This window comes from Capricornis sumatraensis, chromosome X (assembly GCF_032405125.1).
Source record: "Capricornis sumatraensis isolate serow.1 chromosome X, serow.2, whole genome shotgun sequence".
Lineage (NCBI taxonomy): Eukaryota > Metazoa > Chordata > Mammalia > Artiodactyla > Bovidae > Capricornis > Capricornis sumatraensis.
In genome coordinates, this window is record NC_091092.1 from 10894122 (window position 1) to 12047554 (window position 1153433).

Sequence of the window (1153433 nt, forward strand, 5' to 3'; positions counted from 1 at the left end):
TCAAACATCTTAGAACAAAAATGCATGAGTAATAGAGCAATTTGAGTCAAATAGTTTTCAAAATTAAATTCTCTCCCAGAAAAGAGCAACAATTTCAAGTGTTCAAACTTAACTGGACACTATGAAACTGTTTTCTGTCTTAACTTCACTCTCTGATTTTATCAGATCACTACCTCACCTTGGGAAATGAATATAAGGAGTGTAAAGATTTATACGTGCAATTTTCAGGATATTTCCCCCAGTCATTATTTAATTTTCTAGAAAATGCTTGGTGAAAGCCAACTAATTTATTTAAAAATAAAAACCTCTGGTTTTAAGCATTAACTGCCCTTTGGCATTTTATTTTTAAATAAATTAGTTGGCTTTCACCTAAGCCCTTCAAACCACCAAGAATGTTAGGGAATGTCCTCCTTTTTTCTTGCCATAATTTCCTTCCTTCTCACAAGCCATTTTCTATATTGTACAGAGTTATAGGATACGACTCATTTCCATGTGCTCTCGAAAATCCTCTATAAATTTCTTTCAGAGTCTCCATAGTTGTATTGGAGAACGTAGATTGCCAATCCTGCCATGTGTCATCCTTTGTTAAATTGTAATGATGTACCTGTTGTCCATCCCCTGGTTATTATTAATGCAGTTTTCCTATGTATCTATTGTTTTCATGCATTTCTCATTTGTCTCATAGTTTGTGACATTTTCAGAATTTTCACCTTAAAATAGCCTCAGTTTTAAAAATTATGTATACTGTTGAAGGATGAGCTTTATAAATTTGTTATAAATGTATAGAAACTAGTTGCAGCAGTATTTTTCTAAATTTCCAAAATCCATTTCAGTGAAAAAATGAAAAGAAAAAGTTTCCCACTGTGAAAACAATTGGAAGAATGCATCATGTTCTAGACTAAATACTTATTATGCCAATAAGGGTTATATCTTTTAAAAATTCTCAGATGAAAATTGAATTTTGAATTGCCATCTAGAAATAAATTTTTATAGATAGTGTACACATTGGTTCCTGAAAATGGTAGAAAAGGGTTCTTGTCAAGTTCCCTAACACAAGTGTGAATGCTCTGTTTTTGAGTACCTACTTGTAGTGAAAGGACACATTGTGGCCAGCCAACTCAAATTGCTACCCACGTTTAATCATTGTAAATAAAGGAAGCAGAGAGACCCATGTTATATTTTCAGAACTGGCATGCTCAATACAGAACTATTAGTTTAAAAATACCACTGAACATTCTATTTGAATTAATCTAGACTTCTGTGAAAAACAAAATAATAAAAAGTACAATTGGTCACTTAAACATATACTATTTCATGCAGGTTATTAACTTAGTAACTACACATATTAATAAAGAACAATGAGAGTAAATACAACTTTGTAACACTTGGCAAACAGTTCAGAATTGATAAATTTCCATTTTGAAATACCTATAGTTTCTACAGAAGCAAAATCACCTTTCTCAGTGGAAAAGAATGTATCTATGAAACACCTATGTGTTGAACATTACTTTTTAAAGGAGCAACTAATTGTCCCAGTGTGAAATGAACAGATATCACTCCTAAGGTTTCATATACTGTTTGTGCATAATGCATTTTCCGAGCATCTGGATATAGATAAGCAACAGAAAAACAAGTACTTTGAACAAAACCCATGGATTATAGGGAATCAATCATGTAAAGAGGTTGAAATAACTAATAAAAACATATTACCTAATGTTCTCTTAAACATTTGTGTTTCACAGTTACCAGGACTGGGAAAATTCTTAATTTTTACACACTGTGTACACTTGTCCTTGTTTATATTTGCCCCCAAACATGATGTAAGAACCATACGCAAAATGCCAGAGTGAACCTTAATTAATTGACCCCCACAGTAATCTTTGTGGACAGCACACCAAAGTTCATTAGAAATAACACAAAGAAGTAATTCACAATAAATACTAGAATAGGGGCACATTCCTTACAGCAAATCCATAAGATTTTAGAATATTCACAGGGATTTTCTGATATGGTACAATCACAGTCACAATGTGAGGGTAAAGAAGTTTAGTCTATAAAATATACTCTTTGAAGCACCAAGAACAGAGATACTTCTGAAGGAGCCTTGCACACATGGCCAAGCAGATATTGTGTATATTCAGAACAGTCAGTTTCACAACTACCTTTCAGATGAGAATCATTGCAATTGCTTCTCGACCTCTAGTAAACTTGAATCATTTAGCACGTCATCTGTGAATATTGCTGTCACTTGTTTTCTACTGCTGACACTTGCAGTCAATATTTATTTAAATTCAGACTCCAACGGTATTGCAAAAAAGGAAGATGTGAGCATCTTCATGTAAAACTTATAGCAAGTCAAGAGATCATTTGGAAAAAATCCAAATCTGAATTTGTTAGCAAACAATAAAATGCCTAACTTAAAATGTGTTTTCAAATTTGTAAAACTTTGTTAATAGGGTAAAAAGCTGTAAGGTTTGTTCAACATCATTCTAAAAGAGCTAACAGCCTATCTATTCATTTGCTTAAGAAATGCACGTTGTTTACCTACCTACCAGTTTGCCTACAGAAAATGTGCTTGCCTAATAAAACTAAAAGCTGTCATCATGCACTGTTGATTTAGTATACAGAAGTTGTCCATTGTGTTGAAGAAGTTCTAAACGTATCAACCACATTTTTTTCTTAACTGATCTTCCTCTACATACAATCTTCCAGTTAGGATGTCTCAACACTTCTTTCTTGATAACTCCTGATTTTCAGTTACTCTATAGAAGTTCTCGTTTCCTCTTAAACTTAGTTCAGAATTTTCAAATTCAATTAAAGTCTTTAATTTTTTCTTCTTTCAAATACTATGTGAATACTGAAATATTCATAAATATGGAGAATATAGCTTACCTACCAAACTTGCAGTCTAAGCAGTATCATAAAATCTACTCTAAAACAATAGAATTTAATTTTTTTTTCTTTTAAGGAAGAAATCAAAACTGTACATTGGAACAAGGTACTATACTACAAAAGCAGGTCCTTCTATCCCCCCCCACTATTCTGGAAATGTAAACAAAAATTAGATACAAAAGTGATTTCTGTGCGGTTTTCTTTGAACACTTTTTCAGCACCTCAATGTTATTAGGTGTACTTTTTGCTTGGTATAGGAGAAATTTTGTATGCACGCATAGCTGTTCAGAGGACTGCAGATTTTCCACTACCAAATATCACTGGTGAAGCTATACTCTTTGGATGATAAAGGTAGCAGGGAACTGTTCCTGTGAAATTCCTGGGTATCTTTCAGGGCGTTGTTAAGGGGTAGCTGTCCATTGAGTAGTGTCAGAGGCAGGTTACAGTAAGTGTGGTGGTTGCCTAAGGAAGGTACTGGCAAGGTGGTGGTTGGCATCTCTTGTTTATAACCTCTGCAACAATGCCTCATTTGCATCGAATCTGGATGGTGGAAATCTGGGAGATCAGCTTGAGATGACACCAGAGAGGCCGAGGTATTGGTCATGGCAATAGAGGGTATAGGCTGGAGCTCTCCAAAGAGTCCTTGTTCTGCAGAGTCCAGAACATGGCACCGAGAAAGCATTTCTTTTTTCTTGGTGGGCATTTCATATACTAAGTGCTTCCAAAACTTAGAATTTAATTTGCTGCTCTTGGGTCCCTTCCACTTGATCAGGGACAGAACTTTGATGCTGCGTTTTAGTGATTCCACCTCCTGGCAATTCACCTTTCCTTTTAATTCTGTACATTCAATCAAAATCACTTTGATTTCTCCACTGACTAGCATATTATGGAGTCTGCTTTCCAATTCGAAAATACTCCATCCTCGTCTGAGAATATAGTCTGGAGTTAGCACGATAATAAGTCTTCTGCTTTGCTCAACACATCTTGTGAGATCTTCAACGTAGGCTACAAATCACAGAAAGAGAGAAAGAGTAAAACAAAGACATTCCCAGCCTTTAAAGCAGTAGGTTTGCATTCTAGTATAGCAAAGACCCAGTCTTTCACTAAGGTACATCATCTTTTCTTTTCTTGTATTGCACACTCAGAAAGCTCATTACCAAAAAAAAAAAAAAAAATTCTAATACTTTTCTTTCCCCTCACCATTACTTACAGTGTTTTAGCTAATATAAACTGACTTCTTCAGAGCTTAGGTGTATTTCAGTTATTTTTATTTACTGAATCACTGAATTCAAGACAAGCCTTCAGGCTAGTACTCTAAGTGAACAATCAGCGGGTTGATGAAGAGAGAAATGGGGCCTTTTAATGAAGGTCACTGTATTTATGGCTTTGGTTTGCTTTTCCTCCAGTTTCCAACTACTAAACAAGTAAGGGGGTCTATGTACATAATTTATATGTATTACATTATACTTCAAAGATAATTATGAGAGAGATGGTGGAAAACCTCTCCTAAAAGAGGTTGTTTAATAGCTCCTAAAATAGCTTGTTTCTCAGAATATTTTCTGTTATTTGCAACCTTAGGTTCTCCATTTTGTTCTTCAAATATGGAGATAGGGAAGTGGTGTGTGTGTGTGCCCATGAGTTTAATTTGAACCAGCTGCTCTTTGTTCAGAGGAGGAGTGAGGGGTGGAGTTGGAGAATGGGGGATGGTGTGGAATGATCAGTATAGGAGGAGGAGTCTATCAGCTGAGCAGTCTTTGCTCTACTTTGTGGGAAAATTCTGAAAGTAAGGTGAATAAGTTATGGTCTTTTCCTAGTAGAAAAGCACTCAACTAACTCTAGGTTTGTTTATCCCATGGAATAATCCTTTTGCAACCAGGCTTCCCGAAGCCTTATCCGCCAAAAAGGGAAACACACACATGTGTTAACAAATGGAGACTTGGACACAGGTGCTGTAAGAGCGAGCTGTCTTTACTAAGCAGAGCACGAGGCCTTGTCTAATGTACAGTGCCCTCTAGCAGAAGCAGTGCTTACAGAAGCATAGCAACATTTGTCACTACAAATCTGCCCAAGGTTACAGACTGCTTTCAGGGTGTCACGTCCAGTACATAATGTGGGGCCACCAAGCAGTTCAGTGCAAGTCACTCGAAAAGAGAAACTTATTTTACAGATGCATATTTTTACAGATGATTTCTCTTTCCCAGGGTTTTATTTCTACCGTTTGGCAGCAAGAACACTTTCACAAGTGAAAAAGAGCAAACTCTCTCTACACCCTACAGATAAACAACTTTTTGAGAGGTACACAGAGAATTGCCCATTTAACAAATTGTTAACTACTGTTTTGCTTGTTACTTAATACATTTCAGGACTTTCTCATGCACTAGTTACAGAGACTGTATCTGAGGTGAGAAGGCAACTTCTAAGTGGGGAGGGAACCCCTGAAGAATTTTATTAAAATTAACCCCTTCAGAATTTTATTTTAGAGGTTATGTTTTTAAAAAACAGCATTGAAATCTGCACAAAGTAAAAATGAAAACAAAACAAAAACACCACATAAGTAGCAATGGGGAATTTATCACTCTGTCATTTAGAGAACTGGTGAAACAATGGAAGGAAAGGTAGAAAGTTTCAATAGAGTGGAAAAATATTATCCCAATGTATCAACAGCTCTGACTCTTCATTTTCTTCCTTTCTTTCTGCTCCCAAAAAGAAAGAAGTTATGTGGGAAGCTTCATCATTAGAAGTTGAATCTGTAAGATATAGTAAAATAAACTATCATGCATCTTTCCCATTATTCTTTTCACCTTTCCTCCAAACAAAACAAAAACCCAAGCCAGAATCATGGTATAAGTGCAGGAGTCCATGAAAACACAATTTTATCAGATTATGTATGAGTTAATTGTTATTTTTACAGAATTCTTTACAAAATGATTTCCTGAGGGGTTATCCCAAGTAGTATTCTTCCCTCATTAATTGTAGCTTTACATTTAATTCTTAAAAATTTATCTGTACAAACTTTGTCATAGCACATTTGTCACAGAAATGATACCTATATAAACAACACTATTTCTATGTGTTGGGATGTAGCTTAATTTACTTTTTAACTATACTTTAAAAAACAAAGGTAAAGCTATACACATTTCTATCTCCTTAAAGAAAATGACAGCTCAAGCATTCACAGTCATAAGAGAAACAACACACGCACACACTAATAAATTTGATTGGGATGTCATGGGCTTTGACTGTGGGCTTCCCAGGTGGCTCAGCAGTAAGGAACCTGCCTGCCAATGCAGGAGACGCAAGAGGCGAGGATTCAATCCCTGGGTTGGGAAGATCCCCTAGGGAAGGAAATGGCAACCTACTCTAGTCTTCTTGCCTGGAAAATCCCATGGACAGAGGAGCCTCGGGGGCTACAGTCCATGGGGTCGCAAAGAGTCCCCAGAAATGACTGAGCACACTCGCACATAGACACAAGTTTTGGCTTTATTATCCTTTTTCTCTTTTGGGGCAGGGAACAGGATACAATTTTTGCCCCATTAATATGGTTCTCCCCCTTCACTTGTCTATTATACTTTGCTATTTGACAGTTAAGCAGAATGCAACATTTAGGGCTTGAGGGGCTTCTTTGAGATTAATTAGGCAGAACTTGCATTTGCCCCCAGAAGGAATGCCTGTCAAGAGGAATCCCACTACACTCAGCTGCACGGGGTGTGAGTGTTGAAGGGAACCTTGGAGAGAGGGAGTGGTCCCTTTCTCCAGCATACTACACTGGCTCTGCTTATCCTGGCAAAGCCTAGTGGAGAGTTGAGGCAACCATCCAGATAATTCCAGCTGAAAACCTGCTCTGGAAGAAAAAAAGGTCTGAATTATCCTGGTTTGCCCTATATATACATTAATCATATGCCCTGGAGTCAGTCAGTCAGTACATCTAAATTTTCCCTGGGTAGACACAGCCCAAGTGTCCCAAAGAAAACACAAGCCACTTTCTTGGGCCCCGAATTTCGTGTTCCATTTCACTTGGTGAAAAACCAAGTGGAAGTTTTCAGATGTGAAGCCCACATTTCACTTCTTGGGATGCTGATCAGTGGCTGGGCAGCAATCTCAATATTTGAAAGCAGTTGGGGAGGTGCCTCTAAGAGCTGTCTGGCTCTAAAGAAAAGAAGGAGAAACTGGGCCCTCACTTCCATATTCTGGCCTGCGCTCTCTGTTTTTCTATGTTCTTTCTTTTTCTCACCCATTTGCTCCTCTTTCTTTCACCCTTTCATCTTTTTCCTTTTCCTGTCCTGTCTCTCCTGTCCTTCTACCTCCCTCTTTGCCTTTTTTCTCAATTCCCCTTCTGACTCTCCCTTCCTCTTTTGCTTACCTCTATTTGCCCTGTTTCTCCCCTCCTTCCTTAGTCTTTGCTTTCTGTATCTTTGTCTTTGGGAAGAACAAACAAGGAACTAGACATCATGAAAGGAATACTAAATTAGCAAGGGACCCAGCAGGTAGAGTTAACAATATTTTTTACTTGCTAATCTTTATCCAGGGAGTTGTTGCTGGCTCCTATGCATTAAGCGTACAAAAGAATTTTCCCCAACCCCTGGAGTTGCATGTCTGCATCCAACGACTGGGAATTGGAGCCTGATCCATTAGGACCATGCCCTGTTTTTGTATGGCCTCTGAGCTAAGAATGATTTTTTAAAACATTTTACAGGGTTAAAAAAAATAAGAATATGATGCAACAGAGACCATATATGACCCACAAAGCCTAAAATATTTATTCTGTGAGCCTTTACAGAGAAAGGCTGCCACCCCTAAAGTAGAGACCCATCAGGATGTTTAGGTTTGGAAAAGTTCCAAATAAACTAAGCAGAAAACAGGTATCAAATTAAGGCATTGCTGGTCCTCAGCTAGTGTAGTCCCTGACAGGCAGTGGTGTTTGCCATGGTAGGGCCGTGGTTTTGTGTGAGACATGCTAGAATCCTTCAGGAGCCATTTAAAAAAGTTTCTTACCATGAAGAGATAATGAAGACATTTTTTTAAAAAAATTCCTAAATTCACAGCACACACAAATACTTGCTGAATCTTGCCCTGACTTGTTCAGGCAAATTTAGCAACCAAGTAGCAGGAATCCCTTAGAAGACTATTTTTTCCACATAAAAATATAAAACATCCCTTAAATGAAAGGACATTAAGTTATTTCTTTGCAAATTTTGAAGTAACTTAACAACGACAGAATAAACTATGGGTGGCTGTGTCTGACAGCCTTCTGCTTCTCTAAACAAGGCTATGAAACCACAGTAGATATGAAACAAAGCTATTACACTTAACCTATTTGTGATCTTCACAATTTTGTAAAGAAAAAAATGGGCAGTTGTATAAACCAAAATTCCAGTGTATTTAGAAAAGTCGAATTCAATCTACAAAAGTTGAAAACAGAGACACTTAGAATCAAAGCAAAAAAGTAAACTGAAAGAAGAAATAAAAGTACAAAATAGAATCAGGAAGAATATAATGGCAGCCCCAAGAAGTTTCTTTTAATGGGGTGTGTATACTTTTCCCAAAGAACTCAGTACTCCTAAATGCCAGGCTTTAAATCTACTCTGGATATAGGCAGAAGCACAAGGAGAAAACATTCTTATGCATAAATTTCTATGTGGTCTTGCTACTACCTACTATCCACTTGATTTATCAAACTAATTAATTATAAATTATTTTTGTGCTGACACTGCTGCTTATGTCAGAATCATTATCAGGGGTAGTAGGCATATTAAAAATTAAAAGACAAGTACTTAGTCTGTAGGTAAAAGCATAATTTATTACTTAGTTTCAAACAATAGAATCTTGGTAGGCTTATACTCACAGCTATGTATATCTAAAATCAGTTAAACAGACAAATCATTAGGGTGAGATAGGCTGTGTCAAAATTGATAATATTCTACTAATTTTAGTGAATACTACATAACAAATAGCTATCAGCAATGACATTTATTAAACCTATAGATTCATATATCAAAACTTAAAATCAAGACAGTTTCTGACTGTCACTGAGATGGATCCACTCCTGTAACTGGTGGGGAGAAACCAGCAAAAATAATACAGGTTTCACATGTATCAAAGAACAAAATGTATTATTCAGCTCTATATATTTGGAAAAAGTTATTAGGCCTCTGGTATAAACAGAGGCATACAGTGAGGTACTTTATAATGTAGTCTCACTGAAAATACTACCTACATTTAAAATAATGATGCTTAATACTAACTTATTGAAAGAGTTACACAGGTTGACAACCTCACTCTTTATCTTGGCTGATGTGAAAACTTTCGGGTCTTGCTTCTGCCTCTGGCAGATGTAAGAATCTGTCTGTGTTGTCTGCCACAGAGATTGAGGCTACAAATTTTTTTATTTAGCCAGGTGTGTGTGAGGGGAGCAGGGGGCTTTCTAAACAGTGTGTAATATTACTTGCCCTACAAAAACCTTCCCTGCCCCCTCCTCCAAGTCCTTGACTTGATAGCTCATAGTTCATAGGGATAAAATTATTTTTGCCAGGATTCTTGTTTTCTATTGACTATTGTAAGGGTTCTAATTGATTTTGCTTAGTAAGCTGATCAACAGTTAACATGGATTTGTTGAGTCCTTGTGAGTGCAGGAAACCATGATGTATTTAGTTTTGACTTTGGAAGCTGCATTTTTGGTAATGAATCCTTTGCTTTTGCATTTCATCAATGGATGGACAGGAAGGGATGATGGTGGGCAGAATCTACTCTGGAATGTTGTCCATATTTCTGAATTGTTTTGCTTTTCTCTTTACCTCTTCACTGAGAATAGAGGTAGGTAATGGAACACCTTCAGAGAATACTGAAAGAAAGAAAATGTGGAGACTAGCAAACAAAGAGAGTCTGCAAAATGTCCTTCCCCTCCTTTTCTCTTTTACCCCCATGCCCTAAAATCTGTAGATTTGTCATTCGAATCAGTGCAGTCTTGATAAATATGGAAAAAGACAACTTGCTGCTTATATAGTATTTTCTGTGGTTCCTTTGGTACTTAAGACAATTTTATCTTGGTCTTCAACTCTTTTTTTAAGGTGTCTGTTATCCGTGCTTCCCCAAAAGTAGGTGCTCTGTTTCAAATTCTACACAACAGAGGCTTCCCTTTACCTCAAACTTTGAATGAAAAACCTCAGTCCATTGACCACAGTACTTTGCTGATCATATCGGATACAGTTTACAGTTCTCTCTCTCTAGACTCTAACATGAAGGGGTTGGTGGGCATATATAATTTTATTCCATGTGAGTAAATTGTATACAATGTGTTAAATTTCTATGATTGTGCACTTCACCCCTGCCTCACACTTTTTAGGTCACAGACATCAGATTGCCTGGAAAAGGATTTTATTACTCCCCAAGGACAATTTGCTTGAATAATGTCCAATATGTCCAGCTATTAGAGAAACTATTGGCAATGAGTAGTTACAAATCCATGTACAAAAATTTTTTTGCATGCCTCACTTCAGAAGCGACTAGGGATCATCTGACACCAGATGTATTCTCCAGTCATTTGTCATTTTCATGTCAGCACAATCACATGGCCATTAAAAAACTGAAGATTAGAATAGTGAGGAAGGCCTAGAAAATGCAAGAATGTAATCAGACATAATCATTTTTACCTTAAATTACTGAAGGAGTCCTAGGATTCTTGAGTGAGAGAAACAGAAAATTGGGCATGAAAATAAATGGAAAGACAATTTGATATTTGAAGCCAAATTCCTAAATATAATTTCAACAGACATGGCTGATCAACCATATGCCTGATAATATTTTTCATTCACTAATGTCTTTCTCTGGTGAAATAATGCAGGAATAACTCACATAGAGATCCCCATAGTCTTCCTATGGGTAGAAGAGGAAACAGCTAAAAGCTTTTGAAAGGCTTTTTTCTCTTTCATGTCCACTTAATCATCTATAGATTTTTCTAAAGCTTCAGCCAGAACTAGCTCAGTTTATAATTGTTTTTAAGTATTTCACATGTACTCTTAAGGATCCTGCTCACTTTCTCTTAAAAGGCAAACAAAAGCTACAGGATTTGGTTGCTTCTAATTTTAGTCTTAGAATGCTATTTTCTCCATTTGATCAGTTAAAAAACTTTTATATTTTTATGTTTTCTAAGCTCTGCAGAAACAGAGATAAGATGGACTCAAAAGCCTAAATGGTACTCATCCAAAAATGTCCCCAATCTCAGAATCTCAACTGCACAGCTGGGTTCTGTTGGTCACATGTCAGCTTCAGAGCACATCTGTTCATTCCTAAAGGATCCACTAGGCCCCATGAACACAATGTGCTCTGTGTATAGTACTTTACACCACAAAACCCAGCAGCTGCACGGGTGAGAAAATCTCTACTTCTCAAGTTTGTGTCTCTAGGCAGTTTGAGTAGGGTGTTTTCTATCTGGCTTTCTTTTGGTTGCCTGTCACTTCTGACATTCAGATGCCTGTTGGCAACAAAGCTGCTTTTGCTATTCTACTACAGATGTTTCTAGCCTGGGAAGAGACAGACCAAACTTTTACTGGAAAGTAGGAATTCTTGCCACATTCAGGCACCAAACCTGAGAAAACATAAGGAAGATTCTGGTCACAGGCTCAAGAATGGAAAGGTAGGTCACTGCCAGGAAAATAATGTCCAGATCTAAAGACTTCTAGTTTTAGCATTTAGGAAAAATATTTGTGCCAGATCTTCCCATCTGTGATGGTTCATGACGGCCAAGGGACACTTCCCTAGTAGGGCATGCAAGGAGGGTACAATTACATACACCTCACCTTGGAAAGTGACATCTTTACATTCAAGCTTCCTGAGAACTCATGGTCACGTGTGTGGGAGGTGGGGAGGAGCGAGGGAGGGGGAGGGGAGATAAGGTAAGGGAGACACATTCATGTACTTTTGAAACCATATGCATTGCAGAGATTTGTGTGTTGATGAGGTTGACTTGAAATAGCATGAGGGTGGTGAAAAATAAACTGAAGATACATCAAAAATGAAGGTGTTAAACATGAATGGGTTTGTGTAAAAAAATTCATTAGTTTGATTCATAGAAAATTATTGTTGTTGATCAAGAATGATATTATGAAGTCTGCTTTTATAATCCTCAAAGGCCTCAGTGCTGGTTTTTAGAGGAAGGAGCAGTCTTGGGGCAACATGTTTTAAATGAGATGTGAGGGACAAACACAGCTTATAATATTGTAACTAGTGCCCCCCCCACAGGAATGTGGCTATATTTATATAGCATAACCTGTTAGATCTGTACCAATGGCTGTGACTACAGACCATAGAAGCTTCTTTAATAACACATATACACTAAGTCCAAAATGTTCTACTCTGTCATTCATGTGTAAATCAAGTATATTATTCATATACTTCATTGACTTCCTGAACGCGTGCTAAAAATGCCAAGGAAAAACTCGTTAATCGTGACATGGTGACTGCTCAGCCAGCTCTGAAATGTTGATGGAAAGGAAAAATTGTCAAAGGGCCTTTTTAAGAACTTCTGCAGGTTACACTCGCAAATCGGAATTCAGAGAACATGAATTTTCTCATTCAGGAAGGAAGGATTAAAATCAAACCCCCTCCAGTGGTTGCATCTGAAAACTGCATAGTTGTCCCTTACTTGTAAAAGCAGCCTTCCTATGTACCACTGAGTACCGAGGATCCAACTCCCTGCTTAGTTTAATTGTTGTATCATCTCAAAAAATTAAAATGATCTTCTATGGACTATAAAACCTCTCTTCATCCTAATAACATCATCTTGGGTATTTTTATATTATGTTCTTTAAATGCCAGGATAAATAAGGCAACAATCTCCTATTATCCTTTATGTTGTGTATTACAGTCCTCAGTTAAAATCTTGTACTTTCATGCTAGGAAGTACAACTTGTATAAGCCTCACATCCCATGGTCAAGGAGGACATTCAGGCCTGTGTATGATACACCAAAACAACTAATCAATTTCGCCAGTCAACTAGCTGACTCATTGAGGTATAAACTATTCTACCACCTGTTTGGCTAAATTAACACAGCATGTTGATTCCATTGACCTGTCAAGTTATCAAAATAAACTGAGAGAATGAAGAAAACACAATTTGCAGATGCATCTCTCTTGCTCTCATGATCTCACTCTGGGTCTCATGGGTCTCAGTCGGACCCATGCACACTAGGTGCTGCTTTATATAATAAGCAAGCGTCCTCTATTGAGTCTCAGGTAAAGTGGTTCACCTGTGTTCCAAGTTGTCCCTATTTCTTTTCCTGATGTGCACAATGTTGAAGTATTGCTTTCTGGGTCAGAAGAAACATAATCAAAGTTGACATGTTCAGACATGAAGGGTGACATTTTTAAGTCACTTAGTGGGGTTGATAAAGACTGTCTATTGTGGCGCCAACAAATCTGTAATACAATAAGGCAGAAATTGAATCCACACTGAATCCTACTGAAGGTGACTTGGCATAGAATATAAATTCCACTTTGGTAATGCTATTATCTGAGTACAATTTAGGACACTATCTAAAAATTGATGTTGCAGAATTTTGATAGTTAACGAGATGCTCTTGGCAAAAAATGCAAAAAATGCATAGTAATCTAATGAATTAAACAAAAAATACTAAAGGGATATTTTTGATATTTCACTAATGATAAACCTCAACCTCTTGTAGATATTCTTTCTAATATCTGAAAAAAAATACACATTAGGACTGAGACTATTCCTGTGAATTACATTTTCTTTCCACAGAAAGCTCCTTTTTAGCTTTCTTATTCACTGGTTTAAGAGGCCTTTCAAGATACTGTCATGAAAATATTAAAACTTTTATTTATTTCCTTTCCTCTTGTCTTATACCAACACTATTAAAAAAATCAGCAAGCATCTATTTAGCATCTACTGAGCTCAGGTATTCTGTTAGATTATAACAGGGGTATATAGATGAATGAGAGACAGTCCTCGCCCTCATGGAGCTTATGATCTCTCTGAGAAGACAAGACATACATACGTAGAAAGCTACATATAAAAATAATACAAAATATCACAGGAATACAAAATTTATAGTCAAGCAAGTGATTATGCCCCATGTACTCTAGAGTTAGAGAAATCATCATGGAGTTTTCACAGAGGCAGTGATATGGAGAGGATAAATAGGCTTTGTAAAGGTACAGAAGGCTAACAGGAACAAAGGCATTGCAAGGACATACAATGTCCATGGAAGGCATAGTTTGGCTAGAGTATGGGAATGGGTAAGGGAAATGGCAGGAGAAAAATTTAGGAGACAAATCTGAGCTGGCACTAGACTGTACAAGTGTTTAGCTAAGGGTTAGTAGATTTAATCCTGTAAGAGATGGTGACGTATATAAGATTGTTGAATAGGGGAGAGACATGATGAAGGAGGTATACATATTAGTGGGAATAGATGGATGAGAGGGAAAATAGGGTAGGCAAGGAGTAATAGGCATGAGTAATAGGAATGAGTTGATTAGGGCCTATACTAGAATGGTAGAAGTCATCATGGAAAAGATACAAATGGACACTGGATTTGGGAGAGAGATACCAAAGAATCGAAAATAACTCTGAGGTCTCAGCATGTTCCTTGGGGCTCAATCAATGCAGAACTGGCATTTCAAGTCATGACAATGAAGGAAATTACAGAAAGAAAAGAGGTGAGGACTAAGGCAAGAAATCTGAGGAAGTCTTACATTTGTTGAAAGTAGTGTACCTGTAAATATTGTCTGGTTTCTTCCTATGAATGTGTAAGTGTGCATACTCACGTGCAAACCCAAACATATATAGAAATATATGCACGCTGAGAAAAAGTGATGAACAACCAAAACTCAGTTGTTTCAATTTGTTTCTTGCCAGTTAGTGATCATGGTGGACTTCTGATCACTGGAATTAACATTCCTGAGGAATAAATAATGATCTAGAGGAGAGAGAACCAAATAGATCTAGGTTCTAATTTCATCTCTACCATTTGCCAGCTGACTGATACTGGACTTCTTTCAGGTCTTATTTCCTCATCTGTAAGATGAAGATAATAGTGCCTGCTCTTAAGGATGGAATGAAACAACGTATCTAAAAATATTCCATATACAGTCAAGTACTGAAAATATAAGCTTTTTAATTTTGTTATCCCTTGTGTATAAATTACCATATTCTGATTTATGGTTACAGTTTACTTTCCTCTTCCCAGGGATGTTCATATACACATGCAAACTAATTCTAGCACTTTTAGTTTCCTGCAATGACATTTTAAGCTCTTTGAGGGTAGGGGCCATATCTTTTCTGTATTTATCTTATACTACCATGTACAATACTCTGAACAGTAAAAGGAAAAAAAATATATTTTTTTCTTGAACCTGAATTTATTCTGAAAGCTCAAATATAACTTTCAATATGTAGCATAACTGAAAAGTGGCACTCAAGCCCTCCCCATAGTCTAGAACTTCTTAAAAAGAATTTAAATACACAGTGAGGTGCCATACCCCATGGCCTCATACACATTTTAAAATTTATTTCTTTATTTTTTTAATTGGAGGATAATTGCTTTACAACATTGTGTTGGTTTCTTCCAAACGTCAACATGAATCAGCCATAGGTATCTGTATGCCCTCTCCCCTTTGACTTCCCTCCCACCTCCCACCCTATCCCACCCATCTTGGGTGTGTCCCTGCATCATACAGCAAATTTCCACTGCCTATCTGATTTTACACGTGGTCATATATATGTTTCAATGTTACTCTCTAAATTTGTCCCACTCTCTCCTTCCCCCTCTGTGTCCACAAGTCTGTCCTCTATGTCTGCATCTCCATTGCTGCCAAGCAGATAGGTTCATCAGTACCGTCTTTCTAGATTCCATGTATATGAGTTAATATATGATATTTGTTTTTCTCTTTCTGACTTACTTCACTCTGTATAATATCTACCATATTAGAACTGAGTCAAATGTATTCCTTTTAATGGCTAAGTAATATTCCATTGTGTATATGTACCACAGCTTCTTTTTCCATTCATCTATTGATGGACATCGAGGTTGCTTCCATGTGCTAGCTTTTGTAAATAGTGCTGCAGTGAACATTTGGGTACATGTGTCTTTCAGTTATTTTTTTTTTAAGTGGATTTTTCTGTAAATCTGGAAATGAGTATCAAGTCTTAAATTCAGAGTTATTAGTGACTGATTGTAGGTATAAGTAGAAACACAATGACAGATCAGTTTTAGGACTGAAATGCATTGAAAATCTGAAATGCAAAAAAAAGATCTGACTGATACAATTTTAAAGGATCTTCACTTTTCTAAGAGCACTAAGGCAATATAATAAAATATACAATTAAATCACAATTTTAAAACCATACCTAAAATATAGGTGAGAGTGCCTTTAAAAATTTTTGGATGCTAGAAAGTCATAACACAGGCATTGGGGAAAATTTTGAATTTAATAAAATCTCCTGTAAGAAAAATCTAAATACTTGGCTCTGACATTTGAAGTCTCCATATAACTTCTTAAGTGAAACCAAACTTTTAAAATACAGAACTCAAAAGTACTTACTTCCACTTGGAATTAGGTCCCTTTCTGGGATGAATAGTTTATATCCATAGTGTTTTTCCAGCACATCTGGCAGTATTTCAAGAGCAAATTGCTCTTCTTCAGGGTTGTCACAGTCTAAAGTATCTTGGTCCACTTTCGTGTAAGAGAGATAGGCATCATATTCCTTGTTGTCTTAGATACAAAGAAAAACAAAAGGGTTGTATGTATGATTAGCAGGCTCTCTTTCGGGACTAAATATCTGTAATAATTAACAGGCTAGAATAAGCAGTATAATTAATAACCATCATTAACAATTAGAAAAAATAAGTCACATGCCATGCCGTAAGAAACCTAATACATTTCGACACAATCCAGTTATAGTCACAGGATATGAATTGAAATTGCTATGCAATGGGCAACATATAGTTTTTACAGAATAAAAGGGAATTATTTGTAACTTTTGTTGTGAATGATTAGCTCAGTGTGTTTGAATGAAGGACTACATAGACCAAGATCATGAATCCTAACTCTTGCTGTGCAAGTTGGCTTGGCTCTGTTACTTGGTCACAGACTGTACCTTGTTTGCACAAATATGTGTAAGAGATCCAAAAGAGGCTGGGCCCTGGAGTGTGGAAGATCGAAATAATCTAGCCTCACTCCTGGAGACTCTACTAGCAACACATGCCATGCTTCCAGTTGGTTACTGTCGTCATCCTCATATACAAAATGCAGTTCATTACCCAATATTAGAGACAGCAGCTGGGTTTTATACAAGTGCATTGCCTATTATTCTTGTTCAATCCATGGCCAACTAATTTGACACAAACTTCCAAAAGAGGCCTTTGTTGAAAAATATACATCCTTCCAATATTGCCAAATTAGGTTTTTCCTTCACCCATTTAGTCAGAGTTAACTGCTTTAAGAATGTATTTTTTCTTCCTTTGCTGTATTGGCTCAGAGCCAGTCTCCCCAAAGAGAAAATGTGTATGTGTATGTATGTGTATACACACACAGAGTTTTTCCCTGATTTTATTAATGAATACAGCTCCTCAAAGTCCCCACTGGTTTTAGAAGGGACACACTGAAAAAGTTATAGTGGTTTATATTTTTTTTATTTTTTATTTTTTTCTTCCATTTATAGTGGTTTTTAAAATTCCTTTATTTATACGTGTTCCCCATCCTGAACCCCTGCAAAACCAATACAATATTGTAAAGTAATTAACCTCCAATTAAAATAAATAAATTTATATTAAAAAAATAAAATTCCCTTATTTATAGAAAAATTTTTAATGTGGTGAGTCTAGACTCATATGGAACTATTAGTATTTTAGTAACTATTAAACCTAGTTACTTGCAAATAATTTTAAAAGACCAGAAAAAATTTCAGATTTGTTTCTAAAGCATAGAAATATTTTCCATTAAAACAGACCTGATTAGATTATAGTTAAAACCTGACCAAAATATACCTTACAGAATGAAGCAGCCACTCATTTTCCTTATACCATTAATAATTTGGTTCTAACTGCTGAAAGAGGTATACATGCTAGGCACATAAGGAGATATAAATATCCTATGGGTTCCAAGGTGGCTCAGAGGTAAAGAATTTGCCTGCCAGTGTAGAAGACTTGGGTTCACTCCCTGTATTGGGGAGATCCCCTGGAGAGGGAAATGGCAACCCACTCCAGTATTCTTGCCTGGAGAATCCTATGGACAGAGGAGCCTTGTGGGCTATGGTCCATGGGGTTGCAAAAGTGTTGGACATGATTTAGAGACCAAACAATAACAACAAATACCCTATGGTAAGAAGCACACAGGACCCCTATGACTATTGTAGTGATAACTGAGTCAGGATTATATTGTTCTAATTCTAGTAAGGTTCCAGGCTTCACTATCCCCACATGAAAGGAACTCTGGTTATTTATGTTAAGATGGTGCTTGAAGCCAGGAGGCTTCCCTTTAGCCTGTTCTCTAGCTAGAAAAGACTCGTGTGAGCCTTGGTTGGGTTACTTGATTGCTTAGGAACACACGCACATGGAGGACTGCCCCAGTAGTTGAGATCACTTGGCTTACAAATGAGGCACATTCCACTGTTATGCATAAAACACCACTTGGAAGCGAGAATGTTCACAAGCAATGCTAATGTAAGAACCTCCTGGTAATCCTAGCACCTCTGCCCCTGTTCCAATCAGGCTCAGGATGCACCTGCAGGCCCTTGACTGTCTCCAGCTATAATTACTCACCTGGGACTGAGAGTTGCCGATGATACACAGCTGGAAGAATAAAATAGGCCAAAGGACAAACAGATCCATTTCTATGAGCAGAATGTATTTCATCTTTCTTGATAGATGGTGTTGCTGCCTCAAACTCCATAATGTCAGACTAGACCCTAGTTTCCTCTGACTTTGATAACTCTAACTCACAAACCTCTCGAAATTCAACTACTTATTAATTCATTCAACAATGTTTTTTGTTGGGCATCTACTACGAGCTAGCCATCCACTATGACTACCTGACTCTTTTACCCATCTGGCCAGAACTTCTAGACTCTTAACCCATTGCTTCTTGGTCCTATTCTTATTTGCTTCATCTATACACTAATATAGGTGGTGTTTTTGTTGTTTAGTTACTAAGCCATGTCCAATTCTTTGAGACCCTATGGACTGTAGCCCACCAGGCTCCTCTGTCCATGAGGTTTCCCAGGCAAGAATACTGGAGTGGATTGCTACTTCCTTCTCCCAGGGATCAAGACATTTTTTTTTTTTTCAGAAAAATATTGCTATATCTCAAGTCAAGTTATGACAAAGAACGTGGACGTCTTGTGTTAACCCTCAACATGTCTGGATAACAGATTGTACATACCATTCTAGGAATACATCATTCTTGGGAAAATGGTTGCTCCTGGTTTCAGTTATGTCCCTTTAAGATGAACTAAAGGTGAAGAGCTTATGGTAAATGGCAAGAGCAGGAAGAGAGCTCTCAAAGCCACTATGTCAGATGTCCCCGAAGGCCTAGGATGCCAGCTAGTGAGCAAGCAGTGACACAGGCCACTTTTTAAAAACTGCACTTCAGCTCTATGTAGACAGCCAAGAAAACCTCATGAATAGCCACAGCTGTTGCTCACAAAGAGGAGCAGAGAAAGCAATATCAATGATACGATACGATGCAAATAAAGCTTAACAGCAAATCCTAAAAATTGTTTTAAAACCGAATGGCCTTTCAGCAACACCACTTTGTTATGTGAGGCTAATGAGCCTTCCTCTTTATTCAATCCTGCTGACTATGCTTATCTGAGAAGCCAGAAAACACCACAATGCATTATAAAGGAGAGGGCTGGTTATTCCCAATGAAGAGAGAAGTTATGATGAAGGAAACCAAACTGTCTGTGGAAGAATTTTTCTTCTGTCACACTCTCCTTCCCATTTGAAAATTTCATTTTAATCCTGTTCACCATCAGCAAGTGGTCTGTGTTTACAATGCAGTTCTTCTGGGCCTCTGCTAAACATAGTACTAAATCCTTTAGCTTCTAAAGTGCAAAGACTGTGGAACTTTGTGGATTACTATGTCCCCAGTGCTTACTATACTACCACTGTGTGTATGTATAGGGTTAATCCAGCTGAAGAATATATTTAATATGTAAGTAAATACATCACTCATGGTGCTTGGTACATAGTAGATACTTGGTAAGCATTTAATGACTGCATAATTCAAAGGTCAAATAAATTAGGCAAGCATTGATGAATTGAAATGAAATCAATTATATCAAAGATGTTTAAGAAGTCAAAGTAGATTTTATTTTATTAAAAATATGGCATTAATTTTTTTTTTAATTTTAATTTTTACTTTATTTTGCTTTACAATACTGTATTGGTTTTGCATACATTGACATGAATCTGCCACGGGTGTTATAATGACTTTCAGGAAATGCTACTATGGATATGAATCAAACAGAAAACATGAACAAAAGGTACATGGGTAAAACTATGGTGTGTCTTTGTGATGTCAAAATATTTAAATAAAGAAATGAAAAATTCAATAGGGTATCTAGCTGATATTTGGCATCATGAAACTGGATCTATCTAAAAGGCCTTTAATATTCATTTATTCATCCTCGCTGTATACCTGCTGACGTTTTAGTATTCCATTCAACTAGTACAGCAATTGTGTGTTTAAGGTCCAAGTTCCATGTAAACTATTTTAATTTTCCTTCCAGCTGAAAACCCTTGAAGTCCCCCACCATTGCATTTTTTCCCTAAAATAATTGGTTTGGAATCAATACACTCACTTCTCTAACCAAAATGCTCTAGATTACTTGTCATCTTGGGTCACTTGGGCAATACTGAAGATATGGATGCAACCTATGATATTAGCATGAATTTAATCTTACAAATATGTACTACAACTGATCAGTTAGTTTGGATTATTGGATATGGATGATGAAAGTAATTATTTCAGATGAACTTAATAAATTATATCACTTCACTTACAGAAAGTTTTAACAAATTGCTTGTAATCATGACCTAAAGCAAATGAATCACAGTAGACTCCCTTTCATGTACTTTCATATAGACAATGCATCTTTATCACTCTTAATTGCCATCCCCATCTAGTCATTCGTTGGCACTTGGAAAACAGTGAAAATTTCCCCAATAGCATATTTCATCTCATTATTTTATGTGTACAGGTTAAAGAGTCAGATTTTCCAGTATTAATTATTGTATACAGAAACTGAAGGTAACTGGCTACATTTTCATACATATTGTTGGAGCCTATAATCATGGTCAGAACAGGCTCTAATTTCTCATTTTAAAGATATATCTGAATAAGGGCCTGTGATACTTTTAAATAGGTTGCTACAATCATTACAGTTCTTTGATAATAAGCATGCACATGTATTCATCAAACAGCATTTCTCTAATTTACTGCAAAAAATATAGGAGTCAATTAGAACATACTCATATCATTGCTCATATAATAGTAACAATAAGACCAATATCAAAGCTTCCTCAAAAATTTTGATGTTACCATCACCTCTCTGCCCTTCTTCTATCACTATAAAAAAAAAAAAAAAACAAAATCATAAATTCTTCTCCTTCGAGGATCTCAAAACAAAACAAGAGCTCTAACTTTCATTATTCTATACAATAAAAACTAAGATTTAAATTCGGCTTTTTAAAGTAATGACTTACAATTGGACTTCTTTTTTATCTTGGCTTACCTTGGGCATTCCATACACACATTTCCCAAGGCTTATAATAGTTTGCTGGTGAAGACTATGCATAAGGAATGATATGTCATGATTTCTTATTAGTTTTCATTGGGAAGTATGGTAGTTTGTTCTCTTGAAAAATTAACTCATTTTTGAATGTTCAAAGAAATGGGCTCAGTACAACGTTTTGCTAATATCTCATTTATAAGATTTCCACAAGCCATGAATGGAAAACATAAGAAAATTATAAGCTACAGTCAGAATATTTTTCCTTTGAAGTCACCTTTGAGAATTGTGTTACAAAATCACACAAAATATGTGGGTCCAGATGTGCTATTAGCTTTAAATCGAGCATCTCTATGGCTATTAATATGTTTCTTAAATAATTTGGGTTTTCTTGGATGCCAGGAAGAGCTAAATATGATCCGTACCCAAATTTGAATTTTCTAGAGAAAAAAATGAAATTGGTTCTTAATTTGTTTCTTAGTAAGGGAAAGGGCTTTGACAGCATTGATTGATCTCCTGACCAACTAATATCTCCTTATTAAACTATTTTTTAAAAATAATTTCAAGAAATAAAACGATTTTAAAGAACACCCATATATCCTTTACCCAGGTTCATCTATTGTTAGTATTTTATTCTTTGCTCTCTTTCTTGATAGATTAAAAGCATTTTTTTTCTGAATTATTTGAGGGTAAATTGCATTAGTCATAGCCTCTTAACTTTAAATTTTTCATCATGTATCTCCTAGGAATAGGGATATTCTCTTACATAATCACAAATTCATGCTTTTTAATTGAACTTGAACAACAAAAGATAGCTTACCATCTGCAATTTCATCACCTCCAAAATGCTGTCGGTAGAAGAGCATTAATTCAATATTGTAGCATTTGTAGATGACCACAAGCAGTACAAGGAGGAGGAAGATTGCTCCCAGGCCTCCTGCAAGCTCAATTTTGTAGATTAAATCTGGAACAAATAAAATAAACCGGAAAAGGTACTTAAATCATCAATACTGAGGAACTTCCAATATTTCTAGTGTCTAAAATGTACAGCCCATTGTGTTTTTCTTTACAAAAGATTCTTGATAAGTGCAGTAGGTAGATGTGTTCTTGATACATTTGTGTCAATCAATTTTTATCAAATTAATTCCCTTCTAAATATTTGAGAAATTTTACTGTTGAAAGTGATGTTTATCTGAAAAAGGATAGTCTCTGGCACTTTGATTAAAACACATCTATATCTCACCTGTATACTTTTGCTTGAAGTGTATTTCAGGAAACTATTACAGTTGCCTTTTACTGGGTTCATATACAATATTTTGTTGTTTCTGTGAAATTATCTTTTGGCTTAGGAAGATTACCATCTAATACTTCCTAGGCCACAGGCCCTATTCTTCTATAGGAGAACAGAATCATAAAATTATTCTCAGAATCAAATAAAATCTAATGAGCTTGCAGGATGTAACTATTTCATTTAACCTTGGTAGAACATAACCCAATAGAAGGCAGGCAGGGGAAATTAGCTTATCCATTTTTCCTACTTAATTGAATAAATGACTATAATTTATATGCAATATAATATGCCCAGTGGGGCTAAAAGAGCATAAGAAATCCAGGCTAATCACTTGGCCTATTCAGCCAACACAAGGGTACCTGATAGCAGCCTTAGGTTGTTCCAGTGGGGCACCCCTAGAACTGTAACAGTTGGAAAATTTAAATCAATACATAATGGAAGGAGACTTAATATACCCCAGGCTCAGAGAATAGTGACTTATCTGTAGCTTAATTAGTGATATTACAAAATCTAGGGTGTATCATCAAAAGAGGAGATAAGTAAGTGTAATCGCTCAGTCGTGTGCGACTCTTTGAGACCCCATGGACTGTAGCCTACCAAGCTCCTCTGTCCATGGGATTTTCCAGGCAATACTAGTGCAGTGGGTTGCCATTTCCTTCTCCATATAATGAGCTAAGTTCCCTTTAATCTAATCTCATAATAGCCGAGTGACTCTTTTATTATTAATTCAGCTTACCATGTAACTACAAACTGAAAAAGGGAGTGGTATTTTGGTTTGTACATCAGTTGTTCATGAGTTTCCTTGGCATCAATCAGCCTCCCTGGATGCATCAATTCTGGCCAAAATCAAATTGATGAGCATGACAGACTGCCATTCTTGAAGGTCTCTTGACAAGAAGATCATCAATCATCTGTATTTCCCCGAGATTGTCCTTTATCTCTATATAGGCTTATTGTTTAAGATAAATTAGGTTCAATGTAAAAATAAGAAAAAAGATAAATGTATATAATATATATTACAAGTAATGTCTATTAATGTATAGATAAAACAGTGATTTTATCTATAAAATCACTTACTTTATAAAGTGATAGATTTTTATACTCTATAGATTTTTATCTATAAAATAGTAAAAAAATATTTTTTTACTATTTTATAGAAAAAATATTTTACTATAAAATAAAATAGTAAGTAATGTATAGATAAAATTTTCTACTAGTCTACCATCTATTCTCTAAGTAATCTCTTAGGGCAGGAATTACTGATCCAAATTCATTAATGAAGAATCTGACTCAGCAGTTTGTTCATTTACTCAAGGTCTTATAGTTAAAAAGTAGACCTGAAAACAGATATTTTAATTTCAAATTTAAGGTTCTTTTTATTACACCACAGTTTTGTAAGCTCCATCCTGGAAACTGTCAGTGAAAAGCCTGCTCTTTGTTCCTCCATAGAACTGTTGGCAATACTTCTTAAAAACATATGACTTGCAGTGAACTTTGGCTCCTGTCCTTTACATTTTGAGTAAAGAAGCTAAACTACAATTGCCAGGCAGAATGCTAGGGCTTAGCAGATCTCAGGCAGGTTATTGAAGGATACTGAAGAATTCTGTAGCTATACCGAAAGAAACGAGGAGCTCCTTCAGAGCTCCTTCAGTTCAGTTCAGTTCAGTTCAGTTCAGTCGCTCAGTCGTGTCCAACTCTTTGTGACCCCATGGGCCCCAGTGCGCCAGGCCTCCCTATATATCACCAACTCCCAGAGTCTACTCAAACTCATCTCCATTGAGTCGGTGATGCCATCCAACCTTCTCATCCTGTCGTCCCCTTCTTCTCCTGCCTTCAATCGTTCCCAGCATCAGGGTCTTTTCAGATCAGTCAGATCTTCGTATCAGGTGGCCAAAGTATTGGAGTTTCGGCTTCAATATCAGTCCTTCCAACAGCCAGGACTGATCTCCTTTAGGATGGACTGGTTGGATCTCTGAAGGGACTCTCAAAAGTCTTCTCAAACACCACAGTTCAAAAGCATTAGTTCTTTGGTGCTCAGCTTTCTTTATAGTCCAACTCTCACATCCATACATTACTACTGGAAAAACCATAGCCTTGACTAGATGGACCTTTGTTGGCAAAGTAATGTCTCTGCTTTTTAATATGTTGTTTAGGTTGGTCATAAGTTTCCTTCCAAGGAGTAAGTGTCTTTTAACTTCATGGCTGCAATCACCATCTGCAGTGATTTTGGAGCCCAAGAAAATAAAGTCAGCCACTCTTTCCACTGTTTCCCCATCTACTTGCCATGAAGTGATGGGACCAGATGCCATGATCTTTGTTTTCTGAATGTTGAGCTTTAAGCCAACTTTTTCACTCTCCTCTTTCACTTTCATCAAGAGGCTCTTTAGTTCTTCTTCACTTTCTGCCATAAGGGTGGTGTCATCTGCATAACTGAGGTTATTGATATTTCTCTCGGCAAACTTGATTCCAGCTTGTGCTTCATCCAGCCCAGTGTTTCTCATGATGTACTCTGCATAGAAGTTAAGTAAGCAGGGTGACAATATACAGCCTTGACGTACTCCTTTTCCTATTTGGAACCAGTCCTTTGTTCCATGTCCAGTTCTAACTGTTGCTTCCTGAAATGCATACAGATTTCTTAAGAGGCAGATCAGGTGGTCTGGTATTCCCATCTCTTTCAGAATTTTCCACAGTTTATTGTGATCCACACAGTCAAAGGCTTTAGCATAGTCAATAAAGCAGAAAGAGATGTTTTTCTGGAACTCTCTTGCTTTTTTGATGATCCAGTGGATGTTGGCAATTTGATCTCTGGTTCCTCTGCTTTTCCTAAATCCAGCTTGAACATCTGGAATTTCATGGTTCACATATTGCTCCTTGGAGTCCAGCATATGAGAACAGGTTTTAGGTTTCATGGGGAAATAGAGAATTTGGTATTTTAAAGGAGGTGGAGTAAGGGGGGAGATGGTAGTGGCCAGAGACAGCATAGCCAGTCAGGAGAGTCACTCAGAAGAAATGTAAGAAATATGATGGTATACTTTTGAGTAGGAAGAGGGGGAGGATGGGGGAAAATAAGGCAGTGAAGCTGCTTTGAGAGACGAATATGTTAATAAGTAGAATTATGAAGGGCCTCATATGAGCACGGATGGGAAACTGGAATCTATCTCTATCCTGCCTGCTGTAAGAGGTGGTCATTTGGAAAATTAAGTCACCAAACTTCAGATAAAAAACAATCCTATGTCATATTAGCTCTGCCTCCTGCCTTCCCTTTAGAAAGTGACTCCCTAGGAACCACTACTAGCCTCTGTGTGGGTGATAAGGCAAGCTTGCTTATGAGACCTCTGTGGGGCTGCAATATCATAATCTTCACTTGTTTTCTTAGCATGTTACATCAATTATGCATTTTTAATAGCTAGTGTTAAATTGAAAGAGCAACATGATTTTCTTTGGTTTACTCTGAAAACTGAATTCTCTTTGATCTTAGATTATTGATTGTCTTGATTCAACATGTTTTTCCTGTTGCAAAATGTTCATTTAATGTTGTAATTTTTTATGAACTCTGTCTCTCTCCCTCAGTGTCTCTCTGGTCAGAAAGCTTTGAACTGTTTTCAAAGTCACTTAATGGGGTTTTGTCCAGCAATTTCTGTGTTATTTACAGAGTAGAGTTGCTATTAGGTCGATAGAAAACTTCAACAGCAGGAACAATTTGTGCTCCCAAGTAGTAGATACCTTTTTCAGCAGTGAACTTATGGAAGAAAGCTGTGGTGTGAAAAGTACCTTTGTGGTTTTGGGGTCCATTTTATAAAAATATCTTTGAAAGATATTATCTAATGATGGCTGTTTACATTGAAAACTGTGGATCTAGATCCTGAGATTCAGCCAGTATTCTTTGATTCAGCCCAGGCAGTCACATTAAAAGGGAAACGTGTATCCTATAATCAGAGGGCAGAATTGTCATCAGCCACATGACACCTGGCTTTTCTATTGTCTTCTGTTTTCAACGGCCACTTTCCATCTCAGCAAGATCCTTCCAGGGACGTTTCCCTGACTGAGAAGGTGAAAGTCATTTTATTTGGACTGTGTCATGTATACACTTCACAAGGATAGAGATAGCCAGAACAGGAAATATTTATGTGACTGTAACTTTTTCTAGGCACCCAAAGTACAAGTGTAGTTCTTTGTAACCTTCTTAGTTTGAACCCAACCAGTTCTTCACTTTGAATGTGAAGATCAGACAACATAAGATGGGACTAACAGCAGTTGAAGTCAAGGGGCTGGAAATGTTCTGAGCTTGCTCATAATTTGGGAAGCAGGTTAGGCGATCCTACGTGAGGGTTTCCTATACAGGCTGGGGATTCAGGGTAAGGCAGTAGCGCTAGGAATGAAGAGAAAGAGATTCGTTGATATGTGTCTGTGGTAAAGGGAGCATACGCAGAGAAAAGAGAATCATCAGAATTTCCCTAGCACTAACTTCAGAATCTTGGCTACTCAAAACACTTCGAATGAATTTCTTACTACAATGTTCCTTGTACTTACTGGCAAACAGTTTGTCAGAGAGTGAGGAAGTGGTAGGTTAAATGCAGGTAGAAGATGCCTACATAGGTAAGGGGCATCTTGCTTTGAGAAAGGCTCACTGTTAACTGCGTATATTAGACATGAGTTATCACTTTACAAAAGGCCTTTTCCCTTTGTGAAAGGATTCATGAAATGTTTCTTCTCTATAATGATCACTTAGGGCATTTTAGATATTTGATTATATCATCAGGAAGTTACTTTTCTATAAAAGGAGCCATACTCATATTCCACATGAAAAGTGTGGCTACTAATGCCAGGCTACGTTGTGATAAAGCCTGAAAGGTTCAACTTTAAAGGAAATAACTGAAATTTTGCAAGATGAATTAGAGTTCAGTCTGATTTGATATGCTGGATCAGGACCGCAGGGCTGCTTGTTCTTTTCTGAACCTCTACCATACTATTGAGAGCTCCCAAGTAAAATGGAATGAGGGAAGATGAACTGCATCTTTTTGTGAAGCACAGTGAAAAAATTCAACTGCTACCTAAAACAGGGAGTACAACTGGTATACCATGGGCCAGGAAAAAAAAAGGGTTTTTTGGTCTGTATGTTTCCCCAAAAGCCAATACTAATACTTAAAAATCAAAATATTGTATATTCAGTCTTTCAACTTCACTTGAAAACTTTGAAGCTCTCATATCCTTAGTTACACTTTTCAGCAAGCACGACAATAATCTTCTATGAAAGAGTAATGAGTGCCCTTTAAAGCACAGCATGTTTTCTGTAACCTGTGTTTAATACCCAGCCTTCCTTTTCTTTTAATTGCCATATCTACTTGGCTATTGAGGTCTTTGTGTTTTTATCCCCCAATCTGGAAATTTAATGTTTTGAAAAGAGAAATGCATTCAGATAACCCAGATTAGATACCAGTCAAGACCAGATCTCATGGAAATCCTCTCTTTACCAGTCCTTATTATCCATCCTCCACCTAACTGCTTTAGTCATCTAGGAGGACCATTTTCACCCAACAAATGCCTTTGAGCACTTAGTATATTCTACGTGCTTGGGATACAGCAATAAGTAAGGCAGGGAAAAGTCCCTGTTTTTATGAAGTTTACATTCTAATGTGTGTATCAGGTGTCAGGGGAGACAAGTAGAAAACAAATATGGAATATGATATCAGATAGCAGTAAATAAAGTAAACAGAAATAGAGCCAAGTGAGAGGGAAAAGAATGTGATGGGTAGTCCATCAATGGATGAATAGATCTAGAAAATTTGGCATATGTACACAATGGAATAGGCTTCCCCACGTGGCTCAGATACTACAGAATTCACCTGCAATGCAGGAGACCTGTGTTTGCTCTCTGGGTTGGGAAGATCCCCTGGAGGAGGACATGGCAACCCATTCCAGTATTCTTTCCTGGAGAATCCCCATGGACAGAGGAGCCTGGTGGGCTATAGTTCTTGGGGTCACAAAGAGTCGGACACGACCGAGTGCCTAAGCACAGCACACAACAGAATATTATTCAGCCTTAGTAAAGAAAGGAGATTCTTGTCATTTGCTGCAACATGGATGAACCTGGAGTGCATTATGGTAAGTGAAATAAGGCAGACAGAGAAAGCTAAATATAGTGTATGATATCACTTATATGTGGGATTTTTTTTAAGTTGAAGTCATAGAAACAGAAAAGAGAAAAGTGATTGTCAGGGGATGGAGGGTCAGGGAGAAAATAGGGTGAGATTAGTAAAAGGGCACAGATTTCAAGTAGGTGAATATGGTTGGAGGAGCCAAGCTATAAAATGGTGACAATAGTGGGTAACACTGGATTGTATCATTGAAATTTGCCAGGAAGGTAGAAATTAAATGTTCTCACACACACAGAAATAAAAGGTAGATGTGTGAGGTGATTGTTAATTAACTCAATGAGGGGGGAGTCATTTCACAACGTACAAATCATCATGTTGTACACTTAAAATATCTTACAATTTTGTTTGTCAGTTTTATATGATGGCTCAGATGGTAAAGAACCTGCCTGCAATGCAAGAGACCTGGGTTTGATCCCAGGGTCGGGAAGATCACCTGGAAAAGGAATGGCTACCCACTCCAGCATTCTTGCCTGGATAATTCCATGGACAGAGGAGCTTGGTGGGCTACAGTACATGGGGTCACAAAGAGTCGGACATGACTGAGTGACTAACACTTTCACTTTTTTTAACTCAATAAGGCTAAAAGAATGTTTTAAAGAAAGAGATTGGGTAGTACTATCTTATACAGAGTGACCAGGGAAAGGCCTATTGAATAGGTAGTATTTAAACAGAGACCTGTAAGAAAAGAGCGAGTGAGTCATAGGAACTGCTGGGGAAAGAGTGTTCCAGGCAGACGAAGTAGCAAGTGCAAAGATCAGGAACCAGGACCATGCTTGGTGAGCATGAGAAATAAAAAGGAGGCTAGTGTATGCAAAGTTTAAGGCAGATTGTGGTAGAAAATGAGATCAGAAATGTCTTGGAGGACATGGCAAAAATTTGGGGTTTCATTAGCGTGGTGGTGGTGTGGTTAGTTGCTACATCAGGTCTGACTCTTGTGATACTATGGACTGGGGCCCACCAGGCTCCTCTTTCCTTGGGATTTCCCAGGCAAGAATACTGGAGTGGGTAGCCACTCCCTTCTCCAGGGGATCTTCCAGACCCATGGATCAAACCCGCATCTCCTGCATTGCAGGCAGATTCTTTACCGACTGAGTTACCAGGGAACTGAAGGTTCTGTAATTGGATGGTTCTGACTAGAGAAATGATACGATCTGACCTGAGTGTTTAAAGGATAAATCCAGATACTGTGTTGAGATTAGACTATAAGGGAACAAGGGGCAAGCGGGGAGGCCAGTTAGGGGGGAAATGCAGTGAGCCAGGTAATTGATGCTGGTGGCTCAGACTTAGATGGTAACAATAAAGGTGGGGAAAGTGCTAGGTGTAGATGTGTTGTAAAGGCACAGCCATTGAACTTTCTGCTAAACTAGATAAAGCATGTGTGAGTATAGAAAAGAAAAAGTCAAGGATGACTCCAAGGATATTTGGCCTGAGCAACTGGAAGGATGGTGATGGAGATGGAGAAGGCAACTGGAGGATCAAGTTTATAGGGAGGAGAAATCAGGAATCCTGTGTGGGACAAGTGAAGCTTGATATGCCTACTAGATATGCTTACTAGTGGAGTTTTTGAATTGCTGTGGAATAGGCAGTTAGGAATACAACTGTGGAGTTTAGGCGAGAAGTCCAAGCTGAAGACAAATTTGGGAGATGGCAGCAAATAAATCATGAGCAAAACTGAGGTGGAGATGGAATGAAATCATCTAGGGACTGAGAAGAGGGGACCTGAAACCTGGGGAACTCTAATGTTTAGAAAGATGGGGATTAATATTCTCAGTTATTCATGATTTAGACACATTTCCTTGTAGAAGCCAGGGGAGGCAGCAGTTTTAGAGTGTACCTTGGTTTCTAGTGTCAGATTATTGGAAGTGAAGGGCAGCTAGTGGTAACTTTACTTATCAAGGGAAAATGGATTTATTTTAAAACTCAAGGCTATTTCTACCTCTACTGACTGACTATATGATAAGACCCTCCTCATTATTTTTCCTCTGAGAAAGTTTTTCACTGTAACACTTCATATATTTTGTGCAATTTTTTGTTTCATGAGTAAGGTTTGTCTTTCTTTGTACCCTCACTGCCCTGCAGACTATAAACCCCATGCAGACTTAAGGATGTCTATTTCCTAATACCTAACACAATGCTTGCTATACATGCTCCTCAATAATAAAAGAGAACATTATTCTTTCATTAACCAGAAGGGATTCTAAGTGCCTATTAGTGGTGAGACACTGCCCAAGTTACTGAGGATACTTAGGTGCAGTCGAGTCTGGCTTGGAGGACCTCTAAGCCTAAAATGAGACTGAGATGGACAGGAACAAAACTATCCTTGCAACAAGGTTATTTGGACATGATCAATGTCTGCCTTTCATGTAGGTGGACAAGTGGTTGCTAAGTGCATACAAATTCCATTTAATAACACTTTGAGCATGATATACTTCATATCATATCATTATTATTTGAACCTCAAAGTGACTCTGCAAGGTAGGTATTATTACCCCTATTTTATAGATGAGGAAACTAAGGTTTAGGCTGTCTAATCAGACAAGTTAGTCCTACTAAGGCAGGCAGCTAAGTCAGTGGCTGCACTGGGATCTCCTGAAGCAGGGTCTCTTCACTGTCCATGTTAGACTCCTCTATGCTTAAACACTGCATTGTTTTAAAATAAAATCATGTCCAGCATAGTAAGAAATGGTGCTAAAGAGATAAAAGCATTATTCTCAGACTAATGACATTTCTCTGCTTCTCCTAGAGCTGCTGGGCAAGGTCAGGTATTCGAGCTGGTGGGAAAATAGAAATTCTATCTTGGCTACAAGGTACAACTAGTGACCTTGCTGATTGAATCTGTTCTATTGCTCTGTAGCCTAGACTAGAAGAACACTGAGAACATTTGTTCAGTTACATTTACAAAACCTGCACTAGGTGCACATATACAGAAAGTATTTTGTCTTTTGCAGTAATCAGGAGTCGTGGCAGGGCAAGAGCCAATCTCGGAAGCTGCTCCAGGTGCCAGAATTGTTATTCCTATGTTTACTTTTCTCTCTTTTATTTGTAAATTTATAGTTTCTTTTCTTTGCCCATTATATGCAATTTCTACCCCATATGGAGTCATCTCTGGAGAGTGATCTACATAAAGGCCAAACTATTTAAAACTATATGCACCTGCTAAAGGCCTTGAACACCAGGTCATCTCATGAAATATTGTTCATAATCTTCATTATAACAATGGTAAAATATTCTATGATACTAGTCCTTATTTCTATAATTCTAGACAGGGAATTTAATAAGTGACTGTTTCTTATCTAATAGTAAAACCTCTAGTATTTCATCTAAGCAATATAAGATGAAGGTGAACTATAGAGAAAAATTTAAATATCAATGCCCATCAAATTTTATGTAATACTTATAACCAAGGTATTTTTTCATCTCACTCAATTTTTAAATATTTTTATTTATTTCAATTGGAGGCAAATTACTTTACAATATTGTGATGGTTTTTTACCATATATCAGTATGACTCGGCCATAGGTATACATTTGTTCCCCCCATCCTGAACCCGCCTCCCACCTCCTTCCCACCCCATCCCTCCAGGCTGTCACAGAGTCTCTCTTACACTGTTGGTGGGAATGCAAACTGGTACAACTACTATGGAGAACAGTATGTAGATTCCTTTAAAAAATAGGAATAAAACTACCATATGGCCCAGCAATCTCACTGGATTTAACACAATTTAACAGTATTTCATGTCCTCTGTCCATTTTCTAATGATATGAAAGACCATAGGCATTTTATGGTAATATCCACAGCAAAAGAGAGATTTTTCCTTAAAAATAAAAGAATAATTAATAGAAATTTATACTAGATAATAAAATCAGGCCAGGAAACACACCTGACTTCAACAGTTACTACTTAGCTAAACCAACTATAGTAACAGTTATAAAAATGAATACCCTTTTTACGCAGCAGAACACTGGCATGTTTTCGTCCATTTCGATTTTCCACATGGCAGGTATAATTCGCCAGGTCAGCCTCCACCACTGAATCAAAGATGAGTGCCAACTCAACTTCTTTTTCTCCAAGATGCTCTTTGAGGAGCCTGAAATAAAGGAAAGTACTCTTGGCTAAACTGGTTTGATTTGGGGAGAGCCCAGCCATGCAAAGACTGAAGATAGTTATGTAGCTCATTAAGGTCTCCAGTAGGCTGATGGGTGTATATGCAGAAACTTCAGAAAGAAAACACAAAAAGTGACCTTTAATGTGAAGATCAGATGGGAAAGGAAAAAAGTGAGGAATTCACTCAGCAAAAAGAAATATTAACATGCCACTACGCTTTGATAAATGAAGCCAGTATGATTTGTGTAGCAAACAGGAGGAAACACTGGGCTCCATATTCTAAGCTGAGCTTATGAAAACAAACTGGATTTTTGCATCATGACATGAAGGGGAAAAATCTGTAGAAATGTAGGGTTTGTGTTAGAGTTTTGACAACAGGGGGTAAGACAGTTATAAAGGGGGGCCTTGAAAAGAATTGCTTTATAAGAAATAAACCAAGGGTGGTTAGTGGCATTCTATCCCCAAATATCAATAAGAAGACTGTTCTCTACTTTCTCCTGCCTTTTGTCCAATGCAGGCATATACCCCTAATCCTCTAATGTACTACTAGGGCCCTGCTTCCCACCCCTCCACGACATTGCTCGCCATTTGTCTTTCTCCTTCCCTCCGCACCCTCCTACCCACACAAGAGAAACTGCCTTATGCGTATTTTTTTCATAGTCCTGCCTTTTGCTTTCTCAAGTGAGGTTACGGGTCTTGAATGGCCAGTAACAGTTGTTCTTCACAGAGGAGCTGAGTTGCCAGGAAACTTTCCTGAGGGGTGCGTCTCTTGTTTCTTTGGAGAGCTATACTCTCACCAGTGGCCAGCTGCCTCCTGGGTGAGGTGAAAGTGGGTACCCTGTTGACTTTTAATTTCTATCTCATGCTTTCAACCAGAGAAAGAGCAAATTGTGAGTCTAAGTAGTGGAAAGCCTGCCATTAAGGTCTAGGGTGAGGTTGTTAAATATATGAATTTGCAAGAGGGAAATTCTCATCTCCTTTTTGGATACTTGGTTCTGAAGGCAGTGAAGAACATTCTGATGTACTGGCATTTAGCATAAAGTTGGAAAAGACAACTGTACTCAGCAAAAACTGGGTTATAAATATGGGCCTCCCACTTACAAGCTCAAGCTGGATTCTTACAAAGTAATTAACTCAATGGCGCCTTAATATAACTCATCTTTAATTTGGGAAAAATACCTACCCTCTTTAACTTTGTTGTGGGGGTAAAATGGTTTAAAGTGATTTTAAGACTAAATAGCAGATGCAAGTGCAAATGAATGTTATTAAACACCAACATTTCATTATCCAAAGGGAAACTGTTTAAATTTTGGTTCCTCCAAATATATTTGTATTTATACATGTTGATACTTAAATTTGGCTTGGATGAATCTCTTCTGGATTCCCTCTGAGAAAAGGGAAGGCTTAAAGTTGGGTTGGTGGAAGGGAGTTCTTGGAATCTGAGACTCCCCCATACTGAAATCCTAAACACAGATTATATCTCCAATACATATTTTGAAAATTAACCCTATTTCTGTTACCTTCCAATAACATACATATCAGAGAGTTTATAATACTAGCATTTATAACTTGAATAAATCTCCTTAGTATAAGAATTTTCTTAATCGTATTTTGCTGGTAGTCTATTAATATTTTTCTTCTTGGCTAAACTTGCAGTTCTCCTCTCTTTCCCCTATCCCAACATAAACCTAAACAAGGAAAAATGGTAATTTACTGTCTTCACAGTTTATGTTGAATTTTACTCCATTTTCTCTCTGCTATGTGCAAATCGCACTATATGCAATTTTTTAGTTCTGTGTGACCCTCTATGGAATAACCCCCTTTAATGCCAGAAGCTGCTTAAGCACCACAAATTAAATTTGATTTAAAGCTTCACGTGTAGGGCAGCCACAGCCTTTGCCAGGCATGAGGCAGAAAGCTGATCCTGTCCCGCCAGACCAAGCCTTTCCCTCTTCATTTCTAATGCAGTTTCCAAAAACAGCTCTTCACAGGCTGCAGAAAGAATCTGGAGAGAGGATTTGAAAAATGATCCTTCATCCATCTATTAATATATATGAGGTGTCTTAATTATCAGCTTTTGAAAATATAGAGGGGACTTGCTTTTTTGGAATTAAGGAGCAAGTTGGTGTTTACGTCTATAAATCACTCTGCAGAGCAGTCACAATTTCCTAACAAATACTGATGTATAACAATCTATCAATGATTCTTTGTCATTCCCCTAAGTGCCTAGCTCTGGGATAGATATTGGTGTTAGAGAAATGTAAGCATTAAAAGATCAGATGCCTGCTCCCAGTAAGCATTAACATTTAAACAAGGGAACAAAATCTACATAGCTGAAAAAATTATAGGGGGAATGAGGTAAAACAGGGTGGTATAGTCATGCTTACAATGGAATTTCAAAAAAACAACAACAGACTATTATTTACTGAAGTAGCTGGAGATGGCTTAAGAAGACTCTGCCTAAACAAAAGGAAGAAGGAAGCATTTTCTAGGAGAGAAGACAGAAATAGGTTTTCGCAGAATGATTGACACTGAAGGGACTGGTTTTGGAATGGGGGATACAAATGAGGAGATCCTGGGATATACTTCAAATAACTTCAGAAGTATTTCACTCCAAGGGTTAATATTGAAGGCAAGTTATAGGCAACAGTGAATACTGACAAAATAAAAAATACTACATTCAGGTAACAGAAATCACTACTTTTAAAAGTTTTATTGTTAAGACCTATTATTTAAAAAGTCATGCTAGAAAAGTTTGGAAGTTTTCACTCTCACCCTTAAAACAAGAAAAAAGTGAACAAAATGGAAGCCAACAACTCTTCTTAGGTCCATCAGGGAATTGAGGTCACAGGGCAAACTCCTGCTCTGCGAATTTGAGATAGTGAGGCAAAGACTGTGAGAATCACAGTGCCCTGGGAGCAGAAACCCAGGAAGAGGAACCAATACGAATAAAAAACAATTAATTGATGAGTCACTGTAGGGCTAGTATGGACTAGCTTGAAAGTTAACGAAACTCCATGAGATCTAATCTTAGGGGTGCCTCATACTTTCATGAGCTTTGCTTCCAAGAGCCTGTCCAGGGTTTCAGGGTGAAGATCAGAGACATGTTCCTTTACCCTTTGGGCAAGGGAGGAGGGAAAGGCAACTATCTTGAAAGGAGCCTAGAGCACTCTTTCTTCTTAACAAAGACATGCCCTCAAGGGAAACTTCTTTAGCAGAGCCTAAATTACCTAAATTTCGAGTTTTACCGAAACTGGAGGAAAGAGAAGTATCTAACTCCAGCCTCCTCAAGCCTTTCTGTTTCATCTAAGAAAAGGAGGAAAGCTGAGAAGCACTTGTAAAGGTCAGAGCCTGAAGGCACAAGCTGATGGAAAGACTAAGACTTTATCACAGTGTTATAGAATATTTACCACCATACCAGTCAAGGGCTTTCAGATGAAAGAATGGCCAGGCTCAGACCCTGTTTCAGAAGCAGTCTCTAGGAGAACTGAAAGAAACAGTGGAGATGTAAACAAGTACGTTATAGGAAATTTTAGCCTTTTACACCTGCAACAGTTAGACCTGGACATGGAACAATAGACTGGTTCCAAATTGGAAAAGGAGTACGTCAAGGCTGTATATCATCACCCTGCTTATTTAACTTCTATGCAGAGTACATCATGAGAAACACTGGGCTGGAGGAAGCACAAGCTGGAATCAGGATCGCCGGGAGAAATATCAATAACCTCAGACATGCAGATGACACCACCCTTATGGCAGAAAGTGATGAGGAACTAAAAAGCCTCTTGATGAAAGTCAAAGAGGAGAGTGAAAAAGTTGGCTTAAAGCTCAACATTCAGAAAACTAAGATCATGGAATCCGGTCCCATCACTTCATGGGAAATAGATGGGGAAACAGTGGAAACAGTGTCAGACTTTATCTTTTGGGGCTCCAAAATCACTACAGATGGTGACTGCAGCCATGAAGTTAAAAGATGCTTACTCTTTGGAAGGAAACTTATGACCAACCTAGATAGTATATTGAAAAGCAGAGACATTACTTTGCCGACAAAGGTCCGTCTAGTCAAGGCTATGGTTTTTCCAGTGGTCATGTATGGATGTGAGAGTTGGACTGTGAAGAAAGCTGAGTGGCAAAGAATTGATGCTTTTGAACTGTGGTGTTGGAGAAGACTCTTGAGAGTCCCTTGGACTTCAAGGAGATCTAACAAATCCATCCTAAAGGAGATCAGTCCTGGGTGTTCATTGGAAGGACTGATGCTGAAGCTGAAACTCCAATACTTTGGCCACCTCATGTGAAGAGTTGACTCATTGGAAAAGACCCTGATGCTGGGAGGGATTGGGGGCAGGAGGAGAAGGGGACGACCCAGGATGAGATGGCTGGATGGCATCACTGACTCGATGGACATGAGTTTGGGTAGGCTCCGGGAATTGGTGATGGACAGGGAGGCCTGATGTGCTGTGATTCACGGGGTCGCAAAGAGTCAGGCATGACTGAGTGACTGAACTGAATACCTACAACTACAGAAAACAGTAAACACAGCTTAACTCCTAGCCACATAAACATAAAATCTTACTTTAAAGACATGTTTACTTCAATTCCTTTTATCTGATACGTTACATCTGGTTTTTAAACAAAAAATAAGACATATTAAAAAGAAAAAGTTTTGAAAAGACAACACAACCATCAGAACCATACTCATATATGGCAGAGAATGATCAGAATGAGAATATAAAATAACCATGATTAATAAGTTAGTCTCAAATGGAAAAAGTGAACAGTATAAACAATAGATTGGTAATATAACCTGAAAAATGGAAATTCTAAGAAGGAATCAAAAGGAAATGCTAGAAAACAGACATTGTAATAGGAATAAACAGTGCCTTTCATGGGCCATTAATAGACTGGATGTGGCCAAAGAAAGAATAAGTGATCTTGAAGACAGTCAACAGAAATCTCCTAAACTGAAATGCAAAGAGAAGAGAACACGGCAAAAAAAGGAACAAAATATTGAACACCAGAGGTATAACTACAACAGAAGTAACATACATATAATCTATGTTCAGTTCAGTTGCTCAGTTGTGTCTGACTCTGCAACCCCATGATTCACAGCACACCAGGCCTCCCTGTCCATCACCAACTCCTGGAGTTTACCCAAACTTATGTCCATCAAGTCGGTGATGCCATCCAGCCATCTCATCCTCTGTTGTCCCCTTCTCCTCCTGCCCCTATGTTACCAAAATACAAAACACCAAACTATGAAAGAGAAAGGAACAATAGAAATATAAGAAGTAATAGTAACTGAGAATTTTCCAAAGATACCAGAACACAGATGCAGGAAGTTCAGAGAATATCAAGCAGAGTAAATATTTTAAAAGCTACATCTTGACGGATCATATTCTAACTGTAAAAAGTGGGAAAAAATGAGAGAAAAATCTTGAAATGATCCAGAGGGAGGAAAAAAAAAAAACTTACCTATAGAGGAATAAGAATAAGAAACAGATCTTTAGGAACTATATAAGCAAGAACAGAGTGGAGTGGAATATTGAAAGTGTTCAAATAAATTTACAACCAACCTAGAATATTGTATCCATTTTTCCTTCCAATGTGAAGGAGAAATAAAGAATTTTTCAGACAAATAAAAACTGAGGGAATTTGTTGCAAGTAGACCTGCACTATAAAAAATGTTAAAAGGAATTCTTAAGGGAAAATGAAAATGAAACAGGTCAAATTTGGATCTTCATAATGAAAAGAAGAGATAGGAGTGAAGAAAGGTAAAATGTCTTATTTTCCTATTCATAATTAATCTAACAGGTAACAGCTTATTTAAAATAATAATAGCAATAAAAGCAGTTGTACAAAGTTTTGAGGATCTGATATACAGCATGGTGACTATACTCAGTAACATGATATTGTAATCTCGAATGTTGCTGAGAGTATTTTTAATTTATTTATTTTAATTGGAGGCTAAATACTTTACAATATTATAGTGGATTTTGGCATGCATTCACATGAATCAGCCATGGGTGTACATGTGTTCCCCATCCTGAACCCCCTCCCATCTCCCTCCCTATCCTATCCCTCTGGGTCATCCCAGTGCACCAGCCCTGAGCACCCTGTCTCATGCATCGAACCGGGACTGGCGATCTGTTTCACATATAATAATATACATGTTTCAATGCCATTCTCTCAAATCCATCCCATGTTCGCCTCCTCCCACAGCGTCCAAAGACTGTTCTTTACATCTGTGTCTCCTTTGCTGTCTCGCATATAGGGTTATCATTACCATCTTTCTAAATTCCATATATATGCATTAGTATACTGTATTGGTGTTTTTCTTTCTGGCTTACTTCACTCTGTATAATAGGCTCCAGTTTCATCCCTCTCATTAGAACTGATTCAAATGTATTCTTCTTAATGGCTGAGTAATATTCCATTGTGTATATGTACCACAGCTTTCTTATCCATTCATCTGCTGATGGACATATAGGTTGCTTCCATATCCTAGCTATTATAAATAGTGCTGCGTTGAACATTGGGGTACATGTATCTCTTTCAATTCTGGTTTCCTTGGTGTGTATGCCCAGCAGTGGGATTGCTGGGTTGTATGGCAGTTCTATTTCCAGTTTTCAAGGAATCTCCACACGGTTTTCCATAGTGGCTATACTATTTTGCATTTCCACCAACAGTGTAAGAGGGTTCCCTTTTCTCCACACCCTCTCCAGCATTTATTGCTTGTAGACTTTTGGATCGCAGCCATTCTGACCGGTGTGAGATGGTACCTCATTGTGGTTTTGATTTGTATTTCTCTGATAATGAGTGATGTTGAGCATCTTTTCATGTGTTTGTTAGCCATCTGTATGTCTTCTTTGGAGAAATCTCTGTTTATTTCTTTGGTCCATTTTTTGATTGGGCTGTTTATTTTTCTTGAATTGAGTTGCAGGAGTTACTTGTATATTTTTGAAACTAATTCTTTGTCCATTGCTTTGCTATTATTTTCTCCCATTCTGAAGGCTGTCTTTTCACCTTGCTTATAGTTTCCTTCATTGTGCAAAAGCTTTTAAGTTTAATTAGGTCCCATTTGTTTATTTTTCTTTTTATTTCCATTACTCTGGGATGTGGATCATAGAGGATCCTGCTGTGATTTATGTCAGAGAGTGTTTTGTCTATGTTTTCCTCTAGCAGTTTTATAGTTTCTGGTCTTACATTTAGATCTTTAGTCCATTTTGAGTTTATTTTTGTGTATGGTGTTAGAAAGTGTTCTAGTTTCATTCTTTTACAGGTGGTTGACCAGTTTTCCCAGCACCCCTTGTTAAAGAGATGGTCTTTTCTCTATTGTATATTTTTGCCTCCTTTGTCAAAGATAAGGTGTCCATAGGTGCATGGATTTATCTCTGGGCTTTCTATTTTGTTCCATTGATCTATGTTTCTGTCTTTGTGCCAGTACCATATTGTCTTGATGACTGTAGCTTTGTGGTATAGCCTGAAGTCAGGCAGGTTGATTCCTCCTGTCCCATTCTTCTTTCTCAAGATTGCTTTGGCTATTCAAGGTTTTTTGTATTTCCATGCAAATTGTGAAATTATTTGTTCTAGTTCTGTGAAAAGTACTGTTGGTAGCTTGATAGGGATTGCATTGAGTCTTAGATTGCTTTGGGTAGTATACTCATTTTCATTATATTGGTTCTTCCAATCCATGAACATGGTATATTTCTCCATCTATTTGTGTCCTCTTTGATTTCTTTCATTAGTGTTTTATCGTTTTCTATATATAGGTCTTTTGTTTCTTTAGGTAGATATATTTCTAAGTATTTTATTCTTTTCACTGCAAAGGTGAATGGAATTATTTCCTTAATTTTTCTTTCTGTTTTCTCATTGTTGGTGTATACGAATGCAAGGGATTTTTGTGTGTTGATTTTATATCCTGCAACTTTACTCAATGATTAGCTCTAGTAATTTTGTGGTGGAGTCTTTAGTGTTTTCTATGTAGAGGATCATGTCATCTGCAAACAGTGAAAGTTTTACTTCTTTTCCAATCTGGATTCCTTTATTTCTTTTTCTTCTCTGAATGCTGTGGCTAAAACTTCCAAAACTATGTTGAATCATGTTGCTGAGATTAGATCTTATACATTCTCACCACGTTTTTAAAAAAGAGTTAATTATGTTAACTATGTGAGCTTAACTAATATAATGGTGTATGTCAATTATACCTCTATAAAATGAGAGTGAAAATGTAACCTAGAGAATGGAAGAAAATGTTTGCAAACCATACATTTGATAAAGGGCTAATATCCAAAATATATAAAGACCTTTTTACAACTCAATATAAAAAAAAAAAACAGACAGACAACTTGTTTGAAAAAATTGAGCTAAGGACCTGAACAGACATTTCTCGAAAGAAGGCATACAAATATCCAACAAATATATGAAAAGGTGCTCAAATTCACTATCATGAGGGAAATGCAAATCAAAATCACAATGTAGTCATCTCAAATCTGTTAGAATGGTTATTACCAGAAATACTGGCAAGAATGTGGAGAAAAGGGAACCCTTTAAACTAACGTGCAACCACTATGGAAAACAGTACAGAGATTCTTCCAAAAATTTAGAGTAGAACTACCATATGATTCAGCAATCTCACTTTTAGGTATATATCAAAGGAAATGAAATAAGGATCTCAAAAAGATATTTGCCTTCTCGTGTTCATTTCAGCATTATTCATATTAGGCAAGATATGGAAACTAATATTTATCAGTAGGTAAACAGAAAAAGAATATGTGGTTTATATGTACAACAGAATATTATTCAGACTCAAAAAAGAGAAAATCTTGCAACCTGTGACTACATAGGGGAATTTGGCGGAGAAGGCAATGGCAGCCCACTCCAGTACTCTTGCCTGGAAAATCCCATGGAAGGAGGAGCCTGGTAGGGTACAGTCCATGGGGTCACTAAGGGTCAGACACGACTGAGCCACTTCACTTTCACTTTTCACTTTCCTGCATTGGAGAAAGAAATGGCAACCCACTCCAGTGTTCTTGCCTGGAGAATCCCAGGGACCGGGTAGCCTGGTGGGCTGCCGTCTATGGGGTCGCACTGAGTTGGACACGACTGAAGTGACTTAGCAGCAGCAGCAGCAGCAGGGGAATTTGGAGAATATTATGCTAAGTGAAATAAATTGACAGAGAATGAAAAATACTGAAAAATATTGTCTGATATTACTTATATATGGACTCTCGAAAAGCCAAACTAATAGTAACAGAATGGTGATCTAAAGAATCAGGAGCTGGAGGGTAGAAGAAATAGGGAGATGCTGCTCAGTGGATGAAATGGGGAAATGCTGGTCAAAGAGTACAAACTTTCAATTATAAGATGAGTCCTTTCAGAGTACCTAATGTATAGCATGGTGTACTGTACTGTATAGCACTGTACTGTATCCTTGAATTTTGAGAGGAGAGTAAATCTCAAGTGTTTTTACCACACACACACACATGATAACTGTGTGGTGATGGATATGTTAATTAGTTGAATGTGACAATCTTTTCACAATGTATACATATACCAAAACACTACATTGTATACCTTAAATATATACAACTTTTATCCATCAATCATACCTCAATAAAACTGGAATTTTTTTAAGTCACACATGAAATAGAGGAAAGAGAACTGACTCCTCCAAAATAAAATAAAACTTGTCATTCTTGGATCATAGGGTAGTTCTCTTTTTAGTTTTTTGAGGAACCTCCAGATTTTTCCACACTGGCTGCAGCAATTGACAATCCCACCAACAGTGTACTAGGGTTCCTTTTCCTTCACATCCTCACCAACACTTTTTGTGTTCTTTTTGATGAGAGCCATTCTATCAGGTGTGAGGTGATCTTTCATTGTGGGTTTGCATTTCCCTGATGATTAATGTTGTTTAGCATCTCTTCATGTGCCTGTTGGCCTTCTGCATTTCCTCTTTTGAAAAATGTCTATTCATGTTTTCTGCTCATTTTTTAATTGAATTATTTTTGTTTTATATTGAGTTGTATGTGCTGTTCCAGTGTCTCTTCATTGTAAATAGTCCCTTAAACCAAGTTGAATCCTCCTTTGATGACTAGATATGTTGCAAGTCTCTGTGTCTTTATTCTGAGTATGAGTAATAATTATCTAGGAATAATTGTGAATGTCATTAATAGGAGATATATTTTTTAAAAAAAACCCTCTTAAATAAACAAAATCTTTATTTTAGTGTTATTTGCTTTAAAAAAAATCCTGTTAAAGCCTTATTAGTCAAAGACCAGGATCAAATTCATAGGCTGACACAAACAAAAGATTTATTGATTGGATCCACTGTGGTAGGAATGCTCCAGAGGACCTGTGGGTTGTTTCTTGATTGAAGGAAGAAGAAAGAATTGTTGTAATGTTTAGGTTCTCACAAAAGATTGAAAATGGTCTAAACAAGCAGGGATAATTTCTAAATTAATTGCAGCTTCTGAGGCAGTTGGTGGGGATGGGGGAGGATTCAGTAGGAATTGTGTATTGTCATGAGGTGGAGGTGGTCTACTAATTGGGTATTCCAAGGAATATAACAATAGCAAAGCAGGTCTGAGGATCACTGAGAAAAAAGCAGCAGTCACTCAAAAGAGGTGGGGGTCATTACAACTGCTTCACAACCTTGGGAGAAACTGTTTTCTGTTAACTTTGCAGCTGGCTTTATCTGTCTGTCCTCCCAGCCTGATTAATAGCTGGACTGCTTATTCTCAGTCCAAACTAATTTTACTCTTTCAGTCCCGAGCAGGTTTTGGCTCTTTATATCCTAAGTGTGGACTACAAGAGATAATTCTGAGCAATTGAGGATTCTTGCTAGCTGTGTTCTGATAAAGTCATTCTAGCTCCATTGGAACTGTGAATCAACTGCCCAAGAACTGCTCTTTCTCAGTCTCTAAACTTCAGATTTTTTATATGTAAAATAAACTGATATGATTTATTTCAAATGTTATAAAAATTCAATGTAATTTAGGATGTCAAAAATTTTTTGCAATATACTGTGTAGTATAAAAACATGGAGGAATTAGTATTATTATTTACTAATTATATGTTCTTGTATAGAGCAGCTTATAACACAAAACACCATATTTGAGACTAGGCATCTATAATCTGTTTAGTAAATGAAGAGAGAGAACAAATATGTCTTAGGCAGGTTTTAAGTATTTTATGCCTAGGTCAAGGTTAAGACCCACTGTGGAAGTGAAGCTGTGAATAGTAGCTGTGAATAGCTAATCAAAAATCATTCTTCATATAAGTGACCATTAGGTTGCCTTTGGGTAAAACTAAGCTGCTTATGTGGAGAAGGCGATGGCAACCCACTGCAGTACTCTTGCCTGGAAAATCCCATGGATGGAGGAGCCTGGTAGGCTGCAGTCCATGGGGTCGCGAAGTGGGGCACGACTGAGCAACTTCACTTTCACTTTTCACTTTCATGCATTGGAGAAGGAAATGGCAACCCACTCCAGTGTTCTTGCCTGGAGAATCCCAGGGACGGGGGAGCCTGGTGGGCTCCCATCTCGGGTCGCACAGAGCCGGACACAACTGAAGCGACTTAGCAGCAGCATGCTGCTTATGAAGTTTACCTTTCCACTGAAGCCTCCTCATGATTTACAAAATCTATACTTACAAATAGGTGTGATAAGATTTGAAACTTATTTAAATCAAAGGCAAAGTGATCAGTTATTATTCCTTCTTCCAGTGGGATGAACTGAGAGTGGAAGAAAAGAAGAGACGATGTGCGTGTTTGGGGGTTGTTTTGTGACATTTTTAACTCAGTTTGGAGCCAGCCAGAGCAGGTGGGGATGTTTTAAGATGCTGAACAAGCATGATGGAAAGTTGTCAAAACAGACACCTTTGTTTTGCCTTGGGCTGTGTGGCAAAAAATTATATTCACAGCTCCATACTATTTGTTTAAATTGGTGAGATGTTAACAGGTAATTTTGTGTCTTTAGCATAGACTCACCCTATTTTAAGAATAAAATCCTTTCATACCTGTATTCCATTCCCTCCTTTGTTAAAGAGTATTTGACTCACTCAAGAAATGTATACATTAAGGTTAAAAATGGATGGAAACAGAAGGCTGGACAGTGCTAGAAGCACGAGTGAGAAAAACAGAACTTACAAAGCCCATATTCAACTTACAGACTTTTAGGAACTGAAAGTAAATTGTATTATTTGCATTTTAGCAATCTTGTCTGAAAAGCCTTAAGATAAATTAAATACGTTTTCCAGGTCAAGAATTATGAAAGATTTGGTAAACTTGTTTTATGGTATTGCCTGGGGGAAAAACATTAGCTATTGATAGGGAGATTTGTAAAGTGAAATTTATAATAGAAAATTACTCTCCATTGGAGCAAAGCAATTGCACTGAAATTCATGCAGTCTCCATCGACAATCAGATGCAATTCACAACCCTGCAGGGAAGCTTAAAGACTATTATTTCTTGTTTAATAGGATTAGTTCAATTTCTCTGGCATTTTTTATTAGAACTGTGGAATATATACCTCGCTGCAATTTTTTTTTTAATTCTCAAGTCTCTGGTAAGATTAATCAAAAGGAAATTATGTAAAGGTGTGGAACTGTGATGGCCTTGCTAGAATGCTCATACCCAAAGACTGCTCCTTTTCATGAACTCTCTTATCCTACTTCACAAGCTGTTCCCATTAACTTTAAACAGAGGGACAGAAATTAGGAAGTCCTCTCCTAATGATAGTTTCTACTGGCTCTCCTCCAAGTAATTATTTGATTTGTCTAAATAGACACGGAGCTTGTAGAGAGCAGCTTGTTGCAAGGACTTTAAGATGGTAGGTAAAAATAACCAATTCTTCACAGTTGCAGTTTATGCTACTGCTCATGCAAAATTCCCTTAACATCCCTACAGATGACATCTTTTGGGGTCTGTGGAAAGGCTGTGATATAGTTTGATAGGCTGGCAGCTGTGATTTGATACTACATTTAGGTTCAAATTTTCTTAGGGCTCAATCTCTTAGCAACATCATAGACTTTGTTAGGGCTATGCCAATTTCTGCCTAACAGGAGATAAAGGGGAATCTGTATGCCTAGAGTGGAGTTTGAATTTCTGGTAATAGGTTGCAAGTAAGGAGATACAAGTAACTATGGTGGCCAGAGTAACCCAGAAAACAGTGAGAACTCCAAAATCCTGGTCAGGATTTGATCAAATATGCTAGTCAAACTACAAGGGAACTGCTGAATAAAGAGGCTGTACTGACTATAGTCTGAGTAACATTATTTCATCAAGCCTTTGATAAATATCCAAGCTTTTTCCTTAGGTAGATTTTTTTTTCTTCAAAGTCTCTACTCCTCTGAGGCAATACTAAGAGATAAAAAGTGTACAACACACACTTCAAGTTCACGCTGTTGCCCAGGCAATGGAGAACCTAGGCAGTGTGGTTAGTCTTGCCAGATCCATTGCGTGGTGGTGGCTTCTCCATAAGTTAACTGCTTGAAAGCAATTTATTTACATTCCCACTTCTTAGAACTAGTGGGTAGTGCACTTCTGACATGTGCACAACACAAGAGATGCAATTCAATTCAAATATGAAACAAATACAATACCCTGAGGTAGAACCATGCATCCAGAAGGAAATTTTGCTTGCAGAAATTCTTTTGAGGGGAATCTTCTACTTAACATCTTCAGCATTCTGCTGTCAGAACTGTTCCCTTTGGAGAATACACGTGGGCTATGAAAGAATGCAGATCTTTTCTTGGTGGAACTAAATGGTATGATTAGCAACTATGTTTGATAAAGCTACCAGATTTGTTCCAATCCACCATGTGGTATAAAAATCTTCTTTCAAGGACATTGGTTTTGGAAGCCAGAAGACAGAATCTAGTAATTAACGTGTGTTAGCATAAATGGCCATAGCCTGAAGGAATTCCCACACCCACACAAGCTCCCAAATAGATCGTAGATCATATAATTAATATTACAAAATGGCTGACTGTGTGTTTCTCTTGGCCAGGATTCCCTGCCTCTTTGTTGGCATTCTCTGTTTGGCTGGTAAGGTTTTGTGAAATTTTCAAAACAAATTCCATGTTACTTTCCTCCCCTGCAAATATAGGTATGTACCCTTTGTTACAGGAAGGGTTGCAGATGGTGGAAAAGAGGATGTAACAGAATGAAATAAACAATGACGTTTTGCAAGTCCTGAAAGTTTGACTTCCCATAGCACTTAATACTTGGTTGATTAATTTTGTACTTAATATAATGTCTAGGATTGGATTAAACTATTTCACATATGTGTGCTTTGTCTCCCACTACTCTAGTTATTTGCTGCTAGAGCAACTGCAAGGCCTAACTTTTCTTTTGTGAAATGGTATAACCACGTTTGAGTGTAGTTTAGCAGACTCTGAAAAAGTTAGATAATCCTGGAGAATAAAAGGATAGTTAGAAGGCTGCCCAGGTGGCTTAGTGGTAAAGAATCCACCTGCCTATGCAGGAGATGCAGAAGATGTGGGTTCAATCCCTGGGTCAAGAAGATCTCTTGGAGAAGGAAATGGCAACCCACTGCAGTATTCTTGCCTGGGAAATCCCATGGACAGAAGAGCCTGGCGGGCTACAGTCCCTGGAGATGCAGAGAGTTGGGCATGACTGAGTGACTGAGCATGCAAAAGTAAAAAATAAGGACATTTGAGAGAAATATTAACTTAATAATAATGTATCAATTTTGGTTCTTTAATTTAACAAAAATACCATAGTAACTTAAGATGCTAATAACAAGAAGAACTGGGTATTGGAGGTATATATAAACTTTCTATATGATCTGCTATGAACTGAATGTTTATTCTTCCTTCCCCAATTCATTTGTTGAAATCCTAACCCCCTAATGGGATGGTACTAGAAGGCGAGGCTCTGGGGAGGTGCTTAGTTCATGAGAAAGGTGCTCTAATGAATGAGATTTGTTGTGTTTAGTCGCCGTGTCGTATCTGACTCTTATGTGACCCCATGGACTGTAGCCCATCTGGCTCCTCTGTCCATGGGATTATCCAGGCAAGAATACTGGAGTGGCTTGTCATTTCCTTCACCAGGGGATCTTCCTGACCCAGGAATTGAACCTGTGTCTCCTGATTGGCAGGCGGATACTTTACCACTGAGCCAACAGAGACTGTAATGAATTAAGATTAGTGCCAATGGCACTCCACTCCAGTACTCTTGCCTGGAAAATCCCATGGGCGGAGGAGCCTGGTGGGCTGCAGTCCATGGGGTTGCTAAGAGTTGGACACAACTGAGCGACTTCACTTTGACTTTTCACTTTCATGCATTGAAGAAGGAAATGGCAACCCACTCCAGTGTTCTTGCCTGGAGAATCCCAGGGATGGGGGAGCCTGGCGGGCTGCCGTCTATGGGATCGCACAGAGTCAGACACGACTGAAGCGACTTAGCAGCAGCAGCAGCAGCCCTTATAAAAGATACTCCAGAGAGCTCTCTGGCCTCTTTTGCCATGCGAGGGCCAGTGAGAATACAGTAGGGAAAAGGCCAACTATCAACCAAGAATTGGGCCCTCATCAGCCACTGAATGTGCTGGTGGCTTGATTTTGGACTTCAAAGTCTCTAGAACTATGATAAATAAATGTTTAATCCACTCAGTCTGTGAAATTTATAGCACCCAGAGAGAAGAGGACACTATCTTTATAATTTTTCTGTAAATCTAAAATTATTCTAAAAAAAGTTTTTCCAAAAAAAAAGCTTACAAAGAATTAATACAGTTAAATGTATACCGACTATCTAAGTCATCAATTATATGTCTAGATATTTATCCAAGAATAAAGGAAATATATATGCAAACAAAGATGCAAACATGTATGTCCAGAGCAGCTTTATCTGTAATAGACCTCAAACTGAAAACAACCCAAATGTCCATCAACAAGTGAATGAATAACCAAACTGTTTACATCCATATAACAAAATACTACTGAGCAATAAAAATAGTGAACTACTGATACATGTAACAAGACAGATAAATCTCAAAACAGTAATTTTTAAGAAAAAAAGAATATATACAACATGATTCTGTTTATATAAGACTATAAAATGCAAACTGATAGTGACAGAAAGATGAGTGTTTTGAAAGAAGAGGGGCATTAACAAGGGGTACCAGGAAACTTGTGGGTAATTTATACGTTCAATATCTTGATCATGGTGATGGTTTCATAGGTAGATACATTTATCAATCAGTCCTTACAGATTGTATACTCTAAACTGTGTATTTATTGTATGTCAATTATGTGCCAGTAAATCTGTTTTTTTTTTTTTTTTAAAGTCCAACTAGTCATGTATGGGAGACAGGAAATAATTATCTTAGGCTCATATAACTACTACCCTTGATCATGAAACATAGCTCTGTGCTTTTTGGTAGTGGAAAATTTGCTACTTTGTACCATTCTACCTACTACTGGCTCTTTGAGGACCAATTTCTTTCTCTAAAAAATGAAGAGTGACCATTGAAGTCTTCTATAAGCAAATATATAAGAATAATTTTAAACATGTATTCTTCTGGAATAATTTAAAATAAATTCATTTGCATTAATTTTATAAACCTTAAGTTGAAATTGTCTAATAAAGTATTACTTATTAGGAACCTTAAAGATTAAATGTATGCAGGTCAGGAAGCAACAGTTAGAACTGGACATGAAACAACAGACTGGTTCCAAATAGGAAAAGGATTACATCAAGGCTGTATATTGTCACCCTGCTTATTTAACTTCTATGCAGAGTACATCATGAGAAACGCTGGGCTGGAGGAAGCACAAGCTGGAATCAAGATTGCCAGGAGAAATATCAATAACCTCAGATATGCAGATGATACTACCTTTATGGCAGAAAGTTAAGAAGAACTAAAGAGCCTCTTGATGCAAGTGAAAGAGGAGAGTGAAAAAGTTGGCTTAAAGCTCAACATTCAGAAAACTAAGATCATGGCATCTGGTTCGATCACTTCATGGGAAATAGGTAGGGAAACAGTGGAAACAGTGGTTGACTTTATTTTTCTGGGCTCCAAAATCACTGCAGATGGTGATTGCAGCCATGAAATTAAAAGACTCATGCTCCTTAGAAGGAAAGTTATGACCAACCTAGGCAGCATAAAAGCAAAGACATTACTTTGTCCACAAAGGTCCATCTAGTCAAGGCTATGGTTTTTCTAGTGGTCATGTATGGATGTGAGAGTTGGACTATAAAGAAACCTGAGCACTGAAGAATCGATGCTTTTGAACTGTGGTGTTGGAGAAGACTCAAATTGTATAGAGATTCCTCTTGGGGTGATGAAAAATTTCTGGAACAATAGCATGGTGGTGTTTGCACAGTTTTGTGCTCAGTTGTTAGTGTCTGACTCTTTGCAATCTGATGGACTGCAGCCTTCCAGGTTCCTCTGTCCATGGAATTTTTCCAGGCATGAACATTGTGAATGTATTAAATGTCACTGAATTATACACTTTAAAATTGCATTTTAGGTTACAATATGGTATCCATCACACCAAAACCCACCCATACACTTTAGTTTTTACCCTTATTACTCTATACCCCCAGGCCTAAGCAAACACTGATGTATTTTGATCTCTATAGATTGGCCTAGTCTAGATATTTCATATAAAGGAAATCATATAATATGTGGTCTTCTGTCACTAACTACTTTCATTGAGAATGTTTTCAAGTTTCATCCATGTTGTCGTGTGTATAACTACTTCTTTCATTCCTTTATATGTGCAATGATACTCCACTCTGTGAGTATACCAAAGTTTATTTATCTATGCATCAGTTAATGGTCATTTAGGCGATTTCCACCTATTGTCTATTACGAATAATGCTACTGTGACTATTTATATGGGCTTCCCTGGTGGCTCAAATGGTAAAGAATCTGGCTGCAACGCAGGAGACCTGGGTTCGATCCCTGGGTTGGGAAGATTCCCCGGAAAAGGGAATGGCTACTCACTTTATATACAAGTTTTTTTGTGGATATATGTTTTTATTTCTCTTAGTTATATCTAGAATGAGAATTGTTGATAACTGTTTGTTTAATCATTTGAGGAATTTCAGACCGTGCACCATTTTACATTCCCACCAGCAGTGTACGAGGGTTCCAATCTCTTGGCATCTTTGCCAGCACTTGTTGTAATCTGACATTTTGATTATAACCATCCTAGTGAGTATGAAGTCTTATCATATGGTTTTGATTCACTTTTCCTTGGTGACTAATAGTGTCAGGTACATTTTTGTGTACTTTTTTTCCCCTAGAAATATGCTCATATAGATAATATTTTTGCATAGATTCTCAGGGGATTAACAGACCCTCAGAGTTATGAATTCCTAGAGAGGTTATTGTGTAGACACATGAAGAGAAACTGTCATGGCAGTTATTATAAATTAATAATATAAGTGATAGTATATAATATAATGCATATTTTTTGTTTTACATTGCTATGTATTCAACAAGCAAAGTGAAAAAAAAACACATTTTAACATTAGCTGCACTAAAATACTGATTTACTTTCCATTTCATGATTCTTAATAGGGGTGGAGTCCCAATTCCTATTGAAGTGAGAAAAGTATATTATATGTCACCATCTCTGAAATCAAAGGGTAACCCCACAGACTGAATGTGGTAGAAAAAATTACCTCTTACAAATTATACAAAATGTGATCATATACATAGGATTAAAAAACCAGTAGAATAGATGCCAATATACCAGGGAGTTATCTGTGTAAGAGGAGAGTGAAAAGAGGTTGAGGGATGTGTTTACCTGAAAGTCACTTTCAGGATGAGCAGTGGGTACTGGGAAAAATTAAACACTATTCAACAAGAGTCAACAGTTATTTTGACGAGTACTAGCTTATTACTGCCACCACAGCTTTGCACCTATGACATATGAAAGTTGTCTGTTCCCAGGGAATAAATGAGTATTTTCCCTGTGGTCTGAAGTCACCTATAAAGTTTGGATCTTTGCTGGGACTGGAGAAACAGTGGCCTAAGCTTTGAAACCATAAAGGAATTTGCTTAGGCAGCTTTGAGGGAATCATTATAACCCATAGCATATTCTTAGAACCTGAGAAAACTTCCTTATATTGGAAGTTTATACATTTGCATTTCTTAAGGCAGGCAACCTCACTCTCTTCACTAGATCAGCTTTTAGAAAATGGAATGATTCGGAGTTGCAATTAAAATTCTAGGCAGAAGCTCTTCTAGGATGTTCCATTGCTTAACTAAAAAACAGCATGGAAAAGTAAGCAATTCAAGTTCTGTACCTTATTTCACCTTCTCTAATGTGACCTGCAAGTTCCTCGATAAACTTCTCCCCTTTCATCCAGTAGATCATTGGTCCGGACTCTCCACTGAATCCAAAGAATGCTTTGCAAGGGATGTTCAGAGGCTTACCTGAGAATGGCAGAGAGAGAAAACATTAGCAAATGGCTCTGCTTATCACTGGGAGACAGAAAAGGACCATTTAACAGCCATCCAAAGGAAAACTCAGAAGTGACCCATTTTCAACTCTTCTTCCAATCATCTTAGCACTCACTGTAAATGAGAAAATTTTTAAATGGTTACAAGGGCTTCTGGGAAATTTTAAAGTCAATATATTATCAAAAATGTGAAAGTAAAGAAAATTACCAAGTTTTTAGAACTGCTGATTTTTACTGCTTCCCTTTTATGAACTAACATGAAAAAGTCAAATAGAATCCTTTTCTATTTTCCTTGTTTGAGAATATTAATAACTGCTTAGTTGGACTTGCCTTTGAAGTTAACATTAATCAAAGTATAAGTTAATTTTTGATTGAGAAACATAGACTATCCACTATTACTAAGACTAAATAGGGCAATTTTGTTAGTTCTGATTATTGCATATTCTAAGAAAAATTGGATACTACATATCAAAGAAGAATTTTATAATTACAAAAATATCTATAGAAAGTTAATGGAGCAAAAACTCAGCCTAACCATATCTTCAATCTCTTTGTGTCACCTATAGTACTTAAATAATTCTAGGCAATACTGTAGCTTTTTACTACGCATCTTTGATTATAGCTGAAAATGTTTTAATTATAAATGTATCATCAACTGTATAAGCAATTATTTTATGCTGGCATTGATTCTATTTTTTAATATAAATTTATTTTAATTGGAGGTTAATTACTTTACAATATTGTATCGGTTTTGCCATACATCAACATGAATCTGCCACAGGTATATACGTGTTCCCCATCCTGAACCCCCCTCCCTCCTCCCTCCCCGTACCATCCCTCTGGGTCGTCCCAGTGCACCAGCCCCAAGCATCCAGTATCATGTATCGAACCTGGACTGGCGACTCATTTCATATATGATATTATACATGTTTCAATGCCATTATAGAACAGTCTTTTGATTCTATTTTCTTCTTACAAAGTAGATAAGTAAGGAAAGAATGGTATAGAGAGCACCATCTTGACATTCCTGACAAAGGAATCCCCCAACTCATAAATCATAATATATCACTTTCTCTATAGCATGCAATTTTTGCCCTGGTTGGAACATTAGATGAAGCAATTTCAAGAATATTTTTTCTTGAAGAGTACATGGTAAAGTTGTTCCCACAATCACTCTGAGCTACGGACAATTTCTCCTTTCTATTCTTAAATTGATCCCAAACTTCCATGTTCCAAGAACCATTACTTTCTGAAAACCTTTCTATTTAATCATGACTAGCAGATGGCTTGCTTTGAGGACCATTTACACCAAGAAACAGTTTTAATTGGAGTTAGTGTCTACACTGTGACAAAGAGGAAATTGAGAAAACCTCATAGATATATGGATGCTGGGTGATAGGCTGGGCTTAACCATAGTAAGTAACTGTTACCAAATATTGGTCTTTTTATTTTATTTTTTTAGGAATACTGAATAAATTTTTCATCAATAATTCTAAAGAAATTCAAATTCTTAAGGTTTATTTTAAAAATGATTTAGGATTACACAGGGCAGTAAGTGACTACACGTGGTGAGATTATATTTCTAATAGGGAAATTTGGCTATGACACATAGGTCAGTTACCATCTTTTATTCAAAGAAGTTTTAATGATAGGGAAAAATGTTTTTTTTTTTTATTCACATATGATATTTTACATGTTTCAATGCCATTCTCCCATATCATCCCGCCCTCACCCTCTCGCACAGAGTCCAAAAGACTGTTCTATACATCTGTGTCTCTTTTGCTGTCTCGCATACAGGGTTATCATTATTTTCTTTCTAAATTCCATATATATGCATTAGAATACTGCATTGGGGGAGAAGGCAATGGCACCCCACTCCAGTAATCTTGCCTGGAAAATCCCATGGACGGAGGAGCCTGGGGGGCTGCAGTCCATGGGGTCGCGACTGAGCGACTTCACTTTCACCTTTCACTTTCACGCAATGGAGAAGGAAATGGCAACCCACTCCAGTGTTCTTGCCTGGAGAATCCCAGGGATGGCAGAACCTGGTGGGCTGCTGTTTCTGGGGTCGCACAAAGTTGGACACGGCTGAAGCGACTTAGCAGCAGCAGCAGCATACCGTATTGGTGTTTTTCTTTCTGGCTTACTTCACTCTGTATAATAGGCTCCAGTTTCATCCACCTCATTAGAACTGATTCAAATGTATTCTTTTTAATGGCTGAGTAATACTCCATTGTGTATATGTACCACAGCTTTCTTATCCATTCATCTGCTGATGGACATCTAGGTTGCTTCCATGTCCTGGCTATTAGAAACAGTGCTGCGATGAACATTGGGGTACATGTGTCTCTTTCGATTTTTATAATGCAAACTTCTCTCTCAGCAAAATGACATGTCATGGACCTTTGGGATCATTCAATTATTGTCAAAAGCTTTTATATCAACATTCTTTTATATTAATATATGTCTAACACAAATCTGAAACAAGATTATTATTAATTGTTTCTTTGAACATGCGTTTTGTGATACAAGCTTGAGTGAAAAATAGAAGACAGCTTTGTATAGCTGACTTCCCTGGTGGCTCAGACAGTAAAGCGTCTGTCTACAATGCGGGAGACCCTGGTTCGATCCCTGGGTTGGGAAGATCCCCTGGAGAAGGAAATGGCAATCTACTCCAGGACTATTGCCTGGAAAATCCTATGGACAGAGGAGCCTGGTAGGCTATAGTCCATGAGGTCGCAAAGAGTCGGACACGACTGAGTGACTTCACTTCACTTTGTATAGCTAAGAGATTTGAATCCTTGTTTGGATCTATCATTAAATAGTAGACTATATGGCCCTGGGTAGATTACCAAACTTTTTACAAACTGATTTCTCATATATGTAGTAAGAGTGGTAATAATACTTTGGAGGCTCAGATAAGATCATCTCTATAAAAATACTTGGTGAATTTGAAAGTCCCATCCAAATTTATTATGGTTGTGTTTTCCTTCCAAGGCTTGGTCTTTCAACAAGTACAGTTTGAGACATAATCCTATGTGTCAAATTAGATAGATAAGTGTTTATTAATATTTGACCCTGTCAATCTCTTGTCCTCTTATTTATGAGTTGTAAGGGGGAATACTCTTTTCTTATCAATAGTCTATAAATATTTCCTGGATTCTAGAGTAGGTGTGACTCATCCAAGCAGGCCCTTTCTTCTCTAAATCTGAACATAGGGTCTTTTTTATGATTTATTGTTCTTCATTTCCATGAAATTGAAGGTATTACAGAATGTCACAGTAGATAGCAAAAGATCCAGAGACTGTTAAGCATTATTATAAGGATCCTAGTTGCTAAAACTACCAGAATATACATTTATACAAGTAAACTCTAGTTGTCATTCCTTTGGGCTATGTCGAAAGAATATATCAAATAAAATACCTTTTTTTTGTGAGTATCCCCCTGCAATGCAGGAGACCCCAGTTCGAATCCTGGGTGGGAAGATCCCCTGAAGGGACAAGTTACCCACTCTAGTATTCTTCAGCTTCCCTGGTGGCTCAGACAGTAAAGAGTCTGCCTGCAATGTGGGAGACCTGGGTTCAATCCCTGGGTTGGGAAGATCCCCTGGAGGAGGGCATGACAACCCACTCCAGTATTCTGGCCTGGAGAATCCCCATGGACTGAGGAGTCTGGCAGGCTACAGTCCATGGACTTGCAAAGAGTTGGACATGACTGAGTGACTAAATACAGCACACAGCACAGCATGTGGGTACTCAGGCCTGGTTTGATTTTAATAGAAAAAAAAAATTATAGCAATGTGCAAAAAGGTGCCTCCTTGAAGTGACCTATCAAAAATGACAGTATCTGCCTTTTCCTTGATACTACTTAATGGGTACTGACTATTGCAGCGATTTCTCCTGGAAATATTTTTACTCTCCCATCAGACAGGTTTTTGTTAAATAAATGCAAGAGACATGTTTCAGCAGCCTAGATTCTTCAAATGCTGAGCAAATATCCTGAAGCCTCTGTTAACAGCCAAAAGAGGAAAACAGGCCAATTATCCTACACAATACTCTGAGGAGAGTCCCAAAATGATCAGCTCTTGTGCCAGATAGTGAGAATCAATATGTGCCAGGTTGTAGGCACCTCTTCTCTCAAAAGGCCTGGGAGGGATCTCAGCGTTGATTGAGCAAATTACCTGAAACAGAGTCTCTCCAGGCTTTTCTAAAATTTGGCTTATGTGCATATGCAAACTCCTATCTACCATTTCCGTTTGCTACTGTATTGTTTTGCCTCCAGATGTTTTCAAAATCATTCCTTACTAGTAGAGATGATCAACTCATATTTATATCTAGAGAGGATTTTAGAGTAGGTTGAAGACCATCAACATAAAAATAACTCTTTCTCAATGTTTTGTGCTATTCACAAGGTAATGGCTTTAGACATATCTCCCTTTTAGGTTCAGTCTGTATTACTGGCAATTTCTCTATCAGTTTAAGTCTAGACTAGTTAACAAAACATATGTTCATACAAAGACTTAGAGATGGATGTTCATAACAGCTTTATTTGTGATAGCCAAAAGCTGGAAACAGTCCAAATGTTTGAAAGAATAGATGAAAGGATACTCTGGTACATCCATACAAAAAATATTTATCAAGGATGAACTACTGATCAATAGCACAACAAATGAGTTTCAAAATTTCAAAACAATTATACTAAGTTAAAGAGGTCAAACAAAAGGGTACATGTTTTGTGATTCTATTTATATAAAATTCTAGGTAGTTAAAACTAATCTATAGCTTCTTAGCAATTTGAACATCTGTATGTGATCCAACCACTCCATATGAAAGCCTATGTCTATATAAAGACTTGTACTCAAATACTCATATCAGGGTTAGTTTTCCCGTTAGGGAAGTTTTTAGTCATTATTTATTCAAATAATTTGTGTTGCCTTTTCTCTCATTCTTCTGGGACTCCCTATGATGCAAAATGTTAGCCTGTTTGATGTTATCACATAAATGTCTTAAACTTATCTTCACTTTTTTTCTCAATTCTTTTTCCATTTGCTGCTTTGATTGGATGACTCTATTGCCTTGTATTCAGGGTCACTTATCCTTTCTTTGCTTTAATCTGCTATTGAACTCCTCTAGTGTATTTTTCACTTCAGTTACTGTATTCTTCAGCTCTGTGACTTCTGTTTGGTACTTCCTTACATTCTGTATCTCTTTGTTAAAGTTCTCATCTTGTACTTATCAATTCTTCTCCCAAATTTGGTGAGTATTTTTATGACCATTACTTTGAATTCTTTATCAGGTAAATTACTTATCTCCATTTTATTAAGGTTTTTTTTTCTGAGATTTTCTTTTGTTATTTTGCTTGAAACATATTCTTCTGTTTCTTTATTCTCCTTCACCCTTTGTGTTGATTTCTATGCATTAGATAGAACAACCACTGCTTCCAGTCTTGAAGTGGTGGCCTCATGTAGGAATGAACCTTGTTGTTCTTCTTGCCCTAGTTTTTATTCGTCTCTCAAACCTTTCACTTGTCCAAGCAGTCTATTATATTTTTAGTTGTTAAGTCACTCAGTCGCTCAATCATAGCCAACTCTGCCACCCCTTGGACTGCATCATGCCAGGCTTCAGTGTCCTTCACCAACTACCGGCCTTTGCTTAAACTCATGTCCACTGAGTCAGTGATGCCATCCAACTATCTCATCCTCTGTCATCCCCTTCTCCTGCCTTCAATCTTTCCCCACATCAGGGTCTTTTCCAATGAGTTGGCTCTTCACATCAGGTGGCCAAAGTATTGGAGCTTCAGCATCAGTCCTTCCAATGAATATTCAGGGTTGATTTCCTTTAGGATTGATTGGTTTGATCTCCTTGCAGTCCAAGGGACTCTCAAGAGTCTTCTCCAACATCACAGTTTGAAAGCATCAATTCTTCAACACTCAGCCTTCTTTATGGTTCAACTCCCGCATCAGTACATGACTGCTGGAAAAACCATAGCTTTGACTATGTCAAGCCATAGCTTTAGCCTTTGTTGGCAAAGTGATGTCTCTGATTTATTAATATGCTATCTAGGTTTGTCATAGCTTTTCTTCCAAGGAGCAAGTGTCTTTTAATTTCATGGCTGCAGTCACTGTCTGTAGTGATTTTGGAGACCAAGAAAATAAAGTCTGTCACACTTTTCATTGTTTCCCCATCTATTTGCCATGAAGTGTTGGGACCAGATGCCATGATCTTAGTTTTTTGAATGTTGAGTTTTAAGCCATGTTTTTCACTCTCCTCTTTCATCTTCATCATTTTTAATAGCTCCTAGTGATTTTGGATATGCCAAGTCTTGTCAGTGTCCCAAGGGGGAATACCATTGTTAGCACTTAGATTCAGGCTATTTGGAACTCAGACTCTCAAGTAGCAGCTTTTAAAGTATGGGTATATAACAGTCCTGTGGACCTACAAGTGTAATTCCCACTAGCCACCAGAGTCAGGCAATCTGGTGGTGTCTGCTGGGGAAACCTGGGGTTCCAGATGAATCTATAAGCTCCTTACTGGGAGACACGAGTGAGCTGGACTGAGACAGAGGGAGAGCACATAGATGATGTTCCCTAGCCTGCATTCCCTGGGAATACCTCCAGAGCCTTTAGGTGTGAGCCAAACCTGAAGCTGAAGCCCCAGGCATAGCAAGTATGCCTCTTTCACTGAAAGATGGGATGAGTTCCAGTCTGTTGTCTGTGCAATGCTCTGGGGGTGGTAGTCTGTCGATAATCCTCTATTCAATTATTACAGTCCCATGGGATTCAGGGTCGCAAGTTCTCTAACTCCCAGAATTGGATGATCAAGGGGCATTTCCTGGTAACAGCTGCAAAAACCAAAGCAGCAGATACAAACTCTGGGAAACCAGTTACAAGAAAGAATTCCCCTCTGAAAGATACTGGTGCTCTGGGATATGAAAGAAGGAGAGGGCAAAGACAGTGCCAGTCCTCTGAGATCTCTGGAAAGGTTTGTAGTCAGCCTTTCAGTTCAGTTCAGTTCAGTCACTCAGTCGTGTCCGACTCTTTGTGACCCCATGAATCGCAGCACGCCAGGCCTCCCTGTCCATCACCAACTCCCGGAGTTCACTCAGACTCAAGTCCATCGAGTCAGTGATGCCATCCAGCCAGCTCATCCTCAGTCGTCCCCTTCTCCTTCTGCCCCTAATCCCTCCCAGCATCAGAGTCTTTTCCAATGAGTCAACTCTTCGCATGAGCCGGCCAAACAACTGGAGTTTCAGCTTTAGCAACATTCCTTCCAAAGAAATCCCAGGGTTGATCTCCTTCAGAATGGACTGAGTGGATCTCCTTGCAGTCCAAGGGACTCTCAAGACTCTTTTCCAACACCACAGTTCAAAAGCATCAATTCTTCAGTGCTCAGCCTTCTTCACAGTCCAACTCTCACATCCATACATGACCACTGGAAAAACCATAGCCTTGACTAGACGGACCTTAGTTGGCAAAGTATATCTCTGCTTTTGAATATGCTATCTAGGTTGGTCATAACTTTTCTTCCAAGGAGTAAGCATCTTTTAATTTCATGGCTGCAATCACCATCTGCAGTGATTTTGGAGCCCAAAAACGTAAAGTCTGACACTGTTTCCACTGTTTCTCCATCTATTTCCCATGAAGTGATGGGACTAGATGCCATATCTTCGTTTTCTGAATGTTGAGCTTTAAGCCAACTTTTTCGCTCTCCTCTTTCACTTTCATCAAGAGGCTGCTTAGTTCCTCTTCACTTTCTGCCATAAGGGTGGTGTCATCTGCATATCTGAGGTTATTGATATTTCTCTCGGCAATCTTGATTCCAGCTTGTGCTTCCTCCAGTCCAGCGTTTCTCATGATGTACTCTGCATAGAAGTTAAATAAGCAGGGTGACAATATACAGCCTTGACATACTCCTTTTCCTATTTGGAACCAGTCTGTTGTTCCATGTCCAGTTCTAACTGTTGCTTCCTGACCTGCGTACAGATTTCTCAAGAGGCAGGTCAGGTGGTCTGGTATTCCTATCTCTCTCAGAATCTTCCACAGTTTATTGTGATCCACACAGTCAAAGGCTTTGGCATAGTCAATAAACCAGAAATAGATGGTTTTCTGGAACTCTCTTGCTTTTTCCATGATCCAGCGGATGTTGGCAATTTGATCTCTGGTTCCTCTGCCTTTTCTAAAAAGGTGTGTTTAATTAGAAGACTGCTCCTCAGACTGCAGCCATGATGATAAACTAACAGGCCTCTTTCATGGAAAAATTGAACTCCTGGGTCTGTTGTGTCTTCTTGTGCCCTGAGAGTGGTAGCTGTTTAAGAGCTCTTTCTCTATTGGTTACAGCCCTTTGGGATATTCAAGTGTAAGCCCCACTGACCCCCCGAGCCAAGTGATATAGAGGTATCCACTGGAAGCAGCTTCCAAAAGCAAGGTATCAGATGTAAAAACTGGGGTACCAGACATACGTGAAAGCTCCCCTCTGGGAGACACTGGTATTCTGTAGCAGGCAGAGGGAAAGTGCAAAGATGGCACCCACTGAGAAAAGGAAAAAAAAAATAGTGCCTTTCAGCTTTAGCAGGGAAAGAGAGTGTAAGAATGGCACCCTAATGCCTCTGTCCCTAGAACACTGGTGCTTTCCCAGAGCTAGAACAAATAACTTCACAATTTGTATGGAAATACAAAAAACCCTGAATAGCCAAAGCAATCTTGAGAAAGAAGAATGGAACTGGAGGAATCAACCTGCCTGACTTCAGGCTCTACTACAAAGCCACAGTCATTGAGACAGTATGGTACTGGCACAAAGACAGAAATATAGATCAATGGAACAAAATAGAAAGCCCAGAGATAAATCCATGCACCTATGGACACCTTATCATTGACAAAGGAGGCAAGAATATACAATGGAGAAAAGACAATCTCTTTAACAAGTGGTGCTGGGAAAACTGGTCAACCACCTGTAAAAGAATGAAACTAGAACACTTTCTAACACCATACAGAAAAATAAACTCAAAATGGATTAAAGATCTAAACCTAAGACCAGAAACTATAAAACTGCTAGAGGAAAACATAGACAAAACACTCTCTGACATAAATCACAGCAGGATCCTCTATGACCCACATCCCAGAGTAATAGAAATAAAAAGAAAAATAAGCAAATAGGACCTAATTAAACCTAAAAGCTTTTGCACAATGAAGGAAACTATAAGCAAGATGAAAAGACAGCCTTCAGAATGGGAAAATATAATAGCAAACAAAGCAACTGACAAAGAATTAATCTCAAAAATATACAAGCAGCTCCTGCAGCTCAATTCCAGAAAAATAAACAGCCCAATCAAAATATTGGCCAAAGAACTAAACAGAGATTTCTCCAAAGAAGACATACAGATGGCTAACAAACAGAAGAAAAGATGCTCAGCATCACTGATTATCAGAGAAATGCAAATTAAGACCACAATGAGGTACCATTTCACACCAGTCAGAATGGCTGCAATCCAAAAGTCTACAAGCAATAAATGCTGGAGAGGGTGTGGAGAAAGGGAACCCTCTTACACTGTTGCTGGGAATGCAAACTAGTACAGCCACTATGGAGAACAGTGTGGAGATTCCTTAAAAAACTGGAAATAGGACTGCCTTATGACCCAGCAATCCCACTGCTGGGCATACACACCAAGGAAACCAGAATTGAAAGAGACACGTGTACCCCAGGTGTTCATCACAGCACTGTTTCTAGTAGCCAGGACATGGAAGCAACCTAGATGTCCATCAGCAGATGAATGGATCAGAAAGCTGTGGTACATATACACAATGGAGTATTACTCAGCATTAAAAACAATACATTAGAATCAGTTCTAATGAGGTGGATGAAACTGGAGCCTATTATACAGAGTGAAGTAAGCCAGAAAGAAAAACGCCAATACAGTATACTAACACATATATATGGAATTTAGAAAGATGGTAACGATAACCCTGTATGCGAGACAGCAAAAGAGACACAGATGTATAGAACAGTCTTTTGGACTCTGTGGGAGAGGGCGAGGGTGGGATGATTTGGGAGAATGGCATTGAAACATGTATATTATCATATATGAAATGAATCGCCAGTCCAGGTTTGATGCAGGATACTGGATGCTTGGGGCTGGTGCACTGGGATGACCCAGAGGGATGGTGCGGGGAGGGAGGAGGGAGGGGGATTCAGGATTGGGAACAGGTGTACACCCGTGGCAGATTCATGTAGATGTATGGCAAAACCAATACAGTATTGTAAAGCAAAATAAAGTAAAAATAAAAATTAAAACAAAAATAAATAAAATGTTTAAAATAAAATAAATAAATTTAAATTAAAAAAAGATTAACAAATAAATCTCACATAAAAGCTGGATGCTTTTCAAAAGCTGCATCTCTGCTAGGCCCTGGGGTGAGTGAGTCTGCATATGAGTGCTTTAAGAGCTGCTTCTCAGTTTGCTACAGCCTTTTGGGTCTCGGGGACATAAGCCCTATTGGTTTTCAAAGTCAGATGTTATGGGGATTCATCTCTTAGGTGCACCTTAAGACCTTAAGTGGTGATGACCGCTGTGTGGGGCATGAATCCGTCACTCTTTGGGAAGAAGCTGCAGGTTGGTGAGCTCTCTTCCCTACTGTGAGTTGCCACACTTGAACCAGAATTTATGGTGAGTTTGTATCTCAGCCTTCCCTGCCTGCCTTTTTCTCATTTGTGAAACATAAAGGAGTTCCTTAGTTAGCTTTCACAACTTTTTCAGAGAAAACTATTCCATATGTAGCTGTAGATTCAATGTGCCTGTGAGAGGAGATGAACTCAGGATCTTCCTACATTATTATCTCAAACTACCTCCCTATAACAGCTTTATTTGTAAAACCCAAAACAACTCAAATTTCAGTCAACATGTGGATGGCTATTGATACATCCTACAATATGAATAAAATTAAAAATCATTAGGCTGAGTTAAAGAAGCCAGATACAAAAGACTATATATTGTATGATTCCATTTATATTAAATTTTTAGAGAACACATGACTGTAAAAACCAAAACACATCAGTAATCACTTATGGCTGGGGTCAGGGTTTGACTGAAAACCGAAGGGAAGAAACTCTTGGGAAATAATGGCAGTGTTTTAAAGTTGTAGTGTGATGATGGCTACACCTAAGAGCCAATGAGTGATACATGGGTGAATTGTATGATATGTAAAATTCAGCTAAATATACCTGTTAAAAGCTTAAAAAGTCTATGTTCTCAAGAAGTTTATATCTGTGAGTAGAAAGAGGAAGAGGTGAAGGACAATACACAGTATTAAATAAATTAAATATAATGCAAGCCATATACATGTTCTAAGAGATCTCAATCTTTTTGTTTTCAAAACTAAAGTTAGCACCCTAATCACTGAATTGTCTATGCTAAATGAAGTGAAGTCACTCAGTCGTGTCCAACTCTTCGGGATTCCATGGACTGTAGCCTACCAGGCTCCTCTGTCCATGGGATTTTCCAGGCAATAGTCCTGGAGTGGATTGCCATTTCCTTCTCCAGGGGATCTTCCCAACCCAGGGATCAAACCCAGGTCTCCCGCATTGTAGACAGACGCTTTACTGTCTAAGCCACCAGGGAAGTCTGTCTCCTGCTATCCCAAAGAGGTTCTGTTTCGCATTTCAAGTCCATATAATTGCTCTGGGACAATTTTAAAAGAACCAGAGGCTGAATTATCTACCGTGAGAGAATTGCAGGTAAGACTGGAATGATAATATCTATTTAATTTTGGCCACACATCTTAATCTCCCCCTGTTCCTGGACTTCCTAAGAATTTCTCAAGGGCAAAAATTTGATTTTCAATTTCTTTGTGGAGATCTGCCCTTCCCCCCATCCTGTGAGGGACTATGGACTTTACAAAGGCCACAGATAACCAGCAAGGCTCTACTTTTTCCACACAGTTGTTCTTCATTCTTTGTTTTTCACTTTAAACAATTTCAACAAACCTCTTTTACTGTCTCTTTTAAATTGCCCTATTATCTCTATTTCTTGGGATGCAATATTTTCTATCTGTGCCAGTGGAAACACATGCATGGCGGTTAATTTTCTTGTGAGGTTTGTAATTTTGTCACTGTATTTGCATCTACAGTAAGGATTGTTTTCTTTGGGAGCCGTGGGTGGTGAGGGCTGTGGAGGCATTCCCTCAGAGTGGCTCCAAGTTTGCCTCTGCCAAGTCCTTACAAGTTTCACTGGTTTGGAAACAGTGTTTCTGTTAGTTTCTTAGCTTGGGGGTTCCCACCACATGTGGGTTGTGTGAATTTAAAGTCCACGTCTATGTTTGGGACAAGTTTAGAGTTCCGATTTCTCTGGAGTGTCTCTTCATTCATGGCCATGACCCTGGACAGAATGGAAATTTCCTGGCCACTTTCCTAGACCAATGTGCAGGATTTTCTAGTTCTTGTTTCAGAAACTAGAGTTTCAGGCTTCATAGATCATTCAGGCTTCAAGATTTTTGCTGAGATTTCAGTTCTAGCTGCGCACTTCACACAGATCTGTGGTTCTATGGTCTGACACTGAGCTCAAGCGCTTAGACTTTTAAGGTGCTTATCTGATCCTGATATCCTCAGGCTGTATTTAGCTTTAGTTTATGCTCCCTTTTCTGGGTTTGAGTTCCCTGTTCATTTCCAAAGCTTAGGAATTTCCCCTACTTGCTATCATGCCGAGCTAAGCATGTACAATCTTTGTTTTATTTTGACCAGCATTTCTCTGCGTTGAGAACCAGAGGTGGTTCTTTACCATATCAGTCTGTCCTATTAGCCAGTTGTGTGAAGTTCCACCACCAAAACCTGCAAGCAATATATCTTAGGCCTGAATGATCAAGTTCATTTCACTTTCATCCAAGGAGTTAAAGCTAAAATTTCTATTCCTGTTACTGCTAACGAATGAAAGTTCTCCTTTCTTCCCTGGGCTCACACTTAGATTTGACCTTTACAAGATGAGATGAAAGGAGGAGTGGATATTTGTGATGCCATTGTGAAAGCCACTCAGCTTCCTGCTGCGCTTTCTGTACTTAAGCTTGTAGCTTCAACTTTCAAGAGCTTTATTCCTTCAGAAGAGAGCGCATAATTAGGGCACACCCCTTTTACTTATTCGCACATGAGGTGCTGAGTGTCCTGATCACAGACTCCAGTCACATGCTTGTAACATTAATTAATGTTAAGACACACAAAACATAGGGGTATGTGTCTCGTTCTTTCACTTGTGAGACACATTTTAAGAAGTTTGTTCTAAAATACAGTGAAGTTTGTAAATTATTTCCTCAACAACTTATAGCAGAGCTGAAGTTATTATATTAATGTCACACTTCTATGAATTCAACTATGCCTTTTCTTGAGTGAAAGGGAAAGAATGGAGTCATAACTTGCATATGGGGAATCCCCTTTAAGAGTACCTGATATTGAATGTCATCTGTCCAGTGTTAAAAAAGGAAAAAGTTTAAAATAAATAAATTTATATTAAATTTTTTTAAGAAGGAAAAAATTGAGAACCACCAATCTAGGGATGTGATTTTCTTGAGTTGAACAAAAACATATCCCTCCACTTTGAAAAATTACACACACATACATACACACAAAACAGCTCAGGTGTGGTTGAGTCACAAGATAGTTCTTCATTGCTCACACTGGCCTCTCCTCTCAATCATCTAATATGCTAAGTCACCGTTTGTAGCCCAAACTATATTGATGAAAGCTCCAGGGTTCTCGATTTCACTGTGATTACAGTCTCAAAGTGAATGGATTGGACAGAAATAAACTGAATTTCCTGAGGTAAAATAATGTCCAGCTTCAATAATGAAAAAAATAACCCATGTCTTCTAATATGTCAATATAATGTTCAATCTATTAGAGAAAATGTTGCCTTCCCATTTCTATATATCTGGAAAAGAAAGCAGCCTTCCCCCACATCTTTCTAAAGAAGAACCCTCTTGCCATCATTTTCTTAATGAGTTGATACAACCACTGGAATGAATCACAAATTATAGTTGAGAGCAAACTATTATGAAGCTAAAGGCAGGAAGAAAAAATGTATTTCTTCCAGTAAGATTCAGTAGGAGATGAAAAGTTGATGAGATAGAGAGAAGAAATGGTCGTCCCAGCTGGTGGAAACTGAAGAGATTAAGATTTTGTGAGAAAAGAAAGTGGATACCAAAGCTAATTGACAATTGACTGGGGAAGGCAAAAGACTGGGAGAAAATACTCAAGTACCCTTATACTAATTATTTGGAAATGGTGAAAAATGTGTGTGCGTGAGAGAGAGAGAAACTTACTACTGTTTCTTGTTTTACAATGCATATAAAGGAAATCTTTTTAGAGGTGATGCTCACAGCTATTTGTCTATACTAAAGACAAATAGCATAGCAGCAGGACTCAAAGATGAGACTGTATAAGCAATGAGGTTGCTTTGGTCTATAATTGGCTCTTAGGGATAAATGACACAAAGTCCAGTGGAAAAGGAAATATTTAGAGTTACAGGATTTACCAAACCATCTCATCAAGTAGCCTCAATCCCAATAGAAATGTCTTTTACTGAATTTCATCAAGGGTGAATAAACATAACTCCCTTTGTGACTATGTAGCATGCCCATAAACCTTACTTACTTTACTTCTTTCATCCCCTTAGAACAGGGCTTGGTTGGCTCAGTGTCTGAAGATACTTTTCTCATTCATATTTCTGATTCAAGGGCACAAGTTGTAGGCAAGGCAGAACCACAGCATGGGAAGAGTATTGGGATCAGGACACTGAAGTTATAGGCCTGGTCTTCTCACTAAGTTTCTGTAATTTTTTTTTTTTAATAAGTTCATTCTTCCAATAGCCTCCATTTCTTCTTCTAAAAAATGATAATCAGCTAAGAGAATTTCCAAGGACCTTTTCAGATCTGACGTTCTTATATTTCCAGAAGCTGGCCTACAATCGTGAGTGGTAGGATTTTTCAGGTGGGAAGAATTTCTCGCATTGGAGTGCAAGCTCTGAAGTAGCAGTCATTTGTTCTTTCAGTAAAAGGAAGAAGATGTGAGTCCCTCTGCCCTGGGTAAATTTTAGCTTTAGCTCCAAGGTCTCTTAGCCCTGATATTTCATGTCTGAGTCTGCCTGCCTGCTGTGCCTGGAGCCCTAGTTCCTGTGTATCTCCCAACCTCTGACTGTTTATTGCAGAATGAGCTTCCTGCCTATGAACACTACCTTGCCTTGAACCCTAGTTCCTCTCTGTCCCACTGGCCCCTAGTTGCTTATGTTGGCTCTGCTGATCTTGGCTTATGGCTCTACTTTCCTTGACCCAGTGCTTTCCATATCTTGGCTTGACAAAGGGATTTTTAAAAAGTTCCCTATGGGAAAAGACAAAGACCTTGGGTATTAACTCACTCCACTAGCAAGTCCAATTCGTACTCAGCAAATTGTGATGTCGAGAGAGTTGAAGTAAGCAAATACTCTGTGTGCGTGTATGCAAGTGTATATATAGTTGCAAAAGAATTCATTTGGATTGAATTAATAGTTTAAAATTAAATGCACATGATTCTTGGTAATTTGTTAGGTGGAAGAATAAACAGACAACTTTTAATACTTTAATGTTAAATGACTTCATTTAAAAAAAATTCCCTAATTGATCTAGAAATGTAGATTTGTAGAGTAGCCAACCTGTGTAATCAATTTAAAATGATTTAAATCCATGTGAGATTCATATTTAAAGCTATTTTCATTTGTTTCAAAGTTATTTAGTTGATTTCCAACTATATGGAATTAAATATTAAGGTTTATTATATTATGTTGATTCTAGGAATCAGGCAAGAGAATAGTAAAAGTAAAACACAGGGTAACCATTACTTTCTCTAAAGGGAGTCACCTTTGTCATTTGAGAACATCTGATTGAAAGCAAATCTTTTTCACTTTCTCCCCTTCTGCTTCATCAATAGTACTTCTGAATCCCTTACTGATAAGATCACAACTTTTGGTACTAGGACTTACTGGCTAGTCGAATTCTGCTATACCAGTTCAGAGGAGAAATGCGTCAATACAACCATAGTCATTCTTACTGTGTATCTGAAGACTGATCCAGGTATTATGTGTTACTGAGGAAAATGCTGATCTGTTTTCTGGGCATAATAGTGTGATTTAAAATGTGGTTGTACAAAGTTTTAAAAAGTCTTCAACAAAAGATAAAATGTGGCTCTAGTTTTAACATAGGTGGCATTCACTTACTGGTTGTTTGCGGGCTGTGACTCCAGAATTGATGTTAAAAATAATCCCACAAGGATCCTTTAATACTTCAGAAAATGGAAATATCAAAGTTTAATGCCAGTTGTGAAAATGAAACTTGAAGATATCCACAGATTTCTGATCAGATTCCTGTCACAGTATTCATTTTTGGAAGTCCCACAAGGGTTCTTTTGAACTATTGATTTCCTTTGACAACAAATTCCCCTAGTCTTGCCATTCATTATACTCTGTTTTGCTGCCTACTTGATTGACATGCCTCTACGTTCCTCTTTCCTCTTTTGCCTATTTAAAGCCTCACCCTTCAAGGTCTAGCTCAAGTGTAATGTATACCATGAAACCAGCCCTGGCTACTCTAAGTGCACACTGACTTATCTCTTTTTCTCTCATCTATTTTCATATGTTCATAGGGAGTAAAACATGTAGCTGTCTTCCACTTCACAAATTATTACAACAAAAATAAGCTAAGTGACTAAGGTATTCTAAATTAATCCCCCAAGACACTCAGTGAATAAGGTCCTAATATTCTCAGTTTACAAACGAGCAAACAGAGCAGAGAGAAGTTAAACATCTTGTCTAAAGCCACAGATATTATAAGTGAGAAAGATGTAAAACCATAGTTTAGCTCCACAGCCAAAGATACTAACTGCTCATCCATACTGCCTTTTCCTAGAAGTTTGTCTCATTTTCCAATTAAATGTTATAGTATTTAAAAGTGGAAACCAAAGCTTATATTTCACTTTCATTTCCATAGCGAGATCAGCATAGTGCAAGTCATACAATTGTACCCAACTGTACTTGCTTGAGTCTCAATATCTTAGCTCAAGTCTCAACTTTTTTCTTATTTTAAATTTTTTCTTTTATGGCATTAAATATATCCTTGTAAGCCATCAAAAATCCATTTTGGAATAATAATCAAATACCCTGGAGTTCAAGTTTTTCCTTTCTTTCCCCAACTCTCTTAAAGTGGGAGAAGGGAACAATGGAAAGGGAAGAGGAACACACATAATCCATCCTTGTTCCATCAAGGCACAATCAACAACAAAATGAGAGGAAACTTCAATGATTATATGCCTGTGAAAATTAGCTAATGTGCTGTGTCAGGCAATACCAGTAAAAGAGGGCAACCATCACTTTTTGCTTTGGATTTTATCTTGAATTGTTCTGTGTTTGAATCTTTCTCTGCCCATATCCATATATTTCAAAAGGGAAAAGAGAATTGGTTCAATGAATCCAGAAAGGGAGAACAGAACAATTACATCCCATTCGTTTAATAAATTCAAATAAATTTTCTATTCTTTAGACAGAGGATACATGAACAACAGAAAATAAAGACTTTTGAAGCTAATTATTACAGTGAACAATATCATAATGCACAAGAAGTCATCTCCTATTTATGCCTTTGCTGAAAGGTACGATGATTAAATGAAACAAGAATAACATGAATGAAATTCTGAAAGTCAGTGAAGTATATTTTGGGGATTTCATGAGTCTACCAATGATTTATCCCCATTCCTTAAGCCATATAATTCCCAGTTGTAGGTTCTCACTTTGTTTCTCTTGCAACAACAATGAGCCAACCACCCTGCAGGAGATGGATTCCCCATTCCATCCCTAGTGGTATCCTACACTGCTCCTAGCCACTCAGACTTGGTAGCTTAAATAACTCTTTGCCACTGTTACTTTCCACTACAAACTCTGTGTACCTTCCAAAGTGAAACAATTGACTATTTTTTTTTTTTTAATAAAATGCTGCTGCTGTGCGACCCCATAGACGGCAGCCCACCAGGCTCCTCAATCCCTGGGATTCTCCAGGCAAGAATACTGGAGTCGGTTGCCATTTCCTTCTCCAATGCATGCTAAGTCGCTTCATATGCTAAGTTGCATATCTCTTTGTGACCCTATTGACGGCAGCCCACCAGGCTCCTCTGTCCACGGGATTAAATAATCCATGATAATTTGCTAATATGGGGTAATGCTAAAGAAGAGAGAGTTCCCCATACTCTTCCACATAATGTGCATTTTTCCTTTGAAAATTAATACACATACTCAGTAAATTTTCTCAAAGAATAGGCCAATACAACATTTGTTAACATAGCAGAAGTGAAGTGAAGTGAAGTCGCTCAGTCGTGTCTGACTCTTTGCGACCCCATGGACTGTAGCCTACCAGGCTCCTCTGCCCATGGGATTTTCCAGGCAATAGTCCTGGAGTGGATTGCCATTTCCTTCAACAGGGGATCTTCCCAACCCAGGGATCGAACCCGGGTCTCCCGCATTGTAGACAGACGCTTTACTGTCTGAGACACCAGGGAAGTCCTAAAATTCCTCTCTTCTCATCTATTGACTCAAAGTCTTCAAATGAGCTACTCACAGTCTTTTCCTCCTGTAAAATTCTTTCCCAAATACACAGGGAAGTCTCCTGTCTCCTCAATCATCCCCACTCTTTCTGCCCTCTGGAGCTAGCCCTGTCTTCTTTCCATTTCCTTTCCCTGCCCTTTCCTTTATAAAGGCTCTCTAAATCTGTGATTTTTTAGTATAACATAATAAAGGCTTATAAAATTCAGTAGCACACAAAATTTAAAAATAATCAAAGTTCCCTATTCTCTCAGTACTGTCATACACTGCAACATCCCAATTACACTGTTAATTGCTTTAGAAGTATCTTGTAAGTAGGCTTCTGGAAACATTGGTCTCCTTAGATTTTGAATTTTCATACCTTCTATGGTTTCTTGCACAAGTATGCCACTTTGTTTCAACAAACATAACAAGTGCCTACTACAGGCAAGGTCTTTTTCCTTGAATTTGAGAGGATATAAAATTAAATAATACATAGTCAGTCTCTGCCTTCAAATATCTAAGAACTCTTTATCAAAGATAGTTTTATGGCATTCTTAGGTTGGTAGATTTCCTCCTACCTGTTTCTGTTCAATATTCTGAACTGTTCACATGCTTGCTAGATTAGGATCATGTTTTATGCCACCCCATATTTCCCACAATGTGAATATTATACAAGCAGTAGGCCAGGAATGACCTAGTTGGAAAAAAAAAATTTCAAAGCCAATTGTTTCTGTCATAGCCTCTTTTCTATTTGACTGGAGCCAACAGGGATATCTCAATATCATTGCACTCTGGCCCATTCCCTACCCCCTCTTTCACTTACTCCTTGAAGTCAAGACCTGGTTGAAAACAACCAGCTCTCAAGCAGATACTCAAAGATAATTTTCCTTAACTGTCCAACACAGAATATGAAGGAAATCATCTTTCCCAATGCACTGGGGCAGGAAACTGGTAAATAAATGTGAATTATACCTTATGCACACGGCCTGCCCTCTGCCATACCAACATTCATGGCCATCTGATGAAAAGAGCAGCCTATCTATTTGCAAAAAGTCTTGCCAGTTTTGACTGAGGAATGGTGTCCAATTTGCCAGCTAGAAGTGGCATAGGAAAAGACCAAGATCAAATGGCTAGTAAATGGCTCTGTGCACACAATGCTCAGTCGTGTCCAACTCTTTGCAACCCCATGGACTGTAGTCCTCCAGCTTCCTCTGTCCATGGAGTTTTTTAGGCAAGAATACTGGAGTGGGTTGCATTTCCTACTCCAGGGGATCTTCCTGACCCAGAGATTGAACCCACATCTCGTGAGTCTACTGCATTGGGAGGTGAGTTCTTTACCATTAGTGCCACCAAGTTAGCCTGTAAACAGAGGAAACAGGGATACATCTTTCGGAAGAAATACTCAAGCTGAAAATGTCACATAGTCTCTGCAACTAGGAGTACAGATGGTGATGTAAAAAACCCAATAATCTTATCATCTCTATTCCTTGTGTTTATCATCACAACCACTCAATGAATATCTAGATTTTCTGCATATGATTCTCCCTAGAGGACAGACATTGAACTCCTTGAGGGCAGAGAACTGGGTCTCTTTTTCTCCATCCTCTTTAGTAGTTTGCATAGTATTAGGCACACAAGGAGGTGTGCCTAATACTAATTGCTTTTCTGACTAGAATACCCCTGGTTGAAGAATAGAGCAGATTACATACAGAAAAGAAAGGTGTGCTCGTTTTCATTAAATTCATTGTTTTAGTTTTGTCTTTCAGCAGATTATGCACTGGACCATGTTTTCCTTTTCACTATTACCACTTTTTTAGTATCAGAAGCAACTACAACATCTAAGTTTTCCCCTTTAGTAGTCTATTCCCAGCTGCGCTTCCTTTTGTTTCCGTATCCTTAATGTCTATCCTAAACCTCTCTTTTCTTATCTACAAATGACTAGTTTTAGCAATCCCAAGTTCAGTGCATAATGCCCTTTCTGTGCTTATATTGTTACCTTCAATATACATTCAAGAACGGCATCTTGTACTTAGCAGCTTCTTTCTCTTCATGAGCCTTTCCTTAGAACATTCTTGCTTTCTCTTTTTATACTTTATATTTCACATTTTCTTTTGTTTATCCTCCCTCTTCCTGTATGCGTTATAAGATCTATATACATCATTTCAGATGTTGTCTTTCAAAGGTCAAAATTACCTGAACCTAATTACCCATGGTTATCTACAAAGAGACAACAGGGAAAACAGAGTTTATTTGAAATCCAAGAATGATAAGAAACCATGTTTTGTGTAACAGTTCAAACTTCTCTTCTTAGTTCCCCCTCACACTCCCAAAGATAGCTAAAAGAGCCAAACTGACTTGGCTGCTAATTCTATTCTCTGCCTGTTTACTAAATAAGGAAAAAAAAGCAATCCAGTAACTTAGCAGGTAAAAGGAAGGAAAATAAAGCATTCAAAAGGTGTGTAACTAATTCCTGAATAGTTGCCAGTTGTCTATATTTTTTTCATTTTGGCCTAGACATACATATACACACGTATTCACACACATATACCCACTTACAAAGATATATTTACTATGATCTCTGTATTTCCTTATCTATGATGTGGCATTTTTTTCCAAGTTAATTACACTTGTCTCCACCATGTTCCCCTCATACTGTGTATGCATACACATAAGTGTGTTTGTACCTCAAAAATGATCTGAAATAGGACCTATTAACCAAAGTAATACATCTGCTACATACATATCTCTGTAATAGCCTGAAGAGAGGACAAGAAAGTAATAACAGAAAATGGCTCAACAGGAAAAGTGTTCACATAAAATATTCTCTTAGTTGCATAGCACATACTAACACCCTAACATTAAAAAACTCAGCTAATTTAGAACAAAGATAGCTAAAGTAAGAAACAAAATGGCATAGACAAGATTTTAAGAAGGATATTTAATGCATCAAAATCTTTTAAAAAGAGAATGATTTCAAATTATTTAAAACAACTGTTTACATGTAAATAATTTGCTAGTTTCCAAACATTCTTGTCAGTTTGATAAGGCTCCACTGGCACATGAGGTCTGCCTATGTGTGGAATAATTGCAATTAAATTATGTATTACTCAAGCAAAATGAACTTGACAGGTGTTTGTTATGTATTTTTTTTTCTTAAATTTTTTAGATGCAATGAAAAAGTAGTTTGTATCTTTAAAAGTTGATTGATTTTTAAGCCTGGGATTAAAATATAGTCCACACTATTTAACAATTTGAAAACCATCCTGTTGATGGGCATGAGACTTGCACAGTCTGTCTTGAATATATTATATTATGCTCTATATTATAGTTGTATATATTGCCAACCTCCCTTATTGTATTGCAAGCTTCTTGGCAGGCCCCATAATAATTCACCTTTTTAACCCCTGCAAAACGCAGCACCATGTCTTGCTCTAGTATGCTTTCAGCAAATGCTAAATTAAGTAACTAGACTTTAAAACACCTCACCTATCAATACTTCAATCTCTATGTGCCAGGTACTTCCCAATTCACTTCCTAATTCAGATTTTTTTTTACTATTTCTGACTTGTCTCTTCCTCCAACTTAATCTGAAAAGTGAGGTCATACTGTTTATCTTTACCCAGTGAATTCAGATATACATTTGGTACCACAAAGATTCTTTTGAAAGACATATGGAGAAGACTGGATGTGGTTAGTGACAACATTTGCATATCTATCTTTAAGAGACTCACAGTACGTGGAGCTAGAAGGGGACTTTGAGATCATCATATCTTACTCTCTCCCTCTGCAGATGAGAAATGGAGGGCACAAAGGTCAATGATTTGTCTAAGAACACATTTCAAGCAAACTGTTGGCAGAGCCTGCAGCATAATCCAAGTGCTCTGCTTATAAACTGAATGCTTTTTCCAAACATCTGCTACCTCTGGTCCTTACCATATCTTCCGGCCCAACCTTCCTGCCTCCAATCTCTTCCCGCTTCCAGTTTGTCTTACAGACTTTTGCATGTTTTTTGCCCCTAACCATAGATTTAGTCATGACATTTCTTTGCTTCAAAATCTAAAATGGCTTTATTTGATATTATAAATATACCAATAAAAGTGGTTCTCAATGCGGGGGTTACCCTAGATGGGGACATTTGGCAGTATCTGGAGACATTTTTGGTTGTCACAACTGGGGGAGGGAGTGTTATTGGCATCTAGTGGGTAGAGGACAGGGGTGCCTGTTAAACATCCTGCAACACACAGGACAGGCAGGCCCCCACAGCAAAGAATTCTGTGGGGCCAACTGTCAGTAGGTATTGAAGTTGAGAAACCCTACTCTAGATTTAGAGGGCTTTCATGTCCTGATCTCAACTTTCTTTTTTAACCTTATTTTCCGCTACCTTCCGACAACTTAGAAAATGTAAACTACTTCTTATTTCATGTATATGTTCCATACTTTCTCATGGCCTTGATTTTGCTTAACTTGAAATGTTTTTTCTCATCTTTTCACATTCTTTCTGTTAAAGACTAAACTATATATAACTTCCTCCATAAAAATCTTCCCTGGTCCTTACAACTAGATCATCACTTTCTCTTCTCAAGTCTCATAAAAATTTGTATGTATGTAATTTAAAAATATATACATTATTTTGGGAAAGTCTGACTGTTAGACTATGAAGCAGCTGTGAGAAAAAGTACACTAAGTTTGGAGTTCTAAGACTTATGACTCTACTATTTAGTAACCGTGTTTGATCTTGGACATGTCATTTAATCTCACTGGTCTTCAAATTTTTCATCACTAAATCTGGATAAATAATACCTACTTCCTAAAGATGGTGAGAGGAGTAAGCAAAGTTATACAAATGAAAGTGCTTTTTAAGTTTTAAAGCACAGTGCCCACGTGAGAGATTGCTATTTTTATTGCAAGGGGAATTAGCCCTTGAAAGGCAGGTAAACCTTCTGTTTAACCTTGTGTGGGGAATAAGAAATGCATTGACCATACTGCAAGTTTTCTGGTTGACCTTGTGTGAAGGCTGGGAATATGCTTAAGTCTAATTTTCCTCATGAACAGTACAGTATGTTCTTTATGACTTGTATCTACCCACTGTGGTGGTAAAGAAAACACTTCCTTCCTCTGGAAAAGAAAGAGAACAGGTGAGTTCACCAGCTAATTATTCACAACAGGATTGCCAGCGGCAACAAGAGACCTGCAAAACAATGTTTTCAGTCAAATGCATCCAACTCATAAAGAAAGCCATAATGTGTTTCCAGTTACTGGCAAGGGCATTTCTAGAAGTGTCCTTGCCATTTCATAATCCCCAGAATGCAAGTTTCCTTTGGTAGCCAAAGTCTGGGAATAAAATAGATGACAAGAAGAAGATACCTAACAGGGTTCTTATATTTTGATGACAGTTTGTCATACACGGGGAGGCCTATTTTGTATAAGACCAACACCTATGGAAATTAAATATGGATAAGAGGCCCTGGAGCCTGATATTATAACTATACAGATGTTTCACACTAGAGGTCACTCTTGCAATCTAAGAACAAAATTCTGAAAATAAGAAAACACAGCAAAACAAAACAAAAGCAAACACCCATCAACAACAACACAACAACACAGGCATGACATCAATGCCAAATTTGAGGATATAGTTTTTTTCCTTTGAAATCTATGAGGATGCTTTCTAAAATGATCAAATGAATTGGTAATGTAGTGGACACTTATTACTGAGTGCAGGAGGGAGCTAAAAAATAACAATTGCTCTTCCTGGCAGGCAGGCAGGTAAACAGCTTATGATGTCCCATGACTTGGGACATCAACCCACAGCTGCACTGGAGTGCTCAGCTTGATACAGATCTGCTAGACTGGAATGACATAGGCATTTTAAACTGGAGTTGTTGGTAAGAGGAATTGCAGGAATGGAATTCAATGTATCAATACAGGAAAAAAAAAAAACCCTCTCTGTTCCTGGCTTTCTACAGAAAAGTTGTTTTTATTGTGAAAGTTCCTTTCTTACAGTCAACTGAGTAGATTAGAATCACCCAGGAGTCATTGTCTCAAGGGCTAGGCACGTATTTGTGCCCTCATACTCTTCTCTTGCTTCTCCATACCCTCATTCCTGCTGTGAACTTAATTGGCCTGCATAGCGCCTGGAATTCCAGCTATCATTCCTTCCTCAGGTAAATGCATTTTACTTTCATTTGTCCCTTGTTAAAATCCAGAAACTCCTGGTAGAAGAAGAGGGGTAAGAGATAAAATTATTCTCATCCTTCAAACCTCATTTTTAAGATAGGTTCTCATTTGGGAATCTGATAATAAAGTTCAAAGGAAGACAGACAGGACATGTGGCAGAGGAGGAAATACTGATGTGATCCAGGAGAGAGGAAAGACAGGTATGGGTGGTAAACCTGAGGCACCACGGGGGAATACTTGAGAAGCAGGGGAGTATTGAAAACAAACCACCACCACCACCACCACCACCACCAACAAACCCAAAAGGATAATAAAGATTTCAAATTTTATCAAGCTAGTAGTATGAAAGAGATTTAAAAATCTGGCCTTTTATCTGCAAGTTAAATCAACACAATTATGAAGAAAACTTTTTTTCTCTAGGAAAGAAAAGGATAAATAATGAATACTATTATTAAACAGACTCCAATATATACATACTAGACCAGTAGTAAATGCAAGGAATACTGACACAGTAAGTTTGATCTGTCCAACATATCCTCTTTCTTAATGGCATGTGTAAAACAAAAACAAAACCAAAGAAATGGGGCTTTGGTTTCAAAACTTTGAATGTTTTGTTACCAAAGCATATTAAGAAACTGTCACCATAAAGCCCCCCTGGGATTTAAGCACTTTTTAAGAACTTCAACCTCAAGTGCCTAGGAGAATGATAGGCAGCTATACTGGAATAAGGGAAATCAAATTGTAGGATTTGAGTCTGGAAGAGTAGGTGAGTCATTTAGGGAAATTATTTTTACAATGTACACCTTTGAAGAAAATCAGATGATATATAAGGTTCTGTCTAAACATGGGAAATAAAGTGGTTGCATGACTCAGTTATCTCAATAATTCAAGCCCCAAATAGCCCACTCTTTCCTCAGTTTCAGATATAGCTTCCTGCCAAATCTGTCCAGGAAACTGACTTCAGAGCTCACTTTTCTCTGAATGCACTGATGGAGCCAAAGGCAGTGCAGAAAAAGTGACTCTTACTGAACAATTTAGCCCATGCCAGTTGATATTGCTACCTTTACTGTACTTCATAACCTTGGGAGAATTTTTTTTTTAATTTTTATTTTACTTTATTTTACTTTACAATACTGTATTGGTTTTGCCATACATTGACATGGATCCACCACGGGTGTACATGCGATCCCAAACATGAACCCCTCTCCCACCTCCCTCCCCACAACATCCCTCTGGGTCATCCCCGTGCACCAGCCCCAAGCATGCTGTATCCTGCATCAGACATAGACTGGCGATTCGATTCTTACGTGATAGTATACATGTTTCAATGCCATTCTCCCAAATCATCCCACCCTCTCCCTCTCCCTCTGAGTCCAAAAGATCCACCTCCCAGAATTCTGGAAATAAAAGCAAAAATAAACAAATGGGATCTAATTAAAATTAAAAGCTTCTGCACAACAAAGGAAAATATAAGCAAGGTGAAAAGACAGCCTTCTGAATGGGAGAAAATAATAGCAAGTGAAACAACTGACAAACGACTAATCTCAAAAATATACAAGCAACTTATGCAACTCAATTCTAGAAAAATAAATGACCCAATCAAAAAATGGACCTTGGGAGAATTTACCTTTTCTTATTAGCATGAACCACTTCCATAGTGAGGGAAAAGTGGGAGAAATTGTTCGAGGGAAAAATTCTGTAGGCAAATAAAGACCAAAAGCTAAGGGAAAAAATATGATACTACTGAGAAAAATCAAGTGGCTGCTGGAAGACATTTTAAGGACTAACCTCCTATTCCTTTTACCTAGAAAGGAAAAATTGATGGCTAATTCTCTGTAACCTAAGAGATGCCTGAACTTGGAAACTAAAAAAAAAATCTAAGCAGTGACCTAGAGAAAAGGACAAGAAGTCCCAACAAGTTTATGTTCAGGGTATGTTTCATCCAAAAGAGATAAAATAAAACCATGTTAAAAATAAGTAAGCTTCACTAAGAAAAGCATCTCACTTCAATTCTGGGATACTTGAGAAGGTCACAGGGAAAAGCAGAGATTTGTCCAAGACTTGAAGAGGATCGATTCCAAACCCCATCCCACAGAGGAATGTAGAAGAAGAAAAAAGGAGCCATGGTAGGTTAAGCTCATCAAATAAGAGAGATATACTAGAGGGAGAATATCTGCGTTCAGGGCCAAAATGACTTACTCATTTTAAAATTCTATGACAGCAGAGAAATATCTGTAAAACTTGTTTTAATTTCACTATAATGTATAATTTACAGAGGCAGAAATTTTAATCTGTGATGTTTATTGCTATACTGCTTGAGCCTAGAAAAATAATTGACACATAGTAGGACTTCCCTTATGCAGAAAGTGAAGAGGAACTAAAAAGCCTCTTGATGAAAGTCAAAGAGGAGAGTGAAAAAGTTGGCTTAAAGCTCAACATTCAGAAAACGAAGATCATGGCATCGGGTCCCATCACTTCATGGCAAATAGATGGGGAAACAGTGGAAACAGTGTCAGACTTTATTTTTTTGGGCTCCAAAATCACTGCAGATGGTGACTGCAGCCATGAAATTAAAAAACGCTTACTCCTTGGAAGAAAAGCTATCACCAACCTAGATAGCATATTGAAAAGCAGAGACATTACTTTGCCAACAAAGGTCCATCTAGTCAAGGCTATGGTTTTTCCAGTAGTCATGTATGGATGTAAGAGTTGGACTGTGAAGAAAGCTAAGCACCAAAGAATTGATGCTTTTGAACTGTGGTGTTGGAGAAGACTCTTGAGAGTCCCTTGGACTGCAAGGAGATCCAACCAGTCCATCCTAAAGGAGATCAGTCCTGGGTGTTCATTGGAAGGACTGATGCTGAAGCTGAAACTCCAATACTTTGGCCACCTCATGCGAAGAGTTGACTCATTGGAAAAAACTCTGACGCTGGGAGGAATTGAGGGCAGGAGGAGAAGGGGACGACAGAGGATGAGATGGCTGGATGGCATCACCAACTCGATAGATGTGAGTCTGAGTGAACTCCGGGAGTTGGTGATGGACAGGGAGGCCTGACATGCTGCAATTCATTGGGTCGCAAAGAGCGACTGAACTGAACTGAACTGAGAGCTTCCCTGGTATCTCAGATGGTAAAGACTCCACCTGCAACGCTGGAGACCTCCGTTTCATTCCTGGGTCTGAAAGGTCCCCTGGAGGAGGACACAGCAACCCACTCCAGTATTCTTGCCTGAAGAATTCCCATGGACAGAGGAGCCTGGTGGGCTACAGTCCATAGGATCACAAAGAGTGGGGCATGAATGAGCTACTAAGCACAGCATAGCACAAGTCCTAAATAAGTATTTGCTGAAAGACTGAATAATGAGATATCTCTCTAATCTGTATATATAAAATGTAAAATGTATATATCTAGGAATATTGTGAGGGTTAGGTGGCAGAATGCATGTACAGGTATCAATTCAAGTTTTGTGTGCCTAAAGTTCACACAGTTCAGTGGGTGCCTTTAAGGAAGGAATACACAATAATAAGTACAGTCAGTTTTGTTGCTCAGTCGTGTTCGACTCTTTGTGAGCCCATGGAATAATAAGTACAGAATTAGGTATAAAAGCAAATATATTTTTAGAATGAGAAAACAAATCACTTTATATTACACATTTTGAAAAGCTGATAAATGTCACAAATATTACAGAATCAGAAAAAAGTAGTTCCATGAATTAACTAACATACTTCTATATTTTTATTCCTTACATTTTAAAACTGCATATATCCTGTTTTCCTCCTCATATGACAACAATTTTATACTATTTTCTCTAGACAGAATGGTCTTTCCTTGTAGCTCAGCTGGTAAAGAATCCATCTGCAATGTGGGAGACCTGGCTTCGATCCTTGGGTTGGGAAGATCCCCTGGAGAAGGGAAAGGCTACCCACTCCAGTATTCTGGCCTGGAGAATTCCATGGACTGTATAGTCCATGGGTCACAAAGAGTCGGACATGATTGAGTGACTTTCACTTTCACTTAAGCTTTCCCTTTAGACAGAACTGAAAGATAATTTTTCCTCTAGCACAGCTGATTGAAATTTGTTTATAAGTTCAGAAGTTTCCTTCAGTTTTAGAACTTGTTATTAATGTCATGTAAAGTTTGAGAACTGCTGTCAAATTTGGGGGGAACATATATCAATTTTAAAATCAATTTCTATCAATTTTCTTGTAAATATAGAATAATTTTCCATAGAGTGGTTCTAGCCCTATATGTGTCAAAGCTCATTTCTCTTACATTCACTTATACTTCTGTTGCCAAACACTCTAGGATATATTATTGCTTTAGTAGGACTTCTGGTTCTGCAGTTTCAGGTCATTGGGTGAGTCAGCACAGTGGGTGGTAGGGTAATTTCTTGGAAGCCATTCCATATTGGGGTAGCTAGCATAACAAAACTAGTGTATGATTGTGGATTCCATGCCCTAACAAATTCAGTCTTCCCAGTTAGATTCCTAAAATGCTCATGTTTACTCCAATGCCATCAGACAAGAGGGAAAATGTCCTAACTGAGTTCAGTTAAAATATCTTCTACAAATTTCACAAAAACTTATGGTCAGACAAAAGCATTGCTAAGGCTATTCTCAGAGGTTTGGAGGGGGCCCATAAGTCTTATGCTTCACTAACTTCACAACAAACCAACCTTCGTGGATATGAGTATACTTTGTAAAGTGCAGAGTGTAATAAAAATACTGGTAATGGCGATGATTATATTGGAAAATATTTAGCCTAGTGACATTTGTAGAAAGTTATGGGGGAAGTCATGCATTGCGTTGTGTTGCGTGCACGCTCAGTTGTGTCTAACTTTTTGAGACCCCATGGACTATAGCCCGCCAGGCTCTCCTGTTCATGGGACTTTCCAGGCAAGAATACTTGAGCGAGTTGCCATTTCCTACTCCAGGGGATCTTCCCAATCCAGGAATTGAACCCATGTCTCCTGCATTGGTAGGCAGATTTTTTTTTTTTTTTATCACTAAGCCACCTTGGAAGCTCACTATGGGAGAAGCCATACTGGGTTCTTTAAGTGTCAGTTTACATTGTGTGTACTCTACTCCTGGAAAATCCCTGGTAGAAACCATATCGTGATTGACCCGAATCTCAGGAAGCAGGAAGGAAAAAGGTTGCCTTATATAACTACATCATTCATACAGTGATTCCATAAAAAAGAGGCCCAGAACATAACCCCAGTAATGTCAAAATTCCCTGGATCGCCTGATTTTATTTTTAGCATGCATTCTTTAGAAAAATATATAATAACAGAAAATATCTACTAATTCACTAATGCTTTGAAATAACCCATCATTTTATTTATCACAAAAGCATTTAAGCATTTGTACACTACTTTAAAATGTCAGTGGTATAAAGATATGAATAAGACATAATAATGATTCAGTCTTTGGATGTCATGTGTGGATATGGCTTCTTTATAACCACTACAGTTTCTAAGCCAGTTCTAACCTGGCTGTATGTTAGGATGGTTGATCCATGCTACAAATGGCTGAAGTTTGGAATTCATCTTTCTATCTTAATATTCTCTTTTGAATTAAGTTAATTTTTAATTGAAGGATAATTTCTTTCCAGTATTGTGTCAGTTTCTGACGAGCATCAACATGTATTAGCCATGGGCATACTTATGTACCTTTCCTCTTGAGCTTCCCTCCCACCTCCTTCCCCATGCCACCCCTCCAGGTTGTTACAGAGCCCCAGAGCCCCAGGTTGAGAGCCCTGAGTCATACAGCAAATTCCCATTGGCTACCTATCTTACATATAGTAATGTATGTTTCCATGTTACTCTCTCCAGGCATTCCATCCTCTCCTTCCTCCCTTGCCCTCATGTCCATAAGTCTGTTCTCTATGTCTCTGTCTCCATTGCTGCCCTGCAAATAATTTCTTTAGTACTGTCTTTATAGATTCCACTTATATGTGTTAGTAATGATATTTGTTTTCCTATTTCTGACTTAACTCTTTATAATAGGTTCTAGGTTCATCCACCTCATTAGTACTGACTCAAATGCATTTCTTTGAGCGACTGAACTGAACTGAACTGAACTGAATATCCCATTGTCAGAGAAGGTGATGGCACCCCACTCCCGTACTGTTGCCTGGAAAATCCCATGGGCCGAGGAGCCTGGTAGGCTGCAGACCATGCGGTCACAAAGAGTTGGACATGACTGAGTGACTTCACTTTTCCCTTTTCACTTTCCTGCATTGGAGAAGGAAATGGCAACCCACTCCAGAGTTCTTGCCTGGGGAATCCCAGGGAGGGGGAGCATGGTGGGCTGCCATCTATGGGGTCACACAGAGTTGGACATGACTGAAGCAACTTAGCGCAGCAGCAATATTCCAATATATCTGTGTACCATGGCTTCTTTATCCGTTCCTCTATTGATGGACATCTAGGTTGCTTCCATGTCCTAGCTATTGTAAACAGTGCTGCGATTAACATTGGGGAACAAGTGAACTTTTCAATTTTGGTTTCCTCAGGGTATGGGCCTAGTAGTGGGATTGATGGGTCATCAGTTCAACCAGTTCAGTTGATCAGTCGTGTCTGACTCTTTGTGACCCCATGAATCACAGCATACCAGGCCTCCCTGTCCATCACCAGCTCCCAGAGTTTACCCAAACTCATGTCCATTGAGTCGGTGATGCCATCCAGCCACCTCATCCTCTGTCGTCCCGTTCTCCTCCTGCCTTCAATCTTTCCCAGCATCAGGGTCTTTTCAAATGAATCAGCTCTTCACATCAGGTGGCCAAAATATTGGAGTTTCAGCTTCAACATCAGTCCTTCCAATGAACACCCAGGACTGATCTCCTTTAGGATGAACTGGTTGGATGTCCTTGCAGTCCAAAGGACTCTCAAGAGTCTTCTCCAACACCACAGTTCAAAAGCATCAATTCTTTGGCGCTCTGCTTTCTTCACAGTCCAACTCTCACATCCATACATGACCACTGGAAAAACCATAGCCTTGACTAGATGGACCTTTGTGGACAAAGTAATGTCTCTGCTTTTGAATATGCTGTCTAGGTTGGTCATAACTTTCCTTCCAAGGAGTAAGCGTCTTTTAATTTCATGGCTGCAATCACCATCTGCAGTGATTTTGGAGCCCAAAAAAATAAAGTCAGCCACTGTTTCCACTGTCTCCCCATCTATTTGCATGAAGTGATGGGACCGGATACCATGATCAGTAAGGGTAGCCTTTCTATTGTTACGACAGCTACTTGCTTTGTAACTTTAGGCCTAAATAAGGCTATGCCATTTTACCCACAGATAACACATATCAAGGAGGCAACCGCATCATCCAATTTTAGAATATTTCTACAAATTTTGAATATAATAACAATAACAACAGCATCTAGCATTTATCAAATGCTTGTCCTCTGCTGGTTTGATTTCCTGCCATAGAAAAAAGCTACTACCATTTAGCTGTAAGACTTGTGGAATTATTAATAATATGGACACTCTATATTTGATAGATTTTCAGTATGAAAATTTACTTTCTATCTGACATGTTTTTCTCTAAAACACGATAATTTTTTTGTTTATTGACTACTTCATTTATCTATTGATTTATAAAATAATGTTAGAGTAGGTATATGGCAGAAACCAACACAACACTGTAAGCAATTTTCTTCCAATTAAAAAATAAATTAAAAAATGTTAAAGTAATTGTCTACTGGGATTGAGACCAAAAGCTAAAAGGTAGTTTTTACATAGAAATAGGAGTAAGAATATTTGAAACAATTTTTTGATAACTTTAAGGACCACATTTACCGTATTTATCTTTGCAATTTTCAAGATACTAGGTGAGGAGACGTGTACACAGTTGCTCAGGAAACTAGCTACATAGCTAAGGAAACATAGCTGTTAAGAAATGAAGCTAACCTTCCTCAACTTTGCATGTTCGTTAGTTCATTGGTTCAGTAATGATTCCCAAGGCGAAAGAGAGGAAAAATCTCTTCCTTTATATTGCCTTCTCTGTTATAAACCACAACTCCCCTAAATTTAACCTTAGTCAACTCACCAACTTCTACCTATCGTCCTATTAGTAGGATCACTAACAGATGGTTTTCTTTGAATCTGCAATTTCAGTATTAGCTTCTCTCTTGATTTTCACTATCTGGCTGGGAATATGTTTATATTGCTGTTGTTGTTTAGTTGCTAAACTGTGTCCAGCTTTTTGCGACCTCATGGGCTATAGCCCGCCAGGCTACTTTGTACCGGTTATATAAAAGCCCAGGAGTGAAAGTAAACATGGGTGTCCATTCCAGATGAAAGAGTAAGCAGGAACACACTTCCATTACTCTGGGATGTCAGGAAAGAATGAGGTAAAGGTAGGGCTGTGGAGATATGATCAGGGGGTCAGTATTACTGTGTTCTAGTTCAAGCTGCGGGACAGCATGCAAATCGTTTAATCTCTCTGGGCTAAATAGAGGTGATGATGTTTCTTCCTGCACTAACAATAGGTGATAATCAAATATGTTTCATCTCCCCCATCCTCTATATTCATTTAATCATCAGATTTTGATGGTTTTATATACTAAATATCTTTTGAACCTCTCTCCCTCCCTTTCCATAGCAACTGAAAGTTCTTTTCACTTCTTACCTAGATTACTCTGACTCCTAACCTGTTGTGGTGGAATTTAAAAGGCAAGACATTCTTTATAGTTCTTCCCATCAAGAGATGAATTATATTTCCCTACTCCTGAATCTGGGCTGACCTTATGACTTGCTTTGACCAATAAAATGGGGCAAAAGTGACATTGTGCAACTTCTGAGCTAGGTCTCAGGAAGCCTTTTAGCTTGTTTTTATTTTATCTCTTCTGGCTCTGAGACTGCCATGAATGTTGGTTTCCTATAGCTACTGTAGCAAATTACCACAAAGCTGGTAGCTTGAAATAACACAAATTTCCCACATAGTTTTAAAGGTCAGAAGTCCAAGATCAGTCTCAGTGAATTAAAGTCAGGACAGCAATAGGTCTGCTTCCTTCAGGAGGCTCTGGGGGAGATTTTGTTCCCCTGGGTTTTCCACTTTCTATAGATTGCCTGCATTCCTTGGCTCAGTGACCCTTTTCCAGCTTCAAATTTCTTTCCAGCTATTGTCTCTGCTTGTCATTACATCTCCTTATCTGACTGATTCTCTTGCCTTCCTCTTATAAGGAAACTTGTGGTTAGATTGGGCTCACACCTGGGTAACCCAGAACACTCTTCCCATCTTAAGATCCTTAAATTAATCATATCTGCAGCTGTCTATTTTGCTTTTAAGATAATATATTCACAGGTTCTTGAAATTAGGCTATGAGCACCTTTGGTGATGGTGGCCATGATTCTGCCTACAACAACCATATAAACAATATAGGCTATCCTTCTTGAAGATGAAAAATCACAGGGATAGAGAGGTCCAGGAAATGGCACAAATGATCAGATGTATGTATGAGGCCACAGGAGAGATCTACAGAACAGCCCAGCTGAGCACAGTCCACAGAATCTTGACAAATAAATAGCCCGCTAAATTTTGAGATTATCTTTTTTTTTTTTTTAAAGACAATAGATACAGCAGTCTCTCTGGATCCAGACTTGCTGCCTATTTAATTCCTATTCCATTCTGCTGCTGGAGTGACCTTTCTAAAGTGTGATTCTTGCTTAAAACCTTAACATTGTTCCCCTTGACCTTGAGGATAATGTTAAAGTTATTTTGCATGATATTCAAGGCCCTCCCCAACCTCATCCTTGCCTATATCTTCAACCTTTTCTTTCATTCAGTATTCATTTCGTAGAAATGTGTATTCCTGCATCAGTGAACTCTTAGCTTATGTTACTAGACTTTATAATTGTGTGAGTATATGTCTGTCTCCTTTCCTTATCCAGGAACTTGAAGTCTTGGATATTTCTTCACTTCTATCATAGGTGAGGAAAAGGTTTTCCTTGACCATTTTAGGGTCCCTGGTTGGGTCTGAAAATTAAACTGCAAAGACATATTAACAGGAGAAAAGCATGAAAGTTTATTTACTATAAATTTTGTGTGACATGGGAGACTTTATCAGGAAATAAAGAGCTGAAGAAACCGAGCTGAGTATTTTATGCTAGGTTTGATGAAAAGTAGGTAGTTGTTTAGAGTATGAAGTAAGTACAGTAAACTGTGGAAATTTAGCAAGGTGTGCCTATTAAGATTCCTCTTGACATCATTGTGTTTTCAGAGATGAGTGTATTCCTTTCTTCCAGGTATAGGGAGGGCATCTTTCACCTGAGGATTTTATAACCTGTTTTTATGAAGAAGGGTAGTGGTAGGGAGGAGGTCAGAGTGATTTCCTTGTTTCTTTCATTTTCTTAAACTCCTTCAACTTAAAATAATCAATATGCCAAGGTGCCATAGTTTGGGTTAGTGTGTTCTAAAGTCCACCCATTATGTACTTGAGGCACTTGGCACAGTATCTGGGATACAGTAACAATTAACAATTTTTCAATGAAATGACGAAAAAGTAAAGGGTCATTCTGTTTTCAGGAAAGTTCTGTTTTCTGGCATTTTGTAGATCATATGAAACATCTTATTAAAATGTTTCTCCAGTGGCCTACTTACTGGTACTTTCTAGTTATGGAACCATACACTTATTATTTCAGTTTCCTGTATCTTAGTTTCTTCACCTGTAAAATGGGAATGATATTAGTAATATTCGTGCCTACTTCACAGAGTTGTTGTGGGGAATACATAGATGTATGTAAAGTGCTTAAAAGCATGCTTGGCACGGAGTAAATGCTATTAAGTATCAAGAATCATTATGGTGGTATGGTGGTATATCATTGTCATGGTGGTAGTGATGGTGATGGTTGTTAACCCCATAGTCGAGGGAAGTGTATAAACCCAGTTGAAGATTAGCTGGAACAAAATTATGTTAGACATGTAATCTATGTAATCCCAACAAAACTAATTACAGAAAGCATTCTAAATAGTTCTCAATTATTCCTATATGTAGAAAAATTACTGTGTATCAGTGGAAATCTATGTTTCAGTGGAAGACCTGTGGCCTGCCTTATTTAGCCCTGTTCATTTTCTTTGAGCTATTTTGGAACCATATATAAACTGTGAATTCTGTCTTTCTGGTAGAGGTTTAATTGATTTCCCTTCCTTGACCGCACTGACAAACCAATTTTATCTCCATGTACAGTACCTACCAATACTACTTTATTCCATAAACATTCGTGCTCTTCTATCTTTCCCTTTAAATAAATTATAATTTCTGCTTGGTCCCCTCTTGTTGTAAGAGTAAAATCTTTAGCACATATTTATTTATATCTATAAGAGAATCATTATTTTTACCTTTTTTAAAAAATATATTTTAACAATTTTAGCCCAGTCATGTCTTCTATTGGTTCCCAGAGGTAACTCCAGATTGGCAATGGAAATATGCTGAATATGTTTTTCTAATCTTAATTTTGCTCTCCAGTAATCTTGTTTTTTTTTGTTTGTTTGTTTGTTTGTTTACAGCCAATAAGTTATTCCCCATTGGGAATTTGGTTTAATGATTTGGCCACTTGTGATTTCTGTAAATGGACTATTTATAGAAATCTATTCTTTGTTAGATAAAAGACAACAGACAATACTTTTTGTTCATCTTTTTGATTGGAAATTTCGTTTTATGGTTTGATCATTTGATAACTCCTATAAATTGATTAATATTTGTACAAAGACCTTGTGCCTGTTGGGTGAGAGATAACCAGAGACTCTGGCTTGTTACTATTTTCTGATTGTCTATTTTGAACTCATCAGTTATTTTACTGACCGAGAGGAGAATAGCTCTTTAATATGGATCAGAGGGTTATATGGGTCTATTTACTTTTCACTCATGGCTGAAATTTTAGAATTGAGGCTATTAATATAAGCTGCATCTGTGTAAGGGTGTGCTATGGGTTGAAATGTATTCCCCCAATTCCATATGGATGTCCTAATTTCCAATGTGACTGTGCCTGAAGATAGGGTCACTGTTGTCGTTCAGTCACTAAGTTGTGTCCGACTCTTTGTGACCCCATGAACTGCAGCACACCAAGCTTCCCTGTCTTTCACTGTTTTCCAGAGTTTGCTCAGATTCATGTCCATTGAGTTGGCAATGATATCTAAACATCTCATCCTTTTATTAAGAGGTAATTCAGGTTAAATGAAGTCATAAGAGTGGGGTCCTAATCTGATAAAACTGGTCTTTTAAGAAGAAGGAGAGTGAGCTCTCTCATTTTCTCCCTCCCTCCTTCCCTTCCTCTCTCTTTTCCCTTTTCCCTCCTCTGTGTTTGCCTTCACAAAACCAAATCCTAGATGCAGAATAAAAACAAAATAGAATAAAACCTCCAAGTTATCTTTTACATCTAAAACTATCTTTTTTTAGGCTTCCTGGAAAGGCACACAGATTTGTTTTCAGTAAAAACAGAGGTTATAGAAGTAACTAGATTTGTTTGGTATGTTGCATGGGGAAAGTTTTCAAATTCAAAGAGATGCTCAGTGTTCTTTAAGTTAAATTTATGTGGGTAGGATGTTATTAGCATAAATATTTCAGAAATTGTATATAGTGTGGGAAGTTCCAAGAGACTTGTCAAAGCCTTTGGTGCTTTGCCTGATATTAGATGATAGCATTAGAACATTATCAGTAATAATTTCAGTTATTTTAAAAAAACGTTAATTGTCACAACTTTGATTAATTTGAATCTAGCATTTTCTAGGCCAGTGTTTTCAAATGGAGATTCATATCACTTACCTATGGAGTTTTATTAATAGACAGATGTTTAGGACATACTCTGTGTCTTCCTTGGTGGTGCAGTGGTAAAGAATCGCCTGCCAGTTCAGGAGCCATGGATTCAAGCCCTGGGTTAGGGAAAATTCCCTGGAGAAGGAAATGGCAACCCACTCCAGTATTTCTTGCCTGGGAAATCCCAAGGACAAAGGAGATTGGTGGGCTACAGTCAATGGCATTGCTAAAGAGTCGGACACAACTGAGTGACTAAACAACAACAGGATCTGAACTGGATCGGACTACCCAGGTGAATCAGTGGTCAAGAATCTGCCTGCCAATGCAGGAGACACAGGTTGGATCCCTGTGCTGGGAAGATGCTCTGTAGAAGGAAATGGCACTGCTCATAGGATTCTCTTGCCTGAAGAATCCCATGGACAGTGGAGCCTGGTAGGCTACAATTCATGGAGTTGCGAAAGAGTTGGACATGACTGAGAGAGTAAACAACAATTACTGCACTAGGTCACTTTACTTGATATATTCTCGGTATATGCTTATTCTATGCTTGAAATATTCATTGTATACTATGTTGGGATTATTTTTTCTCACCAAAATTAGAATTAAAATTAGAAATGAATTAAAATTCATTCGTTAAAAACATTAGATAAAATGTTCACCATCCATGTCTATAATTGTTTTGTCTAAAACCCTTTTGGGGACTTTACTATCTTGTTTTGCTTGTCAAAGAAGACTGAATTTCCTTGATAGTTGCATTATTCTTGTAATAAATTCAATTCAGGTCTTGCACTTTTGAAAATTATCTGTAATTAATTAAGCCCAGCCAATTTAAGTCTTTTGTCATGTATAGATGTTTTTGTTTGTTTTACTCATGCTTCCTTGAAAGTATTTGCAATAAGCTACAGGCTTGAGTGCTTCACTATCAGCAAAAGAGAGCCTATTTCAGACATCCAAGGAAAAGGATTATGCCAAGTATTCAAGATCCTGTCAAATAAGAATTAATTATATAAGACTGAAATGAAGTAATCAAAAATATTCTTGATATTTTAATGTTCTATTTTCTGGATACATAAGGAAGTCCTTTCTCTTTCCTCTTAAGATGTCTATTACCCTCAACAAGTTAGTGGATTCAGTTTTTGTAAACACAAATGAAACATTTGTAAATGATATTTTATTCTTATCTAACCCCTTCAGAATTCAGAAACTCTTATTGAATACTTTTATTTTCATATTATTATAGTTATTTGCATGGATTAAACAAGAGTCTGTTCTCCTTTTACTAGGACATAATTAGAAACATTGGTTATACAACTAAGGATTGCCTGGGATGTTATATTTGAGAATTATGCTCATTTAATTGCCTGGAGAGTCCCAGGGATGGGGGAGCCTGGTGGGCTCCCGTCTATGGGATCGCACAGAGTTGGACGCGACTGAAGCAGCTTAGTAGCAGCAGCAGCAATTAGATGTGACCAGAAACTTTTAAGTAACTAAGGCTGACTTTATGAAGTCAAAGCATAAAATTCACTCTCTCAGGAAACCTGGCCTACAATCTGGCTTCCAGGGTTCTTAGTCTTACAGATGACTTGAGTCTTACAGAAGGTCATTTCTGGGCAGACCAGGAACCTAGGATGTTTTGAAGACCTTAAGAAGAGAGGAACAAAAGTATGTATACTAGAGGTGAAATCTGGCTTGCTTCTTAGCTTCAGGACTACAAATAATAATAGGCTTGTGAAAGTCCAATCTGAGATGCCTCACGAAGATTTCTATCAAAACAAACTTCAGAAGGTCATATGGCAAAACGAACATACTTGCTGCCACATCTATGTAAGTCATCAGGTCAAACATAATGATACATCATATTTTGTGATCAAGATAAACTGTTTTGAGATTGTTTTTGATCAAAAGAGGGGATAATTGTAACAAAAAAAAATGTTTTTCAGTGGAAAACTACGTATCATCTAGAGAACACCCTTCAGACCTATCTGGTAGAAATTTAGTTGACTCTGAAACCTCACCCTGGAAAAACCAGTTTTGTCTCCATTTGCAATTCATCTCAACATTCCTTTACTCCATAAAAATATTTGCCCTTTTGACTTTTTAAACAATTATAATATTGCTTAGTTCCCTCATATCATATGAGTAAAATAAAACTTTTAAACCTCATTTATTTTTATGTCTATAGAAAAGTCATAGTTTTACCTTGTTCTGAAAATTATTTTTTAAGAAAATTACATTTAATTCCTGGTTACTTTTCTGAGCTTAGATATAGAGTTCACTATATTTTCTTTTGTCAAACAACTTTATGACTTAACAAAAAGATTCAAAAAATAAGTGCTAGATTTGTCGTGACATATAACCTAAGTGACAACTCAAGTAGAACACGAGTGTCATTTTAGTTTCATAGTCTGTTCTTTATCCATTTTCACTGTGATTCCATACAGCAAACAAACCTAAAGGATCAGAAGCTGTGGAGAGTAAATAATGACTTTGTCTACCACACGCTAGTAAAACAAGACAGACTTTTTCAGAAGCCATCTTTTGACATATTTGGAGAACAGAATGCATCCCCTAATCAAATAATACCTTGGCTTCATCATTTATGTTCCACTCCCTCTTCTCCTGGTTGTGTATTTATATTTTAAAACTAATGTTTCTGCTTGTTGGTTTAGAGAAAAATTTTTAAGTCACATGCAATATAAATTAACTCTCATTACCTTCTAGCTTATTAAAACTTGGGTATGTCCATAAGGTCCTATATAGGGATTTTGTGTGTGTAATAATGTCAGAGACTCTTAATCTTACCTTTGTAACTGTGGTTATGACCCTGTTGATTCCATAGAAACTATTCAGAAAATAGAAAAAGATGAAGAAATCATTGGTGGTTGACCCCATAACCTGAAGGGTAGCTACCAACTCTAGGTTTTCCTATAAAATTTGGGGCTACTATCTCCTACCTCCATCACAACTATTGTTCATCTATTACCCATGCATCGTGACAGCACTGAATCTTACAGATGAAAGTTGTCTATGCAGTATTTGCTCGTATCCTCTTTCCATCTATTGTCCACATATTGAAAAAACAAGTGAGTTCCAGAAAAACATCTATTTCTGCTTTATTGACGATGCTAAAGCCTTTGACTGTGTGGATTGCAATAAACTGTGGAAAATTCTGAAAGACATGGGAATACCAGACCTCCTGACCTGCCTCTTGAGAAACCTGTATGCAGGTCAGGAAGCAACAGCCAGAACTGGACGTGGAACAACAGACTGGTTCCAAATAGGAAAAGGAGTATGTCAAGGCTGTGTATTGTCACCCTGCTTATTTAACTTATATGCAGAGTACATCATGAGAAACGCTGGGCTGGAGGAACCACAAGATGGAATCAAGATTGCCGGGAGAAATATCAACAACCTCAGATATGCAGATAACACCACCTTTATGGCAGAAAGTGAAGAACTAAGCAGCCTCTTGATGAAAGTGAAAGAGGAGAGTGAAAAAGTTGGCTTAAAGCTCAACATTCAGAAAACAAAGATCATGGCATCCAGTCTCATCACTTCATGGCAAATAGATGGGGAAACAGTGGAAACAGAGGCTGACTTTATTTTGGGGGGCTCCAAAATCACTGCAGAGGGTGACAGCAGCCATGAAATTAAAAGACACTTACTCCTTGGAAGGAAACTTATGACCAACCTAGACAGCATATTCAAAAGCAGAGACATTACTTTGTTCACAAAGGTCCATCTAGTCAAGGCTATGGTTTTTCCAGTGGTCATGTATGGATGTGAGAGTTGGACTATGAAAAAGCTGAGTGCTGAAAAATTGATGCTTTTGAAGTGGGTGTCAGAGAAGACTCTTGAGAGTCTCTTGGACTGCAAGGAGATCCAACCGGTCCATCCTAAAGGAGATCAGTCCTGGGTGTTCATTGGAAGGACTGATTTTGAAGCTGCAACTCCAATACTTTGGCCACCTGATGTGAAGAACTGAGTCATTTGAAAAGACCCCGATGCTGAAAGATTGAAGGCAGGAGAACGGGATGACAGAGGATGAGATGGTTGGATGGCATCACCGACTCAATGGACATGGGTTTGGGTGGACTCCGGGAGCTGGTGATGGACAGGGAGACCTGGCTTGCTGTGGTTCATGGGGTCGCAAAGTGTCGGACATGACTGAGCAACTGAACTGAACTGATTACTTATATGTTTTTAATATCTCTTGGTTTGGATCATGAATCAGAAAATAATGGATCTGTAATTTTGATATTGTAATGAATCAGAGCTTCCAGATAAGACAAAGACCCCAGTTTGCACTTCACTAGTAAAGGGCAGGGATTATAGCTTGTCTCTCAGTAAAATCTGGAGTAGCTTTACTCCCCTGATAAGTTGTCATGTTACAGAATATGATTATTCTGCAGTCTCCATGAGCATAATATTTTAAATTCCCATCTAAACTTCTCAGAATATGTGTAGTACCATAGTACTGGGAGTGATTTTGTTCCCCAGGGATATTTGGTGATGTCTGGAGCCATTTTGAGTAGTCACAACTGAGAAGAAGAGCTACCAGCCCCTAGCTGGTAGAAACTATGGAGTTTCACTAAAAGCACAGTACAGTATCCTCCACCAACAAAGAATTTTCTAGTCCTTCATGCTCATACTGCTGATTTTGAGAAACATTGGCCTAGTGTTCCAACAACAGTGCTATCTGGCTGATACTGAACTGCTTATATTTCAAAAAAGGACAACCCTGAAAAAATACTTTTCTGACTTTCTTAGAATAAAGCTGTTAATGTTGTCTGCAATTTAACCCAAGTATTTCTCTTTTCTTATTTTAGGGCCTTGTGATAAGGAGTGGGGAAATTACACAAGCTTAAATAATACAGAATGAGGAGAGTAGTATGAGTCTGAGAATGTGCAATACATATAGATGGTTAGTGTAAAAAATCATTTTATAAAGTTAAACAAGTTTTACCTGTCCTATGAGAGCCAGTATTTATACATAATACAAACAGAACTTTATCAGAATTGTTATAACTGATGATATTTTCTTTTATCTGGCACTATTCAGTGATAATTTTCCCTTGTAATCTAAATAACTGACTTTAAAAATCTCCAGTGCACAAAACTGGAAGCTGGAAGAAGGAAACAATACTAAATTTTTTACATTATTCAATTACAGAGTAAAGTGCCTCTTTAATGCAACACAAGTCTTAATAAAAAGCTGTAATAACCAAAACAATTACCCCAAGAAACATTTGAAACTTTAAAAAAGGGAGGTATATTTTATATAGCAAACAGCAAAAAATAATGAAATTACTGTGTGTCTTGTCAACTATTATTTAAGAATAGAATTTTATGTCCTACCTCGTTATTTCGTAAATAAATATGTAGTCACTAAAGCATTATGACTTAGTATCTTGCTGGGTTTTTTGATATAACAGCATTAGTTGAGGGAAATGAAAAATAATGTGTAATTATTATTCAGTTTTGACAATGTGCCATGTAGTTACACATTCAGTTGTTGCTATGTAATGACTAAGGAGGCCATTCATCTCATATGTTTTGTGCTTTGAGTGGCAGACCCTGCAATATGGTATGAAGCAGAGTCTAATGGTGAAACAAATCTCCCAAGATTTGCAGCAGTAATCTTTAAAAAACAGATCCCTTCAGTGATGTAGGTTTTCAAATGACAGAAATTTCCTTAGACCAAAGAGGGAGTTTGAGGGTACAAAGGAGTACCTTTCTCCTCCATTGCTTTAGTTAGCCCCATCTTGCTAGCCTTTGAGTAATTCCTAAGTGGATTCACGGGGTTGCAAAGAGTCGGACACAACTTAGCGACTGAACAACAAAGTGAATTCTAGTGAGCCTAGTGCCATCTAGAGAAAGATAGTTTTCTGTGCAGTCTCTTTGTAATCAACTCTGACCGCCTGTGATGTTTGAATAGCCCTCCTGGCTTCCAGCTGATCAATAAAAGAGTAATTGTGTCTGAGAGAATATTTATCGCCAAATAACAGCCTAATCAAACTACCATGAGATGATGAACGTTAATGTGAGGGACTTCCCTGAGGATCCAGTGGTTAAGAATCTGACTGCCAATGCAGGGGACACAGGTTTGATTCCTTGTCCAGGAAGATCCCACGTGCTGCAGGGCAACTAAGCCCAAGCGCCACAACTACTACGCCCACACTCTAAAGCATGAGAGCTGCAACTACTGAGCCTGTGCACCCCTGGAGCCTGTGCTCCACAACAAGAGAAGCCACCAAATGAGAAGCCAGTGTACTGCAAAGAAGAGCAGCTCCAGCTCGCTGCAGCTAGAGAAAGTCCAAGCGTGGCCACAGAGACCCAGAGCAGACCCCTGCCCCTACAAAGAAAACACAGTTCATGTGAATGAACTCTAGTCTGGCCTGTGGTATTTCAGGGGTCTTGAAAGGGCTTATTATCTTTTACTGATGGGAGAGGTACCCAGGTGGTCACAATGTTTATTTTTAAAAATTGCTTTAGGAGGCTTCTGCTTCTGGGAAGATGGAGCAGATGAACTTTCCCCTATTTCTCCTCCTAAGTACAACTAAGCCCTGGATATTATGTATAAAGCATACATAATAAGATGACAGATACAGTAGGAACCTCAGGACCCATGGAATGATATGGTGGTAAATTCTCTGGATTTGTGTGTGTGTGTGTGTGTCTCACATATCCCAGATTTGTTGCTGACAAGCCAACAATCTAGAAATATCACCAGGCACAGAGAAAAAAGGTCTAATGAAGACTTGCTCTCTCTAGCTAAAGGAGAAGGAAAATGGAAGTCTACAAAGGTAGAAAACTTAAAGACAGTAATCGCTGTACTCTAGCCATATATCATAGAAAAAATTATGGCCCAACTCCTGCATTTGCCAGCAAAGTCTGACTGGGGAGCCTAGACATCTAATCTCAGGATGCTATAAGTTGCCCTCATATTCCCACTAGAGTAGTATCTGAGATAGTCAAATAGGAAGCCAAGACTTTTACCCTCACCATCTAACAATAAGGATGACCCTGCTCCCTTCTTCTGTGGTGTCAACGGAAATTATGTGAGGAGTCTGGACTTCTGCCTTCATCCAGCTATAATGAGGCACCCCTCCACTATTCCACTGGGTTGCTAGCAGAAGAGGCCTTTCACCACTGCCGAGTGATAGTGAGGCCAGTCAAACCATGGTATCAATGGAGACCATGGGTGAACCTGTAACTACAACCCATTTATAAGTAGCAAGGAGATCCTCATTTTGGGTATTAATGGAAACTTAGTAGTGAACCCAGACTTCGACTTCTGGGTCATTTCATTATTGACTTGAAATGACCCCACATTTTTCTCTGATAAAGCAGTCAGAAAAAGCTATCTAAAAAATGAAAGGTTTAAATAAGAACATATGAGAAAAATGCCCAGATTTAAATTGAAAATTACTAGTTATTGCAACGACTAAGAAAATCCCAACTAAACGAAAAAACTAGTCAATAGACAAGGTAATATACATTTTAGAATTATCAGACAATGTTTTGAAAACCATGATTAAAAAATGCTTTGACAAAAAATTATGAACCCATTTGAATAAAAAAAGTTGGAATTTCTAATGTAATTCCACAGTGACAAGACAGCAGACTTTGTATGATTTCAATACCTTTAGACCATGAAATTTTCACACCTTGTTTTATGTCCCTGGATATATGCCAGTGTCTCCTGATATATAATCTATGGAAACTTGAATACAATTTGTATCCTGCTGTTGTGTGAAAACTGTATAACTCTCAATTGTGTTGAATTGGTTCATAGTACTTTTCAGGTCTATTATATCCTAATTTTCATTCTATTAATTTTTAAGAGTTTGCTACTGAAACTCCAACTAAAAATCTCCATTTTTCTACTTAAAAATGCTTGTACTATATAGTCAAACTGTATGAAACTTTGTTCTATAGTTTACAAGTCTCCTGTAAATGTGTTACCATACTTTCATAATTAAAAAAAAAAAAGATCCATCAAAAAAAGTAGTAAAGAATACTGGCAGCAAAGAATTAGAAGATATAAAGAAAAACAAAATGTCTATACCAAAAATTCCAAACAATCTACAAACAAATTTCTAAAACTTAAAAGTTCGGCAAGTATTCAAGATATAATATAGGTTACTTTGAGTAATATTTATAGTCATTTTCACAATATCAATTCCAATACAAGAACATGGTATATCTCTCCATCTGTGTCAGCTTTTCTTTCTTTCTTTGGGCTCTTTTAGTTTTCTGAGTACAGGTCTTTTGCCTCCTTAGTGAGGTTTATTCCTAGATATTTTATTCTTTTTGTTGCAGTGACAAGTAGGATTGTTTCCTTAATTTCTTTTTTGCATATTTCATTATTAGTATATAGGAATGCAAGAGATTTCTGTGTATTAATTTTGTATCCTGAAACTACCAAATTCACTGATGAGCTCTATTAGTTTTCTGGTAGCATTTTTAGGACTTTCTATGTATAGTGTCATGTCGTCTACAAACAGTGATGGTTTTACTTCTTTGTTTCCAATTTGGATTTCTTTTATTTCTTTTCCCTCTCTGATTGATGTGGCTAGGGCTTTCAAACCTATGCTGAATAAAGATGGCAATAGTGGGACCTTGTCTCATTCCTGATCTTAGAGGATATGCTTTCAGGTTTTCACCATCGGAAATGATGTTTGCTGTGGGTTTGTCAAATATGGTCTTTATTATGTTGAGGCAGATTCCCTATATTCCCACTTTCCGGAGAGTTTTTATCATAAATTGGTGTTCAGTTCAGCTCAGTTGCTAAGTCGTGTCTGACTCTTTGCAATCCCATGGTCCACAGGACACCAGGCATCCCTGTACATCACCAAATTCCGGAGTGTACTCAAACTCAGGTCCATTGAGTCAGGGATGCCATCCAACTATCTCATCCTCTGTGTCCCCTTCTCCTCCCACCTTCAGTCTTTCCCAGCATCAGGGTCTTTTCAAATCAGTCAGTTCTTCGCATCAGGTGGCCAAAGTATTGGAGTTTCAGCTTCAACATCAATCTTGCCAATGAATATTCAGGACTGATTTCCTTTAGGATGGACTGGTTGGATCTCCTTGCAGTCCAAGGGACTCTCAAGAGTCTTCCTCAACACCATATTTCAAAAGCATCAATTCTTCGGCACTCAGCTTTCTCTACAGTCCAACAATTACATCCATACATGACCACTGGAAAAACCATAGCCTTGACTAGACAGACATTAATATGCTGTCTAGGTTGGTCATGATACTGGATGCTTGGGGCTGGTGCACTGAGATGACCCAGAGGGATGGTACGGGGAGGGAGGAGGGAGGGGGGTTCAGGATGGGGAACATGTGTATACCTGTGGCGGATTCATGTTGATGTATGGCAAAACCAATACAATATCGTAAAGTAATTAACCTCCAACTAAAATAAATAAATTTATATTAAAAATACTACATGACACAGCAACTATATTCCTCAGCATTTATCTCAGATAAATGAAGATTTATATTTCTACTTATATATAACTACCTGTTCTTGAATGTTTATATCAGTTTTATTCACAGTAAACAAAAACCGGAGACAATGTAGATCTATGAAGGATAATGGTTAAAACAGGGTTTGGTCCATCTATTCCATGTACTCCTACACAGCAATAAAAAAGAAATCTATAAATATACAACCTGAATAAATCTCCAAGGTATTATGCTGAGTGAAAAAAAAGAATCCCAAAAGATTTTATACTATATGATTCCATTTATGTAACATTGTCAGAATGAAATAGTTGCAAAAGCGGACAGAGTTTTAATGACTGCCAGGAATTAAGGACATGAAGAAGTGGGGCAGAAGTGGGTATTGCTATAAAAGAGCAATATAATGGATCTTTGTGGTGATAGAAATGTTTTGTTTCATGACTATGTCAGTATCCTAGTTTTGGTATTTCACTATACTCCTGCAAGAGGTTACCTTTTGGGGAAAACTGAGTAAAGAGTACATGACATCTCTGTACTGTTTCTTACTCCTGCAAGTGAATATACAGTTATCTCAAATTTAAAAGTTTAGATTTTTTTTTTAGTGGGAAACAAAAAGAAAGCAGGGGAACAAAACAATGATGCTTGGATTTATCTTTCAAGAAATGAAATCTGAAGTATTTTGCTCTGGGAACCAAGGTTGGTTTTTAGATAGGACAAGCCAGGCTTTTCTATACATAACTGATATAAAATGTTTGATCTGTTCCTTTTCTTCAGGGGTAATGAGTACATGTCCAGAAAACTTGAACAATGGAATTCAAAATGAATGAGAGATTACTAATATGAAAAATCATTTTTTTGCATGTTTGTACAAGGTTGAAGACCTCATTTTTTAATCATTAGGTATTTTGGAATCCATACAGTTCACAAAAATGAGTAATTTTATTTTTATTTAGACAATGTTGAAAACATTAAAAAATCATAAAGAAATAAACTGTGAGCTATAGTTGGATATTAAAATAATGGTAGATAATTTTAAATCTATTTGAAATGGATTACAAAACTAAGCATTTTTTAATTGCTTTAACTTTTAAGCTGGGGCAACTTAATAAAAGTAATTCTGTATTTTGTACTTCATCTTTGCTCAAAGAAGGAAAAACTCACTTTAGGAAAACCACAAAAAGGGGATAAAAAATAAATTCAGCTCAATAAACATATACTCAGATAATGAATCAATACTTTCTTTCAGTAACTTGGTAAACAAATTACAGTGAAATTAATCTCTCCTCTAATCTGTCAAAATGGAACATCTTATTATTAATCCTTTTCATAAAAACAAGGTATATTAAATAGTATTATGGTAGGTATAATTTTTAAAAGGTCAAGTATTTTAAAAGTCCATCCATAAAAACATAACAGGCTTTCTCTTGTAGCTTGGCTTTGTTCTCCCTACTGGTAGGGGGAAAAATAGTACATCATAGTGCTCTGTTAAGGTGGCTAAGCTTTTACTGACACACACACGTATAGCACGCTCACACAAAACAAGAGCTTGTTAAATTTCCTTCCGTCTGAGACTTAGCTCCTTGTGCTGTGTTTAGTCACTCAGTTGTGTCCAAATCTTTGCAGCCCTATGGACTGTAGCCTGGCAGGCTCCTCTGTCCATGGAGATTCTCCAGGAGAGAATACTGGAGTGGGTTGCCATGCCCTCCTCCAGGGGATCTTCCCAACCTAGGGATTGAACCCAGGTCTCCTGCATTATGGGCAGATTCTTTACTGTCTGAGCCACCAGGGAAGCCCAGGCATACTGGAGTAGGTAGCCTGCCCCTTCTCCAGGAGGTCTTCCCCAGCCAGGAGTTGAACTGGGGTCTCCTGCATTGCAGGCAGATTCTTTACCAGCTGAGCTACCTTAGCTCCTTGGGTTACAACTATTCAGCACATGGGTCAACCTATGAAAATCCATTCTGCTTAATCGCTTGAATTACCTCATCTATAGGTACAGTTAAGTAAAAGTCTAAGCTTTTTCTTTTTTTGGAGAGATGTGATAATCTAATTGTTTAAACCTATTAATGCCTTATTAATTATATATTTCTACATTAAAAATTACCTCGACACGTACTGGTTTAACATAACAAACATAGGACTTCTCTGGTGGTCCAGTGGTTAAGAGTCTACCTGCTAATGTAGGGGACCTGAGTTCAGTCTCTGGTCGGAAAGATTTCACATGCCACAAGGCATCTAAGTCCTTGTGCCACAACTACTGAACCCATGCTTTGGAGACCACAAGCTCTAACTATTGAGCCCATGCGCCCCAGAAGCCCACACACCACAAGGAGGAGTAGCCCCCTCTTGCTGCACATAGACAAAGCCTGCATACAGCAACGAAGACCCGGCACAGCCAACAAATAATAACTAAAGTAACAAACATTTATTATTTCACAGTTTTTGTTGTTTAGGAGTTTGGAAGTGGCTTAATTGGGTGGTTCTGGCTCATCATCTTGTAAGAATCAGACTCTCAAGATATCAGCTGAGGTTGCAGTCCTTAGAAATCTTGACTGAGGCTTTAGGATCCACTTCAAGATTGTTCACTCACACAGCTATTAGGAGAAGTTCTCAGTTCCTTATCGTGGTAGTACTTTTCATAAGCTGCTTGAGCGTCTTCATAACATGGCAGCTAACTTTCTCCACAGTCAGCATGAGTGAGAAAGAAGCCATGGTGTCTTTTGTAATCTAGTCTCCAGGGTCACACACCACTGGTTCTGTATTATTCTATTTGTTAGAAATGAGACATCAAAGTCAGTCCATACTCCAGTGGAGAAAGATTAGGCTCCATCTCTTCAAGGCAGTAGTTTCAAAGAATTTGAGGATATTTTTTAAAAAGCTGTGGCCAACTCCAGTTTATTCTGGGTATCTTGTCTTGCACAGAGTTGGTAAAAGTCACATGAGTCGTACATTAAATAAGGTATCAGTTACACAGAATGTGAACCATATACCACAAAGCTCAGTGGGAGCCAAAGAATGGAAAACATAATGACTCAAAACCTGGGATTTTAAAAATACAACTTCTGAAAGTTCTGCCTAAGTTGTGGTATCACCTTGCAAAAAGATAGCATGCTGACACGGGCTTCCTAGATGAAATCTCCACTTATACACAAAGGAGATCTATAGGTATCCTTGGAAGAATTTTTGATATGCATGCAGGAAAAATAATCCCATTGTCTATAGGGTGATACTGAGATTGAAACTAACATTTGGAGTAGCCAATATCTCACTAATATATTACCCATACTAGGGAAACTGGGCTCAAGATAAAGTAAACAAACAAGAACTCAAATGGATAATGTTTCCATTTTAAATGAAAAATATAATAATTCAGTATTACATTAAGAAATATTCATTGTAAAAACTCAGACATTATATATGAATCTTGTAAGAAGTTCAGAAGTTGACCACTGCCCCAATTCTGTTGATTTTTTCTGAAAGAAGTCCATGGTTACGAGTTTCATGCATACTCTCTCAGATTTTACTGTATATAATACTCACCAGGGAATTTGGTTAAAATGTAGATACTCATCAGTAGATTTAGGACTGGCCTCAGTCAGCCTGAGTTCAGTCGCTCAGTCGTGTCCGACTCTTTGCGACCCCATGAATCGCAGCACACCAGGCCTCCCTGTCCATCACCAACTCCCAGAGTTCACTCAGGCTCATGTCCATAGAGTCGGTGATGCCATCCAGCCATCTCATCCTCTGTCATCCCCTTCTCCTCCTGCCCCCAATCCCTCCTAGCATCAGAGTCTTTTTCAATGAGTCAGCTCTTCACATGAGGTGGCCAAAGTACTGGAGTTTCAGCTTTAGCATCATTCCTTCCAAAGAACACCCAGGACTGATCTGCTTCAGAAAGCACTGGTTGGATCTCCTTGCAGTCCAAGGGAATCTCAAGAGTCTTCTCCAACACCACAGTTCAAAAGCAATTCTTCGGCGCTCAGCTTTCTTCACAGTCCAACTCTCACACCCATACATGACCACTGGAAAAACCATAGGCTTGACTAGACGGACCTTTGTTGGCAAAGTAATGTCTCTGCTTGTGAATATGCTATCTAGGTTGGTCATAACTTTCTTTCCAAGGAGTAAGCGTCTTTTAATTTCATGGCTACAGTCACCATCTGCAGTGATTTTGGAGCCCCCCAAAAATAAAGTCTGACACTGTTTCCACTGTTTCTCCATCTATTTCCCATGAAGTGTTGGGACCAGATGCCATGATCTTCGTTTTCTGAATGTTGAGCTTTAAGCCAACTTTTTCACTCTGCTCTTTCACTTTCATCAAGGTTTTTTAGTCCTCTTCACTTTCTTCCATAAAGGGTGGTGTCATCTGCATATCTGAGGTTATTGATATTTCTCCCAGAAATCTTGAATCCAGCTTGTCCTTACTCCAGCCCAGTGTTTCTCATGATGTACTCTGCATAAAAGTTAAATAAGTACGGTGACAATATACAGCCTTGATGTACTCCTTTTCCTATTTGGAACCAGTCTGTTGTTCCATGTCCAGTTCTGGCTGTTGCTTCCTGACCTGCATATAAGTTTATCAAGAGGCAGGTCAGGTGGTCTGGTATTCCCATCTCTTTCAGAATTTTCCACAGTTTATTGTGATCCACATAGTCAAAGGCTTTGGTATAGTCAATAGAGCAGAAATAGATGTATTTCTGGAACTCTCTTGCATTTTCCATGATCCAATGGATGTTGGCAATTTGATCTCTGGTTCCTCTGCCTTTTCTAAAACCAGCTTGAACATCTGGAAGTTCATGGTTCACGTATTGCTGAAGTCTGGCTTGCAGGATTTTGAGCATTCCTTTACTAGCGTGTGAGATTAGTGCAATTGTGCAGTAGTTTGAGCATTCTTTGGCATTGCCTTTCTTTGGGATTGGAATGAACACTGACCTTTTCCAGTCCTGTGGCCACTGGTGAGTTTTCCAAATTTGCTGGCATATTGAGTGCAGCACTTTCACAGCATCATCTTTCAGGATTTGAAATAGCTCAACTGGAATTCCATCACCTCCACTAGCTTTGTTCGTAATGATGCTTCCTAAGGCCCACTTGACTTCACATTTCAGAATGTCTGGCTCTAGATGAGTGATCACACCATTGGGATTATCTGGATCATGAAGATCTTTTTTTGTACAGTTTTTCTGTGTATTCTTTCTACCTCTTCTTAATATCTTCTGCTTCTTTTAAGTCCCTACCATTTTTGTCCTTTATTGAGCCCATCTTTGCATGAAATGTTCCCTTGGTATCTCTAATTTTCTTGAAGAGATCTCTAGTCTTTCCTATTCTATTGTTTTCCTCTATTTCTTTGCATTGATCACTGAGGAAGGCTTTCTTATCTCTCCTTGCTATTCTTTGGAACTCTGCATTCGAATGCGTATATCTTTCCTTTTCTCCTTGGCTTTTCACTTCCCTTCTTTTCACAGCTATTTGTAAGGCCTCCTCAGAAAGCCATTTTTCTTTTTCTGTTTCTTTTTCTTGGGGATGGTCTTGATTCCCGTCTCCTGTACAATGTCACGAACCTCCATCCATAGTTCATCAGGCACTCTGTCTATCAGACCTAGTCCCTTAAATCTATTTCTCAGTTCCACGGCATAGTCATAAGGGATTTGATTTAGGTCATACCTGAATGGTCTAGTGGTTTTCTCCACTTTCTTCAATTTCAGTCTGAATTTGGCAATGAGTTCATTATCCAAGCCACAGTCAGCTCCCAGTCCTGATTTTGCTGACTGTATAGAGCTTCTCCATCTTTGGTTGCAAAGAATATAATTAATCTGATTTTGGTGTCGACCATCTGGTGATGTCCATGTATAGAGTCTTCTCTTGTGTTGTTGGAAAAGGGTGTTTGCTATGACCAGTGCGTTCTCTTCTTGGCAGAACTCTATTAGCTTTTGCCCTGCTTCATTCTGTACTCCAAGGCCAAATTTGCCTGTTATTCCAATGATTGAGTAATATTCCATTGTGTATATGCACCACAGTTTTCTTATTCATCCGTCTGCTGATGGACATCTAGGTTGCTTCCATGTCCTGGCTATTGTAAACAGTGCTGCAATGAACATTGGGGTACCGGTGTTTCTTTCAATTGTGGTTTCCTCGGTGTGTATGCCCAGCAGTGGGATTGCTGGGTCATATGGCAGTTCTATTTCCAGTTTTTTAAGGAATCTCCACACTGTTCTCCATAGTGGCTGTACTAGTTTGCATTCCCACCAGCAATGTAAGAGGGTTCCCTTTTCTCCACACCCTCTCCAGCATTTATTGTTTGTAGACTTTTGGATAGCAGCCATTCTAACTGGTATGAGATGGTACCTCATTGTGGTTTTGATTTGTATTTCTCTGATAATGAGTGATGTTAAGCTTTTTTCATGTGTTTGTTAGCCATCTGTATGTCTGTCTTTGGGGAAATCTCTGTTTAGTTCTTTGGCCCATTTTTTGATTGGGTCATTTATTTTTCTGGAATTGAGCTGCAGGAGTTGCTTGTATATTTTTGAGATTAATTTTTTGTCAGTTGCTTCAGTTGCTATTATTCTCTCCCATTCTGAAGGCTGTCTTTTCACCTTGCTTATAGTCTTTCTTTATCTGGCTTATTTCATTTAGCATAATGCCCTCTAGGTTCATCCACGCTGTTCTAAATGACAAGATTTCCTTCTTTGTTATGGCTAACATATAGGTTATACAGGCTGCTGCTGTACATACTCAGTCATGTCTGGCTCTTTGTGACCCCATTGACTGTAGCCCACCAGCCTCCTCCATCCATAGGATTCTCCAGGCAAGAATACTGGAGTGGGTTGCCATTTCCTTCTCCAGGGGATCTTCCCGACCCAGGGCCTGAAGCAAAGTCTTCTGCATTGCAGGTGGATTCTTTACCATTGGGACCACCAGGGAAGCCTGTTGTTCACTTTAAAGCCCCATGGGGCTTCCCTGGTGGCCCTAGTGGTAAAGAACCCTCCTGCCAATGCAGAAGACATAGGTTCAATCCCTGGGTTCGACAATAGAGTGACAAAGAGTTGAATATGATTGAAGCAACTTAGTATATATATGTGTGTGTATGTATTAATATATTTACTCACTTTACTTACATAATCTATCTACCTATCTACCTATTTACTTACTTACATCACATTTTATCTGGAGTGGATTCCTCTTTGAATTCTTAGCCCATGTAGCTTTCTGGGAGAAGAGTGGGTCTAATGTATTATTATCTCATTAATTGTTTACATAGGCTAATACTATTATACTCTAAGGTCTCCTTAGTCAAGCAAGTTATAATCTTATTAATTGGACTTACATCTGTTTTAGTAGATTCTAGAAAATCCCTTTTCTTGCTTGATGAAGGTAAGTGACTTAGTTTTAAGCTACTGATAATAGATCCCTACTCCACCTTTAGGATGATGATGATGACTTAAATCTTTTAGTAAATCATTACAAACTGAAGACTACTAGAAGCTGGAAGCAAAGTAAGGCATACTTCTTAAGTACAAGATAGTATAGCTCTGATTAAGGCAGATATTTATAATATCATGACAAGGATGGAGGAGAAAACACAAAATTGGAGACCAAATAATCTAAGACAACTCAAAAGAAAAGAACAGCTTTATAAACAATTTTTTGGAAAATTAAATAGAACACTTACACTTCCCACAGTGGATAGTAGACACATACAGCTTGTTATACCAAGATATAGGGCTGGCTCAAAATATAATCAGGTTCAAGGAGAATTTAAATTCCTAAATGATAGACTCATTATAATTAAGGACAGATAGAAATATATATGGATGGCTTTAACTTTTTGAGGTTGACAGCATGGATAGCATCATCATATCACAACCACTTGTCTTGATGCTCTTAACAAGAATAGTGTGTGTGCATGTGTGCGTGTGTGTGTGTGTGTGTGTCTGTGTGCAGTAGCAGTAATAGAGGTAACAGCAAATTCTGCAAGGCCTATAAATGAGCAGGAATTTGCAAGTGTTGAAAAATGTAAAATTGTTTTTCACGGTTAAGGATATTAATGGAAAGTCGGTAAGATCCGCTGGAGGAGGAAATGGCAACCTGCTCCAGTATTCTTGCCTGGAGAATCTTATGGACAGAGGAGCCTGGCAGGCTACAGTTCATGGGGTCACAAAGCACAGCTCATGACTCATGGACAGGACAGAGCACACACAGCAGCAGCAGGTATAAGCTTTATGTGATCCATGAGTCTGAGGCAAGTCAGATGTAGAATAAACAACATTTTGAATAGTGATTAGAACAGAGAATGTGCCTCTTGGGAGTTAAATCCAGGATTGCTTGTTTGAGAGACAGAGGAATTGGTGATAGCCTTTGTAAGATCTTTCAAATATGTACCCTGAGAAAGGAGAGGAAAAAACTAAAGACCTCGTGAGAAAAGGTATCGCCACAAAAGCCAATAGAAACCAAGATACCACTTATTGACAGAGACCCTAAAGAGTGATGGTTTAGGTCTTATGGTTTCCACCTTTCAGGGAGACAAAACAAACAAAAAAATGAAATAACCATTGGACACTCTTTGAGGACATATATCCATGTCTTAGTCATTTTGGGTCTCCCAGAGCACTTGATGAAGTGCTTTGTACAAAACAAGTACTTAATATGTTATTTCCTTTTGTCTTTTGTTGAATAATGATAGAAAAATAGACTGACATTTGAAGACTTGCTACTAATGTATGGTGATTCTTTTTCTCCCAGCTGTCTACTCTCCACCCCAAAACAAAGTAACAGATAATGGGCACACGTAAGTGCACAGGTCACTTGCAACTTTCTTCTCTCTTTACCTTCTCCCTTCCACAACAACAAAAAGTGAAAAAAATGAAGACAAAAAAATTAAAGACATAGGTCATTCTCCCAATATTTCAACTCAGACAATAATCTGATAATTACAATGATGAGGAAAAGCTTCTGACATATTTACCATGTTGATACCAATGATCTAATTCCTTAATCAACAAAATATAGTTGTCTGAAGAAATAATGTCAGAAAAGAATGATCTCATTGCTATATATTCTATTGTTTGATTCATGTTTTTTCAAAGACTTAGGTTTATGGCTGGTAAATGGATTATCTCCATCAAATATGTATCCTATTTTGTACCCTGCCATTGAAGTAATACAGATAGTTGGGAAATAGGATCAGTCTATTTACAACATTGTACAGCCAAACATGTCCATTGGAACTTAAAAGCAACATGGCGTGGACAGTATAATGAAGTCCAGCAAGTCAAAAGTCACAAAGTAATAAAGAAGATAATTTTCAAAATTAGAAGAAAAATGCTTATTTTGTAATTAAAGAAATTATATATGTAACCTGAACAGGATAGGTTGGAATGAGATGGGATAGAATATAATATGGCAGGTCAGATGGGATGTCCCACAAGTTTTAACTATGACAGACCAAATATTGGTGCTTGGTGACAGGCTCCTGGCTTAGAGCCCACAATACATGTTTGTCTTCAGTACAGAAAAGTGATACTTGGACACTTCTTAGGAACAGAATCTCTGGCTCAATAGATTAGGGGTATGACATAATGTTACTTTCCTTATGTTGGGCTTGCAGCAGTGGGAAACATGCAAATAAAATTCAAATAAAAGGAAGTCAGGCTCTAACATAAAAATCTTCACTCTCAAAGCAACATAAGAGTTTTCCATCATGTCAGAAATGGCTTTAATCTGCATTTCCTTGGGGCTTCTGTTCACCCTCTACTCCAGTGATTGTCTGTCTAGAGGTTTGGTGGGCAGGATAGGAAGTAGGAATTCAAATAACAAGTGACCTGTACCTAGGTCTCATGGACTGTCCAAATTGGTTTTCTTTCAAATTCTGATGACAGTAAAACAAGTTGGTGTGTTTCTGAGAGCCATAGTAGCACATTCTGAAAAGAAAATAATATTCTAAAATGAGAAGTCAATAAATACCAGAAACATGGCCTTGGGGTTTGGTATTGAAATGAATCTTATTTGCAGAAGAACAAACAAAATAACAAGCCAAAATAAGAAGCCTTTAGTCTGTTTGAGGATAGATATTGGTACACAAGCAATGAAGGAAGATCAGAAAGGAAGGCTGGGGCTTTTCAATTGTTTCGTAAGGAAATATTATTACTCAAAATAGTTGAAAATTACCTTTTAAAATAGTTTCTAAGACAAACCACTTATCAGTTTCTCCTTGAATTAATATAGATGTACTCCATGTTAATACTGGATATTGAATATGCAAATGCACATGCTCAGTTGCTCAGTTGTGTCTGACTCTTTGTGACCCCATGGACTGTAGCCCGCCAGGCTCCTCTGTCCATGGGATTTCCCAGGCAAGAGCACTGGAGTCGGTTGCCATTTCCTCCTCCAGGGGATCTTCCTCACCCAGGAATTGAACCCATGTCTCCTGTGTCTCCTTTACTGCTGAGCCACTGGGGAAGCCCTGTTGAATATAAACTCCATTCAAAATGTCAAAGAAAAAGTCCTCTTCATTACAGGTTTAAATCTTCATGTCTCATAAGCTAAGGGAAGAGATTACAGGAGGTAAAAGAAAAGTGGAATTTGAGCCTGTGAATTGTTGATATAGAGAATTGCTGGCCTGAGAGAATAATTCTTGCTTTCCCATTTGGGTAGGGGAGAGGGAGACCAAGTTTCTGTTTTCCACTGACCTCTAGAGACATAGACAAGAGTTCCCAAAACTCTTTTGGAGTGAAAAGTTCAAAAGATTTAAGCATCCAGCTTCAGCCATCACCTCAAAGGTCAAAGGATGATTAACTCATAGCCAAGGCACTGGAATCTCTAGGACTTGCTTTCCACATTTCTGTGGCTTCTTTTTCATCCCTGGATCTTATTGGGCACATTTGAAGGATATTAATTGTATCCCTCCAATCCTCTCACATAAGGATTGTGTGTCTATGTGTGTGTGTGTACACAGATATTTATACACATATTATGGGAATTAAAAAATAAGGCCCCCAAATTTATCAAGGAGATTGCTATTCAGCCTCCTGACTCATTTCCTGAAATATATGTACATGCAAATACATATATACCTACAATGTGCTGGATGGCCTTATTCTATTCAAATAAAACATTTAATCTCAGAAAAGTCATTATTTACCTTGAAAAATTCTGAAGACATAACCTCAAGATAAATTTTGCATGGATAATACTTATTTGAACGTGAGGAAGGGATAATATTTTTTAAAGTTTTTAAATTGCTCTACTTTTGGGGGGCAGATAATAGAATGCCTACCTCATTAAAAGATAGCCAACAGGAATTTGCTGTATGGCTCAGGAAACTCAAACAGGGGCTCTGTATCAACCTAGAGGGGTGGGATGGGGAGGGAGATGGGAGGGAGTTTCAAAAGGGATGGGGATATATGTATACCTATGGCTGATTCATGTTATGGTTTGACAAAAAACAGCAAAATTTTGTGAAGCAATTATCCTTTAATAAAAAATTAAAAAAAAATCTTAGTGAAAAGGAAGGAAGGAAGGAAGGAAAGGAGAGAGGAAAAAAAATGACCCATACATAGCTGGAGATGCATAATATATCATTTTTATATAAGATATGGAGTGAATCTCTGCCTAGATTCAAAAACTCATTGAGTTTAAAAAATGTTCTGCTTTATACTACATCTGCGATATGCCATTACTTTGCCAAACAGTGGGTAGAGGCTCTGCTTTTGAGTATGACAAATTATTTCTATTATTCTATTGTTTTCACCTTCTCATGTACTTTGTAAACTCCAGCCATAAGACAAAAAGAGGAAATCCAAATTGTTCAAGAAAACTAAAATCCAAAAGGACGTTTTTTCCTTGGGACCCAAGGGTATTATTTCCCTATTTCAGTACTATACAGTACTGCTCAGTTCAGCACCATGTTGGTATTGAGTCTTTTGGTTGGTTTGGCTCTTATTTTGTTTACTGACCTTTATTATATTGTCCTCCATAACTGTGCATTTATCGTTGTCTTCACATCAAGATTGTCAGTATTGGTAAAATTTCCCCTTCTCTTTTATTCATCATAGATCACAGCATGAAAGTGAAAGTGAAAGTCATTCAGTAGTGTCCGACTCTCTGAGACCCCATGGACTATACAGTCCATGGAATTCTCCAGGCCAGAATACTGGAATGGGTAGCCTTCCCCTTCTCCAGGATATCTTTCCAACCCAGGGATCAAACCTAGGTGTTCTGCATTGCAGGCAGATTCTTTACCAGCTGAGCTACAAGGGAAGCCCAAGAATACTGGAGTGGGTAGCCTATCCTGTCCCCAGTGGATCTTCCTGACCCAGGAATCAAACCAGGGTCTCCTGCATTTCAGGTGGATTCTTTACCAACTGACCTATCAGGGAAGCCAGATCACAGCATAGTATTGGGTATACACTGCATTTCCAATATTTGTTAATGAAGTGATAGTCCACGATTGGTGCCACAGGATACAACTTCACTAAATCTTTACCATCATATCCTTTGCTTCCTTCCTTCCTCCCACCTTTCCTTTCCTTTCCTTTCTTAGAGTACTGTATTTATTGTGGGCCTACCATGTATTTTACACTATAATGGCATAAAATTGTATAAATCACAGTTTTTCCCCTTCAGTGAGCTTACAGTTTTATCAGGAAATAATTTTTTCTAGTAGTCATGTACGGATGTGAGAGTTGGCCCATAAAGAAGGCTGAGTGCTGTAGAATTGATGCTTTTGAGTTGTGGTACTGGAGAAAACTATTGAGAGTCCCTTGGACTGCAAGGAGATCAAATTGGTCGATCCTAAAGTAGTTCAACCCTGAATATTCATTGGAAGGACTGATGCTGGGGCTGAAATTCCAATACTTTGACCACCTGATGCGAAGAGCTGACTTACTGGAAAAGACCCTGATGCTGGGAAAGATTGAAAATGGGAGGAGAAGAGGGTGGCAAAGAATGAGATGGTTGAAGAGCATCACTGACTCAGTGATCATGGATTTGAGCAAATTCCGTGAGATATTGAAGGTGGGGAAGACTGGTGTGCTGCAGTTCATGGGGTTGGAAAAAGACACGACTTAGCAACTGAACAACAACAATATTTACATGTGAAACTGTTAAATAAGATTTAGTTCCTTAATAAATGGTAAAAATAGTTGGTATAAATTCAGAGACACGGGCATTACTATGGTTCAATTCATTAAAGGAGGTCTCCTGCTGCTGCTGCTGCTGCTGCTAAGTCGCTTCAGTCGTATCTGACTCTGTGTGACCCCATAGACGGCCTCCTACCAGGCTCCTCTGTCCCTTGGATTCTCCCCAGGTGAGAACACTGGAGTGGGTTGCCATTTCCTTCTCCAATGCATGAAAGTGAATAGTGAAAGTGAAGTCGCTCAGTAGTGTCTGACTCTTAGCGACCTCATGGACTGCGGCCTACCAGGCTCCTCCGTCCATGAAATTTTCCAGGCAAGAGTACTGGAGTGGGGTGCCATTGCCTTCTCCTAGAAGAGGCACTTTTAGAGATGAGCTCTAAACAATAGTATCTACCTTGTAGTGTTTTTGTAAATACTAAGTAGGATGATAAATTTGAAGGTTTAACACAGTGTCTTAAACATGATTAACAATCAACAAATAGTACCGATGATAAGGGGAGAAACATGAGGAAAAGGAGAACTATTAATATATAGATGGAGAGGCTGGTAGTTTTTACGTGGTAGAAAGCATCTAAGAAAATAGTAGACTTTAGGATAAGCATGCTGCTACTGCTAAGTCGCTTCAGTCGTGTTCGACTCTGTGCGACCCCATAGACGGCAGCCCGCCAGGCTCCCCTGTCCCTGGGATTCTCCAGGCAAGAATACTGGAGTGGGTTGCCATTTCCTTCTTCAATGCATGAAAGTGAAAAATGAAAGTGAAGTCGCTCAGTTGTGTCTGACTCTTACCGACCCCATGGACTGTAGCCTACAGGCTCCTCCATCCATGGGATTTTCCAGGCAAGAGTACTGGAGTGGGGTGCCATTGCCTTCTCCGATTGCCTTCTAGGATAAGCATGGTAAGATGTAAATAGGTAAAAGAGAGGACCCATGTCAAGACTGAGGAGGACTTTGAGTATCAAGTTGATGCATTAAGACATATATTATGATGGGCAGTGAGGAAGCATTGATATTTGAAAGATTCTCATTGCAATCCATTGGATTTTGAGATCTTTTCACTAAGATTGCAAAACCATGTACCTACCTTTCCCCAACACAACCTAGTATAAAGAAAGACTCAGGCAATCAAATAAAAATTTTTATCTAAAGTTGACTATTAAGTGGATTGACAGTTTCTCTAACTCTAGCCTCTTATCCCATCTTATAATGATTGACCTAAATGATTTTTTTTTTGAAGTGGAAACAGCAAACATGGCTCCAAAGACATATACCCATTGAAGGCCAAGTGAAAAGATAGTGTATTACCCTGATTATTATGGTATGAGATTACATTCTTTCATATTGCATCATATACTGAAATTATACAAACAATAATTAGCTATTAATTTGACCTCAAACACTCAATGTGTTAAATGATATGCAAAGCCAGCACATGCTTTCCAGAGCTCTTCTCAAGAGAGTGAACACACAAGTCTGATCTCTATGTCTGCATTTCTGTTGCTGCCCTACAGATAGGTTCATCAGTACCATCTTTCTAGAGTCCATACATATGCAATAATATACGATATTCCTTTTTCTCTTTCTGACTTAATTCAGTCTGTATAGTAGGCTCTAGTTCATCTACTTCATTAGAACCAACTCAAATGTGTTCTTTTTGATGGCTGAGTAATATTCCATTATATATGTACCACAACTTTATCCTTTCATCTGTCGATGGACATCTAGGTTACTGCCATGTCCTAGCTATTGTAAATAGTGCTGTGAGGGGGTGGGATGGGGTGGGAGATGAGAGGGAGGTTTAAGAGGGAGGGGGCATATGTATACCTATGGCTGATTCATGTTGATGTATGGCAGAAACCAACACTATATTGTAAAGCAATTATCCTCCGCTTAAAAATAAATGTTAAAGTAGCACAAGAGAAAAAAAAAGACAGTGAACACACACCTAACAAGTAGGAGAATTAGCAAAACTATAAAAGAAATTTTAAAAAGAGAGGAAGAGCAGTGAGGCAAAATCATACTTTTCAAAAATCCAAAAGAGTATAAAAGTTTCATAATAAATTATTTAACTGGGACTAACTGAGAAATTGTAACTTCATAAAGAGAAAATATTATGCAAAAGCACATTGTAAAACCAGCATCTTAGGGGACATGGTGCAAAAAAAAAAAGATACAGACTTCATAGGATCCTAGAACTTAAGAAAAATCTTGAAATATCATTTTGTCCATCCCCCTGATCTTCAAGTAAAACCTTACCTCAATCATCTCAGACAAGGGAGAACTATGCTGCTTGAAACCAAAATGTGCAAGAGCCCAGAGGTAATTTCATGACCTCCACAGTAATGTATTCTGTTTGACAGCCTTCACTGCCAGTAAATTCTTTCTCATGCTATAGTGTCATTTCCTTTGGCTCCACCCTCACTGCAGATGGAAAGCATCTGGTCCTAATGACTGCCCTTCAGATCCTAGAAGATAATTACTAAATCACCTCTTAGCCAGCTTTTCTATGAGCTGAACAATCTCAATTCCCCTTGGTTTTCTCTTCTTCAGTTTATTTTCCTGCTGTTTATCATCTATGCTCTGGGATGGCTTTATAATAAGAAAAACAATCTTGCTGTCTTTCATGCCAAATAATCATACAATTAAAGCTCTAACTTTAAAAAATAAAAAAAAAGAGCATATATCCGCCTCTGCTCCTAAGGCCAAGAATATTTTAAAAATTAGCCTCTTTTCCTTTTCTCGATGACAAATGCCAGTGGAAAATCTTACTTAATCTAAAAAACAGTATTTCTCTAAGGCATTGAACTGTGCAGAAAAATTATTTCTGCTGTGGACAGATATCAACCTTTCCTCCCCACCCACACTGTCTTCATGGGTAAATTGTGTAGTTACATAAAAGGAAAAATGACTCAAAGTGCCACAGACATAAGGAGTTTTACTAACTCACATAGCCTCAGGCAAGGGTTATGCTCCTGAACTCTGAACCCACCTTTCCTAGTTTTCCTCAGCAACCCAGTAGAGCTAAAGACAGAGGAAAAATTATTCAGACCTTCAAATGATAAAATAATACTTTCCCAAAACCTAAGGGAAAAGTACTGTCAGAGGGTTGATAAAGTCATAACCAATTTTAGAAGCATTTGACCCATAAAATATAGTAATACAACTATGAACTGCTACCTTATGCCTGCAATTCACATGGAGTTTTAGAAATTGTTTCTAAGGCAATATAATTTACCAACCTAATCATATATTATACCATTTGAAAAATCTTGGTGATCTGTCTCTTTACTTGGAAGCTGGGCCCCTGAGCCCCTGCTAGAATTTAGGGATGTTACATACTAAAAAGGTTAAGATGGTAACCTGATTTCAGGTGAGCTTTTTGCTTTATTCTGTTATGTGGGCACAGGCAACCTTGGAGATTCATAATCTGTACCAAGTGAAAGTAGAAATGTGCTGCCGTTTAGAGAAGAGGTTGGCAAGGTTGGCAAAGGTTACCCTGAATTCAGGGTAAAATGTTATCTTTCTGTAAAGGCAGTACAGTATTTTTATTTTTATAAAGAGAAGATTTGGAGGAAATGTCATACTTTTCAACAAATAGGAGGCATTTTCTCCATGCCCCATCAGTTTGACTTAGTAAAAATTGAATTTGAGTCCCAATAACACTGGTCACAAACTAACTAACGAAAATATATAAGGAACTCTGGCCTTATCCTCTAATAGAGTAATAGCTGAAACTCAGCCACCCTGTGAGACTGACAATGCCCTCCAGCACAGTGAGGTAACCCTCAAAATGATACTATAAACCAGTGACTCTCAACTTGGGGTGGGGGGGCGTTGCCTCTCAGGGGATATTTGGCAGTCTGGAGTTGTTTATGATTGTCACTGGAATCCAGGAGATCGAGCTTGAAGATGCTGCTCAACATCCTCCAGTGTACAATATGGCCCCCCACAGCAAAGAAATACTGGGCCCAATATGTCAAGAGTGTGTGAAGTTAATAAATCCTGGCTTAGGGTGTCCCTGGGGCTCAGTAGTAAAGAATTTGCCTGCAAATGCAGGAGACATGGGTTCTATCCCTGGTCCTGAAAGATCCCACATGCCGCGGAGCAGCTAACCCCGTGCACCACAGCTACTGAGACTTGTGCCCCTAGAGCCCATGCTCCTCAACAAGACAAAAGCCTGCACGGCAATGAAGACTCAGCACAGCCAACAATAAATAATTAATTTAAAAAATCATTACAATTTAAAAAAAACCCAGAAATCCTGGCTTAGTCTCCTGACTTATACCACTAAGGGAGGATAGCTCTTGTTGCAGTCAGGACCCTGTGTTACGGTCTGCCTTACCCAGGATGTTGCTTCTCTACCAAGGTTCTGCATGCTTGTCCCTGCTCTCCCTCTCCTCCGCCTTCGTATTTGAAGGATAGGAAGACCTGAGAAGGCTCAAGATATCTTTCCTTATCTCCATGGGACGACAGTGCCAAGTTCTACCCCTAAAGGCCGTGTGCGTTCTGCTGCCTGTTCTCTGATCTCTGGTCTTGGGGAAAATTACAGAAGGAGCATACGCCCTTTCCCCTATGAGATGAGAGAAATGCTCCTCTAGAGTTCACAAAGGGCCACGTTTTACTGCCCAGTTCCTGCAATACTTCCATTTCCACCCTCAGGCAGGTTTCCTATATCCCCCAAGTTTGGCCACTACCTCTCTGTTTAGTTTCTGGCTACAATTGTCCACACACTGTATGCACTCAGCTCAAGTATTTGTTGGTAAGTTACCTATGTAGTGATTTAAGCCTGGCTAATATGTTTTCAAGTTCCTAATGACTGTAATTTAGTACTGGAAGCAACATGAGTCACTCTGGTTAATCAAAGACTCTGGTTAACTGAGAGTCATTCAGAGCCACTGATTGTTTTATCAAGGAATTGGAAAGGGACCAAATAGACTAACTCTGAAAACCATAGCAAACATCATTTAATTTAATCTTTACTTGACAATTTAAATGGCTCATTAGGATCCTTTATTGCCTTATGGTCATTATTAGAATCCTCTCTCTTTGTCTTATCACTTGACTGATGCTTGGTAGAGGAATTGGTTCAATTAAGGAATTCTGGGAAACAGAATTGGGCCCTCAGTCAATATTACTGGCAGACTAATGCAAGTGGATAGAGGCCACCCCATTTTGGAAATCTATTGCCTAAATCTTGACAATTTAAAAAAAAAATCTGGAAACAAAAATGGGTGGAAAGCAGAGAGCTAAAAATGAATGCTACCCCCAGTTGTGTATTGGGTCTGTCCTTTGTAACTATCATCTACCAGTAACTCAGAAAAATGATACTTTTGACATTTGAAGGCTTTAATCCTCGCTTTATTTAAATAACCTACTGACTTTTCTCACCCACCACTGCTACTAGGTGTACTGTATTCTGTTTTGCCTTCAGCCTAGGGTTTCCCTGGTGGCTCAGACAATAAAGAATACATTTGCAATGCAGGAGACCTGGGAGATGCAGGTGCAATCCCTGGGTCAGGAAAATCCCCTGGAGTAGAGCATGGCAACCCACTCGTGCTTTACTTGGAGAATATTCTGGACAGAGAAGCCTGGCAGGCTGCAGTCCACAGGGTCACAAAGAGTCGGACACCACTGAGCAACTAACACTTTGGGCTTTCCAGGTAGTAAAGAGCTTGCCTGCCAATGCAGGAGTCATGAGACGTGGGTTTGATCCCTGGGTGGGGAAGATCCCCTGGAGAAGGGTATGGCAACCCACTCCAATATTCCTGCCTGGAGAATCCCACAGACAGAGGAGCCTGGTGGGCTACAGTCTATGGGGTTGCAAAGAGTCAGACAGGCCTGAGGCAACTGAGCCTGAGCCCCCGCATACTTGACCCTTTCCCTGAATTCACAGGAGTTCCCCACACTTAGGCAAGTACAGGAACTTGGTAACCAGCTTGCCCATGCCTTTTGCCAAAGGAATGATCACAGTTCTACTTTGTTGGCTTGGGAAAGAGAATACACTAATACCAAGGTGCCATATATGTTAAACATCTAACAGCTTTATCCTCAGTCCAGCAAATGCTACAAGGTTGGAGAGATGCAATCCTGAGGGGGTCAGAATTTGCCCTTTCTCCTCCTTTCTTCCTGCAGAGAGCTTTTTACTGCTTTACATATTCCCTGAAGTATCACAGACCTGGTGAAATTGTTGAGGATAGTTAAACATATCCATATCTGTACATCTGATTGTCAATTTACATCTTAGAACCTGAATTCACTTTCTTGCTTTTCATTTATTTTTTTAACTTTTTGTTCTTTTTTGGTTCCTTCCCATCCTGAGGTAACCTCCATGAGGTAATCAGGACAAGTTCCCAGCATTTTAGGTCAATAGATAGTTTCCACAAGCCCAGACCCCCCATACTGGACATTCTCTCTCTCTCCATATCTACTAGAAAAGCCCAAAGAGTACAATCCTGAACACCAGAAAAATTTCAGATTCTCTATTGAAGACTAGTTATTTTTTTCCTAATGAAGAATACTCTTGAGAGTCCCTCAGACTGCAAGGAGATCAAACCAGTCAATCCTAAAGGAAATCAACCCTGAGTATTCATTGGAAGGACTGATGCTGAAGCTGAAGCTCCAATACTTCGGCTACCTGATGTGAAGAGCCGACTCATTGGAAAAGACCCTGATGCTGGAAAAGATTGAAGGTGGGAGGAGAAGGGGGCGGCAGAGGATGAGATGGTTTGATAGCATCACTAAATGAACATGAGTTTGAACAAACTCCAGGAGATAGTGAAAGACAGAGAAGCCTGGCACACTGCAGTCCATGGGGTTGCAAAGAGTTGAACATGACTTAGCAAGTAAACAACAATGAGAAAGGGTTGCCATTCATTTACAAAGCTGCCACATAAGATCTATCATTACTAGGAAAGTTTTCTCATTAATATGAATGAAGGTATTAAGTGTGTACCACATGACAAGGATTCTGTGTTCATGATTCTCCCCAACAACAGTGCAAGGTAGTATTATGAGCCCTATTTCATAGATATGGCAACAGGATCCAATAAATGGAGTGAACAAAAGTTTATGTTCTTTTTCTTTTATGCTATGCAGTCCATTCTGAAGGAGATCAGCCCTGGGATTTCTTTGGAAAGAATGATGCTAAAGCTGAAACTCCAGTACTTTGGCCACCTCTTGTGAAGAGTTGACTCATTGGAAAACTCTCTGATGCTGGGAGGGATTGGGGGCAGGAGGAGAAGGAGACGACAGAGGATGAGATGGCTGGATGGCATCACGGACTCGATGGATGTGGGTCTGAGTGAACTCCGGGAGATGGTGATGGACAGGGAGGCCTGGCGTGCTGCGATTCATGGGGTCGCAGAGTCAGACACGGCTAAGTGACTGAACTGAACTGAACTGATGCTGCTGAAGCACGAGAATGTTCATTCGGTCTAGCTTGTGACCTAGCCACTTATAAAGTCAGCTGATGGAGCTGTGGGATAGGTTGGTTCAGAGCCTCTGAGAAGTAGATGCCATGGCAGGATGAGACATGCCAGAGCTTCAGTGGGGGAGGGAGTGACCTGAGAGGAAAAGTAGCAGATAAAGAAGGCTGGGAGAGCCAATAGACTGGGATCTAGTTCTGACCCCTGTGGAGGAGGGAGGGGAGGAAGGAGGGTTAGTTAATACGAATTTAAAATTACAGAGTGACTCTAAAAATGTTTCAGCAAAGCCAATGGGGAATCTTTAAGCTGAAGTCATCCATCTGAGGAATTCTGCATCTCTTAGAATAGGTCTGCCATGCTCAGTCACTGCCTGGGGCAGCCTGAGGGAGGTGTGGTTCCTAACACTGGTAGATTCCGAGCACAGGCAACTGAGGCTATCTGTCAATTACATTCCCTGAGAGGCACATTTTCACGGTTGTAATGGGAAGGTAGAGTGGGATAAATTCAGGAGTCTGTTAGAGGCCTTTGACCTAACTATGAAAGTACATTTTTACTAACTATAAAGTCCATTTTTATCCATATTTTACTAACCAAGATCTTTTGAGGATACGGGTTTTGTCTCACTCATTTCGGTGTCTGTCACAGGACCTGGTTAGGTGCAAATTAGGTGCTTGGTAATTGATAAGAAGTGAACATGACTTGGCCAGTAGCAGTCTGCCCTCTTGCAAAAGAATAAAAATGATTTGATGACCCTTTGCAAAAATGAGATGATAATATCCTTAAATGGATCTTAAAATGAATAGCCATGAAAAGGAAAGCTGACAAATACTGCTAATTATGATTACAATCATTAAGAATGAGAGCATAATTATAATTCTTTGCCTTTCCTAATCTAGCCCCTCTTCACAGGATGCAAAGCCTCAAGATTTGAAGGGTTGGACAAAGCCTCACAAAATCACTGATAAAACCAATGCACACAAACCTGGACAGACAACTGCATATGCACACACACCCTTCCAGACATAGCTGTGGTCTAATTTCAACTTCATATAATATGGTCACGCTTTCACTCTGGAGTGCTAAGCAGCTCTGAATTCATAGAAGAGCTTCCCTCACCCCAGGGTCACCATTAAAGCAAGAGAGAGAGTATAGGAAAGCTCTTGGATACCCAGGGTGAAATCAAGTCTCTGTCATGGACAGGCTGGGAAGAAAAAGTGGGAGTGAGAAAGAAGTAAGATGTCTTGGAGTGCTGAATTAAAGAAGGGCAAGAGAGAGAACTGGATAGGAGAGGGAAAGGAAAAAAAAAAAGATGAACTTATGCTAGAGAGTGTGACGCATCTGTGATAATGACCCTGGGGTTGATGGAGTAGGCCTAGGCTGCAGATTACCTGTGCCACTGACTGCAGACACAGGAATTCAGTTGTTCAGACAATTAGCCTGAATAAACACCAAGTGCAGTATCAGTGGCCATGTGTTGAACACTCATGGGCCAGGGTCTGTGCCAAGCACTTTATTTGAGTTATCTCAATAATTATTTTAATACAACCCTGTGAAGTAGACACTAATATATTCCCATTTTCTGATGGAGAAGACTAAGCCTGCAAAGATATTAATTACCTTGTGGAACATCAGACAGCCAATAAATGGCAGAGCTCAAATGGGAACCCAGTTCTGTCAGATGTATTTACCCTCTATACTGGACTACTTCCTCACCTATCAAGACTATTAAGACAATCAAGACTATTTATATTAAGTTGTATTTGAGACTTTGGGTCCTTAGCTAAGCTTAGACATGTTCCCTCCTGTCAAAGACCACAAATTTTGTCATCCAATTAGAGAAAGTACACTCAAACTCTCAAAATAAACACACAAAAGCAATCCAGGATTCCAAAAACTGACAGAAGTGTATTGAGAGAAGGGAATCATTATGGGAGGTTGGAGACTAAGCTGGGTCTTTCGGGCAAAGCTTCCTGAGGATGTGGCAAACTTCAATCACACAGTCAAAGAAAGAAGAAAATCACAGTTTGATGTCTGGGACAGAAATCTGCCATTGCTTTATGAGAATAAACGATGTGGGACTTGCTGCAGGGCTGCCTGGAAAAGAAGTGCTAAAAACTCAGGCATTAAGCTAAGAACTTGTTTCTGAACAAGAAGGATGGTGGAAAAGCTTGCTTGAATCTATTACTGTACCATAGGAGAACACTGTCAATATGTGCCAGATAGGTCATCATCAGAAAGTGTTACCGCTGGGTGGGATCAAATCACCAGCACAAATGGCACCCTGTTGAGCAGTTTCAGCCAAGATGCCAAAGGCTGACTGGACATGAAAGGTGGCAGATGGACATTGCTGAAAAGGAGCTTGCCTTGGTGCTGACACTGTGTAAATCTTTGTCCACCTGAGAAACTTTTCTGGCCTGGAGTAGGTAGAATTCTGGGACCATGCACTTGAATCCACTTTTCTTGCAAAGAAACAAAAGCCTGACCCAGGGAGAGCACATATTCGAACCCTTTCTGATCAGTCTGTGGTGTCGCTTCTGTCTTTACATAGATTGGGCCCGTTTCTGTACTAGACTAAAGGGACAGTGCAGAAGCCTAGGTGTAGGCATCAGCCCTCTACCTCAGGTCTTTATCCTCTCACTTTTCTGCTTGCCCATTTCAATCAGATCTCCGATTTCCTGACTCTTAGACTTGAATGGCCCTATTCTCTGGCTACTAATGAGTGAGGTAGGTCTTCCTTGCTCTGCTAATCTACTTATACTTATTTCCCTGGTTTATTTACATCAGCTCTCTATACATTTTCAACTTTCAACTTTGCACACACCATGAACATCACAAGCACTTGCAGGTGTGGGCAAGACAGTCTTGCCACCTACCCAGCCCTATAGGGCCCATTCTAGTCACGCCTGCTTGCTTGGAATTCTTGCCAAGATAGGAGATGGGACCTGGCATGGAGGAATATTTCTCCATTGAAAAGGCAGTTAAAAAAATCCAAAAGTTTTATTTGGTGGCATGCTCAGGCGTTTAAAGGCCCAGAGGGGAATTAGAGGGGACAGAGCCTTGTCAGTCAAGATGATTAATTCTAAGGTGTAAAAGGGGATTGTGTTTCAAGCAGAGCGGGTGATGGCAGCATGCCCGCAGAGGCGGTTGTGATACAGTGGAAAGAAAACTAGCCTAGGTGTCAGAAGACCTGGGTTCTCGCCAAAATCAACTATGAATAGTTGTGTGAACTTGGGTCAGTCCTGTCCGTACTCTGAGCTTTGGTTTTCTTATCTAATAAAGAAAGTACCCAAGTAGATGTCCTTCTGGGGTCAATTCCACATCTCATCATCTAGGACTAGTTGGTTGCTTAATAGGCAAGTGAAGAGGGCAGACATCCTTTGTGGATGCCCTGAAGGTGGACTGCCAATGAAGCAACTTTATTGCTGGAAAATAAAAAGCAATACATTGAAAAACTGAATAATGGAGATCAGGAATCAGACATTGGTTGGGTGTTGTGGGTCTGGGGCAGGGGAGTACAGTTAGTGAGGACTAAAATTTCAAAAACGGGGATTTAAATGAAACTGGAATATATGTGAGTAATGGTGTGTAAGTGATGGTTTTTAAGGAACTGAAGGGGCTAAGCTGATGCTTAATGCCTTTTCTGCTATTCCACCATTGCACTGTAATTCTCTTTTGTTGGGGGTGTGTGTTGAAAAGCAAATACATTACTAGGGGAGTATGGCACATAAATCTAGAACTGATCATTTACATCTAAAAGTGAAAGTTGCTCAGTTGTGTCCAACTCTTTGCAACCCCATGGGGTATACAGTCCATGGAATTCTCCAGGCCAGAATACTGGAATGGGTAACTTTTCCCTTCCCCAGAGGATCTTTCTATCCCAGGGATGAAACCCAGGTCCCCCATATTCCAGGCAGATTCTTTACCAGCTGAGCCACAAGGGAAGCCCATTTACACCTGAGCGCAATCTAATTTCTTTAGATTAGTCAACCACCTAGCAGCATTCTGACGGCATGGAATGCAAGATTGGTAGATATGGCTGGGCTGGTAGGAAGTGAAGGCAAGAATCCGAATTTGAAGAAGACAGTGATCCAGAATGTGGGGAACTAGGTAGGATAGAAACATGGTAATGAATCCTGCATCCTGCCTTTATTCCCTGTAGGGATCCCTAGGCACTCAGGGAATACTATGAGGATATAAGGAGCTTGAAGAAACTTTGTTGCATTAAAGAGGGAAGAATACACAGAATCAGAAAGTGAAAGCAGAGGCATACGCTTTGTCAATACAAATTATAGGCACAGAAACAAACATAATGCAGTGGGAAATGGCAACCCACCCCAATAATCTTGCCTAGAAAGTTACATGGACAGAGGAGCCTGGGGCTACAGCCCATGGGTCTCAAAGAGGTGGACGTGACTGAGCATGGATGTGCACGTGCGTGCACACACACACACACGCACACATAAAGTAGCTTGTGGGCTCCTCAGTAAAAGGCTACATCTTATTCATCTCTATATCCCTAGTAGACTACCTGGCATAGAGCAGGTGTTCAGTAAATGCTTGCTGAAAGTATGAGTGAACAAAGGAACTTAAGGAATTTATTTTCAAATAAATTGTTGGATCTCACCATCTTACTAGCAAAACAAGTTTAAAAGTGCAAATTAAAGATTCATTAATTCAAGAAACTCTTTCCCAAAGGCCTCAAATCTTAAAAGTAGGATAATTTGCAGTTGATAACTTGAGTGCTAGCCTAGAGTTCTCCCATCTGAAGTATTTAGAGCTTAAGTCTAGTTACTTTGTGTTGAATTTTCATGAGTTTACCATCTATTTTCAATATTGTATTTACTCAGCCATCAATTCTATTTGTAAAGAACAGGGCATGGTTGCACCTGTCAATCAGTTGCAGCCATTAACAGATTCGTTAAGACCTAGGTTTTAAGGGAGGGGAAGAAACACAAATGGTCTTGTTATTTTATTTATTTATTTATTTACTGAAAAAGCTTTGTGTACCTTCATGACCAATCCTTACATTACTTTTTAGAACTTAGGAAATGGTTTGGGGCTTTTAGGCAGTTTGTTAGTCCATCCTAGTCTTTTTGGTCACATCTGTGCATAATGAAAGCAAACACTCTTAGCAGTTTAATCTCCTAAGACAAAAATCTGGTGATATGGTCCTCTTGGATCCTCAGTTGATGTGGGTATTCAGAGCCTGTTGCAACATTATTTGTCGTTACTGCAAAAGATAAAACAGATTAAAATAGCAAGAGGGTTCCTTTTGTGGCTGATACAGAGAGGTGGGGGCACCTGGGGAGGTGTCTTGCAAGTAGGTCTGCGACTGCTCCATGTTGGTACGAGGCATTCCTGAGCAGCTAGGCCACTAAAAGCTTTCTGCAAATTCATGTTTTCAAGTTAGTTCTTGGCCCTAATTAAAATCCCTAACATAACTCTGAATGAATTTAGACATTAGTTATATCAACAGTAACAAGTCCTATAAGATCCTCCCACTTATTTCACAAAATGTAAGTAATTCCTATAGTCTTCAGGCAAATGTAAAAAACATAATAGATACAGATAGATAGAGATGGTTGTGGCTTTTCACAGAGTCTCTTTGGAGCTTTAACAGATATAAATGATGGTAAAGGGCAGACTCCGAGTTTGACATGACTTGACTGGCTGTAATGAGAAACCAATGACTCCACAGAAGACCATGAAAAACAGAATGCCATACGGTAGCTGTCACTTTTGCCACTGGGCTTCATATCATGGGTACTTTAAGCTCATGGCTTTTTTTGTGTGTTAGTCTGCGGGTTTTTTCTCTTTTTCTCTTTCTCTTTTTTTGGTGTGTATTTAGGAGAGAAAACCCAAGGGAGCGATGGGAATAAAGGACTAGGAGATTTTAGCAGGAAAAATGGAGCTTGGACTGGATATTCTATGATAAAGATGAGCAGTGATGATTATTGGTATGAAGATAAAATGTAAAATTGAAAACCTTGTATAGGAAGAAAAAGTAATTCTAGTTTTCTATGAGGGTTCACCCTTTTTAAAGACTCTCTAGCTCTATTAGATATTGTCTTTAATTCCAAGAACAGAGCTCCTCTGCTTTCAGATGTATTTAGATCTTCTGTCGCCCTTTTAGAATGTCTATTTTCAGTATCTTAATGGTGACATTCTGAGTGCTACACAAATGTTCATATCTTCCCTGTGCGGGATTTCACAAGAGCAAGGATTTAACTTGGCTATGTATGGAAAATGCCTAATGGAGAGTTATGGTAGGCTGTGTCCCATGCAATGCAGTAAGTTCCTGATGGTCCTTATGGGAGATTAATAAGATTATAATCATGATATCAGATCTATTTAAAAAAGAAGTATTTTGGAATTATAAACTGATATAGCATGGAGATATCCGATGTGATTTTACATTTGAAATAATTACTAACTTTTCTCCTAAGCACAAATCTGACAAAATTCATACTAAATTGAATACAATACTAACTGGGAAAACATATAAGAGAAAGAAAAATAAACCTCCCCAAACAGAACTTGTGTTTCTACTTAGATTTCCTCGAAGGCTAAATTATTAAGCATTCTATGCACTAATTCAGGTTTAGAAATGAAATAGTGATTTGGTCATTAATGTAATTTTCTTTTTTATCACTTTTCCGTGAGGCATTGCTTCTGAATCTTTCTGGACAAAGAATAAAGTAAGAATATAAACCAGGTCAGCATAAAAGCCTGAGCCAGATCAGGGGGATCCCAGGATATGAATTAAAAAGCTGCGTACCTCCTTGGCTGACTCATATCAATGTATGGCAAAAACCACCACAATGTTGTAACATAATCAGCATCCAATTAAATAAATTAATTTTAAAAATAGTGTTTTCACACACACACACAAAATCTGTTCAAAAGAATTTCTACCCAGCACCATAGACAGTGCCCACTATGCACAAAATACCTGCTACCAAAACTGAAATATTTTATTTTTAGTAAGATTTAACTCAATTGCATTCAATTTTTTCCAACAGTTTTAATTATTTAGAATTACATTGCTTTCTTCCTTTTCCCTTGAAGAGACCATATTTGAAGCCATGGTTCATTTCAAATGCTTTTGTATTGATTAAAATTATGCTTCTTCCGTACCATGAAAGGGGCTTTTAAAGCAGGAAACTTTCCCAGGTATAAGATAATATTGTCAGTGTTGCAGGGCTAATGAATCTGTAGGTTACCTGAGGATGATACCGCAGAATCTTATAATTTTCAGGAGGAAAGATCTCCTTCTTACCCCTTCAGACTGGCAAACCACTCAGGATATATGGCTGTCTCCCTACCACTTCAAATTGTCTTTGAATACATTTTCTTGTATTAAAAATTCCTTTACCAGACTTCTCTGGTGGCTCAGTGGTAAAGAATTTTCCTGCCAGTGTGGGAGACGTGGATTCTATCCCTGGTCTGGAAAGATTCCATATGCTGCCAGGCAACTAGGCCCCATGCACCACAACAAGGTAAGCCCACAAGCCTAGAACCTGAGCTCCGCAATAAGAGAAGCCACTGCAATGAAAAATTCATGCACCACAACTAAAGAATAGCCCCAGTCTCTGCAACTAGAGAAAGCGTGTGCAGCAACAAAGACCCAGCACAGCCAAAATATTAAAAAAAAAAAAAACAACCTCCTTCACCAAAAGAGCAAGAATAGCAAAATCACATTAACAATTAAAACAAAATAAAACAAAACCTTCCAAGAATGCTCAGGAGTACAGAATCCATAATGCCTTCCAGTACTGTCAAACCCATTATTTCATTTACCTGATAGTCTTCCTTATGTCTAACTATAGTCTTTCCTGCTTCAATTTATGGATATTACCTTTTGTCAAGAGAAGGAAAATGAGAGGCAAGTTTAAAAGAAAACTATTCCAGCTGAGTTTTCTCTATAGTCTATCCGAGTCTACAGATGAATGGATATAGGGGGCAGTGTCAAATAATTTAATACTAAAACCAAACAGTTGTTATTCCAAGTTTCTTCAGAGGCTCAGCATCATGCCAGGATAGAAGGATACAATGGAATGTGCCTGATCAGATTGAGGGAGTCATTTCAGAATTTCCTCTTTATAAAATAAATTTAGTTTTCAGTTTCTGAGAGTGACTATTCCAGATGGTCCAAGTAGTTCAGATAAAATAGAAACTGACCTACAATCACTCTCTAGTTTTGAGGTAAGGGGAAATAGAGGTAGTTTTTCATTTCTAAATGTCTCTGCACTGATGTGAAATAAGTGTACTCCCTTTTATCATTTTTAAAAATAATTGTTTATTTATTTTTAATTGAAAGATAATTGTTCTACAAGATTGTGTTGGTTTCTGCCAAACATCAATATGAATCAGCCATAGGTATACCTATGTCCCCTCTCTCTTCAGCCTCTCTCCCACTCCTCTAGGTTGTAATAGAGCATTGTTTTTTTTTCAATTTTTTTAAAAAATATAAATTTATTTATTTTAACTGGAGGTTAATTACTTTACAATATTGTATTGGTTTTGCCATACATCAACATGAATCTGCCACGGGTGTACACGTGTTCCCCATCCTGAACCCCCCTCCCTCCTCCCTCCCCGTACCATCCCTCTGGGTCGTCCCAGTGCACCAGCCCCAAGCATCCAGTATCATGCATCGAACCTGGACTGGAGATTTGTTTCTTAGATGATATTATACATGTTTCAATGCCATTCTCCCAAATCATCCCACCCTCGCCCTCTCCCTCGCCCTCTCCCACAGAGTCCAAAAGACTGTTCTATACATCTGTGTCTTTTAGAGCACTGGTTTGAGTTCCCTCAGTCACACAGCAAATTCGCATTGGCTATCTATGTTACATATGGTAATGTATTCCCTTTTCATGTGGACAAATGTGCAAGAAGAAAGCCTGAAACAAGACAAGTAGCATATATGCAGAGAGGATGCTTTCTTCTAAAGCAGGCAGAACGATCTAACAGTGAGGTTGTGGTTACTGCCTTCCTTCTTCTAGCCCCTCTCCACTTTCTCTTTCTGTTTTCTTACTATTGCAACCCTGGAAAAGGGAACACTACCCACATAGATGGTAATTTGGAATTAATGGCCCTCATCTTCTCCTACTATCCAATAGCTGGAGGAGGTTAGATTTAGAGCCATTTTATATACCATCACCCTTAAACTTTCTCTCAGTGACCTTGATGTCAGACATTGAGGATGAAGCCTGGGTGGTGAGTTGCAGCTGTTGCCTGTAATTTGATCCCTTCGGGGAATGCCTGGCCCCTCCTGTAGGTCCCTATAAAAGCAACAGTACAAGGTCAAAACTCCTCTCAAATATCACCTCCTTTGGGGAGTCTTCCTGGCACCCCGCCCCCTTTTTCTTCACCCAGTGCTCAAAGGGTTCATGGTTTTTACCTCTACGCAGCATTCATCACGCTACACTATCCTGTGTTGATTTCTGTGCCTCCTCCACTGGGCTGAGATCTTTAGGGTTTGAAACTCTTGTCTTTTATCTCTGTACCTTCAATGCCTAACATCGTGTGAGGCACAAAGCAAACTTTCAATAAACGTTTGCTGAATGAATGCCAGATTCACTCTAACATGGTCTTTATCTGAGCATCACAGGCATATGTGGGTGTGTGAATTTCTTCACTATTTCCAATGTTTCTACAAAAATTCAACTATCATATATTCAACATGTTATTATCTAACACCTTGGAACCTCTCATTTATTCATTTCTTGTAATTTCTAATTAATGGTATTTAGTATTTCATATTAATTTCACATTTAATTATGAGAGAGTCAATTCCTAGGTAGGATGATAAGAACTCTGGGGCTCTGAAGGAGGAGATAGGGGTCTAGAGTTCTCAAGGAGGAGAAAAGGAAAAATGTTTTTTTCTTTAAGCCCAGAGCTGATGATTACACAACAAAACAACTCATTTTGCTCAAGGATATATTTTCCCTTAAACTCTGTTCAGTTCAGTTCAGTTCAGTCTCTCAGTCATGTCCAACTCTTTGCGACCCCATGAATCGCAGCACGTCAGGCCTCCCTGTCCATCACCAACTCCCGGAGTTCAATCAGACTCAAGTCCATCGAGTCGGTGATGCCACTCAGCCATCTCATCCTCTGTTGTCCCCTTTTCCTCTTGCCCCCAATCCCTCTCAGCATCAGAGTCTTTTCCAATGAGTCAGCTCTTCGCATGAGGTGGCCAAAGTACTGGACTTACAGCTTCAGCATCATTCCCTCCAAAGAAATTCCAGGGCTGATCTCCTTCAGAATGGACTGATTGGATCTCCTTGCAGTCCAAGGGACTCTCAAGAGTCTTCTCCAACACCACAGTTCAAAAGCATCAATTCTTCAGTGCTCAGCCTTCTTCACAGTCCAACTCTCACATCCATACATGACCACTGGAAAAACCATAGCCTAGACTAGAGGGACCTTTGTTGGCAAAGTAATGTCTCTGCTTTTCAATATGCTGTCTAGCTGGGTCATAACTTTTCTTCCAAGGAGTAAGCGTCTTTTAATTTCATGGCTGCAGTCACCATCTGCAGTGATTTTGGAGCCCAGAAAAATAAAGTCTGACACTGTTTCCACTGTTTCCCCATCTATTTCCCATGAAGTGATGGGACCAGATGCCATGATCTTCGTTTTCTGAATGTTGAGCTTTAAGCCAACTTTTTCACTCTCCTCTTTCACTTTGATCAAGAGGCTTTTTAGTTCCTCTTCACTTTCTGCCATAAGGGTGGTGTCATCTGCATATCTGAGGTTATTGATATGTCTCCCAGCAATCTTAATTCCAGCTTGTGTTTCTTCCAGTCCCCCGTTTCTTATGATGTACTCTGCATAGAAGTTAAATAAGCAGGGTGACAGTATACAGCCTTGACGTACTCCTTTTCCTATTTGGAATCAGTCTGTTGTTCCATGTCCAGTTCTGACTATTGCTTCCTGACCTGCATATAGGTTTCTCAAAAGGCAGGTCAGGTGGTCTGGTATTCCCATCTCTTTCAGAATTTTCCACAGTTTATTGTGATCCACACAGTCAAAGGCTTTGGCTAGTCAATAAAGCAGAAATAGATGTTTTTCTGGAACTCTCTTGCTTTTTCCATGATCCAGAGGATGTTGGCAATTTGATCTCTGGTTTCTCTGCCTTTTCTAAAACCAGCTTGAACATCTGGAATTTCATGGTTCATATATTGCTGAAGCCTGGCTTGAAGAATTTTGAACTCTGTTCCAATGATTATATGACAACAATGTATGCTGCTTGAGGACATATTTCTCCTTCTTGAGAGCCTTTTGACTAATCCTGTCACCTTAAAAATCTATATTATGGGAGTGGGTCTGATTCAGTTCAGTTCAGTTCAGTTCAGTCACTCAGTCCTGTCCCACTCTTTGTGACCCCGTGGACTGCAGCACGCCAGGCCTCCCTGTCCATCACCAACTCCCAGAGTTTACTCAAACTCATGTCTGTCGAGTTGGTGATGCCATCCAACCATCTCATCCTCTGTCATCCCCTTTGTCTCCTGCCTTCAATCTTTCCCAGCATCAGGGTCTTTTCAAATGAGTCAGCTCTTAGCATCAGGTGGCCAAAATATTGGAGTTTCAGCTTCAACATCAGTCCTTTCAATGAACATTCAGGACTGATTTCCTTTAGGATGGACTGGTTGGATCTCCTTGGAGTCCAAGGGACTCTCAAGAGTCTTCTCCAACACCACAGTTCAAAAGCATCAATTCTTCAGTGCTCAGCTTCCTTTATAGTCCAACTCTCACATCCATACATGACTGGGGTCTGGTAAGATCTTTCTATTGTTAGTTCTAATCCTGTTATCTTAAAATGTATATTGTGGGAGTGGGTCTATGACCTTGGGACATTCTTTTGGTTTACTGTAATAACCAACTGAAAAAGTATATAACTCCCTTTCTAAGACTAGCCAGGGGGGCACTCTCCATCCCCCTTCCTATGTCTATGTCAGAAGCTTTCTCTGTCCCTTTTTATACTTTAATAACACTCTGCTATATAAAAGCTCTTGGATGATCATGCCTGGTCCCTGGTCCCAAAGTTAAATCTTCTTCGGAGATCATGAATCCAACATTGTTCACCATAAGCTATCAATTATACTTATATAAAGGTTCATATGTAGCAGTTATAATTTATAAGTTATTATACTTAACCAAGTAAGGTGTTAACTAAATCAGATATAGGGAAGTCACATTTTGATTGGATAAAAGAGAGAAGAGAAAAAAAGAAAAAGTTAAGAAAATTGGTTATGTAATGCATTTCATTCTTCTTTCTAAACTGAACCTTTCCCTGTATCCTCCTCCTTACCCCTCCTTTCTCTGCCACATTCCTGTTCCGTAAATCACGCCCTCTCTCCTCCTCTCTACTGACTACTCTTCAACCAAAATCTATTCAGTCCTCCCTTATCTGAAAGTAAACTTCCTTGACTCTTATGTTCCCTTAAGCTACACTCTACCTTCCTTTGTGAACACTTCTAAATTGTAGACAGAATAAGTGGATACCTATAACCTCCACTGCCCTACCACCCACTCTTTCCACATTCTCGCATTCTTCTTTCTATCAATCTTTGCTATTTTACTCCTATCCTTATTATTCTACTGAAACCTCTCTCTGAAAGGTGACCATAAATTCAATGGCACTAGATCTTAGAGATTAAGCACATGGGCTTCAAAGGTAAACAAATCTGTGCTTATGTCCAGGATGTACCGCTTAATGAGCTATGAGGCCCTGATCAAGTTTCTTGTCCTCTCTAAAATTCAGCATCCTCATCTTTAAAATGGGGGTAAATGACAGGTCTTAACTCACAAGTTAAGTGAGTTAGAGCTTCCATAGAGCTGCCAGAACTTACTTACACAGGACTTGGAAATAGAATCCTGGAGGGCACAACAGAACCTTGTGCACCAGGACCTAGGAGAAAGGAACAGTGACCCCACAGGAGACAATTCCAGACTTGCCTATGGGTGTCCAGGAGTCTCTGGTGAAGGTGTGAGTTGGTGGTGGCCTTCTGCAGGATTGGGGGCATGGACTGTAGCTGTACATGCATGGGATGTTTTGAGGGAGGTCACCATTATCTTCATTACCTTCACCATAGTTTGGCCCCAGGTAAATAGCAGGGAGGCAACACAGCTCCATCAATCAACAGAAAACTGGATTAAAGATTTACTGAGCATGGCCCTGACCATCAGAATAAGAACCAGTATCCCCCTCAGTCAGTCTATCCCATCAGGAAGCTTCCATAAGCCTCTTATCCTTCTCCATCAGAGGGCAGACAGACTGAAAAACACAATCACAGAAAACAAACCAATCTAATCACATGGACCACAGCCTTTTCTAACTCAGTGAAACTACGAGTCATGCCATGTAGGGCCACTCAAGATGGACAGGTCATGGTGGAGAGTTCTGACAAAATGTGGTCCACTGGAGAAGGGAATGGCAAACCACTTCAGTATTCCTGCCTAGAGAAATCGATGAACAGTATGAAAAGGAAAAAAGATAGGACACTGAAAGATGAACTCCCCAGGTCAGTAGGTGCCCAAAATGCTACTGGAGATCAGTGGACAAATAACTCCAGAAAGAATGAAGAGACAGAGCCAAAGCAAAAACAACACCCAGTTGTGGATGTGACTGGTGATGGAAGCAAAGTCTGATGCTGTAAAGAGCAATATTGATTAGGAACCTGGAATGTTAGGTCCATGAATCAAGGCAAATTGGAAGTGATCAGACAGGATATGGCAAGAGTGAACATCACTCCAGTACTCTTGCCTGGAAAATTCCATGGACACAGGAGCCTGGTAGGCTGCAGTCCATGGGGTCACTAGGAGTGGGACATGACTGAGCGACTTCACTTTCACTTTTCACTTTTCACTTTCATGCATTGGAGAAGGAAATGGCAACCCACTCCAGTGTTCTTGCCTGGAGAATCCCAGGGACGGGGGAGCCTGGTGGGCTGCCGTCTATGGGGTCGCACAGAGTCGGACACGACTGAAGCGACTTAGCAGCAAGAGTGAACGTCAACTTTTAGAAATCAGCAAACTAAAATGGACTGGAATAGGTGAATGTAACTCAGATGACCATTATATCTACTACTTTGGGAAAGAATCCCTTAAAAGAAATGGAGTAGCCCTCATAATCAACAAAAGAGTCTGAAATGCAGTACTTGGATGCAATCTCAAAAATGACAGAATGATCTCTGTTCATTTCCAAAGCAAACCATTCAATATCATGGTAATCCAAGTCTATGACCCGACCAGTAACGCTGAAGAAGCTGAAGTTGAACGGTTCTATGAAGACTATAAGACATAGAACTAAAACCCAAAACAGATATCCTTTTCATTATAGGGGACTGGAATGCAAAAGTAGGAAATCAAGAAACACCTGGAGTAACAGGTGAATTTGGCCTTGGAGTATAGAATGAACCAGGGCAAAGGCTAATAGAGTTTGCCAAGAGAGCACACTGGTCATAGCAAACACCCTCTTCCAACAACACAAGAGAAGACTCTACACATGGACATCACCAGATGGTCAACACTGAAATCAGATTGATTATACACTTTGCAGCCAAAGATGGAGAAGCTCTATACAGTCAGCAAGAACAAGACCAGGAGCTGACTGTGGCTCAAATCATAAACTCCTTATTGCCAAATTCAGACTTAAATTGAAGAAAGTGGAGGAAACCACTACACCTTTCAGGTATGACCTAAATCAAATCCCTAACGATTATACAGTCGAAGTGAGAAATAGATTAAAGGGACTAGATCTGAGAGACAGAGTGCCTAATGAACTATGGATGGAGGCTTGTGACATTGTACAGGAGACAGGGAGCAAGACCATCCCCAAGAAAAAGAAATGCAAAAAAGGAAAATGGCTGTCAGAGGAGGCATTACAAATAGCTGTGAAAAGAAGAGAAGTGAAAAACAAAGGAGAAAAGGAAAGATATACCCATTCAAATGCAGAGTTCCAAAGAATAGCAAGGAGAGATAAGAAAGCCTTCCTCAGTGATCAATGCAAAGAAATAGAGGAAAACAATAGAATGGGAAAGAATAGAGATCTCTTCAAGAAAATTAGGGATACCAAGGGAACATTTCATGCAAAGATGGGCTCGTTAAAGGACAGAAATGGTATGGACCTAACAGAAGCAGAAGATAATAGGAAGAGATGGCAAGAATACACAGAACTGTACAAAAAAGATCTTCATGACTCAGATAATCACAATGGTGTGATCACTCACCTAGAGCCAGACATTCTGGAATGTGAAGTCAAGTGGGCCTTAGGAAGCATCACTCTGAACAAAGCTAGTGGAGGTGATGGTATTCCAGTTGAGCTCTTTCAAATCCTAAAAGATGATGCTGTGAAAGTGCTGCACTCTGTATGCCAGCAAATTTGCAAAACTCAGCAGTGGTCACAGGACTGGAAAAGGTCAGGTTTCCTTCTAATCCCAAAGAAAGGCAATGCCAAAGGATGCTCAAATTACTGCACAATTGCACTCATCTCACACGCTAATAAAGTAATGCTCAAAATTCTCCAAGCCAGGCTTCAATAATATGTGTACCGTGAACTTCCAGATGTTCAACCTCGATTTAGAAAAGGCAGAAGAACCAGAGATCAAATTGCCAACATCCACTGGATCATTGAAAGAACAAGAGAATTTCAGAAAAGCAAATACTTCTGTTTTATTGACTACACCAAAACCTTTCACTGTGTGGATCACAACAAACCGTGGAACAATACCAGACCACCTGACCTGCCTCTTGAGAAATCTGTATGCAGGTCAGGAAGCAACAGTTAGAACAGGACATGGAACAACAGACTGGTTCCAAATAGGAAAAGGAGTACATCAAGGCTGTATATTGTTACCATGGTTATTTAGCTTCTATGCAGCGTACATCCTGAGAAATGCTGGGCTGGATGAAGCACAAGCTGGAATCAAGATTGCCAAGAGAAATATCAATAACCTCAGATACGCAGATGACACCACCCTTATGGCAGAAAGTGAAGAACTAAAGAGCCTCTTGATGAAAGTGAAAGAGGAGAGTGAAACAGTTGGCTTAAAGCTCAACATTCAGAAAATAAAGATGATGGCATCTGGTCCCATCACTTCATGGCAAATAGATGGAGAAACAGTGGAAACAGTGACAGACTTTTTTTTTTGGGGGGGGGCTCCAAAATCACTGCAGATGGTGACTGCAGCCATGAAATAAAAAGACACTTACTCCTTGGAAGAAAAGTTAAGACCAACCTAGACAGCATATTAAAAGGAAGAGACATTACTTTGCCAACAAAGGTCCATCTAGTCAAGGCTATGGTTTTTCCAGTGGTCATGTATGGATGTGAGACTTGGACTATAAAGAAAGCTGAGTGCTGAAGAATTGATGCTTTTGATCTGTGGTGTTGGAGAAGACTCTTGAGAGTCTCTTGGACTGCAAGGAGATCCAACCAATCCATCCTAAAGGAAATCAGTCCTGAATGTTCATTTAAAGGGCTGATGTTGAAGCTGAAACTCCAATACTTTGGCCATCTGATGTGAAAACCTGACTCATTTGAGAAGACCCTGATGTTGGCAAGGATTGAAGGTGAGAGGAAAAGGGGACGACAGAGGATGAGATGGTTGGATGTCGTCACCGATTCAATGGGCATGAGTTTGAGTAAACTCTGGGAGTTGGTGATTGACAAGGAGGCCTGGTGTTCTGCAGTCCATGGGGTAACATATAGTCTGACAAGACTGAGCGACTGATCTGAAATGACTTGGACTCACAAGTGGTTCTGAGCATTCAATGGGACAATTACTGTAAAGTGCTTACTTAGCACAATTGTTGTTGTTCAGTTGCTCAGTCATGTCTGACTCTTTGTGACCCCCATGGACTTCAGCGTGCCAGGCTTCCCTGTCCTTCACTATCTCCCCCAGTTTGCTCAAGCCCATGTTCATTGAGTTGATGATGTCATCCAAGCATCTCATCATCTGTCACTCTTGTGTCCTCCTGCCTTCAATCTTTCCCAGGATCACAGTCTTTTCCAATTAGTTGGCTCTTAGCTTCAAGTGCGGAGAAGGCAATGGCATGCCAATCCAGTACTCTTGCCTGGAACATCCCATGGATGGAGGAGCCTGGTGGGCTGCAGTCCATAGGGTTGCGAAGAGTCGGACACGACTGAGAAACTTCACTTTCAATTTTCACTTTCCACTTTCATGCATTGGAGAAGGAAATGGCAACCCACTCCAGTGTTCTTGCCTGGGGAATCCCAGGGATGGGGGAGCCTGGTGGGCTGCCGTCTATGGGTTGCACAGAACTGGACACGACTGAAGCGACTTAGCAGCAGCAGCAGCAGCTTCAAGTGGCCAGAGTATTGGAGCTCCAGCCTCAGCACAGTAACTGGAACATGAGAAGTGATCAAAAGTGGTAGCAATTTAGCTCCCTATAAGTTTTGTTTCTCTTCAGTTTTTCATGGTATTTGACAATAGGATCTAAGCACCTTTTTCTGGAACCCTGACCTTCCGTGGCATCTACCATAGTTTAAACCTCTGGATTTCCTCTTACCAGTCTAACTGCTTTGTTTCCATCCATGTTGCTCATGTCTCTTCCTCTTCCTACTCCATCAGTGTGATTGTGTCCTAAGGTTCTGCTCTTAATTTACTCTTTTTTTCTTTCTCAGTTTCTCCGTAAACTAAGTTGGAAATATGGGTCTTGGATTCAGGAGTGAAGTTATTACAAGTCCACAGCCACACTTATCATCATCTTTCCTTCTAAACTGGCTTACTCCTAACTTGCCTGTTTTGTCACTAGCATCACAGATTTGGCTTTGCTGCAGCTAAAGAGTACCATTACAACCTAAATATGTCAGCCTCTGAAATTTTTCTTGTATTGACTTGTTTCTAAAGTCCAACCCATTCCTCAAAGACTATCTTAAATATTGTCTCTGTGAAATGCTTCCTATCAAGATGAGTTCTGAAATAATTATTGTTCTACTACACTCTAGTTGTGTGACAGTGGGAAAGTTCTAAATCACCCACTTTCAGTTTGTTCACTTAGAATATGAGGATAATCATGATCCCTAATTGATCAAGTTGACATGAGGATTAAAGTAAATGAGAAAAATTACATAAAAGTGCTCTGTATTTCATCTCACATATAATAACCTCAATAGATGCTAGTAGTTACTGTTGTTTCTTCTTCTACTACTACTATTGATATTACCATAAATTCCCTGGAAACTCCAGAGCAATTGAATTCTGTCTCTTCTATTGAAATTTTCTAGTTCTTTTATTAGGGCTATTTATCTATATCATTGACACCTGTCATTAACCCCCTCCAGCTATTATATTCTAAGGACAAGAACAATGTCTTCCTTATCTGAGTGTGTAGGGGGTCAGTATTTTTTGTTGAATTTAATTGAATTCTATTTCCTACTGGCCCCATTTGGCATTTTTCTTTGTTCCCTCCTCTTTTGTTCAGTTCCAAAGGAAGCAATAGTGATTAGAGTAAGAATGTAAGACATTTCATTGTGATATTTTTCTTGTACCTTTGAATAGAGTCTTACTTTCCTTTGTTTGGTCTCTCAGGCAAATTGTTTACTTAGGGATTATGGTGACTGGGGGTAAGTGGTCAGGGGACTTAGCTGCAGAGGTAATGGGGAAAACTATAGCCTCTGATTATAAGGAGGGGAAAGATTATTTTTCTTTTTTATATATCTTTCAGACACTATCAGTTATGTTTTCTTTTTGAACTAGGAAAGCCAGCCAATATTATTCATTGATTTATTTTGGTATATATACCCTTAGGCACCAAAAAGCATGTAAGAAAGGCAGAAAATACTCTTAATTCTAACAAGAGCTTAGTTTTGCTCTGTAGTTTCTTCTCTGAGCTGTCACACAAACCCTAAAAGATGAGGAAAAGGAAAGAACAAAAACTACCCTAATTGGGAACATTATTAGAGTCATATATAGGCAAAATCATGAAACAAAGTCATTTTTGTTCTTGTACTACCCTGGTTCCTATATTTAACCCTTTCTGTGGCCTTGTTCATGTGCCAGACACCAAGTGTTTTCTCCCCAAACTCAAATTCAAAATCAAGTTTCCATCTGTCATTTGCACTCAAGAATAAACTTCTGACGTGACTTGCAGCAGCAGTAACATAAACTTCTGAGAACAGCTTAGGGAGTCTCATTGCATGTGTATATGTATGAACACATCACATTTTAAACAGAAATAAAAACTTTAAGTCTAAAAGATGTTACTTTAATACAGAATGAAGTAAGTCACAAAGAGAAAAATACTAACACATATATATGGAATCTAGAAAAATGGTACTGAAGAACCTACTTGCAGGGAAAGAATGGAGATGGATATAGAGAATGGACTTGTAGACACAGCAGGGGAAGAAGAGGGTAGGAAGAACTGAGAGAGTAGCACTGAAACATATACACTGCCATATGTAAATAGATAGCCAGTGGGAAGTTGCTGTATAACGGGGAGCTCAACTCCATGCTCTGTGATGACCTAGATGGGTAGGATGGGAGCAGGAAGGGAGGCTCAAGAGGGAGGGGATATATGTATATACTATGGCTGATTCGCTTTGTAAAGCAGAAACCAACACAACATTGTAAAGCAATTATCCTCTAATTAAAAAAAAAATCAGTAAATAAAAATAAATAAAACGCCTGCCATCAAAGTTTTAGAAAAGGGAAAAACAATGAAAGGTGTCACTTTGATTTTATACATTAGTCAACAGGTAGAGGTGGTGGTAGAAACTCTGAAGGTACAGAAAAGCTTTCCTAGGGCTTTTGAGTCCACGTTACATAGGTCATCTACTCTGACTACTTAGAAGCTCCCTACAAACTATCTGTCACAGTGTTACTGGCTCAATAACAAAATTATTAGTTTTTCCCTTTCATGTGAAAATTTCAAGACTCAAGGTAAGCAGTTGCTCCTGTGTTCATATTCTCTGAAGATCAATAAACAAAGAAGAAATTAGTATGGAATCAGATAAATCCAACGAAGATAATAACTGTGTGTGTTAGTCACTCAGTCGTGTCCAACTCTTTGCAACCCCATGGACTGTAGCCCACCAGGCTCCTCTGTCCATGGGATTCTCTGGGCAAGACTACTGGAGTGGGTTGCCATGCCCTTCTCCACAGGATTTTCCTGACCCAGGGATTGAACCTGGGTCTGCTGCATTACAGGCAGATTCTTTACCATCTGAGCCACCAGGGAAGCCCCTGTAAGATAATAACTAGGGGTCACTTTGTGTTTATCATATATCTCTGGGAAAAAAAAAATAAAGCAAAGAATGATTATTGAAAAACATCATAAGTGAGGACTTATGAATGCGTAAATATGTTAGTTCTCTCTTAGGTCCGTAACATGCTATATGAAATCTAGCTGATTTAGTTTTTGGTTGTCCCCTTTATCTACAAAGTCTCTTGGTCTAAATGACTACATGACAATGAAGAAAAAAATCTTTAGCAAGGAATGAAATATTTTAAAAAAATGGTAGTAGAAAAATAGCATTGTAAGCTGCAGTCCACTTCATCTATTTTCATGCTTGGCCTGTAGCCCATATTTCTTTTTTCTCTCTGAGAGGTGAGAGAAATTTTTTTGGGAAGAGAATGAAATGAATCAGTGTGTTGATGATGCACCTTCACACTTGAACACTAAGAGAAAGCCCTGTGCCAAATTCCTTTCCTCAAAGCAGCAAGGAAGAGAAACTTAGTTTTGTATAAAACTTGCACAACTGGGTGTGGCTGAAACTCCTCTCAGGGCGAGCTAGCATGTGTGAGTATATCTGCCCGGGACTGTGGCTTTCCTAACTGAGAATGTTAACCATTTTGATTTGTTGTATTTTGGAAGTATTTCCTCAATAATGACAAGTTTTCACACAAGTTATATGGCCTCAGTGAAGGCATATTATAAATGGAAGGGTGGAAGAGCCCACAGACTATTAGAACTCAAGTATTAAAATTTCTATTTCAACAGAAATAAAACTGAGCTAACATCTTGCATGATTTGGAATCATTTCCTAAAAAGTGAGATGTCTGTTCAGGGGCAAAACTGAAGCATGACTGTTGCCAAGAAGTGATATAAAGAAGTTCCTCCAACTGCTTCCTCCACTACTTTCAATAAAAAACAACCACTTTGATGTTCCTCTTGGGGCTGTTAACAAATCTTATTCAATATTGATGGAATAGGAATATTAAAAATCTATGGTTTCTACAGCAGGCCAAATTCCAAGTCTTCACGTCAATGTCAAATTCTGTCAGCTGTCAAAAGCCAAAATATCTTATTACCAGAAATATATGGAACCCTAGAGGGATGATTCACCCATTACATTTATAACTAAAAAGGATTTATTGACCATTTCTTCAGCATCCAGCCCTAGATGTGTTAGGGAACGAAAAAGTATATGGCAGGGCATTTAGCCGGTAAAGAATCTGCCTGCAATGCAGGAGACCTGGGTTTGATCCCTGGGTTGGGAAGATCCCCTGGAGAAGGGAAAGGCCATCCACTCCAGGATTCTGGCCTGGAGAATTCCATGGACTGTATAGTCCATGGGGTCACAAAGAGTTGGACATGACTGAGTGACTTTCACTTTAATCTCAGGAAGTTTATGAAGACCACACCTGAAAATCCTGAAGGTCAAGGGCCAGTGACTTCTTTAGTTCCATGTGGCTGTCAGCAGAGTTAAGGCACTGAGTTCAGACAGGCTTTAGGCAGGGGGCAGAAAAGAAAAAGAAAGGGAGAGGAATAAAAGAGGACCTGTGAGAGTATAAGACACAGGAAAGATTTGGGAGACTGGAGAAGAAAAGGATATAAAAGATAGGGGGTGAAGAGAGAGCAATAGTTAGGAAGAGGGAAGACAACCTGGGGAACCTGAAGTCTAGGCTGCCTTCCCTCTTCAGTTAATATCCACACCAGTTTTAAAAGCGCTGGATTCCTTAAGTCAAAGTCCAGATCCACCGTTGGGTTAGCTGTGGTTTGGTACTGAAGGAGGTTGAAGGAAGGAAAAAGGACAGGGGCCTTTGACATGCTTGAATTCCCTTCAGCTGCCTATCACAATATCAACGTGTCGAAAGTTTCTAATCCTGCACTGAGAATGAATCTGGCCTTCTTATTGCATAAGACACTGAGGCTTGACAAGATGCCAGACCATCTTGTCTCTTTTAGGGAGGCTAAGTTTCCAGTCAATAAATGACTGGGCTATTGTATTGCCCCCTGGAGAAGCAGGCCTGAGTTTGTTTGTTTATTCATTCCTGAAATTGGATTCTGGATGCTGGAGAAAGGAGGGCTGTTTTCTGAGGAAAGGAGAGACTGTGTTAGGGCAGTGTGCCCTCACCATCCCTCTCCATTTGCTGTGAAGGACCAGACGGGGTGATGGATAGTTGGGGAGTTTATGGCTGTTGAATATGCCTAATCTGAATTCTCAGCAATTAGGGCTATTCAGCATTAACCTTTTGGCTGGACTATACATTTCACCAGGTGCAGCAGAAGCCCTGACTAAATCTGTCTTTACCTCTCTGGGACCTCTTTTCTGCCTGAACATTTTCCCTCAGACACAAATGTGTTCTATTTTAAAAGATGCTACAGACACATTCAAAGCATAGTTATGGACCATACCACTTTCCCCCTCCTTAGGGGGGAAAATTTTCGCTTTTGTACAAAAAGGCTATAGAAGTTCTCTGGGCTGCTTTTCTGGAGATACACATTTCCTTTCAAGAATTCTCACCCCATAACTGGATCAGGTCCCCATGTGAAATCCTCTTCAGACTCCATTCTTCAATCCAGGGGATACAGGCAAAAGAGTTCCATGTTATCATATAATCATGGAATCTCAGCCAGAGGGAACTAGAGATCACTTAGGTATCCTCATGACTTGAGAAGTGAAGAAATTAAGTTCCAGAGAGGAAATGGGATCTGCCCATATTCACATAGCAATTTATAGTAGAGCTGGGGCTTTTGACTTGGACAGGGATAAATAATGGGGTCATAAGGAATTTCATATTTAATACCTCTGTTTTCCATTTTAGATATTTACTTTTCTAATATTTCATTTTTCTAAATTTATTGACATTTAATTCACTTAATCCTTTCTAGATAGTTTTCTTTCTTTTCCCTGAAATCCAAGTGAATAAACAATTTTCCACTTTCATTAAAACTGTTAAGGGCATTGTTGAATTTTGTACAATGTTTGTTCTCCATAGTGCCTTTCACAGTTTTGACACATAACTCATTTGATAAATATATGGGGAAGCAGTACAGTTTAGTAAAAAAGACCCCTGAATTTGAAGCTAGACAATTCTAATTTTTATCTCAGCACTGATATTTACCAGCTATGAGGCTTAAATAAGTTATGTTCTTTATCAGAGCCTCATTTCTGCATCTATAAAATGGAACAATGGTACCTATGTCATGGGATTGTTGTGACAATTGAAGTAATTTATGAAGAGTGTCTGCACTAAGTACGCAAGAAATGGTGGCCATTCATAATACTTAATGAAGGGGTGAGTGAATACTTGAAAATGACAGAGATCTACAATCGCAGGATAGTCACAGGGGAGAGCTAAACCGAGGGTGCTGCTACTGCTGCTGCTAAGTCGCTTCAGTCGTGTCCGACTCTGTGCGACCCCATAGACGGCAGCCCACCAGGCTCCCCCGTCCCTGGGATTCTCAAGGCAAGAACACGGGAGTGGGTTGCCATTTCCTTCTCCAAACAGGAGAAATTGAATAGCTTTCTAGCGCCCCCTTGAGTTAGAGTTTGGATTGCTTTTTTGCTTTCAGTTCAGTGCAGTTCAGTTCAGTCACTCAGTTGTGTCTGCCTCTTTGCCAACCCATTGACTGCAGCACGCCAAGCCTCCCTGTCCATCGCCAACTCCCGGAGTTCACTCACACTCCTGTCCACTGAGTCGGTGATGCCATCCAACCATCCCATCCTCTGTCGTCCCCTTCTCCTCCCGTCTTCAATCTTTTCCAGCATCAGGGTCTTTTCAAATGAGTCAGCCCTTCACATCAGGTGGCCAAAGTATTGGGAGTTTCAGCTTCAACATCAGTCCTTTCAATGAACACCCAGGGCTGATCTCCTTTAGAATGGACTGGTTGGATCTCCTTGCTGTCCGAGGGACTCTCAAGAGTCTTCTCCAGCACCATAGTTCAAAAGCATCAATTCTTCAGTGCTCAGGTTTCTTTATAGTCCAACTCTCACATCCACACATGACTACTGGAAAAACCATAGCTTTGATTAGACGGACCTTTGTTGGCAAAGTAATATCTCTGCTTTTTAATATGCTGTCTAGGTTGGTCATAACTTTCCTTCCAAAGAGCAAGCGTCTTTTAATTTTGTGGCTGCAGTCACCATCTGCAGTGATTTTGGAGCCCCCCAAAATAAAGTCTGCTACTATTTCCACTGTTTTTCCATCTATTTGCCATGAAGTGATGGGACCAGATGCCATGATCTTAGTTTTCTGAACGTTGAGCTTTAAGCCAACTTTTTCACTGTCCTCTTTCACGTTCATTAAGAGGCTTTTAAGTTCTTCTTTACTTTCTGCCATAAGGATGGTGTCATCTGCATATCTGAGGTTCCTGATATTTCTCCTGGCTATCTTGATTCCAGCTTGTGCTTCATCAAGCCCAGCATTTCTCAGGATGTACTCTTCATAGAAGTTAAATAAGCAGGGTGACAATATACAGCCTTGACGTATTCCTTTTCCTATTAGGAACCAGTCTTTTGTTCCATGTCCAGTTCTAACTGTTGCTTCCTGACCTGCATACAGATTTCTCAAGAGGCAGGTCAGGTGGTCTGGTATTCCCATCTCTTTCAGGATTTTCCACAGTTTGTTGTGATCCACACAGTCAAAGGCTTTGGCAGAAATAGATGTTTTTCTACTTGCTTTCTCAATGATCCAATGGATGTTGGCAATTTGATCTCTGGTTCCTCTGCCTTTTCTAAATCCAGGTTGAACATCTGGAAGTTCACGGTTCCCGTATTATTGAAGCCTGGCTTGGAAAATTTTGAGGCATTACTTTACTAGCATGTGAGATGAGTGCAATTGTGCAGTAATTTGAGCATTCTTTGGCATTGCCTTTCTTAGGGATTGTAATGAAACCTGACCTTTTCCAGGTTTCTTAGGGATTGTAATGAAACCTGACCTTTTCCAGTCCTGAGGTCACTGCTGAGTTTTCCAAATTTGCTGGCATACAGAGTGCAGCACTTTCACAGCATCATCTTTTAGAATTTGAAATAGTTCAACTGGAATTCCTCACCTCCACTCACTTTGTTTGTAGTGATGCTTCCTAAGGCCCACTTGACTTTACATTCCAGAATGTCTGGTTCTATGTTGGTGATCAAACCATCATGATTATCTGGGTCGTGAAGATCTTTTTTTGTATAGTTCTTCTGTGGATTTTTGCCACCTCTTCTTAATAACTTCTGCTTCTGTCAGGGCCATACCTCTTTTTTTCTTCTTCTTCTTTTTTTTTTTTTTTTTTGGTTTCTGTTGATTTAAAACCAATCCCTAGAATATCTTGAAATTGTCAGAGTTAAAGGGGCTTTAGAAATCACTTTGTTCAAACCTTTAATTTTGTAGAGTTGGAAAGTCAGGCTGAAAGATAAACTGAATTCACTTGGTCACAAACTTAGTTGAGATATGAGCATACTTTGAGTTTTTAGGCATTTCTTTCCAGTACATTTTCTCTATAATGCCTACATCCATAAGTCATATCTGATTTCAGACATTAGAACAAAAATATACTTCAAAGCTTCCCTTGTGGCTCAGACGGTAAAGCATCTGCCTACAATGTGGGAGACATGGGTTCAATCCCTGGGTTGGAAAGTTCCCCTGGAGAAGGAATTACAACCCACTCCAGTATTCTTGCCTGGAAAATCCCATGGACGGAGGGGCCCAGTAGGCTACAGTCCATGGGGTCGCAAAGAGTTGGACATGACTGAGCGACTTCACTTCACTTCATACTTCAAAGCAACATCATGATTTGGGTCTTACCTAGCATTTTGAATTAGCCATGCCTCTGCTCCTCTTCTTTAACATGAATAATCAAATAGATGATAATATAATCTGGGGGTAAACTTGAAGATTTAATTCTTAAAGAGTGTGCATATAATGTGTGTACGTATCAAGCCTGCCTGCATATAATCTAAGTGAATGAAATATACAGAAAAGAAAAAAAGAATCTGTCAAATGGAAGACAAAGCAAGTTACCAATTCAAAAAAGCAAACTGCTGTGACAAACTGGGCTTTATGATGCAGAACAGAGTAGCACCTTGGAGTATTCTTTTTCTTTGGGGAAAGGGTATCTGGAGTGGAAATTGAATGAGAAAGTGTGACTTTTTAGCCCATGACTTTTTCTGTAAAGAGGCTAATCAGGTCTTTTGCTTCCTTGCCCTGACACTGCAATTGTCCTGTGAACAAATTGCCCCACTTTAAAGGAACAGAGGGGGTAAAAAAGAACTCAGTGACAGGCAGAAGACATCCTAAAACAAGCTTCAAAAAATGTTTTTATAAATTGGCCAGTTCAGGATCAAGACCTGGCAGCTGGGAGCCTATGGCTTTTAGCTCACTGGTTAGTCTTTACCAAAGTCTGGGCCATTTCCCCCAACACAGTGCAGGAAAAAAAAAAAACAAAAAACCTTTGAATGGAAAACTATGCATTGTTTAGATCACACCCTTCCAGTATATCTGATTATAATTTTTCACTTTGTCTGAGCAATTTTACAACTCTGTAAACTGTAGAAAACTGATAGCAGTGCAAAATAATTGTCCATAGACATAAATTCTATCCACTGGATGCCTAATGCCCCCCTTCCCCACCAAACACTTTGAAAGAGGCCAGTTAGCCTGCATTTACACATCTATTTCAATATTTCTGAACTACAGTGTCCTTTTTTTTTTTTTTTTTCTTGAATTCCCCCTGAAACTGGTTGTATAACACCTCAATGGTTTCCTCAGTAATGAGTTAGGGAAAACCTTTAACATTTGCCATTTTTACAACTGTATAGGTGTCATGATTTTATATTTCTTAATAAAATTATCTTTTAACAACAGTCATGCCAAAGGTAAGACTCCTCTATTCCTTGGGTATCTAGACCACGTATACAGCAGATAGCAAATTTTTACAAAGGAAAAGACAGTAGAAAGTGAAGTTGCTCAGTCGTGTCCAACTCTTTGCAACCCCATGGACTGCAGCCTAGCAGGCTCCTCCATCCATGGAATTTTCCAGGCAAGAGTACTGGAGTGGGTTGCCATTTCCTTCTCCAGGGGTCTTCCCAACCCAGGGACTAAACCCAGGTCTCCCGCATTGTAGGCAGACGCTTTACCGTCTGAGCCACCAGGTTTTGGCTAATAACACAGACCCTTCAGATATAATTATTGGCAAGTCCTGATTTCCTTGTGTTTGGTAGACTAATCTTTGTTGAGCTAGAGTAAGCAAGCGGAGTCTTTTCACTTTTGAAACGGGCAGCAAGACCAATGCACCATGGCATCAAAGCAGCTCCCTCAGGAAGGCCTGCAAGCCTATTTGCAGAAGAAGCAAAAAGCACAGTTGGCACCAGGAAATGTTCCTGTAAACCCCGCTGTACCACTTCCACCCTCAGACGGACAAGCTCCTGCAAAATAGAGAGATTCTGCCAGTACACTCTTGCCTGAACAGAGAAAGTAAACTTTCACAGAGATTCGGAATTCAACGATTTCAGCAACTGAGGTGCCATTCCTGAACCTGCCATATGTTAGCTGGCTGACTCTGTGAAACCAACTAACTTCCTTAATTATGGAATGGGATTCTGGGATGTGTGCTCAGCATATACCTATGGGTCTATTCACACCCTAGCCACAAAATGATGTGATAAAACTGTTTTCATCAGTGTTCAGGGATAGATCTGGTTTCAACTGGTGAGCAGCACAACTTTACGTCATCAAGAGAACTTTCTGACTTTCCAAGGGTTTCAAATAACAGAATTAATTGTCAAAAAATGAAAAAAGAACTTCACGTTGAAGGTAGATGAGATGTGGTAGGGGAAATGGGATATGGGCTGACCAGGTGGGGCAGAGAAACATTTTATTAATAGTATCTGTGGCTCTAATGTCAATTCCTGGACTTCTATCCATATTTTCTAGCTTATAGAAGTACTACCTGACTGACTATTGCCTTGGGATTCAGAAAATACAGAGTCTCTCCTTTTCTGATTGTGATTACTGTGTGATTTCAGGCTAGGTTTCTCTACAGTTTTTTTTTTTTTTACTTTTAAACTAGAGTTGTAAGTGTAAAACAGATAATGTTTGCTCTGAATTGGAATAAAAATCATAATCTTAAAGAGAGGATGTTCATTAGAAGGTAATGTTTAAATATATCATCATGCATGACAGGACAATAAGCTGTTTCTTTTTTTTGTTTGTTTTTTAGATAAAGCAGTAAGTGTCCGTCTGCCACAAAGTCCAGTCTTAACTTAGAAAATTAAAATATTTTGGAAAAGGCCATGTTAACACTTACTAAAGAAAGAAAGCCTTTTAAAGTACAAGACAGTCCTGCTCTTCAACTCAATTCCATTAAAAACAATTAAAGATAAATATAAAGACAGTTTCTAAGATGAACTGAAAAGCTGTTTCCTTCTTATTATTACTTTATGTTTTCTTGTCAGTAGTCCTGCAGATGCCCAGGCCAAACCTCAGACTTAACAAATGAGGATCTTTGGTGAGAGGTGGGGCAAGAGATTGAATTCTATACAATTTCTCAAAGTGTTTCCAATGTATACCGAACTTTAAGAAATGTGTGGCTTAGAAGATAGGAGTAGTTTTAAGGACAGGTAGAAAATGAATATTTCAATGGATTTTAAATGAATAGCGTGGAGAACTTGTCGATTTTTGTATGTTTTCACTTCAATTCTAATAAAAATTCTCACCTCTTAAGCATAGCTGCCATTGACCATTTTAAAATCTTCCCCTCAAACCGAGGAGTCAGAAATTCCCATTCATCATACTTACAAATAAAGGGTAGCCTGGAAACCACCATCATATTTAAATACTTTCCTCTTTTTACATTGCTCTGAGATAGAGAGGAAGTCTTGGGTACGTCAGCACAAGTTCCACCTGGGACCACTCTGAATTCAGATAATAGATTTAATGAGCTTGAAATGGGTTGTTGACCTTCTTCCAACACATTAATGCCTTTCGGCAGCTCTCATCATTTCTCACTCCCCGTCAGCTTCTTTCCAAACACATCTTCTTATGGCATTTCACTGACAAAAGGATGCATGTGTACCTCAAAAATTCAAAACACCCTTTTCAAAGGCTCATCTGACAAAAAGCAGGGTTTGAAAGCATTTCATTGCATCCCTGCTTTTTTCTTATGTCAGGTTGCCCTTATTCTGAAATGTATACAGCTCTGAGAGCCTGTAAGTCTGTCTCTTATTTTTGCTAATATATGCTTAACCTACCTGTCTTTTGACCAGCTAAGAATATTCCAGCTAAAGTTTTTAACCGAATTTAAACAAAGTACTCCTAAAGCAATGAGCTATACATTCAAATTAACAAGCATTGAGAGAGATTCTGATATACAAAACTTATTTTTCTCTTTTGAATTATTAGGCAGTAGAGAATATTCGAATGGCTCTCTAAACATCTGTAGGTAGTTTCTAGAAGCCTGAACTGATGTTTGAATCTGCAAGGACAATGATTTCTGCTTTTATCTAAGTATTCCAACTCACCCTGAACTCTATTCTCTGTACACACTCTGAGGTATCTTCACAGTGAATAGTAGCTTATGGTGCCCTAATTGCCATCTTGGGGTTCTTTTTACTTCTAATTTTCTGGCCTGTAGGCACTTGAGGGCAAGGATCAAATAATCTGTTTCTCTTTCCTCCAAGCCCTCTAGCACAGCCTGAACAGTCAGGAAAGACTTGTCAACTTATCCAAGGAAAATGCACTCCAGATCATAATGTGTTCAGCAGTTACAAAACACAGTATTTAAGATGCTATGAAGCAAGTGAGTCTAGAGATGTAAGCATGGAACTTGACTCGGATACACATAACAAGAGGCCGAATCATTGAGGCCAGTCCACAAGCAGAATTTACTGCCCTTTCCTCTGTTCCCACAGAATGTATTTAAGTAACACTTGTTTGTTACTGTGTAATACAGTTACTTCCACACAGACCTGTCATACCCATTTGATTATGAACCTCTTGAAGGTATGCTGCTGCTGCTGCTGCTGCTAAGTCACGTCAGTCGTGTCTGACTCTGTGCGACTCCATAGACAGCAGCCCACCAGACTCTGCCATCCCTGGTGGATTATGCTTAATCTTTAATACCTAGTGCAAAGCCTGGCAAAAAGAAAACAGTCAAGGAGTGTTCTTTAATATGTATGTATGCATATGTTGTGCATTATTCAGGATTAGGACTTCATTACTATTTTCACTAAAAGATGAGGATACCAATGGTTTCCTAAGGCTCCTTTCAGATGCTAGTACCATAGTTCCATAATAAACAATGTAGGAACTGTTGGAGGGAAGGTAAATTGATGCAGTCACTATGGAAAACAGTATGGAGCTTCCTTTAAAAACTAAAAATAGAGTTACTATGTGACCCATCAATCTCACTTGTGGGCATATATTCAGAGAAAACTCTAATTTGAAAAGATATATGAACTCCAATGTTTAAAGCAGGACTGTTTACAATAACCAATGCATGGAAGCAACTTAAATGTCCATTGATAGAAGAATGGATAAAAAAATATGTGGTATGTTTGTATGTATATATATACATATATACACAGCATATCATATATACACATACATGTATATATGTATATATACACATACATACACATATATATATAATGGAATATTACTCAGCCATAAAAAGAACCAAATAATGCCATTTGCAGCAACATGGATGGAAATTATCTTACTAAATGATGTTGTCAAAGACAAAATATGATATTATTTATATGTGGAATCTTAAAAAATGATACAAATGAACATATCTACAAAGAAGAAACAGACTCATGGACATAGAAAACAAACTTATGATTACCAAAGTGGAGAAGTGGAAATGAAGTGAAGTGAAGTTGCTCAGATGTGTCGGACTCTTTGCAACCCCATGGACTGTAGCCTACCAGGCTCCTCTGTCCATGGGATTTTCCAGGCAATAGTCCTGGAGTGGATTGCCATTCCCTTCTCCAGGGGATCTTCCCAACCCAGGGGTCGAACCCAAGGGATAAATAGGAGCTTGTGATTAGCAAATACAAGCTACTATATGTAAAACAGATAAACAATAAAGTCCTACTGCATAGCATAGGGAACTACATTCAATACTTGTAATAAATTATAGTGGAAAAGAATCTGAAAAAGAATATACATATATGTATATATTTGTATATGTGTGTGTATATTGAATCACTTTGCAATATACCAGAAACTAATATAACACTCTAAATCATCTGTACTTCCGTTTAAAAAAAAGTACTGTATAAATTGAAATTAGAAAAACCCAAATAAGACCTCTATGTCCAAATAAAGTAAGACATGAATACAGTTTTATGATTTGGATGTGAATGATCACCCTATGGTGACTTTGTAGAAGAAACTTATTCTCTTTCATATCATAAATAAATTAAGTTACCATTTACCAAGTATCTACTGTATGACAGGCACTGGCAGCAGGTGCTTTCACATACATTAAGTATATTATTTCCCACAGCCACACTCCTAAATAAGTATCATTAGTCCCATGTTTCAAATGAAGAAACTGAAGTTCAGAGAGATTCACATATCTGTTCAAGGTCACATGGATAATCACTGGCAGAGCTAATTCATGGTTATGATTTCACACAATGTCAGTGTGACCCCAGAGCCTAACTTTGGGACTTGATATTATTGCTGTTAGCAAGATGAGTTGCCTAGCCTCAACCCTTTCAGTATATAGGTTCCAGCCTCATATCTAGGGCTGAATGATACTTATGTAAGTCACCTTCAATAACATTTCCTTCAACACTTATATATAGGTGATCTCTGATTAGAAAGAAGATCTTGGGAAAGAAAATGAAAATTTATCAACCTACTACTATGCTAGACACTACATTAGGTTCTGTCTATCTATCTATCTATCTACCTATCTATCCATACTCATTCAGTAAAGACAATAAATCATGATGGTTAAAGGTGAAGGCTCTAGAACCAGACTGCCTGGGTTCAAATCCTCACATTGCCAAAATTAATTATGTGACCTTGGACAAGGGTTTGTTGTTGTACCATTCTTCTGTGTAAAATAGGGAAATAATAATAGTAACTCTGTCACAGATTTGTTATTACAATTAAATGAGTTAACATGTAACACAGGTAAAATATTACTTTTCAAATAATATTCAATAAATATTTCCTGTCAGTTTAATTCTCACAAAATATCTTGTGGTAGCAACCATTTTCCCCATTTTATAATTTGCGTAGCAGGCCAGTACTTGAACCAAGGTCATATACTTCCAAAGGAAAGGGGGCAGATTTCAAGATGAACTCAGATGAAGAACAAAGTGATGTGGAAAATATGGGTTTTCAAACTCGAGAAGAATTTGCTGGGAGTGGGATTTGTCATAGGTAGTTGGGCAATGGTATCTGCATTAAAAACATAAACAACTGTCCTGTAGAAAAGGAATAGGCTTGTTAAATATTATTCAAGGGAGTAAAAGTTGCTGTGATGGTTAAGGTTATAATCAACACAGAAAGGGACTTTTCTAAAAGTCAGAGTTCTTCAGCAATGAAAAAGACTGTTTTTTGGTGGGGGGAAGATAAGTTAAATTCCATGTCATTAGATACATTCAGAGAAAGTCAAAATGGCCATCTGTCATAAGTGTTAGAGAAAGGATAATCTCATTGAAAAAGAAGTGGGAAAAGATTACCTCAAAGAATCCTATGTACTCCCTTATTCTATAATTGAAAGATAATAGAAATAGAAACACACATCCCATTTACAATACCAAGAACCATAATATTGGAACATAGAAACATTCCTACTGAGAAACACACTGCTGCTGTTTTAGCTGGTGTCTGACAGCTGCTATGTACTTAGCTGTGCATTTGTCCACAGGATATGGTGCTTGGAGGAACTGGTATTTTGAAAATCCTAAGCAGTCTCTGTGCTATTACTGTTAGCTATTCTTGTTATTATTAGTAGTAATTCAGTTCATGAAAATAAAGATAATTTACTGTGCTTCTGCTGAGCATACATATTAAGTGTATAAAGTGTGAAAGTGTTAGTTGCTCAGTTGTGTCCAATTCTTTGTGACCCCATGGACAGAAGCCTGCAAGGCTTCTCCAGGGGATCTTCCCGACCCAGGGATCTAATCTGTGTCTCGTACTTGGCAGGTGGATTCTTCACAGTCTGATCCACCAGGGCATGTGAGCTCCTACATGAATATTTTAAAACATTTGGTTGTCAGGCCATTATCAAATTTAGTATAATTGCAATATTATTAAAAAGGCAGAGCATTTGAAATTAAGTGGAATTTTCCAATCTGGAGCACCCTCAAAGAATACTTACTAGGAGCACTTAAACTTGCTTTGTAGTGATGACAGAGGAGTGAGAGTCACTGAACTGAGCCATCAGTACTGCCCCCTCTCCTCACATACACACACACATAGTTAGGCCAGAGGGAATGCTGGCCTGAGTGAATGTGGTAAGCTACATAGATGAGTCAGCTTAAGACTTCCATCATAGTGCCAGTGGGTGTGTGTGTGTGTGTATGTGTGTGTGTGTGTGTGTGTGTGTGTTAGTAGCTTCAGAGAACCAGAGACTAAAGACTTTCTCTTCCTTGGCAACATAACTGTGGACCAATATTCACACTTCACTTATAATTATTTTAAGCCAAACACCTGCAATCAGTGATTGTCATAGAAGATTAACAAGAGCTTTAACACAAACACACAATATAGCGAACTGATTCTACACATGGTCCTTCCCTGCAGACAAGCAGGTCTCTGTGGAAAGCTTTACACTTTAGTGTCATCCATTCAATATTCACCACATCCTTTACTGAGCCCTTCCAGAGGAAAGCCTCATCACTTAGAGGAGACATACTTAGTTAAAAAATAATAGCAAATGAAACAAGTGACAAAGGATTAATATCCAAAATATACAATCAGTTCATACAAATCAATGCTAGAAAAACAAACAACCCAATCAAAAACTGGGCAGAAGAACTAAACAGACATTTCTCCAAAGAGATACAGATGGCAAATAACCACAGGAAAAAGATGCTCAACATCACTCATTATTAGAGAACTGCAGATCAAAAGTAAGGGCTGGTGCACTGGGACGACCCAGAGGGATGGGATGGGGAGGGAGGTGGGAGTGGGGTTCAGGATTGGAACACGTGTACACCCATGGCGGATTCATGTTGATGTATGGCAAAACCAATACAGTATTGTAATGTAATTAGCCTCTAATTAAAATAAATATATTTAAAAAAATTAAAAAATTAAATAAAAACGTACAATGAGATATCATCTCACACAAATCAGAATGAGTGAGTGAGTGAGTGAAAGTCTCTCAGTCATGTCCGACTCTTTGTGACCCCATGGACTATAGAGCCCAAGAAATTCTCCAGGCCAGAATACTGGAGTGGGTAGCCTTTCCCTTCTCCAGGGGATCTTCCCAACCCAGAGATCAAACCCAGGTCTCCTGCATTACAGGCGAATTCTTTACCAGCTGAGCCACAAGGGAAGCCCACAAATCAGAATGGCCATCATCAAAAAATCTACAAACAATGAATGCTGGAGAGGGTGTAGAGAAAAGGGAACCCTCTTGCACTGCTGGTGGGAATGCAAATTGATACAGCCACTATGGAGAACGGTATGGAGATTCCTTAAAAACCTAGGAATAAAACTATCGTATGACCCAGCAATTCCACTACTGCATGTCAACTACAAATTGGCACTTGCCAAGAAAATTGCCAACGACTGAACAAAAAGGGCATTTGTGACCTGCCTCTGCAGAGACTGAGCCCTGTGCTGCTGCAGCTATTGACCTTCAATACCCACTGAAGGAGTGCAGGGTGGAGTGAGGCACTCTGTGCTCCAGGGAATCTGGTGGGACAGGTCTTTAGATAGTCGAATATTTTCAGGAACAGATTTTATGATCCCAAGCCTTGCATCTCCTCATATCTAGAAAAGTACTAAATTCCTTCATGATGATATCAGATCCTCATGGCTAGCCGAAAACCTCTTGCAAAGCAAGCACTTGATTGCACTGAACTCCCCCTTCACCAAAATCTTATATATTGACTGTTCCCTACTACCTCTTTGGAGCAGTCTCTCAGAGCTATCTGAGGTGCTGCCTCCCAGGCTGCAGTCCTCATTTTGCCCCAAAGAAAACTCAGCTTACAACTCTCAAGTTGTGCATCCTTTTAGTTGACATGGGCATATATACCCTGAGGAAACCGTAACTGCAAAAGACACATGCACCCCAATGTTCACTGCAGGACTGTTTACCATAGCTTGGACACGGAAGCAACCTAGATGCCCATCGACAAATGAATGGAGAATGAGATTGTGGTACATATACACAATGGAATACTACTCAGCTATAAATGAAGTGGATGAACATTTGAATCCATTTTAATGAGATGGATGAACCTAGAGCCTATTATACAGAGTGAAGTAAGTCACAAAGAGAAAGACAAATATATATTAATGCAAATATATGGAGTCTAGAAAGACGGTGCTGATGAACCTATTTGTAGGGCAGCAAAGGAGACAGAGACGTAAAGAACAGACTTACAGTCCCAATGGGGAAGGAAGAGGGTGGGATGACTTGAGAGAGTAGTGCTGAAGTGTATACATTGCCATAGGTAAAATAGATAGCTAGTGGCAATTTGCTGTATGACACAGGGAATCCAAAGCAGGTGCTCTGTTCTGTGACAGCCTAGAGGAGTGGGATGGGGAGGGAGGTGGGAGGGATATTTAAGAGAGAGGGGACATATGTATACCTGTGGCTGATTCATGTTGATGTATGGCAGAAATCATCACAATATTGTAAAGTAATCATTTGCAAATTAAAAATGAAGTAAAATTTTAAAAAATGGAAGGCAAATGGGAAAAAATAATCATGGGCTTACCATCATGCTTTACATTCACACTCCTGAACAGTACTTTGGCTTGAGGTTTAGAAGGTTTATTTACTAATTTGACAAATATTTGTGTCTGCTAAGGAATCTCCAGAGACAAATTTTCCATCACTAGGTCTTCAGACAAGGCTCATCCAAAACATTCAAAAAATTTTGGCATTCCCAGAGCAACTATGGCTACCCTGGTGGCTCAGTGGTAAATAACTTGCCTGCCATGCAGGCAACTCAGGTTTGATCCCTGGGTTGGGAAGATCCCCTGGAGAAGGGAATGGCAACCAAATCCAGTATTCTTGCCTGGGAAATCCCATGGACAGAGGAGCCTCGTGGGCTATAGAGTCCATGGGGTTGCAAAGAGTCAGACACGACTGAGTGACTCAACAGTAATGACAAGAACAGTTATATATGTGCTATGGATACTGCTTCCCCGGTGGCTCAGAGGTTTAAGTGTCCACCTGGAACCCGGGAGACCCGGCTTTGATCCCTGGGTCAGGAAGATCCCCGGGAGAAGGAAATGGCAACCCACTCCAGTACTCTTGCCTGGAGAATCTCATGGAGGGAGGAGCCTGGTAGGCTACTAGTCCATGGGGTCACAAAGAGTGGGACACGACTTCACTTTCACTTTCATGGATACTGCATGTTCTCACTAAATACCTGTTAAGATTATATATTTTATAACTCATGTAGAAATCCTTTCCCTGGGAGCTAAAAAATAATGATAGGAGAAGAAAACTGCAGTTACACCTTTATGTTGATGCCACATCAAGGGATTTTTGGACCCAGTGAAATAATTCTTGCCTTTAGGACATCACCCAGTCTTTCCAAGATGGTTAATAGAAGAACGAGTCCTCTAAGTGTTTGAGAACAGTGTCCTCACCTCAAGCCAAGGCCGTCAGTTCAATTACATGTCAGTTAGTGTTACTCACTCTGTTTCATGGCCACAAACACTTTAGATTCAGAAGCAGAGTCAGATTCACATTTTCACCATTGCATATTTAAAGATGATAGCTGAAGAAAAGCCTTAAAGAGATGTTTTGCAAATATCTTGCTGATTTTTAATAGCTACCTTCAGGTTTTTTCTATTAAAATCTATTTTTTGAATTTCCCATAATTTATACTGTTATACTTTCAATTTGCTTGACACTTGTGGATAGCTATGTTGGAGAAGACTCTTGAGAGTCCCTTGGACTGCAAGGAGATCCAACTAGTCCATTCTGAAGGAGATCAGCCCTGGGATTTCTTTGGAAAGAATGATGCTAAAGCTGAAACTCCAGTACTTTGGCCACCTCATGCAAAGAGTTGACTCATTGGAGAAGACTCTGATGCTGGGAGGGATTGGGGGCAGGAGGAGAAGGGGATGAGCGAGGATGAGATGGCTGGATGGCATCACAGACTCGATGGACGTGAGTCTGAGTGAACTCCGGGAGATGGTGATGGACAGGGAGGCCTGGTGTGCTGTGATTCATGGGGTCGCAAAGAGTCGGAAACGACTGAGCGACTGAACTGAACTGAACTGAACTGATGCTGCCTTATGCAGGAAACAAAATTCTCTATTTACCTACGGCCATGGGAGATGAAAGGCAGTGTGATATAGTGGTTAAGAGTATAAGTTATGGAATCATACAAAAATATTTTTGAAGCGCCATTCACTGACTGTAAGATTTTGGTAGAGTTACTTAGCATCTCTAAACCTAAGTTTCATCATCTGTAAAATGAGGATAGTAAGTAGGTTTTTTTCTGAGAATGAGATAATCCATGCAAAGCACTATAGCATTGAACATGAACACACTAGGTACTGCATTAATGGCTATTACTGTTGTTAGTATATTATACTCCATGTGGAGGCTAAAGAGCCATTAGACCTCCTCCATCATCTACTGAACAGTGTGATCTGGTCCAAATTGTTTTGTTTCTCTGAAACTTGGCTTCTTTAACATCAGGATGATAGAAGCATTCACCTAGATTTGTTGTGAGGATTAAATGAGATGATGAATACAAACCACTATGCACCCCTGGTGGCTCAGAGGTTAAAGTGTCTGCCTGCAATGCAGGAGACCTGGGTTCGATCCCTGGGTCGGGAAGATCCCCTGGAGAAGGAAATTGCAACCCACTCCAGTACTCTTGCCTGGAGAATCCCATGGACAGAGGAGCCTGGTGGGCTACACAGTTCACGGGGTCACAAAGAGTTGGATACGACTGAGCGACTTCACTATGCACATAGTAGGATCTGTGTAATTATGAGCATAAAGAAAACAACAGCAAACCCACAAAGCTATTCATTTAAATGAATAATCTTTCTAAATCATCTGGTTATTGAATTTAAGTCATATAGTTGATTGCTGTATTTCTAAAACAATATATTAGATTGACAAACATTTTTCTCCACAACTAAGTGATACAGCGACCTAGGTTTCGATATACTAGGGATACAATCTTATTTAGTCTCATGCCATTATGGTGATCAAAATCATCTCCAAGAAAAGAAATGCAAAAAGGCAAAATGGTTGTCTGAGGCAGCTTTACAAATATCTGAGAAAAGAAGAGAAGCAAAAGGCAAAGGAGAAAAGGAAAGATATACTCATCTGAATGCAGAGTTCCAAAGAATAGCAAGGATAGATAAGAAAGCCTTCCTAAGTGAACAATGCAAAGAAATAGAGGAAAACAATAGAATGGGAAAGACTAGAGATCTCTTCAAGAAATTAGAGATACCAAGGGAACATTTCATGCAAAGATGGGCACAATAAAGGACAGAAGCGGTATGGACCTAACAGAAGCAGATGATATTAAGAAGACGTGGCAAGAATACACAGAAGAACTATACAAAAAAGATCTTGACAACCCAGATAACAATGATGGAGTGATCACTCACCTAGAGCCAGACATCTTGGAGTGCAAAGTCAAGTGGGCCTTAGGAAGCATCATTATGAAGAAAGCTAGTGAAGATGATGGAATTCCAGCTGAGCTATTTCAAATCCTAAAAGATGATGCTGTGAAAGTGCTACATTCTATCTGCCAGAAAATTTGGAAAACTCAGCAGTGGCTGAGACTGGAAAAGGTCAGTTTTCACTCCAATCCCAAAGAAAGGCAATGCCAAAGAATGCTCAAACTACCACACAATTGCACTCATTTCACATGCTAGCAAGATAATGCTCAAAATTCTCCAAGCTATGCTTTAGCAGTATGTGAACTGAGAACTTCCAGATGTTCAAGCTAGATTTAGAAAAGGCAGAGGAACAAGAGATCAAATTGCCAACATCTGTAGGATCATAGAAAAAGCAAGAGAATTCCAGAAAAACATCTACTTCTGCTTCATTGACTATACTAAAACCTTTGACTGCCTGGCTCACAACAAACTGTGGAAAATTCTGAAAGAGATGGGAATACCAGACCACCTGACCTGACTCCTAAGAAACCTGTATGCAGGTCAAGAAACAACAGTTAAAACTGGACATGGAACAATGAATTGGTTCCAAATTGGGAAAGGAATACATCAAGGCTGTATATTGTCACCATGTTTATTTAACTTCTATGCAGAATACATTATGCGAAATGCCAGGCTGAATGAAGCACAAGCTGGAATCAAGATTGCCGGGAGAAATATCAATAACTTCAGATATGCAGATGACATCACCCTTATGGCAAAAAGCAAAGAGTGACTAAAGAGCCTCCTGATGAAGGCAAAAGAAGAAAGAGAAAAAGTTGGCTTAAGCTGGTGCACTGAGACAACCCAGAGGGATGGTACGGGGAGGGAGGAGGGAGGGGGGTTCAGGACGGGGAACACGTGTATACCTGTGGCAGATACATGTTGATGTATGGCAAAACCAATACAATATTGTAAAGTAATTAACCTCCAATTAAAATAAATAAATTTATATTAAAAAAAATAAAAATAAAGTGATTTTTCTACCAAAAAAAAAAAACAACTAAGATTATGGCATCTGGTTGTATCACTTCATGGCAAATAAATGGGGAAACATTGGAAACAGTGAAAGACTTTATTTTTTGGGCTCTAAAATCACTGTGCTTGGTGACTGCAGCCATGAAATTAAAAGATACTTGCTCCTTGGAAGAAACTCTATGACAAATCTGGATAGCATATTAAAAAGCAGAGACATTACTTTGCCAACAAAGGTCTGCCTAGTCAAACCTATGGTTTTTCTAATAGTCATGTATGGATGTGAGAGTTGAACCATAAAGAAGGCTGAGTGTCAAAGAATTGATGCTTTTGAACTGTGGTGTTGGAGAAGACTCTTGAGAGTCGCTTGTAATACAAGGAGATCAAACCAGTCAGTCTTAAGGGAAATCAGTCCTGAATATTCATTGGAAGGACTGATGTTGAAGCTGAAATTCCAATACTTTGGCCACCTGATGCGAATAGCTGACTCATTAGAAAAGACTCTGATGCTGGGAAAGATTGAAGGCATGAGGAGAAGGGGATGACAGAGGATAAGATGGTTGGATGGCATCACAGACTTTGTGGACATGAGTTTGAGCAAGCTCTGGGAGATGGTGAAGAACAGGGAAGCCTGGTGTGCTGCAGTCCATGGGTCACAAAGAGTCAGACAAAACTGAGTGAGTGAACACAATCTTATGCAGAACACTCTGACATCTGTATTTCCTACCCTGATTTCTCCCCTGAGTTACAAAATCATGTATATACTATATCCTTTAAATCTTCACCTGGTTGTCTACTAAGAATCTCAGAATTAAGATGGTTTTAAAAATAAAACTTCATACCTAGCCAAAAATCTACAGTGTACCTTTTTCTTCATTCTTCTTCTCATTTTGAGTCTTTTAAAATCTATATCTAAAGCATATCTTCAATATATCTGTGCTCAGTTGCTAAATCATATCTGACTCTTTGCAACCCCATGGACTGTAGCCTGCCCTCTGTCCATGAGGTTTTCCAGGCAAAAATTTTGGAGTGGGTTGCCATTTCCTCCTTCAGGGGATCTTCCTGACCCAAGGATTGAACTCATGTCTCTTACGTCTCCTGCACTGGAAGTTGGATTTTTTTTTTTTTTTTTTTTTCCCACTGAGCCACCTGGGAAGCCTCAGTGTATCTATTGCTCTCTATCTCAACTGCCACAGATCTTAGCCAAGCTGCCATTATCTCTCACCTGGAAAACTATGAAAGTGTCCTAATTGGTTTTTCTGTTTCTATAGTCAGAGAAGGCAATGGCACTCCACTCCAGCACTCTTGCCTGGAAAATCCCATGGATGGAAGAGCCTGGTGGGCCACAGTCCATGGGGTCGCTAAGAGTCGGACATGACTGAGCGACTTCACTTTCCCTTTTCACTTTCATGCATTGGAGAAGAAAATGGCAACCCGCTCCAGTGTTCTTGCCTGGAGAATCCCAGGGACGGGGGGCCTCATGGGCTGCCGTCTATGGGGTTGCACAGAGTCGGACACGACTGAAGCGACCTAGCAGCAGCAGCAGCAGCATCTTCTATAGTGATCCTTCATATCTTGGCCTTAATCATTTATTAAATGAGGCAGCTCTGCGCAGGTGAATTAATTCATGAATGGGTTAAAAGCTGAAGTGTGTGTGTCCCGACACACATCCAGCAGTTGGGGCAACAAGCCTCTTATTGAAGGGAAATCGGGACAGTCCAATTCCATCTTCACTACAAGGGATATCTAATTGAAAGCCCTTACCTGGATGGTTTCAGGATATAAGTGGGCAACTCATTACTCTTCCCTTCCCTTATCTTACTTTTAGATTTTACAAATTTTTAATACCTAAATTTGAATTTTATCAATGGCTCTGTAACATAAGCAATTCTATCCCAAATTTTCCACATGATCAGAGAGGTTGTGACTCAAAGCCACACAGGTAATAATTAGTGAAAAGGGGACTTAACTCCTGACTTTGATCCTAAACTCCATCATTCTTTCTACTATGCTTCACTACCTCCCTAAGCAGAGAGTTTAGTTGAGCAGAAAACTCCATTTTCTACTATGCTTCTTAGCTAAGGCCTCTTGTTCTGTTTCTCTATTTGTTCTTTATGCATAGGGGTGTGTGTGGTTATTTTTTTTCCACTAGAAGTATTGGTAAAGCTGACACATATATTAAGAAAAGGCAATCTCCAAAGCAATCAGATTAAGGATTTCTTAGAAAGGCTTGTCTGATTAATAGTATTTTTGGATGGTATCTTTTTTAAAAAGTCAGTTGTTCTTTATGAAAATTATTGAATAATAATGTTCTAAGTAGGTGTTTATCCATGGGGAAGTAGTAGAGACTGCATCTAATCCCTATCGGATAATCCATTAAAGAGAGCTTTAAAATGGTTTTATATGCTAGGCACATGCTAAAGCCAAACTTCCGTATTCAGCAACCCTGTACTTGTCATTCACATATAGTGGGTATGGTTGGTAAGTAAGCGTCAAAGAACTTTTTCAGTGTCATTTTCCAAAGACTTGCCAGCTGATTTGAGAATGTTCAAATCTTGTTAGTCAGCCTGTGCACCTGTCAGAAGAATTATGTGGAGCTTCAGGTAATAGCTCATTAGCAAGAAATAGCTATTATTAATTATGACAAGGTCAGGATAGTACTATCTTTCTGAATTTGAGAGGATATTTTTTAAAAAGGAAAATGTCTTAGACTAGAATGGGACCCAGAATCAAACATAGGAAACCCTGTCTGAAGAAGGGAGTTTGATGATCCACGAGCTATGTGATGCTCTGGGCTCAAAGAAGCAAGTCTTCAGAACTGGGTGGCTATTGCTTAAGGTGGTCAATGGCCATTCTGGACCCAACTCATTGGCCTCTGTGACCCTCTTGTTTCAGGGCTTCCCAGGTGGCGCCAGTGGTAAAGGACACACCTGCCAGTTTAGGAGATGTAAGATATGCGGGTTTGATCCCTGGGTCAGGAAGATCCCCCTGGAGAAGGGCATGGCAATCCACTCCAGTACTTTTTCCTGGAGAATCCCATATACAGAGCAGCCTGGGGGGCTATGGTCCATAGGGTTGCACAGAGTCAGTCATGACTGAAGCAACTTAGCATACACACATATTCTTTATACCTTCATTAAGAGCCAAAGTGTCCTTAGAGCAACGTTTAGCTACAATACTCTTACAGAGTTGGCCATTCAACACATGTAGAGAAATTTTCTTGTCTCCTGCCTCAGATGAAGAAGGAGAAGAGGAGTGTTAAAAAGATGATAACAAAGTCCCAAAGATACACATTGCAAACATAACTGCTACCCTTTAACAAGTGCTTGCTATTCCAGGAACTCCATCAAATTTTTCACATATGCTTTCTTTATTAACCCTCAACTCTTTGTCACCCCGTGGACTGTAGCCCACCAGGCTCCTCCGTCCATGGGATTCTCCAGGCAAGAATACTGGAGTGGATTGCCATTTCCTTCTCCAGGGATCTTTATTAACCCTCACAACAGTTTTGGAAGGTAAATAATAGAATTATCCCCATTTTGCAAATCAGAAAAATGAGAAATGGAGAGGTTAGGTTGCTTGTCCAGGGCTGCAGGGTAAGTGGCAGTGCCACTGGAACCCAGGTCTATGTAACCCCCAAGTCCATGCTCTTAATAATTCTTAAGATAATAATAACAATAGTAATTATTATTATTAATACTTGTTTTAATAATTTATTTCACAAGACCAAAATATATGAATTATAAAAAGCAAATTTATGAATTGGACTTCATAAAAAGGAAAAATGCCTACTCTTAAAATGCACTATTAAGAAAATGAAAAAGAAAGCCATAGGCCAGGTTAAAATACTTACAACAGCTATATGTGACAAAGGATGGTTATTCAGTTTATATAAATAATTCTAACTCAGTAATAAACAGATAAACCACCCAATAAAAATGTGCAGAAGACTGGTACTGGTCTTTCACAAAAGAGAATATAGCAATTATTAATAAGTATATACAAAGAAGCTCATAAGTAATCATAAATTCATAAAATCAAGTATAAAATAAATAAATATAAAATAAAATCATCAAATCAAATCAAATCATAAAATCATAAGTAATCATGAAATGCAAATTGAAACCACAATGAGATACCACCTCACACATATTATAATAGCTATAATGTAAGAGCCTGATAATGTCAAGTGTTGGTAGGAAAGTGGAGCAATTACAAATCTCATCTACTGCTGGTGGAATTGTAAAACGGCACAACTATTTTTGAAAACAATTTTATTGTTTCTTATAAAGGTAGATATATATTTACCACATGATCTAGAAATTCCACTCATATATTTACCTAAGAGAAATAAAAATGCATGTTCACAGAAAGACTTGTATGTAGAGGTCCATAGTAGCATAATTCATATACCAGAAAGAATTTAAATGCCCATAAGCTATTGAACTTAGAAGATGTACATTATGTTCACATAAAATAATACTAATAATAAAGAAAAGCTGCTGATACACACAAAAACATAGAGTTCAGAGACCCTGTGCTAAGCAGAAGAAGATAAACACCAAGGAATATATTCTACATGGTTTAATTTACAGGAAGTTCTAGAACATATGAAATGAACCTACAGTTTACAAAGAAAAAAGGCCAGTTGTTACATGGGGAAAGGTGTGGGAGGTGTTGGAGATTTACTATAAAGGAGCACAAAGGAAATTTTTGAGCTAGATAGAAATGTTTTCCACCTTAACTGAAATCCTTAACTGAAATGGTAGATACATTATCAATCTGTACATTTCAGACATGTAAATTTTCTTACACATAAATTTGATAAAGATTTAAGAATTATTTTAAAGGAAAAATGCCTTTAAAAGTTACCTGATTAAAAGAAAATTTGACTTAATAAGTTAACAAGATAAGTCTCTGTTTTTAAGATGGTGTCTGAGAATCAGTCTGCTATTCTAATAACCAAATCCAACCCAGCAGCCTGGGAAACGTACTTGTTAAATAAAGATATTATGCAATGGATCCATCTCATCTGTACTCCCATGGATGGTAGCATTACTTTTCCTACCAGGAGCTGTTACCAAAAGTAGCCACAGATAGGCAGAGAGCCCATAGAATATACAATGTCTCCCCTATTGTCCATCTTATTTCTTGAAGAGATCATAGGTACTCCAGAAGTTGGAAAGACCAGTGTCTTTCTAAGCACAGATCTCAAGACAGTCCATAATCAAGTCCCTTCTGGCTCTCTGAAAGCACTAGTCTTGTAGAAATCAAAGAACACATGGAAAGTACCCTTGATCTTGCATTAGACCAACAAACCTGATTATCTACACAGTGTTATTGATCTTATTCTGTACCCAGAGGCTGGGCACTGGGCTTCTCACTCTCTTGGTTTGGGATGATCCCACAATCTCTCTGAGAGGATGTTCTTAGGAATTTAATTGGGGAATCCATTAATCTTTACCAGCAATATCTGAACTAGGCCTCCAAATCCTTCCAGTTTTTTTCCATTAAGCATTGAGGCACAGTTACAGATATCTTACCATTTTCAAAATTTGACATACAAATTGAACTTCAATTATGGCCATAATTTCAAGTTCACAGTCATTAAAGAATAAAAAAAAATCCTGGGCAAAAAGGCATAATCAAATATCATCTTTTTTATAGCTGAATAGTATTCTACTGTATATAAATATATGTATATAATACATATGTGTGTGTGTATGTTGTTGTTCAGTCACTCAGTCATGTCTGACTCTTTGTGACACCATGGACTGCAGCACACCAAGACTCCCTGTCCCTCACCATCTCCTGAAGTTTGCCCAAGTTCATGTCAATTGCATCAGTGCCTGTCACCTAGCCATCTCATCCTCTGATGCCCTCTTTTCCTTCTGTCCTCATCTTTCCCGGCATCAGGGACATTGTATAAAAGGACAAAAAGATGTGTGTATGTGTATGAGTATGCATCGGGGTACATTTAACTTTTCAAATTAGTGTTTTGGTAGTCAGAACTTGAGGGTACTATACTAAGTGAAATAAGTCAGATGGAGAAAAGCAAATACCAAAATACAACATGACTTCATTCAAATGTAGAATATAAAAAATAGTGAAAAACCAAACCAAACCAAAGCAAACATATAGATAAACAGAACAGAGTAGGGATTACCGGAGGGTAAGGGTGGTTGGGAGAGGGTGAAATGGGTAAAGGTGATCAACTAAATGCTGACGTATGGAAACAAAACTTTTGCGGTTAGTGTATGCAGAAGTTAAAATATAGCATTTTACACATGAAACTTACATAATGTTATAAACCAAATTTTACCAAAATTTAAATAGAAAGGCATAACCAGAATTCAGTGGGCCTGATCAATAGAAGGGCATTACTCTTTCTCCTCATTACCCATAAAAGGCAACTAGACTAGAATGTCCACTGCATGGAGTATGACATGTAAGATCTGGGCATATACAAGGTATCTGAAAAACAAGGAAACATATTAAAAGTGTTTTCATTTCTGTACTGTACTTTTTCACATTAGTGGTTGTTCCCATGACTTACATTTAGTGGCATTTTGCCAGCAAAACATTCGGAGGTTGAAGGAAAACTAACATATTGTTTAATAATAAAGATCTCTAATGTTTCCAGAATTTTCAAACATTCTATGTATTAGTCATGTCCTTGAAAGTTGGGTTGTTTTACTTTCAGTTCAGTTCAATTCAGTCGCTCAGTCATGTCCGATTCTTTGTGACCTCATGAACCACAGCATGCCAGGCCTCCATGTCCATCACCACTCCTGGAGTCCACCCAAACCCATGTCCATTGAGTCAGTGATGCCATCCAACCATCTTATCCTCTGTCGTCCCCTTCTCCTCCTGCCCTCAATCTTTCCCAGCATCAGGGTCTTTTCAAATCAGTCAGATCTTGTACCAGGTGGCCCAAGTATTGGAGTTTCAGCTTCAACATCAGTCCTTCCAATGAACATCCAGGACTGACCTCCTCTAGGCTGGACTGGTTGGATCACCTTGCAGTCCAAGGGACTCTCAAGAGTCTTCTCCAACACCACAGTTCAAAAGCATCAATTCTTCGGTGCTCAGCTTTCTTTATGGTTCAACTCTCTCTTCCATACATGACCACTGGAAAAACCATAGCCTTGACTAGATGGACCTTTGTTGGCAAAGTAATGTCTCTGCCTTTTAATATGTTGTCTAGGTTGGTCATAACTTTCCTTCCAAGCAGTAAGCATCTTTTAATTTCATGGCTGCAATCACCATCTGCAGTGATTATGGAGACCAGAAAAATAAAATCAGCCACTGTTTCCACTATTTCCCCATATATTTGCCATGAAGTGATGGGACCAGATGCCACGATCTTCGTTTTCTGAATGTTGAGCTTTAAGCCAACTTTTTCACTCTCCTCTTTCACTTTCATCAAGAGGCTCCTTAGTTCCTCTCCAGTTTCTGCCATAAGGGTGGTGTCATCTGCATATTTGAGGTTATTGATATTTCTCCAGGCAATCTTGATTCCAGCTTGTGCTTCCTCCAGCCCAGCGTTTCTCATGATGTACTCTGCATAGAAGTTAAATAAGCAGGGTGACGATATACAGCCTTGACATACTCCTTTTTGTATTTGGAAACAATCTGTTGTTCCATGTCCAGTTCTAACTGTTGCTTCCTGACCTGAATACAGGTTTCTCAAGAGGCAGGCCAGGTGGTCTGGTATTCCCATCTCTTTTAGAATTTTCCACAGTTTATTGTGATCCACATAGCCAAAGGCTTTGGCATAGTCAATAAACCAGAAATAGATGTTTTTCTGGAACTTTCTTGCTTTTTCGATAATGCAGTGGATGTTGGCAATTTGATCTCTGGTTCCTCTGCCTTTTCTAAAACCAGCTTGAACATCTGGAAGTTCAAGGTTCATGTATTGCTGAAGCCTTGCTTGGAGAATTTTGAGCATCACTTTACTAGCGTGTGAGATGAGTGCAATTGTGCGGTAGTTTGAGCATTCTTTGGCATTGCCTTTCTTTGGGATTGAAATGAATACTGACGTTTTCCAGTCCTGTGGCCACTGCTGACTTTTCCAAATTTGCTGGCATATTAAGTGCAGAAGTTTCACAGCATCATTTTTTAGGATTTGAAATAGTTCAACTGGAATTCCATCACCTGCACTAGCTTTGTTTGGAGTGATGCTTCCTAAGGCCCACTTGACTTCACATTCCAGGATGTCTCACTCTAGGTGATTGATCACACCATTGTCATTATCTGTTTTAGTTTAGTTGAATTAAGCTTGCAACTCAGGTAGCTGCTGTCATTTGGTGGTACAGACTGGTTATCCAGCTAATTCTTGCTCTTCACTTCTTTGTAAACATAGATCTCTAGGATAAGCTATTCAGTTCAGTTCAGTTCAGTCACTCAGTCTTGTCCGACTCTTTGCGACCCCATGAATCGCAGCATGCCAGGCCTCCCTGTTCATCACCATCTCCCGGAGTTCACTCAGACTCATGTCCATCGAGTCCGTGATGCCATCCAGCCATCTCATCCTCGGTCGTCCCTTTCTCCTACTGTCCCCAATCCCTCCCAGAATCAGACTCTTTTCCAATGAGTCAACTCTTCACGTGAGGTGGCCAAAGTACTGGAGTTTCAGCTTCAGCATCATCAAGATAAGCTATAGATAACTATATCTCATTCTTCTTTTCTGATATATATATATATATATATATATATATATATATATTCTCTATTAAAAATAATTCCATGAGCCTGATGGTTTGATTGCAGAAATCAATCAAAAGAAAAATCACAGGGAAAATACCTGAAGTAAAAAGAACACCTAGCACAATAACATAGATTGTTATAAATCCTAATTAGCTTGTTGTTGTTCAGTTGCTAAGTCATGTCCAACTCCTTGCAACTCCATGGACTACGGCATGCCAGGCCTCCCTGTCCCTCTCTATCTCCCAGAGATTGCCCTAGTTAGCTTAATCAAATCCTACTAACCCCCCAATCTAATTAGAACTCACTTCAAATCAGTTCAGCTTTGAAATCTTGTGCCAGGTCTTGGCATGGGCATAAGTCCTGTTTGCCACCTGCCTGAACTGTTGGGGCTGTGGGGCATCAAGGCTTGGCATGAGGCTGGTCACTTTGGGCACTGAAACCTCTTAATCACTCACTAACTATAGTTACTCTCTGCTAAGACCTATGTATTCCTGACTCACAGGCTGTTCTCTGTGCAGTTTAAACTTCTGGTATTCTTCCTGGACAGAGGCAAGGGAAGAATACCTTCACTGTTCTCAAGTTCCATGGCCTTAAAAAGAAAAACTTAAAACTTTCAAAAGGCAGTAATATATAGAATGAGTTCCTCTACCAGAACAAAAAGCTCCTTTTAGAGCACTCTTTATGGTCATCCTTCATTCATTCATCCATTCTCTCTCTTTCTCTCTAGCATGTAAAAATTGTGGTAAAATATACATGACATATTTACTATTTTAGTCATTTTCAGTGTGCAATTCAGTGGTATTAAGTGCATTCACAATGTGGTGCAGTTATTGCCACTGCCCATTTCAAAAACTTTTTTTTATATCCCAAACTATCTCTTTTAATAATTGATGTATTAATATTGATCCCCTTGCTTGGAAACCTCCAGTTTCTTCCCAATTAATTTTTTGTCTATCAATCAGGCCTTCCTTCCCCCTCTTTTTTTCTTTCTAGAACTTTTAAAATATTTTGAACATACCAAATCAAACCATTTTTAAGCATTTGCTCAGAATAGGAGTTTCAGTTCAGTTCAGTTCAGTCGCTCAGTTGTGTCCGACTCTGCGACCCCATGAATCGCAGCACACCAGGCCTCCCTGTCCATCACCAACTCCTGGAGTTCACCCAGACTCATGTCCATCAAGTCAGTGATGCCATCCAGCCATCTCATCCTCGGTCATCCCCTTCTCCTCCTGCCCCCAATCCCTCCCAGAATCAGAGTCTTTTCCAATGAGTCAACTCTTCGCATGAAGTGGCCAAAGTACTGGAGTTTCAGCTTTAGCATCAATCCTTCCAAAGAACACCCAGGTCCGATCTCCTTCAGAATGGATTGGTTGGATCTCCTTGCAGTCCAAGGGACTCTCAAGAGTCCTCTCCAACACCACAGTTCAAAAGCATCAATTCTTCGGCACTCATCTTTCTTCACAGTCCAACTCTCACATCCATACATGACCACAGGGAAAACCATAGCCTTGACTAGATGGACCTTAGTCGGCAAAGTAATGTCTGCTTTTGAATATGCTGTCTAGGTTGGTCATACCTTTTCTTCCAAGGAGTAAGCGTCTTTTTATTTCATGGCTGCAGTCACCATCTGCAGTGATTTTGGAGCCCAGAAAAATAAAGTCTGACACTGTTTCCACTGTTTCCCCATCTATTTCCCATGAAGTGATGGGACTGGATGCTATGATCTTCGTTTTCTGAATGTTGAGCTTTAAGCCAACTTTTTCACGCTCCTCTTTCACTTTCATCAAGAGGCTTTTGAATTCCTCTTCACTTTCTGCCATAAGGGTGGCGTCATCTGCATATTTGAGGTTATTGATATTTCTCCTGGCAATCTTGATTCCAGCTTGTGTTTCTTCCAGTCCAGCATTTCTCATGATGTACTCTGCATAGAAGTTAAATAAGCAGGGTGACAATATACAGCCACTGACATACTCCTTTTCCTATTTGGAACCAGTTTGTTGTTCCTTGTCCAGTTCTAACTGTTGCTTCTTGACCTGCATACAGATTTCTCAAGAGGCAGGTTACTCACAGATAAATTATGGCATTCTCCCATGATACAGAAGATGAGGTTTCAGACCAAATCTTAGACAGGAGTTGAGTTTATCCCTATTGAACTCTGCCTTTATTTCAGGAAGTTGTTACTGTACAATTTGTGGTGAATCACTAGGCTAGCATGCTGCAGTCCATTGGTTTGCAAAGAGTCAGACATGACTGAGTGACTGAACAGAACTGAACTAAGGCATACAATATGAAGGTTCCTCAAAAACCTTAAAATAGAACTATCGTATGATTCAGTAATTTCATTCTTGAGTACCCCCCAAATGCATATATCACGATGTTCATAAAAGCATTATTTATAATAGCCAAGATATGAAAGCAACACAAGTGACCATGAACAGATGAATTGATAAAAAAGACACACACACACGGTGGAATATCACTCAGCCATAAAAAGAATGAAATTTTGTCATTTGCAGCAACATGGATGGACTTGGAGAGCGTTATGCTTAGTAAAATAAGTCAGAGAAGGATAAACATTGTAATCATCATTGATATGTGCAATCTAAAAAATTAAACCAACTAGTGACTATAACAAGAAAGAAACCCACTCACAGATGTAGAATACAAACTATTGGTTACCAGTGGGAAAAGGGATTGGGGTAAGGGCAAGATGGGGGTAGGGGATGGGGGTAGGGCACAAACCACTATGCATATAATAAGTTACAAGGATATATTGTACAGCACAAGGAATATAGCCAATATTTTATAATAACTTTAATAGAGTATAATCTATAAAAATCTTAAATCACTATGGTGTACACCTAAAACTAATATAATGTTGTAAATCAACTATACTTCAATTAAAACAAAGATGATATATGAATGGCAAATAAGCATATAAAATAGCATCATAAGTCATTAAGAAAATGCAAATTAATGCTACACTGAGATGTTACTTCACATGCAGTTCAGTTCAGTTCAGTCGCTCAGTTGTGTCTGACTCTTTGCGACCCCATGGACTGCAGCACACCAGGCCTCCCTGTCCATCACCAACTCCCGGAGTCCACCCAAACCCATGTCCATTGTGTCAGTGATGCCATCCAACCATCTCATCCTCTGCTGTTTCCTTCTCCTCCTGCCCTCAATCTTTCCCAGCATCAGGGTCTTTTCAAATGAGTCAGCTCTTCACATCAGGTGGCCAAAGTACTGCAGTTTCAGCTTCAACATCAGTCCTTCCAATGAACATCCAGGACTGACCTCCTTTAGGATGGATTGGTTGGATCTCCTTGTAGTCCAAGGGACTCTCAAGACTCTTTTCCAACACCACAGTTCAAAAGCATCAATTCTGCAGCACTCAGCTTTCTTTATAGTCCAACACTCACATCCATACATGACTACTGGAAAAACCATAGCCTTGACTAGACGGACCTTTGTGGACAAAGTAATGTCTCTGCTTTTTAATATGCTGTCTAGGTTGTTCATAACTTTCCTTCCAAGGAGTAAGCATATTTTAATTTCATGGCTGCAATCGCCATCTGCAGTGATTTTGGAGCCCAGAAAAATAAAGTCAGCCACTGTTTCCACTGTTTCCCCATCTATTTGCCATGAAGTGATGGGACTGGACACCATGAAGTAGAATGACTAAATATATTGACAATACCATTTGTTGACAAGGATGTGTGACAACTGAAATGCTGGAGAGAATACAAATTAGTACAGCACTATAGAAAATTGTTTGGTTGTTTCTTTCAAACTTGCACTTACTGTATGGACAAGCAATTATATCCAAGGGCAATAAAAACATATGCGATCACAAGGAAGGGTCATAGCAGCTCTTTTTCACAATAGCCCCAAACTAGGAAAAATTCAGATGTTCAGGAATAGGGAATACATAAACAATTTGTGGTATACCAATGCAATAAAAACAAAATGATTGGAACTAAAGTGAAAGTGAAGTCACTCAGTTGTGTCTGACTCTTTGGACTGTAACTTACCAGGCTCCTCTATCCAGGGATTCTCCAGGAAAGAGTACTGGAGTCGGTTGCCATTTCCTTCTCCTACCAATACATATAAAGGCATGGATAATCTCAAAAGAATTCTGTTAAGTGAATCACATGTACAAATTATTGTATACTATAATCTCATTTCTACAAAATTCTAAAAAAAGGCAAAACTATAATGTTATAAAGCAGGTCATTGTTTGCCTAGGACTAGTTAGGGAAGGGGGTGCTGATTGTAAATTAGAACAAGGAAATTTTGGGGGGTAATGAAAATATCCTATGTATCAACTGTTGTGATGCCTACACAATTGACCACTACCAAAACTCATTAAATTGTACACTTAAAATTTGTTAATTTTATGTAAATTTTTCTCAAAGGAGCTGGGATAAAATTTGCAGCAAATATGGAAGATGAAGGGTTGTACAGATAGACTTATAGGTAAAAAAATTAACATCCAAGTAAAATAAATTTTAAAAAATTACCAAAGTACATGAATAGATAACTCAAGAAAAATTAACAATAGTCTATAAACAGAAACCCTAACTCAAAAGTAATACAAATAGTAGTAACTTAAATACTATTTTCCAAAATAGAATATGCACATATATGTATATTCTAGATCTTGGAGGATAATGCAAGATAGACACTTACATATACTGCTAGCATGGTTGTAAATATATAGAATATTTCTGGAAAGCAGTTTAAAAGTGTTATCAAGAGCCTCAAAAATATGTATTGTCTTTGATATAATAATCTATGCATCTAGGATCTTATTTCAAGGAAATAATCATAGATAATAACTTTTTAATTATTAATAATAATATTGATTATGCTGGTGAAAAATTAGACATGGCCTAAATGTTCAAGAAGAGTAGTATAATTAAATACATTATGGTATATCTAAGTGGCAAAAAAAAAAGTCATAACACAATTCAATTTGCTTGAAAAGAATAACTATGTGGGGACACTTCATAATAAAATATTAAATAAAATAGGGATAAAACAAACATCCAGTTAGATCTGAAGTTCATAATCTCTCTGAAAGTGAAAGAAAAATGCAAGTGCTATTTGCTCAGTCCTATCTGTCTCTTTGTGACCCCATGGCCTTGGTGGCTTCTTCAGAACCTTTTCCCAAGATGGATCACAAGTAAGGTGACAAACTCTTCTGTTTGCTGAGTTGGGATGAGTTGACCACCATATTATGAGAGACTGAAGCTAGGAAGAATGTAGAATCACCATGAATTCCCTCATAGTTCAGTTGGGCCACACCACCACAACCATGTTTTTCTCTTAGCCTTTCCTCCTTCTTCTCTGTGCCCTTGAAAGTATTCGTTGCTCAGTCGGGTCTGATTCTTTGTGATCCTATGGACTATAGCCCACCAGGCTCCTCTGGCCATGGAACTCTCCAGCAAGGATATTGGAGTGGATAGCCATTTCTTTCTCCAGGGGATCTTCCTGACCCAGGGATTAAACTCAGGTCTCCTGCATTGCAGGCAGATTCTTTACCATGTAGGCATTGGCTATCAAAAGAGAAACTGCATGGTCATAGCAGTAGAGTTAGCCCAGATTAACTTTGTGCAGTTAATCCTTTTTGTAATTCATCTATAGCAGATGGTACATCCCAAATTCTATGTTAAGCTTTTGCTTCTAGGTTCTCTCAGTGTGTATCCAGGCACTTTCAACTACTTTAGATATTAGTCTGAACGAACCTAAGGTGAGACCACAGAAGAAAAAGTGTCCCAGAATGTATGTCAAAATCAAATGTTAGTGATTTAGGAGTCTCTCTCTTTTCTCCCCACCCCTTTTAATTATATTATCCTTCTCCCTCTTACCTTGCAGCATGAAAATCTAAGATAATTTCTAAATTTATTTTTTTGAATTTCCATAAAATGCTTTAAGTTGTACAAATGGGTCTCATGAGGATTAGCAGAATTTATTCTAAAGCAATTAAAAGGACTGTCAAACCCTCTCCATTTAAGGGTTATTCTAGGGATATTTCTCTGTTTTACTCTCTGAGTAGGCTTTTGTGTTAGAGCCTCAAAGTTTTGGCTCCATAATGTTTTGCTCTGCCCTGTCCTGCTCCCTTTAGGTATCTATGTGGTGAAATCTATCTGGCTGCTGGCTCTTCTCTCTCAGTATTGTCAAAAGCCCCCCGAGTCTCCAGCTGTCCTTAGGGTAAGTGAGTCAAGGTGATTGCTCTGGGCCTCTGGTTAGGGGAAATGGGAGACACATCACTACTGGCAGCTGTACATTTATTCAGCTGGTGGATGCAAGGGAGGTGGCCTTTGACAGAGTATGCCAAAAAACACATGAGATTCGCTTAACATTACTTCTTAGCCATCCTCCTCCTGCCAGCACCACACATAAACATAGCTTAGAAATATCCTTCTCCAGTTCTATTTCTCTATATATAACTGAGGCTACCCAGAGATTATCATACTGGGTGAAATAAGTGAGATGGAGAAAGTAAAATATCATATTGCTCATTTGAGGAATCTTAAAAAATGATACAAATGAACTTATTTATAAAACAGAAAGACTCACAGATTTAGAGAACCAATTTATCATTATGGGGGGAAGGGGAGAGGAATAGGTGGGAGTTTGGGATTGACATGTACACATTACTATATTTAAAATGGATAATCAAAAAGACCTACTGTATGAACAGAAAACTCTGCTCATTATTATGTAAAAACCTAAATGGAAAAGAATTTGAAAAAGGATAGCTATGTATATATGTCTAAGTGAATCACTTTGCTGTACACCTGACACTGTCAAAACATCATTAATCAATCATACTCCGACATAAAATAAAAAGTTAAAAAAGAAAGAATGAAAGCAAATGTGTTATCTTTTTTAAAAGTCTTTTTTTATAACTGTAAGATACTTTTAAAAGTTTTTGCCATGATTATATTTAAACTTTTATCTTCCTCGTGTGAATTTATTTTAGGGGTTGAAAAATCACCATAGGGCTCGCTTTTTTTTTTTTTTTTTTTTTAATGAAAATGAAACTAAAGTCATTAGTATTACAAGACAGAGGCTTCCCAGGTGACTCAGTGATTTAAAATCCACCTTCCAATGCAGGAGATGTGGGTTTGATCCCTGGGTTGGGGAGATCCCCTGGAGAAGAGAAAGGCTACCCACTCCAGTATTCTGGCCTAGAGAATTCCATGGATTCTATAGTCCATGGGGTCACAAAGAGTTGGACACAACTGAGCGACTTTCACTTTCACTATAAAACAGATCTCAATTACGAGGCAGCCCTGCAACCTGGACCTCAAGAGCGACTCATTACTTTGTTCATTTCCTCAACAAACATTTACTGATAACATAGCTCTAGAAAGTGGTTAAAGAAAGGGTCCATTATGCAAACTATAGAAATCACTGATAGATTTTCAGTGTCTCTTAGTAATAGAAACAGGATAAATTTGTCTGATAAGTGTTGGGACTAGAGTTTGACTTAGTTTCCCTTTGCAATTATTAATGGTATATTTTCGAGTGGCCAATAGCTTTGAAAGGATCTCACCCCACACTGTGCTCCAATAACACTTGCATCAGGGTTTTCTTGAATTCTCTGTCTTCTCACCTTTGGTATTTGGAATTCTAGAAGGATAAACTACAAAAGAAATATTCCCAATCCTAGTGAGGCACAGTGTATTACATCAGAAAAGGTATTAGTCACTGTGATCTAAAGTGATTTAAAGCATAATTAAAGGTACTTGTAGGAAAAATGTCAAATGTAAATAATAAAATATCAAACAAACTCAGCAGACATGGTCTATGTCTCATACAACCCCTATGTTTGACATACCACTTAACCTTGAACACAGTAGGTGACTCCTACTTTGAAAAATAATTTGTTTCAAGACATACCCACAGTGTGAGACAATGATATATATTTACTAATCTATAAGCATGTTCACAGAAGCTGGTCAAAAGCACTTACAACTTTTCTGCTGTTATGAATGATTATAAAGAACATCTTCTACAAAAAAAAAAAAAAAGTGAAAAAATTTCCTACAACTGGAAACATCTTGAACTCTTCAAGGCTGACATAACTTCAGAGCAATAGAAACCACATTTTTGACTGCATCTTAGGTCCTACCACAGAATGGAAAAAGATGGGGTTTTGTGGGGGGAGTGAAGGAGTGTGGTCAGCAGAGGGGAAACTATTATAGTCTGGCACTTTAAACTTCTTCAGTATAGATTATGGGTGGGATGAGGGGGTGGGTACATGCTTTCTCATGGATAAGTGTAGCCTGGAAAATGTGCCCTCAATTTTGTCTGAGGAGTGAGATACTTAATATTTTAAAAAATCAACCACAATAGTATGTACCTAGTGCCTACTATATGGGAGAAAAAAGGGAAGCAGAAGAAATATACTATCTTTGATATGTATACAACCTAGTTGAGGTGACAAAATATACACAGATTGTGCTAAACCATGTTTCACTGTATTAATACCATTAGTATTTAGCATAAGGGCAAAGATGTGGCTTCAGAGTAATTGGGAAGACATTCTCTGGCTCAGCCTTACATAGACTGCTTCAAGCAACATTCAATAAAAATATCAAAGTAAGTTTTAAGTATCCTTTGTTTTGCAATTTTTCTAGAAGTAACTTTCCACTAATGTTAACTAATGTTACATAGGCCCATCAAAAAAGATGGTGGGATTTTCAGTCTTCAGCTCTATTATCAAAGAAATCCTTTGCCCAGAGTAGGTACTTAATGGAATTTTGTTCAATAAATGCATTTGTGAAAAAAAAAATGCATTTGTGGTAATTGTCTTGTCTAAAGTAATCAGTCATACAGCTGGTTTAATCACTCACTGTAATGACATCTGCTACTTCTAGGGTATTTTGCAGTTTTCCCCTATTGAGTCTGCATAACACTAACAAGGTAGTAAGGTTATGGAGGTGTTGCACATATGTATTCTATCACATAACTATGTCTCAGTGCCCGAGAACATGAGTTCCTCAAAGGATGAGACTGGGCTAAGCTTTCTGAGCACCTGCAATGGGGCTTCTGGAATCTGCATCTAGAACATGAACACACTATCCTGCTGACCTACTGGAACTTGGCATATATATTCAGAGGCTTAATTAATAATGCTAAACTGATTCCTCATCAACTTTTGTATCTTCAATTCTAATTTTGCACCAATGGGTGATCTGGGGATGTTTTAATGAATTGTACCTATTAGCAGGTTATATTGAACTCCTCTTTTCCCCACCACACATTCAGCAATGTACACTTCTGTGGTCTCACAAAAGTGTACCATTTACCACTGAGAAGAGCAAGCTCAGGTCTCTCCCAAGTATACTTAACACTAGTATTTTACTTCTCTAAATGCAGTGTTAACATAGAGCTGATTGCATATTCAAGTACCATGACAGACAGCAAAGGGGCCAGTCAACAATTCACACACCCACTTACTCTCTAGCCTCCCTCTAGACTTTCAGCGATTCCTGCCTGATTGGAAAAAGAAATTTAAATGTTCCTATTAGTTGATCCTATTAAAGACAGACAGATCTCAGAAAGCAAGTGTCATTGAGCTATTGTATGGGAGGAATCATGTTCTCAGACTCATGATTATTATCCCAAGTTGAAATGTCTGAATCATGTTCTCAGACACTTGATTATCATCCAAAGTTTAAATGTTGCTCTCTCTCTCTCTCTTTTTGATTAGCCTGGATGACAGTGAGCTGAGTAAATAGAATATGGGGCTCATGTACAGCCTTTGCTTGGCAAGGTAACCTGCAGATCCAGTGGACCTTTCTTGCATCTTCTCCTTCCTCTCTAGAGACTCCAGCCCTCCAGCATAATAAATACACTCAAGTCTTTCCCATCCTCAAGAGACACTTCCTTGATTTGAGAATCCTTCTAGTATTCTACAGAAAAATTACTTGAAAGATTAGCTTATATTCACTGTTTCTTTTCCCTTCCTTACCAGTCACTGCTTTCACTAAGGTCACCAATGATCTCCATATTTACAAACCCAGTGAATAATTTTCTGCCACAGTATTACTTGATTACTTGATATCTCTTAGGTAATTGACATTTTCTCTTAAAATTGAATTTGCTCTTGGCTTTCATTATATTCCCTTTCCCCTTGCCAGTTGGAAGCTCCTTTTCAATGTTCTTCATGGTATTCCCATTTTTCTTTGTGGGCTTCTTCCACAATCATTTAGATACTGGTATTATCCCTGATGCTGTTTTTACTGTATAAAGTTCTTCTGAATGATTTATTCCAAATTATTGCCTATATTTCCAGTTAATTCTGATGACTTCAAGTCTGTATCTCAGAACTCTTGTGTTCCAAACTTATGTTGCAACTTGCTGAAGAACTATTCCCACCTGAATGTCTCACATGCATATAATATTCAGCATGTACAAAACCAAACACATTTTATTTCCCTGAAAATTTCCTCCTTGTCATATGGTGCTAACATGTGTGTATTTTCCTAAGTCAGAAATCTAAGTCAACCCACGTTTCTCCCTTTTCCTTGCTGCTAACATTCATTCACTAATTCACAAAATCATGCTGTTTCTGTCTTGTTAATAACATTAGCAACTGTTTCCTTCAACTTCATTTGGGCTTTACCACATAAACTCAGGTATTCATCATTTCTTGACTGGTTAACAATACTTTCCTAATTGATTTCTTTCCAAATCACACCAGTCCACTGGAATAATGCCATTCACAGTTTCCCACTATTTTCAGGATCAAGTTTAAACTCTTTAACTAAATACACGAAGTTCTTTATGACTTCTTTCCACCCCACTAGCTTTATCACTTTTGTATATGTGCACTATTCTCCAGCCATATCAAAATATGTTTAATTTCTCCAAATAAATCACATTTGTGCAATATGAATAACACCAGAGTAATTTGAATGCACTAGAGTAGGACTTATCAAACTTTTTCTGTAAAGGGCCAAATAGCAAATAATTCATGTTTTGCTAGTCAGAGAGTTACTGTTGCAACAACTTTGCCAATGTAGTGTATAAAAACAGCCATAAATAATCTCTAAACTTAATGAATGGGCATGACTGTGTGCTAATAAAAGTTTGTTTACAAAAATAAGGGCTTGTCAGGTTTGGTTCTTCTTGGGTCATAGTTTGCTGACTCTTGAACCAGAGTACCATGGTATATAAAGAAATCCTGTCTTCAATCCTTTTATAGAGCCAAAAACTAATTTTGATTTTTGTGCCAATTGCGATTTTAAAATGTTAGGTTTACTTTAAACAAGGTACACCTGTACTTAAGACACATTAACCTCAGAGAGATCTAGGACAAAAAAGTAATTAATTTCCATCCACAAACTATATTCCTGGCCATAAAACAAACTTAAGCTTTCCGAAGTATTCTATAAGTCTATGCTTTCACTTGGAAAATAAACCATCTTCTAAGAATTATTTGCTTCATTGGATTTGACATAGTAACTTATCCTTGTGGTTCATTTTACTTTTTCCTGACGTTAAAGTTTCTTGTAAATCACTTCTTTTTTCTAGATGTTTGTGTCTCCAGAGTGGCAGGAAATTCAGAATCTGATAAATATTGGGCATGGCAGGGAGAGAGTGATATCACCAAATGCTTCTACGATCAATTATGTCATTGGAGAAGCAGACTAAGTGTCCTTACTCTGAAGGAAAAAGTGAAGTTAGAAATACTTGGAATATCTTCATTTCCAGGTAAAGTTTTAAAAATCTGATTTTGAAGTTTAATCTAGGGACTGATTAAGGAAGGCTATGATAATTTCCTCCTTAGTAAAAGAGAGGAAACAAGAGGCAAAGCAAGGGTTTAACCCAATATATAAGCAGAGTGGGTAGCTATCTTCTGTGGTCTAGTGTTTGTGAGCCTCCCCACATCTCCATTATCACACTCTCAAGTTATCAAGCCTTAGTAGACATGAATTTTCTTCTTTAAGTGTTCTCCTTTCCAGAGAAATAGTTGTTAAGTTTTAGTATGGTAATTATGCTAGGCAACATTCCATTTGAATTAAGATAATGCTCTTTAAGAATAAATCAAGTTGGAATAAATTGCTATCAATAAGAGTAACACATCATGAGGGAATTATTACCCACTATGAGCATAGTGTTGAGATTATCATCTTTGGCCCTGTGGATTAGGGCAAGAGAGGATAATGCAGTCACAAAGGGAAGGAGCCTGGAGCCTTGACAACAAAGATCTACTACAGCAACCGTGGATTACCTACATGTAGATGAACATGCAAGGGGGAAAATAAACAAGCCACTTCAATCTTCGTTAAGACAATGAGTATTCACTTGTTTTATTGTTGTGTTATAGCAGCCCAATTTCCTATATCACAACTAATTTTAATTATCATCATTATCACACCATTAATATTGTCATTTACCAACACACAGAAGATCCAGCTTATGTTTCAGTCTACCAAAATTGCCTACAGAAAAGTTAGGAACTTGGTTATTAGATACTTTTAAGACTTTATTAAATAGATAGAAGTCCTGGCAATCACATGTATATATCCAGGAAATGTAGAGAGTTGTGTATGAAATGAGCCAAGACTCTTCTTTCTGAGTCTCAGTTTCCTCATGTATAAGAGACAGAGTTGAAACACATAATTTCTAAGGCTTCTTCCATTTATAAAGGTTATGATTCTAACAGTCTATAGACTGTACTTCATTTTTCCTTATTAGTGATTTGGTAACTTCAGTCAAGGAAAGAAAGTGAGCTCTTGAACATGATGAGGGGAAAGCTACATTTAACCCTGAATTATGGCTTCAAGAAGTTGACTGTTAATTTTTTTTAATGCTGTGGTAGCAATATCTAACATGTGCACCCTCAAAAATGATCCATTATATTCAGAGAAATCTATTTCTATTTTAACATAAGGGAATGTTGATTCAAAGTCACAAAGATGCTAAAGATGACTATCCTCTCTCTCCAATTCCTATACATTCTTCTCCTTTTTCCTCTTATATAGGTAATATCTGAAGCGCACTTAGGCTCAATAGTTCCCAAATTCATGCCTTGTCTTCTTCTTCTTCTCTGCTATTCATAGTTTTTCCCTTTCATGTCAACTATCTTTCTTGCCAATGCAAAGTATGTACAATGGAAGAAGAGAAAATGCTCTCTGCCTTTAACAGTGGGAGGCAGAATTGCTAGACTCATGAAATTCCTTTAAGTTCTTAATCTGTGATTAATCTATCATCACTACTCTTAAAAAGAATAGAGCATTGACTCTCATTCCAACATGTCTATCAAATCTAAAATTCTTTAAACAGAGAGTGGTTATAAAATGTTGCTAATGTAGCTGTGCAAAAATATTGCTAGCCCCAAAAGAGTAAGTTTCAACAGATATGAAGCCATTAGGAAGACATACTTAAATGAGAATACACTTGTGATTCCCACTGAAAGAATATATTTGTAAGTCAGGATAAAATAGATTATGTCTCAAAAGGAAACAATAATCCAAATATCATTTACTTAAAAAAGTAAAACTTTATTTTTATTTAGGTTTCACATACAATATAAGTTGATGGGGTGGAGGCTCTGTCCAAGGTAATCATTAAAAACCCAGGCCGAAAGAGGATCTATCTTGAAAAGGTGCTTCAACAATCACCAGAGAAAGATAGTTGAGAGGCTGAAGCTAAGCACAGTCAATTAAATGCTTCCACCAAGAAATGTCATGTGTCACTTCTGCTCACATTTCAATGACCAAAGTAAGTCATGTTGGCCACACCTAATTTCAGCTGGGCAGGAAAGTGCATTCCTACCATATGGCTAGAAGGACTGAAATATTTCTGACAGTCTTACTGCCTGCCACAGAGTGTAAGACTGTATATCATGTGACCAAAATTTCAGATTTAGTTAACTGCTAGATATGTGAGCTTTTAACTCAATGGACTTCATAATCTTCCATACTGGTTTGTTGTCAGGATCAAAGAAGTAATGGAAAATGAAAAGTATAAACCATTAATCAAATGCAGTTTTTTAAAATGAAGTCTTTGAAATAAATGCAGGAGTACGAGGCTAAGATTTGACCATTTTCATGAGTTCCATTCTAGATGTTTAGTTTTCTTCACTTTATTTCCTAAGCACTTTCAAATTCTTAAAAGCCTATTAGGCCAGAGGAATTCAGAACATAAACTTAGAAATAAGGGAACAAATGAGTCTCTCACTTGCCCTTTAGTTTGACTTGAGGCAAATGTTTTTTAGTTTAACAACTTGTTAAGTTGTAAGTTCAGGGTGACCTTCAGTTTTTCAAAAATTCTGTTTGGAGAAATGCTGAAAACTGGAATATAAATTGCTAAGATTGATTTTTCAACTCTTGGATCTTACCTTGGATGGACTTGAGCTTGAAAAATAGAGACAATATAGTTAAGACCTTGAAGGAGGTTTAGTTTAGTTCCAAAGTAAACAATGCATGGAGAGTTAATGATTTCTACCAGAACACTGTACCTTTTCAATATGCCTCATCTTGAGATGGATGAAGTGAGATCCAAGAAGCCTCTCTGGGCTTGATAGAAAGAGCACTGGTGGGAAAAGTGACAAGTTGTTCCCGGTTCCCTCTGTGTGCACACAGAATGGATCAGGGACATACTGGCCCTTGCTAGGATGGAGGCTAAACAACTTATCTCCCAGGGTATGTTTCTAATGACCATCTTCTAGGACAAACTTCCCAGGACCATCTCTGTTTCAAACCCCTGAGATTGTTCTGGGAACTTCTGAAACTTCTCTGGGGCCCCCTTTGCTTGGGAGAAAACACAGGCAAGAGAGTTGAGTAAGTTGAGTAAGCAAAAATGGACACAAACTTGAGCAAACTCTGGGAGATAGAGGAGGACAGGGAAGCCTGGCGTACTGCAGTTCATGGGGTCACAAAGAGCTGGACATGACAGACACTGAACAACAGCAACAAAGCAAACTGTCACAGTGGTTTCAGCAAGGATAAGTCAAAGGATAAAGATGGTAATTTCTTGCACATGAGAATCTGATTTCTGTATCAATGAATGGTTTTAATTCCAATAAAAATAGCATATTTCTAGATTGTTGGGGGGTTAAGGAAAGGAAGAGCTCAGATTAAGGGAAGTGGCACATTCATCAGGAGGGAGGTCTCCACAGTCTCCTGGCCCTCCTGGTCTGGCCTTTGCTTGTGGTCTCCCGCCTCTGAGAAGAACTAAGGATATTACTTCCACTCAGGTTGTCACTAGGTGACCAGGTAAGGGACAGAGGAGCATCAAGTGACCCCCAACACTCTTCTTCCCTTCAACCTGTGAAAAAAGTGAAGATGACTGGGTATATACTACAGTGTTGCCCAATACAGCTCCATGTCACTCATCAGTCAGAAGATGTGTGACAGAGACCTGGCTAGAGACATGAACAGCTTTCTTTTTGTCCCCTGGTCTCAGTGATGCTGGCATTTGGGTCCGTGGCCTGGAAGGAGCTCAGACCAGTTCAGTTCAGTTCAGTCACTCAGTCGTGTCTGACTCTTTGCGACCCCATGAATTGCAGCACGCCAGGCCTCCCTGTCCATCACCAACTCCTGGAGATCACTCAGACTCATGTCCATCAAGTCGGTGATGCCATCCAACCATCTCATCCTCTGTCGTCCCCTTTTCCTCTTGCCCCCAATCCCTCCCAGCGTCAGGGTCTTTTCCAATGAGTCAACTCTTCGCATGAGGTGGCCAAAATATTGGAGTTTCAGCTTCAGCATCAGTCCCTCCAATGAACACCCAGGACTGATCTCCTTTAGGATGGATTGGTTGGATCTCCTTGGAGTCCAAGGGACTCTCAAGAGTCTTCTCCAACACCACAGTTCAAAAGCATCAATTCTTCAGTGCTCAGCTTTCTTCACAGTCCAACTCTCACATCCATACATGACCACTGGAAAAACCATAGCCTTGACTAGATGGACCTTTGTTGGCAAAGTAATATCTCTGCTTTTCAATATGCTATCTAGATTGGTCATAACTTTCCTTTCAAGGAGTAAGCATCTTTTAATTTCATGGCTGAAATCACCATCTGCAGTGATTTTGGAGCTCAAAAAAATAAAATCTGACACTGTTTCCACTGTTTCCCCATCTATTTGCCATGAAATGATGGGACCAGATGCCATGATCTCAGTTTTCTGAATGGTGAGCTTTAAGCCAACTTTTTCATTCTCCTCTTTCACTTTCATCAAGAAGCTTTTAGTTCCTCTTCACTTTCTGCCATAAGGGTGGTGTCATCTGCATATCTGAGGTTATTGATATTTCTCCCGGCAATCTTGATTCCAGCATGTGCTTCTTCCAGCCCAGAGTTTCTCATGACGTGCTCTGCATATGAAGGAGCTCAGATCTACCCGTATCAGTGGATGCTTCTCACGGGTTTCAGGTAAAGCTTTCACCTAATAAATAGTGTGTTAGCACTGGAGCCTGGCTAAGCTCCTTGGGGACTAGGAACCATTAGGTGAAATATCCTTCCTTCTCCCTGCCCTTGGCTGAGTCACTCTCCATTAGGACAATGGCGCTGGGCTTGTCATCTGCAGGTTTGTAGGTGATGTAGCTGCCTTTGTTTTTCTACAGGTAAAAGAAGATCAAAATCACAACTGAGAGCAGAGTGAGGAAGACCACCGTGATAACAACTGCAATGAGGGGTGTGCTGGCTTCAGTTACCAGGGACAGGTCCTCAATGGCCTTTAGAATTGTGTTAGCCAACAGTTCTTGTGCTGGAGGAGGCATGGTTGGGAGACTAGTCATTGCAGCAGCAGGACGGGCACCAGTAGGGAGGTGCAAATCTTTATTTTTAAAATTTTAATTGGAGGCTAATTACTTTACAATATTGTGGTGGTTTTTGCCATACATTCACATGAATCAGCCATGGGTGTACATGTGTTCCCCATCCTGAACCCCCCTCTCACTTCCCTCCCCATCCCATCTCTCAGGGTCATCCCAGGGCACCAGCCTTGAACACCCTGCCTCTGCATTGAACCTGGACTGGCGATCTATTTCACAAATGATAATATACAGGTTTCAATGCTATTCTCTCAAATCATCCCATCCTCACCTTCTCCCACAGATCTGAAAGTCTGTTCTTTACATCTGTGTCTCTTTTGCTGTCTTGTATATAGGGTCATCATTACCATCTTTCTAAATTCCATATATATGCATTAATATACTCTGTTGGTGTTTTTCTTTCTGACTTACTTTGCTCCGTATAATAGGCTCCAGTTTAATCCACCTCATTAGAACTGATCCAAATGCATTCTCTTTAATAGCTGAGGAATATTCAATTGTGTATATGTACCACAGCTTTCTTATCCATTCATTTGCCGATGGACATCTAGGTTGCTTCCATGTCCTAGCTATTGTAAACGGTGCTGTGATGAACATTGGGGTACATGTGTCTTTTTCAATTCTGGTTTTCTCAGTGTGTATGCCCAGCAGTGGGACTGCTGGGTTGTATGGCAGTTCCATTTCCAGTTTTGTAAGGACTCTCCATGCTGTTCTCCATACTGGTTGTACTAGTTTGCATTCCCACCAATAGTGTAAGAGAGTTCCATTTTCTCCGCACCCTCTCCACCATTTATTGTTTGTAGACTTTTGGATAGCAGACATTCTGACCAGTGTGAGATGGTACTCATTGTGGCTTGATTTGCATTTCTGTGATAATGAGTGATGTTGAGCATCTTTTCATATTTCTGTTAGCCATCTGTATGTCTTTGGATAAATGTCTGTTCAGTTCTTTGGCCCATTTTTTGATTGGGTTTTTTATTTTTCTGGAAGTGAGCTGCAGGAGCTGCTTGTATATTTTTGAGATTAATTCTTTGTCAGTTGCTTCATTTGCTATTATTTTCTCCCATTCTGAAGGCTGCCTTTTTACCTTGCTTATAGTTTCCTTCATTGTGCAAGAGCTTTTAAGTTTAATTAGGTACCATTTGTTTATTTTTGCTTTTATTTCCATTACTCTGGGAGGTGGGTCATAGAGGATCCTGCTATGATTTTTGTCAGAGAGTGTTTTGCCTAAGTTTTCCTCTAGGAGTTTTATAGTTTCTGGTCTTACATTTATATCTTTAATCCATTTTGAGTTTATTTTTGTGTATGGTGCTAGAAAGTGTTCTAGTTTTATTCTTTTACAGGTGGTTGACCAGTTTTCCCGGCACCACTTTTTAAAGAGATTGTCTTTTCTCCATTGTATATTCTTGCCTCCTTTGTCAAAGATAAGGTGTTCATAGGTGTGTGGGTTTATCTCTGGGCTTTCTATTTTGTTCCATTGATCTATATTTCTGTCTTTGTGCCAGTATCATAGTGTCTTGATGACTGTAGCTTTGTAGTATAGTCTGAAGTCAGGCAGATTGATTCCTCCAGTTTCATTCTTCTTTCTCAAGATTGCACTGACTATTTGAGGTTTTTTGTATATCCATACAAATTGTGTAATTATTTGTTCTCATTCTCTGAAAAATGCCATTGGTAGCTTGATATGGATTGCATTGAATCTATAGATTGCTTTGGGTAGTATACTCATTTTCACTATGTTGATTTTTCTGACCCCAAAACATGGTATATTTCTCTATCAAAGAAATCTTTGATTTCTTTCATCAGTGTTTTATAGTTTTTTGTTACTTTAGGTAGCTTTATTCCTAAGTATTTTATTCTTTTTGCTACAATGGTGAATGGAATTGTTTCCTTAATTTCTTTCTGTTTTCTCATTATTAGTGTATAGGAATGCAAGGGATTTCTGTGTGTTAATTTTATATTCTGTGACTTTACTCTATTCATTGATTAGCTATAGTGATTTTCTGGTGGAGTCTTTAGGGTTTTCTATGTAGAGGATCATGTCATGTGCAAACAGTGAGAGTTTTACTTCTTTTCCAATCTGGATTACTTTTATTTCTTTTTCTTCTCTGATTGCTGTGGCTAAAACTTCCAAAACTACGTCGAATATTAGTAGTGAGACTGGGCATCCTTGTCTTGTTTCTGACTTTAGGGGAAATGCTTTCAATTTTTCACAATTGAGGATAATGTTTGCTGTGGGTTTATCATATATGGCTTTTATTATGTTGAGATATTCTATTCCTGCTTTCTGAGGTTTTTTTTTTTTTTAATCATAAATGGATGTTGAATTTTGTCAAAGGCTTTCTCTGCATCTATTGAGATAATCATATGGTTTTTATCTTGCAATTTGTTAATGTAGTGTATCATATTGATTGATTTGCAAATATTGAAGAATCCTTGTGTCCCTGGGATAAAGCCCACTTGGTCATGATGTATGATCTTTTTAATATGTTGTTGGATTCTGTTTGCTAGAGTTTTGTTAAGGATTTGTGTATCTATGTTCATCAGTGATATTGGCCTGTAGTTTTCTTTTTTTGTGGCATCTTTGTCTGGTTTTGGTATTAGGGTGATGGTGGCCTCATAGAATGAGTTTGGCAGTTTACCTTCCTCTGCAATTTCTGGAAGAGTTTGAGTAGGATAGGTGTTAGCACTTCTCTAAAATTTTGGTAGAAATCAGCTGTGAAGCCATCTGGTCCTGGGCTTTTGTTTGTTGGAAGACTTCTGATTACAGTTTTGATTTCTGTGCTTGTGATGCGTCTGTTAAGATTTTCTATTTCTTTCTGGTTCAGTTTTGGAAAGTTGTACTCTTCTAAGAATTCATCCATTTCTTCCAAGTTGTCCAGTTTATAATCATATAGTTGCTGATAGTAGTCTCTTATGATCCTTTGTATTTCTGTGTTGTCTGTTGTGATTTCTCCATTTTCATTTCTAATTTTGTTGATTTCATTTTTCTCCCTTTGTTTCTTGATGAGTCTGGCTAATGGTTTGTCTATTTATTTATCTTCTCAAAGAACCAGCTTTTAGCTTTGTTGATTTTTGCTATGGTCTCCTTTCTTTTTTTGCATTTATTTCTGCCCTAATTTTTATGATTTCTTTCATTCTACTAACCCTGGGGTTCTGCATTTCTTCTTTTTTCTAGTTGCTTTAGGTGTAGAGTTTGGTTATTTATTTGATTTTTCTCCTGTTTCTTGAGGTAAGCTTGTATTGCTTATGAACCTTCCCCTTAGCACTGATTTTACTGAATCCCATAGGTTTCGAGTTTTATTTTCATTTTCATTTGTTTCTATGCATATTTTGATTTCTTCTGTGATTTGTTGCTTATTCAGAAGTGTGTTGTTTAGCCTCCATATGGTTGTATTTTTAATATTTTTTTTCCTGTAGTTGACATCTAATCTTACCACATCGTGATCAGAAAAGATGCTTGAGATGATTTCAATTTTTTTGAATTTACTGAGGCTAGATTTATGGCCCAGGATGTGAGCTATCCTGGAGAAGTTTCCGTGTGCACTTGAGAAAAAGGTTAAATTCATTGGTTTGGGGTGTAATGTCCTATAGATATCAATTAGGTCTAACTAGTCCATGGTATCATTTAAAGTTTGTGTTTCCTTGCTAATTTTCTGTTTAGTTGATCTATCCATAGGTGTGAGTGGGGTTATTAAAGTCACCCACTATTATTGTGTTACTGTTAATTTCTTCTTTCATACTTGATAGCATTTGACTTACGTATTGAAATGCTCCTATGTTGGGTGCATATATATTTATAATTGTTAAATCTTCTTATTGGATTGATCCTTTGATCATTAGGTAGTGTCCTTCTTGTCTCTTTTCACGGCCTTTATTTCAAAGTCTATTTTATCTGATATGAGTATTGCTACTCCTGCTTTCTTTTGGTCTCCATTTGCGTGAAATATCTTTTTCCAGCCCTTCATTTTCACTCTGTATGTGTCCCTAGGTTTGAGGTGGGTCTCTTGTAGACAACATATATGGGGGTCTTGTTTTTGTATCCATTCAGCCAGTCTTTGTCTTTTGGTTGGGCCATTCAATCCATTTACATTTAAGGTAATTATTGATAAATATGATCCCATTGCCATTTACTTTGTTGTTTTAGGTTCTGGTTTATACACCCTTTCTGTGTTTCCTGTCTAGAGAAGATCCTTTAGCATTTGTTGAAGAGCTGGTTTGGTGGTGCTGAATTCTCTCAGCTTTTGCTTGTCTGTAAAGCTTTTGATTTCTCTTTCATATTTGAATGAGATCCTTACTGGGTACAGCAATCTGGGTTGTAGGTTTTCCTCTTTCATCACTTTAAGTATGTCCTGCCATTCTCTTCTGGCCTGAAGAGTTTCTATTGAGAGATCAGCTGTTATCCTTATGGGAATCCCCTTGCGTGTTATTTATTGTTTTTCCCTTGCTGCTTTTAATATTTGTTCTTTGTGTTTGGTCTTTGTTAATTTGATTAATATGTGTCTTGGGGTGTTTTGCCATGGGTTTATCCTGTTTGGGACTCTCTGGGTTTCTTGGACTTGGGTGGCTATTTCCTTCCCCATTTTATGGAAGTTTCCAATAATTATCTCCTCAAGTATTTTGTCATGGCCTTTCTTTTTGTCTTCTTGGACTCCTATTATTAGAATCTTGGGGCATTTAACATTATCCCAGAGGTTTCTGAGGTTGTCTTCATTTAATTCTTTTTTTTTTTTTCCTCTCTGATTCATTTATTTCCACCATTCTATCTTCCACCTCACTTATGTTATCCGCTGCCTCAGTTATTCTACTGTTGGTTCCCTCCAGAGTGCTTTTCATCTCAGTTATTGCATTATTCATTATTGATTGATTCTTTTTTTATTTCTTCTAGGTTCTTGTTAAACTTTTCTTACATCTTCTCAATCCTTGTCTCCAGACTATTTATCTGTATCTCCATTTTGTTTTCAAGATTTTGTATTATTTTTACTATTCTGAATTCTTTTTCAGGTACACTCGCTATCTTCTCCTCTTTTGTTTGGTTTGGTGGGCTGTTATCATGTTCCTTTACCTGCTGAATATTTCTCTGCCTTTTCATCTTGTTTAGATTGCTGTGTTTGGGGTGGCCTTGCTCTATGCTGGATGTTTGTGGTTCCTCTTTATTGTGGAGGTCCCCCCATGTGGGTGGGGTTGGATGAGTAGCTTGTCAAGGTTTCCTTGTTAGGGAAGCTTGCATCAGTGTTCTGGTGGGTGGAGCTGGATCTATTATCTCTGGAGTGCAATGAAGTGTCCAGTAGTGAATTTTGAGGTGTCTATGGGTTTGGTGTGACTTTTGGCTGCCTGTATTTTAATGCTCAGGGTTATGTTCCTGCACTGTTGGAGTATTAGCTTGGTATGTCTTGCTCTGAAACTTGTTGGCTCTTGGGGGAGCTTGGTTTCAGTGTAGGTATGGAGGGTTTTGGATGAGCTCTTATCGATTAAAGTTCCCTGGAGTCAGGAGTTTTCTGGTGTTCTCAAGTTTTAGATTTTAGCCTCCTGCCTCTAGCTTTCAGTCTTATTCTTACAGTAGCCTCAAGACTTCTACATCTATACAGCACCAATGATAAAACATCTAGGTTAATAGTGAAAAGATTCTCCACAGTGAGGGACACCCAGAGAGGTTCACAGAGTTACATGGAGAAGAGAATAGGAGGAGGGAGATAGAGGTGACCAGGAGGAGAATAGGGGGAATCAAAAGGGGCATGAGCAATCTAGCCAGTAATCAGTTCCCTATTTGCTCTCCACAGCCTGGAACACCCAGAGAGGTTCATAGAGTTAAATAGAGAAGAGAAGGGGGAGGGAGGAGATAGAGGTGACCTGGGGGAGAAAAAGGAGAGTCAAAAGGGGAGAGAGCAATCATGACAGTAATCACACTCCAAAGTAAAAATGGGTACTGAAGATTGGATTCTTAAAGGTACAAAATTGATAACAAATACCAAAAAGCAAAGATTAAAAATCTAGAGTAGAGGTTAAACTCTCAAAAATACAATATAAAAAACAAAACAAAGGCACAAATATTATAAAAATATATATATATATATATATATATGAAATTTGCTTAAAAGTAGGTCTTTTTTTGCAAGGTAATAGGACGTTTTAAAAATGAAAATTAAAGGAGTAATAAAGAACATAGAAATAAAAGAAACTTAAGTTAAAAAATGATAATAGTAAAGTATATCTAGGAATTTCTCTGGAGCTGTTGAGGGCAGTGTGGGGTCAGTTCAGTTTCAGATAGTTCATTGTTCCAGCTTATACTTCTTCTCAGGGTGTATAAGGCCCCTTCCAATGTAGTCACTGCTAACTACAGGGTTTTAATCTGTTGCACCTGTCTCTTTCAAATCATTTCCCTCTTCTTTATTTTGGTTTCCTCTGTTTGCAAGTCTCTTCAGGGTCTAATTTCCACCCTGACACAAGGGGGTGTAGGAGGTCATTTATTTAGGTTCAGTTGTGCTGTGCGGAGGGAGGTACACTGCAAACAAATATCACTGGCATGTGTGGGGCATGCTCGCATTGTCGGGCCACACTGGGCTTGCCCCCACTCACGGCGTGTGTGCTTTCCCTGTCTACACTGCTCAGGCTCCAAGCTGTTCTGCAGGAGAACTGCCTAAAGCAGGCCCTGGGTTGCATGCACGTCCCAGATCTACGCTGCACAGGTTCAGGTTCTCACATACTCCACAAAAGCACAGACTCGGTTGGGCCTGCATTTTGTGCCTTTCGGAGGTCCTAGCAGCTCCAGTGACCAGCTTGGTGAGTGCACTCTCCCCAGGTGGGTGGTGTGTCTTATCACCTCCTGGTCCCAGCCCCTCGGTTTCCTGGGTGCTCTGCGAGAGTGCCATCTCAGGTGTGCCGTGTGTCTCCTCTGGGGAGCTGATCTCTGACTGTGACCCTCCTGGTGGATGTCAACCATCCAGGATCCCAGGAAGACTTTGTTAACAACTGGGAGCCTGCTCACAGTTTGGTAGAGGGTGCCGTTTCAGGAGCTGAGATTTCCCCTCGCCTTTCAGCTCTGGCTGTCTAGACTGCCTCTCTGCCTCAGGCATGGGGAGGGGCCAGTGCACAGCAGGTTAGCTCCCTCAGAGTGTCCTCAGGGTATTCAGGCCCTGTCCTTACCCTAAGCATGTAGCCTGCACCTCCCTGTTTAGCCCCCACTTGCTGCTGGTGGACCTGAGCATCTGAGCTTCTTCTCCACTGGGAGTTGCAATTAGGCGCATAATCTGTGGGTTCGCCCCTCCTTATGTTGCCCTCTGAGATTCCAAAACTCCCCACAGGCCCACTGGTGAGAGGGTTTCCTGGTGTTTGGAAACTTCTCCTCCTTCACGACTCCCTCCCCAGGATGGGTCTCTGTCCCTAACTCGTTTGCCTCTGTTTTTATCTTTTATATTTTGTCCTACCTCCTTTTGAAGAGAATTGGCTGCTTTTCTGGGTGCCTGGTGTCCTCTGCCAGCGTTCAGAAGTTGTTTTGTGGAATTTGTTCAGAGTTCAAATGATCTTTCAGTGCATTTTGTGGCGGAGAAATTGGTCTCCCCATCCTATTCCTTTGCCATCTTAGGACTGCCCCCAGGAGGTGTGAATCTTACCAGCAGATGGGTGGTGGCAGCGGGGTTGGGCTGGCACCACCGCATCCCTCTCAATTAGATGAGGGTGGCAATGCAGGCACTTCGGGGACCCGCAGGGGACTCGGAACTGAGAAAGCACCCAGGGACGTGCAGTTAGCTGCTGAGGCCCCAAATGTAATTTTTAATTATCCATTATTTACTGATGAGTTATTGTATCTAAAAATAGGGGCATGAATGTTCCTTCTGTAGACAGAGTGTAAAATCTCAATTTGTGGGAATTTGGAATGGCAATCAAATAACAGCAACCATTCAGCAATAAATTACTATTTATAAAATGTATATATACAATTACTTACTTGAAATGGTTTGGGATTGAACTCAAATGTTTTTACAAATACATATCAGTCACATACTATTCCAGGACAGCTTTGCCTGAGTTTAATGATACCCCTCCCTTTTTCTGTCACCTGAACCCAGTGGTATTTTGAGCTACCTAAAAAGGTGTCATAAGATTCTAATAAGAATGCTCAAAGGGATTTTAACTATATTCAGATTTTCCTTTTATAAAGCAACGACTTTAGTGAGATGCAACTCATAAATGTGTTTCTCTTTTTAATAACTCTATGCTATGTGGCCCATTGAGGAGAGGCAGAGAATGCCACAAAATCAAAATTAGAGGCATAAGGGATACTGCTTAAAAAAAGAAGGCAAAAACAATGTTGTGACTGCTTTGTTTATGGTTGTTATTTTAATTTTTGTCTTTCTCTCTTCCTCTGTGTCTCTGTCTCTCTTACACACACACACACACACACACACACACAGAGTTTTGACAGTTTTATTATCTTCCCTTATTTTCCCATTCAAATTATGTTGATATACCCTGGGGCCTGGTATCAGAGGGTACCCTTTGTAAAATCTAACAAATGAGTGAAAGTACTAAAGAGAAGTGACTCCATGAGGGCGACTTTCTGATTTTTTTTTCTTTTTTAGGATTTTATATTCCTTTTAAGAAAACTCCCCACAGATCCCTGGATAAATGCCATAGACTATAGATATTTAGCAAAAGTTCCCTGGGGAAAATGTATGAAATTTCTAATGCATCAATAATGTTACATTTTGCAAAGTCTGTAAAACTTTCCAGGCTGTGAAAATCCAAGACAAATTGACAAATGAGATTTTATATATCGGTCTTCCAGATTCACCCACAAATAATGGTATGGTAGAAGATACCAAATAATTCATAATGACATAATCCTTTGCAATCAAATTAATGATTCAAATGTAAATGAACTCCTAAGAAGAAGGTGAAAAATATAACCCATTACTCAAGAGATCTATAGCTTTGCTAAAATTCTACTTTATTTAGCTGGAAGTCCTCTGGTCCTTTTGTATTCTTGGCACAATTCTCCATTGGGTGTCTGACTCATCTCTAATCCTTAACATAAATTATTCTGATTTTCAGCTAGAACTGTGGTTTACATATGTGCACTGTTTGTGTATGAATGGTCCCTGCATATGTGTCAGAGTGGGGAGAGTGCTCATGCCTTTCATAGATCTAAGCTACTTTCCCCATAAATCTACAGCTTTAGCCTTAAGGGAGTGTTCTGCTCTGGTTTCACGCTTAGTGAAGTGTTTGATTCATCACTTTGCGTCTCTCTGTCTGTACCACTCTCCTCCATCCCCTCCTTTGTCTTGGATAGCTCGTTTTATGTTTTAAGTTCTGGGTCATGGGTACATTTTCTCCCCCTAACAGGAGCTGGCCTTAAAGATTCCATTTTAAAAATACTTTCAAAATTGAAGTAAGCCATTTTCTCCCTCTCTCATCTCTATCTTCATTTCTAGAGTTATCAAATTAGACAATATCAAATATTTGCTGCAACCTTTCCCTCAATGCATATATACAGCTAGATCAGTGGGAAGATAGTTCCTCTAGAAATGCCTGGGGCAAAACAGAAGGGCATTTGCAGAAGGGAGGCTCAGAGAGATCATTTAATCCAGGCCCCTGCCTTCAGGCTGCTGCCAAATTATTTAGGTTTCAGGATTATTGCAGCTCCCCTTGAAGATCTACATAGTTTCCATCCAGGTATTTCATTCTAGTCTGTTTCACTAGAATACCCAAAAACCATCTTCCTTATATCCCACTGAACCACTTTTTTAAACTATAATTTTATCCCATTTCCTTGTTTATTCTTCTATATAGGTAGAAATCAAAGGTTTAAAAATCCCCTCTAAAAAATATTTCTTATACACACAGACACTATTTTGGTCACCCTTCAAGGCACTACCTCTTAGGCTACGTGGGTTTTCAGATGTCCTTAATGTGTTGTGTTCTAGGGTTCTCAAACCTCTTTGAAAAATTATCAAGAGAGTCTCTGATGTAAGAAGAGAAAGGCAGTCAATACTCAAAAAAAAGGAAAAGTTAATAAAGAAGGAGAGCAGAGAGCTTAGGAAGGCATATACTTTTCCAGCACTACCATTCCATAGTTCATCAGAATTGAAAACCTAGAAATCAACCCCTTCTCCTTCTTCTCCTTCATGCCACATATACAGTTACGAAGTCTCGCCATTTCTATGCCTATCTCCAAAACCAAGCCCTTGATCCCTCTTTCACTATCCCTTGCTAACTTACCCCCACCCTACCCCCCAACACATAAACAAGCCCTGTGTACTACTCAAGGTCTATCCTTCAACAGTTTGAATGAGCATCATTGTAACAGTTCTTAACCAGTCTATTTTCAGTTTGCCACCTAATTCATCTTCTAGCCAATACCACAAAATTATATTTCTAAAATGTCAATTTGAACATTATTTCTTCTGCTCTAAATCATTGGATGGTCACTATTACCTAAGAATGAAGTCTATTTTTAAATCTAATCATAGGAGGCTTTATATGAGTTTAGTCTAGCTTACCTGTTTGGCTTCAATAAACTAACATTTCCCATTCATACCATATACCCCTCCATTGTACTGGGTAATTATTTTTCCTTAAATAGGCTACATACTTTTATGCCTTTGTGCCTTTTTACTTGTTGTTCTTTTCTGTCTAGAATATTATTTTTGTCATGCCCCTGATTTAACGTGCTTAAACATTATCTGTGTGGAACAGTCTCCAATCTCCCAGACATAGTTTTTCACATGTCTCTTTTTAACTCTTAACTCATAATTTTTCAACAATTTCTTTATATCTGCAAGTCTGTTACTATATTGAGAGGGACTCTATCTTATTCACTTTGTATTTTCTTTTTTTTTTTTCAATGCCTAGTACAGTGTCTACTGTAGATGTAGTTCTCTGAAGACTTTTTAGGATTGGTGAATGGATGAAAATATTTGAAGATGAAGAGAGGGAGCTGTGATAGACAGGTGGTCAAACTGGAGGACATCCCATAGTGGTTATCTATACCTTTGTTTGGAAGGCTGACTTATGTCAGTTTGAGAAATAGGGAACTTGAGTTTTTGAAGTTGGGTCCCCTGGATGAGTAGCTAGGTAGCCAAAGGCAGAAACTCAAACGTATTTAAAAGCTGTGGCTAAGAATCACAATAAGCGAGATGGCTGTACGCAGGCACCCATTTCTGGGGCCCTTCTTCCTGTCCCACTACTTCCAAGCGACCTGCCCTCTGGAGCTTCATAACTAGACTTAGATGCCAGACTTTTCCTAGGTTGCTGACATTAAGAACGTACATGTTCCAGTTGTGGAGTTGGCAGTGCTTTTATTTCTCTGAGGAAACTTCTGTAAACAAAGTACTTTGTTTTGTTTTCCTCGCATCTAGCTTCCATCCATACCAGATTCCTCCCATCCCCCACCATTCCCACATAATGCCCTACAAGCCAAATTAGGATGGCAGCTCTCATTCTGAAGCTGACATGACACTCTGAAGAGCTTCAGCAGCCAAATTACTCTCCATAGATTGCTTAATTTCTGGAACATGTTCCATAATCACACTTTTCTCCTGACTACACTTCATCGTCTCCTCTTCCTTATCTCTCTGCTCCATTTCCTTTCCTTTGCTGACAGCAGGTAGCCAGTGGTGTCTTGGAAGGAGAACCTGGCAGCAATTCAACCCAAAGCAACAGAAACTGTGATTCAGTTAACTATTATTTGCCAAGTATAGACTTTGATGGGAGATCAAGATTTTTCTTACAGACTGCATAGGTGGCCAGGACTGAGGGTAGAGGTGTAATGTGGGAAAGTGGTACAGAGAAAAGCAATATCCAGATTTGCAACTATTGTCAGTCCATCAAAAGCCAACTTGATTCTTCCATACTGTTTATAAAATGAGATTTAAATTCATGGAAAATATTGCCTCAGAATATTCATGGTTAAACTGGCAATGCACCCATTTTACAGATGGTCACTGGTGAGAGGAGATGTCACCAAAGTCCCTCATAGTAAAATTGAAAAATACACACCAGAATAGAATTCCTTGGTGTCTTCACCCTCAGGTCCTATGTACTTGCTGAAATCTCCTTGAAATCAACTTCATTCAAAATTTATTTATATTAAATTTTCAATTCTAGTTCCATCTTCAACAAAAATTGTTATAAGCCCATTCTCTGGCTCTGTAGAGGCAGAAGTGAATTTCAATGGATTCTCAGTTCCCTGGGTATATTCTCAAATGAACTACATTTTCATTGTAAAATACCAATTTTCTCAACACCTAATGAATTCACAAACATCTAGTTCTCAAGGATGTGTAATGAACCCTAGAAAGTTTTTAGGAAGCAATAGCCACTGGCATAGCATTTTACAGCTGAAAAAAATGAAGGCTTAAAGGAGTTACTTGAAGGTTACAAATGATAGAACCTAGTTTCCCACCCTGGGCCTCCTTCAGCTTCCCTTTTTGGGGAGCCACCTAAGTCTCCATTAAAGATAGAACAGGTAAGTCTCTTTGCTGTTTTATTTGTCTAATATTCAGCAAAAATCAAAGCTTTTGACTGTGTGGGCAAAGAAAGGGAGGGAAAAGAAAGGCAAGGTGAGACAGAGCAGGCATGGGGTCAGAAGTAGTCTTGCTGCTTGTCCAGAATAATGAATGGGTGAGTCGGCCCCATGCCACAAGTGATCTGACCACATCCTGGCTTCTCCACAGCACACAAAGACTATGACACAAGACAGGCAGTGCTCCACTTGGCTTTCTTCGCTAACACTTCACATCAGCCTATTATTCTGACATTCCCACAGTGTTACTACTCTACTATTAGAAAGGGAAAATTGGCAGGCAACGCATATCTAAAGTTATTTCATTAAAGCTGACAGCTTTAAAATGTGCTTCTGAAGGGGACAAGGGTAGATTTCAAACAACTATGTGCTAGTCCTCAAATAAGCAACGGGTCTTAGATTTTTCTTCACGGCTTTACCAAGTTTACACACCACGTTTTTCTGGAGCATCTGATTCAAAGACAGTAACAGTTATAGAAAATGACGCACTGCCCAAGGGTTATTTGACATCTAAACACCAGGTCTAGGTGAGAAACTAGACATGTCAATTTTTTAAATCCCCAAATCATAGAAACTCTCAAGAATCCACCTAACTCGGTATGAGAGAAGAGGTTGAAGATGAAGATGTCATTAAAAGTTCCTTAAGCCACTGTCAACTCTGGCCTTCCAAACCTATTAAGTCACTATTTTGCTGTCTCTTTTTCACTTTGTCATTCATTATGTATTTCACTCTATTTCTTTGACTATTTTCTCTCAGGAGACAGCATGGTATATGAGAAACAGCATGGACTTTGGTAACAGACTAACCCAAATTTATAATCTTGTTCCTTTGTGGCTATGAGACCTTGGGCAATTTGCTTACCCACTCTGTACTGCTATTTTGTCATCTGAAAAAACAGGTATGCTTATAACTACCTCATGGGTTTGTTGAAATGATTAAATAATAGTGAGTGAAATAGAAAGCTCTTGAGTATTAGTAACTTCATTTCCCCTTTTCTTTCCCTGCTTTCTCTGTCAGGTATCACGCTGACTATGCTTCTTTTTGCATACTCTTGTTACTACCTCACAGGATTAACGGGCCAGTGTGCACATTGCTCAGCCTTTACACAGAATCCAAAATGCCAACTATGACAGTGATTCCAAGCATGGGATTTGGTGTCAGATTGCTTTAGCTCAAACCCTAGCTCTGTTACTAGCTGTGTTTCCTTGGGCAAATTATTTAACTTCTTCCAGGCTCAATTTCTCTATTTGTAAAACAAGAATAATACTCCTACCCCATAGGATTGCAATGAATATGTAATAGGTTACCTCATATCTCAGGCCATAATAGATGTTCAATAAATGTGCATTGTTGAAAATCCATTGTTAAAAAATGATCAACTGCTATCTTCTCAGAGAGGCTTTCCTTGACAATATATTAAAAATTGTAGCCATTACACTTATTCCCTTTTATCTCACCCTGTTTCATTTTTATTCTCAACAATTATAAACCTCTGACTAGACATATATTTATCTGTATATTTGCTTCTGTTTATCTTGTTCCCTATCTACCATTAGAACATTACATCCATGAAACCAATCTCTTTCTTTTCTTTAATCCCCAACACCTAGAAGAGTACTTGGAACTTGTGTGTGTGTTAGTCGCTCAGTCATGCCCGACTCTTTGCGACCGCATGGACTGCAGTCCACCAGGTTCCTCTGTCCATGAGATTTTCCAGGCAAGGATACTGGAGTGGGTTGCCATTTCCTTCTCCAGGGGATCTTCCCAACCCAGGGATCGAACCCAAGTCTCCTGCACTGCAGGCAAATTCTTTACTGACTGAGCTACATTGGAACTTAGTTGGTACTAAATAAACATCCACTCACTGGGTGAATGTATTCTACTTAAGGCATTCCAATTAGAGGAGAAGCTCAGCTCTTTCAGGATAAGGAGGTCATAACCTGAGTGTAGGAGCCTTGCTATTGTCTATTGATCTTTCTCCTAGGAAGACCATCCTGAAAGCTGAGCTAAATCCTCTGGGTGACTGGAACACTTGATTACTTAAGTGAAGACATAAACTCCTGCTTACATGGCAGCCTGGCTATGAGGCCTGTAATTAAGTTCACTAAGACATCTTGTATTTTATATGGCTTTTCAAAAAATATTCTGCTTCCTTTAAATTTTCTTCCCAGGTCATAAAAGATTTGGCGGGGGACAGGGGGTGGTTTTTATCTTAATAGAGTAATCCTGGATCTCAAACCCTGCCTTTTCCTTTCTAGTAGTATAGTACCAAACCATATACGACAGGTCAATGAGAGTCAGAGCAAGTCTCTACACAGTGGGAGTGAGTAGCTAGGGAGGTTCAAGCCAAGTGTTTCCAGCCAAATGCCTCCAGCCACCTGCATTGCCCATGTCTACTTGTAAATCACAGGAACATTGAAATGCTAATCTTCACTGTCAGCTTGGTTTCAACTTTAACCCTGAGATCTTCTGTCGATGTTATACCTGGCTAAGTGTTGTCTATTTGGTATTCATGACTCTTTTCCCTCTTCTGATGTGAATTTCTGCATTGTCCCCAAAGCTTGCCTTCTGCTTATTTCCACATAACACTATTATTTTTAAGAAATAGATTGTAGCAAATGTCAGGAGAGAAAAGGGGATTAGGCATTAGCTCAGGGAGATGCCTAAGCCATTGTGTAGTGGCAAAGTGAAGCAGAGACACTCTACCAAATTGTGAGAGGAAACAGCTTTGAGCCTTAGCATTACTCACATATGCGTTAGATGCATGACCTTCAAGTGGCAGTAATGAATATCACTTTTCCTGTTGATAAATATTGATTACTCTGTGCTAGTGGGAATCTGAAGTCCATTTGGATTTGATAACTACCAGCTGTGACTTATTAAGGGGCTACATGCCCCTCAGCATGTTTGGCTGCTTGGGTAACTGCTGTTGTTACCCACCTACAAATTTTAGATTAGGGCTTTCAAAGCAAATATGGATCAAAGAAGATTTCTGCCAGCACTTCTTCACTTTAGACCTGACTCCAAAGGTAGAGCTGAATTTTAATGGTTTGTGAAGGTGAGCCGTGTACACTGCTCTTTACTTGTCCACAGCTTTATTAACTGTCTGCAACTACATCTCAGGGAGCATATGGTATAAGGGGGTCACATCTGAGTACTGTAATACCCCATTCTAAGGGTCCATGCTGTGGGTCATTTTTGAGGTAAAACATTCTTCTGCTGACATTCTTCTGGAGAATAATATCTCTTTGTAGGTTTAAGACACCTGGTTTGGGGTTGATGGCTTCTTGGGCTCAAGTAAATTATGATGAACTAAATTCCATAATGTCAGATATCAGCTGTGAAAATAAAAAGCACCCTACTTAGCATAAGCCTGAAAATAAATAAAACTTTTGGGCCCCAAGATGTGCACACTAATGAAAACTGGGCCGTTTGCCTCTGGACTCTATTTTTCATTTCTGTTTCTACCTCTCGTTTGATTTCATGGAGGATAAGTTTATTGTAGCATCTTTGCTCTATTTTCTTTTGCTGGTGGTGGTTGTTTTATGATCACAACAGAATATGATAAGAGAAGGCAAAAGAAAGAATGGTAAAATGCCCATAAACAAGAGAGAGGGACAAAATAGCATTTTTTTTAACAGGGCATCAAAAAAAAATTTGGAAAAGTGAAGGTGTTTCTCTTTATAGAGTAGGATGGAGAATACAATGTCAGAGATTTGATTTTCAGGCAATGTTCCTCATCAAATGTGTGATCCTCATAAAGTACTATGAACCCAGGAAGGTTTATCTTCATACTGACAGTGTGATTGTCTTTCACCTTTTTTCTGCCCTCTGGAATTCATACTCCATCTTCCCTCTCTGAGCTTGACTTGGTCCTGATCTTTTCCTGTCAAAACCTGCTCATCTCCTTCATTTTCACTCAGCTGTAGATGACCGATATGTGATATGTTCCCTCTTCTAGGAAGATCACTGTGTAAAGATTAAAGAACTAAAGTGAAAAGAGACTTCTCTAGGATAAAGTCCAGGTATCCTTCCAAAAGTTGAGGAAAGTCTGAGATGCATGTGTGGACCACTTGTGGATATCAGTATCCTCCTTATTACTTTGAAATCCTACCAAGGAGTATACTTTAAATTGCCCTTGCTCAGAAAAAGTCTTCATTCAGACTCCTGAGGAGATTTCTTTCTTTAAACATGTGGTAGAGATTGAAATTTATGTCCACTGCTGGAGTTCAGGCAAGTTAAAGGCTAAAGGAAGACAGAAGGTTTTGTACATTTTTTTTGCACAGGTTACTGAGGAAATAAAGGGAAATGGAGAGGCCATATGCTGTCTGGTGTCCCACTTGGTCTGAAGGATTGCTACCTGAGACCCATGGAAAACAAGAGTGAAGACTGAATCCAAATGAATTATTTTTACAATAGTAACAGGGAAAGATAATGTAATAAGCAATATTGCTTCAGTGCCCAAGTGAAAAAATGCTATAGATTGGGGGCAGAGTAGCACTTTCCCCCTCTTATCCAGAGTGGCATTAACACCGCGAGATCTGAAAAGACTGTAAGTGATATCTTGGTTCTTTACAAGATTTGCTACTTTGAAGAACACAAGAAGAGATCATCCTTAGCAAGAAATCATTGTCCCACAAGTTGGCATGGCAGCAGTGACAGCAGTAAAGTGACATTTTCGGTGTCCTCTTGGGGAACAGATATTGACAAAGACCTGAAATGGATGAATATGAAAATATTGCTTCTCAGCACAGGTGAGAAACTGTATAACTGTATACATAGATTCTCCTGTATAACTTGGTGACACTTTGGGGGAGAGACTCAAGGGGCCCTGAAATATGCAAGTGGAAACACTAAGACAGCGATATTCGTACTGATATTACAGTTTGTTTGACCTCATTTGTAACCATTGGTTGGAGATGTCTGAGGTATTCACACTGTATAAACAAGGATGGCTCTACTAAATCAGAACTTACCAGGTATGCATCTGAGTTTTCTTTCTTTTCTTTTAAGCAATGACTATGGCTTTCTGATTAAGAATCTACAACCTTTAAACAAAGCTCCTTTTTGGTTAAAAGCACACATCTATGTCAGAGCTATCCTGGTGGAAAGTTGTAAAGCTGACTTGCCCTCATAAGAATCAAATTCCCAGCCTTGACCTCATTAGTATGTTCTAACCATCTGCATTAACTGGCTGTGATCCTGGGAAACATTTTCCTTCTGAATTCTCAAAACTCAATAGTCTCAGTAACATGATAAAGATAAGTTTAGTTATGAGTAAAAATTAGAAGACTCTCTGAGTCAATGGCCTTAGGCTTAGAAGAGGCAATGTAAAATAAAGATAAACGTCTGCTTTGGGCAGGGTTTAAAAACTGCGCCAAGAGAGAGTGGAACCTATATCCAGGGAATGGAAAAAATGTAACGAAACTTGAGGTAAACAGATTTAATTAAAACAGAGACTTCCTAAATCCATTTTCTGTGATTATTTGTTATTATTCTTAGGAGCTGATTAAGCAGTAGCAGATGTCACGAATACGCAAATCTTATTACACATATAAAATGTGTCTAGTACATGGAAGACCATGATTAGACCATTTCTGCAAGATACTGCTAACTACTTCCTATTTAATTTAAAAGGAAAATTTGACTTTAGATTTCTGAAAGTACATAAAATTTGAGTTAAACCTCGAATCACTTTCTGGGAAATTATTAAATCCAATTGAAGTTGTCCTTTTTATTCAGATAGATGACTATTCATTGAATATAAATATGTGTATAGCATTTAGGATAGGAAAACAATTATTTAACAAAGTTGATCTTTGCCCAAAAGAATAAAGAGGGCTAAAAAGTGAGAGTGGAGTAGAGGCCATTATTCTGTTCTAGCCAGCCAAGATGTTGCTTTACTTAGACAACATTCTGAAATGAAGGTATTATGGAAAGAAAATTGTGAGATATGTCTTTGCTATGAGGTACTTTCGTTTATGGCTAATACTTGAGTCCCTGAGTAGTGTTCACCATGGGCCAGGCATAGTAACTACCTTGCATGTGTTTCGGTCACTACCACAACTCTATGAGACAGGTATTACCATATTCCCATTTTATAGTAAAAGAAATGGAGATTAAAAAAAAATGTGACAAAACTTGCCCAAGGTCAGGACCATCAAGGTGCTGGAAGTATTTGGACTGTGAATCCTTAAATATTCATAATGATTTTACCACCTTGAATAAGCATATACCCTTAATGGGCTTCCCAGGTGGCTCAATGGTAAAGAATCCCCCTGCCAATGCAGGAGCCACAAGAGATGCAGGTTCGATCCCTGGGTCGGGAAGATCCCCTGGAGGAAGAAATGGCAACTCACTCCAGTATTCTTGCCTGGAGAATCCCATGGACAGAGGAGCCTGGTGGGCTACAGTCTACAGGGCTGCCAAGAATCGGACACGACTGAGTAACTGAGTACGCATCCCTTTAATAAGAAAACATATTAAGCAAAAGAGAAAACATTCCAGAGTCATAGTATGCATGCTTCCCTAACTTCTGAAATAAGTAAATAAATATATGATGCAGATTATTAGCAAGACAACAGTTTCATAGAGTGTATAGCAATTTCCTATGGAAGAATAACACATACTTTTCCAGGGTTGTGAGCTGTTGAAACCTATGTTAATTTCCAACTAGAATTGTTGTTGTTGTTGTTGCAGAGTTGGTGGGAGGGCTACTGTTCATAATACAGCATTTAAATACTCCTTCTATAAGCTTCAATGACAGGAAATGGGAAATTGTGTCAATGTTTGGACTTGTGCTTGAGGATGGAATTAGGAAGGGAAAGAGGGTAGCCTGAAAACTGAAAAAGAACAGTATAATTTGTTGACCAAATTAAATGGTATTCACAAGACATATTTTTGAATTAATGAAGACATAAGCATCAAGAACTTCTCTGTTCCTTGTAAAGCTGCTAACATTTGTATTTACTAAAAATATGTAGACTTCTGGTATTTCTTTCAGGATCTGGCAGAATATAATATGTGTCAGAAAATATTATTTCTTTTAGGATCTCCAAAAAGAAAGGAAAGAGTTGCTGGCTAGGATTACATTGTATTATTCCACTGTCTCTCTTTATTTCATTTAATAGGCTTTGGGGCAATGGTCTCTCAGCTCTTTGTAAATACGGCAGCTCAACACTAACAGCAATGATAGGGAAGAGGAGGAGTTAGAACATCTGCAGGACTGCTTTCTAAATCTTTTCTAAGCCACAGCACCCAGCGTGATATAATTCCTTTTTCTAAACTGCTACAAAAAGGCTTTCAACTTCAAACAACCAGATAATAAACAAGCAGGTCCCTATGTGAGAGATCAAAAGGAAATTTTATATAACCCTATGTTTTGTAGCAATTTGGCAGAAAGGCTGTATGAGGCAGTCCACTATCTTATGTATTTCCCTGATTCTCAAAAGAGTGACTTAGTAGTAAAGAGAGATTTTTGCTGTCTCATATTTCCTAATTACCTAATTTATTTTCCATATTCATTTCCATAATATTTTCTTAGCAAATTAATTATTTCAGATTTTATTTTGATGGTTAAAAAGGACTGAGCAAATCTTCCATTAAACATTAATAAAATGTGGTAAGCAAAGTAAAGACTATTACTTGATACAGCATGCTTGGGGCTGGTGCATGGGGATGACCCACAGAGATGTTATGGGGAGGGAGGTGGGAGGGGGGTTCATGTTTGGGAACACATGTAAGAATTAAAGATTTTAAAATTAAAAAAAAATTAATTAAAAAAAATAAAATGCGGTAAGCAAAGTAAAAACTATTACTAAAATGTGGTAAGCAAAGTAAAAACTAATAACTGAACCTTTTCTAGGAAATGCTAATTTCAAGGCCAATCACATATATGTCCTCAAATTTAAACAACATTAGAGATTATTAATGAAAATTATAGTAATTCATATGCAGTTTGGATGGAATGATGATACTAGGAGTGGGGTGATGGTGTTGGGGATGCTGTGATGGAGCTGAAGACAAGTTGCATTATTTTCATCAAAAATCTCAGGAGAAAAAAAGCAGTTTGGTATAAGACTCAGGAAGAGATGGAGTTTTGTATTCTAATTCCATTTCTTGATTCCTGGATGATCTTGAATAAATGTCTCATCTCTCGGCTCTACTTCCCTGCTGGGGGTGGGGGATCAAGTGCTGGTACTATCCAGTAGTTGTGCCTAAGTCATTATTTAAAATATTAAAAAAAAAAAAAAAACCTTCACAAACGTGCAGCAAATTCTAACAAATAATTTCAGGTAGCCCAATGGAAAAGGTGCATGTACAAAGCTTCTAGTAATGTCTCCCTATGACATGTCAAATTTGACAATGTAAACACATCAGTCATTAATTTCATTTGCTTTTTTCTGTAAAGCACAATACTAGATCGTGGTGGGTGAATGGTGGATAATGTCTCTGGTTTAAAGAAGAACAAACTAAATGACGAATATAATCTTGACCTGTTTGCTCACTTCTTAGCAAAGGCCTCTGAAGTCCAAATTATTTTACTGATCACTGACTATTACAATACACACTGGAAATGAGAGATGAATAAATAATACCTGCATTTTAAGTTCACAAAGGTCTAAGTCTTGCTCTTTAAAATAGGATTAAAGGTTTTATTTTCTCCATCTGTAACTCTCAAAAGAACAACTCTCAAATGTTTCAGACAAAAGAACAACTCTCAAATGTTTAGGTACTGAATGAGGACAACTGACTGTATCTCTAATTTGAAGCTCTACTCTCAAAAGCTTTTCTCCAAAGCCAAAGCTTCAATATAACCTCATAATGTGGTGTGGGTATGTTTGGACAGGGCAAGAAGTATGTAAAAACAAGATACTATAAGACACTAAAAGCTCATTGATATTTCAGCTAATAAGAAACTATTACTGTCTGAAATGGGCTTCCTGGGTAGCTCAAGTTGTAAATAATCTGCCTGCAATGCGAGAGACCTGAATTCGATCCCTGTGTTGGGAAGGAAGATCCCCTGGAGAAGGGCATGGCAACCCACTCCAGTATTCTTTCCTGGAGAATCCAATGGACAGAGGAGCCTGGCAGGCTACAGTCCATGGGAGTGCCAAGAGTCAGACAGGACTGAGTGATTAACACTTTCAATTCACTTCGTTGTCTGAAATAACCTTCAATCAAACTGTGACTATCAAGAGACCAGGTATTATGCTAAACCTGGAGGGAAGGCATCTCTGAAGTCTGACTGAGAGTCTTTAAAAGGACTCTTTGGGATTTATGATTTTGGCCCTGAAGGAATAACTGGTACTAGACTTACTCTCTCATCATACAAAGCTAGGGAAGTGCACAAAAGACATAGAATAACTGTTTTCAAATATTGGATGATGGGCAACACAGGTCTCTGATACCCTGGCTTTCTGCCTAGGGGAATATTTTGAACAGCAGAGTAGGGCAAGTTAACTCAAGTAGAAGATGGTAGTCTTGCTAAGTTGAGGAAATAGAAATTGAAGTTTGGGGAGACTGCAGTGACTAGAATTTGCAAGGCAGAGTATTGAAGAGGATGGGGTTACTTAGAAAAACAGCTCCACCAATCGCATGTAGTCCTCCTTCATCTTTGTCATAATATTAAGCTGCACATGCATAGAGTAAAACTCTGTAAGACTAGTCAAAGAACAACTACCAGAGAGCTGTAAGTTGAACAATTCCCAAAAGTCACACAGGGCTATGAAATATGTGTGTCCTCATCTTACAGAGTAGAGAAATCTCACTGAAAGCCTAGGCTTTCAGTAGAGAATGTAAAAGGGGCTGGACTTAGTAAAATTTATACTTAACTAGGAAATATTAGTGACTAGAAACAGACTCCGAAATGATACAGTGATGGAATTATTATATAAGGATTTTCAAACTTCATACAAATATAATTAAGAATTTAAAGAAAAATATAAACATAATGAAAACAGAAATAAAAATATTTCACAAAGAACTAAATACAAATAGCTGTCAAAAGATTGAAAATTTAATAGCATTAATTTTTACAGTTTAAATAGAATTTAAAATAAATTTTTATATTAAATTTTTACATAGAAAATTTAATAGGTGCACTTAATAGAAAAGTAAACACCACAGAAGCAAAGAGAAATGAACTTTCAGATTAAGTAACATAAACTATCATAACTAAAGGATATTGAAGAAAAAAACTGAAAAAAAAAACCCAGATAATCAGTGACCTGTGAAACACTATCAAAATCTAATGTATGTGTAAATGTTTAGAAAGGAGATGGGCAGAAAAAAAATGTGGAGCAACACTGCCAGAAAGTTCTCAAAATTAGATTAAAAATAGCAACCATGAATTTGATGTCAGTGAATTGTATGTAGAATAAACACAAGGAATATTACATCAAGACATATTATCAAATTACTGAAAACCAGCATTAATAAGAAAAACAATTAAGCAGCCAAAGGGATAAAAATGTTCCTTAACTTCAAAAGGTACCATCTTTATATAACCTTTGGTTAAAATGTCTTCCTTTCTTTCCTCAGCTTTACTTGAGATACAACTGACACAGAAAATTGTGTAAGTTTAAGATGTACAACATATAGATTGAATACACATATGTACTGCAAATTGATTATAATCAAAGCATAAGCTAACACCTCAATCAGGTCACAGAACTATCATTTCTTTCTTTTCTTTTTGGTGAGAACATTTAATATCTACTCTCTAAACAACTTTCAAGTATGTAATACAGTATTATTAAATATAAATTCTCTTTAGGAGAGAAAACATTATACAATTCAAACTACCCTGTGGAGTAGGATTATTTTGGAATAGGGCATCTCTTGAAGGTTGGGGCCTTTAGGCAGTGGGGAATAGGTAAGATAAATGTGAATAAGCCCTGATGTGTGGAGCAACCCCAGATAATATGTTACTTCAAGCAGAAGTGAAAAAAGATTCAGCAGACAAATTTTATCAACTTTGAAATTTGAATTCAGGATGATTGTGGCCTCAGACTAAGGATCCAGATTGATGAACTCAGTGTTGAAGATGCAAGTTTTTCAAAATTATGAAAAGACTTGTAGCCACATAGAGTTAGGTTTCTACAATCAGTCCCGATTGAGTTAGCCTATTTTTTCCAGGTGCTAAGCCTGAGATTTCTAAGTCTTGCCCCCAAGTGATCAGTGGCATCTTGGGTTGTTGTTCTTTGCTAAGTCACATCTGACTCTCTTGCGACCCCATGGACTGTAGCCCACCAGGCTCCTCTGTCCATGGGATTTTCCAGGCAAGAATAATGGAGTGGGTTACTATTTCCTTCTCCAGGAACCGTGGGTAATAGAATATAAAACATGTATTTGGGGTTGTTTCAATAGTGGAAGATTGAGAGAACAATAAAGTGTATATCTTTTTATACTTGACATGTTTTGTTTTAAAAACAAATTATTAAAATAATAGCACAACTGTTGGTTAACTAAACTCCTCATTTAAGTTATTATACAGAATAAGTTAAAAAACTTAAGAGATAGTTGTTACCTAGGTTTATTATTTAAACACACAGTGATTATTAATTACCTTGACTGAATTGGGCCTTTATTATATACGCTATTAGGAAAACATGTAAGTTTAAAAAATTCCTAGGTATTGGCTCAATGCACTAAGTCATCTGTAGTTGTAGAGTTAAAATTCCTTTTAGCAACGTCTGTTTTCCTTTTGCTAGTCTAGATGTCCCAGTGAGAGTTCCCTCTTGGATTGCTTGCTGCATATTTCAATGTGCCCCCCTTAAGGTAGTCTATGTGGCCTGATACAGATGGTTCTCTGCTTTAAGGTCCCTGCCAACTGATAAGAAAAACTCCTTAAACACAAGTCACTCATAATTTTCAAAGCCATGTTGTCCTATGATTATCTCTTCCCCCTGACCCAACCATTCCACTATGATTTATTTCTTCTCTAGGGAAGCTCAGATTGACATAATCTTTTCCACACAACAGCTATAGGTCACCTATTCACTAAGCTCTGTCATAGACATCTAGGAATATATTCTAGGAAATTCTGGTTAAAACTTCTTTATAAAGAGTGAAGGCTATTTTTATTCCTGTGAATTTTTCAGAAAACAATATACCAGATATCAAAGCACTGTGATACATATTTGCATTTGATACATATGAAAATAAAACCAATTTGAGTACAAAGAATCCTTCATCCAATTTAAACTCTAACAGAACAAAGTCTAAATTCAACAGTACTCCAAAAAATGGTATGAACCCTAATTGAAAATTTCACAGACATTGAACAATTACAATAACATACTGAAATTAAATATTATACACATGTATTAGTTAAAGTAACATTAGTTGCAGCAGCTATTAAACCAAGAAATTGCAATTGCTCAGCATGATAAAAATTTCTAACTTATTCAGAGACCCAGTCTCTGCCACCTTCAACACATGGGTTCCAAAGTTACTTTGGGATCCAACATCAAGCCAGCAGATGGGGGAACTGAGGAAGACAGAATTGCCTGGGAAGCAACGTGCCAGGCCTGGATGTAACTTGCGTCATTCCTGTTCACATGCCACTGGCCAAAAACCCAGTCCAATGGCCACATATAAGTTAAGGAAGGCTGTGAGTATATTTTAACTCTGCTCCAAGGAAGAAAGAGAAACAAATCCAATGAGTAATTACATTATCTTTGCCACAAAGCACAATCTTTGAGGAAAAATGGAAGTGGTGTTAGTAACCAAGAAATCCTTATCACAGGTTTAAGAATAGCACTTAATAAAATTTGTTGAGTACATCTTATGAGCTAGGAACTATGTTAAGCATCAGATTTAAAGAAAAACTAGAATTTATCTATTATCATTCATTTATTCATGGTAGAGCAAGAGAAAATACATGTAAACTGATTTTTTTTTTTTTTGCCATTCAGAGTGATAAATGTTATGGGAGAGGTAAATATAGAGAATCAAAAACCTTGTTTCTAAAGTGAATTATCATTTACCATTTACCACCCTTTAGCTCAGAGAAATGACATTTTCACTGCATATTAAGGGAGTATGAGCTGGGTAATTAGGAAGAAGAGAAGTCATAACTTTTATCACTTCCTTGCTGCATTGTGGACATTTTTATTTGCAGTCTAGAAGTTACATACACTTTATGGAGCTAAATTCTTGCTTATTTAACATTCACTAAACATTCTGCCTTATATGCCTTAGCAACATCTTTTAAGTGAATATAAGGATAATTTTTTAAAGCTGTTGAGGCCTGCTTTTCTGCAGATTTGCTGTTTTGAGGGACATGAAGGCAGTTGGAGGTAGGGAGGTGTTTCACAGAAATGTCCACAGATGAAAGAGAAAGAACTTCATGAATATAATAAAATTACTCTTATCAAGAATGGGATGTATGAGGTTCTTAAGTCAAAGGCCTCTTTCACTTTCATCATAAAGTAAAAAGGCATCTGTGAAGACTGGGTACCAATGTTTTTTTCCTTGGAAAATGCCTTGGTTCTGAGTGATTTTTTTTGTGAGGTGGGCAAGTGCTTTGATTCCCTTTCACTCCATTTGCATAAGTGATGCTGTTAGAATACTGCTAATGATAAGCATGTTCAGAGACATAATGGGATTCTGAGATTTTGAGAAAAATGCTCTTTAAGGTAACTTCTCCACTTCTCTTTAAAACTAGAGTGGGTCTGTGGAAAGAAAATTAGGTTAGGTGTCAGAAGAAGAATAATTGTATTCCCATTCTACCACTACTCACTACAAGAACCTGGATAAGCCTGCCATTTCATTTCACCTTGCTTCGCCTCACATTCTGTAAGTATAAAGGATGATGAATAATGCTAGTTGTGTGTGTGTGTGTGTGTGTGTGTGTGTGTGTGTGTGTATGAAGGTATAGCATGAGGGTTTTCTAAAATATAAAAGCTACTTTGCTCTTCTGCATAAAATGCATTACAAAGGTAATATAATTTTAATATATAGAATACAGCTAAGCCAAATAAAAATTAACTGTAATCCCACTATGCAGAGATAACCATTTTTTATGTAATAAAGTCCCAAACTTTTCGTCCATTGGTAAACAATACTCCTCAACATCTTTGACAGTCTTAGTATGTCCTGAGAGCACATCCTGCATTAAAAAATTCTTTTATTTGTATATCTGAAGCACATCTCAGTTTTGGAAATAGTGTACAAGCAACCAGGGGAATATTTTTTCCATTATCAGTTTAAGAGGCATCATTATTATCATTATTTTCTATTTGAAAGACTCTGTGAGCTTGCAACAAAAAGAAAGGGAACACACTGATGACTTTACGGTAAGGAACAGGGATTTTATAGATAAGTCTGTAAATAATACTAAAGCTAGTGAAATGGCCTGGAGGGGGCAGAAAGATTTATTTCATAGTTCATCTGAACGCTCTTGGGAGACAGACAATAGAATATAGCCTTTGTGTTCAATTCCATCCCTTTTTATTGAGTCAGGAGATGTATAAAGAAATTTATAGAGCTCTTTGAAAGTCAGCATTTTTAATAAGTAGCACTGAGAAAAGAGTATACTGAGGGAGATCCAAGTGACAATACAGAACATGAGACATGAGGGAATTTATAATGGCTGAGCTAACTGAGGTGGAGGACACACTGGGAGGTGGCCTCCGTTGAATAATCTGCTCATCTTTCTGTCTATTGCCTATTCCCCTGCTTCTCTCTCTTTATCAATGACAATTTCAAACTTCTGAGATCCTATCTTCTGGAACTGAGCTGCTATGTAAAAGCTGTTGGTTTGTATATCAGTGCCATTCTGAGACCCAGAAATCATCCCTGATACAGTATCAGTTCAGTTCAGTTCATTTCAGTCGCTCAGTCGTGTCTGACTCTTTGCAACCCCATGAATTGCAGTACCTCCCTCTCAGGCCTCCCTGTCCATCACCAACTCCCGGAGTTCACTCAAGCTCACGTCCATCGAGTCGGTGATGCCATCCAGCCATCTCATCCTCTGCTGTCCCCTTCTCCTCCTGCCCCAAATCCCTCCCAGATCAGAGTCTTTTCCAAAGAGTCAACTCTTCGCATGAGGTGGCCAGAGTACTGGAGTTTCAGCTTTAGCATCATTCCTTCCAAAGAACATCCAGGTCCGATCTCCTTTAGAATGGACCAGTTGGATCATCTTGCGGTCCGAGGGACTCTCAAGAGTCTTCTCCAACACCACAGTTCAAAAGCATCAATTCTTTGGTGCTCAGCTTTCTTCACAGTCCAACTCTCACATCCATACATGACCACCGGAAAAACCATAGCCTTGACTAGATGGACCTTCGTTGGCAAAGTAATGTCTCTGCTTTTTAATATGCTATCTAGGTTGGTCATAACTTCCTTCTAAGGAGTAAGCGTCTTTTAATTTCATAGCTGCAATCACCATCTGCAGTGATTTTGGAGCTCAAAAAACTAAAGTCTGACACTGTTTCCACTGTTTCCCCATCTATTTCCCATGAAGTGATGGGACCAGATGCCATGATCTTCGTTTTCTGAATGTTGAGCTTTAAGCCAACTGTTTCACTCTCCTCTTTCACTTTCATCAAGAGGCTCTTTAGTTCTTCAGTTTCTGCCAGAAGGGTGGTGTCATCTGCATATCTGAGGTTATTGATATTTCTCCCGGCAATCTTGATTCCAGCTTGTGCTTCTTCCAGCCCAGCATTTCTCATGATGTACTCTCCATACAAGTTAAATAAGCAGGATGACAATATACAGCCTTGATGTACTCCTTTTCCTATTTGGAACCAGTCTGTTGTTCCATGTTCAGTTTAGTATATATCTGGATAAATCCAATCAAATCTCATCGACTTTGGAACCTAGGAGCAGACCTCATTTTTTCTGAGCATACAGAAAAGCAACAAAAAAACAAAGAAATGAAAAATGGAGACTATGAAGAAAGATTTAATAAAGAAGGTGGCCACAATACCTAGACAATTACCTGGATTTAAGAGACTGGATTCTAAATCCAGATTCACAAGTAGGCATGAGCTACAGAAGTTAAAAGATGTTACAAGTTGGGTTCTCTGGAAAGTGATACTGAGATGGAATTTACTAGGGCATGCTAGGTATTTATTAGGGTTCAACACCTAATGAAGAGATGGGAGAGGGAGCAGGATCATACTGATCAAGAAAAACTGCCATGCTGACCAACCACAGGGAACTCTGGAGGATATGGCTCCCTCGATATCTCACATTGGTCTTGGAGGCTGGGCCTCCAAGCTGTAATTCCCACTATATTCCCACTGTAATGTACCATTGGCTAAAAAGAGTATGCCTATAGGGAAATCTGCTCTTTGTTGCCGAGACAAACCCTAAAGCATGTGGCAGGATAAGACTGTTCGCTTACAGGTCTCCCATAGATGGACCAACAAGTCCTTCCTTTAAGGGAAGTCTGGGAAGCACATATCTGTGTCCACCACAAAAGGAGTGAGATGAAGAAGAGTTAGATGAGATGAAGCTTAAGGTTTCTTGTAGCCCTTACGATTGATTATTTTAAGAATAATAACATATATAACAATAGACTTGGGTCATTTAAAAATTAATTCCTGCTGTCAAGAGAAAAGTATAACCACTATATTACAGAGAAAGAGTTTTCAATCATTGCTATTAACTTGATGACTATGACTAATTAGACACACACGCACGCACACACATATAAACACACATCTATACATGTCAGGAAATAAATAAGAAGATAATTTTTACCAAGGTTTGTAAGATAGTGTACCCTCAGCATGTGTTTCATACCCAGAAAGGACTAAATCCAAGGCACTGAGTTTATTTCATATCATAAATGAAAGACTCAGATTTTTGGATGATCTTCCTATCCAAAACTCCTTGTGGACAGTTAAAACAGGAAGCCCAGTTAAAACTCACATGCTAAGAATATACTTGGAGGATCATAGCCCAATATGGTGAAGGGACCAAAGAAGGAGTAATACTAATAACTATCGTTTATCTGGGCTTCCCAGATGGCACAGAGGTAATGAATCTGCCTGTCAATCCAGGAGACACAAGAGATGCGGGTTTAGTCCCTGGGTTGGAAAGATCCCCTGGAGAAGGAAATTACAGCCCACTCCAACATTCTTGTACTCAGTACTTGTATTCCAGTATTCAGTGTCATTTATTTTCCATTTACTTTGTGTTAAGGATTGTGTTAAGCACATGTAAAAAGTTACTCTTAATTCACATAACAACTCATGAGGTAGCTCTTGTAATCTCCATTTTATAAGGTCACACAGTAAATGACAAAGAGTGGGTTCTTATCTAGAAAATCTGATTCCAGAGTAGACTCTTAACTAGTGTCCTAAATTTCTATCATATAGAAGATTTAATTGCTCTCTATCACTCCAAGAAATAAAATGACACAACTCTTCATGTCTCTACGCAACCTGTCTGCTGTCTGCTTCTCCAAGAGTGCCTTCCATTTTCAGTGCACTTTCCATTTTGCTCCAACTATACAGGTTTGGAAAAATAAAGTTCTTTCCGCCTCACAACCTTTGTATTTGCATATACGCTGCCTGAAACATTCTTCCCTTGCTCTTCACCTGCCTAATCTTTATGTCACTCCTTCAGTAAACTTTTCCTGACCCCTTCACCCTCAAACTAGTTTAGATACTGCTGTTACATGCTTTCATGGTTGCCTTGACTACTTCAAGGCATATGTTCTTCTTTTCAGAGTACTACTGTCTGTTTACCTGTTTATTGTTTTTCTTCTCACAGTAAATTTAACTTTCAGGACAGAAAGGATCACATCTGATCTATTCACTATATTTTCATATGCTATTTCGTGCTTAGCATATTAGATGCTTGCTTGCTGAGTGGCTGGATAGTTGTGTGCCTGGATAAAAACTCAATGAATGGAAGCTACAGGGAGTCAGAACTGAACTCTAATGAAAGAAGCTATTTTGGAAGGTACTAACTTCTTTCCTTTGGAGATGATGAAGCAAAAGATGTGTGGATGTGTGCTCAGCCATGTCCAACTCTTAGTGACCAGAGCCCATCAGGCTGCTGTGTCCATGGGATTTTCCAGGCAGGAATACTGGAGTGGCTTGCCATTTCCTTCTCCAGGGGATCTTTCTGACCCAAGGATCAAACCCACATCTCCTGCATTGCAGGTGGATTCTTTACCACTGAGCCACTGGGGAAGCCCCTATCAAAAGATATATAGCCAGAATAACAGAATTCATAGACTACTTACTAGCTACAAATTGTCACATCTTGAGTACAAGCACAATGATTTTCCTCCTCCTTGTAAGAAGGATAGTCTATTTCTCCACACCCTGAAGCTAGGCTTAGTCATGTGATTTGCTTTTGCAATGGGACATTAACAAAAGTGACAAAAGTAGAGGCTTGGAAAGTGTGTGCACACTGAAACACATCCTCTCTGGAAACATGGTTCCCACCATTTGAATTTGAACTAACCTTGAGAATGAGAGAACATTTGGAGAGCAATGCAATTGACAGCCAGTAGTAACCACTGGACATATGAGCGAGGCCATATTAGACCACTGATAGATGATAAAGTCACCATACGACTATAGTCATATAAATGAACCCAGATAAACTGGAAAAGAATTTTACAGCTAAGCTTGGTGCAGATTGGTGACCTACAGAATGATGAGCAAAACAAACAACAACAGAAAAAAAAAATGCTGGTCACTAGATTTTGGAAAGCTTGGTTGGACAGTAATAGGTAACTGAATCAGAGGATGATGTAGAAGAGTTTCCAGTATCAGGTGGAGGTGTTTACTGGAGGGCCTTATGGTCCTTTCCATCTTAAGAATCTATAATGGTACTGAATGCTTTTTTTTAAACACTTGAATGTCACTCAAAACAACAAAAAGCCACTTTGTGATAAAAATACACCATAGCGGCTAGTCATCCATTTGTTTGGATTTACTGTACATGCCATAATTAAAGAAGCATTTCAGCATTTGATTTGTATTTAAAGCTCACATAATTTTAAATACATTCTCTAAATCCTTCCTAGCAAGCAAACTAACATTTATGCTGTAATCTGTCTCATGGCCTATTCTATATCTCCATGTACAGACTGCAGGAGGTATAATTCATCCATAAAAGACAGCTGAAATATGCACTGCTCTGAATTGTTTTAATATTGTGCACAAGAGACTGGAGGAGAAAATTAACTGCCATATGCTGCCTCATTTGAAGTATCAGATGGATAATAATAAAACAGAAAAAAATATAAAATCATTTAGAGCCATTTTAGGACCATATGCTCAACTTCACTGACAATAATCAACTATAATATAGTTCAGAAAATAGAAGTGGAGAGAATATAACTCTACTCATTATATTGGGTGTTAGACTCCAAATCATTTGAAAATACCATGGATCTATAGAAATATAATTTTTATCCAGAGATAACTAGGTCTCTGATAAAGATGAATTCAATTACTCATGGGGAATATTTTTCTTCTTTTTTGCTACAACTCAAGTTTCTCTTCCTTCAAAGGTCAGGATCTATGCTCACAATTTTTAGGACATTGTGCTACAAGCAACACAATTCATGCTGATTCCTCCTTCCCATTGCACCCTCCCAGTACTCTACTTATCTGTGCATAGATTAATAGATAGTGAATATTATTACTCACCATACGGTTCCTTTAAGCAGCTGGAACTCTTACGGCTCCTTTCTTATTTTCCCTTGTCCCTCTGTCAATTTATCTTACTGTATGGTTTTTCTTTATTTGCAAGCCTGTTTTCCTAACTAAATATTAAGTTATCAATAGATGGGTAAAGCATGTGGCTTGAGATACTTGAGATACTGGATTAGAATATGGCACATATTAGTTTCTTAAGAAATTAATTGTTGAATGAACAATTAAGTGAATTTAAAATACTATGCTAATTAGAACAAATTACAGTAAACAAATATTCTGTGTAAAGCAAGGTACTATACATCTATTCACTTGCTGGAATTCATGGGATGCTTTGTTTCTTTACTTTATTCCTTGTTTACATTATCCAATGTTCCATGTATTAATTTAGTCACCTAAACAATAAAGAGGCAATGCTGGAGATGCAAGTTTTGGCTGCTTCTGAGTAAAGTGATAGTTAAGTGCTCTCCCCTAAAAGGAATGATATTGATGGGCAAATTGACAAAAAAATAACTTTTCAAGCAATCTGAAAATTGACTAAAGGCATACAGCATTTATTAATGAAAAAATGATGAACTTTGGGTTTAAAAAGTGGGGATCTAAAATATTATGTGGCAGCCCAGATGGGAGAGGAGTTGGGGAGACAATAGATATATGCATATGTATGGCTTGTCCCTTCACGGCTGACCTGAAACTATCACAGCATTGTCTGCTAATTGGCTATACCCTAGTACAAAAGAAAAAAGGAAACAACAAAAAAGTGGGGATCCCCACCACGTCTTCTCACTTTTACCCTCCATAGCAAAGCAGAGATTCTGTCATGTGGGGTGGTAGGCCATGAGAATTGGCAATTTCTCTGCCAGTATCAATGGTGGCTCATTTGATCTGGAAAAGTTAGCCCTGGCATAATTCATGTAGAACAGTGTTGCCAGTGGAAGTGATAATCTTGGAGGCAGGTGAGTAAGAAGGAACAACAGCTCTATTAAATCAAGGCTGAAATCCTGGCTGGGACAAATCTATCCCTGAATGAGGGCCCAAGCTAGTTAAACACTTCTGGCCAGCCCTGCGGCTGCACACTTGTATATACTTATCAGAAGTAGATTCTACAGAGAAAGACAAATATCATATGGTATTGCTTATATGTGGACTCTAAAAACAAATGGTACAAATGAACCTATATCCAAGACAGAAATTGAGTCACATATGTAGAAAACAAACATATGTTTACCAAGGAGAAAATGGTGGAATAAACTGGGGGATTAGGATTGACATAGACACACTACTATATATAAAATAGTAAGTAATAAGGACCTACTATACAGCACAGGAACTCTATTTGGTGTTATGTAATGACCTATATGGGAATGGAGTCTGGAATAGAGTGGAGAGAGAGATATATTTATTTATTTATACACACACACACACACACACACACACACACATATATATATATATATATATATATATATATATATATATATAAAACTGCTTCACTTTGCTATACAGCAGAAACCAGCACAACATAAGGGACCAGAAGAAAGTAAAATCTACAAAGCCTAAATGTTGAATGTGCTTCACTACACACACATAGATATATCAGCAAAGGCTTAAGGGTTTGAGGTACTAAGTAAAACCTATGATAAATCATTGGCTACCAACTAAGTTTTCTGTGTATTGTTGCCAGAATACACAGAAGAATTATACAAAAAATATCTTAATTACTTGGGTAACCATGATGGTCTGGTCACTCACCTAGAGCCAGATATACTGGAGTTCGAAGTCAACAGGGCCTTAGGAAACATTACTACAAACAAAGCTAGTGGAGGTGATGTAATTCTAGCTGAGCTACTTCAAATCCTAAAAGATGGTGCTATTAAAGTGCTGCAGTCAATATGCCAGCAAATTTGGAAAACTCAGCAGCGGCCACATGACTAGAAAAGGTCAGTTGTCATTAAATTGCAAAGAAAGGGAATGCCAAGGAATGTTCAAACTACCACAAAATTGCACTCATTTCACATGCTAGCAAGATTATGCTAAAAATCCTTCAAGCTAGGCTTCAGCAGTATGTGAACAAAGAACTCCCAGATGTACAAGCTGGATTTACAAAAGGCAGAGGAACCAGAAATGAAATTGCCAGCATCCATTGGATCATAGAAAAAGCAAGGGAATTAGAAAAAATCTACTTCTCCTTTATTGACTTTGCTAAAGCTTTGACTGTGTAGATCACAACAAATTTTGGAAAATTAAGAGTTGGGAATACCAGACCAGCTTATCTGTCTACTGAGAAACCTGTATGCAGGACAAGAAGCAACAGTTAGAATTGGACATAGAAAAATGGACAGGTTCAAAATTGGGAAAGGAGTACATCAGTGTTGTATATTGTTACCCCGCTTATTTAAATTATATGCAGAGTACATCATGCGAAATACCGGGCTGGATGACTCACAAGCTGGAATCAAGATTGTCAGAAGAAATATCAAAAACTTCAGACATACAGGTGATATCACTTTAATGGCAGAAAGTAAAGAGGAACTAAAGGGCCTCTTTATGAAGGTGAAAGAGGAGAGGGAAAAAGCTGGATTAAAACTCAACATTCAAAAAGCTAAGATCATGGTACCCAGTCCCATAACTGCTTGGCAAATAGATGGGGAAACAATGGAAACAGTGAGAGATTTTATTTTTCTTGGGCTCCTGTGGGCATTACTGTGGATCATGACTGCAGCCATGAAATTAAAAGACGCTTGCTCCTTGGAAGAAAAGGTGTGACAAACCTAGACAGCATATTAAAAGCAGACATCACTTTGCTGACAAAGGTCCGTATTGTCAAAGCTATGGTTTTTCCAGTAGTCATGTACATATATGAGAGTTGGACCATAAATAATGCTGAGTGCCGAAGAATTGATGCTTTCGAACTGTGGCGCTAGGGAAGACTCTTGAGAGTCTCTTGGATAGGAAGGAGATCAAACGAGTTTCAATTCTAAAGGAAATCAACCCTGAATATTCATTGGAAGAAGTGATGCTGAAGCTAAAACTCTAACTTTGGCTACCTGATGTGAAGAGCTGACTCACTGGAAAAGATTCCAATGCTGGGAAAGATTTCGGGCAAGAGGAGGAGGGGAGAACGGAGGATGAGATAGTTTGATGGTATCATCAACTCAATGGATATGAGTTTGAGCAGGCTCCAGGGGATAGTGAAGGACAGGGAAGCCTGGCATGTTGCAGTTCACGGGGTTGCCAAGAATTGGACATGATTTAGCAAATGAACAATAGCAACAAGGTATTCTGACCCAGGAGCAATGTCTATGAAACCAGGCTTAAAAACATGAACAAGAATTAAAAACTTAGCAGTGATTTCATAGACAAAAAAGTGTGACAAGACAGACTTTATGGACTTAGATCAGTCAAGTAACAAAACTAAGGAAAAAAACACAAAATAGCAACTAAAATAAGTCATGGTGATGGAGGAGAAATCAAAACCTAGAGTTGCTACAATATATTATCTAGAATGCTCAGTTTTCAACAACAACAAAAATAAAACATGCAAAGAAAAATGGAAGTATGGCCTAAACACAGGATAAAAATCAGTCAGAAAAACTGATAAAACCACCCCCTATAGGAAAAGTTGTTCAATGTTACTAATCATCAGAGGAATCTCAATCACAACAGCAGTGAGACATTACCTCACACCTGTTAGAATGACTATCATCAAAAAGATAAGAAATGACAAGTATCAGCAAGGATGTGGAGATAAGAGACCCCTTGTGCACAGTTGGTGGGAATGTAAATTGGTGTAGCCTATACGAAAATTATATGGGTGAATTTAACTCAAATGACCATTATATCTACTACTGCGGGCAATAATCCCTCAGAAGAAATGAAGTAGCCATCATGGTCAACAAAAGAGTCTGAAATGCAGTACTTGGATGCAATCTCAGAAACAACAGAATGATCTCTGTTCGTTTCCAAGGCAAACCATTCAATATCACAGTAATCCAAGTCTATGCCCCAACCAGTAATGCTGAAGAAGCTGACGTTGAACGGTTCCATGAAGACCTACAAGACCTTTTAGAGCTAACACCCAAAAAAGATGTCCTTTTCATTATAGGGGACTGGAATGCAAAAGTAGGAAGGCAAGAAACACCTGGAGTAACAGGTAAATTTGGCCTTGGAATGCTGAATGAAGCAGGGCAAAGACTAATAGAGTTTTGTCAAGAAAATGCACTGGTCATAGCAAACACCCTCTTCCAACAACACAAGAGAAAACTCTACAAATGGACATCACCAGATGGTCAACACCAAAATCAGATTGATTATATTCTCTGCAGCAAAAGATGGAGAAGCTCTAGACAGTCAACAAAAACAACACCAGGAGCTGACTGTGGCTCAGATCATGAACTCCTTATTACCAAATTCAGACTTAAATTGAAGAAAGCAGGGAAAACCGCTAGACCATTCAGGTATGACCTAAATTAAATCCCTTATTATTATACAGTGGAAGGGAGAAATAGATTTAATGGACTAGATCTGATAGATAGAGTGCCTGATGAACTATGGAATGAGGTTCATGACATTGTACAGGAGACAGGAATCAAGACCATCCCCAAGGAAAAGAAATGCAAAAAAGCAAAATGGCTGTCTGTGGAAGCCTTACATATAGCTGTGAAAAGAAGAGAAGCGAAAAGCCAAGGAGAAAAGGAAAGATATAAGCATCTGAATGCAGAGTTCCAAAGAATAGCAAAAAGAGATAAGAAAGCCTTCTTCAGTGATCAATGAAAAGAAATAGAGGAAAACAACAGAATGGGAAAGACTAGAGATCTTTTCAAGAAAATTAGAGATACCAAGGGAACATTTCATGCAAAGATAGGCTCGATAAAGGACAGAAATGGTCTGGACCTAACAGCAGCAGAAGATATTAAGAAGAGATGGCAAGAATACACAGAAGAACTGTACAAAAAAGATCTTCACAACCCAGATAATCATGATGGTGTGATCACTCACCTAGAGCCAGACATCCTGGAATGTGAAGTCAAGTGGGCCTTAGAAAGCATCACTATGAACAAAGCTAGTGGAGGTGATGGAATTCCAGTTGAGCTGTTTCAAATCCTGGAAGATGATGCTGTGAAAGTACTTCACTCAATATGCCAGCAAATTTGGAAAACTCAGTAGTGGCCACAGGACTGGAAAAGGTCAGTTTTCATTCCAATCCCAAAGAAAGGCAATGCCAAAGAATGCTCAAACTACCGCACAATTGCACTCATCTCACACTCTAGCAAAGTAATGCTCAAAATTCTCCAAGCCAGGCTTTAGCAACACGTGAACCGTGAACTTCCAGATGTTCAAGCTGGTTTTAGAAGAGGCAGAGGAACCAGAGATCAAATTGCCAAGATCCGCTGGATCATGGAAAAAGCAAGAGAGTTCTCGAAAAACATCTATTTCTGTTTTGTTGACTATGCCAAAGCCTTTGATTGTGTGGATCACAATAAACTGTGGAAAATTCTGAAAGAGATGGGAATACCAGAACACCTGACCTGCCTCTTGAGAAATCTGCATGCAGGCCAGGAAGAAACAGTTAGAACTGGACATGGAACAACAGACTGGTTCCAAATAGGAAAAGGAGTACGTCAAGGCTGTATATTGTCACCCTGCTTATTTAACTTCTATGCAGAGTACATCATGAGAAACGCTGGACTGGAAGAAGCACAAGCTGGCCACGAGAAATATCAATAACCTCAGATATGCAGATGACACCACCCTTATGGCAGAAAGTGAAGAGGAAATAAAAAGCCTCTTGATGAAAGTGAAAGTGGAGAGTGAAAGAGTTGGCTTAAAGCTCAACATTCAGAAAACAAAGATCATAGCATCCGGTCCCATCACTTCATGGGAAATAGATGGGAAACAGTGGAAACAGTGTCAGACTTTATTTTTGGGGGCTCCAGAATCACTGCAGATGGTGACTGCAGCCATGAAATTAAAAGACGCTTACTCCTTGGAAGAAAAGTTAGGACCAACCTAGATAGCATATTCAAAAGCAGAGACGTTACTTTGCCAACTAAGGTCCGTCTAGTCAAGGCTATGGTTTTTCCAGTAGTCATGTATGGATGTGAGAGTTGGACTGTGAAGAAGGCTGAGCACTGAAGAACTAATGCTTTTGAACTGTGGTGTTGGAGAAGACTCTTGAGAGTTCCTTGGACTGCAAGGAGATCCAACCAGTCCATGCTGAAGGAGATCAGCCCTGGGATTTCTTTGGAAGGAATGATGCTAAAGCTGAAACTCCAGTACTTTGGCCACCTCATGCGAAGAGTTGACTCATTGGAAAAGACTCTGATGTTGGGAGGGACTGGGGGCAGGAGAAGAAGCGGATGACAGAGGATGAGATGGCTGGATGGCATCACTGACTGGATGGATGCAAGTCGAGTGAACTCCGGGAGTTGGTGATGGACAGGGAGGCTTGGCGTGCTGCGATTCATGGGGTCGCAAAGAGTCGGACACGACTGAGTGACTGAACTGAACTGATACAGGAAATAGAGACTTCCTTGGTGACTCAGACTGTAAAGCGTCTTCCTACAATGCGAGAAACTCAGATTGGATCCCTAGATTGGGAAGATCCCCTGGAGAAGGAAATGGCAACCCACTCCAGGACTCTTGCTTGGAAAATCCCATGGACAGAGGATCCTGGTAGGATACAGTTCATGAGGTCACAAAGAGTTGGACACGACTGAATAACTTCACTTCATTACAGAAAACAGCATGAGTCTCTTCAAAAAATTAAAAACAGAAACTCCAACTAATAATCTTAATTTATCCACTTAAACAATTGTAATACATAGTAGAAATATATGTAAATTTGTTCTGTATTTTCCAAGTCTCCAGCAAATATGTTATCATATTTTCATAATTTTAAAATAAAGGAAGATAAAAAGCAAAAATCAAAAATAAAAACAAATATCATATGTTCCAAAATTTCACTTTCATGTATTTATCTAAAGGAAACTAAAATACTATAGCAAAAAGCAAAAATATATCTGTAAACCCATGTTCAATGGAACATAATTTACAATAGCCAAGACATGGAAGCAACCTGTTTCCATTGATAGATAAATGGTATAAAGTATACAATGAAATATTAATCAGTCAGTCATAAAAAAGAAGGATATCTTGTCATTTGTAACAATAAAAATAGACCTTAAGGCTATTAAGTGAAAAGTGATATAAGTCAGATAGGATAAAGACAGAAACTATATTATCTTACTTAGATGTGCGATCTAGAAAGCAAAACAAGAAATATGAACTCATAGATAAAGAGGGCAGATTAGTGGTTGTCAAATGTGGTGGTGGGTGGAAAAATGGATGAAGGTGATCGAAAGGTATAACTTTCACTTATAAAATAAGTCCTGGAGCCTGTCATACTAAGTGAAGTAAGTCAGAGAAAGACAAATATCATATGATATCACTTATTTGTGGAATCTAAAAAAAAAATGATACAAATGAACATATTTACAAAACAGAAACAGACTCTCAGACTTATAGAATGAATTTGTGATTACCAGGAAGGAAGGTTGAGGGGGAGTTATAGATTGGAAATTTGGTACAGACACATATATACTGCTACATTTAAAATAAAAGCCTTTCCATGAAAAAAAAAAGTCCCAGAGGCGCAATGTGCGGCACAGTGACTATAGTGAATATATATAATCTATATATCTGATATGTTTCACAAGCACTACTTAGGAAAAACACAAAGCAATCTATATCCAGGTAAATTATAAGCAAACCATTAAAAGTCAATAAGAAAGACAAAATCTTGAGAGCAGCAAGGAAAAATAACTCATTCATTACATAGAGGAAAGCATTAATATGATAAATGCTGACCTCATAAAAATGAGGACTAGAAGAAGAATGTCATTCTTTCAAGACTTGAAAAATGAAGACATATTAAAAGTGCTAGAATTAAATATATGTCTGTATCTATACCTATAGACCAACAGATAATTCTACATCCAGTGAAACAATCCTTTAAAAATGAAAGTTAAATAAGGATGTTCCTCTCTGCTCAACGTTATGTGGCAGTCTGGATGAGAGGGGGGTTTGGGGAGAATGGCTACATATATATGTATGGCTGAGTCCCTTTGCTGTCCACTTAAAACTATCACAACATTATTATTTGGCTATGCTTTAATATGAAATGAAAGGTTTAAAAAAAAGGATGTCCCTAAATTAACAAAGACTGAGAGAACATTTGCTAGCCAGCCTATCATATAAGAAATAATTAAGGAAGACCTTCAAAGCTTACAAGAAATGACACTAGACCCAGGGCCAGAAGAGGCAATACCCGTAAAAGTTCTTGGTAGGTTAATATAAAACACTCTATAATTCTTTAAAAGAAAAAATTACATGAAGCAATAATCATATAGCATTATTATTTTGATCACAAACATATAATACATATGAAAGTAATGGAAGGAAGGAAATGGAACTTTATTGTTACTAAGTTTCTATATTTTTCTAGAATCATACTAGTATTAACCTAAAGAAGATTTTTTTAAGTTAAGATACATATTGTAACCCCTACAGGACCCATTAAGAAAATATTTAAAATTAGATAAAAATATACAGAGAAATTAAGATATAGTAATATGAAAATTATTTAATCCCCCCCCATAAAACAGTCAAGGGAAACTAAAGAATAAAAGGTACGACCTATAGAAAATAAAGAGATGAATTATAAATGTTAATACAACCAAATGGATAATTATCTTAAATGTGAATTATCTAAATATCTAAAATGAAAGACAGAGATTTTCAGAGTGGATTAAATATGAGATAGAATCATCTGCTCTTTACAAGGAACACAGCTAAGTAAATTGAATGTAGAATGATGCGAAAAGATTTATCATGAAAACAGTGGCCATAAAGGAATTTCAGAGATTACATTAATGCCACAAAAAGAGAGAGGGAGAGAGACAAAGATGAACATTTTATGATAAAATAGATCAGGGTGATAAAACAACAAGCTTATATGCACTTAATAATAGAGCACCTAAAACAGCACCAGAAAAAATGAAAACAAAAATCACAATTCAATAACACTTGAAGAGTTTTCAGTATCTTGCTCTCAATAATAGATAAAAACATCAGAAGAAAACAGAAGATATAAATAACATGATTTAATTACAGAGCTGTACACTCAATGACTATAAAATACATAATGTTTTTAAGCATACATGACATATTCTCCAGGCTAAATTATATGTGAGGTCATAAATCAATAAGCTTAAAAAGATAGAAATCATACAACATACAATATATATTCCTGAGTCTAATTGAATTAAAGAAAAGCAGAGACACAGGTGGCTTCCTTGGTGAATTCTATTAAATATTTAAGAAATTGCTATCAACCTTTCAAAGAAAATAGAAGAGAAGGAAAATTCCAAGCTCATCTTCTGAAGCCCATACTAGCCTGATACCAAAAGCAAACACATAAAACTAAATATTTTATATATAGTAGTATATATATTGGAGAAGGCAATGGCACCCCACTCCAGGACTCTTGCCTGGAAAATCCCATGGACAGAGGAGCCTGGTAGGCTGCAGTCCATGGGGTCGCTAAGAGTCAGGCACGACTGAGCGACTTCACTTTCGCTTTTCACTTTCATGCATTGGAGAAGGAAATGGCAACCCACTCCAGTGTTCTTGCCTGGAGAATTCCAGGGACGGGGGAGCCTGGTGGGCTGCTGTCCATGGGGTCGCACAGAGTCAGACATGACTGAAGTGACTTAGCAGCATACTATATATATATATATATATATATATATATATATATATATATATATATATATGATTTATAAAAAGTAAACTCAATTTATTTCTCTGATCCCACCCTCACTATCCACTATCCCCTTAGATAAGCATAAATTTATTTTCTCTGTGTATGAGTCTATTTCTGTTTTGTAAATAAGTTAACTTGCATTACTTTTTAAATATTTTATATGTAAGTGAACCCACGTAACATCTTTCTCTGTCTGATTTACTTCACCTAATATGATAATATTTAGATCAAATGGTAACTCTATTTTTAGTTTTTTAAGGAACCCTCATACTGTTCTCCACAGTGGGTTCACCAATTTATATTCCCATCAACAGTGTAGGAGGGTTCTTTTTTCTCCCCACCCACTCCAGCATTTGTTATTTGTAGACCTTTTAATGATGGTCAGTGTGACTGGTGTAAGGTGATACCTCACTGTAGATTTGATTTGTGTTTCTAATAATCGAAGAAAGTAGGGAAAACCATTAGACCATTCAGCTATGACCTAAATAAAATCCCTTATGATTATACAGTGGAAGTGAGAAATAGATTTAAGGGACTAGATCTGTTAGAGTGCCTGATGAACTATGGACGGAGGTTTGTGACATTGTACATGAGACAGGGATCAAGACCATCCCCATGGAAAAGAAATGCAGCAAAATGGCTGTCTGGGGAGGCCTTACAAATAGCTGTGAGAAGAAGAGAAGTGAAAAACAAAGGAGAAAAGGAAAGATATAAGCATCTGAATGCAGAGTTCCAAAGAATAGCAAGAAGAGATAAGAAAGCCTTCTTCAGTGATCAATGAAAAGAAATAGAGGAAAACAACAGGATGGGAAAGACTAGAGATCTTTTCAAGAAAATTAGAGATACCAAGGGAACATTTCATGCAAAGATGGGCTCAATAAAAGACAGAAATGGTATGGACCTAACAGAAGCAGAAGATATTAAGAAGTGGCAAGAATACACAGAAAAACTGTACAAAAAAGATCTTCACGACCCGGATAATCACGATGGTGTGATCACTCACCTAGAGCCAGACATCCTGGAATGTGAAGTCAAGTGGGCCTTAGAAAGCATCACTATGAACAAAGCTAGTGGAGGTGATGGAATTCCAGTTGAGCTATTTCAAATCCTGAAAGATGATGCTGTGAAAGTGCTGCACTCAATATGCCAGCAAAATTAGAAAACTCAGCAGGACTGGAAAAGGTCAGTTTTCACTCCAATCCCAAAGAAAGGCAATGCCAAAGAATGCTCAAATTACCGCACAATTGCACTCATCTCACACGCTAGTAAAGTAATGCTCAAAATTCTCCAAGCCAGGCTTCAGTAATACGTGAACCGTGAACTAGCAGATGTTCAAGTTGGTCTTAGGAAAGGCAGAGGAACCAGAGATCAAATTGCCAACATCTGCTGGATCATCAAAAAAGCAAGAGAGTTCCAGAAAAACATCTTTCTGCTTTATTGACTATGCCAAAGCCTTTGACTGTGTGGATCACAATAAACTGTGGAAAATTCTGAAAGAGATGGGAGGGCCAGATCACCAGACCTGCCTCTTGAGAAACCTATATGCAGGTCAGGAAGAAACAGTTAGAACTGGACATGGAACAACAGACTGGTTCCAAATATGAAAAGGAGTATGTCAAGGCTGTATATTGTCACCCTGCTCGTTTAACTTATACGCAGAGTACATCACGAGAAATGTTGGGCTGGAGGAAGCACAAGCTGGAATCAAGATTACCAGGAGAAATATCAATAACCTCAGATATACAGATGACACCACCCTAATGGCAGAAAGTGAAGAGGAACTGAAGAGCTTCTTGATGAAAGTGAAAGAGGAGAGTGAAAAAGTTGGCTTAAAGCTCAACATTCAGAAAACAAAGATCATGGCATCTGGTCCCATCACTTCATGGGAAATAGATGGGGAAACAGTGAAAACAGTGTCAGACTTTATTTTGGGGGCTCCAAAATCACTGCAGATGGTGACTGCAGCCATGGAATTAAAAGACGCTTGCTCCTTGGAGGAAAGTTATAACCAACCTAGATAGCATATTCAAAAGCAGAGACATTACTTTGTCAACAAAGGTCCATCTAGTCAAGGCTATGGTTTTTCCTGTGGTCATGTATGGATGTGAGAGTTGGACTGTGATGAAAGCTGAGTGCCAAAGAATTGATGCTTTTGAACTGTGGTGTTGGAGAAGACTTGAGAGTCCCTTGGACTGCAAGGAGATCCAACCAGTCCATCCTAAAGGAGATCAGTCCTATGTGTTCTTTGGAATGACTGATGTTGAAACTGAAACTCCAATACTTTGGCCACCTGATGCAAAGAACTGACCCACTGGAAAAGACCCTGAAGCTGGGAGGGATTGGGGGCAGGAGGAGAACGGGATGACAGAGGATGAGATGGCTGGATGGCATCACTGACTCGATGGACATGAGTTTAGGTACACTCCGGGAGTTGGTGATGGATAGATAGGGAAGCCTGGCGTGCTGCGATTCATGGGGTCACAAAGAGTTGGACACGACTGAGCGACTGAACTGAACTGAATAATTAGTGTTGTTGAGCATCTTCTCAAATGTCTCTTGGCTATCTATATGTCTTTGGAGAAATGTCTATTTGGGTCTTCTGCTCATTTTTTGAATGAGTTGCTTTTTTTTTGGTATTAAGATGTATGAGCTATTTTGGAATTTAATCCCTTTTTGGTAGCATCATTTGCAAACATTTTCTCCCAGTCTATAGGCTGTCTCTTCATTTTGTTTACAGTTGCTTTTGCTGTACAAAAGCTTTTGGGTTTACTTAGGTTCCAATTGTTCATTTTTGTTTTTATTTGTATTACTCTAGGAGATGGATCCAAAAAATTATTGCTGCAAGTTATATCAAAGAGTGTTCTGGGCCTATGTTTTCTTCTAAGAGTTTTAGGGTATCCAGTCTTATATTTATATTTTTAATCCATTTTTAGTTTATTTTTGTATATAGTGTTAGAAAATGTTCTAATTTAATTTTTTTTACATGTGACTACCCAGTTTTCACAGTACAACTTATTGAAGAGACCCTCTTCTCCATTGTATCATCTTGCCTCCTTTGCTGTAGATTAATTGACCATAGGTATGTTGGTATATTCCTGAGCTTTCTATACTGTTCCATTGAGCTTTTTGGCTATTTTTGTTCCAACACTATACTGCTTTGATTACTGTAACATTGTAGTGTAGTCTGAAGTCATGGTGCATGATTCCTCCAGTTCTGCTTTTATTCCTCAGGAATGCTTTGGCTATTTAGGGTCTCTTGTGTCATCAAAGAATTGTAAAATTTTTGTTCTAGTTCAGTAAAAAATGCCATTGGTAATTTGATAGGGATTGCACTGAATCTGTAGAATGCCTTGGATAGTATGTTCATTTTAACAATATTGATTCTTCCAATCCAAGAACATGGTATATCTTTCCATCTGTTGTGTTGTCTTCAATTTATTTCATCAGCATCTTAATAGTTTTCTGAAACAGGTCCTTTGCTTCCTTAAGTAGGTTTATTCCTAGGTATTTTATTCTTTTTGATATGATGGTAAATTGGATTGTTTCCTTAATTTCCTTTTCTGGTATTTAATTCTTAACGTATAGGAATGCAACAGATTCCTGTAAATAATTTTGTATCCAGCAACTTTACTGAATTCACTGATGAGACTTCATAGTTTTTTGGTAGCATCTTTAGGGTTATCTATGTATAGCACCATGCCATCTGCAAACAGTGACAGTTTTACTTTATCTTTTCCAGTTTGGATTATTTTTATTTTTCTTCTTTGATTGATCTGGCTAGAATTTCCAAAACTATGTTGATTAAAAATAGTGAGGGCGGACATCCTTGTCTCATGCCTGACCTTACAGGAAATGTTTTCAGCTTTTCACTGTTGAGTATAATTTTAGTTGTGGATTTGTTATATATGGTCTTTATTATGTTGAGGTATATTCCTTCTATGCCAATTTTCTGAAGAGTTTATCATAAATGGATGTTGAACTTTATCAAAAGCTTTTTATGCATGTATTGAGATGATTATATGGCTTTGTTCTCCAATTTGTTAATGTGTTATATCACAGTGATTGATTTGTAGATATTGAAAAATCTTTGCATCTCTGGGATAAATCCCACTTGATCATGGTGTGTGATCCTTTAAATGCATTGTTGGAGTCAGTTTACTAGTATTTTGTTGACAACTTTTGGTAAGACACAAGAAATGGAAGAACATACAGCTCTTAAAATAACTTAGTAAAACAATTTGGAAAATGAAATGGTGTAAAATGCTGTTGTTGTTCACTTGCTCAGTCATGTCCGACTCTTTGCGACCCTATGGACTGTAACATGCCAGGCTTCCCTATCCCTCACTATCTCCCAGAGTTTTCTCAAACTCATGTCCATTGAGTCAATGATGCCATCCAACCATCTCATCCTCTGTCAACCCCTTCTCCTCCTGCCATCAATCTTTTCCAGCATCAGGGTCTTTTTCAATGAGTTGGATCTTTGCATCAGGTGGTGAAACTATTGGAGCTTCAGCTTCAGCATCAGTCCTTGCACTGAATATTCAGGGTTGATTTCCTTTAGGATTGACTGGTTTGATATCCTTGCTGTCCAAGGGACTCGTGAGGGTCTTCTTTCAATACTCTCTATTATCTGTTCCAACTACTTGCTTCAGATTTATCTTTCACTAGGCAAGCCATGCTTCCCAGGTGGTGTCAGTTGTAAAGAGTCTGCCTGCCAATGGTGGAGACACAAGAGACTCAGGTTTGATCCCTGGGTTGGGAAGATCCCCTGGAGAAGGAAATGGCACCCACTCCAGTATTGCCTGGAAAATTCCATGGCCAGAGGAGCCTGGTGGGTTACAGTGCATGGGGTTGCAAAGGGTTGGACACGACCGAGCACATGCACAGAATGCAGTATAAGCACAGCACATGCCTCATTGTCCAAGCTGTAGTGGGTGCATTCCTTTATTAAAACATACCCTTCACTTATCCAATTATTCTCCCTCTTTCCACATGTATAAATGCTAATCATTCTTAAAAGTTCAGTTCAAATGTCACCTCTTTCATCAACCTTTCCTGATTCTCCTTCAACCATAGTTAACTCCCTCTTCTATTCTCTCCTAGCAATGTATTTTTACCTCTGGTTTAGCATTCACCCCACTTTGTACATACAGTCCACGCTATTTTATCACAAAGACAATAAAGTTCAAAAGCCTTAACATGGCACTCAAGGTCTCTAACACAAAGAAGCATTTAGTTGGTCATTGATTAATTCATTAATTATCTTATTAAAGTATTTGCATACCTAATTATGCCAGGCAATTTGCTAAGCCCTGTAGATACAATAGGGATGAAGACTGAGTGTATAAGCTTATGGAGTGCACATTCTACTGGAAGAAACAGGTAAAAACAGACAAATAAATTGATTGAGAGTGGTAGTCAGTGACATAAAGGACATGCTCAAGGGGCTGATATTGAGAACCATGATGATCAAGAGAAAATCCTACTTCAACAAAGAACTGACAGAAGATAAGATATTTAAGTTAAGACCTAAAATTTCAGAAGGAGGCAGCTTTGTGGCTGGTATAGAGAAGGGCATTCTAGGCAAAAGTAATGGAATGTGAAAAGGCACTGAGATAAGAAAGACCACGACACATTCAAAGAACTGAAAGAAAACTGATGTGGTGTTGATCACAGAAGAAAACTGATGTGGTATTGATCACAGTGAATGGTTTGGGGTGAGGCTGAAAATATAGACTTAGGTTTTGTGAGAAATGATAAGGACTACAGCTTTTTCTTCGAGTTCAGTGAGAATTCACTTAATTTAAACTGAAAAACAATCACCTTTACTGACCATTGGATAATGTAGGGATAAAAACGACAGAACGGAGACCAGGTTGGAAGCTACTGTACTGTTGTTCAGTTGCTCAGTCGTATCTGATTCTTTGAGACCCCATGGGCTGCAGCACACCAAGCTGCCCTGTCCTTCACCATCTCCCAAAGCTTGCTCAAATGCATGTCCAAAGAGTTGGTGATACCATCCAACCATCTTGTCCTCTGTCATACCCTTCTCCTGGCCTCAATCTTTCCCAGCATCAGGGTCTTTTCCAATGAGTCAGCTCTTTGCATCAGGTGGCCAAAGGATTGGAGTTTCGGTATCAGTCCTTCCAATGAATATTCAGGGTTGATTTCCTTTAGGATTGACTCATTTGAACTCCTTGCAATCCAAGGGACTCTCAAGAGTCTTCTCCAGCACCACAGTTCATAAGCATCAATTCTTCAGCGCTCAGACTTCTTTATGGTACATCTCTTATATCTATACATGTATCTATCTTTATATCTATACAGGAAAACCTGCACACCTTTGACTAGACAGACCTTTGTCGGCAAAGTAATGTCTCTTGATTTTTAATAAACACCCTAGGTTTGTCATAGCTTTTCTTCCAAGGAACAAGCATCTTTTAATCTCATGGCTACAGTTACCATCTTCAGTGATTCTGGAGCCTAAGAAAATAAAGTCTGTCACTGTTTCCACTGTTTCCCCATCTATTTGCCATGAAGTGATGGGACCAGATGCCATGATCTTAGTTTTTTGAATGTTGAGTTTTAACCCAACTTTTTCACTCTCCTCTTTCTCCCTCATAAAGAGGCTCTTTAGTTCCTCTTCACTTTCTGCCATTAGGGTGGTGCCATCTGCATATCTGAGGTTACTGATATTTCTCCCAGCAATCTTGAGTCCAGCTTGTGCTTCATCCTGCCTGGCATTTTGCATGATGTACTCTGCATATAAGTTAAATAAGCAGGGTGACAATATACAGCCTTTATAAGTTAAATAAGCAGGGTGACAATATACAGCCTTGTTGTACTCCTTTCCCAGTTTTGAAATTACTCCTTTCCCAGTCCATTGTTCCATATGCAGTTCTAACTATTGCTTCTTGACCTGCATACAGGTTTCTCAGGAGGCAGGTAAGGTGGTATGGTCTTCCCATCTCTTTAAGAATTTTCCACTGCTTGTTGTGATCCACACATTCAAAGGCTTTAGCATAGTCAATGAAGCAGAAGTCGATTTTTTTTTTTCTGGAATTCTCTATTGTACTAATCCAAAGAAAACATGTTAGTGACCTGATCTAAGGAAATTCAAATGTATGTGAAGAAAAGAAGGCAGATTCAGTATATATTTTGGAGATAAAATTGTAAAGAGGTACTGAGAAATGTGTGGGAGAAAATAACCAAAGATGACAAGTTTCTGATATGAGTAACTAAGTTTCTGATAAGAAGTAACTAAGATCTGCATAGGAGGTAAGTTTTGGAGAGGACAGATGAAGATTTCAAAATGGGACATTTTTATTTTGAGATACCATTAGGGAACAAATGAAAATACTAGTTGGATAATTGGATATCAGGCAGGAACTCAATAGAGTAGAATAAACCGGAGAAAATTATTTCAGAATTGAATGAGTTTATTTAGAGAGATGCAGAGAGAAGAAGTCCAAACACTCAGTCTTGAAGTATTCTACCACTTAGAAAGTAGAGAAGGAGAAGCCTACACATAAGCTTTATTTAAAACAGCTATTGAGGTAGGAAACAAACATGACAGCATGATGCTGATGAAAGCAAAGAATATTTCAAGACAAATAGTTTGGTAAATTGTGCTACTCAAGCCAGGTAAGATGATGACAGAGAAAGGTCCATTGAATTTTGCATCATGGAAATTGTTAGTGACTGCTTCAAGAGTATTTTCTGTATTTTTTTTTCCACTGTCATTTTTTAAAATATAAATTTATTTATTTTAAGAGTATTTTCATTTGAACTGTAGAGAAAGAATCAAGAATGGTGTGGGTTGAAGGGTAAATGGAAGCTCATAAATTAAAGAAAGTAAGTGTGGATAAATCTTTCAATGAGTTTGACTAGGATGAATAGCAGTGAAATAGAGAGATAGTTGGAGTAGAGGTGAGGTCAAGAAAGGTTGTTTATTTTTGTAAAATCAGAGACTTGGAAGGAGGAAGGCATGTTAATGTTGTTGGGACTGATCCAGTAAAAAAGGTAAAATTAATGATGTAGAAAAGGGAGAAGATAGCTGAAGTAGCAAAAATTTTGAAGAGGAGAAAAAGGATGGGAACTACAGAGCAGATGAAAGAATTTGTGACAAAAAGAGGGCTATATCCTTATTTGGAAACAGTGGGAAAAGGGAGGAATATGAATGCACACAAAAGTAGCAGTGTAGATTTGGGCATGAGATGAAGAGGATGTTTCTAGGAGATGATGATGATAGCAGATACTTATATACACCTATTATTTTCTAAGCATTATAAACGCACATCCACACCCACCCACAGACACTTAATCAAAACTATCAGGCAAGTAGTATTATTATCCTCATTTTATAGATGAAGAAACTGAAACACAGAAAGGTAAATAAACTTGCTCAATGTTATGCAGCTAGTATTCACATACAACTGCAATTCATATATAGTCAGTATAGATTTGAAGTTTATAGTTTTAACCATATGTCACTTTTTCAGTGAGGTAAGATATAAAGCAATCAGATATAAGCAAAGGTTGAAAAGCATGGATGAAAGAGGAAAATATATGAAACAGTCATTTTGCCAAGTGGGAAGGTGAGCAGAAAGAGGAATATAGTAGAATTACTGTATAGTATCACATGCCTATTTTAGGTTTGAGATTTAATTTAATCAATTTAGTCAGCTACAGCTAACAGCAGGTTCAGGAAAGTGATATATAGGTCCATATTTCCCAAGAAATTATGGATTCGTTGAGATAAAGAATGTGCTTTTTTGTCTTCACCACAGCATCATGAAAATAATCAGTACCTAATGTCTATTTAATTGAGGTTGATCTGTTGCTCCCAATTAAATATTTTGAGAGGATCATTAAACAATCACTCCATGATTTAAAGTCCAGATGCAATAAAATATTGAAAATTTTGTTTACATAAATTTTTCTGCAGAGCAAAAATAATGATAAGCAAGCAAAATTCAAATTGCAAACTAATTCCAAATGTTACTTGCAATATTTATCACAAAACGGCTAATATCTCTAATAGAGCGATATGTATATTTCAAAATCAAGATTGCCCAGAGAAATATCAATAACCTCAGGTACGCTGAAGATATCAACTTTATGGCAGAAAGCGAAGAAGAACTGAAGAGCCTCTTGATGAAAGTGAAAGAGGAGAGTGAAAAAGTTGGCTTAAAACTCAAAATTCAGCTAAGATCATGGCATCTGTTCCCATCACTTTACGGCAAATAGATGGGGAAACAGTGGAAACAGTGACAGACTTTATTTTCTTGGGCTCCAAAATCACTGCAGCCATGAAATTAAAAGATACTTGCTCCTTGGAAGAAAAGCTATGACCAATCTAGATAACATACTAAAAAGTAGAGACATTACTTTCCTAACAAAGGTCTGTTTAGTCAAAGCTATGGTTTTTCCAGTAGTCATTTATGTATGTGAGAGTTGGAATATAAAGAAAGCTGAATTGATGCTTTAGAACTGTGGTGTTGTCTCGCATATAGGGTTATCATTACCATCTTTCTAAATTCCATATATATGTGTTAGTATACTGTATCAGTGTTTTTATTTCTGGCTTGCTTGGGAGAGGGTGGGATGATTTGGGAGAATAGCATTGAAACATGTATACTATCATGTAAGAAACGAATTGCTAGTCTAGGTTTGATATAGGATACAGGATGCTTGGGGCTGGTGCACTGGGATGACCCAGAGACATGATATGGGGAGGATGGTGGGAGGGGGGTTCAGGGTTGGGAACTCATGTACACCTGTGGTGGATTAATGTCAATGTATGGCAAAACCAATACAGTATTGTAAAGTAAAAAAATAAAATTTAAATTAAAAAAAAAAGAACTGTGGTGTTGGAGAAGACATTTCAGAGTCCCTTGGACTGCAAGGAGATCCAGCAAGTCCATCCTAAAGGAGATCAGTCCTGAATATTCATTGGAAGGACTGATACTGAAGCTGAAACTCCAATACTTTGGCCACCTGATGCAAAGAACTGACCCACTGGAAAAGACCCTGATGCTGGGAAAGATTGCAGGCAGGAGAGAAGGGGATGAGGTGGTTGGATGGCATCATCAACTTGATGGACGTGCATTTGAGTAAGCTCCGGAAGTTGATGATGGACAGGAAAGCCTGGCGTGCTGCAGTCCATGGTATTGCAAAGAGTGGAACATGACTGAGCAACTGAACTGACTGATTCTTCAAAATAGTTGAAAACAAAAGATCAAAATTAAGTGAGAAATATGAGCAAAACCATGGACAAACAGCTCATGAAAAAAATATATATCTACTGTTATCCTTAAATATATTAAAAAACAAAGCTCAAATTTACTTGTAAAAAGGGAAATGCAAATTCAAAATTATAATGAGAAAAATTTTCTAGTCTATCAGTTTGAAAACCTTTAAAAGTTCAACAATACACTGTTTATTGGTGAGGCTATGGGGAAAACAAGAACTCTCATATGGATGCTTCGCCGGGTGTAGAGATTCCAAAACTGCTTTGATTGTACAATGTGTGCATGCTCAGTTGTGTCCAACTCTGTGATCCCATGGACTGTAGCTCTCAGGCTCCTCTGTTCATGGAATTTACCAGGCAAGAATACTGGAGTGGGTTGCCATTTTCTACTGCATAATTTTACTGTAGGATTGAACAAATATATATGTAGGGTTGGCCAAAAAGTTTGTTTGGATTTGTCCCTTTTATCTTATGAAAAACCCAAGTGAAACAATGAAATTTCAGCGAATCCAATATAAATGCCTTAGGGAATCAGGACTCACACTTTGGATGGAGGGTAGAAATGTGAAATGAAAGAAAGAATGAAGCTTGTGGCTTTGAATGGAATTAGAGGTCAATTCATTCACCCAATGAAAATGTCTCAGATCAATGACACCCCAATAACAATGGCACACCTTATGCCTAAACATCTTGGTTTCAAAATGCCATCCATCGCTAAACTGAACCAGTGCTTCTTCCAGGGCTGCTAAAGGGAAAGTACACCGTGAGCCTGGGACGCTGTGTGCCCGAACACAAGGAAACATTTAAAAACTGATGAAGACATTTCAAAAGAACACAGAAGCCAGCTTGAAGAGGCTCCCAATGGCCTAATTTAGGGAAATGGTGAGTAAAAAAAGAATAAAAACAGACTTTATCAAATTTCAAAACTTCTATTCATCAAAAAAACATAAGTATGTGAAAAGGAAAGCCACAAACTGGGTGGAAATATCCAGTGTCAGTTTTTCTTTATATTTTCTCTCTCTCATCCAGAAAATATAAAGAACTCCTAAAACTCAATGAGGAAAACAAATAATTTAGAAAAATTGATCAGAAGTCCTGAAAAGGCAGACTCCATGGAAGATATCTGAATGGCCAATAAACATAAAAAAAAGTGCTCAATATCATTTACAATCAAGGAAATGCAAGTTAAAATTACCAAGAGATACCACCACCACATACCAGAAAGGACAAAATGACAAACAATTATAATACCAAGATATTACCCTTGTGGCTCAGCTGGTAAAGAATCCTCCTGCAATGCAAGAGACCTGAGTTTGATCCCTGGATTGGGAAGATACTCCAGTATTCTGGCCTGGAGAATTTCATGGACTCTATAGTCCATGGGGTTGCAAAGAGTCAGACATGACTGAGCAACTTTCACTTTTCATTTTACCTTGAAAAATAATTTGGCAATTCCTTTTAAAGTTGAACACGTATAATCTAGTTACTCCACACCTACTTATTTATCCAAGGAAAATGATTCCATATGTTTACTAAAGACCTTAACAAGAATGATGATATTAGCTTTATCTACATAACCCAAATGCCTATTAACAAGAGAATGGATAAATAAAATTTGGCATATCCATGCAACAGATTCTCTTTAGCAATAAAATAATGAATTCCTGACTCATAGATAATATTAATACATCTCAAAGCATATTGAGTACAACATTCCCTTGCCTGTACCTCTGGACTGAAAGACATCCAGCTACACTCTAGTAAAATTAACATCCTACAGTTCTCCAAACAAGCCCAGTATGTATATGTGCTTGCACACTTTCTTCCCTTTACCTGATAAGTCCTCCCATCCTTCTCATTTCACCTCTTGAAGGAAACTTTCCAGGACTACAAGAGCCATATGATTGATCCAAGGGTATCTATCTAGTTTAGTTTGCATCTGCCCTATACCACAATTCAAGTGGGGGTAAGTTCTTTCTCTTATTAAACCTTAAGTTCCTTGAGGGTGGGAACTCCATGTTATATTTCAGTGTATTCTTGGCATGTTGGCTTAACAAAATGTAGGCACCAAGTAAACTTCTGTTCATAAAACATGAACAATAGGGTGTACACTGGTTGTATCTGTTATACAAAGTACAAAAACTTGCCAATTAAATGTGTGGTAACAGATATCACAATAGTGCTTAGGGAGTTTTAACTAGAAAGAGGCAAGAAGAATTTTCTGGAATGAGTGAAAAGTTCTAATTTTGATGTCTATGCGTTCATTGTAATAGTAATAAAAGAGGGAAGAACTTTTTATGTAAGAATACCAACTAATACATGCAGAAGCACTCAGACTCTAGTCAGCCACTACCACTGTCATAGCTGATTCAGGAAAGAATCATCCATGAAAGGTTTTGTGTAACATGGTATTTAAATTATCTCAAGTTATCACCCAACAGATTATTAATTAATTATAAGGGATTAAAGTGGCATTTGCCATCCCCTTCTCCAGTGAATCATGTTTTATCAGAACTTTCCACCATGACCCGTCCATCTTAGGTAGCCCTACACAGCATGGCTCATAGTTTCATTGAGTTACACAAAGGTGTAATCCATGTGATCATTTTGGTTAGCTTTCTGTGACTGTTCTTTTCATTCTATCTGCCCACTGATGGATGAGGATAAGAGGCTTGTGCAAACTTCCTTATGGGAGGGACTGGCTGTGGGGAAAACTGGGTCTTGCTCTGGCAGAAGGGCCATGTTCAGTAAATCTTTAACCCAATTTTCTACTGACGGCTGGGGCTGTGCTCCCTCCCATAGTTTACTATGGTGCCAGCACACTGTGTCTCCCAGGACTGCTGCTGCCAGAGTCCCTGACTACAGAAGGCCACTGTTGACCCACTCCTCCACTGGAGACTCAAACACACACAGGAAAATCTGCCTCAGTCTCTTGTGGGGTCACTAAAACAGGTCAGTTTTCACTCCAGTCCCAAAGAAGGGCAATGATGCCAAAGAATGTTCAAACGACTGTAGGACTGCACTCATTTCACATGCTAGCAGGGCTTCTCAGGTGGTGCTACTGGTAAAGAATCCACCTGCCAATTAATGAAACTCAAGAGATGGGAATACCAGACCAACTTACCTGCCTCCTGAGAAACCTGTATGCAGGTCAAGAAGCAACAGGTAGAACTGGACATGGAACAACAGACTGGTTCCAGATTGGGAAAGCAGTACATCAACTATGTATGTTGATATGTGTTACCCTGCTTATTTAACTTACATGGAGAGTACATCATGCGAAACGCTGGGCTGGATGAAGCTCAAGCTCGAATCAAGATTGCTGGGAGAAATATCAATAAACTCAGATATACAGATGACTCTACTCTAATGGCAGAAAGCAAAAAGGAACTAAAGAACCTCTTGGTGAAGATTAAAAAGGAGAGTGAAAAAGCTGACTTAAATCTTAACATTCAAAAACTAAGATAATGGCATTGGGACCCAACACTCCATGGCAAATAGAAGGGGAAAAGTTGGAAGCAGTGACAGATTTCCTCTTCTTGGGCTTTAAAATCAATGCAGATGGTGACTGCAGCCATGAAATTAGAAGAAAACTGCTTCTTGGCAGGAAAGCTATGACAAAACTAGACACTGTCTAAAAAAGCAAATATATCACTTTGCCAAGAAAGATCTGTCTAGTCAAAGCTATGGTCTTTTCAGTAGTCATGTACGGATATGAGAGCTGGACAATAAACAGGCACCAAAGAACTGATACTTCCGAACTGTGGTGTTAGAGAAGACTCTTGAGAGTGCCTTGGACAGCAAAGAGATCAAACCAATCCATCCTAAAGGAAATAAACCCTGAATTTTCATTGGAAGAACTGATGCTGAGGCTGAATCTCCAGTACTTTGGCCACCTGATGTGAAGAGCTGACTCACTAGAAAAGACCCAGATGCTAGGAAAGACTGAAGGTAGAAGGAGAAAAGGGCAACAGAGGAAGAAATGGCTGGATGGCATCATCAGCTCAATGGATGTGAACTTGGGCAAATTCTGGGAGATGGTGAGGGACAGGAAAGCCTGGCAAGCTGCAGTCCATGGGGTTGGAAAGAGTCGGCCTTGACTTGGTGACTGAACAACCATTCATCAGATAGTTTCTCAAACAAATGATCAAACTCGGAATGATAAATGATGAGACAAAGTTAAATCACATACCTAACTCTTGAATTCAGACACCGAAGGACACAAAAATCATGGAAGTCATAATTTAGTAAAAAATATATATAAACTCAATCTAATCATGAGGAAATAATCAAATGAATTCAAATTGAAGATAATTCCACAAACAATTGGCCTAGTGGCTTCAAGGACAACAATGTTACTAAATCAGTTTTAAATAAATTTCAATTAAAAAATCTAGGGACTGAAATGCAAAAGTAGGAAGTCAAGACACATCTGGATTAACAGGCAAGTTTGGCCTTGGAGTACAAAATGAAGCAGGGCATAGACTAACAGAGTTTTCCCAAGAGAATGCACTGGTCAGGGCAAACACCCTCTTTACAACAACAGAAGAGACAACTCTATACTTGGACAACACCAGATGATTAATACCAAAATCAGATTGATTATATGCTTTGCAGCCAAAGATGGTGAAGCTCTACACAGTCAGCAAAACTAAGACTGGGAGCTGACTGTGGCTCAAATCATGAATTCCTTATTGTCAAATTCAGACTTAAATTGAAAAAAGTAGGGGAAGCCACTAGGCCACTCAGTTATGACCTAAATCAAAGCCCTTACAATTATACAGTGGAAGTGACAAATAGATTCAAGGGGTTAGATCTAATAGACAGTGTGCCTGAAGAACTATGGACAGAGGTTCATAACACTGTACAGGATATGGTGATCAAAACCATCCCCCAGAAAAACAAATGCAAAAAGGCAAAACAGTTGTCTAGGGAGTTCTTACAAATAGTTGAGAAAAGAGAAGTAAAAGGCAAAGGAGAAAAGGAAAGATGTACCCATCGGAATGAAGAGTTCCAAAGAACACAAGGAGAGATAAGAAAGCCTTCCTAAGTGAACAAAAATGCAAAGAAATAGAGGAAAACAAAAGAATGGAAAAGACTAGAGATCTCTTCAAGGAAATTAGAGATACCAAAGGAGCATGGTATGGACCTAACAGAAGCAGAAGATCTTCGAGGAGGTGGCAAGACTACACAGAAGGACTATGCAAAAAAAAAATTAATAATAATAATAATGACCTAGATAACCATGATGGTGCAATCACTCATGGAGAGCCAGACATCTTGAAGTGCAAAGTCAAGTGGGCCTTAGGAAGCATCGATACGAACAAAGATAGTGGAGATGATGGAATTTCAGCTGAGCTATTTCAAATCCTAAAAGATGATGCTGTGAAAGTGTTGCACTCAATATGCCAGCAAATTTGGAAAACTCAGCAGTGGCCACAGGATTGGAAAAGGTCAGTTGTCATTGCAATCCCAAACAAAAGCAGTGCCAAAGAATGCTCAAACTACTGCATATTACTCTCATTTCACATGCTAGTGAGGTAATGCTCAAAATTCTCCAGGCTAGGCTTCAACAATATATGAATCGAGAAATTCCAGAAGTTCAAGCAAGATTTAAAAAAGGCAGAGGAACCAGAGATCAAATTGCCAAAATCTGTTGTATCATCAAAAAAGCAAGAGTTCCAGAAAAGCATCTACTTCTGCTTCATTGACTACATTAAAGCCTTTTACTGTGTGGATCACAACAAATTGTGGTAAATTCTGAAAGGGATGGGAAGACCAGACCACATTACCTGCCTCCTGAGAAACCTGTATGCAGGTTAAGAAGCAACAGTTAGAACTGGACATGGAGGAACAGACTGGTTATAAATTGGGAAAGGAGTAAAATAAGGCTGATATTGTCACCCTGCTTATTTAACTTCTATGTGGAAGACATCATGCAAAATGCCAGGCTGAATGAGGCACAAGCTGAAATCAAGATTGCTGAGAGAAATATCAATAGTATCAGATATGCAGATGACACTACCTTAATGGCAGAAAGCAAAGAGGAGCTAAAGGACCTTCTGATGAAGGTGAAAGAGAGTGAAAAAAGTTGGCTTAAAACTCAGCATTCAAAAAACTGGCATCTGGTCCCATCACTTCATGGCAAATAGATGGGGATACTTCATTTTCTTGGGCTCAAAATGACTGCAGATGGTGACTGCAGCCATGAAATTAAGACACTAGCTCCTTGGAAGAAAAGCTATGACCAACATAGACAGCATAATAAAAAGCAGAGACATTACTTTGTCAACAAAGGTCCATCTAGTCAAAGCTATGGTTTTTCCAGTGATCAAGTATGGATGTGAGAGTTGGACCATAAAGAATGCTTAGCACTGAAGAACTGATGCTTTTGAACTGTGGTGTTGGAGAAGACTCTTGAGAGCCCCTTGAACTGAAAGGAGATCAAACGCGTCAATCCTAAAGGAAGTCAACCTTGAGTATTCATTGGAAGAACTGACTCTGAAGCTGAAGCTCCAATACTTTGGCCACCTGATGTGAAGAACTGACTCATTAGTGAAAACACTGATGCTGGGAAAGATTGAAGGCAGGAGGAGAAGGGAACTACAGAGGATGATATGGTTGGATGGCATCACTGACTCAATGGACGTGAGCCTGAGCAAGCTCCAAGAGATGGTAAAGGACAGGGAAGCCTGGCACACTGTAGTTCATGGGGCCACAAAGTGTTGGACATGACTGAGCAATTAAACAACAACAACAACAAGGGACTGTTCTAGATAAAAGGAGAAAGACATGATAAAAAGTTATGCATAAACTTCTATTGGATTCTGGATCTGAAAAATACCCTAAAGGATATTATGGGACAAATGGGGAAATTTGAAGGTAGAATATATAGTAGACATAGTATTATATCAAAGTTAATTTTAATGAATATAATAGTTATATTGCACCTATGTAAGAGAAAGTCCTTATTCTTCTTAGTTCAGTTCAGTCACTCAGTCGTGTCCGACTCTTTGCAACCCCATGAATCGCAGCACGCCAGGCCTCCCTGTCCATCACCCACTCCCAGAGTTCACTCAGCTTCATGTCCATCGAGTCAGTGATGCCATCCAGCCATCTCATCCTCTGTCGTCCCCCTCTCCTCCTGCCCCCAATCCCTCCCAGCATCAGAGTCTTTTCTAATGAGTCAACTCTTCGCATGAGGTGGCCAAAGTACTGGAGTTTCAGCTTTAGCATCAGTCCTACTAAGAAATCCCAGGGCTGATCTCCTTCAGAATGGACTGGTTGGATCTCCTCCCAGTCCAAGGGACTCTCAAGAGTCTTCTCCAACACCACAGTTCAAACGCATCAATTCTCCGGCGCTCAGCCTTCTTCACAGTCCAACTCTCACATCCATACATGACTACCGGAAAAACCATAGCTTTGACTAGACGGACCTTAGTCGTGACACACTAAATTATTTAGGGGTAAAGTGTCATATTTGCAGTGAACTCTCAAACGGAAAAAACATACTTAGGCACATATGTATACACAGAAATAATACGATAATGGCACAATGTTAACAACTGGTGAATCTATATAAAAGGTAAGCTGATGTTCACTGTAATTTTCTCACAATTTTTCCATGGGTCTGAAATATTTCCAAGTAAGTAAAGCTATAAAAAATAATAATCTTTTAAAACAGATATTCACTCTCTCTCTTTGAAGGCATCTAATGTGCTGAGGCTGAAGCTCTTATATTTGAAGGAAGAAAGGAATGGCTGGATGGCTGGATAAATAGTCAGACGCCCTAAATTCTAGTCCAGGTACTGTCATTGGCTCATCATTTTACTTGGGTTTTCTCATGGGTCAAATAGGGGGTGATAATACCTCCTTGCCATGCCTACTTTATAGGACTATTGTGAGGATTAAATGAGATAACAGATGGGAAAGTATACTGACAAAGTGAAAAAGTACTATTCAAATTCAGAATATTCACTGTTAATGTCATCTTAGACAGAATGTTTTTACCTTATCTACTATCAAATTCATTTGTGGTAACTGATAACTACTTATTTGCACTTTTTCAATGTTATGCAGTTACCCCTTTGCTTTTGAAATTCCTGTATCCTATGACATGGGTATTCCCTAAGATGATTGATGGTCCTTGCAGGCTATCATTAGCACTGAGTGACACCACTGGCGTTCAAGAGGATTCTGCCACATGCTTGCTTTCTGGGCAGCAGTTCTGCATATTTTCCATTTGAGTCAGTGGTAGTAGTTCTGGTTAAATCAAGTGTAACCAGAGAAGATGGTGAACAGCAGAGAGATTGGAGGAAGGAAAGAGGAAGAAAAGGTGGCAGTGTCATGAACAGGCTCCTAAGTACATTTTAAGGGAGAGGACCAGAAAGCCTTGACACTGTTATATTCAGGTATCTGGGATGTTCTTTCTTCTCACTAGAACAATCACTTACCACTGGTCACAAATTTGCCATATGGTTACTGGCAGGAAATGTGTCCAAAAGTCAATATCCCATTTACACTGTTTGGAAATACCAAAGTGAATTCTTTTCACTAATCATTACATGAGGCAGGGCTCGTTTTTCACTGAATTAATGATTCAATATTCTTGGCAAACAAAATGCACCATAGAGGTTGATTCATGTTCATGTTTGGCAGAAACCAACACAATTCTGTAAAGCAATTATCCTTCAGTTAAAAAATAAATTTAAAATAAAAAAAATGTGCCATAGATAATCTAATGGTAACTTTTCATAAAAAAAAATATGGAAACTATCTCAGAAAGGAAAACCAGAAATATGCATGCAATCACATTCACTGAATGTCCTCTTTTTCTTGTAGGCTTTGGGAAGATAGCCACATTTATGACTTATGACCCATAATTATCCATTATTTACTTTGTAGAGATCTTGATCAACACGGAGACCTAAACAATAGAGACCTAGAAATATAGGTTCAATTGTACCATCTTAGGAATAAAGGAAACTGATCCATCTTCTCTAAATTATATCTGTTGTCATTTATTCATTCAGTTCTTACAACTGACTAGAACCTAGTTCATAGTTAGGTGTCCTTTGTCAAATTCTCAATAATAGGATAAGCAAGTTAGATTATGAGGCAGCGTACTATACTTGGCCACAGTTCAAGAGAACTGAGCTCTTTTCTTGGCCTTTGTGATCTCAGGAAATTAAAATTAAAAAATGTTCTAACAGGCTCACCTGTAAAATGGATCTGTTAGTTCTTGCTCAACCTTAGAGTTATGATGATGGTCAAATTCAAAAATGCATTTAATTCATACAAGCAAGTGTGAATTATTTTGCATCAAATTTTGACTTATGTAAAATATATATCTCCTGCCCAGAATGCACTAAATGAGAAAAAAAGAACCAGATAACACAAAGATAACTTGTATTTTTCAGTTATGACTATTTCAACAGTCAAGATGTCAAACAGTGCTCCTAAAATCTCTGTGTAGCCAGCTTGTAAGCTTAGAAGAAAGTTTTGAGCCTGGCAAAGAACAACTGCCAGAATGCCAGAGTCCCTTTTTCCTGGCAGCATTAATGGAGCCCATAATAGCAAAGAGTGACAGTGGTCCTGTCAAATAACCACCCGCATGGGAATAAGAGCTGCACAGTGCTTGTCTAGGCATGATGGAACCCATGCTATTTCTAAATGTGATGTTTTGTCCAAGACTAAATATTTGACTCAATATTTAATCTCTAATACATGGGAGAACACAATCAAGGAAGAACGAATTGAGGAAAACACTGATGAAAGATGTTATTAAGTAATCTGGTAAATTTTCCAAGTGGTGAAGAATTTTGAGGGGTCTGAACTTTCCAAAAGCATTATTTTGGCCTGAGTTCCCTCAGAGGAGAATGATGTGATTAAGCCATGTATTTCCTGAAAAAAAAAAAGAAAGAGACAAAGCCTCAAATGGACAATAAACGGATCACATCTGATAAAATTCAAGGTTTCATATCACTAGTTTGCAGATAATTATTCAATGTTGTCTAAAATGATGAAAGAATTTTACAAAGCTACAAAGAAAGGAGATAAAGTTATTCTCTGGGAGAGGTGGGGAGAGACGGGCTAGTGGTTAACATGGATTGTCTTAGTGCTGCTAGAGTTGATACAGTAACTGTTTTAACTGTTACTAACACAATTCACGGAGAAGGCAATTGCACCTCACTCCAGTACTCTTGCCTGGAAAATCCCATGGACGGAGGAGCCTGGTAGGCTGCAGTCCATGGGGTAGCTAAGAGTCTGCACAACTGAGCGACTTCACTTTCGCTTTTCACTTTCATGCACTGGAGAAGGCAATGGCACCCCACTCCAGTATTCTTTCCTGGAGAATCCCAGAGACAGAGGAGCCTAGTGGGCTTCCGTCTATGGGGTTGCACAGAGTCGGACATGACTGAAGCAACTTAGCAGCAGCAGCAGCAACACAATTCATTTCAACTGTGTGATTAAGATAGTTTGGGGTATATACTGCAGCTTCAATCAATGAATTGCAAAGTATCTAACAAACATTCACTACCATAATTTGTGAGAAGACAGTGATTTTTGCCAGTGGGGAAAGAGAGTTATTAACTTGCCTACAGATGCAGGATGCCAGTGGGGAGGGGCAACCTGTATGAACTTACAGAGGGAGATGAATTAAATTTTCCTTCATTCTTTTTTCTCTTGATGTTCCAGAAAGGGTCAAGAATGATGGAACAAGAGCTGTCCATAGTCTTTTAAAATATATTAATTCATAATGTTAATTTTGTCAGTTTTAATAATGCTAGAGTTACAAAAGAAAATGTCCTTATTTTTAGACATGCATGCTGAAGTAATTAGGGGTGAAGCATCATGTATTTTAACTAACATAAAATAAATATGGAAAAAAAAACAAGTAACTGTGGCAAAATAGTAATAATTGTAAAATCTAGGTACTTGATATGTGGGTGTTCATTATTTTCTTTGCTTTTCTACATGTCTTCAAACTTTTATAGTAAGAGGTTAATTTTTCACCAATCAGATTAATGGGGAAAAGCCAATTTAAAACATAAGAAAGTCTGAATGACAACTTTTTAAAGAGACTTTTAACTTTGATTCTTTTCTAGAGTATAAATTTATTTATTTTAATTGGAGGTTAATTACTTTACAATATTGTATTGGTTTTGCCATACATCAACATTATAGTAGCTGAAGTTAAGGTAGTTTTGACTTATGTATTATTGAACCTTTAGCTGATTGATATATGTCTTATTTAAAAAGGAATTACAGAGGTTCAAGCAATTTAACAAAGCCAAGTAAATTTAAAATAATTGTAAAAAAGTAAGAATGAATCTCAAAGTGCAAATTTTTATCCTTGTGTGAGGTGGGTCACAAAGTGAACCTTAAGCTGCCTGGCAGCAACATGAAGAGGAAAATATCCAATAAGTTTATTTGGAAAAAAAAACAAAAACTGGTTACTAAGAAAACATTATGCTAATTTCAGAGTTAACATTTACTGACCATTTACCAAGTATATCAGGTATAGTTCTAAGCACTGTTCATGTACAAATTTATTGAATCCTCTCTGTAGGGGCTATTTTTTTCCCATTTTACAGGTGAGGAAATTGAGGCTCATAGAGATTAAGTAAGTTTCCAAAGTTCACACAGCCAGGAAGTGACAGAGTTAGGATTAATGACAGCTAATCTTGACTAGAAAGCTCACATTTTAATCTATAATTAATACTATCTTTTTCCTGGTAAAAATAACTTTTCCTAATAATAAAACCAGAGAGAAATATGTATTCTGTGAGGTTTTTTTAAGAGCAAATAATGAATAACATCCTCAAGAATCATCTCTACTATAAGCATAGCGACAAGTTTCATCAAGCTTGTCATGATGATTTATAATTATCATATCTAAAATTTGTAGCAAATTACTTCTTAGGTACTTACAAATGATCTGTTTTAAGTAGCTTAAATACACCTCCCTCCATCTGCTAACACTGTTAATCTGCCAAGAATAATTGCACCCCTTTATTCAGAGAAGTCTGATTCATCACAAATTTTAAATCACTAGAGCCTGAACCTTTGAAATGTTAAAAATGGCAAGGCTCATTTAGGCTTAATTTATACTTATTCTAGATAGGATCATGTATGGCAGTCTCTGACTGATGTGAGAGATTAAATAATGAAGTCAAATGGTGGTAAATGATTGCTGAGCAGCCTGACTGAATGTTAACTTCAGTTATGCCAGCATGCTGTGAATTTGGTCTTGAACAAATCAACCAGGTATCCAACCACTTAACCACGTCTATATCCTTTCCTATACTTATTTTGTATTCACCCTCTAAGTGGAGCCTTTAAACCTAGAACTTCTATCTAGAGAATATCTCAATGATGAGTGTGCAATAAAAGTGATAAGGAGGACATGGATTTTTCTTAAAATCTAGAAACAATCTGATTTATGTAAAATGCAAAATTGAGATGAGCTGTCATTGAATTGAAAAGGCAAAAAGATGGGACACTGAAAGATGAACTCCCCACGTTGGTAGGTGCCCATTATGCTACTGGAGATCAGTGGAGAAATAACTCCAGAAAGAATGAAGAGATGGAGCCAAAGCAAAAACAACACAAAGTTGTGGATGTGGCTGGTGATGGAAGTAAAGTCTGATGCTGTAAAGAACAATATTGCATAGGAACTTGGAATGTTAGGTCCATGAATCAAGGTAAATTGGAAATGGTCAAATAGGAGATGGCAAGAGTAAACGTCGACATTTTAGGAATCAGTGAACTAAAATGGACTGGAATGGGTGAATTTAACTCAGATGACCATTATATCTACTACTGTGGGCAAGAATCCCTTAGAAGAAATGGAGTAGCCATCATAGTCAACAAAAGAGTCTGAAATGCAGTACTTGGATGCAATTTCAAAAACAACAGAATGATCTCTGTTTGTTTCCAAAGCAAACCATTCAATATCACAGTAATCCAAGTCCCTGACCAGTAATGCTGAAGAAGCTGAAGTTGAATGGTTCTATGAAGACCTACAAGACCTTCTACAACTAACACCCAACAAAGATGTCATTTTCATTATAGTGGACTGGAATGCAAAAGTAGGAAGAAATACCTGTAGTAACAGGCAAATTTGGCCTTGGAGTACAGAAGAGAGCAGGGCAAAGGCTAATAGCGTTTTGCCAAGAGAACACACTGGTTATAGCAGACACCTTCTTCCAACAACACAAGAGAAGACCCTACATGTGGACATCACCAAATGGTCAATACTGAAATCAGACTGATTACATTCTTTGCAGCCTAAGATGGAGAAGCTCTGTACAGTCAGCAAAAACAAGACCAGGAGCTGATTGTGGCACAGACCATGAACTCCTTATTACCAAATTCAGACTGAAATTGAAGAAAGTAGGGAAAACCGCTAGACCATTCAGGTATGACCTAAATCAAATCCCTTACAATTATACAGTGGAAGTGACAAACAAATTCAAGGGATTAGATCTGATAGACAGAGTGTGTGAAGAACTATGGACAGAGGTTTGTGACACTGTACAGGAGACAAGGATCAAGACCATCCCCAAGAAAAAGAAATGCAAAAAGGCAAAATGGTTCTTTGAGGAGGCCTTATGAATAGCTGTGAAAAGAAGAGAAGTAAAAGGCGAAGGAGAAAAGGAAAGATGTACCCATCTGAATGCAGAGTTTCAAAGAACAGCAAGGAGAGATAAGAAAGCCTTCCTCAGCAATCAATGGAAAGAAAAAGAGGAAAACAACAGAATGGAAAAGACTAGAGATCTCTTCAAGAAAATTAGAGATACCAAGGGAACATTTCATGCAAAGTTGGGCACAGTAAAGGACAGAAATGGTAGCTCAGAGGTTAAAGCATCTGCCTGCAATGTGGGAGACCTGGGTTCGATCTCTGGGTTGGGAAGATTCCCCTGGAGAAGGAAATGGCAATCCACTCCAGTATTCTTGCCTGGAGAATCCCATGGACAGAGGAACCTGGTAGGCTACAGTCCACGGGGTCGCAAAGAGTTGGACACGACTGAGCGACCTCACTCACTTGAACAGAAGGAGAAGATATTAAGAAGAGGTGGCAAGAATACACAGAAGAACTATACATAAAAGATCTTCACGACATAGATAAACATGATGGTGTAATCACCAACCTACAGCCAGACATCCTTGAATCCAAAGTCAAGTGGGCCTTAGAAAGCATCACTATGAACAAAGCTAGTGGAGGTGATGGAATTCCAGTTGAGCTATTTCAAATCCTAAAAGATGATGCTGTGAAAGTGCTGCACTCAATATGCCAGCAAATTTGGAAAACTCAGTAGTGACTACAGGACTGGAAAAGGTCAGTTTTCATTCCAATTCCAAAGAAAGGCAATAGCAAAGATTGGTCAAACTACCACACAATTGCCCTCATCTCAAATGATAGTAAAGTAATGCTCAAAATTCTCCAAGCCAGGGTTCAACAGTCTGGAACCTGTGAACTGCCACATGTTCAAGCTGGATTTAGAAAAGGCAGAGGAACCAGAAATCAAATTGCCAACATCCGCTGGATCATTGAAAAAGCAAGAGAGTTCCAGAAAAGCATCTACTTCTGCTTTATTGACTATGTCAAAGCCTTTGACTGTGTGGACCACAACAAACTGTGGAATAATCTGAAAGAGATGGGAATACCAGAACACCTGACCTGCCTCTTAAGAAATCTTCATGCAGGTCAAGAAGTAACAGTTAGAACTGGACATGGAACAACAGACTGGTTCCAAATAGGAAAAGGAGTATGTCAAGGCTGTATATTGTCACCCTGCCTATTTAACTTTTATGCAGAGTATATCAAGAGAAACGCTGGGCTGGATGAAGCACAAGTTGGAATCAAGGTTGTCAAGAGAAATATCAATAACCCCAGATATGCAGATTATACCACCCTTATGGCAGAAAGTGAAGAAGAGCTAAAGAGCCTCTTGATGACAGTGAAAGAGGAGAGTGAAAAAGTTGGCTTAAAGCTGAACATTCAGAAAACGAAGATCATGGCATCTGGTCCCATCACTTCATGGCAGATAGATGGGGAAACAGTGGAAACATTGTCAGACTTTATATTTTGGGGCTCCAAAATCACTGCAGATAGTAACTGCAGCCATGAAATTAAAAGACACTTGCTCCTTGGAAGAAAAGTTATGAACAAATTAGACAGTATATTAAAAAGCAGAGACATTACTTTTCCAACAAAGTTCCATCTAGTCAAGGCTATGGTTTTTCTAGTAGTCATGTATGGATATGAGAGTTGGACTATAAAGAAAGCTGAGCACTGAAGAATTGATGCTTTTGAATTGTAGTGTTGGAGAAGACTCTTGAGAGTCCCTTGGACTGCAAGGAGACCCATCCAGTCCATCCCAAAGGAAATCAGTCCTGAATATTACTTGGAAGGACTGATGTTGAAGCTGAAACACCAATACTTTGGCCACCTGATATGAAGAGCTGACTCATTTGAAAAGACCCTGATGCTGGGAAAGATTGAATGCAGGAGAAGGGGATGACAGAGGATGAGGTGGTTGGATGGCATCACTGACTCAATGGATATGAGTTTGAGTAAACTCCTGGAGTTGGTGATGGACAGGGAGGCCTGGCGTGCTGCAGTCCATGGGGTCTCAGAAAGTCGGACATGACTGAGTGACTGAACTGAGCTGAACTGTCATGAACTGCAACATTATAGCACTTCAAAGTCTGGATTTGTTCACTTCATGAACACTAGTCATTCATATACTCAACTGGGAAGGAGGCTTGGAAACAGGTGGCCTATTACTAGACCCATTAAACAAGAGATTTATGCATCATATATCCATCTTGAGGCAATTAGGCTGATCATTTTTTTTCTTTTATGGATTAATTGAAAACTCCCAGCAATATAGCAATTATTATGTCATACACTAGCATTTATCTATGATATTAAAGACAATGGTCTTTCCATGCATTAGAGGTAATGTAGAACTCTATACACTTTTCCCCTAAGAAATTCAGTACTTTCAAGACAAAGTCACTCTCTTGAAACATGTGTAAATATGAGCGGTCTAGTGTATGAATGGCAAATAAGATTGATAAGATAATTTGTTTGAACTGCCAAATCACTGTTTGTTAATTTTAAACAAACTCTAATTATTATTTGCCTAATTTTATCATTTAAAAACAGAGTTGCTAACATGGATTTGAACACTTACTATGTACTAGGCTCTGTGTATAATATGTTATGGGTATCATTTCACTTAATGATCACAACCCTAATAACTACGATCATTATCTATATTGTGTAAGTGAAAGTGTTTGTCACTCAGTCACTTCCAACTCTGCAAACCTATGGGCTGTAGCTTGCCAGACTCCACTGTCCATGGAATTCTCCAGGCAAGATACTAGAGTAGGTCGCCATTCCCTTCTCCAGGCGATCTGCCTGACCCAGGGATTGAATCCGGGCCTCCTGCACTGCAGGCAGATTCTTTATAATCTGAGCCATCAGGGAAAGTGATCCAAGGTCATCTAGTTAGAAAACGGTGGAGCCAGCATTTACTTTCAGATGGCCTAACTGCAAATTCACTACCACGCTATACCATTTGTGATGGCCTAGGTGGTATTGGTGGTAAAGAACCTCCCTGCAAATGCAGGAGACGTAATGGACTCAAGAGATGGGAATACCTGAGCACACTACCTGCCTCCTGAGAAGCCACAGTTAGAACTGGACATGGAGCAAAGGACTGGTTCAAAATTGGGAAAGGAGTACGTCAAGGCTGTTTACTGTCACCCTGCTTATTTAACTTATATGCAGAGTACATCAAGCGAAATGTCGGGCTTGATGAAGCACAAGCTGGAATCAACATTTCAGGGAGAAATATCAATAACCACAGATATGCAGATGACACCATCCTAATGGCAGAAAGTGAAGAGGAACTAAAGAGCCTCTTGATGAAGGTTAAAGAGGAGAATGAAAACGTTGGCTTAAAACTCAACATTCAAAAAACAAAGATCATGGCATCTGGTCCCATTACTTCATGGCAAATAGATGGGGAAATAATGGAAACAGTGACAAACTTTATTTTCTTGGGCTCCAAAATTACTGCAGATGGTGACTGCAACCATGAAATTAAAAGATGCTTGTTCCTTTGAAGAAAAGCTATGCAGAACCTAGATGGCAGATTAAAAATCAGAGACATCACTTTGCCGACAAAGGTGCATATAGTTGAAGCTATGGTGTTTCCAGTAGTCATGTATGAATGTGAGATCTGGATCATAAAAAAGGCTGAGTGCTGAAGAATTAATGCTTTTGAACTGTAGTGCTGGAGAAGACTCCTGAGAGTCCCTTGGACTGCAAGGAGATCAAACCAGTCAACCCGAAAGGAAATAAACCCTGAATATTAGAAGGACCGACGCTGAAGCTGAAGCTCCAATACTTTGGCTACTGGATGGAAAGAGGCAACTCACTGGAAATGTCCCTGATGCTGGGAAAGATTGAGGGCAGGAGAGAAGGGTACGACAGAGAATGAGATGGTTGGATGACATTACCAACTTACTGGACCTGAGTTTGAGCAAACTCTGATAGTGAAGGACAGGGAAACAGGTATGCTGAAGTCCATTGGGGTTGCCAAGAGTTGGACACAACTGAGCAACTGAACTGAACTGATTGAAATACCAAGGACAGCGTAGAACTAGTAACTGAATGAATTAAATGAATGGTTTTTAACTTTACCTCTACAGTAGAACTATCTAGCAAACTTCTCAAAAACTCTTGATACCCAGACTATAATCCAGGCCAACTACATCTGAATCTCAGAGAGAGATGCCAGAGATACAATTCTGAACCACTAAACTAGGTACCTAGTCACAGAGTAACTAGAACTCTTTATTTTCCCCTGTGGGGACACATAACGTAGCCCAGAAATTTGGGTGGGATTGAATTTATGGTTATGTAATTACTGGTCTCAGTGCTTAAAGTCAGAGTAATGTACACAGGTAAGCATGTCATGGTACTTCTTTCTAAATAATGCCAAAAGTCCAGATGGTTCTAAATTTGATTGATGCTTGATATCATGCAGAAAAATTGTCTTGATGACTAAATAAAAGTAAATTTTTAACCTAATGTGTTTCTACATGGAAGCATTAACTAACATAGCTATGCATGCATGCTAAATCACTTCAGTCATGTCCAACTCTTTGTAGTCCTATGGACTGTAGCCTGCCAGGTTCCTCTGTCCATGGGATTCTCCAGACAAGAATATGGGAGTGGGTTGCATGCTCTTTTCCAGGGGATCTTCCTGACCCAGGGATCAAACCTGTGTCTCTTACATCTCCTGAATTTGCAAGCAGATTCTTTACCACTAGTGTCACCAATATAGCTATGAGATTTAACCATTAAGACTCAGACATACTTTATGTCAAGTCACCTCTTTCAAACCAAATAATTCCATATAGCAAAGCTTGATAATACTGCCTACAAGCTTGTCATAGTCACAGGATAAAATTCCAACTCTTGAAATCCTAGTTTTGAATTCAATGAAAATTTGATGATGGTACACCATTTAGCAAATACTTGATTTTATATATATATATAATATATATAATTTTTATATTTTATATATATATATATATCTGATCTATGTGATGACACTTGGTGGTGAGGAAGACACATACAGCTTAATGACAAACATCTAACCATCAGATGACTTATTTCTCTCTTTAATCGTGGTGTCTTATGACTGCAGTTAAGTCAAAGAGTAAGTCACTGTCTATTTGCTCTTCCCAGGTCCCAAGTTGCTGTCATTATGTTACCCTCCAAATCTCCATGTGCATTCTTGGCCCATTTAAAGCAGCCAGCCAAACCTAGATTCTCCAAACTTGAATCCTCTTGCTCTGTTAGCAATAGGACTAATAGAGGAACTACTTGGTTAAACATCAAGAGATCAGCTAAATGTAATCTAATGGAGGAGTCTAAGTAGGTACAGTTTTAGGAAGCACAGCATTATAGCCACATTCCTGATTTGTCAGTTTCCCTTCAATTCCTTTGGATTCACAAAATTCCCTTAGGACTCACTGAGCCTTTTCCCACTTATAGTTCTACATGACTTTGTAACTAAATATTTGTATATATTGGATTAATTTAGAGAGATAGGTTGGTCATAAACTGTTGCCTCAAAAAGAAAAAAAAATATGGTACAATTTTAAGTTAAAAAGAGGCAAAATGCATAGTCTTGACAGTGTTGTGGTTTAAAGTTGAATAAAGAAGAATTTAAGGCTTTGGGGGCAGTTTTTTATGCAGTTGACAGAACTCAAAATTGTATCATTTTTAGAAATACAATTTGACAGGTGATTGATCTCTAATAAGTACTAATTAAAAAAAATAAATAAAGCAGCTTGGAAAACAATTTGTAAAACTATATAAAAACACAGCCAGAAAAGCAATATCTGAAAAGCACCTGAGTGTGATAATCTATCTCAAAATGCAAATGATGACACCAACTCATTGACAAATGAGGTGTAAGCTATATGGGTATAAAGAAAGATTATTCTGGTCAGTGTAATGAAACAGTAAATGGTATGATCCATTCCAGATACTTAATTTTTGCACTACTAATGGGTCCTCAATTAAAAGCTTTACAACTGAAAGAGTTCTTTTCAGGGAAAGCAGTCATTACATAGTGTATAATAGAAGGAAACTAGTCAACTAGATCAGCTCTCAAAACCACTGCTAATAACTGAATAAAGATACTTGGTACCTTCCATTTAATATTTTTAGACAATTCATAACTTATCAACTTCTGAATATCTTCCAAAAAGTATGCATTTCAGGAGAACAAAATAGAATTCAGTTTTCTTTATTGTTGTTCAGTTGCTAAGTCATGTCTGACTCTTTGCAACCCAACAGACTATAGCACGCTAGGCTCCTCTGTCCTCCAGTATTTCCCAGAGTTTGCTCAAATTCACGTCCATGGAGTCTGTGATGCTATCTAACCATCTCATCCTCCTCTGCTGCTACTTTCTCCTTTTGCCTTCCATCTTCCTCAGTATCAGTCTTTTCCAATGAGTCATCTATTCACATCAGGTGGCCAAAGTATTGGAACTTCAGCTTCAGCATCAGTCCTTCCATTGAATATTCAGGGTTGATTTCCTTACTGCTTTTATCTCCTTGCTGTCCAAAGGACTCTCAAGAGTCTTCATCAGTACCACAATTCAAAAGCATCAATTCTTTGGCACTCAGCATTCTTTATGGTACTGTGACATACATGAATACTGGAAAAAACTATAGCTTTGACTATATAGACCTTTGTCAGAAAAGTGATGTCTCTGCTTTTTAACCTGCTGTCTAATTTTGTCATAACTTTCCTTCCAAGGAGCGAACTTTTTTTAGTTTCATGACGCAATCACTGTCTGCAGTGATTTTGGAGCCCAAGAAAAGAAAATCTGTCACTGTTTCCACTTTTTCCCCATCTATTTGCCATGAAATGATGGGACTAGATGCTGTGATCTTAGTTTTTTTAATGCTGAGTTTCAAGCCAGTGTTTTTACTCTTGTCTTTCACCCTCATCAAGAGGCTCTTTAGTTAATCTTCACTTTCTGCCATATATGAGGTTTTTGATATTTCTCCCAGAAATCTTGATTCCAGCTTGTGATTCATCCAGCCTAGAATGTGCTAAAGTGAAAAGCAGGATTCTGTAGCTAGACAGATGGTGAAAAAGTCTGAGTTAAACAAAGTAAAACAGTTTTAACTAATGCCAGACTTGTCTGGGGCTTTAACATATAGTGAATTGAAAACCATGCTGTCTACTTTCACACTCAGTCTGAACGCTGAGAATCAAAACCACGCCTTACTGTCTATATTAGCATGACTTTGCTATTTCATTGTCTTTATTATTATTTCTTCACTCTTCTGGGACTAGCCTGTCCATGTGGTTTATTTATTACAGGCAATTCCTGAAAGACTCACTAACTCTTCATTGGAAAGCATCCAACAGTTTGATCCCTAAGATTCTTTGAATCCTACCTTCAAAACCCTTACTCTTTTCACCAGTCCTAGACTGTTGGATCATGCTTCATAAGTCAATCCTAGTCAATCTCCCACATTTAAATACGTACCATAGACCAATTTTCCAGTTCTTAATAAATTATGTCCTTACCTTCCCCACTCTGGAACATAGCCTAAGTTCTGTAAAGGTATTTAAGAAATAAACACAATTTTGTCTTATCCACAAGTGTGTTAGTAATATTCGGGAGACTTCATGACAGAATATTCAAGAGGATATTATTGTACAGACTACTTTCTAAATTTGTTTGACTCTCCGCAACATATTCATACATGTACAAGTATTTGAATGTGTGTGCATGCACACATGTGTCTGTTTATGTATGTAACACTTTGCACATTCATACATTTGAGAAAGGCTGATACAGTGAAAAGGATCTTGGATTAACATCAGGAAATCAGTGTTCCTGCTCCTAACTACTTGTGGTTTGGGAGTAAATCCCCTCCCTTATCTGGGCCTTAACTGTCCTCAGTTGTAAATGACATGATAGGGCTAAATTATCTCTCAAGATGTGGTGGATTATTAATCTTTTTGTTCTACCAGGGCACTCATGGTGAAAGAAATGCAGATGTCTGAGTTGTGGCATAAGGCAGGTTGTGGATTATAAACAATTCCTGTCATAGTAGCCTTTCTTTCTCATTCAATAATTAATATAATATCACTTATATGTGGAATCTAGGAAAAAGATACAGATGAAGCTATTTGCAAAGCAGAAATAGAGACACAGATGGAGAGAACAAACACATGGACACCAAAGGGGGAAGGGAGGTGGGGTGATTTGGGAGATTGGGATTGACATATGTATACTGTTATATATAAAATAGATAACTAGTGAGAATCTACTATATAGCACAGGAAACTCTACCAGTGCTCTGTGGTGACCTAAATGGGAAGGAAATTTATCCTTCCCATTTAGGTATCTATCTATCTATCTATCTATCTATCTATCTATCTATCTATCTATCTATCTATCTCCCTTCTTTCATATATGCATATATATATATAGCTGATCCACTTTGCTGTACAGCAGAAACTAACACAACATTGTAAAGCAACTACACTCTAATAAAAATTAATTTAAAAAAGAATGTATGTAAAGAGTCAAGTACACTAATATTCAATTCATGTTTTGATTAATGTTTCTTTTGTGTATTAAAAAATAATCAAGATGGAAATGTAAACCAGTGAATATTATTATAGGGCTATACTTAGATCTGTTCCCAATTTTTACTACTTAGCAAGTACTTGAAATATGTCACTAGTAAATGGTAACCTGGAGGCTAAAAATAAAATCAAATTCATGCAATACCTGGTGATTGTGAAAGTGTTGGTCGCTCTGTCATGTTCAACTCTTTGCGACCCCATGGACTATAGCCTCTGTCCATGGAATTCTCCAGGCAAGAATACTGGTGTGAGTAGCCATTCCCTTCTCCAGGTGATCTTCGTGATCCAGGGATGGAGCCCAGATTTCCTGCACTGCAAGCAGATTCTTTACCATCTGAGCCACCAGCAAAACCCACAATACCTGGTACTGAGCTCAGTCCCAGCTGATGCAAAGCAAGTCCTGACAACTGTTAACTTGAGGTCTGCATACGCATTGTGCCTAATATTTTTCTGGACTGGCGATGGAAGGCCTCCTCATTTGTAGTGCACTTTAAAATGATGCTAATTATATCACCTTACATTTGTATAGGAATAAATATAAGGTGATATTATTCACATTATCAGGGCTTCCCTGATAGCTCAGTTGGTAAATAATCTGCCTGCAATAGAGGAGACTCCAGTTTGATTCCTGGGTCAGGAAGACCTGCTGGAGATGGGATAGGCTACCCACTCCAGTATTCTTGGGCTTCCTTGGTGGCTCAGCTGGTAAAGAATCCATCTGCAATGCAGGAGACCTGGGTTCGATTCCTGGGTTGAGAAGGGAAAGGCTACCCACTCCAGTATTCTGGCCTGGAGAATTCCATGGACTATATAGTCCATGGGGTGCAGAGTCGGACACAACTGAGTGACTTTCACTTTCACATTTGTATAGAACTTTACATTGTGCTGGTCTCTTTTGCTTACATTCTTTCTGAAAAGTGAAGTGAAGTCGCTCAGTCGTGTCTGACTCTTTGCAAGCCCATGACTATAGCCTACCAGGCTTCTCTATCCATGAGATTTTCCTTACTGAACCCATACAATAAAGCTGAGATGTAGACGAAGAAGTGGTTATTTCTCTCATTTTGGAGATGGGGAAGGAATTTCACAGACATTAACTTGCTTAAGGATACACAGTAGAAGACTCAGTAGTCCAGTACAAATTTGCAGATTCCATTTCTTTCTTTTTTATTAAAATAATTTTTCCTTTTCGTTACTCATATTCATAGCAGAACCTGGCATATGGGAGGCATACATAAATTTTATCATTCCTTTTTTTATTTAGTAAATTTGACATGTTATATTTTATAGATTTAAGGTTCACAGCATAATTAATTTGATACATTTACATATTATAATGTAATTGTCATTGAAGTAATATTTATCACATTGCATTATCTGTGACAATATGGATGGACCTCGAACACATTATGCTAAGCAAGATCAGACAAATTCTAATTCTTTATCTTTCCTCCTTCCCTCAAAATTTCTCCATGTTATCACCCTTTACCTACCAAAATCCTATTAAATTCAATGGTCTATTCATTTGTTCTTTCATCATCCTTCCATTCATTCAACAGATATTCATTGTTCATTCTTTCTTGATTTTTATACCTTATTCAATGCTGTTAAGCATCTCTTTTACCTTTTCTCTCTCACTTCTTTGGTACTTATCTGTCCCCCCCTCTCTTCTGCTCAGGTTCCTAAAATGTAGTTTGCTAAATTCTGACCTTGACATTTTTCTATTATCTGTTTGTACTTTGCACCTTGGCAATTTCATTTTACTTTAAGACATCAATTATATCTGTATGGATGACACACAAATCTCACTTTCAAGTATGAGAGAAGTACAGATAAAATGCTATAAATGCCTGAATAACGAGGAAGTCACTTCCAGATTTTAGTTTGTTTTTTAAGGAATGATAAAGCGGGAATGAGAAATTTCCTGATGGGTAGGTAGGTTTTTCAGTGTGGCCTTAAAGTCTGTAGTAAAGTGTTAATGGGCTTCCTTAGTGGCTCAGATGGTAAAGAATCTGCCTGCAATGTGGGAGACCTGGGTTCAAACCCTGGCTTGGGAAGATCCCCTGGAGAAGAGAATGGCTACCGTATGTGAACTGTGAGCTTCGAGATGTTCAAGCTGGTTTTAGAAAAGGCAGAGGAACGAGAGATCAAATTGCCAACATCCGCTGGATCATCGAAAAATCAAGAGAGCTCCAGGAAAACATCTCTTTCTGCTTTATTGACTATGCCAAAGCCTTTGTCCTTGTGGATCACAATGAACTGTGGAAAATTCTGAAAGAGATGGGCATACCAGATCACCAGACCTGCATCTTGAGAAACCTGTATGCAGGTCAGGAAGCAACAGTTAGAACTGGACATGGAACACACTGGTTCCAAATAGGAAAAGGAGTACGTCAAGGCTGTATATTGTCACCCTGCTTATTTAACTTATATGAAGAGTACATCATGAGAAACGCTGGGCTGGAGGAAGCACAAGCTAGAATCAAGATTTCCGGGAGAAATATCAATAACCTCAGATATGCAAATGACACCACCCTTATGGCAGAAAGTGAAAAAGAACTAAAGAGCCTCTTGATGAAAGTGAAAGAGGAGAGTGAAAAAGTTGGCTTAAAACTCAACATTCAGAAAACTAAGATCATGGCATCCAGTCCCATCATGGCAAGTAGATGGGGAAACAGTGGAAACAGTGTCAGACTTTATTTTTGGGGGCTCCAAAATCACTGTGCATGGTGATTGCAGCCATGAAATTAAAAGACACTTACTCCTTGGAAGGAAAGTTATGACCAACCTAGACAGCATATTCAAAAGCAGAGACATTACTTTGCCAACAAAGTTCCGTCTAGTCAAAGCTATGGTTTTTCCAGTGATCATGTATTGATGTGAGAGTTGGACTATAAAGAAAGCTGAGCACCAGCAAATTGATGCTTTTGAACTGTGGTGTTGGAGAAGACTCTTGAGAGTCCCTTGGACTGCAAGGAGATCCAACCAGTCCATCCTAAAGGAGATCAGTCCTGGGTGTTCATTGGAAGGACTGATGCTGAAGCTGAAACTCCAATACTTTGGTCACCTGATACAAAGAGCTGACTCACTGGAAAAGACCCTGATGCTGGGAAAGATTGAGGGCAGGAGGAGAAGGGGACAACAGAGGATGAGATGGTTGGATGGCATCTCTGACTCGATGGACATGGGTTTGGGTGGACTCCGGGAGTTGGTGATGGACAGGGAGGCCTGGTGTGCTGCAGTTCATGGGGTTGCAAACAGTTGAATATGACTGAGTGACTGAACTGAACTGAACTGAACTGAACCCACTCTTGTATTCTTGCTTATAGAATCCCATGGACAGAGGAGCCTGGCAAGGAGTCGGACACAACTGAGTGACTAACACACACACACACACACACACACAAAGTGTGAATAAGCAGAAGTGGTAGGAAAAGCTTTTCAATAGAGAAAATAGGGAAAGCAAGGTGGACAAAAACAAAACACTGGTGGAAAACGATAGAGCATGTGTGCGGAACAGCAAGCATTTCAGGGTGCAGGATAAAATGATTGAATGCACTAGTGAGAATAATGTTTGCTGAGATGTGGGGCGGGGCATGAGAATTGATAGCTGTGGAATTTTGACTGTACTTGAACTTATATTAGTAGCAGAATCACCAGGTGGAGACATCCAGTAGGGTGCTGCCTAAGTGAAACTGGAATTAGGAAGAACATTCACTATTATGTTTATAGTATTATACCTGGTTGATTTTTATAGTTTCTTGAGAGAATAATCTGTGGACGTTTCATATTGATTACCTACTCCATTATCAGCATGTAGTGTTTGTACTTAGAGCGAACAAGTAAATGATGCCTACTTAATTACTGGCAATACTGCATTTAAAAATACTACTGATCTTTGATTTTATGACCATACACAACATATTTCTTGTGTCTAGTAGAAAGGACTCTAGTCTGGAAATCTGGAACCCAATTTCAACTGTTCTACTAATACCATCCTGACTCGTTTCATTGTACCTCCTCTATGCCTGGAGTTCTGTTCAACCTTCCAGTTGGTTCAGCTGCCCCTCTTCTGAAATATTTTAGGAGTGTGTGCACATCTCTATCACACCACTACTCATTGTGCACTTGGGCTGTGGGATCCTTCTATAAAAGGACAATATATTCTACTTCAGTATCACCAGGCATGTGCCTAGGAGAGAGTAGACACTAAAAATAGCATCCAGTGAATGCAAGACTGATTGTTGTTCCAAAGCCATTTTTAAATATCACTATTCATTCTTGCATTTATTGTTTCCTAAGTGCATGATACTCTAATCAGTATAATGTGGTATCAAATGGATTCTGTCCCAAAATCGGAGAAGGCAATGGCACCCCACTCCAGTACTATTGCCTGGAAAATCCCATGGACGGAGGAGCCTGATAGGCTGCAGTCCATGGGGGTCGCTAAGAGTCGGACATGACTGAGCGACTTCACTTTCACTTTTCACTTTCCTGCATTGGAGAAGGAAATGGCAACCCACTCCAGTATTCTTGCCTGAAGAATCCCAGGGACAGAGGAACTAGTGGGCTGCCGTCTATGGGGTCACACAGAGTTGGACACAACTGAAGCCACTTAGCAGCAGCAGCAGTCCTGAAATAGTTTTTCATCTACTAGGGGAGATGTGACCTGTGTGTGTGTGTACACACTAAAAAGGTCAACCAAACAATTTCCAAACAGGTGTTCTTACTCTCCCATAAAATTCTTTCATTGTAGCCAGGTGTTTGAGACCCTGGATGCCCAACACCTGGATGATCCCTGACCTCCTCCAGATGCCATGCCATCTTGTAATTATAGGCTAAGTCTCTCCTGTGTTCTGGGCTTCCCTGGTGGCTCAGATGGTAAAGCATCTGTCTGCAATGCGGGAGATCTGGGTTCAACCCCTGGGTTGGGAAGATCCCCCGGAGAAGAAAATGGCCGCCCACTCCAGTACTCTTGCTTGGAAAAACCCATGGATGGAGGACCCTAGTAGGCTACAGTCCACGGGGCTACAAAAAGTCGGACTCAACTGAGTTACTTCATTTTCACTTTCCGCTGTGTTCTGGGCCTGCTGTCAAAGTCAACTCTGAGTAACCTGCTGTGACTTTTGAAAACAGTGCAGTAAGTTCAGATTGATGGATTAAATGAAAATTCTCTGCCCAGTGCAAGAGGAATAAAGTTCTGCCCTGCCAAATCACTGCTCTGAGACTTATTTGCTGTCTAAATAAACAATATGCATTTGATGAGAACATGGTCTACCGTGGGAAAACCATCGCAACCAGCTGTCCACAGGCCCTGAATCACATATTCAAAAAATGTTTGAATATGTGATAATATTTATTCATATATATTCCTGACTCCTTCCTCTGACTTGCAGGCTTTAAATTCCTCTCAGAAACACATTCTATACACCTTACAAATTTCTAAATCCTACTGCCAACCCAGAAAATTCTCTAGGAATAGATTCTTTGTGAATCCAAGAAGAGCTCAAAAACTTCTCTTGTCATATATATTAAAACAAGTCACACAGATAAGGGTTCTTATAGGTTTAGATGACATTTCCCCATTTCCTTTTATCAGGTAAGCTAGATCCATTTCCCTGATGCCAAGTCACAAAGCAGATGTCGATTCAGATCCTCGCTGTTCCACCTCCACTCCTGCTCACAAGTTTCTGGTTTTCTCTTCTACCACACCTGTAACAGTAATCTCTGCCCAGTCAACACAGTTTTATGTAGTAACTTGAGCAAGTCTTTTCTTCTCTCTCCCCTGTTTCAAATCCAAGGACAGCTCAGATCATTGTGACTCATTGAAGATTCCCTTGATCTCTCAAGCCTGCAATGAACTCCCCAAACACTTATCAGCTATTGCATTTCAGTCATGCTCCATCCTGCTAATCCCTGACCTGTCAGTTGATTAAAATTTTAAGACCTAAATGTCCAAGTCAGAAAATATTTTAATATCCTCTCTGATCTTCCTTCTCAGTGGTAGAGCAGTCAAATGAGCATACAAGAAGATGCTAGAATAGTCAAATGATAAACAGAGCTCTCTAACCTGGGTTCCAAAACACTATGAACTTCCTGATATTACATGCACAATTTTCAGTTTATGGATTACTTTCTGCAAAGTTTGTACAGCTGTCATTACCTTCTCAAAAAGATCTGTGACGACAAATAGTTAAGAACTATAGGGGGTTTTGTCTTGTGGCCTTATCAGAAAAGTCTTGGTCTGTGGTTCTGTCTTCAGCTGGAAGGATGTTGTGATCAGTAAATATACTTCCTCTCTGATTTCTCAGGGACTGTAAAGGAGGAAATGGCTATAAGTCTATTAATGACCTTAAAGAAAAGAACTCTGTACTCAGAGCCTAGAAGTAGCGCTATTATCATTAGTATTTACTTTTTCCTGGGGTGTTCGTAATGCTGGACAATTTACAAAGTTATTCCTGTGTCCTACCTCCATTCCTATCCTAACTCTATCATTTTTCCCACCTCCCCTTCTCTTCAATCTTGATTTGACTGATTTTCTCTAGCAGGATCTTCCCTGGATGCTGAAAAAAGTTAATGTTTTAAACAAATTAAAGAAAGCAGAAGCTTTGTTTACAGTGGCTTACTGCTTGCTTACTGCTTACTTATTGTGGCTGGTCTTTAAGGAACTTGGTTAGGTAGAACTGTATAGCAAAACTTCTTTCCACTAACTCTTTTTTCCCTCTTGTGGCTACCACCATCCCACTGCACAACAGCAGTCTCTCCTCAAAACAGGTCTTTTCTTGCCCACCTTTGATTCTTGGTATGCTTTTTACATACGTCTGGAGAATTTCTGCCCATGTTTCTTAGTTGCACTTAGTGTTTTGGGTTACAACACAATGTCTTTTTCTAACAACATTCTTTACTTTTGGACTTTTGTCATCCAAAATTTCAATAGACTATTTCAAAGTCTTACTACATTTATAGTTGGTTTTTTTTTTTTTCCCTTTATTGTGCTCTCACAGGCATCTTTCTTTTCACTGGCAAATGACACAGAGAAGGTTCTGAGAAGTTGCTTAAGCAGAGTTGGAAACTATCTCTGGTTGCCCCACCTGCTTCCAGATTACACTGGATCATATTGCTTCCCCTGAATAGGAAATATTAAGCACAGGGGTTCCAATAGTTATTGCTTATAAGTGACAGACTGGGATAGGCAACTTTTTAAGGTGTTGTCTGCTGAGGGAATCTTTGGTTATTTGGTCAAAGCCTGAAAGTTGAAAATTCACCAGACATCAAATTCTTTTTAAGAAATACCCACTGAATGTAGATTGATATTTGTTAAATATCAATTGGTTTTGACTCATTACTTTTCTGACAACCCACAGACTTGCAGTGAGTGAACACTAGCCTTCCCTATTCTATTGTCATTTTATTTTATATGATTTGATAGAGAATCTAAACCAGATTTGATGGACTCAGTTTAAACTTTTAAACATTTCCAGTTTCAATCTAGGGTACAGCTAGATTTTAAAAGTTTATACATTGGAAACTCATGTACACCTGTGGCTGATTCATGTCAATGTATGGCAAAACCAATACAGTATTGTAAAGTAAAATAAAGTAAAAATAAAAATTAAAAATTAAAAAAATAAAAGTTTATACACTGGAAACTCATGTACACCCGTGGCTGATTCATGTCAATGTATGGCAAAACCAATACAGTATTGTAAAGTAAAATAAAGTAAAAATAAAAATTAAAAATTAAAAAAAAATAAAAGTTTATACACATGCCTGCAAGCTGTTCTGTTGCCCCCCACTCACTTAATTCCATTATTATCTGTTACTGTCAACAGGAAAGTCAGATATCTTTCCTTCCTTTCGTCTTAAATTTTCATGAACTTTTGAAAGAATACCCAACACACACCATAAACATAAGCAATGACAGACTTGTTATGAAGCCTAATGCTTCAACAAAATTTTGAGGGAAAAGACTAAAAAAGGGCTAGATTGGTGATTCTGGCAAGAAGTAGACTTACAGGTAATAATCTCACCTTGGATGTCAATTGACCCAAACCTTAAAGGTAAATCATGTCATCCGGTCCTGAACAAATTAGTGGAAGTTTAGGAACTATTCATAGAACAATCTAGGGGAAAAGAGATGCTAGATTCAGAGAAGAACGATTCCCAGTCAAGAATAATACTCAGTTTTGTGTAGGCCTTCCTCTAAGGGTAATTATCCAGGAAAATCCACTTTTCACAATTGATAGAATTTAGTAGATTTTTAAAGAAGTTACAAGATTGATTAATAGCACTCTTGTTTGTTTTTGTTTTTGTGCCCACATGTTTTCAGAAAAGCTCTACAAACCAAATAGGGTTGGCAAAAAAGACTTGTTAAAATTCAGTCATTTGTTTCTTCTGACAATGTGTTAGTATAAAGAGAAAAACCTAACTGCTGAATTTTTTAAAATATGATTTTTTAGTAGATACTATCTGAATCTAGTTTGAAAAAAATACTATTACTTGAATTTTCTGAAACCTGTCATTTCATGGATTTTTTTTTCCAGTAAACTTGGTGTGTTATATATAAAACCACATGCAATTTTATTTTTATACCTTTTAAGACTTTCTACATAAGTAAATTCATAAGTCAGAAAAATAAAAATGTTGTTAGAAAATGCATTCTATTTTTGGTTCAGAAAATACAATTATTAACACTTCTTTGGGCTTGATGAGAAGAAGAAAAGCTATAGATGAAGTACAACTTTGCCCTCCATGTGGCCAAAGCATACAGATAAAGGCATCTTATCTGTAGGAAAACACCAGAAAAGTATTATCTTGTGGACTCAGAGAGGCAGCTCTGTTGTAATGGAAGCTACCACAAAAGTCTAGAGCTACTTCTTACCACTGACCTAAAGTCAATAAGAAACCATGATGAGAGTCAACCAAGAAAGCAAATAAAAACCCAGGACCAGATGTCTCCACTGGTGAAGTCTACAAAGCATTTAAAGAAAATTAATATCAATCCTTCTCAAATTCTTCCAGAAAACAGAAAAGGAGGGAACACTTCAAAACTCATTTTATGAAGCCAGCATTACCCTAATAGAAAAGCCAGTGGAGGACATTATAAGACAATAAAATATGCAGGTCAACATCCCTGATGAATATAAATGCAAACTGAATTCAACAATACATTAAAAGGATCATATATCACAATTAAGTAGAATTTATTCCAGGGGTACAAGGGTGGTTCAACAGCTACAAATCAATAATTGTGATATACCACATTAATAAAATGAAGAGTAAAAATCATATGATTACCTCAATAGATAGAGAAAAAGCATTTGACAAAATGCAAGATCCATTTATGATTTAAAAAATTCTCTAAAAAGTGGGCATAGAGGGAACATACCTCAACATAATTAAGACCATATATGACAAACCCACAGTTAACATCATACTCAATAGTGAAAAATTAAAGCTTTTTCTCTAAGGCCAAGAATAAGACAAGGATGCCTATTCTTACCACTTTTAGTCAACATACATGAGAAGTCCTAACCAGAGAAATTAGGCAAATAATAATAAAAATATTGATAAATAAATGGCATCCAAATCAGAAAGGAGGAACCGAAATTGTCACTATTTGCAAACATGTTATTATACATAGAAGATCCTAAAGATTCCACCAAAAAAACTAACAAACAAATTTAGTAAAGTTGCAGGTTTCAAAATCAACATATAAAAATTAGCTGCCCTTCTATACGCTAACAATTAATGACCAGAAGAAAATAATTCCATTTACAATAGTATAAAAAAAGAAAAGACTACTTAAAATAATATAAACCAAGGAAGTGGGGGATCTATACACTGAAAACTTTGATGAAAAAAATTAAACAAGACATAAATAAGTGAAAAGACATCCTGTTTGTGGACTGAAAGAATTAATATTATTTAAATGCCTATATCACCCAAAATAATTTATAGATTCAATGCAATCCCTATCAAATTTCCTATGGCATTTTAAAAATAGAAATAGGATAAATAATCCTAAAATTTGTATGGAACTAGAAATAGTCAAAACGATTTTGAGAAAGAAGAACAAAGCTAGAGGCATCACAATTCTTTATTTTGCACTACATTACAAAGCTATAGTAATAACAGGATGGTATTAGCATAAAATAGGCAAAGAGATCAATGCAACAATATAGAGAAACCCAGAAATAAATCTATGCTTCAGTTCAGTTCAGTTCAGTCACTCAGTCATGTCCGACTCTGCAACCCCATGAACTGCAGCATGCCAGGCCTCCCTGTCCATTACCAACTCGAGGAGTTTACCCAAACCCATGTCCATTGAGTCGGTGATGCCATCCTACCATTTCATCCTCTGTCATCCCCTTCTCCTCCTGCCCTCAATCTTTCCCAGCATCAGGGTCTTTTCAAAAGAGTCAGCTCTTCGCATCAGGTGGAAAAAGTATTGGCATTTCAGCTTCAACATCAGTCCTTCCAATGAACATCCAGGACTGATCTCCTTTAGGATGGACTGGTTGGATCTCCTTGCAGTCCACGGGACTCTCAAGAGTCTTCTCCAACACCACAGTTCAAAAGCATCAATTCTTCTGCACTCAGCTTTCTTTACAGCCCAACTGGAAAAACCATAGCCTTGACTAGATGGAACTTCGTTGGCAAAGTAATGTCTCTGCTTTTTAATATGCTGTCTAGGTTGGTCATAACTTTCCTTCCAAGGAGTAAGTGTCTTTTAATTTCATGGCTGCAATAACCATCTAAAATGATTTTGGAGCCCCAAAACATAAAGTTAGCCATTGTTTCCCCATCTATTTGCCATGAAGTGATGGGACTGGATGCCATGATCTTGGTTTTCTGAATGTTAAGCTTTAAGCTAACTTTTTCACTTTCTTCTTTCACTTTCATCAAGAGGCTCTTTAGTTCTTCTTCATTTCATGCCATAAGGGTGGTGTCATCTGCATATCTGAGGTTATTAATATTTCTCCCAGCAATCTTGATTCCAGCTTGTGCTTCTTCCAGCCCAGCGTTTCTCATGATGTACTCTGCATATAAGTTAAATAAGCAGGGTGACAATATACAGCCTTGACATACTCCTTTTCCTATTTGGAACCAGTCTGTTGTTCCATCTCCAGTTCTAAATGTTGCTTCCTGACCTGCATACAGGTTTCTCAAGTGGCAGGCCAAGTGGTCTGGTATTGCTATCTCTTTCAGAATTTTCCACAGTTTATTGTGATCCACACAGTCAAAGGCTTTGGCATAGTCAAAAAAGCAGAAAGAGATGATGTTTTTCTGGAACACTCTTGCGTTTTCATCCATGGAATTTTCCAGGCAATAGTACTGGAGTGGGTTACCATTTCCTTCTCCATGGGATCTTCCTGACCCAGGGGTTAAACCAGGATCTCCTGCATTGCTCGCAGACGCTTTACTGTCTGAATCACCAGTGATTAGCAAATCTATGCTTATACGCTCAATTAATTTTCAACAAAGGATCCAAGAATATCCAATGAGGAAAGAATAGTCTCTTCAATAAATGGTGCTGGATAATCTGTAGAGCTCTATGCAAAAGAATGAAACTGGATCCTTATCTTATACCATATACAAAAGTGAAGTCAAAATTGATTAAGGACTTGAATGTTAGGCCTGAAGTCATAAAATTAGAAAAAAAAAACATGTCGTAAGCTCCTTAACTCTGGCCTTCACAAAAGGAAGAGGAACTAAAGCAAAGATAATCATGTAGGACTACATCAAATTAAAAGGCTTCTGCACAGCAAAGGAAACTATCAACAAAATGAAAAGGCAACTTATGAAATAGCAGAAAATACTTGAAAATAATACATCCAATGAGAGGTTAATACCCAAAATATTCAAGAAACAATTCATACAATTCAATACCAGAAATAGCAAATAGCTCAATTAAAAATGGGCAAAGGATCAGAATATACAGTTTTCTAAAGAAAATATACAAATGGCCATAAGGTATATGAAAAAGTGCTCAACAAATGCAAATTCACAAAGAAATACCTCCTCACATCTCTTAGGATTTACATTATCAAAAAGACAAAAGATAATAAATCGTGGTAAAAATATGAAGAAAAACAAACCCTTGTGCACTACTGGCAGGAATGTAAACTGGTACAGCCACTATGAAAAACAGTATGGATGCTCTTTAAGAAATTAAATAGAGAACTACTATAGGATCCAACAGTTCTAATTCTGGGAAATGAGATCATTGTCTTAGACATACTTTCATGTTCATAGCAGCATTACTCACATTAGCCAAGGTATAGAAACAACTGTTAGTAGACAGATGAATGGATAAAGAAAATATAATCAATATAATGTATATACACACATATGAATATTATTCAGCTTTTAAAAAGGATATTCTGGCATTTGTGACTATGTAGTTGAATCTGGAATATATTATGCTAAAGTGAAAATAGCCAAACAGAGAAAGACAAATCCTACATGTTATCACTTAAATGTGGAACCTAAGAAAAGTTGAAGTCACAGAAACAGAGAGGAAAAGTATGGTGGCTGGGGTAGAAGAAATGAGAGTTTGGTGAAAGGGGAAAAACTTTCAGATGTAAGATGTAATATAAAGACTGAGGATATAATGTATAATTAAATTTTGCTAAGAGAGTAGAACTTAAATGTTTTAACACAATAAGGTAAATACGTGAGGTGACAGGTATATTAATTAAATGATGAGGAGAATTCTCTTATAATGTATATGCATATCAAATTATCACATTGTATACTTTAAATATTTTATGATTGCATCTATCAATTATACCTCAAAATTTTTGTTTAATATCACATGCAAAAAAAAAAAAACAGGAAAGAAAAGAAACCACAGAGAAGAGGTGAAACTCCCTTGAACAGCTACAATATCTACCTAGAGAGCTGTTTGATTGGAGTAAACTTAATTATCCATGAAAACAAAAGCTGCTTGTGACAATTTTCCCCTAAGAAATGCTATATGGTTGCACTGAAATTAGGAAGCAAATCTTTAGAAGTAAAACCTTCAAGTATTTGCATTACATATATTATTTTAAACTTGGTTTCAATCAAATTTCCTGTCCCTCTGTTAGCTGTTACTGAAGGAGCCAATCACCTGAAAAAGGACTTGTATACATGTGGTATACAGTATATTATTGTATATAAATATACCAGAATTCAGTTTAAGAAACAAAATCTATTCTTGGTAAAGCATTCCGTATTAACAGTCTCACCCATTTGGATGTTTATTTCGAGATGGTTGATGCAAAGAAGAGATAGCCTTTTGCTAAATGCTGTGCTAAGCAGAAGATGCTAAGATAATTCTCAAAGGTAAAGTTGAAAGATTTTTTTTTCTTGTTAGTTCACCTGGTTACTAATGAGGCAAGTTCATGTATCCAGTTGTTATAAAGGCCAATCAACTTCTCTCTAGTTCATCTCCATAATCATTGTCTCAGTTTGTAATTTTGATTTTGACCAATGAAATACTGGCTATTTATTTTGGAAGGAACGTTTGTGGTTAAGTGGGTAGACGGTTCAAGAAAAATTCTTCCTTGTGGCTAGAAAAACAACTCAAAACATACACCCTAGTGAGGTTAGGTGCATAGAGCTTGTTTTGTGCAAACAGGAGAGCACAAAATAGCCTATTGAGAAGAATTTTTCTAGAAAATTTCTTTCACCTTTTAAGAAGCAGGGCTGAAAAATACTTGCTACAGAAATGAAATGAGTAAAAAGAGACATCATTCATACTCATGATATGATGTCTTTGTCGACCTGGAGCTACAAAGCTAGTGCACTGGAAAACAGTTATCTCAAAATGCCCAAAGATCTTTTCTAAAATCCTTAAGAGCTGGTTAAATAGAACCAGTGAAAAATATGAAAATGCTTATAAGGAATGATCTCTATGATTGGCATGCCTTATAAAGCTCAATCAGATCTGGATTTGCATCTATTCTCTATGTACATGTGAGTGGTCAACTTCAGTACTGTATCTTGCCAGTGTGGTTGAGGGAACAAACAGCATTATTTATTTATTGAAGTATAGTTGATTTACAATATTGTGTTAGCTTCAGGTAGACAGCAAAGTGATTCAGAAACTTCATTCTTTATGTCCTATCAAAGGTAGTCTACAAAGTGTCCACTCTGTATGGTGTTGGTGCCTTCTATATGGTGTTGGTAACACAGTGTAGTCTAAGGTAAGGTGTTTTTGTTATCTACTGTTGCTGTAACAAGTTATCATAAATTTGATGGCATTATATCACAAAAAATTATTACCTTTTTAGCTTCATTGAAGTATGATATACAAAATGCTCATATTTAATGCATATATCCTATTAAGTTTGGACATATGCACACACTCTTGGTACTATCACCATAAAAGATACTAAACGTATCTATCACCTCCAAAAATTTCCTATGCTCTTTTGTATTTTGTTTGTTGTGGCAAGAATAATTAACATAAGACCTCTCCTCTTAATAGATTTTAAAATTAATAATATTGTGTTGTTAACTACCGGCACTTTGTTATATAGTGAGCTCTAGAATTTATTCATGTCACATAACAGAAATTTTATACCCATTGAGCAACAATTCCCTAATTTATCCTTTCCTCATCCCCTGGCAAGCAGCCACCATTTTATTCTCTGCTTCTATGAGTCTGACTGGTTTAGATATCAAACATAAGTAAATCTGTGTACACTATTTTCCATTATATGATTGGCTTACTTTACTTAGCATAGTCTTCTAAGTTCATCCATGTGGTTGCAAATGGCAGGGTTTTCTTCTTTTTAAATAATGAATAATATTCTATGGTATGTATTTCCACATTTTTTAATCTATTCATCTGTCAATGGACATTTGGGTTGTTTACGCATCTTGAGTATCATGCAATGAGCATGGGGGTGTAGCTATCTGAGATCATGATTATAATTATTTTGAATATACACTCAGAAGTAGGGTTACTGGATCATATAGTAGTTCTATTACTTACTTTCTGAGGAACATCCATATTGTTTACCATAGTGGTCATACCAGTCTATATTCCCACTGACAGTGTACAAGAGTCCAAAATTTCCACAGCCTTACCAATACTTGCTGTTATCTTTTGAGTTTTTAAAAATACAATAGCCATTCCAACATGTGTGAGATGATATCTCATTGTCATTTTGATCTGCATTTCCCTAATAAATAGTGAAGTTGAACGTGTTTTCACATACTGGTGGCCATTTGTATGTCTTGCTTAGAGAAATGTCTGCTCCAGTCCTTGAGTGAATTTTAAAATCAGGAGTATTTTTGTGGCTTGTTTTGTTTTTGCTATTTCAGTTCAGTTCAGTCGCTCAGTTGTGTCCGACTCTTTGCAACCCCATGGACTGCCGCATGCCAGGCCTCCCTGTCCATCACCAGCTCCAGGAGTTTACTCAAACTCACGTCCATTGAGTCAGTGATGCCATCCAACCATCTCATCCTCTGTTGTCCCTTTCTCCTCCCACTTTCCATCTTTCCCAGCATCAGGGTCCTTTCCAATGAGTCAGTTCTTTGCATCAGGTGGCCAAAGTATTGGAGTTTCAGCTTCAACATCAGTCCTTCCAATGAATAATCAGGACTGATTTCCTTTAGGATGGATTGGATGGCCCTCTTTGCAGTCCAAGGGACTCTCAAGAGTCTTCTCCAACACCACAGTTCAAAAGCATCAATTCTTCTGTTCTCAGCTTTCTTTGCAGTCCAACTCTCACATTCATACATGACTACTGGAAAAACCATAGCCTTGACTAGATGGACCTTTGTTGGCAAAGTAATGTCTCTGCTTTTTAATATGCTGTCAAGGTTGGTCATAACTTTCCTTCCAAAGAGTAAGCATCTTTTAATTTCATGGCTACAGTCACCATCTGCAGTGATTTTGGAGCCCAAGAAAATAAAGTCTGCCACTGTTTTCACTGTTTTCCCATATTTTTGCCATGAAGTGATAGGACCAGATGCCATAATCTTAGTTTTCTGAATGTTGAGCTTTAAGCCAACTTTTTCACTCTCCTCTTTCACTTTCATTAAGAGGCTCTTTAGTTACTCTTCACTTTCTTCCATAAGGGTGGTGTCATCTGCATATCTAAGGTCAGTTGTAGGCAATTCTTAAATATTTTAGATATTAACTTGTTATCTTTAGATACATGGTTTGCCAAGTCCTACATAGGTCTCATTTGGGCTAAAATCAATGTGTTGGCAGGGCTGCATTCTTTTCTTGATACTATGGGAGACAATCTGTTTCCTTGCCTTTTCTAGCTGTTAGCACCTATCATGTTCCTTGGCTAGTGGCCTCTTTTCTCCATTTTCAAAGCCAACAATAGTGAGTTGAGCCCATCTCACGTTACATCACATCACTCTGACCTATACTGCCTCCTTCCACTTGTTAGAACTGTTATATTAAGTCCATCCAGTTAATATGGGATAATTCTAGCTGCAATATTAATTTTCCTTTGTAATGTAAAATAACAAGCTCAAATGTTTAAGGGATTAGAATTGGATATCTTTTGAGGGAGCATTTTTATTCTATCTACCACATAGATTAAAGTTCAGTGCTATTGAACAGATTCCGTTTGGTTTTCATACAAAACTCTTATCTATTAATAGATTTTGCTAAGGTGTGTTTATTGGGATGTTTGGGGTGCAATGTGCACACATACACCAATGCATGCACCACAGTCACACAAATATACACAAAACATACACATCACACACAAATTATTCCATCATGAAATAGGTTAATGAAATGGTGCATGTATGCTGTCACTTCAGTTGTGTCTGAATCTTTGTGACCCCAAAGGGTAGATTAACCGAAATTCAATATTTATTACATGATATTGCAGTGATTTTGATGGACTAATTAATATTGACTATATAATTCCAATTCCACAATGGGGAGAGGGTATAAGACCTTTCTTAAAATTAAATGATTATAAAACTCTTGTTTGTGAGTATATTATGCTGACACTCCCCAATGATTTTTGACATCTGGTTCCAGTTGCTTATAGAGACTGGAACTAAAATCCCCTGGATAACAGTCCAATTGGTCTATATTGTGGCTATAAACTACACTTACTAATTGATCTACTCTTTGAAATTTTTATTCATTGGTTTTCATTGGTTATTGGCTCCCCGCTCACTGTCAGTAAAATTTGGAGGCATTAACACACACAAATATATATATGCTTATATCTCTTTAGGAGAAGGCAATGGCAACCCACTCCTGTACTCTTGCCTGGAAAATCCCATGGATGGAGGAGCCTGGTGGGCTTCAGTCCATGGGGTCATGAAGAGTCAGACACGACTGAGCAACTTCACTTTTACTTTTCACTTTCATGCATTGGAGAAGAAAATGGCAACCCACTCCAGTGTTCTTGCCTAGAGAATCCCAGGGACAGCAGAGCCTGGTGGGCTGCTGTCTATGGGGTCACACAGAGTCAGACATGACTGACGTGACTTAGCAGCAGCATATCTCTTTATGAAATCAAGCATGATTTATGTATTACTAAACATGTTAGTTCTTGAGAAAATTCTGTTATTTTTGTCAGCTGAAGGCTACAAAAGAGGCCCATATTTTATAAAGGCCAATCATCTTCTCTCCAATTTATGCCAACAGTCATTGTCCTAGTCTATAATCCTCATGTTGACCAATGAAAAGCTGTTTTTTTTGTCATGAGTCCTCCAAACATTTTCCATGGCTGGCTCATTCATTTCCTTCACTTTCAGCCTAAAAGTCACTTTTTCAGTGAGGTCTTTTTTTGATGACTCCATATGAAGCAGCCTCTCCCAGTTGGTTTCTATCATATTATCTTGTTCTTTAACTTCATAGAAACATAAGAATTTGTGTACAACTTTATATACATATATATATATATATATAACTTAATAATTGTCTCTTTCCCTCAATGAAAATATAAGCTCCACTAGGGTAGGAATTTTGTTGGTCTTGGTTACTGCTGCATCTCTAATGCCTAGAATTATGCCTGACACAAGTCAAGTGATCAATAAAAATATGATGATTGAATAACTGAATCCCTATTATATGTATTAGGAAGAAGAAGCTGGTTAATAAGGCAAAATTATTTGCCTAATATCACCAAGCCTCTTTGCGACACAGCTAGGACCATGTCCCATGTCTGCTAATGCTTAGAGAAGTGTTTTTTGCTTTATAGAATATGATTTGCTAATTACTGATTTACTAATTACTGTAGATTCACTATGATTTAGTTGGTAGTTACTAGTCAATATTTTCTCACATTGCTTTGAGAATGATTCTGTAAGCACTGGTTCTTAATTTATGAATAAATCTCCCAGGGTTGGACACAGGTAGAGAGGAATGAGAAAGCTCACATTTCTTCCTTTTTAAAAGTCATCAGTAAAGAAATACCTTCCTTTTTTTTTTCTTTTCTTTTCTGCCAGCTCCTGAGGAAACTCCTGTGAGTGGCTTTACAGCAATTGTTTCTAATTTTTAGAACCTAAGAACAACTACTGAAGATTTTTTTTTTTTCTTTCAGAGCTGGCAAACATTAGCTACTGGAAGTAAACTTTATGATATGCATGTAGTAATGTGAAATACAAACACAGGTTTGCATTAATTTTGATGAAAGAGAAAGGGTTGGATGATTAAAGCAAATTGATGTGAATAATGTAGCCCTATGTCTATGGCTTACAAAAGCCATTAGCTTCGGTTACTGTTGCAGAAATCAGTTCTTATGCTTATCGTGGCAATATGATCTCTGAAAAGTATCCTAATGTTGAAGATAGCCCCAGATATTTAGCAGAATCTAATCATGGCCCTAGTACTGCCAAGGTTACTGTATGGGGTCTTGAAGAAATAAAAACATAATAATCCTCCTTTGTGCATAGTGAGTCTCTGAGTCTCTTCTTTCCTTGGGAAAAAATGATGAAAGTTTGCTTTGTAGAGGGTCAGTGGCTGTGTCAGGCAGTAGCCCATTGCAATAGGACAGAGGTTTTGTTTTTGTTTGTTTGTATGTTTTTTTAGAAAACAAACAAACAAAAAGAAAAACAAACTGCTCTTCAGAGCATAGGGGATCTATGACAGTGGCTGAGCCCCAGTGGGATTTGGACCTCATCAAGAATCTCCTTCATTAAAGCTGCTTCCCCCTAATATGCTTTCATATTGAAATTCAATTTTAACTTGTATTTTCTATAAATGGTCCCACTACTAAAAGGGAAATTCAACTGAAATAGATAATTTTTACCTTTTGGTAAAAATTGGTAAAGTCCAAACATTGCCAATTTGATTTGATACCCCATGCTTCTCTTAAGTACGTGGTAAATGTTCAATATCCACATTAAAGTAAATTAAAATTAAATTTTTAATAAAAACACTAGAAAATTCAGATAATTAGAGATTCCAAGGAAGGTTTGGGCTTAACAGGTGGTGCTAGTGGTAAAGAAACCACCTACCAATGCAGGAGACATAAGAGACATGGGTTTGATCCCTGGATTGAAGAGATCCCTTGGAGGAAGCATGGCAACCCATTCCAGTATTCTTGCCTGGAGAATTCCATGGACAAAGGAGTCTAGCAGGCTACAGTCCATAGGGTCACAAAGAGTCGGACATGACTGAAGTGACTTAGCACATATACAACACACAAGGAAGTTTTAAGACTAGGGTTGATAAGTGTAGCACTATCAAAACCATTTGTGATATGGATTTAAAGACTTTCCATATACAGTAAAATCCTTTTCAAAATGAACTCAAATATTACTAGAACTTTAGTTATTATATTATTCATTTCTATCATCCATGCCATCCATCATCATGTGTAGTCTTTTAAATTATATCTTCCCATTGTATGTGCATGGTGGGGGAGAGAGGGAATGGGGGAGAGTAATAGAACAGATTTATCCCAATTTTAATCCTTGCTGTGAAAAATAGTCTCATGACACATTATTTTGACCTTCTCAGTATTATATATTTTGATTTGATGACCATTTCACCTTTTTCCACAGTTCACTGAGGCTGTAAATAAGAGAAGATGTACAATGCCATACCCTGAAAATTATACATTGTTGAAAAGGTCAAAATATTAGAGGCGAATGTTGCTATTTGTAATTTACAGGATATATGAGGCATTCAAATCAAATAACTCATTCTCTTGACAGACAGAGTAAGAACAACATAAAATGGCACAACGTGAATCCATTTGGAAAACAGGCAAAAGATATAAAACATAGCCAGAGCCCAGTTTCTTTCTTGGTTTCCTAAGATGATATTCCATTTACTTATTCTTCCACAGGCACTTAGAAACCCATGAGGATCTCTGGAAAACAAGTTATATTTCCTTCCAATGTTAGGTTGAAAAATGTTAAATGAAGGAAAATTCCAGAGTAGGTCACATTTTGTTATACAAAGAGATAGCAGGAATATAGTTGAAGCACTTGAGATAGCTGACTTGCGATAACTGTACCTCAGATACAATGTTCTATTTAGCTGTATGGCCTTATAATGTCACTTCTCTCCCTGGGCTTGGGTTTCCTCACATGAAAAACAATGTGATTAGACAAGCAGTTCTCTCAGGATCCCACTAGTGCTAATATTCTGACTTCCCATTTGATCTTGTGATTTATAATCCAAATCTTCTCTCGGACATTTCCATGGCAGTAGATTATTTCCAAAGATTGTCACCAACAATCACGTGCATGTAGCGTCTCTTTTTGAGAGGTGGAATCAATTTCCCTTCCCCTTAAATTTGGGCTTCTGTTGTATCATGCTTTGTCCAATAGAAGTGAAAATGATGCCCATTTCAGGCCTAGTTTTTAAGAGGCCTCGTATCTTCTGCTTGTCTAAGAAGTTTGGATTAACAAAGTGAATGATAAAATATCATATGGAAAGAAAGACACTACATAAGGGAGAAATGAGGTGCTTTTGACAAAAGTCAGTACCAAGTCTCCAAAACTGTGGAACAGGCCATGATGGGTATTTTAGGGTCAGTCAAGGTGTCAGCTGAATGCAACTCCATGAATGACTACAGTAAAAATGTGCAGCAGAAGAACCACCCAGCTGCCTATAACACCATAAAAAGTAATAGTTTTTAAGCCACTAACTTTTGGGGGGTGTTTGTTATAGAGTAATCTGTAACTGAAATGCCCACTTTAGTAAATTACATCTACTCACTCAACTGTTCATAGTCAGAAACTTGGAAGACTTTCATTACATAACCCTCTTTCTCACCACCCCATATCCAATCCACTGTCAAGACCATTAAATTGCAAGCTTCTTGAAGACAGAAACCATGTCTCTCTTGCTCACTACTGCATCTCCAGCAATTAACACAATGTCTGAGACAAAGTAGGTTAATTTAAGGGAAGGGCTATTGATCTTACCTCCATCAATGAATTCACCTTTACCTTTTACCTAAAACACCACTTCATAGTTTTAACTAGGGTTTGTATTAAAAGAAGCTGGATAAATGGTATATAAGGACTCTGCTAATTTTGCAACATTTCTAAAAATAAAACATTAAATATAGATGTACGTATATGAATTGTGTTAAGAGACTATTTTTTATAATATTATATAAGCTTCATATATACAATAGTATGGGCTTCTTCTGTATATATAAGTTTCATATACATAATAGAGGATGAGATGGTTGGATGGCATCACCGACTTGGTGGACATGAGTTTGAGCAAGCTCTGGGAGTTGGTGATGGACAGGGAAGCCTGGTGCGTTCCAGTCCCTGGGGCTGCAGAGTCGGACACAACTGAACGACTGAACTGAACTGAACTGATGGCCTTTTAAGTGGCATAGTGATAAAGAACCCATCTGCCAATGCAGGAGATACTAGAGATCTTGGGGTTTATCCCTGGGTGGGAAAGATCCCCTAGAGTAGGAAATGGTAATCTGCTCCAGTATTCTTACCTGGAAAATTCCATGGACAGAGGAACCTGGCAGGCTACAGTCCATGGGGTCACAGAGTCAGATACGAATGAAGCCACTGAGTACACACACATATACAATATTGTATTTTGACTTCTGTATATAAGACTTCTTTGATTAGAACCCTCCTATGAGGTTCTGCATAATATGACAAATTGTTACTTCTCTGATGTCAATTCACACTATGCCTGCTTCCATTGCCACAGATTACAATGTTCAAGCTACATCAGATTTAAGTCTCTCAAATATTTCCAACTTTTCCCCCTCTGTGGGACCGTCACATATGCAATTCCCCTTGCATGAAGCACATGCCCCTCAATTTTCACATGGTGCTTCCTTTTCACCCAATAAGTCTCAGTTCCTAAACTTTCTGAAACCATGCAGCTCTACACATCCACAATCTCACTCATAGATTCTCTCATAGAACTCTTCTTCCCATTCATAACACTTAATCACAATAAGTAACTTTACATTCACATAAAATAGTAGGTTAACCTCTGTCTCTTCTGTTAGTTAATAATCACCATGAAAAAAAAATAAACCTTATCTGTCTTATACTCACAGTGTTTAAGAATAGTGCATGAACTTCATTAGCATTCAATAGCTCTTCACTGAATGAGTTAAATCTAATGGAGCCTGACTTAAATTACCTATTTGTAAGGAGTACTAATCAAATCTACGCAAATTAGAATTCATTGCAAAGGTCATGTTTTGGGCCATGAAAGAGTACCTTCAGATGAGGAAGGAGGATGGTGAGAGGTTACTTTATGGCTCTAGACAGAACAAAACCCAAACCATCCCACGTGACTAGGGATCACAACAAGAGTGAATGCTGAATCTTTATTCACTCGGTCATAGTAATACTACATCTATTTATTCATCACATTTTTGATCATCTATTGTGTGAATCGCCTATTGTCCACACTGACTACACATGACAATTACGCTGCTTTGTACTAGGTGCTAGGAGGAAGATGCAGGTTGCGTCATGTTTAGACTGAAAGAAATTCCACTGATATACTGTAATACACAAACCCCACTCCTTCACAACAATCGTATAGAAATTCACTTTATAATTATCTGTAAGCTACTTACAGGAAAACAATAGAGGTGTGTCACTTGTTTTGGTCCATTGTTCAAGCTACCATTTTCCTCTGCCATTCTGGGACTAAGATAAGAAAGGAACATAACCCGGAAACTGCACTTGCTTACTCTACCAATTCTGTCATGTACATATACCCTTAGGCTAAATTGGCCAGATTCTGCTCTCCTCAGTGCTATGTTATAATGAGACTTTCATTCATTTTTTTCTGATCTGTAAACTGATATTGCTCCATAAATACAAACTCAATAAACACATCAAGATGTCTGAAATTTCCCAGTGATGAGGAAATATTTCTGCCAAGGGAGACAGTTAAAATGAGTAAGCCCTTATGCCCCTAGACAGGGAGGAAAAAACAATAATTGAAATAAGGCCCAATTTTGAAAGGGGCTTCATATGTATCCAAGTATTTCCTCTCGTGGGCTTGGTAAGCTACACTTGTAGATTCAGCACTGAGGCCACAACCTATTTTTAGATACGACTTCCTTTTTAAGATCTGCACAGACCTGTCAATGTGCTTGTCTAACAGTATATCTTTCCAGAAGTCTCCAATGATATGGAACTGAAATGGCCAGACTTCTAAATGATCAGATTTTTCTTCTCTCATCTAGATGTTCACTGTCATATAAATATCAGTGTAAGCAGCTGTGATGTTATGGATTGAACTGTGTCTCCTCAAAGCTATGTATTTAAACCTTGGTACTTGTGAATGTTACCTTACTGGGAAATAGCGACTTTGCTGAGTTGAGATAAGGTTATACTGGAATTTGGTGAGACCTATAAGCCAATCACCAGTACCCTTATAAAAAGAGGGAAAATTAGACAGAAACAGACACATACAGGGGAAGAACAGCATGTGGTAACAGAGATTGGAATTACACATCCACAATGCAAGGAACACCCAGCCTTACTGGCAGTTGCAGAAGCTAGAGAGAGATGAACCAGGTCTTTCTCACGGCCTCAAAGGGAAGCAATACTGCTGACACCTTGATTTCAGATTTCTAGCCTCCAAAACTCTGAGACAACACATTTCTGCTGTTTTAAGACATGCCATTTGGGGTACTTTGTTACAGCAGACCCAGGAAATTAGTGCATGGCTAAAGGTGGGTATGTAGAGTGAAATGTATAGCTGGCCTACATAGGATCTGCCACTATATTCTTGTGGTAAATAGAGAGATACTGTTAATTTTTTTTTAGGCTCAGTCAAAATCATTAAGTACTTTTCTCTATCCAATACAGAAGATGATTTCCTTCTTTTTTCTCTTATTTACTAAACTGGAAATTCTGATCTACCAAGTCTGAAGAAAGTTAATATACTTCAAACATTACATAACATAGTTGCCTTTAACAGACTGAAGTAGTCCAATTAATTCATTGGGAACTATTTCAAAGGCTCAGTATTTGAAAACACCATAACATTCCCTATGGAGAAGTACAAATAGATGAAGCAATTAAAATGACAGCATTAAAAAAGTTCTGATCCTTTCATTATGGACTGTTAATCTTGGATTTAAGAGATGGCTCTGACTTATAGGCTGGAAAAGTAAATAATCCAGAACGTTCCTAGAGAGGGAGAAGAATATGGTGGAAAAGGTATGTTTTTCCATATTTCTGCTTTAACTATACTAATCATGATATTTCAAGGCTGCTATTATTTGTGATTTCTGTGCTTCTGTATAATTTAAATTGGTCGCACTGTTTGCAAATTCCAAGAAAATGTGCAGTTCTTGACCACAGAAAGCAGTTAATGAAAACAAAACCATTAGCTACTAAAGCAGAAATCAAAAGTTTAAGGCTGTTCTCACACTATAACCACAAATAGATAAAAGGAGCCTTAAATCAGGTATTTGTTGTCATGCAACGAATTTGTACTTTGAAAATAAAGCAACACTGAATTTGGTCAAAGTGGTTTGTGTGGGTTGATAGAACTTAAATCTTATCAAAAAATTTAAATTGGTAGTTACTCCTGGAAATCTAGACACTATTAAGACTATTTTCTCAAAGGCAAAAAATGAATGCTGTATTTATTACTGACCATGGAACAAATGATTATGGGGCTCTTTCATGTAGCAATTCCTGTGAAAAAGCTTTGGTGATTTAACTGACCACAAGTTTAAAATACTGGCCAACAGTGTGATGTGGCTGCTGAATAAGCTAACACAATCTCAAGCTACATTTATAATAATAATGATACCTTCCACAAGCAGGCTGCTTTACATTGTGAAAAGAGCTTTCATACAGATGAGCTCATTTTACATAGTGGCCAGATTATGGAAGTCAGTATCCTGTTCTCTACAACAGCTTGGCCACATTTAGCGTATGGTCTCATATTTTAAGAAGTTCACTGACACCCTTCATTAGAGCATATCCAGAGGAGCGTACCCATAATAGTGGAAAGTTCCTATAAGAAATTATTAAAAACTGGAAATATTTACTTTATAGAAGACACGATCCTGGGTAAATCTGCTACTTTGTTCAAATAATTACAGGGTTTTATGGAAGAAAAATAGTTTTAGCCTATCTTATTACAAGAGGGAGACACAGCTCAGAATAAAGAATTTTCTAGTGACTCGAATTTTATAATAACTGAACAGGCTGCTTTGTGAAGATAGTGGGTATTTCCCTATCATAGAACGCTGTCCTTCCAAAGAATCCTCTTTTAAGGATACTCTCATAGGACAAGATGACTGCCGTGGGGATAGTCAATGCTCACCCATATCATGTATTCCTCTGCATTCTATAACTTCCTTTGAAATTAGGTTGGCCATGTAGCTGAATGCTGGACAACAAAATGTGGTTAGAAGTAAAATATACTACTTTCTGTTCTGGAACCTAAAAATACTCTTGTGATATCTATCAATCAATCTCCCTCCCTCCCTTCCTATCTCCTTCCCTCCTTCCTACCTTCTTCCTTCCCTTCCCCTCCTTAGGTAAACAAAAGGAGATGCAGCAGAAATCTCTGAAAGGTCATTAGGAAATGAAGCCACTATCACAGAATATCATGTGAACAGCCAGCTAAACTTTGTATTAGCAAAAAGGAAACTTTTATTATGCTCAGCCACTGTAATTTTTGTGGTTATTATACTTTCTGGAGTTACTTACCCATACTAAAAAAAAACCACTAAGATTCCTTCTAAGTTTAAGATTTTATGTTTCTCGATAGCATAAAATACAATTACAAGGATGTCTTCTAAAGTAAATTGAGTTTTGGAAAGTATGCAAAAGTTAACGGGAAGGCTACTGTGAGGGATAGTGCCAGTTATCTGGAATTTGGTTTTCTCAAATATTCATTCACTTTCATTCATTCATTCACATATATGTGACATTCACTGACCATCAGGCACTGTGCTTATTTCTGGGGAAAAATGTTGAACAAACATATATAAGTATCATTCACAGTCTAGTAAATAGACATATATACTAGACATATCAACAAATAAAGGTAATTGAGAGCTATATATGCTGGGGCAGAAAATTCATAAGATATAGTAAGGATATTTTTAAAAAGGAGATATACCTTTTTCTTGGAATTATGGATCAGGGATAAGTAAAGGCATCATTAGGAGGTGTTACTGAAATCAATTTTGCTATACAAAAAAACCTGAGAGGTGGCTGGAGGTGGAGAAGGGTATAGGGTGCTTCACAAGTGAGAATAAGGGAAACAGTTTGGTCTACTAAGAATACTACAGCATGCAAAGAGACAGTAGGACTGGAAAAGTAGGTGGCAACAAGTAACCAAGGCAATAAAAAAAGATGTTTTCTTTCCTAGAGAGGTAATAGAGAGTCATTGAAGCTATCTAATCTGAAAATATAACTATAATTTATTTTTACATTTTACTGCTTACAGAAGTGATGAAAATTGACAGGTAAGCAAGACTGGAGGCAGGGACCTGTTTGGAATTGATTATAATCCCTGTCCCAGTGAGACTGATCTGAAGCTGTTTAAGCAATGATACAGAATATTCTAAATAGGGAGAATCCTAAGCACTGTTGGTATGCTATGCAAGATGAGATAAAGGGAAGAGTGCGTAATAAGCCTGAGGTTTCTGGCTTGAAAAATCTCAGTTAGGATACTTCTTACCAACAGTCAGTAGGTTGTTTTTAGTTTTTATTTTTTTTAGCAACAAACATAACACACAACCTACCTTCTTAACAAAGATTTAAGTGATCGGTACAGTATTGTTAAGTACTTGCCTGCTGTTGTATAGCAGTTCTCTGGAAATGTTTTCATTTTGCATGACTGAAACTCTGTACCCATTGAATAGCAAGTGCTCATTTCTTCCCAGCTCCTGGCAAAAACCAACCTAATTTCTGCTTCTAAAAGTTTGACTCTTGGTTATCTCATGTAAGTGCAATCATGCAGTATTTGCCTTTCTGTGAGCAACTTAGCATAACGTCCTCAAGTTTCATCTATGCTGTAGTATATGACAGGATTCATATGCTTTTATTTTTAAGGTTGAATAGCATTCCACTGTATGTATATAACACATTTTTTATCCATTCATCTGTCAACGGGATTTTAGACTGTTTCCATACCTTGGCTATTGTGAATAATGGTGCGATAAACATGGGGATGCAAATATTTCTTCATGATACCGATTTCAATTCTTTTGGGTAAACAGAAGTGAGATCACTGGATCAAATAGTAGTTCTATCCTTAATTTTTTGAGGAATATTCAAAAAGCTGCGGTTTCCCATAGCAGCTGCATCATACTGCATTTCCACCTCCTGTACTTAAGGTTCCAACTTCTCCATGTCTTCAACAGTATTTGCTATTTTCTGGTTTTCTTAATTAGTTATTTGTTTGTTTGCTTATTGATTTTAATGCACATCCTGACAGCTCTGAGGTGATATCCCATTAGGGGTCTGATTTGTATTTTCATGATGATTTCTGTTGAACATGTCTTTATAAACTTGCTGACCATTCATATGTTTTCTTTGGAGAAATGGCTAGTCAATTCTTTTGCCAGTTTTTAGAAACAGGTAGTTTGTTTTCTTGTTATTGAACTGTAGTACTTCCTTACATTTTTGGATATTAACCCCTTACCAGAAATATGTTTTGCAAATTTTCCCTATTCTGTAGACTGCCTCTTTACTGATTGCTTCCTCTGATGTGCAGAAACTTTTTGTCTCCCACTTGTTTATTTTTAGTTTTGTTGCCTGTCCTTTGGTGTCATATCTGAGAAATTATTGCCAAGACCAAAGGTATGAAGTTTTTTCCTGCGTTTTCTTCTAGGAGTTTTATAGTTGTAGGTCTTTGTTTAAGCCTCTAGTACACACTGAGTTGATTTTTGTGTATGGTATTCGGAAAGGAACTATCTGTATTTTTTTCCATGTGGATATCCCTTTTGCTAGAGCTTCCCAGAGGGCTCAATGGTAAAGAATCTGTCTGCCAATGCAGGAGACACAGGTTCCATCCCTGGGTCAGGAAGAATCCCTGGAAGAGGAAATGGCAAACCACTCCAGTATTCTTGCCTGGGAAATCCATGAACAGAGGCTACAGTCCATGGTGACAAAGAGGCAGACACAGCTGAGTGACTGAGTACATACCCATCCCTTTTCCTAAGTACATTTGTTGAAGATATTATCCTTTCCCCATTCAGAGATCTTGATACCTTTTTGTAAGATCATTTGACCACATACGTATGGGTTTACTTCTGGGTTTTCAAGTCTATTCCAGTGGTCTATATGTATAAACTCATGCCAGTAAAATGCTGTTTTGATTGGTTTCTCTGGTTTTTTATATATATATATATATATATATATATATAAACATTATTGTATAATCGTATTAACTAAGCTTTCTTTTTTTTTTTGACTTTACAATATTGTATTGGTTTTGCCATACATCAACATACATATACACAATGGTTTTATATTTTGAAGACAGGAAGTGTGAAGCCCCTAACTTTGCTCTTCTGTTTCAAGAATTTTATGGCTATTTGTGGTCCATTGTAGTTGCATATGAATTTTAGGATTGTATTTTATTATTTATGTGGAAAATGCTATTTAAATTTTTCACACTAAATCTGTAGATTGTTTTGGGTCATAAGGCTATTTTAACAATATTGTCTTCCTATACATGAACATGATGTGCTTTCCCATTTATTTGTGTCTTGAATTTCTTTCAGCAGTATTTTATAGCCTTCAGCGTGTGAGTCTTTCACCTTAGTTAAGTTTATTCCTAAGTATTTTATTCACTTTAATGCTATCATAAATAGGATATTAAAAATTTCCTTTTAGGATTACTCATTAGTAATATAGTTAGTGTACAAAAATGCAACAGAATTTTTAATATTGATTTATATCCTGCAACTTTGTTGAATTAATTTATTAGATAACAAGGATTTTTCTGGAGTTTTTAAGATTTTCTACATATAAGATAATTTTACTTCTTCCTTTCTAATTTGAAATGCCTTTAATTTATTTTTCTTGCCTAATATCTCTGGCTGGGAGTTCTAGTATTCTAATAATATATTAAATAGAAATTGCAATGTGGGCATCCTTGACTTGTTCGTGATCTTAAAGGAAAAGCTTTCAGTTATTTTTACTGCTGAATGTAATGTTAACTGTAGGCTTTTGAAATATGGCCTTTACTATATTCAGGTGATTTGCTTCTCTTCCTAGTTTGCTCAGTGTTTTTATCATAAACGAGTGTTGAATTTTGCCAAATGATTTTTGCATCTATTGAGATAATCATGCGATATTTAACCTTTGTTCTGTTAATATGATGCATCACATTGATTGATTTCATATGTTAAACCATTCTCTCATCCCAGGGATAAATTCCACCTGGTCATGGTGCAGGATACTTTTCAGTTCAGTTCAGTTTCTCAGTCATGTCCTACTCTTTGTGACCCCATGGACCATAGCACTCCAGGCCTCCAACTCCCAGAGTCCATCACCAACTCCCAGAGTTTACTCAAACTCATGTCCATTGAGTCAGTGATGCCATTGAACCATCTCATCCTCTGTCGTCCTCTTCTCCTCTCACCTTCAATCTTTCCCAGCACCAGGGTCTTTTCAAATGAGTCAGCTCTTCACATCAGGTGGCCAAAGTACTGGAGTTTCAGCTTCAACATCAGTTGAACACTCAGGACTGATCTCCATTAGGATGGACTGGGTGGATCTCCTTGCCGTCCAAGAGACTCTGAAAAGTCTTCTCCAGCACCACAGTTCAAAAGCATCAATTCTTTGGTGCTCAGTTTTCTTTATAGTCCAACTCTCACATACATGACTACTGGAAAAACCATAGCCTTGACTAGACAGACTTTGCTGGCAAAGTAATGTCTCTGCTTTTGAATATGCTATCTAGGTTGGTCATAACTTTCCTGCCAAGGAGCAAGCCTCTTTTAATTTCATTGCTGCTGTCACCATCTGCAGTGATTTTGGAGCCCAAAAAAATAAAGTCTGACACTGTTTCCACTGTTTCCCCATCTATTTCCCATGAAGTGAAGGGACTGGATGCCATAATCTTACTTTTCTCAATGTTGAGCTTTAAGCCAACTTTTTCACTTTCATCAAGAGGCTCTTTAGTTCTTCTTCACTTTCTGCCATAACGGTGGTGTCATCTGCATATCTGAGGTTATTGATATTTCTCCCGGAAATCTTGATTCCAGCTTGTGCTTCCTCCAGCCCAGCGTTTCTCATGATGTACTCTGCATATAAGTTAAATAAGCAGGGTGACAATATACAGCCTGATGTACTCCTTTTCCTATTGGGAACCAGTCTGTTGTTCCATGTCCAGTTCTAACTGTTGCTTCCTGATCTGCATACAGGTTTCTCAAGAGGCAGGTTAGGTGGTCTAGTATTCCCATCTCTTTCAGAATTTTCCACAGTTTATTGTGATCCACACAGTCAAAGACTTTGGCATAGTCAATAAAGCAGAACTAGATGTTTTTCTGGAACTCTCTTGCTTTTTCGACGATCCAGCAGATGTTGGCAATTTGATCCCTGGTTCCTTTGCCTTTTCTAAAACCAGCTTGAACATCTGGAAGTTCATGTTTCATGTACTGTTGAAGCCTGGCTTGGAGAATTCTGACCATTACTTGACTAGTGTGTGAAGTGAGTGCAATTGTGCAATAGTTTGAGCATTCTTTGGCATTGCCTTTATTTGGGATTGGAATGAAAACTGACCTTTTCCAGTCCTGTGGCCACTGCTGAGTTTTCCAAATTTGCTGACATACTGAGTGCAACACTTTCACAGCATCATCTTTCAGGATTTGAAATAGCTCAACTGAATTCCATCACCTCCACTCACTTTGTTCATAGTGATGCTTCCTAAGGCCCATTCGACTTCACATTCCAGGATGTCTGGCTCTAGGTGAGTGATCACACCATCATGATTATCTGGGTTATGGAGATCTTTTTTGTACAGTTCTTCTGTGTATTCTTGCCACCTCTTCTTAGTATCTTCTGCTTCTGTTAGGTCCCTACCATTTCTGTCCTTTATTGAGCCCATCATTGTATGAAATGTTCCCTTGTTATCTCTAATTTTCTTGAAAAGATCTCTAGTCTTTTCCATTCTATTGTTTTCCTCTGTTTCTTTTTACTGATCATTGAGGAAGGCTTTCTTATCTCTCCTTGGTGTTCTTTGGAACTCTGCATTCAGATGGGTACATCTTTCCTTTACTCTTTTGTTTTTCACTTCTCTTCTTTTCACAGTTATTTGTAAAGCCTCCTCTGACAGCCATTTTGCTTTTTAGCATTTCTTTTTCTTGGGGATGGTGTTGATCCCTGTCTCCTGTGCAGTGTCACGAACCTCCATCCATAGTTCATCAGGCACTCTGTCTATCAGATCTAGTCCCTTAAATGTATTTCTCACTTCCACTGTATAATCATAAGGGACTTGTTTTAGGTCATACCTCAATGGTCTAGTGGTTTTCCCTACTTTTTTCATTTTCAGTCTGAATTTGACAATAAGGAGTTCATGATCTGAGCCACAGTGAGTTTCTGGTCCTGTTTTTCCTGCCTATATAGAGATTCTCCATCTTTGGCTTCAGAAAATATAATCAGTCTGGTTTTAGTGTTGACCATCTGGTGATGTTCATGCATAGAGTCTTCTCTTGTGTTGTTGGAAGAGGGTGTTTGCTATGATCAGTGCATTCTCTTGGCAAGACTCTATGAGCCTTTGCCCTACTTCATTCTGTATTCCATGGCCAAATTTGTCTGTTACTCCAGCTGTTTCTTGACTTCCTACTTTTTCCCCCCTCTAATCTCTAATCTTATTTTCTTCCTTCTACTAATTTAGGGAGAAATCTGTTATTTTTCTAGTTATCTGAGGTGTAGGTTAGGTGTTTTTTAAAAAACGTTTTCTTTATTATATAGGTGTTTATCACTATAAAATTCCAGTATTGCTTTTGCTACAACTTTAAATTTTGGTATCAGTTCAGTTCAGTTCAGTCGCTCAGTTGTGTCTGACTCTTTGCTACCCCTGGCAGCATGCCAGGCCTCCCTGTCCATCACCAACTCCCAGAGTCCACTTAAACCCATGTCCATTGAGTCGGTGATGCCATCCAACCATCTCATCCTCTGTCATCCCCTTCTCCTCCTGCCCTCATCTTTCCCAGCATCAGGGTCTTTTCCAATGAGTCAGCTCTTTGTATCAGGTGGCCAAAATATTGGTGTTTCAGCTTCAACATCAGTCCTTCCAATGAACACCCAAGACTGATATAGTATCTTTGGTTGACAGTTATGTCTTTCTTTTAGTACTTTGAATATACCATTTCATTTTCTTCTGGCTTCAACAGTTTCTACTGAGAAATTCACTTACAGCTTTATGGGTGACTCTTGTACATAATGAGCCACTTTTCTCTCATAGCTTTAAAAATCCTTTCCTTGTCTTTGATTTTTGACAATTTACTCATAACTTGTCATGGTGTGAACTGCCTGGGTTCACCTTTTTGGAATGTTTTATGGCTTCTTGAATCTGGATATCTACTACCTTTCCCAGATTTGGGGCTTTCTCCCATCATTTCATCAAATAAAATTTCTCCTTTGTCTTTCTTCCCCTTCTGAGACTCACAGTGCACATACTCATCTGCTTGTTGGTATCCCATAAGTCTCAGGCTTTTTTAAAAACTCATTTTCATTCTTTTTTCTTTTGCTCCTTTAACTGGATAATTTCAATAACCTGTTTTGAGGTCACTGATTCTTCTGCTCGATCATGTCTACTGTGGAACTTCAGTTTTTGTGTTTTGCAGCTCCAAAATTTCATTAAAATTTTTTTTTCTAATTCTTTGTAGATATTTTCACTTTGTTCATGCACCATTTTCCTGAGCTTGCTGAACATCTTCATAATGGTTATTTTTAACTCTTTGTCAGATAATCCATATACCTCCATATTCTTTAAGATTGGTTTCTGGAGATTGCTTGTTTGTTTGTTCCTTCAATTAGGACATGTTTTTCTATTTCTTTGTGTGCCCTGAGACTCTATGTTGCTATCCATGCATTTTAAAACATAGCCATCTCTCCATTCTTTTTTATCTAATTAAATTTTTTTATTTTGTATTGGAGTATAGCCAATTAACAATATTGTGATAGTTTCAGGTGGACAGCAAAAGGACTCAGCTATACATAGACATGTATCTATTCTCCCCCAAACTCCCCCTCCATCAAGGCTGCCACATATCTCTCACTCTTCACAGAAAATCTTCATATAGGGAAATGCTTTCACTAATAAACCTGTCTAGAGATTCTGAGAACTAACAATTTTCTGGGAATGCATCTTCTCTAGCTCTGGTCACTAGTCTTTCTGGAGCTTGTAGTATCTTGCTCCCTCTGGTATCTGTCTGAAATACACTATCTTGCACTGCCTCAAGCCACTGGGCTCTCTTTAATTTTCTGTGACCCCTAGGCATCCCAGGCATACTGATTCCTCATCAGTACCCTGTGTCAGTGCTTTGCTAAGTCCCACCAATAGCTGGAACACTGGATATATGTTTTACTCTTCTCTTTATCTCCCAAGGGAGAAGCTGTAAGTTGGGTTCTTCTTCCCAACTGCAAGCTATGCCAACTTGGGGAGGAGGCGACATAGTTGAAGCGTGATTTTTTTATGTTTTCAATGTAATTGTTCCTGGATTTGAGCTTGCCTGGGGTACTGTGACTTCCTATCTAATTTCTAGAGTTTTCATAAAGGCTTTCTGGATCATTTATTGTTAAGTGGGTGTTTCTGAAGAGGGGGAAGGTCTGAAGCTTCCTATTCTATCATCTTACCGATGTTACCTCATGCCTTGTATTTTTTGTTTATCTCAATCACATCAGTTAAATTCTAGTCTCCATAGGGACTATGACTACATTTAGCCATCTGTGTGTCTCCTTACACATAGTAGTTGTTCAATTAATATCTTAATGACTGGAAAAATCTTATCAATAACCCTAGTTCAGAATGAGAGTCCCTTCTTAAAACTTTCATTAATTCAGAATAGGCATTCCTCTTTACCAAATAAACCAAAGCAGGCACTTCTATCTTACTTAATAAAGGCATATATATTACCGAAATCCATATTTCCATAATGTAAATTTATGAATATTTAAAAATTATCCTTATGGTTTAAACTTGTACTGATCCTATTTTCTGCTAACACCAATCAATGAAGTAGTTGTAGGAAGAGACATCAGAAAGAAAAATTGAGAAGAAACAAGATATTTTGGTTAAGAACTAGAATAGTAAACAGGAGATTTAGAAGAAAAAGGAGGTATTCTTCACACACTAAATATCTACTATTTGCCAAGTACGGTACTGGAAAACAACTTGCTCAACAGTGCCAAAAGGTGTAAAATGATTCTGAAATGAAAGAGGCAATAGAGGAGGCCACATAATTAGACAATTATATGAAGATAATTAAATAACTTAGAGATGAGTCTCAGTAGAATTATGGTATTGAAGTAGGTTCAGTAAGGTGGAAAGTAAACGATATATGGTAAAACAGATGATCTATGTATAAAAGCAATTGGGTATGGACAGGAAAAATACAGATGGGACAGTATATCTTGAAGAGGAAGCAGGATACAGACAGTGTTTTTTTTCCAAATATGTATTTTGTTTAGTATGGGAGAAAATTTAGTCACGTATTTTGGGACAGAGTTTAAAAATGCAGTTCAAAGAAAGAATAATTGATAAGTAACAACAGATGTGGGAAGAGGTGGAATCAAGACCAGCGTAGATAATTTAAATTTGGAAAGAATTCATGGCACCTCTTCTTCCTAAAATAGAGAAAAGGGGAAAAGAAAAGATAAAAACTGAGACATTTTGAAATACAGAGGGGGCTTTGGAGGTTTTTATATTGAATGGCCTTGGTCTGTTTGTTCAGTGACTTTGGATATGACACTGGTTTCCAGATCTGTAGAATTAAATAAAAATGCACTGTTTCCTTCTGCTATGAAAAAAGATTACTGGGATGTAGTTAAATGCTGATGAGAGCAGAGTAAATACAATAAAACAACCCATTTGAAGAAGACAACTGGAAGATGATTAGTATAATTATTATTTGGCATATACAGACATGACGGAAGTCTGTTAATAGAAGGTTTAAAAGAAACAATACCCTAGTGAACTAACAGAATCATGGACTCACCTTTGACAAATAAGAAGTTCCACTCTTACTTAGCTATTTCTACACATTGTATGAAGGCAGGGTCTCCCCCTCATCTTTTGCAAAATTTAACATGTACCCTCCACTAGCATCATCTTGTTTTTGCTCGTGTTCTCCTTAAGAATACTTCACATATCAGAAGAATGGAAAAAGTAAAATATCAGACATCAACACATAGAACCAAAGAGCAAACACAGGCTACCAATCTACAAAGTTTAAGACCTAGTCTGATATACTAAGTGCTCACTCATGAGAACAATTGTTGCCAGCTTATAAGTGGCTCTGTGGATAAAGAATCTGCCGGCAATGTGGGACATCTGGGTTATATCCCTGGGTTGGGAAGATCTCCTGGAGGAGGGCATGACAACCCACTCTAGTATTCTTGCCTGGAGAATCTCATGGACAGACAAGCCTGGTGGGTTACAGTCCATGGGGTCACAAAGAGTTGGACACGACTGAAGCAACTGAACATGCACATACGTATGCAAGTTAGTGACTAGACTGAAATTGAAAATAGCAAAACATCCAGAAGTGACTAGTAGATCATCACTGCTAAACATTTGTACATATTTAATAGCAGAGTCAATAGAGTCATCTGATAATTGGTCAGGCATTCATTCAGTACCGATCCAGCTGATTCCTCACTATTATGTTCAGTTAAACTGCCTGTGGGCATCACAAAGAACTTTGATCTCCCCATGTGTCAATGGTTAATAATGACGCACCCTGTTTTCTAAAAATATTAAAGAAATTAAGTAAATAGTACCTGAAAAAAAACTTTGATTTACTAAGAGAAGTATGCTACATAAACACGAGACATGATTATTAAAATTAATCCTTTCCCTTCTATAATTCTTTTATCTAAAATTATCACAATTCTTTCCTCTCCAAAGAACCTAACATTTTTCCATAATTGAGGTAGGGGTTTTTCAGTTTGGCCTTAACCAGAATTCCCTCTCCTTTATGGCAGATTCTCATTACAATTGTTCACATTCCTTTTGTTTCTTTGCTGGCTCATCATCACACCATTGTCGTCATCTCACCAAGTAAAAAATCTCATCAAACCGTTTAGCTATTAAGTGGAAAATCATCATTAGAGCAATGGGAGGACTCTCAACACGTTTGCAACTAAGGAAAGCAAACCGTTATAGGCCCTCCATGGACAAAAGCTGCTATTCATGGAAAACAAATGTTTAAAGCATACACAAAATATTAATATATAGACGCTCCTGGGTTGATACTGCATTTGTAAACAAAACCAATCTGTATTTTTGGACATGATGCATACACTATTAATCTAATTTTAAAAATTCAGATACTGTTTCTGTTAGAACTGGTCTCAAGCTAGGTTTGCCTTTCACTTTTTTGATGGTGCTCCTTTTTCGCCCATGTGTTCTTAAACTGCTCCTAACCTCCAGGTGTGTCCTCCTTTGCATCTCTCTAAGCCCCAGTTCTTTCCAACCTTTTTGAGGGACCATGCCCAGTGGCCTTCCCAGGTGGTGCCGTAGTAAAGAATCCACCTGCTAATGCAGGAAATGCAGGTTCGAGCCCTGAGTCAGAAGAAGATCCCCTGGAGAAAGAAATGGCTACCCACTCCAGTATTCTTGCCTGAAGAATCCCATGGACAGAGGAGCCTGGTGGGCTATAGTCCATGGGGTCACAAAGAGTAGAGAATGACTGAACACAATACATGCCCAGTGGCAATACCTTTCTCTTATGGGAATCCAGTGTCAATTCTTCCAGTTCATATGCCACTGTCTTTAACTTTTCAGTATCCATTTGTTGCTTGATTTTTGGATGGTTTCTTAGTCTCACTTTCTCACCTTGATAAGAACCCAAGATTGGCATGCTCTTTTACCTGACCTATTTTCTCACCACCTTGCTGTAAGCTTCCAGCCTTCAGGTTGTTACCTTGACTCTAGACTATCAGCTATGGCATCAGAAGCCTCTGACATTTTCCTCCAGACCTCTTGCCTGTCCCTTATTTTGTGTTGAGTATGATCTGTGGTTCTCTACTATAACAGTACAGAAGATAATTAGGGAAAGGATGGGGAGGAAAGCAGGGAGGTTTTTTATATTTTCCAGCTAACAGCAACACATGTACCTGTTAACAAAACCAGACATTTTTATACCACTCCTGATAGCTCTATGTGATTTCTGGAAAAAACTATTTCTAAGGGCTTGCCAGGTGGTGCAGTGGTAAAGAATCTGCCTGCCAGTGCAGGAAATGCAACTGATGCAGGTTTGATCCCTGGGTTGGGAAGATCCCCTGGAGTAGGAAATGGCAACCCACTCCAGTATTCTTGCTTTGAAAATTCCATGGACAGAGGAGCCTGGTGGGCTAGAGTCCACAGGGTCTCAAAAAGTTGGACATGACTGAGCACACACACACAAGGGATCAAACGATATTCCAAAGTTTAAGCCACATCTGGACAAATAAAGTGTAGAAAATAATTAAGGGACTTATTTAAATAATGAAAAACCACCCTTCCTCTTCAATTCTGAAGACACTTAAAAGCGTTTACATGTGAATCACCGACATGATATTTCCCTCAATTTTTTACGTTTACCTATAATATGAAATCCACCTTTATTTATATAAAATAAGCTATTTGAGTTGGAAGTGGTGCCTAAATTATTATTTTTCCCCTAGTCCATGTTGGATGTTAAGACATAGTCAAAATATGTAGCTTAATTTTTTCCCTTTTCAGATATTTAAAAAGCATACACTAGCCACTACTCAAAATGCACTAGAAGACAAAATTGCTGAAAAGTATTATAAAGCTGGTGACATTTATGTTAATACAGACAGAACACGTTATTGGAGAATAGTGTCCTTAGTTGATACATATTCCTAATAAGTTCCCAAAGCAGAGAGTTTCCTAATGTATTTTCTAGTCTCTAATCTATCCTTAGTACCACTGAGTGACACAGATGAATTTCTTGGTATTGGTTCAGATGATGGAGCATACATGCAGCTTTCTGGTCATTTAGGTGTAAATGCCTTTGGAAAGTTTTTATATACTGTCTTGTGTTTCACAGCCTGTTTTCAGGTATGCCTGTAGTTTCTGAATTACTTTGCCATTTGAAAATATGCTTTGGCATGTATTACAGTGGTTAAAAATTCAAAATAATGCTTTTTAACTCATTTCTATTTTCCCACTGAATTAATTCACACTTGATACTCTTAACTTGTTCATATAGGATCACTCGCCTTCTATCCAAAATTCTTTTTTTAATAAGGGAACTAAACTAAGTCCCCAGGAGACTGTGTAAACAATGGTACTAACATTAATGGATATTATGGGTAAGTGTTAAGAGTGTCAACTTAGGTCTCACTATTTATAAACTGCTCACTAACATCTCTGAGCCAAATTTTCTTATTTTAAAAATGGGCCATAGACATTTCTCCAAAGACATACAAATGACAAATAAACACATAAAAAGATGCTTAACATAATTAACCATTTTGGAAGTATAAATCAAAACCAAAATGAGATACCACTAAACACCTGCTAGGATAACTATATCAAAGAAATGGAAAATAACAAGCATTGGTGAGGATGTGGATAAACTGGAATGCTTGTGTATTTCCACTGAGAATGTAAAATAGTGTATTTGCTTTGCAAAAAAATCTGGCAATTCCTTAAAAGGTTAAATATAGAGTGACCAATGACCTGACAGCTCTATTCCTAGGTATAAATGACAATTCAAGAGAAATAACATACGTCCACACACACCGAAATTGTACACTACTATTTATAGCAGCATTGTTTATAATAGCCAAATAAAGGAAACAAGAAAAATGTCCTTAAGTTGATGTATGGATAAATAATATTTGTTATATCCATACAATGGAATATTATTTGGCAGTTAAAAAGAGGTGAAGTACTGATATAAACTACAATATGCTTGAATCTTGAGAACAATATGTTAAGAAGCCAATCACAAAAGACCACATGTTGTACAAATTCATTTATATTAAATGTCCAGAATAAGCAAATTTATAGACAAGGAAAAATTATTAGCGGATTGCCTAGAGATGGTGGTGGGAGTGAAGGTAGGGGACTGAGAAGTGACTGCTAATGGGTTTGGAGTTTCAGGGGGCATATTAAAATGTTCTCAAATTGATTGCAGTGAAGGTTGCACAACTCTGAATGTATTAGAGTTAATTGAAGTATATAATTTGTCAGTCAGCTATATGGTATATGAAAAATATCTTAATGATTCTCTTAAAAATGGGACAAATAGTTGCATCTATCTCATAGAGTTATTGGGAGGATTAAATGATATAATGCATATAAAGTATTAATATAGTGTCAGTATATAGTCATGTGAAAAGTGAAAATGTTAGTCACTCAGTCCTGTCTGACACTTTGTAGCCACCAGGCTCCTCTGTCCGTAGAATACTCCAGGCAAGAATACTGTAGTGGGTAACCATTCTCTTCTCCAGAGGACATTTCTGACCCAGGGTTTGAACCTGGGTCTCCTGCACTGCAGGCAGATTCTTTACCATCTGAGCCACCAGGGAAGCCTCAGTACGTGGTAAGCAATCACTAAATGATAGCTCTATTGCTACTATGGATTACCTGGTAGCTCAGCTGGTAAAGAATTTGCCTGCATTTCAGGAGACCCTAGTTCGATTCCTGGGTTGGGAAGATCTGCTGGAGAAGGGATGGTCTACCCACTCCAGTATTTCTGGGCTTCCCTGGTGGCTCAGCTGGTAAAGAATCTGCCTGCAATGCAGGAGACCTTGGTTTGATCCCTGGGTTGGGAATATCCCCTGGAGAAGGAACCACCTATCCACTCCAGTATTCTGGCCAGGAGTATTCCATACAGTCCATGGGGTTGTAAAGAGTCAGACATGACTAAGCAACTTTCACTTTCTACTGCTACTTAATACTACTGGCAATAAAAATTATTAAGAGTAGTAGAGTTATTATTAAATAATACTACTAAGTATTATTATAACAATAATATCTATTATTAGTAGAACTATTACTAAATAATCTCTATCTACTTCATATACAGTTATAATACATATAATACAATTGCTATATTTGTTAGTATATTACTAAAATATCTCTATTAGCCTGATAGCTTTTCTGAGGATATAATTTTGGGCCTTAGATAAAGTTACCATACTCAGTACGCTATAAAAAAGTAACAAACTCTGCAATCAGACAAATCTGATTGAAATCCCATTTTTACTGGTTACTAAATATGTAGCCTCAGAAAAGTTATTTTATCTGTCTGAAACTGAGTGTCTTCACCTGCAAAATGGTTCAACAATACCTACTATTACTTTGGGCTCTTGTGAGGAATAAATAAGACAGTGTATGTACAAATGCGTATTGTAGTGTCTATACATAGTAAATTCTCAAATAAGTTTTAATATGCATAAAATCATGATATTGGCATTAGTGAAATTGTGATGAAACACCCCAAAGTTTATACTAATATGTCAATGAGGCATAAACTTCAGCAATGCCCCAAAATAGCAATATACAGAATAGAGGTCTGGTCAACAATTATGCTATTCCTAAGGTGTGTGGCTCAGAGGTTAAAGCGTCTGCCTCCAATGCGGGAGAGCTGGGTTCGATCCCTGGGTTGGGAAGATCCCCTGGAGAAGGAAATGGCAATCCATTCTAGTATTCTTGCCTGGAGAATTGCATGGACGGAGGAGCCTGGTAGGCTACAGTCCACGGGGTTGCAAAGAGTTGGACATGACTGAGTGACTTCACCTTCAAGGTGTTCATAATTAACTTGTTATATTAAAGATAAATCTTAAATAAAGTGTTAACATTTTTCTTTTCATTATCAAGTGGCTCAAACAAGTATCATTAAGTTATATAAATTTAAAGTAAGTAAACCAGTGTCAGTCTCAAGCATCAATATGACAGCCAACTCTTATGGAAAAAGCTGGCCCAGAATTTCCAAAGCTGTGAATAATGCACACATCTTACAATCTGGGGAATAGAATGGCTTGCAGTTTGGGATAGCTCAGGCTAAGCTTGTACATGTTATCCTGTAAAAAATAGATCTTTTGGAAACAGTTCACTAACCCTAGAATATCTACAAGGGACAGTGAATGCTGCCATGAACCAGCTCCAAATGTGTGTGCCAAGAATGCTAAGTGAACTCATGATACCCTTCTTCCTCTCCAAAGTCTTCACTTATTCAAGATTAAATAAAGGTTTTCAAGGAGTTACTTGAAGTTAAAAAGCACAGGAGTATACAAAAATTAAAGTAATTTAAAGCAATCCCTTGCTACCAGAATTATATACATGCATATAATGTGATTCATGATACATATATATGATTCCAGCTAATGGAATACTCATATATTGCTATTTATATTGATATTAATTGTGGCTTGACATTTTAGCTCAGTTGGTTGGTGACCTGCTTTGGATTATTTGTTCTATGACAACTTGAGAAGTAGTTGACTGATTTTGCTAAACTGAAGAGACTCAGGGAGATCCTAAGTTTCCATCTTCAGTATTTACCATACTGAAGGAATGGTGGGTATTTTATTATTATAATATATTATATCCTGGCAATTTTTGATTATTTTAAAACAATTTAATACTTGGAATGAGGCTACAACATTTTGTCATTATATTGAGTGAATCTCAAAGAGTATGGAATTGCTAATTTATGAGGTCCTGCCACAAAGAAATCACCCTCCCTTTTCTCATCTCTGTTTTGGCCATTATCATGTGCGTATGCATGCTAAGTTGCTTTAGTCCTGTCCAACTCTGCAGTCCTATGGACTGTAGCCCGCCAGGCCCCTTTGACCATGGGATTCTCCAGGCAAGAACACTGGAGTGGGTTGTCATGCCCTCCTCCAGAGGATCTTCCCAACCCAGGGATCGAACCCATGTCTCCTGCGGCTCCTGCATTGGCAGGTGGGTTCTTTACCACTAGTGCCACCTGGGAAGCCCAAGCTGTTATCATATTGCATTGTAATTCTACTTACACATCTCTCTTCCCCACTAGACTTTGAAACACCTTAAGGCCAAGGCCCTCATTTTATTCACCTCTATATTCCTAGGATCTAACACAGTATTTGGGATTCATTAAGAACTTGAAAAGACTCTGATGCTGGGAGGGACTGGGGGCAGGAGGAAAAGGGGACGACAGAGGATGAGATGGCTGGATGGCGTCACCAAGTCGATGGACGTGAGTTTGAGTGAACTCCAGGAGTTGGTGATGGACAGGGAGGCCTGGCGTGCTGCGATTCATGGGGTCGCAAAGAGTCGGACACAACTGAGGGACTGAACTGAACTGAACTGAACTGAACTGAAGAACTTAAAAAACGTTTTAAGGTAAATTGAGTTAAATAAGAGGAAAAAAAGGGAGATTTGACTGAATAGCTAACTTCCTAATTCAGGTTTCAATTAGTTATTTACTTTTGCCTTGTAGTCCTAAGTATTGCATTAAATACTATCTTTTTCCTTATTCTCTTGTAATATACAGTGGTCTCTTAGGGGACTTAAAATAATTTTCAGTAGAAAATGATATGCTGGTGAAATCGATTTCTGACCAAGATTAACACTCCTTATACACACAGAGAAAGTTTGAGCCTGTAGGACAAAGCACAGTCATTAAATATGAATTTAAACAGCCTGTAAAAATAAAATAAATCCTGAATGAGATAGATGAGAAATAGAGAATCTTTTGTATTGGATCAGATTCATCTGGTATTCAATTAGCTTGGGATTATTCCACTCCTCTGAGTTTTTCTTATATAATTTAGACCCCCAGGTTTTAACTCTTTAACACAAAAGAGAAAATAAACAGTGTTTATATTTATTTTATGCATAATGCTGACTGGTAATTTAAGTCTTAGGAAACTTCCAGGAAAAATAGCTATCATCATCAATGAGAAGAACAGGGTACATTTCCAAATTCACCTTTAATTGAAATTAAATATCACATTTCAAATCTTTCCATCCACATGTGTTCATGGATTTTTCAAAATTTCTAGGAGTCTGTTACAGTTTGTAAAGCATGTATTTGTGTTCTTTAAAAAAAAAAAAGCTGAATCCAAAAGAAAGTTCTAACTAGCATCAACACATTTCAAGTGGGGCAGATGCCTCTATGATGTTTTAATAATTTGATATTAAAACATAATATGAATTAATATACTGTGATAGTGTTATTTTTTTCTTGTAAAACCATTGAAAATATATTGCTTTTCAACTGCCAGAAACCTAATTAGCCCTGGTATAGCAAAGGTTTATTCATCAAATTCAAAGCTAAATTTACCCTTGGAGAGAGAAAACAAATGGAAGATTATAGGACCAATTTGGATTTGTGTGTGTTTTTAATGCATTGCTTTTGTCTTTATATTTCATACATTGCCACAAGCAGTTTTAGCTGAATAGGCTTGTTTTGTGAAAACAAAAGTTTTAATGTTATTTAAGAACATGTTTATCACCTCAAAAGATATAGTTATTTGGTTAAGATTAATCTTCTTTCAGCATCACAATGTGAACACAATTTAGCAACAACCAAACTGTCATCACTATGTCAGCAAACAGTATGTAAATTTCTAGAATCTTGTGGATGATTAATTGATTACACTATAGGAGAGAGAAAGTCAAGATGTTTATTTTCCTCTAGAGACACAACAAAATATCTGTACTGATGCCAACTCCATGCAATAAAAAGTATTCATTTTAACCCCAAATTTTAATTTACTAGCTTGCCTTTACAAATATGCAGAATTGAAATCTTATTGTATTCCTCAAAAAAGCACAAAGTAAATAATAATTCCAGATCATGTTTTCAAAACAGTCTTGAAATCGATACTTAAATAGCTCCTATAATATTTCTAATTTGGCATAAAATGCCTGCGTGAGACTCTTGTTCATGGGGAAAACAGAATTCAAGATATTCTGTAGAAAATTAATTAACGTTTGCTCTGTGTATCTATTGTTTGACAAACTACACCTAGCTTAGTCGCTAATGATAAACATTTTTGTTTGTTTATGACTTTGAGGGTCATAAATCTAAGAAGAGTGCAGTTCAAAGGTTTATCTCTGAACTTAAAAGTCAGGGCATTTCGGACTGGAGGATTCACTTCCAACATGGGTTTACACTCATTCACTCACATGTCTGGTTCCTTGGTTCTTTTTTGGCCTTTCTTTCATCAAATGGTATCTCATCCTCTAGGGCCTCTACACGTGGCTTGAGTTTCTCACAGCATGGTAATCTGAGACCAGACTAAGAGACCCAAAGTGAAGTTGTGAGATTTCTTTTGGCCCAGCCTCCAATATCCTCAAATATCATTCCTTCCATACTCTATTGGTCAAGTATTTCCCAGACAAACCAGATTCAAGGGAGGTGGAATGAGAAACTACATTTAAATGGTAGGAATAGGAGAAAAATCCGGGGCTAACTTTAATCCACTATAATGTTATCTCAAAAATTTTAAATATTGGGATTTCGCAAATCTGAACTTGGTAATGTCCTTAGCCATTTAGTTCAGATTGTTATATTTTGGGTAGTTCTCATTTCAGTTCTAGTTTTAAGGATATCTGAAGCTGCATGTGCTTGGTAAATTTTAAAAAATGAAGGAAAATAATTTCTAGAGGTTTTGAGACCTTACTGAATCCTAAAACTTTTCAAGATATACACAAGGATGTCCAATCACCCCAGTTATCTTTCTCTAGCTCAATTTTATGCTTAGGATTTCTAAGCCCTCATCACTCTGTCTACAGAGCCCTCCACACACACACTGAAGAGTTCTTTGACATTTAAAGAGCTCCTAACATCACCTTACTGTTGAAGCATGAATAAATTACAACACAAAATGATTTCCATTTGTGAATAAACAGTACTAAATAAATGTGTGGAAAAGTTAAAATCACTTAAAATTAACCAGTCATGTGCTCCTTGGAATGCCAAAGATCTTGTTTAACTGATTTTGTTTTTCTTTCTCAGAATTACATGGTTGATTTAGCATCTTGGAGAAACAGCCTTTCTGGAATGAAAAATGGGCAGGTTTCCATTTTTCTGTCAATAAAGTTGTTTTCAAATTATGCAACAAAATAAAAACTGAAACGTTCAGCCTTGCATCTAATGTAAATTGGAAGCAAATTACTTTAGTGCTTTTACGGGGTGATATTCGTGAGTTATTTTGACATATATATCTAAGTTGGAATATATATATATATCTTAGGGATAGTCCTGAATAACACAGCCAAGTGTGACACCCAGTGAATCTGAATGAAATTTACTCCCTACAGAAGTTTCCCTCCTTTCTTTAGAGCAACATTCCTCAAACTTTTCTGTTGAAGTTTGCTTAATGGCAGAGGAAAATGAAGAAGCATCTCCCTAGAGGCCACAAACACAAAATTTAGTCATGTTTTCTTTGAAATGGTTGTGTGAATTTTGCTTTCTACTCTTTATGTCATGTTTTCATATAAAAATAACTTATCCATTTGAATCTTCAACAAATGATACAAGATCATTTTATGGTTTCATGTAACCCCTGGCAAACCAGTGAGTACTCTTGAGGTATTTTATACCAGCATGGATGGAAAGATGTAAATAAAACTTACTGAAACAGTGTGTCAGCACATCTAGATTTGGCTTTAACAAAATGTGAAAGACTCTGCAAAGTGATACACAGATGGTGGGGAGAGAGCCATAGTCTAATACTTTGTCATTATCTACAAAATATTCAGCATTTTTACAGCCTACTCTTGATAACATGTTTATTATTTTGTTTTTGTTTTAAAATATTGAACTCTGGTACTCATATGTATGGCTAGGCTGCATTAACTATAATGTGCTATGTTTCATTTTTTCAAAATGAACAAGCTCTTAAGAATAGGTGAGAGGAATTTCTCACATATTTTCAAGATATAAACAAGCCTTAAAAAATAAAAATTGGATTGGAAAGATCAAAGTTTGAGTAAGAAACTTCCAAAGCGAGTCAAATATTGGGGCCAATTCATCTTCCCTGGCTATATAATTGGTAGGTACCACTGTGGTCATATATTTCAATGTCACATGCCCAAAGTACAACTAATAACTTTGCCAGCATATTTACCTCGTTATCATGTTTAGTATTACAGAAATTATCTGAAGTGAAGAATAGAATAAAACCCAAGATAGATGAAAGCTCACAGATGTTGTATAAAGAATGTAGTTTAATGGACATGGTTTGAAAGAGACACTAGCAGGCCTCTGAGTTTTAAGCTTAAAGTTCTTAGAATATAAGGATTAGTCGTAAGAGACTCAAAAAGAGGCTCAACACCTTGCGTCTTTATTTCAATCTGTGAAAAGACAGTATCATCCGTAAATCAACTTGTTTCTTTTTGTTACACTATATTATTTATAAACATGCAGGATCTCAACCTAAAAACAAGTTTTAAAGTTTTAAATACTCTTGAATTGTGCCACTGGAAATAATATTATCAAATCATTCTAAAGGTTGTACTGAGGGGCTGTTTTATTTTGAAAAAGGGCTTGTTCTCCAGGAGTTAATGCCCTCTGAATAAAAATTTTGTATGGACAAGCATGAAAGTTTTCTGTACCAATCACCAATGCATGACACCCTAGAATCTATCAATGACAGAGTCAAAAAGCTCTGTCCTATAGCACAGTAAATACCCAGTGTAACCAATTAGTATTACCATTCCTTGATGCAATACAAACTCATCCTTAAACTGCTATTGCACTGAACTCTGGGGTTATAAATGAGCAGACACAAATTGATTTGCATATAATATCAGTAGCAGTAAACCTATCTTGGTTCATGTAATTTTCTCCATCTGTTAACAGAGAGCAAGTTTAGGATCTATTATTCTCTGACGGAGACTTACCCAGCTGGACATCTATAACACTTGGCTGATTCTCCATGGGGAACAATGGCTTGGGAGGTTTGTCTGTGAGTAAAGCTAGAAGAGAAAATGAAAAAAGGTAATGAAACAATTGAAATAAATTACAGGATGAGAAAGATTCTATCCTGTATGGTATTTAATGTCTGTAAACTTAATAGTATGTAAACATTTATCAGACAGTGTTCCTACATGAGTTGTTACTCTATCCATACAATATCCATTTCCTAGCACATTTAAAGTGCTGTTGATTCACTGTAAATTGGCTACTTACTTTGAAAGCTACACTTTCCAACAAGATCAAATGAATATCTACTTTGAATGGTTTTATAAGCTTGTGAGTGTAAAGAAATAGAGATTTTAAAAGTATAATCATATAAACATTAAATCTTCATACCCACGTAAAATATTCTTTTTTTTTGCAAAGTCTATGTATTTAATTAATTGTTCAGTTTTCTATAATGACACTATGACAATACAGCCCCAAATATGTTTTGCCCCAAAGTATATGTTGCAAAGGGGGGCACATATTTTCCTATAACTCAAGGGAAAGGTCACAGGATGTCCGAGAACATGTATGTACTTCCTCATTTTAGTCTGTTTCATTAATGACATAAATCCTAATGAACATTTCTGGTGGATTGAAACTTCTGCACCTCTGAACCATCCCTCACTCTCCATCTCCATCTCTAAAACAATATAACAAAACACTGGTAACTTCATTAGTATAATTGATAATTGATGAAAAATACTGAACAAATATATTTTGCCCACTATGTCCTGTGCTAAGTGTTAAGGGAAAAGAAGTAAAATTTTCATCTTTGCCTTCAAAGTAAAACCTAGGAGTATGAACACAGAAGTAGCACGTGAACTAAAGAGATTAAAGAACAAAGCAGACAACTTAATAAAACATTGTACCATTTGAGTTAGAAAACTATAATGTGGAGGGATTTCCCTGGTGATCTAGTGGCTAAGACTTCATGCTCCCAATTCAGGGGGACTGGGTTCCATTCTTGGGCAGAGAACTAGATCCCAAGTGCCTCAACTAAGAGCTCATATGCTGCAGCTGAAGATTCTGCATGCTGAAATGCATAGAGAACATCCAACAGGCCGCAATTAAGACCCATGACAGCCAGATAAAGAAATATGTATTTATTTATTTAAAGCTATACAGGGTAAAGGAATGGAGAAAGGACGGGTCAATATTTGTTGTCAGGTTGGGCAAAGTTTTATGAAGGAAATGAGTCTCCACACAGACTACAAGGAGTGGAAAAGATTTGGAAAGGCAGAGTAATGAATAAGAAACACAGGAAAACATAATAACATAAATCAAGGAATAGAGGGCTTCCCTGGTGTTTCAGCTGGTAAAGAATCTGCCTGCAATGCAGGAGACCTGGGTTTGATCCCTGGGTTGGGAAGATCCCCTGGAGAAGGGAAAGGCTACCCACTCCAGTATTCTGGCCTGGAGAATTCCATGGACTCTATAGTGCATGGGGTCGCAAAGAGTAGGACAGGACTGAGCAATTTTCACTTAGCAAGCACACTGTGATTAAAGTTGAAAAGTCTGGTAAGAAGGAGTTGAGTGGGGTGGGGTAAAAGTAAGTTGTTCATGATGTGGATTAATTGCAAATAACACAATATAATTGAGCTTGGAAATAACACTTGATATAATTGAGCTCACTTCTGGAGGATCCTGAGACATATGCAGAGGAATCCGGACATGATATAGTAGACTAGAAGACCACTGTAAAGTTTTGGAAAAAAAGCAACAAAAGACTATCTATCTAAAAGACTATCTTTAGTGCTATCTAAAGACAAATGGCTTGATATGTACAAAAGTCTTGGGGGGAAAACACAGCTAAGTAGATTCAGTAACAATGCTGCAGTGAGGGGATAAGGAGTCAGATTATTGAAGTCTAGAGAAATGTTTTTTAAAAATGAGGCAAATTTGAGAGGCACCTAGAAGAAAGAAATGTAAGGACTTGGCACATAGATATAAAATGCTTTATAACAAACATTATGTGACACTAATATTTATATCTTGAGTTCCTTTTAATTATCTCTGTGTTTATGCCTTACTTCAACTACCCAGCTAGACTCTTACCTATCTAGGGGAAATGTTTTATACTTCTTTATAATACACAAGCAACCTAGAGTAGGGCTAGGCAGGTAAGAGATAATCATTAAAGCATTGTTAATTGATTGGTTTAGGAATTCTTGCTGACATGAGAGAAGTTCATCTCATATTTTCAAATATATTTAAAAGAAAAAGAGAGAAACAAAAGTTGGGCACATGATAGGTAAGGTTGTGTGCTAAGTCGCTTCAGTTGTGTCCGACTCTTTGTGACCCTATGGACCATAGCCTGCCAGGCTCCTCTGTCCATGGGATTCTCTGGGTAAGGCTACTGGAGTGGGTTGCCATTTCCTTCTCCAGGGAATCTTCTCTACCTAGAGATCAAACCTGGGTCTCCTGCACTGCAGGCAGACTCTTCTCCACTGAGTCACCTGGGAAGCCCATGTAAGGTTAGGGAAATGCACAAACGTGGTGATATACACACAAACAATTGTGGATAACAAACAAAGGCACCAGAAAAGAGCTTTATATAACATTAACTTTATCTTCCTGATATCCAAACTGTTCAGGAAAATTTTAGTGAATTTTTCTCATTTTTCCAATAAATCTTTGTTGATGACCTGTAATGCATCTTGTCCTTATGGAATTAAGTGATATATTTTTCTAACTAAGCTGATTGTAGCATAATATAGGCAAACACACAAATTCAATATCTATAGTCTTCATTGCTTCAATATTTCAGTTATTCTTAATACCCTTATATTTGAAATTAAAAGAATATGCTTTAGACAAAATTTAAATATTTGTATACAAAACCCAGTCACAATAGATGTTCAGTTTGGTTGTTTGCTATTGTTTGAAACAGCAAAATATTGAGTACTACCAAAATATCCATCAGTAGGAGTCTGGTTAATAAAATTATGTTACTTCTAGATAGTGATATATTATGATACATCTACTTAAAAGAATGAGATAAATCTGTATGTCTATCATGAAATCTCTCTCTTTTTAATTTAAATTTATTTATTTTAATTGGAGATTAATTACTTTACAATATTGTATTGGTTCTGCCACACATCAACATGAATCCACCACGGGCGTACACATGTTCCCCATCCTGAACCCCCCTCCCACCTTGCTCCCCGTACCATCCCTCCAGGTCATCCCAGTGCACCAGCCCCAAGCATCCTGTATCGAACGTGGACTGGCGATTCGTTTAAATATCTCTAGGATACACTATTCAATGAAAGAAACAAGGTTTCAAACAGTGTGCATAATAATACTATCCATTTTGTGAAAAATATACGTGTGCATGCACATGTGCTATGCATTTATAAGTTGGTATAAGCCTGGAATATCTCTGAATGAATACATGTGAAATTCATAACAGTGATTTCTGAGGAGAAGAACTAGGTGGCTGAGGAATAGTGGTGGATAGATTAATTTTCACTGTATACCTTTTGCACATTTTGAACAACATAAATATACTCTGTATTAAAAACATGAATAAAATTAAAATTGAATAAAGTCCTGCCACCTACATTTTATTTGTAAAAGAATAATTTTGGTTATTTGATACAATTATTGTCAATTTGCCTTACACATCTAGGTTATAGATACTTTGACTGCTGGAAACTGTTCTTAGTATTATTTTCAAATATGTCTTGCCACCAAATGTATTATTTGGAATGTGGTAGGTGGGAAGTAACTTTAGGTAATATATTTCATGCTCAAAGATGAATATGTTGTCTTACTTTCATCAGGATATGAATTTGGAGTCATGGTTGCCCCCCATCCTAAAGTTTGCCATGGACTATGGACATATTTACTCTGATTTTATTATTGTTAAGTGTCAATTACTAACATTTATTAATATTCATGATAATTTTAGGTGTCTTACATTCACAGGTGGTTCATAATTTTCAGTTATGTGCTTTCAGATACATTAGTTCATGTGATCTACACAATGACTTGGAAGGTAAGAAAGATAGAATTATGGCCCCCTTAGAGATGAAGCTAAATGAAGCTTATGTTATCTCATTTGGTGCCCCCTTGTGATCAAAATCTCCTATATGCAGAATGGAAAGGAAGATAGACATAAATTGTAGGCAGGAAACAGGTAAAAAACGTTAAGTACTGAATCAATTATTTTAGTCTCTTTAACTACAGACTAATCAGCTAAGTTAAGGTTCCCAGGCCAGTGACAGTGTCAAACAGTCAGCTGAAACACAGCTTCTAGAGAACATTTCATGCATATACATTTTCCCCCTAAACCCATGAATGAAAGGAGATGAACTTGCACTTATCCTAACACATCCCAGTGGGATGTATGGGCGTGGAACCTCATTAAATTCCAATATCGTGTCTAGGCCTGGGAACTGCCAAGAAGTGCAGAACATTTGTGATGATAAAGCAGCAACTTCAGCAGTTCATCTGGATCCTGACCAGAAGCCCACAGACAAATCTATCAGCGTCCAGCATAATTACAGCATTTGCAGATTAGCTAGAGCACACACTGCCATGAGCAGGCAAGCTCATTTCTTTCTTCTTCTTCTTTTTTTAAACCTCATCTGAAAATCACAATTACTGTTTGGGAAATGAAGGGGAGAACTGTCAATACCAGGCCCGATGAACCACTCAGTGGAGATTTACTGTTTTATTAGAAAACTTATCTTGGACTTCTAGACTAATTGAGGTCTGAGCTAGTCTTTGAAATTGCTGCTCAAGCATCACATTTTGATGGAAAGAATGGGAGCAAGGGATGCAGTTTGGTACTAACATTTAAGTCCAGAATTCCTCCCTGCATGTTCCTCTGTAGTTGCTCATGTTTAATTATCCTTAAATATAATTGCTATACAGAGTATACCATGGTATTAGTCTTAATGTGCTAGTGAAGCTATGACTGTTACCGCCTGGTTCTTCCTAAAGCTAAGTTTTATATGTTTGATACTGACTTTTCTGAGGAGAATGTCCAAATTGCCTCTTACGTTTCTATTGCAGGCAACAGTTGTATCTACCTGTGCAACCAGAAATTTGATTTGACTGAAATGATGGATACATTTCTGTGAACTTAGTGTGAGAAATCAGTAGAATCAATTGTTGGACTGAATAAATCAATTTATTGGACTATATTGCCTAAGAGTTACATACAGTTATTACAAGTTTCATTGTCCTCTTTTGTTGATGTGTCTCTAAGTAGACTTGCCAGCAAGTCAAGCAGGAGGGGATAGAAGGACAGCTGGATGCAAAGGACACTAAGTATGAACCCACTAGAATCACAAAGTAACTATTTAATTTTTATGAATGAAGACATTATGAAATGTGTATGTTTAGCTCAATGAAATGCATCCCTCCAAATCCATCCAATATCAGCACGGAAATCATACTCCAAAATCATTAGTTTCACCACAACATTTAACCATACAACATCTCCCAACGTTCCCTATATTTATAAGAGGATAAAATCTGAACTTATCAGATGTGAATATAAAGGCAGCTATGATACAGCCGTAAAAAAAAAAAAAAAACTCTTCCTGCATTCTTACCCACTCTTCGACTTTATCTGTACTTTGTTTGGCCAAGTTACTTGCCTGATTTACACATTGCAACTCTGCATCTAAGCTTACAGACAAATTATAATTGTTACCATAATTATAATTTATTTAGTATCTGCCATGTGCGTGGCCTCTTTCAAGAAATTTTATATTACTTTTTACAAATAACTTTCTCAAATTCAAGGAGCTCTTGACTTGTAAAAGAGGAATCTGAACTGAGTTATGTCTGACTTCACCATGCTGGCAATGCCTTTCTAAGACCTTCTTTTTCACCATCCCAAGTCCTATCTATCTTCCAAAAGTCAGTTGAAGTCCTACATCCTACAGAAAGCCTTCCCTAATAAAAGCCTAAACAAACCTTTCCTCTCTCTGAAATCCTAAAGCAAGTAAATCTCTTTCTGAAATCCTAAAGAAAGTAAAAACTCTTTCTTTGAACCATTCGTTTGGTTCACTGTATATGTTGCTTTAAAAACAAATTTCAGTGCAATCCCTATCAAGCTACCAATGATATTTTTCACAGAGCTAGAACAAATAATTTCACAATTTGTATGAAAATATAAAAACCTCGAATAGCCAAAGCAATCTTCAGAAAGAAGAATGGAACTGGAGGAATCAACCTGCCTGACTTCAGGCTCTACTACAAAGCCACAGTCATCAAGACAGTATGGTACTGGCACAAAGACAGAAACATAGATCAAGGGAACAAAATAGAAAGCCCAGAGATAAATCCACGCATCTATGGACACCTTATCTTTGACAAAGGAGGCAAGAATATACAATGGAGAAAAGACAATCTCTTAAACTGGTCAACCACTTGTGAAAGACTAAAATTAGAACACTTTCTAACACCATGCACAAAAATAAACTCAAAATGGATTAAAGATCTAAATGTAAAATCAGAAACTATAAAACTCCTAGAGGGAAACTTAGGCAAAACACTCTCCAACATACATCACAGCAGGATCCTCTATGACCCACCTCCCAGAACATTGGAAATAAAAGCAAAAATAAACAAATGGGACCTAATTAAACTGAAAAGTTTCTGCACAACAATGGAAACTATAAGCAAGGTGAAAGGACAGCCTTCAGAATGGGAGAAAATAATAGCAGATGAAGCAACTGACAAACAACTAATCTCAAAAATATACAAGCAACTCCTCCAGCTCAATTCCAGAAAAATAAACGACCCAATCAAAAAATGGGCCAAAGAACTTGCTAGACATTTCTCCAAAGAAGACATACAGATGGCTAACAAACACATGAAAAGATGCTCAACATCACTCATTATCAGAGAAATGCAAATCAAGACCACAACGAGGTACCATTTCACACCAGTCAGAATGGCTGTGATCCAAAAGTCTACAAGCAATAAATGCTGGAGACGGTGTGGAGAAAAGGGAACCCTCTTACACTGTTGGTGGGAATGCAAACTAGTACAGCCACTATGGAGAACAGTGTGGAGATTCCTTAAAACACTAGAAATAGAACTGCCTTATGACCCAGCAATCCCACTGCTGGGCATACACACTGAGGAAACCAGAATTGAAAGAGACACGTGTACCCCAATGTTCATCACAGCACTGTTTATAATAGCCAGGACATGGAAGCAACCTAGATGTCCATCAGCAGATGAATGGATAAGAAAGCTGTGGTACATATACACAATGGAGTATTACTCAGCCATTAAAAAGAATACATTTGAATCAGTTCTCATGAGGTGGATGAAACTGGAGCCTATTATACAGAGTGAAGTAAGCCAGAAAGAAAAACACCAATACAGTATACTAACGCATATATATGAAATTTAGAAAGATGGTAATGATAATCCTGTATGCAAGACAGAAATAGAGACACAGATGTATAGAACAGTCTTTTGGACTCTGTGGGAGAGGGCGAGGGTGGGATGATTTGGGAGAATGGCATTGAAACATGTATAATATCATATAAGAAACGAATCGCCAGTCCAGGTTTGATGCAGGATACAGGATGCTTGGGGCTGGTGCACTGGGATGACCCAGAGGGGTGGCATGGGGAGGGTGAGGGAGGCGGGTTCAGGATGGTGAACACGTGTATACCCGTGGCGGATTCATGTTGATGTATGGCAAAAGCAATACAATATTGTAAAGTAATTAGCCTCCAATTAAAATAAATACATTTAAATTTAAAAGAAAGAAAGACCAAAGCTTAAAAAAAAAAAACAAATTCAACTTCATTTAATGGTTATTTCTAGTCTCCCTAACTAGATTTTGAAGTTCCTAGATGACAAGAATCATGTCTTGCATAACCCAACAATTAAGATAGTGTCTGATACTGTGGAACAAGTAAACACAATCTTCAAATTAATTTTCCTATTGAATTCTTTCTGTAAAAATGGGTGCTTCTCGTATAGGGTTCTAAGGTTACAGGAACAGAAACACACTCTTGTTAATTTAAGCAAAAAGGGAATTTATCAGAAGGATGTCTCAAGGATGGACAGGATGTCTGGGGGACTAAGTTTAGATACAAGAAAGAATCAGGCCAGGTCTAGATGTGCGGGCAAAAGGGGTCTACGCCACAATTCTATCCTGATTCCACCCCTGGACTGAATTCACTCCAACTGGTTTTCTGTGTTTTTTTTAATTTGCTTTGTCTTGTGTTGCATCTTGTTTTCTGACCTCGTGTCACTTTGAGCAAGATTCAAAATCTGAGGAAAGAGAAGCTGAAGGGACAAGTTTTAAAGTCCAGCCCTAGCCAAGACTGCATACACACCCCGAGGAAAAGAAGAATCTCCCTAAAGCAAGATTTCACAGTCTCAGCAATATTATTAATTTTCAGTGCCAGATAATTTTCTCTTGTAGGTGGCTGTCTTGTGCATCACAGAATGTTTAATGGCTTCATTGGCCTCCAGCCACTCAATGCTAGTAGTAACCTCCCTGAGCTGTAACACCCAAAAATGTCTCCAAATATTGGCAAATGCACCTAGGAACAAAAGCACACCAGGCTGAGAACCACTGTCTTGCAGGAAACTTAGGTTCCCTGTTGTTCTGAGGGAACTGAAGATCTTCAGAAAGAAGATTTGGGAACAGTCTTCAAATGGGAAAAGAAAATGGAGGTCCTTAGTAAGCAAATTAGGTTGAAGGAGAGCCAGGAATCTTGTTAATATCCTTAAAGATTTCCTGTAATCATGAAAGGAGATTATCCAAGTCTAGCCAAAGTAGCTGACTAGTTTCGAGATTTCATAAATTGAACACAGAATGAATCCAGACATTGCCGAGTTCTGTAAACACCATAAGCCTTACTATTCCTTGGAAAGGACTATCTCTTTCTGAGTTAACTTCAGAGACTTCCTAATTCTGAATTATAATGCACATATTTTACTGGCTATTTAATGAATATAAAGTCCCCTATACTATGAAGGTTTCGTTTCTATTACTAACAATCCCCTATTTAGGTAATCATTCAGGAAACATATATAATAAATATGATTATTTAATATCATCTTTAATCCTCCAAATCTGGAAACCCAAACAGTACCAGCACTAGATATAATGTGTCTCCTTTGCTCTAAGCTTCCTCTTTTTGTGTACCCTATTTCAGAGGAGCTTCTTTTCCAGCCTGATTTTATGCACCCAGTATGTCTCTCTAAACAAAACTTGCTACAAAGAAACCTCTGTGATTTAAATATTAGTATGAACATAAGATATCTGAACCTCATTTCCTAAGGATAGTCGCTTTCAAAGAATTGTCTGGAAATGTGTAAGGGCAGGCTTTATTCCTTAGTAGAAGGGTAAACCGCAAGCACATAACTGACCCTAGGACCCTTCTCTTTACCCCTGTCTTTACACTGGTACTGGTCAACAGACAGGGTAGGCTTCAGCAGAAGTTAATGAAGACAGATACAGTTATTTTCAAGATTCCAACCAACATTACTATGAGTGATTTCTCTACTTAACATTATCTTAGGAAAGAGAGTCCAGACATAGTTTAAATTCAATAACACATTAATGTCCATTAAAAGTCTTGTTTTCCCTCAGTCTGTTACTACCTCCAGCAACTAAGCATGTGCATGCTCAGTCATGTCCAACTCTCTGAAATCCCATAGACTGCAGCCACCAGGCTCCTATATTCGTGAAATTTTCCAGTCAAGAATACTAAAGTGGGTTGCCATTTCCTTCTACAGGGGATCTTCTTGACTCAGGGATCAAACCTGTGTATCTTGCACTGGAAGGCAGAGTCTTTACCACTGAACCACTTGGGTGGCCCTCCAACAATTAAGCACTACAGCAATTAATTTTTTATAAATATTTTCTCCATAAAACTCAATATTTTTGCCTCATTTAAAATAGGAGGGGGCAGACTGACATATTATTCATCTATCAATGCCATCCAGAAAGAATATGTATTCTCTATCTGTTCTAGCTATGGTAGAAAAGCTATGATAGGGTCCGGAAAAAAAAATCAAGCCAGTGACTCCAAGAGTCATTGTAGATTTGTTTCAAATCACTGATGGCTTGACCTTCAGATATTTGGATGTGCGTCTCCCATACCTCCCTACTCCTACCTAAAAATAATTCCCTTTAGTTAAGTCACTATTTGGAGAAGGAAATGGCAACCTACTCCAGTATTCTTGCCTGGAGAATTCCATGGACAGAGAAGCCTGGCAGGCCACAATCCATGGGGCCGCAGAGTTGGACACAGCTGAGCGACTAACACACACACAAGTCACTATTACTGATGGTGGTGGCTCATGATCCTAATTATGCATTTAAAATATAAAATTATTGAAAACCTTAGAGGCAAACGGATAAGGAGGTCATATTCATAGGATTAAACTGTTCTTTTAATACAAACACAGTCTAGTTCCATTAAAATACTCCTGCCATCATTTAAAGCCATTCCAAGTATTTGTCTTTATTTAGCATAAAACTTTGGAGAAGGCAATGGCACCCCACTCCAGTACTCTTGCCTGGAAAATACCATGGACGGAGGAGCCTGGAAGGCTGCAGTCCATGGGGTCACTGAGGGTCGGACACGACTGAGCGACTTCACTTTCACTTTTCACTTTCATGCATTGGAGAAGGAAATGGCAACCCACTCCAGTGTTCTTGCCTGGAGAATCCCAGGGACGGGGGAGCCTGGTGGGCTGCCATCTATGGGGTCGCACAGAGTCGGACACGACTGAAGCGACTTAGCTCTAGCTGTAGCATAAAAATTTAAGTCAGGTATTTTCTTTGACTCAATAGGTGATCCTTTAACAAGCAGATACTAAGTTGCCGGGGAAGTGCGAAATGTTGATATCTGCCAGGCCATTGTTGCCTGCACAGCTCAGAACTCCTGACCTTCCCATCCCCAGCAACTGCTCTGGGCATGTGGCTCAAAGACTTTATCCTGCCTTGCAATTCAATGGATGTGCCTTGAGGGTCATGAATGGTCAAAGTTGCTGTGAAGTTGCCCTAAGGTGCCCTTTCCTCTAGATTCCTTATTTATTTAAACTAATATTTGAGTTTTGAGCAATGCATGAGCTTTGGGAAAGCTTGAACATAAAGGCAGGGCAATTTCTTCTCAATGCCATTTGACACAGGGCCCTTCTCTGGAGAGAACAATGTTTATTCAGCACAAATCTGCCCAGACATAAAACAACTTCTTCAAACTTGAAAAGGAAACAACCTTGGGGGAAATGGAAACTTAAACAGAGGTTGTGACAGTAGGTTGTTTTTTTTTTTCTCTCTCTCTCTCTTCACAGAACATGCTTTTTCTTCACTTTTGCATTTTCCCCCTCAAGAAAGATTTTTGCCTTCTGTGTTTAAAATAGTACTCCCGGGGCACTTAAATTGTTGATGTCTGACACATTCCAAATGTGGTTACTATCAAATAAATTACATAATATAGTGTACTTCTGAGTTCCACATACAACTTGGGATATAGTTAGCACTAAAATAATAAGAGGTTACACATAGAAGACTGATTCGTTTTATTTTTTCAGCCTTATTGACATATAACTCTATGTAAGTTTAAGATCTTGGAGGGGGAAATGGCAACCCACTTCAGTAGTTTTGCCTAGAGAACCCCCTGGACAGAGGAGCCTGGCAGGTATGGCCCATGGTGTTGCAAAGAATTGGACATGACTGAAGTGATTTAGCATGTATGCACAAATTTAAGACACACATGTATTGATTTGATACACTTTTATATTGCAATACAATTACCACCATAGAGTTGACTAATACCTCCAGCAGGTCACATAATTATAATTTCCTTTTTGTGGTGAGAACATTTAAGGTCTACTCTCTTAGCAATTTTCAAATACATATTGCAATAATGTTCCTTATAGTCACCATGCTGTGTATAAGATCCCTGGAACTTATTCATCTTCTAATAAGTTTGTACTCTTTGACCAATATCTCATCATTTTTCCCACCTTGCAGCTCCTAGTAACCACTGTACTAGTCTCTGTTTCTATGAGTTTGGCTTTTTTAAAATTCCACATATAAGTGGTATCATGCAGTATTTGTCTTGTCTGATTTATTTCACTTTTAGTACAGTGCCCTCTAGGTCCATCCATATTGTCACAAATGACAAGATTTCCTTCTTTCTCAAAGAGGAATAGTATTGCATCATCTTTATTAGATAGATCAAGTTTCAATTTGCATCAAGATCCTCATTTAGATCTGTCAGATTCTAGAAATTTGGTCCTGATAGGCTTAGGAATATAATAAGATACTCAAAGATGGATAATTTTGGAGCTAGACAAGCATTTATTTGTCTAATTTATCTGGCTATTTTGACAGATGAAGAAATTGAAAGGCAGGAAAAAAAGTTGCTGAACATTATATTGCGAATTAGTGATAAATCATAAGACTAAAATCTAGGTTTTCTGAATTAAAGATCAATATTCCTGCCACCGCCCCATGGCTAATATTGATTAAGCATGCCACTGCAGATGGTGACTGCATGCATGAAAGATGTTTGCTCCTTGGAAGAAAAGCTATGACCAATCTAGACAGAATATTAAAAAGCAGAGACATTACTTTGCCGACAAAGGTCCATGTAGTCAAAGCTATGGTTTTTCCAATAGTCATGTATGGATGTGAGAGTTGGACCATAAAGAAGGCTGAGTAATGAAGAATTGATGCTTTTGAACTGTGGTGTTAGAGAAGACTCTTGAGAGTCTCTTGGACTTCAGGGAGATCCAATCAGTCAATCCTAAAGGAAATCAGTCCTGAATATGCATTAGAAGAATTGATGCTGAAGCTGAAGCTCCAATACTTTGGCCACCTGATTTGAAGAACTGACTCATTGGAAAAGAGCCTGATGCTCAGAAACATTGAAGGCAGGAGGAGAAAGGGATTACAGAGGATGAGAAGGTTGGATGGCATCACCAACTTGATGGACATGAGTTTGAGCAAGATCTGGGAGTTGGTGATGGACAGGGAAGCCTGGCGTGATGTAGTCCATGGGGTCTCAGAGTTAGACATGACTGAGCAACTGAACTGAACTGATGCATTCCATGCCAAGCTCTTTTACATTCATTCCATCATTAAAGCCTCAAAACAATATATGAAGTAGGTCCTAACATTATCAATATTTGACAGATGAGAAAACTGAGGATCAGTGAGATTACGTGACTTGCCTAAAGTCATATTGCTGGTAAATACATTATGGGTCCAGGATTCAACCTAAGTCTATTTGACTCTTGAGTCTGAGCTCATAGATACTACTCTATACTGTTACTTCTCTTCCTTGTTTTTTGACTTCAAACTCTGTTTCCTTTTTATTCAAAACATATCCGGTTTCCATATAAGCAACTCAAAAATAGTTATTTTATTTAATTGATGGAGTTTGAGAATGAACTGACTGAATACCTTTTTTCTCTCTTTTTTTTTTTTTTTAAATGCTTATTGGAGTATAGTTGCCTTACTATGTTTTGTTAGTTTCTGCTGCTGCTAAGTCACTTCAGTCGTGTCTGACTCTGTGCGACCCCATAGACGGCAGCCCACCAGGCTCCCCCGTCCCTGGGATTCTCCAGGCAAGAACACTGGAGTGGGTTGCCATTGCATTCTCCAATGCATGAAAGTGAAAAGTGAAGTCGCTCAGTCGTGTCCCACTCTTAGTGACCCCATGGACTGCAGCCCACCAGGCTCCTCCATCCATGGGATTTTCCAGGCAAGAGTGCTGGAGTGGGGTGCCATTGCCTTCTCCTGTACAGTAAAGTGAATCAGCAATAACAATACATATATGCCCTTTTTTGGATTTCCTTACCATTTAGGTCACCACAGAGCAATGAGTAGAGTTCCCTGTGCTCTACAGTTCTCATTAGTTCTGTCTCATTAGTGATCTGTCTTATATATAATATCAATAGTGCATATATGTCAATCCTAATCTCCCAATTCATCCCACCCTCCCCTTTCCCCTTTTATATCCGTATGTTTGTTCTCTATGAATGAGTCTCTCTTTCTGCTTTATATAACTTTCTCTGCATCTATACAATTCTAATAGTCAAATAGTGGGATAAAAATTCAATTTGGATTATTTGGTGTTATTCATTCTTTCAATCAGCTGACAAAAGTTTATAGCTTATCTGTTTTAAAATGGTACACCCGTGGCGGATTCATGTTGATGTATGGCAATACCAATACAATATTGTAAAGTAAAAAAAAAAAATAAAAAAATAAAGCCAAAAAAAAAAGAAACTTAAAATAAAATAAAATGGTACTCTATTAAACAGTGTATGTGTCTATGCTGGGGTTGGGGATATAAAGCACAAATTTGAAGAATATATGGAGTAATATCCAAAGAGTTAATCTAGTATGAGAGGTAGGGATGTACAAATGAATGACAAGAAGTAGAAACTGCCTGTTTTAGTTTTTCTTGCTATTACAACAAGTTATCAAAAACTGAGTGGTTTAAGACAACATATTTATTATTATCTTATAGTTTGAGGTGTTAGAAGTCTAACATGGATCTTATAGAACTAAAATTAAGGTGTTGCCAAGGCTGTGTCCTTCACTGAGGCCCTAGGCGACAATTTATTTCCTTTCTTTTTCCAGCTTATAGAGGCTGCCCACATCCCTTGGTGCTTGGTCTGCTTCCATCCACTAAGCCACCAAAGGTAGCTTGAGTCCTTCTCACATGATGTCATGTAACCCTTCTCTTCTGCCTCCCTCTTTCACTTTTAAGGACCCTTGTGATTACAGTGGGCTCATTTGGGTAATTAAGAAAAACTTCTCTATTTTAAAGTCACATGATTAGTGATCGTAATGCTATTTGCAAACTTAATTTGCCTTTGCTATATAACCTAACAGATTCCTAACAGATTAATATGTTGGGCATCTTTGGAGAGCCATTATTCTGCCTACTAAAATGTCACAATGGGTAATCAAATAAAATACAAATGGAATTTACAGGAGGATATGAAATCTTGGCTGTCATACGGAACAACATATTAATACACTGAATGTGTTGTATTTTAATGAAAACTTTTATTTACTGGTTTCATTTCAGGCAAATCAGTTTGTGAACAGGGACATAATCTTTATTTTCAAAACAGAAGTCCATCAAGACAATTGGTTAATTGTTTACATTGTAATTTGAGTACATTGGGCTGCTACTGGTACTTCTGTTTTAAGCTTAGTGATTTATTTATCTACAACTATTGAACTGATTGGGCACACACGGCCTACCATTAAAATGTTTTGTAATGCAAAAGAATAAAAAAAAAGCAAAATATCATGTAAGCAGTTTTAACCATTTGGATGTGCTTATAGTACTTAACCATTTTAAAAACAATTGGTTATAGTGCTTAACCAATTTAACCATTTGAATATGTTTATAGTGCAACAGTTAGAACTGGACATAGAACAACATACTAGTTGTAAATTGGGAAAGGAGTATGTCAAGGCTGTATATTGTCACCTTGGTTATTTAACTTATATGCAGAGTACATCAAGTGGAATGCCAGGCTGAATGAAGCATAAGCTGGAATCAAGATTGAGGGGAGAAATATCAATAACCTTGGATATGCAGTTAACACCATCCTTATGGCAGAAAGCGAAGAATAACGAAAGAGCCTCTTAAAAAAAGGTGAAACAGGAGAACGAAAAAGCTGGCTTAAAACTCAGCATTCAAAAAATGAAGATCATGGCATCTGGTCTCATCATATAATGGCAAATAGATGGGGAAAGGATAGAAACAGTGACAGACTTTATTTTCTTGGACTCCAAAATCACTGTATATGGTGACTGCAGCCATGAAATTAAAAGACGCTTAGTCCTTGAAAGAAAAGCTATGACCAACCTAGACAGTGTATTAAAAAGCAGAAACATTACTTTGCTGACAAATGTCCATCTAGTCAAAGCTATGGTTTTTCCAATAGTCATGTATGGATGTGAGTGCTGAATCATAAAGAAGGCTGAGCAATGAAGAATTGATGCTTTTGAACTGTGGTGTTGGATAAGACTCTTGAGAGTCCCTTGGACTGCAAGGAGGTCCAACCAGTCAATCCTAAAGGAAATCAGTCCTGAATATTCATTAGAAGAATTGATGCTGAAGCTGAAGCTCCAATACTTTGGCCACCTGATGTGAAGAACTGACTCATTGGAAAAGAGCCTGATGCTCGGAAACATTGAAGGCAGGAGGAGAAGGGGAAGATGAGATGGTTGGATGGCATTAATGACTCAATGGACTTGAGTTTGAGCAAACTCTGTGAGATGGTGAAGGATAGAGAAGCCTGGTAGCCCATGAGATCTCAGAGAGTTGGACATGAACAACAATAGTGCTTAATGAGGACTACAACTGTAGACATTAAAGAAAGAATTGTTTTAGAGTCAAAGGTTCATGCCAATAATAATTTTCCAATCACAGAATAATATTTTGGTGGGCATTAAACATGATGTTGGAGAAGGCAATGGCAACCCACTCCAGTGTTCTTGCCTGGAGAATCCCAGGGAAGGGGGAGCCTGGTGGGCTGCCGTCTATGGGGTTGCACAGTGTCGGACACGACTGTAGCGACTAAGCAGCAGCCTCAGCAGCAAACATGATGTGATATTTAGAAGTCAGGAATTGTCCTCCTAAGTGAAGAACTTGTCTAACAAAAAGACTGCATTAATTTGGGGTCTGAAGTTAAAAAAAAAAAAAAAAAAAAAACAGCCAGTATCATTTACAAGGCATTATCCCTTCATGTCAGCTTTGCTTTTCCAGAGAATTTTTCATGATCATGATTGACCCATTTCTTTGCAAGAGAGCAAGTCAAATGCGTGGTCATAAAAAAACCTATAAATTTCAGGGTCTTATTTTGACTTTGCAGATGAAGAAACAGATTCAGGGAAGTTACACTCCTCACCTAACGACACCCAGCTACTAAGGGACAGAACCAGGATTTAAATTCTAATTCCTTCACTCCTATAGTCTCCTTGTGTCATTTAATCCTAACAGCATTCCTGTGATGTGAGTACTACTATAATTTCTGTCTTACTGTTGAGGAAATTAAGGTTCAGAGATGTTGGGTAACCTAACCAGCTAGAAAAAGTGGCAGAACTGTCACCCAAATCTATGTCTATCTAACATCAAAGTTAGGCTCTTTTCCTCTAAAACTCTCTAGGATGTAATAGTTTTTCAAGTCAAATCAATCCTAGTACAAATATATCTGAAAATAAAATCATTTTGCATTGCATTTTCATCACTGAAGCCAGAACCTGGCCCTTCAGAATCTTGATTGATTTCTCACATGGCAGCAGCACTCTGGGAGTTTCCCAAGCTTGTTCCCTGTCTTCATAACACTGATGAGCACTAATTCAATTAATCAAATATAAGCTAATGATCTATGATGCTGAAATTGATTTTCAAATAAAACCAATTATGATTGTTCACAGTTCCAAGGAGAAAATATAAGTTGGGTGATTTTGAGGCACAATTACTGAATACAGAAGTATCAAAGATAAGAGAAGACACATCAACTGAATTTACAAAGAACTTTCACGTTTCAATTATTATCTCAATAAATCCAATTGGGAGGTTAGTAGGGTAAGGATTGCTATCTCCAGAAACTGAGATATGAACTCTCAGGTATTTTTCAAAATAGGATCCAAATCTCCCCAAACAGAATGCCTTGACTTTTTGAATCAACCTCATAAACATTCCCTCTAACTGTAGAACTTTAATGATAGATTCATATTTTCTGATAGGATAAGTACTTCCTCAGCTGTCATTATTATTCATCTCATGATATAATTTTGTCCAGAGACTGGACTCAATGCTCAGGAGAATCTGCATCTCTGAATAAGAAGTCTTTCTTTACCATAAGGCAGGCTAATGCTATGACAGGATGGTCACTCCCTGTCACTCCATACTATAGTCTGCTTTATACTGGTTTAAATGAAGCAGCTTCCAAGTGTGGTCTAACTCACCTGAAGGTCTACATGTAGCCCCTCCCTGCCCCCATCATCCACTGATCTGGACTAGTGCTTCCCTGCAGAACATTCCAGTACAGATGAAACCCAGTTGCTCAAGGCTGCTCTGGCCTTATGCCATGTTGATCTGGTTCTATTGGATGTTTCCATAGCAAACATGCACTTTCTCTAATAGAGTCTTTAGTCAAGAAGTGGTCAGGTCATTTGCGAGAGAAAAAAAAGTCTTTTCAGGAAACTTTCTTCTGTAAGGGTGGGTACGTGGGGTTACCAACCAGTTAAAACACTGCAGATCAATCTTGCTGCATTAGATGACTCAGTGTCTACTGCTCTGCTTTTAGCTTGCCAAGTTACTTACGTGTCTAACTAAAACCCAGGCCTTCTGGAACTTTGTCTATGGGCCGATGCCCCATCAATGCTTCAGTCGAAGCCTGACAGCTGGAACTCACTAGCATATAGCCATTTAGTTTCAGAGAGCCTTAAAGAAGAAAAAGGCACTGTCTGTTTCTTGAAGAGAGAATTTTAGTTCCTGGGATGGCAAAAGCTCTTCATTCTTGACTGTCTTATGTGTATCCAGACCTTGGAAATGTCTGTGATGTTCATCAGCATTGAGCTGATCTCACCCTAATTCAGAGCAGATGGCTGCTTATATGTTATGATTTTAAAAGGAAAGCCTCTTCCAACTTTCAGAAACATCTGCCACCCACTATCTAGGTTACAAACTCTATAATATTGCTGTTGAAAGCACAGATTTTGGGTTAAGAATATCTGAGTTTGAATCTGGCTCTGCCACGTATTGTGTGACCCTGATCATGTTTCTTGATTCCTCCAGGAGTCAGTGCATAACTGTGGATGGTAACTGTACCAATTCTTTGGGATCCTTATGAGGATTAAATGAAATCATGTTTCTGAAGTGCAAAGAAGAGAACTGGCTCATATTTTTATCAATGGTATTAATTATTACTAATTTGCCAATCAAAAAAAAAAAAAACACTTATCTGTATCTACTTCTAGGGAGAGAATCCAATGTAATGTATCATTGAGAATAAGAATGGCAATGAAAGGAAGGTTGAAAGGACCAGGGTAGGGTACTGAAGGGAAGAACTAGAAGTCGGGTAGAGACAGGGCCACAGGATCACCAAAGCAATTTTCACTTAAACAGTCCCATTTTCCCTGAGCAACCACCAGTACTTGTATATAGAGATCAAGATCTAAAACTCACATGGCCAACTTCTGCCTTGTTAAGGGGGTTGGCTTTTCCTCTATAAGCTGAAAAAATATTTGTAATATTGTGTAAGGAAACAGTGAGATGGCAGGTGTGTTTCATAGTATCTATATGGCGAATGCACTGAACTTCAGTCAGGAACTTTATTGAGTCCTCCTACCCCTGCAAGGGCGTCCCTAGTGGCTCAGATGGTAAAGAAGCTTCCTGCAATGTGGAAGACCCGGGTTCGATCCCTGGGTCAGAAAGATCCCTTGGTGAAGGAAATGATAACCCACTCCAGTATTCTTGCCTGGAGAATCCCAGGGATAGAGAAGCCTGGCGGGCTACAGTCCATGGGCTTGTAAAGAGTCAGACATGACTGAGGGACTAACACACACACACACACACACCTGCAAAATGAAAAGGAAATTTTGCTGCAAAACAGGTAGGCAAATGACTGGCACAATAATAGAAGGTACTTCCATCAGTTTAATGAAATATCTTCCAGAGAATGGACAGACTAAATGCAACTCACTCTCCATGTGGTGTATTGTCTAAGCCCTGGGCTGAAATCTCCGAGACCTGAGTTCTATCCACACTGCTAATAATTTGTTGTGTGGCCTTGGGCAATTCAGATAACTTTCCAGGGGTCGAGTCTCCCCATCTTCAAAATGAGCATGATAATCACCCTATATAGTTTATATGATTAATATAAAGGTCAAATGAAATTAAAAAATGCGGAAGTCCTATGCAGTTAAAAAAGAACTCTAAAAATATAAGGTATAAAGTAGGATGTATCCTCTTAAAGCAATAATTTCCAACAATGCATCCCAGACATACAGCTGTTTTCTGTCATTCTTTGCAGTCCCTGAGGAGGAAATCTACATGACCAACTTGGTCGCTTGTTCAGTGTTTTAAAAGGTTTTGCCACCATACCATTTTTTTTTATGTCTAGTATAAATGTATCTAACTGCAATGAAATGCTAACTTTACTAAAGAAAGGGAGAAGAATCACCATTAATTGTATTTATGGAAAATAACATATAACATCCCTGTGGCACTTACCATAAGTCAGGTTCTACTCTAAGGACTTTGATTTTAATTCATTTATATTGTTGTGGTTTAGTTGCTAAGTCATGTCTGACTCTTTGAGAGTCCATGGACTAAAGCTCACCAGGCTCCTCTGTCCATGGGATTCTCTAGGCAAGGATACTGGAGTGGGTTGCCATTTCCTTCTCCAGAGCACCTTCTCAACCCAGGGATTGAACTCGCATCTCCTGCATTGCCAGGTGGACACTACCACTGAGCCACCAGGGAAGCCCAATTTATTTACATAGACAATAACAATAATTCTATGATTGAAGCACATATTGTTAGTATCTCTATTTTACAGATAAAATATTGAGGCATCAAAAAGTTATGTGAACTGCCCGAGGTAACATATCTAGTAAAAAACAGAGCTGGGGCTTGAATTTGGGTACTCTGGCTCCAGAATTCTTGCTAAATATAAGCTTAATAGAATCCCGATCAATTTGTCACTTCAATAAACATTTAGTCCTACAAAATCATTATTAGAAATACAATAGTCATCCTAACGCATAAAGTCCCTCTAAAGAGTCCCCAGCATTTAGTCTTGTCTTGATAACTTTTCTGCAATAGCCTACCACCTCACAAGGTTGATCATTTCCATTTTAAATAACTCTATTAAAATTGTATTCTTTACCTTCCTCTTAAGTTTGTCTCTTTGTATGTTTTATCTGTCAGTCCTATTTCTGCTCTTTGATATAACACAAAATAAACCAACACACTTTTTATATACCAATGCCTAAAATATTTGCAGACAGATTTCTTGATTTCTTTCACCCCCCTGCCCTTCTGAAACTCTTACCCTTTCCAGGTTAAACACTCCCAGTTCCTTCAATTGTCCATTGTCTTTTTGGTGACATGCATTTCATAACCCTTTACCATCCTAGACAACTTTTTTGGGGCAAACTGTAGTCTGTCAATAGGCCTCTTAAATAAGGCAAAATAAACTGAACACACAATTTCAGATGTCATCTAAAGTGCAGTGGAACCAATACTTCTATTGTTCTGGACCCTACCTTCCTGTGATGCAGACTAAGATGGAATTAGCATTTTTGGCAACCTAGTCACCCTGCTTGTGCTCTTAGCCAAATAAAATCCCGAGACAGTACTTTTGCAGTTGGATTTTTGGACCTGAATGAAAAACTTTACATTTTTTTTTATTAAATGTCATCTGGTTAGTTTCAACCCATCATTCCAAACTACTGAGATCTTTTTGAATAAGAATTATGTTCTCCAAAGAATTAACTGTCCCTCCCAACTTCCTCTCATCTGCAAATGTGATAAGCATAATTTATGTGTCATCTAAGTCACTAATAAAATATGCAGAACTGGACAGCACCCTGAGAGAGGGCTCTTTGGTGGTCAACAATACTGAATCACTAATCAACACTTCTGAAGCACAGTGCCTGCTGCCTGCCCAGGGTTCCCCACTGCGCCACATTTCTCTGGCTCTGTCTCATGCCCTGAGCAATTCTTCTCCAAATAGGACAAGGTAAGGGTTTTGTGAAGGCCAGTGCAAAATGAAAATGCGGGGCCTCTTGTTCAATAGTTAAGAATTGTTAGACAGTAATAGTAGATCATTAAACCAAGTAGGGGACTCTTCTAAGCCTGGGAACCTTATGACTCCACAAGTCCTGTGCCCACGAAGCTAGCCTTATCCCCAAACTTTCCCGTGACAGAGACTGCTAGCTGTTGTGCAAAATCTGTTTTCTTTCCTTTCTGAGCAGATACCTAGACTCTATGTACCAGCCTCCACTGCAGTCAGATGTGACTATGAGTCTGAGTTCTAGCTACTACAGTGAACGGAAGTGATATATATATCAATTCCAGACCTGGCCCATAAGAATTTAGCACATGAGTTTTTTCATGTTCCTTCATCAGCTTGATATAGATGACAATGGAGACTTTGGAAGCTACATGCTAGAGGTGGTAAAATTTGAACAATGAAGGAACCCCAAAACTGGAATTAAGAAGACTTTTTTAGAACTTTGTGTGAAAAAATTAATGTCTATTACCATTAAACCATTATATATCTTTGTGTTTGCTTCTTAGAGTGTTTATATCACTCAAGAAAATACATTGCCTAAATATTAGAATTACCTAGAGAGCTAGTTAAAATTCAGATTCCTGGGTCCCCCTACTAGAACCAGGTCTAAGGTGGGGACTGAAAATCTATGTTCTTAACCAACCAGACACAGCGTATTCTGATGAAAAGTTTGGAGACCCATTGTCTGGGCTTTTCTTTCAGTTTTCCCTATCACAATTCCCCTATCCTATGTTTGATTTTCTTCTGGTTCTTATTCCCAAGGTGATATTTACTTCATGCATTTAATTAATCTGCTCCATTGAATATAGTTTTGATGTCTGGAGCTCTAGCAACCATTTTGTAATTTGGGGATGGAAGTTAAAAGCAAAAAAAAATGGAGGAGCAGAAAGAGAGTAAAATCTTAGATCCCTGATGACTTCTTGAAGTTTCCATACCAATGCTGTATTATCTAACTCTTGATTCTTTTTGCTTTGAGAGAATGAATGTTTATGTGTTTGTAAAGCTATTCAATAGAGTTTTCCAGTATGTAATTTTCTATTCTATTTAGTAAAATCTAATCCTAACCCACTCCAGCATTCTTGCCTGGAGAATCCTATGGACAGAGGAGCCTGGCTATAGTCCATGGGGTCGCAAGAGTCAGACACGACTTAGCGACTAAACCACCACCACCACCACCACCAATCCTAACCCGCTGGGAATTGTGTTGGAATATGTTATTCTTTCAGGGCTCAAGATATATATATTTCCTTATGCTAAGGGTTGCTGTTTGTCTTCATATAAAATCAGGCCTTGCCTGAGTAATTGTCCAAACAATTTAGTAGCATGGCGGAAGAAATGGAAGTCAATACTTCGTTTCACTAGGACCTTAAATTGCATTTCTCTTTAGTCATCAACTCTATCTTATAAGACTAGAAATAGTACTGTTAAAGTCTTAAAAATAGAGATAACATTCTGTGTTCAATATTTTTCAGTGAATATTCACCTTATACCAGCTTGCTATGAACTGAATGTATGTGTCCCCTCAAAATTAATATGTTGAACTCTAATGCCCAATGTGATAATATTCAGAAGTGGGGCATTTGGGATGTGTTAAGTTTTATGAATGGGATTAGTGCCATTATAAAAGATACCCTTAGAGAAATCCTTTGCCTCTTCTGCCACGTGAGGTTACACTGAGAAAACGACTGTCAATGAGGAATCAGGCTCTCATCAGACTAAATCTGCCAGTGACTTGATCTTGAACTTCCCAGCTTGCAGAACTGTAAGGGACAAATTTCTGTTGTTTATAAGCCACTCAGTCTACATGGTAGTTTTGTTACAGCAGCCCAAATAGACTAAGATACAGCTCATTCTTCCTAAGCTGATGAAAATAATTAAGTATACTTTTGAGAAGCAAGATGATTGAGGCACCCTTTTTGGTCTAAGATGATTTTGAAAAGCATGGATTGGATGGTTCTGTCTTTCATTTTTCTTTCATCTATTAAAAAGCAAAGACAGAGTGACAGATGAAACAGGATCTAGTCATCCATCTTAAAGGGACAGTCGGAGCTTTTGCATACAAATGAAAGCTATCAGTCTTGTCAACTTTAAGTTGGGGCTCTAAACACGATACCTGCAGCAAGTTAGTATTCCATGACCAATCAGAGCACTCATGCAGACTGTTCTCCCACCCCAAAACATAATCCTAATGCCAAGAATTATTAGTTGCAGAAGATAAAGCAGTTTTATCTTGTGATATCCAAACAACTTGACTCAATATATTATTCATTTATGCTAAAAGCATGTATTTTCCAAGAATATTTTGACTATTTCTTGACAATGAAATGCAGATGAATAAAAGACCTAAATTATTTGAGATTAGGTATTCTGTGATGTCACCAAGAAGTCCTGCACCACAAAGGTCAGCTTCCTAAGGATCATACTCATGATGAGGGACATGCAGTGCTCTGATTTCTCATGCAGGAGACAAAATCATCACCTGGCTGTGCGACTTGGACCATCAATTCCAGCTTTCAGGGATGTTACCTCTATCCCTTGCAAATCCTTGGAATATGCCGATTTGGACGGTCTAAGAAGATATATGTGTGACATCAATAATGTCAGGGATAAAATATGCCCACTGAGCATGTTCAAGGGAGCTTGTGCCCTTAAAAGAGACAAAAACTAGAGAACAAAGATAACAGGCTTATTGACAGCTAACAAGCAGCCACAAGCAGCTTTAAAGCTGGACTGAGTCAGAGAAGTATTTGCTTAAAAGCCCTTTGTCCTTGAACAAAGAGAGAAAGCCCCTAGCACAGAAAAGGCAGGTCAGTTTTCTCACTCAGAAACTTTGTCAGCACTTTGCTTGCTGGACTAGTAATCTACTAAGTGGGAGAATGGTTGATTTCCCTATTCCTTAGATTTGCAAATATATCTATCTGTTTCGGCTATCCAGAGTCTGGTTAAAATTCAGCAGTGGGTGAAGCAGTACTCATCAAGATGCCTGCAAATGCAGGGTCCATCTCCATAAAATGTTGAATTTTGAGAAGAATATTAACATCCTTTTACATTTATGTTAATACCTTTAAAATAAAAACAAGTCTGCCTTTAAGTAACAACAGAAAAGAAAAATCCATAATGTGAGTGCCTGCATGCTAAGTCGCATCAGTCATGTCCCCCTCTTTGCGGCCTTATGGACTGTTGCCTGCCAGGCTTCTCTGTCCATGGGATTCTCCAGGCAAGAATATTGGAGTGGATTGCCATACCTTCCTCCAGGGGATCTTCCCAACCCAGGAATCGAACCCGGGTCTCTTATGTCTCCTGCGTTGGCAGACGGGTTCTTTATGGCTGAGCCACTGGAGAAACCCAAATCAATAATAGTTTACAATTAATAGTAGTTTACAATGACTTTTTAAAATAAGAATCAGCTCTCCAGTTCCATAATTATTCATTTCCATGACTTCATAGTACAAAATGAGAACGTGTTTTCCCATTCAAAGAGATTCTTAATACCAAGTTCACTTTACTTCCTTAGGGAAAAAAGCTTTCTATTAGAGTCAGTTTCAAAGAGGGTAAACATGGATATCTCTAGGATTGGAGCTTAAAAAGAAGTTTATGCTCTGCTTTTTTCTTTCTAGATAGGATGGGAATTAAGGCAATCCAACAGTGGCTAGATGCTTACTAACCATGAATTCTACTCCTACCTCCACTACTTATTAGCGATATGACATTATTAAGATTACATAAACACTCTATGCCTCAGTTTCCCCACAAGTAAATGAGAATATTAGAATTTTTATAGGGTTGCTATAAGGATTAAGTGAGTTAATGGAAGTACTTAATAAATTAGAACTGATGTGATTTTGAATATTACCACAGTCTTAGTCTGTTGGTCCAAAAATTTATCATCTTTACAAAATTCAAATAAGAATGTCCAAACATTGGTGCTGTATTTCAGTGCCATTTCCTAAAGGTATCTCTGTCAGAAGGGATTAACTAAGTATCTGTTATGTGCCTGGAATTGTGCTAGATTCTGCAAAGAAGAAGATTTTACAGCCACTGCCTTCAAGGAATGCACAAAGTTGGAGTATATAATCCAGTTTTGACAGTCTCTGACAGATGCTAGAAGTGCTAATCTATAATGAGTAGTATATGCCCAGGACTGGAATATAAAATTAGCCTAGACTGCTTAAAGTGGGAGAAGAGATACTAAGATCATGTTGAAAAGCAAGTTATTCACAAAATTTAAATAAACCCGAAACTTTAGTTAAGGCAAAATTTCCCAGCACAGCCATTACTCTGTGTACTTAAGACACAAAATAAAATATAAGACATGTATTAAAAGGAGCAATCTTTGACTCATTATTCTTTCTGTGCTGTTCTTAGTCATTCAGTCGTGTCTGACCCTTTGCGTCAGACAAAGTCGTGTCTGACTCCTGTGAACTGTATGTAGTCCACCAGACTCCTCTGTCCATGGGGATTCTCCAGGCAAAAATACTAGAGTGTGTTGCCATGCCCTCCTCCAGGCATTATTCTCTCTACCTACTGACTGCTTATTTTGTGTTTTATTTGAGAACATGTACATCCCAGGTGGCTCAGGGGTAAAGAATCTACCTGCAATGCAAGAGATGCAGGTTTAATCCCTGGGTCGGGAAGATCCCCTTGAAAAGGAAATGGCAACCTCCAGTATTCTTGCCTGAAAAATCCCAAGGACAGAGGAGCCTGGTAGGCTACAGTCTATGGGGTTGTAAAGAGTTAGACACGACTTAGTGACTAAAACAGCAATAACAGTGTGCAAGAGAGACAAAGAGGGAAATTAAACATCTAGCTTGCTTCCCTATTTTTCTAGGGTGAATTTGGTGAGTGTCTTTTTTAAAATTATTTATTTTAATTGGAGGATAATTATTTTATAATACTGTGGTGGTTTTTGCCATATAGTTGACATGAATCAACCATGGGTGCCTATGTGTTCCCCCATCCTAAACCCCCTTCCACCTCCCTCCCCACCCCATCCCTCTGGGTTGTCCCATAACATTGGCTTTGAGTGCCCTGCTTCATGCATCAAACTTTCACTGGTCATCTATTTTACATAGAGTAATATACATGTTTCAAAGTTATTCTCTCAAATTATGCTACCCTCGCCCTATTTAGATAGGAACCCAAATAGGTAAAATGACCTTGCTTAAAGGGCTTCCCTGGTGGCTCAGAGGGTAAAGCGTCTGCCTGCAATGCAGGAGACCTGGGTTCGATCCCTGGGTCAGGAAGATTCCCTGGAGAAGGAAATGGCAACCCACTCCAGTACTCTTGCCTGGAAAATCCCATGGACAGAGAAGCCTGGTAGACTATAGTCCATGGGATCGCAAAGAGTCGGACACGACTGAGCGACTTCACGACTTCACAAAGTCAAATACCTGTTTATAAGCAAAACCAGTATTAGAACCCTGAGCTAGAACTAACTAGCACCTCTTTAGGCTCCAGGAGGATTATTAAATCAGTAACTCAGTTCCTTCAAAGGGATCCAAGAGCTTACTCATGTCTTTATGTGCAGGATCCACATCTTCAGAATCCTTTGCCTCCACCTACTCAATCGCCCCTGTCACACTGGGGCTCAGCACACTGAATTATCACACTGAATTCTCAACAGATGCTTATCTAGTCAAGGGAAAATATTGTGGCTTGATTCCACAGTCATGAAAAACATCCATGGACTTACCCTTTCCATAGAGAGTAAATATCAGAGAAGGCAATGGCACCCCACTCCAGTACTCTTGCCTGGAAAATCCCATGGACGGAGGAGCCTGGTAGGCTGCAGTCCACGGGGTCGCTAAGAGTCGGACACAACTGAGTGACTTCACTTTCACTTTTCACTTTCATGATTGGAGAAGGAAATGGCAACCCACTCCAGTGTTCTTGCCTGGAGAATCCCAGGGACAGGGGAGCCTGGTGGGCTGCCGTCTATGCAGTCGCACAGTCAGACACGACTGAAGCGGCTTAGCAGCAGCAGCAGAGAGTAAATGTATTGTTGCTTAACAAAAAGCTAGTGATACTTTTGTTATCCTAAACATATCAAATTAACAAAATTCTTATCTGTTTTTATACCAAATAATCACATTTCACAGAGTAAACCATTCAGCTAAATGGACTACCCAGTGATTTCAAGATAGGGGGCTCATGAGACAAGAAATGGAACTTTTCTAACACCTTCTGGAGGGAAGAGAAAATGGGGGTCAGGCTGCAGATGGCAGATTAGGAAAATGTTCTAGGAATCTGATATAAGGGTGAGTACTATGAACTGACTGAATTGGGCAAAAAGCCACACGTGCTTGGGCAGGAGTATTTGACTTCTTAATTTTGATGCAGGGCTGAAAAAATTATATTGGAAAGAGGAGTAAGAAGAAAATCAGAGAAAGCATTGATGCTAAAACAACTGGGCTGCCTTTCTCAGAGGGCCCTGGTCTGATGGCTTGCCAGGTTGAAAGAGAATTCATAGATTTGTCTCTGAGAACACTCATCCTGACTCTCATTTTTCCAATATACTTTAACAAACTACTTCTTGAAATTCCTAAATGGATAATAGCTAAGTGCAAGCAGACCATTTTTTTTCTCTTTTCACACAATGGCAAAGTGTAATTAAAACCAGCTGCTGTTTCAGGAACCTTCCTTAATAAATAAGGCCAAAATACAATGTTGTTTGTGTATCAATTCCAAGCATTCTTCATTTTAACTAAAATGACAAGGGCAATGCAAATCCATAGCTTCAGCAGATTTTCTCTTTCTAACAGTAATTTATCACCGTCATATTACTTTGCAATTTCATGAAATGGGCTTCAGTGGCATTTTGAAAAATTAGGAAGAGGGGATTGCAGCTAGAGTGGAATAAAGAAAATATTACACACCCCCAAGTGAGGTATTAATCTCCATTCAGGTGGCCATTGTGCTTTCATTATCAGGAAACAAAGCCTCACACAGCTCCTTAATAATCCAACTTTTGAGAGCATGAAGCAGCCCAGTAATAATATAATTTGGGGACTAACCGCAGGCAGAAGGAACTAATGATGCCCTATGAGAGATTTGTATGGAGGGAGGTGGGGGGCAGGGTCAAGCCAAGAGTACTGTTCATGGTGGATGTTTCCTGGTGTCCTGTTTACTTGGAAACTAAAAGAACAACATCTCTAATAAGATACTTATATCCTAAGGAGCTGCACTTTATAAATTACACACGTGCACACGTGTGTAGGCGTACACACACTCACACATCACATGTACTTAGAAAGAGCTTCCTTCTTCTGTATGCGCAGCATTCACGTACCTCTTGCTTATAGTTCACCTCCACCTCCTTTCTTATTCTTCAACTATACCTTGCTATTATTACTCACTTCATTTCTGTTGCAGCAGATTTGTGACAGAATATGATTGCTTTCCACAGTGAAAGGGACTACTTACAAAGGAAGGGTTAGTCATTTTCTTACATATAGATTGCCCAAGAGAATCTAGAAGCTTACTCTTTTGATAGACTGAGCCTTCAGGAGGAAAGAAAAACAGGCTGAGATTAATTCATGTAGATATGTGTTCAGATTTTTTTCTTTTTTTAGGGCATAACACACTCCATTTGTAAATGGCATAAACACTTGCCAGCCACTAGAGTGACATTTAGTAAGTTGGATACTCCAACTTGAACTGACTTAGGTGATGATTCAAAGATGTAAAGGCAAGTATCCATGGGGGGAAAGTAATTAGCACAAGCTTCTCACTGCATCAGTTCCTAATCATCTCCTGCTAGAGGGCATTAAGGACAACTGTGACATAGAGAAACAAATGTGTAAAATGTGAAGTGACTCCATTTGGGGCCCTGAAAACTCTCTTTGAATGTCAGCATAACCAAACATAATCACTGAGTGCTTATCATGTGCTAGGCACAGTGTTAGGTACTTTTCATATATTATTTCACTTAATCCTCTTGATCTCAAACATGTCAACCTTCAATATGGCAAAGGAAACTCATATATTTTATATATAAGGAAAAGAGCAAATAAAGAGCAGAACATAGTTTTAAACGTGGAAGATTTATGTTGATGTATGGCAAAACCAATACAATATTGTAAAGTATTTAGCCTCCAATTAAAATAAATAAATTTAAATTTAAAACAGAAAAAAAGAAAAATAAACCTACATCTGTCTGACTTAAGTACTTTTATTCTTTCAATGCTCTCTTTCCAGTGACAAATTGAAATGAACCCTTTTCAAAAACTTTGTATGAACACAGACGGCATTATTCTGAGTAAATGTGGGAACTGGTAGTAGTGGTGTTGTCACTACGTCGTGTCTGATTCTTGTAACCCCATGGAGTGTAGCCCATCAGGCTGCTCTGTCCATGGGATTTCCCAGGCAAGAATACTGGAATGGGTTGCTATTTCCCTCTTCTGGGGATCTTTCTGACCCAGGGATTGTACCTGGCTCGCCTGTAATTTAGGTAGATTCTTTACCAACTGAGCCACCAGGAAAGCCCCAAATGTGGGAATTGCTGCCTGCTATTTGGTCTGTGCTAATAATTGATTGAGTTTTAGTACACATAAAGGGTCATGATTTCCTGAATATGAGTGGTTTCCTAAAAGGAGAATTTTTTTTTTGAAAATGTGAAGATGGAAGAGATCAATGAAACTCTTCTTGCCCATTGGTAATTAAACAATAATTAGCATCATAATATTCTAGTCACAGATCTTGCCATTATATAGCTTGCTAGCCTCCATTTCTTGAAAGAAGCCCCAGTTGAGCAGTGTGTCATTTTTATGTACTTGTGTGATTAATACTCCATATTTGAGAGCCATAACATAAAAAGAAGTGTTTCATCTGTGCCTGGAAGGGAGGGAGAGAGGGCAGGGAAGAGAAAAAAAGGGAGGGAGGGAAATAGGGAGGCAGAAAGGAAGGAAGCACAAAAGGAAGAAAAGACGGAGATATCAGAGGATCATCAGCCTTTGTTTAACACAGGGGAACATGGTGAGATTCTTAGGCTTGGGTGTAAATTCCCTTTTGCTATTTACATCTCTTTTCTGAAATGAAAATGCCTGTTATTAAAACATGTTTGTGGTCATTTAGAGAGCCTTATATAGAGACGTGTTACTTGCTTACCCATGTACTGTGACAGAAAATAAACAAGGAAACAAGAAACTCCGTCTGGGGATTTGTGGGCACTAAAGACAGAACTTTGCCTGCTTCACTATTTTAACAAGAGGCTGTTAGACAATCTGATAGCAAAGAATTATTGAATATTCCAAAGGGGAATAGTTATATTCCAACTTAGCATAGCCAAAATAACTGAAGTACAAGATTATATTGGTAAATTGGATATATTCACACTTAGGTTAGTATCATTTTTTTCGGCCGATTGAGTTTTCTCTCTGGAGATTTAATGAGTGTATATTTCTGCTTATATTTGTGAATTTGGATCCTTGTTTTGGATCATGATCCTGGCTGGGAGAGCCAGAAAAGAGAAACTTAGAGGACATTTATAATAAACGTTTCTTTTGTTGAACAGAAAACATAAACTCACACAGATGTCCCAAACACTTACACTATTTGTGTTGGACTGTCTTTAGTTTCTACATGAAAGATTGTTAAATGTATTTAAACAGATTTTCTATCACTACAGCAAACTTATTGTTCTCTTGAAGACGTGTTGCATTATTATCCTATGTGTCCTGCTCATGTGCTCAAGCCTGAAAGATAAAATCTTGAATATTGCACTGCTGCTAAAAACCAAATACAAAGGTACAGATGATGATAAAAGAGGGAAAGGAGGCTGACCTTTTAAGGAAAGCTGAAAGAATTATAAAAATAACATATATTTAAATAAATATTTCAGACCAATACAGACCCAGAAGGTATACAGTCTAAGTAGATGGATAGAAATGAAAAATTACATGTATATACGAGATTAAAACACACCAGACGCAGACAGACATATGTACTGTGCACACACACACAAACACACACACACACACTTTCTATGTTGAATTAAACATTTTAAAACCATTCATCCAAGATAGGCACTTCGGGAACAGTGGAGTAAGGACCTCCAAAAGCTACTCCTTCATAAAAGCAATGACAACACTGGCAACAGTCGTCAAAATTTTTCAGAACACGGTCAATTAACAAGGGCTTGCAACAACCCAAGCAGTGTTTATTAAAGAAAAATGGCTGAAATCTCATTAGTAACAATGAACTTCGTGGCATTTTAACATTCCTTAATTCTGGGCTCCATGCTGGCATTGAAAACCCATAGCCTTACAACTATGGTAGCTTGAAGAATGAGTCAAACAACTATCAGAGAAAGAAGATCAGGTTTGGAGCAACCCAAAAGCCTCATCACCAGATAACTGATTCTATATAAGATGTATGGAAGTTTGATGAAAGCTCCATTCTTGGGGCTTGATTTCTTTGGCCATACACAGAACCTACTCTATGCACAGTTTTATAAAACAAATTATCAATGGCCATTGTTTAATATTGCTGCTGCCTGGGGTGGCATTACTACTTGGAATGAACAAGAGGCTGACCAAAAAATATAGAAAGGAAAGACTGGGGAATAAGATGTCCATGGAGGTTTTGAAAAGCTCTGAGATATTCATGGACATCTAAAGGTCACACACGTGAGCAAGACTGTTCACAAGCCCAAGAAAAGACCTGAAAAGATCCACTGATGAGTATGAATTTCTTTTTAGTGTGATAAAAGTATTGTGAAATTGATTTTTGTTATGGTTTCACAAATCTTTACATATACTATCTTAGCATACAGTTTTATAGTTTAGCTATGTATTAATGCTTCACTCATTTTTATTGGTGAATAACTAATGATCCATTGTATGGTTATACTATGTTTTCTTGGTCCATTCATCTATTGATAGACATTTACACGCTGTTTCTAATTTTGGCTATCAGGAGCTTTGGTATACAATTTCTTTTTTTTATGTAGACATACTCTTTCATTTTAGCAGTACCAGATAACCAAGCTGACCAAAATAGATCCCCAAAGATTCTGAAAATTAAATAGTTATTGAAACAATAGTTTGCAAAAGTAAGCTAGGACCTGAGTGCTAAACTTAAGCAGGTGACTGCCTGCTAGAGTAAAAATATTTTAATAGGGTCTAAATTTTCCTAACATAATAGATACAATGTTCAGGGAATAAAAAAAAGAAAAACACCACCACACCAAGAACCAGATAAACATGAACTTGAATGAGAATATACAATGTATTGACTCAAACAATGAGATGAGCTAGATGTTGGGATTATCTGAAAATTACTTTAAAGCTGGTACCATAAAAATACTTGAACAATTAATTAAAAATTCTCATAAGACAAATGAAAAAAATAATAAAATTTCAGCAAGGAAAAGGAGTAACTAAAAATGAAAATCATAGAGCTGAAAAATACTAAATAACAATTTAAAAAACTTTATGGATAGACTCCAAGTTTATGCCCCAACCAGTAATGCTGAAGAAGCTGAAGTTGAATAGTTCTATGAAGACCTAAAAGACCTTCTAGAACTAACACCCCAAAAAGATGTCCTTTTCATCATAGGGGACTGCAATGAAAAAGTAGGAAGTAAAGAAATACCTAGAATAATGGGTAAGTTTGGCTTTGGAGTACAAAATGAAGCAGGGCAAAGGCTAACAGAGTTTTGGCAAAGGAACACACTGGTCATAACAAACATCCTCTTCCAACAACACATGAGAAGACTCCATACATGGACATCACCAGGTGGTCAATACTGAAATCAGATTGATCATATTTTTTGTAGTCAAAGATGGAGAAGCTCTATACAGTCTGCAAAAACAAGATAGGGAGCTGACTGTGGCTCAGATTATGAACTCCTTATTGCAAAATTCAGACTTAAATTGAAGAAACCAGGGAAAAGCCATTCAGGTATGATGTAAATCAAATCCCTTACAATTATACAGAAGAAGTAACAAATACCTTTGATGGATTAGATCTAATAGACAGAGTACATGAAGAACTATGGACAGAGGTTTGTGACATAGTACCAGAGGCACTGATCAAGACCATCCCCAAGAAAAATAAATGCAAAAAAGCAAACCGGTTGTCTGAGAAGGCCTTACAAATAGCCAACACAAGAAGAGAAGTGAAAGGCAAAGGAAAAAAGGAAAGATATACCGATTTGAATGCAGATTTGCAAAGAATAACAAGGAGATATAAGAAAGCCTTCCTTGCTGATCAATGCAAAGAAATTGAGGAAAACAATAGAATAGGAAAAATCTCTTCAAGAAAATTAGAGATACCAAGGGAACATCTCATTCAAAGATGGGCTCAATAAAGGACAGAAATGTTTTGGACCTAACAGAAGCAGAAAATAAGAAGAGGTGGCAAGAATACATGGAAGAACTGTATAAAAAGGAACTTCATGAACCAGGTAATCATGATGGTGTGATCACTCACCTAGAGCCAGACATCCTGGAATGTGAGGTCAAGTGGGCCTTAGGATATGTCACTATGAACAAAGCTAGTGGAGGTGATGGAATTCCAGTTGAGCTATTTCAAATCCTGGAAGATGATGCTGTGAAAGTGCTGCACTCAATATACCAGCAAATCTGGAAAACTCAGCAGTGGCCACAGGACTGGAAAAGGTCAGTTTTTATTCCAATCCCAAAGAAAGGCAATGCCAAAGAATGCTCAAACTATGGCACAATTGCACTCATCTCACACACAAGCCAAGTAATGCTCAAAATTCTCCAAGCCAGCCTTCAATAGTACATGAACTGAGAACTTCCAGACATTCAAGCTAGATTTAGAAAAGCCAGAGGAACTAGAGATCAAATTGCCTACGTTTGTTGGATCATCAAAAAAGCAAGAGAGTTCCAGAAAAAATCTACTTCTGCTTTACTGATTATGCCAAAGCCTTTGACTGTATAGATCACAACAAATTGTGGAATATTCTTCAAGAGATGGGAATACCAGACCACCTTACCTGCCTCCTTAGAAATCTGTATGCAGGTCAAGAAGCAACAGTTAGAACTGAACGTGAAACAACAGACTGGTTCCAAATTGGGAAAGGAGTACGCCAAGACTGTACATTGTCACCCTGCTTATTTAACTTATATGCAGAGTACATCATGCAAAATGCTGGGCTGGATGAAGCACAAGGTGGAATCAAGATTGCTGGGAGAGATATCAATAACCCAGATATGCAGATGACAACATCCTTATGGCAGATAGTGAGGCAGAAAGCGAAGAACTGAAGAGCCTCTTGATGAAAGTGAAAGTGGAGTGTGAAAAAGCTGGCTTAAAGCTCAAAATTCAAAAAATGAAGATCATGGCATCTGCTCCTATCATTTCATGGCAAATAGATGGAAAAAAATGGAAATAGTGACAGACTTTTTTGGGGGGGCTCCAAAATCACTGCAGATGATGACTATAGCCATGAAATTAAAAGAAGCTTGCTCCTTGGAAGAAAAGCTATGACCAACCTGGACAGCATATTAAAAAGCAGAGATATTACTTTGTCAACAAAAGTCTGTCTAGTCAAAGCTATGGTTTTTCCAGTAGTCATATATGGATGTGAGAGTTGGACTATAAAGAAAGCTGAGCGCTGAAGAATTGATGCTTTTGAACTGTGGTGTTGGAGAAAACTCTTGAGAGTCCTTTGGACTGCAAGGAGATCCAACCAGTCCATCCTAAAGGAAATCAGTCCTGAATATTCACTGGAAGGATCGATGCAGAAGTTGAAACTCCAATACTTTGGCCACCTCATGCAAAGAACTGACCCACTGGAAAAGACCCTGATACGCAAAGATTCAAGGCAGGAGGAGAAGTGGATGATGGAGGATGAGATGGTTGGATGGTATCACTGAGTCGATGGACATGAGTTTGACCAAGCTCCGGGAGTTGGTGATGGACAGCGAAGCCTGGCCTGCTGCAGTCCATGGGGTTGCAATGAGTGAGACACGACTGAGCTACTCTACTGAACTGATGGATAGACTCAGTAGTAGAGTGGAGATATCAGCTGATAGAATATGCAGACTTGAGGACACAGTATAGTTCATACAATCCAAACAACAGAAAGCCAGTAAACTGAATTAAAAAAAAAAAAAAACAGTCTCATAGAGTTGCAGGAAAATAACAAAAGGTCTTATATTTGTATCCTCAGAGTCTCAGAATGAGAGGGGAAAAGCAGTGAGGCTGAAAGAATATTGAAAGAAATAATGGCTGAGTCTTTCCCCAAATGGAGTCTACAGTTCTAGACCCAGCAAAAGAATAATTTAGTATTGAAAGATAAATACAGACATCTTTGGATGAAGGAAAAGGAAAAGAATTGGTTGCTAGCAGACATACCTTTAAAATTTGATTAAGGGACATGCTTCAAACACAAAAGAGGATGATAAATGAAAGAATCTTTAAGCGTGAGGAAGGAAGAAGGAGAAACAGAAAAGAGCGGAAATATGAGTACACACAATTGACTAGCCTTTTATTCATGAGTTTTGCAAATCTTATTTGATGACAGAAAAAATATAACATTTAGACTAAAAACAATAATATTTAAAACTGGGGAAGGTAAAGAGATAAATGGAAGTGAATGATCTATATGTCACTCAAATTGGTAAAATGATAACACCATTAGCCTGTCACAAGGCACATGCATATAAGGATAATACACAAAGCAACCTGTACAAAAGTTATACAGAAAGAAAGATACACTCAAAATAACTGTAAATAAATCAAGATGCAATCTTAGAAGGTATCCAAGTAGCCACAATAAGACAAGAAAAGAGAAACATAGAAACAAGAACTAGAGGAAACAGAATGAAATACAAAATCAATAATAAATAGTATAATCAAGGACATATAGATCAATGAAATACAATACAGACCCCAGAAATAAGTCCTCACATATGTAGCCAATTGATTTTCAACAAGGGTACCAAAATCATTCAATGGGGAAAGGAAAATCTTCAGCCCACTCAGAAACTGATTATATGTTAAAGAAGAAAGGTGGACCTTTACCTTACAGCTTATGTAAAAAGTAAATCAAAAGGGATCAGAGCCCTAAACTTAAAAGCTAAAATTATAAAACCCTTAAAAGAAAACCTCATGACATTAAAGTTTGGCAGTGATTTCTTGGATATGGCACCAAAAGATTGGGTAACAACAAGAAGTTATATATATGTATATATATACACACACACACACACACGCACATACATACCTATATATATATAGATGCATATATATGACTTCACTAAAATTGAAAACTTTTGCACATCAAAAGACATGATCAAGAAGAAGAAAAGATAATTCAGACTAGGAGAAAATATTTGCAAATCTTTTAAGGGATTAATAAAATCTGTATTTCAACAACAGAAACAACACAATTCAAAAATGAGCAAAGAATCTGAATAGATACTTCTTTCAAAGAAGATATACAAATGGCCAATAAGCACATAAAAGCTCAACATCACCAGTAATTAAGAAAATACAATTAAAAATCACAATGAGATGACACTTCAAACCCATAAGGATGACTATTATTAAAATAAAAAGAAAATACTCATAAAATAAGCATTGGTAAGGATGTGGGAAAATTGAGGATCTGTGCAGTACTTGGGAAAATAAATTGTGCAACCACTATGGTAACTGGTAGTTTCTTAGAAATTTAAACACAGATCCACCATACAACTCAGCAACTCTACTTCTAAGAATATGCTGAAATGAATTGAAAGCAAGGATTCAAAGATACTTACACACTGATCTTTTAGCAGCATTATTCACAGTAGCCAAAAGATATAAACAATCCAATACTTATCAGTAGATGAGTGGAAAACAAAATGTAATATATAAATACAATGGAATATTATTAAGCTATAAAAAGAATGGAACTTTGATTATGCTACAACATACTGAAAACACGAAAACATCATGCTAAGTGAAGTAAAGCAGAGACATTAAGGGGATATTGTATTTGTATTAATATTGCATTTATCTTTATTGTACAAATACAAATATTGTATTGCATTATTTGTATTTGTATACAAAGATTATATTAAGACAATTGGTTCCACCTATATGAAGTACCTAGAACAGGTAAATCCACAGAAAATAAAGGTAGAATAGGGGTTATCATAGGATAGGAGAGAGGGGAAATGAGGAGTTATCGCATAATGTGTACAGAGTTGATGCTTGAATTAATGAAAAATTTGGGGTATAGACAGTGGTGATGGATATACTACATTCTGAATGTATTAATATTCAATGCCACTAAATTATATATTTATAATGTTAACATGATAAATATTATGTATATTTTACCATAATAACATGGTAAAATTAATTAAATGATTATCTTAAATATAAATGATCTCAATGCACCAATCTAAAGTGTTATGATCAGCATAGTGGATAAAAGATCAGGACCCAAATATATAATCTATAAGAACTCACTTGAATCTCAATAGCATAGGTATGTTTAATATAAAAGGATGAAAGAAGATATACCATGAAATTATTTATCCAGAAAAAAAAAAAAGAATGTCTTTATTAATATCAGAGAAAATAGACTTCAGAGCAAAGAAAATAACTGGAGACAAAGAGGTACTTTACATAATGACATAATAATCTGTTAAGAAAACATGATGATCCTGAGATGTGTATGCACCAAACAAGACAGGCTCAAAATATAAGAAGCAAAAACTGATAGAACTGTAAACATGAAGAGACAAATAAAAAAATTATAGCAACATCCTTATCTCAGCATCTGATAGAATTCGTAGACATAAAATCAGTAATAATATAAAAGAACTGAAGATACAACCAAACAATAAGATCTCACTGTAGTAATCAGAGTACTCCACTCAACATCAGACTAGATAACTTTTTTGTGTCCAAAGAACATTCATCAAAACAGACCATATCCTATACCATGATACAAACATCAACAAATTTAAAATAATTAAAACTTTACAGATTATGTTATCTGATCATAGTGGAATCAAACTAGAAACCAATGACAGAATGAAAACAGGAAAGATCTCCAAATACTTGGAAATTAAACAATGCAAATCAAAATAATTCATGGATCAAAGAGGAGGTTTCAAAGGAAATTAAAAATACTCAAAACTGGATATAACTAAATTTACAGCATGGCAATATATGAGATGAAGCTAAAGAAGTTCTTAAAGGGAAATTTATAACACTAAATTTATGGCACTTATGTCAGAAACAAGGAAAGATCTGAAATCTATAGTTTAAGGTCCTACTTCAAGAAACCAGAAAGACAAGCGCTAAATAACTCCAGAGCAAAAAGGAAAGAAAGAATAAACAGGATAAATCAATAAAATTGGAAATAGGGAAACAAATCAAGAAAATAAATAAAACAAAAATCTGGTACTTTGATAACAATAAAATGGAGAGTTGTATAGTAAGATAGACAAAAATTGAGAGAAGATATAAATTACCAGTACCAGGAATGAAATAAGGGATATTACTACAGACTGCACAACCACTAAGTCTTCCCAGATGGTGCTAGTGGTAAAGAACCTGCCTGCCATTGCAGGAGCTGTAAGCGATGTGGGTTTGACCCCTGCGTTGGGAAGATCCCTGGAGAAGGGCATGGCAACCCACTCCAGTATTCTTGTCTGGAGAACCCTGTGGACAGAGGAGCCTAGTGGGCTACCGTCCATGGGGTCGCAGAGTCAGACATAACTGAAGTGACTTAGCATGCATGTATAAAAAGAATTCTTCACCATGAGCAAGTAGCAGTCACAGTAAATATGCCAAGATAGTTCAAGATTTGAGTTCAATTCGTGTAATTGACAATATTAAGAACAAAAGTAATAGGAACATGTCAATTTATTTGGGAAGACCCCTGAAGGAGGGCATGGCAACCCACTCCAGTATTCTTGCCTGGAAAATTCCATAGACAGAAGAGCCTGGAGGGCTACAGTCCATGGGGTCGCAAAGAGTTGGACATGACTGAAGCAACTTAGCTTGTAAGCATACACAATATTAAAGAAGAAAAGTGATAAGAACATGTCAATTAATTGAGAAAAAGCATTTGACAAAATCCAGAACGAATTTATTATAAAAACTGTCGTTAAGAATATAATTACCTTGAAATGAAAAAGAACATGTGTCAAAAATCTATAGCTGAGATTTCCCTGGTGCTCCAGTGGTTAAGAATCCACCTTCCAATGCAGGGCACTTGGGTTTGATCCCTGCTTGAGGAACTAAGATCCCACTTGCCATGGGACAACTAAGCAGGTGCCACAACTAAGACCTGACACAAATACATAAATATTTTACAAAAAAAATCTACCACTAACATCGTACTTAATTGTGAAAGACTGAATATTTTCCCTAGAATATCATCTACAAGACAAGCATGTCTGTAACCATATTTATTCAAAATAGTACTGGAAATTCTAGTTACCACAATAAGTCAAAAAAAGGGTACATGATTGGAGGAAGCATATAGATTTTCAAAAAAGAAATAAATTTGAAGATGACAGGATTGTTTAAACAGAACATCCAGGGAACCTACCAACAAACAGTAGAACTAATAAATGAATTCAGCACTTTCACAGGACACACGGAAAAGGTAAATGCACAGAAACTCAACAGTATTTCTGTGCAATACAAGTAAACAGCTAGAAACCAAAAGTTAAAACACAATGCCATTTATAATTTATGCAAGGAAAACAAACAGCTACAAATTTAACAAAACATGTACAGGAGCTATATGTTGAAAACTACAAAATACTGATGAGAGAAATCAAAGAACACTATAAGTGGAGATAAATTCCCTATTCATAGATTGGAAGGCAGAGTATGCAAATATATGTGTTCTCCCCAAATGAACTTTTCAATATAATTATATATATATATATATATATATATATATATACACACACACACACACACACAAATAATTAGGAAATATCCTAATCTCAACCAGGGAATTTTCACAGGCAGGCTCATCCTAAAATTTATATGAAAATGCACAGGCCCTAGAATAGTGGAAACAATCTTGACAAAAAAAAGAATTAATTAGGAGGAATCACTCTACCTAGAATAAGTCTAGTTATGTAGCTACAATTATCAAGATGGAGTGGTATTCATGGAAGGATAGACCTAGATCAACGGAAAAGATATAAAACCCAGAAACTAACTCACAGAATCATGCAAAATAGATTTTTTATAAAGGTGAAAACCAATTCAATGGAATGAGTATAACATATTCAACAAATGATGCCAGAATGCTCATATATTTGTAACCAAAAAAGAAGAAAGGAGAGAGAGAGAGAGATCCTTACCCTAAAACCCATACCTTGTACAAAAGTTAACTAAGATGGATCATGGACTTAAATATAAAATTTAAAACTTTTGGGGAAAAAAAAAAAACCAACTAGAGAATATCTTTAGAATTCAGAGTTTTCAAAGAGTTCCTAGACTTGACAACAAAAGCACAATCCATAAAAACAAATAAATGAGATATCATCAAATTAAAAATATTTACTTTGTTAAAGACTTTTCTAAAGGCAGAAAAGACAAAAAAAAGACATAAAAGACAAGTTATATAGTAGAAGAAAGTACCTACAAACCAAATATACAACAAAGGAATAGTATATTGAATGTATAAATAACTCTAAAAGCAACAGTAAAAAAAAAAAAAAAAAGAATAATTTGATAGGAAAATGAACAGAAGATATAGACAGACATTCCATCAAAGAGGATATGCTGATGGCAAATAAGTACATGAAAAAGTACATGAAAATTTATCTGGGAGATGCAAATTAAAATCATGATCAAGCATTACTACATAGTTATCAGAATGTCTAGAGTTAAACAAAACTGACAGCACCAAATGATAGCAAGGATGCAGAGAAACTTAGCTGCTTATACATTGCTCTCAGGGAGGATATAGCCATCTGGAAAACACTAAAAGTAGCTAAAAGTACTGAAAGTAGCTAAAATGAAGTCAAAGGGACTTTTAATCTCATCATTAGTCAATATTCACCAGGTGTTTACCTAACATTTTAAACGTGGAAGATTCTTTGTGTGCTCCTGTGTCAGTGTGAAGACCTAAGACATTTGATTGATGGGGGTCCACCAAAAAACAGACATGGAGAATGGGATATAGGGATCCTAAAAACATACTTCCTAATGGAAGCAGAGTACGTTGAATATCCCAGCCTTCCTCCTCAAAAGTATATAACAACCATTTAAAGACTCTCCACAATGTTCAACTTGTATTTTTATAGTGGATGTGCACCATGCATTGTCTTACTCTCCTTGTCAAGTCACTACAAATTTCTATTTTACAAGTTTTTAAAAATACTTTCAAAATGTCAATAAAATTGCCCAACTGCAGTGCTAAAGTTATTAAAGCCTAAAACCCGAGACCAAATCTGTCAAGATTCTCAGTTTTCATTCTTTTGTGGGATGGACAATTGGTCCATACAAAGTACCTATGATATGTCAGTTGAGTCTGCAAAATTGTTCAACAGAAAATTTTCTCCTTTCAGATCTTAATATCACTATTATTTTGATCATCTTTAAGACAGTAAATGACCTTTTTAATATCTATGACATAAATGGAAAAGGAAACACACTTCTTGCTATCCCAGGAGGAAAAAATAGAGAGTCCAGTAAAAACAGGAAAGATATTTCAGATACATCAACAAGGTCAAGTCTTTCCCACAAGGGAGCATTGATCACTGTCCTGGAGTACATTAGGTCAACATCAGATCTCTTAGATATAATGTCAATTTTTAGAAAGGCCTCTGCATAGGAGTTTCACTGGGACTTCCATAAGTAGTATTCCTAAATTATTAGTTAGCTGTATGACTGTATTCACCAGGTTGAGCAGGAAAATGGATAGTATCACTTCTTAAACTTTCTTGAATCTGAAGTCCATGATTTCTGATAAGTATATTCTGTTTTTCACCTTATCACTGGGAAAAAAAGCAAGTTAAAAGAGATCAAAACATCCTCAAAAATAGGATAAAGTTTCAATTAGCTTCTAAAATTGGCCAAAATTGCAAGGGTTTCTTCTTTGGATATGAACTGTTTTTCCACCCCTCGTTTCAATGTACACATCAAGACGGTTTAGATCATCACAAGATGACGCAAAATCCTTGCCGTGGTGTTATTTATCATAACAGGAATGATTCAACATTGGAGAATTTTCCAATGATGAAGCATAGTTTTAAGTACTTCCTATATCAAAAAGTACAATTGAAAATTTAGCCTCAGGAAGTATCTAAAAGTGTTATAAAGGGTTTTTTAAGGCCACATGACTATATTTGGATTGCTAATTATATACTAGAGGACTTTTCACAGGGCAAACAGAAAACAATGTCTATAAGTTTGTGATTATCAGTGGAGAAAAATTCTACGCATCTCTCTACTGAACGTGGCTATTGGGTTATTCACCAAATACCTTTGTACCATTTATTCAACATACACAAAGGCAGTGTTAAACTGAACTAGAGAACATGGGTACCTGTGTACACTAAGTATGGAGACGTGGTTATAACCTCTCTTTATAGATATTATGCTTATAAACATACCTCATCTTTTCACAGATGTTATTATGGATAAACTAATCTGGGAAACAGGAATGTTTATGTAATCAAAGCACAGATGTTCATAAGGGGAACTTTGGAACTGCAAGCTTGCCTAAAGCCAAGTAGAATCACTAAAAAGACTTTAAAAGACTTAAAACACTATCTTTCCTTTCTCTCATTCTTTTCAAAATTTAATCTGCATCATCCACTAGTAGCTACTACTTACTGAGTGCCTCTTCATGTGCCAGAAACAATGCCAGGCACTTTTGTATTCATTTTCACTCAACTGTCACAGTCTTATAAAATAGCAATTATTATCCGTATCTGTCAAGCAACAAAACTAAGAGAAAGATAAATCTGACACTTTCTTGGTGAAAGCACAATTCTGGGTACAGGTCATCAGATAAGCCCATGGGAGAATGCAGGGAAGTTAAGGTTTAAAGGCTGTTTGTACAAAGAGAACAGTTCCTGTTTCGCTCCCACAGTTCAATTTGGACAAAATGTAAGACAAGAAAAATTAAACGCTAGATTTTATAGTAGAAACTAGACATTCTTTGAAAGTTCTGAGAAGAGAAAGATTCAGAAATAATCAGAGAAGGCTTCATGGAGGAGGTAGGACTTGAACCAGTCCCAAGAGGAAAGGGAGGCGAGAACAAAATGTGAAAGGATGAAGAGATATAAATGAGTAATGTCATTAATTAATCCAACTAATTAAAAAAAACAAAACCAACAATGATTATTACAATTCTAACAGACAAGTATAAAAAAACCAAAGAGACTTAGGACAAAGTTGTGGCCGCCATCATTAATGGTGGTATATCTTTGACAAAATGTGTAAAATGTGACAAGACCTGTTCTACTTTTCTCATAAGGTTCTTGTAGAAGTGAAATCCACAAATGTGTCTGAATGTGCCCTGTAAACATAAAGACTTACTCAAAGAGAAAAGACTATTATTACATATGATACAAAGTTGACTTTCTTCACAAACATCCATTCATGGAAAATTCCCAGCTGCAAACTGAAAACTTCAGTACGAACAGTTTTGCTTCCTCTTCTCAGAGTTCTTCACTGGGTATTTATAAAGTGCTCCATGACTAAAAGTGAGAGTCTGAGGCTAGCCTTTAGACAAGCAAAGTCCAAATTTATTACTGGTTTCATGGATTTAACTGGTTATTGATCTGCTGTCAGACAATTAGAAACCATCCAAATAGGTTTAAATTGTCAATCCAATGAAGACACTACATAAGAAGTACTCATAGGTTATGATCTACCCTTTGAATTGAAGATTCGTTGTCCTCTCTTAAAGGATATGGAAGCCGGCATATGCCAAGATTGTCTAGACAGTGTCTGCTGCACATTATGAGGGGTAGAAACAGTGCAAAAGTGGAGGTGTTAATAACGAAACCAATACAATATTGTAAAGTAATTACCCTCCAACTAAAATAAATAAATTTATATTTAAAAAATAGAAAAATAAAAATAAAATGTTTTTAAAATTAAAAAATAAATAAAAAGAATGCAGACCAAAAAAATTAATGAAAATGTAGACGAGCTCTATATCTGTTCCTGTCAGGGATGAAAACTGTAACCATGTAAGATATGGAAGCCTAGCATCATTTGGTCTACCAGAGGCGAGAGATAGCTTTTATATGTGCTGCCGAGCTTGGGAATTCTAGGGAGTTAACATCTGTGAATAGTAATAGAGGGTAACACTGAAGGGATTAAGCAAAGTTTGCCCCTCACGCATTTGTTTGCCTAGACCTATGATCACGGGTACATTCTTATGCCCAGGTACCCAAGAACCCAATTCATAATAATGAGCCTTTTGGGGGAGTTATTGTTACTTATGAATGATATCAAATACTTTATATGGAAAACCATTATAATAGAAAGAGTATGTATTGGTGGTAGTTTAGTCACTAAGTCCTGTCCGACTCTTTTGTGACCCCAAGGACTGTAGCCCTCCAGGCTCTCCCACCCATGGGATTCTCCAGGCAAGAATACTGGAGTATGTTGCCGTTTCCTTTTCCGGGGGTCTTCCCAATCCATGGATCGAACCCTCATCTCCTGCATCTCCTGCATTGCAGGTGGATTCTTTATAGTTGAAGCCATCGAGGAAGCCAGAAAGAGTATAGGAAAAGTCTAAATCAGAATGGATCACCCAAGGTACTACTACACTTCACTTGCAAAGAAGCTCTGTCTCTCACTTCTAGTTAGACTCTTATTTCCCTGTACTGGGTGAGGTGCCACCTGAAGGCTCTATAGAAACACACAACAAAAACACAGAGAAGCTTACATACTTAAATGATGAACTTCACACGCACATACAGACACAAAAACACACAAACATCTCCCCCTGCTCCACCAGATTTAGAACAGAATGAAGGCTACAGCTGGTAAATAAGTTTTGCCTTCCAGCGTGTTCATTAGTCAGGGTCCTGTTTACATGACATAAGGAATCTGTCATGGCTTAGTTTGATTTTAATGAACTAACCATACTTCAGTTCAGTTCAGAAATGGTAGGGACCTAACAGAAGCAGAAGATATTAAGAAGAGGTGGCAAGAATACACAGAACTAAAGAAAAAAGATCTTCATGACCCAGATGATCACGATGGTGTGATCACTCACCTAGAGCCAGACATCAACTGGGCCTTCGGAAGCATCACTACGCACAAAGCTAGTGGAGGTGATGGAATTCCAGTTGAGCTCTTTCAAATCCTGAAAGATGATGCTGTGAAAGTGCTGCACTCAATATGCCAGCAAATTTGGAAAACTCAGCAGTGGCCACTGGACTGGAAAAGGTCAGTTTTCATTACAATCACTAAGAAAGGCAACATCAAAGAATGCTCAAACTACTGCACAATTGCACTCATCTCACATGCTAGTAAAGTAATGCTCAAAATTCTCCAAGATAGGCTTCAGCAATACGTGAACTGTGAACTTCCTGATGTTCAAGCTGGTTTTAGAAAAGGCAGAGGAACCAGAGATCAAATTGCCAACATCTGCTGGATCATGGAAAAAGCAAGAGAGTTCCAGAAAAACATCTATTTCTGCTTTATTGACTATGCCAAAGCCTTTGTCTGTGTGGATCACAATGAACTGTGGTAAATTCTGAAAGAGATGGGAATACCAGACCACCTAACCTGCCTCTTGAGAAATCTGTATGCAGGTCGGGAAGCAACAGTTAGAACTGGACATGGAACAACAGACTGGTTCCAAATAGGAAAAGGAGTACATCAAGGCTGTATATTGTCACCGTACTTATTTAACTTATATGCAGAGTACATCATAAGAAACACTGGGCTGGAGGAGGCACAAGCTGGAATCAAGATTGCCGAGAGAAATATCAATAACCTCAGATATGCAGATGACACCACCCTTGTGGCAGAAAGTGAAGAAGAACTAAAGAGCCTCTTGATGAAAGTGAAAGAGGAGAGCGAAAAAGTTGGCTTAAAGCTCAACATTCAGAAAACGAAGATCATGGCATCCGGTCCCATCACTTCATGGGAAATAGATGGGGAAACAGTGGAAACAGTGTCAGACTTTATTTTTTTGGGCTCCAAAATCACTTCAGATGGTGACTGCAACCAAGAAATTAAAAGATGCTTACTCCTTGGTAGGAAAGTTATGACCAACCTAGATAGCATATTCAAAAGCAGAGACATTACTTTGCCAACAAAGGTCCGTCTAGTCAAGGCTATGGTTTTTCCAGTAGTCATGTATGGATGTGAGAGTTGGACTGTGAAGAAGGCTGAGCCCCGAAGAACTGATGCTTTTGAACTGTGGTGTTGGAGAAGACTCTTGAGAGTCCCTTGGACTGCAAGGAGATTCAACCAGTTCATCCTAAAGGAGATCAGTCCTGGGTGTTCATTGGAAGGACTGATGTTGAAGCTGAAACTCCCCCCTGATGCAAAGAGCTGACTCATTTGAAAAGACCCTGATGCTGGGAAAGATTGAGGGCTTGAGGAGAAGGGGACGACAGAGGATGAGATGGTTGGATGGCATCATCAACTCAATGGACATGGGCTTGGGTGGCCCCCGGTAGTTGGTGATGGACAGGGAGGCGTGGTGTGCTGCAGTTCATGGGGTCACAAAGAGTCAGATATGACTGAGGGACTGAACTGAACTGATATGTCAGTTCAGGGCTATCACTATGAAAAAATGGCTTGAATGTTGTATACATAATACGTATGAACTGGTAAGTTTTAGGAGAGTCCTAGGTTCATTCAATATTAGAAATACTAAGAGTTCTCTTCAAGGCCTAGAGGGCATACTTCATTATCTGGCACTACAGAGAGATAGTCCCATCTCTTATCAATTAATTTCCAAAATTCTATTTCTTCTCCATGTACAGAACTTAGCTATTGGCATTCACATAGCTTAGCGCCATACCATTAATATACTTGATGTGGTCTTTATACTTAAAGAGACAATATGGACAAATCCTTGTATTTTCTCCCCCACAGTGATATTTATTATGTAAGAATATAAACTATTATTCTTCACTGAGGAATAGACCAAGTAAAAAACAATATTCAATAGATATAATTTCTTCTAAAGTTTTAGTGTACTCATCCTGAATCTGATAGATATCAGACTTCAAATAATACTGCCCAAGGTAAGACAGCAGCCCTACAGTCTTCTGAAATTACTAGCACTTTACATTGTGTACAGTTGCATTAATAAACATTTAAACTTCCTGAATATTCTATAATCAATCTGGGAGTAAGTTGGTGTTTCTGAACAAAAATGTTTCTTTACTCTTATTTTTTACTTAATATTATACTTTTTGGTGATTGTTTTCTTTTTAAGCTCAGGAGCATGTTTGGCTCCAGCTGTACAAACTACTTAAGTTACTGTTAGCAGCATATATAAATTTTGTTAGTATTCAGAACTGCAAAGTTATTTCACATCAAAGTGATGTAGCCTTCAGCTTTTGCATCTCTGAATGATGAGCAACATTACTTTAAATGACATCTTTTTGTCAGAGTTTCATAGGATAAAGACAGAATGAATCCATTTGTATAAACTGTGGCTTCGCTATTGAAGGATTATAAAAATATATTGTGTTACAGTTAAACCTAAAACTATTAAGATAGTTAAAAAATGTCATTTTTTTCACTAGAAAAACTAGCGAGTCCTTAAAATGCTGTCATCAATCACAACTAATTCACTAAATACACAGCTGAAGCAGCAACAGAAGAAAGAAAATACTGTTGGGCCAATCATCTGTCACTAAGTCAAATATCTCCATTTTTCACTGGATGAAGAGACTAAAGACTTACTTCCAAGGACTACAGTATAGATAATTCAAAATGGAATTCCTGTTCCAAGGGAACAACCCTTCACATGCCATCATTTTGGGGGATGTTTTCTGGGTTGGTATATAAATTAATTTTGAAAGGTAAACGTCCATGACTTTTTGCTACATGAGTCTGTGTGTTTCAATTTAGCGGTGGAAAACATTCACCCAGGCAGTCCTCACCTTGTTTTTACAGTCACGAATAGCTGTCAAAAGGGAAATAATACCTAAAGACACTTGTGCCTATAGCCCCAAACCATCTTTTATGTCAGGTTTCATTTCGCAGTCGGCTAAGGTCACCAGATGTTTTTCATCACACAGGATAATCTTGGATTTCAACTTCCTATCCCATTCTCATTGATATGTTCTGTCCTCATTGGGCCTGGCTCCTTTCCAGGCCTACATAACACTACTTTGGGCCAGAGCAATTATCCATCCCGTGTAGAACTTTTTTCTCTGACCTGTACCAAGAAACATTTTAAAGGAGAAGATGCTTTTTGTTCCCTGTGAAATAAAATACAAAATGCTAAGCAGAATCTCTGAACTACCCTGTCTCCCTAGGATTATTTCCCTTCTATCCTCCTCCTTACCCCCTTTCTTTCTTTTAGCAAAAGTAATATTGCTAGGGGAAGGGTCTTTGGGCACTTTTGGCTGAGCCACTCGAGTGGGATTACTAGGAATCACAGCACAGTCCAAGCAAAAATTCCCAAACCAAACATTCTGGCAAGGGGCAATTAAGACTTGTGGTTGGGCTTTTAGGCTCAGAAACACAGGATCTAATCAGGATCTGAAGAAAAGCAGATGCAGCAAAAAGGAAGTGAGGTCATAAACATACAAGAACTGGGCCAATGGCCAAGCCAAGATCACAGGAGAGTAGGGTTCAAACTGACAAATGGCAGCAGGGTGGGGACAAAGAGCAAGTCACTAACTGACAGGATAGAGGGAACTATGTGGCTTCTCATTTTCTATATGAATCCGAGGTCAGCACAGCTTCCTTATTCTCAGTTACTTGCCTTCTTTCTGAGGTGAGGTCTTGATGACTGATCGGAGAGGGGTATGCCATAGCAATACTTTACAGTCTTGCCACTCTGATATCTTGAAGGACTCAGTTTTAAGTACAGCCAACTTTGTTGCAGGTCACCACAAACCAGCCCGTCTGAGAGCAACAAAAGCTGGCATGATGTCAGCTTAGTACAAACTATGGATGCTAAAAAGAATTCTATATCTCCAGGACTGATTTTTCCCAACACAGTACTTCTGTCTTATGCACAGAAATACCCCATTCTCACCTAACTCACCTCTTAAGTCAACCCAAAACTGAAGGTTTTAATAGTTATTCCTTTGGGTTACCAAGTTTGATCTTTTACCTCTTTCCCCTAATTTCTCTCTTGATTTAATATTCCTGACTCTCTTATCTGGAGCTGGCTGCTTCAGCAACTTATGTCTTATGCCATTTCAATCTTTCCCTTATTCCTAGACAAAGCTTCTCCTTAATCCTTGGCATATACATTTGGTGCTTAACAAGGGCAGTATTTCTCTAGCAATCCACCTCTGTGACATTACTCTAATCTTCATGTAATCTTAGCTATTTCCCTAGTTAGAGGGACTGGGGGAAAGTGGAGGATGCTTAAAGCTCAGTACAGGGAGAAGGGGCGGGGCTTAGGGCCTAGAAAACCTGGAAGAACAAGGTGCTGATAATATTTATAAACACTGAATCACAACCATTTTATTTCGAGAAAATGCAAATATTTAGGCTTGTCCTAGCTGTTAGTTTTGATGAGTTCTTTTCTTTATAGGTCTAAAATAATTTCTTTAGCAGCTTTGTTGGACTTTTTGATACCAAATTACCCATCTCATAATTTTAAGCTCTAAGAGCAATCTTTGATCAAATCATTACTAAAGTTCCATGCTGATAAAAAATACCTTCTTCCTCAATCCAAATCATTCAACTTAAAAGTTAATGGATGTGACTAAATATTCAGCCACTCAACTGTTTTCTTAAACCACTATAATGATTTCTATTTCACTGGAAGATTCTGGATTAGAGTGCTTTTTTGTGCATGCTAAGTCACTTCATTCATGTCCGACTCTTTGCAGCCCCATGGACTGTGGCCTTCCAGACTCCTCTGTTCATGGGATTTCAAAGGAAAGAATAATGGAGTGGGTTTCCATGCCCTCCCCCAGGGAATCTTCCTGACCCAGGGATGGAACACATGTCTCTTACATCTCCTGCATTGGCAGATGGGTTCTTTACAACTAGTGCCACCTGAGAAGACTGATACTGGAATTGCTTAGAAATAATCCAAGATTGGGAGTTCTCAGCACCTGTTTTTGGATAAGTAGTTTTAGAAATTCCCATTTTCCCAGTTCATCTCATTTGGACAGTAAAAAAAATAGTACAATTAGGATCCTATACCTTATGGATACAGGAAGTACAGTTGAAATATTTTTTCAAACTTGACATGAAAATGAAAATCCATATATGTAAAATATTCCAATTCAGATACATTGTTACTGGGGTCATTTTGGAAAGAACTGCAAGTCTAATTTAGAGTTTTTTTGTTACTTTTACTGAAATCTAATGAACATGTATTTATATGATGTATGTACAGACATTCACTATACTTTTTGTAACATGGCTTGTAAAGCCTGGTTTACTTGAAATTTATATTAATAAGAAGAAAAAATTAGTAATAAATTCTGCCGTGCTCAAATCCTCCTAGTTCTTGCACAGATGTATCTCACTTTAAGGAAACCTGACAAGCAAATTTAGCTCAAAAAAAATTATGAATTATTTTTTACTTCAAACATTCTGTATTTTACAAAAGGACTCTCACTATAACTTTAAAAAGCAATTTACATGCAACTAATAGTTACTCAGCCCTCAGGAAGCAACAATAAAATTATGTATATATGCATTATATATATATATATATATATATATATATATATATACACACACACACACACACATACATACATACATGTATGGGCTTCCCTGGTGGCTCAGATCATAAAGAATCCACCTGCAATGTGGGAGACCTGGGTTTGATACCTGGGTTGGGAAGATTCCCCTGGAGGAGGGCATGGCAACTCACTCCAGTATTCTTGCTTAGAGAATCCCATGGACAGAGGAGCTTGGCGGGCTACAGTCCACAGGGCTGCACAGAGTTGGACGTGACTGAAGTAACTTAACATGAACGTACGCATGTACTTGTACACAAGAGGTAGAACACAATTTAAGTAAAAATACTTGTGATTCTGTCCTAGCTCAACAACTGTAACCTTTGGTAAATCACTAAATGTTGTTGTGTCTCTGATTCTGCCTCCTTAAAATGGGGATAATAATCCCTGGAATGTCTACCTCAACCTTATATTCTCAGAATTGTATGACACTGTAGACACTTAGTGGGAATTCAGTAAATATGTAAATGAATAGAGTAACTGCAAGGACTGATTAAGCTCATGTTAGCAAGTTGGAAAGGGTTATCAAATGTCGAGTATTATTGTTATGGAATCAAATGTAAGCATAGATTCATAGATGTTTAGTACTTGAGCAATACTAGAGGGTATAGCTATGGTACTTTCTACTCATTGTACCAATTTCATAATTTTGTAGATGCAGCAACAAATAGAAGCATTTATTTAGTTTGCTTTATTTTGCTCTAGTACAATGAACAATGGGTCCCTACCAAATGGAAAGTAGTAGCTAAGAGAAATGGAACCAACCAAATAGTTGATGATTTTCAATTTTCACTGGGTACAAATATAGTCACTGTGGGGGAAAAATACATTGGTAGTTTCTATATTGTGCCTGACAATAGGCACGTGTGTCAGTTTCATAACTAAGCATGGTTGGACTAGAATATTAAACATAGATCTATGTGGAAAGTAATAAATAGGATAATAAAAATGTATCTGCTGTGCCAATGAGCAAGCCATTTATTAAAGACAAGATGAACTTTGCATATGAAAATTCTGGTTGATGTAATGATTCATGCACAGGCATGTTAGTTGCCCGTCTGTCACACAAAAAAAGACACACAAAAAATCAATTATTACACCCACTACCAGATAAGTGTTTGAACAGATAAAATGACGTGATGAAAAGTTACTTTAAAATAACAAATTGGTCCTTTGATTTAGCAATAAGCTCCCTGGGTGTGGTAAGTAGCTTCCCCAAGGTCTGGCAGGCACTTTATAATTGGTGTCTATATCCTAGGGTTTGCCCTGAACTCTCTGAATGCTCCCCATCCAACTCTCCAAATAACATTGTATAAAAAATAAATACATATTTATATACATTGTTTTCCTCAAAAGTCTTCAATAAGTTTTTCAGGACTCCTTAGCATTCTTACCAGAGTTTCATTTCAAGTGAACTAAATTCAAAATGAATCAAACAAAAGCAAAAGCAAAAAGAAAAAAGAAAAAGTACTTAATGATTGTGCTGAGTCAAATACTGGGAGAGCCAAGCTTCTCCCAACTTCCCAACAAGTATTCTCATGGCTAGCCACAGGGCAGACTTTATAAGTGATCAATTGCCTATAGGTGTTTTGATTTCAATAGGAGTGAAAAGGCCAGCTACATCACCAACATCTCAACCATGTAATTGAGAAATATTCAAAATTGCTCAAATAGCTCATTTCTTGAACCTGAGATACACCCTCTTAGAAAGGAAACACATTGAACACTCTCATCCATCATTAACACTTCAAAGTGAATAAGCTCTCCAAATCTTTTTCAGATGTTGTAATTTCCAGAGGGAGGGGTTGAACACCTGGGGAGAATACTGAGCATCAAATCTGACAGTTATAAGGGGAACATTGTAGTGAGAAAAGTACAAAAAAATATAGACCGAGGATACTGAATCTACTACCCAAATTTGCAGCGGGCTGGGGGGCGGGCAGGTTCCTAAACCTTGGGACACAAGTGTTCTTGGTAAATTGGTAAAATGAGCTTATCGATAAGGAGTTTATAGGCCTGGTCAAAGTTTGGCCAGAGCATATCCAAAAACCTTGGGATCTGAATTTCTGCAATGTATTTCAAAGCTATCATCACATATTTCCTACTCTTCCTTTCTTTTACAAGGCCCCCTTTGGACCAACACTTCTTTTCTACTGTCTCTTCTCTCCTTTTAATTTGCACATTGGTTCCATGTCTTTCATTCTCCTACATTCATTTATAAACTTTCCCTATTTCCTATATGCTCGTGGTAAGTGCCAAGACTAAAGAATACCAAGAGCAGACGGGTTCATATCTATCTGAAAGAAGTTGGGGAACATGTTGTTTCCAGAGACAGCCTTTCCTAGCGTCTCTATCAAATGCCCTCTCTTTGCCTAAAGCTGTTGACAGTTTTGTTGAGTAGCAAGAAGATATTTTCTATATTTTAAGAGAAACAAGTGGGTTAAAAATAAACAGTCCGATCCTGTTATGGAGATTTGGGATATCAGAGGTCAGTGTTTCCTGGGGCCTAAGATGGGCCTGGAAGAAAAGCCTGAATGATGTATTTTGTCTCTAAGGGAGATTTAGGTGCTGAAACACATTTGAAAGGAAGATGAGAAGATGCTCGTGCAAGTTCAGTCCTGTCTGACTCTTTGCAGCCTAATGGACTGTAGCTCGCCAGCCTCCTCTGTCCATGGGATTTTCCAGGCAAGAATACTGGAGTGTGTTGCCATTTCCTATGCCAGGGGATCTTCCTGACCCAGGGATTGAACCCGTGTCTCCTGCATTGACAGGCAGGTTCTTTACTACTAAGCCACTCGGGAATATTAGATATAAAGGGATGCCACTATGCCTCTCTTTCATTTAAGTGTGTGAGTCTCTACCAAATTTGCTAAGTCAGAAGCTGAGTGTCTGATGGACATTACCTCTTAGATCACATGTTGGTGGAAAAATCCCATTGTTCAGGTGTCCTATCTTAGAAACTTTGAGGCAAGCTATCTAGTAGGACTGCATCAGTCCTGTTGTTTGTTCAGTTGCTAAATCATATTTGACTGTACTGTTTTTAATGCTATTCAACTTGAGTTTCTGGTCAATCTTTCTTCATAACCAACCCTACAAACAATAAAACACTGATTACCTATTCAGTAAATACTTAGATACAGTCATGTTACACATGAGCTTTATGTACCAGGATCAAATTGAAAATGCCTTGAAAACTGCTTTGCTTTGTTAAACGGTAATTTTTCTTCAAGTTTTACTAAACATGTTTTACTGAAACAGGTAGCATATGATATAATGAGTTTGCAGAGTCAGTACTATGCTATGCACCTGAGTACATTTAATGCTATAAACTATATTATACTTAGTAAGTAAACATTTTGATTGTATAGCTAAACAGTCCTTTAATAGTATTAGCCCAAATTGATCTAAAATGCTATCTCAAAGAATATGCTATAGTTTATAGATATCTGACCAAAAATGAGGTTACAAATCTCTTTAATTTTCAAAATGCTAATAATATCAGTTTTTATGGTTTCAAATGCTTTTTAATTAGTTAACTATTATCAGGAGTTTTTAGTATACTAAACTTTGACATTCTAACAATAAAAAACAGGCTGTATAAACCCAGCAAGTGATTTTGGAAGATCTCTGAATTAGATGATAAACTAGGCATAGTCCCTGAATTTAAATTACCTACATTCTAACAGGAAAACAATGACAACTCATCAAAATATTTATTACAGAATACCACGGAGTAAGGTTTATAATTACATGATTGAGACATAGCAGAAGAAATATTATACTATCCCCAAATAGAATTGCCAGAGATAATAAAAACACTATCTAACAAAGCTAGTTTTTTAAGGTATAACACATAAGTTTCATCTCACATGCCAACTTTCATTGATTGGTAATGAATAACTGTATTTAAGATATTTGTGGCCATATATGTGCTTAGCAGGAAAGAGTACTATAGTGAAAGTCGCTCAGTCATGTCCGACTCTTGACTATACAGTCCACGGAATTCTCAAGACTAGAATACTGGAGTAGGTAGCCTTTCCATTCTCCAGGGGATCTTTCCAACCCAGGGCTGGAACCCAGGTCTCCTGCATTGCAGGCAGATTCTTTACCCGCTGAGCCACTTGACAGTCTGCCATGGATATAAGAAATGGAAAACGGCAGCACAAATGCAAAGTGTATTCCATCCTTGTTCTGTCAATATGGTCTTGCTAGGGACTTCCCTGGTGATCCAGTGACTTTACATTCCAATGCAGGGGTGTGTGGTTGGGGAGCTAAGATCTCACATGTCTCGAAGCCAAAAATCCAAAACATAGAACAGAAGTAATATTGTAACAAATTCAATGAAGACTTAAAAAAAAATGGTCTTGTTCAATTCTGTTGCCCCTTCTTATTATCATAGAGGGTTCAGCATTACCATTGTGAACCAAAGAGAAAACATGAACAAGAGACTGTATTGGCTAACTAGAGTTAGTTAGTTGGCTTGGTTAATTTAGGAAGATTTTTGGAGAAAACAGGTCATAAGAATTCTTCATCATTTTGTGTGCAAAACTCAAGGACAGCTGCTCTCCCCCTTAGTTTGTATTAACAATTGTAAATTGGACTAGGCTTCAATACCCCAGTTAGCCAATAGATGTTTCTCTCTAATGCAAACTGTATTCCAGGTACAAAAATAAGAGAGAAAGAGAAGAAAATAAAGGATGAATGAAGGAAAGGAGGCAGGAAGAAATACTCCTGAACCTGGAAGTTGCAAATTTGTAAGAAGAGTTAATTATTTAGGCCTAAAATTATGTCGACTATGTATGACCCATGGTCAAATTCAACTTTAGGCCTGCTTTTGTAAATAAAGTTTTACTGTAACGCCGTCACTCCTACCTGTTTGCTTATTGTTTATGGCTACTTTCATGCTGCAATGACAAAGTTCATTAGCTGCCCAAGGTATTTCATGGTCAAGTTTCTTTGTTCACTAAAATGAAGATTCTTGGCATTCATGCATGCTAAATCACTTCAGTTGTGTCTGACTCTTTGCAGCCCTATGGAGTGTAGCCCGCCAGGCTCCTCTGTCCATGGGATACTCCAGGCAAGAATACTGGAGTGGGTTGCCATGCTCCCTCCAGGGCATCTTCTCGATCAGGGGATCAAACCAGCATCTCTTATGTCTCCTACATTGGTAGGCAGGTTCTTTACCACTTAGAATCACATGGGAAGATTCTTGGGGTAACATCAAGTTCATTGAATGAAACTGTCTTTGGTAAGGGGCCAAAAATCTGCATGTTATAAAGCATGACAGTTTATTCTAAAACATTCAATTTTGAAAACATGTTTTATGTCACAAATTTTATAAGAATACCCTCTGAATCAAATATCTTGACAATGAGAGATGCCTACAGTATCTTTAATCTGCCAGATCAATTACTTTCATAGTGTTCCTAGAGCCAAATAATAGAAATGCCATCTGTTTCTCTCTGAATATTCAACATTCTGCACATGTTGAGGTTCAGTTACAACTGTCTTATAACATGAAGCTCATTTTCACAATTTTTGTTTACCTTACTAATTCATGTAGTCCTATTTTTATGTAGAATCTGCATAGTATTAGACCATATGCTGTGGTGAACAATTTTTTTGTGGTAAAAAGTATGATTTATGGCTAAGACTTTGGAATTTATAACTAATCTTATTTTCATATTTGAAAGCTTTTTTCAGTGAAATCTAGCATGGCTTTTATTTCAGATCAAGACACTTCTGGGTGTTCTTGACTTTCTGTCTTTGGGACAGAATGTATCCCCCTCTGACAGAGAAGACTGTCTCTAGGGAAAGGAAAATTATAGATTTTTCAGATTGGGGGGAAAAAATAAGCATGCTCCACCGATTTTCCATCTCTCACCCAAACCTGAATTCTTAAGGCAACTGATTTTTTTGAACTCGTTGTATATAAAGCATGATAATCTTGTGAATAAGAAATAAATGAGGGCTAAGCACAAATGGCAAATCCTGTAAGAAGAACACTACATCCCTAAAGTTCTCAGATTAGGAGTCTATACAAATGGATCACAGATTTAGTATTGACTGAATCCAGGAAGTCTGCTTTAAATTCCTTCTGCTTTGGTCATCTCTCAATTATGTATGTTAGATATCATAGATATTATTGGTTAATATCTTTTGCCAAATGCAAAAATAAGGTGAGTAGATCTTTTCTTTAGAGAGGTCAACGAAAGGAGCAAGAGATGCATGGTGGAGGTGAAGTCAAATGACCACTAGATTTTCAGGAGGAGTCTCAGACTGACCTGGCTGCTACTGTCACAAACTTGGGGGCAAATGGCTTCTGAAATTATCAAAGCAAATGACATTTAGATACAGTAAATGAGTTAGAAAAGTCATGACCCAGAAATGAAAATAAAGCTGAGAGTTAGTGAAATTCAGTTTCAAAAGAGGGCTTCACTGGTGGTTCAGATGGTAAAGAATCCACTTGCAATGTGGGAGACCTGGGTTAGATCCCTGGGTTGGGAAGATCCCCTGGAGGAGGGCATGGCAACCCACTCCAGTATTTTTGCCTGGAGAATCCCCAGAGGAGCCTGGCAGGCTACAGTCCATGGGGTCGCAGAGTCAGACACAACTGAGTGACTAAGCACAGCTCAGCAGCACCACATTTATTTGTATTACTACAGTTTGGAAGTGGGGAGTTCTACAACTCACACAAATTTTATACCACACCTACCTGTATGAAAGAAATGTTAGGCTTTTAGAAATCCTTGATAGTTCAATTTATTTAGTGCACCAAGTATATTCTGGGTTTTTTTTCTTTATATATTATTGTTTATTTCATTTTGATACTACTTTTTGAAAATAGGGAAATCAAGACATTACTAAATGATTCAATTTTACTTTCTATAATAATATTAACTAAAAAGTTGTGTTTATGATTCTCATTTTCTTTTCAATTTTCTTATATACTTTCTGAATTTGGATATATTGAAAGCATACTTTTTTCAAGATTTTAAACCACAATCTGTGTTGGAATATTCCAAACTCCAATATCTAGTTATGATAGCTATATATATATATATATATATATATATATATATATATATATATGTATATATATTGCTGTTGTTCAGTCGCTCAGTCAAGTCTGACTCTTTGTGACCCCACAGACTGTAGCATGCCAGGCCTCCCTGTCCTTCACCATCTCCCAGAGCCTGCTCAAACTCATGTCCATTGAGTTGGTGATGCCATCCAACCATCTCACCCTCTGTTGTCCTCTCTTCTCTTGCCTTCAATCTTCCCCAGCATCAGGGTCTTTTCTAATAAGTCAGCTCTTCACATCAGGTGGCCAAATTATTGGAGTTTCAGCTTCAGCATCGATTCTTCTAGTGAATATTCAGGACTGATTTCCTTTAGGATTGACTAGTTTGATCTCCTTGCAGCCCAAGGGACTCTCAAGAGTATTCTCCAATACCACAGTTCAAAAGCATCAGTTCTTCAGCACTCGGCCTTCTTTATGGTCCAACTCTCATATCCATACAAGACTACTGGAAAAACCATAGCTTTGACTATATGGACCTTTGTTGGCTCCTGGCACCAGTCCTTGTCTTTACCAGACATTCAGTAAGTATTGTTCAACTGAATTGGATCAAATCTGAAAGCCTGTTGGTGTCATTAGAGGGTAGAATTCAAAAGGACTATCTCCCATGGAGGAAACATCTTAATTCCTTTGACACTGTGAGAACTACATTTGTAGTTCTATGTATAATTTTATATATTTTCAATAGTGACTAAACTAGAAAATCACAGATTGTCAAATGACCATTCCTGTTACTGGTCAAAGCCACAGTTATTAGTCTTAAACCCTAACGTAAATCTCACCTATACATGTTACCTATACAAATGTAGTTCTCACAATGTCAAAGAATGAAGATGCTTCCTTCTGTGGAAGACAATCCTTTTGGATTCTACCCTCTAATGACACCAGTAAGCTTTCAGATTTGATCCAATTCAGTTAAACAATACTTACTGAATGCCTGGTAAAGACAAGGAGTGGTGCCAGGAAGAGCAAATCAGCAAGGCCTATATGTAGTATACACATCTGCTACATTTATAAACATGACCCCAGAAATTTCAGAGAAAAGACACTTACTAGGAAGCATAAGAAGGCAAAACTTATACAGTTTAAAGTAAATAAAATATTTGAGGTGGCTCCATTTTGGAAAAATCCTTCCCAGGGCCTAGTTATATAACCCTCCCTGTTGGACACATGTCTGAGCCAGAAGCAACAGCTACTCAAAATCATGGGGTGGTAGAGAGTCCCAGAACAGGTGGGAAGATGAAGAATCTGGAGAGTCAGAAAGACCATTAGTGCTGGCAGCAGAATGACTGATCAGGAACCTGTACAAGCCCTGGCCGCTCACACAGCAAAAGGAAGAATGGAACCCAGTCCGGGATAGCAACTAACCCAAGGTGACCTGATTAAAATGCTTTACTAGTCTCAGCTAATCAAACTCCCCAGATACTCTAGCACCCAATTGAAAATTTGCTACTTGTGACAAAAATAACATGGTATACTGTATTGATGTAAGCGTGGTGTATTAAAAAATATATATACCCAGCTTTACACCCAAACCATTTTGTATATAAGAAATGGAAATAAAAGTGAATTCTCTTAGTGCCTCCTTTTAAAATAAATTATTTTTGTAATTTTATTTCAAGCCATTGAAGTATAATTGGGGTTATCAAGACTTTGCTAACCCAAGGTATCCTCTGGTGTGGACTGAGGGAGCATATAGCTATACCTGGAATATTCAGGCCTCAGGATAGCATGTGTTCACCTTGTGGGATGGGGGAAAAAACCTGGTAATGCATTTATTAATTTCCTTACTCAGTTAATCAGTAAATATTTAAGTGTCACCTGTGTATCAAATATTGTGATAGGTACTGGGGATACAGAGTTAAGCAAACAAAGACACAATCCCAGTCCTTGTAGATACCACAATGGGGGAAGCAGACAATAAAGAAGTCAAAAATATACAAGCAACTTATGCAGCTCAATTCCAGAAAAATAAATGACCCAATCAAAAAATGGGCCAAAGAACTAAATAGACATTTCTCCAAAGAAGACATACAGATGGCTAACAAACACATGAAAAGATGCTCAACATCACTCATTATCAGAGAAATGCAAATCAAAACCACAGTGAGGTACCACTTCACACCAGTCAGAATGGCTGCGGTCCAAAAATCTGCAAGCAATAAATGCTGGAGAGGGTGTGGAGAAAAGGGAACCCTCTTACACTGTTGGTGGGAATGCAAACTAGTACAGCCACTATGGAGAACAGTGTGGAGATTCCTTAAAAAACTGGAAATAGAACTGCCTTATGACCCAGCAATCCCACTGCTGGGCATACACACTGAGGAAACCAGAATTGAAAGAGACACATGTACCCCAATGTTCATCGCAGCACCGTTTATAATAGCCAGGACATGGAAACAACCTAGATGTCCATCAGCAGATGAATGGATAAGAAAGCTGGGGTACATATACACAATGGAGTATTACTCAGCCGTTAAAAAGAATTCATTTGAATCAGTTCTGATGAGATGGATGAAACTGGAGCCGATTATACAGAGTGAAGTAAGCCAGAAAGAAAAACACCAATACAGTATACTAACACATATATATGGAATCTAGAAAGATGGCAATGACGACCCTGTATGCAAGACAGGAAAAAAGACACAGCTGTGTATAACGGACTTTTGGACTCAGAGGGAGAGGGAGAGGGTGGGATGATTTGGGAGAATGGCATTCTATCATGTATACTATCATGTAAGAATTGAATCGCCAGTCCATGTCTGACGCAGGATACAGCATGCTTGGGGTTGGTGCATGGGGATGACCCACTGAGATGTTATGGGGAGGGAGGTGGGAGGGGGGTTCATGTTTGGGAACACATGTAAGAATTAAAGATTTAAAAAAAAAAAAAAAGAAGAAAATAGGTTTATATTTACAAATTATTTTGGGAAAAACGCCCAGAAGGAAATAAGCAGGGTGCAGTGAGAGAGAGAGCAACAAGGTGGGGGGGGGGGGCAGTGTCTACTTAGATGGTATGGCCAAGGAGGTCTTAGTTAGGTGCTTTTAATAATGAGGACCAAAAGCCTGCCAAGCCAGGGAAGAGCATCATAGGTAGTGAAATGGCATGCGTGGACACCCTGAGGTAGGAAAAGTGTGGTGTGTGAGAGGAGATGGAAGACCAGGAGGACAGCAGATTGAGGGTAGGAAGCTAGGCAAGGGTGAGAGGAAACAGGATTTTAAGGTCTAGAGGTTTGAGTCCCTCCTGAGGATTTGTTCTCCCTGCTCATTGAGCCTGACCATTCATTCATTCATTCATTCACCTGTCCATCCATTCATTCAATAAATGCTGAATGAGTGCCTGCTGTGTCCTCTTCTTAGCCCTCAGAATATATATTTTAGGGAACAAAACAATTAATCCCCATCCTCAGGGATCTGACATTCTACTAAAAGGAAGACAGGTAGTAAATATGAAAACAGGGAAATAAACAAGATAATTACAGAATTTGTAATGTGCTATCCTAGAAATAGATAAATGCTATTACAGAGAATAACAGGGGGAGCTGCTGCTGCTGCTAAGTCACTTCAGTCGTGTCCAACTCTGTGCGACCCCATAGACGGCAGCCCACCAGGCTCCCCCGTCCCTTGGATTCTCTAGGCAAGAACACTGGAGTGGGTTGCCATTTCCTTCTCCAATGCATGAAAGTGAAAAGTGAAAGTGAAGTCGCTCAGTCGTGTCCGACTCTTAGCGACCCCGTGGACTGCAGCCTCCTCCACCAGTGGGATTTTCCAGGCAAGAGTACTGGAGTGGGGTGCCATTGCCTTCTCCCAACGGGGGGGGGGAGGGGACCCCTTTAATAAAAAATGTCATCCCCTGATGTAGGGCTTTGTACTTGTTGGGTCTATATTACTTTTTTTGTGGCTTTTGGGGGCTTGAACATTTTTATGGAAATAACCTAAATGAAACCTGGAAAATTACTGGTGTCATCAGAGAAAGCAGAAATTCACTCTTTTGCTCTCTAGCTCTCCCACTTTAAAGAATATACTTTAAGAATTACATTGCACATCCTAAATATATAAAATTTTTATCAATCATACTTCAATAAAGCTGGGTGGAAAGGGAAAAAAAAAAGAAATTCAAAACTTCAGTTCTACCAGACCTTGTGAGAATAATTACGGGTTGGAGGAGGCAAGGTCATCTTTCTCAGCTTCCCTTTCCCTGATGATGGGCCTGTACATGTAGACCAACAAAGGAAATGTAGAGGATAGCAGGGGTTGACAGATATATTGAGTCAAAAAACTGGTTATTGTCATTTAATTTGAAACTTGATAAATCCTATCCATAGAAATTGGCTTCAAGGGACAAAAAAGTTGAGTGTCTGTACTACAATATCTGGAGGGAATCCTCTTATCACGCACCCTTAATTATTTCCCTTTCCTTTTCCTATCTCTTCAGATTCCCTTTTCCTGCCTCTTCCCTACTCTCTTCTTCTTTATTCCCCAAATCCCTTTTTCCCTCTCTTCCCCTGCTTATCTTTGCCTTAGTTCAACCAAATGTTTACTTGGAAGGTGACATCTGTCTCCTTGGTTGCACTCAATGCAAAGAGAGTTGTTGATCTCTAATCCAAACAATCTCTATTCTGCCCACACCCAACCATGGTGTAGTCAGTGTTGTTCCCAGTTAGGGGTCTGGGATGTGACAGCCTCTCCTCTCCAAGTACAAGATGGCAGAGTAGAAGGATGTGCATGCATCTGCTCCTATGAGAACTCCAAACTTACAACTCACTGCTGCTGAACAACTGTCAACAGGAGAATGTTGGGTCCCACCAAAAAGAGATACTCTATGTCCAAGGGCAAAGAAGAAGCCCCAACAAGATGGCAGGAGGGAGGAAATCACATTTTTTTAAATTTAAAATTATCTATTTTAATTGGAGGCTAATTACTTTACAATATTGTATTGGTTTTGCCATACATCTACATGAATCTGCCATGGGTGTACACATGCTCCCCATCCTGAACCCCCCTCCCTCTCCCTCCCTGTACCATCCCTCTGGGTCATCCCAGTGCACCAGCCCCAAGCAACCTGTATCCTGCATTGAGCCTGGACTGGCGATTCGTTTCTTATATGATATTATACATGTTTCAATGCCATTCTCCCAAATCATCCCACTCTCTTACTCTCCCAAAGAGTCCAAAAGACTGTTTTACACATCTGTGTCTCTTTTGCTGTCTCGCATAAGGGGTTAAAATTACCATCTTTCTAAATTCCATATATATGCGTTAGTATACTGTATTGGTGTTTTTCTTTCTGGCTTACTTCACTCTGTATAATAGGCTCCAGTTTCATTCACCTCATTGGAACTGATTCAAATGTATTCTTTTTAATGGCTGAGTAATACTCCATTGTGTATATGTACCACAGCTTTCTGATCCATTCATCTGCTGATGGACATCTAGGTTGTTTCCATGTCCTGGCTATTATAAACAGTGCTGCGATGAACATTGGGGTACATGTGTCTCTTTCAGTTCTGGTTTCCTCGGTGTGTATGCCCAGCAGTGGGATTGCTGGGTCATAAGGCAGTTCTATTTCCAGTTTTTTAAGGAATCTCCACACTGTTCTCCATAGTGGCTGTACTAGTTTGCATTCCCACCAACAGTGTAAGAGGGTTCCCATTTGTTCACACCCTCTCCAGCATTTATTGCTTGCAGATTTTTGGATTGCAGCCATTCTGACTGGTGTGAAATGGTACCTCACTGTGGTCTTGATTTGCATTTCTCTGATAATGAGTGATGTTGAGCATCTTTTCATGTGTTTGTTAGCCATCTGTATGTCTTCTTTGGAGAAATGTCTATTTAGTTCTTTGGCCCATTTTTTGATTGGGTCATTTATTTTTCTGGAATTGAGCTGCAGGAGTTGCTTGTATATTTTTGAGATTAGTTGTTTGTCAGTTGCTTCATCTGCTATTATTTTCTCCCATTCTGAAGGAGGTCTTTTCACCTTGCTTATAGTTTCCTTTGCTGTGCAGAAGCTTTTCAGTTTAATTAGGTCCCATTTGTTTATTTTTGCTTTTATTTCCAGTATTCTTGGAGGTGGGTCATAGAGGATCCTGCTGTGATGTATGTCGGAGAGTGTTTTGCCTATGTTCTCCTCTAGGAGTTTTATAGTTTCTGGTCTTATATTTAGATCTTTAATCCATTTTGAGTTTATTTTTGTGTATGGTGTTAAAAAGTGTTCTAATTTCATTCTTTTACAAGTGGTTGACCAGTTTTCCCAGCACCACTTGTTAAAGAGATTGTCTTTTCTCCATTGTATATTCTTGCCTCCTTTGTCAAAAATAAGGTGTCCATAGGTGTGTGGATTTATCTCTGGGCTTTCTATTTTGTTCCATTGATCTATATTTCTGTCTTTGTGCCAGTACCATACTGTCTTGATGACTGTGGCTTTGTAGTAGAGCCTGAAGTCAGGCAGGTTGATTCTTCCAGTTCCATTCTTCTTTCTCAATATTGCTTTGGCTATTTGAGGTTTTTTGTATTTCCATACAAATTGTGACATTATTTGTTCTAGCTCTGTGAAAAATACTGTTAGTAGCTTGATAGGGATTGCATTGAATCTATAAATTGCTTTGGGTAGTATACTCATTTTCATGATATTAATTCTTCTGATCCATGAACATGGTATATTTCTCCATCTATTAGTGTCCTCTTTGATTTCTTTCACCAGTGTTTTATAGTTTTCTATATATAAGTCTTTAGTTTCTCTAGGTAGATATATTCCTAAGTATTTTATTCTTTTCATTGCAATGGTGAATGGAATTGTTTCCTTAATTTCTTTTTCTACTTTCTCATTATTAGTGTATAGGAATGCAAGGGATTTCTCTGTGTTGATTTTATATCCTGCAACTTTACTATATTCATTGATTAGCTCTAGTAATTTTCTGGTAGAGTCTTTAGGGTTTTCTATGTAGAGGATCATGTCATCTGCAAACAGTGAGAGTTTTACTTCTTCTTTTCCAATTTGGATTCCTTTTATTTCTTTTTCTGCTCTGATTGCTATGGCCAAAACTTCCAAAACTATGTTGAATAGTAGTGGTGAAAGTGGGCACCTTGTCTTGTTCCTGACTTTAGGGGAAACGTTTTCACTTTTTCACCATTGAGGATAATGTTTGCTGTGGGTTTGTCATATATAGCTTTTATTATGTTGAAGTATGTTCCTTCTATTCCTGCTTTCTGGAGAGATTTTATCATAAATGGATGTTGAATTTTGTCAAAGGCTTTCTCTGCATCTATTGAGATAATCATATGGCTTTGATTTTTCAATTTGTTAATGTGGTGTATTACATTGATTGATTTGTGGATATTGAATAATTCTTGCATCCCTGGGATAAAGCCCATTTAGTCATGGTGTATGATCTTTTTAATGTGTTGTTGGATTCTGATTGCTAGAATTTTGTTAAGGATTTTTACATCTGTGTTCATCAGTGATATTGGCCTGTAGTTTTCTTTTTTTGTGGCATCTTTGTCAGGTTTTGGTATCAGGGTGATGCTGGCCTCATAGAATGAGTTTGGAAGTTTACCGTCCTCTGCAGTTTTCTGGAAGAGTTTGAGTAGGATAGGTGTTAGCTCTTCTCTAAATTTTTGGTAGAATTCAGCTGTGAAGCCGTCTGGACCTAGGCTTTTGTTTGCTGGAAGATTTCTGATTACAGTTTCAATTTCTGTGCTTGTGATGGGTCTGTTAAGATTTTCTATTTCTTCCTGGTTCGGTTTTGGAAAGTTGTACGTTTCTAAGAATTTGTCCATTTCTTCCACGTTGTCCATTTTATCGGCATATAATTGCTGATAGTAGTCTCTTATGATCCTTTGTATTTCTGTGTTGTCTGTTGTGATCTCTCCATTTTCATTTTTAATTTTATTGATTTTATTTTTCTCCCTTTGTTTCTTGATGAGTCTGGCTAATGGTTTGTCAATTTTATTTGTCTTTTCAAAGAACCAGCTTTTGGCCTTGTTGATATTTGCTATGGTCTCTTTTGTTTCTTTTGCATTTATTTCTGCCCTAATTTTTAAGATTTCTTTCCTGCTACTAACCCTGGGCTTCTTCATTTCTTCCTTTTCTAGTTGCTTTAGGTGTAGAGTTAGGTTATTTATTTGACTTTTTTCTTGTTTCTTGAGGTATGCCTGTATTGCTATGAACCTTCCCCTTAGCACTGCTTTTACAGTGTCCCACAGGTTTTGGGTTGTTGTGTTTTCATTTTCATTCGTTTATATGCATATTTTGATTTCTTTTTTTTATTTCTTCCGTGATTTGTTGGTTATTCAGCAATGTGTTGTTCAGCCTCCATATGTTGGCATTTTTAATAGTTTTTCTCCTGTAATTGAGATCTAATCTTACTGCATTGTGATCAGAAAAGATGCTTGGAATGATTTCAATTTTTTTGAATTTACTAAGGCTAGATTTATGGCCCAGGATGTGATCTATCCTGGAGAAGGTTCCATGTGTGCTTGAGAAAAAGGTGAAATTCATTTTTGGGGGGTGAAATGTCCTATAGATATTGGTTAGATCTAACTGGTCTATTGCATCATTTAAAGTTTGTGTTTCCGTGTTAATTTTCTGTTTAGTTGATCTATCCATAGGCGTGAGTGGGGTATTAAAGTCTCCCACTATTATTGTGTTATTGTTAATTTCCCCTCTCATAGTTGTTAGCATTTGTCTTACATATTGTCGTGCTCCTATGTTGGGTGCATATATATTTATAATTGTTATATCTTCTTGAATTGATCCTTTGATCATTATGTAGTGTCTTTCTTCATCTCTTTTCACTTCCTTTGTTTTAAAGTCTATTTTATCTGATATGAGTATTGCTACTCCTGCTTTCTTTTGGTCTCTATTTGCATGGAATAACTTTTTCCATCCCTTCACTTTCAGTCTGTATGTGTCCCCTGTTTTGATGTGGGTCTCTTGTAGACAACATATATAGGGGTCTTGTTTTTGTATCCATTCAGCCAGTCTTTGTCTTTTGGTTGGGACATTCAACCCATTTATGTTTAAGGTAATTATTGATAAGTATGATCCCATTGCCATTTACTTTATTGTTTTGGGTTCGAGTTTATACACCCTTTCTGTGTTTCCTGTCTAGAGAATATCCTTTAGCACTTGTTGGAGAGCTGGTTTGGTGGTGCTGAGTTCTCTCAGCTTTTGCTTGTCTGTAAAGCTTTTGATTTCTCATTCATATTTGAATGAGATCCTTGCTGGGTACAGTAATCTGGGCTGTAGGTTATTTTCTTTCATCACTTTAAGTATGTCTTGCCATTCCCTCCTGGCCTGAAGAGTTTCTATTGAAAGATCAGCAGTTATCCTTATGGGAATCCCCTTGTGTGTTATTTGTTGTTTTTCCCTTGCTGCTTTTAATATTTGTTCTTTGTGTTTGATCTTTGTTAATTTGATTAATATGTTCTTGGGGTGTTTTGCCTTGGGTTTATCCTGTTTGAGACTCTCTGGGTTTCTTGGACTTGGGTAATTATTTCCTTCCCCATTTTAGGGAAGTTTTCAACTATTATCTCCTCAAGTATTTTCTCATGGTCTTTCTTTTTGTCTTCTTCTTCTGGGACTCCTATGATTCGAATGTTGGGGCATTTAATATTGTCCTGGAGGTCTCTGAGATTGTCCTCATTTCTTTTAATTCATTTTTCTTTTTTCCTCTCTGATTCATTTATTTCTACCATTCTATTTTCTACATCACTAATCCTATCTTCTGCCTTGGTTATTCTACTATTTGCTGCCTCCAGAGTGTTTTTGACCTCATTTATTGCATTATTCATTATTATTGACTCTTTTTTGTTTCTTCTAGAAAAAGAAAAGTGAAGTCGCTCAGTCATGTCCAACTCTTTGCCACCCCATGGACACTAGGCTCCTCCATCCATGGGATTTTCTAGGCAAGAGTAGTGGAGCAGGTTGCCGTTTCCTTCTCCAGGGAACTTCCCGACCCAAGGATCGAACCCAGGTCTCCCACATTGTAGACAGATGCTTTCCGTCTGAGCCACCACTTAAGAGCTTCCCTGATACCTCAGTTGGTAAAGAATCCGCCTGCAATTCAGGAGACCTGGGTTCGACCCCTGGGCTGGGAAGATCCCCTGGAGAAGGGAAAGGCTACCCACTCCAGTATTCTGGCCTGGAGAATTCCATGGACTGTATAGTCCATGGGGTCACAAAGAGTCAGACACTACCGAGCGACTTTATTTCTTCTAGGTCTTGTTAAACCTTTCTTACATCTTCTCAATCCTTGTCTCCAGGCTACTTACCTGTGATTCCATTTTGATTTCAAGATTTTGGATCATTTTCACTATCATTATTTGGAATTTTTTATCAGGTAGTTTCCCTATCTCTTCCTCTTTTGTTTGGGTTGGTGGGCATTTATCCTGTTCCTTTACCTGCTGGATATTCCTTTGTCTCTTCATCTTGTTTATATTGCTGTGTTTGGGGTGGCCTTTCTGTATTCTGGCAGTTTGTGGAGTTGTCTTTATTGTGGAGTTTCCTCGCTGTGGGTGGGGTTGTACCAGTGGCTTGTCAAAGTTTTTTGGTTAGGGAAGCTTGTGTCGGTGTTCTGGTGGGTGGAGCTGGATTTCTTCTCTCTGGAGTGCAATGAAGTGTCCAGTAATGAGTTATGAGATGTCAATGGTTTTGGAGTAACTTTGGGCAGCCTGTATATTGAAGCTCAGGGGCTGTGTTCTTGTGTTGCTGGAGAATTTGTGTGGTATGTCTTGCTCTGGAACTTGTTGGCCCTTGGGTCATGCTTGGTTTCAGTGTAGGTATGGAGGTGTTTGATGACCTCCTGTCAATTAATGTTCCCTGGAGCCAGGAGTTCTCTGGTGTTCTCAGGATTTGTACTTAAGCCTCCTGCTTCTTCTTTTCAGTCTTATTTTTACAGTAGTTTCAAGGCTTCTCCTTCTATACAGCACTGTTGGTAAAACATCTCCTTTCAAAGACAACGGGATGCTTTTCTGGTGCCTGATGTCCTCTGCTGGCATTCAGAAGTTGTTTTGTGGAATTCACTTAGCATTTAAATGTTCTTTTGATGAATTTGTAGGGGAGAAAGTGGTCTCCCCGTCCTATACCTCTGCCATCTTAGGACCACCCCCCAGGAAATCACATTTAGAATCAAACCCCATACCCACCAGAGACGCTTGGAGGGCTCAAACAAAACGTTGTGCACACCAGGACACCCCACAGGGACTGAGCCAGACCTGCCTTTGAGTGTTTGAGTGTCTCATGTTGAGGTATGGGTCAACAGTGGCCTTCCACAAGGGCAGGGGCTCTGGGTGCAGCAGACCTGGGTATGGCATAAGCCCTCTTGGAGATCACCATTAACCCTATAACAGAGTCATCAGAACTTACACAGGACTGGAGAAACAGACTCTTTGAAGGCACAAACAAAACCTCTTGTATACCAGGACCCAGGAAAAAGAAGCAGTGACCCCACAAGAGACTGACCAAGACTTGCCCATGAGTGTCCAGGAGTCACTGGCAGAGGCTTGGGTTGGCAGTGGCCTGGCCTGGGCAGTGGCCTGGATGGCAGGGTTGAGGGCACTGAATGCAGCAGTGTGTGAATGTGACCTTTTGAAGGAGGTCTCCATTACCTTCATTACATCTACCATAGTTTGGCTGCAGGTCAAACAACAGGGAGGGGACATAGTCCTGCCCATCAACAGAAAACTGAATTAAAGATTTACTGAGCATGGCCCCTCCCATCAGAACAAGACCTAGTTTCCCCTTCAGTCAGTCTCTCATATCAGGAAGCTTCCATAAGCCCATCAGAACAAGACTCAGTTTCCTCCTTAGTCAATCTCTCCCACCAGGAAGCTTCCATAAACCTCTTATCCTTCTCCATCAGAGGGCAGATAGATTGAAAACCACAGTCACAGAACACTAGCCAATCTAATCACATGGACTACAGCCTTTTCTAACTCAATGAAACTATGAGCCATGCCATGTAGGGCCACCCAAGACAGACGAGTCATGGTGGAGAGTTCTGACAAAATGTGGTCAATTGGAGAAGGGAATGGCAAACCACTTCAGTATTCTTGCCTTGAGAACCCCATGAACAGTATGAAAAGGCAAAAACATAGTACACTGAAAGAGGAATTCCCCAGGTTGGTAGGTGCCCAATATGCTACTGGAGATCAGTGGAGAAAAACTCCAGAAAGAATGAAGGGATGGAGCCAAAGCAAAAACAACACCCAGCTTTAGATGTGACTGGTAATAGAAGCAAGGTCCGATGATGTAAAGAACAATATTGCATAGGAACCTGGAATGTTAGGTCCATTAATCATGGCAAATTGGAAGTAGTCAAACAGGAGATGGCAAGAGTGAACATCAACATTTTGGGAATCAACGAACTAAAATAGACTGGAATGGGTGGATTTAACTCAGATGACAACTATATCTACTATTGTGGGCAAGAATCCCTTAGAAGAAATGGAATAGCCATCATAGTCAACAAAAGAGTCTGAAATGCTGTACTTGGAAGCAATCTCAAAAATAACAGAATGATCTCTGTTCGTTTCCAGGGCAAACCATTCAATATCAGAGTAATCCAAATCTATGCCCCAACCAGTAATGCTGAAGAAGCTGAAGTTGAATGGTTCTATGAGACCTATAGGATCTTCTAGAACTAACACCCAAAAAAGATATCCTTTTCATTATAGGGGACTGAAATTCAAAAGTAGGAAGTCAAGAAACACCTGGAATAACAGGCAAATTTGGCCTTGGAGTACAGAATGAAGCAGGGCAAAGGCTAATAGAGTTTTGCCAAGAGAATGCACTGTCATAGCAAGCACCCTCTTCCAACAATACAAGAGAAGATTCTACACGTGGACATCACCAAATGATCAATACCAAAATCAAATTGATTATATTCTTTGCAGCCAAAGATAGAGAAGGTCTTTACAGTCAGCAAAAACAAGACCAGGAGCTGACTTTGACTCAGATCATGAACTTCTTATTGTCAAATTCAGACTTAAATTGAAGAAAGTAGGGGAAACAATTAGACCATTCAGGTATGACCTAAACCAAACCCCTTATGATTATATAGTGATTGTGAGAAATAAATATAAGGGAGTAGATCTGAGAGACAGAGTGCCTGATGGACTATGGACAGAGGTTTGTGATATTGTACAGGAGAGAGGGATCAAGACCATCCCCAAGAAAAAGAAATACAAAAAAAGCAAAATGGCTGTCTGAGGAGGCCTTACAAATAGCTGTGAAAAGAAGAGAAGCAAAAAGCAAAGGAGAAAAGAATAGACATACACATCTGAATGCATGACAACAGCCATGAAATCAAAAGACACTTACTCCTTGGAAGGAACGTTATAACCAACCTAGAGAGCATATTAAAAAGCAGAGACATTACTTTGCCAACAAAGATCCATCTAGTCAAGGCTACGGTTTTCCCAGTAGCCATATAGGGATGTGAGAGTTGGACTATAAAGAAAGCTGAGCGCCAAAGAACTGATGCTTTTGAACTACGGTATTGGAGAAGACTCTTGTATTCCCTGGTGGCTCAGACATTAAAGCATCTGCCTGCAATGTGAGAGACCCAGGTTCAATTCCTGGGTTGGGAAGATCCCCTGGAAAAGGAAATGGCAACCCACATCCATACTCTGCCTGGAAAATCCCATACCAGGTTCCTCTGGTAGGTTACAGTCCATGTGGTCACAAAGAGACATAACTGAGCAGCTTCACTCTCTTTCTTTCTTGAGAGTCCCTTGGACTGCAAGGAGATCCAACCAGTGCATCCTGATGGAGATCAGTGCTGAGTGTTTATTGGAAGGATTGATGTTGAAGCTGGACGTCCATACTTTGGCCACCTGATGGGAAGAGCTGACTCATTTCAAAAAACCCTGATGCTAGGAAAGATTGAAGGCAGGAGGAGAAGGGGATGACAGAGGATGAGATGGTTGAATGGCATCACTGATTCAATGGAGATGAGTTTGGGTAAACTCTGGGCATTGGTAATGGACAGGGAGGCCTGGCATGCTGCAGTCCATAGGGTGGCAAAGAGTTGGACATGACTTAGTGGGTGAACTGAACTGAACTGAACTGAATGTTCATGGGTTTCTCAAGGCAAGAATGCTGAAGTGGTTTGCCATTTCCTACTCCAGTGGACCACGTCTTGTCAGAACTCTTCACCATGACTGTCTGTCTTGGATGGCCCTACAGGGCATGGCTCATAGTTTCATTGATTTAGACAAAGCTGTGATCCATGTGATCAGGTTGATTAGTTTTCTGTGATTCTGGTTTTTATTCTGTCTGCCCTCTGACAGATAAGGATAAGAGGCTTATGGAAGCTTCCTGATATGAGAGACTGACTGAAGGGGAAACTGGGTCTTGTTCTGATGGGTGGGGCCATGCTCAGTAAACCTTTAATTCAGTTTTCTGTTGATGGGTGGAGCTGTGTTCCCTCCCTGCTATTTACCTGGGGTCAATCTATGGTGACCCTCTATAGCTAACACCCATGAACAGTTAGAAAAGGCAGAAAGATAGTACACTGAAACATGAACTCCCCAGGTGGGTAGGTGCTCAATATGTAAGAGACGGAGCCAAAGCAAAACACCACCCAGTTGTCAATGTGACTGGTAATAGAAGTAAAGCCCAATGCTGTAAAGAACAATATTGCATAGGAACCTGGGATGGTCATGAATCAAGATAAATTGGAAGTGGTCAAATAGGAGATGGCAAGAGTGAACATCGACATTTTAGGAATAAGTGAACTAAAATGGAATGGAATGGGTGGATTTAACTCAGATGACCATTATATCAACTACTATGGGGAAGAATCCCTTAGAAAAAATAAAGCAGCCCTCATGGTCAACAAAAAGTCCAAAATGCAGTACTTGGATGCAATCTCAAAACTGACAGAATGATCTCTGTTCGTTTCCATTCAATATGGCAAATGATTCAATATCAGAGTAATCCAAGTCTATGCCCCAACCAGTAATGCTGAAGAAGGTGAAGTTGAAAGGTTCTATGAAGACCTAGAAGGTCTTAGATAGCTAACACCAAAAAAAGATGTCCTTTTCATTATAGGGGACTGGAATTCAAAAGTAGGAAGTCAAGAGATATCTGGAGTAACAGGGAAATCTAGCCTTGGAGTACAAAACGAAGCAGGCACCAGGCTAACAGAGTTTTGCCAAGGGAATGTACTGGTCATAGCAAATGCCCTCTTCCAATAATACAAGACAAGACTCTACACATGGACATCACAAAACGGTCAATACTGAAATCAGATTGATTATATTCTTTGCTGCATATGTGAATATGACTGTAGAGTCAGCTCTATACAGTCAGCAAAGACAAGACCAGGAACTGACTGTGGCTCAGATCATGAATGTCAAATTAGACAATTATTGTCAAATTTAGACTTAAACTGAAGAAAGTAGGGAAAACCACTAGACCATGCAGGCATGACATAAATCAAATACCTTACATTATACAGTGGAAGTGACAAATAGATTCAAGGGATAAGATCTAATAGACAGGGTGCCAAAAGAACTATGGATGGAGTTTCATGACATTATACAGGAGGCACTGATCAAGACCATCCCCAAGAAAAAGAAATGCAAAAGGGCAAAATGATTCTTTGAGGACATCTAACAAACAGTTATGGGAAGAAGAGAAGTGAAAAGCAAAGGAAAAAAGGATAGATATACCCATCTGAATGCATAGTTCCAAAGAATAGCAAGGAAAGATAAGAAAGCCTTCCTCAGTAATCAGTGCAAAGAAACAGAGGAAAACAATAGAATGGGAAAGATTAGAGATCTCTTCAAGAAAATTAGAGATACCAAGGGAACATTTCACAAAAAATGGGCACAATTGAGGGCAGAAATGGTATGAACCTAACAGAAGCAGAAGATATTAAGAACAGGTGGCGAGAATACACAGAAGAACTATACAAAAAAGATCCTCACAACCCAGATAATCATGATGGTGTGACCACTCACCAAAAGCCAGACAGCCTGGAATGAGAAGCCAAGTGGGCCTTAGGAAGCGTCACTATGGACAAAGCTAGTGGAGGTGATGGAATTCCAGTTGAGCTATTTCAAATCCTAGAAGATGATGCTGTGAAAGTGCTGCACTTAGTATGCCAGCAAATTTGGAAAACTCAGCAGTGACCACAGGACTGGAAAAGGTCAGTTTTCATTCCAGTCCCAAAGAAAGGCAATGTCAAAGAATCCTCAAAGTACCGCACAATTGCACTCATCTCACACGTTAGCAAAGTAATGCTCAAAATTCTCCAAGTTAGGCATGAGCATTATGGGAACCGTGAACTTCCAGATGTTCAAGCTGGATTTTGAAAAGGCAGAGGAACCAGAGATCAAATTGCCAACATCTGCTGGATCATCGAAAAAGCAAGAGAGTTCCAGAAAAAAAACATCTCTTTCTGCTTTATTGACTATACCAAAGCCTTTGACTGTGTGGATCAGAACAAACTGTGGGAAATTCTTTAAAAGATGGGAATACCAGACCACTTTACCTGCCTCCTGAGAAATACATGTACAGGTCAAGAAGCAACAGTTAGAACTGCACATGGAACAACAGATTGGTTCCAAAGAGGAAAAGGAGTACGTCAAGGCTGTATATTGTTACCCTGCTTATTTAACTTATATGCAGAGTACCTCATGCGAAATGCCGGGCTGGATGAAGCACAAGCTGGAATCAAGATAGCTGGGAGACATATCAATAACCTCAGATATGCAGATGACACCACCCTTATGGCAGAAAGCAAAGAACTAAAGAGTCTCTTGATGAAAGTGAAAAAAGGAGAGTGAAAAACCTGGCTTAAAACTCAACATTCAGAAAACTAAGATCATGGCGTTTGGTTCCATCACTTCATAGCAAAAAGATGGGGAAACAGTGGAAACAATGGCAGACTTTATTGTTTGTGGGCTCCAAAATCACTGCAGATTGTGACCACAGCCATGAAATCAAAAGACACTCCTTGGAAGGAACGTTATCACCAACCTATACAGCATACTAAAAATCAGAGATATGACTTTGCCAGCAAAGGTCCTCTAGTCAAAGCTGTGTTTTTTCTAGCAGTCATGTATGGATGTGAGAGTTGGACTATAAAGAAAGCTGAGTGCCAAACAATTTATGCTTTTGAACTGTGGTGTTGGAGAAGACTTTTGAGAGTCCCTTGGACTGCTAGGAGATCCAACCAGTCCATCTTAAAGGAAATCAGTCCTGAATGTTCATTGGAAGGACTGGTGTTGAAGCTGAGACTCCAATACTTTGCCCATCTGATGTGAAGAACTGACTCCTTGGGTAAGACCCTGATCCTGGGAAAGATTGTTGGAAGAGAAGGGGACGACAGAGGATGAGATGGTTGGATGGCATCAACTCGATAGACATGTGTTTGAGCAAGCTCCAGGAGTTGGTGATGGACAGGGCAGCCTAGCATGTTGCAGTACATGGGGTTGTAAAGAGTCGGACATGACTGAGGAACTGAACTGAACTGAACTGAACTCCTCTCCAAGGTGAGATGTAATCTTCCCTCTATCAGGTTAGATGCACTCTGGAACTGAAAAGTTGGTTTTTCAGTTGTGGCAGATTCATAGCTGCCGTACATTTCTTTTCAGTCTGACCCTGTCCTGGTGCCTTAGTTGGAGGAGACCAAGAATCAAAAAGCTACCCCTCCCATCCCAGCTGGCTGCCAGAACAGGACACCTCTGGTGGCAGTATACAAGATCATGAGGCAGGGCATACCTGTGAACGGAGCTAAGCAAGAGACAAGTTTTCTGGGAAGAACATGGTGGAAAGGAAAGTCTTGCCAGTTACACACTGAGACCCTTTTTTCACTGTTTAGCTTCTCACCACTCCCTCTCCTTCAGTTTCAATGTAAATCCTTTTTATCATTCCACTTCCTACCCCTGTTGTGTACTATTCTTATCCTAAGCAGTATGATTGTCTTGGCACAGGTCTCCCAGGCTTGTCTTTCTTGAGGAAGTTAAGAAGAAGTAGACAGAAGTCTTTCTGTCCAGGATCAGCCGGCGGCTGAAGTTAAATCCAATTGTAATCCTGCTATCGCTTAGTAGGCTAGTGTGGCTTTTCAGTCAAACTTCTCCAAACTTCCCAATACTGATTGAGTTGGTGCTGTCAAAATGAAAAATCTTAATTTTAAATATTCAGCCAAGATTCAAGTTGTTTTTGGAAGCCATTGCTAGGAAAGCATTTAAATAAACCTTAGCTATTAACTAACTAAGCGGTATAAACCTATGGATATTTCTTTGCTTCCTCAATATAAATATACCTCACATTATAATTTGGTTTCCTGATACATACACTCCTTAGTCCCTGAGACAGAATTATCTAAGAAAAACAAGGAATCTTCAATGGGCCAAACACATGTCTGACTAGGAAGGTTCTTTATGAGGTTGCTGGAAACACACTATCAGAAGGAAATTTCTAGGACTTTGGTTTAATATGCAAAAACTTTCTCTCAATTTTAATTATCCAAAAATAGAATAGGCCGCCTTGAGTCTGAATGACCACATGCTAAGGATTTGAAAAGGGAATTCTACAATGGCTAACAAGTTGAACTAGATCAGTAGTGCCAAAATAGCACACAGGACAATTGCATTGAAAGTACCCAGTAGATTTGTTTATAATCCAGGTTCTCAGGCCCCATTTCAGTGAACTGAAATCTCAGAGTTGAACCCAAGACTCTATTTCAAAAAGTGATTGTAGGTGGTTCATAATGTGAGGGTAGGTTTGTGAGTCCGTGACTCAAATGACTTAAAAAATCCCTTTCAGACTCAATTGCCCTTTATCTGTTGTACTTAAAAACCTGGGATTAATTTTTTCATCTGAAAACTTTTTTAATTTTAATGTGAAAGAGTCTCTAAAGCATTGGATCATATATATTATCATTTATCAGCAACAAATATGCATTTATAACTATTTCTTCCTTTGACAGTGTACTTGATTTCATTTACTGAATCAAATATTACCCATTAGTTTAGAGTTGCCTCTGGATTAGGCTTGCACTCCAGCAGCTTTGTAGACCAAGCTGTCAGCAAAAGAATATATATAATTGTTGGCAAAAATTTTCTGTGATACTTCCACTGCTCTCTGGGTTTGAAATAAATATAGCACTTTTTCTTTACATCTGTTGCCTTCTCATGTGGATGTGTTTGTGATCATCTGCCCAAAATATAGTAGAATGCAAGTCTTATTTCTGGAAAACAACAAACAGCATCCCTACTCTCAATTTAGTAGAATTTTGGCTTTGAAGAAGGCTATGGAAACAGTCAGACGTGGAATCGTTGGTACATATAGAATGAAGGCAAATACTCAAAGTAACTGCATGTGATGACTGCAAAATGCTTGTTACAATGAATGATATTTCTCTCACAATCCCTCCAATACTTAAAAATTCAAAAGAAAAAAAAATGTTATCATTGTCATATTTCTAAAGTACTAGTGGACTGATAATACAGGATAAACTCCATGAAAACTATTGCCACAGTGAAATTTTCCATTGTAATAAATGGATTTTAAAGACATGACTACTGGCCCTTATTTTTCCTAATGAATTTTCACAAAACTATCACACATTGTGGATGTCCACGTGGCAATTGTTATGATGGAATTTGCCATGTGTCATTCTGAATTTTTTAAGCACTCATAACATAGAACCAATCTAATTTTGTGGGAGGAACTAGATGATATACTTCTGGGGAATTCTATGTTTTCACTCCCAGTCCAATGAATACAGAGGTTAAAAAATCTGCTAACGTTGGCAAAACAAATCAGTGGTTCTACTCAGTATGATGAAGCTTATCTGTCATGGGCTCTTATCAGATACAGTCCAGTCATTTTCAAATTGTTTCAGTTTCTCAGACCTCTAAACAACTGGAAGGAAAAAGTGATTAGGATATCTTCTGGTTTTGATTTTATAAAAATAAGGTAAATAACAAGTAAGACATTTCCCAGGTATTTTTTTTTTAAAGAACAAATGAATATATGCTTTTTGGGATTAGTGTTCAGATGGTCAGTCATGTCCAACTCTTTGCGACGCCATGGACTGCAGCACACCAGGCTTCCCTATCCATCATCAAGTCCTGGAGCTTGCTCAAACACATGTCCATCGAGTTGGTGATGCCATCCAACCATCTCATACCCTGTTGTCCCCTTCTCCTACCACCTTCAATCTTTCCAAGCATCAGGGTCTTTTCAGATGAGTCAGTTCTTTGCATCAGGTGGCCAAAGTATTGGAGTTTCAGTTTTAGCATCAGTCCTTCCAATGAATATTCAGGACTGATTTCCTTTAGGATGGGCTGGTTGGATCTCCTTCTAGTCCAAGGGACTCTCAAGAGCCTTCTCCAACATCACAGTTCAAAAGCATCAATTCTTTGACACTCAGCTTTCTTTATAGTCCAACTCTCACAACCATACATGACTTCTGGAAAAACCATGGCTTTGACTAGACAGACCTTTGTTGGCAACATAATGTCTCTGCTTTTTATTATGCTGTCTAGGTTGGCCATAACTTTTCTTCCAAGGAGCAAGTGTCTCTTAATTTCATGGCTGTAGTCACCACCTGCAGTGATTTTGGAGCCCCAAAAATAAAGTCTGTCACCGTTTCCATTGTTTCCCCATCTATTTGCTATGAAGTGATGGGACCAGATGCCATGATCTTCATTTTCTGAATGTTGAGCTTTAAGCCAACTTTTTCACTCTCCTCTTTCATTTTCATCAAGAGGCTTTTTAGTTCCTCTTCACTTTCTGCCATAAGGGTGGTGTCATCTGCATATCTGAGGCGATTGATATTTCTCCCGGCAATCTTGATTCCAGCTTGTGCTTCAAACACTTGGGATTAGTGTAGATTCAAGTTAATTTCCTCCACCTGCTATATCTACCATCCAATTATCACAGAATGCCTGAGCAACTACTAGATCAAAATTCAATGATGTTGAGTATAATTGTGAGGGTGAGTATATATTTCTGCATCCTAATTTCATAAAAACTCAATGATTATTCTCCACAGGCAGATTAATCAAAATATGCAATTAATCAGAATATCCCTCAATTAGTTACACAGATCTTCCCGAGCCAGGAATTGAACTGGGGTCTCCTACATAAAGGCGGATTCTTTACCAACTGAGCTATAAGGGAAGCCCAATTAGTTTTGCATGTTATCATTATGGCTTCAGGTGATGTAATTTCACCTACAGTTAATTTTGTTTTCTTTGTTTTTCTACACACATTCTGAGCTGGATGCTCACAGAGTTAACCATTATAACAATGGTGATGGTAAAGTCAATAACAGACAGAAGGTACAGGAATGGACAAAAGTAAAGGAGTAGTGACATTAGGGTGAAGAAAAGGGGGATTCGAACTTGACACTTAGGACAATACTACACAATATAACAATTTTTCATTTTTCTTTACCTCTCTCAGCGTTCTTTTTAGTAATTATTCACTGAGTCATTGGTTCCTTTTTTCACTTAACCATGTGTTGAGCAATAAGTATATGCCAGACATTGTTTTGGTCAGCTCTAGAATTACATAGATCAACTAGAACAATTCCCTCACCTTTTGTAGTTCAGGTTAAAGCTGAAGAGATAGTAACTAAGTAATTTTGGTTCAATGTATTAATTCTAAGTACTAAGACAGGTTGCTGAAAATGCTAGAAGTGGGCAGGGGAGAGAAGTACTTGTTGTACTTGGGAAGGTTGCTCAGAGAAAACTTCACTAAGAAGATACTATTACAGTTATACCTTGACAAATGAATAATAGTTCGTTAAACAGAAAGTGAGTAGAATGGCATTCTAGGCAGAAAAAAATCATGGAGGAGGTCATATACTCTGTGGACTAACTGCATAAGAGATTAGAGGAGAGAAGGAGACAGAAAGGTAGGCTGAGATGAGGATTACTGTTATTTATGTACATGGGTTGTCCTTTCGGCTAGACTGCAAGCTTCTTGAGGTTGAGATTCAAGTCTCAGCCTTTCATCCTCCCACCCGGTCATTCAATAAACATCTTTTGATTGTCCCCTGTAAGACAAAGCCTACAGACAGTAGACAGCATTGCTGATACATTGGACATGCCCTGAAGGACATGCCCATATAATATTATGGTGATAGAGAAAAACACAAAAACAAATAACTGTGGTATATGTGATGAATGCTAACCAAATGAAAATCCCCTCTTGCAGGATTTTCTAGCAATTTAATATAAATTTTACACAAACCAAATTTCCTGTTTGGTAAAAAGAAGAAGGAATGCCCCAAAACTTTATGTTTCTAAAAAACTCCCCTGCTCCCTCTCAATTTCCTAACATGGGGCCAAGTGCTCATTAAAAAGTTGTTGATCCTGAATGAAATGAACTAACTACGGAGGAAAGGAGAAAGCTAGCATTGCAATTTACAAAACTGAGCTAGATTATCAGTAAAACGTGAGATAGGGAACAAAGGCAAACTATGAAGAAATACTGTGGCCTAGCTATCAGGAAGCCAAGGAAAAAGGAGTTATCAAAGAACCAGCTTTGATGTTCTGCATCCTTTCTTAATATGTTGCTTTTTGGTTAGGATTACATTGGTTAAAGACATGGCCCTTTAACTTTGTCAGTCTCTTCCTCCTGACAATGAAAAGCAAATGAGAATAAGGCAAAGGTAGGATTAGAGAACAGCCCTTATCTTTTTTTCTTTAACACAGGAAGGCTATGAGGAGAAGGATGCTTTAAGGAGCTAGTTTAATAAATGTAGGGTATTTAGAGGGCTAGTAGTAGAAAATTATTAATAGTATCCTTAATAGCATAATTTAATAAAATAATAACATTTATTGTGAGCATTGTCACAATATTATACATGCATTAGTTTTTAAGCTTCATAACAGTTAAATGAAGTAGTAACATCATTATCCTCACTTTACAGAAACATACTGAAGTATAGAAATATTAAGCGGTTTGCCAAGGCCATATGGCTAGTAAATGGTGAAGAGAGATGTGAACTCAGTCAGTCTGATTCAAGACGCCATGGCTGGAGAAGGTGCAGGGACAGGGACGGGAGCACTTGGGGTATTGTGATAGAGAAAAAATAAGTATGTATGCTTGAGCGGAAGAGAAAGTGGTGGCAGAAGAGATAGCGATTTATCTAAGGAAAACAATGTAAAGTATCCAGGAATCAGATAATAGCACTCCTCTGGGTGTGCTTTGCTAAGTAATATATTGTCATCTTATATTTCTGTAATATATTTTCATAACACATTTCCAGTCTTTGAAACTGTCTTATTAAACATAGAGTATTGGTTATGATAACTGTTCCTCAAGAATGAATTCAATTCAAAAACAGCAGCCTTAAGCTTTGTTTAAGAATAGAGAAGTTATGCCATAAGGAAAACACAAAAACAAAACCCAGGACAACTTTTTCTCACATAAGTAATATTTTTATGTTTCTTTTTCATGTCATTCCCATTTAAATGCAGATTATAATGTGCTGCTAAACACAAGGAAAACTTTTTTAGGCTATTAAAATGCTAATGGGAAGGTTAACTTTAAGGCAGAAGCTACTGTTGAAAAGGCACCAAGGTAGGAAAATTTAGTATAAGGTAATTTAAGAAAGGAGAAGGCGATGGCACCCCACTCCAGTACTCTTGCCTGGAAAATCCCATGGATGGAGGAGCCTGGTAGGCTGCAGTCCGTGGGGTTGTGAAGAGTCAGACACTTACTGAGTGACTTCACTTTCACTTTTCACTTTCATGCATTGGAGAAGGAAATGGCAACCCACTCCAGTGTTCTTGCCTGGAGAATCCCAGGGACAGGGGAGCCTGGTGGGCTGCCATCTCTGGGGTCGCACAGAGTCAGACACGACTGAAGCGACTTATCAGCAGCAATAGCAGCATACAATATTGTAAAGTAATTAACCTCCGATTAAAATAAATAAATTTATATTTTAAAAAAAAGAAAGACTAGGATTAAACTCTGACTTTTTTCAGTGAAACAAGAAATTTCTTATTAGAATAAATAAAAAGCACAGTCCAATTATTCTTGTTTGTAGCAATACTGCTGAGCATTACACTAAGGGAAGCATTATTTCATTTTGGTGTTGTAAAAACTAGCAGTCATAAGTAAACCAGCATCTCTTGACAGCTTCACCTAGAGTACAAATAGTGAACTGACAGTCTGTGCAAATATTTGTTACCCCTGCACCCACTCTCCTAAAAACGATGAATTGCACAAGGTCCTAATACAGCAGTTGCAGAATAACCAGATATATTGGGAGCTTTCTGAATCTCCCAAAGCTTTATCTTCCCCAGTATTCAATTTCCTTTTTAGCCCAGAAAATAGTGACTCATGGCCTACCACCCATCACAATGGCTTGTAAAGGCTTTCCCACACCCTCTGGGTATTTACCCAAGACTACCAGATGAAATGCTCCCATTCAACTGAATTTAAAAAAAAAAATAAAAAAAGCTCTTGTGCATGGTGTTGCCAGAGCTATATTCAACTGTTGAAAAGACCAATAAGTGATAGGATAAGAGGAGCAGGAGAGACTGGATGAGTTGGAAAGCTGAAAGCAGCAATGGGCAGCAGAAAGGTGTTTTTTTTTTTTTCTTTTTTTTTCCCTCTGATCCCTTTGTGTTCTGATTTCCTATATGACAACTATTGATATTTCTAAAATGTCCTCAATGTTGTTGTTGCTTTTCTTTCCTCATCCCTCCCACTCTATTCCTATGGTGTCCTCTTCTGTGGAAATAGAGATGCATGCCTTAGAGAATGCAAGAGGGAATCTGAGTCACAAGCCAACAGTTTTGTGAACCTCCTATAAGAAGAAATTTTTTAAGAAGAAATTTAAGAACTTCCTTTAGGAACTTCCTTTAAAGAGAATTACATCTTTGAAAATGTAAGTGTTTTTAAAAGACAGTGTAATATAGCTGACTATTGTGCTATTTATTCCCAAAGGTTTGAAGATATAACCCAGAATATCAAGAAAATATATTTAAAAATCAATACATGACAAACACTTTAAAACTACTTCCATTTCTCCTCTTCTTTCTCTTGCTTCTCATCTTCCTCCAAACCTATTACTATTACCACTATAAGGCTATCACAGATATATAGTGCATTATAGTTGACAAAGTGCTTACATAGACATTACCTCATTTAATCATTCTACACCCATTTAATAAACATTTACTGAGCAGCTATACCTTGCTTGGACTTAAGTATTCTGTAGTATTAAAAAGTACATTGAGTTGATCAGTAGCAAAGGAAATTTTTAAAATATACAAATAAATTTATCATTGCAACTAGTGAAAAGTGCTACTAAGAAAAAGAAGAGTGTTAGGAATAAGAGGGCACAATGGATCAAGTTACACTCAGAAGCCAGAGAAGCAGACTTGAGCTGAGATGGAAGAATGTGAAGTTTTCAGTTAGCTGGAATGGGATGAAGAGTTTTCCAGGCCTAGTGAACAACATGTGCAAAGGCCCTGAAGCAGAAGCAGGCTTGGCTCAATAGAATGGCACAGAGGAGGCAAAACATGAAGTTAAACACGGACCAGAAGCCAGATGATGCAGGATCTTGTAAGTTAAAGAGTTTGAAGTATATTACAAGTATATTTGGAAATGTTACAAGTATACTTGGAAGCTAGTGAAGAGCTTTAAAACTAGTGAAGCGTTAGAAAAATTACAGTATCCTACTGACCTTTTTTATAAGTGCTATGTAAAAGAAATATAATATGACTCATGTAAATAATTTTAAATGTTCTAGTAGCCAGATTCAAAAAGCTAAAACAGAATAGGTGAAGTTAATTCTAATACTGTATTTTGTTTAACCCAGTATTTCCAAATTATCACATCAATAATGAAATCAATGTATGAAATCATTGAGTTATTTTACATTTTTTATACTAAGTTTGTGAAACCCAGTGTGTACTTTACACATATAGCACATCTCATTTCAGACCAGCCACATTTCAAGTGCTCATTTGCCACAGGTACTGAACAATGTATTCTGGCCGCTATATAGAGAATACCTTAGAGAGGAATGGGTTAAAGCAACTATTTGTTTGATAGTTGTTATTATAAAATATTGTAAATTTAGTGGCTTAAAACAATAAAAATGTATTACCTTACAATTTTATAGGTCAGAATTCTGACATGGGTCTCTTTAGGCTAAAATCAAGGTGTTGACAGGGTTGCATTCCTTCTGTGGGTTTTAGAGGAAAATCTATTTCCTTGCATTTTTCAGCTTCTAGAAGCCACTTGTCACTGTTTCCATTGTTTCCCCATCTATTTGCCATGAAGTGATGGTGACTGCAGCCATGAAATTAAAAGATGCTTGCTCCTTGGAAGAAAAGCTATGGTCAACCCAGACAGCATATTAAAAAGCAGAGACATTATTTGCCAACAAAGGTCCATCTAGTCAAAGCTATGGTTTTTTCAGTAGGCGTGTATGCATGTGAGAGTTGGACTATAAAAAAAGCTGAGCGCCGAAGAATTGATGATTTTGAACTGTGGTGTTAGAGAAGACTCTTGAGAGTCCCTTGGGCTGCAAGGAGATCCAACCAGTCCATCCTAAAGGAAATTAGTCCTGAATATTCATTGGAAGGACTGATGTTGAAGCTGAAACTCCAATACTTTGGCCACCTGATGCGAGGAGCTGACTCATCTGAAAAGACCCTGATGCTGGGAAAGATTGAGGGCAGGAGGAGAAGGGGACGACAGAGGATGAGATGGTTGGATGGCATCACCGATTTGATGGACATGAGTTTGAGTAAGCTCCGGGAGTTGGTGATGGACAGGGAAGCCTGGAGCTCTGCAGTCCATGGGGTTGCAAAGAGTCAGAAACGACTGAGCGACTGAATGTAACTGAGAAGCCACATAATCGCCTTGCCTCAAGATCCCACAAATCCATCTACCAAGCTAACAGCCTTGGGCTGTGTCTCTCTTTTGCTGCCATCTCTCTGGTTCTCTCTTCTGCCTCTCTTGTCTTGTAAGGACCCTTGTGATTATGTGTCCACCTGGATAGTCCAGATAATCTCCCTAATCTCAGGGTCATCTGATTAGCAACCTTAATTCCATCCGAAACCTTGATTCCCCATTGCTACTTAACCAAACATAATTACATGATCCAAGGATTAAGATGTTGACATGGTGGGGAGGGAAGATAATTTCGTCTACCACAGCAAGAAAACATGTTATCCCCATTAGAAAAATTAAAAAACAAAATAATTGATTTAACATTTTAGACAAACAATACCCCTTCTTATCACAAAATTCATAAAATAGAGAAGCACAAAGCATAAATTAAAAAACAAAACACTACTACACAAAATCTTAATACTCTGAAGCATTTTTCCTAACATTTATTAAACATCATTTCAGCCACCTTTTTATGTACAGATATCAGGAAGATGGAGAGAAAAATGATTTTTCAAAAGTAGGCTCACATTCTATATTCTATTTTGAATGAAAGGTATTATATTTAATAATTTTACTTGAATTTAACAGAAGAAAAACAAATTAACTGAATTAGAAGAAATTTGCTGAACATCAAATATAATTTTCTTCACCAGAATAGATATTAATTCTTAAAATATCACTCTGAAGTTTAAAAAGCATATAACAATATTGAGCGTTGAACATTTAAATTCCATGTTTTAAACTTTAAATGATATCCGTTGATACACAAAAAGAACCTAAAGCTCAGAGAGCCCAAGTGACTTGCCACAAAGAATGCATTATTCTTCTGCTTTCCTTAGTAGGTTCTTTCTTCCACGGTCCATTACTACTATTTTATTTCTTGTCATTCACCTCGAAGTTTATACATCTGTTTATCTGCAACCCTGGATCTTTGGTTGTTGACCTTACTATGCCTCATTGAGTACTCAGACAGGAATTCCTGAACATGAATGCTCAGAATCTTCCTTCATGACTATAGCTTTGGATAAAAAGCTTCTCCTACATTAAGGCTCACAACTCCTTTATGCAATGGATACTGCTACTTTCACGTCTTCATGAACTTTGCCCCTACAATTATCCCCTTTCTCTCCTCTTGCAATTTTTTTTCCTCTCTACTGATTTATTTCCATCAATAAACATCAAGTTCTAGTACGTCCAGTCTTGCAAAATACAAAACAAAGACCCTTCCTTGACACATAATATGCCCCTTCAGCTACAGCCTCCAGTCTCCCAACTCCTTCACAGCAGAACTTCTTGAGATAGCTGACTTCATTTCAGCATTCTTGGGCTTCCTTTGTTGTTGTTCAGGGATTCCTTTACCACTACTCAGTGATCTCCATACTGCTAGTTAGGACAGCCATCTCTCAGTTCTTATCCTAATTATCTTCTTAGCAACATTTGTCATAGTTTATTAGCCCGTCTCACTTGAAATGCTTTCTTTCGATTTCCCTTATACCAGTTTCTCCTTGTTTTCCTTCTGCTTCACTGATCAATCTTTCTCTTTGCTACCTCTTCCTTCTCTATTTAAATTCTAAATATTGGAGAATCTAATCTTTCAATTCCTCAAACGTGCTGAGCTTCATTTTGCTTTGGAGCTTTGTATATCACAAGCCTGGGATACTTTCCCCACTTGTTTTCCTATGGCTGACTCCTTTGTGGCATTCAGACGTCTGCCTTTCCTTATTGTGTAATTCATCCCATCCTATCAATCTCAACCACATCACATATGTTTTTTTTCCAGATAGCACTTACCACTAGCTCATTTTTTTTCTCATTTATTTTCCTATCTATTTTATGTCTCTCTTCCAAAGGGCAAGAACCTTATTTATCATTTTTATAGCACTTGGTCCTAAGAGCAATACCTAAAACCATAGTAGAGTCTCAAAAATAATTGTTAAATGTATAGAGTTTTAACGAATATCTTACCTAGAGCATTTTTCATGGGTCAATGTTTGTTTATCCTGAATTTTGCATATGCTTTTGATAACACTATGTACAAAAATTAACTTACTGGTTTAGAAGAATAGGTACTCAAAAATTAGTTATGAAAAAAGTTAATAAAGGTAAACATGAATGTCTTTCTTGACACTTTAAGCTATATACCTGTAGACATACATAAGCATTTCAAAAGAGAGAGAAGTGGGGAATAAACCTAGTATCAGGCATAAGAAAAATTTTGCTACTATGCTCTGAGTTAGAATGATCTGTTATATAATGCTGAGTTTTACAGACAATGGCAATCAGTCTCAGAGAAGAAAAATAATTTGTGCAAGATCATATAACAAGTAAGTGGTAGAAGTATACCTAAAACCTAAGTTACATCATTCTTAATTTTCAGATCAAAGAAATACAATACTATATGATAAAAGAATCTTATCATATTTTATATTTGGAAGCTCTTTAAGTTCTCATACAAGAATAGAATGTTAATGCAGGATTTTTAATCTTAGTGGTCTCATTATTTCTCTTTCAAGAGCAAACCAAATTTATATCACCATTACTCTTATGTTACTTAATTAAACTGGAGTGAAACCTAGGAGGAAATAAAGGAAGAATATTTTAGTGTTTATATGTTCAGTGCAAATTCTGTAAAGACATATGAAAATGCATGTAGATTTTATTAAGTACCCTAAATTTTTACTATTCTGAAAACAACAATTTTCATAGCTCTGAAATTCCAAAAATCAAACTAAATGCATCTATAAAAACTAACCTATATACAACACATTGCAATGACACTTACTTGAATCACGTATCATTTATCAAAAACATCTATATCAACCTATCACAATGTGACAATAAAGTCTCAAAACTATTAGCTTAGAATGTTCTCAAAACAGAAACAAAAGATCTGCTTGTATGGGAAATATATAAAGTTGTTCACGGAATTTTTATTGGCTGGATAACATATCACCTAGGTATCAGTAGTAAATAATATTTTAAGAAATCATAGGAAAATATATTAATATGTGTTGGTTTTGTTCTATAAGGCTGAATGTATACTTAGAGCCTTGCTTTAACTTCTCAAGTTATGAGGAAAGATATCTTGTTTAGATGATACATAATCAGTATCAAAAACTGTAGGATCATTGCTTGTATAATTCTTGAATCAGTTAAATATACATATGTAAAATACAGAATTATAAAATGCAGATACCCACCCAACCCTACCAAGCACTGTTTCTGCTCTCTTATCAGGAAAAAAATAATTTCCTCCCTCCTATCCCTGAAGAGGAAAGGAACAAAAAGGACAGAGTAGAAGATTTTAGGGAAGAAGAAAGACAATCTCACAGGGATAATAAATTACATATTTAAAATCATAGGCAACAAAAGCAACAAATATTAACATTCTAACCCATGATGGTGAGATGAGGTAAAGTAGGGGTTGGAAAAAGAGGTAAGGATATATCATCATGACATTAGTCTAGCTGACCTGTAAGGCTAAACATGAGAAATAAGAACTAGGTTAACATCAACTAAGAAAATCCTCTAGACCAGTCTCATGCCCTGATGGACAAGGATGAAGCTAAAGTGTGATCTTTTTTCTGGTGCTTTGTCACCAGGTGGCTCATATTTCTGTGGCGGGAAGAACCAAGAGGCAGAATGAAAGACTCCCTGCTCTATTTATCTTCTAAACTAGTCTATTTGAGTGACTGACAAAACACAGGATCAATCAATTAATAAGTCTGCTGAATATTGATTTTATAACTATCACTGTATGAGGCACACTGGAAGAGAATAGTGTGTACCTATGTATCTACCTACCTGTAAGAAGTGTGTCACCTAAAACATTGCATGCAAATAAATAGCAGAGAGGAAGCAATATAGTTTTGTTTTATAAAGAGAAATTATTTGGCAAATGATTTCATTAACAGAGTAAGGAACAAAGAGCTTGGCTGAAGGAAGACTGCAAAAATATAACCCTTTGGAGGTTGAGAGAAATTGGTTAGGGCCAGCATGTGGAGAGGGCTTCCCATGTGATACAGTAGTAAAGAACCTGCCTGCCAATGCAAGAGACAAAAGACACAGGTTTGATCCTTGGGTCTGGAAGATACCATGGAGTAGAAACTCACTCCAGTATTCTTGCCTGGAAAATTCGATGGGCAAAGGAACCTAGTGGGTTGCAGTCCATGGGTCCACAAAGATTTGGACATGACTGAGCAACTGAGCATACAAACGTCAGGGATGTCCAAATGTTTTTATACATGCCAAGGAGGGGCTTCCCAGGTGGCTCAGTGGGTAAAGAATCAGCCTGCAATGCAGAGCAGGCGTGGTAACGCACTCCAGTATTCTTGCCTGGAAAATTTCACGGACAGAGGAGCCGGGTGGGCTATAGTCCATTGGGCCTCAAAGAGTCGGACATGACTGGGCACACACACAGTATATGGAGAAGAGTCTCAAATCCTGAAGGCTGAGGTGGGGAGTAGCCCAGATCTTATCACATGAGATCTTTTTGGAAGTTTGACTCTGAACCACTCCCCAGACATCAGAAGGTTACAGAGTGAGAGTTCCAAACACTCCCTAAGACATTAACATTAAATCACATAACAAAAACATGATGAACATGACATTTACTCCATGTGAGTTACCTAATACCTTTGTTTTGGTTTTGATTCTTTATACAGATTCTATTTCCCTGAGCTTCTCTATAAATCACAAATATTTGCAACCAAATTGCACCAGTAAATCTCATAAAACAGCTTCCCTGAGACCAGATTCAAGATGTTAACACAGGAAGAGTTTCCTCACTTTATATAGTGGCTGGTGGGTCTTTTATTCTTTAGGAAAAAAAAAAATTCAAAATGTCATTTACATGGTGGAGAAGTTCCAGGAAAATGGTGCTGTTGAATTTCTTTAATAAGCTGTATATTTGTACTCATTCTTAGAAGGTATTTAGAAAGAAAAATGTTGCATTAACTCCTGTTTCACCAAATCTCCCATTGTAAGGAAAGATGGCATTTTCCTCCCTGTGCTGAATAGATTCTTTGAAATACAGGTTCCAGCTAAAGAACTTAGAACCTTCCAGTCATTACATGACTAGATGAAGTTGGTTAGTATAACAAACCAGTAAAAGGAAAATAAAATAGTATAAATCATACAGTTCTCTGTGAATCATATAAAGGTTCTATTCCTCCCATTATACTGCAGTACACTTTAATTGATGAAGTCTCTCCTTTAACACACAGGATTTTCAAGATTTGTAAAGCTTTAAGTGGAATAGGTAATAAGAGAAAAATAAATAAAAGAAGTCAGAAATATGAACAGCTTGAGCCTTTGTTATGAGTTCATAAATGCCTTAAATTAGGAAGAATTACTGTGGGATTTAAAGCTATTGGGATATATTTGCATCTTGAGTTGGTCTTTTTACTACTAAGTAGAACAATTTACTGACTTATCCCTTTGTAGGAAACAAAGGCATATACTGTAATCTGTCAGTATAAAATATTTTGAATTCACTATAATGTGGGCCCATAGAGTTTGAGACATATGTTCAGAACTGGAATCTGTACAAGATTTTAATTTTAATCAAAACCAAAGCAGCCTGTGACTCAGGTCACTGTCTGTCCTCCAGCAACAAGGCAGATACTCTCAGAGGTTTTGTGTCATCCTGTTTTCAGCATATAAGGGTACAGTTGCTATGATGAAGACATAAAAGATATGAACGAAAAGGGACTCAAAACTAATTCATTCCGAGAATGCCTATAATAATACATTCTTACAATCCCCTGTCTTTTTAATATTTATACATATTCCAAAAACAGGCTAGGAAAGTAGGTTTCTTGTTATGATTATCTTGCTGAAAGTCTTGCCGGGATTCAAAGCCAAGATGCATGCTGACAGAAACTCTGACTTGCAATCATTAATACTGTAAAATGATGTATCATGATAGGATGGTCCATCACATTTGAAAAATTCTTATAATTTAATGATAATGCCTGGAGACTGTATTTATTTCCAAGAAATCAAGATATTAAAAAATGATTATCAATGGGTATGAGGTTATCTTCAAATTTTACTTTCATTTTTGCAATTTTGTTGACTGCTTCTCTGTGCGGTCTTAATCAACAGGCCCTGATGTGACATGTTCCATTGATTTAAGCAGTTAATTAATTATTAATTAACTAAGCAATTAATTAAGGTTGTTTAATTTTAGGAACATGTTTATTCAAATGCCTGTTCAGAAAGCAGAAATTGTTTTCAAGCATCTAAACTCGGCTAAGAAACATGCTAATTAGTAGAATAATTGGCTTTGCTGTGACTTCTCCAATAGGACAAGTATTTTAGTTAGGTTTTAGTCAAATCCAGGAGTTAGGGTGAATAATAGTATACTATATACTTAGCTAAAAACCTTTTGCAAAGGAAAAAACAAAAAAACAACAATCAGTGGCTGATCACTGATCTCTATCTGTCGACTTCTCCATAGCATGTTAGTGGCATAACAGAGAATCACAGACCTCAAGGAGTCCTAGCTCTGCATTGTCTCATGACTGGAAGATAATTTACCTAAACGTACTAAAAAATGTAAATGAATTGTTATCCCTACAAAACTCTGCTTTTCACATTATCATATAATGCCTATCAAGAACTACAATAATCATGGAGCAAATGAGTATTTTGTGCATTACTTTAATACTGAACGTACCCTACAATATCCAGACTTTGTATTTCTAATTTACAGTGAGGATTTCCTATGAAAATGAAATGCATCATTTACAAACTGCTTAAGGATTATGACTGCCAACCAATCCATATTACTTTTGAGGGGAATTGAAATGTGCTTATTCTTAATAGTTATGGATACTATCTCTTTGAGCTTTGTGATATTCAAGATCATATCATATTCATCTTTTAATCCCAAGCACCTATCTACAAAATGGCTGTTCCATAACACACATTCAATACATTCTTATTGAATAAGTAAAGAACTGATTGATAAGTGTAGTGAAAAGACAAGTCAACTTAGAGAAACAATTGTCATGATGTAACCAATAAAACCAGTTGATGTGACTGTTCTTTTTTTTTCTCTCATTTTTCAAATTGTTGCTCTTGTATCATCAGAAAGAGCATTAGTGTAAAAATATATCCCTTAATCTATTTCAGGTATTGGTTTGTATTTAGTTTCATGCTCAGTGTATGTTGGGAATGCAGTTTGAATAGAGCACTGGGCTATTAATATTTAAGGTGGATTCAGAAGAGCCGACTCATTGAGAAGGCTCTGGGAGATGCTGAAGGATAGGGAAGGCTGGCATGCTGTAGTCCATGGGGTCTCAAAGAGTCAGGCACAACTGAGAGACTGAACGACAGCAACAGAGGACAATTATTACACAGTCTCTTGGCCCAAAAACCACGTATGAAACTACTGTAAAAATACAGGACTTCCTTGGTGGTCCAGTGGTTATGAATCTGCCTGCCAGTGCAGAGGGCACAGGTTCGATCCCTGGTCTGAAAGTATTCTACATGCCAGAAGACCGTTAAGCCTGCCAACCTGTGCGCCTAGAGCCCATGCTCCAAAACAAGATAAGCCACCACAATGAGAAGCCCGCACACTGTAACAAAGAGTAGCTCACACTCGCCACAACTAGAGAAAGCCCAAGTGCAGCAGTGACTATCCAACAAAGCCAAAAATAAATAAAAAGAATTTTAAAAATACAAAGTAGGACAATATGTGAAGCATTACAGTGAGTGTATGAGTAGTATAATTTTGTACCAAAAAATCAAAAGGTTACTCTATCTAGACTGCTGTAATCAAGGAGCAATCTTAGAGAACATACAACTTGAACTACATCTGAATGATTAAGAGGAGTTGAATGAGTGGAAAGGAGCGGTAATTAGACTACAAGTGGAGAATGGTGTGGTTAGAAAGATTTAGACTAAGCTTTGTAGATTTGGAAAACAACAGAATGATCAAGAGTTTTATAGGCTACGTTTCCTGTTGCTTTGGGGATAAAAACTAAATCTCCTTAACATGGCCTTTATGTTCTACACGATTTAGAATCTACCTACTTCTCCAGCTTCTGATCAAGACTTGCATGACAATGTTGTCACATCCTGGAAGACTTTCTTTGATTTTTAACTAGGCAATGCAAAGTCATCTTTCAGATCTCAGGTCAAACATCACTTTCTTTTGAATTACGTCAACCTCTCATCCTGCCTTGCTATTAGCTATCATAGCACTATGTACCTCTCCTTCATGACACTTAACAATAGATGTAATTTTACAGTTTATTAGTGTGACTATGAGTGTGCCTCCTCCACTGGACTGTTAGTTCTGTGAAAGTATGGATCATCTCTATTTTCATTTACCACTGTATCCACAGTGCCTAATCCATAATAGGAGTTGGATAATTAAAATAGGCTAGCAAATTTAGCTATATTGAAGGATCATGCACTCATTGATCTAACAAATATATATTGAATAATTATTATACACTGTATTTTGTACCAGGTACAGAAGATCCAAAAATGGAAGATACTTCTTGCCTATGGTCTATTCAATATGAGGAAGAAAGATAAAAATAACAAGCATTTACAATGTAGGGTGAGCAATGCTGCTGTGGTAGACTGAATATAGTACTTTTAGAGCATTAAGGAAGAGATTTCTAAAAAGGAAAGTAATAAGAGGAGACTGCTTGGTAGATACCAGTAACATTTAAATTGATTTTTGACCTTTATTCTGCTTATAAGATCAAATCTAAAAGGTAATCAGTAAAGTAGCATTAGTAAATAATAGAATGTCTTTTAAAGTTTATAGATAAAAAAACAAACAGGAACAAAAATGGTTCAGAGAATTGGAACCCAGAGCATCGGTGGGGCCAACGAGAAAGCAGCTGAGTTGGGAGGATGGATTTACCAGCCTCTTCTCCTTGTGGTCCTTTCGAGGGGATTTCTGAAGATTATACAAATTGCCTCATCGTTTTTCTGAAACTTTGTTTTGTATGCATGTGAACTATAATGAGCATCCATTCCACAGATAACCTTGTCTCCAGACCTAGACAAGAACCCATTTTCTAAATATAGTGTTGACAGGGATATTCTCAAGAAGGAGGTAGAGGACAAGATGTTGCTTCTGTAAACTTTCCAGTATGGGCTGAGTTTCTGTTTCTCCCGCACTATACTAGGCACTATGGAGAAGAAAGGAGAAGACTGTTGCCCTAGAGGAAGATTATGTGCTCTTTTAATAGCTGACATTCAAAACCACCTTCTAGTTGCTACAAAAAGGCACTGAAGAGGAAATAGCCCTTTTCTTATATTTAGAATGTATTTCATTCACAGGGAACTATTAAAAATTTAAAGCAAATATGGAAGGGTTAAAAACTAAACATCCAAAGCTTCCTAAAGCAAATTGGTTCAGTTCCAAGGCATTTGCTAAAATTACACATAGAGCCTTACTTTGAAATAAATATAGCAAATTACTACTTTGGAAATCGGGTTTTTGGGCATCTCTGCTTCTATTTCAAATGGTCATTCCTAATTACACACATGAAAAAAATCAAATATATCTTTAGATCAGATTTTTCTCTTAGGACAAAAGTAATTATTCTGCTTCAACCTAGGTATAATATTCCTTCTTTTACTGTGAAGCTACTTACATCTTAGAGCAAATGACAAGTCAATAAATTAAAAGCAAAGAATATTGAAATAGGCAAGTTTACTCTGATGCATTTTAGAATCACTATAAAAAACTTCTCTGAAGCTCTTTCCAAAGAAGGTATGCAACAAGGGTTACTTTCTACTGGAAGAACAGAGAAGGGGATGACAATGGAATGTTCCTGAGGTTGGAGGATTTGGGAAGGAGCCTGGCAAGTAGACTAAGTGAAATGATATCAACTATTTGCAATGTCGGAGAAGGCAATAGCCCCCTACTCCAGTACTCTTGCCTAGCAAATCCCATGGATGGAAGAGCCTGGTAGGCTGCGTCTATGGGGTTGCACAGAGTTGGACGCGACTGAAGCGACTTAGCAGCAGCAGCAGCAATTTGCAATGTATTAGAACATGACATTCAAAGTTAATTGGATTCTTCTTACCATAGCTCAATGGGAAGGCAAACAGGAAGCCAGTGACAGTATGTGAAAAGTGAAAGTGTTAGTTGCTCAGTCGTGTCTGACTCTTTGTGACTCCATGGACTGTAGCCCACTATGCTCCTCTGTCCACGGAATTCTTCAGGCAAGAATACTAGAGTGGGTTGCCATTCCCTTTTCCAGTGGATCTTCCTGAGACCCAGGGATTGAACCTGGGTCGCCTGCATTGCAGTCAGATTCTTTACCATCTGAGGCACAAGGGTATATTTATTCAGTATTTCTCTGAGTATAAAAGATCTAGTCACAAATCAGCTTCTCCTGTCTAAGAAAGGACAACTTTGGACATGGATGCAATCTGCTCAGTTCAGTTCAGTTCAGTTCAGTTGCTCAGTCGTGTCCGACTCTTTATGGCCCCATGGACTGCAGCACCCCAGGCCTCCCTGCCCCTCACCAACTCCTGGAGTCCACCAAAACTCCTGTCTATTGAGTCGGTGATGCTATTCAACCTCTGTTGTCTCCTTCTCCTCCCGCCTTCAATCTTTCCCAGCATCAGGGTATTTTCAGATGAGTCAGTTCTTCGCATCAGGTGGCCAAAATATTGCAGTTTCAGCTTCAACATCAGTCCTTCCAATGAACACCCAGGACTGATCTCCTTTAGGATGGACTGGTTGGATTTCCTTGCAGTCCAAGGGACTCTCAAGAGTCTTCTTCAACACCACAGTTCAAAAGCATCAGTTCTTTGGTGCTCAGCTTGCTTTATAGTCCAATTCTCACATCCATACATGATGACTGGAAAAACCATAGCCTTCACTAGATGGACCTTTGTTGGCAAAGTAATGTCTCTGCTTTTGAATATGCTATCTAGGTTGGTCATAACTTTCCTTACAAGGAGTAAACGTCTTTTAATTTCATGGCTGCAGTCACCATCTGCCGTGATTTTGGAGCCCCAAAAAGTAAAGTCTGCCACTGTTTCCCCATCTATTTCCTATGAAGTGATGGGACCAGATGCCATGATGTTGAACTTTAAGCCAACTTTTTCACTCTCCACTTTTGCTTTCATCAAGAGGCTCTTTAGTTCTTCTTCACTTTCTGCCATAAGGGTGGTATCATCTGCATATCTGAGGTTATTGATATTTCTCCTGGCAATCTTGATTTGAGCTGGTGCTTCCTCCAGCCCAGTGTTTCTCATGATGTACTCTTCTTGGAAGTTAAATAAGCAGGGTGACATTATCCAGCCTAGATGTACTCCTTTTCCTATTTGGAACCAGTCTGTTGTTCCATGTCCAGTTCTAACTGTTGCTTCCTGACCCGCATACAGATTTCTCAAGAGACAGGTAAGGTGGTCTGGTATTCCTGTCTCTTTCAGAATTTTCCACAGTTTTTTATGATCCACACAGTTAAGAGACTAAATATAGTGACAAAAAAGAAAAGCAAGGATGAAAATAAGGAAAAAAACCAACACAGAGTAAGTAGCTGAGAGAGGAAGTATTAAAAGAAATGGCCTTCATTCATTCAACAAACATCTCTGGAGCCTTGTACATTAAGGACTGAAAAAAAAAACAAAAAAACAAACTATCCATTCACTTGAGGATTATCAGTTTAGTTAAGAGAGGGAGATGATTTTGTAAATAACAATAGCATGATATTCAAAATTAATACCTCTTTATCTCCTCAGTCCTTTGAGATCTCAGTACCTCAAGTTTCATGAAGTTTCCTGTCTATCTACTCCATCTTCACACTTTCCTTCCTAGCTTACTTTTTTTGGATTATAAACATACAAAATTTTCTCTGTTAATTAAAAAAAATCTTTCACTGATACTGTCTCAATCTATGTCACTGCATCTTTCTTTCTTTTCAAATACAAGTTATATTTAAAGTTTCAACTTAATATATTCTAATTAACTCTTCAATGTATTGCTGTCTTCTGCTCTCAAAATTTTCTTGAAGCTGTGATTACTAAGCACATCAGCGACTCCCTAAATGACAAATATAATTAATTAGTTCTTTTCTTACTTGATCTGTCTATGGCATTTGATACTGTTGACCTCATTGAAATGTTATCCTCCTATCTCCATGATATCAATTTTCTGGCTCTCTCCCTTATTCTCTAGCCATTCCTATTTTCTCTGAAGGTCTCCCTTACATATTGCTATACTCCAGAACTTAATCTTGGGTCCTTTTCTCACCCTCAATGTTCTTATGGGTTACTTAACCCATTCAAACAATATCTATTACCATTTAGCACACAGTTGACACCTAAATGTTTATCTGTAAGCCATGCCCTCTATCTTGAGGTTCAGACTCAAATATCCAAGTTTTTAACAAACATTGACACATGGCACCCTAACACAGCTCAATATATATATGAAAAAACAGCAGAAAGAGAAGAAAAAAAGATTATTAATTATTTTCTTCAAACCCTGACCCTCATGTTTACTTAGTGTTATAAGATCAGTAAATCTGACTACTCCCTCTTCTTTATCCTATGCATACAAATGGTAACATCAGTCAATCTTAATTCTTTAATATTTTAAAAATTGACATCTTCCCTTATTAAAAAAAATTGCATTCTACTAATGGGTTCTGCTACCTTAGGTACTCTCTTCCATTTCATCTTCCATATAAATTTCAGAATGCCTTTTTACAGTGCATACCCTACTTTGTCACTTGTCTGCTTCATATCTCTCAAAAATTCCTTGTTGTCTGCAGCAATGGCTCTTAAACGTTCTTGTGCCTAAGTACACTTGGAAGGATTTGTTAAAACACAGTGTTGGGCTCTGTTCCCTGGGGTTTCCAATTCAAGAGTTGTGATGTTGGGCCTCAGAATTTACATTTCTGTTTCCCAGGCTAATTTGGAGGCATACTCAACAGACTTTATCACTTAGTTGTGCAAGGAGCAGAAGGAAAAATAAGGAGTGCAGGATGATAGCTGAAATTCTTACATCAAACTTAAGAAATTGGGTGGGTGTTGGTGCAATCACTGAGAAAAAATATAGGAAGTTAACTGGGAAAAGGATAGCAAATGTGATGAGCTTCATTTTGAAATGTTAGGGTGTTTTTTCAAACTTCACCCTGTATTTCCATACCCTTACTTGCCTTGAACAATCTCTAGTTTCCAATCATCTTGTACAATGTATAAGCCACCGAGTGCATGGAAGAGATACCGTGTCTCTCTTCTAATGATCTAGATGTATGGAATTCCTTTGCCTCTCACCCTTTTTTTTTTTTTCTGTTAAATATCCAACTTAACTGTTATGACCCAGCTTAAGCATCTTTTTCTCATTTTAGTCTTCCCTTCTTAGTCTCTACTTTCTCATCTTTGAAATGAGCTTAAGAATATTTTTTGTTTATGATGGTCACACGAAGATTTTTATGAAGATACCCATAGCCCCAGAGGAGGAACACTGATTGGAAAAGTGGTTTCTAGATTCTTCTAGTGTCAAGATTTGCATGTTTGAAGAAACTCCATACATTTGTCAATGACAAAACAATATGCATTACCATATACACTATTGCTAATTCCATCTAGTCAAATTAGGTAACGTGAAATTCATGGAGTCTCTATACTTCCTAGTTCACAAACAAAGAAAATTTATTAAATTACTATGTGGTACCCTTCTAGACTCTTTGGGGATTTATAGGCTGGTTATAGAGACAAACTTAATTTATATCAAATAATTAGAGAGCAATTAGGTACTAAAATGTGTGCAATTATAACAGGGTAATCAGAGAAAGTGGGACTGAACATCATCAGAAGTAACAGAGAAGACCTCATAGAGAAATTAGAGCTTGAGCTGAGTGTTGACAGTTGGTGAGAATTAAATGGAAAGAAGGAAAAAGAAAACACTGAATGTCAGAACAATAACAAGAACAAAATCTCAGAAATAGGAATTAGCCTAGCCTATATAGAAGGCAATGAGAAAATCAGGTTAACCAGAACAGAACATTAGGGACAAAGTGAAACCAGAGATTAGATTCATGGTCAAGGGTCAACATTTAAAATATCCTGAAAACAATGCAGGGAAATTTGGTTTTGATTTGGCAAGTGATGGGGATTTTTTTAACTTTGTATTTTTATTGGAATATGATTGATATAGAATGTTGTGTTAGTTTCAGGTGTACAGCAAAGTGAATCAGATACACACACACACACACACACACACACACACACACATATACCTACTTTTTTAGATTCTTTTTGCCATATAGGCCATTACAGAGTATTGAGTAGAGTTCCCTGTGCAGTACAGAAGGTTTTATTAGCTATCTATTTTATATATAGTAGTGTATATATGTCAATCCCAAACTCTCAATTTATCTCTCCCCACATTACCTCCTGGTGACCATGTTTGTTTTCTACATCTATAACTCTATTTTCATATATATGTATTTTTTATAGGTCCCTGAATTAAAGAAGTAGAGTTTTGGTAAGGTAAGTTTATAAATAGTAGTTAAAATGATTAGAAAAAGAGAAAGACTGGAGAAGGGCAACAGATAACTGTTGGAACAGTCATGACAGATGGCTATCAAAGAAGGGTGATATTCTATGAATTTGAGAAGGAAAAAAAAAAAGATAGTTCTTTGCCGATTTTGGAAATAATGAGTGATTGGATGAATAAGAGAATTCCAAAGCCCCTCATATTTAACAAGAAGGTAAACTAAGGCATTGAGAAGTCTTCAGTGCAGAAAAGAGCATATCCCCAAATATAGATAATTCCAAGTAAGCATAATTCTAAAATAGAAAATAAGTTTTAGAAAATCCAAAAAGATATTTTTCTTGTGGATACTTCTATACTTTAAAAATATTCATTAAGATGTATACATATCTCTGCATGGTTATGCCATAAGGACATGCTTTGTTTACCCATTAAGCAAACCAGTCAGGTAAGTAAAATTAGCTGACAACAGAAAACCTCTCATGTGGTTCAGAGTACACGAAAGCCAGTTTACAAACATCACCTCATTTTATCAGACAATACTGAACTTGCTTATTTATCTGCATTTTAAAGAAAAGCGCAAAAATTTGTAAAGGAAGAGGCCATTTTTAAAAACTCTTTCTTTCTTTTTCTGTATTTATTTGGCTGTGCTGGAGCTCAGTTGTGGCATGTGGGATCTTTAGTTGCAGCATATGGGGACTAGTTCCCTAACTGGGATTGAACTCAGGTGCCCTGCCCTGGGAGCACAGAGTCTTCATCACTGGACCGCCAAGAAAGTCCCACAAAATTAGTAAATGACTTGTCAAAGACCTTTGGATCAGAGACAGGTCATTATAATTTTCTGAGCCTTGTTCCTAATCTGTTTAAAAGGGAGGTTAATAATAATGCTCTCAGAGGGTAACTGCAAAAATTAAATGTCTCAGTGTCTAGTATAAGCTATCCCTGGTGGCTCAGATGGTAAAACATCTGCCTACAATGCGGGAGACTCAGGTTCGATCTCTGGGTCAGGAAGATTCCCTGGAGAAGGAAATGGCAACCCACTCTAGTGCTCTTGCCTGGAAAATCCCATGGATGGAGGAGTCTCATAGGCTACAGTCCATAGGGTCACAGAGAGTCAGACATGACTGAGCGACTTCACTTTCACTTTCATACTAGCCTTATACTTATTTATTGAGTTGGCCAAAAAGTTTCTTTAGGTTTTTCTGTATGAAAAATGCTCAAACAAACTTTTTGGCCAATCCAGTATATATTGCAACAATATTTATTGAATTGATTCAGTAAACACTCAAAAGTATTTGTTGAATTGACATCTTCCTGCAATCAACATATTCTTAGAAAATTCCTCATAACCATGCTTTAATTCAGGGCTTCCCTGGTAGCTCAGCTGGTAAAGAATCCAGCTACAATGCAGCAGACCTCAGTTTGATTCCTGGGTGGGGAAGATCCGCTGAAGAAGGGATAGGCTACCCACTCCAGTGTTCTTGGACTTCCCTGGTGGCTCAGCTGGTAAAGAATCTGCCCGCAGTGAGGGAGAGCTGGGTTCAATCCCTGGGCTGGAAAGATCACCTGGAGAAAGAAACAGCTACCAACTCCAGTATTCTTGCCTGGAGAATTCCATGGACTGTGTAGCCCTGGGGTTGCAAAGAGTCGGACATGACTAAGCAACATTCACTTTCCACTTTCATGCTTTAATTCGAACTATTTTTCAGCAAGTATTCAAATTTTACCATGGATGCCAATAAGAACCAAGGACTTAAGAGAGTATAGCCAAAGGGAATGCATTAAGTTTTGTTCATTTGAAAAGGGGGTCTATTCGAGTTTGTGCATGTTTTCATCAAACTTTGGAGAAAAGATAAACATGCACACACACACACACACACACAAACATATACACTCACTCCATGCTTCAGTACAACTGATGGGAATACTAAAGGAGCACATATATCTCCATACATACATTTGAGAACACTGCACATTGCCATGGCTAATTTATGAGACCTTTTCACTAAGAGGGATAAATGTATTATTAGGACTGCTGAGAATAAGGTTCATAACTCAAAAATATGCCATTTGTACCTTTAAAAATATGTCACTGTCAAAATTCCTCATCTTCTCCTGGGATCTGTGGCATGCCGCACAATGTCTTAAATGTGAAAAATACTTGATATACATTTTGGTGACAATTCAGTAATTCACATACTAGTGGAAGGGCCAGGAGACTTTACCTAGTCTAGAACTCTGCTTATTTTTTATCAGCTGAAGTCAAGATAAGAGGACATCATTTATTTATGTATTTATCTATGTATTTATTTATATTCAGTTTATTGGGAGGGGACTGAAACAAAAGATTTTTCTATAAAATCTCTACTTCTTAAGAATGATTCACACTAACTCTGTGAACTGCTCTAAGGAGAGGTCCTAAGTATACAATTAAATAAAACTCAGTGGTTTCTGATTGTGCCTCTTAAGTATTCAGAGTAAGTAGCCAACAGAACCTGACTAATCTTTATCATTCTAATCTTCAGACACAGTCAGTCTTCTTTAAGGCTAGTGGGCTAGTTTTGCAGAACAGCATATTTCAAATAACCCAAAGTTATGCTATGACTGAGACTCCTTAGGTATCATTAATTTATTGGAGCACCCTACAACATGATTGGGCTTCCATGGTAGCTCAGATGGTAAAGCGTCTGCCTACAATGCGGGAGACCTGGGTTCGATCCCTGGGTCAGGAAGATCCCCTGGAGAAGGAAATGGTAACCCACTTCAGTACTCTTGCCTGGAAAATCCCATGGACCAAGGAGCCTTGTAGGCTACAGTCCTTGGGGTCACAAAGAGTCGGACTCGACTGAGCAAATTCACTTCACAACATGATTATTATTCACTCTGGAGTGTCATAAATAATTGAAGCCGAACTACATTGGCTGAAATAAATTAACAAAATACCACAAGCTAGTTTTCTCATGTGTAAAATAATGAATAATATTAGCTACCTTGCCTTGCCTACCTCAAAGAGTTCACCCCATTAGCCCAAGAATTAAATGAAGAAAATATCTGTGAAAATGTTTTGTGTGCTCTAATTTTAAAGCATTATTGTGAGGTTGGTGATAGTAATTCCAGGACTTTAACTTATTTCCTCATATATTTTCCTTACCTACTGATTTTTAAAATTCAGTTTTTTGTTAGTAGGTCTCTTACCAGACTTATCTGAAGACATCTAAAGCACATATTTATAAGATTAACTGTTCACTCTGGATGTACCAGAAGCAAAAACCTGTACCATGGATAGTGTAACTATCTGTGAAGTTATTTCCCTCCCACAGAATTGGAAGTGAAAGGTGGTTAATTAAGGCCTTGGTAATTAACTTGTGATTACTAATATATTAACTTCCCTTAAGCATGTTAAAGGCCCATAAGATAGTGGGAAATACTATTTTATAAAGCAATATCTTTGTACTTTGATTAAAAAGTATAGGAAACTCTTAAGTAGATTAAGCAGATAATGGCTGCTATATACTAATTCATATTACAAATATATTCATTTAAATAGAAGTCTGCTATAGCATTTAACTCCTCATTCATTCTTTTATCCAATAAACATTTATTGGGATTGACAAGTACACGCTGCTATACTTAAAATGGATAATTGAATCACTTTGCTCCACACCTGAAATGAACACAACACTGTTAACCAGTTATACTCCAATATAAAATAAAAAGTCAAAAAATAAATTAAAAAACTTAAATAACATCAAAAAACATTCATCAAACACAAGTTATATGTAGGCACTCTGCTGGATGTTGGGACAATTTTTGATGTATACACACACTCCTTATTTATAGGATTCAACCGTATGAATGTTTTGATATCAGTAGAATGCCAGCTTATAAATGGGGAGGAATTGTGATTGGTGAGAGGAAGGAGGTGAAGAGTGGTGGGATTTGAAACAGGGGCCAGATCACAAAAGTCTTGGTGATGGAGACTCACTTAGGTTTTAATGGAGTTGAGTGATGTGATTAGATCTGTGTTTTAGAAAGAGCATGGTGTAATCTTCCTTTTTCTTTGTAAGTCTGGCTGTTAAAGGGGCACAATCACAGAGGAGGGAGAACTGGAAACATATGATGAAAAAAAATTTAATTGATTGGAAGACAGGTGAATAGATGTTTCCTTTTTTAAAGTGATTCCTAAAAGAACACAAATCAGTATGACTGAAGAGACTCTGAGCTATATGTATCTCATAGAACATTTCCATAGGTTAGGGAAAGGGGAGATGGGAAGGCTGGAAGGTTTGGGACAGGGTTGAGGCAAATCTCCATGTTGTCCCAAGTTCACTAAAACACATAATGCAATTGTCTGTGATGGTTCTGATATCTGCTAGTTGCCCCAGCATAATGTTTAGTAATTTATCCTTTTTCAGTTTCAAAAATTACCCAGTTGGGAAGATAATTATATAAGCATCCTACCTAAAGTCACACTCTACTAAGAAAATATTCATTTATCACCTTGGAAGTCATTGGAAAAGAACTATTTTAGAGATCTGCTGGTCTAGATAGAGCAAAGTGAAACATACTCTATATTCACTCCACCCTAGAAAGACAGTAATTCCCCAAAAGAAAAAGATGAGATGACTAGTGGGATGTCTGTCAAACCTATGGCTGACAAGCCTCTAGCTCCTTTTCTGAAAACATTGAGCACAATTACCCAGAGGAAATTTCTCTAAGACATTCACAGCTCCTGAAGGGTACTTGCCTAACAACTGAATAATCCAGCTCAAGTCATCACAACAGTAGAACTTGGTAACTGAGAGAATTAATGGATCATCTTTTAGGGAAAATGGCAATTTAATGCCTATACCCAGATCCTGGCCAGAGGCCAACAAATGGTGATATCTAAGATAATACTTGGATTCCAAGATAAAAAGAATCCAACTCAATCTGCTCCACTTTGTCAAAGAAATGTATAAAGTGACAAAGAAAATGTTCTATAAATCACGAATAGTAACAAAATAACACTACCAAGCAAGTGGTGTATCATAGAATCCACACTAGGAATTCAGTTGTTGTTGTTGCTCAGTTACCAAGTCATGTCCGACTCTTTGCAATCCCGTGGACTGCAGAACGTCCGGTTTCCCTGGCCCTCACCATCTCCCAGAGTTTGCTTGAGTTCATGTACCCTTCATGGATCACTGCCTTGTCATGCTGAAGGGGCTTGCATAACTCATTGCAACTATAAGCCATACCATACAGGCCCACCCAAGACAGACGGGTCATGGTGGCGAGTTCTGACAAGAAATGATCCACTGGGGGAGTGAATGGCAGACCACTCCAGTATACTTGTCACGAGAGCTCCATGAACTGTATAAAAAGGTAAAATAAAAAATGGAATAGGAAAGCACAAAGTAATCTGCTACCAAAGCTAAGTAAGAAGAAAATCACTCCTGTGAGGATATTTTAAAAACACATTAAAAGTAAAATATAATAATTTATGCTAGGAATTCCTTTGTAGTCAATTATTTATAAGTAGAAATACAAGCTTGCAACTGAACTTGCAAATTTCAAATGACTCTAATAAGGAACTAATTCCCAAAGATTAGTACCAGTATCCCTTTTATGTAATAAGACACAAAGTAATCAAATCAAGACAAAATGGTAATAAGATGCAATCAGGATGTATTAAATAAAACTAAATTGTGGATAAAAGAGATGTTCCACACACATAGAAAAAAAAAAACCCTCTGACAAATCTAGGCACAAGAAAATGAATATTTTGTTCTAATTAAAGGGTGATTTCAAGAACAAAACAGTCAGTGGTGACAAGATTGAGAGATAGATGCAAGCCTTCCACTATTTTCAATGATAAATTGGACCATTACTGAATTGGCCTCTTCATAGACTGTGGTTATTGCCCTTTTTCCCCTAGTTGTCAGACTAGCTTGTCCTTATAACATGGGGATGTTAAGCTGGAAATTATAAAAATCTTTCAATTAAAAAACAAAGTCCAATTTTTTTGCACAATGTTTGCAGAAAATCTGTGATCACAGCAATTCATTTTGTCTTCCTAATGGTATTAATTTTGAGTGGCTATTAGTGAAAAAAAAGTTTTGTTTTGGTAAAGTATTTGTTTTGATCCAAAACTTCTTGTGGTATGTCTCAGTATGAGTATGTGCATTTGAAATTCTTTGTTTAAACGGGCAAAATTGTAGCAGCTGACATGGTCAGAGTTACTAATTCATGCTTTTATAGAATAGCTTGTTTTCTTCAATTACTCACATACTAAAGATTCAAAGCATAATATACCAATCACTTTCTGTCTTTTAAATGAACCTGAGTTGAAGAGGTCTTAACTTTTAAGTGTATTGAAAATGCCAAGTCCTTTATTCTCTAATTTGAAAAGAGATCTTTATTAAATTAAATGTTATGATTCTTCACATTGTAATTAAGCTTCACATACAATGTAGTTTTATAAGTTTCATAGTAAGGAAATGGTCCTGATTACTGTGATGGCATAAACAAAGTAAAATAGAGCTATCTACTCATAATCATCAAGTTAGATACATTTTTACAGAAAATTCACACAGGAAAGTTATGATGAAAAATATAAGGTTGATGAATAAGTATACGATTTCTGATCACAGGGACAAAACAGCAACAAAAAGCATATTCTTTATAATGAATTTGTAGTCATGCTCTGCCTTCACAAATGAGCTGAGATCCATAGTGTTAAATAAATATTTTATATTTGTGTGTGTATACCGATACTTTTACAGTTACATATATATCATCTTCTCTGAACCTCAAAATCTACCCTGGTAGACTTGAAAACCAGAAGGAACCTTAAAGATCATGTTGTTTATTTTGTCTCTTTCTCCCCAACTCCCATTTTATAGATGAGAAAACTGAGGCTCAGAGAGGTAAAGTATTTTCATTAAGGTCCTATAAAGACAGTGGCAGAGCCAGCTTGAGATTTCTTGTCACATATATCTTACTTTTATGATGATATGATCAAATAGATAGGATTAAATCTAATAGTGCCAGGGAAATGTCCTAATATATTAAGCCACAGCAAGATGTGTATGTATCTCTTACCCTCACATCAGTGTTTCTCAAACTAGAGTTCATTAGGGGGCAGAAACTTTTATGAGAATTCTTGTGTATGTTTCAACAAAACTAAGTCAACAAAAGTTATTTTAATATGCTAGGTGATCACCTCAAAACTGGGTACTACCACCTGGCTTTCATGCCAAATTTCACATATTTGTGATTATATTGGCACCAACTAGTACTGTATATAAATGCATACATGTGAATGTATATAAATGATGCCTTCAGATTAAATGAGAACCAAACGTTATCATGGTTCACTACAGTCCAAATAATAAATAATGATAGGGAACTTGAAGCACCTCGCAGCACATAGTAATGCAGTTATGCGCAACTCAAAAGAACCTGTGCTTGTTAGTCAGTACATATTTCAAGCAATGATTTTATTTCAGCAAAATCTGACTTTCACGTGACTTTTAAATTTATCAGCTTTGTGCTTTTATTCATACTTCATTTGTAATTTTATCTCTGAATGAAAGTTATACATCTAAAGATTTACAATTAACTCAATATCTGTTGGGCTTTCCTGATGGCTCAGACAGTAAGGAATCCACCTGCAGTGCAGGAGACCTGTGTTCGATCCCTGGATCAGGAAGATCCCCTGGAGAAGGAAATGGCAACCCACTCCAGTATTCTTGCCTGGAGAATTCCATGGACAGAGGAGCCTTGCAGGCTGTAGTCCATGGGGTTGCAATTTTATAAAAGGTACAGTGAACATAATTTCAGATCACCATAGGGGTACATAGGAAGTTTTCTTCCTTTAGAGGCCTAATTTGTTAACTGGTTCCTTTCCTGAATGGGTCTTCATTCTATTGTGATTACATATTGAAGCACAGGCCTCAGAGAAAGCAAAGGAATAGCCTATCTTGGAACACACATTAAATGTGAGGTCTCATCTTATTGAAACATTAACATCATGGGGAAAGAGAAGGATGAAATGTCTAAATATTATAAGACTTTGCTCCTTTTTGGTTCTCATCAATTCTCTTGGTTTCCACTATCTTGTCTCCTCTTATCTCTCTTTCACCTCCAGAGCCTGGTTCTGATTTTGCATTTGAGCTTCAAATCCACATTTCATCTGTTTAATAGATCCTTCTCCTTGGACATCTTACCATCAACTTAATCTCAGAATGTCAGAAACCAAATTATCTTTTTTTTTTCTCCAGGTCTTTGATCCCTTTAGATCAATGGTACAATCATTCTTGTCACTCATCTGAGACTTGACAAACCCTATTGCTTCTTTCTCCAAAAGGGCTATTGTATTCATATCCTCCTTTTGGTTCTTATTGTTACTGACCCAGTTTATACCATATCTGCTTACATCTGGATTATTTTAAACAATTATCAATCGTGCCATTATACACTACGTTGTAAGTACTATCCTGACCACAGACTCTGGAAACTGCCTCCATCTAAATCTCTCAAGTAAACTCTGCTACTTATTACCTGGGGATTCTTGACAAGTTATTTAATCTATGCTTTACTTTCCTTCATCTAAATAACAGGAAGGATAATAACAATAAAACCTGTATTACAGGGTTGCTGTAAGAATTAGACATATTAAAATGTATAAAAGTGTACTGGCTGACATACAAGTGGTCAATAAGTTTTGTCTGTTAACATAAACTGTTTCCCACTTGCTCTCTCTAAATCCAACAGCACCTGCCTATCGCCTTCTCTGTTTAGTGTGTGAGCAAGCCTATGCACAAATTGCTTCATTAATATGAATGCATTTTGAATGCATTTTACCTTTATATTTTTGGTTTGCTGATCTTCATGTTTTTAGCACCACGTTGTGCCATGCTTAGTCGCTCCGTTGTGTCAGACTCTTTGCAACCTCATGGACTAGAGCCCACCAAGATCCTCTGTCCATGGGTATCCTCTAGGTAAGAATACTGGAATGGGTTGCCATGCCCTCCTCCAGGGGATCTTCCCAACCCAGGGATCGAACCCAGGTCTCCCACGTTGCAGGTGGATTCTTTACCATCTGAGCCACCAGGAGACCAAGAATACTGGAGTGGGTAGCCTATCTTTTCTCCAGAGGATATTCCCAATGCAGGAATTGAACTGGAGTCTCCTGCATTGTAGGAGGTTTCTTTACTAGCTGAGTTACCAGAGAAGTTGGTAAAGAAATTCCAGGGAAGCACCATGGAATAAAGCAAAGATCGATACAGGGGAAAGTGGGAGTTGAGACTAATGGTGGAGAAACTAATGGTTTCTGCTGAGGTAATACATTTAGGAATAAAACTAGGAAAGAGTAGTGGAAAAACATGCATGAAGAGACCAACTTTGGCTCAACTTCCAAACCTCTTATTTCTGCTGTGTGACCTTGAGTAAGTCACTTATGAACTTTTATCTTTATTTCCTCATTTGTAAATTAGAGATAAAAACTACCAATCTTTCAAAGCTGTTGTGAGGTAGTCAATGTAGAAATACTTGGAAAATGAACTGTGAGCTCCACAAGTGTAGATCTTCCTCTGTCTTATTCATTGCTATATCACTTTTGAGCGCAGTAGACTCTCAATAAGTAGAGAAGCATGAGTTCCTATGACATGATGAATGCTTGCTGCTGCTAAGTCACTTCAGTCGTGTCTGACTCTGTGCGACCACATACACGGCAGCCCACCAGGCTCCCCTGTCCCTGGGATTCTCCAGGCAAGAACACTGGAGTGGGTTGCCATTTCCTTCTCCAGTGCATGAAAGGGAAAAGTGAAAGTGAAGTCACTCAGTCGTGTCCGACCCTCAGCAACCCCATAGACTGCAGCCTACCAGGCTCCTCCATCCATAGGATTTTCCAGGCAAGAGTGCTGGAGTGGGGTGCCATTGCCTTCGTGGATTATAATGAGTAATATTCTTCATCCCCTTTCCCCTCTGTACCTGTTGCATTTGTATGAACTCCGAAGAGTGCAGTGGAACCAGAGAATTCTCAGTACAGCTCTGGAGCAGCAGATGGTAATCTGTACTGCCAAGTCAATAAAGAAGCCAACTGATACAAAGACTTTTGTATGCTAGCTGTCTGTAAGTCTCTAATTGCCTTTTCATTCATCTTCTAACAACTGTTTTCTTGGCCAGGAAAGTCGTTGACTAGAACAGGTCAATATTAAAATCAGGCCTAGGGAAACTGCTCTGGGGACACTGTGATGAGCATAAGACAGGATGACTATATTTCCTTGCTTTGCAGTGGAAAGAGCTATGGAACCGGGAGTTATGAGACTAGGCTGAAATATTGACTCTGCATCTGTCACCCTTGCCAATTCCTTACTACTCCTTGGGTCTCAGTTTCCTCATCTTCTCCTCACAGTTGGAAATCAAGTCATATACTCATTTAAGCATATTTATTATTTGAAAAAAATAATTCCTTTAAGCTCTCAAACTCTGAAATTCTCTCTGGCCACAATTTCCTATTTTTCTACCCTCCTTATTCCCCAGTCTCCCTAAGCCAGAAAAGAAGCATGGTGTACTGCATTGCTTCTCCAGAGTTTCAACAAACAGGGGAATTTTCCTTTTTCTTTCATGTTCTAAGAAGTTTTTTTTAAGCACCTATATTAACTGCATTTATAATATAAAATTCACTTTCCCAAATTCTATTCATCAAAGACATTTATATCTGCCAATCAGTTTCCCATCAGCATGAGACAGTCAGTTTTCCCAAAGTAAGCTGACATAATTTCAGGCAAAAGTAAAGAAACTTGACATTTTAGTCAGGTTGTGTAATTTACCACAAGTAAATGAATGCTCTCTGTTAGGCTCCTTTCAAATATTGAAAAAGACACATAGATCCTCATTATTACCTTCACAGATACCCCAGGGAGAGGGTGTAGGCAGAAAACTCAGGCTAGGAATCTCTGGTATAATAGAAAAAACACTGGATTCTAATAAATGACACAGAATCACAGAGCCTCAGTTTTGGTTTCCTATTAACGAAGACCAATATCTCATACACTTCCTTGTAGCTACCATTTTTGAGTATGTCCTCTGTGTAAGTCACATTGCTTACTGCTTTATATATGCAGTCTTATTTAAACCTAATATCTTATGATGTTATCCCCATTTTACAAATGAGAAAACAGGTGTAAGTGGTCAAATGAATGTTCAAGATGATACCAATTGTAAATGGCAGAGATGGAGTTTTTGAGTCCAAAGCTATCTTCTTAACATCTCTGTCACACTCCCACATTCTAGGGATAAGTGATATCAAAGCACTTCACAGATTAAACATTACACAAATACAAGGGACAATTACTATTGGCATTCATGGAAGAAGTCCATTCCTATAATCCTTCCCTATGCTCCCAGTCCATCATCTCTCAGTTTCACTGTCTCCCACTCCAATATTGGCAAACTACTGGTTAATTGCTTCAAAAACACAAGCCTTCAAAGGTTGACTTTCTGCCATCTTTTCTTTGTCAGTGACAAATCCTGAGTAATATCTCAGATGGTAAAAGTCTGCAAAAGAGACAGAGTCCTTCTCAGGACACCTTTCCTGCATTTTTGTTGTTTTTCAGTCACTACTAAGTCATGTCCCACTCTTTGTGGCCCCATGAACTGCAGCACGCCAGGCTTCCCTGTCCTTCATTATCTCCTGGCATTTACTCAAACTTAAGTCCTTTGAGTCAGTGATGCTATCTAACCATCTCATCCTCTGCCACCCTCTTCTTCTTTTGCCTTCCATCTTTCCCAGCAAAGCCTAACCCTTTAAGGCCACTCCTGCTATGAAGCTATTAATGACATCATCCTCTGCTATGACAGCTCCTGCTTTTGAAGCCCTATACTATTTTCTCTGCAAATCTCTTTTGAAATTACTGATCTCATTCTACTTTCTCTCATAGTTTTTTGGTGTAACAGTTTCAACCTGAACAAAATACTCTAAACTTCTTGGCAGTACAGTCTTACTCACTGGATTGTACCATATCGTGGCTGAAAGGGATCTCAGAAATCATCAAATCCAGCGACTAGGCCACAAAATGGGAAGTGAATGTCTAAATTGCATAACGAAGTAAGTGGCTTCCCAGGTGGCCCAGTGGTAAAGAATCTGCCTCCCAAGGCAGGAGATGTGCGTTTGATCCCTGGGTCAGGAAAATCCCCTGGAGAAGGGAACGGCAACCCACTCCAGTATTCTTGCCTGGAGAATTCCATGGACAGAGAAGCCTGGTGGGCTACAGGACTGACTGGGGGACTGAGTACTTAAGTAAGTGGCAGAGCTGGCTTTAGAAGGCAAATCTGACTCTAAGATCAATGGACTGCCTTTTGAATTTGCATTCTCCACACTGCCTACTCTGATGTTTTGCACATAGTAGCTATTCAAGAAATATTGATTGACTAGAATAGAAAATTGGACTAAAAATTACATTTTTGCGAAGTTGATGTATTTTTAACTTTACTAAATGATAGAACCCATGCTCCTAGTTGGTGAACATGTTATAAGGAATAAGAAGTAAATGGCTGACTAAAATATTGATTTGGGTAAATTTTTTTTTCACTAAATGTTTAACAGTTCAGATATAAAATCTGTTATAGGAAAGTCATTTTTCCCATCTCCTGCTTTCATCTTAACTAAATGTACTCTATGAAAGCTGCTCATTCATTCTGTTATCACATTTTCTAAAATTTTGGATATCTAGCATAGCATATTTTCCTCCAAATGTATCTTATTCTATTTTATCACTATATCATTTAGCTCAAAGGATTGTATTAACACAAGGAAGCCTATGACCCACCAAAATATTGAATCTGTACTTCTTCCATCTTTCAAAAGTTCCCAAATCCCAAGTTTTGAGATATAAGCTGGAAGACACAGGTAAAATACAACATTCTTCCCAAAGTGAAAATTATGATTCCTGTATTTTCTCAAAACTTGGCCCTTTCAATTTTCATGTACAATATTTTAAATCTTAAGAATCTTCCTTCCACTGAAAACCTCAAAGATTAGCAGTTTCGCCAACATCAACTTTGTCTCTTATTATTTCTTCTCCTTTGCTTCTCTAAAATGGGGACACATTTTTTTCCTCCCAACAGTTGACAGTGGAATGAGCAGAATGAATGCCAGTTTGAAAATAAATTAAGAGTAGCTGTGTCGCTGCATTTATATAGTGTAGATAAGCTCATATCTGTGTACTTTGAAAAGACTGTTATTCAGTTTCGCTTATAGCAAAGCGGCCCTAGATATACAGAAATAGCATTTCAATTTATAGCTTGTTTTTGTCAGATTTGCTTCCTTCTTATAAAGCTGTTTGTGACGAAAGCAAACAGCTTCCTCAAAGTCTTCCAAATATGCTCACAGCTTCAAATTTGTGACTAGGTTAAACCTCAGATGTCACAGAAGTGCAGGCTGTGTTCCTTGTGTGGAGTTCTTCTGATGGAGAGAGTCGTTTCAGTTGGCCGCCCACTTCCATTCTGGGAGCCTCAGGGTTTACACTGAGCATATAAGTCAGTTCATATTAGGGTTCACGTGTATAAATCTGGTCTTACAATAAAACAAGTATCTGTGAACAGGAATTTTGTTTCATAATATTTTTTAATATATAATATTGTCTAGAACAGTACTGGATACAGAGTAAGCCTTCACAAATACTTAAACAATAGAACTGATAGATTATTTCTCTACCTGGTATTACTGTCAAATAGCAAGAAAAAGATAATGTTAAAAAAAAAAAAAAGATAATGTTAACAAATGGTCAGTCCAATCTGTTTGGCAAACTCATCCATTGATAAATTTAATATTTAAGATTTTCTCTGTGTCTCTGTCTCTATCTCTCTTTCTCTCTCTCTCCCTCCCTCCCTCCATTTCCCTCTCCCTCTCCCTGCCCCACCTTTCTCTCTCTCTCTCTCTCTCACACACACACATACACACACACACATAAATATCATAGCTGGAGGTAGGGACTTGCTATATGCAGTAGCTTTAAAAGGATAATTATTTAAAAATGAGCAGAAATGTTCTCCAGGACATATTTTGAAGTGAGGAAGGTGATGAGTGCAACACAAGGTGCAGAACTTCATACCAAGTTATTCCCATTAGTATAAATGGGAGAAATGGATGTACACTAACTTAGACACACCCTCTAAACTTAAATAGTTATAGAAATTTGGGGGAAGTTTAGATAAAAATCTGCTAAGCATATTGCCACTCAGAAGCAAGACTGATGGTGTGGGGTTGAAACAGACTTACTTTTGTTACATGTGATGTTATGGTTCTTGAACAACTTATTTACTTTATATTTGCATTCATTTTTCAATTAATAAAATATTAAAATTTTGATATATTATTATATCAAATGACTGATATACACCTATAGCTGATTTGGCATTTTTCTTCACTGTTTGACAATCAACATATATTTTTATTCAACAAGACAAAATTATTTACTGCAATTCTTACCTAAATAATTCCCTACAGATTGATGTTCTAAAACAAGGCATTTAGAACTAAAAAACATCTTTAATCAATAATTAGTTTCCCTGTCACTTACTTCTATTATGCTGATAAGACTTAGAGAAAAGTGGCTGAAATACTTATTTTTTAATACCCAGACTAGGAACATCTCAGTGACTCCATTAAAGTAGTGATAATTTCAAAAAAAAATGAGTCTAAGGATTTATCTTCAACCGTGAAGAACAACAAAATCTCAGGTAATCTGAGAAATGCTGAGTAGCTGACTTAGAAGCATCAGAGTAAGATGGCTGCCATTTTTCAGCTGATTGAAGTGAGAGCAGCAGGAAAAAGGATTTTCTTCACTAAAGATTGAAAAACAGATTAATATAAAATCTTCATAACTGGAGGCAAATTACCTGTTTCTTACAAGAGGGAGAAGGAAGAACACTTGCCAGGAGGAAGAGTAAATCTCTAAAAGTAAACATGTAAAGCATGACTTGGGGGAGCCACTGGCCTACTTTGTGAGCAGTCTATCCATGGTCCACAAAGAGCATGTTAAGGCCACAAGGAGATTCTTGAATTTTCTAGGACCAGCTAACCTCAATAAGTACACTATGTGTATGGGCTGGGGCACCCTGACATCTGAGCAGCAGCTTAGGAACTTTTAGTTTTTTCTTCAGCATTAAGGCTTGACTTTTCTAAGTCATCTAAATTTCCCTGCTCAGTTCCCATGTGACTGAAGTCTTCCTAGAAAGCTGGGAGGGGTTAATGGCATCAACTGGAATGTTAGAATGGAGCCAAGCTACACAGTCCACAGGCAGATCTTGTCTAGTTAAGAAATAATTAAGTGCTTACTGTACTAAATGTTGGGGTGGGTGGAAGGAAGGGAAACCGCAAAACAATACATGAGCCTTGGTTTCAAAAAGCTTATGAAATAGTTGGCAAGACTTGTGCACAGAGGATAATAAAAATCCATTATATAACCAAGTGCTAGGCTATAAAGAACAGATAATAAATATTATAGTTCAAATCATTAGCGATTTATTTCAACAAAGTGAGCTAGCTTCTAACATCTCATAAATGAGGTTAGATGTCAGTTATCTTAAAAGCAAGCACATGACAATAAACAGTTAATATATTTCCTTTGAACAAGCTGACTACTTCCTAGAATGCTAAGTTTAGTTTTGAATAATTGGGATCAAGATATGCTACCCCCAAATATGTTACCTTGGCATATTGGCTAATTTGAGTTGAAGGCAACTGAAAATAGAAGACCCAGGGTGAGCTTTCTGCCCTCCTTCTTTCAGCCTAAAAACAGGGTATAAATTTCTCTTTGTAAAGGCCTCCCCTTGCCAAGTCCCTCAGCTCCATACCAGAAAGAGGTAAAAGACTCTTATCACAAGATATAACTTGAGTTTGCCTAACAAACCTTACACAATAATCCATATTCACCATACATTTCCTAGCCCCCTTTCCTTTCCCACTAAGCCCAAGCCATTTTTTTCCTTTGTCTGGTCACTTCTCCACAGTTTATTCTCCCTTGTTAAAGTGGTATATAAACCTCTCAGTTTGCTTCTTTAGGTTTTCACTTTTTTTGAGAAGCCCCAAATGCATGTAAAAATATTAATAAATCTGTATGCCTTTTATTCTATTCATCTGTCTTTTGTCAGTTTAATTTGCAGGCTCCAGTAATTAAATTTAAGGGTAAAAGAAGTTTTTCTTCCCCTATATAATAAATGATGACTTTTGCCTTTCTTTTTAGTACTCTGAGAAATATAGCAAGTTTGGATTGTTCTTCAGGCCATTTGGCAGAAACCTGATTGCTTGAGACTCTGACCCTCTAAGGATATAGAAGTTTGGGGGACAGTATGCCCTGAATGACTTACCAGGCCTCTTCTCTTTAAATATTTTGATACTGACTTATCTAGGAAGAGGAATTATTAAGAATATCACCTCTACAGATTAATTTTAAAAGAGATAGCTAGCTAATTTGACATTGAGCTGATGACATCATTAAAAGTTGATGAAATATTTAAAAGTAAAGATTGTACTGAAACTGTGTTTGGTGGTACTTCCCTGGTGGTCCAGTGGTAAAGAATCTGCCTGCCAATGCAGGAGACACAGGTTCGATTCCAGATTTGGGAAGATCCCACATACCACAGAGTAAGTAAGCCTGTGTGCCACAACTACTCAGCCTGTACTCTAGAGCCTGGAAGCGGCAATTACTGAGCCTACGTGCTCCAACTACTGAAGCCCATGCTCCCTAGAGCCCGTGCTCTGCAACAAAAGAAGCCAGCACGATGAGAAGCCCATGCACCACAACTAGAGAGTAGCCTCAGCTCTCCACAACTAGAGAAAAGCCAGTGCAGCAACAAAGATCTAGCATGGGATAACAATACATAAATACATTAAAAAAAAGAGTCCACCTTCCAATGCAGGGGATACCACTTCAACTCCTGCTTGGGGAACAGAGGTACCATATGCAACTTAGTCAGTGGGGCACAAGTACTTAACCAATGTGCCACAACCAGAGAGCCCACCAGCTGCAACTACAGAGCTCACATGCTCTGGAGCCCCTGCACAACAACTAGAGGAAGAGCCTGCCTGCTGCAGCTAAGACCCAATGTAGCCAAAAACAACAAACATACAAACCAAAAAACCAACTGTGTTTGCAATAGGCAGAATGAAGTAACAAGTTGATGCTATTGTTCGTATGACTCAATGCTATGAGCCCTAACAAAAGCAATGAAAATTGGTTCCAACTGAACATCAAGGAATATGGGCTCCCAGGTGGCTCAGTGCTAAAGAATCCACCTGCCAATGGAGGAGACATGCGTTAGGTCCCTGGGTCAGGAAGATCCCCTGGAGGAGGGAATGGCAACCCACTCTAGTATTCTTGCCTGGAGAATTCCATTGACAGAAGAACCTGGTGGGCTACAGTCCATGGGGTCACAAAGAGTAGGATAAAACTGAGCAAGAACAGCTACATATATATATATATATGTGTGTATGTATTTTTTCCCTTATGGGCACTAATATCTGGAATATTAGTATAAAACAGCATCTTCAAAATGTTCCTCCAAATAATGAAAGGGTCTGAAAACCATGTCATCAATATAAATATTCACTGAAGTAGCAAAGGCTTGAGTATATGGAAAAACATGATCATTTTATATTAAAATAGTAATATATTAAGAGGATCAATGTGTAGAAAAGGATGTAAATTTATTCTCTGTGGACCGAAAGAGAAGAACTAAATCTAATGGGTAGGAGTTGCAAGGACACAGATTTAAGTTTATTTTTATAAAAGGCCTTTTTAATAGCTGAGCATAAAGGTCAGGTTGTGACTTAAGTGGTAATGAGTTTTCTGTTGTTGGATATATTCAAATATAGATTTAGAAACCCCTGACAATGATGCTATAGAGAAAATTCCAGCATAGAAGACATGAAAAGGAAGGAATTTATGTGAAGCCTGAACATTTAGGGGATATGCTAAATTTAGTTCCAAACTAATACATCCTCATTTACATCCATTTCCTGAACAACCATCTCAGATATTACCAAATGCAGATCATAAAGATCTTTAAATATCCTGGTCTATATTAGAAACTTTCAATCCTAATCATTAGTTTATTAAACAAAAACCTTGAATGGCATATTTGGGTGTATTTTGCATGCCAAACACTGAAACAAAAGGTGTTTATGCCCATCTCTCCATTTATAAGAAAACTAACTTGAACCTTCATTCTCTGAGCAGCCTACATTTATTGCATTGACATAAAGAAAAATAATAATATTGATATATCAACATTAGTATAAAAATCATATTTGAAACATATTTATCTACCTAACAACCTACCTATTTGGGAGAATTATCTGGGAAAATATACAGCAAATATTATTTGTGGCTGACTCTGGCTGGTGAGTATACAAATGATTATTTTTATGTTCTAATTTTCCTAAAATAAAAGTTCATTTCCTACACAAAATGAGGGTTTCCAAATTTACATGTTACTGGAGGTAGACCGGCAAAATAAATGAATGAATGGGCCAAGGCTGTAAGAAAATAGGGAAGAGTAGGGACTTGTATAACATGGGGAATATATTCTTTTGAATGGGGGATGGCTGCTACTCAGCTGTAGCTGTGATTGACATAAAGAAGTTTAGGAGAATCTGGAAATACAAATTTTATGTGATTTTTAAATGTTTAAATGTTGGCAACTAACAAAATTTGAAAACACTGGAGATCAAACAAAACAGATATGTGGGCCCCCACTTGGTCAGTTTACCACTTTGGAAAAGAATAGAACATATTGCAAATATAAAAAAAAAATTACCAGTTCATAGTTTTGTAGCCAGTTTCACGGAGAACTGCTCAGTCGCTTCAGTCGTGTCTGACTCTGTGCGACCCCATAGACGGCAGCCCACTAGGCTCCTCTGTCCCTGGGATTCTCCAGGCAAGCACACTGGAGAATCCCCCTTCTTCTATTGTCGTTTAGTCACTCAGTCGTGTCTGACTCTGAGACCCCATGGACCCACCTGGCTCCTCTGTCCATGGGATTAACCAGGCAGGAATACTGGAGTAGGTTGCCATTCCTTTCTCCAGGGGATCTTCCAGACCCAGGCATCATACCCACATCTGCTGCGCTGCAGGCAGATTCTTTACCTTCTGAGCTACTGGGGGAAAGGCCCTTCATAGGAGATTTAAATGTACATTGATAAAATACAGTGATGTAGTGTGATCAACAAACACTCTGAAGAATTTAAAATGGGTTACTGAGAGTGTCATGAGATTTACATATTTGATGGGGAGGAAACAACGGGAAATTATTTAGTGTTTTGGTTTCATAGGGAGATTTGGTATGTTTTGGGAAAATGGATTGAGCAAGAGAGAAGTCAGGTAGGCTGGAATTCAAGATCATGGAGACTAGTTCAAGCTCTAGGTATGTGCTGATTGGATGAAAACGAGTTGATTGCCCAAGGCTAGCTTCTTCTCTATAAATAAGAGAGAAGGCAAAAAGTGAGGAATAATGAATGAGTACCATCCAGGTTTTGGAAAGCATTTCTGGTGAAGGAAATTATTATTTCAACTATAGAATCATATATCTGAGACTCACATATACTCAAATTCAGATTATTCAAATCATCTAAGTAAGATAATTATGGTTGCCAATTCAATGCTATTACTCTTTTCCTATATAAACCTCTCTGTTATTAAAGCCTCAAGGTTTAAAATTGGGGGAAAACGTCATTTCCTAATAAAATCTTACTCCATAGACATTCTTTTTTTTGTGATTCCCCAGAAGAAAGATATAAATTGCGTTTCTTTTCATTGAAAAGTCAAACTGATAGCCATGAGCCAGATATTGTCACTTTCCAATAGCCAGATGTGGCAGACCCCTGGAAAAAGTCTTGATTCATTTTCTTTTTTTTAATATAAATTTATTTATTTTAATTGGAGCTTAATTACTTTACAATATTGTATTGGTTTTTCCATACATCAACATGAATCCACCACAGGTATACACATGTTCCCCATCCTGAACCTCCCTCCCACCTCCCTCCCCGTACCATCCCTCTGTGTCATCCCAGTGCACCAGCCCCAAGCATCCAGTATCCTGCATTGAACCTGGACTGGCAATTCGTTTCATATATGATATTATACATGTTTCAATGCCATTCTCCCAAATCATCCCACCCTCTCCCTGATTGCAGCAGAGGTCAGTCTTGGGTCCCCTCTGGCTGCTGAGTTCCTTCACTGAGGAGATTTTGTGGCAAAAGCAACTGTCCTTAAAAGCAGACAATGGAGTCAGCCAAACTGGGGCTTGAATCCTAGTTGGCAACTGTGACCTTCTGTGGGCAAGTCGATTAATCTTTGTCTCTCAGTTTGCTTATCAATAAAATGAGGAGAATAACAGTGCCTACTGCAAAAGTTAGCCGTGGGAATCAGAAGTGAGGAACTTAGAATAGTGCCTAATACACATATAATGACAATGATTTATTTTTCTTATTTTCACCCCATTTAAACTGACTAGCTTAAATTTTATTTTCCCAAGGACATTCCTTTCCACTAGGAACGGGTTAATAGCGTGCCAAGGTGTGTGCATGCATATTCAAAAAGCTAATGTTAATGATGGAATTGTATGCCAGGCCTGTCAAAAGACATTTAAGTTTGAGGAGGTCTGTCAATGTCCCTCAAGGCTAGAAGTTGGGTTGGACCTATGGAAATAATTAACAATCATGCTGAAACAATTATGATGATAACTATGCTAATAAATGGCTAAAGCTAATAATGTTACTATTATTTATAATAATAGAGGATAATTGACATTTAGCACTGATTATAGATAAGACATTGTACTAAAGACTTTAAGTGGATTGTCTCATTTAATGCTCACGATGACTAACCTTATAAGGATGATACAGCTAAGAACTCAAAATAAGGAAACTGAACTTTAGCAAGCTTAACTAACATTCCCCCAAACTATATATCGAGTACCACCGGCTTGGATTTATATGAAATTATTCTATCTTCAAAGTTTATGATCCTATTAGTCTCACTTTGTGGATAAGAAAATTTAATGGAAAACAAAATAGACTAGGAGCCAGGAAAACTGGCCTTTGGTCCTAATTCTGCCTTACTTACTGCCGATGTGAACTTGAGCAAATTCTTTAACTTCTCTCATTTGATGTCTCATGATTTAGTGATGAAAAAGTTCTGATTAATGGAGATTCATAATGCTTTGGGTATTAATCAGTCAAGAATTTAAGAAGATCAGAATATGCCACCCCAAAATATGTCATTTTGGTACTAAGGATTACTTTGAGCTAAGGAAACAAGCAATTAAGAAACAGCAGACACAGGAAGAACTCTCTGTCCTTTTCCTTTTGACTTGAAAGCAAAGTATAAATTTCCCTTTATAAAACTATCCTCCCTCTCCTCTCCCATACCAGGAGGATGGGAGCAACACTTAACACAGGAGATGAAAACTCAGTACCAAGATAACTCTGCATTAAGAGAAATTTACAAAATTACCTTTATCTTTTATTAGCATCCATGTCTATTTACCTTTTCATAATTTACTGCTCCTAGAAACCCAAAGATCGTCTCCTTTGTCTTGTCACTTCTCCACAAAATGTCACCCTTTGCTAAAGTGGTATATAAGTTCTCAAGTCTAACCATTTCTTAGGGTTTTTACTTTTGTTCTATGCAAAATAAACTTCTTCTGTTAATCTGTCTTTTCTCAGTTTAATTCACAGGTCTCAGGCACAGAACATGAAAGTAGATGAAAAACTTTTCTTTCCTACACTAATTTGGTGGCATTTAAATGCAAATCCATTTTGGACTTAGACAAACTTAGCATATTAAAAAGCAGAGACATCACTTTGCTGACAAAGGTCCCTATAGTCAAAGCTACAGTTTTTCCAGTGTCTTGTGAGATTTGGACCATAAAGAAGGCTGAGTGTCAAATAATTGATACTTCACACTTGCGGTGCTGAAGAAGACTCTTGAGAGTCCCTTGGAGAGCAAGGAGATCAAACCAATCAGCCCTTACGGAAGTCAACTCTGACTATTTATTGGAAGGACTGATTCTAAAGCTAAAACTCTAATACTTTGGCCATCTGATGCAAAAGAGCTGACTTATTGGAAAAGACCCTGATGCTGGGAAAGACTGAAGGCAGGAGGAGAAGGGGGCAACAGAGGATGAGATGGTTGGATGGCATCACTGACTCAATGGACATGAGTTTGAGCAAATTCCAGGAGATAGTGAAGGACAGGGAAGCCTGGCATTCTGTAGCCCATGGGGTCACAAAAAGTTGGACAAGAGTTAGCAACTTAATAACAAGTACAAATCCATTAGTTTTGTGAGAAATAAACCCACAAATCCCCCATGTTGGATTAGTCCTGACTTTTAAGCTATAATTCACCCTGAACAAAATAAAGAACCAGTTCAGTGCCATATATCAAATTAATTATAAATTTAATAATATATTTGGTTTAATTTTGGTTTTGTTTATGACTGATAGCCTTCCTGATTTCACAAGATATTTGCTGGAGAGTTGGGATTTTTGTAAGATAATAGACTTATTTTTTTTAGAGTTTTTTTTAAATATAAATTTATTTATTTTAATTGGAAAAAAGATAACAGACTTATTATTCAAAATATTTTCCTTTACTGATGACACAGTAGGGTTATTTATTGTCAAAGATAAAATCTGTTGTTTCTTGAGAGGTGGAGTTTGCAAAAGTTCCTACCTCTTCATTCTGTGAAGAAAAACAGTTAGCCTCCCATGTGGTCTATAATTTTTAAAAAGTTATAAAATAGGTCTTAAAACTTTGTTATCTACTTTAATTGAAAGAATTATATAATTCCATCAGTCTCCTGCATGAGAAAACATATGAGTTTGGAATAAAAACAGTCACTTTTCCTTTTTAAATTAAATGGTATTCTTGAACAGGAGCTGTGGGGTTTATCACATTGAATTTTAATGCAAAAAGCACCCATCCACCTTCACATTTTCAAGGATTCCAGCAGAGACTGGAGAATGATGAAAATGATACATCAGGGAAAAGACTGTTTCACATTTGCTAATGCAAAGAAGTGTACGTGTTAATTATAAGTTAAAAAGCTTTAAAAACATTCTGAAGATCAATGAGAATCTGACAGTTGTTTTTGGACAGATGATTACATCTCTGGTGATAAAGTAATTCAGCAAATGATATTATTGTTTAGCAGTCAGTAGAGTAATTATATACTCAGTAAAAGTGAGTATGTAATTCTGAAGTGTTCAAAATGCAAAAGAGTAGATGGATAACATATAAAAGAGAGACTCTTGTGGAGGGTGACAGACCTTATTCCAGAAGACTTAGATTGCTACATTCAGGTATTTCAAAAACCACCGTATGGTTCTATACATGAAGAAAGATTTTCCAGGGATCTTAAAGAGTCATGTAGCCTATTTACCTTGCCTCTATACAAAACTGCAGTTAAGCCCTCTGAAGTGAAAAGTTTCATGGAAATTATTTCCCCAACTTCCCTTGGAGACCTATCAAAGAGTAAGACCTATCAAAGAGTAAGACCTAAGGGATGGTTTAAGGCACAGCTTAGTATTAATAGTTTATATCACACTTTCTATGGATGCAGAGTCCAGGCACAACATAGCTAGATCCACAGGCCCCAGGTCTCAGCAGTGTACAATCCAGGTGTTGGCTGGTGCTGCAGTTTCTTTCAGAGTTTGACCAGGGAGATATCTCCTTCCAAGGTGATTTGCGTTTTAGCAACAGTTTATTCCCTTGTGGTTGTAGGACTGATGTCCCATTTTCTTGATGGCTCTCATTCAGTGGCCACTCTCTGCTTCTAAAAGCTGCAAGTTGTTCCTTGTCATGTGGCCCCTTTCTATAGGCCCTCTCAAAATACAGCAGTTTACTTCTTCAAAGCAATGGGCAGTGTCTCCTAGTGTAGTCTGCTAAGACAGAATCTTATATAACAAGATGTGTTAATCCACAGTGTCTGAGAGGAACAGAGGAAATGGACAAAGTAGGTAATTAAACAGTTAATCCTAAAGCAGGAGATGGATGGGCTCCCCTGTGGACAGAAACTCCATAAAAGCAGAATGATGGAGGAGGCTGGGCCCTGCCCAGATAAGAGATAGAGACCACATATTTCTCATTCTCAAAGTTAAGAAGACCTCCCTGACTACAAATGTTCAGAGAGGCTCCTTGGAAATCAAAAGGGGGGGGGGGTGTAACCTCTTAGTAAGTGATGTCAACTACCCATTAGCCTCTTCACTTAGAATCCATCTCGGTTAAGAGATGAGCATGCACACATGGGAGGTTCCTGAAATATACCAAATACAGACTCAGAACCAAGCAAAGCAAAGTGATTGGCCAAAGGAAATCCAGAACAAATGCCCCATAAAAGTAATTCAAACTGCCACAAGTGTGTGGCTCAGCCACTCTCTTTCAAGTGTCTATTCACATGTAGTGTACTCTTTTTCCTCCTAATAAACACATGTACCACTAAGACCCACATCCTGTTCAGTAAGCTCAATAAGGTAATGATCTCTAGGACATGCTCTCTGCATGCACACGTATATGCAAACACACACACACATATATATTTATATACACACAATAATTTGTGGACCTAGCTTTACCATGTGAGGACAAGAAAACTCCCCTGCAAGGAGCTGAGGATGGAAGCATGATGTCTACTCGAGAAAAACAAAGAAAGTCTTCTCCCTCTGCCCACTTTTCCTTTGATTATGAAACTGTAGCCCAGCAACTTCTCAGGGCACATCTTTCCTGCCCACCTGTAAGACACACAAATGTCCTATTCTAATAAATCATTTCTTATCTATCACTTTATTTTTTGGTGAATTATTTCTGCACTGGGACATAAAGGACCAGAGTTCCTTGGAGTCGCTCGATATGCCACCCAAAGGTTTTATGTCTATCCATCACTTTGCTGTACTCTATTGGTTAGAAGCAAGTCACAGATGTGTGCACACTTAAGGAAATGGGATTACACTCAAGTTTTATCATTTAGTTATAGAGAATCATTAGGGAGTCAACCTCAGGATCTTTTCTGTCTCAGAGAGGACAAAATATCTCTCTCGCCTCTCTGGAAGGTCTAGTTAGATTTTATCTTATGGAAAGTATATATCAAAGAACTGACCATTTCCTGGGATCCTTCAAATTTTTTTCTAAAAATATCACAGCTAAATGTATGTAGCTTCCCCTTAGCTAACTCTGTATGATGTTACGGTTGGAAGTTTATACAGTTTTACCCTAATTTTATCATATCTTATTTATTCTACTATCATTATTTCCTTCTAATTTCTTCTCTTCTTATCTTGTGTATTATATACATAGCTGTATAGCCTATTTCAATTTTTTGGAATAGACAAAGACAAAACTGTGTACATAAACACATAATTGAATGAATACACCAATGAATTCTCCCTAGGAAGCCACATTTAGGCTTACTCACCTTAGTATCAAGTTCATGCTTGTCTCTCTCTCTTTTTTTCAAAAGTCACTCAGTCATGTCTGACTCTTTGCAACCCCATGGTCTATACAGCCCATGGAATTCTCCAGGCTAGAATACTGGAGTGGGTAGCCTTTCCCTTCTCCAGGGGATCTTCCCAACCCAGGGATCAAACCCAGGTCTTCCACATTGCAGTCGGATTCTTTACCATATTACTCATGCAAATGACTCAGACATATCAGTAAAGCTGGGTTTGTAGAGTTCTTTCCCCCTTAAATCAAAACACATTTTTTAGCTTGAAAATAAAATGGAGATTAATGCCATACCTAAAGTTCTCAATTCAACCTCGTTATTTTTCTAAATTTCTCACCTGTTGACCAAATATAACCACCCTCCTGCTTTCTACTGCTACTGCTGCTACTAAGTCGCTTCAGTCGTGTCTGACTCTGTGAGACCCCATAGACAGCCTCCCACCAGGCTCCCCCATCCCTGGGATTCTTCAGGCAAGAACCCTGCAGGGGGTTGCCATTTCCTTCTCCAATGCATGAAACGTGAAAGTGAAAGTGAAGTCGTGTCCGACTCTTAGAGACCTCATGGACTGCAGCCTACCAGGCTCCTCTGTCCATGGGATTTTCCAGGCAAGAGTACTGGATTGGGGTGCCATTGCCTTCTCCACCACCTCCTACTAGCCCCAAGCAATTCTCATGTCATTGGAGGCCAACATTCTATCTTGACGGATTTTCTAATTTGTACCTACCTCCCAAAAGAAAGAGCAGAACTTAGTCCTCAGAAGGCTATTCCACAGCTCCTTATAAAAACCCTGCATGGAGCTGCTAAAGATAGCCATTAAAGAGCCCATCTTATTTCCTCTTGATGAGTTGGCTTCAAATACTTTAATCTTTTCCCATTGGTCCTTTTCATCTTATGCCAAATCTGCTCTAGTGGGAAATACATAGCCAACTTTGAGGAAGGGCTTTTAAATCTTTTATATAACTGTTGAGTCGTTTGGCAAATATTATAATAACATCTCATTAATTGTATTTTCATGTTCCTCTAACACACCAGGAAAGCTCCTGCCTCTAGGCCTTCACATTTGTGGTTTGCTCTGCCTATAACACTCTTCCTCAGCATATCCGCACAGCTCACTTCCTTCAGATCTCTCTTCATGCATCATATTTTCAAAAGGAAAAAAAAAAACCCTCCTGGCCACCCCATCTAAAATACTACCCTCTCCTTAACCTAACCCCAATCCTCCTTGCTAGGCTTTAATATTTCTCCAGAACACTGATCACCATCTTGAGATATTACTTATTTAAATAATTGTGACTCATCTGCCTCCCTCCTCTACAATATAAATTCTGTAAGTAAAGGTACTTTGTCCTATATTTTTTGACATCTAAAACAGTGCCCAGCACATAGTAAGACTTCACATATACTTGTTATAATAAAGATGAATGGTGACATGAAATGATGAATAAGATCAATCTACAGAGCCTGAAATTTAAATGAAAGCAAATTGAGACTGACTCCTTTGGGCTCACCAGTTCACTTTCTAGTCTCATATAACATTTATCTGGTCTCATAACATTTCACCTTTGTGGAAACTGGGGACACGGAAGTAGAGAAGCAAAGCCACGTATCTTAGGTTTCTTACGTGATAAGTCATATCTCTGTTTGTCTCCAAGGCAAACCATTCAATATCACAGTTATCCAAGTCTATGCCCCAACTAGTAATGCTGAAAAAACTGAAGTTGAATGGTTTTATGAAGACCTACAAGATCTTTTAGAACTAACACCCAAAAAAGATGTCCTTTTCATTAAAGGGGACTGGAATGCAAAAGTAGGAAGTCAACAAACACCTGGAGTAACAGGCAAATTTGGCCTTGGAATGAGGAATGAAGCAGGACAAAGACTAATAGAGTTTTGCCAAGAAAATGCACTGGTCATAGCAAACACCCTCTTCCGACAACACAAGAGAAGACTCTACACATGGACATCACCAGATGGTCAACACCAAAATCAGATTGATTATATTCTTTTCAGCCAAAGATGGAGAAGCTCTATACAGTCAACAAAACCAAGACCAGGAGCTGACTGTGGCTCAGATCATGAACTCCTTATTACCAGATTCAGACTCAAATTGAAGAAAATAGGGAAAACCGCTAGACCATTCAGGTATGACCTAAATCAAATCCCTTATGATTATACAGTGGAAGTGAGAAATAGATTTAAGGGACTAGATCTGATAGATAGAGTGCCTGATGAACTATGGAATGAGGTTCGTGACATTGTGCAGGAGACAGGATCAAGACCATCCCCATGGAAAAGAAATGCAAAAAAGCAAACTGGCTGTCTGGGGAGGCCTTACAAATAGCTGTGAAAAGAAGAGAGGTGAAAAGCAAAGGAGAAAAGGAAAGATATAAGCATCTGAATGCAGAGTTCCAAGGAATAGCAAGGAGAGATAAGAAAGCCTTCTTCAGCAATCAATGCAAAGAAATAGAGGAAAACAACAGAATGGGAAAGACTAGAGATCTCTTCAAGAAAATTAGAGATACCAAGGGAATATTTCATGCAAAGATGGGCTCGATAAAGGACAGAAATGGTCTGGACCTAACAGAAGCAGAAAATATTAAGAAGAGGTGGCAAGAATACACGGAAGAACTGTACAAAAAAGATCTTCACGACCCAGATAATCATGATGATGTGATCACTAATCTAGAGCCAGACATCTTGGAATGTGAAGTCAAGTGGGCCTTAGAAAGCATCACTATGAACAAAGCTAGTGGAGGTGATGGAGTTCCAGTTGAGCTCTTTCAAATCCTGGAAGATGATGCTGTGAAAGTGCTGCACTCAATATGCCAGCAAATTTGGACAACTCAGCAGTGGCCACAGGACTGGAAAAGGTCAGTTTTCATTCCAGTCCCAAAGAAAGGCAATGCCAAAGAATGCTCAAACTACCACACAATTGCCCTCATCTCAAATGATAGTAAAGTAATGCTCAAAATTCTCCAAGCCAGGCTTCAGCAATACGTGAACCGTGAACTCCCTGATGTTCAAGCTGGTTTTAGAAAAGGCAGAGGAACCAGAGATCAAATTGCCAACATCCACTGGATCATGGAAAAAGCAAGAGAGTTCCAGAAAAACACCTATTTCTGCTTTATTGACTATGCCAAAGCCTTTGACTGTGTGGATCACAATAAACTGTGGAACATTCTGAAAGAGATGGGAATACCAGACCACCTAACCTGCCTCTTGAGAAATCTGTATGCAGGTCAGGAAGCAACAGTTAGAACTGGACATGGAACAACAGACTGGTTCCAAATAGGAAAAGGAGTACGTCAAGGCTGTGTATTCTCACTCTGCTTATTTAACTTATATGCAAAGTACATCATGAGAAACACTGGACTGGAAGAAACACAAGCTGGAATCAAGATTGCCAGGAGAAATATCAATAACCTCAGATATGCAGATGACACCACCCTTATGGCAGAAAGTGAAGAGGAACTAAAAAGCCTCTTGATGAACGTGAAAGAGGACAGTGAAAAAGTTGGCTTAAAGCTCAACATTCAGAAAACGAAGATCATGGCATCTGGTCCCATCACTTCATGGCAAATAGATGGAGAAACAGTGGAAACAGTGTCAGACTTTATTTTTTGGGGCTCCAAAATCACTGCAGATGGTGACTGCAGCCATGAAATTAAAAGACGCTTACTCCTTGGAAGAAAAGTTATGACCAACCTAGATAGTATATTCAAAAGCAGAGACATTACTTTGCCGACTAAGGTCCAGCTAGTCAAGGCTATGGTTTTTCCTGTGGTCATGTATGGATGTGAGTGTTGGACTGTGAAGAAGGCTGAGCACTGAAGAATTGATGCTTTTGAAATGTGGTGTTGGAGAAGACTCTTGAGAGTCCCTTGGACTGCAAGGAGATCCAACCAGTCCATTCTGAAGGAGATCAGCCCTGGGATTTCTTTGGAAGGAATGATGCTAAAGCTGAAACTCCAGTACTTTGGCCACCTCATGAGAAGAGTTGACTCATTGGAAAAGACTCTGATTATGGGAGCGATTGGGGGCAGGAGGAGAAGGGGACGACCGAGGATGAGATGGCTGGATGGCATCACGGACTCGATGGACGTGAGTCTGAGTGAACTCCGGGAGATGGTGATGGACAGGGAGGCCTGGCGTGCTGCAATTCATGGGGTCGCAAAGAGTCGGACACGACTGAGCGACTGAACTGAACTGAAGTAATCGCTAAACATCAAGAATGTATCCAGTGATGTAGCAAGCACATAGGAGATACGAAAACAAACAAAAAACACTTAAAGTATTAAAGTATACTGTTTAAAATCATGGATTTCTCCAATCAAAGAGACCTAGATTCTAATCTCAGCTGTCACAGTTGAGCTATGTGATCTCGGAAACATTTATTATATTGTCTGAGTTTTAGATATTTCATCTATAAATAAGAACAATATTACCTTGCTCTGGTTTGTTGTGAGGATAAATGCTGTAATCCACAGAGAGACAGAGTGAGAAAGTTTAACACAGTCTTGGCAACCAATAACCAGTATCAATAATATTACTGCTAATAATGAATGTATTCTTATTATACAATTATAATGCTGAGACATCGAGAGATCAACACAATAAAGTACGGGACCTAGAACCAGAACATCTCTTATAGACTCTCCATAATGTACGAACATCATTTGCAGGCACAGTATTCAGTTTTCAGTCATATAAACATGGTGTAGTAGAGAAGGTCTTTTTCTTTTAAACTTCGTATTTTTGAATTGGAGTAGAGGGTATTAACAATGTTGTGATAGTTTCACGTGAGCAGCAAAGGGACTCAGCCATACATATACATGTAGCCATTCTCCTCTCCCATCCAGGCTGCCACATGACACTGAGCAGATTTCCATGTGCTATACAGTAGGACCGTGCTGGTTATCCATTTAACTCTGGATAAACATTTGATTAGTGACTAATCTTTAGCTTATTTTAAGCAGCTATACCCCAATACACATAGCTGATTAACAGTGTTGTGATAGTTTCAGCTGCATAAGGAAGGGACTCAGCCATACATATACAGGTATCCATTCTTCTCCAAACTCCCCTCCCATCCAGGCCACCACATAAAATCGAGCAGAGTTCCCTGTGCCATACAGTAGGTTCTTGTTGGTTATCCATTTTAAATATAACAGTGTGTACATGCCAATCCCAAACTCCCTAACTATACTGTCCCCTTCTCCTTTCCCCTGGCAACCATAAGCTCATTCTCTAAGTCTGTGAGTCTGTTTCTGTTCTGTAAGTTCATTTGTATCATTTCTTCTTAGATTACACATATAAGGGATGGCAAACAATATTGGATGGAGAAGTCTTTGGAGACAGAAGTCTAGAGTTTGAGTGCCAGCTCCACCACTTTATGGATGATTTTGGGCAATTCATAATGATACTGAGATTCATTTTCTTTCACATGTGAAATGGAATAACTCAAAGGGGCATAATAATGACTAAATGAGATACTATATTATAAAAATTCCTGGCACCTTTAAAAAGTAGGAGTCAACAAAAGTCAGTTGAATTAAAGCTTGAATATAACTTGCCCGTTCTTATATGAAGGTCCAGAGAAGCAAGAAGCAAGTAGAGTCAGCAAGCAAAAATATGCAAGAGTGAGAAAAATGTTTTCAAAGAGTTAAATGTTTGGTAAGGTTGAAGGTAAGCACACAAACTAAAGAGTAGAAAGAGATAAAGGCTAGAGAAATATATAAGGATCCTATAGCTTGTATAACACGTTCAACATTGTAGACTTTATCATGAAGGCTACGGAAAATCAAAGAAGGCCTTTACAAGGAGGTACCAGACCTAAAACTGGCTGCTAGGTAACAAATGGATTGCAGGGTGGAGCAAGGAGACACAAAGTGATCTGTGCAGTGGTATAGTTAAAGGATTCAAGTAGACATATACAAGATGAATTCTGGAGGTAAAGATGGTAGGGCTTCATGATTAATTAGATATTGGTGTAGGCAGTAGAAAAGGATGACTTCAAGGTTTCCAGTTTGAGCAGTTGGGTAGATGCCATTTACTGAGATGAAGAAGAAAGAAGGGGATACAGGTCATGTATGATGACAGCCTGGTCAAGATATAATATGCTGATAAATGATAGATTTAGAGGGGAGCACAGAAAAGAGGAAGATCCCTTCTGACATTGAGTTATAAGAGAGACAGCACTTGAACTGGGTGTGACTTTCGGAGAACAGTTAGGGCAGAGAAAGAACGCGAGGCATATTGAAGGAATGGCAAATGACTGTTCAGAACATAAGGTTTCTTTTAGGGCACTCTAACAGTGAAGATACAGAGGCACACGGGCACTTCAATACATAGAGCTTTGAATATTATGATAAAGAGCGAAGCTTACCTGAGGATTTATGGTCCAAGATTGCTACTATCAGTACGGCCTTAGGCAAGTCACTTAGTCCTTCTCTCTTCATCTTTCTCATTTATGAAATGAGTGGCTCCCAGATTTTTGGGTTTCACAGATTAGTACAATTTTTAAAAGGGGTGGCCATGAAGCAACAAAGGGTTGCAACATCATTTTACCAAGTATGGACATTCAGAAAAGCAAATGAATACAAAACTATCATCTAGCACCATCACTTCATAAAACAAAGGATATTTCAAAAAAAAAAAGAAAGATAAATTCAAATATTTTTTAAATGGGTACATTTGGTTTTTATGGAATGCTCACTTTATTGTCTTTATTTTTCTTTTTCCATTGAGGATTGGTGCAAACTTCTGGCGTTGGTCCAGAGACCAGACTTGGCAACCACTGAATCATACTCCAGCATTCATTCCAATGCTGACATTCTAGGATTTCTATGATTCCTAAGGGCTTATTCATCAAACAGTAGGGAATCATTGAAGGATTTGGGGGTAGTGAATTCATATTATCAAAGCTATGTTTTAGGAAGTTAATATGGGAGGTCTTGGAAGAGAAAAAGCAAGTGGTCCAATCGTGTGGCTAACACCAAAGTTGAGGCATAAATTAATAAAGGCACAGGCTAAAGCACTGACAATACCTATGGAACACTGGAATAAACGTGTCCAGAGCACAGAGTCTGGTAGAGCTGACAGTGTGCTTTGTAAGTCAGGCCTTGATTGGAAAGCTTGGCTTTATTCAGTGAGTCCATTTGTGCCATCCTTTTGTTTAGGAGACTTTTCAGGAAGTTGAGTCAAAAGCACCATTTTCTTTTTTTTTTTTTCTGGCTCAACATATTTAAACCACAATTTACAATGTCTCTGGGAGGAAGATAGTATATTACTCATATTGTGCTGAAGAAATCAAGGAATCAATTGGTTGAATGGGGTGAATCATGCAGAGGAAGCATATGCAAATGAGTTGCTTAAAAATCAGTGCTTGGAGAGGTCACAAATGGAAAACAGTCCTATCATGCCATACAATCAAAGCCACAGGACTCAAACAGAAAATCATAGAAAATAGCCCCTTTTATATCCTGAACTATTTCTTGCCCCAACCCTTTCCAAAGAAAATTACAAAATGGAAAGAGTGGGTCATCATGTGAAATTTGATTGAAGAGCTCCTGTTTGCTAACATTACTGAGTTAAATTCTCATACCTCTACGTTTGTGGGATATGCTAGATTTTCAGGCTTTAGAGACAAAAAAAAATGTATACACATTTAAAACTTCATGATATTCAAGGAAATTTGCCTTTGTTTTATTTTATCTACATTTGTTCAAATAAACCAAGGAACATCTATAGACCTTGTAAGGCCTGAGGATCTAGAAGGCGCTGCTGTCTAAGTTTCAAAAACTATGAATTAGAATTTCTAACCGGGTCACCATTTGGAATCTTTCTCCTTTAATTTTGATGAGCCTGGTGCAAAGCTTTCAGTGTTGTGGTCCACTGAATGTCACAAGTGGGTTACACATGGCTGAGATATTGATCTCCTCAGCCCTCAGGTTGTCAGAGCCTCCTCCCTCTATTCCAGTTTGCTGGACAAATACTTATTTTCAATATGCACTGTGACATGAAAAATTTGGCAGCCTTTTTGGAACACTGTGATGGGGCCTGGAGGTTAGTTAACTCTTGCATTATGCTAATTGTTCTCTTATGGGAGTCTTTATGGGAGCAGTGACAATAATAGCTTACACTTACATGGTGTTTGCCATTGTGCCAGGCAGTGTTCTAAGTATGTTTTAACCCACCTAATCCTACAACTTTTTTTTTTTTGAAAAAAAGCTGAAACTCCAATACTTTGGCCACCTGATCCAAAGAGCTGACTGATTTGAAAAGATCCTGATGCTGGGAAAGATTGAGGGCAGGAGGAGAAGGGGACGACAGAGCATGAGATGGTTGGATGGCATCACCGACTCAATGAACATGGGTTTGGGTGAACTCCGGGAGTTGGTGATGGACAGGGGGGCCTGGCGGCAACTGAGCGAATGAACTGAACAGAACTGAATCCTACAACAACCCTATGAAGTGCTGAGAATTACTATCCTTGTTTTACAAGTGGAAGAAAATATAGAAATTAAGGTTAAGGTCACTAAGTGAGTAACTGACAGAGCTGGGATTCCAACCCAGGATATATATGGCTCTAGGGTCCTCATTCCAACTACCTTTTATACAAAAATGTAAAGGAAAGGCTCTGGTAGGAGGCTATTGGTCTAGTACTAGGGACTGGTATAAAAGGGGTAGACGCCCAAAGTAGGGAAAAATAAGTTGTTAGTCCAGAGATATATTAAGGGTTAAAACAGGCTATCACAATTTCAGGTTTAGAAGAAGGCAAAAAGAGAATATGATTTAGGTTTCAAAATGAAGGCCAAAGCCAGGGAACCTCAAGAAACCAAAAAGAGAGACAGAATAAAGATCAAAGTTTCCAGAGTCAAGCTAATAAAAAAGTAATAGGAATATGAATGCTCGAATGGCAGATAGCTTTCAGGGAAATTATTAAACCAAAAAAGGCCTGGAGAAGTTGTTCTCAACTGGGAGCAACATTGCCCCCTAGAGGCCATATGGCAACATTTGTGCAACATTTCTGGTTGCACAGCTTGGAGTCTGAGGATGGGAATGTGTGCTACTGATAACTAGTGGGTAGAAGCCTGGGATGCTGCTGAACATCCTGCAACACGCGGGACAGCTTCTTCCCATCCAAATCAAGAATTATCCATCCCCAAATGTCAAAGGTACCATTATTGAGAAACTCTGGCTTAGAGGCGTGTGCTTGATTCTATGACCAACTGTGACCAGGTAGCCCCTATAGGCAATGTTTGCCAAGGATTATGATGACGGTGATGACAAAGAAAGATGAGTTAAAATACCCCACCAAGACTAAAAGCAGAATCTAGCATGTTGAGAGTTTACTAGATATCGTACAAAGCTCTTTATTACATTATGTTGCTTAATCCTCAAAGCCTGTAAGAGAGGTGTTATTATGAGTCCAACCTTCCACATGTGAAAAATGACACACAGAAGTGAGCACCTTGCCCAGGATGGCATAACTAGTGAGGGACCCAATTGGGAGTCACATCCAAGTTTGTCTGACCCCAGATACCATGGCTTCTCATACTTACAGTGTGTGTACAGTTGGGTCCGTGTTAATACTTGGTCCAAGAGTCAGGATCCAGAACTGGACACAAGATAAACCCTTTCCAGGTTCTGGGGTGAGGGGTCGGGGTGGGGGCAGGTGCTATGAAGAAGTGTTTGAGGAAAAAAAAAATCACTGATATCATTCAGTGAATTTTCAAAAAGACTCATCACTTGAAAAACAGGTGTGCATGCCATTTTATGAAAGGAATAATCAGGAATCAGTTTATTTCAAACTTGATTCTACATTCACATTTCTTCTGGACTTGGCAGCCAGCCTTCTTTCTCATGAAGGACAACCTGTGTATTATCTCTGCTAAAAGTGGAAAAGGCTGTCTAAAATTGCCCCTCTCAACAATTCTACCTGAATAAAATAACTACATTTACTATTCTTTTCAATGGTAAGTTATTACAAAATAAAGTCCTTTAAAAAACCTTCTTTTAAACTACAGTAATCCCCCTCCCCCTTTACATATGAGCTGCATATGATATCCAGAGGCCAGGCTGCATCTTGGAAATATAACAGCCCCATTCAGTCAAAGCCAGCTCTATCCCAGCTAGCTTGTGACACTACTATTAGTCCTGTCCCCCCAAACTAGCATTACAAAAGCCTGACATTCTTCTTCAGGGCCTTTTAAGTCAGATTCTATTTTCCTGCTGTCACAATTAAAGCCTCAGTCAGTTCAACATCTACTTCCGCATTTGGCAGAAGGCTCTCTGGTGACAATAAAAATGAAGGTACTTTCTTTTCTGATAGATTTTAGAGCTCATTCATAGGCAAAGCGTGTGTTTCCTTGTGGGTTATCCCAGTAAAGGGAAACAAGTATCTGAGCACTCCAGTAGTTTTCCTTTTTCTTATTTTTATAACAAAAAAAATCACTGCTCATAGAAATCAAAAGTGAAATGCCTGGAGTTCATATAGTGCATTGTGTGCTCAAAGCTCTCAATATTACCTAAGTCTTTTCATTTTATTCTCTTGGGACATGGAATCATTGGCTCCTGATTTCTGGGAGTTATTAAACTGCATTTCCTAATACAATCAGAGTTTACTAGGCCTAAGTGAGAGGCAGCTTGTACAAATGTCTTGTAGGCTTTATACTCAGTGGCTTCTGCTTAAGATAAATCTGGGGTGTGTGTGTGTGTGTCTGTGATTTTAACTTTACAGTGCTTCATACTTCAGTGAGGGTGAGTTTAAGAAAAGTTGGGTGTAGGCTTGAGTGATGTCACAATTACTGCCTCAGTGGTCCAGATAATAACTTCATGTCTGGAGCCACACTGGAGACAGCTGTTATGCCCTGAGCATCAAGTGCCTTATGACATTGCTGGTATGATTTTCATATTGCTCACTAGAATAGAAATACAGAAATTTGGGGTTAAAACTATTCCTGTACTTATGCCGTGAATAGCATATATACTACCTGGTATCTTTTCATTTCAGAGTTAGGGGAGGAAGCAAATTAAATTCCTAACTGCCTACTGAGGATACATTTTGTGGTATATCCCAGGTCATGAAAAGAAGATGATAACACCTGGGGGGAACAAGAAAAAACAACACAAAGTTTATTGAATGGCCTATAAGGCCATTATCATGATCAGAACCAGGAGAGTCTAATTGGAAAATATTAATCTGGAGTCCATTTCACATATGCTATAAAGATTTTGAGTGAACTCCAGGAGTTGGTGATGGACAGCGAGGCCTGGCATGCTGCAATTCATGGAGTCGCAAAGAGTCGGACATGACCGAGAGGCTGAACTGAACTGATAAAGCTTTTGAAAAAAAAAAAAAAAAACCTTCTAGATAACTAGAAGGATATTTATTTTATGTTCTTCAAAGAATTAATGTATGAGACAGAAAAAGACTACCACGGATCTCAAAAGGGCCTTCTGTTAAAAAGACCTCACCTGTGTGATATAGTAGAAATACATTATATGCTACATATATGAAAATATTGCACTTAACAGATATAACAACAATTATTCATTGCATGAACTGATTATCTCTCTGGTGATCCTTCCAGTAAGCTTCTCTACTATACTTATTTATTTATTGTATTGGGGAATAAATAAATAAAATAAAATGTCAGGAAACAAGCAATTGAGTGGGCACTGGCAAATGATTTTTAAATGGAGGTAATTGAACACACAGAAGAACTGTACAAAAAAGATCTTCATGACCCAGATAATCACAATGGTGTCATCACTAACCTAGAGCCAGACATCCTGGAATGTGAAGGCAAGTGGGCAAAAGCTAGTGGAGGTGATGGAATTCCAGTTGAGCTATTTCAAATCCTGAAATGTGATGCTGTGAAAGTGTTGTACTCAGTATGCCAGCAAATTTGGAAAGCTCAGCAGTGGCCACAGGACTGGAAAAGGTCAGTTTTCATTCCAATCCCAAAGAAAGGCAATACCAACGAATGCTCAAACTACTGCACAATTGCACTCATCTCACACTCTAGCAAAGTAATGCTCAAAATTCTCCAAGCCAGGCTTCAACAGTACGTGAACTATGAACTTCCAGATGTACAAGCTGGTTTAAGAAAAGGCAGAGGAACCAGGGACCAAATTGCCAACATCTGTTGGATCATCAAAAGAGCAAGAGGGTTCCAGAAAAATATCTACTTCTGCTTTATTGACTATGCCAAAGTCTTTGACTGTGTGGATCACCACAAATTGTGAAAATTCTTAAAGAGATGGGAATACCAGACCACCTGACCTGCCTCTTGAGAAATCTATATGCAGGTCAGGAAGCAACAGTTAGAACTGGACATGGAACAACAGACTGGTTCCAAATAGGAAAAGGAGTACGTCAAGGCTGCATATTCTTACCCTACTTCTTTAACTTCTATGCAGAGTACATCATGAGAAATGCTGGGCTGAAGGAAGCACAGAAGAACTAAAGAGCCTCTTGATGAAAGTGAAAGAGGAGAGTGAAAAAGTTGGCTTAAACTCAACATTCAGAAAACGAAGATCATGGCATCTGGTCCCATCACTTCATGGCAAATAGATGGGGAAACAGTGGAAACAGTGTCAGACTTTATTTTGGGGGGCTCCAAAATCACTGTGCATGGTGATTGCAGCCATGAAATTAACAGACGCTTACTCCTTGGAAGGAAAGTTATGACCAACCTAGACAGCATATTAAAAAGCAGAGACATTACTTTGTCAACAAAGGTCCGTCTAGTCAAGGCTTTGGTTTTTCCAGTGATCATGTATGGATGTGAGAGTTGGACTATAAGGAAAGCTGAGCGCCGAAGAATTGATGCTTTTGAACTGTGGTGTTGAAGAAGACTCTTGAGAGTCCCTTGGACTGCAAGGAGATCCAACCAGTCCATTCTAAAGGAGATCAGTCCTGGGTGTTCATTGGAAGGACTGATGTTGAAGCTGAAACTCCAATACTTTGGCCACCTGATGCGAAGAGCTGACTCTTTTGAAAAGACCCTGATGCTGGGAAAGATTGAGGGCAGGAGGAGAAGGGGATGACAGAGGATGAGATGGTTGGATGGCATCACCGACTCAATGGACATGGGTTTGGGTGGACTCTGGGAGTTGTTGATGGACAGGGAGGCCTGGCGTGCTACAGTCCAAGGGGTCGTAGAGTCGGACACAACTGAGCGACTGAACTGAACTGAACTGAAATTGTGATAAAAGATCTTTACTTCTTATATCCATTCAAGAATTTATACATTATTCCCCAGAATTAAATGTGAGCCTCTAGATAGATTACTTATCCTGAAATTATGAAATAAATTAAATCTAGTTCTCATTTTTATATTTACTGATAGGTTGTAACTTGTAAGTCTTTGATATATGGGCCAGTAAACAGGATATTCAGTTTTGCATATTTGATGAAGTTAAAAAAATCTAATCAGTTATTCATCTAGGAGAAAGCCACCTTTGAAATTTATAGAGATTTGTACCAAGACATATCCACTTCTACAAAGTTTTAGATTTATATTTCGCTGCACTCTACTTCAGTTCAGTGCCAATCTTAGATAAAACTATAAGATTGTCTTTTGAAAACTTCCTTCCCTTTTCTCTCTTGTCCAAGTACTCAGGGCTCTCAGGATATTCTGTTTTCTCCTTCAGTAAAACTGTTCTGGAGATCAGAGAGGACAATATATACAAATGGCCTGGTAGAAGGATCTAGGCTTTGGATTCTGCCTCCCCTAATCACTGCAACTCCATAGTAAAGGGTGTTTGTCCTATGAATGGACTATCCTGGGCTCAACTGTTGATGTTAGAATTTGAGAGTGAATGACCAGTGTGAGGAGTGAGAGGTTTGAGTTGCTGGTCCAGTGCCAAATAATAAGGATAGCTGAGATTGAAGGAGTGTTTATTATACTGGACATTGTTCCCTTTACATGGAATAACTCATTTATCTTCAAAACATGGATATGAAGTCATCAGCTGTATGAGCTATGCACCATCATTATCCCAATGTACAGACAAGAAAGCTGAGGTACAGAGAGGTTAAGTTACTTGTCTAAGATCACAGAGCTAATAAGTAGCTCAGCAAAAATTCCAACCCAGAAGATTTGCCTCTAGGACTTGTGTTTAAGTCATTGCATTTTACTCTGATTTTGCTCTATTATAAGTTTTTAATCTAAAAAGTAATATATATTAATTATAGATTTTTTTGAAAATAACTAAAAGTAAAAAATAAATGAAAGCATTTATTTGCAAACCTATCAGCAGAAATAATCACTGTTGAATTTTAGGTAGATATGTATCTTTCCAGACACATATACATCTTTTACAAAAGCAAAATCAAACTGTAATATCATTTTATAAAAGAAGTATACCGTTTGACTTAATGGTTTGACTTGTAGATATCTATACTAGAGAAAAAAAAAAAAACAGTTATGCAGAAACAATGACATGGACATATTCCCACCAAATAGTTGTTTACGATTCATGGGGTCGCAAAGAGTTGGACACGACTGAGCGACTGAATTGAACTGAACTGAAACTGGAAAGAATTCAAATGTCCATCATCATGGCACATTTATCCAATGGATCATAATGTAGCCATTAAAGTCATAATTTGAGAATTTCATAACATTTAGAAAATGCTTATGTAAAACATTAAGTTTTAAAAACAGCATACAAAATTGTAAAGACAGTTTGGTTACAACTACGTAACCTTTATGGAGAGGAAAAAAGCCTGATGAAATACAACAAAATGCTGACAGAAGCTGTATAAGCACAGTAGGTAAATCTTTTAAAATTCATTCTATATTTTATAAGTATTTGCAATACAATTTTTCTAATTAACTATTTTCAATTTCAAAGACACACACACACAAAAAAATACTCCAAAGAACATATTAAACTACACATAATGCTAGCCTTGCTTTGCTTGATAGAAAGTCAAAAATTCACTAGCTATGTCTAACGATTTTCTGAGGATAAATAAACCTTCCAAGGACCATGACTCTTCAACTTAGCAACCTGACCAACCTTTCTATTTTACAGGATTCCTCATTTTTTTCAACAGAGTAGCTATGTTAGATCTATTGCCTAGGTTTCAGTATGAAGCCAATTGCTATGCTTTCCTGGTTTTCTTTTAAGATAAAATATGATATATGAGACCTTGGAAAGATAGAAATGAGGTCTTCCTTATTGCAGAGTAGGAATTTTCAAAATTTATCACCCAAAGTGATACAGTGTCAGACAAAATTGCCAGGGCCTGCTGACTTAAAAGATCAATTTAATTGCAACATGCTTCTTGCTTCTTTTTAAATAAATCAATAGACGTGCCTTAATTGAGATTAAATAAATGAGAACCAGGCTTAACCTTATTGTAGAATTGATATTTTCAACATTTTGTCCCAGAAGGTTATATCCTGTCTATTTTGACCATTGGCTCAGTTCCATAAATATAGCTGAATTGTCTGGTCCATTGACGGTTAAAACAGAATGGACTGAATCTGCTCTGATGTTATATTTCTCATCCCATTCTACTCAGCCCTATGAATCTAGCCAGTAATCTTTCCCTCTTCTCAACAAAAACCTTTGCAGATAATTGCAGTAGATGTGGTCAAAAGTATCAGCAGGATTTCCTTGAGAAGGTGAAGAAAATTTGGAGAGAAAAGTCACGGGTAATGATGGAAAGGAAAAAGATCATATAATTAAAATGTTGATAATGAAATATTTTAGTATAGGAATTCTCTAAGAAGTTACTGAATCGCATCCTTTGTCAGTGAGGAGGAAATTAACAATTGTTAATATCTACCATGTGGTTGGTGGGAGATCTCATAAAGTTGTATGATAAAGGTTGTTAGTTTATACATAAATCAAGCAATATCATAATTCATTTACAGGTCAGTCAGAGAATAAAAGTCAGTTTAAAATGCCAGTTAAGAGTTAATTTAGATAACTTTCTAGGTGGTTTCTCTCATTTATTTTCCTTTGTTCTTACTGGAAATGTCTGTATGAATGAAAGGATAGGTAAACAATCAGGCTGATGAAAGAAAAAAAAAAGTCTTGTGTAACTACTTTCAAAAAAATACAAACCATACAGACTGGATGTGCCAGTGTGTAGGAGGGAATTAGAGTAACTGACTAATCTGCTGAAGCAAGGGAATTCTTCCTACAATATATTCTTCATCTAGGTATGTGTATGAAAAAGCTTTTACAATTTCTGTTAAGAATGAGGTTATAATATAAACAAGACAATACACAAACCTCCACAAATTCTTCAGAGTGCAAGCAAGTCTACATTGAACAACTGATTATGATGTGTAGAGTTGTCACAAGACTGGATTTCTCCATCTCCAGTTAAGTTGCTTTCCTAACCAATGGTATAGATGTAGTTAAATAAAAGTCATTTATTCATTCAATAATTTACTGAACACATACATTCTCTCACAAAGGAACTATTCTAGCCACTAGGACTATGTGAGTGAACAAGAGACAAAAATTCATGCTTTTATTCTAATGAGAAAAGACAGACAAGAAACAAGCAAAACTAGCAAGTAAATTGCAGAGATTGTTAAAAAATAATAAACCATGTGAAAAAAGAAAAGTTTAGATCAAGGTAAGATGGATAGAGATTGTGGTGCAGTGTTCTTTCTGTGTGTGTGTGTGTGTGTGTATTGTTTAGAATGCTGACACATGGTGATAACAAAAAAACAGACCAACATTTAGTTAGACTTATTTATATTTCCATGGTTTCAGCCTTAGTATATTCTTAGTATATTAGAATATTAGTATATTCAGCCACTAAGTATATTTTGCACACACTCTAGCTTAAAATCCGAAATAATTAAGGACACTGGCTTTTGTTGTACTGGGTTTGCATCTGATTGCTATCTACCTTTGTTTCTCCTGGTTCTAGTTAAAAGCTTCCCTAACCAGAATACCTTTGAACTTTTGATCAGGCAAGTGATTTCTAAGATAACATAACAGCCCTGTGCTCAGTCTGGCAAAAGCATAAGGATATCACTAGATTTTGTTTTGATTCTTTTAAGAAATGAGTTTTTGTTTTGATGATTTCATTTAAAATGATACTTGCCTTATCCACATGCACACATTTACCATATATGGAGCCAATGTCCCTACCATCTCCTCACCTTTAGCTCCTTTCCGAAGGCTCCACATCCTATTCATTATGAAATTTGTGAGAGAGTTCCAATTCAGGTAAAATCTGAGACCAGCTATTAATTTGAGTGCTTTGTTAATAAACAGGTCTCTATATGTTTTGAGGAACTCCTAGACTTTCCAATAACGAATCTACACGGAAGATGACAGAGTAGACCATCCAAGATAAACTATCAAAAACAATGCTACTTCCTGCATCAAACAAGTGGGATCTGTGCTGGCACTGGCGGGCCAGACAGTACTACAACCTCCCAGTGGGGGAGGGGGGCATCATGCCTAATATTTTGACACACTACTCTTTTAAATGAAAAGGTAGTTAAACTGCTTCATATAATCAGTTATAAAGGGAGATAGGAGCAGGGAAAGATGCAGATGGAAGAAAACAACAACAACAATGGAAAGGGTTATCTTTCAGAAGTTTAACTCTTTAGAGGCACTATTGCTGGGCCCACCTGGAGGAGGGCCATTGCAGTTTGACTGCCCTTGGCTTCACCATAGCACCAGACCATCTGCAATGCTCTGATGATGCAACTGTGAGCACCTCCAAAATCAGCCGGGCAACAAGGGCCCTGGGGAGAAGGGTATGGTGGAAAATTGACAGGCAGAGGGTCGTATAATCTGTATGTGAGCCTAGACAAAGATCCAGGCTCCAATGAACAACACTGACCTTATCAATTCAGCTAGAGGAAATCCGTCACAGAGTTGAGGAATAGCCTCTGTGTCTGTTGCACCATTCTAGGTGCTGTGACTGATAAAGGCATGGTCTTTCTCTCTAAACTGTTTGCAGGCTTACCTCTCTTCATCAGCAAAGAATATCTGAGTATCTATGCCTACAATCTTGGTACTAATATAAACTAAGGCCAAGTGCTTCACTGAATCCCTTCCTATGCAAGTAGAGAGTAAAAGTGATGAGAACATCAAAACTGTGTGTTTTGACCCGGTGAAGAAGCTGCCTGCCAATGTAGGAGACCTGGGTTTGATCCCTGGTCTGGGAAGATCCCACACGCCATGGAGAAACTGAGCCTGTGTGCCACCACTGCTGAGCCTCTGCACCACTGCTGAGCCTGTGCCCTAGAGCCCATGTCCCAGAAGAGAAGTCACCGCAAGAGGAGCCCACGCGCCACAACTAGAGAGTAGCCCCTGCTCGCTGCAGCCAGAGAAAACCCCGCACAGCAGCGAAGGCCCAGGACAGCCAAAAATGAATAGAAAGACATATATGAAGCTACTAAAAAACTGAGTGGGCCACAGCACACACCACCCAGATCACCATGTCAAACGTTTAACAGGGGATAAAGAAGAACAAAATGGGAAGGCGTGATTAATTCCCAAGCATTTTTCCTGAACCACTCTGGGTTCTCTTAAAGTCCATGTTTTGTCATTTATAAATGTACTGAACGGGTTTGTTTATTCAAAGTATTAAATTTACCTGAAGCAATTGATACTTTTAGAACTGTACTTCTCACCATTTAGAGTAACATCTCCATTTATCAGTTTCATATTTACTGCTTTCAATCATCAAGGGACTCTCTTTCATTTGTTAGGAGTTTGAGTAAGGAGTTTGTGTTAGGAGTTTGAGTAAAATAAGTACCCATTCTCCCTCTTACATTTATCTATACCCAAAGTGTTAGCAATATAAGATGCAAAACCTCAAAATAAAGCAATTACCACATTTTATATACTTTCTCCATCATTTAAGCTTCAAATTAAATCCTTTCTCCTCTGTGAATCCTCTGAGTATTCCCAACCAAAGTGGCCTCTCTTTTCTTCCACTACATGGAAAACATATTGCCTACTCTACTTTTCTATAATACTTCTCTATTTTCTGCTTTGGGTTGTTACTAAATAATTTTACCACATATATGTTTCCTAGTCATGTTATCGGATTTTTAAGGACAAGGCACTCAGTCTAACATATTGCTTGGTTACCTATTAGATCCAAGGTCCTGGGTCAGTGCCATGGGGAATAGAACATAATTATAGTGAACTAGAGAGTATGTGTCGGAGAAGGCAATGGCGACCCACTCCAGTGTTCTTGCCTGGAGAATCCCAGGGACTGGGGAGCCTGGTGGGCTGCCGTCTATGGGGTCGCACAGAGTCGGACATGACTGAAGTGACTCAGCAGCAGCAGCATCAACAGAGAGTATGTGTATCTTAGAAGCAGTCACGCTAAAACAAAACATTTTGCTATTTAAACAAACACATCTGGCCTGCAGGCTGCCAGGTTGTAAATACTGGCTTAAACTAGGGTGTTAGAAGTGGGAATGGAAAAGAGAGTACACGAGAAACAGAATTAACAAGCTGTGAAAGCTCATTTGATTTTTGATGGGAAAGGAAAATGGCATCAAATATAAAGATCAGGTAGAAGATAATATGTGTGGTTCATCCCATTAAGAAGGTATCAACAGAGTAACCATGATAATGTTGCCAGTAGGGCAGCAGGAAATCTGTATCTCAAATCCAGAAGAAAAGCCAGAGATTGACGTGTAGAGTTTAGGAGTCATGCTGAATAGGGGATGTTACTCAGAAAGAATGTAGAACTGGAAAAGAAACAAGGATAGGACCATGGGGAATACATGGGTCTGGTACACTCAAGATGGCTGTTCTCTTGCTCTTTGTACATCTCTGCTCAAGCAGCACCTGCTTCACTTACTTGTCCTGGTCCCAGCTAGCAAGTGTTCTAACTTTAGATCAGAGCATCTCCACTATGATAGCTTATCAAAGGGGTGACGAGGTGTGAGCCCCTCTACCAGTTTACCTAGTAACCAATAAGCCAACCTGACATCAATTCCCACTTTAACTGGCAATTTTTCTTTCCCCTCAGGAGCAAAGACTATCTCCTTGCCCTGCCCTGCTATCTGTCACAAACAGTGTGGTATTGCTCCAGCATGTTGCATCAGACATGTAAGCTACCCCCATCCATTAAACCAAAGATGTCTCTGTCAATGATTCTAAGTTCTTTCTTCAGTCTTGAAACTGGGTAAGTACAGGACTACTAGGCCTGTGGGGTGCAGCTTCATCATATGTTATAGATATAAAGGAAAGGGAAGGCTGCATCTCTGACTAAGGAGTAGAGCCAAGAGAATGTAGTGTCTCAGAACCCAAAGGAGAAATAAAAGTTGTAGGGAATAGTATAGACTTGAAAGACTATCAAAGTATTTGGCACATAGTAGGCACGACTGAGTGACTTCACTTTGACTTTTCACTTTCATGCATTGGAGAAGGAAATGGCAACCCACTCCAGTGTTCTTGCCTGGAGAATCCCAGGGACGGGGGAGCCTGGTGGGCTGCCGTCTATGGGGTCGCACAGAGTTGGACACAACCGACACGACTTCGCAGCAGCAGCAGCAGCAGGCATGCGATACAGATTTGTTGAATGAATGAATGATGCCTGAGAGGATCCATTGCAGAAAAGGCAAGAAAATCAGGCCCCCTGACAGGCCTTTTCAGGACAAGAGCATTTCAGCTACCACCAGCAACTGGGCTTCTCAATTCTAGCTCTGCAGTGTGTGAGTGATAACTATCATTTTACAACTTTATCTGATCTATTCTATAAGGCTTAACACATCTCGTGTTTGGAGGACAATCATTTTCTTTTGAGGTGAATGGCTCTTCGATCACTTGTATTTTCAGAGTGCAAAATGTGTGGCTATTCCCCAGCACCATAACTCAGTTTTAGTTGATTTCAATCAGTTTCAAGGTCTGTAAAGGACTACAGAAATTTTCTTCATAACAGCCATGAAAGCTCTAAATGAGAAACATTTAATCTCAACCAATAACGATACTCATTTGGGTATGCATTTTTATTGGCAAACATTCTTCTGTGTTACTAGCAAAAGATGTCTCTGGAGAAAAACTAAGGACATTAACTTCTCCCTCCCATGGTTTCTGCTATTGTTGAGTGAGACCAGAACTCTCAATATGAAAGGTTTGCTAGAGCAAGGCAACATTAAAGCTCAGTTTGCACTTTCCAGGGAAATCTTCTGTTTTCAGCCCTTTCACCCCAAACTTCTGATCACAACTCTAGGGTGGTTTTCCCCAAAGAGCACAACATTTATTAAAAATGGATTCATCTATTTGAGGCAGTTGACTGGAAAGATTTTGATCTAAGTTTTTGCATCCAGTATAACTGAGTTTTATATATATGTATTTGTACTCTCAATGCTTGGATACCTCAGACATTCATTTAAAATCTCTGCCCTGGGCCTAAACTATGTCCTGGTTCAGTATGGTTTTTTGTTAAGTTTGCAATAATTAGGCCAAGACCTAGGAGATAAAGCAAGATTGTGGCTGACAGATGAAAGACATTGGGAATAAGTTCTCACTCTTTTTCTTTGTTTGTTTTAGAGAAAGCCACTGAGAAGAGCTTTTTTGTGACCCAGCTCTGTGCCATATTGTGGTACCAATTAGCTCTTAGTTAGCTTAATCGTCATTTGGCAGAATGCACCTTCGTATATACATGGGTTTCCCAGCTTGCTGCTGCTGCTGCTAAATCACTTCAGTCGTGTCCGACTCTGTATGACCCCATAGACGGCAGCCCACCAGGCTCCCCCGTCCCTGGGATTCTCCAGGCAAGAACACTGGAGTGGGTTGCCATTTCCTTCTCCAATGCATGAAAGTGAAAAGTGAAAGTGAAGTTGCTCAGTTGTGCCCGACTCTTAGCGACCCCATGGACTGCAGCCTACCAGGCTCCTCCGTCCATGGGATTTTCCGGGCAAGAGTACTGGAGTGGGTTGCCACTGCCTTCTCCGCCCAGGTGGCTTAGCAGGAAAGAATCTACCTGCCAATACAAGAGATGCAGGTTCGATCCCTGGGTAGGGAAGATCCCCTGGAGGAGGAAATAGTTATCTTCTCCAGTATTCTTGAATGGGAAATCCCATGGATAGAGGAGCCTGGTGGGCTAGAGGCTATGGGGTTACAAAGACTTGGACATGATTGAGCAAGCATATATGTATATATATGTGTGTGTGTGTGTGTGTGTGTGTACACACATACTTACATACATATATATGTATACCTGTTAAGAGAAGGGATCTGGCCCTGCCCACTGACTAGTTATAGTGTAGCTAGTCTGGGTAAGAATGAACATTCAGGATCAGAAAGAGGACCTCAAAGGCCAAATTCTTGATAGAGACATGCATGTAAAGTCACCAGATGGAGAGAAGCAACATAGAATCTTTGGAATACAGGGGACAGAAGAATAGAGGGTCTCAGCAGAAGAGCAGGCTGGGCACACACAAGTCTAGAAGATTGTATCATTAGGTTTTACTACACCAAGCCCCAGCAAGTCATGCCTTTACTTCAAGGATTCCCCCTACCATCCAGTTACCCTGCTCGATTATGCCAATACTTCACTTTAAGAACACTTCTATATGAAAATGGATTCACTTTTTCTTCTAATAAACTGGGCTTCCCAGGTGGCTCAGTGGGTAAAGAATCTACCTTCACTGCAGGAGATGTGGGGTCATTTCTCATGGGTAGGAGAGGTCCCTGGAGAAGGAAAAGGCAACTCACTCCAGTATTCTTGCCTGGAGAATCCCATGGACAGAGGAGCCTGGCGGGCTACAGTCTACCAGGTTGCAAAGAGTCGGACAAGATTGAAGCAAATAGCACAGTGCGCACACACACACAAAGTGTTTAGCAGGAGAGAGAGATTGTTCCCAACAGCAGGCTCCAGAGAAAGTGTCTCCAAGGAGGAAACATTTGCAAAACAGAATAGTGGAAGAGTTTAGAAAGGGAGAGAGAGACAGTGGCAAGTTAAAGAATGGATCAAAGGCAGAAGAACTAGCAAAAGCAAAGACGGGCAGGCAGAAAGGAGCAGTGCACGTTCAAAGAATCACCAGAGCAATCCAAATGAATTATAGCAGAAGGTTCCTGTCAGGGGCCAGCAACAAATGCAGATGAATCAAATCGAAGCCATAGCTCAGTGGTTCTCAAACATTTAAGTGCATCTGCATTACTTGGGGGATGGCTTGCTAAAAAATGAAGACGTTTGGATCCTTTCCCAGGGATTTACTTCATAGGTCTGGGGTACCACTGGGGAATTTGGAATTTAATAGGCACCTGCAAGGGAGGCTGATGCAGGTTGTCAGAGTCCACACTTCAGGAAACAGTAAGTTAGGAGGTGATATTCTGGTAGGATTTATTATCAGGTTCCTTTAAATTCCAAATGTGCTTAATAATATTATGCCAATATTTCATTTGAAGTAATTTGATTGAACTGTATGTCCTCTAAAATAGGTACATTTTGTAAAGCAGGCTTTGCCTGTAATTATAATTGGAATTTAATTTTTTTTCAAATGAAACAGAAGAAGAACACTAAGCAATAGTGCTTCAAAATTTTATACATAAACAGGCCGACCACAATCATTTTTTTCAATTAGTCAGTGTCTGTTTGAAGGTCACAAAACAACTCTTTTTCCTCTGAGTTTGGATAAATTACGAGACAACCTGCTGTTGTGTTTAGAAAAATTAGCTGTTCAATTCACCATCTGGGAGAGCTTTGGTTATTTGGTTTGAATGTTCATGGGAATAGAATCTGAAAAGTTGCCACACATTCCATTTGAACAACATAGTACATTTATCAAATGGAATACATAAGCTTCTAGCATTCAATAATTACAGTTCACAAATGTATCTCAATATAAAAACATGGGATATAGGTACATTTTTGCCATGAAAAAAAAAGAAGGCTTGAAAGCCAGGAACCAACTCAAGTGGAAAAAAAAGAAAGTGAAGTAGGATTTGTTCATATACAAAAATAAAGTAAGTGTATTTCAGGGAGAGCAAACAGTATGAAGAAACATACAGAAACCATAAAATACTTTGTGTATTGTAAGAAATAGAACATTGGTTTCACTAAAAAGGAAGATGGAAGTTGTATGTTATAAAGAGTCTTAAACAATAAACATAATACAGGCTAATAACTGCATAGTGCTTACTCTGGACCAGTCACTGTTCTGAATGCTTTACAACCATTAACTTATCTATCACAGTAAACCTTTGAGGTAGGTACTATTATATTATTAAGCTCATATTACAAAGAGATTGAGGGCCTCCCAGGTGGCACTAGGGTTAAAGAATCCACCCATCAATGCAGGAGACCTAAGAGACATGAGTTCGATCCCTGGAAATCCCCTGGGAAACAGGTTGCATGGCAACCCACTCCAGTATTCTTGCCTGGAAAATCCCATGGACAGAGAAGCCTGATGGGCTGCAGTCCATGGTGTTGCAAAGAATCCGACATGACTGAAGCGACTTAGCACGCATGCACAAGGAGATTGAGCTACTACTGAGAGGTCAGGAAAAGGTTTTAGGCATGATCAAATTTCTATGTGAGAAAGGTATTTATGGCTTCAATATTGAAGATGTTTAGAAAGGAAAGACTAGAGGCAGAAGATTAGAAATGATGCTAGGATGATAATACAGGCAAGATTTAATGAAAACTCTGAATTAAGGACAGTAGAAATGGAAATCAAGAACATATTTAAGAGAGATCTGAGGCAAATTGACCATATGCAGTAGCCAAGTGGATCTCAGGTTTATGGAGAAGAGTGAGAGGAATTATTAATTATGATTTCCAAGTCTCACTTGGGTGTGTAGGTAGATGATTGTAACATTCATCAGGACAGGAAGTGCAAAAGAAAACACAACTTATAGGCAAGGTAGTAAATTTCATTTTTGACAACTTGTATGGAGATTCCAGTAGTACATCAGGGCTAAATGTAAAACAGATATTTTGCTGTCCAGATGTAAAACCATGAGAGACATCTGAGCAGAAGATAGATTTGTGTATCAACAGCATTTGCACTTTTCATCTTTGCCCTTCTGGAGTTTCATCACTGCTGTATGATTTATTAGAAGGAAACATGTTGGTGTGAAAGGTGGGTAGGATTCTTTGAAAGCAGGAGACTTGGCACATAAAGGCAGCTTAAAAATACACCAAAGCTTAGAGCCAGCATGTCTTGGGTTGACCTGGCCTTAAATGCCACATGCCAAGGCTGAAGAAGTCTAACATCTTCTATGTGCGGTGACTAGGAAGTATCTGAATACAGAATGCGGGCACTTCCTGGTGGTCCAGTGGTTAGGAATCCACCTTGCAATGCATAGGAGGCTGGCTCAGTTCCTGCTCAGGGCAGATCCCACATGCCACAGAGCAACTAAGCCCAGGCGGAACAACTACTGAGCCAGCGCTCTAGAGCCCGCAAGCCACAGCTACGGAGCCCCCTCGCTGAAGCTACTGAAGCCTGTGACCTAGAGCCCGTGCTCGGCAACAAGTGAAGTCACCACACTGGGAGGCCCACACACTGCAACAAAGAGTCGTCCTCACTCGCTGCAACTAGAGAGAGCTTGTCTACAGCAACAAAGACCCACCACAACCAACCAGAAAAATAAATAAATCCTAAAAAAAGAAATCAAGTTGTAGATCTCTATTTATTAAGCTTTAGTGTGCCCAGAAATCACTTTGAGAATCATGTTAAAATGCAGATTTTGGATTTAGTAGGTTTGCTGTGGGACATAAAACTCTACATTTATCTCACGCTCTTGGGAAATGCCAGTGTTGGTGGTACATACTTTGAATAGCAACAATCTAGATAAATGCTTTCCACAGAAATATAATATTAGCAACATATTTAATGTAAAATTTTCTAGTAGCCACATTAAAAAGTAAAAAGAAACATATTAATTTTAATAATACATTTAATTAACCCAATATATACAAATATATAATTATAATATATATATAATATTTAAAATATAAACAAGATATTTTATATCCCTTTTTATATTGATATTTACAAATCCAATATATAGTTTACTTTTAGAACTCATCTATCTCAATATGAACTAGCCATATTTCAAGTGCTTAAAAGTCACATTCGAAGGACAGTACAAGGCCCAGAAACTCAGTTCTAAATCATGTGTTGAATCCATGATCAATAACCTAAAATCATCTCCATGAAAATATACTTCACTTTTCCATAATGCATATGAGAAATTTCACCCCACTCTGTTCATAACCATCTTCTCTTTTCGTTTTCAATCCGAAGTTCAACAATTACACAACTCAGACAATGTGCACTTTCAATTTCCATGTACCTATTAAATATGTAATAAACTCATTTCAGACCAGGTCAATTAAGAAATTGAACAGGTATTAGAGTAACACCAGAGTAGAAGTCTGGAGACATAAATTTGGGCCCAAGTGTTTAGACCCATTTACTTGTTTATAAATTGGGCCACAGAGTTTCCTACATGGTAATATGTGTATGTGTGTGTGTTGGAGGGAGTGGATTGGATGAGATGATCGCTGACGTTCCTCCCAGTTCTCATTTTCTACTAATCTGTATCTAATGCCATGCATTATGAGTATATTCCAATTGCAAATTCAAATTACATATTCTAATTACAAGTCAACACTTGGAACAACAAATGGTCATAAACCAACACTTCCAGGCCCTGAATCATTTTAACAATATATCAGTTCTGTTGATAAATAAGCATTGAATGAGAATTCATAGCCAAATATTTTCCAATGACTGAACATACAGTCAATCAACAAAGAAAAATAGCCTTGGCTATGGCAGCAGTGATCTGCCAGGAATAGAGCTTTGATAAACACCATCCAATAACTCAATCATAATTAGCTGTCTAAAACCCTCAGCTGAATTCTGTAGGGTTTTGCTTCTTGAAACAGGTCATTCCAAGGCCAAAATGAAGAAAGCAGACAGAAAGCAAGAGGAAACAGAAGGAATTAGTATACTTGTTACACCCACTTTCATGGAAAAAAATCATAAAAAAATTAAAATATCTTCTTTACTTCAAGTTGGTAAAATTTTACTTAATACAATCTAATTTCTCCTGTAAGTATATTAGGATGAGTTAGAGCCATGAGAAATCAAGCTACTAAACTAAAATGGCATCAGAACAGTTGAAATCATACAAAGTACAGCATGATTTTACTCTAAAGTGGTGAGGTTCCCCATGGTTTCCTAAAAAAGATTAATTATATTTTTGAAATGTTAATATCTTTTTTGGAGAGTATGGGACAATCTGAGGACTGTTACAACTTCCTTCTAGGCTCAGAAAAGAATCTGACAAAGGGACCAGATATACTGTTTAGACTAAACTAAATTCTTTGCCCCAGATAGGACTTTTGTTTTGTTCATAGTTGTAGTATTGAGATTATGTATCAACTGTCTTAATTTAAGAACTTTCCACTTCACAACTCATCTTTTTCCTTTGCAAGAAGATAAAAAGAGATCTTAATGAAATGGAACTTAAAATCATATGGCAGCATGCAGATCATAGATAAGTCACCCCCAATAGAAGATTAATTTTTAGAGATATAAAGAGATTAAAACATAGCTAATAAATTATGTTTTCTCAATTTTTAATTTAATTACATAATTTCCACATATAGAAAGAAATGAGATGACATGGAAGTATCCACTATAGGAAAAAAACATCTTTTCAGTACTCTCCCTACTCTCTCTACAGGGTGTTTCAAGGGCATGATTCTCATCTACTTCCCCGAACTAACTCTTCCCGAGACATCAATATCAGTAGGTACCAAGTTCACATCCTGTGAAAGAAATCCTCCGCAAGCTCTTGTGGACTTCCTACTCAGTCCACTCTCACGGTGGAAAAGCAAGACATACAGGTTCATGGAGGGAAATCTCATACATAATTTACAGTTCCTTAGCCAGACCTACTGCTAGATCGTACATAATCAATACTGTTGAGGCCCAGTCACATTATCCTCATTATTTCTCCAGAAACAACCATGCGCTAGTCAAGCACATGAATGCAGTGACAGCCTGAATGTAGGAGACTCTAAATTGAATAGTCTTAGGGATACAATAGGGCTCCCCAGGGGCTTAGTGCTAAAGAATCTGCCTGCAATGCAAGAGATGCAAGTTTAATCTCTGGGTCAGGAAGATCTCCTGGAGGAGGAAATGGTGACCTGACTCACTCCAGTATTCCTGCCTGGACAATCCCATGGACACAGGAGCCTGGCAGGCTACAGCCCATGGGGTGGCAAAGAGTCGGGCATGACTGAGCGACTGAGTACACAGGGATACAATAAGACTAAATATCAAGGAAAACTTGATTCGATCCAAAACTTTGTTCAAGTCTCTCATTTGGCAAAGTTCTAACCCTGCATCACATAATCTCTGGGCTGTGATTATCTCGTGTACTAAGTCACTTCGGTTGTGTCCAACTCTTTGTGACCCTGTGGACTGTAGCCTGCCGGGCTTCTCTGCCCATGGGATTCTCCAGGCAAGAGTACTGGGGTGGGTGGCTATTTCTTTCTCCAGGGGATCTTCAGGACCCAGGGATTGAACCTGTGTCTCTTATGTCTTCCGCATGGGCAGATGGGTTCTTAACCACTAGTGCCACCTGGGAAGCCCGTGATTATCTTATCTTCTCTAAATTGTAAACTTGAGTTACAGAATTTTGTCATATTCTTTGTTAAAATTCCTACACATAGTATCTTCTCAAAGTCATTCACTGAATCAGAGAATTCACTGATTATTTATTAAAGGTTTATTCTTTGCACAATATCATGCTATATGGAATATAGCATAGGATTTGACTCTTGCCCTCAAGTTGCTTACAGACTAGCCAAAAGGTCCCAAGCTTCATATGAAATAATTTAGAGAAAAATAGGAAATTAAATATAATGCATTCAGCACTGGTAATTATCTGCCCCAGCTAGTATCTAAAAGGAACAGTAAAATTATATCAGACTTGCCATTAGTCAAACTGTTATAGACAGTCAGATGGAGGAAGAGGGTGGAGACACAGGCAAATCTGACAGAGTAGCAGATGATCCTGGAGAAGGCGATGGCACCCACTCCAGCACTCTTGCCCGGAAAATCCCGTGGACGGAGGAGCCTGGTGGGCTGCAGTCCATGGGGTCGCTCAGAGTCAGACACGACTGCGCATCTTCACTTTCATGCATTGGAGAAGGAAATGGCAACCCACTCCAGTGTTCTTGCCTGGAGAATCCCAGGGACGGGGGAGCCTGGTGGGCTGCCGTCAATGGGGTTGCACAGAGTCAGACACAACTGAAACGACTTAGCAGCAGCAGCAGATGCTCCATCAATAGTAAATTTTAAAACACTAATAATGAACTCTGAAATGTCCATTAGTAATTGGTTTAAAACAAAAGATATGTTTTAAATGAAAGTTGAGCCTTCTCATCTCATCTTAATAAACACTACACCTGAATTATTCTGTTCTCATGAGACACTGGTAAAATTCTTTCAGAAATAAGGATTTGGTTCTAGGTCATTTCTTCCCAATGCATATTATATGGCTCACCAGTGGTTCTCAATGGTATTTGGGTCATGGACCTCCAGTGATGAAGCTGGTAGTTGCTGTGCTTGGGAAAAAGCACAATCACAAATTTCTACATGACATTTTAGATGATTTTTGGACATACCTTCAAAGTTCATTCATGGACATTGTGGTAGGTAGAATTCTAAGATGGCCTTCAAGAATCCTGACCTCTGGTATCCATACCTTGTATAATCCCCTCTGTGAATATGATAGGATATCACTTTCATGATTAGGCTATATTATATTGCAAAGGTGAAAGAATTTCGCAGATGAGATTAAGGCCCCTAATAGCTGACTCCTACTCTTTGCAACCCCATGGACTGTAGCCCACCAGGCTCCTCTGTCCATGGAATTCTCCAGGCAAGAATACTGGAGTGGGTAGCCATTCTGGTTGGGACAATCCCCTGGAAGAGGCATGGCAACCCACTCCAGTATTCTTACCTGGAGAATCCCATGGACAGAGGAGCCTGGTGGGCTACAGGGTTGGACACAGCTGAATCGACTTAGCATGCACTCACACAATCAGTTGAATTTGAGTTAATAAAAAAAGAGATTTTTTTTCCTCATTAAGCCTACTCTAATCAGGCAAAACTTTAAAAGACTGGAGAAGTCATAGAAATTCTAAGCAGTAGCGATGGTCTCCTGCTGGCCTGCTAGGAAGCAAATAACCATTTTAGAACCTGCCTATGTAGAGGGCCATGCAGGTAGAAACTGATGGCAGCATCTAGAAGCTGACAGTGATTTCTTGGTGATGTTAAAGAAGAAAATGGAGACCTCTTACTCTAACTAAAGGAATGCAATTCTGCCAACATCCTAAATAAGCTTGAAAAAGGAATTCCAGGCTCTAGATGAGAACACAGCCCACACATCAACTTGGTTTCAGCCTTGTCACACTGATCAAAAAAAAAAAAAAAAAAAATCAACTACACTGTGCCTGAACTTCTGACCAACAGAAATTGTGGGTTAAACATAGGTGGCTTAAAAGTCATTAAGTTTGTGGTGTTACCTAGCAATAAAAAAGTATTACAACCATAAATTAACCTATGAGCTAAAGGAATAATATGGAACACTTAGACAATATTCATAGCAGTTGTGACTTTCAGAGGTTCTGATGGCAGCATAAAGGTTCCAGACAGTGATTTCAGATATTTAAGAAAAGTTTTTAAATTATTCTTTAGGTCTAAGCTTTACTGAGGGAGCTAGCCACACATCAATTCTGAAGATAAATCAGACCTAATAAATTCAGAGGATTTATTTCTGTACTCCAAACCATTCCTTATCAAATAAGTACAGTTATCCGTTAGACAGCCATTTTCTCCTTTTCCTTCCAGCCCCTTGACCTGTGATGATTACTTAGAAATGTTTATACTGGACAGTACTTGTAGCAACCTCAGCTTATGTGTGAAATTCAAGTACACATCCAAGTTACCCAGATGTTGGTAACACTGGGTCTCATGTTCTAGACTTATTTTTATTCTCTCCAGTGCTTTCATCAAAACAAACTTGTCTAGTGTCCTGATCCTATTTATTCCTGGCAGATGAGGGGTGTTAATTCAATGCATTCATTAATCCAACAAGTATTTATATAATGACCTATCACAGGCAAGTTAACATTCCCTGTGGGACAGAGGGACAGGCTAGCCCTGATGAGTCTGTGATCTGGGCAGTTGCACAGGGCTCTGTATGTAGAAAGGCCCTGTGTGTGGTTTAATGCTCTGCTTTGGTTGTCTTGAAATTTCTAATAATTCTGAACTAGAGGCCCTGCCTTTTCATGTTACTCTTGACCTGACAAACTACATAGCCAGTCTTACTATGGTAATATACTATAATGGGATACGTGATGGGACTATAATATAAAGGGTTCATAACGACATGCTTGACTCCGTTGTCTCTTCTTTAAGTTGAGGGGATAAGACGGGATCAGAGTTTCCCAAACTTCCCTGATAATAAGAATCACCTGGGGTGGTTGTTATGCATACAAAATACAAATTCTGAGTGCAAACCCCTATTTTTTGCAGTCAGCTTGCTCCCATCCCTAATGTCCCCCACACTCTCCCGCAGCCCAGCACTAATGACTATGCCATAACTGTGGGGCAGGCAGGTCATACCCTTTGGTGGTGGGGATATGATTTCAGGGGAGGCTTCATGGAAGAAGCTTCACCTGAGCTATACCTGAAGAGATGGGGCAAGATTTCCCAGGTAGAGATGAAGGGAAAGATTTTCCAGAGAGAGAGAACATTTCTGTGCAAAGTGAAGAGCAGTGCAAAGGTGCAAGGTATGGGTTCACGAGTCAGGAAGACGAGGTTCAAATCAAACTCTGGCACTAACTGCTTTTCCTCATGGCTCCCAGTCCTCCTCTCTCCTGTGTCAGGGTGAACTTCACACACACACACACACACACACACGCACACTCACACATAAACAATATGTATATGTTTGTGTGTGTATGTGTGTGTGTATACACACATGTGTATATATATTTATATATGTATGCATATATATTTAAATATGTATGTGTATATATATATATATACACACCTTGATTTCAGTTTGGTCCTCTTCCACCTTTGAGAACATAAGCCATTCTAGTATTTGTCAATTGAAATGGGAGCTCTGCCTTTTTTACTTGCATTCATTTCTATGACAGCCCATTAAAACTGTCAGCTAAGGGTTCTCTGAGTTTCTTAAGATCAAACTTATGCTCATGTGCAAACTTGTGCAAACGTGTGTTCATGTGTGTATGAATGTGTACAGGGTTATTTTCACCACATGTGCATCTTATTTTTGATATCCTGGCATTATTGACACATTTTAGAACATCTGCATATATTGTACAAGCAACAGTAAAATCACCAGTTAGTAAACTGTACCAATTATATTTGATTTGACTGACATATAGACTAGCATTTAAATAGGGGATAAAAAAATCTGTAGCAAGAAAGCAAACATGAGAGCACCCTTTTAAAATCCCTCAATAGTTCATAATTGCATGGCACTTTTCAGAATCATCTTACTTCTATGAACACATTCCCATCCCAATGGGTGAAAATAGCCATGTCAATGCCAATAATTCCAAAGTTATGATGTTCCCACCCTTGAGCTCAATTTCCTAAAGCCAATGCCTAATACTTCATACCAGGCACAATTTGAATGCCTGACTTTGCAAATGTGGGTACCAACATTTAATACATTGGGAGTTTCACACTAGCTTGGATTATTTCATGCAATTTGGCAAGCTGCCAGCTTTGTGAGTGACCTTGCTGTAGCATTAGAAGGAGCTAAACTTACTGATTCTTAACCCTCTCACTGATAGCAGATCAACCTGGGATCTTCATCAGGTTGAAACCTAAACAACAACAAATACAGAAAAAAAAAAACCAGTTCATCTCAAAACTCCTTCTTGGGCCTGTGGGAAAGTTGGTGCAGTGGCACAAAATCTAAGCTCTGAAAAGGCCTTAATAAGTGTGACAGTAACAGCTGGAGCTGCTAGAACTGGCATGGCAGAGCATTGAAAGAAACAGGTCTGTTTGAGAAAACTATATAATTTGAAATATTAAATAATGTATCTCTGGGCTGCTGGTAGGCATGAAATTGCTAGCAGTTTGAGTGGAGTTGTGTATTGCATTGAAGGCAATGGTTATGAATCCCTCTGCATACCTTGACTCATTTTTTCTTATTTCCCCTTACAAGTATAATCTACAGCAGCAGTTTGGAAAGCCAACGTATCTCATGCTCCGCTTGATGGATAACAATAGTGGGAGTGCTTGGGGCAAGCAAAACTTTGCTTATTCAGTAAATCAGTCTATGGCAGAGAGACACCCAGAGGTTAGCATTCAAGGCCTTCTATCTGCGTAGATGACCTGCCCACACCAGATCTCAATCCACTGCTGTCTACTATGAACATGTCATGAATCCTTTTGGCACACACTATATACTTCATTTCTCTGGGTCTTCACCTATTTGAGACTCTGCTTGAAGTCACCCTCTCTCTCCGACCTTCAACTTCAAACAACCTGGTGTACTTACATTTTCCTTTGAGAGCTACCTCAGGTCCTGTCTTCTTCAAATTCCTCACTGAATTGACAAGCCCCAGTGATACCTTCCTTCTATTTCTCTCTTTATTATTAAAGGCTATGATATTTATTTACTGAAGTTTAGTTGATTTACAATACTGTGTTAGTTTCAGGTGTATAGCAAAGTGATGCATGTGGGTGTGTAATCATACATACATATATATACACATATATACCTACGTATATACACACATATATACACACACATACATATGTATTATTTGTTTCGGATTCTTTTCCTTTATGAAAGTGAAAGTTGCTCAGTTGTGTCCGACTCTTTATGACACCTTGGTCTATACAGTCCATGGAATTCTCCAGGCCAGAATACTGGAGTGGGTAGCCTTTCCCTTCTCCAGGGGATCTTCCTAACCCAGGGATTAAACCCAGGTCTCCCACACTGCAGGTGGATTCTTTAGCAGCTGAGCCACAAGGGAAGCCCATTTTCCCTTATAGGTTATTCAAAATATTGAGTATAGTTTCCTGTGCTATACAGTAGGTCCTTGATTATCTGTTTCATATATAGTAGTATGCAGATGTTAATCCTGTATTTCTAATTCATCCTTCCCTTCACCTCCCCGTTTGGTAACCACATATTTGTTTTCTATTTATTTCCATAGTGCTCACTGGCTGTACCGCATAGCCTGGTCCTTGCATCTAATGATCTTCTAGTTCTCTAATATAAAACTCCTGGAGGTCAAAGACTCGTAATCCTCATAGTGCCTAAGAGTATTAATCACATTGTAATTTGTAAAAGTACTTAATCTTCAGTTGTGTGATCTTTGTGCTCTGTACTCAGTTGCTCAACTATGTGACCCCACTGATTGTGACCCCACAGATTGTAGCCCTCGGGGCTCCTCTGTCCATGGGATTTTCTTGGCAAGAATACCGGAGTGAGTTACCATTTCCTCCTCCAGGGGATCTTCCAGACCTAGGGATCGAACCTGCATTTCCTGTAAGTCTCCTGCAGGCAGACTCTTTACTGCTGAGCCACCGGGGAAGCCTGGTAAGAACTTTGTACGCCAACTCTAATGCCTATTTGTGTGACTCCAGACAAGTAATATACTTTACTAAACTCCAGCTTTCTCATCTGTGTAATGGAAACAATAACAGCTACTTCACAGAAATAGCTCTGTCCTCAAATTTCATTTCTGTAACTGAAGTTATATCAATGCTTTTATTTCTTTGGAGAAAAAAAAAAAAAAAGGAAGAAAACAGAAATGCCACTTCAGCAAGGTCTACCTTGCTTAGTAGTAAAGAAAGCTGTTGAAGACAGACCTAAATCACTGGGTTGAGTGACCACCAAACATGACTTTTGACCTTAAATAGGGAACTGAAATCTCCCGGAGAAGAGATAGGCTACCCACTCCAGTATTCTTGGGCTTCCCTGGTGGCTCAGATGGCAAAGAATCTGCCTGCAATGCTGGAGACCTGGGTTTGATCCCTGGGTAGGGAAGATCCCCTGGAGGAGGGCATGGCAACCTATTCCAGTATTCTTGCCTGGAGAATCCCTATGGATAGAGGAGCCCAGCGGGCTATAGTCCATGGGGTTGCAAAGAGCTGGACACGACTGAGCAACTAAACACAACACAGCACAGGGGACTGAAAATAGGAATTTTTTATCCTTTTGTTTTCTTTTTCTTCCCAAATCTCATCCTCTAGGTGCCTATGAGGATGGAAGGAATCATTGCTGTCCCTCCGTAATCTAAAGCAGACCCTGAAAAGGTGCTGGAAATAAGAAACATAGCTTTACGGAGCATTCCTGAAAGATTTCTGAAAGTAGTCTAAAACTAATAGGAGGAGGAGGAGCAGTATCAGTAACAACAGCATAATAATAAACTTTTGTGACATTTCCTGAGTACTTCTTAAGTGCTAGGCACTGTTCTAAATACTTGGCATAGATTAACTCAGTTTACACTCATCTAAACATTATGGGGTAGGTATTATGGTTATTCTCATGTTATAGATGAGAAGCTATGTAATAGAAAGATTCAGCAACCTCCCAAAGGTCACACAGCAAGGAAGGAGTGGAGTCATGGTTTGAACTTAGGTCTGTCTGACTCTCTGGTAGCTCAGATGGTACAGAATCCACCTGCAATGCAGAAGACCTGGGTTCAATCCCTGGGTTGGGAAGATCCCCTGGAGAAGGAAATGGCTACCCACTCCAGTATTCTTGCCTGGAGAATTCCATGGACAGAGGAGCCTGGCAGGCTACAGTCCATGGGGTGGCAAAGAGTCAGACACGACTGAGAAACTTTCACTCACACTCTATTTGACTCTACAAGCTGTGTTCCTTAATCATTTTATTATTCGGAGTCTCTAGCACATTTAGAAAAGAAAGGAAAGAAATGTAATAACTAAATTTTTCAAAATAAAGATGGCTACAAGGTGAACTGGCTGTTTCTTGGTTGGTTTTTAATTTAAACGAATGATACCAGAAACCTTACCTAATTTTTCTCCCTGATCCCCCATACCCAGACACTAACCCAGTCCTATTGATTCTACCTCCCAAATAGCCCTCAAATACATTTATTCTATTCTTCCGCATAGTCAGCACCCTAGTTTAGGTATCATCATCATCTCTTGCTTCTTAAATGGTCTCCTGACTCTAGCTTTTCCCTCCTCTAGTGAAGAGGGCAACTGGAGTGATTTTTTTCAAACATGCAAATATGATAATATAACATCTTGCATAAAACCCTTAAGTAGTTCTCAGGTGCCTTAATAATAAAAATCTAAACTTCATAACCTGGCTCATATCAAAAAAGATACTTTGTGACTTAGAGTATGTTTATCTCTCCAATCTCTTATAAGGACATGCTTCCGCCAGATGTGGATTGCAATGACAAAAAAAAATTAATTATAATTTTTATAAATATTTGCTCCCTGTGAAATCATAAGACAAAGAGAAATAATACTGTGGCTTGGGCTGAAAAGATGTTAAATGCTGCTAACAGCTTTAAGAGAAACTAAGTCAGAAGCTCAGAGCAGAAAGAGGGGAAACCCTGTGCAAATGGATAAACATAATCAGTGCATTTTTCATATTTGCAAACTACCCCCCAAAACCAGTTTGAACTACTAGTGACTGCACTTTATAGAGGATGTCTACGCTAGCAATTAAATCCTTAATAAATATTTAAGTTTCATAGGAAGGATTCTTTCTCATGTTCACAGTCCCAGCAAAGAGATATTTGTAAATATTTAAACTACAAGTTGTGAGTTCTATTTCAAATTGTGTGTTCTATCCAGCACACAGGATATTTTCACTTTGAAGACATCACTATGAGATAGGCATGGTAAGATGAGAAAATCAAATGAGTAAGGGTAAACTACTCACTTAAGGTCACCAAACTAATTACTAATGAAGCCCAGATTAGAGGCTCTAGTGATTCCTAATCCAGTTATCTTAAATTCAGCTTTATAGATAACATGCATTTTACACATAAAATCCTGGAGACCTTCACCCGAAAGTCATGGGTTAAAATTGAATACTAAAATCACCTTTTACTTCCCAATGCTTCTAGTGCAGCTGGCTCCAAGAGACTCAAGAGTCACTGAACTGTAGAAGATGAATTGTGCCAATAGTCAGTTAATGCAAAATTGGGTTTAATCTAGAATTAAATGGGCTTCCCTGGTGGCTCAAATGGTAAAGCGTCTGCCTGCAATGCGGGAGACCCAGGTTCGATCCCTGGGTGGAGAAGATTTCCTGGAGAAGGAAATGGCAATTCACTCCAGCACTCTTGCCTGGAAAATCCCATGGATGGAGGAGCCTGATAGGCTGCAGTCCATGGGGTCTCGAAGAGCTGAACACGTCTGAGCGACTTCACTTTCACTTTTCAGTTTCTGGAATTAATAGCTCCTCCAATTTATACCCATTGTCACTTTCATTAGCCTCTGCCTCCCAACAACATTCCCAGACATTTGAATATGGGTTAATTTGAATTTCCTTCTTATAAGTAAGTTTCATCTTTGATTTAGTCTTCATCAAGTTATCTTACAGGGGAGAACCGTATTTATATAATACAGTAACCAATTCTTCCTTATGGTGCAAAGTCTACATATTTAAATACTGATTCTCTTTTCTCCTGCCTGATTGCATCAGTAACCGTTTGGCAATGTCTTTATTTTAAGCAAATTGTCTGCTAATCTTGGCGTCACTCTTCTGGTTAAAGCCAGATAACAAATGAGTACACAGTCCTGGCTGTCACTCATTTCATGCCTTTTTAATTTGATTAACAAGCTGATTTTTCTATGGTGGTCCATTGCCAGCTATATTTCTGTTTTAATATTCTTATTATTTCACCAGGCTAATTTTCCCAGCATAGTTCCATTTGTTTTTTCACCAGCCTCATCAAATAGCATACAGTCAAAATGGATGTGCAACAGAAAGCAAATACGTGGTTTCCAGGGATTGGGGGAGGTAAGGAGATGAGGAATGGCTGCTTAATGGGCACGGGGTTTCCTTTGAGGGTGATGAAAATGTTTTTGGAACTAAATAAAAGTAACGGTTGTACAAAGTTGTAAATATATTAAATGGCTCTGAATTGTACACTTTAAAATGACTACTTTTATGTCATTTGAATTTCACCACAATGATTTTAAAAGGTAATAAAAAATTATACACCCACATGACACTTACATGCTAATGGGAAAAAGGCAGGCAATCAACAAATAAGAAAGTAGAAGGTGCTATATTAGAAGGTGCTAAGTGCCAAGAGTGAAATCAAACAAGGTTGTACTAAAGAAAGTGAATGTGGCTTTAAATAGGGTGGTCAAAGAAGACTTCATTGAAAAGATGACATGTAAGTAAAAAATTGAGGATGTTAAAGGAGCTATCCACCTGGGTATAAGGTAGACCACTACATACTGAGGGAATAGCAAGTATAAAGGTGCTAAGGTACCAAAAGTATCTGGAGAGCTGTCTATTCAAAATTGCTATTGCCAGATTTCAAAGTCGACTGCAGGGGCAAAGACAATATCACCATCTTCTGGCAGCGTGGAAGGGCTCAGCATGTTTTTTGTATTGTTCTTCTGTGTATTCTTGACACGTTTTCTTAATTTCTGCTGCTTCTGTTGGGTCCATATTCTTTCTGTCCTTTATTGTGCTCATCTTTGCATAAAATATTCCCTTGGTATCTCTAATTGTCTTGACGAGATCTCTAGTCTTTCCCATTCTCTTGTTTTCCTCTTTTTCTTTACACTGATCACTGAGGAAGGCTTTCTTAGCTCTCTTTGCTATTCTTTGCAATTCTGCATTCAGATGGATATATCTTTCCTTTTCTCCTTTGCCTTTAGCTTATCTGCTGCTGCTGCTGCTGCTGCTAAGTCGCTTCAGTCGTGTCCGACTCTGTGTGACCCCATAGATGACAGCACATCAGGCTCCCCCGTCCCTGGGATTCTCCAGGCAAGAACACTGGAGTGGGTTGCCATTTCCTTCTCCAATGCATGAAAGTGAAAAGGGAAAGGGAAGTCGCTCAGTCGTGGCCAACTCCTAGCGACCCCATGGACTGCAGCCCACCAGGCTCCTCCATCCATGGGATTTTCCAGGCAAGAGTACTGGAGTGGGGTGCCATTGCCTTCTCCGTTTAGCTTATCTACTTGGGTCCAAATCCCCATCTTTAAATGAATCTCTATATAAACCTTGTTGATGCCATAAGAACAAAGGTGTACTTCCAAAGGTTTTTGTTGTTGTTGTTGTTTGTTTGTTTTAAGCATTCTTTCTTTACTGAAAAACATAGCACTGAAACTTGAATGCTTGGTGGGTTCTGGTTTTCCTGATGCCTCCACTCCCTGACTCCCTCACTATTAATGCATTTACCTAAAATTTGATGAGTAATAAAGCATTTATGGTATTAAACTGCATACTATATCAACTGCCTTCACAAGTCTTAAATGAAATCTGTAAACAGCATGGGAAAAGGAAGACTACTGAAGGTTTTGAGGGGTCGTTCCTGAAAGTTATTAAATGCCAACTTTTTCAAAAGAATAGCTGACTACAGTGTAATGTTACTCACTGATAAATAGTTCTAGTTGTCCCTTGCACGACATGGGAGAAGAAACAAATTGTGGAAAAAGAGTCTAACAGTGAGATGTACCACTCAGGAGCTTAGCAAACTGACTGCAAATGTTTCTACCAAGATTAATCTGTAGACCTTATAATTACAATTTTTCTCTGCTTTCTATCAGGAGAAGACATGTAGCTGAAAGAGGAAAAGGATCAAAGCTTGATGTTTCTGTTGAAATTATTCTGAGCCCTAAAATCATTTCCAACCTCCTGGGTTTCAATTGTATTGATAGGAAATACCTGTGAGATCCTGTTTAAATATTTTATCTGATAAATCCCACATCGTTAATTATTCCAATGGCTACACATTCCAAGCAAGATCTCTAAAACCATCTTCCAGGGAAGGTTTGACACAAGGCAGTTTAATCATAAGCTAGTCTAGGAGACAGCAAATAGAGAAAGAGCAAGTATTTTTTCCCAGAATCGATTGGGTACTGGGTCAGAGTGGAGAATTAACCAACTTTATGCTGAACTTTTAGAATGCCTGAAGTACATTTCTGACAATATGAAAGCATCGGTATGAACACATATTCCAAAGTCAAGTAGTTCCATGGACATGACAGTCTCTCACAATTTTAAACTCCCATTACTCTGTAACTCTTATTCATTCAATTGAGACTTAACTGTGGTTTGGATATAGGAAAGAATTTTGAGCATATGGGAAAGGAAAGATATTTGGGGCATACGGGATCTAGGAAAGATATTTTAAGCATATGGCAAAGGTCTAAAGTTACCTTTTAGATTAACTGTTTAGGGAAGACTCTTGAGAGTCCCTTGGACTGCAAGGAGATCCAACCAATCCATTCTGAAGGAGATCAGCCCTAGGATTTCTTTGGAAGGAATGATGCTAAAGCTGAAACTCCAGTACTTTGGCCACCTCATGCGAAGAGTTGACTCATTGGAAAAAACTCTGACGCTGGGAGGGATTGGGGGCAGGAGGAGAAGGGGATGACCGAGGATGAGATGGCTGGATGGCGTCACTGACTCGATGGACGTGAGTCTGAGTGAACTCCAGGAGATGGTGATGGACAGGGAGGCCTGGCGTGCTGCAATTCATGGGGTCACAAAGAGTCGGACACGACTGAGCGACTGAAATGAACTGAACTGAACTGATGTATACATAATGGAGAAGGCAATGGCACCCCACTCCAGTATTTTTGCCTGGAAAACCCCATGGACGGAGGAGCCTGGTAGGCTGCAGTCCATGGGGTCGCTAAGAGTCGGACACGACTGAGCGACTTCACTTTCACTCACTGGAGAAGGAAATGGCAACCCACTCCAGTGTTCTTGCCTGGAGAATCCTAGGGACATAGGACCCTGGTGGGCTGCCATCTATGGGGTCGCACAGAGTCGGACACGACTGAAGTGACTTAGCAGCAGCAGCAGCACATATACATAAAATTCTGAAAGTACCTATACAACTTTAATATCCTGAATATGCTTCTTAAATTAAAATATTTCATATTAATTTTTAAGACTTCATGTGTAAAGCTATACAACTTCAGGAAATGCCACGTCAACTATTTCTATACCCAGATTTCCCAACAAAGACTAAAGAGTAGCTTGTCGCAAGGAGCAAAGGTAGGACATAAGTTATCTGATTATATCACTTAGGGTTGGAAATGAAAGACCACTTTCCATAAAGGAACTATTTTGAGCCATTGACATTAATGTTATAATAACACATAATTCACTGTCCTCTTTAACTGACTTCTCAAAGTCTCTAGATACTGAATTAGATGATGTACACTTCCAATAAAAAGAACTGATGCATCTCATTGCTTCAGGTGAATTATGGATTTCATTTTATTTTTTCCTAGAGGGAGTATCACATTCCTTCCTGCCCATTCTTTGCAACTAGGGTCAAGTTGTCTTGTCCTAACCTGAAATAATGTTTTTGTTTCACACTCTTCCCAGGTATTAAAGGAATAACTAAATCCCAAATGGTCATTTTTCAAAAAGGGTTTTTAAATAGTGTATAAAAGAGGTCACTTACTCCCAACCATGACCACCAGTAGAAGAGACACTTGCATAACTGCCCAATTTCCTCGTGAAAAATGTCACACAAATAAATTTGCACGTACATAGTGTCTGTAAGTAAATATGCCTATACACATATACACACATTGATAGTAATTCGTGAATTATGCTAAATCATCAAGAAAGATGTATATTCACCTATCACCTAAGTGGAATTTCAAGATAGTCTCAGAAGTGAAAGTTTTCTAAAATATTATTATATGTTTATATGCCTTTGTAAGCTATATTTACTAATTAATACTTAAAAATATTTAACACTTTTTATGTGCATTGCCGTTTAGAACAGCAATTACTATGCTTATGCTACAGTAATCTTCTTAGAGTTTCACTCAACACAACATGCTCTCAGTAGATTATTATTTTTTAGTCCCTGCGTCTGTTTTTCTCAACTTTACTATCTCCCCTCTAGCTCTAAATTTAACTGTCACTTTTTGTTGCTCCTGTACACTTAATTAGAGATGCCTCTTTAGCTCTTATCTTTTAAAGTTTAAAAATTATAACATTTTATTGAGGCTACAATGTATACAAATTGGATGTAAATATAAATTATATTAATAAATAAATATATATTAAATATATATAACCCTCCACAAAGAATGAGCATAGATAAATAAAAATACACTGTTGCAAAATTCTCATATTTTATAAGAAGCAAAAAATTAATTCTTAGTAAACTGGGATAAAATTAAGACACATATTGTAATTCATAAAGAAACACCTAAAATTAATGGAAAAATATATAGTTAAAATGGCCATAAAGAAATTAATGTAATAAAAATATATTTGATTTCTCCTCTTAAGAAAAGCATAAAAGGGAAAATAAAAGAATAAGAAACCAGATTGGACAAATAGAATATAGTAAATCAAAGGTATAGATTTAAGTGTATCAATAAGTACATTAAATGAAAAAAGAGAAAGTGAAAGTCACTCAGCTGTGTCCAACTCTTTGCAACACTATGGTCTATACAGTCCATGGAATTCTCCAAGTCAGAATACTGGAGTGGGTAGCCTATCCCTTCTCCAGCGGATCTTCCCTAATCGATCTGGGGTCTCCTGCATTGCAGGTGGGTTCTTTACTGACTGAGCTACCTGAGAAGCTGTTCCCTCCTCCAGGGGATCTTCCCAACCCAGGGATCAAACCCAGGTCTCCCGCAATGGAAGCAGATTCTTTACCAGCTGAGCCACCAGGGGAAAAAAAGAGTTTACATATATATATATATATATATATATATATTTTTTTTTTTTTAAGGAGTGAATAAATAATTTATATACATATATTTAAGGGGAGTAAACAGATATATGCTATAAAGTATGTACCAATACATTTCAAAATTTGAAATATTACAAATATGTTCTCTGAATACAGTGGAATCCAATTAGAAATGAATAACAAGATGATTTGAGAAATAGCTTTACAACATGTATATTACCAATTGTAAAATGCATGACCAGTGCAAGTTCGATGCATGAAGCAGAGCACCCAAAGTCATTGCTCTGGGACAACCCAGAGGGATAGAGTGGGGAGGGAGGTAGGGGGGGAGTTCACGATGAAGTATGGGGACACAAGTATACCTGTGGCTGATTCATGTTCATGTATGGCAAAAGCCATCACAGTATTATAAACCAATTATCCTCCAATTAAAATAAATAAAATACTTAATTTTTTAATTAAAAAAGAAATGAATAACAACATAGTAGGATAGCTCAAGAAGTCTTAATATTTGGAAAGCAAACAACACATTTCTAAATACGCAATTAACCAAGAAGAAATTATCATTATTGTTCAGTTCAGTTTAGTCGCTCAGACGTGTCCTACTCTTTGCGACCCCATGAATTGCAGCACACCAGGCCTCCCTGTCCATCACCATCTCCCGGAGTTCACTCAGATTCACGTCAATCAAGTCCGTGATGCCATCCAGCCATCTCATCCTGGGTCGTCCCCTTCTCCTCCTGCCCCCAATCACTCCCATAATCAGAGTCTTTTCAAAAGAGTCAACTCTTTGCATGAGGTGGCCAAAGTACTGGAGTTTCAGCTTTAGCATCAGTCCTTCCAAAGAAATCCCAGGGCTGATCTCCTTCAGAATGGACTGGTTGGATCTCCTTGCAGTCCAAGGGACTCTCAAGAGTCTTCTCCAACACCACCGTTCAAAAGCATCAATTCTTTGGTGCTCAGCCTCCTTCACAGTCCAACTCTCACATCCATACATGACCACAGGAAAAACCATAGCCTTGACTGGACGGACCTTAGTCGGCAAAGTAATGTCTCTGTTTTTGAATATGCTATCTAGGTTGGTCATAACTTTCCTTCCAAGGAGTAAGTGTCTTTTAATTTCATGGCTGCAGTCACCATCTGCATTGATTCTGGAGCCCAAAAAATAAAATCTGACACTGTTTCCACTGTTTCCCCATCTATTTCCATGAAGTGATGGGACCAGACACCATGATCTTCGTTTTCTGAATGTTGAGCTTTAAGCCAACTTTTTCACTCTCCTCTTTCACTTTCATCAAGAGGCTTTTTAGCTCCTCTTCACTTTCTGCCATAAGGGTGGTGTCATCTGCATATCTGAAGTTATTCATATTTCTCGCAGCAATCTTGATTCCAGCTTGTGTTTCCTCCAGTCCAGCGTTTCTCATGATGTACTCTGCATAGAAGTTAAATAGGCAGGGTGACAATATACAGCCTTGACATACTCCTTTTCCTATTTGGAACCAGTCTGTTGTTCCATGTCCAGTTCTAACTGTTGCTTCCTGACCTGCATACAGATTTCTCAATAAGCAGGATAGGTGGTCTGGTATTCACATCTGTTTCAGAATTTTCCACAATTTATTGTGATCCACACAGTCAAAGGCTTTGGCATAGTCAATAAAGCAGAAATAGATGTTTTTCTGGAACTCTCTTGCTTTTTCCATGATCCAGAGGATGTTGGCAATTTGATCTCTGGTTCCTCTGCCTTTTCTAAAACCAGCTTGACCATCAGGGAGTTCGCGGTTCACATATTGCTGAAGCCTGGCTTGGAGAATTTTGAGCATTACTTTACTAGCATGTGAGATGAGTGCAATTGTGCGGTAGTTTGAGCATTCTTTGGCATTGTCTTTCTTTGGGACTGGAATGAAAACTGACCTTTTCCAGTCCTGTGGCCACTGCTGAGTTGTCCAAACTTGCTGGCATATCGAATGCAGCACTTTCACAGCATCATCTTTCAGGATTTGAAAGAGCTCAATGGGGATTCCATCACCTCCACTAGCTTTGTTCGTAGTGATGCTTTCTAAGGCCCACTTGACTTCACATTCCAAGATGTCTGGCTCTAGATTAGTGATCACATCATCATGATTATCTGGGTCGTGAAGATCTTTTTTGTACAGTTCTTCTGTGTATTCTTGCCACCTCTTCTTAATATCTTCTGCTTCTGTTAGGTCCAGACCATTTCTGTCCTTTATCGAGCCCATCCTTGCATGAAATATTCCCTTGGTATCTCTAATTTTCTTGAAGAGATCTCTAGTCTTTCCCATTCTGTTGTTTTCCTCTATTTCTTTGCATTGATCGCTGAAGAAGGCTTTCTTATCTCTTCTTGCTATTCTTTGGAACTCTGCATTCAGATGCTTATATCTTTCCTTTTCTCCTTTGCTTTTTGCCTCTCTTCTTTTCACAGCTATTTGTAAGGCCTCCCCAGACAGCCATTTTGCTTTTTTGCATTTCTTTTGCATGGGGATGGTCTTGATCCCTGTCTCCTGTACAATGTCACGAACCTCATTCCATAGTTCATCAGGCACTCTATCTATCAGATCTAGGCCCTTAAATCTATTTCTCACTTCCACTGTATAATCATAAGGGATTTGATTTAGGTCATACCTGAATGGCCTAGCGGTTTTCCCTACTTTCTTCAATTTAAGTCTGAATTTGGCAATAAGGAGTTCATGATCTGAGCCACAGTCAGCTCCTGGTGTTGTTTTTGTTGACTGTATAGAGCTTCTCCATCTTTGGCTGAAAAGAATATAATCAATCTGATTTCGGTGTTGACCATCTGGTGATGTCCATGTGTAGAGTCTTCTCTTGTGTTGTCGGAAGAGGGTGTTTGCTATGACCAGTGCATTTTCTTGGCAAAACTCTATTAGTCTTTGCCCTGCTTCATTCCACATTCCAAGGCCAAATTTGCCTGTTACTCCAAGTGTTTGTTGACTTCCTACTTTTGCATTCCAGTCCCCTATAATGAAAAGGACATCTTTTTTGCGTGTTAGTTGTAAAAGATCTTGTAGGTCTTCATAAAACCGTTCAACTTCAGTTTCTCCAGCGTTACTGTTTGGGGCATAGGCCTGGATAACTGTGATATTGAATGGTTTGCCTTGGAGACGAACAGAGATCATTCTGTCATTTTTGAGATTGCATCCAAGTACTGCATTTTGGACTCTTTTTTTGACCATGATGGCTACTCCATTTCTTCTGAGGGATTCCTGCCTGTAGTCATCTGATGGTCACCTGAGTTAAATTCACCCATTCCAGTCCATTTTAGTTCACTGATTCCTAGAATGTCGACGTTCACCCTTGCCATCTCTCGTTTGACCACTTCCAATTTGCCTTGATTCATGGACCTGACATTCCAGGTTCCTATGCAATATTGCTCTTTACAGCATCGGATCTTGCTTCTATCACCAGTCACATCCACAACTGGGTATTGTTTTTGCTTTGGCTCCATCCCTTCATTCTTTCTGGAGTTATAGGAAAATATTTTGAATTGGATAATGATGAAAATACAGCCCATGTAAATTTGTAGGATTCAACTAAAGCAGTTATCTATATGAAGTTTTATAAAGCAAATGCTTATGCTAATAAAGTTTATTTCAATGATATAAATTTCTACCTTAAGAAAATACAAAAAGACAAGAAAATAAACCTAAGTAAATGGAAGGAGGAAAATAATAAAGATAAAAATCAGAAAAAAATTGAAGGTAGAAAACATTGGTAAAATCAATAAAGCCTAAAACTTGACAATTCAAAAAGATAATAAAAAGTGATAAACTTTGAGAAAGACTGGTGGGAAAAAATAAAATGAAAAAACACAAATTATCAACAGCATAGCATCATAAATCATACAGATAAAATGAGCAAAAAACAAAATTAAGAACAACTTCATACCAACTCTAAAATTAGATGAAACAGTTAAATTTCTTTTTAAAAAAGGTTACCAAAACTGAAAAAGATGAAATATAAAATATAAATACCCTTATATCTTTGAAATAAATTAAATTCATCTCCAAAAATCTCCCCACAATGGATATAATAAGGCTCACATGGTTTCACTGTGAATTTCATGAAAAGTTTTAAGAAGAAACAATGACAATTTTATGCAAACAATTTCAGAAAAAGAGTTGGAGGGATCACTTCCAAACTCATTTTGTAAGACTAGCATAATCATGATAATGAAAACAGGCAAAGATATTAGAAGAAAAGCACAGAACAATATGTGCCTCATGAACATAGATGCAAATGCCCTTATCAAAACATCATGAAATAGAATCCAGCAATATATATATATATATATATATATATACTTGACAAGTAGAAAATACTTGCAAGATATAGATCTAACATAGGACTTTTTCAGAATATATATATATATATTTTTAATTTTTTATAATACAGTAATAGGGAAAAGTCCTAATTTTCAAAAATGGAGAAAAAATTAAAAAGGACATTTGCAAGAGAAAATCTATGAGTATTCATCAGGGAAATAAAAACTGAAACTACAATAAGATACAAGCACTCATGCACTAGGATGAAAACGAATGGAAGCATGAGAGAAAAAAGAATACCAAATGAGGGAAGGATATAGAGTTTCTGGATTCTCACACATTTCTGATAGGATATAAAATGATACAATCACGTTGCAAAATATTTGATATTTTCTTTTTATGATATTTGACATTTTCTTTTTACGAGAAACATTCATCTACTCTTTGAAGCAACAATTCCACTAATAAGTATTTACTGAATAAGAATGAAAACTTGCCCATAAAGATTTATACAAGAATGTTCATAAGCAGCTTTATTCATAATTGCTCCAAAATAGAAACAACCCAGATATTTATCAACAGGAGAATGGTTATTCAGTAGTAAAGGAGAATGAACTGCTGATACATGAAATAATATGGAAAAATCTCCCAGATTAAAAAAAAATTGCATAGTGTATGCTTCTATTTATATGAAATTCTATGAAAGAAAAAAATATGTGGGTAAAAAAAAAAAAACTCAGAACATTGGGTATATCTAGAAAGGAGAGAAGGATTGACTTGAAAGGGATACAACATAACTTTGTAAAGTGATTAAAATGTTCTAAATATTGGTAGGGATGTGTATCACATGGCTGTATCCATTTGTCAAAATTCATTGAACTGTACACTTAATGATTCAATCAACTCAATGGATACAAATCTTACATCAATGAAAAGGACTGTAGACAAATATTGAATCCTTTTTTGAGCTACCTTATTATAGTGGAATGAGTTAGCATTTCTAAAGTCTGTATATTCTAAATTCTGTATAACCTAGGTTTGAGCAAATGAGTAAGTCTATTGAGGAAAGTGGAAGCCATTTGTCTCTTATGGAGTCATAAATTTGGAAAGAGGGAAGACCAGAGTGTTCTCTGTGATGCTGGAATGGAATTGGATGTATCAGTATGAACTCATAGTTTTTAATCAAGATATGTCTTTTCTTATTCTGTTCCCTGAGATGAATTAGAGACAAATCATCAAGTTTATTAGAATGAGCACATCTAGTGTGGAGATCTTGGTTTTAAAATACTTCTTACTAAAAGAAACCAGAATCCCATGAAAAAATGTCTGGTTTTAAGTCTGAAGCAGGCAAAGGTTAATAAGAGCCTGGAACAGCTTGTTGCATCTTAAAGTGATAAAGTGCTCAACAAATAAAGATAGGATGTGATAAAAGGGCACTGGAGCCAGCTCAAAGGGAGTCCTAATGACCACTTCTGGGACAGTTTGCACATCAAAAAAGTATTATAAAGGATTGTAACTCATTGAATAAATAAAAATCCATGATTTCACAATGATTAAATAAGGAAACAAGAAAGGAAATCTTTAGTTGTGAAATGCCAACTAATAAATAGAAAAGAGATGCTGTAGTTAGAGAATTATCAGTAGATGCTAAAAATAGTAGGGCAAATGATAAGGCAAAGAATATACACATGGCACCAAAATGTTTCTCTGCAAATGGCTAATTACTTACAAAGGGGTAAAAAAAAAAATTCTAGCACCATAGTGGAGAAGCCTGAAGGACACTACCTTAACCAATTCTTCAAACTTAATCTCACCAATATTGAGGCACACTCACATCATATGCCACCTAGTAACAGGCACTGAAAAAGACACCAGCTCTGTTTAGTGGTATTCCTACCAAAAATGCACAACCTGAACCTAAGAAAGAGGAAACATCAGGCAATCTCAAACTGAGCGGTATTCTAGAGAATCTGTCTGTCAATATAAGAGACAGGGGTTCAATCCCAAGGTTGGGAAGATCTCTTGGAAAAGGAAATGGCAACCCACTCCAGTATTCTTGCCTGGGAAATTCCAAGGACAGAGGAGCCTGGCAGGCTACTGTCTATGGGGTCGCAAAAGAGTCATATACAATTTAATGATTAAACAACAACAACTATAAAGTAACTGAAATTTACTTTTGATATTTTCAAAAATTTCAAAGTTAAGGAACACAAAGTCTTAAAATCTATTCCAAATTAAAGATGATTAAAGAGATATGACAACTAAATGCAATGTGTGATCTTGAATTGGGAAAAAAAGAACACTAGCTATAAAAGACGTGATTAAGGAATTATACAAATTTGAATATGGACTGCAGACTAGACAAAACTAATGTATCAGTGTTAAATCTTCTGATTTTGATAACTGTTCCTTGGTGTATGTAATAGAATATCCTTGTTACTAACAAATACACATGAAGTAATATGGTTAAATGTGCATATCTGCAACTTATTCTCAATTGTTCAGAAAAAAACATAATTATATAACAATATATTGTTATATTAAGAGATTATATTAAGATCTATGTTATCTATAGATATAGATGTAGATATTATATAAGGATATTAGAGATATCAGGAATTAAAAAGTAAACAAGGGGAAAAAAACAAACATTGTGCATCTGTGTAAAAAGTGATACTGATACATGGTATATAGGAGTTCCTTGTACCATTCTTTAAACTTTTCAACTTCATACCGAGCAGTTAAAACTAAAGGGTTAAGAACTGAACCTGCGTAGTCATAAGGAATCCATGGACATGAATTTGAGCAAACTCTGGGAGACAGTGAAGGACAGGGAAGCCTGGCGTGCTGCAGTCCATGGGGTTGCAGAGAGCTGGACATGACTGAATGACTGAACAACACTTCATAAGGGATGTTATGCTCAAACATTAAAAAAAAAATTTTAAAATGAACCCTGAATTTAAACAACAACAAAAAAGCTACTTCCCATCAGTCTTGGTAAATAAAGTAAGGTCGGGGTTGGGGGGCATTAGGAAAACAAATAGTCCTCTGCCACAAGCTGAAGTCCCTTGCAGGTCTCACACTTAATTTTTTATTCTAGACTTTGATAACTGATTTCTAAATGCTATAAATTAAATTCTTTACTCCCCCAATGTAGAATATCAGCCATAATAAAGGATCAATTTTATTATCCGGCAATGGTAGCTTACAGTGTATATGTGTGTGTATTATATATTTATATATATATATTCCTTAGCTAAGATGACTTTGTTAGGTACTCTTTATATAGTGACAGCCCTTGAAATTATTTGGGAACCCACTCCAGTATTCTTGCCTGGAGAATCCCATGGATGGAGGAGCCTAGTAGGCTACAGTCCACGGGGTCGCAAAGAGGCAGACATGACTGAGCGACCTCACTTCACTTACTTCACTTGAAATTATATCTCCAGTATCTAAAGTACCAACTTCTCTTCAAACTCTAAACTCATATATCCAATTACATCTTTTATTTTTGCAATGGAATATCTAAAACATATTTTAAATTTATTATATCACAAACTGAACGGTTCATTCAACTTTTAGCCTCAATCCTCTAATCAACTCTTCCCCCTGTTTTTCCCATTTTAATAAATGGGATCACCATCCCACTCAGTTGGTTAACTAAGACACCTAAGAGTCATACCTCAATTCTCTCTTTTCTTTCAATCCTCCATAATCAATACAGTAACAAGCCCTATCCATTCTCTTTCTAAATAATATCTTTAACTTATTCACTTCTTTCTTGTCTAATCGATTATCATCTCTTCATGGGACTATTGTAGTAGCTTTGTAATAGTCTCCCCGCCTCCACTCTTGCCAGCCATTTTCTAATGGTAGCCAGAGCGATCATATCAAAACAGAAGGCATATCATGTCACTACTCTGCTTAAAGTCTTCCAATGGCTTCTCATTATGCTTAGATAACCTTCTAACTTCCTACTCTGTTGAAAAGGCTCCATATGATCTAGTCCCTGACTACCTCTCTGCTTTAGCCCATCTCGGCTGCTACAACAAAAAATCTTAGACTGGATTGCTTATAACTAACATTTTATTTTAATTTCTTACAGTTCTAGAGGCTAGCCATTTGCAGCCATATGGTTGTAACTAGAGATTATTATATGGGCTTCTGAGTGACTTAGTGGTAAAGAATCTCCCTGCCAAGCAGGAGACCTGGGATAGATCCCCTGGGTAGGGATGATCCCCTGCAGAAGGAAATGGCAACCCACTCCAGGATTCTTGCCTAGGAAATCCCACAGACAGAGGAGCCTGGTAGGCTACAGTCCACGGGGTTACAAAGAGTCGAATATGAGTTAGCAACTAAACCACCACCATCACCAGAGATTATCATACTAAGTGATGCAAGTCAGAGAGACAAATACCATATGATATCACTTTAATGTGGAATCCAAAATATGACACAAGTAAACCAATGTATGAAACAGAAACGGACTCACAGGCATAGAGAACACACTTGTGGTGGCCAAGGGGGAGGGGGTTGGGGGAATGGAGTGGGAGGTTGGGGTGGAGTTAGCAGATACAAGCTATTATATATGGAATGGATAAACACCGAAGTCTTACTGTGTAACACAGACAGATATTTGCAAAGTCTAACTCTTTGCAACCCCACAGACTGTAGCCTGCCAGGCTCCTCTGTCCATGGGATTCTTCAGGCAAGAATACTGGAGTCAATTGCCATTCCTGTCTCCAGGGGATCTTCCTGACACAGGGGTCAAACCTTGGTCTCCCAGATTGCAGGCAGATTCTTTACCATCTGAGCCACCAGGGAAGCCCCATGTAGCACAGGGTACTATATTCAATATACTGTGATAAACCATAATGGGAAATAATATGAAATACACGTATAACTGAATCACTTTGCTGTACAGTGGAAATTAACACAACATTTTAAATAAACTAGACTTCAATTAAAAAAAATGAGAACAGTTCTAGAGGCTAGGAAATTCAAGATGAAAGTGCTAGAGGATTTGGTGTCTAGTGAGGGCCCACTTCCTCGTTCATAGACTGGGCATCTTCTCACTATACCCTCACATGTCCTCAAGGGGCAAGAGTGGAGAGAGCTCTCTGGAGTCTTTTTGGTGAGGGCACTAATCCCATTCCTTAGGGTTCCTCTCTTACGACCTGATAAACTCTGCAAATCCACCTCCTAGATTTACCACATTGGGCATTAAATTTCAATGTAAGAATTTGGGAAGCAACACAAATACTCAATCCATAGCACTTTCTAACCTCACATCCCACAACCGAGCTGCTTGTTTTCTGTGTCCCAGCCACATTGTCTCTCATGGTGTTCCACCAAAGAGTAAAGCACATTCTCACCTCAAGGGTTTTGCACAGCAGTTCCTCTGGTTGGTATGCTTTTCTACCCATCCCTCTCACTTTCATATACACCTCTGTTCAAGTGTTACCTCCCCAAGGCGACCTTTCCTGTCATTCTCCCTCCTTTTGCCTCATTTTATCTTAGTATTTACCACTACCTTTCTATAGTACATTTGTTTATTCTTTGTCTTTACTACCATATCAGGTTCATGAAAGTATATAGCTACTTTTGCTGAATGCTGTATCTCCAGTAAGGACCCAATAAATATTTCCTAAGTGAATGAAATTTGCACAGTAAATGATCAAGGATTAAATGTTTAAAAATACTTTAAATAGACCAATCCTATATTTTTATAGGAGCAGCCTCTTAAGCCAAAAATATTAATAATAATAAAAAAAAACAGACAGATCAAGTGGCATATTAAAGTTGACAGAATTTTCTGGTGACAGAGCCAAGATTAGTGCTGAGGTCTTCTGATTCCCAGCCCAGTGCTCTTTATTCTGGTCTATCCTCTCTCATGCTGTCAGCAACACTGAGAAAAATATCGGGAAAATACCATGATGAATTATAAAATGTCATATTGTTTAGATGAAACAAAGACACTGGACTGCAAGGTAAATTCAGTATGCTTATTTATTCAGCAGCTGCTTATTGACCATCTACCATATGCAAGGCACTGTTTCCTTTGCAGAGTTGAATGATAAGTGACTCTAGAAAAGAGAGTAAACACCATTAACAATACTGCAAGTCAGAATATGATGAGTCTCATGTGGGTGGTAAAAAGTATTGTGTGAGTCCAGAGAAGGAATTAATTATGCTCAGCTAATTCAGGATTATACAAGTCTTGATAGAAGAGATAATATTTGACCTTAAAAATATTTGACATGGGCCTTGATGGATGAGAAAGGCAATGGGCCTTAAACATATTGACATGGGCCTTAAAGGATGAGAATGGCAAGTAAATGAGGAAAAACATGAACAAAGACATGGGGAAATGAAAGCATATGTATTCTGGAAAGAGCAAGAAGTACGGTTAAGCTGATCCATGGGGTCTCTGTGGTGCTACAGTCATTAATAAAGTTGGAAGGGTAGTTTGGGACAAGAATACAAAAGGCTTTGCATATATAACTAAACCAAGAATTTGGGCTTCATTTCCTAGGGGTTCAACCATCACTTACTGTGCTCACTCACTCAGTCATGTCTGATTCTTTGAGACACCATGGACTGCAGCCCACCAAGTTCCTCTGTCCATGGGATTTCCCAGGCAAGAATACTGGAGGGGGTTGCCATTTCCTCTTCCAGGGGATCTTCCTGTCCCAGTGATCGAACTCATGTATCCTGCATTCGCAGGTAGATTCTTTACTGTCTGAGTCATCAGGGAAGCCCATCACTTACTGGATGAACATTAAATAAATAAAAGGAGGAACATTCTTTCTTTTGGTAAAGAGGAATGACGTGATTTGAGCAGTGCTTTAGAAAGATTGATCTGGGGTTGGAAGGGCAGTTTGGTGATTGGTGGAGAAATCAGGGGAGGACACTCAAGGCAGAAGCAACAATATGAACACACTGTACAGAAAGAAACAAATAGTATATATTTATAAGATTAATCAATCTAATTTGAACATGAGGAGTTATAGAAAATGAAGTTGGATAGCGAAGGGTGGAGATGAATTCTAGAGGATCTTGATCTTGATCTTCTAGAGACTTCCCTGGTGGCTCAGACGGTAAAGCGTCTGTCTACAATGCGGGAGACCTGGGTTCGAGCCCTGGGTTGGGAAGATCCCCTGGAGAAGGAAATGGCAATCCACTCCAGGACTATTGCCTGGAAAATCCCATGGACAGAAGAGCCTGATAGGCTACAGTCCATGGGGTCGCAAAGAGTCGGACATGACTGAGCGACTTCACTACTTCACTACTTGAAAGCTAAAGCATACACTTTAGGCATAAACTATATGCTTTATATATCAAAAGCATACAGGTCAGTTTGGTGGTTAGAATTGAGTCAAGCAAGAGGTAAAGAGGCTACCAAAATGAAAGTGATGATGGGACTTTTAGACTAAAGTTCAAATCAATCATGAAGACTTTGACAATTTACATGGGAGGAAAAAAGACTAATTCATTGCTCTGGTCTAGATCACAGGCTTTCAAAACTTTTTAACTACAAGGCATAGTAATAAATATATTTTATGTTATGACTCAATGCAAATGTGTACATGCATGTACATACACAACTGAAATGAAATTTCACATATTTTCTCTTATCATCTGTAATGCTATTCTATTCTATTTCATTTAAAAATGTTACTAGTTCCATTTATTCTGGCATCTAGTATTACTGTTAAAAGTCTAGAAAGCTTATTATTTTATTTATCTTTAAAAAATTGAATGAGGCTTGAAACTTCTAATCCAATTCTAAGAATTTAAAGAAATATTATGTTGTAAAAAATACAGTATTACTATCTAAAGTACAGATTTTGTTTAAATTTCACAAAATTTAATGCTGCTGCTGCTGCTAAGTCGCTTCAGTCATAGCCGACTCTGTGCGACACCATAGACGGCAGCCTACCAGGGTTCCCCGTTCCTGGGATTCTCCAGGCAAGAACACTGGAGTGGGTTGCCATTTCCTTCTCCAATGCATGAAAGTGAAAAGTGAAAGGGAAGTCGCTCAGTTGTGTCTGACCCTCAGCAACCCCATGGATTATAGCCTACCAGGCTCCTCTGTCTATGGGATTTTCCAGGCAAGAGTACTGGAGTGGGAATTTAATGCTAGTACACATTATTTGCTTTCATACCTATTCAAGATCCCACATTGTAGTTGCATTGAGCAGCTTCAGCTGCATGCAAAAAATTCTGATAAATTTTCCTTTAATTTTTAGTCTGTTACAAACATTTTCTAATTTTCCTTGTTATGGCTTCTTAAATACACCCATTATTTAAAAGTGGATATTTAGCTTCCAAGTACATGGGGCTTTTAAAGTATCTTTGCTATTAATTTCTCACGTGTATACCTGTGGTGGATTCATTTTGATGTTTATTTCTAATTTAAACGCTTTCTTCTCTACAATCACCCTCTGTTTTTTCAGTCTTTTAACTTTTTTGAGGATTTCAATGGCTAAATCAAAGATTTCTCTTGGTACATGTCATATTGCATTTGAAAATGTGTGGGTTATTTTAAATATCTTTTGATATTGATTTCTAACATAGTTGCACAGTGATAAGAGAACAGACTCTATATGATTTCAATATCGTTAGACGATGAAATTTTTGCACCTTGTTTTATGTCCCATGATATGTTCCAGTATCTCCTGGTTTATAGTCTATGGGAACTTGAATAGAATTTATATCCTGCTATTGTAAGAAAACTGCATAAATATTAGTTATGATGAATTGGCTCATAGTGCTCTTCAGGTCTACGATCAAATCTTCTAATCTTCTGTCTACTCATTTCATTAATTTTTGAGAATTTGATATTGAGACTCCAATTAAAAATCTTATTTACTTAAAAATAATTGTAATATATAACTATATATAATTTTGTGATGTATTTTCCAAGTCTCTTCTAAATGTGTTATCACACTTTCAAAGTTTAATTTTTTTTTTAAATTCCCTATTCTGCAACAGTAAAAAAAAAAAAAATCAATCACAACCTTTGACACTGACTTGTAACCAACTAATGGGTCATACCTGACCTGCCTCTTGAGAAATCTGTAGCAGGTCAGGAAGCAACAGTTAGAATTGGACATGGAAAAACAGACTGGTTCCAAATAGGGAAAAGAGTACATCAAGGCTGTATGTTGTCACCCTGCTTATTTAACTTATATGCAGAGTACGTCATGAGAAACGCTGGGCTGGAGGAAGCACAAGGTGGAATCAAGACTGCTGGGAGAAATATCAATAACCTCAGATATGCAGATGACACCACCCTTATGGCAGAAAGTGAAGAAGAACTAAAGAGCCTCTTGATGAAAGTGAAAGAGGAGAGCGAAAAAGTTGGCTTAAAGCTCAACATACAGAAAACGAAGATCATGGCATCCGGTCCCATCACTTCATGGCAAATAGATGGAGAAACAGTGGAAACAGTGGCTGACTTTATTTTCTTGGGCTCCAAAATCACTGCAGATGGTGACTGCAGCCATGAAATTAAAAGATGCTTACTCCTTGGAATAAAAGTTATGACCAACCTACACAGCATATTAAAAGGCAGAGACATTACTTTGCCAACAAAGGTCTGTCTAGTCAAGGCTATGATTTTTCCAGTAGTCATGTATCAATGTGAGAGTTGGACTATAAAGAAAGCTGAGTGCTGAAGAATTGATGCTTTTGAACTGTGGTATTGGAGAAGACTCTTGAGAGTCCCTTGGACTACAAGGAAATCCAACCAGTCCATCCTAAAGGAGATCAGTCCTGGGTGTTCGTTAGAAGGACTGATGTTGAAACTGAAACTCCAATACCTTGGCCACTTGATGCAAAGAGCTGACCCATTGGAAAAGACCCTGATGCTAGGAAAGATCGAAGGCAGGAGGAGAAGGGAATAACAGAGGATGAGATGGTTGGATGGCATCACTGACTCAATGAACACGAGTTTGAGTAAACTCCAGGAGTTATTGACGGACAGGGAGGCCTGGCATGCTGCAGTCCATAGGGTCGCAGAGTTGTTCACGACTGAGCGACTGAACTGAACTGAACTGAATGGGTCATACCCCAGAGTTTGAAACAATATTGACCTAGATTTAGATCTAGTGATTTAGATGTAATATGCCAGCAAATTTGGAAAACTCAGCAGTGGCCACAGGACTGGAAAAGGTCAGTTTTCATTCCAATCCCTAAGAAAGGCAATGCCAAAGAATGCTCAAACTATCGCACAATTGCACTCATCTCACATGCTAGTAAAGTAATGCTCAAAATTCTCCAAGCCAGGCTTCAGCAATACGTGAACCATGAACTCCCTGACATTCAAGCTGGTTTTAGAAAAGGCAGAGGAACCAGAGATCAAATTGCCAACATCCGCTGGATCATGGAAAAAGCAAGAGAATTCCAGAAAAACATCTATTTCTGCTTTATTGACTATGCCAAAGCCTTTGACTGTGTGGATCACAATAAACTGTGGAAAATTCTGAAAGAGATGGGAATACCAGACCACATAACCTGCCTCTTGAGAGATCTGTATGCAGGTCGGGAAGCAACAGTTAGAACTGGACATGGAACAACAGACTGGTTCCAAACAGGAAAAGGAGTACATCAAGGCTGTATATTGTCACCCTGCTTACTTAACTTCTATGCAGAGTACATCATGAGAAATGGTGGACTGGAGGAAACACAAGCTGGAATCAAGATTGCCGCGAGAAATATGAATAACCTCAGATATGCAGATGACACCACCCTTATGGCAGAAAGTGAAGAAGAGCTAAAAAGCCTCTTGATGAAAGTGAAAGAGGAGAGCGAAAAAGTTGGCCTAAAGCTCAACATACAGAAAACGAAGATCATGGTGTCTGGTCCCATCACTTCATGGGAAATAAATGGGGAAACAGTGGAAACAGTGTCAGACTTTATTTTGGGGGGCTCCAGAATCAATGCAGATGGTGACTGCAGCCATGAAATTAAAAGACGCTTACTCCTTGGAAGAAAAGTTATGACCAACCTAGATAGCATATTCAAAAGCAGAGACATTACTTTGCCAACTAAGGTCCATCTGGTCAAGGCTAAGGGACTTCCCTGGTGGCTCAGACAGTAAAGCGTCTGTCTACAATGCAGGAGACCCGGGTTCAATCCCTGGGTCGGGAAGATCCCCTGGAGAAGGAAATGGCAATCCACTCCAGTATTCTTGCCTGGAAAATCCCATGGACAGTGGAGCCTGGTTGGCTACAGTCCATGGGGACACAAAGAGTCGGACACGACTGAGCGACTTCACTTCAGTCAAGGCTATGGTTTTTCCTGTAGTCATGTATGGATGTGAGAGTTGGACTGTGAAGAAGGCCAAGTGCCGAAGAATTGATGCTTTTGAACTGTGGTGTTGGAGAAGACTCTTGAGGGTCGCTTGGACTGCAAGGAGATCCAACCAGTCCATTCTGAAGGAGATCAGCCCTGGGATTTCTTTGGAAGGAATGATGCTAAAGCTGAAACTCCAGTACTTTGGGCACCTCATGTGAAGAGCTGACTCATTGGAAAAGACTCTGATGCTGGGAGGGATTGGGGGCAGGAGGAGAAGGGGACAACCGAGGATGAGATGGCTGGATGGCATCACCGACTCGATGGACGTGAGTCTGAGTGAACTCCGGGAGATGGTGATGAACAGGGAGGCCTGGCGTGCTGCAATTCATGGGGTCACAAAGAGTCGGACACGACTGAGCGACTGAACTGAACTGACTGAATTCACATATACCTGCAGGTCATGGGCTTCACTTTACACTTGTTTAGACATCTACCAAAAGTTAATCAATTTGACCTAGAGCAAATAAACCAAGGCTTGAAGAAAGTATGCCGTTTGAAATCTCTTACAAATGATAGCATCTGAAAAGAGACTCTTCTACCTCCCCTCAGACTACTTTAATAACCTCAGATCTTGTTACTCTGTCACCAAACGTGCCACTGCTAGAGTAATCTGCCTTCTTCTTTCACATTTCTCTACTGCCTAGTCCTAAAAGCCTAAACAATATATTGCAGCTTTCAAGGTCCTCTGTAATTGATCTCGACCCTTTCTATTCAATTTAATCGTACAACTCCTCATGTTCAGGTTAGACTGATTAATCTTACAAACATACTGCTGTTCCTTTCTCTATAGAGTGCTCATACTGTTGCCTTCGCTTTGAGTTTCTTCCCCTAAATTCTTCACTGATCACAAAAATGCCTACCCTAGCCCATCTACATCAGGATGTACCTTCTCCTCATTACTCTGCTTCACAGTGAATTCCTTTAACACACACACACACAACCACAGGGTATTTGACTTTATCACTGAGTGCTCTCTAATTATTTCAACTGTATTAGAGTCATCTCCATAATCTGAGATAACATGATTAGTGGAAAGAGTATGTACTTTGGAGCCAGACAGACCTAAGATTAAACCTGGAACCTGCCATTTATCAGTCATGCTTCCTTTAGAAAATTACTTCTCTAAACCTTAAACCACATGTCTATTAAGCGCCAATAATACTGTTTATTTCATAAGGTTATTCTGAGCATTTCCATGGCACAGCATCTATAAAGGATCTAGTGCAATGCCTAATAGGACTAACAACTATTTTCCTTTGTATGTTCTTTTATGGAAAAGGGGTCTTATGTCTTATATAGTATCTAACAGAGGGTTGAGTATATAGTAAACACTTACTAAAATATGGTTATTTACTGATCAATCAATTCACTCTGCTCCATTGTACCATAGTCCCCCTTATCTGTGGGTTTGTTTCCTATGGTTTCATTTACCTGCAGTCAACTGTGGTCTGAAAATACTAAATGGAAAACTGCATAAATAAAAAAATTTTAAAGTTAAATTTTAAAATAAAAAGTTTTAAAGTATGTGCTGTGATTGCAGCCATGAAATTAAAAGACACTTGCTCCTTGGAAGAAAAGCTATGACAGATCTAGACAGTATATTAAAAGGCAGAGACACTACTTTGCTGACAAAGGTCTGTATAATCAAAGCTATGGTTTTTCCAGTAGTCATGTATGGTTTTGAGAGTTGGATCATAAAGAAGGCTGAACACCGAAGAATTGATGTTTTCCAACTGTGGTGCTGGAAAAGACTCTTGAGAGTCTGTTGGACTGCAGGAGATTAAACTAGTCATTCCTAAAGGAAATTAACCCAGACTATTCATTGGAAGGACTGATGCTGAAGCTGAAGCCCCAGTACTTTGGCCACCTGAAGAGAAGAGCCAACTCATTGGAAAAGACCACAATGCTGGGAAAGATGGAAGGCAGGAGGAGAAGGGGATGACAGAGGATGAGATGGTTGGATGGCTCACTGACTCAGTGGACCTGAGTTAGGGCAAACCCTGGAAATGATGAAGGACAGGGAAGCTTGGCATGCTACAGTCCATGGGGTTGCAAAGAGTTGGACACAACTTAGCATCTCAACAAGATGTGCTGTTCTGACTAGTGTGATGAAATCTTGAGAAGACTTGCACCATCTCACAAGGGATGTCAATTATCCCTTTGTCCAGTTTCCTAGGTGGCACAGTGGTGTAAAAAAAAAAAAAAAATATCCTCCTGCCAGTGCAGGAGACTTTAATCCCTGGGTTGGGAAGATTCCCTGGAGAAGGACATGGCACCCCACTCCAGTATTATTGCCTGGAAAATCCCATGGACAGAGGAGCCTGATGCACTACAGTCCATGGGGTCACATAGAGTCAGACATGACTTAGCAACTCAACAACAACTGGCATATCCTGCCCTTCGGTCACTTTGTAGTCATTCAGGTTATCAAATTGATTGTCATGGTACAACAGTACTTGTGTTCAAGTTAGCTCTATTTTACTTAGTAATGGTCCAAAACCTCAAGGGTAATGATGCTGGCTATTTAGACATGCCAACAAGAAGCTGTAAAGTATGCCCTTTAAGTTAAAAGGTGAAACTTCTTGTCTTATTAAGGAAAGAAAAAAAAAATCATATGTTGAGGCTTGCTAAGATCTATAGTATGAAAAAATCATCTATCCATTAAACGTATAAAAGGATAAAGAAATTCATGCTTGGCTTGTTATTGTACCTTACACTACAAAAGTTGCAGCCACAGTGTGTGATGAGTGCTTAAGATGAAAAAGGCATTTAATTTGTACAAGGTTTTAGGAGACAGATCATATTCATGTTATTTTTATATAGTATATATGTTATTGTAACTTTTCTATTTTATTATTAATTATTATTGTTAGTTTCTTATTGTGCCTAACTTTGTAAATTTTATCATAGATATGTATGTGTAGGAAGAAACATGGTATAGGTAGTATTTGGTACTATCTGCAGTTTCAGGCATTTGTTGGGGGTCTTGGAATGTATCCCCCCACAGATAAGGGGAAACTACTGTTTATAAGTAAATTTTCCCCAGTCAGTATAACCAACTAAATAATGAAGCAAGAAATCAAGATAAATCTGTATACTTTTTCATTTGGCTTACTTTTGTTGGAAATTAGCAATGAGAGGTTCCCAAAGAAGTTTCGAGAAGTAAGTCTAGCACGTAGACATTGAAAAAGCAGGGCTGTCACCTGATCACCTTTTGTGTTGTCATAACTCCTCCTCTACTCTCTTCAGCAGTTTCCTATGTCGTGTTCTCTGCAGACTAAATTGCTCCAAGAGACTCAAGACAGACATGCCAATTATTTGGCTGCGATCTTTGTCAGAAAATTTTCATATCGGCACTGGGTGAAAAGCTCCACCATATTAAGTAAAATAGTAACTTTAATGCGATCCTATTCTCTCATGGAATAGGCTCATTTCTGAAATTACTCCAGTCATTATTAAACTCTGGGTATTTTAATAAAAGTCTACAGAAATTTCCTTTGGCCTCAACTACACAAAAGCAGAGCTCTGGTGAATGGAAACTGTAGACTCTTGAAGAACTTGTCTACTGAACTGTGGGAAATGGTGACAGACCCGGTAATAATGTGACCCATTGTTTTCCACAAAGGACAGGTAAAGGAAACAGTACATCACTTACATGAAGGAAAAAATGATTTTCATTTCATTATGATCTATTGTTCCAAACTGCTTTGGCTCAATACTCTAGCTTTAGTTATACCATATACAAACAGTTCAATTGCTGTGATGTAAACCTGTTAAGATAACTTATACAGCTCAACTGGATCTGTTATTGTTTTGAATAATAAAAGTAGCTCCAATAGTTTGGTCACCTGATGGGAAGAACTGACTCATTGGAAAAGACCCTGATGCTGAGAAAGAATGAAGGCAGGAGGAGAAGGGGACAACAGAGGATGAGATGGTTGGATGGCATCACTGACTCAATGGACATGAGTCTGAGCAAGCTCCGGGAGTTGCTGATGGACAGGGAAGCCTGGCATGCTGCAATCCATAGGGTCTCAAAGAGCTGGACACGACTGAGCAACTGAACTGAACTGAACAGAACTGTTTTAAAGGTGGATATCAGAACTGCTAGTGGAGGTGATGGAATTCCACTTCAGCTATTTGAAATGCTAAAAGATAATGCTGTGAAAATGCTGCATTCAATATGCCAGCAAATTTGCAAAACTCAGCAGTGGCCATAGGACTGGAAAAGGTCAGTTTTCATTCCAATGTCAAAGAAAGGCAATGCCAAAGAATTCTCAAACTACCACACAATTGTACCCATCTCACACACTAGTAAAGTAATACTCAAAATTCTCCATTCCAGGCTTCAACAGTATGTGAACTGTGAAATTCCAGATGTTCAAGCTGGTTTTAGAAAAGGCAAAGGAACCAGAGTTCAAATTGCCAACACCCGTTGGATAATCAAAAGAGCAAGAGAGTTCCAGAAAAACATCTACTTCTGCTTTATTGACTATGCCAAAGCCTTTGACTGTGTGGATCACCACAAACTGTGGAAGATTCTGAAAGAGATGGGAATACCAGACTACCTGATCTGCCTCTTGAGAAACCTATATGCAGGTCAGGAAGCAACAGTTAGAACTGGACATGGAACAACAAACTGGTTCCAAGTAGGAAAAGGAGTACATCAAGGCTGTATATTGTCACCCTGCTTATTTAACTTATATGGAGAGTACATCATGAGAAATGCTGGGCTGGATGAAGCACAAGCTGGAATCAAGATTGCCAGGAGAAATATCAATAACCTCAGATATGCAGATACCACCTTTAAGGCAGAAAGTGAAGAAGAACTAAAGAGCCTCTTGTTGAAATTGAAAGAGAAAAGTGAAAAAGTTGGCTTAAAGCTCAACATTCAGAAAACTAAGATCATAACATCTGGTCCCATCACTTCATGGCAGACAGATGGGGAAACATTGAAACAGTGTCAGACTTTATTTTGGGGGGCTCCAAAATCACTGCAGATGTGGATTGCAGCCATGAAATTAAAAGACACTCCTTGGAATAAAAGTTGTGGCCAACCTAGACAGAATATTAAAAAGCACAGACATTACTTTGCCAACAAAGGCCTGTCTAGTCAAGGCTATTTTTTTCTAGTAGTCATGTATGGATGTGAGATTTGTGCTATAAAGAAAGCTGGGCACCGAAGAATTGATGCTTTTGAACTGTGGTTTTGGAGAAGACTCTTGACAGTCCATTGGACTGCAAGCAGATCCAACCCATCCATCCTAAAGGAAATAAGTCCTGGATATTCATTGGAAGGACTGATATTGAAGCTGAAGCTCCTATAGTTTGGTCACCTGATGAGAAAAACTGACTCATTGGAAAAGACGCTGATGCTGGGAAAGATTGAAGGCGGGAGGAGAAGGGCATGACAGAGGATGAGATGGTTGGAGGGCATCACTGAGTCAATGGACATGAGTTTGAGTAAACTCTGGGATTTGCTGATGGACAGGGAGGCCTGGTGCTGCAGTCCATGGGGTTGCAAAAAGTCGGACATGACTGAGCAACTGAACTGAACTGAATGTATTATGAACACACTGGCTGTTAACATCAAGTGAGTCACTTCAACCCTCTAGATTCTTGTGCTCTTCAATCAAATGAGAGTTTTAGGGTGAAATTTCTTCCAGTGTCATCAACCTATAGCTTATACCTTAACCTTCTACTGAATCAGCTCAAGCCTCCTTAGTACACTCTCAGGAAAATTATGTATTTAATAAATTCTTACTTATGTCCTCTAATTTGGGACTAGAAGGACCTGCATTCATTAATGATTCTTCTGTGCTAGGCAGACTTTTTATGCAATATCACTTTTAATCCTCATGATAATCTTATAAAGAATATATTATTATTCCCACTTTACAGATGGGAGTAACTGAGGCTCAAAAAAGCTAGGTGCCTTGTTCAGGTTCATATAGCTGGCAGAGGGTAGGACAAGGATTTAAACTCTAGTCTGTTTGGCAAATCCTGTGCCCACTACAATAAACTACCGTTTACCTATTAAGGTTAAAAAATGATAGGTTTAACAAAAAGAAAAAGACAGTACAAATCCCTAATGGTAACTTAATTTGGGTGGAAATGACTGACAGCCTGTGATGAAGGCACACTATTTTGTAGCCAGCCCCCACCACACACACACACAGACATAGATTATCTTTCACAGAATTCCCTCTTTAAGAATAGTACTTTCACCACAATCCCAAGATGCATGCTAAAACAAGCATAATACGATCACCATTTTTCCCTAGTCTCTGTAGTCATTAATATATAGTCATAGGTTAGGACATAAGAATTCAAACTGGAAGTAAATAAAAGGGGAATGGCTCCCCCCAGTATATGCTCAAAACAATATTCACTGTTGTGTTGTGCGATAGTCACTCAGTAGTGTCCAAGTCTTTGTGACCCCATGGACTGTAGTCCGTCAAGCTTCTCTGTCCACAGAATTCTCCAGGTAAGAATAGTGAAGTGGGTAGCCAGCCATTCCCTTATTCACTAGATGCCATGAAATCTGAGAACCACGTCAAAATTAATCACGTGACAAAGAGTAGATAGATTAACCACAATTTTCAGGGTTACATAGGTGCAGGCATTTGTCAAAACTCATTAACAGGTATATTTTATTCAATATAAACTATCACAAAGTTAATGTCAAAATAAATGAATGTAAGAAAAAATTACTTAGACATTATTTAAATAAAACTTAAGTAAATGCAAAAATAGGTGCTGCCTTAAGCAAAGTTGAAGAATTGAATGGAAGTATATGGAAGAAAATTAGAAAATGATGTTTTAATTTACAAAAGTAAATAGCAAACTACTCAGGTTATTTAAAGTAAGGTTTAATTTACCCCAATTTGATTTACACAGCACTTTTCAGGTGCCTGTTGTATCTTGTAATGAGAGAAGAACACTTAATAGTCTACCAGAAATTGAGAAATCAGTCAGTGACACTAGAAATTGCCTCTTGATTCACAGTCATGGAATATACAGCCAGGTTGCTTAGTGTATTGAGCAGAAGACAGAGAAGGAGAACAGGGGGAAATGGTGTCTTTTCCTTTTCAAAGCTTAATGTCTAGTGAATATGTCCAACAAAAGAGTGCCTATAAAATCCAAAATGACCTAACTCCATAATGACCCCTCATTTTCTTGGCTTCCTCCAACATAATTCACCAACTCTGTCCAATGTCTAGGCATTTCCCCTCTTCTAGGCTTCCATAGAACCCTTGGCAGACTTTTATCAGATATTTAGTCCACTGTTGTTGTTCAGGAACTAAATAATGTCCGACTCGTTGTGACCTCATGGATTGTGGCACACTAGGCTTCCCTGTCCTTCATTATCTCCCAGAGTTTGCTCAAACTCATGTCAATTGGGTCAGTGATGCTATCTAACCATCTCATCCTCTGCTTCCCTCTTCTTTTGCCTTCAATCTTTCTAGGAATCAGGGTCTTTTCCAAAGAGTTGGCTCTTCATATCAGGTGGCCAAAGTATTGGAGCTTCAGCTTTAGCACCAGTCCTTCCAACGAATATTCAGGACTGATTTCCTTTTAGGATTGACTGGTTTGATCTCCTTGCAGTCCAAGGGATGCTCAAGAGTCTTCTCCAGCACCACAGTTTGAGAAAATCAATTCTTCAGCATTCAGCCTTCTTTATGGTCCAACTCTCACATCCTTACATGACTACTGGAAAAAACATAACTTTGACCATATGGACTTTTGTTAGCAAAGTGATGTCTTTGCTTTCTAATACACTGTCTAGGTTTGTCATAGCTTTCCTTCCAAGGAGCAAGGGTCTTTTAATTCCATGGCTGCAGTCTCCATCCACAGTGATTTTGGAGCGCAAGAAAATAAAATCTGTCACTGTTTCCACTTTTCCACTATATATCTGCCATGAAGTGATAGGACTGGATGCCATGATCTTAGTTTTTTGAATGTTGAGTTTTAAGCCAACTTTTTCACTCTTTCCGTTCACCCTCATCAGAATCCCATGAACTGTTACATGTTACACTGTTACACTCACTATAACTACCTGCAAATTTTGTGAATCTCTCCCCAACTAGATTGTGAGATTCTTGAAGATAAGCACAATAATTTATTTATTTCTGAATCTCCTACATCTATCATGACACCTGGCACATAGTAGCATATAGGAAAACCTGTGATTGAATAAACTTTGTCATACCTGGACCTCTCACTGACCTAGAGAGATGGTATGAGGAGGGAGGTGGGAGGGGGGTTCAGGATTGGGAACACGTGTACACCCATGGCAGATTCATGTTGATGTATGGCAAAACCAGTACAGTATTGTAAAGTAAAATAAAGAAAAAAAAGAAAGAAATAAAGAAAAAAGGAACCACAATTCATTCAGCTGAACAAGCAAGAAGCCTAAGCATTACTTAAGAGACACCCATTTATTGTTCTAATACTCCATATCTAACCCATCACCAAGTTCTGTAGATTTTATGTTCTAACTAGCCCCTCAAGTCTTTACTTTTCTCCATAGGCACAACTTCCAACCTAGTCCAAGTTATGATCACCTCTAGCCTCGACTAGAGCAATCCCATCTATTCTGGCTCCCCTCCAATCCACTCTCTATACTGAAATCATTTGGTGGGAGGCATTGCACTTAAAGATCGACACTAAAGAGGCAATCCTTAGTGTGCCATAAAGGCCCCAGATTGTCTGTCCCCTAACCACTACTTTAGCCTTAGCTTGTTTTAGTGTCTTCCTCCCTCACTTCACTCCAGCCAGCTGCATTCGAACTTATTTTAGCCACTGATACTTACCTTGATCTCTCTACAGAACACACCTGCACATGCCGATGCTTTTGCCAGAAAAACCCTTTCTTTCTTATCCTAGCTAATGCCCATTTACATTCTGTATCCCTGCTTAACCTTTATCTCCTCTAAGAAGTCATTCCTGGCCTCTCTGACTAGCTCACATCCCACTAATACATGCTCTTTGAGCACACATACCTCTTTCCTTCATACCAGTTTCATAATTAAAGCTTTATACTTCTTTCATTTGTGTAAGGTGTGTTTCTCCCACTAGATTTGAAGCTCTTAAAGGTAATAACTGTGTATGACTTTGCTTCCCACTGCATTCCCAGAGCTTTGCACTGTTGTATAGTAGAATTTCAAATATATTTTTACATAAATTAAAAAACTCAGCTATTCAGAAACAACAACAAACTAATGAATACATACTTTTAGGAATTTCTATCACTTATTCAACAAATATTCTGTCATCACTCTGTGTCAAGCACCATGCTACAGAGATAGAAATGCAAAGGGGCAAGATAGACAGCTCCTATTCTGAGGGAACTTACTGGCTAGTTTAATGAGAGGGTTATTTTTCTAACAATTTTATTTATAAAGTTGTATTTTTTGCTTTTTCAATTAATTTATTTTAATTGAAGGCTAATTACAATATTGTGGTGAAAGAAAAACACCAATACAGTATATTGACACGTATATATGGAATTTAGAAAGATGGTAATGACGACCCTGTATGTGAGACAGCAAAAGAGACAAAGATATAAAGAACAGACTTTTGGACTCTGTGGGAGAAGGCGAGGGTGGGATGATTTGAGAGAATAGCATTGAAACATGTATATTACCACATGTGAAATGGATCACCAGTCCAAGTTTGATGCATAAAGTTGTACTGTCTATAACTCAACTAAATTACTGATTTTATTGAGTAGGTTATTTGAAATTTCTGACTTTTAATGTATTATTAGACGCTGCTGTGTTCTACACTGTGTCAAGATTTTTTTCTGCTCTTCAGCTGATTCCACCTGCCCAAATACTATACTCAAGGGTGTGTGTGGGTGCGTGCATGCTCAGTTGCTCAGTCGTGTTCAACTCTTTGCAACCCCATGGACGATAGCCCACCACACCCCTGTGTTTGTAGGATTCTTCAGGCAAGAATATTGGAGTGGGTAACCATTTCCTTCTTCAGGTGATCTTCCTAACCCCGGGATTCAACCCAGGTCTCCTCCATTGCAGGCAGATTCTTTATCATCTGAGCCACCGGGGACAACTCCTTTGCAGCCTCTTAAGTGAGTTAGTGATAGTAATAGTAGTATCAGTGGTAGTACTTGTACTAGTACTAATGGTCACAGGATCAGTAAATAATAATCACGACAACAGCAATGATAGAAATAGGTATCATTTACTCTGTTATCTCAAATTCTCCCAAGAATTCTGCAAGGTAAAGGTATCCAAATAGATGTAGAAATGCAGTCTTAGAGAAGTACAATAACTTGTCCAGGCTCACTCAGCAAGTTACTGATAAAGAAAGAATTTGAAACCAAATCTTTCTGACTTTAAATCCTATGCTCTTTCCACTCACCGTACTTTCTCTAGAGCAAGGGAGACTGCCGGGGGTGATTTTCTCAATTCTGCTTCCTGGGATTTCCCTGCTAATAGACTGCAATGTTCATGAGATAGTCCATGAGGTGATTTTGGAGTGTGCATGATCCCTAAGGAAGGAAGGGTGCATGTTTTCAGGATCAAACAATCTTTAGAGTACAAAACTGATTTGTGTACAAACCAAAAAGGGACAAACATGGAGTTTGTTAGGACTACTTTGAAAATTATCCTCTTATAGCATACATTCTGAGAGTTAGTGAAGAATGTAAGCTAATGGCTTCTGGAAAATGTCAAAAACCCATATATTCCAGTTTTGCTCGAATAACTTTTATAAACCAGATCAGAAGAAACTCTCTGAAGACTTTACATCAATCTGACTTAAATATTTCAATTATAATGAAGATATCGATTAAATAGGGCATAAAAAAGCCTCTGAGGCAAGACTTACGACTAAGTTAGGAAGGTCCTGTGGAGCAGTAGAAAGTGGCAGAAAGAAGCATTTTATTAGAGTAAGTCTCAGCTTATCTACTCCCAAACTATGTCTTTAGGGTACATAAATTAACATCTCTGGGTTCTGCCACCTCATATAAAAAGATGAGGGGATCAGATCATATTCTTATTGAAGTCACTTCTAGCTTTTATCCCCTCCTGAAGCTACTTCTACTTCACAAATGTTACTGGGTAAATCAAAAGTCTGTGCAGCTAGAATTCCAAGTGAGTAGAAATCAGTCAAACAGCTGAAAAAGAAGCCTCCAAGAATGAAAGAATATGTAGTTTACGGGGCAGTATAAATGCATGCTGTCTCTTGTAGAACTCTAAAGAAGTTATGTTGGCTATCTCTGCCATATCTTTCAGTCCTCCCAATCCCCAGATTGACATGGGCCAGTTGGTATTATGTACCTGCATGCTCCCAATAACCAGTGTAACAGCAATTAGTATAGTGTCTTTCCAGAGAAGAGAGACTCAGAAAAACCTTCTTTAAATTGAGCTAAAATGAGGAAATACAAGAAGGAAAGGTGTGCACACTAGAAAGCACAAAGGAAGGCAAGCTTTCTAGGTTCCAAAAGGCACAGGCTAATGAGCAGGGTTTATGCAGAATTGTGAGGGATTTTAGTTTGGAAACAGGTACCTATTATCCAAATGCTGGACCCTGTTTATCAGTGAGGCAAAAATCATAGCTCCTCCATTGTGCGTACTCACCAACAGTCCAAGAATAGGAGTTATTCTCTCTGGCACTGAAGGTCCTCTAGGAATCAACTCAACTTTATCAAACCTTTACTTCCCACTGTTCTCTACGGCAGTCTCCTGGCTTCAACCGCTCATTCAACTTGAGAATGTATGGATGATAGGCTTAGAAAGTAGAGAAAACTTCCTTAACCTCAGAGTTTTTATTCCCATTGTTGTTGCTGTTCAGCCATCAAGTCCTGTCCGGCTCTTTGTGACCCCATGGACTGTAGCCCACCAGGTTCCTCTGTCCATGGATTTCCCAGGCAAGAATACTGCTGTGGGTTGCCATTTCTTACTCGAGGGGATCTTCTCAACCCAAGGACTGACCCTGAGTCTCCTACATTAGCAGGCAGATTCTTTACCACTGAGTACCAGGGAAGCCCTTTTAATTTCCTTACCAGCAAAATAATAGCATCTACTTCACAGGGCTTCTGTGACATTATCATTCAATGAAGTGATGAAAATTATATCATAATAGCTATCGTTTATCATGAGTCAACTATATACCAGGTTCTATGCTCCTTTCACTGTACTGCACTTAGGGAACTATTGTCCTGTTGGAAGTAAACATGAAACTAAGAATTCAGAGCAAGATATCAAAAAGTTATAAAGGTAGTTGCTGGTCTAGGCAGGCAGTCATGTTCAGAATGGCCAACAAGCTTAAGAGTCAATTTTTTTGGTTGTTCTTTTCTATCCTTATTTATTTTTTATTTAAATTTATTTATATATAATAAATAGTGACCATAGTTATCATGGAACTAGTTATATTCTGCTAGCTCTGAAGGATTCAAATGTCATCTAAATATAGAATGTCATCCCTATATATCAGCAAAAACACAAGTACAAACATCGTGCTGGATATTTAACAATTTGATGAGGTCTGGAAAAACCATGACAAGTAACTTTTTTACCCTGTCCTGATTCTGGAGAAAATATGTAACATAGGGCCTAGGAGCTGCAGTTTTCATTAATCTTCTGTCATCACCATCAGTTGCCCCACACAATTTAGTACTTCATTGTATTCTACCCTATATACCAAGCAGACAGCTCAAAAATGTATATATCTCTCTCAGATCTCTCCTTGAATGCAGAATTTACATATCTAACTGCCTACTCCACATCTCCACCAGATGTCTAATGGGTATCTCAAATAAAAGATGGCCAAAAGAGAACAGGAGCACAACAAGGCTGTGCATTATCACCCTGCTTATTTAACTTATATGACGAGTGCATCATGTGAAATGCTAGGCTGCAGAATACCAAGCTGGAATCAAGATTGCCAGGAGAAACATCAACAACCTCAGATACGCAGATGATAGATACCACGCTAGTGGCAAGAAGTGAAGAGGAACTAAAGAGTCTCTTGATGAGGGTAAAAGACAAGACTGAAAAAGATGGCTCAATGCTTCAACATTCAAAGAAGATCATGGCATCTGGTTCTATCACTTAATGGCAAATAGAAGGGGAAGAAGTGGAAGCAGTGACATATTTTTTTCCTTGGGCAGCAAAATTACTGTGGACGGTGACTGCATCCATGAAATGAAAAGGCACTTGCTCCTTGGAAGGAAAGCTATGACAAATCTAGACAGCATATTAAAAAGCAGAGAGATCACTTTGCAACAAAGGTACATATAGTTGAAGCTATGGTCTTTCTAGTAGTCATGTAAGGATGTGAGAGTTGGACCTTAAAGAAGGATGAATGCTGAAGAATTGATGCTTTTGAATTGTGGTGCTGGGGAAGACTCTTGAGAGTCCCTTGGACTGCATGATCAAACCAGTCAATCCTAAAGGAAATCAACCCTAAATATTCATTGGAAGGACTGGTGCTGAAGCTTTAATACTCTGCCACCTGATGTGAAGAGCCAACTCACTGGAAAAGACCCTGATGCTGGGAAAGATCAAAGGCAAAAGAAGAGGGTGCAGGGGATGAGCTGGTTAGATAGAATCACTGACTCAATGGACACGAATTTGAGGAAAGTCCAGGAAATAGTGGAAGACAGAGGAGCCTGGAGTCCATGGGTTTGCGAAGATTCCAACAGGATTCAGTGACTGAACAACATCAAAACAACTCTTGAATCTTGCTTCCTGACTCCTCCTCATTTCAGTAAATACCACTGCTATCTACTGTATTACTTACCAAAAACGTAGGAATCATCAAGAGGAATTCCAATCATTTTTATCTCTGTTACATGTCTTGAATCTGTCTAAATTTTACTATTGCCACCACTCCAGTCCAAGCCATCATCATCTTCCTTTTGGATGCTGCAATAGCCTCTTTTTTTTCCTTTTATGTTTTCTTTCTTTTTTACTTTTTAGAAGTCATGAATATTTTTTATTGGAGTACAGTTTCTTTACAGTGTTGTGTTTCATTTCTGCTGTATAGCACAGTAAATCAGCTATACATATACATATACATATATCCTCTTTTTTGGATAACCTTTCCATTTAGGTCACCATAGAGCATTGAGTAGAGATCCCTGTGCTATACAGTACGTTCTCATTAGTTGTCTATTTTATACATGTATCAATGGTATATGTATGTCAACCTCAATCTCCCAATTCATCCCACCCACCTTTCCCCTTTGGTATTCATACATTTGTTCTCTATGTCTGTGTCTCTATTTCTGCTTTGTAAATAAGATTGTCTATACCAATTTTTTTCATATTCCACATACATGCATTAATATATTCGTGCTTCCCTGGTAGCTCAGACGGTAAAGCATCTGCCTGCAATGCAGGAGACCTGGGTTCGATCCCTGGGTCAGGAAATCTCTGGAAAAGGAAATGGCAATCCACTTCAGTACTCTTGCCTGGAAAATTCCATGGACAGAGGAGCCTGGTGGGCTACAGTCCACAGGGTCGCAAAGAGTCGGACAAAACTGAGTGACTTCACTTTCACTTGATTTACTTTCTTCTATATTACGTTCTCTAGATCCATCCATGTCTCAAATAATGCAATTTCATTTCTTTTTATTACTGAGTATATATGTACCACATATACATTGTATATATGTACCACATGGAGAACATGGTAAAGATTCCTTAAAAACTAAAAAGAGAATGATCATGTGACCCAGCAATCCCACTCCTGGGCATATACTCAAAGAAAACCATAATTCAAAAAGACACATGTACTGTAATGTTCATTGTAGCGCTATTTACAATAGCCAGGACATGGAAGCAACCTAGATGTTCACCAACAGTGGAATTGATAAAGAAGATATAATAGCCTCTTAACTTGTCTCCCTGATTCTTTCCATCTATTATCCATGGAGCATCTAAAGGAAGATTTTTTTTTTTTATGTAAGTCAGAAGGAATATGACATTGTTCTACTTGAAATTATCCAATGGTGCCCTCCCACTCTTCAGATAAAGATCAAAACCCTGTATGGCATGGTGCTCTTTTGTCCTTGTCTACCTTTCCAATCTCATTTTGTCCAAAACCCTGTGATCCCACCACACTGCTCTCTCCCTGTTTCCTAAGCAAGCAGGATCTTTGGCACCTCAAAGCCAACACGTGCTGCTCCCTCTGAAATATTTTTGGTCCACTCTTCACCTAGATGGTTTTTTCTTAAACTTCAGGGAACTGCTTAAAAGTTATTTTGCTTCAAGTAGACTTTCCCCAGTGATTTTGTTTAAAGTGAGGGCCTACCAATTTCTCAGTTATTTTCCTTTCTATCACTTATTGCAATTATTAATATACTTATACATGTGTTCATTTGTTTAGTCTCACCATTATATACTACAATCACAATTACAGCTGAGCGTTTCTCTTTGTAGTTCACGTCTACTTATTTAGCACAATGAGGATTTGATGAAGTTTAAAAAATATCAAATATGCTGATTGTGTATTCAGGCTTAATAATCATGGAATTAGATAATAAACACTTGCTCACTTGCCCCAAAATGTCCTATTCACCTTTCACCTCATATTGTAGACAGTGTGAGTGCTCAGTCACTCAGTGTTTGACTCCTTGCAACCCTATGGACTACAGCCCACCAGGCTCCTCTGTCCATGGGATTCTCCAGGCAAGAATACTGGAATGGGTTGCCATGCCCTCTGCCATGGGATCTTCCCCAAACAGCAATTGAACCCAGGTCTCCAGCATTGCAGGCGTATTCTTTACTCTGTGCCACCAGTTTCCCTCATTGTAGACAGGAGGTAAACAAATTAAATAGTATTATGAAGATAATTTTGGAGAAGGCAATGGCACCCCACTCCAGTACTCTTGCCTGGAAAATCCCATAGATGGAGGAGCCTGGTAGGCTGCAGTCCATGGGGTCGCGAAGAATCGGACACGACTGAGCGACTTCACTTTCACTTTTCACTTTCATGCTTTGGAGAAGGAAATGGCAACCCACTCCAGTGTTCTTGCCTGGAGAATCCAAGGGATAGGGGAGCCTGGTGGGCTGCCGTCTCTGGGGTTGCACAGAGTCGGACACGACTGAAGCGACTTAGCAGCAGCAGCATGAAGATAATTTTACTGGCACAATATATAAGGTTATTGATACTAACAAATGTCTGGTTTTAGAAGCAAGGAGGATTATATTATTTAATTGTGATATTAAACACTTTTTATCAGAAAAATTCAACCCCATTTATTTCACATGCAACTTTTATACCATAGCTTATAGTGAAGCTATGAAGCCCTGAATTTCAAAATTGAGCAAATGACTCAGGGTATTGATCCCATGTCCCTGAACATTATGATCACTGCCTTTCCATCTCAATTTCCCAAAATACAGTTGAAGAGAATTATCAGAAACTACAAGTAAAGTCTGACGCAAAGGATTCAAAACATTAAAATGAACTCATCCAACCCTAACACTAACCCAGCTATATCAAATGATTACTATAAGCCAGATATACAATTGAGTGTTTTTTTCTAAACAGTCAGAAAGCATCAAGGCAATGTGCCCAGAAAGGAATCACCCTTCTCCGCCTGCAGACCCTGTGCAGCTCGTCACTTAGGCTTCGGCATCTGGGGCTTCTCAGTAGTCTCGCAGGAGCGTGATACCACATCACGGAGAGCTTCTAGCTATATAAAGTTCTCCCAGTACCAAGAAATGACTTATGGACTCGAACTGATGAGTTATTTTCCTATTTGACAGCCAAAGGAGGCCATTTAACTGCCTTTTATAAACCACCACTGATGAATCGTAATGACATAAGGAATTGCTGGACAGGAAAAGGCCATTCTCTTTAACATGCTTGTCCTCAGGACTCATTTTCCCCTCAGCTTTGTCTCAGCAGCCTTTGCTCTGGGCTCACACATCATTAAAATATTTTGCTGGCTGCAAAATCTCATTTTTACAGACAACAATATTTGCGGTGACCACCTTAATTGACAAATTATTCCACATGATTACATCTCCCTGGATGAAACAGTTTTGCCCAAAATACCAACCTATGTAGCCCTTTGCTTAGGGCTACATAGCCCTAAGAGTTTGTCACAGCCCCAGGTTAACTTCCTAATCTTTAAAATTCATCCCCTGTAAATGAAGCACCCTATTAAAAATATCAATTTTTCTTAGACCATTTATCAGACTGCTTTCTTGTGTTAAATGGCTGTGAGGTCATCTTTGCAAGTGTTCTAGTAATAATGATGATGATGATGATGATGATGATGATACTAATCATAATAATTAAGATCATTTATTGAGTACCTACTATTTCCCAGACACCATTTTAAGTGTTTCTCCTATATTTTCTTCACTCGGCATAGATATTATACCTCCCCATTTTGCAAGAAGAAAAAACTGAAATTCAGAAGGGTAAATGGAAATTCTCAGAATCACACAGCTACTAAGGATTTGAATCATATTTTTATCATATTTTTCTGGTTCTGGGTCAGTATACAAGGGAGCAAATCAAGTTTTCAGTTTTCCACAGGTCTTCCTTAGAATCTCTGTTTTGTTAAAATCTACTCTTTGTTTTGCTAAAATTTCTATGTGTGTGTGTATGTGTTTTAACCATCTACATGTGAGAATACTGTAGTCAAATCAGATCATAGTACTATAAGCAATACATGGTTCTATAAGCATTTACTAGTGGAAGAGCTCAGGCTTTGAGGAAACAATAGGCATCTGAATCTTCAAACCTGCATTATCATTCAGTTGTTGTAAAACACTGAGAAAATTACTTAACATCTCCAAATTTCAACTTCAGCATTTGTAAAATGGGGCTAAGGTGACAATACCTCACAGGATTTCTTTCTTTCTTTCTTTCTTTCTTTCTTTCTTTCTTTTTTTTTTTTTGATGCTTAAATGAGGTCACATTTGTGAAAATACTGAGCCCAGCTCCTAGCTCCATAATTGTATTTCGTGTCTAAATGTCAAGATAAAACTTCGCAAAGGAACAAAGAATCTTAAAGAACATTAACTCAATTGATGAGACAAAACTTACACAAAGATGTCTAAGATAATAAATTATAAATTAGCATCAGACAGTGTGGTGAAAACTTTTACTAAATTGCCAGGGGAACTTAGGAGAAAGAAATGATTGTAAAATGAAGTTAATCTGTGAAGACTTCCTGGAAGAAGTCCAGAAGTGCAAATGTTTCCTGGCAAAGAGTATAAAGGCATGAAACAGGCAAACAAGCCGAAAAGTAAGGAGTTACAGGCGTTTATGGAGGGCTCTTGCGTGCAAGAGCCATGGAGGCAGTCCATCATGTTGCCTGAACAGCAAGCTTTTAGAACAAAGGTGGATTAAAGTTCTAGCCCCACCACTTACTAGCTGTGTGATCACAGATGAATATCCTGAGGCTCCATTTTTCTCCCTTATAAAGATAATATCACCAACTTTTTTAAGGTTGTTGTGAAATTTGACAGATTGTAAAGTGCACTGCCTGACCCAGTAAGTGGGCATTCTCTGAGCATCTACTCCACTCTGTTGAATCCAGTTCATGGCTAGTCTCCCACCATATCAAGTTTTGAGTCTTTATCCCTTTACAAGGGTAGCTTGATAGAATATTCTCAGACTTCTCAAACCACTGATTTCAGGTTAGCGGAGAGCAAGGTAGCTGAGAATCTTACAGGTGAACATAATGGAACTAGGGAAATCTGTGCTTCCAGATCTCAGATACCTATACTTGTAAGAGTCATAAGGCAATTCCTTCCAAAGAAACCCCCTCTCGCGCTCCTAACTCAAATCAGAAGAGTCAGCCAAGGAGTCATTGATCACCTCAGGTACTGGAAGAAAGCCACTGGAGCAGAACTGGCCTAGAGTGGGCATGTTTGCCACATCCTGCAGCCACATGCTCTAACTTGCTCACCTCTAGCCCTCCAAGCTCATCTCCTGTACAGCTACTTGTGAAATAATCCCACAGGAATGAATGTTGCCACAGTCCTTGACTGTGCAGAGAAACAGAAGTGCCTTTCTGCTGATGGGACAGTTTAACAGTGTTCGTTCATCTCCCTGTAGGGCATAGACACATGACACAAACATTTTCCTAGGACAGAGACTAGAAATCTCTTTGAACCTGGCTGTCACCAATAGGGTTAAGAGATAGCACTGTGTCACGCATGTGCTAAGTCGCTCAGTCATGTCCAACTCTTTGTGACCCCATGGACTGTATAGCCCGCCAGCCTCCTCTGTCCATGGGATTTCCCAGGCAAGAATACTGGAGTGGGTTGCCACTTCCTCCTCCAGGGGATCTTCCTGACCCAGGGATTGAACCTGCACTGGCAGGCAGATTCTTTACCACTGAGCCACCTGGAAAGCCCCAGCTCTGTGTCATAGGTTGAGGCAAAGGGAGGGAAATAAGGGAGAGAAAGGAGAGACAAAATAAAAGAGGCTGACGAGAAAGGGAAAAAAAAACTCTTTCGACCAATTCAAGGCCCTCCTTTCCACTAATTCTAAGTAGGCTTTTTCTTTCCTCCTTGTCCATCAAGGTCATGAGTAGAGCTGACCTTGTTTCTAGAAGGAGCAAACAGCCACCTGCTGGGTATGAATTGTGGCACTCTGGGAAAGGCCCACCCCCTGCCCCACAGGCAATGAAAAGCTGCCAGAAATTCCCACTATTAGTCATGCCTGCGAGTTACAGGATTGAAGTATCTATTAACATGCAAATATGTTTGCTTAGAAGGGAAACATTTTGGCCATAAGCAATCTTGAATTTATTTCATTGAGATATTAGATCCAACCCACCAGAAAGTGAGGGTCTGGGGAGATGGAATACAGAGAAGATAGGACATGAGGACATATAGAAGAGCCGGAGATTGGAAAAGATGTCATTTGGGGTGGGTGGGGTAGGGTAGGAAAGGCCAGGGTGACCCAGGAAAAGAGGGAGGCCTAGGAGGAAAGGCAAAGGAGCTGCTGCAAGCCGGTTTGGGTCATAAGACTTGTGCACCTGTGACTGCAAAAGAACAGTCAATTATGAAATGCACAGTCAGTCATGTGAAAGTTCCCTTAATGTCGCCAAGAACTATTGACTGCTGAGGCCTTTCCTCATTAAGTCACACAAAAGGTATAATTGAGATATATTCTCATGTGATAATCAGGATACCGACATTCAGAGCATGCTAACTGGCTGCTCAGATGGAACAGGAAGGAGAGAGAACACACACCAGTGATTTGTTCCCCTCTGTGCTTCACATGCCACCGCTTCAGGGCAGCTCTAAGGTGGGTGCTTTATCCCCAGGGCCCTTCATTTATCTGCAACATTTGAGACCAACTTGCTTCATTATCTAAATTGCTCTTCTCTGGAAGGTGACCCATTTTTCAATACCCCTCTTGTAGTATTATATCCATAAATTGTGCCCTTCACTCTCCACTTGGATTGACCAGTCTATTGGATCCTGTGATTAGGATAGCTTCTGAGTGCTATTCCCAGTTAGTCTATTAACTGCTCCCCAAGCCACTTACAGATTTTTTCCCCCACTTGTTGCTGGAGATGGAAATAGGGAGCAGAGTCTGCACCATCCACACAGTCAGTCACTTGTTTAAAAGTGCTGAGTGAAATCCCTTAAGGCATAGGTCACGAATAGGCAGTCTCCAAATAGAATTTAGCCCACAGGCATATTTTATTTGAGCTTCTCTAGTGACTCAGGGGAGAAGGCAATGACACCCCACTCCAGTACTCTTGCCTGGGAAATCCCATGCACAGAGGAGCCTGGTGGGCTACAGTCCATGGGGTCGCTAAGAGTCGGGCACGACTGAACAACTTCACTTTCACTTTTCACTTTCATGCATTGGAGAAGGAAATGGCTACCCACTCCAGTATTCTTGGCCTGGAGAATACCAGGGATGGGGAGACTGATGGGCTGCTGTCTATGGGGTCGCACAAAGTCGGACACGACTGAAGCGACTTAGCAGCAGTGGCAGCAGCAGCAGCAGTGACTCAGATGGTAAAGAATCTACTTGCAGTGCAGGAGACATGGGTTCAATCCTTATCTGGGGGATCAGGAGAAAGGAATGGTTACCCATTCCAGTACTCTTGCCTAGAGAATTCCATGGACAGAGGAGCCTGGCAGGCTACAGTCTACGGGGTCACAAAGAGTCAGACATGACTGAGTGACTACTACTAACACTACTACTACTACAATGTTTTATTTGGTCCACACAGTCCTCAACAAGCAAGGGATTTTCACACAAAAATCCAGACTTCTAGCATCTCTTCAAAAATTAGAGAGCCTAGCAGCACTGAATCCTTAATTTATGTCATATAACAGCAATCAGATAGGGCTGAGTTGGTACTGCTAAGACTCTCCCCAACTTGCCCCTCCCTGTGGCCTCACACAGTCACTCAGGTATATAACCTGCCTGGCTGCTAGGAGCATTTAACTATTGATTAGGGAATTTCCCCCTCGCTGGCTTAGATTCAGCCATCAGCATTAAATGCTTTTCCTTTTATAGAAGGAATTGAATCAGAGCTATTTCTTCTTAAAGCCAAAACAGTGGATTGGCAAATAAGCATTTAAAATAACAGGTTATTTCAGGGATCCATGGGCTACCTTGGTGGTGCAATGCAGGAATCCATCTGCAATGCAGGAAACAGGAGTTCAATCCCTGGATCAGGAAGATCCCCTGGAGAAGGAAATGGCAACCCACTCCAATATTCTTTCCTGGAGAATCCTATGGATAGAGGAGGCTGACAGGCTACAGTCCATGAGGTCACGAACAGTCAGACAGGACTCAGTGATGGAGCATGAGCCTGCACAGGATACAGAATACCATAGATCTGAGCTCTGAAGCACCATCTTTGGAGTTCTCCTTGGGATACATCTCTTTTTCTTCTGGCTCAGAACCCAGGGTTAAGGGACTATGGACAGTAGAGTAAGATAGGAAAGTATCATGTTAGGAATCAGAAGATAGGGGTTCTAGTCCTCACTATGCCATTCACCAGCTCCCGGCCTAGGGTAAATGGCTTAAACACTCTGAGCTGAAAAAATTAACTCTGCTGAAAAATATGAATAATGATAACAACAACATTCTTTGCTGCCAACTCCATAAAGTCCTGTGAGAAACAGAATGAGATCTCAGAAGTAAAACTGTTTCAAAATCATAAAGTTCTCTACAAATACAAAGTTATCTTATTTGTACCCAACTGAAGCACTCATCAATGAAATAAACATCCAATCCATCCACGCTACATATAATGTCTGAGTACTTACTATGTGCTCAACACTTGGGGACATGGAAAAGAATTAGTCAACAAATCCGTCCTTAAGGAGCTTAGAGACTAGTTGAGCAAATAAGATAAACAACAGAAAGCAAGATTATAATTGTAACATAAAGTTAATGCCTGTTAAGTATCTTATATTGATACAATCATCAGTAGGATGCCAATAGACTAGGTACTTACTTAACTACTCACTTAGCTTTTTTTTTTTTTTTTTTTTTTTTACATTTTGTTCTATGAAACAGCATTCTCAGATACTCTCAACCAGGGGAAAAAGGGTTATGTGGTCTCAAAAGTTTAGAAAATTATTTAGAAAAAGTTTTCAATAATTATTTAATTTAACTTAATAATAATTTAAATAATTATTTGTTATTAAATTATTTAAGTTATTTAAGTTACTAAATAATTATTTAGGAAAAGTTTTAGAAAATTATAATACATATTAGAATATTATATGCAGTAAGATGCCTCGAAATGCCTTGCAAAAAGAAAAGCTATATAAGTTTGACCCAGCAGATTAACACATTGCCACAGAACCTTTCTCTATTCCCCTCTCTTCCTTTCCTTTCTCTCTGAAAAATAACTACTAAAATCTTTTAGAATTGGAGCTCCATAGAATACAGTTGGAGAAACACTATTTGTCCTAATGAACACATTTAAAGTTTTCACAGATTTCAAAGGGAACATAATTCTGTTTCTCCCCATCTCCTTCAGGAACCATATTAGAGACTTGGATCTTACACTCCTGGTTCCACAGAGTAGGCCCTGATTTATGTGATGATTATTCTCTACATACTGAATCAATGTTGTTTAACTATACTATTCTCCATTGATTAAATGGAGAATAACTAACATGAAATCATTGCCATAACTTCAATGAATCTTAGTGGATTACATTTTTTCTCAACATGGATTTTCTATTAACAGGGTCATATGGCACCAAAACATACAGCTTGGAAAATTCCATCTTCGGTATATTCTTATTTCTCCTGGCGCCACACTGTTCCCTGTTTTTCCCCTGGCATCATCCTAAATTCTGAGTTAATTACACCATTACTACTGATCTCATCTAAGGTGCTCATTGACAGCTAAGGATTAGGCTCCAAAATGTCAAGTGTATTCTTTCTGGGGTAATCTAAATTCAACCTGAAGGAGAAAACAGACAGAAGAAGCTTTATCTTGAAAGCAGGACTCCATCTTGGACTGGACTGTGGACTTTGAGCTATATGCTCAGTATCTATGGAAACAACCTACCAACTGGAAAACCAGGCTGCCAGAAAGAAGAAAGAGTCCCAGGGCTAGTACCTGGACTCTCTGTCACCTAAAATAATACCCTAATTATCTGTGTAACTGAATAGAATCATAAATTCTATCTATACTTATTGGGGTACAACCACAGGCCTATTGATAATTGTCCACTGTTAACTACCTAGGCTTAAGGCATATGAATCACAAGTTAACTTTGACTGTATCTTTCTTTTCCCTTTGTTCTGACTAGTTTCAGGGAATTTGGAGAGGTGGGTTTGGGCACGTACACTTAGGGTATATAAGATTTTCACAAAAGCTGGTCGGGGTCCTTGGCTAAAAGGAGACTCTGCCTTGGGCCCACTGGTGTAATAAACTGCACTCCACTATCTGCATTGTCCTCCTGAGTGAGTTTGTTTCCCGGAACATGTGGCTACAACAAACCAGGGACTTATTGAAGACCAAACAGTTAATGTCCAAAAAGGACATCATAGTAGAATGGTGCACAGTGTGATCAATATTTTGATATCTGTTTCAATGTACATAATACATATTGATGGATGAAATTGTATGGTTAGTGTTTGGTGATGTTTGAAAAGTTATATTTGAGAGTTAGAAAGACCTAGACTCATATCTGTACTTGGCCCGTTACAAAGTATGTGACCTTGAGACATAAGTTCACCTCTCTGTGTTTTAGTCTCATCTTCTATAAAATGGGGGAAATAATAATATCCACTCTCATATGGTTGTTGTGATGAATAAATGAGAAAATGAATGAAATATACTAAGCACAATGTCTGCTGCCTGGTGAGCTGTCAATAGACATTAGCTCTCTGGGGTCCCCTAATCTGATTAGTTAGTTGTTGGCTCAGAAATCATTTCTCCTGTTGTATTATTATCACTCAGTCAGAATCTCCACTCTTTAAATTCCCCCAACTCTCCACCGAATCTCTAAATTCCACTGTTTTTCCTAAAACCATTCTCGCCCCAGTGTCTCAGGATTAACAATAGAAGCATAAATGAGCCAGAGTTCAGGAAAAGTCTGTTTTCAAATCTGATGCAAAACTACTTCCTCTATGTGTAAATAGATGCCATTCTCCACACCAAAGGAAGATTATTCTAACAGGCTGTGCAGTCTAACTGACATCTGCAACAATGTACTACAGTTGGTTTTAACTTTGCAAAGTGAAATTAAAGATATTTACTGAAGCCATGGATTTGAAAATCTTCACCAAAGACTTCCAGTTTGCATTTTAATCAAGATTTGTATGTCCAGATTGATTTGCTGCCATTGCTTATAGTAATCTAGCAGCAAATCTTTGTAACCTATTCATAGAATAAACCTCTCTTTCCAACCATGACAATCAGACACCAATGGGTTAAGAAATCTCTTATCCCTAATAACTAAAGAGTCTTAAATCAGGAACTCTAGAGCTGTTTAAAAGAATCAGGAGTAGAGGCATTATTTGCATATTTCCCCAGAGAACAGGTTAATGTTTATCCTAAATAGTCAATATGCATTTCTAAAACGCTGCATAAAATAATGTATTTGTGAATGATTTGTCAGGTGAAAGGTGAATTATATTCTAAATACAGTTAATTAGTGTTGGCTTCCTGCTTGGGTTCATTTTGGGAGCTCCTGTAATTTATGACTGCCTTTGACCTTTTCAAGGCAGACATTCTACTTTATTGTAATAGGAAACCTTAGCCCACAGGGCTTCCCTTGTGGCTCAGTGGGTAAAGAGTCCGCCTGCAATGTCGGAGACCTGGGTTCAATCCCTGGGTTGGGAAGATCCCCTGGAGAAGGGAAAGGCTACCCATTCCAGTATTCTGGCCTAGAGAATACTATACAGTCCATGGGGTCGCAAAGAGTTGGACATGACTGAACGACTTTTGCTTTCACTTAGTCCATTATCCTTAGTCTACCTGGTTTTCCGCCCACCCTGGCCAGGCACCATAGTAACCATTTGCATGAGTTGCTTTATGACAGGAGATCCTGATAAGGATAAGGATAAGGAATACGGAACTAATAAGCCACCACCAACCGGAAGAGTTCGGGAAAGGTCAAAAGGAGACACCATGTGTCTGTCCACTTCCCAGAATCCCTCTCGCTAGCATCCATCTTGGCTGAGCGATGTGTGCACCATCAGGAAAGACTCTGAATTAGAATGATTGGCCAAAGGCCACCCTGAAACTAATCCCATCACCATAAAACCCGAGACTGAGCCACGCGGCAGAGCAGTTCTCCCGGGTTCCCTTACCCTGCTGCTCTCCACCCAGGTGCCCTTTCCCAATAAAATCTCTTGCTTTGTCAGCACATGTGTCTCCTCAGACAATTCATTTCCGACTATTAGACAAGAGCACAGTTTCGGTCCCTGGAAGGGGTCCCCCTTCCTGCAACACTGCTGCTGCTTCTAAGTTGCTCCAGTCCTGCCCGACCCTGTGCAACCCCATAGACGGCAGCCCACCAGGCCCCTCTCTCCCTGGGATTCTCCAGGCAAGAGTACTGGAGTGGTTGCAATTTTCTTCTCCCCAGGTGGCGCTAGTGGTAAAGAATCCGCCTGCCAGTGTAGGAGATGCAAGGGATGTGGTTCAATCCCTGGTTGGGAAGGTCCCCTGGAGGAGGGCATGGGAACTCACTCCTATTCTTGCCAGGAGAATGCCATGGACAGAGGAGTCTGGCAGGCTACAATCCATAGGGTTGTAAAGAGTCAAACAAAACTGAGGATTGAACACACACACACAGTCCATTATCTTGCTCACCCTCTCCCACTCCTCTTCTCCTCCTTCTTCTGTAATCACCTGTTTTACATTCTCATATAATCAACCTTCCCTTCTCTCCTTATCACTTCGACTAGCCTTCCACACAAAATTCAATGTGAGAATAAAGGGGAAAAACAAATCTTAGCAAAAACCACCTGAAATATGCTGTGGGAAACTGTTAGTTGTTGGCATCTTTGGCAAATGACCTAAATACGGTATTATATACATGTCTATATGTTGTTAAACTACCCCCTATTTATCTGCAGCCTCCAAAAGAATAAAAAGAAATGTCTATAATAACACCGTACAAGTCTGCTATGATTTAAATATTAAAAGTATTACAGAAAAGTTGCATTTTAACAAAATCCTACTAAAATGCAGTAGGACAGCTGATTATTGAAATAAATCTTATGACAAATTCTTTTATATTGAAGAAAATCATTTCATAAAGCCAATGATTACCTTCTAACTAATCAGTTTTGAATAACTGGATCTTTTTTTTATAATTGATCTATTTAAAGCAAGTAACACCAATAGACTTTAAGAGAACACTTGTTTCACTGAAGAAGTATTTCTCAGATTTATAAATTTAAAAAACAGCCAGAAATTCATCCTTTAAAACTTGCACAGTTGCAATACAAAATCTTAAAAATCTCTATCTACCTGATTTTGTAATTAAGCAATCTTATGAATTTTGTATTAAAATTCCTAGCCCATGCCTGCATATTGCTAAACTCAAAACAAGTATGAGCAAGTTACTCTTTAAATAATTCCAGCATTATATTTTGAAATGCTAAGTCACTTCAGTCAAGTTCAACTCTGTGCGACCCCATAGACCACAGCCCACCAGACTCCCCTGTCCCTGGGATTCTCCAGGCAAGAACACTGGAGTGGGTTGCCATTTCCTTCTCCAAGGCATGAAAGTGAAAAGTGAAAGTGAAGTTGCTCAGTCGTGTCCGACTCTTAGCGACCCCATGAACTGCAGCCCACCAGGCACCTCCGTCCATGGGATTTTCCAGGCAAGAGTGCTGGAGTGGGTTGCCATTGCCTTCTCCATATTTTGAAATATGAGAGGGCAACCTGTTAATTCCTCTTTAATCAAGGAAAGGAAGACTAATACAATTAGACAATATTGCAGCAACAGCAGCAAATAAAAATAAATCTTCACAGAGCAACCTCTTGAACTTCCATACCAAGAAGCCTTTTTTTTTCTCTATGTCAAGTATAACATTTGAACTGTGTAAATAAATACATCAACTTGATATTTTATTATATGAACAATGGCCCAAGGATAAGTTTGAATTATTTTTTTCTAGTATGTAATACATACAAGGTACATTTTTATTTAAATAGAAAATAAATAAATTACTCTTTCAGTGGCTGAGGTTTTATCCTCACCCTCCCTTGACAGATTTTCCTTAGTGACCAAAACTCTATTTTCATAATGAAGGAGGAAATAGAATAGGCTCCATCTTGAAAGCAGGAATCCATCTTGGGCTGGACTGTGGACTTTGAGCTATATGCTCAGTATCTGTGGAAATGACATACCAACCTGAAAAGCAGACCACCACCCCCCAGATGGAAGAACCCCAGGGCTCGTACCTAGACTCTCGCCTAAAAGAATACCCTAAGTGTCTGTGTAACCAAATAGAATCATAAATTCTATTATGTTTATTGGGGTATGACCACAGGCCTATTGATAATTGTCCACTGTTAACTACCTAGGCTTAAGGCATATTAATCATGAGTTAACTTTGATTGTATCTTTCTTTTCCTTTGTTCAGACTAGTTTCAGGGAATTTGGGGAGCTGGGTTTGGGCACGCACACTTAGGGTATATAAGGTTTTCACAAATGCTGGCCGGGGTCCTTAGCTAAGAGGAGACTCTGCCTTGGGCCCACTGGTGTAATAAACTGCACTCCACTATCTGCATTGTCCTTCTGAGTGAGTTTGTTTCCCGGAATGCGTGGCTACAACAATATCAGCTCTTAGGAGCTTAGGTGAAACAATTTGGGGCCTATAAAAATTAGTTTTGGGGTATGTGTGTGTGTGTGCATGTGTGTGTGCGCGTGTGTGTGTATGTGTGTATATGAACTAACATGCTTACAAGAGAATGAAACCTGTGACTGACTTCTTTAGCATCATTCCCTCAGCGAACATTTCTCAAAGCATGATCCTTGAAAGTCATACAAAAGAGTGCCCAAGACAGAAACTCAAATTCCCAATCTCACTGATGTACTATATTAGAATTTGGAGGAGATAAATGGGAATCTGTATTTAAGGCATTTCAATTTTACCACCCCTGGGTTTTCCCATGTGGTTCTGATGCACATTAAAGTCTGAAAAACTCTGAGAGGTAGAGTTCAGGTGAAATTTTAAATCCCTAGTTCAACTCTTTTGAAATTTTAGGGTAAGTGAATTAACACCTTATAAGACACCCCAAATAAGTAGCTCCAGTTCAACTTTTCCAGAATCTACAAAGAAAGAAACAAATATATTGTCACCATAATCCAATAGATGAAAGCATAAAAGAGGTTCAGTGTTTACTTTATTCTGGTCTGACTTAAAATATAAGCCAAACACTAGAACGTGACAAAGTTTACCAAATGACTCCCAAATGGAAGTGTTCTGAAAGCATTTGATAAGAATTTTGCGATTCTGGTTAAAGTGATGATACTGCAAGGATCTGTGCATGGTCAGGTCCCTTATTAATGATGTAAAACTGCCTATGATAGATTCTTCTGCATGAATGAGGCAGAAGTCTAGTTCACACTGAGGAAATCAGAAATTAAACAAAAGCAAATCTTAGCTATTTGAGATTGGCCCGATATGGTAGTTATTTTAAAAGCTCATGGGGGAAGCAAAATATAATTCTAATCAAAATAATAACTCAAATTTTCACAGGAGGTACTTTATAAACTCAGACTAAGAATGATTATTATATATGCATACTTATAAAGTATGTATATGTAAAAAATTTAATAAAATATATTTTTACACTTTTGTTAATATTCAGAATTTAGAAATAGGTGAAAAAGAAACTAGCTGACTCTCAAGGATCAAAAACTTAATTAAATATATGAGTCATAGAAATGAACTTACTAAGCAAGTATCATTTTTAGTAGACTGATTTTTAACACTATCCCCAAAAAGTCAGCTAGCTAGACATAAACAAAAAATACTATAGAAGAAAATCTGTATTCCTAACATTAATGAGAATATGCTATAACTAACCAACTAGTTGATGTCAACATCAGATAGTTAAATGGGTAATGCTCAAGTACATTAATCATAAGTTAATTACTACAATCAATATTAACACTTTTCTGGATAATTTTAAATTTTACCACGGCTCAGATTTTATCCAAAATACAAAAATGTATATGTAAATTCTTACATACCAGGCCTCCCTGTCCATCAGTAACTCCTGGAGTTTACTCAAACTCATGTCCATTGAATTGGTGATGCCATCCAATCATCTCATCCTCTGTCACCCCCTTCTCCTCCCACCTTCAATCATTCCCAGCATCAGGGTCTTTTCCAATGAGTCAGTTCTTCACATCAAGTATTAGACGGCCAAAGTATTGGAGTTTCAGCTTCAACATCAGCCCTTCCAATGAATGCTCAGGGCTGATTTCCTTTAGGATGGACTGGATGAATCTCCTTGCTGTCCAAGTGACTCTCAAGAAGAAAATAAGCCCAGACTTGCTCAGGAACTATAGTAGGTGGAATTTTTGTCACAGTTTCTTACGGTCCATCACACCCACTGTCAGGGCTAACTTATGGTATTAGGTTTTGTTCCATTTTGCTGAAAATCAATTTCTAATAGTCTCCACCAGGTAAGAATTTTCTGAGTCTTTCTTCCATTATGAGAAGATTACTAATTTACACTTCAATTGTACTTCAGATATTAAATACATGTGCTGTGCTTAGTCATGTCTGACTCTTTGTGACCCCATGGACTGTAGCCCACCAGGCTCCTCTGTCCATGGGGATTCTCCAGGTAAGGATACTGGAGTGGGTTGCCATGTCCTCCTCCAGGGGATCTTCCCAACCCAGGGATCAAACCCACATCTTCTGCACTGCAAGTGGATACCTTACCATTTGAGCCACCAGGGAAGCCCATTGTGTATGTATGTATGTATGTATATATATAATGCATATGTACATGCTATTCATTTGGAGTTGCTCCAATTAAGAATCATGAGAACCTTACAGTAACACCACTCATTTATGAGCAATTCTGTATAAATGATATTTTGGATTCAGTTGAAGATGATTTCATTTTAAGAGCCCAACACCACCTCATTCTGAGGCAGCCTTCACTTTACAAGGAGATTCCACATATGGGTTAAGTCCACATTCTAAACTGGTTCCAGTATATCTTTCCTGAAATGTTTAGTAATCATCAGTGATACCCTGAAGAGTTTAGAACCTTACATAAAACTGGAGAACAGATATGCAGCAGCTGGTACCATGTTCCCTAAATTAATTGCCCATATTCCACATAGAACTAACACCCAAAAAATATGTCATTTTCATTATAGGGGACTGGAATGCAAAAGTAGGAAGTCAAGAAACACCTGGAGTAACAGGCAAATTTGCCCTTGGAGTAGAAAATGAAGCAGGGCAAAGGCTAATAGAGTTCTGCCAAGAGAATGCACTGGTCATGGCAAAGACTATCTTCCAATAACATAAGAGAAGATTCTACACATGGACATCACCAGATGGTCAACACCAAAACCAGATTGAATATATTCTTTGCAGCCAAAGATGGAGAAGCTCTATACAGTCAGCAGAAACAAGACCAGGAGCTGACTATGGCTCAGATCATGAACTTCTCATTGCCAAGTTCAGACTGAAACTGAAGAAAGTGGGGAAAACCACTAGACAATTCAAGTATGACCTAAATCGAATCCCTTATGACTATACAGTGGAAGTGAGAACTAGATTTAAGGGACTAGATCTGATAGATAGAGTGCTTGATGAACTATGGATGGAGGTTCATGACATTGTACAGGAGACAGGAATCAAGACCATCCCCAAGAAAAAGAAATGCAAAAAAGCAAGATGGCTGTCTGAGGAGGCCTTATAAGTAGCTGTGAAAAGAAGAGAAGCGAAAAGCAAAGGAGAAAAGGAAAGATATACCCATTTGAATGCAGAGTTCCAAAGAATAGCAAGGAGAGATAAGAAAGCTTTCCTCAGCTATCAGTGCAAAGAAATAGAGGAAAACAACAGAATGGGAAAGACTAGAGATCTCTTCATGAAAATTAGAGATACCAAGGGGACATTTCATGCAAAGATGGGCTCAATAAAGGACAGAAATGGTAGGGACCTAACAGAAGCAGAAGATATTAAGAAGAGGTAGCAAGAATATACAGAAGAACTGTACAAAAAAAGATTTCACGACCAAGATAATCACGATGGTGTGATCACTCACCTAGAGCCAGACATCCTGGAATGTGAAGTCAAGTGGGCCTTAGGAAGCATCACTACAAACAAAGCTAGTGGAGGTGATGGAATTCCAGTTGAGCTATTTCAAATCCTGGAAGATGATGCTGTGAAAGTGCTGCACTCAATATGCCAGAACATTTGGAAAACTCAGCAGTGGCCACAGGACTGGAAAAGGTCAGGTTTCATTTCAGTCACAAAGAAAGGCAATGCCAAGGAATGCTCAAACTACCACACAATTGCACTCATCTCACATGCTAGTTAAAATAATGCTTAACATTCTCAAAGCCAGGTTTCAGCAATACATGAACCATGAACTTCCTGATGTTCAAACTGGTTTTAGAAAAGGCAGGGGAACCAGAGCTCAAATTGCCAACATCCACTGGATCATGGAAAAAGCAAAAGAGTTCCAGAAAAGCATCTATTTCTGCTTTATTGACTATGCCAAAGCCTTTGACTGTGTGGATCACAATAAACTGTGGAAAATTCTGAAAGAGATGGGAATAGCAGACCACCTGACCTGCCTCCTGAGAAATCTGTATGCAGGTCAGGAAGCAACAGAACTGGACATGGAACAACAGATGGTTTCCAAAATAGGAAAAGGAGTATATCAAGGCTGTATATTGTCACCTTGCTTATTTAACTTCTATGCAGAGTACATCATGAGAAACGCTGGGCTGGAGGAAGCACAAGCTGGAATCAAGATTGCCAGGAGAAATATCAATAACCTCAGATATGCATATGACACCACCCTTATGGTAGAAACTGAAAAAGAACTAAAAAGCCTCTTGATGAAATTGAAAGAGAAGAGTGAAAAAGTTGGCTTAAAGCTCAACATTCAGTAAACTAAGATCATGGCATCCAGTTTCATCACTTAATGGCAAATAGATGGGGAAACAGTGGAAATAGTGGCTGACTTTATTTTTCTGGGCTCTAAATTCACTACAGATGGTGATTGCAGCCATGAAATTAAAAGATGTTTACTCCTTGGAAAGAAAGTTATGACCAACCTAGACAACATATTGAAAAGCAGAGACATTACTTTGTCAACAAAGGTCCGTCTAGTCAAGGCTTTGGTTTTTCCAGTAGTCATGTGTGGATGTGAGAGTTGGACTATAAAGGAACTGAGTGTGGAAGAACTGATGCTTTTGAACTGTGGTTTTGGAGAAGACTCTTGAGAGTCGCTTGGACTGCAAGAAGATCCAACCAGTCCATCCTAAAGGAGATCAGTCCTTGGTATTCACTAGAAGGACTGATGTTGAAGCTGAAACTCCACTACTTTGTCCACCTGATGAGAAGAATTGACTCATTTGAGAAGACCCTGATGCTGGGAAAGATTGAAGGTGGGAGGAGAAGGGGATGACAGAGGATGAGATGGCTGGATGGCATAACCGACTCAATGGACATGGGTTTGGGTGAACTTTGGGAGTTGGTGATGGACAGGGTGGCCTGCCGTGCTGCAGTTCATGGGGTCACAAAGAGTTGCATATGACTGAGCGACTGAACTGATTCCACATAGAGCTTAGCATTACAACTTATTAATTGTGACCTTCACAACTATTTCATTTGTAGCTAATGCTAAAGTCACAGCAAGTTTACTCTTTGTTTGGAACCTTTTTCTTCCTGTACCAAATTATACTTAAAATCTCATTTGCTATGATTTGGTAAAACCAATGCTTACCTGTAACTTTCAATTCAGTTGTTCTTCTTACAAGTTTTCCTTCATACTTCAACTCACAAGTGTAATTTCCCCCATCTTCTTCTTGAACCTCCTGGATTAGAAGAGCATTTCCTTTCTGTATTATGATGCTTCTCCACATTTTTGGCTTGCATTCCTGCAGAGAAAGTGTTTGCAATTAAGTAAAAAAAAATTATATTACTAAGTCTTAGTAATCTCAGTTTAGTACTTATACTTTTTTATACTCTTCTCTTTAGTTTTCACAATACATAGCTAAAGAGTTATGTCAATAACCAGAATACCTCACAAAGCCATCATATTGTATCCATTGAAACATCACAACTATCATTCTAAGAATCACTTTAAAGGCCTGATCCTAAGAGCTGAAAGGCCTTAAAGACATAGTGCAAAAACAGAAAAGCATACAAGATCTGCCAATGTGAAAGAGGTAGAAAGTGAAAGCGAAGTCGCTCAGTCGTGCCCGACTCTTTGCAATCAGGCTCCTCTGTCCATGAGATTCTCCAGGCAAGAATACTGGAGTGGGTTGCCATTTCCTTCTCCAGGGGATCTTCCCGACCCAGTCACTAAATGGCATTTAGTGCCCTGGTTCTTTCTATGTAACAGGGATATGTGCTAAGAGTTCTAAGAGGACAGTGTTTGCTTAGCAACATAATAGACAACAAGAGTCTCAGGCATTATTAAAAACTTCTAATTGGCTTTCACTGGCAGTGATTTCACTACTTATAGTAAAAACTAATAATAACATTCAAAAATCTCTCTCCGCATAGTTAAGAGATCTATTGTGGGGAAATTGAGGGTAGGGAAGGGGGTCAAGAAAATTAAGCTTGAGGAATTCTCTAGAAACATAGCTAGGTAAAATGAGGACACACTTTGATGAAGTAAGGTGATGGAGAAATTATCCACTTACTTTCTGAGTTCAGTGATGTGTAACCAGAGAATAAGATTTGGTTTTTGAAGTCAATTCTTTTGCTCTCTTGATAAGAATGTGTTGCTACTGGAATTGGATTTACTAGAAATGAATAGCTAACACCTTTCCATAGACTGACAGAGATAAAATAGCAGAGTATGTAAGAATATTCAAACAAGTGGCTTTGGCTTTTGATAATTTTCTTAGACTACTTTCTCCATATTGTTCCAGTTTGTCTACCACACATCTCAAATGTTTAACAAAAGTGGTGGTCAAAAGTTATATAAAGATTAGTGAAGGTGTAGGGGACAGCTGTAAGGGGGTGAATTGAATTGAAAGTCAAGTATTTTATCATTTAAATACTGGATCAATCAGTTAAGGCAATTAAAAAATTGATCATGAGGCAGATGACCTGAATAATAGTTGCAGGCAGTTGCTACTTTCCCCCTAGTATATACAATATCTCTTCTACATCTTCTTCTCCCCATCCTCACTCCTACCCTCTGCACATATATCCTAAATATTGATGCAAAAGTAAAATTGGTACTGACTCTCAATTCCCAGCCCTGCTTTTGCACGAGTGTGTACACATGTTCATAAAATGATTTGGGAGAGTGAGTACCCATTTATTAGTTTTTACCGTAACAAATTTTTTTTTTTTTGCAATGATAGCAGTTTGGACAACAAAACACAAAAACTGACACTTCAGTTCACAGGTATAATATTTAAGAGATATACTTGCTTCATGTCTAATACAACTACCCACACACATTGTCAGAGAGTAAATAAAAGTAATAGTATCTAGGGTGTCTAGATATAAAACTACCTCACTCCCTAGGGTCTTTCCAAAGAACACTTAAAGGTCTGTCTGAAATTATATTATGTACCATTCTGGCGAGGTTTATCACCTATATGAGATTTGCTTCTGAGTTAAAACTTGGGATATAAGGTTTCTGGGAAAATGAAGAAGAAAGACTGAATAGAAAGGGAAAAAAAATAGTCCAGCTGCCACTACCGTCATACAATAATAATCCACAATTATTTTCGCATTGCTTCCAACTCTGATAGCCTCAGATTTCTAAAGAATCATTCTGAAGGTCATTAAACAAAAATATTGCCCCTCTGGGAACTTTGATAGGAAAGGGAAATGAAAATGGAGCCGCTTCACTTTCACATAGCAGTAATAGGGGCAGGCAAATGAGTCCACACATTCATTTCATTCAAAGACAAATGGCTTCATTTTCTAATGTCACTTTTTGGGGAGAATCCATGTGCAATTAGCTCTGACTATTTTCATTTTCTCTGCATATTGCTTTGTTTTTCCCCCATGAATTAATATTTAAAGAGTATACAGGAATTACCAAGTAACTCCTGATGAATAGCCTGGAATCTTCACATGTTCTTGGGAGAGACACAGACAGTCCCAAATACTTTTCAAATTGTCATCTAGCCTTATAAAGGATTCTTTGTACCCAATAGAGTTTTGTAAAAAAAAAACTGTGGCATAGGGAAATGTTATCTTCAGGTCACCTCCAGCCCTTGGGGATAATGTAGTATACACAAAAAGGCAAAGTGAATTCAGAGCAAGATGGCTCTAGGTCAAAATCTAGGGTTCACCCAAGTTCTGAGATCTTGAAAAATTTGCTTAATTTCTGTAGGTCTGTTTTTCACTCTGCATGTGGGGATACTATACACTACCATATGAGCAGCCAGAATCAAGAGGCTTAGAGTTTATTCATCACACTCTTGTCAGGTGAGTGGTCATCCAGCACAAAGAATGCTTTCCATCCCTAAAGTTTTGCAATCCTGGATTACATCTCCTCTAAACCTCTGGCTCTGCTTTGTGAAAACTGGTGCTAATGGACTAATCAAGTAAAAACAAATCTTCACTAATTGATTAACCATTCCTCAGCAACATAATACTTTCACCCACTTGATTAACCATTGCTCAGCAACATAATACTTTCACCCACTGACAATGTATAGCTCCTAACAGGCCACTCTAAAAGTAACCCTAATTAAAGATTTTAAAATTAAAAAAAACAAATAATTTAAAAAAATAAAAAAAAATAATTAAAAATAAAATAAAATTAAAAAAAAGTAACCCTAGCAAGTAGGTAGAGAAACTATATTTTGTTCAGAAGAGCCTTATAGATGATATCCTACCCTGACAAACCCATCCTTCACAAAGTTATCTCATTGGCTCCTACCCACGTCTAGATGCCTATATCAAATTTCAGAAGTCTTTCGGGTTTTTCACTCCATTCTTTGCAGCATCTCTTCCGGGCAACAGGCTGCTAGCTTACTGCTGTCACTGCTTTTGTCTTGCCCCTAATATCCCCACCATCTATTTCCTATTGGACAGACAACATTATCAGACTTCACTCCCCCCAGACCTGTTTAGTTTTATTCTGACAACCTGGTGGGAGACAAAGTGTGGGTATCATATAGATCAACTCTCAAGATGGTTGTTTATCTGAGGACAAAGAACCAGAGTTTGGAATGTGAACAGACCCCTAATATTGTTTTCAGTGTGTAATTCCTCTAATATTTAATGCCTTTGAGATCATCAAATTGAACTTCATCAACTGGAAGCTTTCAGTGTTTGGCTGGAGGTCCCTAAGTTTAATAAACAGCTTCAGTTTGTGGCCCAGTTGTCCCTTCATAGAACAGTTTGCTACAGGACATCCTTGCTCAGTCAAAATAACATCAACCTTCAAAGTGAAGCTTTCTGGCACTTCCCTGGTGGCACAGTGGTAAAGAACCCACCTTGCAATGAAGGGGACAGGGATACAGTCCCTGGTTGGGGAGCTAAAATCCAACATGCCACAGAGACACTAAGCCCATGCACCACAACTACTGAGCTCTTGCAGCACAATCAGAGTCCATACACCACAACAAAGGATCCTGCACAATGAAGATCCTGCTGATATATGACGGAAATCAAACAAATATTATAAGCAATCATCAATCAATTAAAAATAAATAAAGTTTAAAAAAATATATAAATCCCAGCTTCCTTCCATTCTTCCTAGCCTTCCCAAACGGCATACGTCACTCGCCAACAGTTGCTATATTGGGAGCCTATGATATTCAAAAGAAATATCCATGGACCAAGCCCCTTGAAGTTGCCAGCCACATTTGGATCTGGGAGTTCCCATCCTGAAATATTCCCCACTACATTCACAGTCTGTTTCTGAGAGAGCATCATCACACCCACGGGTGTATTTCCACCAGCTTCATTTGTTAGGCATGGTTACTTTGGTTATTTTCAGAGCACAGGACTCATTTCTCGTGGTAAGAATACCAGGAAGAGTCATTTAAATATTTATTCTGATTCTGAAGTTCAGACACAAAGCATCTGTGAGACCATAAGGCAATCACATAAACACTGGTGCTCTTCAAATACCTAGCACCCATTCCCTCAGAGCCAACTTCTCTCCTTTCCTCTGGAGATTGGAATATTCCACAGAGCCACCTAGGCTTCTGCCTAACAATTTGAAGGAAACCAGAACTTTCTTTACACATTAAAGATTGAAGAGGTAGGAACACAATGGTGAATTGGGTATCAATTTTGCACTTGCACTCCAAATTCCTAGGATAACCCACTGCATGGAGCCTTTCCCCTCCCTAGCTCTATTTCTCAACCTTCTATCTTCACAGTCCTAATGGTAAAGTTGGTACCTCCACAGTGGTTCAGTATAAATTCCATATTCAAATACTTGGGATGTAATCTCAAGTTATATGTTCTTGAGCATGCTACTTAACCAATCTAAGTCTCAGTTGTTTCATCTATTTTTTTTTAAAGTTGGTGATATATGGCAAAACCAATACAATATTGTAAAGTAATTAGCCTAAAATTAAAATAAATAAATTTATATTTTAAAAGGTTGGTGATAATAATAATATTTACTAAATAGGGGTAATTATTGGCATTAAATGAAGCAATGCATATAAATGCTCTAATATAGAGCATGCTAAATCACATGTTAAAATCATGCAATAAATATTAGCCATAAAGAAGGCTGAGTGCCAAGAAATTGATGATTTTGAACTATGGTGCTGAAGAAGACTCTTGAGAGTCCCTTGGACTGCAAGGAGATCCAACCAGTCAATCCTAAAGGAAATCAGTCCTGAATATTCATTTGAAGGAGTGACGCTGAAGCTGAAATTCCAGTACTTAGGCCACCTGATGCAAAGAGCTGACTCACTGGAAAAGACCCTGATGTTGGGAAAGATTGAAGGCAGGAGCAGAAGGGGACTACAGAGGACGAGATGGTTAGATATCATCACTGACTCAGTGGACATGAATTTGAGCAAAGTCTGGGAGATACTGAAGGACAGAGAAGCCTGGCGTGCTGCAGTCCATGGAGGGGGTGGGGTGGGAGTCACAAAGAGCCAGACACAACTTAGTGACTGAACAACAACAAATTATTTTATTATTGTTATTACCCTCAGCATCCAGCTTTCAGATTACATACACATCTATCTGGATATGTTAATAAGTATTAGGAGTTAGTGTCATTCATATTTCTACAGTAGTCTGCAGACCTTTCAAAAGACAATCCAAAGTGGCCATTCCAAAGAAAGAGTTGATTTACTGTTTCTTATCTGACATACAAGGGACTTGGAAGTTGTCGCTACTATCCTAACAACAAGAAAATAGCTGAACAACCTGAAACTCAATAACTTCTTTTATTTCCATCAGGTAACTGAGGTCACAGTAAAAGCCATTGTCCCAGAAGCTGGAGAGACATGTGGATACAGAGAATGACAGTTCCCTGGGAGCAGATGTAGCTTCAGGAGCCAGCAACAGGTAGGAACACTTAAAGAATAACTGACTAACTTATGTAGACTAAATGTGAACTAGCTTGAGAAATGAAAACCCATGGGTGCCCAGTCTTGGAGGGTGGCCCACACTTTGGTAAGTTTCACCTCCAGGAGCCCCATCAGGTTCTCAGGGTGAAGATCAGAGAAAAATCTTGCTTCTGACAGAGGATGGGGAAAGTAAAAACATTTTGAAATATACCCAAAGTCTGCCCATGAAAGACCTGGAATACAGTCTCCTCTACCCTTTAATGTGGGGGAAGAAATAGTCAGCTCCAGTCTTCTCTCTTTCCTATATAACAGGAAAGAAGATGATAGCGTAAGATGTAACATAAAAGTAATGGTAATACCAAAAGGAGAAGAAAGGGAGAAAGGAACAGAAGAATTATTTGAAGACATGCTACTGCTGAATTATCCAAGATTACACCAGACTGGGCATGAACAGAGAGGTTTGGTGTGCAGGTAGCATACTATAAGCACATGAGCTGAGTTTTGAACAATATATAAAAGGCAGGCAAGCAGGACATACTGGATAGAGGGGATAATGTATGGAGAAGCACTCAGATGTGAAAAAGCATGGAATGGCAAAAAATATGAATAGCGTTGATCTCTTGAAAATGGTACTGAGTAGTCTAAGCTCAGATACTTAAATTCCATTCTAAGATATTTGCACATTGTCAAGTTTCAAATTCCAGCTCCATCACTGTATAAGCTATCACATAAGGCTGTTCTAAGAACTGAATTAGCTAATGAATAAACATGTGTGGCAGATTGTAAGGCTCTGTAAATACTCAACAACAACAACAAAAAACTACTAACTTTTTAGTGTTTATAGTCTCATTGGAGTGCTTTTAGTAGTGGCATACTATGATGGAATGTGCATTTCTAAAAGATCTTCTAATGGATATATAGAAGGTAGTCAGATTATTTCAGATACATTGCTTAAACAGCTTTAAATAACTTTGATCTGTTTTTATCTCTTGAATGTCATTAATGTCATTAAGGATATATAGGAAGACCCTTTTAAGCCTGGATTCTTATAACAGTTTAGGAAAGATCAAGAGCAAACTCCTGTTAAATTAGAGAGAAACAGGTCAAAAATTATAAAAGTTGACAAAAACATATCATTTTGATAAATCCAGACATTGTACAGTCAAAAGTCAACCTTTAAAATCTTTATTCCTATCACCAAAACACAGAAGCAAATGGTCATCAATGCATGAATGGTTAAACAGTGGTACATCTCTACAATGGAATATTGGACTCTTGCTCAGCAATAAAAGGAATGATATATACCACAACATAGAGTAATCTCAAATCTATTATACTAAGTGAATGAAGACAGGCACAGAAGGCTACATATCATATTATTCCATTTATATGACAATCTGGAAAAATACAAAACCGGTGGGAGAGAAAACATATCTTTTTAGTGAAGACTGGGGCTGGGAGGAAAGGATCAAATACTAAAGGACATGGAAAAAATTGGAATGATAGAAATGTTCTCTATCTTGTTTATGGCATATATATTCACCAAAACACATCAAATTGCACAAGTAAAAGGATATAATTTACGTTGTAGATTAAAAAGAATAATGTGACTTTTAAAAAACCCTCCATCTTAAATTCCCAATTAGAGTTTAAGATGTCCTGGGTAACTTTATTTCCACCATCCTATGTAACATTTCCCTTTCTATAGTAGAAGCAAATATCAAATAAGGATTTTGGCCATTAGATTTTTAAACCATGTCTGAGATATATGGCAGACATTATTAAATCTAGTTTATATGGGTGGAAATAGAGGCCTCAGGGCATCCAATTACTCATCCACATTAATGATATAATAATGGCAAGAATCCAGGTCTCCAGACTCAAATATTGATGCGTTTTACATATATCAAATACCCATTCCTCAACAACAACCCATATTTTTTTTTATAATTTGCAAATAGCAAATAACCATTTTCCCATGACTAATACCATATCTAAAAATAAAAACAAGGATGAATGGGTCTTAAACCTTGTGTTACTTACTGTAGTTTTAGGGGACACAAAACTGAAGCCTTCCTGGTATTCCTAGCTCATTCTTTCTGAATAAAAGTATCTTTGAAAATTCTAGTCAAATAGATTAAGATTTTAAGGATGCAGTGTAATTTTCTGGTTACAAAATAAGGCATATATTAATGTTAGGTTTTTAAAAGGAATTCAAAATCCCCAAGAATTTTGATAAACCATTTTTTTAGCAAAAAATGTGCTGGTCAATTGGGCTGTGGTATTTTGAGGTCTCCAAAGACCACCTTTCTGCCTCTTTAAGAAAATTGTCAGGATTTTCTGGGAGACAAGATGATGGAGTAAAAAGACTTGAGTTCACTGCCTCTCACAAAACACCAAAATCACAACTTACTGCTGAACAACCATTGAGAAAAAAGACTAGAACTTATCAAAAAGCACATTCTATTAATACATCCAAAGACAAAAAAGCCACAATGAGATGATAGGAGGGGCACTTTTGTGATATAATCAAATCCCATAACTGCCAAGTGGGTGACCTACAAACTAGAAAATAATTATATGGCAGAGGTTCACTCACAGGAGTGAAAGTTCTGAGCCCCATGTCAATTTCCCCAGTCTAGGGGTCTGATGTCAGGAGAAAGAGCCCCCAGAGCATTTGGCTTTGAAGGCCAGTGGGGCTTGAGTACAGGAGCTCTATAGGACTGAGGGAAACAGATATTCCATTATTGGAGGGTGCACACAAGGTTTTACATGCATGGGGAACCAGGGCAAAGCCATGACTTCATAGGAGCCTGAGCCAGACCTACCTGTGCATTTTAGAAGGTCTCCTGGGGTAGCAGGGGTCAGCTGTGACCCACTACAGGGACAATGACACTGGTGCAGAGGCCCCAGGGAATATTCATCAGTATGAGCTCTCCCAGAGGTCACCCTTTTGGCACCAAGATCTGGCCCCACTGAGCAGCCTGCAGGTTCCAATGCTGGGATGCCTCAGGCCAAACAACAAACAGGGTAGGAACAGAGCCACATCTATTGACAGGTTGCTTAAAGCCACCATGAGCTCACAGCCACCTCTAGACATGCCCCTTGACACAGCCCCGCCCACCAGGGACAAGACCTAACTCCATCCACCAGCCAGCAGGCCCCAGTCCCTCCCACCAGGAAGACTGCGCGCACGCACACACACACACAGAAGAACAACGAAGAGAAGTGGAGATATGCTAATGGCCTGAAAAGGAACTCAGAATAGAGATCTTGGAAAAAGAATGAAGGCACAAACCAAGATACAAGCCATCTTTAACAAAGAAGTAGAAGACTTAGAGAACAAATAAACAGATGTGAACAATACAGTAACTGAAATGGAAATAAAACTAGAAGGAATCAATAGAAGAATAAATGAGGCAGAAGAACAAATAAGTGAACTGGAAGACAGACTGGTGAAAATCACTGCCATGAAATGGAATAAAGAAAAAGGAGGGGAAATAAAAGAGGAGAGTCTAAGAGACTCATGGAACACCATCAAACACAGCAACATGAGCATTACAGGGGTCCCAGGAGGAGAAGAGAGGGAAAAGGTCTGAGAAAATGTTTGAAGAGGTAGTAGCCAAAAGCATCCCTAATACGGCTAAGGAAACACTCAAGTCCAGGAAAAACAGACAGTCTCATATAGGACAAATCCAAGGAAGAACATGCCGAGACACAGATTAATCCAACTGATGAAACTTAAAGAGAAAATATTAAAGGCAACAAAGAAAAAGCAACAAATAACATATAAGGAAATGCCCATAAGGTTATCAGCTGATTTTTCAGGGTAAATTTAAATGAACATATTTAGAAAACAGAAATAGACTCACAGGCTATGAAAACACACTCATGATTACCAAAAGGGAAAGGTAGGATGAGGCATTAATTAGGAATTTGGGATTAACATACACACATCATTATATATAAAATGGATAATCAACAGTGACCTACTGTATAGCATAGTGAACTCTACTTAACATTCTGTAACAACGTATATGGAAAAAGAATTTGAAAATGAATTGATATGTATAATGAAAAAAGAATGGATATGTAGATGTATAACCGAATCACTTTGCTGTACACTTGAAACTAACACAACTTTATAAATCAACTATACTGAAATGCAAAATAAAAATAAAAAATAAAACTTTGTATTATCCAACTTAGCATCAAGAAAAAAGGAAAATTATCAGAATGTATAGCAAGATAAGTGGTAAAGATGGCGCTAGTGGTAAAGAACTCGCCTGCCAAATGTAGGAGAGATAAGGGACATGGGTTTGATCCCTGGGTCAGGAAGATCCCCTGGAGGAGGGCATGACAACCTATCCCAGTATTCTTGCCTGGAGAATCTGATGGACAGAGGAGCCTGGTGGGCTACAGTCCATAGGATCACAAAGAGTCTGAAGCAACTGAACACACACATATACTTGTATTATCCCTCCTCCACACTCATGTAATGAAATGTTATTATACACTAAATTTTCATATACACATAATTTATTTTCTGGATTCTCTATTCAACTGATCTATTTATTATTTTTAAACTTATTATTTTAATTGATATTGTTTTACACTAATTTCAATATCAGAATAAGTCATCTCTCATTAATGATTTTTTTTTCTGAAATTTCATTTGCAAAGCTGATACATTCATACATACATATGAATTCTATAATGTTTATATTGTCTGATTTTTTAAAAATTCATATTTTAGCAAATGGGATTCATTATTTATATGATATTAGGAATAACTAATCTTTTTTTTTTTGAGATCTTCCAATGCAGAAACATGCTGTGCCTTTCCATTGATTTAGACAATATTTTATGTCCTTTAACAAAATTATAGTTTTATATAGGTTTCCTCCCATAATTGTTAAAGGTATTCCAAATTGCTTCATAGATTTTTTTATTGTTATAAATGGGACAATTTCATTTTTTCCTTTACATGTCTAATTGATTATTAACTGACAAAAATAAAAATCATTAAATATTTTGTATATTTTTATTAAGCTACCTTATCAAATGATCTCATTGATTCTATTTTTTGTTGTTTAGTCTCTTGGGTTTTCTTGGTATACTGTTATACAATCTGAAAAATAAGATTATCTTGTCTCTTCTTTTCCAATATTTATATAATTCATTTAATTTTCATATGGCATCAGCTATAACCTCCAAAACAATGTTGAACAATAGTACTGATAGAGATCATTTCTATCTTATATGTCATGAATGGAAGGATATGTTTACAGGGATGTTTTTTAAATACTGTGACTATTTAAAACAAAAAACTAGGAAGAAAATGAATATCCATCTGAAAAATGGTTGAATAAGCCAAGTTTATATCTTGCCTATGAACTATGATGCAGCTATTAAAAATCAATTAGATATCAATATGCACATAGTAGGTAACCAATAAATATATAATAAATGAATGAATGAATTTACACTGACCGATCTATGATGCCCTTATCCACTCCATTATAACCAATGGCAAACATCTGAAATTAAGATAATTGTGGCAAGGAAAAGGATTCAAACTTTGACCACATTAACATCAGCCTTTTATCAACCGAGGAAACTAATTACATAGATGTGTGTTTTACCCCAAAGTATGTATTTATATTTTCATTGCTAATGTCCTGCTAAGGTTAGGGAATTCTTTTGTTTGGAGATGGGATACAGGGACTCTACACTCTTGTGTCAAGTGTTCTCAGTAAATAATTAGGTTGTTCTAGTGTTCTTCTTAGTTCAATAAAGAAAATAATCTTTACCTCTCGTTTCAAAAATATTTCTAAAAGCACTGAGATCATTGTATGTTCTGTTCTAATATCTAAGCTTATTCATAGCATCAAGAAGAAGTGCTAAAAGTGTAGCATCTCCTCTCACTTCTTTTTGCTAACTAAAAGAGTTCAGATAAAGGACTTTCAGACCCCTAACACATGTCTCTTTACATTCCAAGGACAACCAGGATAGATTTACTCACTCATCTTTAAGAACACGCCCCAGTAGCAAATGAGTCATTTCTACCTTCCTGTCCAGCTGTGACTGACTAGGTGCAGGCATGGAAGAACAGTCCTCAAAGGCCTGCCATAACAGGACGGTTGGAAAAGAAAGAAGTTTAAATATTACAGATATATTTGAAAAGAAGACTGAGAAAAGGATCATGCAAGCCATATACTTTGCACTGTCAAAACACTGCAGATAATACATTGTACATTTCTAACCTTGTATATGCATCAGAATTAACTCTGGAGAAGTGTGTCATCCTCTTTTCATTGCTGTGATCAGAGCAAAATCACTTCATGTTCAGTCTGGTAGGAAATGTACAGATTGCAAAGCAAGCAAGGCAGATGATCAAATTATTGGCTAAAAAGGAAATGTTTTTCCAATACAATACATTTTTTCAAGGATTTACTTGAAATCTTGTGTGAAAAGTGGGGTTAACAACACCATTGGGAGCTTCAGAGGCTCTGTAACTTTTTAATTTTTCATCCTAACCCATTTGTATAGTGAGTGAGTGGAAGGGTCCAGGAGCCAAACTGCAAGTCACAAACTGCTGTGTGAGTTTTGAAAAGTCATTTAACTTGTCTGAATCTCCAGTCACTTATTTTGTAAAATGGGGATAATAATAATATCTACTTAGGACAGTAGAGATTGAGAATATAGAAACTGAATTAATCCATATAAAACACTTAAAATAGAATATGGCATATAGTGAGTAGTTAATAAATGTTACTCATCATTATGATTATTATCAATTATAAAAAGATTATAGAAATATTAAATGTTATTATCCAGACAGAAGTGGAAAAACCCTTTGCCTCACCATCATTAGTCCATTTCTAAGAAAGAGTAAGGGTTAGCTCTTCCCAGGGGAAAAAACTGCTTTGATATACAATGACAATGGTGATGTCTAGAGATGTGAAGAAGGGAAGAAAGAATTTAGTGGAAAGATAAAAGATGTGATAGAATGAACATTATAAGAGAAAACTCCTGACCTGGATTTTACTCATATTTGCTAACTCTTGAGCTAGTCTACCTCCTTTCTGAACCATAAAATTGAAATAAAACCTTTTTTCTCTGTCTTATAAAAGTGCCTGCAATTGAGACCGGGTTTAGCTCTAAGCCTATTGCAGGAAAGGGTAGCGATTAATAGAATGGACTCTGGAATCACCCTGCCTTGACTATAAAATGAGGCTTTGTTAGTTTAGTAGCTTTGAGTAAGTCTCAACATTCCTCTAATACTCAAGTTTTTCTCTACTAGATGAGGATAATAGTGCCCACCACACAAAGATGAATGAGATTTAATTGAGATAACATACAGACCAACCTTACTGAAGTGAATGGCACATAGTAAGTGATTAATAAATACTGAAAAGGCTGATGAGACCATGAAGGATCCCACTAAATGTGGATATTCTATATTTATGCTTAATGAGCATCATGTTCCTTTTTATCTGGTAGAATATTCAGGAAAAAAAGGAGAATGACTATTCACAAAGAGACCTGAGGTTCTATTTCAGGACATGCTGTACCTACTCCAGGTATGAAGATGGTAGGAGTGTGTGTGTGTGTGTGTGTGTGTTCAGTCATGTCTGACTCTTTGCAACCCCATGGACTGTAGCCCTCACCAGCCTGCTGTGTCCACAGATTTCCCAAGCAAGAATACAGACTTCCAAATATAAAAGCACATGGCAGTTGTAGGAGCTCAGGTTTAGGCTTTCCTGGGAACTGAGTCTGTCAGATTCTACTGAAACAACGTGCTCCATCAATGTGTGTTTGGTTGCAATAATGTACACAATTCCTTTGCAGAAAATCTTCCTGGTCACCTCTAGCCGGCCAGCTAGTGCATGCCCAGTCAAGTCTGACTCTCTGTGACCCCAGGGACTGTAGCCTGCCAGGTTCCTCTCTCCATGGAATTCTCCAGGCAAGAATACTGGAGTAGGTTGCCATTTCCTACTCTAGGGGTTTTTCCTATTCTAGGGGTTTCCCCAACCCAGGGATTGAACCTGTATCTCTTGTGTCTTCTGCACTGGCAGGAAGATTCTTTACCATGCATCACCTGGGAAGTCCTGGTCACCTCTGGCCATGATACAAAACTGCACCATGTGTCAACCAGTGGCTCAGAGGTGGCAGCAGTTGATCAGTCTCTTTTAAGAACCATGGCACCCCAGGTTCCCAGCCAGAATATCAGAGTTGGAATACCATGTGTTTATTTCTCTGCTTCCTCCCCTCAATCCATGCTCTGCCCTTGTTTGACCTCTTCTACGCCCAGAGAAGCGGAAGACTATTTGATTCTATTGCCAGGTTTGCTCTCTGAATTCTGTTTGAATTCTCATGATGACAGGGGAGACACTCCCAGGAAACCAGAAGGTGGGAGTTAAGAGGAGCTAGGGTTTCCATCCTGTCTACTCCCTCTCTGTCTTCCACAGTTCATATGTTCCTCTAAGGCCACAGCCCTGGAAAAACTTGCCCTGCTCTTTCCAGGTTCCATGGACCCAGCTGTTTCCCCTTGCCAGGCCTAGGAGGGGTAATTCACAGCTTCTTCCCGTTTTGTTTCCCTTAACCTTAACCACAGCTCTGTAAATAGTTCCTTCATTCAACACTCATCTGGGCAGTCTTTGATTGTGGTTTATTGACAGATCCCCATATTTCCAGTATTCACAAATCCTGCACTGGGCCCATTTCTCTCCTCTGCACTGATTTCAGTGGCTTTCACAATACAGACCATAATAACGATTGCTACTTTTTGGAAGCACTATTATTTGTAATGATGGACCTTTGTCCTAACAGTAATAATATTTCTATGTCCCTCAAATACTTTCTTTTACGTGTTGCTTAAATTATCACTCTTCTTCCTCCTTTCTCTCATGAGTTGGGGTAGAGGGCTATTTTCCTCATTTCTAGTCTTTGGAGAAGCTGGGATTGCTTCTGACACCTGCTGATGGACATACGTGAAAACCAGTAATATATAGGAATCATAGCTCTGAATTATTTAGTTGTGGGTCTTCTGATACTTCTCGGTGAAATATCTAGTACCAAAAACTCAAAGTAAAATCTTTCCCTTTTTCTCTCCCCAGGCCAGCTATCAACATAAGGTAAAGAATGCATCATGCTGAATTACCTTGTACCACACAATATCAGGCTCCTGATCAGATTTTTTAAAGTCATCCATGTCTGGACAGGAGATCTCCTTTCTTTTAGTGACCTCGGATTTTTCCAAATACCGGATCCTGCTATTATAGCACAGACCTAATTCATTCTCTGCAACAGTCAAGGACATTGACACCTTCATGCAATAGGTTGAGTTTCTGTAGGAACAGAGAAAAAGTAAAATGACTTTATTGGGTGTTTACAACTATGTTTCTACTGTACATATTTCAAGATTATTGACTTTTCCATTTAGGACCTTGCATAGAAATCAGAAAAAAAAAAAAAAACATGGAAACAACACAGGAAAGTTTTCTACTTCAACTGACAGGAAGAGCTAAAACAAAATGCTACCTGTAACCATGAAACAGCTACACAGCTATCAGTACATAGAGCAGATGTCCCCAGCTTCTGAAATGTACGTCAGGCTTCTTTTCTAGTGTTAAATATTGCTATGCTGACAATCTGATAGTAAAAATATATATGAGAGTGTCCACAGAATTGAGATGCAGAGGTAGACAATGGACTTGTAGACACAGCAGGGGAAGGAGAAGGTGGGATGAACTGAGAGAGCAGCGCTGACATGTGTGTACTACCAGGTATATGTGTGTTTCAAATAAACAGCTAATGGGAAGCTACTGTACAACACAGGGAGCCTAGCCTGGCACCCCCACCTCTAGAGAGGTGGGAGAGGTGTAGAGAGGGAGGCTCAAGAGGGAGGAGATAGATCATGACTGATTCAAACTGTTGTGTGGTAGAAACAAACAACATTGTAAAGCAGTTATCCTCCAATTAAAAAATAATTTTAAAAAAATGTGTGTATACCCATGGCGGATTCATGTTGATGTATGGCAAAACTAACACAATATTCTAAAGTAATTAGCCTCCAATTAAAATAAATAAATTTATATTTAAAAAAAACAAAGTCTATAACCAGGGCTATAGTCATTTCTGGTTTGCTCTTATGACCAGTACCTTAACAGATATTCTAAGGATTGTGAATTTTGTAATTGTTTTCTAAGCTACTAACATTTTCTTTTACAGGATACATACCAAAAACCAGAACAACATGGAGGAGATACCTGTTAACTCACATAGGTTTTTAAGGTGTTTACTGAGATATGGCAAGGGTCAAATTCTGGGCACTTAAGAGAACAAATCCAAGTAGAGTGGATTAATTTTATCCACCAAAATTAGAATTATAAAGGAATTTCAACACTGAATTTTGCCATAAGGCTGCTTTAGAAGTTGGCCATTGATTAACTCATAACACAAGGGCATTTATGGAATTCAATTCTGCCTTCATTTCCCCATGTATAACTTTCCCTTAACCTACTCTACCTGAATTCCAGAAGATATGAACCATATAAAGGAAAACTGGAAAGGACGAGGACGAGATCAGAAGCAGCCTGGTAAGATTTAGCATGAGATCAACTGTAAATTTCTTGGTGTGACATTTCAGAATCATATCTATTCTGAACATCAAGGGATACCTTCTGTTAAAAAACACAAAGTGCCAGGGTTACTTCAAAACTGAGTGCTTCTACAAATAAGTCATAACAATCCTGATAAATGGTATTCACATGCCAACCAATAATGTTAAGATGGCCTCGCAATTGTTACTATTTGTACTGCTTAGTACTCATTGAAATTTCACAATATGTCAGACACCCAACAAAACACAGGAGTGCAGATGGCAGCTGCCCATTGGGTTTACAAACTAACAATCAAAATGACTGCTACTTGGATTTCTAGGGAAGTTAATTACAGGCAAGGACTCAAGCTGGATTTAGAAAAGGCAGAGGAACCAGAAATCAAATTGCCAACATCCACTGGATCATTGAAAAAGCAAGAGAGTTCGAGAAAAACATCTACTTCTACTTTATTGACTACGCCAAAGCCTTTGACTGTGTGGATCACAAAAAACTGGAAAATTCTGAAAGAGATGGGAATACCAGGCCACCTGACCTGCCTCCTGAGGAATCTGTAAGAAGGTCAAGAAGCAACAGTTAGACTGGACATGGAACAACAGACTGGTTCAAAATTGGGAAAAGAATACATCAAGGCTGTATATTGTCACCCTGTTTATTTAACTTATATGCAGAGTACATCATGAGAAGTGCTGGGCTGGATGAAGCACAAGTTGGAATCAAGATTGCTGGGAGAAATATCAATAACCTCAGGTATGCAGATGACACCACCCTTATCGCAGAAAGAACTAAAGAGCCTCTTGAAAGTGAAGGAGGAGAGTGAAAAAGTTGGCTTGAAACTAAACATTCAGAAAACTAAGATCATGGCAACTGGTCCCATCACTTCCTGGAAAATAGATGGGGAAATGATGGAAACAGTGAGTGACTTTATTTTGGGGGGGGGCTCCAAAATCACCATGGATGGTGACTGTAGCCATGAAATTAAAAGACGCTTGCTCCTTGGAAGAAAAGCTATGACCAACGTAGACAGCATATTAGGAGAAGGCAATGGCACCCCACTCCAGTTCTCTTGCCTGGAAAATCCCATGGATGGAGGAGCCTGGTGGGCTGCAGTCCATGAGGTTGCTAAGAGTCGGGCACGACTAAGCGACTTCACTTTCACTTTTCACTTTCATGCCTTGGAGAAGGAAATGGCAACCCACTCCAGTGTTCTTGCCTGGAGAATCCCAGGGATGAGGGAGCCTGGTGGGCTGCCATCTCTGGGGTTGCACAGAGTCGGACACGACTGAAGTGACTTAGCAGCAGCAGCAGACAGCATATTAAAAAGCAGACATTACTTTGCCAACAAAGGTCCATCTAGTCAAAGCTACGGTTTTTCCAGTAGTCATGTATGGATGTGAGAGTTGGGCCATAAAGAAAGCTGAGCACCAAAGAATTGATGCTTTTGAACTGTGGTGTTGGAGAAGACTCTTGAGAGTCCCTTGGACTGCAAGGAGATCCAACCAGTCCATCCTAAAGGAAATCAGTCCTGAATATTCATTGGAAGGGCTGAGGCTAAAGCTTAAACTCCAATACTTTGGCCACCTGATGCAAAGAATCAACTCATTTGAAAAGACCCTGATGCTGGGAAAGATTGAAGGCAGGAGGAGAAGGGGATGTCAGAGGATGAGATGGTTGGATGGCTTCACCAACTCTATGGACATGAATTTGAGCAAGCTCCAGGAGTTGGTGATAGACAGGGAAGCTTGGCATGCTTTAGTCCATGGGGTTGCAAAGAGGCAGACATGACTGAGTGACTGAACTGAACTGAACTCTGACTATCTGATACCTGTGTCATCTGAAGAGTCTATCAAAGCATTCCCATTCTGATGTTCAGCTGTACAATGTCAATTGTCAGCTACTGTCTTTCTCTCTTCTTCAGTGTAGGTTCTTAGAACCAAAAGGGTAAAATATAGGCATACCAGGGATCAAATGTAAGAACATTTAATCCTGGGATGTTTGACAGCTTCTTTAATAGACATGAAGTTAAAGCCACCAGAATTTTTCTTTTCTAAAGTCTCAGACATAAGGTAACATTTGGCTCTTCTTGACTCCATTTTCAATACTACAATGCTAAACATCCCTGTGGCTTCTTGCTTTTTTTAACACTCTATACGATGTGGCCTATCATAACATTCTGTACTTCACTCAATTAAGGTGCAGTCACAATGGCATTTCTCTGTTTGTTGAATATTCTAAGCTTATTTGAACCACAGATTTTTATACTTGCCCTTCTCTTTAATTTTCTATCATGTGCTTTTTTGTTAAGTGTAAGCAAACTTGTTGCTCTTGTTCATCACTCTATTCCTGGGATCTAAGTTAATAGATAGAAGTACTCAGCAAATGTTAGTTGATTAAATGCATGGGGATCAAAAGACATGTATTCAAGAGACACATTCTCTCTGCTCTACTTTGGCATAAACCTCATGGTACTAAGGGGGTTCCCAGGTGGCTTAGTGGTAAAGACTCCATCTGCCAATGCAGGAGATGCAGGAGACTCAGGTTCAATCTCTGGGTTGGGAAGATCCCCTGGAGGAGGAAATGTCAACCCACTCCAGTATTTTTGCCTGGATAATCCCACCAACAGAGGAGCTTAGCAGGCTACAGTCCATAGGGTCTCAAAGAGTTGGACATGACTTGGCACACATAGACATACACTTGTGGTACTAAACCTCTATTCCCATTCTCCAGATTCATGTATATGGCTGGTCAAATATCCTATTCCCTGTTTAAATATGACTCAGGATAATTTTGCAGATATTATTTTATCACCAGGGTAAGGATTAGCCAAGTTTTGTGTATCAGAATACCAGTAAAGAAAAAAAAAATATAATGGTTGTATCTTGGAGACAAGGAAGATTAGGGTAGGAATAGGGAATGCAAGGAAGATAAATGGTCACAGTTTTTAAAAAGTAATAAAGAAGAAAGAGAATCACCTCTGCTAAGTATGTAAATGTATTATAAACAGTTCTTAATGTCACAGACTTTGATCATATCTGTTCCATGGTTTCCATCCAAACAGGTAAAACAGACTCAACTTGTTAAATACCTTACCATTACTTTGTTAGAAACCCAGAGAACGAGTGCTGCTGATCAGCAGTCTCAACAATAGAAATAGAATGTCCAGTTCCATGAAAGGAGCTTACTATCCCAAATATATTTAATCCTGGGGAGAAATAGGGCAGACTAAATAAGGGACCAATATAGTTTAGTGGTTTCATTACAAACCATGAGCTTTGAGCTAAGATACACTAGGTTCAACGTACTCTGTGTCTTTGGACAAGTTATGCAACAGCTCTGTCTCCGATTCCTCACCTGAAAAATGAGGATAAGAAATCTTTGATGGTGGTTCCATTGGAAGTTGGAAAAGGAAGTTCCTTTTATTATACAAACTTAAGTAAAAATAAGTTTACCATTTTCAGTTGGAACAGTTATAATATTTGACCTCTCCAGGTCTTAAATAATATATAATATCTGACCTCTGCTGTAGGTCTTAAAGAAATATAAAGTACATAGCACAGCATCTGGCCCATAGTAGATATTTAATAAGCTGTCATTAGAATTATTGACGTCTATAAGGCCATCCCTTTCACCTCCCCTCTCCCGCCTCCTCCCCCTTCTTTCAACCTGGCTTCCTTTCCTCCCTTGAAATCTTTGATGTTAGTACTTGGATCTGAAGTTCTGTGTCTCTATAGGAGGTTTTCTAAGAGACTGTATTCTTGTATTTAAGGGCTTCCCTGGTGGTGCAGAGGTTAAAGTGTCTGCCTGCAATGTTGGAGACCTGGGTTCGATCCCTGGGTCGGGAAGATACCCTGGAGAAGGAAATGGCAACCCACTCCAGTATTCTTGCCTGGAGAATCCCATGGACGGAGGAGCTTGATAGGCTACAGTCCATGGGTCGCAAAGAGTCAGACACAACTGAGCAACTTCACTTTCACTTTCTTTAGAATTATTATTACTGCTAGTATTAATTGGTACATATATTGTTAATGGGCTTCCCTGGTGGCTCAGACAGTAAAGAATCTGCCTGCAATGCAGGAGACCCGAGTTCAATCCCTGGGTTGGGAAGATCCCCTGGAGAAGGGAATGGAAACCCACTCCAGTACTCTTGTCTGGACAATCCCATGGACAGAGGACCCTGGCGGGCTATAGTTCATGGGCTTGCAAAGAGTCAGACACAACTGAGTGACTAACAAAACACATATTGTTAATAAATAATAATTATAATTTCTAGTGATATGGTAATTTATAAACCATCACTAATACAATAAACACAACACATTGACAGCAATGAATTAAGATATACCACTGGGCTAGGGTGCTATTTGAGAAGAAAGAATCTGGAAGAAGTCAGTTAGGCAACAGGCCTAGTACCAGTACACCATGAAGGTTTGAAAGGATGAAAAAGGTATACTGCCTTAGGCACAAAAAGAAGTTAAGAGAAAGCAAACTAAGGCAATAAGGAACTGTGAATACTAGCTACCAGGCAAAGGTCAGAACTTGGGAGGTCAAGTTGTTACTGAGAGTGCCACTCAGACTTCTGCAGGTTTCTTAGACAAACATCTTCTACAATAAAGCCCAGACCCCTAGGCAAAACTTCTTGTTCCTTCTTCAAACTGTCCAAAGTAGACACTATGTAGGTCATCCAAGCAGCATCTTCATTAACTTGAGATGAGGATGAGGGCAGGGAATCCACCCTGGGGATGGCTGAGAGTCCAAAGGAGGAAATGTTCTCTAACTCTTGTTTTCCTTCTTGTTCAGTCGCTCAGTGGTGTCTGACTCTTTTGTGACCACATGGACTATAGTACACCAAGATCCTTTGTCCTCTATTATCTCCTGGAGTTTGCTCGAACTCATGTCCATTGAGTTGGTGACACCATCCAACCATCTCATCTTCTGCTGTCTCCTTCTTCTCTAACCTTACCTGCAAAAAATCTTGACCAGGGCTCTGTGTGAATTCACTCTTGCTCTAGTCTCTAGCATGTAAAAGGCTGCTTATAAATTGCTTGTCAGCCGACAAACAAGTGCCAGTATGAAGTCTGTGATGACAACCAATGTATCTGGAACTCAAGACAAGTCCTCATACAAGTACTGTTGTTTCTCCATTGCTGACCTGAAGGAGCTGTGATCAAGGCTGCCCGACAGTCTGAGTTCAGCTCAGTCAGTTCAGGTGCTCAGTTGTGTCCAACAATTTGTGACCCCATGGACTGCAGCATGCCAGGCCTCCTTGTCCATCAACAACTCCTGGAGTTTACTCAAACTCATGTCCATTAAGTCAGTGATGCCATCCAACCATCTCACCCTCTGTCATCCGCTTCTCCACCTGCCTTCAGTCTTTCCCAGCATCAGGGTCTTTTGAAATGAGTCTGTTCTTAGCATCAGGTGGCCAAAGTATTGGAGTTTCAGCTTCAGCCTCAGTCCTTCCAATGAATATTCAGGACTGATTTCCTTTAGGATGGACTGGTTGGATCTCCTTGCAGTCCAAGGGACTCTCAAGAGTCTTCTCCAACACCACAGATCAAAAGCATCAGTTCTTTGGTGCTCAGCTTTCTTTATGGTCCATATCTCACATCCATACATGACTACCGGAAAAACCATAGCTTTGACTAAATGGACCTTTGTCGGCAAAGTAATGTCTCTGCTTTTTAATATGCTGTCTAGGTTGGCCATAGCTTTTCTTCCAAGGAACAAGTGTCTTTTAATTTCATGGCTGCAGTCACCATTGACAGTGATTTTGGAGACTAAAAAAAATAATAATAATAATAAAGTCAGCCACTATTTCCACTGTTTCCCCATCTATTTGCCATGAGCAACTTCACTTTCACTTTTCACTTTCATGCATTGGAGAAGGAAATGGCAACCCACTCCAGTGTTCTTGCCTGGAGAATCCCAGGGATGGGGGAGCCTGGCGGGCTGCCATCTATGGGGTCGCACAGAGTCAGACACGACTGAAGTGACTTAGCAGCAAATGAGACAGGATGTCATGATCTAAGTTTTCTGAATGCTGAGCTTTAAGCTAACTTTTTCACTCTCCTCTTTCATGTTCATCAAGAGGCTCTTTAGTTCTTCACTTTCTGTCATAAGGGTGGTGTCATTTGCATAACTGAGGTTACTGATATTTCTCCTGGCAGTCTTAATCCCACCTTGGGCTTCATCCATCCCAGCGTTTCTCATGATGTACTCTGCATATAAGTTAAATAAGCAGGGTGACAATATACAGCCTTGACGTACTCCTTTTCCTATTTGGAACCAGTCTGTTGTTCCATGTCCAGTTCTAACTGTTGCTTCCTGACCTGAATACAGATTTCTCAAGAGGCAGGTCAGGTGGTCTGGAATTCCCATCTCTTTAAGAATTTTCCATAGTTTGTTGTGATCCACACAGTCAAAGGCTTTAGCATAGTCAAAAAAGTAGTAGTAGATGTTTTTCTGGAACTCTCTTGCTTTTTTGATGATCCAATGGATTTTGGCAATTTGATCTGTGGTTCCTCTGCTTTTTCTAAAACCAGCTTGAACATCTGGAAGTTCATGATTCATGTGCTGTTGAAGCCTGGATTGGAGAATTTTGAGCATTACTTTTCTAGCATGTGAGATGAGTGCAACTGTGTGGTAGGTTGAGCATTCTTCTTTGGCATTGCCTTTCTTTGGGATTGGAATGAAAACTGACCTTCTCCAGTCCTGTGGCCACTGCTGAGTTTTCCAGATTTGTTGACATATTGAGTGCAGCACTTTCACAGCATCATCTTTCAGGATTTGAAATAGCTCAACTGGAATTCCATCACCTCCACTAGCTTTGTTCATCGTGATGCTTCCTAAGGCCCACTTGACTTTGCATTCCAAGATATCTGGCTCTAGGTGAGTGATCACACCATCATGATTATCTGGGTCATGAAATTTTTTTGTATAGTTCTTTTGTGTATTCTTGCCACCTCTTGTTAATATCTTCTGCTTCTGTTAGGTTCATACCAGAGACTCAGGTTGATTTTTATTAGTTGTGTAATCTAGCCCTGGCACAGTTCCCACTAACAATCTCAAATTATTTAGATTTTATTTTGAAAAATGCCACAGGCCAGTTCTATTTAAAATGTTTCCCACAACAGGGACCTAAAAATGTTACTTTTCTATCATTAGGTGCAACCAGAGCTTTGCAAATTTGAGAAGGCAGACTGATGAGTGTGCAAGAATGGGAATTACAATTTTTTTCTGTCCTCCCTCTACATCCTGAGGAGGACAAGGAACATGTTCAGGCTCAATATGCGCCAAGGGCTTTCACAGTGATGTTGAAGCAATGCCTTACACACAATTTTACACATTTGTCATCTTTCAAGTGTTGCCATATCTCCTATTTTACTTAATTCTGGCAATAATACAGGATAAAAGCGCAGAGTAAGTATCATCTATGTTTTGTATAGGAAAAGAAGATGCAAAGAGGATAAATAAATCAGTCAAAATCATACAGCTTGTCAGTGGATTAGAAAAGAGGTTTTGTTAGACCCTGGTTACTCTCAGAACTTGATGATATCAGCCAAATTAACTCACAGTTATCCATACCAGTTCAGGGATACTCACAGAAAGAAATGCAGATGTGTAAAGATAACACTTAAACAACACTGTTATTACAATGCACAGCACAGAATTTGCAAATTTATAAATAAACCTTGCTTTCTATTCCAAAGGTTTAATGCTAGCTACTGTAGGCCATAATGTATACTTTTTTTCACAGAAATATTTCTAAAGTAAAATGTTGACTATCTTGGGTTTCCTAAGGGGAAAAGTAAGACCTAGAATTTAAAATATACATGAAAAATACAGATGTCCCTTTCCAATTCCCACTTATAAAACGTGCTAATATATAATATCTAAAGCTTTATTTCAAATTTTGAGTTTATATGAATTTATTGTATCACCAGGACTAACCTACTGAAAAGAAACTAAATAAATTAGGGAACTCTTTCATATCTACAAGCAGAAGCCCAGATAAAATGCCTCACGGTATAGTCGAAAATTTCTAAATGGTTCTTTCAATTGTCTTATGCTCATTTCAAAATACTTTCCTTGAAAATTACAGAACCATTTAATGGTTAATAAACTAAAACGAAATTTGGTTTCTGACATTTTTTAAATGTAAATTGACAGTTTTTCATAACTATCAATTAGTCAATCTAGATCACTGGATGATATTGCTCTCAAAACAAAAGAACTATGAACTGATATTATACTTAATTTACGGAAGGGAAACAAATGAATAAACAAATAGGATATCAGGCCCTTTGGTGAATTCCATTTCTCAAGAATCATCATAAAATAAGATATTACTGAAAAATATATTTGATTGTGTAGAAAAAGAGACTTTCAGATGAGTGCAAAAATAAGTACTGTAGCTCACCAGGCTCCTCCGTCTATGGAATTCTCCAGGCAAGAATACTGGAATGGGTAGCCATTCCCTTCTTCAGGGGATCTTCCTGACCCAGAGATCAAACCTGAGTCTCCTGCACTGCAGACAAATTCTTTATTGTCTGAACCACCAGGGAAGCCCAGAAATAAGTACATATAACAGCAAACATGCAATGTTAATATTTTAAAAGTAAAGAGGAAGAGAAAAAAGGGAGAATATAACTTTCTAATATCAGAAATAAAAGAGGAGACATCAACACAAATCCTATGAATACTAAAAGGAAAACAAAGGAATATTATGAACAACTATACGCCCACAAACTTGATAACCTAGATGAAAAGGACCGAATTTTTTGGCATGTTTTTCAAAAAGGCACAATATGCCAAAACTCATATATGAAGAAGCAGAAAATATGAATAAACTTACAGGTATTAAAGTAATTGAATAGATAATTAATAACCTTCCAAAGGAGAAACACCAGGCCCAGATGGATTCACTGGTAAATTCTATCAAATATTTAAGAAATAAATTAAACCAATTTTCTATAATCTCTTTTAGAAGACTGAAGCAGAGGGAAAGCTTTCTAACACATTCTATGAGGCTATTGTTACCCTAATAACAAAACCAAAGACATTAAAAGAAAACCACAGACTAATATCTCCCATAAACATAGATGCAAAATCCTCAACAAAATATCAACAAATCAAATCCAGCAATGGAGAAAAAGAATTATATACCACAACCAAGTAAGAGTTTTCCTGGTTCAACATTCAAAAAGCAGTTAATGAAATCCATCATATCAACAGGCTAAAGAAGAAAAAACACATGATCCCATCAGTAGACACAGGAAAAACATATGACAAAACCCAAAACCCATTTATAATAAGAATTCTCAGTAAACTAGTACTAGAGGGGAAATTCCTCAACTTGATAAAGAATATCTACAAAAAGTCAACAGCTGACATCATAGTTGGTGGTGAGGAACTAGAAATATTCCCACTATGATCAAGAATGAGGCCATATCTCCTCTCTCACCACTCCTTTTCAACATTATACTAGAACTCCCAGTTAAAACTGAAGTAGACAAGAAAATTCATAGATTACATGATTTTCTATGTAGAAAATCTGAAAGAACAACAAAAAAAGCACCTGGAACTAAAAAACATCTATGTCAAGGTTGTAGGTTATATGGATATAACTGACACAAAAGTCTATTGCTTCCCTATATGCCAGCAATGAACACTTTGAAATGAAAAACATACCATTTATATTAAAAAATACTAAACAAAGAACATATATATATAACAAATTACTTACGCGATCCATATAATGATAAGTAGAAAACTGAAAGGGCTTCCAAGGTGGTACTAGTGGTAAAGAACCCACCTACCAGTGCAGGAGACATAAGAGATGCGGGCTCGATACCTGGGTCAGAAAGATCCCCTGGAGGAGGGTATGGCAACCTACTCCAGTATTCTTGCCTGGAGAATCCCATGGACAGAATCCCATGGACAGAGGAGCTTGGAGGGTGTCTGACAAACAGTCAGACACAACTGAAGCAACTTCACACACATGCACAAAACTGAGAAGAACAAGGTTGGAAGACTGACACTACCTGACTTCAAGGTCTACTATAAAGCTACAATAGTTAAGACATTATGACGATGGCAAATGAATAGACAAATAGATCAATGGAATAGAATATTGGGGCTGGAAATAAACCTACATTAATATAGTGAACTGATCTTTTACAGAGAAGCAAAGGCAATACAATGGAGCAAAGATAGTCTTTGCAACAAATGGTGCTGGAACAATTGCACATCCACATGCAAAAAAAAAGAATCTAGACACAGATCTTTAGACTTATCACAGACCTAAACATAAAATGCAAAACTATAAAACTAGAAGACGACATAGGAGAAAACCTAGGTGACAATGAATATGGCAGTAATTTAAAAAATCATAGCACTAAAGAAATAATTGATAAGCTGAACTTTGTTAAAATGAAAAACTTCTGCTCTTCAAAAGACTATATCAAAAGAATTAGGAAAGAAACCACAGACTGGGAGAAAATATTTGCTGAAGACACATCTGATAAAGTTATCCAAAATATACAAAAAATACTTAAAACTTAACAATAAGAAAAAAAAAACAACCCAACTTAAAAACGAGCCAAAGACCTTAACAGACACTTCATAAAAAAAGACACACCTATGGCTAATAAGCATTTGGAAAGGTGCTACTGGTAAAGAACCCACCTGCCAATGCAGGAGACATAAGAGATGCAGGTTTAATCCCTGGGTTGGGAAGATCCCCTGGAGGAGGGGATGGCAACACACTCCAGTACTCTTGCCTGGAGAATCCCATGGAAAGGAGCCTGGCAGGCTATGGTTCACTGTGTTGCACAGAGTCTGACACGACTGAAGCAACTTAGCATGCATGCATGCATGCACATCACATGTAATCAGGGAAATACAAATGAAAACAATGAGATACTACTAAACACCTACTAGAATGGCCAAAATCCAGAACAAGTGACAACACCAAAAGCTGATGAGGATGCAGATCAACAGGAACACTCATCCATTAATGGTAGGAATGCAAAATGGTACAGCCACTTTGCAAGACAAATTTCTTACAAAATGAAACATACTCTTACCATGTGATCTGGCATTCATATTCTTGGTATCCATCCACATTATAACCACACAAAAACCTGCACATAGACATTTATAGCAGATTTTTTTTCAGAATTACCAAAATTTGGAAGCAAGAGAGTTGTTCAGCTCATTTCAGTCGCTCAGTCGTCTCCGACTCTTTGTGACCCCATGAATCGCAGCACGCCAGGCCTCCCTGTCCATCACCATCTCCTGGAGTTCACTCAGACTCACATCCAGCAAGTCTGTGATGCCATCCACCCATCTCATCCTCTGTCATCCCCTTCTCCTCCTGCCTCCAATCCCTCCCAGCATCAGAGTCTTTTCCAATGAGTCAGCTCTTCGCATGAGGTGGCCAAAGTACTGGAGTTTCAGCTTTAGCATCATTCCTTCCAAAGAAATCCCAGGGTTGATCTCCTTCAGAATGGACTGGTTGGATCTCCTTGCAGTCCAAGGGACTATCAAGAGTCTTCTCCAACACCACAGTTCAAAAGCATCAATTCTTTGGTGCTCAGCCTTCTTCACAGTCCAACCCTCACATCCATACACGACCACAGGAAAAACCATAGCCTTGACTAGACGGACCTTAGTTGGCAAAGTAATGTCTCTGCTTTTGAATATACTATCTAGGTTGGCCATAATTTTTCTTCCAAGGAGTAAGCGTCTTTTAATTTCATGGCTGCAGTCACCATCTGCAGTGATTTTGGAGCCCCAAAAAATAAAGTCTGACACTGTTTCCACTGTTTCCCCATCTATTTCCCATGAAGGGATGGGACTGGATGCCATGATCTTCGTTTTCTGAATGTTGAGCTTTAAGCCAACTTTTTCGCTCTCCTCTTTCACTTTCATCAAGAGCTTTTTAGCTCCTCTTCACTTTCTGCCATAAGGGTAGTGTCATCTGCATATCTGAGGTTATTGATATTTCTCCCGGCAATCTTGATTCCAGCTTGTGTTTCTTCCAGTCCAGCATTTCTCATGATGTACTCTGCATAGAAGTTAAATAAGCAGGGTGACAATATACAGCCTTGACGTACTCCTTTTCCTATGCGAAGAGTTGACTCATTGGAAAAGACTCTGATGCTGGGAGGGATTGGAGGCAGGAGGAGAAGGGGATGACTGAGGATGAGATGGCTGGATGGCATGACGGACTCGATGGACGTGAGTTTGAGTGAACTCCGGGAGATGGTGATGAACAGGGAGGCCTGGCGTGCTGCGATTCATGGGGTCACAAAGAGTCGGACACAACTGAGCAACTGAACTGAACTGAACTGAACAAGATATCTTTCAGTTACATGAATGGATAAACAAATTGTGGTACATTCAGGCAATGACATATTATTTAATGCTAAAAAGAAATGAGCTATCAAGGCAGGAAAGACATGAAAGAACATTAAATACATTTACTTAGAAAAAGTAGCTAATCTAAAAAGGCTGTAAGATTCCAACTACATGACCTTGTATAAAAGTCAAATCTATGTAGACAGTAAAACATCACTGGTCGCCAAGGTTGAGAGGGTGGGGGGCTATGAATAGGCAGAGGTCTGAAGATTGTTAGATAAGTACAAAATACTCTGTGTGATACTATAATGGTGGATACATGTCACTATATGCTTGTCCAATCCCATAAAATGCTGAATATCAACAGTGAACTACAATGAAAACTCTGGACTTTGGGTGATAATGATGTGTCAATGTAAGTTAATCAGTTGTAACAAATGTTCCACTCTGATGGTGGATTTTGATAATGGCATATGCATGTGTGGAGGCAGGAGATATATGGGAAATCTCTGTACCTCCCTCTCAATTTTATTGCGAACCTAAAACTTCTCTGAAATTTTAAGTCTTTTTTTTAAAGATCAAGTGGGACAAAGCTATGACTAATTTCTTTATTATTACTAGTATTATTTTAAATTTATTTTTTAATTGAAGGAAAATTGCTTTACTTCGTTGTGTTGGTTTCTGCTGTACAACATCAAAAATCAGCTATAATTATACATTACCATTTTATGCAGAGCCACAACCTTTTAGATGCATTCACATGATATTTTTGAGGTCCTTCTATGTGCCATGTATATTAAAAAGCAGATGTAAACTTAATACAATCACAGAAATATCTGTGGTATAATAGAAGTTGGGGGAACACAAAATCTTTTGAAAATTTTCACTTTTCTCCTTTTGAGCCTATAAACAAATAGTCTTATAAAAAAGACTTATAGTCTTATAAATAAGTTGTGAAGAGCTCAGGACATCTTTGTGTCTTTTTTTAGTTTGTTTTTAATAAAGAATGTTAGCTTTCATAGGTGATACGCCTAGTTTATAAGAATGTCAATATAATAGGTTTGAATTTATGTACATTCGTTCCATTAGGCAGAAACACAGTTAATAAACAAGGATTCATTAGAGGTATGAACAGAGAATACTTTATTAACTATTTTTCTCTTCTGCTGAAATGAACACTCACCCTTTGGCATGACAGTGATAATCTCCAACCCAGGACTACTCAAACGTAATTTCCTTATGGTTCATTAGGCAGTCTGAGAAAAGGTCAACCCAGAGACTTAACTGAACTAGAGTTAAGAATTCTCACTCCTTGGGAATATGGTCACTGGAGTCCGAGAAGCTGTTTCAGAATCCAACTCTGTCATGTCCTAACCATGGATCTTTCGACAGATCATGGAGTTTCATCCTTGCATATGTAATATGTGACTTAATAAAAGGGCTTTCCTGGTGGCTCAGTTGGTAAAGAATCTGCCTGCAATGCAGGAGACCTAGGTTCGATCCCTGGATTAGGAATTTCCCCTGGAGAAGGAAATGGCAATCCACTCCAGTATTCTTGCCTGGAAATCCCATGAATAGAGGAGACTGGCAGGCTACAGTCCATGGTGTCACAAAGTGTTGGACAGAACTGAATATCCTGATAGGGTTGTTGTGTTACATAAGTGTTAAAAGCTATGAAGGGTCTGAGACTTTACTGTACTTCCAAGTTTCATGAGTGTTGGTAGAAGAAAAAAGATTCTTGAGTCAGAAACAGTGGACAGTTAATTATTCACTGCAATAGAAATAGCCAGAGTATCAGCATTTGTGTTGCTTCCCCAAACCCAATTCCCACAAAGCAATACAAAGAGGGCCAGATGACACTTTACACAAGCAGTAGGCTGCATTATAGGAGAAGAATCCCATGCTTAGGAAGCACAAGTCTTTAATAATGGGACAAAGGCATGCCTGCCTTTTGCTCCAGAGGGAGTTATTATGTATATTTTCCAAGGCTGCAAGCAAAAATGTCATTCACTTTGATGGAAGACACAATCTCTTAACTTTTATGGCTGTTCTCGATATATACATTCTTGAAAAGATAATCTGGGACAAGGGACAGTTTTTCTGCTCATAAGTGAAGTCGCTCAGTCATGTCCAACTCTTTGCGACCCCATGGGCTGTAGCCTACTAGGCTCCTCCGTCCATGGGATTCTCCAGGCAAGAATACTGGAGCAGGTTGCCATTTCCTTCTCCAGGGGATCTTCCCGATCCAAGGATCGAACCCAGGTCTCCCGCATTGCAGGCAGATGCTTTAACCTCTGAGCCACCAACTAAGCTCTCAGAGATCCATTGGAAATTGTCTCTCAACAATGAGCTCATTTAAAACACTTAGCACAATACCCAACATGTAGCAAGTGCTCAGTAGAAAGTAACCCCCTTTAACATCACCACTGTATAATTAATACCTTATCCACTGACTTCCAAGTCAAGCTGTAAAGTAAATCTAGATATTTTGTTTTGTTCTTTAAAGAAAGAGTAGACAATGGATCAGGTTACAATAGAAATTATATATATTCTAAAAACTACTTGCTCAAGATAAAATTTTCTTATCAAAATGTCATTTGCCCTGAATTCAAAATAAACTATAATTTATCTGGAGGTAGAGTAGTTAAGTCAGACACCTACTCAAGAAAAATATTATGTGTGTGTGTGTGTGTGTGTGTGTGTGCATGTGTGTGTATGCAAAATAACCCACTCGTAGATAACTGTGAATTAAGGATCTTTCCAGTGGCAAGTTTGCCACCATTCTCCAGGAAAGCAATTGCAATCTGCCACCTAGGGATACAAGTAGCTAGTCCAAAATCTGTTGCCAATGACTGACTGGGATGTGGGTAAAGGTAAAGGCATAATCAAGGGAAATTTAAAAGACTGCCTGCCACCACCATAATCCACAACATGTTATTAGTGACCCCTGCTTTATTGTTTGGTGGAAGACAATTTTAAAAGAGTCAATCTGCTACATAGTAAGACCATAACCAAAAAGCTCTTCAGAAATCTGTGGAGAATCCCGATGTTCATTTTAAAAAGAAAAAAGTCTCCTCCAGGAAACCTTCTACAACCAACTGTACTGACTCTATAATTATAGTTAAACAGTGTGGTTAGGGATGCCATATAATGTGGTTCCTCCATCAGTGATTCTGCATCCATGATTCAACCAACTGTGGATCGTGCCACACTATAGCATTTACTACTGAAAAAAATGGCATATCATTGGACCATACAGTTCAAACCCATGTTGTTGAAGGGTCAACTGAATTTCTTACTTCTCCACTTCTTTTCATTTAGATTACACTGATATTTCTGTATCTGTCAATAAGTAGTTTTGTAAGTATTCTTACAATATTCACAAAGCTTTGCTTTATCACCCAAGTCACATTGCAAACACAGCAAAAGCACCGAGTTTCCTTTCTATGTGGTTATCTTCTTCCCCATACAGAAGATAGAGTATTGTATTTTTGTGTTGACAATTATATACGTTAATTGTCTTAGCAACTAAGCTGTAATACCCTATGTCTCTGTGATCTATTCTCTGATCCCTGCCTACCCACCATAACTGCCACTGTCAGAGGTCTTAAAAGACTGGTATCATGCAAAAGTTCTCCATGCTGCTCTAACTTCACTCTATGACCCACTAACATTGGATTTCTGCCCCTTTAGTCTATTGAATTTCTATCAATAGACTCAAGGATATCTTACTTGCCAAATCTAACGACCTCTACTTCACTCTCATTCCTTCAACTTTCTAAACCCCTCGTTATTTCTAAGATATCTTTCACTTAGGACTGTCTACTTCTATGATCACTCTTTTTAACTCTACGGTTGGCTCTTCTTTTTCCCTGTGTGTTACTCATTCAGTCATGTCCCACTCTTTGCAACCCCATGGACTGTAGCCCACAGGCTCCTCTGTCCATGGAATTGTCCAGGCAAGAATACTGGAGTGGGTTGCCATTCCCTTCTCCAGGGGATCTTCCCAAGACTGGGATTGAACCCAGGTCTCCTGCATTGTAGGCAGATTCTTTACCGTCTGAACCACCAGGGAAGCCCTTTTTACCCTGAGATATCTCCAAAATGTTAGCCATCCTCCCCTAGGCCTCGGGATTCCTACTTCTGTTTTATTTGCTTGTTTGTTTCTTTATTTTGTCCCTCCAGCTTTCACCTCCGTAAATTTTGTTAAAACACTAGATTCCAACCACAAACTAAGTGCTGAAGACATCGAAGTCTGTAATATTTTTCTCTAGTTCTGTACTCTCTCCTAAGTTCCAGCCCAAACTCTGATTGCATATTAATAACATGAAGGCACTTATCAGTCCCAAGACTGAATCTCCTTCCTGCAATCTGTTATTGCTCCTATGTTATCTATAATAATTAGAGAGGCATCGCTAACCATACTATCTAGTTTCTCAAGTTAGATGCCTCAAAATCATCCTCCATTCCACATATCTGTACTTATTTCCCTTATACAATTGGTTAACAAGCTGTGCTAATTCTGTTTTAAAATGCTCCTCTTACCTGATATTTCATCTAGGTCCTGCCACAGTTCAAGCACCAACCGTGTCTTCTCTGTACTACTAAATTAGGATCTTAACAGGTCTCCCTGTCTTCATTTTTTCCCTCCTCCAACCTTTTGGTCAAAAGAAATTATTTAATTTTCTGAAAGTGTTTATAAGCAGAATTAGAAGGATGGGAGTATACAGAGACATGTGATCACAAGCTAAAGTTCATGTTTAAAGTGTTATAGAAGTAATAAAAAAAAAAAAGTAAGGTAAAAATGTCCTGAGGCTAGAAGAGAAGGCAAAGAAGTAGGCAAGCTATAAAACTGTCAATGATAGTGGACAGTGGCAGAAAGGAAGATGTCGATGGAGGAAAAATCCTCTAGGAGGAATCTATCCTAGGCACTCTGTTTTTCTTGTTCTGTGTCCTCCCCTGGGTTATATTAACCATTGCTTCAAATCCAAAATCCATATCTCAATACATCTCCAGCCCTGATGTCTCTCCTGAGTTCCAGACTCATACATCTAACCACCTATAGGATATCTCTATTGGGACGTCCCATAGGGATCTTAGTATGTCTAAAGGTGAACGCACCTAGTTTCTCTTTCATTTTCCATATAAGCACATAGCATCATCATCTACATAGTTCCCTATAACAGAAACCTGGGAATTAGCCTATTCATTCTCTCATCCCGACCCTTCTTTGACATTCGTAACAATTCTGCTTAACAAAAAGCTCTGGATGTGCATAACTCCATCCTAAACACCACTGCCCTTAGTTTACATTTTGAATTATGGTAGCAAATGCTACTGGATAAGAGTGGAGAAATAACTCCAGAAAGAATAGAGATGGAGCCAAAGCAAAAACAATACCCAGTTGTGGATGTGACTGATGATGGAAGAAAGTTCAATGCTGTAAAGAACAATATTGCATAGGAACCTGGAATGTTAGGTCCATGAATCAAGGTAAATTGGAAGTGGCCAAACAAGAAATGGCAAGAGTGAACATTGACGTTTAAGGAATTAGTGAAATAAAGTGGACTAGAATGGACAAATTTAATTCAGATGATGGGCAAGAATCCCTTAGAGGAAATGGAGTAACCCTCATAGTAAACAAAAGATTCTGAAATGCTGTACTTAAGTACAATCTCAAAAATGAAAGAATGATTTCTGTTTGTTTCCAAGGCAAACCAATCAATATCGCAGTAATGCAAGTCCATGCCCCAAACACTAATGTCAAAGAAGCTAAAGTTGAAGAGTTGTTCTATGATGACATACAAGACCTTCTAGAATTAATGCCAAAAAAGATGTCCTTTTCATCATAGGGGACTGGAATGCAAAAGTAGAAAGTCAAGAGACACCTGGAGTAACAGGCCAGTTTGGTCTTCTTTTGTTTCACAAAATGAAGCAGGACAAAGGCTAACAGAGTATTGCTAAGAGAACACACTGGTCATAGCAAACACACTCTTCCAATAACATGAGACAACTCTACACATGGACATCACCAGATGGTCAATACTGAAATAAGTCTGATTACATTCTTTGCAGCCAAAGATGGAGAAGCTCTACACAATCTGCAGAAAGAAGACCGGAGCTGACTATGGCTCAGATCATGAACTCCTTATTGCAAAATTCAAACTTAAATTGAAGAAAGTAGGGGAAAACACTAGAGCATTCAGATATGGTCTAAATAAAATCTCTTATGGTTATACAGTGGAAGTGACAAATAGATTCTGAATTCAAATAGATTCAGACAATTAGGTCTGATAGACAGAGTGCCTGAAAACTATGAATGGAGGTTAGTGACATTATACAGGAGGCAGTGATCAAGACCATTCCCATGGAAAAGAAATGCAAAAAAGCAAAATGGCTGCATGAGGAGGCCTTACAAATAGCTGAGAAAAAAGAGAAGCTAAAGGCAAAGCAGAAAAGGAAAGATATGCCCATCTGAATGCTGAGTTCCGAAGAATAACAAGGAGAAATAAGAAAGCCTTCCTCAGTGATCAATGAAATGCAAAGAAATAGAGGAAAACAACAAAATGGGAAAGACTAGAGATCTCTTCAAGAAAATTAGAGATACCAAGGGAGCATTTTATGCAAAGGTGGGCACAATAAAAGATAGAAACAGTATGGACCTAACAGAAGGAGAAGATATTAAGAAAAGGTAGCAAGAATACACAGAAGAACTATACAAAAAAATATCTTAATGACCAGATAACCACAATGGTGTAATCACCTAGAACAAGAGACATCTTGGAGTTTGAAGCCAAGTGGGCCTTAGGAAGCATCACTATGAACAAAGCTAGTGGAGGTGATGGACTTCCAACTGAGCTATTTCAAGTCCTAAAAGATGATGCTGTGAAAGTGCTGCACTCAATATGCCAGCAAATTGGAAAACTCAGCAGTGGCCACAAGATTGGAAAAGGTCAATTTTTATTCCAATCCCAAAGAAGGGCAATGCCAAAGAATGTTCAAACTACCACACAATTGCAGTCATCTCAGCTGATAGCAAAGAAATGCTCAAAATTCTCCAAGCCAGACCTCAGCAGTATGTGATCCAAGAAATTCCAGATGTTCAAGCTAGATTTAGAAAAGGGAGAAGAACGAGAAATCAAATTCCCAACATGCGTTTGGATCATATAAACAGCAAGAGAGTTCAGGAGAAACATCTACTACTGCTGTATTGACTATGCCAAAGCCTTTGACTGTGTGGATCACAACAAACTGTGGAAAATTCTGAAAGAGATATGAATACCAGGCCACCTTAACTGCCTCTTGAGAATTCTGTAGGCAGATCAGGAAGCAACAGCTAGAACCGGACATGGAACAATGGACTGGTTCCAAATTGGGAGAGAAGTACGTCAAGGCTGTATATTGTCACCGTGTTTATTTATATGCAGAGTACATCATGCAAAATGCTGGGCTGGATGAAGCACAAGTTGGAATCAAGATTGCAGGGAGAAATATCAATAACCTCAGATACGCAGATGACACGGCCCTTATGGCAGAAAGTGAAGAGGAACTGAAGAGCCTATTGATGAACGTGAAAGAGGAGAGTTAAAAAGCTGGCTTAAAATTGAACATTCAAAAAACAAAGATAATGGCATCTGGTCCCATCACTTCATGGCAAATAGATGGGGAAACAATGGAAACAGTGACAGACTTTATTTTTGGGGCTCCAAAATCACTACTGATGGTGACTGCAGCCATGAAATTAAAACATGCTTGCTCCTTGGAAGAAAAGCTATTTCCAACCTAGACAGCACATTAAAAAGCAGAGACATAACTTTGCCAGCAAAGGTCTATCTAGTCAAAGCTATGGTTTTTCCAGTAGTCATGTGTGGATGTGAGAGTTGGACCATAAAAAAGCTGAGTGCTAAAGTGTTGATGCTTTTGAACTGTGGTGTTGGGGAAGTCTCTTGAGAGTCCCTTGGACTGCAAGGAGATCCAGCCAGTCAATCCTAAAGGTATTCATCCCTGAATATTCATTGGAAGGACTAATGCTGAAGCTGAAGCTTCAATACTTTGGCCACCTGATGAGGAGAGCCAACTCATTTGAAAAGACCCTGATGCTGGGAAAGATCGAAGGCAGGAGAAGGGGACGACAGAGGATGAAATGGTTGGATAGCATCAACTGGATGGACACGAGTTTGAGTAAGCTCTGAGAGTTGCTGATGGACAGAGAAGCCTGGAGTCCTGCAGTCCATGGGGTCACAAAAAGCCAGGCATGACTGAGCAACTGAACTGACTAAGCACCCCCCTAATGGGTCTCTCTGACTCCAGCATCTCCCCATTCCTCACCTTTCTGATTTCTACATTATATTTTGAATGCTGTTTCTGTAGAAGTCCCTCAAGCACAAGCAAAAATATGAACCCTTCCCACTAAGGGTTGATAATTAAAATACACAAATTGAAATGGAAAGAAGACACAAGATAACATTTTAAACAAGAGCTAAAACACTGGGATTTATAGCGCTGGTACTTAACCACCTTCTTAAGTGATACTTTAATGCCTAATTTATAATCTTTTTTCAGTCACTATCTGGTATAAAACCCTTAAAGAATAATTGTTGTCTTTTTCAAAGTAGTTCATAGCACAGAACATAATGGCCAGATAACAAGTAATGAACATCTGATTTTTCGGATGGAAACATAAATTTTAATCCACAATGAATATATCTCTGCATGGCTAGTCCCTTGGGTATACAAATAATGAGAGAGAAGAGACTAGAGAGAGCTAAATTAATAATAAAGGTAGCCTGAGATGAGACCCTAATGTCAGACCAAGGAATTTGTCACAGGAATTCATTTAAATATTTTTAAAGCTGGAAAGCAATATGATCATAGGAAACATTAAGAAGATATTAGAAATCAGAAATGGAATTCAGGCAGATTATTTAACAAGCAAAAGCAACAGCGGCAACCCCTAAATGGGAATGGATGTCAAAAAAGTTTGACATCTGAGGTATTAGTGATAAGACTTGGGAACTAATTTGATTCTTATTAAAGGGAGGTGGTATTAGTGATTTCAATGTCTCTTTACTGAACAACATAGGAATATAAAGAATTGTTTCTTAGGAGAAAGGTAAACTTATGAACCTTTGGATTTGAGATATCTTTCGGACACACAGGAAATATGAATCTAGATCAGGAGTTGGCAAACGACAGACCAAATCCTACCAGTTGTTACTTTTTATACATAAAGTTTTGCTGGAACAGAGCTACTTCTTCAAGTATTACTTATGATTGCTTTTGTGTTACAAGTAGTTGAGACAAAGGTTCTCTGCCTGCTGCTGCTGCTAAGTCACTTCAGTCCTGTCCGACTCTGTGCAACCACATAGATGGCAGCCCACCAGGCTCCCCCGTCCCTGGGATTCTCCAGGCAAGAACTCTGGAGTGGGTTGTCATTTCCTTCTCCAATGCATGAAAGTGAAAAGTCAAAGTGAAGTCGCTCAGCCATGTCCAACTCTTAGCGACCCCATGGACTGCAGCCTGCCAGGCTCCTCTATCCATCCCCATAGCCCTTAGTAATAATAATAATAATTTAAAAAAAGTTTGCTGACCAAGTATCAGAATTTTGCTGTGTCTATAACGGCAGCTACAGAGGACTTCCCTGGTGGCTCTGACGGTAAAGCATCTGTCTACAACACGGGAGACATGGGTTTGATCCCTGGGTCGGGAAGATCCATCCCATGGACAGAGCAGTCTGGCAGACTACCCAGTCCATGGGGTCGCAAAGAATCGGAGATGACCGAGCGACTTCACTTTCTTTTACTTTTCACAGAATCTTGAGCGGGCAGAGGGTGGCGCTGTTTCCCTTGACTTTTCACAGAATCTTGAGCGGGCAGGGGGCGGCGCTGTTTCCCTTCACTTCTCACAGAATCTTGAGTGGGCAGGGGGCGGCGCTGTTTCCCGTGGTAGAATATTCTGTCAGAACTAGGGGCGGGTCTCGTGAGCAGGACAAACCATTATGGTAGGGGGTTGAGAATTTTGATACTCGATTACAAGCCCTTCATGTTCTTGGTTATGAGTCTTTTCTGACCACTCCTGTTTCTCCATGACTTCAAAGACTTTCAACAGTATAGGAGGTTCCCTTACGGCCGGGGGAGGGGAGAAATCTTCCTCACACACCTCTCCCACCCCTGCCGTTTCTGGAAGTTGGAACAGTCCAAAGCCAAACACCTTGAACGGTTTTTAGGAACCTTTCTTTCTTCAGAGCCCTCAGGGAGGGAGGGAGCTAGAGATCAAAATCATTTCTTTTGCTGTGGTAAGTGGTTTTGTTTGGGCTGCACTCCCACTGACAGGAGGTGAGGCTTGGTGGGAGGTGTCCTGAGGCAGGTATAGGGTCTTTAGGAGGGTGTGAGGTGGCTGCGGGGTGGGGGGAAGGGAGCAACCAGAGAAGAGGAGATTGAAGGGATGGGGGAGGGGAGGGAGAGGACTGATTGATTCGTCCCCACAGGACCAGCCAAGCCCCAAAGGCACTCAGTCATCATGGCCTTGAAACCCGAAGACCCAAGTAGTGGGTTCTGGCATGGTAAAGTGATGGCTTTCATTAACGAGAGGATGTCCAGGCACGCGAAAGGCCCGGAGTTCTACCTCGAGAATCTCTCTCTGTCCTGGGAGAAGGTGGAGGATAAGTTCAAGGCCATCCTAGAGGACCGTCAGGTGCCTGGCCAGGCCAAAGAGGCCTGTGCCTGGGGCAGCCTAGCCCTGGGCATGCGTTTTGCCTGCAGACAGAGCCAGTTACACGGGCACAGGGTGCAGGGGCTGCACGACTTAGCTGTGCTGCACAAGTCGGCCGCACACGCCTTGGCCTCAGACCTGAAGTTGTTCATGGCACAGCATGAGTTGGAATGCAAGGAAGCAGCCTTCCAGCTGCAGCAAATGCAGGCCAACCTGGAGAAGATGTGGAAGGAAAGGGATCAGCTGAGGTGGAAGCTCTTCCAGGCAGTAAGATTACTTGGTCCCTGCCCTGCTTCCCGCCCCAGCCCCCAGTCCCAGCCCCAGCCTTGCCCCCAGGACAGGTCTCAACTCTGTTCACTTCCTCCAGGAGCTGGAGTCTCTGCGGGAACGAGCTGCCAAGGGGCCAGGTCTGGCCATGGCCACTGCCAGTGGGGCTGAGACAGAAGGAACCAGTGAAAAGGAAGAGGAGGAGGCATGGGCCACTGCTACTCCTGCTGCGGCTTCTGAAGCCACAAGAGGAGAAAGAAAGGAGGATGCGGAAGGGGCGGGAGCTGCGGGGGTGGAGGAAGCTGAGGAGGCAGCAGAGGAGATGGTTGTAGACATGCAGCTTCTCAGCGCTGTAGACCAGAAAAGTCACGGGCAGAGGAAGGGAGATCGCAGGTCCATGGGAAAAGCCAGGCATTATCTATTTAAAACAACCAAGTCCATGTGTACAGCCTCACCAGGGAACCTTCCTGTCCAGCTCCCTGCCTCATTCACATACTCATACTCATGCTGCTCATCTCCTTTTCAAGATGCACCCACACCATCCACACCCACATTATCCCCAAGCACATCATCCTCACCAGCAGCAGCGGTCACAGCAGGAGCTCCAGCCGAACCGTCTCCCCATTGCAGGCCCTTTGATTTTAGCTTGTGGTCTAATGGGGGGGCCTGGGGAACAGGCCCTCAAGAACCCACCAGAAATAGGAGTGACTATGATCCCCATCAGCAGAGAAAACCTGCATCATTTCGGAGGCCAGGGGATTGGAACTGCCCTTGGTGTAAAGCTCTGAATTTTGCAAGGCAGAAAATTTGCTTCCAATGTGGGAGAGGTATCTGGCTACAGAACGCTTGATTCAGAAATGTGAAACAGAATAGAAACTTACCTGATGGGAGATCAGTTTTCAGAGGGAGGGGAAGGGGGGGGAAGAGGGCTTGGGAAGAGTAGAGAGAAAGGATGGGTGGTTAAATGGGGGAAAGAAGTTGTGAGAGAGGAGGGGAAAGGGGTGGGAGAGAAGGTATGGGATAGTGATTGGGGAAGGTGTAGATTGGGGGGTTAAGGGGAGAGAGATATATAGAGAAAAAGACTTGTTTTGACGACCCCCTTTGTGTTCCAGACCACTGGCATTCGGCACCCTAGAAGTGCTGCAGCTTCTGTTTGTATTTCTTTTCCCAAAGCTAGTATCTGGTGGACCTGGGCAGCCAGTATATAGCACCCCAACTTCCTGCATTACCCCTCCCTTCACTAGGCTGTAGATGGTTGGAGCAGGATTGGACTAGTGGGGATTCCTGCATCCCAAGTCTCCAGGAATGAACTGGACAAGAAGTTCATTCATGTTCTGAGCAAGTTATATGAGAAACAATTAAAGCAGGCCTGGGGTTAACCCTGGGTTTACAACAGGGCAGAGATTCACCAATCCTAAAGGAATCCCTCAGGGCTTCACACAGCGGACGCCAGCACTAGCTGCAGACAAGGACTGCTATCGTTGTTGTTCAGCCTCGTGACAGGAGAATCCTTGCCAGTCCCCACTTCTAACTAGGGACAGGCAGATCTGAATAGGGAACTTGTGCCACTGCCAAGCTGAGTCAGCAACTGATAGTACCTGGAGGGTTTGCTGGTCTAGACCACTGACCAAAGGATCAAAAGATCCTGAGATTTTTTTTTCTCTCCCCAGATTACAGTGGGAGGGGAATCTGGCTACAAAGGTCCTAGTAAATTCAGAAATGCATAATAGAACACACCCTGATGGGAAATCAATTTCCAGAGGGAGGGTGTAAAAGGGGGAGGGGGAGGATGGTCTGCATTTCCCTCTCTGATAACTAAGCTGTGTTGAGGGGAGCTAATTGTATGGTTTAGCCCACAGGTGGAATGATGTTGAGAAGTTATACCTGGACCAGACTGAGGCACAACTGGAAGAGCCCTGAACATTCACTGGGAACTGTGAACCTAAAGACTGAAACTTTTTATGACCCTAAACTAGCCCTGGGACATTTCTACAGCAGCTGGATGTGACTCTTGGTTGTCTCCTTTGGGGGCAGATGTTCATAATTGTTACCAGGATCTGTGCCCAGATCCCTAGCTAGTTATTAAAAGTCTTTCACTTGACAGAAACTTTCTTGGGCTTGTTTATATCCTTATAGGGTAGAATTTGGGGCTTCCCAGGTGGTTGGTTGGTAAAGAACCTGCCTGCCAATGCAGAAGGAGAAGTAGATTCAATCCCTGGGTCGGGAAGATCCCCTAGGGGAGATGGCAACCCACTCCAGTATTCTGGCCTGGAGAATCCCATGGACAGAGGAGCCTGGTGGGCTATAGTCCATAGGGTCACAAAAAGTCGGACACGACTGAGCATGTGTGTGGAGGGTAGAGTTTCACAGTTTCAGCACTCCTGACAGTGCAACTGCCTGCCATCTTCTGATGATGTAGATACCTCATCTCTAGGGGGTGTCCTGTCAATTACAGGATGTTTGGCAGAATCCCTGGCCTCTACCCACTAGATGCCAGTAGCACACCTCACACCCCCAGAAGAGACTGTAACAATCAAGGATGTTCACATGTTCACAGGAGAACAAATTCACCCCTGGTTGGGAACCATGGAGGCAATGAAATACTTAGGAGATTGAAACAGGGGGGAAAGAGTTGCAAGGGGAGTGTGTTTAGCAGTGCCCAGGGCTCCAGGGGGTGGGGCACTATGACATGGAAAGTGTTCCTTGGGTTTGGCCATGCTGATCTTTGAGCCAGTCTGGGTGGGGGTGGGGGTAGAAGCCCAATCTCAAGGACTGAGGAGTGAGTGCAAGTGGGAAGTGCTCAGTGAGGGGGGCTCTTCTTCAAGGGCCTTTAACTATGAAGGGAAGGAATGACGTGTGTGGGATACAAGACCGCGAGAGTTCTTTGAATACAGAGAAACTTGGGCCATGGGGAAGGAGATAGCTGCAGAAAGCTTGAACATGCAAGAAGTACGTAAGAGAATGAAGTAGATCCTGCATACTATGTTGGAGACATGTTCAGTGTACTGTTTAAGAAAAAAGAAAAAGATGGCCAGCTGTATCTTACATGAAACAAAGTTACTCCCCAAATTAGTCTGTGTGCATATGTATCAGACATACACACGTGTGTGTGTGTGTATTCCTTTTATATTATGCATTTATATAAGCATAGAAATGCTCTGGGAAAACGTTTTTTATCCAGAAAAATGGAGTAGGGTAGGGATAGCAGGATAGAGGGCTTTTATTTCTTTATATACCTCTGTGTTAGGAAAGTAAGATAAATGTTCACAAATATACTAAAAGTAAAGTTAATTTACTGGCTTGGGTAGGCTTGGAAAGGCCACCTCCTCCTTTGAGACAGGAGGAGAGAGCAGACACTGATCTCTGTCACAAAGGGGTGGGAAACCAAAAGGGCTCTTGCCTATGTACACCTTAGACTAGGGGCCTGAGAACGAGTAAGGAGAGGAGGTCAGGATGGGAGTGTGGGCTTCTGAACAAAGGCATATTTAGGAATAACTTTCACAAGTAGAATGGGGAAGGGGAAAGAAAAGATGACATCCTGTTTCCCAGTGGGCCAAACTGGGCCCAAATGAAAGAAAATCAAAAGGCACTGCAATAGGAACCTAGGAGGGGATACTGGAAAGGAAGGTGAGTGGTTCCAGAGGGGCACCAGACACTTAACTTCAGTAATACACATTGTTTGCATAACTTACTTTTTCTCAGTAAATGATTTGGTTTGTTGGGATTTGGGTTTTATGTTTGATAGGATTAAGGGAAAGATACTGATTTTCAAGATTTTGTGTTTCACACTCAATATAGAGGTTCTTCTCTCTGTGTACATACAGAGGAAAGGATTTAATAAACTAATTCTACATCTATCACTAAATATCCTCAACACATCCAACAGAGGTGATATGACTTGGCCTTTGAGCCCTTGGGCTAGCAATGCTTAGATGAGCAGCTCAAGAGTAAGACAGCTATAGAAATGATGTTGCTTTAAGAAAGACCCCAGGTGGCACAGTAGTAAATAATCCATCTGCCAGTGCAGGAGAAATCAGAGACATAGGGCTCAATCCCTGAGTGGTGAAGATTCCCCTGGAGGAGGGCTTGGCCACCCACTCCAGTATTCTTACCTGGGAAATCACATGGACAGAGGGACCTGGTGAGCTACAGTCCATAGGCTCACAAAAGTTGGATGTGACAGAGCACGCACACACAAGAAAGACCCAGTCTCAGTGAGCAAGTGAAGCAAATAGACATTTCACAGGTGCCAAGGGTTTGGTCAAAGTCAGTGATATGGCTTGCCCTTTGAGCCCTTGGGCTAGCAATGCTTAGATGAGCAGCTCAAGAGTAAGACAGCTATAGAAATGATGTTGCTTTAAGAAAGACCCCAGGTGGCACAGTAGTAAAGAATCCATCTGCCAGTGCGGGAGAAATCAGAGACAGTAGTGATCCTCTCTGGGCATGAGAAAATGGCAAGCAAAGGAGCAAAAGGGAATGACTTAGAGAAGTCAGACTTGGCTACATCTGTCTCTAAAATGACGTGAAGTAAAAAAGTCATATTTTATTTAGAAACAACAGTGCTTTTCCATCTTTGTTTTATGTCCGGTAGGATCAAACTCAAAAGTTTGCAAGATTGTTTATACAACAATGCTATCTAATGGGAAATTTCCCTACATGCCTTAAGATTTAGAAATTTCTGTGACCTTGCACCATGCTATAGAACATTGCCATTCAAAGCATCATTCTTTGCACTGTCATCCATGATAAGTGCCTCCCTGCTATCTATTTCTGTTTCTATTGGCAAGACTTATTAGAAAAAGAAAAGGTTTCATGCAACCAAAATAAAAATCCCCAGACCCTAGTAATCTGAGGGTTACAGCCAGTAAATCAGTGACCCATATGTATGGAAAGCATCCTCTATGTTTGTAGAATCTGTGTGTGTGTGGGGGGGGATTATAGGGGTAAGCTTTAGACTCAGAAAAGGAAGAGATAAGATACAGAGGGAGGGAGGGAAAAGGGGATGGGGGTGGGGGTGGGGAAGGGCCTGTATAGAGGCAGACATAGAGATAGAGCTTGCCTGAGAGTCAAAGCCTTGTGTTCTCAGGCACTCAGTCAAGTCCCACTCTTTGTGACCCCCCGGACCATAGCTCTCAAAGCTCCTCTGTCCATGGTATCTTCCAGTCAAGAAAACTGGAGTGGGTTGCCATTCCCTTCTCCAGGGGATCTTCCCCACCCAGGGACTGAACCCTCGTCTACTGCATTGGCAGGCGGATTCTTTACCACTGTGCTACCAGGGAAGGCCGAGAGTAAACGAGATGAAGGTAAATATGAAATCTGGCCAAAATACTCTCCTTTACAGGGAGTCAGAGGAACGGTTTGGGAGGGTCAGGGTAATGGGGCTGAAAAATGAAAATATGCATATAGCACCTCTCAACCTAAATAAGGGTATATTGCCTTATTATCGGCAAAGAGTATGATCTAGTCTGGAAATTAATATGTGTAGCTTCATGTTAATCTGGGTCTCATTTTACTGAGATAAAGGCCCTGGAGTGGAACTATGCACCACCATCCTACTTGGTTTTTTCCCACTTCATAGCCATGGATAGAGACTGTACTCATTGAAAATTAACCAGCTACCTTGCCAAGGTGGATCATTCTTCAGGGTGGTGAGAGAGTGGGGATGGCGCCATATGAATTCATTCCATTGCTGAGAGAACTACTTGTAGTGCATGTTTCGACTGATAATACTAAGGTCAGCACCATCTCCTTTGTTAATAAGGGTTGAATCAAAGAAGGGAATTTATTCCTTTTAAATACACATTTTCTCATTGTATAAATCTTAAGTATGTTGAATTGGTTCATGGTGCTTTTCAGATCTACTTTTCTGTATATTCATTCTACTAATTTTTGAGAGTTTTGATATTGAACCTCCAACCAAAAATCTTAATTTACCTATATAAAAACTAATTGTAACATATACTAGTTCAGTTCAGTTCCGTCACTCAGTCATGTCCGACTCTTTGCAACCCCATGGACTGTAGCGTGCCAGGCTTCCCTGTCCATCACCAACTCCCGGAGCTTAGTGAAACTCATGTCCATCGAGTCTGTGATGCCATCCAACCATCTCATTCCCTGTTGTCCCCTTCTCCTCCCACCTTCAATCTTTATTAGCATCAGGGTCTTTTCCATTGAGTCAGTTCTTCAATATATACTGATTTAATATATGTATATAACTTATGTAATATATGCATATATGTGTCACTTTATATTTACATGTAAATATATGTAACTTTGTTCTGTATTTTCCAAGCCTCCTATAAATGTGTTATCGTACTTTCATAATTTAAAAAAATAAAAACAAAAGGAAAAAAGAGGAAAGAAAAACAAATAAATAAATACACATTTTCTCCATGGAAACATCACCTGCTAAAAACATGCAGTGTTACCTGACTGCATGGTAAGGTGCTCATCAGTTCTGTCATTTATGTTATTTTCTAAGAAGTGGTCAATGTCTTAAAGTCTCACATTCCAAAAATATATCTGAAACCTCCATAAACTAAGTGTTATTATGTTCACATGTAGAAAAAAAAGCCTTGATAAACGCTGGTTCCAGCCACACTGACCTCCCTGTTTTTCTCTGCACATAGGCCATGTTTTACTGCCTCCTTGCTCTTAAACATTGCTTAACCTGCCTGGTAATTCCTATACTATTGCCACCTGATTAAGATCCTCACGTATCACCTCAAACATCATAATTCTATAAGTCAAAAGTTATTTTTTCTTACTTTCTATTACTATTTCATTTCTTACAATACTGAAGGATACAAATACAAGCATAGCTGGAGAGTTGGATTTACACAGTGTTGTGGTTTTCACAGGTGAGTAAGATAAAGGGGGAAAGGGTCTAGGGAAACAAGAGGGTATATATGAGATTGATTAAATTGACTGATCATGGAATTTAAAATGTTAGTTTGAGAAGAGAGTGGTGGATAGTGAAAGAATTGTGGGACCAGTGAGTTGCAGCTCTGGGTAGAGTTAATACATTATTGGAAATGTGGTACAGAAAGAGTGAGCCCAAGCTGGTGGCCAGAGGGTACATGCAAATGAGATTATCGAGATTACTACTGCCTCCACCACTCCAAAATGATGCAGATCGCCTGCCTGCCACAACCATTGCATTACCTAGTTGGACACTGGAAAGACTTTGAATTTGCAACTCCTGCAATAAGTTGAAACACTGATATCAACAAAATAATCACAAAACAGAAGATCACTGAACTTGTGTAATGATAAAAGGAATGGAACGAAATGAATACCAGTGTTAGGCAGCTCATCAGTGATTACTTGAAATGAATTCTTGTTTTCTAATGATCAAATATAAGCCATTAATTCTTACCAAGCAGGTAATCCTGCTGACTAAACTATAAATATCTGTTTTCCCTCAGTAAATAAGCTGGAGTTGAAAATGACATAGGTATTATAAAATAGAATGATTGTATTTCTGATTATTACAAAGCTAATGTATTATAATATGGTTATATTCTAAACATTATAGCATGTCTAATTTACTATTAATGCAATGAAAATAAACTATAATTGATACTTTGTCATTCAAGTTATGCACATTTTTTAAAAAATAAGCAGATTATCAAATTGTGGAGGTTAAAAAATAATATTTTCAGGTTATATATGTGTTGTTTTATGCATATTTGCTACAAAAATAATTGTATCAGGGACTCCCACTTATAAACCAAAATAGGAGGAAAAAAATAACTAACTGCATAACACTCTAGCCTACACAGGCCAGAAGAGGCATTGCTGCAGTCTTAAGACCCTGCTGCACAATCGGGATCTTTTCTGAAGTCAATTAATTCTCTAAGATTCAGGATCTCATTTTTCCTACAAGAAACTATCCGCTATCCTAGAAATTACGACCTGGGCAACCAGCTTGTTTACAGTTAACTTTTCAAAGATCAATAGTTAAGCTGGAATTGAATGATGAGAAATGTTCAGTCCTTGAAAATCTCTTGGTTACCATGGTGGGGAGTAAGTTAGGTGGGTGGAAAGTGATAAAAGCTACTTCTTAGTGTCTTAGGTAGACTAGGGCAATTACTTTTGTTTCTAAAAGCATAAATTTCCTTGCAGTATGACATAAAGCAAGTCCCATGGTACATGGTCAATGAATATTTGTTGACTGAAATATAAAACTTAATATATGCTACATAGGTACTTTTTGGTCAGGATTATTTAAAGGCCATTCAAATCAGGTGAAATTATTGCATACTTATACTTACTTCTTATTCTTTTTAATTATGGAACATTTCAAATATATTCAAAAATTTAAAAAGACAATGAACCCACATGTACTCATTGTATAGATCCAAAGATTAGCCCCATACTACATTTATTTCAAATATCTCCAATTCCCCTCAATTCTTCTGGTGATGTTATTCTACAAGAGTAATAATCATTCAAATGTGATGATTAGCAGGGCAAATGTCATGCCTCAGAACTGAATAAAGGCACTAAGGAACCGTTCACAAAGAGTTTGTGAGTTATTCAGATTTTGAGGACTTCACTTATTTCGGTGATTATTAAAGACCAAGAATAGTTGGATTATCTTCCTGTTTAACAAGGAGTTTCCTAATTCTGTTTACTTAATCAGAGAGGTAAATAGCCATAGTGGTTTTGAACTTATCACTGATTCTCTGAACGTGGCCACTGTCATCCCAAAACACATAGGTTTCTACAGATATTCAATTATATTTAATTACTCTTTTCAATATCTTGAATTCATTCAGGATTACATGAATACATCTATCTTCATCCATAGCTTAAGTCGCCCCTTTTCCAAGTGGTTGAGAAAGTGATGTGTGGGATTTTCTCAAATAAGATTACTCTCATCATTTTTATTCTACTAGGTGCCTCCACTGAAAAGCTTTGAGTAGAAAGGGGAGTAGACAGTAATTCTTGGATTGGCATGGCTCTCAAAATATGACTCACTTCTCCACCATCCCTCTGTTACTAACCCACTGACATGCTGAAAAATTCAAGTAATCACTCTTGAGATTAGCCAAAGAAAAACACAAAAGTGAGTGATTGGCTACTGAAAGGTCACAAACTGTAAACTTTTCTTGCTATGAGTTAAATGGCTGGAGAATGTTACTAAATGTTTCATATCTGCATTTTTTAACCACACTGAAATCAGTAGAGTAACTTTTAATGAGGTTGATAAAGCATAGGAAAATAATCCATAATTACTTTAAAGTAGTATCAAATTTGAGATTTTAGGTGATATAGATATTGCCAAATGCAGAGCCTTTTTCACTATAAATGTCACTTTCTTGGCAATGGCATAACATCACCTACATAGACTGAATTTGGAGTCTATGATCCAAATTGACTGGAGTCAGTGATCACTACTAGACCTGAAAAATATGTTTATTATTACACCCAAATTCTAGCTACTTCACTTATGCCATTCTGGAAGAGATAGAGCACAAATAAGCAGATTACAACAACAACAACAACAAAAACAATGAGGAGGTTATGTCAAAGAGACAGATGCATCAACTGAAAGAGCTTCCAAAGGTCAAAGGTGGATGAATTTGACCCAGAAAACACAGTAGCACTGAATTATTACGCTATGTATAATATAAATGTCCATGAATCCATAGTGATATAATAAATGATTGAATAAATAGATGGGAGAAAAAACAAATATCCCATGCAGAAGAAATCTAACTAATTTTATATAGATATGGGCTTCCCTGGTTTCTCAGATGGTAAAGAATCTGCCTGCAGTGCAGGAGACCTGTGTTCAGTCAGTGGATCAGGAAGATCCCCTGGAGAAGGGAATGGCTACTCACTCCAGTATTCTTACTTGGAAAATTCCATGGACAGAGGAGCCTTGTAGGCTACAGTTCATGGGGTTGCAAAGAGTCAGAAATGACTTAGCAACTAACACTTTCACTTATGTAGCAACTAACACTTTCACTTATGTACATAGTTTGCTCTTAATGAAATGGAGCGTAACTACCTTTTTGTATGTATGGACTATTGAAAAACTACTTCCTTCCAAAGAGGACAGTTTGCGAAAGGAGGGGAAAAATAACTTCAGAGTGGAGAAAGACAAACACTACCTTGAGCCAGATGATCAAGGTCAATATGAACAGTGATAAAACATGCTGATACTCCCTACCCTTGACATGATGTGATGAGAATGCATTTTACCTCTGTGTTCTTCCTCCTCAAAACACATTACCCCAGTATAAGCATGAAAAATTACCAGGTTGAGATTTGAGAGACAGTCTACAAAATGTTTGAATAGTACTATTTAAACTGTCAATGCCGTTAGAAACAAGAAGAGTGTGAGAAACCCCTACAGCCAAAAGGAACTTAAGGAGACATGACAATGAAATGTAGGGTGGTCTCCCAGATGGAATCCTGGAACAGAAAAAGGGCATTAAGCAGAATCTGAGGAAATCTGAATAAAATATGGACTTTAGTTAATGATGATTGGCTCATTGGTTATAACAAGTGTACCACAGTCATGGAAAATGTTAATACTAGGGGAAATGGGTGTAGGGCATACAGAAACTTTCTGGAGTATCTCTGAAATAATTCTGTAAGTCTAAAACTGATCTAAAAATTTAAAAGAATATTTAAAAGCCAGTTGGGAGCTTTAATTGCAGCACTTTTTATAGGGACAAAAAATATATGCACATCAATAGCAAAATGATAGACTAAATTGTGATATCATAGACTATTGAACAACACAGAACAGTATATACTTAAAAGGATCAGTGAACTCTCTATCAGTTGACTTGGAAGTCTTTCCAATATATATATTTAATATGGAAAGAAAATGCAGGGAAATATGTAACTCTTGGTTTTAGTTTGTAAAACAGTAAGGAGAAAATCCCCATGTAGATATACTTGTGCAATTAAAAGAATCAGGAGAAGGTATGTAGGGATACGGGCTTCCCAGGTGGTGCTAGTGGTAAAGAACCCTCCTGCCAATGCAGGAGAAGTAAGAGACGTGGGTTCGATCCTTGGATTGAAAAGATCCTCAGGAGGAGGTCATGGCAACCCACTGCAGTATTCTTGCAGTGTTCTGGAGAATCCCATGGACAGAGGAACCTGGCGGGTTATACTCCATAGGGTCGCAAAGAGCCAGACACAAGTGAAATGACTTAGCATGCATGCATGCAAGGATACACACTAGACTGTTTGCTTATCAGATAGGGGAAAGCGAAAGATGAGTACATGAGTGTTATGTTTTTTTAAGGAAGAGAGGAAGAGAGGAAAGAGAGCCAGATTGGGGAAATAAGCAGAGCAGGGGAGGTAAGCAGTAATTAATTCAGTAATTCATTATAAATATAGCACCTGTATGTAGTTGGCTGATGCTCTGCAAATAAAATATTTAATTTGTGAAAACAAAACAGAGCAAGTGGAATTTGAGGAGGAAGAATGATCTATTTTAGATTGGCAGGATTTAATGAGGGTGGGGAATGGAGAAGGTATAAACAGGGAGAGAGCAGCAGCACCCTAAAGAACAAAGTGTCAGACAGTGAAGCCAAATCACACCCCCTTCTCAGTTCTGCCAAGAGCTGTCCAAGGAGTGAAAATGCTGCTTATTACTAAGGGTGTGATCAGAATGATTGCTACTTTTGCCACTATTCTGGCACTTTTGCCCACCGCAAAGAGACGAAACTTGTTTCCCCAATACTTCCTCCCAACACACATACAAAAGGAATTCTTAAGGCATCAAGAAAGCTCTCTATTTATATACCACCTGTTCTCCTGCCCTTTTGAACAATGAGGCCACACCAGGAATTTCCAAGTGCTTTTGATGAAGAGGTGACATAGCTTTGGCATCAGACAAAGTCCACAGGAAACAAAAATGAAGGGTCTGCATTTCCCGGAAGGTAAAATCAAACAACAGAGTACAGATCCCTGGTGAGCAAGATCAGACTTAGCAAATGGCAGTTTTGAAAATGTGTTTAAAGTCACCTCAGCTACCTACTTCAACACATAATGCAGTCTCTATCTGAGATTTGAGATCTTAGACCCTGACAAGGGGAGAAGGAGAGGGGAGGAAGGATATATTGTGGAATTCCTGAGCAAAAAACTGATTTCCTGTCACTATGAACTTCTTGCAAACAGGAACTGTATCTGTGGTATCTTCCCAGTATAGTATATAGGAAGACAGGAGGACCGTATGTTTGTAGGGTCCCACATTGAATACTTGGATACAGTAGACTCAAATTCACATTGCAAATTCCACAAAGAATTTCGCCAGAAGCTCACCTGTTAAAAGATCTCCCAGAAGCATTTGAAGCTATCTTCCTTCAATAAGAAAGGTGAGACCCTGACCTAAATGATACTTTGGGTGATTTTCATGGCCAGATATTAAGATAATTGAGCCAAGTAGCTCTGTACAAAAACATTTGTTAATACAGGTCTTCCTGTATTAACCATTAGGGTTATGGCCTGATAAACCCATTGTTGTTGCTGTTGGTTAGTCACTCAGTTGTGGCCTACTCTTTGTGACCCCATGGACTATAGCCCTCCAGGCTCCTCTGTTCATGGGATCTCCCATGCAGGAATAATGAAGTGGGTTGCCATTTCCTTCTCCAGGGGATCTTCCCTACCCAGGGGTCGAACCTGCGTCTCTGTGTTTCCTGCACTGGCAGATAGGTTCTTTACCACTGAGCCACCTGGGAAACTCAAGTTGAAAATACCTGAAGTCAAAATACATTTAATACACCTAACCCACTGAGCATCATAGTTTAGCCTAGTCTACCTTAAATGTGCTCAGAACACTTTCATTTCACATTGGGCAAAATGATCTAATACAAAGCCTATTTTATAATAAAGTACTGAATATTTCATGTAATTTATCAAAAGTGAAAACAGAATAGTTACACAGGTACAGAATGATTTTAAGTATACCATTTGTTTACCCCATGATCACATGGCTGACAGAGAGCTGCAGTTTACTGCCTGTTACTACCCAGCATCATGAAATATTATCATGCCACATATTGCTAACATGGAAAAGATTCAAAATTTAAAGTGTGGTTTATGTTGAATATGTGTCACTCTTGCACCATCATAAAATTGAAAAATTATAAGTCCAACCATCCATCATAAGTCAGAGATGGTTTATATAAGACCCTGGGGAAGGAGTGGAGATGGGGAATAAATGAATCACAAAACTTTATGAATTGAATGAGTACTCACAGTAAATGGGAATCTTGCTTTATGAAAATGTGATAAGAACTTGCTATGTTGTTTTAATAAATAATTGGAAAGAAATTTCTAGAAGCTCCACATGCACTGCAGCCTGTCAAGAATATATCCACTGTGTGACATAAGGCACCCTTACACACTCCAGTCCTAAACAAGACTATCACCTGAGACGCTGAGCAATGTTTTCACATAGCACTCACCTTAAAACGCAAGTGTAGAATCCACTGTCTTGTGCTTCAACTGAGTGAAACCATATTGAATCTTCCTCTTTGCTCATCCTGACCTCTGAAAAGATGATGGGCTCTTCCAAATCACCTTTGTTTTTGTACCACATCAGCCTGAGCCCAGTGCTTTGGGCCATGCTATAGTTGGTACGAATGTAACTGTAGAAAAGGGCACATTTCACTCGGACTGGCTCGCCTGCCAAAGCCATGTATGTCTTGAGATCCACTGACCAGTCGATGCAGCCATCCACTGAAAGAAAACCAAATTGGGCATGAGATGCAATGCACATTGTTGATAAAGATGAGAGCAATAAGTAATCATTGCCAACATATACTGAGGACTCACGATGAGCTAGACACTGAGTCATGAGCTTTACATAGATTATCTCATTCAATCTTCCCAGTGATCCTATGACAGGAGTCCCCAAATCCCCATGCCATGGACCTGTACCACTCTACGGGTCCATGACCTGTTAGGAACTGGGCTGTACAGCAGGAGGTGAGTGGCGGGTGAGTGGGTGGAGTTTCATCTGCATTTACAGCCATGTCTTATCACGCTCATCCCCTAGGTCTGTGGAAAAATTGTTTTCCATGAGACCAGTTCCTGGTGCCAAAAACATTGGGGACTACTGTCCTATGAGATGTATCTTATCCTTGGACCTGGGCAAGCAGGGTTCCTGTTCTATCCGTGTGCCTTTGGAGTATTTCCAGCCCTCTACAGTAATCTGCTTGGAGTTAACTAGATCCTCCAAGGAGCTCCAGCACTCATACCTATGGGGTATTCCTGGGGTCCCCACAACTAGGTACCAATTTCAGTAGGGTGGCTGGCCAAGTGCATCATTACTTCCAGCCAAATGGCATCCACTTAACAGGATTTTGTGAGATTGGATGGCTGGAATGACCCTGACATGCTGATTTTTGGTGACTCAAATTGTTTATATAGACAGGAGACCCACAAAATCGAGACTTTTTTAGGACCCCTGTGTAGTCTAGGAGGAGCCCTGAAATTGAGGTTTCTATTATTCTTATTTTATAGACGAGAAAATAAATGAGACTCAGGAAAGTTTAGTGACTTTGCCTATGGATACAGAGCTGATAAATGGTGGAAAACCAGTCTGTGATTCCAGAGACTGTTTTCTTAACCCCTATCCTGTACTGCCCCTGTCTATAATTGTGACCGGAACCACTGTTTTATTTATTTGCCTTTGAGAAAGTAGATGCCAGAGCTGGAAGCAGTGGGTACCTAAAGTGATTATTTGCCACTGTCTACATGCCAATTTTCCATGGTATGACCTATTAATAGCAGATATTTAATCACAGCTCAATTTCTTTTTATACCCTTAGGCCTCCCTTGCTGCTCAGCTGGTGTGTGCTCATGGGAATATATTATATTAATGTCAAGTTTAATCAAATAATATTAGGTGGGTAAATCTACCATTAAAGAAAGACATATACAGTGAATTCTCTCTTTTCCAGAAAGGTTGAAAATGAGACACTGTGGCTAATTTTATATGCTAGTCAATACAATTAGCATAGCTATTCTACTTCCAATTGCTGATTTTCAAAGAATTTCATCAAATTATGCTACATCCCTCTGTGTAACTTGATTACCCTTTATAAAATAATCTTTTCATAAACTGTATAAACACTGTCATTTTAAAATTATGTTTCGCTTATCATTTTGTGAACTCATCTGCTTCCTTTTTTTAGATGTTGAGAATTCTATAGCCCAATGTGTTTATCTTTTAACCTCAGTTGACAGGGAAAGCTCAGAGCTACATGCAATGCTCAAGTGTAATAAACTATCCTACCTCAGGATTTTGCTTTCTCTACAGAAGGGCTTCTTGACCTGAGGTTCAAGGACACCCAGAGGCAGATTGCCTGGATAGATTTCAAGGTGGTGCTTACTTGCATAGCTATACTTTTCTGGGTCAAGTTTCCATAGCTTCTACAACTCTTTATCAGATCTTCAAAGTTGTCTGTAACCCACGAAAGTTTTTGAATTCTTTGACTTCTGACCTCTCTTTGTGACTTCATTTTTCACTGCCTTGCTGCATATGGGCATTTATTATAAGTTGCCTCAAATCCTCTTGTAGTATGTCAAGTATTCACTAGAAATAAATCAATAGTCAAATAACTCACCCTAAATTTATAATGAAGGGCATTTGAACTTTGAGGACTCACAGGGCACCAGATTCATCATTATGAATTTTGATGACCATTCGCTGCCGAAGTCAAGAAGGTACAACCGAATTGGACTAAGAACATATTGATCTCTAGCTATCTCTTGGGGGGCTTTTTATTCACTTCCAGGTATCAGTTGTTTACCTGTCACTTGTCATTCTCATAACTGTCAAGAACAGGGAGGGGGGAAATCTCCATTACTTAAACTTTGGGGTCATTGTAGATTACTGGTGATACATCACTGCATTTAATGCAGTTTTGATATTTATTGTACTGTCATCTTTGAATGAATTTTATATTTTCCCTACTATAGATTATTTGTGATATTGCTCCCATGCATTAACACAACTGTGAGGAAACGATACGCTTTTTTTTTTTAGAAAATGTATTTTTTTCTCATGATACGCTAAGTCGCTTTAGTCATATCCAACTCTTTGCGACCCTATGAACTGTTGCTCCCCAGGCTCCTCCATCCATGGAATTCTCCAGGTGGAATACTGGAGTGGATTACCATTATCTCATCCAGGGATCTTCCTGAACCAGATTGCACCTGCATTTCCTGCATCTCCTGCATTGCAGGCGGATTCTTTCCCACTGAGCCACTGGGGAGACCATAGCTTTATTTTAAAAGTTGGTTAATAGAAGAAACAAAGAAAATATGAGGATTTGTTAAAAAGTCCTTCACATTCCAGTTTCTGGTTTTTTCTAATCCTAAAGGTGCATAGCAAATGCTTTTGAATTAACAAATGTGTCTTGGAAGAGTAGTTTTAAACCTCGATAATTACTACTTGATAGAAAAAAAAATCTGGAATGTTTCTTCATTTGCACCCTAAATCCCTGTAGTTACTTTCTCTAAACAATCATTGCATAATCTACACCTGTACAATGCTAACAGCCTGGTGTGTCCCATTACTGACAGGACATGGTTTGTATAAAAATTAATCAAAACATCTGCTCTTGGGACCTGACAATCAGGCTCAAAGGAGGATGAAGACATTTAACTGCCATTACAATCAGCTTTGTCATACAGACTTTGAGAGGACACTGAGATTTCATTTCCTCCTAAGTCCTAGCTGGGTAAAATGGATTTGATTGAATAGTTTATGGTTCCTTTTCTTCTGTTCCCTTGCTTTAGGTAGCAGAGAGGGAATCTTTAGTCATAAAGTTGTCAACAAGCAGAGAACATATACCCAATAATAAGGACAGTTTCCAAAGGTTATCCCCTTATTCTTTTCCTTTAGTACAATCATCCCTCAATATCTGCAGGGGACTGATTTCATGACCCCCAAGGATATTAACACCTCTGAATGCTCAAGTCTCTTATATAAAATGATACAGTAGTTTCTTATAATCTACGCATACCTTCCTATATGCTTTAAATAATCTCTAGCTTGCTCATAATAGCTAATAAAAGTAAATGTGATATAGATGTAAATGCAACATAATTGCCAGTGTGCAGCAAATTCAAGTTCTGCCTTTTTGGAACTTTTTGCAATTTTTCAAAAATATTTTCCTCCCATGGTTGGTTGAATCCCAGGAGGTAGAACCTGAGAATATGGGCAGGGGCCGACACAACTGTATTCACCACACAAGTTAGAATATAATGTATCTCAAAACACCTGAGGCAATTTTCCAAAAAAAAAAAAAAAAAAGGATTAGACAAGCAACAAGATACCAGGGATACATGAAGGCTCATCTGACACCAAATATTTTTCCACACTGGACTTTCATCAGCAGAAATCCATGCCCATGAGTAAAGACCTTATAACCTTATATCTAGAGAGTAGAGAACCACTATCAGATTCCAGCAAGGTGATATGATTCATGGTTAATGGATTGCTATTCCTAGGAAAACCAACAGAGACAGGGGGCAAGGGGGGATAAAATACAATGCAGAGCATTTCTCTTTAAATTTGGGACTGGTGAAACAACTAAGAAGGCGCACTGAAGTAAGAGGTCTGGAAGCTCGGGTGGCAAGGGAACATGATGGGGTTGATACCTTGAGGGTGAGAGAGAAGGTTAACAAAAAAGCATGAAAGGGTCACAAAAAAGGGCAGGAACAGAAGAAAGATCACATGAAACTTAATTTTCCAAGAGCCACTCCAGGGATCAAAGACGGTACTATCAGAAGTCACCAGTATAAGTCACATGTTTGTCATGAGAAGGAGATTGTAATACACGCCATGCAGTCAGAGCCCTTTGCATGTTGACACTCCATATGTATTTGGCAAACGGGTGAATGAATAGATCTCTGATGCAGCTGACAAGGGAGCACACTATGGCCAGGTTAGGGACACAGCAGAACTCAGGGGCCCACAGAGAAAGCCCACCTGCAAGTTGGACCTTATCGGCAAGGCCTCTCATTCACAGGGGGATCCAGCCCTATTCTATTCACAACTCCAGTCATATCTATGTAGGTTTGCCCCCAAAAGCCTCTGAAGAATGGTGGTTTCTGGACAGACTGGCTTCTCCCAAAGATGGCTTGATAACTGTGTTCCACTAACTAGCCACAAGTGTAAATAGAGGTACTGTAGGTCCCTGGTAGATCAGATGGTAAAGAATCTGCCTATGATGGAGACCTGAGTTCAATCCCTGAGTAGGGATGATCCCCTCAAGAAGGGAATGGCAATCCACTCCAGTATTCTTGCATGGAGAATCCCATAGACAGAGGAGCCTGGTGGGCTACAGTCTGTGGCATTCAAAGAGTCGGACATGACTGAGTGATTAACAGTTTCACTTTTCTTTTCAAGAGGGAAAACAATCCCCCTCCAAAAAAAAAAAAAAAAAAGAGAGAGAGAGAAAAGCAGCAACATTCTGCAGGTGGATTGAAACTTGCTACAGAGCAAATCCACCAAAGACATCAAGAAGGCCTGACTGTCTTCTGCTTCACAGTCCCTTGGTATGGCTATAAATATTTCCATCATTCCACTGAAAAATACCTATTTCTAAATTAGCCATTCCCTGTTCACTCTTGACTCATAAGAATAGCAATTCAAGTATTTATTTATTTTAAATATAAATTTATTTATTTTAATTGGAGGCTAATTACAATATTATATTGGTTTTATCATACATCTACATGAATCCGCCACAGGTATACATGTGTTCCCCATCCTGAATCCCCCTACTCCTCACTCCCTGTACCATCCCTCTGGGTCATCTCAGTGCACCCGCCCCAAGCATCCAGTATCACGCAATGAACCTGGACTGGCGATTCGTTTCATAAATGATATTATACATGTTTCAATGCCATTCTCCCAAATCATCCCACCCTCTCCCTCTCCCACAGAGTCCAAAACACTGTTTTATACATCTGTGTCTCTTTTGCTGTCTCGCATACAGGGTTATCGTTACCATCTTTCTAAATTCCATATATATGCATTAATATACTGTATTGGTGTTTTTATCTCTGGCTTACTTCACTCTGTATAATAGGCTCCAGTTTCATCCACCTCATTAGAACTGATTCAAATATATTCTTTTTAATGGCTGAGTAATACTCCATTGTGTATATGTACCACTGCTTTCTTATCCAGTCATCTGCTGATGGACATCTAGGTTGCTTCCATGTCCTGGCTATTATAAACAGTGCTGCGATGAACGCTGGGGTACACGTGTCTCTTTCAATTCTGGTTTCCTCGGTGTGTATGCCCAGCAGTGGGATTGCTGGGTCATAAGGCAGTTCTATTTGTAGTTTTTTAAGGAATCTCCACACTGTTCTCCATAGTGACTGTAGTAGTTTGCATTCCCACCAACAGTGTAAGAGGGTTCCCTTTTCTCCACACCCTCTCCAGCATTTATTGCTTGTAGACTTTTGGATCACAGCCATTCTGACTGGCGTGAAATGGTAGTTTTGATTTGCATTTCTCTGATGATGAGTGATGTTGAGCATCTTTTCATGTCTTTGGAGAAATGTCTATTTAGTTCTTTGGCCCACTTTTTGACTGGGTCGTTTATTTTTCTGGAATTGAGCTGCAGGAGTTGCTTGTATATTTTTGAGATTAGTTGTTTGTCAGTTGCTTCATTTGCTATTATTTTCTCCCATTCTGAAGGAGGTCTTTTCCACTGTTGTGCAGAAGCTTTTCAGTTTAATTAGGCCCCCTTTGTTTATTTTTGCTTTTATTTCCAATATTCTGGGAGATGGGTCATAGAGGATCCTGCTGTGATTTATGTTGGAGAGTGTTTTGCCTATGTTCTCCTCTAGGAGTTTTATAGTTTCTGGTCTAGATCTTTAATCCACTTGAGTTTATTTTTGTGTATGGTGTTAGAAAGTGTTCTAGTTTCATTCTTTTACAAGTGGTTGACCAGTTTTCCCAGCACCACTTGTTAAAGAGATTGTCTTTTCTCCATTGTATATTCTTGCCTCCTTTGTCAAAGATAAGGTATCCATAGGTGCATGGATTTATCTCTGGGCTATTTTGTTCCACTGATCTGTATTTCTGTCTTTGTGCCAGTACCATACTGTCTTGATGACTGTGGCTTTGTAGTAGAGCCTGAAGTCAGGCAGGTTGATTCCTCCAGTTCCATTCTTCTTTCTCAAGATTGCTTTGGCTATTCAAGGTTTTTTGTCTTTCCATACAAATTGTGAAATTATTTGTTCTAGTTCTGTGAAAAATACCATTGGTAGCTTGATAAGGATTGCATTGAAAAAGAACAATTGTATTTATTTAGATTCTTATTTCAGCTTATTTTATTTAGGTTTCTATAAAACTCCCAAAATTATTACTCTTAGTTTGGTCATGTTGGTAGAAATGTTTAAATATCTGAGCAACACAAAACACTTCAATGGAGCAAAGAAAGTCACTTCTTTAAAACCCAGTTCTTGATTTTAATTGCTTTCATTTCAGACTGCAAAACAAGCATGTGCTTAAGGAGTTTGAAAGGAAAAGTCAAAAACAAAAAAAGGAGCACATTTAACATATAAAGGGACATGTTAGTGTTCATGCAATTTATTTTGCCAACAGGAGATTCCTAGGGGTGAAAACTAATGCAGTATCCTGGAAAGTGCCCTGGGTGACCAAAGCAAACCTATTTAGCCTGCTTATAGATAAGCCTTGGATTTCTTATCAATACATCTGGAAAAACAAATCCTACCTGCTGTGGAAACAGAGTCATGAGAAAAGCATTTAATCCCTCAAAGAGGATAAAATGTTATTATCAGCAACAACAATTATATTATTTTAGAAAACAAGAATATTGCCTGCAGTAAAATTACAGACTCTAATGGCTATGTACATTACAATTTTGATTGGGGAATAGGGTATATAGCCATACATAGAAATGCCACTTCTGGATATCTGCCCCAAATTGGAAATCTCTTTAGGTAAAATTAGCATATGAAAATAGGCAAGCTCCAGATATCTTGATAATATTCATTACAACCTAAGTCCTTTGCCTGGGATGCACATCTGGTATTAGTTTATTATGTGCTTTTTTTAATTAACAAATTGATTTTTTAAGCCAGATATTTTTTGCTAACTATGTCAGCTATATGCCATTAATTTTTATGGCCAGCTCTCATTTGTGAATCAACAGGGCAACTGTTGGGGGAAATCCATCAAATTACCACTAGAGGGCGGCCTGTGCAAGTTTTTGTATATTATAATAACATCAGCTGAGCGCAGAAGAATTGATGCTTTTGAACTGCGTTGTTGGAGAAGACTCTTAAGAGTCCCTTGGACTTCAAGGAGATCCAACCAGTCCATTCTAAAGGAGATCAGCCCTGGGTGTTCTTTGGAAGGAATGATGCTAAAGCTGAAACTCCAGTACTTTGGCCACCTCATGTGAAGAGTTGACTTGTTGGAAGAGACTCTGATGCTGGGAGGGATTGGGGGCAGGAGGAGAAGGGGACGACCGAGGATAAGATGGCTGGATGGGATCACTGACTCGATGGACGTGAGTCTGAGTGAACTCCGGGAGTTGGTGATGGACAGGGAGGTCTGGTGTGCTGCAATTCATGGGGTCGCAAAGAGTTGGACACGACTGAGCAACTGAACTGAACTGAACCAGTGTAATAACATATCTACTACTGTGGGCAAGAATCCCTTAGAAGTAACAGAGTAGCCATCATAGTCAATAAAAGAGTCTGAAATGCAGTACTTGGATGCAATCTCAAAAACGACAAAATGATCTCTGTTCATTTCCAAGGCAAACCATGCAGCATCACAATAATTCAAGTCTATGCCCCAACCAGTAACGCTGAAGAAGCTGAAGTTGAACGGTTCTATGAAGACCTACAAGACCTTCTAGAACCCAAAAAATGATGTCCTTTTCATTATAGGGGACTGCAATGCGAAAGAAGGAAGTCAAGAAATACCTGGAGTAACAGGCAAATCTGGCCTTGGCAAAATGAGGCAGGGCAAAGGCTAATAGAGTTTTGCCGAGAGAATGCACCAATCATAGCAAACACCCTCTTCCAAAAACACAAGAGAAGACTCTACATATGGACATCAGCAGTTGGTCAATACCAAAATAAGACTGATTATATTCTTTGCAGCCAAAGATGGAGAAGCTCTATACAGTCAGCAAAAACAAGGCCAGAACTGACTGTGGCTCAGATCATGAACTCACTGCCAAATTCAGACTTAAATTGAAGAAACTGGGGAAAACCTCTAGACAATTCAGGTATGACCTATATCAAACCCTTTACGATTATACAGTGGAAGTGAGAAATAGATTTAAGGGATTAGATCTGATAGAGTGCCTGAAGAATTATGGACAGAGGTTCCTGACATTGTACAGGAGACAGGGGTCAAGACCATCCCCAAGAAAAAGAAATGCAAAAAAGGAAAATGGCTGCATGAAGAAGCCTTACAAATAGCTGTGAAAAGAAGAGAAGCAAAAAGCAAAGGAGCAAAGGAAAGTTATACCCATTTGAATGCAGAGTTCCAAAGAATAGCAAGGAGAGATAAGAAAGCCTCCCTCAGTGATCAGTGCAAAGAAATTGCGGAAAATATTAGAATGGGAAAGACTAGAAATCTCTTCATGAAAATTAGAGATACCAAGGGGACATTTCATGCAAAGATGGGCAAAATAAAGGACAAAAATTGTATGGACCTAACAGAAGCAGAAGATATTAAGAAGAGGTGGCAAGAATACACAAAAGCACTATACAAAAAAGATCTTCACGACTCAGATAATCATGATGGTCTGATCCCTCACCTAGATCCAGGCATTCTGGAATGTGAAGTCAAGTGGGCCTTAGGAAACATCACTACGAACAAAGCTAGGGGAGGTGATGGAGTTCCAGTTGAGCTATTTCAAACCCGAAAAGATAATGTTGTGAAAGTGCTACATTCAATATGCCAGCAAATTTGGAAAACTCAGCAGTGGCCACAGGACTGGAAAATGTAAGTTTTCATTCGAATTCCAAAGAAAGACAATGCTAAAGAATGCTCAAACTATCGCACAATTGCACTCATCTCACACGCTAGAAAAGTAATGCTCAAAATTCTCCACATCAGGCTCCAACAGCATATGAGCTTCCAGATGTTCAAGCTGGTTTTAGAAAAGGCAGAGGACCCAGAGTTCAAATTGCCAGCATCCACTGGATTATCAAAAAAGCGAGAGAGTTCCAGAAAAATATCTATTTCTGCTTTATTGACTATGCCAAAGCCTTTGACTCTGTGGATCACAATAAACTGTGGAAAATTCTGAAAGAGATGGGAATACCAGACCACCTGACCTGCCTCTTGAGAAATCTGTATGCAGGTCAGGAAGCAACAGTTAGAACCGGACGTGGAACAACAGACTCGTTCCAAACAGGAAAAGGAGTACATCAAGGCTTTATATTGTCACAGCCTTATTTAACTTTTATGTAGAGTACATCATGAGAAACGCTGGGCTGGAGGAAGCACAAGGTGGAATCAAGATTGCCGGGAGAAATATCAATAACCTCAGATATGCATATAATACCACTATTAGGGCAGAAAGCAAAGAAGAACTAAAGACCCTCTTGATGAAAGTGAAAGAGGAAAGTGAAAAAGTTGGCTTAAAGCTCAACATTCAGAAAACTAATATCATGGCATCTGGTCCCATCATTTCATGGCAAATAGATGGGGAAACAGTGGAAACAGTGACAGACTTTATTTGACGGGGGGGCTCTAAAATCACTGCAGATGGTGACTGAAGCCATGAAATTAAAAGACGCTTACTCCTTGGAAGAAAAGTTACAAGCAACCTCAAAGGCATATTAAAAAGCAGAGACATTACTTTGCCAACAAAGGTCTGTCTAGTCAAGGCTATGGTTTTTCCAGTATGGATGTGAGAGTTGGACTATAAAGAAAGCTGAGCGCTGAAGAATTGATGCTTTTGAAGTGCAGTGTTGGAGAAGACTCTTGAGAGTCCCTTGGACTGCAAGGAGATCCTACCAGTCCATCCTAAAGGAGATCAGTCCTGGGTGTTCATTGGAAGGACTGATGTTGAAACTGAAACCCTAATACTTTGGTCACCTGATACGAAGAACTGACTCATTTGAAAAGACCCTGATGCTGGGAGAGATTGAAGGCAGGAGGAGAAGGGGACAAGAGAGGATGAGATGGTTGGATGGCTTCACAGACTCAATGGACATGAGTTTGAGTAAACCCCGGGAGTTGGTGATGGACAGGGAGGCCTGGCATGCTGCAGTCCATGGGGTTCAAAAGAGTTGGACACAACAGAGCTACTGAACTGAAACTGAACTGAATATCTTTTCTCCACCTAGTATGTTGAACTAAGGATTTGCTGTCTACCAACCACTGGTTGCTGGGGTGGTTTCATAGCAAACCTCCAGGGATGCACCATTAGGGGTAGGTGATGCTAAGTCTCTTCAGTCGTGTCCGACTCTGTGCAACCCCATAGACGGCAGCCCACCAGGCTCCCCCATCCCTGAGATTCTCTAGGCAAGAATACTGGAGTGGGTTGCCATTTCCTTCTCCAAGGCATGAAAGTGAAAAGTCAAAGTGAAGTTGCTCAGTCTTGTCCGACTCTTCGTGACCCCATGGACTGTAGCCAACCAGGCTCCTCCATCCATGGGATTTTCCAGGCAAGAGTACTGGAGTGGGGTGCCATTGTCTTCTCCAGGGGTAGGTGATAGAGGGAGCTAAAAGCCACGCATGTACCTAAGATCTTGCTGAAATTGGATAACTAGGTTACATATGCCAGGTAAATGACCCAGCTAAGAAAGATGCAACAGCAGCTACTAGCATTCCATGAACCTTTCCCTGGTGGCTCAGATGTTAAAGAATCTTCCTGCAATGCTGGAGACCCAGGTTCGATCCCTGGATCAGTAAGATTCCCTGGAAGAAGGCATGGCAACGCACTCCAGTATTCTTTCCTGGAGAATTCCATGGACAGAAGAGCCTAGCAGGCTATAGTCCATAGGATCGCACAGAGTTGGACACAACTGAAGTAACTTAGCACTCACGCACTCTCGAATCAGTTAGGCATTGTGATAGATGCTTTGCGTGTAGTTTTCTCATTTCATTATCATATCAGTTCTGGGATGTAGGGACTTATGCTATTCCAATTTCACTGAGGAGAAAAGAAAAGCTCAGAGAGTTTAAGTGATTTACTCAAGGTCACTCAGGTTTTCATGACAGAGTTTGGACCCCAATGCAGGTGAGCTTCACTCCCAAACTGATGTTCTTAATTACTGTGTGTTCTATATACTGCCTCCTCTACTCTTCATCCCAGCTCATGAGCCATGAAAATATTAAAATGTTCTTGCAGGAATCCAAATTGTCAAATATATTCCAAACAGCACAGCCCTGTTAGGTACAGTGGACCTTTCCAGCTGAGTAAGTTTATCCCCAAGTAATAACTATTGTGGGAATAATAACCACCAAATAATGTATGCCAATTATTTATCTATGAAATATACATAGTATACAGAGTAATGAATTATTAATAATCTGTGTACTTGATTTAACTTCTGAAGATCAGTTCTAAAACTTGGATAAATCTTATCTGACCCATATTTATTTTAAATTAAATATCTAAGGATGATCACCCAATTCCTCACATTATAATCCAGAAATAGACTTCTATGCTTAAAATTTATACTTACTATGTATTATGCCTATTGAATACATGACTCTTTTTTTAATTAATTTATTTTTTTTTAATTTTTATTTTTACTTTATTTTACTTTACAATACTGTATTGGTTTTGCCATACATTGACATGAATCCACCACGGGTGTATATGCGTTCCCAAACACGAACCCCTCTCCCACCTGATATTTTGATGTAGGAGTTATACACCTGAGTCTCTCTCAGCTCTCCTCCAAACACAGGTCTAAAGACAAAATTATTTTTATTTATACCCATCACAGTGGATGCTGTCTGCCTCAAGGGGTCAGCCTCCAAGAAGAAAAAGTCAGACTCTCCAAGAAGTGAGTGGCCTGTGCCACAGCTGCTGAATATATGCCTCTTTGCCCCCAGCCTGGAAATATGGACAGAGCTGTTTCATCATTTTTAAAATAAAGTTCTGAGAGTGAGAAAATTTTTGATTTCTAAAATTTCATTTCCGTGGCAGTATCTATCCATATCCCCCACTCCACATCTATAAATCCAATGAATGATTATCGCTTTGGCTTTTAAAAAGCATTTCTACATTTTTTATGAATTGGATTACATGGTCTCCTTTTACACTTTTACCCCCCACTATTTATCAATGGCAAAGTTCTGCCTAAATGAAGCCCTTTATCTCATTTCAACCTAGTTATTATGCTTAATAATGGCCTAGCAACCATTAGCCTTTCATTACAGAATTTGTGCTGTGCTTTGTCAAGATCATTCCTTCACTCTTTATTTGACAAATGAGCCTCAATTATGTTCTGAAGTTGAGGCCACGTGAGGCTTTACAACCAACTCTTCAACTCCTGATTACGCGAGGCTTGATGAGCCTCCTTGGGTACTGTCCACTAGCCTGAAGCTCTTCTCAAATGCACTGATGTTCATTTGGCGGCTGCGGTAGCAAATGTGCTTATAGGAGACAGGATATCAGCACTGTCCACTGATCCCTCTAGCATGGTTTCTGCTGCTCCCTTAAAACCAGGATGCTTGGCAATAATAAGCTTATCTCCAATGCCAAATTCTCTCTGCCTTGCATGCTCACAGTCATCCAAGCCAAAAATTTTGGAAGCCACCCCTGAATCTTGCCTTTCTCTTCCTACTGACCTCCCTCTGCTCCTCCCTTAAGACATTTCTGAAAAGTCACTCAAATTCTTCCCCCTCCTCTCCCTCCTCATAAACATGAGAGTCTGGGCCCTTCCCACATCCAGCTTGGACTATTACAATATCTTTCTAAATGGTCTCCCAACTTTTCCATTCCAATGTGTTCTGTAGACAGCTACCAAAGTGATCTTTCTGATGCATAAGACCATGTCCCTTTACTGCTCAAAACCTGCAGTGGTTCCTGGTACACAGAGGCCTAAGCCTGCCTTCTCTGGCTCATCAGGGACGGCCTGCCTGTCTCTCCTGACCTCAGCCACAAGTGTTCACACACCCTCCACTTCAGTCCTTTCTCTGCCTTTGTTCTGCTGGGTCCTTCCACTAGATTGCCCTTTGCCTCTGTGCCTATCTGTGAAGAGCCTATTTATCTTCCAAGTTGTTGTTTAGTCATTCAATCATGTCAGACTCTGCAACTCCATGGACTGCAGCACGCCAGGCTTCCCTGTCCTTCACTATCTCCCAGAGCTTGCTCAAACTCATGTCCATTTAGTCAGTGATACCACCGAACCATCTCTGTCGTCCCCTTCTCCTCCTGCCTTCAATCTTGCCCAGCATCAGGGTCTTTTCCAATGAGTCAGCTCTTCACATCAGGTGGCCAAAGTGTTGGAGCTGCAGCTTCAGCATCAGTCCTTCCAATCAATGTTCAGGACTGATTTCCTTTAGGATGGACTCATTTATCTCCTTGCAGTCCAAGGGACTCTCAAGAGTCCTCCAACACCACAGTTCAGAAGCTTCAATTCTTTGGCGCTCAGCTTTCTTTATGGTCCAACTCTCACATCCATACATGACTAGTGGAAAAAGCATAGCTTTGACTATATGCAACTTTGTTGGCAAACTAATGTCTCTGTTTTTTAATGTGCTGTCTAGGTTTGTCATAGCTTTTCTTCCATGGAGCAAGTGTCTTTTAATTTCATTGATTCAGTCACCATCTGCAGTGATAGTGACCAAGAAAATAAAGTCCATCACTGTTTCCATTGTTCCCTCATCTATTTGCCATGAAGTGATGGGACCAGATGCCATGATCTTAGTTTTTTGAACGTTGCGTTTTAAGCCAGCTTTTTCACTTTCCTCTTTCACTTTCATCAAGAGGTTCTTCAGTTCTTCTTCGCTTTCTGCCATAAGGGTGGTGTCATCTACATATCTGAGGTTGTTGATACTTCTACCTGCTATCTTGATTCCAGCTTGTGCTTCATCCAGCCCAGCATTTCTCATAATATATTTGGCATATCAGTTAAATAAGCAGGGTGACAATATACAGCCTTGATGTACTCCTTTCCCAGTGTTGAACCAGTCCGTTGTTCCATTTCCCAGTTGAACCAGTCCATTGTTTCATATCTTCCAAGACCCAGCTTCAAACGCCACTTCTAAAAACTGCACTTCACTGCCTGGTGTCTATTTTTTTCCCCCGTGGTGCTCTGACCACATGTTTGCCTACAGATCTCCTTCCCAGTTACATGGGTGCCTTACTTCCTTTGTTTCTCTAGAACAAGGCCCAGTGCATTGCACAAAATAGACGTTCATTAAATCTTTAAGGTATGAAATTGTGTGGGGTTTCCCCCCTCAAAACTCACTAATAATCAAAAGTTATTTGAATGTGTCAAAGACCTTAAAACTCTTACCACCAGAGCCGTTATACATCCAAGTGAAAGTGTTATTAGCTCAGTCCTGTCTGACTCTTTGTGACATCATGGACTGTAGCCTGCCAGGCTCCTCCATCCATGGGATTTTCCAGGCAACAGTACTGAAACTGGTTGCCATTTCCTGCTCCAGGGGATCTTCCTGACCCAGGGAATGAACCCAGGTCTCCCACAGTGCAGGCAGACTCTTTTCCATCTGAGTCACCAGGAATGCTAGCAACCAGGTTCAACGTACAAAATGTGTTCACAGTAACAGAAGTTTGCTACTTTCCTATTAGCTGGCATCATAATAAACAGTACTGACAAAATAAAGTCACCTCCATATCCCCACTCCAGAGCTCATGAGTCTATGCTAATAGCTGATCAAAATCACCAAGTCTATCACCCAAGTCCTTACAATTTCAGTTCAGTTCAGTTCAGTTGCTCAGTCGTGTCTGACTCTTTGCCACCCCATGAATCGCAGCACGCCAGGCCTCCCTGTCCATCACCATCTCCCGGAGTTCACACCTTCCTACCTGGGAGGCTCATGTTCTGCTGTCATATCTTTTTGCCTTTTCGTACTGTTCCTGGAGTTCTTCAGGCAAGAATACTGGAGTGGTTTGCCATTCCCTCCTCCAGTGGACCACATTCTGTCAGACCTCTTCATTATGACTCCTATGACCCTCCCATCTTAGGCGACCCTATATGAAATGGCTCATAGCTTCACTGAGTTATAGAAACCCCTTTGCCATGACAAGGCTGTGATCCATGAAGTGGAGAGACTTCGGATGTCTTACTAAATATAGGTTTATATATTCTTATCCCATGAGACTCTGCATAATTAATTACTATTATAGTGAACTGCTTTGATTAATTAATTTTCACATTAGCTGAAGTTTAACCTTTGGATTATTGAAAATCTTTTTCTAAAAAGTCCTTATCCACTTTCCTGCCTCAGTAAGTAGAGAACTGTGACGAGAATAACAGTTTCCGGATTGACTACAGATTTGACAGGTCCTGAGGGGCATCACCCTAGACCTTGATGCCAAGCCAGTATAAGAATAGAGATGGGCATTGTGAAAAGAGCATTGAGCTAGCTGGAGATGTGACACCCTGGGTTCACATTCCATCTCTACCTCCTCAAGGAAATATGTGACTTGGGTAGTTAGTTTCTACTCTCATAAGAAATGGAGACATTAACTAGACAAGTTCTAATCCAGCACCAAGAAAGCGAATTATACAATGGTTGCTGAGGTCTTTGGTCAAGAAGACCAGCTGTATATGTGCTAAATTGGAAATTTTCCCCCTGGCAATCTTTTGTTTTTTCCTTAATTTCAAAGCTACAGAGAAATAAAAGGAATACTTTTACAAACTCCCATGATCTCAAGGATCCAAATTTAATAATGTTACTTTTTTTTCCAATTTGCTTTCAGTAGCTTTGCTTTATTAAAGAAATAAAGCATTGCAGATATAGCTAATGTCCCTGTTAACAACCACACACAGTCCCATCCTTATCTCAAACACGTGCATGGATGTAACCACTACTCCTTCCAACTTTTAGACTCTTATCTGTATGTAGCAGGATACCCTGAAGAAAATATTTTGTAGTGATTAAACATTTGTCTTCCAATAGAAAGTAGAGGTGGGAGTGAAATCAAGTTAACCAAGGGTTCTTATGAGGTAGGTCCTACTGAACTGAGGTCTAGGAGAGCACATACAGAGTTGTGCACAGCACCCTGCGCCTCTCACACATGCATCCCTAGTGGGGGCCAACATCAAAGTTTAAAGGGGTTTTCTGCCTGAAGTTAGTTGTTTCTACACCATCTGTAGCCACACATTTCAGGATGAGACCTCTGTTTCTGTTGGGGTTCTGCTCTGTTATAGGGAGAGTTCTGATTCATGGCAGAGATACAACTGTTACTCATCAACTAGCCAGTCTCTAGAGGTTACACACACAAGGCAGCGTCCACATCTTATGGTCAACACTTGGAGGCCCCTTTTTAAAATCAAATTCTGGGTCAACTAGAATACATAGATTCCAAAGTGCCCAGTAGGGCTTAATCCTCTTTAGATAACTTATCCCCCTCTTCATTTCTATTCTTAGCATACCATTCAGCTTCCATAAACCTCTCCTCTTAAAAAACAATGGAAGGCTTTGCCAAGCCCTATCAGGGGACTGTGAGGATTATATATATTAATGTACTTCAAGTCCTTAGAACTAGAATGAGCAGTGCCTGGCACATATACAATGATTAGTAAATCTTTCTTACCTCAACTACTACTATGACTTCTTTTAATTATATACTTATTTATGAAATTACTCTATTATACTCAAGCTTTACATATGACAATACACACAATTTCAATAAAACGTCTTTTATACCATCTTTGTATTAAACTTAGGTCATTAAATTGCTTTATCATTAAACTGTTTGTTCAAATTGAGGCATGGGTAAATCATAAGTTTCATTTCAGGACAGTTAAGGGCCATTAAGAAATATTTTAGCATCATATACATGTATACAGTAATATGTGTGTATCACTCTACACTATTATAATATGTATACTTCCCATATGCTATATTACGACAATATTATAATGCTATTGAAGACTATATATTAATATTTTATACATTATATATACATTTATTTTATTACATGTTGCATATTATAGTTTATAAATTTGCATATATCTATAGTGTGTTTATTTTTACTTTCAGAGTTCAGTTCAGTTCAGTCACTCAGTCGTGTCTGACTCTTTGTGACCCCATGAATCACAACATGCCAGGCCTCCCTGTCCATCACCGTCTCCCGGAGTTCACTCAAACTCATGTCCATCAAGTCGGTGATGCCATCCAGCCATCTCATCCTCTGTCATCCCCTTCTCCTCCTGCCCCCAATCCCTCCCAGAATCAGAGTCTTTTCCAATGAGTCATATAATGAGTATTCAAAATATAAAATAGTTATAACTAATTATATAAATAATTATACTTATATGTTAACTATAATATGCTGAATCATATGAAATTGCTGTTTCATAAGTCAAAAAGATCAAATATTAAAAACTTTGTATGATTCATTCTAATAATATCTTATATGAAATATCATAAATTTAAACAAGCATTTGTTTTATAAAGTTGCAACTATCCTCAAAAGGAAGAGTAGAACTGGACAGACTTGAGAATTACTGTGCCAGCTGGTCATTATTTTTATTATTTGTCAATACAAATTGGTCCATGCTACATCCCTTCAGATAGTTCATAAAATGAGCAGAGCTTCTTCTAACTCCAGCCCATTGCAATGGTTGTGCCCTATGCCTAGTACACTGTTCCCTCAGATATCCACATGGCTCAGTGACTACCAATCTCCTTCATGCATCTGTTCAAATAAAGTGAGGGTGAGGAGAATTTACAGATTCCAGGACCGATCAAACAAAGGGATGTTAGCTTGATAACCTCCTCCGGCTCACTTTATCTCCTCAAGAAGCCCCCAGACCCTGAGCACTTCCTGTCCTTGTCCCATCCCCCAAGCGTGTCTGATCCCTTTTGTTGTTGTTTAGTCCCTAAGTCATGTCCAGACTCTTTTGTGAGCCCATGTACTGTGGTCTGCCAGGCTCCTCTGTCCACAGGATTTCCCAGGCAGGAACACTAGAGGGTGTTGCCATTTCCTCCGATCCCTATGCACTTACAAACTCACCTGTGGTCTGTACTATGAAGCCCCACTTCCCCTAAGCAGGTGTCCAGGAAAGGAGGAAGGGTGGTATTGGAAGGGGGAAGCAGTATCTCCCCTCTGTCTCTACCCAGTCGTTTCCTCCACTCCTGGTCTGGTCCTCCAATCAGTCTTTGTGGCTGGGGGCAGCAGCAGCCTTGGAGCACCTAGGAGTGCCCATTAGTGGGTTGGTCCACGTGGCCTTGAGGAGGAAATGTTTATGGCTTTCACTCCATAGAGTGCCACCCCTCAGTGACCACCAGAGAATACCATTTTGGGGGAAGAGATACAGAGAGGCACTCTGAGCTGAGAGACTCTGGCTGGTCATAGGAAACCACTACGTGTGTTCCATGTGACTGGGAGTAATGAGTGCCTGTAGTACTGATGTGGTTTAAATAGTGCTCAAGGGGGTGCCACCCAATGTGGACCTGGCCCTTCCTTCCCTGCCAGAGAAACAGCCAAGCTCATAGTGCTTTCTGGGTTCTGGGCTATAGACTATATCTACAAAATGTGAGCACCATTATGTTGACAGTTTAACTAGCCAGGATGCTGGTCTTTGTCTTCTCCCCTCCCAGATATGGGTATGGTTATAGGACATCCCACAATGTTGCTGCATGCATTTAGGTTAACCTCAGAGGATTAATATATAATCATAGTGTTCAGTTACTGATTATCTCTGGGATAAAGGGGGCATAATTATTTTATATTCCTAATATTATTATTTATCAGTTCAGTTCAGTTACTCAGTCACGTCCGACTCTCTGCAACCCCATGGACTGCAGCATGCCAGGCTTACTTGTCCTTCACCAACTCCTGGAGCTTGCTCAAACTCAAGTCCATTGAGTTGGTGATAGCATCCAACCATCTCATCCTCTTGTCATCCCCTTCTCCTCCTGCCTTCAGTCTTTCCCAGCATCAGGGTCTTTTCCAATGAGTCAGTTCTTTGCATCAGGTAGTCAAAGTATTGGAGCTTCAGCTTCAGCACCAGTCCTTCCAATGAATATTCAGGACTGATTTCCTTTAGAATGGACTGGTTGGATCTCCATACAGTCCAAGGGACTCTCAAGAGTCTTCTCCAACACCACAGTTCAAAAGCTTCAATTCTTCGATGCTCAGCTTTTTTTGTGGTCCAACTCTCACATCTATATATGACTACTGGAAAAACTATAGCTTTGACTATACTATAAAGATTATTATTTATAGTTCAACAATATTATAATGTTGTAATATTAGTTAACCAGGATACACCACCAGGGAGGCTTGTGTTATGCTTTACTTGTTAACTGGGGATAATTACAGTGCATTAATATTATTTATGTTTACATTATTGTTAATTATTTATTTCATCTTTATAGTATTCACTAATATAATTAAGGTCATAATTAATGATTAATCATCATAATGATTAGCAATATTAATAGAGTCTGTGCTACTATTAATAACTGTGCTACTATTAATGTGTATACCATAACTGTATTAAGTATTATAAATATTAGGGCTTCCCAGGTGGCTCAGTGGTAAAGAATCTGCCTGTCAATGCAGGAGACACAGGTTTGATCCCTGGGTTGGGAAGATTCCCTGAAGTAGGAAATGGCAACCTGCTCTAGTATTCTTGCCTGGAGAATCCCATGGACAGAGGAGCCTGTTGGGCTACAGTCCATGGGTTGCACAGAGCTGGATATGACTGAGCGACTAGGCATACAAGCAAGCATAATTAATAGTAAACTAATTTTTTTTACTGCTAAGATATCCTGGTGTTTTGTGCTGCTGGGAAACCTTTTTACCTAGTCAGAATCAGAGTAACTGAGATAAAGTGTTAATGCAGTTAATTGCATTATTTTGATATTTAAGGGAAAAAAAAAAACTATAACAACTATGACTCGTGTTAATTCTGGTGTGGTATTTTCCCCTCTGGGAAATGGTATAATTATGTCACATGGTTAATGATGTTATTGCTGCTCCTGTTATTGTTTTTATTATTACTAATATTATCCCTGGAGAAGGAGATGGCAACCGTCTCCAGTATTCTTGCCTGGGAAATTCAAGGAATAGAGGAACCTGGAGGGCTGTAGTCCATAGGGAAACAAAGTATAGGACATGACTGAGCGCGCACACACACACAATGTTATTTTAGCATTTATCCTGATGATGGATACCAATATACAGATAATAGTGTTATCTGTTCCTACCTGTGAAATGGGGATGATTTTAGACTATTGATAATTTATATTAGATTGATATTATAATAATAATTATACCCATTTCTGAGAATCATGGCATGCATCTGTAAAATGGACATAATTTTGAGGCATCACTAATACTGTTATTATTTGCATTCATGTTAGTGCTAGAGTCACACTTAATGTTACTATTAGGAATGAGTGTTGCTTGTAAACTATGGAGAAATTCACATCTCATAGTTTTTTGTCAGTTTTAAATTACTTTGAGGGACTTCTCTCATGGCTTATTTGTAAAGAACCTGCCTGCCAAAGCAGGAACCATGGGTTTGATCCCTGAGAAGCAAGGATCCCATGTTCCTCAAAGCAGCTAAGCCCATGCATCCCAAGTATTAAGCCTGTCCTGGTGGCTCAGAGGGTAAAGTGTCTGCCTGCAGTGCAGGAGACCTGGGTTCGATCCCTGGGTCAGGAGGATCCCCTGGAGAAGGAAATGCAACCCACTCCAGTACTCTTGCCTGGAAAATCCCATGGACAGAGAAGCCTAGTAGACTACAGTCCATGGGATCACAAAGAGTTGGACACGACTGAGCGACTTCACCTCACTTTAGAGCCTAGGAGCCACAACTACTGAGGCCATGTGCCACAACTACTGAGGCTGGAGTGCGCTAGCAGCCTTGCATTCCAACAAGAGAAGCCGCCACAATGAGAAACTGGCACACCGCATCTAGAGAGCAGCTCCCACTCTCCGCAACTAGACAAAAGCCCATACAGCAAGAAAGACCCAGCACAGCCAAGAATAAATAAACAAATTTTAAGAAATGACCTTAAACCTGGTACACAGTAGTAAGGCTGATAATATTATTGATAGAAGAGTTTCTTAACTCCCTTCTGTATAGCAGGCACTGTTTCAAGGATTTTACCTGCATTGACTCATTTAACCAACACAACAACCTTATAAGTAAGATAGGTTATAGATATGCCCAGTTTACACGTGTGCATACTGGGACTCAGAGGTTAAATGTCTTGCCTGAGATTCTACAAGTGACTTGAGTCCATGTTTCATAAATGGCAACCCATTCCAGTATCCTTGCCTGGAGAATCCCATGGATGGAGGAGCCTGGTGGGCTACAGTCCACGGGGTCGCAGAGAGTCGGACATGACTGAGCAACTTCACTTCACTTCACTTCATTCTCTTACCCCCTACTACTCTCTTGGGGATTAATGGGAAGAATTATGTCCTCCCTGAGGAGGCCTCACACATCAGCTCCTCTCTTTGTCCATCCAGGAGGATGACTGGTTTTGTCCATAAGGTAATGTCCCCAGACTCTTGCCCTTGCTGACTCTGCCCTGCTCAACTTATCTGTTCTCAGCCCTTCCACATGAACTTCACCAACCAAGTTTTCTCCAACTGTCTTCTCAGGACTGCCAAGCACAGCTGATGCTCTCCTCGCTCCAGGGCATCCTGGCCTTCTGGTGCTGATGGTTGGCACACCACAGGGTGTTCTCATTCAGAGAAACACTGTGTTGACTTTCTAGACATGGTCTCTGTCCTTCCCCGGGTCTTTGGGGGTTGGGAATATGCAATTCGCAAAACCGCAATATGATACACTTCTGTTTGAGCTTAGCCGAGAGAGGGTCATCTGCAAAGGATGTGACTATTCTGTGAATGTACACTTCCCAGGGGTTCCCTCAGCCTCAGCGGTGGCTCCTTGTGATTTCCAGCTGCCCTGATCCCTCTAATTCTCTTCAGGTCCCTGTAGTTTTCCCCCTTTTAGGATAGAGAATAAAGGCAAGAGATAGTGGAGGAAGGAAGTGCTGGGCCCCTTCCACCCACAGGTGCTGCCCTGCCTCCCTTGCCTAACCTCAGGCTCCAAAGCCAGTGACACATGCTGCCTATGGGTGGATACATGCAGGAACCACCCCATCAGCCAAACAATGCCACATGCTTCATCTGCCTATCAAAGAGGACTGAGAAATGTGACAAGATTCTTGTAGATCCCAGTTGTGAGCTTCGCACTTGACTAAAGACTCCCAATGACTGGCTCCTTTTACGCTGTTTATCATCCTATTATTACTACTTGCAGGACAGAAAATAGTTTGAATATTATCATATTTGCATAGCTTTTACTTGTCCTTCAAGTCCCATAGGAATGACACAGAGCAGTCTAGGACGCTGCTTTGCAGGAGAGGTGAGAGACACTAAGCTCAGGGAATCTACCGATTTATACTGAACAGCAAGCAAGGCCCCTCTTTGACCTAAGATAGTTATATTGTTGCTGTTGTTTTGTCGCCAAGTTGTGTCAGACTCTTTGCAGCCCTATGGGCCATAGGCCACCAGGCTCCTCTGTCCATGGGATTCTCCAGGCAAGAATACTGGAGTAGGTTGCTGTTTCCTTCTCCAGGGGATCTTCCCAACTCAGGGACTGAACCCATGTCTCCTGCATTGCAGGCAGGTTCTTTACCACTGAGCCACCTGGGACGCCCCCAAGAGGGACTTTACCACATTCCTTATGGCTGTGTGCTGCAAACACGGCACTGTGAAATGGTCCAGGTACAGGACTTCAAGGTCTTGCATTCTGACATCCCAGCAATACTGTGGGAGCACGACTGTCTCCCCTCAAAATTATCCTTCAATAAAATTCACCAACAAAAATAATAATAATCCTGACAACATCCCCCACAACTGACAAATCTTCCTTCTTCTCACAACTCCTCATTCACTTCCGTCTTTCACCCACTGCCCACACACTTGATGCTATTACTTTTCCAAACAGCTTTCTCTCTCCTCATCTCAGGGCATGAACTCTGAGCCAGAGAAGGGGCTGGGTTTAGAGAGACCTGGGATTAGACACTGTCACATGGTGAAGTCTGGGGAAATTTTTCCTGAAAGGTGAATCACCTGCGGTATTCGCGGCCAGGGAGAGGTGTTCCCTGTTTCTCCAGAACTAGCCTCTACCCTTCAGCGTCTGTATGTGCCAGGCAGACACAGACAGGTAGGCAGATCAGGAGACTGGGGGTAGAGAGAAGAGGGAACATGTTCAACAAGGTCTGCCACATACATACACAGAGGAGCTGACAATTTTAGTTAGCATGGACTTAGCAGGCCTGCAGCTAAACAAGAACAAATGAGGATACTGGGATGAATGTCACTAGGGTAGGCTCCCTAACGTATGATGGAGGCTAGATCACCTTCATCCCAGGGCCTGCAAAAGGTAGGACAGTGGGAAAAGACTACCCCTCAAAATACCAACTTAGGGCTTCCCTGGTGGCTCAGCCAGAAAGAATCCGCCAGGAATGTAGGCGAAGCAGCAGAAGCCATGGGTTCAATCCCCGGGTTGGCAAGATTCCCTGGAGAAGGGAATGGCAATCCACTCCAGTATTCTTGCTTAGAGAATCCAATATACAGGGGGGCTGGCGGGCTACAGGGCATGGGGTCACAAAGAGTCAAACACGACTAAGCAACTGAGCATGCCTGCACCCACACACACCCACACTCCCTTGTGTACAGTATTCTGGCAGATAGAATCATCTCAAAAGCAGAAAAGACTTGACAAAGTGTAGAACACAGCAGCTTCTAACAACACAGTAAAAGCCAGAAATTTCAAATAACCTACTCAATAAAAATAGTAATTTAACTGAGCTGTACTTTGCTTAATATTGTGAGACTTCTGGTCAGTGTCTAGACTTCTCTAAACTTCACTTGAAAAAAAAAAATAATGTCTGACGCAGGATACAGCTTACTTGGGTTGGTGCATGGGGATGACCCACTGAGATGTTATGGGGAGGGAGGGGAGGGGGGTTCATGTTTGGGAACACATGTAAGAATTAAAGATTTTAAAATTTAAAAAAAAATTTGAAAATTAATAAAAAAATAAAAAAATAAAATTAAAATTAAAAAAAATAAAAATAAAAGATCCATAATAAAAAAAAAAAAAGAAAAAAAAATAATTAAAGAAGCTGGACTTCATCCACACTCTCACAAAGGCTGGTTCTTCTTGAACCCTTTGCACTATTCTCTGCCTAATTCCAACAGATCCTCAAGTAGAATGAGATACTAGAAAAGTCTAGAAAGAAAACTTTTAATAGGTGGTATAGCATGTTGCTCAGTCACTGTCATGCCCATCTCTTTGTGACCCCATGGACAGCAGCACACCAGGGTTCCCTGTCCTAAACCATCTCCTGGAGTTTGCTCAAACTCATGTCCATTGCATCGATGATGCCATCCAGTCCTCTCATTCTCTGACACCCTCTTCTCTTCCTGCCCTCAGTCTTTCCCAGCATCAGGGTCTTTTCCAATGAGTCTTTAAGCATTTGGGCCTCAGAATGAGGTCTAGCTACCACTCCTGTGATGCACTAGCTGTGTTCCCTTGCGAGAGGGCAGGGGGTCACTTTAATGTCTCTATGTGTCAGTTTCTATTATACAGCAGCAAAACAGACATAATACCTGTGCTACTTCATAGGGTCATTGTGAGGATTTAAAGATAAATACATCTCAGGCACTTAGGACGCACAGCATCTAACACCTGGTAAACATTCAGTAAGCATTAGTTATGCTTAGTAGTAGTGATAATAAATATAACTTAATTTATACCTATATCAGTGATGATTATTAGTAATATAATTTATGATATTGGAAATACTGTTTCATGTTAAAAATGATACATTAGTAGAAATAGAATATAATGATAGTAGTGATAATTCAATTCTCACTGGCAATCATAACTTAACTCACTATCCTGATAATTCCTTATTAAGATGTTATAAATTCTTATACTCATTTGTAATTTTTCCTATTTTTATGATATTTGTACAGTACTGATACAAAAGGTTAAAAAGACTCTCCATTTTTTTATACATCTCTTTCGATGGGGTCATTATTAGCAAGCTGCATAGAAGTTTTTGAAACAAAGCAGAAGCTGTGGTTATGTCCCTTATGACATTGACTTCAGTATTATGAAGTGGCTCGGAATGGGGATCAGAAGTGGACTTGTTTGTATCTGTTGAATTTCAAAGCCGCGGCTTACAAAGCTCTTCCCAACTGTGCCTGGAAAATCAACTCAATGTGTGAAGAGGAACAAGCAGAATCCCGCCTCCCTTCCCTGCTGCCACACCACCACTTCCATCCACTAGGTCTTGTTCCCTTTGAGACGCACTGAAAAGCTTCCCAATCAAAGGGATTTACCTGGGTTTATCTCTTCAGCATCATCTTTCATAGTGTTTAGGGATCATGCAGTTTTACTAAATTAGAATGTCTTGCTCCCTTGGAGAAGTGTCAAACCTCCTGACAGAGATATTATATGTGAGCACAGAACTCTTACTCTGATTAACCCATTACTCTCTATTATCAACTAGCACAAACCTATAGATAAAATAATAGAACCCTGGATAGACAGCTTTGATTAACTAGAGGTGGGAGAAGGAAAAGGAAAGGACTACTTGGCCTTTGTGTGTTCTCTTGCCCTTAGCTGTTAGTCCCTAAGTCATATCTGATTTGTTGAGACCCCATGGACTGTAGCCCACCAGGCTCCCCTGTCCATGGGATTTCCCAAGCAAGGACACTGCAATGGTTGCCATTTCCTTCTCCAGGGGATCTTCCCAACCCAGGAATTGAATGTTTGACTCCTCCATTGGCAGGTGGATTCTTTACCACTGAGCCACCGGGAAGCCCTTCTTGCCCTTAGGAAGTCATGTCATTCACTAAAGAGTGCTGGGAAGGTTAGACGTCAGAGTCAAAAGGACACAACTCTTGAGGATATCTGGGTTTGATTCCACTTTATTGTCTGTAAAATGGAGATACAAGGTTTATTTACTGTATAGACTTGTTGTCAAATATCCAGGAAGTGGACCCGAAGGGAGGAATTTTTTATCAAGTTCTTACCAGGTGTCGGACATCACTGCTAGGTGACTGTGAGGGTTAATTTTATGACTGGGCCACAGAGTGCCCAGCCATATGATCAAACATTATTCTGGGTGTGTCTGTGAGGGTGTTTCTGGATAAGATTAACATTTGAATCATCAGTAGACTGAGAAAAGGAAATTGTCCTTCCTCATGTGGCTAGACATCATCCAATCAGTTGAAGACATGAATGGGACTAAAAGGCTGACCTTCCCCTGAGTAAGAGATTTCCTCCTTGCTGATGGCTTTGAGCTGGGGACACTGCTTTTTTCCCTGCCACTCAGACAACTTACACCATTGGGTTTCTAGTTTGTTGACTGCTGATCTTGGAACCTATCAGCCTCCATAACTGCACGAGTCAATTTCTTATTATATATGTAGATAGATAGATAGATAGAGATATAGATAGATAGAGATAGATAGATAGAGATGGGCTTCCCTGGTGGCTCAGATGGTAAAAAATCCACCTGCAATGTGTGAGACCTGGGTTCAATCCCTAGGTTAGGAAGATCCCCTGGAGGAGAGCATGGCAATTCACTTCAGTATTTTCGCCTGGAGAATCCCCATGGACAGAAGAGCCTGGCAGGCTACAGTCTATGGGGTCACAAAAGAGTAGAACACAACGGAGTGACTACACACACACACACACACACACACACACACACACACACACACACACATATAGACAGTTTGGTAGATAAATAGATAATTGGATAGATTATCTCTGAAGAGTCACAATACAGTGACATATGTGTCTCACTTATTACTCACCAAAACCCTAACAAATTAATATGGTTAGTCCCACAATATAGATGAGGACACAGGACTTCACCGGCAAAACTTCTATATGTCATCATACACATAGAAAATTATCAAAGGTGTTTGTTCACTGGGATAAAATGTCAAAGTTGCTAGCAGCTTGAAGTAACTAGCCATCTCGGACCTTGCTGACCACGCAAGAGCCGAGAAATCAATAAGCTAGCATAGCTGTAGTCTAACTACGGTATACAGGTTGGGAAACTGGGGCTTAAATTCTTGGCCATTGTCACATGTTTGTTAGAGAAGCAGAAGAGGAAAAATGTTAAGAATTTAGACATCAGAATCAGACATGCCTGCGTTTGAATTCAGAATTTGCTATTGTTTGGGACTCTATGACTTTGGGCAATTAGGATAACCTCTATGTGCCTCTGGTTTTCCCGTCTATAAAAGGGGGATTATAACAGTACCTTTCTCCTGGGTCATTAGAAAATGAAATGTAAATTATATGAAGCACCCAACATAGATTTTGGTGACTAGTAGCCTCTTGATGAAAGTGAAAGAGGAGAGTGAAAAAGTTGGCTTAACGCTCAACATTCAGAAAATGAAGATCATGGCATCTGGTCCCATCACTTCATGAGAAATAGATGGGGAAACAGTGGAAACAGTGTCAGACTTTATTTTTGGGGTCTCCAAAATCACTGCAGATGGTGACTGCAGCCATGAAATTAAAAGACACTTACTCCTTGGAAGAAGTTATGACCAACCTAGATAGCATATTAAAAAGCAGAGACATTACTTTGCCAACTAAGGTCCGTCTATTCAAGGCTATGGTTTTTCCTGTGGTCATGTATGGATGTGAGAGTTGGACTGTGAAGAAGGCTGAGCACTGAAGAATTGATGCGTTTGAACTGTGGTGAACTCCTGGAGATGGTGATGGACAGGGAGGCCTGGCGTGCTGCAATTCATGGGGTCTCAAAGAGTCGGACACGACTGAGCGACTGAACTGAACTGAAACATTCCATCCATACTAATACAAAAAAATAATGAATATTAAGAATAATAATAAGATAGGAAACAGCATCTTGCTGTTCTTCCACTCCCTTTCTGTAAGACACACATCCCCAGCTTTATAGTTTGGAGATAAAGCCATCCCACTTCCATTGGAGGCAAGGTTGTTCTAGAAGCTGCTCTGTTGGTATGTGTGTGCACCCAGGGGATGGGATAGGGTGGGACAGTGCTATGCTTTCTCAGTTTTGCCTGGAACCACCCCAAAATACATAATTGCGTTTGTCATTTTCTGTTAGTGACTGACCAGTAGATTGACTGAATCAACGAAATCAACCAGGTGCTTAGCCATCATTAGCAAAAGTCCAAGAGTGCAGTGTACCTAGAACAAGTTCATGAAGAAAAGGTCTAAAGGAGGAAAACCAAACTGACTGAATAAAATTAATGTTTGTCTCCTGAAAATTGTGTATCAACCTTTACATCTTGCTTGGCTTCCCAGGTGGCAGTAGTGGCAACCGACTCCAGCACTCTTAAATGGAGAATCACATGGACAGAGGAGCCTGGTGGGTTCCACCTCTTCGTCACAGAGTACTGGACCAAACCTGCCCCAGTTAATTATCTCTGAATGTGAGAGCTCGAACAGCTATGTCAGTGCTCCAGTCAGTGATCAGTGACACCTTAATTGCAGGCTCAGATAAGAAGAGGGAGCAGCTGGAACATGAAGCCCAGCTGGCTTAGTTCTCTGCTTGAAGAAAGATACTATCGGATCCAACAAAATAGCAACAATGGCAAAGAGAATCAAGAGGAAGTAAGGTAATGATTTATAATAAGGCTTGTAACATTCGATGGTATTTTCAAAATGGTCTTGCAGCAAGTTTTGACTATAGAAGAGTTGCCTATCAAATAGAAGATTTCTCCGCATTAACAGCATCATCAAACAGGCTTCTCTTGTGTAACTGTATAGTCTCAAATCTAGGTCAGCCTGTCTTCTTTGATGCAAAGCAGAGATGTTCTTCTTGCTGTTCTGTCAGTCATTCCAGTTCACGTGCTTTCTGATTAATCTAGAATCTGACAAATTCTTAAAATCATCTCTTCAAGTGTCTAGAATGAGCGGGATGGAGCACAGCAAGATCAATGGTTTAAGAAGCCTTTCCACTTTTATCTATTTATTTATTTTCTTACCTTAGCGGTTTGCTAGGATTTCATTTTTGAAACTGGGGATGTTGTAATTCTTTGACCATTTTCCCAAATCTTAAAGTGATATTAAAGGTGAAAGCTCTGGGCATGGAAAAATGGAGTTAAGCCTGCATCAGTTCAGTTTGGTCACTCAGTCATGTCTGACTCTGCAACCCCATGGACTGCAGCACACCAGGCTGACCTGTCCTTCACCAACTCCCAGAGCTTGCTCAAACTCATGTCCATCGAGTCAGTGATGCCATCCAACCATCTCATCCTCTGTCGTCCCCTTCTTCTCCTGCCTTCAATCTTTCCCAGAATGAGTCTTTCCCAATGAGTCAGTTGTTCGTATCAGATGGCCAAAATATTGGAGCTTCAGCTTCAACATTGGTCCTTCCAGTGAATATTCAGCACTGATTTTCTTTAGGATTGACTGGGTTGATCTTGCAGTCGAAGGGACTCTCGAGTCTTCTTCAACACTACAGTTCAAAAGCATCAATTCTTTGGGGCTCATTTTTTTTTATGGTCCAACTCTCACATCCATACATGACTACAGGAAAAACCATAGCTTTAACTAGATGGACCTTTGTTGGCAAAGTAATGTCTCTTCTTTTTAATATGCTCTCTAGGTTGGTCATAGATTTTCTTCCAAGGAGCAAGCACCTTTTAATTTCATGGCTGCAGTCATCATCTGCAGTGATTTTGGAGCACAAGAAAATAAATCCTCTCACTGTGTCCATTGTTTCCCCATCTATTTGCCATGAAGTGATGGGCCAGGATGCCATGATCTTTGTTTTTTGAAAGCTGAGTTTTAAGCCAGTTTTTTCACACTCCTCTTTCACTTTCATAAAGAGGCTCTTCAGTTCGTCTTCACTTTCTGCCATGAGTGGTATCATCTGCATATCAAAAGTTATTGATGTTTCTCCCAGCAATCTTGATTCCAGCTTGTGCTTCATCCAATCAGCATTTCACATGATGTTTTCTGCAGACAAGTTAAAACAGGGTGACAACATACAGCTTTGACATACTCCTTTCCCAGTTTGGAACCAGTATGTTGTTCCATGTCTGGTTCTACCTGTTGCTTCTTGACCTGCATACAGATTTCTCTGGAGGCAGGTCAGGTGGTCTCATATTCTCATCTCTAAGAATTTTCAAAAGTTTGCTGTGATTCACATAGTTAAAGGCTTTGGCATAGTCAATAAAGCAGAAGTAGATTTTTTTGTTGGACTCTCTTAATTTTTCTATGATTCAATGGATGTTGGCAATTTGATCTCTGATTCATCTGTCTTTTCTAAATCCAACTTGAACATTCAGAAGTTCTTGGTACACATACTGTTGAAGCCTGGCTTGGAGAATTTTGAGCATTACTTTGCTAGTGTGTGAGATGAGAGCAATCGTGTGGTAGTTTGAACATTTTTTGGCATTGTCTTTCTTAGGGATTGGAATGAAAACTGAATTTTTCCAATCCTTTGGCCACTGCTAAGTTTTCCCAATTTGTTGGCATATTGAGTGCAACACTTTAACCACATCATCTTTTAGGATTTGCAATAGCTCAACTGGAATTCCATCACTTCCACTAGCTTTGTTCATAGTGATGTTTCCTAAGGCCCACCTGACTTCACACTCCAGGATGTCTGCCTCTAGGTGAGTGATCACACCATCATGGTTATCTGGGTCATTATGATCTTTTTTTTTTTTTTTTTATAGTTCTCCTGTGTATTCTTGCCACCTCTTCTTAATATCTTCTGCCTGTGTTCAGTTCAGTTCAGTTGCTCAGTCCTGTCCGACTCTGTGCGACCCCATGAATCGCAGCACGCCAGGCCTCCCTGTCCATCACCAACTCCCGGAGTTCACTCAGACTCATGTCCATCGAGTCAGTGATGCCATCCAACCATCTCATCCTCGGTCGTCCCCTTCTCCTCCTGCCCCCAATCCCTCCCAGCATCAGTCTTTTCCAATGAGTCAATCCTTCGCATGAGGTGGCCAAAGTACTGGAGTTTCAGCTTTAGCATCATTCCTTCCAAAGAAATCACAGGGCTGATCTCCTTCAGAATGGACTGGTTGGATCTCCTTGCAGTCCAAGGGACTCTCAAGAGTCTTCTCTGCCTGAGTTAGGTCCATACTATTTCTCTCCTTTGTTGTGCCCATCTTTGCATGAAATATTCCCTTGCTATCTCTAATTTTTTTTAAAGATCTCTACTCTTTCCCATTCTGTTGTTGTTCTAAGCCTGCATACTTTCCCCAAATAGCACATTAGACATTGCACAGGCAAAGGAAAGGGCCAGCTGCAAACATTAATGTCTGCCTCTTCCAGGTATATGAAGCAAAATGGGGCTTGCTGAGTGGAGATATTAAATGGATTTGGTGGGAAAGGTATTTCAATTTCCATTTCTTTATTTTTTCATTCATTCATTCATTCACTCAATCATTTATTAAAAAGCATCGATTGAACACTCACATAGCAGATAATAGAGTAGGCCCTAGGGCTAGACTGTGAGGTATTACATGGAACCGCTTTCAGGAAAATTACAATTTGCTGGGATGATTAAGTAACACAGCATGGCAATAATGGTATTAGTAAGTGACACAAAGTGGTTTACCATGTGCTAGGCACTATTTTAGGCATTTTACATGTATTAACTCTTCGAATCCTCACAAGAACCTCTGAGATAGGTTTGATTACTTTTATTTCCCCAATTTTAAAACAAAGACACTGAAAGTTAAGTAACCTGCCCAAAGCCAGGTGACTTGTATTCAAATACTCAAATCCAGGGAGACTGCTCCTGAGGCCACGCATGTAACCATTAAGCAGATGCCTCTTCAGTGTGATACTGCAGACAATAGAGGTGACTTAGGCACTGCTAAGCCAGACTGGGAGGTCAAGGAGAGGTTCACAGAGGAAGTGACCCTTGAATTAAGTTTTGAAGAATGAGTCAATAGCTAAATGAATACATAGGAGAGAACATTCCAAGCAGAGGAAACCACACATGTGAGTCAGGGAGGCCTGAAACAATATGAAATGTTCAGGAAATTACAAGTAGTTCCATATGGCTGGAACATATGGGTAAGTGTCAGGAGAATATTCCAGTGAGATAAATAAGCAAAAGACCATAAAAGAGCTTTGTATGGTAAGCCAAGAAGCTTGACAATTATCCTGAAAGTTATGTGGTGTCACTGAGGATTTTTAGCATAGTTTTTTACAATGATCATTCTGGTAGTGCGAAGTCACTTCAGTCGTGTCCGACTCTGGGACTCCATGGACTATAGCCTGCCAGGCTCCTCTGTGCATGGGATTCCCCAGGCAAGAATATTGGAGTGGAAAGCCATTCCCTTCTTCAGGGGGTCTTCCCAACTGAGGGATGGAACCCACATCTCTTACATCTCCAGCATTGGCAGGCAGGTTCTTTACCACTAGTGCCACCTGGGAAGCCTTCATTTAAGCAAAGAATGGGAGAAGTCAAGACTGGAAGCATAGAGATGATTTATGAAATTACCACGTCAGGTTAAAAAAATGTGAACATGGTAGAAAAGACACTAGTTGAAGATATAAGCAATGTTAAGGTGTTAGGAAGACTGGCCTTGGAGAATAAGGGAGAGGATGGTGTAGCGGATCCCAGGTTTCTGCTTCATTCACAGTACAATCAAAATCTCAAAGTTTACACTACATTATGCTTCCCTGGTGGCTCAGCTGGTAAAGAATCTGCCTGCAAGACATTTCTCCAAAGACATACGGATGGCTAATAAACACATGAAAAGATGCTCAACATCACTCATTATCAGAGAAATGCAAATCAAAGCCACAATGAGGTACCATTTCACACCAGTCAGAATGGCTGTGATCCAAAAGTCTACAAGCAATAAATGCTGGAGACGGTGTGGAGAAAAGGGAACCCTCTTACACTGTTGGTGGGAGTGCAAACTAGTACAGCCACTATGGAGAACAGTGTGGAGATTCCTTAAAAAATTGCAAATAGAACTGCCTTATGACCCAGCAGTCCCACTGCTGGGCATACACACCAAGGAAACCAGAATTGAAAGAGACACGTGTACCCCAATGTTCATCGCAGCACTGTTTATAATAGCCAGGACATGGAAACAACCTAGATGTCCATCAGCAGATGACTGGATAAGAAAGCAGTGGTACATATACACAATGGAGTATTACTCAGCCATTAAACAGAATATATTTGAATCAGTTCTAATGAGGTGGATGAAACTGGAGCCTATTATACAGAGTGAAGTAAGCCAGAAAGAAAAACACCAATACAGTATACTAACACATATATATGGAATTTAGAAAGATGGTAATGATAACCCTGTATGAGAGACAGCAAAAGAGACACAGATGTATAGAATGGACTTTTGGACTCTGTGGGGGAGGGTGGGGATGGGATAATTTGGGAGAATGGCATTGAAACATGTATACTATCATGTAAGAAACGAATCGCCAGTCTACGTTCGATACAGGATACAGGATGCTTGGGGCTGGTGCATGGGGATGACCCAGAGAGATGATATGGGGTGGGAGGTGGGAGGGGGGTTCAGGATTGGGAACTCATGTACACCCGTGGCTGATTCATGTCAATGTGTGGCAAAACCAGTACAGTATTGTTGCTGATGATCCTGCAGCTCTACCCTCTCCCAGCTCTTCTCCCTCCTCCAGTCAGTAACTCTTCTTGCCTGTTCACTCCATGCCAGGCCCTGTGTTCCAGCTATTGTACTCGACTACTGTTCTTTTCAAGGTACTGTATTGCAAAATTAAAACTCGTCTAATTGTGTTTTCTTTTATGCATTAGTTGTGTGGAAAGTATTATAAACCTATTACAGTACTGTAATATATAGCTGATTGTGTTAGTCAGGTACCTAGGCTAACTTTATTGGACTTATAAACAATTTGGACTTACAAATGTGCTCTTGGAATGGAACTCATCCATATATAGGGGACTTACTGTATTACTAATATCTATTACTATTAGTATCCTTATTCACAGATAGTGAATCCAGACACAGAGAGGTTATATAACCCATTCAAAGTCACACAGCTTATAAGTGGTAGGGAAAAGCTTTAAACCCACACTGTCAATTCCCAAGACTTAAGCACTATGTTGTATTGGCAATCCATAGCAGAGATAGCACATGAATTGAAAGTACTAAAAGGAAAATGTGATTAAGCTAGGGAGCCCCTGTTAGGTGATCCATTGCTGCAACCCAGCAAAGCTTTAATCTTTGTTCTGTTCACCCTACTTGTTAGCAGATATCACTTCTGCCACTAGCCGCCGTTGGATCGCCTTTTCCCACATATCTGCACAGTATCTGGGGTTGAGCTATTGTTTTCTCCCACAGTCACATCTGGGGTGACCAACTTGTCCCAGATTGTTTGGGACTAAAAGCTTTCCCAGAACATGACACTTCAACTTTGAAAAACAGAACAGTCCAGGCCAAACAGAGATAAATTGGTCACCCTGGACACATTTAACCATAACCAAAAATGGAACTCTTAGGGTTCAGCTCAGGCCACTTTCAATTTTACCAATACCTCTCTTCAAAGAGGAGAGGAGAAGGAAGTGGCAACCCACTCCAGTGTTCTTGCCTGGAGAATCCCAGGGATGGGGGAGCCTGGTGGGCTGCCCTCTATGGGGTTGCACAGAGTTGGACACGACTGAAGTGACTTAGCAGCTCTTCAAAGAAGGATATTAGAACTCAGTCAAATACTGCTTCTGAGGCACAGCTTGATTACTGGGCAATCTGCTGTCAGCTAAGGATTGCTAAATTTCAATATAGTACAAGATTTCTGATTTGTTTTCCAAAAGCATTTTAAATCCTTTTAGGTTATTCTTCTCCATCTTTAGCTACTGATAGGGATACATGAATGTCCTCAACTCATTACAAGTGTCTAATTCATCAGTTTTCCTGACACCTTTTATAAAGTTTGATACTTTCAGAAGAGTTGACTTAACTCTCCTCTTTAGACCTCAGGTGGGGCATAGCAGGTAGGTCTTAAACAAATGGCAGGCCTCTAGATAGAGATCAGTGATGAGAAGGACAAGTGAAAGGAGGAAAGAACCTTGACCAATTTCTTCTTTGTATATTTGGCCAAGCCTAACTCTGAACAGTTCCTCCTTTTCTGGAGCCTGAAATGGCCACCATTTTAGGAACTGAGTATGAAAGGGGCAGATGTCTACAAGACCTAATGCATGCATTCAGTTGCTCAGTGGTGTCCAACTCTTTTGCGACCCCATGGAGCTTTCCAGGCTCCTCTGTCCATGGGACTTTCCAGGCAAGAATACAAGAGTGGGTTGCCATTTCCTCCTCCAAAGGATCTTCTATGAATCCAGAAATGATAAGAGGCCCCAGACACCAGGGTGAGAGCACAGAGGGCATCTGTTGCATATTGCACTTGCAGGTTTTGCTAATTCAACAAGAAACAGGCATGATCTAGTAGCAGAGATATATCGAAGGTGCTAGAAAACATGATTTATTCCCCAAAATATTTGTATAAAAAGTACAAACTTTCTAGCTATTATTCTTATTGGCTACATGGGGAGAGTTGGAAAGAGAATTGGAAAGAATCAAACACAAAAGCAAGAGCCTTATCAGTTGATCCTTGAAGTTTCTTTCACTGGGTGAAATTATGCCTTTAAAAAAGCTGGTGCTATTTTTTCAGGGAAAAAGGATGCATTTCATGTGAAAAGGGGGTGACATTTTTGAGAAGCCTTTACTGCAATGTATAAAGCAGGAGTCTGCAAACTTTTTCTGATCTAGGGGTTAAAGGAACTCCCAAGATAATTGCCTAACTGCCACCATACACAGCATTAAGGATAGTGTCCACATTTTCACAAGTGTCAGTTTGTAAAAGAAAATTCATTGTTTGCTTCATAATATATATTTTAAAATGTGATAATTTGGTTACATAAAATAATGGGGAACTATCTGTCATATTATCATTCAAAACAGAAAGAATTATTTAAGGGAATTTGTGTTTACTTTCTCTTCATAGAAGTGTGGCCACTACATACATAAAGGGTTTCCCAGGTGGCGCCAGTGGTAAATAATCACCTGCCAATGTGGGAGATGAAAGGGACATGGGTTCAATGCCTGGGTCAGGAAGATCCCCTGGAGGAGGAAATGGCAACCCACTCCAGTATTCTTCCCTGGAGAATCCCATGGACAGAGAAGCCTGGCGGGCTACAGTCCATAAGGTTGCACAGAGTTGGACACGAGTGAGCACACATGTATATAAAACATGCCCTGGGATATTTCTGTGCCTGACTTTGGATGCTTCCTAAATTCCAAAGTTGCCTCTGGTCACACACGCACTAAAGAGTCTTATAAATCCATTGATCTTCGTTTCAGCAACAAAAGAAATACTTTCTTTCCACTTTACATTTATGAAGCATTTCCATATAAATTTGCATTTCTTCCTCACAACAGTTGTGGGTGGTAGATACAGTACATGTTTATTCCAAGTTACATAGGAATCTGAGGCTCAGAGAAGCTCTGCAATTTAACTCATATCACATGTTAAAACCCCGTTCTTGACTCCACAGCAAGAGCTGGTACCATGGTAGCATAAGTAAGACAACTAAATAGTTTCTATTTTTATATAACTCTAGACTTACAGTATCATTTAACAGTGGTGAATGGACATAAACTGTGTTGAACAAATAGATATTTATTCTTAAGGACATTTATTCCAAACATAAAACTCAGTTCAAGATGCTGTGCAGAGATAAGCCTGCAGAAGTCTCCTGTAACACAGTTTTCAGGATCAGAGCCAGAAAAGCCACATTATAAGGGAAAGTCCCTTATGCCATCCAGTAACTAAATCCCCTTGGAGAGGGTCCAAGGCATACCTATCTTATAATGAACTCTAATTTATGGCAAATAATATTTTAGTAAGACTCTGTCAGATATTTCTGTTGTGTTTGTAAGCAATGTTGTTTTAAAAGCTGTCATGAAATGAAGATTTTGACAGATAGGTGATAACAAATTAAAGGGTCTCACACAAATTGCCATGTTCCAAAGTTAATATTCATTTCATACCGCAGATTATGTTTTCCAATTCCTAACAATTTGCATTTTTCTAATTTAAAATAAAAACATGTGGTGCAGATAAACTGAGTGAATTTCAGCATGAACCACAATAATTTATGAGCAATTACAGAAGTACATGTACATAGTCTCTGAGTAATTTGTCTTTCTGCTTGCTGTCAAACATCTTGAATCTGCCTGTAGTAGTCTTGCTATGGCACTGTCACCTAGAGCAATTTATACTGTACAGTTGTTATACCTATTTGTATAATATGAGTTATAGAGAGTCCAATTTAAAATTCAAGTAAATGAGAAAAACACAGTAATTTTTTGACATATTTTCTAAAACAAGCTAGAGACTTAAGTAGCAAGTTATTTTAACTATGCCCAACTGAAAGGGAGCTCAGTTTGTCTATCAGGTAATAACCAGAGGTTATAATCCAAATGGGTCATCTCAAATAGTTTCATGTCTTAGGCAAGGAGCACAGATTCTCAATTAGATATTCTGTTGAGTTTCCTTAACTATATTTAGATGAATTAAGGCAGTAGACTTCTCTAGTTTGAAAGCAAAGTAAATGGGAAAACTTGATGCCTTTTTGGTGACCTCAGATAAATCGAAATCAAGTAATCAATCTCAATCAATACTCTCCCACCATCCCTCACTCCCTTCCTTCTTCTCTATTAGATATATGGCTTACTTGTTAAAGTCCAGATGATTAGTTCTGGGCAGGATGAAATGAAGGGCATATGGATAAACTAGTCTGTATGTATATATACAAACATACATATAAATATTTGAATATTTTGTGAATATATATATATATTCACTTTCTGTGAACATGTGTATTCAAAGAAACTTCAACACACTTGCACAACTGAAATAGATTAAAAACATGAGCAGAAATTAAAATATATATCATTCCAAGTTGCTTGTCACATTCTTGAATTATAGTGTGTGTGCGTGTGTGTGTGCATGCTCAGTTGTGTCTGACTCTTTGCAACACCATGGACTGTAGCCTTCCAGGCACCTATGTCCATGGAATTTTCTAGGCAAGAATACTGGAGTGGATTGCTATTTCCTTCTTCAAAAAAAGAATTATACACTCAGTCGTGTCTAACTCTTTGAGACCCCATGGACTTTAGCCCGTCAGGCTCCTCTGTCCATGGAATTCTCCAGGCAAGAATACCAAAGTGGGTAGCCATTCCCTTCTCCAGGGGATCTTCCAGACCCAGGGATCAAACCTGGGTTTCCTGCATTGCAGACAGATTCTCTATCATCTGAGCTACCAGGGAAGCCTGTTATAGGACTGCCTGTAAATTGTGCAGTCATCCCAGGATGTAAACACGGTTATACTATTTCATCATATTGTATAACAAAAATAATATGATGGAATGAATCCAGGATGCCAGAACAATTTCCACATCTGCTTGTGCTGGGCTGTAGAATAAATGCAGGAGCCATTGAGTCATTAAAACAAGCTCACTGGAAACCATCAATGAGAAAGCTAAAACTCAATCAAATATTTGTAAACAGACTGCAAAGAAAGTTTCACTGTTCTATGGATTTTCGCTGTCAAATTTTGTGCAAAAGGGGCAACACATGCAACCGAGTAGGTTAAGGCTCTAGAATAACAACAAATTTTCAGAAGAGCATGGGACTCAGGCTAGATCACTAGGTCAGGCCCTGATAGATTATGTTCTGTGAAAGTATTCTCATTTGAAAAAACAAGTATGCTCGTTCTTTAAACCAGTTCTATGTAATTTTTAATGGACTAACATTAGGCTGTGATTCATGGGGTCACAAAGAGTTGGACATGACTGAGCGACTGAACTGAACCTTAGGCAGCATGCAGACTACGACGGACCTCATGGCAGAAGCGCTCCGGCTGCGATGGACCTCACAGAAGCGTGGCCAAGAGGAGCTACCCCATGCATGAGGTCAGGGGTGGCGGCCAGGAGGAGCTACCCACAGCCTGAGGCCAGGGGTGACAGTCGAGAGGAACAATCCCACATACAAGGAGCAGTGGCTGCGCAGGTGTGGTAGGGCCGAGAGGAGCCACTCCATGATCAAGGTCAGGAGGGGCAGTGGTGAGGAGATACCCCTCATCCAAGGTAAGGAGCGGTGGCTGCACTTTGCTGGAGCAGCCGTGAAGAGATACCCCACGCCCAAAGTAAGAGAAACCCAAGTAAGACGGTAGGTGTTGCAAGAGGGCATCAGAGGGCAGACACACTGAAACCATACAGAAAACTAGCCAGTCTGATTACATGGACCACAGCCTTGTCTAACTCAATGAAACTAAGCCATGGCCGTGGGGCCACCCAAGACGGGGGGGTCATGGTGGAAAGGTCTGACAGAATGTGGTCCACTGGAGAAGGGAATGGCAAACGGCTTCAGTATTCTTGCCCTGAGAACCCCATGAACAGTATGAAAAGGCAAAATGATAGGATACTGAAAGAGGAACTCCCCAGGTTGGTAGGTGCCCAATATGCTACTGGAGATCAGTGGATAAATAACTCCAGAAAGAATGAAGGGATGGAGCCAAAGCAAAAACAATACCCATCTGTGGATGTGACTGGTGATAGAAGCAAGATCTGATGCTGTAAAGAGCAATATTGCACAGGAACCTGGAATGTTAGGTCCATGAATCAAGGCAAATTGGAAGTGGTTAAACAACAGACGGCAAGGGTGAACGTCAGCATTCTAGGAATCAGCAAACTAAGATGAAATGGGTAAATTTAACTCAGATGACCATTATATCTACTACTCTGGGTAGGAATCCCTTAGAAGAAATGGAGTAGCCAGCATGGTCAACAAAAGAGTCCGAAATGCAGTACTTGGATGCAATCTTAAAAATGACAGAATGATCTCTGTTCATTTCCAAGGCAAACATTTCAATATCACAGTAATCCAAGTCTATGCCCCAACCAGTAATGCTGAAGAAGCTGACGTTGAACAGTTCTATGAAGACCTACAGGACCTTTTAGAACTAACACCCAAAAAAGATGTCCTTTTCATTATAGGGGACTGGAATGCAAAAGTAGGAAGTCAAGAAACACCTGGAGTAACAGGCAAATTTGGCCTTGGAATATGGAATGAAGCAGGACAAAGGCTAACAGAGTTTTGCCAAGAGAACGCACTGGTCATAGCAAACACCCTCTTCCGACAACACAAGAGAAGACTCTACACATGGACATCACCAGATGGTCAACACTGAAATCAGACTGATTATATTCTTTGCAGCCAAAGATGGAGAAGCTCTATACAGTCAGCAAAAACAAGACCAAGAGCTGACTGTGGCTCAGATCATGAATTCCTTATTGCCAAATTCAGACTTAAATTGAAGAAAGTAGGGAAAACCACTAGACCATTCAGGTATGACCTAAATCAAATCCCTTATGATTATACAGTGGAAGTGAGAAATAGATTTAAGGGACTAGATCGGATAGATAGAGTGCCTGATGAGCTATGGATGGAAGTTCGTGACATTGTACAGGAGACAGGGAGCAAGACCATCCCCATGGAAAAGAAATGCTTAAAAGCAAAATGGCTGTCTGAGGAGGCCTTACAAACAGCTGTGAGAAGAAGAGAAGTGAAAAGCAAAGGAGAAAAGGAAATATATAGCATCTGAATGCAGAGTTCCAAAGAATAGCAAGGAGAGATAAGAAAGCCTTCCTCAGCGATCAATGCAAAGAAATAGAGGAAAATAACAGAATGGGAAAGACTAGAGATCTCTTCAAGAAAATTAGAGATACCAAGGGAACATTTCATGAGAAGATGGGCTCGATAAAGGACAGAAATGGTATGGACCTAACAGAAACAAAAGATATTAAGAAGCGGTGGAACTGTACAAAAAAGATCTTCATGACCCAGATAATCACGATGGTATGATCACTCACCTAGAGCCAGACATCCTAGAATGTGAAGTCAAGTGGGCCTTAGAAAGCATCACTACGAACAAAGCTAGTGGAGGTGATGGCATTCCAGTTGAGCTATTTCAAATCCTGAAAGGTGATGCTGTGAAAGTGCTGCACTCAATATGCCAGCAAATTGGGAAAACTCAGAAGTGGCTGCAGGACTGGAAAGGTCCGTTTTCATTATAATCCCAAACAAAGGCAATGCCAAAGAATGTTCAAACTACTGCACAGTTGCACTCATCTCATATGCAAGAAAAGAAATGCTCAAAATTCTCCATGCTAGGCTTCAATAGTATATGAACCATGAACTTCCAGATGTTCAAGCTGGATTTAGAAAAGGCAGAGGAACCAGAGATCAAATTGCCAACATCCGTTGCCTCATTGAAAAAGCATGAGCGTTCCAGAAAAACATCTACTTCTGCTTTATTGACTATGCCAAAGCCTTTGACTGTGTGGATCACATTAAACTGTGGAAAATTCTTAAAGAGATGGAAATACCAGACCACTTGACCTACCTCCTGAGAAATCTGTATGTAGGTCAAAATGCAACAGTTAGAACTGGACATGAAACAACAGACTGGTTCCAAATCCAGAATGGAGTACATCAAGCTTGTATATTGTCACCCTGCTTATTTAACTTATATGCAAAGTATATCATGTGAAATGCCAGGCTGGATGAAGCACAAGCTGGAATCAAGATTGCTGGGAGAATTATTAACTTCAGATATGCAGATGTCACCACCCTTATGGCAGAAATCAAAGAAGAACTAAAGAACCTCTTGATGAAAGTGAAAGAGAGTGAAAAAGTTGGCTTAAAGCACAACATTCAGAAAACTAAGATCGTGGCATCTGGTCCCATCACTCCATGGGAAATAGATGGGGAAACAGTGGAAACAGTGTCAGACTTTATTTTGGGGGGCTCCAAAATCACTGCAGATGGTGACTGCAGCCATGAAATCAAAAGTCGCTTAATCTTTGGAAGGAAATTTATGACCAACTTAGATAGCATATTGAAAACCAGAGACATTAGTTTGCCAACAAAGGTCCGTATAGTCAAAGCTATGGTTTTTCCAGTAGTCATGTATGGATGTGAGAGTTGCACTGTGAAGAAAGCTGAGCGCCGAAGAATTGATTCTTTTGAACTCTGGTGTTGGAGAAGACTCTTGAGAGTCCCTTTGACTGCAAGGAGATCCAACCAGTCCATTCTAAAGGAGATCAGTCCTGGGTGTTCTTTGGAAGGAATGATGCTAAAGCTGAAACTCCAGTTCTTTGGCCACCTCATGTGAAGAGTTGACTCATTGCAAAAGACTCTGATGCTGGGAAGGATTGGAGGCAGGAGGAGAAGGGGACGACAGAGGATGAGATGGTTGGATGGTATCACCGACTCAATGGATGAGAGTTTGAGTGAACTCCGGGAGTTGGTGATGGACAGGGAGGCCTGGTGTTCTGTAGTTCATGAGCTCACAAAGATTCGGACATGACTGAGCTACTGAAATGAACTGAACTGAACCTTAGGCAAGTCACTTAACTCATGTAGTCTGTTTCTTATGAAAAAATGAGGGGCTTAGTCTCCATGAATTTTAAGGTTTCTTTTCATTCAAAGCTGGTGATTTTATGGTGAGGGAAAAATAATCACCCATCCTCAGGTACTGGAGTCAGCCAGATATCACGGAGCACGGTAAGGCTTGCATAAAGCTGAGTAAACTGCACTCTATGCGGAACGAAGAGTACCAATCTAGCCAAGGTACTTCATGTGTCTGTCCACAAATGGCTCGTCCACTGGTTAGCCTTGCTCCCTAGCTTTTCCCTTCTATGACAGTAATGGCTTTGCATGAATGTAGTGTGTTTCTACGAGACCAATTTGGAAATCTATTAGTCCACTGCCACCAAGTTAGTGCAGACTTGTTTATTCCTAAAGAAAAAGAAAATCCCAGAAGGGATCTGCTAAAGGGCAAGCCTACTGTTCTATCTTATTCTCTCATTCTCCCATTTCCCCTCCTTCTTTCCTTCTTAACATTTCATTTATTTTGGTACTAGAGGAGGCAGAGAAAGACCTCTGGTAGGATTCGTGAGGAGAAGATGGAGATCTCTCGCTTGCTTGGCTTCTCAATCTAAAAGGAATAATGTCAGCACTTGCTATTTTCCCACTTCCACTCTGGACCTTTACTATCAAAACTTCCCACCGAACATCAGGCTGTAGAGAAATGGAAAATGTCTCTTACAGGCAGTCTGGAAAAATCTAGTCTAACTCTTATTAACTTTATAAGTTGAGCAAGTCATTAAATGTCACTAGAGCTTAGTTTCTTCATCTCCAAAATTGGAAAAAAAAATGATACCCACTTCATAGTGCTGTGAGGAGGTTTAAGCAAGATATGTATGCAAATTGCCCAGTATAATTCTTGGTACACAGAAAGTGCTATAAGTAGTGGAATTTCTTCTCCACAACCACCCGTCTGGAGCACTGTGTGTTGTGAATGGAGCCAATGGATAGTGAATGGATAGGACCACAGGGCATCCAGAAGCAAGGTGATGAGGGCAAGTAAGGTAGGGGAACAATGCTGAGAGGAAAGAGATCCTTTAGAAACTCTATGTTGCAGAGAGGTGAAATGACTTGCTCAGTTAGCACAGTTAATGGAAGAGATGAAATGAGAGGCCATACCATTTGACTCATTCTAGAGTTCTCTTTGCTAGTCAAACCACCATCTAAACAGCTTCTCTACCTATTGCGTTATATAGCCAAAGGCAAGCAATCACGCAGGCTCTTGCAATAGCCTTAGTAAGAGATGATGATGGCTCTGACTAGCAAGATGGTGGGGGAGATGATGGAATTTGGAATCTAAAGAATGGTAGATTGGATACGATAGGAACCAAAAAAAAAAAAAATCCTTTAGGTTTTATGCCTGAGTCAAAATGAATGAAGTTACCATTTATTTAAAGAAAAGAAGTGACAAATTGTTCATGAGGGGAAGGTAAGAATCAAGAACTCAGGAGCGAGGTGCATTATTCAGCAGCTTGTCTAAGCTTTGAAAGTAAGATACAAAAAAGGGCCTATCCATAAATGAAACTTTTTTTGTCAGTCCCCCATAGTTCTGCTCATTTTTCAACTAGTGCTTGATTCTAGATCCCAAGGAGTTCATATTCTCACCTCTCAAACTGAACCTATTTTTTCAAAAAGGAAGCTAAAACACATCCACCGTAAAGATAAGTAATTAACAAACAGCTTGAAATCTATCTTACATTTACAGTAAATTTTGTCTTTTAACAGTCACAAAGAAAATCTCTCCCACCTGCTGGTTAATTTGTGAAATATTACCCATTAAGCACTATCTCTTATTGCTCAATAAGAACTTCTTGATTAATAAGAATTCAGTGATGGAAAATGAACTGGGTACAATTCAGGGTACTTATCTGCCTGTTCACACACTTTTCTAAAATATATCTTTTTCCTGTCCTTAACTCCTATTTTGGCTTCATATGGACCAAACCCCTAACAGTCAAGACTAATTGAATTGTTGTGGACACAGCACAAAAGCATTCACTCCACTGGCTGGACAGCAACATATGACTTATGAGCTCTGGCTTGAAAAGATGAGCTTGGAAAATTATATTCCTTCTTGAATTTTTAAACTGAAAATTGAGATGATAAGTCTAAGAATTATGAAAGTTCAGTTAGAAGGTCATGGGAGACTTAGACCTAGAACCTTAGTGGGCCATGTGTAAGCCAAAGCTACAAGTGGTAGAAAGACAATAATAGTAAGAAGAATACCGCAAATATATGGAGAGAACAACTGAAAGAGAGAAAGAGGGAAGAAGAAAGGAGAAGGAAGGGGGAAATGGAGGCAGGGAGAGACAGAGAGAGAGAAAGAGAGAACAAAGTTGTTTTGTAATCAGCCAGATCCTGAGAGAAAATAACTTCCAATCTTGATGGCATTCCTGTACCCATTTCAATTTCCATAAGGATTGGGTGTGCTAAGGCAGAACCTGGTCTTAGAGTCCTACAAGTCCCTGAAGTTTCCATTTCATATGCTTTTCAACAGGCTTTTTCCCCGCCTTGAGCTAACTTGAAGCCAAAAATAGTGCTAAGATAGAAGGTGATTTAGTTGAACACTCTGGTTTTATAGATGGGAGAAAAAAAGAGACCTAGGAAAGTCAAGTACCATGTCTAAGTTCTCATAACACTTAAGGGGCAGATCTGGCACCATAACACAGGGCGCTCAAATTTAGCAATAATAGAAATTCCTGTAACAGTTTCCTGTAATGGGAATTACTGTCAACACATTAAATCTTATCAATATAAATTGTATAAAATCTTACCAATTTAATGTAACATTTATATGTATGACTGTACAAACTGGCATCAGTATCTGATGGAAAGGTACTTGGGAAAAGGGTCGCCAGGTCAAATAAATACATTCCCTGGTTGCTTTATAATATTAGACTCATAAAGTAAACTGTATTTTTCAGGTGATAGCAAGTCTCTTCAGAGATGAGTAGCCATAGAGTTCACGTGAATCAAAAATATTTTGAAAATGAACGAATTTTAAGCACTTTACAAAATGAAACCAACAAAATATATCATTTGTCCAAATACATTCACTTTTTGGAGTGTAGCTAAGGTATGGTGTTTAAGCTGCATGAGCTGTGAGGCAGAGCCCATAGCACAGCCCTGGGGTGTGAGAATAAAATCAACCAATCTTTACCAAGCACCCAGTGAAACACAAACTCTGTGTTCTCATTCAGTAAATATCAACGGAAGAAGAAGAGACTGTGGAGGAGGACATGCTGAAAGTCTCTGAAAGCACCTTAGGCTTGGATTTGATAAAATAGTTCAAGTGCAGTCCTCATCAGCATAATATACAGGGAAATATGCTTGTAAGATAACCATGCAAATCCTCATGAGATAATAAAAGGAAACAATCATGGACAATGTTTTTAACAACTGTGGATCTAGAAGGGAGTTCCCAGTTGACACAGTGGTAAAAAATCTACCTGCCAAGCAGGGGACGTGGGTTAGATCCTTGGGTTGGGAAGGTCGCCTGGAGAAGGAAATAAGAAACCCATGGACAGAGGAGTCTGGCGGGCTACAGTCCACAGGGTTACAAAGAGTTGGACACGACTTAACGACTAAACACCACCATGAACAACAATGGGTCTAGAGCTGGATGAGGTAGGATGGGGTTCTAGGAAACAAGATATGCTGTCTGTACTGAAGAGGCTCCTGATGTCTCTCACCACAAAGGTAAAGCATAGTCACATTGAAAGCCAGCTTAATAGAAGGCATGCAGTTTATGCAATGTACTTACTGAAAGTATGATTTTAAGGTCTCCAGAACTTCAGAGCATGCAAAATCACTGCCAGTGGAGTGGGCATTCACTTCATCCTATTAGAGCATCTGTTACGGACAAGGTGTCTTGTTCCCAGTGCCTTTTCAGGACAAGCCCTCTTACAGGAGGGAGCGCTGAAGCTTGAAGGATGGGAACATTTTGATAGACACTTCTGGTCATCTGGACTCTAACCCTCCCACTCTCCCCACTCAGCCCCCATTCAGTAGGGTGGGGGAGACAATTCAGCCTTTCACAAAACCTTATCAAATTTCCTGCCAAAAGGCTTTGCACATCTGCATCCATCTCATCAGTTCTGTTCCCAGCGCCATCCTATTGAAAGGCTTCATTAATTCACATCTGAACCTTATTATAAGCCCCTAACCAGGCCTCCTCTCTCCAGTCTCTCCTCCCGCTAATCTACCCTGCACACAGCTGCCAGATTCATCTTCCTGAAATGCCAATTTCATCATGTCTCTATGCATTTTCTACAGGATACGTTTTAAATTCCTTTGCCTGGTATTCAATACTCCCTACAGTCAGAGTCCAAGCTATATCCCCAATCTCACTGTTCTACAGTAATGTTCTGGTTCAGCCAGGAATATTAACTGTCCCCAAACTTTTCTTCCATTTCTACCTCAAGCTTCTGTTCACACGTTTTTCCCAATCTTAAAGGCCTCTCCCAGGCTTTATTATTGATATAAATTCTAAATTCCATCTTCTTCATAAAGTTTTCCCTGATTACCCCAGCTAACAATGAAAGCTTGCTCCCCTGACTTCAAACTATTCAACTGGCATTTATGTTAACTCTAGTTTATTATGAGTGTATTCCTCCTCCCTAACCTCAGCAAATTGGTGATTGGAATATGAGATCGGAAAAGGCACCAGGTGGTAAGTACCAGGGAAGCCAAGAGGCCAGTTAGAAGGTTATTGTACTCTTACAAGCCAAAGATAATGATGCCTGGAAAATATTTAGGACCCAGGAATACAAAGGAACTAAGGGATTGAGATTGATTACCAAAACAAAAAGGATTAGCAGGACTAGATTGAGGAGATAAGGGAATCAGAAAAATAAGTAACGATCAGTTTTGAGGCTGAATCACAACATTAAAACTTAAAAAGGAGAGTCAAACTGGGTTTGGTAAAGAAGGTGATGAGTTTGTTCTTAGGCTAATTGGGCTCCTGTCAGGGTAGAGTAGTAGAAAAGAGCCTGTAAAAGCGATTTGAGCTGGTGAAACTGGTTGGATAGAAAGCTGCATAGAGTTAGTAACTGAAGCCACGATTATAAATGCATTTATCAAGAGCAAGAATGAGTGAAGAATAAGAAAAAAAATGGGGGGAACAAGAAAAGAGAATCCAGTGGAGGAGACACAGGGGCAATAGAAAGAAATAGGAGAGTTAAATAATCAAAGAGCTGGAACACAACAAAGAAGAAAAAACAAACAAACAAAATTTTCAACCAACCTAATTCTCTTCTTCCGAAGATTAACAGTAACATCTAAGATACCAGATTTAGGGGCCAAAGCCATCAGCATTGGATGTAGGAGGCCCTAAGTGGTAAGAGAATGAAAGCAATAGGTGTTTGTCACTGAGATTAAGAGAAGGAAAGACATGGGACAGAAGCAAAAGGGCACAGAAGGGCATACGAGTAGTTTTGGCGAAATGAGGCTCTACCATATTACACGCAGACATCGCTGAGTTATATGATCTAGTGAAGAGTACAGATACTAGTGTCAGAATAGCCAAGTTCATCCCAGATCTGCCACATTGAATCCTTGCAAAACCGTACAATTTATTTACCCTCCCATCTTTGTGATTTGCTTTCCTCATGCATAAATTGAGGATAATGAAAATAAAATCTACCTGATGGGTTGTTGTCAGAATTCGGTAATATAGATCATGTGATTAGAATATAAAGCATGTTCAATACATGTTAGCTATATCATGATGTTAGTTCATCCAGATCCAATTAATACTGGGGCCCTTTGCAGATACCTGCACGTTTGTTTAGGACTCAAAAGTGAAGAATTATTAAAAAGTCAACCCTGATGTTAAGGCCTGTTGAAAGAGAACTGACATACAGATATCAAGTTGTCTCAAAGTTCAGCAGACTTAAATAAACAGAACAATTAACTGATTAAATTATATTTGTGCTGTTTGGACATGGAAAAGTTTTCTCTCTAGACATTTAAGTGCCCTTGAATTGTGCCCATGTAAGCTACCTATGAATAGTCAGGATCATACATCTAACATGTATGATGTTTTAAATGAATTGCAGGGTACATAAAATGCCTCATTTGATTCGATTAGAGACTTTAGTAAACAACAAATGAACTAGATGGTGTTATGCAGTGGCTTCTTAGAATAATGCTGTATCTAATAATAAAACTACTCCTTATTTTTATGGGCCATAGAGCACATTCAGTGAACTATGAATATGATGATAGCCAGCCAGCTGAAAATTCTACCTTTTACAAGATGAATTGTATTCACTTTAAGTCAGTAGTATATACCTGAAAAAATAATTTTTCTAGAGTCAAAATTTGTCATGTAATCATATAGCCAACTTTATAATACTTTGAAATAACACAGGTTCTGGGTACTGTCCCAATTTTATATTTATCATCTTAACCCCATCCTCAGTAATCAGTAAAATAGAGGAAGTGGAATTTTCCTTCTAGCTGAATTCTGTCCTGTCTACTACGATAAATCTCCAGATTTTAAAAACCTTCTATATCATAAATGTGCCCATAGCATGTACACCATTTCAGCTGTGATCTCTCTCTTTCTCTCTCTCCTCTCTTTTTCTCCCTCCTCCTCTTATTTTTCTACTAGAATAAAGTCTCGATTAACCAAATCACAATTATCACAATTAAGAGAACTCTCAGTTCATGACTTGAATACTTAGAAAAAGAAGTGGCAAATCAAATGGAGAGCAAAATCATAGCAGTAATTCCATTAAAAATGCTTCCAGGGAATGAATGAATAACAGTGCAATTAAGCACAATCTCCTAAACCATCTCCATTGACGACTATGGACACTGTTCTCTGATGGTCAAAGCAGTGGTCCAGACACACTGAGCACCATAGTTGCGTGATACAGTGGCTCAAGGACACTACAAGTGCTTCCATCATTATCAAAGTGTCTTTCAATTTGATCAACTGGTTATTAAGACAGGAAAGCAAGCACAATTTAGAAAGATTTCCTAATAATTTGAAATCTAAAGCAAACTTTGAAACTGTGGCACATGATGAAAACAATCTCTTTAGAAATACGGTGTGTGTGTGTGTCCCCTAAAAATTAGTGATGTTGTGTTTCTCCACAAATTTAGGAAATTCCTATCACTTGATTCTTTTGTCACTTTTTCACTTTTCAAGACAGGTCAAGGAAATAATGTGGCAAATAGTTTAAGCTCTGTTTGTCACATGTGGTGATGTACTTCGACATTTGGTTGCTATATTAGTAATATAAGTGCTGTTTCTAAGTGTATAACCAAAAGGGTACTTTATTAAGATCCATGACAGATTGAGTGCTAAAGCTAGAGCCATTATAGAGGAACCAACCAACCGGAGAAGCTCTTATTAAACTCCAGGAAAGATAAAGTACTTAGCTCTTTCCCTAAAGGCTGAGACAGCCTAGAACTGTCAGCCCAGTCCAGTTTGAGACAGACAGCATATATCCTTTCTACTGAGGCAGCTATTCATTTACTCAAAGGAATGAAGATGTTTAACAAGATGAGGAAGTAGAGAAACGTCAAAAAGAATGCACCGTGTAGAGAAAGACACCTGGGGGCCCTTTAAACAAGCAGTTTCCAGCTCCAGTGAAATATTTGAACAGATGGATTTTTAACCCTCAGTGGGCCTGATGAAAACAGATCCAGCTGGGACCTGGCTGTAATCTGGGACTCTGAAGTTACTGGCTGATCCTCCACGCTATCACTCTGCCACACTGACAGAAGAGAGTTAAATGTTAAACTCTGATCCAGTTACCAAGGAGAATAACTAAAATCAAGTCCTGAGGGCACAGCGTGTCTTTTGATCATAGTATTTGGATGTTTTAGTGCTTTGTTAATTAAACAGCATTTGACTTAATTGTGTTTTGAAGTGATTTCCCTGCTTGGCTGGTGGTTCTATATTGATGTCGACCCTACTGATATTTGAGTATCTTCATTTCATATATTTCACTGTGAAGTAAAGGGCAATAGTACAAAAGCCTAGATTTTGAATGGAATGTGTGTTAATTGACAAAAATTTAAATTCTTATAAATCTAGGCCTCCCCATCACATCATCCAGATATCATCAGATCTCCTTTCTACAAAAACAATGTGTTATTATCATTATTAAATTTAATTTGGTTTTTTAAGAATTAAAACTTAAATTGGTTTTTAAAGAATTACACAAATGCATATTTGTATTCTGATTTACTGTGTGCCTAACAGTGCTTTCATATACATGAAACTGAGGTTCACAATCTTATAAGGTAAGTATCATTATTATATACCTCCATCCTATTAGATGAGGAACCTTATAGCACAGAATAGTTAAGGAATATACTCAAGGTCATACACCTAATAAGTAGCAGAGTTAGGGCTTGAAGCAGATGTAACTCCACTGTTCTTTTTTCCCCTTTCCAGCTATTTTTACAGATTTTACAATTATTTAACTTAACAGACTTTTTTATGATCCTTTTTCCTGGTCCTCAAGTCCCTCAAGTGAAATTTCACTCTATGGATCATGCATACAGATATACCTTAAATACATGTTTGGTATTTTTTAAAAATGGTTCCATAGATATTATCATGAAAAAAAAAATCAAAGAAAAGAGCTTCAGACTGAAAAAGCAGTGTAGTTTGTTGTCTTTAAATCCTCTGCCTTTGTGAAGTTGTCTGCTGTTGGTGTCATCTTTTTATTCCTCATGAATGTACTGTTTGGGCTTTTTTTCTGCCTCACGGAGCCAAAGAGCATGTACATCCAGTGACCTATGAGGATTTTCTTGCACATCAAGAAAACTTCCACTGAAGAATGTCTTATATTCAACAAGAAACTCATCTCCGTTAGTGGATATGTAATAGCAACTCAGAACTCTCTTTAAGGAGAAATTATAAATCACTATCTTCCCTACCCTCACAGGATTGTGAGATCCATTGCATCAAAATTGGTTTCCTAGATTCCAATAAAATGTTAAGTAAACTTAAGAGGGAAATAGGGTTTTTTTGTGTTTTAGTTTTTTTTTTTTAATTGGAGGATAGTTGCTTTAAAATATTGTGTTAGTTTCTACCATTCATCAACGTGAATCAGCTTAGATATACATATGTCCCCTCCCTCTTGGACCTCCCTCCCACTCCCACCCAATTCCACCCCTTTAGGTTGTCACAGAGCACCAGGTTTGAGCTCTCCCTGAATCATACATGCAAACACAGAGAACACACTTGTGGACAAAGCAGAGGAAGGCAAATAACTTTTATGAAATCAATTGGGTGACACATCCATAGCATACTAATTATAAAATCCAAATAATACATTTTCAAATAAACTGATTTCTATACTCTCAAACTATGGCTGTTGTTCAGGTGTAAGCTGAAAGTTAAAGCAATACATTTTCATCAGAATTGTAATCTGTAGAGAGTCCTGAGAAGACAGAACATGTGTTATAATTTATCATCACTTTTGATAAGCAAAAAAGTACATTTACCTCATTACATGGGGTTTATAAATGTAAGAGATTCCATGCTTTGATTACTTTGAAGGCAGGAAAATAGCAACTTCCTTTTTTCTATGCAATTTTCCTTCAATAATTAAGTCTGTTTATTGATTTAGTGGTGAAAGTGGCAATATGTTTTTCCTTCCAACATCATAAGGGAACACAGTAGGTACTTGTGTTTCTATTGAGGCCTGGAGTCTTAATATTAAAAGCAAATTAGCAATTCTACTCTAAGGTACATGCCCAAGAGACATAAGAACATATGTGCACAAAAAAACGTGTACATGAACATTCACAGCAATTTTATTCAAAATAGGTGAAAATTGGAAAAAATCAAAATGTCCATAGGGAGATGAGTAAATAAACAAAATATGACATATCCAGACAATGGAATAGTATCACCATAAGAAGGAATAAAGTCTTCATACATGCTACAACATGAATGAGCATTGACAACATTACACTAAATTGAAAGAAGGCCTCAAAGTCCACAGATATTATTCAATTTACATGAAATGTTCAGAATAGGCTCAGAGACAGAAAATAGATTTAGTGGTTGCCAGGAGCTGATTTGGAGGGTGGGGAAGGATTGATTATTCTAAAATTTTCTAAAACTGATTGTGGCAATGGTTGCACAACTCTGTGAGTACACTAAAGACCACCGAATTGTACATGCTAAATGGCTAAATTGTGTTATGTGAATTATATCTCAATAAATCTGTTATATTAAAAAACAAATGAACTGGAAGACAGAAAGTGTGGCTTCTGAAATATAATTTACAAATAGAAGATTTGTATTAGCCAGATAAGATAATTTGGAAAATTCTAGACTGCTTAGATAGAAGGAGTGGGTAGGCCCAAGACTCTTCTCCCACCCTCTCATAGACTAGGGCTGTAGGATACTTTCTCAGACTTTCTACCTTAGTAAAGCAGGAATAAGAAGAAGAAGGCTTATAAAGGCCTAGAGGGCAATTCAGTACCAGGATAGGGCATAAAATCAAGGCAAGAGGGATCAGAATCATCTTGGACCAGACCAGATTAAAGGCAGAGCAGGATATACCTGGGTTTCCCTGGTGGCTCAGACAGTAAAGAATCCACCTGCCAATGCAGGAGACATGGGTTCAGTCCCTGGGTTAGGAAGATCCCCTGGAGGAGGGCATGGCAACCCACTCCAGCATTCTTGCCTGGAGAATCCCATGGACAGAGGAGCCTGGCGGACAACAATCCATGAGGTCACAAAAGAGTCAGACATGACTGAGTGACTAAACAAGGATATACCTAGTTCGTAGAAAGTGGCAGAGCCCACAGTCTAGAATGAGTTTCTTAGTCATGAGTAGTACTCTAAGTAGCAAAGGAGATGACTGACATCAGTTGGATCTTGTGGTAGACTTGAGCTCCCAAAAGAAATAACAAGACTTCCACAGAGATAAGGGGAATGTCTTATACCTCTTAAAGTCTCAGATTAAAAGGAAACGATCATAGTGGGTGTACCTAATGAATCTCTTTAGTGTTTGAAAGCTGAGTCTGCGGGGTCATCTCTGCAGCTGGGTGATTGTGAATCTAAGAAAGTTGAGCATAACTAAAGCTATTCTTCTTTGCAAATAACCCCCACCCTGACAGTCCCTCACCAATCTGCCACCTTCTCTGTACTGAATTACTGCAGGAGAATTCTAGGGGTTTTAGGCACCAAAGGGAACAGGGAAGGTTGATGTAGGAAAAAAGCAGGGCTCTGGCTTTGACTGCAAGTGCTCTGAGTAATTCTCTCTCACTAGACGTGTACAAAATCAATAACAATGTAATTCCAGTTTACTACTTTAGGATTTGTAAAGAAACTTTATATCATAAAGCACTATCTCCGTTTAATATACGCAATAGTGACCTCTTTAAAAGGACAATATGATTCCAGCAGCTACTAGATTTCAGGCTCTGTGGCCAAGGGTAGTTGACCAAAAAATTAGAAAAAGAATGTTCCTGGTGTAGGAAACACTGTGAACAGAGACAGGGAGGCACCAAACCACAGAGGGTTTATGGGGAAATCAGAAGCCACTCTGCAGGACTAGAAAGCAAAGTGAGAAGATGGTGCATGATAGTGAACGATATAGAAGAGGTGCTTGGGCCAAGTCCTAAACAGTCTTAACCAGGCCGAGGTGCCAAGATAAAATCCCATAAACAAGGAGGAGCACCTGAAGATTTAAGTGGGATATGTGAGTTTTAACAACACCACTCAGGCTGCAGAGAAGATGATTTATGTGAGGATATATACTTGCAAAGCTACTGAAAAAAGAACTTGCATAAGGGCAGTGGTGTAAGGAGATACATTATACTCTTCTCAAGAAGACCCCATGCACTCTCCCCTTCCTTCATCCTTGGCACCCAAACTTTATTGGCTCTACCTCTTAGAGGCTGTCTGATAGCGAGGCTAACCTCTAAGAACCTAATTAGTACAGAGGACTTAATAGCTATCACTGGTTTAAGGTGTAGCCCTCCCAAGATTTGCACCTTAAGTAAGTAAGATCCTGAACTATCAGTGATTCAAAGGAGTGAAAAGACAAAATGCTTTAATCTCCTAGTATTAATGGTAAATCTTTTGAGTTATTCTGGCCAACCCAATACAAGTGAAAAATAACCCAGAGGAAAAAAAAAAACGTTGAGAATGATGAGGCATTGGTGTCAGTAAGTGGTTGCCTCCACCAAGGGGAGAAGAAGAAATCATGTGCACTGGAAGGGTTGTCAAGAGCAAATAGTAAGGCAAAGGAAGGGGACATAGGAATACCTATTGCTGATTCATGTTGATGTCTGGCAGAAACCAACACAAAAAGCAGTTATCCTTCAATTAAAAATAAATACATTTAATTAAACAACAACAACAACAACAGAAACAGAAGGAAGACAACAGATTCACACACACTCCCCATCTGTATGTTCAAAGGCGATTCTGGCTGTAATTTCTTGGATACAGGAGGTATACCAAGAGAAATAAGTATTCTGAATAAAGGTATCTCTTTGCAAAAACAAACAAACAAACAAACAAAACAAAAACACTAGAAGAGTCGCACATACTGGAAATACCTTCTGAAAGTCACAGAGTTAAACAGCCCTCACTGAAGCTGCGGAGGCACAGGTTCCTACTCCCTGCCTCCCTTCTCTTCCTGCCTTGTGCCTAATGACGGAAAAAACACAGCATCCAGGAAGGGCCTCTCCAACAGGATGAAATGAGCTCAGGTGAACGAAGTGGAAATTGCTGGAAAAATGAACAACACAAAACACTATTCCTATTTAAGTGATGAGGAAAAAAAAATGAGACACCTTGGGGGGAAAGTGCAATAAGATCAACTGTGCTGTGCTTAGTCACTCAGTCACGTCCAGCTCTTTGGGACCCCATGGACTGTAGCTCACCAGGCTCCTCTGCTCATGGGCTCTCCAGGCAAGAACACTGGAGTGGGTTGTCATGCCCTCCTCCAGGGGATCTTCCCAAACCAGGGATCAAACCCAGGTCTCCTGCATTGCAGGTGGATTCTTCACCATCTGAGCCACCAGGGAAACCCACAAATACTGGAGAGTAACCTATCCTTTCTCCAGGGGATCTTCCCAATCCAGGAATCGAACTAGGGTCTCCTGCATTGTAGGTGGATTTTTCACCAGCTCAGCCACCAGGGAAGCCTAAGATCAACTAGTCGATAAGAATAAAGGTAGTTACACAAGTACTATACAGCAAAGTTCCCTTCAAATATGCTATTTGTCTTAGCAAAAGTGTTGTGCCTGTACAGGACCACTGGGATATAGATGAAGACTAAGGAGAAATCTGAATGTCAAAATCCTTCAATGATCAGCTCAATTCTTCTTCTTTCTCTTTTTTCCCCTGAGGTTAGGAGGAAGGAACACATCTGAGAGATAAAGCAAGCAACTTCAGGGAAAAGAGAATTTGTTCTTCTTATGAACTCAGTGATGAAAGCAGTCATTTCTCTTATTATGTCTGATGTGCTGGGTTGTAAAATAAAGAACCAGTATTTGAGCTTACGTTTGACAGTGTAATAAATGCAATTATAATCATTTGCATATTAAAGGCATTATTATTACTTCGTGGCAAATATTTCCAACAAGATGGAATTGAAAAGAATCCCTCCTTCCAAGCAGGCTACACATGCTTTTGTAGGATTTGACATAATCTGAAACCATGCTGTGTCAAACTGTCAATTGCCGGATTTCTACAAAGCTACCACAGATCTTGTTCTAATCTCTTTTAAGGCTCATTTGATGCCACATAACTGAAAATAACCATTGGTTGTGATGTGTTAATTTTATGCAAGGAAAATAATAGGGTACTCTTGTTACAGTTTCAGCCAACTACTTTTGGGGGAAAACTGTACAAAATGTTTAATCTCTATGACAGCTAGCGTTAGGCTATATAACCCTTTCTAATGTCATTGTGGGGCCCTATTTAAACCCAAATATCCTGAAATATGGCATCCAAAATGAGATCTCAGGTTTCCTTTCTTTGAGATATACTAGCTTGCCTTAGGTACTCCACATAAAAACTGTAACCTAATTTATCTTGACTTACAAACTTGAGATGGAAAAAGAATCTCTCCTTTCTCAATCTCTTTCTCTCTAATTTTCTCTTTCTCTCTCTAACTTACAATATCATTGGTTATTTCACTTGACATACTTTAAGTGACCTACAAAGATAAACCTCATCATTCAAAGGCTTGCAATACTCTAAAAACTAACATTCACTTATGGGTTTCAAATATTTCTTCCTGTCTATCTGGGGGTATTTCAATAAATGACATAGAGTCTGTAGCTTAAAATCTAAATGATAGATGGAGCTTAGATGGAACCCTGGAAACTAAAGTGAACAGTTAATGAGATACAAATTAGTAACAGTGAAAGCTTTCCCTTAAAGAAAACATTATTGATTTTAAAGAACTTACTAATGAAAAAGAACTGCACTCATTTAGGCTTGAGATACATTATAGATTCATGTATAAGAATAAATGAGGATGAGGATACCAGGAAAGCAGCTTTGCATTCTGGCCAGGCTACTCCCCTGCAACCTCTTTTTGGGCCAATTAGGTTGGAGGATTTGTTTTAGTTACTGTTTGGGCCCTGTGATATCTGATGTCCCCTGTACAACACTGACACCTTTTTACACAACTACACCCACTTCACATAACACAAATACGAATGTATTCCACAACTGGATTTCTTTAAAACACTGTCCTCTCATGAACGTAATTTTATAGTACAACTCCACATTAGCATTTGCTATCAAACATCTGAAATTGTTCCTTTAATCCTTCAAAGCTTCCACGTAAGCCTAAAAACTCTTCCATTAAGTCTCTTAGGGTGTGAGCATTACATATTCATTCACACTTTGGGACAGCTGACTGCATGAGTATTGTATCACTTGTGCTTGCATTTGGCTTTGAGTAGTAACAGCAAAGTGGCTCACTGGTAAAGAATCCTCCTGCAATGCAGGAGACTTGGGTTCAATCCCTGGGTTGGGAAGATCCTCTGGAGGGTGAAATGGCCACCCATTTTTGTATTCTTGTTTAGCAAATCCCATGGGCTACAGTCTATGGGATCGCAAAAGAGATGGACATGACTTAGTAACTAAACAACAATATGAAGTAACAGGAAACCCAGATTCAGTGGCTGAAACAAATGGGTGAGGTTTTTTCTGCTCACAGAACAAAAACACCAGAGGTAGGCAGTTCAGGGGAGGGACAGCTCCTTCACCAAGTCATCAACATTCCAGGTTCATGATATCCTTACACTTTATTTTTGATATTTGATTTTCATCGGTGTGTTTGTCATTTCCTGGTCCCAGAATGGCTGCTCCACCTCCAGCCAAAAAATGTCTGCTTTCTATTAATAGTCAAAAAGAGGAGCGAAGCAGGAACAGGTCGTGCCTACCCTCAGCCTCTCTGCCATTTGGGAAGAAATTATCACACAACCACTATAGTTGAAAGTGAATCTGAGAAAGCAAGTTGTTGTCAACAACAAAACTGGCATCCTTAAGAAGGTAAAAAGCAGAATGACTATGGAGATTTCAGTGGCATTTTCTGCTAGTGTTCCTCAGTCATGTTGTGTGACTACAATCTATTCCCTGATTAAGCTATGAATTCCGAGATGAGGTCATTAATTACATTGTTTTTGGTATCTTCCTCCTCCGATTGTCACATTCGAACCAGTTCATGCCTAATGGTAACTGAATGAACCAAGTAGGCAGCTTTACCACTTAGCTAGATGACATTTGTCTGTCAATATGATATTCATCCATAAAAAGAGACAGCAAGCAATATTCATCATTTTTAAACAGCTGAAGTAACATTAAATGATGGTTTAGCTTGTCTTCTACCAAATAAATCCCAACCAATTACTTCGCATTTGAGACCCTCCCCATCCTAGTTTCTTTCTAACAACTTCTCTTGTGTTAGGTCCCACGTCTAGCTTCCATATCCTATTCCCTTTCTCAAAATGAACCACTCACTGTTACGACTTTAATCTGCAAATGACTGATTTTGTGTAATATGCTCAAGCAAAAAACAAAGACACAAACAAGCAACGACAACAATAAAAAACACCCTTGTGCTTGAATGTGTTCCTGTACATACAGTGTCCTCTTACCATGCTCAATACCCAAATTGTTCTATGCCTTCCATAAAATCGTTTCTGATCAGGTGAGACAATGTGAGTATTGGGAGTGTGTACAGGATGACAGGTCATGTCCCTGTAGCTCCTTTCCTGTCCTACCCCTCATGTAACTAAGGCTTCTTTGTAGCATCACAGGCAAAGTGACATGCCAAAACTATCAGTATTAACAAGGAAGAATTTTGTCTTTGTACTGCTTCCAGTACAAAACTTTATTTCTGTGGAAGTCTGAAAGAACTGGCATGGACCCAAGAATAATAGTCTCAGAGGCTTCCACCGTATGGGCCACTAGCATGATGGAACCAGGACTCTGGGAAGAGGGCAGAGGGTGGATATGGGAAGAGAAAAGATACTCCCTTGTGCTGATTAGAGGCTGACTTTCCATGGGTATTATTTCTACAAAGTCAAGAAATTATATATACCATTCTGTGAACACAGGTATTCATATTTAGCTACTACTGAAAATGCATGGTTTCTACAACAGAATGTACCTTTTCAGACATGGCAGAGTATAACACAGAGCTATATAGGTTAAAAATCTGGCATATACTAAGTTGCTTCAGTCATGTCCATCTCTTTGGAACCCACAGACTGTAGACTGCCAGGCTCCTCTGTCCATGGGATTCTCCAGGCAAGAATACTTGAGTGGATTGTCATGCCCTCCTCCAGGGGATCTGCCCAACCCAGGGATCAAACTGAAGTCTCTTATGCCTCATGCAATGGCAGGTGGGTTCTTGACCACTGGTGCCACCTGGGAAGCCCTATACTAGGTTGCCACTCAATAAGTGGCACCTACCCTCCCAGTTCCCTAGTCCCAGAGGGGTTTTCCTCCTCTGACTTTTCATAGCATTTTGCTTATACCGCTCTATCAGTGATTTTCATTTTTCTTTCTTAAAATAGTTATTCCACTGGATTATTAACACCCAGGGAAGGTAGTGCCTAATACAATCTCACAAACTCCACAAAATCTGCTAATACTGCCTGAAAGGTGGTAGTTGCTCCATTTTTGAATAAAAGAATGAAAACATAAACTAATGTCTTGGTTCATTCAAAACATCAGTTGAACCACCTAAAATGGATTTATTTTCTTATTGGAATATAACTGCTTTACAGTGTTGTGTTAGTTTCTTGCTGGTCAGTGGAGGCATTAGGGAAGGGTGCAAGGGAAGACAATAGCAGTGGCTGTCATCTACACAGGCAGTCACCCTTTAATTCCACAAGGACTTTCTGCAAACAACTGAACCACATTATCTTTACCCATGAGGAGACTGTATTTTGAGGGAGGTACATCACAAGTTTCATACAGAAAACAATACAAGAAAAAATCTTTTCAGTATCAAAATGGGTGTATCTCTTTAAGCAGTATAGTTAGTATAACTATAGAGCTTTACTTTTTAATCAGTACTTAATGCCTATTAAAATTTTTTTTTCATCCTCCACATCCTTGAAGCCTTATAACAGTCTGTACAGTAGGAAAAAAAAACACTTATAATGATTATTTTGTTATTGCCTTGACATCAATGCAATGGATCCATACAGATTAGGGGTTGGACCTAAATGAGACTAAAATCAGTAAGGTTTTACCAGAAAATCTAGAAGATAACTCTAATTAAAAGTACCAGAACAAATCAACCCAAACTAAAGTGAAAAGAACAAACCCTCAATCACCTTGACTGAAATATATGGCCAGGCTTATTCTTTCAGTGACAACCATAACAGACCTGTATTTGAACTTTCCAGGAACAGAAAACATATACTGACTTTTGCTTGTCTCTTCCTTTCTCATTTAATACCGCTGGTGTTCTCACTTGCTCACACACACACAAGAGAGTTTTGTGGTCACTCTGGCACTCATAGCTCTCTAGGGGCCTCCTACCACTTAAGGCATCAAATAGTTATTGCTGCCTTTTGCTTTATAACAGTGCTTCCAATAGAATGTTCTGAGGTGCTAACAATGTTCTGTACCTGTGCTTTGCAATATAGTAGTGGTTAGCCATATAGAGTGCTTGAAATGTAGCTAGTGTAACTAAGGAACTCATTTTGAATGGAATTGAATTTTCCCTCATTTACGTTTAAATGGACACATGTGGTTAGTGCATCGGAAGGCATGATTCTAGAATGTGTAGAAAAGCCCCTTCTTACAGGGCTGTCTTCTCTCACTCCCTGCCTCAGGCCATCTAGCATGCCTCCCCCTCCGTTCATCAAGGTTTCCCCCTCTATGAGTCTTCATTCTCCCACTAGAAAGCACACATTGGCTCGGATGGATACCTCATTCCTAACTTGGTTTACTTGGCAGGGCAGGGGAACAACTCTGTCCAGTTTAAGTTTATATAGCTTTACTTCTACCCAAGATCTCGTCATGTCCAGGCATAAGAAAACCCAGCAGGACACTGCATTAATAATCTGGCTGTACTGCTGTCTCACCCATATCCCTCTCATCTTATAAGTTAATTTAGAGGTTGATTGCTCCAAGAAATGTCCCCAGCCAATCTTGCCCATTCTCTACTCCTCCTCTTCTAATCTCTCACTACTCTGTTTTTGTATGCAGTGCAACATAGTGACAGAAAAGGAAGGAGTGAGAAAAAATTAGGAGTTTGTTGTCGCGACCAACTGTCAACTAAAATGTTGCAATAATACTGTAATTTTCTGATGATGGCTTCAGTTCTTCCAAAGAACTTGAATACATATAGCATGAATAAATTATGATAATACTCTTCAGAGTGAATTAGTGCCTGGTGGCTGCCGTCTATGGGGTCGCACAGAGTCGAACACGACTGAAGTGACTTAGCAGCAGCAGCAGCAGCAGCATCAGTGCATATAAACACAACACTTGAGCACAGCCTCCTTAAGTCTGTGTATCATTATAGTCATTCAAATGCTCATTTATTTCATCACGTTTGTTGCACTGCGATGCATGTAGCAGAGGGTGATGGAAAACATAGGTCATATTTGTACATGCCTCCGTGAATGATATTTACTGCAACTGCCCAAAAAGGAGGGTTTACGAGAAACAGATAACGAAGGCCAAAGTAAACAGTATCCATACTAGAGAAAATCTAATAAAAGCCTGAGCCTTATAACAGTTGTTGGTTATAGAAAAATCTATACCATCTCCAGAAGATAGCTGGATCAATGTGAATAGACACTATCCTAATGAAATCTCCTTTCAATAAGAAAAAAAAATTAACCTGGATGCATATTCAGATTAATTATGATAATAATTATTAATATTTAATGCTTGTAATTGTTAATAATTAATAATGATAATAATGCAGATTATTCAGATGAATAATCATCTTGTCAGTACTTGAATATATTTGATAATGCATGAAGTCACAAAACACTATCCTCCCTGATGTCCCTGATTAGTCTTAATTCCAGGCTTTATTTGACATACATGGAGCTGATTCCATCAAAGATGAAGGACTGCCTTTTAGACCCACTGTGGTATTTTCTCTCTCAGATCTCCTTGTGATGGCAATCCCCCCAAAATGCTAACGTGTGGGGTGAGTTCCAAATCCACAGCTTGAGATTTGAGAACCTCTGCTCAAAGTTTGTCTAGATCAGAGCAATAACTAGTATTAAAAACCTTAACCCCTCCTGACACAGTGTGCAAAGTTTTTAGGAAGATCCAGCCATCTGCATAAAATATTTTCTTATGAAAGACTGTGAGAGAAATATTTTCCAAGCTTCCTCTGACATCCCTAGGCTTGAGCATTATAAGATGATATTATAAGACGATCAAATCATTTTTGAGCATTTCCGTGCCCAGCACTATTACTAAAGATTACAAATATGACTTAAGGTACAACTCATATCTCCAAAGACATTAGAGTTTAGTTCTCCCCTCCAGTTCTACTATCATGTATTAGTAATGGCAAAAAAATATTTATTTTACAAATTATCTGTCCTATTATAAAATGAAGCTTTCCAAATCATGTGGTCTGCAAATGGATAACAAAATGCCTGAATGACAAAAATATTTGCTATTAAAATTCTACTTTAAATCTAGATAAATGACCCATCAATTTGGTGTTTTGCTCTTCTTTGGAAAGAAAGAAATGCAGTAACAGTCACAAATGTGTTTATGAGAGTCTTACAAACACACCAAATCATTTAATGGCTGCTCTAGGTACTGATCCACCAGTCACCAACTGAAGCCATTAAATTCATGAGAAGAATGGAAGTAAACACATCAGGAGTCCCCTCATGCTATTGTATCCCACAGGTTACAGCAAGGCATGCTTATGAAATACGTTAAATAGTAACTACCGTTACCTGGAAATGTTTAATTATGTTACCCAGAATGTGGCATAGGCAAATAGCACCAATAGTACTAAGCAGGGGTTCCTTTTTTTTTTTTTTTTTTTTTTAGCTCTGAATCCAAGTAAGATATGACTTCTCCAAAGTGGCACCCCACACTTTTTCTGTCCCATCCTGGCCCCAACCAGCAGAACAAATCTGGTTGAGATTGGAGAGATAACAAACTTTAGTTGGAGATGCAGGGAGATACCAATTTTATAGTAATTTTTGAATTTATGGACTTAGAATGATGAGCCTCACAAGGGGAAAAAAAAAAAGGCAGAGATTAGACTCAATGGGATACATACAAACATAGGGCACACACAAGAAGATCCAGACTTAGCCAGGGCTAGCCCTAGATTCTTTCTGAAGGATAATGGAAGCTGACATTAGAATTCATTGTAAAGGCTTGTAAAACGTATATAGTCCTCATTAAAGAGGATGGGACCCCATAATTATCAACTCTTTATTTTATTGCCCATGAAATCTCTCCTGCTACTCCTGAGATAAAAAGCCCCAGTAGACAGTATTAAATACCTGATCTAGTGAAACCTACATGTCTATTAGAATCATAGTGTTGCTATCAGAGTAGGCAAAACTAAGCCAGCAAATGCCCTTGAACAATTCTGAAGGAGAGACACTGTTCTATTCATCACTGTATCTCCAAAACTTAAGAGCAGTGTGCATCATATAATAGGCAATAAAATATTTGCTGAATGAATGAATATGCAACACATTACACTAGTTCAGTGACATGGAGCCGGGGAGCAGAAGCCCATAGTATGGCTATGTCGGTGTGAAACTACTTTTCCTACAGTTTTAATTGACCAGAAACTTCATTCAAACTGTTGGCCAATTCCATCAGAAAGAGGTTGAATTGAATTTGCTCACTAGATTGATCAGGTAATTAACTAATACGACTGAATCAACTTTGGATTATTTTTGCATCACAGGTAAATGTTTATAGTTAATAAAAGCTGTTGGTGGCATCAGAAATCACCCAAGCTTAAGAAGTCAATCAGAAAATGGAAATAAAATGAAGTTGAAGATTAGCAAGACAGTATTTTAAACACTAGGCGATAATGTGTCCCATAGGAACAGAAAATTGGTAGAATGTCTCATTTTCTGATATGAACACATTTATAGGTCTTTCTGTGATAGTGGAGTATAAATAAATATATCATTTGAAATTATTTGATCATTGGTCCTGAGATAAAATTTATATGAAAGATACTTGGGGTGTATATATACACACACACTCATATACACACACAGGTAAAATCCACTGCACAGAATCCTCAAATTAAGAGCAGATAAAATGAGATATCTATTTGTATAAATATTGTTTTCACCATGCAGAAATATTAAAGTTGAATTGCCTTTAGGTTCCAAGCGTATTTCGATATTTGCTTTAACTTGCTATTTCATAAAAGTTAGGAGGAGAAAAGATACAATGCTAAACTGTTAGAAATCACAGTTTATTGAATATCAATAAGAATAACATTAAATTTCTTTCCAAAATCATGAAAATCAATGAGGAAACACTTTGATTCAGAGATTTTACTTACACCCAATATTTCCAGTAATGTCTTGAAGTGGGCAAAATGAATTCTACCTCCACTTTAATATCTTAATAGATTTTTAGATAATTACAGATATCTTCAGATTTGTGAACATATGGATGCTTACAAGAAAAGAAATGATGGTGGTGATTCTGGTACTCGACTAATGTCAGTGAACTGGGGGGAGCAATGTAACTTCATAGAAGCATTTTTATTGAACTCCATAAGGAACTATACACATATCACGCTTTCGGCCGATTCACGTTTCCTATGTTCAGAGCAGCAATTTTTACTCTTTCCTTTCCCCTATATTGATTTCAATTAAGTTTCACCTCTGAAAACTCAAGAAACTTCAAATTGTGCTCATCTCACCCTAATGAGGTTGCCCAAAATGTCTTTTCTCTGCTATAATCACAATGCAGGGAATACAAGAAATAGCATGGCTTGTTCTTACTAAATTCTCTGTGAATTTAATTATTTCTTTTGCATGTATTCCTCACAAAAATTCTTTTCTGGGTTTTCTTGTGGGATCATGTTTTATGAAGGAAGTCATGGGTTTAGGAAAGGAAGTAGGGTGGAAGGCCAGCCAGGCACATCCTCCTCGTCCCTTGGATATCTTCCTGTTGCAGCTGGTTATCCCAAGGCTGGGCAGTCTGCAAAAATATCACGCTGGAATTAAATTCATGCTTCTGTTTTCTCACTGGATGCCTATTTTTTTTTTTCTTAAGAACTCTGAATTCTGCATTGAATATTATTATTATTATAAGGACCCTTATTGACTTTTAAATGCTGAAAATTATCTTAATTGAACCTTTTAAAGGAGAAGTAACCTATCCACCATTTTGAATAAAGCATACAAAGGCTAATGACATTTGATGGCCTTCTGGTTGGATTTCCAACTGTGATTTTCCTTTGATTAAAATAAATAAATAAATGGTTGAGCACCCACTTTGTCACCTAAGCATTGTTAAAGCTGACATTTGCAAAACAACTATGCTAATATGACATTTTCCCCTTTTTCCTTGCTACTTTGGTGTGATCTGACAGTGAACCAAGAGGACTTTTCTCGAAACCTTTGGTATTTCACCAAGTGCCACCTATACATCAGTTGCTTTCAAACTATTGTCACTTTCCTGCTTCCTTGTCATGAATTAAAGGGATAGGTGCTCTAAAACGTCAGCATATTCCCCATTCCCTGAACTGTGAGCAGCACAGACCATAGACTGCATTGAAAGAAGTGCAAAGCTCTTCTACTTAAAAAAAAAAAAAAAAAAAGACTGCTATGGCTGTGGTGAAGCAAATTGCTTTTTAGCACGCCTATCCACTTGGGCTTTCCCTGTTTTCCTCCTGGAGATTAGAAATGAGCAGCATAGAAACATCCACTCATAGGCTACCAGGTGCCTTTTTCCTGACAGTTCCTTTCCTTTTGTACATAAAACTCCTGCAAAAGCACTAACTCTACAAGTGAACTTTGAAAGGCTGCTTGTTTTCCAGGCATCCAGAAAATAGGCATCCAGAAATGCTCAAGATAAAAATACCTGCTCAATTTGAGGAAAGATTAGCATTTGATTGGATGAACTAAGCTAATTTATAAAAGTCAGCAAATTATGGCCCTTGGGACAAATCTAGCCTGCTGCTGTATTTTGTAATGGTTTATGAACTAAGAATGATTTTTACAGTTTAATTTAAAGTGGTCTTAAAATCGAAAGAATAATAACACTTCATGACATGAAAACTGAAAAATGTGTGCCCATAGCCATGGTCATTTGAGTATGTATATGGCTATTATACCTATACTATATTTTACGGTTTGCATGCTTCAATAACATTTGAGTAGTTGTGACTGAGACATGACTCACAAAGCTAAAATATTTACTACCTGGCCGTTCACAGAATAATAGTTTCCTTAACCTGATCTAGAGTCATAATTAACTAGGGGAAACAGTTGTAAGTGTTGAGCTCTTTTCTCCTTAAATAAAGCATTAAAAATACAGCTCTCAAACACTTAGACCTAGATAAAATTGAGGATACTTTTTGTAAACAAAAAATTCAACAAGGACAAAAAAACTCAAACCAAAATAACATTTGAGTTCCTGCTCTACCACTAAATCCTTGAGTGAATTTGGTCACACTCACTTCTCTTTCTTGTCTTTCTTTACATACCTTGAAACTAAAAGTTTAAATAATTTCTCTGGTCTGGTCCTTTTCAGATCTCAGAATCTAAGATGTTCTTGTCTTTTAAAATTTATTATTTACATAAAGAGATCATTCAATTTACCAAAGAATTCATCAGAAGGTTTCTGTATTTAGTAAGTCCTTCTCTCTAAGGTACTTGAGTATTTGTGTAAGTGGTCATTTCTTACCAAGTCCCTAACTGACAAAGTTGAAGTGGAACATTATTAGCAATGTGAAATAAATAATGGCAGCAACTGAAATGATCATGAAAGTCAACATGAAAAAGGAATTCAAGTAACAGAAATTAAGAGTTTTCTAGGCTCTGTCTATTGTATAACATATTATTCAACTAAGTTAATTCCAAGTTTATGCTAAACTCACATTCTATCTTGGTCTACTGACTAAAGCATGGAGTAGTGCAGATCTTTGGACCAGTAAGTAATATGTGAATACCCTGGGAACTTGTTAGAAATGCAGAAAATCAGGTGCCATCCCAGATCTTTTGAATCAGCATCTTCAATTTAATAAGATCCCTATGTTATTCCTATGACATATTAAAGTTTGAGAAGCACTGGAATAGGACATTGGGCTGTGACACACCAGGGTAACCCGGGGATGCTAAGTGACTCTGCACATTGCTCAGCAATGACTCTAGACCTATTGACTCTGAATCTCTTAGATGAATTCTGAAAATCAGTTTCTTTGAAAACTCTACAGGTGATTATTATGCATAATAATATTTGAAAAGTGCATTGGAATAATGGTTAAGAATATGAATCTTTTTTTAGTGGAACATTCCTAGTTTTCTCACTTAATATCCCTATAATATCACATCATTTAGACAAGTTGACTCTCACTTTAATCTTCTGTAATATAGGGATAGTAAAAATACTCACCTTACAGGTTTTGGGGAAGATTTAACTGGAGGGTGAATGTGTCTTGCATACACTAAGCACCCAACACACGCTATACTATCATCAGAATTATCACCATTACCATCACCACCACTACCATTATCAGGAGTGGTGAAAGGATAAGCTGGACATGTAAGTGCCTTGTTTCCATACAAATCAACTTGTACTTTAATCTGCACATACTGGAGAGCCATTGAAGGCTTTTAAGCAGAGGCACTACTCAAGCTTTGATGAACTTGGTTATAGAGGACGGTGAGGAAGTCTGGACCACAAAACATCAAGAAGGATCCACTAAGTTCTCAACAGGCTTGTGGTGTGCAGCTGCACATGAAGAATTCTACTCTTAGCCATTCTCAGTATGTAGGCTGGATGGTAATTGATATGGGGCTTGGCAATTCCAGAGTTATTGAAGATTTGGAATGATCCCTAGATCTAAAACTCCTGAGGTCTTTCTATTTTGTCAATAAATCAGTCACACTGGGAAAGGACTGGCAGAAGGGTGAGGACAGAAATGAAAATTTCAAGATGAAGGCATAACTTAAGGGAGACCCCCAAAATGCACAGAACTAAGCATCACCAAAGAAGAGATATACTTTGAGCTGAAATAAATTAAATACCTGGGAGAAATAACAACACAAAGAGGCTCTGAGATTCTTATATCATTTCATTGTCTAGAATCAGAACTCAAACCTCTACTCAATTATTGCTAAATTATCAACTGATGCTCATGCTCTGTGAACACACTTAATTGTTTTTCACTGTGGCTGATATTAGACAAAATCCATGTATGTCCATGAGGAGGGTTCAATTTAGTTATGAAACTAAGGCCAAAATACAAGAAATCACTGCTGCTGCTGCTGCTAAGTCACTTCAGTCATGTCCAACTCTGTGTGACCCCATAGACGGCAGCCCAGCAGGCTCACCCGTCCCTGGGATTCTCCAGGCAACAACATTGAAGTGGGTTGCCATTTCCTTCTCCAACGCATGAAAGTGAAAATGAAAGTGAAGTCATTCAGTTGTGTCTGACTCTTAGCAACCCCATGGACTGCAGCCCACCAGGCTCCTCCGTCCATGCAATTTTCCAGGCAGGAGTACTGGAGTGGGGTGCCATTGCCTTCTCCCAAGAAATCACTAGAGGGCAATGAAAGACAGACTAGAAGAATGTGCTAGAAGAAGTGGCTTAGTCAGAAGATGTGGGACTTGGAAAATATATAGAATCTGAGGCAGAAGAAAAAAGAGGATAGGTTAGCAACATTATGAAATGTATGGAGTCAGAAAAGAACAATAGGAATGGTTTAATAAATTATGATACACTCATAGCTTACAAGACTACAAACTATTAATAGTTTTTAAAATAATGAATTAGAATTACCAGCTAACTTAGATGGATTTCCATGATGTACCCTTAAGTGAGAAGGCAGAATATATAGCTTAATCTCACCTGTGTATAACAAACACAATTTCCTATGTGGGGGCTTACGTATAGAAAGCTATGTATGGATATACCCCACCATGCTAATATTAGCTTGACGGGAGTGGTAGGTGGTTCTGATGGGAGAGGGTAATAAAGGGTAATAGGAAGAGGGAAAGAGTGAGTAAAAGACATAGCCCAATTTTTGAGTGATTTAAAAAAAAAAATCATGACACTAAGAACGGGCTTCCCTCATAGCTCAGTTGGTAAAGAATCCACCTGCAATGCAGGAGATCCTGCATTCAATTCCTGGGTTAGGAAGATCCTCTAGAGAAGGGATAGGCTACCTACTCCAGTATTCTTGGGCTTCCCTTGTGGCTCAGCTGGTAAAGAATCTGCCTGCAATGTGGGGAACCTGGGTTCAATCCCTGGGTTGGGAAGATCCCCTGGAGAAGGGAAAGGCTACCCACTCCAGTATTCTGGCCCAGAGAATTCTGTGGACTCTATAGTCCATGGGGATGCAAAGAGTCGGACACGACTGAGCAACTTTCACTTCACTTTCACACTTTTCAAGAATGAGCAATAATGATCTTGAAGCAAAAGGGGATTTTTCACTAAAATCTGGTTGGAACAAACCCATAGATACAAAAAGAAGGAAGAATTCTGTTAGATTATTTTCATAGCCACTGCTGTAAAAGTTCCTTAAGCATAAGAAACTGGAAATGGAGATCAGACTTCATTGGATATTATTTTGATTTAGTTGTATGCACGTATACACAGCAAATCACAATGCATTCCCATCACTGTCCATATACTATATTATAAAATTTCCCATATTTCTAAAGGGAATGAAATCTAGGAGATTAGACTGAATATGTATGTAAGCAGTGCACTCTAGAAGTTCACTGTTTTCTAGTTGTCGTTTTTGTATACTTGTTTACAATTATCAATAAAATAATTGTTTTTATTATTCCAAAATTAAATATTTTAGTTTGAGCTGTCCTTGTGGTATTCTCTTGACTTAAAAACAACTATTTAAGCATCAAAGAATGTACTTCATATAAGAAGCACTTAGCTTTACACAACTTATTTAGCAAGGCTCAAATCTGTTGTTCAGTCACTCAGTTGTGTCCAGCTCTTTGTAAATCCAGGCAAATCTGGCCTTGGAGTACAAAATGAAGCTGGGCAAAGGCTAACATAGTTTTTCCAAGAGAACACACTGGTCATAGCAAACACCCTCTCCCAACAACATAAGAGAAGACTCTACACATGGATATCACCAGATGTGATATCAATTCCAAAATCAGGTTGATTATATTCTTTGCAGCCAAAGATGGAGAAGCTCTATACAGTCAGCAAAAACAAGACTGGGAGCTGACTGTGGCTCAGATCATGAACTCCTTATTACCAAATTCAGATTTAAGTTTAAGAAAATAGGGAAAACCACTAGACCATTCAGTTATGACCTAAAGCAAATCCCTTATGATTATATAGTGGAAGTCACAAATAGATTCATGGGATTAGATCTGATAGACAGAGTGCCTGAAAAACTACGGATGGAGATCATGACATTGTACAGGAAGCAGTGAACAAGACGATCCCTAAGAAAAAGAAATGCAAAAAGGGAAAATGGTGGTCTGAGGAGGGCTTAGAAGCTAAAGGCAAAGGAGAAAAGGAAAGATATACCCATATGAATGCAGAGTTCCAAAGAATAGCAAGGAGAGTTAAGAAAGCCTTCCTCAGTGATCAGTGCAAAGAAATAAAGGAAAACAAAAGAATGGGAAATACTAGAGATCTCTCCAAGAAAATAAGAGATACCAAGGGAACATTTCATGCAAAGATAGGCACAATAAAGGACAGAAATGGTAGGGACCTAACAGAAGCAGAAGATATTAAGAAGAGGTGGCAAGAATACACAGAAGAACTGTACAAAAAAAGGCCTTCATGACCCAGATAACCATGATGGTGTGATCACTCACCTAGAGCCAGACATCCTGGAGTGTGAAGTCAAGTGGGCCTTAGGAAGCATCACTACAAACAAAGCTGGTGGAGGTGATGGAATTCCAATTGAGCTATTTCAAATCCTGAAAGATGATGCTGTGAAAGTGCTGCACTCAATATGCCAGAACATTTGGAAAACTCAGCAGTGGCCACAGGACTGGAAAAGGTCAGTTTTCATTCCAATCCCTAAGAAAGGCAATGCCAAAGAATGCTCAAACTACTGTACCATTGCACTCATCTCACATGCTAGCAAAGTAATGCTATTATCCACATTCTCATGATCAGCGAATCTTGAGAAATGATTCCCTATGAAGAGGGGGAAGATCAAGGAGAAAATTGTGGATATAATCTTCATTCTCCAAATGACTTCTTGTAAGTTATTCCTCACTTAAATTTCCCCAGACATGAGACAGCAGAGATTGGTGTAGAGTTACATGCTGGGTCAATAAGTAAATTTGTCAGTTCCACTTGATGTCATCAAATACATGAAGCATTTTCATGTGAAAAATAAAGTAAACTTACTTTGTGTGGCTAGAGAGGTTAACTCTACCCAAACACGGAACAATTAAAAAGAATCAGAATTTGAATTAATATTAATGAAGATCTTTTCAACAGTGGAATATACTGCCTATAACAATAGCATGTTTGCTGTCTTTGCAATAGATATTGTCAAAAGATTTCTTACACTGGTGAGGGTTCAAACCACATTGTTTCAGAGGTCCTTCTAATGCTGAAATTGTAATTTTGTAGGACTATGTTTAACTATTTGAAAGAAATAGTTTTTAGTACCTTGTAAATACCTACTGATATAAAGTAATAAATTATTATTACTTCTTAAATACAATCTAACACCCATTTGGAAACAGTTTTTGTTAACTTACATGGCATTTTGTGCTTGAATGAACTAAAATTATATTCCTTCAAAAATATTTTGTTATTTTGTCTGGCCTTCCTCCCGTGGGATACCTGTCAGAATAATCACTATTCAGGCAGAATTAATGAAGAGTTAGCACATAGTTTTGGGAAAAATGGATGAGCATTGAAGTTTGCAGGATTAGGATGATTAAATAACTTTTAAAAACACTAAGCTCTTTTTTCCCAAATTAGCCAGCTTAGTGCCTTATTCCACATTCCACACACATTTCTTGAGCAACTTCTGTCTGACAGGCACCGTGCTACACTCTGGGACTAAACAAAGGAAAACAAAACATACACAACTCCTTCCCTTTTGGAAGTAATACCACTAAGCACTATAACTTCAGTGAGGATATATGTTCATATTTAACAAACTGTATCCACTATTCTAAATGCCTGGGCATCAAGGACAAGCAGGTGGAAGAGGAAGAAATACAAGCTCTATGTCACTGGAACAAAGACTATCAAGACTGTCCTTAGGCAAACAAATGGCAGTTTAAGGTGTAGGGTACATCAAAAAATTATTCTTTAAGTAAAAGTAAGTGAATAAATAAGATAATACATTTAGGAGTTATAAAACATACTCTCAATATTTTAAACAAAATTTATCTGTCACTATGACTAACAATGAAAAATCAAGTTCTTTCAAAGTAGGTGAAAAAAATTCAAAGAGGGAAAAATAGAAGTAGATACAACTTCTAAGAAAATAATCTTAAAATATGATTATATAACTGAATATGTAAGCATACATAGTGTTTATTTCAAATAAATGAATTTGTGACTCATCTTGTCTTAATGCTGAGACCTTATAATCTGAGATCTATGGATGGGCTCCAACAAGTCTATAAATCTCTTGAAAATGTATGTAAAACCATGTGTATATGTGCATTTTTCCTCTGTGGAAAGATTCCATTTACTCCAGAGTCTCTCAAATGGACTATGACCTGCTCTACTCCTATCCTACCCCCATCCACTGCAAAGTTTAAAAATCACTGTTTTAAAAGTAGCATGGTGAGAGACCCCCAGAAAGGAAGATGGGCTGTTGGCAGCATGAAGGCTTTGTAGTACAGGGAGGTATGATGACTAGTTAAGCACTTTAGCAAAATACCAGGGCTGCTATGAGCCAGTTTACAAATGATGGGACGTCAAGGTTGTGTCTTAAAAAAGAACTTGAAATTGTCCTGATGATGACACATTTAGACATATGATTAATAGGATTGAAGTTGATGAGAATTTTCTCCCTCCCAAAAAAAGAAACTACAAAGGATTATAGCACTGAACCAAGCCAGGTTAGAGGCTACTCATCTCTAAATCATCTTGGGAAAAGCCCGGGTACAGATATGTTATTAGTTATAGAGGGTCTTTGTTTAAAAGTCTATAAGGTTTTGCAGGACTGTAGAGATGGATGAAATGAAAACTTTGATAAATGTAGCCCTATCTGAAGGTCACACAAGGAAAGAGAAATACTAGTTAATATACATTCCAGAATGTAAAACTTTAGCTTTGAATGTTTAAATATGTATTTAATAATCCTGTTGTACATTACCACAACCATCACCACCCACAAAGAAATCCCTTTCAGTATTCTCTTTGTTCTGAAAGGTCAGGTTCTAATTTACCAATTAAATCTCAGATAATCTATCTACCAGTTATTCCCAGGCATCAGTGATCAAACAGAAAGGGATTTGGTTGATCCATTCCTCTTTCCAGTAGTGGGGAATACGTACTCCTGCTTGTGATTTGTGCTTGCGTTTGTATAATAACTAATTGGGGTAAGAGTCTGGGATAGATGTAAGTTAGCTGGTCCAAAGACTAAAACTTCAACTATGAGGCCATCCAAAGATGGGGCTCCCACCAACTAATCTAGGCTACTTGGAGATTGTCCCAATATTAAAATAAATCCTTAAATATGATCACAGAAATAAAGTTTTCTTGATCTCCTTCCCTGCATCCTTATTTCTTTGGCTCAGCTTCTCATTTTAATTTTTATCTTTTTTTAGAGATTTTTTTTTTCTTGACATGAATCCACCATGGGTGTACATGTGTTCATGTTAGAGATCATTGTTTTTCTCCACCAGGGTATAAGCAATTTGGGTTTGTAGCAACATGCATGGACCTCGAGATTATCATACTAAGTGAAATCAGAAAGAGAAAGACAAATATCATAAGATATTGCTTAGATGCAGAATCTAAAAAGAGAAAAGAAAAATGAATTCACTTGCAAAACAGACTCACAAACTTCAAAAATAAACTTATGGTTACCAAAGGGAAAAAATGGAGAAGTGATAAATTAGGAGTCTGGAATTAAAATATACACACCACTATATAAAATGACTTCCCTGGTGGCTCAGACAGTAAAGCGTCTCTCTACAATGTGGGAGACCTGGATTTGATCCCTGGGTTGGGAAGATCCCCTAGAGAAGGAAATGGCAATCCATTCCAGTACTATTGCCTGGAAAATTGCATGGACAGAGGAGCCTGGTAGGCTACAGTCCATGGGGTCGCAAAGAGTCAGACACGACTGAGCGACTTCACTTTATATATAAAATATATAACCAGCAAGGACCTATCATGTAGCACAGGAACTATACTTAATATAATAACCTACAGGGGAAAATAATCTAAAAATTATATATATATATATATATGTGTGTATATATAAACTGAATCATTCTGTTGTACACTTGAAACTAACACAACATTGTAAATCGGTTATATATAAAAAAAATTTAATAAATAGATATTTTAAAAACATACTTTAGGTAAAGATGTCTGGACAGAATCTAATCCTGCATTCTTCCCAGTGTATTACAATCAAGTTATATATGGACGTGAGCAAAACAAAAGGAAATAAAAGTAAATGGCTAATATGTACATTATTTCATTGAAATGATATATATGTTACATTGCATTTTGCTTATCATCATGCTCTTTGAAATCTCATGAAAGCATCATAAATATTTATCTTTGACCTAATATCCAAATGCTAGACTAATTAATAGGTCCTGAGCACTGTATAGAACAGATAACAGGTTTAGTTGCTTCTTGTCTGCCTTCCCCCTAAGGGGAATATTTGCTTTAAGGGAATACAAACTTTGATTTGCTCACTAACACATTCCCTGATACTAAAACAATGCCAGGAATGAATTAGATGGTCAGCAAGTTTCCCCACTTCATGAATGAATGAGGATAATTATTGCCTCTTATAGATACATGCAAATATATTCTGTTAGGAAATTCCATTTGGATTTTTACTTATAAATAAGATCCTGTGTATAATGTGATGGTTTTCACTTGAGCAAGTTAAGCTCTCTGAGTTATTTCAGAAATGGCTATGTCAAGATCATGCTTCCCCAGAGAGCAATGGTCATTTGCCTGATTATCATCCTTTCTAAACCCTCTAGCCTCTTATGTGAGTTAGTCTGTCTCACTCCATGCATACTGTCTGTCCCTAGTTGTGGTTCAAACTTAATTTAAGACATTTTGAAATGGGTGTATATTTTAAACCTCACATTTCCAGGCACTCTCCGTTACATTACATGAGTGTAATTTCTTTTTTTTTATCCTCCAAACCCAGAGAGGAGACATTTAACACTCCCCTCCAAGAAGTTGGGGGTTTCACTAGAGCAGACCCTCTTGTTAGAATTTGTATTGCTTGTTCAAAATAGAACAGAACTATAATCTTCTAAAGGTCACCTTGGTTTTAATGGTTACCAATTTTTCCCTTATAGAGTTCTAATAACAGAAGTACACGTACTGTTGAAACAGAGGCACTCCAAGGACCAGAAATTAAACAGACTATCATAAGATAACCTGGAAACAAACAGATGGACAAATGCTGGATCTTTAGCTACACCATTTGGTGGGGTTTCCTTTAGCCAATTTGAATGTCTCTGAGGATAAGAGCCTTTATACCTGACACATCTGTGTTCCAGGTCTCCTGCCTTTAAAATGACTTTTCTGTGTGTTATTGGAAACAACAATATTAAGATAATGGCAAGAATGACAGTAAGGCATGTATAAGGGAATTAAAATAAATGAAATCAATTAGTATTATAAACATTGCCTCCTCAGTAGTGCCTTTCATGTCAATTACAAACACACAACATCTTTAGGCTCCAAGTCTAACCATCTTGCTTTGATTGGTAAAGAAACTAGAAAGAAAAAAAATACGGGAGCTTCTATTTTGCTATCTTTATCACTGTCTCTTTCTAATGTCACTTAAATTGATAGAACAAAACAAAATTTTTAGAAGTCTGCAATACAATCTATTGCTTGTGAAAACTAAAAAAAAAGTGAATAATAAAGTAGTAGTTTAAATAAAACTCACTTGATAAAAAAGCAGATGTTCCATTTTACTTGATTTAATGGAAAACCACTCATAAATGAAGACAAACTGTGCATAACCAACAGCTCTATTAAAACAAGCAGTAGCAGAATGTATCATTTTGAGGTCAGCCGTCATTTTGTTTGAATGGGTCCCTTAACAGATCACAGAGCAGATGGAAAAGGCCAGTATGACATGACTCTCTGACTTAATTATAGCATTACCAAAACAGCATATGGACTTTGTATGTAGTGGATAATTTTTATTCAGTGAGTTTATTTGCACATAAATCCCGTGATGTGCCTCATTTGGTTTTTCGCTACCTTCAATATTTATATTTCACTTTAATTGAATCATTTTTATCTATGGATTAATAGGTCAGGCTGCTCTACCATTACAGCTGATGCTTGTTGAAGCTCATATAAAAAAGGTATAGAATCTGGATTTAAGTCTTATTCAAGAGTTCTCAATTTATAACACTATTACATCTTGCCACACAGCTGTCATTCCTGGTAATTAGGGGGAAGGGCCTTAATGCACCAAGTATTTAACATCTTCTAAGGTATGGGGGAGAGCAGCCATCTTTTGTTTTCAGGAAGCTGATTGGTCTGTCATATGGTAAAATGCACAGCAGGACAAAAATACACTGAAGAGAATTCAATCGGTTTTGTGGGAAACACATCACCTTACAACCCATCCCAAAGTCAAATCCGTGGGAGCTACTAATCTAATTTATTAAAAAAGGAGTTGGAGAGCTCTGAGATTTTACTGCAAATCTGTCACTCGCAACTCTGCATGGACATGGTATGCATCACTGGAAAATAATTTAAAACTTCTGCAGACACAGGGGAGTGTAGTCTAAGTGCTAAATTTAGGTGACAGCACAGATAAAACAGGAGATGAAATACTGCCCAAAGAAACTAGCCCTTGACTTGGTCAAAACCAGAATTTAGAACCACAGTCCTCAATATATCAGCAGCTGTAATTTAACTGGATTCCCAGAAGAGCAATAAAATGGTAGCTTGGGAAGAGGGCAGTAACATCACATACACCAGGTTCACAGTCCACTCTAAAGTTCTGGATCTAACTCTTGGTCTTTGCTAAAAGGCATATTATATTTGAATTCAAATGCATATTAAGGCAAAGAGACAAATGGGTAATGCTCTGATCATGAATATTTAAAAGCTATTTCATTTATCTGAAAGACCTAGAATAACTCCAATGAGAGAGTATTTATTCTCTTTCATCTTCATAGACATAAACATTTCTTGAGGTTCAAGTTCTTTCCTCCTTATGTAAGTACGTAGGAGGAATATAGATAGACAGACATAGATATAGATATATAGATATCCAGTGCTAGTGGTAAAGAATCCACCTGCAATGAAGGGGATGCAAGTTCAGTCCTTGGGTCAGGAAGATCCCTGGGAGAAGGAAATGGCAACTCACTCCAGTATTCTTGTCTGGGAAATCCCATGGATGGTGAAGCCTGGCAGGCTATATAGTCCATGAGGTCGCTAAAGAGTTGGACACGACTTAGCGACTAAACAACAAGGTAAGAGCACAAGTCCTGGTGTCATACTTTCTGGGTTTGAATGAATCTTGCCTAGATACTTACTAACCATGTGATCTTGGACATATCACTTAGTGTTTTATGCCTAACCTTTCATGTCAGTAAAAACTGTGATAATAATGATAGCTATTTTACAGGGTTGCTGTGAACATTAAATAACAGACTATGTAATATGCTTGACAAAAGCTCTGTAAATATAGATCTTAATCACTATAGTAATTTAATGACTATGGTCTTTGTTATCATCATTATTATAATAATGTCTATTTCTGCAGGCAATTTTTTCTGCAGTATGTAACTCTTTTAGCTTAAACTGCATTGTTCACAGCTGTACATTCTTTTTCCAAACTTCCTCCTGCCACAACTCTGCCTAGGTGGATATACATACACTCCTAGGTGGAGTGAGTCAATTCATTGACCACCAAAAGCCAATCCAATTCTCTCTAAAATTCGAACAAAGAGAAACAAAGACTAAATAGGTTGAAAGTTTTTTTTTGTTGTTGTTGTTGTTTATATAAATAAATTTATTTATTTTAATTGGAGGCTAATTACTTTAAAATATTATATTGGTTTTGTCATACATCAACATGTATCTGCCACAGCTATACACATGTTTCCCATCCTGAACCCCCCTCCCTCCTCCCTCCCTGTACCATCCCTCTGGGTCGTCCCAGTGCACCAGCCCCAAGCATCCAGTATCATGCATCAAACCTGGGCTGGCGATTCGTTGGGTCAGAAGATGGACACCAGAAGTGTAAGGTCAAAATCATTTGAGAGAAGAATAGGTAATGCCCCAGGTGAGCTGGAGATATGGGAAAGCAGAAACTAACAACCAGACTTGTGAGAGCCTTGGAAAACTTTCTGCCAAAGTCAGGATGAAACAGCGGTGCCAAAAGAAGCAGAGATGACAGATTACGTGGCTGCAGAGAACAAGAATAGGTGGATGGGCTGCCTGACAATTTCCAATCCCGGTGAGACTGGCTTCCACTAAGCTCCTTTTACCTTTAAAATGCATTTTCTTTTCCTTCACTGAGCTTGGGACCGTTTCTGTTCCTTGCAGTCAAATAATTTCTAAGGAAACAAAGATATGTCTCAATTTGTATTAAAATTCTCCTTGTTTGCGTCCTCATTTATTTGAAACCTGGCCTAAGTTGTCCCCCACATGAGACACAGGTGTTCAAGTTGATTTATTGAACTGTATAAGACACAACAGAACCCTCTTATGACAGAGCTTATAGCTAAAACCCTGGCTATATCATGAGTCAAAGTGGGTCTTATGAAATGTAACAACCACACAGAGCTTGGTTTCTCTGCAAGACTGAAATCTCTAAGGTCTGTCCCCAAGACACTGGCTGAGCTAACCAATGTATCAGTAACTCACCTATAAAAGCATGAATTTTAAATTTACATAGTTGTCAGTAACAAAGAACAGAACCACCAATCCATATCAACTTTTTGCATTTCATTTTTATTAGGGTTCAGTACATTTTTTTTGAACTATCACACATGATGGACATTTGCTAATATGTCATTTGCTAACAGCTCAAACATTTTGCTAACAGCTCAAACATCGCTGTTACAAGGGAATGTCTATTTGTATGTGAGGTTCCCCAAATAGGAATAGTCAGCTGACACTGAAACACCAAGCCTGGAGAAAAGAAAAGCAATATATTTCAGATGAATAACAGAAATTGCATATAAGCCCATGGAGATTTTAAGGCCTTTTCTCTTTCTTTTTTACTGTTCCGTTGTATGGTTAGATTGTTTTTTTTTTTCTTTTTTTTCTTTTCTTAAACTTACCCACAGAGCTACAGGAGTAAAAGGCTGGTCTTCTCAGCCACTTCTTTCGAATAAATTTAGTCCTAACACAAATTGGCTTCAATTTACTTGCACATTTGTGAATGGAGTAAGTGTGTTACTCAATTGGTGTTACCAGCTGCCTCTGAGACAAGAAAACAGGCCAGTATCTGCCTGGGGCTATTCTCTTCTCTCATCTCACCAACCTCAGTTGCCAGAGGCAGTTTGCACTATTGCCTTCCTTCAGTTGCTGGGGCTGATGCCCTTGATCTTTAGTCATAACAGATTAACTCCTCACGTGGTGTTTTTATCTTTTGGTTTTGGATCACCAAAGGTCTTACTTAAATTGTTGAATAAAGCTACCTCAAATATTTTCTTGAATAAGCCACCGTACATATAGATAGACTTTTGTTTTCTACAGTAGGGCAAGAATTTAGGCAGATTCAACAACTATTTTTGAATTTCCATTTTAATATTAGCTTAGGATTATGGGTCCAATAAATACTTCCTTTAAGTCTGGCAGGTAACATTGAACAGAAAAAAGTTTAAAAGTAGAGTTTATTTCAGTCTTTACACAGTTCTACAAAGCAGAAACTGGGTTACTTACTTCATGGGCTTAAATGATGTTAGTGACCTCAACAAAAAAACTTTAAACTTTGGCTTGTTTATCCAGTTAGTGTGACCGGGTTGCTCTCCATCAGTCCCTCTTGTGAGCAGTATACGATGGTTGGAATGAATGGTACCATCTCAAGGCCAGTGCCCATTCAGTCACGTTCTGCATGCCTAATGATGTCAACTCTAGGAAGGCAAGTTTTCCAATTTAAGAGTTGAACCCAAAGGGCTACTACCATTCCATTAGAATCAGAATGTCAGGAAAAGTATGTTTCTAACAACCCCCCTCCAGAAAAGCCTCAACCCCCACCAAACAAAATACTGTATTCTCTCTACTATACCAGTCCCCTCTCTTCTTACCCTTGATCAAACCCACTGGTTTTAAGACAGGAGACAGATGAGCCCCAGGCTGAATAGATTCTCCCCTGTGGACAGAAACTCCATAAAAGCAGAGTAATGGAGGATGCTGGGTCCCACCCAGGTAAGAGATAAGAGACCACATATTCCTCATTCTCAAAGTTAAGGAGACCTCTCCCACTATACATGCACACAAAGGTCAAAAGAGAGGGGGCATCCCCTCCTATTAAGTGATGCAACTATCCATAGGCCTTCTCACTAGAATCCATCTTGGCTAAAAGATGCACATGGAAAGACCCTGAGATAAATCAAATACAGACCCAGAACCAGGCAAAGCAAAATGATTGGTCAAAAAGAACCTGGAAGAAATGCCCCACAGATGTGACTCACACTACCACAGAGGCTGTGACTCTCTCTCCCTGAGCTCACCCATGTGTCTGTCCACACGTACTTTTTTTTTCCTCCTAAAAAACACTTTCCTTGTTTCACTACTTTCTGTCTCTATGTGGAAATTCTTTTCTACAGGGCCTTGCTACTGGTCAATTTCCCTGATGATCTAGCGGCTAGGATTCAGCACTCTCACTGTCGCTGCCCAACCTCAAACTCTGGCCACCAACCAAAATCTTGCCTTAAGCAGCAGGCCAAGGCCACTCAAAATCAGTTTCCCATAAACAACTGGACAATCCAGGCTTGACTCCAAGATGATGAATCTTTACATTGGTACTTGATTTATAAGAAATGTGCCATATTCTTTTTTTTTTTAATCTCTTACTTTCAAAACACAAAATGTTCTGAATAGTGATGTAGCACATCCACCCAAGATACACAGGAATGAAGTATGACAGCAAAAATTTAACCGAATTAGAAGTCCCAAAATGCTTGGAAACAATTGTTTCTAGAAGATGGGGGTCTTATCAGATCACTCTTTAGGGGAAAAGACTGCACTTTTAAAAACGTTTCCTGAAATATCTTGGCAATTATTCTCCAAACCTAGGTGAAGCTTAAGTTGTTCTACCAGTACCTTGTCAGCAGTGTTAAGTTACCCAAGAAAAACCAGGGTTCTAGATAGGGGATGTTTCACAAGGTTGGCATTAATGCCTTTGCTCTACAACTCTAATTTCTCACCAAAAAAAAAAAAAAAAACCAACGTTTTTTATGCAAGATTTTTTTTTTAAAACTTCTGAAAGTGAAAGCTGCTCAGTCGTGTTTGACTCCATGGGAATTCTCTAGGCCAGAATAATGAAGTGGGTAGTCTTCCCCTTCTCCAGGGGATCTTGCCAACCCAGGGGTCGAACCCAGGTCTCTCTCACTACAGGCAGATTCTTAATCAGCTGAGGCAGAAGGGAAGCCTGCTGTTTATCCATTTTGGTTGTGCTGGGTCTTCTTTGCTGCTATTCGGCTTTCTCTGGTTGTAGCCAGAGGGGGCTACTCTTCAGTGTTGTGCAACTACTGAAGCCTGCATTCCTAGAGTTCCATGCCCCACAACAAGAGAAACCACTGCAAGGAAAACAGGATTAAAAAAAATCTTCAAGAGCATGCTTAAATTTTAAAAAGATGCTTTAAAATAAATAAAAACTAACTAAATAAAAAGATGCTTTATTATTTATGCTAGTGGAAGTGAGGAAAGAGGCTTGGAGAAGATTGTCATTCCCACTTAGCATGAGCTACAAAGGATAGAGCCCAATAGTAGCACACAACAACATAATGCTATCCTTAATTAAGCTTCCCAAGGGAACAACGGTGCTCCTTCAAGGTAGGTAGGCTTATTTCCCATTTGCTGGTATTCAGACTCTGGAGAATGTAGTGCTAATAGAGCCCTGTGCTCTAAGTAGACATTTGGTGTCATCTGCACATAATTACACCATCTGCCCTAATACCAACTGCAACAGATGAAAGGTTTGCTCTAAGACCCTTGCCTTTTGTTACCAGTGGTGCAATCTGTGCAGACAGCCTTTTTCTTTTATTTACCTATTAGGCAGTCCTAGCAATCTTTGCAACACTACTTCTAAGGTAGCTCTGAGACTAGTAGGGCCCTTGACAGATAATATGACAGCTAATATACATTCAGTGACCTTGTGCTTTAAAAAATTATTTTTAATTGGAGGATAATTACTCCACAATATTCTGATGATTTCTGTCATACATTAGTATGAACCAGCCATAGTTATACATAGGTTCCCCCCCACTAAACCGTCCTTCCACCTCCTTCCCCATCCTAACCCTCTATGACCTTGCACTTTCACTTACAGAGTGAACACCTTACATTCCCCAAAATATCTTATTAAAATACTTTTCCATTTACTTTTATATATAGTGTCTTTGGGCTTCAAAGGTGGTGCTAGTGGTAAAGAACCTGCCTGCCAGTGCAGGAGACATGAGACGTGGGTTCAACCCCTGGGTCAGGAAGACCCCTGGAGAAGAAAATGGCAACCCACCCCAGTATTTATGCCTGGAGAATCCCATGGACAGAGGAGCCTGATGGGCTACAGTCCATGGGGTCATAGAGTTGGATAGGACTGAAGCGACTTAGCATGCATGCACATAATGCCTTTATGTGAAACATTTTAATTAGTACAAAGAATATTATAAGTCCAGTTCAAGTCTTATTTTTTCCTTTTATCCTATAAAATTCTTACTTTAGTTGTCTAGAAAAGCCCTTAGAATGTTCAAACAAAATTTAGCTAAGTATATGTATATATTTGCATATTTGCATGTGTGATTTATTTTCTGGGAGAGAACAAGAAAACTATATGTAGTCAATCAACACTCTTCTCTTTAAACAAATTTCTGTTGCCAAAAAAAAAAAAAAAAATGGAAAGTCTCCAGCAACAGCAATATTGTCACTTTAAACAGAATTAATAGTATTCCTAGAGACGAGTGCTCCTGCAGTTAAATTGTCTACAGACTAATTTAACTTGTCCCAGGCTGCTGGGTAATAGAATTCCGTATACTTCAGAAAAGGGTGCCCTCTTCTTAATGTCTGTGTGGATACAGACATTAAGGTTTGGGGCCAGAATCACTAAAATTTAAATGATTCCATTTGGCAGAGTCTGAGTTGTTTCATTGGCCCAGAGGTAGCTCAGTACATAGATGACAGAGTTGGAAAGCTCCAGATAATTCTGTCAAAGATGAATTCCTCCTATAATAGTTAAATATCATCACTGTCTTAATTTCTTTCTTTTCATGCATGGGAGCATGAAAAATGAGACCAGCCATTAATTTGTCATCTAGAGAGATTCAGAAAGAATGCATTAACTACCTACCATATAATTTCTTTGTTTCATTCTCAGTTTCAAAACAACAACAACCAGAAAAAAATACCCAAAGAAACTTTATAAGTTAATTAGAAGTCAGAAATATTTTCCTAAAGACTGTCGTTACAGCATGGGTATACATTAAAATGCCTCAAAACAACCCAGGCTATCTAATATCATTAGTACATCAAGAAACTTGAAGCATTTTCTGAGGCAGATAATTAACTTATCTGGAGGAATTGTCATTGCATGTTCTTCCTTGCAAATGGAAAATATCACATGACTCTTGGGGTTGATAGGAAGCAAAGTCAAGAAAGTAAAAGGGGCCCGGCAGATGTGGTTTCTTTTGGACAATACCACATCTAAGAGAGAACTAGTCCCACTTTCCTTTTTGTCCTCTAGATTTTAAGCTTCCAGTTATTTTCAGCACCATTAATATCAGTTTCTTGGGGGAAAAACTGTTGCGAACTACAAGAGAAAAGAGGCCACTATACCATCTGCAACCTAGACCTCCCCAATACAATTACACTTAGAGGGGTTGTCTCCAATAAATAGAGAAAACAAAGAGAAAAAATGTGGAAAATGCTGTCAATCATTTATTAGAACGACTACTACAATGGTTAAGAGTAAAGCGGCTGTTTAAAAATACTTAAATCCTGGCAATTTTTGTAACATTCCAGAACATTTTTTTGTATTTTTGGAACAATTTTGAATTGAAATAATATCTGTTCCTGTCAACTCTTTTCTGTAAGCTACTGTGATTGTTGTTCAGTCGCTCAGTCACGTCCAACAATTTACAACCCCATGGACTGCAGCACGCCAGGCTTCCCTGTCCTTAACCATCTCCCAGAGCTTGCTCAAACTCATGTCCATTGAGTTGGTGATGCCATCCAATCATCTCATCCTTTGTCATCCCCTTCTCCTGTCTTCAATCTTTCCCAGTATCAGGGTCTTTTCCAGAGAGTCGGCTCTTTGCATGACATGTAAGACAACAATGTAAGACAATTTCGAATTTTTACATTTTTTTAAAAAAAAGGCAACTAGAAGTCTCTGAAGAATGTAAAAGAGAGATTTTTACATTCCAGGTTTCAATTTCCATTCAAAAAGGGTCTGTCACCTTCTCTTTCTTTATTCCAGGATAGTGAGTGTTATCTTGATATGTTTTTAAAAGTAAAGTTGTATTCATTTGAGCTGGTGATGCCTTGCAGCCAGTCCCTGCCAAATGCAATTTACTCAGGAACTGCTGAGCCTGTCTGGTGCTAGAGATGTTTATCATGAAAAGAGTTCAATGTGTGACTATTGTATTCACACTCTACTGGAAATGTTGATGCTGACTTCAGAAGTACCTCAGAGAACGCTGAATTCTCCTAGGTCTAAAACTGGCTTATTCAAAATTTCCAGCAATAACAATCTGTGGCAGAAATTACAAGTTGCCTCCTCAAAGTCCATTCTTCCTTGGTTCCTTACTAACAAGAAGCTACAATTTTCAGCCTCCCTTGAAGATAGGGACGAACAATAATTTGTAAGAAGTAGTCATGAGAGGCTTCTGGGAAATCTCTTAAGGAGACTGATTTGGATGATTTGGATGTATATAATGGAAAGAACCTGAAAATGAGACTCAAAAGATAAGGGTTTTGCCATACATTGACATGAATCCACCACGGCTGTACATGCGATCCCAAACATGAACCCTCCTCCCACAGTATTGTAAAGTAAAATAAAGTTAAAAATAAAAATTAAAAAAAAAAAAGATAAGGGACTTTAGTATAGATCTGGTTACTAATTTGCTATGTGAACTTGGTCAGTCACTTTCTCTTTCTGCCTCCATTTACTCACGTGTAGAATGAAACAGTTGAATTACAGAATCTCTGAGTTTCTTTCCAAATTTATCCTGATGATTGCTCTCTCTCATTCAAAGTCCCAAGTAGATAAAAGCAGATACATGAATTAGGTGTAATTCCTAAGAAGAACCTCTATTATTTACTGTTTCTTCACCCTCCAGCAAATTAAAAATCACTCAGTGTCAGTTTACATTGTTTATATCATTTCACATTGATATGTGCTTTACATTATACACATGCACTTTTAAGACCTTTATCAAGATGTAATTCACATACTATAAACCCACTCATTTAAAGTATACATTTCAGTTGTGTTTATTATATTTTCAGAGTTGTAGGCCCATCACCACTATCTAAATTTTAGAACAAAAAAGTAACCTCATATTCATATTCCCCCCTCTATCTAGCCTCTGGTAAACACTAATCTACTTTCTATCTCTATGGATATGCCAATTTTGGACATTTCTTCTTAAATAGAACCATATATTGTGTGTTTTCTTGTGACTGGCTTATTTCATTTTTCATAGTGTTTTCAAGGTTCATTTATGCTGTAACATGAATCAATACTTTATTCTTTAAATGGCTAGATAATATTCCATTATATGGATATACTACAAATTCATAAGATGATGGACATGTGGTTAATTTCTATTCTTTGGCTATTATGAATGAAGTTGCTATGTACATTTATGTTAGATTCATTTTGATCAAGTATCTGCATATATGCCAGATACTGGGTCTGGTATTCCCATCTCTTTGAGAATTTTCCAGTTTGTTGTGATGCACACAGTCAAAAGCTTTGGCGTAGTCAATAAAGCAGAAGTATATGTTTTTCTAGAACTCTCTTGCTTTTTTGAGTGTGAGCCAACAGATGTTGACAACTTTAATTCTGGTTTCTCTGCCTTTTCTAAATCCAGCTTGAACATATGGAAGTTCTCAGTTCATGTACTATTGAAGCCTCGCTTGGAGAATTTTGAGCATTAATTTGCTAGTGTGTGAGATGAGTACAATTGTGTGGTAGTTTGAACATTCTTCAGCATTGTCTTTCTTTGGGATTGGAATGAAAACTTACCTTTTCCAGTCCTGTGGCCACTGGTGAGCTTTCCCAGTTTGCTGGCATATTGAGTGCAGCACTTTAACAGCATCATCTTTTAGGATCTGAAATAGCTCAGCTGGAATTCCATCACCTCCACCAGCTTTGTTTGTAGTGATGCCTCCTAAGGTCCACTTGACTTCACACTCCAGGATGTCTGACTCTAAGTGAGTGATCATACCATCATGGTTATCTGGGTCATAAAGATCTTTTTTGTATATTTTTTCTGTGTATTCTTGCCACCTCTTCTTAATATCTTCTGCTTCTATTAGGTCCATACTGTTTCTGTCCTTTATTGAGCCCATCTTTGCATGAAATGTTCCCTTGGTATCTCTAATTTTCTTGAAGAGATCTCTAATCTTTCCCATTCTATTGTTTTCCTCTATTTCTTTGCATCAATCACTGAGGAAGGCTTTCTTATCTCTCCTTGATATTCTTTGGAACTCTGCATTCAGATGCTTATATCTTTTCTCTTCTCCTTTGCCTTTAGTTCTCTTCTTTTCTCAGCTATTTATAAGGCCTCCTCAGACAACCATTTTGCCTTTTTGAAAAATGTCCTTCTGAATATTAAGTCCTGAATATTCATTGGAAGGACTGATGCTGAAGCTGAGGTTCCAACAATTTGGCCAGCTGATGTGAAGAACAGACTCATTGGAAAAGACCCTGATGTTGGGAAAGATTGAAGGCAGGAGGAGAAGGGGACTACAGAGGATGAGATGGTTGGATGGCATCACCGGCTCGATGGACATGAGTTTGAGCAAGCTCTGGGAGTTGGTGATGGACAGGGAGGCCTGGCATGCTACAGTCCATGGAGTTGCAAAGTGTCTGACACGACCAAGCAACTAAACTAACTAAGTATTGTGATTGGTGAATAAGATATACACAATCCCTGCCCTCAGTGTACTTACTGTTAATATGGTGAACAAACACTGAATATGTAATGAAATGGGCTCAGTGGGAACAAAGGCAAAGTGTCAAGTTCTACATAAAATAGGTAGACTAACCTGTTAGGTCAAGGGTTGTTTAGGGAAGGATTCCTGGTAGAAATGATACGTAAATTATAACCTGAAAAGTGAGGGGGAGAGAGAGAAAAAGCATGCCTGAAAGTACTGAGACAGGAAGCCCATTATGTTTGTAGAATGAGGAGAGCAGAGCAATAGGGAGAAAGGTAAAGGATGAAATTGGGGCAAGTTAATGATTTGGGGTCTTTATTCTAAGGACAATGTAGATCTATTGAGAAGTTTCAAAGAAGGACATGAAATTATTCAATTCATCATTCAGGCAAATAGACATTGGGTTGGAAGAAAGAGTGTATGTGCTGGACTCAGTTAAGAGACTATTTCAGTGATCTAGCACAGACACAACTGAGGCCTAGACAAGGGTGGTGGCAGAGAAGATTAAGAGATTTTAACACAGACAAGATATGTTTTGGCTTCTCAGGAGGCTCAGCAGTAAAGAATCTGCCTGACAATGCAGGAGATATGGGTTTGATCCCTGGGTCAGAAAGATCCCTTGGAGGAGGAAATGGCAACCCACTGCAGTATTCTTGCCATAGACGGAGGAGCCTGGCGGACTACAGGACAGACTGAGTAACTGAGCAGGCAAGTTTGGGTGTAAATAACAATAGAACTTGCTGAAGCACTGCACTGGGGAAGGATGAAGACGAATACCCTCAAGGGGGATATCCATGTGGCTGGTATAATGGGTAGATGGTCTTACCCTTTATTGAAATGGGAAAAACTGAGGAGTAGCTGAATAGGTTACAGAAGTGAGGTTACCTGATGAATTCAACTTGTGACATTTTGAGTTTAAGACGCTTGTAGAATATGAACATCCAGACACATATGTTGACAAAGCAGTTGGCTATTTGGGTCTCTAACCAAGGAAAGTTGCTCTAAAGATGAATAGATCTGGGTCTCCTTTATGTACAAATAGTATAGAAGCCTAGGGAGAGGAGACTGGTATAAAGAAAATAATGTATACATATATGAGCATGGGGTTCCCTGGTGGCTCAGACAGTAGAGAATCTGCCTGCAATGTGGGAGACTTGGGTTCGATCCCTGGGTTGGGAAGATCCCCTAGAGAAGGGAATGGCTACCCACTCCAGTATTCTTGCCTGGAGAAGTCAATTGACAGAGGAGCCTGGTGGGCTTCACTCCATGGGGTCACAAAAAGTCAGACACAACTGAGAGACTAATATATATATATGAGTAAGACTTGAGGACCCTGTTATATAATTTGTAGATAATAGAGGAGGGGCTCTAAAAGAGTCTGAGAAAAGCAGCTTTAAAGGAAACTAGAAGAATGTGCCATAGAAGTATGGAAAATATTGTGTCAAAGAGAAACTGGCCAACTATGTAGAACATTATTCAAAACTCACATAAAATGAGGATCTGGAAATGACCATAGGATTTATTGACAATAAAGTTAAAGATAAACTTGAAAAAAATAAAATTTTGGTGACATGGTAGGGGATAGGAGAATGGGAAGCAAGTTATGACTTTTATGTGTTTCTGAATCTACTCAGAGAAAATTAGATCTTTTCAAAGAGCCAGCTTTTCATGTCACTGATTTTTTTTTAATTCTATTTCATTTATTTCTTCTCTGATCTTTATGATTTCTTTCTTTCTACTAACTTGAGGTTTCATTTGTTCTATTTTCCCTAGTTCTTTTGGATGCAAATTTAGGTTGTTTGAGAATTGTCTTATATTTCTGGAGTTGAGTTTGTATCCTATAAACTCTCTTAGAACTGCTTTTGCTATTTCTCATAGGTTTTGGATCATCATGTTTTCATTTTCATTTCTCTCTAGGTTTTTTTTATTTCCTCTTTGATTTTTTCATTCATCTATTTGTTGTTTAGTAGCATATTGCTTAGTTCCCAAATTTTTCGGTTCTTTGAAGTTTTTTCTTGTAGTTGATTTCCAGCCTCATAGCTTTGTGGTCAGAAAAGATGGCTTATTATAATTTTAATTTTCTTAAATTTGCCAAACCTTGTTTTGTACCCTAGTATGTGATCTATCCTGGTGAGTGTTCCATGTGCACTTAAGAAGAAATTGTATTGTACCAATTTCAGGTGGAATGTCGTATATGTGTATGTGTGTGTATATATATATATATATATATACACATATAAATTAAATTTATTTGGTCTTATGTGTCATTTAAGGCTATATTTTCTTTATTGATTTTCTGCCTGGATGATCTGTCCATTGATATAAGTGGGATCTTAAAGTCCCCTACTATTATTCTTTTGCTGTCTATTTCTCCTTTTATGTCTGTTAATATTTGCCTTATATACTTAGATTCTCCCACTCCAGTACTCTTGCCTGGAAAACCCATGGACAGAGGAGCTTGGTGGGCTGCAGTCCATGGGATCGCTAAGAGTCGGAAATGACTGAGCGACTTCAATTTCACTTTTCACTTTCATGCATTGGAGAAGGAAATGGCAACCCACTCCAGTGTTCTTGCCTGGAGAATCCCAGGGATGACGGAGCCTGGTGGGCTGCCATCTATGGGGTCGCACAGAGTAGGACACGACTGAAGAGACTTAGCATAGCATAGCATAGCATCTTAGGGGCATATATATTTACAATCGTCAGATCTTCTTGGATTGATCCTTGATCATCATGTAACTGTCTTTCTTTGTCTCTTATTAACAGCTTTTCTTTTAAAAGTACATTTTTCTGATATAAATATTGCTACTTCAGTTTTCTTTAGATTTCTATTTTCATGGAATAACTTTTTTCACCCCCTCAAAGAAAATGAGTTCATTTAAAGCAGAGACCCTTTTGACTCATGCTTACTGAATGAAACACTGAATAACAGGATAATTCTTTAAGCTACCTGCTTTCCATTTGCTAGTCCATTTAACAGTCTCAGAAACACAGATGTTAAATGACTCATCCAAGGTCACTTAACTGGTCAATGGCAAAGCCCTGACTCAAACTCAAATTTTCTGATTTCAAGGCTGAAACTTTCCCCAAAGCCCTAGAGCTGCATTCTTTCTTATATCCTTCCCAAGGTATCCACTAAGTACTGCAAATGCTTTGTGAACAGTTTTCTCATTAAGACACTGTGTTAAATGTAAGATAAAGAATGAACTTTTACAACCAGTCCTAAAATAGGCAGCTTAACACCATCTGGTCTTTAACATTCTGAATGCTGAATAGCTAAGTAATAAAGAGAAGGAGATAAATGGTGGCAAATAATGCCTGTGGTTGGAAATGTTCAATGAGAAAAGAAATTACTTTATAAGTAGTCTATAGCCTCTTAAACTGGACAATTCTTGAGGGCAGAGGATGCATCTCAGCCTTCTTTCCTGTGCCTAGTTCAGTGTTTGGCTTAGAAGGAGGGCACAATAAACGTTTACTGAATTACATTTTATAATATAAGAAAACGTGCTTTAATTTTCTGATCTTGCCTCCTATATAACAACAGCTATTGCTACCATTTACTATTATGCCAGATACTGTTCTAAGACATTTCTTTATATAATCTCATTTAATAGTAAAAAAAAAAACTCCTAGGTTGTAGATACTATTATTAGCCCCATATTATAGAGAGAGTAACTGAGGCTCAGAAAGGAAAAGTGACTCCTCCATGGCTGTGAAGGTAGCAGATGGAAGATCCAGGTTTTAAATGTAGGTAGAATGATTCCAGAGGCCAAGCTCTTATCCACAAATACTTACTCTCATCTAAATTTAGCTCTTTTATGTCACATTCTTTAAATTTTTCTATATGATAGTTGCACTGATAAATGAACTGGTGACAAATGGTTTGTGCCATTAACTTTCTATATTTCCTTACCCCAGGTACTCTTATATTTTCAAATTTAATAAAAGTCATATACAAATATTTGAAATAGAAAATGATGGCCCTTCCATGCTTTGAAGCCCCCAAAATCCGCACCAGTAAAGAGGTTGCTTATATCTTGAGAAAGAAGAATGGAACTGGAGGAATCAACCTTCCTGATTTCAGACTATACTACAAAGCTACAGTCATAAAGAGTCATAAAGTCTTTTGACAGTATGGTACTGGCATAAAGACTGAAATATAGATCAATGGAACAAAATAGAAAGCCCAGAGATAAATCCACGCACTTATGGACACTTTATCTTTGATAAAGGAGGCAAAAATATATGATGGAGAAAAGACAATCTCTTTAACAAGTGTTGGTGCAAAAACTGGTCAACCACCTGTAAAAGAATGAAACTAGAACACTTTCTAACACCATACACAAAAATAAACTTAAAATGGATTAAAGATCAAAATGTAAGACCAGAAACTATAAAACTCTTAGAGAAAAATATAGGCAAAACACTCTCTGACAAAAATCACAGCAAGATCCTCTATGACCCACCTCCCAGTGTAATGGAAATAAAAACAAAAATAAACAAATTGATCTAATTAAACTTTTTCAGTTTTTGCACAATGAAGGAAACTATAGGTAAGGTGAAAAGGCAGCTTTCAGAATGGGAGAAAATAATACAAATACTTGATTCTTATACAAAGGTATCAAACTCATTAGCAATCATGGAGTAATATAATAAAACATTAGGAAATCTGTTATAAAATAAATCAAACATTATCTACAATGAAAATTTCATATCAGGGAAATGTTATTCATAGAACTTTAGATAGTTTCACCATGTGGGACAAATATTGAATAATATTGTAGACAATATTTTGCTTAAAAAGATAGAAATCAGATATAACAATGCCTTAATTTGTATCAAGAAAAATTATTTTCAACCAAGAATCATGTTCAATCAAGCATAAGGCAAAATAATATTTTGGTCATACAAAAAAAAAAATAAATCTTTCCCTTCTGGACCTCCAGCAACATCAGCCATTGACCAGACACCAAGGAGCCCTTCCTCCACAGTCCAACTAAGAACTCTAGCCCTTTCTGCATCACTATTCACATTTATATTCAGTGTCCATTCAGCTATACTCACCAGATTTCAAAATAAATTTGAAATTTTACTTCCCAACTCTTATATTCTTTAATTTTTAGATCTTTTACCACCCTTCTACCCTCCACACACATACCCCATACACACCCATAATAAAATAACTCTCTCTCCAACATCTGCTATAAAGCTTTCTCACTGTTTTTCTTTTTTAACTTTTCTTCAAAACAGAGCATCATATAAGTAGGAGATGGTGATCCATAATTATTTCTCTTTGTGGAAATAAAATAATTATATCCAATAACTCATCTTTCATGGCATAAGACACTTTTCTGGGCCAAGAGCTGGTGCTACTGGGCAGGTCTCAGAGGAAGCTTCTGGTTCTCTTCAACCTGCAACTCTCAGCTGCCCTAGAACACACCAATGGAGAGAGAGGCCCTGAGGCTCAGACTCCTCTATGACAGAAATGTTATTTGCCAACTTTATACTATAGTCACCCCAGTTACTGGAGCTTCTGGGTCACTTCTAGTGACTAGTGATTAGTGATTAAAGCAATCCTTTCAGAAAAAGAACCCACCAGAACAGACTTCTACCTAATCATTTAAAAAACATCCTAAACAAAAGAATTATCATTTGTCTTTTACTAAGGAATCAGTAAGTTTCTTTTTTTAATTATTTTTTATTGAAGGATAATTGCTTTACATATATTTTTTTTTTGCTTTCTGTCAAACCTCAACATGAATCAGCCATAGGTATACATATATCAAATACATATATCAAAAGGGAGGGGATATATGAACCTCCCTCTCATCTCCCTCCCCATCCCGCCCCTCTAGGTTGATACAGGGCCCCTGTTTGAGTTTTCCTGAGCTATACAGCAAATTTCCATTGGCTATTTTACATATGGTAATGTAAGTTTCCATGTTATTCTTTCCATACATCTCCCCCTCTCTTCCCCCTCCCCGTGTCCATAAGTCTATTCTCAATGTCTGTTTCTCCACTGCTGCTCTGTAGATAAATTCTTCAGTACCAGTTTTCTAGATTCCGTGTATATGTGTTAGAATACAATATTTGTCTTTCTCTTTCTGACTTACTTCACTCTGTATAATAGGTTCTAAGTTCATCCACCTCATTAGAACTGACCCCAATGTGTTTCCTTTTATGACTGAGTAATATTCTATTGTATATATGTACCACAGCAAGTTTCTTAATCTTCCAGGTAACCCTAATGATGGCAGCACTAAACTTGGGTCACTCTGCCTGCCGTCCAGTTGAAAGGAATTGTTTGTGCTGGTGCTAGTATGTAAATCTCAGTCATGTATCTGTAGAATACACTCACGCTCATTAAGTGTCTGTTTTGGACCCAGCACCCCTGCTCTGCCTTGTCCACCATCAAGTTGCAAAAATGGGTGTGCATACCAGTTTCACGTATTTATGTGCTCAGTAACACAGCCATGTCTGACTCTTTAAGAACACATGAACTGTAGCCTGCTAGGCTCCTCTGTCCATGGGATTTTCCAGGCAAGAAGACTGGAGTAGGTTGCCATTTCCTTCTCCAGGGATATATTTATGTACCCAGAGCCTATAAGCCCACACATGTATGCACATCCATATTTATTATCACTAGTGAACTTCATAGATATTCTGAAATTTTCTAGCTTTGCTATAAAACCTGGATTGAGGAGGTATTTGAACAACTGCAAGGGAAATTTGGACAGATCATCTCATTACAAGAACAATTGCAAACTGAGTTCATTAGTCTAATCAGTGTAATTAGTCTCCTCTGAATAATCAAAGAAGATGGCATAGGTTCACAATGTAAGTATTGATGGAAGAAGATTAATAACAGGCTTCCTGGTTGTTTTCCTTCCCCAAATAAGGGAAATCAGAGCAAATGCTTCCTTGATGCTCCTGGAAAACAGAATGGGTGAGAATAAGAAGAGATGCCTTAGACAGAGGTCAAGGAAGTTATAGTTTAAGTCTCACTTGACATCACATGTGAGAATCCATGGAGAGAGAGTAGAGTGACTTGGTAATATGAAGTGGTTGTGACTGAGAGGAGGTAGAAGGAACTTAAAGGGCATTCATTTATTCAGTTAAAATATTTATTGCATACTAACCCTATATTCGGAGAAGGTAATGGCACCCCACTCCAGTGCTCTTGCCTGGAAAATCCCATGGACGGAGGAGCCTGGTGGGCTGCCGTCTATGGCGTCACACAGAGTCGGACACGACTGAAGTGACTTAGCAGCAGCAGCAGCAGAAACCCTATGTTTGCACTGTTTTAGGTACCAAAGTCATCTAATTTGTGTCTCAAAATGAAGTCTAAAAGGTGTTGAACCAAATATGTTTAAGATTATCTTCAAAATTCCTCCATTCCCAGAAACTTCTCACAGTCTTCCTCATCATAGTAAACAGTAACTTCATTCTTTCATTTGCTAGCAGAAAAAAAAAAAATGCCCTCATTATTTGTTAACTTTCTCCCACATCCCTCATCCCAATCCATCAGCAAATACTGTTGCCTGTGTTTTTAAATACACACAGACTTTACTCTGAGCACCTCGTACTGCCTCCTCTATTACCACCAAAATTATATCCCCACCGTCTCCTACACTGTATTATTGCAAGCGCCTATTAGTCTCTCTTCCTCTATCTTGCCCTCCATCTAGAAGTCAGATTTCTGCTTCTAAAATGCGTAAGCCATGAAGTGAAGTGAAGTGAAGGTCACTCAGTTGTGTTCAACTCTTTGCGATCCCATGGACTGTCCATGGAATTTTCCAGGCCAGAATACTGGAGTGGGTAGCCTTTCCCTTCTCCAGGAAAGTTCAATCCCCAGGGATTGAGCCCAGGTCTTCCACATTGCAGGCATATTCTTTACCAGCTGAGCCACAAGGGAAGCCCAAGAATACTGGAGTGGGTAGACATCCCTTCTTCAGTAGATATTCCCAACCCAGGAATCGAACTGGGGTCTCCTCCATTGCAGGCAGATTCTTTACCAGCTGAGCTATGAAGCAAACCAAAGCCATGTAACTCGTATATTCAAATTGAGCCACTAGCACTCCACGAAACTCGGGAGAAAATCCAGAGACTTTACCATGACCTACCATGCTCTATGTGATATGGCCTCCCCTCCCATCACTCACAGGCTCATCTACTTACTCCACTACAGCCACACTGGGTTCCTTGATATTCTTTGAATATACTCTGCATGTCCCATATCTGGGTATTTATATTTGATCTTTCCCCCAAAATACAGATGGCTCCAGCCCTCAACTCTCATGTCTTTTCTCAAATGTTCTCACATCATTGTGGCATTTCCTAACAATCTTTTAAAAATCTGCCACACACACACACACACACACACACACACACACACACACACTCGCATATCACCATCACCACGACTACCATCATAGGGCACTCATTACCCTCCTTTCCTGCTATTCCATCTTTGGTATAGATATAGTTTACAGTTTGTTTTCTTATTGTATGTCTAAACGTACTAGAAAATAAGCTTCAAGAGCAGTGACTTTTACTTCTATTATCTCCTGCAATATCTCCAGGGCCATAAAACACACCCTGGTACATAGTAGGCCCTCAATAAATAAATATGAAATGAAAAAAGTAGTGAACAATAACCCTGTTCTCATAAACATTACATTCTGGTAAGAGGAGACAGACTATAAACAAACAAACAAAAACCTATAAGATTGGTACATGCTATGCAAAGAATTTTAAACAGGCTGATGGGTGAGTAGTGCCTAGGTGGTTCTTTCAGAGTTGGTGGTCCAAAAGGCGTCTCCAGTGAGGCAAAATGACAAAGAGCAAAGTCACATAAAGGTCAAAAGGAAGACTGTTCAGGCACAAGAAATACTTTAAGCAAAGTCTATAAAGCAGGATTGGAGAAGGCAATGGCACCCCACTCCAGTACTCTTGCCTGGAAAACCCCACGGATGGAGGAGTGTGGTAGGCTGCAGTCCATGGGGTCGCTAAAAGTCGGACACGACTGAGCGACTTCACGTTCACATTTCACTTGCATGCATTGGAGAAGGAAATGGCAACCCACTCCAGTATTCTTGCCTGGAGAATCCCAGGGACGGGGGAGCCTGGTGGGCTGCCGTCTATGGAGTCGCACAGAGTCGGACACGACTGAAGCGACTTAGCAGCAGCAGCAGCAGCATAAAGCAGGATGTGTTTGTATAATTTCAGTAAAAGCAAGCAGGCAAGCAGAGCCAGGGCTCAGTGAGAAAGGGAGAAGCACCAGAATAGGAGATCTAAGAGGGAAGATGGGTCAGATCACCTAAAGCTCTGTAGACCAGGGAAAGAACTTGGAGTTTTATTCTAAGTCATGGGGAAGCCACTGGAAGCTTTAAATAGGAAGACACTTCCACAGGATGTATGTTTTAAGATTACATTTGTTACACTGCTGAGAATGAATTTGAGCAAAAGGTGAAAGTGACTTGAATTATTGCAGTGGTGAAGAGGGTAAAAAGTGGGAGGGGGGATTTATTTGAAGGATAATAACAAGTAACATTCACTGAGTGATATTGATGTTTGAGGTACTGCACTAAGTATTTTACATGGATTAATTTTCCTAATCCTCACAATTACCTATGAGATTGGTACTATCATTAATCTCCATTTTACAGATGAGGATACTGAGACATAGAAAGGTTAGTAACCTGTGGATCCATGATTCAAACCTAGGTCATGTGAGTCCATGTTGCTTGTTGCCACAGTACACTGTCTCACAAAGTAAAGAAAGAGGACCTGATTTGGTTCTTTGAATCATCTACCCACCCCTTTCTGAACCATACCACTTAAGCAGTAATGCCTAACTGTTTTCAGATAGGTTAGATAGAAGGTCATGATCACTAAGACTGTGGAATGGCACAGTCATTGCCAGAACTAGAGGAAAAGACAACCATCATCACATACAGTCATGCTCCGATAACCACAGATACATTTACATATACACTACACTGGTTATACAAATATCTGAATATACCTCAGATCATAGATGTTTAATGTTGCCCAGAAGAAGTAGATACTGATGATAGTTCAGTTCAGTTCAGATGTTCAGTCGTGTCCGACTCTTTGCGACCCCATGAATCACAGCACACCAGGCCTCCCTGTCCATCACCATCTCCTGGAGTTCACTCAGACTCACGTCCATCGAGTCAGTGATGCCATCCAGCCATCTCATCCTCTGTCGTCCCCTTCTCCTCCTGCCCCCAATCCCTCCCAGCATCAGAGTCTTTTCCAATGAGTCAACTCTTCGCATGAGGTGGCCAAAGTACTGGAGTTTCAGCTTTAGCATCATTCCTTCCAAAGAAATCTCAGGGTTGATCTCCTTTAGGATGGACTGGTTGGATCTCCTTGCAGTCCAAGGGACTCTCAAGAGTCTTCTCCAACACCACACTTCAAAAGCATCAATTCTTTGGCGCTCAGCCTTCTTCACAGTCCAACTCTCACATCCATACATGACCACAGGAAAAACCATAGCCTTGACTAGACGGATCTTAGTTGGCACAGTAATGTCTCTGTTTTTCAATATGCTATCTAGGTTGGTCATAACATTTCTTCCAAGGAGTAAGCGTCTTTTAATTTCATGACTGCAGTCACCATCTGCAGTGATTTTGGAGCCCCAAAAAATAAAGTCTGACACTGTTTCCACTATTTCCCCATCTATTTCCCATGGAGTGATGGGACCGGATGCTATGATCTTCGTTTTCTGAATGTTGAGCCTTAAGCCAACTTTTTCGTTTTCCTCTTTCACTTTCATCAAGAGACTTTTTAGTTCCTCTTCACTTTCTGCCATAAGGGTGGTGTCATCTGCATATCTGAGGTTATTGATATTTCTCCCGGCAATCTTGATTCCAGCTTGTGTTTCTTCCAGCCCAGCATTTCTCATGATGTACTCTGCATAGAAGTTAAATAAGCAGGGTGACAATATACAGCCTTGATGTACTCCTTTCCTATTTGGAACCAGTCTGTTGTTCCATGTCCAGTTCTAACTGTTGCTTCCTGACCTGCATACAGATTTCTCAAGGGGCAGGTCAGGTGGTCTAGTATTCCCATCTCTTTCAGAATTTTCCACAGTTTATTGTGATCCACACAGTCAAAGGCTTTGGCATAGTCAATAAAGCAGAAATAGATGTTTTTCTGGAACTCTCTTGCTTTTTCCATGATCCAGTGGATGCTGGCAATTTGATCTCTGATTCCTCTGCCTTTTCTAAAACCAGCTTGAACATCAGGGAGTTCACGGTTCACGTACTGCTGAAGCCTGGCTTGGAGAATTTTGAGCATTACTTTACTAGCATGTGAGATGAGTGCAATTGTGCAGTAGTTTGAGCATTCTTTTGCATTGCCTTTCTTTGGAATTGGAAGGAAAACTGACCTTTTCCAGTCCTGTGGCCACTGCTGAGTTTTCCTGATTTGCTGGCATATTGAGTGCAGCACTTTCACAGTATCATCTTTCAGGATTTGAAACAGCTCAACTGGAATTCCATCACCTCCACTAGCTTTGTTTGTAGTGATGCTTTCTAAAGCCCATTTGACTTCACATTCCAAGATGTCGGGCTCTAGATTAGTGATCACATCATCATGATTATCTCAGTTGTGAAGATCTTTTTTGTATCGTTCTTCCGTGTATTCTTGCCATCTCTTCTTAATATCTTCTGCTTCTGTTAGGTCCAGACCATTTCTGTCCTTTATCGAGCCCATCTTTGCTATGCAAATGTGTGGGCCTCCCCCAACAAATGTTATCCTCAAAAGACCTCGGAAAGACTCTATGTGCTACTTATTCTAAAATGGGGCTAATCATTAAAATGTAGCATTCTCGGTCACAAAGCTTTGTTGGTCAACCAGCATTTGGTATCAGTCTGGCATAGATGCTAGGTAAACTCTTGTGCTTACTTTAGGCTTGTCCTGCCCTTGCTGATAGGAAAAGACCTTACTTTTCAAACTTGACTTATCCAAGTTTAGTGAGGTAGTGCCAAATAAACTCTATCCAGATTTAAAACCTAACCTTCTGGGAGACCACTGGAGCTTAGGTCTGTGTTGAAGGCATTTTTACTATGAAGCAAATTAATCACATGCCCATAGGGGAAAGAAAGGGGGCAGTTACTCATTCTCTGAGTATAATTACACTAAATCGAGTTATGAAAACCGTGAGCACATTTAGGCTGAGACCCTGGCATCAAATATAAGTAATTTCCCTGTCTATGTGACATATACATAGAAAGGCCCACAGAGCTAAAAATAAATTGGCACCAGCAAGTGTTCTTTAAATGTTCATTTAAGGAAAGTGAAGTTGGCATTCAGCCATTCTTCTAGCATCTCAGCAAGGCAGACTTCACAGAATCTTATGCCTGAAGAGATCTGCTCCAGGCCCCCCGCCTTCAAGCTGCTAATACCTATACCACCCAGAATAAACAGGAACTAATTCACTTGTTGAACTCTCCAGCCTCCATAATTCCCTCTTTTTGATACCTTTAACACCAAGCAGTCCAGAAAAATCCTTTCTGTTAAGAATGCCATTCTGCCAGTAGCATGGAAACAAATACATTCCCATGTGTAAAATAGATAGCCAGTGAAAACTTGCTGTATGACACAGGGAGCTCAACCTGTCCTCTGTGACAACCTAGAGTGGTAAGAGTGGACACCCTTAGAGTAGGGTGGGAGGTGAGAGAGAAGTTCAGGAGGGAGGGGACATATGTATACCCATGACGGATTCATGTTGGTGTATGGTAGAAATCAACACTCTATTGTAAAGCAATTATCCTTCAATTAAAAATAATTTTTTAAAAGAATGCCTCTCTGCCAGAGAACTAGGTCTGCCATCATTTCCACCTCTCCCTTCCAGCATTCATTAACTACCCAAATAGCCTGTCCTTGAGCATTATTACCAGTTAGTGTTCAAGCCATGTTTAATGAGGACTGGTCTCACTAAGTAAGATAAACATCAGGGAAGCTGAGACTGGGATTAGGAAATTAGCTGCATTATACTACTGAAGACTTTCTTTGGTTAGAACATGCTGTCTGATACTCTAGACCCCAAACGGGTCATCTAAGGCCCCTCACTACATCCCTGAGAAGGAATCATTTTATCCATTATTTACTTATATATTTAGCCTTTATGATGTACAGAAGGCCATAGAAAGCTTTCAAGATTTTTCAGGTTTTACTTTGAATAGTAGTGATCTTAAAGTTGTGGAAAAATCCAGTTAGATGAAATATATTGCTGAAGAACTTAAAATTATAATGAATTAATTCTATATATGACTGTTAATGTTGGTCTTTCTTTTTAGACTATTAGTTCTCTCAGGGGTCACAACATTCATGTACATGGCTGCACCCCTAATTTATTGGGCTTCCCTGACAGCTCAGTTGGTAAAGAATCCGCCTGCAATGCAGGAGACCCCAGTTTGTTTCCTGGGTCGAGAAAATTCGCTGGAGAAGGGATAGGCTACCCACTCCAGTATTCTTGGGCTTGCCTTGTGGCTCAGCTGGTAAAGAATCTGCCTGCAATGCAGGAAACCTGGGTTTGATCCCTGGGTTGGGAAGATTGCCTGGAGAAGGGAAAGGCTACCCACTCCCGTACTCTGGCCTGGAGAATTCCATGGACTGTATAGTTCATGGGGTCACAAAGGGTCGGACACGACTGAGCTTTCTTTCCTAATTTATTGTACAATGCCTGACACAATGTATTTGCTCACTAGACGTTTTCTGAATGAATATACACAGACTGAGAACAATGCATAGAGAACACAGTTGGTTTCATCATGGTCTGGACAAAAGATGTGAAGAGAGAATTTTCTCCCCCTCTACCTCACCCTGATATCAGCCCTGTCTTGGAAATAACTTCTTTCAAACTACGCCTTTGCCATGTTACACTTACCCATATTTTTCTACCATAATGTGATTTTTCTTGTCAGTCATCGATTCCAATCACATCAAAAGAACACAGAACAAACCATAATTAAAAATGGACAACTTCCTAAATCAAATGGGACTCTGACCCAAATCAGGAGGGGAAGAAACAGTAATTCATTGTGGCAGCTTAATTAATTATCACACAGATTGCTTATTGATTTTCTTGTATTCAGTTTGATGCTTTATGAAGCACTCTACTTTCAAAGTGTAGATGGCAAAAGGAAAGCCTGCAGATCAAAATATATGTACATATTTGGGAACACATGATCAGAGGTTTTTCTAGGAGTCATTTCAAATTGTGCCCAGGAAGACACCCTGAACTTGAAACTATATTGCTTTTACTTAGGCTCCAAATTTCTGTGACTCTGAGGTAAGACATACACACAAAATGTTTCAAAGTGAAAGAAACCCCAAGGGGAGTTTTCCTCATAGGTGACCAGTAGCAGGATTAAGTGGGGAATCCAGCCAAGAATTACAGGTAGAACCAGACAGCACACTAGTGAGGCCAGAAAGAAAGGGACTGATCACAAGAAGTAGGCAGATCTAGTTTTGAAAAGCCTGTCTAAAAAATAAATAAATAAAATCAAAACAAACCAAAAAATCAGCCTATCAACATAATCTGTAGGCAAGGAAATGTTTGGTTGTTATGTCAAAATATAAAAAAAAGAAACACCTGTCTAGAAAGTAAAAATGAAAGAATTATAAACTGTGGTTTATCAAAGAAACAGAGAATAGCCATTGCCTTCTCCAAATAGAAAATAGACAAAGATAAATTAAAAATAAAAATGAAGGGAGGGAGGCAGAAGGAGGAAATTGAAAGGGCCACTAAAAGATAAAAATTCCATAAGATATATGTGGATGCACCATACAATAAGGAGGAAGATAACATTGAAACTCAGAGTTAAAAAGGGCATTTTTTTTTTAACTTAAAAAGGACATTTTGAGTCTCATGGGTCCCCATGAAGGTGTAGTTGCTCTGTCGTGTTCAACTCTTTGTGACTTCCTAGACGGTAGCCTACCAGGCTTCTCTGTCCATGGAATTCTTCAGGCAAGAATACTGGAGTGTGTTGCCATGCCTTCCTCCAGGGAATCTTTCTGACCCAGAGATCAAGTCCATGTATTGAACCCAGGTCTCCCACATTGCACGCAGATTCTTTACCATCTGAGCCACCAGGGAAGCTCTGTAGAAACTTCTATCACATGCTATCTCAAAAAGTATTTGTCACTTATCCCCTAGAATGAGCTTTGCATTCCATTCTTAGGGAAAAAAGGAACAAAACATGAACCCTTTTCTTTATCTGATGGGTACACTTCCCAGCTCTGGTTCCCACAGTTCCAGGTGGACCAGAAATTCTGTAGGAGCCACATCAATACTAAAAGCTATACTGGAAACCCTCCTTATAGTGCTTCTATTTCTATTGAGGCAGTTGTGAGGCAGGGGAATAACTATGCTAAGGGAAAGTAGTTTGATTTAGGGGAGAGTTGAACTTCCTGAACTTCATTGAACTTCCCTGGTGGCTCAGATGGTATAGCGTCTGCCTACAGTGTGGGAGACCTGGGTTTGACCCCTGGGTCAGGAAGATCCTCTGGAGAAGGAAATGGCAACCCACTCCAGTACTCTTGCCTGGAAAATCTCATGGACGGAGGAGCATAATATGCTACAGTCCATGGGGTCACAAAGAGTTGGGCACGACTGAGCGACTTCACTTCACACGATCACTGAGAATTCAGAGAAGCATAAAATGGGACATTTTCCAAGTACAATTAATTACTGCTACACAACAGACAAAATATGCATATCAAATTTCCAAATTTTAAGGGTGTGTGCAACTGAATAAATAGGCTTTTGTGTCATCTGAAGTGGAGGAATTTTATAAAGTGGAGGTAAATAGATAAGCAATTCCAGCTGGAATTGAATGTGGCTTAACCTTGAGGCTACTAAGGTTTTATCTCAGTTCACCCTGGAGGTAGGTAAACACTGTGCTCTGCTTTCTACTGTCCCTCCTGGAAATAAGACAGTCTTACATCTTCCTGTAATAGAAGAAAGAAAGGTATTGCTGCTGCTGCTGCTGCTAAGTCGCTTCAGTCGTGTCCGACTCTGTGCGACCCCAGAGACGGCAGCCCACCAGGCTCCCCCGTCCCTGGGATTCTCCAGGCAAGAATACTGGAGTGGTTTGCCATTTCCTTCTCCAATGCATGAAAGTGAAAAGTGAAAGTGAAGTCACTCAGTCGTATCTGACTCTTCACGACCCCATGGACTGCAGCCTACCAGGCTCCTCCACCCATGGGATTTTCCAGGCAATAGAAGAAAGGTACAACAGCCTGTATTGATCTGACCTGGGCCAGTATCCTCAGGAGATCCCTGCAACGTTAAGATGCTACAACCTGTGAATTAATGGCTGGGCAGCTTAAAGTATCACAGAAACACCTGACATAGGACATGTGATAGATTTTGTTCTGTTTGCATGAGTATGTATACACACACACACACACACACACACACACACACACACACACACACACACGGGCTTCCCAGGTGGCACAGTGGTAAAAAATTCACCTGCCAACACAGGAAATGCAAGAGACCCGAGTTTAATCCTTGGTGGGGAAGATCCTCTGGAGTGTGAAATGGCAATCTGCTCTGGTATTCTTGCCTGGGAAATTCCATGGATGGAGGAACCTGGTGGGCTGCAATCCATGGAGTCACAAAGAGTCAGACACAACTGAGAGGCTGAGCATGCACACGCACGTACACACGTGCACAGACAGACATGTACACACACATATTTTGTCTAACTTAAAGCAGGATTTAATTTTTTTCTAAAATAGCTAAGATTCAAAGCTAACTTTTTATTGATCTATAATTCACAAACTATAAAATGTGCCACTTTAAAATGTAAAATTCAGTAGTTTTAGTATGTTCATTAGACTGTGAAATCCTCACCACTTAATTCCAAAACATTTTCATCACCCCCAGAAGAAACCCCACATGCATTAAGCAGTCACTCCCTACTTTCCCTTTCCTTCTCAAACCCTGGCAACCACTAATCTACATCCTGTCTCTTGTACTGAGTATTCTGAACACATCCTATAAAAGGAATAATACAAAATGTGGTGTTTTGTGCCTTACTTCCACTTAGTATGTTTTCAAGGTTCATCCACATGTTGTGCCATGTATCAGTATTCCATTCCTTTTTATGACTGAATAAGCCGGGGTCACTAAGAGTCGGACACGACTGAGCATCTTCAATTTCACTTTCCACTTTCATGCATTGGAGAAGGAGATGGCAACCCACTTCAGTGTTCTTGCCTGGAGAATCCCAGGGACAGGGGAGCCTGGTGGGCTGCCGTCTATGGAGTCTCACAGAGTTGGACATGACTGAAGCAACTTAGCAGCGGCAGCAGCATCAGCAACACTCTACTGTGTGAATACAACACATTTTTTTCCTGTTCATCAGGGCATTTGAGTTATTTCCACTTTTGGACTATTATGAGTAATGTTGCTGTGAATATTTATATATGGGTGTTTGCATAGATATACATTTCCATTTCTCCTGAGTATATATCTAGAGTGTAATTTCTGGGTCATATAGTAACTATAGGTTTAAATTTTTGAGGAATTGCCAAACCATTTTCCATAATGGCTGTACCATTTCATTTTCCTATCAGCAATACATTAGGTTTCTAATTTCTCCATATTCTCACAAATACTTGCTATTTTTTTTTATTCAAAAATTTTTTGACTGTGCTATGTAGCTTGTGGGATTTTATTTTTCTAAGCAGGAATTGAACTCTGATATCGCAGTGAACCCAAAGAATCCTGACCTCTGGACTGGCAGGGAATTCTCTATTTTTTTCTTTTTTAAAATTTATTATAGCCATTCTAAGTGATGTGAAATGGTATCTCATAGTGGTTTTCGTAACTGATAATACTGAGTAAACTCCAGGAGTTGGTGATAGACAGGGAGGCCTGGCGTGCTGCAGTCCATGGGGTTGCAAAGAGTCGGACATGACTGAGTGACTGAACTGAACTGAATATTGAGCATCGTTTCATGCACTTATCGACCATTAGTATATCTTCTTCGGAGAAATGTGTATTCAAATCCTTCGCCCTTTTAAAAACTGGGTTATCTTTTGTTGATTTGTAAGAGTTCTTAATATATTCCAGATATATGACTTGCAGTTTTTTCTTCCCATTATGTGAGCTTTTTGTTTTTTTGTTTTTTTCATTGTATCCTTTGTTCACACAGAATTTGTACATTTTGGTGAAGCCTAATCTATCTACCATTTCTTTGGTTGCTTGTGTTTTAGGTTTCACACCTAAAATCTACTGCCTAATCCAAGGTCACAAAGATTTACGCCTATATTTTCTTCTATGAGTCTTATAGTTTTAGTTGATATCATATGTATGTGTGTGTGTGTGTATTTTGGGGTTAAAGTTTTATATATGATATGAGATAGGTGTCCAAATTCAAGTTTCCACATGTGGATATACGGTTGTTCTAATGCCATTTGTTGAAAACACTATTCACTCCTCATTGAATGTTTTCACAATCTTATCAAAAATCAGTTGTCCATAGATACATGGAATTTATTCTGGACTCTCAAATCTATTCCATTAATCTTTTTGTGTATTTTCATGCCAGGATCACTCAGTCTTGACTGCTGTACTTTTGTAACAGGAATAGAATAAAGAGAAAAAACCCACATGATCATCTCAACAGACACAGAAAAAACATTTGCAAACCTCAATACCCTTTAATGATAAAAAAAGAAACACTCAATAAACTAAGAATACAAAGGAATTTCCTCATTCTGATAAAAGTAATCTATGAAAAACCAGTGCATAAGGAACAGAAGCTCACTCTGGGATTCTAGAGTCATTTATAAAAGCCTCTTGTGCAACAAACAGTGGTCCACCCTTGGGCTTCCCTGGTGGCTCAGTGGTAAAGAACCTGCCTACAATGCAGGAGCTGCAGGAGACAAGCACTTGATCCCTGGGTGGGGAAGATCCCCTGGAGGAGGGCATGGCAGCCCACTCCTGGGTTGCCTGGAGAATCCCATGGACAGAGGAGCCTGGTGGGCTACAGTTCATGGGGTCGCAAAGAGTCGGACAGGACCCAGCAACTGACGCTTTCACTTTCACAATGTGATAGTGGCATGACTATAGACATCTAGATCAATGGAATAGAACTGAGAGCCTAGGAAAAAACACATACGTTTATGGTCAGTTGATTTTAACTAGGGGGGTGAACATCATTCAAAGGGGATAAGGAGTCTTTCCGGTGCATGTATATATATTTTTATACATATACACATTATGTATGCTCATGACAAGTGGTTTCTGTCATGCTTGTGGTCAGTCATGCCCCAAACTTTTTGACTCCATGGATGGTATCTGACCAGGCTCCTCTGTCCATGGGGTTCCCAGGCAAGAATACTGCAATGGGTTGTCATTACCTCCTCCATTGTATCTATTATTTATTTGTTAAAGAAAATGCTCATTCTTTAGCTTCCGGGAACACCAAGGGGCAAAAGAAAGTGATACACTGTGATACGTCATAGCCTTTTTCCCTTTTTTAGCTGTTCAGATGAAGGCATTCATTTTCATAAATAAATTTCTATAACTTACAAGATATGTGCTATTACCCCTGTTTTACAGAAATAATCCTGAGTCTCCGACAGTGTAAGCATTTTACATTTTCTCTAGGAAAATGTGTAGGTCATACAACTTCAAAGTGGCATGTCTAGGACTCAAACCTGTATGTATGACTCCCACGATGGAAGATGCTTCCACTGCACTGAGCAGGACAGCAAAACTTTACTAATGCTTCCCTCACATCATAAGGAATGGCTCAGTACACACTCCAGTCATCAGCTTTTCATGGATGATTGAACACTGTCAAATAAGGATTAGAGGCAACACAAAACTCAAAGACCCGGTAATGCACTTCATGGTAGTTTCACATTTGGTATAGCAAGAAATGCTGCCATAACACTATGATAGCCAGGACAGTTATCTCCAACTTCTGGATACAAAGAATACATATCATCATCATCATCATTATAACTCACATTTACTGAATGTCTGCCTTGTGCGACACGATGCCAAACACTTATTTAGTCACTCACTGTAAATGTCCTATGAGACTTGTTCTATTGTTAGCACTAATTGCACAGGTGAAGACACTGAAGGTTAGAGAAAGTATATAATTTTTCTGTGGTCACATAGCTATTAGCATGTCTGGGGTTTAAACTCTGGTGTACCTGACTCTAAGGCTAGTGTTGTTTCTACTGATCGCTTCTGCAATAAATTAGCTGTATTTTTGCATTATATTCCCCCTCTATTAGAAAGATATAACAAAATATTGGGGTATATCAAACTTGCTACCTTCATTTTGTTAAATCTACCCCAAGTTTGCTCTGGTTTATTTAAGCTTTGGATGCCTTTCTGTGTGATGTGGACCTTTGAATTCTGTTTCCCCACTTCTGAACAGGTGCAGATTATTTCAGAGTTTCAGAGTGTCTCTCCTGTCTTCCTTCCCTATTTCTCTCTCTTCTTCATACTTACCATTTTTCCATTCCTTTCTCCAGCCCCTGGGCTTCCCAGGTGGCACAGTGGTAAAGAATCTACCTGCCAATGCAGGAGTTGCAAGAGATGCGAGTTTGAATCCTGGGTCAGGAAGATCCTCTGGAGGAGGAAATGGCAAAGCTGCTCCAGTATTCTTGCCCACAACAATTAATGGAGAGAGGAGCCTGGTGGGTTATTGTCCATGGGGTTGCAAAGAATTTGACACAACAAAGCATGCATGTGTGAGCAAACACACACACACAAACATTTCAGCCCCTAGGACCACACAGGTGAATGGGATCACTGACTGCAATGTGATTTGTGGAGATTCAGGAAGATAATATAACTTCACAAACCCTTGTCTTCAATTTCCTCAAATGATACTGAATACTAACTTGTCTTCATGACTGTTCTGTGTTCGAAAGCTTCATATATTTTTAAATGACCCTGGGAAGAATTTTCAACTTTTATTTAACAAAGAAGAGGGAATTTCCAGAATTTAGGCCATGGAGAATATAGCATATAGCCTGCTGTGAGAACGGGTGTGTGTGTGTGTGTGTGTGTGTGGGTGTGTGTGTGTGTAAGGGTGTGTGTGTGTGTGTAAGGGGGGGTGTGGGTACAGACATACTTGAGCATGCATATGTGTATGTGTATATTTATGAGTCCGAGCAACAAGAGTGAAAGTTAGTATCTAGCCCACTGTGAGAAGAGGTGTGTGTCTGTGTGTCTGTGTGTACTTGAACGTGTGTATGTGTATATGTGTATTTATGAGTCCAAGTAACAGGAGAGAAGGTTAGTGGAATAGGAGTATCTTTCAACCACTTTACATTTTTCTCAGTGTAGACCTCAGTTAGGGTTCGAGGGGAACAGTGGGAGGGAAAAGTTAGATGGAGGAGTAGATTTCTGTCCATTTTTAACCTCTAGTCAAGCCCTTCTTTGATCTATGAGTAAAACTACACATCATGTTATAGCACACTAAAATGCAATCATTTGTCAGAAACACAAGGAATATAATGGAAAATAAAAGCATGGGTACTAGAGGGAGGTGGAATAGAGTATACATGTACTAGGTCTGCAACCTCTGACAAGCTGATTTACATCTCTGTATGTCTGTGGAGTAGAAAATCTAAACTTGTTCAAAAAAAGAGATCTGGCCTTTCCCTTCTGTTCCTGGAAGATAAGCTTACTTTGCCTGGGTCTTTAGGCTCAGTTCAGTTCAGTTCAGTCACACAGTCATGTCCGACTGTAGGGAACTAGGTTTAAGGAAGGTTGAGAAGTGCTTGCAAACAAGACTCTCAACCAGGGCTGAACATTCTTGCAAACGAGATGTTCAGCTAAGAATCCTGTTTGTTCCCGTGGGAAAAGAACATTTCTTGCACACAAGGATGTTTCTCTGATTCCTCAAAAGCAACAGACCCTGGGACAAAACGGATTCTAAGTTGATAAGGAAGTTCCCCAAAACAAAGTTTTAGCTGCAGTAAATAAGTCAAGGTAAAGGTTATCTCACCCTGCACCTGCGCACTGTATAGTCTCTGAATCATAGTGCTTGGCAGCTTGCCCTGTAGGTTGTTGTGCAAGGGATATAAAATAACGTAGCTGTAAGAAGCAAGTGTTAAAATATAAAGATTTAAACCACTCTGCAGTGTTGGTGTTTCATTCCGTCACCGGTATCCGACTCTTTTCAATACCATGGACTGCAGCACACCAGGCTTCCCTGTCTGTCACCAGCTCCCAGAGCTTGCTCAAACTCATGTCCATCAAGTCAGTGATGCCATCCAAACATCTCATCCTCTGTTGTCCCCTTCTCCTCCTGCCTTCAATCTTTCCCAGCATCAGGGTTTTTTCAATTGAGTCAGTTCTTTGTATCAGGTAGTCAAAAGTATTGGAGTTTCAGCTTCAGCATCAGTCCTGCTAATGAATATCCAGGACTGATTTCCCTTAGGATGAACTAGTTGGATCTCCTTGAAGTCCAAGGGACTCTCAAGAGTCTTCTCCAACACCACAGTTCAAAAGTATCAATTCTTTGGCAGTCAGGTTTCTTTAAGTCCAACTCTTACATCCATACATAATACTGGAAAAACCATAGCTTTGACTAGCCAGACCTTTGTTGGCAAAGGAATGTCTCTGCTTTTGAATATGTTGTCTAGGTTGGTCATAACTTTTCTTCTAAGGAGCAAGCATCTTTTGATTTCATGGCTGCAGTCACCATCAGCAGTGATTTTGGAGCCCCCCAAAATAAAGTCAGCCACTGTTTCCATTGTTTCCCCATCTGTTTGCCATGAAGTGATGGGACCAGAAACCATGATCTTAGTTTTCTGAATGTGAAGCATTAAGCCAGCTTTTTCACTCTCCTCTTCCACTTTCAAGAGGCTCTTTAGTTCTTCTTTGCTTTCTGACATAAGGGTGGTGTCATCTGCATATCTGAGGTTATTGATATTTCTCCCAGCAATCTTAATTCCAGCTTGTGCTTCATCCAACCCAGCATTTCTCATGATGTACTCTGCATATAAGTTAAATAAGCAGGGTACCAATATACAGCCTTGACATACACCAATTTGGAACCAGTTGGTTATTCCATATTCAGTTCTAACTGCTGCTTCTTGATTTTCATACAGATTTCTCAGGAGGCAGGTCAGGTGGTCTGGTATCTCCATCTCTTTCAGAATTTTCCACAGTTTGTGGCCACACAGTCAAAGGCTTTGGCATAGTCAATAAAGCAGAAATAGATGTTTTTCTGGAAATCTCTTGCTTTTTTGATGATCAAACAGGTGTTGGCAATTTGTTCTCTGGTTCTTCTGCCTTTTCTAAAACCAGCTTGAACGTCTGGAAGTTCATGGTTCACGTATTGCTGAAGCCTGGCTTGGAGAATTTTGAGCATTACTTTACTAGCATGTGAGATGAGTGCAATTGTGTGGTAGTTTGAGCATTCTTTGGCATTGCCTTTCTTTGGGATTGGAATGAACACTGACCTTTTCCAGTCCTGTGGCCACTGCTGAGTTTTCCAAATGTGCTGGCATATTGAGTGCAGCACTTTCACAGCATCATCTTTCAGGATTTCAAACAGCTCAACTGGAATTCCATCACCTCCACTAGCTTTGTTCATAGTGATGCTTTCTAAGGCCCACTTGACTTCACATTCCAGGATGCCTGACTCTAGGTGAGTGATCACACCATCGTGATTATCTGGGTCATGAAGATCTTTTTTGTACAGATCTTCTGTGTATTCTTGCCACCTCTTCTTAATATCTTCTGCTTCTGTTAGGTCCATTCCATTTCTATCCTTTATCGAGCCCATCTTTGCATGAAATGTTCCCTTGGTATCTCTAATTTTCTTGAAGAGATCTCTAGTCTTCCCCATTCTGTTTTTTTTTTTTTCCTCTATTTCTTTGCATTAATCGCTGAGGAAGGCTTTCTTGTCTCTTCTTGCTATTCTTTGGAACTCTGCATTCAGATGCTTATATCTTTCCTTTTCTCCTTTGCTTTTTGCTTCTCTTCTTTTCTCAGCTATTTGTAAGGCCTCCCCAGACAGCCATTTTGCTTTTTTGCATTTCTTTTGCATGGGGATGGTCTTGATCCCTGTCTCCTGTACAATGTCACGAACCTCCATCCATAGCTCATCAGGCACTCTATCAGATCTAGTCCCTTAAATCTATTTCTCACTTCCACTGTATAATCATAAGGAATTTGATTTAGGTCATATCTGAATGGTCTAGTGGTTTTCCCTACTTTCTTCAATTTAAGTCTTAATTTGGCAATAAGGAGTTCATGATCTGAGCCACAGTCAGCTCCTGGTCTTGTTTTTGCTGACTGTATAGAGCTTCTCCATCTTTGGCTGCAAAGAATGTAATCAATCTAACACCATACACAAAAATAAACTCAAATGGATTAAAGATCTAAATGTAAGACCAGAAACTATAAAACATAGGCAAACACTCTCCGACATAAATCACGGCAGGATGCTCTATGACCCACCTCCCCGAGTAATGGAAATAAAAGGAAAAACAAACAAATAGGACCTAATTAAACTTAAAAGCTTTTGCACAATGAAGGAAACTATAAGAAAAGTGAAAAGATAGCCTTCAGAATGGGAGAAAATAATAGCACATGAAGCAACAGACAAAGAATTAATTTCAAAAATATAGAAGCAACTCCTGTAGCTCAAGTCCAGAAAAATAAATGGCCCAATCAAAAAATGGGCCAAAGAACTAAATAGACATTTCTCCAAAGAAGACATACAGATGGCTAACAAACACATAAAAAGATGTTCAACATCACTCATTATCAGAGAAATACAAATTAAAACCACAGTAAGGTACCATTTCACGCCAGTCAGAATGGCTGCAATCCAAAAGTCTACAAACAATAAATGCTGGAGAGGGTGTGGAGAAAAGGGAACCCTCTTACACTGTTGGTAGGAATGCAAACTACTACAACCACTAAGAACAGTGTGGACATTCCTTAAAAAACTGGAAATAGAACTGCCTTATGACCCAGCAATCCCACTGCTGGGCATACACACTGAGGAAACCAGAATTGAAAGAGACACGTGTACCCCAATGTTCATCGCAGCACTGTTTATAATAGCCAGGACATGGAAGCAACCTAGATGTCCATCAGCAGATGAATGGATAAGAAAGCAGTGGTACATATACACAATGGAGTATTACTCAGCCGTTAAGAAGAATTCATTTGAATCAGTTCTGATGAGATGGATGAAACTGGAGCCGATTATACAGAGTGAAGTAAGCCAGAAAGAAAAACACCAATACAGTATACTAACACATATATATGGAATTTAGAAAGATGGCAATGACGACCCTGTATGCAAGGCAGGAAAAAAGACACAGCTGTGTATAACGGACTTTTGGACTGAGAGGGAGAGGGAGAGGGTGGGATGATTTGGGAGAATGGCATTCTATCATGTATACTATCATGTAAGAATTGAATCGCCAGTCTATGTCTGACGCAGGATACAGCATGCTTGGGGTTGGTGCATGGGGATGACCCACTGAGATGTTATGGGGAGGGAGGTGGGAGGGGGGTTCATGTTTGGGAACACATGTAAGAATTAAAGATTTAAAAAAATAAAAAATTAAAAAAAAAAAGAATACATTTGAATCAGTTCTAATGAGGTGAATGAAAGTGGAGCCTATTATACAGAGTGAAGTAAGCCAGAGATAAAAACACCAATACAGTATACTAACACATATATATGGAATTCAGAAAGATGGTAATGATGACCCTATATGTGAGACAGCAAAAGAGACACAGATGTAAAGAACAGTCTTTTGGACTCTGTGGGAGGAGGCAACGGTGGGATGATCTGAGAGACTAGCATTGAAACATGTATGTTATCATATGTGAAACAGATCACCAGTCCAGGTTCAATGCATGAGACAGGGTGCTTGGGGCTGGTGCACGGGGATGACCCAGAGGGATGGGATGGGGAGGGAGGTGGGAGGGGGGTTCAGGATGGGGAACACATGTACATCCAGGGCAGATTCATGTCAATGTATGGCAAAAGCCACTACAATATTGTAAAGTAATTAGCCTCCAATTTAAACAAATTTTTAAAAAAAGAGAGGCTGGAGCACAATAAAACAGTCATTATACTTAATCCTGGCTATTGTTTTCATTATTACAGTATGATTCCTTCTACTGCCATTACTACAACTAATAACTCTCTTAACAAAGAGCAGCGGTCTGATAAAGTGAACTCAAAACAAGTAAGTATTGTGACATTGGGGACAGAAAAGGAGTGTAGGCTTGTGCGGGGCATCACACTACAAGAACGTAGGCTAGGTGGAAGACAACTGGGCATATTAGAATTGGGAGGGTTGGAGAAGAAGAATGTAGAGAATTAGAACAATGGGGAGGCAGGTCACTATCTTTCAATTTAGTTTATCTGTGTACTTGTAAAATTTTGTACATTCAGTTCTATATATTTCCTCTTCTTTTGCCAGAATGAAAAAAGGTTTTAGAGTTAAGGATGAGAAAAACAAGGGACATTTTAGCATCCCCAAATGGGAGGGGATGTCTAGTCATGCATGGAGAAAGAATATCGTGGCTGAAACAGGTAGGGGGAGTACAGAACCCTTTCTCCATTTAAGGAAGAAAACACTGGTAATCTACATAAATGAAAATCAATTTTAGTGGCTTCTTTACTACACTTTTATGGTCTACAAAGTTCCATCATTTTCATGCTGCAGAGTGAATGGTATGTAATGCTATACCAATGATAAATTTTTCATTAGAAGAGAAGGGCAAGTTTTAACTTTTTAATAAGAATTATTTCCCTAGACTCTATCCAGTATTCAAACCATTTAATTTGTAAGGCTGTATCTCTCATTCAAAAAACTTCAAGTGACACTAATCGGGCTCAGCTATTTTCATTATTAATGTACAAGAATGCTAATCTAGTGTGACTTGACTCTTTAGCCATAATATTAAGGTTTGTCTTTACCCTAAAGCAGAATTTAAGATTAGCAATAAAATTTAACATTTTCATATTATCTACTTACTTTACTAATGTTACATTCACTGGAGATTAACTGGCACTAATAAATGGGTCTTTGTTTCAAAGTATACAGTTATTTCTGGGATTTCCAGGGGACTATTCTAATCCTAACATCACATGTAGTGTGACACTGAAGGTGAAATTTATAATAAGAAAAAAAGCAATAAAATAAAATAAAAGACAGCATAACCTAGAGCCTTCTCTAAGTTTTACTCTTTATTTATTATTGTAATAAGTCCTCATTAATGTGGACCTCATAAACTCAAGTTTTCTGATCATTTGGACACAGGCTGGGCTGAAGCTGACCTTGTACTATCCCTGAAGAAAGGCTTTACTAAGGAAATTAACGGTATAAACAGAATGCTGGAGGAATATTCAAACTACTTAGTAGATAAAACCGTGCTTTCAAATACTTTAATTCCATCCCATTATTACAGTGATTACAATTATAAGTGAGTCTTATCTTTCATTAAAGCAGGCCCAGCATGGTTCTTACTCATCACAAACTACCCAGCACTCCTTTCCACACATTCTACTGTTTAGATTCCTCACCAGTTCAGACTGGTCTCTCCTACAATTAGCCTGAATTAATACTGATTGACCAACTAACACTATATTGTAAATCAACTATTTTCCAGTCAAATTTCTTTTTAAATAGTGACTGACCATTTAGATTGATGTTATGATTTACACAGTATTCTTTCCTGGAAGAGCTTCATAAATATTATGCGAACATTTAATACCTCCCTTTAAACAGACTGACATGTCTAGTAGATGTCAGAGAAAGAATCAGGCAATGGAGTACGTGACAAGCACATGTTTCAGACGTGTTATTAATACAAAAACACACCACTCCAAATGAACCATGACAAGGTTCATAAACCACATAGTCAGAAGTGCCTACCTTTCTTTCAGAGCTAAGAAAGTGATTGGAGATTCAAAAATACAAAAGCAATCCCAGTACTGAATCTCAAGGAAATAGGCTTTAAATATTTTCTTTCATCAAATGTTTCATGACATTATGTAATTGGGGGTGAGGCTAAGCGGAAAGACGGCCCAGTAAAGAAAATGGATATTTCATGAAATCTAGGCTAAAGTCTGGACACTGCCAGTATATCAAAAAGAAACTGTCTAAAGTACCTTAGCAGGTACTCTAAAAAGAAAAACCTTTGAAGTAGATGGATCTGAAGTTCTAGGTAGGCAAGAGATTTGTTAGATGTTTCTAATTAATTATCACAGTAACCATGTAGGAAGTTTTCATTATCCTGCTTGGACAAAGGAAACACCTGAAGCACATGGGGTCTGTGAAATTGCCCTGTGTTGCCAAGGGTGTTGCAGAGTTGAGAGGAGAACCTAAGCCCTCAGCATCTCCGTGGCCTGGTGGTGGCAGTGATGAAGGAGCCACTGAAGTTGCTGCTGTTGATAGAAGTGAAAATGGCAGTAGCCAGGTACCTTGTGTTAGGACCTAAGTGTTTACCATAAACTTTTCACAAATCCTCCTAATGCAATGAGGTAGGAGGTTGGCACTATTATTACTCCCATTTTATAGATGAGGAAACTAATAAAGAGAGTAGCTGGCCTTTGTTAAGTCCACACAAATAATAAGCAGTAGAACTGAGACTTGATCCACAGTCTGACTATAAATCTTAAGCGTTAACAAACTCATCTCTAGCAAACAAAACTGCTCCCTGCCTTTAGCCTTATACTCAGGGAGGTAGTTCAGGAGATTCCTTTTGTCTCACTTGTTGTTGTTCAGTCGCTAAGTCATGTTGAACTCTTTGTGATCCCATGAACTACAGCACACCCTGTCCTTCACTATTTCCTGGAGTTTGATCAAACACACGTCCATTGAGTCCATGATGCTATCCACCATCTCATCCTTTGTCAAACCCTTCTCCTCCTGCCCTCACTCTTTCCCAGCAACAAATGAGTTGGCCCTTCACATCAGGTGGCCCAAGTATTGGAACTTCAGCTTCAGCATAGGTCCTTCCAATGAATATCTGGATTGTTTTCCTTTAGGATTGACTGGTTCGATCTCCTTGCTGTCCAAGGGATTCTCAAGAGTCTCATCTGAGGTATGGATAAATTCTCAGTTATGTCAGCTGCTAGCATTCCATGCTAGTAAGGTCTGGTCCACAAAGACCAATGCACATACTTAATTTTATTCTATGTAAAACTCACCTAACTTTTATCTGTTTCATGGCCCATGACCATAACCCCAACTATAGGCAGTCATCTCCCAAAGGCAAATAAATATTGCTGATAAGGAAGATGGAAGAGGGGAAAGCATGTTTCTCTGTCTTAAAGTGAATGTCCCATGGATGATGGGAGATAAAGAATTATGCGTCTCATTTTACCAGTTTGATACCAAGAATCAAGGAGGCTCAATGACTTACTCAGTGCCACACAGTTAAGGAGTCCAGTAAGTGGCAGGATCAAGATTCAAACCTAGCTTTGTTTATGCCAAAGCTCTTGCCATTTGCATTTCACCATGTGCTTCAGCTCAGGGAGGTACATTCTGGAGCTAGATTGTCTAGGTTTGAGTCCACCCTCTAATGCTTTCTGTCTTGGATAAGTTACCTAATCTCTCTGAGACTTGCTTCTTAGATCTGATAATAGAACTGTTCTCATGGAGTTGTGAAGATTAAGCGAGATAATGCATCTCAAGGAACACACTGATATCCCAGTACCCAGAGGTATGTTTCTCACTTTGATGTTGTTTTCTTTTCTGATTCCTATCCTATCCTATCCTATTATCCTTTTCTGAGCTCCTGATTCCTATTATCTGGATTTGCACTGTCCAGTAATACCCAATAGCCACATATGACTATTAGATTTAAACCAATTGAAACTACTTAAGATGAAAAACTCAGTTCCTCAGGTACACTAGATACATTTCAAGTACTCAACAGCCACATGGAGCTAAGAGCTACCATATTGAGTAGTACAGATTTATGATATTTTCCACATGGCAGAAAGTTTTGCTGGAAACAGAAAACTCACATAGGCTTATATATATATGCCTGTACATAAATACACAGAAAGGGAGCTGGGAAGATGCAAAGAAGATCATTGAGGATGGGATAGGAAGTTAAGGGGGAACTTCTGTTTTGTTTTGTAAACTTTCTTGTTGTTTGAAAGGTGAATACATTTATTATTTTGAAATCTAAGAAAACACAAAAATACTCCCTTTAAAAGTAAGCAACTTTAGGGGAAATAGATTGCTCTCAGGTCTTAGCGTAAGAGAAGACTTTCTAAGCAACAGAGAAAAGCCTGAAGGGGTAAGGGCAGGTGGTCTTCATGGTAGAGGATATTCACCTAAGGACTTTGCTCAGTGTCTTACACACAGCAAATATTTGCTTCCAGATAAAGTATTAATTGGAGAAGGCAATGGCACCCCACTCCAGTACTCTTGCCTGGAAAATCCCATGGACAGAGGTACATGGTGGGCTAGAAAATGGTTCTGTTGAACCCAGGGGAAGAGGAGCATATTTTTTTTTCCCAGATAGTAAGGAGGTTTTGTAAGATAATATCCTCCAAGAAGGGCTTCCCTGGTGGCTTAGATGGTAAGGAATCCACCTGCAATGCAGGAGACCTAGGTTTGATCCCTGGGTCGGGAAGATGCCCTGGAGAACGGAATGGCAAACCCCTCCAGTATTCTTGCCTGGAGAATGCCATGGATAGAGGAGCCTGGAGGGCTACAGTCCATGGGGTTGCAAAGAGTAGGACATGACTGAAGTAATTGAGCACACACGCATCCTCCAAGGGGCAAAACAGTCCCTTCAGCCTGGCCTCGCCCAGTCCTCTTGGATTCTTAAGCCACAGTTAGAGCAGCTCTTGAAAAATCAGACAACAAACATATCAAGAAAATCACAAGCCACTCCATGCCCAGTGAAAGAAGTTATGAAGCATCCTTCAACACCCAGGCAAGGGGCCAATGAGAAGGGCTAGTCATGCTGACTTGCTCGGTACCTTAGAGAGAACATCCTGAATTATTCCATGGCTCCTCACCAAAACGTTGATGGAGTAAAGCAAGAAACAGAAAATCAATTCCAATGAGAACAATAGCTTTTAACTTTTAGATTAAAGGAGAAAAGCTGATAATGCAAAGGCTCTGACAGTTCAACTCCTGTTGGAAGGAAAAAAAAAAATGATTACTTCAAGCCTCCTCCTTCCTAACCACTGCTGCTACCTGGCTCTTTCTTGATTCATTTTCCCTAGGAGGAGGTTTTCCTCACCTACTTCTGTCCTGGGGGACAGATCAAAGGAGCAATGCAGCTAAAAGCACAAAGAGGATCATTAGTGATTGCCACATTAAGGCTTTCCAGAAACTTTTTCTTCTTACCTTGACAAATTTTAAAAGATGGCAAAACCAGATGCAGTATCAACAGTCTCAAAATGGAAGCATTAAATGCAAAGGGAACAATTACTTGCATCCAATCAACCATTTTACATGGTTTGCAGCATTCCTAGTTCTCAGGAATTTAAAGAGTAGAATACACTGCCTCTTTAGAACCCTGGAATAATTGAATGTTAGCTTAACACTTGTTCTGGTACAATCAATCACTGAGCATGATGTTGCCTGACAACATCTAATGAAAGCTGACAGATTCATTTCTGCTAGGTAAGAGAAGTTAGCTGCCCACCATGGAGCACTACATTCTTTCTAATTAATGCTCACTCATAGATCCAGGGGTTAGGCAGGAACATATTATTACTCTGAAAAAACAGAAGTCATGAACTTCCCGTAACAATGGCTCTTAATAATGTTAATACTGGTAGAGACTTTGGAGAGAGCATCTGAGGCAAACCCATCCATCTTACAGATGAAGAAACTGAGGGTGTGAGGAGGGAGAAAACAGATCTCATTCATTCATCTCAGAGTTGAGGCTGGGACCTAGGTTCATTCACTGACCTAACTTACTGATAAAAGACTGTTTTGAAAGGTCAGTGAAGCACAAGAGATTCACAAACACAGAAGACTGAATTTCTGTACTAGTTTTTGAAGTTCACATTGCTAGATTTGGTGGTAACATTGGTCATAGCATTGATAATACAGGAGTGCCTTTCAAGGTCATCAAGAAGGCCAGGGTTTTTCTTGATTTGTAAAAATGCAAAAAGGGAAGATTGCAGTCATATGCTTAAATGGCCGTTGGAACACTCACATGGGTTTGACTTGTGTCCTGTTGTTCCCTTCCCCTCCCTCAGAATACAGTTTCATAGCAGAGCCTATTCTTCAGCTATTCATTTCATTTTAGGAAAGAGTAAAGTTGATTTGTGTGCTCCTTAATATTCATAAACCAGTCCAGGTGTCTTCTCTCACTCTGGTTAATGTCATAAGTTATCATCTTATATAGTTATTTTACAATGTTTGTAGGACTTTGGCATACACTTAAGAATAATCAATATATTTCTATGGGGTATAATTTTTGTGTCTTTTTACTTTTGATAGAAGATTATTGGTAGAAGTTTGAACACCTGAGGACCCCCTCTTTACCTTGATCTGCAAAATGGGAATGGTGATAACAGTACATACCTCATAGGGTTAATATGAGACTATTAAAGGAGTTAGTATTTGAAATCACTTGCAACACTGCTTGGCAAATGATTTGTTAAATAAATCTGTTACACAATAAAGCATCCAGCTGGCATCGAACTCCAGACCAAATGTAAATATCTGGGGCATGGGTTTTCAATATTGGCTTTATAGCAGAATGTCCTATGCAGATGCTTAGATTCTCTTCCCGACCTGTGGAATCTGAACCTCAAGAGAAGAGAAAATTTGGGTGGAAAGTGTCTCTATAGCTTGACTGTGTGCATGTTTCTATGTGTATATGTATTTGCCTGCATTTACAAATTTCATAGATAACCCTGCTAAAAACCATTGGTTTAGAAACTGATGACCGTGTGAGGCAATTTCTAACTTTCTTTGAAATACTGAAACCTGAACTGACCAAACTGGTATTCCTGTTTAATTCATTAGCACTAACCAATCCTTCCAATTTATCCCAAGTGCAAAATTATTAAAGTGCCCTTCTGACAGCTCTTCTGATCTAGAAAATGGTAAATGTGGTAAATATTTAAAGAAATAGCACATTAACATGGCATTTCAAAGAGGACTCTGGGAAGGGAGAGTTTGGGCCTGTCATTTAGAACTCCACTGCCTCCTTGCCTTAGTTTTCAAGCAAAGTTCACTGTAATACTGCCAGTGCCATATTTATACCTTTTCCTAATTTGCCTTCTTTAGGCTGAAGCATATTTAATAAGAGCTAATTAAAATGTACTTTGAAGGGGAAAGATGGAGTCATAGTATTAAAGGAAAGGCTGCCCACCATTATAACACTGGTCATTTGCGTATACAGGCTTGAAGGTTCTCGAGTTCCTCCCATAAGCCACACTGGTATTTATTAAAGCTAAGTTGGTCCTTGATGAGTTTCACTACCCTGAGACACCAATCAAAAATACATTTCCATAGGACTGGTTAGTCCAGACATTTATGTAACTGATAAAATCTACTTGTTCTGCTCCTTTCAACCGTCATATTTTTCAGTCAAAATGTCAGCAGCTGCTCCTAGACACATTTGAGTTTACTCAGTATCACAGTTAGTACTAGAAGGTTTTGCTTCCAGGAACTCTTACTCAGGAAATCAAGCATACTTTTGGATATAAAGTGGTTAAGAATTCATAGGCAACAAGGGTTGGATGTGGTACACAGGCAAGATTGCTTGGGAAACTAATGAAGCCATGTTCTGGGACCAGGACAAAGGCAGCTGCCTCACTGAAGTACTAGGGAGAAACAGAGACAAGATCAACTTGCAAGAATGTGGGCAGAAGACTCCCAGTTGTACACTGGATGAGAGTCTGCCCGCCAATGCAGGAGACTTGGGTTTAATACCTGGTCCAGGAAGATTCCACATGCCAGGGCACAACTGAGCCTGTACCCTAGGCTAGGAGAGCCCACGGGCTATAGCTTCTGAAGTCCTCATGCCCTGGAGCCCATGCTCAACAACAATAGAAGCCACCAGGATAAGAAGCCCATACACCACAACTAGAAAATAGTCTCCACTCGACAAAACTAGAGAAAGTCCATGTGTAGCAATGAAGACCCAGCACAGCCAAAAATAAATAAATAATTGTTTACAAAGAGAATGGGGGCAGAGAGAGAAATTCTGGCATCAGTGTTCAGTACTTTCAACCTTTCAGGCTTCTCTGCCAGTTCATTTCAGCCGGCCTCCCATTCAAAGTCTCCACACCTCCCTTCATCTGTGTTCCTTGATTCTCCCACCACCAGCAACTTGTAGTGTTCAGCTAATTCCAACCTCTCTTCCATCCCATGGGTAAAAGCAATACAAATCTGAAAACCACCTCAGGGAACTTCCCTCCAGTGTTGGAAAAGGAGGGTAGGAGAAGGAGACACAAATACCCAGATTAACCTAAAAAACAATCACCTTTCAACAGCTAGGTAGCCTATCACAATTACCAAATTTAATACAACTCCTGCCTGAGGGAATAGTCTATGCAGTAGATCTTAATTGCTGCAACTTGTAAAATAGCAATCAAATTAAAACAAAGTATAGGAAAAAAAATTTCTTCAAACAACAGTGGCAGCACAACTCTGCTGACAGCATTTTATGTAAAAGGGATAGCATTTTTTTTTTTTTTTTGGTATTTGAACACTAAGGGTCTATTTAATTTTTTGAAACGTCCTTCCTACTCTTCAATTCTAGCTCTTATCCAAGACTGACGGTAGGTTATTCTCTTGAGGCCACATTCCTGCTCTTTGATTTTTACCAAAGAGCTTTAGTCCTGACTCCCTGCTCCTCCATACCCTAAGCACTTCTTAGACTAGCAAGGAACAGTAAGGGATGCTCAACCAGAGTGTGAAACAAGCATTTTTAGGATGAGATGTCAATAAGAGATATTTATATGAGTATGATAGAAAGCAATTAATATACTCATGTAAGCATGAGATCTGGTCTCCAACCACCTAGGAGCCATTTTTACAACCACCAGTTTTCATTAAACTCTGTTAGAGATGTTCTGTGTGTGTGTGTGTGTGTGTGTGTGTGTGTGTGCGTGCTCAGTTGTGTCCAACTCTTTGTAGCCCACCAGGCTCCTCTGTCCATGGGATTTGCCAGGCAAGAATACTGAAGTGGGTTGCTACTTCCTCCTCCAGGGGATCTTCCCAACCCAGGGATTGAAGCCATGCCCCCTGCATCTCCTGCATTCGCAGGGGGATTCTTTACCACTATGCCACCTGGGAAGCCCAAAAGAAGTTTTATTTTATGTCAAAATAGAAACCAAACAGTATTGTCTCCAACCATGTGTCGTTTGAACTCTCAGACCCTTACCTCTCTATCTGATCTAACTATTTAAATTGAACTTGATATTCCTGAGGGGCCAGTCTTTCCATTACCAACAAGTTTTAGTTTTGTTTCATTTTTTCCAATCAAATTATATTAGTATCTTGAGCTGTCTATTTCATCTTCATAGCTTTGTTTCCAGAAGCCTACATCTAAATCATTTCAAATGCTTTCCTCACTTAGAGTTTCAGTACATATAGCCAGTAGGTTTTAGAAACTCAACCGCTTTTCAATCCCATTGACTCGAAGGAAACTGGCTGACAGGTGACTGATGGAGAATGTTTACACCTATTTAGTAGTCATTCAGGCCAAGAGGCTTGAAACCTTTGTCAGAACAGCTGAAGCAGAACATTATTGAACACTTTCCATGAAATAAATTGAAGGTTTCTCAGGATTTAGTTGCAATGGGTTTGGTAAGTATAAAATGAAGATGAGTGCGTGTTGCGTGCTCAGTCCTGTCTAACTCTTTGAGACCCCATGGATTGTAGCCTGCCAGCTTCCTTAGTCCATGGAACTTTCCAGGCAAGAATACTGGAGTGGATTGCCATTTCCTACTCTGGGGATCTTCCCACCCTAGGGATTGAACTCATGTCTCTTGTGTCTCCTGCATTGGCAGGTGGATTCTTTATCACTGTGCCATCTGAGAAGGGCAAAACGAAGGCAACCACAGCTAATTCCTTGAATAGATGCCCTGGCACAGTGATCAAAGATGGAACCATGAAGCCCTCAGAGACGAACTCTGAATTCTACTGGCCAAAGGACGTAGCTTATATACTGCTGATGGAGGCAAAAGACTATTATCATTGTGTGCTATGGGGTGAACCATCCAGCCAACATTGTGGCTGATATTAAATCAGATTCTTCCCCTTTACTCAGTAAAGAAGTAGAAAGCAAGCTCTTCCAACATGAAGAGTATTTCCAGCACCTCAGTGTTTGGTCAATCAGCAGACTGTCATGAAGTATATCCCTAACATACACATTTGCATTTACCTCTGAAGCAGACAACAGTTCATAATTATCCACCAGTGATTTACAATATCTTTGCTCCTGGTTGTCAGGATTACACTTGGATATAAAATGGACTTGTCCTTCTCTTGCATTTTTAAACTTTAAAGTAATTAGACAGAAACTGCCTGCATGATTACCCTCATTAAAATATTTGGCTTTCGTCATGCAAACTGACATCACAGCTCCCTCACTTGGTGTTGAGTTATGCTCATATTTGAGAGAAAATGATTCCTTTAGTGTGTCAAACTTTTTCCCTTCGGTGCGCACACCTTCTCCACTTTGTCACTGTGATTATCTCAGTCCAGTTCAGTCACTCAGTCATGTTCTACTCTCTGGCACCCCATGGATTGCAGCACTCCAGGCTTCCCTGTTGATCACCAACTCCCAGCGGCTGCTCAAATTCATGTCCATCAAGTCGGTGATGCCATCCAACCATCTCATCCTCTGTTGCCTCCTCCTACCTTCAATCTTTCCCAGCATCAGGGTCTTTTTCAATGAGTCAGTTCTTCGCATGAGGTGACCAAAGCATTGGAGCTTCAGTATCAGTGATTCCAATGAATATTCATCACCTAAACTGTTTTAATTCTGAATGATAAGTCTGGGGGTTGTTTTGTTTTAAAACAAAGGACAAAAAAATCTGCAAAATGTCTCTATTTTTGTTTTATAAGTTACCTTTGTTTCCTACATACACAGTCAACAAATTTAACTGAATCTCTGTCATGTCTAAATATTAAAGATTATTGTTGTTGTTTTGTCACTAATTCTGTTATCAAAAACGTGGCCAATTTTCTCTTACTGACAGAAGAGGGAGTGAAAGAAAGAAAGACATTTCCCAAATACATGTGGATAACATGCTATTTCATCTTGGCTAAACTTGGTTGGTGGGATCTAATATAAGATAACTACAAACCTGGCCTTGAAAGAGCAACCTATTAGTCAAAAATAAGTCCCACTTCCTGTTCCATTGTCATTTATGAAACATGTACTATGTGCTAGACTTTGCAATCTGTGCTGGAGATGCATTGATGAAAAGCCCCAGTTCCTTCCCCACAATAGAGTTCCTATTGTTCACTGCAAGGGACAGCTGCTAAATAGAGGGAGCTAGATTATGACTTGGCAGAGGAAATGAGGCCAGAGAAGAGAATGGACTAACAACTGGTCCCAAGAAGTAGGTAAGGGGCCCCAGTATCATTGGCTGAGTTGGCTGGGAAACTGGATAATTGTAGCACCAGCAATTTCAACCGCTTCTGCGAAGGCCTGACCATGCTCATCATCTACAAAGTGTCTTTGCCTCAGTCAAACCTACATATGCCACTGTTCATGAAGCTTGCTCTTTGCTAAACCGAACAATAAAATCCAAGCAATCACATCAGTGCAGACATCTAGCCAGGCCAAACAATTCACTTGCTTCAATTAATTAACTTATTAGCTAGTTTAAAGAATGCATGGTAAAATCTTGATTAACTGATATGCTTTGGGAATAGGATATTGTAGGTAATTGAACTGTCTAACCAAAAGTTGAACAGAAAGCATTTTTACTGATTTTAATCCTGTTGAAAATTTATTTTTAAATGTCCAAGGCAAATTTTCAACTCATGTGAGTACAATCTAGTCTACAGAGTTGCATTTTTACTGGGCAATTATGATCATTCAGGATTTCATAATCATCACTGTGCACATCAGCACTCACTCTCCAGAGAAAGAGATGGAAAATTAAAATGGCTGAGACTGAGGTTTGACCTAAAACTATTTCCTGGAAGCCATTTTAAAAATTGAATTCCTTATACTAGCTTGCAGGGCTTCCTAGGTGGCACAGGTGGTAAGGAATCCAACTGCCAATTCAAGAGACACAAGATATGCGGGTTTGATCACTGGGTCAGGAAGATCCCCTGGAGTAGGAAATGGCACCCCACTCCAGTATTCTGGCCTGGAAAATTCCATGGGCAGGAGCCTGGTAGGCTACAGTCCATGGGGCCACAAATAGACAAAACTGAGTACACGTATATACATATACTAGCTTGCTTGGGTTTTCCCACAAGCTAAATTAATAATAACAGCAATAGTAATAATAATAACAACAATATATTCCAGCTAACTCAGTGTTTTAGTAAGTAGAATGTGCTAAAATACGAACTAGCTGATTAACCTTTGGTAAATAACATGAGATCATCCATAGATCATAGGATCTGAAAGGAGTTTTAATATATGTTTTTAATACAGAAGGAAACAGGTCCAGGAAAAGTGAAAAGGACTCAGCCAAAGTTTCACAATTAATCTTAGAGCTGAGCTCTACAGCCAGATTTCATCTTGCAAGGACTGTACGATCTGTATGAAAGTGAAAGTGTTAGTCTCTCAGTTGCGTCTGACTCTGCGATCCCATGGACCGTGGCCCACCAGGCTCCTCTGGGATTCTCCAGGCAAGAATACTGGAGTGGGTTGCCATTCCCTTCTCCAGAGGATCTTCTGGACCCAGGGATTGAACCTTGGGTCTCCTGCATTGCAGGTGGATTCTCTACCGTCTGAGCCACCATAGCCAAGGTCAACACTAAGTTCTCTAGGGTTACATTTTCTTTTCTCTCAAAAGGAGTTGTCTTAATGATGTTAACTATCTCTTCCAATCCTAAATTTCTTGATTTTTTTTTTCAAATTAAGACTGTAATTACTATACCTGCCTTAGAATGTTTGCTGTTTTTTTAACCAGTTCAGAGGTGTGGGCATTATAATGACAAAGCGTATTTTTGGATTTCCTATAGTACCTCAAAATAGATGATGCAGCACAGAGTAGAAAATTGTCACAAGCCACCTTTTATCTCAGAGGTGCACCTAAATGGAACTTTGAAAGATTATGTCTGTTCTGTCCCATGGCTGATATTCTTTGATTGAAATGCAAATCTATTTTTTTCTTGAATACCTGATAGTGCTAAGAACTTCTGTATACAAAGGTGAAAATATATGCGTCCTTAAAATGACATTTTATTACTTTCAGTTGGAGCTCTTTAATTCGGAAGGAATACAGGTAGGAAAATTACTAGCTTGACTACGATGCTCACTAAAAGAAATCTGTCATTTTTTTTTTCAAAATTAAAATAACCAAGGTGTTTGCAAATTTACCTTCTGAATATGTTTTCTTAGGCACACAAAGAATAGATATTCAAATTACTGGAAAGTGTTACTTTTTAAGTTAAAAGTTTCTCCTTTCAACTTTGAAAAAGGGAAAATGGGCTTAATTGTAGGCAGCAGTATATTAAGTCATTCTGATTGCTCTCTCCCCTGCCAACTACCAGAGCATTCTTTTAATATAGCATTTTCAAATAGGCAAAGCCATTGGGCTTTTTCAGTAAAGGCTGGTGATATTTAGTGAGACTGAAAACTTTTACCACAAAGGTTGTGAAGTTGTAACTACTATGATTCTAAAGGATAGGATTTTGCATTCGACTATATACCAAATCCACAGATGATTCCCATTTCTTTTCTAAGTACTCACTTTTCAGTATTTACTATAAATTTGTAGGATAGCAAAAGATAAAGATTAGAAGCAATTGTATTTAGCTTCTACACATCGATATGCATCTTTGTGTTTCTCATTTTATTTTCACCATTGTCAAAACATTCACTGCATAATACTGAAAAGAATAAACAGCAAGTTTTTCCATTATAATTTTGAAAGGACTAATAGATGCCATGTAGGGCAAGCTGTATTAACATCAGGCATTGACTCTATAGAACTGATATTATATGTCTGACATGATTTCACCATTCATATAACAATAAGTAAGGATATAAAGAGGACATGATAATAAATTGGTGATTTCAGAGATAGTATTCAAGGAATAGTCACATTTTCCTCTTGAATGTTTGTTTATAAATGTGAAATTTATGAGACAAAATGATAAATTCAGTCATTTCTTCTTAAATATGTATCTCTTTCACTTTGCCCATATCTACAGAGACAGATAATTCAGGCTATAAGGAAATCCAGATTAGGACCTAAATTATCTAGATCGGTGCACGCTAAGAGTCTCTGTGATGGTAAGCATGTTATCTGCACCATTCAATATTGTAGCCACCAGCCAGTGTCTTATGAGCATATGGTAGCTAGCTGGTATGACTGAAGAACTAAAATTTTAAATGTTTTAATTAATTCCAATATAAATGCAAGTATCCATATGTGACTAGTGGCTATCATATTGAACAGCACAGATCTTGATTTCTCATATAGAATAATGTCAACCAGTCAGGGCATATTGTGGTAAAGACTGGGCTGAGAGGGGATCTGGATTTAGTTTTCCTGGGTATGAATCCTGGATCCCATTCCTCAGTAGCTATGTGGATTAGCACAAATTATATACCCTCTATGAGCTTCAGTTTTCCACTTAAAAACTAAGGACAATAATAATAGTCCTACCTAATAGGGTTGTTCTGAAGATTTAATGAAATAACTAAAATCCACAGCACAATACCTGACATAGGGTAAGCACTCAAAGCACAGTGGCTGTTGACTATTATTATTACTTGATCATCTCAAAAATTTCAATTAATTTTAGGTTATATAGAGATTTTTAATGTCAGCAGAGGTGTTCCAGTGTGTGGCAAACAAAAGAAAGTGCATAGTGGAAAAGATAAAAAGTTCAGGCATTTAAGGAAAGAATTCAACATTTTTCTCCCCATGACATGTTATGCCAAAATGGAAAACTGCAAAATGACTTATAGGAGTTGAGGAAGTTTCGATAAGAAACCATTGAAATCCCAGGGATTTTAAGACCTATGAGAGTAGGAGAAATTTTCATATGCTGTGCTGAGAGGTGCTCTGAAAGTATAGTGATCCAGCAAGGGAAAGCAAGGCATGGTAAGTCATTCTTTAGGGAAGTTCTACCAGAAATTTTGTCTTCCTTTATTTTTCTAGCAGAAGCTGCCAGGCTCACGCACTGGTCTTTTGCTGAGCAAGAATTCCATGCCAGAGAACAGTATGGCACAGACATATAGTTTTCCCCCAATATTATACCCTTTGTTCTCTAGCAGCAGAATTCCAAATTTTTAGCTCATCTTCTGTTACCCAGCGCAAAGATTTGCCGGTCATCTCTGCAACCGACTGTGGCCCAGAGATTAAGTCCTAGTCAAGGGATATAATAGGAGGTAGAGTACATAAATTCAGGTCTTTTATTTCCTTTACCTTACTTCTTGTTGACTAGAATGGCTGGAGGCAGTCCTCTTTGACCATGAGATATCCTTCAGAGTGGAGGCCAGGCATGGAAGAGCTCTGAAATCAACAGGCTAAACCATAACAGTCCTCCTGTGTTCCTCTGCACTTGAACACTTGAGACAAACAAGCTACTGTGTTTAAAGTGAAAGTCACTCAGTCCTGTCCGACTCTTTGCAACACCATGGATTATCCAGGCCAGAATACTGGAGTGGGTAGCCTTTCCCTTCTCCAGGGGATCTTCCCAACCCAGGGATCGAACCCAGGTCTCCCATATTGCAGGCGGATTCTTTACCAGGTGAGCCACAAGGGAAGACCATTGTGTTTAAGCTACTCTTATTGAAGGCTTCATCCCCCTCAGCTAATCCTAAGTCGAACTAAGCACAGGTGATATAGTGTAGACTGTGTACACAATCTCTTTCTGATAAACAAAAGTTCCAAGGCAGATTTGCTTTAGTTATATTTTATTTTCAAAGTGAAGGACACTTAATAGAGGGTACTCAAATAAGGATTTGCTGCTGCTGAGTCACTTAGTCATGTCTGACTCTGTGCGACCCCATAGACGGCAGCCCGATTTAGTGGACTTGAAACATCCTATACAGGATTCAGGGAACCAGCCAAAACTGAAATAGGCTGCTAAAGGACAAATAAAGAGAGGATAACAAGGAAATGCAGAACTACGAATGCCATGGAAAATGTAGCACCAACTTACAGTACCTATCTGCTGAAAAGCAAGAGAACTGGAAAAGTGAAAGTTACATTTTTCAGTGTACCTAATTTCTGCTTCCTAAACGCCTCCTTTTTGGATGAGATATTTAAATGTATCATGCTGTATATATGGGCAGAAACAGGATTGTTTTTCTGCTATGTAACACTAGTGAACCTTTAATGAGGACTATCTGCTATAGAATATTTAGTGTTGAGTACACAGTGCAAGTACTTGGCGGTATATTGTGGAAGCAAAGCAGTGAAAGGCCTCCTAACAATTTTATCCTATTAGAATGAAACAGGTTTCTTTGAGCTACTCTTTGAAGGAACAATTAGTACTGCATTTTAGACAGAAAATATCATTAATCAGAACCATTTTTTTTTAGGACAACTTAGCGGCTTTAGAATACATCAGCTATTTGGTTTATTATTTTTTAAGAACTAAGAACTTGTAGAGTTTTGGGACAATGTACTCCCACAGGTCTATAAAAAGAAATCAATGGTTTACCTGAAATTAATACTAGATTTGTTATTCGAAGTGCAGGGAGCATTTAATTTTCAAGAGCCATGTGTGAGTATTAACATTTCAACTATATAGCTATAACTTTATTTACTATAGTAAAAGCATATTAATGTTGATTTATTTAAATACTTCAGTGAAGTGGCAGTTCAGTTTAATCAAATAACAACCTAATTGGGTTATGTTTGATTTAAAATTTCAAAACACTACTATAAGATTTGTTGAATGCTGAATTTAGAAAAGTTAAAATCATTAAAAATTTACATTATGTACTGAGGCTATACTGAGTTTAGTGGCAAATTTCCAAGCAGCAGACCTTTTAAAAGACTAATTGTCTGTGACTATGTAATTCCCTCAGTGCTGAACAGGCCTTGCCATTGACTTGCAAATATGAAGTTAAAATACTGCCCAGAGCACAGACAAGAAAAAAGTGCCTAAAATTTAGGAGAAGGGGAAAAAGAGTATTCCTATATGTTTCTTCCTAATTTCCAAATTGTACATTCTACAATTGTCATAACACCAGCTAAAAATATGTTTTGTAAGTTATGTCAGCATACTCAGAAATTCACTCCTCAACTCTTTTCAAATTTGCTATATATTCTAAACACAGGATGCCACACACCCCTATAAAACCTGTAAAAAATGCAATTATTGTGAGAGAAGGGGTATCAACATAACTGAATTGTTCAAGATTCTCTTGAACAATTTTGCACTCTGTAGTGGCACGATTAGTAAAGAACCTGCCTGCCAATGCAGGAGACATAAAGAGACTGGTTTGACTCCTCGGTCAGGAAGATCCCCTGGAGGAGGGCTTGGCACCCCACTCCAGTATTCTTGCCTGGAGAATCCCATGGACAGAGGAGCCTGGCGGGCTACAGTCCATAGGATCACAGTCAGACACAACTGAAGCAACCTAGCACATGTACGCATTCAGGCAAGGTCATGGTAAAGTTTTATCAAGTGGAGAGGGAAGAAAGAAGTTTACAGATTGAAAGAGGATTTTGGAATGAAATGGAAAAAGATAACTGCTTTTCATCAAGGGTGATATAAATGCCCTACAACTTTGATATCTTTCTCTAATTCTCAGTTTAGATGAGAAAAGCATTAAGTCTCTAGACCTGTGGTGCCTAACAGGGTAGCCATTTGGTTAATAACATGTGGCTATAGAAAACTTGAAATCTGGTTAGTGCAACCAAGATGCTACATTTTTAAATTTTTATTAATTTAAATTTAAATTACCACATGTTGCTAGTGGTCACTGTATTGGACAGTGCAGACCTAGCAGCTTGATCAAATTCTGTTTTGTTTTGTCTTCAAGACAACTTTATACGTGATGATGAAAACACAGGTTCCTCTAAACTTGTACTGTCCAATACAGCAGCTGTTAGTGACACATGACTGTTGAGAACATTAAATGGTCCTAGCAATGGCAGCCTGCTCCAGTACTCTCGCCTGGAAAATTCCATGGACGGAGGAGCCTGGTACGCTGCAGTCCATGGGGTCACTAAGAGTCGGACATTACTGGGTGACTTTACTTTCACTTTTCACTTTCATGCATTGGAGAAGGAAATGGCAACCCACTCCAGTGTTCTTGCCTGGAGAATCCCAGCAACAAGGGAGCCTGGTGGGCTGCCGTCTATGGGGTCGCACAGAGTCAGACACGACTGAAGCAACTTAGCAGCAGTAGCAGCAGTGTAAATTAAGATGCACTGTAAGTGCAAAATGCATCCTGGGATTTATGTATTTGTATGAAAAAAATGAGTGTACTATAACTTATCAAGAATGCTTTATACTGATCAATTGGTGAAATTATGATATTTAATACATATGTCAATTATTAGCTTAATTTCACCTTTAATTTAATGTTTTTTAATTTGGCTACTAGAAAATTCAAATAATATATATAACTAACATTATATTTCTGTTGGATAGTACTACCCTAAACAAACCAGGCCAATCATTTAGTTCACTAAGCATGAAAAAATATAGCAATGAAAAAGCATTGAAATAGTATTGCAACTATACTCCAATAAAATTTTAAAAAGTAGTACTGCAAAATTTTGCAGTTCTTTGACTGATTTTTCCATTGTTAAATGAACTCTTTCTTTACCAAGTGCCTCATGACACACGACATGAAGATCTCATTAATAATTCAAGGTGAACTAACTTGTCCTCTCACAGCCTTGGTTCCTCTGCCATCTCTACTTAGATTGTCCCAGTGGATACTCTTCCTGGCATTGTCTCTACTCCTTCTTCCCCTACTTTGCTGCCTCCTCACCTCCTCCTTTCTGCCTTAGCTTTGGTCTCAGTGGTGGTCTGTGAAGTTGTTTCCAAAATAGATCCTTCAGGCTGTTGAGTCACCATTCTTTGATTGGGTTTACTATACATCTGCCATTTCTTGTTCTCTCTTCCCTTTCCCTTCAATCTCTGAAGAGTAAATAAACTCTCAGAAGAGTTTATTTTCCGAGACTAACCATGTTTTAGGCATGATTTGATGCTGGGGGCCAGCGTGAGGAACTCTGCCCACGGCAAAGGTCATGAGGAAGGAGGCTTGGCATACGCAAAGGCGTGATCAAGCCTCAGGAAACCCCCTGTTCCTGAGCATCTAACCCCAAAGCCAGAGTCTGTTTTATGCTCTCACCTACACCTCTGACTTTATGGGGGGCTCTCCCCCATAACCATTTCTCTCGGAGAAGGAGTAAACGTGCAGCTCCAGGGCAATAAAAATTCCTGGGCGTGACAAGAGTGTTTCAGCTTAAGGACTCCTCTGAAGGTTACCTAGCCCACCTGTATAGGTTCGTCCGGCCACATGTGATTGTTTACAGCCTCCCAACCTGAGAGGCCCGAGATGTTTTAGACTTACTAAAGGCGAATTCTTTTGGGGAGTTGGAAATTATTAGTATAGTGGGTTGGTTAGGAATTATATTGGTGAAGGGTTTTCATTTGTTGTGCCAATAATTGCTGCTAATTCCCTGCCCTGGGTGTGACAAGGGTGTCTTAGGTCAAACCTCTCTGCTGACAGGCTAGCTCGTGTGACAGGATTATCCATAGCATATGATTGTTTACTACCTCTCAACCATAAACAGCACAGAGAGTTTTGGAGTATTTTGAAAGTCTTAATTAGCATAGGGCTTTTCTCATTGCTGAGTCAATGATTGCCGCCAAGCCTCCATATCCTTAGGCACCTGGGAATATATTAATCAATGTATTTGGAATATAAAAAAGGAAATATAGTAGTTTTTAAGGTTAGCAATACTAGACTTTTTGAGTTAATGAATTTTCTCTTTTGTAATAGATCACTGTACTTTGTTATAAATCACTGTGTCCTTGCTATGTAAAATGTAACTTTATCTTAAGACTAAATAGATCTTAAGGGGAACATTGGTGAAAGGATTTTCATTTGTTGGGCTGATGTTTGCTGCTAAATCTCCATATTCCCTGTCCTTATAATGAATATAACTAGCATATAGGAGAAATAAGCATTAACCTTTAAGATTAATTATGTTAACCTTGGGTTAAATAAATTCCTTTCTTGATTGTAACTCACTACACCCTCACCCTACAGGAATGTAACTTTATTTGGAGGGTGGTGCCTGGTTTAAGAAAAAACACCCTTGGAAAAATAAGTTTTTTGGTTATCAGAAAGAAAGGATCATAAAATGTCAGCAGGTCTCACTCACGGCCAGCAGATGATGTAAAATCCCTAAGACCTTTTTATGTGAAGCACCTGATTTTGATAAAGGTCAGGACTTCTGACCCCCGCGTGACTCTGTATTTATCCCTATGTGTAACAAAAGGTATATAAGCAAACCCAAAAATAAAGAAATTGGATTAGTTTATGGAAAGACTGATTCCCCCATATCGTTTCTTTCTTGCTCCCCATTTTTCTGGCTGAATTCCCATCTGGAGCATGGATGCTATTCCACGTAAACCAAGTTATTCAGCCTCTTTTTCTCCACTAATTTTCCTACTACACTATCTGTTTCTAATCTCTCTATATATCTGTGATTAAATATGTATTTTTCCAAGGACGTCAATGCCGTCCCCACCTTTGAATTCCCTGGATCCACCGGGGCTGGACCCCGGCAATTTGACACCACAGATTTCCTGTGATGCCATCCAGTCTTTCTTGGTGAAAGACAGTGACAGCTGTTTTTCAGTTAGCATCCCCATTTTTCAGCAGGCTTCCCTGGTAGCTCAGAGGATAAAGCATCTGCCTGCAGTGCACGAGACCCGGGTTCGATCCCTGGGTTGGGAAGATCCCCTGGAGAAGGAAATGGCAACCCACTCCAGTATTCTTGCCTGGAGAATCCCATGGACAGAGGAGCCTGGCGGGCTACAGTCCATGGGGTCATAAAGAGTTGGACATGACTGAGCGACTTCACACACACCCCATTTTGCATCATCCCTTCTCTTTTTCCAAAGTATGCTGATTTAATCAGGGTAGACTCCATGGCCTACTCACAAATTCTAAAGTGCTCACTCTGAAAAGAATTAGGCTAGAGCTGGCACTTTTAAATAAAAAAGAAATCTCTTGTTATAATAGAAGACAAGCAAATGAGGAGGTATTCACAGTTAATTACTTCTAAAATCTTCTCTCTGGAGCATAGGAATCTTACATCATTAGCAGCTGGACTGAAAACCATAATACCCAAGCTAATATCAAAATTTATTAACCAGAAAGAAATATTTCAGGGAATTGAATTCCCCTTCTTGACAAAAATAAATAACTAGATTAATTACTTAGAATAAAATAAAAGCCTTTTTTCTGTTTTATTGGCTAAACAACACACTAGTCTTACATAGGGTAAAATGGCATGTCAAACATACAAAAAATGTTCAGAATTATTAGAGGTCTGAAAGCAAAAGGAAGTCTGAAGAAAATACAAGTTAACAAAGTTGTAATAATATTCTGATATAATAATAAGTGGTGACAAATAAATGTGTCATCTTCCAAGCAAAAATTAAAATATTCAAATTAAGTTCTAACTTCAAAAAAGGAACTCTCTATATGAGGAAAGCATACAAGTCCCTGTATAAGATGAGATATAAATGGCACCAGAAACACCTCTCATTCCCCTTTCTCCTGTGCCATCTGTTACACTACATCCTCTCCTAAACACAGACACACACAGACATACACAGCCACCTGTACTTTCTTTAGATGATGTAGAATGAAGCAGCCTATTAAGGTACACCTATTACCAGGGAAGACAGTTACATTAAAGAAATCTCAACCCTTACCACTTAAATTAGGCTTTCAGTTCTAATTCCCTAGGAGAGAACATAGTCCACGCTGGACTGAAATGTAGACAGTTACATTTTGTTAGACATGAGAGGACAATATAGGTCTGGATATGATATGCTTCCCCACATGTGAAGAAATCATAGCAGGAATCTCTAGATATTCAGGAGTAAAGGAGAGGACAGGATGAGAATTGTGATCATATGAAAAGATTTGATCCAACAAATAGGAGAAAGGGAGAAGACTAAGAGAGATGAAGAAATGCCCCAGAGACAAATTGTTTGTGCTGGTCTTTTACTAGGTCTGACACTCCAAAAATGCCTTAATGCTTATGAGGGTAAAAATAGTGGAAAATGCACAATGAAAGATGGATGGCATCTATCAGAGGAACAACTAGAACACAAAAGGAAATAACACTATGTTCAAACCTACCAGTAAGCAAGACTTACACTCCATTTTGATGGTCACCAACCTGTTGCATTTAAAATTATAACAAGTTCTTAGTGAGTCAAATATAATTTATTTCTTATTAGAAGGCATTGGATATGATGCAGGGACTGCACAAAGACAGGAATGAGAGACAGAGAAGAATCAGCGCTTGGATTTACCAAGAAGTGAGAGACAAGTTCAATCTGGAATTTCAGCATTACTGCCAGTGATAACTATAAGAAAGGGTAACTGAAATTTTTTAAACACCAATAACCAGGTAAAGAGAAAGATACACAAATTGTAATCCAGGGAGAAATTAAGATGAGAACAACTCATCCCACTCTGGCACATGGGTGAGGGTCAATTGGTTCTGTGACATAAAAAATTTTTCCCGAGTCAGACTACTACTCTTCATGTTGGTTTTCACTTATTGGTTGTTTTTTTTCAGATTTGCTTTCCATCTATTTTTCAGAAGAAGCACATATATGTTCATGCAATAGCCAAAGTAAAAACTGCCATGCATCTGTGGCAAGGAGTACGTTAACAGATTTTTTAATTGTATTTTGTTGTTGTTGTTAACTATTTTTAAAAAATTTAGTGGAGTATAATTGATTTACAATGTTGTATTAACTTCAAGTGTACAGCAAAGTCAATAAGTTATATGTATATCCACTCTTTTTAGATGCATTTTCCCTATAGACTATTACAGAGTACTGAGTAAATTATTCACGGGAGTAACTTGAGTGCTTCATATACTATGGAGCACATGAGAGCCTGGAAGACTTAATGTACTTTCTTCCTACTTAGCATCTAATGTAATGAATGAGAGTAAGGCTCAAGCTCTTGGGAGAAGAAAGTATTCAAGTTTTTCAAAGCCAAACTTTCAAAGGAGGAGACATCAAAGGCTATTCAGTCAAACTTAATTCTTAAAAAAATTTCAAACTTCCTAACAAATGTCCCACTTTAAAAAGTAAACTACTACTACTACATGACTACTAAGCTTCTATTGACAAGAACAGTCCCTACACCATCCTCTCCAAGAGCAAACCACATCCAATCCTTGCTCTATTTCTTCTGATGTTTACCTCCTCCTGTTTAAATTATATACTTACACTGTTATTTAACTTTTTTTTCAATTTAAAAAACTATCTGCTGAATTCTATTATGAGAATACAGCTTTTCTAAATGTTCCCTTCATCCAATACATACACCACATATGGCTAAGTCAATACAATGTTTGCACTATTATGATTATATAACATTATTTATAGTTGAGCTGCTCAGTTTTTTTTTATTACCTCCTTTTTCTTGTACTATGTAAAAAAAGTGGACCTCATTAATAGTCTCATATTTTCATTTCCTTAGTTTTTTTATGCACCAAAATTAATTCATCCCAATTCTCTAAAGAATCAAAAAACCTCATCTGAATATGCATTCAAAGATATCAGTATGCTATCAATGTCATATTCTTGGAGGAATCTCTCTTAGAGCTCTCTATCCTCCTGCTTCAGTATATACTGGGTTAGAAACATGGCTGCCAGTTTCTTGGACTGGAGTATGGAAAGGGGATTGGAAATTTACTGTTTAATATGTAGACATCCTCTTATTTTCCTTACTTTCATCATAAAGCATCTCCTCTGTCTTTGGTTGGACCTGGTGTCTCTTAGTACAGAGCCTGAGTGGTTAAACTTCTCCAAAGAGGAAACATTCAGTCTCCAACCAGAATGAGAGGAGGGAAAGCCAGTGCCAGGGGTGGAGGGGACTAGATGAGAAAAAGACCTGGGATGAGGGTCTAACTCCTTGTTTTCAGGCATTGCATCAGGCAGCCTCTTTTCAGTCTCATCCTATGCCCTGTCTGAAGAACTATTTGATATTCCTAGTTTTGAAAGTTTCTGGGATTCTCTGGTAAAAATGTGACTGCTTCCTGCTTCCCAATCCCCCTACTTTGTAGACTTAGGTTTCACTTATTCAAGGTCTGTTGAATTAGCATAACACTTGTCCATCTGCTGTTCAACTTCCAACTTTCTTTTTGCCATCTCTTGTTTGGTGTCATCTCCTCACCAACTGAGGTGGTTTTATCCTTTGGTAAGCTATGCCTTTTTACTTTGTTGTTGTTGTTGCTTCTGTGTTCATCTATGATAGTGGATTATAATTTTCTTTATCTTTCTCTCTTTGTTAAAAATTATTTATTTTTAATTGAAGGATAATTGCTTTACAAGAGTCTAATACTTTTTGCCATACATCAACATGAATCAAGCAACATGAATCAGTGCCCTCCCTCTGGGTCTCCTACCCCGTCCCACCTCTCGAGGTTATTACAGAGCCCCCATTTGAGTTCCCTGAATCATAGAACAAATCCCCATTGGCTATCTATTTTACACATGGTAGGGTATATATTTCCATGCACTCTCTCCATTCATCCCACCCTCTCCTTCCTCCCTTTTTTTTTTACTTTTTTAATATCAAGTTAGTGGGTTTAGAAGATGGAATGGAGGGACATGCTCAAATTCACATCACCATGTAAATAAAGCTCATTTATCTAAAAATACTATTCAAATACTACTTAAAATAGTATTAAGACTCGGGAAGTTCCAGTAGGTCTAAACCCACAATATTTGCAAATGACAAAGTTTCTGGGATTCTCCAGAAAGAGAGAGTCCAGACAGAGTCCATTATTCCTAACTCTTGGTTCTGTGCACTTTCCACTTATCCCACTGACTCCCTCATAGGTAAAGACTATCTTCTCCATTGTTTTGTTATCCTAATAAGTGTTTAGAGCTTCCTCTCAAGTATTCTGAGTACAAGGTTTAATGCATTTAGAGGCCTGGGTATTACAAGTTGACTAATTGCTCTAAGAGTGATTTCTTTTGCCAATTTTTAAACAGTACACAACCCTAGGTATACATACAATGGGGAATACATAATTAAAGTACTGCAGTTTATATTCATAAAATTAGACTTAGTAACTCTAGTCTTAGTGTGTTATTACTAATTAGACTTGACAATTTCAAGGAGATTATAACTATTTGATGGTGGTTGGGAAACTGTGGCTATTTCCAGGATGAAAGAACAACCAAAATATGAGGCAGGCAAAATTTCATTAGTCAGTTTAACAGCTCTATGGCAATAGCTTCCCATCCATCTGAATGTGTAAAGAGTAAACTCAGATGCCTCCTGACCTAGAGAACAAGAAAAATGCCCAACTGTCTCCTAAAGATAAACTGATAGTTGAACCATAAGGAAGGCTGAGCACCGAAGAATTCATGTTTTCAAACTGTGGTGCTGGAGAAGACTCCTGAGAGTCCCTTGAACAGCAAGGGTATCAAACCAGTCAATCCTAAAAGAAATCAACCCTGAATATTCATTGGAAGGGCTGATGCTGAAGCTGAATCTTCAATACTTTGGTCACCTGATGCAAAGAGCCAATTCATTGCAAAAGACTCTGATACTGGGAAAGATTGAGGGCAAGAGAAGGGGACAGCAGAGGATAAGATGAAGGTTAGATAGCATCACTGACTCAAAAAACATGAGTTTGAGCAAACTCCAGGAGACAGTGAAGGACAGGGAAGCACGGTGTGTTGCAGTCCATGGGGTCGCAAAGAGTCAGTCATGGCTTAGAACTGAACAATGAATAATAACCATGGCTCTGATTCCTCATTGTAAGGATTTGGGGAAAAATTATTTGGGCTATGATATTAAAGCAATAACTGGTTAGAGAACGGAATGGGGAAAGGGAAAAGAAGGAGGGACTTTTTTCACAGCAGTCATAAAAAGGTAGTGAAGGAGGGGCAATGGAAGAGTGGATTGGAAATTGGAAACTGGCTACCTTCCTTGCCTAAACAAAAGGTTTTAGGACAGCTTTCCCTGATCAGTGTTTTGAAGAACACTGGCTTGCTAAGAATGGGTTCCAGGTTAGCCAACACATTGATCCCCTTAGTCCTTGGGGTGGTTGAACAGAATCTGAAGCAACCAGAGTATCTGCTGGTCTATGATATCTGTCAGACACATGCACACACACACATTTTATTCTTTATGTGCTCTGATGTGGGAAAAAATGCTGGCAATCATTGTCTTTAAAAGACCAAGGGATAACTACAGGCAAAAGTTGACCTAGAACCCACTGATAGATATGCTGGGAAGCACAGGTACTGCCATCCCCTTGAAAGCCACACAAGACAGAGATATAGTATTTGCTGTTGTGCAGATTTGGAGTTGAGGATGTCGCTGATCTAGCAAAAGAGCTGCTTATACCATTGTATAGAGTTGGCCTCCCTTTACTAGTAAAGGCTCTCCTTCTTTCCATGGCTCACTTCCCATGTTTATTCTAATATTTCCATTGTATCCTCTCTGGTTTCTTTAAGCATAACTTCATTACTCTTAGTAACAGCCCTTTTGAATCTTTTACTAGACTAAATCAATCTTTTCTCTTGCTAATGCTTGCACAATTGGAGACATATGTAGAACTTACCCCCTAAGCCAAGTTTATGTATTTTATTCTTTTAATCATCTTTATAAATTACCCACTCTCATCTTTAAGTCACAGAAATCCTATTTCCTCATACTATTGAAATGTGGATTTTTTTTTCCTCTGATAGGACATTGTAGTTTGTAGATATTGAACCTATCTTATATTCCCTCTCTTTCTTTTTTAATCTGCTACTTTAAGTAAGATGGGGATTCAGAATGATAAATTTCAAAGGGTACATTCCTACAGGGATATAAAACACAGACAGAAGGCAAAGGTGCAAAGAAAGAACTAGAATTTAAAGCAAGATGTAGACAATTAACCTTCTAGCATCAGGACACAGGGTAGTGGACGTTCACTCACAAATTGTGTGCCTTGAGAAGATTATATAACTACACTGTGCTTTTCTACAAAAGTAGTGTGATGACATACCAAACACCATGCATGCTTCCTCTGCCTCAGTGCCCTGCAGTCTAAGACATAAAGGTCAGGAGAGTGAGAATGATTAGAGAGTAAAGTGGGAGAAAAACCAGGGCAGTATAATGTCAAGCAATCCAGGAGAAATAGTGCTTCAAGAAGACATGATTAACAAGATCAGATATAAGCAAGATGTTAAGATGAAGACAGAGAAGTCACCAGTGGATTTTATACCACAATGGTCATGGGTGACTTCACTAAAAGCTGTTTCACTTGGTTGGAATGGATGGAGGTGAGATTCCAGTGGATTCAATAGCAGAAGTGTGAGCATGATATGTGTCCTGATCAGAGGGACCACTTTGGGGCAGTTGCTGGGGGATCAGTGCATTTTTAAAAGATGGAAAACTGTTGATGAATTTCTCTCTTTCATGGCCATGCTTTCCCAGAGCTTATTCTAAAAATGTTTCACCATATTCTTAACAACCATTATGACAGCATAATACTTTTGTAGAATTTGCCTCAAGGTAAAGTCTGTTCCCCTTCCTCCACCCCTAGCTATGTTCACAAGCCAGTGAGAGAGGGGGAAATGGAGTCAATGATTGTGAAAAATGCTTTCAAGTTATTCCATGATAGGGAGAGAGAAGCAGGACTGTAGATACGGGAGAATTGGAGGTTGAGAGTTTCATTTGCTTGTTTCTTTAACATAGGAAAGAACAGAGCATGTTTGAATGCCACTGAAAATGTTTCAGTCAAAAGAGAAATGAAGGTGATGGGATCCAGAGCACAAATGGCAGGGCTGGCCTTTGACAGGGGCTTGAATTCTAAGGGAAAACAGAGCATGGGTATAGATTTGGGAAAAAAATAGCCCTTAAAGGGCCACTACGAATATTTCTGTGAGATAGTAAATGTGACTTTCCTGGCCTATTAACTGGCACATGGAATATCTTTGATATATAATAGTACTTCCTCTGCCTGCTGCTTACCCTGCCATCTCACACTCTCTTGTATCTAGATCACACTTCTTAGTCTGGGACTGCTGACCACCTGTAACTCTCCAGAATTTCCTCTCTTCCTTCACTGACAAAATTCCTTTACTCTGCTGAGGCCCATCTCCCGTCCATAAGCCCCATGTGTCTTGCTCAGTACTACCTCACAAGATTACCTCAGTTTACCTACAGTCTTTTTCAAATAACATCACCATCTTCCCCACAATTTATTCCCTTTCAATCCAACTATTAATTTTGACATTAGTGAGTAACATCCCACAAGTTTACACTGAGGCTTTTTTGGTTACTATCTATTTATATAGGCTTCCCTTGTAGCTCAGTCGGTAAAAAATTTGCCTGCAGTGCAGGAGACCTGGGTTCGATCCCTGGGTTGGGAAGATCCCCTGGAGAAGGAAATGGCAACCCACTCCAGTATCCTTGCCTGGAAAATCTATTTATACACTTCCTGTTCCCCTTGCAAATTTTCCCTACTCCTTTTATCCTCTAGGAAATTAGCAAGCAATATATACCAGCAAAGTTGTACATATTATTCTTCACAAAAAGAATGACTCCATCTTCTGAATGACTGTGTTTCCCAGAAACACATGCAAGGTTAACATGAGTTAAGAGTTCCTCCACTATCTCTGACAGGACTCTATGGTGAAAATACTGTAATACTGTTTTTTTCTGTTTTGCTTCTTTTTTAGCTTTACTGAGATATAACTGACACACAACATTTTAAAAGTTTAAGTTATACAATGTGATGATTTTATGCACATATACACAGGGAAATGGTTACACATCTTTAACCTCACATAACTTACCATTTTGTTGTTGTTACAGTAAGAACACTAAAACTCTTTCACAGCAACTTTTAGGTACACAACACAGTACTCTTTACTATAGTCACCATGATGTACATTAGATTCCTAGAACTCATTGCTTCTGTAACTGGAAGTTTCTACCCAACAGTTAACCATTTCCTTCAGCCTTTAACCCCTAGCAGCCAGGATTCTACTCTGTTTCTAGGAGTACAATGCTTTTAGATTTCACATATGAGATCATATAGTATTTGTCTTTCTATATCTGACTTATTTCACTTACCATAATACCCTCAAGGTTCATCTCTGTGTCACCAAATGGCAGGATTTCCTTCTTTCTATGCCTGAATAATATTTATTTTATATAATATTCATTGTAAATAAATGAATAGTTATAATTATATAATAATTATTATATTTTATATATTTATATAATTATTAATAATATATTTTTGAATATATAATATTCATTATAATATTCCATTGTATATATATATATATAGATACACTAATATATGGGCTTCCCTGGTTACTCAGTGGTAAAGAATCTGCTTGCCAATGCAGAAGACAAGGGTTTGATCCTTGGGTCAGAAAGATCCCCTGGAGGAGGGCATGGCAACCCATACCACTATTCTCTGGAAAATCCCATGGACAGAACAGCCTAGTGGGCTATAGTCCATGGGGTTACAAAATACTCAGACATGACTTACTGACTAAAGAACAAATACTAAAATATACTGTTATATATCAGCTCACTCACTCAGTCATGTCCAGCTCTTCGTGACTGCATAGACTGCAGCACACCAGTCTTCCTTGTCCATCATCAAATCCCAAAGTTTGCTCAAATTCATGTCCATCAAGTCAGTGATGCCATCCAACCATCTTGTCCTCTGCCGTCCCCTTCTTCTCCTGCCTTCAATCTTTCCCAGCTTCAGTATCTTTTCTAGTGAGTCAGTTTTTTTGCATCAGTTGGCCCAGTAGTGGAGCATCAGCTTCAGGATCAGTCCTTCGAATGAATATCCAGGACTGATTTCCTTTAGGGTTGACTGGTTTGATCTCCTTGCATCCCAAGTATATGATAGATAATAGTCCATTACACACACACACACACACACACACACACACACACACACACACACCACATTTCCTTTATGCATTCAGCCATTATTAGACACTTAGGTTGTTCCCATGTCTGGGGCTTCCATGGTGCCTCAAACAGTAAAGAACCTGCCTTCAACGCAGGAGACCTGGGTTCGATTGCTGGGTCAGGAAGATCTGCTGGAGAAGGGAATAGCAACCTACTCCAGTATTCTTGCCTGAAAAATCCCACAGACAGAGGTGCCAGGCAAGCTACAGTCCATGGGGTCACAAAGAATCATGCATGACTGAGTGACTAACACTTTGATAAAGAATATACAAGTGAAGGTATCTCTTTGAGATAGTATTTTGTTTTCTTTAGATATATACTCAGAAGTGAGACTTCTGGATCATATAGCTATATTTTAAAATTCTATAGAACCTCCATATGCTTTTCCATAGGGGGTGCACCAATTTGCATTTGTACCAATTGTGTACAAGGGTTACCTTTCTCTGTACCTTTCTCTTGTATCTTTGATACTAGTTATTATGACAGGTGTGAGGTGATATCTCATGTGATTCTAATTTGCTCTTCCCAGATGATTAGTGATGTTACCTACCTTTTCGTGTACCGTGTATGTGTTCAGTTCAGTTGCTCAGTCACGTCCAACTCTTTGTGACCCATGGACTGCAACACGCCAGGCCTTCCTGTCCATCACCAACTCCTGGAGTTTACCCAAACTCATGTCCATTGAGTTGGTGACCTGTCCATCACCAGCCCGGAGTTTACCCAAACTCATGTCCATTGAGTTGGTGATAACATTCAAACATCTCATCCTCTGTCATCCCCTCTCCTCCTACCTTCAGTCTTTCCCAGCATCAGGGTCTTTTCCAATGAGTCAGTTCTCATTAGCTGGCCAAAGTACTGGGGTTTCAGCTTCAACATCAGTCCTTCCATGTGTGTTAGCCATTGCAAATATAATATTCCCAGTCCGGTCCCAAGTCCACAGCCTTGACTGAACAGAGAAATGTGCCCCAGAAGGATCAGGTCTGGCAATGAGTCCCTGCTGCCCTGCAATGCCTATACACCCTGGTCAATCAACTATTGGTTGTAGAACACCACGTGTCTGTCAATCACATTTCATATGGTCCAAAGAGATCGACCAGATCGCCAGGCCAGCCCTGGGCAGGTGGGGTTAAGCTTTGAAAAGTCTTATAATTGAGACATTCATAGACCTTCATTTTTTCCCTTTCTATTGTATATTACTATCATGCTCAGCTGCAATAGCTCCAAAAGCATGATCATGACCAATTTTTGTGAATAACATTTGAGAGTTCAAATTCATATCATAGAGATGTTATTGTCTGTCACATTAATGAGATTTCAAGAATCCTTCAACATGTGAGTTCTTGACAGTAACCAGCTCTTCAGGTGGGTTATTATGTCAAGGTATGTGCTTGACAGAAATGAAACTCTCCCCCAAAATCCTTACATATTAAAAAATATGGAGTATTCCAAAGACAAATGTTTCTGGAATTTTTCTTTAAGTTAGTAAATGGGTCATTAGTAAACTATCCAACTAAATGTCTTGCTAATGTAATTTTACAAATCTGATATTTATTTGGCTTGTGTGTATATATATGTTCTGGATAGTAGTTGTTGTTTTTTTGAAAACTCCAAAGTATCTGAAATTATTCCACAGAAAGAGAAGTCAAGACTAGGTTGAATAATTTATTATTTCTAATTTGCTAACTAGCTCTATGATCTTGGCTGATTTGCTTTAAACTCTCTGTGTTCTTATTTATTACAATCTTAGTCAGGGGATTTGGTTTGGATCCATGTGTGCTCCAAGGTATTTCCAGAACAAACATTGCAAACTGCTGGGAATAAAGGGAGTATTGAACTAATGAGAGGTTTAGCCTCCAATTAAAATAAATAAATTTATATTAAAAAAAGAAACTCACAGTAAAAAAAGAAAAGAAAAGAGAAGCCATAAGTTAAGGTAAAGCACCTTTCTCATAGACATTGATCAAATTCCTTTTAGTTTTCTTTTTTGCTTTTGTCTCATTAACAAAAGAATGATAATGATGCTTCATGAACTTACATGTGGGCCACGGTTATTGGAAGGAGTCATATAAACTATATGAAATGCTGGATTCAGAAATGAGAGACTCATATACAAACAGGGACACTACATTACTGTATTAAAGCATCATAGCAATATTTTGTAATACCTGTTCAGTCCAAATATTTGATAATGTTGGATTGAAGAAAATAGAGAAGGAATGTTCAGTAAAGTAAGAGTATAAAATGAAAAGAGAAAAATTTTATCTCCCTCGTGGGATAAAAGGAACAAATTATTTTAGAATAATCTATGTATAAAGATGTGTTAAACACAAATGGATTTATATGATTTTTCTCCTTTAACCAGTAAACCCTTTTTTATATTATATTTCTGTGAATAAATGACACTATAAAAACAAACTGGATTCTTTTGTTTTAATGAACATTAGATCCATAAGACTATATATATATATATATACTTTGAGAGCAGAGGTAAGAATTTCCACTTGAAATATGTTTTTTAAGTAGTCCTAATGATGTGATAGAGCAATAATTAGAGTTATATGCTCTCAAATAAAATCATATTAAAGGATTCACTTGTTTTAAGTGAGTAAGTTTGTCTTCCTCCTTGGATAGTAAACAGTCAGAAAAAACTTGAAAAATATGTTTTGAGACTCCTTTCTTTTCTTCTTGGATCCTACTTAAAGATAAGAAGACTAAAGAGTGTGTGAAACTGATAATAGTTCTAAGCAGGAAAAAAACAAGATCTCTTGAAAGAGTTTTTGTCTATAATCCCCCTGCAATACACAGTGGAAAACATTGCAAGTTCATTTTCAAATGTCACCACAGAGAAAAATGGTTGAGAAAGAAAAAGCCCAATGTGATACCAGTAGGCATAGAAAACACATTTCCATCTCTCAAAAAAGATATTATCTCTGCTACGAAAGAAAAAAAAGTGTGAAAAACAGCATAGCAACTCTACTCACAAATCAGAAGTTGGAAAGAAGTTACAAAGACAACAACTAATGAGAATCCCTTGCCAAGTTTGTAACTACTCCATCTCTGTCAACATCAATATGCTGTCTTTCTTATCGAACACCACCCAACACACCTCCCAGAAGCTATCTGTTACAAGGAAATTGAATAGAGAGTTGTAAAAGCTTGCACTTAATGGTAAAGATTCCTCTTTGTACTTTTGTTTGTAGAATTACATCCCTTCTATTACACCAGTGAATTTTTCAGAAACCGTCACCCCCAACAACAACAAAACCAGCAACATCTAATTTTCCTGATCTTTGTTATCAACATTCACTTCTTACCTGTTTCTGAACCTCTAAGCAATAATTTGATCTCACATTATTTGTTGTTATTTAATCATGTCCCAGTCCACATATAGAATTTTGTGTTATTATTTCTGTTCACATTATGGTCTTACAGAACTGCGTTATCTTGTGCTATTTTAACCATGGTAAAAGCATATTTTATATCTATCTCCACCTGGTAGTGTCCAGGAGCCCAAATCCCTAAATCCTGAGGGTGGGCTTCTGAAAAAAAAAAAAGCATAACATACATCTCATGTAAAGATAAATTTGGAAGATGAAGAGACTATTCATAGTCCTAGGTTAAAAGCAGAATTTGACTCTAAATCTCCCTATATTGTGCATTGCCAAGATGCTTCAAGATGTGTGATAGGTAGAAAGCTTTCCTGAGTGGGAAAAGTGCTGAATGAGAATTTGATTTTGACATTAAGGACTGTTCTCACTAAGTGAGCTGTTAGATCCAGGACATTCAATAAAACAAGGAAAATACTTTCCTTTTGGGCATAAGTACTCTTTATGTTCTTTAAACCTTATTTGCAAGAAGCATAATAATTGCCAAGTACATGAAGAGGTCGATTGCACCGTTTTAGTTAATCATGTGCTATGTACAGCCCATCAAGTATGTTCTGTACCCTCGGCATAAAGTCAATATCCTTGAAAATATTTCAGAAAATGTTGATAATTGAAACTGGAAAAGTCAGTTTTAGGCACTGAACGTTGTAGCTAGTAAATTAATTTATATAATGCCACTCTTTTGAAATAAACAAGCACTTAAAATACTACCTGCTCCTGATAAAATGAAAACAAAATTTACTGATGTTTCCAAGAGGATTTCTTACTCAAAGTCTGTTCTATTTTTATTTTTTTATTCTTCTTCACGTTTTATTGACTACTTGAAGTAATGAAACCTGGAATTAGAAGAAATTTTTATTTGCCTAAGGGTCTGTGTTTAACATTTCTTTCAAACTTATCTGATGTTCTTTGGAATCCAAACTGAACAGAAATTAATGGAGTAAGCTTCCCTGATAACTCAGTTGGTAAGGAATCTGCCTGCAATGCAGGAGACCCTGGTTTGATTCCTGGATCAGGAAGATCTGCTGGAGAAGGGATAGGCTACCCACTCCAGTATTCTTGGGCTTCCCTTGTGGCTCATCTGGTAAAGAATCTGCCTGCAATGCAGGAGACCTGGGTTTGATCCCTGGGTTGGGAAGATCGCCTGGAGAAGGGAAAGGATACCCACTCCAATATTCTGGCCTGGAGAATTCCACAGTCCATGGGGTGGCAAAGAGTCAGACGTGACTGAGCGACTTTCACTTCATTTCACTTCCTAAAACTGCCATTATATATTTATTGAGATGCTATTTTGTGTTGGACACTGTTTTACGTCCTGGAGATTCAGCAGTGAATAAGCAAACAGGTTCCCTGTCATTAGGAAAGTAAGATTCTAGCAGACAACACAAAGAATAAACAGAATAAGAATTAACTGTATAATATAATGTCAGGTAGTGATGATTGCTATAGAGCAAAATGAAGTAAGTTAAACTGTTGGAGCAAGAAGGTACAAATTTGGTCAGGGAAGACATCTGATTAGACATCTGACCAGAATAAAGAATGTGAGAGAAGATTCACAAGTTTCATAGCTCTGAAATACATTCTTTTTTTAACCAAAAAATCATGGATCAGGACATATCTAGGGGTAAGTGATTTAAAAAAAAAAAAAACCTACTGAAATCTGGCTTTCTACCTTCCAAGGGCTTACAGTCAAGTGGGGCAGAGAGACACAAAACAAAGACTCTGATTATTATACTGTGATTAGCTCTATAAAGGAGGACAGTGTCAGCCTAACAAATGATAAAATAAGAAAGGTTGCTTTAGGTTACTCACACTCTATCTCCTTTTTATGTTCATTTCCCTTTCGTTTAGTGATCTCTGTCTTTTTTTCATTTCCATGTATCGATAAATCAGCTTGTAGGCGGTGTCACCAATATTCAGTGGCCTTAGCATCCCCTGATCTTAAACTGTAGAAATCGACCTGGAAGCATTTCAGATTTTAGATCTTTTCTGAGTCCTTTTCCACAGGAGAAAATCATCTCCTCCAAGGGATGAGACTGCCTGGTGCTGCCCTCTCAGATCAGCTATCTGACACTCAGATATAGACTTCCATACACCTAAAAGGAGTCACTAAAATGGGAGAGGAGGTTTCTACTGAGGAGGCTGGTCGCTGAAACTTTTAACACCTCTCACATCCTCTTTAATAGGCTCTCTTTTATGCCATCTACCCGTGGGTATTAGCACCCATTAATGATCACAGAGGAGAGAGCCAGGGAGCATGGGCTATCCATAAAATCATAAAAAAGACTTATTTCCCCAGTAACCTGGAGTGTGAATGGGGACATCACTTAAGTCTTAACTTTCTTCTGCTTCTTAACCAGGCCCTTCATTAAGATAGAGAGGGGAAATGTCATAAGTCATTTAGCACATGTCACTGAAAACTCTTTAGAAAGGGGGGCACATAGAAAGTAACATGGGGCTTTCCTGGTGGCTGAGCAGTAAAGAATCCACCTGAAATGAAGGAGATGTGAGTTTAATCCTTGGCTGGGGAAGATCCCCTGGAGAAGGGAATGGCAACCCACTCCAGTATTCTTGCCTGGAGAATCTCACGGATAGAGGAGCCATGTGGGCTACAGTTCAAGGGGTCACAAAGAGTTGGATGCTTGCACCAGCATGCATGCACAGAAAGTAAAACAGTAGTGTCTTTAGAAATTAAAAACTATAATCTGGTTCATCTTCTTTTATATCAGAGTAAGAATAAGTAAACTGGAAGCAGTCACATTTCTTAAATCCCTTCATTTCCCCACATGCTGGGTGCATATCTTTATAAGAGTTTTAATAACCTCAGACTATGCATATTTGAAATCTATAAGATGTGTGCTTAGGGGTATGTGTGTATTCTGCATCTAAATATACATTATTTAGATTACTTAAAATTTCTTCAACAGAAAGAAAACATAAATCACACAAAGGATAAGAGTAACATATAGTATTCAGGAATGTACATTAGGGAGTCTCCTCATTCAGTGGTCACATTCTACAATTGTTTAGCTCCTATCAGTGAGCATATCTTAATTGTATTGACTAACCCCGCGTCCAAGGTCAGGGGCGGCAGCCGGGAGGAGCAACCCCACGTCCAAGAAGCCGTGGCTGCAGGGGCGTAGGAGGGCCTAGAGGAGCTATCCCACGTTGAAGGTCAGGAAGGGCGGTGGTGAGGAGATATCCTTCGTCCAAGATAAGGAGCAGCGGCTGCGCTTTGCTGGAGCAGCCGAGAAGAGATACCCCACACCCAAGGTAAGAGAAACCCAAGTAAGATGGTAGGTGTTGCAAGAGGGCATCAGAGGGCAGACACACTGAAACCATACTCACAGAAGACTAGTCAATCTAATCACACTAGGACCACAGCCTCGTCTAACTCAATGAAACTAAGCCATGCCCGCCGGGCAACCCAAGACAGGCAGGTCATGGTGGAGAGGTCGGACAGAATGGTCCACTGGAGAAGGGAATAGCAAACCACTTCAGTATTCTTGCCTTGAGAACCCCATGAACAGTATGAAAAGGCAAAATGATAGGACACTGAAAGAGGAACTCCCCAGGTCAGCAGGTGCCCAACATGCTACTGGAGATCAGTGGAGAAATAACTCCAGAAAGAATGAAGGGATGGAGCCAAAGCAAAAACAATACCCAGATGTGGATGTGACTGGTGATAGAAGCAAGGTCAGATGCTGTAAAGAGCAATATTGCATCAGTCAGTTCAGTCACTCAGTCATGTCCGACTCTTTGTGACCTGATGAATTGCAGCATGCCAAGCCTCCATGTCCATCACCAACTCCAGGAACCTGGAATGTCAGGTCCATGAATCAAGGCAAATTGGAAGTGGTCAAACAAGAGATGGCAAGGGTGAACGTCGACATTCTAGGAATCAGCGAACTAAAACGGACTGGAATGGGTGAACTTAACTCAGGTGACCATTATATCTACTACTGCAGGCAGGAATCCCTCAGAAGAAATGGACTAGCCATCATGGTCAACAAAAGAGTCCGAAATGCAGTACTTGGATGCAATCTCAAAAATGACAGAATAATCTCTGTTCGTTTCCAAGGCACACCATTCAATATCACAGTAATCCAAGTTTATGCCCCAACCAGTAATGCTGAAGAAGCTGAAGTTGAACAGTTCTATGAAGACTTACAAGACCTTTTAGAACTAACACCCAAAAAAGATGTCCTTTTCATTATAGGGGACTGGAATGCAAAAGTAGGAAGTCAAGAAACATCTGGAGTAACAGGCAAATTTGGCTTTGGAATGTGGAATGAAGCAGGGCAAAAACTAATAGAGTTTTGCCAAGAAAATGCAAACACCCTCTTCCAACAACACAAGAGAAGACTCTACACATGGACATCACCAGATGGCCAACACCAAAATCAGACTGATTATATTCTTTGCAGCCAAAGATGGAGAAGCTCTATACAGTCAGCAAAAACAAGACCAAGAGCTGACTGTGGCTCGGTTCATGAACTCCTTATGGCCAAATTCAGACTTAAATTGAAGAAAGTAGGGAAAACCACTAGACCATTCAGGTAGAACCTAAATCAAATCCCTTATGATTATACAGTGGAAGTGAGAAATAGATTTAAGGGACTAGATCTGATAGATAGAGTGCCTGATGAACTATGGAATGAGGTTCATGACATTGTACAGGAGACAGGGATCAAGACCATCCCCATGGAAAAGAAATGCAAAAAAGCAAAATGGCTGTCTGGGGAGGCCTTACAAATAGCTGTGAAAAGAAGAGAGGTGAAAAGCCAAGGAGAAAAGGAAAGATATAAGCATCTGAATGCAGAGTTCCAAAGAATAGCAAGAAGAGATAAGAAAGTCTTCTTCAGCGATCGATGAAAAGAAATAGAGGAAAAGAACAGAATGGGAAAGACTAGAGATCTCTTCAAGAAAATTAGAGATACCAAGGGAACATTTCATGCAGAGATGGGCTCGATAAAGGACAGAAATGGTCTGGACCTAACAGAAGCAGAAGATATTAAGAAGAGGTGGCAAGACTACACAGAAGAACTGTACAAAAAGATCTTCATGACCCAGATAATCACGATGGTGTGTGATCACTCACCTAGAGCCAGACATCCTGGAATGTGAAGTCAAGTGGGCCTTAGAAACCATCACTACAAACAAGCTAGTGGAGGTGATGGAATTCCAGTAGAGCTATTTCAAATCCTGAAAGATGATGCTGTGAAAGTGCTGCACTCCTTATGCCAGCAAATTTGGACAACTCAGCAGTGACCACAGGACTAGAAAAGGTCAGTTTTCATTCCAATCCCAAAGAAAGGCAATGACAAAGAATGCTCAAACTACCACACAATTGCACTCATCTCACACACTAGTAAAGTAATGCTCAAAGTTCTCCAAGCCAGGCTTCAGCCAAACATGCACCGTGAACTTCCAGATGTTCAAGCTGGTTTTAGAAAAGGCAGAAGAACCAGAGACCAAATTGCCAACATCCAATGGATTATTGAAAAAGCAAGAGAGTTCCAGAAAACATCTATTTATGCTTTATTGACTATGCCAAAGCCTTTGACTGTGTGGATCACAAGAAACAGTGGAAAATTCTGAAAGAGATGGGAATACCAGACCACCTGACCTGCCTCTTGAGAAATCTGTATGCAGGTCAGGAAGCAACAGTTAGAACTGGACATGGAACAACAGACTGGTTCCAAATAGGAAAAGGAGTACGTCAAGGCTGTATATTGTCACCCTGCTTATTTAACTTCTATGCAGAGTACATCATGAGAAATGCTGGGCTGGAAGAAACACAAGCTGGAATCAATATTGCTGGGAGAAATATCAATAACCTCAGATATGCAGATGACACCACCCTTATGGCAGAAAGTGAAGAGGAACTAAAAAGCCTCTTGATGAAAGTGAAAGAGGAAAGCGAAAAAGTTGGCTTAAAGCTCAACATTCAGAAAACGAAGATCATGGAATCCAGTCCCATCACTCCATGGGAAATAGATGGGGAAACAGTGGAAACAGTGTCAGACTTTATTTTGGGGGGCTCCAAAATCACTGCAGATGGTGACTGCAGCCATGAAATTAAAAGACGCTTACTCCTTGGAAGAAAAGTTATGACCAACCTAGATAGCATATTCAAAAGCAGAGACATTACTTTGCCAACTAAGATCCGTCTAGTCAAGGCTATGGTTTTTCCTGTGGTCATGTATGGGTGTGAGAGTTGGACTGTGAAGAAGGCTGAGCACCGAAGAATTGATGCTTTTGAACTGTGGTGTTGGAGAAGACTCTTGAGAGTCTCTTGGACTGCAAGGAGATCCAACCAGTCCATTCTGAAGGAGATCAACCCTGGGATTTCTTTGAAAGGAATGATGCTAAAGCTGAAGCTCCAGTACTTTGGCCACCTCATGCGAAGAGTTGACTCATTGGAAAAGACTCTGATTCTGGGAGGGATTGGGGGCAGGAGGAGAAGGGGATGACCGAGGATGAGATGGCTAGATGGCATCCCTGACTCGATGGACGTGAGTCTGAGTGAACTCCGGGAGTTGGTGATGGACAGGGAGGCCTGGCATGTTGTGATTCATTGGGTTGCAAAGAGTCAGAGACGACTGAGAGACTGAACTGAACTGAACCAAGGCCAAGGGTCATGTGTGATTTGATTGCTGTAATGTATCTCCAGCTCTACTCTCTGAAATATGGTAGATATATGCTCAAGTATTATTTACTACTTGAGTAAATGGGGGGGGGGGGTGGTGGTGGAAAGGAAGGAATCAAAGGAAGAAAGAGGCTCAGGTTAACTTACCACAGGCAAATGCCCACTTACCGCCCTGGGCAGTTCATTCATGATCAATATCATCTAAAGAATAACTAAACTTAACAGAATGGGAACAATTGGAATAAATGAAAACAGCTGAACTTTATCTTAAATATTTGAGCCTCCTGAAACAATCTCCGGAGAATCTCCTTGTTCACAAAATAGATACCAGTGGCAGAGATGTCCCTGGCCATGGCTCGTGTTTTGGGAAGCCCTATACTGACGATGGGGCTTCCCAGGTGGCACTAGTGGTAAAGAACCTGCCAGCCAATGCAGAAGAAGAGATGTTGGTTTGATCCCTGGGCCAGGAAGATCCTCTGGAGGAGGGCATGTCAATCCACTCCAGTATTTTTGCCTGGAAAAATCCTATGGACAGAGCAGCCCGGGGTGCTACAGTCCATAGAGACACACAGAGTGAGACACGACTGAAGCGACTGAGCGTGCATGCAGTCATGCATACTGCTGATGGACTGAACAGCAACCTAGCATGGCAGACAAAGGAGGAGTCCTCATTTCTTAGCTATCTTGTTTGTTTACAAGCTCCATAGCCATCAAAAACTCCCAGGATCATACCCAAGATTGGGCTTTCCCTCCATTCTCACAGAGTGATTTTGATTTTTCTTTGATTTACAGGGATAAAAATGTGAAGGTGACCTCCTCAGGATAGTTCTCCCTGATCCACGTAGTCCCTTAGATGGTCCTGGAGCCATAGCACACTGAAATTAACATCAACAGTCTTACTGAGGAAATAAGCACTAAAGAGCTGGATTGACAGCTGTGTTGGAGCACTGACCTTGCACTAGCACTGAATGCCAACCAGGACTTTGACTTGAGTGCATGTCAAGGGATTTGCAGAATGTACACATTAGGTTATCTGGAAATGATTCAAGTCCACCTCCCTAAGTTAGATCCAACAATCAGATTGAAATTGAAGAGAACAGGACATCAACATATTTTTCACTGTGGCTCCGTCTTAGAAACCTGCTGACACTGTTCTAATAAGCACGATAAATCAAATGAAAATGGATATGTGAAGGTAGGGGTGGAATATCTTTAAATGAATGCTTAGTCACCTTAATTTAGCATAAAATCCTCACTCCCTCATATCTAATCTACATTATATAAGAGGCATCATTTCTCTATCTCTGCTCTGTTCACCTTGCTGAATCAATACTCAAGTCCAGCAGCAATGTGGGTTTTCCCCAGAAACTAGCCAATGCTGTGGAATCTCTGCACTCTGATAATCAAACACTGCACAGGAGGACTCCTGGGAGTAACAAATAAAGGCCAATACCATTCAAAAGCCTATGAGCCACTATGCTAAATAATAATAATCATAGCTAACATTAATTGAGTGCTTAACACACGTCAGGTACTGTGGTGTTTTACTTCCATGAGCTCCTTGCATTCACATAGCTCTATGTTGCTGTTGTTGTTTAGTTGCTATGTTGTGTCTGACTCTTTCTGACCCCATGGACCATAGCCTGCCAGGCTCCTCTGTCCATCGAATTCTCCAGGCAAGACTACTAGAGTGGGTGCCATTTCCTTCTCCAGGAGATCTTCCTGACCCAGGGATCAAAACCACGTCTGCTGCATTGTAGGCAGACTCTTTACTTCTGAGTCACCTGGGAAGCCTATAACCCTGTGTAGTTAGTACTAATTTTATATATCTTCATTTTAGAGATTCCACATCAATCTGCCTTCAATAGGTAAAGACATCAAACTGTCATTCAGGAAAACTCCCTGGCCTATCCTGCCCAGAATTCTGTAACAGGGAGACCACCACCACAAACAACAATAACAAAAACAGCAGCAGCAATAGCACTGGGCTAAATGTTTGCATTGTTTCCTTTAAATGTCGCAATAACCCTATGAGCTGGAAAACAGTACTTCCATCTCATAAACAAGGAAATTGATGTTTAATGAAATAGTCAAGGATCTCACATAAAGTGGGGAAGACAAAACTTTAACACTCAGGTTTCCCTGGCTCCAAAGTCTGGGCCCTTTCCTCTGCTCTCCAGGGGCCCCCGTGACTTCATGGTTGGATACATTCAGGAGGTAAAGCAAATATCCTTCATGTGATTTGCATAACGAGTTAAATATATTTTAAATTCAAAGGCTGTTGTAATCCTAACCAGAAATTGCTTTCTTTAACAATTAACAGTTGAGGTCTACAATTACTGTTGAGGAAGTCCCTGAACACAGGAATAAGGTCAGAGGAAAATTGCTGCCACTTATTTCTCACTCAATTTTTTAAAAAAATCAAAACTGTTATTATTATTGTGTGGTTCTTTTGGGGGAATTCCCAAGAGTATTTTTATCAGGCAACAAGACATTCTTTTGTTATTCTTTAGCTATTTATTATGTTTCAAGACAAGAGCATCTATTACCTACCGATTTTGAGGGTTGGATATTTCTCTCATAACAGATGGTCTTTTGTTCACGTCTCAATTCCCCTGACTTTCTAATTGCTAATATATGTGTTACTACTAATTATACCTTAGCAGCAACCTCACTCCAGTAAGAAGGCACTTATGGCTGTATTTTATAGAACTGTGTTTCAACTTTTATGGCTTTCCCTCTGAACTAGCTTCTAGACTTGAAGAGGACTTCAAATCATGGATGAAGGGATAGTTCTTTTCTTATTGCTTTGAAAAAAAGAAAAAAAAATGTCCATAGAAACAGTGAGAGAAGAAAAGACAAAATAATTCTATAAGAAAGCAAAAGTACTGAAGAAAAAGAATCATAAATTCTCAGGCTACCCAATTCCATAGTTGAATACTCTCATTGCATGCTTGCCCAATCAGCCTTGGTTTATACATAATGAAAAACAGAGAACTATAAATAAAATACCTGGCCTAGTGCCTGGGCACATAAAAAGTGAGCCCTCAAGAAATGGTAACAAGGGCTTCCCAGGTGGTGTGGAAGAACCCAGCCGCCAGTGCAGGAGACATGAGATGTGGGTTCAATCCCTGGGTCAGGAAGATCCCCTGGAGAAGGGAATGGCAACCCACTGTAGTATTCTTGTCTGGAGAATCCCATGGACAGAGGAGCCTGGAGGACTACTGTCCATGGGGTCACACAGAGTCGGACATGACTGAAGTGACTTAACAGGCAGGCAGGTGATTAAGATAATTGGCTATTTCTCAGATGGCCATAGCAACATGGCAGCCCACTCCAGTACTCTTGCCTGGAAAATCCCATGGATGGAGAAGCCTGGTAGGCTGCTGTCCATGGGGTCGCTGAGAGTCGAACATGACTGAGCGACTTCCCTTTCACGCATTGGAGAAGGAAATGGCAACCCATTTCAGTGTTCTTGTCTGGAGAATCCCGGGGACAGGGGAACCTGGTGGGCTGCCATCTATGGGGTCGCACAGAGTCAGACACGACTGAAGCGACTTAGCAGCAGCAGCAGCATAGCAACATCTGGCATTTCTCAGCTACCTCACTCTGAGAAGCTCCAATATCCTTTTACGCTGAAAGTGAAAGAGTTGGGGTCTCAGGCAAAGCCTGCTAGGATCCTCAGTTCATGAGATTTCCCGAGCAAGAATACTTGAGTGGGTTGTCATTTCCTTCTCCAGGGGATCTTCCCGACCCAGGAATTGAACCCTGATCTCCACTGCTGGCAGATTCTTTACTGTCAGAGCCACAGGGGAAGCTGTAAAAAAGAATACTGGAGTGGGTAGTCATTCCCTTTTCCAGGGGATCTTCCCCACCCAGGAATCAAAACTGCCTCTCCCACATTGCAGGCAGATTCTTTACCATTTGAGCCACAAGGCAAGCCCCCTTTTAGGTTACCTCCTCTGTTTAAATTCAGTGATCACACAGAGAAGTTTAGAGACCATTTTCTTTATGATTTTTGTAGAAAATTGTTTTCAGTAACTTGCTAGGAATAAAAAGTGAGTCAGTGCAGAAACTCAAAATAACACTCTAATATTTTTGACTCCTAGTCTTGTTTCTTTTGTATTTTTCCTTATATGCAGGCTTAAAATATCTCAGCAGACTAAGGACTTTCATGTGCATGTGATATTTCATTTAAATCTCTCTATAATATATACTGTGAGAGTTGGACCATAAAGAAGCCTGAGTGCCAAAGAATTGATGCTTTTGAACTGTGTTGTTGGAGAAGACTCTTGAAAGTCCCTTGGACTGCAAGGGGATCAAACCAGTCCATCCTAAAGGAAATCAGTCCTGACTGTTAATTGGAAGGACTAATGCTGAAGCTGAAGCTCCAATACTCTAACTATCTGATGCGAAGAGCCAACTCAGAAAACACCCTGATGCTGGGAAAGGTTGAAGGCAGGAGGAGAAGGGGATGACCAAGGATGAGATGGATGAGATGGTTGGATGACATCATGAACTCAATGGACATGAGTTTGTTTAAGCAGGCACTGGGAGATGGTGAAGGACAGGGAAGCCTTGCATGCTGCAGTCCATGGAGTCGCAAAAAGTTGGACATGATATATATGCTATTAAAAATTTTTGTTGTTATTAACCCTGGTTTTAACTCAGAGAGGTTGTGTAAATTTTTCAAGATGACACAGCTAGAAAATGCCAGAGCAGGAATTCTAAGCCAAGTTTCTCTAACTCTAGTGCCTCAGATTTTAAACACAGTGCAGCCTCTACCATGTGATACATGTGATTATGAAATAAGCAACAATTGGTTTAGGAGCAAGAAACTATGGTTTACAGATCATAGATACTGAAATCACTAGTTACAATACATTAATGCTATTGCTCAAAGGCATATGCAAATTTCAATGGAAGTACAAGAAAAGGCAACACAAGGAAAGCTTCACAGAGGAGATATTTTTGAGCTCAGGTTGGTAGAAAGACAGGGCATTCTCAGCAGACAGAATGGTACATACAAAGGTACGGAAGCACAAAAGATTGTGTGTCCATTTATGGCTGGAGTGTAATGAGCAAGGGCATAGGGACTGGGAAAAGTTGAGGCTGGATAGGTCATGTCATGAAATGTTTCATTCCTCTAGAGTAACTGTGCTTAGTCACTCAGCCATGTCTGACTCTGTGTGACCCCACGGACTGTAGCCCACCAGGTTCCTATGTCCATGGGATTCTCCAGGCAAGAACACTGGAGTGGGTTGTCACGCCCTCCTCCAGGGGATCTTCCCAACCCAGTGATGGAACCAGAGTCTCCTGCATTGCAGGTGGATTCTTTACCATCTGAGCCACCAGGGTAGCCCTAGAGTAGCAGGAACACTTACAAGTATTCTTAAAGACTTTCTGTGAAGGGTACATGTCCCATTATCAATACTGTTGGTATTCTAATCCTTCCAGTCAATTTCAGTTGACCTTTAAGGAATGACACCAAGAAATACAACACCTTAACCCAAATAATGAGTTTAATGGTGGGGATTTCAGGCACATCATGGGGTTTGGCTCTATGTTTGGCCAAGGGTCTTCTCTTGGAAAGCCTCTGTGCTACATTTGGTGTGTGTTAGTCACTCAGTCGTGGCCAACTCTTAGCAACCCCATGGACTTTCCCATTGGGAAAAGTTGAGGCTGGAATGTAAGTTGAGGCTGGAACATTCTATTCATACTCAGAGGAGCCTGCATGGCTCTCCTGTCCATAGGACTCTCCAGGCAAGAATACTGGAATGGGTCACCATTCCCTTCTCTAGGGGATCTTCCCAACACAGGGATCGAACCTGGATCGCAAGCACTGCAGGCAGATTCTTTACAGTCTGAGCCATCAGGGAAGCTACACTTAGTAGCTTACCTAAAAGCAGATGAGGAACAGCTTGCTTTCTTACATTCCCGAGTAGTCTTTTTTTTTCTTTTTTTGCTGTAACTCAACTATGAAATGGCTTGGGCTCTGCAGTGCTTTTCCTCTTAGTCATTCTCTTCCAAGCTTCCTACTACAAACTGTTTTCCTTTTACCTCTATTTTCTATTCCATTTATGTTTTTGTTTTTCTTTTCAATGCCACATAAGCTCTGCTTCCTCCCCCACCAATTCCATTCTATTCATACTCAGTTCTCAGCACCCCCCTACTCTGTGTTAAGCTACCAGTGCCATCTCTTAGACTTAAGTTACATGCGAAAATCTTGTGTCTGTCTGTATGCTCAATCATGTCCCAATCTTTGCGACCCCATGGACTGTAGCCTGCAAGTTTCCCTTGTCCATGGAATTCTCCACACAAGAATATTGCAGTGGGTTGTGATTTCCTTCTCCAGGGGATTTTCCTGATCCAGGTATTGAACCTGGGTCTCTTGTGTCTCCTGCATTGCTGGCAGATTTTTTATACACTGACTCATTGGGAAAGCCCCCTTAAGAGTGAGAGTCCTTTCATATATGATATTATACATGTTTCAATGCCATTCTCCCAAATCATCCCACCCTCTCCCTCTCCCACAGAGTCCAAAAGACTGCTCTACACATCTGTATCTCTTTTGCTGTCTCGCAAAAAGGGTTATCGTTACCATCTTTCTAAATTCCATATATATGCATTAGTATACTGTATTGGTGCTTTACTTTCTGGCTTACTTCACTCTATATAATAGGGTCCAGTTTCATCCACCTCATTAGAACTGATTCAAATGTATTCTTTTTAATGGCTGAGTAATACTCCATTGTGTGTATGTACCACAGCTTTCTTATCCATTCATCTGCTGATGGAATCACCAGTCCAGGTTTGATGCATGATATTGGATGCTTGGGGCTGGTGCACTGAGACGACCCAGAGGGATGGTACGGGGAGGGAGGAGGGAGGGGGGTTCAGGATGGGAAACACGTGTATACCTGTGGCGGATTCATGTTAATGTATGGCAAAACCAATACAATATTGTAAAGTAATTAACCTCCAATTAAAATAAATAAATTTATGTTAAAAAAAGTGAGAGTCCTTGATGTTTTTTAAAAGCTATGTATTTTCAAAGACAAATTCAAAAACTTAAAAGTGTGATCAAAGTACTCAATTATTTTCCTTTGGTTGTGAGAGACCCCCTTCCCATTATGAACAAAATTGGATTTACTTGAAAAATTTATTTGCTCTGATTTCAAATTTATTAAACTTACAGTTACTTTTCACTTACTAAAAGTGTCCTTTTATTGATATGCATCTCCCATTTTGTTACTGGCATTGTTCCTACCTTCCGCATAGAACATTAGCCTTGAAGATTATACAATTCTAAGAATAGTATTATATAAATAATTGTAAGGAAGAAAAAATTTCACTCTACTATCCCAAGTTCTCTGGCTGAGACTAACAATTAAACTGACCTAAAACTGGCTAAAGTAAGAAAAGCATACAAATTCTATTTAATAGTTTTACATGCACACAGGAATCTTCCAAAGGAAAATGATGACCCAAAGAACCCATTAGGCCCCCAAAGCTTGTATACCACAAAGAATGATAAATTGAGGGGATGTGCAAAACTAAGGGACTTCAGCTAGGGGCAGTAATTTGTGGAATAGTGAATAAGAAATCTATAGGGTAAACTATTGGAGAATAAGAGCTATTCAGAAAGTTTATTTGTACAGATTCATTTTAGCACTTACTCTAGTCTCCAGTGATAAGGAAGCTCTCCTTTCCCTGGTATAAGGAGGGCACATTTTTCACTGGAAAATTTATGACCTGCTTTTATGCAGAAAGAGGGGAGGTCAGAGAGTTGCTCCTGCACCTGCAATTGTTCAAGTACTTTCAGCACAAAATAATCAATATTCTAGAGCAGCATATTTTGGGGTGATATGTTCAAGACTCCTTCCAGATCAACATCCTAGGCATTTCAGTTCGGGTGACTGAATGCTTACTATATGCATAGTGCATATTATACTAGATTTAGTGAGTCATATTGTAGGAGTCAAGGAAGTGTCTTTCTCATCAGGTTACATTTGGATAACTGATGCAGAGAAAGCAAACATAACATCAAGGCCTCCACTTCACTGTTCTCAAACCAGTGTATATCAAAATCACCCAGAGGGTGTGATAAAAATGACTATTTGGGGGTCCAACTTCCATGCATTTTCTGCATGTGTTCTAGTTTGCTCAGGTGAAGGAATTTCCTTGCATCACACTATGAGAAACCCTCCTCCACAGTCATCTCACCTGACTGAATCCTTTTACTTGGCACACTGCTCAGTGAGTCTTCTTATCACAGTTCAAGTCAGAATAACTCATTTCCTTCTTATAAGAGATGTGAGTAGGACAAGGACTAGGAACCAAAGAAACTACAATGAAAGAGAAAGTAAATATATGATTTCATTGACTACTTAACCTGAGTACCCCACCCTACCTTACTTTTGTTGAAATTCTATGGTACCACATAAATTAGAACTCAACGACATTGCATTTTATCATTCTCCATTGCACTGTGTGTGTGTGTGCATGTGTGTGTGTGTGTGTGTGTGTGTGTGTGTGTGTGTGTATGTGTATTTAGCCCTGTGTCCCCATTTAAAGAACCAGTTCTACAAGCTGGACACATAGTTGGTACTAATATATATCAACAGTAGGCCCACAACATGAGCGTCACTTGCTTTTCAGGAACTTATTACTTTAAGTGAGGGGCAACTGAATATGACCCTTAAGCTGGGAACCTAGAAAGCCTTTTGCCTTTAGAAAACCTAAACTTGGTTTCCTAGAGGGATCTTTCAATTTTTTTTAATTTATTTAAAGGCAGCTGCTTTTTGTTTTGTTTTCAGGGATGCTTCTTTAAGGGGCATCGGAAGTTAGTTGCTTTGTTTTGCTGTAGGTGTCAATGCATAAATTATGGTGAATTATGTCAGGTAGTATCCTAACTACTGGAGTGTGGTGCCATTGCCTCCTCCAACAGTAGTAAATACTACTGCTAATACTAATAGCAATGCCACCACAATTAAAGACTTGCACAAGAATGTTCATAGCAGCATTATTCATCATAGCCAGAGAGTAGAAACAAACTCACATGCCCCCATAACTTTGGTCTGGACAAACTACTGTGTAGCCATACTTGCCATAAAATTGTATTTCATTCCACTGAATGGTGTGAATGCATCCCTCTGTTAAATGCTGATTTGCACACTTCTCGATTAAAAAAAAAAAAGCAGAGATGTCACAAGCTATATTTTCCTTGCGTTGATGTCCAGATTCAGACATACTTTAATAAAAGGAAAAATCCTGGGGGCAGGGCATACTAAACATTGAGATGTGAACATTAACACATTTTCCATTATTGAACACTTACTATGTGCCAGTCACTTCATTAACTGATTTACATATATAATCTCCTTTGAATCTCATAGCAATAGTAGGAAGTTAAATTATTATCCCACCTTCATATGATGAGGAGGCAGGCTCACAGAGGCAGAGCCAAGACTAGAAGACAAAGCCCAAGTCCTTAACCATATGTAGTCATTTTCAATTAAATTTCTTACTCTTCAATCCCATTCAAGATGCTACCCTCAGGTTTCCAAGACTGTCACCCCACCAACACTTTCCCCTTCCACTTCTCACTCATCTCAGCAGTAATTTATCCTGAGATCCCCTACCTCCTTCTGTCTCTACTATGAAGTCATAAATAATTTACATGCTATGGTTAAAATTTTGTTTGGAGCTAGGACTTACCAATGTTAGGAACCTTTGTTAGTTCTGAGATCTGCAGAATTCTCAGACTGCTTTTGGTAATTTCTTTTTTGTTCACCCTTTTTTAGCCCATGCCATGCAGCAAACATCAAATAGTAAGGCTGGAGTCTTGGGTAAGCCCATTGATGAAGGCTCTCAAAACACTTATGAAAATATAAGAATGAGTGAATCAAAGATGAAATGGTATGAATGACCTTTGCTGAACATTGCTATCCAAAAAAAAACCTTTGCTTTGGAAACGCTATTAAGGCAAGGGAAATGGCCAGTTACCACAGTGACATTCTCTCTCTTCCATTAAACTTTCTAATGTAAACATTAAAAGACAGTGGATAGTTCCCTTGTGGATCTAAGAAGCAAACGTAAGTTTGGTTTAAAAAGAGAAAGAGAGAAAGAAACAAACAATGATAAAAGGCAAAACTGTATCTTACACACACACACACACACACACACACACACACACACACAATCTATTACCACTAACAGGCATGCAAAGAAAACACTCAAAGTCCATCTCATAATGAGTAAAACTCTTACACCATGGTAACGTAATAAAACAGGCTGAAATGCATGTACTGCCAAGATGCCAACTGCTATTTAGGGGGAAAAACTCTATTTGCACTACATCACACTGGCATTTCTGGGTTAATAGGATGCACCCTAACTTTCAGGGAAGCCATTCAAATATGCAATTTGTTATTTTCTCTTGAGACTCACCTGGTCTTAAAAGTTTGACTTAAAACCAAAACCAAAAATACCTGTATAGAAAAGATAAGAATCATTTTGCAAGATAATACAAAGCCCTTGCTGAAAAAGCTAAATGATTCAAGTATTATTCACACTTAATTTTTCTAAAATTAATTTAAAAATTGTGGATATGTTGTCTCCAAAGAGTGTATAGATCTCAAGGCTAAGCTTATTTAAGGTAACAGAGAGGTTTTTGCAAAACTATGGTAAGAATTTGCCCATACTCAGAAGGAAACACTCCACTAAAAGGATTGGAGTGTTGGAAAGTTACACAAATCAAAACGGTATTAAAAGGAGATAAAAATTATATTTTCATCACATTTGTTCTCTAATTGAAAATCTGTTCAAACCAACTAATGTTGAGCACCTCTCATTAGACCTCTCTCATTCTCATTTGTACTCATGCACAAGTTTGTTGTATTTCTTTCAGTCTGCTGAGGTTCCTTCTAGCTTACCATATGTGAAATAGATCACAAGTCCAGGTTTAATGCATGAGACAGGGTGCTCAGGGCCAGTGGACTGGGACAACCCTGAGAGATGGGATGGGGAGGGAGGTGAGAAGGGGTTCAGGATGGGGGACACACGTACACCCATGGCTGATTCATGTGAAAGTATGACAAAAACCACCACAATATTGTGAAGTAATTAGCCTCCAATTAAAATAAATTAATTAAAAAATATTTTTTTAAAAGTCTATGAGCTTTTATGCTTTTCTGTGCCCCCTACAGCATCTAATAATATGACACTAACCTTTAATTCCTAAAGCCAGTGAATAGGAGGGATCAGCATTATCCATTCAGTTTCCTGATAAACATTATTACTGACCCTCTCGGACAGGCCCACTTGAGACCAAATTGTGAAGCAGGCTATTTACCTGTCCAGATCTAGCAGTCCTGTTGTAGGCCCTTTATCTGGACTGGAGGGCTTACACTCTCATTGTTGTTTTTTCCCTTCCCTTTACAAATAGAGGCTCCTACACTGCATTTACATGAAAAGGCCAGTGATTAGTGAAAACTTGATTTGTGTCTAGGAGGACTGCACCAAAGACTAATGCCTTAAGCTAACCGAACATCATTTAACCAGTGAAATTCCATGTGCTCATATGAGTGAGGGAAGGAGAAGGAATGTTCAAGTTTTACTGATACCTGAAACTGTGCCATATATGGGTTCCTATTCCATATATTCTGGATGAGGATGGTGCTCCTTAAGCCAACACCACAGGTCCAACTCTGTTTATCCACTGAAGATTCCTTTACTTGATGACCACAAACTTCATCATACCTCTATCCACAACCATCTTACAAATGCACACTATATGATGGGAAATAAAGACCCAGAGGAGAAAATGTGAGCTCCCAAAATAGAGAGGATCACCTGAGAAGGTATGGTAGTTCAGTAGAGGAGGAATAATCCTGCAACCTGTATATACTTAAAAACATCACCCTAAAACCAGTGTGTGGGACCAGGGAAGATGCTTTCCTCTTATTAGAAAAAGCAGTTATCACTTTGAAAGATGAGAATTGCCTTTATTAATCAATTCATCAATAGTGAGTCACCCAGTCAGTTCAAGGTAGAGTGTGTTTATGGTCTTAAAAAGGTTCTGACTTTTACTACGCTACCTTTGTAGCTTCTTTCCATGGACTTTTCTTGGTATTTGTCTTTTCACTTCTCCAGGTCTCTGTATCATTTCTGATCTCAGCATTATATCTTTGTAGCCTATGCACACTATCAACTCACATTCCCACTGTGAGTCTAACACAATTGCCCTTATTAAAAGAAAATTTCAAGAAAAATGCGATTAGGTAGAATTGAACGTTCTGTCTTCTTGAAAAGGGCTTCCCCGGTGCTTCAGTGTTAAAGAATCTGCTTCCAAACAGGAGAGCCAGTTTCGATACCAGGGTCAGGAAGATCCCCTGGAGTAGGAAATGACCACCCACTCCACCATTCTTGCTTAGGAAATCCCACAGACAGAGGAGCCTGGCAGGTTACAGTCCATGGGGTCGCAATGAATCAGACACAATTGATAGACTAAACAACAAGAGCGATCTTCATGAAAAGGGAGGAACAGCGCTACAGTGTGTGTGGCACTGTGCTTAGCATGAATCACTCTCACCTTTGGCACTGGTGGATTCTGTGATACTAGCATCTTATTGTAGGAAGAGACTTTACAGATTGTCAGTCCCCACTGCCTCCCAGAGTAAATCATGAATCCTGTGTTATGTCACTAATATTTAAATAAGGACAGAATTTCCTTCCTCAGCACAAATAGGAAGTATCCTCTGAGACTAAGCCAAATAGCAGTAGAAATGAACTGGCCTATGGAATACTATCCATCTTTCATACTGGAAACGCAGGACTGATCTGTTTCAGATGTCCTAGACTTAGATCAGTTCAGGACAAATCACAATAGCAGGCCAGCTTCCACATCTATAAAATGAAGTTATAGGACTATATATCAGCATTCCCAAGCTGTTCCTGATGAGAAACTGTTCTTTTTGATTTCCCCCAAAGTCTGAAGAGGCGTTCAACTGAACAAATAGCTGAGCGCCTCTCATTAGTCAGTTCTGCCATTATCGTTCACAACTGAAGACAAGCCACTTCACTCTTCAGTTTCAGTCCCCCTCTCATCCATCTTTGTACCTGCTTCACCATCTAGCCAAGCTTTCAATTATAGGGGAGTTGGAGACCCAAGTTGCTGGCCAGAGTGAAAGGCAGTTACGAGAGTCAAGCACAGATGGGGAATAACAGAGGCAGCTGCCAGCTAGATTTTTTTTTAATTGGCAGAGAGCCCCCTTGAGAGAAAGCTGTAATTGCAATAACTCTGTTTTTATAATTGACCAGTTAAGACTTCAGAAACCACTGTTCTCTCAGAACTGAATAATTGTGGTTCCTGGTTCTAACCTATTCACCCCAAGCCTTATGAATCTACCCAGTTCCTTTGATAAAGGAACTAACAAGGGCTGCAGTTATCCTGCCCAGTTGGTGGCAGAGACAGGGGTGGTGGTAAAGTGATGCGACTGGAACTCAACAGTGACACAATCTCAAAATGCATCCTTGGTCCTCTTTTGGACACTGTAGTTCTCAGGGTTTCAGGTAAGCTTAATTGCTTAATACTGGTTTGGAATTTAGGGGGTATGAAATTATATTGCTTATGTGACTAGAGGAATTGACTGAGATTTACCATTTGATTTCTCTGATAGACCTCAGAACTCTAGAACAAATCACCTATCTCTTCTTTGAAATGTAAGACCTACATAGGAGTCCTGAAAAAGTCACCTACAAGGAGCTGATGTTGTTTTAATTTAATGAAATGTGTTTTAATTCAGCTAAAAGTACCCACTATTGTATTTCTTTTACAAGTTAGCAATATATTATATCTGCCTATGAAGATTTAAACTATTTTCTCTCCAAACAATGTGAATTTCAGTGAGATGCTTCCTCCCAGGCTCTCATAAATTCCCAGATAAAGTCAGTCATAAAAAGCCTTATTCCAAATACCCATTTGCTTTCCTCTCCCTTCTGCAGTATTCTGGTCAAATTTCAAAAAGTACCCACAAGGAGGGGAAAAATTACACCCAATACTGCTTCTCCAAAGGACCAGGATTAACTGCAGCTGATAATTGTGTTTGCAAATGATGGTAATATGTCATATAATCTCATTAAATTTGGAAACACCACAGCTTTGAGAGAGACAAAACACAGCAAAAATCCACATTAGGTAAAGATAAAAATCCCTTATGTGTCTGAAATCTCAGAATAAATTTCTTTCAGTTGACTTGTCCCTTATCTATATAAAATGTAAGGTTCCATAGCGATGAGAATCAGAAACCATTCCCTTTGGGGAAATTATCTGCTACCAAAACTCTGCTCATCATTTAAAGGTAATAATATTGCAATCCATAATTTTTGAGAGAAATGGCAAGTAACTTTGGCCTAGAAAACATAAAACTGAGAAGGCTGAAAATTATCTCCTCTGTTCATATAATTTCAACAAAGCTATTTGAGGAAGCACAGATGATTAGATAATACTTTTTATGAAGAGTTCAAAGCATTATGGAGAGAACTAAACCTTGAAAAAACTTGGAATTATATGGTAAACTAGAAAGGTGGAATTAGAAGTCTTCTAATATAAGTAGAGGTCTTCCCTGGTGGCTCAGATGATAAAGAATCTGCTTGCAATGCAAGAGATCGAGGTTCTGTCCCTGGGTTGGAAGATCCCCTGGACAAGGGCATGAACATCCCCTTCAGTATTCTTGCCTGGAGAATTCCATTGAGAGAGGAGCCTGGCGGGCTACAGTCCAAAGGGTCACAAAGAGTCAGACACAGCTGAGCAACTAACACCACTACTACTACTAATGTAAGCAGAAGGAGAAAAAAGAGGGAGGAAATTAGCTGGGGCACACAAAAGGAAATATTAGATAAAGAGAAAGAAAGAGGTGTTTATGGTAGGATTAGTCAAGAGTAGCCCTGAATAAAACATAAAACAGTGCTTCACAGACATCAATGTACCTACGAATCACATGGAGATCTTTTTTCCTACGTGCATTGCAATTGGGGAAGACTGAGGTGATGCCTGAGAATCTGAATTACTTATGAGGTTACAGGTGATGCTCATGTTGTTGGCCCATGGACCACAGACATGAACATAGACAGGTTCATAAACAATCAATCAAGTCATTGAAGAATTTGGGGTGTTACTCAACATGCACACTGGCTATTTCAGATCAAAATCCTTTCATCCATGGCGGATTCATGTTGATGTATGGCAAAACCAACACAATATTGTAAAGTAAAAAATAATAATAATAATAAAATTCTAAAAAAAAACAAAAACCAAAATCCTTTCATCTTGACTAAGTACCTCTCCTGTGTGAAGCACTATAGAAGGCCACATGAAAGTAGAATGCTGACCCTGTTTTTATTGATCTTACCCTCCAATTCAAAAGGAAATACTCAAAGAAGAGTAGTTTTCTCCAAGGTCGTAGAAATGGTCCTTCATGTTTACATCTCTTGACTTCTCCTCTGTGCAATATGATATTTTAAAACTTTCTTGAGAAATCCAAAGAGATCATAGATCGGGGTAGAAGGAGGAAGGCTAAGGGAATGAACATAGATAGAGGATTTAATTTCACAGCCTAAAGCTATTTCACAGGTGGAATTTTTTCATTAACATTAAACAAAGCATTTTTCCTCCCCACCTACACTGGGGGAACAATTTAACCTTGAACCAAATGCGTGAATTGAGTTCAGATAATATCATCTCACATTCTCTAGAGGAAACTTCATAACATATAAAGGAGGGGATGGTGAACCCCATTTTAAGTCAGTTTGTAGTAATACCCTGTCTCTTGAGGTACCACAGGATCCTTATTGAAAGTGGGAAAAGGACACAGGGTCTCCTCAACATTTTTATCCTTCAGTGAATTTTTAACATTATATGTAATCACAATTTGATAAAAATCAAATTATATTCCTGAACCTTGAAAGGTACTTGTTCCTCAACATTTTCATCTCTAGTATAATTTCAACATTAAAAACAGGTAGGATTCTAATAAAAATGTAATTATATTGGACTCTGAGAGTGAGATACCAATTTTTATCACAGATTCGACCTGTTCTTATTTCACTAACTGCATCTTTCCCACACATTGTAAGAACTCAATATTGAAAAATTTTTGAAACTCTAGGTCCAGGATTGTAAAAATCTTAAGAAGAAAGAAGTTTCTTCCATGTGTGTAACATCAGCATCTTTACCATGACTTAAGAGTTGCCAGCTTCAACATCTCTCAGTCCATTTTATTTTCACCTACTCTTCATGATGTATATCCTGGTCATTCATTATATGAAATCCAAGTCTCCTTCCTTTTCTGATGACTTGGAGCATGAAAACCACCTTACCAGGAGAGATGCGTATGTTGAAAACAGATATCAAGACATACAACTGGAATAGTAGATGGAGAACCCTTTCCCTGGTGGCTCAGATGATAAGGCATCTGACTGCAATGTGGGAAACCCAGGTTTGATTCCTGGGTTGGAAAGATCCCCTGGAGAAGGAAATGTCAACCCGCTCCAGTACCGTTGCCTGAAAAATCCCATGGACAGAGGAGCCTGGTAGGCTACATTCCATGGGGTGGCAGAGTCAGACACGACTGAGCGACTTCACTTTCTTCCAGGGGGTAGACAGAAACTCTCAAAGTCTCTCCTGTCGAAAGGCTCTTCTAGTCCTGAAGAAGAAAATCTGAGGAGTGATAAGTCCATTTTTTCCCCTTTCTGTAATGTTTCTGAAAGATTTCTGAGATTTTGGAAGAAGTCTGGAGAAAAGCCATGAAATTTTTGAGATAGCTCAACATCTTAGGTTTCTCAGCCTTCTTCACTTAAACTCAATAGATTGATAAAAGGTATGGATTCTGGAACCAGACCATTTGGAATTTAATTTCTGTCTTTGCCAATGTGGAAACTTAGGAAAGTTATATAGTCTACCTCAAAACTTAAGACATTTATATAGTCAGTTTTCTCATCTGTAAAGTGAGTGTGAAAATGATAATATAATGATAATAATAGTACCTATCCTATAGAGTTATAGTGAAGATTAGAGGAATTAATATCTATAAAGTTCCTAGAATAGTACCTGGGACATAGTGAGCACACAATAGATGCTAACTACTTTAATATCAGTTATTATTTTTCTTCTTGGAAGTGAGCAGTAATGACTTCTGCAAATATGGATATCAGTGTATAGAGATGGAAGGAGAGGAATGGGGGAGCCAGAGATATAGGAGAAAGTCATATCAGCAACATGTGTGAATGGAGAGAAGAATAGAGCAGAGACCTACAGAATCAGGTATAGATGATGTAAAGAAAAATGGTTCCTTCTCTCACCCTTACCAAGTGATCCAGCAACAGACGGACAGCAATAATAAAAACCTGTCTCAGAGAAGGAGCTGAAATATGAGGAAGAATCTTATGGAAAGATACACAGAGGATAAAAAGTAATTATCTTTCTTTAAATCTCAGTGTGTGTGTGTGTATATGTGTGTGTATGTGAGAATGCATGTATGAATGAGAATGAGAGAGAGAATATGAATATGACCTAAACAGGATACGAAAAAATTGCTAAGCACTAAAAGTTAGTGCTTTGTTATGTTCACCTGTAAAACCAAATCTATAAATGGAGGATTGTAAACATTTGCTATTTTAAGAAGCGTCTATATTTTGAGTGATGATTAAATTCTCTAAACTTCTATTAAAATTATTGTCAATTCTTTGATAGCTCATTGATTTTTAGAGGCCATATCAGATTTCACCCTCTTGCTGGATGCTTATAGAAATGTAGAATAATAAAAATTAAGTAACATGCTGAATGGGGATTTAAAAACAGCTGTGCATTTTATATTGGGAGAGACAGAAGGGGCAGCAATATAATTTAAGTATATCCTGGATGACTTTCCCACTTAACACTGATATAAAAACAAATCTATCACCTATAAACACCAGCACAATGGGGGAAGAAAAATAATATTTAGAAGCCCCACCAATTATACCCTCCCATCAACACTAACACCATTGCTTAAACAATCAACCCACTTCTTTACCTATCTAAGTGCTTGTCAGGGATATGAAAAACCTTAGAACTTTAACATATCATCTCAATAAAACATTATGAATGGAATAACATTATGATGGTGTTTATAGAACTAGAGCATCTGAAATTGCACCTCTTAACAATATCATAGACTATTTTTATTTAAACCATTCTTCCTCCTTAAAAATATTCATTTTTTTAAAAGGGCTTAATTCATAAACTCTCTTTAGAAAAAAAAAAAAAGTTTTCCATTGTATTGATACATAATAACACTGGTATGTGTGGGTATTATAGAGTTAGAGTAATGACTACTGACATTCTTCACTCTAGGAAGGAACTTTTTATATGTAAACAATACAAATTCCATCATTATGAAAATAAAATTTAAGATTTTCTTTCCCAGAGAGTTCATGGACCATCACCTACAAGATAAAAAACATTCAGTTTCTGTAACTTCAGAAAGGACACGGAGACTTCATTCCTCAAATCAAGGAGAAATTTCAAAATACATAAGACACGACTTCCAGATCACAAAAGGTGCTATTTAGGTGGAGGTCGTGTCTGCCTATGCTTCAGAAAACCACAACTGTGAAATTGATGGACTTTCAAGGTAACTTCTGTATGTTAGCTCTTCTTTTCATTCTCTTCCTTTTATAGGCTTATCTTTATTTTACACTCAAACTCGTTCTCTGATATTTTCCTCTCTCCCTGTAAACCTGGTGTTTTATTCCTTGAAAAGACCTCCCTTTGTCCTGCCTTGCTTTTTGCATATAGCAGTTCAGACACAGAAGGCCTCTTTAGCTCCTGTTATTATTGGTGGATGACAGGCTGAACACTTAGGACTGTATTGAAGGACCATTAATGCTTTGCATTTCTATTCTCTGTCATTTCCTGCAAGTACTCATTCAATTTCACACAGCTCTTGCTGCAATCTTCCCACATTCGTTCTGCAAAAACCCATCACTTTTATTTTTACCCTCTTTGCTTTCACTGTGGTTCCAACTACCAGTCTAGATGGATTCTGATTTCTGTTCAATTCAGGAGTACCTCCACTTTACCTTTCACACAATCTTTTTTCACATCATCTTTTATTCTTGATATGCAAACCTGAACCTATGAATTGCTTCCACCTCTTTCCTGAGTTTACCTACTGTGTAATAAGAAAGCCCTTTGCTGTATCACATCACTTTTTGTATCAACTTATTAAGATCCCATGCTTAGAACTACCTTTCCAAACTTCACTTTATAAGATTCCTAAAGCATTCTACTAAGAATCAACACTCTCCATATGTCTCTTTGTTTTTGTTTTTGTTTTTTTCCTTTTCAGAAGCAATTATTTAACTGTTCCTGAGGGTGTATGATTTGGGATATAATCAAGTTTCATGCTCACTTTTTCTGTTAGAAAGGCATGTCTAGAAAGCCTCAAATAGAAACAAGATACACTAAAGCTATTGCCTGTGTGAATCACAACTAACTGTGGGAAGTTCTTAAGAGATGGGAATACCAGACCACCTTAACTGACTCCTGAGAAATGTATGCCAATCAAGAAGCATCAGTTAGAACCTTATTTGGAATAACTGACTGGTTCAAAATTGGGAAAGGAGTACAAAAAGGATGTATGTTGTCACCCTGTTTATTTAACTCATATACAGAGTATATCCTGCAAAATGCTGGACTGGATGAATCACAAGCTGGAATCAAGGTTGCTGAGAGAAATATCAACAATCTCATATATGTAGGTGATACCACTCTAATGGCAGAAAGTGAAGAGGAGCTAAAAAGCATCTTGATGAAGATGAAAGAGAAGAGTTAAAAAGCTGGCTTGAGACCCAACATTCAAAAAACTAAGATCATGGCATCCGATCCCATCACTCTATGGCAAATAAATGGAGAAAAAATGGAAACAGTGACAGACTTTATTTCTTGAGCTCCCAAATCACTGCAACAGTGACTGCAGCCATGGAATTAAAAGATACTTGCTCCTTGGAAGGAAACCTATGCCAAACCTAGACAGCATATTAAAAAGTAGAATCATCACTTTGCTGACAAAGATCCATATAATCAAAGCTATGGTTTTTCAAGTAGTCAGGTACAGATGTGAGAGTGGACCATAAAGAAGGCTGAGGGCTGACAAATTGATGCTTTCAAATTGAGGTGTTGGAGAAGGTTGTGAGAGTCCCTTGGACTGCAAGGAGATCAAACCACAATCCTAAAGGAAATCAACATTGAATATTCATTGGAAGGACTGACGCTGAAGTTCCAGTACTCCAGAAGATAGTGAAGGTCAGGGAAGCCTAGCGTGTGCTCCAGTTTATGCAGCTGCAGAGTCAGATGTGACTTAGTGACTGAACAACAATGATGATGAAACAGTTTGAGCCTCCTGATGGCCAACTTTCTTATCTTGATCTATTTATTATTTATTGAATAAAGTGAAAGAACTCAGTTCTTTTGCAAATGGTTACACTGAGTGACTATTGCCAAGGACCTAACAGAGCCTATTGCCAAGAGAGTGACTTTCTATAGAAGAGACAAGAGAACAGATGCCCAGTATCCGGGGCTTCCCTGGTGACCCAGTGGTGAAGAATCCACCTGCAATGCAGGAGATGCAGGTTCGATACCTGGGTCAGGAAGATCCCCTAGAGGAGGAAATGGCAACTCAGTCTAGTATTCTTGCCTTGGAAATCCCATGGACAGAGGAGCCTGCCAGACTACAGTCCATGAGGTCACAAAAGAGCCAGAAATAACTGAGCATTGTAGGGGTAATAATGTTGAAACAGAAGATTAAACTGTAGAAGACTGAGTAGGAAATTGGAAATATCAGACGTAAAATTAGAAGGACTGATGTTAAAGCTGAAACTCCAGTATTTTGGCCACCTGATGAGAAGACCTGACTCATTTGAAAAGACCCTGATGTTGGAAAAGATTGAAGGCAGGAGGAAAAGGGAATGACAGAGGATGAGATGGTTAGATGGCGTCACTGACTCAATGGACATGAGTTTGGGTAAACTCTGGGAGTTGGTGATGGACAGGGAGGCCTGGCGTGCTGCGGTGCACGGGGTCGCAAAGAGTCGGACAAGACGGAGCGACTGAACTGAACTGGTATAGGGAAAGTATCATTTGGTATTGTAACTATCACAAGGCAAGAATGTATACTAGCAGTCAGGCAAGCTGGGAAAATTTTTTAGCCCTAAGTGAAAAGCAAGTAACATTTAAAAAAGAAAAGTAAGTTTAAGAAAAGTAAGCAACAAGTCGTTTTCTTTGACCTTAGCTATAGAATTTATTAAGAATATCTTCTTTTAGTTCCTTCTTTCAGTTTCAAAATGTTGTTGCAGAAAGCTCTATAACTGTGCAGACTGGTCTCATTTTAAATGCATGGCCGCAAATCTCAAATGTCACAAACATTGCCACCCCGAGATGTTCCTACACTTCCCTAGTATATTTGCTTCTGTACTTAAAAAAAAAAAAAAAAAAAAAACTTTCACAAGTTGTCCACTCTCTTCAAATTGCTGACAATTGCTCATTTCACTGCTCCTCGCCCCTCTGTACTCTCACACCTCACACACACATAATCTCAGCTGATGATCTTGTCACACTCTCAGCTTGCTACTGCTCCAATGGATGATGCATTCTTGCTTCCATTAAAGAGTTTCAGCTAGATTTCTTAAGATTTCTTTCAAACTCCTGCGATTGTCCCTTTTCCCTCTTGTGTTGTCAATCCCGGTCTCTGTATGTGAGCATTTCACTATGCAATTAAAATGCTCTATTATCTCTTGTTTTAATAAAAACACACAAAGAAATTTCCCCTTAATAATATTTTTTTCTCTCCAGCTACTATCCCATTTCTCTGCTTTCTCTCAGGGTAAATCCCGAAAGAGTCGTCATATTCACTGTCGCTACTTCTTCACCCATATTCTCCCCTTGATCCATTCCACTGGGGCTTCTGCCACTGTCACTTTACCAATGCTACTTAAGTCAAGGTCACCAATGACTTCTGTCTTACCAAATCAAATCACTTCTCTGTCTTCACGTGAACTGATTTCTCTACAACATGTATCACTGTTGACAACAACTTCCTTCTAGTATTCAACACTTTCTATAGTTCTTTCTTCTGCATTACTACTTATTTTCTTCTTATTCGGGCTTCCTTTGTAGTTTAGCTGGTAAAGATTTTGCCTGCAATGTGGGAAACCTGGGTTCTATCCCTGGGTTTGGGAAACCCAGGGAAAGGCTACCCACTCCAGTATTTTGGCCTGGAGAATCCCATGGACTGTATAGTCCATGGGGTCGCAAAGAGTTGGACACAACTGAGTGACTTTCACTTTCATGCTTCTGCCTTGCTACTTCTTTTCTTACTCACGAGATGTCCTTTATTTATCTTTTTTGCTGGATTTTCCTATTTTATCCTTAAAATTACATCTTCCTAGGATGCTCCTCTCCCAATTCTTAATTGACTCTTTCCTCCATATAATTAATATCTCAGCTTAAATTCACCTCCTATCCAATCAAAAAGAAATCTCCTAGTCTTTTCAATTTTTTATATTTATCAGTATCTGGTATTTCTTCACTTATTATCTTATCCTTCTCGTATCTAGAGATATAAGCTCTTTGATAATGAAGACACTGTCTGTCTTATTAACTTTTATATTTCTAGGGTGTAGGGTAGTGTTTGGTACATGGTAGGTATTCAGTAAATATTTACTGAATTACTCAATACATTCATTCTAGGTATAATATTCTCTCCATATCCAGCTCTTTGTTATGCACTTAAGAATCAAGCCAATGGGCTTTGGCGTGACTGCTTGTTAGCATTTATGCTAGGTGGTCACTTAATGTGAAAATAATAACCATTTTCAGTCTGTCCATGTTTACTTTCCATTTATCTCACAAGTTCCAGCCTAAATATTGCCTCCTTAGGGAAGCACTTTAAGATCTTACAGACTATACTCTCCATGTTGTTTTACTCAATATATTCTCCTCTATATTACTCATCATATGTGTAATTACTTGTTACATACTTATGGACCATCGTCTCCACGAGGGCATAGGCTGTGTTTTTAAACATCTCTTTATCTAGTACAGTGTCTAGTATGGAGCAGCAGTTCATTAAATGTTTGCAGGATTGAATTAAACTGACCTTGCCCACACTGGCATTGAGGCTAGTAAGTCTGAACCTCAATATATACTTTCTTACTGAGTGAATCTAAGTTCCAATTATGAAAGAAAATTGAACTGTCATGTTTGCGGGATGACTCTTTGATATGAGAAAAAAATGAAAGCATAAAACCATGTATTGCTCTGGTAGCACAACTTCCCCTTCTTTCATTAACCTAAATTAAGAATCTGATATTCAGACAATTCATTTCAGAAAACCTGAGAAGGTTCAAACCACTATAATGGCCATATATGTGAATGGCTGACCAGATAAGTCTCTACTTAAATTAAAACAGTGTCTTGTTTGGAACTCTGCAGGTTGCTAGAGAAATGGTAAAATGGTGACATCCTTTCAGGAAGAGAGATAAGAGGGATCAAAGTTAGCTTATGTGTGGCAAAGAAGATAATCCTCTATCACATTAAGGACTGATCTCTTTCAGTATGAAAGGAAACTAGCTCTGACAGATGTCAATACATAGAAAAGTACCATTTCCTACTTCTGTCATAAAGATAAATTGGAGCAAGTGCCTTAACTCTTGTTGCTGCTGCTGCTAAGTCGCTTCAGTCGTGTCTGACTCTGTGCAACCCCACAGATGGCAGCCCACCAGGCTCCGCTGTCCCTGGGATTCTCCAGGCAAGAACACTGGAGTGGGTTGCCATTTCCTTCTCCAATGCAGGAAAGTGAAAAGTGAAAGTGAAGTCGCTCAGTCATGCCCAACTCTTAGCGACCCCATGGACTGCAGCCCACCAGGCTCCTCCAACTATGGGATTTTCCAGACAAGAGTACTGGAGTGGGTAGCCATTGCCTTCTCTGCTTAACTCTTAAGACTATTTGAACTCCGTGGCCCAGGTGGCAGAAACTACAATAAGAAAACTATTCAATTCAGCCCGGTAGCCCACCCTTTACTTACCTCTTCTTGATAACTGGCTGACTAATTACTTACAGTAAGCACTTGTTATGAAACAGACAAATGTTTCTGAGTATAATATAGTAACTCTAGGCATAGGTAGTTATACTCTTATGTCACATAAGAGGCAGGCCTTGCTTTTACCCAGTTAAACCTGTATTGTTTTCTGCTAATCTACTAGCAGATTTTCAAATTAATGTGTTATATTTAACAAATACTTATTGATCATGTGCTTCTCCCCTGATCTTTTTCCAGACACTGAGGATATAGTAGTAAGCAAAACATATAAAGCACCACCCTGCAGGGGGCCTACAGCCTAGTGAAAGGAGACAGAGTAATCAGATAAACCGATAATCATGGAGAATAATATAAGTGCTAGGAAGAAGAGAAAAGCAGGTGGTCCTAAGACTTTTGGCCAAAAGGACTTAAGATAGCCCAAGCCTATCCGAAGAAAATGACTGTGATCTTCTGGAGGGACGACCTATACATTATCATCTCTGTAATACCAGTGCTTAATACATCAGAACAAAAATAAGTAGGACTCGGTCATGTGACTGGGATGCCAGATGATAACTTTCTTCTGGGTACCTGGTCTAGAGTGGAACAACTAAAAGCCTGGATATTTCAAACTTCACAAGCAAAAGAGATACAGAGGCAGGCTGAAAGGCCTCCAAAATGCCTACTGAAAATTGTCCTATAGCATTCAAGGCTTTAGCCTTGAGCAAAATGTCAATAGAAAAGCTTCAGTTTACTCTAAAGCTTCTGCCCCAACTGTTCCCTTCGTTTTCTTCTTCTTCGTATTCAGGTCTCTGCTCAAGGACACCTCCTCAGGAAGGGCTTCCTTGACATTATCTGCGTTAGTCAACCCCTACCCTCACGCTCACTCTGCATCCTCTATTTCCTCCTCCAGGGGATCTTCCCCACCCAGGGATCGAACCTGCGTCTCTTGTATTGGCAGGTAGATTCTTTCCTGCTAAGCCACCTGGGCGGAGAAGGCAGTGGCAACCCACTACAGTACTCTTGCCCGGAAAATCCCATGGACGGAGGAGCCTGGTAGGCTGCAGTCCATGGGGTCGCTAAGAGTCGGGCACGACTGAGCGACTTCACTTTCACTTTTCACTTTCATGCATTGGAGAAGGAAATGGCAACCCACTCCAGTGTTCTTGCCTGAAGAATCCCAGGGACAGCGGAGCCTGGTGGGCTGCCATCTGTGGGGTTGCACAGAGTCGGACACGACTGAAGTGACTTAGCAGCAGCAGCAGCAGTGTACTATTTAATGACCCTGGACCTGTATTCTTTATATGTAAAATACACTTGATTCATAGGATTGTGTAGTGAGAATTCAATGAGACATTCTCTCTAAAGTAGTTAGTACAGTGCCTGGGCACTTCAGAAAGTTTCAACAAATATTGACTTCAAGGTTGGGGGAACTTAAGCCTACCTTCACTTGCCTGAATGTTTCATTGAATATAACATCTAAATGAAAGGCAACCATACACCAAAAGGTATGTAATTAAATCACAATGAAAGGCCAAACCTGGAACCTAATAAGAATCAAAATTCGACTTAAATGATCGGCTTTAAATAATAGTGCATAACTATGGATTAGGCTTCCCTGGTGATTCAGCAGTAAAGAATCTGCCTGCCAATGCAGGAGACATGGGTTCGATCTCTGGGTCAGGAAGATCTGGAGAAGGAAATGGCAATCCACTGCAGTATTCTTGCCTGGAGAATCCCATGGACAGAGGAGCCTGGTGGGCTACAGTCCATGGGGTCACAAAACAGTTAGATATGACTGAGCGACTAAACAACAGCAACAACATAAACTATGAATTACCTGTTCATCTTACCTTTCAGACAAACTCTCTCCTCAGCAACACTGTATTTTCCTGTTAAATAATCTTGGCATATGAAAGTGAAAGTGAAGTGACTCAGTCGTGTCTGACTCTTTGAGACCCCATGGACTGTAGCCTACCGGGCTCCTCCATCCATGGGATTTTCCAGACAAGAGTACTGGAGAGGGTTGCCATTTCCTTCTACAATATTGGTTTATATGTATATATATGTACTTAATATGTTCTCACTTCCTTGTAAACTGATAGACAGCTGATCTTGCAAAATATAAGGATCAATTTAGCAACATCATTAGGGACATTCACACTCTGACATAAAGCTTGTTGAACTATAACAAACATTTTTATGACTTGGCAATTATTAATTTATATATGCTTTACTCATCAATTTCAATAAAAATCAATTTCCTGACACTCTGCTGAATATAATTTTGGTCAGCTAGCATTAGGTGATAAAAAACAGAAACGTACAAATATCAGAGAACTTTTCTTTCTTTTCAAGTGATTCTGCTAAGTTTGCAATATCAAGGTATCCAGCTGTTTGATTCCATAACTGCAGCAAATTCCAGAGCCACAACTCAAAACAGGTAATGATGACCTTTGATTTCATCTCCAAAGGAAACAGTAATCGCTGGTGCAGCTGTGGATTCTAACCCAAGAGAAACTGAAAATCTAAAATGCTCCTGTTCTTCCTCAAGCTAAATCACTGAATAATATTGCTTGAGTTAGGAGTGGCTGTGATACTGGTATAACCTTAAATTCATTCTGAGGATAAATTGAAAAGCTTTTTGAATTTTGTGGCCTTTTCCATTCTTTGAATGGACAAACCCAAAGCTCAAATACTCATATTGATCAGAGAAGGCCCAAAGAGAAATACCAAGTTTCTGATTTTCCCTAATGGCAATGCTGGTGTTATGAAATGTGAGTATTCTGCCTCAAACAAAGCCATAAGGGCTATGTTGGAAGCTGACATCTTTCTTTATGTCATCCTTAGAGGGTCAGAAAATGCACCTCCCATCCCAATCCCCTGTATCTTGGTAGCCCTCTGATTACATTCTGCAACGATAATATATGAATGTGTTGGAAATCACTATGTTCTTCAACTATCACATTCTGGCAAATGTCCTGAATTCCTGCAAACTAAAAAGCACTCAAAATTCTGGAGGGAAAAGACTTCAAATTAAATCACTCTGTATTCCACAAATGTTTGTACAAGTTTTATGGGCTTATTTAACTTCTCAGTTACTGAGTTCAGTGCACTCTTCTGTGTAGCTTCCTTGTACTCTAACTCATCTGCTTACCTCTATTATAGTACTTAGCACACAGCTGTCAGTTTGAGTTTTTGCTAACATCCAAATCTCATGTCACTCCCTGCTTAGTATCCTTCAGTGATTTTCTGCTGTTTCCAAGGTAACATCTAGACTCTTCTACTTTGGCCTCCATAAGGCCCTTCCTGATTTGGCTCTTGTTTATCTTTCTAGCATCATCTCCTGCCATCTTTCCCCTTTCATCTCCAGTGTGAGCCAACTGGCCTGCCTGTAGCTCCTGCAAGAAGCCACACTTGCATGTCTCAGTGCCCAGCATATATTTGCCTGCTGATTTAAATGCCTTTCCCTCAGCTCTGTTCAATTGGCCAATTCCCTTTAAAGAATCAAATCAAGTGACATTTTCTTCTATGATCATTTTTGGTTTTGCTCACATATGAAAAACAGCGAAAACCTACACAGAATGCAGGTGTGTCTCATTGCTCTCCTAAGGTCCTACTGAATAATACTATCATGGCACTTAATACTTTCAAAGTAGTGGAATTTTCTCAGTAGTCCTGCCCACTACACTGTGAGTTTGTGGGAAGCAGGGGCACTATTTTATAAATTTCTGTATCCCTTACAGCCTGTCTCAGGGCCTGGCTCAAAGTGGGTGTTCAATAAGTGTTTCTGAAACAAAAAGAAAAAAAACCTTCTGAAGAAACAAACAAACAAACAAAACCCCTTGAAATTCCAATTAACATGCTCATTTTTTTTTCAGTTCTTAATAGACATAGCTCTGACCTGTAAACCTTCGATGTGAATACAGTGTGAACACTCTGAGCCCACTTCATTCTCATCTGTGATCCCCTGGATGGTCCCGCTGTTTTCCTGCCTATTGGAAGGCAGTCCTGTGGAAGGCAGACCTCTGGCATTCTGTCAATTCTGTGAAAGGCCATCCAGCCTCCTGTCCGTGTTCTTTTTACCATCTCAATTTCCTGTTAGGGCCTGATTCCAAGACACTTATCCTTCCTCTGGGTACTGTGGGGACCTCCCCCACCTCTAAATCTCCCTTTTACCAACTCAAGTTACTTGTCTGGTCCCTTGACCATGGATTCCCCAGGCATGTGTATGTAGCATGAACTCATCCTTTGCCCAGACTGCTTAATAATTTAAAGGTACTAATACATTAAGGTTTTATAAAAGCAAAACAAAAGCAAAATCAACAAAATAGAGACACACTGAATAGCGCCCAAAGTAGTATGTCTGGAGTCATAAAATGCTCAGGGTCCTAGGGGGATGCGGCGTGAACCCACGTGAGGAGGAAGCACATGCAGTAGTCACTGCAACCCAGTAACACCACTTCCTTAAATCTGTAGGAAAAACTGTCCTAATATCCTCTGTTGGTAAACTGAATTTCAGGCCAATTTCCACGCAGTCTTTCCATGCAACGTTATGGTTTTTCCCCCCCACCAGGTTTCACTGGAGTTAATAAGGCCATATATCCCTAGAAACATTTTTTTTTTCTTTCATAGACCCTAAACAGACTTCCCTGGTGGCTCAGATGGTAAAGTGTCCATCTACAATGAGGGAGATCCAGGTTCGATCCCTGGGTCAGGAAGATACCCTGGAGAAGGAACCCACTCTAGTACTATTACCTGGAAAATCCTGTGGATGGAGGAGCCTGATAGACTACAGTCCATGGGGTTGCAGAGTCGGACACGACTGAGTGACTTCACTCACTCACTCACTCACTCACTCACAAACATCTTGTAGGGGGTAGGCCAGTATCCCTCTAGTCATCACAAATTCAAAAAAAAGATGTGTTTAAACAGCTTCACAAATAGAATCCATCTGGAATGAAACAGCTGTTGACATTTATAACTTTGACAAATATAACTTTGTAACATAGGTCTTTCAACTGCTACTGACCCCAAAGAAGGTATCAAATAACATGCTTTCCTTATTGAATAATAATTTTCAATATGCTTTAAAGGTCTTCTCCCTCTCCTGGGCCACTGGTGTTTTTGTGCTTTTGAAGAGTATTCAATGTGTCTTATGTTTTACAATCCTTAAGTCCCCTTATATTCGTCTGCAAGATCCACTGTATCTCATGACTTGCTGTGGAGATTCGTGTACTACTGATGCTTCTCCTTTCATGTGCCTTGTTTAAAAAAAGGAAAAGAAGCATGGATGCAGGACTTTTACAGTATCATTTTGAAACCTCTCATTATGTATTGTTACCATTTAAAAAATACCCAGAGGGATGGTACGGGGAGGGAGGTGGGAAGGGGGTTCAGGATGGGAAACACGTGTATACCCGTGGCAGATTCATGTTGATGTATGGCAAAACCAATACAATACTGTAAAGCAATTAGCCTCCAATTAAAATAAATAAATTTAAATTTAAAAAATAAAATAAAAAATACATCTATCCCATGGTGGGGGGGGGGTGATGGAGTCATCTGTAAAGTGTTATAGAGTTTTATTTGCATGAATCAAATGAAGCAGAAACTTCTAAATCTCCCATCAGTGAAGCAAAATATTAATACCTCCCTATGACTTTTAAACCACACAAGGAAATATATGGCTACATATTTTTTATAGTGTTTGTTAGTAACTCCTTACATGGAGAAACTATTAAACCGTCTCACTCTGAGTAACGAGTTAAGCATTGGTCTTAGTCTGTCAACCTATAGGACAGATTTTGGTGATGTAGGAAGTAGACTTCAATAGGATTCATCCTTAGCAACAGCATCTAACTGCCTAGTGCTGAAAATAATTGTGACTGAGACACCTCACAGTCACAGAACCAAGTCTAGAACCAAATTGTTTCTAACTTCTGCACAGAGCACAGAAAACAAGGAGTGGTAAGTTAACTACCTGAAACATGAGCTAGAACAGGGGAGCTTAGGCAATGCTTCTAGCTCCTTTAGAGGCAAGAGGACACAAGAAAATAGAAAAATATTGAATTGGCTCCTGATGTCAGAGGTAGGGTCACAAAAAGTCAGACCCAACTGAGCAACTGAATGACAAAAAAACAAAAGTATAACAAGTAAGGCCAAACCTTATCCTTTACTTGCCATTCAAGATGTGCACCCCAGTATGCCTGCACTGAAAGTAACTACAGGGAATTAGTGAAAGAGTTAATACATGTCTTATACACAACATCTCCGGAAAGTCACTAGGATTTTCTAAGGAATGGTATACACATTTCCCCCACCAACTTCTCACTGTATCACTGTGGCCGAGGGGAGCTGACATTTGCCTCTATAGCCACTTGGGAAAGGAAAAACAAAAAAAGTAATACAATGGGAGAATCAGAATTTGCTTAATGAAAACTCACTATGTCGTCAGCTCTGGACAAGATTCTCTATTACCTTAAGTGTAGTGCAAAATATATGAGCAATTCCCTTACAACCATGCAGTCTGTAAGTTTCGATATCAGAAAAGTACATATCCACATTCACTCAAAAAATCACATACCTAACTGAGGACTATTGGCAGCTCTCCTTAATCAGTAAATTTGGGGAACATGTGTATGCCCATGGCAGATTCATGTTGATGTATGGAAAAACCAATACAATATTGTAAAGTAATTAGCCTTTAATTAAAATATATAAATTTATATTAAAAAATAAATAAAATAAAAGGAAAAAAATTGTTGGACGCAACAGTTTTGAAAACATAACTTCTCAAAAGAATTTTAGTATGTATGCTTTTAAATTTAAAAACATAGGCTTCAATAGAAGCACAATAAAAAGTAAAATAAGTGTATTTTAAGTAGTAGTTTTGTCATGGTTACTTCTGAAAACTTAACTAGAATGAGATTAAAGATCATGTGCTAACAAAGGATGGCAAAGCATCTATATTGATGCCTTGCTATCAATAAAGCTATAATAAAATGAGTTGTAGTATGTCTGTGACTTCCATTTTTATAGAGACAGAGTATCACATGAAGTTCTGTGTGAAAGATTACTATTAGGATGCAGAGAAACTATGTCCCATAATTCATTTATAAAATTTTACATAACTAAGCATTATTAGCTCCTAACTATAAATCAGTCCCAACTTCTTATTGTTCAGTGAGCAGGTAGAAAATGTAACCTTGATCAATTAAACTAACCTCTAAATTGCCACCTAAGCATGTTGGTGACAGCTGTCAATTCAGAAGCACTTTATAGAAACTGAAAGATGACAAGAAAATGCTGCGTTGATCTGACAGTTATGACAAAAATTTCTAAGGCACAGACGTATCCCTGTAGAAAATGTCTCTACACCACAACAGATGGCCAGTGGTCAGGGAAAAACCATTATAGCCAGAAATGTGAAAACTTTAACTCTTCACTCTAGGAGACTAAAGACTTAATACAAATCATTTTCCCAAATCTTCAAAGCAAAATGTGTTCTTAGAGCCTCATGGATGTTGGCAAAGGTGTTTGTACTATGCCTTAGGTTGGCAAGATCAACTAAAAAATTTAGAAAGAAAACACTGAAATTTTCCACTAATAGTCTACAAAATTTATCTGACATGCTTTACTGTAGGGACCTATTGCCCAGGGAGAGATACGACGTGTAGGTAATGAATGATTCACTGAGAAACACATAGGCAAGCCATGCCCATTTGTACTTGCAGTCACAAAGCAGTGCTGCTCTGTATCATTCAGCGGGGCCTGCCTTGATCCCCAAGCATTCTGCTCCTGAGGAAGCTATGATGTGGACCACCTCTGAGGGTGAAATTTCTGAGCAGTAGAAAAGAAAGTGAAAGTGAAGTCACTCAGTTGTGTCCGAGGACTCTTTGAGACACTATGGACTGTAGCCACCCCCAGACTCCTCCATCCATGGGATTTTCCAGGCAAGAATACTGGAGTGGGTTGCCATTTCCTTCTCCAGGGGATCTTTCTGACCCAGGAATTGAACCCAGGTCTCCTGCATTGCAGGCAGATTCTTTACCGACAGAGCTATGAGGGAAGATGCTGAGAGTGGAATAGCTATGCTCATTAACAGTGTGGTCTCTATTCTAATTCAAAATTGCTCAATGTTCTGCATTATGCTCAACTTGAAAACTACCTCAAAGTCTTCTGAAAGATACCAGGGTATAAATTCCAAATAAATAAGATGCTACCACCACCCTGCATATTTGCCAGAAACGTATATATCACTCTGAGTCACACTGTCAACAAGCCAGTGTTATCTCTTGGCCTTTTCAAAAGCTGCATTGACTCACGTCCCTGGAGCACTATTTGCCATGTTGAAAGGGTCATTCTCCTGCATATAGCACTGACTGCTGAGTAAGATATTTGCTCACAGGCTGGGGCGATTGTGTGCTTATTGTCTAAACAGTCAGCGAAATTCATTTCACAATGGAATGTATTTCTTACCACCTAAATGTGAATAGATGGGAATACAGAACAGACCAGTATTTGGAAGAATGTGGAGAACAAGGTCCCTTTTCACATAGTGCTGCTTTGCCAAGCGAAATACAGTCATATTAACACAGTGCCTATGAGGCTGAAGGGACACTGCAAATGCCTTTTATGCCTTTTCCTAATGCTTTGCTGCAACCAGAAAATTCCCTGGAGAGAAGTAATTGTCCACATATTTGGCACTTAAATCAGGGCAGGACTAAAAGAGGTCAAAGCTGTTTCTACACAAACACACACATACATATACACACACACTAGGCAATTTAATCAAATTAGAGATCAATTGATGAAGTAAAAAAAAAAAAAAAACTTTTAAAAATGTGTGTCACCCTGCTATATTTAAAATGGATAACCAGCAAGGACCTACTGTATAGCACAATGAACTCTTCTAAATGTTATGTGGCAGCCTGGATGGGAGAGGAGTTTGTGGGAGAATGGATGTCACCCTGCTTATTTAACTTATATGCAGATTATATCATGAGAAATGCTGGGCTGGAAGAAGCACAAGCTGGAATCAAGATTGCCGGGAGAACTATCAATAACCTCAGATATGCAGATGACACCACCCTTATGGCAGAAAGTGAAGAGGAACTAAAAAGCCTCTTGATGAAAGTGAAAGAGGAGAGTGAAAAAGTTGGCTTAAAGCTCAACATTCAGAAAACGAAGATCATGGCATCTGGTCCCATCATTTCATGGGAAATGGGGAAACAGTGGAAACAGTGTCAGACTTTATATTTCTGGGGGCTCCAAAATCACTGCAGATGGTGATTGCAGCCATGAAATTAAAAGATGCTTACTTCTTGGAAGAAAAGTTATGACCAACCTAGATAGCATATTGAAAAGCAGAGACATTACATTACCTACAAAGGTCCGACTAGTAAAGGCTATGGTTTCTCCAGTGGTCATGTATGGATGTGAGAGTTGGACTGTGAAGAAGGCTGAGCACCGAAGAATTGATGCTTTTGAACTGTGGTGTTGGAGAAGACTCTTGAGAATTCCCTGGACTGCAAGGAGATCCAACCAGTCCATTCTGAAGGAGATCAGCCCTGGGTGTTCTTTGGAAGGAATGATGCTAAAGCTGAAACTCCAGTACTTTGGCCACCTCATGCAAAGAGGTGACTCATTGGAAAAGACTCTGATGCTGGGAGGGATTGAGGGCAAGAGAAGGGGACAACAGAGGAAGAGATGGCTGGACGGCCTCACTGACTCAATGGACGTGAGTCTGAGTGAACTCCGGGAGATGGTGATGGACAGGGAGGCCCGGCGTGCTGCAATTTACAGGGTCGCAAAGAGTCGGACATGACTGAGTGACTGAACTGAACTGAACTCCTTGGAAGGAAAGTTATGACCAACCTAGACAGCATATTTAAAAGTAGAGACATTACTTTGCCAACAAAGGTCCGTCTAGTCAAGGCTGTGGTTTTCCAGTGGTCATGTGTGGATGTAAGAGTTGGACCATAAAGAAAGCTGAGCACAGAAGAATTGATGCTTTTGAACTGTGGTGTTGGAGAAGACTCTTGAGAGTCCCTTGGACTGCAAGGAGATCCAACCAGTCCATCCTAAAGGAGATCAGTCCTGGGTGTTCATTGGAAGGACTGATGTTGAAGCTGAAACTCCAATACTTTGGCCACCTGATGTGAAGAGCTGACTCATTTGAAAAGACCCTGAAGCTGGGAAAGATTGAGGGCAGGAGGAGAAGGGGATGATAGAGGATGAGATGGTTGGATAGCATCACCGACACAATGGATATGGGTTTGGGTGGACTCCAGGAATTGGTGATGGACAGGGAGGCCTGGCGTGCCACAAAGAGTTGGACACAACTGAGTGATTAAACTGAAGTGAACTGAACTGGATACATATATATATGGTTGAGTCCCTTTGCTGTCCAGCCAAAACTATCACAACATTGTTAATCAGCTATATTCCAAATGTGAAATAAAAAGTTAAAATAAAATGGATAACCAACAAGGACTGAATCACTTCACTGTTCATCTGAAACTATCACAACATTGTTTGTTATACAGCAATCAGCTATACCACAGTGAAAAAAAAAAAAAAAAGAAAGAAAAACATTAAAAAAAATCTATGTCAAACGGTTGTTTAACTAAGTGGTAAGTCTATCTAAATGCCTCTTATGCATGACTTTATTCTTCACCTCCTTTTACTTAGCAATTTTTGTGGAAATTTACAAATTATGCACATTCTAATAGCTAAGGAGCCATTTCACTCAGATAATTAAGCTTAATTACTTATTAGTGGTATGGTAGAGGAAGCAACTAGTTGATGGTATTTTCAAATTTTAACTAGTTGTTTCGGTATAGACATGGTCTGAGGCTCTTTCCATGTTTATTCTCATAGAATGCAGACTTGAAGGGAAGCTTCATCAATCTACCAATTACTAAGAATGTATGGAGTACATAAAAGTAATAGCTATAGTTCATTGAATTCTTACTGGGTGCCAGACCCTGCAGTTACAATTAACACGGTTTATCTCATTTATTCCTACAAATAAGTCTTTAGGTAACTATATGATTACCCCTGAACTTCCCAGGGTGTGGTAAAGAATCTGCATGCCAATGCAGGAGATGCAGAGATGCAAGTTTGATCCCTGGGTTGGAAAGATCCACTGGAATAGGAAATGGCACCCCACATCAGTATTCTTGTCTGGAAAATTCCATGGACAGAGGAGCCTAGTGTGGCTACAGTCCATGGGGTCGCAGAAAGTTGGACACGACTGAGCACACAAACAAACATTATCACCATCACTGTATAGATAGGGAAACAATTTCTGGAAAGTGCCGTGTCATGGAACAGCAGGCATTATGGTGAGGCACATCAGGAAAAAACCTGAGAAGCCAATTTTGAGCTCTTAGTACTTCAGAGACATTCAAATAAGGGGAAGGAGAACAGGGAGGTAAATAGTTGAGAAAACTTTGAGATATGAGCAGAACTCTAATGGACAAATAGCAAGAAGAGAAGAAAATCTTGTGAAAAAAGATGCTAAAGACCAATGGGTGACATCAACTGATATAACATTAATGGACTGATGTGAAATTATATGGCCAGCATGGGGGGTCTACTGCCAGGATTTTACTTCCCTTTGTGTATCACAACTTTCTAAGATAAAATCTCAACACTGAAATATAGGTACACACAATGGAGTAGTTTGTAAAGGTGCTGCAGCTGGATCTCAGGAAAAGAAAAATATTTGATAGCTCCAAAGACATTTGTGAAACATTTCATTTATGCTGAAAAATGTTTGTTTTTTTAACAAAAAAAAATGAATGTTATATATTACTGGTCTTTCTATAGCCAAATCAAAAGCTCCTTCATTTTCTCAGTTCCAACACTTTTTGCTAAATTCTGGGAAATCCTTGTGGGTAGGATAATTCTGACAAAAGGCAGTAATTACAAGCTGACATCTGTGAGGACAGTCACAGGTTGCTGTAAAACATCTATCCTGGTCAGTGTGTATAATCTCTGTTGCCAGTCATTTGGTCATTTAACTTAGCAATGAAATATCAGTGGGGTCTTTTTGGTGTTTATTTGTGTAATTAAAATATTTTGATCTGGGACTCTGCTCTTGGATCATTATTATCTGAAAACACAAACCTATGCAAGAAAGAGATGAGCATGGACACTAATACATTTACTGATTTTGCAGCAGAAAAGTAATTTAATTCAATCTTATGTAAACATAAAGAAAAACTAGGCAAATTTGATTTTTTATATGCTTTCTTATTTTTCTTTTCATTCTTATTACTTGCAGTCAATTCTAGTCATTTTCCTTTGGTCCTTGACCACAAGTTAAAAATACTAAGACTTCACTTTCATCTCTCCTCTCTGCTGCTTTCCAATAACAAAACAGTAAATATACTTACAAGTATATCTATATTAACGAACTATTTTAAAACATATTTTCTGTAACCTGAGAGTATTTCTCTGATCTCAAGGGAGGATGGACTCTCCAACCCATGATGAGCATTATTATGCACTAATATTTCTCAAACAGTAATGTAATAATCCATCCCACCATGCCCACCTACAACATATGACCTGCACTGATTATCCCAGTCTATTTGAAATTCTATGCTTCTAACATATTTGTCTGAATCATCCAGTGTAGTGCTGGTTTCCATGTTAATTACTGTCTCCAGAGCTAACCTGAAGGCAAAGATCAAGCCTTTTTCTACTTTTGTGGCTCCCTCACAAATCATCTAGCAAGGTAACATGTAGAACATGTACGTATAATAAGATAGGAGCCAATCAGTAAGTTTGAGAGTAGGGGTAATGGAATATTTGTGGGTCCTATTTCCTCAAAAGTGCTTTTCCTACTTTTTTTTTTAATTAAATGTTCTGAAAATCCCACATGTGTGATTACTTCTGTGCTCATAAATTATTCTGGAAGAGACTGAAAGTTCTTAGTCTGGACACTATAATTACCCATGACAGGTTTTCTTACATTGGCTTTACACTTAAAAAAAATAACCTATTCCCCCCCCCCCCCGCCTCCTTCAATTTATCCCAGGTTTAAATCCAAAAAAAAAAAAAAAAACTGTCTAAAGTAATAAAGAAAATAATAGCAATACCTGGATCTTCTAGTTTTTTTCTATCCAAGAAGAAAAATGTTAGTTCTCGATGTTTGTTTGTATACATTTTATTAATGTGCTCTGAAGATGTAGGTTGTTAAATGAGTAAGTCAACTGGTCCCTGCGAAGGAAAATATCTGTTGAAATGCTAATCGTTCGTAAGTTTCTACATCTATTCTTGATAATATGATTTAATTTGAAATTTGAAAAAAGTGAGCTTCGCTGTATAGCTAAAATACTGTTAGAATAGAAAGTGAGCATACTATTTTTTATTGATGTATATTTGATTTACAATGTTGTGCTAATTTATGCTGTACAGAAAAGTGATTCATATACACACATATATATATATTGTTTTTTTAAATATTCTTTTCCATTATGGTTTATCACAGGATATTGGATATAGTTCCCTATGCTATGCAATAGATTCTTGCTTCTTTATCCAGTCTATATTTAAGAGTTTGCATCTACTAACCCAAAACTCCCAATCCATCTCTTCCCCAACCCCCTCCCTCTTTGAAGCCACAAATTTGTTCTCTATGTCTGGGGAGCTCGCTAATTAGTTTGGATAAGGCTGAACTGAGGAATGAAGGTATATTTAAGCAATGACACATACAATAAACTGTGGAAAATTCTGAAAGAGATGGGAATACCAGACTACCTGACCTGCCTCTTGAGAAATTTGTATGCAGGTCAGGAAGCAACAGTTACAACTGGACAGTAAAGTAACCATTGTTAAGTGGTTGTAACATCACTTTACAGGGGTTAAAAACCATAACTCATTTTATTAGATGCTAGAATTGTGTTAGGAATAGAGAATGCCACATACATAGTATATTAGATACTGCAGAATAATTTTCCCCCTCTAGTAAAGAAATCAGAGCTATAGTGATAAATACGTCAAATACTGACTGGAAACACTTATGAAATATGTTCGTGTATGGAGAGACAGTAAGACACCCAGAAAGATTCAATTCAGTTCAGCTGCTCAGTCGTGTCCGACTCTCTGTGACCCGACGAATCGCAGCACACCAGGCCTCCCTGTCCATCACCATCTCCCGGAGTTCACTCAGACTCACGTCCATCAAGTCGGTGATGCCATCCAGCCATCTCATCCTCAGTCGTCCCCTCCTCCTGCCCCCAATCCCTCCCAGAATCAGAGTCTTTTCCAATGAGTCAACACTTCACATGAGGTGGCCAAAGTACTGGAGTTTCAGCTTCAGCATCATTCCTTCCAAAGAACACCCAGGGCTGATCTCCTTCAGAATGGACTGGTTGGATCTCCTTGCAGTCCAAGGGACTCTCAAGAGTCTTCTCCAACACCACAGTTCAAAAGCATCAATTCTTCAGCACTCAGCCTTCTTCACAGTCCAACTCTCACATCCATACATGACCACTGGAAAAACATAGCCTTGACTAGACGGACCTTTGTTGGCAAAGTAATGTCTCTGCTTTTGAATATGCTATCTAGGTTGGTCATAACTTTTCTTCCAAGGAGTAAGGGTCTTTTAATTTTATGGCTGCAGTCACCATCTGCAGTGATTTTTGAGCCCCCGAAAATAAAGCCTGACACTGTTTCCACTGTTTCCCCATATATTTCCCATGAAGTGATGGGACCAGATGCCATGATCTTCGTTTTCTGAATGTTGAGCTTTAAGCCAACTTTTTCGCTTCCCTCTTTCACTTTCATCAAGAGGCGTTTTAGTTTCTCTTCACTTTCTGCCATAAGGGTGATGTCATCTGCGTATCTGAGGTTATTGATAGTTCTCCCAGCAATCTTGATTCCAGCTTGTGCTTCTTCCAGCCCAGCGTTTCTCACGATGTACTCTGCATAGAAGTTAAATAAGCAAGGTGATGATATACAGCCTTGACATACTCCTTTTCCTATTTGGAACCAGTCTGTTGTTCCATGTCCAGTTCTAACTGTTGCTTTCTGACCTGCATACAAATTTCTCAAGAAGCACGTCAGGTGGTCTGGTATTCCCATCTCTTTCAGAATTTTCCACAGTTTATTATGATCCACATAGCCAAAGGCTTTGGCATAGTCAATAAAGCAGAAACAGATATTTTTCTGGAACTCTCTTGCTTTTTTGATGATCCAGTGGATGTTGGCAATTTGGTCTCTGGTTCCTCTGCCTTTTCTAAAACCAGCTTGAACATCTGGAAGTTCATGGTTCACATATTGCTGAAGCCTGGCTTGGAGAATTTTGAGCATTACTTTACTAGTCTGTGAGATGAGTGCAATTGTGCGGTAGTTTGAGCATTCTTTTGCCTTGCCTTTCTTTGGGATTGGAATGAAAACTGACCTTTTCCAGTCCTGTGGCCACTGATGAGTTTTCCAAATTTGCTGGCATATTGAGTGCAGCACTTTCACAGCATCATCTTTCAGGATTTGAAATAGCTCAACTGGAATGTCATCACCTCCACTAGCTTTGTTCATAGCGATGCTTCCTAAGGCCCACTGGACTTCACATTCCAGGATGTCTGGCTCTAGATGAGTGGTCACACCATCGTGATTATCTGGGTCGTGAAAATCTTTTTTGTACAGTTCTTCTGTGTAGTTTTGCCACTTCTTCTTAATATCTTCTGCTTCTGTTAGGTCCATACCATTTCTGTCCTTTATCAAGCCCATCTTTGCATGAAATGTTCCCTTGGTATCTCTAATTTTCTTGAAGAGATCTTTAGTCTTTCCCATTCTGTTGTTTTCCTCTATTTCTTTGCATTGATCACTGAAGAAGGCTTTCTTATCTCTTCTTGCTATTCTTTGGAACTCTGCATTCAGATGCTTATATCTTTCCTTTTCTCCTTTGGATTTCACTTCTCTTCTTTTCTCAGCTATTTGTAAGGCCTCCCCAGACAGCCATTTTGCTTTTTTGCATTTCTTTTCCATGGGGATGGTCTTGATTCCTGTCTCCTGTACAATGTCACGAACCTCCATCCATAGTTCATCAGGCACTCTATCTATCAGATCTAGTCCCTTAAATCTATTTCTCACTTCCACTGTATAATCATAAGGGATTTGATTTAGGTCATACCTGAATGGTCTAGTGGTTTTCCCTACTTTCTTTAATTTAAGTCTGAATTTGGCAATAAGGAGTTCATGATCTGAGCCACAGTGAGCTCCTGGTCTTGTTTTTGCTGACTGTATAGAGCTTCTCCATCTTTGGTTGCAAAGAATATAATCAATCTGATTTTGGTGTTGACCATCTGGTGATGTCCATGTGTAGAGTCTTCTCTTGTGTTTTTGGAGGAGGTGTTTGCTATGACCAGTGTATTTTCTTGGCAAAACTCTATTAGTCTTTGCCCTGGTTCATTCTGTATTCCAAGGCCAAATTTGCCTTTACCCCAGGTGTTTCTTGACTTCCTACCCAGAAAGATTAGAGATGGCAAGATTCAGCACCGTCACATCTCTATCCAAGCCCAGATCTGATTTCATAAGTTTCTGAGAATGTAAAATGACTTGAATGACGAAGAACGGTTAATTCCATAATGAAACTCCTACCATAGTTTGAACTTATCTTGGGATGTATGAAATGGATGATGAAGCATCCCTCAGGAAACAACTTCATGAGCTTCTCTACTATATATCATGTTGTTCCTAAAGAAATGGGAGGTGTAATGAAGATGCATGTTTCATCCTCATGCCTATCTGAAATGCTGCTTTTCAGCGGAGTCATAGAACACTCAAGAAACATAATGGTTAGAGAGGGTAAAAGAAGTGTCTCCTTTACTTCTAGAATTGATGTGTCATGTTTAAAACAAATCAAATAGTACTTTCTCCAGTGAGACATATAAACAATGACTGACACTTAAAAGTAACAATTGCAATTTCAATGGAAGTGCTATAAGAATTGAAATTATTTTATTAAAGGAAACATAATACAAAATTATTCAGGTATATTTCATTATACAGGGTTGATTTCTATTCAGAAGATGATACACACACACACACACTCAAATATTAAGCTCAAAAACTACTAAACAACACTACATTTAGGCTGCTAAAAGATGGGAAAAAACCTTGTTTGGCTAACCTTTTCTATTTTCTTTTGCTTTCGTGTTTATCTGTTTATAGTTCTCTATATACTCTAAACCTCCATTCAATTCAATTCAATCTAACAACTATTTGTTGACCAAAGATTATGCCTTAGGCAGTTTGATGCACAATGTAACTGATTCAAAGATGAATACCACATGGTTTTGTCCTTGAAAAGCTCACAATCTAATGTGTGTGCTTGGGATGAAGGCAAAAAGAAAAACAGACAATTTCATAAATCACTACAACATAGGTTATGAGTGCCCTAAAAAATATATATACAAAATCCTATGTCTGCGTAATGAAAGACTGATGCCATGTGACTGTGGACACTAGGTAAGACTGAGTTTAGAAAGTGGTTTTTGAGATGGGACTTTCCTTGAGGGATTAAAAACATTTTTTAAAGGGAATTGGGAGAAAAACTTAATTGGCAGAAGGTACAGAGCAAAAACAAACAAACAAAAAACAAATAAATATTGGTCCATTTTCCCTGGCAAGTAGATTCCATTTGGGGAGGAAATGGATAAGAAGGCAGGAAATATAAGAGGAAGTAATTTTAGCCTTCTCTTAAAAATACCAAAAAAAACCCCAAAAAACCTTTCATAGTGTAAAATTTCAAATAGAACAAAAGAGAACAGAATAAAAAGTGAGTGTTCCAGTCTAGATCCATTGCCCAGGAGTGACTATTTTCCATACTTTCCTGTGCATGCTTGCAGGTTTTCTCATGTATATGCAAAAAATTCACATATACCCTTTTTCTATTTCACAAATGGGGACATATATTGTATACATGTTTTGTATCCTGATTTCTTTTTAGTTGAAGGATAATTGCTTTACAATGTTGTTTTGGTTTCTGCCTTACAACAATGGAAATCAGTCATACTTAGCATATCTCTTAAATATTTTCCTATCAGTGCATATCTACCTAATTATTTTTAAAGGCTGTATAATAGCACTCTGTGGATATCTCATAGTTTATATGATCAGATTTCTACTGATGGACATTTAGGTTGCTTCCAGTCTTGTTTTTACAAATGATGCTGGAAAGAACACATTTGAACATACATCTATGTATGCATGTATATCTCTAGTACAATTTCTGAACCTCAACACAACTGATGCTTTTAGCCAGATAGTTATTTGGTGTAGGGGTGTTGTTTGATGCATTGTAGGATGTTTTGCAACATCCCTGGCTTCTATCCACTAGATTCCAGTAGCACTCCCATCCCATTTTGACAGTGAATAATGCCATGAGACATGGCCAAAGTCCCCTTGGGGGCCAATCGCCCAGGTTAAGAACCACCAATCAGTAGGAAAAATTTCTAGTAACACAGTTGTTTCTATGTTATCTGTTCACTTGCCAACACTGCATATTATCAGAAATTAATGTTTACCATTCATTTTAATATGCATTTACTCATGAGTAAAACTGAAATTGTTTCCTATGTTTATAAGACATTTCTATTCCTCTTTAATTGAATTTCTTGTTATCACTTTTCTTTTGTATTAGTGATCTTGTACCAGTTCATAAGAATGGCAGTTATTAGGCTTTTAGCGATTATATGTGTTGCAAAATATTTTCCAGTTTTTCCCTTTGATCATTATATTTTTCCTGCAAAGGACTTTAAAATTTATATAGTAATATTTACTAATATTATTCTCCAGAGTTTCTACATTTTATGTGTTAAACCTTTTATATTTCAAGACCTACAACCCCAGTCTCCATGACCAGTGGTCACTTCCAACACTTTTTTAATTTCACTTACTTTATTTTCAAATCTATGATCTCCCTAGCTTTAATTTCACTATGAAGAGTGAGATAGGGACTTGTCCTTGTTTATTTTTCTCTTCCTAAGTGGATAGTTAGTTTCAACACAATTTTGTCTGTATAATTGTGGCTGTCTAATTATATGCTAGTGTTAGGTCTATTTGTGGGATAAAAAATCTGTTTGACATGTCTTTCTATTCCCATATCTTAATTATTATAGTTTATAATATATATTATATAGTTAATCTTTATTCATTACTCCTACTTTTATTTTCCTAGCTATATTCACACATTTATTTTCATATTTTCTATGTATTTTGTAATCACTATGCCTAATCCAAAGTTCCTTTGATATTTTAATTGTGATCACATTCATTTTTAACATATTTTAATGTTATTTTTCTATTGAAGAATGAGGTAAACAAGATATCTCTTTCCATCTATTAGTGTCCCTCAATAGAGTTTTAAAATTTTTCTTCATATTGTTCTATAAATTTCTTTTTTAATATAAATTTATTTATTTTAATTGGAGGTTAATTACTTTACAATATTGTATTGGTTTTGCCATACATCAACATGAATCCACCACAGGTCAGAAGAAATTAATTCTAGGCTTTAGCTGGAATATATCTATATATATATATACACAAGTAATTATTGTATATTTTCTATATTTCTACAGATATGGACATATATGTTGTATACTTCTAATTATTATAGATTAATAGATAATTAATAGTAGCTGATATATCCAGAACTGACTCAAATAATAGTAGTGATATTGCATTGTTCTCAACTTCAGTGAGAATACACTTACAGTTTCATAATTAACTACAATGCAACATTTCTGTATTGGTATTTTATTAATATGTTTTATCATATAAGGAATTATTCTATTCTTTGGCTAACTTGAGATCTAAAAATGGGCTGTATTAGACTAATCATGAAGCAATGTAGGTAGATCTAAAAGGGTCTAGATCAGTGGTCTTCCAAAAGTATAATTTCTAGACCACCAGCAACAACATCACCTGGAATCCTGATGGCAATACAAATCCTTGCTGCCCTCCCTCATCTACTGAATCAGAAACTTCAGGAGAGGAGTTCAACAATTTGTACTTTAACAAGCCCTCCAGGTGATCTGATGCATGCTAAAATTGGCCTAGTGCAGGGGTCAGCAATTACAACTCTCAGGCCAAATCTGGTTCTGCTTCCTGTATTTGTAAATAAAATTTTGTTCAAATATAGCCACACTCATTCATTTCTGTATTGTCTAAAATTGCTTTCAAGCTACAATAGAAAAGTTGAGTAGTTGAAACAGAAAATGCCTGACTTGCAAAGTAAAATGTTTACTATGTGGCCCTTGGCAGAAAATGTTTGCCAAATCTGATCTAGATCAAATTCTCTTGGATCATCTGTTGAATGAACATTAGGATCACATGGGACACTTTAAAAAATACTCAGGTCAGAGTCCAGTAACCAACTACTTATATAGAATCTCTAGGGTAAGATTCAGGCATGAGGGCTTTTTCTTTAGAGCACCCTACTTGATTCCAGTCTGCCATATTGTCCAAACTAACTAATATTCATGAATCATATCTGCATGACTTTCATGTTGATTTAGCTAGAAATGGAAAAAAAGTTATTTCTTATTTTTCATAGATACATAAGGAATTAACCCCTGGTACAGTGTAGTCCTATGATAAAGTCAGGTAGTACAATATGAAGTCAGTCAACCATTATGCATATTTCTTGGAGGAAAGCCAAAGGATTTTTTTTCCCTGAAGGTTTTGTTTAGGAATTGGTTGAAATGAATGAATCTAAATTATATTGTTTTATAAAGCAGTTATTGGGCAATTTTCAAAACTAACTTGGATTGATCAGTATATTTTGAGTAATATGCACTCACCATCAAATTTTATAGATCATTGAATATACCAGTGAATCTATCATAGAGCCATAAAAAGTATCTGATTGCATAATTACACACACAAAACACATACACATGCACAAACAGATACTGTCATTAAATTATGGTATATGTAGAAACTGAATATTATATACTTGAAAGATACCTACATTTTGTTATTTGCAAAGATACCTTGTTTATTCTTTAATCTTTACAAAGAACCTTTTAAAGAAGCATTAAGAGAAATCTGGTGTCAAAAATATCAGAAAAGGAAAAGAGGAAGAATAGATGAGTCAAAAAAGAAAACACTTTGTTTTTATTCTGACCCAATTTAAACTCCAAACTTAAAAATCATCATCTATTTCAGGCATTACAGAGACAGTCCAAGGAAGGTAAACTGCTGATATGTTATTTGGGTCCAGGGGCATGGAATCTATTTACTAGCCCTAAGGGCACAACAGGATCCAGGGGTGATTTTTAATGTGGAATGGCAGGTGAGGACACTGACCCTATTAATGTCCATGAGAAACACCCAGACTCAGAGTGTTTCCCATAAAGCCAAACTGATGTGTGTAGGACATGCTCAGCAGTCCTGAGGGAAATGATTTCTTGTTATGCAAATAGCATTACTGTGTGAGATATACGAGAACACATATGGAAAAATTAGATTTATAGTGAAATCTCCTGGTTAGAAGAGCATATCCATTTACAGCCTTAAGATGATTCAAAAACTTTTTCTTAATCAAAATAATGTGTAGAAAATACATTTTTGTGACTTAAAAAAAAAAAAAACCCTACATATACATACTAAAACCTGGAAAACTCTATCATAGCTCAGTTAAATCCAGATCTCATTTCTGAAATCCCATCACCACCACTAACAAACTGTTCAATATCTGATTGCTGGAACCCCAAGGAATTGCTTTAATCCTGGAGAAAAGTGAAAGTGTTAGGCATTCAGTCATGTACAAGTCTGGGACTTCATGGACCGTAGACTGCCAGGCTCCTCTGAATATGAGATTTTCCAGGCAAGAATATGGGAGTGAGTTGCCATTTCCTTCTCTAGAGGATCTTCCTGACCCAGGAATTGAACCCAGGGCTACCACACTGTAGGCAGACACTTTACCATCTGAGCCACCAGGGAAGGCCATTAATCTTGGTAGGCAGCCATATGTAATGAGAACTGGTCACCATACCATTCTTTCCAGGATAAAGAAACCCAAGTAAGTAATAATGACCAAACAATGCTACATTTACGAACTTTTTGCCACACACAGAAAATTAAACAACAGCTATTCAACACACCTTTTTGGTGGATAAAGCTTGCAGCATTGACCTCTCTGTTCAAGTTGGTGATGCAGACTCCCAGAGAATAATAACATTAAAAGCACAACTATGGTCTTTAAGGTACTACATTCTAATTAATATCCCTAAACTAGGATGTTTATATGTCTTATCTGTGTAAAAGAAAAGGTCTAATGACATATAACAAAAATAAAGTTCTCTTAGCTTCAGCCCTAAAATGTCCTTCTCTTTAGAATAAATGCACGTAAAGCACGGAGAATGGTGCCTAGTGTAGAATAAAGTAATGGTCAAGTGGTCTTAAGGGTGGTTGTCATTAGCAGTGGCTGCTGATTCAGTTTCCTACCCTTTGAACTTGGGGCAAATAATTTTTCTTCTTACTAGTGCTTCCTCTTAAGGCTGAACATCTTCTGGGGCTTCCCTGGGGCTCTGATGGTTAAGATGCCACGATTCCAGCACAAGGAGCACAGGCTCCATTCCTGGTTGGGGAGCTAAGATCCCACATGCTATGTAGCACAGCCAAAAAAAGAAAAGAAAAGAAAAGAAAACTGTACTTAAAACTTAATTTTAAAAAAGACTTAAAGGGGGGTTCAGGATGGGGAACATGTGTATACCTGTGGCGGATTCATGTTGATGTATGGCAAAACCAATACAAATAAAGAATTAAAAAAAAAAAAAAAAGAAAAGAAAAAAATAAACAAAAAAGACTTAGCATCTTTCCTTATAGAAAATAAGTCAATAAACCTAAAAGGAAATAAAATACCTAAATCACCATGAAGAGGTCAACCAAGCCTCAATGTAGTTTACCTTTAGGTGCATATAAGAAAAATCTTAGCAAAATATCAGCTTCCCAAGTATATTTATTTATCTTCAAAATAAATTTGGATGTATGTTAGGGGATATACTGAACCATACCAACATTTTTAGAAATCAGAGGCCCAACAGTGAATTAGGAGGAGGCAAGGTGACTGGAAATATTCCTGAAACAAGTCAAAGCAAACTGTAGCTCTGAAGAACTCCTTGGAAATAGCTTGTCCCATAAACCCAGAAACAGTCCTGAATGAATGCTGCTGTGAAAGCCACAGCAAGAGGAAACAACAAGAAACACAGCACACATAAACCTCTCAAAGTCTGGCATTTCTGTTGGTTAACTCTTCAGCAGTGTCTTTTCTCCAAAATAGGTAATCAGGCGGTGTTGTGTGTGTACACTTGTGTCTGACTCTTTGTGACCCCATGGTCTGTAGCCCGCCAGGCTCCTCTGTCCATGGGATTCTCCAGGCAAGAATACTGGAGTGGGTTGCTATTTCCTTTTCCAGGGGATCTTCCTGACCCAGGACTCAAACCCATGTCTCTTGTGTCTCCTGCACTGGCAAATGGATTCTTTACCACTAGCACCATGTGGGAAGCTCTGGTAAGTATATATGGATGTTTAATAAGCACATGCCAAATTCATTCATTCATCTATCCATCCATCCATCCAGAAAATGTTTATTTAGCACCTACTCTGAGCCAGGTACTATGCTAGGAGCTTGAGAAGAAGTGTTGACTATAAAGCAGACAGGACTTTTGCCCTTAACAGTTTACATGTCAATGGGGGTCATCAGACAATAAATGAGTAAACACATAGTGTGAAGTAATAATATCTTCTGTGGAAAATAAAATAATGGGATTGAGATTTCCTGAAGGAATGGGGTAGGGGAGATACTTTTAGATGTTGGTCAGGGAAGAGTTCTTGGATGAGATGACAGTGGAGCTGAGACTGGAAGGAGACTTGAAAAAATATTATCTGTGGGAAGGTGAGCCAAGTTATGATAATAGAATCACCCTCTAACATCTGGACATGGCTGTCAGCAAGAGACATCATTTCACAAGGGTGGGATAAAGATAAGAGATCCAGCCATTCAAGCAAATTCAGCAAGGAATTTTCTTGAAAGGAAATTCACATCCTTGATCCAATAAGACATTCAAAGTCAGGCAAGGGCTCAGGATTCAGAATGTCAGTTCAAATCTCCAAATGTGATCTGATGCCAAGGCAGCAATAATTGACCTCTGACTGCTTTTCTTTTCTTTTTTGTCCTGTTCTCTCCCCTTTTTTATTTTTAGTAGCAACCACCATTAAGCACTTACTATGTGCTGCACATGGTAGTAAATCTTTGTATATCAACTCATTTAACTCTCAAAAAATTCATGACAAAAATACTCTTATTATTCCCCACGTACAGGTGTGGAAACTGGGATCCGAGGTCATACAGAGGTGGTGAACTTGAGATGTGAACAAAGAAAGGCAGACAGAGTGTAGAGCCCAATCTCTTAATCTCTCTGCTTTTATAATTTTACTCCAAATGCTGTTAATTAGAGAAGTAACTCAATACACAGGAATCTGAGTCAAAGACTTTGATGGTAATCTGGATGAATCAATGTAGCCTGGGCACTGTGAATAATCTCTTCCTGCCACACTTTCAATGGTTCTGAATTATCTTTAGGATAAAAATAAAAGCTTGTTAGTCTGGCATTCAATACCCCTATTCCATTCTGTTTTCTTCACTGTTTGGGGTTTCCTTTTTGTTTTGATCTATTCAGGCAGTTTCCTTTGATTTTTGAAACATGTATATACTTTTCCCTTTCTTCTGAGCACAGGTGACACTGAGGCCTTGATAGGCACAGAGAGGGCCACTGTGGGTACAAGGTTGTGTCAAAGGCCCCCAGATTACTGTGATTATTACTGTAGTAGGTAGAAAAAACTAGAGTTCTCAGAATGCTTTTTACTAACTTTTCATACCTTCTTCTCTGTCTTTTACCCAAACTCATTATTTTCTATTCAGTTCAGTTCAGTTCAGTTCAGTTGCTCAGCTGTGTCTGACTCTATGACCCCATGGACTGCAGCACACCAGTCTTTCCTGTCAATCACCAATTCCCGGAGCTTACTCAAACTCATGTCCACTGAGTCGGTGATGCCATCCAATTATCTCATCCTCAGTCATCCCCTTCTCCTCCTATCTTCAATCTTTCCCAGCATCAGGGTCTTTTCAAATGAGTCAGTTTTTTGTATCAGGTGGCCAAAGTATTGGAGTTTCAGCTTCAACATCAGACCTTCCAATGAATATTCAGGACTGATTTCCTTTAGGATGGAATGGTTGGATCTCCTTGCAGTCCAAGGGACTCTCAAGAGTCTTCTCCAACACTGCAGTTCAAAGCATCAATTCTTTGGTGCTCAGCTTTCTTTATAGTCCAACTCACATCCATACATGACTACTGGAAAAACCAAAGCTTTGACCAGATGGACCTTTGTTGGCAAAGTAATGTCTCTGCTTTTAAATATGCTGTCTAGGTTGGTCATAACTTTTCTTTCAAGGAGCAAGCATCTTTTAATTTCATGGCTGTGGTCACCATCTGCAGTGATTTTGGAGCCAAAAAAATAAAGTCTCTCACTCTTTCCATTGTTTCCTGATCTATTTGCCATGAGGTGATGGGACCAGATGCCATGATCTTAGTTTTCTGAATGTTGAGTTTTAAGCCAACTTTTTCACTCTCCTCTTTCACTTTCATATAGTAATATTTTCTATTACTGTAGAGGAACATGATTTTGTGCATTTTTTCAAATGCAAAGCAATCAAACATGAAGTGGCATCATTCAAATTTGTGTCTCCTTTTCAAAAACAAAGTTAGAAAAGTAGACAACCTATCAAGGAAGAGCAAAAAGAAAATGCACCAGATCCAGAAGCAACATTGTTGAGCTTTCAGTTTTATTCCCCTACATTATATTAGTTGGTGTTGCAATAGGAATGTAATGCAAAGTGGTACTCGAACTTGATTCACTAAAATTGATGCAAGTTCCAGGTGTGAATATAGCAGTATGTAGTCATTTTTTCTTGCAAAACTGTAATTAGATGTTTGAGGAGAGGAGGAGGGGAAGGGAGGTTGGATGTGGAAAGGAGTCAAATAGGCGGAGGGGAGAAGCTGTTAGAAGAATGAGGGGGAGGATGAAGAGAGATTAACACTTCAGCTTTAGTGCAGATACTGCAACAAGACAGCACTCAAATTTCTAAGTGAGTTGATAGCTATTCTTTTTCCCTCCCTCCTCTTGAGTACACACACACATTTCAAGAAAGACACAGAAAAAGTGAAGGACCCTTAACCACCGAAGGTTGCCAGGATATCATAGTTCACTATGGGGAATAACACAGCATATACTGAGAGAAGTGGGCTTCCAATTTCCTTTCTGTTGAAAACTAGACCTGTAACCCCCGGCAAGTCAATTAACAAGTTGATGCCTCAGTGTCCTCATCTTCAAACAGGGATGATCTTCCCCCCCCCCTTTTTTTTTTTTTGGATAATGATTCTAAGCAATACCTTTGGTACGCTTTCTTTAATCTTTCTCCAATCTTTCTCCAATAGATTATTCCAGAATTGTGTCATGTTAACCAAACAAGGTAGTTTACATGAAGCAAATGGTTCCCTTTTCATATATTTACATAATTATTGAAGCCATTGGGCTTCTCTGATAGCTCAGCTGGTAAAAACTCCACCTGCAATGCAAGAGACTCTGGCTTAATTCCTGGATTGGGAAGTTATCCTAGAGAAGAGATAGGCTACCTACTCCAGTATTCTTGGGCTTCCCTGGTGGCTCAGTTGGTAAAGAATCTATCTGCAATGTGGGAAACCTGGGTTTGACCCCTGTGTTGGGAGGATCCCCTGGAGGAGGGCATGCAACCCACTCTAGTATTCTTGCCTGGAGAATCCCCATGGACAGAGGAGCCTGGTGGGCTGCAGACCATGGGGTCTGGACATAGTTGAGTGACTAAGCATAGCACAATGAGGCCATCAAGGATTTAACCCATCCAGTGACTCAATAATCAAACACATACGTATTAAGTTGTACCAGTGCTCTGCCGGATTAAAAACAAATAAGTACGTATGTACACTATGGGCACGAAGTGGCTAAAGAGACCTAAATCAATAAAAAAGGACAACTTAAGGTACAGGATTGTTGTTGTTTAGTTACTTAGTCATGTCCAACTCTTTTGAGGCCCCAAGGATTATAGGCCACCAGTCTCCTCTGTTATTGGGATTTTCCAGGAAAGAATACTGGAGTGGATTGCCATTTCCTTCTTCAGAGGATCTTCCCAACACAGGGATCGAACCCAGGTCTCCTGCACTGCAGGCAGATTTTCTATCACTGAGCCACCAGGGAAGCCACAAGTTAAAGGATGTGTGTGATAGTTGCTCAATCGTGTCCAACTCCTTGCAACCCCATGGACTGTAGCTTGCCAGGCTCCCCTGTCCATGGCATACTCCAGGCAAGAATACTGGAGTGGGTTGCCATTCCATTCTCCAGGGGATCTTCCCAACCCATGGATTGAACCCAGTTCTCCTGCAGTGTGGGCAGATTCATTACTATCTGAGACATCAGGGAAGCCCAAGTTATATGATAACTAAGTGTAAAACATTACGGTAATGACTTGAGAGTACTATCTGAATTTCAAGGACAGGATGTTTGGTTTGAGAAGAAGTACTTAGAAAAGGCTTCAGGGAGATGGTGGTACTAGAGGGAGCCATGAAGTATAGGTTTAGGCAGGGAGAGAACAGAGGAAGGCATGCTGGTTGGTAGAGAAGAGGAACAGAAGCAAGGGAAAGGCATAATGTGGAGTTTGCCAACATTCTACCAGTCCAGAGAGAGAGAATGAAACCTTAAGCAAGAGGAGTTGGGTCCTTTGATGTGAATGGTCATTGGCCGTACCACACATGAATGTGGGGTATAATTCCCAGTTTGTACATTCCAACGCAAGAGAAAAGTGCAAGAATGAGGGACAAAGTGAAATAAACCTAGATTATATTGGCAAAAGCACCAATCTTCTTGGAAAACTCTTTTTATATAGTCTATTCAAAAAATATGCTCTGACTTCCATTTCTTTCATGCAAATTCATAACTCTAAATGTAGGAGAAAGAAGTTACAAATTGAGTGGCCCATTTCAAAGAAAGATTGATTTCAGAAACTGCAAGGGATTACTATAAGTCCCTGAACACCAAGAGTCCATGCTGCTACAAGACCCACATATCAACTCTGCCCATACTAAATGGAGATACTACCTTAGAAAAAGATAAGACACATGATAGCCCATTCCCGGAGAGGTCAATGTAAGCTGCAAATAATAAGGGCTAATTCAAACAAACTTCACTAGTCTGATATATTCTTCTTAAACCTCTTTCCCTAGCATGAGATAAGTTAGGGTATACATACTTTCTTTGGATCTTTTTTTTATTAGGTAAAGTAACCTCCAATTAAAATAAATAAATTTATATTAAAAAAAAGAAAATAGAGATGGTTTTCTCTCTATTTTGATCAGAAGAGGCACCAGCAAAGTTCTGGTTATTGATTAGCAAATTAATTTGTCTTAAAACATTCTACAGCCACAGACTGCACCCATATACCCAGCATATTTCTGTTGCTAATTCCAATGAGAACCTGTCAGGAGGAAAAAGACCCAGTATTGCTCATGGAAAACCCCTCAGAGTATGCATCCTAGCAACAGTGGGTCACTAACTAACAATGCTATTTGTGTCATGATATCCACATGAAACAAGTTTTTAATCTATCATGCTTGTTAGCTGGGAGCTTACCTCTAGGTTGCTAAGCCTGGGATACATATCTTCTCCAAGGCCTACAGCTCTGCAGTGTTAACCATATTAGGCCTCATCCTGCAGGCTTCATAAGAATACCATAAACAATAACAATAAATAATCTCAGTGATGCCTCAATGCCTCTCCTAAGGGGGAGACCAAGGCATGTGCCAGCATTCACTTATTAGTATGTACCATATATGGCATCCAGAGTGACAGGAAGCTGATAGCAGGGTTCTCTTTTCTTATCTGATGGCAGCAATAAATCTTCCTAATCCAGCACTCCATCTGCCTACCTCCTATAGCCAAGTTTACAAGATAGCTCACGTCAGACACCTTTAAAATAATTCATATGTGACAGACATGAATTATCCAAGCAGCAACACAGAAATGACTATACCTAGGCTGTGGAGAACTTCATGGTTCATCCCCCAATCTCAAGAATCAGGGCCAACTCAACTTCCAGCCATTCAACCTGGAAATCAGGCTTGATGACAAACTCTAGGTGTCTGGCATCTAGAACAAACCACATTACTCTCTTTCTGTTCATTTTCCTCCCTACTACCACCATCCACGGGCCACGTAACACAGTACAATTAGGATAAAACAGACACCAAGGACCAGGATTGGTTACATAATTTGTTGAATCTGGTACAGTATGAAAATGCTGGATTTCTTGCTCAAAAGTCATCAAGAATTTCAAGAAAACACCAGAAGAATAGTAAACAAAGCAACTGCATGGGTCACACATTGATGATGCCAGCCCTGCCAAGGATGTCCCTAAAGAAATATATTTCCTTTGGAACATAATTAAGATACGATATTTCAAAAGCAACTTTAGCAAAATGAAGAGTAAATCAAACAAAATAATGACAATAATAAAAATAGTATAAAGTCTAATTGTCAAAGTCCAAGTTTCTGATGGTAAAAATTCCAAATAAAAGAAATTTGGATATTTCCTTAGATCTTGACGTCCCTCAAAGTCCCTTAAAATGACTGTTTCAATTGAATACCATGGACCACAACAAAGTACTGTAGACTCGGTGGTGTTTAACTAACAGAAATGTACTGCTTCCAGTTCTGCATGTTGGAAGTTTGAGGTCAAGATAGCTGCATGGTTGGGGTCTGGTGAGAACTCTCTACTGTGTTGTAGACTGCTTCTTATTGTATCTTCTCTTGAAGAAAGAGAGCAAGAGAGCTCTAAGGGAACTTCTCATTTTTTAAAAAAAAATTGAGTTATAATTAACATACTAGATTAGTTTCAGGTGGACAACATAGTGATTTGATTTTTGTATACATTATGAAATGATCACATGGGCACTCACCAATCCCATTCATGTGGACTCCATCCTCATGACCTAATTATTTCCCAGGGGCCTATCTCCTAAATTCCATCACACTGGGGATTCAAATTTCAACATATGAATCTTAAAGATATTAGAACATGAAGGTGGATAAAAGCTGAACTATTCTTGTTGAAAACAAGGGTGTGTGTGTGTGTGCGCGCATCTGTGTATGTGTGAAGTGGCAAACCCTTGGCCAATGCAATTATTCCTAATGGTATCATCGTGGAGTGCCTATGAAGAAAACCACAGAACTACAGTTGAACCTTCTCATTTTTACAGATGGTCAAACTGAGTCCCAGAAAAGAAAGACGAGCTGCTCAGGATTAGTGTCTGTTGTCCAAGGTTAGTAGCACTGCCGGGACTAATAGAGTCCAGATTTTCCTCGAGGATTCAATATATCCCAAGGTTGCATTTTATCTGCCAGGTCAGTCAGAACTGGGTGTGAAGGAAAAGCAATCCTTTTTCCTCTATGTCATTTACTCAGGCCACAACAGGACTGAGCTTCAGAAGGACAATTTACCATGCTTTTGGAGGCATACTCAGGGAGTACAGCAAGGATCCCCAATTTTTGTATACACTTCCTTTCACCCCAGAAAGCAACTTTGAATCCCTTTAAGGAAGTTCCAGAATAAACACTGTTACCTTCACAGACCCCTCCCCACTAAACACACCACTTTTTAAAAAAAGACTATTTTTTCTGTCTCCCTGGTAGTTTTTCATTAGTACGGAAAACTAATTCCTACTGACAATGCATTCCTTGGCCCAGAAGACTCTCAATGAATGAACTGTAGGACTGGATAAAACAAACTTTAACTCCATATGTTTCCTCCTGAGAGACAAGCTTCTGACACCAAATAGAAGAAGGGTAAAGACACTGCCTTGGGCCTGAAAATGTCACAGAACTCTTGGAAAACATAACTGAAAGCATTCCTAAGTGATGGATAAGGGCTAACCCTTCTAGAATGTTTGCAGAACAAGGGGAGTTTAGCACTGAACTTAAATGGCTCCATTATCCTTGGGGTGAATGTAAAGAATAACAAAGTACGAGGGTGGTACAGTGCTAAAGAATCTCCTTTGTCCTTCCTATCTCCAAGATGGGAGACTCTGACCATATCTACCTGCTCCAAGGCTAAATTAGGTCCCCTCTTACACTCCCATGAGCTTTTAAATTTCTTTCATAACACTCATACCTGTAACTTCTTATGCAATATTTGCCTTGCCTGCCACACTGCAGACTTCATGTCTTTCTTGAGTATCACTATATTTCTAGCACATAGCAGCTAGCAGGCCCCCAAGAAATAGATATTGAATTGACTGTGTACTTTGAAACATCCATGGTTTTGTGGGTCATGATGACAAGAAGGGAAAAATTACTTCTCCATGTTGCTTATTTATGATCTGAAGACTGATTCCTATCATGATAGAAAATCACAATGGTTTCTCTTCTCTAGAGCCACGGTCTGCTATGTGATATAACATGCTTACCTGCAGACTGCTTTAGAGGTAACACTGTTTTCCTCTGAATCCATCTTACACACATAGCATTTTTTAAAAATAGTTTGCTAGCTGAGTTAATTTAGTTAGACTTATTGGCCCAAGGCAGAAAGGAAGAATCCCCCCCTCCTCAATTCTGTCTTCACCGTAAGTGTTCTGCACACCTTTTGATTTCAACAGACTAATTTTGTCAATGTGGAACACAGTCTAACTCCATCCTCCTCACTCTTGTTCAATTCACTGTCAAAGACAGTCATTCTACAGAAAGTATAAAGAAGAGAAATACAGAGGGAAAAGAAAATGATATTATGAGCTGTGCTAAGGAAACATATATTAAATGCGCTAGGGTCCAGGTTAGCAAGTTTGGCTGTTGATTAGGATGATTGAATCTATGATTTATGTCACCAGGAAAATCAGAAACACATTAAAACTCATATTATGGCTGCAGTTTATGAGAGAAAAATAAAGTTATACTCATAATGATGAATACCTCTGTTCCATTCAGAAACTTAACTCTATTTTCTTGATTTATTGTTCTTATTATGCTAAGCCAGTTAGCTTGGCTTCTGGGTATCATAACAGAGAAGCCAAATAAAGGTCCTCAACCTTCATTCTGAGCCTGGGTATGTGAATTCCTTGGAATAGAGAAAGTAAAAAAAAAAAAAAAAAAAGTAACTCTCTTCCACCTGGAATGTTTTGTTAAAAATTTTGTCACTAAAGAGGATGGCAAGATAAAACATATGACATGTGTATCTCAGAACTTATCTATCCAAGTATACGTTTTCATATCATTTCATAAAGGCTTCTGTAACTTGTTTATCTGTACCAACTCTAGTTTCCACAGCACCGGTGTTTTCTTTTATAAGGGTAGTTACTACATTGTACTGTAAGTGTTGATTGATTCATTTAATTTCCTTAACTAGACAGGGCTTCCCTGGTGGCTCAGACGGTAAAGAATTGGCCTGCAATGCGGGACACCTGGGTTTGATCCCTGAACTGGGAAGATCCCCTGGGTAAGGGCATGGCAACCCACTCCAGTGTTCTTGCCTGGAGAATCCTCATGGGCAGAGGAGCCTGGTGAGCTACAGCCCATGGGGTTGCAAAGAGTAAGACACGACTAAGCAACTGAGAACACTAACTAGACAGCAACATCCTTAAAGCGTGGGGCCAAGACTTCCTCATCTCTGTAACCTCTCAGTCATGCACAAAGTAAACCACAAAAGTGACCTTTCAATGAAGCTATCTATAGGAAGTGTGCCAATATTTCTATAGTATGTATGGAACTACCTTCACAATTCATTTATAAGCCATCCAGGAGAAGCAATCATGTTATTTATAATCACACATAATATGCCATCTAGAAATGATGAATTGCTAGAGAACACATCAAAATATAATCCATACTTAAATATTACTTTGCACATTAATGAACCTCTTCTTTTGATTCAGAGGATTCAGAGGAAACATGTAGACCTTGGGAGTGACTATAGAAAACTCTGATCAAAATTTGGCAAGTGTGGCTTGTGAGTTGACAGAGAGCTCTGTCTGAATAAAATGCAAAATTAATTGGAAAACTGAATGGTGTAAGTTGGGCATAAGAAGGGTCTGTCATCATCCCAGTGATACTCTTCTATCTGTATCAGCTGATGGAGGCAGAAGGGGAATAAATGATGTAGAATACAGCTATCTTTTATTCATCAACAATATAAGTTACATTTAACTCACAAATAACCAGGGCCCATGGAACACCTCAAAAGCTCTTCCCTTCTGAGAAATTAGCAAACAGCTCTCATGAGATAATTACAACATTGTTTTGTATATCAATGCTTCCTCTATTAAAATAAATTCACTCTTTGTATGGAAATAAATCATATTGTGTTCTTGTACTTTATTCTATATATGACTACATTTTGAAGGACTCTCTTTTAACTACAAAGCAGTCTATAGAGAATGACCAATAAATGCACAGATGGTTGAGATATGTTCTTTTGACCTCATAGAAGTTTTTCGTGTGAAACTTCCAAGCAACAAAAAAAAAACACATATTTTCCAAAATATCAATTTTATTTAAAAAAGAGTTATTTTAAAAGTAAAGCAAACTTCACTTTCCTTACATGCTGATCTCACTTGGAAGATTTTAAGGATATAATGAATTTCCCCAAAATACATTTTATAGCTAGCACACTTTGTGTTGTGAAGTTATAGCCAACTTATGCCATACCAGAAATTTTATATCAGAGTTTGGGAACTCATATATTCTTTGATATTTACACATATAGAACTCAATTTAGCATTGCTTGTATAGTATATTTTCCTATAATTTGTATAATATAGAGAACTAATGTAACAGTTTGACATATGTGCTCATTGTCAAACCAGATGCATTAGAGTCATGTCTCAATATATATTGTGCTTATACTTTAATAACACATAATGTCTTATCGGTCTTTGTATAAACAAAGTCTGACACAGAGTGTGTATTACTGTTTATTGCTTATTGAGTGCTTACTATAGCCAGGCACACACACACACTTTTCTGTTGAATCATCACTGCACCACTGCAAAGTAGGTATGAGAGGAAGAAACTAAGACAATTGACATTTGTAACTCACTGAAAGTCAGATAACAAGCTGTGATCTTGGAAAACCTCCTCAGGTCATCTGATTGCAAAGTGCAGACTCTTAAACACCATGGTAGGCTGCTCAGTGTAAATATTTGTTGAACTGAACTGTTAAGCTGGATATGAAAAATTTAAAGTCATTTGCATGACATGGTTTTTATTTAGAATTTTCCAATTGGAGCCAAAAAGTTGGTACTTTCATTACTTTTGGCAATTTCCACTCAGACAGTGAAACATAAATGGCTCCATATTCACTTTAAGTGAATTATGCTTTTCTAATTTGAAAAATAAATGGAAAAATCCAAATTAAAAAAACTTCAGGTCTTACATTCCCTAACCACTTAGTTTAGTTATTGTCCCATCTATTTTTTTTTCATTTTTGCTGATAAGTTTCTAAACATTTTTCATGTTATTTTATTTCCACAAATAAGTTACTCCTCAACTGTATTTCTGAAATTGTATCAAATGCTATGTCATTATACATCATACTTCATACACCTTAACTCAGTTAAAAATAGTAAAATTCATCATGTATCTTACAGTTAAACCAAATTTATTCACCTTTTTAAAAATCTGGAGGAATATGACTACTCTTATGACTCTAATAGAAAAATTTCCCTTAAAATTTTAAAATAAGCTGGAGAAAGACAAATTAAACTATATGAAGATGAAAATACCAATGGCATTTTTCACAGAATTAGAATAATTTTAGAATTTGTATGGAAACACAAAAGACTCTGAATAGGCAAAATAATATTAGGAAAGAAGAATAGTTTAACTTTAGACTATACTATAAAGCTACAGTAAACAAAACAGCCTAGTGGAGGCACAAAAACAGACAAATAGAACAATGGAACAGAATAAAGAGCCCAGAGACAGACCAATGAACCTACAGTTAATCTATGACAAAGGAGGCAAGAATAAGCAATGGATAAAAAACAGTCAATTCATTAAGTGGTGGTGGGAAAATCAGACACTTACATGTAAACAAATGAAACTAGAACATTCTCTAACACCATATACAATAATAAACTCAAAATGCAATATAGGACTAAAACTCATAAAACTACAAGAAAACTATGTGGAACACTCTTTGACATGAATTACAGCAATATTTTTGGATTTCTCTGCTAAAGAAAAGGAAATAATAGCAAAAATAAATAAATGAGACCTAATTAGACTTTTAAGCTTTTGCATAGCCAAGGAAACAAAACCAAAATGAAAAGATAACCTACTCAATGGGAGAAAATATTGGCAAATGATATGACTGATAACGGGTTAATATCCAAAATATTTAAACAACTCACACAACAGAAAAAAAAAAAACACATTAAAAATGGGAGGAACACTTGAATAGACATTTTTACAAAGATGAACAGATGGCCAACAGGCATATAAAAAGACACTCAAAGCTGTTAATCATCAGGAAAATGCAAATCAAACCACAATGAGATACTAATACCACCTCATAACTATCAGAACAGTTTTTAGTAAAAGGACAAAACACAATGTATTGGTAAAGATGGAGAATAAAGGAAAGCCTTGTGGACTATTGAGGGGAATGTAAATTGGCTTCAGCCACTATGGAAAACAGTGTGGGTGTTTCCCAAAAAACTAAACACACAACTACCATATTACCCAGAAATCCACTCCTGAGTAAACAACTGGGAAAAACCCACTAATTCAAAAAGATACATGAATTCCAATGTTCATAGCAGCATTATTTGCAATTACCAAGATGTGGAATCAACCTAAGTGTCCATCAACAGATGAATGGATAAAGGAGATCAGCTATATATATATACACACACATATATATATATGTGTGTGTATATATATACACACACACATATATATCTGTGTGTATATATATATACACACACACTATCAGTATAGTAGAATTGTAATAGCAGTATTCTATTGTGTGTGCATATATATATAGTATTAGAACAGTACATGATAGAATACTCCTCAGCCTTAAAAAGAATGAAAATTTGCAACAATATGTACGGATGTGGAGGATATTATGCTAAGTGAAACAAGTCAGAGAAAGATAAACACTGCACTATATAATTAATATGTAGAATATAGGAAATAAAACAAACTTGTAAGTAAAACAAAAATGAGATCAACACTCATTGGTATCTTCAGGACATTCCATCCAAATTCAGAAGAATACACCTCCTTCACAAGTGCACAAGGAACATTCTCCAGGATAAGCCACATCTTGGGTCACAAGTCCAAACCTCAGTAAATTTAAGAAAATTGAAATCATACCAAGCAACTTTTCTGACCACAACACTATGATACTAGATATCAATTGTAAGAAAAAAAAATGTAAAAATCACAAACACATGGAGATTAAGCAATATGTTTCTAAACAATGAAGAGATTACTGGAGAAATCAAAAGGGAAATCAAAAAATTAGCAGAAGAAAAGAAATCATAAAGATCAGAGCAGAAATAAATGGAAAAAATGAAAGAAACAATAGCAAAGATTAATAAAACTAAAAGCTGGTTCTTGGAGAAGATAAAATGGACAAACCTTTAGACAGACTCAAGAAAAAAAGATAGAAGAAACAAATCAACAAAATTAGAAATGAAAAAGGAGAGGTTACAACAGAATGCAGAAATACAAAGGATTATAAGAGACTATTATGAGCAACTATATGGCAATAAAATGGATAACCTGGAAGAAATGGACAGATTCTTAGAAAAGTTCAATCTTTCAACTGAACCAGGAAGGATTAGAAGTTATGAACAACCCAATTACAAGCACTGAAATTGAAGCTGTGATCAAAAATCTCCCCAAAACTAAAAGCCCAGGACTAGATAGATTCACAGGTGAATTCTATCAAACACTTAGAGAAGAGCTAATGTCTATCCCTTTAAAACACTTTCAAAAAATTGCAGAAGAAGGAACACTTCCAAACCCATTATATGAGGGCACCATCACCCTGATACTAAAACCAGACAAAGAGAACAAAAAGAAAGAAAACTACAGGCCAATATCACTGATGAACATAGATGCAAAAATCCTCAACAAAATTCTAGCAAACAGAGTTCAACAACACGTTAAAAAGCTCATACACCATGATCAAGTTGGGTTTATTCCAGGGATACAAGGATTCTTCAGTATATGCAAATCAATCAATGTGATACACCATGTTAACAAACTGAAAGATAAAAACCACATGATAATCTCAAAAGCTGCAGAAAAAGCCTTGACAAAATTCAGCACCCATTTGTGATTAAAACTCTTCAAAAAATGTGCATAGAAGGAACCTACCTCAACATAGTAAAGGCCACATATAAGCCCACAGCAAACATTATTCTCAATGGTGAAAAACTGAAAGCATTCCCCTTAAGATCAGGAAGAAGACAAGGATGTTCACACTCACCACTATTATTCAACATAGTTTTGGAAAACCTGGCTACAGCAATCAGAGAAGAAAAAGGAATAAAAGGAATTCACATCAGAAAAGAAGAAGTAAAGCTTTCACTGTCTGTAGATGATATGATAATATACATAGAAAACCCTAAAGATACTATCAGGAAATTACTAGAGCTAATCAGTGAATTTAGCAAAGTTGCAGGATAGAAAATCAACACACATAAATCACTTGCATTCCTATATATTAACAATGAAAAATCAGAAATGGAAATTAAGGAAAACATCCCATTCACCATTGCAACAAAAAAAATAAAATATCTAGAAATAAACTTACCAAAGGAGACAAATCAACTGTGTTCAGAAAAGTATAAGACACTGATGAAAGAAATAAAAGATGACATAAACAGATGGAGAGATATTCCATGTTCCTGGGTAGGAAGAATCAATATTTTTAAAATGACTATACTACCGAATACAATCTACAGATTCAATACGATCCCTATCAAATATCAGTGGCATTTTTCACAGAACTAGAACAAAAAATTTCACAATTCATATGGAAACACAAAAAATCCCGAATAGCCAAAGCAGTCTTCAAAAAGAAGAATGGAGCTGGAGGAATCAACCTTCCTGACTTCAGATTATACTACAAAGCTACAGTCATTGAGACAATATGGTACTGGCACAAAGACAGAAATATAGACCAATGGAACAAGATAGAAAGCCCAGAAATAAGCCCACACACATATGGGTACCTTATTTTTGACGAAGGAGGCAAGAATATACATTGGGACAAAGAAAGCCTTTTCAATAAGTGGTACTGGGAAACCTGAACAGCTACATATACAACAATGTAATCAGAACACTTCCCTAACACCATATACAAAGATAAATTCATAATGGATTAAAGACCTAAATGTAACAGAAACAATCAAACTCTTAGAGGAAAACATAGGCAGAACATTGGATGACATAAATAAAAGCCAAATCCTCTATGACTCACCTCCTAGAGTAATGGGGGAAAAAGAAAAACAAAAGTAAACAAGTGGGACCTAATTAAATTTAAAAACTTTTGCACAGTAAAGGAAACTATAAACAAGGTGAAAAGACAATGCTTAGAATGGGAGAAAATAATAGCAAATGAAACAACTGACAAAGGATTAATTTCCAAAATATACAAGCAGCTCATACAACTCAACACCAGAAAAACAAACAGCCCAATCAAAAAGTGGGAAAAAGACCTAAACAGATATTTCCCCAAAGAAGAAATACAGATGGCTAACAAACACATGGAAATATGCTCAACATCATTCATTATTAGATAAATGCAAATCAAAACTACAATGAGATAGCACCTCATTCCAGTCAGAATGGCCATCATCAAAAAGTCTACAAACAATAAATGCCAGAGAGGATGTTGGGAATAGGGTATCCTCTTACACTGTTGCTGGGAATGTAAGTTGATACAGCCACTATGGAAGACCATATAGAGATTACTTAAAAACTAGAAATAAAACCATCATATGTACCAGCAACCCCACTACTAGGCATATACCCTGAGGGAACAAAAAGTGAAAAAGACAAGTGTACCCTAGTGTTCACTGAAGATCTATTTACAATAACTAGAACAATTAGAACTGGACATGGAACCAAAGATTGGTTCCAAATTGGGAAAGGAGTATGTCAAGGCTGTATATTGTCACCCTGCTTATTTAACTTCTATGCAGAGTACATCATGAGAAACGCTGGGCTGGAGGAAGAACAAGCTGAAGAATAACTAAAAAGCCTCTTGATGAAAGTGAAAGAGGAGGGTGAAAAGGCTGGTTTAAAGCTCAACATTCAGAAAACTAAGATCATGGCATCTGGTTGCATCACCTCATGGCAAATAGATGAGGAAACAATGGAAACAGTGACAGACTTTTTAATTTTTTTGGCTCCAAAATCACTGCAGATGGGGCCTGCCATGAAAGCAAAAGATGCTTGCCCCTTGGAAGAAAAGCTATGACCAAACGAGACAGCACAGACAAGCATAGACAAGCAGAGACATTACTTTGCCAACAAACGTCCATCTAGTTAAAGCTATGGTTTTTCCAGTAGTCATGTATGGATATGAAAGTTGGACTATAAAGAAAGCTGAGCATCAAAGAATTGATGATTTTGAACTATGGTGTTGGAGAAGACTCTTGAGAGTCCCTTGGACTGCAGGAAAAACCACTAGATCATTCAAATGACCTAAATCAAATTCCTTATGACTATACAGTGGAAGTGACAAATAGATTCAAGGGATTAGATCTGATAGACAGAGTGCCTGAAGAACTATGGATGGAGATTTGTGATACTGCACAGGCGGCAGTCATCAAGACTATACCCAAGAAAAAGAAATGCAAATAGGCAAAATGGTTGTTTGAGGAGACTAAAAATAGCTGAGAAAAGAAGAGAAACTAAAAGCAAAGGAAAAAAGGAAATATATACCCATGTGAATGCAGAGTTCCAAAGAATACCAAGGAGATATAAGAAAGCCTTCCTCAGTGATCAGGGCAAAGAAATAGAGGAAAATATTAGAATGGGAAAGACTAGAGATCTCTTCAAGAAAATTAAAGATATAAAGGGAATATTTCATACAAAGATGGGCACAATAAAGAACAGAAATGGTATGGACCTGCCAGAAGCAGAAGATATTAAGAAGAGGTGGCAAGAGGTATACAGAAGAACTATACAAAAAAGATCTTCATGACCCAGATAACCACGATGGTTTGATCACTCACCTAGAGCCAGACATCCTGGAATGTGAAGTCAAGTGGGCCTTAGGAAGCATCACTACCAACAAAGCTAGTGCAGGTGATGGAATTCCAGCTGAGCTATTTCAAATCCTAAAAGATGATGCTGTGAAAGTGCTGCACTCAATATGCCAACAAACTTGGAAAACTCAGCAGTGGCCACAGGACTGGAAAAGGTCAGTTTTCATTCCAATCACAAAGAAAGGCAATGCTAAGGAATGTTCAAACTACCACATAATTGTACTCCTCTCACACCCTAGCAAAGTAATGCTCAAATTTTCCAAGCCAGGCTTCAAGAGTACATGAACCGTAAACTTCCAGATGTTCAAGCTGGATTAAGAAAAGGCAGAAGAGCCAGAAATAAAATTGCCAACATCTGTTGGATCATTGAAAAAGCAAGAGGAGTTTCAGAAACATATTTACTTCTGCTTTACTGACTATGCCAAACCTTTGACTGTATGGATCAAAACAAACTGGAAATTTCTTCAAGAGAAGGGAATACCAGAACACCTTACCTACCTCCTGAGAAATCTGTATGCAGGTCAAGAAGCAAGTTAGTACTGGACATGGAACAACAGACTTGTTCCAATACGGGAAAGGAGTACATCAAGGCTGGATATTGTCACCTTGCTTATTTAACCTATATGCAGAGTATATCATGTGAAATGCCAGGCTGGATGAAGCACAAGCTGGAATTAAGATTGCCAGGAGAATATCAATAACCTCAGATATGCAGATGGCACCACCCTTATGGGCAGAAAGCAGAGAAGAACTAAAGAGTCTTTTGATGAAAGTGAAAGAGGAGAGTGAAAAGACTGGTTTAAAACTCAGCATTCAGAAAACTAAGATCATGGCATCTGGTCCCATTGCTTCATGGCACATAGATGGTGAAACAATGGAATCTGTGGCAGACTTTATTTTTCTGGGCTCCAAAATCACTGCAGATGGTGACTACAGCTATGAAATTATAAGACACTTGCTTCTTTTTTTTTATACAAATCTTTTATTGCATATATGATTTGCAAACATTTTCTTACTGTCTCTTCATTTTCCTATGTCTTTTTTTTAATTTTTATTTTTACTTTATTTTACCTTACAATACTGTATTGGTTTTTGCCATACATTGATGTGAATCCACCACGGGTGTACATGCGATCCCAAACATGAACCCCCCTCCCACCTCCCTCCCCACAACCACAATTCAAAAGCATCAATTCTTCAGCAGTCAGCTTTCTTTATAGTCCAACACTCACATCCATGCATGACTACTAGAAAAACCATCATGACACTTGCTTCTTGAAAGAAAAGCTATGACCAACCTAGACAGCATACTACAAAGCAGAGACATTACTTTGCCAACAAAGGTCCATCTAGTCAAAGTGATGGTTCGTCATCTCCTGAATATTAACCAATCACAAAATTTACCTTGTCTGTATATATTTGCTTATTCTAGACATTTTGCATACATAAAATCATATAATATGTAGTATTATGTGACTGTCTTCTATTACTTAGTATGTTTTCAAAGTTCATCCATGTTGTAGCATGTACCAATACCTCATTCCCTTTTATAGTCAAACAACATTCCTTTACAGATTTGCCTCATTTATTTGTTCATTCATCAATTAATGGACATTTGAGTTGTTTCCACTTTTAGATATTGTGAATACTGCTGCTATGAACACTGATGTATAAATTTTCATTTGGAAAAGTGTTTTCAATTCTTTTGGGTATTATATTTTGGGTTTTGAAAACAAAAATATTTCTATATTTTATAACCTACAAGCATTATTTTGCACCTTTTTCTTATAAGAAAAAAAGGCTGGGCAGAAATTCAGGGATTAGGGTTAATACTTACTAAACAAAAATAGTGGCTTAAAATAAATTGAGATCTCTAGGTTTAAAAAGTCAAATAGGCTTCCTAATGGAAGGATTTCTCAAAGCCTTCAAAATGCTAACAAGCATTGTGATCATCTGTAAGAAAGGATTTAGTGTTTCCCTAACTTATTTTCTTCTAAAGTCTTTTTTTGTGGAGTATTTCACATGGTGAATATTTCTATGGAATTCGTATTGCAAAACGCTGACATAAAGTAATGAATAACTTTAGAGTGGTTACTGATCAATTATTTTGGAAAAGAGGAAATACTTTTATTCCCCATGTCACCATTTTTTTTTCTCTTTTCCTTGGTTATTTGTTAGAAAAGAATCAACATTCTGATGGTCAGATAAGACAAAGAAACCAACAGCTCCCATGCTTCCAATTAAAACTTATGGCCACCCTTCTACTTTGCCATTTAATCAACAGTGTGGACGCTATTCCTTTTTGTTGTATACTCCAGTGAATTTAATATTAGCACTTAATTTTCCTGCTCACTAAACTAGATCAGGAAACAAAAAGGAAAGATGAGAGAGTAATTCAATATATAAATTTAATGTTGGACTCATTTCAATGAAGGCAAAGCTATCTTATCAGTACTAATTTAACAAATCTTTTGCATTCATCATTTTGAGGATATTTGCACATTGAATTTGAGACATAGGCAATACAATTTTCCATAGTCACACTGTTGACAGGTATCTTTGAAGAAAACTCTAGGTGATATTACGAGGTTCCAAGTTATAATATTTTGTTCTGATTGTCAGAAGAGAATAAATACAGTGATAATCAAATAATAGTACCATACAGATATTGAATGAGAATTCTAATAAAGAAATAATGCCTTTGTCAACAATTGCAACCCATAATCATGAACTATTATGATATTCAGAAGCCTAAAGAAAAATCATAGGCGCAATTTCTAAGTAAGTGTTTTCTGCCCAAAATAAATGTGTTTATATCTAATTCACTCAGATGATTGTTTATTTAAACCAGATTATAATGTTTTCAATATTATACAGCTTACTGTTTACACCTTTTCAAGCCTTCTGTTTAATCAGAACTTAAAGCCATTCTACTGCATCCAAATATCACAAGTCATAGAATGCAAAGCACTCTGCCTGCTCAACCAAATGGAAATTATACAGCTGAACAAATGAGATAGCTGCCTACAACTTAGGATTTACTTATACATTTCATTTTTACTAACTACATTCATTTAAACAAAGAGCAATATGCAACTATATGTAAAGATGTCAAAATCACTACCTTCGTAAGACAGAAATGAAATGGTCTAAATTTATCCAGAAAGGTATAAGCACCAATAATCGACACAACCCTGTCACAATGCAAAAGAGCATGGAGATGGTAAAAAGAAAAGCAATGTGTTCCAAAAATCCAGTAAGTTGATAATTTCCAGAGACACTTTTATGAATACTATAACTTGGGTGACTGAAAGAGAAAGCTGTTCCCCAAAAATGCATCCCCTCTTTACTATGTAGTGGTGTTATTGAGAGGCAGGCAACTAGTTAGGAGGGCATTTCCTAGTCCCTCCCAGTGTGGAGGGATACCTCTAGATGTGGTCAGATATCAAGTTTTTGCCAATGCAATGTGAACAGAAGTGATGGGTATCATTTCCAGGTCAGAGTTTTTAGTAAGTGGGTTTGTGGTTTTCACACTCTATTTCCCCATCTTCAAGCTGGACGCAGAAGACTCTAAAAGTCTGAGAGAGTCACAGCATGGGAAAAAAAAATCTGACTACTTGAATCATCATTTGGAGGAAAGCTACCCACTGACTTGTCCACACCTGCAATGTAAATCATATGAATAACAAGAAGTCTTATATTGTACTAAATCACTAAAATTGAGCTTCATAATTATAAAAGCTATTACAATCTTAACTAATAAATACATTTTTTACAACAGCATTGCTTTCTCTGAGTTTAAGGTCTACACAAACTTGAGTCGAGACACATAAGCAAATTCAGCAGGATAACAATCTGGTGCCCTGTCAAATTAAACTCATTTAAGTATTTGTTGAAAATGGATTAAAACATCAGTATTAGCTGTGCGTGGAAATGGGAGAACATTTAAAAAAAAAAAAAAAGGATTAAGACTGCCTGCTTCTCTAAGCAATACAATCCTGTCTACAAATTCATCTATTTTGTCCACAAGAACTACTCTCTTGATAGAGTCCCAGTGAATGGAACCATGGATAGAGGTTTGTGACATTGTACAGGAGGCAGTGATCAAGACATCCCCAAGAAAAAGAGATGCAAAAAGGCAAAATGGTTGTCTGAGGAGGCCTTACAAATAGCTGAGAAAAGAAGAGAAGTTAAAGGAAAAGGAGAAAAGGAAAGATACACCCATGTGAATGCAGAATTCCAAAGCATAACAAGGAGAGACAAGAAAGCCGTCCTCAGTGATCAATGCAAAGAAGTAGAGGAAAACATTAGAATGGGAAAGACTAGAGATTTCTTCAAGAAAATTAGAGATACCAAAGGAACATTTCATGCAAAGATGGGCTCAATAATAAAGGACAAAAATGGTATGGACCTAACAGAAGCAGAAAATATTAAGAAGAGGTGGCAAGAGGTGTACAGAAGAACTATGCAAAAAAGATCTTCATGACCCAGATAACCTTGATGGTTTGATCACTCACCTAGAGCCAGACATCCTGGAGTGCGAAGTCAAGTGGGCCTTAGGAAGCAAAACTACCAACAAAGCTAGTGCAGGTGATGGAATTCCAGCTGAGCTATTTCAAATCCTAAAAGATGATGCTGTGAAAGTGCTGCACTCAATATGCCAACAAACTTGGAAAACTCAGCTGTGGCCACAGGACTGGAAAAGGTCAGTTTTCATTCCAATCTCAAAGAAAGGCAATGCCAAAGAATGCTCAAACTACCACACAATTCTACTCATCTCACACACTAGTAAAGTAATGCTCAAAATTCTCCATGTGAGGCTTCAACAGAATATGAACCGAGAATTTCCAGATGTTCAACCTGGATTTAGGAAAGGCAGAGGAACCAGAGATCAAATTGCCAACATCCATTGGATCATTGAAAAAGCAAGAGATTTCCAGAAACACATCTATTTCTGCTTTATTGACTATGCCAAAACCTTTGACTGCATAGATCACAACAAACTGTGGAGCATTCTTAAAGTGATGGGAATACCAGACCACCTTACCTACCTCCTGAGAAATCTGTATGCAGGTCAAGAAGAAACACATACAAACGTACATGGAACAAGGACTGGTTCCAAACTGGGAAATGAGTACATCAGGGCTGTATATTGTCACCCTACTTACTTAAATTATATGCAGAGTACATCATGCGAAATGCCAGGCTGGATGAATCACAAGCTGGAATCAAGATTGCCAGGAGAAATATCAATAACCTCAGATATATAGACCACATCACCCTTATGGCAGAAAGTGAAGAACTAAGGAGTCTCTTGATGAAAGTGAAAGAGAAGAGTGAAAAAGCTGGCCTTAAAATTCAACATTCAAGAACTAAGACCATGGCATCCAGTCCCATTACTTCATGGCAAATAGATGGGGAAACAATGGAAACAGTGACAGACTTTATTTTTCTGGGCTCCAAAATCACTGTAGATGGTGATTACAGGCATGAAATTAAAAGACACCTGCACCTTGGAAGAAAAGCTATGACCAACCTAGACAGCATACTACAAAGCAGAGACATTACTTTGCTAACAAAGGTCCATCTAGTCAAAGCTATGGTTTTTCTAGTAGTCATGCATAGATGTGAGTTGGACTATAAAGAAAGCTGAGTGCCAAACAATTTATGCTTTTGAACTGTGGTGTTGGAGAAGACTCTTGAGAGTCCCTTGGACTGCAAGGAGATCAAACCATTCAATCCTAAAGGAAATCAGTTCTGAATATTCATTGGAATGACTGATGCTGAAGGTCCAATACTTTGGCCACCTGATGTGAAGAACTAACTCACTGGAAAAGACCCTGATGCTGGGAAATATTGAAGGCGGGAGGAGAAGGGGATGACAGAGGATGAGATGGTTGGATGGCATCACCAACTCGATGGACATTAGTTTGATGAAGCTCCAGGAGTTGGTGATGGACAGGGAAGTCTAGTGTGCTGCTGTCCATGGGGTTGCAAAGAGTCGGACATGACTGAGCACCTGAACCAAATGAAAAGGAATTTTCTCCATTTGCTCATACTATCTATGCATATTTTCTTTAAAATTTATGGATTGGCAACTAGGTCAGCTGCCTGATTGATAGATTACTTAAATCTATGTCTTGTACCACATGTATGCTTTATAGTCATGTTTCTCATATATTTTTGAGCTTGCATTACAGCATATTATACATCTTAAACTGAAAACAGTGCCCTCCTATATTTGTTTCATAAAATAGGAATTGCCTTTCTATACATGATATTCCTGTTTTTACATTTTAAAATGCTGGTTGCAACCTGCTAAATTGATTTCACATACACTAATTCTTGTATGGACCTTCCAGACTGGTATTTGGCTTTATATTTTTGGTAAGAGGAGATGGGAAATGGAAACTGGGAATGAAATGGAGGAAGAAAGCTATGGTAAAATGGTTAAAGGTGCAAGAAAGAGAGGAAGAAATAATGGCATTTCTGAAAAAGGAAAGGAAAATCACAAAGTATCAAGGAATGCACAACATACCATCAGCTATGCTCAGTGTAGAACATAGTAATATGCTCATTGTACAAGTCTGGGCTCTGTTTATAGTAGAAATCATAGAGTCTGAAAAGTCCAACTAGGGTAATACAGAAACACATTGCTCAGGTGAGAGACAAGCCAGAGGTTTCACTTCTGGATATATATAGAGAAATGTTGAAAAAACTTCAGGAAAAAAGAGCCAGGGACATCCTAAATGAAAATTTTATGCTCTAACGATATTACATACTTGTCCTGTCACAATAGTTACATACACATTCACAAAATTTCCAAGAACTGAGATCCTGCAAGATCACATTTAATTTCAGCTTTGGAAAGTTTCCAGTCCATTCTGGGCCTACCAAGACAGGAGAACAGAACAAATGAAAAAAGAAACACTCTGGCTCTGCAAGTAAGACACTCTCTTCAAGAGAAAATGATTGCTGAAAAGTATATTTATGGATTAAAACAGATGACATGTTATGTTAATTTTCACATGCTTAGAAGGAAACTGCTGGCTAGAAGTCATAAATTCTCTCCAGAGGAACATTTACATATTATTCTATGATTCTCTGTTTCCCTTTTGCCATAAAAATTACAGTCTCTAGTCACACTGATCAAAAATATTGTCAACTTTTATGCATCATATAACAAAGTTTTCTTTTGTATTCTGTTTACATTAGATCATTTTTATTTTTTTATTATTATTATTTTTTTTTTTTTACTTTACAATATTGTATTGGTTTTGCCATACATCAACATGAATCCACCACAGGTATACACATGTTCCCCATCCTGAACCTCCCTCCCACCTCCCTCCCCGTATCATCCCTCTGGGTCATCCCAATGCACCAGCCCCAAGCATCCTGTATCCTGCATCGAACCTGGACTGGCGATTCGTTTCTTATATGATATTATACATTCACAGTAAGATTGAGGAGAAGGTACAAAAATTTCCGATGTGCCCCCTATTCCCACAACATGTATTACCTTTCCCATTACTAACAACCAAAGTGGAACATTTTTAACAATTGATAAACCTACACTGAAACATCATAATTGCTCAAAGCCCCCAGTTTACATTAGAGTCTACTCTTGGTATTTTACAATCTATAGTTTTAGAAAAGAATAATGACACATCCATCATTAGATTATCACACATAGTATTTTCACTGCTCTCAAAGATACTCTGTGTCTCTCCCTAAGAGATGTGGTTTCAATCCCTGGGTCAGGAAGATCCCCTGGAGAAGGGAATGACAACCCACTCCAGTAGTCTTGCCTAGAGAAATCCATGGACAGAGGAGCCTGGTGGGCTACAGTCCATGGGGTCACAAAGATTCAAACATGACTGAGTGACTAACACTTTCTCACTTTCTACCTATTCATCCCTCTCAATTCCCTTCAATCCAGGAAATGAGTTTTCTTTTTACTGTGTATACAATTTTTCCAGATCTTAGAATCATATAGTATGCAGTCTTTTCAGATTGCCTTCTTCCACTCACCATCTGCAGTGATTTTGGAGCCCCCCCCAGAATAAAGTCTGCCACTGGGTCCACTGTTTCCCCATCTATTTTCCATGAAGTGATGGGACCAGATGCCATGATTTTAGTTTTCTGAAGGTTGAGCTTTAAGCCAACTTTTTCACTCTCCTCTTTCACTTTCATCAAGAGGATCTTTAGTTCTTCACTTTCTGCCATAAGGGTGGTGTCATCTGCATATCTGAGGTTATTGATATTTCTCCTGGCAATCTGATTCCAGCTTGTGCTTCCTCCAGCCCAGTATTTCTCATGACGTACTCTGCATATAAGTTAAATAAGCAGGGTGACAATATACAGCCTTGACATATACCTTTTCCTATTTGGAACCAGTCTGTTGTTCCATGTCCAGTTCTAACTGTTGCTTCCTGACCTGCCTCCACCTCATTAGAACTGACTCAAAGGTGTTCTTTTTATAGCTGAGTAATATTCCATTGTATATATGTACTACAATTTCCTTATCCATTTGTCTGCCGATAGACATCTAGGTTGCACTCAAAGCAAGTGCTCTGGGACAACCCAGAGGAATGGGGTGGGGAGGGAGGTGGAAGGGGTATTCAGGATGGGGGGGTGCATGTGCGCCCGTGGCTGATTTGTGTCGATATGTGGCAGGGGCCAGCACAGTATTGTGATGTGATTGTCCTCCAATTAAAATAAATGAATAAATTTAATTTAAAAAAATATTAAACCACTATGTTGAACATCTGAAACTAACATATTATAAATCAAACATACATCAAGTAAAACAAATCCTTCCTCCTCCCGAAAAAAGATTAGGTCCTCTCCTGACCCAAGGGCTTCCCTGATAGCTCAGTTGGTAATCAGTTGCTAAAGAATTCATCTGTAGTACAGGAGACCCTGGTTCAACCCCTGGGTCCAGAAGATCCCCTGGAGAAGGGATAGGATACCCACTCCAGTATTCTTGGGCTTCCCTGGTGGCGCATCTGGTAAAGAATCTGCCTACAATGTGTGAGACCTGGGTTCGATCCCTGGGTTGGGGAGATCCCCTGGAGAAGGGAAAGGCTCCCCACTACAGTATTCTGGCCTGGAGAATAGTAGACATGGACTGCATAGGTCATGGGGTCGCAAAGAGTCAGGCACAACGGAGGGACTTTCACACTGACCCAAGTGCCTGCCTTGTTAATAATCTTAACTGATGGAATACATTAAAAACTACAATCCTTGGAATACCCTTCTACCAACATTCTTCTTTTCTCTGTCCCTACATATAGCAATTTGCTTGTGGGAACTGGTCCTTGTAGATGTGATTCAACAAGGTTTCATAGTCAAATTCCCCAAACCATCACTATCATTTCCCTTCTTTGATAGTTTTCTGGTAGTTTCAGTTTCTGAGTATACATAGAAAGAATGGCAATATTTTCAGGGACGATGGCCAGCCTTGTAGGCCTCTAAAATAGTGCCTTCTATGCAATAAGACAACTATTCTACGTTCCTAGGTATAGAATTTTTTCTAGGAACCAGTATTTAGACACTTTGGGAACAAAGAAGAGATTTTTCCTACCCAATCTTGATGTATTGGCTTATCAAACTTCTATCAACATAGTGCAACTGGTCCAAGGACTGTTCTTTTCAATCTACTTCTTTCTGATTTTTAGTTTTGTGGAAATTTCTCCCAGGTTCTGGAAATAATTTGACTGTCAGTTCAAATTTTCAGCATTCTTGTGAGTTCTCATCATTTTTCACATCTTCATACATACTTTAGCGAAAATTCAAGAGTGTCTCTGTTAAGGGACTGCCAGCCAGATGCCATTTTCCAAGTTAGCATTTCTAGGGCTGTGCCAGGGGGGGAAATTTCCAAGAGAAGTCTGGCAACAAATTCTAAATCCCTGCTAACATCAGTATGTTAGGATGTAAAAGTTTCTAAACACAAACTCTAGAATTAAAATATAGTCCTTTAATTTCTTTCAGATAATTTTAAGATTCTCAGAAGTGGAAATAAATAATACCTAAAATTAAGGTTAGCCAAGATCAAAGTTCTGAAGTGGATAACATCTGTCTTTCTTTAAGTATGTTCCTATGTTTTCAGTGGGCTTCCCACAATTAATGGCATACATTCCCATACTGTGCACCTCCCACTTGGAAGTCCATCCTGGCCTTCTTTCCATGGGCAGCAGTTCATATTCCTCAATCATCTTTCCATATCCTCTCCAATCAAATATCCTGCTTCTTCAACATGCTAATTTCTTCTGTCAAGTAGACAGTTATAGCTAGATCCTAGCAGTTAACTGGCAGTTTGTTTTCTAAGGGTGGGGGTTATTATAAGAGTACAGCTACTTGATCACACTTTCTCTTGTAATGTTACTGTTTCCACTGTAATACACATTTATATATATTCACTTTTCTTAGGGGTACATGCCACATACTACTCCACCTCTGCTTAATGCTACTTCTGACAAGATGGTTCTAGAATTCTTTGGTAAGCCAAATGTCTCAATGAATAAAGGCATTGATTCCATGCTTTGAGGAAATTCTATCATTTTTAACATCAGGAATAACTACACATACATTATTAACACTGGTTATATATCCCAATATCTTCCATTTAATAGGCCCAGCAATCAGCAGGATTAAAGATACGATTGTTTTTGCTTCTTGCTATAGAAAAGAATAGATAAGATTTTCTGTTTATTGGTTTTTAATCCTATACTGGTACAAAATAACAAAGTGGTTATGGATATGAGTTCAAATCTTTCCCTGCTATTTACTAGCTGTATAATTTTGGAAGCACTACTTATTTTCTCTAAACCTTAATATTTTTTCATTTGTAAAAGAAAAATAATGATGTAACTTGTTTTAAAGGATTGATGAAACAATTCAGTAAACTATTGACTACATGGTGGCTAGCTATACTGCGTGCTTAGATCATCATGACTACCCAATAAACATCATCATACGATTACTGTACAATGTAAGTTGGTGTGGACTTCCCTAGTGGCTCAGAGGGTAATCTGCCTGCAATGCAGGAGGCCCAGGTACAATCCTTGGGTTGGGAAGATTCCCTGGAGAAGCAAATGGCAACCTACTCCAGTATTCTTGCCTAGAGAATTCCATGGACAGAGGAGCCTAGTGGGCTACAGTCCCTGGGATTGCAAAGAGTCAGACATGACACTTTGCAATCCTCCTACTAACATTTTCCAGTCCTACTACTAACACTTTCTACTACTAACACCTACTATTAATCTTACTACTAACACTTTCATTGTCACTTCACAATGTGAAATGTTAGAGAAATATGAACCCTGAAGTTATACTACCTATGTTCAAATACTTGAACTACAATGTATGTTTTCGAACAAGTCATTTACCTTCCTAAGTCTCTGATTTTTCATCTATAAAAGTGAGATAATAATAAAACTTACTTTGAATGGTTAAAGTGAATATTAAATAAGATACTTCACATAAAGCCCTTGGAAGAGTGCTTAACACAGTGTGAACACTCAATAAATGTTAACAATTGTGCAACAATGGTGACAACTATGTAAACAAGTAAAACCAATAGCTCTCACATCAACTGTACAACTCAGATTACAACCTACTAACCTGTGGCTCTCCCAGGATTACTTGGTGAACTTCAAGTAAGTGACTCATAGTGCCTGACCATAAATCTTACATTAATTCCCTAAATTAAGCAACACTATTTCCTCTTCAATACAGGTTTCTGATAATTTAACATCACTGATATATTAAGAGCTTAGGAAATGGTCACGGAATTGAAGAACATCCAAAGTAGAAGAATATCTGTGACAGAGCTCTAAAACTCAATAAACACAGATAGGAAGTAGTCTCCTGTGGCAACCACTCAGCTGAATGTGATTAACTGAAACAACAATAAAAAAGTGGTAAGCTAGTTGCACTTAATGTCAAAAAAGACCATAAGAGTACAGAATACAGACAATAATATGAGAAGTAGTTTACAAGCCCTAAAGAAAACATTTCAGAATAAGTGCAAAAGCTTACAAGCTGACTTAGAATTTGTGAGAGGTCATTGACAAGCTATGTTCGGATACAGACTTGAAAAGGCATCATTTCTATAAGGCATATGGTTCCACTGTAAAACATGTGAAATGGTTGAAAAAAGTGGCATTTACATGAAATATAATTTGTGGCAAAGAGCTGGATGCAGAAGGAATACAGAGACACCAAATAGATCTGGAATCTGAGAACTTTATGCTTGGCATTAATGAAGATGTCAGGTGTGAATGTCAAAATAAAAGAATGAATTGCTGTTCCAAATATGCTGGTTAACAACCTGCCAGAAACTGAGCAAAGAGTTGACTCAGATAAACAAAAACTGATGAATCAGTAGCAGAAATAAACACTACAATAAGAAAGTCTGGGCTGCACAAGTGGCACTTCAGGTACAGTGTTAGATATCTGCAGCTGAGAAACATACACTGACACTGGCAAGCAAGTTCTTAGGGCTAGTGTTGCTAGAGAGAGCCCAACTAGGCCTGAGAACACAAGTAGTATGAATCGTAGATGTGAGCAGGTGGCAGTGAAAGAACCCTCCTGCAGTGGTGTTGTAGAGGGTCCTTTAGAGCATAGCACTTAATATAAGGTTGAGTCTCTTAGGTCAAGAGTAATCATGTCATGAACAAATACAAGACTAAATAAAGAGTTTTTAATGGGGCTCACATTTTTCATAACTATAAAAATGCCATGAATTCCATGAATTACGCCAATATCACATTTGTTAAATTCATTCGCAATAGTCTGAAAACCTGAATCATGCCAAAGGCAGCATAGGGACAAGGTATATTATTTTTTTATAATCTTGAATTATGCATTTAAGTCAAACTGGGGGCATGGCACATCTTTATTTCTAGTAAAATGATAGGAAGAACAAGTCATCTGTTTCTTTCCTGACACCACATAAGAAATGTTTCTGTTTCCTTAAAGAAATGAAATATGAATGAATCTAAGATCAGTTTAATTTTCAAATATCCTTTCCAGAAATACGTACAATCTATATTATTACCACCAATCCTGCCGAGATAGAGCAAAGCCAACCTATTCTTCTTACTACCATTACTACCACCTACCTTACAAACCCACACAAAGAAGCCCATTATTCCTTAAAATACCAACTCAACACAAGTCTTCCCATTCCTACACAGTAACATCACATAGCACATATTTAAGTTCCCTTTCCTCACATAATTCCCAATTGCCACCCAGTCCAAGCTCATTTTTGGCCAGTACTTTATTTCCATGGCTACTCGAGTTCTAGGAGTTGGGAAGCCTTGAAATTTCTGTAAGCAACATCGAATTTGCTTATTACCTAGAGTCTCATTCTGGCACAGAAATGGAGAGGAAAAAAAAAGTTTTGTTGGAATAACTAATTTATTTAAGTGTGGCACAGCACTGACCTGATAGAGGAACAATGTGGCCCCTCAGCATGACTAAATCTGAAACGTTTCTTCAAGTCTCCTGGGACAGATACAGTTTGAGTTGCTAAGCATTGTGTTCAAACAAACTCTCTATTCAAGCTAAGAAAGAGAATAAAGGATGGGGAAGACATTTATTGGCAAATCCTCAAGGGACAGGGACAAGCTAGGCTAATACCTATAATGAATCTAATTAAATGTTGCCATGAATATTGAGTTTGACTTTGTTCCTCTTCACACCTGTAGACTGCAGAATAGACTGGAGATACACTCAGTGGTTGACATGCTACCATTTATTTTCATCAAGCACTAGAGATCTGGCTCTGGTACTTTCAAGTAACCAAGCACTCCCTTCAGTCATGACATCCTTTGTCACGTTTCTTAAAATGGTAACAAAGAATAAGGTGTCAGTCATATCTGTATGATTAAATCATGATGTATTCTATAGAATATAAAAGGAAAAGAGTGCCATGGTAGGGCACTTAAATGCAAAAGGAAGATTCTTGACTTTATGTGGTGGACAAATGTCAAGACTAGAAGGGAAGAGGTTTATATGTAAGGTAAACTCCAAATTCTATTTCATGCTTCATTAAATACCTTCAAAAATATGTATCTTTGTTGGGAAATAAAGGTGGGAAAATTCATTTACGCTCTGTATTGTGAACTTAAGGCTATACTTCTAGAGGGTATTTTAAACTGTCTTCATCCATCCAACAAATCTAGAACCTATTTTTCACACAATACATTGGGCAATGTGCTTTGTGGAATATAAATATTCATAGTTTATCATCCCCATAATCAAAAGCACTAAAGTTAAACAACAATACAAAGGGACAGAGAAGGCAAAAAATGTAGTAATGATAATAAGTGATGATAAATAGTAAAGGAGGAGGAGGAGAAATAATCACTGAGGGTTGCTGGCAGGGTCAGAGAAATCTACATGGAGGTAATGTAGACTGTGTTGAACTTTCTAAAATATGTAAGATTTAAATTGCAAAAGAGATAGAACGAGAAGTGGACTTGGGAATGGTAATATCGTTTTTGTCATCAATAGGAGAAACAAGCATCCCTTAAGCTCACCAAGTTCTTTCACATGCTCCAACTTGTTAAGAGTCAAAGAATCTTAGAGTTAAGATCACCTAGTACAAATATTTTCATTTACAATTAAGGAAACTGAGGTCCAGTGGTTTGTGTAATCTTCCCAAAGTCACACAGGAAGTTCAAGTTGAAGAAAAGGTTGATTCCTGGTCCAATACAGCTTGGTACACAGGATAGACTTCAAAGTCAAAGAAAATTGAGACTAATTGGTTCATCAAATTGAGTCCCTCTAGTTGAGCTCATTAATTAGCTCTAAACAATGAAGTTTACCAGCCACAAAGAACTTGTTGCAATGGACAATTCAAAAGTAAGTGAAAGAACAATGTCAAGCAGAAGTTCCAAAGTGTGGTAAAATTGAACGCTAATATGACATTTATAGGTCTGAAAATACCATCATGTGATGGTCTGCATCAACTATGATGCAAGGTACTTGGAGAGGACAATAATAATCATTTCAACATAGTATTGCACTTATATGACTTTACAAGAGGTACTTTTTAGGTGAAATCAATCAGATCACAATGACTCCAATATATGACATAGAATGAACAAACTCAAGACAATCCAATCTTCACATCAAATACTGATATTGCGTCATAGTTTGAGACACAGAGATGACTCTGAATTTGAGGCGGGAATAGATTTTTAAAAAGGAAGGAAATATTTTTGTGTATGGTGTTAGAAAGTGTTCTAGTTTCATTCTTTTACAAGTGGTTGACCAGTTTTCCCAGCACCGCTTGTTAAAGAGATTGTCTTTAATCCATTGTGTATTCTTGCTTCCTTTGTCTAAGATAAGATGTCCATAGGTGTGTGGATTTATCTCTGGGCTTTCTATTTTGTTCCATTGATCTATATTTCTGTCTTTGTGCCAGTACCATGCTGTCTTGATGACTGTGGCTTTGTAGTAGAGCCTGAAGTCAGGCAGGTTGATTCCTCCAGTTCCATTCTTCTTTCTCAAGATTGCTGTGGCTATTCGAGGTTTCTTGTATTTCCATGCAAATTGTGAAATTATTTGTTCTAGCTCTGTGAAAAATACCGTTGGTGGCTTGATAGGGATTGCATTAAATCTATAAATTGCTTTGGGTAGTATATGACCCAGAGGGATGGTACAGGGAGGGAGGAGGGAGGGGGGTTCAGGATGGGGAACAATTGTATACCTGTGGCAGATACATGCTGATGTATGGCAAAACCAATTCAACATTGTAAAGTAACCTCCAACTAAAATAAATAAATTTATTAAAAAAATAAACCATGAACAAACAAAAAAAAGGAAGGGAATATATGTATACCTATGGCTGATTCATGTTGAAGTTTGACAGAAAACAAAATTTTGTAAAGCAATTATCCTTCAATAAAAAATAAATAAAATTTTTAAAAAAGCAATGACTAGAGGGTTGTGATTTGGTATTGTTTACGGTTTACTTTGCTGCACAAAAGCTTTCAAGTTTAAGTCCCATTTGTTTGTGTTTGTTTTTATGTTCATGAGTGGGTCATAAAAGATCTTGCTGCAATTTATGTGAAAACCCTTTTTGCCTATGTTTTCCTCTAAGATTTTGATAGTTTCTGGTCTTATATTTAGGTCTTTAATCCATTTTGAGTTTATTTTTGTGTTTGGTGTTAGGGAGTGTTCTCATTTCATTCTTTTACACATAGCTGTCCAGTTTCCCCAGCACCACTTTATTGAAGATGTTATCTTTTCTCCAGTGTATATTCTTGCCTCATTGTCATAGATTAGGTGACCATAGGTGCATGGCATTATCTCTGGGCTTTCTATCTTGTTCCATTGATTGATATTTCTGTTTTTATGTCAGTACCATATTAGCTTGATGATTGTATTTGTGTGGTATAATCTGAGGAAAAGGAGACTGATTTCTCTGCTTCTTTTTTTTTTCTTTCTCAAGATTGCTTGGCTATTTGGGGTTTTTTGTGTTCCCATACAAAGTATATTTTGTTGTTGTTGTTCTAATTCTATGAAAAATGTCACTAGTAATTTGATAGGAATTGCATTGAATCTGTAGATTGCTTTGGGTGGTATAATCATTTTCACAATATTGACCCTTCCAATCCAAGAACATGGTATCCCTCTCCATCTGTTTGTGTCATCTTTTATTTGCAAACGAAGCAACTGACAAAGGATAAATCTCCAAAATAAATGAACAACTTATGCACCTCAATATTTTTTAAAAAGCCAATCAAAAAATGGGGTAGAATACCTAAATAGACATGTCTTCAAAGAAGATATACAGATGACAAACAAATACATGAAAAGATGCTCAACATCACTAATTTTTAGAGAAATGCAAATCAAAACTATGAGGTATCATCTCACATAACTCAGAATAACCATCATTAAAAGATCTACCAACAATAAATGCTGGAAAAGGCGTGGAAAAAATATCAGAACCTTCTTACAATGTTGGTGGGAATGTAAATTAATACAGCCACAATGCTATAGAAGTACTAAAAAAAAAAAAATCAACTAAACATAGAACCAACATATAACCCAGAAACCCCACTACTGGGCATATACCCACAGAAAACCATAATGCAAAAAAAATACATTCACCCCAATGTTCACTGCAGGATTATTTTCAATAGCCAAGACATGGAAGCAACCGAAATGTCTATCAACAGAAGAAGAGATAAAGAAGATGTAGTACATATATACATAAGACTATCATTCAGGCACAAAAAGGAACAAAATTCTATCATTTAAAGAGATGGAGAAGGACCTATAGCCTTTCACAGAGTGAAGTAAGTTCAAAAGAGAAAAATGAATACCATATATTAATGCATATATGTGTAATCTAGAAAAATGGCACAGAGAATCTTACTTGCAAAGCAGAAATAGAGACAGATGTAGAGAACAAACATATGGATACCAATTGGGAAGGAAAGAGTGGGATGAACTGGGAGACTAGGATTGACATACACTGCTGCTGCTGCTGCTGCTGCTAAGTCACTTCAATCGTGTCTGACTCTGTGCGACCGCATAGACGGCAGCCCACCAGGCTCCCCCGTCCCTGGGATTCTCCAGGCAAGAACACTGGAGTGGGTTGCCATTTCCTTCTCCAATGCATGAAAGTGGAAAGTGAAAGTGAAGTCGCTCAGTTGTGTCCAACTCTTAGCGACCCCATGGACTGCAGCCTACCAGGCTCCTCTGTCCATGGGATTTTCCAGGCAAGAGTACTGGAGTGGGGTGCCATTGCCTTCTCTGTATGTATACACTACTATGTATAAAATGGGCTTTCCTCATGGCGCAGACAGTAAAGCTTCAGCCTGCAATGTGGGAAACCTGGCTTTGCTCCCTGGGTCAGGAAGATCTCCTGGAGAAGGGAAAGGCAACACACTCCAGTATTCTCGCCTGGAAAATTCCATGAACAGGGGAGCCTGGTAAGCTCCAATTCACGGAGTTGCAAAAAGTCGAACATGACTGAGCAACTTCACTTTCCCTTTCATGTATAAAATAGATACTAATGTGAACCTACTGTATAGCACAGGAAGCTATACTCAGTGATCTGTGGTGACCTAAGTGGGAAGGAAATCCAAAAAAGAAAGTGTGTGTGGACTCACACATACATATGGCTGATTCACATAGCTGGACAGCAGAAACTGACACAGCAGTGCAAAGCAACTATACTCCAATTAAAAGATTAAAAAAGCAATGAACTATTAAATATACTAACTCTATGGAAATATATTTATCTCTTCATAGTTTGAAAATTTGGAAATATGCATGCCAGAATTGTGCCATGAAATACACTTGAACCTCAACAGCACATCCATCCAGCACACATCGAGTAATTCAGCAGTTAACCATTATAATTTTATCAGGTTTGCTTCAGATATTGAAGATGCTTCTTGAAGAAGATTCTAAACATTTATGACAAGGTAATTATCAGAGTATCATCTTTGTATAATGTCTCACATACTGCTCCTATGATGGAGCTAACTCCACAGAAAAGGGTCAGGAAATACCTGTGCTCCCTTGTTTATAAAGGACTAAGAGTGTTCATCTTTAACTTTAATACTAACCAATGATAATTTGGGGTGGGGGGATATATTTGTTTTTCAAATCCCAACACCTGACTTAATCTTATTTTGTTTGCACAAGTTTCAATATGATAGGGATCAATTCCATCTTGGTATCCTGGTAGAAAATATTGAGTTGGAAAGGACCATGAAGATCACCAGATGGAGCTTCGTCTCTTCGGTAATGGAGATCCTCCAATCTCCAATAGTAACATTAATTTTCTTATTTGATGCATTCCATGGAAGTTGCACTGCTGGTCAAAGTGTTCTCCTTGGTTGGATCAGAGAAAGTAAGGACCTCCAAAAATCTTCTCCAGTAAACAATTAAGACATGGGCAAAAATTGTCAGAATCAACTTTTTCACAACTGTGAAAATAAATCAAAGACTTTCAGCAATATGGAGATTGCAATTTAACAAAAATGACTGAATCTGAATAACAGAATTGAGCCCTGTGACATTTTAATTTGTCCTACTATCATCACCTCTACATCTCTGCAGCAGATTTGAAAACCAAGAGCCATAGACACAACCATGGTGAAAACAAGCAGCCTAGCAATCACTGGAGGGAGAAGAATGAGTGGGATTTATTTTAAAGCCCAATTCTCAGAGTATTTAACAATAAGAAACCATGAGAATTATGTATCATTCAATATAGAATATTGATAATGAAATATAAATTATGAATATTAAATGAGAGAGTCTCTTGGACTGCAAGGAGATCCGACCAGTCCATTCTGAAGGAGATCAACCCTGGGATTTCCTTGGAAGGAATGGTGCTAAAGCTGAAGCTCCAGTACTTTCGCCACCTCATGCGAAGAGTTGACTCATTGGAAAAGACTCTGATATTGGGAGGGGTTGGGGGCAGGAGGAGAAGGGGACGATCCAGGATGAGATGGCTGGATGGCATCACAGACTCAGTGGACGTGAGTCTGAGTGAACTCCAGGAGATGGTGATGGACAGGGAGGCCTGGCGTGCTGCGATTCATGGGGTCACAAAGAGTCAGACACGACTGAGCGACTGAACTGAACTGAACTGAACTGAAATAGAAATCCTGAAACTGAAAAGTACAATAACTGAAATGAAAACTTCACTGGAGGGGTTCAAGAGCAGATTTGAATGGACAGAAGAAAGAATAACAAATTTTAAGATAGGTTAATTTAAAATTATCCCATCAAAAAGTATGGGAAACTATTAAACTATTAAACTATTCTGGTACTGTGGGAGTCCCAGAAGGAGAAGAGCAAGGGAAGGGTAGAAAGAGTATTTGAAGAAATAATGACCAAGAGTTTCCTAAAGTTGATTAAAAAAAAATAAAATGCAAAAAAAATAAAATAAAATAATAAAAACTATAATATACACATGCAGGAGGCTAGAAAGACTAAATATGATAGAATCAGCAATCAATATCTAAGAACATCATATTCAAACTATTTAAAAAAAAACCCTCAAAGGCAGAATGAAGAAAGCAGCAAGAGAGAAGTAACATGTGTTGGGACGAACAATAAATTAACAGTTGATTTATCACCAGACACTAGGGAGGCCAGAAGGGAAAGATAAGAAAAGCTGGAGAAGCTATCATAAAGAAGTCTCCTTTATGAGAAATAGTAACACTAAAGTAAATTATTCAGGAAGAAATTAAAGGGCACTAGATATTAACTTGTATCTCAAAGAAGGACTAAAGGCAAATATAAAAAAACTAAAAATCTATCTTTGTAAATCTTTTCTTCTCCTAATTTAAAAGTTAACAAACAGTCTGAAATTTTCTATATAACCACAAAATACCCCCAAATAGACAAACAATCTTGGAAAAGAAGAACAAAACTGGAGCTGTCATGCTCCCTGATTTCAAACTAGTAATCAAAACAGTATGGTATTTGCATAAAATCAAACACATATGTCAATGCAATGGAATAGAGAGCAAATAATAAGCCAATACATATATGGTCAATTAATTCAAGACAAAAAAAGCCAAGAATGTAAAATGGGGAAAGGAAAATATCTTTGATAAATGGTATTAGGAAAACTGGACAACCACACAGAAAAGGATAAAAATGAACCACTATCTTGCAGCATATACAAAAAATAACTCAAAGTGGATTAAAGACTTCAATGCAAGAATTGAAACCATAAAATTCCTAAGATAAAACATAGGTAGTAATTTCTTTAGCATTCAGTTTTGGCAATGATATTTTGATTTGACAGTAAAACCAAAGGCAACAAAAGCAAATATAAACCACTGTAACAACATCATACTAAAATCATCTACACAGCTAAAGAAATCAACAAAATAAAAAGAGGACCTACTGAATGGGAGAAAAATATTATCAAATCATATATCTGATAATGGGCTAGTTTTTAAGATATATAAAAAGCTCACACAATCTAATAGCAAAAAAATAAATAAATAAAATGTGGGTAGAGGATCTGAATAGATATTTTCCCAAAAAAAGACATATAGATGGTCAACAGGTACATGCAAAGTACTCAACATCAATAATTTTTAGGGAAATGCAAATCAAAACTACAATGATATATCATTTTACACCTTAGTAGAATGGTTATTATAAAAAAGACAAGAAGTAACAAGTTATGGTAATGGTGTGGAGAAACGGAATACTTTTGCAATGTGGGAAACACAGATTGTTGAAAAAATTGTGGAAAATATTACCAAAATGTTTCAAAAAATTTAAAATAGAACTACTATACATCTACAAAATCTATAATCTATTTGGATATTTATCTAAAGAACATGAAGACACTACTACAAAAAGATACATGCACCTCATACTCACTGTAGCATTTACAATAATGATTATTATTATATATGGAACATTATTCAGCCTTTAAAAAGGAGATCCTGCCACACTCAAAGGGGTTTCCCTGGTGGCTCAGATGGTAAAGACTCTACCTTCAGTGGAGGAGATCTGGGTTCAAACCCTGGGTCAGGACCCCTCCCCCCACCCCACCCCCACCCCCTGGAGAAGGAGATGGAAAGCCACTCCAGTACTCTAGCCTGAAGAATCCCCTGGACAGAGAAGCCTGGCGTGCTTCAGTCCACGTGGTCGTAAAGAGCCAGACACGACTGAGTGACTGAACTGAACTGACAAGTGGAAATAAATAAAATTGAGGGAAAAAAAAAAAAACAGAATAATCAAGATATTGAAAACACTTTATCTACACTCACCAAGAAAAAGAGAAGACTCAAATTATTAAAATCAAAAATTAAAGAAGAGAGTACCACTATCAACTTCATAGAAATCAAAGACATTATAAGTGGATATTATTGTATGCCAACAAACTAGAAAACTGAATGAAAAAGACAAATACCTAGAAAGACACACCTACTGAAACTGACTTAAGAAGGTACAGATAACCTGAGTAGACAGAAAAAAGTAAAGTTGAAAAATTAAACAAGACACTTCTCACAAAGAAAAGCCCAAGACCAAATGTTATCACTAGTGAATTCCCCAAATATGTAAAGTGGTATTAGTACGACTACTTCTCAAACTCTTACAAAAAACAGAAGTGGGTAGACCACTTCCCGACTCATTTTGCAAGGCCAATATTATCCTCATGCCCAAACTGGACACAGGCAGCACAAGAGAACTCTAAACAAATATCAATTATAGATACAGGCATGCAATCAAAATACTAGCAAACTGAATCCAATAACAAATAAAAATGATTATAATTTATGATGAACTGAGATTCACCACAGGAATGCAAGGTTGTTCCAATATTTTAAAATCTACCAATATAAAAAACACTATATTAAGGAAAAAAAAGGGAAAATACATGACCATCTTAATAGATGAAGAAAAAGTTTCTGAAAAAAAAACTGTCACCCTTTCATGATAAAAAAAAAAACTCAACAAAAAAGAATAGAAGCAAACCTTTTTAACCTGACAAAAAGCACATGTAAAAACCCACACTTACATCATAGTTAATGGGGAAAGACTTACAGCTTTCCCTCTAAGATCAAGAATAAAACAAAGATGTTTGCCCTCAATATTTCTACTCAACATTGTGCTAGAGGAATCAGCCGTGGTAAGAAGACAAGAAAATTGATGAAGGGCATTAAGATGGGAAAGGAAGAAGCAAATTATCTCTATTTACAGACAATTTATCATCTTTAGGTAGAAAATTCTTGGAATCCACAAAAAATTATTAGAATGGATAGACTAGTTAGGCTAGGTTTCAGGATACAAGAACAGCACAGAAAATTCAACTGTGTTTCTATGCAGTAGCAATGAAAAGTCCAAAAATACAACTAAGAAAATAATTTCACTTAAAATAAAATAGTTAAGGATAAAGTTAAAAAAATAGTTAAGGATAAAGTTAACAAAACAAATACAATATTTAAACACTAAAAAGTACCAAACATTCTTAAAAGAAATTAAGATGTAAATAAATGGACAATAGGCTTTTGCAAATGAATTGTAAGTTTTAATATTTTTAAAACATCAACACCTTTCAAACTGATATATACATTCAATTTAGTAACTATCAAAATGTTAGCTCTCTTTTTCAGCATAAATAGATAAGCTGATTCTAAAATTCATATGAATTTTCAAGGGACCTAGAATAATCTTGAAAAAGAAGAATAAAACAGAAGGACTCATATTTCCTGCTATCAAAGCTTAGTACAAAGCTACAGTAATCAAGAGTGTGGTACTGGTGTAAGGATAGACAGACATATAGGTCAATGGAATAGAACTTGATATTCCAGAAATAAGTCCATACACCTCTGGTCAACTGCTTTTAGACAAGGATATCAAGTTCATGTAATGGGGCAAGAATAGCCTTTTCAACAAATGAGGCTGGGACAAATTGATATCCACATGAAAAGAATCAATTTGGACTACTATATCATACTATATGCAAAAATGTTATATTGAATCAAAGAGTTCAATGTAAGAGCTAAAACTATAAAAAGTTTAAAATGAAAACCTGAAGGTAAATCTTCATGATGCTGGATTAGGCAATGGTTTCTTATAAATGATACCAAAAAGCATAAGCAACCAAAGGGGAAAAAAAATTGGACACTGTCAAAATTAAAATTTTTTGTGCTTCAAAGGATATGTGTGTGTGCTTAGCTGCTCAGCTATGTCCGAATCTTTGAAACCCCAGGTACTGTAGCCTGCCAGGCTCCTCTGTCCATGGGATTCTCTAGGCAAGAATACTGGGGTGGGTAGCTGTTTCCTTCTCCAGGGGATTGGGATCTTCCAAACCCAGGGATCAAACCCAGATATCCTGCATTGCAGGCGAATTCTTTATCATCTGAGCCACCAGAGAAGCCCAAAGGATACTACCAGGAAAATGAAAAGACAACCCATAGAGTGGAAAAAAAATTATAAATCATTTTTCTCATAAGAGATATGTATAGAGATTATATAAAGAACACTTAGAAAAAGGACCAATAAACATATTTTAAAATAGACTAATGATCTGAATAGACCTTTCTCAGGTAAGCATGTGAAAAGATGCTCAACAACATTAGTCACCAGGGAAATGCAAATTTTAAAAAATTAGATACAACTTCAAACCCACAGTTTGGCCATAATCAGTGAAGAAATTATTGTGTTACTGAGAATGTAAAGAAAGGAGGACCCTTGGACATCACTGATAGGAATGTAAAATAGTACAGCGACTTTGGAAACAGCTGGTTAAACACAGAGCTACCATATGACTCAGCAATTCTACTCCTAGGTATATACCAAAGAGAAATGAAAACATAACTCTCCACCAAAACTTAATTAAGAATGTTCATGGTAGAATTACTCAGGATATTATACTAAACAGTTAAAACAATACAAATGTCCATCAGTTCCAAAATGGATGCACAAAATGTGGGCTATCCACACAAAATAATATTAATTAGCCTTAAATAAATGATAAACTGATATATGCTATGGAAATTGATAAAACTTGAAAATATGCTAAGTGAAAACCAGTCCCAAAAAGTCCATATATCTTATGATTCTACTTCTTTGAAATATCCAGAGTAGGTAAATTCAAACAGAACAGAGTACATTAGTGGTTTCTGGACTGAAGAGTCAGTGGTGCTGTAGGAGGGGGCTGAGTATGTGGAGTAGCTGCTAAGAGGTTTGCTTTTAAGATAAAGAATATATTCTGGAGTTATAAAGTGGTGATAGTTACTCAACATTGTGACTATATTATAATTTGGTGGCTATACCACAGTTTGGTGTGGTTTACACATGCTAAAAGGGTACATTTTACATTATTGTGCATTATATATACATTGAAAATTTTTTCTTTTAGATAATAAAGTTAGGTTTGGAATGGATCTTACACTATAAAGTTGAATGATACCTTTGACAAAAAGCAAAATATACACGAATGTAAGAGACAATGTCCACCACCCAGATTTTACACATATAAACATAGTTTTGCCATGTTTACGTCACATTTCTCTCCTTCTCTTTGTATAAGTAGGACATTTTTAATACAGTTAAAGCCTGTCCCCCTCCCTTTTTCTATGAAGAGGTAACAAGTATTCTGATACTGTTGCATAGATGTACCCTGCATCTTTTTAGAATTTTGTTACTGATAAATTTAAATATTTCATATTTTAAAATTAACTTATTTTAATTGGAGGCTAATTACTTAACAATATTTTGGTGGTTCTTAAAAATGTATGTATGGTATTTTAGTCTGGCATCCCTACAAATCAAAGCCTCAGTCAAAATCTTACATGCCTCTACTACTGTTTGTAGACTCACTTCATTTCACTTCAGTGGCTCAATCGATTTTCACTTTTGTGACACCATGAGCTGCAGCACACCAGGCCTCCCTGTCCATCACCAGCCCCTGGAGTCCACCCAAACCCATGTCCATAGAGTCGGTGAGTCCATCCAACCATCTCATCCTCTGTCATCCCCTTCTCCTCCTGCCCTCAATCTTTCCGAGCATCAGGGTCTTTTCAGAAGAGTCAGCTCTTCGCATCAGATGGCCGAAGTATTGGAGTTTCAGCTTTAGCATCAGTCCTTCCAATGAACACCCAGGACTGATCTCCTTTAGGATGGACTGGTTGGAACTCCTTGCAGTCCAAGGGACTCTCAAGAGTCTTCTCCAACACCACACTTCAAAAGCATCAATTCTTCAGTGCTCAGCTTTCTTTACAGTCCAACTCTCACATCCATACAAGACCACTGGAAAAACAATAGCCTTGACTAGTCAGACCTTTGTTGACAAAGTAATGTCTCTGCTTTTAAATATGCAGTCTAAGTTAGTCATAACTTTCCTTCCAAGGAGTAAGTGTCTTTGAATTTCATGGCTGCAATCACCATCTGCAGTGATTTTGGGGCCCCCAAAAATAAAGTCAGCCACTGTTTCCCATCTATTTCCCATGAAGTGATGGGACCAGATGTTATGGAATAAATTTGCTGAATGTTGAGCTTTAAGCCAACTTTTTCATTCTCTTCTTTACTTTCATCAAAAGCCTCTTTAGTTCTTCACTTTCTGCCATAAGGGTGGTGCCATCTGCATATCTGAGGTTATTCATATTTCTCCCAGCAATATTGACTCCAGCTTGTGCTTTCTCCAGCCCAGCATTTCCATGATGCACTATGCATATAAGTTAAATAAGGAGGGTGACAATATACAGCCTTGACATACTCCTTTTCCTTTTTGCAACCAGTCTGTTGTTCCATGTCCAGTTCTAACTGGTGCTTCCTGACCTGCATACAGGTTTCTCAAGAGGCAGGTCAGGTGGTCTGGTATTTCCATTTCTTTCAGAATTTTCCACACTTAATTGCAATCCACACAGTCAAAGGCTTTGGCATAGTCAATAAAGCAGAAAGAGATGATTTTTCTGGAACTCTCTTGCTTTTTCCATGATCCAGTGGATGTTGGCAATTTGATCTCTGGTTTCTCTGCCTTTTCTATAACCAGCTTGAACATCTGGTTCACGTATTGCTGAAGCCTGGCTTGAAGAAATTTAGGCATCACTTTACTAGCATGTGAGATGAGTGCAATTGTGTGGTAGTTTGAGCATTCTTTGGCATTGCCTTTCTTTGGGATTGGAATGAAAACTGACCTTTTCCAGTCCTGTGGCCACTGCTGAGTTTTCCAAATTTGCTGGCATATTGAGTGCAGCACTTTCACAGCATCATCTTTCAGGATTTAAAATAGCTCTACTGGAATTCCATCACCTCCACTAACTTTGTTCGTAGTGATGCTTCCTAAGGCCCACTTGACTTCACATTCCAGGATGTCTGGCTCTAGGTGAGTGATCACACCATCATGATTATGTGTGTCATGAAGATCTTTTTTTGTACAGTTCTTCTGTGTATTCTTGCCACCTCTTCTTAATATCTTCTGCTTCTGTTAGGTCCATACCATTTCTGTCCTTTATTGAGCCCATCTTTGCATGAAAATTTCCCTTCATATCTCTACTTTTCTTGAAGGAATATCTAGTCTTTCCCATTCTATTGTCTTCCTCTATTTCTTTGCATTGATCCCTGAGGAAGGCTTTCTTATCTCTCGTTATTCTTTGGAAGTCTGTATTCAAATGGGTATATCTTTCCTTCTCTCCTTTGCTTTTCACTTCCCTTCTTTTCACAGCTATCTTCAAGGCCTCCTCAGATAGCCATTTTGCCTTTTTGCATTTCTTTTTTTGGGGGGATGGTCTTGATCCCTGTCTCCTGTAAAATGTCATGAACCTCATTCCATAGTTCATCAGGCACTCTGTCTATCAGATCTAGTTCCTTAAATATATCTCTCACTTCCACTGGATAGTCATAAGGGATTTGATTTAGATCATACCGGAATGGTCTAGTGGTTTTCTCCACTTTCTTCAATTTAAGTCTGAATTTGGCAATAAGGAGTTCATGATCTGAGCCACAGTCAGCTCCTGGTCTTGTTTTTGCTGACTGTATAGAGGTTCTCCACCTTTGGCTGCAAAGAATATAATCAGTCTGATTTCAGTGCTGACCATCTGGTGATGTCCATGTGTAGAGTCTTTTCTTGTGTTGTTGGAAGAGAGTGTTTGCTATGACCAGTGAGTTCTATTGGCAGAACTCTGTTATCCTTTGCCCTGCTTCATTCTGTTTTCCAACGCCAAATTTGCTTGTTACTCCAGGTGTTTCTTGACTTCCTACTTTTGCATTTCAGTCCCCTATAATGAGGGTGTTAGTTCTAGAAGGTCTTGTAGGTCTTCATAGAACTGTTCAGCTTCAGCTTCTTCAGCATTACTGGTTGGGGCATAGACTTGGATTACTGTGATACTGAATGGTTTGCCTTGGAAATGAACAGAGATCATTCTGTCGTTTTTGAGACTGCATCCAAGTACTTCATTTCAGACTCTTGTTGACTATGATGGCTACTCCATTTCTTCTAAGGGATTCCTGCCCACAGTAGTAGATATAATGGTCATCTGAGTTACATTCACCCATTACCGTCCATCTTAGTTTGCTGATTCCTAAAATGTCGGTGTTCACTCTTGCCATCTCCTGTTTGACCACTTCCAATTTGCCTTGATTCATGAACCTAAGATTCCAGGTTCCTATGCAATATTGCTCTTTACAGCATTGAACCTTGCTTCTATCACCAGTCTCAACCACACCTGGGTATTGTTTTTGCTTTGGCTCCATCTTTTCATTCTTTCTGGAGTTATTTCTCCATTGATCTCTAATAGCATATCAGGCACCTACCGACCTGGGGAGTTAATCTTTCAGTGTCCTATCTTTTTGCCTTTTCATACTGTTCATGGGGTTCTCAAGGCAAGACTACTGAAGTGGTTTGCCCATCCCTTCTCCAGTGGACCACATTCTGTCAGACCTCTCCACCATGACCCGTCAGAAGCAGAAGAAAGGGAAAAGGGTAGAGGAGCAGGGGAAAAAAATGAGACCTAGGAGTATGATGTTGAGCTGGTCACTGCTTGAGGTCAAGTAGAACTGATTACTTGATTTCTAGGGATCATTTACCAGAGAGTATTGTAAGTACTATGACTCAGAAAATAAATCTGGGTGAGGTGAGGAGAAAAAATTATCTGCCATCAACAGTCTCCACTGGTCAGAGTCTCACCATAGACCATGATTTCCTTTGCAATTCTGGGTTTCGTAGGCAAGGGTACTGAGAGAGTCCCATGGCATCTCATGCTTCAGAGGCAAAAGGAAGGCCTCAAGGTGGGAGATATGGGTCAACTTTACAGAGAAATGAAGCAGTGTGGTAACCCTTCTAAAGCCAGTATCGGTTCAAACAGAATTAGTGCCTAAAAGATTGGCTTAGGCAGAAAAAAGTGCCAAAGAGCCCTCAGAGACTTGTAAGTTAGAGAGGATCTGAAGTGTGACATAAGAGTTGTCGAATAGTATCCTATGGTATTTGTCCTTTTATAATATATTTTTGAATTGAATATTACACTTGAAGCTTATTATATGTTTGATATATGTGGATCTAGTTAAATTATTTTAACTGTTTAAGGTCATTTCCTCTTAGAGAAGTGTTGCAGTCTACCCCTTTTCCTATCAATGACCACTTAGTTTCCTTTCACTTGTCTGATTCTTTTTTAAACCATAATCACTGAATCCCTTAAGTTCTGTGGAGGTAGCTCCAGGGCCACAGAGGAGCTCCATAGGCCATTTTCTTCAAAGTACATTATAGCTCTAAAAATAAGTTTGAAAATCAATAAAAAGTTATCATGTTTGCAAACTATGGCTCAGTGAGCTAACACAGCAGGATACTTAACTGAGATGTTGCCTCTGATAATTTTAGCCCATGAGTTCTCCTAAATAATTATAATTACTGGTCAGAATATACAGTTTTATGATCAAAAAGATAGAATCAATTTATTTGGCTTACATTTTGAATAGTAATATCTGAGTTAATTGTTGCCAACAGAAGTGAAGATCATAGAGTGTGGAATTCATGTGCTAGGGCATGGAATCTATGCAAACTTCCTTTGCTATGCAACTCACCAAATATTAAGTGAATGTAAAATAAATATCATATTTTTATATAATCCTATTGGTCTATCATGAACAGAATATAGTTTTTCAACACTACCACCAGTTTTTCTTTGCATTTTTCAGGGAACATGCCATGATTATCATATGAGCTTAATCATTATTTGTTGTATGAATGAGGTAATGCAGAGCAGACACATAGTTCTTCAGTCTCCCTTATGAACTTTATATGTGGCCGGGTTGTGATCTGTGGTCACAGATCAGGATTACTATTATAGGAAACCAAGAATCCTAGCCTAATTAAGAACATGTTCCATTATGCCAAGATGGCTGGCCATAAATAAAACAACTGTTACCAAACTTTCTGCTGGAGACTAAAATGATCTTATTATCTATGGTAATTTAATGACTAAATCTGTTAAAGTGAAATCAGAAGTCACTGCTACTAAAAATCAACATAGACCACACAAACAGAAAATAAGAGACTTTCTGGCCAGTCATAGTCTTCTTACTCTGCTGAATTGAGAAGTTGCTTCATGTAGTATAGGATTCACTTGTATGGAAATACAAGAAACCTCGAACAGCTACAGCAATCTTGAGAAAGAAGAATGGAACTGGAGGAATCAACCTGCCTGACTTCAGGCTCTACTACAAAGCCACAGTCATCAAGACAGTATGGTACTGGCACAAAGACAGAAATATAGATCAATGGAACAAAATAGAAAGCCCAGAGATAAATCCACACACCTATGGACACCTTATCTTAGACAAAGGAAGCAAGAATACACAATGGATTAAAGACAATCTCTTTAACAAGCGGTGCTGGGAAAACTGGTCAACCACTTGTAAAAGAATGAAACTAGAACACTTTCTAACACCATACACAAAAATAAACTCAAAATGGATTAAAGATATAAATGTAAGACCAGAAACTATAAAACTCCTAGAGGAGAACATAGGAAAAACACTCTCCGACATAGATCACAGCAGGATCCTCTATGATCCATCTCCCAGAATACTGGAAATAAAAGCAAAAATAAACAAATGGGATCTAATTAAAATTAAAAGCTTCTGCACAACAAAGGAAACTATAAGCAAGGTGAAAAGACAGCCTTCGGAATGGGAGAAAATAATAGCAAATGAAGCAACTGACAAACAACTAATCTCAAAAATATACAAGTACTTCATGTAGCTCAATTCCAGACAAATAAATGACCCAATCAAAAACTGGGCCAAAGAACTAAACAGACATTTCTCCAAAGAAGACATACAGATGGCTAACAAACGCATGAAATGATGCTCAACATCACTCATTATCAGAGAAATGCAAATCAAGACCACAATGAGGTACCATTTCACACCAGTCAGAATGGCTGCGATCCAAAAGTCTACAAGCAATAAATGCTGGAGAGGGTGTGGAGAAAAGGGAACCCTCTTACACTGTTGGTGGGAATGCAAACTAGTACAACCACTATGGAGAACAGTGTGGAGATTCCTTAAAAAAACTGGAAATTGATCTGCCTTATGACCCAGCAATCCCACTGCTGGGCATACACACCAAGGAAACCAGAATTGAAAGAGACACGTGTACCCCCAATGTTCATCACAGCACTGTTTATAACAGCCAGGACATGGAAGCAACCTAGATGTCCATCAGCAGACGAATGGATAAGAAAGCAGTGGTACATATACACAATGGAGTATTACTCAGCCATTAAAAAGAATACATTTGAATCAGTTCTAATGAGGTGGATGAAACTGGAGCCAATTATACAGAGTGAAGTAAGCCAGAAAGAAAAACACCAATACAGTATACTAACACATATATATGGAATTTAGAAAGATGGTAATGATAACCCTGTATGTGAGACAGCAAAAGAGACACAGATGTATAGAACAGACTTTTGGATTCTGTGGAGAGGGAGATGGTGGGATGATTTGGGAGAATGATATTGAAACATGTATACTGTCACGTAAGAAACGAATCGCCGGTCTGTTTGATACAGAATACAGGATGCTTGGGGCTGGTGCACTGGGAGGACCCTGAGAGATGATATGGGGAGCGGGGTTCAGGATTGGGAACTCATGTACACCCGTGGTAGATTCATGTAGATGTATGGCAAAATCAATACAGTATTGTAAAGTAAAATTAAAAAAAAATAATAAAAAAAAAGAATTCAGTAAGCAACTCAGAATATTCAGATTTCCATTAACTGTTTCTAAGACATTTTAAGCTAGTGTTTCTTTCAAGCAATTTTTAGCTGCTAGCTCAGCTTAACAAGGCATACTCATTTGCAATCTTGGTATTTAAATTCTCTTGCAAATAGGTTAGAAATCTCCAGAGAGTAACTGGCCACTTCCTTTAGTGCCAACCGGATATTCAAACTCAGAGAACTTGGATGGGCTTGGGGCCACATTAACATAGTCTACCTGGTAAAGTTATTCCATGCCTGTCCATGAGGACTTGTTGCCTCAAGTACCTCAATTTAAAAGCCATAGCCAACTTGGGAACTTCTCTATCTAAAAAAAAATCGAAAGGCAATAATCAAATGAAAGAGTTCCTAGTTTCATTTCCTCTCAGGACCACCTCTCTCCCAAGGGATCTCTTTTCCAATGTGTTAGCTTGTTCTTCTTAAATATTACAACATCAGAAACCTGATGAGAAATAAACATTTTCCTGATATTTGAATAATGTGGAAGGTCTTGGGCATTTTATATTTTCTTTTTCTCCTTTTTTTCCATAAACTAGGAAGCAAGTACTTATTTCCATCAGTAACAGTTTCTTGCATTGCTTCATCAGATATACTGGTTCTCTCCTATAAAATAATATTAACAAAGAACACAATAAATCAAAAGTCTAAAAAACTAAAGGCATTAATTTTGTTCTCTTTTACAGCCATTTCAATATTCAAGACTAAATAACATGGTTGACACATTTTTATTGTTTATGACTTACTTCAAACACTTTACAGACTTAAATGCTTTTGCTGACAATTCAAGAACATTTGACATAAAGAAACCTTTATAGGTAAGAGAGGATTTGCATCACTATCACTGTTCAAGATGTCAAATGATTGAAGCTGATTTACCAATACAAAGCCAAGAAACTACTGGAGAAAGAGAAAAATTAGAATGGGGAAATAGGGTGATATAGACCCAGGGAAAACATTATTCATATCATCATCTTAAAACCCAGAAAGACCATCTTAAAAAAGAAGCAAAGATGATAAGCCTACATTGAAGGTTACAAATAACACAGAAGGGCATTGGTTTCCTACACTATGAAGCTAAAGTATTTTCAATTATATCACTCTAAAATGTAAAGCCAGATTTTGTTCACAGATAAAGTCACCAAATTCCCACATAAAGACATGAAATCTCCAGTTAAGAGAGAAAGTTGTTCATTCTCTGTCAGTAACAGTTGGCAGAATTGAATTTTTCAATACAATAAAGCATTTATTTTAGCTGTCTGAATATCAGTTTAGTTCAGTTGCTCAGTGGTGTCCAACTCTTTGTGACCCCATGAACCACAGCATGCCAGGCCTCGCTGTCCATCACCAATTCCCGGAGTTCACCCAAACCCATGTCCACTGAGTCGGAGATGCCATCCAACCATCTCATCCTCAGTCGTCCCCTTCTCCTCCTGCCCTCAATATTGCCGAGCATCAGAGTCTTTTCAAATGAGTCAGCTCTTCGCATCAGGTAGCCAAAGTATAGCAGTATCAGCTTCAACATCAATCCTTCCAATGAACACCCAGGACTGATCTCTTTTAGGATGGACTAGCCAAATTTGCTTGTTACTCCAAGTGTTTCTTGACCTCCTACTTTTGCATTTCAGCCCCCTATAATGAGGGTGTTAGTTCTAGAAGGTCTTGTAGGTCTTCATAGAACTGTTCAGCTTCAGCTTCTTCAGCATTACTGGTTGGGGCATAGACTTGGATTACTGTGATATTGAATGGTTTGCCTTGGAAATGAACAGAGATCATTCTGTCGTTTTTGAGACTGCATCCAAGTACTTCATTTCAGACTCTTTTGTTGACTATGATGGCTACTCCATTTCTTCTAAGGGATTCCTGCCCGCAGTAGTAGATATAATGGTCATCTGAGTTACATTCACCCATTACCGTCCATCTTAGTTTGCTGATTCCTAAAATGTCGGTGTTCACTCTTGCCATCTCCTGTTTGACCACTTCCAATTTGCCTTGATTCATGAACCTAAGATTCCAGGTTCCTATGCAATATTGCTCTTTACAGCATCAGACCTTTCTTCTATCACCAATCCCATCCACAACTGGGTGTTGTTTTTGCTTTGCCTCCATCCTTTCATTCTTTCTGGAGTTATTTCTCCATTGATCTCCAGTAGCATATCAGGCACCTACTGACCTGAGGATTTAATCTTTCAGTGTCCCATCTTTTTGCCTTTTCATACTGTTCATGGGGTTTTTGCCTTTTCATACTGTTCATGGGGTTCTTAGGGGCTTCCCTGGTGGCTCAGAGGTTAAAGCGTCTGCCTGCAATGTGGGGGACCTTGGTTCGATCCCTGGGTCAGAAAGATCCCCTGGAGAAGGAAATGGCAACCCACTCCAGTACTCTTGCCTGGAGAATCCCATGGACAGAGGAGCTTGGTGGGCTACAGTCCACGGGGTCACAAAGAGTCGGACACGACTGAGTGACTTCACTTTCACTTTCACGGGGTTCTCAAGGCAAGAATACTGAAGTGGTTTTCCATTTCCTTCTCCAGTGGACCACACTCTGTCAGACCTCTCCAACATGACCCATCTGTTGGGTGGCCCCACATGGCATGGCTTAGTTTCATTGACTTATACAAGGATGTGGTCTGTGTGATCAGATTGGCTAGTTGTCTGTGATTGTGGTTTTAGTCTGTCTGCCCTCTGATGCCCTCTCTCAGTGCCTACCATCTTACTTGGGTTTCTCTTACCTTGGATACGGGGCATCTCTTCACGGCTGCATAACAAGATATTTGTTCACATTTCTTTTCTATTGCTCTATTACTTTGTCAGCACTTCCCTCTCTTCAGTTGTTTACATCTTGTTGTTGTTGTTGTTTTTTAATGTGGGGTAAGCTTTTTTGTTGAAATATAATACATATTCAGAAAAGTACATAAATCTTAAGTATACCAGGAAACAGATATAGATAATAATAAATGTAACAACTATCCAAAAGAAGATACAGAATATTGCTATCATTTCAAAAGGCTTCATGGATGCACTTCAAGTCATTACACCTACAAGGCAACCAAAATTATGATTCCTATTCAGTTCAATTCAGTCCCTCAGTCGTTTCCGACTCTTTGCAACCCCATGAAGTGCAGCACACCAGCCTTCCTGTCCATCACCAACTTCCAGAGTCCACCCAAAGCCATGTCCATTTAGTTGGTGATGCCATTCAACCATCTCATCCTCTGTCATCCCCTTCTCCTCCTGCTCTCAATCTTTCCCAGCATCAGGGTCTTTTCAAATGTCAGCTCTTCACATCAGGTGGCCAAAGTATTGGAGTTTCAGCTTCAACATCAGTCCCTCCAATGAACGCTCAGTACTGATCTCCTTTAGGATGGACTGGTTGGATCTCCTTGCAGTCCAAGGGACTCTCAAGAGTCTTCTCCAACACCACAGTTCAGAAGCATCAATTCTTTGGTGCTCAGGCCTTCTTCACAGTCCAACTCTCACATCCATACATGACCACAGGAAAAATCATAGGCTTGACTAGACGGACCTTTGTTGACAAAGTAATGTCTCTGCTTTTCAATATGCTGTCTAAGTTGGTCATAACTTTCCTTCCCAACATTAATTTTATCTAGTTTGAACTTCCTATAAATATTATCATAGAGTTGCACTCTTCTGTCTCAATTCTTTTGCTCTACATTTTCAGCCTGTGAGATCCATCCATATTGCTATAAGTAGTTCCTTATTTTTTCATTGCTGTATATTATTCCATTTGGACTGATGTACTGCAATGTATTCACTGCTTGTTGAACCAAGTTTGTTTTGTTTTTTTTAATATAATGGGCTTCCCTGGTGGCTCAGAGGTTAGACCGTCTGCTTCCAATGCAGGGGACCCGGGTTCGATCCCTGGGTCGGGAAGATCCCCTGGAGAAGGAAATGGGAACCCACTCCAGTATTCTTGCCTGGAGAATCCCATGGACTGAGGAGCCTGGTGGGCTGTAGTCTGTGGGGTCACAAAGAGTTGGACACAACTGAGTGGAGTGAAGTGAAGTGAAGTAAGAGATTTAAAATGCTGTACTAGTTTCAGGTGTATAGCAAAGGGATTTAGATATACATACAAAGATATCTATTATTTTCAGATTCTTTTCCCATAGACTTCTCTCACAGCTCAGTTGATGAATCTGCCTGCAAAGGAGGAGAAATCTATTTGATTCCTGGGTTGGGAAGATCTTCTGGAAAAGGGATAGGCTATCCACTCCAGTTCTCTTGGGTTTCTCTGGTGGCTCAGCTGTAAATAATCTGCCTGCAATGTGGGAGACCTGGGTTCAATCCCTGGGAAGATTCCCTGGAGAAGGAAAAGGCTACCCACTCCAGTATTCTGGCCTGGAGAATTCCATGGACTGTATAGTTCAAGGGGCCACAAAGAGTTGGACACAACTGAGTGACTTTCACTTCACTTTCCCATATAGGTTATCACAGAGTACAGAGTAGAGTTCCCTGTGTAATATGTCTTTGTTGATTATTTATTTTACATATAGTAGTCTGTATATGTTGATGTAAACCCAATTAATCACACCCACTTCAATCTTTCCCCTTTGGTGACTATACGTTTCTTTTCCATGTCTCCAAATGTTTCTATTTCATAAATAAGTGCATTTGTATCATTTTTTAGACTCCACAAATAAGTGACATCATATGACATTTGCTTTGCTCTGACTGACTTAACCAAGTACGGTAATATTAACGTTTATTGATGTTGCTGTAAATTGCATTATTTCATTTTTTAAATGTCAGAGTAATATTCCATTAAGCTGCTTCTATATCTTGGCTATTGTAAATAGTTCTATCACGAATAAAGATGCTACTGGGATTTATGTTCTTGACTTCTGATGGAAATATGGGCTTATTTTACGTACCTAGGAGGAATACGAAGAAGGCAATGGCACCCCACTCCAGCACTCTTGCCTGGAAAATCCCATGGATGGAGGAGCCTGGTGGGCCGCAGTCCATGGGGTCGCTAAGAGTCGGACATGACTGAGCGACTTCACTTTCACTTTTCACTTTCATGCATTGGAGAAGGAAATGGCAACCCACTCCAGTGTTCTTGCCTGGAGAATCCCAGGGACGGGGGAGCCGCATGGGCTGCCGTCTATGGGGTCGCACAGAGTCGGACACGACTGAAGCGACTTAGCAGCAGCAGCAGCAGCAGGAGGAATACTGCTGAGTGATAATGTAATGACTACCATTCGAATATTTTGCCAGTGTTTTGCCCATTGACACACACACCATATGTGTTCAATCTGTGTAATATTTTGCCAATACTTGGTATTAGAACTATATACAAGCCCCAGTATCACTGTCCTTTGAAATAAAAGGCTTTTGTATTAGTCTCCCATGCCTCCTCTGTCTCAGAAGTCTGTCTCAAAATTTAATGATTAGAGAATGTGAAGATATAGAAACAAAGAATAGCTGTTGAGCAGAGAAACCGGTTACAACTAAGACTACAAATCTGCCACACAGCAGAATCACTGAACTCCCAGTTCCCTGAAAGATAAACATCTGATACATATCCTTAAGTTGTTTTTACAGGAAGCAAATCCTACCAGATAAAAACTGCTGACCACAAGCACATTGATCCTAGATCAGTTGAAATCAGAAGGCTGATAATACTCAAAAGTTCATCTTGATGCCAACCAATCCAAGAATTGTGCACAGGCTGATAATACACTCTGCAGTTCCCTCCCACACAGTCTTTAAAACCCCTTGCCTGAAACCCATCAGGGAATTTGGGGTTTTTCAACATAAGCTGCTTTATCTCCTTGCTGAGTGCCCTGCAATAAACATTGTACTTTCTTGCATTACAGCTTGGTGTCAGTATATTTGCATTACTGTGTTCAGGTAAATGGACCCATGTTTGGCTCAGTAATAATGTTATCAGCCTTTCAAATATTATACAATCTGGTATGTGTGTAGTTTAATTTGCATTTGCCTAATAACTAATAACACAACACTTTTTCATATGATTTCTGGTTATTTATTGGAAGTAATACTTTGGGTAAAGTGTTCAAAATTTTAAGTTTTCAAAAGTTGGGTTTTTTCTCTTTTTCTTATTTATATGAGAGGGTAAAGTGGAAAATTCTTAAAGAGATGGGAATATCACACCACCCTACCTGTCTCCGGAGAAACCTATATGCAGGTCAAGAAGTTACAATTAGAACTGGATATAGAAAAAATGACTGGTTCAAAACTGGGAAAGGAGTTCAACAAGACTATATTCTCACACTGTTTATTTAGCTTATATGCAGAGCATGTCATACAAAATGCCAGGTTAGATGATACACAAACTAGAATCAAGACTAACGGGAGAAATATAAACAACTGTAGATACGCAGATGATACCACTCTAAAGGCAAAAAGTGACAAATAGATTCAAGGGATTAGACCTAAAAGAACTGAAGAAGAAACAAGCAGAGATGAAAAACACACTAGAAAGAATCAATAGCAGAATAACTGAGGCAGAAGAATGGATAAGTGACCTGGAAAACAGAATGATGAAAATCAATGCTGCAAAACAGAATATAGAAAAAAGAATGAAAAGAAATGAAGGCTGCTTAATAGACCTCTGGGACAACATTAAATGCACCAATATTCACAGTATAGGGGTCTCAGAAGGATAAGAGAGAGAGAAAGGACCTGAGAAAATAGGTAATAGTTGAACACTTCCCCAGTGTGGGAAAGGAAATAGTGCTGAAGAACTAACGACAGAGGTCCCTAAAACTGTATAGGATGCAGTGATCAAAGCCATCCACAAGAAAAACATGCAAAAAGGCAAAATGGTTGTCTGAGGAGGCCTTACAAATAGGTGACAAAAGAAGAGAAGTGAAAGGCAAAAGAGAAAAGGAAAGATACACCCATCTGAATGCAGACTTCCCAAGAATAGCAAGGAGAGATAGAAAGCTTTCCTAGTGAACAATGGAAAGAAATAAAAGAAAACAATACAATGGGAAAGACTAGAGGTCTCTTCAAGAAAATTAGAGATACTAATGGAACATTTCATGAGAAGATGGGCATAGTAAAGCATAGAAACAGAATGGACCAAACAGAAGCAGAAGATATTAAGACGAGGTGGTAAGAATACACAGAAGAACTATACAAAAAAGATCTTCATGACACAGATAACCACGATGGTGTGATCACTCACCTAGAGCCAGACATCTTAAAGTGTAAAGTCAAGTGGGCCTTAGGAAGCATTACTACAAACAAACACAGTGGAAGTGATGGAATTCCAGCTGAGCTATTTCAAATCCTAAAGATGATGCTGTGAAAGTGCTGCACTCAATATGCCAGCAAATTTGGGAAACTCAACAGTGGCCACGGGACTGGAAAAGGTCAGTTTTCATTCAAATCCCAAATAAAGGCAATGCCAAAGAATGTTCAAACTACCATACAATTCCACTCATGTCACACACTAGCAAAGGAATGCTCAAAATTCTCCAAGGTAGTTTTTAACAGTATAAGAACCAAGAACCTCCAGATATTCAAGCTGGATTTAGAAAAGGCAAGGAAACAGAAATCAAATTGCCAAAATCAGTTGGATCATTGAAAAAGCAAGATAATTCCAGAAAAAAACATCTACTTCTGCTTCATTGACTATGCTAAAGCATTTGACTTTGTGGATCACCACAAACTGTGGAAAACTCTTAAAGAGATGGGGATATCAGACCACTTTACCTGCCTCCTGAGAAATCTGTATGCAGGTCAAGAAGCAACAGTTAGAACTGGACATGGAACAACAGACTGGTTCCAAATGAGGAAGAAGTATGTCAAGGGTGTATAATGTCACCCTGCTTATTTAACTTTTATGTAGAGTACATCATGTGAAATGCCTGGTTGGATAAAGCACAAGCCAGAACCAAGATTTCCAGGAGAAATAACAATAACCTCAGATATGCAGATAATACCACACTTATGGTAGAAAGCACCCCAATACATAAGGCAAATGCTAACAAGTATGAAAGGGGAAAGTAACAGTAACACAATAATAGTGGGGGACTTTACTACCCCACTCACACCAATGGATAGATCAAGGTAGACTTAATCCACCTTGGATCTATCCACTTGCTCCACCCCCTTACACATACAGATAGATAAAAACTATATGATTGTCTCAATAGATGCAGAGAAAGACTTCGACTAACTTCAACACCCATTTATGATAAAAGCTGACTAGAAAGTAGGCACAGAAGGAACATACCTCAACATAATAAAAGCCATATATGATAAACCCACAGCAAACATTATCCTCAATGGTGAAAAATTGAAAACATCTTCTCTAAAATAAGGAACAAGACAAAGGTGCCCACTCTCACCACTACTATTCATAGTTTTGGAAGTTTTAGCCACAGCAATCAGAAAAGAAAAAGAAATAATGGAATCCAGATTCTAAAAGAAGAAATAAAACTCTCACAGTATGCAGATGATGTGATCCTTTACATAGAAAACCCTAAAGATATCACCAGAAAACTACTAGAACTAGTTGTAGGATATAAAATTAATACACAGAAATCCCTTGCATTCCTATACACTAACAATGAGAAAACAGAGAAATCAAGGAAACAATCCCATTCACCACTGCAATAAAAAGAATAAAATATTTAGGAATAAATTTACCTAAAAAAGACCTATATATATAGGAAATGATAAAACACCAACTAAAGAAATCAAAGATGACACACATAGATGGAGACACATTATTATGTTCATGGATCAGAAGAATGAGTATACTACCCAAAGCAATCTACAGATTCAATGCAATCCTTATCAAGCTACCAATGATATTTTTCACAGAACTAGAACAAATAATTTCATAATTTGTACACAAACACAAAAAACCTCAAATAGCCAAAGCAATCTTGAGAAAGAACAATGGAATTGGAGGAATCAACATTCCTGAATTCAGACTATACTACACAGCTACAATCATCAAGACAGTATGGTACTTGCACAAAGACAGAAATATAGATTAATGGAACGAAATAGAAAGTCCAGAGATAAATCGACACACCTATGGACACTTTATCTTTGACAAAGGAGGCAAAAATATACAATGGAGAAAAGACAATCTCTTTAACAAGTGGTGCTGGGAAAACTGGTCAACCACCTGTATATGAATGAAACTAGAATACTGTCTAACACCATACACAAAAGCAAACTCAAAATGGATTATAGATCTAAATGTAAGACCAGAAACTATAAAACTCTTGGAGGAAAACCTAGGTAGAACACTCTCTGACATAAATCACAGCAAGATCCTCTTGGACCCATCTCCCTGAGTAATGGAAATAAAAACAAAATAAAACAAAAGGGACCTAATTAAACTTTTTAAGCTTTTGCACAATGAAGGAAACTGTAAGCCAAGTGAAAATGCAGCCTTCAGAATGGGAGAAAATAATAGCAAATGAAACAACTGACAAAGACTTAATCTTCAAAATATACAAGCAGCTCATGCAGCTCAATACCAGAAAAACAAATATCACAATCCAAATGTGGGCAAAAGAACTAAACAGACATTTCTCTAAAGAAGACATACAGATGGCTAATAAACACATGAAAAGATGTTCAACATCATTCATTTTTAGATAAATGCAAATCAAAACTACAATGTGGGATCATCTCACTCTGGTCAGAATAGCCATCTTCAAAAAGTATACAAACAAATGCTGGAGAGGTGTGGAGAAAAATGGAACCTTCTTACACTGTTTGTGGGAATGCAAACTGGTATAGTCACTATGGAGAATAGTGTGGAGATTCCTTAAAAAACTGGAACCTGAACTGCCATAAACAACCCAGCAATCTCACTGCTGGTGATACACATCGAGGAACCAAAATTGAAAGAGACACATGTACCCCAATGTTCATTGAAGCACTGTTTACTATATCTAGGACATGGAAGCAACCTAGATATCCATTGGCAGATGAAAGGATAAAGAAGTTGTGGTACATATACATGATGGAATATTACTCAGCTATAAAACAGAACACATTTGAGTCAGTTCTAATGAGTTGGCTGAAACTGGAGCCTATTATTCAGAGTGAATTAAGTCAGAAAGAGAAACACCAATACAGTATATTAACATATATATATGGGATTTAGAAAGATGGTCATGATGATCCTATGTGCAAGGCAGCAAAAGAGACAGATGTAAAGAAAAGACTTTTGGACTATTTGGGAGAAGGCAAGGGTGTGATTATTTGAAAGAGTAGCATTGAAACATGTATATTACCATATGTAAAGCAGATGACTAGTGCAAGTTTGATGCATGAAGCAGGGCACTCAAGACCAGTGCTCTGGGACAATCCAGAAGGATGGGGTGGGTAGGGAGGTGGTAGTGGGGTTCAGGATGGGGGGGACACATATGCTCCTGTGGCTGATACACATCAATGTATGGCAAAACCTACAATATTATAAAGCAATTATCCTCCAATTAAAATGAATAATTTTGAATTTTTAAAAAAATCAAATACATTAATTTGCTGACCAAGGTCCATATAGTCAAAGCTATGGTTTTCCAGTAGTCATGTATAAAAATGAGAATTGAACCATAAAGAAGGCTAGTACTGAAGAATTGATGCTTTTGAACTGTGGTATTGGAGAAGACTCTCGAGAGTCCCTTGGACATCAAGATGATCAAACCAGTCAATACAGAAGGAAATCAACCACGAATATTCATTAGAAGGACTGATGATAAAGCTGAAGCTCCAATACTCTGGCCACCTAATGCCAAGAGCCAACTTACTGGGAAAGACCCTGACACTGGGAAAGATTGAAAGCAGGAGAAGGGGATGACAGAGGACAAGATGGTTGGATGGTATCACCAACTCAATGGATGTGAGTTTGAGCAAACTCTGGGAGATGGTGAAGGACAGGGAAGCCTGGCATGCTGCAGTCCATGGTGTCCCAAAGAATTGGACATGACTGAGTGACTGAACAACAACAAAAAGAGGTGGGTGGGGGGTTCAACATAAGGGGTCATGTGCACCCATGGCTGATTCATGTTGATGTATGGCAAAAACCATCATAATATTGTAAAGTAATTATCCTCCAATTAAAATAATTAATTTCAAAAATAAATAAATATAATGAAAGCTTTCTACTTAAAAAAATAAGTAAACTGTTTTGAAATGTAAAAAAAAAAGAGTCTCTTGATGAGGATAAAAGAGCTGGCTTGAAACTCAACATTTGATGTATGGCAGAAATCAATGCAATATTATAAACTGATTATCTTCTAATTAAAAAATAATTTTTTTTTAAAAAAAAGAAACAAAATAAAACTAATAGCCTTTAGTCCCATCATTTCATGGCAAATATAATGGGGATAAAATGGAAGCAGTGCCAGATTTTATTTTCTTGGACTACAAAATCACTGCAGACAGTGATTATAGTCATGAAACTAAAAGACGTTTGTATCCAAGGAGGATACCTATGACAAACCTAGACAGTGTATTACAAAGCAGAGATATCACTTTGCTGACAAAGGTCCATATAGTAAAAGCTATGGTTTTTCTAGTAGTTATATATAGATGTAAGAGTTGAATTATGAAGGCTGAGCACCGAAGAATTGATGCTTTTGAACTGTGGTGCTAGAGAAGACTTTGAGAGTCCCTTGGACTGCAAGGAGAGAGAACTAGTCAATCCTAAAGGAAATCAACCTTGAATATTCATTGGAAGGACTGATGCTGAAGCTTATCTGATGCAAAGAGCTGACTCATTGGAAAAGACCCTGATGCTGGGAAAGACTGAAGGCAGGAGAAAAGACTTGGATGGCATCACCGACTTGAGTTTGAGCAAACTCTGGGAGATAATGAAGGTCAGGGAAGTCTGCTGGTCCGTGGGGTCACAAAGAATTGAACACCATTTAGAGACTGAACAATAACAACATCTCCTAAACCAAAAGAAATAAATGGGACCAAATTAGACTTAAAAACTTTTGCCCCACAAAGGAAATCATCAAGAAAATGAAAGAAAACCTACTAAATGGGAGAAAATATTTGCTAATGATATGATCAATAAGGGGTTAATATCCAAAATATATAAACAGATCATACAACTCAACATTCAAAAGACAAACAACCTAGATTAAAAAAATGAGTGGGAAACCTGAATAGATATTTTTCCAAGGCATCTCATTTTTAATTTGCAATTTGTATTCCATTTTTCTCCTGGATTAGTACTATACAGGCTTATTAATTTTATCAAACTTTTCAGAAAATCAACTTTAAGCTTCTTTGACTTTGTTTTATGATTATTTCTTTGTCATTTACTTCAATTCTTCTCCTTTATAAATTTTCTGATTTCTACTCCTCTTTGAGTTTATTGAGATGAATAATTTGGCCGCTGAATTTATTCTTCCTTCTTTGCTAATAGATGACTCTTTAAGGCTATAAATTTCCTTTTAAGTACTGTTTTAGCCTTATTTTGAACTATTTAAATGTCATTTTTTTCTATATTTAATTTTTAAATGTTTTACTTAATTTCTAAACATTTGGAAATTTTCTAGTTTAATTTCATGTGTTAAAGAACATGCTTAGAATTTTAGTCCTTAGAAATTCATTAAGAATTCCCTTATGACCCAGCATAAGATCTATTTTCATAAATATTAATGTGCATTTGTTACAAAGAAGGTGCATTTTTTAGTTGTTGGTTATATTTTAGTACATATCAATTAGTACAAGCTGCCATTTTTTCATTCAAATGTTCAACATATATATTTTTTTTCTTCTTTTATCAGTTACTGAGAGGAGTATCTCAAAGTTTAAACTGTGTGGTCCTACGTCTGACTATTTTTGCTTTATACTTATTGAGGCTAATAGACTAATTAGAATTTATTTTGTTATTCTTGCTGGGTTGACCTCTTTTAATCATTATGAAATATTTGTTTATCTTTAATAGTAATATATATTTCCTTAAAGTTGACTGGGTGTACATATTAATATATCAGCTTTCTTTTGGCTAGTATTTGCATGATGTATTTTCCAGACATATACTATGAATCTTTCTATCTTCTATTTAAGTTGTATCTCTTGTAAACAGTGTGTAGATTTTTAAGAAATCCACTTTGAAAATCTTTATCATTAGTTTGGATTAGTCTAGTCTACATACATTTCATGCAGTTATGGTTTGAATTAATTATCTACTCGTCCTTATCTGTTCTTTTTTTTAAGATTTTTACCTTCCTCCCTTCTTTCTTTCAGAGTCAATAAGTTTTATTGTTATTGTTGTTTATTCTGTTTAACCCAACTTTTAACTTGTGGTTATTCTTTAACTTGGTAGTTAGTATTTTACAGTTATTACTATAGAAATTAGAGTATACACTCTTGACCTATTACAGTCCATTATAAATGAACACTTTTACCACTTCCCAAATGTGGAAAAGATTTTTAAATATTTTAACCCTTATTTTCCCCAGATCCCTTATGCTATTTTATTATTCATTTTATTCTACATGTATTCTAAAACTTCACAAGATGCTATTATTATTTTAAACAACCATTACTCCTTTATAATATTTTTTTATTTACTCAGATATTTATCCTTTTTGTGCTCTTCATTCCTTCTATCTTCCCATTCTTTCATCTGGGATTATTTTCCTACTGCATGAGGAAGCCCCTTCCATATATCTTTCAGTGTAGTTTTACACGTTCCAAATTCCTACTTATTTTTATCAGAAAATGTGTTCATCTCCTTTTAAAAATGAATTGTTACACAAGTGTAATGTGTCTTTATTTTTGTAGAATGTTTTCACTGAGTAAAGAATTCTAGATTGATTTTTTTAGTACTTCAAAGGTATCACTTAATGAACTTTCAACAATTAGTTCTCAAATAATTGTTTCTTGCATAAAAAATTGTATTTCTTTAGCTAACTTAACTGAGAACAACTAAGAAACACTCTAAGATTTAAGAAATCTTTGTCTCATAAATTAAAAACATGCTGTTATTTTTTCAGTGATGATTACAAAGTTCATCTTATATTTAACAGAACCCTTTTGGTAGCTTCTTATGGTTCATCCTATTTCTACTCTTTGTGACCTCCTATAAAGAATTTAAATTCCTCTTCAACATGACAGCTCTTAAAATATTTAAAGATAACTATCATGTTCCTACCTCCCCTTCAGTCTTTTCTCCAGACTATAGAAATCCAGTCTGTTCATGCATTTCCCACATATTGAGTCAAGTTCACTTATTATTTCAGGACTTTGTTCTGAATATAATCCATTTGGTTGCCTTTAATAAGCATGTGTGGAGAAGGCAATGGCACCCCACTCCAGTACTCTTGCCTGGAAAATCCCATGGATGGAGGAGCCTGGTAGGCTGCAGTCCATGAGGTCGCTAGAGTTGGACACGACTGAGTGACTTCACTTTGACTTTTCTCTATCATGCACTGGAGAAGGAAATGGCAACCCACTCCAGTGTTTTTGCCTGGAGAATCCCAGGGACGGGGGAGCCTGGTGGGCTGCCGTCTATGGGGTCGCACAGAGTCGGACACGACTGAAGTGACTTAGCAGCAGCAGCAGCAGTAAGCATGTGAAGACTTGTCAATTAATGTCAGGCAATTCTCAACAATGTTGTATGTAGGACCAAATCCCAAATAGGATTCAACTAATTCTGAATTTGGAAATAGATTTTGGGTCAATCTAGTCATGTTTTCTGTACTAGCCTAGCCTTTGAAATTGATACAAAGGAAAAAAAAAAAAAAAGGAGGGAGTGACAGAGGGAGATTAGCACATAAATTTAAATTGTGTTTAATTTACTTTTCATTTATGGGCAAAAAGATTCCTTAAGTACCAGAGTAGTATACAGTTTTGTTCAGCTAATCCAAAAAATAAAAGGAAAAAAAAAAAAAAACAAACTTTAGTCAGGAAGCTATTTATTGGGAGAGAAAATATTAAAGTTTATTAAGTGAGCATTTGTAACTACAGCAGATAAAAAGGAAAGGTATAAATCCAACAAGGTGAACCAGCAAAATATGATTTTGTGTATCTTTTCATTTACATTCTGCAAGTCTTAATAGCAGGAATGATTCATTTTGCTTCATTCAAACCTACATTCTGAAAAAAATCTTCATGAAGTGAACTAGTAGAATTTAGTCTTTGAAAAATCCATTTTATTTATAAACTCTCATGAATATGCAGGCATATTGCCATAAAGAAAATATAATTATTACATTTTTGCTTGGTAGAGTATTCAAGGTTAAAACCCAAGAATAACCTTTGAGGACTAACCAAGCTTTGAAATATAATTATACAACATGACAAACAGAAAAATACTAAAAGGTTTGAAATGAAAGATATGCTAAAAGTACAGATGCAAAATGTTTTTGAAAGCTCTCAGTGAGACCCAAGAGTGAGTTAATAATCACATAGCAAGCTATTTTTATTGCTGCTTTTGTGCCCTCCTAAGTTCTGCAAAATTATTAATATTTGGACTTTGGTCTGTTCCTTAGCAATCTGTCATCTTTCATATACAAAGAGAATGCCCCTGGGTCATTGTCAGAAGGCTATAGCCTCACTAGTAGTGGGAGTGGCTTGTTAGGTTTCTTCAAAGTTGAGGGCTAATCAGTATTCCTCCTTGAGAACAAGGATGGCTCTACTGAAGCAAAAGGTCACCATTCAGGGAACATAAATCAAGATAACAGACTAAGCTAAGACACTGCTTTAAGGTGATTAGCGCAACAACTTGGCAAACAAAAAATTTCAAGCTTGTTTCCTACATCTGGTCATGATAGAGTAGCTTACTTCAGCTTGGGAACAACTACAAAAGCTGTATAAAGTTTTTCAAATATGTGATTTGAAGGCATTGGCTATCAAGGAAACCACAATTTAGAGGGACCAAGATTCTAGATAGAAGGGAATTACCCTGAAGTGAGCTCCATACTTACTCCTGCTTTTTATCCCTGGGGCATTCACCCATTAACTGTGTAGAGAAGAGTCAGGAAGCCTCAATCTGGGGCTTGCCAAAGTCTCACTACAGAGACAGAAGCTGGAGTCAAGGGAGGCCAAGATGACAGGGACTTGAGGAATCATGATCCAAGAAAGAGGATAAACCATAAATGCTTTAGGCAATTGCCCCTTTTGCTGCTATTTAGTAGCTAAGCCCCAGCTCTTTGTGACCCATGGACTGTAGCCTGCCAGGTTCTTCTTTCCATGGGATTTCCCCAGCAAGCATATAGGATTGGGTTGCCATTTCCTTCTCCAAGGGATCTTCCTGACCCAGGGATCAAACCTGTGACTCCTGCTTGGCAGGTGGATTCTTTACCAACTGAGCCACTGGGGAAGCTCAGTTTACGCTTTAGGTGTCTGTCAACTCATAAAGTTGCCTATATGCATGTTGTTGTTGTGCAGTCACTAATTTGTGTCCAACTCTTTGCAAACCCATGGACTGCAGCATGCCAGGCTTCCCTGTCCTTCACTATCTCCCAGAGTTTGCTCAAACTCATGTCCCTTGAGTCAGTGATGTCATCCAACCATCTCATCCTCGGTCATCCTCTTCACCTCCTGCCCTCATTCTTTCCCAGGATCAGAGTCTTTTCCAATGAGTCAGCTCTTTGCACCAGGTGGCTGGAGTATTGGAACTTCAGCTTCAGCATCAGTCCTTCCAATGAATATTCAGGGCTGATTTCCTTTAAGATTGACTGATTTGATCACTTTGTCTTCAAAGGGGCTCTTAAGAGTCTTCTCCAGCACCAATGTTTGAAAGCATCAATTCTTCAGTGCTCAGCCTTCTTTATGGTCCAGCTCTCACATCTGTGCATGACTTCTGGAAAAACCATAGCTTTTAGACCTTTGTCAGCAAAGTGATTTCTCTGCTTTTTAATATGCTGTCTCAGGTTTTCATAGCTTTCCTTCCAAGGAGCAAGCATCTTTTAATTTCATGGCTGCAGTCACAGTCCACAGGGATTTTGCAGCCCAAGAAAATAAAATCTGTCAGTGCTTCCACTTTTTCCCCTTCTATTTTACACTTCTACCATATGTGAAATCAGACCAGCCCTGTACCAAGCACTCAATAGCCACATGTGGCTGATCACTTTCATATTGGATATTGCAGTTCTAGAGGCTACATCTCTACCTCTTTCTTTGAAAATTTTCTTTACAAATCAGTGAACAAAACAAGTCAAACAGAAACAAACATGAAGATACCAAGAAAAGAGTAGTAGTTCCCAGAGGGAAAGGGACAGTGTGGAGAGTGAAATGGGTAAAGGAGATGAACTGTTTGATGACAGATAAGATCCAAAATTTGGGGTGGTGAGCAGGCTGCAGGGTACATACAAGTAGACATATAATGTTATACACACGAAACTTGTATTATGTTATAACCAATAAACTAAATAAAAATAAATCTAAAAAATTGTTCAAAATCAGCCATTTTAATTTATTTCAGGCTGCAACAAACATATTTTAAATACACATACCCAATGTTTAAAAGTGATACTTTTGAGTGAAATTAAGGTTGTTGTTGTTTAGTCACTAAGTCAGGTCCGATTCTTTTGCAATTCATGGACTGTAACCCATCAGGCTCCTTGTCCATGGGATTTCCCAGGCAAGAACACTGGAGTGGGTTGTAATTTCCTTCTACAGGGGATCTTTCTGACCCAGTGATTGAAGCCGAGTATCCTGTATTGGCAGGCAGATTCTTTACCACTGAACAACCAGGGAAGCCTGCATTAAGGTAGGCCAAAACAAAAATAGTATTGGCCTCCATTCCATTAATTCAGTTTATATTCATCTTCTTCCAAAGATCTGTATTTTGTAAATTTATTTTTATTTTATTTATATATATATATATATATATATTTATATATATATATATATATATATATATATATATATTTATATATATAAGTTCAGTTCAGTTGCTCAGTTGTGTCTGACTCTTTGTGACCCTATGAACTGCAGTACGTCAGGCCTTCCTGACCATCATCAATTCCCGGAGTTCACCCAAACTCATGTCCATTGAGTCAGTGATGCCATCCAATCATCTCATCCTCTGTTGTCCCCTTCTCCTCCTGCCCTCAATCTTTCCCAGCATCAGGGTCTTTTCAAATGAATCAGCTCTTCGCATCAGGTAGCCAAATTATTGGAGTTTCAGCTTCAACATCAGTCCTTCCAATAAACACCCAGGACTGATCTCCTTTAGGATGGACTGGTAGGACCTCCTTGCAGTTCAAGGGATCCTCAAGAGTCTTCTCCAACACCACAGTTCAAAAGCATCAATTCTTCTGCACTCAGCTTTCTTTATAGTCCAACTCTCACATCCATACATGACCACTGGAAAAACAATAGCCTTGACTAGATGGACTTTTGTTGACAAAGAAATGTCTCTGCTTTTTAATATGATGTCTGAAGTGAAATGAAGTGAAGTGAAGTCGCTCAGTCATGTCCGATTCTTTGCGACCCCGTGGACTGTAGCCCACCAGGCTCCTCCATCCATGGGATTCTCTAGGCAACAGTACTGGAGTGGGTTGCCATTTCCTCCTCCAGGGGAATCTTCCTGACTCAGGGATCGAACCCAGGTTCCCCGCATTGCAGGCAGATGCTTTAACCTCTGAGCCAAAGTTGGTCATAACTTTACTTCCAGAGAGTAAGTGTCTTAATTTCATGGCTGTAGTCAACATCTACAGTGATTTGGGAGCCCAAATAATAAAGTCAGCCACTGTTTCCCAATCTATTTGCCATGAAGTGATGGGACCAGATGCCATGATCTTAGTTTGCTGAAGGTTGAGTTTTAAGCCAACTTTTTCACTCTCCTCTTTCACTTTCATCAAGAGGCTCTTTAGTTCTTCTTTACTTCCTGCCATAAGGGTTGTGTCATCTGCATATCTGAGGTTTTGATATTTCTCCCAGAAATCTTGATTCCAGCTTGTGCTTCTTCCATCCCAGCATTTCTCATGATGTACTCTGCATAGAAGTTAAATAAGCAGGGTGACAATATACAGCCTTGATGTACTCCTTTTCCTATTTGGAACCAGTCTGTTGTTCCATGTCCAGTTCTAACTGGTGCTTCCTGACCTGCATACAGGTTTCTCAAGAGGCAGGTCAGGTGGTCTGGTATTCCCATCTCTTTCAGAATTTTCCACAGTTTATTGTGATCCACACAATCAAAGGCTTTGGCATAGTCAATAAAGCAGAAAGAGATGCTTTTCTGGAACTCGCTTGCTTTTTCCATGATCCAGCAGATGTTGGCAATTTGATCTCTGGTTCCTCTGCCTTTCCTAAATACACTTGAACATCTGGAAATTCTTGGTTCACATTCTGTTGAAGCCTCACATGGAGAATTTTGAGCATTACTATACCAGCATGTGATATGAGTTCAATCGTGTGGTAGTTTGAGCATTCTTTGCCTTTCTTTGGGATTGGAATGAAAACTGACCTTTTCCAGTCCTCTGGCCACTGCTGAGTTTTCCAATTTGCTGGCATATTGAGTGCAGCACTTTCACAGCATCATCTTTTAGGATTTGAAGTAGTTCAACTTAAATTCCATCACCTCCTCTAGTTTTGTCCATAGTGATGCTTTTAAGGCCCACTTGACTTCACATTCCAGGATGTCTGGCTTTAGGTGAGTGATCACACCATCATGATTATCTGAGTCATGAAGATCTTTTTTGTACAATTCTTCTGTATATTCTTGCCACTTCTTCTTAATATCTTCTTCTTCTGTTAGGTCCCTACCAGTTCTGTCCTTTATTGAGCCCATCTTTGCATGAAATGTTCCCTTGGTATCTCTAATTTTCTTGAAAAGATCTCTTGTCTTTCCCATTTTATTGTTTTCCTCCACTTCTTTGCATCGATCGTTGAGGAAGGCTTTCTTATCTCTTCTTGCTGTTCTTTGGAACTCTGCATTCAGATGCTTATATCTTTCCTTTTCTCCTTTGCTTTTTGCTTCTCTTCTTTTCACAGCTATTTATTTATATATATTTTATTTATTTATAACAAATAACTACTTTTTATTTGAATAACAGTAATATCTCAGGTGCTAAAGAACAACACAATATGGATCTGAAAGGGCTTCAATTAAGATGTTAACATTACATTATGACATAAACGTGGATATTTTCTTCTTGTGATAACAATTTTGGTATTACTTTTGTATTAAATGTTCTTTATTTAAAATAGAGAAAATACAGATAAGCCAAAAGACTATAAAAGTTACCTGTAATATTATACCATTCATTCTTTTTATCGTATCAGATAAAAGTATCTGTCTGTCCACTTACCTTTCCTTGCCTATAACTATATACTATTTGTGAAAGCAATTGTGATGTACATAATATTTTGTGGCATGCTTTTTTCAATTAACAGTATGAAATGAGTATCTTCCCATGCATTTATATCTCATTCTATGAAATTATGTTAAATGGTTGTACAGTATTGCAGGAGCACTCCACAAGATATCTAGCCCACTTTTATTAGACACAGCATTTTTATTCTTATAAACAATATTGGGATGCCAATGAGATAAAAAGCTGTCAAATTTGGCGAGCACTGCCTATGCACACTATCCTTCTGCTGATCCCTTTCTAACAAACTTTGCTCCTAAGTCATTACTCTCCAATTTCAACTTCCAGTGCTACCAAACCTTAAATATATGAGAAACATCTGGTCAATATTGTATATGTTTTCCTTTAAATGAAAATCTCTAGGCCTAAGCTTTAGACTCTGAGACAGCAAGTCTGGGATAGGAACTTGGGATCTGCATTTATCATAGACTTCCCAGGTGACTCTACGGCAAGCAGTCCTTGTTTTGAAAAGTCTGATCTCGTCCTTCTATAACATGTAAAATAAATTCCATAGTATTTTTCACTTACCTGCACACACTGCTCAAGGAAATGCTCTGAAATAAATAAACGCAGAAAATTTATCACTGTGAACCAATTTTTTACTCCCAGTAACCAAAATCTATTTTTAAAGTCCCTCTAGTTCTTATTATAACAAAACTAATATTCTAGTACATAATTTCTTTCCTAATACATTTTTAAAGAAAAAATGTGGTTAGTGTTTTGCCTGTTGCAAATGGAAGACTCTATTTGGAAGCTGGTGGAAAGGTCTAATTTCCCACAGACATGTATGGCATTTGCACAGTTTTGAATAACCCCTGCAGCCACCATCACAGACTACTCTGTTGACTGAACTGCCCTCATCAGACAGCGTGCCCATTAGCTTTAATGGGCATTACTCAGCATTGGGGTTTGTGGGACTATGCCTGAAAGGGCTGAACAGTTACAATGAGAATCCCTTAATGTTGTTTAAAATTCTGTCCACAAATCAAATGCAGTTAATCAGCATCTCTCTAGTGGCAGCTGACAGGAAACAGACAATTCAGAGACATAGGCTGCCCAGAGCAAACAAAACAGAACACATCCTTTCTACTTTGTTCAGTGATAAGCCAAGAGGAAACTGATACTCTGAAAGTTTGTTGAACCCTTGTGAAATATTCCACAGTGGCAGGACACCATCTCAACTCCCACTTCTGAAGAGAGACAAAGACTACTTGAACACTGTGCTTCTGCCTAGAAAGATCAAAGGCAACGGACCTTATCATCTTCTAAGAATTACTTTGAAACCCTAGAAAACTCTGTCTCCTCTGGTCGATGGCTTTCAGCCTGAATGCAAACAAAATAAGCTATTTTTAACGATATATCAATACACTGTGAGCCTGGCCTCGAAAAGCAGAAGGAAAGGGCACACACAGTTTTGCAACATGTAGCCTCTGTGCTGCTTGTACAGATAAACTCTACTTTATAGTGATTTTTTTTCTTGCTCTGAATCACACCAACCCTGGTAGATACGTTCTTACTATTACTATCCCTCATTGCTTAAATAATGTGTCAGAATAATTTCCTAATTCTTTCAGGATCCTATATTGGAAGATCACCAATTACAAAAATTATGCTTGCCACTTCTTTCATATCTCCACTGGCACAGTCACAGGCAAGTGGTACTTGCATAATGAATTAATGAAATTGCACCACACACACATATCAACCCTGGACATTCCTTGGAAGGACTGCTGCTAAAAGTGATGCTCCAATACTTTGGCCATGTGATGTGAAGAGCCGACTTATTGGAAAAGACCCTGATGGTGGGAAAGATTGAGGGCAGGAGAAGAAGGGGACGAGAGATGATGAGATGGTTGGATGGCATCACCAATTCAGTGGACATGAACTTGCGCAAACTCTGGGAGACAGTGGAGAACAGAGGAGCCTAGCATGTAGTGGTCCACGGGGTTGCAAAGAGTTGGACACAACCTAGTGACTGAATGATGAACAAGCACACGTGCGTGTATGCACACACACCATCAATCTGTGACCTTTTCTGTTTTTTTTTTTAATATAAAATTACTTTGCTTACTGGTGAATAATGGGACTTTAATCTGAGCCAGTGGGCTCATGAATTATTTGGAATAAGTTAATTTCATCAGCTGAGCAGGTTTGGCTCTAACATGCTTCATCATATTTACTAACAGACACACACACATAGAAAAGAAGGATTTTTCCAACTTCTGAAAGGAAGCACTCCTGAAATGAAACCTAGCCACTCCTAGAAAGGCACAAAGTAATATAGTATCCATATCTAAGTCTCATAATCATACTTATTTGCCTGCTGCATGCTTCATAAACATTTTCATTAATTAATACTCATACTAGTCCACCAGGGAAAGCACAGGATTGTCTTTTAAAACTAGAATTATGGAGCTAGAGGTACACAGACATGTGGCAGAGTAGAAAGTGCATTGGAAGTGACTCAGTAGAAAGGGTTCCATTTTAGGTTAGACAAGTAACCTTGAACAAGTCTTTTTCCTGCCCTGGGCTTCAGTTTTCTTATCTGTAAAATTAATTATGCACTAGATTTATTCATTTAATACATACTACCAGCACCTCTTCTGGGTGTAGAAATACAGCAAAGAACAAGAAAAAATTCTGTGTCCTCCTGAAGCTTAGATTCTAGTGAGGGAAAAAGAGAATGAACTTCTAAAAGATTTGAAAATTGCAATTGTAGATACTGACAAGCCATATGAAGAAATACAAGCACAGCTAAGAGTATACAGAGGGAGGGGATGAGGGAAAGAGAATGAAAAAAATGGTAAGATAGGTTAGAGAAGATTTCTCTGAGGTGGTGAATTTTAAACAGAGGCTTGAAAGATGAGAATGCAATTACTCTGTAGATAGCTATAGGAAGAGTATTCCGTGCACAGGGCACAGAAAATGTCAAACCTCTCAATGGGAAACAAGCTTGGTCTTTTCAAATAACAGGAAGAATATCAGCATACCTAGAGTAGAGTGAGCCAGAAGAAGAATGGTAGGCAATGAGGTTGAAGAGGTAGGTAGAAGTCAGAGTATACAGGGACAGGTAGATTATGGTGAGAGGTTTGAATTTTATTCTATGGATCACAGAAAATCTTTACAGTGTTTTGATCTAGGAATGACATGATCTAATTTATATTTTTAAAGGACAATGTATTATAGTTAGGACAAGAGTGGAAAGGTGAGTAAGTAGGCCACTGCATTAAGACATGGCTTGGCCTGTTGTTGTGATAGTAGAGAGCAAATAAAACACATCTGGGATTTGTTTACCAGACTGAGTCAATAAAACTTGCCAACTGATTCACTACATAAGGGATATGAAGGGAGAAAGGAAGAATTAAAGATGACTCTTAGGATTTGGTCCCAAACAATAACTGTCTAATGGTTCTTGTTTCATACATTTCACTCATGTTTATAAGTGAGAATTGACTATGTTTTTCTCTTCTGCTTCTGTCCTTTCCTGGTTTTATGGTCAAGGCCTCATAAAGTGAGTTGAGTGGCTTTCTTTCTTCCATTTTCTAAACTTGTTAATGTGATTTGGATTGTTTGATCCTTGAAAGTTAGGGTAAATTTGCCATTAAAATAATTTAATCATCTGGACCTAGAGCCCCTTTTTTTTTTTTTTTTTTGAGGAGGGAAGGTGCTTAGCTTTTATTATCTATGAGCTCAGTTGATCAGTAGTATCTGACTATTTCGATCCCATGGACTGTAGCCTGCCAGGCTCTTCTGTTCATCAAATTTTCTGGACAAGAATATTGAAATGGGTCACCATTTCCTACTCCAGGGGATCCTCCCAACGAGGGATTGAACCATGACTCTTATTCTCCCACATTGGCAGGCAGACTCTTTACCACTATGCCACCTGGGATTTTCTTCAATCTTTAATACTAATTCAATATATTTAAGCATATTGGTTTATGAAGATTTTCTCATTTTTCCTGATAAATTTGATGAATATGTTCATTTGTTTTCAGTTTTATCTGTATAAACCTGCTCCATAATATGCTCTTCTGGTATTTTCGAACCTTTTTTAAAATTTATCATTGCATTACTATTTACATTCCTAATATTACTTACATATGCCTTAGTCTCTTTGTTACCCCTTCGTAGGTCAATAAACCTCATGATTGCTCTTAGAAATAGAAGATTGCAAGGAAATCATTCAAAGAAAACAACCGCCAGTCATTGCCATTCTTTTTTTGTGTGTGTGTAGTGGACTCATAAATTAGATGTGTGGGTGGATGACATGCCAAGAAAGTGGGGAAGGTTAGAACATTAAAAAAAAAAAACTATAGGAACAAAAGAGAAATAAAAACCCAGGATATCGCTTTATCAGGTTCTAAAAATGCAAGTTTGCTATGCTGACCATATACAAAAGGGAAATCCAAATATTTTAAATACGTTCAGATAAGTACTTTTAAATTTAGAGCAGTATTGGCAAAAGAGGAACAAATAACCCAGTGACTGTCAACAATGGCCATTAGTTGGTCATAGGAGAGTATATAAAGAGAAGAGCATTTGAAAACTGAACGCAAGAATACAAATGAAATTTTGAGTAATTTTCTGACTCAACCATCTTCCTCTCCTTGAAATCAACAATCAACACAATAAATGAAAGTTTTAGAGTCCAAATATTGAGTTTTTATCCTAGCTTTGACACTCACTAGTTGTATGACTCAGAACAGAAAAACACTTATCCTTCTGTGTTTTGTTATCAATATCTGCAAAATAGGGATAACATAAATGACATTAAGGAGTCCAGGAATCCTAGAGAACACCCACTATTTGTCCTTTGCTACAAGCCGGCTCAATCAACTTCTAAGAGAGTTAGTTCTTTAGCTTTTACTATGGTGTTTGTATTTCTAAGTGTTTCTGGAATTCACTTCTACTGAAATTCTAGTGGAGACTTATGTTAGAAAGTTTTAATTTTTTTTAAAGGACACATCTTTCAAGAATTAGAATTATTGAGAAGAGGAGAAAGAATAACATACTACCAACATATATAAAGGTGACAGTTTAGTGTGTTGATTACTGAGCTAACAACATTTAATGAAAAAGAAATTTTTACCACAACTGGTTACTAAAAAGGCTTTTCTAAATAAGAGCCCTTAAATTAGCTCACATCTCTCCTTTAAAGACTCACAAATCAGTAGCAAATCCATACTGGAATAAAAAGATTTGGAGTATTGTACTGAATATGATCAACCTTTAAGGCCCCTCACCTGCCAAAGAAGCTAAAATTAAAAAAAAAAAAAAAGAGGCAACAACTCTAGTAAAACAATGAACTTGCTGAGCAGTATTTAACATCCCATTGTATAGTATTTATCTAAATTACCTGACACCAATTTTAAAATATATGGATGCTCTTTTGAAGAATAGCCTTTTCAGTTCCTTTGGATAGTGTATATACTTGATCATCAGCTTATCTCCTCCAGAACATTTACTATTAAATACAATTTATAATCTGTTTTGTTCCATTATTTTTTATTTTTTAATTGCCTTTCTCACTAGAATTTAATAAATAACATATAAAGACATTTAAGATTATTAAACTGACATTTTAATTTACATTGGTCAAAGTAAGAATGGACAGTTATCTACAGTATGAGTAATATTTATAGAATAGATAGGATATATCATAAAGTTATCATTCATTAAGTACATAGCTGCCATTCTGGAAATGCAATGTCATTTAGTGCTAACTTGAATGTCATTTAGTGTTAACTTGAAGCTGAGACAATTCTTAAAAGATAATTAAATTCTTAAGATATTGGAGTACTGCATTTTATATCCAGATAGAATTTTCAAAGCCAACAGAATCTTCACTGGCTGAAATAGGATTAAAAATAGACTAATTCTAACTAACTTAGAGAAATGCTTTTCTTACTCCCTATGAGGGCTCACCCAATCTGTGTCAGAGTTCAGAGAACAAAAAATTTGTCTTGGCTGATGTAATTTAGAGGTTAACAGTGGTAATTTGTGAAAAACAACATCTTAGAACTTTTTCCATTATTGCTTAATCTACTGTGTCAGAAAGTACTTTATTTACAAAGAATTATTTTTCACCTCTCCCATCTCTGTTATGTCAAAGGCCAAAGTGGCTAGAAAGACAAACTTCAATTTCTTTGTGGCTTTGGCAGTTCCCTCCTGGAAAACCAGTCACTCCTTCACTTCCATAATGTTCTTACCAGGAGAGAAAGGCTGGAGAAAAATTCATGGAAATGGCAAATGTAAATACAGTTTGATCCCGGCTCTAGAATCAGATGATAGAAGGGAATAGTTAATCATTGTTCTCAAGAGTCAAAGAATAAGAAGGAATAGGATTCAGAAATTTCTTCATTAATATCTCACAGGACAAGGAGATGCTATTTCTATTACAGAGCAAAGATAAAAGTATCAATACAACATAAGCAATCGTGGGAATAAGAAGGACTAGCACTTGGTGGGTGCCAACATGTGACATGTACTATACGCACTTTGGTATTTAATCCTCACAATGACCTTGTAGCATGGGAATGGTTAGTCCTAGGTTACAGGTAAGGAAACTAAGATGCAAAGTATTTAATCTACTTGCCTGAGATTGTTACCAAGTCCAAGCTCATTCTGCTCACTGCCCGACAGGCCAATGAGTGTGAGAGACGAGGTGCTGAGACAAGGAAGGAACTTTAATTGGAGAGCCAGCTGACTGAGAATATGGCAGCAGGCTACTATCTCAAAATAACCATCTTGTGGAGGCCTAGCTGCTAGGTTCTTTTACGGATAAGAGAGGTGGGGAGGTGAGGAAACAAAGTAAAAACACTATTCATTCCTTGAAAATGTCCCCTAGAATATCAAGGCTCAGGCAGAGGAATGTGTTATTTTCATTTCCTTATAGTCCTTTACAGGTTGGAGGCTCAGCTTCTCTCCCTAAAGTGAAAGTGAAATGAAAGTGAAGTCCATGGAAAGTGAAGTCCATGGATTCTCCAGGCAAGAATACTGGAGTAGGTTGCCATTTCCTTCTCCAGGGTATCTTCCCGACCCAGGGATTGAACCCAGGTCTCCCACATTGCAGGCAGATGCTTTAACCTCTGCACCACCAGGGAAGCCCTTAAATACAAGAATACAGTCTCTCAGAAAATCTCCTATAGAGACACAGAACTTCAGATCCAAGTACTAACATCAAAGATTTCAAGGGAGGAAAGGAAGCCAGGTTGAAAGAAGAGGGAGGAGGCGGGAGAGGGGAGGCGAAAGGGGTGGCCTTACAGACGTCTCCTGCCACCTACAGATACCCAGGCGTTACGGGACTTTTCCCTGGATCTCCAGAGAAGGGAGGACTGGACCTCGGCCCTATCAGAAGTCAGACCAGACCAGAACCAGAATTCGAGTTCTCTGCCAAGAGCAGGCCATTATGGGTGTTTATAATAACCAAAAAGGGATAAAGTCACAGAAGTAGATCTAGTGTAAATTTAAAATTAACCTTTTCTACATGGTTCTAAGATCACATGTGTCGTTAATGGCAAGTCTAGAATTTGAAATTAGGTATTTCTTGTTTCAATGTCCCCACTCTAGCTATGATGTTTCCATAAGGAATTCAGTAAAGTTTCAGTTCAGTTCAATTGCTCAGCTGTGTCCAATGTTTTGCGATCCCATGTACTGCAGCATGCCAGACCTCCCTGCCCATCACAAACTCTGAGTTTACTCAAACTCATGTTCATTGAGTTGGTGATGCCATCCAAACATCTCATCCTCTGTCGTCCCCTTCTCCTCCCACCTTCAATCTTTCTCAGCATCAGGGTCTTCAAATGAGTCAGTTCTTTGCATCAGGTGGCCAAAGTATTGGAGTTTCAGCTTCAACATCACTCCTTTTGATGAATATTCATGACTGATTTCCTTTAGGATGGACTGGTTGGATCTTCTTGCAGTTCAAGGGGCTCTCGCAAGTCTTGTCCAAAACCACAGTTCAAAAGCACTAGCCCAACTCTCATATCCATACATGATTATCAGAAAAACCATAGCCTTGACTGGATGGAACTTTGTTGGCAAAGTAATGTCTCCACTTTTTAATATGCTGTCTAGGTTGGTCATAACTTTTGTTCCAAGAAGTAAGCGTCTTTTAATTTCATGGCTGCAATCACCATCTGCAGTGATTTGGAGCGCCCCCCCCCAAATGAAATCTGACACTGTTTCCACTGTTTCCGAATCTATTAGCCATGAAGTGATGGGACCAGATGCCATGATCTTAGTTTTCTGAAGGTTGAGCTTTAAGCCAACTTTTTCACTCTCCTCTTTCACTTTCATCAAAAGGTACTTTAGTTCTTCTTTGCTTTCTGCCATGAGGGTGGTGTCATCCACATATCTAAGGTTATTGATATTTCTCCTGGCAATCTTGATTCCAGCTTGTGCTTCTTCCAGCCCAGCATTTCTCATGATGTACTCTGCATAGAAGTTAAAACAAGCAGGGTGACAATATACAGCCTTGATGTACTCCTTTTCCTTTTTGGAACCAGTCTGTTGTTCCATGTCCAGTTCTAACTGGTGCTTCCTGATCTGCATACAGCTTTCTCAAGAGGCAGGTCAGATGGTCTGGTATTTCCATCTCTTTCAGAATTTTCCACACTTTATTGTGATCCACACTGTCAAAGGCTTTGGCATAGTCAATAAAGCAGAAGTAGATGTTTTTCTGGAACTCTCTTGCTTTTTCAATGATCCAACAGATGTTGGCAATTTGATCTCTGGTTCCTCTGCCTTCTCTAAAACCAGCTTGAACATCTGGGATAACATGGCAACTAAGTTTTGGGCAAAGAAGGGTTACTGGGTGCTGAATAGAGCCCTGGCAAACAAGTGGGCTCTTAAAATACACAACCAGATGGAAAGGAACTGACTCTCCTATTACCTGAAAATTAGAATATACACTGAAAAATCCTGGGTCATTAACTGGGCCACATTAACACAATGAAACAAATGAATAACAAAGGACCCTAGAGTAAGTGGTTCACAAATGGAAATGGATGGAATTCCAATCCCTCCTTGAGAATCTGATGAATAATAAGAACTTGATCCCTAGAAAAATAGCTCTATATAATACAACATTTTAAAAAACAAGTTCAGGGCCTTTCGGGTCTTCCTGAAGTCCCGTGTTATAGACTGCATCATTGCTGCCAATCCTTCTTCTTCCCCTACCTTGATGTTCTTTGTAATAGGACTTTGTAGCTCCTCTGACTCAAAGCAGAGGATATTTCCTTGCCCATTTTTGTTGGCCTTGGCTGTGTGATTTGCTTTGTCCAATATAAGAGCCATAACACAATTTTCAAGTATGGTCTTTAAGAGCCACTGCATACTTCTGCTTATCCCTCTAGCATTCCTTCCATTACCATGAGAAGAAAATGCCCCAGGCAGCCTTTTGGTCCAAGATGGATTCAAAATATGTCTAGTAAACCTGAGCTCAACCTGCAGCTTGGAGCTAAGCCCAGATGAGCCCAGCCTAGATCAGCCAACCTCCAGTTGACTTACAGATGTGAAAAAGAGACTAAATGATTATTGTTTTCAAGTCAGTGAATTTTGTAGTGGTTTTAATTCAGTAAAGTTGCAGAAATATTTTTCTATCACCCTGATTCATAGAACATCTTCCCCTCAAGAGTCTATATAAACTAAGAACCTCTGCTCTACAATTTTTTATTATATAACTCCAGTGTGCTTCTCTATGCTGGATATGCATTTTTGAAAATTACTGTCAGAATTCAAATTTATACAAATTAAACTCTATGTTTCCCACCTAATTACATTATAATATCTCAGTGTTTTATTCTCAATTCAATGATCATCATTTAGGAGCAATTCCTAACACTTCAGCCATTTGTCTTTCTGCTCCTCAGTTGTTTTTTTTTTTTTTTTTTCTCCTGATAAGTAGTCAATAATCAAGAAACATATACTTAAAAGTGTGAAGGGAGAACCTCTTTAAAGGAACCCTGCAGTGAATCCATTTGTAAGTTGAAGAATCTGTAATGGGAACAATCTTCTCTTTATTTATCTCTTTGGTAAGCTTAAATTTTTGACACCTGGGTCTGTAAAAGCAGGATACCTAAATTACTAAGGGTGCTTCTAGGCAAAGTGCAGTATTTATCTTGATATAAAATAAATAATATCATTTGTTACATTTTGGTTGCTGAAAATTTAATATGATGCTTAGATCTCATTCAATATGAGCAATGTTTATATAAATATCCTTGCAACAGAAGTCAAGGTATATAACTGAGACGCCTCCATTTCTGGCCTACATTTCCTTCTAGGAAGAAATGAAACCAAACAGACAAAATAAGGTTTGGCATTGCATTTAGATGCCCAATTTATATTTCTGGAATGAAATTGGAAGAAAACAAAAATAGGTTCTGGCTCCAGTTCTGCCACCTAATAACTGTGTGACTATGGGAATCTGGATACATTGTGAGGAGAAAGAACATTCTAGGCAGAGAAATGGTCTGCACAAGGACATAAAGAATGAATAGGCGTGAGGTATTCAGTGAGCAGGGCCTCCCTGGTGGCTCAGTGGTAAAGAATCTGCCTGCAATTCAGAAGCCACAGGAGACATGGGTTTGATCCCTGGATGGGGAAGATCCCTGGGCTACTAGCAACCCACTGCAGTATTCTCACCTGGACAATCTCCATTGGCAGAGGAGCCTGGCGGACTGTAGTCCATAGGGTTGCAAAGAGTCGAACATGGCTAAAGTAACCTAGCACTCACACATTCGGTGAGCAATGAGACCAGCCAAACCAGGAAAAGGCTGTAAAGGTAAGAAGGAAGGCACAAGAACGCATAATTACATGGCATAACATCCTGGACACATCACCTACAGATTCTCAGTGAATACCTGAAATGTTGGGTCAGTTTTCCTCAGAAGACAGAAAGAACCAGGTGGAATCAGAGAGACTGCCTTTTGTGTTTCCATTCATACTCTTAATTTAAAATCCAGGGTAGTTTCCTTTTTCTATGGATCATTCCGTAAGGGAAGATAATTTTTTGAAGCTGAGAACAATCAAAATAAAATGTGTAATAATATTCAAAGTAAAAATATTATTGAGACTATATGTATGCCACTCAATAGAAAGACACAGGAAAATATATTCAGGAGCAATAAACTTCAAGTTAAATAAATAGCATTAAAGCTTATAACAAAATTACAGGCAAGTAATTCAAGCTCTCTCAAGGGGCTTACTTTACTTCAAGGAAAACATCTTCCAATTATCATAAAAAGCCCTCTCAATTTTCACAGTTCATCTATAATAGGCTGATTGCAAATGTAAAGTGTATGACTCAGGTAGTGCTGAATAGTTAGCTATAACCATAACCTCCTGTGTAATGACAAGCAATCTGAATAGCAATATTACTACTTAAGCTATTTAATTCAGATTGCTTAGCGTTTTTGCTGATATTTCTGCTGGAGGGGAAAAAACACAAAAACATGATAATAAACAAGTATATTCTGATTATTAATCTTACATCACACAAAAATATCTACCATAAAAGAAGTCAATAGCAGGAAAAGAAGCATAATTCTTTGACTACAGTGCTAATAGGAGAGTATCATTTTCTTAAATATATTTCCCACATTATCATCAATGGAGTGCCTGCAGGGGAAAATAATAATAAAAAAAAGAACAAAAGAAAATGTTCAGCTCAGAGATTAAGACAAAGAATTCAAGAAAAGGTTTGAGGATGTCTGACCATTAATAAATAGCCTTCATGAGTGGGGAGAGGGGCAAAAGCCAATTTTAAAATTTCGTTATATAGTGTCATTATGCAAAATCAGTAGGGAATAAAGAGAGCTGGCTTCATGCCTTGCTTGTTAAGAGTTAAGCACAGTGCAGACTTTTCTACCTAGACATGGAGGTAGCAATATGGGCTGATTTTGGACAGGTCAACTAGTTTTTGGAGCAAACTTGAATTTTACAGGACTGTTCATATCCTTAAGAGGCCCAGTGGCTTCCATATGAACATATCACTAAGTCTTTTGAGACTCTCTTATTATTTCATTCACAAACCCACCCATTTACTGATTCTCTACTATATGCCAGTTACTGCTAGGTCTCATCCTTCAAGGAGCTTACCTTCTAGTAAGGTAGACAGCTATACAGGTAAAGGAGAGAGAGATCACATCTACTTAGAAGATGGAGGTGAGGAGAGTTGAGAGGAAATCAGTATTATCTTAAAAGATGAAGAGACCATTAAGTTAAGTCTTGAAAGACAAAGAAGGATTTTTCAGGTAGCCAAGAAGAAATTCCAAGTAGACGAAATAACAAAATCTAAGAAGTATAACCAATTATGGTGTTTTGAGGGAACTGTAGTTATGCCTAATTGGGTTTAATCCAAAACTTTCATTTACCTTGAAAAATCCAGTATGGCCCAAACACTCTATTATCTGGTAACATTCAATAACTAAGGTTTTACAATATCCAAGCCCTATATATGCAACATTATATCACAGATAAATAATTTGATTTCAGTTCAGTTCAGTCACTCAGTCCTGTCTGACTCTTTGCGACCCCATGAATCGCAGCACGCCAGGCCTCCCTGTCCATCACCAACTCCCGGAGTTCACTCAGACTCACATCCATCGAGTCAGTTATGTCATCCAGCCATCTCATCCTCTGTCATCCCCTTCTCCTGCTGCCCCCAATCCCTCCCAGCAGCAGGGTCTTTTGCAATGAGTCAACTCTTCCCATGAGGTGGCCAAAGTATTGGAGTTTCAGCTTCATCATCAGTCCTTCCAATGAACACCCAGGACTGACCTCCTTTAGGATGGACTGGTTGGATCTCCTTGCAGTCCAAGGGACTCTCAAGAGTCTTCTCCAATACCACAGTTCAAAAGCATCAATTCTTTGGTGCTTAGCTTTCTTCAGAGTCCAACTCTCACATCCATACATGACCACTGGAAAAACCATAGCCTTGACTAGATGGACCTTTGTTGACAAAGTAATGTCTCTGCTTTTTAATGTGCTGTCTAGTTTGGTCATAACTTTCCTTCCAAGGAGTAAGCGTCTTTTAATTTCATGGCTGCAGTCACCATCTACAGTGATTTTGGAGCGCCAAAAATAAAGTCTGACACAGTTTCCACTGTTTCCTCATCTATTTCTCATGAAGTGATGGGACCAGATGCCATGATCTTAGTTTTCTGAAGGTTGAGCTTTAGGTCAACTTTTTCACTCTCCTCTTTCACTTTCATCAAGATGCTCTTTAGTTCTTCTTCACTTTCTGCCAGAAGGGTGGTGTCATCTGCATATCTGAGGTTATTGATATTTCTCCCAGAAATCTTGATTCCAGCTTGTGCTTCATCCAGCCCAGCATTTCTCATGATATACTCTGCATAGAAGCTAAATAAGCAGGGTGACAATATACAGCCTTGACGTACTCCTTTTCCTATTTGGAACCAGTCTGTTGTTCCATGTCCAGTTCTAACTGTTGCTTCCTGACCTGCATACAGGTTTCTCAAGAGGCAGGTCAGGTGGTCTGGTATTCCCATCTCTTTCAGAATCTTCCACAGTTTATTGTGATCCACACAGTCAAAGGCTTTGGCATAGCCAATAAAACAGAAAGAGATGTTTTTTTCTGGAATTCTCTTACTTTTTCCATGATCCAGTGGATGTTGGCAATTTGATCTCTGTTTCATCTGCCTTCTCTAAAACCAGCTTGAAAATCTGGAAGCTCACGGTTCATGTACTGCTAAAGGCTGGCTTGGAGAATTTTAAGCATTACCTTACTAACATGTGAGATGAGTTCAATTGTGCAGTAGTTTGAGCATTCTTTGGCATTGCGTTTCTTTGGGATTGGAATGAAAACTGACCTTTTCCAGTCCTGTGGCCACTGCTGAGTTTTCCACGTTTGCTGACATGTTGAATGGAGCACTTTTATAGCATCCTCTTGTAGGATTGGAAATAGCTCAGCTGGAATTACATCATTTCCACCAGCCTTGTTCATAGTGATGCTTCCTAAGGCCCACTTGACTTCACATTCCAGGATGTCTGGCTCTAGGTGAGTGATCACACCATAATTATCTGGCTCATGAAGATCTTTTCTGAACAGTTCTTCTGTGTATTCTTGCCACCTCTTCTTAATATCTTCTGCTTCTGTTAGGTCTGTACCATTTCTGTCCTTTATTTTACCTATATTTGCATGAAATGTTCCCTTGGTATCTTAACTTTTTTTGTAGAGGTCTCTAGCCTTTCCCATTCTATTTGCATTGATCGCTGAGGAAGGCTTTCTTATCTCCCCTTGCTATTCTTTGGAACTCTGCATTCAAATGGGTATATCTTTCCTTTTCTCCCTTGCTTTTCATTCCCCTTCTTTTCACACCTATTTGTAAGGCCTCCTCAGACAACCATTTTGCCCTTTTGCATTTCTTTTTCTTGGGGATGATATTGATTCCTTGTCACTAACCTCCATCCATAGTTCATCAGGCAGTATGTCTATCAGATCTAGTCCCTTAAATCTATTTCTCACTTCCACTGTATAGTCATAAGGGATTTGGTTTAGGTCATACCTGAATGGTCTAGTGGTTTTCTCCACTTTCTTCAATTTAAGTCTGAATTTAGCAATAAGGAGTTCATGATCTGAGCCACAGTGAGCTCCTGGTCTTGTTTTTGCTGACTGTATAGAGCTTCTCCATCTTTGGCTGCAAAGAATATAATCAATCTGATTTCAGTGTTGACCATCTGGTGATGTCCATGTGTAGAGTCTTGTCTTGTTTTGTTGGAAGAGGGTGTTTCTACTTTTAAATTCAGTTTAGCTTGGTGTCACTTGCAACTGTGAATGTTATATTCACAAGCATATACATACTTGCCCCTCATTAGGCATGCTACATGAGGTATATGAGCCTCAGAGTAGTACTCATGGCATAAAATCAACACCAGTGACCCTAAGGAATCTCTTTTGTTCTACCAGACCTGTACTGATCTTTCCAACTTGTATTAACACTATCTCACTCTTACTTACATCCTTTTCTAAATATCTGTGCATGGAGCCACACAAGCACACACCCAGTGAGATTCACCAGCCAAACCAGCTTTCACGGAAACCCATTACCTCACTTATTGAAAATTAAGGCTTCCTGTTTCCTGAAGAATTTTCGTTGCCAACCTCTTCCCCTACCCAAACCCACCACAACCTATCACTTTCAGATCCTAAAGCCAAGAACTGGAGCTTATATTCAAGGCTTAAGACTGGCCCAGTTGAATCTTAAGATGAACTCAATTTCACTTTAAGAAAACTCAAATGCAATGACACAGGCTGAATAAAGTTAGCATTTATAATTGCACCTCCTGTGTGTTCAATGTCTTTACAATTTTCTTCACTTTAAAAATGGTTCTTCTTTAAACAGTCATCAACCTTAGTGAACACAAACAGAATATGACTTATAATTGTGATGTCTATGGTACTTTTCTGAAGCAGAGCAAAGGCTAACAGAGTTTTGCCAAGAAAATGCACTGGTCATAGTAAACACCCTCAATACTCACAGGCAAGTCTGTGCCAGGTTCTTGTGGGGTCACTGCCCCTTTCTCCCAGGTCCTAGTGCGCACAAGGTTTTGTTTGTGCCCTCCAAGAGTGTTTCCCCAGTCTGCAATCAAATCCCACTGGCCTCCAAAGTCAAATTCCCTGGGGATTCTCAGTCCCTTTGCTAGATTCCCAGATTGGGAAATCTGTTGTTCGTCCTAGAATTTAACAGTGCGAGAATTTTTTTGGTATAACCGTTCTGTAGTTTGTGGGTTGTCTGCTCGGTGGCTCTACGGTAGGGTTAATGGTGACCTCCTCCAAGAGGGCTTATGCCACACCCAGTGGTCTGCTGCACCCAGAGTCCCTGCCCCTGCGGCAGGCCATTGCTGACCTATACCTCTGCAGGAGACACTCAAATACTCAAAGGCAGGTCTGGCTCAGTCTCTGTGGGGTCTTCTGGTTTGCACAAAGCTTTGTTTGAGCCCTCTGAGCATCTCTGGGCTTTGAGTCTAAATGTGATTTCACCCCTACTACTATCTTTCTCCTTTGCCCTGGTATGTGGGATATCTTTCTTTGGTGGGATCCAAAATTCTCCTGTCAATGGTTGTTTAGCAGTGAGTTGTAATTTTGGAGTTCTTGCAGGAGAAGATGACCGCATGTCCTTCTGCTCCTCCATCTTGTGAATGTACCATAGATCTGGACATCACCAGACCACCAGTCAGCAAAAACAAGACTGGAAGCTGACTGTGGCTCAGATCATGAACTCTTTATTTGAAAATTCAGACTCAAATTGAAGAAAGTAGGGAAAACCACAAGACCATGCAAGTGGGACCTAAATAAAATTCCTTACGAGTATACAGTAGAAGTAACAAATAGATTTAAGGGATTAGACCTAAAAGACAGAGTGCCTGAAGGACTATGGATGGAGATTTGTGACATTGTACCGGAGGCAGTGATCAAGACCATCCCCAAGAAAAAGAAATGCAAAAAGGCAAAATGGTTGTCTGAGGAGGCCTTACAAATAGCTGAGAAAAGAAGAGAAGTGAAATGCAAAGGAGAAAAGGAAAGATACACTCATTTGAATGCAGAGTTCCAAAGAATAGCAAGGAGAGATAAGAAAGCCTTCCTCAGTGATCAATGCAAAGAAATAGAGGAAAGCAATAGAATTTGAAAGACTATAGATCTCTTCAAGAAATGTAGAGATACCAATGGAACGTTTCATGCAAAGATGGGCACAATAAAGGATGGAAATGGTATGGATACAGCAGAAGAAGAAGATATTAAAAAGAGGTGGCAAGAATACACAGAAGAACTATACAAAAAAGATCTTCATGACCCAGATAATCATGATGGTGTGATCACTCACCTAAAGCCAGATATCCTGGAATGAGAGTCAAGTGGGTCTTAGGAAGCATTACTTCAAACAAAGTTAGTGGAGGTGATGGAATTCCAGCTGAGCTAATGAAAATCCTAAAAGATGATGCTGTGAAAGTGCTACACTCAATATGCCAGCAAACTTGGAAAACTCAGCAGTGGCCACAGGACTGGAAAAGGTCAGTTTTCATTCCAATCCCAAAGAAAGGCAATGCCAATGAATGCTCAAAGTACCGCACAATTGCACTCATCTCACACACTAGTAAAGTAATGCTCAAAATCCTCCAAGCCAGGCTTCAACAGTACATGAACCATAAACTCCCCCTATGTTCAAGCTGGATTTAGAAAAGGAAGAGGAAGCAGAGATCAAATTGCCAACATCCGATGGATCAAAGAAAAAGCAAGAGAGTTCCAGAAAAACATCTCTTTCTGCTTTACTGACTATGCCAAAACCTTTGACTCTGGATTACAACAAACTGTGGAAAATTCTGAAAGAGATGGGAATACCAGGCCACCTTATCTGCCTCCTGAGAAATCTGTATGCAGGTCAAGAAGCACCAGTTAGAACTGGACATGGAACAGACTGGTTCCAAACTGGGAAAGGATTACATCAAGGGTGTATATTGTCACCCTGCTAATTTAGCTTATATGCAGAATATATCATGCAAGATGCTGGGCTCAATGAAACAGAAGATAGAATCAAGATTGCCAGGAGAAACAGCAATAACCTCATATACACAGATGACACCACGCTTATGGAAGAAAGTGAAGAACTAAAGAGCCTCTTGATGAAAGTGAAAGAGGAGAGTGAAAAAGTTGGCTTAAAGCTCAACATTCAGAAAACTAAGATCATGGTATCCGGTCCCATCACTTCATGGCAAATAGATGGGGAAACAATGGAAACAGTGAGAAGACTTTATTTTCTTGAGCTCAAAAATGACTGCATATGGTGACTACAGCCATTAAATTACAAGACACTTGCCCCTTGGAAGAAAAGCTATGACCAACCTAGACAGCATACTCAAAAGCAGAGACATTACTTTGCCAACAAAGGTTCCATTAGTCAAAGGTATGGTTTGTCCAGTAGTCATGTATGGATGTGAGAGTTGGAGTAGAAAGAAGCCTGAGCATTAAAGAATTGATGCTTTTGAACTGCGGTGTTGGAGAAGACTCTTGAGAATCCCTTGGACTGCAAGGAGGGCAAACCAGTCATTTCTAAAGGAAATCAGTCCTTATATTCACTGGAAGGACTGATGCTGAAGCTGAAGGTCTAATACTTTGGCCTGATGTGAAGAACTGACTCATTGGAAAAGCCCCTGATGCTGGGAAAGATTGAAGGCAGGAGAAGGGGATGATAGGGGATGAGATGGTTGGATGGCATCACTGACTTGATGGATGTGAGTCTGAGCAAGCTCCAGTAGTTGGTAGTGAACAGGGAAGCCTGGCATGCTGCAGTCCATGGAGTCGCAAAGAGCTGGACATGACTGAACGACTGAACTCTGCAGAAGTAGATCTGCTGGCTTTAATTTCTAGCTCCTGCGATTTCAACAAAGAAAACATAGGAAGCACCCATATAACCTATCATGCATAACTGCTATAGTAGATTAATGACAGCCACAAATTCTTTGACATATCTCTGATTGAGAGGGATGGTTCATGTTTTTTCCCTTGAGTTTTGGCAGACTGTATTTTGAACAATATAATATGAGGAAGTGACTGTGCTAGATTCTGAGCTTGGGAATTTAAAGACTGGCAAGTTTTGTTTCTTGTATCTTGGAACATTCAATCTAAGGAAACAACTATTGCATAAAAATTCCAAGTAGGCTAAGACTACCACGAAGCTGGGATGAAACCCATGCTACTACGTGGAGTGGCCACTTGGAAAGAGAAATGTCCACCCTGCCCTCAGCTTTCCTACTATCCCAACCTAGGCTCTAGATACATGTGTGAAGAAGCTATCTTGACATCTGGTCTTCAGATGATTCCAGCAGTAGTCTTTTGTAACTGCATGAGATCCCAAGTGCCAAGTGATCAACAATTACTAGTCAATGTACAGAACCGTAAGAGATAATAAATTTTTGTTAAAGCCATAAGTTTGGGGATGCTTTGTTACTCAGCAATAAATAACCAAATAGTTTCCAGTAAAAGGGAACTATTTCTTTTGATGGATTACTGAAAATGAGTACTTACTTAAAAGAAAGATCACCTCATCAATTTGTTTCTCTCATACTCCTCGCACCAAAACACATCCATCTATGGCCCTTCCATTCTTCAAATTCATCTTAAAATGTTCAAAAAATATATATCTGATATCAGTCCTTACGTTTGTATTGTTCCTCTGCATTTCCTCAGTATTCGTGTATTATATTTGCATATTTCTGTAAGCATATTTATACCTCACAAATAGAAATGTTCTTTTACAAAATGAGATGATCTTTTCTTTTTTAAAGGAAAACAAGTATTCCATAAAGAAAGCATATAAACCTGACTATAGAAAACAGGACTTCACACATGGCAGAAAATTTTTTCCCTTAGTATTGTGTTTTTCACAAAATTGACATTTTTAAAATAAAGTTTTATTGTGTGTCTCTTTTTCTATGGTCACTTATTTCTCAGTTTCCCTAAGTTTAACAGGAGACTTAGGGTAAAGCCCTCAAAAGAATTCTGACCTCCTTCCTTTGTTTATGTTACAAGTTTTCTGAACATCTACCTTCAGTCTAGCTTCTCATTTCAATAGCCTTGCATGGGGAAATAGAGAGCAACCGATATTCCCTGAGGTTGTACTGTGTCTCTAGTTCTGATAATGGATGGATAATTTAACTACATGTTTATGCAGGAAAACAGCCACTTTTCAGTAGATAAGTATTTTCCAAACATTCTTCCTAGAGTCTATTTAAATCTTAAAATAAATCACCAGCTTGATACCTGCATATACCTGTATAATAGAGCAGGACATGCGAAACAAGACCAGATTGCTGAAAAATAGACTTTAACCTATGGAAATTATTTTTCTTTGTTCTATGTATTACAGCATTAATTCAATAACATTTCTAAAATAGAACTATGCTTATGCAAGCAGATAAATATCTAGAACGCATATAAATCATTACTTCCTAAGGTACCCTCAACAAAGTTTAATGCAATTTACAGATAAATATGAGAAATGATTACATCTTCTTACTGAATTAAATCCAGAAACATTTCTAAGAAGAGAAATGAATACTCCCATGTTCATTGGAGAAGAACATAATCATAAAGAAAGACAAATCTCATTTTTCACCCATTTAAAATACTCCCTGAGTGTCTGTGTTGGGGGTGGGGGGAGGAAATAGCTGGAAAATTAACATGTTTACTTTACTTAATAAAATATCATCATGAGAAGATAATCTTTCATGTCTACTAAAATTTCACGTTGTATGGAGTAAAGTTGAAGGGACCAGAATAACTGGGTAGCTTCAAACTACTTTTAAAAGGATATAATACTGTTAAACTATACTATATATTAATAACCATTAGGTAAAATGAGATCATTATTGAGACAATTAAGACTCAAAATCTGCCTATGTCACTGAATATTGTGAAATATAAATTATAAGTAATCTTCAAAAATCAATCATGGGACCCAGAAATTGAAGGTACTTTAAAGGATTGCTTGTTTTATTGAGGTTTTGATTTGGAAAAACAAAAAGCTATAGTTTTATGACATAATTTTTTAATTGCTAGACACTACATTTCCATAAACCCAAATATTTCTAATAATGGCATTGAAACATGTATAATATCATATATGAAACAAGTTGCCAGTCCAGGTTCAATGCATGATACTGGATGCTTGGGGCTGGTGCACTGGGACGACCCAGAGGGATGGTACGGGGAGGGAGGAGGGAGGGGGGTTCAGGATGGGGAACACGTGTATACCTGTGGCGGATTCATGTTGATGTATGGCAAAACCCATACAATATTGTAAAGTAATTAGCCTCCAACTAAAATAAATAAATTTATTTTAAAAAATAAAATAAAATAAAAATTTACATCATGAGAGTCACGGAGACCTATCTGAACTAAAGAAATTTTTGTGATTACTAATGAATTAGCTTTTTTTTTTTTGTAAAATGTGTCATGAAGTTCTGTCTTCTTGCTTAGGAAATGGCTTCAAGTGGTAAACTTGGATGACAGAATTAAACAAGTAGAAATTTAGAGGAAAGATCATCCTCTTGGAAAATAACTATCTAGCTTGTCCAAAGTTTCTATAAGAAAATGCATTGGGTTGGTATAAAAAATGAGAGGAGGGACTTCCTTCAATTCCTGGTCAGGGAACTAGAGTCCACATGAGGCAGCTAAGAGTTTGAAAGCCACACCTAAAGTAAAAACAAGAAAAAAAAAAATCCCACATGCTAAAACAAAGACCTGGCAGAGCCAAATTAATTAATTAAATAAAAATAAACTATTTTAAAGAGTGGAAAAGTGAATGTTATCTTAGTCCTGGAATGTCTGTGCATAGGATGGCAGAGCATTCCAAAGGCCATATGCTCAATGGGACCATGTTTTTTCTCTGAAGGAACCCTAACTCCTATTAACATCTTGGGAGTTAGAAAGGTTGCCAGTCTCGGGCAGGACTTTCCTGTTGAGTTTTACTCAGTAGCTTGCCATCAGAAAATCTGACCAACTTACTGGGCTCAGGTCATATGGCCTCAGTCCTAAGTTTTTCCTTAATAAGTTGTTTCAGGCGTTCTTTGAAGAGAAACCCAGACCTAAATATAAGAGAAGATAACTGGTATATTTGTGGCTGACCACAATTACATTTCAAAAGAGATTTCGTGGACTCAGCAGGGAAAATGAAAGGTACTATAGTTTAATTACCAAGCAATCGATTCACTCTATACACTTACCACTATACTTTTCATATTATCCTAATTGATTGCCAACTTCACCATCATTCTCTGCTACCTGGAAATCATTCCTTTGGTAATTCACTCTAGACTCAGTGTATCTTAAACAAGCATGTTTGTAATTTTGAACACTTTTCACTGTAAGTCTCCACTTTCCTCCCATCTTGTCAAAAAGAACCCATGCAAACCATATGACTATAACCTCGAAAATAATAGATGCTTTCATAAAACAACTCATGATATCTTATCTCATATATGCTTAGAAAATGAAGTCAAATGGCAATATGATTACAACATGTCATGACAACAAGAACTAATGCCAAAATTTGTATCAGATTTGGGGAGCTTAAAGTATATGGAAAAAGTAGGCTTTAGGCTAGAATTTAATGTTATATATCTTATTGCAAAGGAAAATAAAGTTTGCTAAACAAAGAGAGTCTCAAATAACCCAATAAAGAAATCAACATATCATATTTGAAATTAAAATTGCCATGCATTGAACATGTTGTCAATTGACACAAACGTGATACTTGACTTTCTAACAAATATTGCAAGAAAATGTACATGTAAAAGGGCCATCAAATATATGGAACAAGATTGTATTCTGTTCATTCCTATATTTTTTGCACTAGTTCTTGTTGGTCTTTTTTATAGATTAATGTGTGTGTTGCTTTTTTTTTCAACTTTGCATTCAAAAGCAAAAGAGAAAAGGTGGCATTAAGGAGAATTTTCAAGTTTGGAGCCACATACCCTTAGAATAAGCCCCATTCTAAATTCCAAATAGAAACAAATCACTACACAATTATTTACACTGACTATCCATGACAATAAAAATAGGGAATCTAAGACAAAAACATTAATCAAAAAGAATCCCATTTTTTCTGAATGGTATGTTTTGTACAGCTTTGTAACTCCCAATATATACCACATCAGTAAAAAGCACTTATTAACTGTAGGGCTGCTCAACTGGAAAACAGAGTGCAGTTGATCATTTGATTCACTTAACATCTTCCTCTGTCACATTTCCCTTGATACTGGCTTTATCTTACCAATTTCAGTTACACAGATCGCTCACATTCTTTGAACTTGCTCCCATCAAAATTTGTTCAGTTAAAAAGAGAACTGACAAAATACATGTATCTTAATGCCCACAGACTAATCATGATTATTATTATAATTTTAATCATGTATAAGAAATTCAGAAAACCATTCAATTGTCATATCAAGAGATAGTAAAGTATTAATGGACAGCCAGTTTGAAAGTAGAGTACAGTGATAGCTGGCACAGAGCAGAGTGATACCATCCTTCTACTGACCCAGTGACCCAGGACCTGTGCTAAAGGTATCATCGTCCAGAGGTAAGGTACCATACCTCAGTCTATGCAGCCTGATCATGCACACAAAGATATGCTGAAGAAGCAGTAGTGTAAAGCCACTTGGCAGAGACATTCCTATGTAATGAAAGCCAAAAGAGTCTTAGTCCACGAGGTTTGCTATAAGCCACCTCCCACACTTGCTAATGATACCCTTCAAAATGGAGGCATATATATATATATATGGATATGTGTATGTTAGTTTCTTAGACTTGTCCAAATCTTTCTGACCACATGGACTATAGCTTTCCAGGCTCCTCTGTCCATGGAATTCTCCAGGCAAGAGTACTGGAGTGGGTTTCCATTTTTTTCTCCAAGGAATCTTCCCAGCCCAGGGATTGAACTCAGGTCTCCCACATTGCAGGCAGATTCTTTACCGTCTGAGCCATCAGGGAAGCCCTTCAACAAGTACAGTCTGTGAACAAACAACAGTGCTTACTGTAAGAGATGGGAAACAAACTCAAGGAGAACTAACGCACATGTACAAGACCTGGGAAAAAATAATGCTCCAAAGAAATTTGGGTGGTATTTTTTAAAAAAATCTATGCCTCCATTTTCTAGGGTACCATTAAAAAAAAAGGTGGCATAGATTTCCTTAAAATATCTCCCAAATTTTGACAACTTTTTAATATGCTGTCTAGGTTTATCATAGTTTCTCTTCCAAGGAGCAAGCATCTTTTAATTTCATGACTGTAGTCTCCACCTGCAGAGATTTTGGAGCCCAAGAAAAATAAAGTCTGTCACTGTTTCCATTGTTTCCCCATCTATTTGCCATAAAGTGATGGGAATAGATGCCATGATCTCAGGTTTTTGAATGTTGAGTTTTAAGTCAGCTTTTTCACTGTCCTCTTTCACCTTCATTAATAGGTTCCTTAGTTCCTCTTTGCTTTCTGCCATAAGGGTGGTGTCATCTGCGTATCTGAGGTTATATGCTATTTCTCCCAGCAATCTTGATTCCAGCTTGAGGTTCATCTGGCCTGGCATTTCACATGATGTACTCTGCAAATAAGTTAAATAAGCAAGATAATAGGTACAGCCTTGACATACTCCATTACCAATTTTGAACCAGTCTACTGTTCCATGCCCAGTTCCAACTGTTGCTTCTTGACCTGCATACAGGTTTCTCAGGACACAGGTAAGGTGATCTGGTATTCCCATCTCTTTGAGAATTTTCCAGAGTTTGTTGTGATCCAAACAGTCAAAGGCTTTAGTGTAGTCAACGAAGCAGAAGTAGACTGAACTGACTTCATCTCCCATGCCCTTGCATATATCTCAAGAAAAAATGCCCTGTATGCATACACAGCTCAACTGAAAAAAGCTGTTTATGGCTCTCTTGCACCCATTTGATTGAAGATCTGACCCAAGACATTATTTCCAAGTTGATTCTGGGTTCTCTTAAATAGCTACCTGTGTAATTCTTCAATAATGCTGATTTTAATTATTTTCCAAAAAGACCACAAGATATCTTAACAAGAAACTTTACCTGAAGTTAGATACTGGGAAAAGGAAAAGGTACATACATGTATGTGTATGTGTGTCTATGTGTGCCTGTAAACCATTTTTTTTTTTCTATTTGGAAAAAATAACCAACTACCTTTGAACAGAAACTTGCCATTTTTCAACCTTTGCCCAGTCTTTGTCTTGGAAATAGCCAAATATTTTTCCAACTTCGAAATATAGTTGATACTTAGTTTTCTATAAATTTAAGGTGTACAATGTGTTGATTTGATTCAAAATGATTACCATCACAGTATTAAACTTCCATCACATTTATAGTAAACAAATCTTTTCCATAGTGAGCATATTTAAGATCTACTCTATTAACAACATTCAAATATATCTTATTGTATTATTAGGTATAATCACCATGCTATAGATTAGACCACCAAACTTGTTGATCTTATAAATGGGAGTTTGTGCCCTTTGATCAATATCTGCCTACTTCCCCCTACTCCTCAGTCCCTAGTAAGCGTGACTCTACTCTGTTTCTGTTTGTCCTATTTATGTTTTACATGTAAGTGATATTCAGTTCAGTTCAGTCCAGTCACGCAGTAGTGTCCGACTCTTTGCGACCCCATGAATCACAGCACGCCAGGCCTCTCTGTCCATCACCAACTCCCGGACACCCAAACCCATGTCCACTGAGTCGGAGATGCCATCGAACCATCTCATGCTCTGTCGTTCCCTTCTCCTCCTACCCTCAATCTTTCCCAGCATCAGAGTCTTTTCAAATGAGTCAGCTCTTTGCATCAGGTGGCCAAAGTATTGGAGTTTCAGCTTTAACATCAGTCCTTCCAATGAACACCCAGGACTGACCTCCTTTAGGATGGACTGGTTGGATCTCCTTGCAGTCCAAGGGACTCTCAAGAGTCTTCTCCAATACCACAGTTCAAAAGCATCAATTCTTCGGCACTCAGCTTTCTTTACAGTCCAACTCTCACATCCATAGATGACCACAGGAAAAACCATAGCCTTGACTAGATGGACCTTAGTTGGCAAAGTAATGTCTCTGCTTTTCAATATGCTGCCTAGGTTGGTCATAACTTTCCTTCCAAGGAGTAAGCGTCTTTTAATTTCATGGCTGCAATCACCATCTGCTGTGATTTTGGGAGCCCCCAAAATAAAGTCTGACACTGTTTCCACTGTTTCCCCATCTATTTCCCATGAAGTGATGGGACCGGATGCCATGATCTTCGTTTTCTGAAGGTTGAGCTTTAAGCCAACTTTTTCACTCTCCTCTTTCACCTTCATCAAGAGGCTATTTAGTTCTTCTTCACTTTCTGCCATAAGAGTGGTGTCATCTGCATATCTGAGGTTATTGATATTTCTCCTGGCACTCTTGATTCCAGCCTGTGCTTCCTCCAGCCCAGCGTTTCTCATGATGTACTCTGCATAGAAGTTAAATAAGAAGGGTGAAATATACAGCCTTGACATACTCCTTTTCCTATTTGGAACCAGTCTCTTGTTCCATGTCCAGTTCTAACTGTTGCTTCCTGACCTGCATACAGATTTCTCAAGAGGTAGGTCAGGTGGTCTGGTATTCCCATCTCTTTCAGAATTTTCCAGAGTTTATTGTGATCCACACAGTCAAAGGCTTTGGCATAGTCTATAAAGCAGAAAGAGATGTTTTTCTGGAACTCGCTTGCTTTTTCCATGATCCAGCGGATGTTGGCAATTTGATCTCTGGGTCCTCTGCCTTTTCGAAAACCAGCTTGAACATCTGGACGTTCACGGTTCACATATTGCTGAAGCCTGGCTTGGAGAATTTTAAGTATTACTTTACTAGCATGTGAGATGAGTGCAATTTTGCGGTAGTTTGAGCATTCTTTGGCATTGCCTTTCTTTGGGATTGGAATGAAAACTGATCTTTTCCAGTCCTCTGGCCACTGCTAAGTTTTCCAAATTTGCTGGCATATTGAGTGTAGCACTTTCACAGCATCATTTTTCAGGATTTGAAATAGCTCAACTGGGATTCCACCACCTCCACTAACTTTGTTCGTAGTGATGCTTCCTAAGGCCTGTTTGACTTCACATTCCAGGATGTCTGGCTCTAGTTGAGTGATCACACCATCATGATTATCTGGGTCGTGAAGATCTTTTTTGTACAGATCTTCTGTGTATTATAATAATGTCAAAACTTTCCTTACATTTTTGTTTAATAGATATGGTCATGATAATTTCATATTACTTATTTGTTTTGTTTCAGATCCCCCACAAGATTGGAAATTTCATAATTAGGAAGTTAGATTTTCTTTCTTCTTACTCCACTTAAAATCAAAATATGTTTCTTATTCATGATGCCAGTTATTGAAACCTATTGAAACCTTCTAAAAGTGATATTATAGTGTATGGTATATGCCAGTTATTGAAACCTGTTGTAACCTTCCAGAAGTGATATTATAGCCTATAAAATATTTTCACTAGGTTTCAATAACTGGCATCATGAATAAGAAACTTATTTTGATTTTAAGTGGAGGAAGAAGAAAGAAAAATCTAACTTCCTAATCATGAAATTTCCTATCTTGTGGAGGATCTGAAACAAAAACGAACATGTAATATGAAATTATCATGATCATATTATATCTATTAAACAAAAATGTATAGAAAGTTTTGACATTATATCAGTAATTATCCAAGCATGATCTATATACTGGTTGAGGATCAAAGCCAGCTTAGTTAAGGCCACCTAAGCTAAGTTGTGACTGGTTGTGACTGTTTCTGCAAACTGATAGGGGCTATGCCACATAGCCAGAGGAATACCAACTCCTCAAAGTCTAAAAGTAGCTGTACAAACCCTTCAAAATCAAGCCAAATCAAAAGTAGTGGTGGTTGTAGTACAGTATAATACAAAAGAGAAATCATTCAATTTGAAAAAAATAAACTAGCATTTCTTGAGTACTGACTTTTGCTGTTACTATTTAGCCATTAATTTGACAAATAACTTTTAAGTTACTATGACGTGCCTTGCACTGTTCTAGTAATCTTTAGAGGTAAGATAGCGAAAAAGACAGATATGATCCCTGTCCTCCTAGAGCTTACATTCCAGAAGGCAAGATGGCAAAACCAATAAAATATTGTAAAGTAAACTAAAAAATAAATATAAATAAATAAATAATAAAAAAGAAACATTAAACATAAAAAGAAAATTAAATAAGTAAATAATGCAGTATGTCAGATGGTGATATGTGCTAAGTAGAAAAATTTTAACAAGTAAAGAAAACAGCAAAAAATGAAAAATAAAGCAAAGGATGATAATATGTACTTATAGAATGTGACTATATGTGAGGGGGGTGATGCAATTTTGAATAACACAGTCACCTCAAGTTTCTCTGAGAACTTGATCTTTTAACAAAAGCTTAAAGGAATGGAGATAGCAAAGAGTGAAGATATCTAGGGAGAAAGATTCCAGACCAAGGGTAGAAAATGCAAGGCACTATGGGGAAAGGGAGAAAGTTGGAAGATATGGATATTGCCCCAGAGGAACTTAGTATCTGGTTGGAATGGGTAGTGGGAGAAAAAAAGTGCATGTGAGCTTAGTCTCTCAGCTGTGTCCAATTCTTTGTGACCCCGTGGACTGTAGCCTGCCAGGCTCCTCTGTCCAAGGAATTTCCCAGGCAAGAATACTGGAGTGGGTTGCCATTTCCTCCTCCAAGAGATCCTCCCAACTCAGGGATTGAACCTGGGCCTCCTGAATGGGCCAGCAGTTTCTACCACCTGCTGAGCTTCTGTTGAGCTCACTGAGTACAACTAAATGTTCCCATTGTACCCTGTGCTTAATGTCTCCTGCTTTTCACATGAGATCACAAAGAGTTGAACACAACTGAGGGATTAAGCTCACAGGCACTCTTTTTCTTCCCACTACCCAGCCAGATACTAAGTTCCTCTAGGACAATATCCATATCTTCCACTTTTCTCCCTTTCTCCACAGTGCCTTGCATTTTCTACCCTTGGTCTGGAATCTTTCTCCCTAGATATCTTCACTCTTTGCTATCTCTCCATTCCTTAACTGTCCAATTACTTGCCTATCTTTGCCCAACAGACTGTGAGCATCTTGAGGCAGGAGTCATGGTTCACCCAGTTTGTGTCTCCTCATCATTAAGCACTGAATGAACTAATGAGCATGAATCAGTTTAAGGAACAATACTGAAGCACAAAGGGCAGTAGCATCTTTTAAGATATAAAAATCCTCAGAAGTTCAGAAACAAAATAAGTACTAGAATTACCAAGATAGGCTTCAAGGAGGAAAATGTCCCAAAGATTAGTGATGGAAGTGGATATAAATTGAGATGGGAGAAATAATTCTCCTCTTTAGCCTGACAAAGTTGGAAAACCTCTTATTATATAATAGGCAAGAGAGGACTCAGAACAGTGTTCTATTTCTCAGATATGGAAGCAAGTGATTGTGAGATTAAACTCACCATAGAAGATGAACTTTCAGCCTGAAAAAAAAATAGTCCTCCATAAATAAACTCCAGTAGAATCCAGGCCAAGGGTAGAAAAAGCAAAGCACTATGGGGAAAAGGAGAAAAGTGGATGATATGGATATTGTCCTAGAGCTTAGTATCTAGTACTAAAGTTATTGGTTTGTCACTCCTTCCAGGAGTCTGTATATCCCTGTATCAGTTCTGTGAAATCAGTGCAGCTAGAAAAACGTAATGACAAACTTTAATTCCAAAATTTAAACTGACAAGCTGCTGATTCAGTGACTCTGAAAGTCAGACATTTCTCAGGGCACTAAAACATTAGGAAACAACCTTACAAAGTGCCTTTCCAGTACCATCATCATTTTATTTAGTTATTACCTGGTCAGGGTGCAGATTTATATTCCAGCCTTTTCTATGCTTAAATATAAAAATTCTTCCTGCCAATTTTGCCAATTTCTATTTACCAGCCATTGATTTTTCTAGTGTGTTTCTAAATGGAGCTTGAAATTAACATGTCTTTTCTTTTTATTCACTTTCCTCTATCCTGGCAGCATTAATAACCAGTCTGAAAAGTGGACCTGATTTGTGGGTAGAGGATGAATGTTGCTGTTGAACTATCCTGCTCTGGCATTCATGGCAAGCTTAGTGAAAATCAGATCACTCCAGTGTGTAAAGGAAACATTTTCGATACCATTTACCCTGCGCATAATCTTATGTACATCCTAAGTGTAAGAGAAATAGTTAAAACAAGTTAAATATACTTTAGTCATCTCCACAAGGACAAAGTAAAGGATTGGGAAAGAACTTTTAATTGGAAGTGGAACTGACGGAATGGTATTTATGTCTGTATTACTGGATGCAGCTAATTTGAAAGTACTGTTAACAGTTCTTAGCATATCAATAAAGAGGTTTTTAAGAGTATCTAAAATTACATTGGAAAACCATGTAAGCCTCCTTATATATGTCAGAAGGACTCACTCATCAACATTATAAATTTTCCACTTGTGAAGTCAGGTTTTATAACCTTCATTTGAAATATTCACTGTCCCTCCCTACAGGAACATTATACACCTTTACAGTATCGTCTTCTGTTCTAGGCATATGAATTGGTTTGACCAATGCAACATGAGTTGAAATTATGTGTGCTGCTTTCTAGAACTTTTAAAAACAATCAAGTGATCTAACACCTTGTTCTTTTCCCTCAAATGAAAATGCCAGTGCTCCAGGTAGGGACTGTTCTTTGAGCCTATATCCCATAGTGAAGAGAACATGGAGCAGAGCTGCAGGCAACGTGCAGAAAACTCCTAAGTGATCAATGAATCTTTCATTTTATAAGCCACTGAAATTTGGAGGTTCTTTACTACTGTGATATAAGCTAACAAATATAAATTCTGTGAGGCAAAATAGTATATGTGTTTGAATTTAACGAGACTGTTAAAAACCATATATTTATGTATATAAGTGTCTGTATATATATACACATTTAAAATTTTCTACTTTGAAGTCCCATTTATATTGCTCTACTGTCTCTAGTTGCTTGGATGTTAATTTGCCTATACATTGGTTCTGTGGTATATCTTGTTTGGTGTTAAAGTTTCTAATATGTTTTATCATTTTTATTTTTGAGCTCAACTTCTACTGAGATGTCAGAATATTTTCTGCATAAGATACAAGCATAGCATGGGTTGTGATGGACTCCTCTTTCAGAACTTTGTAGATGCTTCTGCCTAAGTACTAAAAGATTCACTATTTCCAAATCAGTTTTTCAATCCCTTTATTACCTCTAGGTCTTTAAAATTCAAGGATCAGGTACTAGCCTCTCCCATACAACCCGAAGTTTAGAGTAATTAGTGAATTATTCTAGGCCAGCCAGCAGAGACTTTCTGATAGATCTTCATGAATGATATAGTGCTTTTCTAGCTCTGGGAAATATTCACAAAACCAAATTCCTGTTCCTCTCCTTTAAAGAACTTGTGATCTTGATAACAGTCCAGAGGCAGATTTATCACAGAAATAATGAGGTTCAGCTTTCAAGGCCTCACTTGGATGGGCTCTTTCCATGGTCCAAGGAATGGTCCTGGAAATGTGGCCACATGGTCATGGGTTTTCGTGAAACTGAAAAGATAGTTTTTAAGGAGAGCTTTGAAATTGTCTACATTTTCAGGTCCAAGAAAACTTGAAATTACTCATGCTGTCAATGATGGGCCGCCATCTATGGGGTTGCACAGAGTCAGACACGACTGAAGCGACTTAGCAGCAGCAGCAGCAGCAGCAACCTGTAAAGCATTTAATTTCCAACCCTTAAGGAAAGGTGTGTTTAGAGCCCAGATCCTTCACACTCTGTACAGCTTCAACAATCACTTCACCTTAGCTATGGTTTCTTCCTCATTCCCAACATGTATAGATAGATACTCTTTTTTTAAATTCAAGGTTTGGTTATACTCCATTTTTAAAATACCTTTTATCTAGCACTCTGTTTGTTTGTACTAGTAGAGCATTTCTTTTCTGCTTAGTCCACCATCTTGGCCAGAATTTATTCATAACACTAAATTATACAGGATGTCTTAACAGCAGATGCCACTTGAAAATTTTCTGAATGCCCACCATGAGTTAATTTAGATGCTAGGCTTGTGGAGAATACTATGTAAGATCAATCTATGATTTCTGCCCTTAAAGAACTTACCATTTAATTGAGACTGTAAGTTTAACTCACACAAAATAGTTTAAAATAATTTCATTAAACTGCACAAAACTGTTCCTTCAAGATAGTAATTGCAATAGAAGTTAGGAAGTTCTGATGTATAATGGGGATTAACTAGAAGAGAAGGAATCATTCAGTCTGTTAACATCTAAGATGCATCAGTTTGCATTCTAATCACATTTGTCTGTCTTATTTGGAATCTATCCAAGGCCTTCCTGTTGTTTCTACATAGGGGAGTTTAGAATTAGGTACATTACACTAGTAAAAAGTATGAAAATTTTTAAGAAAATAAAATCAGGGTGATTATAATCACTTAGCATTTTAAAATAATGAAAAAATTTATTTAGAGCCAAATCACCCATAGTAAGGACAAAAAATGATGTCAGAGTTGGAAAGGATATTTAAAGGTCAACAAGACAATTCTTTATTTTATAGATGAAGAAATTAAGGACAAAAGAAACTAAATGGCAGTACATGGCTCTATATTTCTACTTTTGTGTCCCAGACTTTTATTATAACATGACAGCAGAAAAATAAAGCATTAGGAAAAATGGAGGAGACTATCTACAGGTTTCCTTCTACATTTTAAAACAGTTTTAAAGGGAACTTCCTTACAAAAGTAAAAAATCAATAGACAACTTGAGTATAAAATATTTCTAAACAAACTGAATTTTTGAGTAGGCAGTCTGATTTACTGAGATTTATATGAATATGTGCATACTTTTCCAGAGGATTTAAAATACTCTGAAACTTTTTCAAATCATGTTTGTTTCCAGTTTGAGTATCCCCCCCATATGTTTTCCTATTTGGAGGGTCTGAAAATGCTGTCCAGAGTCTCAGGAGAAAGTCTACAAAAGAGCTGGTTACCCAAGCAGGGTGATTTCACAGAGTATTTTCACCGGGAACTCAGGACCTTGGTGTCATTTATATAGAAAGAAGGAAGCACTCCATGCACTCCATAAGGCATACAAATGCCTTCCATACATACAACTGACAATTTGAAGATGACAGAAAACAAAATAAAAAAGACTTAAGTTTTCCTGAGGACAATTTTCTCTCTTAGGAGGAAAAAATAGGACAGTTTCCAGAAAGCCAATAAAACAAGGCATCCTGAGAAAAATCACAGAGAGAGAAAAAATAATGCCACCCTGACAATTTTCCTTAATAGTGTAAGAGACAGTTCCAGGGATTGCAGGATATGGTGGGGAGACTTGCAGGACAGCAAGTAAAGGGAGACAGGAGTTAAGAGCACGGACCTCGGAGTCAGCCAAAACAGGGAGTGAATCTCGACTGCCCTACCTATTTACTATGTGGCCTTGAGCCATTAACTTGACTTCTCTGATTCTCAGCTCTCTCATCTGTAACTTTAGTCTCTCGTTTGTAATAATCCAGACAACATGCTGAATATAGAAGCTGGCACATAATAGGCAGTCAATACATGCTAGTCATTATTGTTATTCACAGTTAAATATAAATATAAGAACACATTCCATAGCCATATACTGACCCCACCACCATATCTCTTCACAGTCATGAGTAATCACAACTCTATTATACTTTTAAATGGAAATGAGCTTTCTTAGAGTTCCCCTCATGGGGTTGTCGTGAGGATAAAATGAGATAATGCATATAAAATGCTTAGCACAGCACCTGGCACATTGTAAGCGCTCAAGAAGTAGCTGCTATTCTTACAGAACTGACTGCTGGCTCCAGACTCATTTGATCTGTAGCCTTATTCAGCGAAGTGACTGCAAAATGGCTGCAAGGGCAATATATTACTGAAGTGATAATGGAAAATGCATCATCCCAAGGGTCTATGTTACTATGGGGTTTCCCTGGAATGCATATAAGAGACAGGCACACTTTATTAATCCCATCCCCAAAGAGATAACTAAAAAATAGCACTCATTCTACATCCAGTGAAATCGGTGTTTTTCCAACAATTACCAGAAATATGCCACAGGGTAGTAGTGATGGAACAGATCTTAAAGAAGGAATGAAATTTGAGTAGTATTCAGTTCAGTTACTCAGTCCTGTCCGACTCTTTGCAACCCCATGAATCGTAGCACGCCAGGCCTCCCTGTTCATCACCAAATCCCAGAGTTCACTCAGACTCACGTCCATCGAGTCCATGATGCCATCCAGCCATCTCATCCTCGGTCGTCCCCTTCTTCTCCTGCCCCTAATCCCTTCCACCATCAGAGTCTTTTCCAATGAATCAACTCTTCGCATGAGGTGGCCAAAGTCCTGGAGTTTCAGCTTCAGCATCAGTCCTTCCAATAAACACCCAGGACTGATCTCCCCTAGAATGGACTGGTTGGATCTCCTTGCAGTCCAAGGGACTCTCAAGAGTCTTCTCCAACACCACACTTCAAAAGCATCAATTCTTTGGCGCTCAGCCTTCTTCACAGTCCAACTCTCACATCCATACATGACCACAGCAGTATTAAACCTCACCAATACAACTTTCTTCCCCTTTTTTTCCTCTTTTCTGTCTTTGAATGTTGGTATCTAACATTTCTATAGCTTTATAAAGTTTGGCTCTAGCCCCTTCTAGATGACACTGGTCACTAATTCAACTGAATGAATCCTTTGGTTAGAACTCTCCCAAGAATAAGAAAAATGGAAGGAAAAAAAAAAAAAAGAATTCTACAGGGAATCATGAAGTGGCACATGAATCCATAAATTACAGGGAAAATTATTTTAAAATGAAGACGCTTTTACTAAAATGAATTTATAGTAGTTTCTAAGAGTCTTGAGTAATGGGACAGTATACAAGATACCTCTACAAACAAATAAACCAAAAACTTCCATTAAAAGAACTTTAGTAAATAACTGGCCAGAACCTTATACTGGGGTCCAAGAAAAGCTGATAGTTTTTCTCAAAGCCAACAGAGAAAATACAAGGTAGGATATTTGATATTAAAAGAAATGCATGAATATTTGATGTTAAACATGTTCAGAAAGAGAAAAAAGATCACTCAAGGCACCTTCAGACATCAAAGTTAATACAGAAGTAAGGAAATACCTCAGAATCAAGTGAATATGCGTTCCTGTGTGAGAAAAGAATGGGATAACAATTCAATGGGAGACGTTTGAAAGCAATGGATAAATGTGTAGTATTCAGAGCTCTGCAAGGCTGACTCATATATCTCGCCAAAAACTGGTTTGTGTAAAAGTTAATGAACAGTGTAATTTACAGATGTCTACAATCCCTTCCCTTTGCAAAGATTAAACTGGAAAGATATAGCTTTGCAGGAGATCTTCAATTATACAAATTTCTGCTACCACAGAAACAGCACTTATGATTTTGGATGGATCAAATATGTATTAATAACGATTATATATATATGAGATGATGTCACATGGTCAGATGCCCCACTGGGGACAAATCATCAAGTTCTTTCCTGCAGTCAATTGTTGTTGCAAATATCTCTGGTACTGGATTTCAAACAAAATGAAAAGGAAAGAATGGGGCTATTCACCTCCCCCCAAATCTCTCTACACCAGATATAGGTAATTTAATCCCCTAAAGGAGAGAAAGTGAAGGATAATCCATGACTGCAGAAGAGTTAGTCTCTCTCCAAATACATGTCCATATATAGAATTTCAGAGCTTTGCATGGGAGAACAGTCTAGTACTCTACTTCTGGTGTGTCTAGAATATCACCTCCTCAATCTCAAAATGTGGCTGAAGTATATGCTCTTACAACTGGATTATTCCACTTGAATCCAGAAGAAAATGAGAATAACAATGTAATGAATATAGTCATAGTCTCACTCAAAAACATTTAATAACCAGGTCTACTGGAAGTAGATTCCTGATAGGACAACCTACCTCTGGGCTTGTCTATCTTCAATCCATTTCTTTTTTTTTTTTTTGTCTTCCTTGACAGGTTTGTTTTTTTTTTTCTTTTTTTTTTCTTTTTTTTAATTTTTTTATTTTTTCACATTTTTTTTTTAATTTTAAAATCTTTAATTCTTATTTCTTATACTACAACAGAGTGATTTTCTACCAGTGATTATATAGTACCTTTAAGGACAAAGTCTGAATGTTTCACTGTGGGCATAAATAGCCCTCGATTAGAGTTCCCAGCTTAACTTGCAGATTAATCTCTTTACATTTCTCTCTACAAATGTAATTCTACATACTAAATATATTTTGCCAGCTGTACCATTTAAAATCCTAAAGGATGATGCTGTTAAAGTACTGCACTCAATAGGCCAGCAAATTTGGAAAACTCAGCCATGGGACTGGAAATTCTTAGTATGTATTCCAATCCCCAAAAAGAGCAGTGCCAAAGAATGTTTAAACAACCAAACATTTGTGCTCATTTCAGATGCTACTAAGGTAATACTCAAAATCCTTCAAGCCAGGCTTCAGCAGTACGTGAACCAAGAAATTCCAAATGTGAAATGAGGGCAATTGTATGGTAGTTTTGACGTTCTTTGGCATTGCCCTTCCTTGGGATTGGAATGAAAACTGACCTTTTCCAGTCTTGTGGCTACTGCTGAGTTTTCCATATTTGCTGGCATATTGAATGCACCACTTTAACAGCATCATCCTTTAGGATTTTAAATAGCTCAGCTGGCAAAGTATATTTAGGAGGTAGAATTACTAGTAGTCATGTATGGATGTGAGAGTTGGACCATAAAGAAGGCTGAGCACCGAAGAATTGATGCTTTCGAACTGTGGTGCTGGAGAAGATTCTTGAGTCCCTTGGACTGACTGCAAGGAGATCAAACTGATCAATCTTAAAGGAAATCAACCCTGAATACTCATTAGAAAGACTGATGCTGAAGCTGAAGCTCCAATACTTTGGTCACTTGATGTGAAGAGTCAACTCATTGGAAAAGACCCCGATGCTTGTAAAGATTGAAGTCAGGAAGAGAAAGGGGCAACAGAGGATGAGATGATCAGATGGCATAATTGACTCAATGGACATGAATTTGTGCAAACTCCCAGAGATAATAGAAGATAGAGAAGCCTGGTGTGCTATACCCTATGGGGTCACAAGGAATTGGACATGACTTGGCAACTGAAAACAATAAATACATTTCAAATTTATACCCACAATTTGGTCTCCATTGTCACTGCACTCACTGTGGGCCTCTATTACTTCTTAGTTATATTGTTAAATAACCTCCTACCTGGTTTCCCTTCCTCATCTCTACACCCTTCAATCTAAGAGTCAGACTATGAAGAGTTCATCTAAAACACAAATCTGATTATCTACCTCCCCTGGTTAAAAGCCACCCACAGCTCTCTATGCCCTATAAAGCAGAGGCCCAACTCTCCTTAGCTTGGTTCACAGGGTGCCTCTCATGTAACACGTGGGCATCAACAATCTCAAACACCCATGCTCCAGACATGCTGATGGTACACTTGCCAGTATTCATTATAGTTCTTATATATATGGTACATGTTTTAAACAGACACTAAGAAGTATAATAAACACTATTTCTTTCTGAAGAATAATGTAAACAGCCAAGAATTAGGGAAAGTAAAGAAGCAATTGGATGCTATTGAATACTTTAATGATTCCTCTGCCTATTCTTTGCACAAAGCTGGCCTCACGTCTACTTCTTTATGGGACAGATTTTAGCTCCCCAACTCCAAATGGCATTTTTATTTGTGCTTTTGTTTGCACAGCAATACACAGATTTGAAACCATACGTAAAGGTTGTAAGTTGGGTTGGTCATATTATTGGTTTCTAGAATCTTCTTGAGTAGTGGTTGTAAGGTTTACGGAGGGCGAGGAACCTTTACTGCACTATACCAGATAGCCTGAAGCCACTATCCAAAAAAAGGGCCATATTCAGTTAACACATACTCATTTTTGGCCCAAATTTTAAAATTATCTTCCATTCGTTCAATTAAAATACACTTACAGGCATTGAACCCCTAGAAACATTTGCTGAGTCCAAAAGAAAAAAAATAGACAAGATAAACACCCAACTAGGTATAAACTGATTATAATAGCTTTTATTTTCTTCTAAAACCACAAAACCAGGTTCTCCAGGCCAAAAGGTCTCTAGTATCACTTAATACCAAGGGTCTGCAAACATCTACAATAAACAGCCAAAGAGTAAATATTTCAGACCTCTGTGAGAGGGCTCCCATCAAACATTGATCTGCTAGTGCCTGATCTTGGACTTCTCAACCTCCAGAATTGTGAGAACTAAATTTCTGTTGTTGATGAGCAACCTGATTTACGGTATGCTGTTATAGAAGCTTGGACAGATTAAGATAGAGGTGGTATGCCAAATATGGTTTGGGGCCATAATTTGCTGACCTCAGACTATTTTGACTGATTACATTAATGAAAACATGTTACTCCTGGCTCAGTATATATTTACATGCATGTATTTAAAACAAAATTTAGCAAACACAAAATTATCCTGATTATATGCAATACACCCCAATATCTTCCATCTGCTTCCATTTTATTTCTTTAAATAAAACCTACTAAACTGATTCTAAAACCCACTAATGAGTTGTGACCTATAACTTACAAAATACTGTTCCCATGGATTTCACTGTTTCATTCATTGTTTGAGTCCCAGATCAAAAATAACTTTAAGTAACTAGCATTCAAATACTCATTCTTTCATTTGTTCATTAATTCAGAGCACATTTATTAAGCAGCCATTATATGTCACATGGAAAAGCTCTATTATAATTAATAGACCAATTGTGTGCTCACTTTCAGAGAAGGCAATGGCACCCAACTCCAGTACTCTTCCTGGAAAATCCCATGGACGGAGGAGCCTGGTGGGCTGCAGTCCATGGGGTCGCTAACAATTTCACTTTCACGCATTGGAGAAGGAAATGGCACCCCACTCCAGTATTCTTACCTGGAGAATCTCAGGGACGGGGGAGCCTGGTGGGCTGCTGTCTATGAAGTCACACAGAGTAGACATGACTGAAGCAGCTTAGCAGCAACAGTGCTCAGTTTAGAAGGAAGGCTATTGCCAATACAGGTTCTGAATGCAACTGAGAAAAGATTGTAGAGGTACTCTGAATGAGTACTCAACATGCCACTTTGAATGCTCTGGCTTTGCATGTTTTCTCAACTTAAAGCAATTTCTCTGCCACTTTCCTCCTGCATTGCTGTCTTAGGATATGTTCCAGAAACAAGGTGAATCCCCTTGAAATTTTAAGAGCTCAAGAGCACAGAATGTGAGGCTTATTAGTTGTTTCTGAAAGAGAACTATCTTTAGCCTGAGGGACTCTTTCTCTCTGGTTGGCCTCTGAAGTTAATTGATCAGTCTTTAACATTGAAAGGAAAAGAAAATCACACTGTAGGAATCCAAAGGCTCTTTATAACACAGCCTAAAGGCTACATGAATGCCAGGTGGCAGGCCAATATCCTGGACTCAAGGAAGGTAATTGGTTGTTTGGTTTACCCTTTGTGTTCTGACAAGAGTTATTAAGGATAGCTCCACATCAAGCTGCTCCCAAGTGTGGGAGCCTTGAGAGGCCCAAAAGCTAAAGAAGTTCACATACTATTCAAGAAGGATGACTTCGATATTAAGACAAGTCTTGCCATCCAGAGTGAGAAAATGACTGACGAAATGATCATTTCAGCTTCCAGAGTTTGAATTGAACTGGCCAATGTTACTCAACTTGAAATATGAACTGTACTTTCCCTTGACTGAGGAGTTAAACTGAGGGACCAAAGGTCTCTAAAATACTATTAAACTAACCATTTTAATAAATGTAGTGACAGAAGCCAAGTCTTAGTTCTAGAAGTCAATTCCTGATTAGCTGTGCCAAGTGGAAAAGGGAAACTATTATTCACAGCTTAGATGATAGATATTTTGAGAATTAGTAATTCTTCCATGAGCTTCTGACCACAGCTGAGCTGTTTGAGAAAGTGAAACAATTTCATAGAGCATAAGGTCACTGTTGTCTGAGAAGAGTCACTGCATTCGCCCTGGTTCTTAATTTAACCCCAAGATTTATCTCTACAATCTGTCACTGGAAGCTCTTGAGGAGAGGAATGAAAAAGATATGGGGAGTTGCAAATTTCTAATTTATCATCTTATTTGAAAAGTCCTACCTTGGGTAGCAGAAATAAATAATGGAATTTGTTACCCCTCAGGATACTGTAATAAATCTAAATAACTATCCCTCTTTCTATCATGTCCTTAAAGAAGTTTTTTTTTTTTTTTTACAGAAATTCATGGGTGATTAAATAATTCACATTTCTCAACTTGATAGAATAGATCTGGTCTCTTTTGCCTTTCTTTCTACTTAGACTGGTGTGCAGAAGTGATCTGATCAAGTGTACTCTGTTGCACAGATTAAAATTTCCCTTGACTGGGATGTTCCAGGTTCCAGCCTGGGGCATAGAGAATTAATCAGTCTATTTGTTTCTATCCCCCAATGACATTCTCCAGCCATCTTGTCTTTATAGTACTATTAGTGTTATTTCCATTTCCATCTCCCAATTTTGTATTTTATTTCTCCATTGGATTAGAATGTAAGCAGGGAAAAGGTGTGCTAAGGGATTTATTAGCCCCCATAAAGAGTCCCATCACTTTCCTAAATGGGTTTCCTGTTTCTAGTCATATTGTCCTCCAATCCTCCCTCTAAACTGCTTCTAGAACAATCTTCCTGACACACATCTGACCTTGTCACTTACCCTCCTCAAAACAGTAACAGGCTTCACTGATTTCTCTTACACTTAATAAAGTGTACCATAAGTAAATGGGAATCATAAAGTTGGATGTATCTTTACATCAAAAAGTATATTAAACTTTAGAACTTCATTAGTAATAATTGTATTAGCTTTCTAGACTGCTGTAACAAAGTGACACAGACTAAGTAGCTTGAACAACAGAAATTTATTTTTGCACAGCTCTGGAGGGTAGAAGTTCCAGATTAAGGTTTGTGCAAGATTGGTTTCTGCTAAAGGCCTCTTTGATTGACTTTTAGATGGCAATCTTCCTCCTGTCTTCACTTGGTCTTCTCTCTGTGGCCTTCTTTATCCTAATCTCCTCTTCTCATAAGGACAGATTGAACTAGGACTTCACCCTAATGGTTTCATTTTACCTTAATTGCTTCTTTAAAGTCCCTGTCCCAATTCAGTCACAATCTTAGGTACTGAGGGTCAGAAATTCAACAAATGAATTTGAGGTGAGACAAGAATCAGCTCCATAATAACAACAAGTTACTTAACACAAGCAGGTCACGAACTGGAGTTCACCAGTGTGCCTTCAGATAAAGCACAGATCTTTAATACAACATAAAAGGGCTACCATGTTCAAATCTATGTCAGTCTTTCCAGTAACATCATTCACTTCTCCTTACACTAATTTTCAGCCTCATCAAATGACATTCAAATTATACCTTGCTGTTTCATGCTGCCGAGCATCAATGCAGGCTGTTCTATGCCTGAAATGCCATCCCTCCCTCTGTCTACTGAACTCTTTTCTATCTTTTAGATCCAGCTCAAACTTTACCTTTTCCATTTTTTTCCCTTAGACCTATGATTTGAGAGAACTACTACAATCTTATTTTTTAGTATGTCTGTCTCTTCTACTATATAGAGAGGTCTTTGAGGGCATTGACTGTATTTCATTTGCATTTTATGTGCTCAGCACATAGTGGACACTAAATATTTGTTAATAAGCAGATAAATAATTTGGTTATTAAAGAAAAAGTAGACTTGTTTAGGGGTCACTTTTAGCCTTATGAAACTGAATGATATAAAGGATAACCAAAATGATTTTCCATGAAGCATCTTTAAAATCTCTGTATATATACTACCATATGTAAAATAGGTAGCTAGCAGGAAGCTGCTATATAACACAGTGAGTCCAGCTGTGATGACTTAAGGGGTAGGGTGGGGGTGGGAGAGAGGCTCTAGAGGGAGGGGTACACACACAAACATACACATATACTTACAGCTGATTTGCACTGTTGTACAGCAGAAATCAATACAACATTGTAAAGCAATTATCCTCCCATTAAAAAATCAAGGAAAAGAATAAACAGAGAAAAAAAGAACAATAACAAGATAACCACTGATTTAACCTGTATCAGCATTTTGTCAAGGAGCAGGGAGGATTTTAGCATTTATTTCTAAACCTTCTGGATGTTTGAGAAATCTAGGTAATACAGTTAAGAGTAAGGTTCTGGAAATGAAGGGGGAAAATACTAAGGAGAAGGCTAGGTCAAGGTTTGCCAGTCTGAGATGATATGTACTAAGGCCAAAGTCTAAGGAGAGGGAAAAGAAAGGAGGAAATTAGACCGAGTCCTTAAGTCCTTGACTGCAATTGATAGTAGTCTCACGCCATTCTTTTGGATTCCAATTTAACTAATTTCCTTCCACTTGGCATCTCTGGTCCCTCAGTGAGATATTTTTAATTTTTCAGTCATATATCATTTTTCTTGATGCCCCATGAAGGCAAGGATGATGTTTTAGATGTCTTTGGCCCTTCGGATACCACACAGAGTTCCATTTCAGATGAGCAAGGGGAATAGCTGTTGACTGTGTCTGAAATTCAGATGGAACATCATATGTCATGCAAAGGACAAAGGTAGACACATACAAAAAAATTAAGTGGAGGGAAACAATAGAAAAAATAAATCAACTGGAGCAAGTGAAAGCAACAATAGTGGGATTTCCCCCATATTTTCACCATATCCAATTTACCCTGAGATACAGCCAGGGGATATAAAGAGTTTTCTCACCATGAGCTATTTCTTTATATTCATTACAGAATTGCAAGGTGAAGACCGCCTGTCTCCAGCCTCCATCTCTGATAAATAGGTCAGCTTCATTGGCTATAGTTAGTGACAGTCCTTGGTCTTGACAGCTTGACTTAACTAATCTATTTAATTCATTGATCAAGCAGACAGCAAAAGAACATTCTCATTAAATGGATTTTTTATCATCTGGAGTTATAGAGCTAAATGTCTTTTTAAAATCTGAAATTTAGTTAGCACATGACATGCTGTCTGTCTTGGAAACTACTTGCAAAAGGAAAATGCAAAGATTAAAAATGGCTCTGTGGCTTTAAGTAATGACCAAGAGGTCAGACTGTAAAATTGAACTCTATTCTGCCTGTCTACTTCACTGAAACTGCAACGCAAAGCAATATTACCTCCAAGTAGTTTTACGCTGATGTCTGAAGTTACAGTCATTAAACTATATTACATATGTTATGCAGAGCAGGCAGGTGGTAGGTTGTGATTTTCTGAGGTCCACTATATTCATTATGGAGAAGGTAGTTATCAACTTCTGCACCAACTAGGATAAATCCCCTTCCCATCCAGATCCTATAACTTACCATTTCCCCAAATTACAGCTCCAGCTCCATGGCCAACTCTCTAATACCAGTTTGTGATAATCACAATACCCACTGGGTATTCAGGAACTGCATTAGGCACTTTAACATGCTTTCCATTTATCTATGCATCAATCCTGGGAGGACAGTCTCACCTTTATAAGCACTTTTAACAGCTGAGAAAACAGAGGCATCAGTTCAGTTCAGTCGCTCAGTCGTGTCCGACTCTTTGCAACCCCATGAATCACAGCACGCCAGGCCTCCCTGTCCATCACCAACTCCTGGAGTTCACTCAGACTCTTGTCCATCGAGTCAGTGATGCCATCCAGCCATCACATCCTGTCGTCCCCTTCTCCTCTTGCCCTCAATCCCTGCCAGCATCAGAGTCTTTTCCAATGAGTCAACTCTTTGCATGAGGTGGCCAAAGTACTGGAGTTTCAGCTTTAGCATCATTCCTTCCAAAGAAATCTCAGGGTTGATCTCCTTTAGGATGGACTGGTTGGATCTCCTTGCAGTGCAAGGGACTCTCAAGAGTCTTCTCCAACACCACACTTCAAAAGCATCAATTCTTTGGCGCTCAGCCTTCTTCACAGTCCAACTCTCACATCCATACATGACCACAGGAAAAACCATAGCCTTGACTAGACGGACCTTAGTTGGCACAGTAATGTCTCTGTTTTTCAATATGCTATCTAGGTTGGTCATAACATTTCTTCCAAGGAGTAAGCGTCTTTTAATTTCATGGCCGCAGTCACCATCTGCAGTGATTTTGGAGCCCCCAAAAATAAAGTCTGACACTGTTTCCACTGTTTCTCCATGTATTTCCCGTGGAGTGACAGGACTGGATGCCATGATCTTCGTTTTCTGAATGTTGAGCTTTAAGCCAACTTTTTCACTCTCCTCTTTCACTTTCATCAAGAGGCTTTTTAGCTCCTCTTCACTTTCTGCCATAAGGGTGGTGTCATCTGCATATCTGAGGTTATTCATATTTCTCCCAGCAACCTTGATTCCAGCTTGTGCTTCTTCCAGTCCAGCGTTTCTCATGATGTACTCTGCATATAAGTTAAATAAGCAGGGTGACAATATACAGCCTTGATGTACTCCTACTCCTATTTGGAACCAGTCTGTTGTTCCATGTCCAGTTCTAACTGTTGCTTCCTGACCTGCATACAGATTTCTCAAGAGGCAGGTTAGGTGGTCTGGTATTCCCATCTCTTTCAGAATTTTCCACAGTTGATTGTGATCCACACAGTCAAAGGCTTTGGCATAGTCAATACAACAGAAATAGATGTTTTTCTGGAACTGTCTTGCTTTTTCCATGATCCAACAGATGTTGGCAATTTGATCTCTGGTTCCTCTGCCTTCTCTAAAACCAGCTTGAACATCAGGAAGTTCATGGTTCACGTATTGCTGAAGCCTGGCTTGGAGAATTTTGAGCATTACTTTACTAGCATGTGAGATGAGTGCAACTGTGTGGTAGTTGGAGCATTCTTTGACATTGCCTTTCTTTGGGATTGGAATGAAAACTGACCTTTTCCAGTCCTGTGGCCACAGCTGAGTTGTCCAAATTTGCTGGCATATTGAGTGCAGCACTTTCACAGCATCATTTTTCAGGATGTGTAATAGTTCTACCGGAATTCCATCACCTCCACTAGCTTTGTTCGCAGTGATGCTTTAGAGGGCTGGAGTTTGAGTCCAGGTCTTTTTCCTTTTAAAGCCCATGCTCTTTCCACTACACTCTGCTGCCCCACTCTGCCCTTGCCTTAGCACATAATTTAGCACTTGATTAGAAGTGTCTTTGTGTCACTTTCAGGTTGTTTCATATCTCTTTTAGCAAATGAAAAGCCTTTCCTTTATCCTCTCTTTACTATTGGCCTTCACACACCCAGAAGACTCATAGGTAAATAAATGCCCACAAGTAAAGGCACCCATGGATATCTCAGCTGAACAGCTAGAAACAGTGAACTTTCTAAGGTTGACACAACATTCAATATGGAGGGAAAAACATTAGCAATAGAACACATACTCTATTAGCCTCATTAGAAATAAATGTAAAAGCCATTTAAACAAAACCTCAATGGGAGAAGAGTTGAATAGGATAGGTCAATCAAGCCATTATCTGTATAAATTTAGTACCATATTACTGTTTAAGAGTCTCAGGAATGTGGAAAAAGAGATTAATCTCATCTTCCTTGCAATTCCATTTTTATTTATTTCCAGCCAGCTGTCTAGCTAAAGAATGACTCTTCCTATTGAAAGGCTAAATGAAAGGTCATTGGCTCTTGACAATATTTTCAGATCCCCTGGGGGAAAACTTGGCTTTTGCTCTTCACTATATGTAAAACCACTTCACTCATATTATTCTGATTTGAGCATTTTCTTATAAATTGCTCTCTATAAAATACAATAATCTTTTATTTTAGATATATGCTTCACACTTAACCTAAATCAAACAGATGAGTGAAGGTAACATAAATGGTGGTTTAATATTTTAAGCTTATATTTCTCTTTTTCTATAAATTATTTGGAAGAGGGAAAAACTCCTAAAATCTAAAAATAAATGAATTTGAGTTTTATTCTCTTTTAATAACTAGTTTTAATGAAATGCAGAAGTTGGGTTTTGTTTTGAAACAAATTTGTCCACAAGTACGTTTGTGTTTAACTTTGTCCTGGTTTACAGTTCACTAAGAAAATTAGCAATTCGCCTAAATTAGGGAAATAGTGAAGTTCATGTGAATAGGAGCTTTAGAGTTGAGGTTAAGTCCTTCTGATAAAAATCCTGTAAAGCCTGTGCTAAAGGTAACCCCCCCCACCATGCTTAATTAAATAATTTAAAGCTTTTATTTTTATAATCTACCAGGTACAAAACTTACTGCTAGACATCAGGGATACCAAAAAATATAGTCTCTACCCTCAAGGAACAAAGGAATCTCAAATCTTTGACAATGCATTATTTACCCATTAAACCTAGTAGTGCTTTGATTCATATTTTCATCATGGTACCAATATATGTCTTTCTTATCATATGAATAACTTTATGAAATTCCAAATTCAACCTCAGCCTTAAGATCTGAGTAAGGAAACTCTATGGGTACTGGGTGAACAAAAATCTTCAAGAATATTGCCTCCTACAATTATAAAAGTGAAAGTATTCTAAATACAGTGCCCCAAATTTTCCCCTAAAACTACAAGAGCTTAAAAATCAGCTAAAATAATGAATATTGGATTATAATTATACCTTGGAAATATTGTGGATTCAGTTCTAGACCACCAAATCAAGTGAATATTGCAATAAAGCCTGTCACACAAATTGTTTGGTTTCCCAGGGCATATAAAGTTATGTTGACACTATAGTATAATCTGCTGACACTGTAGTATAATCTGCTAAGTGCAATCACCATAATGCATAATAATTTTAAAATAATGGGGCTGGTATATGATATTTGTTTTCCTCTTTCTTTCTCTGTATGACACTCTCTAGGTCCATCTATATACCATTGATACTATGTGTAAAATAGTTAACTAATGAGAACTTACTGCATAGCTCAAGGAACTCTACTTAATGTTCTGTGGTGACGTGAATATGAATGAAGTCCAAAAAAGAGGGGATATGTCTATACTTATAACTGATTCACTTCGCTGTACAGCAGAAACTAACACAACATTGCAGAGCAACTACACTCCAATAGAAATTAATTTTTAAAAATATTGCCATAGGAAAGATGGTACCAATAAGTTTGCCTGACCCAAGGTTGCCACAAACCTTCAATCTATAGAAACCACATTACCTGTGAAGTGCAGTTAAAGCAAAGCACAATAAAATGAGGTATGCCAGGATGTATGGTTGCATGACTGCTACCTGTAGCAGGTACTACAGGGACAAAAGCATAAATTTAGGGTGAAGAAAGCAATGGCATTTTATGTGGCAACTCTGATTAACCTAAACAATGGGAGGGCTTAAACGTACTACCCAGACAATACAGTTCCACAAGCCATACAATTGATGCTTGACCTCAGCTCTAAAATTGTGGCCTGTGGACTAGCAGTAGACTACGAGTCCTCCACAGAAAATCCACACTGGCCTCTAATTTAAATGTTCATAATAAGGCCACTCGACACTACTTTCCACTAAGAAAGTGTGCTAGCAATGTTTAACAAAGAAACCCGTCTCACGAAATTGGAATCTCATAGAAGTTGTTCTATATTGTCATTAATTCTGGGGTAGGAGTTTTCTTTGTGGAGGGCCAGATCTGGGATAGTATGTATACTATGGGAGATGATTTTTCATGTCTGTGAACTAAAAAATGATTGAGAATTATTAACTTGCTGTGATCTAGTACTTCTTTATAATGCTTCGCCCTCCAGTCATTAGAGCATCCAGAAAGGACAAAGAACTCTACACAGAGAAAGGATAATGTCATTCCTCAACACTCTGCCACCCACAGTTCTAAAATCTTAAGTCCTAAATCTGTATGCCCCAACCTATCTGATTTTCTCTTACCACAAGTGAGGCCCAGGACCTTTGCAAACATTCAAAATAGAACTGACTTGTCAAATATTTAGGAGTCACACTGAGGATAGGAGTGCTAGCCTCCAGAGGCCAAATAAGTGTTTGCGTAGTTGCCTATAGGATAACCAGTAGTTTTTCAAAGTTTTAAGGAGTGCTGAAGTGAACAATAGAGTCTAGTCACATATAGAAACTCTAATAAGAACCAAAGCATTATGGGAATTTTCTCAACCTGTCTTATAAACAGTATAAGCCCACTTCACTCAAATAGAGAATGTAATATTTAAGGGAAAAGGTGAAAACCTGACAGAATTGTTTTGAAGCCACTGCTAAGTCACCTCAGTCATGTCCGACTCTGTGCGACCCCATAGACGGCAGCCCACCAGGCTCCCCTGTCCCTGGGATTCTCCAGGCAAGAACACTGGGGTGGGCTGCCATTTCCTTCTCCAATGTATGAAAGTGAAAAGTGAAAGTGAAGTCGCTCAGTCGTGTCCGACTCTTGGCGACCCCATGGACTGCAGCCTACCAGGCTCCTCTGTCCATGGGATTTTCCAGGCAAGAGTACTAGAGTGGGGTGCCATTGCCTTCTCCATTTGAAGCCACTAGAATAGTTAAAAAAAACAGATTTATATTGAAATCTTACTTTCTGGTTAGAATAAATTAACCCTCGGATTATACATTTTTACATAGTATTACAGAAAGCATTTTCTCTATAAATTTTATCTGAGAATCAATGCTAGTAAAATCTTTTATTCTTGACAAACTACAAAGTGCAAAATCTAATTTAGCTTTTGAAGATAAGTCTTACAAAGGTCAAAAAAAAAAAAAAAGCTGCCAATTTCTAGGAGGTGAACCAATCTGTGTATGAACGCCCACTACCATTCTGCACAAGACATTAGTATTAAGTACCACAGGAGTGAAGGTAGTTAATATTTATTAAATTATTCAAAAACTAAATGTCCATGCTCTTTAAACATGTAAGAATTCACAACAACAAATGCAGGCCTATAAAGGCATTTTAATCATTCATAACATTTTAAGGTCGTGTAGAAAATGATACCTTATCAAACCATTTCTTTTAGGATAGATACTAAGTACTGTCATCCATTTCTCACGTGATCTGCATAGTTTGTCATGAAATCTTGTTGTAAATGTGAAAATTGTCTTGTTGACACATCAAATACACAGCTGAATTTCAGCACTTAGGCTTTGGATAATAAATAGTTGAATAGCAGGTAACTGAAATTTTCTGTCTCAAATATTTTACCTTAGTTGAGAGAATGTTCCCACATGAAAAGGACATCCCAAATCATTTGGTTCATTCTTTGTGGACTACCATAAAACTATTGTTTTGCTGCTCCAAATTGTGTTAAGGACTCTGTGGTAGAGGAAGGGGATGAGCAGCAACAGTAATTCCAGCTACTTTATATTGGATACTCACTCAGTGGCAGACACTGAGTCAGGTATCTAAAACATGTTATTCATTTAACTCATACCACAAATCTCTGGTCCAATACTATAGCTGACCTCATGTTCAACAAATAAGTGTTACCACAGTTAAGGAATTTACTCAGGGTACCGCAGATGGTGGTTGGCAGAATTGAGAGTGGTTTTAAGGCTATCTGATTCTTAAACTTGTACTTTTAAGCATGTGCTCAAGGATATAGGAAATTTCAATCTGTGATACGCTTTGCTAAGAGAAATCTGGGCAATTGCCCCTAACTTTGGCTTAACCTCTGCTATACTGACATTTTGCCTTCCCTCATTTTGAATAACAATTTTCTCATCATGTATTAGCCTCAGTTTCTAGCCCACTCTGTTACAGATTGCCCTTCTTTTCACCCTATCCCTTCCCTTTGGATTACATATTCTTGCACCTTAATCTATCTGAGTAAGTAGTTGCCAACGTCAGCTGAGATTAGTCTGACTGAGTAGTTCCAAGTTCTGTTACATCATCCATCACCCTGGCATTCCAAATCCTGTTTTGTTTTCTGGACCTGTGTATGGATCTCAGTCTAAGAACCTCCATTTGTGAGTTCACATGATGGGGATTTGCTTACGGTCCAGGACAAAGGTCAGTCCCTTAGTTAGCAGAGAATGAAAAAATGTGTTGGCATAAGGAACAGAAGCTCACTCTGGGATTCTAGAGTCATTTATAAAAGCCTCTTGTGCAACAAACAGTGGTCCACCCTTGGGCTTCCCTGGTGGCTCAGTGGTAAAGAACCTGCCTACAATGCAGGAGCTGCAGGAGACAAGCACTTGATCCCTGGGTGGGGAAGATCCCCTGGAGGAGGGCATGGCAGCCCACTCCTGGGTTGCCTGGAGAATCCCATGGACAGAGGAGCCTGGCGGGCTACAGTCCAGAGGGTCACAAAGAATTGAGTATGACTCAGTCCACCCTTACCAGTGGTTTTATTTTCTATAGTTTCAATTACCTGTAGGAACCTGGGCCCAAAAATATTATATTAAAATTTTTAGAAATAAACAACTCACAGGTCTTAAATTATACACGTTCTGAAAGGCATGATGAAATCTTGCACCATCCAGCTCCATCCCACCCTGAACATGAATGATCCCTTTGTCCAGTGTAACAGGCCCACTAGTCACTTAGTAGCCAGCTAGGTTATCACATGGACTGTCCTAGGATTACAGTGCTTGTGCTCAAGTAACAGCAACCCTTATGCTACTTAATAATTGACCCAAAATGCCCGATGCTAGCAATTCAGAAATGCCAAAGACAAGTTGTAAAGTGCTTCCTTTTCACGAAACGGTGAAAGTTTTCAACTCAGTAAGAGAAAAAATTGTATGTTGAGATTGCTAAGATCTATGGTAAGAATGAATCATCTGTCTGTGAAATTGTGAAGTTAAAAAAAAAATTCATGCAACTTTTGCTGTCATACTTCAAACTACAAAAAGTATGGCCATTGTGCATGATAAGTGTTTAGTTAAGATGGAGAAGACATTCAATTTTTGAGTGTTAAGCATGAACAGAAAACGTATTCCCATTGACAGCAACACATTGTGCATGGAGCCTATACAAACACTTCAACAAAGAATCCCCTGAAATGAGTGACACCAAGCTGTTTACTGCAAGTGAGGGATGGTTACACAGATTTAGGGATAGATTGGGGTTGAAAAATATAAAAAAAATATTGGAGGGGCTAAGCCTAGTGATGAAGAAGCCACTGTCTTATTTCCAGCAGAGTTAAAGAAGTTGATTAAGAAGAAAGACCACATTCACATAATTTTCATTACAGTACAGTGTTATAAATGGTCAATTTTTCTATTAGCTACCATTGTTAATTTCTCACCATGCCTAATTTGTAAATTAAGCTTCATCATAGGTATATGTAGGAGAAAACATAGTATTTTTTTGGCATTTGGTACTATCCAAGATTTTAGGCTGAAGGTCCTGGAAAATATTCCCCATGGCTAAGAGGGAACTACTGTTTCTCATTTACAAAAGATTTTGGCTCTTCTAGAAAGATAGGATGGTTTGCCATTAAGGAAGCATGTTAACAGAAGGGACATTTCCAAATACGGTGCAATTGAAAGTGCTGGCCATGAAGGACAGTAGTGTTTTCCTTCTCTTTATTAACCCACACCATGTGAGGGGAAAACGGCTCAGGTCAGGAAATCATAACCTTGTGACTCCCCCATGACTTCACCCTATTTTGTGACTTCTAGCTCTTTGGCACTGATTCAACTTGTACCTTCAGATATTGCTTTACAAATGTTCTCATACATTTTTCAATATTCTAATGCCCATTTTACACCGCAGCATTCTCAAAGGCAAAAATATTTTCTTTCTTTTTGTAACCAGCCTCCATTCCCAGTTTTCTGCATACAGTAGGTACTCAACACATGCTGGTTACTGAATGTATGCCTCCTTCAATGTCCTTGGACTGTTAGGATTCCACATTTATACATAGGAAGTCAACATAAAATGGTAGACAATTTCCCTGAAGGCTTTCCCAGAGAGCCTGTGTGGAATTATGTTGTGCTTTTTTTGTAGATGTGTGGTTAAAACCTAGATGATGATTCATGAAACAATGTCACATTTCACACTGAGGAATGATTATGAATAATTATCCCTGGGCTTTGGTTTGAAAGGCAAACTGAAAGTGTCGAATGAGTCTTTTCTTTCTCATCACTTAATGACACCTTTTAAAAGAAAAGCAGGGCTGCCCAATGACCTACACAACTATTTCTGAAAACCTGAATGTAATCAAGCAGAGGCTCTCAGGTAACTACATTCCAAGTACAAGACTCCAACATGAAGGATTTAAATAAACTAGTTCCTGAGATATTAAAGACTGTCCATTTTTTAAAAAAAAATTGAGCATATACTAAAGATAGCTCCAATAATTCCTTCATGTTGAACAGATGACCCTTCCTAAAACACCATTTAATCAGACCATTATCATCCTCAAGGACTTTCAGGAGCTCATCTTTGCCTAAGATATGAGTTCAGATAACTCTGCCTAGTTCTCTACTTCTTTCATATTTTAATGACATCTTCCTCACTGTCTTCTTTCCATGGCCTTGCACCCCAAATCCTCTGGTCCAGCTAAGCCATATTCTTCAAGGCTCCCTCATAACACGTACAATGTAGAATGCCCCAGAAAGTTTACACAGGTTTTTCACTCTATAAAATATCTTCCTCCATATCACTGCCACATTCATTTTCACCAGTGTTTGTAGTTGCTGTTGTTTAGTAGCTCAGTTGCGTCTGACTTTTTGTGACCCATAGACTGGAGCCTGCCAGGATCCCTTTTTCATGATTGGATTTCCCAGGCAGGAATACTGGAATGAGTTGCCATTTCCTTATCTAGGGTCAAACCCATGTCTCCTGCACTGCAGATGGATTCTTTTACTGCTGAGCCACCAGGGCTTCCCACAGTCTTTGTGGACTCAGCTCACATCCCACTTTCCCTCCATGACACTTATCCTTACATTTGCCCACAATAATTGCCCACTGTCCCTACTGAGGGGTGCTTCAGCACTTTGGATCTTTACTCAAAGTCATTCTAATCACCTAAGGATGTATCCTCTGATACCTTCTGATATCATTCATGTAACACATAATCGTATTCTTATTCTTGATATTTTACAATATTAGGTACACAGTATTCATCGCACCAACAAAAACATACCCTTTCTAAGAGCAAGAGTAACGATAAGTTCTTTTGCTTCTTCTTCTGCTACCCTATTCTGCTTCCCTTACTCCTGGACACACTTTTTTAGAGTTCACTCACTCAATAAACAATTTGTACAAGAATCCTGAATCTTAATTTCAAGCTTAGCTTCTAGGAAACACTACCTAAGACATATGTAAGTAAATAGACAAGTTGTGAATGGCTATAACTGCTTCTAACTAGCAGAAAATCTTTGACAAACTCTGTTATCAAGGAATTTAACATCAACAAAAACCATTCTTGTCCTTTCAGAGAGCTGTACACAATTTGGGGGTTCCTGGCTTTCAGTAGGGTTTCCGAGGTGGTGCTAGTGATTAAAAAAAAAACAACAACAACAACCTGCCAATTCTGGATAGACATAAGAGATGCAGCTTCGATCCCTGGGTAAGGAAGATTCCCTGGAGGAGGGCATGGCAACCCACTTCAGTATTCTTGCCTGGAGAATCCCATGGACAGAGGAGCCTGGTGGGCTATAGTCAGTCCATAGGATCGCAAAGAGTCAGACACAACTGAAACAACTGAACACAAACAAGCACAGCTTTCAGTAATATAAGTGGTATGTGTGAAACAGAAGTGAGCTCAGAGATGATCCAGTCATGTGGTTCTGAACTTTTGTTCTCCATCACAGCACAAATAAGTAACACTCCATGCTCCCAAGGGTGCAGGACCTCTGAACTTCAGAGAGGTCAGATGAGTATGTTAGATCTCGGTTAGGAGGTTAAGAAAGCCTCAGAGTAGATTCGGATAAATAATCCCCAACCAGGACTCTGAAAGAGTTCAAATTCATAATTCTTGACAAGTTAGGAAACACAAGAAGCACGGGGGCAACTTCTCCAGGATTAGAGAACTACTTTGTGGCAGAGGAGAAACCAGAACTCATTTCTCCCACATACACAGCACACAACTTTCTTTAATGTAGCGTTTCCTGAAATGTGCTTTATGGAACACTAGTCACTAAGTTTATGGTATGTACCATAGGAAAAAAAAGTTCCAAACACTGCCTAATATATTCTTTCCTGGAAATTCACAAAGAACATTAGCATATTAAAGACTCTGAAAAAAGCATACATCAAAATAGGTTTTTCTCAAGCTTACTTAATCTCAGATACTGTCTCTTCTTTCCTATAATAACTATTAACCAACATCCCTCAGAACTAGTGATTCGAGGTACTTACTTTGGAATAAGCTGATTTAACTGATTAACCTGGGTGGCCCTAGTGGTAAAGAATCCGCCTGCCAAAGCAAGAGACATGAGATGCAGGTTAGATTCCTGGGTCGGGAAGATCCCCTGGAGGAGGGCATGGCAGTCCAGTCCAGTATTCTTGCCTGGAGAATTACATGGACAGAGGAGTCTTGTGGGCTACAGTTCAAAGGGTCACAAAGAGTCACACACGACTGAAGTGACTTACCACACGCAGCACAACTGATTATCCTAGGGAATTGCTAGATACTATGAACACTTATCTAAGCCACTTGGTAAAACCCACGTAACATTTAAAGGAATAAGAGAAAATGTTAGCACCTTGATTTTCATTCCCAAAAAGGAAAGGAAGCAATAAAAGAGAAGGTTGATGGAAGGTTACCAACCACCTGATATTATCACTAGAAAAACACATCAATATTTGGGCACCTATAGAAACCTCCTGAATATTAGATTGCCATAAGTTAAAAGTGACAAGAATATTCATAAAAGAAATAAAAAAACAGTGAGAATACTTTTTCAAGCATACATGGTAAAGGACAGATTAGAGCTCAAACATACTAAATAGAGAAAATAGTCATGTTAAATTTTACATGGAGTGATTACATCCCACACATTCCTCAGAAAGACTAAAATGAGAAATGTCTACAACTCATATGTTCTTTTCCTTCTCTTGCATATAAACAAGAATAATAAATTACTAACCAGTATATAAGTAACCTGGAGTAACAGGCAAATTTGGCCTTGGAATGCCGAATGAAGCAGGGGAAAGACTAATAGAGTTTTGCCAAGAAAATGCACTGGTCATAGCAAACACCCTCTTCCAACAACACAGAGAAGACTCTACACATGGACATCACCAGATGGTCAACACTGAAATCAGATTGATTATATTCTTTGCAGCCAAAGATGGAAAAGCTCTATACAGTCAACAAAAACAAGACCAGGAGCTGACTGTGGCTCAGATCATGAACTCATTACTGCCAAATTCAGACTCAAATTGAAGAAAGTAGGGAAAACCACTAGACCATTCAGTTATGACCTAAATCAAATCCCTTATGATTATACAGTGGAAGTGAGAAATAGATTTAAGGGACTAGATCTGATAGGTAAGTGCCTGATGAACTATGGACTGAGGTTCGTGACATTGTACAGGAGACAGGGATCAAGACCATCCCCAAGGAAAAGAAATGCAAAAAGGCAAAATGGTTGTCTGAGGAGGCCTTACAAATAGCTGAGAAAAGAAGAGAAGTGAAATCCAAAGGAGAAAAGGAAAGATATAAGCATCTGAATGCAGAGTTCCAAAGAATACCAAGGGGAGATAAGAAAGCCTTCCTCAGTGATCAATGCAAAGAAATAGAGGAAAACAACAGAATGGGAAAGACTAGAGATCTCTTCAAGAAAATTAGAGATACCAAGGGAATATTTCATGAGAAGATGGGTTCGATAAAGGACAGAAATGCTATGGACCTAACAGCAGCAGAAGATATTAAGAAGAGGTGGCAAGAATACACAGAAGAACTGTACAAAAAAGATCTTCATGACCCAGATAATCATGATGGTGTGATCACTCACCTAGAGCCAGACATCCTGGAATGTGAAGTCACGTGGGCCTTAAAAAGCATCACTACAAACAAAGCTAGCGGAGGTGATGGAATTCCAGTTGAGCTATTTCAAATCTTGGAAGATGATGCTGTGAAAGTGTTGCACTCAATATGCCAGCAAATTTGGAAAACTCAGCTGTGGCCACAGGACTGGAAAAGGTCAGTTTTCATTCCAATCCCAAAGAAAGGCAATTCCAAAGAATGTTCAGACTACCACACAATTGCACTCATCTCACACGCTAGCAAGGTAATGCTCAAAATTCTCTAAGCCAGGCTTCAGCAATACGTGAACCGTGAACTTCCAGATGTTTAAGCTGGTTTTAGAGAAGGCAGAGGAACCAGAGATCAAATTGCCAACATCTGCTGGATCATGGAAAAAGCAAGAGAGTTCCAGAAAAACATCTCTTTCTGCTTTATTGACTATGCCAAAGCCTTTGACCGTGTAGATCACAATAAACTGTAGAAAATTCTGAAAGAGATGGGAATACCAGACCACCTAACCTGCCTCTTGAGAAACCTATATGCAGATCAGGAAACAACAGTCAGAACAGGACATGGAACAACAGACTGGTTCCAAATAGGAAAAGGAGTATGTCAAGGCTGTATATTGTCACCCTGCTTATTTAACTTCTATGCAGAGTACATCATGAGAAACGATGGACTGGAAGAAGCACAAGCTAGAATCAAGATTGCCAGGAGAAACATCAATAACCTCAGATATGCAGATGACACCACCCTTATGGCAGAAAGTGAAGAGGAGCTAAAAAGCCTCTTGATGAGAGTGAAAGAGGAGAGTGAAAAAGTTGGCTTAAAGCTCAACATTCAGAAAATGAAGATCATGGCATCCGGTCCCATCACTTCATGGGAAATAGATGGGGAAACAGTGGAAACAGTGTCAGACTTTATTTTTGGGGGCTCCAAAATCACTGCAGATGGTGACTGCAGCCATGAAATTAAAAGACGCTTACTCCTTGGAAGAAAAGTTATGACCAACCTAGACAGCATATTAAAAAGCAGAGACATTACTTTGCTGACTAAGATCTGTCTAGTCAAGGCTATGGTTTTTCCTGTGGTCATGTATGGATGTGAGAGTTGGACTGTGAAGAAGGCTGAGCGCCGAAGAATTGATGCTTTTGAAGTGTGGTGTTGGATAAGAGTCTTGAGAGTCCCTTGGACTGCAAGGAGATCCAACCAGTCCATTCTGAAGGAGATCAGCCCTGGCATTTCTTTGGAGGGAATGATGCTAAAGCTGAAACTCCAGTACTTTGGCCACCTCATGCGAAGAGTTGACTCACTGGAAAAGATTCTGATGCTCGAGGGATTGGGGGCAGGAGGAGAAGGGGACAACAGAGGATGAGATGGCTGGATGGCATCCCTGACTCATTGGACATGAGTCTGAGTGAACTCTGGAAGATGGTGATGGACAGGGAGGCCTGGCGTGCTGCGATTCATGGGGTCGCAAAGAGTCAGACATGACTGAGTGACTCAACTGAACTGAACTCATATAAGTAACATACAGTATTCATGTTTAAACATAACCTACAGGTTACTGTGGTTGTTTCCTGATGTGTATAATAAACAGCATCAAATATAATGGCTCATCCCATTAGCCTCTTTCAGCTGACGCCTTAATGTCAGTGCTTGAGAAACAGAAACAAACATTTGATGTAAGGAGACCACACATGACTGCCACTACTATGTGATGTCTGGCTGTGGGAATGAGATTGATTCAAGTCAATGGAACTTGAGGCAATTTTGTTCTGAAACCGTGGTGAAGGGTTTCATCCACAGAAGGACATTTCTAATGCATTATTAGCATATCAATAAGGTTTCAACTGGGACAGATGAGGGAGAAAAAAAACATCAGTTTTAATAATATCTTTGTATCAATGATGCCAGTATTACTTGAATAAATTTCTACTATACCCAAGTGGGAGATATTGAATTTTTAAATTTAAATTCTTGAGTGAATAGCATGCCTAGCTCCATACCAAATGATGAAGAATTGTGAACGTTAAAAAAAAAAAAAAAAAAGCAAAGACACAGTCGAAAATCTCAAATATAAATGAAATGACATTTCAAAAACACATCAAACAATCAAAAAGTAACTAATATGACCTATATGGGACATATAGTGAAAAGATGAACTTGGCCATACAAGGTTGAGTCAAGTTCCAGAGACTTAAATGTCAATGCCAAACTTACTCCTTTCCCTGTAATATCAATGTATGAAATCTTGTTTAACCTAAAAATATTTTTACAAAGAGAATCACAATCATCACATATACTTGTTTCATGAAACATCTAAATAGCTTTAAGAAAATCACTTTCCCTCTCTGTATCTCAGATTTGGTGGTCAGGGCAGCAAGGAGATTAAACCCATCAATCCTAAAGGAGACCAGCCCTGAATATTCATTGGAAGGACTGATAACTGAAGCTGAAGCTCCAGTAGTTTGGCCACCTGATGCGAAGAGCCAACTCATTAGAAAAGACTCTGATTGCTACTGGGAAAGATTGAGGGCAGGAGGAGAAGGGGGCAGCAGAGGTTGAGATGGTTGGACAGCATCACTGACTCAATGGACTTGAGTGTGAGCAAACTCCAGGAGATAGTGAAGGACAGGGAAGTCTGGCATGCTGCATTCCATGGGGTAGCAAGGATTTGGACACAACTTAGTGAATGAACAACACACAAGGTTTTCAGTCAGTATTGAATAAAAAATCCAGAGTCATACTATAACTATTTGCCTCAAATAATGGAAACAACAGATTTATTAGCAAGGGATTTTGAAATTCTTAGAAAAGAATGTTTATAAAGTGAGGGAGTTAGATTAGGCTAATGTGATCAATGATCATTCTAACAATATACTTCAAGAAATACACATAAACATTGACAGAGATCGATTTTCTACCTAATTTTCCATTTTTGGGAAAAAAATACTAGCAGTCTGTTTGAAGGAGACTGAAGACAGTCTCATCTTTCATGTTCTAAAAACAATAAGAAAAGAACCAGAGAATATATGTTTCAAAGTGAGTAAGGAGAAATGCCAAAAGAAGACACTTGGTTGGAGGGCAGGTTGGTAGTAAAAACTACCTTTGACCACTTTCAGCTTGATCTCAAGCCCAACTAAGCTTAGGAATATAAGAATGGTGAGCAGGAAGAGTCCAGACCACTTTCAGCTTGATCTCAAGCCCAGCTAAGCTTACGAATATAGTAATGGTGAGCAGGAAGAGTCCAGTCCCTATATCGTAGACCCAAGCGCAAGTCTCTTACTAACACGAGCTTCTACCGAAGCTTTACATTCTTTACATTCTTATTCATCAGTAAGTTTCTGTAAAGTATTTGCTTATATCAGTAGCCATGAATAACAACTTTCAGTCACTACAAGTGAATCATTTTTTTGAGTGCAAAATATTTATAACTGATTTCCTCTTATCTCCCCCACACAGCTTTGGGGCCATTTTTCTCTAATGTTCAGTGGTGGGTGTTCAGGGAATGCAAATTGACTTTAATATTATTATGTATTATACTTCATCCTCCAAAACCCAACAGAAGCCATTTTTCAATTATTTGTTGTTGCAGGTGATTCATCACTGTAAATAGTTAGAGGAGATAACCAAACAAAACCACAGGTCCTGCTAGCATCTAAAAACTTTAGAAAGCAAATAACAATGTAGACAAAGAGCCAACGGACAAGCTAGATAATAGAATATTAACAGCAACACAGAGATAAATGACCAGTGGGGACAAGGATTCTAAATAAAATAGGAATGAACTAAGTAACGATGGGAGTCTCTCGTTCCATCAGATCACGAAGATTTTATAAAAGAGGTCTTCAGCAACATATTAAAAGACAAGGAGAGGTGTCAAACAAGGGGAAAAAAAGATGGAAAAACTTTGCACTAAGATAGGATCAAAACACTTCTTAGTGAATGCATCTGCAGCTAGTTAAGAATTGGGCTTGGTTTTAGGGCTCAGAATGCATCCTAAATAAACTATTTCGTTTCAAAGATAGTGCCTAGATTTACTTTAGCTGCAGTCACCAAAGGTCAGTGGTTCTTCTCTTTGGGAAAGTAAAGCAGACCCAGAGATTCAAATGAAAAGACTTGTAGATTATTTTTCATTAATTTGTATTAGAGTATAGTTGTTTTCTGCTGTACAGCACAATTAATTAGTTCTACATACACACACACATATACATAAATTCCCTCTTTTTTTGGACCTCCTTCCCACTTAGGTCACCACAGAGCATTAAGTATACTGGGGTGGTTTGTCATTCCCTCCTCCAGTGAATCACATTTTCTCAGAACTCTCTTCTATGACCCGTCCATCTTGGGTGACCCTGCATGGCTTGGTCATAGCTTCATTGAGTTACACAAGCCTCTTCGCCACAACAAGGCAGTGATCCTTGAAGGGCTGGATGAGTTACAAGCTGGAGTCAAGATAGGCAGGAGAAACATCAACAACCTCAGATATGAAGATGATACCACTCTAATGGCAGAAAGTGAAGAGGAACTAAAGAGCCTCTTGATGAAGATGAAGGAGGAGAGTGAAAGAGCTGGCTAAAGACTACATAAGAATAAAATAAGTAAATAAGATCATGCATCCAGTCCCATTACTGCATGGCAAATAGAGGGGAAAGGGTGGAAGTAGTGACAGATTTCCTCTTCTTGGGCTCCAAAATCACTGCAGACTGTGGCTGCAGCCATGAGATCAGAAGATGATTGCTTCTCAGCAGGAAAGTGATGACAAACCTAGACAGTGTGTTGAAAGCAGAGACATTACTCTGCCGAAAAAAGGTCTGTATAGTCAACTTCTATGCAGAGTACATCATGAGAAATGCTGGGCTAGATGAAGCACAAACTGGAATCAAGATTGCCAGGAGAAATATCAATAACCTCAGGTATGCAGATGACACCACCCTTACAGCAGAAAGCGAAGAACTAAAGAGCCTCTTGATGAGAGTGAAAGAGGAGAGTGAAAAAGTTGGCTTAAAGCTCAACGTTCAGAAAACAAAGATCATGGCATCTGGTCCCATCACTTCATGGCAAATAGATGGGGAAACAGCGGAAACAATGAGAGACTTTATTTTCTTGGGCTCCAAAATCACTGCAGATGGTGATTGCAGCCATGAAATTAAAAGACATTTACTCCTTGGAAGAAAAGTTATGACCAACCTAGACAGCATATTGAAAAGCAGAGACATTACTTTGCCAACAAAGGTCTGTCTAGTCAAGGCTATGGTTTTTCCAGCAGTCATGTATCGATATGAGAGTTGGACTATAAAGAAAGCTGAGTGCCGAAGAATTGATGCTTTCGAACTGTGGTGTTGGAGAATACTCTTGAGAGTCCCTTGGATAGCAAGGAGATCCAACTAGTCCATCTTAAAGGAGATCAGTCCTGGATGTTCATTGGAGGGACTGATGTTGAAGCTGAAACTCCAATACTTTGGCCACCTGCTGCAAAGAACTGACTCATTTGAAAAGATCCTGATGCTGGGAAAGATTGAAGGTGGGAGGAGAGGGGGATGACAGATGATGAGATGGTTGGATGGCATCACCAAATCAATGGGCATGAGCTTGAATAAACTCTGGAAGTTGGTGATAGACAGGGAGGTCTGGCATGCTGCAATCCATGGGGTTGCAAAGAGTCAGACACAAATGAACAACTGAACTGAACCAAGTCAAGGCTAGGGTCTCCCCAGTGGTCATGCACGTTTGTAAGAGCTGGATCATAAAGAAGGCAGAACATCAAAGCACTGATGCCTTCGAACTGTGGTGCTGGAGAAGACTCCTGAAAGTCCCTTGGACATCAAGGAGATCAAACCAGTTAATTTTAAGGGAGATCAACCCTGAATATTCACTGGAAATACTGATTCTGAAGCTCCAGTATTTTGGTCATCTGCTGCGAATAGATGACTCATTGGAAAAGTCCCTGATGCTAGGAAAGATTGAGGGCAGAAGAAGGGGGTATCAGAAGATGAGATGGCTGGATGGCATCACCGATACAATGGACATGAACTTGGGCAAACTCTGGGAGATGGTGAGGGACAGGGAGGCCTGGTATGCTGCAGTCCATGGGTTTGCAAAGAGTCAGACATGACTGGGCTACTGAACAACAATAAGATCAATGCATAGAGTTCCCTGTGCTATAAAGTAGGTTCCCATTAATTATCTATTTTATATATAGTAGTGTATATATAGAAAAAACATGTAAATTATGAATGAAGAAAACCAACTAGATTACCAAAGAAAAAAATAATTAATATACTTATGTAATATTCAGAGAAGGCGATGGCACCCCACTCCAGTACTCTTGCCTGGAAAATCCCATGGATGGAGGAGCCTGGTAGGCTGCGGTCCATGGGGTCGCTAAGAGTTGGACACGACTGAGTGACTTCATTTTCACTTTTCACTTTCATGCATTGGAGAAGGAAATGGCGACCCACTCCAGTGTTCCTGCCTAGAGAATCCCAGGGATGGGGGAGCCTGATGGCCTACCATCTATGGGGTCGCACAGAGTCGGACACGACTGAAGTGACTTAGCAGCAGCATATATATACAATATTAAAGACAGCAAACTGGAGCCGATTATACAGAGTGAAGTAAGCCAGAAAGAAAAACACCAATACAGTATACTAACGCATATATATGGAATTTAGAAAGATGGTAATGATAACCCTGTATGCAAGACAGCAAAAGAGACACAGATGTATAGAGCAGTCTCTCGGACTCTGTGGGAGAGGGAGAGGGTGCGATGATTTGAGAGAATGGCATTGAAACATGTATAATATCATATAAGAAACGAATCGCCAGCCTAGGTTCAATGCAGGGTGCAGGATGCTTGGGGCTGGTGCACTGGGATGACCCAGAGGGATGGTGTGTCGGGGGGAGGTGGGAGGGAGGTTCGGGATTGGGAACACGTGTACACCCGTGGCGGATTCATGTTGATGTGGGGCAAAACCAATACAATATTGTAAAGTAAAAAAAGTAATAATAATAAATAAATAAGACAGCAAAGAACAAAGAGGAAACCATTTTCAAAGAAAGAATTCAGCATGAATTAACTCATAAATTTCTTCTCACTTTTATATTGATTTAGCTCCCCAATATTAGTTTATCCTTACTAGAGAAGTCAAGCCCCAGTATTTAAAAACCTCACTGACAATCCTTTTGACCAAAAGAAGACTCTATCTTCCAACTAACTTTACTGAATTGGCTTTAACTAACTCGATGTCCTCTTGTCACAACTAGCTCAAGCTTCTCCTGGGGCAAACCTCTCCAGGGATACTTTCTCCTATTTTAGGGGCTTGTGATGGCACCGTACACACATCAGCTTCTTCTAATTTCAGTCTAGCCTTGAGCAGATGACTCAGAAAGCTGATTTTTTTTAAATATACAATATAAATGCTATTCATTTTTGAATGGTGAAAGCAGTTTTCAGGATGACCATGAAGAAATCCTTTCATGTTTAAGTTATAAGCATTTATGAAACTATTTAAGTTTATTAAATCTGAATTTGTCTGGCATAAAATCATTTGGTTTTATAAAAAAATCAGCTTTCTGAGTCATCTTCTCAAAGCTAGACTGAACTTAGAAACAGCTCATGTGAGTATGGTGCCATCACAAGCCTCTAAAATAGGAGAAAGAATTTCACTGGAGAGGTTTGCCCTAGGAGAAGCTTGAGCAAGTTATGCCAAGAGGACATCAAGAGTTAAAGACAATTCAGTAAAGTTAGTTGGAAGAGAGAGACTTCTGTTGGTCAAAAGGATTGTCAGTCAGGTTTTTAAATACTGGGGCTTGACTTATTTAGTAAGGATAAACTAATATTGGGGAGCTGCTGCTGCTAAGTCACTTCAGTCGTGTCTGACTCTGTGTGACCCCATAGACGGCAGCTCACCAGGCTCCCCTGTCCCTGGGATTCTCCAGGCAAGAACACTGGAGTGGGTTGCCATTTCCTTCTCCAATTCATTAAAGTGAAAAGTGAAAGTGAGGATGCTCAGTAATGTCTGACTCTTAGTGACCGCATGGACCGCAGCCTACCAGGCACCTCCATCCATGGGATTGTCCAGTTAAGAGTACTGGAGTGGGTTGCCATTGCTGTCTCCAATTGGGAAGCTAAATCAATAGAAAAATGAGAAGAAATTTATGAAGAATCAATGCTGCATTCTTTCTTTGAAAATGTTTTCCTCTTTGTTCTTTGCTCTCTTTAATATTACATGAGTATATTAATTATTTTTTTCTTTGGTTGGTTGGTTTTGGTAATCTAGCTGGTTTTCTTCATTCATAATCTACATATCTTTTCTATATATACACTACTATATATAAAATAGGTAATGAATGAGAACCTACTTATAGCACAGGGAGCTCTATGCATTGCTCTTGTTGTTGTTCAGTAGCCCAGTCATGTCTGACTCTTTGCAAACCCATGGACTGCAGCATACCAGGCCTCCCTGGCCCTCACCATCTCCCAGAGTTTGCCCAAGTTCACGCCTATTGCATCGGTGATGCCATCCAGCCATCTCATCTTCTGATGCCCTCTTCTCCTTCTGCCCTCAATCTTTCCCAGCATCAGGGAGGAAGTCAGAAGACAATGAACAACGTACTGAAATGATAGGAAAAAATATACAAGAGTAATCTTGTGTTCATAAAGAATATATGATATATATTTTCTATATGAATTACCATTCTTATAATTCTCATTTCATATACTAAAAGCCCCAAAATGTGAAAAAAATCTGTAAGAATCAGAACAATACAAATAGAGCAAGAAGAAATTGTCTGGGGAACCAAAAGCAACTTTTCAACTGATTTTGAGCCAATGTATATAAAGAGATGCACCTTTAAAGCAATAAAATCCAAAGCAGAGCTGATTAGCAAAAACAGAAATCCCATTGAGATGAAAATGAACTACTTCTATGTGTTTGAAGGAGAAAAATGTACTTTTTTTAGTGAACTTCAAGAAATTTTTCCAGAAGTATTCATTTAAAGCTGAAATGTTCCAGTTTAAGGTTTCACTGCAGTCAGAACACCTAAAGAACAGGAGCTCTAAGCTACTCCTATGAAAGAAGTAATTTATTTCCTGAAAATCTCCATAAAGTAGGGGTAAGAAAGCTACCCATCCTATTCATCAAATTCTCAAAAGAAGCTGTGCCATCTCATCAGAAAATGCTTGATTTCCAATCTTCCTTCTCAGAAAGACAAATCAAGAAGAACGGAGCCTCAATTTTAACAGAAAAACAAGTATGACAGCAGGCAAAATGAAATATTCCAGGATGAACAACTGGAGCTTGAAATATCAGATATTAACTACCTTTAAATAATATTTTTGGAAACATAGCGATTAATAAAAGCCAATGCAACTGAATAGACATGTTTAATGTTTTAGTATCTAGAAACTGAAGGAATCACTCAAATGCTATGGTGAAAATATTTTACGTTTATCCTTAAAATATCTTTTGTCTGGGAGGAATATGTATCTGTTGTTTTTTTAATTAATGTGATGAGTGCATTTCTAAAATAGCATGTAGCCAAGACTATAAAAGATGAGGTCCACTTGCTAACACATTGTACTGAAATTTCAAATAACTCTGAACACAGCAGGCAGATTCCTATATAGGCAGACAGGCAAAGAGATACTTGTGAAGAAAGAATGAAAAATTGCTCTCTTTTGACTGCCTTTAACTGCATGCCAATGTTAACTTTACATGAGACTAATAGACATTGGTGAGCTTCAATTTCATATAGGCAGAAGAGTAAGAAGATATCAGAAAATGTGGATGGATAAATGTATATTTAATAAACATACCTTTAAAATACAAGAACTGTCAAAGTGGAATATTTTAATCAGTACATGAAGAAAGGTACCCACAATGGATTTTTTTTATTGAGGTATAACTGACATAACATTAGTTTTAAGTGCACAACATAATGACTCAATATTTGTATATATTGCAAAGTGATCACCGTAGTAAGTCCAGTTAACATCTGTCCCCACACTTAATTACAATGTGTTTTTTTTTCTTGTGATGAGAAAGTTCAACAGCATTGCAATGGATTTTGATGCAACGTTGGTTTAAAAAAAATTAAAAAGTTAGAGTCCCAGCTAAGAGAAGCAAAGCAAATTACAAAGGAAAAGTCTTAATCAAGTACTTAAATAAGACCATGAACTGGAATAAATATACAATATTTCAGAATCAGTGATAATGATAGCCAGAGTTCATTTCACTAAAAAACCTTGCATGAAGAGATAATAAGAGGCAGCATAATTTTGAAACTGGAAGCAGATTCTGAAATTGGATCACCTATGTGTGAATCTCTGCCCATGTTAGCTGTGTGAGCCTGGGTGAGTTACTTAACCTCTCTGTCTCAGATAGATAGTTTTTCTATCTGTAAAATGGAGATCACAATGATGTTCTACCTCATAAGAGATATTTTGAGGATTACATAATTTAATGTTCACAGAAGACTTAAAATCTGACACATAATTACCACCTGATAATTGTTAGATAGCTAGTTTTAAAATATTGTGCTTAATAACAATCTTTAAAGTCAGCTATTTAAATAGGAATTTTCATCTTTGGGGAAAAAATATTTCTTCAATAAACCATTCTTGCAGTAAGCGGCGATTTGTCAAACCACAAGACATAATTAAAGAATCACTCCCATCTATATCTTTCATTAATTGTAGACAATATATCTAATAAAAGATAGCTTCAATTTTTAATAATTATCTTCAAAATGTAACTATCTTTTCTAGGATAGTCACTTCAAAGAACTATGCAAAGAAATACATAAGAATGCATAAGGGAGCTGCAGTACTGCTCCATCTCTTCATCAGCTTTTGTAGTTTATGAAATGGAATGTGGGAAAAAGTCATCCGAATATTGTTGCTGTAGGCACAAACTTTGTAATCATTATGAGCAACCACCATGTATTAAATATTTATGAAAGGCCCAAGAAATACAAAAATGTTATTAGACAACCTCCCTGTCCTCAAGAGGAAAACAGTCTAGATGTAGAAACAGAACACATACACATACAAAATAGCTCCCATGCCCACTGCAGAGCTAGTGAAACTGAAGTTGCTGCCAGCGTGTTGTCATTATCAGCAATGGAACTGGCTTCCATCTACCTCCATGCCACATTTTAACAGAATATAAGGGAATGTGTGCATATATTTCTCATTTCCTCTTTATTGTGTATCTATATGGTCACATACAGATGTGACAGTTAAGACCATAAAGAAGGCTGATTGCCAAAGAATTGATGCTTTCAAATTGTGGTACTGGAGAAGACTCTTGAGAGTCCCCTGGACTGTAAGGAGATCAGTCAATCCTAAAGGAAATCAACCATGAATATTCATTGGAAGGACTGATGGTGAAGCTCCAATCCTTCAGCCACCTGATGTGAAGAACTGACCCATTGGAAAAGACCCTGATGCTGGGAAAGATTGAAGGCAAAAGGAGAAGAGGGCAGCAGAAGATGAGATAGTTAGATAGCATCACTGACTCAATGGACATGAATTTGAGGAAACTCTGGGAGACAGTGAAGGACAACGAAGCCTGGTGTGCTGCAGTCCATGGAATCGCAAAGAGTTGGACACAACTGAGTGACAGAACAACGAATAAGGTAGTCTTAAACCTATCTGATAGAAGAAACTGAGATTCAGAGAGATTAAGTAAACTGATCATGCTGCTATGCTGCTAAGTCGCTTCAGCTGTGTCCGACTCTGTGCGACCCCATAGACGGCAGCCCACCAGACTCCCCTGTCCCTGGGATTCTCCAGGCAAGAACGCTGGAGTGGGTTGCCATTGCCTTCTCCCTTCTCAAACTGATCACACACACCTAATAATAAATGGAAGAGGTGAAATATGAAATCTGACTCTGCACTATAACATTATGGATGTTATGTACATTAACAACAATAATGAAACTGAATTGTCCTGGGGAAAGTGATCTATAGGATGCATGATAAATGCATTAAAAAACCAATACAATTCTCTTAGGGGCGTAAGACTATGGCATCACTGATTTATTTCCAAGGGAAAGAATAGCACACACACACACTGAGTAAAAACACTGCTGTCATCCACTGGTGGAATGGGAATGAAGCGACACTAAAATGATGAACAGACCTCATTCCACATATGCTAGTGACATACCTCCTCAATTTTGACTTTGCCTTTTTCAAAGATGCCAATTGGTAGTCACTGAGTTTTACATAATTTGCAGGTCCAATGAACAGTGTTTATGAATTAGCTGAATGCAACATGCCTCTGAATGTGGGCTACTCAGCCTTTTCCATTTATTGTCCCTTACATTTAGAGGCTTCCCTGGTGGCTCAGCTGGTAAAGAATCGGCCTGCAATGTGGAGACCTGTGTTTGATCCCTGAGTTGGAAAGATCCCCTGGAGAAGGGAAAGGCTACCCACTTCAGTATTCTGGCCTGGAGAATTCCATGAACTGTATAGTCCATGGGGTCGCAAAGAGTCGAACATGACTGAGTGACTTTCACTCTTCACTTTATTTACCTGTCCTTTCACACTCAGTTGTATGCCAGGCCTTGGATTAGCCATTGAACACTCTCCAAGTATTTAGGGTTTCCTCTACCATTCTGGTATCAGAAGACAGAACTAGTTTACCTCAATAAGTGAAAAGAACACAGGGAACTGGAGTAAAAAAGACATTAGTTTAATCTCAGATCCATAGCTGTATAACCATAGACAGGCTATTTAACTTCACTGAGCTTCAGCTTTCACATCCATAAATCAAAAATAATGTATTTGTCTCCTTGAACATAGAACAGAATGCTCTATATTAAATACCTGTTTATGCACTAAGTACTCTACAAGAGCTGATTCACTTTCCCACCTTCTTTATGGTTAGATAATGTGACAGCAGTCATTTTAATCACATGAAATTGTATTTCAAGACCATGACTTTGCCAATATATATGTATACTAAAATCCCATTTTATGTTGCTAATGTTATGCTGTTTTATTGAATGGCACATTGAATAGAAGAAGAAAATTACATCTTACAAATGCACAAAAGTTCAAATCAAATTATTTCTTGGATAACAAAAAGCTCCACCACCAAATATACAAATATTTGTTCCTATAATCACTGCCATGTTTTTATGCAGTTCCAGATATTCAATTTCTGTGCAAGAAATTTATAAGTTGTCATATTAACTGTTTTCAGAAGGGATATAATGCAATTATTAATCAGAATACATAAGAACTGAAGACAAGTTAATTGAGAAACTTGGGACCTTGTTAAAATGAGGTCGTGTGATAATTTCTTTCTGACTTTAGAGCAGGAATCTTTTGTCACTGATACTTTTCACTTATGCGCTAGTGTTTACTCTGAAAATATGTCAAGTATTTGCCTATGAAAAGAATAGAATACAATATAGAATTAGAATGCAATATACAATTGAATGAAAAAAAGATCTCTTCAAGAAAATTAGAGATACCAAGGAACAGTACATACAAAAAATGGACACAATAAAGGACAGAAATGGTATGGCCCTCACAAAAGCAGAAGATACTAAGAGGTGAAAAGAATACACAGAAGAACTGTACAAAGAAGGTCTTAATGACCCAGATAACCATGATGGTTTGATCACTCACCTAGAGCCAGACATCTTGGAATGTGAAGTCAGGTGGGCCTTAGGAAGCATCACTACCAGCAAAGTAGTGGAGGTGATGGAATTCCAGCTGAGTTAATTCAAATCCTAAAAGATGATGCTGTAAAAGTGCTGCACTCAATATGCCAGGAAATTTGGAAAACTCAGCAGTCGCTACAGGACTGGAAAAGGTCAGTTTTCATTCTAATTCCAAAGAAAGACAATGCCAAAGAATGTTCAAACTACTGCACAATTGTACTCATCTCACATGCTAGCCAGGTAATGCTCAAAATCCTTCAAGCCAGGCTTCAATAGTACATGAACCATGAATTGATGCTTTTGAATTGTGGTGTTGGAGAAGACTCTTGAGAGTCCCTTGAACTGCAAGGAGATCGAACCAGTTCATCCTAAAGGAAATCAGTCCTGAATATTCATTGGAAGGACTGAGCCTGAAGCTGAAACTCCAACACTTTGGCCACCTGACTTGTTGGAAAAGACCCTGATGCTGGGAAAGATTGAAGGCAGAAGAAGGGGATGACAGAGGATGAGATGGTTGGATGGCATTACTAACTCAACTGACATGAGTTTGAGCAAGCTCAAAGAGTTGGTGATGGACAGGGAAGCCTGGCGTGCTGCAGTTCATGGGGTCACAAAGAGTCACACATGACTGAGTGACTGAACTGAACTGAATTGATAAAAAGAAACTAATTAATGAAACAGAATTGTCTATGAGAATATCACCAGATTTAACAAACATGTGCTAGTTATCCCGTTAGGGATTTTTAACATATGACATCTTATTTCTTATTTAATCCTCACAAAAATGAAATAAGTAAAAATGATTTCTATTTTACAAAGAAGTAGACTAAGACAGAAAGGCTAAGCCATTTGCCAATAGATATTTACTGTTTCTAGGGCAAGAATTTAAACCCAGAGATTCAAGCACCGAGCACAGCATCTTTATTTTCCATCACTACTGCTATGAAAATCAGATATACTGTGATTTATTCACAGAACTGCTGTGAATAAACTAGTGATTTATTTAGCTCTCAATGCTGGTGCTGGGGCAACAGTATAACATGGAGGCAAGCCTAAAAAGCTGGTACTTTAGGACAAGGATCGGTCTTGGGCTCAAAAGTCAAAGAAATACCTAATTGGGCACTTGAAAAAAGCTAGTAAATGAAACCGAGGAAGCAAACGCAAGTCTGAAAACACAAAGGACAAAGCTTGATAGGGCAGATCACACAAAAATATGGGAACCAGAAAGACCTAAATCCCAGTTTGAGTTCAGTCCCTCAGTTGTGTCTAACTCTTTGTGACCCCATGAACTACACCGTACCAGGCTTCCCTGTCCATCACCAACTCCTAGAGTTTACTCAAACTCATGTCCATCAAGTCAGTGATGCCATCCAACCATCTCATCCCCTGTCATCCCCTTCTCCTCCCATCTTCAATCTTCCCAGTATCAGGGTTTTTTCAAACGAGTAAGTTCTTCCCATCAGGTGGTCAGACTATAGGAGTTTCAGCTTTAGCATCAGCCCTTCCAATGAATATTCAGGACTGATTTCCTTTAGGATTAACTGGTTGGATCTCCTTGCTGTCCAAGGGACTCTCAAGAGTCTTCTCCAACACTACAGTTCAAATGCATCAATTCTTTGGCGCTCAGCTTTCTTTATAGTCCAACTCTCATATCCATACATGTCTACTGGAAAAACCATAGCTTTGACTAGATGGACCTTTGTTGGCAAAGTAATGTCTCTACTTTTTTATATGCTGTCTAGGTTCATCATAGCTTTTCTTCCAAGAGCAAGCGTCTTTTAATTTTATGGCTGCAGTCACCATCTGCAGTGATTTTGGAGCCCAACAAATAAAGTCTGACATTGTTTCTACTGTTTCCCCATCTATTTTCCATGAAGTGATGGGACCAGATGCCATGATCTTAGTTTTCTGAATGTTGAGTTTTAACTGAACTTTTTCACTCTCCTCTTTCACTTTCATCAAGAGGCTCTTTAGTTTTTCTTCACTTTCTGCCTCAAGTGTGGTGTCATCTGCATATCTGAGGTTATTGATATTTCTCCCAGCAATCTTGATTCCAGCTTGTGCTTCATCCATTCCAGCATTTCTCATGATGTGCTCTGCATATGAGTTAAATAAGCAGGGTGACAATATACAGCTTTGACATATCCTTTCCCGATTTGGAAGCAGTCTGTTTTTCCATGTCCAGTTCTAAATGTTGCTTCTTGACCTGTATACAGATTTCTCAGGAGGCATGCAAAGTGGTCTGGTATTCCCATTTCTTTTGTAACTTTTCCACAGTTTGGTGTGATCAGAGGCTTTGGAATAGTCAGTAAAGCAGAAGATGTTTTTTTGGAACTCTCTTGCTTTTTCAATGATCAAACAGATGTCGGCAATTTGATCTCTGGTTCCTCTGACTTTTCTAAATCCAGCTTGAATATTTGGAAGTTTACAGTTCACGAACTGTTGAAGCCTAGCTTGCAGAATTTTGAGCATACTTTACTAGCATGTGAGATGAGTACAACTGTGTTGTAGTTTGAATATTCTTTGACATTGCCTTTCTTTGGGATTGGAATGAAAACTGACCTTTTCCAGTCCTGTGGCCACTGCTGAGTTTTCCAGATTTGCTGGCATATTGAGTGCAGCACTTTCACAGCATCATCTTTTAGGGTTTGAAGTAGCTTAAGATGAATTCCATCACTTCCTCTAGCTTTGTCCGTAGTGATGCTTCCTAAGGCCCAAGTACTTGACTTCACATTCCAGGATGTCTGGCTCTAGGTGAGTGATCACACCATCGTGATTATCCGGGTCATGAAGATCTTTTTTGTATAGTTCTTCTGTGTATTCTTGCCATCTCTTCTTAATATTTTCTGCTTATGTTAGGTCCATACCATTTTTGTCATTTACTGAGCCTATTTTTGCATGAAATATTCTCTTGGTATCTCTACTTTTCTTGAAGAGATCTCTAGTCTTTCCCATTCTATTGTTCTCCTCTATTTCTTGGCATTGACCCCTGAGGAAGGCTTTATCTCTCCTTGGTATCCTTTGGAACTCTGCATTCAAATGAGTATATTTTTCCTTGTCTCCTTTGCCTTTCGCTTCTCTTCTTTCCTCAGCTATTTGTAATGCATCCTCAGATAAACATTTTGCTTTTTTGCATCTCTTTTTCTTGGGGATGTCTTGATCACTGCCTCCTGTACAATGTCACAAATCTCCCTCCATAGTTCTCAGGCACTCTGTCTATAAGATCTAATCCCTTGAATCTATTTGTCACTTCTACTGTGTAGCCATATGGGATTTGATTTAGGTCATACCTGAAAGGCCTAGTGGTTTTCCCTACTTTCTTCAATTTCAGTCTGAATTTGGCAATAAGGAGTTCATGATCTGAGCCACAGTCAGCTCCTGGTCTTATTTTTGCTGACTGTATAGAGCTTCTTCATATTTGGCTGCAAAGAATATAATCAATTTGATTTTGTGTTGACCATCTGGTGATGTCCATGTGTAGAGTCTTCTCTGTATTGTTGGAAGAGGGTTTTTTGCTATAAGTGCATTCTCTTAGCAAAACTCTATTAGCCTTTGCCCTGTTTCATTCTCTACTCCAAGGCCAAATTTGCCTGTTACTCCAGGTACTTCTTGACTTCATACTTTTGCATTCCAGCCCCAGAGACTAAGGCAAATATTCAGGAATCTGGAAATTCACAGAAACCAAAGGGCCAGGCTCAGCATTCAGGGAAACAGACATATGGTACCAATAACAGGGATGCTGAAAACCAATGAAGTCACAGTCAGACAGCTTCTTATAAACTGTAACTGGACAAGAGATAGTTGCTGAAAGACCCCAGTAAGTATGTCTCACTCTAATACTAATTTCAAATGACAGTTTGAAAGTTTTAAAGCATATTCCATCTTTCACATTGAATACTAATCAAACTCATTTTTATCTAAAGAGCATAAGGTGAAAAAATGATCAAACATGTAGACTTATATAGGTTGCATAAAGACCACTTGAGGAAAGAATTTTAAAACACACATTTATAGGAAGTTCTGAAGTAATTTTGAAAAATCACAAAGCTTGCATTTACACTCAGAGATGATTAGGCAAAAAGCATTTCAGGGTGCTGCGAAAAAATCAGCCCTTAAGAAAAGGGACTTGTTTCTAAAGGAATAACAGGTTAAACAGCAAAAAGCCTCCAGCTCATTGTATTGAGAGCACAGAAAATGACATCATAGAAACATTGAAAATCACAAAACACTTACTTCTTAATGTCATCATATGGAAGCACATTTTGCTGAGGTAAATATAATGAATGGGAACACATCATTCTCTCCTTAAGTACATGTGTTACAGGGACAACACATACTGGGAGAGAGATGTTGATCCATGAATCTAAATGGAGTTCAATCTATTTCTCTAGAATCATGCCTTTGAAGTATACTTAATAAAATAAAAATATGTTGCCTTTTGTCCAAGTCATAATCACAGATGCCATGTACCCACCTCTGATATAAAAAATATAACTAGGTTAGGTGGGCCAAGCTTAACAAAAGTCTTTATATCTCAAAAATCACATTTTGGGGTCCTTGTTTAGAATAGCCCACACTAAATGCCAACTCCTTACACAGGCTGAGCTCAAGGTCTTGGGCTCTGAGCATACCCAAATTGTCTTTTCCATATCCAAATCAACATGGCTCTTGAGTTCACAACAAGAACAATAATTATAAAACCTACCACTTACTGCACACTTACTACATGTCAAGCACTATGCTATGTACTTTATCTCACAGAAATAAAAGCAATGCTTCTGCTTGTGTCAAAGGCCAACCCCTCAATTTATATTCAGGATTCCAACTCCTGTTTGCCCTTCCTTGATTTCTTTTCTCTAATGGATCACCTCTGGTGGCATATAAACATGTGCTAGAATTTTCCATATTTTAAAAAAGAGAACCTTCCTTGATGGCACATCAAACTGCCATCTTCATTATCTATGCTTCTTCATAACAACACTTCTCAAAAGGGCCAAATTCAATGGCTATTTCTGCCCTCCTGCTATAAAGTTGACCGTGCCCTTCTTCTTGAAACACTCTTCTGTCTTAACTATCATAAAAGGTAGGTTTCCTTCTTTTCTTTTTGTCATACCTCTTAGTCTCCTTTGCTGGTTTTTCATTATCCATCCCAGAGACTGAACCTGGGCCTTCACTTTTTTTTCTAAGGTCTCATTCTTTGCTTACCTCATCCAGTATCATAATCTCAAAAAATAGTAGATTGACTACTCTCAAATGTATATCCCTGTTCCCTAATTCTGTGAACCCCAGGCTTATAGAAAACCTGCCATTTTGAAATTTTTATATTCATATTCCACAGACACTTCACCATCAATCTACTCCTCTCTGTTTTCTCCATCTCAATAAATGATACCACCACAGAACCAACTGCTTAAGCTAGAAACTGAGGTATCATCCTTTATCTCAATCTCTAAATCAACCATCTTCACTTATTTATTAGTACTATTAATAGTATTAACACAAAGCAATAATAAGAGGAGCTATTCCTTCTTGAACACCTAGTATGTGCCGGGCACTGTCTTAGGTGTTACAGCTGTGTTAATTCATTTAGTCTTCATACCAAGCTTTTGAGGTATGTACTATCATTATTCTCATTTTATAAATGAGAAAACTAGAGCCAAAAGATGAAGTTACTTGCATGAAGCCACACATCTATTAAATGATAAAACTTGGATATGAATCCAAAGCATCAGGCTCCAGAGTCCATCCCCTTCCACACTACACTAAGCCTGCCTTACTGTGGAGTGATGTGAAATGTGTCTATGCACTCACTAGATTTTTTGGATGGGCCACTACCCCTTGTGTCTGGAAAATAGCCTTCAATGACAATCTCCCTGTGATTCAATTAACCTCCTAAGATACACATTACTATATATGTGGAAAATTAAGCTCAGAAAGGTAAAGTCACTTGATTAAGAACATAAAGCTAGTAAATGTTGGAATTAGAATTTAATCCAACTCTTCATGATTCCAGGGACCAAAAATTTAACCACCAGGCTATATTCAGCCTTCCTGAGTTTGCTTTACGGACAGATGCAAACTGGCCATCATCCATTTCCTCACCACCACACTTCAGATTGCCTGGAGAAGGGAATGGCAATCCACTCCAGTATTCTTGCCTGGAGAATTCCATGGACAGAGGAGCCTGGTGGGCTACAGTCCATGGGGTCACAAAGAGTCAGGCATGACTGAGGAACTGACACAAACTTCGGACTATCAAATCACAACCAAGCGCTTATGGTGCAAACATGACTTTGCCTTAGGATCATAAAGTCATTAGCAGCTATTCTCAGTTTTTAAGTCTTATTTCTGAGACACATGAAGCCATCCTGGGAAAGAAGGACTAGTGGAAGACTGAAATGAAAAAGCAATCTTTGTCTGCTGGGCTGGCTGTGTGACTTCTTTCATGTACAAAGATGAGACCCACTATTGGTTGGGCAGAAACTCAGGAATTATTTCTCTAATAACAGACATAGAAAGCTGGTATACATGCAGTCATTTTTTTGAGGGGGTGTGTTCATCTGAACTACTCTTGTAAAATAACCTCCAGGATAAAGAGCACTGACTGTAGTAATGAACCAGAATTACGCTGAAGTCCATCCATGTGAAAATCAAATCCATAGCTCTGGCCAAAGTAAGTTAGAGAAAAGTCATACAAGTTACAGAGTATCCTCAAAAAAAGTTATTATTTTTTTTTTACAAGGAAGCCACAAGTCAAAGCAGTAAAAGATTAAAAACAGAGGAGCTCTAGGATATTGGCTACAGGGAACCATTAAAATTTTATCTATAAACATAAAATCTAACTAGCATGCAACTAAATGTTAAGGGGCTTCCCAATCAGAAGTTCTGCCTCCCAAATATATACATGCTGGGCTTGACTCTATTTATTCTATTAATTGCTCAGTTAAAAACTGATGATGGGACTTCCCTAGTGGTCCAGTGGTTAAGACTCTACCTTGCAATACAGGGAATGTAGGTGTGATCCGTGGTCAGAGACCCAAGATCTCATATAACCAAGAGGCAACTAAGCTTGTATACTGCAATAACTGAGTTCAAGCACAACAAATAGAGACGTGTGTGTGCTGTAACAAAATATCCTGCATGATGCAACTGAGACCAGCTAAATAAATACTTATATGATGTCAGTAGAGGACAAAAGGAAAAGCATAAGAATCAAAAACAGCAAAAGAGGAGGGAGGGAGGGAGAGATGGGGGAGGGGAGGGGCCCAGAATGAAACAAAAGGATATGAAGCACATGACTGAGGGGACATTAAATAATTAGCTTTGAGATTAGAAAGATAACTGTAAAAATATTTACACAAAACTGCTTACATGGACTTTATCTTATACTACATCTTAAGTCACAGAACTCAGTGCTCGTTTAATGAAAACACATTGCATGTGCAAAGCAAAATGTATTCATAATCACTATAAATTGCAATTCATTATTTTCAATAGCAGGACCAGACTCTTAGGCTGTCTCTGATAAAATTTACATAGTATTTTCTATGTCTCTAGAAGATTGTTGACTCTCATTCAGTGTTCCTTGGCGCGTGTCTCCTAAGTCATCTGCGTAATTATCACCCATGTTTTTCCATATATGGTTATTTGGTTCTTTGCAAATGGAAGGGGACCACCAGCCCCGAGGAATGCTGACAGCTTCAAGAAGCTGGAAAAAACAAAGAAATACATTTTCCCCTAGTGCCTCCAGAAAGGAATACAGCCCTATCCACAACCTTGTTTTATCCCAGTGAGCCTTCTTTTGGACTTCTGGCTTCAAGAATTGTAAGATAATAAATGAGTGTTGTTTTTAGCCACCAAGTTTGCTGTAATTTATTACAAAAACACTAGGAAACAAATAGAGCTCCTTTCCCATTTCTTTGATTTCGAAGCCCTTTCTCTTTCTCCATTACTAATCTCATGCAATTTTTTCAATGAAATATCAGCAACTCAATCTCTAATCTTAGTTTATCAATCACAGGCTGCCAAAACCAAGGAATGTCTTCATTTTTATATACTTCTCCTCTCTCAGCTCTTGTCATTTAGTCAAAAAAATCCAAAGATCTGAAGGAATTAATTTGTAGCCACAAGTGACATCTGTCCCCTTCATTTATACCATATTACAACTTTCTCATATGACTGTCTTATAGTATTGTCATCTCTTCTTCTTGGGCTGCTTCAGAGGGTATAAGAACAAAAAAGAGACACAGTCACATTAAAAACATTACCTGGCTCTCACTTGCAGAGACAAAGCAAAGGCACCCTTGTATAACATAATATGCCATACAAAGGGGCAGAATTTGACATGAAGAAATGGATGTTCCCACTAAAGTCATGCCTCCTTGCTGGTATAGAAAGAAGAGAAAGACAACTGAAGCAGCATGGTGATGGAATAATTATTATCAAAAGTTCTACTGCATTCTAATAATCATTAAAAGCCAAGTAGGAATCCAAGGGTCTTTCTCTACGTCTCACTAACTCAATCAAGTGTCACTGAATGGCTAAATTGCATGCCTGTCATTTTGTTCAATTCTAAGGGTGAAAGAAAATAAAGTAAGGTCATAGACCCTTCATTGTGGGAGTTTATAATCCTATCCTATTAGGTAACAAAATCAGCATCTATTAAAGAATTATAATTAGCCCAATACAATATGTTATCAAGAACTAAATCTTATGATTTTTATTCAGTGTGCTAATACAGTTCAGAAAAAGCTGAGATCAATGAAGGGCAGAAAAATCTTCTTAAATTGCTGTCCAGATGAGAAAGCCACTTTTTTGCCATTGACTTAATTTCTTCAGCACAATTTCTGTTTGTGAATGAGGATGAAGATAACTATAAAGGTTCATTCCCAGATCAGGGCTGGCCTATCTGAGTCACTCTGCTTTTCCTGCTATTGAAAGCAGTACTCATTACTCCTAGTACTCATGCTCAGAGAGACAGCTAGAATAGAATAAAAGAGATGGGAAGAAACTGGAAAGAGGCAATAGGTAAAAACAAAACAGAATCTAAAGCAAGGCTAGAGAGAAAGAAAACAGTGACATCTATCAACTTTCAAAATGACAACTATAAGCTCCTTGTTAAAGCTCACAGAACTGAGAATAAGAGAGCTGTGAGAACTAAGTTTAGCACCTTCCCAAATGCTGCTTTAATGGCACAAAGACACGGCTCTAGTTTCCATTCCCTCTCTTGCTGTTGCCCACCAGGAGCTTAAGGACACTAGTTGAAGATGTATTTCAGATTGTTCACATCAGAAGTCACTGACATTGGGCCCTGTTCTCCAAACCCACAATACTATACCCAAGATAATAATAATGAAAAGAAGCTAAATCCGACTATCATGACAGGACTGACAAAATGACCACATTGTAAGTGGCAGCCTGTAATTCACAAAGATCTAGAAGGTATACAGTTCTGGCCTGAAGTACATGGTGTATATCAGACCTTCAATATATGCTTGTTGAATGAATGCTCAAATGGGTGACTGTAGAGTACAACGGAAGCCCAAGAATATGGAGACTTTCTAGTGTAATACCTTTAACAATATCATGAACTTGCTTTTAATGAATATTCATGGGACTCAGGACACAGTTTCACAAAGGATATTCTTAGGCTTGCAATCCTTGCCTGTCTCTTCATTCTCCTCTAATACCACTCCCTCCCACTTGCTCACCAGGCTTCAGAGATGTTCTTTCAAACTCCTGGACATCCTCTGCTTTCTATCACCTCAGGGAAATTGCATGCTTTTTCCTCTGTCCAGAGAACAACCCCTTCTCCTCAACCCACTACCGCTGCCTCGCTCCCACTCATCCTTGAGGTTCCTGGATTTTTCAATCTCCTATCTGAGGCCAGCTATAAAAGTATGAACTGCTGAGTGATTTATAACATTCATGTAATTAAGGAAAACAGCTGATGTCAGAGAGTTCTATAATAGCATATCGTTTACTGTCATAGTCGGAAGAATAAGCTGATTAGACCATGTGTCTTGACCATCGCTGTTGCTGTTTAGTTGCTATTTTGTGTCCAACTCTTTCCCTTCTCCAAGGGATCTTCCTGACCCAGAGATTGCACTTGTGTGTTCTGCATCGGCAGGCAGATTCTTTATCACTGAGTCATCAGGGAAGCCCCTTGCCCATTGTACTAATTCTTAATTTTTGTGCCTAGTGCAGCCTAGTAACAAAGAAAGATAGAATAAAGGTAAATTAAATAGAGTTGAGACTCAGTCATTCCCTTTTTGTTCTACAGTCCAAGAATCAGCCCCTTTCCTCCCTCTACATTTCCTCCTGCACCACCAATTTCCTCTGTATATTCTGGCCCCATTCAAAACTCAGATAAATAAACCTACTGAAATAATGGAGAAGTAACGAAAACCCCAGAAGAATGGGGCAATTAGTATAATTCTGTGTCTCTCCTCCAGTCTCTTCCAAGGCAAATGAACCTATGGGCCACCTACTATCAGAACCCATTCCAACTATCCTCCATATTAACAATGTGCCTTCACAAAACAGAGTATATCAGATACAGTGGCATATATGCTGATGCTTCTGTTGAAGCAGATGACACACACCATTTTATTTGCCTTTATTATCCACTAAGACTCTACTAGAAATTCATTCCTTGGCAATACTCTCATTGCCATCATAGTGGGAATGATAGCATGGCCTCCCCAAACATCATGATGCATAGCAACTTCTCTCTTTTCGCTATCTGGCAGGGAATATCTATAGGTCAGTTGCTATTTTTTGGTCCAAACGCAAGCATGATAATGAGATGCTAATAGAGCATAAGTAAATCTCTACTTGATGTCATTGATGGAGACAGAGACGCTGACATAAACACTAATAGTATAAGGGCACAGTATGCAGACCACCAAGAGGGTCTCCTGAGGGTATAGAAGCATAGGAGGAAAATTGCTGACTGTAACATATTTTTGTCATTCTATATTCTTCACAGGGTGCTGTTTCATGAGTGCGATGGTAGCCTCTTGAAATTAGGTTCAAAGATCTTTGAAAAGAAACTTCAGTTTCTCAGTTGCCATTTGCATTCCCTGGTGGCTCAGACGGTAAAGCGTCTGTCTACAATGTGGGAGACCTGGGTTCGATCCCTGGGTTGGGAAGATCTGCTGGAGAAGGAAATGGCAATCCACTCCAGTACTATTGCCTGGAAAATCCCATGGACTGAGGAGCCTGACAGGTTACAGTCCATGGGGTTGCAAAGAGTTGGACACGACTGAGCAACTTCACTTTCACTTTCACTTTCCTGCCATCATAATAATCTGCATTTTTCCTTCTCAAACTCATTAACCTATGGGAGATAAGAGACAATTCTTATTAGTGTGGTTGCAGAACTGACAGAAAAGGGGGTCAGAAAGGCACCAAGATTGTATCTGGGCACATGGCTCAGGTTCCTGCCACAAATGGCATTCGGTCTCTTGGTTATCAGATCCTTCACTGTGTGTCTGCACTTCATTCAAGACAGTAACCAGAGAGAGCAGACCATCTCCAAACCATAGTTTGGAGACAAGGTCATCATATTTCCATCACCCACGCACATCATGGGGCCCAGATACTGCTCTCTTCTGAGTCACTACTGATGGTTCATTAAGACCCCATATCCCACATTAAAAGACTTAGATGAAAGTCTACTATCACTGATTTCCAAAACTAACCAATTCACCTGTGGTCTCTACTGATGACTCCAAACCACCTCCCAAGCTTTCCTTCCTCAATTACCTGGTTTCTCTTTGCTCACTCTTTTCCCAGTGCTTTTCAAATATGTGTTACTCCTAGCCCATCACAGACACTCTCACCACTGCCCCCTCCCAACAAAAAAGCACACAAGAAGAGGGATAAAACACATTTGGCCTGATTCTGCTGCCATTTGAGAAGCCAATTATTTTCCTCCTTACATTCAATGCCAATTTGTGAGGAAAAAAAAGTTATCTCAAAATCTACATTTTCTCAGCAGCCCTTTGCTCCCTAACTTCTTATCCTCTGTCTTCCATGATGATCAAAACATTGCAATTATTCTCTCAAAGGTCACGTGTTACCTGCTTTTCTTCACTGTCTTTGTTCTTGAACTCTGTTGATTTCCCCGAGGTTGACCATCCCCTCTTCTTCACTTGTCTCTTCCTTGTTTTTCGTTTGATTTGGTAACTCTCCAATTCTGGTTTACTTCTTCCTTTTCTAACCAGTTATTAAATGTCTCCCCTGATTCTTTATCTCATCCATGCAGGTGGGTATTAAGTAAAGTTCTGCTTTCAGGTCTCAGTTCTTTTTGTCTCAAGCATTTTCTTGTTGGGGTAGCAATTTTTTATATAAACTCAGAGAGGCAGATTCAAAAGCTTACAAGGGCCACATAGGTAATGTAAACAAGTGGAGAAGAAGATGGATGGGCATAAGATAGAGTTAGGGATTATAGGATGCTGGGGGTAAATTATAGTGTTAGCTTCTATTTCTGCAGGGGTAAATGCTATACAGTCTCAGCCAATGTGTGGCACCTAGGCCAAATGTGTCAGCTCTTCCAATTTTTCACCAGAAATCTGAAGTTTGGATCTCTATGCTAACTCTCAAAATTTTCAGATGTTACTCACTGATGCAGGTGTTTTTTTTTTTTTTTTTATGATGAAGATCGTATCAGTTAGGATTGCCTAGGTTATACTGTATTTACACATGATCCCCGATTTTCAGCTTACAACAGAAGGTTGTTCTTACTCACATTACAATCCCATCAAAGATCAGTCATATCTCTGCTGCACATCACGTTTAGTCTAGGACTTAGGCTGACAAAGATTCTTCTCGTCTAGAATATTGGTGAACTCATGGCAGAAGAAAAAGAAATAAAGCCTGGTGAATAATGCACTGAAACGATGTACTTAAATGAAAGTTCCTCTCAGAAATATTGCACAGAGGTGACTCTGCTCACATTTCATTTGCCAAACGAGTCACATGGCCAAGGCTGACCACATCAATGGGAAGGAAGAGAAAGGCAGCAAGTATTTGCTCCCAGAGAAAGGCAGCAGGTATTTGATCAATAAGACAGTCTACTCCCCTTCACAAACACAACTATCAGTGGACCATTACCAGTCTGTAACACCTAATGTTCAGTAAAGAGCAAGAACAGAGACTTAGGAAATCTGATTTGTCATGGACACTTAAGACTGCAGGCAAGATATTTCATTAATTGGTCTCATCTGTAAAATAAGGGACTCAGAATAGATAATTTTTAAAATTTCCTTACAGATCTACTATACTGAGTGCGTGAATTGTTGTGTAAAGATAGAAGACAATTGAGCCTGAACCTTCAGAAATGTTTTCATCCAAGTCCCAGTACTTCATTTTCAAAAATACTTACACATTTTTACTTAAATATCTAGCCACCAGTATACAGCAGTTCCTAACTCAAACTATTCATCATTCCAAATCTGATTTTCTTCTTTGTAAAGGGTTCTATTATCTAAACAATCCAACTAATATGTTTGGATTATCCTTATCTCTTTTCTTTTTCTAGTTCCCTATCTCTAGCTGGTTTTAGAAAAGGCAGAGGAACCAGAGATCAAATTGCCAACATCCGCTGGATCATGGAAAAAGCAAGACAGTTCCAGAAAAACATCTATTTCTGCTTTATTGACTATGCCAAAGCCTTTGCCTGTGTGGACCACAATAAACTGTGGAAAATTCTGAAAGAGATGGGAATACCAGACCACCTAACCTGCCTCTTGAGAAATCTGTATGCAGGTCAGGAAGCAACAGTTAGAACTGGACATGGAACAACAGACTGGTTCCAAATAGGAAAAGGAGAACGTCAAGGCTGTATATTGTCACCCTGCTTATTTAACTTCTATGCAGAGTACATCATGAGAAACGATGGACTGGAAGAAGCACAAGCTGGAATCAAGATTGCCGGGAGAAATATCAATAACCTCAGATATGCAGATGACACCACCCTTATGGCAGAAAGTGAAGAGGCACTAAAAAGACTCCTGATGAAAGTGAAAGAGGAGAGCGAAAAAGTTGGCTTAAAGCTCAACATTCAGAAAACGAAGATCATGGCATCTGGTCCCATCACTTCATGGGAAATAGATGGGGAAACAGTGGAAACAGTGTCAGACTTTATTTTTTGGGGCTCCAAAATCACTGCAGGTGGTAATTGAAGCCATGAAATTAAAAGACCCTTACTCCTTGGAAGAAAAGTTATGACCAACCTAGATAGCATATTCAAAAGCAGAGACATTACTTTGCCAACTAAGGTCCGTCTAGTCAAGGCTATGGTTTTTCCTGTGGTCATGTATGGATGTGAGAGTTGGACTGTGAAGAAGGCTGAGCACCGAAGAATTGATGCTTTTGAACTGTGGTGTTGGAAAAGACTCTTGAGAGTCCTTTGGACTGCAAGGTGATCCAACCAATCCATTCTGAAGGAAATCAGCCCTGGGATTTCTTTGGAAGGAATGATGCTAAAGCTGAAGCTCCAGTACTTTGGCCATCTCATGCGAAGAGTTGACTCATTGGAAAAGATTCTGATGCTGGGAGGGGTTGGGGGCAGGAGGAGAAGGGGACGACAGAGGATGAGATGGCTGGATGCCATCACTGACTCGTTGGACATGAGTCTGAGTGAACTCCAAGAGTTGGTGATGGACAGGGAGGCCTGGTGTGCTGCGATTCATGGGGTCGCAAAGAGTCGGACACGACTGAGCGACTGAAATGAACTGAACTGAACTGAACTATCTCTAGCTGGGACTTCCCTGTATCTCATGCAGTAAAGAATCTGCCTGCAATGCAGGAGACCCAGGTTTGATCCCTGGTTTGGGAAGATCCCCTGGAGAAGGGAATGACAACCCACTCCGGTATTCTTGCCTGAAGAATCTCATGGACACAGGAGCCTGGTGGGCTACAGTCCGTAGGGTTGCAAAGAGTTGGACACAGCTGAGTGACTAACACTACTATCTCCAGCTAGTGATGAAGCTCTAAAAATACTGTTTTCTTGGTATTTCTTCCAGCCATCCCTTCCTTTTCAGACTGATTGCTGTCAATAGTACCCATGCATTTTATCTATTCATACCTAAATAGCTGGCCTGCCTTACTATCTTGGTTCTTGCCAGTCTTATTTTTGAAGCATTTAGTTCAGTTGCTCAGTCTTATCTGACTCTTTGCGACCCCATGGACTGCAGCACACCAGGCTTCCCTGTCCATCACCAACTCCCAGAGTTTACTCAAACTCCTGTCCATTGAGTTGGTGATGCCATCCAACCATCTCATCCTCTGCCATGCCCTTCTCCTCCTACCTTCAGTCTTTCCCACCATCAGAGTCTTTTCCAATGAGTCAGTTCTTCACATTGGGTGGCCAAAGTATTGGAGTTACAGCTTCAACATCAGCCCATCAGTCCTTCCAATAAATATTCAGGACTGATTTCCTTTAGGATGGACTGGTTGGATCTCCTTGCTGTCCAAGGGGCTCTCAAGAGTCTTCTCCAGCACCACAGTTCAAAAGCATTAATTCTTTGGCACTCAGCTTTCTTTATAGTCCAACTCTCATATCCATACATGACTACTGGGAAAACCATAGCTTTGACTAGACAGACCTTTGTTGGCAAATAATGTCTCTGCTTTTTAATATGCTATCTAGGTTGGTCATAACTTTTCTTCCAAGGAGCAAGCATTAGTGTTAGCAGAAATCATCTACTTATCCCATCCACCTAATCCCACAACCTCACCCCTATTCAAAGCCTTCAGTAACTCCTTGATGCCTTCAGGTCAAAGTCTCAAGGTCAAATCTCCTTCAACTGACATTCAGGTTGCCTTCAGTAACTCTCTGTATAACTATAAGCTGTTCAATAAAAAGATGTTCAATGTCACTAATTATTAGAGAAATGCAAATCAAAACAACAAGGTACTACCTCACACCAGTCACAATGTATGTGTGTGTGTTTCAGTCACTCAGTCGTATCTGCCTCCTTGTGACCTCATGGACTGTAGGCGACCAGGCTCCTCTGTCCATGGAATTCTCCAGGCAAGAATACTGGAGTGGGTAGCCATTCCATTCTCCAGGGTATCTTCTAGACTCAGGGATGAAACCTGAGTCTCCTGCATTGCAGGCAGATTCTTAACCATCTGAGCTACCAGGAATGGCTACTATCAAAAAGTCTACAAAGAACCATTGTTCAGGAGGATGTGGAGAAAAAGAAACCCTTGAACACTGTCGGTAGGAATGAAAATTGGTTCAGCCAACACGTAAAACAGTATGGAGGTTCCTAAAAAAATTAAAAATATCAATAGGACTACCATATGATCCAACAATTTCAGTACTAGATAAACTTCTAGAAAAAAAGTGAAAACATTAATTTGAAAGCATATATGCACCCCAATGTTCATAGTAGCACTACTTACACTTAAAGAAGCAACCAGTGCCCATCAACAGACAACTGTAATAAGATTTGGTGTATATATACACTAGAACATTAGCCATAAAATAATGAAATACTGTCACTTGCAGCAACATAGATGAACCTAGATAATATTGTGCTTAGTGAAATAGGTCAGAAAGAGACATACAAATACAGTATGATATCATTTAAATGTGGAATCTACATGAGTTCCCACCCGTGGTGGATTCATGTCAATGTATGGCAAAACCAATACAGTATTGTAAAGTAAAATAAAGTAAAAATTAAAATTAAAAAAAAAATAAATGTGGAATCTAAAAATAATAGAGATGCATGTATATGTAAAACTGACTCACAAATACAGAAAACCAACTAGTGGTTATTTAAGGGAAGAGGGAATGGGGAGGCAAGATATGAGTATAAAATTAACAGATACAAACTACTACATATAAAATACATAAGCAACAAAGATAGATTGCATAGAACAGAGAATTATACTCATTATCTTGTAATAACCTATCATGGAGTTAATCTGCAAAAGTACCAAATCACTGTGTTGTGTACTTAAATCTAACATAATATTGTAAATCAACTATACTTCAATAAAAAATTTAAGCTGTTTAATTTCCCTGAGCCTAAATGGCCCCACTTGTGAAACAGACTTAATAACAGTTTATCCTACTGACTTCAGAGTGTTAGCATATCATACAAAAAATGCTAATATAAAATATGAAGGATGTAAGATAAACTATTCCTTAAGCAACCCAGAGTTTCTGCAACTGAAAATGCAAATAATTTAATGGAGTTTTATATCACCAAAATTATGTTTCAGAAACGATTTGTCCAAAGAGAAACCATCTAATGATTTGTTTAGAGAGTCAGAGGTTAGAATAGATAACCTGTCTCAAAGGTCTATTCCAACTCTGAAATTTTGTGAGGACCTCATAACTATTGTTTATATTAGAAACTGAGGGTAAAAGTAATTAAGTTACAGAAACAAAGGAATGCTTAGCAGTTAATACCATGTGATCTGGAGTCAGCCATCATGGGCCCAAATCTTGACTCTCTCACTTAATAATTGTGTGAATTTAATAAGGTTAATTAACTTGTAAATGCCAGTACCATCCAAAATCTGTTTTGTTCATAAAGACAAAAAAAAGATGAAGTTATCTGAAAGTGCATCTATACTATGCACTTGCTAAAAAAAGAAAAGAAATTGATGTATTCACACAGAAATAACTCCAAGAGATGCTATTATGTAAAAGGGGAAGCGGATCAATATTTACAGTAGAATCCAATTTTTGGACATATTTGTTTATAGTTGGAGAAAAATTTAGGATACACAACAAAGAGTTAAAAGTGGTTGTCTCTGGGGTAGAGATGGGCAGGGTAGGCCTGTGGATTAAGGGGTGGGTATTTTCACTTCTCTACTCACACTGCCATCCTAATAGAATTTTTCACAAGTTTGCATCATTTTATATTGAGCATTTTCCAAGGGAAAAAAATCCCATCTAGGGATGCTTGTTCTAATTCGAAGCCAAGGTCTTACTACTTCAGACTAAAAATAAACCCTATTACAAAACATCACCAAAGTCCAACAGAAGTAGATCTCAAAAGAGCCTTAGCCCTTTCCTGCTAACCGATGTTTCCAGCAAAGGACCCTTCCCCTCACCTAGTCTTCCCATAAGTACTTAGGAATGTGAAGGAGTTGTGATCATTTATTTGCCCCTGATAGGTAGGTATGTAGATTTGTAGCTAGAATCTGCAGAACAGTTGGGTGGGACCAGGAGAGGATTAAAAGAAAATAAAATAAGGATGACAAAAAGATCTTTCAGAGCCTGGGAAAATTCTTACTCTAGGCAAATTGTGTAGTTCAAAGCTGCACATTCCTAGGGGAAAGTGTGGGAACCTGAGAACCATACTTTCATCTGGATACATAATACTCCATTTAGCACTATACATAACCATCCCTTTATGTCTCTTGATATTTTCCATGAAAGAAATAACATTCCAACCTGTGTTTTTAGTTCCTTTCTGCTAGTCTCACCACTATCCTGTTCCGACGAGCACAGAGAAGTAAAAGCAGGCGACCTTTAAAGAGCACTACCACAGACCAGATGCTGAGTTAAGCCCTTTACATGGATTACCTCGCTTAATCCTCTCAACAGCCACATGAAGGAGGTAAAATCATTTCTTTATTTTACAGTTGAAGAAATAAGCCTCACAGAGGTCACCTCATTGATAAACAGTGGAGTCAATTGCCAAGTAATAGGGAACATCATTCACAAGGTTTGAATCAAAGGTCAGTGACATCTGGATCATGGGACTCACTCTATAGGACAGGAAGGACACTCCACTGGGGGGCAATGGGCACCCACGGAGAATCTGGGATGAAGGCAGCAAAAACATGTGGTAGTGATGGAAGTCATAAAAAATCACAGACTGATAATCATGGCCAATATTTTTAACTTTATACTTTATATCGTGTGCATAGTCGCTCAGTCGTATCCAACCTTCTGTTACCCTGTAGTCTGTAGCTCACCAGGCTCCTCTGTCCATGGGATTATTTGCACAAGAATACTGGAGTAGGTTGCCATTTTCCTCTCTAGGGGAATCTTTCCGACCCAGGGATTGAACCTGCATCTCCTGCACTGGCAGGTGGGTTCTTTACCACTGAGCCACCAGGGAAGCCCTATGTTATACTGGAATATAGACAATTTACAATGTTGTGATAGTTTCAGGTGGACAACAAAGGGACTTAGCCACACATATACATGTATCCATTCTCCACCAAACTCCACTTTCATCCATAGCTAATAGTTATCCACTACCTACTAAGCAGGCTTCTCAGGTGGTGCTGGTGGTAAAAAATCTGCCTGCCAGTGCAGGAAACACAAGAGATATGAGTTCAGTCCCAGTGTTGGGAAGATCCTCTGGAATAGGAAATGAAACCCCACCCCAGTATTCTTGCTAGGAATATTCCATAGGCAGAGGAGCCTGGCAGGCTACAGTCCGTGTGGCTACAAACAGTGGGACATGACTAAGCAACTAAGCACACGTATTCCTACTAAACAAATCATATGGAGCATCTCATTAAATTCTCCCAACATAATCAGGTGAAGAAATGACTCAGAAAGCTAATGTGGATCATCCAAGTTAGCAAGCAGTGAAGCCAGGATTTAAACTCCAGATATGCTTAACTGCAGAATACATAATCTCTATGGATATCTTGTCTACCCTAATTCTTATGAATCCCTAATATTTAGGATCTTGGCAATATTCAGACCATCCCATCTTTCACTGCACAGGACAGGTTTTACCATGAGTTGATAAGAGTATAGATGTTCTGCTTCTCAGAGTCTGCCCTGTTTTCCAACCAAGTACCTAGTTATCTATGCTAGGGCTGTGGAGAAATTGGAGAGAGCCATTTCAAGGTAGAGTCTAGCAAGGTGCAAAGAGTTATCAAATCCAAACACCATTTGCCGAAGTCTACTTTGATGTGAGCAAGCAGTCAAAACTAGAAGGAGATATATTGAATTCTACAACTTTGGGTTTGATCCAAGGTGATCTTCTTCCCTTTTTAAGCACCATAAACCTCTGGAGCTGAGACATTTAGAAGCAACCTCACCAAGATGCTGTACAACGTACTGAGACCCACAGTCTTCCTCTAGAGCCCGTTTCCAGAATACGTCAACATGACACTGTCTAGCTTGATAATTGTATCTTTAAGCCATAGTTAATCTATCCAAAAGATTAAGCCGTCAGCAGGAAGTGTATCGCCAACACAGTCTAAGCTGTATGCTTGTAAAAGGCAAACAATTTGAGCATTCTGAAATGTTCATAATCGAGATGTCCCTTTCCTGACAATTCAACTCCAATGAATCTTTCAGAACACTCAGGAATTATTCAGCAGCTGATTTATTACTACCAATTTCTTTCCAGTTGCACAGCCCCTCAGGGATACCGTCCTTCCTAAGGAAGCCACCCCCAACATCAGCAGCAGCTGCTACCAAACCCAAAATAAATTGCTTGTTTTAATGCATTGGCCAGAGAGGAAGGTTTCCAAGAGTGCTGTTAAGCCAGCCTCGAGACAAGAGTTGACCATAAAGACCATAAAGCAAGGAGAGGCCATTTCATGTCTTTTCTCAAAATCCAGCTTTCTCACCCAGATAATCTGATTTACAAATTCCAAACAGAAATCATCATGTAGAAATGGACAGGTTTGCAGTCCAGTGTATACAGCAAAGAGAAACGACTGTGTCCATGAAAAGAAATAGCTTGACCCATTGACCTTTGTTAGGAAAACAGTGGCAGAAGACGCAGTACAGGCCAGTGCGGAAGTCCTTTCCCCCTTCAACTGGGAAATTGCACTGGAACTGTTTTCACGTGCACTTGCACCATGGGTGAAGTCGCGTCTATATGCTCAGTGGTTTTGATGCCACAAAGGACTCTTCCTTCAGAGAAATAAGACACATTCAAATAGCTGTGCATCATCTAAAAGCTTAATTTCTTTTTTCTATCCACAATGTTCTCCTTTACCTTGTCCATTTAAACTCTACCATTTCACAAGACTCAGCTGCAGTCTCAAAGGCTGAATAATACAGTGCAGTAGTTCTCAAACTTGGGGGCACAAGAGAAGCCCCTGGGGGAGTTTTTAAAATGGCCTATGTTCAGCCCACTTCTCAAGCTAACTGAACCAGCATCCCAGAATAGTTCGGCCTGGTCGTCACTATTAAAAAAAAGAAAGAGAGAAACTAATGACTGTAATGTGTATTCAGGTTTGAGAATGCATAATAAGGTTGTTAAAGAGTATAGGCTTTTAGGTTCAGAAATATTTGAACTAGAATCTCTATTTCAACAGTTTCCACCTGTGTAACTCTGGGCATATTAGTCCACCTCTTGGGAGTTCAGTTTCTTCATCAGGAAAATAAGCATACTAGCATTGACCACATAAGCTTATTTGGAGATTTGAAGGAAATAATTTTTGATCTATGCTTAGCACATAGCAGGTTTGCAGTAAACGTTTGCCATGGATGATGGTGTTACAGATGTCAACAGAAGCTATGGGAAAATTTAAGAATCACTTCCAGTCTAAGATTACACAATTTTACTATTATAAAAAAACTCTGGAGATCATTCTATTTAGCCCATAAAGGTGACATGACTGACACACATTTCCTAAAAGCATTTCCTAAGCCAGACATTGTTGTTTCTGACTCGAAATTCAGTGCCATTTCCACTATATTAATTTTGTTTCATTTCAACAAATGTATTGAACACTGAGTGTCCAGCAAATGTATTGAACACTGAGTGTCCAGCTCTATGGTCAGTTCTTAGGAAAGAAAGATAAATTCATATCAAACTGACTCTACCCTTGAGAATTTCCATCTAACGGAGTAGCACAGTGTGTAAACACATAGCTACAGAAATAAAATGTGTTTTTATAGACTCAATGAGCTTAAATTTCTATGAGCTCACTGAAGATAATGGCATTAACTCTGGGTGGGTTGATGAAGTCTGAACTAGGGAAGCTATGAGTGAACAAGCTGTTGAAAGATAAATAGGGGCTTTACAGGTAGGGAGGGATGTATGCGATGGACATTTCAGGCACGGAGAACAGCAGGAGAAAAGGCACTATATCAGCATGCCTTTCAGCTCTATCTTCTTGTGACTCCTCGAACACTTGTCTGCAGCATTCATTTGTCAAATAATCATGTTTTGTCTCATGACACCTTTTCTGTTATAGCCTTGAACTATTTATCTCCTGTGTTACCTAATTTTTCACATCTTGTCACCACAACTAGAATTTAAGCTTGAAGAAATGAATAAGAACCGGTTTAATAGATCACCATATCTTCCACAGTGCTTTGCACATAGTCTTAAACAGTGTGGCTGCTGAATGAATGCTTTTTGACTTGCTGATATAAAGAGGAGAAAGCAGATAATCTTGAACATGTCCAAAATTCACTACTCATTACAAGAACCTCCTGTGAAATAGTTTGTTCACACTCTCCTTCTAATTAATCATGTCATAACCATCAAAGATTCCTTTGAGCTTCTTCTACATGCCCACTAATGAAGAATATTATGGTATGCAAAGGTTAGCAGATGCCTACTTGGTGGCAGCTCTTTGTATATTTTAATACCTTATTCTGTTTTTACTGACCAAATTCACAAGGATTTCAAAGTTAGGCCTAGGTAGTCATTCCTGAAAACTGCTGATCACAAGGATAGACCAATTAGCCTGGGTCCCTACATTTTTCAAAAACACATCAGGTGTTCTGATGAAATTACAAAGAATGGATAAATTATGATTCAATTCTCTAGCAATATCCCAAAGAAGTCCTCAGGCAGGTTGGCCTTGGGAAACAGAATAATCTACTGGTCATGCAGGATGAAAAATTTCTTAATACTTCTTATAACAGGGGACAGACTTTGAACTCAAAGAAAAATCAGGATGAGCAAAAGGAAATTTTGCTCACTTAGAAACACTTCAAATGTTGACTTCAAGAGCAGGAAAAAAAATGTTCTTAACCAGATCAATCTTAGCTTCTATTGTGCAGAATTAAGAGTCACAAGTTGTAAAAAGCTGGCAAATCTAGGGTGAGAGAAGGAAAGGAAGATATTCAAACACATTTACCCTCCTGCAAGGACGGCTTGTTCAATGTTTAGTAAATAGATTGCCACCATTCTCTCCTTTCTTCCTCTCCACTAGTAGGCAACTCACCCTACCCACCCACCATCCTCCCAAGTGTCTGTAAATAACTCAACACCTTCTTATGACATAAGGAGAAAATTAAATGAGATAATGACAGAGAGCTTACTGCACTGTAGGCATCCCCTTGCAACCTTGTGCTATATGTAAAGATCTTTCACTAATGAACATCCTTTCCAGGCAGAGTTCAGACCAACACTATGATAGAAATGGGAGAGATGGGATAGTCAAGCAGAAACATCTAGGGACTGCGATTTGTAGCAATTGCTGACGGTACAGTCAAACTTTTGCTTGGCCACTCTACTAGAAGATGAATGTATAGCATAAGAGACAGTCAAAATACAACACATGAGGGGGTGACTAAGTAAATTATGCTAGATAAACAAGAAGGAATATTAATCAGCTATCAGAAATTAGAATCCTGAGTACTAAGGACAAAGATGGAAAGTTATCGACAGGTAACAGGAAAAGGCAAAACATAAAACTCTGTGCATAAAATGAACGAAGTGACATAAAAATATGTAAGCATATACCAAAATGAAAATAAATATTTTACTATAACATTAAATATAGTAACAGTAGAAATATTAACTATAAAAGACAGAGGAAGTATGACTTGGTTCTATCCAGCTTTCAGTTCAGTTCAGTTGCTCAGTCGTGTCCGACTCTTTGCGACCCCATGAATCGCAGCACACCAGGCCTCCCTGTTCATCACCAGCTCCCAGAGTTCGCTCAGACTCACGTCCATCGAGTCCGTGATACCATCCAGCCATCTCATCCTCTGTCATCCCCTTCTCCTCCTGCCCCCAACCCCTCCCAGCATCAGAGTCTTTTCCAATGAGTCCACTCTTCGCATGAGGTGGCCAAAGTACTGGAGTTTCAGCTTTAGCATCATTCCTTCCAAAGAAATCCCGGGGTTGATCTCCTTCAGAATGGACTGGTTGGATCTCCTTGCAGTCCAAGGGACTCTCAAGAGTCTTCTCCAACACCACAGTTCAAAAGCATCAGTTCTTCGGCACTCAGCCTTCTTCACAGTCCAACTCTCACATCCATACATGACCACAGGGAAAACCATAGCCTTGACTAGACGGACCTTAGTCGGCAAAGTAATGTCTCTGCTTTTGAATATGCTATCTAGGTTGGTCATAACTTTTCTTCCAAGGAGTAAGTGTCTTTTAATTTCATGGCTGCAGTCACCATTTGCAGTGATTTTGGAGCCCCCAAAAATAAAGTCTGACACTGTTTCCCCATCTATTTCCCATGAAGTGATGGGACCGGATGCCATGATCTTCATTTTCTGAATGTTGAGCTTTAAGCCAACTTTTTCGCTCTCCTCTTTCACTTTCATCAAGAGGCTTTTTAGCTCCTCTTCCCTTTCTGCCATAAGGGTGGTGTCATCTGCATATCTGAGGTGATTGATATTTCTCCCAGCAATCTTGATTCCAGCACATTCCTTTGGAAGTCAACTTATTTTTCTGATGCTATTTCATTAGGCTGCTATTAATATGAGTTTGTATTCTCTGAGCCCTCGTTTAGGGATGGCAGGAGGGGTAGGTAAGAGTGCAAAGTAATTCTAGAGTGTTTCAGGCTGCAGGGGGAAGCTATTTGAGAATAAATATTTGTTGTAAAATCTATTGGGAGGAAAATTTGAAGACATTTTTTAATGGTTATAGAGATACATTTTTAAATGGCCTATATATGAGTGGGTGGAAATGAAAATGAAAACATGCAAGAGGAAACTATAAAGAAATGGTTGAATAGCTGTGTTTTGAGTACCAATTATATGATCCTGAATTCAGCTATTGCTAGAAATAAAAGGCATAAAACAGAATTGTTCCTTTCCACTCTGAATCAACCCTAAACTACTACCAAATCACATTATTGTTACCATGACCAAACCACCCCAAATAATGAAAGCAAACTTAACCTTGCAATTCCAGGGTAGGAAAATACACATTGCTTTATCCTGATTTACAAATATTTATGGCATCTATGAAGTTCTAGCAAGATATTATGAGTATCACTTGCCTTTTTCCTCTGATATGAAAACAAAACAAAAGCCCAACTGAATGCTCAAGTCGATGAGAAAGCAGACATTTAAGAATGCATGGAACATTTATCTGAATAATGAATATAATTTAATGATACCAACCACAGTCCTCTTAATGACAACTGGAATTTGCTCAGCACATTATTCGTCAATAATTTCACACAGTCTAAGTAGCGATTAGAACCCAAATCCCTGAAGATAATTATTTTATCAAAGCAACTCAAAATTTTACTCCTGCCACCAATCTTTCCTATTTCAGGGACAGTTAGCTGGTCATTCTAGAGGGATTTGACTGGATAATGTAACCAGAATGGATCAACATTGCATTTTCCTGCACTAGTCATAAAAGTCCCTCAGGGAGATGCTGCAATCCTAATGGATTTCCAGAGTCCTTCTGGAAGGCTGAATACAGCATTGATATGGATGGATGTTCACTTCAGATGCCCAGTGACCTAAGAAGAGAGATGGCTGGTCAATGAATTCTCTGACCATTTTAGCAAAAGCTATTGATGTATTTCTGCTTCCCTAACTGATATCATCACATCAACCCTTAGTTTCTCAGAGCACCCCACTATAGCAGCCCTCCAGATCATCCCCTCTGTAACTTCCTCTCTCTCCTCTGCTTATCAAAACTGACCTGGGTTCCCCTCTTTCAGAGGCCTGCTTTTTGCTAGGGAATAGTGAACTATTACTCAGATAAACAAGTGCAACACAACTTTTTAAACTGTGAGGAACCCTTTTAAATGTCAAAAAACTTGACCTTTTAATATATGAAAGACTATATAATGACAGAAAATTATTACCAATTCAGAAATATCTATGAATTTACATATTTCTAATTAAATCAGCATCTATATACGTTGGAAAATAATTGTGTGTATATATTGTTGTTGTTGTTTAGTCATTAAGTCGTGACCAACTCTTGCAACCACAAGGACTGCAGCCCAACAGACTTCCTTGTCTCTCACTATCTCCCGGAATCTGCTCAAACTCCTGTCCATTGTGGTGATGACATCATCCAATCATCTTGTCCTCTGTCACTCCCTTCTCTTCCTGTCCTCAATATTTCCCACCATCAGGGTCTTTTCCAATGAGTCAGCTCTTCACATCAGGAGGCCAAAGTATTAGAGCTGTAGCACCAGTCTTTCCAATGAATATTCAGGGTTGATTTCTTCAAGGATTGACTGGCTTGGATCTCCTTGCAGTCCAAGGGACTCTGAAGAGTCTTCTCCAGCAATGACAAGTCAAAAACATCAATTTTTCAGCAATCAGTCTTCTTTATGGTCCAATTCTTATATCCGTACATGACTACTGGAAAAACCATAGCTTTGACTAGACAGACCTTTGTCAGTAAAGTGATGTCTCTGCTTTTTAATACACCATTTAGGTTTGTCATAGGTTTCCTTCCAAGGAGCAAACATCTTTTAATTTCAAGGCTGCAGTCACTGTCCACAGTGACTGTGGAGTCCAAGAAAATAAAATCTGTTGCTGCTTCCAATTATTCCCCATCTATTTGCCATGAAGTGATGGAACCGGATACCATGATCTTAGTTTTCTGAATGCTGAGTTTTAAGCCAGCTTTTTCACTCTCCTCTTTCACCTTCATCAAGAGGCTCTTTACTTCCTCTTCACTTTCAGCTATTAGAGTGGGATCATCTGCATATATGAGGTTGCTGATATTTCTCTGGCAATCTTGATTCCAGCTTGTGATTTATCCAGGTTGGCATTTTGCACAATGTATTCTGCATATAAGTTAAACAAACAGGATGACAACATACAGCTTTGACGTACTCCTTTCCCAGTCTTGAACCAGTCAGTTGTTCCATTAAGATTCTGCTGTTTATTGACCCACATATGGATTCCTCAGGAGACAGGTAAGGTGGTACGGTAATCCCATCTCCCTAAGAATTTTCCACAGTTTATTGTGATCCGCAGAATCAAAAGCTTTAGCATAGTCAATGAAGCAGACGCTGATGTTTTTTCTGGAACTCCTTTGCCTTTTCTATGATCCAATTTATGATGACAGTTTGATCTCTGGTTCTTTCACCTTTTCAAAACCCCACTTGTACATCTGTAAGTTCCTATTTCATGTCCTGCAGATGCCTAGCTTGAAGGGTTTTGAGCATAACCTTACTAACATGCAAAATGAGTGCAATTGCATGATGGTTTGAGCATTCTTTGCAATTGCCCTTCTTTGAAATTGGAATGAAAACCGATCTTTTCCAGTCCTGTGGCCACTGCTGAATTTTCCAAATTTTTGGACATATTGAGTCCAATACTTTAACAGCATTGTCTGTTAGGATCTGAAATAGCTCAGCTGGAATTCCATCACTTCCACTAGCTTTGTTCGTAGTAATGCTTCTTAAGGCCCAATTGACTTAACATTCCAGGATGTCTGGCTCTAGGTGAGAGACTACACCATCTTGGTTTCAAGTCATTAAGACCTTTTTCTTCTATGTATTCTCTTCTTATTCTCTTCTGCTTCTGTTATGTCCTTGCCATTTCTGTCCTTTATCGTGCCCATCCTTGCATGAAATGTTCCCTGGATATCTCACATTTTCTTGAAGAGATCTCTAGTCTTTTCCTTTCTATTATTTTCCTCTATTTCTTTACATTTTTTTCATTTAAGAGGGCCTTCTTACCTCTCCTTGCTGTTCTCTGGAACTCCCATTCAGTTGGGCTTATCTTTTCCTTTCCCCCTTGCTTTTGACTTCTCTTCTTTCCTCAGCTATTTGTAAAGCCTTCTCAGACAACCACTTTGCCTTCTTACATTTCTTTTTCTTCGGGATGGTTTTTGTCACTGCCTCCTGTATAATGTTACAAACCTCTGCCCATAGTGCTTCAGACACTCTGTCTACCAGACCTAATCCCTTGAATCTATTCTTCACCTCCACTGTACAATCATAAGGGATTTAACATAGGCCATACCTAAATGGCCTAGTGGTTTCCCTATTTTCTTCAATTTAAGCCTGAATTTCAATAAGGAACGCATGATCCGAGCCATAGTCAGCTAAAGGTCTTGTTTCTGCTGAGTGTATAGAGCTTCTCTATCTTCAGCTGCAAAAAAAAACATAATCAATATAATTTAGGTATTAACTATTTGGTGATTTCCATGTAAAGAGTTGTCTCTTGTGTTGTTGGAAAAGGATGTTTGCTATATGACCAGTGTGTTCTCTTGACAAATCTCTGTTACCCTTTGCCCTGTTTAATTTTGTACTCCAAGGTCAAACTTGCTCATTACTCCAGGTATCTCTTGACTTCCTACTTTTGCATTCCAATTCTCTATGATTAAAAGCATGTCTTTTTTGGTATCTTTTTACAACATATAGAAATCTGCTATTTCTCACTGATTCCATCTGCAGACACTACTGTGCTCACAGTGTCACAGATCCTTTGCAACAACTTTATCGTGCATCACAGGTCTGAAGAGGTTGGCAAACACTAATATAAAGTGGACACTATGTATTGCATTTGTTTCCCACCTGTCACGGTAGACTATTTCGTGTATACATAATCTTATTTAGAGCATCATGAACTTGATACTATCAACATCCCTCATTGTACAGGTAAGAACAGAGTTCAGAGAAGTTTCATTACTTGACCAAAATTACAAAATTAAGTGGCAAACCTTGAATTTAAATCCAGATTTGTCTAATTACAGTATCACTACACTTAACCCCCAAGTCATATTGCCTTTCATTAAGTATTCTTGTAGTAAATATGCTTCAACTTATCATCTTCTAAATCAAGCTAAATGTTACATAAAGCATTTAAGAGATGATGCTAATGATGGTGAATTACTTGGAGGTAAATCCTGAAAATCACAGCTGTGTGTCTGTCTACTTCTGCTCAAGAATATGATTAAGACATAGTATAGGGAAACTACTCTGAAAAAAATAACTTGGAGATGTGTATGTTTAGATGATGTTTTTAATGGATCGGAAAAGAAATACTTGGTTTTAATAAACAGTGAAAAGCAGTGTTGCTCAAGAGAAAATCAACTTATAAAAAAGAATGAATACAAATAGTAATTATGGCTTGTCAATGGTTCGCAGTGTGGTCAGGAATGCAAATTCTCAGCTTCTCACCTCTACTCCAATAGCTCCTACCCTACCTCCAAAAGCAAGAGCTCTGATGGTGGAACCCAGAAACCCATGTTTTTACAAGGCTTCTAGGTGGTTCTGATGCACACTAAAGCAAGTTAAACTGTTGAACTAGATAGTTATTGACGAGAGTGACAGAACTGGGAGGAGAGTATGAATATACTCACTACAAAGGTAAGATTCTGGTTGAAGAAAAACGAATCCAAGTATATCAGGAATAGTACAAGACAGTGCTCCATAGTACATGCTCTAGGGGCATTTGTTGTTGTTCAGTCGCTCAGCCGTGTCCAACTCTTTGCGACCCCAGGGTCTTTTCTAATGAGTTAGCTTTTTGTATCAAGTGGTAAAAGTATTGGAGCTTCAGCTTCAGCATCAGTTGTTCCAATGAATATACATGATTGATTTCCTTCAGGTCTGAATGGCTTGATCTCCTTGCAGTGAAAGGGACTCTCAAGAGTTTTCTTCAACACCACAGTTCAAAAGCTTCAATTCTTCAGCATTCAGCCTTCTTTATGGTCCAACTCTTACATCCATACATGACCACTAGAAAAACCACAGCTTTGACTATAAAGACCTTTGTCAGCAAAGTAACGTCTCTGCTTTTCAATATGCTGTCTAGGTTTTTCATATCTTTTCTTCCAAGGAACAAGCGTCTTTTTTTTTTTTTTTTTTTACTTTATTTTACTTTACAATACTGTATTGGTTTTGCCATACATTGACATGAATCCACCACGGGTAACATGTATACTATCATGTAAGAATCGAATCACCAGTCTATGTCCGATGCAGGATACAGCATGCTTGGGGCTGGTGCACGGGGATGACCCAGAGGGATGTTGCGCGGAGGGAGATGGGAGGGGGGTTCATGTTTGGGAACAAGCGTCTTTTAATTTTGTGGCTGCAGTGATTTTGGAGCCCAAGCAAATAAAGTCCATCACTGTTTCCATTGCTTCCCCATCTAGTTATCAAAACCAGGTCTAGGGGCATACAGACCTGGTTTTGATACATAGCTTATTAACTGTGTAATCTTGAGGAACTCACTTAACTTGTCTGAACTTCAGTTCTCTCATCTCTAAGATGACAACAATAATACTGCCTTCATAGTGTTGTCTTGAGGACTGAATTAATTAATCCCTGTAAAACACTTAAAACATGCCTGGCATATAATGAATGTTCAATAAAGGTAAGCTGTAATTAAGTGGACGCTATCTTTATTGAGTTGGGGCCAGTTTTGTCAAGAGACATGGAGGTGTTTTCAGTATGTCCATGAAAGGAGGCTTTGAGCTGCCCCTCTAGAGCAATGATAAAGGAATGGATAGGGTTCTGGAGAGAAGGAGAGGGACACCATTAAAGGAACTCACATGAGGAATGTTAAATTTATAATTACCCCCAAAAAGGGTTGAAAAAGATGACCTCCAGCAATGACAGTGAAGAAAACTAGATGTGGGCTTAAAACTTAGTAAGTGGGCAAAAAGAAGTTTGCAAATCTGAAGGTACCTATGCTTGTGATCCTCAGGGCACTTTAAAATAAACAGTTATTCTCCAATTCAATGATACATATACTACTACTCAAACTGAATTTGGCAATACAGGTATAGGTCCCCTTAACAAAAAACAGAACTCTGAGTGCTGCAGAGTCATGGCTGATGTTCAGTTCAGAACTGTGAGAATTTTGCAATGCCATTTTCTGTTTAGGAGTCACGGTCTGCCTTTAAATCCAGATCATGAACTCTGGCATTCAACTGACCAGCTTTCATATCTCAGATCTGCTTCTGATTAGGTCTGTAACCTTGGGTGAGTTCCTTCATCTCTATCCCTCAGTTTCCTGTGTTCTAAAATGGCGAATCACTCAACCTATATTGCAAGACTGTTGTTAGGCTGAGAAGCAACAAAAGAAAGTGCTCAGCACAGTGGCAGGCTCAGAGGAACACATGAGAAATGCTGATTTGCTCTCACTGTTGGGCTATCTCATAAAAGAGAGGTTGTAGAGTTATTCTAGTATTTTAATAGCTTCTTTGGACAGAATCCATCACCGGTCTGATGGTACCTTTGTCACAGTGCAATGATTTTAATTTTGGAGAAGGCTCAGGAGCAATACTGAATTCTATCACTTGAGGATTTGCTATCTAGTACAGCAACCTGAATTATGATCATAGTTAAAAAGATGAATCTTTCTCTGAAAGGCCTCCTATTGAACAAGAGAAATGTTGATTAGCATTTTATGAAAAGGGGGCTCCCAAAAGGAAATGTTTATGAAATTCTGGGTTAAGCAAAGTGAAACAAATGCCTTTATCATTAGGTTTCTCAAAGTTTTCAGTATCCTTACATGTGTGGTAAATTTCTTAGAGGGGTACTTCCCTGCTGGTCCAGTGGATAAGAATCTTCATAGAAATGCAGGACATTTGGGTTTGATCTCTGATCTTGGAAGATTTCACATGCCATGGAGCAACTAAGCCCATGCACCTCACCTACTGAGCCCACAGTCTACAGCCCATGAGCCACAACTGTTGAGCCTGCCCGCTGTGTGTACTGAAGCCTGCGTACCTAAAGCTTGTGCTCTGCAGCAAGAGAAGACATCACATCCAGAAGTCCACACACTGAAGCTAGAGAGTAGCCCCCAGGTGCTGCAACTAGAGAGAGCCCATGCATAGCCAGGAGGACCCAGGACAACCAAAAGTAAATAAATGAATAAAAGTTTCCTAGAGGAAACCATACTATGAAGCATTTCCTAGTGCATTTGATCCTGTAACACCTTTCCTGAAAAAAATGCACAAACATACACACAGAAACACACACACAGAAACACACACACACACACACACACACACACACCCGCTACATAGACTAGTATTACATAGAGCACATTTTGAGAAATACTGCCTTCAGCATTCTAAACCTTCTTTCAGTGACACAGGGCGAAATACAAGGATGCAGCGCTCTCACAAGCTATCTAACCCTGCTTCGTAACAGAAGTTAAATTGCCTTGTGCCAACTCACAGAGAAGTCCAGTCTCCTCAAGGCAGACTGTAATTCTGTTGTAGAAACTATTACTTTGGGGGCTGAAGAGATAATTACAAGTTAGGTAGCAGGATTTGGTCTTTATGGGAAAAGGAGAGACTTTACGTATCTGTTGAGGAGAGAAGAAATAGGAAGAACCATCCTCTTCCTCAGGCTCTCACACTCCTGGCTTTACCCTGAGCACTGGCCACCTTTGTGGGGACTTGTTCTCCATGCTGACTCTTTCTGCCTAGTACAGGGAAGGAGAGCCGCCATGGAGAGGTTCTGATAACAAGCAAGCTTTCTTATCGGATGCTAGGGAGCACTTTACTTTCCATCCCTACACAACATGTAAATCAGGGTCCCAGTAGCCTGGGACCAGGCTACTCCTTGGGCCAGCTGTTTCTTTCATCTGCTCAGCCCTTTTAGAAAGGTCCAGCATCTCTCTTAGCCCTCCCTTGTTTGCATTAACTTATGATTCTCCGTAACATCTATGGCACTGCCTCACATTAATTTTCTCCTTTTTCTCAGGGGAGAGGAAGAAAGGGCTTGTTCCCCCAAAGCTCTTCAAAACACTAAACAATAACAATTTCCCCACAATACTTTTAATCTGAATATCACTTTTTCTTACATCTCTCAGAGGATGCTAGAACACCCATTTCCTTGATACATTCTCACAATATCCCTATGAAACAGTCAGGGTAGTTATTGTTACCCTCATTTCATAGACACAGAAAATAAAACACACAAAACATGAAATAAGTTGCTCAAGGTTACTCAGCCAGCTAACGTTAGAAAACCAGGTTTCTTGATTCCCAGTCTAGGGTACTCTCTACACATGCCACCAGAATCAGTGTTGTTCTATCAGAAGTGAGATCTCTGGCTGAGGTCAGCAGTTTTTTACCGAGAAAAGCAGGAATGCAGCCAAACGCCTTCCCTGGCAAGCTTCTCATACAAGGCAGACTTCTTCATTGGTCTTTTTGTTGGAAACATCTGCTGGGATATTGAAACCACCATAGGAACTTCAGTTTATCTGTTTCAATGTTACTTGCCCACTCAATTCAATGAGGACGTGAAGATGACATCCTCTTTTTGTCAAATACACAAGACTCTAGCAGGTTCCATACATACAGGAGGAATTTGTTCACACAAATTATTCATAGAGACTGTTAAGTCCCGGTCGCAAGAACAGAAGTTTATCTCAGTCCCCAGTGTAACCAGAGTAATTTTACAGCAGACAAACGTATACGTACCCCATCACCTAATGGTTCACAAAGGGAGAATTCATACTTCTGGAGAAATCCAAATAACAAAACAAGTCCTCAAGGTGGGGCCCTAAAAAGCCAAGTTGCTCCCTTTTCTAATAACCCAATCCATCACATTTTATTGCTAAGGTTTGTACATTATGAAAGAAAAATAAACACAGGCAATCTTAGCTTCAGATTTTGAGGAATTAAGATTTACTGGTGAGGAAAAAGCAGCTGTGAAGTAAAAAAGGAGGAGGGAGGAGGTCTTTCTTCAAAGATTTTTTTTTTCTTCTATGAAAACAAAGGGTTTCTTCTCAGTCCCGCTCAGCAATGAGGCTGCTGAAACGGATTCTTCCCTCAGAGCTGACTTGCTCCTAAACCTCAGAGGTCAGTGTTAGTCCCTCAATCAAGTCTGACTCTTTGCGACCCTGTGGACTGTAGCCTTCCAGGCTCCCCTGTCCACCGATTTCTTCAGGCAAGAATACTGGAGTGAGTTGCCATTCCCTTCTCCAGAGGGTCTTCCTAACCCAGGGATCAAATGATTCTCCTGCAGTTCTTTACCATTTGAGAAACCAGGGAAGCCCCTGGGGTCAAAAGAAACCTATTTTTACTCAATTACATCAGCCTAGAATAAGTGCTATGCAACCCTGATGTAAGCCCGTCTGGGGAAGGCACAAAGGAGCCTCTTTTCCTCTCTACCCACCATGCTCCAGGCCAAAATAGTGAAACATTTGACTCCAAAGAACGGAAACTCACTCCCAAATACCCTCCCACAAAGCCACTTTATACTTTCCTAAGTGGAAGGTTCATTTAGAAGAGTTAATGGGAAAATAAAAGTCATGTTTCCATTAAATCCTTGAACTATCATTCTACATCCAGCAACAACTGGAGGTCCATAATGAAATAACCCCACAGCATAGCCAGAGAGTCCTCATATGGGAACCCAAAGGAAGAGAAGAGGAAAGGGAACACAAGTGTGGAGAAACTACTCTTTAACTCAAGTAAAAACATCTTATTTTAAGTGCCCTTTGCTTGCTTTGAGCTCTAAGAGAAAATAGGCATTAATTCCCATCCCATCACCGGGGAGATCTTTAACACTATCAACACTTCCAGCCACCTAGTCCCTCATAGAAATACTACCTACAAAGAGACACATACTGATGAAAACAAAATTTTGATCCCAACAATAGCATAATTCCCTCTACAAACATCACAACAGATGCTCTTTTTTGAAACTGTTTTCAAAGTGAACTTGTCTATTTCCATAATATGATGTACAAAAATCTCTATCCCCAAGATGGTGGCATCCAAATATTTATCACATTATGAACCCCATCACCTGGCTTCCTCCCTGAGAAGGCACGGGGTAGGAAATCAACAAAATGAGTTAGCAGGTACAGATAGGAGCTCTGCTTACCTAATTCACCACCACCACCAAATTTGTTGAAAAGGGATGTGAATGGGAAGGGAGGAGTTGAAGTAGAAAGAAAATACTGAAGTTGGCTCTTAAAAGGCACTATCTTGTCATCACAAGTTTACTTAACGATAGCTCCCTCCCCTGACCTCCAGCACCACTTAAACACTGCGCCACATTCTCAGCGATTCCGTATTGGAGTATGTTGTTCTCCGAAGATATCAAGCACTTTCAAGTTATTCCAGTAGAAAACTGCAAACTGCTGAAAAGCATGAGTGTTTCTCTACACTTTGCTATACTCTCTGCTGCCTGTCACATGGGAAGTGGGCAGAAAACACCTGGAAATATCATATTTCTCCTCTAATATTTTCCAGATTGGAAATGAAGTCAAACCTTTATACTTGGTATTTTCTTGAACACAGCTGGCTTTGGCATACATGTAAATTAGCGAATGGCTGATAGCCCATCACACATTTTACAGAGTCCCTGAGATATTTTCCAGCACAGATATCAGGTTACCAACTCGTAGGTAAATTCTCCCATTGTCAATTAGTGGTAACAGTAAGGGGAGGTGTCAAGAACACTGAACTGGGAAACAGGAGATTCATCTTAGAGTTGCAGCTGTAACATTATCCAGTTGGTGCTCATGGTATGTCACTGACCCTGGGTTTCCTCATCTGTATAATGGTGGTGGTGAAGGAGGGTAATTAATAGCTGTTGTTTTGAAAATCCAAATGCAGGACATCACTTTCACTCTACTCCCAGTCAACACACATTGACTGATTTAATAGTGTTGTCACTAAGAGATTCTTGTCAGAAAAACTATCATTTCTACCATCCAGCTGTGCCTCCTACCCAATCATAGAATCTAAACAGCAGCTAATTATATTCTATAGATTAGGTTTTGCAAATTAAACTCAACTATCATGACAAACATCAACAATGATTGTCTACTTTGAGTAGACTATAAAGAAGAACATACTTTCTGCCTAAAACTCATTTACAGTTCACTACAGAATGCTTCCTAAGGCTCACTTGACTTCACACTTTGCCAACAGATGACTGTATAGTCAAAACTATGGTTTTTCCAATAATCATGTATGGATGTGAGAGTTGGACTATAAAGAAAGCTGAGTGCAGAAGAATTGATGCTTTTAAACTGTGGACTCTCTAGAGTCTCTTGAACAACAAGGAGATCAAATCAGTCAGTCCTAAAGGAAATCATCTCTGAATATTCATTGGAAGAGCTGTTGCTGAAGCTGGAGCTCCAATATTTCCCCACCATGGGAAAAGCCAACTCATTGGAAAAGACCCTGATGCCGGGAAAGATGGAGGGCAGGAGGAGAAGGGGATGACAGAGGATGAGATGGTTGGATGGCATCACTGACTCGATGGACATGAATTTGAGCAAGCTCTGGGAGATGGTGAAGGACAGGGAAGCCTGGCGTGCTGCAGTCCATGGGGTCACAAAGAGTCCGACACGACTTAGAGAACAATAAACACAATGCTCACTTCTTCAACACTAATTTGTTGCAGCCCCTGTGCTACACACTGGAGATATAATGGTGGAGGCGACTGGCGCAGACCCTGCTCTCCCATCCTCCTGAATTTATTTATTTTCCTTGTTTTTCTTTTTCTTTTGTCCTCCTGAAATTTAGGGTTTAGAGGCAGAAAAGCAGATTCTCAGTCCCTCAATGGGCCTTATGGAGGAAACAAACCATTAAGCCCAACCTGAATAATAAATAAAAAGCAAAACTCCATATGAAAATGATGGCAGCAGATAGCTTAAGCCACTCAAGAACCCAGAAGTTCGCCTTAACAGCACATACTACCATCATGGCCTCAGTCCCCCAGCTACAAAATGTAAAATGTAAAATATGACTTCCAATCACCCGGAATAAAGGACCAAGGTCTTAACAATGCCAACATGTAATGGGATAATAAGCTTTCAAAATTTTAATGAATTTTGACTGGGAGAAATAATTTGAGTCTGGTGTAGTGACAGTTACTTTATGGTCTTGCTTCTCTTGGGTATTTATTAAAGCAAATTCTCTTCACTGATGAATGGAAATCAATGTAAAAGGTCCCTGACACTTAAAGTCCCTAAAAATTTTTCTTTCTCTTTACAGAAGTTTAGAGATACCCTCTAAATAAATTAAAACAAAATGAAAATTATGCAAGCTGATTACCAGGGCCATGCTCCAGATCACCAATTTTATTCTATGAATGCCCAGACTCTTCTCTTAACCTCCACAACTATCAGCCACCCTCTTCTCTGTTTTCACTGATACAATTTCCCTGGCCTTAGCCCCACAATCCACTGTCTATGCACCTTTGATCTGTTTCTCCTATCATACCACTAAAAATGGCTATGAAAGTACTCTGAAAGCCAAAAAACACTGTAACAATATTAGTAGTGTGTTCCTGTATGCAACAAAAATGTACTTAATGCCTATTTGTTTTGGAGACTCTAGGGATCAGGTCTTCACATCACGTGCACAAATGGCTGCCTTTCCCTCCAGGTACCCAGCTGCTCCTCTGTAACCCCTTGTGTCTCAGTGTCACTTTCTATAAGCTCAGGGACGAGGATGGATAATACATGTGGCCCTCAAATTCCTGATTGAAAAAGCCTAACACTTGTTATTCCACTGTCCAAAGATTTCTAGTAAACAAATGCCACTGAATTGGGAATTAGGAATCAGGACTCCTCAGTCCTATTCGAGCTGGCAAACACCTAGAACTAGAGACTTTCTCCCCTGGACCCAGAGTTCTCGTCTGCCAAGTGAGCTGATCTCTAATGTCCATTCCAGCTCTACTATTCAAGAATTCTATAATATGTATCTAACCTCATTTCACCATACATACTGGAAATAAGTCTAGAGCAGTATTTCCTAACCCATATTGCTATGGCCTGAAATGTTTGTATCTCTCCAAAATTCATATATTGAAATCCTAACGCCCAATGTGATGGTATTAGTACATAGGGCCCTTGGGAGGTGATCAGGTCACTAAAGAGGAGTCCTCATGAATGGAATTAGTATCAATACCTTTATATAAAAAGGAATCCAGAGAGATTCCTTTCCCCTTCTACTACATGAGGACACAATAGGAAGGTCCCAGCTATGAATCAGAAAAGAACCCACACCAAAATGCTACGAGGCTAGTACCTTGTTCTTGGATTCTCCAGCCTCCAGAACTGTGAGCAATAAATTTCAGTCATTTAGCAGCTACTCAGTCAGTGATATTTTGTTATAGCAAACAGACTTCTTCCTGAATAGATTAAGACAGATGCGCTTAAAGAACACTGATTCCGCAAGATGTTAATAGGGTATTGAATACAAAAATATTTCTGAGGTAAGCTGAGCATACTGATTTTAGAGCCAAGCCTCTGGAACCAATCTGCTTTGGTTGAAATCCCAACTCTGTCCCACACTACTGTGTGACCGTGAGCAAATTATCTTTCAAAAAAAAAATGGGGATGGTGAAAACTCTCATGGGGTTTTCATGAATATTAAGCATGTCACTTTGTATGAGGACTTGGGATAGCACCTGGCATACACAGTAAAGATTCAATAAGTGGAAACTACTATTATCAATATCACATCAGGACTGCTATTCATGTATTTAAGAAACTTAGTAAAACAAAGCTTATAAAGTTTCTATACTGTAGAACTTCTCAGAGTTGTCAGTGTGCCTATGAATTCCCCAGACAGGGCTCATTTCCCAAACTTATCTGTCTTCAGATTTTTCCTTCCCATCTTCCCATCCCCAACCAGAATATATTGAGAGACTTGATTCAAGAGTAATAGACTTTGGAAAACCCTATTTAGGGTTTAAGAGATCTCGGTTCTATCCTGTCCCTGCTATTGATTAGATTAGTGACTGGGAAAGACATCACTGAATATCTCTGTGTCCTAATCACTCTTGTAAAAATGAGAAACTCTAACAATCTTATTGAAAGTTCTCTGTGAAATGAAAATTCAAAAATACTATGCTAAGCTCTCTTCTAGGATCACAGGAGCGCAATGGTTCCCGATTGATAGACTATGAAGTGCTTCACTTTTTTATCATTCAAAGCCTTCCACAGAACAATTTCTAGCAACACTAGACAAGGCTAGGCAATCTTGAGAGGACATGAAAAATAAAAAACAAGAGAAGTCCAGGAGAAAAACTCAAAGTCAGACCAGTGAGGGACTGGTAGGTTCTTAGGTCTCAAAGGACCCTCAGATTTGATTTAGTCTCATAGCTTCCTTTTACAGAAAAAAACAACAGAGGCCCAGAAAGAGGAAATGACTAGCCTAAAGTCACAGAGTTACTCACATGTTCTGTTACCTCATCAAAAGTGCTGGCAGAGTATAACGAGACACCTTCAATTCTCTATCCAGCACTGGGTTTATGAATGTGTGAAATACCTACTCCAGTTTAATGCTGGAAAAATTGTAGGAGTGCTTCATGTGATAAAGATGGCTATTCATCCTGGTATTCTGGCTTGAGGAAGAATAAAGAATAAATAAGAATCAGAGCCAAACAGGTTTGCTGTTTTCCAAGTACATAACTCTGTGTGTGTGTGTGCACGTGCACGACTGTGTTTGCACACATGCAGAAGTATAAGTGTCTCTATTTTTCTTCTCCTCATTGGTTCAATTTCAACTCATGAAGCTCAGCTTTGGATAGAAAGTTCTGTTTGGTTTATTTAGTAACAAACAAAATGCAAAGACATCTTTCCCTGAACTCCTAAATTTGAAGTTTCATAGCTATATCGGGCTCCCTCAGCTCTTTGCTTATCCACTAGCATCCTTATTTGTTCCTTCATTGGCTCTTTCTCGCTGGGTCTTGCTGTTAAAAGAGAGGGGGGCGGGACAGAGAAGAGAGGGGAGGGAAGCTATTCCTTTCTCGTATACCAAAGCCTGATTCAATTTTCTGGTTCAACCTCATGACTAGCCTTGCTGCTAAGTCACTTCAGTCATGTCCGACTCTGTGCGACCCCATGGACTGCACCCACCCAGGTTCCTCCACCCACGGGATTTTCCAGGCAAGAGTACTGGAGTGGGGTGCTATTGCCTTCTCCTCAGTTTCCATGAGATGCTAATAAAACCCATCTAATGGGGTTATTCTGAGGATTAGTTGAGTTAATGCACACAAAAGGCTGAAAGCAGTGCCTGGCATATGGCAATTACTCAATAAATGGAGACCACTGGCTTCCTTCTGCACTTTCACACACTAGTGCTGCACTGTTAATTAGCCCTGTCTTGTGAAGGGCCATTTTTTATGGAGGAATCACAAGTTGTTAAAATGTGAATTACATTTCTAGAAATTTATCTTGATCAAAACAAACAACCCACTTTTTCAAGATAACAGAGGGAGCTGGAGATATATCACAAAGTTAACAGATGTTAACTCTGATGTGTGGAGGAAGGGATTATAATAGGTGATTTTTGCAGTTTTAAAGCCTTCTTTGTACCTTTCAGTACTATTTGAAGATTTTAGAATGAGTACATCGCTTTTATAACAGAAAACAATAAAGCAGTCTTCCTTGTGAAAAATTGTTCAAAGACTCCCTCCATTCCCCAACTGACCTCTGTCTTACTGATTTCCTTTTAGCCATTCATGATTCTGAGGGCAAAGGGCAGAACCTTTTCCATAACGTAGGCTCCTGTTCACTGCAACAAAATTAATGTAATGACTCTGGTCACTCTTTATTCATTGTTGCCTCTCTTTTAAAAGGAAGGTGACAGCATGCAGAATAGAGACACTAAGGGGAAAGAAGTACATTAAGCCATATGGCAAAGACCAAAGCCTTCCAAACAAATAGCCATGCAGATGAATGCTTCATCGTGAATAGAGACTCTCCTCCGAACATCCATCTTTTTTGTCCCCTTACCAACTTGCTCCCTGGGGTGTTAATATCCCAGTGTTAGTGTTAACTCTCCTGGCTTTGGTCAAGTCGAGTCACAACCCTAGCATTACATAAACAAGAGGTTTTTGTATTTACTATTGAATTACAGTCTGATAGGTGAGATCATTGCATGCGTGCAATACCATAAAAATTTTGCAGAATGTCAGCTTTCCTGTTGTGTCCTTCAGACAGCAGTGACAAATGGAGCAGTCTGTAGAGAGCTTCTCCTGGTGACATGAGTTACCTTGCCAACTAGGGCTCATTACAAAACACAGACCATTGCATTGGGCTAGAACAGAAGGCAATTTTCAATTCATTTATAACTCATGCCACTCACTTGTTTAACCTCAGCTCTTAAGGGAAAGACTTTGCAAACAAAAGCCCCCATGGCCATATAAACTAGTGACAAGTAAATATAAGCTTACAATCACAGCATCTTAGATATTTTAGTTCTGTTTGCTTGTTTTAATTGCAATTAGAAATGGTACCTTTCAGACTTTAATTTCACACGGGGGTCTTGAAAATTAGATTTACCAGAGTCATATGCCAAAATCACACTGCAGATCAAAAGGCGTATTTCTCCTTTATAGTCACCATTGAGATATTTGTAACCAACAGATGAATGCAGCTTGAGTGGTTATTTTTTTCTTCCATTTCATTCCACAAATCAATAATCTAATTATTGATGGTCCTCCTTTCAAATACTTTTTACCACAGGCCAGTAACAAATGCACATATAAGCTAAAGATAGAAGATAACAACTAGTAAACACATTAATTAAAATCAGACTCAACTGAAAAATAATTTCACTTCCTACACTGAGAATGGGAAGGACATCTAAAGAAGATCTGCGAAGAGTCAACATTTATAGAGCCGCCTACTCTGCACCATGTGAATTCACGCACCTTGTCTCATTTAATCCCCACAATAGTATAAAGAAACTATTACTATCATTATTTTATAGAGGAGGGACTTGAAACTCAGATGAGCCCCCTACCTCAACTAATGGCACAATAGTGACTGTCAAGGACCGATATCAAATGCAGGATTGTCTAACATTAAAACCCCAGGCTCTTTCCAAGATTGTAAATGATGGTTATGATGATGATAATATTAATAAAAATCACTGATCCATATACATGCCTCTTCCGTTATTTAAGTAAGGCCTTGTAAGTTTGAGGTGGCAGGCGTCTCACCTGCCTAGGGAAAAAAATCCCAGACTGAGTGCAAGCTCCTGATAATGTTTACCTCAAAACCACAATGAGTCAATATACCACAAAACCTCAAATATTCAGAAAGCACCATCAAATACCTGCTATTTTCCCCACTATCTGCTTTTAGAAGAAAATAATGCTTCTCTCTCAGCAGGTAGTTTGAGAACACCTTGCAAATAATGGATGCTGAATCAAATGTCCTTTTCTGTTGCCATGTACACTATTAGGTCCAAAATCTCTCAGAGAAATGTTCCAGGCTTTATCCATAATGTTCTTCCAAAAGGGAGGCTCATCTTACAGAAGGTTTTGCCCAAGCTACTTACCCAAGATCTCTCTGAAAAACAGAAGTAGAACTAGGGTCTTTGTCTCCTAAGGAAAAGGCTGGTTGTATATCGAAGCAGAGAAAATATCTAACTTTGCTGAATTTTTCTCATTTAAGATCTATCAACAAGCTATGATGCCCAGGCTTTCCTTATAAATCACCCCATACTGCATACTGACGTCTAAAATCTTACCCAGATCCTAGCTGGTAGAAGACACCAGTCTTGACTGATTACCAGTCAGATTGATTACTCTATCATTTGGGGGTAAAAATCTCTTTCACCAGCTGACATTTTATTCTATATCCATTTTTAAATCGGTTTCTTCCCTGGTGGCTCTGACAGTAAAGTGTCTGTCTACAATGTGGGAGATCCGGGTTCGATCCCTGCGTTGGGAAGATCCCCTGGAGAAGGAAATGGCAATCCACTCCAGGACTATTGCCTGGAAAATCCTATGGACAGAGGAGCCTGGTAGGCTACAGTCCATGGGGTCGCAAAGAGTCCGACACGACTGAGCGACTTCACTTCACTTCACTTCTTCTCAGTATACTAATTATAAGGTAAAGTCCAAGGGAGTAGAACTTTGTTTTGTTCACTGCTCTGTTCCTGGTGCCTAAAACAGTGCCTGGTACAGAGTGGGTACTCAAAAAACTGTTGTTAAGTGAATGGATAAAATGGGAAAAAAAAAACAGTGCTGTTACAGAGATATGCAAAGGAAGTAGAAAAGGACAAAGAAGACTTATCTAATCTAGAGATATAGGTTGTGAGTGTGAAGGAGAAAGGTAGAGGGCAGGCAGGGAGAGGGAGAGAATGACTGAATATGAATGAAGATTCTCACTCGGTGAGATAACTTCACCTAGGCTGAGTTAAGTACCCCAGCTTGGGGTTTCCAAAGTGCCATATATTGCCCTTATTATTACACTTATTTTTATGATATTTCATTTATCTGTTTGTCTCTCTCCCCTAGTATATATTATGCTGCTGCTAAGTCACTTCAGTCGTGTCCGAGTCTGTGCGACCCCAGAGACAGCAGCCCACCAGGCTCCGCCATCCCTGGGATTCTCCAGGCAAGAACACTGGAGTGGGTTGCCATTTCCTTCTCCAATGCATGAAAGTGAAAAGTGAAAGTGAAGTCGCTCAGTCGTGTCTGACTCTTCGTGACCCCATGGACTGTAGCTCACCAGACTCCTCTGTCCATGGGATATTCCAGGCAAGAGTACTGGAGCGGGGTGCCATTGCCTTCTCCAGTATATATATGCTTACAAGTAAAAGCACCATGTTTTTGTCTTTACCACAAATGTCCAGCATAGTTGCAATCACAAAACAAAGCCCAATAAATTGTGTATGGCCTGAAAATCATAGGAAGGATTAAAATTTTAAGCTACTATCAATACATAGTCTAGCCATGTGACATTGGGCAAGTTGCTTAACCCCTCAGAAGCTCAGTTTCTACCTTCTCCACAGTAGTTCTATTGGGATTAAGTAGATATAGGCACAATAGCTAGCATAGCATCTGGCATATGGTAGGTTATAACTATACCAGGGCATCTACCTTGGGCTTTGGAAGCAGTTGGAACAGATATGGATAAGGGAAGGAGTAGAGGGCATGAGATCACTGGGGAGCTTAGGCGCCTCTGAGTGAGGACAAAGCCCTGAGAGATCCATAGGACTGGTCCCACCCCAATCTTGTCACTATAGTCACTGGTGCCCGAGGAGAAAAGCTCTGTGGAATAGCAATAGGCAAGGGAATATGGTGACTGTCAAAAGGGAAAAGAAAAAAATTAGCTAAGGCTTGTCACTGACCTTGAACCAGGCCATCTTATCGTAGATAAAAGACCTAAGAGAAAAGATTTTCATTAAGACCCTGACAAGTCAAGTGCAGTATTAATGGACTGCTTCCAAAAAGATGTCAAAGTAAATGCCCTCTGCTCCTGGTGGGTTTGAAGTGGACAAATTATAGTGCATTCTGATGAGGAGCTCAGCTAGTCAAGGCCTCATATAAAATGCCTGAGAATCCCAAGTGACAAATCATACTAAGCTACATGGAGGCATGCATGACATTAGCTTCTGCAAACTAAGCAGAGCTCCCTCAGAGATAACATCAAGCCAGCTTCTGAGTAGTTTGCTTTGCCAGAGCTGCTGCTCAGGTTCATCTTTCCTTTTGAAAGAGATAAGAGGTAAGTGCTACAGTAGCTGCAACAAGGCAGGTCTCCTGAGCTACAGCAACGTATATCTTGTAAAGTCTGTGCTGTGCTGCTCACTTGCTCAGTCATGTCTGACTCTTTGCAACCCCATGGTCTGTCACCAGCCAGGCTCTTCTGTCCATGGGATTTTGGAGGCAAGAATATTGAAGTGAGTTGCAATTTCCTACTCCAGTGAATCTTCCCAACCAAGGGATCAAACCCACATCTTTTGCGTCTTCTAGATTGGCAGGCAAAATCTTTACCACTGTGCCACCTGGAAAGCCCCTTTGTAAAGTCAGTGGCATTAAAAGCACTAACAAAAACACACACACACACACAAAAAAAAAACCCAAAAAAAAACACACCAAAAAAAAATACACACACACACACACACAAAACACAACAACAACAACAAAAAAAAAAAAAGCACTAACAGTGGGGCTTTGCTAGGGGGAAAAAAAGGAGTAAGGGCTGTGAAACTAAAGGCAAATGCAAGGACAGACAATGAGTGCAGAAGGAAGAAGAAGAAGAAGAAAGACAGGACTCAGGACCCAACATCTGAAGCCCAACCATTTTACAGTAATTTAAATAGTCCAATTCTATTCCCATTCTAGAGAAACTACCAACATAGGCTTAATTAGTGCAGGAATGTCATACTTGGCAGTTTTAATTATAATGGAACTCATCTAAGGATTTTTTTTTTATATTATGAGGAAATTAATATCTAATTTTTAAGTCTAAAACACCACTTCAAGAAAAAGATAATCCTTAGCTCAGAGCACTTTTCCACTTACAGCATAGTACCAGACACAGAAGAGATTCTTAATAAATAGGTTGTCTTGTCAACGTAAATGTTGATTTTCCATTTTTTGGTCCTTTTCCTCTATTACAGTTTCTCCTTTTGTCCCTGCTCTGGTACCTGCTTAGCCCTCCTGGGGATCTTCAGGGATAAGAGATTTCTGAGCACAATTGTAGCTTTTTAGAGATGCCCACTGGTTAAAGATGTCAAAGAAGACATAACAGAAGTACTAGACAACTCTGGAATAAGACGAGATGAGTTCATGTCCCTGCACATGTACGAAAAAGGGAAAGACAATTTCCAGAGGACTGAGGACAGAGAGAAAGCCTGAGGGAAGGAGGTGGGCAGAAGAGAGGAGAGGAGGGAGAGAGCAATGGAGGGAGGGACAGCAGGCAGGGGGAGGGGAGGGGAGGGGGTGGGGACGAGAGAGAGAGAAGGGGAAGGAGGTTAGAAGAGGACAGGAGAGGAGAGAAAGAAAAATCAGAGGCCACAGGGAAGGTGATGTGTGGATGATCCATAGTTAGCCAGAGCTTACCTCCTCCCCACAGGCTTCCACTATCATTAACCACATTTTAAACATATCTTACAATCTGTATACTCATTTCATCATCACCACAACTCAGACAAGCATTACTATTATCCACTTTGTACAAACGAGTAGACTAACAGCTGTCTCTGTCCTCACAACCTTGCTATTTCCCACTCACACTGCCTTGGAAGAGAAGCAGCAGTTAGGACGATGAACTGCTCTCACCATCAGACGCTACATGCCTCAGAATGCAAGCTATAGAAGAAAACACTGCCCTCTACTTCTTAAGGTCAAATATGTCTCTCTAGAGGTACAATCATTCAATAAAGTCTGAACAAACCCACTGTAATACAGCCCACTATTGAATGAAACCAAGAGTACCACAACTAAAGACACATCCTTTGAAATATAATCAATATTTATGAAGCAAAATTATGCCAGGAAATTCCCAGGTGGCTCAGTGGTCAAGAATTCACCTGTCAAAGCAGGAGACGCAGATTTGATCCCTGGGTCAGGAGGATCTCCATAGAAGGAAATGGTTACCCACTCCAGGATTCTTGCCTGGGAAAGCCCAGGGCCAGAGGAGGCTGGTGGGCTATAGTTCAGGGATCGCAAAGAGTCAGATATGGCTGAGCATGTATGCACATATGCTAGGGATTGCATTTGTAACTTTTCATCCAATTTCAGTATGAAATTCCATTGTAAACAAAATCCACCTTCCAGTAATTAAAACAGAGATTATATTAGGCAATGTTTCCAGGAACTACTGTCAGTGGGAGGAAGGGAAAAATCAGTAAATAGAATAGTGTTAGAATTTGGGTATTATAATAGGATATTATAATAATATTACCGTATCAACCAGAGTTTGGCTTTTACAGGGTTAACCAGTCAAAATCTTTTCTAAGTTGGCCAGATGTAGTTGGAATGTTTCTAATCCAGTTGTCTACCCTTGCCAAGAAGGGTTCCCATTAAATTCAAGGGGATAAAATTTGCTGGTTGTAGCATGTTTTTCTCAGAGCAGATTAAGAGCTGTTCAATAGAGGTATAATAGAATGTGTAAATCTAGTATGACTTGGGAGCAGTGTATCTGACATTGAAGATACAGAGCTGTCATAGTGGAGATAACTTGTACACTGAACAGGAGAAATTCCGGTAGACATAATGCATCTTCTGACAATAAAAACAGATTTAAGCCAAAATAAAACACCAAACACCTCATAAAAACAGCCACCAGCAGCCAAGTTTTCAGAATAAGTGAAAAGTTCAATAGGGACCATTGCCAATTAAATAGGCTGCCTTGACATTTAAGCTATAATGTGATAAATGCAAATTAATCCTGATATGAATGGGGAAGCATGTAAGCAGAATACCTTCTGGTCCCTTTGGACAAAAAAATAAAAATAAAAAGAGTCAGTTGACTTTGGTTTATAGATATACACCTGGACAACTGGGTTGGCTCCCCCATCTAATGATTAGTCACTTTCAGCAATCTTTCTCCAGAGAAAAAGCTGAATTTGAAGGTTTAGAAAGTTCTGGAAAACAAGAGGAATGTCTGCCAAATTTATCAACTCATTTCTCCTCATGTCAGACCCTATAACTCATCTACCTGCCTATCTATTCACATTAACATTCAAATGAGAATTCATACAGAGAAACATTTTCTACTACTTCTATGCCAATTTTCTATTCTCCTACATAATCCACATTTCCTGAACAGCTTTTAAAAATTCTCTGGAAGAAGTATTTCCACTTGTACCAAGCTGTGGAGGAAATTTTCATTCCCAGGATGAATTTTTCCTCAAGGAAGACCAGAAGAGCTACTCTTCCTCCTAGCAACCTCTTCCTCACATACTTGTCTGTGAGATGAATTATCACATCCGAATCCATAGCTTCTGTGGCTACTGTGAGAAGTAATTCATATGCCATTCACATATAGACCTCAAAAAGGGCTGCTATAAACTCATGGAGCCTATTCTCAACCCTTTACTTTAGCAACTACCAGCCTGTACACTTATACACACTGAGATATAGAAATGAGTAAATCTGAGAATGATCTTATCAAAAGCATCACTAATATTCCAGGAGTCAAAGTTCTCCTTTCCAATGGAGTACGATGACAAACCCAAAATAAAAAATGTGAAACTAAAACATACTTATAAGAATTAGAGTCTAAAGAAAGAGATTGAATGGATAGTTAGGTTGTCAATATTATAATAGATAAACAATAGAAAAATTGCTAAAGACAAAGCAAAACTTTGGCTATGACATAAATGCTAAAATAATGTCCTCCAAACCTAACTTCTCAAGAAGGATTATAAAAACCACTGAATAGTAGCATGAATATAAAAGTCAACACAATTGCTATATTTATAAAGCTCCCCATCCTTAACCTTACACTTGAAATATTCAGCATACCTGACATCAGCCTGTTCTCTCCCCTACAAAAGATAATCTCCTATTGCCACCATCTATCTGACTTGGTATATACTAGAAGGATCATTATAGTGCTGTGGCAGACTGCTGGTTGGTCCCTTGAAATTTTTTCTTGCATTTTCTTTGTCTTCGTTTTAGTACCATAACCCTACTCAGTTCTGAATAGATATATGCCTACCAAGTTAGAGTTTTATTTCCCAGTGTCCCTTATAACTAGGTCTTGCTATGCGAGTAGATAAAATGATATAAGCAAAAGTCACCTATTCGCCTTCTGGTTCACATCTTTAGATATGATAATACTTGATCTATACACCCTCTCTTTCCGCCTTCCCATGGACTGGAATGCAGATGCAACAGTAATGCAGGTGTGCTTGTGCAGATGGGGGACATCCCTAGGTCAAGATGGAGGCATAAGACAGGGAGAATCGGGTTCCCTAAGATATTTCATGGAGCAGAGGTGCCTTATCCTAAAACAATTAGAGGGAAAGACATTTCCACATCATTTAAACCACTGTATTTTGGTGTCTCTTTGTTATGATACTTAAGCCTACATCCTAAGTAATATCAGTGATTTTTTTTAAATAAAAAACTACTCTAGAGTCAGGCTGATTCTGAATCTCAGCTTCCACATTACTAGCTATAGACCTTTAAGTGAGTCACTTAAACATGCTGAGAATCGATTGCTTCATCTGTAAAATGGTACTAATAATGTACTGAGAGTATTATAAAGAAAACAAAGGTAAAGCACTCAACGCCATGTCTGTCTCCTTTTAATTGTTCAGACTAATAAATGTTACCTATAGCTATGTAAACAATGGTTCAATAAAATGGAAAAATGAAATAAATTCTGTCAATTAAATTAACACATGGGAGTCTATCTAGCTAACAAAATCTCTAAGTAGAGACAGCTTTGCTTTAAACTTTCCTAAACTTTTTGTGCCAATATTGGGAAACAGTTTGAAAGACCACATTTCACTGGGACATGATACAAATAATGTGGAAGTTTTGTTCCATAGAAATTTGTTAGGAAAATAATCTGCAAATGCATAGGCAATTTTTTTCAAACCAAATAGATTCCACAGAATATGCAGATGAGAACTGACCTTTTTAGGTGGCCAAACATTAGCACATAGGTAGATGGTTTCCAAATACCTGGGAGACAAAAGCTTACCAGAGGAGCAACCCAAGAGAAATCTGCTCCTCCAAACATCAACCCCCTGAAAGGATGCAAAATTCACAGCGAATAGAAAAAAGTCGGAACGTGTTGTTCAGCTAGGACTGAGATGACTTGATTACCTTTGCTTTCTGCCAATTTCCAACGCCAGAGGGTGCTGCCGAGAAGCAAAGACGGGGAAAGAATACCAAGACTCAGAGCTCCCTTTTCTCCACATCCTTAATAACGCTTGTTTTTGTTGTCGTTGTCAATTTGAAAATAGCCATTCTGACCAGTGTGAGGTCATATCTCACTGTGGCTGTGATTTGAATTTCCCTAATGAATAGTGAAGTTGAGCATCTTTTCACATATCAATTGGCCATCTGTGTGTCTTTGGAAAAATTCTATATTCAGGTCCTCTGCCCATTTTTTAATCAGATTTTTTTATATTGAATTATATAAGTTTTCAATGTATTTTGGATATTAACCCCTTATGAAATGTATCATTTGCAAATCACTGCTCCCATTCAGTAGGTTTCCTTTTTTTGTTTTGGTGATGGTTTCCTTTGCTGTGCAAAAGCTTTTTAGTTTGATGTAGTCCCATTTGTTTATTTTTGCATTTCTCACCCTTGTCTGAAGAGAAAGACCCAAAATTATTGCTAAGACCAATGTCAATAAGTGTACTCCCTATATTTTCTTCTAGGAGTTTTATGGTTTCAGGGCTTACTGTCACACATTGTTGGTGGAAATTAAATTGGTGAAGCCACTATGGGAACCAGTATGAACATCTCTCCAAAAAGTAAAAATAGAACAACCATATAATACAGCAATTCTTCTTCTGGATAGTTATCTGAAGAAAATGAAAACAATAATTTGAAGAGATACATATACCCCTATGTTTATTGCAGCTTTACTTACAGTAGCTGAGATATGGAAACAACCTAAGTGTCTATCAATAAAGATGGATAAAGAAGATATGAGAAGCACACACACATATCTAAACAACTCAATTTGACAGAAAAATTGAAGAAAATGTATTCATAATTGAAAAAATATATGTAATAGAATATTGCTCAGACATAAAATAATTAAATCATGTCTTCTGTGAAAACATGGATAAACCTAAAGGGTATTATGCTATGCAAAATAAGTCAGACAAGGACAAATACTGTATGATTTCACTTATACTTGGAATCTAAAACACAAAACAAACAAAACAGAAACAGACTCATATATACAAAGAACAAAACTGGTGGTCACTGAGCAGTGCAGTGGGGAGTTGTGTGAAGTAAGTGAAGGGGATTAAGTGGTACAAACTTCTAGCTATAGAATGAATAAGTTATGCTATTTATCATAGTGCATAGGGAATATAGTAATAATACTCTAATAACTTTGTATCCAACCAGTCCATTCTGAAGGAGATCAGCCCTGGGATTTCTTTGAAAGGACTGATGCTAAAGCTGAAACTCCAGTACTCTGGCCACGTCATGCGAAGAGTTGACTCATTGGAAAAGACTTTGATGCTGAGAGGGATTGGGGGCAGGAGGAGAAGGGGACGACAGAGGATGAGATGGCTGGATGGCATCATGGACTTGATGGACGTGAGTCTGAGTGAACTGTGGGAGATGGTGATGGACAGGGAGGCCTGGCGTGCTGTGATTCATGGGGTCGCAAAGAGTCGGACACGACTGAGTGACTGAACTGAACTGACCATGGCAACGACAACAACAAAATACCTATAAATAAAACCTACCTAAGACTTCCCAGGTGGTACAGTGGTAAAGAATTTGCTTGCCAATGGAGGAGATGCAGGTTTGTTCCCTGGCTTGGGGAAGAGTTTTATGGTCTCAGATAATGTTCACAGCAACCCATGAGATTGGGAGGCACTTCACAAATTAGGGGACTATAGCCTTTCCTGCATACCTGGCCCCTGGTCACTTCAGGATGCCTGTAGCTTGCTTGGTATCATCCAGTGTCTTTAATCACTAGCGCAGACTAGAAATAATCACTTGTTCATCCATTCAGAAAATATTGAATGTTAGGTCATGGGAACGAACTGGAAATATATGAGTGCTTTGAGGAAAAACAAAGACAAACCAGAAAACAAAGAAAAAAAAATTGAGTATATTGCTTTTTTAGATGTATATACGGTTAGAGAACAGGCTTCCCCAGGCTGAGAGGGTGGGGAATCTGCCTGTGATGCAGGAGACCCAGGAGACAGGGGTTTGGTCCCTGGGTCAGGAGGATCCCCTGGAAGAGGAAGATGGAAACCTACTCCAGTATTCTTGCCTGAAGAATCCCACAGACAGAGGAGCCTGGCAGACTACTCACTCACACAGAGTTAGGGAACAGCAAATATTTCCTGTCTGAAATAACTAAAACTTTATCACTTTACTCTTCTTACCTATACATTTGCAAATTTATCACTTCCATTTAGTCTCTAATGCACCACTGATTTGGGGCATTTTCAGCGGGCTTCCATTTCTCTACTCTGGGCCAAAAATTCATCTCTGAATTTCATTGAAAAGGTTGATATGGGGTTGTCTTGTGTATCATTGTTGGAGTAATGTTAAAGAGATCAAATGTGATTTCACATCTACAAAGGAAATTTTTTTCCTTCATTAGAACAGGTATACTCTGGTAGACAGTTTTCCATGCATCCACTGTTCACTTGAAAATTATTTATTCATTAAAATATCTCCAATAAATAAGCAGTCATGCTATTGAAGGAAAATCAGAATAGATGTATGAAATATAGAGAAAAATCCTTAAACATGCTTTTAATCAATAGTATCATGTATTTCCTTATTAAGCTTATTACCACTGCCTAGGTTGAGATGGCTGGATGGCATCACCAACTCGATGGACTTGAGTTTGAGTGAACTCCAGGAGTTGGTGATGGACAGGGAGGCCTGGTGTGCTGCGATTCATGGGATCGCAAAGAGTCGGACATGACTGAGCGGCTGAACTGAACTCAACTTTCTATGGGGAAAGATGGTTATTAGATTGATCATGTTGATCAATTCCTGATGTATATAAATGTTGAATCACTATAGTGAACACCTGAAACTGATACATTAACTTCAGTTAAAAACAAAGAATATATATTACCATATGTAAAAGAGATAGCCAACGGGAATTTGCTGTATGGTTCAGGAAACTCAAACAGGGACTCTGTATCAACCTAGAGGGGTGGGATGGGGAAGGAGATGTGATAGGGGGTTCAAAAAGGGAGGGGATATATGTATACCCTAGGCTGATTCATGTTGAGGTTTGACAGAAAACAATAAAATTCTGTAAAGCAATTATCCTTCAATAAATAAATTAATAAAAAATTTAAAAAAGAAAGAATATAAATTCTTAGTAATGACGTGGTATTAAGAGAAACATTGGAATAAAAATATAAAAGCATTGCCCGGTGAGACTTGTTGGACCACAGCAACCCACAAAGCCTAAACAATATTATAACACCACCAAACTTGAAATAGGTATCCTCTTCCTAGTCATTCTGGGAAGTGGTTTACTAAGTCTTTACATATGGGGCCTTGCTTTGGTCACAGAGAGATACCAAAATGACAATCTCTAGCTTGAGCTGCGTCCTGTGATTGCAGAGGCATGAGCACCATCCCTGGATTTCTCATACTGGCAGTGACTTGTTAAAACTGTCACTGGCAATTGTCCAAACAGTTGGATTCACATAAAGTGGTTTAGGTTTTCCCCAGAAATAATGTAAAGTAAGCAATCCTGGGATGTGCCAGGAAAGCATGAGCAAATATTGTTTCTCATGACATTCATAAAGTTTTTGATTTCTATCTATAAGATCCTACATGACTTTGTTTCCTGGCCTATGAACCTCTCTTTACATCTATCTTAACCTATAGTCATTAGAAGAAGAAGAACACATTTATTTTTATTTCAAACTGAAAAAACATTTTTGTATTGTTTTCAGTTAGTCTTTGCGCATCCTGAAGAAGATACAGGAGTCATTAAGATATCAGGGCCCAGACATTTTCTTTCAGGGGTCCCTTTAACTTCCATCTAACTCCTCCCTTTCTCTCAATCCTAGTTTTCCTTTTGGTGCCATATGTCCCCACACTCGCCTTTTCTCTGTCATGTCACACAGAACACTTTTTTGCCTTCACATTTATCATCCTCTGCCCTTTACCCTCTGTCTGCTATTAAGAAAAAAAAACACACAAAAACAACAACAATAAAAGTTGGGTTCATACTAGGAAGACTAATGGGGTCAGAAAATTTAGCCAGATCCCTATGTTTTTCTGTGTAATCTTTGACAACTCAACCAACCTCCCTCTGTCTAGTTCCTTCCTTTGTTAAATGAAGGTGATAATAACAGTACCTACATCATTGGGTTGTTGAGAAGATTAAATGAGGTATTATATACACAGCACCAGGAACTGTGTTTGGCTTCATTACTCTAAAAGTTCTGAGCAAGTATGGTGCTCTGGACACTATGTGAATCCATCATCATTGATGGAACCCTACCACTTTCCATTTTACACACCTCTTTCCTATCCATTCCTTCCTTTCTTTCCTGTGACTTAGCCCTGCTAGTCCCAATTATATCTGATATGGACCCTCAGTGCTGCAGAGGCTGGTTGTGTCCTAAAGACACGCATCACTCTGATCAGTGTGGAGATGTTGCTCTCACTGTGTCCAAGCACATGTGCTCAGAACCAATAAATGGTTCCCAGGAGGGAAGTTGAAAGTTCCTTGATAATTCTCCTTATGATCTTCAAATTCTGTTAAAAAAAAAAAATGCACACTTCTATCCTTTGAAAGAAGGCCTACAGCCAAGTTGGAATTATGAGCTACAGGTCCAAGCCTTGTTCTTTCAACTAGTACTTTAATACATCATTGGAGTAGTTTCATCCTATAAAAACAGAGGAGAACAAAATCAATGGAAACTAAAAGAGTAAACAGTTTGAGAAAACGTATAGGAAAAAAAAAAAAAAAAGAGAGCTTCCCTGGCTCAGGCGGTAAAGGATCTGCCTGCAATGTGGGACACCTGCGTTTGATTCCTGGGTTAGGAAGATACCCTGGAGAAGGGAGTGGCAACCCACTCAGTATTCTTGCCTGGAAAGTCCCATGGACAGAGAAGTCTGATAGGCTACAGTCCATGGGGTTGCAAAGAGTCAGACACAACTGAGTGACTAACACTATAGAAGAAGGGAGGTAATGTGCACTGGAATGGTGAAGGGTTGTACTGATCACCTCTAGGGACACTCAATAGCATCCATCCCAGGGCTGCTTGCCTCTGCTTCACAGGGACAAATTTCTTTCCTGTGAAGACATATGGAAAATTGAAACTTAGTTTAAAGGCACTGAGTCCCTTCTGTTCATGAAGAGGAAAATAACTTTTAGGAAAGGTAACAACAGACTACCCTTTCAGTGAATAAAATCAATTTTAATTGGCTAGTGAAAGTATTATATTTTATGAAGGAAACATTTTATAAATCCAAGAAAAATCTTACTTTGTATTGGATTGAAGGTCTCTTGAACAATAGCCACTGTGAGATTTCATTCATTCATTTAGTCTCCCTTTTGGTTTCTTTCATTGCATAGCAATTTTTTTCTTTTCTTTTTTTTAAAAAAAATTTATTTTAATTGAAGGCTAATTACTTTACAATATTGTGGTGGTTTTTGCCATACATTGACATAAATCAGCCATGGGTGTACATGTGTCCCCCACTCTAAACGCCCCTCCCACCTCACTCACCATCCCACCCCTCAAGGTCATCCCAGTGCAGCGGCCATGAATGCCCTATCTTATGCATTGAACCTGGACTGGTGATCAATATCACATATGGTAATATGCATGCCTCAATGCTATTCTCTCAAATCATCCCACCCTTGCCTGCTCCCACAGAGTCCAAAAGTCTGTTCTTTATATCTGTGTCTCTTTTGCTGTCTCGCATACAGGGTTATCATTACCATCTTTCTAAATTCCATATATATGCATTAGTATACTGTACTGGTGTTTTTCTTTCTGGCTTACTTCACTCTGTATAATAGGCTCCAGTTTCATCCATCTCATTAGAACTGAGTCGAATGGATCCTTTTTAATAGCTGAATGATATTCCATTGTGTATATCTACCAGAGCTTTCTTATCCATTCGTCTGTCGATGGTATCTAGGTTGCTTCCAAGTCCTGGCTATTATAAACAGTGCTGCAATGAACATTGGGGTACACGTGTCTCTTTCAGTTCTGGTTTCTTGGTGTGTATGCCCAGCAAGTGGGATTGGTGGGTCATATGGCAGTTCTATTTCCAGGTTTTAAAGGAATCTCCACACTGTTCTCCATAGTGGCTGAACTAGTGTGCATCCTTACCAAGAGTGGAAGACCCTTTTCTCCATAACCTCTCCAGCATTTATTCTTTGTAGACTTTTTGATAGTAACCATTCTGACCAGCGTGAGATGGTACCTCACTGTGGTTTTGGTTTGCATTTCTCTGATAATGAGTGATACTGAAGCTGAAACTCCAATACTTTGGCCACCTCATGCAGAGTTGACTCATTGGAAAAGACCCTGATGCTGGGAGGGATTGGGGACAGGAGGAGAAGGGGACGACAGAGGATGAGATGGCTGGATGGCATCACGGACTCGATGGAAATGAGTTTGGGTAAACTCCAGGAGTTGGTGATGGACAGGGAGGCCTGGCGTGCTGTGATTCATGGGGTCGCAAAGAGTTGGACATGACTGACCGACTGAACTGAACTGAACTGAGCATCTTTTCATGTGTTTGTTAGCCATCTGTATGTCTTCCTTGGAGAAATGTCTGTTTAGTTCTTTGGCCCATTTTTTGATTGGGTCATTTACTTTTCTGGAATTGGAGTTGCTTGTATATTTTTGAGATTAGTTGTTTGTCAGTTGCTTCATTTGCTATTATTTTCTCCCATTCTGTCTTTTCACCTTGCTTATAGTTTCCTTTGTTGTGCAGAATCTTTAATTTTAATTAGATCCCATTTGTTAATTTTTGGTTTTATTTCCAGTATTCTTGGAGGTGGGTCATAGAGGATCCTGCTGTGATTTTTGTCAGAGTGTTTTGCCTATGTTCTCTTCTAGGAGTTTAATTGTTTCTGGTCTTACATTTAGACCTTTAATCCATTTTGAGTTTATTTTTGTGTATGGTGTTAGAAAGTGTTCTAGTTTCATTCTTTTACAAGTGGTTGACCAGTTTTCCCAGCACCACTTGTTAAAGAGATTGTCTTTAATCCACTGTATATTCTTGACTCGTTTGTCAAAGATAAGGTGTCCCTAGGTGTGTGGATTTATCTCTGCACTTTCTATTTTGTTCCATTGATCTATATTTCTGTCTGTGCCAGTACCATACTGTCTTGATGACTGTGGCTTTGTAGTAGAGCCTGAAGTCAGGCAGGTTGATTCCTCCAGTTCCATTCTTCTTTCTCAAGATTTCAGCAGTGTTTTTTAGTTTTCTATATATAGGTATTTTGTTTCTTTAGGTGGATTTATTCCTAAATATTTTATTATTTTTATTGCAATGGTGAATGGGATTGTCCCTTTAATTTATCTGTTTTCTCATTGTTAGTGTATAGGAATGCAAGGCATTTCTGTGTGTTAATTTCATATCCTGAAACTTTACTATATTCATTGATTAGCTCTAGTAATTTTCTGGTGGAGTCTTTAGGGTTTTCTATGTAGAGGATCATGTTATCTGCAAACAGTGAGAGTTTTACTTCTTCTTTTCCAATCTGCATTCCTTTATTTCTTTTTCTGCTGATTGCCATGGCTAAAACTTCCAAAACTATGTCGAATAGTAGTGGTGAGAATGGGCACCCTTGTCTTGTTTCTGACTTTAGGGGAAATGCTTTCATTTTTTCACCATTGAGGATAATGTTTCCTGTGGGGTTTATCATATATGGCCTTTATTTTGTTGAGATATGTTCCATCTATGTCTGCTTTCTGGAGGGTTTTTTTCATAAATGGATGTTGAATTTTGTCAAAGGCTTTCTCTGCATCTATTGAAATAATCATATAGTTTTTATTTTTCAATTTGTTAACGTGGTGTGTCACATTGATCGACTTGCAAATATTGATTTGGGAGAATGGCATTGAAACATGTATAATATCATATAAGAAATGAATTGCCAGTCTAGGTTCGATGCAGGGTGCAGGATGCTTGGGGCTGGTGCACTGGGATGACCCAGAGGGATGGTGTGGAGGTGGGGGTGAAGAGGGGTTCAGGATTGGGAACAAGTGTACACCTGTGGTGGATTCATGTTGATGTGTGGCAAAACCAATTCAATATTGTAAAGTAAAATAGTAATAATAATAATAAATTTTTTAAAAAGAAAGAAAACTCCTTGCATTGCTGGGATAAAGCCCATTTGGTCATGATGTATGCTCTTTTTAATATGTTGTTGGATTCTGTTTGCTAGAATTTTGTTGAGGATTTTTGCATCTATGTTCATTCATGATATTGGCCTGTAGTTGCCTTTTTTTGTGGCATCTTTGTCTGGTTTTGGTATTAGGTGATGGTGGCCTCATAGAATGAGTTTGGGAGTTTACCTTCCTCTGGAATTTTCTGGAAGAGTTTGAATAGGATAGGTGTTAATGCTTCTCTAAATTTTTGGTAGAATTCACCTGTGAAGTCATCTGGTCCTGGGCTTTTGTTTGTTGGAAGATCTTTGTTACAGTTTTAATTTCCATGCTTGTGATGAGTCTGTTAAGATTTTCCATTTCTTCCTGGTTCAGTTTTGGAAGGTTATATTTTCTGAAGAATTCGTCCATTTCTTCCAAGTTGTCCATTTTATTGGCATATAGTTGCCGATAGTAGTCTCTTATGATCCTTTGTATTTCTGTGTTGTCCATTGTGATTTCTCCATTTTCATTTCTAACTTTGCTGATTTGATTCTTCTCCCTTTTTTTCTTGATGATTCTGGCTAATGATCTATTTTATTTATCTTCTCAGAGAACCAGCTTTTAGTTTTGTTGATTTTGGCTAAAGTTTCCTTTGTTTATTTTTCATTTATTTCTACCCTAATTTTTATTTCTTTCCTTCTACTAACCCTGGGATTCTTCATTTCTTCTTTTTCTAGTTGCTTTATGTGTAAAGTTAGGTTATTTACTTGATTTTTTTCTTGGTTCTTAAGGCAAGCTTTTATTGCTATGAATGAACCTTACCCTTAGCAATGCTTTTACTGAATCTGATAGGTTTTGGGTCTCCATGTTTTCACTTTCATCCATTTCTATGCATATTTTGATTTCTTTTGTGATTTGTTGGTTATTCAGAAGTGTGTTGTTTAGCCTCCATATGGTTGTATTTTTAATAGTTTTTTTTTTCCTGTAGTTGACATATAATCTTACCACATTGTGATCAGAAAAGATGCTTGAAATGATTTCAATTTTTTGAATTTGCCAGGCTACATTTATGGCCCAGGATGTGATCTATCCTGGAGAAGGTTCCATGTGCACTTGAGAAAAAGTTGAAATTCATTATTTTGGGGTGAAAGGTCCTATAGATATTAATTAGGTCTAACTGGTCCATTGTATCATTTAAAGTTTGTGTTTCCTTATTAATTTGCATTTGATTGATCTATCCATAGGTGTGAGTGGGGTATTAAAGTCACCCACTATTATTGTGTTACTGTTAATTTCCCCTTTCATACTTGTTAGCATTTGCCTTACATATTGTGGTGCTCCTATGTTGGGTGCATATATATTTATAATTGTTATATCTTCTTCTTGGATTGATCCTTTGATCATTATGTAGTGTCTTTCTTTGTCTCTTTTCACAGCCTTTATTTCAAAGTCTATTTTATCTGATATGAGTATTGCTACTCCTGCTTTCTTTTGGTCTCCATTTGCATGAAATATCTTTTTCCAGCTCTTCACTTTCAGTCTGTATGTGTCCCTTGGTTTGAGGTGGGTCTGTTTTAGACAGCATATATAGGGGTTTTTTAATCCATTCAGCCAGTCTTTGTCTTTTGGTTGGGGCATTCAATCCATTTACGTTTCAGGTAATTATTGACAAGTATGGTCCTGTTGCCATTTACTTTGTTGTTTTGGGTTCGAGTTTATGCACCTTTTCTGTGTTTCCTGTCTAGAGAAGATCCTTTAGCATTTGTTGGAGAGCTGGTTTGGTGGTGCTGAATTCTCTCAGCTTTTGCTTGTCTGTAAATCTTTTGATTTCTCCTTCATATTTGAATGAGATCCTTGCTGGCTATAGTAATCTGGGCTGTAGGTTTTCCTCTTTCATCACTTTAAGTATATCCTGCCATTCCCTTCTGGCTTGAAGAGTTTCTATTGAAAGATCAGCCGTTGTCCTTATGGGAATCACCTTGTGTGTTATTTGTTGTTTTTCCCTTGCTGCTTAAATATTTATTTTTTGTGTTCGATCTTCATTAATTTGATTAATATGTGTCTTGGTGTGTTTTGCCTTGGGTTTATCCTGTTTGGGACTCTCTGGGTTTCTTTGGACTTGGGTGGCTATTTCCTTCCCCATTTTAGGGAAGTTTTCAACTATTATCTCCTGAAGTATTTTCTCATGCCCTTTCTTTTTGTCTCCTTCTTCTGGGACTCCTATGATTGGAATGTTGGGGCATTTAATATTGTCTCTGAGGTTGTCGCTATTTAATTCTTTTTTCCTCTCTGCTTCATTTATTTCCACCATTCTATCTTCCATCTCACTTATTGTATCTTCTGCCTCAGTCATTCTACTGTTGGTTCCCTCCAGATTGCTTTTGATCTCAGTTATTGCATTATTTATTATTGATTCACTTTTTTATTTCTTCTACGTCCTTGTTAAACATTTCTTGCATCTTGTCAACCCTTGTCACTAGTCTATTATCTGTAACTCCATTTTGTTTTCAAGATTTTGGGTCATCTTCACTATCATTATTCTGAATTCTGTTTTAAGGTATACTCCCCATCTCCTCCTCTTTTGTTTGTTTTTGTGGGCATTTATTGTGTTCCTTTACCTGCTGAATATTTCCCTGCATTTTCATTTTGTTTAGATTGCTGTTTGGGGTGGCCTTTCTGTAGGCTGGAAGTTTGTGTTTCCTCTTTATTGTGGAGGCTGTTCCCTGTGAGTGGGGTTGGACTAGTGGCTTGTCAAGGTTTCCTGGTTACGGAAGCTCACGCCTGTCTTCTGGTGGGTGGAGCTGGATCTCCTCTCTCTGGAGTGCAATGAAGGGTCCCATAGTGAGTTTTGGAGTATCTATGGGTTTGACAGCAATTCTTTTCTGCATTCAAAGTTCTCCAAGGCATTCTAATTTGAGTGTGGGGATTAATAAGTAGGAGGCATTAACAATTAGGTGATATACTTGAAAATCTGATTAAAAAACTAAAATGTCTAATTAGTTGGGTACCTATGTCAAAATAATTTGCAAGTCTCTTTAAAATTGGCATTTTCAACAATCAATCAAATGAGAAAAAACTATTGAAATCATATATTTGATAAGGGGTTAATATCCAGATTAAAACCTCCCACAAATCAATGACAGTAACAATCTGATTATAAAATAGGAAAAAAAAAAAAAAACCTTGAATGGCTATTTCTTCAAAGATGTACAAATGGTCAACAAGAACATGAAAAGATGCTTAACATCACTAATTAAGGAAACACAAATCAAGTACTACCTCACACTCATTAGGTGGCTATTATATATTTTTTAAAAAGCAGGAAACAAATCGTTGGCAAGGTTGTGGAGAAAAGGGAACCCTTGTACACTGCTGGTGGGAATGTAAAACAGTGCAGCTATTGTTGAAAACAGTATGGAGGTTCCTCAAAAATTAAAAATAGAGTTACCACATGATCTGGAAATTTTCCTTCTTGGTATACACCCCAAAGAACTGAAAGCAGGGACTCAAAGAGAGATCTTTATACCCATGTTCACACCAGCATTATTCACAATAGCCAAGGAGTAGAAACAACTCAAATGCCCACTGATAGAAGAATGGCTAAGCAAAATGTGGTACAGTCTACTACACATTGGGATAATATTCAACATAAAAAGGAAGGAGAATCTCATACTTTCTACAACACAGATGAACCTTGAAGACATTATGTTAAGTGCAATAAGCCAGTCACAAAAGAATAAACACTGTAGGGTTCCACTTATATGAGGTACCTAGAGTAGTCAAATTTATGAGAGAGAATAAGTAGAATGGTGGTTGCCAGGCACTGGTGGTGGGGAGGGTGGGGTGTTAAGTGTTCAGTGAGTATGGTGTTTCAGTTTTGCAAGATGAAAAGAGTTCCTGAGAAGGATACTATCGACGGCTGCACAACAATGAAAGTGTACTTAATGCCACTGAACTATACACTTAAAAATGCTTAAGATGGTAAATTTTATGTTATGTATACTTCACCACAATTTTTAAAATATCAGGGCTATAAAAATAAGGAAAGTTTCAGAAACCAATAAATCAAGAGAAGCCTAACTAGACACCACAAGTAACTGTAATACAATATACTGGATATGATATTTTGAAACAGAGAAAAGGGCATTAGGTAAAAAATAAGGCAATCTAAATAACATACAAAATTTACTTAATGTTATGTGTGTGTATGTGTGTGTGTGTGTGTGTGTGTTCAGTCCTGTCTGACTCTGCATGACCCCATGGACTGTAGCCCACAGCTCCTCTGTCCATGGAATTTTCCAGGCAAGAATACTAGAGTGGGTTGCCATTTCCTACTCCAGGGGATCTTCCCAACTCAGGAATCGAACCTATGTCTCCTGCACTGGCAGGCAGATTCTTTACCACTGGCACCATCTGGAAAGTCTATTTAATGTTAACGCATACGTGAATATTGATTCATCAATACACCCTACAAATATACCATACCAATGTAAGATGTGAACAATAATGGAAACTGGGTGCAAGATACATATAAACTGTCTATACGATCTTGTTTTGAAAACTTAAAACTGTATAAATTACACTGTTTACTTTCATAAAATATCATTTGCCCTGGATTTCACAAAGTGACCCATTTAAAAGGAACCCCAATTATAGCTCTATAGCTGACATTTGAATTGTTATTTGTCCTGCTCATTTGGTACCACCCTCTGAGGAGTTTTAATGTGCTTCACTGATCACTTCTTAATCTAATTAATCCCGAGTTCATCCATGTGAGGATAGGGCAAGCAGCATTAAGAATTATCCTCTTTTGTAGACAAGGAGACTGAGGTCCAGAAAGCTTACAAGTGGGCCGAAGGTCAGTCAACTAACTTGATGTCAAAGCCAAGAGAGTAACCACATTGTCCCCATTTCCCAGTTTAGCATTCAGAAGCAGTTTCCTAATGAGCCTTTCAGGATGTGTGAGTACAGTTGGAAGAGTTCAAGAATCTGCTGAAAGCTTAGCTCTCTTTCGCTAAATAGCACAGATTCACTCACTCGAGATTCACTGCTGTAAGGAGTCCTCCAACTTTGTGCCCTGAAGATTCACTTTCCCCCAATCGTTTCCTTTCTTCTTTAAATATCGTATGCTTCTGCATCATAATTGCTCAGCAAACATACATTCACTGAATGAATAAAGGAATACAGGTAAGAATAAATGAATGAATAAACATGTTGTCAAAAGCAAGGGACATCAGTGGACTCTAGTGAGAATAGTTCTTGCTCTGAGTCTATGTGGTGGCCAAAGAGTGCACATTTCCCATCTCAGCATACCAACCTTCCCCGCATAGCCTTTACTGTAATCAACCAAATTATTTTCTAAGGCCTCTCTCCTCCTTGCCCCCTTCTCCCTCATTCCTTTTCCCTTTTCCTTTCCCCATTTCACTCTCTCTCTCTGCCTCTCTCCTCCTCTGCCCCCTTTCCTGTATTCATCAACTGTTTCACCTAATGCCACTTCTTTGAATTATGTAGGGTAATTACAATAGAATGTGATGTCTTTTGCTATTACAGATACATAGATTCCCTTCCATAGCACTACTATTTTTATGTGCCCTTTGATTCAAACATTTAAAAATCCCCAAACACAGCTCCCCTGTGTATTTCAACTGCCACATATGATTTGATCATCTACAGCTGTAAGCTGTCTTTTTTTTTTTTTTTTCTATTCTAAAGTATTATTGGCCCTGATTGTAGGCAGTCTCTACCAAATACCCATGACTTGCAAATACTCTGGGTAGTATTAATACTCAGCTTTTGGAAAGCAGCTTTAAGATGGAAGGAAGGGTAGCTCAAAAATACAATTTGAATATTTTCACAATTGAACGCTAACCTTTATGCTTAATTTAGAATGAATGCTCAGGCAGAGCTTTTTTCCCTCCAGGGCACCTAGAAGACTGCTGACACTCAGTGCACATTATAAGCCATTTAACTAGCAATGCACTGATGGAGTAGGAAGATTGGCAATAGGACATTTGTAAAATTCCTAGTATGACTGATTAAGAAACAAAACAAACAAAAACCTTGATATTTCTTCATGAGGAGGAAAGGCATTCTTTAGTTCCTTAAAAATATAATACAGCATGATAAGAGAGAGGAATGAGGCACCATATTTTATCAGAAGAGAAAGCTAGCTGACTACTGTATTCCACACCTAAACATTTTAAAGATACTTGTCCATTCCTTAGCCAAACTACATACTTTCATTTGCTTTCTGTTTTGCACAACACAAATACCCATGACTTGCAAATAAGATAACTACCTAGTCACATATCAATAAAAGAAGTAAAATTTTCTCAGTCAAATTTATTAATTTTGCTTCCTTAATCCCATCCTTCTGCCTTCTATCAAAGGGGCCATTTCAAATTTTACCCTCCTTTAGGGCAGACATCACCTCTATGGTATATTTCCTGTGCTGAAATGACATTCTGCTAGAGGCACAAATACACATTCAGGTATTGTGGTTTGCACTCCAGTGCTGTGCTGTGCTTAGTCATTCAGTCCTGTCCAACTCTTTGCAACCCCATGGACTGCAGCTTGCGAGGCTCCTCTGACCATGGGGATTCTCCAGGCAAGAATACTGGAGTGGGTTGCCATGTCTTCTTCCAGGGGATCATCCCAACCCAAGGACTAAACCCAGGTCTCCCGCATTGCAGGCAGATTCTTTACCGTCTAAACCACCAAGGAATCCCAAGAGTAGTGGGGTGAGTAGTCTATCCCTTCTCCAAGGGATCTTCCCTATCCAGGAATCGAACCAGGGTCTCCTGCATTGCAGGTGGATTCTTTACCAGCTGAGCTACCAGAGAAGCCCAAGGAGAAGCTAAATTCCACTCTATCATTCTGACCCAGATCTGAGTGCTGGCATCATTTCTAAATAGGAGCATCAGCCTTTTAATTATTGTCTCAGGAACCCAAGAGTCCAAATTAGTCATGCTAATTAGTCAAACTTTCTTCCAATATAAATCCTTATCACCAGTGCCAGTAGCTATATATGACACTCAAGGCTCAAGAATTCCTAAAGAGCATACTTTGTATTATTTCCTTTGCATAGCCTTCTCCACTTGGCTACCTAGTATTCAGATCACAGAGCAGAGTTCATATTTCTTATTTTGGTTAGATGTCTCTTGAACATCTGTCTATTACCCTAGTACATACATATTCCTTGTGCTGAAGTCATTGACTTGTGGCTTCAGTACTAATCTCCCCATTACTTTATAAACTCCAGATTTGAATCATCTTTCAACTCTGAATGCCCAACACTGAATGAACAGTGTCTTGAATTTCTCATCACCAAATAACTATGAAATAAATTGCTATGTAAAAAGAAAAAATATATGCCTAATTTTAACCTAGTCTGCTAATTCAGCCAGAGGTCTTAAACATGTTCCTCTTTCTCTTCTTCACTTTTCCCCTCACCACCTCTCAATTCATACTGAAAATATTTGGCACTGTGAGTAGCTATATAAAGTAAAGCCTGCTACTTGGGTTGGACAAGAATGGTCAACTAGATGCTTTTAGGTGCAAGTGATAGAAAATAGAACTCTTAAGTGACTTGAACAACAACAACAAAAACTTACTGGATCAAATAACAAAAAGATTCCAAGCGGACAAGTCTGTATTGATGGCTCAAGCAAGTATGCAGGATCTAATGTCTCATTCCTTGACTTGATCCTCTGTCTTTCATCCATTTCAGATTTGTCTGTCATGGTAATAAGCTGCTTATAGCAACTCCAGAACTTACATTCACATAATTCTAAGTCCATAGGCAAGAGCTAGGTCCTCTTTCCTAGAAGTGCCCATGAAAACCTCATTGCATCTCTTTTGATCTGTTTGGTTCATATGCCCATTCCTGAACAAATAATATAATTGATGCTTAGGAGAATGTAAGACTCTAATTGGCTTAGACCTTGATTGTGTGCCTACTGTAAGCACATGGCTGACAGTAGGAAAACGTGATATACAAAGAGTATATGAAAGCATGGTGACAAAAATTGGTGAATGAACACTGAATGGCAAAATAAAGAATTTCACATTTATATACACAAATAAAAAGTATCTAAGAATTCAATCAAGAAAACACATTACTGTGAATTACAACAGCTGAATGGAAGTGAAGTGCATTATAACAACATTATAATATGGATATGAGGAGGGGGAGACCACACACACTAAGTCAAATTTTCTGAATTCTATAAACTCATATATCTTCCACACTTCAAAGGCTGGAAAACTGTATCTCCCACCGTACACAAGTGTTTTTACAATGACTTCATAATGGACAAGTGAAGGGCAGGGTTTGGTTTTACAAACTCACGTCTACTATAAAATAACCTAGTAATTTATGCAATAAAATAAATAGCCTTACCTTGATTTAAATATTGAAACATGCATAAGATTGCTTAGTGTTCTACAGTCCAGTGGATATGGTTTCATATGACCTTAAAAAAGAACATTTAATATTTATAAAGGAGTTTGTAGGCAAAGAATTGTATTTCTCTGTGCTGTATATATGCAGCAACTGTAGTAAAAATGGATATTACAAACATGTCTGCAAAAGCACAGATCGTCTTAATAAGACAGCATCTATCATCACCCAATAAACACTTAACCAAATATTTGATAACTTTATTTTTTTAATTTCTAGTGATTCAAATGTCCTTCATATAAGAGCTTTAAGTATGAACAAAATAAATTTCCACTGTGGTTTATAACAATGTGGTTTATCAATGAGCATCTGTAAGTGGTTTAACAAGGAACAGAGGGAAAAGATTGAGTAGAAATAAAGATAGGACACAGGGCAAACAAATATAACTCAGTAAATTGGGTTTTGACCATGTTAAAATAACCAGGCATACAAATACAATTGTGAACACATTATTGGAGGATTTCTAATTGGAACAACAATAAGGTCTCCATTGTTCAGTAATGTTCTGGCTCAAAATGCAACCAAAGCAGCAACTAAAACCTCATCCAGAAAAATGACTGAAGTCCATGGGAATACCCTAGGAAAAACATTTTCAAGCAATAAACATAAAATGAAACTTGAAATTGCACTTTAATTAGTCCATTTCTCTTATGTGAAAAAACTGAGGTCCAGATCATATCAGAGATGTGCCTAAGGTCACACAAAGTCCAAATCTGAAATGACTGGTTTTCAAAGTAGAGTATATTTACTCTATGGTTATAAAAAGGATCCAAAGGGAGAAGGGAAAAATATTAAATGCCCATAATATTTTTTGTGTGTGTTTGTACATTTTATTTTGTGCACGGCATGTTTGCAGAGCCATGTGCACTCAAAATTTTTTCTGGTCATTATGCCCCTTCAAAATCATTTGTAGACTACTCTCTTAAAATTATGACCTACACCTGGGCCAGACTTTCCCTAATCACCCTTCTGATGCCTCCTCCAATCCAGACATCTCTGGTACTGAGCACATACAACTCTGCCAATCAACTGAACACATGCTCTCTTTCTCAGCTGAGGACTTGGAATCAAAACTATTTCAGCTAGGCTTCTCAAATTCTTATTTCTTTATCTGCTTGCTTCAAAATATCATCATTCTTTCTTAAAACACACAGATTTAAAAGAAGGAAGAAACCCAACTTTTAAGGTAACACTGCTGCTTCAGCTGTGAATAGTCAAGGGAAATAAGAACTTTTAATGAAATATAAACAACTACCAAAACACCTCTCACACCTTATCTAATACAAAATACAAAATCACCTTTGAGGATTTTTTGAAAGAGATATAGTCAGTATCTGACATGCTAATTGAGTTATCAGTCCTCAAAGGCTGATGCAGAGTGAATCAATTATCACATATACTTTATTCTGCAGCCTATACACTGATAAATAACACAGGGGCCACCCTCTATGGGGCTTCTGCCCAACATCCCTGGGACTGACACTCTGCTGGAGGGGAGATATAGTTGGTAAAACAGAAAGTGTGTGGGCATAAATCTCCACTGATTACAGCCTGAGTTTAAACGTTAAATTTAGGAAATCTGTTCCTCAAGGATGCAGCATTTTCAACAAGGGAAAACCTCAAGACATAGTAGAAAGAAGCAGTGACCATGGGAATATTGTTCTTGTTCCATAGGCATTAAAAAATAGATTAAACTATAGGGACTTCCCTGGTGATCCGGTGGCTAAGACTCCATATTCCCAATGCAGGGGGCCCAGGTTCAATCCCTGGCCAGGGAACTAGGTCCCACATGCCCCAACTAAGACCTGGTGTGAACAAATAAAAATAATAAGTAAATATATAATTTTAAAACAAGAAGCTCTAAATATACATGCGACTATCAAAACACTTTCCTTAAAATTTACAGTGCAGGACAATCTTCAAATGAGTTATTTGGACATTTCAGAAATCTTCATTCCTGTGAGTGAGTGATGAGTGAAGTCGCTCAGTCGTGTCCGACTCTTTGTGACCCCATGGACTGTCCTCCGTCCATGGGATTCTCCAGGCAAGAGTACTGGAATGGGTTGCCATTTCCGTCTCCATCATTCCTGTGGATGGCAATCAAACTCATGGGCCTCCTCAATGCGCCCCTCCCTGTAACAGGATGCAGCACGGCACAACAGGTAAAGCACAGGTTCTGGAGTCAGAGTCTCTGGTTTGGAATCGTGGCTCTGACACCTACTAGTTGTATGCCCATAGGCAAGTTATTTAATTCCTCTAAAGGTCAGTTTCCCCATCCACCAAATGGATCAAAACAGAGTCCAATAGGGTTGCTGTGATGATTACATGATTTTACAAATGGTACCCAACAAAGTGAAAAAGTGAAAGTCGCTCAGTCATGCCTGACTCTTTGTGCCCCCATGGACTGTAGCCCGCCAGGCTCCTCTGTCCATGGGGGTACCTGACAAAGGGTACCTGATAAATTGTAGTTGCTGTGGGGGTGGTGGATGGAGATGATTGAGTGTTACATCAAGCTTCTTGATGATTTAAATTGCTATCTAAAATATAGGATGACCAAGGTCTATTATTCTTTTGGGTTATCTTATTTAGCATTTTCATATCACTCATTGAGTATAACATGTAGGGACCTGTACAGATCATCACATCAAACCAGGCTTCAAAGAAATGACTCTTGATTTGCTTCTTTACTGCACACTTACGATTGTAGAAGACAGCGTCCTCACTTTGTATCTCCACAGCAGTCACTGAAATTCAACTTAACCATACAGACAAAAGTACAACAATCTTTTCCAAATCCCTAATTACCATTAATATTAAAGTAAGGAGGACTCTGTTCTATGAGATGAAATATGGTAATTCTATGGAGTCAAAGGACCAAGAGAATCATAATGACTCCTCTGGTTAAAACAGTGCTCCAGCTGTAATGAGGCCTCCTAGCATTTTTGGCTCTGGCAAAAGCCTTCTTTGATTCTTGGCATTGACACTAGAGTCAGCATTTTAAATTACAGGTATCTTCTCATCACATACCTTATCAACTTTTGCGCCTCTTATCTTGAAATGTAGTGGTATCAGGGTTAAAAGAAAGATGCCCAGTACAAATAGGGACATGATATGAGGTCCAATGATGTACATAAAAAGCACAACTTACTATACACAGATGACAGGTATACGGAGCAAGAAATTCAGCCCCATCAGCAGTAGAGGGGTAAGTTCTCTTGATCGTCAAGGCCCTAAAAAGTGCCTTACTGTCAATGATATCAGCTTACTGAGATGATAAACCCATTTAGTCCTTTATGTAAGCCTTCTGTTGCCATTTACAATATTATCTTGGCCCTTCCTTATCACTCAGGAGACTTTGGCCAGTTATCTCCCTGCTCATCTATAAGGTAGCAAATAACTAAAACCAACTCAGTACATACTTGACATGTTTCCTGCAAGGATGAATAAATTAAAAATCTACTTTCATGATTCAGTTTTATAACACTCTCCTCCCAGCAGGCCTAGGTTTAAGACCTCCCTGAGTGCGTATCTGTTAGTAGTTTTCTACATAGTTCAGTTCAGTTGCTCAGTCGTGTCTGACTCTACATTGTTAGCAAAGGAATTCTTTCTTTACCTAACAACTCACACTAAAATTAAATATATGCAATAGATTAAAGTAGGGGTACAGCAGTTTAAAACAGACTGAGAGGACCAGAGTCTTGCCTTTTAGTTCACCTGTTTGGATCCCCCAAAACTTAAGGGATAAGATCTGATAGAATGCCTGAAGAACTATGGATAGAGGTTTGAACACTGTACAGAAGGTGGTGACCAAAACCATCCCCAAGAAAAAGAAATATAAAAAGGCAAGATGGTTGTCTGAGCAGGCCTTACAGATAGCTGAGGAAAGAAGACAAGTGAAAGGCAAAGGAGAAAGGGAAAGATATACCCATCTGAATACAGAGTTCCAAAGAATAGCAAGGAGAGATAAGAAAGCCTTCCTAACTGAACAATGCAAAGAAATAGAGGAAAACAATAGAATGGGAAAGACTAGAGATCTCTTCAAAAAAATTAGAGATACCAAAGGAACATTTCACACAAAGTTGGGCTCAATAAAGGACAAAAACAATATATAACTAACAGAAGCAGAAGATATTAAGAAGAGGTGGCAAGAATACACAGAAGAACTCTACAAAAAAAGATCTTCATGAATCAGATAACCACGATGGTGTGATCACTCATCTAGAGCCAGACATTCTGGAGTCGGAAGTCAAGTAGGCCTTAGGAAGCATCACTACGAACAAAGCTAGTGGAGGTGATGGCATTCCAGCTGAGCTATTTCAAATCCTAAAAGATGATGCTGTAAATGTGCTTCACTCAATATGCCAGCAAATTTGGAAAACTCAGCAGTGGTCAAATGACTGGAAAATTTTTCATTCCAATCCCAAAGAAAGGCAGTGCCAATGAATGTTCAATCTACCACACAATTGCACTCATCTCACATGCTAGCAAAGTAATGTTCAAAATTCTCCAAGCTAGACTTCAACAGTACATGAACTGAGAACCTCCAGATGTTCAAGCTGGATTTAGAAAAGGCAGGGGAACCAGAGATCAAATTGCCAACATCTGTTAGATCATAGAGAAAACTAGAGAATTCCAGAAAACATTTACTTTTGCTTCACTGACTACACTAAAGCCTTTGACTGTGTGGATCACAACAAACTGTGGAAAATTTTTCAAGAGATGGGAATACCAGACCACCTGACCTGCCTCCTAAGGAACTTGTATGCAGGTTGATAAGCAACAGCTCGAACCAGACATGAAACAACTGACTGGTTGAAAACTGGGAATGGAGTATGTCAAGGCTTTATATTGTGATCCTGCTTATTTAACTTATATGCAGAGTACATCATGCAAAATGCCAGGCTGGATGAAGCACAAGCTGGAATCAAGTTTTCAGAGAGAAATATCAATAACCTCAAATATGTAGATGACACCACCCTTATGGCAGAAAGTGAAGAGGAGCTAAAGAGCCTCTTGATGAAGGTGAAAGAGGAGAGTGAAAACGCTGGCTAAAAACTCAACATTCAAATACTGCAGATCATGGCATCCAGTCCCATCACTTAATGGCAAATAGATGGGAAAACAGTGGAAACAGCCCAATATTCTTGGGCTCCAAAATCACTGCAGATGGTGACTACAGCCATGAAATTAAAAGATGCTTGCTCTTTAGAAGAAAAATTATGACAAACCTGGACAGCATATTAAAAAGCAGAGACATTACTTTGTCAACAAAGGTCTGTCTAGTCAAAGGTATGGTTTTTCCAGTGGTCATGTATGGATGTGAGAGTTGGACTGTGAAGAAAGCTGAGCGCTGGAGAATTGATGCTTTTGAACTGTGATGCTGGAGAAGACTCTTGAGAGTCCCTTGGACTGCGAGGAAATAAAACCAGTTAATCCTACAGGAAGTCAATCCTGAATATACTTTGGAGGGACTGATGCTGAAGCTAAAATTCCAATAATTTGGCTACCTTATGTGAAGAGCTGACTCACTGGAAAAGACCCTGATGCTGGGAAAGATTGAAGGCAGGAGGAAACAGGGATGACAGAGGATGAGATGGTTGGGTGGCATCACCAATTCAATGGACAGGAGTTTGAGCAAGCTCTGGGAGATGGTGAAGAACAGGGAAGCCTGACATGCTGCAGTTCATGGGGTCACAAAGAGTTGGACACAACTGAGTCACTGAATAACAACAACCACAAATCTCAGCTATTCCAGTGTTGGCTGATGATCAAGAGCATATACTCAAGAGCCAAAATGCCTAGACTGAATCCTGACTCTAGCATTTCCTTTCTGAAACATGGGTTACAATGTGCAGAGAGGGCTGTTTTTTCTGGGCATAGGTAGAAATGGAGAAAACAGGTGCCTCATGAATTCAAAAGATCATTAATTAAAACTGGGATAGAAAGAAGAGGTGCTCAAAGCCCAACTCCCCTTTTTGTCCCCAGGTACATGATCAACCTTGGGTGAAAAATAATCCTGGATGTCATGACAATTAAGCAATGCATTTACATGACTTAAAACGAGAAGGGAGAGAAGAAAGGAAAGAAGTGAAAAAAACTTTGGCCAATAATGACTCAGTATGTGTCTAAATCTTCAATGTAAGTCACAGTAGGAGAGAAATACCAGCTGATAATATGATTGGCTTTACCAAGTTAACAGTTCAGGCTGTTCTGAAATTCACACAGAAACCAAACCATGATGCTCAGGTTTAGTGACAACCCTTTAGAAAGGCTTAAGAAAAACCCTGCACATGGGAAAGATTATACTAACTAGGTACTTTGCATTATGCCCATACATCATAATGCAGATGCCCGGCTGTGAACACATATCTGTACCGCATGGATGAGATTCTAGACAATCTCTAAGGGAACCACGACATCAAAGCAAGCACCAGTAGAACACTTTCAAAGCCTATAAAACTTCTAATTTAAAGACAAACAGCCTGTTTCAAACAATAGGATTATAAAGTTATGTGACATATTATAATTATTGCTATTTTGTCAGAGAAGACTTTTCTATGCATTGCCCCAAACAGGAAATCTACCACATCCTTTACCATTCACTAAATGTCTGTGATCTTTTCTATGTAGGTTTAGGAATAATAATAATTTCCCAACTAAATAATAACTCAGCATGGTTCTTCCCTGTCTTATTGACTTCAGAAAGCTGGCCCTTGCCTTTTTCTTAACCAACACATGCACATGTCCTGGCATTTAAGTACCAGAAACTTATACCATCTTCAAAGACATACAAGCAGAATAAAGTCCTCTTAATTTACTCAGAGGACTGAATAAGTTGTGTAAATTCAACAGTTATTTGAGGAATATGATGTGCAAGAATCCATGTTGAGAAATCTAAAGATGTCCTAGTCTGTTATAAAAATAAAATGAGATATGTGATAAGGGGCCCACAGAAAGTTAGCAATGGAAGGAATCTTAGGGAATGTCTAGTTAATCCCTTCATTTTTTAACTTTCTTATTTTACTGATGAATAAACTAAAGCTCCTTATTATATACTTGGTTAGTGGTAGTGCCAGGCCAAATTTTGGGGTTTCTTGATTCTCATATTGCTACTTTTTCTACTACATCACAGTACATGCAGCAACTCTGGGAAGGAGGATGTAGAATTTACTTCTCAGTGGAGATCTGGAAAAGCTGCAATGGAAAAGCCACCCTCTGAAAATTACTCAGAATTTGACAAATAAAGGTGAATAGGGCTTCCCTGGTAGTTCAGCTGGTAAAGAATCTGCTTGCAATGCCGGAGACCCCAGTTCAATTTTTGGGAAGATCCCCTGGAGAAGGGATAGGCTACCCACTTCGGTATTCTTGGGTTTCCCTAGTGGCTCAGATGGTAAGGAATCTGCCTGCAATGCAGTAGACCTGGGTTCGACCAGTGGGTTGGGAAGATCCCCTGTAGGAGGGGATGGCAACCCGCTCCAGTATTCTTGCCTGGAGAAATCCAATAGACAGAGGAGCCTGGTGGGCTACAGTCCATGGCTGCAGAGTCAGACACAACTCAATGACTAAGCATAGCACAGCACAAAGGTGAATAAAGGGGCAAACATAGGAAGGAGATGGAAAAACAAAAGCATGTGTGTACCACTGGGAAAGCATGAGTCATTTCTGGAGACACAAAGCAGTCCAGTTTTGCTAGAAACTTGCAGTTTCTTGTCAAGGGTGCTATTGGCCTTTTCGGTGGGGGCAGTTCTTAAATGCTGAGGGTCTACTTCACTCCATACATGGTGCTTGGCCTCTGTTGCTCCAGATCGCTAGACACCCATATTGTCCTCACTCATTGTGACAACGCACACACCCCAAGAGATTTCCAAACATCACCACTCCCAGTTTAGAAACACAAAGCCTAAATATAGGGTGTCTAGGGAGAGGAGTAGTATTCAAGAAGGCTGCAAGTAGGCTGAGTTCAGATAATGAAAAACCTTAAAGAAGCTCACACCTTTTATGATAGACTACAAGGAAACACTGAATGTAGTAGGGATGAGGCATTGTTGGATATGTTCTTCAGGAAGGGTTTTGGTGTTGTTGGAGGAAATAATTAAGGTGGTAAGACATGAAGGGAATTCCCTGGTGGCTCAATGGTAAAGAACCCATCTGCCAATGTAGGAGATGCAAGAAACATGGGTTAGATCCCTGGATTGGGAAGATCCCCTGGAGAAGAAAATGGCAATCCACTCCAGTACGCTTGCATGGAGAATTCCATGGACAGAGGAGCCTGACGGGCTATAGTCCAAGGGGTCGCAAAGAGTCAGACACAACAGAGCATGAGCACAATGACAACAAAGAGATGAAAGCAGGCAGACAAGTTAGTTGCTTCCAATAATAATACATGCTTTTCTTTCTTTCCTTTTGTCACTCCAACTTCCGTGACTACCTGGGCTTTGAAGTCTGCTTTGTATTCTGACTCTCAGCCTCTATTGTGAACCATCTGAATATGAAATTTGCCTCTTAGATTTAATCAGACTGTATTTCTTTGCCACACACTTATTTTATTCTTATTAACCAACTTTAGTTCACAGCCCTATTGCTGGCTCTGAGAAGTGAGGGCAGGCTCTACCATTAAAGACTATCTTGCCACCATGTTGTTTTGAATCGTGTTTGTAACTTGAGCTGTGGTTCCAATACACTTGGCTTCCCTTGTGGCTCAGATGGTAAAGCATCTGCCTACAAGGTAGGAGACCCAGGTTCAATCCCTGGTTGGGGAAGATCTCTCGGAGAAGGAAATGGCAACCCACTCCAGTATTCTTGCTTGGAAAATCCCTTGGACGAAGGAATCCGGTAGGCTAAAGTCCATGGGGTCGCAAAGAGTCGGACATGACTGAGTGACCTCACTTTCTTTTCCAATATGCTTACAAAATGATTTTCAAATAAAAATGCCTTGTTTTAAACTTTCTGGCTGTGTTAACTAAAGTTTAACTTGTTCCCAGGTACATCCAGCTTCGCTAAAAAGAAAAACAAAAGGTGTTAAATACTTTCATTGCAAGCAGATGTTTGGTATTTTATAGGACACAAAAATACTACTTAACTGAATGGCAGCCTGTTCAAAATGTTAGTGCTAATGAGATTCTGTCAACATTTTCATTAGAAATCCCTACTTTCCTAAGTAAATGTATTTTCAGTTTTGGAGATAAAGTTGGAAAACATCATATTGGTTGTTTCTAAATTAGACACATTAGAAAAATATCCCTTTTAGTCAAAGACATTATGCCAAGATGCCATGTACAAGAAATTGTGATGAAAACATGAATCAACCTCCAGGGACACTCTAAACAGAAAAAAAGTTAATGAGGTGGGTGAAACTGGAGCCTATTATACAGAGTGAAGTAAGCCAGAAAGAAAAACACCAATACAGTACACTAATGCATATATATGGAATTTAGAAAGATGGTAATGATAACCCTGTATGTGAGACAGCAAAAGAGACACAGATATATAGAACAGTCTTTTGGACTCTGTGGGAGAGGGAGAGGGTGGGATGATTTGGGAGAATGGCATTGAAACATGTATATTATCATATGTGAAATGAATCACCAGTCCAGGTTCGATGCATGATACAGGATGCTTGGGGCTGGTGCACTGGGATGACCCAGAGGGATGAGATGGGAGGGAGGTGGGAGGAGGGTTCAGGATGGGGAACACATGTACACCCATGGCAGATTCATGTCAATGTATGGCAAAACCAATACAATATTGTAAAGTAATTAGCCTCTAATTAAAAGAAATACATTTATATTTTTAAAAAGTTAGAGTCATATCATGTTTTAAAATAGCAAAGCAAAGAGCCTACCTTTGCTGTTGTTTAGTCACTAAGTCATGTCTGACTCTTTTGTGACCCCATGGACTGTAGCCTGCCAGGTCCCCCTCTCCGTGGGATTCTCCAGGCAAGAATACTGGAGTGGGTAGCCATTTCCTTCTCCAGGGGATCTTCCCGACCCAGGGATCAAACCTGCATCTCCTGAATTGCAAGTGGATTTCCATACCACTGAGCCACCAGGAAAGCCCAAAGAGCCTGCTGCTGCTGCTGCTGCTAAGTTGCTTCAGTCGTGTCCGACTCTGCGGGACCCCACAGATGGCAGCCCACCAGGCTCCCCCATCCCTGGGATTCTCCAGGCAAGAACACTGGAGTGGGTTGCCATTTCCTTCTCCAATGCACGAAAGTGAAAAGTGAAAGTGAAGTCGCTCAGTCGTGTCTGACTCATAGAGACCCCATGGACTGCAGCCTACCAGACTCCTCTGTCCATGGGATTTTCCAGGCAAGAGTACTGGAGTGGGGTGCCATTGCCTTCTCTGAAAGAGCCTGCTAGTTGGTGATAAATCAGCATCTGATATTGTACCTGGTGGATGATCCCCAGAAGTCCACTGGTTCTAATTTTGTAAACTGTACTATTAAAAAAAAAAAAAAAACTGAAAATGTATCTCATACTACCTAAACTTCTAAATGAATTCTGGGGAGGAAAAAGAATATGTCAGGGTACATCTAGCAAGCTAATAGTCTCTATCCAAAGATCACCTGCCCAGGTAACTGATTTAACATCCAGTCACATCAGTTCCAGGGCAACAGACTATACCACTAGTACTTGTCATGCACCTTGCAAATGTATAACCTTAGTGAACTAGAAATAAATGTCATCTAACCAACTGTGGTTCAGTGCAAAATCAGCTCCAATAGTTAAAAAAAAAAAGGACCTTGGCCTGAAAATAATGCTTAATTAGTGTCATCTTTTTATATGTTTTGCCTGAGGTTGATATCACAATGGTTAACATGATGGACTCCGGAACCAGATTCTCAAGGTTTGAACCTTGGCTATACCAAAATTTTGGTTTTACTTGCTCAGAGGCCTTAGGCATGTTGTGTCTCTATACCTCAATGAGAAAAACAATAATACCTACCTCATCGGATTGTAAAATTTAGCCAGTACCACAAAGCACTTAGAACAGTGCCCAGTACATAATAAGTGTCCCATGATGTTAATCAAAACAGTGGAAACAGTGTCAGACTTTATTTTTGGGGGCTCCAAAATCACTGCAGATGGTGACTGCAGCCATGAGATTAAAAGACACTTACTCCTTGGAAGAAAAGTTATGACCAACCTAGATAGTATATTCAAAAGCAGAGACATTACTTTGCCGACTAAGGTCCTTCTAGTCAAGGCTATGGTTTTTCCTGTGGTCATGTATGGATGTGAGAGTTGGACTGTGAAGAAGGCTGAGAGCCGAAGAATTGATCTTTTGAACTGTGGTGTTGGAGAAGATGCTTGAGAGTCCCTTGGACTGCAAGGAGATCCAACCAGTCCATTCTGAAGGAGATCAACCCTGGGATTTCTTTGGAAGGAATGATGCTAAAGCTGAAGCTCCAGTACTTTGGCCACCTCATGTGAAGAGTTGACTCATTGGAAAAGACTCTGATGCTGGGAGGGATTGGGGGCAGGAGGAGAAGGGGATGACCGAGGATGAGATGGCTGGATGGCATCACTGACTCGATGGACGTGAGTCTGAGTGAACTCCGGGAGATAGTGATGGACAGGTAGGCCTGGTGTGCTACGATTCATGGGGTCGCAAAGAGTCAGACACGACTGAGCGACTGAACTGAACTGAAATGAATGTTAATCATGATGATAATGATGGTGATGTCATATGATGGGAAAGGTATATAAGAACCCATGAAAATAGAATCTGAATGGGATGGTTGTCTCTCTGACATGAATTAAAGAGAAAAAAGGAAGGAAAGGAACACCATAAATTGTTCCACGGGGACATCATAGGGTTTTTATGCTTTCCTTTCAATCCTTTAACCTTTGAAATGGGGCTTAGAATCCCTGGTTTCTAGGAAGGAGTCCTTTAAGGCTGGCTTTCTTCATCTCAGTAGGGCAAACTGAGCCAACTGCTTTCCCTAGCCCCTTTTCTCTTAATGAAATGTTGATTTATTTGTAGCAACTACTATAAATACTTTGTAAAAGGTTGTATTAGTTTGATTTCCAGTTAACTGACCAGTAAGTACTGAGCCAAAACCTCTATAACCATCTCAATGCAGAGGGTCAGTTCTTATTGTATACATTTCCCAACTATTATGAAGATAACAAGGTCTGGCTGAAAATCAGGATGCAAATGACCTCAGTAGGTTAGTAGATATTTGGCAAGACTTTGATAGAGTTTTGAAATAATTCATCACGATGATATACCATGAATGGGCCACATTTTTTAGGGGACATAGTCATTCAGAAACAGGACAAATATTTTTATCAAATCACGGGGGAACGGAGGTCTCTAAGATCAATACCGCTGTTGCAAGGACTTTTAGTTTTCAGTTCCACTCAAGATCTTGCAATACTTGGACTGCAGCAATTTACAAAAAAAAGTACAGTGCCTTGTTTTCATTAATTCAAATGCATAGTCGTCTCCAAAATACTTTTCTTGTGAGAGTCATGTGGTTATCCCACAGGGACCAGAGGAAAAATGTAAAAAAAAAAAAAAAACAAGTTATAAAAACATATGCAGGATCCCTGTGTGCATTTCTTGTGTGTTCAAAGTATCCCTACTAGGGCAGTAGGAGGCAGTGGTCTTTATTTACATGTGTTTACCACCGTATATGTCAATTTGTACCAAGAAGCATTTTAGAAATATTACCATATTAATAGTTTCTCAAGTAAAAGCTCAAATTGATTTTTCTTTTAAAATCCAGTCCAACTTAAAAGACTCAAAGATCTGATGCTTTTTTGTTTTTCCCAGTGTGCTCAAAGACCTTATTTACTCTTTTGGGGATATTTATAATGAGAAAGGGGAGGAAATCTAGTTTCACACACATACACACACACACAAATGGCAATCCACTAAATATATAAGCTCTCTTACAAACTGGTAATTTAATTTAAAGATAAGTTATTTGCTCAGATGATGGGAGTGCATGACGAATCGAATTATATCTCTTTTGGCATTAGGTGGAGGTTACAAATCAACTCTTTTCAAAATTTAATAAATGTTGCCCTAGGAAGTACTGTGTGATAGACACTGTTCAAAGCACTTTACAGTAGTAACTCATTTAATCATCACAACCTTATGTGGCAGGCAATGTTATTATCATCTCTGTTTTCTCAAATGAATAAAAGAGTTTAACTGGCTTTCCTAAGGCCACGCAGCTAATAGATACTAAAGTTAGACTTCTAACCCAAGCTATCTGGCTCTAAAATTCAGGTTACTAATCATTCTGCTATCCAATCTGATCATAGTACATAATGTAAAGAAAAAAAATGAGGAAATGAGTGTGGGATATTCAGGCTCCATGTACAAGCAGAGTTAAGTTACCACTATCTCTATGATGTACCATGTCATTTCTTTGTCCCAAGAAAAAATTTAACTGACTTCTCTCTCATTCTCTCAGTGGAAAAATATATAACCTTTTAGTCTCTTAATGGGCTTCCTTTGTAGCTTAGTCAGTAAAAAAGCTGCCTGCAATGCAGGAGACCCGGGTTCGATTCCTGGGTCCAGAAGATCCCCTGGGGAAGGAAACAGCAACCCACTCCAGTATTCTTCCCTGAAGAACCCCATGGACGGAGGAGCCTGGCGGGCTACAGTCCATGGGATCGCAACAGTCTTAGCAACTTAGCGACTAAATCACTGTCACCAGTCTCTTACTACTCGCCGAAAAGTTTTTTAAATTTTTATACAAATGAAAGAGATCCTTCCAGCTCTCTCAAATTTTTCTTCCAGTTCATTTGTTTAAGTAACAACTATTGTCCAAACATAGCCTGACACACAAATCCAAACTATTTTCTCCTGATGTGGGCTTGGCTTGACTTGGTGAAAACTTACTGGTTGTCAAAGGTAAGAGAATACTTGTACTACAAAGAAGCAGAGGAACAGCAACAATAGTAACGACAGGTAAAATTTTTTAACATACCATATGTCCAAAACACTGGTCCAAGACTCATTGTCAATATTGTCTTGTTTATTCCTCACAAAAATCCCTGAAAATGCAGGGTATTACTCTAATACCATCAGCAAGGAAATAGAGTCTAAAACAATAAGCCACTTGACTCAAGTTTCCCAAGTAATAGATCTGAATCAAGGTTGATCTAACTTTAATGGCCATCATACTGGTTACTATCAGAACAAGTGCTTCACTGCTGTAACATTAAATAAATGCTTAAGTGGTTTGCCAGTGGTTGCTCAGATAGTACATGGTGGACGTAGGGTTTACACTTAGGTCTTAAAAACCGCAAGAACTGTGCTCATGCTAGATCTGGTTCTAAGAAAAAAGTTCATAACTTGATACCGTTGATTGCATTGTTTATCTAAATCCAACAATGTGTGGGCCCTCTTGGGATTCAATCTCTGTAGTTTATAATTAAATGTAAAGATAGCAGTGTGTGTGAGTATGCGTGTGTGCATGTGCACACACATAAGCTATGTATGTCAGAGGAAGAGACCGCAAGTGAATGTAAATTACATTCTCTGTTATTCCAACTTAGATGAAAATCAGCAAAATTAATAGAATATGGAGGGATCCTGATCTAACTTTTGGAATCAAGAGGAGGGAGCAACATTTCTCATTGGTTTCATGAAATTTTACAGCTGGTCAGGGCACTCTTGGGAAGAAGAGGAAGAATTAAAGTAGAGGATCAGATGGTCAGGGAGAGGATTACACTTCCTACTTAATGGAAAGATGGGCATATGCAAAAATAAATTCCTGTACCAATTTCCCAACCTTATGCTTAAAAATCTTGCCATGCAAGTACACACTTTTCACAAAATGCTAACACTCACAGTAGCAAATGCTACAGCTCAGAAGGCAAACGTCTTTTCCATTACAATTCATTTTTCAATCACTCATAACGGTACCAACCATCCTGCATCTTAACTAAAATATTTGCTGTTTGTCCTCAGGGCAAACACTGACTTTTTTCCCTTTTCCAAAAGAAGTGTGAAAAAAGCCCCCTTTAGCTATATCTGAGTCACCACCAAAAAAGGTGGGGGAGATCCTTATTAGAATCAAATGAGAAGAGGCAGAGAATGTAAACGGAACTGTTAAGAGTTTCTCTGTTCAAAAGAAAAAAAAATAGGAAGTATCTGAACTTTACTTTCCCACATGTGAAAAATTGGTCAAGAATAAGTTATTAACATTTGAGAGTAGCTTGCTGAATGAGCAGATAACCTGCTCCGCAAATGGGAACTGCTAGAGGAAGAAGGCAAAAGGCCTTCAGGGAAAAGAATGTCACAAGAGAGTAGAACAAGGGTTCAATTAATTCTGTTTTCCCAAAGGATGTGATTTTAACTTAGCCCCAAGGGTCTCAGTCTATTCTGGTTGGATCTAGTACTGTTGGGCTGAAGTGAGTGAAAGTCGCTCAGTCGTGTCCGATGCTTTGTGATCCCATGGACTATACAGTCCATGGAATTCTCCAGGCCAGAATACTGGAGTGGATAGCCTGTCCCTTCTCCAGGGGATCTTCCCCACCTAGGGACTGAACCCAGTTCCCCTGCATTGCAGGCGGATTCTTTACCAGCTGAGCCACAAGGGAAGCCCAGTGTTGGGCTGAGCTGTCCCTAAATCTTCATATTCTTTACTGTCCAGGCATATTTTTATTGAGTTGGATTAACTGAACTCTATATAAAAGTCAGAAGCATCTAAAGGCTAGCCCCAATCATGTCATATATACTTTAATTCAAATAACCTTTTTTTCAGGCTGTCTGTGGGTATATGTGTATATGAGTGTGTGCAAGTGTTGACACAAATAAAATGTTTTACTTTAGACATGGGAAAATGATTCTAAATAAAAGTCTTCCTAATAGTGTTTATTTTTATATTCTTTCTAGTTATAAAAGCAATCCATTTTCATCAAAGAAAATGTGGGAAATATGAAAAAACATAAAATGGTAAAATGAGAATCATCAGTCTTGGTACCCAGAGAAGACTTTGGTATATGTCCATATATTCTTCTTTCTAAAACATTATTTTCCAAGAAAAGAGACTATCCTGTGTATACTCTTTGTAACCTGTTTTCTCATGTTGCCAGACCTGCTCCATTTTTCTGTTTATAATAATTCCTTAAGTAAACTCATCCAACTTAATAGTTTTAGATGCAATCTATTCGCTGATGACTTCCAGTCTTATGGGCTTCCCTCATAGCTCAGTTGGTAAAGAATCTGCCTGCAATGCAGGAGACCCCGGTTTGATTCCTGGGTTGGGAAGATCTGCTGGAGAAGGGAGAGGCTACCCACTCCAGTATTCTTGGGCTTCCCTTGTGGCTCAGCTGGTAAAGAATCTGCCCGCAATGCAGGAGACCTGGGTTTGATCCCTGGGTTGGGAAGATCGCCTGGAGAAGAGAAAGGCTACCCATTCCAGTATTCTGGCCTGGAGAATTCCATGGACTGTATAGTCCATGGGATCGCAAAGAGTCGGACATGACTGAGTGACTTTCACTCACTTCACTTCCAATCTTATATAACCAGCACAAAGTGAAAGTCACTCAGTCATGTCCGACTCTTTGCAACCCCATGGACTGTAGCCTGCCAGGCTCCTCTGTCCATGGAATTCTCCAGGCAAGAATACTAGAGTGGGTAAGCCATTATGTCTTCCAGGGGATCTTCCTGACCCAGGGATTGAACCCAGGTCTCCTGCATTACAGGGAGATTCTTTACCATCTGAGCCACCAAGGAAGGCCAACTGGCATAATGCCTCCCTCCAATTCAGACTCATATATCGATCAACAGCCTAGACAACATTTCCTTTAGCTGTTTAATAGGCATCTCAAGGCACACAGGCTCAAAACTGAGTCCGAATGTTTGCCGCCCTCCCTAACCAGCCTCCTTCAGTTTTCCCCAACTCACTAACACTAAACAGCCTCCTTGTAGTTATTCAGTCCTCCAACAATCTTGATTCTTTTCATTTTCTCATCCCACACTAGCTCCCTGAGAAAATCTCGACAACTCTATTCTATTGCCACCTGGAATCACTGGTTATTACAGAATTATCACCAGAATTATTACAAAGCCTCTTAACTGGTCTATTTCTGCCCCTGGATGCTTTAGTCTGCTGCAATCATTGCAATTAGAAGGTTCTAGTTAAAACATAAGTTAGATCTTTACACTCCATCTTCCATTTTCTCTTTTGGAAAGAAGGCTTTACCAAGACCTACAAAGCCAGTTCTTCAACCTAGATGTGTCCTCCCCCCAGGACCTCTGTCGCCTCTCCTACCTGTTCTTCTCTTCCACTTATCTATATTCATTCACCTCTGAATACACTGTTCTCAGTGCTGCTCCTCAAACAGCCCAAGTATGCTCCCACCTCAAGGCCTTTACACTTGCTCTTCCCCTGCTTCAAATACTCTTCCCTCATATATCCTCATGTTCTGCTCCCTGATATCTTACAGAGAAGACATTCACGGTGAGCCTTTTCCTGGACTCTTTATCTAAAATTTCACTCAGACACTTCATATTCCACTTCCTTGATTTTTTCTCTTTAGCTTTGACATTCTGGTGTCACATATTTTATTTATTTATCTTCAGCCAACTCATCGGAAAAGACCCCAATGTTAGGAAAGATTGAGGGCAAGAGGAGAAGGGGGCGACAGAGGATGAGATGGTTGGATGGCACCACTGACTCAATGGATGTATGTGGATTTGAACAAACTCAGGGAAATAGTGAACCACAGGGAAGCCTGGCATGCTACAGTTCATGCTACAGGTCACAAAGAGCCAGACACAGCTTAATGACTGAACTACAACAATCATGTATTTACTCCTTTATCTTCATAAGGGCCTCTCCTCCCTCATTGAAATGTAAGCTCTATGAGGGCAAATATTTTTTCCATTTTATAAAATGGCTATATACCCAGCACCTAGAACAGTACCAGACAGATGATGTGTGCTCAGTAAATAGTTATAAAATAAATAAATAAAAGTTTACTCCCTCTTCCCCAAAAAATGATCATCTGGGCATTTTGTGGGATGAAATCCAACTATCACTATTAAAGTGCTGCTTATACTTCAAGATTTCTAAAAGTCAACCACTTCACAAGAGAGTCTTTCCATTGTGTCATATAATATTTAGGGCTTTATTTGCGGGTCATTTAAGTAAAAGTGAACCTGAACAAGAAATAAGTTGGATGAAAAGCACTAGAAAGCATGTCTTTGTTATCTGGCACCTCACATCGCATTCCTTCTAAATAACACATTTTCCTGTACATGCCAATACAAAGATATACTACTAAAGCTCTTTGAGACTGTTTTGCTGCAGAAATCCAGAATTGATCGTCATCATGTAGATGCCAAATATGGGGCTTCCCTGGTGGCTCAGAGGTTAAAGCGTCTGCCTCCAATGAGGGAGCCAAATATAGGTGAATATTAGGGAAGAGTGCTACATCACTGTAGATATACAGAAAATCACACAAGCAGGAGTTAAGATTTACTTTGAACAGCGATCTCATTTATCAATTTTGCATGACCATTGGGTTGTATTGATGACCTTTACCTTACATAACAGGTGTGTTTTCCTCAAAGCTTCTAGAAATGCATAATCTGATATAAATATACAAGTGCAATTTCCTATTTACAGCAACTCTGTGGTTTGTTATCTAGGTTGTAAGTGTGGGTTTAGTTTTACATTATATACTATAGATACAGATAGAGTATACTACATTTACTTAAATTGAAGCCTATCTGCTCTGGGTTTAGGCGCAAAGTAACCCCAGTAAAATCTAATCTAGAGATCTGTCTTTGCAAAATGCTTACTAGTTGAGGACAATAAGGGTGACAGACACTATTTTTCAAACTATGAATGCTTCAAACATTTGAGAACAGACACCTAAAAATGACTCTAAATTGAGGTAGTAATGCAACTATGAGATGAGAATTTTAGTTGCAATTCTGTGATCTGTGTTATTCATGCATCGTAGAAATTCAACTGAATTTGGAGACAGAACATCCAGGTTCACATTTTGATTTTGTCATTTACCCACAACCTCTTGGCATCTCAGTATCCTAACCTACAACTTGTGGAGCATCGTCCTTTACCTTCATCCCAGGACTGCCCTAAGACCGGTGAAAAAAGAAACCTTGGGGAAAGTTGTCTCTAACGTTCCCCTGCTATTTCAGACAGAAAAGATCGTTGTGATGGTCCCTGCCCACATTATGGCATTTGTTACAAGACACCCTGAGTGTGACACTGTTCATCATTTCAGAGATTTCCTTAGGTTTGGAATAAGCACATACACTGTGGGAAGGAAAAAAATCAAACATGAGGTGAGCCCTTAGCAATGGCGCTTCATATGATTTGTTGTAGGCTCTAGACTGTGTCCTGGTATCCCAATCCTTGTAATCACTCAGGCTCCTCAATGGAGTGTGCTCGATACTGGTTTAAGCCCCAACATTTCTACATAACAGTCTAGTACACATGTGCTCAAAGGAAACAAGTGTGTTACAGTGTGTGTGCATGCATGCTCAGTCATGTCGAACTCTTTGCTCTGTTCGACTCTTTGCACTCCAACCCCATGCACTGTAGCCTGCTAGGCTCCTCTGTCCATGGGATTTTTCCAGGCCACCTGGAAAGCCCAGTGTGTATACTATCAGTTAGCTAATGGAACTCATGTTTGATAACCTACAACTTCTAATTAGACAGAAATTCAATTTAGTCTACTATTTAACATTTCCAATTCATATAAAATGCCATTGTACATGGGCATCTGATTAAAAGAGTGTATAATAAGTGCTAAACTATTTCCTTTGTAAAAAGATCTATCCTCCATAATAGTATAACCAGATACAATCATACATACCATATTATAATATCCATTGGCCTACCAGTTTCATTGTAATGGGACCAATCATTTGTGACACTGCCCTTCATGAATTCTCCAGCCCTCTGGTTTCATTAGTGAGCATTCCTAGGCTGGCAGAGAAATTGTCGCAACTGCCTCTGCTCTCTTTCACCAATTTTATAAGTGGCCTTTTTTTCAATCAGTTCATCATTTAATCAATGTTAATTTTAAAGCACTATGAACTCCCCAAGAAATAGACACAAATGATACCAAGCTTTCTTGATTTCTAGTTTAAAAAATTATATTTCAATACCCAGTAGCCATATTTTCACTTTGCAGTAGTGGTGTCAAGCAGATTTAAATTGATAAAACCATCTCTGTGGTCTACACACTCAAATGCATTTTGGAGAAAAATGTGAAATAGATGGATATTTATTTTAAATCACCTGTGACCATTCCCTTTATTTGAGGAGTTACTTGGCTACTTTCAAACATTGATAGACTGTTCCATTGCAGATTCATTGGTGGATTGAATCTGAAAGACAACTGTCAAAAAAAAAAAAAAAGAAGTCTTATCTCAGTCCTACTTTTGACTTTCATCTAGGCCCTTTGCCAGCCATTTAACTTTCCATTTATCAACTGCTACCCAAGGCATCCACAAAGGCTTTGAAGTTATTACTTAATGTTTTTATTTCTTATGCTAAAATACAAGTTGCAGAAAAAACAGTCTTAAAACAAACAGAACAACAACAAGAACAGGGAATGCTAAGCCTTAGAAGTTGAAAAAGAATGGACTAGATTTCCTAATGGGTAAAATTCTCCAGAAAATAGGCTGCAAATATATGCATATGGAATATTTCCATATCCTACAGCTGCGTGTGTTTTGTTTTCAAGTGCCTCTAATCTAACAGAAGGAATTGAAACCAGATCCTGTGTTCACATATTAGAGCCATTTCTAGCGGTTTCAAAGCAAACACAATTTGAACAGTCACGTTGTTTGTGCTCCTAACCAAGACTTTAGGTCCTGAAATGCAGTGTCTGAAGGAAAACATAACATAACATTCGGAATCACTGTTCTTAAACGTACGAAAAGTAAATTTAACAGAAAACAATGTCAAATCAATTATTCTGTCTTTCTGATTCATCAGTGTAAAAACTGAGGTGAGATCATGGGGTACGATGACCAAAGGGAAAGTTTGAGATGTTCTAAATGTTGTTGGTACTGACATCACAGCCTTAAAGCCTCTAAAATTCAACTGTCTGAGGGCCCACACTTGCCTTTGAGCAGAAGAAAATGACAGCTCTCTCTTTATATAGCTAGTAAGGATTTGAAGTGTGCTCCTCCTTTTCCTGAATAGACATAATTGTGAAGAGATGATGATACAATGCTCTGTGTATATTGTCTCCTCCTATCTCCCATTGAGTCTTCTCATGTTGCACTGCTTCAGAGGACAGGATCCAACTCATTACTTGAATTTGTTGAACATCTTCCTCGAGAGCAGTTAAATGCTAGATCTGGAGGATGGGGGGCTCTCCAAAAACAAAAACACTACAGAGCTTTATATTCTGTTAGGATTTTATGTTACAGCAGAAAATCAGTGTGGCCAAGGAAGAGTTGATAAGGACTTTGAGAGACTTTATTGTTGGAATAGTAATTTCCAGGCTAAAAGAGGTTTGGGAAATCATTCCGTGTATGGAGGCATGTGGACAAAGATATGGGTGACAGTGAAGACGACCAAGATCCACATGAAAAGGACATGACTTCAAGAAGGTATGTGTTGGCAAAGGAGAGACATAAGTCTGAAGGATTGGGGCACTAGTACCAAAAGAAAGATCTTTCTGAGGTTCAGAGTGGAATACAGAACTATGCTCAATCAGCACCAGAGAAAAGCATTTTGGTAACAAAGATGAAGATACAGAGATGATTATGAGCCTACAAATTGTGAGAAAATCCATTAATATCTGCTTTGAGGGAAGAAAATACAATTAAGTTCTGCTGTTTTTACTCCATAACATACCTAGTGGAGACCCATAGCATATGGAACAAGAACCATACCAAAGAGATTGGTAAATTTTTTCTTGGATAGTAATTATCACCATGAAGCCATATAATGTGTCTCAATAGATCATGATTCTCCTCATAAGCGATTATATACTGAAAATGTGATATGTGTAACACTTGTACTGGGACAGTTAAATTATAGTCATGATTTGAAGGAAGGATATTAAGGTATTTGCCATAATAAGTGCTCCCTAATTTTTGTGCTGTGCCGTCCTTAGTCGTTCAGTTGTGTCTGACTTTTGTGACCCCATGGACTGCAGCCCGTCAGGCTCTTCTGTCCATGGGATTCTCCAGGCAAGAATACTAAAGTTGGTTGCCATGACCTCCTCCAGGGGATCTTCCCAACCCAGGAATCAAACCCAGGTCTCCTGCATTACAGGTGGATTCTTTACTGTCTGAGCCACCCTACTTTAAGCAACCCCAATAAATGATAATCCAAAAATTTTTAGAAAGATAAATTAGATTGCCTCTTTCCATCCCTTCCACCCTCCCGCATATACACATATTACTACCTCCACTAAAATGGCATTTTAAATGTTAATAGTAAGCCACCTGATAGCCTGCAATGCAGGAGACAATCCGCCTGCAATGCAGGAGACCCCAGTTCAATTCCTGGGTTGGGAAGATCCCCTGGAAAAGGGATAGGCTCCCCACTCCAGTATTCTGTCCTGGAGAATTCCATGGACTATATAGTCCATGGTGTTGCAAAGAGATGGACACAACTGAGCAACTTTCACTTTCAGCAAGCCACCTCAGTGCCTTTAAACTTAGATTACAATGACAATTAAGTTATAACTTGCCTCTAAATTGCCTTCAGCCTTTTTCTATACACAACTATGGCAGGAATTATCCAATTCCACTGACATTTTTCTAAAAGCCCTAGTGGCTCCCACTCCTTTTTTTCCTGAGTCAAGTTGACATTCATTATTCAGGGTAGAAGTGCTATATAAGGGGGAATGGTTATTTGGTATACTTCTAATGTATTATTTCCAGAAACATGGAGGAGAAGATGATCATTGTTCTTGATAAATACTGCCAGCAGTAATAGTTAACATTTATTGACTTTTACTTGGTGCCAGGCACTGTGCTAAATCCTTCGCACGGATCATCTCATTTAATTTTCATGTTTTCCAGAAAGGTTAAATAACTTACCAAAGGTTATGAAGCTAGAAAGCTTGAGGAGTCAGGGTTTGAACCCAGGTAATCTCATTCAATAGTATGTGTGTGCTACACTACTTCAGTTGTGTCCAATTCTTTAAGACCCCATGGACTGTAGCACACCAGACTCTTCTGTCCATGGGATTCTCCAGGCAAGAATACTGGAGTGGGTTGCCATGCCCTCCTCCAGGGGATCTTCCCGACCCAGGGTTCGAACCTGGGTCTCCTGCATTGCAGGGAGATTCTTTACTGTTGAGCTACCAGGTAAGCCCAACAGTCGGCACTTTGAATAACTTACTCAATAGTCTGCACTTTAAATAACTACCCTATATGGACTCCTGGGCTCAGTTTACATACATGCACAAAATTTTAATATATTTTACAAATCATCCTTAAGGAAAATGAAAATCAACTACATATTCACATTCACCCCTGCATGTAGAATGCCCTCACAATGTTATGTTCTAATGTGACCTTTCTGAATTTTGCTTCTAATTGCACATAGGATTTTCTATGAGCCATTTACTTGTTCTATCCCAAACCCATGTGGACAAACAGTGATGCTTGCAATTTGTTGCCATTAGAACTACCAGTTTAGTAATCAAATTTCAAATGTGGGCTTCTTTCTTACTGAGTCCTATAATCCTTGTGAATAAATCTTTTTCAAAGAATTCTTTTAAATCTTTTTCAAGGAATTCACTTTAATCCCTAATTCCTATTAGGCTAGGTTCCTCCTCCTTGGTTCTCCTTACCAATTAATCTCAGTTGTAATTATATCCTTACAGTATTTATTATTTGCAGTTTTTCAACTAGTCTATAAACTCCCAGAGGGCAGGGAGCACCTTGATTGGCTTACTGTGGTATTTTTAGCACCTAGCATAGTATCTGGTATATAGTTTATAATTAATAGTTACTGAGCAAATGTGTCTCCAAACAATGAGATACATGAAAATTACGCCCTCAGAGCACTGTGTATTGTTATAGTGACTATTTTGCCAGTAAGTGAGGAGTCTAACATTCCTTCCATTTTCATCAGTGCTAAGAGATGGAGAGAGAATTTATAAATATTTGTCTCTCGGGCTCATGATTTTATAGCTTAGGTCCAAATAAATCATTGGCTCTCGAATTGGCATAGAGCTAACACACCATCTAGTTTATTTTCTTTCTCTTCTATGTCAAGAAAGTGAGGCTAGAGAGATGAAGACTTCCAAAGGTCATGGAACCAGTCTACGAGGAACGCAACTATGAATTTCTAACTGTGCAGGTTTTCAAAAAAAAAATGTGATAAGTAGAGTAGAGAAGTGTGTTTTAAAAAACAGAAGTAAACCAAACAAAAGCATTACCACAATAACAGCAAGTTGTGACAGGATTAGTTACAATGTCAGACAGTTTTTGTACAAAGTTCAAGAGACTAATTAATGATGGTATCTGTCTGAAATTACTGTTAGGGGCTTGGAAGTCTGAAGTTTCGAAGTCTATTTTTAGGCAGGTGTCTGCCTAAAAATATGAGAATCAGGCTTTCTCATCTATGTTCTGAACGAGCTTCCCTCCCAGTCTCACTCATTGAATGGCCAGGAATAGTTTCCCAGAATGGGCTCCTCTCTGTTAAAACATCTGCTTCTTGTTTCTCCTTTTGCCAGCAACACTGCACAATCTTTGGCTATCTTCTGAGATCTCCTCTGAATCTGACTTGTGGGAGTTTTCTGGAGCTCCTCAAATGGATATTATCCAAGATGTAATACTGTTCAAATTGGCTTCTGTTTTGTTTTTTGGTTTTTTTCCACAAGATCCCCAAATGGGAACACACAGATGACTTCAAGGAATCTGTTATTCAAGCTGACCTCATGCCCCTCCAATTGCCCTTTGGCTTCACTGCAAATAAAAGACTGAATAGTGAGCATTAATAATATCTGTCCCAGTAATGGTCATCTCCATGACATCATAGCTATTAAAAGAACTGGAATCACAAATAGTACAAAGCCTGGACTATCAATAAGTCATTCATCATCTGGATAAAATGAAAGTGGTATATGTCTGGAATTTGTAAAGCACTTCATTTAAAACAGCACCCACCCCTGGTGATGGAGTCTAAGAAAAGAATAAATATCATTTACTTCTCAGGAGCATCAGTGATCTAAAATACTCTCAAAAATAGTATCTTCTATCCCCCTTTCTGAGCCAGGCAGCCATTTCTCCTATTTGGCTCACACTAAGCTTTCCTGAACTAGTGACAAATGAAGCAATTGTACTCCCCAAGGCCTAACTTCATCAAACATGAAACCATTTTAGTCATAGTTTAGCATTTATACACTGTGCATGTCTCAACTATATTAATGTAAGAAAAGTTATGACCAACCTAGATAGCATATTCAAAAGCAGAGACATTACTTTGCCAACAAAGGTCCACCTAATCAAGGCTATGGTTTTTCCAGTGGTCATGTATGGATGTGAGAGCTGGATTGTGAAGAAAGCTGAGCACCAAAGAATTGATGCTTTTGAACTGTGGTGTTGGAGAAGACTCTTGAGAGTCCCTTGGACTGCAAGGAGATCCAACCAGTCCATTCTGAAGGAGATCAACCCTGGGATTTCTTTGGAGGGAATGATGCTGAAGATGAAAGTCCAGTACTTTGGCCACCTCATGCGAAGAGTTGACTCATTGGAAAAGACTCTGATGCTGGGAGGGATTGGGGGTAGGAGGAGAAGGGGATGACAGAGGAAGAGATGGCTGCATGGCATCATGGACTCGATGGACGTGAGTCTGAGTGAACTCCGGGAGATGGTGATGGACAGTGAGGCCTGGCGTGCTGTGATTCATTGGGTTGCAAAGAGTCGGACATGACTGAGCGACTGAACTGAACTGATACATTCACCTAGTAAAGTGAATTGGTACCAGACATGGTATGAACTATTTACTCCATGGTCTTAGTCATGAAAAATTGACACAAAAGCTCTTAAAGGAACATAAATGAAGAATGACTATTTGGAGCTAGTTTACCCTCAACTCTGACTCTAAATTACGTCAATTCATCCTCACTCCACCAACAGTTCATGGAGAAATTGTCATTGCATGTAACTGAAGGCAAATTTATCCATGTGTAAGCAAATGTACTTTCAAATTTCCAACCCTATATTTGACATACAACTTTGAAATATTGACTGTTCTTCATCTTTGTAATTTTCAAGCTCAGATACATGGACTAAAAGGGATCTCAACCAGGTTGCGCAAACTGAAACCATCATGGCCCATAGGGTGCTTGGAAAATATGTGTCAAGACCCAGTAGGAAAACAGATGGGTTAGGCATGCAGGGCTAAATTGCAAGCCAAAGTCAGGTAGAAGAAGAGACACTACCAAGGTGCAGCCAGATATTCAGGGACCTCAGGCATTCACCTCCCTGCTGGTGACTTGGTGTTTGGCCTTATGCTATTTACCTATGTACTTAAACAGGTAATTTGCCTTCTTGCACAGCTCTACCTCTGAAATTGTTAGTCTGGTAAAAGTGAAAGTGTTAGTCACTCAGTTATGTCCAACTCTTTGCAACCCTATGGACTGTAGCCTGCCAGGCTCCTCAGTCCATGGGGTTCTCCAGGCAAGAATACAAGAGTGAGTAGCCATTCCCTTCTCCAGGGGATCTTCCCGGCCCAGGGATAAAACCCGGGTCTCCTGCATTGCAGGTGGATTCTTTACTATCTGAGCCAGAAGAAAGCCCCAGTTCTAACTCGACTCTCCTAGAATTCTAAAAATACTTTCTGGTTCTTCTATACCTTTCATCCATTCACCCTGAATCAAATCCTTACTGCTACCATTTCCCTGGAAGCCCATGATTGCTCCCTCTGATTGATGAATGTGTTTTGCTGTTCTTTCAATTTACCAGGTTGTTCTTCTTCAATCTGCCTCCCACTTTTAAAACTGAAAGGTCTTTTATGAGAACTGAAGTCTTTATAACTTGCCCAGTGCTCAGTAGAAAGATCTTTCCAAAATGTACTGATTACCAATTACTGTCTAATGAGCTACTCTGCAACTTAGTTATTTTGAACAAAAATAATTTACTTTCTTCATGAATCTGGAATTTTTGGCAGATCTTGGCAAGAATAACTTGCTCTATGATCTGTCAGCTGAGGTGGCTCAACTGGGGACTGTAAGATCTACTTTAAAGGTACTTCATTTACATGGATAATAAGTTACTGAAAGCTAACTCAGGTCTGTGAGCAAGAGGTCTTGGGTCTTTTCTACATGGGCCTTTCCATGACCTGCTTGGATTCTTCCACAGCACGATGGCCAAGTTATAAGAATGTGCTTCCTAACAGTAGTAAGTGAAAGCTATCAGTTTCTTCAAGACTAGGCCCAGACTAGGCATAGTTTCATTTTCACTGTAATCTATTGGTCAAAGCCACCACATATCCCAAATTCAACAGGAAGAGACATAAATCCACACCTGTGGATGGGTAGAATATCAAACACTTTTAGGGCCATGTTTTTTAAATTGTCACACCAATACAGCTAGAATGAAATTATTGTTTATATGTTAATTACCTTTTCAGTTTCACAGTGTTTAACTGGAACAGGATTAAGTCCAAGACTTTCTGAATTCTCATCCTTAAAATGTCCTTCATCTCAGTAATTAGGCTCCAATTAAAATAAATAAATTTAAATTTTTAAAAATGTCCTTCATCTCTTGCTTCATACAGATTTTTTCCAAAGATTGAGTCTTTATCCTATGTATTGCAAAGCTTAGTTATCAGGATCCTTTACAAACACAAATTCCCTCCATAACATGAGCTTCTCTGGTCTAAGCATAAACTGTACATGAAAGAATTTTATAGAAGAAAGGTAATGAAACATTTGATTCTATACCTTCCTGCCCACCTCTCTTCAAAAGATGATCATATAGTTACCAGTATAAAGGAAATCATTTCTCAACCATCTTGCACATGCAGAGGCTTATTCCAGATATATTTACAAATGTGCCTATTTACAAATTTATAAAGAATTATTTCAATGAAAGAACATTAGATATGGGGAGGGGATGTACAGGAGATCCATGCTTCTGTGTGTCTGTGTGTATTCAGTCGCTCAGTTGAGTCTGACTTTTTGCAACCCCATGGACTGAAGCCTGCCAGGCTCCTCTGTCCATGGGATTCTCCAGGCAGGAATACTAGAATGGGTTGCCATTTCCTTCTCCAGGGGATCTTCCTGATCCAGGGATCAAAGCTGAGTCTCCTCCAGCTCTTGAATTGGGAGATGGATTCTTTACCACTAGCACCACAGTATGACCTTCAGCAAACCACTGAGACTTTTAGGGCATACTGGAGTTTGGACTCAATGATCATTAAAGTCCTTTGAAAAGAATTAGGTAAAAATAAATACAATAAATCAACCCTGTATAAAAGTACCATATATTTGAGGAGGCAGTACAAGACAAATAAAAATGAATCATATAAGTACATTATAGACAAAGGTCACTGACCTTTTCTGATTACCTTGAACTCACCCCACTCCTTCTCTAACAATAGGACCTTTCCATATGCAATTTCCATGCCTACCATGTTCTTCCTAGGCTCTACCCTCTCAACCTTGTTAATGGCTACTCAAACTTCAGTGTTCAATTTAGTAATCAATTCTTCAGGAGGCATTCTCTGTTCTTGCCTCTACTTTTCTTACTCAAAGCCTTCCTTTTGTCAGCTATTCTCTTACAGACATGTTCTTTCACTTCAGAGCAACTATGAGTTGTTTCTGTCAGTAGTTGTCTGCTCTATTTAAGCGTCACCTCTATAAACACAAAGCCTGTGTCTGCTTGAGACAAACATTGTGTTCCCTGAAATACGTACAGATTTGCAGGCACTAGGCAGTAAAGAATTCGCGAGCAATGCAGGAGACTTGGGTTTGATCCCTGGGTTGGGAAGATCCCCTAGAGGAGGGCATGGAAACCAAGTCCAGTATTTTTTCCTGGAGAATCCCATGGACTGAGGAGGTTGGTGGGTTACAGTCTATGGGGTCACAAAGGGTCGGACATGACTGAAGTGACTGAGCATGCACACATGGCAAATTGAAGGAAGCAAATAAACAAGCCAGTGAGAGAGAGAGGTGAGGGGAGAAAGAAGGAAGAAAGGCAGGAGGGGAGGGGAAGGCAGAGGTAATTAAAAAGACAATATTACAGGAATACAAAGAAAGGAGAATTGCTGTGAACTGAAGTTTCAAACAAGAGTCTGTGGAGATGAGACTTGAGTTGGACCTTGAAGGAAAAGATTCATACATGGTTGGAGTGAGGAATGGAAGAGGAGTAGGAGGAGGACATTCCAAAATGGTGGAGGGAAGGTATGCGTAAAGAAGGAAAGTTTTAGGAGAGGCTTAGAAAGAGTTTCTTTGGGATAAGTGGATAAAGAAGCTGTGGTACATATATACAATGGACTATTGCTCAGCCATAAAAAGAAATGCATTTGAGTCAGTTCTAATGAGGTGGATGAACACAGAGCCTATTATATAGAGGGAGGTAGGTCAGAAAGAGAAAAACAAATATTGTGTACTAAGGCATATATATGGAATCTAGAAAGATGAAATTATTTGCAGGGCAGCAATGGAGACACAGACATAGCGAACAGACTTAGGGACACTGTGGGGAGGGAAGTAAGGAGAGGGGGGGATGTATGGAAAGAGCAACATCGAAACTTACATTACTATAAGTAAAATAGATTACCAATGGGAATTTGCTGTATGACTCATAGAACTCCAACTGGGCATGGAAACAACCTAGAGGGGTCGGATGGGGAGGAAGGTGGGAGGGAGGTTCAAGAGGGAGGTTACATTTATATACCTATCGATTTTTCATGTTGACGTTTGGCAGAAACCAACACAATTCTGTAAAGCAACTATTGTTCAATTTAAAAATAAAATAATTTAAGAAAGAAAGAGTTCCTTTGTGATGAAGAAGAACCAAAATCTAAATTACCCCTTCAGGGTAAATTAAAGCCTGATCATTAGAGCATCACATGCTTAGATAAGGAGTTAGGACTTAGAAGTCTGTATTTTTGAGATTAAAAGTGGCATTGATATAAAAGAGGGAGATTTTTGTCTTCTCAATTACCTGAATCACAATGGCTTAATCCCAGGTCCCTCACTTTCTTTGCATTTCAGTAAATTGTTTCTATCAAAGTATGAAAGGCACATCAGATCTGAGCCCAGATATTATCCACCTTATCACTCTGTCTTTACACTGAAAATGGATAGGGATGGGGCTGGAGGACTCGGCTCTCTACATTTTATGAGCACAGAAAACTTGAGCATCAAACCATACTTTTTAATTTTTCAGACCTGCCATGGATGAAGGCTATGGTTTTTCCAGTAGTCATGTATGGATGTGAGAGTTGGACTATAAAAAAAGCTAAGGGCCAAAGAATTGATGCTTTTGAACTGTGGCATTGGAGAAGACTCTTGAGAGTCTCTTGGACTGCAAGGAGATCCAACCAGCCCATCCTAAAGGAAATCAGTCCTGAATATTCAGTGGAAGGACTGATGCTGAAGCTCCAGTACTTTGGCCAACTGATGTGAAGAGCTGATTCATTGGAAAAGACCCTGATGCTGGGAAACATTGAAGGCAGGTAGAGAATGTGACAACAGAGAACAAGCGGGTTGGATGGCATCATCAACTCAATGGACACGAGTTTGAGCATTTGTTTTTCAGTCGCTCAGTGTGTCCAACTCTTTGTGACCCCATGGACTGCAGCTCGCCAGGCTACCCTGTCCTTCAGTCATGAGTTTGAGTAAGCTCCATGAGATGGTGAAGGGCAGAGAAGCCTGGTGTGCTGCAGTCCATGGGGTCACAAACAGTAGAAACATGGCTAAGTGACTGCACAACAACAGCAATGCATGATGTTATCATGTTCAATTTTAAACAACAAGTTTCAGAAATAAGCCTCTAACTCATTCCACCATGCCGACAGTTTTCAGATCACTGTCCTGAAGAGCACAAAGGCACTGACAGAGCTTACTCCTCCACTCTAGTGTCTTCTCTACATTTGGTTTCAAAGATTTGCGGGGTTCTGATTTAGAATCTTAGGTTCTCATATAAACTTGATATTGGTTGCCAAATGTAACACAGTTGGCTTCCTAGGAGGACCCACATGTTCTCTGAGTTACGGAATGGAATAACATGTATACTGTGATACAGAGGAAAAAAATAGGATCTTCGAGACAAACTACTATACAAATCGGTCATATATTCAACTTATTTGGGGCTCAGCTTTTTTGTCTCTAAAAGTGGGCTATTATTTCATGTGTTGTGAGGCTAACAAATAAAAATTCCTAGCATTCATTAAATATTATTTTTCTCTTCCTTAACATTGTAAAGTTTAGTGTACAGTTTTCATTTACTTGAAAGTTGATAACGTGGCTTTATAATATTTAAAATGCAATTAATCAACATGAATTAAGAAAAATTTTAACAAACATTCCTAAACTATTATATGCTAGATACCATTCTAGGTGTTAAATATTCACTCCATGACTAGAACAATTATAATTGTCCTTGAGTATGAAGTAAAATTCTTAATAAAGAAAACTCTTCCCTGGGTGATACATTGCAAACTCAGTTGCACCTTTCTATTAAATCAGCCAAATCATTTAGCCCAATCTTTCTTTATCTGTATTTTTCTAGTACCACTAAAGAATTGTCTTGTTTGGGATTTCCTTCTAAAAAACACCCAAATTATCATTAATACATTAAAGCTTTCTTTGCAGCATTTTACAAACCTCAAACAGCTGTGACTTTTGTTAAAAGCTTTAGTCTTTCCATTAATATTTGTACCTGATTAAACTTCAATGTAGGTGCACATGGCTTGGAATCACACTTTTATATTTCACATGCAGATTAGTGGCATGGGAATTTGCATAAATTTGTTATGCACTGCTGCAAAAGTGAATGCTCAAGCAACTTTTATTTTTATCTAATCAAATCACTGCTTAATGAAAAACGATTGACTGCTTTCAGAGGTGCACTGAGCTACACTCTGGGGATCAGGACATTTACAATTCAGTGGGGTTTCCCTGCAAGCATTTGACTTCAGTACTGCTCAAATACTACTGAAAACTCAGCCCTGCTAAACCATTCCGATCTATCCAGTTCATGGGGAAAGGGCTAGAGATAGAACCTTAAAAAAAAAAATCCCTTTATAGAATAAAACATGTAAAAGAAAGTCAGAGGGGGTCTGTAGCAGTGATATCAATAGACATAGTTAAAAGCCTACTTGTAACCCAGAGGGAGGCTTAACAATCACTCTCTGTCCCAAAGCAAATGAGCCTTGATACAATGAAATGAGAGCTAGAGGGATGAGAATTTTTTTTTTTTAATTTTCATTTTTCACATTCCTTCTGATCCATCCTACTTTATGGTGTGAGCGAATCTGGTCACTCTTTAATTCTATGTGAGCAGTTTATCACTGTCCCATCAAAGATGACAAGTGACTACAAATAATAATAATACCACTCTGTGTGTATACAGTGCTTTATAATTTTTAAGTGATTCCACATATATTGTTTCATTTATTTATGTTCAAATGATAGCTCATCTACATATAAGAAAACTTTGAAATTAATTCTGATGGCTAAATCTAGATTGTTGTTCAGTCACTAAGTTGTGCCCCATTCTTTGTGACCCCAGGGACTGCAGCATGCCAGGCTTCCCTGTCTTTCACTATCTCCCAGAGTTTGCTCAAATTCATGTCCATTAAGTCAGTGATGCTATCTAACCATCTCATCTTCTGCCACCCTCTTCTCCTTTTGCCTTCAATCTTTCCCAGCATCAGGGTCTTTAAAGAAGTACAAAGTAAAGTTTAAAAGGCAGAGAGAGGCTGAGAGATTTTAAAAAGAGAAAGATATTGATACTATTTACTGATTTTAACAGTACAGAGTAGTGCTCAATAAATGTTCTGAATGAATAAACTGTATTGTGAAGTGCTTGGCACACACATGAGGTTCTCAATACATGTTGAATGAATAAGTAAACAAATGCATAAATAAACAGCATATATTGTTTAATCTTATATTCTGAGAAGGATAGATCTGCCACTGAGCTTGCCTGCTCAGTCACTAAGTTGTGTCTGATTCTTTGTGACCCCATGGACTGTAGCCCACCAGGCTTCTCTAGCCACAGGATTCCCCAGGCAAGAATTCTGGAATGGGTTGCCATTTCCTTCTCCAGGAGGAATGGAAACGACGGAAACCCATGTCTCTTGTGTCTCCTGCATTGGCAGGCAGATTCTTTACCAGCTAAGCCACCAGGGAAGCCCTCCTGGGTTGGGGTATACTCTATGTTGAGAACCAGAAGGCAGGATACTGAATGAGTGAATGTGTTTGCTGTATGCAAAGGGATCAGTGGTTGGGGTGGAGATGGGTTAGGAGAGGGTGAAACTTGAAAATGTGGAAAGCAGAAATGTGGACTGAGTACACTTGAAGCAATCTCCATTGCTTTGGGGAGAAAATAGCAAGAATGACTGTACTTTGAAAGGGGCAAATATTATGAACTATTGCTGGTTTTGAATGCATTTAAATATTTATAAAAATTTTTATTTAGATTATCTTCAGTATCATCCAGGCAATAAAAGGGATGGTCTCAAGTTTAATTTATATGTTAATCTCTATTTATTATTTTATTCAAATACCGCTTGGGGGGCTTTGGCCTTACAGACAATACTGACAGGGTTCTCAAAAATGTATTCATAATAGGTCAATTCTCCTATGTGGCCTTCACCAAGTAACTTACCTTTTTGTATGTTTTCAATGGCTTCCCAGGTGGCTTAGTGGTAAAGAATCTACCTGCCAAAGCAGAAGATGTGGGTTCAATCCCTGGGTCAGGAAGATTCCCTGGAGAAGGAAATGGTAACCCACTCTAATATTCTTGCCTGGAAAATCCCATGGACAGAGGAGCCTGGCTTCAATCCATGTGGTCACAAAGAGCTGGGCACTACTGAGCACACGTGCCAAGCCAAGAACCATGCACCTGCTCTACCATTGGCTTGTTATCTGTCAGCAAGTAGGTATTCATGAGGCAAACGCTGTTTGCTTCCTGCATAGGCCTGAACTCCTCTGCTCCTCTCTCCAATTTGGATCTGAATCTCTGAACTTCAGTCATCACGTTTCTTAAAAATAGGCGTCCTAGGTCTAAAGAGGCAGCAGCCAAGAGAGTACCATCGGTTCAGCACAATTCACCCAACTGCTGGAAAACCAGGACACTCTCTACAGAAAGGAAGTCTGTAAAAGTTATCAGCATATAAAAAAGTTTATGTACTGTATTTCCACAAGGTTTTCTTTTGCCCACTATTTTCAAGCCCAGTGAAGCAAGCTGCAGGATCCTTTTGCACCTCGGGCTAAAGGAAAGCTCAGAGGCTATTAAGTTTCCAGAAGTACCAAATGACCATAGGAACTCTCTTGCAGTCCTAAAATTTATGCTGTGTAACCAGAGAGCATTTGAAGTTTCTTTGAATTAATGATAATTCTAAAAATTTTAAAGTGGTAATTATTACTATATAAGCCAAAGTGTTTACTTTTTCTCCATTGCTCCACTGTGGTTTTCAATCAGAGGGAGGTAAAATCTGAGCTTAAAAAGTGTTCTTTAAAAGGCTCTCTAAACCAATTTCAATTACCTTTGTATAAGAATAATAAAAATGTTTTTAAAAAAAGATTGGGAAATCAAAATCATAAGAGGCAGAAAAAAAATTCTGAAGCAAACAAGTACCCTCAAAGAGGGAACATAAGAGCAATCATAACTTTGAAAAATGTATTATTGTATATTTAAGAACTTTGAAAAGAGGCACCCAAAGTAAACATGACCCCTCAAACTGAGACTAAATATACACACACAATTCATTGCATTTCAAGGTCAATTAAGTCCTTTAATGAATCATGCCAGCTACTCCTCAACCTTTTAAGCTGGTCTCAAGCAGATTCTAAGAAGTAATTTGTCTATATTTCTATAAAATTTATAAGCAGAATAACAGGCCTCATTTAAATTGGTATATTCCAAGCAAGTCAACTGGATTCAGAATTGGCATTGAAATGTGTCAAATTGAAGTCACTTTAAAAAAAAAAAATTCAACTGTTGCTTCCACTATACCCTAATTGCCTTTGAAATATAAAAGTGAATACTCCTGTCAGATTCTGTAGTCATATCAAAAGTTTTCCTTGCCTCACAGGTGCTCATATCCATAGGTTAAAGTTCTTCCTTTGGGGTTAAAAACAGTTAAGCATCAACAGTTTGGGGTTAAAATGTCAGATGCACCTTCTGAAGTGGTGAGCAGTTAACCTGAACATATGCCTTTGAAATGTCAAGTAAAATCTCAAAGCAATGAATGATTGGGTTTACTATTTTAAAAAAAATCAAATCTGCATGTATTCCATGAACTCTGCACTGTCCTAGTCAATATAAGGCTCATTTGCATATTGTTATGAAATAGATGGGGCTTCCCTGGTGGATCAGATGGTAATGACTCTGCCTGCAATGCAGGAGACCCAGGTTTGATCCCTGTGTTGGGAAGATACCCTAAAGAAAGGAATGGCACCCACTTCAGTATTCTCCCCTGGAGAATTCCATGGACAGAGGAGCCTGGCAGGCTACAATCCATGGGGTCTCAAAAAGTTAGACACAGATATATACTTACTGAGTGTCTACTATGAGTTAACCTAGTATTACTGTAAAATCTCAAATAAATCTAAAACTGGGATGTTTGGCCTTGAGGCATTTACAATTGGCCAAAGAAATATAATTAAGTCACATGTGGACAAACACACTCAACATTTAGTGAAATGAAAAGACTGTCTAAGAGGCCTCGTGCTTTCTTTCCTTTAGGCCACTAAACCTCATGGTTATTTACTTCAAAATATATCCCAAATGTTAGGTCAATGAAAGCCCTGGAGAAACAGCGGCAAAAAATTCCAAATGCTTATAAAGCAAGAAAAATATTTTTTAAAAACTAGTTGACCCTTCTTTCATCTCAATTGAATAATATGAACATAACTCACCATTGCCAAGATTATGCTGGCAATAAACAGATTTTGTGGTTATATCAGGCTCAGGAATGTTGCTTCAGATTTTATTCACATAAACTGTCATTAAATTGCTTGTTCTCCTCATCCACCCAGAATACTACCCTGTGCCTACAATTTATTTCAGAGATCTGCAGTTTGTGATGGAGAGATTGGAAAATCTCTAGACATAATGAGAAAATAACCTCTTATTTTTTCTTGCCAATTGATTCAGTAGATCAAAATAACTGCACAGTGTCCTGAATTACACATTTACAGGAATCTCACTATCTATCTGCCATACTATTTCATTATATGAAAGTGATTTTTTCCTGCACTGAATTTCAAAATTGATAATCCTATCTATAGTACTTGAAGGTTACTCTCATAACTGATTAATTTAGTCATCAGTCCATGGATGTTCAGTCATTTTGCTGATCCTCAGGGCTGAAATAACAAAAACAAAAACTTGTCCTTGATTTCAATTCTTTGCCCCCTGGCTGACATCTCATTTGATTGCCATCAAAATGTGAAATGTTTATGAATACTACAAACAAAAATTTATAGATATTATCTCACATGAATCCTGCTATATTTTTTCCTTTAAATAAAATAGTTAAACTATTAGCTATAGGAGGCAGTGTTTCATTAAAAAATGAAGAGACTGTTAGTCCAAATAAAAATATTCACCACTCTGTGTAATAAATGTGCTTCAGAAAATTTGAGTCTAAAATGAATTTTTGTAAATGAAATTATTTCCCCATTGGTTTATATTACAGTATTAGAGGTTGTTTCCATGTCTGAACTTTGGTAGGCTAAGGTGCAATAAATGATTGCCAAATTTTCTTGCCTCCATTTTCTGTCAATTACAAATTTGAAAACAAATATTTAAATACACCAGGGGAAATTCTAGAGAAATTCCATGGAAACTTATTTGCCAAAAAAATGGAGAAAACTTCAGTCATGTGATCACTTGCACCACAACTAATTTATTTGGTACATTTGGGTCTGACTGGTTTTCTTAAAAGGTACTACCCTATTTGAAGGGATAGCTAGCTGAACGTGAGATATGTATAAACACCCTTCCCAGGCAGTGAAATCCACCTTGGGATACATTAGGATCAAAGCAAGAGAAGTGATCTTTTCATGCAGGCCTGCTTTCTAAAGAGTTATGCACAAGGGCACTCAACTGGACACTGCAGTTTAATAACCTCAGAGTCACCACTGCAGATGTCTACATTAGCACAAAGTTTGAAAAAGAAGCAGATGGCTAGAAAACCCTTACTGAGATTCTCTAACAATTTCCAAAGGTAGAACAGCAAGCAGCTTTTATATATAAATGATGTTCACCATATGGTAAAGCATGATTGAATATTTTATATAAAATCAAATTATTATAGCTAAATTGAATAAAGCCAAGGCCAATTAAAACTAGAGTTGAGCTTCCCTGATAAATATTCGATGAGGTTTGGAGCAGTAACTCTAAACCAAGTTGTAAAAGAATAAAAAGAGGAAAAATAGATAGAAAATGGGTTTTCACAATATCAAAGCCGTTGATTTCTCATATATGAATCCTAATTCCATTAAAGCTCAGGCTATTGCTTTGAAAATATACTGAAGAGATAAATCTGACACTTCAAGGCAGATTAAAGATAATATAAAATGGACACTAATATAACAGAAATTTTCTAGTCTAATGCTTGAGATCCTATAAAAGTTTAAAAATCATCACAATAAAATTTCATTGGATATTTCACAAGAAGTAATGAGCAGCTCATTACTTCTTGTGATAAGATCAGCCCTGGGATTTCTTTGGAGGAAATGATGCTGAAGCTGAAACTCCAGTACTTTGGCCACCTCATGCGAAGAGTTGACTCATTGGAAAAGACTCTGATGCTGGGAGGGATTGGGGGCAGGAAGAGAAGGGGACGACAGAGGGTGAGATGGCTGGATGGCATCACTGACTCGATGGACGTGAGTCTGAGTGAACTCAGGGAGTTGGTGATGGACAGGGAGGCCTGGCGTGCTGCGATCCGTGGGGTCGCAAAGAGTCGGACATGACTGAGCAACTGAACTGAACTGAATTGAACTGAATGAGCTTTGAAACCACAGTCCCCAGATCCTGGCCAGGAAATCAAATACATTGTCTACCCAATGGCATCTCTACTTGACAAGGGACCAAACCAGTCAAGTCACAGGTAGCTGATAACCTGCAGCCATATAACCAGGATCTTGCAAAGAGGATGTTTGTATCATTGATGTGGGCAATAATAGATGAGTAATAGATAACATCTTGTACAGAAACAAAATCAGTGTCCGAGGACGCTGTGGAGGAATCCCCAGACCCATAGTGGGTGGCCACAGGAACTTAAAAACCCAGAGGAAGGCCCAGGAGCCCAGCAGTGGGTCAGAACCTGGCCACTGGGGAAATCACATGTCTTGCGCTCATACAGGACTTCCCAGGTAGCTCAGGGAGCTGTAAAGAATCTGCCCACCAATGCAAGAGATGCAAGAAACCCCTGGGTTGGAAAAATCCCCTGGAGGAGGAAATGGCAACCCCCTCTGGTACTCTTGCCTGGAGAATCCCATGGACAGAGGAGCCTGGAGGGTACAGTTCCTGGGGTCGCAAAGAGCCGGACACGACTGGGCGAGCATATGCACATGCATGCAATAGATAACATAAGAAGTGATTGCTCTTCCTGATTAAAAGAGGAGAAAAATAAAGGCACCCAAAACAGATTGTTTACAATCTGCTTCCTGCTTTTAGTTTCTAGTAAAACATTACTTTTATCTACTTCCTAAGACATGTCTATCAAATAAGTGAAATGAGAAAGCACAGTATTCCACACTAACCCATCTAGCCACTCTTCCACTATTAGCCATGAGAGGATAAAGGCATATTTCATTACTTGGCCTAATTAGATTTATAATGCTCTAAGACAACAGGTGGGCTTCAAACTGAAAAAAATAATAATAAATATCCAAATAAACAGAATGGAAAAAATTAGGAGTGTATTATCATAATAAAATGATTATACATGTATTCAGTTTTTGATTATTTATGGATTGTAGGGGTAGAACTTAAGACATGTAAATTGTTAGAAGCAGTGCTGTAGTTTAAATTCCAGTCCCTGGAGCAAAATTTCTCACAATTATCTTTCCTCTAGCCTTTCTCTCCCAGAAACAGGAAAACCCCCTCTATGCATCTAACCCTCTCCTCCACATAGCTCATTGGGAGCTATCCATATGGTCAACAGCTCCTTTGAATTAAAGATCTATAAACATCTCTAAGAGTAAAATCAGTGGCTCTCAAACTTTAGAATTATATGAAGAGATATTTAAAATATTGGTGCCCGGGCCACACTGTATATTCAAATTAAATCAGAATCTCTAGTGGGTGGATCCGAGGCACTAGTAATGTTTTGTTGTTGTTGTTGTTTTTGTTTTAACTACACAGATTATTATAACATGAAGCCAAGTTTCAGAAGCTTTGGGATAGATCTTAGGAAAATAGAGCCTGGTTTAAAAAAAAAATAAGGAAAATCCACATTTTCTTTTCACCAACATATCTCTGTTAAGTAAAGAAACAAGGGAGCCAGGATTTCCTGGGGATTCTTATTGAGATGTCTCTACCTTCACCACCTGATATGCCAACTGCTACTACTGAAATCAACAAACCAAAAGGTCTACATTCTGAGGATATGTGCTTCGTAGAGGCTTGGCCTTTGTGTAGCCTGGCTTGGTGCTACATAAACACCAATTATGCCAGATTGAAAACTAATGTAACATCTTTTCCTAGCTGGTCCTCCTCTCTAGTCATATTATAGCTCCCTCCTATGACCCATTATAAAATATAATGTTCAAAAACTTCTACATCATTGTTTCAGAAGAATGGAATCTTACACTTGATGTTAAATCCAGTTTCCTAATCCTCGGTCTAAAATGTATCTATTAGTTTATATCAAGGGTCCCCAACTTCTGGGCTGCTGAACAGTAACTGTCAGATCAGTGGTGGCGTCAGATTATAAATAAAGTACACAATAAATGTAACATGCTTTAATTATCCCGAAATCACCCACCCCCCACCCCGGCCCTGGTTCATGTTAAAATTGTCTTCCACAAAATTGGTTCCTGGTGCCAAAAAGGTTTCAGACTTCTGGTTTATATCATAGTTATCTGTTTAGCTATACTGCTTCCTATTCCTTCTTTTTCATCACTCTATGTACTCATGCTTTTCTTTTTGAAATCAGTTCTGCAAGAACTCCAAACTAGTGTGACCATATATCTCAGTTTACCCCCTTGGTAAGAGCATAATTATATTTTTTCAGTATTTTCTATGAAATCTTCTAAACATACAGAAAAGCTGAAGTGAATTTATAGTGATCACCATCTAAAATCTGCCATCAATATTTTACTATACTTGCTTTATCACATGTCTATTCATTCATTCTCCTCTCTCTACTCATCTAGCAGACCGTCCAATTTTTTGATACCTCTCAAAGGAAGACCACAGTAATTATTTAATGGCACCCTCTTTTATTCTCAAAGGTGTCTTGTTTTAGACAGTAAGTATGGTATGTGTGTATGATGTAGCTGCATACCTAGAGTGTTACTAGACACTGTGGAAGCATCAAGACAAATATTTGAGTTTCAATATTCAACTTAAAGTCTATTTAAATGAAATTAGAAAGATGACCACAATGACTGAATTCTGATGGGTATTGACTATCAAAGTAAACTACAGAATCAGAGCAAGCTGATCTCAGTGTGCACAGGAATAACCACAAGGCAGTTTGTGGGAAAGTCAGATTTGTGCTGAGCCTTCAAGGATGAGAGAGAATCTGAGACAGCACTTGGGGAAGGGAGAACAACATATCAACAATATCAGTAAAAGAAAAATAAGGCCACCAAGACCTAGCCAAGTTTGCCTAATGTCTAAGACTGATAACCAACTTCCCATCTTGTGAGAATCAGCAGTCATCTCACTGGGTGAAAAGCCAAGTCACTGAGAGGTCTAGAGTGTCCACCCTGCCAGACACTACAAGAAGAACATCATGTACAGCAAAGGTCATCTATTGACTTCCTCTGACATGGCTTTAGCATTCAGATGGCCCACTTTTCTATGCTGGAAGAAATGCTAAGACAGATTTACTTCTCATGCCAAAATAATATCTTAATAAGCTATAATGGCTCTTGGTTACTTAGAGTTTGCCTTCCTCTTTTTCTTGTTTTCTGATTTATTGGAAGCTAATCAATTGAGCTATGAATTGTACCAAACAGAACATATATGCATGAATAAATTCTTATTTCAGCAGTGTCAAAATCAACAGTCATTGGATTTTCTACAAAGCAGAAGCTCTGCATTCTAACTGACAATATATTTTGTCTCACCTCACATAAATCCTAAATATATGCATTGCTTGCATCAGTTTCTTCATATTCTGTTATTAGAATGCTCTTTTGATAGACTGTAAGAGTAATCTTTATTTTGTGACTCACTAAAAGCAGATTTAGACACTTAAGGCTTTATAAGGCCTTGAGCTAATTAGAACTATGATTGGCTTTTACCCTAATGAGAGATAAATGAAATGATTCTAAATGAAGTAAATGCTGATTTAACTTGAAGATCTCTTTGTTGCTCTTTTGGACTTCTATGATTTCTGCTGTGTCCAAACCACCAGACATTGGGGATTGTCTGGATCATGGAGGCCTACTTGTGTGTGTGCTAAGTTGCTTCAGTCATGTCCGAATCTTTGTGACCCTATGGACTGTAGTCCACCAGGCTCCTCTGTCCATGGGATTCTTCAGGAAAGGATACTGGAGTGGGTTGCTATGCTCTCCTCCAGGGGATCTTCCCAACCTAAGGATGGAACCCATGACTCTTATGGTCTCCTGCATTGGCAGGCAGGTTCTTTACCACTAGCGCCACCTGGGGAACCCCAAATGCCTACTTAAACTGACTCAAACCTTTGACCAGACCTAGGTTCAGTCAAAAGCTTAAATTTCTGGGTTCTGACCTCTTTTGCTGTCTCCATCACTGATCACCATCCACTGTTTTTGCATGCCACAAAGTTCACGTTCTAGGTTTATAGTGACACTGTTCAGCCTAAAATTGCTAATATCACAGTCACCACCACCAACAGCATAATTATTATGCTATTCCCCAAGAAGCTTTAGGCTTTTGGCATACTTTAGTCAGATTCTGAACTTATTTGCCTGTTCTTGAGCAGCAATTAAACTGTTTATGAGGGAAAATGGCTATTTATTTTAACACCAAAGATATCTTGTATTGGGGTATATAGCCCATTACCAATGTTATGATAGTTTCAGGTGAACAGTGACGGGACTCAGTCATACATATACATGTATCCATTCTTTTCCAAACTCCCCTTCCATCCAGGTTGGCACATGACATTGAGCAGAGTTCCATGTGCTATACAATAGGTTTTTGCTGGTTATCCATTTTAAATATAGTAGAAATGGCTGTTTCTTAAACTGCCTTAGGAAGTTACCTCTGCTTTGGGTATCACAGTGTTCTTATTAGATAAAGAGCAGCACCAGAAAACTCAGATAGAGACCTGGAACTGTATAGTAACTTCACAGTATGTATATTGTTTCAGTCTCATATCACTAAAATATACTTGATAATTGAAGAGTGAAAGGCACAGAGGAGAAAATAAGTTCTGGGCATAACTAATGATAAAAGTGATCAAATTCTGGTTGTTTAAAACAGTAAAATAAAATTTAGAATGGATAGTCTACGTGCATGCATATTTAGTCACTAAGTCACATCGAACTCTTTCCCACCCCATGGACCATAGCCCGCCAGGCTCCTCTGTCCATGGAATTCTCCAGGTGAGAATACTGGCGTGGGTTGTCATTTCCTACTCCAGGGGATCTAACCAATCCAAGAATTGAACCCAAGTCTCCTGCATTAGCAGGCAGATTCTTCACCACTGAGCCACCTGGAACCCCATTCTAGTCAATTAGAAAAGTTGACTGACCACCTATCTATCATGTTCTATAAGGAGAACAGAGTTATTAGATAGGATCACTACTCTGCTAGGAGACTATATAGTATACTGAGAAAGACAATGCTAACACATGTGAAATAACAGCTAATAATAGACATTGTCATTACTGTAAATCGTGTTATAGTTCAGAGGAGATTAGTGAGGGCCAATTCAGTCAAGAATGCCTTCATGGATCAGCCAAGTTTGGATTGGGTCTTACAGAGTTTAGATTAGTGTGGAAGAGAGGATAATTATTCCACCTAAGGAAAATGAGGTAAAAGAGAATTCACTGTGCTTCTAGGACAATGAAGAATTTAGCCAAACTACAACAAATGATGTGCGGTGGGAAATAATGATAAGTGAACTTATGTAGAAAGGGTAGACCAAAATATGGAGGGCCTTGGTCAAGCTAAAGAAGTCTGACTTATTGTAAGAGGAACAAATCATTGAAAATGTTGAGGACAAGAACTTGACATGATAAAAGCAATGTTTGAGAAAAATGCCACAGTTACCAGTTATACAAAGTCCTACCCTGAACAATAGGCTCACATCTATTGACTACAATTTAATCGTGTTTAAAATTAGAGATATATAAATGTGGTAGTCTTTGCACTTTTGGCTAAATTGTTATTTGAGGCATAAGAGGTCACTATACACAAAAAGCTGCTATAAATCATATTAACTGCAAGAGGTATATTGCATATCTGTCCAAAAGCCAGAGAGAAAAAATGAATCATTCAAGGGTAATGAAGCACAACATAATTGGCATTAAATGGTAAAGAGAAGGAGTATGAAAGAGGTAGGGGGTAAACTATTTAAATCTGATTGAGCAGACAGAAGAAATAGGTTTATAGACTTCTCACCTTAAATCCTTATACTTGAAGACAGTGTATGTGATTACAATTCTTACTAAATCAGTTTCACCCATAAAGAATGAACTATCCAGTCAACTCTTGAATCAAAGATGAGAAAAATAATAAAAGTTAAATTATGACCTCAAAGAGTGGGATGAGAGAGGTGAGAGGGGCTTAAGAAGGAGGTGATATATGTATAATTATGGCTGATTTGCCTCAGCATATGGCAAAATCCAACACAATGTTGTAAAAAAATTTTCCTCCAATTAAAAAATAAATCTTAAGAAAACATTAAAAAATTTAAATTACAGGGGGAAGAAGAAACAGCAGCAATTCAACTCACAAATAGAACATGGGTAAAATATTAAAATTTTAAAATAGATTTGTAAAACCAAATTCATAAATACAGAGAACAGACTGGTGACTGCCAGAGGTGGGAGGGGAGGTGGGGGAAATGTGTCAAGGGTATCATAAGATACAAACTTCCAGCTATAAAATAAATAAGTCCTAGAGATGAATTCATAACACAGTGACTATAGTTACTAATACTGTATTACATACTTGAAAGTTGCTGAGAGTAGACCTTGAAATTTTTCCTCACATACAAAAAATAATTTGTAACTATGTCTGGTGATGGACTCTAACTAGACTTATTGTGGTAATCATTTCACAATATATAGTTTTGAGTCATTATGTTGTACATCTGAAATTAGTTTAGTGTTATATGTGAGTTTATCTCAATAAAAAATAAATAAAATAGACTTTCTTTCCCATCTTGTATTTTAAAAATAGCCTTTCATTCCATTCACCATTGCAACGAAAAGAATAAAATACTTAGGAATATATCTACCTAAAGAAACTAAAGACCTATATATAGAAAACTATAAAACACTGGTGAAAGAAATCAAAGAGGACACTAATAGATGGAGAAATATACCATGTTCATGGATTGGAAGAATCAATACAGTGAAAATGAGTATACTACCCAAAGCAATGTATAGATTCAATGCAATCCCTATCAAGCTGCCAATGGTATTTTTTCACAGAGCTAGAACAAATAATTTCATAATTTGTATGGAAAATTGTGAAAAATTTGTATGGAAATAATTTCACAATTTGTATGGAAAAACCTCAAATAGTGAAAGCAATCTTGAGAAAGAAGAATGGAACTGGAGGAATCAACCTGCCTGACTTCAGGCTTTACTACAAAGCCACAGTCATCAAGACAGTATGGTACTGGCACAAAGACAGAAATATAGATCAATGGAACAAAATAGAAAGCCCAGCAATAAATCCACTCACCTATGGACACCTTATCTTTGACAAAGGAGGCAAGAATATACAATGGAGAAAAGATAATCCCTTTAACAAGTGGTGCTGGGAAAACTGGCCAACCACTTGTAAAAGAATGAAACTAGAACACTTCCTAACACCATACACAAAAATAAAAACTCAAAATGGATTAAAGATCTAAACATAAGACCAGAAAATATAAAACTTCTAGAGGAGAACATAGGCAAAACACTCTCTGACATATATCACAGCAGGATCCTCTATGACCCACCTCCCAGCATATTGGAAATAAAAGCAAAAATAAACAAATGTGACTTAATTAAACTTAAAAGCTTCTGCACAATGGAGGAAACTATAAACAAGGTGAAAAGACGGCCTTCAGAATGGGAGAAAATAATAGCAAATGAAGCAACTGACAAACAACTAATCTCACAAATAAAAAAGCAACTCCTGCAGCTCAATTCCAGAAAAATTAACGACCCAATCAAAAACTGGGCCAAAGAACTAAATAGGCATTTCTCCAAAGAAGACATACAGATGGCTAACAAACACATGAAAAGATGCTCAACATCATTCATTATCAGAGAAATGCAAATCAAAACCACAATGAGGTACCATTTCATGCCAGTCAGAATGGCTGCGATCCAAAAGTCTACAAGCAATAAATGCTGGAGAGGGTGTGGAGAAAAGGGAGCCCTCTTACACTGTTGGTGGGAATGCAAACTAGTACAGCCACTATGGAGAACAGTGTCAAGTAATGTACTTTGAGCTCATATTCTTGATATGTGTAGGTGGCTTGTTAGTAAAGCTTATCACAGATTTCTGATAAGGGGCTTTGTATTTCTCTCATTTCCAGTGGGGAGGAAGAAATGGAGAAGTATCAAGAGAGTTAGGTTACAAAATCAGTAAAATGGAAATGACCTTGGAGGGTTACTCAGTCCATTCTTTTTTTACCCAAGCCGGGTTTGAACCAGTCTAAACAGAAGAGTAAAAGAATATTGTTGAAAAGATTCCCCAGACTTCTTCAGTGACTAATCGTGACATTTAAAAGTGTTTCAGGGCCCATTCAGTCCATAATTTGTTCTCCAATAGTGATGACAGAAACAGTTCTATAGGAAAGTAAAACATTGGTGTTCTATAACATCAGTATTGAAAGCTTAGGGAACTGGCCCAAACATACTTAATTTGTCATTAACCAACTGTTATAAAGCTTTTGCCAATGAATCTGGTTTTATCATTGATCTGGAAAAATAAAGTTCCTCCCAATAAAATCCTTTGAAATGACTATTATCTTAACAAAAGATCTCTTCTTCAGCCAATGTCAACTTACTCTTCTCTATTCATAGTGGAAGATGAAAATAATTGTTGAAAGGTATCCGTAGCTATGGCCATGTATCAGGTGCCGCTACAAAGGCTGGCAAACTAAAGTCTTGCCAACAAAATTTACACAGCTTGTTATGGGTAGTACAGACGTGGGTTTGGTATGGTCTTATTACTCTCAGTGATGCAGTAAAATACTGGTAAGTTAAATGTTCATTCAGTGAGAATCAAGAAAACCATCACTAGTCTACTATCCCTAGCTACTGTTATGTTGACTATATATTTGGATATTTTCTTTCCTACTTGTCTGTGTATTTACTTGCAGGATAGGGAGATGCAAAGACCATAGGATGGAAATATATATCTCAGAGAGGCAGGGAGTAATTTTCCCATTCTCATCCCCATAGGTATATAGGTCTAAAGGAAATGCAAGCCAAAAGAAATAAACCACTGGCAGAGGCCAACAAACTTTCATTTAAACAATAGTCTTAACTCTTCACTTTATTCTTTTCTCTCCATTATCTCTCCTTTCCAGTCTTGGATGCAAAAATACATTAGTTATCAATTTATTTCCTGTGGCAAACCTTTACTCCTTTACCCTATCAATCCATTAAATAAACCCCAATTATATTGGTCCTCTCTTCACAAAAATAGCAATCTGCCCCAGGGAAAAGGTGGACTTAGACCACTGCCAAGGAACAATTTAACAGTAGTGACAACTCAGGGAGAAAGGGGAGCTTTCTGGGTTACTCTCCCATCACTCCTGACCACACTATCTGGTCTTGTGAGCCCAGCTTGCAGTAGTTGATTATTTATAACTTTAAAAACATCTTAAAATGCAAGCTCTTATGGTATGACTAGAAGAATTCATGGCTCAAATAGATGTTCAGTTCAGTTGCTCAGTCGTGTCTGCCTCTTTGCGACCCCATGGACTTCAGCACACCAGGCTTACCTGTTCATCACCAACTCCCGAAGCCTACTCAAACTCATGTCCGTCGAGTCAGTGATGCCATCCAACCATTTCATCCTCTGTTGTCCCCTTCTCCTCCCGCCTTCAATCTTTCCCAGCATCAGGGTCTTTTCAAATGAGTCAGTTCTTCACATCAGGTGCCCAAAATACTGGAGTTTCAGCTTCAGCATCAGTCCTTCCAATGAATATTCAGGACTGATTTCCTTTAGGATTAACAGGTTGGAACTCCTTGCAGTCCAAGGGACTCTCAAGAGTCTTCTTCAACACCACAATTCAAAAGCATCAATTATTTGTTCAAAAGCAAATAAGTGTAGCCTGTAAATAAACCTATTCAGACATCCAAAACTGACAGAGTATCTGTCACTCATCAGCCAATCTCATAAGTCCTAATAGTCAGAACTGACCTATTTCCTATGCTTCTCAGAGAATATTCTTCATACTAAAATACTAAAGTGGAAATCTGAATTTCAGAGATTTTTATGACTATGTTTACCCTGGAGATTAATTTGAACACAAACACATCCACATTTACTCTTTCTCCCTCTCTTAGAGTATCTCCTTCCACCTCAAAATCCCTACTAGATGTGGCTGGAATGCTGACTACTCACCAAAGCCCTTCTCTTTTCTTTAGTTTCAACAGGCCAGGTCAGTGCCCTCAGTCTTGTTTATCTATTCTCCTCTTGTTTGCTTTTCTGAAGACAGAAGCTATCTCAGGGCACTATGCCCTATCTCATTTCTCAGCTCACAGATGCATCCTTTGAATAGACTTTATTTTGCCAAATTTATCTTTTACTGTTTTTTTTTTCTATTCATACATGCATTAATGAATTTAGCTTTTCTTCTATTGATAAAAGGACTAGGTAGATATTAATTTGACTCTATTCTTTAGATTTCATAAAATATCTTGGGATTGGATTTGCAATGGATAGTTACTGAACTACTTCTTCCCAACCGCCATATACATACACACACAAAGAGAACTCCAATGATGGTCACATGAAGGAAAAATGGAAGTTAACATCAGTAGTTTTAAAGGGTATTTGTGTGCAGGTGTGTTTGAGAAATGTTAGATACCTGATTTCTAACTTCAGCATATGAAACAAACTTAGAAATATATGTATATATATATACACATATGAAGATATATGGATGTGTGTATATGTAATTTATTGAACTGAAATTCACATAGCATACGATCACCTTAAAGTGAACAATTTAGTGGAATTTAGTACATTTAGAAAATTGTGCAACTACCAGCTTTATTTAGTTCCAAAAAATTTCTATCACTCCCCAAACAAAACTCCACAGCCATTAAGCACTTTATCTCTCATTTCCCCTTATCTAAGCCCTGGTAACCACTAATATAATTTCTATCTCTATGAATTTGCTTAATCTGTATTTTTGATATAAATGGATCATACAATGTGTGGCCTTCTGTGTCTGATTTCTTTCATTTCTTAAGATAATGTTTTCAGGGTTCATGTATACGGAATGGATTGGTACTTTATTCTTTTTTATGACTAAATAATAGTCCATTATATGGATATACGTCAAATTGTCTTTCTATTCATCCATTTATGGACACTGAGCTTTTCCCTACTTTTGGCTACACCGTGAACAGTGTTGCTATGAAAATGTATGTACATGTATTTGCTGGAGTCCTTACTTTTGATTCTTTTGATTCTTAGGGATATATATCTAGGAGAATTACTGAGTCACGTGGTGATTCTATTTTCAATATTTTTTTAGGAACTGTCAACATGTTTTCAATAGTGGCTGAACAAATTTACTTTCCCACCAGTAATACACAAGGATTACAATTTTCCTATATCTTTGTTAATATTAGTTATTTTAAAAATCATCGTTATAGCCATCCTCATTATAGCATGAAATGGCACCTCCTTGTGGTTTTGAATTGCATTTCCATAATGACTAATGATATCAAGAATATTTTCATGTGCTTGTTGGTGTGTTTTATATCTCCTTTGGAGAAATGACTATTTAAGTCATTTGCCCCTTTGAAAAAAATTGGGTTGTTTATCTTTTTGATGCTAAGTTGTAAATTCTCTATATATTCTGGATACTAAATTGTTATCAGATATATAATTTGCAAATATTCTCTCTCATTCTATAGGCTGTCTTTTCTCTTTCTTGATCATGTCTTTGATATACAATTTTATTTTAATTTTTGATGAAATTAACAACTATTTAAAGTATACTCTAATTCAATATTATGTGCTCCTAAAAGAGAAGGATGAAGAAGGATAAAAGAGATATTAATGGGATAGGAGGTTGAGGAGAAAAGAAAAGGCAGCATATACAAAGGAAAGATGGTTAAGAGGCCAATGGGAGGGAAGACACAGAAAAAGCACAAGTCACAGAAAAGGTAGAGAAGAGAGATTAAGATATAGAAAGTGCCTGTGCGGATGGCCATTGAAGCAGGGTGTGAGGGAGAGAAGGGTTTATTTTGTTCAAAAGTATTAAATAAACTACTGTTTCCACACTCTGCTTTTTACTTGGTAATCAGCTTTGGAGCCTCAGCAACTTCTTAGTGTTGTTATCTAAAACACCAGTGAGTGAATTTGCCATTACTCAAAACTGTTTATTTTTAACATTTCTGAGTGCCTTCTCTGAATAGAACAGTCCACCACAGTAAAAAGTTCACTTTTTGAGCTGCCTCAGCAGTATTGAAGGCAACAAGTAAATTGTCCAATGTCACACAAATAGAACATAGCTGGGGTTTAAATTATTTTTATATGTTCTGTGCTTTTCTATAACACATAATTCCATCACATATATTTAATCTGAAAGAGCAGATAATCCAAAACTCATTATATATTATACATTAACATTTTCAATACCAGATATTGCTTCTCAATTAAATTTGGCAGGACAGTATTAAAATTCGTTTCTATTCCCCAAGCACACACCAATGGCGAGTGCAGCCCACTAGTGTGCTGGAAACCAAAAAGAAAGTAACCGGGGTTTGAAAATCTGCTGTGGAGAATTTACCGAGTAGATAACTGAAGTTGATTGTAACTTGAAGTTGATGCTCCCTGATTCCCTGTTCAGATGGCAACAATCCCTTAATCTCTGTGTTTTACAGCATTTTTCTTGCCTTCTACATCACTCCACCTCTCAGTCATTCTACAACCTGAAAGAATGCACAGAGAGCAAATTGATGCAGTATCCAGTAAATAAATGTATTGACAACCCATGGATCAAACTTTGATGTTCCTATCCTTACTTTTAAATCAGGTAAATATAAATTAGGTTAATTTTTATTTCTGTATTGCCCTCAATTCATTTTCTACTCTGTGAGTCAGTGACCCCTGACAGATAAAAGGATCTTTCCATTACAGTGATAGAGGCTGGAAAGCAGCACCATCAAACACATGACCCTAGTGCAAAGACTGGAAGAGAGCAGGTGGCTCAGCTGCCCTGTATAAATAAAGGCAAAGAGACACAAAAATTAGTGAAGCCCCCAGGGTAAAGGGACTATAAGACCAAGGTTAACCAAAGACAGCCAGATAGGGAGAAAACAAAAAAAGACTGAAGAAGACATAAGTTACTGGGTGATTGTGTGATGACATGAGTGCCAATAAATAAAAAGGAACAGAAATGTTAAACTGAACAAGATATGGCCACAATCATCAAACAATCAAGGATATTTACAGAACTAAGAGTGGTAAAAACACTAATCCAGATCATTCTTTATCCATCATTTATCCCAGAGTGCTGTCTTACAATGCTGAGACTCGTCATATTTTTTTCCTTTCAGGATAAAGGAATAATGCTTCCCCGTAAACACTTGGCCGGTAGTGAGAAGGGTGGCAAGTGATTATAAAGAAGCAAAACCTCATTGTTAATAACATTTGCAATAACTACCATGAGCTGAAATCTGGCTAGAACAAAATAAAGCTTCAAAACAGTTCAACAATAACAAGTATATGACAAATTTAGTTAAAGTCAAGTGTAAATCAAAGAAAAAACATTATTTCCTTTGAGAGAACACATCCATAAAATGTTCACGTTCCCTGGCTTAGTCACTCCACATTATAACGCCTCTAAACATCATTTGGACTAGAAATCCCATTTCTGAGCACACTAGAAATCCATTTCTGGAATGAGCAATATTGTAATCAATTAATACCTCTAACACTTCACTCATGATAAACAGGTTCATTAACAATTAAGCAGTATTTAGCATACGATAACAGCATCGTGTTGGCAATACCTAAATTAGCCATTAAAAGGAATCAAAACTTTAGAGTAAGAATCTTTCAATCAAAAGAAAAGAGTAAGGAAACACCTTGAGCCTACACCTAAATTAGTCCATCGATGTGCTTATTTATAATCTGACCATCAAAATTCTTTCATACCAAGTTTTCTGGCCAAATAGATTTAAAGTGATGATGAATATTTAAAAAAACCACACCGTCAGAACCTAATGCATTTAATTAGTTGATCGTAGGTGTTAAGTACTCTTTTCTTTTTGATAGATTACCCCTAAAGAGTGGGCTAACAACCCCAACTTGCTAATTGAATTTTGATGTTTCTCCAAAGCTGTCCCCTCCCCTTGAACTAATTGAATTTACAAGCAGTTAATTCTCACAGGTTCAGTAATATCTGCCAAACTCCCTTCATATTTCATCAAATTATGAAAACTTAGCTAGTGTGTCATGCCCTGGGGAAATACTGTATATCTGAATAGTCCTTCCCAGGAGGACTGAAGTTATAAAGGAATATGATTTATCTTAATATATGTTAAACATGTCCAGTAGTAGATTTGCTTTGATACATCCAATGACAAAATAGTTTTCAAAATGTTCTATGTGCACAGTTCTTTGCTCATAATGTCATATCTTCACTAGTAGATATGAATCTACATTAAAGCAAAAGCAGGTGTACTTTCTATTGTTAGCTGTAACAGAATTAGCTCACTTAGCACAGGGATTCCATTTCTAGCTAAGCTAAAAAGTATCACCCTTCATAATCTGCTGAAGCTTCCAGTAGGGCAAATGCATCTTCTTAACCAAAAAGCCCAGGCTCATTGCAGAAGAAGAAAGGAAAGCCTCATTAATTAAGACCTCAAGAACGTGAAATTCCTAAGTCAACTTAGAAGGGCTTGAGATTTCAAAAGGAGTTTGCTGAGTAAATTAACAATCAAATACAATTGGAGGAGAGAGCTTGAGGACTTACGGGAATGAATGATTTTTCAAGCACTTTGGAAGCGTTATTTACATACAGATAATTACTGTGCAAAGAGCTGTAGAACCTGGAAAAAGGACTGGATTTGAGTCAAAAAATGTGCTTAGTACAAATTACTTCCTTAATCTAAGCCCTGGACTATTCATCTATAAAACCAAGATAATCATATTATTTCACAACATTGTGGGAGGCCTGAGATAATACACATGAGTCATTGTAAACTTTTAGGAGCTAAATAAATATTGGATATTTTTTATCATGTGACTAAAATAATAAACTTATGAAATAACATTAGAAACATTCTATCCTCTAAATTTTATAGATGAGGCAACTAGAGCACAGAATATTCAAGAGACTCATCCATGGGTAAAGTGAAAAGTGAAAGTCCTTCAGTTGTGTCCAACTCTTTGCAACTGAAGTAGGTAGGCTTTCCCTTCTCCAGGGGATTTTCCCAACCCAGGGATCGAACCCAGGTCTCCTGCATTGCAGGCAGATTCTTTACCAGCTGAGCCACCAGGGAAGCCCCATCCATGGGTGCATAGCTAGTTAATGGTAGAGTTGGAATTACTACCAATATTTTCATCTGTAATCATAGCAGTTCCTCCAAAAGGCCACTGTGTTTCCTTGCTTTCTCATAGCTTGAATTACTTTAAAAGAAACCTATTAACAAAATGATGTTTCTCTTCACATACTCATTTTTCCTTTAGAATTTTAGGCTTGAATGTTTAATAAACATTTATTGAGCACCAGCTATATTCAAGCACTGTGGTAGGTGCTGGAAACAAGAAACAAGAAATGACCTCTGCCTTTAAAGAATTCTTACTCTAAACAGAATTCCCTGTTCCTGTTCTCAAGCACTCATTGCCTTTATTCTGGCCTTTGGCTGATAAAGATAGCCCTCACTGTTGCACTCTATACAGGCAGGCTTGAGCTGCCCCTAAGCATCCACACCCAAAAAAGACTTCCTCCTGCCCTGTAACCTACCTGGGGCTCTTAGGTATCAAGAAAACTGATAAAAGTCATACTTCATTTTTGGTTCATGGTACACAATTCTGAGTTATGCCACAGAAATTATTTCTGGTGGTCACTTTTCTGCAGTTGAAGAGGAATGAAGAGGGGAGATTGTTACATGGTATCAGACAGCAAGAAGGGGAAGTGGAAGATGTGTGGGGGGTGGTGGGGAGTATGCAGCAATAACCTTAAGTTCTTTCAGCTGGTGAGATGTTTCTATTCTAGAACCAGAAAAGCTAGCTGATTCACCATATCACATATAACCAGGTCTCCCTCCCTATTAGGCCTTGATTTCCAAATAGAAGAGCCAATTTCTGGTGAAAACCTGAGAGGGAAGGAGAAGCCAGTTGTCCAGAAAACTGAAAATCAAGTAAAGGGGAAGCTGGAAGGGGATAACTTCATAGGCACACAGAATTGTACAATACCCAAATTTCTGTTCCAGAACTTAACTCCCTGTGTGACCTTGGGCAAGTCATCTAACGTGAGTCTCAGTCTCCTCATCTCTAAAGTGGTCATTAGTAGCACCTCCCTCAGATGATCAAGAATCTGCCTGCAATGCAGGAAACACAGGTTCAATCCCTGGGTTGGGAAGATCCCCTGGAGAAGGGAATACCCACTCCAATATTCTTGCCTGGAGAATTCCATGGACAGAGAGGAACCTGGAGGACTACAGTCCATGGAGTCAAAGAGTTGGACAGGACTTACCGACTAAACCACACACCACAAATAAGATAATGAATGCCACCCACACTCACTGACTTGTGGTAAATGCTAGTAATGCTAGTAAATGCTAGTTTCCTTCCCATTGTCAGTTCACCTCCAAACACACCTTCACCTCCAACTTCATTGCATCTGTGGTGAAAACTACAAAATGTGAAGACCCTCCCACCACCCCACCAGAAGAGTAAGGAGGCCCAGACGCCTGGGGCACCCTGTGTTTTATGTATCCTGGAGGATGTCAATAATCATTTTCTTCAAATTTCAGGCCATCTCATCAGAGTGTTCGTAGGAAAATCAGATGATTAGTGACTAGATGAATAATTTGCTGCGTAAACTGTAGATCTAAAAGGAATGGGGTATATATGGGAATTAAGTTATTTAATTAAGTTGTGATCAGTGACTGAAGGTTTCAACATACCTACTAATTCTATTAGAGCATGAATTTAATCTCTTTCATTAAATTATATGTATTTATAATATCTACATCTTGACCCAAAGATGTATATATTTTATGTATATATACATCTCTTATGTATATATACATCTTTTATGTGTGTATATATATATGTACACCCAGAGATATATATTATATCTATATAATCTTGACCCAAAGTCTCTAGTCCTGAATTTTTCATAGATAATATGTTCTGTAGGAACATATTCTGAGTATAATTGAGGGCCTGACTGCACCTGGGACTCCCTTAGAACATAATCCATCATAGCAGGGAATTCAACAAAAGGGCCATCTTCAATAATTCAAGGGGTTTACTTTCACAAAAGTAGGAGAGAATTTCTATATATTATCATTTGATGACTTATATTGAGGATCATCCAACCACACTCAGCCCAAATTCTGTGGAGGTTCTGAATGAGCTAATCACGCCCCCACTAGGCTCATCTAGTGTTTCTGCCACTCAGTCCCCGTATTCCAGCCACACTGAGCAGCTTGTACCTCTCGAATATGCCACGTCAAGATCCTCACAAATGATACGCCCTTTGCCAAGAACACCTGTGACCTATTCTTCATGATTTGTATCCCTAACATCAGAAAAATAGACCAGAGGAGAGAAACAGAGTCCAAGGAGGGAGAATTATAAAGGAATTGTTTAAACTCAACACCACAATTCCATAGAAGTCTCTTCCAGTGCTAGCATTCTCATCCTCAAATTAAGAGTAGTCTCTGCCCCTTCTGGAAGAAAATATGGGGTAACTAGGGCTTCCCTCAAAGCTCAGTCAGTAAAAAATCTGCCTGCAATGCAGGAGATCTGGGTTCGGTTCCTGGGTTGCAAAGATCCCCCGAAGAAGGAAGTGGCAACCCACTCCAGTATTCTTGTCTGGAGAATCCTACGGATAGAGGAGCCTGGCAGGCTACAGACCATGGGATCACAACAGTCAAGTACAAGACTTAGCGACTAAACCACCACCAGTAAGTCCCCAGTTCTCTGGGATAATTTAGATTAATATCTGTACTAATATGAAGCTATATTGGGCTCAGAAACCTGAAGTCACCCTGAGCTCCCCACCGAGCAGGCCACGCTTACTAATAAACTTGACACTGTAGCAGACAGTGTAGTGGTGGAGATTTAAAGACTGACACCTTTTGGTTTAAATCCTGATTCCAACACATACTAGCTATGTGACTTTGGGCAAATAACTTCCCCTTTCTGGACCTCGGCGTTCTCCGCCACCAAACATGATGGTCGTGATGGTTTAGTCGCTAGGTCGTGTCTGACTCTTGTGACGCCATGAACTGTAGCTCCTCTAGACTCCTCTGTCCATGGGATTTCCTAAACAAGAATACTGGAGTGGGTTGCCATTTCCTCCTCCCGGGAATCTTCCCAACCCAGGAAACCAACCCAGGTCTCCTGCATTGGCAGGCAGACTCTTTACCACTGAGCCACCAGGGACATGGATAATAATAACTCTCCATGTGGTAGCTGTGAACATTAAATGGTATCATTCATTTGAGAGCTCAAAACAATGCCCGATACATAGAAAATGCTCAGTTTAAAATTAGTACAATTATTTTCACTTTGGTCCTTGATCCTGGGATACAACTCTGCTCATACATCCATAGAACAATTATAGATCATTTCATTTTTGCTAGATGCTAGTGATATAAAGAAGAATAGGATATGTTTTTGTTCTCAGCTCTCAGTCTGGTGAGGGAAACAACCATATAAGCAGCTGAGTATATTATCATCAGCTGTATAGAAAACGATTTTACCAAGTAAAATAGAACATATTCTATGGCACAGTGAACATGCAACAAGCTGTAAATACCGGACTATGAACAGTTTTACTGGCAAAAAGGAGACCAGGGGAGAAAAAGTAGATTGTCAAAAAAGCCTAGCTGTTCACACATATAAACTATCCCAAAACCCGTGTATTACTGATAGTGGACTGACTGGTACACCTACAAGCTTGAAAGACAGCACTGGATACCCTTATTTAAAATAATTTTCAGACAGCAAGAATGAACCACAGCCGAGCTGACTCCTTAAGATATGTCTAGGCTAAGGCAGCCTTCTTAGAGCTAGAAAATAGGTCAGTTCTTCAGCAGCAGCTGGGAGTAGGAGTAGCATAGAACTGTGAAAGCCAGGACCTTCCCCTCAAAGCTTCCAGATTTAGATAACACATGCCTACATGTTTTCTCTTAAATACCTATACATTTTATTGATCTCTTATAAACTAGTTCTCCATCATACCAGATCTGCCAAACTTTCCTTATAACTTATGAGTTTAAGCAAACACTGAGTTCATAATTTCTTTGCTTCAGTTCCAAGGCTTTGCTTTTTCTTTTATACAGATTAACTCTCATGATAGGTTTTTTCTTATAAATCAATAGTTACACAAATCTCAGAAGGGAGATTTGTGTTATGAGAGAACACCTCTCCCCTGTGGCACACACACACACAGGTACACACACAAACCACTTCCTTGACCACTCCTTCACCTAACCACAGAAGTAAGTGAATGGTGCACTAGCACCTTCTACAAAGCATTATGGCAACTTCAAATAGGAATCACAGTCTTTTGGACTCTGTGAGAGAGGGAGAGGGTGGGATGATTTGGGAGAATGGCATCGAAACATGTATAATATCGCATAAGAAATGAATCGCCAGTCTAGGTTGGATGCAGGATACAGGATGCTTGGGGCTGGTGCACTGGGATGACCCAGAAAGATGGTATGGGGAGGGAGGTGGGAGGGGGGTTCAGGATTGGGAACACGTGTACACCCATGGCAGATTCATGTTGATATATGGCAAAACCAATACAGCATTGTAAAGTAAAATAAAGTAAAATTTAAAAAAAATAAAAAATTTAAGTGAATAAAAATGAAATCATTGCATGTAGCATAAAAAAAGAAGTCAATGTGGGACTTCTTTATCCTTTATTTTAAAAATACTTTCAGATGGCTTTAATCAAGCTAAATCAGAGTGGACCTGAACAAAATCAAATAGTGAACGTTTCTTTTTTTGCTTCTTTTTTTTTTCCTTGTAAAAGCTGTAAGTGCTTTATTTTCCTTCTTCTTGGCTTGTCTTTGTGATTAAGGGGATCTGTATTCATCGAGAATTCTAAGAGTCTTGACCTGCAGCAAGCAGATGTTTGTGTTCTGTAAAGGCAGGCAGTCAACATCATTTACTGCTCACCTTCTGTTTGTAGAGGCCCTCCCTGACATCATGAAGACAATTCAGTCTATAAAATGTGACAAAACAAACATGCATGAGACGACTTAATACCAGCTACAGAAAACATGTCAGCAAAAACAAACATCTGTATGAACATTTAGAATTATGGAGAGCACACAGAGAGGGAATGATGGGTTAGATGTAGTTAATTGGTGCTGGATACCTAGAGGTGAATTTTGAACCAGGTGTTCAAGGAGGGTCGAGTATAGCTTAATAATACAGCAAATAGGAAGGAGGAGTACATGCAAACTTTGCAGACCAACTGTTACATTTGTAGTTTAAATGTTTTTGAAAATGTGTGTTAGCATTCCTATCCAGGAAAGGCCATTCTGATATTAGTCATATATTGATATAACAGTCCATTCCTTCCTTCAGTATCTGTGGGGGGTTGATTCCAGGACCTCCCACGGATACCAAAATCCATGGACGCTTAAGTCCCTTATATAAAATGACTTAGTACAGTCAGCTCTCCAAGGAACCCAGAGGCTGACTGTATTTTAAAAAGACAAAGTGAAGTCCAAGTGAAGTTGCTCAGTTGTGTCCAACTCTTTGCGAACCCATGGACTGTAGCCTACAAGGCTCCTCTGTCCATGGAATTTTCCAGGCAAGAGTACTGGAGTGGGTTGCCATTTCCTTCTCCAGGGGATCTTCCCAGCCCAGGGATCAAACCCTGGTCTCCCGCATTGCAGGCAGACGCTTTACTGTCTGAGCCACCAGAGAAGCTAAAAAGACATAAAATCTATATTACTCGCACAAAAGAAATTACTACCTGGGACTAATTGTGGCTGTATGACCAACACATACTAAGAAAAATCAACCCTCTACATTTACCAAGATAATGTAGACTATTTGTGATAGACAGTAAATACTTATTATTCATTTATCCAATGGACCTTCATAGCTCCATAAGAACATTTTAAATTCATCATGAAAGTATATCACTCAAAATTTTTTTTTGGCTGTGCCACGTGACATCTGGGGTTCTAGTTCCCCAGCTAGGGATCAAACCTGTGCCCCCTGCATTGGAAATGAAGAGGTTTAACCATTGGACCACCAGAGAGGTCCCACTCCACATTTTTCACATGCATAGTTTAGTTGATGGACTCTGACTGTCTTCCTTGAGACATCAGTAGCTGGTAAACACACAGCTCTTGGAGCATTACTGAAAGTAATTCATGAGGGGAAAAGGCAACGAAAAAGAGTTACAACCTCTGTCACCGGACAATTTTGGGTATGGAGTATTTTACGAACTATATAACTTAATGAGAAAAAGTACCTCATTCTGAAATCAAACCACCTGAGCTTGCATCCTGGATTTGCTACTTACTAGCTATGTAACTTGGGGGAAATCACTTGACTTCTCTGCCTCAGTTTCCTCACCTGCAAAATGGAGCTAATACTGGTACCTACATTGCAGCACCGGTGTAAGAATGAAATATATGTCACATATTCAGCACATGTCTGCCACATGGTAAATGTTCATTCTTACAATGAAGGAGAGGTTTGAGATGAAAGTTCTGGCTATGGGAAAAGATAAGATTAACACAACGAAATAAAAAGTTATAAAGACAACTTTCTTGGAGTTCTAAGAAAGGCATAGTTTTTATATTCGGTCCTGCTATTACAGCTAAACACAGTAACAGACTCATGTCCATCAACAAATTTTAACTGCCAGCTGCTATCAACACTAGGAGACTCTTCATATGTCAAAGGATTGTTTTTTAAAAATAAGTAATGCCAAATATTGATGATACTTGGCTCATTCATAGATGAGAGTAGACTGACAAGCTTTAGTTATGACAGATTAAAAGATGCACATGAAAGCCTGGAGCAATACTAGATGTCAAGGAGGAGCTGTGGTTTTATGATGATAGTTCTGTTAAACCTGTCAGTGGTCTATCCCTACTCCTTTGTTCAAAGAAAAGCTCTAAGAAGCCAAATTTTACACAAAGTGACTCCATCCTCCGTAATCACAGTAATTACTGACCTCCAAGTCAATCATTGCAAGAATGGCCAGAAACTCTGACAAATAGTCTGGATTCATCTAACACTCCCTTTTGGAAATGGAAACAATGTAATACTATGAAAACAAGGCAATGAACAAAGAGAATCTTGTGAGGTAAGATTGAAAAGATAAGCAGGACATGCTATGAGACAAAACTGGAGTCATGAGGAAATTAAGGTCAAGCAAAAGCTGAGAGAATTCAGCACCACCAAACCAGCTCTTCAACAAATGCTAAAGGATCTTCTCTAGACAGGAAACACAAAAACGGTGTATAAACTCAAACCCAAAACAATAAAGTAAACGGCAACAGGATCATACTTATCAATAATTACCTTAAACGTAAATGGGTTGAATGCCCCAACCAAAAGACAAAGACTGGCTGAATGGATACAAACATAAGACCCCTAAATATGTTGTCTACAAGAGACCCACCTCAAAACAAGGGATACATACAGACTGAAAGCGAAGGGCTGGAAAAAGATATTCCAAGCAAATAGAGACCAAAAGAAAGCAGGAGTAGCAATACTCATATCAGATCAAATAGACTTTAAAGCAAAGGCTGTGAAAAGAGACAGACACTACATCATGATCAAAGGATCAATCCTAGAAGAAGATATAACAATTATAAATGTATATGCAACCAATATAAGAGCACTGCAATATGTAAGACAAATGCTAACACGTATGAAAGGGGAAATTAACAATAACACAATAATAGTGGGAGACTTTAATACCCCACTCACACCTATGGACAGATCAACTAAACAGAAAATTAACAGGGAAACACAAACTTTAAACGATACAATAGACCAGTCACACCTAATTGATATCTATAGGACATTTCACCCCAAAACAATGAATTTCACCTTTTTCTCAAGTGCACATGGAACCTTCTCCAGGATAGATCACATCCTGGGCCATAAATCGAGCCTTGGTAAATTCAAAAAAATTGATATCATTCCAAGCATCTTTTCTGACCACAATGCAGTAAGATTAGATCTCAATTACAGGAGAAAAACTATTAAAAATTCCAACATATGGAGGCTGAACAACATGCTGCTGAATAACCAACAAATTACAGAAGTAATCAAAATATGCATAGAAACAAATGAAAATGAAAACATAACAACCCAAAACCTGTGGGACACTGGAAAAGCAGTGCTAAGGGGAAGGTTCATAGCAATACAGGCATACCTCAAGAAACAAGAAAAAAGTCAAATAAATAACCTAACTCTACACCCAGAGAAGGCAACAGCACCCCACTCCAGTACTCTTGCCTGCAAAATCCCATGAACGGAGGAACCTGGTAGGCTGCAGTCCATGGGGTCACTAAGAGTCGGGCACGACTGAGCGGCTTCACTTTCACTTTTCACTTTCATGCATTAGAGAAGGAAATGGCAACCCACTCCAGTATTCTTGCCTGGAGAATCCCAGAGACAGTGGGCCCCCGTCTATGGGGTCACACAGAGTCGGACACAACTGAAGTGACTTAGCAGCAGCAGCAGCAGCAACTCTACATCTAAAGCAACTAGAAAAGGAAGAAATGAAGAACCCCAGGGTTAGTAGAAGGAAAGAAATATTAAAAATTAGGGCAGAAATAAATGCAAAAGAAACAAAAGAGACCATAGCAAAAATCAACAAAGCCAAAAGCTAGTTCTTTGAGAGGATAAATAAAATTGACAAACCATTAGCCAGACTTATCAAGAAACAAAGGGAGAAAAATCAAATCAATAAAATTAGAAATGAAAATGGAGAGATCACAACAGACAACACAGAAGTACAAAGGATCATAAGAGACTACTATCAGCAATTTTATGCCAATAAAATGGACAACTTGGAAGAAATGGACAAATTCTTAGAAAAGTACAACTTTCCAAAACCGAACCAGGAAGAAATAGAAAATCTTAACAGAGCCATCACAAACACGGAAATTGAAACTGTAATCAGAAATCTTCCAGCAAAGAAAAGCCCAGGTCCAGACGGCTTCACAGCTGAATTCTACCAAAAATTTCGAGAAGAACTAACACATATATTACTCAAATACTTCCAGAAAAATTGCAGAGGAAGGTAAACTTCCAAACTCATTCTATGAGGCCACCATCACCCTGATACCAAAACCTGACAAAGATGCCACAAAAAAAGAAAACTACAGGCCAATATCCCTGATGAACATAGATGCAAAAATCCTTAACAAAATTCTAGCAATCAGAATCCAACAACACATTAAAAAGATCATACACCATGACCAAGTGGGCTTTATCCCAGGGATGCAAGGATTCTTCAATATCCGCAAATCAATCAATGTAATACACCACATTAACAAATTGAAAAATAAAAGCCATATGATTATCTCAATAGATGCAGAGAAAGCCTCTGACAAAATTCAACATCCATTTATGATAAAATCTCTCCAGAAAGAAGGAATAGAAGGAACATACCTCAACATAAAAGCTATATATGACAAACCCACAGCAAACATTATCCTCAATGGTGAAAAATTGAAAGCATTTCCCCTAAAGTCAGGAACAAGACAAGGGTGCACACTTTCACCGCTACTATTCAACATAGGTTTGGAAGTTTTGGCCATAGCAATCAGAGCAGAAAAAGAAATAAAAGGAATCCAAATTGGAAAAGAAGAAGTAAAACTCTCACTGTTTGAAGATGACATGATCCTCTACATAGAAAACCCTAAAGACTCCACCAGAAAATTAGTAGAGTTAATCAATGAATATAGTAAAGTTGCAGGATAAAAAATCAACACACAGAAACCCCTTGCATTCCTATACACTGACAATGAGAAAATAGAAAGAGAAATTAAGAAAACATTTCCATTCACCATTGCAACAAAAAGAATAAAATACTTAGGAATATATCTACCTAAAGAAACTAAAGACCTATATATAGAAAACTATAATTCACTGCTGAAAGAAATCAAAGAGGACACTAACAGATGGAGATATATACTGTGTTCATGGATTGGAAGAATCAACATAGTGAAAATGAATATACTACCCAAAGCAATCTATAGATTCAATGTAATCCCTATCAAACTACCAACGGTATTTTTCACAGAACTAGAAAAATTAATTTCACAATCTTTATGGAAATACAAAAAACCTTGAATAGCCAAAGCAATCTTGAGAAAGAAGAATGGAACTGGAGGAATCAACCTGCCTGACTTCAGGCTCTACTACAAACCCACAGTCATCAAGACAGTATGGTACAGGCACAAAGACAGAAATATAGATCAATGGAAAAAAATAGAAAGTGCAGAGATAAATCCACACACCTATGGACACCTTATCTTAGACAAAGGAGGCAATAATATACAATGGAGAAAAGACAATCTCTTTAACAAGTGATGCTGGGAAAACTGGTCAACCACTTGTAAAAGACTGAAAGTAGAACACTTTGTAACATTGTACACAAAAAAAGACTCAAAATGGATTAAAGATCTAAATGTAAGACCAGAAACTATAAAACTCCTAGAGGAGAACATAGGCAAAACACTCTCCGACATACATCACAGCAGGATCCTCTATGACCCACCTCCCAGAATACTGGAAATGAAAACAAAATTAAACAAATGGAAACTAATTAAAATTAAAAGCTTCAGCACAAGAAAGGAAACTCTAAGCAAGGTGAAAAGACAGCCTTCAGAATGGGAGAAAATAATAGCAAATGAAGCAACGGACAAAGAATTAATCTCAAAAATATACAAGCAACTCCTGCAGCTCAAATAAATGACCCAATCAAAAAATGGGCCAAAGAACTAAATAGACATTTCTCCACAGAAGACATACAGAGGCTAACAAACACATGAAAAGATGCTCAACATCACTCATTATCAGAGAAATGCAAATCAAAACCACAATGAGCCATTTCACGCCAGTCAGAATGGCTGTGATCCAAAAGTCTACAAGGAAAAATGCTGGAGAGGGTGTGGAGAAAAGGGAAGCCTCTTACACTGTTGGTGTGAATGCAAACTAGTGCAGCCACTATGGAGAACAGTGTGGAGATTCCTTAAAAAAGTGGAAATAGAACTGCCTTATGACCCACCAATCCCACTGCTGGGCATACACACCGAGGAAACCAGAACTGAAAGAGTCATGTGTACCCCAGTGTTCATCGCAGCACTGTTTATAATAGCCAGGACATAGAAGCAACCTAGATGTCCATCAGCAGACGAATGGATAAGAAAGCTGTGGTACATATACACAGGGGAATATTACTCAGCCATTAAAAAGAATACGTTTGAATCAGTTCTAATGAGGTGGATGAAACTGGAGCCGATTATACAGAGTGAAGTAAGCCAGAAAGAAAAACACTAATACAGTATACTAACCCATATGTATGGATTTTAGAAAGATGCTAACAATAACCCTGTATGTGAGACAGTAAAAGAGACACAGATGTATAGAACAGTCTTTTGGACTCTGTGGAAGAGGGAGAGGGTGGGATGATTTGGGAGAATGGCATTGAAACATGTATAATATAATATCATATGAAATGAATCGTCAGTCCAGGTTCAATGCATGATACGGGGTGCTCGGCGCTGGTGCACTGGGATGACCCAGAGGGATGGTACGGGGAGGGAGATGGGAGGGGGGTTCAGGGTGGGGAACACGTGTATACCTGTGGTAGATTCATGTTGATGTATTGCAAAACTAATACAATATTGTAAAGTAATTATCCTCCAATTAAAATAAATAAAACAAAAACAAAATGATGGTGGTTATGTTCAAATAAAACTTTATTTATAAAAGCAGGCAACAGGCAAGATTTGGCCTCCCAGTCATAATTTATCAGTCTGTGCTCCACAGCAGATGCCCCCAGCCTCCAGGCCACAGACCAGTACCTCCTGTCAGATCACCAGCAGCATTAGATTGCACAATAAATATAATAATGCACTTGAATCATTCCCCCATCCCATGTCCATGGAAAAATTGTCTTCTATGAAATCCATCCCTTGTATCAAAAAGGTTGGGGACCACTGCTCTAGAGGATTCAGGAACAACAAGGGAAGATACTTGGATCCTTGAACTACCTCATAGAGTGCAACTGCAGAAATGCTCTGCCTGACTAAACCAGCTATACGGTTATGACAGGGAAGCGGAGGGAGGGAACAAGAGAAGGGAAGGGAGGCAGAGGAAGAGAGAAGGAAAGAGGGAAACAGAGAAATCAACACATCAATTTCCACCTGTCTTAAGGCTTTTTATTTTGCTGTCTTTTACAGTGGCATATTCCCTACCTTAACAAATACATCTCTTTTCCTGAGACCTGGTTTTCAAGCATTTTCTGGATACCAATGGGCAAATATACTAGTTATAAATTATCCATTACTTAAAGTATCTTAAGTGAGCCATTGGTAACCAAAAGAACCTAATTAGAACAGGTGTCTTAGAGAACAGGACAACCAAAAATCTTGGATAGACGCCATGAAAGCTGACACTAAATTTGCACTTGCTCAAATAATCTTTCTTTCTGAAGATATCTTCCTGACCCTCCCAATGATTATGATTGAAGTGATGTAAGGAATAGGGGACTTAACAACTAGAGTTGTTTCCTTGTCAACCCCGATAACCCTATGACAATATGCCATGGACTGGAGGCAGGGGAACCTGTGACAAATTTTGAGTTTTTATAAGAATGAGATCAAGAATAATAATCCATTAAGCAACTCACATCTCTGCACAAGAGAACATTTCTGTGATAGGCAGTTTTTAAAATGACTCCCAATGATCTCTGTCTTCTGATATTCACATCCTTATATAATCTTCCTTTGGATATGAGCTGCTCCCTTTGAGTGCAGCTGGATCTAGTGACTTGTTTCTAAGGAACATTATATGGCAAAAGTGATGAGATGTCATTTCTGAGATCAGTTTACAAAAGATTATGATTTTGTCTTCCTGTCACTCTTTCTCCCTCACTTGCTCACTTTGATTAAGCCAGCTGCCCTGTTATAAGCTGCCCCATAAAAAGCCCATATGGCAAGTAATTTAGGGTGAGCTCTGGTCAACAGCCTGGTCTGATGCCCACAAGCCAACAATCCACGAGGAACTGAATTCTACCAACAATCACACGAGAGAGCTTAGAAGTAGATCATTCCCCAGTTAAGCCTTGAAATGACTGTAGCCCTGGCCAACACCTGGATTACAGCCAATGTGAAACCCTGAAGCAGAGTACCCAGCTGAATCATAACCCAGTGCTTGGCCCACACAAACTGTGTAATCATAAATGTGTATTGTTCAAAACACCATTTGGGAATAATTTCTTATATAGCAAGAAGTATCTTACACATTGTCTGTGAATCGCAGGTGATTTGGGGCTTCCCTCATGGTTCAAACGGTAAAGAATCTGCTTGCAATGCAGGAGACCATGGTTCAGTCCCTGGGTGGGGAAGATCCCATAAAGAAGGGAATGGCTACCCACTCCAGTATTCTTGCCTGGAGAATCCTATGGACAGAGGAACCTGGCAGGCTACAGTCCATGGGGTTGCAAAGAATAGAACATGACTGAGCAACTAACACTGGGTTATCAAAAACTTTTCTATACACCCAGGAAATCTTGGAGTTCAATCTTCCTAGCTAATAATCACACTCTACTGAGAGTTACCTGGTTAACTTAGGTGCAATTCACACTAGACTAGAAGCTCCAAGAGGGCTGGAACTGTCTGTCCTCTTCACTGTTGCATCCCCAATCCTAACAAAGTGACTACTGACAATATTGGCAAAAGGAATGAATGAGTGGGTAGCTGAGTGGGTAGGTGGCTGGATGAACAAATGAAGCCAACAAATGAAGAGGTAACTGACACCATGTGGTTTGTGAAATGTTTCTTAGGAAGCCTTGTACAAAAATAACAAAACTGCCTTTTTATTTCACTGTTTCCTTCCTCAAATTTCAATAAATCTCAGTTCCTCGAACCACTTTAAATCACAAGTTCAACTCAATGGATCAGGAAGAATGAAAACTGTCATACAGTGAAACTGCAGGAAGCCTAAAGTCAAAAGTAGTGTGTTGTCTGGAAAGCAGCTCCCTTGCCTTTTAAAGAGTGGCATACACCAAAACCTTATTTATCCTTGATTTGGGAAATATTCAGCTCAGTTTATATAGTTGTTAAGACAAGGGATCCCAGCTCAAGCAGGGACATCTACCTGCCATACTGTGTGTCTACCTACTAGGTTGCATTATTAACAGGGCTGAAAATTGAATTCTATCTTAAATGTGTTATGAGAGGTCATTATTTAAAAGAAACATAGGATATATCCTCTCTAACACAACAAATAATTTAGTTACATGGTCCATAAATCTAGATTTCCACACATATAAGTTTCACCATTTTATAAAGCCAGATGTTCATATATCAAGTTTAGAGCAATGAAATCTGTGATCCCTCAGGACAGAGAAATTGAAAGGGCAACTGGAGAGTAGGCCAAATGCATCTTTCAACCCTTTCTGCTGGAATCACTGCAAAGTCAGGCCCACTTCAGAAGTAGCTCTGCCACTGGGAAATAAATGAAAGGAATTCTAGGAGGTCTAGCTGCTGGTCTTGCCCTGCCTACACACCTCAGTTCCTCTTTTGTGAAGTTACTGCAGAGAACTTCAGTTCCTATAAAATCCAGTTTCCTTACCTCTAAACAATGTCTGCTGGTAAAGAATCTGCCTGTCAAGCAGGAGACATGGGTTTGATCCCTGGGTTGGGAAGATCATCAGGAGAAGGAAATGGCAACCCACTCCAGTTTTCTCACCTGGAAAAATCCCATAGACAGGGGAGCCTGGCAGGCTACAGTCCATGGGGGTGGCAAAGAGTCTTAGAGACTGAAGTGTGGAAGCACCACACCCGAGAAGAATAGAATAGCAGAAGCAGCCAATCAAGAGCCAAACAATGGATTGCTGGGTGACATTGACAGCTCAACTGATGCTAGAACTGTCTGTAATGGCACAAATTCATATTATTACAGGATAAAGGATGAGAGAGGTGCTCATTAAAGGAGTTTACTGATGAAGTTTGCAAGCTTTTTGATATGTTCACTGTATGGCAGCACAATTTCAGTATAACTGGTCAAGCCCTGCTGATAGGGACAACTAATTTAGGGAAAGAGACTGTGCAAGCAGTGTCTATTCCAAATTTTAGCTATTTTCTTAAGTTCTATTCTTTCATTTTCCCCTCTCTTTAAGCAAAACTGACCTTATCTCAACTTTAACTTACAAAACGGAAGCAACTTCAACTTCCAGTCCCTGAAACTAGCCTAATCTGTGTCTGCCCTCAATTTTTTCTCCTTCCTACTGTTATCATCAAAGTGATGTCTCTACTCTTTTTAGCCTTCCCTCCTGGGCTCTGGATTCCATTCCCTTCTGCCTTCTCAGGGTCCTTACTGCATTCATCATCCCTCTCATTCCTGGATATTCAAAATCTCCCTTGCAGCCTTAAAAGTTCTCCAGGGAATGAAAAGAATTGAAACATGCCTGACTAGAAGGAACTTGGAGTGTGTCCAACAGACCAAGAAAATGCTGAAGCTACCCTAAGTCTAGAAAGGTACACAGAGACATCAATTAGACTGTACTGATTAGTCCATAATGGCAAAATACTTAAATTCTAGAGAGTATTTAATTTAAATTCAGAGTATTTAATCAGTCTTAGCAGACAGGACTAGTGGGTGGTTGGGTGTACTAGCCCTGTGCCCTTTTTATACTACCTCCTGGGGATTTGTGTCTGTAAATCCACATGTGTTAATCACAGTCTGAAGAGATCACAGAATTCTGCTTTCCAACAAGGGCAAAGAAGCGAAACTTTTCACCAATTTCTTATTGACAAATTCTGAGGATTGAAGGGAAGGCTTGAACTTCTCTGGTGGCTCAGTGGGTAAAGCGTCTGCCTACAATGCAGGAGACCCAGGTTCGATCCCTGGGTCGGGAAGATCCCCTGGAGAAGGAAATGGCAACCCACTCCAGTACTCTTGCCTGGAAAATCCCATGGACTGAGCAGTCCATGGGGTCGCCAAGAGTCAGACACAACTGAGCAACTTTCCTTTCCTTTCCTTGAAAAAATCACAGGTCCTGGTAAGTGTGTGTGCATATATATCCTTGATATGCATGGCTAGGCCACATAGAGTTTTTAAAATCATAAAGAGAAGTGTTATCTATTCCTTCGAGCTACATATGAGGTTCCTTCCAATTACAAATACATTTAGTATCCCCAATAGGGTGAGAATAGTCAGGGATATAAAAAATGAAAGACAATTTTAGTTTTGGCAACACTGGTTACAGAGTTCTTTCAGAGTCATTATGAGTCATTACTGCCTACATTACAGAAACAATTCACAGAAGCCAAGCTTTGGCCACTTAATTAGGACATATGGAGGCTGCTCTAATATTAAGGGAGCTGCACAATCAAGGCAGAGCTAAATCAGGAAAAAATGGTGCCCAAATTTCAACCCCAAAATCTAAATGGTTGAATGTTACATGGCTTGGTTAACTTTTTCAAAAATATGAAAATTTCCCCAGTAAAAGGATAACCAGGTTTCATTTCTGCCACAAGTTTCCTCTTAAAACCAAAGTGAATTCTCTGAAGATGGGGGATTTAAAGATATGATTAAAGAAGAGCTCACACATCTGTGTGTTTTATTCCAGCCAAGTAATCACCCTGTGTCAGTGCCATTCTGCAAATGCTCCTCAATAAAAGTAACCCAATATGCAGCACATCCCTGAGTAATGACCAGTACCTGACAAGTAGTTTTAGAATGAAGGTTATTTAAGTATCTAATGTCCTATGTGCACTTAAGACCATCTAAATGCAAACCAACTCAAATGGTACCTTGAAAAATAAAACTGATCATTAGAGAAGAAGAAAGAAGGTTCCAAGTAGGGGTGACCTGATGAGGAAAGGCACAAAGTAATGAGATATTTTTAAAAAGTGTCTAGACAACCTTGCCAGTTTTTCAAATGGTTCAGTCATTTCCTATCACACATACAAAGACAGAGTGGATGACAATGAAATAGAAGTGGAAAAACTATGTTTATGTGCAATTTCAAAAAGTTTTAGGATATATATATATACACACATACATATATAGATAGGTAGATAGATGCATAAGCTCTCTACATATTTTATCAAAGGATTCAAACATTTCTGGAAATCTCTGCCTCAACTTAACAATATAATCCCACAGCACTTTGTTTTAAACTGAATTTTATCTCTACTTGAATTTTATTGTAATTTATCTGTATGTTTCCTATAGCAAAAGACAGTGCATATCTCCAGATATGGACTACATCTTACTTATCTCTGTCTTTTCAGTGCCTAGACTGTTCTTGCTGAATGAATTAGTGAATAAACTAAAGTCCTTTGCCCCATCTTTATAAAGGGGAAACTGAGGGACCATTCAAGAAAATTCTTCTAAGGAAGGGATAATATAATATTAATGTATCTTCTACATATTAATGTTCTAATTAACAGTACACAAGGAAGAGAGCAAGATTCCACTGGTCCTGGCCCAGCTACTTTGCCCAACCAGGCATTGGTTTCCTTTTCTGTAAAATAGAGTCATCTGGTACTTGAGAGGACAGAGTTATTTGGTTCCTTATTCTGTCTGAGTAAATGTTTCTGATTCCTCAATATATTACCATTCAGACAAATAAAATAAAAAGACAGGAGCCAAGACCCAGTCTTGTCTCATCTATTTCGGAAAAGAATTCAGGGTCTCAGAGCACAGCAGTGGTGTCCTTGTCTCAACTCTCACTGACCAAACCTAATTCCTTTCTAGAGTCTCAGTAGTGATGTCTATACTCATTTTGGTTTTGAGAAAAAATATTCACTATAGTTTCCTCTGTCAGTAAAGCCAAAAAAAAAAAATTGCATGGAATAATTTATTGTATGAACGTCCCTGCTGTATTATTAAGGTCAAAACTTAATGGAGAGAAATGTCACTAAAATTTGTAAATTTACCCACAGATTATACTCATTTGTTTTGTCTGTCATCTAATAATAAGCTAGCAAAATTCCAATAAATAAATAGACTAAGGCCCTTGGAGTTTAACTAAAATGGCTGTGTATCTGATAGAAATGAGCCTATTTTCACCACTGAGGTGACACTGAACATTCAACAGGGTAGAGCCTTAAATGCCAGAGTGGAAGCAGTATCATTTTTTTCCATAAGGATTAGGTACTAGCAGAGGATGATAGAGAATGAAGACTGATGGGCAGTTTCATGGAAAAGAAGGCTTCATGGAGAAGCCAGGCCCTGAGGTGGCAAAAGGAAGCATCTGCTTCAAGAAATGTGATACACATGGAAACTACTGCAGAGCTCTGTTAAAATGGCTGATCTAATTTTTCAGTCTTATCAACTAAAAGCTCATGAACACGCTGGACCACTACTGATTACAAATCTTGCAATCTACCAATCCTGGTTGGGGAAATATGCAAAAGAGCCAACTTCTATTCTTGCACTTTGTTTTTCCTCCACCTCTGGACCTTGAGCAATTACAAGTGACCTGGGGCCACTGTATTGTCACAGCACTGCTCTCCTAAGCCAAAGGCTTGGAGAGCATGCTGTCCGGATGTCTTCCTGCCAGTGTTTGGCTTGACTACAAGGCACATTTCCTAATTATATAGTCATCAGGGCAGAGAGCTGTGAGCAAGTATTGCAATTTACCAAATAAGAAGTAAAGATCTTCCCCTTAGGGAACTTCTTATCTAAATAAAAGCTTTGAAAAGTGAAAGTGAAGTCGCTCAGTTGTGTCCGACTCTTTGCGACCCCATGGACTGTAGCCTACCATGCTCCTCCGTTCATGGGATTTTCCAGGCAAGAGTACTGGAGTGGGGTGCCATTGCCTTCTCCAGGGATCGAACCTGGGTCTCCCACATTGTAGGCAGACGCTTTACCATCTGAGCCACCAGGGAAGTCCCAAAAGGAGCTTTAGGAGTTGATAAACACTATATACGGTGGTTTTCACTGCAGATGCCAGGACCAGGGATTTCTGAGGACAGAGATGAACAAAAAAAAAGAAATCTTAAAGTATTAGTTAGGTGAAGAAAAGACATGAGAGTATGATGTCATTAAAACTCATTGCAGTCTTCAAGTTGCTTCTTAAGAGCGACAGATTGGCTGAGTAGAATAAAGGAAATGCAAGATTTAAAAATTACCTATGCATTTATCTCTTGGGTTTTTGAAGTAGCTTGGCAAGTAGGGGATAAGAATAGAGCTAGTGAATTGGCTGTCATCTGCATTGTCCTATTTGAAGTAAAGTCATGCCATCTATGATGTCACTACTGGCTTGCTGTCAGAGGAACCGAAGCATATTTATGGAACATTTCAGTATGAACATCTCCAGGAAGGTCCTTGGAGATACTGAAATAATTTATTAACAGGTCACATTTGAGGAAGCATTTGACAAGAAAGAAAAAGAAGAAATAGTCAAATATAATTCCAAATAAACTTTTATGACTTTAGGCTTGGACTCCATTTCTCCCTCCAGGCAATTATCCTTGGATAAATGAGTTACTGAATAAACAGAGCTGTTATTATAAGTCAATTCTTCCTATAGCCTTTTTCATGAAAGCAAATTATTGTGAATGTTGATCATAGTCTGTTATCTACACGGAAATTTGAAAACTGCAGACATTATCAGACAAATTCATTCTCATAAATAAGCATTACAAATTACATACAGATAGCATAGGGAACAAGAGCCAAGTCATGGACGGTGGATAGGTTTGTCTCATTAATGTAGTTCTTTTCACATATATTTTAAATACCTTTGAGCACATTACCATCTGTGTGTATTCTACTAATGAGCTGCAGCCTCCACGAAGGTCAGTCACTTAGCATTGATTAGTTAGGTGGGGACTGCTTAATTTCCAAGCCATGAATGAGGCACTCTCTCTCATTAGGTTGAATCTTCCTCTTGTTAGTGCAAGTAATCTATTAATGAGACTTGAGCATATCCTGTGGAAGCCTGCTTGCCAGTGAAACAGGGCACAGAAGCTCAACACAAGCTGTACTGGCAGTGCTATAGCACTATTATGTACTAATAGTAGGTAACAAACAACAATAACCTCCTGAGCAGTTCCCTCTGTCTGCATCTTTTCTCCCTTTTTTTTTTTTTTCTGGAGGGTACACTCTTCTAAGAGTGGCCCTTATCAAAGAAAACAACACTAGGTGGCTTGCCTTACCCGATTACAAGGAAGTAACCCTGGAAGCATTATACTGTGCTCTTTCTGCTCCCTCTACCTGGACCAGACCTCTCAGAGGCCCAGAGGTCTCAGAGAATTCGGCAAGCAAGTGCCTCATTTGATTTAAGAGCCTAGTTCATGCACCCCAATCATGATTTCCCTTGTCACAGAATCCAGACAATTGTTTTGTGCCACAGATTACAACCAAGCTTGTAATCCTGCTTGGGAAGCAATGAAAATGTGTTCCATGTGTCACAAGGAGAATCAGATAAAAATATGTAAACACCACCTCCATCTTATGTAAAAACCTGCCAACACACAGTATTTACTGTGTACTCATGCTGTTTTTTTTTTTTTTTTTTTTTTTTTTGTAGGCTTGGCATTCATAAAGACCTTTCCTTCTTTCAGGGTCCTCAGACCTACTCTGAAGGTCAGATGCTACCAGGCTCCTATGGGACTTGGACTTTAGGGCCTAGGGAAGGCTTCCCACAGGCGTGGCTAATTGGGAAATATATATTGTAGTGCATTATTCTGCTTTGTTATTTTACTTTGAACTAGAACTTGAAAAAGCTCCAATACTTTAGCCACCTGAGGCGAAGAACTGACTGATTGGAAAAGACCTTGATGCTGGGAAAGATTGAAGGCAGGAGAAGTGGATGACAGACAATGAGATGGTTGGATGGTATCACTGACTTGATGGACATGAGTTTGAGCAAGCTCTGGGAGTTGGTGATGGATATGGAAGCCCAGTGTGCTGCAGTTCATGGGGTTGCAGAGTCAGACATGACTGAGTGACTGAACAGACTGACTGAGAACTCGAAAAATGTTTAAAGCTAAGGAAAAGTTTTAGAGAATTCTCTTAATTATAAAAAAGTTAAATATAGAGATTTTACATAAAATATTAAAACTAAATATTCAGTTCAGTAGACAGTAAATATTAGATAATACTAAAGGATTACTAATTTCAAAATATAAAAGCTAAGCATTGCTTTCACTTACACTAAATTGCTACCTATCAGTGCTGAATCAATTTTTAGCTTTTCCTTCAAAGGCTTTAAATAATAAGAAAAATTCTTCAGTAGGAAGAGATCAAAAATATTAAATCATTCAGTGGCAACCCCACTATAAAATATCAGACCAGCAGCATGAAGATTCATTTTTATTTCTTCATTCATTCAGCAAATATTTGCTGAACCCCTATCATGTGTCAGGTACTATATTAAGCACCAGAGTGCACTGGTGGACAGAGATGGTCTCTGTTCTCATAAAACCCATAGTCTAGTGGGGAGATGAGCTTTCCAGATGGCAAAGTGGTAAAGAATCTGCCTACCAAGGCAGGAAGATGCAAGAGCCGCAGGTTCAATCCCTAGGTTGGGAAGAGCCCCTGGAGTAGGAAATGGCAAACCACTCCAGTATTCTTGCCTGGAGAATCCCATGGACAGAAGAGTCTGGTGGGCTACAGTCCAAGGAGTCTCAAAGCGTCAGACATGACTGGGCAGAAACACAACAACAGCAGGGAGACAGCCATTAGAAAAACACTGTTATAAGTGATCTGAGAAGAAAGAATAGGGTATTTCAAGTCTCTCTTGAAGTTCAAAACACAGGTTTACATAGCAAAAGTTCTGAGAAATCCAAATGTAAAGAAACACCTTTAACTTTATCTAAGGGATTGGGGGCAGGAGAAGTGGATGACAGAGGATGAGATGGCTGGATGGCATCACCAACTCGATGGACATGAGTTTGGGTAAACTCCAGGAGTTGGTGACAGACAGGGAGGCCAGGTGCTGCGATTCATGGGGTCATAAAGAGTCAGACACAACTGTGCTACTAAACTGAACTGAATCCAGAAAAACTTAGTGTCCCTAAGTTTTGGAGTGGTTCCTTGGTGGCTCAGATGGTAAAGGATCTGATTCAGGTTTGATCCCTAGGTCAGGGAAGTTCCCCTGAAGAAGGGAATGGCAACCCATTCCAGTATTCTTGCCTGAAGAATTCCACGGACAGAGAAACATGGTGGGCTACATACAGTCCATGAGATCACAATGAGTTGGACATGACTGAGCAACTCATACATATACACACACACACACACACACACACACACACACACACACACAAGGTATTAGTATTTTACTCTATGATTGGAAGTTTTAAAGTATTTTTGGTAAAATAGTAGTACAATGCTATTTTTTTATTTTTGCTGTTTGAGTGTTTGTTTATGATAACTGGCTATATTATACCCAATGATTTAGAGGAACATAAGGAGGAAAGCCAGAATACCAGTGAGGAGGCTACATAGACGGATTTAAGAGTTGGACCATTAAGAAGGTTGAGTGTCAAAGAATTGATGCTTTCAAATCGTGGTGCTGGAGAACACTCTTGAGAGTTCCTTGGACAGCAAGGAGATAAAGCCAATCAATCCTAAAGGAAATCAACCCTGAATGTTCACTGGAAGGACTGATGCTGAACCTCCAATACTCTGATCACTGGATGAGAACAGCTGACTCACTGGAAAAGACACTGATGCTGGGAAAGACTGAGGGCAGGAGAAGGGGATGACAGAGAATGAGATGGCTGGTGGCATAGCATCACAAACTCAATGGACATGAACTTCGGCAAACTCCAGAAGACAGTGAAAGAGAGTGAGGCCGTGTGAGCTGCAGACGATGCAGTGATAATGAGTCTGGATAGGACTGAGTGACTGAACAACAATAATTCAGGAAAAGGATGATAATGGCTTGAACGTGGGTAGATTACAGGCATAGACCCTGTTTTCCATGGAGCAGATATAAACTCACAATTTGTTTTAAGACTAGGTATTATGGGTTATTTAGGGACAAGACAAGGCCAGAACAAAGATAGAACATGCCCCTGGCGGGGGGGGGGAATCTTTCCATATTCCAAAAACTTGGGAAAGCAGTATACTCTAAGTCCCTCTTGGAGATCATAAAATGAACTAGCATAGCAAAGTCTCTGATAAGTCATGCAGGTTTTTGTTCTTTTTAATTGCCTTAACTATTTTTACTCAGAATTTTCAAACATTTTAGCTACAGAATATTTTGCTTTATGTAACATACAGTAGACAGCTGTTTTGAGAGTTAAAGGAGATCCTATGTGTATCTTCAATGGTGAAAAATTGAAAGCATTTCCCCTAAAGTCAGGAACAAGACAAGGGTGCACACTTTCACCGCTACTATTCAACATAGTTCTGGAAGTTTTGGCCACAGCAATCAGAGCAGAAAAAGAAATAAAGGGAATCCAGATTGGAAAAGAACAAGTAAAACTCTCACTGTTTGCAGATGACATGATCCTCTATGTAGAAAACCCTAAAGACTCCACCAGAAAATTACTAGAGCTAATCAATGAATATAGTAATGTTGCAGGGTATAAAATCAACACACAAAAATCCCCTGCATTCCTATACACTAACAATGAGAAAATAGAAAGGAAAATTAAGCAAGCAATTCCATTCACCATTGCAACAAAGAGAATAAAATACTTAGGAATACATCTACCTAAAGAAACTAAAGACCTATATATAGAAAACTATAAAACACTGGTGAAAGAAATCAAAGAGGACACTAATAGATGGAGAAATATACTGTGTTCATGGATTGGAAGAATCAACATAGTGAAAATGAGTATACTACCCAAAGCAATCTATAGATTCAATGTAATCCCTATCAAACTACCAACGGTATTTTTCACAGAAAAATAATTTCAAAATTGTATGGACATACAAAAAACCTCGAATAGCCAAAGCAATCTTGAGAGAGAAGAATGGAAAGGAGGAATCAACTTGCCTGACTTCAGGCTCTACTACAAACCCACAGTCATCAAGACAGTATGGTACAGGCACAAAGACAGAAATATAGATCAATGGAACAAAATAGAAAGCCCCAAAATACATCCATGCACCTATGGACACCTTATCTTAGACAAAGGAGGCAAGAATATACAATGGAGAAAAGACAATCTCTTTAACAAGTGGTGCTGGAAAAACTAGTCAACCACTTGTAAAAGAATGAAACTAGATCACTTTCTAACACCACACACGAAAATAAACTCAAAATGGATTAAAGATCTAAATGTAAGACCAGAAACTATAAAACTCCTAGAGGAGAACATAGGCAAAACACTCTCCGACATACATCACAGCAGGATCCTCTATGACCCACCTCCCAGAATATTGGAAATAAAAGCAAAAAATAAACAAATGGGACCTAATTAAAATTAAATGCTTCTACACAACAAAGGAAACTCTAAGCAAGGTGAAAAGACAGCCTTCAGAATGGGAGAAAATAATAGCAAATGAAGCAACGGACAAAGAATTAATCTCAAAAATATACAAGCAACTCCTGCAGCTCAATTCCAAAAAAAAATAAACGACCCAATCAAAAAACAGGCCACGGAACTAAACAGACATTTCTCCACAGAAGACATACAGATGGCTAACAAACACATGAAAAGATGCTCAACATCACTCATTATCAGAGAAATGCAAATCAAAACCACAATGAGGTACCATTTCACGCCAGTAAGAATGGCTGCAATCCAAAAGTCTACAAGGAAAAATGCTGGAGAGAGTGTGCAGAAAAGGGAACCCTCTTACACTGTTGGTGGGAATGCAAACTAGTGCAGCCACTATGGAGAACAGTGCAGAGATTCCTTAAAAAAGTGGAAATAGAACTGCCTTATGACCCAGCAATCCCACTGCTGGGCATACACACCAAGGAAACCAGAATTGAAAGAGACACGTGTACCCCAATGTTCATCACAGCACTGTTTATAATAATCAGGACATGGACGCAACCTAGGTGTCCATCAACAGATGAACGGATAAGAAAGTGGTGGTACATATACACAATGGAGTATTACTCAGCCATTAAAAATACATTTGAATCAGTTCCAATGAGGTGAATGAAACTGGAGCCTATTATACACAGTGAAGTAAGCCAGAAAGAAAAACACCAATACAGTATACTAACGCATATATATGAATTTTAGAAAGATGGTAATGATAAACCTGTATGTGAGACAGCAAAAGAGACACAGATGAACAGTCTTTTGGACTCTGTGGGAGAGGGAGAGGGTGGGATGATTAGGGAGAATGGCATTGAAACATGTATAATATCATATATGAAACGAATTGCCAGTCCAGTTTCGATGCATGATACAGGGTGCTCGGGGCTGGTGCACTGGGATGAGCCAGAGGGATGAGATGGGGAGGGAGGAGGAAGGGGGATGCAGGATGGGGAACGCATGTACACCTGTGGTGGATTCATGTCAATGTATGGCAAAACCAATGCAATATTGTAAAGTAATTAGTCTCCAATTAAAATATATAAATTTATATTTTAAAAAACGTGTCCAGCATAATACCTAGCACACAGTGAACACTGAATAGGTGTTAGTTCTGGCAGTTTTTGACCTTCCCTGATGTCTCAGATGGTAAAGAATCTGTCTGCAATGTAGGAGGCGTAGGTTTGATCCCTGGGTCGGGAAGATCCCCTGGAGCAGAGAATGGCAACTCACTCCAGTATTCTTGCTTAGGAAATCCCATGGATCCCATGGATCCTGGCAAGCTACAGTTCATAGGGTCACAAAGATTAGAACTCGATTGAGTGACTAACACTTTCTGGCATTGTTGTTGGAATTATCATTTCTTAGCTTTCAGAAACAAGTCATAACATCTAGGACCAGATTTAAGAAGCATCAGTTAATTTCTCTAACTCCTTGAGAACTTTGTTTTTGAGTTGGAAGAGCCCAGGCCCAACTGTTCAGTTCTGCCTTGCTTGATCAGCAACACTAGAAGTGTGTTTTATGTCATCAAACAGGGCTCCATCCTCACTATTAACAGAGAAACTACCATAGATAAAGGGTTGGGGGTACCTTAAAGACAGAGATGACCAGGAACCTTAGCTACCTGTGTGCTTTCTACTTAGTGATTCTGCCCTTTTCAGGAAACTTCAGGCCATGAGTATTTGAAGCTCAGAGAGAGCAAACAAATTCTAAAATATACAGTTAAACTTCCAGTTCCTCTTAGACCAAAGGGTTTTAAGTGGTATGCCCTTCTTAGGGATTTTTTTTCTTTTACATCATGCTGCAAAGTTCAGTTCAGTTCAGTCGCTCAGTCGTGTCCGACTCTTTGCAACCCCATGAATCGCAGCACGCCAGGCCTCCCTGTTCATCACCATCTCCTGGAGTTCACTCAGACTCATGTCCATCGAGTCAGTGATGCCATCCAGCCATCGCATCCTCGGTCGTCCCCTTCTCCTCCTGACCCCAATCCCTCCCAGCATCAGAGTCTTTTCCAATGAGTCAACTCTTCTCATGAGGTGGCCAAAGTACTGGAGCTTCAGCTTTAGCATCATTCGTTCCAGAGAAATCCCAGGGTTGATCTCCTTCAGAATGGACTGGTTGGATCTCCTTGCAGTCCAAGGGACTCTCAAGAGTCTTCTCCAACACCACAGTTCAAAAGCATCAATTCTTCAGCACTCAGCCTTCTTCATAGTCCACCTCTCAAATCCATACATGACTACTGGAAAAACCATAGCCTTGACTAGATGGACCTTAGTCGGCAAAGTAATGTCTCTGCTTTTGAATATATTATCTAGGTTGGTCATAACTTTTCTTCCAAGGAGTAAGCGTCTTTTAATTTCATGGCCGCAGTCACCATCTGCAGTAATTTGGGAGCCCAACAAAATAAATTCTGACACTGTTTCTACTGTTTCCCCATCTATTTCCCATGAAGTGATGGGACTGGATGCCATGATCTTCGTTTTCTGAATGTTGAGCTTTAAGCCAACTTTTCGCTCTCCTCTTTCACTTTCATCAAGAGGCTTTTTAGCTCCTCTTCACTTTCTGCCATAAGGGTGGTGTCATCTGCATATCTGAGGTTATTGATATTTCTCCCAGCAATCTTGATTCCAGCTTGTGTTTCTTCCAGTCCGGCATTTCTCATGATGTACTCTGCATAGAAGTTAAATAAGCAGGGTGACAATATACAGCCTTGACGTACTTCATTTCCTATTTGGAACCAGTCTGTTGTTCCATGTCCAGTTCTAACTGTTGCTTCCTGACCTGCATACATATTTCTCAAGAGGCAGGTTAGGTGCTCTTATATTCCCATCTCTTTCAGAATGTTCCACAGTTTATTGTGATCCACAGAGTCAAAGCCTTTGGCATAGTCAATAAAGCAGAAATAGATGTTTTTCTGGACCTCTCTTGCTTTTTCCATGATCCAGCAGATGTTGGCAATTTGATCTCTGGTTCCTCTGCCTTTTCTAAAACCAGCTTGAACATCAGGGAGTTCACAGTTCACGTATTGCTGAAGCCTGGAGTGGAGAATTTTGAAGGGAAGGCATAAATGGAAGGCTTTATTTAAATTTAATTTTTATTTTATATGAGTATAGTTGATTTATAATGTTGTGTTAGTTTATGTTATGCAGCAAAGTGATGTTCTGATATCAAAACAAAAACTACCCTGTCTTATTTCTTTTTAAAGCATTGAAGGGACTCTAACAGTACAAACTTCCAGTTATAAAGTAAATGAACTATAAGGATATAATACACAACATGGCAACTACAGTTAATAGCACTGTATTGCATATTTGAAAGACACTAACAGGGTGGATTTTTAAACTTCTCATTACAAGAAAAAAACTGATGACTACATATGGTGATGGATGTTAAGTGGATTTACTGTGGTGATCATTTCTCAATAAATAAAAATGTTGAACAACTATGTTTTACACTTGAAACTATTATTGTATGATAGTACTTCAATTTTATATAAAACTAAGTATATTTAAAAGCATTTTCTTATATTCTACACAAAATTCAATAAGCTTTCAAGATGTGCATTAAAGACCTCTGCTTGCCAAGAGTGCAAAATAAGGCCAGTATGTATGTATATGCTCAGTTACATCTTATTCCTCTGTGTACATAATCACTGATGAAATGACATGACTACTTCATGACACCTTACACACTAAAGAAAACTACAGGTGACCACCAGTTATGGAAAAGTAGAGAAGCGAAATGAGAAAAATAATAAAATCTACTGCCTAGTGCTATCCTTTAAACTTAAAAACAAAATGTTTTCTCTGTCTAGAAGAGCAAAACCAAAGCCCCACCCTTGGGACTGCTATCACTTCCATTATGTTTATAATGACTAAGAAAAATCTGATATGGAATATAACAGCAGTAACAACAATATAACTCCCATCTATTGAATATCAAGCATAATATGCCAAGCCTTCTGTAAGTGCCATTTCAACATATTTTTTCCCAATTCGTACAGTAATTCCTACACAATAGATTATTTTACAGACAAAGCACTGGTGATTCAGTAATGTTCTCAGTTTCACAGATAGTTGTGTATGTGTGTGTGTGTGTGTGTGTGTGCACGCACGCATAGACATGTCTGACTCTCTGCGACCCCATGGGCTGTAGCCTCCCAGGCTCCTCTGTCCATGGGATTTCTCCAGGCAAGAATACTGGGGTGGGTTGCCATTCCCTGCTCCAGGGGATCTTCCCGACCCAGGGATCAAACTCTGGTCTCCTGTATTGCAGGCAGACAGATAATCACCTATTGTATATATTGGATTTAAACCTGGATGGATATGGCTCCAGAGCAAGGCCTCTATTACCTCTCACTAAGTAGTTACTAACTTACCTAAATAGGTGCCTACATCAAAGAAAAACAATGCACATATACTCTGCAGGTGCAAATGAATAAGAGTTTCTCTTACATCAAGCAGAGAACAAGTTTTAATGATTAATATAGATGATTAATATATCATTATATTAATGATTAATATAGGAATAATTTCCTAAGGCTCAGTGAATCATGGAAGTCTTCTTGAAAGAGGAGTATTCAGGATAATGTTTCAGTAGACTTTCAAGGAAACTTCATTTCTGTCAGTTAAGGAATCAGAAGGGAATACTGTTTTACCTCTTGCATAGTTGAAAACAAGCAAGTATTTAATTTTTACATATTTAAAAAATAAAGGTAGAAGCCTCAATTCCATATAGTAATTATTAACTAGTTATATAATTTCTATCTATGTTTGCCTTCCTTCAGCTCTCTCATTCTCCTCACATTAAAAATGTTTCCTTTTATTATTGAAGTATAATTGATTTACAATATTGTGTTATTAATAGTTTCAGGTGTACAGAAAAGTGATTGTTTTCCCAGATCCTTTTCCATTATAGGTTTATTACAAGTTACTGAATGCAATTTCGGGTACTGTACCATAAATCCTTGTTGTTTATCTATTTTATGTATAGAAATTTGCACCTATTAATCTGATACTCTTCATTTGTCCCTCCCTCCCTGCTTCTCCCCTTTGGTAACCACTAGTTTGTTTTCTAGGGGCTTCCTGGTAGCTCAGACAGTAAAGAATCTGCCTGCAATGCAGGCAACCAAGGTTTGATCCCTGGGTCAGGAAGATCCCCTGGAGAAATATTCTTGCCTGGAGAAGTATTCTTGCATGGAGAACCAATAGACAGAGGAGCCTGGTGGGCTATAGTCCATGGGGTCCCAAAGAGTTGGACATGACTGAGCAACTAAGCACAACACAGTTCTCTATGTCTATGAGTTTGTTTTGTTCTATATATAATTTGTATTATTTTTTACTTTCCACATATAAGTGGTATCATAATATTTGTCTTTCTCTGGCTGAACTAACTATAAAACATATCCTCTATATCTATCCACATTGCTAAAAATGTCAATATTTCATTCTTTTTGTGTCTATGTAATATTCCATTTAATATTCTGGGAGCTTTGAAGGTGGTGGAGTAGAAAGACGTGAGCTCATCTTCTCCTGCGAGAACTCCAAAATTACAACATGCTGCTGAACAAGCATCAGCAGGAGAATGTTGGATCCCGACCAAAAAATATATATCCCATGTCCAAGGACAAAGGAGAAGCCATAGCAAGACTGTAAGAGGGGTAAAATCGCATTTAGAATCAAACCTCATACCCGCAAGAGATGCTTGGAGGGCTCAAACAAACCTTGTGCACACCAGGACCCAGAGACCACACAGAGACTGAGCCAGAACTATGTCTGAGTGTCTCCTGTGGAGGTACAGGTCAGCAGTGGCCTGCCACAGGGCTGAGGGCACTGAGTGCAGCAGGGCATGCATGGACCTTTGGAAGGAACTCGCCATTATCTTCATTACCTCCACCATAGTTTGGCCTCAGGTCAAATGACAGGGAGGGAATACAGCCCCACCCATCAACCCAAAACTGGACTAAAGATTTACTGAGCATGGCCATACACATCAGAAAAGGACCCAGTTTCCCCCTCAGTCAGTCTCTTCCATCAGGAAGCTTCCATAAGCCTCTTATTCTTCTCTATCAGAGAGCAGACAGAATGAAAACCACAATCACAGAAAACTATCCAATCTGATCATATGGACAACAGCCTTGTCTAAACAATGAAACTATGAGTCATGCCATATAGGGCAACCAAAGACAGACATCACGGTAGAGAGTTCTGATAAAACGTGATCCACTGGAGAAGGGAATGGCAAACCACTTCAGTATTCTTGCCTTCAGAACCCCATGAACAGTATAAAAAGACAAAAAGATAGGACACTGAAAGATGAACTCCCCAGGTCAGTAGGTGCCCAATATGCTACTGGAGATCAGTGGAGAAATAACTCCAGAAAGAATGAAGAGACAGACCCAAAGCAAAAACGACACCCAGTTGTGGATCTGACTGGTGATGGAAGCAAGATCCGATGCTGTAAAGAGCAATACTGCATAGGAACCTGGACTGTTAGGTCCATGAATCAAGGCAAATCAGAAGTAGTCAAACAGGAGATGGCAAGAGTGAACATTGACTTTTTAGGAATCAAAGAGCTAAAATGGACTAGAATGGGTGAATTTAACTCAGATGACCATTATATCTACTTTTGTGGGCAAAATCCCTTAGAAAAAATGGAGTTGCCCTCATAGTCAACAAAAGAGCCCAAAATGCCATATTTGGATGCAATCTCAAAAACGACAGAATGATCTCTGTTCGTTTGCAAGGCAAACCATTCAATATCACAGTAATCCAAGTCTATTTTCCTATCAATAATGCTGAAGAAGCTTAAGTTGAATGGTTCTATAAAGACCTACAAGACCTTCTACAACTAACACCCAAAAAAGATGTCATTTACATCTTAGGGGACTGGAATGCAAAAGTAGGAACATAAGAGATACTGGAGTAACAGATAATTTGGCCTTGGAGTACAAAACGAAGCAAGTCAAAGGCTAACAGAGTTTTGCCAGGAGAACACGCTGTTCATGGCAAACAGCCTCTTCCAACAACATGAGAAGACTCTACACAAGGACATCGCCAGATGGTCAATACTGATATCAGATTGATTATATTCTTTGCAGCCAAAGCTGGAGAAGCTCTGTACAGTCAGGAAAAACAAGACCAGGAGCAGATTGTGGCTCAGACCATGAACTCATTATTGTAAAATTGACATTTAAATTGAAGAGAGTAGGGAAACCCATGAGACCATGCAGGTCTAAATCAAATGCCTAAATCAAATCCCTTATGATTATATAGTAGAAGTAACAAATAGATTCAAGGGATTAGATCTAATAGACAGAGTGCCTGAAGAACTATGGAGGGAGGTTCGTGACACTGTACAGGAGGCTGTGATCAAGACCACCCCCAAGAAAAAGAAATGCAAAAAGGCAAAATGGTTGTCTGAGGAGGCCTTACAAATAGAGGAGAAAGGAAGAGACCTAAAGGAAAAGGGGAAAAGGAAAGACACCCATTTGAAAGCAGAGTTCCGAAGAACAGCAAGAAGAGATACGAAAGCCTTCCTCAGTGATCAATGCAAAGAAATAGAGGAAAACAATAGAATGGGAAAGACTAGAGATCTCTTCAAGAACATTAGAGATACCAAGGGAACATTTCATGCAAAGATGGGCACAGTAAAGGACAGAAATGGTATGGACCTAACAGAAGGAGAAGATAGTAAGAAGAGGTGGCAAGAATACACAGAAGAACTATACAAAAAAGATCATTGTGGCAAACATAACCACGATGGTGTGATAACTCATCTAGAGCCAGACATTCTGGAATGCAAAGTCAAGTGGGCCTTAGGAAGCATCAGTACGAATAAAGCTAGTGGAGGTGATGGAATTCCAGTTGAGCTATTTGAAATCCTACAAGATGATGTTGTGAAAGTGCTACACTCAATGTGCCAGCAAATTTTGAAAACTTAGCGGTGGCCACAGGACTTGAAAAAGTGTGTTTTCATTCCAATCCCAAAGAAAGACAATGCCAAATAATGTTCAAACTTCTACTCAATTGCATTCATCTCACACGCTGGCAAAGTAATGCTCAAAATTCTCTAAGCCAGGCTTCAACAGTACATGAACTGTGAGCTTACAGATGTTCAAGCTGGATTTAGAAAATGCAGAGGAACCACAGATCAAATAGCCAACATCTGCTGGATCACTGAAAAAGCAAGAGAGTTCCAGAAAAACATCCACTTCTGCTTTATTGACTACACCAAAGCCTTTGACTGTGTGGATCACAACAAACTGTGGAAAATTCTTAAAGGGATGGGAATACCAGACCACCTGACCTGACTTCTGAGAAATCTGTATGCAGGTCAAGAAGCAACAGTTAGAACTGGACATGGAACAACAGACAGTTTCCAAACAGGGAAAGGAGTGTGTCAAGGCTGTATATTGTCACCCTGCTTATTTAAATTATTTGCAGAGTACATCATGAGAAATGCAGGGATGGATGAAGCACAGGCTGGAATCAAGATTGCCAGGAGAAATATCAATAATCTTAGATATGCAGATAACACCACCCTTATGGCAGAAAGCGAAGAACTAAAGAGCCTCTTGATGAAAGTGAAAGAGAAGAGTGAAAAAGTTGGCTTAAAACTCAACATTCAGAAAACGAAGATCATGGCATCCGGTCCCATCACTTCATGGGAAATAGATGGGGAAACAATGGAAACAGTGAGTGACTTTGTTTTTGAGGGCTCCAAAATCACTGCAGATGGTGACTGCAGCCATGAAATTAAAAGATGCTTGCTCCTTGGAAGCAAAGTTTTGAACCAACCTAGACCGCATAGTAAAAAGCAGAGACATTACTTTGCCAACAAAGGTCTGTCTAGTCAAAGCTATGGTTTCTCCAGTAGTCATGTATGGATGTGAGAGTTGGACTATAAAGAAAGCTAAGCACCGAAGAACTTATGCTTTTGAACTGTAGTGTTGGAGAAGACTCTTGAGAGTCCCTTGGACTGCAAGGAGATCCAACCAGTCCATCCTAAAGGAAATAAGTCCTGAATATTCACTGGAAGGACTGATGCTGGAGTTGAAACTCCTATATTTTGGCCACCTGATCTGAAGAGCTGACTTATTTGAAAAGACCCTGATGCTGGGAAAGATTGAAGGCAGGAGGAGAAGGGGATAACAGAGGATGAGATGGTTGGGTGGCATCACAGACTTGATGGACATGAGTTTGAGCAAGCTCCAGGATTTGGTGGTGGACAGGGAAGCCTGGCATGCTGCAGTCCATGGGGTCACAAAGAGTCGGACACCACTGAGCAACTGAACTGAACTGAATATTCCATTTTGTGTGTTTGTGTGTGTGTGTATACCTCATCTTCTTAAGCCAATCATCTGTTGATGGCATTTAAGTTGTTTCCATGTCTTGGGTATTGTTAATTGTGTTCCTAAGAATATTGGAGTGCAGTTGTCTTCTCAAATTAAAGTTTTCAATCTTTCTGGATGTGTACCCAGGAATAGGATTGCAGAATCATATGGTAGCTCTATTTTTAGTCTTTTAAGCAGCCTCCATACTGTTCTCCATAGTGGCTGTACCAATTTACATTCCCACCAACAGTGTAGGAGGGTTCTTTTTCTCCAGATCCTCTTTAGCATTTATCATTTGTGACTTAATTTTTTAATTTAAGTATAGTTGATTTACAATGTTAAGTTAATCACTGCTACACATTTGTAGACATTTTTATGATAGCCATTCTGACCAATGTGAGGTGTAACTCATTGTAGTTTTGACCTGCATTTCTCTATAATTAGCAATGCTGAGCATCATTTCATGTGTCTGTTCATCACTTGTATATCTTCTTTGTAAACATGTTTATTTAGGTCTTCTATCCTTTTTGATTGCACTGTTTTTTGATATTGAGTTTTGTGAGCTCTTTGTATATTTTGGATATTAACCCCTACTTGCTTGTGTTGTTTGCAAATATTTTCTCACATTCCATAGGATTTTTTTTTTTTCATTTTGTTGGTAGTTTCCTCTCCTGTACAAAAGCTTTTAAGTTTGATTAGGTCTTATTTGTTTATTTTGGCTTTTATTTCTTTTGCTTTGGGCAACTGATCTAAGAAAATACTGCTACAATTTATGTCGATGAATGTTTTGTGTATGTTCTCTTGCAGGAGGTTTTATGGTGTCATGTCTTAATTTTAGGTCTTTAAACCATTTAAAATGGTTTTAAATGTTTTTGAGCCAAACAATATTGATCTTTTGAGCTGAAGGAAAAAATAAAGCTATTCTGGCTGCCAGAATTGAGATTCCAAAACTCCCAACACAGTGCTGCCCTAACCTTTTGGGCAAGTAAAAGTGTGGAAGCTGTACTGTCAGGCGAATTCTGAATGTAGTCTACCCCTGTGGGCAGTTCAAGATGCATTTCACTAAAGCAAAACAAAAGAAAGCAATTTTTGGTAAGTCTCTCTATCATGCCTTGACATCTAACTTTTGGTGCTTTATAAATAAACAATGTCATAGAAGCTACACTGCCAATCATTCCTACCTGCAACTTTTCAACAAGAAGACTGAAGCATTTGATGCTTTGTTCCCATAAGGCCAAGCCAGAGGAGCTCTTCAGATGACCCTAAAGGTCAGAACCAAGCACCAGCCACACTTGGCATTTTCTAGTAAATGCCACTAAGTAGCTCAGTGAAAGGCTTTATTAGCCCTGCACAGAGTCCCTGCAGGATTAGACTGGAACCAATGACAGGATATATGTGAGGGCTTATGGAAACTTGATGCTGGTAACTCTCACCTCTGCCATAGATTTATCATGCAACCTTGGGTCAACTATTTTTCTTTGAACCTCTAGCTCCTCATCTGTGAAGCTGGAATAAAAGCAATGACCATGCACATGATCCCTAACCACTGGGCAAATAGAAAATGCTACACACAGTCAGTGCTAAAGAGTAATAACAAAATATGAGAAAAAAAAAAAAAAGCAGGCCATTTCCACTGAAAACGCATCACATTTTGAACCACAGATCAGTGAGTACCTCAAAATAAAACACACTTTTCAGATTGCAGTGTATTGTCCCCTTTCCTGGTTCACCTCTAGAGTACTACGAGTCTTTCTGCCAGTCTGTTAGGAGCACTAATCATGCTTCTTATAGTGAAGGATCAATTGGGTTTGAAAGGATGAGAGATAATAAAATGATAAAGTGTACACTCTGAGGGTGACTCCGTTAGTTGGGTCAATTTAGCTTTCAGTCTATAGGCAGGCAATCATTTATAGGAAGTCTAGCTCTAGGCATTGAGTGGGAAAAGAGTGTGTTAACAGAACTCCACACAGTCCTGTCTAGAACTGTTTATCTGCTACCACAGTCTCCACAAGAAAGAAAACCAGCTTCCTCTACCACTGGTCTCATAATTTCCACATCTTTAACCTAACACTACTGCTGAGTGGACCCACCATCAGGTCGCCAACCAAATAGGCCCTTAAAGCAATTGATCACGTTGGCGCATGGTCAGTTCAATTCAATCAGCAACATCCAAAGCCAGTAATATTGGATCACAAAACAGTAGGTATTTCAACCACCTTGACGACTAAATTACCTCTTCTATGCACTCACAATGTCAGAATACAGTTTTCAAATAAAATCTTTCAGGGAAGCACAGCATATCAAACAAATAAAACATCCTGCAGTTGAAGTGAGAAAACCCTGAGCCCCTGCTCACTCAGCCTCTCTCCCTAATCCCCTTATCAGCTCCTGAAGCAACTCCAGTGGACCAAAAGCAGATGCATGAAACCCAAGTTGAAAACAGCTTGGCCTAGTGGAAAACATCTCATTATTTTTTTTAGATGATTACACTAAAGTGCAGAGAAGAAAAGTGACAAAAGAACAACCTTCTAGATTGTAACATTTTCAGGAATAAAATCTAGATGCCCAAATTCCTCATCTAGGATCTGACCCTACATGAACTCATCACACATGGCCAGGGGAGGTCAGGTCTCTGTCTCAACACTGTCCCATGGGTATAGCTATGCTGGGAAGGGAGGACTGGGCACTGGGGCAGTGTGTGGTAAGTACAGATCTCAAAGAGTGAAGTGCACTTCAGGAGAAAGATGGATACGCTGCAGAGTATTTCTTTTCCATGGACTTGCTCTCTTCTTACCAGAGCATGGTTAGCTCCTTATAGAAGCAATAGCAGGCCAAACAATTCCACATGGTACTTAATTAGCAGTTACAAGAGCAAGAAACAGTCACATTTGAATGTGGTTTAAATGGCAAGAACAGCCTTAAAAAAAAAAAAAGAAAAAGCTTTTTTAATATCTGAGGGGATAGGACCGTCTTTATATATTTATGGGAAACTCTCATTTAACTGGAATCTCAACAATCAAAATGCTCAAATATAACTAGATTACTTCTCCTCCCCTCCCCCACAGTTTTGAATAATTAACACTTACAATAGTAATTTTGACACGCTGTAATTTCTGGCAGGGTTTTCTAAACCCCTAAATACATTCCTCTATTCATTCATTCAGTGAATATTTATTGAGTGCCTACTACTTATCCATCCCTGACCAAACACTAGGGAAACTAAGCTATTTGATATTCTTGGGAGTCTAGTGACAGTCTTCTAGGAATGACATTTCAGTGGAAACAACATGAGAACGATAAAGGTGGGGATGAAAGCATTAGGCAAAGGAATCTCTCAGGGATACCAAGAACTAATACTACATGATTCTATGAGTCTATTTTGTTAATTTGTGGTGGTTTAGTTCCTTAAGTTGTGTCTGACTCTTGTGACCCCACTGACTGTAGCTCACCAGGCCCCTCTGTCCATGGGATTTTCCAGGCAAGAATACTGGACTGTGTTGCCATTTCCTTCTCCAGGGGATTTTACCAACTCAGGAATCGAACCTGAGTCTCCTGCATTGCAGGCGGATTCTTTACTGCTGAGCCACTTATATCTATAATAACGAGACTATTTGGAACTTTAAATTTCAAATGCTTTCCTTTAGTCACTAAAGTAGTCACCAGTCATCTATTCTACCTAGTAGCACTTTTTTAGGCTCTATCATATTTATAAATTTTTAATTTGTCTCTTAATTGTACTCCGTATCCAGTTTGGTTGCAAGCCAAAGGAATACCCTATTGCTTTACAATTATATCATGATTTCACTGAAAACACATTACTACACTAATCTAGTTAGTAAGATCAGTTTGTGGATCAATGTATGCTGGCTATTTTAAAGAAGAAAATCACTCTCAAAGGTTAGGTCAAAACTGGAGTTATTTCTATCATGCCATGGGTTCTGAAGTGAATTGTCAAATAGGAGATGTAAAAATGTTTTGAGTAGTGACAACAAAATTGAAATAACTATATAGCCTTGCAGATGACAAAGTTGAAAATGACAACGCCCACTTAGATATTTAAGGATGGTCATTCTGGCTACTCAGCAAGCGATGTCTTTCCTTTTATTCTCATTCTTCCCCAAGAGGGACATATGCCTGACATATAATTATGAAAAAAGATAAAATGTCCAAGATGAAAGGCAAATCAGCAAAAAGTGCATGCTAGTCTTGATGTACCATAAAAGTAGGATTTCAAGCCCAAGGGTGGAAACTTAGTATTGGAAGGAGCCTCAAGACATCATCTAGTTGAGGTCTTGCCTAAAGTCAGTGAATCTCTAACAGACAGTGAACGTGATTCTTTAATATAAAGAAAATTCCTTAAAATGTCAACCTAAATATTAAATCATCTCTATTCCTCTTGAATACAGAAAACAACTCTTCATCAAAAATACCTCATCTCTTTCAAGTCATGCTTTAGACTTCCTTGTTCCAAAACAAAACATTTGACAGTTCTTTTAACTTTTCATCCTTGAGCTTATTTGTTTTCCTTTCACTATCTTTGGAAGATGAAACCTATTCTCAGTTGACCAATTTGGATTTATCTCAAATCACACTCACATGTTCCAGAGTGGCTGTGATCTTCCTTCCTCCAGAGCAGAAACCAAGGTCACCAAGGAGCAATCACATATTTGCCTAGTGAACTTCAGGGGAAACTATACTTGGTGTGTTCTAAGTTGCTTCAGTCATGTCTCACTCTTTGCGACCCCATGGACTGCAAACCGCCAGGCTCCTCTGTCCATAGGATTCTCCAAGCAAGAACACTCAAGTGGGTTGCCATTTCCCTTTTCAGGGATACTGGATGGATTTATCCAATAAAATTACTAATGGGTTATCAAACTTATTTTAATAACATGCTGAAACAAAATATGCTATAAAAACTTTAAATTAAGCATTTCTAAGATTGATGTTATAAATTAAACATAAAATTTGCTATACGTGAACTAAGTAAAGTCTCTCAGTCGTGTCTGATGCTTTGCGACCCCATGGACTGTAGCCTACCAGGCTCCTCTGTCCATGGGATTTTCCAGGCAATAGTCCTGGAATGGCTTGCCATTTCCTTCTCCAAGGGATCTTCCCAACCCAGGGATCGAACCCGGGTCTCCTCCATTGTAGACAGACACTTTACCGTCTGAGCCACCAGGGAAGTTTTGAGAATACATAAAAATATATTAACTGTCAGTCAGTTCAGTTCAGTTAGTCGTGCTCGACTCTTTGCAACCCCATGGACTGCAGGACGCCAGGCCTCACTGTCCATCTCCAACTCCCGGAGCTTACTCAAACTCATGTCCATTGAGTTGGTGATGCCATCTAACCATCTCATCCTCTGCAGTCCCCTTCTCTTCCCACCTTCAATCTTTCCCAGCACCAAAGTCTTTTCCAATAGTCAGCTCTTCGCATCAGGTAGCCAAAATATTGGAGTTTCAGCACCAGTCCTTCCAAAAATATTCAGGACTGATTTCCTTTAGGATGGACTGCTTGGATTTCCTTGCTGTCCAAGGGACTCTCAAGAGTCTTTTCCAACACCGCAGTTCAAAAACAACAATTCTTTGGCACTCAGCTTTCTTTATGGTCTTTATGGTCTCACATCAATACATGATTACAGGAAGAACCATAGCTTTGAATAGATGGAACTTTGTTGGCAAAGTAATGTCTCTGCTTTTTAATCTGCTGTCTAGGTTGGTCATAACTTTTCTTCCAAGGAGCAAGCATCTTTTAATTTCATGACTGTAGTCACCATCTGCAGTGATTTTGGAGCCCCTCCCCCCAAAAAAATAAAGTCTGCCACTGTTTCCACTGTTTCTCCATCTACTTGCCATGAAGTGATGGGACCAGACGCCATGATCTTAGTTTTCTGAATGTTGAGCTTTAAGCCAACTTTTTCACTCTCCTCTTTCACTTTCATCAAGAAGCTCTTTAGTTCTTCTTCACTTTCTGCCATATGGGTGGTATCATCTGCATATCTGAGGCTACTGATATTTCTCCCAGCAATCTTGATTCCAGCTTGTGCTTCATTCAGCCCTGCATTTCTCATGATGTACTCTGCATAGAAGTTAAATAAGCACGGTGACAATAGACAGCCTTGATGTACTCCTTTCCTGATTTGGAACCTGTCTGTTTTTCCATGTCCAGTTCTGTTGCTTCTTGACCTACATAAAGATTTCTCAGGAGGCAGGTCAGGTGGTCTGGTATTCCCATCCCTTTAAGAATTTTTCACAGTTTGTTGTGATCCACACAGGCAAAGCCATTGGCATAGTCAATAAAGCAGAAGAAGATGTTTTTCTGGAACTCTCTTGCTTTTTTGATGATCCAACAGATGTTGGCAATTTGATCTCTGGTTCCTCTGCATTTTCTAAATTCAGCTTGAACATCTGGAAGCTCACAGTTCATGTACTGTTGAAGCCTGGCTTAGAGAATTTTGAGCATTACTTTGCTAGCGTGTGAGATGAATGCAATTGTGTGGTAGTTTGAACATTCTTTGGCATTGCCTTCCTTTGGGATTGGAATGAAAAGTGCCTTTTCCAGTCCTGTGGTCACTGCTGAGTTTTCCAAATTTTCTGGCATATTGAGTGCAGCACTTCCACAGCATCATCTTTTAGGATTTGAAATAGCTCAACTGGAATTCCATCACCTCCACTAGCTTTACTCATAGTGATGCTTCCTAAAGCCCACTTGACTTCGCATTCCAGAATGTCTGGCTTTAGGTGAATGATCACACCATCGTGGTTATCTGGGTCATGAAGATCTTTTTATATAGTTCTTCTGTGTATTTTTGCCACTTCTTCTTAATATATTCTCCTTCTGTTAGGTCCATACCATTTCTGTCCTTTATCGAGCCCATCTTTGCATGAAATGTTCCCTTGGTATCTCTAATTTTCTTGAAGAGATCTCTAGTCTTTCCCATTGTATTGTTTTCCTCTATTTCTTTGCATTGATCACTGAGGAAGGCTTTCTTATCTCTCCTTGCTGTTCTTTGAAACTCTGCATTCAGAGGGGTATATCTTTCCTTTTACGTTTTCCTTTTGCTTCTCTTCCTTTCTCCTCTATTTGTAAGGCCTCCTCGGACAACCATTTTGCCTTTTTGTGTTTCTTTTTATTGGGGGTGGTCTTGATCCCTGTTTCCTGTACAATGTCACGAACCTCTGTCCGTAGTTCTTCAGGCTCTCTATCAGATCTAATCCCTTGAATCTATTTGTCATTTCCACTGTATAATCCTAAGGGATTTGATTTAGGTCATGCCTGAATGGTCTAGTGATTTTCTCTCCTTTTTTCAACTTAAATCTGAATTTGCCAATAAGGAGTTAAAATATTAACTTTACTTAATATTTTATTTGAGGAGGAAAGACCTTGATTGATCAAAAAGGAGAAAGAGATCAATTTCAAAGCTTTTGTACAGACCAAGGTAAGATAAAATTTAATAAAGTTAAATTGGATACATCTGAACTATCTATTTTAAAAATATAGTTTTGGTCTGACAGAACTCACTGTGCTCTCATTCCAAACATCCAAAGAGAAAAAGATAAGAACTCTCTTAATGTTAATGAAAGTTGTTAATTTTCTCCAGTTAGACTCAATCCACTTTTGTGCTTAAGATGGTTTCAAGGTTTGAAATACTATATTGATAAATTAGATACATTCTAAGATGACAATAAACTCCAGGTTAAGATTCCTTCGTATGGAGCAGGCAAGAAGCTGGACAGAACTTAAAGAGGAAAAAGAGGATGCCCTCATTTCACTCCAAATTAAAAAGGTAAACTGTTTCAAAACACAAGCAGCATCAGAAGATAAATAGAAGGATGATATAGGTCCCTGAAAGTAGAATTACCCAAAGTCTCATTTTCTAGGAATTTTAGTGATTTAAGCTTCATGTCATTCTACCTGTGAGAGTTGGACCATAAAGAAGACTGAGTGACAAAGAGTTGATGCTTTCAAAATGTGGTACTGGAGAAGATTCTTGAGAGTACCTTGGACTGCAAGACCAAACCAGTCAATCCTAAAGAAAATCAACCCTGAATATTTATTGGGAGGACTGATGCTGAAGCCAAAGCTCCAATATTTTGGCCACCTGATGTGAAGAGCTGACTCACTGGAAAAGACCCTGATTCTAGGAAAGACTGAGGGCAAGAGAAGAGGGTGACAGAGGATGAGATGGTTGGATGGCATCACCACCTCAATGGAAACAAGTTTAAGCAAACTCTAGGAGATAGTGAAGGACAGAGAAGCCTGGTGTGCTGTAGTCTGTGGGATCACAAAGAGTAGAACACGACTTAGCAATTGAGCAACATATCATTGGGTAGTTGCCCCATGATTTTAGGAACCTGGTATAAAATGAAAACTCAAGATCATTTGTTAAAAAATGAAGAATTTCAATATGTCAAAAGCAAAGTATTAAACCAACTACAGGTCCCATCTAAGCAAGAGGCCCTGTGCAACTGCACAAGTCATATTCTTATGAAGCCAGCCCTGTTTGTTAGAAATATTCTCAAACTGATATGCTCCCATTTAAAAATTTTATGATAGCTATCAATATATACATCGCTCACTCATACACAATTCTCCATATGGTTTCAAGGGGGTTGTGGGCTCATTTACGCCCTGTCCATGGACTCTAAATTAGATCTACTAGATGAGATTGATTCTGTGAAACTAGAAGTCAGAGCTAGGATTCATTGGTGGAAGTTTACAAAAGGGCAGATTTGAGCTTCCTAACAATTGCAGGCTTTCTAAAATTAAAGAGGATGCTTTACTAAGCACTTGGTCCTGAAAGAATAAGTGTCAACTGGACCATCATTGTGTGGTGTGTTCTACGAGAGATTCCTGCACTGGTGGGAGACTGGATTAGATAATCTCTCTGGTTGCCTCTATATTAGTAGGCTGCGACGAAAACTGTAAGCAGTGGCTACCCCATAGTTCTTCTTTGCCCACCTCATTTTCTAATAGCTTGAATGTACTTAGTTTTAGCTGTCTTGATTTATTTGCTTTTCCTTGACAAGGTCTTTACCTTCCTGAATGCTAGGTTTATGTAAATTAATCTGTAACCTATGGGTTTATATAAAATTAACATGTTAATTTTATGCAAAGTGATGCAAAGTATCCATCCTCCAGTTTCTCTACAGGGGAAAAAATCTGATCATCTTACCAAATGGACATTCAAAGCAATATAAATAATCAAAAATGTGAAAATGGCATGAAAGCTCTTACTAAAGAACAACAAAAAGGGCATCAAGCAAATGTGAGGGGGTCAGCCAGGGAAACTGATGATTCAAGTCCGTTCCGATAAAACTTGCGAGGTCAGAGTGTATGAAAAGCTCCATTTAAAAATTTGGGGATAAGAATACAGAAGAAAAATCATAAAACTACATTAGAAAAGAGGAAGATAAGAAGAAACAGTACACAGAACTGTTCATTTTCTTCCCTGTTCTTCCATGTGTAAGAGGGAAGCCTAAAGTCCTGGGCCTCAAAACACTGGGGTCAGAGTTCAGAAACTCGAAGAAATGCAAAGGCCCGCTTCTGACTGAAAAACAACTGTAAAAACAAATGCCATTCTGGCAACAAACTGTCAAAGCCTCTGAAGATGTTTTTAGTCTAACTTCCTGGTCATGACATTCACCATAAATGATGTGCTTCCTGTTCATTTTTCCAATCAGCATGATGAATTGATGAACCACACTGTAGTGTCAAACAGAGGCATTACTCCAGAATTTAAAGGTACAACTAGAAAATGAAGAGGGAAAAGGACATGGATGGATAGTCAAAAAATCTGTCCTAAAGGCCCCTTTGCTGGACAGTTTTCATTTTTATGACATTCAAGTTCTGATCAGGATCTAAGGCAGATTTCTTAAACTCAAAATCAGATTTTAGATATCTGCTCACTAATTGGCTGGCTCTTTAAGAAGATGGAATTAGTTCTAAGTAAAAAGTAAGCTGAAATTAGTAGCAACAGCTTTGGCCAAGTGGCAGTTAGGCGACACACAAAGGATCTGAGAATGACGCCGAGGGAATGAATAAAATGAAAAGAAGTACCAGAGGTCTGGGGTCTGATATCAAAGGAGAAATTAGAGAATGACTGAGAACAGTTCAAAGATCTGGAAGACTTTGCTTTGAAAAAAAGTAAAAAGGAAGGATGAGATGCAGAGGCTCTATAAAAGGCTAACTTAGACCTGACCAATATAGCAGAATGCTGATAAAACCAGGCCCTTCTACTCCCCTGACAACTGGGGGTCTAGTTCCTTTATATTGCCATTCCACTGGATATGCTGGGTAAGGAGGGGGAAAAAACTGTCAAAAATGTTTCCACTACAAGTGTTTAAAACCTGCACATTGCCAGTTCTTGCCATTGCTATTGTTTCATCTAATATCTTGCAGTAAAGGGGTAAGTTTACATACAGGATCCCATGGCCAGGATTGGGCTTCCCAGGTGGCTCGAGGTAAAAAATAAGAGGTAAAGAATCTGCCTGCCAATGCAGGAGGCACAAGGGACAAGGGTTCTCTCTATGGCTTGGGAAGATCCCCTGGAGGAGGAAATGGCAACCTGACCCAGTATTCTTACCTGAAAAATTCAATGCACAGAACAGCCTAGTGGGCTACAGTCTATGGGGTCACAGAGCCGGACACAACTGAGTGACCAAGCATACACACATATACAGACATGGTCAGGACTGCAGAAAGGGACTTTGGCTATTCATTTACACAGTGTTTTCTTGAGGTGCTTTGTACTTCCAGGCCATGTGGATGGTATGTTCTCTTAGGAAAAATAAAAATGAAGCAACTGGCCTTCCCTCTACCAGGCTACAAGTTTTCTGTGCTCTCCCAGGCTCTCTGTCCTTAGTACATGAGTTAGGAATAAGTCAAGTCACTGAGAATTGAGGAGACTGAGCTGAAGTGAGGGATGTTTATACATTGAAACCTTGTTAGAAAGTAAACTCTATGTGAATGTGGGTTCTGTGGGTGAGAAAGGAGCAGCAGAGAGCACTGATAACAATAGTAAATCCTCCCTATCAAAAAAGGAGGGGCCTGAGGGTAAGTCAAGTTGTGTTCTGGCCACAATTCCAAAATGAGGAAGGTGGAATACTTAATAATTCAAAAGTATTATTCAACTTTCTGCTTCAATCGCCATACTCCAGAAGTGTTCTTGGTTGTCAGCAATTCATAAGCATTTATTCAGTCACCTAATAAACTTTGTAAATCAACTGTTATGTACAAAGCAGTCTTTTAGGTACAGAGAATTCATATAAACAATGCTTGACTTCGGAAAGTTCACAGGTGTGGTGGAATAGACAGGCATATAGATAACTAAATAAGAGTATGACCAGCTCTAGTATAGAGGTTTAAAAAATGCTACAGGAGAATAGAAAAGGAACAATTAATTCTGCCTGGAAGAGGTATATGTGTGAAGGCTATCCAGGGAAACCTTCACAGAGAAAATGACATTTGGAATGGATCTTCAAAGATGAGTAGGATTATCAAAAGGCACAGAAGATGGGAAGTGATCTATGAGTGAAGAAAAGCATAAGAGAAAATTCTCAGAATGGAGAAGTGTTTTTTTAAAATAAAAAACAGATGAATTCATAATTATCATTGATGTTTCAAAACTTCTCTCCAAATAGTTGATAGAGTAAGTGGACAAGATTATAGAAGGTTTGAAAAATATTAACCAACTCTTCTAACCAGGGTGGCTTGTGCATGGAGGGGTATGTGACCTATTTAATTATTTATTGAATAAATGAATTAAAGAATAAACTAAGAACGATCTTGTCTACTATGAATTATATGCCACAAGGCACATAGATTTTATCTTGTATGCAGTGGGCAGCCAAAGGAGTTTTATTTCATAGGAGAAACACATGATCACACCTATAATTAAAAGTAAACAAACTAGTAAAAATACTATCTACAAGTATTACAGAAAATGGATGAGTGTTGAAGAAACTGGAAGCTGAAGACAGAAAGACAAGATAGGAAGCTTGTACAGTCAGTGTTTAGGAGAGAAACAATGAAAGGCTGAACTAGATCAGTGGCAGGTAGGATGAAAAGGAATGAGATGAATTTGGAAGATATATTAGAAACAAAATCAGTAGAACTTGACAATTACTGACTCTGAAAATTATGAAGGACTTTGCAAGTGCACCACACACTCTGGCCCCCAAATACGATAACGTCCTTTTAACCAAGATAGGGTACACAAGTGGAAAGGTGGAAGTTAAAGGGAGGCAATTAAAATTTTAGTTGTGAACAAGTTAGAGTTCAAAGTACCTGTGCGACAGCCAAGTAAGCATATCTAGCAGGAAAATAGTGCATGTAACCAGGAAGAGACAGAAAGACTAGACTGCTAAGTCTAGAAGCCTCAAAAGGTATGGGGTTATTACGTTCACACTCAGTTGTTTCAGCTGTGTCTGACTCTCTGCAACCCCATGGGATGTAGACTGCCAGGCTCCTTATTTTCCCAGTAAGAATACTGGAGTGGGCTGCCGTGCCCTCCTCCGAGGGATCTTCCTGACCCTGGAATCGAACTCGTGTCTCCTGCATCACAGACGGAATCTTGACCAATCAGCCACTGGAGAAGCCCAACCCTGGCTGCAAACTGGAATTACCTTAAAGTTAAAATAAACCCAAATAGCACTGATGCCTGGACTTCAGTCTGAACAAATCAATATCTCTGGGGGTGAGACCTGTGCAAGAATGTGTTTTAAAATCTCACCAGGTAACTACAGTATGCATACTGTGTTGAGAAGCACTAACGGTAGTTTATAACAAGGGAGTAGAAACTCAGAGAAAGTAGAAAGTGGTATTTAAAAGGAATATTAAGGCAAAATGCTGGCAAAAAATACAAGTTTTTAGGGATAGTCAGAGGAAAGCAAGGCCATGATTGATACTGAAAAGAGCAGCAAGAAATATATGAACAAACCCAGAATAAAGCAGTGTCACTTGAGCAAAAGGAGAAGAGAGTGTCAAAAAGGTCAACATGTCCAATAGTGTCAAACTCTCCGTAGTGTCCTAATATACCCGGTTATGTTGGTATAAAGACGAACTAGCATTGCCTGTTTAAGAATGAGGTAGTTCTAACTAAAGGGAAGAAGGGGAGATGGGTCATGAAAATTGTTCATCTTTTGGAAACTGCGCAGCCTTGGTGAGGGCTAGATGTCAAAGAAAGAAGCAAGGCTATTAAAAGCCGAGAGGCTGGGGGAGTGCCAAAGGTAAAATCTGCCAGCTCCAAATGCCCTGCCTTCAGCCACTGAACACCTAACTGAAAAGGAGTAACTAGAGCTATGCCTCAAATCACCTTCTTTGGGGAAAATGGAAAGTTCTGTAATAATCTTCAGTAGTTCTCACAAACTAGAGAATCACAGGGGGCAGAGGGGAAGTGGCGAGGGGAGGGTGCTTAGCGCATGGTGCAAACATGATCCCAATCAGAGCACAGGGGCTAGAGATGTCGTAGTTATTCCTTCTCCAGTCAAACTCTGAAGATAGCCATATACTCTTATGACACGCTTCAGAGCTATAGAAGGAATGTATTATAGTGCCACCTGCTGGTAATGACAAGACCAGAAACAGATTCCTTGTCTTAAGTCATTAATTCCCAGAGGCTGAAGATTGAATAATACAAACTTCATTCTGATAATTGAAGGCGATAGTTTAATGTAATGAAGATATTTTCAGAAGTTAAAATAGAGCTCAGACTGATCCTTCCTATTATTGCAAATGGAAAGCATGTGAACAGAAACACTGGAAGTCCAAGAAGGTCCCACCAACCTTGCCTTTCATCTTCCAACATAAGGCACCTCAACTCACATTTCCTTTCGAGATGCTCAATATATTTCCTATAAATTTAAAATTGGATATATAGTCAAGACACCATCTGTCTAGCTACTCATTTCTGTGCAAATATGTCTCTTTAACGACTTCAATCTTATACTACCCTCCAGACAATCTGGGCTACTTAGTACTCAAAAATAGCATTCATTTTAGGCACCCATACATTTGCATGTCTCTGCTAGGACAATCACCTAGGAATAACATCTCCTTCATATGAACTGTATTGATACCTCTTTTATTACACTTAGTATTTTATACTGTAAAAAAGACATATCTGTGGTACAGTACAAAGAACATGAACTTTATAATAAGTCCATGGTTCTAAACCCGGATTTTCCATTTAGCAGTTGGGGACCTAAGATGAACTTAACTTCCCTAAGTTTTGATTTTCTCATCTGTAAAATGAAGATAATGTTACCCACACAAAGGTGCAGCATGGCAGAGATTCTGGAGTCTGATGATCCTGGGTTTAAATCCTGACTCTGCCCCTTACTAGCTATATAAAAGTGATCAAATTACTTAGCTGTTCTATGCCTTCGTTTCCCAACCTATAAAATGAGACAATGTAGGATCTGCTAATTCATGTAGGACCTATCTCAGTATCTCTGCATGAGGAGATAATGTGTAGAAAGTGTCTGGCATATAGTAGGACTCATTGCATGTTAGTGTCTCCCTTTCCCTATGATTTATTGAATTCATTGGGGGAAAAGAGCATACCCTGTCCATTTTTGATCACCTAAGTGCTGGCACCTGTCCAACACAGAAGCTTTTACACAGTCTGCCTGTAGGTTTAGTAAATTAATAAATGCCACATGTCTAAAACATTCCTTAGCAGAATTTAATTCCAGGCAACCACTGTCTCACTTCTCTCCAAAGCAGTGATGCCAAATATACATCACCCATCTCAAGGATTTAGTGGGCGCCTCTTGAAACCATTCCCTGGTGGCTCAGATGGTAAAGCATCTGCCTACAATGCGGGAGACCCGGGTTCGATCCCTGGGTTGGGAAGATCCCCTGGAGAAGGAAATAGCAACCCACTCCAGAATTCTTGCCTGGAAAATTTCATGGATGGAGAGCCTGGTAGGCTACAGTCCATGGGGTTGCAAAAAGTTGGACACGACTGAGCAACTTCACCTCTTGAAACCATGTGTTTCTTGTCTGTAGTCATTTAGGGAGAGCACACGTGAAATATAACTGTCCTAAGTTATATCCAAAGAAGCAGGGCCTGACTCTCCTAAGCCTGGGGCAAGGTCACTGAATTTCAAGGCATTTCTTTTGTAGAATAGTTCAGATGCAATCATCAAAAACGATGTGTTTCTCTATGATAGTTTCAGATAAATGTATGAAAGCAAAAATAGGGCAAGGGTCAGAATATGAACAAAAGTTTAAACTTGCATATTCAGTATTCCTGTAATGGACTGAAGGTGTCAAACATATTTTAAGAAATCTCTGGATGCCAGCTTTCCCCAAAGACTAAACTACAATAAGCATCAATGATGTATTTTTGCAGAATACATACTTCATTTGGGGGCAAATCACACCTGTAGAAGTCAACAGAGCCAGAAGGAATGCACTTTAGCCTGACATGCCTATATGAGTTGGGTTATGATAGAAACTTGTGGGTTCAACCCCTGGGTTGCGAAGATACCCTGGAGGAGAAAATGGCAACCCACTCCAGTATTCTTGCCTGAAGAATCCCATGGACAGAGGAGCCTGGTGGGCTACAGTCCATAGCGTCATAGTCAGACACAACTGAGGCAGTTGAGCATTCATGCATGATAGAAACTACCCTAGCAGAAATTATAGGCACTCAAAGCTTCTCTCCTCTCTGGCAAATACAATATCCTTTCATTTCAAAACAAGAGTTGAAAGGAGCCCATTCACTGAAGTTCTTGGCTGTTCTTGTGGATGGGCTAAATCCCAACATTAAAATTAATAGAATGCTCAATTTATTCTTACTTTCTTTTCATTCTTCCCCCCTTATGGACAGTAATAAATTCAACATGATACCAAGCTTGGTAACTTCTATATTTGGATTATGCTACAGAGCTGGACAAGATCCCCACATGGAATTGCTTTCCAGCTTTTAATTCATTAAGTATTTTAATTAGCTTAATTATCCACACATTTTCATTTTAAAAGGACCAGTTTCATAAAGGACTTTTATATTTCAATCACATCAGATGTTGTTGATGCTATACACCAACCAAAACAATGATCTTAGGTCTTAACTCACATATTTCCCTCTTCCTCTGCCATGTTTTGTTGCCTAACTGAATGGAATGACCAGAGATTTTTCCATATGAACTGTTCTGCTGATTTTACTCTCTCTCTCTCATAAACACACCCCACCCCTTATAATAGTCTTTGAACCCAAGAAACACACTCATCATAGCCAACAATGGTGATTTCAGCAAACAAAGAAAAAACAATCAATATAATGATTTTAAAAAACAATGTTTTTCATTTGAGTTTAGATTAGCAAATTTTTTTTTAACTGACCACACACAATTAATAAATGTGTAATGAGAAAAGAACTGATATACTGTTGGTGGAAATATAAATTTGGTACAGTGACACTGATGGGCAATTATCAGCATCTTTCAAAATTAGAAAGAAAATTTATCCAACATTTCCACCACTGACGATCTCTCCTACAAAAACATTTTTTCTTCTAGTGCACTAAGATCTATGCTCTAGGATCATCCTTCCACCATTGTTTTGGAATGGCAAAAACCTAGGGATAAAAACGTAACCTCCATAAATAGAGCACAGGTTTAAATTTATAATAAATCCACACAATGGAAAACAGCACAGTATTTAAATTTGAGTTAAATATGCATTGCCAAAAATTAGAGATTCTAGGTATAAATATCAAAAATACATGGCAAATCAAGTTGGAAAATGAGTCTAAGTTTGAAAAATATTAATCTATTATTCAGACTATATATATCCAAATAAACTATCTGGAAGAAACTATATGAAATATAATGATTAGTTACCTCTGGGAATAAAATTATAAGTGCATTTTTAAATTTTGCTATTCTTTGAACTTTTATTAAGCATAATATACTATTGTAATAAGAAAACTATCAGAACAATTCCAGTACTTGATTTCTAAGATATAGTAAGTTAAAAAAACAAGCAAATAGTTAAGCTGCTACATTTTAAGTATGAAGGAGAAATTTGAAAAAAAATCATTGGTTTATGAAAGAAAGGAAGGAAATGCCAGAAACTAAAGAAATTAATTACAAATAGTTGTGTGTGTGACCAAGTGCAATAAACAGGTACAGGAATGAGATTTCTTTCACTTAATTCCTTTTTTATAACTGAATTTTCAGTCATGTAAATGTTCTATGTATTAAAAAATTTAATCAAAGATAAAAAAAAGCTAATTGGGTAGAGACACAAATTAACTTATTTACATATTGACTAACATAATCACAGAGAAAATTAATTCAAGTATTTTTTTAACGTAACACTGACTATACAGACTTAGTACGATGAATTCTAAGGATAAAAATATTTGTAAAATATACTTAATTTAGTATAGGTTTATTGTCGGTAGTACTTTTGGTGTAGTAGCTTTGAAATCATTTTGAATGAACTAAAGTTAAAACAAGTAAGTATATCAATGTTGATGAGAATGAGGATTCCCACTGTGGGAAAAGGAGATAAAAATATGGAATGGATAAAAGTACAGAAGAACCCTATCATATTGTATTTGAATCAAAAACATCAGAATTAAATCACAATTAAAAAAATATTTCTAAGTACCATATTCACTGGAAGAAATCAGGAAAATGGCTCATTCCAGAGCTAGGGAAGATAAAATATGAAGGCAACCCTGGCATATATTAATGACAAAAAGCAAAGAAGTGCTAAAAGAATGATGGGGTATTAAAAAGTAACAGGGAAACTTCCACTTCACGCCATGATGTTATAAACTGGAACTAGACTAGCTCTATCCACAGAAAGTGATGATAAAAGTGGACAAAATATGTGAAACAACCGCTTTCAGACCATGCAAGATTATGATCTCAAAGAAAAGAAAAACTCATGTGGTAAGGTCCACAATCAAACCAGCTCTCCACCTGGAGACAATTCCCCAACGATAGCACAGTGAATTGAAGTCCTAACAGCTCAGAAGTTCTGCTGAAGCTGTAGAGATCAGGGAAGGTGAAACAGTTGGCACCTTCCATAAAAGGAGAGAGTTCACTGAGGGCAGCTTATGGAATCTGTATGGGGGTTCTCTTTGAGCCCTTGGCTGAACACTGAGCTGAACATGCACAGGGGATGACTGCTAGTCTTTTCATCACAGTGTGACTAGTACAAGGTTAATAATAAAACAGTGATATTAGAGGACAAACACGGCTGGGGAATTCCTTATTGATATCTGAGCATTCAACTAAGATTCCAGGAAGATCCTGCTTTAGGAGAAAGAACTATGCCATAGATAGGGTCTATACTACACCCTCCCCAGCAAAGCCTTGAGTCAAGTTGTAATAAGATTGACAGGGGAAAAAAAGATTACAGATTGAGTCCCACCAAGTTATACATGTTCAGGACATGTTTTGGCTTTTCTATTCACCTATTCTAATAAAGCATACAACTAAGCAGCAAAAATTCAGGATTACTAACTGAACTGCTGTTAGAACAAACACAAATACCCTTTCAGTTCAATTCAGTACAGCCGCTCAGTTGTTTCCAACTCTTTGTGACCCCATGAACTGCAGCACGCCAGGCCTCCCTGTCCATCACCAACTCCCGGAATTTACTCAAACTCATGGCCATTGAGTCGGTGATACCATCCAATCATTTCATTCTCTGTCATCCTCTTCTCTACCCGCCTTCAATCTTTCCCAGCATCAGGGTATTTTCAAATAAGTCAGTTCTTCACATCAGATGGCCAAAGTATTGGAGTTTCAGTTTCAACGTCACTCCTTCCAATGAACATTCAGGACTGATTTCCTTTAGGATGGACTGGCTGGATCTCCTTGCAGTCCAAGGGACTCTCAAGAGTCTATTCCAACACCACAGTTCAAAAGCATCAATTCTTCAGTGTTCAGCTTTCTTTATAGTCCAACTCTCACAACCACACATGATTACTGGAAAAACCATAGCCTTGACTAGACGGACCTTGGTTGGCAAAGTAATGTCTCTGCTTTGTAATATGCTGTCTAGGTTGGTCATAACTTTCCTTCCAAGGAGTAAGTGTCTTTTGCTTTCATGGCTGCAATCACCATCTGCAGTGATTTTGGAGCCCAGAAAAATAAAGTCTGCCACTGTTTCCACTGTTTCTTCATCTATTTGCCATGAAGTAATGGGACTGGATACCATGATTTTAGTTTTCTGAATGTTGAGCTTTAAACCAACTTTTTCATTCTCCTCTTTCACTTTCATCAAGAGGCTCCTTAGTTTTTCTTCACTTTCTGCTATAAGGGTGGTGTCATCTGCATATCTGAGGTTATTGATATTTCTCCAAGCAATCTTGATTCCAGCTTGTGCTTCTTCCAGCCCAGCGTTTCTCATGATGTACTCTGCATATAAGTTAAATAAGCAGGGTGACAATATACAGCCTTGAGGTACTCCTTTTCCTATTTGGAACCAATCTGTTGTTCCATGTCCAGTTCTAACTGTTGCTTCCTGACCTGCACACAGATTTCTCAAGAGGCAGGTTATGTGGTCTAGTATTCCCATCTCTTTCAGAATTTTCCACAGTTTATTGTGATCCACACAGTCAAAGGCTTTGGCATAGTCAATAAAGCAGAAATAGACGTTTTTCTGGAACGGTCTTGCTTTTTTGATGATCCAGCGGACGTTAGCAATTTGATCTCTGGTTCCTCTGCCTTTGCTAAAACCAGCTTGAACATCTGGAAGTTCACGGTTCACGTACTGTTGAACTCTGGCTTGGAGAATTTTGAGCATTACTTCGCTAGTGTGTGAGATGAGTGCAATTATGAAGTAGTTTGAACATTCTGACATTGCCTTCCTTTGGGACTAGAATGAAAACTAATCTTTTCCAGTCCTGTGGCCACTGCTGAGTTTTCCAAATTTGCTGGCATATTGTGTGAAGCACTTTCACAGCATCATCTTTCAGGATTTGAAATAGCTCAACTGGAATTCCATCATCTCCACTAGCTTTATTCATAGTGACGCTTCCTAAGGCCCACTTGACTTCACATTCCAGGATGTCTGACTCTGAGTGAGTGATCACACCATCATGATTATCTGGGTCATGAAGATCTTTTTTGTACAGTTCTTCTGTGTATTCTTGCCACTTCTTAATATCTTCTCCTTCTGTTAGGTCCATACCATTTCTGTCCTTTATTGTGCACATCTTTGCATGAAATATTCCCTTGGTATCTCTAATTTTCTTGAAGAGATCTCTAGTCTTTCCCATTGTATTGTTTTCCTCTATTTCTTTGCACTGATCACTTAGGAAGGCTTTCTTATCTCTCCTTCCTATTCTTTGAAACTCTGCATTAAAACTGGTATATCTTTCGTTTTCTCCTTTGATTTTGGCTTCTCTTCTTTTCACAGCTATTTGTAAGGCCTCCTCAGACAGCCAGTTTGCTTTTTGGCATTTCTTTTTCTTGGGGATGGTCTTGATCCCTGTTTCCTATACCTCCGTCCATAGTTCATCAGGTACTCTCTCTATAAGATCTAGTCCCTTACATCTATTTCTCACTTCCACTGTATAATTATAAGGGATTTGATTTAGGTCATACCTGAATGGTCTAGTGGTTTTCCCCACTTTCTTTAATTTAAGTCTGAATTTGGCAATAAGGAGTTCATGACCTGAGCCACAGTCAGCTCCTGGTCTTGTTTTAGCTGACTGTATAGAGCTTCTCCACCTTTGGGTGCAAAGAATATAATCAATCTGATTTCAGTGATGACCATCTGGTGATGTCCATGTGTAGAGTTTTCTCTTGTGTTGTTGGAAGAAGGTATTTGCTATGACCAGTGCATTCTCTTGGCAGAACTCTGTTAGCCTTTGCCCTGCTTCATTCTGTATTCCAAGGCCAAATTTGCCTGTTACTCCAGGTGTTTCTTGACTTCCTACTTTTGCATTCCAGTCCCCTACAATGAAAAGGACATCTCTTTTGGGTGTTAGTTCTAGAAGGTCTTGTAGGTCTTCATAGAACCATTCAACTTCAGCTTCTTCAGCATTACTGGTTGGGGCATAGACTTGGATAACTGTGATATTGAATGGTTTACCTTGGAAACGAACAGAGATCATTCTGTCTATTTTGAGACTCCATCCAAGTACTGCATTTCAGACTCTTTTGTTGACTATGATGGCTACTCCATTTATTCTTAGGGATTCTTGCCCACAATAATAGATATAATGGTCATCTGAGTTAAATCCAGCAATACCCTTTAGAGGAACATAACAGAATTGAGTATCTCTACAACGTAGGTCCTACAAATTCCAATACTCTATACAAATAAAAATAAAAAAATACTTGACATGGCAAAAAAGGAACCCCCATCCAGTCAATCCAAAATGTATCTAAAATTACCCACCTTGTGCCAGGAGGCCTTCACATCCTCATTACCACAAGGGATTACATTTCTGTAGCTGTTTAAGATATCTTGGTACTTCTTCAGTTTCCTTCAAACACTAAATCACTGAAAAATAGCTTTATTATGGTAATCCTCCAGATGTACTGACTCCAAGATGACCAAATTTGGGTTCAGAATTAAACAAACCCTCTCATCAAGTTGGTAACCCTATTTATTTTCCTTCTAATGAGGCAATCCAGGCTAGGAGAGCTGAATTCCAACATTGCCTAAGCAACAGTAGCAGCAAAAGCAAGAAAAAAGCAAAGTGGACAAGTTAATGCCCATCCTGTCCCCCCACCCCACCAAATAAAGTACATGGCACAAAGTGAAGAGGAACTAAAAAGCCTCTTGATGAAAGTGAAAGAGGAGAGTGAAAAAGTTGGCTTAAAGCTCAACATTCAGAAAACGAAGATCATGGCATCCAGTCCCATCACTTCATGGGAAATAGATGGGGAAACAGTGGAAACAGTGTCAGACTTTATTTTGGGGGGCTCCAAAATTACTGCAGATGGTGACTGCAGCCATGAAATTAAAAGACGCTTACTCCTTGGAAGAAAAGTTATGACCAATCTAGATAGCATATTCAAAACCAGAGACATTACTTTGCCGACTAAGGTCTGTCTAGTCAAGGCTATGGTTTTTCCAGTAGTCATGTATGGATGTGAGAGTTGGACTGTGAAGAAGGCTGAGCACTGAAGAATTGATGCTTTTGAACTGTGGTGTTGGAGAAGACTCTTGAGAGTCCCTTGGACTGCAAGGAGATCCAACCAGTCCATTCTGAAGGAGATCAACCCTGGGATTTCTTTGGAAGGAATGATGCTAAAGCTGAAACTCCAGTACCTTGGCCACCTCATGCGAAGAGTTGACTCATTGGAAAAGACTCTGATGCTGGGAGGGATTGGGGGCAGGAGGAGAAGGGGAAGACAGAGGATGAGATGGCTGGATGGCATCACTGACTTGATGGACGTGAGTCTGAGTGAACTCCGGGAGTTGGTGATGGACAGGGAGGCCTGGCGTGCTGTGATTTATGGGGTTGCAAAGAGTCGGACACAACTGAGCAACTGAACTGAACTGAACTGAACTGATACCCTAGGAACATAATATTTCAGGTTAGGCAAAATAGTTAAATAGAAGCCCCCGAGTGATCTCTTCTTGAGAAAGAGTTATTTCCCCATGTATCCTATTAAAAATTAATTTCACACAATTAAAAGTCCTCTACTAGATATTTCTGCCATTAGCCTTTGTCATGATATTAGCCAATTCCCTGCCATAAAGACAACTTTAAGAAAATATATTTCTTCATTAGAGTAGACTTTCTAAATGACCTTATCTATTTAGTACTAAATTTAGAGAAGGCCAGTGCTGCATGACCTCATGAATATTCTGTGAGTAAGATGACACGCCCACAATTTATAATCCTTGAAATTAGATGCTGTGCATTTTAGTATGTTCTAATGTGACCAAGCTCTAGATGCAATCTCAGAGTCATCTTTACTGTTTCCCAAGCAAGGGTTGATGACTGGGTTTAGCTAGTGTGAATGGGCATTACCTAAAAGCATAACCTTTGCTGTGGCTTGTAAAAATTGCATAATACCAAAAAACAGGAGGTTTGTTTCAATGTGCCCAGACTAGATTTTTTTCATTGAATTTTTTTATTATTTTGCCTGATTGACAAGAACAGAAAAAGCAACTTCCACTCCTTGGTAGTCTGTTTTATGCATATGGAGGTACTTGGCATAAGTATTTATAGGATCTTAGTGAAAGGGATCCCTGTTTATAATGAACTGCACAGAAATCAGTATAACTGATGCCACATCTGGCACTAAACAGTTATAAATGTTAATGAGTAAAGGGCACAATCATTTTTCATTTTTGACTTTAAGGAAAGAAATAAGGGGATAAAATAAAAGTTCTGCTGGTAATTCTACTAACAACTATGCAAGTTTCATCCATATTTCTTTAACTGGCAAAGGCCAAAGGACCTCACAGACTCTATGAAACAAAATTTTGTACTACAGATTTGCCAGAGCAACTTTTAATGTTCATCAAGTGATAAGGCCAACTCAAATAGGATCACCATAATGAGAATGCAAATAATTCTATTTCCTACATAAAGCAATATTAAGAGCAGTATTGGGGCTAGGACAGGGGTTATGATGAAAGTGGCTAAATATAGGGAAAGAGTGAAAAGAACTGCTCCAAAGGACCTCCATTTTCATCAACTTTATTATTGCTATCTTTTAGCCACTAAGACATGCCTGACTCTTTTGCAACCCCATGGACTATAGCCTGCCAGGTTCCTTTGTCTATGGGATTTCCCAGACAAGAATACTGGAGTGGGTTGCCACTTGCTTCTCCAGAGAATTTTCACACCCCAAGGATCAAACCTGTGTCTCTCACGTCTCCTCTATTGGCAGTTCTTTACCACTTTACCAATGAGCCACCTGGGAAGCCCCTTTCATCAACTTAGGATGTCTTTTACGCATTTCATGCTTATTTCTTGTTTCCAAATTTTGAAATAAAAAAGAACACAGACATGCACAACCCATCATCAACCTATTAGTCTTCCCTTTCTTCCTGTAAATAGAAGCAAGAAGCTGTAGGAAAAAAGACCAACTGTATTCAAGCCATGTCCATTGCCCAAATCTGTACAAAAAGTTTTATACCAATATTATAATTACTATATATCCTAGTTGAAGGTAAACAGATGGGCAAGGGGAGACTGAAATCAGTCAAACACATTCACTCTAAGGGGACTATCTTTCAGGACGTTTCTTCAATAAAGCTCACTGAAGATATGACACCACTTGCCCATACTAAGAAGACAAAGCTAAGAACCCGAAGCCAGTCTCACAGCTGATGAGTAAAGAATAAGGGGGCAAAGCATTAAAAAGTTGATCTTTAAGGACGTCTGCACATCAATGATAACTACATCTACGTGTGTGTGTGTGTGTGTGTGTACATATATATATATATATTTTAACAGCATCCTTCCTCATAAGCAAGAAAACAAGACAGCATACACAGGTAGACACTTATTTTTGTTTTTCAGATAGAATTTTACTTGAATTAAGTTATCATAATATAGACGGCTTTTTAAGCTCTCAATTATTTTTTTCTTTTTTTACTTTCAGACTCTGCTGCAGACATTATGACATAACCAAGTGAGGAAATTGGAATCCAGTCCAAAAGGCTATATTGCTAGTAAGGAAAATCTCCAAGTATTTTATTTCAGCAATAATCAATATGAGCCAAGATTGAAAGTGAAAATGTGACTTCAAAGTAAGGCAAGGAAAGACCGTTACATAAAACATGCCAAGTTGAAGATACTATAGGTAAAATGTTACACACAAATACAGCTCAAAGAGAGTCCCAATATAGAAATACATGTTAAAGACATATATAAGTATTTAATAGGAAAGGAAAAGCCAATATATTCTCCTATCTTTACCATTTCAGAATCCTTTGGACCTCAGTAGTGTTACTCTATTGTATTACCTGTGAACCACTTTTGTGAAGACTTAATACACTATCAACTGAAGAACAATACTATTCTTTAGCAACTTGAATTATTAAGTATTCTCACCTTAGAAAACAAGTATTAACCAAATTCCAAGCTCCTGTGAGTATTTATTGCTTTGAAAAATAGGCATGTATTTATTGCCTGGGTTTTATACTTAATGAGAAAGTAAAGACTATACATTTAATTCTAGGATATAAGTGAATTAGAAGCCAGCAGAAAACCCCATCATAGTCTTTTGTTTCCACATAATAATACAGTCCTCACTGTCTTACTGGAATGATTACAGACAGAAAATCAATTCTTAAAATCTCATGCATGGTTTGTAATTATAGCTAAAATGCATAATCAAAGCTGAAAGACATATATCCAAGTGTTATTAAACAATGATTAAACTTCGATTGGGATATCTACTGGCTACAGCTAATCTTTCAGTACAATCATGGCTGCCTGCCAGACCACCATATTCTAGGAAAGATATTTCTTCTCAAGAAATTCCTCTTCAGGCAATTAGCTAATATGTCCAAACTCAGCAGCTTTAAACCTCTGCCTGTTAGGGATTTGGTGCAAATGTGAAGATGTGAAGAACTAAAGCTCACTGATATTTGTCAAAAGCTTTCATTTAAACTGTAACATGGCAGACGCAATTAGGAGACAAAGAATATATACTTTGAAAGGTTTCCCGTCTTCTCAGTCACAAATGTTCACTCCCAGGTGTATATTCACTAGCAAATGTAACCAAACCTAAAAAGGTCCCGAACCAATCATTGTCCAGCTGAGAGTATACTGCCATTGAAACTGAACAAAATTCCACTGGTTTCCCAACATTTTCTCAGTGGTAGGCTAAAATCTCATTTTTGCCTTGGCTACTTTCCAACATAGCTGGATTACAAGTGATTCTGTTTAAAGATATTCATAGTTAAAGACACAGATGCTCTCTAGATGCTCACAAAAAAGCATATATTTTTGACCAAATCATGAGAAGTTGCCAACCACTTACCAGAATTTCTCTTTGACACCATCTTCAAATTTGTGCTGACTACAGAACTGACTACAAGAGCCAAAAGAAATGGTGGCTTCATCGTTCACTTTCCTTGGCAGCTGAAAAGTCAAAAAAGGATATGAAGTTTGAATCACAGATCTTGGCCTCAACAAAGCAACAGCTATAATTTCACACATCTTAAAGGCACATTACAGAAACAATGACATTTTGGTGATTTCTGGCTTTATTTTTATGCAAATGGAAGAAAATATGAAAGTTCACAATTGCATCATGTCGAAGTTTCCCGCTTTAGAACTTTTCAATGATTTCCCACTGGATTTAGAGTAAAATCTGAAGTCCTTTCATTCGAGTTTCATGGGCCTGCAGGAAGGGTGCTGCCACCTGTTTGATATTCCTCCTCATTGGCTATGCTCCAGCCACGATGGACATCATTATACCTGTCACTGGAACAAACCTTAGTCATTTCCACCTCCTGACCTTTGCATTGTGAGGTCCTTCCTTCTGAGATACCCCTCCCCACTCTTCACTTACATTCTTTAACATCCTATAGGTCTCAGTTCCACAAAAAGGCCTTTCCTGCCTACCCAATCTTCAAGTATCACTCTGTCATTCACAAGCTTACCTCCTTGCTTGTTTTATTCATAAGACTGATTAGCACTTACAGGTACTGTGTTTAGCTACATGACAGGAATCATTTTCACTCAACTTTGACACTGATGCTTTAAAATCTACAGCCCCGGGGCTTCTCCGGTGGCTCAGCGGTAGGGAATCAGCCTGCCAGTGCAAGAGAAAAGGGTTCCATTCTGTTCCAGGAAGATCCCACATGCCTCAGAGCAACTAGGCCCGTGTGCTCTAGAGCCCGGGAGCCGCAACTACTGAGCCTGCAACTACCTGAAACCCACACACAATGAGAAACTCTTGCATCACAAGGAATATCCCCCCACCACGACTAGAGAAACACCTGTGCAGCAACGAAGATGGCCAACAATTAATAAATAATTTTTAAAATATAGTGAAAATGAGTATACTACCCAAAGCAATTTACAAATTCAATGCAATCCCTATCAAGCTACCAGCCATATTTTTCACAGAACTAGAACAAATAATTTCAAGATTTGTATGGAAATACAAAAAACCTCGAATAGCCAAAGCAATCTTGAGAAAGAAGAATGGAACTGGAGGAATCAACTTGTCTGACTTCAGGCTCTACTACAAAGCCACAGTCATCAAAACAGTATGGTACTGGCACAAAGACAGACATATAGATCAATGGAACAAAATAGAAAGCCCAGAGATAAATCCACACACATATGGACACCTTATCTTTGACAAAGGAGGCAAGAATATACAATGGAGTAAAGACAATCTCTTTAACAAGTGGTGCTGGGAAAACTGGTCAACCACTTGTAAAAGAATGAAACTAGATCACTTTCTAACACCGCACACAAAAATAAACTCAAAATGGATTAAAGATCTAAATGTAAGACCAGAAACTATAAAACTCCTAGAGGAGAATATAGGCAAAACACTCTCAGACATAAATCACAGCAGGATCCTCTATGATCCACCTCCCAGAATTCTGGAAATAAAAGCAAAAATAAACAAATGGGATCTAATTAAAATTAAAAGCTTCTGCACAACAAAGGAAAATATACGCAAGGTGAAAAGACAGCCTTCTGAATGGGAGAAAATAATAGCAAATGAAGCAACTGACAAACAACTAATCTCAAAAATATACAAGCAACTTATGCAGCTCAATTCCAGAAAAATAAACGACCCAATCAAAAAATGGGCCAAAGAACTAAATAGACATTTCTCCAAAGAAGACATACGGATGGCTAACAAACACATGAAAAGATGCTCAACATCACTCATTATCAGAGAAATGCAAATCAAAACCACAATGAGGTACCACTTCACACCAGTCAGAATGGCTGCGATCCAAAAATCTGCAAGCAATAAATGCTGGAGAGGGTGTGGAGAAAAGGGAACCCTCCTACACTGTTGGTGGGAATGCAAACTAGTACAGCCACTATGGAGAACAGTGTGGAGATTCCTTAAAAAATTGCAAATAGAACTACCTTATGACCCAGCAATCCCACTGCTGGGTATACACACCGAGGAAACCAGAACTGAAAGAGACACATGTACCCCAATGTTCATCGCAGCACTGTTTATAATAGCCAGGACATGGAAACAACCTAGATGTCCATCAGCAGATGAATGGATAAGAAAGCTTTGGTACATGTACACAATGGAGTATTACTCAGCCATTAAAAAGAATTCATTTGAATCAGTTCTGATGAGATGGATGAAACTGGAGCCGATTATACAGAGTGAAGTAAGCCAGAAAGAAAAACACCAATACAGTATACTAACACATATATATGGAATTTAGAAAGATGGCAATGACGACCCTGTATGCAAGACAGGAAAAAAGACACAGCGGTGTATAACGGACTTTTGGACTCAGAGAGAGAGGGAGAGGGCGGGATGATTTGGGAGAATGGCATTCTATCATGTATACTATCATGTAAGAATTGAATCGCCAGTCTATGTCTGACGCAGGATACAGCATGCTTGGGGCTGGTGCATGGGGATCACCCACAGAGATGTTATGGGGAGGGAGGTGGGAGGGGGTTTCATGTTTGGGAACACATGTAAGAATTAAAGATTTTAAAATTTAATTTAAAAAAAAAGGAAAAAAAAAATAAAATAATAATAAAATAGAATCAACAGCCTTGAATCTTAAATAATTGGAATAAAACTGTTCCAAAATGAAAAATAACTGAGAAAAGTACAGAATTGAACTGAGATATTGTTAAAGATCCCACAAAACTGAAGTGTGATCAGTAGGCATTTGAGGAAAAAAATGTTTTTAAGTATTTATCCCATTGGGTTAAGACTTCAGTAAATCGGTTCCTGTATGAGGATTCATCTAGAATCCTTTAAAAAGCAGAATATAAGCATTAAAGAGGTACACTGGGCTCATTATAAATCCAAGATAGAACAACAGCCTAGGGAACCATGAATGTGAAACCAAAGTGATCCCTGAAATAATGAATGTAAGATAAGAACAGGCACTGGATTTAAAGAGCCAGAATTCCACATAAAGATTTTTTTCTCAATAATTGGTTTGTACCTAAAAGTGCAGAATATGATCCAGAATGAAAGAGTAAAAGGATGATATCAAGAGCTGCTAAGTCACTTCAGTCGTGTCCGACTCTGTGCGACCCCATAGATGGCAGCCCACCAGGCTCCCCCGTCCCTGGGATTCTCCAGGCAAGAACACTGGAGTGGGTTGCCATTTCCTTCATCCAATGCATGAAAGTTTAAAGTGAAAGAAGTCGCTCAGTCATGTCCGACTCTTGGCAGCCCCACGACTGCAGCCCACCAGGCTCCTCCATCCATGGGAGTTTCCAGGCAAGAGTACTGGAGTAGGTTGCCAGTGCCTTCTTCAAGAGCTGGGTAGTATCTTATTTTCCCAGAATTGACCAAAAAAGATCCATCTGATACCTTAAATGCAGGGAAATTCCAGTTTGTTGTATGAGGCCACCAGTTCAGCTATTCAGGGCAACTAGTTCCTTATCATACTGTCCCCCAACTCCATCAATCAATGGAGTCCTCAGAAGGAAGAGGAGGTCTTTTGATAACAAAGAAAGACTTTGCTTGATAAGGCTTTGATAACAAAGAAAGCCCAGTTGACATGCTGGACTTCCCTTGTACCACTGAGGCAGGAATAGAGAGCCCTGGGGCAAGATGGTATGTTGGCGATTTCCAGATGACCAGGAGGCCAAAACTAATCCCTTCCCATCCTGAACACACACCAAATTTCTGTTCCTGTCCTTCACTATCTCCTGGAGTCTGCTCAAACTCATGCCCATTGATTCGCTGATGCCATCCAACAATCATTCTCTGTCACACCTTTCTCCTGCCCTCAATCTTTCCCAGTTGGATTTGACATATTACCAAAGATCTACATAAGATTGGGTACATAGATGATTCTTGCCGTAGGCTTTGCAACATGGGGCAAAATGAGTACAATTGAGAGGAAAGTATGATGCCACGAGCTGCAACTCTGAGGGAAATCAAATCTTGCCAGGGATTTCCAACATCCAGAGGAGACGCTTGGAGGAGAATCTCATTAGCCTGTAGTAACTATTGCCTATTTATGCCACACACATAGACAGCTGGAAGAGCTGCTATGACCAACCAAGGAGAAAGACACAAACAATTGAAGCATTTTTTTTTCCCTCTCTTTTATCCTGTCACACCTCTCCAATGAAACACCAAAGGAAAAAGTACAGAGAAAAGAGGTGGAAAGGGGTAAATGCATGAAAACCTACCATGCACACACCAAATTCCTAGCCATGAGAGCCACATGTCTCATCTGTGTGAAAAAAAAAAAAAAGGATGATGCAATATTTGAATCAGACAGGATCTTGGACTAAGAGAAAGACTTTAAAATCAGAATGAAACTCAGAAAATATCTGATGAATGATAGCATCAGACTGAAATTTTTACTATTTTCCCTGACTCCTATCGGCAAAAGAAAGTACAGCACAGCACTTGAAGTAGGAATTATTAGGAAAAAATTGTACCATTTCGTGTTTATACTTCAATGAGTTGAAACTTGATAAATCAGTTACATTCATTAGCTTGGCTGTGTTTGCCTGCTCCTTGACCACTAGAGTGTAAGCTATGAGGGCAGTCACTTAGTCATTAACTGTTATATTCTCAGCATCTATCATAGAGCTTGACACATGATAGGTTATCAGTAAATATTTTAATAAATTAAAGGAGACTATCAATATAGAATACATCATATCAAGAGTTCAATAATACAAATAAATTATAGCTTTTAGTGTTTTTCCCCCCAAGTTACCCATTTATTTAAAATAGAATGGCTCTTATCTAATATGTTGTTGTTGTTGTTTTAGTTACTAAGTTGGATCTGAGTCTTTTGAGACCCTGTGGACCAAACCCTGACAGGTTCCTCTGTCCATGGGATTTCCCAGGCAAGAATACAAGAGTGGGTTGTCATTTCCTCCTCCAGGGGATCTTCCCAAACCAGGGACCAAACTCAGAACTCCTGCATTGGCAGGTGGATTATTTACCACTGAGCCAGAGTCCATTATCTAATAAACAATTATTCAAATCTGAGATGGGCCCATCTTCTGCTGTAGCAGACTCTCTTGGTACCATACTCATATCCTCTTGGCCCTCCCAAAAGTCATCTGCATAGAAGTATTCCTATGTGTCTTTGCCAGAGGTGCTTCTCTATCTGCAAAAGTAGCTTGAATAGCATAGGAGGCTGACTGGAAGTTCCAAGTTGTTAATGCACCATGAGTGATTCCCATTCAATGATAGGAGTTGGTGAATAAATAGCCCAGCTTTCTGACCTCTTGGAATGTTCCAGTAGGTTTAAGTGGCAAACTGCTCATTAACACACTCTGATTTTCCTCCCTTCTACTCTGACCTTGCCATTCCCTTTCAGTACTTGCTGAGATTACCTCCCAAATAAACTGTCTGCTCAGTCATGTTCAATTTTTTGCAACCCCATGGTTTGCACCCTGCCAGGTTCCACTGTCCATTGGATTTCCTAGGCAAGAATAGTGGAGTGGGTTGCCATTTCCTACTCTAGGGGACTGTCCCAACCCAGGGATCAAACCATCATCTCCTGCATTGGCAGGGACATTCTTTATCACTGTGCCACTGAGAAACTCTAATAAACTAATTTTTGTCTTTGGGTCTGCTTTTAGGAGAGATCGTATACCAAGACTGTGAAAATGCCATTGTAAGCTCCACACAATTCTTTGTTTTATAACAACTGTCCAATTTCTAGCCCAAAAGATTATGTACGTGCTGTGCTTTCAAAAGAAGGCTCATTATTCAAAGTTTTCCTGAACCACAGGCACATTCCAGTTCTCCTATCCTGCCTCAATTTTTTTTGGAACTTATATCACACCCCCAATGACTTTTATAAGAACATTGGCTATTGGCTCATCTCTGATTTACTTCCTCCTCCTGTATTCACTCACTCACCAACTCAACCTTGTTGGTTAGATATTAGGAGTCTTCCATATTCTCCCTCCCCTCAACCCATCTTATTCATGATTGTATCTTTACTATTTCTATCTAAAAGCTGACAGTTTATAAGGGCTATAATTTGCCAAGACAAAATATCATTTTATGGATTCTAATATTTTATCAATGATGACAAAATTAAAGATCATTTGAAAAAGACTGTTAAAAATATTACTTTACCCAGTAGTTACATTTTTCACCCAAAGAACTATATTTCATATGTTATTCAGAGATATTAAGAGTAGAAAATAGCTGACAAAAAAATACCTCTATTTCCTTATTTAATTGACCCCTTCCTATTATCTGTGAAATTAAAAGCTTAGTGCTTGACTTTGACTAGCAAAATCATCATTGGAATTGATAGAAAAATCATCATTGGAATTGAATATGTTAACCACAAAATTATTCCATATACACCCTGTCTTGTCAATTCAAGTCAGTGGGGATTAGAAAAATAATGTGTTGAGTTTTTTAATCTGTATATTTGCTAATCTATTTCCACAGAAGCATTTATTAATTTAACAAACTTTGATGAATAAGTATTACATTTTATGATAATAACTTATTGAGCATTTTGTGTGTGCCAGACAATGCATTGAACTGTAACCTATTAATGACCTTGTGAGCTATTATTATCTTCATTTTACTTTTCAGAAAACTGATACTTGTGACTTATCAAAGGCCACAACAATAGTAAATTAAGGAAGAAAGGATTTAATTTTAGTTCTTTAAGACTACAAAGTCCAAGCTGTTAACCACTAGTAAACTATATTTGCCCTAGTAATAAGATACTATAGGACTCATAAACCATGTGTAGGATTATAAAACATCATTTCTTCCTGTCTAATGTGCATGCATGCCAGAGTGCTTAGCCAAGTACAACACAGTAAAGAACAACCTGTATATGTTAAGTGCTAAGGGAATATAAAGAAAGAAGAGTGTTTGGTAGCATGTTCAGTAGGTGATTCAGATTTGCCATTGAAAGGGGAAACCTGCCAAACTATCAATTCAAACAGTCAAAAAGAAAGGCCATTGCAATCAGTCTCATAACAATGTTCATCTGTAGTAGCAAATAACCTGAAATATAGTAAATGATCAAGAAATGTGACCACTGGATTCCCAATATACGTTTCCACACATGTGTTTAAACACTAAAGTGACAGAAGCTGCTCAGGTTATCCCCTGGAAATCTTATACTGAAATTTAGGTTTATTGCATTATAAATTTTTTCTCTTGGTGATTTTTACAACCAACTTACTGTTGTGTGAAGAAAGTGTACAGAAGCATGTATATTTGATATGATGGCAATTATGCTGCTATTCAATTATTTTGAAATTACTTTTCTCCCTCCAAAAAGGGTCTTCCTTTTACTGTGGCTATAAATATGCAGTGATCCTAATTCCTAAAGTTCATATCCCCCTGAGGGCTTTGTATTTACTGATTTCCTATGTTCATTATTTAAAAATTCTAAAAGGCCACATGAACAATTCTAAAACCTGAAGACACTGGCACAATGGCTCATGAAGGTACATTCCTCTCCTTTGAGTACCAAATCTTAATACGAGGAGGGCCATCTTGACAAGACAGTTTTCAAAAATGTAATTGAACTAAATCTTTTGACAGATAATTGTAATAAGAATGTTATGCTCAAATGGTTTTCAAGTATAGCTTGTAAATTACCTTCTCCACTTTACTTTCTTCCTCCTTTTAAAGCACCAGGCATGTCAGGAGTCTGATTCATGTTAATTTTTTAAAAATATCTGTATGATGTTCTCTTGACTCTAGAAGCCAAAACATGTTTAACTTATGAATATATTTTGACACAACTGAAAGGGCCAACTAGATATATCAGCTAGGTTGCAGAGAATATTCAATAATATCATTTCTTAATACAATCTTGCGAGAGACAATTTTGTTATTTATGATGTCTTCCAATCATTTGGACCAGCTAGTCATATATATGTTGATATAATCTCAAACAAATTAGAAATTACAAACACACACACAATCCATATATATATCACAGATTATATATAAAGATAATTAACTTTCAAAGGCAGTTCTGTCTAACACACATTCATCTCAATCTCTTATATCTTCTAATTCCAGTCATCTTCAATGAAGTCTGGTATTCATACAGAGATGACTCTGAGGTCTTATTATATTTTCAATCAGGAAACAAAGATACAATAATTTAAATTAGATTTTACCTACTCAGAAGGAACAGTTGGTTCTCAATTTGACTCAAATTTGGAAAACTTCAATAGTTATATAGTCCAGACATCAACCAATCAAGAAATCATTTGATGCTCTATCCCCCATACCCTTAACTCCTTCCTATTATATGAAAACAACTGTATGACATGTCAGCCCATTCTACTATTTTTTTTAACAGTTACAAATTGAAGTCAAAACAAAGAGACATGGAGACTGAAACCAAGGAAGCCAGAAATACAGAAGTAGGAAGACAGAGACAGCTAAAGAAACAGATTGGAAAGAGAAAAAATACACACAGAGGAGACATGGAGAGATAGATCAAATAGAGAAGCAGAGGCTGATCAAATGAGGGAAATGGAGACACAAAAAGCTGACATATTGATAAAGAAGGGAAAACAAGAGATAAGAGGAATTATGGAGGAGGAACATCTAAGAGATAGTAGAAAAGAAAAAGAGGGTCAAAAAAGAAGCAAACAAAGAGGAAAAAATTGGTTATAAGCAATTCTAGAAGTCCAGGTGCATGACAAAAACTGACTATATCTCAAACTATTATTTCTTCTTTCTGTAGTAATTATAAAAATCACAGATTTTGGCTTGGCACAGAGTCCTCCAAAACAGTCTTCATTTCCCAGCCTTCCTTATGACTGGACATGTAGTTGAGTTCTGACCATTAAGATATAACTAGAAATGTCACAGGCAAGAGGGATAAATCTTTCCCCACGTTGGTCCAATCAGCAAACCTAATAGTGGATATAAAGATTCACAAGCTGTTTGGAGAAAAAGTCTTCAATCGTTACTCATTGCTAGATGGTTTGTATATCCTTCATTCTCCAACTCTTTCTTCCTTCAATACAAATGTGTCAAAATACTTCCCAAAGTGGGATGTATACTTTCATACACTGTTTATGGATTATAAACTGGTATAGCACTTTGGCAGTATGTGGCAAAATTTAAAGTGCTCAGGAATTCCTTTTCTAGGATTCTATACTATAGAAATCCAAATACATATGCACAGAAATATATACATGTACAAGGATGGTCAATGCAGGATGTGTTGTTATGGTGAAAATCTGGGAATAAATACTTTTCCATACAGGAATGGTTGAATAAAGTGTACTCTATCCATACTATGAAATACTATTAAAGAGACTGAGATAGACAGCTATGCATAGATATGGATAGATCTGCAAGATGTACGAAAAACAAATATGATCCCACATATAACAGGAAAAATCTGTATATGCCTTAAGGCATATAATAGGATTGAGCTTCCTGGATCCATCATGATTGGTGAGGCATGTGACTGGTTCTGGCCAATTACTTATGACCAAAGGTCACTGTTCACACTTGTGTTTTACTCTATCGGGCCACAGCATTTATTTGTCAACATGACACCTTCTACAGCTCTTTCCCTCTGCCACAGTAAATGGTTTTGCTTAAGATAATGGTTGCTCCATCACTCTAGGTCACAGAATGAGAAGTTGTATAATAGAGCTCCCAGTCAATATGGTATAAACCGTTATAAACCACTGACACTCGGGAATTATTGTAACAGCATAATCTAAACTATCCTGAGTAAATACAATTTATATATTTAAAATTCATATCAAAATATGCTATAAAATTAATATGATGCCCAGAATAGCACAAAATATCCTCTACACAGAGTATATAAAGTGTAATGAGACTATTACATGCCATGATCTAAACTCGACATACTCATTAGACAATAGCCATTTCAAGAGTGGGAAGTATGGTTTATTCTTTTTGCATCTTCAGCACCAGTGACTAGAACATAGTAGATATAAAGCCCATTCTTCCTGAATGTTAAATGAAATTAAATGACTTTTTTCCTAAATCGCAGCTTTATACTAATCCCTATGAAATGAAAATAGGTAACTTTTAATCTATTAATATTCTAAATTGTCAAGACCAATTCAAACTATAAGGATATTATCATTTTTAAATAAATCTCCCACCTAGCTTTACATCCGGAGAAGGCAATGGTACCTCACTCCAGTACTCTTGCCTGGAGAATCCCAGGGATGGGGGAGCCTCATGGGCTGATGTCTATGGGGTCGCACAGAGTTGGACACAACTGAAGTGACTTAGCAGCAGCAGCAGCTTTACATCACCTGAATACTTCATAAGGTGGTTTTCTCTGCCTTTAAAGAAGTAGATAATAGAAAATTTTGAATATGATAGGACATAGAAAACAGACTTGGGGACTGCATCTATAAACCTCTATACATGTTTGCAGGATCATTAATCTGATTGATCAACTGTTTATGAATCCATTTAACTGTACTAGCTCATATTGGCATATCTCATCATGAGAGAGAACTCAATTGATAGGCAAGGCTTTCATATGATATATCAGTGTAAAAACTCTGCCAAAAGAAAACAGACTTTTTTAGCCTGACTTGATCCTAAAATCCATTAATGTATGCATCTGATGAATGTATTGTGTGCCTACAACCAGGATATGAATGGAAACATGATAGTTAATGGTATCTACGTTCTTCAGGATTACAGTCTAATAGAAGAAAACAAACAGGTAACAATAACAACTGTGTTAAATATAATGAGAGGAGAAACACAGAGTGTTTTGAGAGCAAAGAGGAGGAGAGCAAAGAGGAGAGAAAAAAATCCACAGTTAGGAGAAAAAGAACACTTTCTGGAGAAAGTGACCTCTAAGATGAAACCTAGACCATGATAGAGAGTATTGCTCTGAGAGAGCAGGGTACATTCACTGAACCGAGTTCCATACAGTGTTAGATAGGAGGAAAAGAGAGAGCCTACATTGGAGAGGTAAGCAAGGGCCAGATTGCGAAGTGATTGAATTGCCTATAGTACATCTAAGCATGAATGTTCAGTGGGAAGTTGGTGGTATTCATAGGAGTCAAAGAAAGACACTTGGGGATATATATTTGGTAGTCTTAAGCATAGAGTTGGTATTTAATATCACAGAAGTAGCTGAATTACCAAAGAACAGAGGCAAGATTAAGAGGTGAGTCAGGACAGAGTCCCTAAAGAACTCCAACATTTAAAAGATGGGCAGGTTCAGAGAAGCTTACAGAAGTGACTGAGGAAAAAAGTAACAAGAGAAGTACAAGGAAAACCAGGAGGGAAGCCAAGAGAATAGCATATTTCAAGAATGACAACTATGTTAAATGCTACTGGGTAATTAAGTGAGTCAAAAGCTTAAAAAAAGTCCTTTATATGTAGCCAAGGAAAGGCTGTTAGCCAAGAGAAGACTGCCAAAATCAGAATCAGTGGAGTAGCAGGGTTAAAACCAGACTATTTACGTAAACTGCAGAGTAAATTGAAAGTAAGGAAGTAGAATAGTGAGTGAGTGGCAACAACTCTCACAAATTAGCTACGATAGGAAAGTGCGTGTGTATAAGTTTACACAATGGGGTCAGAAATTTTTAAAATAAATCTGAGATCTTTATCATGATTGGACTGGGCTTATAGGGTTGAGGGAATAATACATACATACATACATACATACATACATATATATATATATATGTATGTATGTATTAGTAAGTATGAGAGAACTGAAAAAATGGGCCAAAGGACTAAACAGACATTTCTCCAAAGAAGACATACAGATGGCTAACAAACACATGAAAAGGTGCTCAACATCACTCATTATCAGAGAACTGCAAATCAAAACCACAATGAGGTACCATCTCATGCCGGTCAGAATGGCTGCTATCCAAAAGTCTATAAGCAATAAATGCTGGAGAGGGTGTGGAGAAAAGGGAACCCTCTTACACTGTAGGTGGGAATGCAAACTAGTACAGCCACTATGGAGAACAGTGTGGAGATTCCTTAAAAAACTGGAAATAGGACTGCCTTATGACCCAGCAATCCCACTGCTGGATATACACAGCGAGGAAACCAGAACTGAAAGAGACACGTGTACCCCAGTGTTCATCGCAGCACTGTTTACAATAGCGAGGACATGGAAGCAACCTAGATGTCCATCAGCAGATGAATGGATAAGAAAGAGTGGTACATATACACAGTGGAATATTACTCAACCATTAAAAAGAATACATTTGAATCAGTTCTAATGAGATGGATGAAACTGGAGCCTATTATACAGAGTGAAGTAAGTCAGAAAAACACCAATACAGTATAATAATGTATATACATGGAACTTAGAAAGATGGTGATGATGACCCTATATGTGAGACAGCAAAAGAGACACAGAGATAAAGAACAGACTTTTGGACTCTGTGGAAGAAGGCGAGGGTGGGATGATCTGAGAGACTAGCACTGAAACATGTATATTATCATATGTGAAACAGATCACCAGTCCAGGTTCAATGCATGAGACAGGGCACTCAGGGCCAGTGCACTGGGAGGACACTGAGGGATGGGATGGGGAGGGGGGTTCAGGATGGGGAACATGTGTACATCCGTGGCTGATTCACACAGATGTATGGCAAAAGCCACTACAATACTGTAAAGTAATTAGCCTTCAATTAAAATAAATAAATTAATTTTTTTAAGTTGAGGGCAAGTAAAAGAAAAAAGGAACTAGTTGAAGGAAAATAAAACACAAGGTTAATTTACAGAGCAGGAAACCTAAAGAAATACATGGACGAAGAAAATTTTCTGGAGCTTAAGTGGAAAGATTTGTCATGTACGGGACTTTTTTGATTTTTCAAATAGAAATGGACAGAAGGCAGAAATGATAGGTGAAGGCAGAGCTAAGTTTATAAGATCTTATGGTGGGAAGTTTCCATTTTGTGGTTCGACATTCTCTGAAACAACTGGCAAGTTTATCTGACAAGAAGGGAGGGCAGACAGTTAGAGAAAGCACATGTCTTTTCAAAAGTTAAATAGATTATTTCCAGGATTTTTATAGTATTGGATACTAGGTTCACCAATTTATGTTTCAGGAGGCCTCTTTTTTGTTTTTGCTTTGTTTTTCATTAACAAATTTGACTTTATCTATTATTCTTGTACTCTACTGCTTCTGTAACTTATTGTTAAAAAAAAAAAGATTTTCAACTAGAATTGAGTGGTAGAAGGTAAAAGGCTACCTTCTCTGTTCACAATCATGCCAAATAACTTTTCTAATCCCATTAATGCTTATATCTTCCTTTTTCTACAGCTAGTCGAGGTTTTATGGTAGTTAGACATGCAGATGACACCACCCTTTTGGCAGAAAGTGAAGAGGAGCTAAAAAGCCTCTTGATGAAAGTGAAAGAGGAGAGTGAAAAGGTTGGCTTAAAGCTCAACATTCAGAAAACGAAGATCATGGCATCTGGTCCCATCACTTCATGGGAAATAGATGGGGAAACAGTGGAAAGAGTGTCAGACTTTTGGGGGGGGGGCTCCAAAATCACTGCAGAAGGTGATTGCAGCCATGAAATTAAAAGACGCTTACTCTTTGGAAGAAAAGTTATGACCAACCTATATAGTATATTCAAAAGCAGAGACGTTACTTTGCCAACAAAGGTCCCTCTAGTCAAGGCTATGGTTTTCCAGTGGTCATGTATGGATGTGAAAGTTGGACTGTGAAGAAAGCTGAGCACTGAAGAATTGATGCTTTTGAACTGTGGTGTTGGAGAAGACTCTTGAGAGTCCCTTGGACTGCAAGGAGATCCAACCAGTCCATCCTAAAGGAGGTCAGTCCTGGGTATTCATTGGAAGGACTGATGCTGAAGCTGAAACTCCAGTACTTTGGCCACCTCATGCGAAGAGTTGACTCATTGGAAAAGACTCTGATGCTGGGAGGGATTGGGGGCAGGAGGAGAAGGGGACAACAGAGGATAAGATGGCTGGATGGCATCACCGACTTGATGGACATGAGTTTGACTAAACTCCAGGATTTGGTGATGGACAGGGAGGCCTGGCATGCTGCGAATCATGGGGTCGCAAAGGGTCAGACACAACTGAGCAACTGAATTAAACTGAAAAAAAAAATTAACATTACTTTGATGTAATATGGGGAAAGTGAGGATCAGTGAGATAAATAACTTTCCCTATACAAGCAGTCAATTGGAGTCAGACTTAACAATCCATATTTCACAAAAAAAAGCTTTCCCATCAGGAACAATAGTAACAGTTGATTGCTGATAAAGAGACATTACCAACACAGGAAATGGGGTTAAATTCCTTGAAATATTTATCATGAAGGTCACTCTATATAACTCTAAATGTCAAGTAATAAAAACAACATGGAGGTGTCAGAATATTTATATCGATGAACTTTCATCTAATAGTGTAATGTATCTAATTTTGGCTTCTGGGTTTAGATAAATGACAACATCTAGTTGTACATCTTCTGTTTCCTATATTTTTAATTATAAAATGATGATGAAAACATTGTGCCCAATGAACAACTATAAAATAATGAGTAATTTTGTCATATTAATTGAGAGAGAAAACAAAATGTTATTTACTGCATTGGAAATTTTTACTGAATGATGGAAGGGTGCATATCATACATTATCTAGCTTATTAAGCACTTTGAAGAACAGTACAGCCTTGTGAGCCCCAGTTTCACTAATCTGACTTTGGTTGAGTTACCTATAGGCTGTGACCCTCCATTTACCTACTTAGTATCTACTTCATAAGGTTGAAATTAGTATCTACTTCATAAGGTTGCTGTTTGCATTATATGTAATACATGTAAAATGCCTAGCCCATTATCAGACACAGGACCAGCCATTAGTACAGATTAATTATTGTTATTGGTACTGTTTTTGTTACTCCTTCTGCTTGAGGAAGTTAGAAAAGATTTTCCAGAGGAAGTGACACTTGGAAAAGGAACATAAGTGTGCCAGGTAGACAAGGTCATAGGGGAGAGTGGTATAGCACAAGCACACATGTCTTTGTCAGAGAATAGATACTTTATATGGAGGCAAGGCAGCAACGACTTCATAATTTCTCTTCACTGATTAATAGGTACAAGTCTTTGAAGCTACATTTAGACATCTCTTCTCTCCTAGTTTTTAGAATTGAAAACTGTTTATCCTGCTGTCCTACAACACATGTTCACTGCCACCACAAAGCATGAACCCAGGCATCTCCTTTTACTCTCCAATTGAAAAATGCTACTCAACTTTTCCTACAGAAGTAATCATTAATGTTTTCCTCTTTTAAGATGTCCTTGTTTTAACCTCTTTAGGTTCCTAGGTATCAACTGGTTCACCAGACATAACTGTTCTGAAAATTAACCAACAGAAAAAGTTAGACTTGGTAATATGTATTCTAATTTAGTTTCCTAAAGATTAATTCAGTAAATACACAGTACTCTCTTTTTATTAAAAAATGTGATCATCATGATTCTTAATTTGTAAACCTTCTCTCCAGATGCCTGGTGTTCTCACACTTTTTCAATATATCCCAAAACTTTTCTATAAATGCCCAACCACACCCTAGGATCATCCCAATTGTTTCTTAAAGTCTTTCAAAAAATCAACACATTCCAACTAATGTTCTATTTTTTGATCTCCTTTTTGCTGGTTAACACATTCAGGATAAAAACACTTAGAAAATTAGGGCTAAAAGGGAAATTCCTCAGTACGATAAAGGGCTTCCATATGAAAATCTAGAAGAAACATCATAAGTAATGGTGAAATACTAAAATCTTTCCCTGTAAGATCAAGAACATGACAAAGATGTCTGCTCTCACTACTTTCACTCAATGATGCACTAGAGGTTATAAACAGGTAATTATACAAGAAAAATTATAAAAGGAACATAGACTGAAAGGAATTATTAAGCTATCACTATTTGCAGATGATATTATTTTCTATATAAAAATACTAAGATAACTTGAACACTAGAGTTAACTAGTTCAGCAAAATTGCAAGATATAAGATGAACATACAAAATCCAATAGTATTTATATATACTATCAATGAATAAACTAAAGGGAATTAAGAAAATACTTCCATTTAAATAGCACCAAAAATAAAAAAAAGTCTTAGGACTATATTTAACCCCAAAAGGACAAAACCCATATTCTGAAAACTGCAAAAAAAAAAAAAAGTGAAAAATTATAATGTCAAAAGAGAAAAACATTCCATGTTTATGAATCAGAAGAGTCAATATTTCTAAGTAGGGAATATTCCCTAAATCAACATACAGATTTAATGCTATTCCTAGAAAGATCCCAGCTCCTTTCTTACAAGAATTGACAAGCTGATTCTAAAATTTCTCTGAAAATGTAATGGACCCAGAATAGCCAAAATATTGTTAAAAAGGAAGAAGGTTGGAAGACATACTGAAATACTTTCCAATTAAAAAAAAAAAACACACAAAACTACAATAATCAAGATAGTTTAGTACTGGCATAAGGATAACATACAGATCAACTGAAAGAATTGAGAGCCCAGAAAATAAGCTTTAGGTCAATTGATTTTCAAGTGTGTCAAGTAGAAATTAAGGAATCAATACCATTCACTACTGCAACAACAACAAAAAAGATATTTAGGAATAAACCTAGTTAAGGAGACAAAATGACTGTATACAGAAAATTATAAGACTCTGATGAAAGAAATATGAGATGACATAAACAGATGTATATGATTCCATATTCCTGGATTAGAACAATCAATATTGTAAAAATGGCTATACCACCAAATGCAATCTACAGGTTCAATGTGATCCCTATCAAACTATCAATGGCATTTTTCAAAGAACTAGAACAAAAAATTTCACAGTTCATATGTTAACACAAAAGACCCCAAATAGCCAAATCAGTCTTGAGAAAGAAGAATGGAGTTGGAGGAATCAACTTTCCTGATATCAGACTATACTACAAAGCTACAGTCATCAAGACAGTATGGTACTGGCACAAAAACAGAAATATAAACAATGGAACAAGATAGAGAGCCCAGAAATAAGCCCACACACCAATGGGTACATTATTTTTTGACAAAGAAGGCAAGAATATACAAAAAGATAGCCTCTTCAATAAGTGGTGCTGGGAAAACTGGACAGCTATGTGTAAAAGAATGAAATTACACTTCCTCAAACCATGCACAAAGATAAATTCAAAATGAATTAAAGACCTAAATGTAAGACCAGAAACCATAAAACTCTTAAAGTAAAACATAGGCAGAACACTCAATGACATTAATCAAAGCAAGATCCTCTATGACCCAGCTCTTAGAGTAATGGAAATAAAAACAAAAATAAACAAGTGGATCCTAATTAAATTTAAAAATTTTTGCACAGCAAAGGAAACTATAAACAAGGTGAAAAGACAACCTCCAAAAAGGGAGAAAATGAAACAACTGATAAAGGATTAATTTCCAAAATATGCAAGCAGCTCATACAACTCAATACCAGAAACAAACAACCCAATCAAAAAGTGGGAAAAGACTTAGACATACATTTCTCCAAAGATGACATACAGATGGCTAACAAACACATGAAAAGATGCTCAACATCGCTCATTATTAGAGAAATGCAAATCAAAAAAGTACAATGAGATATCACCTCACACAAGTCAAAATGGTCATCATCAAAAAGTCTACAAACAATAAATACTGGAGAGAATATGGAGAAAAGGAAACCATCTTCCACTGTTGCTGAGGATGTAAATTGATACAGCACCGTGAAAAATGGTACGGAGATTCCTTAAAAAAAACCTAGGAATAAAACCATTGTATGACCCAGCAATCCCACTACTAGGTGTATACCCTGAGGAAACAAAAATTGAAAAATATATATGTGCCCTAATGTTCATGGCAGCACTATTTACAATAGCTAGAAGATGGAAGCAACCTAGATGTCCATCAACTGATGAATGGATAAGGAAGCTGTGGTACATACAAAGAATGGAATATTTATTCAGTTCAGTTCAGTCACTCAGTTGTGTCTGACTTTTTGCAACCCCATGAATTGCAGCATGCCAGGCCTCCCTGTCCATCCCCAACACCCAAAGTTCACTCAAACTCATGTCCATCGAGTTGGTGATGCCATCCAGCCATCTCATCCTCTGTCGTCCCCTTCTCCTCCTGCCCCCAATCCCTCCCAGCATCAGAGTCTTTTCCAACGAGTTAACTCTTCACATGAGGTGGCCAAAATATTGGAGTTTCAGCTTTAGAATCATTCCTTCCAAAGAACACCCAGGACTGATCTCCTTCAGAATGGACAGGTTGGATCTCCTTGCAGTCCAAGGGACTCTCAAGAGTCTTCTCCAACACCACAGTTCAAAAGCATCAATTCTTCAGTGCTCAGCTTTCTTCACAGTCCAACTCTCACATCCATACATGACTACTGGAAAAACCATAGACTTGACTAGACGGACCTTTGTTGACAAAGTAGTGTCTCTGCTTTTGAATATGCTATTTAGGTTGGTCATAACTTTCCTTCCAAGGAATAAGCGTCTTTTAGTTTCATGGACTCATCCATAAAAAGGAACACATTTGAATCAGTTCTAATTAGGTGAATGAACCTAGAGCCTATTATACACAGTGAAGTAAGTCAGAAAGAGAAAGATAAATATTATATATTAACACACATATGTGGAATCTAAAAGATGGTACAGATGAATTTATTTGCAGGGGAGCAATGGAGAAACAGATATAGAGAAAAGACTTATGGACACGGGTGGAAGGAGGTGAGGAAGGAGAGGGTGAGATGTATGGAAAGAGTAACATGGAAACTTACATTACCATATGTAAAATAGATAGCCATTAGGAATTTGCTGTATGACAGGGAATTCAATCGGGGACTCTGTAACAATCTAGAGGGGTGGGATGGGGAGGAAGATGAGAGGGAGGTTCAAGTGGGAGGGGACATATGTCTACCTATGGCTGATTCATGTTGATATTTGGCAGAAAACAACAAAATTCTGTAAAGCAATTACCCTTCAATTAAAAATAATAAATAAAAAGAATGTCAAGACCATTCAGTGAAGGAAATAAAAGTCTTCTCAATGTATTGTACAGGGGAATCTAAATAGACACAAACAAAAGGATGCATTTAGACCCCTACACTTCACATCACACACAGAAATGAACTAAAAATGGGTCAAAGAAATAAATGTAAGAGCTAAAACAATATAATTCTTAGTATAAAATATAGGAGTAAATCTTTGTGACTTTGGTTTAGGCAAAACATTTAGATATGATGTTAAAAGTACAAGCACCAAAAGAAAAATAGATAAACAGAAATCTACTGAAAAATTAAAACTATGTGTTACAAACAATACCATCAAGAAATGAAAAGACATAGAAATAATTTTTATATACATAGAAATGGTTTATTATATAATTTTTTATTTTTATATACATAGAAATAAAAAAGACAAAAAAATTAAAAATATGTATAGATTACATATCTGATAAGGGAATTGTACCTAGAAGGCATAAAGAATTCTTACAACTAAATAATAAAACACAAATAATCCAATTTTAAAATTGCCATGGTATCTGAATGGACATTTCTCCAAATGGATATGCAGATAGGCAATAACCACATGAAAAGATACTCATCATTAGCCATTAACGAAATGAAAATCACAATGAAATAGCACTTAATGCCCTCTAGGATGTCTATGATTAAGGACATAACAACAAGTTTGGAGGAGAGTGTGGAGAAATTGCAACAATACATCACTGGTGGTAATGTAAATTGGTACACCTACTTTGGGAAAGTTTGGCAGCTCCTTAACAGATTAAACATAGAATCACCAAATGATCCAGCAATATCATTTCTAAATATATACTGAAAATATATGTCTATACAAAGACATACAGAAATGTATGTAGTAGCAGTATTTAAAATGGCCATAAAGTAGAAACAATTTAAATGTTCATTAACTAATGAACAGATATATAAAAGGCTATATTCAATGAAATCTTATTGGGCAATGAAAAGGAAAGAAGCACTGATACATTGATCAATATAGATTAATGTTAAAAACATTTAGCTAACTGAAAGAGACCAGTCGCAAGAAACCATATATTGAATGATTCTGTTTATATGCAATGTCCAGATTGGCAAATTCAGAGAGACAGAAAGTAGATTAGCATTTGTCAAGGGGTTAGACAAAAAATTCCCATCTTAAAGAGATGGGAATACCAGATCACCTGACCTGCCTCTTGAGAAATCTGTATGCTGGTCAGGAAGCAACAGTTAGAACTGGGCATGGAACAACAGACTGGTTCCAAATAGGAAAAGGAGTACGTCAAGGCTGTATATTGTCAGCCTGCTTATTTAACTTATATGCAGAGTACATCATGAGAAATGCTGGGCTGGAGGAAGCACAAGCTGGAATCAAGATTGCCAGGAGAAATATCAATAACCACAGATATGCAAATGATACCACCCTTATGGCAGAAAGTGAAGAAGAACTAAAGAGCCTCTTGAGGAAAGTGAAAGAGGAGAGTGAAAAAGTTGGCTTAAATCTCAATATTCAGAAAACGAAGATCATGGCATCTGGTCCCATCATTTCATGGCAAACAGATGGGGAAACAGTGGCTGAGTTTATTTTTCTGGGCTCCAAAATCAATGCAGATGGTGACTGCAGTGATGAAATTAAACGATTACTCCTTGGAAGGAAAGTTATGACCAACCTAGATAGCAGATTAAAAAGCAGAGACATTACTTTGCCAACAAAGGTCTCCCTAGTCAAGGCTATGGTTTTTCCAGTGGTCATCTATGGATGTGAGTGTTGGACTATAAAGAAAGATGAGTGCAGAAGAATTGATGCTTTTGAACTGTGGTGTTGGAGAAGACTCTTGAGAGTCCCTTGGACTGCAAGGAGATCCAACCAGTCCATCCTAAAGGAGGTCAGTCCTGGGTGTTCATTGGAAGGACTGATGTTGAAGCTGAAGCTCCAGTACTTTGGCCACCTCATGCGAAGAGCTGACTCATTGGAAAAGACCCTGATGCTGGGAAAGACTGAGGGCAGGAGGAGAAGGGGACTCATTGGACATGGGTTTGGGTGAACTCTGGGAGTTGGTGATGGACAGGGAGACCTGGCGTTCTGCATGGGGTCGCAAAGAGTCGGACACAACTGAGCAACTGAACTGAACTGAACTGAAGGGGTTAGATAGTGATAATAGTTGCACAACTCTGAATATACCAAAAATTACTAATGCTGGAAAGGGTGTGGAGAAAAGGGAACCCTCTTACACTGTTGGTGGGAATGCAAACTAGTATAGCCACTATGGAGAACACTTTGAAATACACACTTTAAATCAATGAGTTGTATTATATATAAATTACAACTCATGGAAACTTAAATCAGCCAAATCAGTCATTTGATATCATAATAGAAAATTACTGTTGACAGATTTTTATTTCTCTTTTCAACCTTATGTTTACACATCAAAATCACAGTCCTAGATTACACACTAAATCCATCATTCTTAAAGTTACTTCTTGTAGACATTCCAGGCAAGTTGGGCAATCTGGAGTCCTTACGATTTAAACCTGCATCTTCAGGCTCCCTTTTCATATCCTTTGGGTTTCAGGTGCCTTAAGTGTCTTGAAATGTAATCAGCTCAATGGATGCTTCACCACTTCAGTCTTCTGATGTTCACTCACTTACACGTGGTGGTATTTTGGGAGTTCTAGTCCACAATAGGAACGGGTAGTCTTAAAGATGAGTTACCAGAATCTTTATACTTGGAAAAGTCATTAAAGAAAAGTAAAAGTAAAGAGGTATTTCTGGCCTTTGCTGACATTCTGATCATGTGATGTTAAAAGGAAAACATGGATTCACATTTTTAAAAGACTAATTCAAGGCAATACTTTCTTCAATAAAATTAACATTAGCATTCCACTGTGCAACTTATTCTATGTGCTAGGAGTTGTCTCAAGAGTTATCTATAAAACATCACAATTGGAACAATCAAAGATTCAGTAAGAGACAATCTGGTCCAAATGAGCTTAGCAAACTGCATAATCTATATAGTAACGAACTGGCAGGAACCAATAATTCATCTAATTAAAAGAGGACATTTTTTTCTTACTCCATTATAACCTAAAGACTCACTTTACAGACAGAAAAGTTGCAAGGATTTTTATTGAGCACACTTATTTATACTCCCTAACAAATTGCTCTATTCCTTAACTAAACTTTAATAAAACAGTCAAATTTAATATGCAGAAATAAAAGAATTAATGTCTGGGCACATTACTAGTTGGTATCTATCCATAGTTATTTTTCAAAAAAATTATTAATCCTACAAATATGTTCAACCTTATATTTCACATTCCTTTGGGCCTACCTGAGGAGTGTTTGGACATTGGTAAAATCAGAAATAAACCATCTGAACCTCTGACTTTGAAGTCAAGTACGGTATATCATGCCAGATGGGTCATAAAATCCACCTCCACACATATACACACATATACACGATACAAGCACAATTTAAATATCCCTTAATTCAATTAACTTGATAAATGCTGATATTTAACATGTTCTTAGCAGGCATTAAGGATACTTTACTGTGAGAAAGACAAGATTCTTGTCCTTGTGAAACTGACATTCTATTGAGAATAACATGTCTTTAATATAATTATAGCAAGCATGAGAAGGAGATAGATGATGTCCTTAGAGACCCAACCAGATACGTGATGGGCAAAGAAATCCTGCCTGAGGAACTGACATTAGATCTGAGATTTAAAGAATGGGTAGGATTTAAACTAGGCAAAGTGGAAGGAAATGTTCCAGTTAGAGGGAATAAGATATACAAGGGCTGTTAGGATGGTCTGATTCAGAAACCAAAGATAGATCAATGCTAACTGAAACAAAGAATATATATTGAAGAGTGGCAGGAGAAAAAGTTGTAGAAGTAAGCAGAAGCCAGGTCTAGAAAGGTATCAAAGATAGGCCTTTGGACTGTCCCTAAATATTGGGGGAAGCAAAGCTTTAAGCAAGAAGTGACACCATTTGACTTACTGCTTTGGAACAGATCACCTTATCTGCCGTGCTAATAATGAATTAAAAGCAGAAGCAGAGATAGGAGGGTAGCATTCTCAAAATGGCACCGTTATTCAAATATGTTGACATGATGGCCATTAGAACAGTGATGATGTTGCTAAAGTAGCTTTAAAGAAGAGCTTAAGTTCAGTTTAATCGCTCAGTCATCTCTGACTCTTTGTGACCTCATGGACTGCAGCACGCCAGGCTGCCATGTCCATCACCAGCTCCAGAGTTTGCTCAAACAAACGTCCATTGAGTCGGTGATGCCATCCAACCATCTCATCCTCTGTCGTCCCCTTCTCCTCCTGCCTTCGATCTTTCCCAGCATCAGGGTCTTTTCAAATAAGTCAGTCAGTTCTTCGCATCAGGTGGCCAGAGTATTGGAACTTCTGCTTTAGCATCCATCCTGCCAATGAATATTCAGGACTGAACATCTATTTCTGCTTTATTGACTATGCCAAAGCCTTTGACTGTGTGGATCACAATAAACTGTGGAAAATTCTGAAAGAGATGGGAATACCAGACCACCTGACCTGCCTCTTGAGAAATCTGTATGCAGGTCAGGAAGCAACAGTTAGAACTGGACATGGAACAACAAACTGGTTCCAAATAGGAAAAGGAGTACGTCAAGACTGTATATTGTCACCCTGCTTATTTAACTTCTATGCAGATTACATCATGAGAAACGCCGGACTGGAAGAAACACAAGCTGGAATCAAGATTGCTGGGAGAAATATCAATAACCTCAGATATGCAGATGACACCACCCTTATGGCAGAAAGTGAAGAGGAGCTAAAAAGCCTCTTGATGAAAGTGAAAGAGGAGAGCGAAAAAGTTGGCTTAAAACTCAACATTCAGAAAACGAAGATCATGGCATCCTGTCCTATCACTTCATGGGAAATAGATGGGCAAACAGTGGAAACAGTGTCAGACTTTATTTTTTTGAGCTCCAAAATCACTGCAGATGGTGACTGCAGCCATGAAATTAAAAGACACTTACTCCTTGGAAGAAAAGTTATGACCAACCTATATAGTATATTCAAAAGCAGAGACATTACTTTGCCGACTAAGGTCCGTCTAGTCAAGGCTATTGTTTTTCCAGTGGTCATGTATGCATGTGAGAGTTGGCCTGTGAAGAAGGCTGAGCACTGAAGAATTGATGTTTTTGAACTGTGGTGTTGGAGAAGACTCTTGAGAGTCCCATGGACTGCAAGGAGATCCAACCAGTCCATTCTAAAGGAGATCAGCCCTGCGTGTTCTTTGGAAGGAATGATGCTAAAGCTGAAACTCCAGAACTTTGGCCACCTCATGTGAAGAGTTGACTCACTGGAAAAGACTCTGATGCTGGGAGGGAATGGGGGCAGGAGGAGAAGGGGACGACCAAGGATGAGATGGCTGGATGGCATCATGGACTCGATGGACGTGAGTCTGAGTGAACTCCGGGAGATGGTGATGAACAGGGAGGCCTGGCGTACTGCGATTCATGGGGTCGCAAAGAGCCGGACACGACTGAGCGACTGAACTGAACTGAACTGATTTCCTTTAGGACTGGTTGGTTGGATCTCCTTGCATTCCAAGGGATTCTCAAGAGTCTTCTCCAACACCACAGTTCAAAAGCATCAATTCTTCAGTGCTCAGCTTTCTTCACAGTCCAACTCTCACAACCATACATGACTACTGGAAAAACCATAGCTTTGACTAGACAGACCTTTGTTGGCAAAGTATGCTGTCTAGGTTGGGCATAGCTTTTCTTCTAAGGAACAAGCCATGGCTGTAATCTCCATCTGCTGCGGTTTTGAAGCCCCAAAAAATAAAGTCTGTCACTGTTTCCATTTTTTCTCCATCTAGTTGCGATGAAGTGATGGGACCCGATGCCATGATCTTAGTTTTTTGAAAGTTGAGTTTTAAGCCAACCTTTTCACTCTCCTCTTTCACTTTCATCAAGAGGCTCTTTAGTTCCTCTTTGCTTTCTGCCATAAGGGTGGTGTCATCTGCATATCTGAGGTTATTCATATTTCTCCCAGCAATCTTGATTCCAGCTTGTGCTTCATCGAGCCCAGCATTTCACATAAGGTACTGTGCATAGAAGTTAAATAAGCAGGGTGACAATACACAGCCCTGATGCATGTCTTTCCCAATTTGGAACCTGTCCATCGTTCCATGTCCAGTTATAGCTGTTGCTTCTTGTCCTGCACACAGATTTCTGAGGAGGCAGGTCAGGTGGTCTGGTATTCTCATCTCTTGAAGAATTTTCTGCAGTTTGTTGTGATTCACACAGTCAAAGGCTATGGCATAATCAAAAAAGCGGAAGTAAATGTTTCTCTGGAACTCTCTTGCTTTTTTATCATCTAATGGGTGTTGGCAATTTGATCTCTGGCTCCTCTGCCTTTTCTAAATCCAGCTTGAACATCTGGAAGTTCTCGGTTCACATACTGTTGAAGCCTCACTTGGAGAATTTTGAGCATTACTTTGCTAGTGTGTGAGATGAGTGCAACTGTCCAGTAGTTTGAACATTCTTTGGCTTGTTTTAAGAAGGGCTTAAAACATGCAAAAACTGTAGAAGCACATACTACAAAGTACTCAAAAGGTAGCACATTTGTACTTGCTTAATCTCCCAGAAACCACAGACTCATTTTCCCTAGTTTTTAGATCCTAGCTACTCCTCTGGTTGGAGGTAGAAAAAGGCTGGATTTGTGGAGGCCAGTTAGGAAACTATTGTAATGGTTGAGATGAGAGATGATAGTGATCCAGACTAGAGTGAGAACAATGAAGAAAGAGAAAACAGTACTTATCAGAAGTATTATGAGGAGGTAACATCTCTCACATAACTGATAACAGCCCTTTGCACAAGTTCACATTCTCTCCCTCATCTGAGTTCTATATAAATTCTCACTAATGCCCACCATCGTTTCCTTGCCTCACTGTTTTTTCTTTCTCCTTCTTCAGTGACCATGATTTTATTGAAAAACCATACAGGTACTTCTTATGCAAAACAGGGTTTTTACTTGAACTTCTCTGTCTGTCTGCTTTGGGAAACTCTGGAAGGGGTGGGTCTATTTTTCTGGCTCAACGTGCACATGTTCTTCTACATACTATGGGAGACAGATGACTATATAGAAATGTTGTCAAGTGTCCTACATACTTGAGTCTGAATGTTGCAAGGAGGAAGTGATAAGCTATAGCTCACATCTTTAAGAAGTATAGTAGCTCACACTGAATCAAAGTATTTTTAATGCCTTAAACAACAATACTAAACACTTTGTATAGCAATTCAGAGTACAAATCAAAGCATTTAATGGCTTTGTTGTTGTTATTCAGTCACTAAGTCATGTCCAACTCTTTTGACCCAATGGACTGCAGGTCACCAGGCTCCCCTGTACTCCACTATCTCCCAGACTTTGCTCAAATTCATGTCTATTAAGTCTTCTTGCTTTTTCAAAAAAAACAGGAAGAGGAGAATGACTTTGTCACACAGGCTCCTTTGGGTTGAAAGAGTAAAATCTACCAGTAAATCTGGTAGGGAAAAGAAATAAACAAATATACACTGAACAATACTAGGTGTCATATACCATACTAGGCACTTTACAGTGTAACTGTATTATGGAATAACTGTGCAATCTGCAGTCAGACTGCCTCAGGATGAATCCTGGCTCTATCAATTGGTAGCTATAGCCTTCAGACATGTTACTCAATCTGTTTATATCCATTTGTTCATCTGTAAATGAGATAAGAGTACCTTTCTCTAGTAGGTGCTGTTATGCAAAGGACTTCATAAATATAATCACATTTGGCATATAATAAACAGTCAATAAGTTTTAATTGCCATTGACATCATCATCTACTTCTTATAAGGGTAGTATGAAGTAAAATAGTATTGTCACCTTACAAATGAAAAACATTGGGACACAAAAAGATTAATCAATTTGTCCCAAAATGACATAACTAGAAAATGGTGGAGCTGATATTCAAAATCAAGCCTTTTGGACTCCAAAGCCATGTTCTTTCAACTTGATCATGCCATTAAGAGACCCAGGAACTCTACATGAAAATTTCAGCCACAGCTAAAACATCAAAGCACAACCTAGCCTTCTTAGGTTCTAAGTAAGGGGCTGTCACAAGAATGGGCCCACATTTCCTGGTCAGTTCACCCTGTTCTAACCGTATGGGAGTGTCCCATATGGCTCAATGGTAAAAAAAAATCCAGCTGCCAATGCAGGAGCCACAGGAGACAAGGGTTCGATCCTTGGGTGGGGGAGATTCCCTGGAGGAGGAAATGGCAACCCACTCCAGTATTCTTGCCTGGAGAATCCCACAGACAGAAGAGCCTGGAGGGCTACAATCGGTGGGTCACAAAGAGTTGGACACAGCTGAGCGCACATGCGTGCTCAACTATATTTATTTTCCTTTCTTGTTCTGCCCATGCTATTCAAGACTGAGTACAGTCTAATTATGTGTTCTATAGATTTTGGAGAGATGTCTGGAATTATTAATAACCCAGGGGTTATATACCTCACATGGATTTCTTCTGAACCTGGCATAAAAAGACCAAAAAAAGTAAGATGAGAGGGGAGGATAGGATAAGAAATGAGACAATGAAGGGATAAGCATGTTATTATTATATTATTGTTACTGTGATATAATATTGATATAAATATTATACTAATCATAAGCATCTTATTTAATGATATAAAAGTAATCATAAGAACATAAACTGTTAATAGCAGTTGCCTCTGGGAAATGAGACTAAGCTGGGTAATTGTTTCTTTTTTCTTTTACACTCTTTTCTATATCATTTTTAGTTGTTTTTCTTTTTTAGTTATTTTTATGTTTGCTTGTTTGTTGTTTTGGCCAAGGGCAAGCATTCTTTCTATAATTTGGAAAGGAACTGGTTTAAATAAGCAAACAAAAAATAACATGGTGGAGATAGGTAGGTTAATAGATGACCATGTAGACACATGGACTGATGAATGGAAGGAAGGAGGGGAAAACAGAAGGATGGATGAGTAAAGAATGGCTGTCCTACAAGGTAGAATACTGTGTAGACCCTGAAAAGAGTAAGATAGGGATAAGCTCTAAGTATGTAGTTGGGAAAGGTGCACAAGCTTCTAGGACAGTATAAAAACAAAACTATGTTCCAGTATAGTTTAGATACAAATTAATATCCACTTGTTATCAAATATTCAAATGGTACAGAAGTATATATAGTGAAGAGCATGATTTCCTTTCTCATATCACCTTTCCACAAGCAACAGAGGTAGCAGCTGCCAACTACTTGATGTCTACTACTTGATGTCTGTATGACATCATTTTATATGTAACATAAAATTTTAAATTTATAATAAACATTTTTGTGTGTATATATGTATGTGTGCACATGTGTATATGGGTGTACTATGTTCACATGTAGATATATCTGTAAGATAAATCCTAGGAATGTTGGATCAAAAGCTAAATGGATTTTATATTTTAAAAAATATTACCAAATATTCTACAGTAAATTTAATAACAATTTATACTCCCACCAATAGCACATGAGAGTTTTTTTAACCTCACACTCTCAACCCACATTGACATATTTTCATTTATTTACATTTTCACTTATAAGTGAGATAGAGCATCTTTTCACGTAATTACTATATTTCCTTTTTTCTATCAATATCTTTTTTCATGTCTTTTGTCTTACTTCCCATTCATTTTTTAATGTTTTATAATAAAATTGCATCTATGTTTATTATATGTGTTGTAAATACATTTTCCAAAAGTGTTCTGAAAGTCAAAATTATTAACTGCCAAGTAGAATGAATTTTCATTCTAAAAATGAAAGTACTAAAACCCAGGTGTCTGAGACATTTTTCTGGAAGAAAAAAAAAAAACACAGGAAGTCCTTTTGTGTGGAAAAGAAAAAGGAAAAAATGCAGTTTATGGAAATTGCCATCTTCAATATCACCAGCTATTTACACAGTGTTCTAACAATCATTAAACCGAGAGAATCTGCTGCAGGGATGGCACAGATACACCTACAACGCATCAGTGCCTGCCAGAGAGCTGAACCACTTATAGTCCTCCAGTTGAGGACTTCTTTTGTTTCCCTTCTTCCTTTGCCATGAATGCACAGGAAGGTACTTGTTTGGTAAATTGTTCCAGCAACAAAAGATTTCACATTTCTTATTTACAGTAAATGGCTAGCACCTGGAATGAGTCTGTTAGACAACAATGCTGTGAATGCAATAAACTGAATGGTAATTCAGCTCTATCCTGGCCCTTCATCCTTCAAAAGACTTAGCTATTTCTCACCTAGTTTCAAAACCATGCATCTGAACTGCCTTTTCCTCAAGTGCCTGTGTGAGCTAAATTATCCTCAAGACTGCCCCCCTAAAAGATCCTGGCTAGTCTGGGTCAGTACAAATCCCGGGACTAGAATGGAGCTTGTCAAATCTATTCTGGGATAGGCCTCAATGGATAAGTTAATGGCCCCAGCCAATGGTATATGGGTAAATGTTTAATAACTAGCTCTCCAAGTGGAAGAGAAGCTGTTTCCTATTCTTGTGGTGTAAATATTCCCACTGTGGCTGATTTCAACCTACCAACATTATGTCATTCAACACAGTGTTAGGAAGAAATGTACACAATCAGCTCTTACTAGCCAGACCAGGTGGTTCCAGCATAATACTATCCTTAGCTCTATATTATATGTCTTGGGCTACTCCAGATGAAATCTGTCCATTGGAACCTGTGAATATTCAGACCGGGAGGACTTCCACCTAGCAGCCTGGGCAAATGTCCTGGATGACAGACCACGATGCCAAATGTCTAGAGTTCAAATAACTGCTTTTCACTTTAACCTATAAAAGTAAAAAATATCAAAAAAAAAGTACAAAATATCATTGATAGATTATCACAAGCCATGGTTATTAAATACAGGAACATTGCAATGTAAATGGAAGTTTCTAGACAAAGAAAGACAAAACACAAAAAAATGCTTACAAGTCTCAGTCAGACTGCAAGTTGTGACAATTTTGTGATCAGGGTTTGACCTAGAGGCTACCATTAAGGAAAACAATGAGAGATCATGGGTGGAAATAGAATGCGTAAGTCTAGGATCTTGTTTCCTTAAGAGATACAAAAAAAGGTCATTAAAATTTATATTCTCATCTCAACAGGAGATATCTGCATATTATTCAGCTATATTTTTGTTCACTGACTAGATAGGTAAGGCACATTTTTGTGAGTTCTGCCTTTGAGATTCACTGATACTGCTAGCAACCTCAAACAAATTGAGCACAGCAGTGCTATCAGAACTGCAGTTAGATCCCATGTAGGCTAGTGAGACTTGCTCAGTAGCATAACCATCGACCAAAAGCCTCACTTGACCACTGTCCCTCAAAAGCACTGTGATGGTTCTCAGAAAAGTAAGGTGAGAGAAAAGCTCAAGTGCAAGCCCATCTACCAGTGAAAAAAAGTCAGAGCCACATGATACTGATGGTTTAGCATCATTTCTATATACAAAAGACATGTGTTAGTGACCTAAGGGCAAAATAGCATTAGTTACTGTAGCTTTCAGAAGAGCCAGGAAGCTGACAGGGTTTACTACATTACTTACAGTATCTTACAACCAAATCTGGGCAACTGCTCCAGAGTATGAGGGAAAGTTGAAGCGAACACTTTTATTTCTGTTCACATCTTAAATCACAATATATTTACAGTACCCTCTACTGTTCTGCAAAAATGTTACACCAAAACCAGGAGGGAGAAGAAAGTCAATACAGCTTCCAGAAGAGAATCATCAAAGACACATACTCAATATTGCAACCAGAGAAGAGTGAATATTATGAGGCAATCTGCTTATACTACTGAGTCCCTATTAAAGGAATTTCTTCAAAATATGTTTTCTAAGAAACTGAGGTGCAAATAAGCAGAAGTTGTTGTTCAGTCACTAAGTCATGTCTGACTCTTTGTGACCCCATGAACTGCAGCACGCCAGGCATTCCTGTCCTTCACTATTTCCTGCAGTTTGCTCAAACTCATGTCCATTGAGTCAGTGATGCAATCTAACCATCTCATCCTCTGCTTCCCCCTTCTCCTTTTGCCCTCAATCTTTCACAGCATCAGGATCTTTTCCAGTGAGTTGGCTCTTTGCATCAGGTGGCCAAAGTACCGGAGCTTCAGCATCAGTCTTTCCAATGAATATTCAGGACTGATTTCCTTTAGGACTGACTGGTTTGATCTCCTTGCTGTTCAAGGGACTTTCAAGAGTTTTTTCCAACACCACAGTTCAAAAGCATCAATTCTTTGGCACTCAGCCTTCTTTATGGTCCAACTCACATCCGTACATGACTACTGGAAAAACCATAGCTTTGACTATACGGACTTTTGTTGGCAAAGTCATGTCTCTGCTTTTTATTTATTTATTTATTTAATTTCTTTTTTTTTTTTTTTTAATTTTAAAATCTTTAATTCTTACATGTGTTCCCAAACATGAACCCCCCTCCCACCTCCCTCCCCATAACATCTCTCTGGGTCATCCCCATGCACCAGCCCCAAGCATGCTGTATCCTGCATCAGACATTCACTGGCGATTCGATTCTTACATGATAGTATACATGTTAGAATGCCATTTTCTCAAATCATCCCACCCTCTCCCTCTCCCTCTGAGATGAAAAGTCTGTTATACACATCTGTGTCTTTTTTGCTGTCTTGCACACAAGGTCGTCATTGCCATCTTTCTAAATTCCGTATATATGTGTTAGTATACTGTATTGGTGTTTTTCTTTCTGGCTTACTTCACTCTGTATAATCGGCTCCAGTTTCATCCATCTCATCAGAACTGATTCAAATGAATTCTTTTTAACGGCTGAGTAATACTCCATTGTGTATATGTACCACAGCTTTCTTATCCATTCATCTGCTGATGGACATCTAGGTTGTTTCCATGTCCCGGCTATTATAAACAGTGCTGCGATGAACATTGGGGTACATGTGTCTCTTTCAATTCTGGTTTCCTCGGTGTGTATGCCCAGCAGTGGGATTGCTGGGTCATAAGGTAGTTCTATTTGCAGTTTTTTAAGGAATCTCCACACTGTTCTCCATAGTGGCTGTATTAGTTTGCATTCCCACCAACAGTGTAGGAGGGTTCCCTTTTCTCCACACCCTCTCCAGCATTTATTGCTTGCAGATTTTTGGATCGCAGCCATTCTGACTGGTGTGAAGTGGTACCTCACTGTGGTTTTGATTTGCATTTCTCTAATAATGAGTGATGTTGAGCATCTTTCCATGTGTCTGTTAGCCATCCGTATGTCTTCTTTGGAGAAATGTCTATTTAGTTCTTCGGCCCATTTTTTTGATTGGGTCGTTTATTTTTCTGGAATTGAGCTGCATAAGTTGCTTGTATATTTTTGAGATTAGTTGTCTGTCAGTTGCTTCATTTGCTATTATTTTCTCCCATTCAGAAGGCTGTCTTTTCACCTTGCTTATATTTTCCTTTGTTGTGCAGAAGCTTTTAATTTTAATTAGATCCCATTTGTTTATTTTTGCTTTTATTTCCAGAATTCTGGGAGGTGGATCATAGAGGATCCTGCTGTGATTTATGTCTGAGAGTGTTTTGCCTATGTTCTCCTCTAGGAGTTTTATAGTTTCTGGTCTTACATTTAGATCTTTAATCCATTTTGAGTTTATTTTTGTGTGCGGTGTTAGAAAGTGATCTAGTTTCATTCTTTTACAAGTGGTTAACCAGTTTTCCCAGCACCACTTGTTAAAGAGATTGTCTTTACTCCATTGTATCATGTCTCTGCTTTTTAATATGCTGTGTAGGTTTGTCAAAGCTTTTCTTCCAAGGAGCAAGCATCTTTTAATTCCATGGCTGCCATCACGGACTGCAGTGATTTTGGAGCCCAAGAAAATAAAATCTGTCACTGCTTCCACTTTTCCCCCATCTATTTGCCATGAAGTGATGGGACCAGATGCCATAATCTTCGTTTTTTGAATGCTGAGTTTTAAGCCAGATTTTTCACTCTCCTCTTTCACTCTCATCAAGAGGTTCTTTACTTTCTCTTCACTTTTTGCCATTAGAGTGGTATCATCTGCATATCTAAGGTTGTTGATATTCTCCTGGCAATCCTGATTCCAGCTTGTGCTTCATCCAGTCCAGCATTTCTTATGATGTACTCAGCATAGAAGCTAAATAAGCAGGGTGACAATATACAGCCTTGACGTACTCCTTTCCAAATTTTGAACCAATCTGTTGTTCCATGTCCGGTTGTAACTGTTGCTTCTTGACCTGCATACAGGTTTCTCAGGAGACAGGTAAGGCGGTCTGGTATTCTCATCTCTTTAAGAAATTTTCCAGTTTGTTGTGATCCACACAGTCACAGGCTTTAGAATAGTCAATGAAGCAGAAGTAGATGTTTTTCTCAAATTCCTTTGCTTTTTCTGTGATCCAACAGATAAGCAGAAGACACAAAGTTTGATCAAGACTTCTTGAATGAGATACGTCTCAGGAGCTCAAGATATTCTAAACGGCATCATTTCATTAGGTGAGCCTGCATTAATGTTTGGCTCTAGGCCAGAGAGTCTTTATAATAGAAGAACTAAGGCATGACTAATGTAAGGAATTCTATAAGGCAGTTACAGTGGTGAGACAAATTAAAAACAACATAACCAAGTACTTATCTTCTGAGTCACACTTCATCCATTGACATTGTATGGCAGAAATACTGAGTACTGTTCATAGTATATCTTGCTAATGGGTATATCACTTCCTTTTCTCTCTGTTCCCTTTCTTCTTGCATTTCTTCCATTTGATTGGCTAAAACTCATTCTAAAAGAAAACAAACACCCTTAATATATATATGCTTGTTAAAGTGGAACACAGCCAGAATCTTTAGAGGTACTTGACTGACAATCATGAGCTTGTTTCTAAAGTTTCATGGCATACAAATGGATTATTCCTTTCCACATTCTGGTAAGCACAACCTAGTAGCAAATCATGGATACTAAACTAATTTCTTAATTACCCTCACCATATTTCTATCTCTTTTAATGCACTTACTATCAGTCATTTTCTGTTCTTAAAGTCTTTCATGGATTCCCATTATCTTTAGAATAAAGAAAAAGGCTGAAAGTGAAAGTCACTCAGTTGTGCCTGACTGTTTGAGACCCCATGGGCCCTAGCCTGCCAGGCTCCTCTGTTCATGGAATTCTCCAGGTCGGAATACTGGAATGGGTAGCTGTTCCTTTTTCCAGGGGATCTTCCAAATCCAGGGATTGAACCAAGGTCTCCCACATTGCTGGCAGATTCTTTACTATCTGACCAGGGCTAACATCCTAAATATGGTCTCCAAGGCCCCTCACTGTATTGGCTGCCTTACTGTTCAGTAAATCCAGCTAAACTCCACATTATTTCCTGTGCTTCAGCCACACATAAGGTCCCTAGAATGTGTCACATTTTCTGTCATTTCCAGGATTCCACACATCTCTTCCTTCTGACTAGACTGCTAGTACTTTTTCACTAGCCAACTTTTCTCATCTTTCAAGTTTCACTAAATATACAACTCCTCCAGAATATTATTTCCATTGATTTGCAGGTATGATAAAATCCTCCCTTGAACATCTCTGCTGAACCTCTCCATGATAAGGCTCAGCACATTTGTGAATTTTTCTTCAATATTCGTCTTTATTTGTATATGTTTTTCTCCATGGTATTTAATACAGTATTATACATACAGCAGTTCAGTTCAGTTCAGTCGCTCAGTCATGTCCGACTCTTTGTGACCCCATGAATCGCAGCACACCAGGCCTCCCTGTCCATCACCAACTCCCAGAGTTCACTCAGACTCGCATCCATCGAGTTGGTGATGCCATCCAACCATCTCATCCTCGGTCGTCCCCTTCTCCTCCTGCCCCCAATCCCTCCCAGCATCAAAGTCTTTTCCAATGAGTCAACTCTTCGCATGAGGTGGCCAAAGTACTGGAGTTTCAGCTTCAGCATCAGTCCTTCCAAAGAAATCCCAGGGTTGATCTCCTTCAGAATGGACTGGTTGGATCTCCTTGCAGTCCAAGGGACTCTCAAGAGTCTTCTCCAACACCACAGTTCAAAAGCATCAATTCTTCGGTGCTCAGCCTCCTTCACAGTCCAACTCTCACATCCATACGTGACCACAGGAAAATCATAGCCTTGACTAGACGGATCTTAGTCGGCAAAGTAATGTCTCTGCTTTTGAATATACTATCTAGGTTTGTCATAACTTTTCTTCCAAGGAGTAAGTGTCTTTTAATTTCATGGCTGCAATCACCATCTGCGGTGATTTTGGAGCCCCAAAAAATAAACTCTGACACTGTTTCCACTGTTTCCCCATCTATTTCCCATGCAGTGATGGGACCGGATGCCATGATCTTCATTTTCTGAATGTTGAGCTTTAAGCCAACTTTTTCACTCTCCTCTTTTACTTTCATCAAGAGGCTTTTTAGTTCCTCTTCACTTTCTGCCATAAGGGTGGTGTCATCTGCATATCTGAGGTTATTGATATTTCTCCTGGCAATCTTGATTCCAGCTTGTGTTTGTAGTCAATAAATAAATAGTTATTTAAGAATCTGTAATAATCTTTCTGGGATAGTAACACAGACAATTCCCCCTTGATTTGTACACCTTATCCAAAGCCAAAGTTAATGGAAAATCGGTAATCAAAAATAATTTTACTATGTCCCTACTTGTGAATAGGTGAACGTGCTTTCATTGTTCTATTTTCCTGGCAGAATACTTGATTTACTAATACTCTGAAGAGTTTTGTAGCTTCTCGTTCTGTACTATTGCTGTACCTACAAGATACTCATTAAACCCAGGCCCAGACTTGATGGCAGTTTTCCAATGTTAGGTTTCATGTCAAAAATACCTCTAGCAGAGAATAGCATTGAAACATATACATTACCATATTTAAAACAGATAGCCAGTGGGAGTTTGTTACATGATGCAGAGCACACAAAGCCCATGCTCTGAGACAACCTCAGGGGTAGGGTGGGAGGGAGGTGTGAGAGGGGTTCAGGATGTGGGTGACACACGTATACCTATGGCTGATTCATATAGATGCATGGTGGAAACCATCACAATACTGGAATCCTATTATCCTCTAATTAAAATAAATTTGAAAACAAAACAAAACAAAATACCTTTAGCAAACAAATTACTGTTCTCTACCTAAAGCAAGAACTGGCCAACACTTACTCTTTTGTCTGTTAGTCCTGTACATGATTTATGCTGCGTTGCCGTTATGCTATTCTCCACTTTTCTGGCATTTTTGATTTTAATGAGGATTTCTATCATCTTGTTCCTCCCCTTGCTCCCAACCAACTTGTGCTGCATGTCACTGAAAGGGTTTCGTTTGCACTTTTCTCTCTCTCTCACTGATGATTTTTCAACGTGAGTTTTCCTTCCCAGATGCTGTTCTAATGGACTTCTGATCACAGCATTTCTATTAATGTACAACTGAGTCTTGTCAACATTGAAAATGCTGAACAAAACACACAAAATAGTCTCACATCTCACACAAGGATGAATGGTCAACCTACAGGCTCTCTCATCAGCACTACTTGTTAGGAGTCATAGAACTTACCCTCAATAGGGAATTCATTGAGGAATAGATAGGCTTTCATTTTTGCCCAATTCATTGACTATCTCAACCACCCTCTTTAAATGATTATACTAAATTCAATGAAATTTTTTAAAACTCTATTTGGGTTTAGGGGACTCTTCAAGGTAAAAATAAACACATAAAAGATTTCTTTTCTAAATCAATTCTCCTGCATGCTCATTCATTTAAACTAACCAATGCTACACACTTGTATAAATCAGTCTTTCCAGGCTCCACAGAGAATATTACCTTAAAGGCATGGTCCCTACTCTCAAAGTCAATTCAACTAAAATGTACAAAATCTCATCGTCCCATTCCACTCCATTTCTATCACCATCTTCAAAAATAACTCCTCTGCTCTCCTTCACTAAACCATCTACAAATGAATTCTGCCTGATACATCTACTTCTACTCTATTCCTTCAGCCTTTATAAATGAATAATTTTTCTGTATTTGCTGAATGCCCTTCACATGTGTATGCTATTATTTCCTATCCCTCATGTAATTACTGTAGAAATTTTGTCAAAAGCAAGAGTTTTAAACTTACTGTTGAAATAAATCCAAATGTTCATGCAAAAAATTGTTAAGAAAGCCTCAAGTACAATGATACCTAAAGCTTTTACCAATTTAATGTAACTCCTTTAAGTTAAAATTTTGATTTCCAAGACTCCTCTTAAAATGCAATTGTTTTTGGAAGTGAAAGCACATTTTAAACCATAACATGTAATCATAAATATGTGCATAGAGTAGTTTATCAAATATAGGATTTTATCATGGAAGGAGAAAGATTAAACAAATAATGCCTACCAGAGAGCACAAGTCTAGGCAAGATGCTCAAGTGGGCTCTGTGATCCAATGAGGACCTAGCACAAAAGCACCAGGTGGAGAGACTTGAAGTAGTTAGGCAGCTGCTACTGCTAAGTTGCTTCAGTCGTGTCCGACTCTGTGCGACCCCATAGACGGCAGCCCACCAGGCTCCGCCATCCCTGGGATTCTCCAGGCAAGAACACTGGACTGGGTTGCCATTTCCTTCTCCAGTGCATGAAAGTGAAAAGTGAAAGTGAAGTCGTTCAGTCATGTCCAAAACTTTGCGACCCCATGGACTGCAGCCCACCAGGCTCCTCCATCCATGGGATTTTCCAGGCAAGAGTACTGGAGTGGGCTGCCATTGCCTTCTCCGAGTTAGGCAGAGGAGAAAACAATACCAAAGGGGAGCATCACTTCCCTCACAGTTCTGTTACCAGTCAATCCTGCACCTCAACATCCAACTTTCACAGAAAACTCTCCTCTTATTCAGATCCCCAAACCTAAAAGGGGCAATGAATATGGAGATGGCCACAACTAGCAAGTTCCTTTTGTGTCGATACCAGTTGCTGAGATTCATTTGTAAGCCACAGAGTTATTATGAAAACAAGCTGCAAAAGTCCATCAAAAGCAGAACAGATAAAAATGCTGTGGTATATTCATACAATGGAATACTTCTCAGCAACAGCTAGCAATGAACTAATACCAGCAATGACATGGATGAAACCCCAAAGCACTGAAGTAAATGGATAAGCAAGAGAAGCTAGCCACGTGCTCTACATGCTATATTTACATGACAACATTCTAGAAAAGTCAAAACTGTAGAAACAAAACAGACTTATCATCGGTTGTCACTGGGCTGTGAGACAACAGAGAAATTGCTTATGGGGGCATAAAGGAACTTTCTGGGGTGATGAAAATGTTCTACATGTTAAGTTGGTTGGCGAACACACAACTTACATGTGTGTCAAATTTTATTAAACTGCACTTAAAAGGGGGGAGGAACTGACTGCACACCACTTCTGCTGTTTGCTGCTCCCACCCATCTATAGCCTTCTGTCTTCCAGTAGTCATGATAGGTGAGCAAGTAGAGAACACAAAAAATGTTTAAGTCTTTGGTGCAGGGACATAAGTCTATTGATATTTTCTATAACCAGAATCCATTACCACAGCTATAGAAGCATCTTTTTGTTCTGAATAACTAACTGAACAACTCTTTGGAGACAGAAGCACAGCCACTGGTTGACATTTCATTAAAACACTGAAAAAAACAATATAATGCCTAATCCTAAATATCTCTGAAACCTAACAGTCCCATAATTTCTGTAAAGACAATCTGTCCATTTCTAGACAGAAAAAATGTTTCATGAAATTTACCTAAAGGACTACTATGAATAATGGCAAAAATACAAACTTCTTTCATCTCCCACTGGATGTTCAATAAGCATTTAAAACTCCGGCTATCCAAAACAGAAATAAAAACCTTCCTCCCCAGACCTGCTGTTCCTCTAATGATTGGTACCTCTGTTATTGGTGTTTCCATTTACAGCCTCTCTGAAGCTAGACCCTTCAAATTCTCCCCAAACTCCTCTTCTTCACAGCACAAGGAATCTCTCAAATCTGTTCTGTCTTCTCTTTCCCATGATCATTGCCTGACCACAGAGAATCATATTTTTCTCAACTGGGCTTTTATCAAAACCTCAGAAATGGTCTGCCTTCCTCCAATTCATCCTTAATTCTGCCTGCAGTTTTACAGTAGCCCTTGGCATCCTCAAGGGATTGGTTCCAAGACCCACCAGGGACTCCAAAATCCCAGGACACCTGAGTCCCATAGTCACCCCTCTATATCCATGGTTCCATATCCACAGATTCAACCAATCAGAGATCCTGCAGCACTGTATTTACTACTGAAAAAAATCTGAATACAAGTGGCCACCTGGCAGTTCAAACCGTGTTGTTCGAGGGCAACTGTATTTTCCCAAGAAACACTTTTACCACATTTCTCTTCATTACAAAGTTCCTCCTGCACGCATGCTCAGTTGCTTCAGTGGTGTCCAACTCTTTGTGACCCTATGGACTGTAGCCTGTCAGGCCACTTTGTCCATGGGATTCTCCAGGCAAGAATACTCCAGTGGGTTGCCATGCCCTCCTCCAGGGGATCTTCCCAACCCAGGGATCAAATTTGCATCTCCTGCACTGCAGGCAGATTCTTTACCACTGAGCCAGCGGAGAAACTCAGAGTTCTGTCTAAATACCTGCTAATTCCATCATGAAATTCAAGCTCATACAGGCATTTGAAAGTCCTTCTATGGACTTAGGTCAATCCATCTCTTCAGCGTCATCTTCTATCTCTCTATTCACATACTCTCAGCCTAAGCTACTTTGAATTCTGACTTTTTAAATCTCAGCCTCTTTTCTGACTGGCATTATTGCCCATGCTAGCCCCTCATCCTACAATGTCTCTCTCCATCTTGAAAACGTTCTTCCTTTAGAGACACAAAATAGTAATAATCTAATGTATTCTCCACAGCCACTCTCTGAAAAACCTTGATGCAAGAGGGGACAAAAAAAAAAAAAAAAAAAAAAAGAGTGTGCAGACAAACCTAGCCAGGTACACTCAGGGGCATTACAGCCAAACCAATTAAAAGCCAGCCAATGCAGGGACCGGAGAAGGCAACGGCAGCCCACTCCAGCACTCTTATCTGGAAAATCCCATGGACGGAGGAGCCTGGTAGGCTGCAGTCCTTGGGGTCGCTAAGAGTCGGACACAACTGAAGTGACTTAGCAGAAGCAGCAGCAGCAATGCAGGGATGAATGTTGTGGTCTTTGAATCCTCTCCTAATTATTTACATTAATGATAGGAAATATTGTGGCTCCTTCAGTTTTGCTCCTCTATTTACCACATCCTCACTAGGTTCTGCATTGTTTGATCAAAACACTCAGGTCAGGAACTCCAAGACCAGTGTCAGGAACTCCAAGACCAGTGTATGCAAAAAACATTGTACCATTATTTTCATTGACTTCTGTTGGAAATTTAGCACTTCCTTCTATTGTGAATCTAGGCAACAAACCATAGTGGTATTAGCTGAACCTTTAACTTCGTCATTAATAGACATCAGATAATTTGAGATCACACTATAATTGTGGCAGATGTCTCAAAGCATTTACATTCATCTACTACCTCAAATTATGGTAATATAATACTCGCTGCTAGATCTCATTAATATGCTAATAAAACCCTAGAAATTACTATATAAATTGTTTTACAAATATTTTGATAACTATTTCAATATAGTTGGTTTCCTTTCTATTTTATTTCAACTACGTATTAAAAATTTTCTGAGAAGGGATCCATCAGTTTCACCAGATCACCCAAAGGGATCAAAAAATTAAAGTTTAAGAATATCTCCTCTAGAACAATTCTTTTTATATGTCAGCTCATAATACAAATGACACAACTGAGATTCCTGGGCTCTATCCCTAAAGATTCTGATTAGTTTGCTAGATAAGGATCCCCATTTTGAACCACCATTCTCAGGTGATTTTCATGTAGGAGATACTTGGACATTAGTTTGATAGATACTGATCTAGAAATATATTACCTAGGTCATGTTACCTAGGTGGAGATATAACATTGGCACAATCTGATGCCAAATGGAAAGTTACCATTTGAGAGTTATCCTTTCTATCCTTTAGGACTTGAATATTGTCAGAGCTTCCTGGATTGTGAAAGAAATTAATTCTTAATAGTGCATTTAGAGAAAATGTAATAGTCTACTTCAAGGAGGTGGACTGTATGGGAAAAAAGACATAACATGTCAAGCATTAAGATGGCTTGCAGAGTTGAAATGTGTGAAATATGTTAGACCTTCTCCAACAAGCTAAAGATCACTATCAGTGGCTAGATTTTTGTTTTTATCTTCCCTCAACCTATGGTAAGATTACCACCGCCACCATGATTATCATCATTAAAATGCATTTCACATCCATCCAACTTGTCTCCCACATTCCACGTTGTCCCTATCTCAATACATGGCAAAGCCAGCCAGCCAGCTATTGCCTAGGCAGCACCACTGACTCTTTCTTCCCACAGCCACAATAAATCCAACAAAGTCTAACTCGTGGGATTTCCAGAACATCTCCCAAATCTGACATTTCTCTTTATCACCCCTGGAATCACAGTAGCTGAAGTCACTACCATCTTTCTCCTAGATCATTGCCGCAGCCCCCAACAGCTGTCAATGACTCTTCACTTACACCCAACTCCATTCCCTCTACAGCTTCCAGAGATAGTTTCAAAGCATGAATCTGCTCATGTCATTGTCCAGCTTAGAATCTTCCAGAGACTCCTGTATTCTTTATGTAAGACACTGCGTTATCTTGCCCCACTGCTACTTCTCTAGTCTAATTACCTTCTGCCTATTTTACCTCACTTCATTCTCTCTACTCCAGCTACACGGCCTTCTCTTCAGGTGCTCTTTGCCATTTCAGGAAGCTGGCACATGCTGTCGCTTTTTCCCTTAACACTTGGTCTCCCAATTTTTTACATGGTTGGCTATTGCTCATCCTATGCTGCTAAGCTGCTAAGTCACTTCAGTCGTGTCCGACTCTGTGCGACCCCATAGACGGCAGCCCACCAGGCTCTGCTATCCCTGGGATTCTTCAGGCAAGAACACTGGAGTGGGTTGCCATTTCCTTCTCTCATCCTATGCACTTCTACCTAATGTCACCTCTTCAGAAATGCCTTCCTTAAACCATTCTACTTTAGGTGGCCACTCATCCTATCACTATCAACCACTGTGTTCATTGCCTCTATATTAGTTGTCATATGGTGCAACATTTTTTTGTTTACTTGTTTACCACTTGTCTTCGCCAAGAGACTGTAAGCTCCAAAGAGGCAGAAGGACATTTGTCTTATTTGAAATTTTATACTGTGTCTTTCACAGTTCCTCATAATCCCACGTGCTCAGTAAAGACTGATTGATTGATGGAATGAAAGAGCACTTATTTCAGTGTGCTACGTCTAAACGAGGCAACCAACACATCACAGCATTTTCGGAAGCTGTTTCATACACAGTGGTGTTTGATAGACACCACTGATAGAGACAAAGGTATAGAAATTTAGGAAAGGAATAAACAGGGATGAATATTATGATTGAACATTATAATTAAATATTCATGTATGTATAATATCCTATGTATATATGTATACAATATTACATGTACAGTGTTGTCAAAAAGGGAGAGGAAGATAAGGGAGTTTCAAATTTAGCCAAAATCATTTTTTCTTTTTTTTACTTCAATCCAACAAGTGTTTTTTTCCCCTAGAATAAGAAAAGCTAATCCTTGTGTTAGCTTCTAAGGATATAGGGAGAAATAAGACAGGGAAGCTACACAAGGACAGGCATTTTTGCCTGCTTTGTTCATGCTGTATCCCTCTAGGTCTAGAATAGTGCCTGGCAAAAGCAAATGTTCACTAAGTATTTGTGGAAGAAATGCAGAGAAGGCATGAGCCCTGTCATAATGAATATCAAAGAGGAGACAGATAAGAAACAAATCCATTACAAGTCAGGATAAATACAATAATCCAAGTATGAACAAAGTGTAGATGTAGCCCAGAAGAGGGAAAGCTGTCAACAGATGTAAAAGCCTTCATCTGGAAGCACATATCTAGGCTTCGCTGGTGGCTCAGTGGCAAAGAATCTGCCTGTGAATGCAGGAGACATGGGTTTCATCCCTGGGTTGGGAAGATTCCCCTGGATATGGGAAAGGGAACCCACTCCAGTATTCTTGCCTGGGAAATCTCATGGACAGAGGAGCCTGGTGGGCTACTGTCCATAGGGTGGCAAAGACTGTCACAACTTAGTGACTAGACAACAAAAAATCTAAGGCAGTATTTGAAAACTACTTTAAATATATTGGGAGTATTGGAATGGGGGATTCTGCTGAAGGGTTATCCATGCATGGGTAATAGGACATGTTCAGATGCATCAGTTCAGTTTAGAGGCTCAGTCATGTCTGACTCTTTACAACCCCATGGACTGCAGCATACCAGGCCTCCCTGTCCATCACCAACTCCCAGAGTTTACGCAAACTCATGTCCATTGAGTCCGTGATGCCATCCAACCATCTCATCCTCTGTCATCCCCTTCTCCTCCTGACTTCAGTCTTTCCTAGCATCAGAGTCTTTTCAAATGAGTCATTTCGTTTTAGGTGGCCAAAGTATCAGAGTTTCAGCTTCAACATCAGTCCTTCCAATGAACACTCAGGACTGATCTCCTTTAGGATGGACTGGTTGGATCTCCTTGCAGTCCAAGGGACTCTCAAGAGTCTTCTCCAACACCACAGTTCAAAAGCATCAATTCTTTGGCACTCAGCTTTCTTTATAGTCCAACTCTCACATCCATATGTGACTACTGGAAAAACCATAGCCTTGACTAGACAGACCTTTGTTGGCAAAGTAATGTCTCCTTTCTAACATGCTGTCTAGGTTGGTCATAACTTTCCTTCCAAGGAGCAAGTGTCTTTTAATTTCATATCTGTAGTCACTATCTGCAGTGATTTTGGAGCCCAGAAAAATAAAGTCTGACACTGTTTCCACTGTTTCCCCATCTATTTGCCATGAAGTGATGGGACTGGATGCCATGATCTTAGTTTTCTGAATGTTGAACTTTAAGCCAACTTTTCCACTCTCCTCTTTCACTTTCATCAAGATGCTCTTTAGTTCTTCTTCACTTTCTGCCATAGGATGGTGTCATCTGCATATCCGAGGTTATTGATATTTCTCCTGGAAATCTTGATTCCAGCGTGTGCCTCATACAGCCCAGTGTTTCTCATGATCTACTCTGCATAGAAGTTAAATAAGCACAGTGGCACTATACAGCCTTGATGTACTTCTTTTCTTATTTGGAACCAGTCTGTTGTTCCATGTCCAATTCTAACTATTGTTTCCTGATCTGCATACAGATTTCTCAAGAGGCAGATCAGGTCAGGGTTCTTACATAATTTTCCACATTGTGATCCACACAGTCAAAGGCTTTGGCATAGTCAATAAAGCAGAAATAGATGTTTTTCTGGAATTCTTTTGATTTTTTGATGATCCAGTGGATGTTGGCAATTTGATCTCTGGTTCCTCTGCCTTTCCTAAAACCAGCTTGAACATCTGGAAGTTCACGGTTCACATATTGTTGAACCCTGGCTTGGAGAATTTTGAGCATTACTTTGCTAGCATGTGAGATGAGTGCAATTGTGCGGTAGTTTGAGCTTTCTTTGGCATTGCATTTCTTTGGGATTGGAATGAAAACTGACCTTTTCCATCCTGTGGCCACTGCTGAGTTTTCCCAATTTGCTGGCATATTGAGTGCAGCACTTTCACAGCATCATCTCTTAGGATTTGAAATAGCTCAACTGAAATTCTATCACTTCCACTAGCTTTGTTTGTAGTGATGCTTCCTAAGGCCCACTTGGCTTCGCATTCCAGGATGTCTGGCTCTAGGTGAGTGATAACACCATCATAATCATCTGGGTCATGAAGATCTTTTTGTACAGTTCTTCTGTGTATTCTTGCCACCTCTTCTTAATATCTTCTCCTTCTGTTAGGTCCATACCATTTCTGTCCTTTATTGTGCCCATCTTTGCATGAAATGCTCCCTTGGTATCTCTAAATTTCTTGAAGAGATCTCTAGTCTTTCCCTTTCTATCACTTTCCTCTATTTCTTTGCACTGATCACTAAGGAAGGCAGAAAAGAATAATTTAAAAAATAGTATGGTATAGTTGGAAAATTTCAAACCATTTGGTACAGGAGGAGCATAAAATGAGAGTGGGGAGGCAGAAGGAAAGAATGCTGAAGAGGAAAGAACTATGGTGAGGGATTTGCAATAACCATTGGAAGGGATTAAATAGCTTTGTATGTTATTTTTATCAACAGGGATGCAAAGTTGAAGGTGAGGCTGAATCTTGAGGCAGGTAGATTAAAAGGTTATCATATTACTTCGCATAGTTTTAGTTCCTCAATTTTACAGACAAGGTAATTGTGGTTGAAACTTCTAGTTAATTTTCTGAAAGTTATTCAATTGCTTATTGATGGAATCCATGTTTTTGGATTTGAAGTTCTCCTTCTGTCATTGGACTTAGATATAATCTTTTATGAAAGAAGAGCTGACTTACAATATCATATTCCTTTCAGATGTACAACATGATTCAATGTTTTTAGAGAGCATGCAGCATACAGAGTTTACAATATCATTTACTATATCCCCTGTGCTGTATATTACACTTGCCTATATTTCAAAACCAGTATATTTGACCCTCAAAGACAAAATGAAAATTACTTCAAATATTTCTACAGGCCTCAAGATACCTGAAAGTGACTAATTTCTTTTAAAATTGTTATTTGATAAAAGGAGATTAAGCAGCTCTGACATGGAGTGGCCCAGAGGACTGGTGATATAACATAAAAAAATACATAGTGACCATTATACTTTTCCAATGTCAATAGCCTTACAGATGTTGAAAGATAGTAATTCTGCTTTTTAGGGATTCCAACTAGATATTAAGGACAGGTAATATTTTTGCCCACATTGTTAGATAATCTTCTCTTCTGATCAATGTGGTTCACAAATACCATGTGGAACTACTGTAATAAATCTCTATCACTTTTAGATATCATAGGGATATGGGATTTGCCTACTACAGTATGTTTCATTGGCTAGAGAACATTTAAAATATTCTTTTCTGTCTACATAGTAGAAATGTTCATGAAAGAGTAAATGTTATTTTCCCCATTATTCATTTTTATTATGAATGCTTCTGCTTCACTGCATTATTTCAAATGATTCACACACATTCTCATACACGTACACACAAGGGCATCTAAAAAAATCATATGACATAAAAGATGTCAATACCTCTTCAGTTTAGCAAATAAAACCCCAAAGACCTAAAACAGTTCTCATACATTATTTAAAAATAGCTTAATTTATATCCCATGACACAGTATCATCTGGTCTTATCCAAAATAAGAACTTCAGGCCTTGAAGGGAAGAGCATTTCTTGAGTTTACCAGTAGTATAAATAAAATATATTCCCAGATTCTATTAAGTCATGCATATAATCATATTGCAAATAAGGGAAACATGCTTCATAATTTAAGTCCAGCAATGCTTCTGTTTTGATATTATTGCAAAGAAATTACTTTTGCTCACAGTGTTATCAGACCTTCATGCAGAAACTGATTAAAATATGTTTCCCCCACAACAACTACAACTGTATATGAAAGTTGAAATGAAATATATGGCCTAACATCACTCTAAAGAAGCTTTCCTGTTTAAAAAACCATCAGAGATGGAAGACATCTAGGAAGGCTCATTTCTTTTTATACAATCAACACAATTGCCTTTTACACAAAAGATATTTCATCATTCATGACAGTAAGCTGTCACTTACAGGTACAGCTTCCATGTAACGTGGTGAGTTTTTACAGCTTATTCACAAGTATTATTTGTATTGAAATGACTTATGACTTAAAGCCAGGACAAATATAGAAACAATCTGATAGGCTATGGTATATCATGTATGCATGCTTAGGGAAGGCACAGAGGTTTACTGTAGCACTTGTCTTTTTTGTGTTTCTGTATCCTTTTGTTGATGATGGGGATTGAGTGGAGTGGGAAGATAGAAATGTTCAAGCCTCTCCTTTTTTGTTGTTTAATGCTAGTCCAATATTAATACTATTCATGTTTTCCTGAAAACTTTCAAAGTAAAAGGAGTGGAAGCAGACAAACCAGAAAACAAACTCATAAAGCAAAAAGAAAGCAGAAAGTAAGATGGTTTCTAGGTAGGTCAGAATAATTTCAGATATTTGTCCAGCAATCTGTAGCATATAATTGTTTTCATTTTGTGTATGTGTATATGTTTCCTGGTAATGGGATACAGAAAAGTCCTGTATCCTTAGAAATCACTTGCATTATGAAAAACTTCTAGTTTCCAGAATAAAGGTCAATATGTTCTATCACCTGTATATTAAAGATACTCAGTGAGATTAGAGGAAGGGGCATGAACAAACTGAGGGAACAAAACCATATTACAGATGGCAATGGAATGCACAGAATCATGGGCTTTTAAAACTATGAGGGAACTAAGCAGTCATCTACACCTATCTCTCTCTTTGGAAACAAGTCAAAACGCTGAGGTCAAAAAGGATCTGTGTGAGATCACACAGGTAGTCAGTGGCAGAGCCCATCCTAAAATTCAAATCTCCTGACCCACATCCCAGTACTCTTGACATACCTTAATCATGCTAATAAGATTCAGGTCATAGTTTGTCTTGCCTGGTATGTGCTGTAATTTTTTAAAGCAAGTAGCTCATGTACTGCTGTCTCCTTCCTGATAATTTCTGGTACAACACTTGACTCTAGTTAGATGGGAAAAGAGGGAATATGATTTAGAGCTGCCATCATCTTTCTGAGAATGTTCCATCTAGATAAAAACAATAGTCTCATTCATTCAGTAAGTGGTGATCTTCAAACAAATATAAGAAAAGCCTTGTAGTACAATATTCAAACTACTCTGATAATTATGTCAAAGATAAAGACCCAACTCAGGTTAATACAGGTGCTGGAAAGAAGGTATATTATACTAATTCAAATTTACTTTTCTCTCCGTTGCCAGTGTTAACCATTTATGTGATTTAATGTCTCCTGCCCTCATTAATGTCAGTGAGCAAATGATAACTTGTTAAAATTTCTGTGAGTCTTTTATTTCATTCTAGGAATGAAGGTTGAATCTCATAATAGGTTTCAAACTAGAGGGTCTGATTATAGCCAGCAGGTCATTTATTTTCACAACAAAATGTGTCAGGTTGTTATCTTTTTTTTACTTTTATTTTTGCAACCTTTATATATTTTTTATTCTTTTAAGCTATAGGCTAGATCTTGGTTCATGCAACTGCTAATGGTATGTCTTTGCTGAAGGTATTAGCTCTCTTTGAGTCTTTACACATGACATTACTTACTAATAATTAAACCCCAAACCTCTATGTCACAAAATAGAAAAAATATTTTCTATATCATGTGGTATTAATAGATGAAGTTATGTCTATATTGGACAAAAATATAAAGCTAATATAAGTAACTAATATACAACATTGAATGTTTTCTCAGTAGCTCCAAAAGGCAGACTGAACAACTATATTTCAGGTCAATATGAAAACAAAAAAAAATTAACCAACTTTTATTCTCTGTTTGACAAACATATCTATTTGTCATGTCTTGGAAATAATTTTTCCCTCTTGAAAATATTTTTCCTCTCTTTCCCCATGTCTCAGTGGTATGCATAGCTCAAGAAATTTGGTGACCCAAAGCAAATATTCAAGCACTGAAACAACTGAATCAAAACTGAACTGATAAAAGGCAAAGTTCAAGAAATACAGGAGATAGGAAGCCTAAGTGAATGAGAAGGGGGGTCAGGCATTAAGCTACTTAGAAGTTGGTGGGTTTTCAAAATGCTATAGAGGCCTAGAAAATAACAGTGAATGGAAGGTTTGGTGTCTACAATGAGTGGAGTGCCAGGTGCTGTGCAACATAGGCTAAGGACAAATGAGGATTCAAAGTTCCTCAAAGCCCTCATTTTTCTCTTTTCAGGTATGATAGAATGGAAATATATTTCAAAGCAATCACATAGAACAGTTTGTCACTAAAAAGAAAAAAAATCACCAAGCTCATTAAGCACCAGTCACATATGAATCAAACTCAAAGCAATCCTGCTTCCTTCTTCCCATACTTTTCTTGTGGTTATTGGTGAGTAAGCTCAGTTGAATAGGGCACAACACTAATGACTCGAGGGTCAACAGTATGATTTCTATTGTCAAAGCTTCTCTTCCCATACAGTTAATTGGCTTTTCTTTGTTCAATATCCCCTGCAGCCACCTTAAAATCACAGACTCTGGCTCAGGATGCATATTTGGGCTAATTCCTTACTAAGACTGAAAAAAATATTTTGTAACTTGGTTCTTTTGTTTCACTAAAAGTGAGTCAGTAGCATTAACTAACTGTGTGGCACCGGCCACTCCAATAATACCTGGGAAATCTTAAGATTATTGCTCTAGACAAACACAGTGAAGGAGGAAGTGGGTGACATGGTTGGCTTCGGCTGCCATTACAAAATACTATAGACTGGATGACTTAAACAACAGGAATTTATTTCTCACAGCATTGAGACTGTGATGTCCAAGACAAAAGGGCCAGTAGATTCTGTTTTTGGTGAGAGCCCCTTGTTAGCTTGCATACACTGGCTTTCACACAGTGTCCTCGCATGGTGAAGAGAGTCAGTGAGCTCTAGTCTCTCTTCCTCTTCTTGTTAGGGCACTAATTCCCTAGTGGGGCATGGGGATGTGTCCCATCAAACCATATCTAAACCTAATTACCTCCAAAGGCCTTGCTCTGAATACCATCACATTGGGGGTTAATGTTTCAACATATGAATGGGGGCAGGGACACAAACGTGCAGTCCTTAACAATGTGTAAATGTGATTTCTCTGTAGCCATGTTTCCCAAAGGGTGATCTGCAGATCACCTACATCAAAATGACCTGGAGCAGTTCTATTTAAAATTCATTCTTGGGAGACCTATAGTAGTGGCACATTTCTAGGGGTGGCACTTGCAGTTTCAATTTTAATAAGTTCCCTTCCTCCAGGTGACTCTGATATACAATAAAGTTTGAGAATCACTAGCTAGAACAGTCAGAGAAGGCAATGGCAACCCACTCCAGTACTCTTGCCTGGAAAATCCCATGGACGGAGAAGCCTGGTAGGCTACAGTCCATGGGGTCGCAAAGAGTCAGACATGACTGAACGACTTCACTTTCACTTTTCACTTTCATGCATTGGAGAAGGAAATGGCAACCCACTCCAGTGTTCTTGCCTGGAGAATCCCAGGGACGGGAGCTTGGTGGGCTGCCGTCTATGGGGTCACACAGAGTCGGACACGACTGAAGCAACTTAGCAGCAGCAGCAGCTAGAACAGTAGACCTTAATTAAGAGGTAGCCATCAGAATCCCCAAGGAGTTTTATAAGAGAGCACATGCCTGTCCCACAGCCCCAGGCATACTCAGTAAAGATCTTCTCTGGGGATATATCTGAGCATCTGTGGGGGTGGTAGTATAAGACAGCTAAAGTGGGCCTTAGGAAGCATCACTATGAACAAAGATAGAGGAGGTGATGGAATTCCAGCTGACCTATTTCAAATCCTAAAAAGATGATGCTGTAAAAGACATGCACTCAATATGCCAGCAAATATGAAAGACTCAACAGTGGCCACAGACTAGGATGCCCAGAGATAAATCCATGCACTTATGGACACCTTATCTTTGACAAAGGAGGCAAGAATATACAATGGATAAAAGACAATCCCTTTAACAAGTGGTCCTGGGAAAACTGGTCAACCACCTTTAAAAGTATGAATCCAGAACACATTTTAACACCATACACAAAAATAAACTCAAAATGAATTAAAGACCTAAATGTAAGACCAGAAACTATAAAACTTGAAGAGGAAAATACAGGCAGAACACTCTCTGACATAAATCACAGGAAGATTCTCTAAGGACCGACCTCCCAAAGAAATGGAAATAAAAACAAAAATGAACAAATGGGACCTAATGAAACTTAAAAGCTTTTGCACAATGAAGGAAACTTTAAGCAAGGTGAAAAGGCCATCATCAGAATGAGAGAAAATAATAGCAACCAAAACAATGGAAAAAGAATTAATCTCAAAAAAATACAAGCAGCACACGCAGCTCAATACCAGAAAAATAAACAACCCAATCAAAAAGTGGGCAAAAAACTAAACAGACATTCCCCCAAAGAAGACATACAGATGACTAACAAACACGTGAAAAGATACTCAACATCACTCATTATTAGAAAAATGGGAACTCATGTACACCCGTGGCAGATTCATGTCAAAGTATGGCAAAACCAATACAGTATTGCAAAGTAAAATAAAGTAAAAATAAAAATTTTAAAAAAAAGAAAAAAGAAAAATGAAAAAAACAAAATGAGGTACCATCTCACAACAGTCAGAATGGCCACCATCAAAAAGTCTACAAAGAATAAATGCTGGAGAGGGTGTGGAGAAAAGAGAAGTGTCTTACACTATTGGTGGGAATGCAAACTAGTACAGCCACTATGGAAAACAGTGTGGAGATTCCTTTAAAAACTGAAAATAGAACTGCCATAGGATCCAGCATATGGATCCAGCATAAAGGACAGAAATGGTATGGACCTAAAAGAAGCAGAAGATATTAAGAAGAGGTAGCAAGAATACCCAGAAGAACTATACAAAAAAGATCTTCACAACCCAGATAATCATGATGGTGGGAACACTCACCTAGAGCCAGACATCCTGGAATGTGAAGTCAAGTGGGGCTTAGGAAGCATCACTATGAACAAAGCTAGTGGAGGTGATGGAATTCCAGTTGAGCTATTTCAAATCCTGAAAGATGATGCTGTGAAAGTGCTGCACGCAATATGCCAGCAAATTGGGAAAACTCAGCAGTGGCCACAGGACTGGAAAAGGTCAGTTTTCATTCCAATTCCAAAGAAAGGCAATGCCAAAGAATGCTCAAACTACCGCACAATTGCACTCATCTCACATACTAGTAAAGTAATGCTCAAAATTCTCCAAGGCAGGTTTCAGCAATACGTGAACCATGAACTTCCTGATGTTCAAGCTGGTTTTAGAAAAGGCAAAAGAACCAGAGATCAAATCGCCAACATCCGCTGGATCATCAAAAAATCAAGAGAGTTCCAGAAAAACATCTATTTCTGCTTTATTGACTATGCCAAAGTCTGACTGTGTGGATCAAAATAAACTCTGTAATATTCTTAAAGAGATAGGAATACCAGAACACCTGACCTGCCTCTTGAGAAATCTGTATGCAGATCAGGAAGCAACAATTAGAACTGGGCATGGAACAACAGACTGGTTCCAAATAGGAAAAGGAGTATGTCAAAGCTGTATATTGTCATCCTGCTTATTTAACTTCTATGCAAAGTACATCATGAGAAACATTGGGCTGGAAGAAGCACAAGCTGGAATCAAGACTGCCAGGAGAAGCATCAAGAATCTCAGATATGCAGATGACACCACCCTTATGGCAGAAAGTGAAGAGGAACTAAAGAGCCTCTTGATGAAAGTGAAAGAGGAGAGTGAAAAAGTTGGCCTAAAGCTCAACATTCAGAAAACGAAGATCATGGCATCCAGTGCTGTCACTTCATGGCAAATAGATGGGGAAAGAGTGGAAACAGTAGCAGATTTTATTTTGGGGGGCTCCAAAGTCACTGCAGATGGTTACTGCAGCCATACTCCTTGGAAAAAAAGTTATGACTAACCTAGGCAGCATATAAAAAGCACAGACATTACTTTGCCAACAAAGGTCCACCTAGTCAAGGCTATGGTTTTTAATGTGACTACTACTATAAAGAAAGCTGAGCGCCAAAGAATTGATGCTTTTGAAATGTGGTGTTGGAGAAGACTCTTGAGAGTCCCTTGGACTGCAAGGAGATCCAACCAGTCCATCCTAAAGGAGATCAGTCCTGAATGTTCATTGGAAGGACTGATACTGAAGCTGAAACTCCAGTACTTTGCCCACCTTATGCTAAGAACTGACTCATTTGAGAATACCCTCATGCTGGGAAAGACTGAAGGCGGGAGGAGAAGGGGACAATAGAGGATGAGATGGCTGGATGGCATCACCAACTCAATGGACATGAGTTTGAGTAAACTCTGGGAGTTGGTGATGGACAGGGAGGCCTGGTATGCTGCAGTCCATGGGGTTGCAAAAAGTCAGACACGACTGAGCAAATGAACTGAACTAATGATCCAGCAATCCCACTGCTGGGGATACACACTGAGGAAACCAGAATGGATACACACACATGTACCCCAGTGTTCATCATATCACTGTTTACAATAGCTAGGACATGGAAGCAACCTAGATGTCCATTGGCAGACGAATGGATAAGGAAGTTGTAGTACATATACCCAATGGCATATTCAGTTCAGTCGCTCAGTCGTGTCCGACTCTTTGTGACCCCATGAATCGCAGCACACCAGGCCTCCCTGTCCATCACCAACTCCTGGAGTTCACTCAAACTCACGTCCATCGAGTCGGTGATGCTATCCAGACAGCTCATCCTCTGTCGTCCCCTTCTCCTCCTGCCCCCAACAATCCCTTCTAGCATCAGAGTCTTTTCCAATGAGTCAACTCTTCACATGAGATGGCCAAAGTACTAGAGTTTCAGCTTCAGCATCATTCCTTCCAAAGAACACCCAGGGCTGATCTCCTTTAGAATGGACTGGTTGGATCTCCTTACAGTCCAAGGGACTCTCAACACTCTTCTCCAACACCACAGTTCAAAACCATCAATTCTTCGGCACTCAGCTTTCTTCACAGTCCAACTCTCACATCCATACATGCACTGGAAAAACCATAGCCTTGACTAGATGGACCTTAGTCGGTAAAGTAATGTCTCTGCTTTTGAATATGCTACCTAGGTTGGTCATAACTTTCCTTCCAAGGAGTAAGCATCTTTTAATTTCATGGCTGCAATCACCAAAAAAATTATTTTGGAGCCCCCAAAAATAAAGTCTGACACTGTTTCCACTGTTTCCCCATCTATTTCCCATGAAGTGATAGGACCTGATGCCATGATCTTTGTTTTCTGAATGTTGAGCTTTAAGCCAACTTTTTCACTCTCCTCTTTCACTTTCATCATGAGGCTCTTTAGTTCCTCTTCACTTTCTGCCATAAAGGTGGTGTCATCTGCATATCTGAGGTTATTGATATTTTTTCCCAGCAATCTTGATTCCAGCTTGTGCTACTTCTGGCCCAGCATTTCTCATGATGTACTCTGCATATAAGAGAGTAAGCAAATAAGCAGGGTGATAATATACAGCCTTGACATACTCCTTTTCCTATTTGGAACCAGTCTGTTGTTCCATGTCCAGTTCTAACTGTTGCTTCCTGACCTGCATATTAGTTAGCTATAAAAAAAGAATGCATTTGAATCAGTTCTAATGAGGTGGATGAAACTGGAGCCTATTATACAGAGTGAAGTAAGTCAGAAAGACAAACACCAATACAGTATATTAACGCATATATATGGAATTTAGAAAGACAGTCACGATGACCCCATATGCAAGATGGGAATCGAGACACACAGATGTAAGTAACAGGCTTTTGGTCTATGTGGGAGAAGGTGAGGGTGGGATGATTTGAGAGAATAGCATTGAAACATGTATATTACCATATGTAAAATAGAAGACCAATGCAAGTTCGATGCATGAAGCAGGGCACTCAAAGCCAGTGCTCTGGGACAACCCAGAGGGATGGGGTGGGGCGGGTGGTGGGAGGGAGGTTCAGGATGGGGGACACATGTGCACCCATGGATGACTCATGTGGACATATGGAAAAAAATACCACCATCTTGTAAAGTAATTAGCATCCAGTTAAAACAAATAAATTATTTATTTTAAGTTCATGCATTTTCAAATAGAGACACAATGGTCAACTTCCTGGACACTAAACCTGAATGAAGAATGGAAGGTAAAAACCACTAAACTCTTCCTGGGGCAATACTAGAGGAATCACTAACCCGTGGAAGACAGGAATTTAAAGAATATATTTGAAATTTTTTATTCAAGTATACCACTTTCTGCTTAAGTTCTACTACATTGGAGCA

The 1153433-nt window shown here is 38.6% G+C and overlaps 2 protein-coding genes, 1 non-coding gene and 1 pseudogene across 3 annotated transcripts; 2 read left to right on the forward strand and 2 right to left on the reverse strand.

The window, feature by feature from the left end:
* Positions 1-3199: 3199 nt before the first annotated feature.
* On the reverse strand, positions 3200-578900 carry IL1RAPL2 (interleukin 1 receptor accessory protein like 2). The gene is made up of 10 exons (XM_068962509.1): positions 578846-578900; positions 578331-578604; positions 540093-540279; positions 525184-525337; positions 307581-307655; positions 52471-52600; positions 33026-33171; positions 22459-22602; positions 16448-16618; positions 3200-3897 (listed from the first exon to the last, which is right to left on the reverse strand). Exons 1-10 carry the CDS (start codon positions 578898-578900, stop codon positions 3200-3202), a joined length of 2034 nt encoding a protein of 677 aa, XP_068818610.1.
* Positions 185337-185630, reverse strand: LOC138071009 (small cell adhesion glycoprotein-like; annotated as a pseudogene).
* LOC138071010 (testis-expressed protein 13A-like) lies at positions 564433-565530 on the forward strand. The gene is made up of 3 exons (XM_068962440.1): positions 564433-564891; positions 565001-565284; positions 565419-565530. Exons 1-3 carry the CDS (start codon positions 564433-564435, stop codon positions 565528-565530), a joined length of 855 nt encoding a protein of 284 aa, XP_068818541.1.
* Positions 578901-1054142: 475242 nt separating the features above from the next.
* TRNAC-ACA (transfer RNA cysteine (anticodon ACA)) lies at positions 1054143-1054216 on the forward strand. Its single transcript has one exon. It is a non-coding gene; the product is annotated as a tRNA-Cys (tRNA).
* The last annotated feature ends 99217 nt before the right edge of the window (positions 1054217-1153433 follow it).

Coding starts and splice junctions, on each gene's coding strand:
- IL1RAPL2 (XM_068962509.1), bottom strand. CDS start 578,900: ATGGCTGTAAATGCAGATGAAACTCCACCCACTCACCCGCCACTCACC. Junction 540,280..578,330: donor TTCTACACTTGCGTTTTAAG/GTGAGTGCTATG, acceptor CTGTTCCTACAG/AAACTCAACCTATTGCATGA. Junction 307,656..525,183: donor AACTGAATTGAAAGTTACAG/GTAAGCATTGGT, acceptor TTTCTCTTCTAG/CTTTACTCACAGACAAACCT.
- LOC138071010 (XM_068962440.1), top strand. CDS start 564,433: ATGGCCTTGAAACCCGAAGACCCAAGTAGTGGGTTCTGGCATGGTAAA. Junction 564,892..565,000: donor GGTGGAAGCTCTTCCAGGCA/GTAAGATTACTT, acceptor CAGGAGCTGGAG/TCTCTGCGGGAACGAGCTGC. Junction 565,285..565,418: donor CAGAGGAAGGGAGATCGCAG/GTCCATGGGAAA, acceptor CTCCTTTTCAAG/ATGCACCCACACCATCCACA.